Source organism: Python bivittatus, unplaced genomic scaffold (genome assembly GCF_059951505.1).
Source record: "Python bivittatus isolate LINGU-HERP-01145 unplaced genomic scaffold, Pbiv_v1 ctg000070_np1212, whole genome shotgun sequence".
NCBI classification, from domain to species: domain Eukaryota; kingdom Metazoa; phylum Chordata; class Lepidosauria; order Squamata; family Pythonidae; genus Python; species Python bivittatus.
Genome location: NW_028277034.1, coordinates 43,190,150 through 44,343,582, shown reverse-complemented (window position 1 = coordinate 44,343,582; position 1,153,433 = coordinate 43,190,150). Strand labels below are relative to the sequence as shown.

The window sequence follows — 1,153,433 nt, the reverse complement described above, 5'->3', positions numbered from 1 at the left end:
CTTGATTCAAAAATTGTTGCCCTGTGATGCACCCTTTCACCCAGTTGAAGGTTACAGACACAAGACTTTTAGTAGTATATAGATAGAAATATACACATATATTTCTACACATAGAAACCATCTAAGCCAATCCGCATCCAGTGCAGAAATCCACTACATCAGCCCCAGCATATGTAGCTGTCCTGCTATGTTTAAATACATACAGTGAAGGAGAGTTCACCATCTCCACTGTTGAACAGTTTTTACTATTAGGAAATTCTTCCTATGTCCAATATTGATCTGTTCCTTTAGTTCTTGTCTTGTCTATATCTTGTCTTGTTTCCTCTTCTGAAATTATACAGATATAATCTGATCAATGTTACATGACAGCCCTTCCTCCAGGCGAAATATATCCAGTGTTCTGTATAACTTTTTCTTTCCAGGCTATCATCTGGAAGCTGGGCAGTGTGCACATTTAGTAAATAAAGGAATGAATGAATGAATGAATGAATGAATGAATGAATGAATGAATGAATGAATGAATGAATGCTGCTATTGTCTGCATACATGCCAGTTTGTCAGTATCCATCCTAAAATTCAGTGTCCTGAACTATGGTCTAACACAGAATAAACATGAAAGATGATTTCTCTTGATACTACTATTGCTGCAGCATAGGATTGCATTTTCTTTGTTTGGAATTGCTGGCTCATTGTCAGCCCTGCAAGGTAGACCAAGGTAGAACACCAAAGTCATGAATACTAAAACTTTTATTACAGGGTTACAATAACAGGATCTTGCGACCCTGAATGTGCTTCAGGGTCGCAAGATTCTCACCCCTCTCTGCCTTTATCCTAAAGAGAACTAGAGAGGGTCCAGTCTGAGATGCTTTTCAAATTGTTCTGCTTAGATCCATTTCCATTCTAGCTTATTCTACTGATATAGTCAAAAAGACCTTTTTGCATTTAGCTTCTTTCCTTTCACATTCACTTCAGCTTTTCTGATTTCCTTTCTGTAGAGATTTCCTCCTTGCTGATATACTCTCTTGATGACTGCATCAAAGTCTTTTTCCCTATAAATATTCCTTTTAAATCTTAGTTCAGTCAAAGGTTCCCTATACATCCAAAGAGGTTTTGTAAACTACCTCCTATAGCATATTAAGTTATTATTATTAGTTGATTAAGTATGCCTGTGATCCTGTATTTTTGTTCAGTTACTTTGAAGAGTTTGTCTATGTTGTTATTCTTGCAGATTTACTGAAGTTAGGTCTCTAGAAGTTCTAGTAAAGCAAGCTGCAAAAGAAGCTTATTTCTAATTTCTAATGTCTTTTGTTGAATTAGTAAAAAAGACACAACACCACCCACTTTTTCTTCTCATTGTAGTGGTGTATGATTGTATTTCCAGTATCTATAGTAACCCCCCACACACATGCACACACACACTTACTAACAATACTGCCATTCTTATAGCACTGTGTTCTTATCCAAATGCTCACAGCTGGAATATTGCACTCAAATTCTTGAACCTCTACAAGTATTTGCACTTCTTTCATGCACAGTATAATACCATTCCCTCCTGCCTTTTTGTTTAATCTGTCTGGCTTGAATAAGTCGTATCCTTCAATTCTTCCATTCTATTCATGAGTTTTGTTCTAAATTTCAGTAATTGATTATGTACCATCAGGTTGTTATGGGCTCTTAGTGACAACATAGATAGATTTTATCCATGATGATCTGTCCCTAACCGGGTTCTTCAGCTCTTGCAATGGTGCACTCATTGCTACAATAACTGAATTTATTCACCTTGCTGCTGGTATTTCTCTTCTTCTCTTTCCTTTCACCTTTTCCAGCATTAGAGCCTTCCTCAGAGACCTAGCTCTTCACATAATGTGTATTAAGAAAGATAATTTCAGCCTTGTCATTTGTGCCTTGAATGAGAACTCTGGATTGATTTACCTGAAGATCCATTTGCTTGTTTTCTTGCCTGTTCATGGTATTCTCAGGAGTCTTTTTCAACACCAAAGTTCAAAAGTGTCAATATTCTTCCTATTTTGCTTTTTCAAAATCCAACTTTCGCTTCCATAGAGTGTCACAGGGAATAACATGGCTTCCCCTATTCTGATCTTTGTAGGTGTAGACACATCATGGCATTTGAAATATCTTTTTCAAGGCCTTCATGGCTGCTCTCCTGAGTACTAGTCTCTGTAATGGCTACTAAATCATATTTATTTTTCTATTTGTTCCCATACTCCATGCACTTGTACAGAGACACTGGAAATCTTGGGTTATATACAGTAACTTGATTTATTCCTTCCTGTATTTATGTGATTATTATTGGGTGCTTCTCCTATTCCCACTCTAGTATTTTCTGGACATTCTTCTTCCTCTTCCTTAGGATTCAGCATACAGCCCTTTGGATTAGGTTTGCAAGGTGTCTTCCAACCATATCCTTCCCACCTTTCTGAGGTACAGCCACCTCTTGCAAGAAACCTCTCATCAGAGAAACATATTCTGTGATTGAAAAATCCAAGCCATTTCCATTGGCACAATCTGCATTGCCAATTGCTCATTAATGCTGCCTAGGTGATGACTTAGTGCAATGGTTGGCATATTCTGTGTGTTGCCCTGTAGGACAGAATCATGATTTTCATATTAGACATCCCCCCCCCACCAAAAAAAATTGAGGAAAAGTTTGTGCTAAAAGGAGACAAACCTAAAATAATATATTTGGGTTGTGCAGTAAAGAATTCAGTTTCCATTCATTCTTGCCAACAAGTATGTTTTAAGTGGTTGGAATGAATACAGATCTATTTTGGATCATGTTAAAATGTGTCATTTCATTGTCCAATTTGCTTCAAGCCTGATATAGGCAAGCTACTTCAGCCCTCTAGAAGGAATTCTTACACAGTTGAAAATTAGGTGCCCAACTGGATGTGAATATGTCCTCTAATTTTTCTTTGCCTGATTAATTTTTCTCTATTTCAGCAGGAGAAGGAAGTGGTCATTGCAAATAACAGGATGGGGAAAGATGTCCAGGCTGGATTATGGCTATTTTATTTATTTATTTATTGGATTTATATAGCCACCCATCTCACATGTGTGACTCTAGGCAGCTTACAATAAAATTGATAAAATACATAAAATACACAATATAAAAATAAGAACATGGCATTTTGGCTAGTCCAGTTAAGTTTTAATACTTTAAAACAAACAGGTTTCTTTTGCCATTGCCCATATATGCGTTGTGTGGAAAGAGACAGCTGTCTTCTATATTATGCATAAAAATAGATAAGCCATTTCAAAGGAAAAGAGCATTAACAGAACTTTAGCAACCTCTATAAAACTACAGTGAAATTACTAATGCTAAAGCTCGCTGGCAAAGCGTTTGCTTTGTATGCAGCGGTTATTAAGGTTAGGCTCCTGCTCCAGCTTGCAACATTGTCTAAAATACAGATGTGAAGGTCTAGAGCAACTCTTCCTAGTCCTAAGGGTCTGCCTTTGAGACCTATAACAAAACAGAGCACTGAAAGAACACACTGTACAGGTAGTGCCCAGTTTAAGAATGAGTTCCATTCCCAAGATCTGTCCTTAAATCAAATTTGTACATAAGCCAGAACAGTATAATTGTATAATACTTTATAAGTAGTATTGTGTAATTAACTCAAACCATTGTTTATTTAATTCAAATCATTGTGCATTTAACTCAAATTTTGCTCCGATAGGCTCTGTTCTTAACTATGGGTCATCTGTAACCTGGCTGTTCTTAACCCCGGGACTCCCTGTATACTTCTTTATTGAAAGACAAGAGTTTGGAATTCAGGATATCTACATAAGAATATTTTCATAACTTCTTAAGGTAGATTGTAAGTGAATTCTTACTAACCTGATAATTTATGGGGGGAAAAAAGCCAAGGGAAATTCATCTTTAAATATAAAAGCATTAGGCTTTTATGGCCAAACCAAGTTATACCTGATACATTTAATGTCCTTTAAGTAATAGAGTGATTCCATATTGTCAATGTGCTTTAAAAACAAGTTTTCTCCAATTGTTGGTTCTCTCCCTGCCCACCCATGCATCTAAATAGCTCCTTTCAATGATTATGAGAAAGGCTATGTGAAACGTTCTAAGGGCTATTTCACAATGCATGTTGGTGTGAGCACAATATTTCTCCCTGAAGCACTGAGTTATTCACCTCTTTCTTAACACTGCTGCATTAATAGTTTTTCCAGCTCTGTTCTGCATGCACGTGTATGCATAGCTGCTTTGCCAGTAAAGCAGAAGTATTATCTGTCCAAGCATAGACATATCCATGCACAATTTGGAAAAGTCCTCAAAGCAACCATATCGAGTCTAAAATTGCATCTCAGCGTTGCAAAATGGGCTGCTTGGATTGGGAGAGTGTATTTTAACAAGATCCCCTTTAGATGCTTTGCACAACTTCACTTGTGAGCAAAATGAACTAGACTAGCCCTTAGACTGGTTTGGAATGCTAAAAAATGCATTTATATTGATATAATCAACTAGCCAACCTTTCCACTGAGAGAATGCAAAAGTAATAGCATTTTTTTATTCTTTCAGTTCTGCAAAAGGAAAAGATTAACGCAGAAAGAAGTTACAATGTTTTATAGAAAGGAATGTAGCCATCCAAGTTACTAAACTTTTCAAACATTAAATGAATATTTACGAACACATTTATAAGAGAGAACATTTATGGCTATGTATCCTAAATCAGGGTCACTGAGATAGAAGTAATTAAAAAAGAAGTAGAATAAGTCAGTAACCTTCAGAATGAAGAAAATCTCGGATTGGTATGGCAGGCATAGAATTTTAACAGGCAAGAGGTCAAAAGAGAAACGAATATTGTGCCCTGTATTAGGGTGGGATAGGATGGAAGAAAAACCAGGAAAAGGATAAACCTAGTTCAGAAAACAGCAAACCGTTTAAATAAATATTTGTTAAACACATAAAATCCCACCAATATTTTGATTCTGATTCAAGAGCATTGACTGATTTCTTTTAAATAGGTTAAGGAAAGACTGACAATGCCAGGAGCTATGCACAGATGAGATCCTGTTTGGAAAGCTTTACAAAAGAGTTATTAAAAGGAATACAAATCTCCCAATAGTGTGTGTGTGTGTGTGTATGATTTATCTATTCATTCATTCATTCATTCATTCATTCATTCATTCATTCATTCATTCATTCATTCAAATGTATATATGCTGCTCATCTCAATCCCAGGCAGCATTACAAGTAAAAAACTATAAAATGTTAGGAAAAAAAATATACAGGTTAAAAACTACAAAAGGTTAAAATTAAGCTACAATGTTAAAACTACAGGGCAAACTAAAAAGGCAGAGAGAGCATCCTCAGGCTACCAACCAACCCCAGCACTGCGAGCCTCCGTTGGGTCCCCATGCAAGTTGACAGAGCCAGGTCTTAACGCCCTTTCAGAAGGCCAACAGAGTGGGTGCCAATCTCACTTCAGGATACAAGACATTCCAGAGGGCAGAAGCAACAGCAAAAAAAGGCTCTCCTCCTGGATCCTGCTAGTTGAAACTCTCTAGACAATGGGGTCCATAACATACCCTTCCTGCCAGACTGGGTGGGATGGGTCGATGTGATGGGAATGAGATCATTCCTCAGGTAACCTGGGCCCATTCCATGAAGGACTTTAAAGGTCATAACCAACACCTTGAATTGGACCCAGAAGCAGACCGGCACCCAGTGCAGCTCACACAGCAGAGGTGTTACATGCACAGTCTTAGAGGTACCCATAACTGCTCGTGCCACCACATTCTGCACCAGTTGCAGCTTCCAAATACTTTTCAAGGGTAGCCCCATGTAGAGTGCATTGCAATAGTCCACACAGGAGCTGGCCAGGGCATGAGTGACTGAGAGAAGTGCCTCCCGATCCAGGAAAGGGTGCAATTGGCACACGGAGTTGAGCAAATTCCTCCTAGCCATAGCTACCACCTGTTCCTCGAGCAGGAATCATATGTCCAGGAGGACCCCCAGATTGTGCACCCCCATCCAGAACCAAAGATGGTAAGACCACAGATACAAAAGAGCCTTGAACTCACAGCCATTCCATCTTGCCAGGGTTCAGTTAAAGCCTATTGTTTCCCATCCAGACCCTGACAGCCTCCAGGCACCACTAAAGAACATCCACAGCATCACCTAATTCACCTGGAACGGAGATGTATAATTGAAAGTCAGTCTGCTAAATTAGAACGCCAAATCTTGGCAGTAGAAAAAAATATGTAAGAGGGAATTGGGATAATTGGACTGAAAAATCTAAGTCCTATTACTAAACCAAGCAGGTTCTACCAAGCATTAAACTAAAATACTATGCTATGGAAGAGCTCTTTTGAAAAATGAAGCTGCATCAACTTGTCTATAGTTCTTGCACAATTGGGGGCAGTAGACAGTGAGAGAAACCACTTCAGAAATGCCTGTGTAAATGCAAGGAACAATGTAATCAAGTAATCCAGGTACCTTAAACAAGGAAGACTTGAACTATGCTGTGAAGTAGAGATAGGATGTGTTTACACTTGCACTAGCTTATTTAATTTTGGTGCAGCACAGTGCCATTATGGTTTGCAAGCCATGGTTGTATTGTATGTGAAGCCAGCTAATTGTAGTTTATTCAGTAAATTATGGTTGAGAAAGCTATAGCTCACTGTGACACAATATTGATGCCAGAGCAACCAAATGTTCCTTCTTCCTTCACAAGATTTGGTGAGCGAAACTGGGTGATATTTACTGAAAATATTCATATATCCCTATTCTGATGTGTAAGTTTTCAAAACAGTTTACAAGTAGTTGGGTTGCTAAAGGTCCTGCTTCTGTTGATCTTATGTGGCTATATGGACACATCCATGTAGTTTTCCTGGCAATTGTAAAGTGTGTGTGTGTGTGTGTGTGTGTGTGTGTTTACAGTAAAGAAGTTTCCCACCACTGTCTTCCAGGTTGCTTTTCAATTTCCCAGTCTTGGGTACAGCTTCAGGATTTCCTTGGTGGTTTCCATCCAAATGCTAACTAGGTCTAATTCTGCTCAGTTTTGTAAGGTTGCTAGTGGTAGTCAGTGAAGTGCAATGAAACCAAGAAGCCTGGAATAAAAGTTCCAGGCCAATCTGAATCTTTCATTTCTTTTTCTCTAGTCATGCTCTTAAAGCAAATGCAGTGATACTGCTAATTTTTCTGAGAAAAAAATTATAGGTAATGTCAAAGGTGCAGAGTCAGACTAAAATGTCTGACTAAAATGTCTAAGTATAAGCTATAAGAAAAGAAAAGTTGAAACACTGATCTGTTTAGCTACCTGTATGAATTGTCACTGGAATATTGAATTTTTGACCTGTGTGGGCTAAGAGATTTTCCACTGTGCATCACTGTTTTCCTGTTTGCATTTTCTTGTTTGGTAAATGTCTCAGCTAGGTCCAGGTTGCTGTTTAGGCTTCTGCATGGATTATGTGTTACCCAATGGAATTGTTGCTTTCCCTTGAATTGATTTCCCATGGCATATTGTGAATAGCTTTTGAAACCCCCTGTCTCCTATTTAAAAGCAGTTTATTTTGTGACATGGTGTGATATTGTTTTGAGAGAACAAGTCTAAAGCCCCTTTGGGCTCTTGGAACTACTTTCACAGTTCTTTAGATCTTGACTGTACAGTTGAAGTGAATTGGGCTCCCTGTAAATTGGAGCTAAAACAAATGGAAAGTTCTCAAGCTTAGCTGAGGACTTAGGTTAAACCTCAGTTCCTATCATCTGCAATTCAGTGAACTCTGGGTAGCAAAGGAGAGGGAGACTTTTGGAACAGACAAAATTGGTCTTGGATCCAATTCAGTATAAGGTAACCATAGGTGCACAGAATAAATTTACTTCTGTCATTCTTTCTCCCCCATCTTGCTTATAAAGTAGACTGCAAATGTATGTATATCCTAACTGATAATTTGCAAAATTCAAGAACCTATACATATTTGATGTAAAGAGGTGACGTATGTGGGTTTTCTTGACAATAGTATAGAAGTGATTTGCCATTGCTGCTTCTAAGATTTTTGATGATGATGATGATGATGATGATGATGATGATGATGATGATGATGATGATTTTGAGTTCACAGTCTAAGTAGTTTATAGCCCTGGTGGTCTTCCATCCAAATACTAACCAGTTCCAATCGTAGTTAACTTCAGCCAGGATGTGCTAGGTGATGTTATCTGTGAGATTCCAAAGATACCGTGTTACCTATGGAGTGAAGATTTCTCAAATCATGTTCAGCTTTGGTTGACTGAATGGATACATCATGCACTTTTCTTGGCAATAACAGAGAGGGAAAATGAAATATGTGAGAAGAACAAAAGAGTGTCAGTTAGAAATACAGTTAGTGGGTTATACATGTGGAAATAATGAGAGAAAAGTAGGAAGGCCACTTGCAAACTAAAATCTAGACCTTCAGTTCTTCATTGATTTATACATCAAGGAATCACCCATATACTTTTATACAAATTGAAGGACTGCATTTGTTAGATGTGCTCATTTTTGTACCAGATACATTGAGCCCACTTTATGTAACTCTTTGGGATCAGGCATAATATCGAGCTAACAATAAATCTTGGCTTCTACCATAGTAAAGTTAAACACTTTCTGCTATCAGACAAGAAAGTATAACCTTTTGTTCTTTTTTGACAACATCTATGCCTACATCTATGTCTTTATAGAAAGGGTACAGTTATAATGGAATAGAATTTTAAGAAAATGAAATACTACAAAACCTCATTAACTTGCATAATTTTTTTTCCCACAGATGAATATCTTATTTCTCTTCTGCTTTAATCATGCAGAATGTGAGAAGTTAAATAAGTCCTTTAAACACAAATTCCTTTGAAAATGTGGACAGACACAGTGTTCTTGTCATTTTTTTCTTGGATCGCTCTGGTTATCTTAACAGAAAAAAAAAAGGAAAGAAAAGAAAATCTGAATGTTTGCAGATCTCTGTAGGAGATAACTTCAGTTTATTTTGTAACATGACAAAATGAAATTGTATATTTGGAAAGCATACACTATTAAGCAAACAAAGAGTGTTACTGAATCTGTTGCAAAAGGATTTGAAGCAGGCAAAGGTAGATTTTACATTTTCAGTGCCAATCATGAAAAGGGACTGAGATTAAGGCACAACTGAAGTGGCACAACTCTCTTCCTCTCACCAGGTGCATAATGGCACACAGCAGGTGTACACTTAATTTGGAAAACTATATGCATGATGACCTAATTAAGCCATTTAACTTCACTGGAAGAGCCCTTCCAAAGCTGATATGAGTTCTAACTAATCCTGCATTCTGCTCTCAGATTGATCAAGCATGTGCTTATGGGACACTCTCAAGGCTATTATGCATACAGGTAGTCCTCAACTTACAACCATAGTAGGGACTGGAAAATTTGTTGTTAAGTGGTGTAGTCATTAAGTGAGGCATCACATGACTGCACCCAATTTTATGACATTTTTTGTGGTGGTCGTTAAGTGAATCACTGCGGCCATTAGGTGAATCATGTGGTTCCCCATTGATTTTGCTTGTCAGAAGCCAGCTGGGAAGGTTGCAAATGGCGATCACATGATCCCAGGATGATGCAACAGTCATAAATACATGCCAGTGACCAGTTGTATGTCACTTTTTTCAGCACTGTTGTAACTTTGAATGGTCACTAAACGAATGGTCTTAAGTTAAGGACTACCTGTATGGACATATTGTAGGACACATCTGTATGACATTACAGGCATAATGGAAACAAGGCACTCTCATTACTTTTTGATCTTCTGAATTTACTATCATGCTAAATAGAGAATCTAGTCATTGTTTTCAGAATTATTTTCTCCTTGAATAAACAGGAGTACTTTTAGACGTGTGTGTGTGTAAGTATACATGGTTGTATTGAATGGATCTATTCACCCGCTGACTGTGATTATGTTTTGTATTTAACTTAGCTTTTATTGGTGGTTTTTATTGTGGTTTTATGTTTGTTGAATTTATTTATATTTTTTTATTTTTTTATTGCTGTTGTTTTTAATTGTTGTAAGCTGCCCAGATGCACATATGTGAAATGGGTATCTATATAAATCTAATAAATGAATAAACAGAAGTGATATTTATCCATTCAAATTTCCACTTTTGGATATGGATTTTTTAAAAAAAATTTAAAATAATTGCACAGGGAAGGAAGGAGGGTAGAGATTCCGTAGTATTTTAGCAGGACGCACTACTGTAACACACTGTACATGGAGATGTCCTTACTGCTAGTTGAAAGTGCAGTAGCCTGGGGGCTAATTGGCATTCACTGATGGAAGCACATTACACCAGTGCTGCAGGGTTTACCCTGATAGCCAATCAGCTTCTGGACACAATTTAAAGTACTATATTGTAATGGTATGTGGGAATGACCTTGGGAGACAGGAGGAAGAGCCACAGACTAGGCAATGGTCAGATAAAAGGCAGGTGAGCCTGCAGAAGGAATGGGGGCATGGCAAACATCTCAGAAGGGATTCTCCCTAGTTTCTTGGACTGTAAAGGCAAGAGAGGAGACATATACTTTCAGACATGCAAAATTCTGTTAATTGTATTGTAAACTTACAATAAAAATAGGGTTAGTACTCCTGGGTGTGCTTATTGTCTGGACTATCAAAATATCATATCTATGTCACAAGGCTGACATATATGGCTTTGCACCAAGTTCCCGCAGGACTGCACTTTCCTACTAGAATTAGTCTGGGCAATTCAGTCTGGCTGGGTAAGGCAGCTGGCCCTTCCCCACATTTGGAGGTGCTGCTTCCCAATAGCAGAGCTGGTCCTATGGAATGGCCTCCCAGCTGAGATCAGATCAATCTTACTATGACAGCCTTCTGCACAATCACTTTGTATTGCTGTTAACCACTGAGAGTCCTGTGGAGTCCTTGGGGGTCTCTGAGCTTGGTTCTTTTCTTGCAAACATTTCATTACATTAATGAAATGTTTGCAAGAAAAGAACCAAGCTCAGAGAACCCCAAGGACTCCACAGTTCAACCCTGAGCTACACATATTCGCCTCTATTGGCACTGAGAGCCCCTTGGAACTGTGGCTGGGTACAAATTTGATCAATCAATTAATCAATTAATTTCTGATGCAGATTCATCAGTTTCAGAAACTATTTTCCAATGTTCATCCAGATTTATTTTTATCAATTAATGTAGGATTTCAATATTAATTTTGTGGACACCTCCCTCTTTGCCTCATCTAGGGTAAACCTCAACTGTTTTTTGATTCTTCAGCTGGGTGCACCAGGGACTGAACCTGTAACCTACAAGCAATACATATGCAAATATATTGCATTATGCCCCTAACTTCATACTGATGAAGGCTCATATAAGGCTGGCTTTCTGTCTTCTGACTTCAGAATATGAACAAAATATGTTAAAATTCTAACATGTATATGGATTTGATGATTAGTAAAATTAATAGATTATAGGAAAAAAATGGATGTTAAGTTGAAATTTTAGAGTATGAGTTTAATTTACTTATGTCTGCTGTAAAAGAAGTCGGAGGTTTTGGGGTTTTTTTTGTATTTCTGCTTCTTTCTTTTTCTGCACTTTTGCTTTCTTTCTTTCTTTCTCTTTCTTTCTTTCTTTCTTTCTTTCTTTCTTTCTTTCTTTCTTTCTTTCTCTCTCTATTCTTTCTCTTCTCTTTCTTGATGATTAGTTCTTGTTAGTTTTTATCTGTTTTTTAAAATTTAATAAAGTTATTATAAAAAAAAAATCTTGACATGTTAATATAGGAGAGAAGTCTTAGAAATTCTAAGTTACACCTCATTATTGGTCCTGCCTTTTAATTTTCATAGTTTAGAAATAGTTTTTTCCCAGGTCTTTTTTTTGTCCCCTAGTTATTGAATTCTGGAATACAGTTTAATAACCATATGAGACCCTTTAGATAAACTATGAAGCTTTTTATTTATTATCTCTTCCTTGAACAGATTTCTTTATCTTCTTCCTCCCTCATCCCAGCAAATAGCCTCAGTCAGAGAGTCAAGGTAATCAGTTGGAATGATAGAATAGTATTTCAGTTTAAGTGCCACAAGATATTCTTAATATTGCTTTATCTTTGGTTCTTCCCCTGCCCCCAGTTTAAATTGAGAGTTAATGTCTTAACAAACCAGAAAAAAATGACTATGAGTGGCAAGGTTGGCAGAAGTAGAAGAAAGGGAAGAAAATGGATAAGGTGGATGAATAGGATTAAATAAATTACTGAGATTCCTTGAGAAAGCTTTGGATTACCACCAAAGGCAGATGAGATCGCAGGCACTTGTCTGTATAGACACTAGAGTTCAGGAGGCCTGATTCAGTGACACCTAACTAACTAACATGCTATCCTTCTTCAGATGCAAGTGATGAGGGATCCTGAGAACTAGGAACTATAGATCAGCAACTTCACTCTTGTCTTTGAAAACTCTAAAAGCCGATTCTGTTAAGTCAACTTAAAACAATAATCTTTGTAGGGATAGCAAAGTATGGAAACCCAAACTGACTTTCAAATCACGTGCAATATTGCCTCAAGAGCTGCTATATCTCTAACCAACTCATGGCTTTTAATCTGTGATCTATAATTATAATTTATAAATAATACACACAGTGTGTGATCAGGCAATGCCCCTCTCCAAATCCAGATGGCTGAAAACTTGTGAGGTTGCTAAATCTGATGTTTCAGCATTATCACATTTCAGATCACTCAAATCTCATGAAACATGCTGTTATTTTTTAGCCATTAACAAAATACATCATATACGTGTTTATGCCTGCAACATTTTCTGTGGATATTGATTGACTGATTTGATTATATGCCATCATGGCAATGTTAACTCCTAGCATCCACATAGATAGATTTTCTCCATGACAATCTGTCCATAACTTGGTCCTTCAGGTATTTCAACAGGGCACCCATCACCAGTGATACTGAGCCCATCCACCTTGATACTGGTCTTCCTCTTTTTCTCTTTCCTTCCACCTTTCTCAGCATTAGATATTGGATATTGATTACTGTCAGGATTTTCATTCTCATGGGAAAGGATTCATCCCGTTATCTTTACAACAATAACAAATAATATTTTGACTACAGAGATCATGTGAAAAACACCTGTTATTGTGTGTTGTGTATTGTGCTATTTACTGCCACCTATTGGCGTGTGTATGCTAGTTACCCAGTGGGGGTGGCATAGAGCTATCATACAAGGAGAGGAAAATGTGCAGGCTCTCGGAGTAGTTGTTACTTGTTTTAGTGTTAGCCACTATGTAGGTTTTATGGGCTACGTAGTTGTAACAAAGTACCAAGTAGTGTACCTCTTCTCTAAGAGTTTGTAGCTAGAGATTTTGTTAAGCTTGTGTTGCTAGTAAGTCTTGGATGCTACATTAAATGAGAAGATGTGTTTTTCTTTATATTTTATATGATATTTGCATTTTATGGAATTTTGCATTTTTATCAATAAACACCAGTTAGTTATATATTTTCTGACTGGATTTCTTTGGGAAACAAGAACTGGACATTGCAATGTGTTTGCTTTCATGGCTAATATTTTCCTGGAGTTTTTGCTGCGCTTTGCACAAACAGGAGTGTTTGTGATTATCACTCTGCCCGACAATTACAGCTGTTATTTCTGTGGAATCCATGGACATGTTGTTTTGCCCTATCTACTATAGGTCTAAATGGGCCTGTACTTCATATATAAAACACTTGGAACTATTTAGTTTACAGGAAAGGGGAGACTCCTGGTTGCCAGAATCATCACAGCACAATGATTATTGCCAGATGTGTGGACTAGGGAGACCATGGGTCACTCATAAACCTCACCTGTGTCAAAGGCTTGCAATGAGAACTATGGAGTAATTACATTTGTACATGCACTCGGAGCTTTGATACAAAGGATGGAATATAAATAAAAAAAATGAATATTTATACAATATTTTATTCTGCCTTTCAATGCTAATAGTCTCAAGGCAATTTCCCCAAATCAGTGAAAGCAAAGATTATAAGCTGGGTAACAATAAAAAATGCACAAGGACAAAAGCAGCAGGCCAATCTTCTTCATGGGTTACAGTGCAAAAAAACTAGCTATATCCAAATAATTTACTTCAATACAATGCATGGTTCTTTTGTCTGTGTCTTAGGATTCTCTGGTGTATAACATTAGCACGGAGTATGAGTAAAAGCACATCTAAAGTCAGATGATAGTTTCTCAGCTGCTTTCTGTTATCAAGACATAATAGATATGTTTGGTCTCATTAAATATTCTTAGTGACTTTTAAGTGCCACCTCAAGTCATGAAGATTACAGATTGTCAAAATGAAATGCACTAATATACTATTTTAAATTTCAAAATCAATCTGGGAACCTGCATGACCTTTACATGATCAAATACATGCTTTCTAGAAATTCATGGGCAAGCAATTATGCAGGTTAAACTCTGGGATCAATAAAAGAAACAAATATCCATCTTTTGCAGACATGCAGCTGGCAACCTGACATCTCTTTGACCCTCTTTTGCATACAGATGATGGGGCTGTGAACTCTGCCAACTCGGAACAATCCTTTTTGGTAAAATTCCTTGCAGATCATGCTGTTGACTTGGAATAAAGAAGAAATGGAGATGTGAAGATGTGTGCAAATGTCCTCTTGAAACTGTCCACACTGTTTGCAAGCTGAGAAAAATGAGACAAATAATACTAGTACCTAAGGTACTTTTTTTTCATGAAAAGAGATCATGACTGTTACGAGCATTAAATTACATTTGCTGGTGTAGTTGCTCCTTCTGTGGAAATAAATCCTGCCAAAATTCAAATAGATAGCTGTAAGAGTTTCTCCACAAGGGAGACTTGAAAGTTGGGAGTGCTATAAACAAACTCAGTTCTGATTAGTGGATAGTTTCGGTTAAAACACCAGAGCTGTAGATGTGCAAATAACTTTCAGACTTAGGAGAAGCATTTATTTTTGCAGGGGTTGGGGGGATGAGACCGATGAAGACCCAAATACAAGGGAATGGAAAATCTCATAGGAATAAAAATGAATACACCTTTTTTTTTCCTGCAAGCTAAATGGAAATGGGATGAACTCAACCAAGAAATGGAGAGAAATCAAAATTGACAGAGAAGAAGATCAGTCAATAAAATACTCCTATGACATTTTCTTGTTAGATATTAAGCCTCTGCATTAGAGATGGGGAGTTGTAGCCCTCCAAATGTTACTTACTGACTGCTGATATTTCCAGTTCAGTAACAGCTGGAGGTTCACATGGTTGTCTGCAACATAGGCAAGTGCCATCATGGTACCATAACATCATCACAAATGAGGCAGACACATTTGCATAATTTTGCAGCATAACACAAGTATGTAATCTACATCATTAGCCCAATAACACTACGATGCAGGTAATGTCATTTTAATATCAGCTTGTCACCTACCAAGATATCAGAGATCCTTATTTCTATTATACAGTATTTGCACTCCATTCGTGGCCTATAGGTCTGATTTAGTGCTATATGTCCTTCTACAGTGAATATTTTATTCAGGGTTGTGTTATCTTAATGGCAGATTGCTTCTTGCCTTAGTGCAAACTGAAATTTGAGGGGGGGTTTTTGCTTCCTTTAGAGCAATGTTACAATGGAAAATGTTCAGTTTTGTTCTAGCACAACTCTCCTGATGCATCATCCCATCCCTTAACTATCCTGCAACATTTTTTTTCCAAAAGAAGGAGGAGGAGGGGAGGAGGAGGAGGAGGAAGTCTTTCTCACAGATACATTGGATTGTAATGTTTAAGGTCCTGTGAGTGGCATTCTGTTTAGAAAATTCTGGCAAGAAAGGAAGGGAAGTATTGTCGAAGGCTTTCACAGCCGGCATACGATGGCTGGTGTGGCCGTGGTCTTGAAGTTTTGTTTCCTAACGTTTCGCCAGCACCTGTGACCGGCATCTTCAGAGTGCAGGAGCACAAACAGGAGCAGTTCTCTCTATGCCCAGGGTGATGTGACCCTTTTGTGGGTATTTATAGAGATCTGGGGGGGGGGGAAGGGGGGGATTGGGTGTGTGGGTTGGGTTACTGAGTGGCTGCTTGTTTTGGTGTCAGAATCTTTGTGTATCTTCCTGGGATTAGGCAGGGTTTTTTCTTCTATTGAATTGTTAATGAGGGGCTGCTGGGGGTGATTAGCAAGTTCATTGTGTGAACTGTTCACATGTCCTGGTGGTTGAGCTGAGTTTGTTGACCTTTTGCAGGCTGAATTTTTCAGGATTGGTAGCCAGGTTTTGTTGATTTTTAGACTCTCCTCTTTTTTATTGAAACTGTGCTGGTGTTTGTGAATCTCAATGGCTTCCCGGTATAGCCTGGTATAGTGGCTGTTGGTGTTGTCCAGTATCTCTGTGTTTTCAAATAGGATTTTGTGTCCAGTGTGCTTGAGAGCATGTTCAGCTACTGCAGGTATTCCCATGCAGATGGGAAAACTGATGGAAAAACACAATTTCCAAACAATCTTCAGACCCACCAGAAAAGTACAAGAAGTGCTAAAATCAGCAAAAGACAAAAGGGATCCCCTCACTGCCGCAGGAGTATACCGCATACCATGCAGTTGTGGGCAAGTATACATCGGGACCACAAAATGCAGCATCCATACCAGGATAAAAGAACACGAAAGACACTGCAGACTACAGCAACCAGAAAAATCTGCAAAATCTCCCCTGTCCCCTGAGCAAGGAAGTCAATTTAGCCATCTCAGCAAGTTCCATCATTTTCATCAACCGTTCCTCCATTGTGGATAATGCCAGATCTTTCCATCTTTGTGCATACAATAATCTTGCTGTAGTTATCACATATAAAAACAAAGTTCCATAACTTTTTTTTCTAATTGTTTGTCCCTCAATCCCAAAAGAAAAATCTCTGGTCTCAGTTGTATATTAATATTTAAAATCCTCTGAATCAGTGTATGTATTTGAATCCAGATTTTTCTAGCTTTTTTACACCAAACATAATAAACTGACCCTTTTTGTTGTTCACATTTCCAAGATAAATTTGAAGTGCCTTTATACATTCACAACAATTTCTCTGGAGTCATATTACCAACAGTACATCATTTTATAAACATTCTCTTTAAGATTATAACATAACATAAATTTCAATCCTTTCAGCCACATATTTTTCCATTGTTCTATCTGTATATTATAACCAATATTTTTAGCCAACTTCATCATATATTCTTTCACTTGTTCTTCTTCTGTTTCAAATTTCAGTAAAAGTTTATACATTTTAGCAATCACATGTTCATCATTTGTACACAGTTCCACTTCCGACTCCATCTTACAATGTTCAAAACCATAAATCCTTTGTCTGCTTTAAATCTTTCTAATAATTGTAAATAAGAGAGCCATTGACAACTATATCCCTCTGCCACCAATTTTCCTCTTGATTTTATTTTACATTCTCCTTAACAAAATTCTAGTATCTAGGTCAGTGTTTCTCAACCTCATCCACTTTAAGATGTGGACTTCAGCTCCCAGAATTCCCCATATCTAGGCTTTTCTGGGGAAAAAATGCAGGAAAAAAGCACTAACATTCAGCAGCTTTTAATTAGCCATACAGTAGCCTGAATTATCCATATATGAATTCCTAGGATAACACACAAATAAAGTTCCATGTTACATGGTTACCTTAAAAAGAGAGAAAGATGATACTGCATTTCAGTGTTTTAACGAAAGGTTCAAGGAACTTTTATTAGAGCCTGAAGACGTGGCTTTGCCATCTGGCTTGGGGTTCTGTTGGTGGAGAGCCTGCTAAATGGCTATATGTTAGGAAAACAAATAGAACTCCCCTGCAGATTCTGTTTTGTTTTAAACAGTTTTATTTTTAACATGTGTAATGATTTCTGTGGTTATTTTTGGTTGTTCTGTATTTTTTGGGATTTTTAACCTTGTAAGCTGCCCAGAGTCACAGCAGTGAAATGGGTAGCCATATAAATTTAAAAGAAAATAAAAATAAAATAAATGGACTATTTGTCCCCAGTGGCCAACTGGGGACAGGGGCAAAACTTTCAGAGAGGAAGCACAGAGACTTGCACTTTTTTTCCCTGAACAGGCATTAGGAAATTGGTTCAAGAAACCATATAACAGTAACCTCTGTCAACTTTAAGGTTTTGCAGGAGGAGAATTGCATTATTTATGATAGCCAAAAATCAGAAGGATTCTGGCTTTTTCTGACTAACAAATTTTATTAAAAGGTATAAACCTTCATGAGCCCCAACTCACTTCATTAGATGGGATTCAACTGTGTGAAATTTAAGGTATAGCTGTATTGGAGCAAATATCATTTCAAAAGCTGAAAGCTGTCTGAGGTCACCAATTTTATTTTTATTTTTAATATTACGGTACTCTGCACTGGAATTTTCCATAACAATAATTGTTGCTTATTCTCAACAGGAAAATGTAGTTCTTTAATATTTTTAGTAAAAGCACCTATAAACGGCATGATATCAGATTTTAAGAACAGTTTGCACAGAGCAAGATACTTAGTGCTTCTTTACACCTTCTGCCTATTATTATTTTGTTCTTTGCCAGGTGTTCTTCTGGGGTTGTTGTGAACCTTTTGTTTCTGAAAGGGTTTGTTCAGGAAAAATGATGAAGGTGGAGGAGGATGGGTAGGGAGAAATAAATATTTTGTTCATTAATAGCTGATTTGAGTTTGCTTTACAGAGAGGTATGTGTGTGCACACATGTGTGGTGTGTGTGTGTGTGTTTGTGTGTGTGTGTGATAGAGCACATGTGCTAACTGTCATTGTTAAGTGATAAAAGGAATATATAATTTTTGAAACATTTCTCTTTTGGAAGCAGCGTTACTGCTAAATTGAAGAAAATAATAGTTCCAGTTTATTCTGCAACCCCTTTAAAAGGGTTTAGAGGAACTGAAATGGGATTAAAGAAGGGCAAGGAGGTTAGAAGATAGGAAGCTGAGTCCTGTAAGGAGAAAATAAGGGAACTGGATATCTTTTGCAGAAAAGACTGAACAGGTTATGAGATAACTCTGTCTAGGTACCTGGAAGGGTGTCACACAGAAGAAGCCCATGATGTATCCTCTACAACCTCAAAGACCTGTTGTTTTTCTGCTTAGTTTTTCATGGAGACTGGAGAACACTCAGGCTTGGTTTCATGGATTGGCACAGATTGGTTTCATGGATTGGCACAGATCATGCAGCGGCAGGGTAAACTGCACTGATCAACACAGGGTTGTAATTGGTATCAAGGTTAGGATTTTTGTCTGTCAACTCCATGCCAAGAATTGCATAAACAGTGAGAAGGTTTTCAGACTAATTAAGGCACCTGTGATTTGTTAGGCAACAGAAGACGTTGGTGTTGTATTTGTTGGAAGTGCTGGGTGAATCAAGGAGTAAGAACTGAAGCATTGGAAGAAGCAGAAATCAGAGTTGTAGAGAGGATTCTGAAGGAAGGAGGAATGTGCTACTGAGGATCCAACAGGATCAGAAAAGGAAATCTGCAGAAAGGATTGGCTGGTGAAAAGAACCAATGTAGATCTGGAAAGGACTGAGAAGTCATGACCAAAGTGATGAATTTCCAAGAAGGTCAGGAAAGGATTATATTCCCCTCTTTTCTTCCTCTTCTCTCAGTTAAGAGCAAGCCAAAAGTGAAACTGTGTAAATGAGTTAGAACAAAACACTGATTAATTAAAGAACTCTGTATGTATATAACTGTATATGTAGTAGTTTGTGAAGCTAAGACCATTTTATAATAGGAATAAGCAAAACTTATTTATTTAAATAGCACTGTAACAGCAAACAACACTTTAATTTGGAGAAACTAGTGTGTATGTGTATGAATATATTCCTGTCCCTTTTCACCCCACTACATAGGCAGTTTGGTATAAGCATGTTTACACACAACTCTATGTTTTTGTTTTATCTAAAAATATATGTTTGCTTTTTGATACCCTTGAAATATTTTGGATTAGATCTGCTTTCATCCTTGGGAATGGGTACAGTGATCCATGAAGCTGGGAATTGTAGCCCAAAAAAGCCAATAGCAAACAGAAAGGGACAAGTAAATATATTTTGTGGTCTTCTACAATACTTCAAGCTGCAACCTGCAAATGGTGGTTGTGTTCATTTAAGAGCCATCTTCTGTTAAATGAAAGTATAACTACAGATGGGGGGGAAAAAAAGTCAAGTGAAATTCTCTGCTGCTTCATCAGTTCCATTTTGCACATTTTTTTGTGCTAAATGAAAGTACCTTGGGATTAAATTATAGATATTTACCCTGCTTTGCCAAATGGGTCTTGTGTTGGCTGTTCTGGAAACTACATTTAAGCTTCCAAATACAGCTGGGTTGAATTTGCCCTTCATTTAAATACATTTATTTGACTGTTGCTCCTTTGAATGCCATTTCTGACAATCCTACTTGCCTTTCTGGAATGCAGATGTAAAAACAGAATGATTGTTTGCTTTTCAAAGTTTCATTGTATAAGCCATAAATCCCTTCAGTGATTCACATAGATATAAATATTCAAGGGCCAAGCTGGTTTTATTCCTTGTCATTCATGTGAATCTTAAAGCGAAGGTGTGCTATTCTGAACATCATTTCCCCAGGGCCACATGGTGCAATAATATAACTCAAGACAGATGGGAATCTAGGCTAGCAATAATAAATAAAAGAATTAGAAGGAGTTAACAGAGGATTGTATAATTTAGTACATGGATCTTTCTCTCCATAAATTCCTAACCAGTAACATGGACAAAGACATGAAAACATAATACATGACAATTACTCCAGCTATTCCAGAGGCTGACTTTGACTTATGAAGATTTTATATGGCATGCATCTTTTATATCATAGAAGCATCTTTCTGCCTTGTGATCAAGCATGATCACTCTGTTCTGAGATAAATAACATTCTGAATAAATCCCCTATTTGAATACAGAAGCATAGTTTTGGATATATAATCCCTTATTCGGATTGGACATATTTCATGTCTTTCCCTTTCTTTTAATATTGTACTGGTCTAATTGACTGTAATAAAGTTAATACAATACATAAGCATAGTTAGGCTTTTGTTTTTTTAGTTGTCTCTAAGATCTAAACTTCTGCCCCACCGACCCTTATCTGGGGCATTCGAAATATCCATACAGAATTGCCATCTTTGGCTTTTTCTGTTTAAAAGTAAAAGGATTACTGAGGCAGGCTTCTTTCTTTCTGGAGAGCCATTCCACATAAATGGGACAATACTGAGATTCATAGACAAATCTACTGATTATCCTGATATAATTCAGTGCCTTATATCTGTGTTCTTATATTCTTAGGAATTTAAATTAATGTGATAGCTTTGTATTAAGGACTTGACAGTATAACCCTGGTTTAAACACCCTGAGTCCCTTCTTTATTTGACATTTGTGCATACCTGCACCATATATGTTCAGATAAAATTTCTGCTTCAGCCTTGAAGTTCATCCTGATTATTTAGTAAAGTCTTCTTTGAGCTGAGTTGGACTCCTGGTGATTTTATGGCTAAGTCCAAGTTGTTTACTTGGCAATGTAAACATTGCCATTATCTTCTAGGATTTTTGTTGTAGTGTAGTCTACAACAAAAATACAAAAAGCTAAGGCATATAAAATTAAGAGATAAAAGAGTCAGTATAGTACAGGGAACAAAGAGCATTTCTGAAACCTCTTTATTACACAGAAAAGTTCAGAAAGTCTTGCTACTCTTGCAAAAGTATGAAAGTCGACATTTTCTGGAGTAGCTGAGAAAACAGAAAACATATATTTCACCTTGTAGATTCTGTTTCTGACAACAGAATTGCCAAAGCTTCTACTGTACTTTACAGGTTTCTGTGGAGGGAGATAACATGGAGATACTCAAGATACCACCACTGGAATTTCTCTCATGGGAAAATCAAAGCAGTCAGTTGCAGGGAATTGAACTGTAGACTGCTTTTTCTTTGATTTAAAAATGAATTTTTTAAGGGCATCATACTCAAAGGCACTTTCCTGATGGTTAAGTACTCAGAAGCTGGTAAAGTTTGTGCAACCAGTTCCTTCCCTCTTGTACTGATTATGTGCCATCAAGTCATTTTTGACTCCTATGTGGTCACATAGATAGATTTTCTCCATAACAATCTATTCCTAACCTTTTCCTTCAGGACTCCCAATGGTGCACTCATTGCCACTGTAACTGACTCCATCCACATTACTGTTGGTTGTCCTCTTCTTCTCTTTCCTTCTACCTTTCCCAGCATTAGAGCCTTTTCCAGGGAGCTGGGTCTTCGCGTAATGTGTCCATAGTAGAATAATATCCCTCTTGTATAGCTGCCATTAATAACCTATGCAACCAGTGCGGCATTAACAAATTTATATCCGAAGAAAATGCATATTGTAAATATCCCAGTTGCAAGTAAATGTGAATTTAGGGGATCAACAATCTTCCCTGTATCTTCTAAAACCAATTATCAGGGATGTTTTGAAAGAGCTTGAAACTGTAGCTGGGTTTGTTTGGTTTTGGCATAGCACATTATACAAACTCAGTCAATTGTGGTTTGTAAACCATAATTCAGGATTTAGCATATTGAATAATGGCAACACAGCTTTGTCTTAGCCTGATATATAACACCACTCTCCTCCCTGATAGCTCTGATATACAGCAGCACATACATTGCAGTCATTTACTGCTGTGAGTGAGATTATGGCTTGTAATTCTGAACAGACTAATGGTTGCCTTGGGCAAACACTGAGCAAGCCAACAGGGGAATGTTGTGTGGGAGGCCAATTCAGAAGTGGGAAGTGGAAGAACTGAGAGAGAATGAAGAACCAAGTAGAAGAGCCGAGAAGGTAGGTAGAAATAGCTGACTGATTACTCTGTGGACAGTTACCTGAGCACCGCTGATTGCCCATTTTGTTAGATTAGACCATTGCTTGCTGCTGACCTAGTTGAGACAGTTTCACAGGACATATAAGGAAGACAACTCCCAAGAGAGTGAGCTCATGAATGTGAAAGTAGGAAAATTTGAACAGAGCAAGGAGACTCAGTAAACACAAAACAGTGTGGAAAGCAAAAAGGTTTAGTGATGATCTGCAGGGTAAGTGCAATGATTGTTCAACTGCCTAAAGAGAACCCCAACTACACCTATTATTAGGGCATGTTTGCATCCTTGTTGGAGGAGAATGTAAAAAGACTTCATGAGAGAATTTTTATATGAAATTTGAGCTTGATTAGTCATTTTGGCACTCTTTTTGATATAAAAGTTGCTTTATACCTATTTCAGTGATTAATCAATCATTGAATATAAAAATAATTTATAGATGGTACTAATATTCTTATCAGCCTGAATCAAGCTACTGCCGATGATAAAGGCCTCTTCACTGAAGCTTACGGACTGTAATCTACCATTCTGGTCCAGTGAAGTTGGGAGATAGTTTTTCAACTTCCCAGTGAGGGGTTGAGAGGGACTGATTGGTCAGAGTTACCCAGCTGGTTTCTATGCCTTCGAGAGAACTAGAATCTGGGGCTCAGTGCTCCTAGTCCAGGACTTTAACCACTCCACCATTCTGCCTCTCTCTTGGTAGTAGCATCTTCCCTTAAAATTGCATTAAATTCATGAGTCTTTCTAGATTGTATTGGAGGGGTTGTATCAGATTATTATATATTACCATCTCTTGTGCAATGCCTATTTAATCACTCATTTTCATTAAAAGTTGTGGGGAAAATGATAACAATTTAATAATTAATGCTAGGTGGTTATATTGTCTTTTTTTCTCCCCAGGATATATTGAATGATATAACATCCAAGAAGTTAATTCAGCTTTTCTTGTTAGTCACCAGATGTACCATAGCAAAACACTGAAACTGCAACTTTCCTTGGATCAATGGTACTTAAAGATATAGGAAATAGGATTGGCTAAAAACCAACATAGCACCAAAGAATCTTGAAGAATCTTTTAATTATAGTTCATTCCTCTTTGGTCTCCATTTTTAGATATATTAGCAAAGCAACTTCTCATACATTATTAGTATTATCCAATTATTTTTTGGGGGGGGTATGGAATGAAAATATGGAATATGATGTTTGAAACAATATTCTCTGAACACTGTAAATGTATTTTATATACTCCCAGGCTATGTAACATTGGGTTTTGGTTTGGTCTGGTTTTTGCACTGATTGCTTTTTAATGTTTCCGTTCTTTAGTTTTTTTAAAAAAATTTCAGTGTGTTATTGATCACTGTATATTTTTTAAAAAATACTTTAATCTTCAATTTACTTTCTGATTTATAAGTAGGTCTAATGTGCAATTAGCTTATCAGAAATTCTCCATCAGTTGATTGGTGTTTTCCTTTGCTGTGCAATAGCAGTAACTTTGCTGACAGCCTATCTGGCCTTTTGCATCATTCACAATACCCCACAGGTAGTGTTATTCCAGTATATACTGACAGGACAAGACATCTGCTATAAAAATAGTACAGAATAATTATATGAAGTTTTGCCCAGTGGCATACTTTTTCAGGAAGCTGAGGGTAAAAAAAAGAAAACAATTGTCAGAAATTTTCTCAGAAGAAATAACCCTGTTAGTTCAGCTGTACTGGAGTATACTTTTATTATATGGATTTAGAAGACCCTATACAAAATATCCCAATATTCTGAATGTTACCAGGTCCAGTCATTCTAAGGAACAGCTCTCAATAGACTGCTGCATGTACCTTGACCCATTATAAAGTTCTTTTACGCATTATCGAAATTCTTCTTCTTTTGGAAGGCTTTTGTTAAAGTTTGGCTGCAACTATAAATACTTCGATGGAGTAGAACCTGCTGAGTTTCATGGCAATTAATTTGGAGTAAATATGTACTGGATTGCACAGTTAATCAGACATTAGATCAATTAATCACTTAGAAGTCAGACAGTTAAATAATAATCATTAATTAGTTGACACACTAATAATATTGTAGGTGTATAATTTCCATTTTTAGCAGAGCAATGTACTATATTTCCCTGATCAGTTGGATTGCTGGCATGTGGTTTGTATGCTCTTTCTTGAATTCTGTATTTAATTGCAAAGACATATAACTGTAGCAGCCAAAATGATGGAAAATATTTTTTCATACATATTTGATTGAAAAATGGAAGAGATAAATAAAACATATTTGCTTGTTTAGTACTAAAATCAGACTTGTGTCTGAAGCACTGAATTTTATTTTCAGAATGTTCTTTGATCAGCATTAATAACTTGTCATAGTGATTTATCAAATACATTAAAATCATAAAACCCTCTAGATTTAGCCTGTTTGATACATTCAGTTCAGTGCTCAACTTTCATTCTCACATGTCCCCCAATTAAGAACACAAATGGCTTCTTAATATTAATGTACCATGCAATTATACTGAAATCCTACTTAAACCATCTAAGTTGTGACCCTTGAATTCCCTTCCTCATTCATTACTAAAAATCAGCTGCTATGCCTTTTTGCACTTGAATTTTTGTGGAAAATCACTTAAAACCAATCTCTTTAAAATATTAGGCTAATGCTGAGATATGTCAACCCAGCCAGTATGAGAAAATGCTTTGGTACTGATTTAAGCTGTGGATGATGGAAGTAAACCTCTTGATACAACATAATTTAGCAGTTTTATGTTGCAGTTTTCCTTTCTGTCTTATAATGAATTTGTTCATCTTAAAGATACCTACAAGAGTCTTTGCTCTTTTTTCCTTCATAAGGAATACTGTTACTCTCAGACAAACCTGAAGCTGTTTCCAGCCCCCTGAACAGGGAGCCGAATGGATTAACTCCACTTTTTTTGGCTAATAGGCAGGGCTTAGACTTTTTAATAAGTTGCTTATCCCCACTATTTAGATGACAGAGTTGAATAACAAACTCCAGGAACAGTTAGAATTTAGAGATTAAAAGTGTAGAGATTATCTTCCTTCGCTCATGGGAATAAGATGAAGTCTACTTTCATAAAGCAATATAGGATTAATGGGCCATAAAACCTCTGGGATTTCTAGTAATAACTGAGAACTTGGGTCAGATTTACTGCTGTTAATTTCACTATCAACTGAAGGGATTTGTAACTCACAAGTTATTTTACCCAGAGGAGGGCCAAAAGGAGAGAAAAACACTTTTTTTGCATAGACAGATTGCAGAAGGGAGTGATCTCTATAGATCTAACTAGAAATGATAGGTATTGTTGTGAAAAAGTAGAATTTATTTTTAGCATTTGAAAAAGTAAATTATAAAATATAGTACAACCATTTGGAGGTAGCTGTTTTTTTTATATTGAGAATTATAGCATTTTTTCTTTGATTTATAAAATCTGATAATACAATTACCTTGTAATTGTTGGGAAGAATTATTAAACTAAATGTTGTTTAGAAATACCAGCTTGTGACCTGTATGTGACATACCAGTGGCCGTACAGGTAGTCCTCAGTTAACAGCAGCAATTGAGATCAGAATTGCCAATGCTAAGGAACATGGTCATAAAGTGTGACATCACGTGACCATGCCACTTAGTGATGGCAATTCTGGCAGTCCTGGTTGCTGTTGTTAAGTGAGGACCTCATGTGACCATGAGTTCAAACTTCCTCCTGGCTTCCTCATTGACTGCTTGTGGGAAGCTGGCAGGGAACATTGGAAATTGTGATCACATGACCGCTGAACACTGGGATGTAATTGCGAGCCTGGCACGGAGCACCCAGGTCATGATCACATGACTGCGGGTGTGCTGTGATGGCTGGAACTCCAAGTACTGGTTGTAAGTACCACTTGTTCAGCACCATCGCAAATTTGGATGGTCGCTGAATGACTGATTGTAACCCAAGGACTACCTGTACTTTTAAAACAGATGACTGCAGTAGCCACAGTCACCATCTGTTGACAGAAATTAATACATCGGCATCAGCACATCAATCAACTTTAAAGAATTTCAAAAAAACAAAAATACCAGCTTGCAAATAACATGAATGATGTATAGGGCAGTGCCATATATTTAGAGTATGTGAAACCATTTAGCTACAAATTTCCTTGGGCTGAGCTCAATTTTCAGTAGCTTTCTTGACAACCCATATGGTCATGGTTGGCTATTGCCTTCCCTTGAGCTATGTTTAGTTTAAGGCAACAGCCCTGGGATTTCCTAAAGTTCTCTCATCCAACTACTAATCAAGTCTGATCCTGCTTAGCTTTCCTTTTTAGTTTTCCTTTTAGGTGCAGGGGTTGGGCAGAACTGGCCAATATGTTAGATGCTGCCACCTGGATAAAAAGAAAGCAAGACCCCCAATTCCAGTTTATTCAGATTGGGTTATTTGAATGCAGTTATTACTATCTACAATGACACAAATTTGTAGAACCTTCCAGTATAGAATAATAATGAACACATACTCACATACACACAAACACACTTCTGTACAAATATTGAACAAAAAAATGAGCTAAAAGACTTGGGTTGAGTCTCAGTTGAGCAGGATGTTGTAAAAAGGGAATAAATACACAAGTCAGATAAATAAATGCAGTTGTAATATAATTGTTTGGCCATGAGTCTTTAAGTGGGACATATCTTAAAGTGGAAGGATAAAGAGCTAAGAAGAGTAAAGACTGATGAGATAGTAGCTATAAATCCTGTGCATAAATGTTTTTAATTTGATCTTCAGAGTTGATAACCTTGCAGTACTCGTGTCACCAACAAAATTCATTGAATGGCCTTTTCACTTATGTGGAAACATGAAAATGCATCAAGCATAATTGCTAAATAGATCTTGTTAAATTGACTCAGATTTATGATCAGGTCTTGGAGAGGGGAAAATTATATGTGTTTATCTGGATAAAAATAACCAATCAAGACTTATCTTAGGTTACTACCCTGGTTATAATTTAAATTTTGCAAGTTCAGAAGCAGGTGGCTAATCCAAGTATAGGTTAATCTGGTTTGACTGGTTTTTTTTTATTATTTCTGTGATAAAAGTAGCAACCAAGAACTATATTATCTGGTTGAAATTGTCATGTAGTAAGCACAATTCATACTGTGATGAAGCATGACCTGGTTAAGTCATTGTAATTAATGCAGTTGTTAGTTTAATGGAAATGCAGAGATCAAAGTGTTTAGCTCAATATTTAGCTAAATTAATGTCCATTTTATTGTTGAGTGTTAGGTATATAAAATATATTCTCAGTATTTTAATCACAGCCTTGTCTTTGCAACTGCATATATGCCAATAGTAGTTCTCCTGGACACAGTCAAGTACATCAAGTGCATTGACTAATTTCTGCCCAAATTTTCTGTTCAGACACCTTGAAATAACAGGACATTCAACTGCATCCAAAATAGTCTTGATAAATGAGTTAGATTTTTGCTAAATTTCTGTTAATGTTATGCCGTTCATGGCAATTTATGTTACTTGCCTAATGACATTACTGTGCAAGTAATGCATATTGCATCATTCACACTGATATATGTCGTTGTGGAAATAATGTAAGTCACTGTGAATGATGTCATTTATATCATCTGTGTAATTAACAGACATCTGGGAATATCAGAAACCTCTCAAAATAACCTATTCAATCAAGATTTCACTCTCTCTCTCTTTCTGTATATGTACACATAGTGTAATGTTTAAAATTAACAAACATGCATTTGTACAAGACATCCAGCAGAAGGAAGGCTGTGGAAATAATGGAAGACAGTGATAGTAGTTTTGTCTACTCAGCTAACAAGATGTGTTATATGATGCTAATTGCTCATAATTTATTTCCTGAAGTTTGATGAAAAACAAATTATATGCAATATTTTATTAATAATTTAGAAATATAAAATCCATCAATTATAAAGTTGATATATACTTATGTAAAAAAAAAACCAGAAGTAAAAACAGATAATAATTAAACACTCTGCAGAAGGGATATTTTAACCTGGTACCTAAACATGATAATGAAAAGTAGATCTTAATAGAGAAAACAGGGGTTTCTTTATTCATAAGTTTTCAGTAAAATGCAACAGGGTGGCATGGTTGGAGAATACTTTGAGAAAATCTCCCGGCACCCTTCTCCCTTCTCTGCCACTTAGGTGGTGAGGTTTGGTCTGTTCTTCTACTCTGTCTGGCCATGGATTAAAAGTCTCCAAAAGTTTACTAAGAGTCTGCAAAATCTTGGACAGACATGCAAGGACATGTTAAGTAATGCTGCCAGGTGAAAGACCCTGAATACACATATAAGTAAGCTTATATAGTCAATTCCATACAAGGAATTTCAACCATTGTAATCACATTGAGTAATTCACATTTGGCTACTTACACATTTCTAAGTAAGTGGGAAATCCCCCCAAAATTTACCTGCATACATGTGTATCATAATAGTGACATTTCCATAGCAACCTGCTATAGGGTTTGTCCTGCTATCCATAGCAGCTGTTTTGCAGCCTGGTGTGCAGTTCTACTGCACCCAAACTGCACCCGTGCACCCACATAAGCACTGCAATCATTTGCTTATCCATTCCAGGCCGTTCCACCCAACTTTGCATTCCAATAATGAAGCTGTTTGATGAGGGCTAAATTTATTGATTTAATTTATTAATTTAATACAGTTAATATGTTTATTTAATTAGGACTAAATTTCTGACGAATCCCCCCAATTTCTCCTGTGTTTATCTATCTCTTACAGCACAAATCAAATTGGCCTAAACCAGAGGGATATAGGAACAGGAATGTCCTGTTTAGCTTTAGGTGGTATATAAGGAAACCTCAATAACCATTTTATAACAATGAAATGGTAAGAACATATGGATATGTTATCCATGTGTCAAATGAACACATATCAGCAGGATTCTTTTCTGAATTCACAAAGTCAAAGATTAACATAAATTGTCTGGAAGAGAGTTGAATGTTATTTAAGTTGTGTAAATTAAAGCTGCCCTGTTCAGTTGCTATAACTTCCTTAATTTTTACTACCTATTGGATTGAGCAATACACAATTCTACTGCTTAGTTAACCTTTGTTCTACATTTTAAAAGTGTCATCAATTACTGTTTGATTGCTTAGTAAAGGTAGTGTGTGTATGCGTTTTTTTAATTTTACCAAAAGAGAAAAATTGGTTTTGTGAGAGCCCTGTGAAATTTTATTTTTGGAAGTTAACCACCAGGCTACCCAAATCCTCCAATTCCTTGTGTTCCATTTCAGTATTTTAGGTGGAATTTTCTCCTCTCTTGTACTAGGGGGTTGTAAGCAGGCATATCTTTTCTTTTCTCCATATTATTTAATTTTTGGTAGGGCCTATCAGATATTCAGTTATTTTTCATTTTTAAGTTTAGCACTGGATTATATAATTAGGAGGCACTCCTAATCCTTGGCAGAAGAGTTCCTTCCTGATGTGTGCACAAGCAACCTGTGCTAATCTGGAAGTATTCTTTCCATTCTTTGTAGGAGTGGGTAATATTTGAAAACTGGGCTGGGTAATAGTGGCTAGAGCAAAGTTCTAAGCTGAACGTGGAAGACATCAACACTGGAATGTGGTTGGGAGGGCTTTTAGGATGGGTTGATGTCCAGGCCATCCTGCCCCAAATCAATAAGACAACACACACAAAAATTCAATGTCAGAGCACATGCTTTGTATTCAAAAAGGTCTCAGCTTCAGTTTTGGCCTAAGAAACTTTGGGGAGCTAATGCCAGTCACAGTAGACCATACAGGGCTAACAGAACCACTACTCTGAGTTGGTAAAATATACTTTTCTGTGTTTCTGTTTTTTGAAACATGTACAGCCCTAGTATGTATCTTTGTATGTGCCTTACACACAGAGAAAGGTATGCTGACCAAATATGACATTCTGTGATAGAAGGCATGAGCGAGGAGGATCCTGGAGTGGAGCTTCAAGGTTACAGGGAGGGGGAGAGACATTCCAAGCATCTCCTCAGCCCCCAGCTGGAGCGTGGACTGGCCCCTCTCTAAGGGATTCAGGGTTATAGTTGCTGTCATTGGGGGTTAGAGTTAGTCTGGCAAGATTCTGTCTAGTAGGTGTAAGCTAATAAAGTAACTGAGCTGTTCCTGGACTGTCTTCTTGTGGTTCTTGGGCTGCATCTGATGAAGTGATTTCTGTTCCACAAAATCATAATAATGTAGCTTGTTTTAATGTGAAACAAGACTCTTCGTTGTTTTTGTAACAACTCTTGCCATTGGTTTTGATTCACCCTTTTTCAGGGACAAATTTCTTGGATGGTTTCTTACCAATTTCTTCTGATATTTTTTTTCCTGCTTAGATCATAAATACACTAGATTTCCATGTTATTAATAGATACTACTTGTAAAGTAAATATTTTGAGAATGAAAGCTGGGAACAACATATGGGATCCAATTCAACAACAAGTATGCACTGCAAATGGACACTAATTTGTGTAATTTTATTCTAAACCTCCTCCCAGTGTAAGAGAGTGAGTCATCCAGCCTGTTATGCTGAGTGAAATAATATTGCTCTCTTCTGCCATAAGGTTAAAGCTTGTTCAGGCAAATGGAACTTCGTCAGCTTTTCAGAGGCTCTGGATAAGAGTTTAATTAATTTTCAGCATTTTAAGTGGTTAGATTGCCTTTGGTAAGCATATTCATTTATTTCTATTTTAGCAGTATACAGTTTTTAACCAATGATTGTCAACAGGACTCTTAAGGACACATGTATTGCTCAAAGAGTTGTGTGAGTTCTTTGACAAACCAGTGAGACAGCAATATTTCAAGTGGGTTTTCTTTCCTGTCTAAATGTGGTTCTCCTTCTTTTTCACTTTTATACAATGTTGTCAACAGAGTGCATGTTCTTTTTGCAGTGGAGTGATGCACCGCTATACAACAATATTACCCATTAGGGCAGTGTTTCTCCACCTCAGCAACTTTAAGATGTGTGGACTTCAACTCCCAGAATTCCCCAGCCAGCATGCTGCCTGGGGAATTCTGGGCATTGAAGTCCACACATCTTAAAGTTGCTGAGGTGGAGAAACACTCCATTAGAGAATATATAAGAGTCAGAATCAGATAAACATCAGTATGATCTGGTGCGTAGACTGTTGGACTACGACTAGGAAGATTCAGATTCAAGTCTTTTGTCAGTTATGAAGCTCACTGGGTGACTTTCTTTTAGTTCAGCTTACTTCACAGAATGGTTGTTGAAAAAAAATAGGGTTGGCTTTGTATATTTGCCTTGAGCTCTATAGAGAAAAGATGCAATACAAAATTAAGAAGAGCGTATAGCATGGGACATTCCCATTTGATTAGTGCCTTGGGGTGGAGTGCCAATGAGTGAGAAAATTGATTGGATTGACCCACATATTGGCTTGCTTAATTTAAATACCTCTTAGTCTTATCTTTAAGCTACTAAGCTACATGTATGGAAGAAAATAGACTTAAACTGGAGATCTGGAAGATTAGGGTGCTGTTTCGTACTTGTAGGGTTAGGGTAGTGTTTTCTATTTGCATACGCTGGAACATTTTATTCTCTTGTTAACCAAAAATGCTCAAAATAATTGGCTTTGCTATATATATTTTTTAAATTAATGTTATTACTTCTGTTTATTCTTCTCCTGGTTTACAGCTATGATGCAGGATAAAAAAGAAATCATTTTTATCCTGCATCATAGCTGTAAACCAGGAGTGTCTAGGTGTCTGTCTTCTCTTGTAAAGCTAAAGAATTAAAGTATAATAGTAGATGATACACGTGGTATGATAGTGGAAAAGCTATTTCATCCTTTCCCTATTTTGTGTGACTGTCTCATCCATTGCCTTGCTGGTGCTCCTGGGGCGGGGGGGGGGGGGTAAGACAGTTTCCATCTCTCTTCAAATCCAGGTAGGTTGAAATTCTGGCAACTTGCCATTTGAAGCCCTTTGTGGATATGGTTGACTTTTAAGCTCTCTAGCTGGTTCTTTTACCCAGCCGGTGTGAAAGCTATCAATAGCCACTGGCAAGCTGTTGGAAAACAAACCTGCGAGTTTTTTCTGCAGGCAAGTGTAAAAGAATTCTGCCTTTATCTGCTTCAGTTTTTGCTGTCTGGTTTTTGTTTTGTTTTTTTAACCTCAGGCCTGCTTGTTTCAAAAGAAAAGAAAAGTGGTGAAGAAAGTTGCAGACTTTTACTGGCATACCTCTTGGGTTATAAAGATTGACCATGCTTCTGTCTAGTCTTTTTACCAGGCATTATTGCTACTAAAACCTCTAGCCATGCTGAAGGTGTTTGGTTAAGCTGGTTTCAGGTGGTTTTTAAAGCAGGCTATTCTGCATTATTATTGTTTAGCTTGGAAACATATTTCTTTGTGGATTGCATTTGGCCAAGCATAGTTTCTGGGCCATTCCAATGGAAGGCTGTCTTTCTAGCTGGTGACTGAGAGTTTATCAATAATAGACTGGTGTGGATCTTCAAGGGAACGTTTTGCTTTGAGAAGGGTTTGGGCAAAGCACCCTTGAAGCTGCTTCACAAAGCAATGCGGCTCCTTGTCTTCTAAGAGCATAACAAAGTGGCCACATTGCTTCATTTGCTTCCTCTGGCACTTGTAATGGCCCAGATGAGGCTTCTGTGCAAGTGCTACACATGTGTAGAACCTTCTTCCTCTACATCCAGACAGAGCTTTCTTACTTGCTCATTCATTCATTCATTCATTCATTCATTCATTCATTCATTCATTCATTCAATTTTACCCCGCTTTTCCACCCTTAAAAGTACTTAAGATACACACAAGCTTCATCCAGATTTTGCAAATGCCAGAAAAGGCACAGAGAAGCTGTGTGGAAATGCAAAGGGCCTCAATTTTGTCACCCCTTTGCCTCAATAAAGTACATTGTGACTCTTTGGGGTAGGAAGCTCCTCCATGCAAATCAAAGCTGCTTCACACTGGTCTAATAAAGTAATAGAAAATTTCCTGAAATTGTATCAGCCAGCACGTTGGCTGGGCAGAGGAGGCCTGGTTAGGAACTTCAGGGCTGTAGGCTAGATGGGAAAGTTGAAGAAAATATCCTGGAGGAAAACCACAGCAAACCCCTTCTATACAGTTCCTAAGAAAACTGCTTAGTTGTGGTCTGTGTTGTCACAAAGAGCTGAGCTTGGCTTGAGGGCATATTTACCTTTTTAACAGAAGAGTCAACTTTGTGACTTTAGGAGCAGAGGACTGAGTCTTGCCACAAGGCTCAAAGAAGAGAAAGATGAGAATGGAGAGTGAATTTTTAAAATGCTGCTTCTTATATTGTGAACCAGTTTGATTTTAAGTGCTTGCCAAAGATTGTTCTTCAATTTATTTATTCATACAGTCTTTGTTTGTGTCTTATGTTTTGCTTGTATATTAGAAAAAGCCCAATTGTTTATTAAAACTCTAAGTCACAGTATTTTTTATGAATCTCAACTGGTTGTTAGTGTTTAAGATTACATGTAATCAAGCTACTTTGCAGCATTTTCCTAGCCCTGCAATCATAGAGGAAAAAACCTGGTGCATGTTCCTGGGTCTTCATTTGGAACTATTTTTTCCCTTTCATTAGATTGCAATGAGAATATATACCCATTAATAAAGGAAGGATAGGTAAAATCACTGCTCTCTTTTTATAATCTTCATTGCTCTTGCTACAAGATTCCTGAGAATCATCTATATTCATTTATGCATCAAATTAGGGAAAGAAAGGAGTCTGCAAAGAATAGTCTTGCAAGGAATGCAAGATACTATATACTCCCCATATGGAAACCTCTACCAAACTTTTAATATTTCCAAATGTTGTCAATGCCCCCTTGCTAGAGGTGCCTTTTTCCTTCTAGCTTCTACTGTACCTTGTCTTGCTTCCTCATTATAAACCTGCTGCTACAATATGTGATGATGGCCTCTATTTCAGTTGGCTTTAAATGATAGTAAGATGAATTTATGAAAGAAAAGACTGTCTGTGGCTAGTACTAGTAGAATGGACAAAAGTGACATGTTTCATCATGCATTTTTCCAGTATTAAATGAGAGGCCTAAGAGGTTTGGGATACAGTGTAAAGAACTGAACCTTAAAAACATTTGTGGCTGTCCTCTTCCTCTGCTTCATGCACTTGTTCTGTATGGTTTGTATCTCTTTGTAGCTATTTCTCCATTTGTCAGTGAAGACATAGAAAGGTATGCATGTACCTGTAGGTACTTAACCCTTTCATAGAGTGTCTCAGTCTTCTGAGGTGGGGCATTATTTATTTATTTAATTAATTAATTACTTTGCAGGAACTATATAGTTGTCTATCTCATACAAGGACTCTAGGTGGCTCACAACAATCCATAAAACATAGTTAAAAACATACCCTTCCCCCCAGGCGCCAGACCAAACATCCTCATTGACCAACCCCTCATCCTTGCCCAGTGTTTGGGGGAAGAGCCAGGTCTTCACAGTCCTCTAGAAGGCTAAAAGAGTTACCAGATGTCATTAAAAAGGAGAACATGTCCTCCTTTTTGTTCTCATGTCCTCTCTGGCAGACATCATCTTAAAATCAAATATTGTCCAACTTTCTGATTATCTTGGGTGGTGGTGTTTGGGGACTGTTTTCACAACAGTAGTCATTCAAACTTTTATATGTTGTGACCTTGCAAATTGTCTGCTTCTTTCTTTCCCATGTCTGTCGACACACTCAACAGATTTACATTATTTAATTTATGTCCTGATTCCTGCAATTAGCTTCAATACAGCCCCTTCAAATCTATGATCACTGTAGTTTGTAGATGACATGATTCCTCATACATTTCTATAGTTAAATTTGAAAAGCATGTCATCGTCAATTCTATGTTATCACCAGCATATGTTCTTGAAAATAAAGATTTGTTGGAAAAATATTGTGATTGAAAAACCAGTCTTTCTGAAAAGTAATGTAGGCCTAAGTATTTATTTATTTATTTTTGCTGGCTTTTTGCTATAACTTTTGTCATGGATGCCAAGAAAGTTAAACAATTAGTGTGTCTTCCTTTTCTTCCCATTCATCCTTCTTTCCAAGTCTTCATGTTCTCCTTTGTCTGTTCAGATATATGTAATCCCAGTCTGAGGATATAGGAAATAGTTTCTTTCCTGCAGTTCTTAATGGGAGCTGTGATCCTTCAGTCAGTTCTGAAGCCATCTTAACTGAGTCCAGTAAGCAAATGAGAACCAATGGAGTTCTCTCACTAAAGGCTTTACAGGAATCTTAAACCTCAACCTGCAGCTGCCATGTTTTCTACTGAGTACATTTGCACAAAATGTTAATAACTGGGCTGCAAGAATTATGATGGGATGCAAGCTGTGGCTCACTGTTGCCAGATATCACTGGCTCAGGCTGGTACACTAGTTTAGGTATACAAAAGCACTTTTCACACTTTTTTCAGTGTGTGTGAAGACATGAGGGCTTCCATCTATTTCTTCAAAACTTGCCCATTGCAATTGAAAAGTGTCCAGGATAACAGGACAAACAGTTACCAAAGTTGCTTCCTTATGACCTACTTTTAACATTGGAATCCAATTTCAGGAGGATCTCTCTGTTTTTATCCACAAATAGAACATGTTGTTTACTGCAAGCCATCAGATGTTCTGCCTCCCCCCCCAACTTTTGGTAAAGGAGATGTGTCATAACACACAAAAAGAAATCTGTTCTTTTCACTGCCTACACTGCTACAAATGCAGGCCTGACTTGGACTGATCTAGCCAAGAGTTTTTTCACTTGTGCACCAACTCTGCTTCATAAATCTCTTGGCCAACCTCTTTTTTCTTAAAAAAATCTATGTTACAGCCCCATTCACTTTGCATTAGTCGCTTTCCCAAAAGTTTGTGTGACCTCTGGCTAAATATATGTTGCCAATTCTTGTTGTTATGGGGTGTCTCTAGGGATTTTGTTTCCTCATTTTTTTCAGGATTTAGATTTTGGAGTTTAGATTAAAGATTTTGAATAACATCTCCTTTTTCATATTCATGTGTTTTGGGGCTACAGACTTGTCCATCAAGTGGGAGGTATAGTGAAGAATCAGGATTCTGAACATGTGTCAAAACAATAAAACACACACACGCACACACAGCTGGGTAATCTAGTACATCACATCCAGTTCTACTGTTTTCTCAAGTTCTGTCTGCTGTAGTCTCTTGGGCTCGGTGATCACACATGTGCATCCATTTTTTCCTGCTTGCTGAAGCAGAGCACTGGAACAGAACATCTAAGCGAACCTGTCTCCTGAATGAAGTACTTTGTCTCCATTTCTTTGTTGCTGGCTAATCAATGATACTTCTGCCTGCTGAAAAGGTTTCATGTTTTGATGACTTAATCATATTATTTCTAAATTCATGTGGTGTTTTAGATTGTTTTATCCAGAATGTTATTTCCCGAGGATGATATAACTGCTAACCTCAACATAGGCAAGACTGATTCTCAGAGTGGCACTCATTTTGGCGTACTGTGATTCAGTGCAATCCAACTGAACAACATCTACTACTTGTAGTGTTTATTTTTTCTTTTCCTATACCTCCTGAGATGACTAACTTATTTATATATTGGTTAGGGTTGTGGCAATATTGTAGCTTTCACAATGCTTTACTTTGTTTTATAGAGCCCTTTCTGCTGCGGCGCCCGCCCTATGGAACATCCTGCCGCCTGAGGTGTGGTGTTCCCCCTCCCTCATGGCCTTCAGGAAAGGGATCAAATCCTGGCTCTGCCAGAAGGCCTGGGGGCCAGAGGGGGACCCACACCTGTGGAGATGGCTGGTGAGGTGATGGGTTGTCCCCCCCCCTCCAGCATCTTACAGGTTTTTTAGGGCTAAAATCATAGGAGGTTTTTAGGGCATTTTAATATATGTTTTTAATTATTTATAGATTTTATCCATGTTTGGAGTGACCTGTGTTTTTTCTTCTTTCTTATTATTGTGAGCCGCCCAGAGTCACCCGTTGGGGGAGATGGGCGGCATAGAAGTCTGAAAATAAAAAATAAATAAATAGTATTGTGGATGGGACAATGACAATCACTGGAAAAACCAAGTGAACTACTTGGAGGAAACCTGTTTATCTCTCCCCCCCCCTTTTTTTTTTAAGGAAGGAATGAGTAGAAGAAAATTTTTAGAAATTTTACCATTAAAAAAGAAAATGAGAAATTGAGTAAGCTGTAGTATATGAAAAAGATAAATCTGTAAAACTCTGTTACGCTGTATATAAATCAAAACTGGGTTGCTCCTGCCACACTCTGTGTTTCCAATATTCTTTAGTCTCTGATTTTCTCTGTTTTAAACCCACTGAACCACTGCAAGGGGAGATGTATGAGAGTTGTCTTTTTCATTTTCCTTTCAAAGTATAATCACATTAGCACACCATGTTCCATTGTCACAAAATTGCTGCCATACCATAAAAGGTGACTATACCTTGGAAGACTATACAAGAGGACACAGAGTCACCTTACTGTGGTCACTGTGTGGGTGCACATTGAAGCATTTTAAAGCAGAAAGAGAGAAAGAGATTCTATATAAAGGGGTAACGGGGACCTTCCCTTTTCACTCTTGTGAATTCCACAAGAAAATTTGCATCCACTTCATGAATGAGGGGGATTAAAGAAAGGAAAAGAATTTGAAAAAAGCATGAAAAGTATGAAATGGGATTGAAATCTTCACTGTTCAGCACACGGTCTGCGGTAAATCTTGGGACAAAGAACTTTCCCATTCATACCACAAAAATTGTTTTTAAAACTGAGATGCTGGGAATTGGAGCGGGCACTTTATTTTAGTGCTACTGAGCTATGGTTTCATTCTGGATGCAAAAGCTTTGTAGACAGGCTGAAAAAAATGATTTCTCTCCTTCAGTATACAAACATAAATGCCCACATATCTTCAGGTACAAACTTGCATGTATGCTAATTATATCATGCCATTTTACTATGCTTAGAATATTCTGTGTAGTTAAGCAAATTAGAACACAATGTCCTTTTGTAATGATTGATGCTATTTAATATTCAGATTGTGTAGCTTCATGCTTTAGTTTGCCTGGAATTTACTATGAAACTATTCCAGTAATAGTTGTTGAAATGAGGAATTATTAAAATGTATTACTTCTAATGCAGCACCATACCATCCTTGAATTGTAGATCTATTCCACTGCTTCCTCTGAGATCATCTGACACCAGCTTTTATACATTTGGAGAAGGAAAATACAGGAGAAAATGGCTCAAACAGAAAGCAGTGGCCCCTTGCATTGGCCCTTAAAAACATTCAAATCTATAGCAGGCAGCATTTATCCTAGGTCCAACTCAGTGTTTTAAAAAGTGCTAATTTTTGAGGCCTGCAGATTGCTTTGTCAGGCAGTTTCTGAAGTCAAGATGGATTTTAATGTGAAGATGAAGAAATGGACAAACTGTAATTGAGTTCCAGTTTTTATTGTCTTGAGTCCCTTTTCATTGTGCACTTTCAATGTTGTTCACTGGAGATGGCTTAAATTACCCAAGGAGCTTACAACACAGTGTGTTGTTTGTCAGATGTTTCCTTCCTCTCCTTCTCCCTTCCTTCCTTCTCTTCCAAAAGTCAGCAACAGTTTTTGGCTATTGAGCATTTTTAATCTTCATCCGCCTATTTTTATTTGTTTCTTTTTTGGAAAGGTGCTCCCAGGATTGAATCTGATTGTGTGTGAGTTTATTTATTCTGTAATCCTTGTGGAATCCTCCAAACCTGCTGAAATCATACATTTGTGCCTAGGTTATGCTATCTTTAGTTTTATAATTAATATCCTTACTGGCTGATCATTTGAAATCAAGGGAATAGAGATTTAAGAAGGTACTTGATATCAATCATAATAGTATTTCAGTTCTAAAATGCACCCAAGAGTTACACACTCAAAAATAAGGAAGCCTTTATGTCACAATCTTGGAAATCAAAAATATCAAAGTCTTAACTGCTGAGCATTCTGTAATGGCTATTGGTTAAGTTATTTTCTGTTAATCCTTGTATTAATAAGGGCTTTCAACTACTTCAAAAACAAGCCAATTTTGGAATAACTGCTGTGCTTCAGGTCACACTGCAAGAAACAGAACATGAAATGAATTAATAGTATTTTTTTAAAAATCTATTGTAGGCAAATGAAGATGGGAAATGTAAAACACTTTTTTTTTTAAGCAAAGCAGTGGGGTTTTTATGATGTAATAGAAGCTTATTCAATCTACATCTGCTCAGAATAAATCTTACATAGTACAGAAAATGGATGTAGCATTGCAACTTTGAATTTTCAATCATTTTCCCATTTATTTCAGTAATGGATCCCAGCAATGGCTCTGTAACTGATGTCAGTTCAATGGGCAGGCTTTGCCCATGGATTAGAATTAGAAGAATGGAGCAAAGGATAGAAGAAATTATTGACAGCATGTGTCCTTAATGTTATGCAAGAAAAGAAGACGCATGTGAAGCGTGCTTCCATCTATTCATTCAACCTCAAGAGTTGGCTTGTTTACTCTGTGGCAGTGTCAGAAATACTGGAAACAATTCTTATAGTGCTGCACAATGGTGCTGACAATTGTTTTTCCTTGACTCTGACTTGTAATTTGAATGTTTTAAGTGTGGTGTACTGGTTAGGGTAGCACATTAGGAAGGGGCTCAAGTCCCCTCATAGGCCAGAAGGACTTTGGGCCGGTCATTTTCTCTCAGCCCTAGACTGCTGTCTGTGGCTCCATGCATTATTTGGGCCCGTGTGATTGCATGTGTTATAGTTCTGGAGGGCTGGGTGATGCATGATTATATGCTGTTTGATGCCCCCCTTCCCTTTCTCATCTGAAATGCTGCTTAAGACAAAGATTTGCTTTGCAAAGAATGAACTTGCACTTCTAATTTAACCACCTGCCAACCTTTTAATTTGACAACTAATGTGTTCAAAAGTAAAACATAAAATAAAAACTGAAACTCCAATTAGTTCACATTTGAACCAGGCATTCATGTTCCTCACTGTCATTTGTGGTGTAAAGCGAGAGCACTTGGATTTTCAGATTGTCTGGAGGAGGCCTGAATCATCTAACGCAAATCTTAAATTCTTACAAAAAAAAAAAAAAAGCTTAGGTTAGCTACCACTCACTTTTCCATTCCTTGTCCCAGCTGCTGCTTCCAGCTGCTCTCATCCCCCATGAAAAGTAAATAAGTTTATACAAAAGCTATTTACTGTTATGCTAATGGTTTAATTTAAAACTGATGAAAGCATAGGAATTCCAAGTGAAGGCTGGTTGTACCCAGCTTGCATCCCTTAAGTTGCTCCTTTAGAAGCAGAGCAGTCACTAAGGAGGGCTTTTCTCTGTTCTTTAGATCATTGCAAGCTCTAGACATTTGGAGTAGGACTTGTCGACCCACCCACTGATAACAGCTTTGAATTAAAGATGTGGGTCAAATACACACAAAACAGACAAACAAACAGCAAACAAAGGCAGGCTAAGTTAATTGGAAATGAAAAGTCAACTGCCTGTTTCTAAGTGAGTATTCATTTTATTTATTTATTTGAAGAGGCAACCCTTATCATAATATCCCTCTAACTTCATTGGCTGATTTATATGATTCAGAGTAGGACCAGCCCTGCCATTAGGCAGAGTTAGCCTGAGGGAGAAGCTGCTGTTCCTCTCCATTTGATGATAAAGCTGTGTAAGCCATATCTCCCCCTCCACCCCCTACCCCATCACCAGTTTGAAAATAAAATGTAGCTGCCAGTCTAGTTGGACTCTGCACATGGAATACTGTAGGTTATCTTGTTGCCATTTGCTTGATGTAACAAAGTGTGCCATGAGCCAGCCCTGATTCCTAGGACATCCATTTTTTTAGTAGCATCATTTATTCTCTAAAAATTCTTGACTGTGAAAGAATTACAGTGATTTTGAACTTCAGTTACTTCCTAGATAGGAAAATTATATACAGTGGTACAATTCCAGGCAGGCTTTAGTTAGAAGTAAGTTTCACTGTGGTCCGTGAGACTCATATCCTAAGATTTCCAATTTGTAGATTTAGACCCGATTCAGAACCAGGAATTTATATCTACCTTTTTATTAAAAATCAACTTTGACTTTCTTAAATTATTTTAGTAAGATATCAAGACACTGGCTAAGCTTGCATTACTCTCCTGGGGATCAGAATTGTCAGTTCTATGAATGTACTATGAGTGCAGGATCAACCCAAAAGCATTTCTAACTTTTTTCGCAGAATGCCAATCTGATGCAAAAACAGATACCATACGTCAGCTGTGAGAGCAACAATACTGTATTCCTCTTAGAGATCGATATTGCTAGCCATGCTGCCTAAAATATTGGATGCAATACAGTGTGTGTGTGTGTGTGTGTGTGTGTATGTATGTGTGTGTGTGTGTGTATGTATGTGTGTGTGTGTATGTATATATATATAGTATAGCCATCGGGATGAGTAGCCATTGGTAGCCTACCTTCCATTAATTTATTTAGCCACTTTTTGAAACAGCTCAGGTTGCGGAATCATCTTTGTACCTTGTGAATGCCTGATTCATTTTTCATCAGCCTTCAAATGTGTATGTAAATGGAGATCTGCTCCAGCATATTTTCCTACACCTTTAATTTTTTTGTCTACATTGCACATTCTTGAATTGAACTGATAAAGATAAGGGTGCCTCAAATTTTGAGTTTGGTAAATAGCTTTGAAATGATTCAGCAAAAAGCATTATATAAATTCAGAAATCAAGTACAATAAAGACTGGCCAAAAATCTTCTGAGGTGATGCTCAGATATAGTTTGCCAATACCCGAGATCTGTAGCTGAGCAGGGATTTGAACTTAGATTGTCCTGTTCAAAGGGTGACATTCTTTTCACTTTCCCCTCTTAAAAGTAATGATTTTATCTCTATGTCTGGCAGCAAGAGACTCAGGGCTGCCTTTATTTATTCCAGCAGCCCTGTGCCAGTTAACAGTGTGCCTTTTATTTTCCATCATGTTTGATTAAAACCTGAATTATGAGCACACAGCAGAATCCATATGTAAGCAAGCCCTCATATTATTTATAGCACTTTGAGGCAGTTATTCCTCCCTTGGATTCCTCACTTTCAAAAACAGGAATCACAGGGGTAGTTTATGGTATTGTTTATTTATTTAGCACATATTCACTGAAGGAACTCTATAGAATGGATACAAATATAAAACAAACAACTCAAATCCATAGATTACAGTCTGGTCAATACTCAAAATGGAAGCATTTAATAATAATAATGAACAATAGATAGCTTTTATTTTAATCTAATCATTACAGAGAACTCAACCATAAGGAAGAAAGGGAGGGCAGTTACTCTGAAAAAGGAAGTTCTCCAGCCAAGAAACCATCTCCAAAAATGTTCTGTACTGACTATGTTACAACAAATAGGAACAGGATGCTCTGTCACTCTGAGGGATGGAAAACACTTCATATTCTACCTGTTCTTTTTGCTCCAGAGGCTCAGACAAGAAGAAATGAGTGCATGTTTTCAATTATTATTGTTTACCTTGGCCTGTCAAAGCTAGGGGTGAATTCCAGAAGAATCAAGGTGGGACACCTCACAGTATGCTTGAGGTATGTGATAGTTCCCCAGGACCAGGCACTTTTCTCACACCTCCTAATATTTTTCCTCCAGAATGCCATTGCCTCATCCAGTAAACATGGAAACTATCTGTTGTTTTGGGAACCATTATTTAGTTGTATCTTCTTCCAAGTTGTCATTCTGATACTTTTGCACTAGCTGTGTAATTTAAAACTTCATGAGCAAATCTTCTGTCTTTTTGATCTGCTTGGAGTGGACCTTGAATATCTTGTTTTTTATATATGTCCGTTCACACAGATACTTGCCATAACAATTATATGGCATGACATTATGTAATGATCGCTAGTTAACACTGGTGTTTGTTTGCTCTCACTGAGCAGGTATTATCACAGAGAAATAGGTATAGTACTGTAAAAGAGAATTTGCCCTTTTGGCTTTCTGAAAATTTGCATGTATTTGCTACCAAATGCTATCAGAGTTTCATGTGGATCTTACTGATATATAAAGTGAATATTGGTACTTGATTCATTTACTTCCTAAACAAAGACATATAACATGCTGTGCCAGACTGAAAATGTAGGCATCCTCTGTGGGTTTAGTAACTAGTTGCACCACCTTAAACCATTTCCTCTAATTCGTGACAAGTCTCTCACATCTCTGTGTAGGAATGTTGGCTCATTCCCCCATGGTAAATTGCTTCAACTTAGTAGCTCTTGAGGGTTTTGTTGCACAAAGTACTTGTTTCAGGTCTGTCACATTTCTGTGGGGTTTAGGATTTTGTCTTGACACTCCAATGCAGTATTTGTTTTAATCCAGAGACAATGGCACCTACTGAGTCTAAAATGTTCTACTAAGGGCTCATGTATGCAAAACATTCCTCTCTAAATCTGGAGGGTCATCTACTTATTTCTGGCAAAATTGAGACCAAAATAAATGGTCGTTTTAGCTCACAGTTGCTTTCTCCTTGCTACCGTCCCATGGATCCCACTTTTACTTAGTGCTTTTTGGATGATAGCATCATCCACGCTGACATTAGCCAAGGCAAGAGAGGCTTGCAAATTCCTTCAGGAATTAATGATTATTTTAAATCAGAAATTTCTTTTGAACAGGGTGTGATGTTCCTCTTGAACACTGTGTGGTGAGAACTTTATTATGATGAAGGGAACCAAAGTGTGTGAGATTTGGGTAGGGTGTGACTAGTCCAAATGAGTTCTGAATATTTAATTATGGAGTAAAACAACTGACTCTTATTATCCCTTTAAATGAATTAATTGGACTAGGGTGACTATTACCTTTTGACCCTGGAACATTGCAAGTGAATGACTTGGTTTATGATTCCCTTTATATACAGTATATTCGGACTCAGATGAAGCTCTGATAACATTCAGTGCTGACATACACAAGTTTATAAAATCTTAAATTAGACCAATATTTTTCTCAGAACTATAGATCCTTGGAAGAGAAAGACTTTAAGCAGCTGGCCTTCATATGAATAACTGAGAAGTGGCAGTTGCATCTGAAACACGATGAATGGTTGCATGTACCTTACTCTATTTTCCCAAGAACAGAGAAGGAGAAGCTCTGTTTCCAAGTCTTGCCTATATATGAAGAGAATTTAAAGGCCCACGATATTACAGGCTCCCAAATAATGACATCAGTATGTAGTTGCCAATGCTTTCAGGACTTTAGGAGGCCAAATACACTGGTGGATAAGAAAGAGGATGGAACAAAAGGTTAAGCTCTAGTCCCATATCTACTTTCCCGACTCACTAGGAGAAGAGGAAAAGGAAGCCAAGTGAAAAATTATTTACATACAGCTTGTCTGCAGTCTTAAACTGCACCCAAGCAATCAGTAAAATGCAGAAAAGTCAGAGACATTTCAGATGATGACATTACAATTTCAGAATACATTTTACATTGTCAGGCGATGGTAGAGTCATTTGAAAACAGTGAAATCAGATTTTATTAGACAGTTAAAGGAGACTAATAGGTCTCTTTGTTGCCTTGGGAAATAGGTTATAGAGACTGGAATTCAATAAAAGTCATCCATTGTGTTAACACAGAAGTTGCATTTTAAACTCCTTTATGGGTAGAAATGCTGTTAGTAGAAAATTCTTAAAATAACCCTTTGGTAGTTTAACCCATGTACAGCCTTTAGTTTAAATAGAATGTGGCAATTGTAGGAGCCTTTGAATTGACTTGTCTTGATATTAGTTTTAGGTGCCAAGGTACGTGGATTTTGCTACAGTAAACAGTGAGTGTGCATGTTCAATACTGTTCTCACTTAAGCCAATACTCCAGAAATTTTATTTCAAGGAGGATTTTGTGAGGGTAGGGAGACAATGTCTGAGCACATGATAATTCTCTCAGAAACCCCAGCTGTTTTTCTGGATCTTCATAGCAATGGTAGTGTATACTATTGAACAATAAAAGTCATAATAGGATATTTGTGTATCTTTCAGATACTTGTGTATCTTTCAGAAGACTAAGGGCTGACAACATAATACCTACAGGTTCTGATGGATCTTCACAATGATACTTACAAACTTGCCTGACCCAGTTAAATAAATATGATAAATGAATAAATACATAAAATATTGAACAGATTGAAATTTCATGAAATTGCTAAATTTCTGTATTCACATGCAAGATTTGGCATCTACTCATCTAGTTATATTTTGACTTGACTACTCCAATGGACTGTATGTGGGGCTCTATTAAAAGAGCATCCAGGATGCCAAATGTGGAAGCCAAACTGCTACCAAGGTTTCATGACGCCCATGTACTTGTTGCCAATTCTTTTCTGGGCACAATTTAAGGTGTGTAAAGCCCTAAGTATGCTTTATGATGCCATCATCTGAGGGACCACTTTTTCTATTATGGTTGCTAAGATCTGCAGCAGAAGCTTTTCTGACAGTATCCTTGCTTTCAGAGGCTCATGTGGGAGAGGGCTTTCTCCTATATTGTTCCCCAGCCATGAAATGCAATCGTGGGGATTTGTGTTTGGCCTCCTCTCTCTCTCTCTCTCTCTCTCTCCCTCTCCCTCTCCCTCTCCTTTTAGAAGAGCAATCAAGACTTCTATCTTGTGCCTTGTAAGACTTCTAAGCATTCCATTATTCATAATTTTAATCTTAGGTTGGATTTTAACTTTTTCCTTCTTTTAGTATTTTTGCTAGTGCTAACTGCCTTGAGTATTCAACTGAGCAGAAAGGAGAGATAAACACTGAATGATATCCACCTTAGCCGTGTTTTTCTTTCTGGCAGATAAGTATTTCTTTAGTGCTCAAGGCAATTGCTATTAACAGTCTAATGAAATATTATTTTGTATCAGCTTCCCCTTGGTTATAAACCATTTGTAAGAAGATTACTAATGCCCACTATAAGGACACAGCAACATTCAGCAGATTTATTACCATTACAGTAACTTTCTTTCTAGGGCATTAATAATAATATGATAATAATGCCAAATAAACCACCTATTTTAACAATGAAGGTCCAATTTGGGTGTAATGGATCAGGTAGAAAATTGAGGGGCTACTGGTAATCATCAGGTTACTGGCTGCATAAGGAGCTCATTGCTGTTACAGCTTCCTAGAAATTACTATTTCTACAGTTAAATAACTAAGGAGATTTTACAGAGTGGCAGGGTGCAGCAATTTCTAATTTCTTTTAATTTATTCCCAACCTCTACAGAACAGTATGGTTTCCTTGAGGTTTACCTTTGCCTATAGATTAACCCCTCAGCAAAATCATTGCATTTAAGCACATTTCCCTATTATTTATTGCAATATAATACTTTGGATTATTACTAAGATTTGAAGCTAGGGACAGAAGTAGGAAGATATTTGAGGTTTATGAGGTCTTCCATTGGTTGTAGGAGCAGGCAAGTGTTTTATAAGTGGGAGCTTGTGGATCGGAGGATGATGTAAAGTGAGTTGAGCCATGACATACATAGGCAAGGCCAGGATTTGCTTTTTTTCCTCTCCTGGAGTCTGTGGAAGAAATGAGTTTGTCAGAATTTTAAAACTTGGTTATTTTGAGCCATAATAGGTAGCAGCATCCAACTGATCTTGACCGATTTGGAAGCTTAGCAGGTTCAACTGTGGTTACTGTTTGGATGGAGCACTACCTAGGAATGTTTGCTAGATTGGGATGTCAACTATTGACTTTTACTTGGGAACTAAAAACAATACCCTGGAAGAAGGCAGTGACAAGCCACTTCTGTAAGGCTGCCAAGAAAAGTGCATGTGCAATCTCTAAGAATCAGTCTCAATTCAGGGACATTTTAAAGCCTGTTTTAAGAATTACACTACAATTTTGTCTGCCAACAACTCAGGTAGGATGGATACTTTCACCAACTGGAGATAATTGTTGTAGAGGCTACAAAAATGGATCAATATATGTCAGCTATATGTTATCTATTATAGAGTTACCTACTGTATGTTACCTACATAGAGTTACCTATTCTATGGCCTACATATTACCTACCTCTGTACTCCTGAATTACCCACAGAATAGCAAGGACTATTTCTAGGCAAAATATTTGACAAACAGTTTTTCATTCTTTTGGGGGTTGGAGAGTAAAACGTCTGAGAAACATACCATGATTTCCAGAATGGTATCAAAAACAATTTTCATTAGGAGTATAGGATTATAATAACATTATCATTATACAGATTGGTTTCTTCTATTATTTCCTTAAGTACAAAAGCTGTTCCAGCAATCGTCCCAGGAATGACAAAGCTTTGTTTCCATTCTGGGCTATATGTTGGATTCCATATGGGATGTTGGGGGGAAGATTACTCCAGCCAACCTTATACACACACTTTCATTCCTTAATTAATCAAAATGTCACCTTTGTAATTAATTCTTTTGTAGACTCATACATACGTATTCTAAGTTCTGTAACATCTTCAAGGTGATGTAACATACTAATATTACGGAGGATAAAACAACAACGCATTCTGGTATCAAGCTGTTGTTGTTATTTTTAAAAAAAGCTAAACGAGACCAGCAGAAATGAAGGCAACTTCCCACTGAATATGGGAATAACTTTTCAAATTCTTTATCCTCTTTTACTTTTGCCATCGTTGGTGTAATAGAATCACCTACAAGTCAAGTGAAAGGTAATTTATTGCATTTGTATCTGGAAAATGATGTGTACTGTGTATGTATTTCAAGTGCACATAGCATGAGTCTAAACAAAAAGACTCATCTGATTTTGATTCACTCTGTGAAGGTGTTGCAGAAATTGTTCCTTTTGCAAATACTAGCACGAGTCTCAGTGGCAGAAAGAGATGCTACAATGCAGTAAGAGCCTTCCTTTTTCTTTTCATGCTTGTTTTTGAAAAATGAGAATCTTGAAATCCTTTTTGAGGGGTTATCTTGCAGCAGCATTGTCCTTATATGAGGACCTCTTCCGCTGAAATGCCCTGCATCCTGTCTTGCTCAAACTAAGGCAATCTTTTTTCTTGTCTTCTAAATAATTATCCTGACAGGTAGCAAGAGCTGATGCTGCAGGTACTCTATGCAAATCCATTAAGGTGAGCTTCCGTGTTACAAGCTGAGTCTTTATTCTTTTTGTCAACATGTCAAGTTGTTTAATATAGTTGAGGCGGGATAGTAAAAGAGAGAAAGAGAAAATGTAATTGAGTAAAGCACCTTCTTGTAGTCAAGTAATTTATAAAGGGGGGGTTGGAAAACTGACACATCTGTGACTGGTTTGCTATAAGTTTGGGACAAAGGACGTAAGAAATTATCTTGTCTGCTTCATCAGCAGAAGCAGATGATTTGGTATGCTTGGATGATAAAACTATCCCTTCTCATTTTGCTGGATTTTAAGTAGATGTGACTGAAAATTTTTAGCGAAGAAAAAAACCAGGTTATCTTCCTCAGCTTGCATTCAAACATCAAGAATAAGTATTATTTTCTCTCCCTTCATCCTGTAATGGAATGTTTCCTAGTTGCACTAACTATAATTTGTTGTTATGTCTGAAATTATCAGTGATAATTGTAGTGGGCAACGCATCTGAAGTTGACAAAGTAGGACCAGACATGGAGAAAAGGTACTGAGGATCACTACAGTTTAGAGACTCATAAAAGCAAAGTCTGAATTCAGTTAAGTATGGGCAGACAATTTTTAGCTACATGGATAACAATATTGTAAAAATCTATTCTTAGATCCCTTCAGATGGTGGAGGAAGTTAAAACTATTTATGTTATATATACAGTAAACAATAAATACAAGGTAAACAAGCACACAACCTTACAGAATAAGTACAATAAAATTTTAATATCCAAACTAAGATGTAGCTAGAGCATTCCTTTGGAACTCTTGAACATTTAAATGACATTTACTGTAATGCTTTAATTTGACAGGTAACATAATACCTTCATATACAGTATACTTTGATCACAAGTAACATAGAATTAAGGAACTCTTTCTTCTGTCCTATAACTCAATGCCCACCCACCCCCACTCCCATAGCAATATCAGATCTCATAATAATGCATTATCAGCAGTTTGGAAAACACAGTGTAATTGAATTCACACACTGGAACAAACCAACCAACAATGTCATTGGGGACAAGAAGCAATCATATTAAGCAACATTCATTAGAACATTAAATGCCTGAAGTTTTTTTTTTTAATGCCAATAATTTTGATCTATTAGAATATCAAACACCCAGGTGCAATATTTCAGTCTATATTAATTCATGTGGAATAATGTTTGTACATGGCTACTTTCTCATTTACATGACTATACATGGCTGTTTTCCGATGACATTTTTATATTTAAAAAGTGCAATACTTAAGTCTCAAGGATGTTCTACTTCTACTTTCTACTTCAGAATTGGTGGCTTGCAAGTAACAGTTGTGAAACAATATGTTATAATCTTATAGTTGATCAGCTGGCCTATGTTGCTGGTTTTGGTTCCCATGAAGTAATGTGTTTTTCCAACTTTGAAAAATGCTGCAAGTCCTATTTTACAGAACTCAGTGAGATCCACCAAAGAAAGAAAAATTCCAATCTTGTAGAACATGATGTCCTTCTAAAATCAAAGCAAAACACCTCTACAATGATTTTCTTCAGTCTTTTCCTTTCACACCAGCCTACATCTGTACGTACACATCATTTGCAACAGAACCTGACCATGCATGAATTAGAGCCGCTATTAAAATCTACCTTGTGGAAGTAAAAGTGGCAAAATGGTAATATTGTCTGTACTTATTGCATCTGCAGATGGCTGCCTGTTGACCTTGTTTATGGTGACTGGGCCCTCTTGAGAAGGGCTGGCTTGGAGGTCTACCTGCAAGGATACTGTGAAGAATATGCTGGGTCCCTCTCAGATAAAGTTGCTCAGATTCATTCCAAGTTGGACCTCAGCCTTGGAACAAGTCCTATGGAAGTGGCTGAGGCTCAATCTGGCTTGATTACCTGGGAGAAGTTTGATCCTGTTAGTCTTGATGAGGGGTTCTCATGACTGTTATCTCAGCCACTTATGTACTAGATCCCTCCTGGTTGGCTAAGGCTTCCTGGGAGGTGCTGTGAGGGTACTGGAGATGGTTCCTGGAGAGAGGGTTGGTTCTACCCTCTCTTAAAGAGGCAGTGGTTCACCCCTTCCTCAAGGAGCCATTGCTAGACACAACAGTACTGGACAATTTTGACCCTGTCTCCAATCTTCACTTTTTAGAGAAGATTGTAGAGAAGATGGTTGCATGGAAAATAAATGTGGGAGGAAGTGGATTATCTGGACCCTTTCAGTCAGGATTCAGACCTGGGTATGGGACTGAGATGGCATTGATTGTACTTGTAGATGACCTCTGGTGGGACTGGGATGGGAGTGGTCTGTCCATACTTGGCCTTCTGGACCTCTCAGTGGCTTTCAGTACCATAGATCATGGTATCCTTCTGGATCAGTTTTGGGGGTTGGGTGAGAACTGCACTGTGTTGTGCTGGTTCTCTTCCTTAATCTGTGGCCAATTCAGGTCAGTGTTGATGGAGGGGAGAGATCTAGCCCATTTCTCCTGCTTTGTGGGGTTCCATAGGGCTTAGTCTTCTCCCACTTCTGCTTAACCACTACATGAAGTTGCTGGGTGAGGTCATCCAGCAGCATGGGGTAGCTTATTAATGATGCCCAGCTTTACATATCCATCCCTGGCTACCCAAGTGATGTTGTGAAGGTTCTATCTTAGTTTTGGAGTCTTTGGAGGTCTGGATAGGGAGCAACAGCTTCAGCTCAACCCTAGAAAAACTGAGTGGTTCTGGGTCTTAGGGCCCCCTGGTTCTTGGGACTCTCCAACTTTAATTCTGGATGGGAATAAACCATCCAAAATCAGGGCACAATTTGGGGGTCCTCCTGGGCTAGTGGCTCCTTTCACCTTGGTCATTTCCTGAATAGACTAAAGCAGTGCCCTTTACATGGGGTTGCGCTTGAAGAGCATCTGGAAGGTGCAGCTGATACCTTTTTTTTTTTTAAGCTAATTTAATTTGGATATTTATATTTTTACTGTTTTTAATGTTTGATTTTAATTGTGAGCCACTCATAGTCACCCACTGGGGGAGATGGGTGGCATCTAAATTTAATAAATAAATGAATAAATAAATGCAATGGTGGGGGCAATTATGTGCCATGCTCAATCAATACATGTTATACCTCTGCTCCACAAGCTGCGTCGGTTGCCAGTATGCTTCCAGTCTCGATTCAAAGTGCTGGTAGTTACCTATAAAGACCTTCATAGCATGGGGCCAGGCTATTTGAGGGACCACCTCTCCCCAATTATGCTTACCCATTCCATTCCCCAATGGATGGGACATGGAGCACGCCACTTCAGCAGAAGTGGCGTGCTCCATGTCCCGTTCATTAGGGAATTCCATCTGGCAGGACCGAGCAAGAAGACCTTTCCTGTCATGGTGCCCACCATTCTCCCAGGGATAAAATTAGCCACAACCCTACTAGCCTTCTGCAAGGCCTTAAAAACATAGTTTTGTTACTGAACTTGGAGATCTGGATGTATGGCAGAGCCTGTACAATGACTGTGTTGATTTATTGACTGGTTGTTTTGGCTTTTGCCTTGTTGTTGATTATATATGTACTATTCTTATTGCTTTTGACTGCTGTTAGCTAACCAGGGTCATGAATTTGAGATGAACAGCCATATAAATTGAAATAAACAGAGGACGAACTTTACAGTGAAAATATACCTATTCATGGTTCCAGCCAGACATGCCTTCTTCTAATTTACAGCATTCCCATTCCATTCCCCCTGTTAGACAGGTTACTCTTGCCAGAGGTTAACCCTCTGCTTCCTGGTGAATTGTTTGAAATTAGGCTGAGGGATGCCTGAGTTTAGACCCAAGGCTACATATTGTCACCCAGGCATGAATAAACATCTCAACTTTCCAGATACTAATCCTTTATTCAGGAACTGATTTCCTTGGCAGAAGGCTTTCTTAGAAAACACAGCTAGTTTAGTTTCTTTACTGCAGGAAAGAATGAAGATATATATATATCTTCATATATATCTATGTACATAGATATATATATATACACACACACATAGAAGATCAACATTATGCCATAAACAGAGGTCAAAGGCTGTATATATGCTGCAGATTTAAATTCTAGGCCTCTTCCTCCTGCCTTTTCAAGTCAGGGTGAACTGCATTACAATAGCAATGAGATTTTTCCCCTTCATTGTAGGAAGATGTGTTGCAGGTCTGTGTTGCTGTTGCAGTGCTGTTCTTCCATCAGAATTCTCCCTTCCATATGTCCATCACAGAAGCTGGATGCCATATTTATTGCCCCATTTCCTGTAAATGCACAGATCAGAGCTTCGGCTTCCAACCAGACTGAGAATACATTCAATTTTGTACTGTTCCCTCCTGGACCAGGAATATACCCCTCCCCCAGAAAAGTGAAATATTTGAATCATTGAAAGGCCCATTCAAATGCTAACTTCGAGTGGGAAGCAGCAGACATGCTAGGTCTCCTTCAAAAGGTCTATTTGCTTAAAAAGCCCAAGCCACTCAATGTAATTACACATACATTAACATTAAATCAATTTTAATTTTTGACCTAGTCCCATCATCTTCTTTGTCATGGCTTCACCTCCACGCCATGCACAGACTGTGTGAGGTCTTTGGCCTAAAAAAAAAAAAAAAAAAAAGTACATGTCTCTGATGTAGAGAGATAGGATTTTATGTCATCTCGCAAAGGAGGTTGAACCTACTTTGTTCTAGTTTGTACTCAGCTGTCTGACAGATGAATGCTTCTTCAATAACTTTATCATCAGTTATATTGATATGTTAGTGGAATTGCCATGGTGGATATCAATCAAAACAAACAAACAAAGACTGTTTATTTACTGGTCTAGAAGTCCTTTTAGAATTGTGAGAAACCAAAATAACTTTTTAGAGCTAATAGTAAATGACTCTCACCTTTAAATGGTGCATATAGATTTTTTTTTTTCCCATTAGAGAGTTTATTCACAACAGCTGTTGCCAGGAGTTTACGATGCCTTCCTGGAGTTATGTGAACCTACTCTGTATGTAAATAAGGAACTGGCAAAATGATGGAGGAATTAAGGAGTGGGAAAGGAAAGATGTAAGTTTTCAATTGAGATTTGCAAGGAAATGACAGGCCATTGAGATAGAGAGGCATGGAGCAGCTGCTCCAGATGGCAAGAGAAGTAGAAAAGAAAATTTGTGGGTCAAAATGGAGAAAGTTTGTGTAGGGAATCTGCTGGCACCAAATGAATAGTGCTGGCAGGAAAATTGATGACATAGGATAGAGAAAAGAGACCATGATAAATTAAGGCAGGGAAATTGTGTACTTTTTTAAAAAAAATCAAGGATGTGACTGAGAACATACTGGTCTCAAGTGTCCTAATAAACTGTTTTGACTGATCTGTGGAGGACTTTCATTATAATGCAAAATCTGTAATATTACAGAGCTGAATGCAAGATAGGATGAACTGGATAAGAACAAAATTGTGTCCTGATATGTTGATATGGGGCAGTAATTTTCATATTTTCCCCTGCCATCAGGCATGCTCAGGTAGCGCAGGTTGATTCTAGGGAATAGGGAGAAATCCCATCTCAAGAATTTTGGGCAAGAAAGAGTTAAAGGAAAAATTTGAATTTGATCTGTCAATCAAATCTAACCTATCAATCTAGATAGTGAGCAGAGATTATGAAAACCTGAGAAGCTCAAACTTGGAGCAACCAGCTAGGATTGTGAAGGTTTCCCACCCTTAAATAAGGTTCAGGAGTAGGAGAGAAGCACAATTGTGTGTGTGTTTTGCCTTTTCTTTTGTGGGAGAAGCAAGAGCATCTCTTCTTGCCTAACTTAAATACTCTAAATCCCCAGGATTCTAGGACTGTAGATTCAGAAAATATAGCAACCTAGCAACCAGAGGAAGGTAGATGCAAATTAGAGTGTAGGTTTTAATTTGTGGAAGATTATTCATTTGTTTTATTGATACTTAATGATGAAGTGAGTCTGAACTGTGTGTCTTTTTAGCCTTTGTTTCATTTTGATCTGCCTGTGAAAGAAATCATCCATCGCTCTGGAGCGGAAAGGGCTATAGGAGAATGGGGGATATGCTGGGGGAAAAAAGCCTCTTTCCATCTTTCATAGAATGTTTCAGTACTATTTTGTACAGTTATGCACAGTTTCAAAGAGGTGATTCACTATAGAGAAGTACATTTACAAAGCTGCTTGCAAAGCAGTGTGGTTCCTCCATTTCAGTCTGATTTTGACCTTCTCTCACAGCACTATTTCAAATGTTTTCAGGCTGAGCAGCTTTAATCATCTGCTGTGGAAACACTGCAGCCAGAGCTGAAAGGGAGAGGCCTTTAAGACTATCCAAACTGTTTTTGTTAAGGTAAACTGGCTGGTCTTTTTGATTCCAAGGCCTGAGTCACTTCATCAAGTCAATCTACCCACTTTACACAGACCTGTTATATTATTCAGGATCCAAGCCAATGTACAAAATTGATAATCTACTATGATGGAGTAACCTATGCAAGCAATTCATGCATCAAAATTGTGTAGTGAGCCATAAATACAGTAAAAAGGATTCATTCAAGAATTAAACAGCTAAAGAAAACTGTAAAAGATGCTTATTAACCAGCCTGCTGTTTGGTCTATGGCAATGTGTCCCAGCTACAGCAACTTCCATCTATGTGTACTTCAGGTATTCTTGAACAGTATGATCATTGTTGAGAATTCTGGGAATTGAAGTCCACATATCAGAAAGTTACCACGCTTGGAAAACAGTAGGGCTAGTCCTTCCAACAGTCTCCTTGTAGCAAGAGAAGATTGATAATGGAAAACTAAGCTGTTTGGGGGGAAAAACAAAAAACATGTGTTTTGCCTTTCATCTCTTCCCTGGAGAAGCCTCCAGACCAGAGGTTCCCAAACTTTCTTGGTTCATGGTGTGCTTAGTCTCAGTGATTTTTTTCATGGTACTACTAAGCTAAAAGAAATACCCAACAGCTTTATTAATTAAGTAGTTAGGTCCAAACAACTAAATAAGTATTTATGTCCAGCAACTTAGTAGCCATTTGAAGAAATAATATCCACAACCTGAAAGAAAAAAAAATCATTCTTAAATAACCACAATTACTTACTAATGGGATATGTGCACTGTTGGTCACTGTGCAACTTCTCAAACCTTGGAAACAGATTGGACACCATGCGCTCATATCCTGTTCCACATTGATTGTCACACCATACTTTTCATCAAAGCAATTGCCAAAAACCCAGCTTTGCAAAGATATGACATTGCAAAACCCAACTTCACAAACGAATGTTGAAAAAAATTAAAATGTCCTACAGTGTCCCTGTATATTCATTGTCAGGGTCCCATTTGGGAACTGTTTTCTCTGGAAAACAGTGACTTTTCATTTGGAGCAATCAGATGCAAAGGAAGGACAAAGCTGCTAAGTCTTTTAACATTTGAGAAGGAGGATTTTCTATTGATCTTTTTTTTTTCTTCCCCAGCCTTGCACAACATATCCATGTCATCAACTAAACTTTACATCCTTAGAAGATGGCCTATTAGCTTTAATAGGATCTAATAAATATAGTGTTCCAGCCCTTGTAATGTAGATTAGTAGCATAATGTCACAACTTCTACATTAGTTCACAACTTTAAAAAAGTCTATCAACTTTATACTTAAAGAGCAATATAATTCCTTGCTACTGAAGCCATCGATCTCTGTCTGATGATATTTCAGGAATTGGCAGTGTGTCATTAATTAACACTAGTGTACCCTCATCAGTCATAAATAGTGTCCCAAACATAAAAGAAAGAATAATTTTTAAAAATGGTAAAATCTGATGAGTTTGCTAAATTTCATGTGCCCAAATGAGACCTTGCAAGCTTTTGGGAATGAGAGAATCAAAATCTCATGATATAGTATGATCTTGTAATTTGACTATTTTTTTGGCACCCATCCCCTTGCATAAAAATCCACGGTGGTATCCATTATCTGAAAAGCTGCTGATCCTTGATGCATAGTGTGCACTGTACATGAGCTCCACCTGAAAAGACCTGGTCACCATAAAAAAAAAAAAGATGTGTATGATGTATATACAGTAAATACTTACAGTGGGTCGCAGCTAATGGCAACACCTACCTGATTTGGGCCAATCATGAAAAAGGTAAACAAGATCAGATTGCTTACCTGGATAAGAGATGGATAGTAAATCCCAGAGCTGTAGCTGGACTTGGAAGCAGAAAAAACATCCAAGAAGTAGGAATATTAAATTCTGTCTTTATTGTTTCCAAAAAAAACCCCCAACATAGATGCATGCCTGTAGCGATGAGAAGTCATTTTGCTTATCTCAAGAGAACTTAATATTTACCTTACTTAGATTGAAATAGCTAGTAGACAATACTATATATGAATAGTATATTATGAATAAAGTATAGACAATAGTATATTATGAATAAAGTATATTCATAAAGTATATTCTTATCTGGCTGTGCAGGACCTTGGTGAGGTTGCCAGCCACAGTACCTTGTACTGCTCTTTTATCATCTCTGTTGGAGGAGATAATGATATTGGGTGTTGGCATCTCAGTCTCCTGGCTCTGTCTCTGTACTAATTTCAGCAAATCTTCATAAATTATTGCATTGTGAGTTGTCTTCCTTATTTTGTTCTGAAATATCTTGAACCCAACCCAATTTTTAATAACTGCTTTCTTGGCCATGCTGAAATGTGAGCTTAATAAATGCAGTTTTGCATCTTCTACTCCCAAAATAAAGGCTTTGTGTCACAACTTTACTGAACAGTATCAAGGATCTGAAATGCAAATGAAATTAGGGCAGGGGCAGATACTCCTTAAGTGTATCTGGAATTGTTGAAGTTATCCTGGTTTGAATTCCCAGATCTGGATTTATATCACTTGCCGATTATAAAGAAGTCTATGGATGCCCCCTAACTATTCCACTCCACGATTTAGATGAGGAATGGGGAACAGGTAGCTGGATATCGCTGAACTACCATCTTTTATTATTTAATCATGCTGACTGCTGCTATTGGGAATGTAATCAGGAATATTTAAAGCCTTACGGAATCTAAAAACTGCTTCCTTCCTGCCATCAGTAAGAGTTAGGGTGCCCATGTGGCTGTTTATCATCCCAGTGCCTTGGGCTTGTTTATTTTATAGCATGACCAGGCGACTGATCAAAATGTAACCCAATTAAACCAAAATAAAACAAACAAACCAGCAAAACAGATTACAGCGGCTAAAGTACCTTCAAGGTAGATGAAAAATACATAACAGCCCATTAGGAATTCCTGCTTCAGAAGGCTGCTAGGTAGGGCTGCATTAAATTGGGTAGGTATGTTGCCATACTGAAGATGCAAGGAGGAAGGCGCCGTCTTCTGGAGATTCTCCTCCTGCTCTCTGATTTGACGAATATCTGCATTTTTTCTACAATAGCTTGTCACTGCTGATTTGGAAAGGGCAATGTTTCTAAATCCTTTGAATGTGGGCAATGTGTATCTCAAGTGCTAAGTCCTGGATGTCTTTGCTCTGAATATTTGATAATGACCATGTATCTTCTTTTTTTTCTTTAGGGGCAATATTTGATGAATCTGCAAAAAAGGATGAGGAAGTGTTTCGCATGGCCGTTTCTGACCTCAACCAAAATGATGAAATCTTACAAACAGAGAAAATCACCATATCTGTGACTTTTGTGGATGGCAACAACCCATTTCAGGCAGTTCAGGAAGGTAGAGTTTCCAAGGCTGATTTATTTCCTTGTTGTGTTTTGGTTACATTTGGAATTCTCGCAAATTGAGTCCTGTTGTAGGAGTTAGCTCTGGATTTGGGATGGCATTTTGTTGTATTCTGTGGAGTCTGTCAAATTGATGTAATGTTTATTCTTAAATGACAGTGACTTGGAGCAGCAAATTTTGCTTTTAATCATAATAATTAATTAGGAAACTTTGAGGCATCTGACAGAATGAGCTCTTTTAATCTGTAGAAGATGATTGAACATGATTGTCAAAAAAAAAAAAATGAGGAGGGAGATTCCTTTTTCCTCTTAAATGCCATGATATTTATTTTGGTCCAATGCCAGGAGATTCTGATAAGCAAAAATATCAATTTAAGGTTTCTTAACATGAATGAATGTTTACACGTGTTATATTATCAGTACTATGATGGAGTGTGAGAAGCAGAGGCAGGAGATTGGTGTCCTTGCTCATTTTATCTTAAGTCTTTTATCAATAAAATTTAGAAGGGATACAAAGTTAAATTTGTCCAAACATCATGAGGTTTTCATCTGCCCTGCCATCTTTCCAAGTTGTTAATAGCTGCGGTTATACACAACTGAGGCATCATTGTTTTCCCTAGATGACAGTAGCTAAAACTGAGATTAGTAATTAAGTTCTGATGAAGTAATTATATTTCAGAATTTCAACTTTCTATAGCATGCAAAATTCATGTTTTTATTAATATATCCAGATATGTATACACTACATCTTAGTATTCTGAATTATGCTCCTGTATAAACAATACTGCCTTGGTGGTTTGTTGGCAGGTAATTGGTTTTGATTTCTGCTTTGTATAAGTAGCTACCAGTATTCTCCTACTTCTCTTTTCAATTCAGATTGATTTACTCTTGTTTAAAATAGGTCCATTGAAATCAATGGAACTGAAGCTGGTAATAACTATGATAAGTCCCACTGATTACAATAGCTGTACTTTCAGTGTGTCTAAATTTGAATCCATTCATATGTTTTGTGTTATCGTGTTGCATGGTGAAAGAAAACAGAATAAAACAAAATAGGCTCCTGTGAGTAAAGCTGGTCTGTTTTTGTTTTGTTTGTTGAACTTGCAGATTTTATAGTTATCAGTGTGTAATTATAACAAACATGGCTCGCTTGATATTCCTTCTGGAGGAAGTGTGGTAATTTGTCTATTATACCATGATGAAACTTGATGGTACAGTTGGTTTTCTTCAAATACTGTAATTTAGGGTTTCATGGACTTTAATTTGGGGGTTTAAAGTAGGTATTTCTATGGAAGACACAGGAGGAGGAGGTGGTGTTTTCTTTGTGACTAGTTGCCAGATATTTTGCTCTTCTCTTCAGCTGTATCACAGAATTTTTGAGTGAAATTTAATAAGATGTAGGAAACAAATAATGGAGTGAAAACAGAACCAGAACAGTTGATCCAATCTTTTGCTTATAAACTAAATATTGTTGCTGATGTTTACTTAAGCTGAAGTGTCTTTAGGCTATGGTTTGCACAACAATCACATTCCTTATTTTAACAGAATAATTGTCTTATATATAATTATAAACAAGTCCTATGACATTCTCTGTGGAGTTTTGCAGAAAAGATATCTTATTGCACAGATTGCTGTCTTCCTTCCTGATCAAGTGGTCATCCTTTTTAATCTTCTTGTGTAAATTATTATGATACCCTGAGGCCTTTTCCTCTCCCATAGAGATCTCAAGATGCCTAGTTAATACTCCTCATTTGATTTATGAAACGTCAATTACAAAAATGGGTAATTTTTTTCTTCTTCTCATGAACTGGAAAGATTTTTGTGTAAAACTAGAAGTGATCTCAGGAAACAAGTGGGTGTCTTACAAAATGCTAAAGTATAAAATCTAATACTTTTTAAAATTAAAATAATTCCCTTAGCATAACACACCATGGTGAAGTTCTACCCTTAACAAGGGTTGATGGACATCAAGGCAACCATTTCTGATCTGAAAAAATCTAGACAATGACTAGATGGGAGCAAAGTCTCTCTCACTATCAGTGCTGCCATCTAGTAGTCATCCAGATTTTTGCAGACCAGATTTGGTACTCTAGTAGAGGCTGTTAGTCCTTTGAGGTAGTATAGACAAGAAGCACAACAATGAATACCAGCTCTATCTTTATGGTAAGGTTACATTAACAGAATCTTGCAAGTCTGAAAATATTCCTCCCCTCCTTTCCTTTTACTCTCCAGCAAACTAGGAAAGGTCCCTTCTGAAATGCTTCCCACACCCCTTCTGCTTCTGTGGGCTGAGATAGCTTTTGCATCATCTAGTCCAGTGTTGTCCAAACTTGGCCACTTTAAGATGGCTGGCTGGGGAATTCTGGGAGTTGAAGTCCACTCATCTTAAAGTGGCCAAGTTTGGAAAAACACTGACCTAGTCTGTGGCTCTTCCTCCTGTCTCCCAAGGTCATTCCCACATACCATTACAGAGGCTGACCTGATAATGTTTCATATTAAAAAACAATGAGTTTTTTATATTTCTTATATGGCAATTCTATAATAAGATAATCTAGCTTGTATGCTGATAGAAAAATCAAACTTGAAAACTTTAAAGTACTCTCAATCAAACCCTATGCTCCTTTATATGGAAGTGGATTCTATTTTGCTCAATGAAGCCTACATCCAGATATAGAATTGTATCTTACTTACATAATGAATGAATTCTAGTTCCCATGCTATTTTTTGCAGTAGTTTATTCTAATACAGACTCTTGAAGACTGAAACAAAAAACAGTGTCTAGCCTTTTCTGGAATTTAGAAACTGGATTATATAAGGCCAGGCTATTTTGCTATAGAGTGCAGTATTGTCTCTTCTGACTAGATACAGCCCGCCAGGGATCAGAGGCAGAGGTCTTTGCATCTCCTATTCAGTCATTTAAATGATGGTATTGGGAATTAAAACTGAGACCTACATATCTTCTGGTGTCTGTGTGTTTAACCAGTGGTGATCCCTCTGTATTTTTCTGTGTCTCTAGTACCATTGTTTCATAATCTCAAAATATATAATTGAACATGCTTCAATTTAACCTTTTAGCTCAGTCATAAATTGTATTATTGCCAAAAATGCCAGCATTTTTTTTTCCTGAATGTATTTCATTAAAGCAGTGTAAGCTGTTTTTTAAGTGAACAAGTTATGGCTGTATTATTATCAGTTGCTTGCACTCTGCCTTTTGTTGAGCCAAGATCCTTATTTGCCCAAATGGAAGCAGGCTGCTTGAGGCCTGACAGGTGTAAAAGGTTCAACTATGTAACTTCGGAAGCAGCAGGCTGAATCTTGCTAGGAACATCAGAGGTGGGAATTGGGGGAATAACAATTGACTGTTCAAAATGCTGCAGGCTTTATTTTTAACTGTATTGATTAGAATTCCTTTATTATTCATTGCTGTTCTGTTTATTTGTTAATCAATATTTGCTCTTGCTTTCAGATTCTTAAATATATCTGAGTAATTTTTGTAAATCTCAGTTATTGTCAGTACTGTATTTAAAACCACTTTCGGTCAAGCTGAATAATCACTTACTATTATAGCTCTGTACATGCTCTAAGGGCTCTCAGAATTTTTTCCTTCCAATATCAACTTGACTGGAATGAGATACATGTCCAGAACTACAGGAAGTAGAGGAATTAAGGCTCCTGATAAAGAAAATTTACATCTGTACAAGCAAGAGGAGAACGTCTGCATTCGTCCCCTTTCTGTAGTCATGAAGCAAATTATGAGAATCATGTGCACCTCCTTGTCCTCAGCATTGTTTATACCTTTCTTATATAGTCATTATCTGGACTGTGATCCAGATTATATGAATTTGCTTCAACTGTATGTGACAGCAGGAGATCTGTGATTGGATCTCCTGTAAAAACATTTAAACTGCTTTAGTTTGTGCTACATTGGATTGACTTACCTTTTCCTCCTGACCCTGTTTCAATGATCTCAAAAATATGGCCCCACTGACATGCATATTCTATGTTGGAAATGTTCCCTGCTCTTCACTGAAAGGAAACATAACAGTACAGCATAGATTTTCTTTCATACTTCCAGCCAAGCTTTAACTATAAAATACAGAATGCAGCAAGTCATCTAACATGAAATGGTTGAAATGAACTCAACCAGTTCAAACCCCAAATCTGTCTTTGTACCAATGTTTTCTGTTCTCCTTTATGATTTGTCAATTGCTTCTTTTGCTTGGTAGTGACAAGGACTCTAGATTTGCAGGATTTGCATAGAATTTTTAAAATAAAAAATAATAGCAACAGCAAAGTAATTGATCCCATCTCCTTACAGTTTAGCTATGCCTATTTATTATCTCAATTTACTTTATTCCAAGGGATAAAAGCCCATAAATATTAATGTTCAGAATAGGTACATCTATATTGTATATTTCTCAGCATAAGCACATCTGTATTTTTAAACAATTTCTCTTGAATAGCGACTCTGCTCTCACATAGCTTAACCAAGCAGTTCATGTGGGTTACACAAGGTGGTTTGCATTGATTAAATAAAGATCAGAATGTGTCCAGCAGTTTTCCTACTATATTATTCCTTCTAAACAAAGAAAATTGCGCACCCACATGCAAGGAACGTTTGGGTTATAAAACTCTGGAAGAACTGGTATGTTCTGCATACCATTGCTGTTATTTAATGGTCATCTGGATTTTTGCAACACAAAACTAGTAACCCAACATGAAGACAAAACAGTTGCATTCATACAAGTCTGGCTATCAGGTCTAAAAATTACTGGTTTTAAGATGGATATTTTCACAAATGAATCAGAATTTCAAAATTGGATGAATATGGAGTGACAGACGTATTCTGTCTCTGTATTTAGAGATGAATTGTATGAAGTGCAAGTGGCCAAATTGTTTTTAAAAAAATCCATGTAAAGAAGCTTCAACAGTCAAAAAACAAGGACATTACTAAGGCAATTGTTGTCAGCCCAGCTACGTAGACCAGGACATCAACTTCATAGGAAGACTAAAACTACTATTACTGAGATTGGCCGTAATAACAGAATCTTGCAAGTCCAATTGTGCTGTATCTCCTCTTCCTTCTTATAGTCCAGTGAATTATTTGCCTGAGCCACTTCCAAATGTTATCTTGTTCTGGACTTCAAAACTGATTCAACTCCTTTTGCCTAGGTGATGGTTCCTTCATATCTTCATCAAAGCTATCTTCCTTACTCTCTACACTTGCCTTGATTTGTGAGATTGAAGCTAGCAAATTCTAAATGGGGAGTCTAGAAATAGCTGTTTCTTCCCAAGCCTGTGAAATGTAAATGAGATTAAAAATATCTCTTAGGCCACCCTGGTGGACACATGTATTTTCAGAATAATGTTTCTAGAATTCTTCTGGTGAGAGCACTGCTTTCTTCCCAAGATCTAGGCTATCATATATCATTAACTATCTTGTCCCTTGCTTCACAGCATTAATCATGGAGCAGCTGTGCAAAGCTTAGTACCACCTGAGACTTGGCTTATACCTAGATGACTCTTTATTCCCTTCAGTGGGCTTAGCAAAGGAAACCTTCTCCAAAAGCCTCTGCAAACTTCTGGCTTTCAAACATGTCAAAGTTTTAGCTCTTTCAGCTTGAAGCTCTGATCTCATAAACTGGAAAGTCACACTTGCTTTTACAGAGACTTTTAGGAATGTGTCCTAACACTAAATTTCAGTGTGTGAGTTTTTTACTATTACACTTAAAAAAAAATTTTTTTTTAAAATATCCTGTTTGGGGATGGTTTTTATCTGCTCCTTAATTCCTGACTTCCCTTAACATTGTCTTCTGCTGATTCAGACTATTAGGCCATCTAAACCATATTGTTTGATTGAATGTAGCACTCCGGGGTAACAGAGAACTAGATGAATTAAACTTGGGATTTATTTAGCCAAAGGATGTGCTATGTCACTGAGCCATGGTGAATTTCAGTGTTTACCATATATTCCTTTAGCATTACAGCTTTCTGATCTTTTAGCAGTCTAGAAGGGAACTGATTGAAAATATAAAATATGGGTTCACTGAAAATGCAGGGATAATCCAGAGCAGTTTTTCATTTCAGAAGGCTAAGTAGGGCATTACTTAGCTCTAGGTAGGCATTATTAAATTTGGAGTGCCAAATATGAGCACATACACCCCACCCCTCCCCAAATTAACCTTGAACTCCTGCATTGAATGTTAACTTCCCCAAGACAGCAACATGAATGCAACTGGCCATGCACGACTTCCACACAGGCCAAGACTTTGCAACATCATTGTCACTGTTCTGAGTGACATAAAATAGCACATGTGCAATTTTACCCACAAAGGTTTTCTTCTTGCAGATTTCCAAGCTGAATGTAAGAATGGGCTTATCGGGAGGAGTTGTGTGTGGAACACTTCCAATTTAGTAATGTCAGAATGGTGCTAGAATCTGTTGTTTTAGGATAGAATAACATAATGGAGCAGTAGGAACATGAGGCCTCAGTGGGAGTTGGGAGAGGCAGGAATTTGGGAGAGGCAGCTCTTTGGGGACTTTCAACTCTAGAGGCTTCTTGCAAAACTCTATTTTGGACCACCATTTGCATAGCACGAGATTGGATCTGAGCTGCACAAGGCGCCAAAGGGATACTTTGCTTTGAATGCATCTGGAAACCTATCATGTGCTACTTTTGGAATGAATTTCCTGTGCTTTGGGATACAGTCAATTTAGCCAATGTTTTGTAACAACTAGCATGCCAAAACTAACTGCAGGGCCTTGATGTACTCACTTTGTAATTCTTTTTATAGCATACCTTTCTATAAATAATGGCAAATTTCAGAAGTTCAAGTCCATTGTGCTTGAAGAATAGAAAGAATAATGCTGATCTTTTTTTCCTTTCATTTTAAAAAGTATATTATGAACCAAGAAATAACGATTCAGGTTATTTAGTGGAATGCTAATTGAATCCCCTCTATTTTTGTTTTTAATCTTGCCATAACTGGAGAACATAAGGCAGTGAGCCCCAACAGAATAGGATTTCAGCCCACAGTAACAGGGTATAGATTAAATGAGGTTTGTGGGGCAACAGAATATTTGAAGGTCACTGATAAGGTTTCTTTCGACAAAAGTTTTATGATCAAAAATTATGGCCTGGTGGATAAAGCTCCTCTGGCTGTTTGGATCTTGAAGCAATACGATGATAAGGTTGTCCTTTCCTGTTTTCCTGATTGCTACAGAAAATAGTTTAAAATCCTCACATTTCATGGACTGCTAAATTTCTGGCAGATGCATTGAGGGCTTGGATTTGAAGTGCTGTTTATTAACTGGTGCATGTTCAGGTTCAGATTAAACCTTTATGATATTGCAATTCCTCACTGCTTTTCAATTTCGTTTTCAGGTACGGTTTCTTATTCCATAATAAAATGTGTTTGACTTTTTTTGGGGGGGATATATTCATGTTTAAGGGTAAGAGTCCGTTGAGTAAAATCTATTTTGTTGAGGAGAATTTGAAATGTAAAGCACGTGGCAAAGAAATGGAAGAGAGAGAATATAATATATGCATATTGTGTATTGGCCCAAACCCCCTTAAGACATTTTAAAAGCTTTAAGTTTTATATATAAGTAAGGGGAGCATTAGACATTAACTTCTATAGTAGAGGGCAGTGGTCTTCAGCAGACCAGTTCCCATGCAGTTTAGAAGCCTATATTTCTAAATTGAATTGGCAGAGAATCCATCACAAAATGCCTACACTGGAATAGCAGTGTTAAGATTTTCTAGCAAAATATCATTTTGGATTTTTTAAAAAGGTACCTGCATTCTTGGAATGAAAGAAGAAGGCTGAAGCAAATATGGCTCCTCTATAATACATTTTTTTTCCTCCCTTCAGCATTCTCCTTTTCCTAATTGTTTAGTACCCAGGTCCCTATTTCTGCAAGACCTTGCAACTGAGCTTTTTTTCATCTCTTCCCAAGGGAAGAGATGAGCTCAGAACTTAAAGATTATATTGCTTAAAGTCAGTATAATCCACAGGCTTAAATTGCTTTGCCTAGCTGTTTCTGTTTTATTTGTGTATGTACATATATGCATGCGAGAGATATTTCCAGTCTGAAGACATCAAATATAGGGAAGATGATGCAACCAGTAATAGAATTTGAGTTGGATGAGTGAATTGATGGATTGATGGACAGACAAACAGACAGATAGAGGTCTCGGTCTGTCTTTCTCCCTGCCTCCTGATTGGAATATTACAAGATACATCACACTCAGCCCTATCTAAAATTCTTGGCAGACTAAGGTTGCAATCAACCATGCACTGAGTGTTGCTTGATGAACAGCTGATATCACTGAAATTCCCAGGTGTGGGCATTGTGTGATGGACACTGCATATATTTTGCTCCAAGGGGATCAACCGGACAGGTGAACTGTGAAGCAGGCTATTAGCTTTTGAAATTGGCTTGAGTGAAAATTGATAGAAGATGATTCCATGCCAGTCTTGTAATGGACTGACAAGTTCCTCTAATGTTCAAGCTGCTTGTATACACTTTCAGGGCAAGGAATGATAGATTCTGATCATCTGTATTTTCTATTATTTTAAAAACTCCAGTTGGTTAATCTGTTTTTTGTTTGTTTGTTTGTTTGTTACTACATTTCAGTGATTGTTGCAATATATTTTGATACTGCAGTTATTTTAAAATGAAAAATTGAGGCCAGTATTAGTCCTGTTAATTGGTAATCAAGTTTAGAACAGATCTTGTAGCAAAATACTTAAATGAATGAGTATTGTGGCTTTAGCCTTCTCAAATGCCTTGCGTTTGGCCAAGACTCTCTTGTTGTCCAGTTTTCAAACACAGGCTCTAACACTCTGTCCCTGATCTCAATTCCCCTAGCTACATTTTTCTCTAATAGTAAAACAGTATGTCATGGGTGAAGTTGGGATATGTATATATTCATATTCTAATGCATTTTATAGTTTAACATGACTGTATGAACTCCTAATGTCCAAAGCTTCTCTTATCCAAATTCATTGCATTTCTTCCTGGCAATTCCAAAATGATGGTACAGTACTACTTGTAATTCATATGATTCATGATTGATGATTATCTGTCATCAAGTCAGTGTCAGCTTTAGTGACCACATAGATTTTTCTCCAGTAGGCCTGTCCCCAACCTAGTCCTTTAGGTCTTCCAGCAATGTGCTCATGACCACTATAATTAAGTCCATCCACACTGCTGGTGCTCATCTTGTTTTTCTCTTTCCTTCTACCTTTCCCTACATCATAGATTTCTCAGAAGAGCTACGTCTTTGCACAATGTATCCAAAATATGATAATTTGTACCTTAAGTAGAAGCTCTGAATTGATTTGTTTTATGATCCATTTGTTCATTTTCTTGGTTATCCATGGTATTTTCAAGAGTGTTTTCCAACACTTCAAAAGCATCAATACTCTTTCTGTCTTACTTTTATTTTCATAGAGTGTCACACAATTCTGACCTTTGTAGGTATAAACAAATCATGGCATCTAATTTTTTTTTTCCCAAGGCTTTCATTGCTAGTGTCCTACATGCCAATCTGCAGTGTATTTCTCGACTGCTGGTTCATTTGGTGATTATAGTCAATTCTAAAAGGCAAAGGTTATCCATCACTTCCATATCTTCATTGTCAGTTATAAAGCTGATTGCTGTGCCTGTTGTCATTAGTTTTTATATTTAATTTTAATCCCACTTTTCCTCTGTGCTGCTTGACTTTCACCACCAGAGATAGCAGATCATTTGCATTTCTGGCTATCATCAGCTGTGCCATCAGCATAGTGTTGATTATTGATGTTTCTTCTTCCAAATTTGAAACCATACTCAGAGCTAGTCAGTATCTGTCAAACTGACATCAAAAGATTGTTGTGTAAACAGAAGTGCAAGGGATCCAATGTATGCCTTGTTGAGCAAAAAACAGGTAATGCCATGTTAGAGAAAAACAGATCATAAATGAAATAAATAAGTGTTTAGTTACTCTTTGGATGCTAGATTATATACATTTTAATAATATATAAACTACTTATCAATACTACAATCCTAAACATTCTTATTGGGACTAAAATTCTGTTGAACTCAGTGATTTACTTCTCAGGACACATGCATGGTATCTAGGGGAGATGAGTGTATATAAATTAATTTTTTTAAAAAATTATCTTATTAAAAAGCAGTACCATTGCAGTCTCTGGGATATATTTACACATCAACATGGATAAAGTTGGAATCTTTCTCCCTGGGATGTTGGTCCTCCTGACAGTGAATTTGTTTTAACTGTGGTTCAGCTGATTGTGTTTTTTCCTTATCTAGGTGATTTTATGGATTTGAGTTGTATTTTGTTGTTTTTAACCTGAGATATGGAGAGGAACCTTTTGACCACTCAAAGTTGCTTGTAATTGGCTCAGCCTATAAGTCCTTTGAAATAAAAATACTTATAAATAAGTGCATAAAAATAAAATAAAATTTCTATCTGCTTCAGTAAGAAATCTTCCCGGATATGCACATGTAATCCTTTCTGTCTATTATAGTGCAATTCATTCTTTTTTTCTGTCTTGTACATCTTTTTTCTTTCTTTCTGTACTACAGAGTAAATTTTTCATCAAGAATTTTGTGGTCCCAGAACTTTCTAATCAAATGCAAAGCAGAAGAGATCTCCCTACCCCCATTCTTAATTGGCATTTCTTCTTAGAATCTATTTCCTGTCTATTACAAGCAATATATATGCTCATTCATTCATTCATTCATTCATTCATTCATTCATTCATTCATTCAATCTGTATGCTCTTCCTTGCAGGGCTAATGTGTAATACTTGGCTATGATACAAACTTCTGCTAGTGCAACCAAGGTATAATTGCCTTTTAACCTCCTTTCCCCTGCCAGATGTCCAGAGTCTGAGAAATAATGATTCCAAAGATTTTTGCAATGTCAGGTGTCCCCAAGAAATAGGACCTTCCTTCTAAGCCTTCAGTAGAAATCATCTTATCTGTCCTATAGTTCAGGTGAATGCTGCCCAAAGGCAATAGATTTTACTATGGAAGCTCCAAAGATGTTTTGAAATTCTTTCCTAATGTCACAAACATCTTGTGCTATAGTGCGATGAGCTGGCAAGCAATATCAATGACTTTTGTCATTTCTGGGATGACACACAGATCTGAACTATGGATTAAAGATATCAGCAGCTCAACCCAGTTTAACAGAGCATAATTCACTCCTTTGAGATGGGAGACCAGAATAAATTGTGAAGGTTATTTCCTAAGGTGGGAAAATGAATTGCATTTTACCCGTGCTCCTTATTATGGAATTTCTTTTATGCAGACTATATCAAGTAATTGTTATGATATACTGATTTATGAAAGTATTATTTGAGGAAAAGAGGTGAGTTATTATCGACCAGTCTGCAAGGAAGAAACATGTTTTATTGAAAGACCAATCATATATTAAGAACAGAAGGTGTGTTCATTTTTTAAAAGAAATTTTATTATCACTTTATAATGTCAATATAGAGTTGGTTTTTTTAAAGAACTGCTGATTGATGTGGATACAGAAGGGAATGAACTTAGAAAATCTTATTCCACACTCTTTCTACATCAATCAATAGTCCTTTTTTTTAAAAAAAAAACAAACCTTATCTTGATATTTTAATTTTTCCTCCAAAACCTGCTTTTCGTCAGAAACATACATTTTAAAAGGAAATTTGATACTTGCTGACCAAACAGTGTAACATTTAATTTCATCATCAAGCATTTGAAAAAGGACAAATCTTATGAGTTACAAAATGTATAAAATTGCAAGAAAATGTATAAAATCAACAACAGAATCCTGCAACCACATGCTTCTGGGATGTTCAGAAGCAGAAGCTGGAGACATAGCCCTCCCAACATTTTTCCCCTACAACTGGTCTTTGGAGGTATACTACCCTTAAGATGGAGATGACACTAGGTTTCAGACTGATCGCCCATGATAGTCCTGTCCTTCAACTCTCTTTTAAAGCCACAGATTAATTATGAGTGAAGTATTTCTTTTGCCTATTCTGTTCTGTTATGCATGTTCTGAGTGATCTGCTTAAAGTAGAGGTGAACAAATTTTTTGAGTGGCATAGGGGTCACGACCCAAAAGGTAGACAGGTCTAGCAAAAATAAATGGGAGGGGCAAGCAAACATTAAAAAAAAGTGATGCCAATTTTTGGAAAGGCTTTAGGGTTATATTCAAAACTTTTGGAGGCCATATATAGACTTTGATGTTGAGGCTGTACTACTTCAACCTAAATGATGAAATAGCAGGTGGTGGGGATAATGACAAAATGATGACAAAACTTTGGGAAACTTCTCATATACCTCCAGCCTCTAAGTTCAAAGAATAATTTTCTACAATGAACACTCAGCTGAGCTCTAATAATTTTTTTAGTGTTGTTTTAGGTTTATTTTTAAGCCTTGAAAGTACATTATAATAGATTAATTCACTGCTTGTTTCTGCTTGCTTATAAAACAGGTGAGCATTACAGAGTATAGATTTGGTGGGGCCATTATGTTCTTCAGTGAGGCAGGAATTAACATTGATTTTTTTGGACTGATCAGGATATGCAGTTTGCCAGCAGTAATGTGGGAAACTGACTTTGTTTTAAAGGCAGGTAGAGACGTTGAGGATACAGTAAGAATTTGTCATTGGAGAAAGTATACAAATGGCATCTATAGTTGGTTAAATCTGACCATCCCTGTAGCAAAATCTAAAACCTTAGGGAATCCTGGAGAAGATTGTATTCCATGAGGAAGTAACTTTGTCCTTATCGGAATAAAAAGTTAGCGTTTTCTGTGAGCAGATGTTTTCAGCATCTTTATTAAGCATATGTCAAAGCAGCCACAGCCAAGAACATTTTGTATGGTGACATAAGGTCAACTGCATTCTCCATGGAAAGCAAAGGTACTGTAGGAGACTCATTTTATCTTGCTCTTGCTTGCCTTGGCAAGATTTAAATCTTCATTAAACACCAACTAAAGGCTAATTACCATAGTGCATACAGCAGCCCATTAAACACTCTCATGTGGCAATCAATTCATTTACCCTCAATCAGAAGGCATAGCATTTACACATGCACAATATATGATTTACTTAGCCATTTGTCTAGTTTTATCAATTTGTTCAGTTCAGTCAAATTTATGAAATAATTTATTTCTGAGGAATTGCCCTGTGATGACAATAAAATGTTGTGCCCATTACACATTGTAAAGAAAAAAGAAAAAAAAATCCCCTTCCCCACTCCAACTGTTGCACAGCCAGGTCATAATGCATAAGTAGTAGGAAATACGAGTTTTTGAGCTCAATACAAATATAACTGGGAATAAATCCAATGGACACAGGCATGTATTGTGTGTGTCTTAGAATTCCCCTATCTTTGCTATTTTTTTAAATCTTTTTTTCCAAATGTATATATACTTTGTTCTTATTTTGTATTTACTCCTTTTTATTTTTATTTTTTAAAAATGCCATCCTGGGAACCCCAGAAATACCACTGGGGAATGGTCTGCAATATCCTAAGCCTCACTCTATTTTTCCCTAATTTTATTCTTTCCCCCCTATTTTAAGCATTTTCCTGTTTTGTTTTTTGATAGGGCAACATAATGGTTGGGGTTTGCTTTGAATTGTATGAATCAGCTACCTTCACTACAAGTTCAGCATACCTATCTTTTTGCTGTTGTCAGATTATCTATTCTGTAAAATGCTTTTTTTACTGCAATTGAAAATTATTGGTTCAAACATTTATGATCCCATGATTTTAGTAATGAGGACTTGGAGAAGCAGGGATAGACCGACTGTCATATCCTAGACAACCCCATCAAGGCATTAATGCCAACAATCTAAGTGGGAAGCTTGATCTAGAATTTTGCATAATTATGTTTGTCAATCAAAGGGTGAATTTACTTGTGTCCATCATACTCCTGTTGCATTTGAGGAGATAAGGAAGGGAATGATCAAGAGTGGTGTGTTCTCTTTTTGTAAATGTAAACATACAAGTTAAACACCCCACCAAGTTGATGAATATGATCAGAGAAAATACAAGCCTACCCAGATTAAGACTGTCCCAAGAAAGTTGCGGAAAGGGATGTGTATGTGTGTGTGTGTGTGTGTGTGTGTGTGTGTGTCTGTTTTCAGTGTCTGGTCCTCTTCCATTTGCTTAATATTGGTAAGGACTTGGAAGTATTACGCCTGTACTGAACCAGGCAATTGATGTGATTTTTAGAGGACACTGTTGAAATATTGCTAATAAAGAAAATAAATTCAAATCAAAGCTCAGATCAAGTATAAGCTGACACTGACAGCTCCTTTCTTTCCCCCCTTTTGGACAGCTCTTGTTTAAGCCAACATTTTTCTTTTTCTTTATGACTTCATACTGTGGGAGACCTTGAGCTATGCTTTCCATAGCCTATATATATATATATATAAATATAAATATATATATATATATATTTGACCCACAACAATCTGAGGACTACAAATACATTTCAAAAGATTTATTGGGCAGCCTTGTATGTGTCACAGAGGAAAAGTAGTACTCATATTTCAAAAACAAAAATACCTTTTACCTCCCACCAGATGATCTTTAGGTCAATAAGACATTCTTTCAATGGTCTCCTAGACCTTCAGAGTAGACAGAAAACTGTCAAGAGCTTTGTGAGAAGCTTCTATATATTAGACAGCAGCAATATAGTATTATATGAGATAATAAAAATATTTTTGTCAGAGCAATTTATGAAATAAAACAACTGGGTATTCCAAATTAAAATCTAGCTTACTTGCACAGTACATTTTTACAAACTGAGCCATATAAAAGCACGTGTGCACATACTCCCACTCCCACACACACATTCTTCACAGCAGGTGTGAGGAACCTGTGGCTCTCCAAAAATGGCCAGGGTCCAACTCTCACCATGTAGAATGGTAAAGGATGCTGGGAATTACAGTTCAGCCAGGGTCACCTGTTCTTCACCTCTGCTTTGCTGCATCATCAATATATATAGCATTTCAGTGAGTAGAATAAACAAAATAGATCCCTATCCAAGGAGTTTTGGAAAAATTCCTTTGGTTCCTTGCCTTAATGTTTGTCTTTAATTAAGTCTTTTGCTGATTTACTTGTAACAGTGTAAATAAAATCAGGCAAGGAAGGTTCTGCACCATTGCTTAGTGAAAGAAATAAAATGATTATTTGCAGCAATCCTGATCCAGGAGCCCTGCCGCTACTGACAAACATTTTGTTTTCTTTTGCTCACTGATAAGTTTCAGCCAGTTTTGATTAGCAGTATCCACCAGTTAAATTCCTCCATGGTCTTTTGGGGGCTTCAGGGGAGCGCTACTGTTGCATCTTAAAGAATTGAAATGTGATTTGGTTATCTTCTAGGACCATGTAATTAAAGTCATCCAGTTTATCAAAGGAGTCCTGAAACAATAAAATATCTATTGCATTTGAATTCGTAGACAGCATTATTAAATAATAAATTGTGGCACGTGTAGAATGATTTGTTATGCTTAAACAAAAAAAATCAACTTGGCTTCCCCATTATCAAGCCCTTTCAAAAATCCTTCAGCAAAAGACTTCTCATGGGCTATAAATTATATAATTATATCTTATAGAAAGAAGGGATGGTTTTACAGGGCACAACCATCTGGATTCAGAAGTGAAGACCCACAGCGCTTCCTCACAGTAAGACTACAGAAGATCTAATAATGGCCACCAACCTGGAGAGCTTTACAAGGATTAAATGAATACCTGGTTCAGATATTATCAGAGGCTGTATGCATCTTGATACTGTCCCCTTTGAAAGTGGCTTATACTTTGCTGTGAGCTTGCCCTAGGCATCAACAGCATCTGCTATGCTTTTGCTCCAAACCACCTACAACTTAGAATGCAACACTGACAGTACCTTGGAATGTTTGGAAAAGCAAACGCCATTCCCGTGCACATTTCTAAAGCTTTCTCATTAAAACTGACATGTGGTCATTTGTTTTCGTTTTTGTTTTTCCTGATCTCTTTACTGGATATTATAGATGAACAGATTAAGTGGCTGCTCTGTGGGTATCCCCTCCAGTGTTCCAATTTTTTTTTTCCTCTACAAGAATAAATAGTTGTGCCTCTGTGAAATAGATTATCCAGAGCTTAATTGTAGAAGGTAATCAAGAATTTGAAATTAGGAAATCTTCCTATGCCGTTAGTTCGCATTAACGACCAGCTGAATGAAATAACTGCATGTCACTGGACTTTGAATCAAATAATATTAAAAGTAAAAAGAGCTTGATTTCCTTTTAACCGGAAGCCTTGAACTGTGGATGAGCTACAAAAATTGCTTTCTTTTTTTTAACTTTAGAATCTGTTCAACAGATATTTTTCACTGCCTAGCAGCTTGATGAAGCAAATGTGGTATGGCAAATATTTTAAGCTATTAAGCCTGAGGATTTCCAGCTCTTCCAAAGCTAAATAAATGTGCAAGTAGTAGGTGCTATTAAGCCCGGGGGTACTCCAGATCATCCAAATGAGAAAAAAAAATTAAAAGTGGGAAATACTCCATCTTACTCCAGGGCAAGTAATGTACCAGTTAATTTGCATTGTATACTCATAGCAAGCTCATTATCTAAGTGTAGACTCTTATGCAACTAAAACTGCACCATCCATGTTTAAGATGGAAGATGTGTCCAAATGTATAAAAAGTCCTTGGAGGGGGAAAAAAAGACGGGGCGGAGATAATGAAATGCTAAAGTAAGTCAACAGGGACTGAACATATTGGGGAGAATAGAAAATATAGTGATGATAAGATGGATAATTTTGAACCAGAATATTTTGTACTTTGGGTGGGCAGGTGGGCGAGAGGTTCCGCTTGTTTCTGATTTATATGCTAAAATAGATGTATATGTTACTTTTTAGAAGAAATACACTTTTTATGAGGTCACCTTGTGTTGAGGTAGAACCGTTTCTCTGAATCATTGGGGCTACATCAATCCATCTCTGTTGGCTTCCTGGTCTAGATAAATAGGTCTTCAGGTGCTACCCATAGGCAGAAGCCCCATTTGAAAGGAGAGAGATCTTCTGCTACGACATTTGAAGAGGGTGGGGGACCTTTCTTTCACTGAATCTCTTTGCACTCATAGAAAGTAGCACAGATATGTGGGTATTCATAATTAAACCCACATCATCATCATTAGCTTTTGTTTTTCAAATCACTGTGCCTGTAGGTATAGCAAGTGACACAGGTACAGATCCCATCGTCTGGAACAAGAGCAGTACCCCCCCACACACACACACCAACATCTTGTAGAGCAGTTTTCTAGTGAAATGGAATATTGTCATCTTTTGAATATATTCTCTAGGAATATGACATATGGTGAACATGAGGCAGTAGAAATGAGATTGGTTCTAAATCACTTTGGAAAAAAACGGGGGGAGTCAAAATAAAGAAATCGATCTATGCCACTGGGAGGCAACAGGAAAAAAAAATGTAGGGTCATTATTTTTTATATAAAAAAATACACGAAAGTGGGTTAAAGTTAAAGAAATGTAACTACATATAGTAGCCAAGGTCAAATTTGTTTGAGGTTGATGTTCTTTACGTTGGGTGTTGTTGTAGTAAAACTGGGGGCAAATGTTTGTCCACCGGAACATAATAATATGGAGTAAACAAGAGTGTAGATGTTTATTGATTCTAGCATAATACAACTGATTATAAGCCATTCTCTGCAGTATCTTCAGAGTCTGAATATTAATGCAGGTAAAGGGCCTGGAAAGAATTTGGGATTTACTGCAATATCCCATTCTTGCTATAAAATAGTTGTGTAGGTGTTTGTGAAACAGTTTTCTTCCTTCTGGCTCATGGAATCCTTTGCAGCTTCTTTAAAAAAACGTCAGGCAACTGTCAATCAAAGCAATTATAATATGTCTAGAAGGATTACACCTACTACTTCATCTAGATTCAAGCGTCTTTGGTGGATATTACAAACTTTCAGTGCAAGCTTCCTTTTATACACACAATCATAATTCTAGCCTATAAAATTTCAGGTTTTGGACATAGTGAAACCTGTCAGTATGATGTGTATACCTTGTCTGTGTGTGTGTGTGTGTGTGTGTGTGTGTTTGAGAGAGAGAGGAGAACAAACGTAAGAATGAACCAGGCAGGTTTTCATATCTATCTATATCTATAAATCTGTAAATTGTTCCTTCAGCCCTGTTTCCCACTGTTCCCAGTATCAGTGTTCCTGATTATCGATGTCCTTCTCCTCTGACTCTTGGTAAGAAATTTTGGGAGTGGTAGTACTTGAGAAACCAGGTCGCAAAGGAAAGTATTAATCTCTCTTGTCCCTCTGGTGATGACTCCTAATTTAACTGTACAAGTATATTTTCTCCTGGGCTAGCAATTCATAAACATTGTTATTTCTGATTAAAGACTCAGATTTTTTCCAAAAAAAAAAGTCACAAAATCAAGGCAGTAGATATATCGGGGAAATACCTTCCCATAGAAATTGTCAAGCATGATCTATAATTTTACCTCCCCTGCCTGTATACTAGAACACAGTTTCCATCTGGAGTATTTCTTCATCCAGCTTGGATAAAATCTGTTCCCTGCCCCCCATATAAATGCTTGGGTCATATTTGTAATGGTATTTCAATGTCTGGAATAAAAGAAAATGCCATTTGCTGTTTTCCATCCTGCTTTTGGCTGTGATTCTCTGGGGAAATATCTGCAGAAGTTCCTGAAGTGGCAAGAGAAAGAAATGGCTGTGATACAAGATACAAATTTTGGCCAGGAAAAGGCTTCTGCATTTATTCACACCCCTGAATTCACTTTCTCCTTGCAAAGTGAGAAGGATTTATGTCCGGGCCATTTTACAATTTTTATGTCTGTATGGGAAAAAAGAAAAGGATAAGCCCACCAGTGCCTACTGGCACTCATAAAACCATTGTAATGACCCTGCAGTCAGAGAAAAAGAACAGACTTGGGTGCATAAAGATGGGTAGGAAAAGAAAGTGGCTTATGAGAATGGCTTCTAGAGACTGCCGTGTACATTAAACAAACCAGCATGATCATTGGGCTTCTGGGGCAAGTCATGCAAAATGATTTTCTGAGCCATCTTTTTTCCTTTAATTTTTGCTCCCTTGAATGATTGCATATTCAAGGGGTTATATGAAAATAATCCTGATCCATATCAGTATTCAGTCTTTGGTATTCCTTTCTTCCAAGGCATATTTTAGAACTGACGTTATATTCTCCTACATCTGTTCTGGGAAGACTTTCTTGCTTATGTTTTGGGGTTATTATGTTACCTATAAGGCTTAAAGGTTTCCTTGGACAAAAGAGTTTTAAGGGAAACAAAAACAGAAACCTCACATCCTCGCATTTCCTTATGACACTCTGCTCCCTGCACAATTTGATTTGTTTGTTTGATTGACTGATTGATTGATTGATTGATTTATATGGCCGCCCATCTCAAGTACATTATCTGGAGAGTCACTAAGGAATAGAAAAGGGATGAAAAGGCTGGAAAAAAAAAAGGATTTTTCAAAATTAGGCCACACCAATTTGAACCACATTAAAGCACCGGAATGTACAGCTGCTTAATACCTTATAAATTATTGTTTATTTAAAGATTATGAATTGCAGCCCGCCATCCAGCTAATGGCAAGTAGCCAGTAAACCACTTAGGGAATATTCCTGCTCTGCTGTGCGGAGAGCAAAAGGCTGACATCAGTACTGGAATCAAAAGCCATGCCAGCCTGTATATGACACATCCATGTGCACCAAGTAGGGAAAGCAGGTAGTTGCCAAGCTGGTTTGTCTGCTGCACTTACCAAGTGGGTATAACCAGTGTTTACCCCCCCCCCCTCATTTGCAAAGTTTCAAGGCTGCACTAGCATAGGAAAAGAACGGCCATGCTACTAGTTAAAAGAGGGTCAGACTTGCTCTTGATACATGATTGTGGTACATGATTCATACATGACAGGGAACAGTCCTCTGGCAGATGCTCAGACAGCTGGCACATCTTTTCTTTGCCTTACCCGTGTGTGTGTGTGTGTGTGTGAGAGAGAGGGAGAGAGAGAGAGAGAGATGTTCATAACTGTGTTTGCTACCCATTCAAGATCAATTGCCTTACATTCTCATCTTTTAATGAATGATAAGGTTTTTAAAAATCCACCACTAGATTTAATGAAATTTCCATTGAAATTTCCGTAGCATTTCCTGTCATTGTTTTAATAGCTATTGCTTTAATTATGTTTGGATGGAATTTCTGGTTTTACTACTATGTTTTGCTCCCTTTAATTATTGTCAAAAATAAGCCCTCTACTTTTATATCTTTTTTCCTAAATAAATATTGAACCCATAGCATATAAATATGAAATGTGTTTAAGCAAAATGAAATTAGGAATGCCATCTTATCAGATAACTCAGTTCTGAATAGCTGCTGTTGTTTTGTAGCTATTAGCTGTAACTAATTTATTTTTTCTATTTCTTCACTCAGATGTACACCACATTGGAAGCTTTCCTACATAGTCTGTGGATGCTAAGCTTAACATACTTTATTTAAAAAACAAAATCTCCAGTAGCTTGACATACATAGTTGTTTGTCTCAACTGAAAAAAAAAATGAAAGACAAGTCTAAATGCTATTAAAGCAGAATGCATTATTTCATTGCATTTCATTTTTATTTAATATTTTCCCATGTGGCACTCACAGCCCTTAATGGAATAGTCTTAAGCTTTCAGAATCAAGGGCAAATCTCTGGTGAGACTTTTATCAGAACAGGTTGCAGAACAGCAAGAGATCTTCAGAGCTCTTATCAACTGCAGTAAAATAGCCAGTGTGGTATGTTTTGTAAGTGGTTGGTTATTACTAATGCAAGCGTATTAAGAAAGATTTACTTGCCTAAAATCAGCTGGCAGCTTCTTCAAGTGTCCAGATGAACTGATTCCTGATTACTGGGAGGAGCATATCAGAGCTCACAGGGCAAAGCCAGATTTGCCACTGGAAATATATCCACACTGTATCTTTAAGCTCCCTCTGTCCTCTGTTCATGCCAGCTTGACTCTAAGCCAGTGTAAGAAAATCCTATCTGGAGCAAGAAAATTTGCAACAGTTTGCTAGGTATTCAGTCTGAATAGCAGTCTACCATGCCTTCCTAATGGACAATTCCCCTGATGTTGTGCCCTTTTTGTTCCAATTGCAAATAGCTTTCTTTCCTGTGGCGGATCTCACTGGATATATTCTTATATACATACATTATATATTAACAGATACACACTACATTTTACACACACCCATACACATTAACACTTCAAATTTAAGGCATCAAAATTCATAAAGATGCAGGTACAACAACAAGCTTTTAAACAGAAATTCTTTTCTTGCTGCTCTGTTGGTCTCCAATGATTTTTAGACTTTATAACACCTGACTTTCAAGGAGAAGGTTGCTGATTTGAAACCTAATAAAAATATTTTTTTAATGCCATTTTTATTTTCCACAGCTATTTACTTTTCCCTGGGCTTAAAAAAAAAAAAAAAAAGTCCAGCAGCACATTGTTTCATCACTTTTCCAGGCACTTGAAGGGATGAATTTCTTAACTCAAGTAACTTCAGAAAAATCAAGTGAATGGAGAAATTATGAAATAGTGTACTACTGGACTTGGGGGTGGGGGTGAAGCCCAGGGAAAAGGAAGTGGTTCAAACGTTTTTTCAGGACAAAGGAACATTTTGTGCTCTGCATTGAGTTATAAAAAATAAAGGTAGGATGTAAATTAACTCAGTCAGTCAGTCAAATTGGTCCTTTGACTCTTCAAATCAATTCCAGATTAGCCTGAATCAATTGTAGTGTAACTAGGTACCTGCTCAGCTGAACAACAACATTCAGGTCCTCTTGATTAAACAATGCCACCTAGTGGGACCAAAGCCCCCAGAAGGCTCCTACTCTGATGGTGTTTTGAAAGGGACTGAAAATTTGTCTATTGTCCCAGGCCTTGGGGTAGGGTGGCTGGTGAACCCCTATAAAATTTTGTGATTTTCTGTATGGTTATTCTTTCTCTCTGAATGCATATCATCTGACTCTCCAGTAGAGATGAATATGTGTAGCTCAGGGTTGAACTGTGGAGTCCTTGGGGTTCTCTGAGCTTGGTTCTTTTCTTGCAAATGTTTCATTACCCGGCTAGGTAAGATTGCTGGTGATCACCCAGATAAGCAAAGGTTACCACCAGGCACACAATCAAGCAGCAAACATATGCCAACCAAAGAACTACCAGAGGAGCAAAACAAAACCCCCACCCCTACCAGCACTGGCAAGGCAGGCCACAGCACATAAATAGAGAGCAAACCCCATCCCATTCTAGCACTGAAGATGTTACCTAGCCAGGTAATGAAACATTTGCAAGAAAAGAACCAAGCTCAGAGAACCCCAAGGACTCCTCATCTGACTCTACTGTGCTGTTCTGGCTTTTTATAATGTAGATTTACCAGAGTCACTTGCAGTTAGGCATTCTTTAAACCTATGAATAAAATAAAATAAAATACATAACAGGAACTCACATAAAGCACTGTCTTGTATTTCATGGCATTTATTATTTGCATGAGTCATAAGAGAACTGTAAAGAAGTTATACAGTGTCCCTTCATCCTACCACTGTTCATTTTCTTCTGAATCTTGGTGGACATTTTTGCCAAAATGTCATGCAGCAGGTTCCAAACCTAAGTACTATTTTTCCTGTTTGTAGTGGATACGATAAATATGTTCTTGGGGTTGCAGATGAAGGATAGCATTGGAGATTGTGCAAAATGGATTGTATTGCCTGTACTGAATACTGGAATATTTATTTATGATGGCTATGGCAGCCTTTAAAAATGGATGTAAATTACATACACAAGAAAGTCGTGCTTTCATAGGGTCCTGTATAATAACTGCTCAGCAAGACCTGCTCTCCTAAAATTATTCAACAACAATAATGTGTAGGACTTTTTATTTGTACTACTTCATCTCTAAATTCCTTTCCCTTTCTCCAATCATTAATTCATTCTTGAGTTTTCCCAGAATAATTGAAAACTGTATGCTCCTAAATTGGATTATTTGATGTGTTTTTGATGTGTTAATTTGGTTCCGCTGGTTTTACATTTTTGTGAAGGAGAACTGGCTATATAAATTGTTTACATACATAAATGAGTTCTATGAGTCTTTGGAAGAGGTCTATTTAGCAATATGCCCCTATTAGGGAAACGCCACAGGTGGGAATTTCATTAAGTTATTTAGGCATGAAAAGTCAGAAATTCTTCATAAATTGAAAAGGAAAAGGACTTAAGAATTAGTAAACAACCATAAATTAACGTGGAGATATGCAAAATTCACCCACCTCTACTCCCTTTTTACCTGGAGATGGTTTGGATCTAAAATCTTTTTCCATTGCTGAACTCTGGTTCCATCTCATGTTCCAGGATTTGATAGGTTTTTTCAGATTTAATCATGTTTCATAAGGTGTTTTCCTAGAACTCTTCTAAAAAGCATGAACTATTACTTATCCCATGTATTGATCAATGTTGTTTAATTGCATAACATCATGTTTGCAGCTGAAAGATCTGAGAGCATTTTTTTAAAGAGGTTAATGCCTTTTCATATTGGTATTCACAAGACAAGATTTTTATTCAACCCTTACACTTGGCAGCTTTTAGTGTTCTGCCTATTAACTTTTATAGATGTCATCCATTTTTATGTTAATCCTTCCACGTTGTGTATGGTGAAAAGCCAGGCTTCTGTTAATCAGACTAGTATACGTGAGAAATTTATTGCTTGCTTTCAAAACAGCTAAAAGGGCTCTTTTTTTGTTCAACAAAAATGTATTTGCTTCTATAAGTAAAAATATAATTAAAATTAATTACAACTAGGATAACTTAAAATTCCTTGTTATAGTTAATTAAAGGATCAAAATTATACTCTTTTTCTTTCATTTTTAAGATCACTTGACACAGTTCAGGTTCAAGAATACCTAGTCTCACAAAATAAAATGAAGATAAACTTTAGGCTTCTGTCGGGGAAAAAAAATCCCCTTCCAGTTTGCCTAGAGTGAAATTTGAAGCAAATTTATGCTAAATATTTGTGGAATGTTGAAGGAATTTAAGAATGTTCTTAAATAAGTGAAAAACTTTGGGGCATCATCCCATTCCTAACCATTAGCATACTGAGTTTAAAGGAAAATGAAAGAATATCTGATAGGCTTTTTGTTTAAATAAATGTTTATAAAACTCCTAAAGGTTTTGAAAGGAATCTAAATATTTCTGATAAAACTAGTGGAAGTATTCCTTACATATACCTGTATGAGTCATTAACATTATTTTTTAATATATAAGATCCAGTCATGGGAAGTCTCCTAGTCCCAGTCTGAGAGATTCTCCAGTCTTGATGGGTTCATTAGAAGTGTTCAAATGGGGGCTGGATAGACACCTCTCAGGTTTCGTGGATTGGAACAGGGGTTGACTAGATGATCTATAAATATTCTTTCAGCTCATGTTTTCTGTGATGTGTATGTATGTGTGTGCATGTATTTTGTGGACCTGTTTCACACCCAGGAGTCCCTACAATATCCTCAGTATTTAGGACTTTGTTGCTCAACTGTTGCTCCAGAGGAATGACAGCAAATATAATACTAGAGTGTTTCTTCTGAAGTTGAAGGTGGCCAGTTTCCCATTGGTGGGAATTCCTAACCCATTCTGCCCCCTAGGTCCTTAAATATCCCCCTAATTCTTGTAGTACTCCTGATGCCATTATACCTTACCTGTTTCCTCTTGAATTTCTGTAAGAGGAGGGCCAACACTGCTGCTCCCCTTTGCATACTGATCTTCCCCATGCTGTTCTTGGTATGAAAATAGATGCAGGGAGATAAGAATGACCCATTATTAATCAAATCCTTACCCCCCCCCCTTTTTTTTAAAAAAAAAAAGAAGAGTTTTAAGCAAAATTCTTAAAATCCTACAGTTATATCTTCAGGTGTTATATATGTATTATGATAATCTTAGAATTTCTTTTTTCTTTTATTAATACAACAAAATTTGTCTGATAGGTCTCTAAATTCTTCAGATTTCTGCCATAGGCTTTGCTACATCTATCTTAGCAAAAACCATTTTCCATTAATTCTTTTGCAATTCTTTATAAAGATCTAAAGAAGGATGAGTAGTGGATTGAGACAATAGTTTAACATCCTGTTTAACTTTCTTCTTCTGTGTGGAACATAAGAAATAACTTGTACTCAAATATATGCTTTCAAAGCTTCCCAGTCAATAACCTAAGAAGAAGCTAAACTCTTATTCCCATTATAAGAATCTGGAACTCAAAACTCTTTTGCTTTTTGAATTTTTAAAATGTTGCTTGCTCTCACCTCTGATATCTCATCTATTTTGTTTGAAATCTCATGAAGAAGGGAGACTGAAGTCACAAGGGATTTGTTGATCATGCAAGATTTTGACCATGGCAAAATAAAAAACATTTAATTTGGGGGTTCCACAGATGTCATCTAAGGTATTATTGTTGCCCAGAAGTTCTGTAAACAGTGATTTACAAAATACAGTGTCTGTTTACATACATCACATTAAATAAATATCAACCATACTAGTACCAATAATGTTTATTCAGTCATTGACCGGCAAAATTTAAAAAATATACCACACAAAAGTCAAATCAAACAGGTAAGATAAAATACCAACATAACAATGAATCTCTATAATAAAAGAGTAACATATAATGTTGTAATTATATTTTATTTTATTTTAATAAAATGTGCAAGTATAAAATATTATAATCTATGGAGTAAAAATTGACACCACCTAAAACAAAATAACACAGTTGCAGAATCTGTATATTAAATGTGAAGTAGTGAATAAAACTGAAGTGGTTATTCCTCCAAACTGTTATGCTTTATTTTCATTGCGGCAATATAGAATTTGGCTACTGAACAAGGGTTTTGAATCTTCTAGAAGATGATTCACATAGAAATTGGCCTTCCTGGGAATTTATATATTAGAAGCAGTTTTTTTAGTTCACATTTTTCTTAGGTCAGGATGGGATCCCAGCTGCTTCTTAATTAAATAGATCTCTTTTCAGATCTAGCAGAGCCCCGAGGTTGGGTGCTGTCAGAAACATCCCTGAGCACCACCATATTGATTCATGCTTTCTTTTCAGTAATACTTAGCAAATTTATAAAATATGCATTGGAAAATGGAAAAAAAAAAAAAAGCCTTGCAATGCTTTTCATCAAAAGAAACACAATTACTTTATAAGCCAAAGTAAAAAAAATCAAATTGCAACGAACAACAATTAAATAATAAAAAGCAGTAAAGAAAAGAGTAGGGAAAAATAAAAATTGTGCGCTGCTAACAAAACTAAAACAATGCATGGTGAAAAGTGGAATATAAATACTTATTTATTTTGCTCATGGCCCCAATAGCCTGTTTTGTGTCTGTGGGTGTTGTTTCAGTATAGCACATTATTTCTTTTATACACATGCATAAATGTATTTTTCCCAATGCACAAAATTGTTATCTTTTGCTCATACAATGACGGAATATTTCTCAGAGAATTATTTGAAGCCTTATTATATCTGGCAGATTGAGCTGCTTGATTACAGGTAATGAGTCCAGGGCATTAATTACTGTACATAACCTATTGTTACAGATGGAGAGCGGTGGATGGAGCCCCCTGATTCTAGATTTGTTTCTACTGCACAGTCTCAGCTGGGATTCTGATATCCTGACAGAAGGAAACAAATATGCAGAAAGATATATGCGTAAAATGATGTTTGTATACCATAAAGAGTTTCTAGTTTTTATGAGCCAGTTTGGTGTAGTGATTAAAGCACCAGGCTAAAAACCGGGAGACCGTGAGTTCCAGTCCTGCCTCAGGCACAAAGCCAACTGGGTGACCCTGGGCCAGTCATACTCTCTCAGCCCAAGGAAGCTGGCAATGGCAAACCACTTTCAAAAAAACCTTGCCAAGAAAACTGCAGGGATTAATCCAGGAGTTGCTAGGAGTCAACACAGACTTGAAGGCACCAAAAAAAAAAAAATAATAATTCTGAAGATGATTATTTGTTATACCTAAAACTGAATGTGGCAGATAATCAGGTTTCTGGGTCTGTTTAGTTTTTACAAGAACCCTAAGGTCCCTGGCTAAAAAACATGAATATGAATGAATGAATGTGTATACACACACACACACACATATACATACATACATACACATACACACATACATACATACATACATAGTCAAAGCCACTGTCCCGGATGAAACCCAGAGCATCCAGGAGTACATCAGTAAGATGGCACCCAAAGATGAGCTGCTGAGAGAATGCCTGAGGCAGCAGCAGACATGGGAGGACATTCAAGCAGAGGAAGTGCCATGGCAAAGGCAAGCCCCTGCATGGAATGTACCATCAACTGATAGCTGGGGTGGCTGACATTGGGAAATCCTACCAGTGGCTGGAAAGGGCTGGACTAAAAGACAGCACTGAAGCACTGATCAGAGCTGCACAAGAACAGGCACTAAGCACCAGATCCATAGAAGCAGGGGTTTACCACACTAGACAGGACCCAAAGTGCAGATTGTGCAGAGAGGCCTCAGTGACAATCCAACACATAGTGGCAGGGTGTAAGATGCAGGCAGAAACAACATACACTGAATGGCACGACCAAGTAGCTGGCATTGTGTACAGGAACATCTGCACAGTGTATGGGCTAGACCTCCCAAGTCCAGATGGGAGATTCCACAGAAGGTCATGGAGAATAACAGGGCTAAGATCCTGTGGGGCTTCCAGATCCAGACAGACAGGCAGGTACTGGCCAATCAACCAGACTTCGTGGTAATAGACAAGGACCAGAAGACAGTGGTAGTGATAGATGTAGCAGTGCCAAGTGACAGCAACATCAAGAAGAAGGAGTATGAGAAGTGGAGAAGTATCAGGGCCTGAAGAAGGAACTAGTAAGGGTCAAAGTGGTCCCAGTAATGGTAGGAGCACACAGGTCTCCAACAGATCCCAGGAACAACTTCAGAGCTCTCTGTCCAGAAGAGTGCAGGGCTAGGAACAGCTAAGATACTGTGCAGAACCCTCCAATTCCCAGGCCTCTGGTAGAGGACCCAAGATTGAGGAAGTAGGGGTGAGAGAGGATGTTGTTGTTGTTGTTGTTGTTGCTGTTGTTGTTATTATTTTAAAAAGTGATTCCAGTGCCAGAGTATGATTTCAGGCAAGAAGGAAGGCATTCTTCTTCAATTGTTTAATAGTTGGAAGTTGGAAGACTTTGATGCTCCTTTTCTGATTTAGTACATTGAGTTCTATTGTCTGCCCATTCTTTATCTAAAAGATGTTGTGAAAATATATTCCACTGAAATCTGCAAACAAGACTTGTTCTTCACTGGAGCTGAAAGTACAGGGTCTGGGAAGAGGGATTATTCTGACATATTCTGTATTTTGCTTTCCACTTCATTAATAAAATATGGTCCAGATTTCACTCAGCTCTTCAGTGGAAATGACAGTGCTTTTGTTTCCTTACATGTGTTTTACATAAGTTTAAACATCCTGTATTTAATTTATAGAGTGGAACCTAGCATGGTTGCAATGAAACCTCGGGATGATGAAGTCTGTCTCAGAAATATCTAAATATAAGTAGATAATGAAGTAGACATTGCCACAAACCAGCTCTCATAATATTCCCAGAACGTGCAGTTTATCCAGCAGATATAATACATAGTTATGGCCAGTCTTTTCCAAAAACCTATAGTCCTTGTGGCCTGCCAGGACACACTCTCCCTCATCCGTCTCCTACCGCTAGAAACAGCCCTGCCTCCACTCCGTGCAGGAGAAAAGTTTCTGTCTTGGCCCAGGGAGTGCAAGCTACTAAATCTCATGTGGATTTTATTTTGTTTTAGTCATATGACTGATTGCCATTAAAGCCTTTCACTGGGGGCGGGGGGGGGGGAGATAAAAAAAAGCTGCTAAAATCTATAACTGTCAGGCCCAGCCCAAGGAACTCCAAGAGACCATGCAAATTCAGTCCAGTTATGTTTATTAGCTACAACCTCTAGCAAGAATCTTCCCAGACTGAAACCCCAGTTCCCAAGTAATGCCAGCCACAACATTGTGAATTCCTCAGGGAGGTGCCAGTCTCATCCTCTTGTATCTCCCACGCTCCTCCGGCGAGCTAAGAAAATGTTTATCTCCCTGAGCCTGGCCTTCATAATTCCATTCCATCACAATAATGCCATATAATGAATGTTTGTAGGACACATTGGTTTCTCACTACTGAGAGCACCAAGTAGCTGGTTGATGTTCTAGTTGTATCATACTTGGATTATTGTTGTATTGATTCTCTGGGTTACCAAAGACCTCCCGCCACCCATTGATTCCCATCCAGAACACTGCTCTTGGGCCTATTTTGGACCTTCCTTATTTCACCCCATCTCTTTTAAGTTAAGTTGGTTGGGCATTTGAGAATATGCTAATATAATATAGTATTGCTGCTGTTGATACCTCATGCTCCGCGTTTGGGCATATCAGATATTTGAAAGACCTGGTAGCCTACATGCCTCTGAAATTTGTCCTACTACCAGGCTAGGGTTGATTGATTGTTCCCTACACTAGAATAGCTGTCTCATAGCTGGGAGCTTTCTCTTACCTGGCTCCAGTTCTCTGGAATGAGCTCCACCGTGAATTATGCTTGGAATCAGGTCTTTTAAAATTTAAACAAATTCCTAAAAACTTTTCCTGCACCCCTTGGAAGCTGTTAAATTGCACACATGCATGTGCAGGTGGGAGTTATATTTGAATGCAAAGATGTTATTAGTCCAGAAGCTTCTATATTGTGATTTTACAATTGACTATAATATATTAGAGCAATAATTGATCTTTTCATTCCACATAATTTTTCCATTTACTTGTAGGTGTGATAAATAAATTTACTAATACTCCTACTACTGCTGTTGCTGCTACTGCTATTCTTCCCCACTCCCCCCCCCCCACACACACACACATTATCTCTGTAACTATTCTGTGAAATATTCTAAAGTAAGAGAAAGCATTTTAGTGAAGGTCACCCAGCAAACATATTGTTGAGTACGTTTTGAAATAGGCATCTTTTTTTTCACCCAATTTATGAAAATACTACATTCTAGTGGCTATCTTAATTCATTTCTGAATGGATCAATATTCCATTTCTAAGTTTCGTATTTAGCTTAGATCAACAGATATGATATATGCCACTTCAGAATGGGGAAGGACGACACAATTTTGGAAAGCTGTTCCACCTTATGTAAAAATAACGGTACCAATATAAACATAATATTGCAGCTTTTCCCTCGCTGTGTTGATTTTGTTTTTCTTCCATGCAGGTTTGTGTTTTTAAAGGAGAATATTGCAAAGTCATATATCTCACAGGCATTCTAAAATGGATTAATCTATCTAGCATGCCAGAAATTTAATTTATATACTTAGTTTATTATTGATGCTTTTATGCCACTTCAGTCATTCCAGCTTTGAGCCGATCACAAGTAAAAGCACAATAATACAGTGTCTACATACAATATTCACAAAACAGATACAACAATCATACAGTAATAATATAATGATGTTCTGCCAAACCCATTAATCGTACCATAACCAATGTTAATCCTCGCACTTTCAATCATTCCACATATAATTAGCCACAACTGCCTCAGTCCCTCGATGGTCTTTGAAATAACCAACTTTTCCAACTAATAAGAGTGATGGAGCGGGTACCCTGTCTTCATATCTTGCAGGAGGTACGGACAATTAGTAAGTGATGTCTGCACTGTTTGGGTGGGCAGACTCAATCTTGGATTGCACTTGCAAAAGTACTGGCATTATATGGTAATATCATTCTATCCCTGTTGCTCAAAATATAGTAGAATTTTGGAGGCAGAAGTTAGAGAAATCCACCAATTTATTAAATGCACCTTAGAAGCTGTTGTGCATGAATGCAGGAGGTTATGTGATGGAGTTATTCATGAGGTCATCCTACTTTTCACAGGGCAGGTGTTCTTTCCAGTTTGAAAGCTGATGGGAAAGAATGAGGGGATGCTGGAAACTTTCAAGAGGTTGTTCTAGGTCAGTTGGTTGTGGATGGAAATGGGGGTGTGCAAGAGAGAGAAACTGAAAGAATTCATGTCCCTGAAAGTTAATATCTGATGGGACCAATTGCATTGTAGCATAGTGCAGCACGTAGCAGAGAAGCTGCTGATGAAAAAATTGGTACTTGTGAAGAAGAATAACATTGGTTGATTAAAAGAGCCAGTTGCACTGGGCTAAAGATAGTGAAGAATTTTAAATTTATAAAAAGTACAATTGCATGAAGAGAACAGAACCTTTGTCCTGCTTTGGTCAATGGCTCTTCTGCGCAGAATACTGTAACTAAAGAGCAAAGTTTACAAATGTACCCCTCCTAGTGTGGACCCTGTTCTCCCCTTAATGTAATTGTGAGACACCAGAGGGAAATACATGAATATGAAGACTTGATGAATATTATCTTTATAAAACTGTATCCAAAATGACCCAATTTGCATCTCTTGCACTGTCCAGGGTTAGCCATCCATCCTAGCCTGCATTTTCAAAATCTAGCAACACAATTCTCAGCAGTTTAAATGATTCCAAATGTGCTTTTAAATGAGTGTTCTGAAAGAGAATATGCATACTGAAATATGTTTTGATTTTAAAAATCAGATTAATAGAGACCATTCCATTTTGAAAATAATACAGGGCAGAAATAAGGAGATTCTAGCCCTCCAAGCAAAACTTCAAGACAGGGGGTGAGGATAAGAACAAAACAAATCTCTCATTTTCTGCAGTAACAAGAATCAATAAATTGGGAAATATGTTTCAGAAATAATCTAAATATGGTTATTAGTTCATGTCTTCACAGGGAATGGTTGCCTACTACTTAGGTAGCAATGGAAAACTGTCAGCAAATACCAAGGAGGCAGCATTATGGAAAACAGGGTACAGACAGAACTTCTGAAAATGTGAGCGCATGGGGTTGGTGGTGCCCAGAGCCCAAGCAACATGAAGTATTTGCCTTCCTCTGGAGAAAGAGAGAGATTGGGTTTGAGTTGTATGTGTGAAATGAGGCCTTGAGGGAATCTGGGGCAAGAATCTGCAAGGAACCCAGCACAAGGAGCCAAGGGATAGATAACCAAGTGATCATGAGGAAAGATTTAGAAAATATGAGGGAATGGGTATAGGAGTCTCTGTTCAGGAGGTGGCCTGGGAGCCACTGGGGAGTTTGGCAGCAGGTAGATGACTAAGGTTGTGATGGAAAGAAGATGGAGCTTGAGACACAAGCCATTACAAGGGAAGGGGGACTGGGAATTTGGTGCCAAAATCATCTTCTACTTAATTTGCTTCAATCCAGGGTCCTGGATTCCAAATGGATAGCAGCTTGGCCCCAAGCTGATGTTGCCCAGTACCAAATCTGCCTGTATTAAGACTATACATCTGCACAATTTAATCATGGAAGAGAAGAAACCCCTGGTCTGTATCACTGAATCCTGTCTGGGTTAGGCCAGATGGGTGGCTTCTTTCTGAGATGTATCTTGGTTTCAGGAGTTGAATCAGACTTGTTTCCAAGGCTGGGGAGACAGCTGGGAAATTTTCAGAGAAACTTTGATGGTGACCTGATGTCCTGTCCCACAGGTGGCTGGATGCAAACAAACTGCATGCCTTTCTAATGTCAACAGTAACATTACATTTGTTTTTTCTCCTATATCAGCCAGAGTTGCTGCAGTTGGCATGTTGGCTGGCTGTTGTTACCAAATGTGTATGCCTCCATAGCTATATGCTGATCTGCAGAATAATTTCAGTTAACATTGCTTCTGTGGAAGAAGAACTGTGGGTCATTTCATATGAAAATTAAAGACTGGTAGACAAATTTGGTTCAGTGAGAGTATGGCGTGTAAAAACGGAGTAAATTGTATAATCAGTTTCCTATTTTCTCCCTATCAAGGCCAGTTGATTAACCCAGCAATTTTGAAGCCCTTCTACTGGGCAAGTGTCAGTAAATTGGGGTCTTGGGCTGGTCCATTTTCTACCCACTAACTAGAAAACAACTCCCAAGAGTCTTGAATGTAAGCTGATTTTCAGTCCTCTCCCTGAATTACTGCTGCAATTTTAACCTGTGTGTGCACATAAATCATTGTAAAAAACGAAAAGTAAGAAGATATTGAGCAACCTTACGTATTTATGAGCCTCAGCCAAACTGATGTTAGATGTTTGGCAAAATAAGCTATTTTGATGGGTAGCTGGTTTTGCACATCACTAATCAAGTATGCTAACACACTATAAAAACTAGGAGCTTACAGATGAGTGTTACTTGCAGTAATTCTATCTATCTATCTATCTATCTATCTATCTATCTATCTATCTATCTATCTATCTATCTATCTATCTGTAACATCTGTGATCAGAGAAGGCTATCTTATTCAAGATCAGACTTAGCCCAGTATTTTCCATTCTAACTGGCAGCATATATTTTATTATATTAATCTTACAAGTCACCACTACAAATCTTTTGAACTGGGTATTTTAGGAATCAAGCCAGGGATCTTACACATCAGTACATCTATGCCAGATTGATGCTGTGATTGATGCATGTCGGATTCCACAACATGGGGGCTGCAAAAGGAAAACATTGTCTTCAGGGTCACTCCTTTTCAAATCCTCTACATGGAAAACTATTAAAAGAAGTTGGTAGGAGGTCCACTTTGAGACAGTTGGGTGACCTACCTCTATGCAAAAAGGTGGTCCTATAGAGGACCTTATAGATCAAAAACAATGCTTTGAATTGCACCTGAAAGCTTATTGGTAATCGAAGCAGTGACCATAAAACAAGTGTTATATAACTAGCAACTTCAGTTCCCTAATATACTGGCTCCCATATTTTGCACCAATTACCAACAATACTGGGTGGTTGTACAGACAGACCCATGTAGAGAGAGTTGCACCAATCTAAGGGAAGTGCTGATGAGAGCATGAGTTACTGTGGTAAGACTGGTAAAAGTTCTCCCCATGACTGAAATTTAGTGGATTTTAGTTTAATTATGCAGTCATCCTGCTTTTAACATGTTTGAGATGACATATGAAGACAAGATACTATCAGCAGATATTATGAACTGACCAACCACTGTGATAGAGCAAATGGTAGCATTACTTAGATGCTGCTGCATGAAATACATAAAATACAACATGCAGCATATCTTATCAATAATTGAATATCTAGTTTGTGAAGAACAACCAGGACCAGTTGTAATGGGAACTTTATCTCTTTTGTTTTGGAGGTTATTTATTTATTTAGCAAATTTATATAGCCAGCCATCTTACAAAAAGTGATTCTGGGCGACTTATAAGCAGAATAACAAAACCATATCCATATCCATATCCATATCTATATCTATATCCATATCTAAACAACAAAAATGAAAACATAAAAACATAAAGGGATAAAAACATAAAAGAACACCAAGATAGCAGTAGAACAGCCATCATTTAGCTTCATTCAACCACTTTGCAGGCTCGCCATAGGATCCTCAGAGTTGATGGAAGAATCACATTTTCAAGGCTTTCCAGAAGGCTAATGGAGATGGGGCTAACCTCACCTCAGGGGGAATGTTGTTTCAAAGGGCAGGGGTTACAGCAGAAAATGAACTTCTCCTGGGTCCTCCCAGATGGAGCTCTTTAGCAGAGAAGACTCGGAGCATACCTCTTCTGCTGGACCTGATGGGACAGGTATATATAACTGGGAAGAGAAGGTCCCTCAAATAACCTAGTCACATGACATGTAGGGCTTTAAAGGTTAAAATCAGCACCTTGAATTGCACCTGGAAGCAAACTGGCAACCAGTGCAGCTTTCAGAGCAGAGGTCTAGAGCCACACATAACTGTCCATGCAGCCACATTCTTCACCAGCTGAAGCTTCCGGATGCTCTTCAAGGGCAACCCCATGTACATCACATTACAGTAATCTATTCTGGAGGTGACTAGGGCATGAGTGATAGTGAGTAGAGCTCAATGGTCCAGGACAGGGCGCAGCTGGCACACAACACGAAGCTGTGCAAAGGCCCTCCTAGCCATGACTGTCGCCTGCTCCTCTAGGAGGACTCCCAGGTTGTGCATCAGGGCTCTCTGGGGTAGTACAACCCCATCCAGTACCATAGATGGTAAGTTCCCATAGCAGCTCTCACCTGTGTTTGATCAAGTTTATTTATTCTTATTTATATATCATATTTATGTAGCCACCCATCTGGGTGGCTATAAAAGTGACTCTGGGTGGTGTACAACAATTGAATAAATAACAATTGATAAAAACAATAATTATAAAAGATAAAAAGTGATTATTAAAATGCAACATTATCAAAAAGTTTAAAAATTTTAAATTTTAAAATATGCAAACCCCACGGAGAAAGCAGAATAAAAGTCATAGTGGAGCCATCTAAGAATGTCTCTAGTGGCACCTTAGATGTCTCTTCTCCTGTTTGATGATCTCAGCTCCTCCGTGAACCATAGGGAGTGACAGGATCCACGAGAAATGAGAGGTTGCATGGGCATGATCTGATCCAAAGCCTCTCATTTCAAGCAACAGTCAAGGCTTCAGTTGGACCCTGCAGCAGATCCTCAGGAATAACACCCAGCATCCTCTGGAACCCATCCGGGTCCATCAGTCCCTGGGGGCAGACTGATTCAATAAGCCCTGCCTCCCGGTGGCAGGGGGCAGTGCCAGAGAATTTCATGGTTATCAAGGTATGATCTGACCATGACAGAGGAGACACTGAAAGCTCCCCCAGTTCCAGATCACGTTGCTACTGCTCCAACAAGAAAACCAGATCTGGGGTGTAACCACTGACCCATGATGGGACCTAGATGACCTGGGATAGGCCCATTGCTGTCATGGTGGCCATGAACTCCTGGAGCCACCTCACATCCCACCCCCTGGGAAGGCAGGTTAAAGTTGCCCAAGACTATAAATCTAGGGAACTCCACTGCCAACCCTGAGATAGAGTCAAAAAGCTTAGGGAGGTTGCTACACAGCATGGAGGCCAGTACAATAGCAACAATCCAACTGATCCCTTGAGCCCAACTCAAGGAATAGGGCCTCACATCTAGCAACTTGTGGAGCAGCACCTCTGAAAGCTGTAAGAGACTCCTGGAAGACAACTGCTATACCCCCACCCCTGCCATGGAGTCTCGGCTAATGCCACCCCTGAAACCCAGCTGGGTGAATTTCTGAGAGGGGAACCCTCCCTCCAGATCCAGTCAGGTCTCAGTAATATACACTTGGTTGGCCCTCTCATCCATACCATAGATAAGGGAGGCATTATTACAGACCAACCTGACGTTTAGCAGCAGCAGCCGAAAGCTAAGGCTTCTGAAGGTCTGCTGAACAGGGAATGCGGCTGAGACCTGGGGCTGGAACACGGAACTGGTACAAGTCACTGGGCCTGGCTTCCTCCTGAGTGGCCTGCCTCCAGTCTCCTGCCATATCTTCCTGTGCCCATCACCACCATAATGTTCCTACCTGCCCCCAACCCCTTCTTCAAGGTCCCTACATGCTCCATCCTATGCCCTCTGGTTCCAGAAATAGGAGATCCCACTATTCCAACACATGCCCCAGCGGGGCAAGGACTGAATCCCCAGGCACTTTAGCTGAAAACTTTCAGACCAGGGGGAATCTCCAAAACCCACCCCTCTTCCACAATCAACCATTCATGCCCCTCCCCCACACCAGACGCTCTCACCAGGCTGCTTAGGGTAGTTTCCAAACAACCACATTAACCACCCCCTTTCCCCTTATTTTGGCAGTGGGGACAAGTAAGAAAGCATAGAAATTAGAAAATGAGTTTGATAATATGGGAGACATGAAATATTCCAGAAATAGTTCTCCATATATAGTTCAATATCACATTTTAAATGAGGGCCTAACATATTAAACATTTAAAATAATGCCTTTTGAGTGCAATAGAAATTTAGCATTCTTATTTTATACTCATATCGCATAAAATGGGTATATCTAAATCAGCAGATGAGAACTAAGGTTTAACAGAAATGACTTGTTAATGGTCATTCTATAAAGCTGTGGTGAACACCAAACACCTGAGAATTGTAACCCTTAGATCAAACCTAAAAGCTCTTTATAGTGGACTAGTTTTTAGGATTATACAAGGTCACTTTGTTCACACCAGCCAAATCATACTACTTAACTTGACTTTGTCAAGGATTATTAACTGTTGTCTGGTCTGATATATATCTTTTCTGAGATACATTTTCTATTTTCTGTTTTTGTTTGCTAGCACAGTGTCTTTTTTCCCCTAATGAAGAAAACAAAATTAGAGCAATGCAGACATATTATCAAAAGCATAGATTTTATTTCATTTTATTTTCATGGACTTGGATCAATTTGCCTCTAACGCTGTTCACCTGAATTGATGAAAAACCATCAGCAGTTGCTTGGTAACAATTGTTGTGACTGTGGATTTCTCCCCTATTTCCCTAAACTCATCAGAGCATAAAAATGAACTTTAGTCAGTGGAAGAAGCTTATTGAAAACCTTTGGACAGAGTCATTAAAGGCATCTCAATGGAAATTCTTCTGTACAATAGTACAATAAACAATAAGAATTTTTAAAGGAAAGTTAAAATATGGGGAGGAATATTAAAGCAGGGACTCAGAGGTCATTATGATAAGAATCCATTTCCAAGAGACATGCTCTGACTTATTAAAATCAAGAAGTTTAAGCCAGGTTCATCCTCTGTTTAATCCTTACATGGTCCATAGCCTTTATTCTCCTCTTCCTTCAAAAATGAACATTTTTTCCCCATTAGGTTGATTCATATGTAACACAGAGCCATAATCTCCTGCATGGTGATATTTACCACTTGCACATTTCTTCATTCAGATTTAATTATATTTCCTACGTACCTTTTTGGTAGAAGTCAGTGACTTCATACATAAGAATGTTACTTTATAAATAAGAACATTATTAATGCTTATCATCACCTTCAACAGTTGCTGCTTTACTAGGTACAATTGGGTCTATGCTCCAATTCTTGTTACCAGTATTAGTGGTAAATCACAGCCCTCCAAATACTCCAACATAAATAACTCAGCTATATTAGAATCTTTACTTTAGACAAGAATAAAGCCTTAAATACAACAATTGATTGCCTACTGAAATGCAAAGAAATCAGAGCCTCTATATACTGTATATCTGGGTTTCAGAGCTTAAATTCTAGGCTTTTTCCTCTTTTGAGTCAACAGATTCTTGGCTGGTCTCTTGATGGCTTTGGGAAGCACCTGAAAATAATGGTTTTCTCTATCCTGAGAATTGTTGAGTCCTGCCTTGCCAATATCAGCTCTTATACCTCCATTTACTCTTCACAAGGGCCGTTAAAATCAACTGCTCAATAAGGAAGAAAATAAGCACACCAATAAATTGTTGAGCAGAGTGCAGGAATACTCCTGTTGTGCAGAGTGCAGCAATACTTCCAGGAAAGTGTGCCCAGGAAAAATACACATCAGCATGAAAGATTTACAAAATACAATGTCCATTTTGTTCCCCAAAGAAATCCAGCCAGAAAAATATATACTAACTGGTATTTATTGATAAAAAATGCAAAACTCCATAAAATGCAAATATCATACAAAATATAGGAAAAAACACATCTTCTCGTGTATTTTAGCATCCAAGACTTATCTGCTACATAAGCTTAACAAGGTCTCTAGCCAAAAACTCTCAGAGAAGAGGTACACTACTTGGTTATTAGTTACAACTACATAACCCATAAAAACTAACTACATGGTGGCTAAAACTGTACTGAGAGGCTGGGCATATAATCCTCCCATTATATTGCCACTATGTGCCCCCCCACTTGGTAACTAGCATACACACGCCAATAGGTGGCAGTAAATAGCAGTATACGTGCTAACACACAAGTCACATGATCTCTCTAGACACAACATTTTTGTGAAGATAATGAGATGAATTTCTTCCCATGAGAAAATCCTAACATAAATTAAAATGCTCAGTGATGAAACAAGGCAATGTTATACCCAACATGAAGCTAGGCAAGTTCTCAACTGCAGGAACAAAATGGAGTTGCTTCTAATGCAAAATCCAATTCATTCTTTTTTTTTAAAGGAAAAAAAAGTTTATACATGTATTAGCATGTACAGATGAACATACACATATGTAAATCCTACATCCTAATAATAATCATAAATTTATTTGTTTATATTTATAACCTACCCAACCCTAACAGACTCTGGATGGATACAAAAAGTCAAGAGAAACAATAAAAAGTAACAATAAATATTAAAATAAATCATCCAAAGCCTAATCATCCATAAAACTAAAGTCAAAATCCAAAGTCTAAATGTATGTTGGAAGAGAATTGCTTTAGCCTTTTTACAAAATGCCAGCAGGATTGGGGGAGGGGGATGTAGCTTCAGGGGGAGAGTATTTCATGAAATGGGTGCCACCATAGAGAATTCCTATCACCTGGTTCACTCCCCATGTATCCCATAAAGAGATTGTAACAGACCCCATCTTGATGATCAGCCTGGATAGGCAGGGTCATCAAGGTGTTCTAGCATGGTGTTGCCTGATGTAGCTCAACGCTATATTGAATTAAAAAATATATATATCCTGCAGTGGTATGCACATCTCTTACCACCTCTTCTTTTCTGCTGATCATCTGAACTTCCATATTAGGGATCCTGGACTTTGATCCTGATATTCATTCCCAGTTGCACCACTAGAAATGTCATAATTTTCCACTCTTAAAAAAAGAGAAGAGTAGACTGGGCATCATGGCCTATTTCATTATAATGGTTGATTTTTTTTCAGCGATTATATTTTAATTTGCTTCTATAAAAGTGAACACTTTTATAAACATTGGTGGTGATGGCTGGTGGAGAAAAGACCAGGTTCACAATCAGTGGAGCCAATCACATATCCAGTTTCCTATCCATGCTCTCCTTTGTCCTAATATCTGAGGACACTAATGATAGTTAAACATTGGCATGTACAGTAAACTAACTTGCAGGCATTACAAAAAGAACAAGGTGTGTGATTTTTATTTTTTAAACAGATTCTGTGACCCAATCAATGATTCCAAAGCAGTTACTTGAATGTTTTCCTACCCCTCTAGGAGAAGACAGTGTAGACTGGTCTACTCAAGTACAGGTAGTCCTTGACTTATGACCATTTGTTCAGTGACCAAAATTATGATGGCACTGAAAAAAATGACTTTTGAGCAGTCCTCAGAGTTACTGAGCATCCCCACAGTCACGTGATCAAAATTCAGACACTTGGCAACCCACCCACACTTATGACCACAGGAGTGCTTCAACTCCCCCGACCCGCCATCTCCTCCCATATCTGCCCTTTTGGCTGCCCTGTACCCTGTGTTGCAAGGTGGCAAACAGCTCCAGAACTGCATGGCTCTGGGGCTGCTTGCCACGCCCTGGGAAGCTGCAGCTGCCCCAGCCCAGTCCCAGTCCCGCCACAGTCACCCCTGCCACCCTGTACTCTGAGATCCCTGCTGCCCTGTGCTCCACTACCCCAGCTCACTTTGGTGTCTTCTTGCTCCCATTGCTGACTAGCCCAGCCTGGCCCTTTGTGCCAAGAACCCCCTTTGTGCGAAGCCAGCAAAAGCAAGCCCCTTTGTAAGCAGTTTCTCCAGTGAACAGTTCCTACATGTGGCTCCCTGAACCAACCCCGAGCCCTTTCCCATTGGGCAAAACTGCTTCCTGACTTCCCCGGTAGCTGCTGTAAATGGATGTTTCCTGGGGCAGCTTTGCATGGCTGAGCTGGGGCAGCTGCAGCTTCATAATGTGCTGCAGCTCAGGGGCTTCTTGGAGCCCCAGAGCCACATGGTTCTGTGACTGCTTGCCATCCCACAAGGCAGGGTGTAGGGCAGCCAAAAGGACAGAGATGGGGGGAGATAGGTGGGTGGGGGAAGTTGGAAGCAGTCTCTTAGCTCACTGAGGCTCAAGCCCAGAATGATTTGGGTGGGTCCTTGGCTAAAAACTGGTGAAATTCACTTAATGACAGCAAGGGGAATTGCGAGGATTGCAGTCGCTAAACAATGTGGTCATGTGACATCTTGCTTTACAACCGTATTGCTTAGCAATGGAAATTCCAGTCCCAATTGTGATTGTAAGTCAAGGACCACCTGTAAAGCAGCTTGAGGAAAGTCCTACATACATTGGCTGTGATAAGTAGGGAGTTTTACCCTTCAATGTCCATCTAGTTTTACAGTTAGCAAAAAGGTGATGCTAATCTTGTGGACATTTTTGTTTAATTCTATTGATAAAAGTTTTTGTGTCATCCTGGCAGTGAAAGTTGTGCATTTACCCCATGTATCCAGTGGCTGAATATATAGAATGTAGAAGACCCTGGGCTTGATTGTTAATTCTTAAAAGTGCTTTGGGGGGATTCATGCTCATAGTTCAAAAGGATAAGCAACTTCTGAGGCTGTGAAAAAGTTCCTGTCTCAGGGTAATATGTCATTATAGCATTATGGAGGTAAGGTCACTAAGGGTGGAAAGCTTTCCAATACTCCATTTATCATGATATTCCTAATCCGTACAGATGTCAAAATAACATGCAGAAGTGTATCCTGTTTAGCAGCACGACTGAATGAATGTTTGATCAGCAACATCAGTGAACTTTTGCCTGGGAGTTCTGTTACAGGCATTCACCGTTAAAAGTCTTCTCATGCAGATTTTAATTTTGCCTTTGTTTACCTTTATGTAATTAAAAATAACAGAAAAAATAACAGAAAAGGAACAAGGAAAAAAGAAAGTGAAAGAAAATAACTTATGTATAAGGGCTTCTCATGCAGGTTTATATGTGCAGAAAGTTTTATACAAAAGCGTCAGTAAAGGATGACTATATTTCATTATAATAATCCATATACCATATGCTCACTCATAAGTCATAAGAAACATCAATTCTTCAATCCATTGAGTAATTTGGGTAAAGTTATCTGTTTCCAAATCTCTTAAAGTGCAAAGAATGCATTTCCATTGTCCAGCCATTAATTTCCATGTAATGGGTATGTAGTTCAGAAGAATATAGGAGGCCAAAAATATTAATCCTGTCTCAGAATCAAATATGTGTAATACTTTCTTCCTTGTTGTTGTTCAGTTATTAAGTCATGTCCGACTCTTCATGACCCCATGAACCATATCGCGCCAGGCCTTCCTGTCCTTCACTGCCTCCCTGAGTTTGCTCAGTTTACTTTCTTCAGTATACTTTATTATATAAAAGTATATAATAATTTTAGTGTATCGCAAAAAATGAATATCCAATAACACAATTATTTAGTCATTATATATTATTTTTGTTGACTGAGATATAACCTGAGAACTACTGATTTTTTTCATTTCGATGTTAAGATAGTTTCCTATTGTTGACCCAAAATGGGGATCTCTGATTTCTTGTTCTAGTCAGTGTTTAAAACCATGGGGGGCATTGCAGAGAACAACTGTCTTGGGGCCCATATCCCTCTGCTCTGCCACAGGGATGGGACATTCTTTCCATACATGGACACATGGACTGCGCAAATTCCACTTGGAGAGACAATTCTTGAGGCATCTTCCAACACTTTAAATTGAATTCAGAAATCTATGAAGTGATCAGAGAATAGGTGGGATATTTCATATGTACTAACATGTTGGCCATTGTGTTCTGAACTGAATTGTAGTGGCTGGGTCATTTTCAAAGCCAGCCCCACATAGAGAATGTGACAGTTACCTAACCACGTAGTGATGACAACATGATTTGTTTACTTCAGATGGATATGAAATTTCTTTATAGACCTCATAGTGCCTTTAGAGAAGGAGGTTCCTTGGACTGCAACAAAGGAACAAAAGCAGAAATTTCTTCTAAGTTTGGTAACATCAGCTCAGAAGGACAATAGCTATTTGTAAAAGAATGAGAGAAGATGCCATCTCTTTCCAATAGTTCTTCTGTCTACTGGCAGCCCTCTGCAGCATGCTAGGCCATCTCTGGATCAGTAAACCTAGATGTTGTTGAGGTTATGAGTAATCATGAGTAAACCTGGGATAGTCAGTTTTCTCTCTGTCTGACTCAAGGACATACACTGCAACTCTACACATGACATACTGTATATAGTTGGGTAGGAAATGATTATACTACTTGCTTCTAAGCTATTGGTTGGAGCAAGCCAGTTTCACAAGAAGAATGGGCTTGAACCAGTCTGTAGACTTAAAGTGAAGAATTAGCCAACCATAGGGCTGTCTAATTATTTGATCTTACTTCATTCCAAATCCCATGTAAGCTGTAGCCAATAAAACATAGTAGCACCTTTAAAGCCAGTGTTGACTGCATGTTTATTCCTTTAGGCTGTTTCACTTCTCCAGGAAGTGCTAACTCTATTTAATGTTAAATGTTACTTATGACTAAAATATTTGCTTACTTATGAAATGAATGCCTAACCTTGACTGTTATCTTGAACAGAAAGCTGACATAGAAACTGAAATCAGCACCAGCACTACCACATCATCATCATTCTGCTTTAGACTGATGTTCCAGAGGTGTTACATTGATGTTCCTGACCCACTTCCCAAATCTCAATTGCAGATGGGTTCATTTTGAGACTAACACATCTATTTGCTGAATGTAATTATTTCTAAAGAACAAGCTAATCCCAACTGGCAAACTTCCTAACCATTCAGACTGGCCCAATTTTCCCAGATTCATGAGATTTATTGAGTGAAAATGGTGAATCCATATTTTCCCCCGACACTATATCAATTATTTATAGACAGGTCTGTTCGTTTTTAAGCCGAAATAGACAATCTTCTCTGTATATGCCGGTCACCTTTTTGTTCTTATTACATGTTTCTGCTTAATCAAATCATTTACTTCCTTTTCCCTTCATTTTGTTTTCACCACTTCTCAAGAAATTCTGATCTATGTCTGTTTTCAGAGCTAGGAAAAATGCTTAGTGTAAAGTTTAAGGATCAGTTTTTTGTTGATCAAAATTGTAGTCAAGTCTAGCAGAACACAGACTGATTTGTGCTGTTGGGACTTGTACTCTATAAACAGTTCCCTTTGTTGAGACTGAAGGTCTTTTTAATTTTTTTTTAAGAATTAAGGATCTTTCTAAGAAAAATCTGTCAAATCTTCCAGCTCATTTTCATTTTATCTGCAAATTTCTGTATGTCTACTTACTAGTAAGTCCACTGAATTCAGAAATGACTTACTAGTGAGTTCCACATGATATGTAATAGATGTGCATTATTAGATACTGTAATATTGATATTATTTCTATTAGAAACTTTGCTTACATTCCTGGCACAGTCTCAGAGTAGTGTTCTTCTGCATAGCATATTAAACCTCAGTTGTATGATCTGTTATTATCTATATGATTCGCCAGCTATATGTGATGCTCAGTTACAATTTTTCTGCACATTTAAGGGGGAAACCTTGGTACCTAATGAAATGATACTTGCTGTAGTGTTGTCTAGTCCAGTCTTCTACTGAACTGCTGAAATTGTTTGCTTTCCATGGCAAAGTGTCTTTGGGTTAGTTTTCAGGGTTTCTCAAACTGGTACATTCCCTGTTCTGCTAAGATCTCATAACTGGAATTGCTAGAGATCAATTTTTGTTAGCCCTTTGAGGTAGTCCAGATAGAAACACAACTATGAGCACTAACTCTGCTGTTAGTGTAAGGTTGTGTGAACAGAACCTTGCGAGACTGAAAGTATTTCTCCCTTCCTTTCCTTTTACTCTCCGGAAAACTAAGGATGGTCCCTTCTGAAACACTTCCCATGTGCCTTTTCCTTCTGTGGGCTGAGATAGCTTTTGCATGACAGTTGTCTAGTCTGCGGCTCTTCCTCCTGTCTCCCAAAGTCATTCCTACATACCATTACAATCTTGGAGCCTTTTTGGAGATCTTGTTCCCAGAGTTGGCCCAGGCTGAGATACGAAAGATCGCTGTTTAGAACAGAACTCAATGGTGGCATCTAAATTTTGGAATATCTATATTATTTTCAACACACCAGGATTTTGTTTTAAATTCTCCCAAGTCTTCCAGTGTTAATTCTTTAATAATGCTGTAGTGGAGTATTTTAATTAATTTTATATCTGTTCCTTTACATTCTATCTCATGGCTGTTTTAACCATATACTAAATTTACTGTTTTATTTTGTATACTATATAATTTCTAGAATCTGTTTTATACTGCTCTTTTTAGTGTATATTTTTAAGGTTTTGGGTTTTTAGGCATGTTTTAAATCATATGGAAAGCCTTTTATTTTAGAGAGTATTTATACATTCCTTTTAAAAACAGTAGTTTTCCAGTTTCCTGTAATCCTATGCCATAACATAATTTAGTACCTTGTGGGAAATTAAAATGGTGGTTCTAAGATAAGATCTGTTCTCCAAACTCATGAAAGAAATGCAGGGGAGAGAAATGTTTGTTGAAAGATACTGGGAACCTAGTGATTCCCAGTATGTTATACCGGTACCATGCCTGATTAGCATTTGCCTCCCTTTCTAATATGTTAGGGAGAAATATTTCAGAGTCAAAGATGTGAAGCTAGCTAAAGACCACTTAGCAAGTTCATGGCTAAACTAAGAGTTCATACTGTCAGTGCTACACTGACTAGTTCAACTGTTCCCAATCACATACAAACCATGTACTCTAATACTAATTATTTCCCTACTTCTTCTTTTTCCTCAATATTCTAATAAGCATATGGATCCAAAGCTAAAATCAGAATGAGCATGCACTCTTTCTTCTTTCCAGATCATTAATAGAGGAAATAATGGCATTAACTGAAGTAATTCCCATTATGGTAAAAGTCATTGTATTGTTACCAGTTCATAACATATAATAGAAGGTCAGTGTACACAGTGTTGAGCAAAATCAGTATTAAAGAAGTAATGTAATTAAAATTAATTGAGTATGATTCTGTGTATTGAATATATTAAGATCAATGCAGGTTATTTTTCCTGGCCTTTTTTGGGGCGGGGGGTGTTAAAATTAAAAGTGGCTCGGAACACTGCCTGCCCTGTCTCTTATTTTGTTACCAGATCAAATCAGAATAGATTTTTCAAATGAGTAGAGAAGCAAATGGATTTAACTACATCATCCAACTTTCTTGTTGAGCTCAATCAGCTTTCACAAATGTCACATTTCTCATATGCTAATAACAAGTTAGGAAATGCTAACATCTCCTTTATATGTTTTCTCACTGGCATAACTGCCTGCTGACCTCTCATCACTTATTCCTAATTTATGTGGTTATTCAGTGAGCTATACTGAAGTCCCATTGACTTCAACAGGATAAGAAATACAACTCATTTATTTCCCATTACTTTAAACAACACTTACATTTAGAAAAAGGCTATTTCTCAAAGGGTCAGACATAGTTTGCATTGTATATAAACTAACTACGGGGCAAAGATGGAGACGTAAGGATATGTTCTTAGTCTGATCTGGGAAAAAAGACAGGCAAAATTAACTGTACTAGAAAGGAAAACTATATTTGTATAAGTGAAGTGTTAAATAAGATAACCTTTGCCTGCCAGTTTTGGCCAGCATGGATAGTGGCAAGAGATGCCAGGTAGTGCAGAATAACAAAAATGGATACTGACTTTCTACTGTATATTATGATCACCACTGTCCCAAGACAAAAATCAGACTCCCAACGTGTGTTGGGCCTTTGATGATCTGGGTTAGGTCCCTGGTTGCTATAATGTTTTTTTAGGATTTCAGGATTTAGCTACAATCATGCCTTTCAAGGTTTTCAGTATTAATTCTAGCTCTATGAAATCGGCCTGGGAGCAGATTTAACAGTTGTTCAAACAGCAGAGCCCAATACAATATTGATATTTTATTGTGGACCACTGAAGTTTCTGAAAAGTTTTGAAGGGTAGCTGCGTGCATGTCAGTAATTCAATATACATTCCAAACAACTGTCATAAAAATTAAATAGCTATAATTAAATGTAGTCCCTGATGAAGGAAGCAATGTTTATTTATTCTTGTAACATTGTGAAGGAGGTGGACTTGTTTATGAAATCATCAAAGAATGCCTGTGTGTAAAGCAAATCTCCCTCAAGTCAGGCTTAGTTTCTGGTAACTTCATGGACATTTTGACATTGCTTTCTTAGTGACAATAGGGAAGCAGTTTGCACAACCTTTTTCCAGTGTATTTTGCCACTTCCTAATCATTGACCCTAATGTGAAGTCTGAAGCTTCCAATTCATTAAGGCTGGAAGGAAAGATTTTGAAACCATGTGGGAAAATTATGAAAACACGGTGGTAATACCTTCCACATCCAGGGTTCAGGAGTAAATGGCAAGAATTCTGTTACCTTGTAATATCAATAGAAAATAAAATAAAATAAAATCCTGGGGCTGTCTTATATAGTAAGCTTGATTCTGCATTAGCTGATCTCGTTAGTAGGACTTCTTGATCTTCTCCCCCCCCAAACAACATATCTATCTGAGCTTATTCTTCACTCTTACTGTGAGTGCTGATCAAGTTTCTAGAGAGGGAGATTTATTGCTGTGCCGTGGTGAGGGTCTGAGAACTCTTATCCATATATTAATCAGGTCCAAGCCTGCTTTAATATTAATGCTCTTTTCAACTTCTTTAATGTTAAGTCAGGCCCATGGGGAAAGATGCTTGGTTACAGATTGTAGAAGCTAAGGAACAGGGAGGAGGTCAGATTTAGCTCCCTTTATCAGGAAGTTGCTTTTGGGAGGGGTAAAATTTTGATTGGTTTCAGATTTAGACTAATTTCTATATTGGCTGGAAATTCTGGGAAGTGTAATGGTAATTTATCTAAAAATGATCAGATTGAAAGGTTGGAATAGACTCAATCACATTAAACTTTCTGTCAGGGAAAGCAGACCTGTGATTGAATTCACAGGCTACTGCATGTATTTTAGCCCTAAGTGAGATTTCTTCAAGCACCAATAATGAAAAGATGGCTTATGCTGGTGAGTGCCTCCAACAAACATGTTTCCTTCTCAGCCCTTGTCACTGTTTTATCAAGTTTAGAAGTGAGGGATTCACAAGCAGCACAGAATAAAGTTGTAACGAGGCCTCTGAAAGGTACATATTTTTACATTTCCTCCTCTGTACTAGTGAAATAACGGGCAATCTTGCTGAGTTTTCTGCTGAAAAGCCAATGAATCATTAGGGCCACAGGAGAGGGTTTTAATAGCTTTTGATTAATCTGTAATCTTACTACTGCTGCAATATCTTTGGTAATGGAATTTTCAATTAGATTGTTATTTGAAACACAATTCATTTCACCTTTCCTTTTAGTTAAAAAAAGTGCTCTGTGCACAGTTATTCTGTCATTAGGTAGCATTTGGTTCAGAGATAGTAGAAGCTTTTGCATTAAGATCTCATTTCAGAAATGGCAAAAGACAACTTTCCCTTTGCCCGGCCAATTGTGCTTGGCCAGGCATACAGAACTATCACTGCTCTCTAAGATTAGCTTTCTTGGATACACATGTTTTCCTTCCCTCTCTTAATATACCAGTAGAAGAAAATCAGTATCTTTCAATAGCAAGCGCGTAAAGTATCATTAGTTATTTACTCCATTACCATAAAACAAGGCTGCATAACTCAAGACCACCCAAATCTTTGGCATATTGGGGCTGTACTCCAAAGTCACTGGGTCTACTTTGTCTGGATTAAATATCTGCAATTGCTCAAAGTATCTATTTTGCTTCTCAATCCCCCATCCTCCCAAATTATTTAAAAAGAGCCAACTGTTTAGCCCTGTCCACACAGGATGGGACTCTGGCAGGCTGTACTTTTCACAACCCTGCCCTAAGGGCTGACTAAAGGGCTCAGACATGCAAGTGAGCCGGTGGCATGGTCTAATCTCAAAGGGCTTTGCACACAGAGAGAGGAAGTCCAAGAAGGAGATCCTGTACTACCAGGACCTAGCAAGGAAGAAGAGTCAGCAGCCAGCTCCAGGATTCTGGCCCTAGACATGGAGACTCTGGAGTCTTTTCTACCCAATCCTCAAGAATGCTGATGTCTGATCAAACACCACCAAGAGACAAAGAAGTAGAGGAGTGCCTGGCTGGATCCTACAAGACTACTCAGGGGTTACCTATTAATGAAAGCAAGACCTAATCAGGGTCTGCTAGGCTAGGCTAGGGTCAGACACTGCTCTATAGGAAGCAACGTGGGCTCGATAAAAGTGCTAGAGTTACACTGATCTGTGTATGACTTCCAGGGAAACCTGTCTAGAAGTCCCAGCTGCTAAAACCTTTACTTGTGATATAACTTGGTTTGTCTTCAGACTCCTCCTCCACTGTTCTTCGGGTACTGCCTATCCAGTGACTCTGCTTATGCCTATGGGAAACTTGGACTACATTTATGAATTTGAGATAAGCCTGATAGATTTATGGCAGCTTTAAATAAGATAAGCACTGTTGTTCATTAGGCTGGACAGAAAGCATATAGGAGATATATAGTGAATTATTACTAATTTATGCACGTTCAAGCACTGGAATTGTTAAGGAGATCCAACCCCTGTCAGAATTTGTGCTGTTTCTTTTACTTAATTTTAAAATAATATGTGTTTTTAGTATTTCATGTAGCTTAGTTTGGACTAGAATTTCTGTTGTACCTACAGAGGTCTTTCAGTAAAGACTAAGAAAGGATAGGATACAAAAATACAAAAGGATAAGGAAGCTTGTAAAACTTACTCATTAAACTTTTGGGAATGACTTTTCTTTCCTGTTCCAACAAAAGCCTTTTGTTGGATTGAATATAATTTAATATTGTATACATTTATATATTGATCTGAGAATAAAGAAATAACTTAATGTTAGTATTTGCAAAAATCAAGATTTATGTTAATTTTTACTCAGGGATGGAGTAGAAAGTGAACATAGAACAGTTCGGTTATCCCAGATATTTTATGAAGCTTTTATTGTCTGGCAGGTGAATATGGAGATTATATAGCTGTGCAATGTTTGAAGTAGCAACAGTTTTTGCAAAAATTGTTTGCGTTGTTTAATTGAAAGCTAAAGAGTGCATTCCAACTGGTCAGAGATAATTTTAATGTTTAATGTATTTTCCAGTTGCAATATATGCAGCCAGAAGCAAGCACCACTAAATTTAATGGAGCATATTTCCAGGTAATTGGTCATTAGGCTGTAGTCAAATCATTCATCATTTTCTTAGAGGTCTATATTTTACTATGGAATTTTTGACTGAATTGTTTAAAGTATAAACAATAAAAAGCAGTGACAATATTCTGATGGTTTATCTCATGCTACTATCACAGACTTTGTGCAGTGATCAGATCAAATTATTTTAGATGAGGATTGTTTCAGCAATGGGTGTGGAATAGGATCACTAGTGTTTGCAAAACTACACATGCAGCAGAAAACTGCTAGCAGAACTACCACTAAAACAATTATTTCTTTCTATTTACGTTGGATATAATCTTTTGTATGTATGTGTATGTGTGATCTATTTCTCTCTCTATGTTGTTGTTCAGTCGTTAAGTCGTGTCCGACTCTTCATGACCCCATGAACCATATCGCACCAGGCCTTCCTGTCCTTCACTGCCTCCCTGAGTTTGCTCAGTTTCATGCTCATTGCTTCAGTGATGCTATGTAACCATCTCATCCTCTGCCGTCCTCTTCTCCTTTTGCCTTCAATCTTTCCCAGCATCAGGGTCTTTTCCAAAGAGTCCTCTCTTCGCATTAGGTGACCAAAGTATCTGAGCTTGAGCTTCATTATCAATCCTTCCAATGAGCAATCAGGGTTGATTTCCTTTAAGATTGACTGGTTTGACCTCCTAGCAGTCCAGGGGACTCTCAAGAGTCTTCTCCAGCACCACAGTTCAAAGGCATCAATTCTTCGGCACTCGGCCTTTTTTATGGTCCAGCTCTCACAGCCATACATTACTACTGGAAAAACCATAGCTTTGACTATGCGGATCTTTGTCGGCAAGGTGACGTCTCTGCTCTTTAATATGCTATCCAGGTTTGCCATAGCTTTCCTCCCAAGGAGCAAGCGTCTTTTAATTTCATGGCTGCAGTCTCCGTCTGCGGTGATCTTGAAGCCCAAATAAATGAAGTCTGTTACTGCTTCCATTTCTACCCCTTCTATTTGCCAGGAATTGATGGGTCCAGATGCCATGATCTTAGTTTTTTTAATGTTGAGTTTCAAGCCAGCTTTCGCACTCTCTTCTTTCACCCTCATCAAGAGGCTCTTTAGTTCTTCTTCACTTTCTGCCATTAGGGTGGTATCATCTGCATATCTGAGGTTGTTGATGATTCTCCCTGCAATCTTAATTCCGGCTTGTGATTCTTCCAGCCTGGCATTTCTCATGATGTACTCTGCATATAGGTTAAATAAGCAGGGTGACAGTATACAGCCTTGTCGTACACCTTTCCCTATTTTGAACCAATCGGTTGTTCCATGACCGGTTCTAACTGTTGCTTCTTGGCCCGCATACAGATTTCTCAGGAGACAGGTAAGGTGGTCTGGTACTCCCATCTCTTTAAGAATTTGCCACAGTTTGTTGTGATCCACACAATCAAAGGCTTTTGCATAGTCAATGAAGCAGAAGTAGATATTTTTCTGGAACTCTCGTGCTTTCTCCATGATCCAGCGAATGTTGGCGATTTGATCTCTAGTTCCTCTGCCTCTTCGAAACCCAGCTTGTACATCCGGTAGTTCTCAGTTCATGTATTGCTGAAGCCTAGCTTGTAGGATTTTGAGCATAACCTTGCTAGCATGTGAAATGAGTGCAGTTGTGTGATAGTTTGAGCATTCTTTGGCATTGCCCTTCTTTGGAATTGGAACATAAACTGACCTTTTCCAATCCCGTGGCCACTGTTGCGTTTTCCAAACTTGCTGGCATATTGAGTGCAGCACTTTAACACCATCTTCTTTTAGTATTTTAAATAACTGAGCTAGAATACTGTCATCTCCACTAGCTTTGTTGTTAGCAATGCTTCCTAAGGCCCATGTGACTTCACTCTCTAGGATGTCCAGGTCAAGGTCAGTGACCACACCAGCATGGACAACAGGAACATTAAGATCTTTCTTGTATAGTTCTTCTGTGTATTCTTGCCACCTCTTCTTAATCTCTTCTGCTTCTGTTAGGTCCTTGCCTTTTTTGCCCTTTATCATGCCCATCTTTGCACTAAACGTTCCTTTAATATCTCCAATTTTCTTGTAGAGATCTCTAGTCTTCCCCATTCTATTGTTTTCCTCGATTTCTTTGCATTGTTCATTTAAGAAGGCCTTCTTATCTCTCCTTGCTATTCTCTGGAAATCTGCATTCAGTTGCTTATATCTTTCCCTTTCACCCTTGCTTTTTGCATTCCTTCTTTCCACAGCTATTTGTAAAGCCTCATCAGACAGCCATTTTGCTTTCTTGCATTTCTTTTTCTTTGGGATGGTTTTAGTTGCTGCCTCCTGTACAATGTTACGGACCTCCATCCATAGTTCTTCAGGCACTCTGTCTATCAAATCTAATCTCTTTCTATGTATGTATATGCATATTTTTGTCTGTGAACTTTGGTCAATGACATAATAAAACTGAACTAAATATGTTTGTCTTTTGTGGAAGGGTGTTATATTTGTAGGGATTATCTTTGCAATGCTGTAAGACCTGTCGTGAGAGTACTGATCACAAGTCACCTCATTTTAATTCTATTACTCTCCCTCTCCTAATCTTATAGGTTAAAAGTTAAGTAATGTTCTATCCCTTCTGTTCTTCCAATTGTTGATACAGAAGGGGCTTACAAAATTTAACTTTTTGAACTTCTTACAGAGCCATGTGGAAAAAGAGAGGGCATTGCATTTATAACATCCACTGGGTATCAACCTGTCACATGCACAAACATTTTTAGATGGGTCTACATGCATGCAATTCAAAGTATGCACTCACCTGCACAGTACTGAGAATCGTATGATCCAGTTTCCCAGCTGGAGGTGCATAGGGTCTTTTCACACAAAGAGCAGAAGTTGTCAGAAGGGATGGATAAACGTAGTGATTCTGCTGCCTCAAAGTTGGCCAGGGAAAAGTAACAGTAACTCCCTAGACAACTTTCTGATTTAAACCAGGGATATAGAATCTGTGGATCTCCAGAGTTGTAGAATAGTCCCAGGTATACTACCTTTGACTAAACCATGCCGACCTATGCTGATAACCACAGTTATTCCAGATTTTGCTACATTTAAACTCTAGCATTTATTCTATTTGTATCTGTTTCATATTCATACATTGCCTAGAAAATGTATTCTATGGGGCAGGCAATTATTGGTATTATTGTTATTGTTATTACTACTAAAATAATAATGCTGGTGGAGAATGTACTCGTCATACTTAACAGGAGAATTTGCAAACATCTGAGGTATACTGTTGTGTAATGTTATATTAGTGACTTGGTGGGAAAATAAAGAGAAAAAAAAGAAATATAATTAAACTCATGTTGGTCAAAAGACCAGCCTAGTTTTGGGGAAGTGTTTGTGTATGCTTATAAGTGAGAAAAACAGCCCATGTAATGTGTTGAAAAAAATGCTGATAACTATCTTGGAAACAGTTGTGATTTTCATCCAATATATGAAAATGGAATAATGAAGAAGGTTACAGTTAATAGATGCCACTATATATAGGCCAGCTGTATGTGAATCTTCTTTCCAATCTATTTCCCAATAAATAACCCTTTCAGCAAAGTTAAGCAAAGTGTTTAACTATGTCAAAATTCTTAATGTGGATTTATAGACTATTATATCATGTTCAGTCTCTTTAAACAGTGATGAAGTTCTTATTAATACCACTTGTCTGAGCTCTAGGTTTATGTGAATATTGTTTCAACAATGCACAAAGGGAGGAATAAAGCAAGAAATAATTTGCATGGGATATACTACCAAAATCCAAGAAAAAATAGTTCAGGTCTCAACAGTGCTGCTTCTTTTTCTTTTTCTTTTTAATTTCTTCTTAAACTCTACCTGGATGAAACATAAATTTGAAGAGGAAAATCAAATCAATATGGAAAGAAAAGGTCATTGTGGGATTGGCTCAGAAGTTAAATATTGAGCATCTGAGGAAAAGAGATTGAGACATAATCTAATTGTTGTTGCTTTTTCATGTATGCATAATGAGTATTCAGTGCAAAAATATAGCTACGTGACCTCTTTTTCTATTCATAAGGCACAGAGACAGACAAATACTTTGTCATCACAACTGGAAACAAATTGGAAAGGCTTGCACTAAGTTCAGTCACTTAACTAGCCAGACAGATTCTTGATGTGGTGAAGAAATATCCCTTGCTATCTCCCTCAGAAAATATAGTGTACCTGCTTCATGTGCAGGTAATCTTAGTGTTGAAAGAGATGACAAATACTACTTAGAATGAAATGCAGAATATGCTTTGAGAGATGGCCCTAGAGAAATAATTTCCAAGTTGTACAATTCTTCTTTTGAGGAAAGGGGAAGGGAAGTGACACAAAGAGGCCATTTCTGCAACTGGACTTTGTACAGAACATTTGTGACATCTGTGATATTACATCTGAGATGGAGTCAGCATGCTCTTCACCACCACCTCCACATAAAGACTTGCATTGCCTTTGTGAAGTCTGAACTTTTGGCACAGAATAGAAGTTATGTGCAACTAACCCTATTTGGAGAAATAGAATGCCCGAAGTGTGAAGCATTGCTCTTGAGAAATACTGAAGGAGAAACTGGATAGGTACAGGATGGATAGGAAATTCTGGGATCCTGAAGACAAAAGAGTCAGTGTGGAGTAGGAGTTAAATTGGGCAAGGAAAACCCAGTTTCAAATCTATTTCAGACATGGAGACCCACTGAGTGATTCTCTCCAATGATCCTCTCTTAGCCTAGTCAGCATCCCAGGATTATAGTGGAGATAAAATGAAAGGAGACCCTATGTAAACCACCTGAAGTACACATGTAAAGTCTTCTTTGAGCCAAACTTGAGTCTGATAGCATCTGTCATGTTTTCTTGGTAACAAAAGTAAACATAAATAGGATTTGCCATCTCATTCTGTGTTTTGTTTTGACTTTTCAGTCTAGCATACAGCCTTACTATTTTTGATGGGCTCCCATCCCACTCTAACCAGATCTAATCCTGTTCGCATGTTCAGGATCACCCAAAACCAGTTGGGGACACCATGCTACTTAAAATATATAAAAATATGCCTTGTGAAAATACTGATAAGTTTATTGAGGTATAATTCCTCTTTGGCTTTGGTTAAAGTAATTATCCATGTGATCTATTTTATTGTTTATGAAATGAATACAAGCATAGTTTCCCTTTCCAAGCGTAGATTGGTCATATAAATCCAAGAACTGAGCAGAAAGGTGTACAGTTGAATGCCATGTGTACATACTTGATTTCATGATTTCATGCATCTACAACATTTGCATAATGATACAAGAACAATGCCTTAAGTAGAAGATTAATGTTAATTGCTGTATAGTAATATAGTATCAGCTGAATTAAGGGCTGATCTTTTCCATCTATTTTTTTTTTTTCTGTCTTGTCATCTGCATATTTTCCCCACTTTTTACACTGAAAAAGCCAAACATTTTGAGATGTGTTATTTTTTGATGTTGATATCTGCTTCATTAATGTTGGCATTATGGGTATTGACTGATTTTATGTAAGCACAGAGTGCATTAGACTAATTTGGTTTCACAAGCTGCAGCAATTATTTACTTGAATTGTTACAAATTTACACACTTTTCACCCTCTGTTTCTCAGCAAGTTTATCCTGATCTGTTAATGGTCTTTCAGTTGCATGTGAGAGGCCATTTATCTCTACTCTTCGCTTAAAGGAACAGAAAAAAAAAGAAAACTGACTAAATAATGGAGCTACTTTAATGAATGGGAATCGTGATCAGATCAAATAAGGAAAGCACATAGAGAGCTAACAGCAGAGGTTGGAATATAAATTGATTCTTTCCTCTGGACTTTAATTAGAAATGTGTAACTTGGTGGAGGTTAAATTCACTTCACAGAATGAATCATCAGTTGAAAGTTCACTCTCATGGTTCTTCTCTGATGGTTTGTAACTAAGCTAAATGTCATAATCAGAATAGTTTCCCATTATTTCCCTTCTTTGCACAGTAGTAAGTCCCTTACTTGTACATCAGCAGAATTGTTGTTTTTATGTATTTGACTTTTTAACTTATAACAAAAATAGTTCTATTTATAGAACAATAGGAACAATAGGAAATGTGAAGGGAAATACAAATCTAGAATTTAAATGGTGTCAGGTAGGGATCCTGACTTCTGTGTGAGATTTATATGTGTATCTTTCTCCACTGCTGATTGGCACAAATCATCTGTATGGTTATCATTATTATTACTACTATTGTTTATTACATGTGCATGCTGCTGAATTATTCTGATTCCTGATAACTTACAACTAAATAAAATACAATAAAAATATCCATCATAAGAACAAAAACAAGTATGATAAAATTGTATAATAGATGGAGATGTGCTTTATTACAGGCAATCAGCAGCTTAAAATAATGTACAGAGATGAAGCGTCCTGGTAGTAATACAGAACACAATAAAAATACACTTTAATATAAGAAAGAAAGAGGGAGGATAGGATAGGATAAGAGCTGAATACAATAACTAAAGAAGTTAGTTTTGAAAAAAAAAAATTAATTCACAGCATTCATAATATCAGAACCCCAAACAACTCAAAAAACCCAAACCAACAAAAGTAACAATAACAAATGGAAAATGAAGAACACATTATTGTGATGAAAGAACCACGTTCCTAATTTATAGGGGGAAATTGCTAAGCAACTTCCTTTGATTGCTCTGCATGGGATTCAACAGGTAGTGCCTATGCTGTGGGCATTACATTGGCTGCCAATTTCTTTTTGAGTACAATTCAAAGGGTTGATTAGGGCATGTTCTTACTGTCCACAGGGCTGACTTTATTCAATGGATGCTTTGGATCTTTCCTCAAAGGATGTTAGAGATGGGAACCTGGTGATAGGCCTTCTCAGTGGTGCCCTAGCCACTGAAAATAATGTGGCCCTTGAGGTTAAGATGACCCCAACATTGCTAGTTTTCAAAAGACAGTATTGATTCATGATATGTTACTGTTTAAGATTCCATAGCATCATCAACAACAAAAGACTTAGAGATGCCAAAGTTTGTTTACCAAACTTTACTAAGTTTCCTGGCTACATAGAACTATTCTTCAATGGCCATCATAGTGACTGGCATTTTGCTTTTAAAATATAAATGTTTTTTTTTTTTCAATTAAGAACCATGTATTTGTACTATAGTGATGTTACTTTGTTTGAAGTTTAGTTGTGGACATTACAAAGCTCTTTATCTGAATACAGGTAATTTTTACAATTCATTGATTTTGTGGTACTCTATTTCTTCGCCAAAGGGAGAAAATTAAAGAGAAGTAGATAGAACTATATAAATAGAGAAACACTATGCACAGCAATACACACACACACACACACACATAGCCATTTTATAGTTTTAAAAACTCTAGAAAGCACAACAGGAAAGAGAGAGAGAGAGAAAGAGAGAGAGAGAGAGAGAGAAAGAAAGAAAGAAAGAAAGAAAGAAAGAAAGAAAGAAAGAAAGAAAGAAAGAAAGAAAGAAAGAAAGAAAACCCTTATAGTAGGGTCCCTGTTTTGTTGCTTTTCTTCAGTGTCATACTCAGGAGATATTCCCATCTCATTTCTTTTTTAAAAGCAGGCCTAAAATCATAAACCTGGTGGTGATCTCAGAACTCTTCTGCCCATTTCCAACCCACTGCTGATGGAAATGATCTTCAGCATCACTGCTCAATGGTTATCCAGCTTCTCTTTAAATTGGAGATAACACACTGTTGCCAGAATTATGCTGAGCTGACCCTAACATTCAAGTCTCTACAACATGATTGGCATGAGTAAAAATCAAGCTAAAAATTACTCTTCATTTCAAAACATGAGTGTTTCTTTCCTAGGCTTTATTATTAGAAATGAAAATGATAGCCCCCGTGCATCAGTATTCTGTACGATATTGTCTAATATTATCAAGTGTCGGGTCTCACCCAAATCAAAAGGAATGTTTGGCCTACGTTGCCTTGACAACACATCTTGGTTCTGGACTTCATTGTCAACTTGACTTCTTTGGCTCATAAAATTTAATTAAGCTATTTTTAATTTCTGCATAGGAATATTCGGGGTTCTTTAAATCCAGAAATACTTGTAAATCTAGATAGTTGGGTTCCTTTCCTAATTATCTACACCAGTTGTAGACAAAATGTTGCTATCTTTTAACAGGGTGATTTCTCGTTGTTTCCTGTTTCCATGGTGCTTTCCTAGCTATTATATATTTGCTTTTTTATTTGCTTTTCCATTCAGGTTAATGTTACAGATTGGCAATTTAGGCATAAAGATACAGGCTTGTGCTACACTCAGATAATTAAATCATAGCTCTTGGACTCAAAACATGCTGCTGTCTTTTGAAGGGGATCTTCCTACGTATATGTATATATTGCAAACACATACAGACACATACAGACATATATAGCTATATGCATATGTGTGTGAGAGTGTATAATATATGCTTCCCACTCCTGAAAGTCTTTTTGTGTGTATTTATATTATATTAAAAACCATACAGTCTATGCAGCAGTATAAAATCTTCTAAAAATTATAAAAGGCCTGAGTTAAGACCTAGGTTTTAAGCACTGAGTAAAGTGTTGAACTAACACTTTAAACTCCTAAACTTCCTAAACTCTGTTTGCTTTCTTTGGCTGATTATGTGTTATGTTGCATTAAGGGGACAAAAAGCATATTTCAATAGTAGAGAATATGTGAAACTTAGGGTTGAACTAAACTCCACTCCCATGCACTGATGATATTACCTGGTAATGAAATTTCTGCAAGAAAACAACCAAGGTCAGAGAACATCAAGAACCCCAAACCATATTTATTGTTTTTGTTACATATATCCAAAATGTAAAGCCATTGGAGACCTAAGAACATGGGGCAGAATATGTGGAGGACCAGTTCCTGCCTTTAACTTAAGCCTATGTATTTGGGCCAACTGCACTTTCCAAATAACTTGATATTTCAACCTTGAGGTTTCCAGTGTATGTGCTTCCTATAAGGGTAGATACAATTAGTTCTTTAAGCAAACTGATAAAAAGACCCCTAAATATTATGTGATTGTCTAGTGTCAATGCTGGATCCAGGTGGATCTTCAGACAATAGACTTGTTCTTTAAAGGTCATTGTAGTTTATCCTATCATTTAATGTTGAAGTCTAGTCCTAATTCCATCCTGTTCAATTCAGCTTTAGCTGTTCTCCTATATACCACATTTTACAATGTGCAGGTAGGGAGAGGCTCATATCTCAATATCATCTTGTGATAGCACCCAGAAAAGTAAAAGTGGAACCACTTCAAAAGAAAGCCTTCAATTATCAACTTAGTCACAAATTCTGAAAGAATAATATGGTCATTACGTATCAATATGTGTATCAGAAATCCACTGAGATATCCAGGATTCTCCAATAGAGTAATATTCTCCTTTTCATTCCTAATATGTGACTAAGCTGAGTTCCTGCATCTGTCGTGCCACTGTCTTCTTCACCAGTTTGGATAAATATGTGATACTAGTCCTTACCTGGAGAGATGTCCATAATATCAGAAAGAATTACAATAGCAGGTCAGAAGCCCTTTGTACTAAACAGAGAACTAGAGGTATGAAGAAGCTTTTCAACTTCTTCAAGAGAGAAGCAATGAAACCGACTCAGGCAGATGTTATTAGAAAATATGACAGGCATAGTACTGCCTCATGACATTAAATTAAGCATGAATCCAAACAATTCTGTCCACAAAGTACTTCTGATGATACTAAGCACTGACTGGGACCACCAAGGGCCACGTAAACTGCCTGACAACTCTGAAGTTCTCTATACACTTCCTGTTTACCTTTATACCAAAGGTCATTTTCTTAAATCCTTTCCCCCAACTTTATAGCAACAGCCCCCCCCCAAAAATAAGTTCCATAGAAGGCACAAGAAAAGTGTTCACAATTTTTAGATTTGTTTTCTATAATGCTTCCATTTTATCAAACACAAATTCTCTCTTCCATCAGTTTGCTAATTTTAATTATAATTCTGAAATAATAATTCTGAAAATTATGTTTGTAGATAAAGAATTACACTGGCTGCTTTTTTTGCTTCCAGGCCAAAGCAACATGCTTGTATTTACTTATAAATAAGGATAATGGAAAAGGGAGTTGTTTTGTTTTTTGAGTTGCATCTTTAGGTGAACGTATTAGAAGTCTGCTGCAGTTTGGGCAATTTAATCAATTTTTGCAGATTCAAACAGAGACAAATTAGGTTGATCTAATGCTAGCAATGCTAGACTGGGAAATTAAGACATTATGAATTGAATTGATAGAGCTTTGAAGGCATACAAATATTATGTCTGCAAAAAGAAAAAGTTACTTTTTTCCCCTCCAATCTCTCCAATTTGTGTGGAACAGATAGAGAGAAAATAGGATTTGTTTGTTTATTGCTTATTGTCTGAAATCCAGCAAGGGAAGAAAGCCAATGTAAAACTGTTTTAAATAAAAATGTAATAACTCAATTCAGAAATTGGAGAAAAGTTAATATTCATTGAAAGATGTTTTACTTTCTCCTTTTAAAATTTATGTTTTCGTTCCTATTATCTTTTCAGTCTTCTCCCTTATACCTGACTCTAAATTGTAGAATGATTTTTAAAAAATCCTCCACATGATCAAATTTTTAAAAAACTTTTCAGCAGGTTAAACTTGCAAGTTGCAAACGTTCTTCAGGCTGAGAGTTGCCTTTGACCTTTGAGTGGCTTTGTGGATGGAGATGTTGGAAATATAGGTAGTCCTCGACTTACGACCATTCATTTAGCAGCTGTTCGAAGTTATGGTGACACTGAAAAAAGTGACTTATAACTTGTCCTTGCACTTATGGCTGTTGCAGCATCCCTGTGGTCACATAATCAAAATTTGGGTGCTTAGCAACCGGCATGTATTTACAACGGTTGCAGCATCCCAGGGTCATGTGATCACCATTTGCAACCTTCCCAGCCAGATTCCGACAAGCAAAATCAATGATTCACTTAACCGTGTGATTCACTTAACAATTGCAGTGATTCACTTAATGACTGCCATAAAAAATGTCATAGAATCGGGTCCAGTCATGTGATGCCTCATTTAATGACCCCACTGCTTAATGATTAATTTTCTGGTCCCTGTTGTGGTTGTAAGTCAACGCCTACCTGTAGATAGATAGGACTTAATGGAATCTCTACTTTGAAAAAAAAAAAAAGTTATAAGGCTATATACAATGTATTCTTCCAATGTTGCCTTAAACTTAACAAAGACTAAATTTACCCAAAGATAGTGGCTCACTGCAGCCTAAAATGGCCAACTCTCTGTTCTTTAGATGAACATGAGAAATCTGTTGAATACGAAGGTGAAATTGACTTTTTGACACTGAAGTTAATTTTGGACAGTTATTTAAAATGTTCACAGGGCTGTTTCATTAGTCTTGCCTGCTTGATAAGTAATACATGCTTAAGCCATTTTAATCAGCATGCATGAGAAAGCAAAAGTCTGCTTCAGTCACACAAGAAAGCTATTTTCTTTTTTTTAATAGTAATTTTATTAAAAATTACAACTACGATGATAAAAAACTAAAACAAACTAAACAAAAGAAAAAAGAAAAAGAAAAATAGTTTTTTTAAGAAAAATAGAAAAAAAATAAAAAATAAAAATATAGTAAAGAAAAAGAAAAGAAATACATAAAGAAATGATTTCCCCCTTCATCACAACATGTACAGTTTTAGTAACTTATCACCTTCTCTTAAAATACAACAAATTATCTCTTCTCCCTATATCTCATCTCTTTTCTATAAATAAATCCTTAAAAACGTTATCAAACTTGATCAAATAAACCAACCTTATATTCCTTCCTTTGCCTCTAACAATCTTAATTTTTAGTCTATTCAAATAATGTCATAGAACTTGATTTCTTGCCTTTGTCCCTTCTCACAAGATTCTTCAAAACTTTGACAAGCCTCTTTTGTAAATCCAATACAGGAAAATTATCCAGGTTACCTTCTTGATTTATTGTTTGTATATCCCTTTAATTATTAAAACATCAGCCAGTTTCTTTTTTATGTCCAGTGTAATATCTTTTTCCATGTCATTCTTGTAGCCTGTCATTTGTAAATCCACTTTCAACTCAGTCTCGATCTAGTCAGGCAAAACCTTCTTCCATAATATCTTTTAGACACAGTCTCTTCATAGAGGCAGATGTCTCTGTTGACACTATTAATATTAACTTGTGAGTCCATTTTTCAAAAATATCTTTCAATATGTCCAATGTTAGAATATTTTGCTCCATTCTGTAATTGTAAGTCAAGTTTATGTATTCTTCTCTTTTAATTGTAATCTTTAGTTCCCTCTAGTGTCCAATTTTTAATCTTATTATGTTTTTTTTTTTAAATTTCAAAACAAAGGCATTTTCCCATGGAAGGATTCTTTATAATTGATTCCAAAATCTTATTTCACATTTATCTGGACCTTTAGTCCATTTGTAACTTTCTCAAATCAAAGTTTTAATTAACCTTTTGCTGTTTATTCAACCCCCCCCTTTTTTTAATTCTTAAACTTGCAGTTAAAACTTTCTTTCACTAAGGATTGAAGGAAACTCACCCAGTGCTGTCAAACTTGTCAATCCAAAGGTTTCTAATAACTGAAAATAGCAATTTCCAAAAGTGATTAGAAAAGAAAGTATGCAAACTTAGTGTCCTTTCAAAGGTACTGACTGCTGTTTGAGCAAGATGGCTATTCCCTCATCTCCCAGAGCTCTAAACCCACTGGAGACTGCTGTCTTGCAGTGTCCTTGTGAGGAGCAGCTGTCTGGAGCACTTGTGGGCAATCTCAAGTCCTCTCCTTGTCCAGAGAGGTTTGAAGAGACGGTTCTTTGCCGCAGTCGTCGGCTCCATGAAAAAGTCCACCGTTTCTTCTTAACTCTCTTTATTTTCAACATACCATACTACCTAAATACTTCTTCCATATCTCATTGTCACTATACATTACCAAAACTCAACCGTCAAACTAGTGAACCACCTGATCAGTAAGAACCTTATAAATAAATCACCTGTTATTTCTGATGCTATATGTAGGTGTGCTTATTCGTTTGTTTGTTTATTTATTAAGTGCCCCACAATTCAGCATTATGGCTTGTTTAGCCATTAGGGTTTTTGTCTTTTGTTCTGTTTTTTTTTTTTTTTTTTTACAAAACCTTTCTAGCCCTATAACTGTGTGAGAATGACTGGATATGTACCTCTCTAGGAATGTGCATCAGAACTGCATGTTTGAAATATGGTAGTTCCCCATTGGATCTGTGGCATGACCCTGTTCTGGAAGGCAACCCTTTTTAGCCATTATCAAATTGACATTCAGGATGAAATAGATTCCCTGTACATGCTGTAGAAGAATCCATAGATTCCAGGTGTGGGAACTTGTTGAAAGAGAAAGTTCAATATTTTCAGGGACAGGCAAATAGGTTTTTTTTCCCCCCACCCATCGTCAAAGTCAGAAACACACTTTTTTTGGTATCTTTCTGATCGTCTTGCCTACTGCTAGTTTTAGTAGCAATTTACTGTAATTTTCTTCAACAATTGTAAACCTTAAAAAGAACTTAAATATTAGGATGGGAAACAGTAATTTAATTACCCATGTCCAATTAATATAGTTGTAGTTCTCAAGTATAATATGTTTCTTTTGGTACAGCCCAGAATGATCTGCGTCTAACTACATGCCTATCTTGTATTTCCTTATTTTATGGGGGAAATTACAAGATGCAACACATAGCAAATATCAGTTCATACTTAAGATAGTTTATCTTTTTATCTCTGTGTTTAAATCTGCCTTGAATTTCCAACGTAACTGTCAGTCATTATCAACTCAATATTGTATCATTTTAGATCTTAGTTCAGAAGAGAAGATGGTGAGGGGTCTGGAAACAAGCTCCCTTCTGTGGAATACTTAAAGTTATGGATATGTTTAGCCTACAGAAGGGACGTATGATGGCAGTCTTCAAATATCTAAACAGTTGTCACATAGAAGTAGACTTATGACTAGACCAGACAGTATGACTAGAACCAGTAGGTTAAAACTACAAGGGAATAGGTTTAGGCTAATCATTAGGCTAAACTATATTATTCTATTATTTATTTTGGCTGCCTGTCATAAATTAGAAATCTGATGTGGCACAAGTACATTCTAGCAGATATTCAGATATATGCTGTCTAAGGCTACTGCCTACTTACAGCCTTCATCCAATCTATTTCTAAGATAAAACTAAATCAAAGAAGAGTCAGAATTCTCACCAGTATTACTTTACAGGTACCCAGCCCAACCGACCATTATTTGATAAAAACAATGGGAAGAAAATCCATTTTAAATCTCAAGCAATGAATACAGATATTTAGCCATTAAGGATATCTGCCCTTCTTTCAATTTCTTTTAAGAGAGATGAGGCAACTTCTAGTCCTGCAAAAGTTGCTGAGCTCCAATTCTCAGCATCAACCACCAATGATGAAGGATGCTGGGAGATGCTTTTCAACTTTGTTTGGTTTCTTTCTCCTTTTGCATTATTATAGAGGATCCTTCCAAGGATGGTCCATTTCTATGTGCATCCTTTTTATAGACGGGGACACTAATTACATGATCTAATATGCCAGCTATGCCAAAAGTGGACATTTACAACAAGGCTGTGCTAATAAAAATTTCAGCTGGTATGGTAGCCAAACATTCCAATTTTAATTGACTTGCGTACATCTGAGTACTAGATAAATGTAATTCATATCTTTGTTTTTCCGGTTTGATCTTTCTCCTTTCCTCTCTTAGTGGTCTTTCCTGTACTAATGTTAAGACTGCAAACCTTCAGAGCAGTGACCTCCTTGAGACACGTCCACCTTCAAGGAATCCAAGGCAATGTATATTGTTCTTATTTTACCCCTATTTTATTATAACAATAGTCTCTAGCTTAAAGGTAGATGGATTTATACAGCATGCTAAAGTGGTACATTTGGTTTTGGTTTAGCTTTTTGTAGGCGTTCAATCTACTGTGACTTATTCAGTAACCTGTGGATAAACAAACCTACAGTGACTGAAACAAGATCATCTGGTGAATTTTGTAGTTTGCTTAGCACTTCCATTACACTTTTACTATGGGTTATCTTGGCTCTTCCCTTAGGTCTTTTAGCTCTAGTGTTCTCATCTTATTCCAGTTTTGGAATGCTAGCTTCATGTGGAATTATCTTCCCCACTGCAATAAGGAATGTACTGGTTATCAGAATTCTTGCTTTGCTGTCGCTGAGATATCTCTGTGTGTAGGTATTGCATCAGTTTCAAATTCCCAAAACATGTTGTGTTTGGGGGAATAATGTAAAAAGACTCATTGTTGTATACGGCTAACTTGTTAGCTCAAATAATTGTATGAGAATTCAATTCAGAGTGCTGCAGTGTGTATTTTGTACAGACAACCAATAGCCTAACAGCATTCATTGCATTTTTCATCTTTAAAGTTTAAAACAAAACAGCCACATGCTGGTGACTTGGATGTAAACATTCAGTTTTGACTAACTGAATAGCATGAAGAAAGGCATACTAGACCCCTGGAATCACATCTGTTCTATGAGAAATAAAATGGATGTCCCATCATGCCCTTTGATTATTTTAAAAATTGTTCTGCATATTATACACTGCCAATGCAATGTAATTTAGCATCCTGCCATTAAAATCTACATATCTAACTGTGATCTTAAATATATTTAAACTTCCATTAAAAAAGCCTTCAATTTATTTTTCATTTAGTCCATTTAATAAAATAGCAATAACATGCTTTCAATTGAAGGTTATGTAAGGAAAATTGAGGAATATATTTTAGAAGTAACAGCAATTTTCTTTACCATTTATTGCACTTCAGAAGTCGTTTACCCTCTGGAACATATATTTAAAGGAAACTTACTGCTTTTTTCCCCTTTTTTCTTTTTGTAAACACTGTTCACAATCTTTACAACCCAATGGAAAATTAAATGTATTAGGAATGATATACCACTGCACAGGAGTGTATATTCTATACTTAGTCCATTCTTATTGACTAATGTTCTTAGCTGTGTCCTTTGGAATGCTTTTTAATTTTCATGATCTTTGGGGAGACATCTGAGAGTGACAAAAAAAGATTAGGAGATACAAGTTATTATCTATACCATGGTTGATCCTTTGAACATGAAATCAGTTCTCATGGTAGCACATCCTGAGTTGTTATGCATTCCATTGCACATACATAATGTGCAGCTAAGAATCGAGTGGAATATGCTATATGGATATTTATGTGATTCAGAGAAAAGAACATGCTTTGGGCGTTACCCAGAACTACTTTAAGGGTATGCAAGGAGTAAATTTCAGTCCAACATTTCCCAAACCTACAGTAGGAACAATCCAATGAAAAGCAGTGATTGTTTTAGAATTAATGTAGATCTTTTTTCTGGTTCCAAACCAAGGACCTAGAGGTATCTCGTACAATTAGAACTTGCACCTTGTGCATCTCTACCTTATTTATTCATTTTAACAATATATAAACCAAATCTTCATCCAAAAATGGATTTAGGTTTTGTTTATAAGGAGTATATGTAAAAATGTAAAAGCAACGTAATCTTACAATATTTATTTATAGAAATGATTTATATGGCCACTTACCTTATAACAGTGCCTCTGGGTGGGGTACAAGATTAAACAAACCAAAATAAAAAGATGAAAGCAACACTTAAAATAAAGTGATAGTATTTTAAAATTGTACTAAAGTTCAATTAGGTATAATGCCTCTGAGGGTTAATTTAGCATTTCTCCCATGATTTGAAAGCTCACTATATCATAGCTTGACTTTGGCCTAGGGAGTTCTTATTTATCACCAAGGTGACTATTCATTCTGCATTCTTCCTGGCTTATTAAATCTCTTTCTAACATTTTCCTTTCATGGAGGGGCAATTCTTTCCTTCATCCTTCTTAGCCTACTTCATGATCCTATTCTTTTTTTCCCTTCACTTCCGCAGAGTCTGTCTTTCCATTGATATTTGTTTGTAAACCTTTGGAGCTTGGAGCTTGCCATATTTTAAAAAATTGAATTATAGTTGGCTGCTGCAGTATATCATGGCTACCATCCACATTCAAATAGCAGAAAAAAATAAGAAGAGTGAAACCTGATACAGAAAGGAAAGCATTGCAACAGCATTGATGCAATGTTCCATCATTAGATGACTACCAGAGAAAAGATCCTGTTTTAATATATGCATAATGTAATTCAGCTATAGATGGAAAGATTGGAAATAGGCTGTCCTATCTCATGGACAAATATCTGGACTTCCATTAGGGTCAGCAGAGAGATACAGTAATTCTTTGCTGACATCTATTGGTTATCTGGATTTTTGTAACTCTTATATGATGACCTTACAGCTAGGCCTCCTCTAAGTATCTTGATGCTCAGGCATTTGGAGGTGAGAGAAGGCACTCCTTCAGGTACTATATTTCAAGCTTTAAAGGAATATACCGACATCTTAATCCCATGCTGGTCCTTCAGAACATGGCTTTGTCTGTATGAACCAGCCAGGGTTCTAGCATGTATTCTGTACTTGTGAAACTTTCAAAATCTTATATTTGAGTAATTCAGCATGCAGCTTAGCAAACTTTGTATCATTATTGATATAAAGAAGAGGAAATTATGTTGCACGCTTTTAAACATTCAGTCCTGACACAAGTGCATTTGCGTAAGTTTTCATGTACAGTAAGGAAAATAGTTCATGTATTTAAGAAATGTGTTTTTCTACCAGCTTTTGTTTCTAGTGTATTTATATAAAGGCAGTGATTCATCCATTTCTAATAACTACATAAAAGATTGCAGAATGCTGAGAAAAGTGGTACATGCTGAAATTTTCTTTCAGCTATTTGAATTCCAAGGACTCTGACTCCTAATTTGACTATGTTCACTCTGTTGTATCATTAATTTTCCCCTAAAAATAACAGTAAGCAGCTACAAAATGAAAACCTGCTCCTGTGGCTCTTTGCAATCATCTGTGCTTCATCAAGGCGGGATCCCTTTTGAGGGTCCTGACCCCCTTCAAAGCTTGAAGTAACCACGGAGAGCCTTCCTTTTGGCAAATCCAACTCAGATCAATGGTTTTCATTCATTTTTGTTTTTGTTTTAAAATGCACTTAATGACAAAATGTGATATATTTTACTAATTTCTATTTTAGATATTCTCCATGGAAAGCAACTTTCAAAGCTATTTATCCTCATCTACTACACTAGTACACTTTTCCTGGGATATATAACTCATGCTGTGCATACTATCTCAGCCCCCAGTAATAATGTTCTGAGTGCTCAGTCATGCCCCTTATTACCCTTATCCAACCCATAATGAGAATTGGCACAGGTATAAATGTATTTCAATCTAATAAACAATTTAGGCTGAAAGTATTCATGAGAGGGTTGAATCCCACTCAGTCACTAATTTCTGCAGGGCTTGGGAAATAGCAGAAAATGTTAAAATATACTTCCCAAAGTGGTTAGCTATGAATCAACCTTCACAAAGTGCAGCTGTCCTGGAAGAAGAGAGGAAGGAAATCACTCTTTTCAGTTCCCGCTCCTGGGCAATCCAGTGCTTTAAACTTGAAATCAGAGGGAAAATATCCTCTTCCTATATCACCGGATTTGGATTCTAGTTTTCCCTTCTTACTACATCTAAATCTGCCATTGTAACAGACAGAAACAGGGGAAGTTAGTTGATTGAAAACAATGGGAATTGGGAACAGATCTACCAGAATGTTAGTATTCTTTTGGAATTTAAGGACCCTGAGGACTTGAGATTTGGGACTTCAGGCCACATGAAGAGCCTGTTCAGAAATCTGAGAAGAAGCCATCCGGATCCTGCTGCCTTTTCTCTTCAGACTTCCCCTGTGTTGAAAAGCAAAGGAACAATGTAATTATGATCAAGTGATGTTCAGATCATATTCAATTATTACATAGATATTTTAAAGCTTACCACATAAGCAGTGGAGATGAATCCCATATCTCCGAAATCACATAGGTAAAGTCTAAGCTACAAAATATCCATGTGTACTTCAGTCTTATCTTTAGGGAAGCTGATCTGGTATTAATAGATGAATTAAAATACCATTAAGGTAAAATTAATGCAATTAAAATGCTTACCTTCAGACCACAGGAGAAATGCTAAATTAACTCTTAGAGGTATTATCATTCATTAAAATTTACCTTCAAAAGCAAGTTACTTTACTACAATTTAAAAACTGCAGTTGAAGTTTTGGGTTGGGGCAGAGGTCCTTTTTAAATTAATTATGCCAAATCTATTTTAGGATTTACACAGTTTTTGTATGGAGAAAACCATTTTGCCATTAGGTTTTGGCAACTTTGGTTTAGGAAAACTGGAAAACTGGCTTTGGACTTGCACATTTTCCACCCCTGTGACTGTTTCTCTCTGTCAGTGATTCCATTCCATCTTCTGAATTCTCAGGCTTTGCTGCTAGACAAATAAGCAAATTGAATGCACTCTTTCACTTCGAAATATATAATCAGTGTATGCCATGAAAGAACATAAGAAAGAATTTTTTTACTAAGGCAGATAATTAGACCATCTATCTTGGTGTTTTCTACATTAATTGCTAGGATTTCAGTTGAGGGTCTTTCCCAGCTCGCTCTATAAATGCTAAGGACTGAATGTAAGATCATAAGTTCTCTGACATTGACATTGGGGGGTATTGTATCCATTATGGCTGCAGTGAGGGTCAATGGCAATATGAAATCTGTTTTAAGCAGCAATTAAATGAATCATTAAGAGTGCCACCAGATTACTGAAGCAACTGAATAAATCTACACTGGAATGCTGTGTATGAATAGAACTCTTTTCCCCAGAGTACATAAAATGTGGAGAGATATTCACAGTTGTTCACAAATGCCTGCGAATATTTAGAATCTTTTGCTCTTGATGATTGTACACTTAATGGCTAGCAGTTAAATACATAATCTGACTTTACTGAAAATCATAGTGTTTGAGCAGATGTCTATAGACAGGGTTCAATCTATCATGGCCCATTATCAAATTTTAGGAGCACTGAGTCATAGCCAGGAGGGAAAGTGAATTTGGTACCCCAGGTAACTGGTTGATAGGGTTTGTCAATCAGAGCTTGGTTGGATTACCACCTGCTGCCCTTTGTCCCATCTTAATTGCTCATTTTGAAAGTTTTCAGAGTAACATAGCACACTGCGTAGCTAGTAACCTGCCCCATAAATTACTTTATAAATAAATTGTAAAGCTGGTAATGCAACTCTCCAGAAATTCCACTCTTTGCAGCATCCTTCCTCAGAACACATTGTAGCTGAGGTGCCTATCAATATAACATCTTCCAGATTGCCAACTATCTGTAATTGGATTGGGAACTTCATGAGGAACGTATCATCCTAGAGAAGGTCTACCTATATGGTTGTTAAGAGTTGACACCAACATGGTGACAGATCATTATTCCAAACATTCCAATAATCCATAATTCCTAACTATGAGAAAGGATATCTGAGACTGAGCATCTCAAGGTCCTGCTGTTTATATTTATATCGCAAAGAAAGCAGGAGATTGAATGGTGATCAAATGTTGAGCCAACACTACAAAATATTCCAGTTTGTGCTTAACCAGGAGCAGGGGAAATAAGAGAGACTTTGACCAGTTACAATTGCAGCTCCAGGATTATAGCACGGTGTGTCATCAATTATTGAGATGACACTGCTCATTGTTCCTTCCAATTTCAAAAAGACACGGCAATTCCATTTTGACAGAAACCAAACTATTTCATTCTACAGTTCATGAATTATATATGCCCTCCACATCTTTCCCCTCCAGTGATGGTACCATTGCAAACTCAGCAAGTGAAAGTGTATATATCTGTGTGTTTCAATTCAATGAGAGATTTCTGCAGGTGATGTGCACAAATGCTTGGGCACACATATAACAATGTGCACATTTATTTCTGTGAAGTTAGATGTAGTACACATGCATGCGTATCTCCCTGGTGCTAATTAACCTTCATGTTGACATGATCAAGTCATTTTAGCCACAAGAGAAAATGGTCATCAGCAATTTGAAAGAAAGCGTATAGTGATATGTAGAGGGTTTACGTGGTTCATAGAAAGAAAAGGTTGTGCTCTTTTCTCCCTTTATAAAAATACCATTTACAGCCACATACGTGATAAACCCATTTTTCTATTCTAAGAAGTTCCCTACCACCACATATAAATGTTTGTATGACTGCATTCATGAGTGTCCCTTTCTGTCTTTCTCACACACACACACACTAAGAGAAAACAAAACTTAAGCTAACAGTTATTTTACTGTCTTAGAAGGTGTCACAGAAGTCTTTCTTTTTTCTTTTTCTTACTTTTTTCCTTTCTGCCATCTCAATATTTTTTAAACGTAACTAGCACACAGTAGTAACAGAGAAGTAAACTGTGGAGGATGTTGGCTACTTAAGTTATCCACTAGATGAAAAATCTCTTTAAATTCACTTCACTAAGAGTGAATTTATAATACTTGCTCTCCTGCTTCCTAAAATATTCATCCAGTACAAACTTTTTAGCAGAATGGCCTGCAAAATATTTCATTGCTTTTATTGTTACTATTTATTTAATGACTTATTTTTGCTTTAAAAATGAAATAAGCCATTTGGAGTATCCCCTGCTGGAAGGAAGAAATAAAAAAGTTGTATAGGAGATTACAGCATTTAGATGTATGCATGTATTAATTCATTTTTAAATTTGTGGGCCACGAATTTAATGTGACTCATGGGGGCTTACAGCAACGAAAACATTGACAATAAAGATAACCTTAAAATATTCATAGTAAACAATAAACCATTAAAATATCCACCAGAAAGAATCAAGCATTAAAACAACCCTGGTATGCCAGAACAGTAAAATAACAAACAGAGTAACGCTTTACTGTCATAAAACCTTAGCAAGCCTTATTACACACTCCCATGATAGTTACACCTGATCATAGCAATCATAATGACAAGACAACAACAAGGCAACATCTGCAATGATGAAAGTGAAAGTTGTGCATAATTTCACTGAAGCAAGGTTTGGTTCAGATAAATAGCAGCTTCCAGTCCAACCTTCCACTGCTTGGTAGGCTCAGATGTGTTGGGACCATTAATCCCAGAATTCCTCAGCAAATTATTGATTTTATCAGCAACAAAACCCCAGAGAGCTAAAAATAAAATAAAATAAAATAAAATAAAATAAAAATTCTAATCCTCAGTCTGAGCAGCTGGACCATTCCAGTAGGAGTCCATTTGCTCTAGAAGCTGGAGAATACAAAGTTATATTTGTATATATCATGTTATGGTGTTCTTTTTTTCCAGACATGGTGATTTTTGTGTTCTTCACTCATTTTTCTACATTATGCCATTTCTGGTACTACACACTACACTGATATACACATTTCTGTACATATTTTGTTTGTTGGTTGGAACAAGAAATGGTACTACAACATTCTGAGAAGTACCAGCACGGAAGGATATTAATATTCAGATCCCTGCCTTAATTTTGGAACTGTGAGTTTGATAGTCTCTTGTGTTGGTGGGTATCTCTTGGCTCTTAAGTTTCATAGCCTCTTCCAGCAGCAACAGGAACAAAATTGAAACTGGATAGCAAGGCAGTTTTACTGATATAATGACAATTTGTGCAGTGTTTTAAAGTGCTTAATTATGAACTCCTGAATTTAAATATTAATCACTTTTTTAAAAAATTCCAGGGGAAGATCTAGCTGTGATTAGCAATTTACTACCTTCTATTAAAATTGTTATGCTGCTGCTGTGATATTAAGGTATTATTATCATGAAGTTGCCTTTTTATTGCTGACTTAGTTTCAAAAGCAGATAGTTGCAAAATCCAACTGTGTTATTGATTACCATTCTATTAAAGTGTTAGGTTTTCATAATTATAGCCAAGTATAGCTATTATGTGTCCACAGATGCCATCCAACCAGAATGATTCTATGTGAATATTACAATTTGCAATGCTGTTTGGACCTAGTGGGTAGGATTTAGGTATTACACATTTTACATGTAAATTGTAGGTAATTGTCTTATCTTTGTTAAAAAAAAAAAAAAGATGAATGCTCATTAGAGGTACTAATTGTAGATTTTTTAAAATTAAATTATGCCATGCACAAATGTGGGCTTGCCACTATTTACTCCCCAGTTCTTGGTTATAGTCCTTGTTCAGTGCACATCTATGGAATCAACACCTTTAGAGTAAGGATAGGTGAACATTTCCTTGTTAAGTTTAATTAAAAGAAATCATTACTTGGGGGTAATGATTTCATCATTATTAGGCTGATTAATATTATAGAATAAATATGAGACTCCCTCACATCCATGACAGAAGATTGAAAAGAACCAAAAAGCAAAAAACGCTACAGAAACATACCAAGTGAACAGTGAATTTGAGCAATACTTCGTGCAAAAACCTAATAGAAGAATTATCCATATTTTCTGATCATTGAAGCTGTAACAGTCTAGTGGACTAAATGGGACATATAAACTTTGTGTGTCTTTAATGTTGTAGTTTGAAGTGTAAAGTATCTGGTCATTTTTCATTTACCCCTAAAGGTATTTATATATGTAAGATATTTATATGGCACATAACTCAGACAAATGTGACTCTAGATTCTGCAACTGAAAAGGGTGCCTTAAGTGATTTTTAAGATCATGCTAAACAATATGGGGAAAAAATACAGGTAGTCCTTGTTTAGCAACCACAATTGGGACTGGCAACTCGGTTGTTAAGTGAAGTGGTTGCTAAGTGAAACTGAAACTGTGCTTATGATCTTACTTCAGCTTTCCTTAGCTTTACAGACCTGCAAAGGTTGTAAATGCTAGGATTGGTCATAAAATTACTTTTTCATCACCGTTGTAACTGGGAATGGTCCCTAACTGAGGTAGTCACTAAACAAGGACTACCTGTAATCAGTTTCATGGAGTGTACTTTGATCCATGGGAGCGTAATGTGATCAAAAACTGCTTAGTCTTTAAGATGCCATCAAATTGGTGGTGGTGATGGTGGTTGTGGTGGTTGCAAAGTATTTCTCAGCACAATGATAGGGTTCTGCCAGAACTGCTTTACCTATTTGTCCAGGAAAGTTAAGGTTAAGGTATTTTAATCCCTATAAAAAATAACTGTACTTTTATTACAAAGGGCCTTTTAGGCCCCTTCTACAATGTCCATGTTTTTCACTTCCCACATCCTTAGAAACTCTTCCAAACTGACTCACTGTGTCTTTGATGCTTGTGAGCACCACATGAGTTTATCAGTGTCACGTACAGCTGACCATCTGAAGAACACAAAAAAAGGCATCCCGTCACCCACCACATATTTGTGAGTCATGTTTTATATCTTGCCAGTGTGTTATTCCTGTGTGTTATTCCTATCATCGATATAAAATCAGTGGCAAGTCACTAGCATAGAAACAGTGCATCTTACTCATTTATTTATTTATTTATTTATTTATTTATTTACTTACTTACTTACTTACTTACTTATTTATTTATTTGGCTTGTATGCCGCCCATCTCCCCCACAGGTGACTCTGGGCGGCTCACAATAAAAAAGAAGAAATACAATTCTCTCCAAGATGGCTAAAAACTATAAATAATTAAAAAACATATTAAAAATACCCTAAAAAACCTCCTCTAATTTTGGCCCTATAAAAATCTGTAAGATGCTGGGGGGGTGGGCAACCCATCATCCCACCAGCCATCTCCACAGGTGCGGGCCCCCTTCTGGCCCCCAGGCCTTCTGGCAAAGCCAGGATTTAATACCTTTCCTGAAGGCCACGAGGGAGGGGGCACACCGGACCTCAGGAGGCAGGATGTTCCATAGGGTGGGCGCTGCAGCAGAAAAGGCTCTCTGCCTAGACCCCACCAATTGAAATTCCCTGACCGGTGAGGTCTGCAACCTGGCCCTTCTGCTGGACCGAGTGGGACGGGCTGAAGTGACCAGTGATCTTAGTCTTTATAGGGAAGCAGAAGAGCCTAGGAGCCAGAAGACAAAGTAAGGCAACTATTCCCATCAATGGGAAAACAGTCTACCCCAAAACTCCAGCATTTCTATTTAGAATTTCAGCTCTAGTGTGATTTCTGTTCTAGTACAGCTGTGCTGAAAATATATTGCCTCAGCTATTGGAGAAGGTGGTGTGGGAACACAGGAATGCAGAACCAGTGTAAAAATGGTACAAATGTCATATACGGAAGTGCCTTTAGGTAATACATCTTGATACAGTGGTCCTGCTGCTCAAGACGTCTCCATCCTAGGCAACCTCCAAATATGGACTTCAACTCCCAGTATTCCTCTGGTTCAGGAAGACTGTTAATTGCAACCATTTCAGTGAGGGGATACAAATATCAGGCACCATACAGCAGTAAAGCAAGACATAAAATGTTGCCTGATATTTGTATCCCTTCACTGAAATGGTTGCAATTACAGTGCTTCGCAATGCAAAATTCTGCAGGTCTTGAAATATAACAGTTTAAAGTCTTTTTACAGGACCTAAGGTTGGAACAAACAAAAAAAGGCAGGGTATAAATTCAATTATAAATTAATAAATAAAATATGGAGTGTGCTCATAAATGATTAATTTCTTAATTTTCTTCTCAGTACCTGTGAGGTAATTGTGTTTGTTAGTTGGTTTATAATTTTGACTTATAAGGCTGCTCTGACTCACAGCTGACTCTGAATTTTGCTGTCCTTTTTTCCCTGTAGTTGATCATTGCTTTTCATCAAAAAGCTTTAATTTCAGTGTAAGTTTCCATTGAGAATTAGGAAGCTAGGATATACTGAGAAAAATGAACAATTAGACGTAGAAAACCAGAAACAGTGTTTCTGCTTATTCCACCAACTTTAATACAAACATTGCATTTTTTCTGCACACTTTTATCTGACTTTGTTTATAATAAAAAGTAACAGGCATCTTATAAGACTATGTCTGAATGTTGTAAACATGATTTGTTCTTCATATTCATGACTACAGCAAACTTTTAAATGGAGCCCTTTACACATATGAATCTAAGAAGTTTAAATTTCCCTTACTTGTGACCCTAGCCTAGACCATGAGTTAATTGATATATCAAATGTTTGGGTAATGAATTATCTCATGCATAAGGACACTTCACCACATAAAAAATAATGAAAGTTGGAGAATAAGCATGGGAAGGAAGGAAGGAAGGAAGGAAGGAAGGAAGGAAGGAAGGAAGGAAGGAAGGAAGGAAGGAAGGAAGGAAGGAAGAAAGGAAGGATTTGCTGTGGGATCATGCTTGGAAGAAGTACTTTGAAGACTTGCCTGTAACTTCAGTTATCCAGAAACAAAGCAGGCTAAATAGAGACTATGGTCATCACTTGAAGTAGCAGTTCTCACTTTTTCCAGGCTTGGAATTAGCCAGCATACGTGATAGCCACCAGTTCAAGGTGCAGTGAGCATTTTCAAAAAATATTCCCCTGGGATGGTAGAAGGCCTTGTCTTTGCTCTCCCAGGGAATTAGAGGCCCCAAATTGCCTATAGAGGGAAAAATTAAAACATGGTAATCATTTGTGTAAAAGTGAATCTGCAAGTTATGATAGTAAATCAGTTTCACATTCATGTCACTGATAATTCTGTTTCATTTCCACAGTAACCTGCATTAAAAAGAACTTCAAAGATTTAAATGTGCATTTCAGTAGGTATCCGAATACTTGTATTTTGAAAGAAAATATGTATTATCATCTTTATTTTTTTTTTCAGCTGCTGAAAAGAATATGTCTACCCTTGTAATGCTTATGAATGACTCAGGAGGGCTCTCAGCAAATAAATAAAATAATAAAATAAAATAAAATAAAATAAAATAAAATAAAATAAAATAAAATAAAGGCAGAGATGACAGTTCTCAAAATAAACAGCAGCAACTATATGGTAAATACTTAATTTCCAATTAACACAATGAACTGAAACAGAAAATGTAAGAATTTGAAAGCTTCTGTTACCCAAGAATCTTTACTAAGTGGCTGCTGAAGTGTGACATAGACAAAAGAGTGGTGAAAATTGCTTTCATTAAAAACTAATTATTTAAAAATATGTACCACTTACACCAACTATGAAACTTTTTTCAATACAGCTAAACAATTATCAGATTAAAAACATATCCTGGCCCTTTTAAGATGCAGTGGTCCCATTGCATGATGCACTTAATTGGGTAAAGGGAAGGGGAGCAGAGATCTAAACTCAAGGGCGTTAATTTAAAATTAATTCTAATCATGACTGTTGGGGGCGAAACTAAGTTCTACAGAGGGTTAACATTCTCATCTGGCTGCAACTGAGCTTCTCTAGGCAGTCTACCTCCATTTCATTTTATTCCCCCTCCATGGACACAGAAGGGAGATGGGCTAGCTTTTTCTGCTTATGATAACAGCCTGGTTGGCAGAGATTCTATATAGATGTGTTCAGTAGAATGGGGAAAAGCCTAGACATGATTGTCTCCCAGCCTCCTTTGTGGCTGCTAGAAAATAGAAAATAGCGGTACCCCATTTGGCTGGGACATCTCTGAACATCTGCCAGTACATGATGGTATTTGCCCTGAGGGAAAATTGCCTGGATCAGTCATCTGGTGCAAACATGGCCAGCATGATTCATATAATTCTGTCAACATTTAGATTTGTTGACAGCTGAAAAGGTTCATGATTTAATCAACATAATATTCTATGTTTGCAATGTTTGGTGGGTATAGAATCTTGTTGTCTGGAAGCACAAAAATGTACCGAAAAGGGAATATTCTCTCAGGGAGTTGAAAACAGAGTATCTATTCGCCTCCAAAAAACTTACTTAACTGCCTGTTTTTAAAAAGGATAACCTATGATGTGCATGCACAGACACAAATTATAGAATGTGGTGTAGTGAATTAATTTAGCTTAGTAAAAGTATAGCTCCAAACACCATCAATCTAAAACATAATTAAAATAGTATTGGTGGTGGTATAAGCTGAGCTTTCTGGGAATGATAGATTACATTAGTAAATTTTGCAGTAATCCTTGTTTTAATGAATGCAGAACTGATTAAATCCTTCTTTCCTCCTTTAGGCAGCAACTGGGGAATCTTTCAGCTAAAGCCCGTGTATACATTGGCAGAAAACTGACTGGCAGCTATGATAAATAAATGACTGCAGTTCTGTAACTAAACTAAACTAGATCTTGAAGACTAGAGTAAAAAAAAAAAAATCAGTTTGTAGTTTCAGAAATATAAATTAATATTCTTTCTACCCTTCTCTTGCTTTACCAGCAAGGCACAATAAGGAAATGAGTTATCTGACTTGCCATAATGACTATCCCATTTCCATGAGATGTTGCCATGGGGAGTTTGTGTTGTCATGTAAGTTCACATTTGTTTCAACATGCATCACTGATGTTGTACTAAATGGTACTTAGCAAAATGAAAGAAACTTGGTATAAAAATGCCATATGAATAGTGTCTAAAATATATTACAATCTATATCATAGGAAAGGCTAGTTTCTTGCTGATCTTGGGTGATCTAAACAAAAAACAGTTTTAAAAAACCCCTAAGATAAGACCTAATTAGTACTGGATTAGTACAGCTTTGTAAGGTAGACTGGAGAGTTGAACAGATATCCCTGAAGAAGACAGTGGCAAACCACTTCTGTAGCACTGTCAAGGAAGCTAAATGGTCCAGGTCATGTAGCCCCTAAGAGATAAGCTCGGATCAAGGGAATATTTACCTTTATTGTCAGTACTGAAACTTTTCTGGCAGGATCTAAATAAAATTTTTGTGTGGAATGTCCCCTATTTAGCACTTCACTGATAAGTTCCTTCTTTTATCTTCCCTTGAAAATGTTTCTTCTTTTGTTTGTATGTTTGCACTAATGAGCTAATTTCCATAGCCCCAGGATTCTTTGTGGTGATGTCTGACCTTTACAAAAAGATTTTCCTTCTTCTGAAAACCCTGAAGCTCACCCAGATTTCCTGATACTCTGCTTTGTGTAGCCATGATGAACAGCTGAGTTTAGTTGAGGAACTTCAACTGCTTCTCTGCCCCCTCTTCCCCAATGTGGTTGGAAGAAAAATATGGTATTTCTAGAGAACCTATGTTTTTATGGGTCTAGTCTAGGTATCTATGTCAGCAGTTAAGCTTCTGTTCCTTGTGAGCAGCTTAGGTGATTGGGGAAATTATACTTTGCCCAAAATAACATTTGGACTATTTTGGCCTAATATGAACTCCAATGTTGACACATGAATCCTCTCCTAAACCCAATTCAAGCATATTATGTAAACATGGGGTCACTTACAGAACTGACTTGTTGCCAGCCTAAGATATCTTTTGCCATATTTGTATACAAATAAATGTAGGAAACGGACATATTCTTTACTTAATTTTTTCATATAATATGAATTGCATCTTACTTCAGTGGAAATACTAAATGTAGGAAGACAGACATAGGGGCAAATAGGAATTGTTAAAGTGTTTGTGGAAATAACTCTTGGTACTTTCTCCCTAGGATGTAAAAATGTCTACACCCTTAAATTTACAAGTGGAAAATCAAAGACAATGTCATTGGCAAGGCTATATCCAGAACACAGCTCAAAATGAAGGCCACTAGGTCACCATTCACAATATACTATATGTCATTTCCCTGAAGGAATGGCTTCTGCTTCTTTGACCAGTGCAGAAACTGCTGCTTATCTTTTTACTTTTTGCAATGAGTGCAGAAAACATGCTGGTGTCAAGGTCAGTTGTACGAATAAATTCGCTCAGATGCAATGGCAGTTGATTCTTTTCATCTTTGGGAATGGTTAGCATCACGAGTTGAGTGAGTTGATTAAACCCTTTGTCTTTCTTCTTTTACCATATCCACATTCAAAAAGCATTATGGTTAAAGCATTAAAGTGTTATGGTTATAACAGAGAAACCATATCTTCATTCTTCTGTGTTCAAAGGCATGCACGCATATAACGTGCTGAACTAGAGATTCAACTATTGCAATCGCTTCTTAATAGAATTAAATATTCTGTTCTATAAGAACTTTCTATAACGTTGCAGAGTAAGGAAATGGAGATAAGAATATAAAGAAAATGTTTAGCATACAGATTTTCAGAGTGAGATTATTCTTTCCTCTTCCTTTATGATTAATCTGGTAAAACAGCTCCAAAAATGTTGGTTGTAATAGTCCCAATTAGCAACCAGTGAGAAATTTCACCTAAATGCATCTAAACACCAAAGAGAGAAATTGACCTTCCAAAAATTGGGAGGAGGAATCTTTGCAGTGTTACTAATGTAGGCTCTCTGTGAAAATTAGAAAGTATGTCATTGGTCATCTGGAAGAAGGGCTAACCCCATACCTTGGAATTCCCTCCTGAAATGTCAGCTGTCAAACAGCCCTTTTAAGCAAATTTGTTTTAAACTTTTCTGTTACAAGTGTGGCAAGTAAAATTTTAAAAATTCCATGTTTGGCACAGAATCAGCTATAGCATCACTGAAAGATGACCATCCACCCTCTGTTTGAAAATCTCAAGCTGGCTGATGCTTTTATATTAAGGAACCAGAAGTCCAATAGCACCTTTTAAGACTAACAAATTTTATTAAAAGACATATGCTTTCATAAGCTGCTGTTCATTTCATCAGATGCAATGGAGTGGCTAAAGTGACCCATGATTTAAATTGGGATGAGGCAGGCAGGGGTAAAGGAGGGGAAGATAGGTTGGTTATGCAGATGAGACAAATTACAAATAGCTTACCAATTACCAATTGTAATGTGTTAAAAATCCATTATGTTTGTTGAAACCTTCAATGAAAAGCCTGAAACTTTTGGAGGTATATGATATGAGTTCAGTATTTTCATTCAATTGTGTGGGCAAAGTTTCTTTTTTCCAAGATGGCTACCTTGTGGCACCTTACAAAAGCTTATGCTTTTTAATACAATTTATTAGCCTGAAAAGGTACTATCAGACTCCTCCTAATTTTTGTGTAGCATAGACTAGCATGGCTCTTCTCCTACACTATATAATCAGAAAGTTCTGATGTCTAGTTTGAACTACTTCTTTGTTGTTTTAATCCATTGTTTCTGATCTGGCCCCAGCACAAAAGAGGTCTACTCCCTCTTTCCTTTATAGACCTTCAGTTATTTGAAGACTGCTATCAAATCTGTCTTCAGTCATCTGTCCTATAAACTAAGCTTACCCAGCCTTTTACCACTTCTCATACAGCTCTGAACTTGTTCCAAATTGCCACTATCATTTTGAACTTTGGGGAGCAGAATTGGACACGTTATTCCAAGGGTGAGTGTGTGTGTGTGTGAGTAAGGCAGAACAATTGCTTCCTGTTATTTGTAAATAGCATTTGTTTTTTTAGCAGCTGTACCACAGTGTTGGCTTATGCTTAATTTGTGACTGTGAAGGCCATTCAGATCCTTTTCAGATGTATTACATCCAAGCTGTCCTATGACTATTAAACAACCATCCCAGCTTTGTGTCATCTACAACTGCTAAGCTTTCTCTCAACCCCCTCATCCAAGCCTTTGATAAAAATATTAAACAGCACAGGGCCCAGGATACTCTACTCAATATTGCCCTCCAAGCTATCCTCTCCAAGCTGAAGGGGTGCTGTTAGCAAGCATTGTTTGAGAGTGATCATTCAGCCAGTTGTGAGTCCATTAAATAGTAGTATAATCTAGTCCATACTTTACCATTTAATTAAGGAGAATATCATGAGAGACTGTCAAAGGCTTTGAAGAGGACCAGATACAGGACCTGTGTCTATGGTATTCTATTGATCTACGCTAGTAACTCTATCAAAGACCCAGGTAAGGTTAGTCTGGTAACAAGCTCATGCTGGCTTCTCTAGCATACTATCCATGCTTACAAATGTGCTAGTTATTAATCTGTTTGGAGATCTTGTCTAGGAGAGAGAACAGTTCTATAGCCTCCTGAACCCTCTTTCCTCTCTTTGAAGAAGGGGACAACATTTGCTGTCTTCTTGGAAATCATCAGTCCTCCAGAAATTCTCAAAGATTACTGAGAGCATTTCTGTGATACCCTCCATTTGTTCCTCCAGTACTCTAGAACATTATCAAGCCCTTGGAGACTTGATTTTTTTTTAAAATTAGCTAGTTAAATAGTCTAAATAGTTAAATATTTTAAATAGTTCTGTCAGATCCTCTCCTTACCAATTCTAAAATGAACTTCTTTCCTTCTCCCAGTCACATAACAATGACAGGCTAGGACTCTGTTTCCTTTCTGAGAGAAGACAGACTCAGAACAGGAATTCTGTCTTCTCACCATCACCTATTATCTGTTCAGGTTTTTTTTTCCTTCACCACAAACCTATACCCTCATTGACTTTCTTTCCCCCCCCCCCACATAACCCCCCCACCCCGTTTTTGATATCTTTTGCAAGCGTCATCTCATTCTGAGGTTTAGCCTTTCTGATATAATTTGCACACTTTAAGGAGATGACACTGCATTCTTTTTTGCTTATATGTTCCTCCTTCCATTTCCTACACATACCTAGTTTTCTTTTCATACTGTTAGTGGGTATTCCTTGTATCTATCCCATCTTCTTTAAATTTCTCCCACTTTTCCTTCTGGTAGGAATTGTTTGCAGTAGTGCCATCAGCATTTCCATTCATAAGATTTATCATTCTTTTTTTTCCTTGTCATGAACTTCTGTATTTTAAATAGGGCCAGCCATACATTTGAGACCAACTCTCTCTAGACCATAGTCAGTATTCCATAATTACATATTACTATAACAATCGTTCGGTGCAAGGAAAGCTTTTTTTATAGTAAGAGCACGGATGAAGGAGAGAGGGATATTTATTCTTTTTTAATGTAAACCGCCCAGAGTCACTGTGCAGTGAGATGGACAGTGACAAATGTGAAAAATAAATAAGTAAATAAGTAAGTAAGTAAATAGGGATGACTTGGAAAGGGAGCTTGGAGTCAGAATCATTCCGTCTGGACTGGGCCATTCTTTCATCATATGCTATTCATCTGCAGTGTAGAAGTAATAGTATTGACAGCATAAGATACACTATTGTTGTAAATACACCTGTACTACTATTGGTAATGGTGGTGGTGATATCCTTACCTAATAAAGCATTTTTTATTTTGCTTTTTGGGAGACAGAATGTGGGATATGTTATAGAATTTAGAAGATGGAAATAAAAGCAGTTGATTGTTCCCTGAGGCGTCTTTGACTGTGTTCTGCCAAGATTCATTGTTTTAGCTTAGATACAGATCATCTGATGAGGCTGAAAGGTGATGATCCACTGGACCTTTTTGCTTACATCTTTCTGTTCACTGGATGATTCCAACTTGTTCATTTTGCATTAACTGCTACACTCCCAGATCTGGACTGGCCTTTCCTTACTGAAGCAAAATGATACTTTGCTCACCCCTGTTCCTCATTTTGTGCTTACAGAGTCATGATTTACATATGGAACCCTTTTATTTTTCTGTCTAATAATAATCTCATGTTTCAGGTAACCCAATAAAGACAGGGATGATTTAATCAAAGAAAGAAAGGGTGTGTTTTTTTCAGGGATATGGTCTTCCTTTCTTTTTCAAATTGTGATTATTCAGAAAATTACTGCAACTTTTCAGAATGACATGTGGAGACTGATGTTGTACATTTAACAAGTTGGCCTGTTCTGATGCATGAATTTCCATAGTCTGACCCTTGATCAAGCTGGCTTAGTTTAGACTAGTAATACTTCTCCATGGCTGTTGAGCTGGAATTTAATCGTTGTCCCTTCTTTCTAAACTGATTAAATGTACCTAGGAGAATTAGATAACACAGGACTGTTTTAACTTCAGATACCACAGCAATCAGTGGAATCTGCACACTTTATATATAACATGTTAAATCATCAGGATTTTTAGCATTATTTTTAATTTACACTGATCAGTGTGAGGCAAGTGAGGTGTTACTTTCTCATGTTACTTTGCAATAATTATGTTTTACGAGTAGGTAGATGGAGGTAATGGGTATTGAATCGCAGTATGTTTTCCCCTCTGCATATTTAAAAGAAGATCAGTTTATCTTAGCTAACTCTTCTCAGTGTGTATGCACCAAAAGACACATTCTGGATTTCAAAGACTTTTCTGCAGCTTCTGTGAGCCAATTTGTATTTAAGCATAGAACAGAAAAAGAAGTACATTGATTTGTGCCATCCTTGGCTTAATTGCATGTTAAAATCAGACGGGATATGAAGGGTTCACTATGTGTATAAGATGTAAAGCAGATGGCTATATATCTATTAGAGCCACCTGTTTTACATTTTATACAGATCAGATGTTTAATTTGACATCAGCATTTTAAGAATAGTTAGCAATTAAGAGTAATAACCATAATAACCTCTGCCTGCTTAATCTATCTACTGCTTTTGAGGCTCTGATAGAGAACATCTAGTCTGTTACAAATCTCTAGCCATATTTCTTTGGGTTTGTTCTTCTTGTAACTCAAGAACGGTAGCCACTATAGATAACAGTTTCTGAGCTGTTAATGTCAATGCTCAGTATTAGGGATGCCTAAAAAACACTCTCTCAGCTCCTCAGACAGAAAAAAAAGGTTAAATATGTAGGCTTATTGCAGAGAATTAGGAAGCCATACATACAAAAATGTTCTGTATATAGCAACACACAGGAAACATGATGCATGTATGTAGCCATGTATCTCTCTCTCTCTCTCTCTCCCTCTCTCCCTCTCTCCCTCTCTCCCTCTCTCCCTCTCTCCCTCTCTCCCTCTCCCTCTCTCCCTCTCTCCCTCTCTCCCTCTCCAAACATCAGTACCTACTATATCTGCAGAGTGCAGGCCAGAAGTTGGTGCTAGATGGCAAGATCATACAATGACATCGGTAACATCTTTTAAGATGTTAAATCCAGACCTGGATTTTTTCATGTCTGTTACTCCTGAAGAATGGGCAGGGTCCTCTGTGATTCTGTGATATGAGTTCAGCAGTCTGTAAATTATATCTGTATTCCTTCTGGCTGATATGAGTCACCAGAGAAGGAGTCACAGCACGATATGGGAGATAATGAAGACATCCTTGAGGAAGAAGTATGTGTATGCTATGCTTGGTTTGAAAGTAGTGATATGGCCCTCCTCAGGAAGTTTCAGGTCCTGCCCAAGAACAACAGGGAAACAGTCCAACCAAGTTCAGTACTTTACCCATTCTTCTCCTGGACATTAGGGGCTAAAATGTTTTCTCACAAGATCAGTAATATGAACATAATGATTATCATAAGGCTGTCAAAAATAAAAGCAGAGGACAAGAAAGGATAAGAAGATAAACTTATAAACTTTGTTTTAAAATACAAAAACACATTTTTCAGAATATTTTCAGGGTATAATGATGCATCTGAGAGTCTTGAGTATGACTAGGGTAATGTTACATATCATGGTGGAAACGGATTTTATATACATTAAGCCAAACTGTTCTAAGAGCGTCAGTGTTGGATTTTCATTATTTTAGGATTATATATTCTTTTTTTCCCCTTGTGACTCATTTATAGAATTTGCTTAATTGTTGAACTAAAGTTGTCTCTGCTAATGGTTTTTTTTTTTCATTTTGTTCAAAGCACATTTCCATTCATATTTAATAGTTAACATTATCTCAGCAGGCAGACCATTTTTCTTTAAAAAGAAGTATTTTTCCAATAAAAATATGAAACATCGCTGAAGACATGAGATGGACAGGTTTAGGATTTGAGTGTCCAATATCTCTCAGGAATGTCACAACACACTTGGGATATGCCAATCTTGAATATCTTCTTTGGCAAGTTGCTATAGCCAGTCATTATATACAGTAAATTCATTAAAAGATCCTTCTTATGACAAATGTAAAGACAGAGATAGGAGAGAGATGATAAAAAAATAAATGACTAAAGAGTTTGCTAATAACTAAAATTCAATTAAAATAGTTCATTGGTTACATTAATTGGTTATAAGATTAAAATATTGTATAGTGCATTTAATGTGTGGAGATTGGGACAAAGGAACAGAAACAGAAGTAGTCAGTCTAGCATGGAGCCCAGTTGCCAGCTGATAGTGAGTGACGCAGGCAAAATAAACTGAACTTATTAGCTATCCTGTTTAAGACACACACACAAAGAGGAGCTAGTAGCAAAGGACAAAGTAGAACAAGGTGTGGACTATGAGAGTCTCGAGGCAGGGAGGACTCAAAATGTATTTATTTTTAATTTACAATATTTTTTAACTGCCACGATCAATTAATACTTTGGGCATTTTTGCAGAAAATGATGTGTTATGAAGAAAGAACCACTGAGGAAGTTAAAGGAGAGAAAGTGAGAGTAATGCAGAGAGAAAATGGCAGATGAAACATGGAAAGCATAATTTCAGAAGTTCGTAGGCAAAGGAGTGGCAAGGAAAAGGGCTCTCTTTGTACGAGAAGGGCCATGTGTTTCATTGGGGAAAGTTTCACCTCCATTTAGTTCATCTGAGTTCTAATGTTTATCAAACAACTCAAAGAGCCAAACATAACTTTGCTTGATCATAGGAATGCAACAACTGTTTATTAGAAACATATATATTTGGGCTGTGCAGTGGTTTTGATTCAATCTCCAAAGGTACTTTAGAGCACACAGGCACTTTGGAGATTAATTAATTAATTAGCTAATTAACTAATTGAACTTTATGTAGAAAGGTATCTCAGTTATTACAGTTGCTTTACAGTTAAATGTATGACAGCAATGGCAATTGCAACAAATTTAGTGACCTTTCTGCAACTATCCAGTCATCTGTCAGCCTTTTAGAGTTTGAATCTAAAGAGCAATGCAGCCTATTTGTCTGTCTCTCTAACTTGGTATTTTATATCTCATTTAACTGCCCATCAGGCATTAACGTCAACCAGCATTCTGAAATAAGAATTACAAAGAAACACAAATTATGGATTTAAATCAATAAAATTGTTTTAAGATAAGTCACCTTGTTCAAGAAATATTCAAATGTAAGATAACAAACAGACAAACAATCTAAAAGAAATTTTCAGGTATAAGAGATATATTGAAAATCATGGCAGTATTTTCACAGTTGTACAACAAAGCAAATATCTATAGTTTCATCATTTTCATTGCGATCCTTTCTTTTTCACTCTCTGAGGGAAGCAATAACAGAGTTCCAATGGAAATATGGAAAGGGTGTAATTAAGATTACGGGGGACACAAATATTAGAGGATCAAGACAAACATTAAGTTGCATGAGCTGGCTATCACAGATGGCTATGTCTCCCTGTTCAACACTTTTCTTCCTTTCATTGTCAGTATTTGAAAAATGATAGCAGGTTGCCCTCCACGCCATTCTCTTTGCAAACAGAAAGTTAGGTTCTTAATGCCACTTTTCACCAGCTGAGAAAATAAACCTGTGTGTGAATCTGATTAATATATGTGAGGACAACTTTGATACAGTATTAGGCACTTTTGCATTGCTCCACACTTGGCAAACCAATCAATTCTACATGACACAATTTAATTAAATGAGTTGTTGGCCAGGGCTGCCGTAAATATGTTTTGAACAAGACTGCCACTGATAGCTAACGCAGTGCAGTTTTGTACTAGCTTGGATCTCTTGGGAGGGGATTACCTTTATTACCTCTGTATTGCTCAGTGCAGAATCAGATGCCTAGCAAATAATGAGCTATTCTCTTGTTTGTTATTAGGGTCACTTAATATTGTGTACAAATTGCTGCTGACTTCAGCATAATTCCCGAAAAAGGGGAAATTGCACAACAAAGAGCAGTAGAACCAAATTGATAATCCTTAATTATTCTCATTAGGTCAAGAGTTATAACTAGTGATAGATGAAACTGCTCATTTAGTGTTTAGGGGAATACATAGCAAAGATAAAAGTAAGAGAGTGAAGAATATCCAGAAGAGGTCAACAAAGGTGATGAGAAACATAGACGTTTTTGTCTCACGAGGACAGATTCAGGGAGCTGGATATGCTCAACAAAGAGCTGATATGATTAAAAGGCAATATCATTACAGAATGTGTATATTTGAAGGAAGGGCTGTTACGCAGATATTGGAGAATATTTGGTGTTGCTGGTTTCAGAGAGTAAAGCCTGAACCAGCATAATTGTATTATGAAAAAGAGGTTTCCAGCTTGGTATTAGGGGAAAAAATGTATGGGCTGTTCAAAACAGGGGCAAACTGCTTGAAATATAGTGAATTCTGTCATTAGAGATTGTTTAAAAAACGATGCACTCTTGAGAAAGTTGTACAGCCAGATATCCTGCTTCTGTAGGCTTTGAATATTATCCAACTGTATTTCATGATTCAAAGTATAAATTTTGTAAATGATGCCTGCGTTGTAAACTGTCAGGCAGATGGTATATCCTGTACCTTTCAGATGAAGCACAAGAATGAACATTTGCTCTCTTCACTACACAAAAGGATCACACAACTTTCACTGTGAAATGGACTGAGAAATAAAAAAAGGAAGATTTAGCAATGCTTTCTTCCTAATACACATTTGATGTTGTCTGTCATGCCAGTAGTCAAACTGATTTGGCATGTTTGGGGAGGAATGGATGCAACACTCACTCCATGTGAAATGTTAGACTTATATATGATTTTTAGACCTATCAAATACGAAGGCTGTGTATGATTTTGGAGGGGCAATTCACTTTACTGAAGTCTGATCAAAGCACCTTTTTGGAAAAAAAAAAAAAGAATGGGAACTGAACCAGCACTCTGTTACTAAAAGAAAGGAAAAGCCATGTTGCTTCCTTTCATTATGTTGAAACAAGGTTTATTGTTGAAAGAGGTCAGCTCTGCCTTGACTTTTCCCAGGGCCTGGAGGCTGTACAGGCCCGAATGAGGAAGAATCAGTTAAGATGGAGTAGCTATGGGTTTTAGGGTGAATTGCTATCTTTAACTCTGGCTGGCGTGACATTCCCCCAGTCAGAGCTGGTGTGCAACCTGGGTTTCTCTTGGACTCTCATCTCCCTGTGGGCCAATTGCATCCTTTCATTGATCAGGGGGTACTGCTCATGGTCACTCATGCCTTAGTCACCTCCCAGTTGGACTATTGCAATGCACTCTGCATGGGGCTTTCCTTGAAGAGCATTCAGAAGCTGAGCTGGTCTAGAATGCAGCAGTGCGGGCAGCAGTGAGTACATCTCGGTATGCCCATGTAACACCACTGGTGCATGAGCTGCACTGACTCTCACTATACTTCTGGGTGCAATTCAAAATTCTGGCTGTCACCCCTAAAGCCAGCATGGCATGGGACCAGGCTATCTGCCTATCCCCAATGGTTTCTGCCCATCCTATTAGATCTGGCAGGGTGGATGTGCTCCAGGTCTCATCAGTGAAGCAGTGTCTCCCGGTGGGGCCTCAGAAAGATACATTCTCTGCCATAGCACCTGTCTTATGGAATGTTGTATTGTATTGTGCTTTTATTTACTTCACTGCCCAGAGTTCCTTCTGGTAGATGGGCAGTTGTATAAATTTGCTTAACAAATATTAAAAGAAATAAAATTCTTTGCTGTGCTGTGTTGTGCTGAGGTGGACACCCATGTGTTTATGAGAAGACGTTCCTCATTTAGATGGATCTTGACTGATCCATACAGGTATACCCAATATATAGCAGAGGCTGACATGAACATGGATGCTAGAAATTTTGTTTTCAGAATGTTGTGACGCCATTTGCAACAACAACAATGAATACGTAAAATGGAACCATTAGTGGAAATTTGCATGGAAATTATACAATGCAGAAAAATTGTACACAAAAGCACACTTTTGTCTAGAAGAATTGCTAGCAAGAATTGTATACAAAAAGCATGCTGAAATGCAAATGTAAGAGAAATGCAGATGTATGCTTATGCTAATGCTTTTGCCCTCTGGAAGTTCACACTATTTCCATTTCTCCAAAACAGTTTCTGGGACCATTTCACTTTTTTTTTTTTTTTTAATGATGGAGACTAAAATGAAATATTTTATTTTTGTCCATGTAACTATAGTGATCTCTTCTGAATTAAACAACACTTACACAAACTATCCATATTGAAAAAGTAAGCTTCTGGTTTGTGGTATGGCAGGCCCCTTAGGTCAGAGGCCAGGAGAGTGGGTGGAGGATCACCTTGGGCGATTCAGGGCAGGGATTCAGGTGGTGAATGGCATGGGACATTATGATGGGAGCCAGAGAGCAGGCCATTTCAGGGGAAGATGTCCCCAATGTGTTATACTGGTGGCATGTTCCAGCCCTCTGGTCAGCGGGCCTACAGAGACCTGGGCTTTTGGCTGCTGCTGATGAATGCCAGGTCAGTTAATAATAAGGCCCCTTTATTCACAACCTTATTGGGGAGGAGCAGACTGACCTGGGATGCATTACCAAGACCTGGCTGATGCCAGAAGGGGGTGTTGCCCTTTTGGAATTGTGTCAAGCTGGGTTTAGGGTTTGGCACCAGCCGAGACCCCAGGGCAAGGGAAGAGGTGTGGTAGTGGTCATCCAGGAATCTCTGCTGGCCTTCAGGGGCTCTGCCCCACAAGTGGCTGGATATGAGATGCTGTTTCTAAGGCTGGGCACACGGGATCAGTTGGAAATGTTGATTCTGTACCAGCCTCCCTGCTGCATAGCAACCTCCCTGCCTCAGCTGCTGGAGGCCATCTCAGGGTTGGCAGTGGAGTTCCCCAGGCTTATGGTCTTGGGGGACTTTAATCTGCCATGGGCCTATCCCAAGTCATCTATGGCCCAACTCAGGACATTGGTCACACTCCAGACATGGTTTTCTTATCGGAGCAGTGGCAGCGTGATCTGGTGGGGGATTTGATATTATTCCCTCTGTCATGGTCAGACCACTCCCTGGTGGCCTTGAGATTCTCCTATGCTGCCCCCTTCTGCAGGGAGGTGGGACCTATTCGAACGGTCCACCCCAGGTGACTGATGGACCCACAAGAGTTCCAAAGGGAGTAGGGAGGGCTCGGAGGACTATCTACAGGGCCGTGCAGAGGAATTTGCTAACAGATAAAATTGCTCAGATCCATTCTCAGTTGGAGGCCAAGCATGAGGCGGGTCCAGCAGAGATGCCCGGGGAGCAGTCTTACCCAGTTATCTGGGATGGTTTGATCCTGGTGGCCCTGAGAAAGTGGACAGGGTCCTCAGGGCTGTTAGCACAGCTACCTGTATTTTGGATCCTCATCCCTCCTAGATGGTTAAAGCCACCAAGGAGGTGACTTTAGAGTGGGCACTGGCGGTTGTCAATTCATCCTTGCAGGAGGAAGTGTTCCTGAAACCTTTTAAGGAGGCTTTGGTCTGCCACCTCCTCAAGAAACCATCGCTAGATCCCACCCTTCTGGACAATTTTCGTCTAGTCTCCCACCTTCCCTTTCTAGGAAAGGTGGTGGAAAAGATGGTCGCACGGCAGCTTCAGAGGATCCTGGAGGAAATGGATTATCTGGACCTCTATCAGTCAGGGTTCAGGCCCAGTTATAGGACAGAAACAGCATTGGTCGCACTTTTGGATGATCTCTGGCGATAGCGGGATGGGGGTTGGCTGCAGGAGTTGGGGCTGGCTGGCACAGTTCTGTGCTGGTTCAGCTCCTTTCTCCAAGGCCGAACCCAATTGGTGTTGATCAGGAGCGAGAGGTCCAACCCTCGGCCCCTGCTTTGTCGGGTGCCTCAGGGTTCAATGCTCTCACCGCTCCTATTTAACATCTACATGAAACTGTTGGGTAAGATCATCCGGCACCATGGGATGAGGTATCATCAGTATGCTGATGATACTCAATGATATATCTCCATCCCAGGTGACCTAAGTAATGTTGTGGCTAACCTTTTGCAGTGCCTGGAAGCTGTAGGGGCCTGAATGGGGGACAACAGGCTTCAACTGAACCCTGGTAAGATGGAGTGGCTGTATGGGGAGCCTCAAGATCTAGAAGTTTATTATATTTGGTTCTTGACAGGGTTGCACTACCCCAGACAGACCTGGTGCATAATCTGGGGGTCCTCCTGGACTCACAACTCCTGTTCAAAGAGCAGGTGGCAGTTGTGGCTAGGAGGGCCTTTGCACAACTACTTGTGCATCAGTTATGCCCCTTCCTTGATTGGGAGGCCCTCCGCACGGTCACTCATGTCCTGGTCGCCTCCTGGTTGGATTACTGCAATGCACTCTACATGGGGCTACCCTTGAAGAGTTCAGTATCTGGAAGCTACAGCTGGTGCAGAATGCAGCGGCATGGACAGTTCTGAATGCCCCCAGGAGGGCCCATATAACACTGCTGTTATGCAAGCTGCATTTGTTGCCAGTTTGCTTCCAGATCCAGTTCAAGGTGTTGGTTATCACCTTTAAAGCCCTTCATGGCAAGGGACCAGGTTATCTGAGGAGCTGTCTTACCCCTGTTATATCAGCTCGCCCCACTCAGTCCAGCAGAAGGGGCATATTGCAGACCCCACCAGTCAAGGAATTTCACACCTTCAGAAACAGCGTGAAATCCTGGCTATCCCAGATGGCCTGGGGGCCGGATGGAGGCTTGCATCACTGGAAGTGGCTTATGGGGTAATTGATTTTGCCCCTCTCTGGTCATCTTGAATGTTTTGTGATGGAATGGAATTATGAAGGCCAGGCTCAGGGAGATAAGCGTGTTCTTAGTTCACTGGAGGAGCATGGGAAGTTCAAGAGGATGAAGCTGGCACCTCCCTAAGGAATTCACGGTGTTGTGGCTGGCTGGCTTGAGGGCTAGGTTTCAGTCTGGGGAGATTTTCTGTCTAGAGGTTGTAGCTAATAAACACAGTAGAACTGAATTTGCATCATCTCTTGGAGTTCTTTGGGCTAGACCTGACATGTTTTTAGTTTTTATGTATAGGGTTTGCTTTATAGCTTGACTTTTTAATTGATTAATTATTTTAATTAATTAATGTGGTATTTATTTTTAATTGTTTGTGGGTTTTGTTTTAAATGTGAGCTGTCCAGAGTCACCTGTTGGGGGAGATGGGTGGCATACAAGATAGATAGATAGATAGATAGATAGATAGATAGATAGATAGATAGATAGATAGATAGATAGATAGATTCTGGCGTTAGTTGATTCATATTTCTTTTGGATTGTTCCAGAGTCATGGAATATGATCATAAACCCACTAGTGATCATGGGCATTAAACACTTTCTCAAAGTCTTGGAGAAATGAGAGAGAAGTGATGGGGCTGCCAAGTGTTTAGAGTTTAAGTCAATTAGCTGCATCTCTCTCTAAGTGCAGGCATGCATACATTCAAATCCAGGTTTAATGCTTAGGTCATTTAATTGTGGTAATACTTCTCTTGACTCAAAGTATAGTTGCATAATTTGCTGGCTGGAATAAACTCTAAACAGACCTGTATTAAAAAGAAAAAGAAAAACACACACTGATAACTTACAGAAGCTGCCATTAGCACTAAACCTCCTTTTGCTGGGTGCAACCATGATTAAATTATTAATCAAAGATTTAGAGTGCAGATGTTAATCAGCTAATCACACTGATTAATGCTCTCACTGGAACTAAGGAATAACATTTTTTAAATAGCTGCTTGTCCTTCCAACCTATTGAAAAGAACACACAAAAGCATGTACTAAGGATCCATCTGGTAGTGAAGGAATTTCTTAGTCCCCCCCACCCCCGCAAAGTTTTTTCACTATATGTCTGCTATAGCATCTGGGTCTGCCATTCATTTTTAATTGGCTGCAATATGCAGTATCTGATGGACTGCTTTTCCTAAAAAAATGAAATACAATGTGAGTTTGCATGAGTCACGCCTGCCTATTATTTTGCTTAAGACATTGGCAGATAGGAAGAGGAGAAGGAATTTCATGACACTTGCTATGTAAATCAGGAGTGCTTCACTTGTGGGCCTAAGGCCTCATTGGCTCTCAGTGCCCCTTTTTGTAGCTATTTGAGACTCATCAGATATGATGGCTGCAAACTGACAATACAGCTTCCCACCATTTTGAGAACTAGTGTAGAAATCTGAAACTCTGCTTTAATCCTAAAACAGGCATATTTTAGTTAACAATCAAAGAAAACCTACAAAAAAACCCTCCAAAATGCAGCTCTACCTTCATACCGATGTACCTTTACCCGCTTTTATTCTTTTGTGGCTTGAAATCACTGTTGACTCCCAGTGAGTGCCTGGTCAAGTCCCTGCAGTTTTCTTGGAAAGATTTCAGAAATGGTTTCCCATTGGCTCCTTCCTAGGGCTGAGAATGACTGGCCCAAGGTCACCCAGCTGGCTTTGTGCCTAAGGTGGGACTAGAATTCATAGTCTCCTGGTTTCTAGTCTGATGCCTTATCCACTACACCAAACTGGCTCTACCCTACCCACTTTGCAGCTCTCAAAATATGTTAAGTGTGTCCCTTGATCACTACTACATTTTCCACTAATGAAGCATTTGAGGGCTGGATTTCATCAGAGGTCTGATAAAGAATGGACTATTACATGTCTCAAAAATCACCTAGACTTTGTAAGCACTCCTCACTAATATTTGGTCAACCATGAGGGTACTTACAAGGAATGCTTGCAAAAGTAAAATGACCTCTCCCTCAATCCCTAAATAGGCTGGGTAGCTATGATAAAGGGAAATTTACTTTAGAATTTGTTGAAATTGTACTTCTGACCTTTATAAGAACACTTTGTGCACAGAAGCATCATTTCAGTAACTTCTGCAGTCTAGCAGGATGGACAGGCAAGGATATCTGGAGTGCAGTAGCAAATTCGGCACCCTTCTTTCATCATTAAAAGGATTTTGTTTTCTTGACCGCAGTGGGTTGTGGCTATGCTGAAATCAGAACCTTTATCAAAATCCCGAACAGAGTTAAATTTGATAATACTTTTTCAGTTGGGAGAATTAGAATTACCATTAGGATTATGGTTAAAAGAGCAGAAGTCTTTTTCTGACCCACTGCTGATAAGAACATTTTGGAGATAACTAAGGTGTCAGCACTGGGAGTGAGAGTCTTTAGCTGCAAAGAGTGGATAGGGAGGATGGTTGAAGAGTCCTCAACCACCATTTAATCTAACCCCATGCTAATTGCTAATGCTGGTATTTCAAACTTAATTTCAGTATCTACAATATTGAATACTATTGTGCTAGCTGTTACCAAACTAAACATATGTAACCCTTTTGACTTTTCCTAATAAAACTTGATCTCCAGTTGTTATCATCTTTGCAACTCCTACATTTCATAACTGTTGATTTCTTAAACTTGCTCAGCTGCAGTGCCAGGAATGGGCCACAGTTCTCCAACTGAATGGAATAGAGTAGTGCTTCTTTCTTTACTTTCTAATTATTTTGTTTTCAACCATAGTACTTCAAGTACTTTTGATTCAGTGTCGAATAAATAGAAAGTGTGGAGAAGGCCAAAGTTGTCCTGGCTCACCCCAACGAAAAGTATGTGTTCCTGTCTTGGTTTCTGAATGGATCGAGTGGCATGTTTTCATTTGAATCAGGCCTCACTAATGAGTTAATGAGTAGGCAATTTGGCTGCAGCAAAATTTATTTTTCTCCAGACCGAGAAATTGCATCCAGATCCAAATCTAACACTGGACATATGAGCATTCCAGACAGAGATGAGACCCTGCACATTTTTCTTTAAAAAATAGCTTCTTACACGTGCCAGTAAACCTGGAAAAAGAAAATGTGATACATCCTTTCTCTATGAATGAGAGGTGGGCGTTAATCCTTAGTGCATTTCTCTCCCTCAAACCCATATGTAATTTTAAATATATTTCCTAGGATATGGATTAAAATGCATTATAGCTTTTTTTTTTAAGTAAATGTTCAATTCCCCTGAATATTAAATAAAAATCTAGTAATTTATGCGATATTGATTAAATAGTTAGAAATTGTTAATTAAACCAGCCATGTGTTTCTTGTAAAATCAGCATTGATCTTCCTTTATACTACTGTTTCCCATACTATTTAGACTTTATTCCTTTATGAATAGGACTAAGTTATGTATTAATGTTTTATATATATTTAGCAACATAATTTATGAGGGAACTGATATGGCAGAATGTACTTGCTTTTTTCATAGATCAAAAAGGAAATAAACATGTATAGTAAAACCAATATATATCACTTTTTCATTTTACAAAGGCCCTCCCAGATACCTTATGTAAAATCGTCTGGCTTTATTGGAAGAGGAAAATTTGAATGTTTTGAGTCAGTAGCACAGGCACCATTGGTCCTCTATATCTGCACCATCTAAAATAGAAGACAAAGGATACTAAGTGGCATATAATTTTCACATATTATTTTTACCAATACAGAGGCAAAATTAGAAATGAACAGCATAGAAAGAAATACAACACAATCCCCCCATTAGCTGGGATAGGCTGAGACCAGATGATTTGCATGCCATGTCCTTCTTGCATGCTTAATCTCCCTTAATCTTAAATTAGACTTTACTTGGACAATCCTCCAAATAGAAGACTTGAAATAGTGGACTGTCCTCTCTCAGCTCGTCGAATGGAACAGGAGTGGGCAATCTCTTTTTTGTAGAGGGCAATTAAAGGATATTCCATTGGGAGGCAAGTGGTAGGAGGGACTGGAGAAGAGGGATGGTGGTAAGCGGGGTAAACCCCACCACAACAACACTCCATTTTTTCTCTTTTTTCTTTTTTCCTCCAAAGGAGCAGGGTAAGGGGAAAAGATAGGTATCTCTACAATATAAAAGTTTTGCAGTGGAATGTATAGCACAAAGGCTGCATATACTCCAAGGGACATAGATTGCCCATCCGATACAGATCCATTACTTTTATTTGCAACTCTCAGAGTAGTCCAGATTGGGTGGAGTTTCCTGGAAATTAAGAAAGAAATAATATATATGTAGAAGTACTATAGTAGCACGCTCAAATAGCTACTGGTGCTATATTTAGCCAGACGTTGTTGAATAATAACACCATTTTCTTCATGGCAAACATCCTTCTTTATTGTAAATTGCTACTCAAGAAGCAGACAGGAGACAGCAACAGCTTGGCTGTGCATTAATAAGAATTGAGTTGGCCACCTGAAATGCAGATGCATTTTAATCACAGCTTTCATCAAGTGTGTCAGCAAGGTAATTTAGTGTGTTTATTTGTGATACACTTCCCATTAGAGAAGCTTGAGGAATTTGATCCTGACAAATTTCAGTATAAACTGATGTAATCTGTATTTCCTAGATAAATGTGGCAATGGATAAATGTTAGTTTATTCACCAGCTTTTGTACTTCCTGAATGACCTGACACATTTCAAAAAAGTATTGTCATTTTGAAATAAAATATGCATAGTGGTGTATATTTATTTTTTTAGAGAAGTATGCCTGAAAAGGACATATATAATTGCATATATTTAAACGCACAGTTTCATACAGATTTTTTTCATTGCAGATTTATAGCAAAACTAGATTTAAGGAAACTGAACTTAAATGTAAGCAAAGTAATATGAGCAAGAATATGACTGCTCTATCCATCTCTATTTTTTTTTAATCTTTACATTATTACTATATTAACTGTAATACTCTGGATTAAATCATTTGGCTTTTCCCTAATCTCTTCCCTTGGGTATGGGAAATGAAGGAAAAAAACAACTTCTCTGTTCTTGACTATTTCAGGATAATTCTCTAGCTTGTCTTATACAAGGAGAATAGGAGGAAAGCCATCTTCCTTCCACATTATTTGCCCCTAAACATTCTCTTTTAAATCCTCTTGCAGGAAAAACCTTCATAAATAAGTTGCCCAGCCATCTGAAACTCCATATTTATAGTGTTCTGTACTCATACAGTTGTAGCAAATGTTTTTGTAACAAGCCTGTATACTTTGGGGAAGTTCTGAACATTTTAGGTAGTATAAGAAATTCAGCTGAATTCCTGGCACTGTGCACATAGAACATGTGAAGAAGGCTGAAAATAGTCTAATTAGGATTTACCTAAAGCATTTTGGTGCAGAGCTGAACAGCAGCCAAAACGAGTAAGCCAAACAACAAACAAATACACGTCTGACAAATAATATGAATGATGTAGGCTTATTCAGCTACCGTTGGTTGTGTGATAAGGATAAGAAAAGTATTGTTTATGTCAGTTGTAAATATAGTACAGAAGCTTTCTAGTGCAAAACAATTGAGATTAAAAACATGGTATTTCCTATTACATTAAAAAACAAGAGATAAGAATGGTGGGAAATGTATTGTCGAAGGTGGGAAATGTCAGCACTGGTCAATTCTTCGGGATTACAAAAACATAGGTCCAGTTGAAAGTAATCATACAAAAAATAGAAAATGCTGGAAAGAAAAACGTAAACCAAGAAATGTGTACAGAAAAACCATCTGGATTGGTCACTGCCTGGGTCAACAAGGACTGTGCTAGGTGTTGTAGTTCCTGGACATCTGGTGACAAGTGGGCTACAGGACTCAGACTGTTGGCTGAGCAACCAGGGCCAGCAGCTGCAGGACTACTGGAAAAAAAGGTTTTTAGCCATCGCAAATATATGAAGACTGAAGACAAAGAAACAATGATCTATGATTACAAATCAAGTCCAACAAGAAGAGGAAATCTGAAAAGAATGCAGTGGTTCTGGAAAAAAAAAAATCAGAATCCAGAATCAGAAATCAACATCAATTTATAATATGAAATAAAGTATTCACAGAGGTAGAATTGGAAGAACTACAAAGGTCTACCCAGGGCAAAAAAAATCGAAGCCTTGCCAAAAGTAGTTCAGGCTGTACAGGAAAACCAGGGGGAGTCAGTAGTAGAGGAAACCAGCATAGCTATTAAATTGTTTTCATTCACAAATCAGGCGCCCATCTCCTCTGCCTTCTCCTCAGAAAGAACAAAGCCCTCTAACTAAAAAACAAACAAACAAGAGGAATTGAAACAAAGAAAGTGATAGATCAAGAGAGGAATCTTTCAAGGAGATTCACTATCACCACTACTGTTTGTCAGTGCATTGGTTCCTCTGTCAACAATACTGTCAATAAGTCAGGCCATGGCTACCAAACATCAAAAACATCTGCCAAGCTATCCCACCTCCTTTGCATGGATGATCTGAAGCTGTATGGAAAAACACCTTGTGAAATGGAATCACTCCAAACACTCTCTGAATATACAGCCCAGATATTGCAATGGAGTTTGGACTGGACTAATGTGCCACTCTTAGCAACAACAGGGGGAAAATAGTGAAAACTGAAGGAATCAAGATGCCTTATGGAAATAACATCAAGAGTCTAGGTGAAAAAGATCACTACAAATACCTGGGCATCCTTCAGGCTGACAACATCAAGCTCACTGAAGTGAAGAAGGAGGTTAGAACTCAATGCATCATGAGAGTGAAGAAGATCTTAAAGTCCAAACTCAGTGGAGGAAATACCATCAAGGCAATTAACACCTGGGCAATTCCAGTCATTAGATACACAGACTGGACTCAAGCAGAACTAGAAGCCCTGGGTAGGAAAACCAGAAAAATAATGACAATGAATCTAGCTCTTCCTCCATGCAGCAATGTTGACAGACTTTACTTATCAAGGAGCATAGGTGGGCATGGAATATTGTAAGTACACCAGACAGTTGAAGAAGAAAGGGCATTAGAAGAATATCTGAAGGACAGTGAAGAAGATGCACTGAAGCTAGTACACCATGAAGGCTTACCAAATACAAAACAAAAACAAAACCCAAACTGACCTATAAGGAAGACCAAATGAAGAATAGAAAAGAGACCTGGCGAGGCAAAGTATTACATGGCCAGTACACACACACACACACACACACACACACACAAACTAGCAGACAAAGCAGATAACAAGACATGACAATGGCTAAGAGCAGGAAGTTGAAGAAAGAGACAGAGGGGCTAATTCTGGCTGCACAAGACCAAGCTTTAAGAACAAATGCATACAAACCCAGAATCGAGAAGACAGCAACAGACAGTAAATGTTACCTCTGCAAAGAAGCTGAAGAAACAGTGGACCACCACCACAAGAAGATCATCAGACTGACTGCAAACAATGGCATGACAAAGTAGCAACAATGGTGCACTGGAATATCTGCAAGAAATACAATTTGCCTCCAAGCAAGAACTGGTGTGACCATAAAACAGACAAAGTAATAGAAAATGAAGAAGCTATAGTGCTCTGGGACTTTAGGATTCAAACAAGCACCTGCCATACAACAACCCAGGCTTAACAATTGTTGATAAGAAAGACAAAAAAAGTCTGGACAGTGGACATTGCAATACCTGGAGACAGCAGGATAGAAGAGAAAGAACTGGAGAAAATCATAAAATATAAAGACCTCCAAATAGAAGTTGAATGACTATGGCAAAAGAAAGCAAAGATAGTTCCAATAGTTATAGGTGCCTTAGGTGTAATCCCAGAACATCTGGAGCGCCACTTGAAGACCATCGGCATTGACAAAATCACCATCAGTCAATTGCAAAAGGCAACTTTACTTGAAACAGTTTACATCCTGCAACAATACTTTTAACACCATCAAACAACAATATCTGCCTATCCCAGGTCCTTGAGAAGGACTTGATAGGTGGATAAAAATATCAGATCCAGTGTAAACTTCTGTCTGATTGTGTGACCAACCATAACAATAATGCCAAATCCTGTCTAAACATCTGGCTTACTGTGCGATCAATAATAATTTATTAACCTTTTATGCTGCCCAACTCTCAATGACTCTGGGCAGCTCAAAACAGTCAAACAAAGAATTTACAATAAAATCAATAAAAGATGAAAAATGGCAAGCATGACAGACCAAAATGATGAAAAGAAGATTTTAAAAAATCAATGTAGGACAATAATATGATAAAATGACTTTGTCAATAGCTGTTATACTTCTTAACATATTGAGTTTAATATGTTTTAGGTTTAAAAATTATTTTAAACAAATTATTAAACAGAATTTTCTTTTTCATGAAGTATGAAAAAGGTGCAGAAGAATTGCAAGAAAGCAGATTTCCACTTAACAAGATCACTAAAATGAAAAATACTCTGCATCTTCCAACAAAGTGTATAACAACCCACCAATGCAGACAAGAATTAAAATATAGAATATTTGGACTGTCATAATGCCAGGGCTGAGATGTAAGCTGGATTTAAAAGAAGGACCAGCAGAAGAAGCATTGGACCAAGCCTGAGACATTCCAGGCCAATACAGGGACTGTCATATTTCATCCTCAGCAGGATTAATTTTTAAAAAAGAACCCAACCCTGAGCACCTTTATAGAATTCCACTCCTGGCATGAGCCTCTGAAAAGATGGAATACCAGATTCCAGGCCAGAAATCTGCACCTTAGAACTTCTACCTTTCAGGAAAGGCAGAGTGCCGTAGTCTTTGGCTTTCAACATGTAAAAACTCTGGTCTAGTATTTGTTGGAGGGAGCTACCTTGGAGCTGTCCATGGTGCTGCTCTATGCCTCCTTAAAACCAGGGCAGGGTAAAGAAAAATTCCCTAGCAATAAATATTGTGTTTGACCTACTGCTTTGGGAAATGAAGGGTTTCTTTGCTGGACAGATTTAAATAAACACAGACAGATGGCTATTCGTCAGGATGATGTAATTGTCTTTTACATTACAGATTCGACTTTGAGCAGCGATTGCACTGGATAGCCACTGAGATCTTTTCCAACACTGGGACGGAGTTTCCATATCATGCTAAGCCAAAGCCAAATGGTTTAATTCAGTGGGTGAAGCCCTCTTATGATTTAACTTGAATGAAGTTTACTGTGGAATGTTTAGAGGAATGAACATGTTTATTGTTCAGTTGTCATTAATCTTCCAGCATCTCAATCTTCTGAACACACGTATCATTTGCACTTCCTTTCATTTGTGTGCGGTTTCCTATAGCCAGAAATGTGAATTAATTTAGGAACCTAGTGAGTAATTAGAAATAGAATCCATCCTTTGGAGTACTGAGTCTGAGTGAAGAGCTTATTTGGCAACAATACACTCTGCTTTCTGCAAAAAGGCTGGGGCTCATTTATAATAAATATTGGCATCCATCAGAAAGGGTATGGCATGAAACACTTCAGCTCCCTGCACAGGCACAATTTGGACAATGTAAAAAAGAACTATATATATAAGCAGTGGATGTCATTGGAAACAGATGGATATATTAGTGTAAATGCCTAATTACTAAATCATTTGTATACAGATTAGCTGCCAGGGAACATTCAGTGGGGAACCACCTTCATATGACAACAGATAAATAAGGAACATTGAAGAATAAATAAGTAGAATTCCAGTGCCATCCAACATATTTTTAGAATCAAAGGCAGTTATTAGGAATTGCCCCTGTAATCTAAAAGTGGCATGTCCAGAATTATGCATTTCAAAAACAAGTTTCTTTCCAATATGGGCTACACTTCCAGACTAATATACTATATTGATTTTGATCACTGGATTAGTCCAGATTAAGGCTGCCATTTTGGATTTAGAAAGTTAAAGTCCCTTAATATCTGTTATTGATTCAGTTCAGTTCACATCTGACCACAGGGATATAAGAACCTGGAGCTCCAACTGTAAAATAATAATAATGACCACATATAGTTGAAAAAGTAGTTCAAAAAGAGCAGGTTAAAATATTGTGGGATTTCTGAATACAATTTGATAAAGTCTTGGTGCATAATGCACCAGATTTAACTGTGGTTGAAAAGAAGAAAGTGTGGCTAATTGATGTGGCAATACCAGGGGATAGTAGAATAGAAGACAAAGAATTGGAGAAGATCACAAAGTATCAAGATCTGAAAACTGAAGTTGAAAGATTATGGCATAAACCGGCAGGGGTGGCCCAGTGGTTACCAGCACACTGAGTGCCATACCAAAAAGCCTTGGACACCACTTAGAAAATCTGCGCATTGACAAAACTTTCATCTGTCAATTACAAAAAGCCACACTGCTTGGATCCACGCATATACTATGCCGATACATTATGACATCCTAGGTTCTTGGGAAGAACTCGATGTGAATGAAGGCCAACACCAGCTAAAGAACTGGCAGCTGGGATTTCATGTTGTTGTGCATAATAATAATAATATAATTAGATTTTTACCCTGCCTTTTTTATATATAACTCAAGGTGACAAACTTATGTAAAGAGTAATACACAGCATTTTCACAAAGGTGTGTTTGAGGTTCTTACATTTGAGGTGGTTCAGTCACTGTGTACAAGTAGTCCTCGCTTAATGACAGTAATTGGGACCAGAATTTACATCACTAAGTGATGTGGTTGTAAAGCACAACATCATGTGACTATGCCACTTAACGATGGAAATTCTGGTACTTCCAGTTGCCATTGTTAAGGGAATCCCATGACATCACTCAGCACAATGCCATGTGGTTGACATTTGTGACCACCTGCCAGCTTCCCCGTTGACTTTGCTTGTAAGAAGCCAACAAAGAAGATTGTAAATGATGATCATGTGACTGCAGGATGCTGCAATGTTGCAATTGTGAGCCGGCTGCAGAGCACCCAAATTGCAATCACATGACTGCGGGGATGCTGAGACCATCGTAAGTACAAGTACCAATTGTAAGTACCACTCATTCAGCATTGTTGTAAGTTCAAACAGTCGCTGAATGAGTGGTTGTTAAGTGAGGACCACCTGTATTATGTTAAAGATATGCATGTCTACTTGGAACTTATGAAGACATCAAGAATTGCGTACTTTTCAGACAAGGGAGCTGGCTAAAAGGATTATCATTTACAACACCAGAATGAGAAATCTACTTCGGGTTTGTAGCAGTGGATTGTTGACACGTGTTTATTTATTTATGAATGTATAATCTGCTTCAGTCAGGGCTGCCTTGTGTTCCACAAAAACAGCAGACACAACCAATACAATAATAGAAATAAAATGCAATAACATACAATCATAGAAACACACAACCTAGAATTATAGTTTAAAAGATGCTTAATATAATATTTATGGCACTGGTAGCTCTATAGTACTCAAATCTTAAGGAAAACAGCCAGGTTTTTATGAACTTCCAGAAGGCTAGAGTTACGGTTTCTGTTTTAGAGAAGGAGTGCTCCCAGAGAGAATTCCTGCTTTGGGCCCGCCTTTCACCGAACCTCTCAAATGTGTTGTTAGCTTTTTGACAATATGATCTTTTTGTTTTTTTTTCATGGAGTTCAGTTCTTAACAGAATTTTCTAGATTTTTTCCTCCTTTTATTATTAGTATAATGATTAATAATTTTAAAGTTATATTATTTTGTGAATGCTGTTACATGTCTCTGTAGGTTTTTTAGATTAATTATTTTAATATACTTTTTAAAAATCCAAGAGGATGAGGGGAATAATATTTCTGTCCTGTTAGGAAGAAATTGCAAGTTTGGGTTAAGTTTTATATATATAAAGCCAGACTGAACAAAATTCTTATTATCTTCACCAACTAAATTCAGTAGACTCTGTTTCCAGCTAGGAGAAAACTATGTTCTGTTTGCCTGCCACCCACTTGGGAACTATCAGAAAAAACAGCAGAAATTCTAGTTCAGCATCATAAACATGGTTCTGTACAGAACAATTCAAATCCAAAGTTCTAACGGGCATATCTGTTTGCATGAATATATCAAGTTTGCTTTCTTTAACAAACTTGGGGGGGGGGAATTGTATGTTGTTATTCTGTTTGATAAGAACCTGGCAGTTTTTGGTAAATGTTTATCCAAAACTCAGTAAATCAAATTAAATGTTCAGCCATTTCTAGAAAAATCTAGGCTTTTAATATGTGACATTGGCAGGCAAAAGGAAGTTCTTAGCAATCTTCATCAGTGTGCAAAGAAAACTGTGCCAACCCGTTTCACAATAATAGCCACTGTAGTATAGAAATTCTGTTTAAAGAACTTAAACCCTTTCAGCCTACATTCTGAAATGGTACAGACTGAACACTAATATTTTTAACTATGCAAGTTAGCTTCTTAGAAAGAGATTTAATTCGTACTTTAATAGTGGATACTTATTATTGCATATACTTCTGGAGGAAATCAACTTAAAAAAACCCAACTTTTTGAAAATGAATGTATGATGAATCTAGACTTACTAATTTCATTGATTTCAGTAGGTCTACTCTAAGTATGCCTAATCTAGATCTAGTTCAATGTCCTGCTATCAGGAAACTATTGCAGGATTGTTAGTGATAAGGAATGGAATGAAGAAGAAAATGATTTTTAAAGTCTGAGAAGAGTTCATATAAGAAAAAAGGAGAAAAAATAAGTGTTAGTCCATTACAGTGGAGACCTAGAGAATGAAGAATGGCACATTATGTTATATTCCAATTTCCTCAGAATAGGCCTCACATGTTTATTAATATTAAAAATGTTCAATGCTTGTGTCCTTCAAAATGACTGATGTGTGAAACCAACTTCATTATTATTGCTTGGGCAAGAGCATTGCAATAAAATATAAAGACAGCCCCAGGTTCTGAGAGCAGAGCAAGACCATGACTGCTGAGTGATGACATCACTGGAAAGAGCCTGAATTATATATTGCACTAACCTTTTCCTTTCTGAGATGATTAGGCATTAGAGATGCCTTAGCAGAATATCAATTTAGATTATTTCAGTTCCTTTCTACTGGATCAAGGCTTAGTTAACTTTGATGAAACTAAGACTGCTATTTATACTACTGTCCCTGCCCTACTCTGTTTCAATCGTTGTCTGTGCAGTCAGTTGTACATCTGAATAATATTCACATGTAGTATATTAAATAGCACCGTTGGTTTTAACCATCTTCATTAGCAATTTTACAACTTCATGAAGTATCATTTTGGCATTTAGTAAATGAAATTATCTTCTTGTTCTTCACCCTCCTGTCTCCAGTTGTTGTTTTTTTTAAGTTGTCAAAAAGGTATAAATGTACAAGGCTTTAATTCTATATCCATCTGTTTGAGACTAAACTACATTACACAGTACAGTAGGCATGTATAGGATTATATTGCATGCCCAACGGTCTCTGAAATTGATCTGGTTCATACATTACATTGTACTATAATGTGGTTTGGTTTAGCATTTTCTGTGAACCAAGCCATCGTGATTTGTAAACTATAGTTTATGGCTTAGTATGATGTAAGAGCCCAGACAGTTGTGTCTTATTCAATAAAGAATGGTTAGCAAAACATAGCTTAATATGATGTGTAAATCCAAACGTGGGTTGTTGAATTCAATACCACTGAAATTAGTGTGAAGAAAATGAGTTTTGATTTCAGTGAAAATTGAGTACCACTTCATCTGGATTGACCTAAGTTTGATTTCAAATATGTTTGCCAGAGTATAAATTATTTTTATTTAAGTGATATAATCTATATAGTGGACAGAGTTCTCTGCAAACTTATTATGGAGTAAATCTTTCAATGATTTCAGTGAATATTGTCTAGAACAGCAGCAAAGATGTATAATAACTCTTAGCTCCTCCTCATTTCTGATTCCTGTAAACTGTCTGGAATACCATGTTTCTTTAATTTGTCTATCTCAGTTTGCCTTTTTTAGCTGACAGCATATAGCCCGACCACAGTTTTATGTACTGAGATTTACATAATATGCTACAAAAATATATTTGAAAAAATATAAAACATTTATGCCATACATATTAAAATGTTTATTCCCTAATATTTATTTGTAAGAAGTTCTCACATAATTTCTGGCTGTTATTTCCTTTCTCCTACAAAGAATAATTTTGCTAAATACATTGTGGAAGGAGAGAATAAAAGAAACCACAATATCAGGTACATAGCTGAGATTGGAATAAACACACCACACTGAGTTTAATATATATTTAATTAGAAAGCAAGGTGAGTTCTGATTAAATATGGCATTTTGTTTGAATGATAGCACTAATAAGTGATTAAACAAGGATGATACTGCATCATAATTCTCAAAGGATACCAGAAGAAGGATACTGATCAGTAGTTAAGAATAGAAGTTTGGGAAATAAATGATATAGCATTGGTCACTTCGACTCTGTGGGAGATCAAAAGCATACCTTGACACATAATCACTCAGAGGTAGAGTGACTGATGCAAGAGAAATAGATCTTTATCAATGGTGTCAAAGATGGAATTTGGCAGATAAAACTCTATCATAGACAAGTTTAAATAGATACACTTGTTATAGTTTCCTCTTCTGTTGAAATTCCTGGACAGGAAACCAGCTACTGAATAGCACTTTGGATGCAGGCATTTTGTTCCTGGTTAACCTGAATATGGTAGCCAGAGGCTGCTTAGTTCTCCCTCCCTAATGTTCCGTGAGGGATATATCCCATATTATATGTTATACGACCATGGATGTAGTTTATAACATTGTATATTAATATTGACTGATATACACACCAAGGATATCTCCCTAGAAAGTTTGTATTATCATATGGAGGACTGCAGGGAGAAGCTCCATTACGCACAGTTGGCCTGTAGATGGCTGGCTTGTGGTAACCAAAAGTAGAAAGTCTGTACAATACTTCTGTCTCCAATATCTACTCATTAAGTGTTTTGTTCAATTTTGGGTTAGGGTGATATATGAGCCCAGTCACTATGGTTTGTAAATCATGGCTTATTGTTAGAGCCAGACCTTTATGATGTCAACAAATCATAGTTAAAACCATTTGTCTCCAAAAGCACAAGAACCAGTTTGGGGGAAAAGAAAAATGGGGTGTGTGTTTTTATTCACATAAATGTTTATCATTCTGCACAGTAGATCTAGCAAAGTATTATAGTATAATCCTAATAGCTTTATATAGCTTTCTTGCTATAAAGACCTCCCCCCAAATTAATAGCACACCAAGTCTATATTCATGATAGCATCCTGTATAAGGCTACCATATCTGGACTGCAAAAATCTAGACAACCATTTGAGGTAGAAAACTGCTGCCATCTAGAGGTCAACCAGATATGTGCAGCAGAGATATTGTAGTACTAATGCAACGGAAGAAAATACTGTAAATCTCCTGCAATCATAAGGATATAATTGTCTCACATATTTTTTATATTTCTCTTCAGTGCTGACACTATACATAGCTAATTATTGTTTCTAATATGGATGGATTTTCAATTTGCATTTTATGTTGGAAATGCCATATCCAGAACCACAATTCAGCAAAATCTATTATTAGTAGTCTTAGTATTATATGTATCTACTATCCTATCTTTTCTTTGAACTTGTAGAGTGACATCATCTGCCCAAGGCTGTAACTGAAACGGTGTGAAGAGTGTGAACAGAGTGAAATTTAGAAATGAGTTCATCCCTAGGATTTACCTGTATCTTATTATACAGGTCAACACCTATGAAAGATCCTATTTCTCCATAGTTTCCATCACATAATCCTGATTATAGGAATAACAATTATACTCTTTTTACCAGGTGTCTTAATCAAAATAAGTTCCCTACAATTCCTAGTACTGTGAAGAGAATAAAGAGGTGGGATTTTAAAAAGAGCATTAACATTTAATTTCTGTGCTAAAAAAATAATAGAGAGGTAAGAAGAAAACTTACTTTCAAAGTCCTTTGATGTATCAAGATTGTCTGCAACTCCCCTCTGCTGTTTGTTCCTCCCCCAGTTTTCTCATGTTCTTTGTTGTAGGTCTCTCTATTGTTTTTGTCAGCCCAAAGCATCGCCCATTTGCTGCTTTCTGCATGTCATTTTTGTAATTTTCAGTGTGAACCCTGCTTCCTGACATTTATTTTTGGTTTGCTTTACATACTCTTCCTAAGCAATCCTATGCATCAGCAGTGCTTTTATCAATTTCATCACCATATGCTATTTGATAATGTAAGCCTCTTTCTCAGCAAGAATATTCTTTCATGTTAATTGTGAAAATGGCTCACGGCATGGTTTCTACCCCTACTTCAAAAAAGTAACAAGTACTTTGTAGTTATGATGGGGATGTTTCCCCACTCTTCAGAAACCATCTGATATTATTAAAACAGAATGGGGAAAGCCATGGCCATCAGTATGCCTGGTATCCATGAATATTGGGCGAGGTTCAGTAGGAATTAGAGACCCAAACCATTTAGAGAACTGGTTTCCTCATCTCTGTTCTAGAATCTCTAAAGCATTCCAGGGCTACTAAAGGTAAGACACCAAACTACGTAGACCTGTATCTATCCATCTTATTTGTTTGTTTGTTTGTTTATTAGATTTATAAAGCCACCCATCTTATGCAACTTGACACTGGGTGGTTCACAAAACAGTAAAAAACATAAACACAGAAACTCCTGGTGCTTCCAACCATAACACATCCCCACACAAAGAACTTTACTAGGCTCCAGCCCCACACTGCCCTAATGCTTGTGGGAAAAAACCAGGCCTTCAAGGCTTTGGGGAAGGCTAGGAGGGTAGGGGCCTGTGGGATCTTGGAAGAAGGGTGTTCCAGAGGTCAGGGGTCACTCCCAAGAAGGCCCATTGCCTAAGTCCCAGTAGATGGCAACATTTAAGGGAAGGGACTTGGAGCACACTCACCCTATCAGGTCTAGTGGAACAGGTTGATACGCATCCTAGATCAGCCAAGAGCTTTAAAGGACAATATTACTTGCCCCATTAAAAAAAATGGGTTAGTTTCAGGAACACAGATTTATGAGGATTATTTCAATTTGGATTTCATTACAAATAATGGAAAACTCCATATGAATACAGTCTGTAACAATAAAATCACATCAAAACAATAAGAAAAAAGCCTATGAACAAGCTTGTAAGGTGTTTATTGCTGATTTCTTATTAGTGCCCGGGAACTTCATGTTGTATGAGGCAAGAAAGGTGGGATATATCTGAAATAATTCATAAAACTAGCACTACAATAAACTGAAAAAGGAGGAAAAAAGAAAGCAATTGAATTACATTACATTACATTAAATGCAAAAAGAAGCACATTACCTAAAGAGTAGTGTCTGTAAATCATTTGACTGTAATAAATCAGCAGAGCTGGCCCAGAGGAATTGTACAAGTAGGTAAAATTTTACAAGTTGGAAGTTGTCACAAAGAAGAACCTGGAACCTTATGCTCTGAGAAATGATGTTGTCTTGCTGCTGATTTTTTCCTAGCCCTCTCTGAATACATTTTTTCTACATAGTCAAACATGTGACTTGAGTACTGTTTAATACCCTGATTGTTCTGCTCCAAATTACTGGAATATATCTTATAGTTTAAAAGATTGTCAAGATGGGGTGGTTTTCGTTTTGCTTTGTTTAAAGAACCAAAGTATCGGAGAGTTGGAAAATGATATAACCCTATGAAAATGGGTTGCAATGTACCGGCTGTTGATTGAAGGAGAAAAATGGAAAACAAGCAAGGGTTTTATAGAAGTTTATAAAAATTCTCAGGCAATATTTTCCAACCAGGCTTCTCTCCATTTGATATCAGTAGTTTCATTGGATGGAGTGTGCCATTCTTACACACATTTAATTATCGGCGAGTCTTGCCTTGATCAGTCTTCTTCCCAGCATTATTTAGCATTGCTGGCTTCCTAGTCTTCCATCAGATTCCAAGGGAGGAGCTTATGGAGGAACTTTTCTCAGGGGTATTTTTTAGGATCTAAAAATCTATTCCACTAATAGGGAATTTTGCCCTTGAGAAATTGTTAGAAGGTTCCATTTTCCTTATGGAAGAAATATTTACATTTTTTCTGTTCACAAATCTAGCAGAAAGTTTTGAAAGGCTATTTGTAAAATAATTTCAGCATATGCTAACTATAACTTGTTTGTGAAATTAATAAGGAGGGGTGGGGATTGTTTTGGTGCGGAATCAGTGCTCCTTTTCTAAATTTATCCTGGCAACATACTAGAGACATTGTATTCTTTACTCTGGAGCTTTGTTGTCCCCTTCCTGTTACATGTTCAGGTTTACAAGAATTAATTGGCTGGCCTTCAGACACTTCCTAGATGAACATTTTTTAAAGAGAATGACAACAAACTTTGAGTTTTAGTAGAGCTCCAACAGAGCAAACAATGCATTCATAAAAGCCTTGATGTTTCTCTAATGATCAGACAGTAATGGGAATGATGAATATGATCATTTTATAGACAAACGCTGCTGTATTTTGTTTGGCGGCCCACACAGGCTGCAAAAACAAGGATTTGATCAAACAAAAGGAATGTTGCCTATTTTCTAAGCCTTTGTTAAATACTTTGGATGGGTTGTAATGTGTTTAGCCAAATATATTTTGGCAGCTTCAGCTTTGTAGGGTCTCTTATCCACCTATAGGAATTACTTCAAAAGCATTAAAAAAAAATCAGAATAATAGAAATATTTCAGACAAGACTGGTACAATTGCCAAGTGCCCTTTCCATTAGGGAAGAAGAAATGAAGTTTCTCCCTCTCTCTCTTTCTCCCCCCCCCCCCCGCGCTCTCTCTCTCCCATCACAAGATTGTTCCCAGTCCCCTGCAATATTTTTTTCCTCTGGAGCTTGGTATTGTCACTGCAGCCAAAGACATAACTTGAGTAAATAAGATTCTTTACTGCATATAAAAACAGCCTTAGTCAATACAAAGAACAGCTTCTGGCAAGCTAAGAATTTAATTGCATATACGTATATGTTCCAAGGTTTAAACTTCGTCATCCTCTTTTGTAACTGATTGCTTGCAGTCCTCTTTTCACCGTGGCCAGTTTGTTGTACCCTGTGCTTTATTTACAAACTAGTTCTCTCTATTCCAGGTTCCTTGTTTCTTACCTTGTAAACACTAGTCCTGAGTTTATCATGGTTTATCAAGATGAATAAACATGGGCAATATGATATCCATAATGTGCTGGTTATCACCTATGAAACCTTACATGGCACAGGGCCATGATTATTTGCAGGAGCACCTGATTCACCCCACCCAAACCAGCAGAGTTGGCATGTCCCAGGTCCCTTTTATTAGGAAAAATCATCCTGTGGGACCTAGCAGTAATGTCTTGGCTGATGCAGTGCCTGTCCGGTGGAATAGCATGCCAGCCAGAGAACCAGATGGCCCTTTTGTAAGATGTTAAAGACTGGCTGCACCCTGAAGCATTTGGGCTGGGACATTAAGCCAGTCATGTTGATTGTTTTGCTTCGTCATTGTTTTTAATGAACTGGAATTACCCCAGCATATTCCATTACTGTTCTGGATGTTTAACTTTGCAAATTATGTTGTCTTCGGTTTTAATCTTTTGTGTGCCACCTAGAGACAGTATTGTGATATGAGGGGCTTATATCAGGGTTTCCCAAGTTGTCAATATCAACCCCAAGGATTGATGGGAATATCTATTATTATTATTATTTTAATTTGTAGTACTATTAGTTAAAGTAGTATTTATTAAATTATTTTCATATAATAAATGTTTGAGGGCTGATAAACGATATGAAAGTTCATGAAGGGGTTGATGAGCTGGAGTTTGGGGACCCCTGGGCTATATAAATTATTCAAATAAATTAATCACCATCAAATCTGAAGAAAATGTCCTATTTGTTGGGCAGTACAAAGGAAGAGAAGTGAATGAAGCCATTTAGCAATATTAGCAGTGCCATGTTTGCAGATAGATAGCTAGACAGACAGACAGACAGACAGATGGATAAATTCCAATTTGTGCTCCCTAAACTTATATATGATCTAGAAACAGCAAATTTAGATGCCACAATTTCCCAGGTCAAGAACTGTGTATATAAGAGGAGAATATATTATTTTAAGAATAAGAAAAAAAAATTGATGCATCATTGTGGATTTTAGGATAAATGTGCTTGAAAGTGGGTAGATCAAACATTTAGCACAATCTTTCTTAAAATTTTACATACACAGGAGTGGAATGGAATAAACTGAGGCTTGCCAAAACGAGAAACTGGATAAATCAAGCTTGAGAGACTTTAAGGCTCTGCAAGGCTTTCAAAAGGGGAGTTTCCCAAAGAATATTAGCATGAGCAAAGCACTCCTTCTTGAAGTATTAAACCAGCCATATATTTTGGAAGGTTTGTGTGGCTATTTGTCACTGCTCAGGTATATGCACATATAGCTCCTTCTCTCTGCTGGTAGTCCCAGTGGAAGTTCTTCCTTTGTACACACATACACGTGCAGACAGCTTTTGAACCAGACCCAGAATCTTTGAGGGGGTAGCGGATTTAATGTTTCAGAGCCAGTGTGCTTTGCTAACCCTTCTTTTTAAATGCTTTACATGGCCCTATTAGACTCATCCATCCTTTATTGTTGAGTTGTTCAATTTCCGCTTGTATTAAGTTCACCATTAAAATGAGCTTAGGAAGCAATCATTGTAAATTGAAGTAGCTGGATTTAATCAGTGTTCATATTACTATACAGAAGATGAAATGTCCATCTTCTATCAGCTGATTCCACTTTATGTTTTTAAAATTATTATAAAGTCACTAAATCAGACTAAAGTCACTAAACCACTGAACCATCTTCCTTTCCTTTTCTTCACTCACTGATCCTCAGTCATATGTATGAACTTCATCCATGACTTTATCTATCATGGGGAATGTATTGCTGGATGCTTGGCCAGAGATTTACTTGCTGTGTTATTCGACAGACAGCTGAAATGAATCTCAGAATAATGTTTTCGACTATAGGAAGGCAGCTATAATTCCTCACTTCTCCACTCGTTGGAGACACCACTGATTAAATTTAAAAACTAGTTAACTATGGTGAGCTTAAGTCTCCAAGTTTGCTTTTTTCCTGCCTGTCTTATTGCACTTAATTGGTATATACCCAGAAATCATCACACAAGGGCTGCATGTGTGCGTGTATAAGAAACTGAATTTTCAAGTTCTCCTCTTCACACAGCCCATAATGTATCTGGAAGTTTCCGCTTCATAACTTTGCCGAAATTTAGCATAGTAAAAGAATGGATGAAAAGTGGTACTTGAATCTTGTCTTATGGGCCATTCCATGGGAAGTTATATTCTGTAAACCATGGGGAAAAAATAGCAGGAGGAATCCTGAGAACTGGGAGAAAGAATACTGATTATCTGAATTGAAATAGATCACTTATAGTGATAAAGTGTCATATTATTACCATGGCATTATTGGGGGTTCTTGTCTTCATTTTTTTTTCCTTAAAGAAATTATAATAAAAATATTGAAAAACAATCCTATGTGGGCAACTCAGGTCTGGAATTTGGTAATCATATCTATTTAGACTTTCTACATCTTTGCTTCACTTCATTCATGGGATAGTTTTGTTAATGTTAAACTGAAGACAAGGAAACATTTTTGCATTCTTAATAGCATTTAGGAGAGCCATAAAGGAGATGTAAATTAGACTGGCATCATTAGAACTTCAAACTAACCAAATGGACTGAAAGTCTTAGAAGATGGAGCAATTCTGAAATGCAATGACATATAAAACAAAGGTATGTTAATAAACATTAAGGATGTGCTCAAATTGGGTGAGAGTGATGTTTTCCATTTCTTATTCTCGACTCAGTTAAAAACTCTTAAAGAGCACCACAATTGCAGGGAATAAATAGATGAAATGTTTAATTTCCACTTATTTTATCATTGCCAGCAGCAATGTCTGAAAATGTTTTCTTCACAATACTATTCTGTTCACAGAAAGAGCGTGCGCTTTATGTTAGATTGTATTCCTCTCCCCAAATCTGAGGATGCAGAGTAAACATTCTGCATCTAATAAATGGTTATATTATTATTTATTTCTTTGGGCATGTGGTTTACTGCACTCAGCCTTTTTATTTGAGATGTGAACCTGACATGCAGATAAAGGCAAGGTTGGCAAACTCTCTTCCTTTCTTCATTGCCATCCAGAATTGGCTTTAGTTCTAACTCTCTTTATATGGAGCTCACATCACTGTGGGTGAATTAAGGGTTTGTTTACATTTCAGCAGTCCACCATAAAAAGTTACATGCAGGGCTCATGCTGTTTTTCTATCTGATGGCCTATTTCAAAGTCCCCTGCTGGATTTATAAACATATATTTCCTTCTACCTGGCTTTCAGTTCTCTCTACATTCAAAGAATAATTGGTCAAAGAATGAATTGCTACTATTTGTCCTTAATTCTTTGTTGGATAACATTTTATTGTTCAGGATCATCAATCCTATAAAAATAATTGTGTATGCTTTGTGAGAAAATCTCTGAAAGACAGAGGGAGAGAAATAGGGGAGGGGAGAGGAACAGAAAGTATCTATCTTTTGACTCCAATTTTTGTTTCCCTACCCCAGTTCTGTCTTTCAGAGACTTTCTTTCAGGATGTTGGTATAAGGCCATTAAAATCATTAAGCTAAATATTTAAATTGCTGAATGTAAGAAATAGGATAACTTGGAGATGGTTGGTAAATAAAAATGCAGATTTTGAAAAGATATAGGAAGCTCTTCCTTGACCTAACTATAGTTTAACCATCTCTGCCTTTGAAAGTCAGGAATTAGGAGTAGGGTTCAAATGGGGGGAAAAATATCTATCTTGAAGGAAGCATAACCGTGTGGTTTGGTGGGCCAAGAGCAGGACAGGCTGAGAGAAGCTGATTGGAGGTCTTGCTCATGAGGAGGGAATCTGGAAGAGAATGACATTAGACTCTATGGCAAGACAAATTACTAGTAGCATATTTGCCAAGGGAAGGGGTGAGAGCTGGATTGTTAAATGCATATTAGAAATATAATACACTCTTAAGAAAATGTTCAGGTGGCTGTGTAAGAAGATGAGTGGTAACTCTGTGATGGAATGGACTTATGAAGGCCATGTTCAGGGAGATAAGCATGTTCTTAGCCCCCAACAGGAGCCTGGGAAGTTCAAGAAGATGAGGCTGGCACTCCCTAAGGAATTCACGGTGTTGTGGCTGGCTGGCTTGGGAACTTGGGTTCAGTCTGGTGAGATTCTGTCTTGAGGTATAAGCTAATAAATGCAACAGAACTGTATTTGCATTGTCTCTTGGAGTTCTTTGGGCTGAACCTGACAAATTCTGAGCTATACCCATTAAAACCACTAGCTTAGAATTCCTATTGTACCTGTATGTTCATGTTCCTTTGTCTACATGCTATTTCTTAATGATATAAGTAAAAGCGGTAAAAAATTCACAATTACAGGACAGCTGTTTTTCCTTATTGGATGCCCCAGAATGGGCAGGGTTGACAGTTTCTGCTTGGGAAATCTCTGGTAGAATCAACTCTTGAACTTTGGATGGCTTCTGTATTACTGCAGAGTCTACACTCAGTAGAAACTTGAAGGTCTAATCTAGTCACTAGTCCCAAAGACACGCTCTTCTTTATTCATTTCAGAATTATTTATAATCTTCCTCAAAATTCTCTCCTCATTCCTTTTTCACAATATCTTGATTCAGTTCGGTTCACACACTACACTAAACCAACTAATCTAATATCCCAATACTGCACACCTCTATCTCATGCACACCTAAAATATTGGATAATCCCAGTATAAGAACTCTGAATTAACATGTTGAGGCGGTAGCAGTGAGATTGTAGACTATATCTTCAAAATAAATGTAGAAGGAATTATGCCACTTCTGACCAAATAAACCCCTTTTCAGGTGGTGTCCTTCCACAGGTGTTTAGCAGCAAAATTCTTTGGCATGATGAAAAATGGGACTATGCAAATGTAATGTCTCAAATGTCTCAATGGTTTCAGAATAGGAAATACCTGACTCTTTACTGGTTAAATCAACTTCAGTTCAGCACTGACCTTTGGGAAAGTTTTAACGCAGACAAATCCTAAGGGAAGCTATGCTATCTTGCAGTCTGTTTCTTGAAAAGCTAAAGAACTCCCAGTAGCCACTTAAATTTAATGAATGTGATGCACTGATGTATATCAGGAGCATAGAGTTCTCATGTACCAATCTCTTAATTAAGAAAGGTGAATGCTCACTTAATTTCTGCTGCTTTACCCACAGAGGGAAAATACTTAGTTTTGCAGAGGCACTCAGAAGAAAACAGGGACATCGCTCCAGTTAAATTGAAAATTCTTTGAATTAATAACAACCTGTAGTGTAGGGCAAATAATTACTACAGAGGATGGATGGATGGATGGATAGATATAGATACACACACACACACATACACACACTCACACTCACACACAGAGAGAGACATGTTATAGCAGTCATGCTTCTGTTTCCAATCATAGATTTAGTCCTGCAACTTACACTTGCTAGAGTATATCAAGGCAGATATTTATTCCTAAATGTTGAGCAACCAAAAATCACCTTATACAATTGCTAAAAGCTCTTATTACTTAAGCATTTGCCCCACTTGGTTGCAGGCTCTGTCTGTTTTGCAGACAGAAGAAGAACTCCCTGCAGTTCTTATTGCAAAGCTATCAGCGCATGTTGCAAAGAGGAATTTTATTTTGCAGCCAGCTTGTGGCAGAGCCTGATGCTGATCTGAGCTGAGAGGAAGGGACTGGTCCAAGGTTACCCAGATGGCTTCCATGCCTAAAGGAGAGTCAGAACCTAGGTTTCCCCACTCCTAGTTCATCACCTTAACCACTATAACATATTGTCTGTCCATATGATTGCTAAAAGGGTCATTGCTCATGTTTGGGGGTCATTTGTTGTTAGATGGGGAAGGTTTGGGGTGGGGAGGACTAGGGGGTACACAATGGAGAGGCTTCTTTTGTGCATCCTGTTCTTCCTGGTGGCTTAGTGGGGAGGGTGTGGGGAACACCTGGGGCAGATGCGCTACCCCTCATCAGAGGGAACCAAGTCCCCCTTCAGAGCCTTCTGTTGCCTGGGGCCTCTGGACGGCGCCAATGCCCACTTTTGCTGCAGAACTTGCAGGGTGCCCTTTTGCTGCACCTCCCAGGAGAGGTGCTTAGATCCAAGTCAGTGGCCCGCTCTCTGCAGGAGGTGGCAGTCAGCAGCGAGCTGCATCCCAAGGTGACCAGCCAGTCCCCGCCTGAAGGAGGAGATGGCAGGATGAATGTCCCTTGGTTTCTTATTGGAATTCTCATTGCCAGCATCATTGTTTGGAATGTTTTCTGCAATTTCAATGTTTTCAGGTGCTCTGGGAGATGCTGTCATGACAACCCAGAAGAGATTGAGATGGGTGAGCATTACCCTCCCACTATACTTCCAATTCCTGGCCCGCATCATCTTCCTCCCTCTCCTCCCTGTCTCTTCCCTCCCCTGCCACCTTATCTTGATGATCCACCACCATATAGTGTTATAGATCCTCTTGCCTCCTTGGCTTTACTTCTTGCTGTGACCAATGCACTGCTTAGGATGATCCCAGCCCTGGGCCCAGCCCAGCCCTTTGGGCCAGAGGGAGGGGCCCCAGAGGACCCCCAGGTGAGCCCTCCTGGGCAGAGGGAGTGTAGAGGGAACTCTGGGGTGGGGGGTGGAGCCATAGCCAAACCCTCTGGGGCCAAGAGGGAGCTTCTGGACTGTAGCTGGGGTTCTACTTCTAAGGGAGATTTTGTGCTTCCAAAGCAAGCCACCACACTAGATCACTTGTTTTTAGAATCAAGAAAACAAATGACCCTATCACAGGTTTATGATTTTAATTGTATGTATTGATTAGCCTTGATTGATGCTTTTAACAATGTAATGCTTCACTTGCTTAATAATATCCATCACCTTTTTGCAACCAAGCTATTGGCATGCCATTGAAGATCAGTTCCAAGGTGGTTATGGTGGCCTTGACTCACAAGTGATGCCAGCTTTTGGAGGATTAATTCTCTTTGCTTGGACCGTGTTTCTCTCCTGCCTCTTCCTCTCTGCTTAGTGTGAATAAGCTAGCTGGACTTACATTTAAGATCAACATTTGACCAGGATCATAGGTGGCTAGCCACAGGTTCAGATATATCAACGAATGGCTAAACTGATAACCATTCATCAGTTGCGAACTAGATCAGTTTTGCCTGTAAAGGGAACTTCCATGCATAAGGAGTAACTCAGGTTGTATCCAGAAAGTTGCTAAGAGTTGGAATTAATTAAGAGCTGTTTATTTTTGGAAGTGTTGCATAGCCACTGCACCTTTTTGTTAACACGTAGAACTAGTTCTGCGCTCCAGTTCAGTTTAACAAGGAAAAGCAAAGTCTGTTGAGAAGGGCAGGGGGGATTTGTCTCTGAAACAAATTAATTAAACACTCTTGATGAAGATTTGACAAGCTAGCATTGTCGTCACATGAAGTAGTTAGTAATGCCTTGGTTTCTTTCCTCCTAAGGTTATATACCCTGGACCAGTTTATCTATGAATTGTCTGCCATGTGATTCTTTTCTGAACTTTTGCTTGACTTATGCCAGTATCTAAAGCTATAGGTCTGACATAGCTAAAGTGGGCTGATCTACCCCTAAAGCTTTTAAAACTCAATTGAATGACTCAATCTTTTAATCAAAACTTGACCAAGTTTTATCATTGGGTGAGCAAAAACAGCCATGCTTGCCTCCTGAATTCTTCTTGGACAGGAAAAAGCAGCTGTTTTTAACAGTTATTTCTTAAATGCACGCTTTCCCTCAAAAAGTATCAAATTACCAATAATAAAAGCTTGTGTTGTATAATCTATATATAAAAAAAGTATCACTGCTTAGTTTGGGAGAAATAGTGTTAAAAGCTCTTATTTTATAAATGTTTTATTACCACATGAAATATGTATTTTATGATCCTTATTTATGAATATATAAGTCATCCCCAAGGGATCCTATGTCTCTAGGATCCCTTGGGGATGACTTATATGTACATAAATAAATAATTTATGAACTTTTGAAGCCAAAGAGTGCATCTTAAGAGATACAGACAGTAAATAGTTGAGAATTTTGGTCCCAGAATACAAGTACTGTACTAGTTTAGAATTGGTGCAAGGGGGAAGACAAATGGATTACAGAGAGAGCAGGGTGGGATTAGGATAGTAATTTGACACTAAATTAGTATGTCAGCATATATTCTGGACTGAAATAAGCATGCTGGAACTGAGGGTCTCCTCTCCTGTCTTCCCCTCCCCTCCGAGCGGATACAGCCTGCATACTGCTCTTTTTATTGTTCTAACTTTACATAATCTCGTTTGCTTCAAAAAAATTATTATCATGAAGATAGTAGGAACGAACTCTATGATGTTCCTTTATATTTGGAAATCCATACATTTCTTCTTTAAAAATGATATAACATGGTGTCCAGAATGGTGATGCAGGGAAGGAAAGTTTAAAACCAAAAAAAAAAAAATGTATCTAAGTATCCCAGCCCACTAGCACCATTCAATACAGGGCATAAAGTTACTAGCTACCTCCCTTCATTAGCTGCTGCTGCTGCTTCTATGCCTTTTTCTTGGCAAGCAGAAGTGATGGGAAGGAAGGAAATGGCCTCTGTCAAATGTGCTGTGCCCAGAGAAGGCAAAGCTTCAGCTCCTAAAGTGAGGAGTTTCAAGCTGCCCAATGAGGTGATGTAGGACCTCATCTTCATACTGAGCTGTGTGGAAGAATGAGCTAAGCTGTGAAAATGTAAGACAGAATAGAGATATTGGGGAGACCAAGAGAAAAAGAGAAAGAATAACCTCCAAAAGAGCAACTGTGTTACTGCAAATAGACTAAAGAATTTTGCACCTTGAACACTAATTTATGATGGCATCAACTAGGACAGAAATGGGAAAAAATATATATTCTTGGGACTGGAAAAATATGGAGCTAAGCAAATCCAGGAAGAACATTGAGAACAGAGAAGGTTATACAGTATGTACATATTGAATGTGCATATATTGTATTGTCATTCAGGTCCAATTTTTTGTAAAATTAACACTTTTTAGGTATAACTTAGTTGCCTGATTTTTTTAATTTTTACAAAAAACATTCTTTAAAAACAAATAGAAATGGAGATTGCAATACATAGGGTATCGGTGGCACAAAGCATGATAGTTTCCTACTGTAAGTGCTTTTATACTGAAGCATGGAGATTATTGAGCTGCAAGGCAATTGGAAATTAAAGATTTAAAGCAAAGATTAAATCAAGAAAGAAGGGATTTCCAACAGATCTAGGCAGATGTTGCAAGGATTTAGGCTATTTTCAGCAAAAGATGAAGTCAAAGAAGTGGCTAGAAGTAGAGTTGAAGTTTTGTATATATGACAATATTTAAATTGTGTGAGTAATGAGAAATATTCAAATACATTAGTTACAGCGAAAACTCAAGATGTAGATTCATGGAAGTTTCTGGAAACAGCTAATTTTATTTTTTTTTAAATCCTTTTAGCAATACATTAGAAAGTTAAAGGAGTGATTCCTGTAATAGAAAATTGGTTCAGATCTGTTATTTACTCCTTTTTAGGGTTTATGCAAACTAAGCTTCTGATTCCTTCTGCATTTATCAATGGAGATTTTTGTTGAGTGTGGATGTTTAAATAAATGGACTTAATTTGAACTTTTAGACCAATAGGTTAGAATGCATTTATATTTCAGATTGGGCTGTTCTCCAGCTTACACATGAATACAAAAATATGTATTTTAGATAAAAAATGTATGATGGGAGAAATGCAAGACAACATGAGTACTTTAAGTGGAAAATGCATAAAAATGTTTGCTTTAAAAATGAAATGCACACAGAAATATACAGACCTATGTCTTCTCTAAATTAAACCCTACTGAACTCAGTGGAGCTTTCTTCTAGGAAGAGCTACAGGGAATTGCAGTACTTTTTCGTCTGACTAGTATTTAATCTCCCATTCCTCCCCCTGCCCCAAAGATGACTGAACATGCTGAAGAACTTTGAATTATACTGTCAAATTTTCCTTGAGATGATTCTGTGAGTCGGAAAGTATTGTTTTCTCAAATACAATTTTATCACAGATTAACATCGGGCAAACTCTTCATTACAAGACTCCAGAGCTAGCATAGCACTGCATAGCATTCACCCAGCCAGTTCACACGTCTAGAACCTTTAAAATAGTGGGAGTAAAAAGGGGTGACGGAGCCCTGCTCCTTCTTACATATGTGTGTGTTAAAAAAGCAGGGAGCTTTGATCCCCTGATCATACCTTTTATTTTAAAGTCAGTAACCATTGCTGAAGATGCATCAGTTTCTAAACCCAGCTTATACAATAATTACTTAGCAGGTATATGTGAACCCTATGCAAGAATAAACTAAGTTCTCCATTTCAGGCTGGGTTTACTGAATATCATGCTTGTTGGAAGTTTAGGAACAAACAACATGAGATGATGCCCTCTTCTTTTCAAATTGTAGAACATTCTTCTGTCAAGCATTTTTTTTTTTTTTACCAATGTATAATTTCATAAGATGGAGTTACACAGGTAAAATTATACTCCTAATAACTGTGCAGTGTTTTGTTTTGTTTTTTAACAACTGTCACTTTCTGGAGGCCTGCCTATCTGAGAATCAGACAAGGAATTTATTACACTAACAACCCTCATTCGGTGATTCTTAGTTCTGCTGATAATGGAGTCATCAGATATAAGGGTTAAAGTTAAGGTAAGGAATGTACCTTCCTATTAAATGAGGCTGCTTCCTACTAAATGAGCTGTCAGCTTCTTCCTAGAATTCTTCTTGTTTCATTGGCCTATGACCAAATGCTTCTTCATGGAGATTTTCTATATTTGATTTGCTAGTATTCTTGTCTAAATGAAATTATGCAGGTGGTACTTTCTCTGTCATACTCATGTTTCCTTGTGATCTATGTACTAATCAGGCTTAACTCAATTTTTTTCGAGATCAGCCAACTTTAGCAAGGTGCTGCCACCTAGCTAGACTGCAGTTTCACGTTCATCGCTCTGCTTAAATTTAAGCAATAGGGACTTTCAAGCCTAAATCACAATCAGATCAAGGGCACTTCCTTGGGTTGCACTAGAGAGAATCACATCTGCTTCCTTACCAGTAGGTGAGCCCTAAACAGTACTGCATACAGTAAGTGAAAACTGGCATAATTTGGAATGGCATTTGCAAACTGCTAGCTTATAGCTTTGAAGCTGTGTGCAGCATAACTAGGTGAAGGAACCCATATGCACGCAGGTCTTGCCTCCTGGTGGTTTTGTCATAGTGATAACTTAGGCACAGTATGTTGCAAAGTGTGACTGCTAATCAGTGTTATATATTTATATATTGTTATGCAGATAACATCTGGGCTTCCTGTCTATGGCCATAATACAGAGCAGATGAATTTAGAAAGGAGCTGTGAAACAAAGCGTGGGGACTCTAGGACAAAGCAAATCATACGAGAGTTTTTCTTTAAGTATTACAAATACTTATGAGTTGCATATAAACAGGTTGAAGAAATAAAGGTGGAAAACTAAAGGTAAAACTATTACCCAAGGCTCTAAAACAAGACAAGCAGAATAGTAAAAGTTAAAAAATAAATAAAACGTAGGCCTTGCTTTCAGCTTTTTATGCAGATAAGTTCCCTCCTTGGACTTTATCTCAAGATCTTTTAATTATTTTTTCTAACTTTCTTCTTACTAGTGAAGGTTTTCTTTGATTTGCTTTTGACCAAAGTGGATAATTTTTACTACTGATTTCTTTTGTAAACTTCTACTTTCTGGGCAAGGAGCACATCTTATGGGAAACAAATGATTAAAGATTCCTCCTACATAAATGGTTCCTTCCTGCTCTTCATGGATGACAAGACTATGTGTTATTTGTAAATCAAAAAACAACACAGATCCAATATTCAGTTCCCTTCACAGTTTATCAGATTTTGTGTCTTATATCTCCAATAAAAAATGTATACAAAATTTTATATATAAGGGGAATGTGAACAGAGAAATACATATAGTATGAAAATATATACCAGAGTTATGGCCAACAAAATTGTGTGAAAAAAATTCTATAATTTGATATAATTATATTAGTAGAATCCTTAGAAATGATCACAAACTCATGTCTCTGAATACCTTGCTAATATCTTGTTCACTATCTCTGATTTTGGCCTTGACTTTTAACTTCAACATGAAATTTCTATAGCTTGACTTACCATGTTTCATGAACCCAACCAAATATGGTTTATTTAACAAGCCAAAATTAAAGAAACTATGGCTTAGCATATTGTATAAGCCACACTACTGAAATCAACCCTATCCTCTTTCCCTTGGCTGATATAGTACCTGTTTTGGACACAGACGATTGCTAAGGTTATGAACTATGGCTCAGAGTATGATTACTTGATGGAAAAATTAGAGAAACATATGCCACAAAAGTACTATGCTTGTAAAACACACACACACACATACACACACACACACACAACTGGATGCAGAACAATGCGTGTCTTTTCTTATCCTTGAGCAATAAGTTAGAAACAACTAGCCTGCTTGCCTTTTTATTAGGATTATGGCTGGAACTGGCTATGCCATGATTCCTTCAAAGTTGCTCACTTTGATGATGAAACCAAGGTGGAAATGTTCTATTCTCAGTCTCTATCATATTGCATTAAAGTATTTGTAGCCTGGAGCACCAGTTTTGGCAGAAAAGAAAAATAGCAGTTAAAGCAAATTTCAGTAACTGCTTCATGGGCCACATTGATTATGTGTCATCAAGTTGGTGTCAACTTAGCTACCACATAGATAGATTTTATGCATGACAATTTGTCCTAACATGGTCGTTCAGGTCTTCCAAGAGAAGAAAAGGACAACCAGCAGCAGTTACAGTGACAATTGTAACTGCTGGTGGTCATCCTCTTCTTTTCTTTCCTTCTATCTTTCCCAGAATTAGAGCCTTCTCCAGAGAGCTAGGTCTTCAGATAATGTATCCAAAGTAGGATAATTTGAGCCTGGTCATTTGTGCCTTGAGTGAAAACTCTGGGTTGATTTGTTTGATGATCCTTTTTTTTCCCCCCTTCCCTGTCAATGCTATTCTCAAGAGTCTTCTCCAGCACCAAAGTTCAAAAGTGTCAATACTCTTTTAAATATCTTGCTTCTTCAAAATCCAACTTTGTTTCCATAGAGAGTCACAGAAATACCATTGCTTGCACAATTCTGATCTTTATAGGTATAGTAATACAATGGGATCTGAATATCTTTTCCAAGGCCTTCATGGCTGCTCTGCCAATTACTAGTCTGTGCTTTATTTCTTGACTGCTTGTTCCTTTATTGTTGAAGGTTGATCCTAAAAGGCATAAGCTATCTACCACTTCAATATCCATTATTAATTCAAAGGCTGGTTATTGTACCTATTGTCATTAGTTTGGTCTGCTTTATATTTATTTTGATCCCGTTTTAGTCCTATTGATAACATTGCAAAACTAAAATAGAATAAATATAAAAAATACCACACCATGACATCTACATAGACAAAAAGACAAGTTGCTCGTTAGAAAACTAGTTGTACTATTGGAACACCACAAACAATTGTGGCTTCTGGGTGGGTATTATTCATGTGATATAAGGTGTAACACTGTATTATATTAAGATGTTGCATGGATTCATATTTTCTTACTAAGATATTTGCTCCTGACATAAGAGTGAGCATCTTTTCATAAGTCTTTCAGGATTCATCTTGCTAAGATCAAATGTATTGCTCTGCTTCATGTAGAATAGATAAAAACATAAAGCCATGAAATCAAGCATCCCAATTCGTTTCTCACTTAATGGAATAAAGAATTCCTTTCTTGTCTGGGCCAGAACTCACAGATATCTGCAAGCTAACACACATAATTGTGATCAATCACCAGATAGGCCTTCATTAAGAACACTGGATCAGCTTTCCATTGATTAGTTAGAAAAAAGAACATAATTGGCATTCTGCTCTAGTAAATAGGACAATTGCTTTGAGCCTTTTTGTTCCTATTATTCAAATGCAAAATAGTGATGGCTATTTTCTTTTTGTTTAATGGAGCTGAAGCAAAAAAAAAAAAAAAAAAATCATCATATTGCCCATAGTAACTTTTATTGATGCTTGGATGGTTGAATTTCTCTTCATAGTATTTTCAGGCTACTTGACAAAGTAATTCCATAAAGAATATTTGCTACATCCACTGAAGAGTTGAAAGACAATAATGATCCCCCATAACATATATTGTTCCCTTTTCCTCTTTCCCCTGTTTGTAGTTCAATACTAATCATAGCTATGATCAAAATAATCATTTCAGGATCAGTGTAATTAAATAAATATTTCTAGTGAAAGTCTCTCCCTCCATCTTCCCAATACTATCAAATGCCACAGAGGAGGAATATGTGTTTTTTTTTGGTTTCCTTTTAAGAAAGTAGAATTTGTTTTTTACTATCCTAATAAGAAAAGTTGATGTCGGCAACGAAGAGTTTGAGAGGGCAGATTTTTCCAGAAATCATGACAAAAAGGGTATGCAATGGGCTGCATTATTTCACCTTCAACAGAGCTTCTAAATGCCAGTTGGTTCCTTGTATGTTTCATATTAATTATCCTGCCATAGCATCATTTCCTCTATTATGTTCCCAACTTCTAAAGCCTACAATGTTATAGTATCCCAAAGCTTTTAGTGCAACCCTAAGTCTACCATGAATTTTCCATAGGCTACATTTAAAACTTTTAAGATTGGATAAGAGAGGATGGAATTATACACTGTATATTCCTGAGCTAAATGAAAAAAAAATGCTAAATAGTTCCTCATTACACCAAAGGACCAAAGTTGGGCAAAGTTTCTTCAGCATAAATCCAGCTCCAAGGCCTTTAAAAACTGTTTTAGATTTAAATTCCTTCATTTTCAAGTGTCTTACATGAAAACCTTGTACTTTACAAATAATTGTCCTATTTAAAAGAAAAAAGAAAAACCAAAATAATACAGGTAGTTGTCTTCTATTAAGTCTGATCACTGGTTAATTTATCCTGGCGTTATCTTTTCCAGAATTTCAGGCATAGGTCTTTCTACTTGCAATCTGAAAATCATGCTATTTTATACACACAGGCTTAACTTAATGTAGCATGCATTTATGCACTGCCCACTTTACTGCATGGCGAGTTTCCTTCCTGACATCCTAGAGCTTATCTCAGGGCTAGGGGTGGGTACCCTCAGCTTTCAGTGCTAGGAGACTTCATGCCCTGAGGGAGGTTTAGGAGTTCATGGCCTTGATGGCCATTGTGGAGGACATAAGGGTTGTCTTGCACTCCTTTTTGAATGGGCAATGCCAGTCATGGTAATAAAGGAAAAGAGGTTCAGCCCTCTCCTCCATATTTTTTACCATCTACATGAAGCCACTGGGAGTAGTAATCTGTTGGGTCAAGGTGCAGTGTCACCAATATACTGAAAATACCCAACTGAACTTCACTCCACTGGGCTACATATGGAATGCTGCAGAGATTTTGACCTGTGTCTGAAGACCGTTAGGGTCTGGATGAGAAGAAACAACCTGATACTGAAACCATGCTGTTTGAAACCATCAGGCAATTTGACTTCCTGAGTGATAAATACTAGACAGAAGAGATTATCCCTGAAGAGTCAGAACTGCAACTTCAGAGTTGGCTAGATAGACATTGCTAGATAGGTGATGCCAGGGCTGGGAGGGGGTGTGGGGTTGCCCAAGTTTGGCTGGTATGCTAGTTGCAGCCTTTTCTAGTTTGATTTCCTGGCAATAATTATTCTTGCTTTCATCACCTCTTCAATCTACTTTACATGGCCTTTGAAGACTACTTGGAGGCTGAAGTTGGTGCAGAATGCAGTAGCCCATCTGTTGGCAAGGAAGAGACATCAGTGCCACCATATAACATGAGTATGGCAAGCCTCTCAGAATAATTCAAAGTGCTAGTTTTAACCTATTAAGCCCTTTATGACCTGTTTCCTAGATATCTAATTCAGGTAGAATCAATCCATTTAGTTCATTAATTCTGAGAGGGGATGCTGAAGGAGTCCTCTCTCCTTCTGAAATCAAGGGGATGAGAATACCATGGTTCTCCAGGTATGCACCAGTGTTATGGAACAGCTTACCTTAGGAGATCCAACGGATGTCCTCCCTGACTGCCTTTAAGGGGGCAGTTAAAGCTGAGCTTTTCCTCAAAGCTTTTAATTGAGGAAGAGCAAGAAAAGTGATCACTGAAGACTAAAGTGTTTTGTAAACTACTAGGCATCCTTAAGGAATTGGCAGTATAGAAGTGCTGTAAATAAGTAAATACATTACATTACATGCATTTAGCCCAGAAATACTTTTAATTGGAAATGCTAGAGATTTATCTTGGGATCTTCTGCATGGAAAATATGCTTTCCATCACTGAAATACTCTATTTGTGGGACAGATGAATTATGCTCTTCACTGTGCAATTTCCTTCATGTGTGATGATTATTTTATTTATTTGCTAACTACCTTACAAAACTATTAATAACGAACTTACAAAACTATTAATAATGCTTCCTTAAACCCATAGCAAGGAATGAAACACTTAAAAGTACTATGAGAATAAGTATATAAGGGGAAAGGTGATCCTTTAAGGGGAAGGCTTGTAAGAATTGTGTAAGTCAGAGATGATTTTGCATATGTTCCCATTATATTACTACATAATAGTAGTGCTTATCTTTTAAATATTTTTTTCATTGTTGCACTGTGAGACAACTACAAGATAAGCATGCGTGGGTATCTCCAACTCACTACCTGATCATGTTTGTTCAGGCATGCTGAGAAGATTCAAAGGTTGCTAAAATAAATAATGGATCCAGTTGTGCTCCATCTTTCTGCTGCTGCTTCCATCTGAAACTTGGAAGAAATGATGAATGAATCGCTAGCAGTATGGCCAGTGCTGTAGCTCAGAAAGGAGCATATGCACTGAATGCAGAACATTCTCAAGATCAATCCCTGGCATTTCAAATTGCGCATGAAATATATTTGTTTGATTTAAAATTTAGGGAATTAAATCAATTGTATCAGAAAGGTAACACAGGAAGAATAGGTTAAGTTGTCCTTTTCCATGCCATGGTCATAATCCAGATGAGGCACCCTTTTTGTCTGTTCTGTTTAAATACAAATTTGCACACTCATATATGCATAGACATGCTAATATGAAAATGTTACATAACATAGCATAAAGTTATAAACCTATTTTTCCTCGTTTGATATCTTGCACAGTAGCAGCCAGTCATATACTGTCCTAGACTAAAGGAATCAATAATCCATTTAATAATGATCATCCCCGTGTGTTAAATAATTATCTCCTTCTCTTATTCCAAAAATTACAACTTGGCAGCAACTTTTGAAGGGTTTCTGGGGGCCATAGCCAAGGCTTTGGAAAATTTCATCTGAGGATGGCAACTGGTTTATAGTATGATGGTGTTACTATACATGCAGGAATCTGTTACCAAGTAGCTCAACAAATTTAGGATCATCCAGGGCACAGAAGCTCTTATTTACACTTGTTGACCTTTAGCCTGATTAAATTGGAAGAAGTAAATTGCCAGGGGTAAATTTTTTGTGGTTTATAAAGCATGAGAAGCACTGAATCTGCAAATGCTCCTCTAATTACTCTGTCTCAAGTCTAGCCAGGTTGTATAATATGCATACTGACTTGGCCAGTTGAGAGCTCTGGCAAAAAGAACATCCATTTATAAAGCATCAACATTACCTGTAAATGCATTATATTCATCACACCTACAACAAACTCAAATCCTTATAACACTATATAAAAATCTTTCTGTAAGACAGGGATAACATTTCAAAACAGTTACCTGTTCAGAGGTACAATATTGCACCAGAGGATCATTCTGATGATGCCAACATGATGATACATGCATTGTGATGTCATGATGCAAATTCTGTTCACTGTTTCATACTTGCGTTGCAATAATGCAGCCAAGTACATAAAGGGCAGAGTTTGCTCCCCCCCTACAGATGCCTATTTGTGTATTTATCCTTAAACACACTTCATCAAAAGCAACCTGAGAATTTGGACAACAAATGGTTATCTGATTACTTCCAGGTAAGTTCATTTTGGTGCATATAATCAAGTATGTCTAGCATTAACTCAAACAGAATTTTGGTGGTGATGATGGTGATCTTTTTGCAAAAGCAAAACTTTTGCCTTCATGAGAATAAAAATACCCTTTTTAATCCTTTTTTCTTTTCTTTTCTTTTTTTCATAGTAGTAGGATGATTTGTTCCACCATTACTTCATAAGCTACAACTCTTGCAGGCCCAGTACTTGATCTTCCTTAACAAAGTCCTAAATAACAATGATTTTTAGAAAAAAGATACCTTCTCTTTTTCCTTAAGAACCACGTGATCTATTCTTCTTTTGCTCCTTCCTTCATAAATTATGTCCATCAAGTCTCAATTCTACACGTCATATTACCTATCCTAATTACATTCAGCCCATCTACCATTTACATTCAGCCCATTTATAGATTGGACAATCATCACTGCCTACCATACCCACAGGACCTACTCCACTTTCTTCTTTGGGAATTACATCTTTCTCATGGATATTGTTCTCTTTTCCTGCTTGTTTCTTGGTTCTGCATGTCTAGTGTGATAATTGAGGGTCCATATTTATTAGTGTTTATTTATTCTTGGTTTTATATCAAAGCCATGAGAGATCAAGAATAGAAGATAACATATTGGGAAGAAAGTGACAAATTCCTGGAGAAAAAAAAGAAATTGAATGTAGCATCCAAATACAGTCGTCTTTTTTTTTTTTACATTACTGAGGAGATTGAGAAAAGGGGTGTATTTAAAATATGCAAATAGCATACAGGAGAAGGATTTGTTTGTTTTAAACTACCTCAGAGAATGAAACGTTTCTACATGAATGTGTTTGACAACCCATAATTATTTTCTGTGAGATGCTAAGAGTAGAGTTGAAGAAAATTTGTTAATATTTTTAAGCTTATCATCAGCTGTAATAGGCTTTTACCTCTTCTTGCTTTTCATGTAACTCAGTACTGCATTTTTAGAATAAAAAGAAAGAAGAAACAAAGTATAATAAAGGTCACTTATTTCTTTCCTGAGTCCCTCCCCCCATTTTTTCTAACAAAAAAACCCATCTGTGATAACAGTCATTTCAGGTAATTGAACAATTTAGTATTGAACTAGTTTCTTACCTTGGAAAGGGACCTTTGCTGGTTATTTGTAAACAACAGCTGACTTCTTCTCTGAACCTAATAGAGTTATTACAGTGTGTTATATTGAATAATGATGTAATTCCTGTCAGGGCCCTTTTTCTAGACTTGCAATAGATCCCAGAAATTCAGATTCAAATTCTGAAACACAATCATTGGAAATGTTTTCAACTTCAGTTGAAGTAATGCCTGAATAAAACATTGCTTCGGCTCCTGGCTCACTAGACTGTGTAGAAAGGACCTGAAGCTGATAAAGTCATGTGTGGACTCTTTCAGGCTCCAGTTGTAGGTGGAAGATTCCTTCCTCTATTACATTTACCTATTTCCAAATTCTGTAAAGGTCTTGGTGGATAACCATAAACCGCATGGAGTTGTTGGAAGTGCTGGGAATCATGGAAGGTCCTGTTCCCCTGGCTGTTTCTCTATTTTCCAAAGAGATCCCAACTTCAGAGCATGGATGTAGTTAGATCTAGACATGAACATTTTATATAAAACATGCCCCAAACCTGATTTTTTTTTTTTTAAGACAGGATTCCCCACAGAAGAACACAAAGACATAGTCATTGCTTTGAAACTATGATGTCTCTCATTCTTGATGTCTTGTTAAATCTAAGTAGTTTGATAGCTTTTATATTGCCACTGCTGCTGATTCATTTGTCATGCCCAGCAACACAGTGTCTAATATTTCTACGTTCTATTGTTTCATTACCATGGTAAATATCTTTGTTCTTGAGCAGCATAGATCATTTTCCCAAATAATACATAAAGATTCATCAAAATTCACATACTTTGTACATGTGATGTGAGCAGATGATAAACTAGAAAAATCAACTGTGTTTGGCAAGTGTAAGAGAAGTAAAAGAAAGGGGAAGAGAACAGATAGAGTGGAGGTATGTGTTAGCTCCACTAGGAAGAGCAGACCAGGAAATCAAATTCACAAGAAGGCTAAAACTACTTTTATTGAGATTGGCTATTATAACAGAAACTTGCAAGTCTGATTGTGCTGTACCTCTTCCTCCTTCTGATACTCAGTGAATCAGCATGGCATCTGCTGAGCAGCTTCCAAATGTTATCTTATTTCTCTGGACATAAAAGTGTTTTAGCCCCTTTTGCCTAGATAACAGTTCTTGCATATTTCCTTCATCTTCCTTACCTCTCCAGTATAGCATCAGAAAAATCACATCATTTTCTTTGGAAGTCCTACAACTAGGGAGAGGTTAAGATGGCAAGCACCGGTAGCAGTCATCAGAAGTCAAGCTTAACTTGATTTGACGATATCTAAATAAATAACTTCTCTTTTATATGATTATCTAACTATTGAAAACAAAAGTATCCATAACTTTAATGTGAGCCATAGCTTATGTTTATATGCTGTATTTATAGGCCTTGACCATGTAATTCATTCATTCTCTTTGTGAAGGACAGATTGTGTAACAAAAGACTATTCATAAGCAAGCAGGCTAAGAAGGAGTATATTCTACAAGGGAGAAAGATACATTCAGGTCAGCCCTATACAGCTGTTAGAAATGTTAAATTGCAATATCCATAGCTCTGAAGTCAAGGAATTTCTATCAATGATCAAACAAGACATCAACACAGAGATACTGTGTCTAAAAGAAACAGTATAGGTTATGCTGAAAGTTGAATCAAAGGATATATACTACAGGAAGTGCCAATTCAGTGTTGCAAATTATATGACATGAGAAATTCTAATAAGAGTATTACAAAAACATCCATGACTTCTAACCCTGAAGATGAGATCGGCCCCTTTAGCCTACTGCAGTGTTGTCCAAACTTGGCCACTTTAAGATGAGTGGACTTCAACTCCTAGAATTCCCCAGCCAGCATGGCTGGCTGGGGAATTCTGGGAATTGAAGTCCACTCATCTTAAAGTGGCCAAGTTGGACAACACTGGCCTACTGTAAGCTAGGGGAAAAAATGTTATAGTTAACACTCCTTTTTACTCTTCAAACAACAATAGCAATAACAAAGAATTTGCCATATATATGGGGGAGAGAGCTGCTTCCAACTAGGAAGATGGAAAAACATCTTGGGCTGGTTACAGTAGAAGCTTTTCTAAAAAAATTCAAATCCTTTATTACAGTCAATGACCAGATGTAGCTACAACTCAGCAACAATATTGTAGAGGGGGAAGGGGGATAGGATAAAGATAGATTTACACAAAAGAGAGGACAAAGAGGAGGAAAACTAAAAACAGCAGGTAAGAACTAGAGGATCAGGTCCTATTTAAAGCAAGGCAGCAGAAATTGCAAGAAAGGCTTAAGTGTACAAAGCTATATTGCTATATGACAGTCTAGTAGAGCAGTGTTGTCCAAACTTGGCCACTTTAAGATGAGTGGACTTCAACTCCCAGAATTCCCCAGCCAGCCATGCTGGCTGGGGAATTCTGGGAGTTGAAGTCCACTCATCTTAAAGTGGCCAAGTTTGGACAACACTGTAGTAGAGTATCAAAATATTAATATATTAAAACATTTAGATAATTTAAAATGTGATAAAATGCAGAAGCATACACTAAAATAATAAAATGCTAGAATATTTTGAGTATAATTGCTGATGCTTAATACCTACTAAGTTATTTATTATAACAATACTTTAGGGTTATATAAGAGCAGGCTAAGTTTTTAGCTTCAGAAAGCTTCAGCGCTGTTGGTATCAATTCAGTGGGGGTAAAAGAATCTTTTGATGGCCATTGTAGATTTTGATGCCACTTGCATAATATGCCCACGGTATGCTTGCATAATATGCCCATGGTATTCCAGGATCCTGTGTCGTGGAAGATTATCCCCAAATATTTAAAGGAATATACCTGTTTCATTTTGTTCTGCTCAATTATCCAGGCTTGCTGTTTTGGTTTCTTGGAGAAAACTATGATTTTAGATTTCTGGTAGTTTATAACCAGTATGTTATGAATGCAGTAGTAAACAATGGTTCTCACCCTTGTAGATGTGGAAGAGATAATTGGATAGATGTGGAAGAGATAATTGGAGCATCATCTGCGTAGAGTAATATGGGCACCTTGCAACCTGCAATCTTTGGTGCATGAAAGTCTGGGGAATCCAAGAGACCAACCATATCATTTATATAAAAATTAAACAAAGTGGGGGCCAAAATGCAGCACTGTTGCACCCTTCTCTTTACATGTAAGTATTAGAAAGCATTCCTTAAGTATTACATCTCACTTTGAGGTGAATAGAAATTTACAATCCAGTAGTGAGGCAGATAGGAGCTGCACATTTTCTAAACCTCTTCTTTTTTTTACAAAAACTAAAAAGCCACTTTAAAACACACACACACACACACACACACACTTTGAACAATACAGATTTTCTCTCTGGTGCTTCCTGGACTGACCACTTAACTCTTATTTGATAAATTAAATAAAGCCACTTCAATCTGGCAAATTTATCCTATTGCTTTTTAACCAATAATAAAACCAAAATTTTGCCAGATGGAAATCTGTTCCCCAAGGCAAATAAAACTGATCCACCCAATCCACTAATGGATGGTTCCTAGGGTTCCAGAAAGCTTTGAAAACCTGGCTTTGGTCTCAGGCCTGGGGTTGATGTTTATTGGTTAACACTCGTTCAGTGACTGTTCAAACTTGTGATGGCACTGAATGAGTGGTACTTACGACCAGTCCTCAAAGTTCTGGCCATTGCAGCACCCCCACAGTCATTTTATTGTGATCCAGACACTCCGCAACAGCCCAGATTTCTGACCAATGCAGTGTTCATGTGATCACGATTTGGAACCTTTCCTGCCAGCTTCCCACAAGCAAAATCAATGTGGAAGCCAGCAGGAAGTCAGGAGTCATGGTCATGTGAGGTCCTCACTAACAACCCACTGTGATTTGCTTAACAATGGTAACTGCGGATTGCCAGAATTGCATCACTTAGTGACGGAAATTCCAGTCCCAATTATAGTTGTTAAGGGAGGACTACCTGTATTTGCTTAATGGCCCCTGTTTGTTCCGTTGATTTTGTTGTTTATTAGATCATTTTAGTCTGGGCTGTCTGGGTAATATAATGTTTTTAGCTGCTTTTATGTTTTGTGTAGTTTTGTATGCCTCCCAGAGTCCACTGGTCTTGGGTGGCCAATAAATTTAAACTAATACTAATAATAGTAATGCTTAATTTGGGAGTATTTTTCCCAGTTTTACTCCAAAGTGAACAAAACTGCAAAAAACAGGCATAAAGAAAACAAGCAACAGTTTGTATAAAGCTCAGATTCAGTTCACAGTCTTTTAGCACATTGCTAGATGTACAAAAACACATTTCATTACTCTTGCAAGGCCTCTATCTCCCTCTGATGTCAATGATTACAGTAATTGGCTTCTATTCACATGCTTTCTCTGTTGGTTCAGTCCCAACAGCTAAGGTTTACCTACTGCACTAATGCTGAGCTTTTGTTTAACATACATTTAGAAACGGTTCTCCATTTTGTATTATGATTTGTTCATTTTAGTTTCGTTCATATTGTTAATACTGTTGTATGTGTGCATAACTTTTCTTCTGTTTATTAATTACTAATTTAAAATGTACAAGTATTCCTTTATAAAATAACAACATCAGCAACAACAATGAAAAATAAAACTGGATGTAATGGTCTTAGGGATAAATTCCTGTAATGCTGAATAATTAGGCACCAGAATTCACACACACACACACACACACACAAAACCACTTTTCCTGGCTGACAATATACAGAAAAGATCATGCTCTTTTGTGTGTTACCCACGCATCTGTCAGCCGTGTACCTACAAGATAGCCAAGCGGAATATTGGGAATGGGTGACGGGGCACTGTTGGCAACATAAATACAGGCTTTTCATAGCCTTGCTTCTGAAGGATATCGTATATTGTATGACCCAAAGCTTCTGTTGTTCATGTAGCAGTAAGCAAGAGATGCCCAGGTTCATGATACTGTTTTTCCTGGCTTTGGGCACAGTGAGGGAATAATGAAAGTCATTGTGTCCGTTCTTTTTCAGCTTCATGACATAGAGTCCTTCAGGTTTAGTAACTTGATGTGGGGATGACCAAGATTATAACCTTGGGAGGAGCCCTAGACTTCCATCTCTGACACTCTTATGTACAGCCTCACCCAAATTAAACTGTACTTTGAAGACAGATCAGAGTCATTTGGGGCAGTATTCAAAAGTTGTATAAAGTAACTACAGGACAGTTTTAAAAACTGAAAAATAGCAGTGGAAATGCCGATCTGCATCTCCCCCTCTGCTTGGATGGAACCACATGTCATGATAAGCCAGAGTTGGTTTAATAAGCCACTAATTTAATTAATGTAGTGTAATGTAATTAATTTAATTTAGCCACTAAGCTAAACTGTAAGTCCTTTAATTTCATTCTTAAATGTCCTCCTCGTGGTGATGGGCAGGATCTATGTAACTGGCTCTTTTTGTTGTTAAGATTATTGGATAGACATTAATGAAAAATAGATACCTTAAGTATCCCAAATTTATTATGATGCTTCTCAGATAAAAAGTGACAAAAACTCTTCTGTCCAAAATCACAATCTTGGTGCAAAATTTCAATGGTCTAATCCTAGGGGTAGGGATTTGGGGACTGCAAAAATGGACCTTGGTTGTGCCTTGATTTCAAGTAAGAACATAAGCTGTGCCCTGCTCGAACGGAACTCTGGTCTACCTACTCCAGCAGTCTGTTCTCACAGTGGCCAACCAACTGCAAAACGTAGCCCACTAGCCTCCCAGCAGATGGCCTTCACAGGCAGTCACAGATCCTCAGAGCAGAGGCTAATAGCCATTGATTCTCATGACTTCCATGAATTGGGCTGGTCTCTTTTCGAAGCCAGCCAAGCTGATAGCCAACATCACCTCTCATGGGAGCAAATTCCAAAGCTTAATTACATATTGTGTTAAAAAAACCTTATTGTCTTTCCCAATTCTTCCAGGATTCAATTTCATTGGGTGACTTCTGATTCTAGTATGTTGGGGAGGGAAAATGGCTTCTCCTTGTCCATGTCATCCACACCATGCATGATTTCTCACACCTCAATCATATCCTCTGTCATTTATCTCATTTCTAGACTAAAAAAAAACCCCAAATGTTGCAACTTTTCCTCACAGGAAAGCTGCTTCAGCCGCTTCATCATCTTAATTAACCTGCTCTGAACCTTCTCTAGCACCACTATATCCTTTTTGAGGAGTGGCAACCAGAACTGTGTACAATATTCCAGGTGTAGCTGGACCATAAACCATCTCTATTTTCAATATCATTCCTTATTATCCCTAAAACTCTGTGGCCTTTTTTACAGCAGATGCACACTGTATCAACACCTTCATTGAACTGTTTACAATTACTCAGGTAACTGTCCCCTGAAGATGCTCCCCATGTGTGTGGGTAAGTGTACTGTATATGTGTGTATGTAAGTATTGTGTGTGTGTGTGTGTGTGTGTGTAATCTCTTTTGTCCAATGTAGAACTGATGTATACTGTATATTACAGCAGGCACATGGGGGCCACTTTAAAGACATATTGAAACCACATCAGTCATGCATATTACAATAATTATCGGCTTGATGGCTATATGATATATGAGTAATATGTATCCTGCATGTTTAAGTAAACTTCAACAGAGGCTTCTTTGCTGAATATATAAAAAAATTGTTACCCTATTTGGCATGAAGACAGGGGCTCTTATAACAATGACATAATAATGGTGATTTTGATTAAATAAAGCTTGACATATTTTAGACCTGTAGGTTAATCATCTGTTGTTGAATTCTTGAGGCATTTGATCAGGACCTTTGCTTTGTTTGGAATGATGGAATTCCCTGTGTTATTTAATTAAAATGTATGAACTAACACATTCAATATTAGCATCAATAAGCAGAGTGTTTTATTCTAAATATTTCCACTTTTAAAGTTTGATAGCATATTTAAGTTTTAGGTTACATTAAAGATAATTACATTTTATGAAAAACATACTCCAAATTGGTATTTGTCTGATTGTGATGCATGAAAAAATAGCTAGCTGTTATCTATTAATGAAGCTGAATTTGTTCTGAAACCAAACAAAGGTGGCGAAAAATAATCACAAATGGAGGCTGCTAACATTTTGGGAAATATACAATATCTGATTACGAAATGCTTCAATGTGATTTTTCCCCATGTTTCACAGGCTGAAAAGTTAGCATAAACCACAGCTGAAGAAAAACTCAAAATGTAGCCTTCCTGATCTAGCATTCTCAAGAGGCATTCAGAATTGCAATTCTCAGAATTCCCAGTCAAGAAAACTTAGGCTTTGGTGCCATCTTTGAATAGTTCTTGGACAATGCGGAGATACAGTTTTATAACTAGCTTTGTGGTCAGGTGGGATTCTTGCTTGGGCAATTCAAAAAAAAAAAAGGAAGAAGGAAGGACGAAGAAGGAAGAAGGAAGGATGGAAGGACGGAAGGAAGGGATACTTTTCTATATTAGAATACCTTTTAATTGTCTTATGCATGCTATCATGTTCCCCCAAATTTGTGAGGTCCTTTTGGATTATTTAATGCAATTACTTCTTAATCTTCACTACCCATATATGGTGTGCATCTACCACTTACTCATGAAGCTGATGCTGATGCTGAATAATCTAGTCTAGTCATAATGATCAATTAATATGACACTAACCTGTATTGTTTCATGCCATCCAAGCAAGCAATCATTACCCTTGAACTTGGTTTAAGCTTGACGAGGGAGAACAAGCTGAAATTAAATCTAGGCAAGATGGAGGTCTTATTGATTAATAAGAAACTGAAATTGGGAATTGGAAGTCTGCCTGGGCAGGGGTGAATTGTAAACCTGCTGTAGTATTCAAGCTTAAATTTTATGCCCCTGGCATAGTAGTTTATTGTTTATTCCCTTGTCAGTGTATGTTTCGAACCCTCTTGTACACTGCCTTGCTTCAGTAATAAATTGGTTCCATAAATGACATTAATAATTGAAAAATAAAATTATATGAAACATTTCCTCAGTGTTCCTTCATTTAGCAGTGACCAGATTTAGACTGCTATAATTTCAGCAGAGCTTCTCGAGTACTTTCAGACCATAATTAGAAACAGAAAAATTAAGATTTATTAGTGTACTTATGAAAGGTATCCATATTATAAATGAGCGCTGACATTTTCATGAACTAAGGCAATGCTTTTGATTTCTAATATTTTTCACATACAAATTCATTTGTTCCATAAATACTTTTTTCACCTGTTTGTACCTACCTTTTGGAAGGGACTATTTTCACAGCAACCCCACAATTTTGGAATGCTTTGTCAATTCTGATCACACTAGGACCTTTAACAAATGCATTTATTTACTCAAGCTTAACTTAAATACATTCAAACTGCCCAGCTTCTCTAGTGGGAACTGGGACTTCAGTATGTGGGAAGAATGGATTACTTGAGCTTTTTATATTGGCTAAAATGAGGAGTAACCCCAGGTACAACATCTTGAATTCCACAGAGCAGTGTTTCTTAACCTTGGCAGCTTTAAGATGTGTGGATTTCAACTCCCGGTTTCTCAGCCAGCATGCTGGCTGGAGAATTCTGGGAGTTGAAGTCCACATATGTTAAAGTTGCTAAGATTGAGAAACACTGACATAGAGGATAAAAGTGAGTTATAAATAATAAAATAAAGTTAATTTTTTTAAAGAATTCCTAAATAAAAATCATACAATTAAAATGTTACCATGTATTCATCAATTAGAAGTAGGTAGCATTATTATGGAATGCCCAGGCAAGCAAATAATGGTGTATTGGTAGAAGTGGTTTGATTTAGGATTATGTCATTTTAGGCGCCAACTCTCAACTTTGCAATACTGCATGTTGATATTTGTCTTGTTCCCGTTCTGAATCTACCACAAATCCTCCTTCCCTCAGAGGGATAAGGAAGATATTGGGTATATATGCATGTGTTCAGAGCCGAATATTTAGAACCCAGTTGAACGGTGATGATTTCATCCACAGAAGCACATATTCCCCCAATGTTTCGGATTATTTACCATAATAACTGAATTAGGTCAGAAAGAAAATACACCAAGTTAAGGTTCTTATTCTTTCATAAATAATCTACAGATATTCTGAATTCCATTTAGAAATGGATGGCATTGTACTAATAAGTCAATGCACATCAAGCGCCTTTGCAGGGCATTTAACCTTGCTCTAAAAGAGGTAGGCATATTAATGTCTGTTGCCTTGCAGATGCCATGAGAGCCATTCATTAAATTCTACAACACAAGGTTAGAATCTTACCATGGTACGATACAAATTCGGCATTGGAAGCTGCTGCTTTAAGAGAAAGAAAGAAAGAAAGAAAGAAAGAAAGAAAGAAAGAAAGAAAGAAAGAAAGAAAGAAAGAAAGAAAGAAAGAAAGAAAGAAAGAAAGAAAGAAAAAGGGAGGGAGGGAGGGAGGGAGGGAGGGAGGGAGGGAAGAAGAAGAAGAAGAAGAAGAAGAAGAAGAAGAAGAAGAAGAAGAAGAAGAAGAAGAAGAAGAAGAAGAAGAAGAAGAAGAAGAAGAAGAAGAAGAAGAAGAAGAAGAAGCCGTACTATAACAGGCTATTAATATTGCCCTCAGGAGACTGTGCACATCAGAAGACTTGCCTAAAAGGTCATCACTCAGGAACCTGTACATTTTATTCAATTTAAAACTACACTGCTGTTCCCACAATGAATTTCTGCTCAATATATCTGTTTTTATACAAAGAAGCTTCCAGAAGACCAGCACCTATTACTTTATAATGATATTTACAGCCTTGGATAGAATTATAACAATTATAATACTCTTTTCAAGCAAACATATTATTTAGTCCTGTTGGAATAACCAGTTGGAGCCTGGTTGCTCTGGGGCATTCTGAATCATTTCAATTGTTTCATTTCTGATAATAATTAATTTTCACATCATTTCTATGGTTTTAGAAAGGTCAGTCTTTCTGCTTCCATATAGCTTCAAGATTATTTAAAAAAAAAACTGGAATGTATATTAAGAGTAATGTTTTTCAGAAAGGTAATGAACAATAATACAATTGTTACCCATAAGAGTACTCTCACATTTATAATCAATACGTGTAGGTTATATGTGCTAGAACCAGCCTCTTTCTCACATCTATGTTCCCATTGTTTCTAAAATATTACTTCTGGGTGGAACAGGTAAGCACAGGAATCTTGGGAAGACAATGTCTGACAAATATGGTGAGGTTACTGTATAAAGACTGAACAGAAGCTTACCATGCTTCCTGGGGTAAAAATAATTTAGGAAAAATATAGAATTTTACATTGAAAACAGATATTCTCCTTAGGCTATGATTATGCTATAGAAAACAAGAGAGGCACAAGATATCTCAAGGGATTTGGGTGTTGCCCTTTAAAAAATGACTGAAGTGTAGCACTTGATTCAAGTAGCTTTTCCAGATTATTGTTAATTCTCTGCTTCACTCACAATATACCAGGCTTAGAAGTAGTACAGATACCTGCAAAAGAGCAAATATGTACTAGGAAACTTACAATTACACCACGTCACATATGGAATGAGATTTTGCACTCAGTGGTACTTTACTGGGAAATATAGCATTCTTTCTGAGTGAACAAGGCAATACCAATTCTAAGAAAAGGAAGCAAGAAAGAAGTTCGAAAGAAGAAATGAAACTCTGGCTCTGGTTTGACTTCAGAATGGAGAATAAGTAGTAATTCAGAAGGTTTTATAAGGGATGGTCTTAGATCTCTGCATATTTTTGGACCTGAATTAAAATGCAGAAATATGCTAAATATCCAGGACAGTTAAAGGACTCCAAAGTTAGTATTTACTGGCAGAACCCAAAGATCATTAGTATGAATCTGGGGAAAAGATAGGACATCTCAGGTAGGTTCCTTGTTACTTAGCTCTCCAAAATGCAGGAATCATACTTAGCTGCAAGTGTAAAAACGAATAGCATGTGAAGGGAGATGATCTCTCATGGTCGTGAAGAAATGGCCATTTTCTTACAAAGACTCTGTAGACACCCTTGAAACCTGAACTGATAGAGTGGTGGCTTGATAGATAGGTAGGTATTTGCACATGTCAACAATTCCATTAGATCTGTTCCCATTAATTTAATCAGCCAAGGCAGCACCTAGACTATAACCCACTTGCAGCTATCTGGGACATTCTTCTCATACTTGACAGCTTTTAAGCCTCTCACATTGCTGCCCTTTCCAGAACAAAATGGATTGTTTCTGCAAAGCATCAGGTGATGCCAGTAAAAATACAAGCCATGAATTAAACTTAAAAAGCCAGCATATCTGAATTCTTCTGTAATCAAGATTGCAGTATTTGAATGAATTACATGTGATGATTTTTTCCAAATTAATTTTAGAATTTCATCATTAACAGTATACTGTACATGCCATACTAAAATTAGTTTTAAATGTGGCTGTTAAATTTGTATGTCACATTTCAAGTTTATATTTTTGCCTCTGCCTGCGTTAAAGTTACATTTATTATTATTTTTTTAATATTGCTATGCCACATCTGCTATTATGAAAAAAAAAAATCTTCCTGCTAGTTAACTATTTAAGAGTCTATGATTTTTAAAATTAGGCCTTATGGTATATAGAGTGAAAAGATAACTGATTAGACTTCTTCAAATCTGTATAAATGTAAACCTGAATATATTCATATTTTGTGATTAATAACTGCTATCATTCATAAGTATAATATCAGTTATTGTCAGCCCAATGGAAATTTAATAGATTAGGAATAATTAGTTCCAAGAGGATGAAAAAGATGTTAACTAGGCAAATATGTAATACATCAGATCTTTATGTCATTGATGGCAAAAAGTGTTGCATAAATTAGACAGAATATAATAAGATCTTAATTGAGGCTATAATATAGTGCATGTTTTTCTAATATAAAACATATTGGCTCTGATCTGTGCATGAAAGCAAGCACATTCTCCCAGATCATGTTTAGAAAACAGTTATTGATGCAGTGCAGTAATTCAGAATGCTTCATTTCCATTCTCAAATTTACTAAACATGCTACTTTCATGGTGCTAATAATCACCATGAAATTGGTGATTTGGAACTGGGGAAGATAATAAGCCTAACAAATCTGTCTGATCACTAAGAGTTGACCCTGACTTGATGGCACATAATCAAAAAACTGGTTAGGCATTGTTATCAAAAAATAACAATACCCAACTGGTTTGGAATTGGGGAGAGCCTGTAGCTCTATTCAGGCTTTTGCCTGAAGGCATAAGAACTTGAAATTGGGTAGAAGAGGAGAAATGATACATGCTGGCCCTATCCCCTACATCCAAATATCCCTTCTGCCCTTATTCTCACAATCTCTATATATCAGCTGTGATATCTGAAAGGAACTGTACTTATGTTCCCTTTAATACAATCACAACTCTTCTTCATACCTCTGTAAACAAGGTTGGACAAAGCAAAAAAAAAAAAAAAGGTGGATAAGGTGCATTGATAAATTAGGTAGGGTTAGCATGTGCTGTCCCATTTTCTATTCATTTTGAAGCTTTACGTGTAATTGACACTGACAAAGTTGTCTCATGCCCATATACAGCTAATTTCTGCACAGAGGCATCCATAGGATAGGAACACTGATTGGTTCAGTCTAGAAGACTGCCTCTGGCAGATGATTGAATAACAATGTAGGACAAAGAAGTCTGCCTTCCACAAGCTGCAAAACTAGAGGTGGTGTTTTGGTGATTTAGCAGTGAGATACATTTATCACTGGTAGCAAAAGCTGCAAGAATCCTGTCAGAGTGAGGTAAGGAAGTGCTGTATTCATCAAATCCGGTGTAGTGATGTGACAGTCATATAGGCAAGGCATTCTGGTCTATTCCTGGATACCTATTACATACACATGGTAATAATGAAAAGAATGGGGCAAACGGACATTTTATGAAGCTTAACATTAACAACAACAAAGCAGAGTTATTGCCCCTGCTATTTTTGCAAAAGATTAAAAAAAAAAAAGGTAAGGTTATTTTCAATTTACCATAGTTTGCTTTTTCTAATTTAATTATTTTATACCATATAGTTACAGCAAGATGTATACCCTTAAACTGAGAATACAATTCACCATCTGTATCTTTATGTAATGCAGCCTTTCCCAGTATGAAATCTTCCAGAGGATTTAAAAGCATAACTCCCAGAAATCTCAATCAGAATAATGGGAGTTGCAATCCCATCTCATCCAGTGAATACCAGGAAGAAATTATTGTTTGAAGTAGCCTTAGATCATTCTAAGTGCTCTCTTGTAAACAAGATATCAATAATAATTTATCTGAATGACAGCTGATCTAAGAAACCTCTTATATTCTGGTTATTCTTACTTATAGCATGGACACAGATGTCATTTGGAGTTTGTGATATTGTATTGATGTGTATTACAAAGACTTGATTCTTCTCTTTCTTGGTTAGTGTTCTTGATTATGTACATGCTACATCCTGTGGCAGCTTTATCTTCATGATTAACTCTCCCATTTCTGTAGTCTGCACCTGGTTTGATAAAAATGTCATCATTTCTCATTTTCACTGCTCTTCCAACCAACACCTTTTGACCTTCAAACCTACGTATGGGCATACCTGTTTATAGTGAGTGAGGAGGTACAGCAGATAAATCTGGCAAATGGTGTGCATGAAGCAGATGGATCTAGGGGTACTTGCAGAAAGATGGGTTCCTGCAGTGAGCACTCAGTACATCAGTTGGTCAACCTCCTCATTAAAAAGCAGAAAAATTGTGGTTGCAGAAATGGCATCCCTCACAGCCAGAACAAGAGTACACACAGAAGAACTGCCCAGAGTTGTTGGGAGTTAGGTGGCATATAAATTTAATTCGTTATTAATTATTAAAAAGAATGTCCTGTGTCCACACTCTATGCCTAATACATAAACAAAGCCCCAGTGATTACCTACTCCACCAGCACACCATAAACAGAACTGGTATTCAAGAAAAGGAGTGTGGTGGTTGAGACAGCAACCACAGGTTGATTATCCACCCTACCTGTTGAAAAACATCACAAAGAGGCTGAGAAAGCTGAGTTTTATTTCTTTGTTTATTCAGTTTATAAGTTATTTCAATCATCCAAGTGACTCTAGGTATATTGAAATAATTGAGCAAGCAGAAAAGAGTAATAAATCTATCATCCATCCATCCATCCATCCATCCATCCATCCATCCATCTAAAAAAAAACACACACACCAAAAAACAAGGAATAAAATCCCTGTTCTAGTATGGGGGTCACATAATGCTGTACAATGAAGAGCAGACACAGATCCCAGTAAGCAGATGGAAGACAGGGATCCTACAGCAGATCTGGTGGACCAAATGGACCCAAGCAGATTGCCAATGCCATACACATCATCTCAAGCTGCATCCTCCAGGCACTTTATAATTTGTCACATGGAATGCCCTGTGCTGGCATAACTGGGCAAATATCATTTTCACACTGAAACAGCTGAAGCTGTCTATTGGCTCCCTTCAAGTTAATGTCATGAGATTATGTCCTTGGCATACAGTAAATGGAGCATCTTCATGCTGGAGCAAGAAGGTTTGTATATGAGCCAAAGGGACACCCCAGTAAAGTCTGACTTGAGAAATGAAGCTGCAGATTCATACAGTGGACACCAATGTACTGTTGCCAACTAGATTTGCATGAGAAAGCTTTATTTCATTTATTGGGGGAAAAAATCCTTAATCTGCCTTTCAGGATACTTTGCCCCTAGGAATATGAAGCACATACAAATAAAATTATAGCTGTCTTGGATTCTTCCCAGTAGTCAGCTGAATTTCTGTAGAGTTTCATCACAAGAATGTCTAGAAATATACACTGTGATTGTAATGACCTGCTAACCTGCTATTGTAATGGTTCTTGGTGTCTGGCAGTCAGAATTTCTAATCTTCTAGGACAGAGGAGCTGTGTTTTGCATTACATTGTAAATTAACTGGCACTTTCAAACTAATATGCAAATTTTGGCAATTCAGTAACTGAAATGTGCACTTTTCTGAACTTCATAATGCAGTTCTCCATTTGGTGACATTTTAAAAAACATCAGGAAAACAAGTGCACAACATATGCATTTCACTGGAGATCACATACACAAAATTTACAAAATTGCTTGCAAAGATATACACAATAAATCATAGGAGAGATCTGAATAAAAATTAAACAACATTCAAGTTAATGTAGAAAAAGCTTTACAACTGAATTGTAAATTCTGGATTTACAACTGAAAAGATCAGAAGTGGAAATTGGCAAATTCATCCACCCATCCCAAAGCCGGCTGTGCCTGCTGATAGAAGGATAATTTGTCATCCTGAAGTCCCTGAGAAACTGTTTTTAAAAGCAAGTTTATCCAATGTTTGTTATGTAAATTTTTCCAATTTAGTACGTGCATTTCCACATGGACTTTTGACTACAGAAATCTTGATGGTAATGGAATCAGTTCTTGGTTGCCTTTCATGTTAGAACAGAATCCATTTTTCATAGTTCTTTCAAGTCTTCCACAACAAATTCAACAAATCTCTTTTATATCCCTTTTATAAACTAGTCTTATTTCAATTTTGCTCTGTCCATCAGCTTTGAAACAGAACAGTGCTCATGCTTTTTTTTTCTCCCCTTATGTTATCACTGGGAAAAAATATTATTTGAATAGCAAAAGCATGGATTAATGACTATGGTAGAGGGAAGAAATAATTTTAATTGTTCCAACTCTGGCAATATGACATCTACTGTATCCTTCAATAGCTAAGTTATCTCTCAAATTGCAACTGTCATCAGAGTGCAAAACATAACCTAAATCAGGTTCACATATGTCATTTAGATAATTAGGCTTTGATGAAGAAGCTCCATGGTTACCAGTACTTTACATTTGTCCAAATTTGCAGATATTGCCATCATATAAACTAGCTATTAAATGAATCATTTGGGTAAAGCTGTGTTATGAGAACTTCAGATAAATTATTTGCATGAACAGCTGGGCTTCTGAAATTATTTCAAAAAGAGGGATTTAGGTTCTGGCTTACTCCTCAATAGAATTCTGCTCTTCTCATACCCCACAAGAAGTTCTGCATGTAGGGTAGAGGTCACATGGTAAGGAATTGCAAACCAGCTCACTTTATGAGATTGATAAGGATTATACGCTGGGAAAATTAGCATGTCTCATCTGCTGACTTTGGTCCCCAGGTTTACGTCTCCGGCAGAGTTATTCTCAGCTATATACAACCTGTGCTATGTGAAAGATTTAGGATTTATGAAGTTGTGGCCAGGCTACTGATTCCAGGCTATTCATCATGCACCCCACTCCCCTTGACTTTCTTCCCATCCATAGAAAACACAAGCCTGGCATTTTTGTAAGGCCTCTGGAATTTGTGGGTTTTCAGAACCTTCAGCAAAAACTTCTTATATTAGCTAGATATTTGTGTTAAGAAACTGAGAGAACCACAAATAGCTAGATGTGGACAAGTGGCCCACATGGTGATTTAAGATCTCTTGTTTGGGGATTTTCTCTCCTGATGGTCTTTCTCCTTTTCGTTCTCATGATTGCTCCTTGTGTTGGAAAAAGGTTTTCATGGGCATCGTGTGTCAGAAAGTCCAAAGGCTATACATTGTCTGATATCTGCAAACCTTATCTTCAGATGTGCTGATGAATATGGAATCTATATTATGCAGACTGCTAAAGTAACTAACACACCGTGTACATTTGGAGACCTAGCAAATTCCAAAACCGGGCAAATGAAAAAGATTCATGAATATCATCTGATAAATTGAAGGGGAAAAAAAATCTTATATCACTGGGTAGCTTTTAGATCTCACTATATTTGTTCATTCTTGGGAGACTGATTTCAGTGAGTGGTAGGGTTGCATATGTGTTTCTATGGTCATTTCATGATAAATTATAGCTAAGCGAATGCTTGTAATACATAATTTTTCATCTACTGCCATCTGGCCAGCCCACCTGGCTTCTATACTTTACCATATTGACAACGAAGCAAGGAAAAATCAGTACGATGCCAATTATTGAACATACACATCTGCAACCTTGTGTTATTTTCACTTGCTAAATGTATAATGTTTTTCTTTGCTTATCACATAGGGGTAAGGGGTGGGAATACTATTGGTTGCAAAAGGTATCACAGCTAACAGAAGCAAAAGGAATATGGGAAGCATCTCAGAAGGGACCCTTCCTAGTTTTCTGCAAAATAAAAGTAAAGGAGGGAAGAAATGCTTTCAGACTTATAAGATTCTGTTACTGTAACCTTATAATTAGTACTTATTATAGCGTTAGTATTCATAATTTGTACTTCTTGTCTAGACTACCTTGAAGGGCTGGCAAATAGGCTTGTCATACATCATGCCCAATTGCTGTTATAGGATTATAATTTAGAGAGTTTATGTGTTAAGGTGTCTAGGAATTCTTGTTGATATAGTTCCAATATAGATGGAGGGACTTAGGTTAGGGAAAGCCATAGCAGGACATAGAAACAGGTTGACCTTGCAAAATGTTTCATGTAAAATGATCTTTTAAGGAGATATTTGAAGGGAGTAAGAGTGGGTGGTATTTTATGAAGCAGTTTCAAGTCTGGGGTTCAGAAAGAATCTGAGGAAGCAGGAGTCTACTGAAATATTCAAGCGGGACATAGAGAATGAATGAAGGTCATGGGTAAGGATATATCAGGAAATAAGATCAGAAAGCCAGGAGGGTATAAGGCTAATAGGAGAGCTTTGAGAATAAAGATCAGGAGCTTGTGCTCAAATCAGGAAGTGACAAGAAGCTAATGTATCCAATCAGAGTGACAAGAAAAGTTAATATTTTGGCAGAAATAGCTGAATAGCTAAGAGGAGTTCAAGGTGAGTCAACAAAAGTACATGAGAGAATATTGCAGTAATTAATGCAAGAGGCACAGAATGAAAGTGATGTGTCTGTAAGCATCTATCAGGGAGTAGACTCATTATAGGACTGTGACTGGTTCAAGTTCCTTCCTGAGTATACTCTTAGATAAAGTCTAGCTTTATTCTGCATAATGCATGTATTGATAATATTCTATGGAGCCATTGTCATACTGACAGGTGTCCAATTAGATTTTAAAAGGGGTCAATCTATTCCTTCCAAATGTCAATAGATATTAATCTTCTCAGCTAGGACCTTAGTGACCAGTCTTTCAAATACAAGTAAGAAATATCTGAAATATTTTCCCAGGCTACATATGCAATTTTCAAAATAATGAAGCACTTCTTGTTTGCAGGGATTTGTGTATTATGCGTGTGCGTGTGTTTAAAACATCCCTTTAAAGACATATACCAAGGATCACATTTTATTATCCCTTTGCAACAAGGCAGCAGGAAATCAAAATTAATTAACTACCAAAGGTATTGAAAGAGGTATTCCTGTTAATTAGTTTCTATACAAATAGTCTAATCCCCTCCACTGAAATTTAAATGCATGTATGTGAGTATATATGCATATAGAAAAGAACAGTTGTGAAGGTTATGGTAAAACAGTAAGACTAGGGAGTTTGCAGGGCACTTATTACAACTATAGGTGCTGTGTCCCTTTTGGCATGGCATTAAAGCAGAGGTGGTAGGGCCCCATATCAAGACAGACAATGATTTCATCAACAGCACACTGCAGTGTCTTTCCCCAGCACAAACACTCTTTAGCTTCCCATCATCCTTCCAACCCTAAATGGCAGACAGCTAACTTATAGTCACTGATTAACCATGATTATAGTCACTGAAGAAAACAAATACATTAAACTGGGCTCAAGTAAGTGATCCTAACATTGTTCCCATGCAAAAATTTCTGGATTAGACAGGACTGCAAAGAATGCTTCTACCTTAATACTTAAGACATTTACAGTAAGTAGAATGCTTGTGATTATCGTGTGTGTGTGTGTGTGTGTGTGTGTGTGTATAACTTGAATATTATGAATTTCCTCAATATTATACACGTCTCATGCGATACTCTTACTAGGTAGTTCATCAAATCATCCTATGCATCAAAACATTATTTTAATTGTTTATTTAATGTATTTTTACATCTGCTATACTGTGAACACTCTACATTGGTCCTGTGGGAGGCAGACACACATTGCCTGCCTGAATGCCCAGCAGTGAGATGAGTTGAGGTACTGGATCACTTCAGAAACTATCCGTGACACTTCCAATAACTGGAATAAGTTCCACAGCTACGATGCAGAATTAATTTGCGGTTGCTTTCCCAATTCTTGCAACTTCCTAGTTCCCTGTCTTGTCAGGCTCCCAGTTTGAAGATTTTCTGAGCATACACCTGAACTGTGATATCCTTTAGGACCCAGCAGGTGGTAATACCAGGCTGACCTTGTATTAAAGGATTCCAATCTGATTCATCAGTCATTTCAGCATAATGAAAAAAGCTGTGCTGAACCTGACTGAAGGACATATTCTCTCTAATCCAGCAACTTTGCCTCTACAATGGACAATCAGATGTCCGTGCACAACAATGTAACATGAAAGGAAAAGCCCTCTCCTATTTTACCCTCTCTAACGCTATTGCCTCTGAAGAAGTACATAACATCATGATGAATAAGTATTTATAACCATCTCCATAAATTTGACAAATCCTCTTTTAATGCTATTTAAGTTGATGGCTTTAGCAATACACTCAATGAAAAAGCACTTCCTTTTTTATGTCCTAATCACCTAACCTTCAATTTCATTAGGTGTCTTTGGATTCTAGTATTTTTTTTTCCTTCCTATCAACTATGTCTAGATCGTTATCATTTTAACACTGCATATCAGAGCAAAACAGAAGAGGGAGCATTATTGCTCTCAACCTGTCTCTGAAAGAAGTGCTTTTTTACTTTCCAGAGGAGATGGGGAACAATCTGACCTCAAAATCATACTTACAGGCACTCCAGTGGCAGCTCAGTTCACATGTTACAGAACACCATACATAAAATACATGAAAGCATACATGGATAGCATACATGAAAAATGCTTGGGGAAATACACTTGCCGAAGTACACATACTAGAAAGTAAATGCACAAAAACATAGAAGAAAGGTGGGCCCAACAATGCATGTAGATGGTTCCTTTAGCAAGTAAACAACTAAATGACAAAATAGTCCAAAAGAAGATCAACAAATGAAATTGTAAGGATCTAAATGATATTTTCCAATTAAGTAGTATTTATTAATTCAGAGGAAAGGGGGAGTCTTTGAAAACTATGGGCTGACCATGGCTTCCAGTTTTCAGAGACTTTTTCTGACTTTATTGTTAGGATTAGAACACTGCATTCTCCAAATATATAGACTTATGTAGCAATGCACCAAGGATGCTTATATTTTGAGTTGTATTCCATTGTTTCATATTGAGGTAATGTGCTTCATTTTATTATTTTTTTAAAAGCACTCTATTAGTTTTGCCATAGGAAAATTGCTTTATATTTGAACTTCAGAATAGATTAGCAGTAAGATTTGTTATATATAATGATAAAAATGATGAAAAGAGGAATTTCCATTAACTTTATTGAAAAGTAGCTAGTAGATTTGATGTGAACAGGGAGTCCTTCTGTAGTTCACATCTAAATCTGTAGCATCTATTAAAGCACAACATATAATTTCAGAGCACGAAATTCTTAGCTTGTAAGAGCAATGCTACCACAGAGTGTCGGATGCTACCACTTCCATTATCAAGTTAGATTGAAAACTGAAGATCAATATATGTTTAGTGGAGAAGAAAGGGTCAATCTTTTAGAAATGTTAGTTGCCTAGGAAACATCTGCAAGCTGTGCTGTGACAAATTGGGCTATGGCATCAATACACATGCAAGTCTAGAGAAGTTCAGAAGGTTTAAAACAGTGACTTCTATAATCATCTGAAGCTATAGAGAAGAATAAATTATCTTGTTACTCTAGAAACAGTTTCAGAATGGTAGAATATGTAAACCATTGTTGTCGACACTGATGTGTGGAAAAAAATAATAATGCCTTAAATTCAGACATGCCAACAGAACTTCCCACATAAGGTTTGCCTAAAACCACAGAAAGATTTATGAGTCTCTGAGCTTTTCTTGACTTGAATTAGGATTCATCCCATCCCATTCCTTTCTTTTCTTTTTTTCCCATCTGCCTTCTTAGAACTTGCAGAGCACTAGCAACTTGCTCCTGTTTGTTCAAGACATCTTTCCACTCCTGGATTTATCAGGGGGTGGAAGTAGAAGATAGAATTGTCCCCAGCCCAGGCAGCATGCAAGAATAAAAGATATTGTGGTCTGTAAGGTGGTTGTTTACCTGAGGGCTTCCGAAAAGAATGATGAACCTTCTCTTTTTCCCTTTCAGTCTGTGCCTCCATTTTTCCTGCAGCTGCTGGTTAGTAGGAAAGTTGGTCGTATATGGGGTTAGTGTGGAGAAAGGGTTCTTGGGATTTTGCAAGGGTTGGAGTGGAAGATACTCTCCCTCAAATTATTTCCTGAATTCAGGTTGGTTGATGTGTTTAGATCTCTATTTTTCTCTGTTGTATCTATCTATCTGTTTGTTAACACTACCCCTCCCGCTATTATTGTAAAACTTCTTGTGGATAGAAATACAGAGGACTATGAACCTAAGTGCTTTGGAAGCTGTCAAGACAAACTCTAGAGTTGACTTATATGCCATTGGTAATTATTTTTTTACCACAATCATATATGTTTGTCAGTAAGTAGAAATTATTATTATTCCCCAGATATGGGAAAATGAGAGAGACTGGTTTACCTAAGACCACCTAGGGTGTTCATAGAATTCCTAAGTCAGTGGCTCAGCTTCTGATTTTCTACACTGCAATTGTGCATTGAAGATTTGTCTCCTACCCCAAACAGCAGAGCATAAGCAGGGAAATAAGATTCACAGATGGATTTAATAAGGGTAAGGATGCAGAATTCTGGAAAATGACAAAGCAAATCTCTCTCCTTCACTTTTAGAATGAATTTGTTAAGATGGATTTGCATTGTTTGAATCTCTTACCCTCATAATGTAAAAATGTAGGGCTAACTCCCCTCTTCCCAGTTATGTCTGACATTGAAACTCCTCTATTGCTAGTGAGATTTTGAAATACTCCCTTTTCTTTCTTGGTCCTACTGAGTCCTCTTACCCCTTATTTAGACCAGGATTTAACTGTCTTTTTCAGTGAGAGTTGTATTTCTTCAATGGTAATTTGGGAAGAGGAATGGTGGTGGGAAGGTTAAAATCACCCCCTCCTTCTCATTCCCAATAACATAATTGTTATTCATACCTAGCTCTACCCTCTACCTGCCCTAATGGACAGAAATATAAATAAATGAATATATGAGAGACTTACAGTGGCTTTCCCATACCTAAGGGAGAGTATGGGAGCGTAAGGGAGAATGATTAATTTAATTTCTCCCTTCTTTCCTTTCCTCCCACAGAAGGCAATTTTCTTGACAAAGATTTCCAATTGGTTAGGATAAACACACAAACAAACATTAAGCATAAAAATGAAACTTGGTGAGCTCTAGTTTAGTGACTTTAAATTTTAATCAGAGAATGCAACATTTCTGCAAAACCTTTATAACTGCTATTCCTAATCTCATATCATACTAGCTAATGGCTGGAGGTGAAGTCCAAATATGTCAGTGACCCAAAAGGGGATAATCTATTCTGTAACACTGTTACATGTTAATGGTGTAATAATTGATATGGCAACATAGATCTCAAGTACAAGCCATGGGAATGCTAGGTGCATTATGACATCATCATGCAAATTATGCAAATTGTACAATTTGGAATTCCATTAGTAATATGATGGAATGACAAATGTGTTCTCATATGCCTCTCCAGACCCTCCCCACAGACACCATTGGATGGTAAGTCTTTCTTTCTTATTTCAACATATTCCCAGTGCCCACTTTCAGAATCATTTTGCTTATTTCAGAAAAAAACTGTATTCATTTTGCCAACAGCCTACCTATCATGCAAGCTCAAGAAACAAGTTTGATGTTTATGAATCAGAAGCTCATCGGTTATTGGAATGAAGAAGGATTCTTGGTAGAAGTATTCCATACATTGTGAAGCATGAGTTACCTTTATTGGGAGAATGGGTATTGAATTCAAACAGTTTATCCTTTTGTTTTGAAAGTCTTGAGAATAATAACCTTCTCAAGTGGCTGAAGGACAATATATCTGTGTAAAGCCACTCAGGGTGAAAAGGCCATTGATTCTTATCTACAATGCTTATTCAGAGAGTTAAATGAAGACAGAATTATGTATGCACTAAAAGCCATCAATTTGTTGCACTCTCATGACATATCCAGACCTGGATATGAACTGAAAAATTCTTACTGGTGTATAAGGTGCATATAAAAGAAGCATTCTGAACTTGAAAATCAGGAAGTTGAATATAAAAGAGATTGAATAATATTCTTGATTATATTTAAATTAATCCAATAGCATATTTGCTACATTCTTATTTGGAACATTAATCATTTAGCCTAGGACTGGATGCTACTTTAAGGACAGAAATTGTGTTACTATATTTATTTGTAAATTACATATAAAGTTTTCTTATTCACAGTCAGACCAGTCTAACTCTGGATTGCCCATTCATGCATTCTTTGAATTTTTCGATCAGAAATATTGTGTATTACAGAGCAGACAGATCCCTCCCTTTAGGAGTTGCATACATTGATGGTGCAGTGTATGCAAATATAATAAGAATAAGCATATACATAAAATCAATTAAATAAGTATTAAATAAATAGTTAAGAAATTTTTTTACAAATTTACAATACCATTGTTAAAACACATACCAGGTTCTCCTGACTCTTCTTTATTTAACTATATAATCACACATCAGGTCCTAATTGTATAATTTACACGCACACACAGACACATACACACACACATAAAAAATACAGTGAACTTCCTCTGTCATTTATTATGAGGCAAGTACTCTCTCCCATTTGGTATCTATTGGGAAAGCCTTGATCACTGAAAACAATAATTTAACTGGTTCTGTAAACAACCTTTTAACTGATTGTTTTATGCATTTTATTGCCTAGGGAACAGCATATGATCAGAATTCTTGCCTGGTCATACTGGTCTGTGCCAGCTTGGTCAACAGTTTATCATGGTTAGACTGTATTAAATTCCCATAGCCATTCATTCAGGAACATGTCTCAGATAAATGACTGGCCTGCTGACCAAATCCATTTTATAACTATTGTTCAGTTAGTGGAATGCTGTGGAAGCATAGGTTATTGTTGTAGATATTTTCTTCTAAAGTATGTGCATTTCCTTTCTGAGGTTTTGCTTGATTACATGAACACTGAATGCAATTATGATGTCTCTGCAATTTTCACAACACAAAGGACAGATTTGCTATCCAGTGTACCAGTAGGTCTTCCAGGTTGTCTTGAATTACAAGTCCTGATGCACTGATTTGAAAGAAAAGTTTTCAGTTTGTGGTCCTTATTCAAACTGGTGTTGTAATATCTGTTCTAAATAGGTTTCCCCAAATATATCTGTATGTTTATTGTTAAAGGAAACATCACTCTTTCAGAACAGAACAGACTTAAGGACAGAATCCCTGTTCCCACTTCTGTTTGTTAATGTTGATCTAATACCACCGGACAGAATCTAGGACCACAGTTGCACAGCACGGTCCACAAAGAATGTCTGCTTTTGTATATTTTTTAAGCATATCAAAGTTCATTCAAGTGGTGGCCTTGTTTCCCCTGAATTGATAAAATAGATAAAAGGTGAGTCTACTATTGAAGCATTTTGTGGAATAGAGGTGGGATGGGCATGAAGATCATCACAGAAACATGAACTTAGACTAATCTCATAACTATCTCCCGTATTCTAAACCAGATACATTACCTATACAAATAAAGCAAATGTTATGTGTTGAACATCTACTCCAACTCATAAAGGAAATCAAGGTAGTGCCATTAGGGGTATACTTAATCTGTGGATATAATTCAGCTTTCTGGTTTTTAAGAATTTAAAAATCATGTTCTAATTTATGTTCTTACCTTCCCATCATGACTGTTAAATAGAAAGTTATTCGCCTGGGATATAATACATGAAATGAATACTAGACCATTTTACAACTATGAGGTTCATGGTAAAATTGGGCTTGGTGTCTCTTTAGTTTTTTGAAAACTAATGGTAACTTTGTAATCACTTTGAAAATGTTTCTGTCTCAGTAGTCTGCAATTCTAATTTCAAATTATTGCATTTAAATATGATCAATAAATGATAGAAAACTATTCATTTTTCTTTCCATTTCTTTATGAATAATTATGAACTCTTTTGTTTAGATTACAAATACATTCCATAAGAGTTGTCATCAATAGAATTGTCAAAAATATCTTAGCATGCTGAAGAAATAGCTGACATACTGTTTTGCTCAGAAGCCCATTCAAAGAGAATTAAGGAAACATAATAAGTCCAGCTCAAGTAATGTGATCTACGAAACTTTAGTTAATTATGCTTTCTTTCGAAATCAATGTGTGTGTCACTTGAAATGAAATATGAAGATAATAATGTGAGCCACCCCCAGACATGAAAAATAATTGCTTTTTTATTTTGTTAAAATGTTACAACAATGCATTATAAATTTCTTAATCTGGCAGATTAACCGCATTAGATTAATACCTGGTTACACTAATTGGATATCAGTAACAGTGCCATTAGCAGATAGATCCCATTGCTTATGGAGCTGTCTTGCATGGCTAATCCAATTTGGAGCTTAGCATTAATTGTAGTCATGCCGAGATGAATGGATATTGGGAGCAGTACCTTTCCAGAAAAAAGGTATGGTTCAATGATTCAGTTGCCATTTAGTTCCTCCAGTAAATTCTGCCATTTATGACCTAATCTTGGCAGTACAAAATGGAAATAATTGCAGGCAACTGAGCCCTACTCATAGTTTGAACTTAGCTACTAATCTTCTCTAGGACATAACAAAGAAGGAACCAGGGCTCATAAATAAAGGTAGGTTTTAATAGCTCTGTGTCTCTTTATTCTGTTTTAGAACTAAGCTTGAATTTGTTCTGATGAAGACTCTTTTTAAAATAAATTGGAGCATATGCAGCCAGCGAAAGCAACTCTGTTTTAGTAGGTGGCTATTAATGACTGACTGTTCATTAATAAATCTAATTTCTTGCAGAAACTGGGGTTCAGCAGCAGGTCTGATCTGAGTCTTTTAGTGCAAAATCTGCCATAGTTTCAATGCAACCATCCCTTAAGCACACTTAAACACTTAAACCCAGCATGTAGCCAGCTCCCATTGTTTATTTGACCATTTTAGGACCATTTGGTTCAATATGTACCTGGCACATTTTGGACATAATGTTATTTCCATTATGGGGAGACTATTTGACAGTTGATATAAGGAGCCTCACCAGGTATTAACTGAATTAACTAGACTTGCATAAATGCTTCTAGTTTTATCTACCAAGGGTTCTTTCTCCCAACAGTTTTATGACACAGAATCAATGAAAAAAATCATTTTATTTATCAGGCTAGCCACATGTTGAATTTTACTTTGCTCCAAGAAAACAAATATATGAAGCCTGCAGGAACAATATAATATAAAACAAAATCTAAACTTTTAACAGTAAGGCTACATCATCTTATCTTTTACTATTCTTTGGTCATACATCTATTTTTCCAACAAAACCCCATCACATCTGCTTAATGCTTCCCATTCACTGATCATGCTTCTCAATTGAAGTAATGTTGTAGGCAAATTCAGGTTTTCTTTAAAATATGTAACTAGTAAGGATCTCCATTCATCTTCTCAAGCAATCAAGCTTTATCTCTTGCTGCAGACACTATGATATCCTTTTGCCTTGTATATGGCAAAATGGAACTTGGTAGATAAGTGTTAACAAAATGAACAGTTGAAAAATGGTTTTATTCAAATTTTATTTTGGAACTCTGATTCCTCTTACTTGCAATAAGGGAAAGAATTTGGGGGGTGGGGGAAACCCATTGAACCCATTGCTGTATATACTCAGCTACAATGAACATAAAGACATAGGTATGTTGCTTCTTTAGTGCAGAACCACCACCACCCCTCTTTTCAGCATACCGTGTGGCAAAAAGATTTGTTCCATTTATTAAAACAATCTCTTCAGCCATATTGTCATGGAATGCCTCTGCTCAATCAATTCTTCTATGGGCATCCATTCCACTGAGAAATGACTCACACATCTTTAATTGATTACCTTATCTTTATGCTGAACACCTCAATTCTAAATATATCTTGTGATTGTGATTTTCCAGAATGATTTTTAGCAAGCAGAAAATTTGAGTGCAATGCAGGACCAAAGTTTGATGTTGTGCGCATAAGAATGTTCCTCGCCCCTCTCCTGCTCCAGCAGGGATCACAAGGACATGAAAAAGGTTTCTTTCCATTTTCAATCAAGTAATAGTTTTACCCAAAATATGAACTATTGTTCTAGCTACAATCTACTGCAGGGCTTTTCAAATTGCTCCAAAGTTGGATTTAGTTTTAGACTTGTTTCAGTAAAGTATCTCTCTTGTTTTGCATGGCTTTCCTTCTACTTGATACCAGAACGATGAACAAACCTCTCATAAAGGCTTTACTAGCTTCCCATACTGTAGTTAAAGAAGTTTCAAAAGTTAAATTAGTCTGGAAGAAACTCTCCAATTCTTGTTGACGCTATCTTTCCTTGCAATAGTAGCAGTTCATTAAGTCTCCACCTGTTTGATCGCAGGATTTCTCTATTCAACCCAACAATTATTTATGAACAGAACAATTATGTTCTGTGTATATTGATAGTGCCACCTCCACATCTACAAGGTTAGTCAACAATGAATTGAAAATCTAACCCGTATCTATTCTTGAGAATTTGATGGGGTCTATGACAGTCTACAGCATTTTCTACAAGGGTAAAAAAAAAAAAAAGTCACTTGAACACAGCCTATTTTCTATCACTAGAGTTTTGTCTCTTGAAAAAATATGAAAACCCTGGTCTGTAGCTTATAAAGCTGAGATATGTATCATAGTGTGATTATAGCTTGTTTGGAAAAACCACTGTGGATTAAATGACTATTGTTTTTCCCAACCAGAATAAAAACAATTTGTGGATCACTGGAAGTTCCAAGATCATCTTTAATAGATATACCAGAAAATGGGGAGTACCAGAGTCAGGCTCTCTCATGTAGAGCTATATTATGGTTATAATAGTGTTACGTTTGAAAGAGTTGAGGGTGTAACAAAATCTGGCAGAGGTACAAGACAATGGGAAACAAGGGAGAAATTCAGATAAAGACAGTAAAGCTCTATTGCTCTTGGAAGGGACAGCCAATGGGATAAAATAGATATATTCCATTTATGAATTCATCTTATGAGATAACACAGTCTGCTGCACTAAGCCATAGTTTAACCAAACACACATGAATCTGTTGCTAGGCTCCTGCTCTCTTCTTCTCTCTTATGGCTACAAGGATATCAAAAGCATTTTTAGATTTCATTTTTTATTTTTAACCATGTCACAATTAGCCATTTCCTAGGTTCATGAAACATTCTAAGCCAAAATGTGCTTTCCTTATTTGTGGCTTGCTTTGTTTTCTGAACACAGCCAATTCTAATTTATGCAAACCACGGTTAAATAAAATGTGCCCAAACATGTTATGTGAACCCAATCACCAAGCACTAATTTCAATTAGGATTAATTGCAGTTGGTACAAGTCAACTCATTTCCAATAATAGCTTATTTTGTGGCTTGTTAAGTTAACCTGTACTTGAAACTACCAGTGGTTCTTTATCTCAAAATCATGACAGTGTGGTTCATGTTTCCAAGTTCTTTATTTAGTTATTTACTACAAATATTTATGTAAATATTTCCATAATTTAAACATCTCAGAGAAAGTTACAATAGCATGAAAGTCTATATATCACAAATGAAAGGGGAGGTCATTCAGTAGGGCAGGTGCTAGTGTAAAAAAAGTCCATCTCTGCATCTCCAACACCTCACGATCTCCAAGCTTCTGAATGGAGAGAAAGACCTCCCCAAAGATTGTAGGTGTCTGGAAGGTTGATTCATTCATAGAGTTTCAAGTGGCTATTTAGGCCATTGAGTTCAAACTCCTGCTCAGTTTGGAATCCAAATCCAACTTAAAGAACTGCCCCAGAGATGTCTGTCCAACCTTGCTGAACATATCCAGTGAAAGGGAGCCCACTATTTTCCTCTCACTTTTTTTTTTTAGATATCCTGGTTCTAAATTGTATAGGACTTTATATATTAATACCAACGGCCTCTGCAGCATACTGGCTGCAAGTGCAGATCATTCTAGACATTGCAATCAGTAGCTTCTGGTTCAGACCCAATGGCAGACCCACATAGATCGCATTTCAGTAATCCAGTCTTGAGATTCCATTGCAGTTCCACTGGAGGAGGAGAGATGAGGGTTGCAATACACAATCCAAGCCTGAGCAAGGGTCATTTCCATAGCAAGAAAGTATGGTTTAACATTCGGTCCATAGTTGAAGCTATTGTCTTAGTTCCAAAAAAATACAGCTATGTCTTTTATGCAAACATATGGAGTAGCAAACTAGTTGAGGGCTGCCTGCATAGCAAACTTGCAAATGAGGGAGCCTGAATGTGCATAGAATGTGATCAATTGCAATGCTTGTCTGAACTGGTCAACGGTGAACACGTGACACTCTGCACTTGTGGCTTTTATTTGCAATTGATAGTGATTGAAGAAATTGTTGCTCTATTTACTCTTGGGACAGCTTTTAGTGAATAGATTTAAGAAAGGAGGGCTTATTCATTCTGGAAACTCCTCCTGAAAACATGGTTCTGTTTTTCTCTCAGGGCCTTTATGCCTGCCTGCCTGCCTGCCTGCCTGCCTGCCTGCCTGCCTGCCTGCCTGCCTGCCTTCATTCGTTCCTTGCCTTCGAGTCACTGTTGACTCCTGGCAATTGCAGTTTTCTTGGCAAGGTTTTTTGGAAGTGGTTTCTCATTGCCTCCTTCCTAGGGCTGAGGGAGAGTGACCGGCCCAAGGTCACTCAGCTGGCTTTGTGCCTAAGGCGCAACTGATGCCACAGTTGTATAATCAGTACAAATAAGCTTTTCTTCCCATACAGCAGAATCCAGCCAAAGCGTTGATATACATGACCAAATATTTTCAGGAGACTAGAGAAATTTTTAAAAATTGGCTGATTAAAGTTACTCTAAGCTGCCAGAGCTATTCTTAATTTCTTTCTCCTTTCCCTCTAATCCCCCTCATTTAGAAACGACCATGTGAAAAAAAGGATTATAAACATAAAAGAATGCCATGCCATGGCATATTTCAGAATGTTGAGGAAAAGCTGCATGTTCCCAGATGAACAAAAGCAGCATGAATCCCAGAAATTAAAATCAAATTATTTTACTATTTGAAATAATTTTATTCCATTAAATACTTGAAGTCATTCTGCCATTAAGAAAAACAGCAAACAAACCAACTGTTATGAGGATGGATCTCTTCCACAGTTGCTTCATATGGAAAACAATTTAGTTTGCACCATAAAAGCCTAGATAATCTGGCCTTGGTTATTAGCAAGGTTTTTTTGTCCTTATAAACTATTGAATTAGTCAAGATTTACAGTTTTAATTTGATGAAGGATTCTTGAATGGCTGAGGAACATATTCCACTTTACTGTGGCTTCAGGCTCACTGGGGATGCAGATGTAATTGGATTAAGTCTCTTCTGGGGAAATAAATCAGGCAATGTTCAGTCTAGTCAAATCCAGTCAGGAAAAGACAGATCTGAAGGGATGATTCTGTCTGGGTGGAATAAAAGAATTTTTGTGAAGCCACAGGTTTGCATGTCTGCACTGTACCTCTCAAATGCCCTACCAAATTCTTCACTTGCCAGATCCTGATAATGTGATTTCTGAACTGACTCTATTGTTGACAGACAGCCCCTTTTCAGGGAACAGGAAGGGAAAATGCTGAACATTCCTGAAAGGCCAGTTTCTGATGAGCACGCCTGTGTTAATTTATGTCTTTCAACTTTGGCTCCAGAATATGAAATATTACAAGTATAGCCTTCTGATTGCCCTGGCATTTGTCTTGGAAAAACTCCTGACTCCAGTGAAACAGTTCTCTATTTCTTGCTGACTTGCTATGTACTGTGCCTTGCTTCCTCTTCTTCTGTCATTTAATATTATTTTTGGTTCGCTGTTGTCTGACTTTCCAGTGCTTTTACACGTGCATCTTCTCTTGTCCTCTACTGTTCTTCAGTTTCAACTACCCAAGGATTTTCATTGAATAATAGAGATGGAAGGGGCCATTTAGACCATCATGAGCATTAACACCACCATGAAATCACAGATTTGGAAGAGCTTGCTTAGTCATACAGCATCCTGCTCAGTACAGGAATCCAAATTAGATCATTACAGGCATGTAGCTGTCAAGCCTCTGACTGAAGACTTTAATTGAAGGGGAGTCCATCACTTCTTCTTTCTTCCTTGTAGTCATGACGTATATTCTGATTATGTGCAGACTCCATCTTGTTTGTTGCTCCTCTGACATTTCATGATTTTAAGACATTTCACAGGATTTTGGCTTTGGTTTTGACTACAGTTTCACTGAGGCATAAAAAGGAGAGGTTTCCCTATTTTATTCCTGTAGGATACATGCTTATGTCATATCTGGCTATAGTACAGCCTGGATTTATTATTTTTAATGCATTTAATTTGGAAATTCTTATGAGAATATCTTAAAACTGAAGGTCTAGACCTATTTTCACAATTCCTGTTTCTCCTACAATGTTTGCTTTGTTATCCAGGTGACAAGGAAGAATCTTCTTATATTTTCCAGCCAAGAACTTTTACTTATGGGCAAAAGAAATCTTTTTGGCGTGTCTAATGTGACTTTGTTCATGCTCAGTATTTCATTGAGTTTATGCTCACCATTATTTATGAAGATCATGAGAAAGGAACACATGGCCATAATGTGACATGTGAAAAGGGAGTGTTGAATGACAGATATGCTATTACCATGCATGCTTTATGAAAATGCTGATTTGGGACTTTATGAAGAAATATATTAAATACGATCTCTTAGGATATATAGAAACCCATTTTAAGCCTAAGTGAAGTTCATCTCTTCCAAACTCTACAATCTCATGTACTTCAGCTAGAGGAATTATATGTAATTATTTATTGTTTTTAGCTGTAAACCACTTTGATATTGAAAATAATAAGTTATAGAAATTAAGTTTAGAATAAGTGGATTCATTATAGCATTGATATATACATTAATTTCAGAGATGTAATTTTCATGTTCAAGAAAGCTCATTTGTATTCATTTATTTATGAAACTTGTCTACTACCAACCAGACATTTAGGCAGATCACAGAATTTACATAATAAAAACATAATACAAAATCAGAGTAAGAATTATTTAAGGTACTAGTTCCAATTAATTTTCAATTAAATCAATACTAAAAGTGCTGCTGAGTATAATTCATTCCTAAAGTCCTTCTGGAAAAGCCATGTTTTCACCTGCTTCCAAAAGGCAGTAAGGATAGCAGCCACGCTACCAACCATGACCTAGGTTTGGGACTGATGCAAAACAGGAAACCTGGACAGATCCCCATGAGCGCCTCCCCCCATCTTTTTTTTTTCTTCATCCAACCAGGTCACCAGGTCTCAGTGAATATGCCAGCTCTGTTGTCTTCACAATTAGATGGTGGAAAAGGCTGGCTTTATAACAGACTGACATGGCATTCCATAGTATCATCCTGACCGCTGAGTGCCTAGCAATCCAGTTATCTGGTTCCTGAATTGAAACTGGGGGTTGGGGAGGGGGAGTTGGCTATGGAAGTAGAAATTGGAATCAAATTTCCAATCTCTCTTCCACAGAATTGTTGACCCCCTGCCCCCCCCCCACTGCTTCTCTCTACCCATCCCATCATCCTCCTCTCCATTTTTACTTTCTCTGCTATTCAGCCATCCTTCTCTCTAACACATACAGTGCTACTCACAAAAATAGTCAAGGTAGATAAATAATTCTTTCCTCTTCTTCAATCCTAAGCAGTCAGTAACATAATAATAAATATAACAATTCCCACTGCCCCCTTCCCTCAACCCAGCCCCCAGCTCCAAGTGGCTCTTAACCAGTTTATGAATGTGTGTCTTTTTGGGTATAGTAATACCAGCAAATGCATGGCATATTCACAACTACATCCTGAAGCTTGTTCTCAGATGAAAAATCATAATTGAGGGGCAGTTAGTAGGGGGGGAAAAAACCTGATTAATTTCGTACAGTTTGGCCAAAGTAGATTGTTCTCACCTTAATGTTTCATAGGCCAGGATGGGCACAGAATCAGAGCATGGTACCAAGGAGGAGCTCACTTACTTTGCACATCTTAGTAGTTTAGTGGCATGGTAAATAACTTCACACACTCTCCCTATGCAGTTACTTATGCTTTGAATCATACTGGCTCTTTATTCTGCCTTTATCCATTTTGAATCAATCCTTCAAAGGAGTCTTGCAGTCATTTTTTTTTATTCCTTGCATAATTTAAGTCAGTAGAAAGCTTAGGTCGATGTTAAAAGTTCTAATTATAGATAATATCATTAATGAACAAATTAAAACGTTAATGTCCCAAAATTGCTCCTCCGTGTTGCAAATCTATTCAACTTCCACATAACGGAGCAACATGTTTCTGCAATGTTTGTGACAACAGCAGAATTTCAGCAAAATGTTTGGTGAAAGAGAATTTTTGGTGTTTATTTTACAAACTTTTCAAGACGACAAAAGACTTTAATCTTTTGTTGAAGTGAGCATTCCTTGGGTTTATTATAAGTTATAAGGTCAGCTGTGTCCTTAAAATTTAAAGCAAGAACTGTATATGTGAGGCAATAACTCTTGGTTTGGCAGCACTTCCTGGAATGTCCATGTGAATTTGTGACCTTGCTTAGTCACAAGAACATTCCTGGCAGTGCTTCTGAGTGAGACTGAGGAGGTTGATTGATTCAAGAAAAGGTTGTGAAAGAAATATTTTGGGGGTTGATTATACAGAAGTTGCATTGTACGCCTTGAATACTGTAAAGGCAAAAGACAAAATTTTAATGGAACTTCTAAATGTCAGTAAGATTGAATGCCACCTGCAATGGAGAGTAGCCTTCCTAGACTTCTGAATATAAAATGACAGATTCTATTAAAATTAACTTTTTTTTCTCTCATAAAAATGGAAGGCTGAATATGTGTGAAATGTATGTTTGTAACCTGTTGAAGTAGCTGCATCAAAACTGAGCTGAATAAAATGGAGAACCAGTTGAAGCACATTATCAGCCCTTCTAACCTATCTACTTTCATCACCCATGCAAAACTTCCTGAAATGTCTTTAGCTGACATTATACAACCTGTCTTTTGAGGAGATATATAGACATACTACAGTTCAGTCTCCGTGATATAACTATCCATGAAAAATAACTATCTACAGCTATTGTTTGAAGTAGTGCTGGGCTGTTGGCCCATACGAAAGTCATCCTTCTTTTTCTCAAGTATACTGCTGGGATCAATCCCATAACATAGTGCTTTCCCTGGGCTATTCTGTTCTCTGGAAGAAACTCAGCTAAGTAGTTTAAAATAGCTAAGCCATAGCTTAAAGTGACAGCAAGGCTCTTTTTCCCATAAAAGAAAGCAAAGGATGAAACAAAAATGTAAAAGGGGGAGGGGATAATAAAGGAATAATAAAAGTGGGAAAGAACCTGAAAAGCCATTTAGTCCAGTCCCCAGTTCAGTGATGGATCCACTAGGGCACCTCTGACAGCTGACCATTCAGTCACTATTTTAAGACTTCCACCTAAGATCTGACCTCTCTGCAGACAAAAATCACTGAATAAACTAATTTCCATTACAAATAGAAATAATTATTGTTCCATGACAACATTTTGCAAGTATCCTTAAATATATGGGTTTTTAAATAGTTGTTTAAGTTCAAATAATACCTGCCCAAATAAAAGGATTTTTAAGTGACTTGCAATAATCTAATAAACTTGTTGATGTGTACATAATTATCTACTGATATGCCATAATAAAAGATAAGAATCTTTGAATTATACGAGATTTTTATTTGGCTTCATCACAGTTGTTATTCAAAAATCACTAGGTGCAAGAGTAGACCCATGCCTGATTCAAATCACCTTTCCAGTATAGATTCTAATATTTCACACTTCACATACTGTATATTGAACATAGTTTTCAACTGGAAATATTGAACATAGTTACAATTGGAAAACTGTGAGCATCCTAGACCAAATCTAATCTCCAAACCCTAGGGAATTCCTGGAAGCTTGGCATTCAAACACATCAGCCATCAATAGACACATAGAGATAAAACTCATTAACACACCATTCAAAAGAGACACTAAGAAAGCTTAGAAGGAAGCAAAAAGACCAGAACACATGCTCTTCAATACCCAGATAAGCAGGGATTAACACCAGACAAACAATCAAGCAGAAAACAATACCCTAATGGAGGAACTACCAAGGAGAAAATCACACCCCCACCAAAACTGGCAGGGCAAGCTACTGTATATAAACCCCACACCCACTAGCACTGTTGATGTAACCTAGTTGTGTAATGAAGCGTCTGCAATCAAACAATCAAGCTCAGAGAGTACCAAGGCCTCCACATTTCACACTTCTAGTAGCATAACTGGTATGATACGTGCTTCATATTGCTGTTCATGGAAGTACTTCTGCACTCAGAGAAATAATAATAATAATAATAATAATAATAATAATAATAATAATAATAATAATCTGCAAGAAATACCATTTGCCTGCAAGCAAGAACTGGTGGGAACACAAAACAAAGTAATAGAAAATGAAGAAGCTAAAGTGCTCTGGGACTTTAGAATTCAAACAGACAAGCACCTGCCACACAACACCACAGACTTAACAACTGTTGATAAGAAAGACAAAAATATCTGGATAGTGGGCATTGCAATACCTGGAGACAACAGAATAGAAGAGAAAGAACTGGAGAAAATCATAAAATATAAAGACCTCCAAATAGAGATAGAATGACTGTGGCAAAAGAAAGCAAAGTTGTATCAATAATAATAGCCACCTTGCGTGCAATCCCAAAACGTCTGGAGCACCATTTGAAACCACTGGCACTGACAAAATCACCATCAGTCAATTGCTTTACTTGGAACAGCTTACATCCTGTGACAATATCTTTAACACCATCAAACAAGAACAACTGCCTATCCCAGGTCCTTGGGAAGGACTCGATAGGTGAATAAAAATGCCAAATCCAGTTGAAATATCTGGCTGACTGTGCAACCAACAATAATAATGTCATTGTAAGAACATAAACTAATTGTCTAATAAACAAGGGATTACTTGCAGGAAAGTGGATTATAATCATATGTCCAGAAAATGGAAGGTTACTTTAAAAAACATTATTACCCTGTTCTAAATATCCAAAGGAAGAAAGACCCTTCATAGCTCCTGATCAATTCTCACTGCTCTGAAAGATATATAAAGGGCTTGCTTACTTTCTCACTGGATGGTAGTTTCCTTCTTGCACAATGCTGGGCTCAGGAAATTGCTTCTCTACTTAGGACCAGGTCATCCCTTTGAGAGTTTCACCCGTGGAATACCTAGAGTGGATGTGAGGGCTAAAGCTGTCAAGGCATAGGGAATTGGAGAGTTGACTTTGGAGAAGGAATGCAAATGTTGTTAACAAAACATGAATTAAGCCTGGGAATATAAGATCGTGTGAAAAAGAAACTTAAACTTGCCTTGCTTTGACTCTCTTTGGTATAAATAGGGACAACCTGCTCTTGGGTTTTAAGATTCTGTTCATATTGTATAGCCTATATCAATAGAGTAAATTTCCAGTAGTTCCTGCTCATTTGCTGATTTGGCCTACCTTAGGATAAGGCCAGAAGCAAAGCAGCTGAGATCAGGTAGGTCTGTTATCAAAACACAATGCAGGTGCCAAGGAACAAAGGGAACAAAGTCCAATGCCATGTAAGGAGATGGGAGAAAGTCACGTAAGAGTTAAACCTTGGATTGTTACATATACACTAGCAGGCTGGATTGCTAGAATGTGCAGCAGATGACCTTGTTAAGACTTCTTGTGTCTGCGATAAAAGCTAGTTATCTATCTGAGTCTTGTCCTTGACTCTTAGCTCCTGAGTGCTGACTGAGTTTCTACAGAGATATTTATTGCCATGCCCTAGGAAAAGCTCCATCACAGACTGTATCACTAGGGTCCTGTTAGTGGTTAATAACAACTAGTAAAAGAGAGAAAAAAAAAAAAAAGAGGGAGGGAGAATCTGTATTTTCTTTCCCATAACACTAAGACAGCCCAAAGCAACGGCAAATTATTTTCCAAAATGCTATTTACTTATTTGCAAGCAAAGTCCATTGTGTATCTATTTGCATGCATAATAGTTTAGTTTATGAATGTTGCTCAGTTATATGTCATAAAAGTAAGGCCTCTTGCTGTTTTTTGCATCATACTAAAGATTTCTAGGGAACATAAAGCGCCATCTGGCAGCCATTCATTGATAAAAGGTCAAATCAAGTGTTCAGTACTTAAATGGGCTTTTCCTTAAATATTTGCCGAGTTGCATGTACAATACAGTATCTTTCTTCTTGGTGACAGAGTAGAATTTGGTTTCTTTGTGCCTTTCCCCAGGTAGCCTTTTAGATTAATGTCAGCTCATTTATGGTTCATCAATATTTCTGCTCACTCTTCAGGAAGCTTTGATTACGAAGATAAGTAACAACCATGATGTACAGAGATATATCACTTTTTAAACCAGCCAGGTGTGTTTCATGCAAATTTTAACTGAAAACTATATGCTGCAAGAAGATTAGGGATTCTCTGGGAAAATGTGATCTTACAGTGTTATCTGAGGCAGACCAACATTGAAAATTAAGGGAAATGTTTCACCAGAAAGAAACAAAATAAATTCTACTTTCTGATTTGATTTCATACGTATTTTAACTTATCTGGAAAACTACTTTGAACAGAAACACCTATCAATCAGTCAGTGAAGTTGAAAATGTATGAAGAGAACATAATGCAAATTACTTAATACTCAAAAGTAAATGAGCTTTTGAGCTAGCCGGATTCTGTACATTTTCAATTGTATGTTGTAGAGTGAGATTTAGCTTTGAGAAGAACCCTGAAGTCATGTTTCTGTACAAAGTTAGATGGAGGTTGATTTGAGCATGAAGACATTTTATGGTGGCCGCTGAAAGATATATACTGGCCAAAGAAATGCAGAAACATAAGTTACATATAACTTAATAGATAACAGCTTTCTGAGTGAAGGGTCCTGTGTTCAGTCCAAGTATAAACAGGTAAAAATTTCATAGTTAACAGAACTGGAGAAAATACCCATCTGACACCATAAAAAGTTGATGCTGGACAGGTTAGATTGCAACAATCTAGATAATCTTTTCTAAACTTGTGCATTCCAAATGTATTTAGATTAAATTCTGGGTAGCAGTTCTAGGAACTTGGAATTTTTAAAACCTCTGAAGGCCAAGAGTTTCGCACAGCTGATTCAGACAAATAGTTTGGCTTCAAAATGGAGATTTTTAGATATTATACAGTATATCACTGTGGGACAGGGATATGTCACAGGAGTTCTGGTGTTATTATTCATAATTGATTTACATCAAGACAATTCATGTGTGTGTGTGTGTGCGCACACACACACACACATACCTTATCAATTCTTGGTTGAGTGAGATGGCTGAAGAATCTATATGGCTTATTTCTAGAAAAATAAAATACCCTTTGACAGATCGATGGATTTTGCAGACCCACTAAGTCTGCAGAGAACATGAAAATACCATAGCTTATATAGGCATAAAATATGTTCACAATATCTGTCTAGAAATGTTGCTATGGAGGCACCTAAGGTACAGTGGCAACATGTTAGTGAAAATTTCACAGTGATGCTTGATACAGGCAAAACAGCGTGTACATCAAAGAGAACCTCTGTATTGAAATGGACTCTCTCCTAATTTCACTTACATGGCTTTGGTCAGGCAGTAGCAGTTCTGACAGCTTCCACTGAAAATTGTGTCTGATTCTTTTCTCCTTTACAGTGCAGGAGGAAGATTTTGTTGTTTTTATCATGTCATTTAAAAAATGATTTTCATCTGTAAACAAGGAAAAATAATAATAATACACATAAGTTAAAAAATACAGGGAAACAAAGAAAAAACCCAAAAGGCAAAGAGGAGCAAAAGGAAGAACAAACATCACATTTAAAAAAGATATGTACAATGGAAGCTGAAGTTTTAACAATTAAAACTTGACCATGTGGTGTAATAGTTGGATTTTCTGTGACATCAATAAAAGGCCAGTTCATATGCAAAAAGTGAATCCATGTCTTCATCCAGAGTTTTAAATCAGGTACACTACAGTCTTTCCACTGGAGTAAAATAATTCTCTTAGACAGTGTTTCTCAACCTTGGCAGTGGGGAATTCTGGGAGTTGAAGTCCACACATCTTCAAGCTGCCAAGGTTGAGAAGCATTGATTTATATGGAACATCAGGTAGCAGTATACAACTGGTTTTGTCCTTACCTGGAACTCATCAGATGTAGCCGCAGTTCTTTCTTTCCTTTCCTTTGCTTCCCAGCAAGACTTTCTTGAAGCTGTCTTCATGTTGACAGTTGATACTTTGTGTTGATATTAATACTTTGGATAAACCTCATAAGGTCCCATAGGGTATGATAACAGCTCCATTTTATACCTGTTACTCCAGAGTCATTTTGGAGAATCACATTTCGTTCTTCTCAAGCATTTAGCTCCATGGGTGTACTGCCAGTAGGTAATAATTCCCCATTTCTCAGCTTTCTATTGTCGAACAATTATCATTTCTCCACATAGAGTCCAAAACAAAAAAAGGAGGAGGAGGAGGAGGAGGAGGAGGAGGAGGAGGAGGAGGAGGAGGAGGAAGGAGAAGAAGAAGAAGAAGAAGAAGAAGAAGAAGAAGAAGAAGAAGAAGAAGAAGAAGAAGAAGAAGAAGAAGAAGAAGAAGAAGAAGAAGAAGAAATCATGTGGGTTATGCCATACACTTGCTCATCAAAACACATCTACAGCCTTCACCCGTCTGTCTCTTATGTCAATGCCAAACTGGTTATGTTTCACTTACAGGAAATTAAAAGATTTATTTTACATGAAGGGTGTGTGTGTGTGTGTTTATGCAAGCTTTAAATCAATCCTCAAAAACAGAGCACCCATGAAATAATGAAGGAGGGCATCTCATCTGCCAGGAAATTAGGTGAAGCACTTCTCTTTGTGTTGCCTGCTGTCCTGTGATGCTTTCATATGCAGTTCACAATAGAAACACCCCTTCCCCCCAAAAATGGGTTAGGATGAGATATTAAATTATATGCACAATAACCTTTCTCTGAAATGTGCCAAGCAGCATTCATGAGCTGATCTCATTTTCATTTATAAATCAAAGAAGGGGTGCTGCTGATGTTGCTGTTTCCAGATCCTCTCCTTGCCTGCACTGTGTGGGAAACAAATCTACAGTTGTGTCTGCTAACACTTAACATCTAGTGGAAGGAAGGAAGACAAGAGAGAAATTGCCGGTGGAGGGAGGAAGAAGACTAGAAGGGCAGGGACACTTGTGTCAGGACTTATCTAGACCTTGTTCTGTAAGCAACCTTGGTAAAAAGATTTATTTATTTATTCATACATACATACATACATACATACAATTTATAGGGCACCTGACTCCCAGCGATTCTGGGTGGCTACCATAAAAAAGTGAAAAACAGATACAAGACTAAAAAGAGATCATGAGTGGCCCAAAGAGAAAGATATAAACCACCCAAACAAAAACAAACCCAAAGCAAAGCAAAACAACAAATAGAGGTACAACCTTCACTCTGTCCCAGTACCTGGGGAATAGCCAGGGTTTTAATACCTTCCTGGGAGCCATCTGGATCTAATTTCATAGATTTCATTTTCAAAAGACCAGCTTTAAAGTTTCATGGTTGAGAAAAATTTGGATTCACTACAGGTAGTCCTTGCTTACCAACTGCCTCGTTTAGCAGCCATTCCAAGTTAGGATGGTGTAAAAAAAATAGTGTTGTGATGAATCCTCCCATGTAATATAGCAAGTTTCTCACTATTGTGAGAGGAAAATTTTAGTAGCCTAAACGAAGACACCCTGAATTTAAGTTTAAATTTAAAATTCTAAAATATGCAGCTCTATAACACCCGCATTTACCAGCAATTCATGTGAAGAAAAGGCAATTGTGTAAAACATAGTCTTAGATGCTGAAAATGCTCAAATTTTGGCCCTACAAAAAATTAAAGAGAGCAAACATCATAAAATTGGTGTATCCAGAGTCTCACAAACATCTCTATAAAAGGAAGAGCGTATGACCTGGCCCACCAATTCTAAAACACAAAGAAGGGGGAAGCTAGGAGAGAAATAACTTTAAGTGACTGATACATTGTTTTGCCACACACATAATTGCTGGGATTTCATATCATACTCGATGTGTACCACTGTCAGCCCTACAGGTACACCAGGCCAGGAAATTAACTCTACCAGGAAAGCTGAAGCTGCCTTTACTGAGATGGGCTAAAATAACAGATTCTTGCAAATCTCATCATGCTGTACCTCCTTTCCCTTGCCATCTGACTGAGCAGCTTCCAAATATCATCTTGTTTCTCAGGACTTAAAAAAGGTTTCAGCCCTTTCACCTAGCTAGCGATTCTTGCATATTTCCATCAAGGTCATATGCTTAATCTCTACAAGTTGCCATTTCATATCTCACTGAATATGTTCTACTTTTCTTTATAAACCAGAAACAGTGTTGTTATTTACTTTAGGAGTGTGGATAGTGCCATTATACAGTCTGTCCACTAGATGACACTGATCTTAGTTGTTAAACATAGAATGGTTTGTAAGCGCTATGATCAGTTCTGCTCTTTTCTTGATTGAAAGATATCATAAAGATTTTGTCTAGTCTTCAGAATATTCTAAGCCTTATTTGACCATGAGGGTGTAATAAAGTTGATGAAAACAAATAAAAAATACTTAAATTGAACTGTATTGCATTATAATTATTATTTCAAACACATGGTTTTGGGAGTATCTCCCTGTAATTTTTAAAAATCTCATTAGACATTGTCTCATTTGTTTCTATAGCATGAATCCAACTTAATAAAGTTGAGCAGATAAGAACATTTGAAATTATTCACATATCTGGACCATTCGGAGCACGGACCTAAACAGCATAATCTTTTGAAATATATGAGACATGAGGTTTTACAAGGATATAACAGCAAAAATTGTACTTTGGAAGTGGAGCAGAAAAATGTGTCCTGAAGTCACTTTAAAAGTGAGTGGAGTGGTCATCCATTTCTGCTCTCCAGAAATAATGTTGTGCCTGTTCCAATGATGGGGCAACTAAGCAGTGTAGATAAGCCCTCTGTCTCAACATCTCCTTCCTTCCCTCTCCCTTTTTCATCAAATATACTGCAGTAGAATTATCTGATGATCCCCAGCAATCTAACACAAAGCTGTAGTTAATATTGCTCTATATTAATGTATTCAATGTACATATAAGACTCTGGGCATATCTATTTTTTTAAGCGAAGAATAGCAAGCCACTGCTAAGATCTACCTGCCCTAGACTGGATTGCAGAACTTCATAAAGTGAACTCCCTTCTTACAGAAGTCCTTTCTGTGAAACTGTTTTTTTTTTTTCTTCTTTGAGCCTTAAAAACAAATTGCTTCCAGTTTCCAGAACTGCTGCTGTTTAAATATACAGATTGCAACATACATGGCCCTTTTTAAAAACAAACCTTGCCAATGTCATCTGTATAAGATTCTGTTGTAATTATAGTATGCTAGAGTTTTATATAGTCCACCTCATAAGCTAAGTCACCCTTCTACCAAGTAAGAATCCAACCCGTTCATGTAACAACCGTATCCCGGATAGTGATTGATATGTTTTATGCTGCTTGGAGATGACATACATCACCGGCAAAATATCCCCAAAGACTCAAGGATGAGTTGTTATTACAAACATCCCAGATAGCTATAAATTAGCAGCTTCATTATCAGCTGAAACTCTTATGTATTCTGCTTGTCAGAAATTCATTTTAGAGGCAGAGACATAAGGATGAATGTTACACAGGAGTATTATATCCAAACACATTGTATATCTGTAATATGGCACTATCATATTTTAGAAGGCTTTGACCAGTAGCTTAATGCTTTTCAAGGCTTGAGTTGGTATACTGAAATCTTATGACTGCACTGCAACAGCTATTCACGGGAAGGGATGGAAGTAGAGATGAACAAATGTTGTTGCTATTCACTTCTCTAAATTCTATTTGTAGACCAATTCTGCCTGATATAAAATGGATAACATGGAAGGTATAAATCTTGAATGAATAACTTGCAATTGGATCACAAAACTCCTTGTCTGGCATCTTTAGAAGTCCTGCCTACAGAACTTTGCCTTTTCCCTCAAGGAAGTAGCACTATTAAGCTGTTGGAAATCCGATGAACAGCTTTCCAGGACTTTTGTCCTTGTTCACCTTTTTCCCCCAATAATGTTATTACAGATTATATAAAATAGATAAAACTAATATAGAAACCTAAAACAAAAATACATTAAAAAATAATATTAAGGAAATGCAGAGGAGAGGGGAAAAAAATCTCCCCCCCCCCAAAAAAAGATAAGAAGAAACTTCCCCCTTCATCCCCATCAAGTATATTCAACATTAAAAATTTATCACTTAAAATACTACCAAATACATCTTCATTCCATACTTCACCCCATTTTCTATAGACCCATCTCTCTCAGCTCTCCTTATTAATCAACAAAAGGTGTAACAATTAACAGACATAACTAACAACATAAGTATTTAATCTCCCTTTTCATTTAAACATAATCCTCCAATCTCTCTCTTAATAATCAAAATCTAATCCCAATTAACAATTAAACATTACAAAAAGATAAAAAATAACCATTAATCATCACCAGAGATAGCAACCCATTATTAATCCCAATTAATAATTAAACATTACAGAAAAATAAAAACTGTTAAACTTTACCAGAAATAATAATCCCTTATTTGTATACCAAAAATAGTAACATAGATATTACAAACTAATCCATTACACCCAATTGAACATTTCCAAAAAAGAGCTATCCAGTCAAAGTAATCATTAAACATCACCAAAAATAAATCGGTTTCTTATTTTTTCTTCTCCCTTCTATCAATCCTTGAATCCCATAAAGTTCTTTAACAAACTCCATATATAATTTCAATGTAGCCACTCCAGTAAGTCTCTTATTTTCCAATTTATCTTTTATCTTTTTTATCCAGAGATAATTATTGACAGTCTGGATCCCACATCCATCTGCCTTTTGGCCACAATGTCCCTCCCAGAGTGTGGGGCATCAGTTCGCCAATCTCACCAGAAGTCACCTTGTTCAACTTTTCTAATGGACAAATTCCAAATCAGTGAATCAGTATCTCACTTTATGAAGACTCAAGTCAGAATTTCCCGTCATGAGATCATAAACCCATAGATCTCTCTGAATATTCCAGGGTTTCCAGGGACAGCAATGGCGGACTGAAGACAGTTCCACTTTTGCAGAGCTGATGACCGTGGTAAAAATTGTTGACGGTGAAGGGATCAGGTCGTTAGAACTCCTCTCTGGATTAAGGGGTGGACAAGGATCACCCAGAAGTTTTCTCCATACAGAATCTCCCGTGAAGAGATCGTAAAATAGTGATTTCCAGCAGGTTTGAGAGTTCTGGGAGCCGAGGGAAAAATATTCTGCCTAAGCCGGGGTTCACACCTTTCAAAGAGACACTGAGTTTGCCTTCCACTCTTAATTACTTTAGGAAGTTGCTTTTTATGGATTACTTAGAAGTTAAGGACCTTCCAAAGGACAAGTTTTATTACACCAGGAGAATCTCCTTCTGCCTTAGATAAAAGAAGCTACATGTAAGTCTAAGGATCAAAAATAAAAGATTTACTTTTTGAACAGCAAAAGCATTTGGAAAGTTCAGGGGCTAAGTGGACTTGAAAAATATTTCTGTGGGGTGCTTAAAAATTACTAAACAAATAGATGAAGATTTTGAAATTAATTGTAAGAAATCCTCCCATGGGAAAGTTTTGTCTGGAAAATAAACAGATGATAAGGGGACTTGCCTGAGGGAACTAGAGAGAACAACCAGTTACATTTAAAGGGGAAGAGATCCATTAATACAATGGAGCAATACTATTTGACTATAGAATATATTAAGGCAGTTTGGGAGCAATGTACTCAGAAAATACTTACAAGGCTGTCTGATACTATAACAGGATATAGAAGAACAACAGATTTTATTGGAGGAAACACAAATTGAGGGTGATTTGAATGCGGATTTTGAGTTTTAAAAAATCCTGGATTATAAAAGTGATTTGGAAAAAGATGCTAAAATGGATTTACAGATTAAATCAGATGATGTCATAATAATTAAAGGGGACATACAAATAATAACCAGAAGAGTGAATTGGAAAGCCTTTTTATTTTGGATTTTAAAAAGGGGTGTTTGAAAGCAATGAAGCTGTTCCTAAGAAGAGACAAAAATAAACTCTTGAAGATGTTCCTGAAAGAGGACAAAGAGAAAATCATAAGGAATCAATTTGTGGAATGTTATTTGTCAGGATTAAAAATTAAACTTTTTAAAAGTAAAAAGAAGGTTTATAAAGTGAATCTATTTGACTATGGTTCTGGTGGCTAACAATGAGATTTGTTTTTGAGCAGGACTGAAGGATGAGGTTTTTTGGATTCGTGTATAAGTGGGGAGAGAGTGTTGAAAGGATGGAGAAAAGGATACCATATAAGAGTACAAAACTAAAATTGTAAGTTTAAAATATATTATACAAGATGTCAGGATATTCAGATTAAAGTCCAGACCTTAACTAGCAGCAAATGATACAAATGATGGTGTGGTATATGCTGGCTAAAGTTAAAGAGTTTTCTGTCTTATAGAAACCTGTGTAATGTGCTTTATAATAAGAGACAGATATCCATAATGCCATTGATGTGCCTTATACTGTATAAGGTTGGAAAAACCTTTCTCCTAAAGTTTTTTATGTGTCTATATTGTTGTTGTACATGCAAGCCTAAAGCAGGGTGGTTACAGGACTACTTTCACGGATCAGCATCTCTTCCAGTCACATAATTTTTTTTTATTAGTATCAAAAATGACTTAACTTTCTGTATTGGCGTTGCTTATGCTGTAGATAACCATTGAATGCTCCTTCTATGTTAACTGGTTCGTTTGTTGTTTCTTCTTTGCAACAGATTCTTTTTCCACTTGTCCCTTTCCACTGTGTTGGATCAATACACTTTCCTCTGAGAGTTTTCCTTTCCTCAAACTGTTAACCTATAGTGAACCAGAAAGCAGTTTTATGTGATATAAGAGATACCTGTGTCTAGTGTAGGGCATAAAACTGAAGGTTGGATTAGCTTAAATGTAATAATTGAATAACAAGGGTGTATACACTGAAGTTCTCAAATCATGCAAGAATCTTATTTGAAAGATTAATTATAGTCAGGATTGTTCTAGGTCTATTGATGATACAATATAACAATAAATACATAGAGTTGGAAGAGGCCAACTTCTTGCTTAATTTAAGAATAGAAGTATCCATTATCCATAATTAATTCAAATTATCAGTTATAATTTTGGACTATCATAAGATGCCTTCAGTGAATTTTGGTCCTTGTTTAGCTTTATATTCATTCTCCCATCCAGCTGCAGCACTCAGCAGCATCATATTATTTCAAATCCAGATCATCTGATTTGGCTTTCAGTGTGCAAAAGATTCTAAATAATACTTTGTATCAGAAACTGAACAAAGTAAGGGTAATATGTCAGAAATGAAGTGTGTATTTGTTTTATTTAAGTTCAGTATTCTTCCTGTATTTTGTATAGTCATGCTTAGGTTTCACAATACAGTACTGTCACTATTAATGCTTTGGGGATAATATGAATGCTCAAAATCCATATAATTTGGAGAAAGTCATATCAGAATTTTACCGTTTGTTGTGTATTACAGAAAATATTCTAGTAAGTAGCTTATATGACTACAGAGGTACATGACTGAGGCTTGGTTGCTAGGATCCCTTCAGAAAACAGGGACATGTCCATCACAAACAAAAAAGGATAATAACATGCCCTACAGATACTAAATATTGTTGTTGTTATTATTATTAATAACAACAACAATATTATGCCACCTGACTCCTAACAACTGTGGATAAGGTGCCAGAGGCATCCAATATAGAAAACACAAGAAATAATATAGAACCAGAATAATTTTGGAGAGGAAAAAATATACAGTTCAAATGGTTATCCTCGCTCTCATGATCTTTACATTTCCAGCATAATCTGTAAAAGAGAACAAGAATTGATTGTAGATTTTTCACCGTTAGTAATAGATGCAATTGTGAATTATACTTTAGATACAAATTTAGTGATCCCTCTTCCCTGTTTAATACATTTCCCTTTTTCAAACATGAGGAGTTTGATGGTGTCCATTTTAAGTCAGCTGAATCTTCTTGTATTTCGTACAATCAACAAACTCATTTAGTGTGCCAACTTTAAATCATACATTAAGATTAATCACAAACCATTGTTTAGGCTTCATTGCCAAAGAGAAGTTTGTTGTGGTGCATTCTTATGAACCCAATTTAATACCGTTTTTACACATGAACATTATGTGTTCAAACTCTTGTTCAAAGATTACTTTTAATGGAAACATAGCCTTAAAATAGCTATAAATAAAGAATATGCTCTTCTCCTTTTAGCTTTTGATTTCTTGATTTCTCCTCATTTTTATTTTGTTTTATTCTGTTGAAACAGGATAGAACAAGTACCTCTGAGGAAACATGACATGATCTGTAGTGCATGGAGAAAGTGCTGGCCTAGAATCAGAGAAAACCAGGTTCACACCACCCTCAGCCATTGGAAACTCATGTGTTGACTTTGATTCAATCACTCTCAGCTCAACTTCCCTATTAGGGTTGCTTGAATAAAGTGAAGAGAGATCTTCACATAAACTGTTATGTGCTTCTGGAAGAAAGACAGGTGTAATGGAATAAGAGGGCTGCAGGCTAACTTGTGACTTTAGTATTCTGTAGCAGGTTTTTCCAATGGACTGGGTTTGGAGGAGAAAAGCTGCTTTGGAAAACTGCAACTAGCATTATAAAGTAATCAGAGAAAATATAGGAAGAAGCATTAGAAAGGTTTTATTTCTTCTCAGTGCTACTTTATTCAGTTGTACAATTTGCTCGTATTTGTTATTCCTGTATTTGTTTATTAATGGTTTCTAGTCTGTTTGCTGATCAATGCTTGCTAGCTCCTATATAGACATATAGGCCTGTTGTAGCTTTCCTCCCTGCAAAGAGAGTTTGTTTGCTTGTTTATTGTCATGGACCAGATACAGTGATCAGGTAATCAACAGAAACTCATAAAAAGTGAAACAGAATTCTAAGCCAAATTGCTTCCTAAAGGCAATCACAACTGAATGGAATTTAACAGAGATACCAGTGAACTGATCTGCTGATAAAAAAAATGTACTTCAGCTGTCTGATTCAGCAAGCAACCCCTTTGTTGTATTCGCTAAAATAAAAATCCTGTATTCATTGTTACTCCAGCATGGGGGTTCTGCTGCCATTACACTTTTGAAAACTACTTGTGTTTGGTCATTTTGGTTAAAGGGGGGAAACTGGAATAATTTCTTGAAAAGCTTAGCCATGGAGAAGGGGACTCACCTGTCCCATCAGATTCCAGAGGAATATAAAACAGGGAAAGAATCTCCCAACAGTTGGCAGTAGCTGAAGGACTTGCCCAGGTGGGAAGAATTGTCCTATCCAGGGGAAGAGCTGCACAGAGACAGCCCAGAAGTCACATCATGGATGGGATGGAGAGATTCAAGGACGTGATCTCGCAGACTTCTATTGTATGCCTGAATCATATCCTGGTATACAGGATAGAAATCTAACAAAACATGTTTCAAGGGGAAACAACGGTATATATAATTGTGCATGATACTTAAAAAGTGGCTTTGCCCCCTTTTGTAATACTATAAAGCAAGGTTGCCAACAAAGCAACATTTTTGTATATACAATATATAATTAAATGGTGAACTTTACTACCAGAATGTATGGTTCACTGATGACCACTAGATGGGTGGAACTAAAAAGGCATAAGCTAATTCATGGAGGATAAACATCAAATCTTGCAGAAATTTGATGATCTTGGGAGTTTTCAGCAATTTAAGGTGCTGGGGTGTACCAGGTCATCATACTGGATTGTGGAATAGTATCAAGGGGGCAGTCAGCCCCTCACATAGCTACTTAATACATTCAATAGTTCTTTCTGATAAATGTGAAGGAAGTTAGGTCTATAATGGTTGGCGAGGTCTATAATGTTTGGAAAACAGGGAAATTAGGTGATAAGGCATAATTAAAATTAATTAATATAAAATTAAATAAATTAGCTAGTTTGGTCTAGTGGTTAAAGCACCAGGCTAGAAACCAGGAGGCTGTGAGTTCCAGTCCTGTCTTAGGCATGAAAGCCAAATGGGTGACTTTGGGCTGGCCACTCTCTCTCTCAGCCCAACCCACCTCACAGGGTTGTTGTTGTAGGGAAAATAGGAGAAAGGAGGAGGATTAGGTGTGTTTGCTGCCTTGTGTTATTTATAAAAATAATAAAGGCAGGGTAAAAAAAAATCTAAATCTAAATATTATAACCCAGTATCCAGCACTATTTGATAGAAAGTTGTGATTTTGGAATATTTGCTTCCATTTTGATACAGGTTACATTTTCTGTTTGAAGATTGCTATGCATAACTGAATTGGCACTAAGAAATGTGGGAGTTAATTTTGCTTTATGCTGTACAAACTTCTAAAAAGTTTATTCTTGGTTAAGCAGAGATTTATGTTTAATTAGCCCTGTCAATATAGTTTAATTTAAACTAAGAGTAAAATCAATCATCTGATACTATCTATTTGAGAAGTGCTGATTAGCAACTATTTGCTCCCTATTTGCTATCATTCCAGACTGCAAGATCTGGAATAATGGATTATGTTATTGGAAGGCAGATTCTGATTGAATGTTAGAACAAGATGTCTAACAATAATAGCAGTTTGATAGTAGAACCAATCATCCAGATTGCCAAGCATAATTGACACTTTGGGGGACACAATGCCAGCTTTACCAGGGGCCAAGTTGGGGAGTCGTTTGGAGCATACAGCTGATCTCAGTGTTTGCTAAGAGTTTAACATCTGCAGTTCACAAGGCTGAAATGTTTTACCCTTCCATCCTTTAAAACTGTACAAGTTTTGGCTATAAACTGCAAAATTATACTTCTATTAGCTTTAATCATGTGTCTTTTTTCCATTTCCTGGTTGAAATAATTCATTCTAGATGAAAATTAGCTGAATATGGAATGCTGTTCTCAAATACTGTAAACCTGGCAAAAATGAAAACAAGTAATTTTTAGAATACTGTTAATATTACAAAATATGAGCCTGTGTTTCCTTTATTTAAACAAGTGATGAAGCTACTGCTCTGGTGTTGACATATAGCGCTTAGCAATTTATTTTATTAATTCCCTAATAACTGTGTTTTGTGTGCCCTACTTTACAAATGTGGAAGACAGCAATTCTAACATTTGTAGGTCACAAAGGACTGGGATTTCTCTGTTCAATATCAGGGTAAGCAGGGAGAAGGGACAGCCCTATTGAAGGTGCCTGTTATGGCAGCCCAGGAACATGGAAAAGGTTCTCTCCACAGTGTGGGAAGCTGTTCTGAGCACACTGGTCCCATCTCCTGTTTGGTTTGCCCCACTCCTTTCCTGTTTAGGAACTGATTGTTCCCTACTTTAGATAACAGCCCTGTAACAACTGGATGGATCTTAACATCTATCCGTAAGCACATGTTCATATTTTCTCTAAATGCTGAAAGTGTGAGCATTAAGTATAGTGCTCCAAGAAGTGTGTTCCATAGGCTGGATGCGACACGAGTGATGGCTGTCTCTCATATGTCAGAAAGACAAAGCTCTGAGCACAGGGACATCTTCAAATGGCCCTATCCTGTAGGTCTGAATCCCTGAATAGGCTTGTAACAGGAGAAGTAGAGTCAGGCCTTAAGCTCTTGATGTTGCAGAGCCTGTATCTTGTAGGCCAGGAAAAGGCAGAGCAAGACAGAGAGAGGCAATATTGCTGTTTTTTTGTCATGAGGTTATGATCCTCTCACTTGTACTCATTTCACTGTAGCCTGGAGAAATGCAAAGTGGCATGACTGAGCCTTGGTGCATTCTTGAACAGCTACAACACTAAAAGCCCCTTGCAGAATGTCAAGTCATTCATCATATCTTCCTACCTAAATCTTCCTTTCCTGAGCCGAGAAAATACATTACATTCATTATTCAAACACGATTTCCCCCCCACTGTATTAGCAGGGCCTTGGGGTATTCAGTGCTTCAGTGTTACTGAGGCAGGAATGCTACTAATTTCTAATATAATATGTTTTGTGGGAATCTGCTTTTGCCCATCACTTTACTTCTTGAGTGAGCTTGAAATATCAAATTAAAATATGGCAGTGCACTTCCTTTGGACATGGAAGAAAATGAGACATTTTACTGCAAGAGATTTGATGTCCTTTCTCACCCTCCCTCCTTTCCTTCTGGGGTTTAGCATTTATTATATATACAGCAAATAGCACTCAATGCTCAGTCAGCCTAACGTGGTATGTTGCTCTTGTTTCTCAAAACTAATCAGTTGTACCTCTTTTCAGTGCACAAGCTTATTGACTGCCATTTGTGTAACTTGCTGAACTTGGTTAATGTCAACCATGGTTGGGTTTTGTGTGTGCATGTCTATGGTTTGGTGGGTTGTCCAAACTGAGCCGGTCACTATGCTACGCCAACCCTGCAAATCAGTCAGTTCCACCATCAGTCAGTGGTAAATGAGGTCTGCGAAGGGACTTACCTGTATTTGCCATTCTGCCACACAGTTCATGTTCGTCCTTTCTTTGCCTTTGGCTTTCTTTAGAGCTCTGATAGGAACATACATTTTAAAAGCAATCTATGTGTGTTGGCCATGCAACATCGATATGCATACTGACCTGGTTCTCACATCACACTAAACCATAATTCACGAGGTTTGCCTAACGCAGTGAGCCATAATGTATGGTTTACAGATCACAACAGCTGTTTATGTTACTGATGGGTGGCTAATTTTAAGCAACTAAAATGGTTAAGGACCAATTAAAACAACAGCAAGCTGGTGAAGTTTTGCTGAAACGAAACCCCTTCCAGACCAGGAGGGAATCTATAGGATGTTATTTGCTTGGTTTTGAATACCAATAGATTCAAACAGTGAATTACTGGTGTGCTATTGTTGTGTCTCCTTCTTTTTGCTCAGGTTTGTATGTAACAGAATGTGGCTCCTTTCTTACCCAATTCATTCTCTACCTCTCTTTTGCACTTTTGCTTTTTTTTTTTATAAGAATGTTCTTAAGTTATAAAAGCATACAGGTAAAAGCAAACAAGAACTAATAATCAAAAAGAAAAGCAGAGTATAAAAGAGTTAAAGATAAAGAAGGAATACAGAAGTGGTGAACATTTTAAAAAAGGAAAAAAAAAGAAAAACTCCAAAAACAATGACTTCTGACTTCTTATACAGCAGATATAAATGAATCACCTCTTAAACTACATCTTAACATACATATTTTGTATAACCTATTATTTTAACTAACCAAGAAATCCATAAATCATGATTTCATTTTTTTTCTGTCCCCTGCAAAAAGTCCAATAGGGGCTTCCAAATGGCAATAAAATTAGTCAATATTTTTTCTCTAAGCAAAGCTGTCAATTTTGCCATCTCAACAAACTCCATCATCTTCATGATCTTTTACACTTTTACCAGTATATATGTCTATACTGGTCTCTCTGGGCATACCTTAGAATCAAATAGCAGAAAGTGCTTGATAGTTGGCAACCTACCATCCATTTTAATGTGCCTATTAATTTCTTTCCTTTCTAACTACTGAATAGACAATAGTTTTCTGGTTAGTAATATGCAAGATAAAATAACGGGTGGGGGACAACTTTAAAATAATAAAACAGTACAGTTAGGATGTGATAAAAAAGAACCGTGAGGATCTATTGCTTCACTGTGCAGAATTGCACATCTGCTTGAGAAAAAAAAATATTAAATTCCATGGGATTTTCCCCAGGAAAACTGATGTGAAATTGCAGCTTTAATGAATGGGTTAAGTAGCAATGCTGTCAGAAGCCCAAATCCAAAAGCCAAGCAGAAAACAAACTTGGATTTTTCTTGTAGCTTTTATACATTGCCATGTGCCATTGTATTTATTTATTTATTACATAGTACAAAGGTGAGTTAGTTTTGCTTTTACTTTGAAAGAAATGAAATTTATTCCCAAAGAAGAGCTTTAACCTGAAATTCTTGGGGGAATAAATTAACTTCCTTGCTATGCACTTTTGAGAATTCAGCAATATATTCCTTCCAACTCAGTGTATATACTTGTACAATTATTGCATTTTATCTGAAATATAAATTCCCTTTGCTTATGTCAAGAATCCAGAAAATTTACTATAGATGGTATGGATACACCCACTGTCCAAATAATCCCATTTTAGCTCTAATATAAGTGGAGCATAGTGCCTCTTTCCTAAGGAACACTGGTTTTATTTCATACATTCATACTTTGGTATGATGCCAATAGACATGATATATGTTTAATGATAGCAGATGTTTTCACTTATACAGTGGATTGAATCACATTGAGCTGCATGCAAGCAGTCTGAAAGAAGTAGATTTTTTTCACCTGCCCAAGGGGTAAGAGGTCATTGCTGAATAAAATAGGTTATGATGTGGGCCTTTGAAAATTGGATGGAGGGCTTCCACCATTTCACTATAGTGTGTGAGAAGACATGTCTCAGAAGGCTGTTTCAGAAGCTTGGTCAGAAGGACTATTTGGCCTAGTCTTCAAACTTGGTCTTTTTAAAACAACAACAACAACAACAAATTATATCTTTCATGTGGTTTGGCTGCCCTGTTTTGTTTTCATATGTCAGCAGCTTTTATTTCTAATAAATAGTATATCTTCTGAGACCATGTAACTAGTTATCATATAACTACATTTTGATAACAACTCAATACATTTGTAAAGGGCATAGGTAATGGCCTTGAAGAACAAGAAGGAGATCCATTACCAAGGGGGCAATCAGACAAATACAGTTTAAGTCCATTCCAAGAAATTAATTTGAGTAAATGTCTCAGACAACCCTCTCCCTAATTCACATGAAGATCAAGGGAGGGAGGAGACAAGCACATTCAGACTTGCATGATTCTGTTACTACAGCTGTCCCAATAAAGGTGGTTTTAATCTGGTCTACCCTTGAGGCCTGACAATATTTGAGTTGATAGTGTCCAATATCCTAATGCTATGACAGTTTACAGAATGTACCACTTATATTATTATTGCTGTTTTTAAACTGAATATAACTACAAATTTAATTAAAAAGAATAAGATCCTTGCAAGTTAACCTTGACTCCTGTGATTGCATCATGCAGTTTTCTTGGTGGTATGATGGAATGGTTTGATTTTTTTTTTAACTTCCCAATTTAAGCTATATCCCTGAGATTATAGTAGTAGTCTCAAAACACCAATCCAGTTTCATCCTGTTTAGCTTCTGAGATCAGTCAAAATCAACCAGTTTCTGCCACCCATAGAGGCACAACATGCTTTACAGATTAATATAAGCAAAATATATTGCTGGCAGACTTCATTCCATGTCTGCCAGTAGTTATACTTTTGTGTGTGTATGTAAACCGTATTCTTTATTGTGAATTAAACCTAGACTTTAGTGTAAATCAGGACACCATGCTGTTTCAGAACATCTGTGTATTTAGCCCTCCACAATTTACTTGCTTTTGGAATTTCATCAGTTACTACTTCTTGCATAATGGAACCTGGCCTTCCCCTTATGCTTCTTCTCCAGATTGGCTGTGATCACCTGGTACTTCTACCTAACCTCATAAGCAAGGCAACCTAAATAAGCAATCCTGTGTGGGTTTGAACCAAAACATTTTCAAAGCCATTGGTACCACCATTCTTTTGTGTTTGTCTTAAGGTGGTAGGATTCCATCCAAAACCTTCAGCCTTTCTAAGGCAGTGGAGTCTAAGGCAGCTTGGCCATATTTGATTTTGTGGGGAGACATTCCTTGAACTATTCTCCAAAAGATTTGATTGGGAGCACAGAAGGCCAACAGGGTGGTGTTCATACTCTTGCAGAGGAAAACAAGGTATTTCAAGTTGTTATGATAGAACTTGCCAAATATGTTGAACCCTTCATGTCACATGGCTGCAGCTTTGCACCCCAGCAAACTTGCTTAGCCATGCTGGCTGCCAGGTGATTCAGCAAGTGGCCATGTCCATCAATCACCAACATCTTCATCTCCATCATGGCTGCATCTCTGGCTGCTGGGAAAGAAGGAAGTTTCATTTTATGGAGAAGACAAGAGGGGTGGGGTAGGAAGACAGTTGCCTACTATTATGCTTTATTTCTATAGTATATTAAGATTAGGAGTTGAGCCAGTGATTTTTATAGAAGCATCCTTTGAAAAGTGATTTGAGCAGAGGGTTTGGGGGTGGGGAAGCTCCATTTGGGCACAGTGTTCAAAAAGGCTGCAAACAACATGGCCAAAAGAGAAGGTAGAGAACCAAAATTAGAATTAAAGCACCTTGGAACGTTAGGCCTCTTTTAGGGACTAATATAGAATAGTTTTGTTTGCTTTTTTTAATAGCATGTAAAATTTCCTGTATCTCCATTATGTTCTATTTCTCTAAACCTTTACAGATATCCCATCCAAAGAAATCAAAGTTAAATAATCTCTGGAATTTCTTACCATCTATAAACCTACAATAGGTAGTTGTTCTTTTTGATACTCCACTATGAAAAGGAAACATGAGTAGGCAAATGCCTCTGTAACGTCAAACAAAATGTTAAAGGCAATTTCTGTAGTTCTATAGGGATCAACTACTCTTACATACAAACAATACCACTTTGCTTGAGGGTTGCTTTCGGTTCATTCTCACGTATCGAAAGCTATTATGTCACCTCCTGCTCACGAAGGCTGCTTACTCAGCTGGAGCTTCAAAATCACATTACCAATATCATGGCATATTTTCTTCCTGTTTTTAGACAGATGGCCACATCCTGGAGCCAACTAGATATATATTAAAAAAAAAAAAAAGACTTCTGAAGACTAAAGTAGCTTTACACAGTAAAGTAACTTCAAATAATGTTTCTCTGCCACACTTCATGAAGTCTATCTACAGAAGGAAGCATGAGTGAATCCAATAGGAACTCTGATTTATTTTGTGTTTAGATTGCAAGAAGCTCACCATCACTATTCATTCAAATTTCATTCAATTTCAGTTTGAGATCAGTTCAGTTATAAATCTGATCTGTCCCTTATTAATTGGTACCGTGTTTTATGTAAAATAGTTCATAGTGAATCATTTAACTTTATCCTACAATGCATGATCATTCCTAAAATATGAATTCTGACATTTTCCCTGTTTGAGTTGTTAAATGAATAACAATATTTGGAAATGGATAACAACATTCTGATCTGCAAATTAGTCCACAACAGTGAAACAGATCATCTGTATAAAAATATGGACTGGTAGCCATTTTCTGAGAGCACCATGACATGTTCTCTATATTCCCAGTGTGGCCACTTGCCTCAAGATGTTACATAGTATGTTGTGTTAATTCCATCAGCTGAGTATTCTGGCTTCCTAGCTACCGATTTATCTACCAAAAGAATGATCAGTTGATAGCATATCAGTACCATTGCAGGCACTTGTTGCTGAAGTCCTTCCCAGAAACAGCATTTTCCTTAATTAAACTTGTTTTTTCTATCTTCACTGAAACTGCAGCTTTGTTATAACTTAACTTGATTAGAAAACTTTGATTACGTTAATCTAACATTACATATCAATAGCGCTCCCTGTGCTGCTTTGAAAAACGATGCATTATTGATATAAACTAAATCTCTCTATCCTGTGTTCCATTCCAACATCTATTAAGCATCCTTCAAATATAGTTAAGAGTGTGAACAGCACTCCTTTTAATCTAAGCAAAGACTTCCATGGACTTTTCACCATTAAGAAGATTACTATTACCATAATAAAATTATAATTTAAGTTTACAAGCCCTGGATGCCATAAACATGTTCTGTTCATTGCAATCACACTAAATTATGTATATTCCCTTACTTCTACCTTAATATTAACTATATTAGATTATTTCTGTTTGTATACAGATGTATGGCAATTTTTGTGCATAATACAAAACTAGGAATTTTAGCCATAGTATTAAGACAAGCCACAGTGCTCTGATTTCCATATAAAACTAAATGTAGTGGGTGGGTACACACATTATAAGACCAAACAAATCACATTATGGTTTAATACAATGTATGAACTCAATTATTTCTGTGCTTTGTGATCTAGATTTCCCATATTAATAGTATTCAGTATGTATTTTTAACATAGTTTCATTTGATGTCATGAATCAGTCTGATTTAGATGAATTGGACAAAGAAAAGGAAGCCATTGAGGATTTACCACTGATTTCAAGAATAGAGGATGCTTGAATTGAGGATAAAACTCAAAAACAGCCAGTATCTAATCTGAGCAGAATGTGGACTAGCTTCTGTCTGACCTGGAATTATAAAAATCCAGAATGCCCCCATGTTCCCAAAAGAAGAAAGTCATATGTGTGGATATCCAGAGGCAGATCCTGAGATGCCAATTTAAGGGGAAAAGAAGAAGACTCAGATTTCTTGAAATTAATCGAAATAGAAAAAGCTGCCAATCTCCAACCAGGCTGCTGGAATGCAATCATTGTAAATCCATCACAAATGCAATCTTTAAAATAATGTAATTATTTATTATTGTGAGCATGTGGAAATCTACTCTTGTAGTTTCTTGCTAGGCCAGCTGAGAGAAATCTGAAAATGAATAGCAGCATTTGTCTGTGGGCAGGACACCTTTTCCCCTTCAGGATGGAACACTGAAAGATGTGTTTCTCCTCACTGATGGAACATTGAAAGATGGGAACATAGTTAATTATTGTGTTACCTCCTAAGATTTTTGGTTCTTCTCCCACTCCCCCCCCCCCCACACATACATTTCTGTTTCCCTAACCACAATCACATTTTGGCTATACACAATCACATGCCAATTTGAGGAACCTATTTAGTTATTCTTTCTGTAATTCTGTCTGAAATTTCTAGTTTATGGTATTGGAGCTAAGCTTCAGTTAATACAGTACAGAATTAAAATAGGAAAAGGTATGGTCATGGCTCAGTGGATTCTTTCCCCCCATGATTTTGTGCTGATATATGGAATATATTGTAATATTTAGCTCAGCTGCTGTATAAAGGGGTTTCACAGGAAGGTTTTGATGGTAGCTGGACTCATAAATCTTTTGCATTTTGTCTTTCAACAGGATAGAATTTTCTTTGAACTGATCAATATCCGAGTCTGTGGTTTTCTGTAGGAAATCCAGTTCACTTTAAAAGATACAACATTGTCAGAGTCATAAAGCATAGACTTCATTCCCTTTCCATCATCCAACATGCAGAAGCAAAACAAATTGAGATCTTGTGTTAAATGATTTTCTGATCATCTCTTAAAGATGTTGATGTCAAGTTTTTTTTTTTAACTTACTGAGATAAATGTTGTATAACTTTTGGCTCAAAAATGACTCCTTTTTCGCATCTCTGAGCTCCCTTCAGGCTTTGAAATGGAACTTGAACAAATGTTCATTTTATTACATAGCCAGACAAGGGGGGGGGGGCGGAGAAAGGAAAGGGGAAAAACGGGTGCTGCCTCTGCTATGCTTTGTAAGTCAAGAAGCCACATATAATTCACTTTTTATGACAGTGTTGTGATTTTGCAGATCTGTGTTTCATTTCTCAGGTTATGTTGTCAAATATGGATGTAGTTGGCTTAGGGAGTGGCTAGCCAGCTTGTTTAATGTGTGTGAAGGCTGCACTGTGCCTGATGACTGGACGAATGCCATTATTTTTCCCCTATATAAAAGTAGCAAGAGAGAATCCAAGGGTAAGGGAGGAAGAATTTGCTAAATGGACCTGGGAAGGTGTTTGGCAGAATTTTTATGGAAAAGATAAAAGAGGAAGAATGAGCATAACTTAGGGAAGTTATATAACTGGTCTATATATACCTTGCAAGACAGGTATACAGACCAGTTTTTTTTTGCTGTTCAGCAGATCACTGAAAAAAGTATGAATGTGAGAAAGAAAGTTATTCCATTCAGAGGGAGTGTGGGATAAAGTGAATAGGCTGGAATTACAGAATATTTTACATAAATATGAAATTGAGGTTTGGTGGTTGAATGTGGTATGAATGGTATATGATGAAAGCAATGCATGTGTGAGAATAAATGGGAGACTTAGCACATTGTTCAAAATTGGGTACTGAATAAGAAAGGAAGTGTGATGTTCCCTTGGTTGCTTAATACATTTATGGGTAAATATATAAGACCTATTTATGGTGACACTAAAGATGTGTTGATTTGTATTATTAATGTATATGTACTTTTGTATGTAAATAATACCTTGTTGCCTGAAAATCCAAATTTGCAGCAAATGTTAGATTGTATGATGCAACAAGGAGTAAAAGTCTAAAATTCATGTTTCAATGGTAATAGCAATCATGTTTGAAGGGAAAATTGAAAAAAAATGCAAATTGTACATAAATAGTGAATAATTAGAGCAGCCAAAAGAATGTAGGCACCTTGGTGGAATATCGGCTGGTGGGGGACCAGGAGACATGCCTTTTCTGCTGTGGCACCTGCCCTCTGGAACATCCTCCTTCCTGAGATTAGGATGGCCCTGACCTTGTTGGCCTTTTGGAAGGCCTTGGAGACCTGGCTTTATGACCAGGCCTGGGGCCCCAAGTGTGCAAAGGACCCCATTTCATGGTTGTGCTGATACTGATAGTTTTTAAAGATCTCTTGGCTGTATTTATATTTAATTTTCTTTATTGTTTTAGGTGTTTGATTGTTTTTATTTTTGTTAGCAGCCCAGAGTCACTGGTCTGAGATGGACGTCTATATAAATTGAATAAATGAATAAAATAAATAAATAAATTTACTAAAGTTGGGGAAATGGATGGAGAAATCCAGGCATGTAAATGCTGATTAAAAGTAGTTAGTCCTATATGGCCTGTTGCAAGGATTTAATGTTTGCTGAAAGAAACAAAAGTCTTTGTAGAATAGTAAGCTTCCGCCCCGATTGTTATGTGAAATTGAAAGTTGGGTATGCTATGAAAAATATAAAATGCAGTGGGAATATGTTACTTATGAGTTGTCTACAGTAAAATAAGGAAAGATAGGACCAAGTATTAATAGTTACTGAATCAATTTGTATTGAATAGAAAGTGATTGACCAGTATGGGAGAAGTTACACGAAGGTGATTTGATCATATAGAGACAAAGAAGTAGGATCAAATTACAAAATGAATATATGAAGAAAGAAACATCAGGAAGAAGTTGAAGAGTGAGAAAGTAATCATTGGGTGGGGTGGATGTAATGGAAGTAAGGATGTTTTGCAAGGCTAGAGGTATGGGAAGTATAAAGATTGGTGTTGATGTTAAGTAGATTTAACTATATTTCCATTTCTTATCTCATGCCTTCAGTTGTTTGGTTTACTATTATTCCTTATCTGTGTTTTCATTAATGCCAAAAAGGAATAATATGATGGGTATCTATGTAGTTATTTAGGTTTTTCATTCGCATCCAGAGTCATAGAATTTTTGCTCCTTCCTGAATATGATAGCCAGGGACAGATATCTAAAACAAGAAGTGAATACATCATTGAATGATTCATCTCTGGAACTCAAGCCCCCAGTTTGAACTCAATGTATGAATTTAACTGGAGGACATGGACTATAGAAAAGCTTACTTTAGCACAAGGTAGAAATATTTGAAGCATGCTCCCCATTCAAGGGATTTTTTCCCCATGAGTTGGCCAGACCTTTAGAATGGCACACCTGTCGCCAACATTTTCTACCTTCCAGAAAAATGTATTGTCGAACATTTGTATTGTCGCCAACATTTTCTACCTTCCAGAAAAACTTGAATACAGAACTTTTCTGGAGTGCCTTTGAGAGCCAATGCCAACTATTGATTGACATCTTTTAATGCATTTCTAATATTTTTTGTTTGATATTGTGTTTTGTCTATTTTTGTGAGCCACTGAGAGTCCTTTATTTTGTAGTGGGATATAATTGATTATGTGCCATCAAGTTGTTGTTGACTCTTAGTGACCACCTAAATAGATTTTCTCCATGATGATCTGACCTTAACCTGGTCTTCCAATGGTACATCCACAGCCACTGTAACTGAGTCCATCCACCGTACTGCTGGTCATCCTCTTTTTTTCTTTCCTTCCACCTTTCCCAGCATTAGAGCCTTCTCCAGAGATCTAGGTCTTTACATAAAATGTCTGAAGTAGGATAATTTGAGCCTGGTCATTTGTGCCTTGAGTAAGAAGTCTGGTTTGATTTGTTCAATGATCGATTTGTTGGGATATAAATCTGACAAATAATTAAATAACACTCTGGACATTTACTGCCCGGAGTCTTCACAAGGGGTGACACTATACTATTTCCATAATACTCAGTTTATATGCAGAAACCAAGACTATTAAAGTGTGAGTGTAGTAATAAGCAAGTAATTCACCAAAGTAGCTTTCAAAAAAGAAAGTCTTCGTATTCAGTTGATATACTGATTTTGTAGAAAACACAAATGGATAGATGGCTCAGGTTTCTTCAGGGATTTGCATAATACCAGTGCCTCAATATGTCAACAACAGTAACCCAGTGAAGCATAACACAAGTGTTACAATCAACATGTTGTTATTCATTAGGTTTTAATCCCATATACTGGATTAAACTCTTCATCAGTCATCCAAATTTAAACAATAATCAAATTTTCCCCAATTCAGGGATTACTGGGGAATGATTATTTATCTATGAGTAAAGATAACCTATCAATAAAAGCTTTCATTGTATTTGTGTGTCAATTCTGTCATGGTGCTGTTTTTGAGAGACATTGGTACTACTGTTATAATCAGCTTCAAAACAATTTGTTTCAAGATATTAGTGAAACAAAAGCAGAGGTCATTCATATAGCAGAAGTGCAATTTGTTCAGATATGTGATGCCTTCAACCTGTACTATAGTTAGAGTTGATATACATAGCAAAATGGAAGTTTCTTCCACAATCTTTGGATTTTTGCTCGCACATAATTTGAATATTGCAATAATTCTATTTTGTCCATTTTCATGGACATAAATTCTTCAGCAGTATTTATTTCCATTCTTGGTAGAGATTTTCTTTTACAATGCATTTTTTCACTGTGGTCATTATATTGCCATTACTGTTTTAACACCTTATTGATTCTGTCTATACATTTTGGAAAGGAGATTCATTAACAGTGTCTTATGGCAAATAGACTTCAAAATACAATCAAATCATATCCAAAGTGAGATGTTCTTTGTTTTGCTATTTTGCTGTTTTTACTTTAATAAGTATAACAAAAAGGCTATTTTTATACGCTATTTCTCATAATAGATTAAAATAGTAAAAGAATCATTGGCCAATGGGAATTGAAAATGTGAGAGCAAGATAGTTGATGATGATGATGATGATGATGATGATGATGATGTTCTGTATACAATATAGACATTAATCTATTTTAATAGATTTTAATAGATTAATAGGGGTAGGGGAGGTATATCTTTAAAATGCTTTAAATTAAAGCTTAGAATGTGCAGAGATCACAAAATTTACTTTGGAATCTCAGTTCAGAACTGCAAATATACCAATATTCATTTTTAACCAAATCATAGAAAATGGTGTAGGAAATATCAAGTTATTTGCCTTTAAATCTTTTAACATGTTTGGTTTAGGACTGAAGTTAATTAAAGTTGCAGCATTAATAATCTGTTTAGTAGGGAACACCAATCTTTGATGTCAGACACTTAAAGTGAATAATTGAAGTGCAAAAGGGAGACAGTTTCTAAGAAAGTGTCTGTTCAAGAAGATGATAGAAATGTTGTCATAAAGCATAAGCATGTAATTACACTATTCAAATTATTTCATTCGACCAATTAGTAAATAATTTTATTATAAAAAAGAAAAGGGGGTTAAAATTGTAGAGAAAAATGGATGAAATCATACCCATTAAGTGTAGCAATTACAGAAGAGAAGAAATTATTAAAGCAGGAAACCAAATAATTTAACAAGCAGCCTCAGGCAGGAGGAGGTTCTGTTGACTGAGAATGAGCACAGCCATCTGGAGCAAATCATCATAACAAAATAAATCCCATCCTCATGATACTGGGAATGGGTTAATCAAGTTTGGTTGCTTCCTTTCAATTCATACTCTGAATTGAAAGAATGCCTGCCACTCACTGAATGCCTCCACCCTTAGTCCCATCTGTTCTTCAATTGCTGCCATAGCACTTCAAAGATCCTGACCTATATATTGGATTAAAGTCTTCAAAGAGGTGAGATCTGGACTGAAAACACAATGATTTGTCTGTCTGTCTGTTGTTTTTTTTTAATCAGAGGGCTAAAACATCTATTCAAATGTTCCTTCTTAAACTTTGGATTCAGGGTTCATCAAATCTAATATAGACCTCTAGCTTAAACTTTACATATGAAGAGTAAATGTTACAAAAGGAAAATCTTGCTGTCATCTATTAGTCATTAATATGCTCAGCTACAGAATTATGATTGGCTGAACCTTCCTGTTTCAAGTGTATTCTTAGTATCAAATTCAGATTCACTCTTACAAAATATATAAGACAGTCCAAGTAATGAGAAAAAATGATTTAGGAATGTACTTGGGAGCAAAGGTTAAGTGACCTTTATAAGGCCATGTTTGCTCTGTATGGATTACTAATCACAACACTGGCAGTTTATTTATCTCTGTACATCTATCAACTATTCTTATCAATTTTATTTCATCAAAACCCACCACCAACATGATTTTCCATAGCTACTCTATAATAATAATTATGTCAGGGCACAACTGTAGAACTAAATGTGAATATATTTTGATGTTATTTCCTCATTTTATAATGTGTATTTCTAAGGGTAATGTTGGAGTGTATTTGATATGGGATACATAAGAAATAATGAAGTGAAACTTTCCCTTATCTAGGATTGTAAAATTAATTAGGGAAGAAAAGAAGTTCATTTATAAAGTAGATAAGTTTATTTATAGATTGGAGAAGTTCATTTAATACTAAAGCTCATTTAATACTAAAGCACTTTTTCATGCAATACTAAAGCATACACAAAGCATGCTTTTGTTGTGAACATTATAAATGGAAACATGAGGTACCCAACAGTTGCATAGGCAACATATTGAAATGATATACTACAGGAATTCTGTAAGCCCAGTCCTATATATGTGCTGCTCAAACTTCTCAAGACTCCATGCAATGTGAAGAAAATGTTCCAGAACTCTGAAGAAATGGTCTAAAATGGTCTAAAGTCTGCTGTTCGTATGGCAACAAGAAAGAGAAAAGGAAGAGAGGGAGACAGAAAAGCAGGCAAATACATTATTGAGATTTCTTTTGATTCTGTTTCCTCCCATCTACATGCTCATATTACGTGTCTGTTTCTCTGATATGCATAATATTCCTTTTCCTTTTCCTTCCATCCAATTCACTGAAGAAAGTTATATATGTGTACAGCAGAACTAACTGCACATGTAAAGTAACATCCTGAATGTCTCAAACCCCTCTCCCAGAAGCCCTCTGTATCTTCACATCCTGGCCCTGCGTTCTGCTTTTGGCTAACAACTTGGTAGTTTTCTGCTACTATCATCTATCTTCCATCTATTTTCGGGTATTCCCAGCCTCACCTCAGAATATGAGAGAATCCTTGTTAACTTTCTGGTAATTAAAATGGAAAAATTGGGAGGGGGATGGAAGAATTTTTATAATGCTACTTCCTGGTTGTGCGGCTTAGAGACAGATGACCAGAACATTTCAATGCTTCTTGGAAAATTGACCCATCTCACAAGAGATGATCAAATAAAAATGTATTATAAAAAGACATTAAGTATTTTTAAAATCCTTTTTCATTGTAAATCTTAAAAATGCTTATATTCAACCTTGTAGAAAAGGAGTTGCAGAGTTGCCTTGATCAGAGTTGGAATATGAGAACAGAAAATCCACTCGAAAGTGGAAAAGAAATGGATCAGGCAGATGGTCTGGCAGATGGCAATGGTCTGCTACAGATAAAAAGGTCTCTATAAAGAAGTAGGAACAGGATTCAGATTGTACAAAACACAGGAAAATTATGAACAAAATTCTAATATCCTCTTGTATCCAAACTGAACTTTGATTGAAGACTAACATAAAACTCAATTTTCTTAATTTGTACAGAGAAATTAGATTTGACTTAGCTCCACACAGGAACAAATAAAGAAATAAAACATAACATGCAATTGTGGCTAGAATATGTAGTTCTTCAACAGAAATAGTTTTTTTTTCCCCCTTGAAACAAAGATTGACCCCTCTCTGCACTTCCTTTTACCTAGACTTTATTTTTCTTGGAAATTCCAACTTTAATCCAAACCTCTGAGAAACAATGTTAGTCCCATGATTTCTCCTCTCTCTGTCTCTCTGTCTCTCTCTCTCCCTTTCTCTATCTCTCTCTGAATATGCACTGAGAATATATAAGCATCTGTCAGTCTCTGAGCTTATCAATTCACAAAGAGAGTACACTCATAACAAGGCCACATTTTGTTGTATGCTCTTCCTGATCCCATCTAGAAGATGCTAGACTTGACTCAAAGCTATTAAATTCCTCTTGTCATTTTGGTTAATCTTTGACTTGTATGCTCCTCAAAGGAGTAGCACTTTATAGAAGTTAATTCTCTGACTATGTTCTTAGGCCCTTATGCTCAGTTAATAATTCATAGACCCACAAATGCAAGAAACCTGGTGAAAAAATGCGTTCTGTTTTCTTTTTTGACCACTCAGCTCATTTTATAACTTGAATCTCTAATAGGGCATGAAGTACAGGATACTGTCAGGTCTTTTCCCCCATTCTTCAAAATTATTAAATACCCCCCTTTACAAATTCTATATACAGATGCAGCATAAAAATCAAATAGTTCTATCAGGAATAAGCACATTTATCAGCAAAACTGAAGACTTGCAGAAGACAGTGAGAGTATTGGGATAGACTTAATACGATTATATGACCCTTCCCAAATAGCTGCATTATGGGTAGTTTTATATAAAAGGAAAACTTTCTTGAATACATAGTGTAGTAATTATAATTACTCTTTGCCTCTGAAGCAATTTCATCTTTGGTAGGTCAACCTAGGTTAATTTGCAAAGATCAAACACGTTGGTTCCAAACACACAATAGAAGATAAAAGCCTTTAAACAGCTTGCTTTTGAGATCAACAGAGATGGTGTCTTTTCTGCTTACAAAAGGTCAAAGAATGTTGGTGCCAAACTGAGTATCAAAACCATTTACCATCATCAGCGCTTACACTTAAATCAACATACCGGTGCCTTGATAAGAGGTTTTTTTTAAAACAAAACCTCAATCAATGATTCAGTCAAACATGGATAGAAACCTTCAAGATGGTTTCTGGAACTCATTGACTTTTCATTCCTAAGCCTAATTGCCAAGCCTATTAATTCCTGGTTCATAGGGGAAGAACTAAACTTCCTAAAGAGGAAGTTTTAGGAGAGTGGTTTTCAAAATGAAGGTTGTCACTAGAATACATATCTGTGAGCCTCTTGTAGAAGTCAAAACCCCTACAAGCATATTCTGTTCATCACTCTGGGATCTCTTGGATTTCTGGGGGAAAAGTGTAATTCCTAGAGATTCTCTTGGCTTTCTCCATACTAGACTACCCCATCTAGAGTCAAAGGTATCATCTCTTCCCAACCAGGGAGGGGTGGGCAAAGACCCACAACCACTCCATATTGCTAGGGTTGAGTCAAAGCCAGGTTCTCCCCATCCCAGGCCATTACAGCCTTCATTCACTAAGCAAAGATCTAAGCATGCTGGCATGGGGTACAAGTGCATAATTGTATGCATTCTTTACCCAAGACATTCCTGGGGCATCATAATGATAACACTGTACAGAATACTGTATTATGATTAAATAGTCTGACATGATATATATATAGGAATCTGCTGGGGTATGGGATTTTTGCAGTGGTGCCTTAAGAAAAATATGCTACCACCCTTAACCTAATTCTACTTGAAAATATGGATTTGCAGTTCTCCAAGAATCAATTCAGACAACTGTTTTCTTTTCCAAGCAAACTGTCCCGAGCCTTAGTTTGCCACACAGGCACTGATACAGCTACAGAATTTAGGCATCTGAGAGAAATCCAGGTGCAACCTGGCTTATGCATTAAGACTAGTATACAAGGAACTAAAGACAGGCTGGGTTTCTAAGATAACAGGGGAAATGACTGTAATAACTAGTCCTGTTGTATAATGACATTGTCAGATGACATGTCAGGAGGCAAAAAAAAAGATGGTCTAGCAATACAGTGCCCTGCCAACTATCTGGGCAGTTGACATGATTAAAAATAGACTGAAGTTTAAACTCCCAAGTTTCCAGACCCATACTTGGTGCTTTGGAAAACTAATCAGGTATTTTGTCAGGCTTGTTTGAAGTAAGGCCTCAGAGATTTAAAAGAAGGCTTCTGCCAGCTAGGATGAGTGGAGTTCCTTGCTCCATCTCGCCAGGGGGTCTGGGCCTTCCCCCCTTCCACCTCCCACTTCACTTCCTGCTGGATCGCTGCAGGTGTTAAGAGTCTCTCTACCTTACTTGAACTGATTAGCAGAGCAGTGAAACATCAGGAGAAGCGAATGGAATAAATCATAGGCAACAAAGTGAGGTGTTTCTGCTTGCAAGAACAATACGAATAGCAGCACAGTTCTATTTGCCAACGATAGATTAGGGGATAATGATAGAATTACTTTGTTTTATGGCTGCTTTTGAACAGGAGAACAATCAGAACAGCAAAGGTTAGACTGACTAACAGCATTAACTTGTTTTAGTCATTATGAGCGGAGAGGTTATGAAAAACAGAGCTAATCGTGTCTTGAGCTTTTGTGTTAGTCTGTATGTATAGTGTGTATGTGGTCTTTTGATAACATTGCCACATCTGCCAATATAACATTATGAAGTCTATTTTCATTTATCCAGTGCTTATGATTATTTTTAAAAGAATTGCATTCTTAATGTGGCCTGGTGGTTATTTATGTCCTGCTTCTCCTTGTTAACTCTCCTGCTTATAGCTTCACACTGAGGTATTAGGCATACTTTTGGGATTTTTCAGTAAACTGATTGATCATGCAGTTACTGGGGGGGGGGGGAGGGTTCCCCCCATCCTTTTTTGGTTTTCTTGGGCTAATGATGCAGTCCCTCCCAAACTTGATGGGCAAATTAAAGAAGAAAAAGAAACTATATTGATGTACCTCAGTTTTTCAACTTTGACAGCTTTTAGTGTAGGGTCCCAAGTTATAGGTACGGCATATGCTTTGCGGGCATCTCCAGGTTCGATTTAAAACACTCTGGTGTGAAACCTTGGAAAGCTGCTGCCAATCAGAGCCAAGAATATTGGGCTGATCCTGCTCTTCAAACCTTCCTGATGTCTGCACAGTCCCTAACCTGTTGTGTTTCCAGAAAACCTTGAAGACTTGGCTTTTTTAACAACTTAGGGACCCTATTACCTGTTTTCCTTTTCTGTTTGTTTCAACCTTCATAACTGATATTTTTGTAAGTCACCTAACATTGCTGTGGAGACTGAGGTGGCCGGTATGTAGAGTAAACAAATGATACTATTGAGAACATCTATTACTATGGTCTTTGAAGATTTAGGAAGGAAATCCAAGAAACTCCCTTCCACTCTGTGAAAGATTAACTACAAAAGGAGGTAAGCAAATGAATTGCTGGTATAAAAATGACGTTGATAGATTTGGTTTCTGGGGTCATATACAGTATGGGAACTATCTGATGATGGATTGCTGGCACATGATAGGTTGCTACTTTTGCACTGGCAAGAGAAATCTGAAGGCCTTTTAGCTTGGACACTAAATTAAGTCATCGCAATAAAAGGCATCACAATTGTCTGATTGCACTTAATAACTTTGACAGATATGCTTAATTTGCATTGGGTAGGCAGTGAATCTTCCCTTCTGTTTCCATTGCATTGTTCCATATCAATACTTAGCAATAGTGTGCACACATTAAAAAGAGCAATCATTCTTAACTTTTATCTAACATGTAATCAACGTGCTTAATATAATGCATATATGGGGGTTCCCCACATTCATTTCATCATTCAAAGCCCCGTGAAATAGGTTGAGCTCAGGCTGTAAGACAGCATCCACAGTACTGTGAATTCAGAAGTATTTCATGAAACAGAATACCATTCTTTCCCAAAGCACTGGAACAACTCCATCTGTCTAGATTGTTGTTTGCATTTACTCAATAGAGAGAGCTATACATTCTCCCTGCTCTGTCTGTATGGAATTTTGATTGGGTAATTATCACTTTTATTGGATCTGATTCTTAGCCTGATCTCTGGTCTTCACTCAAAGCCCCTATCTCTGATCATCTGGCCTGACTTCTGAGTCCTGACTTGACTGTAGATGCATGATCCCTGGCAAGGGTTGTATGGATTAATACACATCTTGTCTATCTCAGTTTTGCATGTATTCAATCTCAGTTCTGTTCCATCAGATTTCAGAATCACTCTGTGTTCTGTTTTGTTTTGTTTTAAAGATATTTGCATTTGTACACAGCTTTCTCCAAGTGGTTTGCTTGCATTTTTCTTTATTATACACTTTGCAAGTTTTTAATGGGTAACTGCATTGCAAACTTCAGAGAAGTATAAAATTGAAAGGATAACTGTATTATGATCACCAGAGCCAAGGAGCATGAATGAGGTTATTTCATTTTAAAACAGAATCCAAATGAGTTGATGAATGCAAAAATGTCCATTTCACACATAATTATTTTTTTAATTATTTGATCATTTCTAGATATATATATATTTCTCACATTTCCTTTCACCATTCTCCCTTTCCTTTATCTTCACTACATCCCTGAACAGTAGCCTGTACATATATAATACCCAGCTCTTAGGACTGTGTGCCATTTATGTGATGAACTAGGCTGTGATCCGAAAACCCTTATGTGATAGGTGCCACTAGACGTTTCATTGTTTTCCTGGAGTGATTGTGTTTCTGTGACTCTTGAGGAAGTGGACAGGGTTCTCCAGTCTATGAGCTTGACCACCTGTCTGTCTTCCTGGATAATTTGGGCGGCTTGACAGATGACCTATGTTTGGCCCATGTGGTGGTGCCTACTTCTCTGAGGAAGGGGGTGGCCCTTTCTGCCTTGAGGAAGGCATGTATTCATCTTTCATTGTTTGAGATTCTGGATCCTTCAGAAGCATGCATTTCTTGGGTCAGATATAAATTCTGCAATGTCTGCCGCTTCCAGCTTCAGCTGAATTTCTACATGCCTCCTTCAACAACTTTGCAGAACTAAAGTAAACAAGTGAGCAGCTCCCTTTTGATCCTGTGGTATGTTATATCTTACTTTCCCACCATTCCTTGTACCATTATCTCTTCACCACCTATACCATAACATGTTACCACTTCCTACTACCTCCTGCAAAGAAAACTCCTTGAGAAAGCACAGTCAGTGGCTTGCTTCAGCTTCTTTGTAAAGCTTGTTTTAATAATGGCATGGCTCAGATGATGCTGATGTTGATGATGACTCATTGAGGTTGAAAAACTGCACCCATAGCTTGCTTAGGCATCTGACTGTTTTATTGCCAGAGAGACACATCCACTTCCTCTTTGCTTTTTTATCAGGAAGATGAATTTTTACCTATAGGTTGGCAACTAAATCTTTATTTTCACAGAGAAACAGTTTTAATTTCAGTTTTAACTTCATCCATGAATACTTTTTGAGTTTTTATCCTAAAATAAAATAACATAAAATAAAATAAAACATCTTATCGTAATAATATTCCATTAATTCAATGGAGTGTGATGATGCGTCCTTCAAGAAAACTGGGGATCAAAATCTATTGTAATTCCATATTTATCTGACTTTTATTTTTTAAAGCAGGACACACTGGAAAGTGGATGTTCGGTTCCACTCAGCACATTGTGACAAATCAAATGTCCTTCTAGAGTTTAGAGATAACCAATTAAGACATAGCCCTGGGCTAGTTCAAGAAAATAAGCAGCACCCAGAATCCTGTGGACATCAAAGCTGAGCATCATCTGTAAAACAATCTAGTTAACTAAAGTAGATCTTATATGAATGTTATAACTGATGACAGTCTATAGCAACTGCTGACAAACGTTTTATGCACCATCATGCGGTATTAGTTTAATGGTATGGAACAATAGCTTGAAGTCTTCCCTCAATGACAGATTTGCTAGAGAAAGGGAGTAGTTTAGATTTAGGAAAATAAAGCATATGCTTCTACTATACATGGAACATTATAAAATGGCATAAGGAAATATGCCTGTGTTCTCTATTGTTCACAAACAAAATTTCATTGGAAGGTGAAGATTGAATAAAGAATATGATTCTTCCCAGTATAGCCCACAGCCCTGGAAGTTTAGGTATTGCTTCATCTAAATCTAACCAGTTCTGCCCTTGTTTAACTTGTTACATCAGCTAAGGTCAGTGAGGTGCTGCTATTTGCTAAGATCCTCTCTTTCTTATCTCTAGCTGAATATATTAAAGTTAGAGAAGGTAGGATGTGGCATTTCATATGTAGCCCCATTCTTTACCCCAGGGATGGGCAACTGACAACCTATAGGCCACATGCATTTCTCTTAGCATCATTTGCATCCCCCGCTCAAACGCTCAGAGGCTGAGCAGCTGAAATGCTAATGCTATCACATTTTGGTTGTATTATTTTTGGCATTCTTCAGTGTAAAGAAGGAAATGAAAGAAAGAGCAAATGAGTCCAAATTCCAACTTTGACTCTCCCCAAATGTCCCAATGTTGTCTTGCTGAAGTTTTAATGTTTTGATGGTACCATTTTGGTCATTGTAGGAGGCTTTGGGGGCTTTTAAAAGATGTAGTTAAGCACAATATGTACCTAGAGGCTTCTTGCTCCCATTCTTGTCATTAAAGCCCTCAAAAATCTGAAAAATGGGCCAAACATTTCCTGTCCTTCAAAGTGTCATCACAGCAGCCCTGCATTTGGTTGAGGAAGTGACTTACAGTCCTTGATCTTCAGAAAATTGTTCAACCCTACTTTATTCATGTTGAAGCCTTCTACTTGTTCAGCTGAATGCCTGAATATAACTTCTGAATACTAGAAAATGTCATCAACCTAGCATTCACTGGCACACGCACACAAAAATTAGATTAGTATAATTAAAAATATTGGCTGTTGAATTGGCTAACTTAGACGAGCTAATACTTCTAAACTTGAACCCATGGATTTAATTTAATTTTGAGACTTACAGTCAGAAATAAACAGCCTGACACTAGATCTATCCATTACCAATCTACCAATAGATTGATGGATACCAGACCTCCTGTCCAAAAAAGAGAGGTTTCTTGCACTGCTCAGGTGGGAGAAAAATGTAAGAATTTTGAACCTTAATTTCACTATAAACAGAGCTCTCATTTGATATGCATATTCACTGGAATTATTTCATAATGGTTTCGTAGCTTTCTACAATAAACAGTTATGATTTTTCATATTTCTTGGAAATCTATTCTTGAATTTTTTTACGCTGCCAGCAAAGGGAAGCCTGATCATAATGGTGGAGATAGCAACGATAAGTGTGAATGTCCTAGTCTCTACATTGTATTCTCTGAATACTTCGGTGGTCTCAAGCCAAAACCTTTCTGTCAATAGAATATACTGTATGCAGTATATTCTGTGTTAACCAGCCTTCCTCTTTCCTGAACAAACTGATGTACTGAGAAAAAGGACAAAGTTATTGAAGCAGCCCCCAAGATAATGTGAGAGTCTTATCTGATCACATACTACATCAAATTGCTTATCAAGAAATAAAGTCAGCCATTCCTCACAAACTTCTGCTTATGAGGCAGCTAATATTTATTGCTACATGTATTTGGGGATCACCCTTGATTTGATTCAAATTTCTGAATAAATTTTGATTTGATTTAATTTGGGCTTTTGAATTATAGATTTAATTCTGTATTTCAAACCAAATATGGAAAAGTGCATTAATGCAAAAGCTTGTCAAGTCTTTGAATAGAGTCTGAATGTTGGCATCTAAATTGATTCTAACTTGAATTGTTTCAGAGATTTGATGTGGAAATTTAAATTTATTGAATTACCAGTGAATCAAAGCTACATATTAAATATTTGCATAGCCCTAGTTATTATCATCTGCTACTGCAATCATGACAATATAGAAGTAGTATAAATCTGATAGAAAAAAATGGTTTAAGAATAAGAAATGTGTTCATTAAACAGAAGACATTTATTTACATAAAATAATTCACTGGGTATTTATGTACAGAATACTTGCTGGTTAAAAGAAATGATTGAGGAAGATGCTTACACCCAGGTATTCTGCCATATTCAGTCAGGAGAGTGTAGCCAAGATTTATTTTGCTTTAGAATTTAAACAATGGAATCCCAGCTAGGGTAGGCTTCCTTTGAGACATACAGAGATTGCCCAAGAAATACTTAATGGATTACACACAAGCCTTTGATGTATGAAGAGATCTAAATAAACTCATTACAGCATCCAAACATGTACAAACACAATCCATTTAATGATATTAAGATTAAGACAGTCACGATTATACACCTGAGAGTTAATATCATTGCATGGGTCAAGAGTTTGTGTATATGTTTATATAGCTGTGCTGCAGGAGGTCTTTTCAGGTCTCCTCTTCTTTAGAAAAGGCATCAGCCATAAGTCAATAAACAGTGCTCTTGTGCTACCTCATTTTAAATGAGTATTTGCATTCATCTTTGCCTTTTTAAACCCTGGAGTAGAATTGCTTTCAGTTGCCTTGTTACATCAGTCTCCCGTCTTGTGGCATTCTTAGCTTGCGTTTGTTGATCCTGCTGGAAGTCCTGGGACACAATAGACCACTGAAAAATAGCTCTCTGCTCTGTTATCCAATTTTTTCCCCCAAGAAATGTCACATATCAATACAAGCCAAAGGTCACTTGAAATTTTGCCAGACCCTTCCATCATGCTATGTTTACTTTCAGAAATTTAGTTCCCTTTAGTTCCCGCTCTTTCAAATACACTTCTACCAAAAACAAGTGGCACTCAGTAATTATCATTTCATATTCTACTATGGCTCACAGGGTGAATCAGATCTAAATGAATGTTTCCTGCAATTATAGATAAAGCAAGAAAACTAATATGAGCTGCACATGTCTAATGAAAATTTGGATTGTTGCTAATTGTTGATAGGCTAGGAAAAGAAGAGCCCATCTTCATTCCAAGCTTTACTATGCTTAGTCTAGTAAAAAAAAAAAAAATTGTTATATATACCAGAGACCTACATACAGTAGTATTTTGAAGGTTGATGATGGGAAAGGCAAGAAAACTATTAAAAATTTCACAGAGCTTTATGGTCAGGTGAAAAAAAAATGTTCTGTGGAAAGCCTCCCTGTGAAACAGCATAGGAAATGTTTAAAATGCCATTTATGTGAGCTAAATTATAGGCTGTGGGAAAAACATTTAGAGGACAAAGCATTGTAGCTCATGATCAGCGTATACTCTTGGTAAGCAGAAATCTATGGCCTTTCTCTTTCAGGTTTTTAATGGTTGCCTATGAATAGTGGGTTGCTCATGTTTGGAAGGGTAAACCAAAAACTAGCTGAACCACATGGAATTCATGTCTGAATGGGATGTAATCTCTTTGCCAAAGACCAGGAGAAGATCAAAGTATGACTGATGGATAAAACTACCAAGAGTCAGCTAGGACATGAACTTCCATGACCTAGAACTGCCCAAGAACTGCTACCCCTCCCTAAAATGTTTTCTAAGCTGTAACAATATTCCATGACAATATTGATGAACAATAGCTGGTCATAGCCAACGCAGCTCTGTGCTTTAATGTCCACAGCATAAAAGCTTCTCTGTTCTATAGCTTGCTATTTGCTTTGTAACTTTTGGCTGCTACTTCTCTTGCTAGCTTTTCTGCACTAGGAAATCTTTTTGAAATCAAGGATCTACAAGACAACTTTTGGAAACTCTCTGATTGCTAATGCAGATAACCTCCCTACTTACATTAGTTGGGAAAATCATATCACTCAGTGATGTGTACCTCCATTTACTTTTGTGGAATTGAGAAATGTACTAAGGACAACTATATTCAAGCTCTGATTCCATAAACCTATGCAGTTGTTGTATTACAGTATGTGCTGCTGCCTTCCATTATGAATATGCAGATTGATAACAAGAATCTGAGAGGGGAGGAAAAGGATGTTAAATTTTCCCCTTCCCCAGAAGGGGAACTTCATAACTTAATAAAGGAAGCTTAGAACCACCATTTTCCCCTTCCCAAGAAGGGGAACTACATAACTTAATAAAGGAAGCTTAGAACCACCATGCAGCTTGATCATCTCCCTGATCAGTATAGGAATTCAGCACAGAATGCTACTTTAGTGTCTCTAACAGAGGGTTGTCCCATACTTCTGCTTAAGTAGCCTATTATCTCTCAGGAAGAAATGCTTTACTGCTCTTTTTGCCATTGGATAGTTTTCCTAAAATGTAGCTGAACTCTGTTTCCTTACAGTTGCCACCAATATGTCTAATCCTGCCATTTGGAATAGCAGCAGAAAACAATTTTGTTTCATTCTCTGCATGACAGACTTTCAGATATTTGAAGACTACTGTCATGTCTTCTTTTAATCTTCTTTCCTCCAGGCTAAACATATCCATCTCCTTTAATAATTCCTCACAGGACTTGCTTTCTAGTACTTTCACCATCCTGGTCACTATTCCCTGAATACAGTCCTATTTGTCAATATATGTTCGGTGCACACAGTATTCCAATCACAATCAAGAAGGCTAGATTCTCATAGAATATGATTAACCAAATTATTGAAAGGAAAAAAAGGGGGGGGGATTGGGACAGTAGATTACAGAATCTTGAAAACTGAACATGTGTCCTTTACTACCCCATTTATCAGCAAGTTCAGTCTGGAATCCTCTCTTTGATCCTATGTTCCAGTCCTGTAATTAGAGAGGGAACACTAAGTATGCCTTCTTGAAGGACATCATGTAGATATGATGATGATGATGATGTTAATGATGATGTATTACCTGCAAATTGGCATCCGCTTTCTCAGGCTCTGTGGAGTCCACCCAGCTTCTCATTGTCTATGTTCCCTTTTTTTAATTTTTTTTTAATTTGCAACATTTGCATCATAAAAATGATAAAATATTTAAAACTCCTAGAAAAAAATATGCTGGGCCATGTAGAACTCTGTTTTAATCAGTTCATATAAATACCTAAAGCTGTCAATACTTGTATTATTTAAAATGATATCTCTATAACACATTGATTACATGATCAAATGAGACAATGCATATTATAGTGGATAAGAACAAACAGCAGGCCTGCTGGTGAAATGCACTATATAGCATAGTGTTCAATTATAATTCTCTTCCTTCACTCCAGGATTCATGTTCTTCCCTCCCCTTGTGTAGAAACCATGCTGCTTAAAATGTTTAGCAATTATAGATTGGGAGCATTGAGTAATTTATGTGGAGGTAATGACTTAAATGGCTCTTCATTATATTGCAATCAGATCTGAGATACTTTGGAGATGTAGCATATCCATTCTCAGCATGCTGGGTTAACTTCTTCTAGAGGTACAAGTGGATGCCAATAGATAAATATAAGTCAACGGAGGGCCAGTAAGCTAAAACCTGTTTATCTAGGATAAGGATCTAATTTTCCTGGTATAACAAAGCAAACAGAAAGAGTTTGGAAATGAAAATTGCTTACTCCTTTGAAGAAGAGTTCCATTTTGATCCATGGCAATTAACCACATTGGCAAACCTGTCAGAATTTCTCTATCTATTCATTATTAGCATAAGAATAATCATGTATTCCCCATCTTCATAAAAACGTAATTGGGCAGAATTTCTTTTTAGTATTTTCTGAAAATTTCTGAGAAATGTTCCAATGCACTCAATAAAATGAAAAAGAAAGTTCTCTCGGGGTCACCCAGCAAGGGGAGGGAACAAGGAAGGTCCAAAACACCAAACTTGCAGCTGTAGCCCCCATCTTAACCTTTTTTACCTCCTCCCCTTCCCCCTGCACAAATAGAAGAATTTTGGGAGACTGTTTTACACAACTTTCTATTTTACTATTCTGATTCCTAAATTTTGATCAATTATGTTTATTCCAAAGCCAAACTTTTCAAAATGTTTTTTTTTTAATGTAACATTCTTATTTTTCCAGGATGTTCCATATGATCAATCTTCACCAAATCATTGAATTAAAATGCATATTCACCCAAAGTCCCTTCTCTCTTCTCAATGTACGTGGTCTCTAACTGACATTTTCTATGTGCGGCTTTGGTATACCATATTCTCTTTTCTTTAGTCTTCTTCACTCAGCAACTTCTACTTCTTGCTTAGAACTTTCAGGTATTTTTCTTCTATAAGACCTGTACTTTTTCCTGCATTTTTTGTTGTTGTTCAGTCATTATGTCATTTCCAACTCTTTGTGACCCCATGAACCATATCGTGCCAGGCCTTCCTGTCCTTCACTGCCTCCCTGAGTTTGCTCAGTTTCATGCTCATTGCTTCAGTGATGCTATCTAACCATCTCATCCTCTGCCGTCCCCTTCTCCTTTTGCCTTCAATCTTTCCCAGCATCAGGGTCTTTTCCAAAGAGTCCTCTCTTCTCATTAGGTGATCAAAGTACCTGAGCTTGAGCTTCATTATCGATCCTTCCAATGAGCAGTCAGGGTTGATTTCCTTTAAGATTGACTGGTTTGACCTCCTAGCAGTCCAGGGGACTCTTAAGAGTCTTCTCCAGCACCACAGTTCAAAGGCATCAATTCTTCGGCGCTCAGCCTTCTTTATGGTCCAGCTCTCACAGCCATACATTACTACTGGGAAAACCATAGCTTTGACTATGTGGATCTTTGTCGGCAAGGTGATGTCTCTGCTTTTTAATATGCTGTCTAGGTTTCCCATAGCTTTCCTCCCAAGGAACAAGCGTCTTTTAATTTCATGGCTGCAGTCTCCGTCTGCGGTGATCTTGGAGCCCAAATAAATGAAGTCTGTTACTGCTTCCATTTCTACCCCTTCTATTTGCCAGGAATTGATGGGTCCAGATGCCATGATCTTAGTTTTTTTAATGTTGAGTTTCAAGCCAGCTTTGCACTCTCTTCTTTCACCCTCATCAAGAGGCTCTTTAGTTCTTCTTCACTTTCTGCCATTAGGGTAGTATCGTCTGCATATCTGAGGTTGTTGATGTTTCTCCCTGCAATCTTAATTCCAGCTTGTGATTCTTCCAGCCTGGCATTTCTCATGATGTACTTTGCATATAAGTTAAGTAAGCAGGGTGACAGTATACAGCCTTGTCGTACTCCTTCCCCCATTTTGAACCAGTTGGTTGTTCCATGACCGGTTCTAACTGTTGCTTCTTGGCCTGCATATAGATTTCTCAGGAGACAAGTAAGATGGTCTGGTACCCCTATCTCTTTAAAAATTTGCCACAGTTTGTTGTGATCCACACAACTGAAGGCTTTTGCATAGTCAATGAAGCAGAAGTAGATGTTTTTCTGGAACTCTCGTGCTTTCTTCCGGCGAATGTTGGCAATTTGATCTCTAGTTCCTTTGCCTCTTCAAAACCCAGCTTGTACATCCAGTAGTTCTCAGTTCACATATTGCTGAAGCCTAGCTTGTAGGATTTTGATCATAACCTTGCTAGCATGTGAAACGAGCACATTATCATAGACCAAAGAATGACTATTTGGTGATATACATTTGACATGATAATATAACAATCAGTGGTATCCCATCCATTAGAGTAGGGAAGATAGAGATACTATGGTTTCCAGTATTCTACTTGATGCTGTGGCAGAAAAACAAGTAGCATGCTGCAAATGAAATCATCACCCAACATGGATAGTGTTGTTATTGGTGAGGAACATGGTACTGTTACAGGCACTCCCAGGTTCGGCTTATGGTCACTCGCTCACATACTCACAGCCTATTGAGGCACATGGATCTTGTAAGCCCCCCTAGATTTCTACCTGGGTTTTCTAGATAGGTGTGGCTAGAGCAGACAAGACACACCGCCCTGATCAACATCCAGAAAATAATTAGGGACACACACAAATCACTTTTAACCGAACACTGAGGTACAACAGGTTCTTTGGAATACAAGGAGACACAGTGCATTTAAAGTAACAGCAAAACTTACAATGTACATTTGCTCTTTCTCTCTCTCTCTCTCTCACACACACACACACACACAAACGCTCATCCACACTTACCCATGTCCTTCTCAACTAGGCTGCCAGGCACTAGCTAGAGGTATGGAAGCCGCCAAGTCTGGATCAAAGGCAACTCAAAGAGTGGGCGGGCTTCAGGACCCCTTTTATCCCCAAAAGTCTTTGCTTTGTTAATTCACAAGACTGACATCTACTCTTCCCTTGTTCATTTACAAGTCTGGTAGCTATTGATGGGATTGGGGAGGTGGTTTCCATGTGCCCAGGCCCAGCTTCCTTTGTCTGGTTCAGGTGACAATTTTCCTTTGTTTCCTTAACAACTTTTTATATACCTCCATGAAAGGATCTTTTAGACAAAATCTAAGAGACTTTTTGTCCTCTCTGCTTATGTGCCCACTTCATCTTTAGTTATGGCAGCTTCAGTCTAGTCTCTCAGTACACCAATATCTCCATTCAAAGCTGGCACTTGATAGGACAGTAGTAGCCACAGTTGATGCTAGTCTTATAATTATTTGTTATTCAGTACTGAACTCCCACTATTTTAATTACAACATTTGGGAAATCTTTCTGGGAGCACACAGTGCAATAATATTTTTAGCTATCCTTCATAATCACAGAACTTCAAAATTCTTTGCTAATAAAATTTTAATAAACTTGGGTATCTTTCCGTTACTTCAAGGGGATCATCAGATGGCTGGTTTAATCTGGCTTATTAAGAATAGGTTACATGCTGCTTTTCCTTACTTTACTGCTGATTCTGTAATTTCATTGCTGACTGCTGTTTTACAAAAGAGTTTATTGTTTTAAACGTTCATTTGTTTAACACTTAATTGTATTTTAGTGGGTTTATATTGACAGATGCCTATGGGGCACAAGTCATAACAATGGCAGGACAGTGGAGACCCAAGGAAAGACCTGTTCATAATAACATACCTTCAGTAGTCTGTTGAGTTAAGAGGAACAGGACAAACATCAAACCTTTGAAACTCTTGCAATAGCTTGGGAGAAGAATCTATACAGTGTGAGCATGTCTTTCATGAGTTTGACTAAGCTATGGCAGAATGTGACATCTCAATTCTAGGCAGCTTTGGAAGAAACTGACTATTTGGATCAATTCCTTTATGGCTTAGGATGTGAACTGGAAGTGAAATAGGTTTGGCTGCTCTGGTGAGTGATTTATATCAGTGTAGCCTTGTTAGTTCTTCTGGAATATGTGGCTGCAACCATGTGATTGTAGCCCTATCCCTCCTTTTTTTTTAAGTGTGTCACAACATGGGCAATAAAGGGCAGGGCTTTGATTGCACAGTTACAGTCACCATCTTGACATTTTGACACCACGCCTCCCAACACCCCTGGTGGTAACACCCTTTCCATGGTAGCCTCTGTATTCTGGAGCTCCCTACCAAGTTTATGTTTGCCCCACTTCCATTTCTTTTACAGGCAGTTCCTAAAGATTTTTCTATTCGAACCATCTTTGCATTAGATAAAAGGAGCATTGGTTATCTTTTCATTTACTTCAATGCTTTAAGCAGTTGCTGATTTACTGTAAATGTTTAGATAACCATGTTTTGGTGCCTTACTCTAATGGACATTTTTTTACAATGAGACAATGTGAGAAAACTTTTAGTCTTCAAAACTGGTTTATAAAGACGCTCTTTCATTTGCACAGCATGTTACATAAAAGTGTCAAAAGCCACTGTACAAATATCTGTTTCTTCACTCTCTTGTATATGTAATTCATAAAATGCAGTACTCTCAGGCATTATTTTATTGACCATACCAAAATCTGTTAAGATGCCTTAACAAAATGTCTCCAAACTGCTTAGTATCTAGAATTGTGATAATTCACTGGATTTATTAGAACCCCAAAAGAAGTTGCCGCATAACTTTGTAACTAAATAAATTTTATTTATTTATTTTATTTAATAATAAATAATTTAATTTAATAAATTAAATAATTAATAATTAATTAATTAATTAATTAATTTAATAAATGAATTTTATTTATTTATTTATTTGATTTCTCTCCCATCCATCTCCCCTACAATAGGGGACTCTGGGTGGGTTACAAAGACATTAAAACTATAAATATATATAAAATACATACCATATATACAATTAAAACAATACTATTATTGTTTTCTGACTCCAATAAGGCAAGGAGTGTAGAAAGTATTCCATACGACACATATGTCTTTGAATGCCCTAAGGTTAAAAAGGCATGATATAAATCTAAACATGAATCTAATTGCAAATAAATCAGAAGAGTTAATGGCAATCATATTGATGAGGCCAACTCTTCTCCCTCATAGTTTTCACCGATTCTAGAAATAATTGTTGAGCAAGATTCCAAAATGTTTGTCTGATTTGCTATACACTCAATATATGCAGACATGCAAAGCATATCACTTTTATATGACTGTATGCAGATATTTTGTGATAATCAGACAAGTAAGCATAAATGAAACTATTTTTCTCCCAGCTGTTCCTTGTTAAATTTACATTTTTAGAACTTGTTTTTCTATTCTCCTCTTTACTTTATCTTCCTTTTTTCTCCCTTTAGGAAATGAAGTAAACTTTAATAATAAACATTAAAATAAATGAGGAACAGTGCTCAGAATTTATTCAGTTTATTTTTGAAACCTATAACTAAATGTTTAATGCATAAAATATTAACATCAATATGATATTAGCTTTGAAATATCTGCCTAAGGTCAGGTCTAACAACACTGAAAAAGAACATCACAGTTCTAATTGAGCCCCAACAGAGTCAAAGAGAGAGGGGAGAAAGATAATATTTCTAAAAGTGTGATTTAGATTAATTGGATACAATAGTGAAACATATATACTGTGCAAGCTGTTTCTGATTGTTTTCCCCCCTTCCTATGAAAAATGCCTGTTATTCCTGTTTGATTAGAAATTAGTATTAAATACCCATTTCTTTATTCATTTATGCTAAAGAGCTAGATATTCTTCAATAATCTAAGACAATTATCCTTTTTAAGTAGATCATAGATAAATGTGATTCTGTTGCATATACTGTATGTAAGAGCAAAAGTTCTCAATCAGATTTCTGTAAGACTAGTATTTTAACCACAAAAAAGCCTTTTTCTCTTCCTGGTTTCAACAAAATCCCCCCTCCCTTAAGTCTCATTGGGCTTTATGGCCATTATCATTTTTTGAGCGTAGCATAAGGCATTACATGGAAGATTAAATGTTGCCCACAAAAAAAAGTAATTTTGTGCACACTTACCTGAAATTAGTCCATCTAAATACAGTACTGTAGAACTTCTAGTGTAAGCATGAAATTGTGAGGTTTTAGTTAATATAAACTTAACATATATATTTTTCCCCTTGAGAATACCAAGGCTTTAATATGAGTTTACTGTAGCCTCACACAGTTAATCACCAATCTATTTTTGTCCAATTTCTATGCTTAAGTATTCCAATTTACTGGAACAAACTTTTAAATAATAGTTCCTCAATCCCTTTTTAAAAGTTGTTACACTGGCCATTTTCTAGCCTTCCATCACAAATCCTGATCTCAGGGACATGTTGAAATTTTATAAATCTGGATACGGGTGAAAGTGAATAAGAAATTCATAATCTAGGCAGGTGCTTAACAACTCCATGCAGGAAGGGAGAACATTTTCTTTTTAATGCTGGGAAGAGCTGTAGTGACTGAATTTTGCAGATGTTAATGGATAAGAATGTAGCTTTATTCAATTTTTATATTAGAAAGACCGAGCATCAGAATTTGTCATATATGAGAGCAATACATTTTTTGGGGGAAATCCATACTTGCTCTTCTTGAACACTAAGCAGCCTTCAATACCATCAATCATGGTATCCTTCTGGACCAGCTTCAGGAGATGGGGGGGTGGCACTGTGTTGTGCTGGTTCTCCTCCTTCTTCCAGGGTTGGTTCCAGTTGGTGTTGATAGGGGGAAGAGGTCCATCCCACGGCCCCTACTTTGTGGGGTGCTGCAGGGCTCAATCCTCTCTCCCCTCTTATTTAACATCTACATGAGGCCTCTGGGTGAGGTGATCCAACAGTTTGGGGTGAGGTATCAGTATGCTGAAGATACCCAGCTTTATATCTCCACCCGGGGCTGCCTGAGTGATGCCATGGATGTCCTGTCCCAGTCTCTGGAGGCTGTAGGGGCCTGGATGGGATGCAATGGGCTTCAGCTCAACCCAAGCAAGACTGAGTGGCTTTGGGTGCTTCGGCCTTCTGGTGGCAAGGTTTTTCCACCTCTGGTCCTTGATGGGGGGGCACTGCCTTAGATGGACCTGGTGCACAATCTGGGGGATCCTCTTGGACTCATGGCTCCTGCTAAAAGAGCAGGTGATAGTCGTTAAAAGGGCCTTTGCACAACCTTTGGGTTGTGCGCCAGTTGCGCTCATGCCTGAACTGGGGGCCTCTGCTCACTGTCACTCATGCCCTTGTGACCTTGCATCTGGACTACTGCAACACACTCTACATGGGGGTGCCCTTAAAGAACATTCAGAAGCTTCAGCTGGGGCAGAATGCAGCTGCATGGGTTGTAAATGGTGTCAGTTATTTGGCACACGTAACACCACTGCTTTGTGGGCTGCATTGTGTGCCAGTGTGTTTGCAGGTGCACTTCAAGGTGCTGGTTGTCACCTTTAAAGCCCTTTATAACTTGGGACTGGGGTACCTGAGGGACCATCTTCTCCCAGTGGCTCCTTCCCATCTAATCCAGTCCAAGCATGTTCCAGATCCTATCAGCCAAGGAATATCAGCTGGTGGGGACCAGGAGACATACCTCCTCTGCTGTAGCACCTGCCCTCTGGAACATCCTCCCTCCTGAGCTTAGGAGGGTCCCAACCCTGCTGGCTTTTCATAAGGCCTTGAAGACCTGATTTTGTGCCTGGGCCTGGGATCCCAAGTATGTAAAGAGCCCCGTTTCCTGGTTATGCTAACACCTATGGATTATAATATTTCATGGCTGCTATATGGATTTAATTTTTCTTTTTGTATTGTGTTTTTAATTGGTTAATCGATGTTATGATTGTTCGTTACCCAGAGTCACTTGTTTGAGATGGGCAGCTATACAAATTGAGTAAATAAATAAATAACCATCTTGATGAGCTACAATTAGTCTAGAATGTAGTGGTATGGAAACTTATGGGCACATTTTGGTATGCCCATGTAATGCTGCTACTTTGCGAGCTGCACTGGATCCCTATCAGCTTTTGGGTCTAATTCAAGACCCTAGTTATCACCTATGAAGTCCTATATGGCATAGGACCAAGTTATTTATGAGACCATCTCCCCATGAGAACATTTTCATGTCCCACTCACTCTAATAAGGTGGGCATGTTTTTGGTCCCCTCCTTGAAGCAGTGCCACCTGATGGGAACCAGATGGTGTGCCTTTATAGTGGCAGTGCCTGCTTTTTGAAATGGTCTCCCCTCCTGCTCCCAACACCCCACCCCCCACTGTTTGTTTGGCCAGTCCCTGCTGGTCTTTAGAAAGGGCTTAAAAAGGTGGCTATTTCCTTGAGTGTTATGCCGAAATGAGAAAAAATCCACTTGGGAAAAGTATGAATTGGTGCCAGGTCTCCCATTATTGATTTTACTGTATATAGTTGGTTGTTGTTTTTATTTTGGTGGGTTTTTGTAAGCCACTCGGAGTCACATTGTTCAAATTGGATGGCCTTATAAATTATTCAAATAAACAAACAAGCAAATAAACAAGCCTCTTGTGAGATTTGGCCAGCACATGAGATTCCAACCAGATACAATGCCTTTTGGATACAATGAGTGTGAGAAATCTCTATAGCCATTCCAATGAATAACCAGGAGATCTGCTGGAACCAGAAATCATACCTCTTGATAAAGATTCCGATTTTGGAGAATGATTCCTTCTTCTTCTTCAATGATAAAATAAGGGTACAAGACCAGAATGTATCCTGCCTTGCTGCAGACAGAAAAGGCAAGAAAGGCTGCAGTCAGAAAGGTTTTATATAAAGTCCACAGTGTCTTAGATCAAAAGAGGTAATTGTAAAGTGAAATACACTTGCTTTATGCAGCTTTACAGGCACAGACTGCTGAGTCTGATCTTACTTATCTTTTTTTGTAGTGAAAACATAAAAACCTGGTTGGAGTGATGTAGTAACAGACTTACAGATTTAATCCAAGTTCAAATCATTGCCTAGTCATGAAATTCATAGTCTGATTCTGGAAAGAGTCTCAGTATAACTCACCTCATAATAAGATGGATTACTTAGGTTTTTGGTAAGACTTTTTCCTCCTTGCACTTTGACATATGTTCACTCATTGGCCCAGTCATGCAATTTTTCACCCAGTTCTAATTAGATAAAAATGGTAAAACCCAAGCGAGTTGACATTCAGCTATTTGAATCTGATTCAAAAAAGGGAAGGAATGGTCTTTCAGGACTTCAACTAAATTTAATTTGTGTGGTATCATGTAGGACTAGTTCTGGCCTGGCTAACCTTATGCTATATTGTGGTCTAAACTGTTCTTATATAATGTAGTTCAGCTCTCATATTGCCCCACTATATTGTCCCATATTGTCTTCTTCCTTTTTTTACTCATTGTCATTAGGATGATGCAATGTTCCATCATCAATTGCAGTATCATTTTATTATTCCAAGAGAGAGAGAGAGAGAGAGAGAGAGATGGTTGACAGCATAGGGAAGCTCTCTCATATGATCTCGGCATGAGCAAAGAAGAAGAAGTTACATTCCCAACCTCACTCCTTTCAAACTATTTGGATAGAGCACAGGATAAAAATGAAATAAACCTATACATCAAATAAACATATCACTTAGGGGAGATTATCTCTGGCATACAAATGACCTTAGTAATTTAAATATAAAGCAATAATTGCAATATATGCTTGGGAAGGAACAGTGGTAAGACAATGAATTTAAGCTCAAAGAAAAATCATGTACACAATCACCAAATAGCACACACAATTGATTGTAGCAGAAAAAGCAGCCAGTTGTATGTAAATTGTGACACACACATACATACAAACAAAAACACAATATATTTTGGATGGAATGTGCAATTCTGATGATCTTTTTAGAAGATGGACATTGCTGGAATTAAATTGTCACAAAAATGGGTAAATCACAACCTGAACATTACGAAAGATAAGCTACATTTGCACTTCAAATGATCTGGAACAGCAGTTCTCAATCTCTGCAATTTTAAGAGGTATGGACTTCAACTCCCAGAATTCCCCAGCCAGCTTGGCTGGCTAGGAATTCTGGGAGTTGAAGTCCACACCTCTTAAAGTTGCTGAGGTTTAGAAACAGTGATCTAGAATAAAGGGGTGCTATTAAGCTATTAAGGTGCCATTATTAGAAAAGTTGATGTCTTCGTTTCTGAGGGGAAAAGAAAAGAAAAGAAAAGAAAAGAAAAGAAAAGAAAAGAAAAGAAAAAAGAAAAGAAAAGAAAAGAAAAGAAAAGAAAAGAAAAGAAAAGAAAAGAAAAAAGAAAAGCTTCCCAAGATGCACTTCTCTAGTGAGATTGTAGGTGGATGAATTTATCCCATCATTTTCAGATTATAGTATGTCATCAGTGCACTTAAACTGGTTTTGCAGAAGCTTAAGTTATGCAGTAACACAGTTCCCATAATGATAGTTAAGGTAATAAGAATACAGTGGGAAATTCAGTAAATACTTCTTAGCCATACTCAGTGGGCCATGTGCACACATTCACATCAGCCTTCTTAATTCCTTCTATGGCTGGAGTGGAAAGAAACAGAATCATCGAATAACAAATGGTGCCCGGCTGAATTGCTATTTATTTGAGTGCTTTTAAGCTGCTTCAATCATACAACTATAGGCAATGGATCATGCCTACGGTGCAATGGGATTTGTTTGTTTGTCTATTTATTCATTCATTCAGTCTGGATCCTGCCCAATTCCAACCCACCCTCGGTGGCTCACAAAAGAAATACAGTATATTAAAAAGTTAACCAGAACAAGTACAAAAGTAACTACAAAATAATTACAAGATGGTGATCCAACAACAAAACAAACATAAAACATCACAAACAGGGAGTTCCATCCACTGTACCCCAAGGTGTGGGTAAACGGCCAGGTTTTCAAGCCTCCAGAACGTCATCAGGGTGGTAGCCCCAGTGTTGAGGCAAACATGTTTGCCTCAACACTGGGGCTACCACCCTGATGACGTTCTGGAGGCTTGAAAGGACTTTTTGATAAAGTCTAGAATAATTTCTCAGCATGCTTTACATATGCATATCTGAGAATCACACATAAACGCAGTATTATGGGTTAAGCTGTATATTCTTAGTGTTTTTCATTTGCGCTGTTAACAGCCTGTGATTAATAGAAAACATCATAGCATGAGCAAAGTTAATAACACTTGGGTTTAGAATCGCCATGCAAATGCACATAAAGCAAAATTCCAGACTGGAAATTCCTTCCTCAGAGAAATACCCAATGGATTCTAGGAAAGAAACAGAGATTCACATGAGCTAGCACAATTTTTCAAGAAGGTCCTATACATCCTACGTGCCATGTACACAGCTTGAAATTTCTTACCTATTCTGTGTTACGGCTACACAGTATATGATCCAGTTTGAAGTATGGATTTCAGTTGGGTGCCCTGTAGTAAATCAAATACAGAACAACTCTATTAAAATAGTTTTACTTCATGATTCTTGAGATAGTTGACCTTCCTGTAGGGTTACATTGCTATTATAGTGCAAGATTAAGAGCCTACTAACAGGATGGTTTTAGTTATTGCAGACTTTAGAACAGTCTTCTGTCACTGTAATATCTGCAATAAATTCAGAGTGGTATTTTATTCTTACAGTTATCCTTTTGACATACTTTAGCTGGAGAGTGATAGGATCAATGTCACACAGAGATTCAGAAGGAGAAGAGACTGGAAATAGAGTTCTCTATATCCTGAAACCAGTTTGGTCACCATTCTGTCACATTGGATTCCTTTGTTATATTGGCTTCAGACAACTAGCTTAATAGTGAGCCAGTTAATAAGCATCCAATGGACATTAAACGTCCTCCAGTGTTTGTCATAACACATCAAATGCACAAATTAAAGTAGGTGTACTGTGAAATCTGTGGCTGTTGAATACCAATGGATAAATGTGTGTGCTGAGAGTGGATATGACTTGGATGATGATATATTGCACAGATTTTCTACCTCATTAAAGGGCATTGTAAACATATGCACCTATGGATGTTACAGGCCAAGTTAATTGGTACTGCCAAATTCAGCAGCCTTTGATTGGAGGCCATAGTATTTGAATTTGCCTATAGTTATTGATTTAATTAAATAACCACCCAAGTCACTGGGAATTGGATAGCATATAAATTATTATTATTATTATTATTATTATTATTATTATTATTATTATTATTATTATTATATAAACATCTGCTATAACTCTGAAATCTGACTCTTAATTGATTTTTCTTTTTTTTTTGTCAATTTGCTGATACTTGCCAGGTGACTCAGTTCCCATATTATGACTAAAATTCTGGGATTTGGAAACATTTAGTTAAAAAAAAAATAAAAAATCCCTGGGGCATTGAGCTCTCAGAAGTGGCAGCCAGCAGCAGTTTTATTCCACTCAATTTCAGCTTGAAAACAAGACAGTTAATTAAATAGCAGTGACTGTGTTGTAAAACTGACCGTATGTAGAATGAATAACTGGTTCATGAATCTTTCTGGATGACTAGTAAATGATCAACCCAGCAAATATTCCATATGGGATCCCCTGAACTCTTTATTTAGTGTTTTAGAGCCAATTAGTGCCATTTATGGTGCTTTTGAAAACAAGTGCTGGAATGAACTAAAACAATCAATATCAGTGGATTTCTAAATGCATCCATTTCTGAATGGATGTATTTCTGATTTGCAAACAATCTGCTGAATTAACTGCTATACATTAAATTGGGACTTAAAATCATGGCCTGTTCAAAAGTCCACCTTTCCATGGGTATCTTCCTTCCATGTTAGTATCTATTGCTAACTGAAAAGAAGGTCCAAAACATATTGTAGGGATTAATCCTTAATGCAAAACTGGAACTGTTAGAAGCTGGTGGAAAATATATGTATATATGATTTTTGACAGGTTCAAATAGAAAGCAACACAAAGATGGATCTTGGGTGGTGCAGGCCAATCACCAGCTTTACCCAAATGTTTTGAACAAGAGATGCCAAGTTAAACTGGAATTTCACAAGAGGCTTGCTAGATAATCCTTGAACTTTATTAACTGATGCTCTAAATCCAGGCAAGGACTTAGTCCCATTACTACATTACATGCCCCAATTCCTAATCCCAGTATTTAATCTTTAACCCCTATTCCATAGCTGGCTGTGGTTTTGATCCAGCCAAAATGGCAAGTTTGCATCGGTCTGCTGCTTCCTTCAGTGTGCCACTTGAAATGGGGATTTCTCCCAGCAATCTTCTTGGGCCACTACTCATGGATGCCTGCAGAAAATAGCACAGTTTAAAGTTAAAGATAATTAAATTTGTTTGGGATCTATACATCTTCCCATCAGAATCATATTCTATGTTTTTCCCATTTTGCAACAAAACATGGCTGGGTTCTGCTAGCCCTTATAAAATACTTGTCTGCCTCAACTGTAAACCAACTTCTGCACAGAGCTCACTGGCTCACATTGCAGCATATTAAATAAAGTAATCCATATCCTGATATCTAAAAAGTAAATGTTGCATTTGTTTTAGCTGCAGTTCCCCTGTGTGTGTATGCCTTTATGCATAAAGAAATATGACCTCCTATGGTGATTGTTCTATTTAGTACATCAGTAACAAAAAGAAGTGTGTTTTTTTTACGTTAATTCTATTGTGAGAGCCAAGTAATATAAATTGCATTTACAAACCAAAGTGACTTCAGAGATCAGTTTATTAAGTTAATAAATAAAGGCCTGTGAACAAATAATAGCAAGAAAGCATGACATTAAAGAGGGTTCTGCTTGATGTATATGAGTTTGTACAATGCTAAGTAGGTTTTTGTCCTTATAAAAGGGCTTAGCTTCTTTAGTCTTTGCATCTCTGAAAAGGGTATGCTGAACTTTCTGATTTTTTTATGTAAAATAATTCAGTGCAAATATGAAAATAAAGCAAACCCAAAGCCTGCCTGCCTACATACATACATACATACATAAGTAGAAAGCTAGAAGCCCATGGCCATTCTAATCATACAGGTGTTGGTTTAGGAGGCCAACTCAGACAACTTTTGAGGAAGCTGACTCCATCAGAGCAGGCAACTTGGTGTCCTACTTATATTCTGAACCATTTCTTAATTACAATAATCATATTGGATGCATACAATCAGAATTACAGTACAAAACATCTGGCAGGCACCAAGGTGTACCTCTGAATGAAATGGAAAGATGGCTTTCTGCATGCATGGCAATTCATGTAAGTAAGACTATGAGAATTTAATATAATTTTATAATTTTAAAAATGGGAGTAGAGAATAATGATCCTTCACTCTCAGACTTGAACTTCTGCATCTGGAATATTGTTATGGTGTTTAACATAACATCATAATAATAGTCTTTAATGAACTGTATCCTGAATGTGTCTCAGTACACTAAACACACCTTCTAGTTGGTGGCATATGGAAACAGTACGGTAGTATCTAGATTAGAGATTCTAGTTTTCGAAAAATGTGAGCATACTCTGGATAGAATTGGGATTTGGTTACATTTGTGGCATGCTGACCAAAATATGACAAAACTCAGTTGTACTTATATGGATAAGGAATTATTAATATTTAAAAAGGGAAAGAAAATACAAAACAATTTTAATGAAAATAAAACTTTGGGAAGAGAGAGAAACAAGGAGCCGCCAAGAGAGTGAATAAAGTTAAGTATAAAAGTGGTGAAATGATTTGGGATGAATCTGAAGTGAGGGAATTCTGGGATGAATATCTTAGGGATTTATATGGGAAATATGCAGATATGTCAAGTACTGGAATTGAAATGAGTGCTATAAATGTTAATGTCCAAGAAAATTATATAAAAAGGAAGTCATAAAAATGCTTACAAAACTGAAAAATGCTGCAGGTGATGGTGTAACTGGATGGCTGCATTTATAAAGTGTCTGTGCAAGTTGTTTAATATATGTGAAGACTGTGTCTGTCCCTAACAATTGGAGGAATGCTCTTTTTCTCTTTTCAGAAAGGGAAAGATAACAAGAGGACATGCAAAAGCTCTGGTGAGAGTAGTTTGTGAAGTATGCCGGGGAAGTTATTCAGCAGAATTTTGATTAAAAGGTTATGTGAGGTGACAGTGAATTAATTTGGGGAAGTACAGTGTGCCAGGCAGGGAGTGTAAAGACCAGATTTTGCCATTCAGCAGGTCACAGAGAAATGTGTGAATGTGAAACAAATACAGTAAGTTTATTGTTCATTTGTATACAACTACAGGCGTATAATAAAGTAGGCTTGGATAGTGGCACTTAAAGTTTGAATATGGAATTGAAAGTTGGTTGCTGTATGTGATAAGAGCAGTATATGATGGAAGTGAAGTATGTGTAAGAATAAATGGAACATTTAGCAAATACTAATAGTGGATTTTAGACAGATCTTATGAGGCAACAAGGAGCGTGGATCTGAAAATTAATGTTTCTAAGTCCATGGTAGCTGTTTTCAGCAGGGAAAATGGACTGAATGATTGCAAAGTATATATAAATGGTGGGAAAAACAATAGAGCAAGTAGACGAATTTATGTACTGTAGTAAATGTCCAAATGCTGATAGAAAAGTAGTAGAATGTGGTTTGTTGCAAGGAAGGAAGATTTCTTGAAACAAGCAAAAAATGGCTGTGTATATGGTAAGAACATGCTTCTGCCCACTTTGCCATATGGAAGTGAGAGTTGTTTTTGAGAGGAAAAAAATGAAAGCAACTTAAATGCAGTGGGAATCTGTTCCTTAAGAATTGTGCATGGTAAAGAGTCCAAAGGGGTGCTGGATGAAAGGGAGTGACCTGTACAAAAGACTGAAGATGAGATGGCTTGAAAGGAAGAGCAAAGGGTGGTTTGGTAAAGCTACAGAACTTTGAAGAACAGAAGGGTAATTATGAATTGGTGTATGGACATTGATGAAACAAGGGCAGAAATGCATGGACAGATATAGTAAGTGTATGGTATTGGCACAAACTAGATCTAGATAGATTTCTTTTTCTATTTCTTATATCCTGTCTTGAATTAATTTGCTTTTTATATTTTTACTATTTCTCTGTGCTTGCTTAATGCTAATTCCCTTCAAAGGAACAGAGTGATGGGTATGTACGTATGTATGTATCTATGTAGTGAAACCTGTATATCCATATTTACAGAAACAAGGATTTGTACATCTTATGCTTTCGATATTTAAGATTTCCTGTGGAATTTAAAATGATACTGTATTCTAACCTGCAACTGGGCAGGCTAGGATCTCCCACTCCTCTGCTTGTCAAGAAATCCTAATGTCGAATCTCCTCAAAAGATGGTTGGTTGGGGCTGGTCCTGAGGAGGGTGTGAGAGAAACACAAGGTATTCCAAATTATCTTCCATGCCTACAATTTTGGAAAAATGTTAGAGAAGTCAAGGGATATCTATTATTTCCCGTTACTGCTCCTTCTTTCCTGCATGTCTCAGCAGTGCTTTGAAGTGCCTATTACTAGAGGAGTTTTCTGACCCAGTAATGATTGTTCTGTCTACTTTTAATGTATGTGCAACAAAGTTAAATAGAGTAATTATGTGTCCTTGTACAACCTTGCAGCAACAGACAAGGCTTCCTAGATCCCATAATATGACCATGCCTCTCTTGCTGGATTTAATAGGATGGGTAAAAACTGTCCCATTATGACTTGTAAACCATGATGTTAACGTGTTCTGTAACTCAATGAAGCCTGGTTAAATAAACTATGATTTAGTAGGAGTGTGAACCAAGTAGTCAATGTTCAGAACTGATGGAGAGAAAACAGACTCATATTCTTATCCAGGTATGCCTATAAACTGTGCACATCAGTTTAATGCAAATATTCATTTAAACTGAGTGAAAGTGTAACTTGTAATTGGGAGAAAAAAATGTGGTGATTTTCTTACTCCATTCTTAGTCAGTCAAGAAATTCAGTGTTCAGTTGATTTTTTTAAAGGTTGATAGAAGATGAAAGTAATTTCACAGGCCTTTTTATGAAAAATAATACATGAAGATGACAGGCAAATCATAGTCATACTCCATGTTCAACTCTGATTTATATAATCACGAAACTTGAGTTCCATGCTTGTATACCTTTCCTAGATTACAGACCTTTTCTGAATGTATGTTAAGACCCTAGATCAAAACAAACTAATTGCCCAAGCCACAGATGCTGAATTATGGTCTATAATAAAAGTTGCAGTCAGTTATTTGTGCTTTCCTGGAACAATGCATAGTGACAAAAACTCACATTAAAATCAGGAGTGGAATGAACTTTCAAGGAAGATACATCTGAATCAAAGATTTGACAATGTTCAAAAACAAGTGTCTGGGTATATTTGTGTATGTGTGTGTATGTGTGTATATATCATAGTCATACTATGTGTTCATAGTTATACTCCATGTGTGTATATACAGAACTGTCTTATATTCTCTTTACTCAGAAAAAAAGGAAATGATGCCTTTCTCATTGAAAATCACCTTCTTTTCCACATTTAATGATGAAAGGGCTGCAGACAATTGAATAACTACATGTTTCTCAAGCAGGAATATAATAAACCTACAGTTTACCCAATTAAGACCATCTTGAAGTTGTTACACCTTTAAAAACTCATTCCTGGATTTATTTGTTAATTAAATTTTTAATCTCTTTCCTCCAAAAGCTTATAAGGCATACACTGCACTCTTACCTCCAATTTTTCCCTATAACAACAACTTGTGGGACAGTAAGCTTTCATGGCTGATGGTGAATCTGAATCTAGTTCTCTTCAATCATAGTCCAAATTCTTTAACCATTAGTCTGCACTTACTTAACCACACCTGTGTCTACTTTATTTATATTTGTTCTAGTAAAACACTTCTGCTTGCTTATTAAACTTGTGCTGAGCAAGAAAACACTAACACAAGGGAAACTTCAAGGAAGCTTTTAATTAAAAGCACAGTAAGTCTTAAAGATTCCATAGATGTTTTCTCATCTACATTTGGTCTGCTAGTACTACAATTTTTTTTTAAATTACCTCTGCCCTGCAAAAACAAAAACAAAAAAACCATGTAGGTCCACCCAAAATGCAGCAGGAGAATACAGAAAACTGCATGTAATGTGTGAGCTGAATCACCTCAGTTTTCAGTAGGAAGTTAGTGAAGAAAGAACAGCTTTTCCAGAGAAACTGGAGGGAACTCAAATACGTTATAAAATAATAAGAAATAAAAACATGCAGGCTATAAACATATATAGATGCCAACTTCATAAATTATGCCTGGTTATGTATTAAATGATGATGATAGTGATAATGATGATTGTCATGTGAGTATAATGTTTTTGTTTATGAAATGAGAGAATGCTTTGAGAATGTAGATTCCTGATATTATATGCTATTCTCATAGACACATCTATGACTATAGCAAGATGAATTCAGTTGAGCTTCAATGTTCTGCCTGACAGATAAAGTGATATACCCAGAAGAGCTGAATCTCATTTCTTACATACTATATTTTTTAAAAAAATACATCTTCAGCCTGACTTGCTATTAAATAATCCCTTCTGAGGACTGCTGCTGGGGTACATAATTAAAAGTATGAAATTGGCTTAAAGCTCCTTTAATTATGGGGGGGGGGGGTTGTGATAGACTAGTTGGTGCTATTGCTCAGTAAAAGTTTTACTCCTCCCCTTCTTCCTGGCTGCATCTCCTGATTGGAATAATTTTATCAAGTTTGAGAAGACCTTATCAAACAAAAATCTGAATTTATTTCCCTCTAACATTTCAGGATATAGGCTGACCAATATCATAGAGGCATCATGCTTTTTTGTATGCATGGAATCATTAATTTAGGGTGTTGGAGGCCTATGTTCTCTGGAGAAATAATTAAATTAGCTGCAAGCATTTCATAAAATGTGAAAGGTGAAGGTCTAGCTTTCTCACCCATTTTTAAAACTGTGAAGAAATTCAAAAACAATTGGCTACTTGCTGATATGTTGCTATTCGTAAATACAAAATATTATAGCTATCTATATCTGAAAAGTATTTTCATGTATGAAATTCCCAGGTTAATTTCTTGCTTTTTCTCCCCCCTCCCAAAACTGTGGTTTCACTTGTTCAAACTGAAATGCGCTCACATCATTTTATGCTTATTCATTAATTCATTTCTAAGGTACTCATTTTTAACTTGGGTGCCCAATATTTTTACTACCATGTACTATACTGTATTGTATTGGTTTACTGTATTCTATTGGAAAACGGCTTTATTGAATTCATCCAAGAATGTGTATTGATATCAGTTCCTTTGGAAAGAATGCAAAGTAGTGCAACTGTCGGCATAAAATGGGAGTTTTGTGCCTGGGTACACAAGAAAGGCACCATTGCACCTATTCATAATAATCCTTCCAGTACAAGACATTGATTTTCAGTCATTCAGTATCTCCCATCTGTTCATGACACGAACAGCATCATTTTGCCAGAACTGTCTGTCCATAGCTATTACTTTGAATTCTTGTAAGCTCATCTTTCCATCATCAGTAATACCATCTAGGCACTTTGTATTCTTATGGCCACCTTTTTTTTTTTTTACTGCCTTCCCTTCAATTTTTCCAAGCATCTCTTGCTTTAACATTACATATCCAAAAGCATTAAGCTTCATTCCAGTATGGAGCCTGGTTTTACTTCATCTAGAATGGAATTATTTGTACATTTTTTAAAATGTTCTCCAACACCCCAACTCAAGGGCAGATTTTTTTTTTCTTTATTCAGCCTTTCTGAATAACTTTCACAGCTACATATTATAACCACGGCCATGATAATATGTCCCTTTGTTGTCAGTGTAAAGTCTCTGCACTTTAGTATTTGACTTTATCTATTACACTCCTTCTCTCAAGTAGCAGACATTTCTTTATTTCAAAGTTCAAGATGTAATACATCAGGCTTAATATAGCCCACTCTCCATTCACATACAGTACATCATCAGTGGTTTGATACATGCATTGTCAGACTGGGATGGCAAAATTAGGGGGCTAAGCATGCCATCGAATTTACTCCACCACCAAGAAGGGAGCACATCATACCTCTGCAAAGGCAACAAAATAAGTCTGTGCTGACCAGTGATATTTCATTTATCAAGTCAGCATCTTGATAAGGTTGTTATAAAACAAAGAAATATACAGACACTTGTAATAAAGATTGCATGCCTATATATAGACAACTTATGTTATATTTTTAATAAGGATTTTTATTTGGGTGGCTTTGACCAAAGCCATTATAATATTGCTATGATGTCATTACTGGCTTTTTTAATTGCTAAGATGACATCCTCGCACTTCAGTCTTTCCCACCTGATGTTATCCACATGAATTGGGATAACCTCTCAATAGTCTCCTTTCTAATGACTGCTACCTAACTGTGGGGGACGTTATAGTCCTAAAATATATGGAGGTCAACACATTGAGGAAAGTTGCTGTATCCACATAGCTAGGATCGAATTTAGTGAGAATTACTTCCATTTTCCATTTGTCAAACATTATGGCAAGTTGTCAGCAGATCAAATAAGTGTCCAGTTTGGATCTCTCATGACAATTGGCTACACAAACTTCATTCAGCTCCTTGCTTCCCAGTCTCATACTTAACTGTTTTATAAATTATGGATGGTAAATGGCAATCTTAGGAGGATATTTTGTCCATCCTAGCTTTCAAAGTGTTATACGTTAATGAATAAAAACAAGAAAGTACTGGGGGGGGGGGGACACACCTATCCAGGTATTTAATATTATTGGTTGTAGAATCATATGGGAATTGAGGTCGTGACACTCTCTGCTGGAGATGACTTGGTACAGTACTGTTGATAGGTCTAAAGCTTTTATATCTTTGCTGTGTGCATATATGTAACTTTCCATATCTTCAATAGGAACATTAAAGGAACTGAAATCCACTCTTTTACTTTAGTTTTTGAACTAATCACTCAGAATATGCTATTTATAAAGCAAAAGAAAGCAATCAGAAAATCAGTAGTATCAGTTTCCACATCATCTTTCCCTGTGTGATCACCATAATAGCCTGAGCACTTGAATTACTGTTTTTCAGAGTGAAATTATTTAGATTCATCTTCACTGATATCTTCAGGGATCCCTAAAATAGCAAGGGACAAAGCTGCTTTCTCTATTTCTGGTTTATTCTCAGCCTGTTCCTATCCTGTAAGTTGAGAATGAATGATCAGGAGATATTTATATTCAGGAGATACTTACTTCTTCTACACTGTGAGACTGCAAGATGAATGAGTAGAATGTAAGTTGCAAGAAGAAACTCTGCCCATTTGTATGGTGTCCAATTTTTTTTAAAAAAATGATTTTGATAAAAAATGCCATGTGAGATTAACAGTTGCTCTCATTTTCAATCATTAGAAAACTTCTATAATATGGATATACATGGAGCAGTGGTCTGTGTTCTTATGATCATAACAAAAAGGTGTACTTATGCAATATATTCAGGCACACTAGTGACTTAAGGAATTTTCATACATGACCCAGCTTTCATTGAATTTATTAAAGGCTGTCTTCATTACTATTACTGTTATTTTGGCCTAGCAATTGTTAGATAATCCTAGAAGACAGTATGGGGAAGGATGCTGAATCATAGAGGAGGAGGAGGAGGAGGAGGAGGGTAGGTAGGTAGTGGCACATCTGTATCAGAATTGCTAACACAAAATGTAATATAAGAGCAAACAACAATGTAAACAAGACCAAATTAGAGTGTCAGTGATAATAGAAACAAGTATTGAGCGTCTAAAGTGCAAGTTAATAATGAGCATTCTTTAAAAATCTATTATCTTTTTACTTGTTGTACCTGAAACAACTGACCTGCAAATTGAGTAAATGAATGTCAGTGCAAACAATAATAACAAGCAATCACATATATGGAAAGATTTTTCTTTCTGTAGTGAAACAGGCTTTCTAAATGAAGCAAACAGCATGTAAGGCAATTTCATGTAAAACTTCCTCAGTATACATTTCTAGTATGTATGGTTTAGACTGCCTCCTCTTTAATTTCATAGCTGAGCCTGAAAGACATCTGTCTTGTAATAGTAACAGAATCCCTTAATTTCTAGTTTATAAACTCATATCTTCAATTTGGAAGAGATAAAAATTCATTCTTGCTTTATTAAATTCTTAGCAAGGTATTCTAACTTCTCAAATTCCAGTTGCTCTGTCTCAGTAGAACTCTTCAAATATTAGAAAGAGTGCACATTCCGAGACTCCAGAATCAGATGTAGTTCAGCAAAGCACTATGTATGCCCTGCCAAAGTTGCCAGCAATTCATAATTTTAAATTCAATCTGTGATTAATTTAACTTAAAGTTGGTAATTGTCCTAGGCCTGCCCATATGGGGAATGTGTCTGTTGGCCTTTGGCTCTAGAAGTTTGTCTACCCCATAATGACCTTCCTAATTTCCTAGAAACTTTGAGAATGTTCTTCATTTGTTTGTCTTTTTTACTCTCTTTTTGGAGTGAGGGCAGGTCTGCATGCTATATTAATATCAAACCATTCTGAAATTAAGGCCCTTACTGGATCTGTAGTGTAACAAATAGTTGTCAAACTTCCTTCCAGATGTAGAAAAATTCAAGCATTATCAAAATTCAAGAAAGAAAAAAAAAAACCCAAATCCATGTGAATTATTCTTCACCTCACTTTTCTATATGCAATAAATCCCAAATACCAGATGCTGCTCTTTCACTAATAACTATTTCTACAGATCCACTACCATTTTCTCAGTAACTGTAGCAGTTGATAAGGTATATCTACTTTGTTTGCAAACTGGAGTGAAAACTATTATCCAAGTATATTATCCAGTTTGTCTTTGCTTTCATATGCTGATTGCTGGCATTTGAACATCTGGGTGTTATGTGTTTGAACATCAAAGTAAAAAGCAGACACTGTAGTTAAGTGTACAAGTGTATCTAAATAATATTGAAGGCAAGATTTCAAATCTCAAATAATCTTTCCATTAATGAACTCCCTCCTCCCCACAGGATTTCTACTAGCATGAAACAACTGCAATGAAATACATGTAATAAATGTTGGACAATATGTAGAAAAAAAAATCAGTTGCTTATCATGAGGAGAGCAAGACTAGCAAGAGTCTTTTCCTAAGCCATAGCATCCTATCTATCTGTTGTTTAGTCGTTAAGTCGTGTCCGACTCTTCGTGACCCCATGAACCATATTGCGCCAGGCCTTCCTGTCCTTCACTGCCTCCCTGAGTTTGCTCATTTTCATGCTCATTGCTTCAGTGATGCTATCTAACCATCTCATCCTCTGCCGTCCTCTTCTCCTTTTGCCTTCAATCTTTCCCAGCACCAGGGTCTTCTCCAAAGAGATCTCTCTTCGCATTAGGTGACCAAAATATCTGAGCTTGAGCTTCATTATCGATCCTTCCAATGAGCAATCAGGGTTGATTTCCTTTAAGATTGACTGGTTTGACCTCCTAGCAGTCCAGGGGACTCTCAAGAGTCTTCTCCAGCACCACAGTTCAAAGGCATCAATTCTTCGGCGCTCGGCCTTTTTTATGGTCCAGCTCTCACAGCCATACATTCTGGGATCAATATATATGGCTTTTTATTTATTGGTTCCAAGACCAAAATGAAAACATAGCTCTTTCTGATATCTGAGGAGAGGCTTGGAATAATGCCAGTGATGTTGCTTAGAATGCATAAAAGGGGAACCAGGATCAAAGGGGAGGGACAGTGTCATAACGTTCTCCACATCAGATGACTGAGGCAGAGGGGGGTGTCAAGGGTACCATTGGTTGCGCAGCTAACTCCACCAACCCGTCTTTCACTGCATTGTTTCCTCATTAGCACTGCTGTTAAGGCCTGGGGCTTCATCACATCTGGTTACTCTGGGTGGCTAGAGAATGAATCAGTGCAGAGCCTCTCAAAGTATCTTCACTGGCATTGAAGGGCAAAACAACTGTTCCTGGGATTTGAGGTTGTACTACCTGTTGAAGCAACGGTCTTAGAAAGTTTTGTTGACATCCAGTCCTTGTTGTCCTTGTCTACTCTTTGTACTTCTGTAATTCCTTTCATCTCCTACACTGGACTAAATTCCTTGGCATCTATGAAGATAATCTTCTTGTGACACTGAAACATTTAAAAGTTATCAGAAGGGGCACCAGGACCAAGAGGAAGACAAGTCAACAGCAGAGAACCACTGTCTGCTAACTTCAGAGGCACACATTAAAAATCCATCACATTCAGAAGGTCTCCATAGTTAAATCAACATCACCTTCCAAGTTATTTTGAATATAATATTTGATTTGTTAGGATCAGATACATGTGAAAGGTTGCAAAGGTGGCTATCTAAGAGAAGAGTGGAGTGAAAGCAGGGGACATAGCGTTCTTTAAAAACTCTGACTTTATGAATCTCTGACCTGCATCCTGAAATGTAGGTGTCTGCTGGCTTTTGCACAAGTGTTCCAAAGAATGTATTGCTTTTTTTTTAAAGGTAGATAAATTAAATTGAAGGACATATTATTAGAAAGTATATTTAGATGTATTGATTTGATACAGATTACAGAAATGGAATAGAAAGATGAATGCATCTAAAAATGCAGGACACAAACTATTTCTACCATCGCTCTTTAAAGGGCCACATCTGAGAAGCTGCTTGCTCTGAGAAATGAAGGCTAGAGCAGCAGTTCTACCAGTCTACCAGCCAGCCAGAGGTTGCTGAACCACAGCTCCCACTATCTCTCATTCTTAACCATAGTGTCTGGGACATGCAGGCATTGGAGTTCAACATCATGTGGAAGGGAACAGGATCCCTACCCTTGTCATTAAACCATTTTGTTTGGCATGACTGAAGAGTTCTGATTCCTCTTTCTGGCCATTACGCAGATGAAAATGTAGAGTGATCAGACCACTCGTTTCTTCTGCCTGTGACCTGCCTTATGCCTACTGAAGAGGCATGTGGAGTCCTGCTGCCAGATTCCTCTTTCAATTTCCAATACCTCTAAAAGTCCTAAGAGTCTGGCAGTGTTATTTACTTGACTTTTGTGAAAGTTTTGGTACCAAGATTCTCATAATATAGCAAAAGCTTCCAGTTTATTCATGTAGATCCCTATAGCATATAACTGGGTCCCCTCAAAATGGCACAGAGAAACATGAATTATATGACTAGCAAAACTTTCACTAGTCCTGTGGACTTTTATTTCTCTGCGTATTTGCTTCTAGATACCATTGTTCTGCCAATGAAAAAAGAATCATAATGCCTGATTATTGTGAAGCACACATCTGAAGACAATTTCCTTCGGAACATGAAATTAGTATAGTCGGGGGTGTCCATGGGGGAGGGGGGAGTAAAAAAAAAATCAAGTTGGCTGCTGCAATCAAAGCCTCACCCATTTTTAATAGGCATCACAATGAATGTAAAGGGCGGGGGGGGGGCATCGGACATGAAGTTTCTGCCTCCACCTTGATTTCTTTGATGCCTCCCCATGAACATGCCTGAGTGCAGTGCTAAAATGTTCCTCCCAGTTTTTGAAAGTTTGCCCCCCATGTAAAAGAAGCTTCTGCTTTCCTGCCTCATTCTGAAAGCACTTTAGCATTACTTTAGCATTACTCAAACTTTGCTGTAATCACAGGGTAGCAGACATTGCAATGTATCCAATTTACTTATCTCTAATGCATCCCACTGCATTCCTGCTATTTTTTTCTGATCTGAAAAAAATACCACCTGAGTGATTGCATAACCTCTTTGGATTTTGTCACCCATAAGACAGGGAGGCAGAACATTTCCAGAAGGTTGGTTGTATAATGAAAAATGGAGCACCCACGTGACTTTAACTCAAGGAAGCAAAGGAAACCTGTGACCTACTCACCAAGATATCACCTACATTTTTTTGTGTTCAAGAAAACCTTTCAAATGTGATTTCTTTAATATCTGCAGACAGTGGTAAAAAACATACACCCAGTGTAAATAGCCCTCCTAACCTTCAAAATAAAAGCCATCTTCAGGGTAGGGGATGGGGTATCAGAAAATCAAGATTGTCTCCTAGAGAACAGCCTAGACTTACAGCTAGTAAGCAAAGTCAAACGGGACAGTCATACATCATTGTAGCTCCACGCTTAAGTGTCCCTTTATAAACTTGATTTCATGCCCAGTATGAATTTGGATAAGTTTCTACCTATGTGAAATCTTTCTTCCTCTCAAAATTGTCATTGCCTAGAGTATTGTTGGAATTGGTATTGGTTCTCTGCTGAATGATAAATCATCTACCACTTCTGCCATTTAACTTAATCTTTCTTTTCTTTTTAATCAAGTGGGCCTCTTTAACTAGCAAGATAATAGTGATCCGTCATGGGATTCTTACTTTGTAATCCGCTGTTACCTCCCCAGACATCTTCCCCAAGGACTGACCAAGTGAAAATTGGAGTCTCAGACTGCAAAAAAATTAATCTTTATAGTTCTTTACCCGGATATACCTGACAGAGAAATATTCCAGTATGATGGAGGTGGATTTTTCATGTTCCATTTTTATTTTGGGGTAATGTTTCAAGTGCAGGGAATGTGAAAATGGTAAATGAAATAAGAATTAAAATGCGCATGAAATAAGCAGAAGGTGAAAAGTTTCTCTAATGAGGACTTAGGGACTAGGAATTAGGGACTATATCTTTCACAGAAGTTATTTGCACCCACGGTTGTCATGGGTAGCTAATGGGAGCTGGGAATCACGAGTTCATCAGGGAGTTAGTGTAGGAATAAACCAAGAAATCAGAGCTGAAGAATGAAAGGGATTATATCACAATCAACCAGATTTTATCCTTTAGGATCAAACAGAATATGTAATGTGAAGTCTCCTTCAAGTCAATTTCTCAATGACTTCAGAAACCCTTAATCCTTTTTATTTAAGGAGCCTGTGTGATAACTGGGGAGTAGAACTGCCAGTTAAAGGATGACAATGTTGGGCAACTCTTCCCAGGTTATATTCCAGTTGAAAGAGGGAGCTGAAACAGAGAACTTAGGGAGGGGTATCTGGAAGGACAGGTCAGTGGAAGGCTTACAGTCCAAGCCTGAGAATAATTCTCCCTGTTAAGAAGACATGGTTAGGAATCATTTTAGTGCTGGGGTAGGTCAGAGTTGAAAATGAGATAGATAGATAGATAGATAGATAGATAGATAGATAGATAGATAGATAGATAGATAGATAGATCTGAACCTGTTTAAAAAATGTTTAGTAAACGCTAATCTGTTCTTCTCTTTCTGTATTCTCTAAACGTCTGTGCTGTCCTGTGTCTTCCCCACATTCCAACCAGTTACATTGCCTCTCTAAGCTAGAAAAGGGGGTTAGAGCAACAGAAAGTAGAACAAAAAGAAGAAGACCTCTGCTACTAGGAGGGTAAGTGATAGTTCCCATTAAACCTGAGAATCCTTCCAGAAAGACTGCAGCCCAAATCAAAAGGCCCATGGAGGGCAGCAATTAGAGACAGGAGGGAAGCAGGTATGCCCACAACAGCCTAAAATAGCCAACTGGAGATCGGCAGATCCCAGCCTCTCATTGGTCTGCACCAGGTGAAGATGAACTGCATGGTTTTTGGTTGAAACATCTGACTGGTTTACACCAACTCATTGCCAAGCAGTTGAACAACACACTGCAAGGAGGTGAAATGGAAGATTGGTTAACATCTGGCAAAATCTACCTGATAATGAAACATCCAGCAAAAGGGGCAGCACCAGGCAACTACAGGCCAATTACCTGCTTACCAACAACTTTCAAATTGCTAACTGGTGGTATAGCTGATGCAGTCCAACAGCATCTAGTTGAAAACAATCTCTTTCCATCTGAGCAGAAAGGAAACCACCCAAACAGCAGAGGAATAAAGATTGACAAGATGATTTTGGAAAACTTCAAGAGAAGGAAGACCAACCTGAATACAGCTTGATTACAAGAAGGCATTTGAGTCCCTGCCACATGATTGGATAATCAAGTGCCTGGAAATAACAGGAGTCAATAGATATATCTTTGTGCAAAGCAGAAGCTTTGTGAAAAGATCAATGGCACAATGGAAGACACAGTTGCTGGTCAATGGTGGCAGACTGGAAGAGGTTAATATCAAGAGAGGAATCTTTCAAGGAGACTCCTATCACCCCTACTGTTTGCCATTGCATTGATTCCTCTGTCAACAATACTGAACAAGTCAGGCCATGGCTATCACACATCAAAAACATCTGCTATCCCACCTCCTTTACATGGACGATCTGAAGCTGTATGGAAAAACACCATCTGAACTGGAATCACTGCCCAACCCTGTCCGAATATACTGTACAGCCCAGATATTGCAATGGAGTTTGGACTGGACAAATGTGCCACCAACAGGGGGAAAATAGTGAAAACTGAAGGAATCAAGATGCCCTATGGAAATAACATCAAGAGTCTGGATGAAGAAGAACACTACAAATACCTGGGCATCCTTCAAGCTGACAACATCAAGCACACTGAAGTCAAGAAGAAGGTTACTAATGAATACATCATGAGAGTGAAGAAGATCTTAAAGTCCAAACTCAGTGGAGGAAATACCATCAAGGCAATTAACACCTGGGCAATTCCAGTTATTAGATATACAGCTGGAATAGTGGACTGGACTCAAGCAGAACTAGAAGCCCTGGATAGGAAGACCAGAAAAATGATGACAATGAATCATGCCCTTCATCCATGCAGCATGGTGACAGACTCTACTTACCAAGGAGCATAGGTGGGCGTGGAATGTTGCAAGTACACCAAATAGTTGAAGAAGAAAAAAAGGGCATGGGAAGAGTATCTGAAGGATGCACTGAAAGATGCACTGAAGCTAGTACACCTTGAAGGCTTACTGAAGAAACCAAACTGGCCTACAAGAAAGACCAAATGAAGAACAGAAAGGAGACATGGCAAGGCAAAGTATTACATGGCCAGTACACACACACACACACACACACACACACATATATATATATATATAAAACTAGCAGGCAAAGCAGAAGCCAAGTCCCTAGAAATAACAGGATCAGTAGAAAGACCTGGAAATGCCTAAGAACAGGAAAGTTGAAGAAAGAGACATTCTGGCTGCAGAAGACCAAGCCTTAAGAACAAAAGCCAGAATTGAGAAGATAGCAACAGACAGCAAATGCTGCCTGTGCAAAGAAGCTGAAGGAACAGTGGACCACCACCACAAGAAGATCACAGAGACTGACTGCAAACAATGGCATGACAAAGTAGCAACAATGGTGCACTGGAATATCTGCAAGAAATAAGATTTGCCTGCAAGCAAGAACTGGTGGGACCACAAAACAGACAAAGTAATAGAAAATGAAGAAGCCAAAGTGTGCCGGGACTATAGAATTCAAACAGACAAGCACCTGCCACATAACACCCCAGACTTAACAATTGTTGATAAGAAAAACAAAAAAGTCTGGATAGTGGACATTGCAATACCTGGAGACAGCAGAATAGAAAAGAAAGAACTGGAGAAAATCGCAAAATACAAATACCTGCAAATAGAAATAGAATGACTATGTCAAAAGAAAGCAAAGATGTTACCAATAGCAATAGATGCCTTGGGTGCAATCCCAAAACAACTGGACCACCACTTGAAGACCATCGGCATTGACAAAATCACCATCAATTGCAAAAGGCAGCTTATATCCTGCAACAATACCTTGAACACCATCAGACAACATCTACCTATTCCAGGTCCTCGGGAAGGACTCAGTAGATAAAAATGCCAACAATAATAATTGTTGTGACCAAAAACAATAAATGTGCAACCAACAATAATAACTTATTAAATTTATATGATGCCTGACTCCCAGTGACTTGTGTGAGAAGGGTAACTATCTATCTATCCATCCATCCATACATACACACATGTGTACTAAGCAACTAATTCTGTTGGGAGAAAAGGGAAAATGCTACTTGAAAGAGGATGTGGCATATAAAATGGTTAAAAGGATACATTCATTCTGCAGTTTGGGAGATATCAGGATACACCCATAGACAGATACACATAAATTGTTATTCTATTTTGCTATAAAGGTAATACAAGGAGGAAACTGTGATAGATGACCAGTGTGCCTGCTCAGTCTGATGGGTAACTGCTGATTGGCATGTTCAACTCTTCTTCCTTAAAGTTTGATGTTTTAAAACTGACTTGGACTGTGCCACTCCTCAAAGAGATGACGCCATATGACAGTGGCGTCCTTAGGCTGCCCTTCAGAGAAAGGAGTGTTCTGCCTAATGTGGGGTCCAGAGCATTTGCATATGCCCTGTACAGTTATTGCAAATGTACTTTTAGTAGAATTTTGAAATGGAAGACATAACAGAGGAAAGGGAAAACTTAATGAAAATATGAACTAAGTGGGTGGTGGGAAGTGACAATAATAAAAGGAAAGTGGGAAATGCCATAGCATTGAGAAACAAAAAAAATCTTGCTGCAATGAAGCAAAACTGTGCTTACGCATGAGAAAATCCATAAATGAAATGCAGTATTCAGATGGGTAAGATGAATAACAAGCTGCAACTACTGAAACAAAGGAAAACAGCAACATTACTACAAGTGCAAACGCTCTATTTTCGATGTAAAGTGGATGAGATTACAAAATAAGTGGGTGGGAAAACACACGGGGGAAAAAAAATCAAGACAATAATTGATTGAGTTGCAGTTAGATGTGCTTATGACCTTTAGATGTGGATGGAGATGTAGAGAAGGATCAAAGATGACCAAATATGGGATTTAATATTCTGCTAAGGAAGAAGCAGCAGCTTTTTTCTATATTGGCAATTGGCAAAGAGAAAATATCTGTATGCTCCTTTGGTACCCCTGAGTGAAGGGAAACTGTAAATCATTACTATCTTTGCAAGGCCTTGCAGATTCCCAGGCCTGAGAGCCAGATTGTTAGAGTCCATGAGATGGTTATTTTAATTGTTGTTTGACTGGTTTGTATCTTGGCTGTCAGTTATGTATTTCGTTTTGCTGTTGCTTTTCTTTTTAACTGCTGTTAGCCAACCAGAATCATCATGTTGACATGAGCAGCCATATAAGATGAATGAATGAATGAATGAATGAATGAATGAATGAATGAATGAATGAATGAATCTTACAAACAAGAAGTTGCTGTTTTGATCATTTGTTTGGGACGGGGGAGCTTTTAACCTGTGTTTCTTTGCATGCCTGGAGATTTCTGTATGGTTCCTCTTGATTCCAGTTGTACTCTAAGAAATTGTAGTGGTGGTTGCCTCTCTCTTTTGCATAAGATCTACATGTGTGTGTATGTGCGCACACACACACACATACAAACCACTAATATAGTCTGGACAAAGGCCATCTAATATGATCTTCTGGGCTCATGCTTAAGAAACTGTTCCTTCTGCTCATTGTTTGCAGCAAAGAGCAAGGGGGGGGGGAGGGAGACTGGGGTTGCATGGCAAATTGTGAAATAAAGAGTGCTAGTGGCTTAGCTATATAACCCAAAATAAGTATATGAATAGAAAGACTGAACCAGGAAAGATAGATAACCATAAGCAAAGGTAGTAAAGTCTTCTTTGAGTTAAGGTGGACTTCTGATGACTTTATGGACATAACTGGGAGTGGTGGGTCACTGGCAACAGTACAGAAGTGATTTGGCTTTGCATTCTTCCGGAATGTTTTCGGTTTCTCTTTCTGAGCTAAAGCCCCGGAAGTCCCTGGAAGTCCCTGGAAGTCCCTGGAAGTCCCTGGAAGTCCCTGTCCAAATTCTAACCAGGACTGAGGCCAGATAAAGTTGGACAAGTGTTGCCCCCGTTGAGACTAGAGTTGGACACAATTTTTATTTATTTATTTTAGTTCTCCACCAAATTTATGCACAGAGAGTTTAGGAGGATGGGTTCTACAAATTTCCCCAGTAGGAGAACCCTTGAAGAGGTGAATGTCAACTAAAATTCTTACATTTCCTACAGGTATCTCATAAATAAATAAGTCTAAGAACACAACAGTTAACCCATGAGAATTTCTCCAAACTTTGTTTCTACTTTAAAACAAATGTTGAAAGCGAGTTCCCCCACCACCACCAAATTGTACAAGATCCTGTACATTCTTGATAAAAGGTAGAATGGACCATGTGGGTAGAAGGGAGATACTCAGAAAAAGAATCCAGCACTGTGGGAGACAGCAAAAAATAAGAACAGGTAGCATCAAGTAGGGTGCATGTTCAATACAATATATTGTGTGGATCTCAGAAAGCTTTTTTTAAAAAAACGGGGCAAAAAAAAAGGCACTTCAAGAAATTGCTGTTATTGGAGTATAGCTGATAGAATGAATGGACACCCTAATGAAACTGGTTTATTGCATAACATCTATGTAATATGGCTGAAACAAGTTTATTTTTAATATTTCTTTCTGAAAAAGGCAGGGGGAGGAGTTGTTCTGATCTACCTAAGGTGTGTTGGAACTTCAATTCTCAGATTTCCCAAGCCAGCATGTTCCTATATGGGTGAACTACATAGAGGAGAACGTGGATGACCATATAATGTGTGGCAGTTGGGGATAAATCTGGGAGTTGTAGCCAATAAATGTGGAGAGCAACATATTGAGAAATGCTTCAGCACTAGGGCAGTGATCCTGGTAATAAGCTATCCATTCTGCTTCAAGCCTCATTCTAGACAGTTATAGACCTAAAATGTAAGCCAGTTCACTGAGGAACTATTAATCTGCTTCCATCAAATTCAGCATTTCGAGGGCACTGCTTCAAAAGGACTTGATTTTCAAACTGTGCTTTAGCCGTCTCTATGGCCTCTGCCATCTGAAAAACTTTCAAAGTAAAAGGGAGGTAAATACAATCATATTTAGCTTGTCGCTATTAATTTTCTACAAGCCGATTTGGACTGATTTCATGTTGTGTTTCAGTGAAATATTTTCCACTTCTTTTGCTGAGAAAGAGAATGTTCTATTTGAAATATAACTATTGCCTGCTCCTCTCTCTTCCCTCTATCATTCCAACAAATTCACCATTTCCTTCACTCCCATTTAACTTACTGTCTTCTAGATAGAGCATTTCACACACTGTCCTTGTAAACCTAATTAATTAAATAATTTTGTATAAGCACCATCCCCCCTTTGCCCCCCCCCCAATCAGGTTAATAAAGACAAAAAAAAAAAAAAAAACCTAGGCAATTCAGGACCAAAAGAATAAAAGAAAGGATAGTTCAGATACCCATCAAACTAAAACAAGAGTGACAGCAAAGATGATGGCGGTGCATACTGAAACAAAGACGCATTGTTATACAGATAACCACTTGCCCATACCTTCTGTGGTAGAATATCTGGGGGGTCCAGAAGTGACAGGAAACATACTATGGTTTGCATACCTGGAATATGTTGTCAGCACCAACAGTTTAAACTGGGCTCTGGCTTGAATAAGAAGCCACTGAGAAGCCCTGCGCTGTCCAGAGACATGAGAATACCATGGAAAGTCCACGGTGTTCTTATGTCTCTGGACAGTGCAGGGCTTTTCATGGTACAACCTCACTATGTGATTGTAATCAGTCTCACTCAGGATAGATCTGTGGATCAAAGAGACAAGTTCAGGAGAGCAGAAGGACTGGCCAACAGCTAGGACAGCAAGAAAGATATTGCTTCAGCAGTAAATATATTTTTAGAACTTTCTTACAATGTTATGACTTCCTTCAATGAAACCTTGTTCTCTATGGTAGCTTGGGGGACTTTTAGAAAGTTTTTGTTCCCTTTGTTCACTTCTTCCTCCCTTATATACGAGGGCCAGAAATGAAATTCTCCTTTCCTCCTTGGAAAGTGGAAGAGGGAGTCTATGTTATAGTTTTTATTATGGCACTTAGTATAATGTGCAGCGCAATAAATAGGAATCTGTTGGCCATTTTAAAGTACCATTGAACAAGAGGAGACCTTGAAATGCACCATTCAAGACTGTGGGACTCAGAGATCTGCGCTATAGCAGTATAGATCTATTCTCAGTTTTATGGGATGGGGGAAGTTTGCTGGTTGCATCTCTCCCTTGCGAAGCTGTTGTACCTACAAAGGGAATACTTAGAACCCAATCTCTAGCCAGGAGCTAGATTTTCACATTTCATATGCAAGTATGCAAATGAAATATTGGACAGGTGTAGCAAGAATGTTCCTTTTGGGGTTGGAGATAACACAACTGTTTCTGATGCTTTGTTTTTCAGCTGTACAAGTATATCATATAATAGATGTATTCATTTTGCAGATATATTGTACAATGGATGCATTCTTTTCTGCATTTGAATGAGGGGCAGCATGGAGAATTTACTAGGATAGGACTAGAATTCTGTTTGGCCTGCATTTTAAAGTGAGCAGTCTAAATCATGCTTCCTAGAATAGAAAACAGACTTAAACACATTTTGATACAGTAATATTTGGGAAAGTTCCACCCAAAAATAAATACAGTTTTTCAAGCTATAGATTTATGCAGGAACCAGATGGGATGCATTAGGATTAATTACATTTCACAAATTAATTCATGTATCACTAGTCTTTTAAAATATTTAATACATTTTAATAGACATTATTTCTCCCTCCCTCCCTCCCTCTCTCCCTCCCTCCCTCCCTCTCTCCCTCCCTCCCTCCCTCTCTCTCTCTCTCACACACACACACACACACACATTGTCCAAATAATAGAAGTTATTTTTTATTTTATTTATATTCCACCTTTCTTTGTGAGGGCACTCAATGCCTATTTAGTCAGTGGAAATAATTTAAATATTGATTCAAATGTCAGGGCCCTACCAGGGTGTTAGGCAAAACACATAGGATATTTAACAAAATGTCATCATGTGGACATAGTATGGATTGTATGTTAGAGTTCAAGATTCCTACAAGCTAGCTTGACTGCTTCTAGGATATTCAATTCCACCCTTCCCTCCTCCTTCAATAGTCCATACCCATTGATAAGGTTAATGATTTATGGATTTGCATCTGGTTAGGAATGGGTTATCAGAAGAAGAGATATTTGGATGTAACCTCATAGCGGGTGAAGAATTACTAAATGTGTACTTGCTGTGATGAAGATCGGAAGTCACTTCTTTAAATATTTCTTTTCTCTTTTTCTTATTTTTCCTCTTTCTCCTTTTTTTCCTCTTCTCCTACACTTTCTATTCTCTCTTATTTTTCTTTTCCTTTCTGAGTTTAGCTTGTATTACCTTTTATTATTGTTCTTCTTAAAAAATCAATAAAATTATTTTAAGAAAATAATAATATTAATCCATACCCATTGAGAATGCCTAGGTCCCTTATAGAATATAAATATCCTAAATATTTATATTTCTCCAAATATAAATGGAGGAGATTGTTGCTTTTTTAGATATGTGGCTACCTGCAAGAATCCAATGTTACTTGACCTTCAGGAGCAGGAGAGTTGGGGGTTATTTAAAATGATTGATTTTTTTAGTATTCCACTTTACTAGCACTTTAATAGAGCTCTTTCTTTGGCTGAAACTAACTCCTCCAGTAAATTTGGAACCATGACTATAGGAAAGACCCATTTATTTTCAAGAGGACAGATGAGAATAGAAATGTAAAAAAATGCAGGCACATGGGGATTTCACTAAACTCATTGGAAATTGTTGCTGTAAAAGAATTTTAAAATGATAGATTTTTTTCTGACTAGCATTTGTGCAGTTGTCTCAATTCATAGAAAAAAATCTCCCATCAAAATGTTTGTATGTTGAGTTAATCTATAGCACGAGAGAAACTATTCTGTTTGTAGTCTTTCAGATTCTTCAAGGGAAAGAAGAACTCTGTGAAGTTTTACCAATTGAGACATCTGAAAATGAGTACTGAAATAAAGACATTTTCCCCATCATTAATCAAGACAAGCACAAAAATAAAGTTATCTTAACAGGAGGCCTTGCTTAACTTGAAGTATGGCTTTTCATGTGTGAGTCTGGAGTTTACAGAGTACTGCTATGGAACACCTCCCCAAATGTGCATCCGTAATGAAGCTTGCTGGGATCTAAGTAATCAGAACAACCTGCTCATCCAAAGCCTAAGGCTAGCTCGTGGAACATTTAATGTGAAATCAGTGTGTATCTAGTAGGAGAGAAGATTTTACTCAGAGCATGATTAATGTTCCTTACGCTCATACGCTTTACTGGAATGAGAACTGAATGCCAAGCAACTCTTGAAATGAATGGCACATTCTCTGGAGGCTACCCTGGGAGATGGCATTTCCATCTGAATATTTATTGTTTCTGGTTAGCTATGCTTATGCTCCCACTTGCAACTATGCTGTGCATTTAAATTTCCATCCTGTTGCCTTCTTTCCTCCATTTCCCACTGTATAATTTATTGTAGGGGAAAGAAAATATCCACTTTTTAAAATAAACATTTGGCCATGGGTGCCCTTCAGAATACCCTAGCCAGCATGACCATTGATGAGAGTCTGGAGGTTGAGTCATGGCAACTGGACTTCTTTTCTTTTTTGGTAGAGACATTTTGCTACTTGACCAAGCAGCTTCTTCAGTCTAAAAAAGTTGGTTAGGGGAACCCCATAAAAGTCTTCCAGGGTGGCTGCGTTTCTTACTAGCATGATAGGCTTATTGAGGGACAAAAGGAGATGTGATTAGTAGAGTCTTTGAGATGTAGATGTCTACTTCTAATCCCTCACTCATCCCCAGGGAGATGTTAATTGTTGCCTTCCTGGTGAACTGATTGCATGGAGAGCACTGATTGCAAAGGAATTGATATGTTTGGACACCAAAATTTAGCAGTGCCAACTTGGAACGATTGGGAATGCAAAACTGGGGTTGGGGCATGGTTGCCTTACCCTGTATTCTATCATTAGCATCTAATGTAGAATATTTCCTGGAATTAGAGCACCAGGTTGGCAAATAGCAATGTAGGAAATACAGAGATAAGATACTATTTCTCATAGTGGACAGACTAAGATGTTTCAGGAACATCTAGCAATTGATCATGAGAAGTCAGAGTTTTATACTGTGCAGAATGTCTCCACAGATGGAAGATGCTCACCACTTAATTCTTTCATCCTGAACATTATGAGGGCAATGAGAATGAGAACATGGGGGATGAAATTAACTAGGTTTAACTAGTTCTTCCACTTCACTCTTATTATAAGCAACTTTTGAGATGCTTAAATAAAACATACAGCTTCTGGACAAATTATATGGATAACCAACAGGAAAGAAATGATACCTGCACACAAAATGGCTGAATATATTTTCAGAGATCTAGTATGATTTTAAAAGACTGAATGTTGAAAGTAAACGTTTATTTAAAATAAGTGGATTTCTTCAGTTTAAAGTACTGTATTTTAACAATGCCTAACACTGGGATTATGCTGATAAGTACCTCTCCTGGCATTCCCCAGGTTCTGTTCCCCATCCAACTTAATATTTTTATAATAAACACATGGTTGTTGTTTTTTAAAAAAGTGGACATTCTTCAAAGCAACTTATCCCCTTTTAGCATTAGCCTTAGCTAGGAACCTCATGCAAGCTTCAAAAATAAAAATAAAAAAATTAGGTGCCTGTCTTCTTTGCTTAAAAGTCTGCCCAGGGGCCCAGAAGATTAAAAAAGGCAAGCTGAGGTTGTAGATAGTATTCAAGAGAGAGAAAGTAGCAAGGATCTACTTAATAATTTTGTTTTCTAACAAATGGGATCTTTTGACTGGCAGTATTTGCCATGATGGCCATTTGGGGAATAGTTAATTCATCCCATGGGAGTCATTTTGTTTTAAACCTTATGATAAGTCATGCAAATTCCAAATGTGCCCCCTTAAGAAGAGAATATGATAAAGATACAGGCAGAATTCCTAAACTTTAGTTACAACTCCCCAACTAAAGAAAGCCAAGTAATGGCTTCTTGGAACAACTTGCATCTAAGTAAAGATGCTTTGGATTACTGGTGGAACTAATCAGTTTTGGACCCAGATGTTAACTTAAACCCAGAGATTGTGGGGACTATGGCTATGCAAAATATGAGTAGACTGCTTCACGTCAATGAATTTTTGAGCAAGGAAGTCATCTAACTGAAACTGCTTCCCAAAACAAGATGACCTCCTTGCTTCAAAGAGCAAAGTGGCTCTATTGCTTTGCCTTTTTCTGTTTTGTTCATCTCCACTTCCTGTTCAGCATTCTCTGGCAAATAGAGGGGACTAAGATGAGGCTGTGAAAAGTGGCCAGTAGGTTTCATGAGGCCTTCAGACCATATTTTCAAGCTCTGATTTAAAACAATAAAAAGTAATAGACAAGGTACCATCTCTATCCCAAGCTTATCTGGTAGTTTTGTAAGAGCAGAATGCATTTCTCCCTTTGAAGAATGCAGGAAGTATGAAAGCTAGTGAAATTGTGGGGAGGGTTGAGCTGAAGACTTGTCAGTTACAAGGGAAGATAGTGATTCTGTTACCTGAAAACCAGAGATACAATTTGATGGGGGAAGTACTGAAATAATTAAACCCAGATGTGCCTCAGTACAATATGCCCAACAAAAATAAAATGTGTGAAGAGTATTCAATGTTCCAGTTCCAAGATCAGAAGTCATGTGCTTTACTTTCACAGTATTCAACATGACAAAGTTGTGGCAGATAAAGGTTACCCATTATTTCTCTTCATCATGGTTATATATTATTTCTGTAGCCCAGTATCAGAAATATTAAACTTTAATATAAGTTGCTGAAGAAAAGCTAGCGCTGTCATATTTCACCTATGGCCTTTGTGTAGACCTATGCTTGGCACACACACACACACACACACACACACACAAATTGAAAAGTAGCTATTGTACTGAGTGTATTTACTCTCTAACATGTTTCATACAGTTTATTATGGAGAATTATGTAAGCAAAGTTAAGATATCAAAGTACGGGATATTAATTGCATTTACAGCAATAATACTTTGCAGATATAAAACTTACCTACTGTATGTGGCAACAATATAATTAATATATTGTGCACTTTTTGCAAATGATTCATAAGAAGTCTTCACATCTTACACGAGCATTAACATACCACTAATTAAAGCAGGCCTCTTTTGTTTTTACTCACCTGAAAATTATTTCAGGCCACCAAATTAATGGTCTAAAACATAGGGTAGAGAAATCTGTGGTGAAAAATATTAATTTCTACTAATCATAATAGCCATATGCTATTTCCAGGATCTGAATACTAGTCATAAGGACAAAAATGGAAGGGAGACACTGGTCCCATGCCCAGCCTGTGGGCTTCTTATTTGTCATCCACTTAGCCATTTTGGGAAACTAGATACTGGACAATCCATACTGTGATCCAGGAGAGTTTTATTTTCTTTCTTACGTTTTCAGTATTGCCATGGGGCTAATGCTGGGTAGGGGCTATTCTCTTACAGTCAGGAGGATAGTGATCTTGCTGTGAAACAGAGGTCTAAGATCCTGTCTAATCAAAGGAATCTGTAATTATTCTCTTGATTTTATTAATTGCTCTAGCCATTGCTTTTGATAATGCGAGGTGAGAACAAGCAACATTAAATGCCAAAGTCAATTTTCAGCAAAAGTCTCTGTTAAAGGGGCAAATTATAAGTAGGTAATTAAGTAAAAGCCTCTTAATCTTAAAAAAAAAATAATCAGGGAACTGTTTTCTAAAAAGCAAATTATATATGGTAATTCACAAGACAAGTAAAGCGGAAGTGAGTGGCTTTATATTTAGTACAGATGTAAGAAGCAGTGTTGCTCTACTCCAAAGTCTCACTTTACTTGTACTACTGCCGCAATTCAGATAGAGATGGTGCTTCAGTGTAGAAAGTCCACTCGCTCCACCTCAACACCCTGGATTGAAGTATTCAAGCAAGCCAACCCAGTTTGGTTGGCCACTTTTCTACAGTGAAAAGGGACCTTTGTCTGTACACAAAAGTTATTTCAATGCCCAGGTCAAATCTGTGTAACTACCCTGATCCAGCAATTTGAAGAGAAGTGCTGCTTCAGTGCCAGGTGCTGCTTTGAATGGGTGCTTTGATGAAAGCTTTGTCAATGTGAAGCTCTTTTGCAGCTACAGTATGTGCAGTCAAAATACTTGAGTACATTCATTGGAAGTATTAAACTGACCACATCCTTTCTTTCCATGAAACAGAAGGTGAAACTATCTGCATTTTTTTTCAATATTCACTTTTTGTTCCTTCTCTTTCTTTCTCACCCTCTTGTCCATACGTTATTATGGTAGCAGTATTTTACTAATATGCATTTTGGCATCATTGTGTATCAGTTGTTGAAAAGATACATTGTCTATCATGAGAAACACTCTTGATACAATGCAAAACGAGTGGCTGGTTGAAGAAACTTCACAATGTATTTAGTGAAATGAATACTTAGGTTTAGTCTTTAGCAAGATTACTGATCTCTGTGCTCAGATCTATCAACAACAACTTGTCCATGAGGAAACGTGAAAAATTCAGTGTTCCATATGTCCTGAGCATTTTAGAAGTAAAATGTATTTACTTTCCCCTTCATTCTCCTTTATCACACAAACCACACATTATGGGTCAAATATATTAATTTCCAAAGAATTCGTATCATAAAATTCCCTTCCCTTCCTCTCTTAATTTTATATTGATTTTAAGTAGAAATTTAGATATGGGCTTTGTGAATTAGATGCCAGGGATGGGTGAATATGTCAAATTTGGTTTCTCTCAGATTTCAAGTTTAATTCATTAATGTATATATGACAATAAACCTAAATATGTATGCGTATGTGTGTATGTGTATACACACACACACACACACAAAGGAACAGCACCTTGTTCGGTCTCTATGATGGGCATATCTGCTGGATACGCATTTCTGGAAATAAATCTCATGTTTCTCTTTAAAAAAAAACAAAAAACTGTAATGTCCGAGTGAGTTGTTAAAATTTGCCAGAGAGGCTTCTGGATATTTGGTATATCCAGCATTCTCAGTAGCTGCAAAACCCTGCAGCAGTCTCTCACTGCTTGCTTTAGTTTGTCTAGATCCAGCAAGGCCATTCAATTTCGTTCCCTAAAGTCCCCATGAAATGACAACCCAGTGTATTATGGGAAATTAAAAAGATGGCTCTAGCAAAGCTGCTTCACAATGCTTCTGATACCAGATAAGCTCAAATTCAGTATGGAACCCACAGCAATAGGTGGGACCTCAAGAGAGAACTTTGCTTAAGTCTTTGCTCAGTTGTCTGCCAACTTCTCAAAGGATACACAGCGGGTAAGGCAAGAGCCATAAGGATAGAATCTGTGCACTAGCCAAGGCCTTCCAACCAAGGATATTTCTCATGGTCAGTTACCTGATCTCTTTTCACATTGGTTTCATTTTCAAAGTTCAAAAGAACAGCTTCATGAAATTCAGTTTTCCCTCAGTCTCTATGTGGTGAGAGTCTTTATTATTGTCAACTTAGCTGGCCCAGATCAGCATCTTTATTATTATTATTTTTTACCCAGCTTGGTAAGTATTTCAAATGTAACTTTTAGCAACATCCTTTTCTGTAAGTCTCCTGCTCATGTGCCTGTATTTGGAACCATGTAGCCATTACAGGAGAACATCTGACAAATGCCACAGTGGTATTGCCTGCAGAAAAGAGGCTGTTTAACACCTTGAAGTATGTGATGGGCAAATATTGAGGAAAAGAAATGAATTAAGGCAGCTTATTTAGAAACAAAGCAAAACTATCCCTGCTTGCTCAGAAGTAAATCAGTGAGATGCATCCACCTGGCAGGGGAAGTAAAGAACAGGCATGTTTTATTCATGTCACAAGGTGCTATTTCACACTGATGCAAATAAGAAGTTGATGTGAACCAGCGGCTGCCGTCAGACTGTTGCATGTCTCAGACAGCTAAGGAAGCACAGCTGGAGGAATGCATAGCACCTTTCCAGCTGTAAATCAAACACCCAATGACTCAAGTATTGAGTCCTGGATTGCACTAGTATTAGTGCTTAAGCAGAATGTCTCGGGAAAAAAAAAAGGCCGCCAAGGTTTGAGGTGTGACCGACTTAAACTTTTCAGGAAATCAAACAGAGTGATAGCATAGGCCATGAAATTAAACCAAAGTCATGAAATTATACCCAAAAGAAATCCATCCCAGGAGTGTATTTTGTTCACAGCCCTTTGGACTTCCTTGGTCAGTCAGTGCTACCAGCTTTAGATAAGGGCAAATAAATCTATTCTCCAATCCAGGTCATTTCTGCATGTATTCAACAATAGGACTGTTCTATCTTCTAAGTAGGTATTTATACAGTTCTACTGTGAAATGACCTGTGGGGGCTTGAGAACTAAGCAGGCTGGGCCTCCAGGAAATTATTTGACCATAGGCTAGATGGGAAGTTAGAAAACATCCCTGAAGAACATAATGGCAAACTATTTCTATACTATTGCCAAGAAAACTGCATGGATGTATCCAGGAAGTTATTGTGTTAAGTTCAGCTTAAGAGCATCTTCACCTTTCTTGAAAAATGCAGCCCTATAGCTCTTTGGAAACTCCCAAAGTTGCAGTTGTGGCCCTGGATCCAAAGGAGGCTAATCTTAACCCATTCTCGATTTCCCAAACAGGGAGGTAGAAGACTTGAGATCAGACATTGGATGGGTTTATATCTTTACCCTCCTATTGCTTAAAAAAAAAAGTCTAGGAAAAACAATTCTGCTTTCATTTCCAGGGTATTTAGATATATATATATAAAATGCTTCATGATCAGATAATTCTGAACAGACAGTACAATTGTTCTAATCACATATTCTGATATGACTGTTCTGAACAGCATAATAGAGTATTCAGCAGCAAAATCTGTCTACAATCTTCAGGTTGAGAGAATAGTAGGATATTGTAGCATATATTGTTTTCCTACTAGTATTCTCTCTTCTTGAAGACTGTAGATACTGTAGATAGATTGTAGACTGATAGATTGATAGAGTTTATTACAGTCGCAAACCAGAGTTCAAAATAAAACACATTAAAAATAAAATCAGAAGAAAAGCAGGATAAGAATGTTACGATTGGTGGCAGTTGATCTGTGGGCAGTCAGGGTGTATCTAATCTTACAGGTGGTATAATAGAATTTAACCATGTTCAAAGAAACTAAATCACACTGATTTGATAACAACTGTACATAAAAAAGATCAAATTTTACCAGGTGGGTCCTGGGATCCTTATAGAGGGCACAGTATTACAGGACATGAGCTGTAGTTTCCGTGGCCCCTTGTCCACAGGGGCATAGTCTTAGCTCATAGGGAACATTTTTATATTGGCCCTCTAAAACATCTGTGGGGAAAGTGTTGAAGCGTGCTAAAATTAGTGCTCTTCAGAATTTGGAGATGATTATATGATGTAAATAACTTGCTAGTTTGAAAAGGGGTTCTTTCTACTTCTATAAGATACGTAGGTTAGCAATTGGCTCAGAGACAACCAACACATTTTGTGGTTGAGGGGGGCCAGAATCCGAGTCTCCAGTCTGATACTTTAACTGTTGTGCCATTTTGACTGTGTTTAGAATGGGCTTCAGTTTTGTTCTGCTTAATTACTGTAGTTTCTATTTTCTTGTATTTTGTAAGTCAGCTTGAAATTATTTACTGAATTATAATTAGTATATGAATTATAAATGCAATGCAAGCTAAGAAGTAATGTTTCTATTACATCTTTCTTATTCTTAGGCAGTCTATTAGGCTCACAAATCTTTGTAGAGAAAATAAGTCACTCCACTAAGTAGATACTGTAGCTAAGGGTATTCATCAAGGGGAGCTAGACCTGAAGTTTGCAAGCCTGTAGACTAGCAATTGCTAACAGATAAAATTTTATCAGTATAATTCTGAAATATACATTAGAGAAATAATGAATAGATTATTGTTTTCTTTTGCTATTAGCAGCAAAGTTACAACTACACAGCCATTGCTATTTTCTTATAAATATGAAGCAATGGCTTTGAATAGTGATCTACTTCATTTTAGGCCACAGTCACGTTTGTCTTTAGGATGATGATACCATACAAGAAAAGTACATGAGCATGTAGAAATCTTCTAAGTTACAACAGAATTGCTACTACACATAAATAATTAATGGAGAGGCTGAATAAACTGCTGAAGAACCCTCTGGGGATGCAGCTGGAGCTAAATTCCAGGTCTCTGAGGTTCTGCAGTCCCAGAATGGCAATGCGGAAAGTATTAGATAAGAGAAACAGTAGCAGACAGGCCCAATGAGACCCACTGCAGGATTATTAAGTACCAGATCTTAGCTGCTTCACAGAGTACCTCCAAATGTCATACTTTTTTTCCCTTCCAAATTCACCCCACTTGCAAATAGCAAAATGTCCTCCATGACCTTACCCAGTCAGTAAACAAAATGTTGAATTGGAGTTGGCATTTCATTTCAATTCTAACTGGAAGATTCAGCTCTTGACACAGGGTCTGCCTCCTACTTTTTATCAAAGTTAGTGGAAGGTAATGGGTCTGACTTCTGAGCTACGATGTGGATTATATCTTTTTATCTTATTATTTTCCCTTCATCACGTTCAAAATAAGCAGTTGACCTTTTTTCAAAATGTTTGTTTTGCAGTTAAAACACTAGCAAGTGAAAAAAGAACAGACTGTGAAGAATAGGCTTCTGAAAATGAAAATCAAATGTGTAAATGGCTTTTTATATTGCTTGTTATATGTTGTTCTTCCTTTTAGCATTCCATCAATGTATATGGATTTAAATATTACAGATAAATAAGCTGACTGTGATGTATTTAAGATATGTATGAAGACAAGCTTTTGGACAAAACAAAAGGTCCTTCTACTCTTTCTTAAAATTGGAACAGGAGGTTTTTCACCTCTGCTTAATTATAAAAGGGGTACATTTCTCCATAGACATTTGCTTATGCATACATACATACATACATGACCCACACATACGTATATAGTGTTCTTCACTCTGGAATTTTAACCCATTTTAAACTTGACTCTCAGGTAATCCATGATAATGAACTTATTCCAACTATTTAAAGTCAGTTTGTTACATATTATAAATATAATATAAATATATGACTTTATTGACCTAGAAAAAGGGGAAGAGTGTAGACAGGCTCCTTTGGGCCAAGGGCTATATTTAAAAGCTGGATTCTAATGTTGTGGTGCGGCCATGGAAACAGCAGTTGGCCCAGGGGGGTGAGTATAAAAGTATAGATTATATTTAATGTATTTAATATATGAATTGATATTTTATTTTCCCCTTTTGGATGTTCTACAAGATCCAGATGAGGGCAAGAGACTTTATCGTACAGGATTGATATACTTGACCACTGTTCCCCAGTTTATTCTCTTAATAGTGCAGTTATATTCTGCCCATTCTGTAAAAGCAATTCATGTCACCACTGTGTGTAGCATTTGAAAAAAAAAGGAAGAGATGCCATTTAAAAGGTGAAATGGGAATTCTAAAATATTTCTGTAGTTTAACTGGATAACTCTATCATAATTCTAGATGTTTTTTCTTTTTTATTTAATTAACTGTACAGTCTGTTTCCACCCAATTTAACAGTAAAACACCTGCTCGCTGAATGTTGGTGACAAATGAGGAGGAAGATCTAAGGACCACATGAAATCCTTACAGAGGACAATGAATGCCCACCACTGCTTGATTTTATTTATTTATTTATTTATTTATTTATTTATGAGCACAATGCAAAGTGATTGTTTGCATTGTTTACACCACATGTAAACTAGCATACCAGATCTGGCTGCAAAAATCCAGAAAGCCATTAGATGAGAGGCAGTGTTGCAGCAGAGATCTGTGGCCTTACTTGACTTTCTTTCTGAGATATTCAAATCCCATGATGTGTCTATGCCAACAAAAAAAGTTATTTTTATTTATTGATTATTAAACTTGTATGCCACCCATCTCCCCCCAATGGGTGACTCTGGGCGGCTCACAGTTAAAATCAGAAACCCCATCAAGAATTAAAAATCCCCCATAAATAGTTGAGATAAAGTAATCCATTAAAAATCAAATATAGACAGCAAACCCTGTACATAAATACTTAAAACATTCAAGATGACGGGGGCAGGGCAAGGTCAATCACCCCACAAGCCACCTCCACTGATGCGAGCCCCCATCCGGCCCCCAGGCCTTCTGGCACAAGCAGGATTTCACCCCTTTCCTGAAGGCCATGAGAGTGGGGGCACACCGGACCTTGGGAGGAAGATTGTTCCATAGGGTGGGGGCCATAGCAGAAAAGGCCCTCTGGCTAGACCCCCCCCAGTCGAAATTCCTTGATCAGTGGGGTCTGCAACATGCCCCTTCTGCTGGACTGAGTGGGGCAGGCTGAAGTAACTGGGGCAAGACGGCTCCTCAGATAACCTGGTCCTGTGTCATGAAGGGCTTTAAAAGTGATGACCAACACCCTGAATTGGACCCGGAAGCAGACTGGCAACCAATGCAGCTCACACAACAGCGGTGTTATATGTGCCCTCCTATGGGCATTAAGAACTGTCCACACCACTGCATTCTGCACCAGCTGAAGCTTCTGGATACTCATCAAGGGTAGCCCCAGGTAGAGCATGTTATAGTAATCCAACCAGGAGGTGACCAGGGCATGAGTGACTGTGTGGAGGGCCTTCTGAATGAGGAAGGGGCGTAACTGCCGCACAACATGGAGTTGCACAAAGGCCCTCCTAGCCACAACTGCCACCTGCTTTTCAGAGTCGTGAGTCCAGGAGGACCCCCAGATTATACACCAGGTCTTTCTGGGGTAGGGTAACCCCATCAAGAACCAAAGATGATAAACTCCTAGATCTTGAGGCTCCCCATACCCACAGCCACTCTGCTTTACCAGGGTTCAGTTGAAGCCTGTTGGCCCCCATCCAGGCCCCTACAGCCTCCAGGCACCACAAGAGGGTAGTCACAGCATCACTTAGGTCACCCGGGATGGAGATGTATAATTGGGTATCATCAGCATATTGATGATTCCTCATCCCATGGTGCCGGATGATCTCACCCAATGGTTTCATGTAGATGTTAAATAGGAGCGGCAAAAGCACCGAACCCTGAGGCACCTCACAGAGTAGGGGCCGTGGGTTGGACCTTTCGCTCCCTATCAACACTGATTTGGTTTGGCCTTGGAGAAAGGAGCTGAACCAGCACAACACTGTGCCACCCAGCCCCAACTCCTGCAGCTGACTCAAAAGGATACCATGGTCAATGGCAACAAAAGCCACTGAGAGGTCAAGAAGAGCAAGGATCTACACTACCCCCATCCGGCTTTCGCCAGAGATCATCCAAAAGTGTGACCAATGCTGTTTCTGTCCCATAGCTGGACCTGAACCCTGACTGATAGGGATCCAGATAACCTGTTTCCTCCAGGATCCTCTGAAGCTGCCACGTGGCCACATTTTCCACCACCTTTCCTAGAAAAATAGAGTTATTTGGTATTGGGTTTTTGTTTTCGTTTAACCCTAACTCTAACCATAACTCGGTGGAAGTGAAAGATGGAGTTGGAAGTAGCATTAGTATAGATGGAAGATTGATGCATTGGACAGTCAGGATCAAGCCAGAATTCTCATTCAAAGCACTAATGACCAAACTTCAAAACCTGTATTTTGGACATATCATGTAGAAACCCAGTTCACTTGAGAAGTCCATAATTCTTGGAAAAGTTGAAGGAAAAGAGGAAGAGAATGGCCAGCAGCAGGGTGGATGGAATTGATTACAACAGCAATGAGAGTACAACTGAGAGAGATAAAAGGCCAAGTGGTAATCAGGCCACTCTGAGGGAATCTGACATGACTTAATGGCACTTAATAAATCAATCATAATCTCATGTAGAGCGTTAACTGATTTTCTAAACTGGGTAGATAAATAAGGAAAGGAAAGGAAAGGAAAGGAAAGGAAAGGAAAGGAAAGGAAAGGAAAGGAAAGGAAAGGAAAGGAAAGGAAAGGAAAGGAAAGGAAAGGAAAGGAAAGGAAAGGAAAGGAAAGGAAAGGAAAGAAGGAAATGCTTCTTGTTTCAAGGTAATTTTTTTTTCAAAATAATTTATGTGCAAACTGCCTTACATGATGCTAACAACAACGATATACAGTATATATAGGTTAGCACAGTTAACAAAAGCATTATGACAGAGACATACAGGAAATCTACAGATGTTACTTCATTGTTGTAGTATGAAAGCACATCCTCTATATTTTAAGGGGAAAAAATGTTTATTCTCAATTATTGAGATTATTCGTTTTTTCATTTTTTTTCTCATTTTCATTTTATTAAATTTTTAAGGCTGCCAAATTCTATAGTGTCTCTAGGAAGTATAAAGTTAAAAATACTAATAAAATACAAATACAAGCCCCAAACACCTGGGGAAAGCAACAATTCTAAACATTGCATAACCTTTAGGGTTTTTTGTTGTTGTTGTTGTTGTTGTTTTATTTTGTTTTGGTTTTTTTTGAGAAGTAGCATCAGCTTGATTTATTTACTTATTTACTTACTTCATTTGTATGCCATCCAATCCCAAAGGTTTTGGTAGCTAATAGTCTGATCAGAAAATAAAATACAAATAAAAAAAAAGAGGGAAAAAATAACCCCACATATTCATTAAAAATGACAACATTAAATGTAAAAAATGGAAAATACAACTTCAATCATAACATATCCTCATCCTGTGCTAAATGGAACCAATTGGTCTTGATATTTTTCCTGAAGCCCAGGAGGGATGGAGCTGCCTAAATCTCCACAAGGAGGGAGTTCCAACATTGAGGGCAGCTATAGAAAAATCCCAAGGTTGAAACCCCGTTAGTGGCAGTATTGTAAAGAAGGGACCTTGAGGGAGTTGATCCTATTCAATCTAGTTGGATAGGCAAATGGTTACAGGTGAAAGTGTCCCCCTAGATAACCCAGAGCCACCCTTAAAGGTGACGATCAGCACCTCAGATCACACCCAGAAGGCAAATGGCAACCAGTGCAGCTCCCAAAGCAGTTATCTGGGTATATCACCTTATACCCATATGTCAAGTCCACAAAGTCCAAACCCCAGTTCAGAAGAATTCTCATGAAACCAGGCCTGGTTCAGATAAATGCTCCTTTATTGTGTGGTACATGAAGCTTGAAACAAAACATTGCTAAAACTAAAGCCTGGGTAAACTTCCCTCTATTTATCCCCCCTCCCCTTGTTGCCATGGCACCTCAATTCCTCTTCACCTGGTGATGACCTCTTTCCTTCCTCCCATGGATACATAGCTCCTTCCTGGCCATCAGGCCCCCACTGGTCTTGCCTGCAATCAGGTCCGGCCTCATTGCCCATATAAGGTTAAGCTCCTCAACATCTCCCAGTCCTACTCCTATTACAACCATTAACTACTAGCCCCCCTCCCTAGTCACAATTGGCAGAAGCGAATCAATCAAACTCCCACTGACTGCTATGCTTTGTAAATTAACAATTGTTGGTTGATGCAGGTTCTGACACCATAATTGCCCAGAGGACTACATTCTGTACCAGCTGAACCTTCCAAATGTTCCTCAAGGGCAGTCCAACATAGAGCACATTACACCAATCAAATGGGAGGTGGCTAAGGGACAATGACTGCAAGCAGAGCCTCCTAATCTAGGAATGGATGCAACTGGTGCACAAGATGTAATTGTGTGAAAGTTCTCCTAGCCACAGATGCCACCCTATCTGTTGAGTAGGAGCTGTGAATCTAGGAGGACCCCCAGATTATGAACTACCTCTGAATGAGGGAATAGAGTGTGCCCTAGAAAGGCAACAAAAGAAGCTTTACAGCAGGTTAAAGGAATTATTCATGCTGTCCCTCATCCATGTAAGTTATTCTTACATCCAGGTCCATTCAAACACATATGAGTGGGCATTGCAGCTCTATCAGAATAAAAAGACTTCAAGCTTTGTTGCTAAATATTATTTTAAGAGGAGCATACAACAGAGGTTATAACATTCTGCTGCACTGAGAAGGTTAAAGCTGAAGACGGCAATTTTCAAAGAAAATTCTTAAGGAGGGAATTGTATTGGATTTACTCTTTTATGCTAAGTGGTGCACATCCTTTCATTCTGTCTGAAGTTATTTACTATGGATCAGATATTGATAGACTGAATCTCATATCAAGAGACATGAGAACCAGTTTGATGTAGTAAGTTAAGGTGCTGGGCTGGAATCTGGAAGGGTGTGAATCCTCCCTTAAGCATGAAAGCTGGTTCACATGAATGTTGCTGTGGAGAAAAAGGAAACAGAAACATTATGTATGCCTCCCTGAGTTTTACAATATAAAGGCAGGATCCCTTATCATTCCCCCTGAGGTGAGGTTGGCCCCAACCCTGTTGGCCTTCTGGAAGGCCCTTAAAACATGGTTTTGTCAACTAGCTTAGGAATCCCACGATAGAGTGCAGCCTGCTAGATGCCTATATGATAGTTAACTGGATGTATTCTCCGTATGTTTTGCCACCATTTTTAAAAATGTGTTTTTATCTTGCTTTTACTTTAATTCAAATTGGTTGTTTTAATGGTTTTGATACACTTTTGATTATTATTATGTATGTCACTATGTGAGATGGGCAGCTACACAGATGTGGTTAAACAAATACATTAATCTAGTCATAAATAAAATAAATATGAATATTGACTTAAAGGGCTACTTAAGAAAAAGGCACTACAGAAGTTATTATTGCATCTCTTTTGTGCTATTAACAGTTTTAACCTTCCCCCTTTGTACAATTATATACTAATAATTATAATTTTTATGCACCTGTGTATCAGGTGAGCTACCCTGATCCTTTGGTTTTATATCATGCAACACAAAGAAAATTCATCAATATTAATGTGCTATGTGAATGGAGCTACTAAGACATCACTGGCTTGGGGAAATGTGTGGTGTGGACCTACACAACAACCACTCTTTGTAATTACATTTAGAACCCATAGCCTTAGAAATGAAGAGATATAGGAAGTTGAATTATCTCAAGTCCAATAATGAACCTCTCTAACTCAGTATTGCTGGCACAGACTAGCAGTGGTTCTCTATCCTCTTTTGCAAAAAGAAAAAGAAAGTCTTGCTGATATTGCTGTAATTAACTTGGGACCTTCTGCAGCTTGCCATCAAGCTACAACCATACTCTTTAATCTAGTCTATTAACTTTATCTACCTCCCCAATTTCCAAAGGTATATTGTTCTTATGTGCACCAGCAAAACAAGCAATTAAGTTTATGAATTCTGGGGGAAAAATACATGAGAGGTCTGTGCACAAACTGCATCTGATTATAGAGGGTGCTTCACTGCATGACATTTAGCTATTTGAAAACTCTTCCATCAACACATTTTAAAAGCTACCTGCTTTTGAGATTGCTGTGGAATTTTGAAAACATCTGTACCTAATACAGGTAGTGTATTTCTACTCAGTAGTAGTAGTGTATTTCTACTCAGAAGGAAGTTCTATAGGGTTTAGGGATATCTACTTTTAAGGAACTAAGTATGATTTGCTGCCTCAAAAAACACGCTGGTCATATTCTCACAACACACTTATCCCAATCAGCCACCTCTTTTCCAGTGGTTCTACTAACACAGAATCACACAGACTGGTTTAAAGCTCATTATTTGAAGTACACATAATCTCCACTCACTTTATACAACCCATTGGCAAGTTCTAGTACATCCCTGGCCTTTACTGTTTGCCAGACAGGCGGCAGGAGGTATGGCTTGGCCACTGCCGCCAATGAGTATTTGGGCAGTGCGTTCTGGGCTCCTAAGTCCTGGCAGTTATTTTCTTAAGGGACGGTCTTGCTTTTTCAGCCACTTGTATGGACATGTTTACTCCTCTTGGGCTAATTTTTGTGAGAGCTTCAGGGTTTTTTGTTGTCATTGTTGTCGTTTTGCCTGCATAATTATCTATGTAGCAACTGCAGTATCACAGAAGATGGTACTGGCCTGGCTCCACGTAGGCCTCTCAGCAGGATCCCTTTCAGCTTCGTTGCAATTCATTTAAAATAAGCATGCGCCCAAGGCTTCCACCCACAGAGGGTGGATTTCTCTCAGCCCACAATCTACTGCCCCCCACCCTACCCCAAACAACCCTCTAACTCAGTGTTGTCCAAACTTGGCCACTTTAAGATGAGTGGAATTCAACTCCCAGAATTCCCCAGCCAGCCATGCTGGGGAATTCTGGGAGTTGAAGTCCACTCATCTTAAAGTGGCCAAGTTTGGACAACACTGCTCTAACTGGAATTGCCACAGATTTGGTTATATTTGACTAAGAAACAGCATAAAGACATATGATCATTATACAGGTACTGTATGTAAGACCACCTGAGAGTCACTCTGCAAACTGAATGGGCTTCTTAAACCAAAGTGTACATGGTAACTCCCTCCGCCCAAAACCTATTCCTATATAAATAGTGAGCAACTAGATCAACAATTAATTTCAATTCTTTATCCAGCTTCCAAAGATTGGTCAGAAGGAAAAGCCCAGCAAATAAGTTATCATACTGTGCCTTCCCTTTCCCTATGTTCTTTACCATAGGAATCTGCAGAGGAATCAAGGAGGGGGCAAATGATGAAAAGTGCATTGTGATGTCACAATGAGAACTACATGATGTGTGCACTTGCATCCAGCATTGGATACAAGACACAAGGCTGAGGATTGCATTTCAAAATTCTTGATATACATTTTTGTCATTATAGGTACTATCGTTTGTATCAGGTGGCTATTATTGCCTGATGTTGTTTCCTCCTTTCCATGTGGCTTTTTCTAATCCCCTGTAAGTCCACATTCACACAACCTCCTTGCCCCAGCACAAAGATGGTCCATTAGCTATCTCCAGAGGACATGACCTCATGCCAGTGCCTGCATTTCATCATCAGCCCACAGCTGAGGCAGGGCAAAGTCAGCTTTAGATACCGATTCTGGAAGTGGTGTTTTCCCTCTTATCTTGGACAAGCCATGATGCATGGAGGAGGAAGTTGAGATTACATGTTTGGAGGCAGCTATCTACTTGGATTGCTCCCTTCCATCCATTCTTGGGGCTCAATATCTGGTCTGCAGTACTTGTATGGCTATGACAGAAATAGGAAGACTGGCTTCTGCAACCACTTTTTTAAAAAAAAAAATCAGTTGGTTGACCAGTCCATCTAGAGAGCTGAATCTTTGGAATTGACTAGCTCTTGGAATTTACTAATTTAATGCATGTAATTGAAAGTGTAATTGAAAAGACCAGGCTGTTGTGCTATTGTACCCTACATGCTGGGGATTTATCTTCCCAATGGCCACTGTCCCCAGGGAATCCCTGGTTCCTCACTTTCTTTCCTCACACAATGTTTTTAGGGTGATTGACATTTGCCACATCAATCCCCAAAGTAAACCCATTTTTCCAACTCCAGTTCTTCAGCAACAAATCCAATGGTTATATCTTGGCTCCACAAATCTGGATGATGACCCTCCCCCCCACAAAAAAACCAACCCTCTTAATCTTTCTTGCCACTACTGATTGGTAAGTTGTACAGTTGACACATAGTTGTAAGAAATTCAATTATCTGACATAATAGTGGGAAAGAAAAAAGAAAAATTAACCAGAGTGTTGTGCATGCTAGTGGGAAGAGGCTTTTCATGCAGTGGGTGATATTAAGTAGGTCTGTACTGGAATTTTAGCTGAAGGAACCACTAATCATAGTCCTTAAAAAGTTGTGTACATTAATGCTGGGACATCTGCTTCTCTTGGGTTTTCCTTGCTGTTTCTTCATTACTTTTATTTTTTTTCTTGCTAATCTCCTAGGAGCTTCATGTAATCATACATATGTTATATTTATTTCAGAGACATGTACATTTTAGTGCTATTTTAAATTATGAGTACATTTTTGTATAAGATAGTTATAGATTAATATTGATATTATCTTTGAAATATGTATCTAAAATGTTAATTGTTATTTTGAGAATTGTTATTTTCATTTGCCTTGTATATTCCATCTCCACAAGGTCTTCCTTTACAAAGATGAACGAGTCCCATTATTTTTCCATTTTCAGGAAAGAGACTTGCATTTTAAAAACTAGTCAGAAGAATTTTTACATTATAATATGTTCCTGCCTGCAGTCTTAAGATTTGATTGAACTGTGTAATTCTAAGAGGATCAGACTGCTTGGAAAACATTAAATGTGTGAAACATAGCTTTGTCCCCACAAATCCACCTTTTTCTTTCTTTGTCCTCAGACACTTTTGTTCCTTCTGGTGCAGCATTCCCTTCAATCAGGAGTGAAAAAAGAAAGGCTACAGAGTTCAGAGTCAGTGTGGCCTAGTGGTGAAAGACCTGGATATGAATTTGAGAAGCCATCTGCTGTAGATTTATCATGTGCCTGAGGCAACTCATTAGCAGTAATGATTTCCAGAGTTTTGAATGTGTTTCTTTACTGTGGAAATCTGGAAGGAATCAGCTGAACATCATCTGGAAACTCCAGTGATTTGAGGTGCTGATGTGGTTGGCATAAAGTTTTGGGAGCAATTTACTTATATTTGATAAGCTAGTGAAAAAAAATGGTGTTGCACTGCATACCATCTCACAAATAACATTAATATACATTTTTCCCAAGTCAGTTTACATTTTTACATTTAGGAAAAAGAGAAAATTGACTGGGATCGATGGATGGATGGATGGATGGATGGATGGATGGATGGATGGATATCAGTAACACACATGATAACTTCAAGGAAATTTGAGAACCAGCAGTAATACTTGACAAAGCTGGTCCTTCCCCAAATCTTAGTATTTTTTCATATTTTCTCTTTACCTGAGATTCCTTTCACAGCTGTTTCTCTGCCTTTTCTCCTTTCTTTGTGATAATTTTCCTTAGCTGAACCCAATTGTGCAATGTTGCCTTATCCAATACAACTGAACCAGATTGTGTTCTGGACAATTCCAGTATTGGAACTGCTTTACATTTAAACTCTTAAGTTGTGACAAATGTATACCATTTTCTCTTCTTATTGTCCTAGGTGCCACCATGTATACAACTATTCATTTTTCTGGGCCAGATTGCAATAGGTTCCTTACCACCTTTGAAGATGAAAAGAGACCCTTGTTTTCCACCCCTACTGGCCCAAAATAAATTCATATTTAACCAGATTTGGGAAGAGTTTTTGTACATTTCTACCACTGTCTATTTTCTTCAACTGAGTAACATATTCAGCTGAAACAGTTCTGAAAATAGGAAGAGAACATTTAGACCCAATTATCTCAACCATTAAGAACATTTCTAAGTTCTAAGTGTCCAGGATACTCATAATTCCAGCAGGCACAAGGAACACAATACATATCTGTAGATGTTTTAGCTAATCTGATGGGAAACAGATAGGGGCAGGTTGACATCAGAGAATGCCAAGCAAACAACTTGCTACAATAAAATATGGAGCTCGACTCAAGATCTTTTTTTTTTTATTCTTCGTGGCTCATGGGTTCATCCCTTTCTGAACAGCAGCAAACTGAAAATGGGTAGTTTTCTGCCTTGGCATTTCAGAATCCATTACTGTTACATCTACCTGCACTGAACAGCAGATGGGGCATGGGGAGAACTAAAGGCTTTCATTGCAAAGGAAACTAAGTTTTCTGAGCAATATCAGGCAGTAAAATATCTAATCTAAAGAGAATCAATAGAAATTACCAAAGTTACCAAGCAACTGTATCAAAGTCAACCAAAAGGTCAAGAAAAAGGAGGACCAAACAGAGCCCTTCAACATGAAGACAAACTCCATACTTTAACAGAGACAATTTAATACTCAGGCAATAACATGGCTCAGTAGTAATTGGAAAGGAACTTGCCTATACTAGAATTTCAATCCTGAAAGTTATTATGTTGTATGTTGACCAGGACACTGGGGAAAAATAAGATGATCTACCTGTTTGTTTTGTCTAATAGGAATCTGATCATTTACTTGATCTCCATTCAGATTCATTCCAATGACATTTTTAATGCCATTGTAGCAACCATCCAACCATTAAATAAAACGTCATGGAATTCTAGCACCTCTCCTTTTTATTTAATTAAAACAGCTGAGGAGCATTGATTGAAAGGCTTTTTATCCTCTTATTGCTTTTTTTAAAAAATTCTGTACCTCAGTCCTTTCATAATTCTCCTTAATCATGAATGCAAATGACATTCAAACTGTAATCAGCAGCTGCCTTAGGAGAAGCCTTTAGTGTATTTCCATGGGAACACGCAAGTCAGCCTTGCCCAGAAAAAGAATAAATACCTACCCCTTATTTTTCCTCTCAAATACATTTTAAAACCAATATTTATCCCCATGAAAATTAGCATCAAATAATCGCTCCCCATGTACTCCATGCTAATGAGTTCATCCCCCACCTTTTCCTGAAGAAGAAATTTGTCAGTCTCTCTACTATAGTAATTATTTAAACAGGTGTGTTTGGTAATGATGGACCAATTTCATGGGGCACTGGTATATTGCATATTATGAGTTTCCATGGAGAAGTCTACTAGCACTGTTAAATTTGTCAAATTTAGCTCCATTCAGGCATCTTTATAGGGGTCTCAAAGTGGGGAGAGAATGGAGCCACTCTTACAGCCTGACTTGCCTCTCTCCAACCAGGAAGTCTGAAGAAAGTTGCACTCCTGTGGATATGAATGGAACTACAGCTGCCAATGAGATCCAAGAGTGTAACAAAGGATGATCCTAGATCTTACTGATTGCTACATCATGTTCAAGCAAACACCAGTATGATACCTGTTCATATGGTTAGAGCTGTATGCACAGCCCCATTCTTTCCATACTTTGAGCTTTCACCACACTCTCTACATGCCTTATGAAGGCTATTAAACATTTACAACGTTCTTTGTTATTAAGGACTCAGAGGCTGCTACACAAGGAATGAGTCCACATGGATAATTCCATGGAACTGTTTGTTTGAGATCATACTGCATTACAATGTGCAAATCTCTTTCACCGTGGGCCACACTTAGTTTTTGAGTTTTAAGGCACACTTATGAAAAATGGCAAGGCTAGAACATTATTATACACACTGGGCACAATCATATTTACTGAGTTTAATTTATTTGTATTAAATTAATTTTAACTTACTTTTAATACAAATAAATTAAACTCAGTTAATATGATCGTGCCCAGTGTATATAATAATGTCATTCTTCTCTCTTGGCCACAATCTGTGCTTCTGTACTATATCATCAGTTTTCGAGTTCTGCAATTTGCTTTTCCTGATTCATGAAGAAATAAACTAAGATTAACATGATCTTACAGGGAAAATCAAAACTGAGAGATTAGTCCACCTACCTAGAGGACTTTGAATATTTTTTCTTCAGAGAGAGAGAGAGAAGCAGTTCTTCATCTTTAGCAATGAAATAACCAGGCCAGTACAACTAGGATATGTCAAACATATCTCATATCATTTTTATTCAGCTTGATGGAAAATAAATTGCTCTTGAAATTTATTTCAAAAGAGAAAAATCTTCAGTTAAATTCTGATGGATGAGGTTGAATTGTGGGTGTATCTTAGGAGATGGTGGAAAGGTTTGTGAATGAAAACTGTCTTTCATTGTAGTCTATCATCTCTTGAGTTTCTTAAATTGCAAGGAAAAAAATTCATGGGGAGCCTCTATACAATATCCAGGATTGTGGATTGATTGAGAGATAAACAGAAAAAAAGATACTTAAAAATAAAATATGTGAGAAATTTAACCTGGCAAATTTGTTCATTCAGTATCATTAAGAAAATTATTTCAGCCTTTTTCCAACACTCATCTCATCTCTTTAAGGTCATCTGAACCTTTCACCATATGTACTGTAGGTCTCACATTTCTTCAGCATCGGGCTTTTCTTTTCAGCAAATTCTGCCCTGCTTTTGCCACCTTGTAGAGCAGACTAAAGCACTGCATGCTTCAAAATAATTCAGAAACAGATGCCACATATTCCTAGGAAAAGACCCAGCTGGTTTCAGCAGTTGCAAGATTGGTGCTATGTTTGAATAACTGCATGCTGAAGCATCTTTTAGGAATCAAATCTGAAGCACAACAGATCCTTAGAACAGACAGCATCATTCAGAGGCGGGAGCTGGATTCTATGGCTAAGTCAAGTTTAATCAGGTTTTGATTGTTTGCTAGCTATGCCGAACTTGATTGGCAGCTTCCAAATATGAATTTTAATATGCTGGAAATCCTCAGCCTTAATTAAATTCAAAAAAAGTGGGAGCCTACATATGCAAAATCAGGAAGCTGGTCAAAATTTTCTTACAAATGAAATTAAAATCTAGAAAGTCTGCTGTAGACTTTGCCCACTTTTGTTTTTTATGTTTCTGGTTACTAAATTAATGCTCTGGTTCAGGATCCACAACTACACAAAATGAGAACTGTCATAGCGACAATTCCTGAGATTTCATTTTGAAACCTGTAGTTTGTTCTCTTTCTGATTTTCCCAAAAGCATACAAACACATGACTATGTTTGCCATAGATTTACCTAGTAGAAACAGTGGCCGAATTCAATATCATGCTAAAGCGTAGTCTATACTAGCCATAGTTTGTCGAACTAGGAATAGTGGTCTGGCTCACATGTAGTGCTAAGAAATAAAACATGATTTTTTCCCCCTGGCATTCAAGTAAATGTAGGCTGAATTCTTCTCTGACCTGGCTATTCAATAAAGCATTTGCACTGTAATCTTTCCTTTCTATTGACGTGGCAGCATGCACTCAGATATCTAGAAAGTTGAGGCAGAGTTTAAGGTGTAGAAAGCCAGGCACATCTCTGTTTTTTTTTTCTTTCTTCCAAATAAACTACTGGGCAAAGAGGTGCTTTCTCATGATTTCTAAAACATCACCCCTTCTTACGTGTGGAGAAACTTTGTAGGCAGAGCCAAGAGTCTATAAGCTTCTAATATCTGATGAAAACATAGTGTAATGTCTGTATTTGGGGAATTTGACTCGAGAAGCTGAGATTCATAGAATTCACAGGCAGCCCCTTGGCTAGTCAGCATCTCTCAACCTGTCCAGCCTCCTAGAACTGTGGTGAAGTAAAATGGGATAGTATAGGATTAGTAATATATCCCACCCTGAGAAAATTGGCATAAAAATAAAATATAAAATATATAAATGTAAATATAAATATAAAATATATAAAATATAAACATGACCTTTACAATTCCCACCCACCCCCTCCAGATTACCATTCACACGCACAGAACTGTCCTATTTACATTAAACTGGGAATAAGTCTAACTAAATTTCAAGGGACTAGATTGCGTATGTGTAAGGCTTCATTTGTTAGCCTTATTACTATCCTTGCCATCCTTATTTTTATGAATATTTATAGGAGTTGTAGCTACTATTAAAAGAAGAAGAAGAAATGTAAGGTTATGCTAAAGGAGATTTTTTTTTCCCCCTTTAAAATCATGTTAAAGCAATTATCTTATTTCAGGGTCTAAAATGCAGCAAATGTGAAACGCTTGTTTTTAATGGTTCATGTTTCTTCACATCCTTTTGTTCGAAATAGTTATATACTCTCTGAATTTCTGAGGAAGAGACAGTTTTAACAGTTCCTAAATTTGAAAGTGTTGACTAATTATTGTTCTTATTAATAAGATCTTCATTGACATCTGTGAACCGTTGGCCAGCACCGAGCTGAAGGATTCCCAGATTCAACATTTCTCTCCACTTCTCTGTTGGCACTTGCCACAGGATTGCAAGTACATCCTAACAGCTTGGGCCTTAAAATTATAATTGATTGTTTGGCTTTCGTGCTAGCCACCTAATGCCCCAAGTTGCTTCCATTTTTAACCACGTGAGAGGACAAAGCAATAATTGGAGGACCAAAGTAGCCAAAAGTCTGTGTGTGTGTGCGTGTGTGTGCTTTCTCCAACTCTGGGAAGTTTCAGACAAAATTTCTTTGGGTAATTGCCTTGTTTCATTCCTGGAAACTAGGAAGAAAGTCAGCACTGTCTTCCATTTGTGACTACTCTGTGTTTTCCCATTGCTTGGGCTATATTTTTAGTTCTTATATAGGAGATCCAGGTGGAATAACTTCACAGTGTCTTTTGATTAGGAGCACAATCAAATGTTGTGCTAGAAACCATAGGGGAGGAGCCTTGCTTCATATTAAAGCAAACCATACCTGACTTGATTTGCAAATAGTTAAAAACTATACTTTTCCACTTTCATTGGTTTTATCAGGTATTGGGGATGTCCTTCCCAAGTCTAGATGATGAGATAAATACAAAATAAATATATTTTAATATATAAATTATACTGTGTTTATAAATATATAGAGATAAATACAAAATCCTTCTGATGTCAACCCACTTTGGGCCCCACAGTCTAAAGTGGCAATTCATAATCCCTTCACATTTAAAAACTTTTGTTCATCCTAGTGCTATCTGTATAAGGCTTTGCAACTGAATAACTTGCCTAATTAGAGATCGGAACAAATTTTTAAATTTGCCAATAACATTGTAAGTGGAGAAATAGAGGTGTGAGTTATTTGAATTTCTCCAGAGGTAGGTGAAGTTTTCCAACTATTCCTCAAAGCCAAATGTCCCTCTCTGCCATCATAGTAGGATGGCCCCTAAAAAAGTCCATCAGGGGCATTCTCTCTTTTTTAATATAATAATTTTATTAAATGTTTTAATTGCAGTGGTAAAACATAATACAAACAAAAAAGAAAAGAAAGAAAAAGGTACAAAAAGGCAGAAAAAGAAAGGAAAAGGAAAAAAAAATCCTAATAAAGCAGCTTCCCACCCTCATTATAAGTATGAACAATTTCACAATCTCTTCACCTCTTAATTAACAGATATAAAACTCTTTGTCCCATAACTCATCTCTTAACTATAGGCAGATCCAATAATGTGTTCTCCAATTCAGACATCAGCAAAAACTCCAGACAGCGTCCTAAAATAGCACACAGAGGCATTATCTCATGGTGGCATCTTGTGGTATTTAATTGAAGTGTAAGAAGCCAAAGAGGCTGGAGACCACTAATTGATAAGTATGTAATGAAAGGGCATTTATTCACATTTCTTGGCTACTCTTTAGCTAGGGATGTTCAAGGGAAGTGCAAGTACATGTACAATCTGATACAATATATGATAATTTCTGAAAGATTTCTGTGAAAAGTTATTTTTCTTTTGTTAGATTGAATTGGAATTGGTTGGAAAAATTCAGGAGTGATCTATCTTTGGCACTAACATGAACTCATTGAATTAATTTAATGCCCCATAAAATGTACAGTATATCTATATGTGAAAATAGATGTTATCAGTTTGGGCATGAAAATCCTACAAGGACTGTAATTGCTGAGCTTCTAGGTGAGATGCCAGGATAATTACAAAAGACGACTAGGTAATAGCAAAATCACCTATCTTGTAGTCTAAATCAGATGTAAGTGTGCAACTGAAAACTGCCTTCTGGACATACTTTGCCTTTATCCCACTTTGCCATAAATTTATTCCATACCAAACTAATGTTATTCAGGTCTAACAAAAGGATCCCTTGCTATTATGGCTGGCAAAAGACAAAAAAAAATCAAATAAAAATGTTACACTGTCATTTAAATTCACCCAGCCTGCTCCCTTTCAGTGAAGTTTTCTTTGCACATATTCCCTGATGTGCCTTCAAGGTAAGAAATCTATTGTTAGTACTTAAGTCTTAGAAAGCTGTACTATTTCTGAAGAATTACAGTACATATTCATAACCATGTCTTTTTCTAATGGAAGAAGTTCTTCCCCCACCTTTTCTACATAACTAGTAGAATCAAAACAACTTTGTCTTTTAAGTTTATCTGGCTTTGATGAAATAGTTATATTACATTTTGCTTCTATACAAACTCTAGTTATGTGGTCAGCCAAGCTAGCTTTTTCTGATGTTTGTTTGTTCTGAATATCAATGCGGAATGTTTTTCTTTTTCCCAGTAATCCAATAATTGCATTAACGGTAGTTGCAAGCAAGGCTTATTTCAGTCTATCACTGCATCTTGGCAACGTGAACCATTGAGTGCCAACTGAGTCATACACAGGCATGCCAGGTATGGAAGGAACAAAAAGAAGGTTTCCTATTCTCCAGCCCATTTTGGAGTTGATTTTTATAACTGTTTATATCAGATTACTATCAGTAACAGTCCCTTGAGAAAAATTTTAATTAAGCAAAAAGATGCTGTGGAGTTTGTGTTCAGTCCCAGTGGCATGATAGATAGCAGAAGCTTAAGTTTCATGTATTTTTATTTTTTTAAGTTTCATATTTGCTTTCAGTAAAATGCATTTAAAACTTGGGAAATAGAGATATATGAGGACATTTCTTCTTTTCTTAGAAGACATAAATGTTTCTGTGCAGTACTATAGGTTATAGGAATTTCTCCTCAATACTAGGTTAAACCACACCGACATCTCATTACCTTGCACTTTACAGAGCACTATGTGAGCTTTGCCCACTGTCTGATGAACATGCATATAAATATGTGAGATGCAACAACATTATGTGCTTCAAATAGTCTGTCCCTCTGATATATGGCTGTACGTTGGGAATCATTGCATAGGGGATAGCCTCAAGTGTATAGTTGCATGAATGGTGGATTCTGTATGCCCCAGAGTTCTGACCTATTGGTGGGAAGCATATTTGAAAGTAGGATGGTTGGATGTTCATGGACATGAATTCTAGGATGGTTTGGAAAGTGATTTCAAGATTGGCTCAAAATAAAATGAGCTATTTTCTTACAGTATGTATGTCAGAAAGTGGGGAGGAGGACCTGAGCTTATTACAACCCTAAAGAGAGCATACTCAAAAGATTCTTGCATCAAGACATACAATATGAAGTTTGACCCTTATGCCTGCAATGCCATATTTAAATTGCTAGGGAAATAATTTTAACCCAGCTAGGTAACATCATCAGTGTGAGTGAGTGGGGAGTTTGCAAACATAGGGTAATGAAACATCTGCAAAGAAACAACCAAACTCAGAGAGCACCAAGAACTCGTAGTTCAACCCTGAGCTACAGATATTATTTTCTTCTGAAATAATTTTAAAAATGAGGTGGTTTACATGACGTATATTCAGTGAAGACATAAGAGAGTTCTGGGTACCACACAAGCTTCTCTTGCCCACCACCAGAATTTCATGCCATCTCTCTCATTTTAAGGGAACAGGGTAGTGTCCCAAACACACAAGTGAGTGGACATGTCATCATGATCTAAGAGCCACCCCCTTGGTATGTATATGCAATGTAGGTGTACGTTCAAAAGACATGGGGCTTGGATTTTGACACCATATCCAACATCTTGTCTGTTTTGACTCCTCCTGCAGATGCTACCGCAACAAACATTCATGAGAGTGATTATATATTTGAATAGGACATGTACACATCATCAGCTTTTTTCCTCCCTTAAGGAGAGTTGCTTTCTTAATGCACGGATGTATGTGTATAGAACTCATTTTCCAAATTTACACTGACCATTTATCTAAAGAAGGAGAGAAGGCACACTGTTCCAGGAATTTGCAATGTAGTCTGTTTCACATATCTTTTTTATGTACAGAGGGAGTCATATATACTATCAGTTTGGCATTCCTTTCTTTAAAAATAAACTCATACGTCTTTCCGGATAACATTATCTGAGAATACAAACTTGGGCCTTAATTTTTAGAAGCAATCTTTTCCTTTTAATCAAGTAAAAAAAGGAAACATGTTTGTAATTCAAACCACATCCAAAGAAGTAGAATTAAGAGAGTTTTTTTTTTTTTCTTACTGCTCAAGAAGGGCAACTTTTTCCTCTTGTTCCTGTGGAATGACAGTAATAAACAAAGCCTCGTAGAATTCAGAATAAAATCTAATTTGTTCATGATTTACAATATTGTGCTTTAAAGACAAATAGGTAAAAAAAAAAAAAAAGAGCTGTAATGTCATTTACTCATTCTCCTAAGAATTGAAAAAGCATGTTTATGGATACCTCAAAATATTTATAATGCCCAAGAACATTGATCTATTTTTGTGCCTTCAAGTAATGCAGTTTTCTTGGCAACTTCTTTGAAAATGGTTTGTTATTGCCTTTGTCCTACAGCTGACGCAGAGGGACTGGTTTTCATGCCTAAGACAAGACTGAAACTACAATTCAAACTTTCTAATCCAGGGCCTTTAAGTATACCAGATTGGCTCTCACCCTGGTTTTTCTAAAACACAAGGTAGAGACTAGTCTGATCTAAGGAGGTAAACCTATCCAAAGAAGAGGGGCTATAACCAAAAAGTCTTGATGCTGTGGAGTTTGTAGATAATAATCCTAAAGAGAAGGGAACTAGAGCAAGCCTGCTGTACTCAATCCCTTTGATGGGCAGAAGCCACTGGGAGTAGGCAGTTCCTTAGATATTCAGACCCTGAGCCACAGGGGACTTAAAAGGCGACAGCCAACACATTGTTTCACACCTGGAAGGCAACTATCGGCCAGTGCAGTTCTCTGGAACTCCCATCAGTGTTTCAGTTTCTGTGTTTCGTTAAGATTCTGATAAAGGATTTATTTGGATCCATCCTAATCATGATTAAATACCAACTGAGAGATTTGCACTCAATATCTTCTGTTAGTCTAGAGGATCATAGACAGTTACTAACAATGGCTCCATGTTATTCTCTGCAGCTGATAACTACAGAAGAATGTTGATTCTCAACCCCCTTCTCTAACATTTTCAACATTATTTCTTCCAACCCCAGATCATTGCCAGTAGCCATGCTAATAGCAAAGGAAGATAGGCAGATTCTCGTCCTTTCAATATTCTGATTCAGAGCCTTGTTTGGTTAGAAGATAATAAAAAATGTAATTCTTTCAGTGACTTTTAATATATCACTTTGTCATGGAATGCCATCTTACCTTTCTTATGATTCTTCTCATGCTTTCCAAGGGGCGGGGGGGGGGGCCCTTCTAACAAAGTTATCTGAAGACCAACCCAGAGTAATTGTTCAACTTCAGTACCTTCCTTTAAATTTTTTTCAGTGTCACCTGTTAATAACCAGTTATGTTGGATTCTGGCACCTATTAGAATTTTTTTTCTCCAAAGCTCCAGCTTGGAAGGTGGAAGTGATTTTCAGTTTGGAATACATCTGGAAAATGGAGTTGGAAGGGATCATCTAGGCCAGTGTTTCTCAACCTCAACAGCTTTAAGATGTGTGATCTTCAAGTCCCAGAATTCCCCAGACAGCAAACACTGATCTAGATTTCTGAGTCCAACTGATCAGTCTTTTCAAGAATCCAGATTGATGCAGCCATGACAAATAGTTGTCTAGCCTCTACTTGAACAAATCCAGCAAATGGGAATTCTGCCACTCTTTGGATAAATGGTTCCACCATCACAGTGCTGTTCCTGTTATTTTTTCCCATAACATTCAACCAGAATTCCTTCTTTTTATTTAAATGCATTATTATCAATCCTGCAAGCTAGCATAATAAGAAACAGATCTTCCATATTACATCTGTTTTGGTATTTGAGGAGTATTATCATATTCCTCCATTTTAATCATCTTTGGTATACACTGTGTTCAAAATTACAATTGTCACTTTAATTTATCAAGAAAGCAAGATACAACTCCTTGAAAGGCAATGTGAAGTATTCAGTTTGCTCTCAGTTCCATAAGTGAGTAACAGTGTGGTTGTCCAGGTAAATCACTCAAAGTTATTTGTTAAACTGCAGGGTAATATATTATCCATACATGCTTTTATTAACATAGGTAGTAGCCATACACACATACACATCTCAGTTTCAATATGTTTTTGTTTTGAGATGAGAGATGTAGTCCTGCAGGCACCAGTATTCATTATCAGCAGCAACACACCAAGCAGCTTTCATTCTAATCATTTTCATTGTTGCTGAGCCAAGCTTTTTAATAAGATTATACAGCGGTGATCTCTTCTTACATGCCAATACATATACAGAATTCTTCAATTTCCTTGAAGTATTGTTATCTCAATTTATTATGAAAGCATTACAAAATGCTGCTGGCATGCAAAACACCATTTTTCATTTCATTTTTCTTTTCTCTCTCAATTTTTCATGTCATTTGGTTGTGAATACAGATGCTTTCTACATTTAGATCCAAATATCCCTTTTTGGAAATAGGTAGGTAGGTAGGTAGGTAGGTAGGTAGACAGACAGACAGACAGACAGACAGACAGACAGACAGACAGATCACCTTTAGCACTGGCTCTCACTCTAGTTTTAATGGGGTTTACGTAGTCCAAGATACTGTAGAAGTAAAAGATAAACTAAACAATAAGCATCAAGGAGCAAGAATGAGTAGCTCACTGCTGGCTGATGAAGCAGATCATCCCTCTAAATCTTACTATACCAGAGGAGAGTTGAAGGACAGGCCCTTGAGAGACTTCAATAGTACAAGAAGAGCTGGCCAACAGCCCATCCTCTGAGGCCTTTATTCATATGATATAAAGGAAAAGAAAGCAGGCAGCAAATGCCAGATGAATTAATGGAAGATTTGCATCCTTCCACATGGGGGGCAGGCTTAGCACACCTATTTTACTATCCTTAACAATTCCCTACAAAACAAAAATTTTTTAAAGTGTGGAAATTTTTACCCTTTCCTCCTGGTGATGGCATTGTAACACTGCCACATATCCAGCCAACCCACCGTAAAAACCACGTGTGACTCCTAGCCAGGAGAATGCTTTCTCTCTCTGCCCCGTCTGGTATGATGTTAAGCATTTTGTCATATTTAATGAAAGCCATATTCTATCATGCAGCACCTTGAGGCAATTATTTTTAACTCAACCTAAAGTAACTCAGAAAATGGTGGCAAGGCTAGTATGAAAGGATCTGGTAAATGAATAGTTGGAGATGAAGACTGCATAGCTATGCTTTCCACAGTATTGAAGGCTGTGGAGTCCACACACTGCATCTTGTAGTGCTGAAGGCTATGAAGATGAAAACTTTGGTGCCCCTCGGTCACAAATTCACTACATAGCCATAGATAAATTAGCAACTCAGTCTCTATAACTTTAACAGAGAGAAGGAGAAGAATGCAACCTATCCAGTTGTAACTGTTTCCATCTCTGCCAGGCCCAGCCCTTTGAATAAAACTTATCTACTTTAATAGGGTGGTGCAGTGTTTCAAATGTAATTTGGAAGAGGTCCATATAGGAGGTGAATGCAGTGCTTACCTGTGACTCCTCAAACCAGCTGTGCCTTTTGCCAAGTTCCTGAAAACAGATGCAGCCACATGGATGAGTCCCAGATACTGGCTGCATTTGTGCTCCCATGCATTCCAGAGCACCTCTTGCAAATCAAATCCAAAACAGTCCTAAATTTTAATTGCTTGCACAAAACCAAGCTGTTCCAAAACACAAGATCATCATGACACTGTGAGACAACAGGGATAGCTCACATTGTATCACTTCTGGAAAAATTCATTTTCTCCTCCATTATTGTAAGGATTACAAAAGCACAGTGAAGCTTGGAGTGCTGGTGGTAGCTGATAGTAATGTTGGCCCTGCTGTTAATCACAGTGCTATGTCTTGATGCCTTGATGCTCTGATGGTGTTCCATAGCACTATCGTTCAACTATGCAAAAAGCAAAAACCCAGCCTAAGTGGTTATCTAGAGCATTAAGCCATGAGGGAGGAGTAAATAGGTATAATGGAGCAAGGGATCCTAAGAATCACTTCCAGGCAAGCAGGTGAGGAAATATCATATGCCTTTATGTTTTTCCGAGGGCTCTAATAGGTTAAATGACTAATAGGCTAGAAATGACTAACACTGGCAGGTGGAAAAATATGGAGTCCTGTGTGTGTTTATACACGTGTGTGCATACATACATGATAATCTGTGGTAATTTGGATCTACCATCATAATCTGAAGGCTGATCCTAAGACAAAGAGAGCTTGAGGAAGACTCTCAGCTGCTTCATTAATCTAGAATATCTGCCTCACCCATTTTTGTCCACTATAAATTCCACTTGTTTTGTCTCTTTGTTTTCGGTATCACTGCAGGGTTAATGAAATATGCCTCAAAGTGAATTAAGCCAGAGGTTTGCCTCTCTCAAGCTAAGGCTAAGCAATAGAGTGAAGCTGATCACTCACAATTGATGACTATGGTTAACTTCTCTTCAGAGGTGGCCTTGCCATCAATCAGCATGAACCAGTTCCTTCAGATGGCAAATTCTAAAAAGGCTATTGTTTCCTTATCTGTGACCTCTTTTTCTATGTGCTATTAAAAATAATGAACAGAGAAAATGAGTGACTTTGAATTTTTTTTTTCCCCTTCAGGTGAGAAAAGGGCTAAAGTTTGAATCAGTTTGTATCACTTAGCGTTCAAACAACACTGGTCATTAATTGTCCTATTCTGTTCCTTTCATTTCTTTCAAGCACACTTTTAATGTTCTGCAAAACTTCTGACCAAAACATCATAGATAAAAAGCTTCAGGGCTTGAGGAAATGTCTTTATTCTTTGGAACAAATGGATAAGACCACTGACTCTTGGAATTATGGGAAGGAGGTATCCATACTGCAAAAATGCTAATGGGTTTCCAGGCAGTGGTGATACCCATGATGGTGCTTTATTCTAAATCCCCTGCTGGGCAGCTCCACATTTAGATAAAATCTGTCAGCTTGCCATTTTACATAAGAGGCTTACTTGAAAGGAATGCATCCCTACCACTGATAACTAAAAATCTGAGAAACATTTCAAGTCAAGGAATACTAAATTGAATCACCCCGTTCCAACCATTGGATGTCCTGTTCTGTAGTGGTGTCCTGCACATCTGTGGAAGGCATGGAGATGACCTTGCAGAAACTATTTAGAAACCAAAAGCATGCTTTGAGTCTGTGAAACAGGGAAAGTATTAGGAAGAGACTCAGTTTGACTCCTCCTTGACTCCCTGGGATATAAGAGGAAGGGAAGGGAAAATGCAGTCAGGCTTGCAATATTGTCTTATAATAGCCTATCTCAATAAACTATATTTATAGCCCTCTTGTAGAGTCTGTTTCCTGATCTGGCCAATCTTGAAGGGCTGAAATATGTTTTATTTTCCAACACATATTTATTTTACTTGGAGTTTTTTGTTCTCCATGATTTTTTCTTCTCTCTCCCCCCCCCCCCCCCCATTTACTCTATGTTACTTCTTGGAACCTCTCATTGCACAGGTATTATTTATTATTGTATTTTATATTTGTGCAGCCTATAATAACCTGCCCTTGTTCTCCACAACTTCCATCTTTTCCATACTTCTCCCTATCAAAGGCATACCATCTACTGAAATCTGAAGAAATTCCTGAATGTTTACCTTCATGTGTCTCTATCAAACATATTTCTTTAACCTGTTTGATCCCAAATGAACCCTCTCCCCTATTATTTGTCTTTCCCTTGTGTATTTTTTAAATTTTTTTAACTGCTAGCCTTGACATCTCATGTGTGTCTTGAATTTTAATATAAAACCAAGACATTTTAGGCATTTGTTCCATTCCTCATTTCTCACAATTCCGGTTAACAAGATCTTTTCTCTTTGTTTTAAGCTATCTGCTACCCCTAACAGCCAAAATGAGATGGTCCAAAGTTATAGTAAATAAGAAAGTTACAAATTCTAGAAAAAGCAATCAGTCACTGGGTTTGCAAGCACTTAGAAATTAGTAAGGTGATGACATGAAGCCAGCCATGGATTTGTTAAAAGAGGTTGACATATGGTATTGCTTTCTTTGACAACATGATCAGTAGACCAAGGGAATGTTGTGGATGTTGTGTACTTAGATTTCAGAAAGGCTTTTGATAAAGTAGATTATAGCCTCCTTCTTGATAAACTGGAACAATGTGGGATAGATGGTCTCACTACCAGATGGATTCTCAGTGGGCTGAACAACCGTAGCCAAAATATGGTCCTTAATGGATCTATGTTCACATGGAAAGAGTATGTAGTGGTACCTCAGGGTTCTGTCCTAGCCCAGTGCTCTTCAACATCTTCATAAATGATTTAGATAACAGAATAGAAGAGATGCTCATAAAATCTGCAGACGCCACAAATCTGGGGGATTGCTAACACCTCAGAAGACATACTCAAGGTTCAAAAGAATGCAGTTTGGGGCTGCATTAATAGAGATAAGGTGTCAAGATCACAGGAAGTAATAGTACCACTCTATGGGAAAAATACAATTCAGTCCCATCTCTAAAAGGTTGATGATTATGTACCATCAAGCCAGTGTTAACTCTCGTCCAACAGATTTTTTCTAGGATGACCTCTCCCCATCCCAGTACTTCAGATCTTCCAACAATGCATCCATTGCTGCTGTAATTAAGTCCATCCACCATGCTGTTAGTTGTCCTCTTTTTCTCTTTCCTTCCACCTTTCCCATTATTATAGACTTCCCAGGAGAGCTAGATATTCACATAATATGTCCAATATATGATAATTTGAACATGGTAATTTGTGCCTCAAGTGAGAACTCTGAGTTGATTTGTTCGATGATCTCCCCGCCCCCCGCCCCGCCCCGCCCTGCCCCAGCTATCCTGGGTATTCTCAAGAGTCTTCTCCTATGCCAAAGTCCCAAAGTATCAATACTCTTCCTATTCTGCTTCTTTCAAGTCCAGCTTTTGCTTCTATGGAGCCTCACAGTGAAAATAATTGCCTATGCGATTCTGATCTTTGAAACTATAGATGTATCACAGCTTCTGATTATCCTTTCCAAGGCCTTCATTGCTACCCTACCAAAGGCCAGTCTGTGGTGTATTTCTTGACTGCTGGTTCCTTTAGTGGTGATGGTCAATCCTAAGAGGCAGAAGGTATCCACCACTTCAGTATCTTAATTGTCAGTTCTAAAATGTTACTCCATTTGTTCTCGTTAGTTTGGTTTTCTTTATATTTAATCCTAGTACCATTTTTCACTATGCTTCTTGACCTTCATTAATAGAGTTTCCAATTCATTTGCATTTTCAGCTTCAGAGTAGTGTTATCAGCATAGCAAAGGTTATTGAAGTTTATTCCTCCAATTTAAAACCAACTCATCTTCTTCCAATATCACCTGTTCAGTCTCTATATATCTACTGTTTCTTTGCTGCCTATGTAGTCACTTTATTGCAGCTGCATCAATTAACATTTTCTCTTCTGTTTTGATAACTACTTTTTTAAAAAATTAAACAAAACTTTCACCTATCCCTAACATCTGACCAGTTGATCATTTGGTTATATACTACTCCTATGACTGAACTCTGCAGTACCCTGGACTTTGTTGCCTCTGTTTAGTTCATCATAAGAATACAAATTGCAGAATATAAGCAATATAATGATATAATGGTGGGGGGGGGGGGACACAGATTTACTTTAGTCAGAGTTAATAGAACCACTGGTAGAACAGCTAAGGCAGTAACACATTAACATATCCAACACTTTGCCAGAAGGTAATTGGCAAGGTGGAAATGAGGACAAAGAGGCCTTGGCACCTCTCCATTCTTTTTTGAGACAATATATAAACAGTTTTCCTGCCAGTGTATGTAGTGGAAGACATATTTTAGAAACCCTTGGCCTTAGGGACCTGATTTATGAAGCACTTTGTGATGAGTGTGACTATATTCATATGCTTGCCTTGACATCGGCTTCCCCTTATGAATCTGTATCTATTCAATCTCCTGGTGATCCTGTGCATATAAAATGAATACAACTCTGTAATTTTGCTTTGGATTTTCTGCTTCCAGCTTAGTGCCCTGCCACCGCTTTTTAGATGCCTCTGTCCCTCTTTTCTTTCATGGTCTACAGTTCCTTGTTCTCTGCCTTTTGTGCCCCTGTTAAAGGCTATGACTTTTTGTTCTTTGTGGTTTTACTTACGCCAGTTGGTATTCTCATCTTTTGCCACCTTGTGGGTGGGAGCCCATCATTCTGATAGTCGAGACACATTAGACTCATGAACAATGACTATATGTTAGGGGGGAGGGTTGAGTGTTGTTTTTGTTTCTTTTTGGATTTTCAGGTTTTGTGTGTGTGTGTGTGTGAAAATTTACATCTCTAGCACATCCTAGTTGTGCATTATTGCCGGTATTGACACATCATTCCTTGAAGTCTCCACTCTTCTGGAAAAAAACAGATGCAGAAATATGTGTGTTTGTGTGCGTGTGCTTGTGTGCGTGTGCATGCAGGCATAGAGCTTGTTCCAAATTTCCTCATCAGAGAAATCTGTATTGAAGTAACAGGCAGCCCTATTCAGAAATACACTCATCCATGGAAAATATATCGAGGGTTATAATTTCCTTTGCTGTGGTGCCAGAAGAAAGAGATAAGGAACAATAAAACAAATCTAAATTCATCATGTGGTTCAAAGTCAGACTATTTGTTTAAAATACATGGAGAGAGGCACTATCCATTTAAGAGTTCTATATATAGATAAAAAGAGGACAGCATGAAGAAAACACCCTAGCAGTTGAGGATAAAAGGATGTGAAAAATCCTGTTATTTAGCAGGAGTTCAAGAATGCAGGATTCATTAAAAGTCCAACTCTGGGTGGTGGGGGGAATCCTCCAGAAGAGCCAACTAACTGTCACTATTAATTATTTGGCAAACAGATGTTGCAGTTGGCACTGGCAAGACTGTCACAGTTTGCTGTCCTTAGTGAAGAATTTTTGCACACTAAGCAAACAAAAATGAAAGATTCAGCCTGGAACCTTCTAGATGCAGATTCAAATTGCAGGCACACAGCTAAACTTGGAGGGCAAGCGAGGCATACAAATTGAGTGGAGGCAAAGTTGGGGACTGGTATGTAAGCATGCTGGCATCATTCCTAATGGAATGAAAATCAGTTCTTTGCTTTCTGTTACATTGCTCTGAAAGAGCATTTTAGAGGCTGTCTACAGAATTATGGATTTGGAGTCAGTTACCAGGACTGTCTTGGACTGCAAAAAGATCTAGTCAATCAGTTCCAACCACGTAAAAGCTGGCTGCTCCCTTGAGGCAATGATTAGTATGATGCAGAAATTTGCATACTTGAGCACATGATGCAAATCAAGGACAGCCGGGGCGGCGGGGGGGACCTGTGTTTGGCAAGGCTGAGGGAGATACAAGGAAAACAATGTATATGGTGGGTACAGGATCAAACAAATTCGTGGAATGTTCTTGGGAGAATTATTACTAAAGACAGGTTGAGATCTCAGACATCACATATGCAAACATCAGGAGTCAAACCAGATCTGATGATACCTAGCTGGATGCCAAGCAAGCAGCAACACCTAGTCAGCCTTGGCTAATCTTGAAAAGCTTGGGAGGATTAGATCTGGAAAATACATGGATTTTACAAATACAAAGCACAAGAAACCCCAGGACTGCAGGCTAGATTGGGAAGCTGAAGAAAATATCCTTAACGAAGACTTTTAAAAATGTGTTATTTCCAAGAAAACTACAGTGATATGTTCATGAAATCATCAGAAATCTACCTTGACTTAAGGGAGACTTTACATTTACCTTTTACCTATAGTCAGATAGTTGTCATGTCCCCAAGAACAATCTGTTACTTTTCATACACTTAACATTCAGATCAGACTTTCCTACCCTTATTTCTAAAATGGTAGGGTTGGAAAACAAGGATTATGGTGCTGGGGGACAGCGTGGGGCAGGGCGGAGACTCATAGAGATATGCTGCCAGACAAGAATATAACAACCTGTTTCCTTTTAGACATATATAGCCTCCTCCCCTCCCCTCCCAGCCTTTACAAGAGTATGTAAACATCTGAATATACCTGTGATTTATGTATTGAAAAAGTAATTGGCCAAATATTGCTATCTTGCCACATTTAAACGGAGAAGCCATTCTTATAAAAAATCTGTTCTTCACATGGCTTGTTCCATCATTTGATTGATTGATTGATTGATTTAAAACTGCTCAATAGCCAAAGCTCTCCAGGTGGTTTACAATAAAACACACAAGAAATACAGTTTTAATTAAAACATGTACAATAAAATCAGATAAAATGCAAAATGCAAACACCGTACACACTAGGTGGTAGCAAGGTGGTCATTCAAAACCTAAAACAATACAAAATAAAATTGAAAGCCAAATTCAAAAGCCTGGAAAAATAGAAAAGACTTCACCTAATATCAGAATGATGCTAAAGTTGGTACCAGTTGAGCCTCTCTGGGGACAGAATTCCATAAATGGGATGTCATCACAGAAGAAGTTTTCTCCCTTGCACAGACCCATCTCATCCCCTCTAATGGAATGATATGGAAGAGGGCCTCATTAACAGATCTGAAGATCCAGGTAGGTACATACAAAACAGGCACTCCTTCAAGTAACCTGGCCATACTTTGTTAGGTCTTTAAAGGTCCAAACCATCACTTTGAATTGGGTCCAAAAATGGACCAACAGCCAGTAGAGATGACATACTGGCATAATATGTTCATATTAGCTAATCCCAGTGAGCAGTCTAGCTGCTCAATTTTGAACTAACTAAAGTTAGTGGACCATTTTCAAAGGCAGTCCCCTGTCTAATGCATTGCAATAACCCAACTGGAAAATTACCAGTGTTGCAAGAGGGAGGTAAAGTACAATGAGGCTTGCAAGATTGATATCAGCCCCTTTGGAGTAGACCAGATCAAAAAAACAGACTTCACTGGAAGAATTGAACTATACTTTATTGAGAGCTACAATAACAGAATCTTGGAAGCCTGACTGCACTTTCTCTTCGCTCCCTCTTTTATCCCAGGGAGTCAGGGAGGAGCCAGTTTGAGTCTCTTCTTAATACTATATTGTTTCCCAGAGCTTAAGGAATGTTTTAGCTCTCTTTGCTTACATCATGGTTCTTGCCTATTTCCATCAAGGTTTTCTCCCTGATTCGCTACACAGGGTGATCAAGGTGATTTCTGTTCTATCCAAATGGATCTAGAAAATACAAGGCACCTTACTTTCAAATCCACAGTCAAGAAGGAGGAATGGTAGGAGCCTATTTGTTTAGACTCAGAATACTAGACACAAATATATATTGTTCTAAGATGTTGTGTTAGACAAGGAATTTCAAGATGGCCAGGATTGCTACTGTAATTATGATGTCTCGCAGGTTTCATAGTTAGCAGGCTTGATAGAGTATTGACTTCCACCAATGTCAACCTAAATTTAAGCATCTGCAATTTAAACTATCTTTTGTGTAAGTGCATCCCCTTTAGTTAAATTAGGTCTCATTAGCAGACCAATTTTATAGCACAATTAATCTGCTGTTACGTACCTGGCATAAGGGCATTGCCTTTCTAACAATTTGGAGGCACCGTCCTCCTGCTAAATTATGGCAGCTGGCTGTCACTTTTAAAGGCATGCTATAGGGGTCATGTTCTAAGAATGATGTGATAAGATTGATATAACTTCTCTCATGTTGTTCTAAACTGCTTCACCAATTATAGACTATTTCTCATTAAATCTGGGTCTGTACTTTGGAGTGTTGGGAAAGCTGTGGACACAGACTTTCTAAATCAACTGTCCTTTGCTCCGTTCAAGATTTTCAGATAGAACTTTTGGTTGCCATGTATGAAGTTTGTTTGGCTTTGTGTATTGCATGAACCCAGCTAATTTTGTTTGTGTGTGTGTTTTTAAACAAATGATAGTTGAGACAAACTGGCCGCTTAGCCTTTCTTTGTCTTAAATCACTTCATCATTCATTCCAAGACAAACTGGTTGGATAATGCAGTTAAATTGGTCACTCTTCTCAAAGACTGCCAGAATCTGACATGGCTCTGAGATAGGCTATAGTTGGGATTCATAGGCAGAGATGGATCAGAAACATAAACATAAACAGGAAGACAGGCACCAGCTAGATCAAAATGTTACAAACTAGTGCCGAGCTAGGAAGAAATCTGAGTTCCAAGGTGGTAGTGGCGGACAGGGTGGGTCAAAGAAAGAAAAAGCAGATAATGATCATAGCCTTAGGCAACAATCACGGTACAAAGTAGTAGAATAACCAGAATCCTTACACTCAAAATAGCTTATCAGTTCTTAGACCATTTTCACATGTATTGCTGCCAAGCCAAGTCTCCCCCATCCTATAGCTGTGCGTTCCATTTTTTTTCTTCCCAGATGTATAAGCTCAGAGAACCCCAAAGACTCGACAGTTCAACCCTGAGCTACACATATTCGATTCTATTAGTTCTCTACTTCTCTACACTGGGAAATAATTTGGCCCTGGAGATTTGAATTCATTTAAATTATCAAAGTGTTCTTGATGCTCTTATCAGCCCTGAGCTGCTGCTCTTCCACTACTAGCACAACGATGGCCAACTAGGGCTTTGTTTCCCTTCTGGGTGGAGACAGACATAAAAAATGTGTTAAAACATTTTGCTTTCTTTCCATCATGTGTTACCAGTTGATCCCTTCTCCTTCTTCTTGCAATACACCTATAACTTCTTTGTCTTTCTGTAACGTTAGTCTGAATTTGGCCCATATTTCTTTATGCATTTGAGATTTTTTTTTCACAAGTGTCCTAGTTAGACTACTAATACCCAGAGCTATGAGGTATGAGCAGTTGTATAATTTATAGCTGAATACCAAATAAGTTACATACTGATTTAAGTTGTGTGAACATTTGCAAAAGTGGTGATGCACATTTGTAATATTGTTGCAATCTCATATGGTTTACTGGAGGAGTAGAGAAACTGTGACCTTTCACATGTTGTTGATTGCCCAGCATCCTTACTATTGGCCACACCAGCTGAGTTGCTACAAGTTATAGTCCAGCATCCTATGGAGAGCCACAAGTTCCCCATTCCAACGTACAGGTTTTACATACCCTATTGTGTTGTGTCTGAGTAAACTTTTCAGATCATTCCCCCCAGTGGAAACATCACTACCCAAATCTCAATTCAAAAAAGGTTTCCAAATGCAAATGTAAAATGTTGGGCTGCCTTTTAGGGTTAGATCGATCTGTTGTTTGATTCAAAACTAAAGATCCTCAGAGTTAATTCCCTTTTGACTTTTACAGCAAGGGATGATTAAAGACCATCATCAGTGAGACCTGATGTGCCAAGGTATTTAGCATACATGTCTCTTACTCAGTAGAGGTGCATCGCAATGAGCAATTTGTTTACCATGAGCATAAATAATCTTCTCTGTCCCAGATAACTAGAAAAAGAATTGCACCTGATACCCTAATGTAACTCCCATTTCCTTCCATTCTTGAGTAGATCAAGATAAAACTGAAAGAAATACATGCAGAACTTTGGAATGCAGTGCCATTAAATGATGTCAGGTATCATTCTTTCACCTCTGGAGTATTTAGAGTTAAACTACCAGATGAACTTCACATTTATATCATTGGTACCAGTGGTTCAATCATAATTTATTCTTCTCATATATTTTATACATCCCATAAATCTATCTTTAATAGTTTTAAAATAGTGTTTCAATGGGATTTCTCAGCAGTCTTTCACTGAGAATATCAGCAGTAGCCTGAAAGAATGCTTGCTGAGTGCTATAGATCATTCATTTGCAAGGTGCATCTGGAGGGAAGTGATTGGTGTGTTCAGTTTAATCCATGTTCTAACTTCACATATGGCACCACTGAGACCCACCAGGGAGGGCTAATATCCTGCATAAATAGGGTATGCAATTTAGAATACTCTCTTGATTTCTCTATTCTATGGAATGGTTTCTGGATAGCAAAAATAGATGTAGGAAAAGAGTAATAGAAATGTGGGGGTGGGTGGGAAGGTATTTAAATAATCTAATGTGTTGAAGTTAATTAAGGCTAAATCAAGCTTAATGCCTTTTGAGGCCAGAATTCTTTCCCACATGGAGCAAAAGTCCTGACTATTGTCCAATAGTTGGTATTTGGTTGCTTCTAAACCTGGAGTTTCCAGGATGGGATTCTGGCTGATCGTCTTCTAAGCCACATAAATCCATGACCATAATCTCATTATGAGACACCAAATTCCATATATTAATGCACTATGTGAAGAAATGTTTCCTAGCATTTACCCTAAATCTTCTCCTTTCAACTTCATAGAGCCAACAGACTTTGGTAGATAGATCAGACAGAAGTGTTTAGATTTTTTAAAGTACTGTACAAGAGAAAGAGGCTCCACTCAAGCCAGGTTGCTGGTGTATAATATAACATAGATAGCTGAACAGGTCTTAAACTGACACCTGGGGATACATTTATAGCTGTTAGGTAGAATGGGTTTGGAAGGATTTATGCATTAAATTTGTACACCACCTGACTCCCAGCAGTTCACATAATAAAAGCAATAATAAAAATAGCAATAAGACAGGAGGAAAAGATGGCAAAAAAACAGACAATAGTAAGATACATATACACACTACCCCAAAGGGTTTTGCCCACCCTAGCCAAAGGCCTGGGTGAAGAGGCAGGTCTTCAAGGTTCTCTAAAACATCAGTAGGGTGGGAGCCACCCAGATATCGGGGTGAACCTCATTCCAGAGGGCAGGCAGAAATATCTACACATTTCAGGAAATACAGTAAGATATAGAATCAGTGTTGGGAGCATGATTATCCAAAGTCTGATTATAAGTCTGATTATTAAAAAAATGATTAGTGTGGTAAAACATTTCTGAGAAATCTAAGAGTGGTTTTTGGTAATCATTGCAATATTCTCAAGAGACTTTTCTCTCCATGATTTAAAGAGAAAACAAGTAGGTGCACCCTGACCCTGTTTCTATCAATTTCAAGTCCTTGATCCTATTCTTTATAATAGCCTGGTAAGACAGATATTATCTTCTCAGAGATGTCAGAACTAAAATAGGAATTGAATAGTTCTGTCTTTTCTTTCTTACTTGTTAGCATTGTGTGAGCAGATTTTATACTGATTATTTTTTCTTCCTTCTATTTTAATCATGGCTAAAATTTGTTAGCGTGCTTTACCAATCTCAATTCATTAAGCTTAAGCTTTCCTGACACCATTTCTGCAGTTCTAGAATACCTGTATGTAATGTTTCTTGATGACCCATGCTTCTTTCATATATATGTGTGTGTGTCTGTGTGTCTGTGCATTCTTTTCCATTTTCAGATAAGTTTTCAGTAATCTTTTCTTGCAGCTTCTTCTCCTACCTTGCTTGTTTTAGCATGAGAACTGTCTAATGAAGTGTGCATAAACCTCTTTGACAGGGAATATATTGAAATGCAACTGTTCTGGGTACCAACATTAAGCTGCAATGCCACATACACTATAAACCCATTGAATACAGTTGGAGTTAGTTGTGAGTGCAGTAACACCATCATCCTGAAAGAAGGTTTATGACATGAGACATGGTCCTCCCCAAATGTATTTCTAGAATCATTCCCCATAGTGATAAAGAAGAATGGCTGTTCCCAAATGGATTATACGTATCATTCTTCCCATGAGAAATAGAGAGAAATAAGCATAGAGAGGGGGAAAATATTCTTATTTATTTATTTGGTTGTTCAGAGAGACAAAAAGAAAAAAAATCTAAATAAGATAAAACTGATAAAAATATTAATAGGTAGACATAATAAAAATTCAATATGTAAGAGGGAAGACAATGTGTCATGTAACATTGTGCTGAATGTAGAGCATCATTATCATCATCATTTAGATGTAGAAGGCTGCTAAATTTAAAAAAAAAAAAAGGTTCAAGGCAGTGTACAAAATTTAAAGCCTAATGAGAATATACAACCAAACACAGAAATACCAATGCACTGACAAAATATACAACAAGAAGTTTCCAGCCACCATCACCAGACAAGCATGATCAGAAATCATCCCAGCCTGTTTGAAAAGCCAAACAATTTAAAGCTTTTCGGAATAACAGCAGGTGAAGCCTGCTGAGAAGGCTATGGTTGAATTACAGATGAAGAGATGGAAAACTGTCTCAAATATAGGAGTAAGGACTTGGGACTACTGGGGAACAAATGTTGGGCTGGAGATGGCTCCGCAAAGAGTGGAGCTGATGACTGTGGCAGAGTGGAGAGCCAGGGAGTAGACCGGTTCTTTGACAATTCCTCTTCGGACAAAGTGAGAACTTGAAATCACCCTTAAGTGCTTCAGACAGCTGCTTTTCACAAGGAGACTGCAAGATAGGATTCTCCAGTGGGTTTAGAGCTATGGGAGGTGAGGGAATAACCATTTTGCTGAAACTGTGGTCAGCACCTTTGAAAGGACACTAAGTTTGCATACTTCCTGTTCTAATCACTTTTGGAAATTGCTTGTTAACTGCTTTTCAGCTATTAGGAGCCTTCGGACTGACAAGTTTTACAACACCAACTGAATTTCTTTCATTCCTTAGTGAAAGAGGTGTTAATTACAAGTTTAAGAACATTTTTTAAAAAATGGAATAAACAGCAAAAGGGTGATTAAAACTTTGATTTTAGAAAGTTATAAATGGACTAAGTGTCCAGATAAATTTGAAATAAGATTTTAGAATTAATTATAAAGAATCATTCCTGTGGGAAATGCTTTAGTTTTGATTTTATTTATTTATATATAAGACTTTAAAAGTTGGACACTAGAGGGAACTAAACATTACAATTAAAGAAGAAAAACACTCAACTTGACTTACAATTACAGAATGAAGAAAAATATTTTAACATTGGATATATTGAAGGATATTTTTGAACAATGGACCCAGAAGTTAATTTTAAGAGTGTCTGCCTCTATAGATAGACTGTGTCTAAAAGGTGTTATGGAAGAGGAATCTGATAAGATCAAGACTGACTTGAAAGTGGATTTAAAAATGACAGTCTACAAGAATGATATGGTAGAAGATGTTATACTGCACATACAAAAGAAATTGGCTGATGTCTTAATAATTAAAAGGGATATACAAACAACAAACCAAGAGAGTGACCTGCATAATTTTCCTATATTGGATTTACAAAAGAGGATTGTTAAAGTTTTGAAGAATTTTGTGAGAAGGGACAAAGAAAATATGAAAAGAAAACAAGTTCTACAACATTATTTGAAGGGACTAAAGTTCAAGATGGTTAGAAGTAAAAGGAAGGAATATAGAGTTGCTTTATTTGATCAACGTTAAAATAGATATGTTGTTATCTCTGGTAACCCTTAATGGACTTTTGCTGACATCAGGACTGAAATGACGTGGCTTTATGGATTTGTTTATAGATAAGAGATGGGATATGGGAGGAAAAGATCATTTGTTGTATTTTAAGAAAAGGTAATAAGTCACTAAATTATTTATGCTTATTGTGATGAAGTTAGGAAGTCACTTCTTTTTATATATATATATATATATATATATATATATATATATATATATACACACACACACACACACACACATACATACATACCATATCCTTATTTTTTCTTTCTTTTCTATGTCTCCTCTTTTTTCCTTTTTTCCTTTCTTTTCTGCACGTCTACTTTTTTCCTTTTTTCTTTTCTTTTCTACACTTCTACTTTTTTATTTTTATTCTTTTTTTTTTTGTATTAGTTTTACTGTTGTAATTATAATCTCTAATAAAATTACTATGATTTAAAAAAAAAAAAGGAGTAAGGACCTGGAGGCTGCTCTTATATAGCATTAGGTGCAGGTGTAGCTTGATTAGAATCATGCTATCTTCTCTCAAGAAGACATATTGATAATCTTTGCTCAACCCTTCTTGTTGTTGGTCTTGGGCTAGGCACCCTCCTAACACTGGCCCTTCATTATCTCAATCTGATCTCATCTGTTCAGGACTCTGGGAGTGGCCACAACTGTCACATTGTCTAATGGTTCTTCAGGTAACCAGTGTATCTGGTCTGTCTCTTTACATTCAGAGAAGACCATAACGTTTGCACAGCTGCATTTTGGATCAGTTGTAGTTTCAAAGTGGTCTACAAGGACAGCTCCATGTAGAGCACATTATAGTAGTCCAAATGAGAGATGACTAAAGCGTGAGTGACTGTGATCAGGGGTCTCTCTATTGTTACTACTGTTTCCATTTGCAAAGGTTAGAATTTAAATATTAAGTAAATATTTAATATTTACTGTGTGTAAATATGTCTATAAGTAATTGGGCATGCTTGATTAGCTTGAAGATATCTCTTCTCATATTCTGTAAAGGAAATGTAAAAAGTTGATTCCAAATTGAACTATCAAGAATTAACCAGGCTGCTCTGTCAGTGAATTTATGGAGTAACTAATATTCAAAGTGTCAGTCAGAACATAGATGTGGTGCTATATTATTTATTGTGCTTTGTTACTGGCAGCTCCATATGGTACAGAGGGATACAAAAAGCATTTGGTTCATATTTAATATGAATTGATTTAATTTGCATTTCACATACACACTGGAACAGAGTTACCTTCCATTTCTTCCACATTTTTAAATTTTTTTCTCATAATTAAAAACATTCAAACAAAAATGTATACTCAAAATATTTCAAAGTATTCAAAATCATGGATGCAGATGCAAAATCACTGATGCAGAAACGTGGTAGAACAAAACTGTGCCTGAAAAAAAAAATGCCTCAATAGGTTCGATTTAAATAAACCTGAGAAAGTTTTAAGTTTAATTTTTGTTTTTGAGTTTAATAGTAGGCATTCTTGTTTGTAGCAGAAGCGTGGGATATTTTGATGGAACCTATTCAAGTATTTTGAAATAAATATCTAAACAAGATATAGAAATCTAAAGATAATTTGGGAGCATTCTAGGGCAAAGGGTTGTACTAAAATTCATTGGAAGAAGAAATGGTTATGTGAGATGAAGACTGGAGTTCTAATGTGCCTACTTGAAAAGTCCTCTACAGAACTTAGTTTTGAATAGACATGCCTAGGCTTCTGTTGTAAGTTAGTTTAAAAGTTTTCAAGGCTTTCTAAGTTTACAAAGTATGGAGAGAACCCTTACTTCTAAGTAAACATATAATTTTTTTCTTAAAGAAGAGGGGAAATACAGTTGGCTCACAGCTTGTATACTTCAAGTCCCCTGTTTTTTATCTGTATGGAGACAATGAATTGAAGGAGCATTTTTTTCAGTTGAGAAAAGAGGAAATTGTGGTTGTGGCCAGAAAAAAAATCAGCAAAATTAAAAAAACTGTACTACCATCTCTTCTAACCCAGTCACAATCCTTCACAAAGCAATTTAAACCCACCCACAATCACCTTCACCATTTGAAATAGCTGACAAACTCAAAACCTAAAGAATAGAATAAGTCAATTAACGTTCATCCTCTTGCCTTCCAGTTGCCTGAAAGAAGTATGCAAAAAATACCTGTCACTAGTCATGGAGTGACAACAATCCCACCACTCTACCTACAATGAAAATAAAATAAATTGCTAACATTTTCCTCCCCCTGAAACATGTTTGTTTGTCTGCATTTATCTGGAGATATCCGCATTTATCTGGAGAGGGAGGATGGATAGATTATAGATGGATGGATGGATGGATGGATGGATGGATGGATGGATGGATGGACGGACGGACAGACAGACAGACAGACAGACAGACCTCTATGAGGAGAAGCTGTGTGAATAAAAGCTGATTGTAAAATATGTAAACAAAAATATGCAAATCCCCTAAAGAGCTCCTAGCCATGAAGCTACCATTTCTCAACAGTATTGTATTACAAAGCCCCTGTGATGTGAGAAGGTGAAATAATAGCATATCAGCAATTTTGCAACTAAGCGCTTTTCCTAATAGCTTTCACCAAGGTTTCATATTGCTAAGATGACTGTATTGGGAACAATCCACTTCTGAATAATGTATACATGAAGAAAGAGATAAGCTCCAAGATCAAGATGCTGAAACTCCTGGGGCAAAAATAATAGCTGGTCAAAGCCTAGAAGCTGGGAAACAGGGCAGGGCAAGAATTTCTACCAGCGTGAAAATAGAGTGCCCACAGAGGCTTCAGAATTGTAACAGTTCAAAATAATGCCCCAGTCTTTGCTATGCTTTCCAATAAACTGGAGCAGAGCCAGAAATAAATTGACTCAGTTCCCCAAAACAGATTAAATTGTGCTAATAATCCATCCTGGAGCCAATCCAAAGGCAGTGCAAAACTTCATTGGGAAGGTGCCTTAAAGTGTGCCTTGCAACTTAATTAGAAAAGGCCATCAAGAGAGCATTTCAAATGAAAAGAGCAAGCAATATTTGCTAAGCTATCCTTCCAAGTTAAAAGTCACTATCTTCTTGTAAGCTGATCGATTTCAGCATTGCCGATCATTTTGAGGTGAGAAATAACTCTTCAAAGAAGGATTCCAATTTGCATTTGAAAGTTTAGGGAGGGAAAAGGAGAAAAATAAATTCTCTACTTCCCTTAAAACAGAGTCCCCCCAACTACCAATAGCAAGATCTTTCTATTAAAGGGCCTTCCCATGTCTGTGGGGATTGTGGACATATTGGAGTGGCAGAAGGAAGTTTAGTACTCTTATTCAACTCATATTCTATAGTCAGGCAGGAAAGAAGGGTTGAAGGAGAAATAAATTATACCAGCTTTTAAAATAAAAAGCTCTCTTTTGAAAATCCTGGAGGCAAGAAGAGAATTTGTGGAGGTCTAAGGGATAATATATTTTCTTTTGAGGTGCCGACTGCTATGCCTTCTCCTGGTGAGACCCTTGGAGGAAAATGGTAGCCATGGAAGTGGGATTATAAAATAAATGCCATGGAAGAAGTATACATGCAACTCCATCTACCGTGCTCATTATGTGGTCAGCAACACTGAGAGAGACTTCACCCATGGATGAGTAGGATAGTAACCATTTTGTAAACTTTATGTACAATCCAGCTCACATTCCAGAAGAAATTGCAGGCTCCATTCTACAACTCCCTTCCACCTAAAGCAGTGTTGTCCAAACTTGGCCACTTTAAGATGAGTGGACTTCAACTCCCAGAATTCCCCAGCCAGCCATGCTGGCTCAGGAATTCTGGGAGTTGAAGTCCACACATCTTAAAGTGGCCAAGTTTGGACAAACCTGACCTAAAGCATCAGTCCATATCAATCCACTGCCACTTTATGGAAGGTTATGTACTGTAGACTACTATGCTGGTCCCGTTTAGGTTGTAGATAGATGTGCTTTTCAGTCTCCTAGGTTAGGGCTGAAAGACAGTGATTGGCCCAAAATCACCAGCCAGCTTCCAGGCCTAAGAGAAGTTCTGGCCAGAATTCTTTGCTGTCACCTTAAACTTTTCTCAAGAACTCTAAATAATCATAGTTCAGAGAAACGTGTTTCCTTGGTTGTTCATTTTGAATTCAGTTTGTTGTTACAAAGTTCTGACAGCAGCAACTCATCTCTACACAAACAATTGTACCACACATCTCTTGTTTTTCCTCCTAAATTAGAATCTTTTTTTCTTTCTCCTTGATTAGGCAAAAAAAGTAGATTGTTTCCCCCATAGTAGGCAGTTCTATAGAGCTCTTTAAATAGAATTCATATTTCAGACATAGGAGGAGCAGTGGAGGCTGTTTCTTTTAAGAGGGCAACACACAGTATTTGAATACAACAGAGATGACAAAAACACATGAGTACTGTAATTATTTTAAATTATTGCTCCAGACAAGATACTCATTTCTGAGATTTTTCTTGGAGCTGGCTGGTATTGGAGCTTGCTATCTGAACACAGGCTTTTGTATTTAAATATATCTGAAAGTCACAGAAAATGGGTAGGTTGACACATTGCATTAAGAAGTAACATTGATGACCTGGTTTTGGCTTAGTACAATTTGTAAACTCAGCCAATTGTGGATTAGTAATCAAGCCATTGTTAATTAAGCCCAGCTTAGTGTAATGTTGAATCAAGTTTAAGAATATCTGCTTGAATTGTCCACTGCATGTTGTAGCATGTCTTTTTTCCAGTCTAATGCCACCAAATGTGTTCGATGAGCACACCAAATTCCTTCAGTGATACCTCCTCTCCCTGATGGCCCAAATGTGCCTCCTCTGCCACTTGAAAAACCTCTTTTTCCAATTGTTCCTATGGTTAGCCTGAGGGCACAGGGGGTCAAGTTCCTTGCAGAAAGGCCAAGAGATGGGAGGAAAAGAGGCAGCATTATGGGAGTGTTTGTCAGGTTAGAGCAAGGTGTGATCCAGTTCACACACATTGTGAGAAGACAATAGGGGGGCAGGAGAGATATAAAAGCAGGAGCAACAGCAGCCATGCCACCTATCCTCCTAAGGAGATGCCTTTCCTCTTATTCAGATTATGTAAGCAACTTCTTTTCACTTCTGGAATTGCAGGATTTTCTTTTTTCCTTCTGTCTGGGGTCTTTTTTCTTATTTTCTGTTGGATTATTACTCTGTTTCTGTTATACTACTCTCCATAATTGATAACAAAATTGTAAACTTTTATTTATTTATTGCTTTTAAAATAATAACAGAAAAAGAAAAGGAATAAAAGACAAAAATAATTATAATGCAGATACATACCATATTTTTCTGTCAATAAGACGCCCCCATGTACAAGACGACCCCTACTTTTCCAACCCAAAATTAAGAAATCAATATTTTAAAGACAGTGCAGAATACATTTTTATTTAGTAATTAGGTAACATTTACCTGATACACTCGGTGGGAGGAGGTCCAAACCATCTCTCTACAGCTCTATTTCCATGATCTTTTGCATAACTGATTACATTCAATCACGAGTGAAACTGCCGATAGCTTGTCTCTGCACACAGACGTCCTCTAATTGGTTTGTTCAGCATCAGCTGACGTCAGTTACATAAGGCTCGTGATTGGAGGAAGTCTGTTTGGAGAGACAGTATGGGCAGTTTCACTCGTGACTGGAGGCTCGTGATTGGAGGAAGCCTGTTTGCAGAGTCAAGCTATTTCACTCGTGATTGGAGGCTAGCAATGGGAGGAAGCCTGTTTGCAGAGACAAAGTATGGGCAGTTTTGCAACTGCGCGGTTCTCTCCTCGGCTTACTTCCTTGAATAAGACGCCTTTCAATTTTTAGCGTAAGGATTTTAGAAAAAAGTATCATCTTATAGTTGGAAAAATATGGTACATTCTCAAAAAAAGAAGCAACACATAAAAAGTGCTTTTAAAAAAGGTGAAAAAATATAACAGAAAAAAGTATAATATATTGTTAAAACAGTTACAATTTTATATATTCTTATCTAATGTAATTATTATTCAAGTACATATATATTTATTTCTAATGCATTTGTATAACCATCATTCATCTTTAACCTACTGTATCTTGTATAAATGAGTCCCATATTTCATTATACTTGTCCATACAAAGTCTATGTCTATAGGCAATTCACTCATAAGCGGCAAGTGTAATCAGGTCTTCAATCCATTGACTGAAAGGGGCCATATATTTATCTTTCCAGTGTTGCAATCTCAGTCTTTTGGCCATAGTAAGGGCATGGAGAATCTATTTACATTGTCCAGTTGTCAAATTCCATGTAATAGATATGTAATTCAAGAGAATATTATCCTCTGAAAATTTTAATTTTTGTCACGCAGTTGTATTTATATAATCTACTACTTTCTCCCAAATTTTAGTAAATATAGGACATCGTAAAAACATGTGTTTTAAAGAAGCGATATCCTTATTACATCTCCAACAAAATACTGTCTTAGACCTTTTCTGTTCAAACATAGTGGAGTCCAATAAATTCTAAATATTATTTTTTGTTGTGTAAATTGTAGTTTAAGGCCCATTGACACCCTTGGTATAGAAATTAAGACACTTTCCTATTGTATTGTCGAAGGCTTTCACGGCCGGCATACGATGGCTGGTGTGGGTCTTCCGGGCTGTGTGGCCGTGCTCTTGAAGTTTTGTTTCCTAACGTTTTGCCAGCACCTGTGACCGGCATCTTCAGAGTGCAGGAGCACAGACAGGAGCAGTTCTCTCTGTGCCCAGGATGAGGGGACCCTTTTGTGGGTATTTATAGAGATCTGAGGGGGGGGGATTGGGGGGGGCGTGGGGGGGGGTTGAGTTACTGAGTGGCTGCTTGTTTTGGTGTCTGCTTCTGTGTGTATCTTCCTGGGGATTAGGCAGGGTTTTTTCTTCTACTGAATTGTTAATGAGGGGCTGCTGGGGGTGATTAGCAAGTTCATTGTGTGAACTGTTCACATGAGGGTCACATCACCCTGGGCACAGAGAGAACTGCTCCTGTCTGTGCTCCTGCACTCTGAAGATGCTGGTCACAGGTGCTGGCAAAACGTTAGGAAACAAAACTTCAAGAACCCGGCCACGCAGCCCGGAAGACCCACACCAGCCACACTTTCCTATTGTCTAGGCAATATAGGAACCCCTAATTCTTTATTCCATTCATCTCTTAACATCTGCATCTCAAAATGATTTATTAATAACAAATATCTATAAAAACTAATAGTACGTTTTTTAGTTTTAAAGGATTTAACAAGTTGTTCTAATATTGCAGGTGTCTCTGAGGCTGAAAATGCTGCTGGTCCGAACAATGTTGTTAACAAATGTTGTAGCTGTAAATATTGCCATTGGGTTACATCTGATAGATGATATTTATCTCTTAACACAGCGTAGGTTAAAAATTCATCTTCATCATCTGTCAGTTGGTCCAAAGTCAATATCTCTACTTCCGTCCAATTTTTCCATTTACAAAGTTTACAATTTTAGAAAATAGTAAACTTAAATCTTATCTCCCTTCCCTTTCTCTGTAAATAAATGCAAGGCACCATGCAGTATTATTAAAGTGACCTCTTCTTAGTGCATAGGATCCAATACCATATGGAAAATGAAGGTATGGAGGTTTTCCTAGCAGCCTACTTGCAATTTCACATTCTGATTCTAATCTTAAATTAAAGTTACTATCTCTGGCAAAGCCTGAGTAAATGTATGTCAGCTTCTCCCTTTCTGACAGAACTATTGATGATCTCTGTCAAAACCATTGATGAACTGGACTGGACTGGCTTCTGTGGGCACAGTATGGTAATTCTCCTTATATTTTAGACAAACGGAATAGTGTTTTACATTACTGTACAACCAAACCTCTTACAACCAAATCTGTTGCAAAATGTTTGAGGCTATTTGGTTGCATTCAGGTAGCATGCCTAACTAAGTTACTGTATGAACCATAAAGAAATAAATTTGTCCTAAGTGCAGCACATCAGACAAAATGTTTCTGTTTTTGATCCTGACAATGTATGTCCAAGTTTTGGTTTTAGTGTGAATAAGGCAATATCACTGCAACAATGCAGTGAAGTAACTATGGGAGGTTAACACTGAGGACATGTTACTGCAACATGAGTTACTAGATGCTTTATCTCCCAAATGTCCCCTTTTTATAGAAAGTTCAAATATGGTACCCCAACTGACTCAATATAATTTAGTTCAATGACTCTGTCAGTAGTAAAGGAACAGCCAATATTCAGAGTACATCCTTTAATATCCAGTTATTCTTAGTTTTTCCTGGCTTTGAAATGGTGTTGCAAGTCTAAGTCCTGACTCAAAATAAGTCTTTATTTAATTTTCTTCAACTGTTGCTGAATTTATGAACTTTCAACACACACTAAATTTTCTGAGAAATGAGTAAATGCCCATGACTAGCAAAATATATGCATCTGGTCAAAGTTGATAGCACATATACACACAGAAGCAGCAGTTTAATGTAGCAGTTCATTAGATGTGCAGTTGCCTGCATTGAATCTTGAAGAACAGGTCAGCTACCCATGTTGATGGCTAAGCATAAATTTACTATGAAAAATCTTGGATACTGTGCAAATACTTTGAAAAAATTGCATTGCTTCCTCTTTCAGGTTTCAACTTCATTAGAAAGCAACATAAACACTTTACCATCTACATATTTCTCACAGGAGTAATATGTCAAAATTATGGGCTTAATCATTATTAATTCCTTTGATATTTATCAACTGCACTAACATTAATCATGATAAACACTTCTAGTATTAATGTGGATGTCATTAATATAGCACTTCAAGTGTTTGTACTGCTGCTCAGCCTTCATTAATCAGACCATTAGTTGCAAGGTGTTACTTTTTGCATGAAGAACACCGTCTTTCTTATATTGATATTTTGATGTATTTTTAAAGTCCTGTGGATTCTGTTCTACTGTGGTTTACAGTGCAAGTATGTTTTGGAAGCTATTGAACTAATACTGTGAATTGAACTTCCGATAGCTCAGTAGAACTTTCTGCTCTCTACCAGGCCTTCTGACTTCCCACTAATTGCAATAAAGAAAAAGTAATAATGCTTCTCTTCCCTTTCACCACAGTGTAGGTTTGAACTTGAGTTCATATTCTTTTAAGTGAAGTTTATATCATGTCTTTCTCAAGACAGCTTCATCTTTCAGAGCTTCTTGGTAGACCAAGGGGTTATCCAGGATCAGTGAACAGAAATAGACTACTCGGGAGCAATTTTATCAAATGTCCAGTTCACCTCCTGTTGCCAGTTGCCAGCCAAGCACTCAACTAAACTGCCCACCAGATCACTGGGAAATTCCCCAAATGCCAACTTCCAATGGATTATGCTAATTAGCCCAGGACTGTGCAAAGCTTCAGAGGAATGCCTTGCTTCAAATAAATAATTTCCTCAAGGATGGTTTGCAAAACAAAGAGGCTTCCTGTTTCTAAGAGTGAAGCTCCTGTATTGTTTCTGGACTGCTGCTTTTGGCACATCCTGTAGCCATCCTGAAGCTCCTATGCACATTTTCAGCATGCATACCTACTAAACACATACCAGAGGAGTTCCAGTAAGCTAAGCAAAGTGCCTCAACTGAATGAACTACATTGTCACTGCACTTTGAGAAGGCAAGTATTGCTTCTTCCATTACACAAAATGCCTTGTCAAGGTAAAGAAGAGTCATCTTGCATATGGCTGTACACATATGAACTTAACTGTATAACATATTCTTTGTACAAACATCAAGCCTGTACAAATCACTCCTGATTTTATTTCAGTTGAGGACCTGAGAGTCAAAAAAGGCATTATCTGAGATTCAGTGGCAATTAGATTCAATTTGAGCCAATTCAAGAATTGTTTCAAAAGAAAATTCAACCATAAGCTCTAATGGGGAAATTTCCAAATATGTGAATCTGTTCCACTTTTCTGGCAGAGCGGAGTGAAAATAATAGGGAAGTTAGACCCTATAGTTAAAGCTGCCAAGTTTTATCTGGATGCTTTAAAGGGTCTTACGACAATATATTTTTCAAATACCCCTCTGTAGCTCTTTTAGGATCAAAATAGCAGGGTCAAACACAACAGTACTAATGAGCAGTTCAGCAGCTTCCAAATTGCCCAGCAAAGAGCTCATAAAGAAGTTGACTGAATCAGAGCAGAAAGTGTGCTACTTCAATTAAAAATATGCACTTTCAAAAACTGTATTAAAAATGAAGTTTCCCCTTGTTTTTCTGGGGGTGTCAGAAGGATTGGCATAGTTGGTTGGCAAGCTTCATCCCTCCTTGGAAGGATCCCTTCACCCCTCACCTCACTGGGGTGCTAGGCTGAGCAGGACGTATTGGAAAATCTTCTGGATAAACTAAAAGTATAGCCACTGACTTGCCCTTATGGGGTAGCTAGCTATGATGTTTGTTCTGACCACTGGGTTTTCTGGTATGCCGGGAAGATTGGTGGCATAGCTGGTTGACAAGCTTGGTATCTCCTAAAAAGAATCCCCTCATCATTGGCAAGATTTGTTTGTAAGAGTTTTTGCTTGGTGGCATACTCTGGGTTAGAAGGCAAAGAATTGGAAGGTTGATGTAGATGAATACTGTCCACTTACATGCTTTCATGGGCAGCAGTTAGCAGGGGTCCTGAGCAGAAGTTCTTCCGCACATAGATTTTAATAACTGGAGATGCCAGAGATTAGTTCTTGGGACATCACTGGGCTGTGTAGTCCATCACTTTCACCAAAATATTTGAATCCACTCTCATACATTAAGAAAGATCTCATGACATAGATTAAGAATCAAGCATTGACTGAACTTAATCTCTTTCTGTCTTTCTGCCTTATTCATGTTGACTGTGCCATCCTTGACTCTCCTAGGAGAACTTTTCCCCTGTTCTCCCCTTCCCCACCAACGAGAGAAGCACAGAATTGTGACATATAGATCTGCAGTACCACTTAACACAATACAAATTCTCAGGATGTCAAAATCATTCCTTCTGGGCCAATTTCACTGGCTATCATACCCAATCCTTTTTAAAATGGAATTATACCTGAAGTCTCTGAATTGCCCCCTATGGAAAAAGTAAGGTCTAGTTGAAATATGCTGCTTCTTGGTTGTTGTTGTTTTAGGATTTTATTTATTGCACCAAAGTAATTTAGGTTTTTTGTTCTTTCTGGATGAAGATGCATATATTATATTCCACTCTGAACCATTATTCTTTCAAAATCTCTCCGCATATAATGCAAAATATCTTATTTCCAGAACTGGCATGTTGACTTTGAGCTGCATTTATCTCCCCATAACTCGGTTTAATTTAATATTGGATTCTATTACTAATGTCCATCAGAGTCCTCCAAAGGCAATATTTATGGATGTAGCTCCTTCTTTGACTCTCCCCTGTTCCCAGGCTGTAAAGGATAGGCACCATATAGGTCTCATTAACAGTAATATGTTTGGCAGTTTGAAATGAATGGACAAGCCTCAAGGCTTTTATGGCACCATACTGACTTTTTAAAACAAGCTTGTTTTCAGAGAAGACAAGATGCATCAAATTTATGGAAACTCTTGAGCCTTTTCTCACTTGACTGAATCTGTTGCATGTCAACGTTCACTATTTTGTGTTAGCTGGATCTTTGTTTTTTAAAGAAAAAGGTGTATCTCTTATATTCATCTTGTCATCTTGACTCTCATTTGCTTTTTTTTTTTGCAGCCTGTGAACTCATGAACCATGGGATCTTGGCTCTAGTCAGCTCCATTGGTTGTACATCAGCAGGATCACTCCAGTCTCTGGCAGATGCTATGCACATCCCTCATCTCTTCATCCAGAGGTCAACAGCTGGGACTCCACGGAGTGGCTGTGGCACTACAAGGAGTAATAGGAATGATGATTATACACTTTTTGTCCGCCCACCTGTCTACATCAATGATGTCATCTTGAGGGTGGTCACAGAATATGCCTGGCAGAAATTTATTATTTTCTATGACAGTGAATATGGTGAGTATTTACTGTCTGTGTGTGTGCATAAAGGGTAAAATGTAGATAATACTATTAAATGCAATAGCATTAAAAGCTTTGAAATCTTCCACTAGATTACCTTCTTCTCTAAGCATTTGATGACAGCTTTAGCATTTCATGTAATCCTTAGGCTTTAAAAAGAAACAAAAGTAAAAAAACCTACATCAACTTTAGCAGCTTTGCTTGATAATTCCTTTGAAAAGTGCCCAGCTAAATAACTACGGATATTTTTTATATGTAACACTGATATGATCATTTGAGCCCCTTCTATCCTATGCAGAGCAGAAAACATGTTAAATGGACTGCATCCTATTCTTTTTTTTAATTTCCACATTAAGAGCACATTTGTGAAGTTGATATAATTGATGCAAAACTCCTAAATTTCACTTACCTTGCACCTTGCCAATTTCTATGAAATTTCTTTGGGTGATGAAGAAATGGAAAAGAGTGATTTAGAACACATGTATTATTTCTTCCTTCTCAGTGAACCTCTACCATGCAAACTATCTGATATGTAATTTGAGAAGCAGGAATTTAAAACAATAATGATAGCCAATGACATTTCAATGGTTGGAAGAAAGCTGCTGCGTGAAATGAATTTCAACTCCATGTTCTTGTCCTTGGACTCCTTCACTGCTGTGCTCTGCTTATATCATTATGATATATGCATTGTCATAATGTCATAGCATTATCAATGTTTATATTAGATCAGTCAGAATCTTTAACAATGTTGCTTTTCTCATTGCCATCAGTATGTGATTTGGGTTATCTGCTTTTATTTATTTGTCAATTCCTTGGATTTATATTCTTTCTCATACAAAATACTTCTAATCTTTCCCTACAACACAAAACCTGAGGGTAGAAACCTAAGAGATACTTATCAGCCCAAAGACAGGCACTGAGCTTGCATGATTGAAAATGGACTTGAATCTTGGTCTCTCCAACGCTACTTAACCACTACACAACACTGATATTCTGGAATACAAGATTTTTGTATATATTTGTTACACTCCAAATTGTAACTACTAGAATTGTCCAGAGGAATTCTATTGGGGGGGGCATCATGCCCCTTATTTATTTATTTATTTATTTATTTATTCATTCATTCATTCATTCATTCATTCATTCATTCATTCATTTATTAGCGTGTGCATGCCTTCAAGTCAGTCTTGATTCCTGGTACCCACATGAACAAGTCCATGGAATAAGAGGGCAGCTGAGGCTTTGGAGCAGATCATGTCCATGAGACCTCTCCCCTCTCGGGGATCCCATCGCTCCCCTTGGTTTACAGAGGAGTTGAGGAAGATGAAATGAGAGAAGAAACATCTAGAGCATTGCTGGCATTCAACAAAGGATGAACTCAACCAAACATGGGTTAGAGCCACTATTAAAGCCTACCTTAAGAGTGGTGAAGCACCAGTACTTCTCTGCCCTTATTGTGCTTGCAGATAGCCATCCCACAGCCCTGTTTTGGATAACACACGCCCTCTTGGATAGGAGGGGCTCAGAGAACCTCTTGCAGGGGTGTGTGGAGGAATTTGTTCAGTATCTGTTGGACAAAATCAGACAAATTTGCTTGGAGTTGGATGCCAGCCTTGTTGTGGGTCCAGAGGAGACACCTGGGGAGGAATCTTGCCTGGTTATCTAGGAATGGTCTGAGCTTGTTGGGCCTGAGGAAGTGGACAGGGTCCTTAGGACTGTGAGGTCAGCCACCCGCTCTTTAGATCCATGCCCCTCCTGGGCTGTGAAAGTGGCCTGGGAGGCATGTCATGTTAGCTAGTTCTAGTGGTGGTTAATTCTTCCTTGAGTGAGGGGGTTGTTCCTTCACCTCTTAAAGAGGCCTTAGTTCACCCCCTCCTCAAGAAGCCATCGCTGGACCCCACTATACTTTTCGTCCAGTGTCTAACCTCCCCTTCTGGGGGATGGTGATTGAGAGGGTGGCCTTGCAACAGCTTCAGAGGACCTTAGAATAAGCAGAATATCTGAATCCTTTTCAGTCAGGATTCAGACCTGAATATGGAGTGGAAATGGCATTGGTCATGCTTTTGGATGATCTCTGGTGAGGGCAGGATGGGGGTTGTGCTTCCATCCTTGCCTTTCTTGACCTCTCTGTAGCTTTTGATATTGTCAACCATGGCATCCTTCTGGATTGGCTCAGAGGACTGGGGGTAGGCAGCACGGTGCTGTGCTGGTTTGCCTCCTTTCTCTGGGGTCAATTCCAGTCAGTGGTGATTGGGAAAGAGGGATCCCACCCCAGTCCCTACTATGTGGGGTGACGCAGGGTTCAGTGCTCTCTCCTCTTCTATTCAACATCTGCATGAAGCCACTGAGTGAGCTCCTCTGTCGTCATGGGGTATCATCAGTATGCCAATGATATCCAATCATATATCTCTACCCCTGGCAAATTAACAATGCTAATGCTGTGAACATCTTATCCCAGTGTTTGGAGGCTGTGAGGATGGGGATGGGGAACAACAGGCTTCAGGTGAACCTTGACAAGACTGAGTAGCTTTGGGTTTTCGGGCCTGCCAGTTCTAGGACTATGCCATCTTTGGTGCTGGATGGGGTTGAATTGACCCAGACAGACCTGGTGCACAATCTGCGGGTCCTCCTGGACTCACAACTCCTGCTGGAAGAGCAGGTGGCAGTCATGGCTAGGAGGGCCTTTGTTCAGCTATGTGTTGTGTGCCAGTTACACCCATTCCTAGATCGGGGGGCTCTACTCACAGTCATTCATGTCCTAGTCACCTCCCATTTGAACTATTGTAATAAACTCTACATGGGGCTGCCCTTGAAGAGTATCCTGAAGCTTCAGTTGGTGCAGAATGCAGTGGTGCAGGCAGTTATGTGTGCTTCTAGAACATATTATACTTCTGTTCCGCGAGCTGCACTGGTTTTGACCTTTAAAGCCCTTCATGGCATGGACCCGGGTTATCTGAGGGATCTGCCTCTCCCCAGTTATATCTGCCTGTCTCATCAGATCTGGTAGAGAAAGCATGCTGCGGGTCCCATCTGCTAGGGAACTACACTTGGTGGGTCCCAGGAAGCAGGCTTTCTCTGCTGTGGTGCCTGCCTTATGGAACATTCTAACCCCTGAAGTGAGGTTAGGTCCATCTCTGTTAATATTACAGAAGTCCCTCAAGACCTGGCTATGTCATCATGCCTGGGAGTCCCAGGAGACCAGTGAAACCCTGAGATGGCTCCATGGTTAACATTCACTCCCTCTTGTACCTTGTGGTTTTTTTACATTTTAATAATGACTGCTTTTATATATTTATTATTTTAATTAATTGTTGCACGCTGCCCAGTCACTTTTTGTGAGACGGGCGGCTATATAAATTTGATTGATTGATTGATTGATTGATTGATTGATTGATTGATTAATTCTTGGCAACATTTTTTAGAAGTGGCTTGCCACTGCCTCCTTCCCAGTGCTGATGGAGAGAATAACTTGCTCAAGGTCACTCACCTGCCTTTGTGCCTAAATGCTTCTAAAAATGTTATATCCTCACACCATATCATATGAAATTTCTTCATGCCTTTCCTGCTGGAATCCCCAATTTAGAGCAATGTCAGGGTGGTGAATCCCTCTCTGTTTTGGATTGTAAGTCGCATCACTTTCAGTGCTGAGTTGTCAATATTGTATACAGTAGGAAGCAAGGTATAGATTTTAATATAACAAATACAAATAATAATTTTTTAAAAACCTATAAAAGTAGGAAGCTAGCAGGGATGCTATACAGGGTATATGCAAGGGCGAATGTGGCAGTCCAGATGGTGCCAAACTACAGCTCTTGGCATCTCTAAAATAGATAGCCAGGGATGAGGCACATTGAATGTTCAGCCACAATTGAAATACTATGGTTTGCCTATCCTTGCATTGTGCACAGGGTCTGACAAGTACAGCTACTTGCCTCCTGGAATGACCTTTCTGTGGAATGAATCTCTGTCCTTTAAAGAACAGCTCATTCCCTTGAGACCTAGGTAGCTGACTGGGAAGTCTGCAAAAACTTGGGTGAGAGCTTTGGAAACCTGATATTCAAACCCGGGCTTTAGGCTAGGCTAGAAGTGAGCCCAGCAAATGTAAGGTCATGCGATGTGACGTTGTGTTTGGGATATGTGGTGTGGTTATTGGGTTGGTTGATTTATTTATTCCGCTTTATTTAATATTATTGTGAGCTGCCTAGGATTATCTTGTGGAAGATAGGTGGCCATATAAGTTTTTACATAAATAAGTAAAAGTGTGGTTCCCACTGCAAGGGAAACTTCTGTTCTGTAATATAGAAGCACTTGACCCATATCTTCTGTCAAGAGCTTCTGTATTATAGCAGTGATGTCAATTGACATGTTTCCCCGAAAATGTTTTTTAAAAATCCAAGCTGTGGGGATCAAACTGCAAAATCAAAACAGTCAACAGTCCAGCAGAAACAGGCTGCAGCTAGTTTGCTCTTGGCTGACAACTGACAATTACTGGCAGAACAGAAGCCAGCTGGGCTGGCTGGCCTGTTTTTTGCTAGCAAGCAAGGATGTGCTTTTGCAGTGTCTGAGCATGTGCAGTGACATCAACACACAGGCTCTGCCCTGCAGTGGCATCATAATGCAGGTAGCTTAAAGGAGGGACTTATGATGTCACTAAGGGGTAGGGCTTGCTATAAGTTGTCCTGCTTTCCTGCAGACACCCCTGTCTGCTATCTTGTAGAAAAGAGATTTGAGAGAAGGAAGGACTTATGCTATAATAGGATGCCCTTAAAAGACCTGTTCTTTAGGAAGGAAGAGGATATTCTAAGGAATGATGATGTGGGCCATCTGAAGGACACGAAGATAACATAGTGACTTGCTTGCCTCATGGAAACGCTGGCTGTCGAGGTAATGGATAGAGTTAATATTTGTGGTATGTGATACTGACAAATAAAATTATGAGGTCCTGGAAGCCAAATTTTGGAACAGGTAAGTAGAATAGAGTAGTACTAACTTAGTAGTAGTAGCAAACATCAATATACACTGCAATTTTTCAGCCAATTAGTATCTACTAGCTACCATTTTAAAATACTACATTGTAGGCACAGTTTAATGTGCAAAAAATTACAGATGGAAATGGAGAGATAAAAACTTGCATTTTTTTTTTAATTTACAGTAGGAAAATATATTATTGTGCAGTTTCTAATCCAAAATAGTGGTGTGACATCCTCATGTCAGCCATACGACTCATGGATGACTGAATATAAATCCCTCACACATATATCAATATTTCAACTCAGATTGCTAGGAAGAGAGACTGATTGAAAATCCATTGAAATATGAAGTATAAGGTTGCTGAATCAGAGGGAAAAACAGCAACATAATTTCACATATACTATTGAAGATATCTATATCTATATATCTATAGATATCTTCAATAATATGTGTGTGTGTGTGTATATATTAATAGCAGTCATCTGATTGCCAATGTGATAACTTGAAGAATGGAGATTAGGCTAGAGATGACTAATTTGACCTGCAGTATATTGTCCATTTTCCCAAGCTGATGAATGTTTGTGTGTTTATTATCAGCCCCAGAACTCTGCGGGATTTTTCTGCTGAAATGTAGTGGCAAACAAGTGAATAACAATGATGATCCACATTTTTGTTGGCAATAACAAATATAGTAGGTGTGCTAAGCCTCAAGTACTACAGATCTCTCCCTCAGGCTAGATATGAGACTGAAGAGTCAGAGTGAGTAAAAGATAGCATTGGTGCCATACGTTGCTGGGAAATGATATGGATGAAATATTACTTGTGATATATGATAGCTGTAAGATGGTCATTTCATTAGATCTTTCCAGATTTTATTAGATTTTGCTCAATGCAGAATTCCTCAAGTTGAACAAAAACATACCAGGTCAAAAAAAGTGCCAGACAGAGAATTCTCCCTTTATTCTCCTATAGTACTCATTTAATTTCAGGAAAGAGAATTTGCTTTCAAGGAGAATTTTTTTCTGAGTGTGGTATTTTGCACCTACGTATGTATGAGGTAGCCAAGGTCAGTGTGAGGCAGCATGGATTCACCTCAGAAGTGTTTCCATTCTACAAGCTGAGGTGAAGAGGTGAGGTGATTTTTCTCAACGAATGTTTTTCATTGCCTGAAAACTTCAACAGGCAGTGCCAATAGTCTTTTCTGGCACTTAAAGCAAACTAAACATCTCAGAAGAGACTTCTGCTCATGCACAAATCATACTCAGAAGTCTCTGCCAGATACTGAAAATGCCAAAGGAGGTCTCAGAAGTGAGGCAAAGCAAAGCACGTGGCCACTTCATTATTAGAACATGTGCTTACTGAACCATATGTGTTTTCTAACTGTTCTCTTCTTTTACAAAGGTTTCATCTACATAGTGAATTTATATTTTGGGCTGAATTAGTGGGAAGACTAATTGCTCCATTGCTATTTCTGCTATGAATCCTGAGATGGGGAACCCACCAGGCTACCTTTGATGTGTTCATAGGTTGGCTGACAATCTGGAAGTATGTGGTGGGGTGCCAATCTATCATTTCCATATATTTTGCTACTTTGATTTTTGTGTGTTCAGTTAGGTTTGGTGTGTGGTGTAGCAGCACTGTAATTATTTCTTTGGCTAGTTTTGGCTTGATCAGTGTGAAGAGAGTTGTAACATCAAAGGGTATCATGATTTCATTCTCTTCTGTTGTTAGGTCTTTATTATTATTATTATTATTATTATTATTATTATTATTATTATTATTATTTTCAAGTAATTGTAGTGGTGAACTGATGGAGTGCTCACTGTCCAGGTTTCTTAGCCAGTTTTTGGATAGGTTATATGTAGGAATCTCTGATAGCATTATAATAGATTGGAAAAGGATGTCAGGTTTGTGTATTTTTGGACATTCATAGAAACATGGGAAGATAGGACCATTGCTTTTCATCCATTGCTCTTGTTTTCTGATTTGTACTGAGAGTGTTCATGATTTCATTGTCTAATTTTTCTATAGAGTTAGTGTTTATTGGGTTGCAGTTTTCCCTGTTGAACTATTATTTTGCTTTTGAAGTATATTATGCTTTGTCCATGATGACTGTTGCTTTCTTCAAGGCAGGTAGAACTTCCCCCTCTTTCAAAGATGAATTCACTACCATCTGGACACAACTAAGAGGAGCATAGATCTAATACACAAGTGGCTGTATTCACAGCTCCAAGGATCTTGTCCACTTCCTTGAGAATTACAGGCTCAAACTCTTTCCAAATAACAATCCAGACCATGCCTCAAACACCTCAACAGGACCTGCACAACCAAAGTCCACCTCAGAGCAAATCCAAGCAATTTTACCACTGAATGCCTAGATTGATCCTCACCGTGGTCCTTATGGTGTTCCTCCAACCTTTTCATCCCTAAGAGAGGCTAGATTACCCTAAACAGAGTATTGCCAACTGGCATTCTGCAGACTGAATAAGGGCAGAACAGTAATTACATTTTGCTGTTCTTATCGTCACAGTATAATCCTTAATACAAACAAACATAAGGTCTTATTAATAACTTATTAATAAAAGCATATTTTGGAATTAGGGTGTCACAAATTTTAATTTGAACCCTAATTCAGTCATTCAGAAAATAACACACTTACTTACTACTTAGATGTGACATCCTAGGCACAAGGAGATACCCAGATGAAATAATTCACCTTTAACAGCTTTTAGGACTCCATGCCTGCTTGGGGAATTGGGATTAGAAGCAGCTATCACCCACTGAACAGCCATTATTCAATAAAAGCATCTACTAAGTCAATGCCAGTTCTGAAATAAAGCCATTCCTAGAAATTGCTGCTGCTCTCACAAAATGCAATGAACATTTAGGAGCCGTTGCATTCCTTTCCAAACCATTATGGCAGTAAGTGGAAAGCAAAGCACACATAGAGTTGTTCTTTGGTAGGAATATTCTTTCCATCTTGTTTAAATCTGGCATTTCTTTTATATGGGGCATCTGAGAAATACATCAGTTATTTGGAAATATATGACTTGGTTCATATACTGAGCTGTGGTTTGTTTAACCATGGTTTATTGCTTAATCAATATTGACAGAGTTTGTCCAATATGCTAAGTTATAAACAATGATTTATACATCATAAGGAGTGAAATAACATAATATGCCAAGCAAACAGTAAGATAACCATATTATTTTTCAGCACAATTTGTACAGTCTAGGGGCCTCTAAATCTCTGACAAATATTTTGGGAGGACTCAAATTCATTCTGGAAAGTTTGGGATGACCTTCATTCTGATTCAAAGAAATGCAAATTCGTTTCAATACTGTCTGAGTCTTGCCCAAGTATAATTATCAATCATATTTTGAATCCCATGCTTCATATTCCCCATATTTGCTTTGTTGTACCAAAATTAACAATATGTGTCCAGATACTTTCTCCCTATAGTTACTATTTGAACCTAAAGCTGCTTCTTCCATTTTTTAAAAAATCCATTCCTGCTACAGTTCCAGTTCTGCTGCAGATTGCCATCACCAATGACCACTTAGAAATACATCCCACTCAATTCAGTGCTTCTAGACAAGTACATATAAAGACATTCTGTTGTGCTAATGTATGTACTGCAAGTCCAGTTTTTCTTATTTCTTATTCTTATTATTATGGTTGGTTGTGCAGCCAGCCAGATGTTTGACTGGATTTCGCATTTTTATCCTCCTGTTGAGTCCTTTCCAAGGACCTGGGATAGGCAGATATTGTTGTTTGATGGTGTTAGAGGTATCATCACAGGATATAAGCTGTTCCAAGTAAAGTTGCCTTTTGCAATTGGCTGATGGTGATTTTGTCAATGCCGATGATGGTCTTCAAGTGGTGCTCCAGGTGTTTCGGGATTGCACCTAAGGTGCCTATAACTGTTGGTACTATCTGTGCTTTCTTTTGCCATAGTTATTCTACTTCTACTTGCAGGTCTTTGTATTCTGTGGTTTTCTCCAGTTCTTTCTCTTCCCTTCTGCTGTCTCCAGGTATTGCAATGTCCACTATCCAGACTTTTTTGTCTTTCTTATCAACAATGGTTAAGTCTGGGGTGTTGTGTGGCAGGTGCTTGTCTGTTTGAATTCTAAAGTCCCAGAGCACTTTAGCTTCTTCATTTTCTATTACTTTATCTGTTTCGTGGTCCCACCAGTCCTTGCTTGCAGGAAATATTATTCCTGAGTTATCCCTCTGTTCTGTTCTGTTTGAGTTCTGAGAGGCTGAGAAGGACAGAAAGAGAAGAGAGAGCCTTCTTTAAATCAAGATCTGCTCCTAGTCACCAAATGGACATATCCATGGAGTTTTCTTGGCAAGATATGCAAGTGGTTTGCTGTTGCTTTCTTTCAGGATTTTTTTTTCCAGAATCTCAACAATGTCCCAATGTAGTCTACAGTCCCTGGCATTCTCTCATCCAAATGTTAACTTTACATGTGGGCCATCCAAGTTCTACTAGGTGTTGCTGAGGTGGAGGGAAAGAGAGGAGGGGGGGAGAGGGGAGGAGAGAGAGACAATATAAACATATTTGATTGAACTGTATATTTAGTAATCATAGGAATTATATTTAGGACTCCTTTATTACAAATCATGCACCCTTTTTGCTCATACTATTTAATCTCTCCATTTAAAAGGAAATACTTAGCTAGCATTATTGAAATTATGCCTTCCAATATACTTACTGGCTGAAGGAAAGTAAGCTTTCTGGTATTTATAATAAATTTCACTACAGCAAAACTGTGCTGGGATCCAGAATAAATATCATGCTAATCCAAAAACCTAACATTGTACAAAGGGACTGCGCTCATTTACATATCCATTTATCAATGTCATAGGTTTTAAGTTCAACACACTGGAATTGCATTTGACTTTTATCTTTGCTATCAGTGATTGCCTTTCATTAGAGGAATGATAGAGCATAATTTATATTTGGAATTATATATTTCAGCAGGGCAAAGAGTTATTTGAATTTTCTTCTCTTTGTAAAATAGCCCAAATTCTTTTTGAATGCAACTGACCCTATTCATTTGATTTATTAAGCTAGTGGAGGGGGGAGATGGACAGGTCCTATTATTTCTCTTTGGTAGAAGCCAGCAGTCCATTTAGAATTCTCTTTCCAACAAAGAAAATAGAAGCTTTTCAAAAGAAGTTATTATTTCCATATAAGTCCTAATTAGAGGGCTGAGCAGACAATGATTCTGAGAACTCACTTCACATCCACAGATAAGTTTGACCATGAATTGATTACACATTTGAAATGAAACTTAAAATGTGATGAATATGAAAAACAAACAAGACATCTAATAAAACTGGAGCATCAATTTTAAAAGAGAGCAAAGCTCAATATGCTTATGGCTAAGTAGTTTGCTTAAATGTAGTTGATTTTTCTAAAACAAGTGGATGACCTGGAAGGTGGTAGAATTATGCAACACCAGAACCATGGCATGATCGAAGTGTGTTTGGTCCTACTCATAATTTCCCACCCTTACATCTGTATTCAAGGGGAGTAAATTGCCTGTTTTCACAATTTTTGGGAGCAATTACCAATGGAAGCTTGGCAGGCAAAAGGGGCAAGGCTCCTCTTGTCCACACATACTGTTACCACCCTGTTTATTTGTTCAAAAAGAATAAACTATATATGGTTTGGTGTAAAGCTATCACAATAGGCATGACACATATCACATTGGTTTGGTGTAAAGCTATCACAATAGGAAATAGATCATCATAATATGGGAAGAACAGGGTTTAAACGTTACTGATACCCAGAGTTCAGCCATTTTTCTGACCCCAGTTGACTCTGGGCAATCTCACCTTCACCTGCTAAAATCTTATGACATCTCATGTAAGAGAATATCAAAATAATTGCAGGATTCTTTTGTATCATCGCATGAGATTTTGAAATTTTTTATGGTCTCAGTCGGTACCCATAGGAGATTCAGCAGGTACATGGCATTCATTAGCACCATGTTGCTAACCCAACTATTATCTTTCTAACAAGAAACAGTTTCAGGGTAACATAATGATATGCTGAAGAAAGTGAACCAACCCTGGAGAAAATGAGAAATGAAATGGTTGTGTGCATACATGCCTAAGGAGACATCCAGGAGCAGTTTTAATCTCCCAGCTGCTTTAACAACTTGAAAACAAGTGCTACATTTTCAGCTTCTGCACCTCTTCTGAATGATTTGCACACCCATACTGTAAATTATTATATGAAAATGGTGTATATGCCTAAGAAGGGTCAAAACTTCCCTTAACTGCAGAAACTAGCACAGTTAAGACTTATTGAGTAGAACCTCCTGTTTTTTTCCCAGGTTCCTCAAATGAACTCTGCTACTGCCTGCTAGATAGGCGAAGAACAATAAGTAAAGCATAGCATCTATAAATAAGTCTTCATTGGGAAGGGCCTCAATTGGGGAAGTTAATATAAAGCCTATCCTCTGAGAGAAATGTAGTCAAAAACAGGTGTGTCTGAATCAGCTGTAATATTTTTTCTTAAATAATCAAGAGAATGGGGACAGTGTTTTTAAGGAATTCATCTGATAGGGATTGGTTTCAGGATTAAAAATCTAACAGAGTGCCAAGGAGAAAAACTGAGAATTTCATTCGCTGATTTTCAATTTAAGATGAGGTTGGGTGATGTGTCATAAGAGCTGTAGCTTCTCTTGATGCTATGCTGTGAATTATTTGGTGGATGAGAAAGTCTGGTTTTTTGTTTCCAGATGTACTTTCCAAGAAACTGCTTGTGCTCTCTTTATGCTTGGCAGGAACACTGTTGAATTCAGAGGTTTTGCCATGCTTGTTAATTCTCCATGAAAAAGCAAATCATATAAGCCTCCTTAATTGTGGCATTTGTGCCATCTTACAACTCTTTAAAGCAGTTGCATCTTTTCCTGAGATTGTGTGGAATGCTACCTGTTTCATCCTCCAAGAATTCTTAGATCTGAGTGGTTTACTAGTCATGCAGCTACTTGACAAGTTACAATACTACTAAGGCTGTTGGAGTGCAACTGTCTGCAACTCCTTAAATCAAGTATCTTTTCCCAGGATAGTGTGGCAAGCAGCTCTGCAATTCAGGGAAAATATAGAACTGCTTATAGGAATTGCATATTGATACTGTGTTCACACCTCTACGCATTCTGAATGTAATTTAGTTACTTAATTTAATTTAATTAACAGCCACCCAACTCCAGAATGATTCTGGGCAGCTCACAATATAACAAAAAGAATAAAATACAATATAATTCAAACAAGATGGTGGATCTGGTCAAAACACACACAAAAAAACCATATATCAGCAAAATTCACCAGGGGCTCCAGTCACCCCAACCCAAGGCCTGGAAGAACAATGAGGTCTAAGGCCCTCCAGAATGCTATCAGGGTGGGAGCCACCCACAGGAATCTCATTTCAGAGGGCACACACTGTGACAAAGAAGGCATGCCTCCTAGGTCCCAAAAGGCCCCTTTAACTGAAGGGACCCAAAATGTGCCAATTCTGTCAGCTTGTATTGTCTGGGCAGACACAACAGGAGATAGCTGATCCCTCAAATAAGGAGGCCCTTGAATTGCACCCATGAGCAAACCATTGGCCAATACATCTTGTAGAGCAGGGGTGTCACGTGGGCATCCTGAAGGATGTGTAGCTACTTTTTTGTTTATTTTTTGCTTTATTAACCTAAAAAGTAAGAGAAAAATAGTGAAAGTACAAGTCTCAATTTCAGTACATTTGACATACAATTAATTGAGGTGATAATTATTACGATCATCATTTATTTATTGATTTTAGTTTTATTACCCCACTCGGGAGTTATATTATGGTTTGTAAATTTAAAAATAAAAGGAGAAATGGCATGAAAATATATCATAGAAAAACGGCTCAATAAATTCTGACTAAATTGCTTGAAAATAATTTTCCTTGACGCTCTTGCACAAGAATGTTTAAATGTTTCCATATATTAGCATTCCATTGAGGAAAGTTAGGAATAGATTTGTTCTTGCTTCATTCTATCACTACAAGTTTATGACAAGTGTAATTTCTTCAACATTGTATTTTTATTCTGAAGGAGAAGGAAAATCAGGGCTGTTGCCTTAAGATGAGTTTCCTTCATAATTGTTCGTGTATTGAGTGACTGGGAATCACTATTTTAATTTCCCACAATGTTCCAAATTAGAAAAAGACAACATAATGCTTTGTGAGATGGGTGGCTACAGTATATCAATGTGATATATAAATAAATAAAATAAATGCATAATGTACCAGTTAGAATGGCCAATGACCCACTGATTTTTGAACCATTTTGCTAACCAAGAGGGGAAGCATATAAATAGACAGATCATTACTTTGTGTCTCCTTTCAGGATGGGGTCTAAAAACGGAATGGCACAGAGTGTGATAGTGGTGCATTTGTGTATGTGTGTGAAGTAGCTGGTTAGAGAAATATAAAATGGGGGGAGGTGTTTATTTCTGGATCTGACTGGAAAGAAGCTGTCTTGGATAGCCAGAAGGGTTTTCTTGCTTTGAGTGGTGCAAAAATCATGTTACATTAAGAATAACGCTGGCTGCTGGGTTTTTGCACATCAGCTCCTCTGTACACAAACACAACAGATATGTAAATTTTATCTGTTTAAATCATTCACATGCCATCTTTTAGAGCCAAGCCTTCCCAAGGCCACTTCCATCACAGAAATACAAAATCACAATATTGCATATATTTTTTAAAAAAAATAATGCAATGAATTAAATAAAAAGAGCAGTAAACTAAAAACAGCAATAAAGATCAGTAATAATCAAATAGCAGCAATGCCAAAAATAAACAGCACCCTATATCAAATAATATCCTTAATACCGAATAACCTCCAATCAAATTGTAGCATAAATATATTGCAAATGGATAAATGAACAGGGATTACAAAGAGAGAAAAATCACCAGGTTTCTAGCAGTATTCCCTTGCAACAAGGAATCTGTTTTTACAAAATTGTCCAGGAATATCTTCCCATTCAACCCCCTACTTGGGAAAATTAAATGTGGAAATAGTAGGTTTAAAAAATAATGTACTGCTTCAAAAATTATAGAAAGCTTTTAAAGTGATTAACAAAGACCTCAATTGACTTAGTTTTGTGAAAAAGAATCTTCCTGAGGTAGGAGCCTTCTCTGATTCTCCAAGAGCTAAAAGCTCTGAGTTATAGAGTTTTATGTGGCAATTGGCAGTGTGAAAACTATACCAATAAAAGCCTTAAAGAAAAATAAACAATACATTTAAGCACTACATTAACTAAACTTTCAGCAGGTTCATCTAGCATACAATTTGGGAGATGACAGCTACATTTTAAGGAAGCTCAACGAAATGAGAATTGCACAGACTTTAGTAAGGTGTCTTCAATGCTAGTATTACGGGTAAATACAGAACCTTAGACACTACAAAAGGAATTTCCAACTCTCGTTTAGTACTGAGTTCATTCATGTCTCTTGCAATGTTTTCATTGAATTTTCCCAGGTTTCTTGTCACCTGGACTGAGTTGTCATTTATGAGATAAGCTCATGTTCAACTGATTCCCCTCCTGTCTCTTGTTGCTCATGCCCAGCATTCCTCCCATTCTCCTCCCTGCCTCCCCACAATCTCTAGCATATAGGTTTTATTTGTGGATGATTGAGTCTAAGAGTCTTAGGAGTTCACAGGATTAACACTTATTCCTATGAAGGCAATTGGTCTATATAATCTAACCTGCTTTAGCATCTGTCATGCTTATTGCATTTGTTTAAGGACATACAGAAACAAAGGATACCCACCCATCTTCTAGCACTAAGAACATCCTTTGAATGAAACCTAAGAAGCTGTAGCATTAGTTGCCCTGTCTCTAGAGCAGAGGAAAAGGAATATCTGTAGAACGTTGTTTGAATGAATTGATTCTATACAATCACTTGTATCTCATCTACTTCCATAGTTTATAAACAAGGTAAAACCATAAACTAACAGCAACAAAAATGACTGGGATCCACACTGGTATCAAAAGCTCAGCTGCAATTTTTAAAGACTTACAAAACCTGAACAGAATATGGGGCAAAGCTTGGGGGCAAATATTTTCATAGCCTTGAGGCTACAACCAAGAAGGAACACCTCAAGGTCCTCTTCTTTTCAGTTCACTCTCAGGAAGCACCCATAGGCTGGGCTAAATCTGAGTAAGAGAGATGATTGTTTCAGTATCATTTATCCAGCCTAAAACTGACACAAAATCATACTGAGGCTGACTTCAAATAATGGCTATAGAAAAAATTTCTGCATCAGAAATTTATGTAAATCTATAGAGGAATGACATAACTTTATTCAGTAATTTTTCTAAACCAATTCATAATAATGCATAAATTACAAGAAGAAGAGTGAGCAGGAAATTCTGCAGTATAGACAGTCTTTTCATTTCAGTTTGGGTTCAGATTGCTTCAGTTGTTCTTAACTTTCTTCTTTAGCTTAAAAAAAAATCCAATTCCTCACACTTTCAACTGAATCCTGAAGCAAGTTGCCTAATTACATAAATAACATCTTCTGATCATCATAAAAATGCCTTAGAAGGGAAAGGCTGCTTTTCTACCATCTTGGCACCAGAGATTGAATGACCTTCACTGAGCATATATAATTAAAGAGTGAATGTCAGTTCTTCTTTTCAACCCTTTTTTGCATTGTTTTGTAATCATGGTAAAGAAATAGTTTGCACAAACATTTTTCCTGCCTATTTCTTTCAGTATATCTTTTTCTCTTTTAATACATTTGAATTTTTTAGTGTGTGCTACACCTATATTACCCATAAAGCAAAATAAAATACTTTATTTTTATTTTTATTTTTGCTTTAGTTCCAAACAGCACAATGCTGAAAAGTGCAGATTTTAGCATAAGTGCATTTCAGATTCAAGATATATAATTTTTTTATACAAATTGAAATCATTAAAAAAAAGGAGGGGGAACTGGACAAATATCTCCTTCACTGGTATATCAAATATTTTTTTTTTCCTCTAATATCTTTCACCCAGTTTATACTGGCAGAAAAATGTGTTCAAGAACTGAGAGCTGAATTAGTCTAGCTGTATAAGCATTACTAGCATAAATATGTTCAGGTAGGCTGTTTGACATAATGCAAGAAATAAAATACTTTGAGTAAAATCAGTTATATTCATTTTAAGCAGAGTCCAGGCCCATCAGAGCTCAAATTTATTTGTGGGGCTGCCTCTCTCTGAAGTTATGTGCCCATCCTACTTGGTTACATAGGGTGGGTGCACTCCTGGTCCTTTCCTATAAATGTTGTCATCTGATGGGACCTCAGAGGTGCACATTCTCGGTGGATCCCTAAATAGGGATCCCTACCTATTTAGCCTTCTAGAAGGCCATGAAGACCTGGCTCTTCTCCCAAACATTGGGCTAGGATAGGGGTGTTGCTGGGAGGCTATTTGGTCTGGCACCTGAAGGGAAGGGTGGTTTTATTTTTATACTTGTTTTTATTGCTTGTCGTGAGCTGCCTAGAATCATGTGAGATGGGCGGCTATATAAGTTCAATGAATGAATGAATGAATGAATCAATCAATCAATCAATCAATCACTAAGGGGTATAGTTCCTAGAGGTTTCCTCCAATGTGTCCATTATCATGTGACTGGTGACTGCTTTACTGTTTTGTGGTGATATTCAATACTGAGAACTACTTTCAATCAGTTCAGCTGAATGACATGCATAATGTAATTTAGAACACAGTACAACTGAATGAAAATGCATAATTGACAGAGAGCAAGCCAAGGAGATCCTCTTGAGTCCTGAGATTGTGTCAATTAGTTGTGTTAAAAGTTTCATGTGAATATGGACAGCATGTTCAGCATTTTGTCTGGAGAAGTGAAATTCCTTCTAAGCCATTTAACTATGCCTGAATAGTGTGCAGTTCATTTCTGTGATGAAGCACCTTTGCTGCTACAGCAATCACTGGGCAAAGAAGGATGACTGCAACAGGTCCACAAAGCACTGTTGATAAGAATTTGGACAGTGTCGTTTGTAATACTGTGGCTTTCCTGGGAACAAGGCAGCCTTTTGCATAAATCACCTGGTGATTTTTTTTAAAAAAAATTGCATTTCCCTTTAACTGAATAATTTGATTCTCGCAGAAGTGGTAGGAGGAGAAAAATGTTATTTGGAGTAACATGATGTTTTCTTCTATAAAGTTTAATGATGGTATACTTGAATTATCACAGCCTTTGTTGGTAATGTATGGATTTTCTGTTACCTACAGTTTATTTATTTTTGCCATTTTCCCCATTAAGCTTACGGGGGAAAAGTGGGAAGGCTGTAGCTTTTCCACAGCTTCTCCTTTTGATTAGATTAGATTATTCATTGTGAATGCAATTTAACCATTTGAGATTTGTGAGTTCATCTTTCATAAGCTTCAATGAACACATTGCAGCCTTATGGCTGATCATGGGCTGTAACTGTTCAGTTATTTTTCACAACTAATAATAAATTAGCTGAAGACACAGCTTTTACTTTCGTAGATTTAAAGCTTAACAGTAAGAAAATAATGACCACCAAGATATAACACTATGATCAAAGCAACAATCCACTGTGAGATTAATCTAGCACATGCCACAGTGAATGAACTGTAAACTTGTATAGATTACTACCTCTCAGTCAAATCTGCAGCTGAGAACATTTCAGTTTTCAAATTCATTTATTATTTACTTTAAGATGAGCAATGGGCTAATTTCCTTCCTTCCTAGTCCAGTTGGATTGGCTCAAAAATACATTTTTTAAAACTTCTTTTCCAAAATGTCAGAAATATGTTAGTTTGTGTTCCAAACCAACTTGATTTTGGAAGCTGGATTGCTATTGTCATAGCATTTAGGTTAACCACAACTCAAAGGACCACTTGGATTTTTTATCCAGAAGTATTAACAATATACGTAAGAGGAAATGATTATTTATTTCCTTCCGTTCCACTGCCTTTCTATAGTTGAAATGCTTCCAAATGTATTGAATTGTGGCATATGGGTTTTAGTGGCTTGGCATGGCTGCTGTTCTGCTGGCATGAGCCAGCCATTGTAATGAGTAAAAGAAGAAACAGTAGCTCAGTTCTGCCCTTGAAGGGTAGCTATGCTGTCACCAGGCCTGATGAGCTGACATTGGCTGCTAGCCAGGGCTGGTATGGTGAGATGTCGAGACAGCAGTCCCATTGGTTCAGCCTGGTATATAGGTGTTGGGGACTAGAGCCTGGGAGGGGGGACACCCACCTCGTCAGTTGTTCGGACACATGCTGCTGGTCTAACCTAAAAACTGGAGAGAGATAGAGAGAAAGGGAAAGGAGAGAAGGAGAAGAGAGAAAAAGTCTATGCATTAAGTGAATGGAGTGGCTGGAGAGAAAAGCTGGAGAGATAAGTTGTGTGTGTGGAGCAGTTGTCAGGTCCTGATCTGGAAGGGAGAATAAAGGTCTCTGGAAGAAGAGAAGACCCAGAGGGATGAGATCTCCACCCTAGACCAAGAACAGGCAGGGGAGACCCGGCTGGTTGCAGGCAGTGGCTTCACCCAAGACCCAAGAGGGGAAGGAGAAGTTCGGTTGTCATTGGAGAAGCCCTGGTCTCTGGGGAAGGACTGGACAGAAGACTCTGAGAGAGATTCTTAAGTGAACGGAGAAGCAGTAGTTGTTAGGCTGAGGAGTTCTAGGAGGAGGTCAAGCCATGCTGAGCACACTTCAGTAAATTCCAGCCCATACCTTTCTTTTCACTCTCCTGTCAAGCCCAGAAATGGAGGAGGGAGATGGAGAGAAAGGGGGAGGAAGCAGGAAAGCTAGAGGAGTGTAGTCTCTGGAAGGGAGACTTAGGAGGAAACCTGATGCCAGGTGAACAGTATTGTGTTGTAAATACCTGCTGTAAATAACGCCACTGTGTATAGTAAAAAACATAAAAGCCTCCATTGTCCTGTTTTTCTGTGTCAATTGCCACCCTTACAAAACAATACACCTTCAGTTCAAAAAGGAACCCCATCACACTGTGACATGTACAGATGTTACAAGGAAGAGAATTGACTTTTGGGGAGGTGGACAGGGGAACTAGTTTGATGGGGATGATTTATTTGGGCATTTAATAAATTAACTCAAGTCTCAGTTTCTACTTTGGTTGATTTAGAGTTTAAATTCAGCTAGCTGCATTTACCATACCATCTTATACCTAATTAACTGAAAATGTAAAATAATGTTCCATCATACTAAACATACCTGTGTTTCTATTCATTCACTGCTTGCTTTTAATGAGCAGGGTGGTGAATCATGGAAACCTGGTGAATGATGAAAGTCTTAGTGGTGAACATGATGTATCTTTCTGGAAGATTTGGCTTAGAAATGCTATCTGATGGCATCCCAGGGTGGAAGCCTTTACCTCAAAAAGTTCATGTGCATTAGGTTTGTCACAACCAACCCTGATAGCTCTGCATGATTGGTTTATCTATCTTCTCTGCACCCTCTTCTTCAGATTTGTTATCCAGGTAGCTGCTCTGAGCTAGATACAAGATATTGGACCAGAGTCTCCTCACTTCCTTCAGCTTGACTGATTGTTTGAATAGCCTGAATGAAACTAGTTTATTGTTAGATATAAATTTATCCTGACCTGAGTGGAATATTGCCTAATTTCTCTTATCTATGGGTTGTTCCCTTTGAATTATAAGGCCAGCAGAAACTAGAAATTTAGAGAGGGAGATCACAGGGTGATGTAGAGGAATTAATATAATTTTTTATCTAAGAAGCGGATATGGAGGGAAGTTAATGCTATAATTCTGTTAAAAGCTGTTGGTGGCATTCTAATTCTACAACGTATAATTATCACTTATTTTAGTATAATTTAATGATGATGCTTATAACAATAATAATTAGTACTTCTATAATATTTTGGAATGTTCTGAAGACTTCAACACATTATGTTATTGTAATCCTTACAGTTGCCATGTAAAGGAGATTATAAACTTTATACATATATTACAAATGTAGTGGGCCTGACTCTTACTAAGTAACTTCATAGTAGATATGACAATGAACTGGGGATTTCTTGGTATATATTTTAATTTCTTAGCTCCAATGCTGCACCAGATCTCCTAAACTTAATTTAATTTTCTCTGAATAATATCCATTGAACTTGGGGAAAAGGAGAAAAAAGTATTTAATTCTCTGTTTGGATATAACTTATACACAACAACAGCTTCTAAATTCAGTCATGCCTATCCTTTTTTTTTTTTTTTAACTAAAAACTTCTTTCAAACTTTGTACTAATTCTGCAAGTCTACAAGAATACCCTTACATAGCTATATATTCCAGGGTTAAAGCTAGAGCATATATTTTTATGGTGCACTTAAAATCTGGCACATTTGTAGTAGTTTAGATAATTGTGTTGCTTCTTAAATTGTCCTTGAAGTGCCAAAAAGACCTCTAACAGCGCTGATTAGACTGAATTTAATTTCCCTGATTTAGACATTAAATAGGAGCTGCAATTAACCATCACTGACTATCTTTTGGAAGTATATTTTTAGAATGAGCATATACTTTAGCAGCATTAAGCTATTATTCAGTGTTTAGTACTACTTGAAACTTACTGAAGGATCTGGCTAAATACTGCAATTATATCCCTTGCTTCCTCTAGAAAAGACCATCTCTTCCTTGAGCTCCAGTTCACATTCATACATCTGATTTTCAAGCAATCTACTGGTTGAGGAGAATTGTAATCCACAATGTTCTAAATGCATGGGTTTCGGTTTTTTTCATTTTCAATGAACTTTTTCCATATTAATGCCTCTGCAGACTCTAAAAAAACCTATTAGACTTAGCATAATACCATGTCAAGAGAACATTTGCCCTCTACATCTTCATTTCACTATATTGATCTTTTTAAAGAAGAACTCCAGACTGGCTTACAAGCCATGAAGTTAGTGTGAAATCTCTCACATAAGCAAAGAATGAAATAATGTAGGAGTAAGCTCACTTTGAATATGCAGAACATATTTTGGATGATTTTATAACATGGCTGCCCTGATGGGTGTGATCAGTTACAAAGCAGTCATTAACCAGAAAACAAGCTGGTAAGATTGTTCTTGGCCATTCCCTCTACTGAACCCAACAGGATGGTTTCTACTACCCAAATATCTTTTTCATCCTTTTTCTGAGCAGATGAGTTTCAAACAGTAATGGGCTTTAGCCACGTATCACCTTTATGTCTTAAAAATGTTGATGTGGTCAATATGGGCATTCTCAGGTATAAAGATTGATGGGTTCTGCTGCTTTGCTTTGTCATATATCAGTTTCCTTTTTTTTTTTTTTTTTTGAAACGAGAAACTAAAGAAACTAAAAGACAGTATGGTAAAAAGTTTGTCAGTGCCAAAAGAGACATTTATGGTCCTTTATTGCTCAGGGACATCACGTTGCCTACATACATGCATTTATCTACACTTCTAACTTGTTCTTCCTTTAAGAAAGTTAGTTTGAGCTGCCTAATGATCTTTAACCAAAATTATGACATCCAGTTCTGACTAGTTCCATACATGAGGTCAGTCAGAGGAAGCCTAAGGGTGTTCTGGACCTTCTATCAAAGCTGACATATCTAAATCAGTAGTTAGTTGAGTAATTATTGCAACAGTGCTAGCAAAAACTAATGTTGGTGGTTTCTCTTTTTTAACCTTCAGTATTTTTCTTGGAGCTTTAGACATGGTACTTATATCAAAATATTGTCAACTCATACCTGAATAAAACTTTAAATAGAAAGATTGGATGGAAAGGAAGAGCTGCTTCCAAAAAAAAAAAGCTAACCTGCATGAAAAGTTAATTGCTTCATTTATTTTGTTTTGCTTTTTTGTAAATGACAAAATGTGGGAAATCTCAGGTAAGGGAGAGAAGGGATATAGAAGTTTAAGTATTTTTTTTTTCCTTAACCTAGACCTGACAAATATCAGGTGCTACAGTATCTGTATTTCAGGAAAAGCCTGAAACACTCCAATCTTAACTTAAGATGTAAATAATCAGTTTTAGAAACCTAGTTTTAGTTGGATTGACAGAGAGAGGAATCCATTTTTTCCTACTGATTACCACAAGGTAGCCCATCCTTCTCTGATCATATTAATTTGTATCTGGCTTCCCTTCCCCCCCCCCCCCAATAACTGCTCCTATCATTAGATTTTTGGAGGGATTTTTCCTGCTATTGGTCTCAAGTTGTAACTCAATACATATACAATAAAGACACTTGTTTCAGATTCTCCATTCCTCTGGCATATTTAGTATAGGTATCGTTGCTGTTAATCTTTTCCACTTCAAAATTATAATATTATTTCCTGATGACAAGGGAGCTATTGTTATAATGTGATTTCTGGGTTCCATCAAATGGAATAAAATCAGTGGTGGGTTGCCTTTGATAACTTACTGTCCTTTTCTAGGCAGGTGTTGCTTAATGAACACCACAGTCTGTCAGGATTTGGAATCATATGATGAGCAAACAAGGAAAGCAAACCAGGGATAATTAAATTCCTTTTTAAATTGTTCTTTTCAAAATAAACTAGTGCCTAAAATTTTCTGTTCACAAATTAGCCCTTTAGGACATGTCAGGAGTGTAGCTAACGAACAGTTGCAATGAATATTAAGTTAATGTGGCTTCAGGGGGTGGTTGCTTGACATGAGGCAGAATACCTTTCTCCAGATAAGACCAAATCGTTTTTGTCTGTGTTCGATGTGGTAATTAGCATTCTGATGAGTTTTTGATGTTCCCAGATATCCGTGGAATACAAGAGTTTTTGGACAAAGTATCTCAGCAGGGAATGGATGTAGCACTTCAGAAAGTGGAGAACAATATCAATAAAATGATCACAGGACTCTTCACTACCATGCGGATTGAAGAACTCAACCGCTATCGGGACACGCTGAGACGGGCCATTCTGGTAATGAACCCATCGACAGCCAAGTCTTTCATTGCTGAGGTAAGTGAAAGCACCAGCTGACTATTCACTTAAAATTCAGTGTCCTTTGAAACTTCTGAGGAAACCATTTGATTTTCATTGCTGAAAAGGAAATCTGATTTTATTATACAATTCTTTTTTTCCTTTATTTGAACGGCATGTGTATGTGAGAATGGATGTATTAATCTGCCCAAATCTTTGGACTCTAAATCCAATAATTGGTTTGCAAATGATGTACAGAAACTATGGGTCTTAAAATTCCAACACAACTAAAGAACACCAGGTTGAGGAAGGAATACATATAGGTTATTATTTGTAAAATAAAAATAGCTTTTAACCTAATGCTTTATGGGGTTTGGTATTTTGTCTTATTAGCATTTATTATTGTTGTTCTTTAATTATTTTCCTGTACAATTTATTCCATTATTGTACTGTATTTATTGTTTTACTTTCAAATATCAAATTATTGGAGGCATAGGTGTTCATTCATAACTATTAATTATGCCAAAATGATGAAACATGTGTCATGACATCACAATGCAAATTCTACCATTTCATCCTTGTGCTGCAGAGTTAGTATGACACACATTTCATCACTTGCTTCCCTGGCCCCTTCCTGATATGTTAACTGCAAAATACTTTTTCTAATAATATATCCGCTAATTTAATAGTAATTGAGAGAAATTGAAACATTTCACCCAAACTTTTAAGTAGAAGGAAAACACCATAGTTTGCTCATATCGATTACCAGGTTTCTCAAATAGTGGGATTTTGTAGGTGACAGCTAGCCCCAAAGACCACAACAACACTAGAAATAATATTAATGCTGGCCACAAATGGCTTTTTGAAATTCTTTCCCAGATTTGTGAGCAAAACAAAATAAAAACTAAAATGGTGGGTTCTCTAGGAGAGGAAATTCTTCAACAATTTCTCAAAGGCATTTTTTTTCTTTTTCTTTTCTAATTTCTTTCTTACTTATTCACTATTCTTATTTTTTTTCCCCTAATATGTGTATTCTCTTTATCTTGTTAAAAATTTCTTCAATAAAAATTATATTAAAAACAAAACAAAACCCTTATGGACTTTTTGCTGAAAAAAGAAAAAAAATAAACCTGTGATTTATGAGTTTGACAATTAGAAAGGGTAGTTTACGGAAAGAAAGAAATTACAATGTAATCTTAGCCACAGAGAGAGAGAGTAAAGTATAAATGCATTTATAACCACTGTCAAAAACATCAGAAGCTTCTTCTTTATTACCTTTTTCTTTTTCCTTTCTTATTCACTATTCTTCCTTATTTTCTTTGTTTCTTTTCTAATATTTTTTATTTATTTATTTATTTATTTATTTATTTATTTATTTATTTATTTGCTTTATTTAAGAGGTTTATATGGCCACCCATCTTAAACAACTCTGGGCGGCTCACAACAATAACAAAACCAATAACTGTAAAACAATCATAAAGCAATAAAACAACAAAACAAAAACCCTGAGCCTTAATCATCCCCTTGGGATGCCCCACAGCAAGCTCCAGTTGCCCTCATTCCATAATTTCTACCTATTCAATCCTATCCCAGTGCCTCAGGAAAACGCCAGGTCTTAATGGCCTTCTAAAAGGCTAGAAGGGTGGGGGCCTGCCAAATCGCTGGGGGGAGGGTGCTCCACAAGGTAGGGGCAGCCATGGAAAAGGCATGCTTCTGAGGTCCCACTAGGTGGCAGGATTTCAGGGAAGGGACCTGGAGCATGCCTACCCTCTCTGATCTAGTCGGATGGGCAGATATTCCTAGGGAGAGGTGATCCCACATATAACCAGGTCCTGGGCCATATAGGGCTTTAAAAGTGATAACCAGCACCTTGAATTGCACCTGAAAAGAAAGTGGGAGCCAGTGCAGCTCATGCAGTAAAGGTATAACATAGGCAAATCTATGAGCACCCAATACTGTGCACGCCGCTGCATTCTGGACCAGTTGTAACTTCCACGTGGCCTTCAAAGCCAGCCCCATGTAAAGCACATTGCAATAATCCAATTGGGAAGTGACTAAGGCACGAGTGACTGTGAGCAAGGCCTCCTGGTCCAGGAAAAGGTGAAATTGGCACACAAGATGGATCTGTGCAAAGGATATTTGTATTGCTTTCATCTTGTTAAAAATGTCTTCAATAAAAATATATATTTAAAAAAAAAATTCTCAAAGGCATGATTCCCCTTAACAATGATTGTAGTCATATTATTTCAAGAATTCTTCCTGATGTACCTTAGGATCTATGGGAATCCAGTGAGGTTGCAGATCACTGAGAAATAATCATACAATGAAGGACAGACCTCTCCATTTTGGGGAATATCTTTAAAATGTTCTCCTTTAATAGAATTTCTGAAAGTTCAAACTGAATGAGAACTGGCACTAATCAAAGCTTTATTTATTTATTTATTTATTCATTCATTCATTCATTCATTCATTCATTCATTCATTTATCAAATTTGTCACCGCCCATCTCGTTGAAACTACTCTGGGAGGTTTACAAAACAGTTAAAATCAATTAAAATTACAATATATAATACTTTTAATAATGGTACAGAGAAGTATAAGTAATTACTAATAATTCCTAATTAGAGATCTATGGTATTGTGATATGTAAATAAAAGGGAAAGCAGAAATAAAGGCTCTTTCTGTGTCAGAATGGCTCTTAATTCGAACCTGGATTCTTAATTCATTGCCATTTTTTTCCTACAGAGATGGAATATTCGAGTACTTCTAGGCAGAGATGAGAAGCATATCAGTAGCCAGGGTGGCCAGTACTGAGTGAATTGTTGATGTCCAACAACATCTAAAGGGTCATGTCATCCACCCTTATTGTAGGATGAAAACTTAGGTTATTCTCCAAACACAGTGATTCCCTCCTTCTCAGTTTTCTAATGCTGCCCATTGCTATGAGCAAAATAATTCAGGAAGAGAAAATGCCTCCCTTTCATCATCGCCAGTATTACTGTTCTGTAAGTAAATGTACACAGTAATAAAAGAAGAATTAATAGGTCCACCAGTGGATATTGCATGATAGTCAAATGTCAGTTTACCGCAAGTTCTAAAAGCAAGGAGGCAGCCGACACCTGGGCTTGTGATGGTTGGCTCTTAATATCTCTTTATTTATGAAGCTATTGCAATATAAACTACTAACTGAACAGTAATGTACATGGTATACAGCAAACTTTTTTTTTTTAACTTGGTAACCAGCATGGCTGAAGCAATCAATGATAAAGGGGAGGGGAATAGCTTTGGTAATGATCCTTGATCAGTGTTCTGATAAGTGTACTGGTGTCTTTAATTCCATAAATTTAATATTGATATTTATGCATGCATAATCATGAATAGATGCACAGATAATTATGTTTTGTTCTCTCATGGCACTGCCTTGTTTAAGAAGTTTAAAAAATGACAATCTACATTGTGTGCTTCTATGAATAACATCTATTATCATTAATTCTATCAATTACCTGTTGTCTCAGGCATTGTATATATTATAAAAGACTAAAGTACAGAAATTGAAATCATATATAACCATTTTTGGCATTGCCCCTATTAACAAAACATGTTGATTTTTTTTCCCCCTGTATTCTCTTCACATCTTGAACTTGCAAAACTGAAATATTTAATGTTTTCCTTATTGTGCTCTCAGCATCTTTATGTTAAACAATTTCAACAAGTTCCCTTGCAACCTTCAGAAGTGAACAGCTACTTAATAAATAAACTTGTAAAATATCCGGTTAAATTACACTTAAAAGAATCTTGCCTAATTCATTTGAAATTATGGGTTTTTTTGCATGATTGGTACTTATGTGATGAACATAATATATGTGCATACATTAGGAACAATTTAAACTGCTTTGTAGGATTATAGTATTTACATTTTCAATTCCACTTGCCATATTTCATGTAGCTAGAATAACAAATTACCTACACAGAATGTTGAATATATATAATGAAATGTAAAGCATCCAATTTATAACATTCCACATTTAAAACAAAGTTGGATCACTATTATTTATTTAGATACTTCCACCATCACATACTAGAATGTCTGCATTTAAAGATATACTAAAATGTCTGCATTCTTATTCCTTTCACAACATTTATTTTTAAATTAGCTTTTTACCAATAAAACTTGAGAGTTATCGTTTCTATTCTTCTGTATATATTGTTGCAAGTGCTCCTAGATCTGTTTGCAGTATCTTGATTATGCTTTTTGCAACTGATTAGCTCAAATCTATCATGTCAGAATTTAAAGGGGATCTATATTTCCTTCCTTTCACAAAGCTGTGCAGATGATAGATAGATAGATAGATAGATAGATAGATAGATAGATAGATAGATAGATAGATAGATAGATAGATAATTGCATAAGATTCCATATTAAACAGATTGCATAAGGTTTATATTAAACAGACAATTCCATGTTAAAAATAGCTTATTCTATGTCTTGATTCAGTTTTGAAGTTTCTTAGTAGAATGGTTCAGGTTAAATGGAATGTATTTTCTAACAATTTACAGATTGAAAGAGAGACATTGTCATGTGTTTAGATCTTGGTAGCTGTTTTCTATCAGATTATTGATGGGAGTGATTCTTTAGCATTTCAGGTTGCTATCCTTCATGATATAAAAGATTGGAACAGACATGTGTCTGTGTGCAGAGATGTTTTGCTCTACCACTTGCAGCTCTTCCCCTAATAATTGACCTGTGGTCCAACCCACCCACCCCTCCAACACATGAATGTGAGGTATCTGCGGGGGGGGGAGGGGGTGTAAGGAAGGCAAATGGTAGAAAAGGTGTTACACTATTATGTCACAAACTGCCCACAAATGCTTTCCCCATAACATTAGATCAAGAGGAGAGTGGCCATTCCAATTTATTTCTGGATTCACTAGTGTATAGGCCTGCAGGACTCAAATGTTGGTCTTTCCTGTCAACATCTTGGTGAGAGGTAAGATGGACTAGTAAACTTTTGTCTCTCCAGTCCTTGGGAGCCAGTAGAGAAACCCATTCATCTTTATTACCTCCAGCTGAGTTAAGATTATCATAGATCAGCAGTGTTATTCTTCTGAATTTCTACAGTATTACATATTAAGGGTAAAGCAAAATTAGAATAAATCAGAGGGTCCAGTGGGTTCATTACAGCCTTGATTGTCTGTGTGACCTTAAGGCCTACCAGACCTAACAGTGAGGAACTTTAGATGCCAGCGTAAAGAGCTCTGCATGGGTTATTTATTTTATTTATTTATTTTATTTTATTTTCAAATTTGTATGCTGCCCATCTCCCCCAATGGGTGACTCTGGGCGGCTCACAATAATAAAACAGAAGAAAAAACACAGGACTCTCCAGACATGGACATAATCTATAAATAGTTAAAAAACATATATTAAAAATGGCCTAAAAACCTCCTATAATTTGACCCTAAAAAACCTGTAAGATGCTGGGGGGGGGACAACCCCTCATCCCACCAGCCATCTCCACAGGTGCGGGCCCCCCTCTGGCCCCCAGGCCTTCTGGCAGAGCCAGGATTTGATCTCTTTCCTGAAGGCCATGAGGGAGGGGGCACACCGCACCTCAGGCGGCAAGATGTCCCAATTACATGCTGGGAGAAAAGGCATTTTGGAAAGAGCAGCTGCATTTCTCTGTGAAGTTTGGTGCTGAAGCAATGCTATTTTTTTTTATTGGTTGCTTGCTTGTGCAAAAATCCATTGTAGCAATTCAGATCAGCAAATTGATTTTGCAATTCAGTTTGAAGGAAGGGATTTGATCAAATTCCCTTTAAATCAAAACTTCACTCAGCCCTGTGAGTTATTGTTATTATCCCATTATTGTTCTAATGGGAGATGGTCCAGCTCTTCTACAGGGTGCCAGCTTGGGCAAGATTGTAATACACATCTACTAAAGAACATCTTATTGAATTCAAGCTCAAAAGTGCAGATTTCTGAATTTTAGAAGAGGAAGCCAGGAGCAAAGATCAGAGCTTAGTTACATCTCAACCATTTTGGATTCAAGTATTGTGTTCTAAATATACAAACAGACTTTTTTAGTCAGAAATAATTTCCATTGTTTGCAGTAATAGAGAGCAATTGGAACATGCTAGACTAATGAGAAAAAAAAATGGATTATTATGTATTTCTGTGTACCCAGTTAGCCACCTTCTGTAAGTTTGTAATTTAAGTCCTATATCATTCATTTTAGTTGCAGTTTTTTATAAAGAAAATTACTAATTTTCCCTGAATTAGTAGATAGTACCCATATTAGTTTTAAGAAGATAGAAATTAGATATTGTCTCCTCAATAGTTGATCAGTTGTTTTAACTACTCATTAAATCACTTGGTTTGTTCCCTGGGGAAACACTAAGTTATCTTATTAATAGCATTTACATAATCTTCATTTGTTCATTCAGACAAATCAGCTATCAACAGACACATAGAAATAAACCCTATTTACACACCATTCACAAGAGACAACAAAAAGCTAAGAAGGAAACAAACATGTCCCCTCCAGCAGCCAACACCCAGATAAGCAAGGATTAACACCAGGCAAACAATCAAGCAGAAAACAATACCCTAATCAAGGTACTACCAAGGAGAAAACCAGACCCCCACCAACACTGGCAGGGCAAGCTACTGTATATAAACAAGGAGCAAACCCCACACTCACTAGCACTGATGTTGTTACCTGTTGTTGGGTAATGAAATGTCTGCAAGCAAACAACCAAGCTGAGGAAGTACCAAGGACTTCACTTTATTTGTTCTCTGCTGGAATTTATTTTAATTCCAGCAGAGAACAAATACTGTTAATTATACTAACCTCTTTCTGTATCATTAATTGCAAGCAATATGCGCTTTTATACATTAACTTTTTAAATAATAATAGTCCATTCTTTTCAGTCAATGAAAAGTATTTGCAATACTTCTCATATTCCTCCATTGAAATTCTTAAAATTGGCACTTCAAGAAAGCTGTTTTGACATTTTTTTCTCTTCAAAAATGTAATATGCTCATAGATTTACATTCTGATTTATATTTCTTCTTCTTTTTTTTTTTTTTTGTCCACTATAAGCTACACAAGGTTCATCACAGTTAAGACAGTTGAAGTTACAGTGATTTGTCACTGTCATGAGCCAGTGGGGTGGAAAGAGGTAGAACTTCAAAGAAAAGTTTGATATGCTGAGAACCCCACATGAATTAATTTCTGGATAGCATCAGAAATTAGTGATGCTTCTTTAGGGTTGAACAGCACTTCAGATCTGAGGACAAACTCCTTAAAGCAAACTTTTCCCAGGATCATGCAACCCCATTTGGTTTAAAGTATTGTAGTCAAATATTGCATTTGATCCCCATGTACTCCAAAGCATGTTTGTGCTTTCATATCCATTCCCCTTCTTGCTTAATTACCTTGAGTTCCCCAGAATGATGTTTTGTAACTTAAAGTAATGAACAACTTACATAAAGTAATGCTTAACTGTATTGATTGCTTGATGGTTTCCTTGAATGCAGTGTACAAGGACACTCATGTCAAAATGAAACCAAGCATGCAAAATTTCCCAAGGAGAAATCTAATACAGAGATCAAACAATGATAGTCTCTTGTCAGCACCTTGGGAAAATCCTAGCAAAAAACTCGAGATGTATTTCATAAATAATTAGGCTGAATACAAATGTCCTATTTTTAGCAGATTTGCTTGTTGGACAATAATTATCTTCATTAGTCGTCAAGCTAATTCTACCATCTTCCATCACAGTTCTTGTTTTTAGAGAAGTAACTGTATGCCTATATTCTCTAAACCTGAACTGAAGGCTGCTTCTTCATGGCACATTCAAATATTTGCTCAATATTTGCATGGAAAAACTGTTCCATCTTGTATGGATTTTTCATCCATGTGGAATTGGAACACTGTTGGAAATAAACTTGGAGAAATTACTCTAAAACTATTATGATAGCATTATACCTTCTTTTTATTTATTTCACATATGTTAGTTAATCAGAAAGTATTCTGAAGATCCTCTTAAACCAGTTTGGAAACTACCTGAGCTCTTTTAAACATTTCTTTCTCCATGAGATAAGCTGAGAGCCCATATTACAGCCTTTGTACCACCTCCATAAGAATTAATGGCCCATTGTTGTACAAATAAGGAAAACATACATCTTTTAAGGATGAAATGAAAGAATATGAATGAAGGAGCTAACAGCTCCAACTCGGTATCTTGAAAGGGATAAGTCTAAACTTTTGCTTTTAGAAAACAAGGTTAAATTTAATGGCATTTTCAATTCGTTAGATCAGATCTCAGCATCTCTAGGAAAGGAACATGTAAATTCTGGTTCATTAACATCTGATTACTATAAGTTGCCAAATCCTGCTTAATTCACATTAGTAGTAACATACTGTCTCAGGAAATTGAACTAAAACAAGTAAGACTAAGCAATGAAATATAATGTTGAGTTAGGTTTAAACCACCACCACCATCACCTAAAGGGGATAGAGAAAGAAATGAGAATTAGGCAGACAAAATGGATTATTCAAGTTTCTCCAGTTACCATCAAAACTTTGATAGACCTTTTTACATTTCTATTTAAACATAGTTTTTAAAAAAACAGTGTAGTTAGCAATCTTACATATGCTCCAAAGAATAATTTCTTATATGTTCAAACTCCATTAAAAGGACTTACTATACAAATGTCCTGGATAATTATGAATAAAGAGAAATAACTTTCCAATTTTCAGACAGATGCATCTCGCTCTTAAATAGATATACCTGTGGAGTTATTGGGCCAAAGAGCATAAGGAATCAAAAGAAAACTGGTTGAAGCACTGGTTTGGGGCTAAAAAAATTTTGTTACACTTATTTTATTTGAACAACTTAAAGACGGTATAGCTAATAAAAATGCTGGCTTTGTTTTTGTTTTAAAGCTGTTTTGATTAGAAGGGTTTATAAATCTTGGTCTTTACTTGTCCTGGATTTTGACTGAGAACTTTTTTTATTAATGCCTCTTATCTATAGAGTATTAATATATTTTCACTGCTGTTTTACTCTTTAAAAAAACAATTTCTTTAACTTTATTTAGATGTACATACATCATTATACTTATATTAAATGTATATAAATAATACTTATAAATAAAGCTGGAGCTATGTTCAAGTTTTGAACTTTTCAATTGATTTGGAAATAAATCAGGGGGGAAAAAATCAAAGCAGGGGGAAAGATACCTAAAGTTTCTTCATAAAAAGGCTTCCTACTTTATTCCTGGGGGGAGGGGACAAAAAAAACCCCAACCACTTTTGTCTCTTCTTTTTTATGGGGCTGGGGGCTGGGTGACCATATTAAAAATATTCAGAAATTCTCAGAGTCATGTCATAAATTTTGATCCTGTCTAAATATTGGTCACTTTCTGTCACCATATTTACATCTTGATACTAGTTTGAGTGCTCTAACTCTGGGAAGCTTATTTATCATGTAGAGATTTAGTTTTGCTTCCAGATTTTGGTTCAGTTCCAAAATCCACACTGTCTACCCATATAGATTGATTTGCTCTATGGTTGAACACTGCCTCTTGTTTTACACTTCATAACCTTAAATGTCAAAGAAAAACTGGAACAGATAAACTCTGAAACAGCATATGAAAAGGAAAGGAGAGAGAAAATTCACAGGGCAACAGAAACTAGAAAATGTATCTGATTAATATGAGGAGAGTATAGAAAGGTACCTAGCTCACTATCTCCCAGTCTTAAAGGTTAGAGAGATCTTAATTCACCCAAATTTGCCTCAGAAAATTACCCTTGATGTGGTCCTAAATTTTCCAGAAAGAAAAAGAAAAAAAAAATCAATCTGAGACTCAGAAATTCAGTCTGGTGATACGCTTCCTAAATCTCTCACTTACGTGCAGTGCAGCATGGCTACTTATTTATTTTGAAATTTTGAATTTATCACTTGTGCAATTCCTTGCAGTTAAACAACTCTTAACGTTTCCTAAAGCAGTGTTGTCCAAACTTGGCCACTTTAAGATGAGTGGACTTCAACTCCCAGAATTCCCTGGCTGGGGAATTCTGGGAGTTGAAGTCCACTCATCCTAAAGTGGCCAAGTTTGGACAACACTGTCCTAAAGTATTTCCTTAAAGAATCTCTAAGCCTGGACTAGAGGGCTGCATCAATCATTTATTAAACCATGGAGCTGGCAGTCCTTCTCCAGATTGAATTGTAATCCAAGATGGAAAAGAATCTGAGGGCTAAATTCTCCTAACCTCTCACATGGACTGTCATAAAACCTCCCAATGTACTTTTCAAGCCCAGATTCATGAGAAACTCGCTGACTTTGTCACAAAAAGAAAAAGTGGTTCAGTTTATACAATCAGCAAATTAATTACTTCGATTCATCTGGGGCTGCAAAACATAATTCTCCTTATAACAGATGCAGGTCTGTTTGCCCTCACATTTGGAGGAAGATCTATATTCACATGACCAAACGTTTCTGTGGGGAAAATAAATAGAACTTTTTTTCTTGACATGTTGGTTTTATGTTCAAGGAGGTTATTATTTTTCTTTACTGGGAAGAAGAACAGATATTTATTGATGGGAAATGTATCTACTAATGGAAGGATAACAGCATTAAGGAAAAATGGCTGAATTAAATTAGAGGTGTATCAAGACTACAGCAAGGAAAAGCTTTATCCCACTGGTCTTCCCCAGCAATTGGAATTCAGAGGCTTGCTGTCTTTAATCCTGGTAGTGATGCATAATTTTCATGTCTAATAGCCACAGATAGTTTTCTCATCTATCAATGAAAGTAATCCCCTATTATTAAATTATCTAAGCAAATAACCATCATCACCTTTTATGATAACAAATCCCTCTGTTTAAATACATGCTGTGTGAAAAAAAGGATATTAAATATAGACAGTAAGAAGACTATCATTTGGTTTAATTGGATGACTCCAGATTTAATATTATGAGAAAGAAACAAACTTCTTACCCTTTTTCTCCACACTATGCATCATTTTATACACTTTAGTCATAACACTTTCTTATTAACTTATAAATAATTCCTCATCCCACCCAAATCCTTAAATTCTATATTTATTCATTTTAGTGGATATACTTTGAGTCACCTTGAAATGGGTGGCTATATAAATATGATAAATAAATAAATAAATAAATAAATAAATAAATAAAATACTCCACACACTTCTTGTTTTTGCGACAGCTCTTTTAATCTATGCAATATCATTTGATCTCCTACTTAAAGCCTATAAACACAATAAGGGGAAAAAACTATAGTATTGCTTGTATAGTTAGGATGAACTGACTTTCAGAAACTGAACTAGCAGTACTGTAGTGCCCCACCCAAATCTATTTTGCATTAGTGTTGACCAGAAGGAGAGAAGAAATGAATCAGAAGAACCTCTGGGGTATAAACCCAATTATCCATTACAACCACTGGTCACACCTGAAAAGCATGAATAGAGGTATTGTAAACCTACCTTGCTTGCTTCTACTATTTCCCACAGAGGAACAAATTCTCACTGATGAAGCATAACAAGAACTGCTAAAAGATCCAACTCTCAGCATGACCACTTTGAATCTTTCCATTTCAAGGTAGACAAAATTGGTCCAAAAGTAATTATATTCTTCCTGTGGCCATGGTCAAAAGGCAGACCAACAGAGAATTGAAAAATTCAAGGCATCTTTCAGTTATCTGAGTAATTTCAACACTCTGCCACTTTCCCTACACACATACACATACACTTCTAGTAGGGCTATGCACAGTTCAAAATTATTATGAAGAAATACTTTGACAAAGTAAGAACATAGCTACTTATTAAAGCAGTTTCTTTTTTTTTCAGACTTACATTAAAGCTGAAAAAAGGTGTGGCTGCTTTGAGTCACAAACTAACTTTGAGTCAGTTATTTAATTAAATTTATTATTATTAAATTAATTATAATTGGACTCAATGTGCTACTTTTTTTTTTCAGGGTTACATGGAAGCTTGAAAAAAGAAGGGCCATTTTAATATAGTAGAGAGATGCTGTGCTCCAAAGCAATTCTTTCTAACCATTTTCCAAGCACATGCAGCCCTGCTTTTCTACTTCTTTAGTAGATTCAGCATACTTATATGCATCTTTTGATGCAATTCTTGGTTTAAGAAAAGATCCTTTTTAAAATGAATTTTAAATCTGTGCAGATTAATTTATTAAGGAGTTAAGATGCATTCTTGAGCAAACATATATGGAAGTGACATGAAATGATAGCAGAAAGTTACCTCCTTTCTGGTAAATTGCATAGTTGCATATGGAAATCCCATTGCCAAGCTTCTAAGGCAAAAAAGTGAGTGATTAGAGTTTCAAAATATGTACATAATATCCCCTCATGGCTGAAGAATGGTATTAGTTTACAGACACTAGAGAAATGTATGTAATTTTTAAAATAAAACTTATATTTGTAAGCCAAAGTTATAAAGTGTGTCTGTGGTCCATAAAGGAAGTGATGAATAGATCCTTGACACCACAACAGACAATTGCAAGTCATGACTCGGAAAAAGACCACAAATGCAGTTGTGTCTAAAAATGAATGGAAGCTAAAACTCTTATTTCTCCCCACTGATTATCCTGTCCTTTGTTTAAATCACCTTATTTTTACCATTGAGAGAAAATGCTGAAACCCTCCGGAAGTATTATGTGAAATAACCCACACTGAAGCATACGTTATGTAATTAAAACTAATACTTTTATGATGATCATTTACCTGTAACTGTTCAGTAAAAAGGCATCGCCTTTCTGTTCCATATGTTCTGCTACAGTGAGATTTCTTGCTGTTGGTTACAGCTGAAATCACACCTTTTTAAGACCCAAGGTGATTTACAACTCAAGAAAACAATACTGCCCTTTCTCACTTGACCAATTTTTTTTTCTTCTCCCTACCATAGTTTTCAATGAAAAATTCATGAATTTTAATGCACCCGCATTTTGATAATGATCAGGTGCAATGAAAAGAAGAAAAAAAACCAACCTTTCTCAACAGAGAATAGAATGAGGAAAAGAATGCAGGGAAGAATGGTTTAATGTTGTAATGTTAAACATTTTGGTCCCATATTTAAATGCCAAGATAGAATTCCATTTCCATTAGTAATAAAAGTTGTATATTTATTTTATTCTTGGGTTGCCTAGCATATAAACATATTTTTAGAGAAGAAACTTGATAGTAGCTTTGCAGAATGAATGTAACTTATTAAGGTAGAGTACAGTTTCCAACCTGGGATTCTTCAGATGTTCAGCTACACTTCTGAGGCTGGCTGGGATTTCTAGGAACGGTAGTTCAGTATAACTAGGAATAACCTGGTTGGGGAAGTCAGTCAGAATGGAAACAAACTTCAGTTTATCTGTTTTAGTAGGTACAGGAGCTTGGAATGAAACAGGAAAAAATATGCTACATGTTCAATTTAACAGTAACCTAGCAAAGTCTGGTGTCTTTGGAATAAAGGAAAATGAAAGGGAATATGAGGACAAGAATTTGAGTCTCCTGAGTTTTCCCATAGGACGTTTAATAATTTAGCAGTGTGTGCTGTTTCTGGTGTTATAATTCAAGTACTACCCCACTTGTCAGGCTGCATAAGACCCCTGAGGTGGTATACAAGCTGTATTATTGATCTTAGGTTGTCAGCTTGCCTAATAATGATTTTTTTTTTGTACCATACAATTGTTATGGTCTTGTACAGAGATACCTAGAAAACTCTTATGAAATTAAAAATTAGATGTGTGTAAATAGTCTGATGCATCTTTACTCATAAGTAACCACACTGTGTTTAATTATCATTCTGGTTGATTCTCCTGGTTTGGGGCAAGACTTTCCCAGTCCCATATGGAGATTCCAAATATTGAACTCTTTTCAAACATACCTGCTACCATTACTGCTTTTCTCTACTTTTGGCGATGAGGGGAAACATAGAACTTGGTTTGTATGTCCAATTGATGGATGACAGTTATGGGTAGTCCTTGCTTAGCAACTGCCTCCTACAGCAACTGTTTGTAGTTATGACGGTGATGAAAAGTAACTTTGTCACCAATTCTCACATTTACGACCTTTACAGGTCTGTAAAGCAAAGGAAAGCTGAAGTAAGCACAGTCACAATTTCACTTAGCGACTGCTTCACTTAATGACCAAGTTGCTGGTCCCAATTGTGGTCACTAAATGAGGACTACCTGTATTTGATTACAGCTACCATATCTAGGCTGTGAAAATCCAAATGAGTACCAAATGGCAGCAAAGAGATACAGAAAAAAAAAATTACTCTTTGCTGCCAAGGCTAAAGCCCAAATACGGCAAGGTAATTAGTTATCCAACTGACAGCCTTACAGTATCTTTTAGGATATGTTCTTTCCCCTTTCTCCTAGCACACAGAGGTGTTGCAATATTGATTTATTATGCATTTAATATGCATTTGTCCTCTCTTACTAACAGGATTTTATCAGAGTTCCAGACAAATGATATGCTTTATTGTAACCATTAAGATTTTTCTCCCACCTCACCAATTTTCTTTTTTTCCACAGAATAAATCTGTTTAGGATGAAAATACAGAATCACTGCATAATATATTTGGATTAGTGGTGTTAGAAGTTTTTGCTTGGAAGTATAGGCTTGTCCTGATACAGCCTTTCCATCCATAGAAAACAGAAATAAAATGTAATATCAGGCTAATCTTTGCAATCTGGACACATCTGCACATGTCATCTAACTGTCATCAAGGATTGGGAATTATAATTTGGTGATGATTGAATATTCTGTATCCAAAATCCTTATGCCCACTTCTTTTTTCACTTCTAGTTTTCAAGTGGTTGTTCATGATCATATTATGCTTTTGAAAAACCTGACAACACGCCTTGGTCATTTTTTAATTTTCTCCATCTAGCCAAGAGTGGCCAAGTGCATTTTGTCAACTGGCTTTTGCTTCCTGATTCTCTGCAAGACCTAATTCCCTAAGGTCCCATTTTATTTGAAACACATAATATTTGCCTTGTCTCCTCAGCTACAGTTAGTCAGTGGTAAGAATAGATAGATCAGCATATTTCCAGTCGGTGTTGATTACATCCAACTTGAAGTAACTGATGCCACATATTACATACAAACAAAAGAGGATGTCCTAGCCACAGATAATATTTTCAGATGTCATTATGGGTCATACAACACGTAGCTTTACCATATGTTTGAAGTTGCCCTGAAAGTTTCCTCCCTCTCCTTGTAAGGGAGTTGTATTACAAAACCAGTGTTGAATGTTTTCATTCCCACCCCTACCCCATCTAGATTGACTTTGTTTGATGAAAACAAGCTGTTCACCAAGTAACAGGAAAGAAAGAAGGAAAGAAAAAAGGAAAGAAAGAAGCTTAAAATAAATCTAAATCATTCCTAAAGCTTCTGAAAACACAAACCATGACCTATAGTTTAAGCCTTGAAAATTATAAAGTAGGTAAATTGGATTTTTATGGAAATTTCAGAGAAGGCTTATATTCCCAAGCAACAATATAATATCTGAATCACAGTAGAATCCACAGGAGATTTGCTGACTTTAAAAATTCAAGACCTTTTGATACCTTTGAGCAAAAACTAATTTATTTTTTTTTGTGTTGCATAAATAACAAAATTAGATTTTACCCTCTGCTGATTGGCACTACACTACATTGGCAAACATGAAGTAACTAGAGAAGCATGGCATACCCATTGTGCTACAGGATCCTCCAGGAAAGTTCCAATATTATAGAAACTCTGAAGTTAAAGAAATACGTGCTTTCAGAGATTATGGAAAAATGGTGAAGGAAAACATCTTGATATAAAATGTATATATGCCAGACTACAAAACAGGTAACTGCTGCAGAATTCCAAGTGGACTGTCTGGAATAGCAGAAGTCTCATACAAGCAACAGAAGCTCCAGTAGTTGGCTTACCCTCACTGGACTTGCAAGATGTTCCTAGAAAACAGGAACTGGGACGTAAGATTTTCAAAGTAAGAAAGTTGAAAGGAAGAATAATTTACTGACAATTACCTTAAAAAAGTTTCTGGAAGAAACAACCCAGAAATAATCCTATTCAACAGCAGTACAAGACATAGGCTGGATTCATACATTGTGCTAAACCATGAAGTGAGTGCTTGGTTTTGACTTAGCTCGTTATGTGAATCCCAGTCATTGTGGTTTGCAATCCATAGTTCACGGCTTAACACAGTGTGTAAACTGAGCCATCCCACTATATTTAACAAACCATGATTAAAGAAAGCATAACTTCACATCATACAGGAACCAACAAACAGGAGTTACACAGAAGAGAATACAACTGATACAAAGATCAGTAAAGCAGAACTTCTTAACTAAAAATGGTTTGATTAGTTCAAATGTTCACATGATTATGCAACGCATTCAGTCAACTCCGATGGTTATTATCTCTAAGCCTAATCTATTTTGTAGGGTTTGGGTGAAAAGAAGCTGAGGGGAGAACCATGTCTTCAGGACTTTGGAACAAGGGTGAAATATAACTCAAATAAATAAACAATAGAGGAGCCAAACACATGAATCAGTCCTGTTGTAGTTCTCAAGTGGATATAAACAATTCCTTTAAAAACTATAGCTGCAGAAACATTCACTTTGTACACAAATTGCAAATCAAGACAAAGTCAAAGGAATAAAAGTGTTGAAGACCCTGTAGAAAGACAGAGATTCTCAGGCAGCTATCAGAATGGCAAGGGCATCAGCTTATTTAAAATCTTTAAAAGACAGCAAATGTTCTGTTCATGTTAGATCTGTCCCATTTGAATTTCTGATCAAATCAGATCTATCACTACTTGATTGGAGCTTTAGGAAACTGTCAAAGGAGCATTTTGCCACATTGTAATCAGTCAGACATTTAGAAAAAAAAGAGTACTCTGATATCTGAACAGAATCTCTCTCTCTCTCTCAATCTCTCTCTGAAAGGCTATCTTTCTTAGACGCTTACCGGCATCAAAGCTTACATATATCATAAGCACCATTGATAATCTTTAGCAGCTTTTAGTTCGTCAAGTTCCTAGTCTGACTCAGAGACTAAGCTTTTTCAAAAGCATTTTCACACTTTGGAAACATTCTTCTTATTTTTTCATGCAGGGGCACCAGCATGATTTTGTTGTTGTTGTTTGTTAGTAAATGCCTCCTGAGTGAGATTGGGAAAATAGTAACATATTTTTGGTTGTGGCTGGTTATGACAGCATTGTTTCAAGCCAGCAACCTTTTGCAAATGATGATGATGATGATGATGATGATGATGATGATGATGATGATGATGATGATGATAATTTTAAAAAATTAAAAAATCTTTCATCTACTTTAGCTAATAAAAATAGTTAATAGTTGCAAATGGATTTGTGCTGTGAAGATTGACAGTTATAGCATGAAAGGAATGCTGAGAGGCTTACCACGCTTTCAATACAGCTTCAGAACAGATAATATATTGCAGTAAGACATGAGGCCTCCAGCTAAAAGGTTTAGCTGTGTTTTTGTTTTGTTTTTTTAGCAAAATGTCACTTCTTTCTTGCTGTTTATATACAATGCAGTCTTTTTGTATTTCCTTGCTGTTCCATAAAATTGCTGAAATTAAAATTAGCAAACAGTCATGGAGAACCCCCAATTCACAGCCTAACCAATGCTTTCAAATCTGGGCCCTCTAGGCCTGCAAAGAAGCCCATTTGTTCACAAAGCCACTCCCCACCATTTACAGGGGAATCACTGCTTTAGGGCTCAGTGAAGACTTTGGTTCTCTTATTTCCTATTTGGAAAAGCAGTTTGAAGGAGCTGTGGGGATCATGTGGCAGTCTGATTCTCCAGTGCTCTGTTCAACCTTCATCCTTTCTTTCAGTACCAAAAAGTACCAAAAGAAACCAATTTGTTCACTCCAGATATCTTGAAAGAGCAGCTCTTCAATGATCTGCTCTGTCAGGTTGTAAGAATGGGACAATGCGGTTCTACATGTGAGTGTGTGAATATGTAGCAATGCATGCTAACTGTGACTCCACCTATCTGAACCTGAATAAAGTCCTGGTGAGCCTGGCTGAAAAACCTTCCCTACCATTAGTCTATATAGATTTGACATAAAACTGAGTTTTAGATATATTTTTTTTCTCCTGCTGTATTGAGAGATGCTAAGAATGGAATCTGGAACCACCTTCGTGAAAATCTGTCTTACCACTGAGCTATAAACTTTCTCTCTGGTGATTCTGCCAACCCCTCCCTCTAAACTTGTATTGGTTTTCATAGAATGCAAGAAAGGTGGGTGGTGTAGGTATTAAAAAAGAGTCTTTGCATTGGTTACCTGCACAAAATAAGAGAAGAGAAGAAAGCAGAAAAGGAAAGGAAAGCCCTTGGCTTAAGGAATCACATCTTTAAGCCAGTAGGAGATATCAGTGGCTGTTGTAGAAAATAGCTAGATGGATCAGCAGCATCAGGCAAATTATATTGTTATATAGCATTTTTAAAATATCACATTTATTATGGCATAATGAAATGGAATAAAATCAATTTCATTTGGTACAAAAAGTATTATTCTACATTCTATGAAATTTATGCCATAATACTCTTGCTAGTCTTGAAGGTGTCTCAAAACTTTATTCGCCCTGCAAAGTCTTTTGAATTGGGAACTATTCTGTGCTTCATCTAAAGTGAAAATTATTAACCTGAGTCATTTTCTAATAAAAAGAAGAGTAAAGATCTGCTAACTACTTTGTTACTCTTGAAAAGGTTTTAATTTATATCATATTAAATCATCAAATTGAAATCCAAACTGTTATAATTTAACAGTAAAATCTTTACAAAAAGGATGTTTCAAACTTCCTACTCATATGGAAACCACTTTGAGTTTCTGCCAAAGAATGCATTTACATCCACCACTGAAAAATTGTGCATTTCAGGGGATTCTCTGGGGTATTATTTATTTTATAGCCCCAGATTATATAAATTCACAACTAAACAATCAGGTCTCATGGTTGTTCTATTCTGAGAATACATGCTAGAATTTGACTGAGAGATAAGTGCTTAACACTACCTTCTGAGAGGATGTTCAAACCTACTGCTCCTTGCTTTTCGTATGCATTTCTGTAGTAATGTCCCATAAACAACATCTGGACAATATGAACTCCTGGGAAGAAAGGAAGATAATAGGCTTTCCTCTTCCTATTGAAGTTTCTTTAAGCAACAAGTTCTTCCTAACCTATGGCAGGTTTCTGTCTCCTTGGTTACTTTTTAGTCAGGGCAATTTCTTTACTGCTCGACTTTGCCTTCTGGTTTGCCATCCAGTTTGGATTCTTGGTCTTGACATTCAGCTGTTCCCAAGACTCATGGATAATATCAATCTACTGTTAACAGCCTAACTCAGAAACACTTCTCTAATCCACAGTTTGCTATTTGTAAAGGACAAGGGAATGCTTCATGTCATGGCGTGCATTTATTTCATTAGATTTCACCAGCGAGATAAGTGGGAGAGATGTAGCTCAATAGCAACCACAAATCTCTTGTCTTCTGTGAACAGAATCAAAGCAAATTTAGTCCCAGATGGCAGTTTGGAAATTGCAAGTTGAATTTGCAAACAGAGAGCAAAGAAGATAATGCAATGTTAGCACAGGTTATAACCTTTACAGAAGAAGGCACCAAATGAAATCCTCACTTCATCACACAAACTCAGCAGGAATACTGTCATCTGGATAGTCAGCAAGTTGGTGATCACATGTTTTAAGAATGTGACCCAAGGATCAGCTTCAGGTCTTTAAAAATTGTCCTCGAATTGTTTTCTCATGAGGACAGCCTTGCTCTTGAGAAATTACTTAAAGAAGTTCAGTCCTTAGCTTTTTAAATTGCAGGAAGGGAGAGTCCATAGGGTAGAGGATGAGGCTCTCAGTAACCTGAGACTGCACCTTAGAAATTTGCCAGCAAAATGGTTTTCAACAATGTGATTATTTTTAGAGAAGGTCCCCCTAAAATAAAAGTGGGAAAGAGAGCAGGAGGTCTCTGAGAGAGAAAAGCACTCTCAATTTCTACTCTTAATTCCCAAAACAATCCAAAATCCTACCATCCACATTTTAGCCTCAGAACCTAGCCCATTATCAGATTGTTTCGGTGAGAGTGGATATGGAAGTTCTATTTTTCTACTTACCCCTATCCTGGTGACATTGCTATTTCATTAGAAGATATGCGGCAGTCCTCCAATTGGACAGGGGATTTATTTGCTAGTCCCAATCAATTAAAAAAAAAATCGCTCACCACTGTTGCTTAGGCAGTTTGTTGCCTGGCAATGGAATAAGTCAAGATCTTTTGTTATATATATTCTCTAGAAGTCAGTGGTGGTTCAACCTCTTTTACACAACAGGGTGGAAAGCTGACCACTATATAAGGTGATGAATTAAATGATGTATCTCTCAAGAGATCAGGAGCTCCTGGATCAGGCACAGAACTTCCAAAATTATCTGCCTCAAAAAGCTTTAGCCCTTCCTTCAAAAACTCTTCTAGCCTCTAAATGTCAATGCATAGCCTTTAGCAATAACTGAAAAACTCTGGTTGGAGCAGGTGGTGTGTTATTAGCACCTTCTTATTAAGGAACCTCTTGATAAACTTCTGCAAATCCTCTGGGTTTTGCAGAAGATGATTAAAATTGTCCAATATGATAATAGACGTTTCAAATACTGAAATCAAAGGAAACTGTACAGGCATATGAGTCAAATAGTATCTCAAGCAGCTTGTGCTAAAATCTAAGTATTTTGCTGAGTTCCAGTACACGGCTATAGTGTTTCTGTTATTAACGGTGACAGATACGAAATCAGGCTTTAAAGCAATTTATTGGAGCCTTGTTTATGTTATGATCAAAATATGCAATGGTCAGTGAAGGCACTAAAACGGTTGCTTATTGTTTCTGTGCTCACATCTGAGTGCAGATCTTTGAGTTAAATCTCAAATTCTGAAGGCCAAATAATGTGGTACTCAAAGCAAATCTCATCTCTTTTGCCATATTTTTCTTGGAAAGTCTCCAGATTTAAATATTTTGTATATGTGAGATTAGGGGTTTCCAGATCAGTATATCTGGGAATTCTGATGCCTCTTGACACTGCCAAAAAAGTTCTGGAAATTATCTTGAGTTACTAAGCATGGGATTTTAAGGAGCACTTTTTAGCTGGTGGTTGAAACTCTATGCCGAGACAAAGAAGGGTGCAAATAAGTAATTGTAAAGCTTGTGTGGACTATGACAATTCTCATGTGATTCCTTTCCACTATTAATAATACATTGGGGGTGGGCAACCATTGAGTTGGCAGATGTTGCAGAATTACAACTCCCAATAGTCTCAACTGCCTCACCCTTTGAGAGTTGCTGAGAGTTTTAGTTTAGCAACACTTGGTGTACTACTAGTTTACTATTTCTGCCTTACATATACACATACCAGATTTCTATTAAACTGTGATGTACTTAAACAGAGAATGGGTTAATTAGATAATATGTAAACAGTACTCTCAGCTCTCTAGCAGCCTGTGTACATGTCAACATATTGCAATACTTCCTAACTGGTGGGATGTGGGTAATAGTATGTTAGTTTGAAAGGAAGTCTCTAGAACAGAGACTATACCTTGCATAGAATACTTTGAGCATGCTTTAAATAAAACTAGGCTTTGGTTGTATTTGAAGCATCCTGGACAAAATGTGCCCAAACTGGCCAGTGATTGCCAATTGCTTTCCTTCCTGTGGGTGTGTCTTCCAGGAGAAATATGCTTTTATATGTGGGTATGGTTTTGTTTCTCGTGGCTTTTTTGCCCACCTTTGACACTGCTTCAACTGATTAGTTTTATAGTCAAATATTGCTTGTCTGAAACTCAGCAGAAACTGTTTTTAATTATTGTTTTTCTTTCTAAATTTCTTAATTCTCCCTTTCCTTTCCTTTTTTTAAATATAGGTCACCTATATATTCCAATCACCTGAGATAGAAGGGTTTTACTCCCCTGAATAGCCCAAAGGTTTCTTAGTAGTTTCAAGGTTTGCTTTCATTCAGTTTGATGAAAGAGATTTTGCTTTCATGATATTTCAAACAAAAAAACAAAACAAAACAAAAAGCAGTGGTGTTTTTGCATTTATTTAGTTACAAACTAGCCAAATGTTAGGAGTGAATGTCCTGTCTTTCACTTTATACAGGTAGTCCCTAGGTTAAAAATGCCCGGTTTAAGGACAACCCATAGTTAAGAATAGAGTCCCTGGTGCAAAATTTGAGTTAAATACACAATGATTTATGTTAATTACACAATAATACTTATACAATATTATACAATAACACTGTTCTGCTTACATACAAATTCGACTTAAGGACAGACCATGGGAATGGAACTTGTACTTAAACTGGGGAATACCTGTAATAAGTTGTCCAGAGGGCTGCAATCTCTCTTGCTTCCCACACTTCACTTAAATCCCAGCAGGAAATTTCAGGTGGAAACTCATTCCCAGGGGCATTTCCAGACTGAGAAGTGTGGGCAGCAAACAGATATGTTGGAAAGATATGTAACAGAAAACAAGAACATTAACGCTCATCACCACTTCCACTAATAAACCACTGAACTCTGAGAACTTTGAAGTAAAGTTTCAAGCACTGGGAGAGTACAATAGGAAAACAAAACATTTCAGAAATTAAAAAGAAAATTTCAGCACAGCATTGTTCTGGTTATCTTTAATCCAGAAAGGATGCAGAAGATAATAGATTAAAATTGTCTTAATGTAAATGTTTATCACCAATGTGTGTGGGCATGTCAGTGTGTAACCTCTCATATAGCTCATTCATGTAATAAGTGCCAACCCAACCAAAAGAACCATCACTAGGCATAATGGGCTATTTTTAGAACCATACCTGCATTCACTATAAATCTTAGCTATTCCCATCCCTCTCTGCCGAAAATGATTGTCTGTGCTCCTACCAATTTCTGTTTGGAATATTTGTAAATGCTTGATAGCTTTCTGTGCCAAACGTTTTTGGTATAAAGATCTCTCTCCATCTATTTCCCCACTTCTAGAATACTTCCAGCAGCTGGCCTGTTAATTATGAGGAAAATCAGAACCCCGTTTGCAACCATTTCTGTTATATAAGGTCCAAAGATACAAAGCAAGGGTGACTTCACTGCATAAACTATACAGACTGGTATCTGACCTGCCTGTATGTAAGAACTTGGAATATCAGTGTGGTTGAAGTCGGAAAGCAGTTTGAGCATTAATGGGATACAGAGAGTAATTCTGATCCACTATTATTTTATTTTAAAAGTAGCATTTCCTTGGAAGGGAAAGAAGAAAATAGAAACAAAACAGTCACATACTCCTTGATATCCATTGGCATACCTGACAGACTTAAAATCTCTTTTCTATTCTTCATTTGGTCTTTCTTATAGATCAGTTTGGTCTCTTTGGTATTCAGTAAGCTTTCATGGTGTATTAGCTTCAATGCATCTTTTTCACTGTCCTTTAGATATTCTTCTAATGCCCTTTTTTCTTCTTAACTGTCTGGTGTATTTGCAACATTCCACGCCCACCTATGCTCCTTGGTAAATAGAGTCTGTCAATGCTGCTGTGTGGATGAAGGGCATGATTCATTGTCATTATTTTTCTGGTCTTCCTATCCAGGGCTTCTAGTTCTGTTTGAGTCCAGTCCACTATTCCAGCTGTATATCTAATAACTGGAATTGCCCAATTGTTAATTGCCTTGATGGTATTTCCTCCACTGAGTTTAGACTTTAAGATCTTCTTCACTCTCATGATGTATTCATTAGTAACCTGCTTCTTGACTTCAGTGTGCTTGATGTTCTCAGCTTGGAGGATGCCCAGGTATTTGTAGTATTCTTCTTCATCCAGACTCTTGATGTTATTTCCATAGGGCATCTTGATTCCTTCAGTTTTCACTATTTTTCCCCTGTTGATGGTAAGGGTGGCACGTTTGTCCTGTCCAAACTCCATTGCAATATCTGGGCTGTATATTCAGACAGTGTTGAGCAGTGATTCTATTTCAGATGGTGTTTTTTTCCTACAGCTTCAGATCATCCATGTAAAGGAGGTGGGATAGCAGATTTTTTTGATGTTTGCTAGCCATGGCGTGACTTGTTGACAGTATTGTTGACAGAGGAATCAATGCAATGACAAACAATAGTGGCGATAGTGAGTCTTCTTGAAAGATTCCTCTCTTGATGTTAACCTCTCCCAGTCTGTCATCATTGACCAGCAACTGTGTCTTCCATTGTACCATCGATCTTTGCACAAAGCTTCTGATGTTTCTGTTGACTCCTGTTACTTCTAGGCATTTGATTATCCAATCATGTAGCAGGGAGTCAAATGCCTTCTTGTAATCAATCCAAGCTACATTCAAGTTGGTCTTCCTTCTCTTGCAGTTTTCCAAAATCTTCTTGTCAATTAGGAGCTGATCTTTTGCCCCTCTGCTGTTTGGGCGGGTTCCTTTCTGCTCAGATGGAAAAAGCTTGTTTTCAACTAGATGCTGTTGGACTGCATCAGCTGCCACTCCAGTCAGCAGTTTGAAAGTTTTTGGTAAGCAGGTGATTGGCCTGTAGTTGCCTGGTGCTGCCCCTTTTGTTGTATCTTTCATTATCAGGTAGGTTTTGCCAGATGTTAATCAATCTTCAATTTCACCTCCTTGCAGTATGTTGTTAAACTGCTTGGCAATGAGTGTGTGCAGACCAGTCAGATGTTTCAACCAAAAACCATGCAGTTCATCTTCACCTGGCGCTGACCAGTTCTTGATCTTCCTTGCCCTTTTCTCCATCATTTCTGCTGTTCTTTCATTTCAGCTTCCTTTTTATTCTTATCTACCTCCTTTATCCAAGCTACATTCACGTTGTATTTCTTTGGGTTGTCCCATAGCTGCCCTCAGAATTGCACTGTTTCTTCTTTGTCAGGTGTTGACTGGCTCATTGCAGTGTCTCTATTGATGGATTGGTAGAAATGTTTCTGATTCCACTGAAATTAGAGATTCTGCCTGTAGTGTGCAGTTCGAGCTTTGTATCTGCTGCTTTTCTTGGCTATGGCTTTTATTTGCTGCTTTATTATTTCCAGTGCTTCCTTGAGCTTCCTTGTTTCTAAATGGTATTTCTTAATCAGGTATTCTTTGGTCTTTTTGTTCTTCATCTTCTTTTCTTTCATCTGTTCTAGTTTGCTTTCATCTGATCTTAGCATGCTGATCTTATTTTCCAACCTCATCTTCCATTTTGGTGGTGCACTGTTTGCCTTTTTTTCTTGTTTGCTGACTTGCATCCAAGGTATTCAGTTATAACTGCAGCTTTCAGTCTTCATATATTTGTGATGGCTAACAAAACATCAGTTGGTTTGTTTCTTGCAGTGAGCTGGTGCTTATATTTGATATTACAGTACTGGCATCTTTTAATACTTGTGCTAGCTGTTTCTTTGTAGCAAGCTTCAAAGCAGGCAACCTTATATTGTTGTTTTTGTGCTGTTCTAGATGCTCAGTTATTCTTTGTTTCAATTCCTCTTGTTTTTTAGTCAGAGGGCTTTGTTCCTTCTGAGGAGAAGGCTCTACTGCCTGCCCTACTTCTGGCAAGGCTTTGATTGCTTTGCCCTGGGCAGATCTTTGCAGTTCTTCCGATTCTACTTCTGTGAATACTTTATTTTGTATTATAAATCGACATTGATCTTCTAGCCTGTGTTCTGTTATTTCTGATTCTGGATGTTGTTCTTTCCAGAATTGGTGCATTCTTTTCAGATATCCTCTTCTTATTGGACTTGATTTGTAATAGCAGATCATTATTTCTTTGTTTTCAGTCCTCATATATTTGTGATGGGTAAACAGCTTTTCTTCCAATAGTCCTGAGCTGCTGGCCCTGGTTGCTCAGCCAACAGTCCTGAATCCTATAGCTCACTTGTCACCAGACATCCAGGAACTCGAACACCTAGTGTAGTCCTTATTGACCCATATGGTGACCAATTTGGTATGGGTTTCCATAAATTATGTCTTACAATATTGTTTATGGGAGAGACATTCTTTGTCTGGCTCCTCTGATAAAACCTGTTCAGTTTGGTTGAACCTCTGGCATAGTTCTCATCTTCCTCAGAGCACACAAGCCCCACAACCACGTCAAGGTAGTGCCTCACTGGGGGATTGTTGTTGTTATTGTTGTTGTTATTTTCTGTTTGGGTGCTGCCTGACTCCAGATCAACTCTAGGTGGCTCGCAACTTAACAAAAGAAGATAAAAATAAAAGGAGCCTTTCTATTAGTGAAGATGTAGTGAAGATGTAAGTCATTGTAATTAAATTTAGGACTGAGCACAGATAGAAGGGTGAAAAAAAGAGGGTAATTAAATGGTGTGTCCTGATACCACTGTTCATGTTTTGTTGCAGCCACTACTATTTTCATGTGACAGTGCTCTATCTGTAGCTGACCTGATTCTACCCTGTTTCCTTCACTGATGAGAAGTTCTAAAATTATTCCTGTAGTAAAAAAATATTCAGCATGATCATTCTCTGGCATTTCTATAAATGCAGATTAAATAGGATTTGTATTTTCTAAACTCTCAGTATCAGAGAATTATTAAATTAATCACGGCAAAGTATTCAATAAGTACTTACAAATGTGGGATGTGATATGCAAATGTTTTTTGATTGCTGGTGTTTTACTAAGTGGTGCTTAAACAAATGGATTTGGCCTGTGGATTAAAGATGGGAGTAGATTATAGTAGTGATCTGATAGAGTATTCAAAAATGAACCTGTGTTTTTTAGCATAATAAAAGAATAACCTGAGAGAATGAGTTACGTCTGGGAAATATATTGCAGGCTCACATTATAGAGAGGAGCTGTTGGAAAGGAAGACTATTGAAGTGCTCCGAGGAACTGTGTCTCAAATTCCCAACTTTCTGAACTTTCACTAGGAATGAATAACAGTGAATCCTGTATATGACTTCCAGGAATCTTCTAAGTCCTAGTTAGCTCGTTAGGGCTTACTCTAAATTTTATTAGATTAAAGATAACAGCTTAAATATCAAATATGGCTAACTACTAAGAAGGGTATATCTATGGATAAAATGGGTCTAAATCCTAAAATGGATCACCAAGCTCCAGTATAAAGAGATAGAGAGAGAGAATTATCAACATATTTTAGCTTACTTTGTATGAGAGACAGACCAAAAGCCAGTAGTTCTCAGGGCAGTTATGTCAATAACCAGCAACATTCAGCTTTAAGACAATAAAGCACAAGTCAAAGAATCCATTGAAATGTGGGAAAGATTGTAAGAAGCAATGGGTTTAAATTGCTGTGGGTGTAAGAGGGAACTGCACTCTCACTCTGACCAACGGCAAGGTAGTTCCCTTCCAGTTTGCAATAAAGAGCCTTATCTAGCTATGCCAGTCATGTATCTAAGACTTTGACCAAGTCTGAAGTTAAGCGTGGGAAGAGAAGGACTGAGATTTACTGCTAAGTTCTTGTTTAGTTTTACATCAACAGATCTATAATTTTATGAGCTAAGAATATGCCATCCACATTTTTTTTAAAAAAATCCAGAAGCAAGAACAATCTATTGTCATTACTATGAAATGAACACTAATAAGCAAACTAACATGTACTAAATTGCATTCAGAAAGAGTGTAATAATCAGGTCTTGATCTGGTACTAAAATTAAACCCCCCAAAGGATTTATTTATTTACTTACTTAAGACTTTTAAATCCAATGTTCACTGTCATCATACTCAATTACAAGGAAAAACTTTTTTTTTTTTTGCTGGATTTAAAATACTGAACAGATTTTAAATTAATAATGTGGAATGTTCTGTTTACTTGTTTTTTGTTTTGGTTTTTTTTGCATAAAAAGAAAGCATAGATCTTCAGTGCTTTCTCTTTTCAAAGAGCAAAACAGCTCAAGCATATTGAAAGCAATCATCTGGCTTCTTGTTTTCATATTTGTCTAACTCTGGCTCTATGTTATTCAAATTGATGATTTCTGTGTAGAAAGGGAGATAGATAGATAGATAGATAGATAGATAGATAGATAGATAGATAGATAGATAGATAGACAGACAGACAGACAGACAGACAGACAGACAGACAGACAGACAGACAGACAGACAAAATAATTTTGACTCCCTAAACCCCTTCTACCCAGTGAAGATTTGAGAGTTGTATCAGGGAATGTCAGAAACAGTCATGAATGAAACCACTGCAGTTGAATTTCCATTGGAAGAAAGCTGCATAGTTGCATCTGAGATAGTGAAGGTAATAACAGGACTAGATAAATTCAAGGTAGCTTTCATAACACTATCCTATTTTTCACTAAGACAATTAGTGATATTGATGGAATTAAGAGATGGTGACTGCCCTCAAATCATCCAAAAAGCTTCTGTAGTTGAAGTCTATTTGAACCTAGTTCAATACCTTAAGTACTACATCTACCATATAACTGGGGAAAGAAGGAACTGCTATGTTGTAATTCTGTCTTTCCTCCAGCTATATGGTAACCTTTTCCTATAAATTCTACATACTCAGGAGAATGCCAACATGTCAGATGAGTATAAAATTAGTCCTTTTCTTTTGACTCGTTCCCAAATAAATAGGCTGATAACATTTTTAAGGCAATAGAATTTAATGAATCAGAAATATAGTTTTGATTGGCTTCAGGCTCAAAATGTAAATAAAAGTGACTTGACCACATTTAAAAACAAAGTACTGAAAGTGAATCTCTGTTCTGAGCATGTCTCTGAAATATTTGCTTTAAATAGACAAGTACTACATAAGCTAGAAAAGCTTCTCAACTGGCCTTTGTTTCTGCTGCTGATACTGTTGGCATGTATGCAAAGCATAATTTGCAGTGAAATCATGTGTCTGAGATTTTTGCTCTTAGAAAGACTCTTGGATCATGCCTAGATCAAAATGCTTGGCTTCCTAAAGGTGAATTTTGGAACTCTGCAATATTATGTCAAGCCTGGATTTATGGAGGATTTCATGGGATTCCATCACAAGCTGAATGAGTACATTTAACCTTGTAACGTTATCTTAATAATATAGTGCTTTGCACTCATCCTTCAGCTAGTACCTTTAAAACTGTGCCATAAAGGCTTAGGTTCAAGTATTCTAGAGAGCTACTGACTTAATCCTGTGATTGCAGAACTGTGTTGCTATATTCACTTCCAAAAAACAATTGCGTGCTTTATATAATTTGCCTACAGATGTGTTGAATAAAGTCTGAAATGTCATTATAAGCTGATGAGAAACTAAAATATCATGCAGGAATTGGGTTATATAACCTGTGTACAACTGTTTTTCTTGGTGAATCAGAATCATTTTCTTCCTAGTACTGCTTTTAGTGTTTGTTCTGAGAATGAGAAAGGATGAAGTAATGTAAAATGGCTCCATACCAAAGAATGGAAATGGGGGTGGGGGTGGGGGGACTACATGGACGTCTTTTCAGTTTTAGCAAGATTTAAGTGAGCAGTGAACAGTTGAGTTCCTGCTAGAAAAATCTCCACACACCCCATGGATGCTAATAGCTGAAGTTTTGTCAAAATTGTGGTGCTCTGTGAAATTCAGACATGACTTGGACAGTTAATACAACTAGTGCCATGCTCACTTCCCCCTTAATCAGTACTTTTCACTCCTCAGAAGATATCTGAGTTATTGACCATACAGTAAGTTGGGAGTTCATTGGAATACAAGCGTAAAAAGACTAGTGATGCGTGTGAGCTAATACAACAGAATAACTGAAATATAGACACCTATGGATTTACTAGAAAGGGTGCTACTAAAGGATTGGCGACATAAAGACTGCAAGTGTTACTTTATTTCTCCTTTCTGCTAAATCAACACAGCTATGTGCAAAGGAATTATCTTTATGTTTTCATGGTTTGGGGTGGGGTTAATCTTTTTCATTGTCTCTGAAGATTGAGTGTAATCTAATACAAACAACATCAAACACTAACTCTGTATCCAGACAAAAGCTTCCATTCTAAGAGTAACTTTGAATGAAGACTACAATTGGCCTTATCTGGTCTCATGTTTGGACTTTTTTCTGCTTTTTCCACATCCCCCAGTTTTTTTGTAAGTTTTGGCTTCATAAAGAGTTCCAGGTAACTCAAAATTGGACACTCTTTTGTGTTATTTTGGTTGGCTCCTAAAAAAATTAGCTCCCAGCTATGGCTTCATGATTTATAGCACAGCTACTAAATCATTACATTAATTGCTTGCTCTCACCATCTCTTCTTGCTGTGATATCAGGAACTATTCATCCTATAGTACTGTGCCTTCATGTTTTAAATTCTCCTTCTTTTAACAGCAGTGAGAAGAACCCCAATAGGTAACCCAGACCAGGAAACCAACTCCACAGAAAGGCTAAAACTACTTTTATTGAAATTGGCTATAATAGCAGAATCTTACAAGTCTGAGTATGCTATACTTCCTCCTCCTCTTTATAATTCAGTGAATTGGGGAGGCATCTTCCTGAGCTACTTCCAAATATTATCTTGTTGATCTGGTCATCTTCCTTGCCCTCTACACTAAGTGACAGTATAGTTGGGAGAATCACAATATTTTCAGTTGATTTTGGGGGGGGGGGGGGAAGCATGGGTTCTTCCATGTGACGATGGATGTAATTTTATATATATATAAATAAATAATCTGTCCATTGTAGTCTTTATATCAACAAATGATAGATTACATAGTTACTTCTGAAATGCATGCACATATACACACACATCCCCTTACATCAAAATCTACTTTTTAAATATGTGTTTTAACTTTGTATTGCCTCAAATTATGCATTTCAAAATATAATTTTCCTCAAAGTATACATTTATAGACATACTTTGCATCATATTTTCATGTGTTCAAACTTCCAAAATTCATTTTGTAACATTTAGAAAACTGTAAAAACCAGTGTAGAGTATATCTAAATTACTATCTGCAGTGATTAACTGTAGTTTATACTAAAATTTGCAACACTTAAATTCCATCATTCCTGTTGGTATTGAACACTGCTTGCAGACACTAACTCAAATAGGATGACAGTTAGCTACAACTATGCTATAGCATGAAGTAGGAACCTTGTAGTGGACTAAGGTTGCAAGTTCTTGGCTGCAAAAACCTGAGCCACCACTAGTTGCCAGAAAGAGGCTGAGAAGAATTACTAAAGACTAAGAGAAGCTAGGTAGGGATGCAGAAGACTTTGAAGTACAGGTGTTTTCACCAAAATTCCAATTGATGGTCATGGCCAAAGGAAGGAGCAGAGGATTCTGAAGGTGAACCTCTGGCTCTGTGGAAAATATCATTAAGAAAATTTTTGATTCCTTGACCATGGTCTTCACTAACTACAGGAAGGGCTTCTGGCAAGAGATGGGCTACTATACATCTCACAAGGATTGCTAAAATTGTTGCTAAAGTCATCTGGAGGGCTTTAAATCTGTAGGGAGAGGGAAATCATTACCTAGACCCACACCCAAAACATAAGATCAAAGGCAGTAAACCTTACAACAAGAAAGGAAGAGGTAAAAAGGAAGGGGTACTCAAGAAAACAGCAGGGAAACTTTAAAAGGCCACTACTAAAAAGCTTAGATATCTGTATACCAATGCACAGAATATGGGCAACAAACAGGAATAACTTGAAATCATAGTAAATGATGGCAAATATGATATTGTAGTTATCACTGAAACTTGGTGGAATGGATCTCATGACTGAAATACAGTATTGGAAGAATATAATTTATTCAAAAGAAACAGACCCAACAAAAGGGGAGGAAGAGACACATTATATGTAAAGAATGACTACATCAGTATGGAAATGTACAATACCAAGGATGAAAAGTGTCTGGGTGAACAATATAGGTAAGTCCTCAACTTACGACCACAATTGGGACTGGAATTACCATTGCTAAGTGATGCAATCATTAAGTGAGTTGCGCTCGATTTTACAACCATTTTTGCCATAGTCGTTAAGCGAATCATGTGGTTTTTAAATGAATCTGACTTCTCCCATTGACTTTGCTTGTCGGAAGCCCCCTGGGAAGGTCACAAAAGGTGATCACGTGACCCCGGGATCCTGCAACCGTTGTAAATATATGCTGGTTGCCAAGTGCCTGAATTTTGACCGCAGAGAAGCTGAGATGGTCGTAAGTGCAAGAACCAGTCATAAGTCATTCTTTTCAGTGCTGCCATAACTTCAAATGGAAGCCTTGGGGTACTTCAGGGTTCTATCCTGGGCCATTACTCTTCAACATGACGGAATAGAAAGGAAGTTCATGAAATTTGTAGATGACACAAAGCTGGTGGTGGGGATTGCTAGCAGAAGACAAGTTCAAGATTCAAAAGGATCTTGATAGATTTGAATATTAGGCCCTAGCCAACAAAATATTGTTCAGCTGCGAGAAATATAAGGTTCTGCATTTAGGCAAAAAAAAAAAACCAGACCAAGGAGAAATGGAAATAAGTTAAAAAGAAACAGCAAAAAAATAAGTAAATCATTATCGACAAGTCAGAAGCATCCTTCTTTTCAAGAAAGCAAAATATGTTTTGGCTGGTGTGGGTCTTCCGGGCTGTGTGGCCGTGGTCTTGAAGTTTTGTTTCCTAACGGTTCGCCAGCACCTGTGACCGGCATCTTCAGAGTGCAGGAGCACAGACAGGAGCAGTTCTCTCTGTGCCCAGGGTGATATGACCCTTTTTGTGGGTATTTATAGAGATCTGAGGAGGGGGGAAGGGGGGAGTGCAGCAGCAACTAGACTACAGCAACCAGAAAAATCTGCAGTAGCTGAACATGCTCTCAAGCACACTGGACACAAAATCCTATTTGAAAACACAGAGATACTGGACAACACCAACAGCCACTATACCAGGCTATACTGGGAAGCCATTGAGATTCACAAACACCAGCACAGTTTCAATAAAAAAGAGGAGAGTCTAAAAATCAATAAAACCTGGCTACCAATCCTGAAAAATACAGCCTGCAAAAGGTCAACGAACTCAGCTCAACCACCAGGACATGTGAACAGTTCACACAATGAACTTGCTAATCACCCCCAGCAGCCCTTCGTTAACAATTCAATAGAGGAAAAAACCCTGCCTAATCCCCAGGAAGATACACACAGATGCTGACACCAAAACAAGCAGCCACTCAGTACCCAACCCTACCCACACACCCCCAATCCCCCCCTTCCCCCCCCCCCTCAGATCTCTATAAATACCCACAAAAAGGGCCACATCACCCTGGGCACAGAGAGAACTGCTCCTGTCTGTGCTCCTGCACTCTGAAGATGCCGGTCACAGGTGCTGGCGAAACGTTAGGAAACAAAACTTCAAGAACACGGCCACACAGCCCGGAAGACCCACACCAGCCATCGTATGCCGGCCATGAAAGCCTTCGACAATACAAAATATGTTTTGCATTGCATTGGTTTCGTTAATTACACTGCTATATCTTACACGCTCACATTTGCTGTGTCTCTCTTTCTGTGTGTTTGTGTATGCTTCCTAGCGCGTGCCATTAGGAAACAAAGCTTAATGCTGCTTCCCAGTAATGCAACTGGGAAGTTGTATTAATCTCTGTTTCCTAATGGCACATGCAGGAAAGCATACAATATATTGCCTGTAGCGACAGTAGGTTTGTGAGCACAGCAATAGCTTTAGGAGCATCCGTTTCTAGCATGCAAGAACGTGCTTTATAAATCTGTGGCTGATTTCTCCCTTGAGAAGCTCAGGGGCTAGAAGCAAAGACATAGGATGGGGACCTGCTTTGGACCCAGGCAGGAAGCTATGATATAGATAATCAAATCACATGGCAACAGTTTCATAAAACAGCAACTGGGAAAAGAAAAAGGGCAAGACTCTCACTGAGTATCCAGGAACAAGGCCTTCAGGGGACTGAATGAATTTCTCCCAGTCCTTAACTTTGCCACAGACTATGCAATTTTCTCTCACTTTTTTTCTTCTGTTTCTTTCTTGCTATCAAATCGGCTAAGGCAGCCTCTGCTTGTCTGTTGGTGTGTGCATTCCCTACAGTTCCTTTCCATTGGCCTTCTGGAGGCCAAAATGTAGATTCAACTTTCCCCTCATGTTAATAGGCAAGGAAGGGAAATTGCTTGCTACAGAGGGGTAATACTGCTAGACTCCTCTTTTTTCATTTGAGCTGGACTGATCACTGAATTGGTGTGTGAATCTCAGTTCTGGCAACTTTTCTTTATTTAGGGAGAAAGTAGATGCAGATAAATAGAAGCAAGAACGCTGACAAGAACTAGCCCACTGAGCTTGTGACAATACTAGCATTGGTGACATTTCCAACTGGTTTGGGATCAAAATTTTCAGTATTCTTTCTGTTGAAAGGCTGACTTGTGTATGTGAGCAAACAGGCATAAAATGAAGGTTTATGCAGAGTTTTCCCACTCCAGTAAATACAAAATGAGGATGCTCTCCTGATAGTTTTGTTTCTGCCCAGCAAATTCTAACACTGTAAATTATGTGATGCGATCTTATGCTTTTTATGGTTTTGGATTATGTCACACACTGCTGTGAAGAGTATCAGTTTTCATGGTATGTCAGGGTAAGATCTGGAGGTTCACTATTGTTGCATGGCAAAAGATTAGCATGGCATTTCAGAAACTCACCTATTCCAAACTTGCTGCTTAGCTGGTATTTGCAAAAGAAGTGGTATTGTAGTTGGATTCCACAATGATGATAGTTGTATTTTACTCCAGAATCACAAGCTCAGCTGATTGTGATGTAGAAGAAACATTTTTCTTTTACATCACAAATTCAAGCCCAGTACTTTCTGATGGCAATTGCAATACAACAGAATTTAGCTGTAAAGAAGGGAGTTTTTAACTCAGATTGCCAACTGTCACTTCAGCAGTACGTGGGCAACTATTTCAGTAGCTTCCTCTGGGAATGGACGTAAATGTTCAGAGATTGGGGGTCAGCACTATAGTTTCCCTCTACCACCTAGAGGGTATGACAGTAAGCTTTGATAGAGGAAAGGTCTTCTGTGAAAAATAGGAAGGAAGGAAGGAAGGAAGGAAGGAAGGAAGGAAGGAAGGAAGGAAGGAAGGAAGGAAGGAAGGAAGGAAGGAAGGAAGGAAGGAAGGAAGGAAGGAAGATATAATAAAGATGTAAAAGAAGACATGTAAGTGAGGTCTTTATTGCAATAGTTCAAAACTTTAAATATGTTTCTCTGCCCAACCAAATCAAGGGATTTTTTAAAAAGTGGCCCTTATTAAGGCTTTTTCAGGGCCAAGCCTGATCAGAGATTCAGCTGAAAGTCCACACTAGGATAAGACTTCAGTTGCACCATTTTTCCATGATGAGCAAGTCTAGTAATCAAGATGGACTGAACCAGTTGCCCACTCCAAAATATTAGTTTTTCCCAATATTTTAAATGGCAGAATGAGAAGCCATGAGACTGATACCTCCATGCAGTGGAGGATTGAAAATAGATTCCCAAGAATTTAAATACCTTGCTTGGGTGTTGAATAACTTCAGGTGTTTTTATCTTCTTTTATTTTACTGTGTATTATTCTATTTTTAATGACTGTTAAATGTCACTTGTATATGCCTTTGACCTTCCTCCTCTTCTTCCTCTTCCTCATTTTTTGGCATAAGTAAATAAATAAGAAAGTAAGCAGATAAATGAATGATGTAAGACTGTATTGTAGTACCACCTTAGGGTGGTCAGAGGCAACAGAGTAATACTGACTCAAGAATAAATCTACAGACTTGAATGAGTAAAAGAATTAGAAGTGGAACATAACTTCCCAGGGTTTTATAAAGTGTAAAGCTGGAAATCAGGAAGACAGAGTTGAAAGTAATAGTCTTGAAAAGGTAACTAAGGATTTCAGTCTTCAGATATCTGGCTCTGCCATCTGGCCTGGAGTGGGGAGGGAGGTCATCAGATGTGGAGTTGGCTAGCCCCCTAGAGGCCTGGTGTTGCTACCATCCACCTCCTGGATTTCTTTTTCTTTTATTTTTGTAAACGTGTCTTGTTATAAAATTTAATTGTATATTTATTTATTGTTTTAATATGTTGTGAGCTGCCCAGAGTCCCCCATTTGGGGGGATGGGCAGGGACAAATCAAATAAATAAATAAATAAATAAATAAATAAATAAATAAATTTGAGTCTAGAATGGAGAATGTAGAGCTAAGTTGAACTATGGCATTTCTCCTGCATATATAACACTGCACCATACTCTTTCTTATGATTCCACACTGTTATGAATTCATACTCAAGGGGGTTACTTAGAGTTGAAAACTAGAATACAATAATATGGTGAAAGTAATATGCACCATATTGTGGTGGAGAAACCAATTGCACTTTTGATCTCAGGCAAGTACCCATGAGATACGCACATTATAAGCAGGAGGCTTGAATATCTGGCATAAAAATGCCACCATATTCTACTTAGCCATACATTTGGAACAAGTTTAATAGGCAGAGCTGCAAAAATTTTCAACCTGGAATGTGGAGTCTGGGTCTTTTATCTAACAAACAAGTCATCTGGGCATCCAGCATTATTCTTAGTCAGAGGCAAAATATGCTGTCACACTTATATGTATAAATGCTACAATAAAGCAGGATGAGCACCAATGTTTCAATGGCACCTGGGCCAAAAGGACAGATTCTATCACTGTAGGAGATGTTCCTTTCAGCCTGAGGTTAGCAATCAGTCTCCCAAGTAAGATGGCAAAAGAATTTTACAGGCACAATTTGCAAAAGCTCTGTGAAGTGTTTCTGTGTTGTCCAAATGGCATTGAAAGTGAAATGTGTTTTTCCATATATTCCATAGGGCAGGATCACACATGTGGCCTGTCAGCATCCCTGTTGTTGCTTTAAGAATCACCCCAAGACTGAATGGAATTAAGAAATAACAGTCTTTTTTAAAAATCTATTATTCAGGTTAAGGGGTAAAACAGATGCTTTATGCCTTCTAGAACATGGAGTGGTCCTTGAGCCAACAGAAATTGCATAATATTGCCCTCAGGCCAGGACCTTCATTAGAGGAAAATCAATCAATCAATCAATCAAGTTGGTGACCACAACCATGCAATCAATGCAAGGCTTCACTCATGTGGTTGCAACTACCATCTTTACATTTTGGCCCCCTGTGCCCTTTGCTGCCCCCCCCCCCCCAAGGCTACTTGTGCTTCAGGCTTTGTCATAGACCCTGTATCACATTTCTTAATCTTGACACATCCCAGAGAAAATAAGAGGGAGAGAGAGAGAGAGAGAGAACTATTGGGAATGACAGCAAATTGTACCATTTTGGGGGGATTGCTTTGTTCTGCTAAACTGAGAGGTCTTCATTTCAAATAATTGGAGAATTGTTACTTGGCTTATTTATTTGTTACAAATGAGAGAACCTTGTAAGTGGCAGCATTGCCAGATTGTTTGCCTCAAATTGTCTTCCATTTAGCCTGTTGGAAGGCTTGAAAAGAATGACAGAAGAAAACACTGATAAATTGTTAGACGCTTCCAAATATTCAGAAGTTCTGGAGTTTCTGCCAGTGACAGATGGCTTTTCTTCTTTCATCCCTTGTCTTCTTGACAGGCTTTTCCTGTGCTCTGCAAAATCTCCCCAGTGAGCCTACCGTAAGAAAGATAATAATCTGTTTTTTTCTCTATCCACTTTTGTGCTCATTGGCCAAATGGCACTCATATCTTCACAATACAACAATGCCAGTCTGGTGTATTCAGTCAAAAAAATCACTACTTCTTGGACTGACATACTTCTAATCTACTGCAGGATAGGAGCCTGTGGTTTAGAATGCAGGTTTTACATGCGTCTCCAGCCTTCATCAGGAATGTATTCTATAGTTGAGCTCCGTATTTCTTCTCTTTTTCAGCTCATGATGTGAGTTGAATAAACAACATCATTGTAGGCTTTCTGTCTCATATGGAAATTTCCAATCTGTCCCTCCTTTTAATGAGAGCAGGGCTCTCCTTGCCATCACAAAACCAGCAATAGAGACAGATGAATTCCAAGCATGCACAGACGTCTGAGGTGCAGGTCATAAAACTGCTGGATGCCATATATTCCCACTATGGAAAGGATTTCTTTGTGCTATATATTTATAAACCTTGTCGTTGTTGCTCTCCTTGCCTTGCATAGCCTTATGAAAATGCAATGGGGATGGCATTGTAGTAAACCTCCTTTGTGCTGCATTGCCTGCTGCTTGTCACTGGAGGAAATTGTTAACCTTCACAAAGCCAGAATTGTGAGGCACTTGGCTTTGCCACATAGATCCTCGATCTTCCTAATAGCACTGCCTTAAATGATTTTGCCAGCATGTAGAACCTACTACTTTTCCTGCTTCTCCACTGAACAGCTTTTGCACCAACGATCCTATCAATCAGATGTTGCCTGGGTACATATCATATATAACTGGTTTGTTATATGTCACCCGAACTCATATATTATAGTTAAAACGACAACGACAACCATATAACGCCCAGGTTGATATATTGCACTAAGCTGAAATCAAACAGATCCCATTATGGATTAGTGCAACAAGTGAACCCACTTTTAGGTCTAGATTAGAGTATTTATAGCCTTGTAAATATTGTTGAACCACAACTCTCAGCAGCACTGGCCAGTGTGGTAATGAGGAATGATGCTGGGGCTACACTTCAACAGTATCTGGCAGACTACGGGTTCCCCACCATGGCTCTTAAGGTTGTCATTCACAGCTGCTATCCAACACTATTTTGTTCTATAAAAACCCAAGCATCCCCCATTGCCTCATCCTCCAGAATCAGCAGTCTGAAATAAAAACACATAGAGAAGCTTCGTGTTTAACTGCAATAAAACGCTGTCAGCAGTGACAGCAATCCATCACCACAATGCCATGGTTTTCAGAGATTTTGCTAGCTTCTGAATCTGTTTCCATCGTAGCATGGGTGGCGGTGGTGCTGGCAGCAACCAATGGAGTCTAGGAACACCTCTGTTCCAAAATCTTGCCCCTCTGACATAGCTGCAACCATCTCCCCTCCCCACTCCACCCCCTTATGCAGCCCTTGGGGTTTCCACACTGATTTATTCCTTTGTACAGTTTAGAGCAGTGTTGTCCAAACTTGGCCACTTTAAGATGAGTCATAGCTGGCTGGGGAATTCTGGGAGTTGAAGTCCACTCATCTTAAGGTGGCCAAGTTTGGACAACACTGGTTTAGAGGCTGAAAGAACTCCACAAAACTCTGGATGGCTTACAGTATTAAAAGCAGGAAAACAATAAAACAATAAAACATAGATCATGCACATTCAGAAGATTCCCCCATGGCCATTTTCCTGACAGCTCAGACCTCCTGCTCCACACATCATCTACCATTTCTTTTGCCTCCCCCCCGCAACACCTCCTACAATCTCCATCTGCCGGCACTCAGTCCTTCCTATGCCCAACATTAATTTCCTCATCTATTCTTCCCATCTTCCATCTTACCCCGAACCCTAAGGTGAACCTGGTTTCTCAGTTTTTCACTTTGCAGCCTACCTGCCAGGCTTCCCAAATCCCCTCAATTTCCCCATGCAATAGCTGCAGTGTTATTTTACCTGGAACTAATGGAAAAATCAGTGACTTCTTCGGTCCCTGAAAATAATAATAGCAAAATGAATAAATTGTTTTTTTTCCCATCAGCAGGGGGTGGCATGTTGCTGCGAAAGTTTCAGTACCATAGTGCCCTCTACAGATGAAAAAATATGCACATTTAATTGTTTTAAAAGGATTTTTTAGAATTTAGAATGTTAAAAAATGACAAGTTATAAAACAGTTAAAAATAAAAGTACATAAATACTCTAGTACAATGTTGTCCAAACTTGGCCACTTTAAGATGAGTGGACTTCAACTCCCAGAATTCCCCAGCCAGCATGGCTGGCTGGGGAATTCTGGGAGTTGAAGTCCACTCATCTTAAAGTGGCCAAGTTTGGACAACACTGCTCTAGTATAACAAATATGAAAATAAATGTGAACATAAAATAAAATCAGAAATTTAAAAAGGCCCACTCCCTTTAGGTTCTTCCCAATCTACTTTAGAAGTGCAGTCTTCAATGTGTTAAACTTGGTTTACAATTGACAGATATTCTGCATTCCTGGATTAACTAGATCTTTCATCGGGTAGGACTACCCAACTACTTCATGATCTTCAGTGTGTATATCAATTTTGCAGTCAGGCCAATGTATAAGTTCATCCACAGTCTTTCTACTATGCAACACTATATGTAGGAGGTGAAATGTGAGAGTGAATGAACTATAAAAGGATCAATTGATGGCAACAAAGAGATGCTGCCATTTAATAGTCATCCAGATTTTTATAGGTCACATGTGATAGTCCTACTCTGAGAAAGATTACACAAGTTCCCTATTAGAACCACACTCCTGGAACTACACTCTCCATAAATAACGCTGATGGTAATTTCACATGCATCAATTGATGGAATCTAGGAAAGATAGTGACATAAGTTTGGTTACTGTATGTGCCACAGATGATGAGGCAGTGTGGCATAATAGATTCAGCCACTTAGCTAAAAGGTAAAGTTCTTGCTCATTTATTGAAACAGTCTATCACCTTTAAAGGTAGTATAGTTTGAGAATATTGTTTGAGAATAATATGCCATGGAAAATGCATTATGCTTGGATTATCAGAAAAGAATGAATTATAAAATGAGAAGCCCCCCAAAGTACTTCATGTAACAGGAGGAAGGATGACATGAATATGACATCTGACTTTATCCATTATACTATTATGTGGTTGTATCTGGTGTACTGTGTCAACTCAGCCATGGTTTCATGATTTAGCACAATTTTATTGAAATTAATGTTATTAATGTTACTAAGTATAATTTTACTAATACATTTTTTCTTTAGTATACCACAATTAAGGAAACCATGACTCATTACTTTTTGGGGCTAGGAACCCTAAACACAATTGCTTGTTATCCTATTAAACTCAGTGGAACTTATGTATAGACATATGTAGGATTGCACTATATAGAATTTCTCAGTTTCAGATCCCTACAACCGACCTACAGAATATAAGTTTATCCTTTATTTAATAGATTTACATTTAGCCTTTTCTTCAAGAACTTAAGGTAGCATACATAGCATTCCCTCCTCCAAATCTTCCCAAACAACAGTTTTATGGGTAAGGGGGCTGAGAGAAAGTGACTGGCCCAAAATCACCTAGTGAGCTCCCAGAGCTAAGAATAGAATTTTTTCCCCACGTCATGGTCAAGATCTTAACAACAACATTTGTGCTCAATAATATCCAACCCCCTGACAGATTGGTTGCCTAAATTACTGAGATGATTTAGATCAATCTATCTAAATGCTAATCCTGGTATTCCTGCTGTTTTATATTAGGCTGATCCCTTACTTTCTCTCAGAAACAACCAATGTGTTAGAGTGACAAGGGAGCATCTGTTTTATTACTCCTGAAGTTATTTCACACTTCTAGTGCATAGTGCAGCTGTTTTGTTCTGAGCTATTACTATTTTTACCTCTTAATAATAGATTTTTTTAAAAAATATATAGCTCATCAGGAATCTGGTTTATTCACTTCATCTTTCCAAGCCTTCATACAAGCAATGTATGAGTTTAGCAATGAAGAATATTCCCTGGTTCTCCAGCCTCCCGTTCTCTGATTAGTGTTATCCCATTCCGTCTCTTCCTTCTCAGGCGATCACTGAGTGAAGTAAACTGCAAGATTGGGAAGGAGCCATTCTTGACAACTAATTGGATCTGGCCTGTGTTAGCGCTGCTTTTGAACTAAAAAAATACAGTTTTAATATGATGATAAATACGTAAATTTGTTTTTCACAACAGCTGAAGAATGGAAACCCTTGCTTTTGTCAAATGATTATAATGAAGAGGAGGAAGGAAACAAGAGTGGAATTCATGTTCAAATAAGTTTTAGTCAGAGGGAGGTGGGAATAAAGTGTGTGGATTACTTAACTGATTGATTTAGGTTTCAACTCCTCCTTGCCAAAGTGGCTGCTCTGTGGTTCCGAGCTAGTCGCATGATACTTGTGGCTCTGTATTCGTCATGGTTTTGAGTTTGTTTTACTACTGAAAAGTTTAAGTCTGTTTAAGAAACGGGGATTCGTGTGCTACGGATGCTTGGTTACTTCTTGTTTCTGTTACACATCATTCCACCACTATCTAGCCTCTCTAGCTGTTCATTTTTCTTAATCTGAACAGCCCTTTACATTTCATTAAAACTAGGGTAGCCACATGCTATTGCAAGTAGGATTTTACAATGAGAATACAGTTACACCACATTTCGCCCATGCAAATTTTGCTCCTTTGTAAAGAAAAGAAAAAATAGGACAAGGGGGACAATTCACCCAGTTTAAAATTAGCCTTCCCCTTGTTGCCCCAGAAATCCCCAATTTTCCCAGTGAGAGGATTTAAAAGTGCAAAATGGGGACCTTGAAGCAGGGTCAAGGGCTACACAGATCTAGTGAACTCACATTGACTCCAGCTTCTCAAGATCAAACCATTGAAATTCAGCACAAAATATCCAAAATGTTGGTGGTGTACATTTTTTTTTTTTTTTTTTTGGTATTGTGGTTGTTTGCTCTTTATGAAAAAATAAGGGTTGGGAATAGAAGCAAGAAGTCTGGACCCAAAATGGCTATTTTCTTTTTTAAAGGGTTTTTGATGGTTTAAGGGTGGCAGTGGAGCAGAAGAGAAGGCTTTCACTGTCATCCTTAACCTCAAACCCTCCCAGTCCCCTGAGAAACAGTCCAACATTGGCCTAAACTAGTGTTTCTCAACCTGGGCAACTGGATTAGGCCAATGGGGAATTCTGGGAGTTGAAGTCCACATATCTTAAAGTTGTCAAAAAAGCAGTTTCAGGCTGTTTTTCAGAGGAGGTGAATTAAGGTTAAAATTGGGAGCATTTTTCTTCATAGCCCTCATGCTTCCATCCCTATCTTGAGTCAATATGTTTGCTTGTACCCCTTTCAGGCACATCACTGTATCAGTGGATGTCACTGGATGGTTTTGAAAGACCAGGGGGCTGAACTGTAGACCCTGATCATTCAGACATTAGCCACTGTTGGCTTAAAGCATCCCTCCCTCCAACCTAAATTTGACCAAAGTATTCACCCTGCCTATTCAGCTTACAATATGCCCCTGGCATGTGAAGTTACCCTGACTACTAGGAGGCACCACAAGACCAGTTTCATCTGAAAACACCACATAGGATACACATTCTGTAAAAATAGAGAAATCCCCTCCAGGGTGGTTATGGAAGTCATGAAAACTCTGTGCATGGGACATGACATAATGTAACATCTACATATCTTTCTGCTCTGATGACCATGAGAAGGTTACCAATTAGGACATATACTTTGCTGGACTGAATGCTGCTAAAATATCCTTTGGAGAATTTATGGATAGACTTTAACAAATGTTCATATTAGAATTAAATGCTTGGGATATGATTCATATTTAAAGATGTTTTTGATAATGTAACCCATCTTATATGAAGCATTTGCTATTATCTATTCACTACTGAATGCCAATTTCATGTTTTTCAGGAGGTTTGGTGAATAGGTCGATGACGTTATAAGTAGAACTAAACTTACATTTCTCAGAAATCTTTTAAGCATTCTTTTAAACCACCAACACCACCACTTATTCTCACTTTATGACCTAGAAAAAGAAGGCTACTTTGCAGGATTTTCTCTTAATATCCTCAATCATCATTGGTTCACTTGTGTCATGATAGCTGCTCTTTTCTTTGCACAGTGTTCTGAAATGAGGTGTCCTGGGTTTAGGAAAAACTAATAGATATCTGCCAGCTGGATTCATGATGCTAGTGCAATTGTTACTGCTGAAATTACAGGGGTAGTATTATGATTCCCCCACACAAAAATGGAGTGTCTCTATTGCTAATTCACTCCTGAGAATCTGTTGTTATGTGGAGTCCTTGGGGTTTTCTGAGCTTGGTTGTTTTCTTGCGGACATTTCGTTATCCATGCTAGCATTGAGGATGTTATCTAGACGGGTAATGAAATGTCTGCAAGAAAACAACCAAGCTCAGAGAACCCCAAGGACTCCACAGGTCAACCCTGGGCTACATATAATCTGTAGTTATTTAAAGAATTGTCACTTCCCCTTCTACCTCATATTGCTCCAGTGACAGAGAAAGAGTTTTCCCTAAGCTCAATTCAAGGGAGCGCATTTATTAACCAAACATAGTCAGAACGCTTCCACTGCAGCTACAGTGGAAAATCAGCTTTTAAAAATCATGCATCTTGAATATCTCAGTGTTTTTCAACTTATCATTAAAGATTAACGCTTAAATCATATGGACTTTTCATGGATGGATAGATGGATAGATGGAAAAGACCTTCATAGTTCTCTAATCCCACAGTTTAATTAACACACCAAACAGTAATCCAAATGCTATGGGACCGTGCTTGCACAAAGAGCCTTTCTATTTCCACAGAATGGGCAAAGTGAGTCTTTTCAGATATGGGGTTTCCTAGTTATTTTATTTTGTTTTAATGCCTCTGCTGTGCCTCCTGCCCCCATCCCCACTCCTGAGCCCCTGCTGTCCTTCGTGGGAAGCATCTATTTAACAATCATTGGCTTTTGTATAAATGAGATGACTGATGGCTGGTTTGTTTTCTATTTCAGGTTGTGGAAGCCAATTTGGTTGCTTTTGACTGTCACTGGATCATTATAAATGAGGTAACTGTCAGCCAAACATGAATCCTGTTTTTAATCTAAGGGTGAGAATATTCCTAGCGGCCTTGTCTTTGCCAAGAAGAAACGAGTAACAGCAGTAAAAGTTCAGGCAAGCCAGTGGGTGGAAATTGTATTTTAATAAGTTGAGGAAACAGAACTGAAAAGATTGTGCAGCCTGAATGAAAAATATTTCACTGCAGAATTTATTTAGTTGTGTTGTAGTTTTTGCCTGCTTTTTTGTCTGTTTGATTGTTTCCTTCTTTGACTGGAGCTACTGTTTCCAAATTAGAATTGGCAATAAATCACCAAAAATCCCAAGGCTATCTACCTTGGTAAATATGGCTAATCCTTTCCAATACTATTGCCTGCTTTCTGTGGTTCTACTTAAGCTCATAAACACAGGCTTGAAAAAGGTTTACCTAAAAAAAAAAGCCCTTAAAATTTGCATGGCTCAGCAGTGAAAAATTCTTTGAGCCCCCAGGCCAGCTTGCATTACCATTTGTAAACCAAGGAGCATTGCTAGTATCTCTTCATCATCTTAATTTTCCTTATCATTTGTTTTTGTAGGGTAGCCAGGCTAGTCTTTTGAAACAAAACAAACAAACAAAGATAATAATAAGCAATATTGTGGCACCTCAAAGACCAACCAATTTACCTTGAGTAAATCTTCCTTCTTCTGTAATATAGAATTCATTGAGTGACTTTGTGTCAGGTTCAGCCCAAGAAACTCCACGGGACGGTTATGGAATTGCTCAGTTACTTTATTAGCTTACACCTGCTAGACAGAATCTCTCCAGACTAACTCTAACTCCCAAAGCCTGCAACTAAACACTACGAATTCCTTAGGGTGGTGCCAATCTCATCCTCTTTGCTTTCACATGCTCAGGCTGTGGGATGAGGAGATGCTTCTCCCCATGACCTTGAACCTCCTCATCCAAGTCCTCCATCACACTTTGCTATCACCAGCTCTCAGCCTAATTTAATTTAAGGTTGTGGCAAGGATTATAGAGGCTATAATGATGAATTACTTTTGTTTTTCTTTTTGGCTTTTTGGATGAAGGGTGGAGTAAAATATAATGGATTGGGCCAGATTTAGACATACTTAAAAGTAGGTCTTCTTTGTACACTGTCTCAAGTTGTGTCATGATTAGGAAGCTTTGCAGATCCAATATATATAAATAAATCCAATAAATATTCAATAAATAGACCTATTGAAATAATTGAGCTCCTAGTCATTATTAACTTAAGCTCCCCACTATTTCTGAGGGATTATGGTATATTCTAATTATAGCTGAACGTACAAGTGGTAAGTGGCTAAGACCACAACTTTTATTGGCTTCATATGATATAAGGATTACATGTTCATTCAACTGAATGCCATTTTTTGTTTGTTTGTTTGTTTCTTTGTTTGTTTGGTTTAAAGGACAAATGGGATACACAATTTTTTGAGGCTGCCTAAATAAGAATTGAAGTGGAGAGATGGTTTGGGGAAGGATTCTCTATTCTAGGAGCTCTCTAATTGCTCAGTCTTTGTGCTGAAGATGTGAACATTTAAAGATAGTAATAAGGAGTTGAGCTTTACTTTCACATCATAGATCTACAATTTATTTGTAGTTCTGTTTATTATGATGTAAAGAATGCAACGACAGCAAATCCTCTTAAAATGTGCTGCTACGGCCAAACTTCACATTTCATTTGTTCTCACTGAGGTGCTTCCTAGCATTCTGTCACTTCTGGATTGTTCTCCCATCTCTTTATCTGTCATAGGCTCCTCCATGTTCAAATGTATTACTATTCCTTTTCTCTTTTTGTACACTTTTGTGTGGGTTCAGCAGTGCCCCGGAATTTGAATTGCAGATATCTCCTTTGCAAGTGCCATTCTTTGGAAAATAGAACTCGGTTATTGACGAGATGTGAAGTGCTGGGGGTTTTGTTGTTGTTGTTTTGTTATTGTTGGTTTGTTGGTTTTTGTTTTTGTTGGGTGGCAGCTGTAAGAGAAATGGGAAGAAAAATATAATTAGCAACGCACATATCTGTATAGAAATCACCTGAAGAAAAGTCAAGGATCACATCTTAGAAATTGAAAATAATCTTTAAACATTTTTAGCATATGTAATTAAATACGTTAAACACTTAAAGTAATGTTAAGCTTGCATTTGTACCTTGCTATCAGTTTGGCCTTCTCCTTTTTAAAACAAAACTGTGTTTCTTAAATTGTACCTCATCTTATGGGGAATATGTCTACAATAGAATATGATGAAGTCCATTATAAATGAAATTCTGTTACCTTTAATATTTACTTTACATTTATTTATCTGCTCATCTTTTAAATATCCATTTAAAAATCATTAAAAACCTCTAAAAGATGTTTAAAAAACCTATTGGTACTTGCTTAGGATACATTATAAGAAATATTGTTCAACTAGGTTCTGTGTTAATGATTAAGCATACAATTTTTAACAAGTAATATATTATGCCATCATTACTCTATTTTAATTAAGTGAGAAGGTAATTTGCCCCCAGAGTAAACTGTATATCACCTACTGTACCACTAAAATGTGCATCACCTATTGTTTGGAGAAATCATGTGTACATGCCTTGATCTGTTTTTGATTGCTGCCAACGTCTGCTTTCATGTTTAATTATTAGATTCTCTTCATTGTTTTACACTACAATAAATTAGCCTAATTGGGGCCTATTGGCTTCTTTGTTTCTCAATTTAAATTTCAGCAGGAAACCTGAGCTTTAAAGAATCTTCCCTTTTATGGTGGGAATCACACTGTTAAACTGTCTTTCCTGAGCCAAAGATAGAAAAGCTTGAAACCAATTTCTGGACCTGCAAATAAAAATGAAAAATTATGCAACTCTGATGTAAACTACATGAATTCATTGAGTGCTTAATTTTTTTTCATTAATTTCCCGCATTTTTCATTTATTTAAAAAATGTTTATATAGGGCTGTGCGTCATAGACACTCACAGAATCCAATGGTTTAATCAGAATGATGAAATGAATATTACAGCCTTGTGTCACAAGTTCCATTCCTTCCATACATGCATGTGATGCTGCAATGCACACGCCAAAGGGATGGAGCTTGTGTTGCAACACTGCAATGCTTATTTATTTATTTTTTTCATTTTCTATGACACCACTATGGATACTTCATGTGATTTATGTTTCAAATATTATTTGGAAGAAGCATTCTGGACCTTTCGTGAGATCAAGCACAGCATCTCTCTGCTGTTCATTAATGAAACTCAACCTTTTCAGGTTTGCACATGAGCCTGAAATGTGCCACTGCTTTAAGGAATCCACTCATTGAAGATAAGATCATTCTTAAAGCACAAGCCCTTTTTTTCCATCCTACATGGATGTACCCCAGAGCTGAACTTGATTCAAGGGAGTTTTTATTTTATAAGATTTTTGTTTAGTCCTAGAATAAAATAAGCAGTTTTTGGAAAGAAAATACTGTTCTACATAACAGTTCTACATTTGTTTTCAGCAATTAAGCAGATTCTGAAAACAAAATGCTGCATTCAAGAGAAAGACCCTTGATTTTACTCCTCTAGGATCTCTTAAACCACCACAACCCTCCAAGGGGCCTTCTAACCCTGTGGCCAGTGGTTTTGGAGCTATGCTGGCCATTGCCATGCTCTTCCCTGATAACTCAGTCCATTATGTGGCAGTACTAATTCTTGTCACTCTTAAGGAAGGGATGGGTGAGCTAACTGAGAAGCACTCACAAATGTACCCTATGTAATCTTTGGCCTCTGGTGCACCAGACACTTTGGGGTGGATGGTTTAGTGTCCATCCTTCCAGGCTATGATGAGGGGGCTGGCAATGGCATGCAGGATATATTATTCAGTTTGTCATAATTCCAGATCATAATTCCAGATTCTCTCCACTAGTGTAAGAGGAATGGTTGTTGTCTGCAGTTCTTGTGCAACCTGGGAGAAGATTCCAAGAAGGAAGATGAGATGATAATGACTGATGAGGCATGCCCACTCTTGTTCTCATCCAAAGGGTTTTCAGGCAGGGTGATTTCAAAGTCACAGCTGTCTCTGGCCAAACTGTGTCAGGTGACAGGTATGATATCTTAAATTTACAGATTAGGCATTGAAATGTAGTTTCCTTTTATTCTTTTAACACCTTGGCTAGATAAAAATGGAGAATTTTAATCCAATACTACTTTCATCATTATAACTAGAGTTGGGCAGCCAATTTTTTTTTTAAAAATGAATAATAATAAACAATAAAATCATATTTATATATTTATTTATTGTCATTATTTATATCCTGCCCTTCTTCTAAGGAGGCCGAGGCATTTTACATACTTCTTTTTTGCTCACAACTCTGAGAGGCAATTTACTGTGTATTCAGAGCTAGGATTACCATGAATGCTTCAAGGCTGGGAGAAAAAAAGGAATGTTAGAGACTGGTTCTTACCAATCCACATCTAACATTAAACTGTTCTCTCCAGCTAAAGAGAGGGTAAATTGAACCTAAGTCTCCACAGTCAATATTTTGGGTGAATCATGAAATGATTGTCCATCTCTAGTTTTCAGATCTTTCTGGTTTTTGATGTGCTTAAGGAAAACTTCAGAGCACTTTAGTTTTCTGAATTCACATCTGTGTTACCAAAATCATTTGATCAACAGCATCAGAGGCTGCCAGAAAGACAAATATTCATTCACAGTAATTTCACCTTTCCATTAAAGGCAGCTTCTAACCATAGAAACAGATGGTAAGAACAACATTAACATTGCAGTAAAATACAGTCTGATAAATCGGTGCAGAAAATTGCCACTAAAAATCCATGTTATTTACTATATTCTCAGAAAAGATGGATAATATTGACATGCTGCCTAAAATTAAATAGAGTAGGTGCCAAGATGAACATATCTGGGTAGGTATGCCATAACTGAAAAGGCCCTCTTTCACTTTCCAACTGCCTAGCATATGGACGAAAATCCAATTACAGAAATTCAAAGCTGATCATGCTATAATTATTGTGAGTTCATATGGGAATCTTTCCTTAATGTGGGAGAGAATCAGGAATTCTGATGGGAAGGAGACTAGGGATGGTGATGGGAAGAAGACACGTTTTGATGGATGGCTATACTATCAAGTTTAGCCATCTGTCAAAAGTTGTCATTCTAGACTTTGCAGAAGGTAGCAGAAGAAGGAGGAGGAAGCAAACTTTTTTTTTTTTTAAGTGCCAGGTCTCTGAATCCAGAGATCAATGGGATCAAAGTTCTTGCAAGTAAAATGCACACTATATTTGTTTCCCCTGCTTCTTGTCCTTCCCCTGGAGGATCACCCATGCCTCCCCCATACTTTCCCACTCCTAAAGAGTTAGAAGAGATGAAAAACAATTTTTAAAAATAAAAGAAATGCATTTTTTTTTTAAAAAAATATAGCTATAGCTAGCTCTAGTTTTAAAGGTTCCATCAGTGGAAAGTAATACTGATGTTAGTGTACTGTTTTCTTTTATAGTCACACTAATTTCTCCACAACTACAGAAAACAACAGATAAATCAGAGGAGTTTACTGTTTTAAAAACTTTGAAGGTACACACGAAAGAAACAACTCAGTCCAATCTACATTTTAAAATGCTGGCGTTAAGAACTTGTTCTCTGCCTGTTTATAATGCCTCGTTACAGTGACAAAACATATATTGCTTATACTTTCCTAACCCTACTCTTCAGTGTATTTTTATTCTCTTGATAGTATGTGCAAAATACACAACATGTCTTTGGGGCAGCGACTGCCTAAAGGCAAACAAATAAAATAAAAGCAGTGATTTCTAATTAAAATGCAAAAAACTGCTGAATCCTAAGCAAGCAATGCCCTGCGCTTCTTGAGAGACAAAGGATAAGTGTTTGCAGAGCTTTTAAGAGTCCAAACTTCTTAGAAAATAGATGCCAGCAATTTTGTGGGGCCTGTGAGTATGATGTTTCACAACATTAAATAATTTGCTCACTTCTTAATACCGCAGAGATCCATAGCCCATTTCACTTATCCTACCATGCATGCAGCAAGGCTATTTTACATGTAGGAAAGTCATCCTAGGTACAATAATCTGTAATCTAATGAGATCCCAATTCAGAACATTTTGGTTAGATGGCAGAGTTGCTCATATAGACAGATTATGTCAGAGTATAACCTCTGGGAGCCTAAATCCACATCTGGATTTGAATGTCATGATGGTAGCCATACTCAGATGAGTTGAGGGAAGCCAAAATAATGAAAGGGACAAAGCTATGACAGATATAAATATATTTGAAAATGAAATTAGTTTAAATAAATACCGTTGATTTTTCCCTGTTAATTTAGTAACTTTCCTTGAAAAACATTTGGGACCACATTGAAAAATTTACAGGAGGGAGATATATGTGGCTTAGAAGCCCAAGGGACAGCTTGTCTAGTACAAGCACATTGGAAAATGTATGAATGTAACTTAGAAACACAAAGAAGGTTGTTATTTCCCTAACTAGCATAGTAGGAAGAAGAGACACAGAAGTACAAGTGGAAGAGGCTATTGCTCTCTTCAGACCCTGGTAGATACATCTAGGTGAGTGTTTCTCAATCTTAGCAACTTGAAGATGCATGGACTTCAACTCCCAGAATCCCTCAGCCAACAAGCTGGCTGGGAAATTCTGGGAATTGAAGTCCACATATCTCCAAGTTGCCAAGGTTGAGAAACATTGATCTAGGGTCTAAAGTGAGGAGAAGGATCACCTTTCAATAAAGTGTGTTATAAACTATAACATGTGTTACAGTTGTCCCATGCAGAACTGAGCTATCCCTTATGCATGGAACTGTCTCCTTATCCATTTTTCTATGTCTTGAGTTCTGAGAAGCTTTAAAAAAATCAACAGTGATGCAAACTTCAACAGTAGAGGATAAAAAATGCTATGTATGTGTACGTATATACATACATACATACATACATACATACATACATACATACATACCTAGCTTTCTACCCATGGGTACTGCTAAATTTAGAATTATCCACCTCTGATCCCACCACCTTAAAGGTATGCTTTCCCATTAATAGCCAAGCAAATATCTGCTTCTTAATAATATATACACTAAAGTTAATCATTTTCCTTTCAATCTCATTGGTATGTAAAATAACTGAGTTAATAAATTCTCTAAAATTTCATCCCTAATTATATTGTTGGTACCGTAAAAACAGTTTGTATTTTGTAAAAACTACTAACTTTGCTCTCCATCTTGTGGCTATTTGAAACGATACAGACTAAATGATAAGACGGCTTTGTAAACTGAGAGAAGCCATTATCTATGGTACATTAAGGATTAATCGACCCAAAATTCAGGATATTACACTGGACACAGCTGATGCCAGGTGTTATTTTGTTTCCTGAAAAATCTATATTTCATAAAGAACAAAAATAACAGATGGCTTCAGAAGTCTATGACAGTCTATGAAGAAGAATAAAATAGGTTTAGTATAGTCAAGATGATTGATGTTTAAAATTCATAGCTCTCAGCATTTTATTTGCTGGACCATTAAAGAAATAAAACAACAGTAGCATTGCATCTGACCTAGTTGTGGAAAATTTAAATATAGGCATGTTTAGGTAGCAACATGGATCATTATTTACAGTATATTTTAATCCATACTCCTGATAACACAAATAGCTGATAGATTATATATGCAATCTCTAATGTAAATAGATTATATTTACATTATCAGCTAAGAAAATGTCAAAGTAACTCCAAGTTACAGCCACTGTTTTCGTAATTTTCTTACATGTGATTATTTGCATTAATTTTTCTAAAAAAAACCCTGACTTTCGGATTCACAGATGTGGACAAGCTCTCCTATTCTCACCTTGGATTAATATGGGAATTAATCATGTTCTTCCCTCCCAAAATCAAATATCTGAATAATTTGAATATGTTTTCTGACTAACCCCCCACTCGGTTCAGGAATCCAAATTAAAGCAATGGATGGCGGGTTAAACATTTTTTAAAATTTATTTTAAAACATCAAGAAACAAAATAAATGACTACAGAAAAGGAAGGGGGGAAGAGAGAGAGATAACTGTCTAGCTTCTGACTCCAAAAAGCAGCCTACCACCTCACTAGGTAACTAGTTCCATGATTAAGCTACTATAACTGATAGGAGATTTTCCCCCCCTAACTTTCAGTTAGATTCTGCCTTCCTGTAACTTAACTCCATTATACATGTCCTGATAACGAAAAGACCACGTACCTTCTGCGTGGCATCCTTTCAGGTATTTGAAAGGCAATACTTTATCTCCCTTCAGTCTTAGAAAGACTAAGCATGCCCAGATGCTTCAATTTCTCTTCCTAAATCTTAATTTCTCCTCTGATCACCCTCACTGCCCTTTTCTGAATCTGCTGAAATTTCTATGAATCCTTCTTAAAATCAGGTACCCAGAACTAAACAAACTACTTGGGACTTGGTCTGGCCAACGCAGAACAGTGGGAAACTATCACTTCCTATGATTTAGAAACAAAACTTTTCTTAATGGTTCCTTGAATATAGCATTTTGAACCTTTTCTTATACAATTTATTTCTTACCAAGATCCTTTTGAATGCTATTTCTGTCTCTTAGGGTATTAGCTATCACAAGTGTTACCTGCAAATTTGATAAACTTTCTCTTCACTTTCCCATCCAAATCATTAATAAAAGTGTTGAGGACTACAGGGCCCAGGAACAAACCTGGGACATCCTATTCATTCACCTTTGTTGAGGAACCATTGATGAATATAGTTTGAGCCAGCACATATCCACTTAACTATTATGCTGTCCAGCCCATAGTTTATCAAAATTCAGTGGTTACTTCACTAAAAGTTTTGCTGAAGATGAAATAAGATGTATTTTCTATATGGCATTCCCATGTTCTATCCACCAGAATTTACCCAATCAGAAACTAGAATAAGATCACTCTGTCAAAATTTGTTTTTGATAAATCCATAATGATTTCTGGATAATCACCAGATAATCTTTTCCAGGTGCTTATAGATCAATCACATTATTCTCTGCTCTAGAATCTCCCTAGGTATTAATATCAGACTGACTGTTCTGAGGTTCCTAGGACTTTCTTCTTCTCCCCTTAAAAAACAAAGCAAAACAGGGACATTTGTTATTTCTTCACTTACTTCACTCACTCTGCAAGATTTCTCAAAAATAATTCATTAGAGTTTGGCCAGACTATCATCAAGTTCCCTAATACTCTTGAGTGTAATTCATCTGAGACAAAAACTCAGAGTAAACAATATTCTATCCATGACCATGTTTCTGTCAATCTCAACTATCAATCCTGCCCCTTGGTTCTGGTCTTCACAGTTGCCTGGTGAAACAGGACTGAGTCAAAACTGAGTATTGTCTTCATTGAGCAATTTGATATACTGATTCTTTTCTTTTCCTTTCATTTGGAACATATTAAAATGAGCCCTCTTTATTTTTCTTGCCATCTTTCACCAATTCATTCTGAGTTTTATCATTCCTGACCCCAACTATAAAGTTAGAATTTCCTATTTGTACCCTTGTTTTCTGATCTAGCCCCTTTTCACTACCTGTACTTAGCCCTTTTTATGTTCATACCTTCCTGGCCTTGTTTATGCTTTCCTTTTTTATAATTTTAGTATTTTTTTAAGCAACTCACACCTATCTTGATTTTCCCCATTAATTTGTCCTAGTTTCATTGCTCTAAGTTTATTAAAATCTGTATGAGCAAGTTATCTTTTTAATTACACTCCGCTTTATCTTCCCTTTAAAATCAAGAACTTCAATATTACATGGTCATTTCTCCCCAGTATCGCTGTTATTTCCAATTCCTCAAATAAAAGTTTATCCTCACCGTCCAGCTGCCCTGCTAACCATTTCTGATAAACCATCCTCTTTTAATCCCATGCACAGCATCAAAGTGACCTCAAGGCAGTTTTTGTTGTTGTTTTTATTTCGAAACCACACTTTTCCATGTTAGATCACCTCAAGCATTTTTGCCAATTTGGGGTAGTGCATTTCAGTTTGTTACCGGGTAACTCCAGGAGTTAACTGGTTACTTTATAGGAATGTCCCTTTAACTGATTCAATGCTTAACATGCTCTCTGATACCTTTTAAAATTCCCTTTTACCATGAATGCTGTAATAGCACAATGGCTACAATTTTTGTCATATCAATAGAAGATTGTTGGTTCAAAACCCAGCAGAAATGTGTGTGTGTGTGGGGGGGTGCAATTACTGGTTTTGGGTTTTTTTTCCTCCTAAACTTCCTACTTTTTCCCGTGCTTTGTCTTGTTTCTTTTTAAAAACCTCTTGTGGTATACCAGTGTACCTTTTTGGCAATAACCTGAGGTAGAAGGGTTTATCCACAACTCCCACATAGTCCAAATAAGAGTAAAACAGAATATCACTGTGGAACAATTTTCAAGGTTTTAAAAAAACCACAGAAACTATATATATATATATATACCTATCCTACATACCACTTCTTACAATAAACTCAGAAACCACTAGTAAGAAAAATTAAAAATGAATTCTCATGCAACCTGAAACTGAAGTAGAGACAGAAGAAAACTTATGAAAAGTTGTAAGTCAAATTTCAGTATGGCATTATCTTTCTTTAGAGAAATCCTTTAGTCACAGGTTTAGCACAACATCCCCCAACTTGGTACCTGGCAGAAGGGTACCATTTGTGGATTTGGATTATAGGAATTATAGGAGATAAAGATCACTCTTGAATAGAAGTACTTTGATAGGGCATCAGGATTGTGAAGGCTGGTTTAGTGTATTCCGGAATGTTCTAAATTAGGGGTCTGGTAGCATCTTTTCCAACTAACAATTTTTGTTAAAAGGCATCAGCTTTTGGGAGATGTAGCTCACTTAATCAGGTGCATAGGATGGCTGGACTGATGCAGGATTTAAATTGGGTTGAAGTGGAAAGGGAAAGATGCAGGGGGAAAGGGAGGGGAGCTAGGTTCTTTATGGAGATGCAGGTTACATATCGGACAGATTACGGGTATCTTATCAATTAATAATTGTAATGTATTAAACACCCACTGTGCTTGTTGAAATCTTCTAAGATTGCCTGAAGCCTTTTGATGTTCAGCAATTTCTCACTCAATGCTGCCTTTAAATTCCCCCCCCCTCCTTTTTTTTTTTCAAAACGGTCACTTTGAGATCTGCCATAAAATGTCCTGGGAGATGGAAATGCTCTGACATTACTTTGTCCTGTATGCTCTGTCACAGAAGAGACTTGTCTTGTTCTTCATCTTGCCCTTTCTCTCTGTCTGCTTTCAATGTGCACAGTGTCTTTCCTGCTTGTTTTGCTTCTTTGCCTTCAGCGTCTGCGTATGAAAAGAGTATTAAATAAGCTACAGGTAGTCCCCAGTTTAAGAACGAGTTCCGTTCCCAAGGTCTGTCCTTAAGTAGAATTTGTACGTAAGCCAGAACAGTATTATTATATAATGCTGTATAAATAGAATTGTGTAATGAACACGAACCACTGTGTATTGAACTCAAACCATTGTGTATTTAACTTGAATTTTGCTACAAAAAGGCTCTGTTCTTAACTATGGGTCATCTGTAACCCAGGCATTCTTAACCCAGGGGCTACCTGCAAGGTGAATTTCTTCTTCTTGGGTTCTTGACTATAGTTTGCACTAAGGTTTAAGTTTAAAGTTGTAAAGCACAAACTGCTTGGATGTTGATAGATACTGGAGCTTATTGTAATGAGAGTATCCTACAGGTACCTCACACCTTACAGCAGGTATTTTTCGTTTTCCAAGATTTTGCATTCTTTTTGCCATATATTCTTGCTTTATCTTACAGGAAATCAATGATGGAGATGTACAGGATCTGGTGAGAAAGTCAATTGGAAGATTAACAATTATTCGGCAGAGCTTTCCTGTACCACAAAACATCAGTCAGCGCTGTTTCCGTGGGAACCACCGAATATCTTCATCGCTTTGTGATCCTAAGGACCCCTTCTCCCAAAATATGGAGGTATCCTCTAATTCTATGCTATAAACATAACTTAGGTGGATGAGAAAGGGGAAAGCTTTTTATATAATGAAATTTTCACCCCGTCTTATGCAGCTGAGTAGATGTTCATAAATTCAAACACACACACGCACACACACACGCACACACCTATCCCTATACAGTCCATAATGAAATCACATATATTCATGCCTTTCTGAAGATCAATATCTGTATTCATTTGCTTTGCAAATATCCTTTCTCAGAAAATCTGCTCAAAAGGGCCAGACTTTCAATTAAAAGGTGATTTCTCATTCTGACTGCCATTCATCTGAAGTCTGTTACTATTTCTACCTTTATAATATTACATGAAAGATGGTGTCTGACTACAAGGGGAATTAATGAATAGTGATTTGTTCAAAGCCACAAGTCATTTCAAGGTAAAAATTCCAAAATAAAACAAAATCTAAACTCTTGTATTTAAAAAAATGGCATTTGTTATTTTTTGCCCACCAAAAAAGATTCTGCACACCATATCCATTTCTTTCAGCTGTCTGACACTTTTTTCCTACCAAATGGGTTAGCATTTAGGTTAAGGTCATCAATCGATGGTTGACAGTTACCTCTGCGAATTTATGTATCCACACTATAATCACAACAAGGATATTACAGGAATCGATTATGTCCATGGCAGGGGAAAAACTGTTCAAACATGAGATTTTAATGCTAGTAATGGGCAACAAAGAAACAAGAGCCAAAAAACTATGCTATTTATTTTGTTTATTAAATATATATGCCACTTGACTCCCAGCAACCCTGGGAAGGTTGCAAAATGTTAAAAAAAATCAAAACAAAATAATACACAGTAAAAGAAAAAAGAACAAAGATGGCAAAGATAACAAACCCAGATAGGAACAAAGAAAAAGAAGAAAAGGGGCTTCAATCACGCTCACCAGAGGCCTGGGCAAAACAGCCACATCTTCAGGACCATTGCAACACCGGCAGGGTGGGGACCATTCAAATCTCAAGGGGAACCTCATTCCAGAGGGCAGGGATTGCTACAGAGAAGGTGCGCTTCTGGGGTCCCAGTAGACGCATTATTTAATTGACAGAACCTGGAGCACACCCACCCTGCCAGGTCAGATCAGCCAGGAAGATACTAAAATCACATAAGATTTTTAAAAATAAGTTTAAAAGATGTTTTATAACAGTGTTTTGCTATTTTGAAGTGCTAGATCTGTTTTTACTACATTATTTAAAAATATTTTAATTCTTTCTTCTTATTATTTTATGAGCCTAGTTCAGAAGATCTCTAAAATGCAACATCCATAGTTGCTGTATAACTTTTGTTTAATTGTATGAATTATTGATATGTACATAATTGTCTTATACTCTAGATACTTTGCTTTATATAGTCACCAAGAATAGATATTATCTGATCATTAAAGATGGGAAGTCCTGCCAGGATTTCCCAAATGGAAATTCTTGGAATTTAAAGTATGACAGATGGTGCTATATGTGATACATAACATCTTTTTCTGACATATGGGGAAAAGTCTTGGCATATAATATGTGCCATTTCAATCTTATCCAGCTGCACTACCACAAATCAAAGAATGGTAAAAGCTTCTTGCAGACATAGGAGTATCAAAACTCTTGACTAGGTTTCAAAATTACTTTTGATGTTTTATGACCAACACCAGAATGAATGAATGAATGAATGAATGAATGAGTGAGTGAGTGAGTGAATGAATGAATGAATGAATGAATGAATATACACACACACATACATACATACATACATATGTGTCTACATTAATGTGAATCATTTTAATCCTGAATCCTCAATTTCATTATGTTCTTTGCCAAATCTGCAGGCATAGCTTTAGGTTTAAACTAGGTTTGGGCCATATTCTGATGCAATCATCTCTTTTTCTTAATTTTACATTATTATTAACATCTCTTTGCCAAATATTCCTTCTCTTTTCGTTTTTTTATAGTTATTTAATGTTTTAATAATAATTATGATATTGAGTGTTTAGTATTTAATGTTCCTAGTAAATAAACTACCTGTTTTTAGCTTTGTTGTATGCCTCCCAGAGTCACTTGTCATGAGATAGGCAGCTGTATAAATTTAGTAAATGAATAAATACACACGTCAGAGTGTTAGACCTTGGATAGCAAATTGTATTAAAGGATACCTTTGGAGAAGGCTCATTTGAGATACCTGCTAGGAACATTAATCTGAAACATGAAACTCCCAAATGAGGAGGTGTAGAACTTCATCATCTAGTCTCCTTAACTGTATTTGGAAATGAGAAGGATGTTCTGGTGCAATTAGGACTTATACCTGGATCACAAACTGTATGCAGTTGTTCATCCATCAGTAGACAGACACCAGACCTTATCAAGGAACCATACAAGCCTGGGATGTCTTCTCTTGACATGCATTGAAATAACCCTTAGATTAGAAAAATGTAACACTTCAGGTAGCAGCCAGGAACATGCCTTCACTTATGAAATGCAAACTGAATTAACTAGTAATCACATAACAGCCTCTGGGCCCAAGTGGTTTGTAAAATGTGAGGCAATCTATTGTGGTGATATTACATTTAAGTTCATGAAAGCTTGAGCGGTGACAGCTGAGACAAACTACCTCTGAATTCTGCCAGCATCTGGGTGCTAGTTACTTATAATCAATTCTTAATCTCTTTGACAGATTACCAACCTTTACATATATGATACTGTGCTGTTGCTGGCAAATGCGTTTCATAAGAAGCTGGAGGACCGAAAGTGGCACAGTATGGCTAGCTTGACATGCATTAGGAAGAATTCAAAACCATGGCAAGGAGGGAGATCTATGCTGGATACAATCAAGAAGGTACTCTAAATCAGCCCTTATCATGATTTTTATATGGTTAATGAGTTGAATTTGTTGGTGAAATACATATGAGCTTTGTCAAGTTGTATGGCTATTTATATACAATTCTCTCTCTGTACGTGTGCGTGCGTGTATGCACTAGACCTGTGCAGATCATTCTGTGAGGGGCTTTGCTATATTGACTCACCTGCAGGAGTGTCTGCTGGGCAAGCATATTGGCCCAGAAGCAGATGAGTAGACAGTATCACTGAATTAGCATTCAGTAGGAAAGCTAATATTTGGAGTAGCACTTTCCACTCTGTGTATACAACATGCATACATCCAGCCAGTTAAGGATGTGCCTGTGCAGCTGGTTATCTATCACTTTTCACAACCCAGGCAAACATGAAAGCTTTACAAAAAAGGTATTGTTTATTTAAACAATAAGTATAGAACTCCAACAGCAAAACATTCATTGCGACATCCTTCAATCTCTAGTAGTACTGTACACAAGTAAAGAGGGAGCCAATCTGAGTTTCTGGAGCAGTAAGATCCACACATAGCATTTATTATTCTTTCATGTTGTTGACATCTGATCCTGTTTTAGATGTCAGATGCTTAGAACATGGTCTGGATTTTTTTTAATTTATTTATTAAAAACCTCAATGGACAGGGAAACATTGGGGGAGAGAGGTCCTCTTGAATAATGGTTCTACAAAAACTCTGAAGCTTGCTGCTTTTGTTACTTTACAGAAATGACTAAGTTAACTCCATCTTTCTGAGAAAGCTTGGCTTCAGAACTTCATGACTGGGTACTGAATCCTGGCAATCACAATGTCAATGAATCATTATATAGATGTACATCTATATATCATAAATATTTATATTACCTGTATTTATGGACATTATAAAGTTGTGTCCTTGTTTTGATATCTTTGAGCTGACCCTAAAGGTGTGTGGTTGGGATATGAAAGTTGTGTATTTCTTATGCAATTGATGCTGTTTTGTTGGCTGAGATCCTGAATGATTTGCAGTGAATGCTAGTTAGTTTGTATGATGCAACAAAGAGTATGAATCTGAAAGTTAATGTATCAAGAACCAAAGTAGTTGCATTTGAGATGAAAAGTGGAATGAACGTTTACAAGTCGTACATATATGGTAACAAATTAGAAAGAGTAGATGTCTTTGTGACTCTTGGTAGAATAGTTATTAAATATGAAGAAATGGATGGAAAAATGTTGACATCCAAATGCTGGTAGACAAGTAGTTTGTGATCTGTTGTTAGGAGTAAGTGTTTGTCCAAAAAAAAAAAAAGCAAGAAAAAGTATGAGTGTACTTCTGCCCACTTTCTTAGACAAAAATGAGAGTTGGGTATCTGAGGAGGAACCTAAAGTAAGTTGAATGCAATGGGATTGGGCTACCTGAGAATTGTGTGTTGTAAAGTATAGAGATAGGGACTGAATGAGTGGACTGAAGTCAGAAGTAAGTGACCAGTAAAACAAAAACAAAAAAAAACCCTCACTGAAGTGGTTTTATCATATAGTGAGATCCTCCAAGTATAAAGGGGGAAAAAATGCAGTGTATAAAGCAGTGCATGGACCTGGTGGAAGGAAGGCTGGTTTGCAAGGTGTAAAGCATATGGATAACTAGTTTTAATTATATTTCCTTTCCTTTTCTCTTCTCTCTTGCTTTGAATTCCTTTTCTGCTTACTACATATTTTTCTGTGCCTTGCAAAAATCTGAAAGTGAATATAGCATGATCGGTATGTATGTATGTATGTATGTATGTATGTATGTATGTATGTAAATACCTGTACACACTCTACAAATCCTTTTGTTCACTAACTTTTTCAGCCTGTTTTCTGATATTTTCAGCCTTTTGAAAATAAGATTAAGAAAATAAACGTACCCTTTTAACTCATAGGTGCTATTCAGAGTAATGATTAATTTCTGACACAATTCTCCCCACAATACAAAAAGAAGTGACCAGCCCTATACAACTTCAAAGCAGTACAAAAGGAATAAAGACAATGAACAATCTCTGTATTAATTATATTAAGTATGTTGTTGAAGTACTTCATTAGTGCCATGCAGAGAACCAACCTATTGTGTCCTTCCAGCTCTCATTCATGAAAGAAAATTTCCTACCTGCATTTATTTCAAAGAAGACAATTGCAGGGAAATCTTCATAGGGGGAATGTAACATTCTTTCTCTTACTTTATTATGGGGTGCCCAAAGTTGATATAGCTATGAATGTCCTTTCATTGTACAAGCCTCTCTCCAGTGATCTGCATCCTCCCTCGCTATCCATATTTCAGTTCATTCCCAGAGGAAAACATCTGAAGAAACTCCTTCTGCTGGCCTTTTTTCAGACTGAGAAGGACAATCAGCATTAGCACCTTTTGCCATTTCCAACAATAATATAAACATTGCAAACGACACTAAGAGGGAGAAAAAAATCTCAAGTATTTGGGGAATAAGATACAAAAACATACTTTCTGTGCAAAGGAAAAGAGCATTTGAGAGATGTCAGGCTGAGATATTGGCACTGGATTAGACCTTAAAATTATAATTGTTACGTAACTCTGTTTTGAGGAAAGCATCTAAACACCAGCTGCAGTTTTATAATGTGGATAGAGGCAAGTGTGAAGGTGAAATGTTTACTTTATCTAGCAAACTCCATGCCATTCTTTGCTATTTACTTCCCCTGTATTGTTTTCACAGCCTTCAGGAATCCTTCTTTTCAGCAAGGCTAGAAATGTCTTAATTTGTCAGTGGTTTCATTTTCTAGGGAGTGATATGTCAGATTTTGCATACAGGGAGCATCCAAATATGAAAAGAACAATGGATAGGATCAAGCCCCAGTTAGGATTGGAAAGGCTATAGCTTTCTTGTTGCTGTTGTCTTTTCTCTCTCTTTCTCTCACACACGTCCTCCTTTGGATGGTCCATCACTTTCTCCTTTTTTTCTTTTTTCTCTCTTCCCCTCTCCTCTGCCTTTCTCCCTTGATTTCTTCTTTGATGTCTTGCTACTTTGGCTGAAGGTCTGAACTGATTATTCACAAAGAGATTTTGTAATCAGACTGAGATTCAAGGCTTTTCCATTCCTATTTTGCAACCTATATGCCTTCCCAGAACATGGCTATGGAGAACTTCAGAAGTTGATGTTGTGACTTTCCTATTCCTTTAATATCAATTGTGGTATAAGACTAGTGGTCTGGGTATCTGAGACAACCTTTACTAGATCAATTCTGCTTGCCTGGCTCAGAGGGGTAGAGAATGCTTGCTAAATGGCCAGTCTATCTAGAGGTGTGACAGGTGGGATTCCAGTGATGATCTTTGAGCAGATGCCCTCCTATGGAATAACCAGACCCCTGCAGAGAGGATGGTCTTCACTCTTAAGACATTCTAGAAGGTGGTAAAGACTGGCTTTTCCAGAAGGTCTTTGAGGACTGATTATGGAGCCATTAATGACAAAAATACTGTATTGTATTACCTTATTCTCTGATACCATTATCATTATCATCTGTATACTCTCTAGAGTTTGATTGGATTGAAAGAGTAAAGAAACTGTGTAAATGTATAAATAGATTTGCACAATTGTTCAAACCTTAGTGGCTATATGCATACATACATGTGTACATATATAGAGAGGAACTTACTTACTTACTTGATGTATCTTCAGATGAGGATAAGCCAACTTCATTTTGTTTTAATTGCTTGATATGTTTTTGAAGTCTTACACAAGAGGCAAAGTAGATCACCAGTAGCTCAGCATTCATAGATTAATCCCTCATCACTTCTGCCCCATCATGGATCATCATTTTCCTTTCTGGAACAAAATTTTCATCCAGGCTTTGAATCAAGTGATAGAGTATGTGTGTGCACCATGCTCCTTAACCTTCTGTATGTGTAAGAAAAAACTAAAACACTACAGTTGTTCAAAGTGGCTTGTTTCAAAATGGCTTTTCTCTACATTGAGATTTCTTTTTCAGACTCATATTTTGGTGCCACTCTGTGATTAGGGAGAGTGAGATGAAATTGCCACAGCTTGAGAGCTCCCTGCCCTTTCTTTTTTCTTCTTTCTTTTAACCTGTGGTATTTATTTTGTGTTTCTCTATTGGGTAGAAGGTGACTTCAACCATTTTGAAGGATGAGGGTTTTCTTCATTCATCCTGCAACTTTTGAAGACCAACACTTGCCACCCAAATATGAAAAATACTGTGGGTGTCTTATCAACAGTATCCCAAGCATTATTTAGTCCCTTCAGATAGCCCTGGTAGGCTTGTTCTACTTCACTGTACTCCTAACATGGTTCTTTTTCCCCCAATTCCTATTACATGCTGTACATCTAGCAGGATTTAGTAAGGATGAGAAGTGCATTGATTTTTATAAAAACAGTATAATCCAGATAAGCTCCATTACAGACAATATTAATGATAATCTTTTCATAACATCACAAAAGCTGGATTGCATGTTTGTCTATTTGTCTGTCTGTCTGTCTGTTGGCCACTTATAAAAATAAATCTTCAGTGATTTTGCTTCTTAAATTACTCTAGAGGGGTAAGTTATGTTTGATAGATAAAACTGGCTCTTAAGTCTGGACGTTCAGTTGCCTGAAAGTTCAGGTGGCAGGAATAAAGATTTGCGCAGGTTCTGGCCTTCGCTTTTCTTATAACCTCTAAGTGGGAATAATCAATTTCTAATCTCTTTTCTGGTTTCAGGCTATTACCTCTGGGCTTTGGGTTTTTAATGCTTTTCCTTCAATTTTTAGTTTGTGAAAAATGTAGAGAGTCTATACCACATAAACAATAACAATTGGACTTTCTGAAGGTTCAGGCAGAGCTCTTGTTGATAGTTCTATGGCTAATTCTCCCTCTGCGTTTGACAGATAAAAAGTTTATAGCTTTGGCATGACCTTTTCCCCTTTCTCTAAAGCATAGCACATACACGTGACTCTAGCTGTTAAATTGTAATGGCAGTTCCTTCTTATTTTTTTTGTTTTTTGTTTTCTTCCTTACTGGTATAAACCACCAGACTGCTCAAATTGCAATCATGAAGAGATCACCTATTTTTAATATTCATATAGCTACTTAGCAATGGGAAGCTGTAATTTCCACATGGTTAAACTGTATTACTGACTAAGGTATAATCCAGAACCATTAAAATAATGGAAACATGCCACATTGCCATAGTGCTCCTAGGTAAACAATTACAATTCAGTAATTGCAGCTCTTGGGGATAGAAATGCAGTATGATTTAAACAATTTAAAGGATAATTGATTTGGACTGCAAATTTGGGTTTCTTGGTGAGCTGTTTTTAATGGTGGCAAATGTTTTTAGAAAACCCCTGTGCCCTTCTGAACTGTGCAGAAGGAAACATTCAAATATGTAATTATGTACGTATATTGTTTACGTACATATATTGTTATGTATATTGTATACATAATCAGTTTTCCATCTCAAGTTCTGCGTTTCTAAATGCATTTTTTCTAAAATCTGTATCTTAAATGCTATTTATTTTAATATGTGCTGCTTCAATGCATTTTAATACATTTTGAATTAAAAATTCAGTGGAATATTCAAAAAATGGCAAAAGCCAGTGTTTATCTATGATACTTTTCTTAGCCTTCTGACTGAGGATTAGCTCAGTTTCCCAGAGTTTATCAAGATCAAGTTCAGCAAGAAATCCTAGAAACCCTTGAATGTAGTAGACTACTGTCCCATCACAAGTGTTGCAAGAAGGTTTAGCTGCCTGTATGAACAAGTTATCTGCATGGAGTGGGAAAAGATAAGAAAAAGAAAAGAAAAGGCTTCTCCGTATCATAGCATGTAGGAGTTGAAATGGCCTCCAGACGACAATATTTCAGAACATTCCATACGGGCCTTTGTTGCTTTTGTGAGCAAACATGAATAGAACCATCCTGGTACGTTTATTCTATCTGGTGCATTTATCTTAATCATGTGGTTCCCTGATGTTTTTAAAGGATTAGTCATGTGAACTAGCCAATTAATATAAGCTTTTAGTTGAACAATGTGTCTTTTTTATAAAAATCTAAACATTTTATCAACTGTATGATCTGGTCAGCCATATGTGTACCATTTGGGTTACAATATGAATTTGAAATAGAATCTAATCTGAATATATTCCCTAGGGAAACAGCTGCTGCAAGAAGAATTCAGCACAAGTTCTATCCCCTTTAGATTCAGCATAAACTCTAGAAAAGTAGTAAAAGTAAAGATTGTCACAACTCCCATTTGAGCCAAAATAAATATTTGCCCTCATATCTCACAACTGTAAGAAATATAATGAATTAGATCATGTTCACAATTTCTTTATTGGAATCCATCAAGATGTTTTGGGTTAAAAACTCCCTATTTTCATTATTCAGGCTTCTGACAATTTTCCCATTATTCAGTAAAGACTTCAAGAATATGGTGACTCGGGCAATAACATGAAATAATAGTAGCACTATTCCATTTGTAATCTATGTAAATTATTAAATAAGGTGATAGCAACAATACACACTAAAGAAAATGATGCCACATTATTACATCTAGCTGCCCTCTAGGTCTTCCCAGTCACATGTACTTAGGTATTGACAAAAGGCAAGTCTCTTTTCATGTATCCTGTGGAAAAGGGAGCTGTGGATGCTGTTTTCCCTTCATCTCATGAATCATCCATGGATCCGATGCCTGCATTCTGATTTCTGACTCTATTGTCAGTGACGGGTAGTGATGATTTATGAAGTAGGAGAGACAACAGTTAATTTTTATGTTAGCTGATTCGGCTTCGGGTTAGAAAAATCAGGTTTTGGATTGTAGATGCACTGGGTTTGATAGGAAAGATACTAATAGAGAATAAATCCAAATAAATGGGCAACACAATTGCTTTGTTTATGCAATATCTTTCTGGAGCTCCTCTTCTTTTAGAAAAACCCAAGGCTATTTTAAGAAGACAACATTTTTTTAACCTACTATTTATAGTCTTATCCAAGACTGGACAGTATAGTCCCTTTGATACTGTGTGGAAAACATTTAAATAGTTGACAGATCTAGTTCAAAAGTATGTGTTGCAATCCTTTTGAAATTATTCCACTTCCAAATACAGGTTGCCCATACAGCTAGCATATCAGAGGACATGCAGCTTTCTACCTGCATGGGAAAATATTCATGTTTTCAACATTCACAAAATGTGATCCCTTCATAAACCTAATCAGATGCTGTTGTCTGTAGAGGCTTCGCCACTTGCCTATGTTACACAGGACTGATCAGACTGAGTCCTGGAAAGTTAGTATTTGGCTAAGAAGCACACGGGTCCCCAAAAGACACACTACCTTTTTAAGTATTTGCACAGTGTTTTTAAGGAAGCATAAAGAGGCCGAAACAGAAAGGAAGAGGCAATACATTAAAACCATTGCAACTATTTTACATTTCTTCTAATACGTTATTCTACTTTGGGAGTTGTTAAGAGTTCACACATGCATAAAACATTTTGCATAATGATCTCTGAACTTCTATATTTTGCTGTGAGTAAAGTTCATAAGGATGGGAAGTTATATTTTGAATGAAGTGTACGTCTGAAAGTTTTGTCCCTCTTGTTTTTCATGTATTCAGGGTGGAGTGAACGGCTTGACAGGAGACCTGGAGTTTGCGGACAATGGTGGGAATCCCAATGTTCTGTTCGAAATCCTAGGGACAAATTATGGAGAGGAACTGAGCAGAGGAATTCGCAAGGTGAAATTCTTTCTTTTCTTTTTTGGAAATGTTTCAGATATATTATGGAACATTTTGGCAACAGAAAATTGAAACAAATATAACTAACTGATTGGGAGAATGGTTTTAGAAAAACGAGATTAGATATTGCTTTGAAATGTATTTTGGAGGCTTGTTTGTTTTGGTAAATTATCAAAATATCTTTAGATTTTTCACAGATCCACATATGGAAATATGGCCCTCGTGAGTAGGTTTTGGCAAGAAGGCTGCTTATATAATAGTTTTTTTCCCAATCATATTTTGCATTGACATGAATACAGAAATTTGAATTGAGATAATACACTTCTATTTCAGAATGTTAATTATCAAACAGAAAATCAGCTGCAAAATTAAGTTTTCCTGTATTTTATTTCTCATTTTCTTATGAATAAAAGAGCATATTTTGAGAAATTGCTGTAATTGGTGACATTTGCTGTGGTTGGTTTCTTTAAAAAAAAAAAGGAATGGATGTTAGATGTATGATTTGCATGAGGATTAAATTTATAATTCTATAATCAAATTGTTTCAGTCCTCAGAAAATTAGAAAACTAATTTGGCTTGACTTAGAATTTGATTTTTTAGCTTTTCTTCATACTATACTGCAAAGGAAAAAAAAAAATAAAACTTTGGTTGGTTAATCCAGGATTAAAAACTTTATTATCAGTATTTCATTCTTGAACAGTTTTTCTTAATGAGTGATCTGAGGTAATGCTGAAGTCTACTATTTCCGTCTATGTCAAAGAAATGCAAATGGCATGGTTTTGGAGTGATCTTCATTCAGCAATCCAAATTTATTTGCAGCTGTACATAAACATTATTATGAGAAGAATTCTTGGTGTCATGTATAGGCTAATATTGTTTCTCATTCAGCTGGGATCACATTTTATTTTCATATATATGAAATGTAACCATAGCTTAGGGTAAAATAAAGTCAAGAGATCAGCTGGGCATCATATATACAGCAAAAATGTAGATAGAAAGGGGGGGACCTATAGCTTTGAGACACCCATTTCTTGTTCCTTGTCAGTAAGTCCAGCTACTAACCTATAAAATGAATGATGTTGCCTCTTTTTTTACAGTATCTTGTTTTCCTAAGCACTGGCTTACAGGATGTCAAGCTCTGCCTCCCCTGACCAAATTAAGACCCAGAAGTCAGGCTGCTACAAGTGTTTGTTAAATGTCAGCCATTTAAAAAAAAAAGAGTTCTTTGTGAAAAAGACGTACAACCTTTCTCTGTCTTTTGGAATTCCATGCAACAGAGGAAGGTGTGCATTCCCTCAATATGTTCCAGACATCTTTCTCAGAGCAGAAAATATATATTTGTGACTTGGCGATATGATCTGGAAACGTGGGAAATGAAAGACGAGTCACTCAAACTTCTTTTGTCATTTTTTGAGCCGTCTTTTTTTGTGGTTTATTGAGACTATTTTGAGAGTTTCTAACAATGATGGGGCATTTAAGGTGCATGACTATGCAGTACACAGGTAGGATTGGTTTGAATGTTATGTGAATTTCATGAGTTTGCAGTTTCTAAATTAGGATCATCTTAATATTGGTGAATATAAAGCAAAATTAATGTTCTTTATCTGATATCTATAGGAATATAATTAAATTTATTTTACCATAATTATTATTTCTTGTGATTTATGCAGCCATGCAAAAATAGAAGAATATAATGAGGTGTTATGCTTTAGTGGTCAATATTGTTCTCACTGTTGCCCCATAAATAGAATCACTAATTCTTTGCATCTTATACTGTAGATAATATTAAGTGAATTGGATAGACTTCCATGGCCTTTAGGATATCAACTATCATATTCCAAAGTGTGTGAATCAATTTGCAGTCTCATCACCATTACTGCAGTTCCATTACTGCTAAAACATCTTCGACACCTTTATTTCTTGAAACTCAGAGAAAAATATCTAATAAAGAAAAAAATGGTCTTGAAGATAAGTTTCTCAATTAAAGGAAACTAGTTGTTTTTCTATTAGAGAAAAGATGAAGAACTTCTCTTATAAATATAATTTATATATGAAATATTTGCAATATTATTTCTATAATTAGACAAGTAGAAAACATACTTGTCAGCAACTTGAATTTTATTTTCATTTAAAGTTTATTAAGGGTGGCTCTTAATTAATCTTAAGCTGTAACCATACATTCACTTCTTAGGAAATAACTTGATTGACTTCTGAGAAAGCATTAATAGATTGTTTCTTAAACAAATGGCCTCTAAACCAACTGGACAAGAAAAATCTTGTTCAAAATAATTGATGAACAGATAGTGTATAGATAGATTGATGTATGAATTTATTAAATCATCTTTGTTACTTTTGATGAATATATGATCTATTTATTCTGAGCCCTCATTATTTTGAATTGTGTGCATGTATTCACACATGTATAGGTGCCTGCACATGCACACACATAAACACAGAAAATATATTAGAGAATTGAATTCAGCTGTATAAAAGTCCATTTATCTATAGTGGTTATGAATTGCTCGTGCTTCCTTAAAGGTAACATGAGCAACTGCCTCTCTCAGATCTTACCACGAACTAAAGTACATTTTGAGATTATGGAATTAAGTCATCTAGCAACCAAAGTTATCAAGACAGAAGATGTTAAGCAATGAGAAAAGCATGCAACTTTTACAGGCCACACCAGTGGAAATAAGAAGCGTGCTGAAAGGGTCACTATAATAAAGAACATAAATTAGTCCTTGTATATAGTAAGTCAGCTAAGTTATTTAGGAATTTTCTCAGGAAGTTATTTATCTCTTTTTTCTGCTGAAAGAGGAGGGAAAAGTAAAGCAGATAACCATAATTTCTAGAATGAAACAGAAGGCCCCAAAGAACAATTTGAGCATGATTGCACATGCATATGGATAATTTGCTGTCTGCTTTCTTGATCCTTTAGCATTTGACAGAATCTGTGAACTGCTAAATTGAAAAAGGTACTTAATGTAGATGTTGGTTGATCGTATTCTATATAATGCTGCATTTGTATTAAAATGTGCTACTGGAACTTGAAATCAGTGAATGATGACAAGTCTCTGTGAATTGGTTCTTAGATCCCTGAAAAAATGGTTGGTATTTCAGAATACAAATTCATCTTGGATCAGGATTTAAAAGTACACTTTGGATTAAAGTGGTCAAAGCAATAATGTAAGTCAGTTAATTCTTCAAGCCTTTTTTATCAAAGTTCATCCATTTTCATTTTTCAGAAGTAATGATACTTTATTGTTTGATGCCTGATATATAGTATCATGGATATTAAGAAAGTTTTTGACGGACATAGAGGTTGGAGAAAAACTTAGGATGATAGTTGCTCGATAGAAAAAAGGGCAGAAGACATAATTAAAAGGTCCCCCCCTTTTTTTTCTCTATTTCTTATTTTCTTTCCTTTTTTTTTTTTTACTACACTGAAAAATTCATATAGAGAGACACAGAGAGAGAGAGTTTGGTGAATTAATAAAATATTTCACTATACCATTTCATAGAGCAACATAAAACCTGTACTTTTATATGTTAGAAGCTACCAGCAGATGGTCCTGTGCAAAAATTGACAAGCAACTATCTACTGCATTTATTTAGATATTGGTAATTTCTATCCCCCATTTATTGTGGAATATTAATTGTTCTGATTTCTGTCCTGTATAACGAGTCAATGGTATAGAATCTTTGGATCAGTTTGGAACCAATTTGCTTAGATCACTGCAGTTGGGTGACTTTTCCATTTATTTCTATATCTGTCCTTGGTCATAACATTAAACCAGATGTTCAGTGGAATCAGTTTGGCTCTTGTGGCTTGTTTGCTCTGATCACAGCTGGGAGTAGCATAGGCACGCAACTGTTGTGGACACCCTGAGGACTCTGGTGGATGAAAGTTTCAGATTAATTCTTGTTGCCAGCCAGAAGATTCCAATAACAGAGAATGGGTGGAATGACCCATGTATTCCCACCACCACCATCTCATTGTGTCCTTCCATCATCCTTGGTGATATATATATAAATTGGGAAACATTTCAGTGGGACTATAGTACAATACTATCCTCTGTCTTTTCTTTTAAGGATGGGATTAACTTTATTATTAAAGAAGAGCTCCAGATAGCTTATTCCATTCTGATTTTTGATAGATTTTGATGTGGAAAACCAATCTTGAGATGTTTCCAACACATGCTGAGACCGCAGCATAATGCCAGAGAAAAGGCAATTGTGTTCTCATCCATTTGATCCCAAGACATTTAGTATATCATGTGGGAAACCCACCATTTTCTGCTATCATCCTAACCAGCCTTCCCTCAGGTAGCAGATGGCTTCTGCACAATATGGTGCATATGGCAGATACTTGGAATGCAGTAAGCTAACTATTGCCAGTTCATGGATCACTTTGGGGCCTTTCAACGTGGTCTACAGAAGGATTTTTACTTGCCTTTTTGAATTCTAAAAGTGAGAGTTTATTCATTAGTGAATACTTCAATAGAAAATGCCATAATGTTTTGACATCTTTAGATGGCGTATGACATTTGGCCTGGGTGTATATGTGTGTGCGCTTATTTTTCATGCACCAGTATGCCCCACCATCTCCCATTATGACTTTAAAGAACAAGTCTAACAAGCTTACCAATAAACAACTACAGAAAAATTAAATGTTAGCAGCATTAATGAAAGCAAAACAAAGAGCAAGGAAACAAAATAAACAGAATACATTCCTGTTTGTTTTAGCACTCTACTCTTTATAATGCTGAAGTGATGAAGTGTCTGAGGTATTCTCTTTAATATTTCACTGATTCTTCTTCTTTCCTGAAGTTATTCATTATTATTTATTAGCAAAATACCTAAATACCAATGAGATGGGGTATATGTATAAGAAGAGATTGAAAATTACAAGGCATTCTGGGTGTTGCAAAATTTGTCAGGATCCTGGGCAAGGTGTCTTAAGTATCCCATAGGATTGTTGTAGCAAAAAATTTGGAGGACATATGCTGCTTTGAGCTCCTAGAGCAGTGTTGTCCAAACTTGGCCACTTTAAGATGAGTGGACTTCAACTCCCAGAATTCCCCAGCCATTCCCAACTTCTGGGAGTTGAAGTCCACTCATCTTAAAGTGGCCAAGTTTGGACAACACTGTCCTAGAGAAAAGGTAGATATTGACCAAAAAAAAAGAAGTGATTTTTGAGATCTCAGATATTCCTTGGAACTTCAGCCCTAGTTTCTCTCCCTTTCTCTCTTTAGCCTCCCCCATAGCATTCCAGTTTTCTATTTTCTTTGTTTTAACTTCTATCAGTATCTGATTATCATGCAGAGCAAAGCTGCAGTTGTGCTTACATCCTAATTTTATGAAGCAGCCTCCGTAGAAGGTTGAAAGAAGAGAAAGATGGAAAGCAATATAGAAACTGTTTGCCAATTTGCTTCCAGATGCTGGTTGTCACTTATAAAGCCCTACATAACATAGGGCATGGTTACTTGAGGCACCACCTATCTGCCATAGTACCCTCCTGGCTGATTTGATTTGGCTGTGTTGGTGTGCTCCCGGTACCTTCAATTCAACAACGCCATCTATCAGGACCCTGTAAGTGTGCCTTCTCTCCAGCAATCACTGCCCTATGGAAAGAGGGTCCCCCTGAGATCTGAACAGGCCCCACCCTCCTAGTGTTTCAAAGGGGGCCTGAAGATCTGGCTCTTCAGCCAGGCCTTTGGTGAGGATGACTGAAGCCTCCTTTTAACCTAGGTTGTTTCTGCCTGGTTTGTTATTCTGCCGTCTCTACCCTTTTTTATTTCTTGTTGTTTTTATTGTCTTGTTCCCATGCTGCAAATAATTTGTAAACCTCCCAGAGACAGGAGATGGCAGCATATAAGTTTAAGTAATAATAACAACAATCTGATCTTCCTTTAAGAGGCCTATATGGCATCGAATTTGGGACCGCCAGTGGAGACAACTGGAAGAATTCAAAGCATGTCAGAGAGAGACTTTCTATCCGATACAGAGGGTTGCTCTTAAGCCCAATAGTGTCTTCAACTACCATTGTTTATTTTTCCTAGGAGAGAATAAAATCCATTCATGTAAGTAGGGGAGAGGACAGGATAATTTTTGTCCCTAGAGACCCACAAGCTATAAAATATCAGTGCTATACAGTATCTGCATAGGCCACTTCTGGATCACCCTGGGGTGCTATGAATTGTTGGAAATGGATATTTATGGTCTCTGAAACACATTTCAGAGTGGAAAATAGAAAAATAACCTTTTAAAATCTTGACTTTATACAATCTTTGACTTTGTACAAACTTTATAGTTTATAATGTGTATCCTTGCAATCATTTTGTGCAGTTGATGTCTTGCCTAAGGACAATTTCAAAACTGCAAATCTCAATGGGATTTTTTTTTTTTTTTTTATAATTTTGATTTCCCTTGTCCTAACTGTCAAGCTTCCTGGCCTGGCTTGGTGGTAAATCTCAGAACTGTCACTTCATGGCTTCACTTGGAAGGCTCAGTTAGATTAGTATCTTTATTGTAGAGAAGAACAAAGCGATACCAAACCATTAATTTCCCACTGTCAGTGAGAAGATGTAAATGATGTTTATACTTCAGGGGCATTAAACTTTGATTTATTTCTCTCAACCTTCTGCATTAATTGATATTTTGTGCAGCACTTGGTAGCTTTGAAACCAAGAGGTTGGTGGTATGGTTACATGACGGTCTTCTGTGGCTGGGGAACTGCTGGTTCCCACCTTAACCTTAACCTTAACCTTTATGCTCAGTCTTACTGTGGTCCGCATAATCCTACATGGTTTTCCAAATCCAAATTTAGGGAATAGATGTGAATTGTATCTATCAGTTATGGGGAGATAACTGAGCCATGAATTGATGTTTCAAATTCATATCTGTATTGATAGCCTGGCAGGGTCTGATGTGAACAGGATCTGAACTGGGATGTGAGTAGCAGTAAAAAAGACTGGGATATGATTCAGGAACAGGAAGCATTAAGGAGAAAGCTTTTTCTATCCCAAAAATACATACACTGTATATGCTGTCTGTAAGGATTATGAATCTTCCACCATCTTATCAAGTTCTTTTAACTGCGCCTTCATAGAAGCAGCAGGGCAGAGTTAAAAGTATTCTTTTCAAATGATTTTTTTACCACTTTTCACATCCATATCTGCAGTATTGTTACCGTCCCATCTTCTTTCAGCAGCCAGGTGAAATTGCCAAATCATACAGTTGAATTATTTTCACTGCAAATGTAATCATCAGCTTTCACCTAGTGTTACATAATGGGATAAATTAGGGATAAAAAAAAAAAAAAGATTTCACAGCTCTTCTTTAAAGCATGCAAAGAAGAATTTTTTTTTTCATTCCATTAGAATATTTCCCCACACTCTAACTGCCCCATTTATAAAGACCCTACTATTCATTGTGTCTAGGTAGGGAATTGTTGAAGTAGAAACTGACTTGACAAATGAAGTTTTTATTAAAAAAAAAAAAAGAAAGAAACTGACTTGACAAATGAAGATGGCAGGAAACTGTAGGAAGATATGATTTTTCAGGTATTTGGTCTTACTCGATGAAGTTTAGGTGGGCAAATTGCAGGCCCCCAAGCTCTTTCCATCCAACATTGCCAAAAATTGGCACTTTGAAGAAATAATAATAATGAAAAGTCTGCTGGAGAAACTCTGGTTTAGACTGGAATGATGTTGATTTTAAAATACATATTTTCTTTAGAAAAAGCAATGTAAAGCAATTTATTAAATTAAGATTAAAGAAACATGATCTGACCTAACCAAGCAGTCCATACCACATTAACCTAGAAAGTTCAGACCAGTTCATATTGACAATCACGCTTTCAATTTTATGATTAATTATGCAACTTTGGTTGTGCAGGCTGTTCTGACCTGCAAAATAATAGCGAGTTGTGGTTTGGGATTTGCAGCTTGAAGTCAGAAGCCTACAGCAACAGTCTATAGTAAAAATTCAATCATTGAATTTATGACTTGCCTTTATGTTTATTCCAGCACTCAAGGTGGCCTACAACAATAAAAGATAAATATTACAGAAGTATATTGTTTGTTATATAACAAAGACAATAAAATATAGAAACTGATTCACCCTCTCCTTTCAATTTCGCCATGCTATGTTGTGTGTCTGTGTATCTATGTCTGTCTGTATATGGTAATGTGTGTCTGTATATGGTCTGTAAAAGATAAATATATATTTATCTTAATAAATAGTATATTTATCTGTAAAAGATAAATATTACAGAAGTATATCGTTTGTTATATAACAAAGACAATAAAATATAGAAACTGATTCACCCTCTCCTTTCAATTTCACCATGCTATGTTGTGTGTCTGTGTATCTATGTGTGTCTGTATATGTGTATGTGTGTATGTACATACATGCACACACACTTAACCTTATTCAATGGGATAACAGCCCATAATTAGTCATACAGTGTCCCAGCAGAATGTCAATATTTTCCCTTCCACACTTGTCTTGAATAGTGATTCTGCCTTTCCACGGCTAAGCCAAGTTGTTGAAGGTCACTTATGTTTAACATGATCCTGGTTCCATCCATAAATATGACGCAGCTCGACCACTTTGCATTATTTCAGCCCTGGTGCTACAAACATATGACATTTAGCCTCCAGCCACCAAAAGGTTGTCTACCCCTATTGAAAAGGGCTTTGTTGGGCTTTATATATCTGAAAAATGTCTTGAACTAAGCCATGAAACAACTAGCTCAGTTGTCAGTGCAGGTGACAAAGCAAACATCCTTACTTTTTGCCTTTCCTTGGATTCTTTCTGTAATGCTTCTAGGCATTTATAATATCCTGTTCTTATTAGAAGATCTGAGTTGGTTAGCACCTGTTCAGTTTGGGATTCATAGTCTTCTCGCTCAGTAAACAAGCAAATGAAACTTTGGGTGGTAGTAATGACTGGAACATTGTAAGCATATCTGTAGCTGTTTGAGGAAACACCCTTTGTTGTTTGAAAACCATGGTCCTAAGATTACCACTGTTGCTCAATTTTGACTGGCAATCATTAAAAGATTTGTTCTGTTGCTGCTCTTGGTAGAAAAGACTTTTGGATTATGGACCGTGCTGTGAATGAACTGAAGTGGCTTTGAGATTATTATGTTCCATACTGATTGAGGGCACTTCATTAAATCCTGTTACAGTACTTTAGTGCTGTAATTGATTGGTGGTCAATTCTAGCACTGTACAAATGAAAGGAAGGATCTTAAAATCCTCTTAGGAACAAGCAGTAAATATCTACGAAGATGGATAAAAATACTGATTTTGTTTCAGCAGCATCAATGTATTGTTGATGAAACAAGGGAATGTTGGTTATTTCTGATAAGACATATATCACTCCGCAGGTATAATACATTTTTTCCTACCCAAAATTCTGAATACTTAATTTATATGCCATGGATTCTATGAAAATGTCATTATATAAATCAGATGATGACAGTCCTTAAAGATTCTGGGTGCCATTCTGTGGTTTCATGTAGTAGCCAGGATGCTAATCTCATGAGATTTCAATGATCTCACAATGATCTCACAAGATTCAAAGATCTCGCGTATCTTTTTGTACGCGAAAGCCAAAATTTATAAGGATCTGATGTTAGAGTTTACCATTATTGCTGTATTAAATCTCATAAGACTAATGCTCTTGAGAAAGGCCAACCATTTCTAAATTTAAAAAAGCAAAAAACTAGGAGGCTGCAGAGATTATTTGGGACCTAGGTAATGAGCCAATCCTGCACAAAGAAAGTGTTTTTGGTTTTTTGTTTTAATTTGCAACTATCCTACTGAATTGGTGCTGTTCTTTCTTCTGTAATTGTAAAGGATGAGCCAATCTTTGACAATGGAAATGTATGCTGCCAATTTTAATGCTGTTAGGTTTAGGCTGGAACACCATGGCATGTAAAGTTGAGTTGTAAAATGGTATAATAGATTATTATGAACACCAATTTTACAAACCATTAGATAGAGCTGAGGTTTTCAGCTGCTACTATAAAGATTACACCTGTGAATGAAAAGGAATGACTAGTCTTCTTTGGTTTTTGGTTTGTTTTACCATATTTATATATCACCCTAATCAATACAGATACTGCACAGTACACAATGAAGAAAACTTAATACCCTCCCATCCACATTAATATAAGACAATAACCAGATGGTGGATGTTTTCATTTTTAATGCCCTGTTTTTATCTGCTCAGTTACTGTATCTGCTAAGAAGGTCTTTGATTGCAATGGATATAAATGTGATGGATGAATAGCCCATGACAACTCACTATGGGTCAAAGGCCCATTGGAAAATAATAGTCTCGCTAAATGAGAGGTGAGTGGCATACATTTGAAATCAACATGCTCCACAATGTGTGGGCTACCAAAAATGCCAATCTTCTGGCCCATAGCTACCCTTTACCTTTTGTGGAGTGGGGCTTTCTGAAAACCTTTCCTAGATATTTGGAGTTGACAGGCTGAATCATGCTTGATAAGGCAGTTTCTTGCCAAGTCCGTGACATATAATCCTTAATCCTCAATCTTAGTTTGGAATGGGCCTCTGACTGAATAGTCTAGTCAGCAGGACCACAAGTCATCTGAGGACCCAACTGACAAACAAAAACCTTCTGAAATTCTCTCCAGCCTTTACGTAGTCTTGAGAGGTATATATCTTGGAAGGTGAAGAGCTCAGACCAGCAGCAAACAAATCTAGCAATCCAACTCTGCTTCCATTGTCTCAAGTCCATATTGCTGCACCTCTAGTTGCTATGGTCTGCCAGAGGGCCAATATATTCCAGGCATTTGGCAGATAAGGTTGCTTGGATTCACTCTGATTGGAAAGGTCCAATTAATGCGATGGAGAAGTGGTCTTGTCTGTTTAGCTGGAAAGTCTGATTTTGTAGTTCATAAGGAAATTGAGAGTAGACTATTAGCCTATCTATTTGTACTTAGATCCATGCTTCTTCTGGTTGGTGAAGGCTTCCCAGGAATTGGATCCAGTATGGCTTCCTTAAGGGAGGGGGTATTTCCACCTGCCTTGAAGGAAGCAGTAATATGTTCCCACCTAAAGAAGCCATCACTGGACCCAATAGCCTAGGTTTTCATCCAGTCTCCAATTCCTCTTTCTAGGGAAGATAGTTGAAAAGGTGGCCAGGCTATAGCTAGGCTGCAGCTTCAGGGAGCCCTAGAGGAAACTGATTATCTAGACCCTTTTTAGTTGGGTTTTATGTTGGGACATAATATGGAAATGGCATAGATACTATTCTTTGATTACCTCTGGATGAACTAGGATGAGGTTGGCACAACTATCCTGATCTTCCTTGATATCATGGGATCCTTCTAGACCATGTGCATGGATTGGGAGGAGGGGGCACTGTTTTGCAGTGGTTCCTTCTTTCTCTATGGCCAGTTCCAATTGATAGGAGGAAATAAATTGAGTATGAAGCCCCTGATTTGTGAGGTGATAGTCTCACACTCCTGTGAGGTCATCCATAAGTATAGAGTTGGATATTATCAGTACAGGTAGTCCTTGCTTGACTACTGCCCTGTTTAGCAGCCATTCAAAGTTACAGTGGCACTGAAAAAGTAACTTTATGACTGGTCCTCACACTTATGACCACTGCAGCTTTCCTTCAGTCATGTGGTCAAGAATCAGGTGCTTCACAACGGGTGGGCATTTGCAACCATCACAGCAGCCCATGGTCATATGATTGCCATTTGTGCACTTCACAGCTGGCTTCCAACAAGCAGAGTCAATGGAGAAGCCAGTGGTAAAACTGCAAGTCGTAGACACATGGTATTTTGCTTAATGACCACAGGTGATTCACTTAATGACTGTGGAGGAAGTGAGGTCATAAGTCCTTTGCAGTCACATGATGTCTTGCTTAATTATACTGTTGCTTAGCAATGGAATTGCTGATCCCAACTGTGGTCATTAAGAAAGGACTACCTATATGCAGATGATACCCAACTATATATCTTAACCCCAGGTCAATCAAGCGATGCTGTCTAGGTCTTGTCTCAGTGCCTGGAGGTTGTCAGGGTCTGGATTGGCAAAAACAGGCTCAGGCTCAATCTTAACAAGACTGCATGGTTCTGGGTGTTGGAATCACCTGGGTCTGGGAAACTTCCAGCCTTATTTCTAAATGGAGTCACAGTTTTCCATTTAAGACTGGTACATAACTTTGGGGTCTTCCTGGGCTCTGAGCTCTTGATCAAATAGCAGATAGTAGCTGTGGCCGGGATGACCTTTGCACAGAAATATCTGGTGTACCAGTTACACCCACTCCTGGACCAGGAGACCTTTCTCATGGTTACCCATGCTTTGGTCATCTTGTTTATGGACTATTGTAGCACATTTCCCTTAAGGATCACTAGTAAACTGCAGCTGTCCAGAATACAACATCACAAGCAGTAAAGGGCATGCCTCAATGTTTCATGCACTGTATTAGTTACCAGTAAGCTTCTGGGTGTTATTCAAGGTGCTGTATATCCCCTATACACAGTATCACCTTATATTACATAGGTCCTGGTTATTTGAGAGGTTGTCTATTCAGAAAGAGTAGGCAGTCCCCACCATTAAGCAATGTCATCTGATGGGATCCCATAAGGATAACATCTGCCCAGAGGTTCAAGCAGCCCCTGCCTTGCTGTCCTTCAAGTGAGCCTTAAAGATGGTGTGTATGCAAGGCTGGTTGTGGGTTGCTCTCTCCAAATTAACCCATTGTGCTTTCTAGATCAATTCTTTCCATACTTTGTTTTCATTATTGTTAGCTTCCCAGGGCTACCAAGAGTTGGCAGACCTATAAATATGATTTATAAATAAAAATAAATTTAAAAGTCTACCCAAAGAGATAAGTCATAAACCATGGGTTATAAACTATAATAACATGGTAGGGTGTGTGTACCCAGCCACAGATAGCTTCCCCAACATTTCTTCCTGCCCTTTCCAAACGAAATGCTTAGGAGTCTGTGCAGCTTTCTTAACTTAGTGCTTTTCAGAGGCATTGGGAATTGAACTCTAATAATTCCAGGCAGACATGTGTCAAGGTTCAATATATCAAGAGGCCATCAGGTCAGAAAAGAAACTACTAGAAATAAATTGAGAAAGTTGGAGGGGGGGACTAATTATAAACTCATCTCAACGTTTTTTAGCTGTTATTTGTGTAGTAAAGTCTTTTCCTTTTATAGTTTAGGGAAAGGAAAATAATTATGATTGAGCTGGGCAGATGCAGAGGATCCTATTTTCTAGTAGTGTCATGGAAAGTTTAAAAAATTACAGGATAAAACATTTCCACCAGATGTTCTTACATAAAATGTGTACCTTTACTGGTAGTACAGAATTCTGACTTTTAGAAGAATACCAGCTTTGATCTAAAGGCTGAAAATGATGGGATATCCCAAGTTGGCCGCCCCTAGCAATCTTTGGCTGATCTCAGAAATCTGAACAGAGAAGCAAGGAAATCTTAGGGTTTTTAATCTTAGACTGGGAAATCAAAGAATCATCCTGGAAGAAAATAATAGCAACTCTTTTCCATATTGTTGCCAAGATAACTGCAGATGTATCCACAAACTCACCTCCAATAGCCTTTTTTCAAAAGTGTTTCACTATGTTTTCCTTGTATTGTCACCTTGCACAGGAGCAGGATTTTTTCAATGGATGTGAGACAGAAAAACATTTGCAGAAGTGAAGACTTTGTGTAAAGGACTTAAAACCCTTTCAGCTTCCAGGAAACCTGCTCATTTTCAGTTCAGCAGTGGAACAAACCCTGGGACTATTATTCCATTCCAAAACTGGCTGAGCTGCCAGCAGTGAGGTTCAGAACAGCACAGAGAGAGGTCAGTGTTATGAAGTACTGACATGCCCTCCTAATTGCTCTGCATACCAGGGAATGAACTTAGCCAGGCAGGTACATTAACCGAAACTAAGTGTTGTCAGGGCTACTAGATAAGATGTGTTCGGTTCAGTAAAGAAAAACATGTTTACTACAGAGAGCTTTAGAAAATTCTCTTCTCCACTGCCCAGGGCCATAGGAACCTTTGGGAATATGAAACTTTATATATCTGCTTTATATATACTTATTCCTACCAATGAAGTGCACTTTTCTTTTTACTCTCTTTCTTGTCTCATCTTCCTTTTATAATTTGTATAATTAATTTTATGCTACGTTTTGACTTTCTTTGGGGTGCAACTTAGATGGATGGATGGCCCTGAACATTTGTTACATGCAGCTGAAACTTCTTTTAAATAAATATAGTCAACGTGTTTGAAGTTGAAGTTATGGGGCAAACCTAAAGCTAAGCAAAGCTTATCAGGTTGTTACTAGATAGCCTGAAAATGTTGGCTTCACAAAAACAAAGGTTCTACTCAGAACCACCCCAGAATACCTATACAAAATCCCACAGATTTACAGAAATTGTAATGTTTCCATTACAATGTTTTCAATTCTGGGGTGGTTGGGGGTAGCCTTGATCCAGAGACCCTTCATCTCATTAACATCCCAATGGATTTATAAATCCAGCAATATACAGCTGTTATAGGGTGTTTCTTCTTCTTCTTCTTCTTCTTCTTCTTCTTCTTCTTCTTCTTCTTCTTCTTCTTCTTCTTCTTCATCATCATCATCATCATCATCATCATCATCATGAATAAAAATGGGTTTAGAAATCAGAATGAGGAGTGGGGAAGAGAGATAAAAATTATCCCCAACTTTCAGACTTGGCTACAGTGAAGGCTTACAAGGAGAAAGTCCTCCCTCCTATAATCCTTTACTGTCACCACATGAAAATGTTTTTTTCAGAAACTATTAAGTATTATGTTGTTCTTTTCTAATGCTAACAGAGACAACAGTTTCTGTAAATAATTAGTATCAGAATCTATTGCATCTATCCACCCAAACTGGGAGAGGTAGTATGTGGCTTTATAGTGGTCCTAACTCTAAACCAAGAGGGAGATTTATGTTTGATTCCTCAGATATAAGGCCTGATTTGGGGTGAATATGTTAAAGTGTGCAAGGTAATTAAGTAAAACACAGTAGACACATCTTGCATCTGCTTATTTGATTGCAGATGAGCATAATCCTACTTGCTTTGGTTACCCTTAGTTATTTTATCATCTGAAGAGTAGACATGATGAATCTCTTCTTGCCAAAGACTCCATTCTTTATGTTGCTTGGTGCCTGATCAGTCTCCAGCTGACTATGTAAAGCAGAAATCAGTGCACTGCATACAAATGCTTTGATCATTCTTGAGAGCACAGAAGTCTTATATTCAATCTCAAAGGTTGGTACAATTTTTCTTGGAATGTGCTGCCTTGAAAATATTCCTCCTCCTCCTCCTCCTCCTCCTCCTCCTCCTCCTCCTCCTCCTCCTCCTCCTCCTCCTTTTCGATTCTAGATTCACAATATCCCAAAGTTTCTTTGTTTGTTTCATATATATATATATCTTTCTAAGATCACAATTCCCCAAACTTTCTAAGATCCACAACACCCCAAACTTTAAACATGAGACTGACATTCTTCCTTTAGTTCCATAGTATGAAATATTTTATGTGATTAATAATGGATGCAATGTATATCTCATGGTAGATAAATACATTACATACTGTACGCACCTATGCATTTCTTACTAATTCAGCCTTTCCCATTCTAGTGTACCTAGAATTCATAGCCAATTTCAATTCCCAGAGATATACTTTCAATATTTTTGGAGGCATTACATAATAGAAGATGTCCTAATTACTTGTACAACATTTCTGGGACCACATTGTGTACAGTATATCTAGAACTATCAGTAAGGTAATATGACTAGGATAATGGCTGCCTGGTCTAATCATTTTGTGGAAGCAGGGCCATTCTATTCATATCTATACTAGGGCTACTGGATCTGAGTAGAAAAACTCCAGATTTCATCTAGTTGGCAGCAAAGATGTACAGGAAATTCTATTCATCTGGTGGCCATTCAGATTTTGTAGCTAGATCCGGTAGCCCTAACTAGTACTCAACAGGAAGGCTTAGCTACCAGTCAGGCAGTCTGATATGAAAAGAGAATTTTTGAGAACAGTTTAATGAAATAGCGGGAGAAATGTTCACTGAAATAATTGGACACAAGGAGCTGGTCAGAAAGATTACTCTTGTGTCATGCTGAAACCATAGGATCCATAAAGAGCTCTGTCTTCTAAAGAAGACTGAACTAATTTATTTGCGATCTTTTCATCAATTAGATAAAGTGTTATATGATTATGTTACAGTGCATGTATCTAAAAAGGTGATGCTGAATTTAAAAAGTAGTAATACTTTTTATTCCTTAAAAAGTAATAAAAGATGAGGGGAAAAAGTTATAAGCACATGCAAATATCTCACGCAAGTCCAATGCACCAATTTAGACTCCATCTGAAAACAGTTCTGGAAATTCCCCCAAAGTATTTACATGTGTTCTACATGTGTGTGCATGTGTGTGTATGTGCATGCCAGAAGCCATATTCCCAGAAAGGACATGGAGCAGAAATTTCAGATTTGGTAACAAAAAAATGTGTTAATTGAGTATACTGATTAAAATTAATTGCCTTTAAAATAAGGTACTCAGATTACCAAATTAATTGTGCCTTATCTCAATATAGCATCCATTCTCTTTCACATGCACAAACTACTCTCAGATGTAAAAACACACTACACCCAGACATTCACACATTGCCTCTCTCCTTCCAGGGGAAACATGAAAAAGAAGAAGCAGCAACATGGAGATGGGGAAAGGAGAAGGGGTTGCAGCCATGAGAATGAAAGGGGGAGACCAAACTAGAGGGAATCAGGAGCAGAAGTCATTGGAAAGAGAGAACCCTATTTAGGTATTCCAAAAGGATTAAACTCAGCAGGCCATTTTTTTAGAAAATGCATCCATACTTTTCAACATTGATGTCTGCAGTCGCTTGCACCTCCTCTCCATTCCTTTTCTTTCCACAGCTTCTCCCACATATCAGTAAATGTAACCCATTTCTCTCCCCCCCCCCCTTACATTCATGGGTAATTAATTATTTGGAGAGAGAAATTTTTCATCCTATAGATAAATAAGGCATTAGATTGTACTAGAATGGAAAGTGCATCTAATTTTATTTATTTTATTTTTATTTATTTACTAACCAAAATGTATATTCTGTCAAGTTCCCAAGACTCTTTCTCTTACAGCAAATGAAATCTAAGTGATTTTAAGGCCAACTTAGATCAAATTGAAAAAGCTTGTTATCAGTGCATTCAGAATGAAAAATGCATGAGCAAAAAGATGGGGCAAAATCTACTTGTGCTGCTTTGTCTGCCTTTGTGAATAATTAAAATTTCAGAGTTGTTCCCATCTATCACGCATAGTTTTCACAGTTTTCTTAGACATTTTCAACTGTAGGACTACATATTTAAAGCCTTCTCCTAAACTATGTATGCCATAGTGTTGGTCCACAGTAAGAAGCATTACTGAAATCTGGTGGGATGAAATTCACCATTAGAATGCAAGGATTTAAGGGTGTAACTTATCTGTAAAGATTAGAGAAGGACTGTACTATGTGTGAAAGAACTACACACCCATGTAGGGAATATTGGGGTAAGAACACAAAGAGGGGAAAGAATTTTCAGAAATAATTATAATAATAATGGGAAACTTCAAGTATCTACACAATGCTTAGAAAGCGAACTCAGCCAAGATTGCAATAACCCCCCCCCCAAAAAAAAAATTCTTCAGCATCTTGCTGAGTACGTTATTTCCCAGAAAGCTGAAGAATAGACAAGGAGATAGGATTTCCTGTAGCTGATCAATGGGAAGAGCTGGTTGAAGAGCAGTGGGATCCTTGGAAGGAGTTATCCGTGTCATCTTGGAGTTTAAGGTACTAGAAAAAGTCATACATGGGGATTAGATTTCAGCAACATTATAGAAGAAAGACAACAAGAGATTTCAGCAAGATTGTAGTAGTACAGGATGAGATCCCATTGACAGAAATCCTCAGGTCAAAGAGAGTACAGGAGGATTGAGTATTTCCACTGTTAGGAAAAACATGGCAGGATGGTGAAAGTTGATAAGGAAAGGGCAGAGATCTGGGTGGAGAAAATGGCAGACTCATGCATCTTTGAAGAGTAGGGAAATGGAAAGAAATAAATACAAGAATTTATTTCCAGCAAAAAGCTTCCTAAGAGTTTGGATTATGAAATTTTCAAATGGATAAAGGGTTTGGCTGACTTTGGATTTTGCTTATTTTAAAGTATTTTTGAATTCATTAACAAATAAAATAAATAAATAGTACAGACTTGTTTGGATTCTCCAAGAGAAACGATTGGCTGATTTTCTTAAAACAAAAAGTCAAGGGACTGTCATTAAAGTACATAGACTGTAGAATGTACTGGATGGGATTAATGAGTTAACATTATAGAGAAAGGGAAAAGGAAAAAAGAGAGAGAAGGGTTCCCTTTTGGCTGTTGCTTTCCCTTGTTGGACAAATTAAAAAGACAGAGAAAAATGACTCTTATCAGGGAAGCAGGAGAAGAAGGTTGGACAGCATCACTAACACAGCAAACAACAGGAAAAGGCATTGCACCAGGGATGTTACCAAGGATGTTTGAGGAATGGGGGAAGAATATTATAAAGTCAGTGACAACCTTACTGGCTGAAAGGTTTGCAAATACGGGAGAGAAATTGAATAAAAAATTGGAAGAATCTGCAGTACAAATGATTGGGGGAGTTAAACAAATCAAGGAAAAAATGGAGATCCCAGAAAATAATATGGAAATAACAACCGGAGAAATGAATTAAGATCTGGATGTGGCATTATCGGAATTAAGAGAGGAAGAAATTTGTCTGAGTTTGAGAGTAGTTTTGAAACAACCTGGGGAAGACATTAAGGAGGAAGCTGTTGAAGTTTTAACAGAGTTAATGGGATGGGAAGAGGAAGATGAGGGTACAGAAGCAGACAGGATGTGCAGAATTAATGCAAAATATGTAGAGATAAAAATGTTTTAAGAGATATACCTGTGCACTCTGTTAGGAAGGTGACAAGAGATCAAATTATACAACAAAATGCTTCAATACCAAGTTAATTTTGCCCAAAGAAACATCTAATAGAACATTGCCTACAAGGAAAGAATGCAAAATAGACTTGTCTGATTGGGGAAAAATAATAAGTACTTTCAAAAAAGATTTTAAAAACCCTTGATGGACTTGTTGCTGAAAATAGTTAAAAATGACCTGGATGATTTTTGTTTTTTGTTAATTAAAAAAGACTGAATTTGCGGAGAGGGGAAATATGTATGAAATTTTAAAGGGGGAGGGGAGAAAACAAGCTAGATCTTTTTTAAAAGATCAAGCGCTGAATACAGAGTGTCAAGCTGCTTTACATGGAGTGTCCAATATCTGTATCATGGATAACTACAGGTACAGTGGTACCTCAGGATACGAACTTAATCCATTCCGTGACTCTGGTTGCAACTCGAGTTGGTCTCAAGTCGAGGTAAAGTTTCCCATAGGGTTCAATGTAAATCCGGTTAATCCGTTCCGCCCTCCGCCCGAATTTGGTCGCAACCTGAGGCAATTTTCTCTTCAGAGCCTGACTCCCGCCAAGACTGCTCTGCATTTTCTTTGGAGCCATGCTAACACGCACACCAAAAACCTTCGCAAAACACCGCAAAACACACCTCAAGCCTCATCGAACGTCTCCTTGCTACCGCGACCTCGCCCACAGGAAGCTGCGACTGCGTGGCAGCAGGGAAAATGGCCGCGGATCCAGTTCGTAAGTAGAGGCAAGTTCGTAACCCAAGGTAAAATTTTCTTGCTGAAGCTGGTGGTAACCCGAAATGTTCGTTAATAGAGGTGTTCGTATCCCGAGGTACCACTGTATATAGTAACACCTGCAGGATACTGTATCTTATGCAGCTAGCAATCCTCTCCTAAAATAGAAGGGCTTTTACTTTAGCATGTTCTAATGCTATCCCTACACCTCTTCTGGAGTGACAATATAAGAGGAACCTGTTCTTGGAATGCATATGGCCCCTGTGACTCTGAGCAAGCTGAGTATGTCAAACAAGTCTTCTTTCAGTGCTCATTCTATAGCGCTATTACAGTACTTGTAATGCTGCCAGGTCACACAGGTCAATTTTATGTCTGCTTTCTACTTTCAGATTGTAATGCTTCTCCAACACATAGGGTTGCCATAACTTTCACCAGGAACTAGCAGTCAGTAGGAGCTATTAGATCAGACAAAATCCTTATCCATAAATTTGTATCACTGTTGATTGGGTCTAATTATTTAGCCTTTACTTTTTACTGCTAATGCTTTTCACATATTTTCATTTTAGACCAAATTATTTTATGTTTTAAATTTTTGCACAGAGCACAATCTTAATGTAAAATATCAATTATAATTTCACATATTGGTTTGAATAATACTGGGACTTAGTCATTTTGTATTAGTAGTTCTAGCGTTTAGTTATTTTTCCATTGCTGATTGGTTAGGCTGTTCATATTGGAATGGTTGTAAATGCAAAAGTTCTAATGTTTTTTTTAAGCTGATCAGTGACCAAAATAAAAATTTTGATTTGATTCTGTGTTTGCAATGAGGCATAATGTGGGTTCTTTGACTGAAGTTTAACATACTGTGTGATCTCATTATACCATGAGATTAAGCCATTATAAACCACTGAATAATCATAAATCATTATGGTTTAGAAACTGCAGTTCATGCATTAAAGCATTGTGTTAATTGTGATCTATACAACATGGATAATAAAACCACAAGTAAATGGAACATGTAAAACCAGTTTAAAATCCTTTGTCCTGAACCAAATCAATTTATGAACACTAACCCTGAGGCATTAATATTGCGTGCTTTGTTCTGTAATAAGTACCCAAGATAGATATTTCTTGAGCAAATTAGCAAAGTGCTACTGATATATTTCTTTTCTATTTATTTTTTCATACTTTTTTTTTCATTTAAAACCCACAAAGAAACATGCTTGTGCAGTTTTGTAAATATGGCATTCCTTTGTACTATCAGTAATTTTGAAATAAAAAGAGCTTTAGAAAAGTCGTGATGGAGCATATTAACAGAGCCATCTGATCTAGAATTTCTCACAGTGGCATGAGGAACTAAGAGCATGAAAGCAATTTGCTCTCTCATTGTTATTTTCTACCAACTGGTCTTATTCTTGGGGTGGATGCTGAATTTCATCACATCTTGTGTTTTTGGAAAGAACTCTCTTCCAGTCATAAGTTACACAAGCTGCTTCTTCTACCTCCACAAAATCAATTATGCCAGTAGCATGTTATGCAAAAAATTTTATGCCAAAATCCTGATTTGGCCTTTGAATGGGAAGCTGTTGGACCCACTCCCAAAAGTATGTAGGGTCAGGACAAAGAAGTGAGCAGGACCAGGGGGGAAAAACTGTATCTGATTTAATGTAATGTAATTTACTTTTAAGGTATAATGACTTTACTCCTGTCATATTAGAATTTATCCAAGCTGTAAGTAACTGTTCCAGGTATGCAACCCTGGGCCCTTGCATTGTGTAGTTTTGGCCAAAGCGAAGATGCATTTTCTTATTCTCCTGAATTTACTGTCAAGCAGTGTAAACCGAGACCATGAATCTGAAAGTAAGGATGGATAAAACCTCCACATGGATCCATAGTGAAGCAAAGGGCAAATAATGAAACAAGCACTGCCACATCCTAACACAACCACAGTTCCTCTTGTATGTGTGGTCATGACACTGCATGCATATTTATTTATTATTTATTTTATTTATTTTCAAATGTATATATGCCACCCATCTCACTGTACAAGTGACTCTATATATACATAAAGAGTAGACACTCATTTCATTACTCTGACAAAAGTGTCAGATTCTGCCATTGCCTCAGGCTAAAACTTTATCTACCTTCTGTCAAAGTTTTGGTTTTGGCTAACTGTATGTCGATTTACAAAATAATAATATTATCAAAAGAAGAAAGGAAAACTTAAATTTCTCAAACTCCCTCCCCCAACTTTCCTTAACTGTATTTTTATTGAGTTCCTCATAGGTTGCTTGGAATTTCTGTCACCTGTCTAGACCATCAGTCACTCCATTAGTCACTAAAGCTGTTTGCCTTCCAGTATGCTACTTGCTGGGACAAACCATTTCTCCAGGAAATTTACATCAGAGAAAATGAAAGCATCAATAAAGTAAACACAAACCCTGTGATATAAAGCTGGCGAAAGGCTTCTGTTTTGGGATGTAGGTTTCCATTATGTTCCTTCTTTTTTGTTCCATCTTCATGTTTATGTCTGTGTGTATGTTTGTAGTTAAATTCAACGGAGTGAGAAATATACATACATACATACATACATACAGCCTGATAGGAATACATATATACAGCAGAGATTTAAGACAGCTGTTCAACCCTGTATGATCAATGGGCCTATAAAGTGGGGATTTTTCATGGCTTTGTGTTAAACATGCTTTAGAAATGTGAACTGAATAAATGCATGTATTCAGATGAACTGGGCTTGGGGGTGGGAGAAAGGTAGGTCTATATATTATCATTATATCATCATAGGTATTCTGAAAATAAAAAACAAAAGACTGTTAGCACTGGATCCTCATAAATTGGATTTCTATATACCTGACAGAAACTCCCAGTTTCCTAACACCCTGGAATCTAAACTAATCAAATTAAACTGGTACACAGAACTTGAGTTGAAGACTAAATTAGATTATATTACACTGTGCCTAAGAATGAATGAATGCAATGCATGAAAGAGAACATACATTCTCTTTGTAAACTTTCTCTTTCATTCATGAAAACTGGAGAAAAAAAAAAAAAACTAGCATGTGTTGCTGTGTACCTTTTCTGAACATACAGGGTAAGCAATGTCTCTGGTTAATTAAATTTTCCAAGCAATGATTGTGGGAGAGTAGGGACGATTAACTGCACTGAGAAATTTAAGAACTCAGAAACAACCCTATTCCACTTTTGCTTTATCCTCAATTTTGAAGAAAATATGTTAACATTCATTTCAATACTATCCTATCTAAATTCACTCAATGCCAGCATAAAACAGCACTCTGAAATACATCTTCCTTGACCAAAATTGATATCCCCCCCAAGGAAAAAGGAAATTGAAATAGAATAACTTTTCACATAAACATTTAACAGGCTTATAAGTGAGGCACAGTCTTCAATTATCCCTTTGTTCACAGTGGTGGTAGCACCTAGCTGGTCTTCACTGGACTGAGAGCCAAAGCAGGGATGGGCTTGGTTAGGATTTGGATGACAGACCTTCCAGGGGTGCATGCTAGACTAGGAAGTCAAAATACATTTCAGAAGAGACAAGGGCAAAGCATGCCTATATTGCTGCCAAGAAAACTACAGTACAAAGCTGAGCTCAACCTGAAGCTGTCGTTTCCATTTCGTTCATTGTTAATTGTGTTGCAAATGGACATGGCTTGTTTGTATATGTATGTGTATGTGTGTGTTTGTCTCTTCTGAAGATTTTCTTCCTTCAGGCAGAAAGAAGTGTTAGTAGTAGAATTAGAATGAGAAGCTGAGAATGATTTATCTCAAAAGCCTGTGTATCTGAACTGGGAGGATATGCCCCATGAAAATCCACTTCAAGTGATTGGGAAACAGGAATCTTGTAGAGCAGTTTGAGAGAAATAGTAGAGCAGCTGAATAATTTTAGACTTTTTCATCATGAGGATGGAAGGTTGTGAGGGTCAACAACTTCTTTGGCAATCTGTACTATTCTCTTTCCTTGGAGAAAAGTGCCATAATTTTATGGAAAATAGTTATATATTTTGAAAGAACAAATAAATAAATAACATTTACATCTGCAACTACATACAAATCTTGCTGGCCAACCCTTAGCTATCAATTATTTTTTAAAAAATGAGAAAAGAAAATCAGCTCTGGATCCAATCCTTCATGAAAGTTGCACTGCTTTCATTTTATGGGAATTATTAAAAGGCAATGAATATAAGAGCTCAACTTTTCCTGGACCACCAATGCATTTTTCATCATATAAAAATTAAATTAGTTTTGCCTGTTATTTATCATGGAAAGACTTAAAAGTTCTCAGGAGTAGTTTGCTTATCTCCCATTGTTCTCAAGACAGACCATTGCTAATGGCTTTCTAGATTGGCATGAAATTTATCTTTCTTCCAGCATAAGACTTGGGAGGGTGGGGGGAGAAAAGGTTTATAAAAAGTTCAAGAAAATGAAGCTGATAAAATACAGAATGAAACTAGTCTGCTGTATGTTTTCAGATGAATGAGCAGTAGCCACTACTTTAGCTGGAGGTTGTTCAGAATCACATAACTACCATAAATCTTTCATGAACAGATCTTGGAGGCTATTAAATTGACCCTGATTAATCTAAACATCATACTGATATTTGCAAGCTGAAAAGTTTTTTTTTTTTTTTTTAAAGACTCTGTGCATCAAGGTCAACTTCTAGTGACTACATGGACATATCCATGTTGTTTTCTTTGCAACTATATGGAAGTAGTTTGTGACCAACTTCTTCCAGGATGTTTCTTGAAGCCCCAACTCCAGAATTCCCTAGTGGTTTCCCTCTGAGGTATTAAGCTTTTTCAATGCTAGTTAGCTTTTTGAGATCTGCCAAATAGCATACTTTTTTTTTTTTTAATATATTTTAAGGAGTCATATGTAGTCCTGTCCTTCCTTATCCTTGAGTGGTCCACTCTTTTCTTCTCTCCAAGAGAGAAGGAGAATTGCATATTGCCCAAGGTTCTGTCAAGTCTGACAGTACCACCACCTTGACTAGCGTAGAGAATCCTACCATTCCATTGTTTCCCATAGCTGGCTGATGTAGTTCAGCTTGGATCTATTGCCTATCATTTTTTGTATTTTCAGTTGAACAATTGAAATCCTAGTATTTATTATATACTTATCTTTCATTTCATATAAATTATGGCTGGGTTCCCACATCATGTTTCAGTTAGTCACTGAATTCAGTTATTTTCTGGTTTTGCACAATCACAATCCAATGGATCTTAAAGTAACTAAAGTCTGGGTTTGCACAATGTGCTACACTAAGTCTAAGATCCCTTTGGATTACTCATCATCCTCTCCTTCCAAAAGGAGAGGAAGATAGTTATGAAAGCACTGAACCCACAGTCCAAGGCCTAGCATAAGGATTGGGGAATGATCATCCCCCACACATTTGGGACTGAGACTCCGGTCCAGATTTTCTAGAAAAATCTCTGTGTCCATGGGAACTATAGGATATCAAAAGACTGAAAGGGATAGAAGAGTATACTTGCAGGGAAGAGTACTGACAGTGTAAGGATCTACTTAGGAGCTGTTATCACTTCTGAGTAGCCCTGAATTCTGAGCAAATCTAATGCACTCCAATTGGGCTGATGTGGAGGGTTGAAAATCCTGTTATAAAAAGCTCTGTATTGAAACAGCCCAGTGTAGACTCAATTTATTTGTCTGAACTTCTGAGCTTTGGCTTAACCTTCAATTGTCATCTCTGCTTAGTCCTCTGGGCATAAAAATGGTGACTATGTTATTCAGAATTCTTGTATTATTCTTGTGGTATTCTCCCTGTTGTAATTGTCTCATGTCTCCCTGGCCTTGATTGAACATGTTTTCTTAATAAAGACTGGACATAACTAAAATTAGCATGTTATGAACATGCAGCTGCCATGTCTTTAAATGACCTAACTAAACATGTTGTCTGAACCCAGATCATGAGAATTTATAGAATACTTCAGATGAACTTCCATGCTTATTAAATAGATGTGAGGGGAATTATAATTCCATGCATATGCAGAGAAAGAGAACTGGTTTTGCTACAGGATACAGGTTTTGTGGAAGAGATTAAAAATGAATAAATATATACTGAGAAATTCTGTAATAAAAGAGTCAACCAATCAGGGATGTGGAGGACAATTAAATCACAAAAGGTTATTATACTCACAGAGATCCCCAGGCCCTTCTGAGCTGATGCTCAGTTATGGTGACACATAAGTAAATCCTGTTAAATTGTGTCACAGCTGCAAATAAATTCATGCTTAGTGTGCCCCTTAAAAATGTTTTTTGTCTCTTTCATCTGAACAGAATGATGTGAAAGTCAAAAACATCACTGGAGTTCCATATGATCATGTACAATATTGATTTCCCTAAGTGAGACCTATATTTATTCCTTATTGCATTCAAAAAAGAAAGAAGTGTTTGTTCTCTGTAAAGAATACTGTTGACAAGCAATAGATTTGGATTATGAAAGTATTCTAAAGGCACCGAGCTGTATCAGTAGCTCAGCTCCCGTTGCTTTTGTGTTTTCCTAGTGAGAAGGATCAAATAAACTACTGACTGTAGATATTATTCACCATCTTGTCTTTTGTCTTCATAAACAATTCCATCACTTCTATCTCAGCTTTAGAGCTCTCTTCATGGTCTCCAATGTATTAACATCCTCCCTGAAATATTTCCTCAATTGCATTGAATTTCATAGGCTGCCTTATGAATACTGTGGATTCTACTCTTAGCCCGAAAGTTCTTTATTTGCTTTTGCTTCCTGAATAAGCACAAGGGAAGGGAAGGAATGTCTAGATGCTGAAGGCAGCTGATGATTAATCCAATAGTATAAAGCAACGTTAACTTGGTTTGCAACAATGATTCAGATCTGTAGTATATTGCTTAAAAATAACCTGTGGTTTTGAATAGGGAATATAATGTTCAGTTAAGTCACTTGCACATAAAGATAACCATGCAGCATACTTTAATGATTCATAAGTGCATTGTCAAAATTGCACATTTACCTTTGCAGGGAACAGCAACGTTGGGATGTGGGAAGGTGGAAGAATCCAAGACAGAAGTGGACAGCTTTGCACATCTTTACTGTAGTATGCTGTTGTGTATGTGTATCATAGTTATTATTACAATTGTGGTTTGTGAACTGTTTCATTGCCATCTAGTGGTTAACGTGACACCTGCATGATCCAGTTTTTGAACAGCAAAATCTGCCTTGCAAGTAGGGTTTACATCAGTTTGGTCTGTACTCACTGTAGATCATTTCAAAGAAAAGTAACCTTTTATAAGGGTAATAGTATGTTGGCTTCTTGTAGTGGCTTTCTGGCTTCTGAAGGGCTTCTTTAGGTATCTGAGTAGGTACATATTTGAGTAATAGGACTATCCACATACCATCCTTAAGTAATGTTCAATGAATGATAGATAATTTTTGCATAGATTGTGTCAACCTGAACCATATGATTTAATTTTCCAAGTTGTGGAGAGATTCACCTTCACTAGGAGATTTAATCAGGAATTCCAAAGTAACTGTCTTTCATCAAATATTATAATAAATTGATATCTAACCTTCTTCATTATCTGATCTGTGTTAGATAGCTCTACATCATGTTGCACATTACTGTGCTTACTTTATAAACACATTATGTTTTACTATTGTTATTTCTAAATTCTATTCTGAGAATGCAATTCTTATGCAAAATCGAAAGTATAATCCTATTCTACTTTATTTGGAAGCAAATTCTATTGCACTGAATGGTACTTGTTAAATATGTTTTCAAGAAGATGTATATTTTCTTAACATGCTTAGCTCAGTGTAGTGTAGGCACTGTAGGAAGAGAGAGTGTTTTAGATTTAGTAGAGTATAGTGAATTACACTCTTTATTGTATTTTATTTTTCTTAAATTTAGGCTCCTTCAAAATGGATTATGATTGATCAATTTATTTATTTATTTTTTATTTTTTTGGTGCCTTGAAGTCTTGACTCCTGGACTAGTCCCTGCAGTTTTCATGGCAAGATTTTTTCAGAAGTGGTTTGCCATTGCCTGCCTCCTAGGGCTGAGAGAAAGAAACTGGCCCAAAGTCACCCAGCTGGTTTTGTGCCTACGGTGGGACTAGAACTCATCATCTCCTGGTTTCTAGCCTGATGCCTTAACTACTACACCAGATTGGCTCACAACTGATTGAGTATGTGCCTTCAAGTCAGTGTTGACTCTTAGGGACCACAAAGATTTTCTCCATGATGATCTGGTCCTTCAGGTCTTCCAATGGGGTACCCATCACTGCTGTAATTAAGTCCATTAACCTTGCTGCTGATCATCCTCTTTTTCTCTTTCCTTCCATTTTTCTCATCATTGTAGACTTATCCAGAGAGTTGTCTATCCATGTAGTTTTCTTGGTAAAATATAGAAGCGATCTGCCATTGCTTTCTCCCGTGAACTATGAAGTGATACCTTTGCACGCATCACTAAACTGATCATCTACCTCCAGGGTTTTCCTATATCATTGCTGTGCAATATAGGTGCCTGCCAACTTTAGCTTGTAAATTGGGATGACCTTCATGCCTAGGTGACCCTGCTGGGATTATATAATGTTGGCATCCACTCCCAGTGTTCTTTGCTCATTCCTCCAGGAGCACACTCACCACCACCGCCATGAGGCAACACAGCCAGACTTAGGGGTAGTCTTCCAAAATAGCTGCTGAAAAAAATAGTCATTGATCTCATTATTAGTATTAAAAATTACAATTGCAAAGATAAAAACTAACCCTAACTAAAAGAAAAAAGAAAAAAGAAAAAAGAAAAAAGAAAAAAGAAAAAAGAAAAAAGAAAAAAGAAAAAAGAGAAAGAGAAAAAGAGAAAAAATAGAATTTCCAGAAAAGAGAAAAAAATCACAAAAGAAATAGAAAAGAAAGGAAAAAAAGAAGAATATATTAAAGTATAAGAAAATAAATAAATAAAGAAATGGCTTCCCCCTTCATCACAAGTAAAAGCAATTTTAGTAACTTATCACCTTCTCTTAAAATACAACAAATGATCTCTTCTTCCCATTTCCCATCTCTTATCTATAAACAAATCCTTAAAGCCTTGTCATTTCAGTCCTGATCAGCAATAGTCCATTAAGAGTTAACAGCGATAACAACATATCTACTTTAATCTTGATCAAATAAACCAACTTTATATTTCTTCCTTTTACTTTTAAAAATCTTGATCTTTAGTCCCTTCAAATAATGTCCTAGAACATGATTTCTTTTCATTTTTTCTCTGTCCCTTCTCACAAAATTCTTCAAAAGTTTAACAATCTCTTTTGTAAATCCAATATAGGAAAATTTTCCAGGTCACTCTCTTGGTTTGTTATTTGTATATCCCTTTTAATTATTAAGACATCAGCTAGTTTCTTTTGTATGTCTAGTGTAGCATCTTTTTCCATATAATTCTTGTAGCCTATCATTTTTAAATCCACTTTCAGATCAATCTCAATCTTGTCAGGTAAAACTTGTTCCTGTTCCATAACATTTTTTAAACTCAATCTATCTATAGAGGCAGACACTCTTAAAATTAACTTCTGGGTCCATTGTTCAAAAATATCCTTCAGTATGTCCAATGTTAAAATATTTTGCTTCATTCTGTGTTAGGAAGTCAAATTTAAGTGTTTTTCTCCTTTAATTTTCTTTTTGGTTCCCTCTAGTGTTCAACCTTCAAACTCTCATCCTATCATGTTTTTTAAAAAGAATTTGAAACAAAAGCATTTTCCCACAGGAAGGATTCTTATAACTAATTTCGAAATCTCATTTCAAATCCATCTGGACCCTTAATGGTCATCCTTTGGGTTCAAAGAAGACGTGCTGTTGTACAGTTCATCTGTGGACATGGAGGTGGCTCAGGTGATAGTGACATCTTTAAGGTCATAGTCAAGTAGGTGTCAGCATTTAGACTTGGGATGCATCCAGGTACTTGTTTGCAAGTCTGAATATCTTGTTACTGATGCACAGGTTCTAATCAAAGTTCTAATCATCCGTTTGCTGTTTATTCCAGAGAGAGGGAGAGGGAGAGGGAGAGGGAGAGGGAGAGGGAGAGGGAGAGGGAGAGGGAGAGGGAGAGAGAGAGAGATCCAACTTGTATTTAAAACTTTTTTCACTAAGGATTGAAGGAAACTCACCCAGTGTTTTCAGACTTCTCGATGCAAAGGTTCCTAATAGCTGAAAAGCAGTTAAGCAATTTCCAAAAGTGATTAGAAAAGGAAGTATGTGAACCCAGTGTCCTTAAAGGCACTGACCATGGTTTGAGCAAGATGGCTATTCTCTTGTCTCCCAGAGCTCTAAACCCTCTGGCAACTGCTGTCTTCAGCCTCCTTGAGAGGAGCAACTGTCTGGAGCACTTGTGGGCAATTTCAAGTCCTCTTCTTGTCCTTCATTCCACTGTGGTCATTGACTCTGCCATTTCTTGTCGTCCAAAGTCATTAATCTCAGACAAGAGCAATACAATGTGCACACTGAAAGAAAACCAATGTTAGTGGAGAACTGCACACTGGAGTATGACCTCTGTTGGAAGAGGAGTATTTATCTGATATCAAAACATTCCTTTCAATTCTGAGGGTACTGGTCATGCTGGAGAGATATGGATTTGAAATGGAATATAGACCCAAACAAGCTCACCTTTCCTCTGATAATTTGAAATCCTACATTTTATTCATTTATTTAAAGAATAAACACGAGCACATTGAGGACAAAAGATCTAACCCTCACCACCCAACAGGGAACATTAAAAAAGTGATCCCTTCCCCATTTGCTGTAATGTTAATCACACCAGTCTTTCTTGACTATCCTATTCTCATCTCATTCTACTGAATACCAAGGTCTTGGATTATGTTTCAGAAGTTTTCAAGAATACTTTTGTATGTTGTATTCACTGAAAACATTGAAATCATACTTTTTTGGCCAAGCATTATCTTGGTTTTGCAGATTACATTGCTTTGTTTTCTGTTTTCCTTGTGATCTATATCCTGCCAGAGTCTTTTCTTGTGGCTGCTTATTTGTAAGAAGCTTTTTTTCCCCTTTCCTTTCTTAGCAGTAATAGCATCATGAGGTCTGAATATATAATGGATGAAGGTCATTCTTTATAAGGATTCTCTCAGTTTCTCAGTAGCTTAGCCTATCAATCTGTACGGAGCTTCTGAAAATGTCACCTTGCAAAACCATATGGCGTGCTTTGGCAGGAAATTAGAAGGAGCAAAAACAATTCAAGTAGCAGGTCAAAAGATGGTTATTAATTTTCCATTTTTGACTTTGTTGACAGGGAGAACAATTGTATCTTTTTATGCAGAGTGGAAGGAATAGAACTTAAAAAAATTGGATTACAATATACCCACTGTAGTTGGCTTTTGTATTTACTAGCACAAGACCCTGTGGGAGATTAATCATGATTTGAAGAGTAAAGAGGGTATCTAAAATGGGGGTTCAATGCAAGAAACGAATTTTTTAAAAAATGAAAAGCTTAAAGGAAGAAATACACTATAGACAATAAGTACAGAAAGAAATTATTTGGGATTACTCCAGGAAGAGAAATTGTCTTTCCTTTCCTTCTGCCAATTCTCATTCGATTAGCTGAAAGAGAACTTAATTTAGAAATTATTTCAAAGGAGAGAAAAATGTCAGTGAAATTCTTATTAGTGAGTGTGTTGTTCCAAAGGATGCAGCAAAGTAAGTGATCCCTCTTTTATTCCCCTCTCTATTGCCTCTCTGTCATTCCACAACTCCATTAAATCCTCACCATGAATTCCTCCACTGTGTGCTTGCTTCGGTAGTCGTCCTATGGTCACCTCTAGGGGGGAGTTTGTCTTTGAGGAACTGCTGGAAAAGTTCTCCTTCCCCAAGAAAAATTCAGCAAAACCATCTGCCCAGTTCTAGTACCCACAAACATATTGAAGAATTTCAAAAGGCCATTTTGTCGTACTCTATGATTTTCTCTCCTGTTCCCATTTTATACCACTGGCTGCCCCTGGAATGAGCAAGGATGCTCGCTCTGTAATGGGCCTGATCTTCATGGCCTGATCTCCATCATTCCTAAAAATATAATTACTGATCAAATGGGATGTACTGAAAACACACACACACACACACACAAAACCAGCCACAGTGATTTGTCCCACATTTGTCTTAGAAAAGCAAGCAAGCAAGTGTAATGGTATGTAGGAATGACCTTGGGAGACAGGAGGGAGACCCAAAGACTGGACAAACGGCATGTAAAAGGTGTCTCAGCCCACAGAAGGGGGGATGGTATGGAAATGTTTAGAAGGAACCCTTCCTAGTTTTCTAGAGAGTAAAAGGAAAGGAAGGGAGAAATACTTTCAGCCTTGCATGATTCTGTTAATGTAATAAAGATAGAGCTAATACTCTTGGTTGTGCTTCTTGTCTGGACTACTTCACAGGGCTAACAGCAAGTAATTATTGCATAAGGATATATGCATATGTGCATTTGTATGCAAGTGTGTAACTAGGAAAAAAAAATCCTACACCCAAAGTAACATCTTGATCTGTTAAATGTATTTTTTAAGAGATATGCAATCTTATTGAAAACATATATCCTGCCTAATTCCAGTTTTGTCTCCATGTTATTTCTGGAATATTGATGAGCAAAAGTAAAACAGAACTAATGCTGTCAGTACTCACATGTTATGAAGATGTTTTCCATGATGTTTCATACGGAGTAACCTTGTGGGACATCATTGGCCAAAAACCAATGTAACCTCCCCCAAAATCCACAACATTCTCAATATCGACTATTACAATCCAAATTCTAAGAAACTTCTATGAAACTGGGTCCACAAGCCCCAATCCATGCAAGTGAGCCAGAAAAGTACCATCGCTGATAATGTCAGCTGCTAATTAGAAGTCCAGTTGAACTGTGCATTTTACTCCTGTAAAGGACTCACATGTATTCAGTCTTCACACAAAAGTAAAACAGATATATCAGCTTATATCTTAGTTTAATTAGGCATGTGTACTTGCATGTTCTACTATAGTAGTAGCCATAGCAACAAAAGAGAAAGTGCATCTTTTGTAGCACTTTTAAGATTTTTGTGGCAACCTGCTATGAAGGTGAAAGAAATATGTGAAGAGCTCTAAACAGGAGGAAACAAATATTTTAAAGTTCCAATTTTAAGCTTCATAAGAAGCCCAGAGATCTGTTTAAACAAACATCTATTTAGTTCAGCGCTGCCTACTTTGTAATTTAGCTGGACCGTAAATAATCTAAACTGTATCACAGTTTTAATCATATGAAATAGATCAGGAATAAAAAATGCAACACCTTTTTCCTTTTTCTGATTGTCCTTGATTTACAAATCAAATATTGTCAAAAGATTAAAAAGAATAATACAACTCTTTCAATACATTTCTCTTTTGCAATCAGTTAATGTACATCATGGCTGGAATTTATTAATTTACTATGGCTACCCTACTCCATTTACATGCACTTGATTGATTGATTGAATTTTTTTTTCTCCAACACTGAACTGTTTAACTGTTTACACTGTGATAATACCTTATAGAGAATTGGATATATTTATGCAGTTTGCACAATTATTTACAGACCTATTCAGTAATCCTATAAAGTAGCTGCATTACTTGATAATTAAACCCTTTAAACTAAAGGGTTTCATCTTAAATTAAAGGTATTCATGGATCCTAGAGGTGAAAGAGGCCATTTAGTCTATCAACAGTAACCCCTGCTCAGTAACAGTAATCCAGCATAAAGCATCCCTGAAAGATGGTTGTCTAGTCTCTGCTTAAATATATCCAGTGAAGAGTAGCCTGTCTCTTCTGTGGATAATTGATTCTCTAATATCGGAGAATATATGTAGCTTAGGGTTGAACTATAGAGACCTTGGTGCTCTCTGAGCTTGATTGTTTGATTGCAGACATTTCATTACCCAACTAGGTAACATCATCAGTGAAACTGTGGGGTTTGCTCTCTGTTTATATACAGTAGCTTGCCCTGCCAATGTTGGTGGGGGTGTAGTTTTCTCCCTAGTAGTTCCTTGATAAGGGTATTGTTGTCTGCTTGATTGTTTGTCTGTTTGATTATTTGTCTTTTTGGTAGTTGCAACCCGCCTGCCTTCTATAGAAGAACTGTATACTGTGAGGGTCAAAAGGAGGGCAGAGAGGATATCTGCAGACTCTTCCCATCCTGGATATAAACTGTTCCAACTTCTTCCTTCAGGACGGCGCTACAGAACACCATATGTTAAAACATCTAGATATTTGAATAGTTGTTCCCCTTGTGCCATTGCTCTGTTAAACACTACATGACTCGATATGTGCTGGACAGTGGCTTCTCCCTTTGAAAAAGTTATTTTACTGTGTAGTGTTATTGTTTATTATTTTTCTGTTGCTATCCAAATGCACTGTTGATCTTGCCATTCATCACCGAAGACAAGTTCCTTGTATATATTTTATACTTGGCCATTAAAGTATTCTGTGTTCTGTATTCTGTATTCCTTGATTAGAGTATTGTTTTCTGCTTGATTGTTTGTCTGGTGTTAATCACTGCTTATCTGGGTGTAGGCTGCTGGAGACCATGTGTTCTGATTTATTTGTTTCCTTCTTAGCTTTCTTATTGTCTCTTTTCAATGGTGTGTAAATGTGGTTTATTTCTGTGTGTCTATTGACGGCTAGTGTGTCTGAGTGCTAAGCTTCCAGGAATTCCCTAGGATTTTTGGATTTAGTTTGGTTTAAGATGCTCACCGTTTCCAGTTGAAACTATGGTTGAGCCTGTCCTTGTGTTGTGAGATTAAAGAGTTTTCATCGTGTCTTCTGACTGCTAGTTGGTGTTCATGGATGCGCTCTGCTAGTCTTCTGCCTATTTGTCCTACATAGTGGCTGCTACGGTCCTTACACTGTATGTTGTAGATGACTCCTGTTTTTTCTTCTTGGGCTACTGGGTCTTTTGGTTTACTTAAGAAGTTTAGGAGGACTTTAGTTGGTTTGTGTGCTACAGTGATGCAGTGTGGTTGTAATAGTCTGTTGGTTGTTTCTCAGATGTTTCTGATGTATGGCAGTGTTATCCTTTCCATAGCTTTGTTGGTTGTGCTATAGTGGGTTGAGTAGCCAGGCACCTTTTGATAAAGTTATGTGGGCATCCATTTTGTTGAAAGATGTTGATTAGGTGATCTGTTTCTTTTTCTGGGGTTCTGGGTTGCAGTGCATTTGTGCCTGTCTGAATAATGTTCTTACATAGCTCTTCTTGTGGGAGGTAGTGTTGTTACTTTGGTAATGGAGCACTTGGTTAGCGTGGACTGTTTTTCAATAGACCTGTGTTTCTAATTTGCCGTCTTTTCCTCTGCTGATGAGGATATCCAGGAAGGGTAGTGTATTGTTGTTTTCTTCTTCCCTTGTGAATTTTATTCCTTTGAAGATGCTGTTGATTGTTTCATGTGTCTTCTCTAGTTGCTCCTTTTTTATTGTGATGAAAGTGTTGGCTACATACAGGATGCATACTTCTGGTTGTATGCATGAGAGTGCTATAGTTTCTAGATGTTGCATTACAGTCTCTGCTATGAGTCCTGTTTTTTCTTCTTGGGCTTCTGGGATGTTCCTCTGATTTGTTGGTATATTTGTCCATCAGATTGAAAGTATGTAGTGAGGCAGAGGTTGATGAGGTCCATGATTCTGGGTATTTCAATTTTAGTGTATTTGGTTAGGTCAGATGTGTTGTGTAGTACTGCTGCCATGGAAAGATGATGTTACCTAGGCAGGTATTGAAATGTCTGCAATCAAACAAGCAAACTCAGAGAGCACCAAGGGCTCCAGAATTGGTTCTCTACTGGACTTTTCATCTTGTTAGGAATCTTGTTTTCTAATGTTTGTTCAGAACGTGTCTTCCTGTAAGTCAAATCTATTACTCTGTGCCCTGTACTGTGGGATGGTAGAGAAAAGGTCTTGACCTCTTCTGAGTAACTCCTTTCAACTAGTTGAAAAGAGCCATCCAATCTTCTTCTACCCAAAAATAAGTCTTCCCTTCTGAAGGCTAAATATTCTGACTTCCTCAATCTCACTTCACAGGACTGGATTTCTATTCCCAATCTGTCCTGCTCTCTGAACCTGTTTCAGTTTTTCTGAATCCTGCTTTAAACTGCAGTGCCCAGAATGAGTTCCAGTGGAACTTTTCCTCCCCTTGATGTAGATTCTATATTTCTGTTGATGCAGCCAAACACTGGGGTTTTTTTCACTTGACAGCCAGTCTCACTGCTAACTCATATCCAGTTTGCAATCCAATCATATCCAGTTCTTGCTATTCCAAGAACTTTTTTACAAGCATAATTACCAGACCATATATCCCCATCCTATATGAGCACTTGATTTTTTTTTCCCCTGGAGAAGAACATTGCATTTGCTTCTTTTAAATTTCATTATGTTACTTTAAGCCTGTTTCTCTAACCTAAAGAAATTGTTTTTAATTTGGATTTTGTCTTTCAGTACATTAGCTATCTCTCTGAAAATTGTATCATCTGCAAATTTATAGTAATAAGTACTCCCTATATCTCTTCATCCAAATCATTAATAAAAATGTTGAAGAGTAAAGCACCTAGCACTGAACCTGATGACACCTTCCTGAACACTTCAGTTTGATAAGGAAAATTAGACTACAATTTTCAGTCTAACTAATGTATATATATGTTTTATTTAAAATTGAATGATTTTAATGATATTGATTATACTGTTGCCTTGACTTAAATTTCATTGCTTTTATTCCTTTGTTCTTATGTTTTATCATGTGTATTTTACTTTCCGTAAGCTGTCTTGACTATTGTATAACAGAAAAGTGGGATATAATGTAATAATAATTAGGTATACATTCATCAGAGGCATTGCTCTCCTCTTCCACCCTCTTCTGGGGTGATGGAGACAAAATGGAGGAATGAAGATAGATAATGTAGTGTCATTCTGTCACATCTATGATCCTAACTGTATATTAGCCAAATAGCTAAATAGGAATTCAGATATGTGAGAAAAATTCACACACAAATGCTCAAATTTGCCTTCTCCTTCACCAGTGGACAGATGAGGATTCTAAGGCAACTCAAGAACTATTAATAATGGCCATCAAAGAGTATAACTGGGCCTTTTTTCTGTTCATTCTTGTATTTAATTTAAGAGCTAACTATAATAAAATATATTCAAATCTTATAGTATTCCCTAGTGATTGCCTGGAAGCCTTATAATATGAGGTTGAAATGGACACTTTAATCTGTTTCTTTTAAATTTTAGATTATATAGAGACAGGTTTGCTCAGATCTATTGCACAAATCAAACTCATTATTGCCAAAAAGATTTTTTTTGTTGTTTCTTTCTAATATAAATCTAAATGTATCTTTCTTCTTTCTTCCAAAAGTTCAGTGTAGGTTTTGGATTCTTCTTTTCCATGTCACCTTTGAAAGAGATTGGACTGAAGAATGACTTGTTGACCTTGACTTTTTGAATTAGAATCCAATATTAGTCTTCCACTTTGCAGAGTAAAGCCTCATGCATGAATGGTTCTCATTATGGTGTGTTATAAAATATTTTATACTCTTTATTGTTTTTCCTAATCCATGCAATTTTTTTTGTATTTATTGTTTGTTACTGTTGGAATAATAGTGGTTTTGTTAAATTCAGAGATATATTTATGAGCTTCTCTAGGGCTGTGCCCCTCCGCAGGAAAGCAGGGCCTATTAGACCAATCCGCCCCTGGCACCTGATAGACCCAAATGGGTTTCAGAATGAGCTGGGAGTTATTACTAAAGATCTGCTGCGTAGTCCTGCCGAGTCCCTAGTTGCCACCTGGAATAGGAAGGTGACAGGGGCTTTGGACAGGATTGTGCCCATGCGACCTCTCCCAACCCATTGACCTCATCGCCTCCCATGGTATACAGAGGAATTGAAAGGGTTGAAATAGATTAAAAGACGTCTAGAGTGCTGCTGGCAGAAGACAAAGAACAAACGTGACTGAACATGGGTAACAGCTACCATTAAAGCCTACCTCATGGCAATTTGGGTGGCAAAGTGTAAATGCTTCTCTGCACTAATTGCATCTGCACATAATTGCCCAGCAACCCTCTTTAATGTGACCTGCTTCCTTCTGGGGAAGGAGGATACAGAGGTCTGCCTGCAGGAGCACACTGAGGCATTTGCTGATTTTCTGGAAGACAAAGTCACTCGGATTCATTCCCAGTTAGACGTTGGCATGGCTGTTGGTCTACTAGAGGTGCCTAGGGCAGGCTCTTGCCTGGTTATCTGGGAATGGTTTTATCCTGCTGTTCTCAATGAAGCAGACAGGATCCTAGGGAGTGTGAGCTCAACGACCTGTGTTTTAGATCAATGTCCCTTCTGGCTGGTGAAAGCCTCCCAGGAGGTGACATGTGGGTGGGTTCTGACAGTGATTAATGCTTCTCTGGGGGAGGGTGTGGTGCCCCAACCTTTTAAGGAGGCTGTGGTCTGCCCTCTTCTTATGAGGTCATCACTAAATTCCACCCAGTTGGATAATTTTCATCCTGTCTCCAATCTTCCTTTTTGGGGGAAAGTTGTTGAGAAGGTGGTTACACTGCAGCTCCAGAGATTCTTGGATGAAACTGATTATCTGGACCCTTTTCAGTCAGGGTTCAGGCCTGGATATGGGATAGAAACGGCACTGGTCACACTTTTGGATGACCTCTGGCGGGAGCAGGATGGGAGTAGTGCATCCATCCTAGCTCTACTTGACCTCTCAGTGGCCTTTGATACCATCAACCATGGTGTCCTTCTGGAGTGGCTTCAGGGGTTAGGAGTGGGGGACACTGTATTGTCCTGGTTCACTTCCTCTGTGGCCATTTCCAGTAGGTGTTGATAGGGAGCAAGAGGTCCGGCCCTTGGCCTCAGCTTTGTGGGGTTCTGCAGGGATGTTAAACAGAAACAAACTTTCTCTGTTTCTGTTTAACATCTACATAAAGCTGCTGGGTGAGATCATCCATTGCCATGGGGTGAGATATCATCAGTATGCTGATGATACTCAGCTGTATATCTCAGCCCATGGTGAGTTAAGCGATGCCATGACCTCCCTCTTGCAGTGCCTGGAGGCTGTTAAAGTCTGAATGGGGAGCAACAGGTTGAAACTGAACCCTGGCTCTGGGTTTGGGCTTCTTTGGTCCATGGAGAATTGCCATCTTTGGTCTTGGATGCAGTTGCACTGACCCAGTATGTAATCTGGGGGTTCTCCTGGACTCGCGACTCCTGCTCGAGGAGTAGGTCGCAGTCGGGGCCAGGAGGGCCTTTCCACAACTACAGGTCATGTGCCAGTTACTTCCTTTCCTGGACCAATGGGCCCTGCTCACAGTTACCCATGCTCTAGTCACCTCCCATCTTGACTACTGTAATGTGCTGTACATGGGGCTGCCCTTGAAAAGTATCTGGAAGCTTCAGTTGGTTCAGACTGTGGCAGCCTGCATGGTTTTGTGCAAATCTAGATTTGCACATGTGTCACTTCTCTTGCAGGAACTGCATCGGTTAATGATTTGCTTCCAGGTTCAATTCAAGGTGTTGGTTATCATCTTTAAAGCCCTACATGGCTTGGGGCCAGGTTATCTGAAGGACTGCCTTTTCCCAGTTTCATCTGCTTGACCCACCAGATCAGGAAGGCAGGGTATGCTACAGGTCCCCCACCCATTAAGGAGGTTCATCTAGTGGGACCAAGAAGAAGGGCCTTCTCTGTGGTGGCTCCCTCCCTGTGGAACAGGGGGCTCCCTCCCTGTGGAACATCCCCACAGAAATAAGACTGGCCACCACCTTGACACTCTTCTCTAAGGCCCTGAAGAGATGTTTTTTTGGGGGATCACAGGTCAATATGGAGCCCATCAAATCGCTAGTGTAAATGTGCTGTTGTCACCAGGGGGGTGGGGGGTGTAATGGGTTTTTGTATCTGGGATTTTTATTTCTGTAAGCCATCCAGAGTCACAGTGAGTGAGTTGGGTAGCCATATAAATTGCACAAACAAACAAATAAATAAATACATTTCCCCTATGGGAAATTGAATCACTTTTTCTATTTTCTATTCAATTATTCTTTATGAGCTTTCCATTCTATTGAAATAGCTTGTCTTTTATCTTCCTTCAGTTCCAATATGATGCATTTTGTTGTTGTTTTCCTACAACATTCTCTCCTCCTTCTTCACTGAAAAAACTTGTACAAAGCAGGAAAGCTGTTCAGTAATATTACTGAATATTGAAAATAATCAGTTTAAAATGTCAATCATGACCTTTGTTAAGACAGAGATAAGTATTGGGCTGCCTCCATGTTCTTTAACACCCAACGACTCCAGCCATCATGCTGTAAATTAAAGGCCAAGAACATGTGGAAGGACAGAAATTGTCCACCTTTCTATCTCTGCCACTGAAAATAGAATAAAGGAGTATTTCAGATGGACATATATGTCGTGATCCAGCAATTTCCCCAGAATTAATAGATTCTACCATCCTCATATCATCAGGCTGGCAAAACATACTGGCTCCAAGTTGACAAATGAGTGTGACAAGACAGCATACTCTCCCCTTATAAATTTCAACCAATATGTGGATTATGTATTAAGGGAAGGTGGATTGGAAGCAGATGAGTGTGGTTTTAAAATTGGAGGAAGAAACATCAATAACCTGTGCTATGCTGATGAAACTACCCTGATAGCCAAAAATGTAAAGCATCTGCAAATCCTAGTGCTAAAAGTCAAAGAACACAGTGAAAACATGGCACTAAAATTAAATATAAAGAAGACCAAACTAATGACATCAGATAGAACAACCAGCCTTAGAATTGACAATGAAGATATCTAAGTGGTGGATAGCTTCTGCCTTTTAGGATCAACCATCAACAGTGAATGAACAAGCAGTCAAGAAATACACCACAGACTAGCACTTGATAGAACAGCCATGAAGGCCTTGGAAAACATATTCAATTACTGCCATGTACCTATACCTACAAAGATCAGAATAGTGCAAGAAATAGTATTCCCTGTGACACTCTATGGAAGTGAAAGTTCAACTTTGAAGAAGCAGGATAGGAAGAATATTGACACCTTTGAACTTTGGTGTTGGAGAAGACTCCTGAGAATATCATGGACAGCCAAGAAAACAAACTGATGGATTATTGAACAAATCAATGATCTCACTCAAGGCACAAATGACCAGGCTCAAATTATCCTACTTTGGACGGGGAATGTTCACTGGTGGGGCCCAGAAGGAGAGCCTTTTCTGCCATGGCACCCACCCTTTGGAACATCATTCTCTCTGAGATTAGATTAGACCCACCCTGTTGGCCTTTCATAAGACCTTGAAAACTTGGCTTTGTACCCAAGCCTAGAGCCAAGAACATGAGTTAAAGCCTGTCTCCTGGTTGTGTGGATGATAGGTTAGATTATGCCCAGCTGCTATCTTTTTCTATTTTTATTTGCTTTTATGTTGTGTATTTTCTGTTTTTTATTTGTTTTATTCTAAGCCGCCTAGAATCATGTAAAAGTGAGAAGGCCAGCTATATAAAATGAATGAATGAATAAATGAATGAATGAATGAATGAACGAACGAATGAAATCAAAACTCTGAATGTGGATCATCACCAATGAGTGCTAAATACTCAACACAGTAAAAGATTAAATGCATCAACTACACATTGACATCTTAGACATCAGTGAATTGAAATGGACTGGGATTAAATACTTTCAGACAGAAGTTCATACAGTTTACTAATCAGGAGGTGAAAAGCAGGGAAGGAATAATGTTGCTTTCATAGTCAGGAAGATAATAGCAAAGGCAGTACTTGGATACAATACACTCAATGAGCAAATAATACCTATTAGACTTTGCAGACCACCACCACCCCCTTTACTATGACAATTATCCAAATTTATGCTCAAATCACTGATGCAGAAGAGGAAGTTGATGAGTTTAAGGGTTAAGTTCAATCTGAAACTGGCAGTACTTATAGTGTGCTGCCTGGGATTGGAAACTGGAATGCCAAAGTTGGAAATAGTAAGAAGAACATAGTTGGACTGGGAAATGAAATAGGAGAATGATGTATCCATTTCTCTCAAATTAATGATTTCTTCATTGCTCACACATTCTTCAGACAACCAGAGCAACACCTATAAACATGGATATCATCAGATGGAGAACCAGAAATCTAATTGACTGTACAGTATATCTGATATAAGGAGGTGGAAGAGAACAGGTGTAACAGCAAAGATGTGGCCAGGAGCTGACACTGTGGAACAGTTCACCAATTGTTCATCTGCAAGTTCCAATTAAAGCTAAAGCAGAAGAAAAAAGCCAACCAGTTTCCACAATATCATCTTGGACATGTACCCACCGTTATCAAGGAGAACATCAGAAATTGCTTTGAAATCCTGAATCTCATTGATAGAGAACTGTGGAATGAAATCAAATAAGTTGTTAAGGAAGAATGTGAAAAGAGATTGCCAAAGCCCAAAAAACAGAAAAAATCAAATTGTATGTCAGAACAGAAGGTAGAAATTGCCATAAAGATAAGAGGTTGAAGTTAAAAAAGACATACCTCAGGAAGAACTTATATCTCAGGACGAATTTCAGAGAGTTGAAGAGACAAGGAACAGTATAATAATTACATCTGTAAAGACTCCAAAGATGAAACGTCAGTTTCTTTGTTTCTCTTGTCAAACAAAGAAAGTTTCCCAAAAGGTCTCCAAATTTAGAAGGAGGTTCCAAACCTAAATTGGTGTGCTAGAAGATGTCAGTGGGCAGGTAGTGACTGATTCCAAGAAGATCAGAGGTGTGTACTGAAATTCCTAAATGTCAACATCCAAAATACCTTAGAAGATATTCCCTATTTATAGGAATCTGTAATACTAGAAGATGAAGTTAGATCAGAACTCCAGTCATTACCAAGACGTAAAGTTATGGGAGTTGATGGAATTTCTACAGAAATATGACAAGCAACAGAAGAAGAATCAGTAAAGGTTCTAACTGCCAGAAATTCTGAAGAATGAGTCAGTGACCAACAGATTGGAAGAGGTTAATCTACATACCAATACCAAAGAAAAGAGACTTAACAGAGCATGGGAAATGGGAATCCCAGAACATCTTATTCTATTCCTGGTGGAATATGGTGAAACAGAATGGCTCCACACTGGCAATGGAGCAAAACAAGACAGTATGATTTACAGTATGATTTATTCAACCTATAAATTGAATATATATTGAGGGAGGTTGGATTGGAAGGAAATAGCATGGATTCAAAGACTATTGATACTTTTGAACTCTGATCTTGGAAAAAAATTATTGAGAATACCAAGGATAGCCAAGAAAACAAACAAATGGATCACCAAACAAACAAACCGAGACTTGTTATTCAAGGCACAAATGACCAGGCTCATACTATAATATTTTGGATAAAATAATGCAGAGACCCAGCTTTGAGATAATAATACATAATACTGGGAAATGTGGAAGGAAGGAGAAGAAGAGGTTTACTAGCAGCATGGCGGGTGAACTTGATTACAACTGTGATAGATGCATCATTGGGAGATCTAAAAGGCCAGGATGAGGAGATCATCCTGGAGAAGGTCTATCTATCTATGTAGCTAAGAAACAACACCAATCTGATGGCCCATAATCAATCAGTTGACAAATACAAGAACAAAGGCTGGAGTGATAGCAAATTTCAAAGTTGAAAGTGCTTTGTGGAAAAGAACTCTCTTCATCTTAACAAGTGCAAGCTGGGCCAGGAAGGGGCTAAGAATAGATATCTGGAAAGGCAGCAAGGGAAGATGAGGCAGTTGTCAGAGACATTTATTTCAGCTTCTTCTGTTCTCTGTATTGACTCTGAAAGTTTTGGAACATTCTACTTTTGCTCATTCTCATTCCTGCTTCTGTCAGGTAAGTTTCTGTTTTGTTCCTATGGATCTAACTGTTGTAGTTTCTGATGTTTGATGTACACACTGTAATCTTGTCCTCTCCACTGTGTTCCTTGTTGCTGCTTGATATAATTATAGATTTCTACTTTATTTCTGGAGAATTCCCCAGAAATAAAAAATGTCCATTTTCCCAACTATTTTCTTTTTCTCAGTTACAAGCTCATGTAGCAATAGTGCTGCCCTGTTTTCATAATATTGAGTCTCCTAGCCACATTTGGAATGTGTGGACACTAGTTTCCTGTTTTGATTTTAACTCACTGCTCAGGAACTGATTTATTCTGTCACCCATATAGTCTTTATGAAACCCACAGATTGCGATGCATTACTCAGCTTCATTGGGATTTTCATTTTAAAAAAAAAAGTCATTGTGAATTTCATTCATTCATTCATTCATTCATTCATTCATTCATTCATTCATTTATGTGTAAGATTTATAAGGCTGTCCAACTCAAACATTGTGACTCGAGGTGGTATAGAACATAAAAAACAAGCAATAAATTAAAGAGAGAGAAACACCATATAATAATAAACGAATACAATATATAAATATAAAATATAAAATGTTGACCAGTGCATAACAAAACAACCAAAAGGGGACTCTCACTCAGCTGGCCTCTAATACTTTGGGGAAGAGTCTTAACATATTTGCTAATGTCAAGAGGAGTTAGGGCCTATTGAATAGGCAGGAGATCATTTCAGGCAGATCATCCCAGAGTACAAGGGCAACCCCAGAAAAGACATGCTTCTTAGGTCCCATAAGATGACAAGATTTAATGGGGGGGGGGGGTACCTGGAGCATGCCCTTCCTTTTGTGTGTGTGGTGGACAAATGTCCTTAGGAGAAGGCAGTCCTTCAGGTAACCTGGTCTTATGCTATATAGGACTACAAAGGTGATAACCAGCACCTTGAATCAAACCCAAAAGCCTATTGAAAGCCAGTGAAACTCTCAGAGTAGTGGTGTTACATGGGCATAATGATAAGCACATCTCATTTTGGACACAACTACACACACACCACTGCATTCTGAATCAGCTGCAGCTTTCAGATGTTTTCAAGAGCAGCCCCATGTAGAACACATTGTAACAGGACCCTCCAGTCCAGGAATGGGTGCAATTAACACACAAGGAACCATTGTGCAAAGACCCCGTTGGCCGCTGCTGCTACCTGCTCTTGGAACAGGAGCTGTAAGTCCAGGAAAAACCCAGACTTCCCCATCCAGAACCAAATATGGATAGTCTGCAATATTCAGATTTGGGGGACCCAAAACTCATAACCACTCAGTTCTGGCAAGGTTGAGCCACAACCTGTTCTTCCTCATCCAATATTAAGGGAAAATTTACATTTTTAATAGGAATCCCTTCATTTAAAGCAATTTTCCCCTTGTGTATGTGTATGTGTATGTGTGTGTGTGTGTATATATATATATATATTTTTTTAAACAGAAAAGTAACTGGCAATACAAATGAGAGAAGTATAGATTGTCTACTTCTTCCTCCTTATCACATTCTGCATCTGTGTTTTAACTACTTGATTTGTGCTCTTGCCCCAAAGCAGGTGATAGAATGCCAAACTTCACTTGCATCTCAATGAAATGACTTTCATGCATTCTTCCAAATACTTAATCATTTTGTTTATTCTTTTTGTTTTCATGAATATTATTGTTTCAAATAAAGGAGGAATAATTTAAACAGCTACAATTATCAAATAATTCCTTCCTTAGGTTGATTTTTACAATAAACATGACTTTTATTGGCTGAAGAAGAATGTCTGCCTTTTACTGAAGTTGTTTGACTGCCTTTCATTGTATAAGGCCATCTTTAGCTGTTTATATTGATTCACATTAGGGATTCACATTAGAGATACAGGTTCCCAGCATGAACTCATGAACACTTCACCACCCTCCAATCAATTCTATTCTTTTCCTGCCAGAACACTTCAATTTTTACACAACTTAACACCTGAAAGAGCTATACATTTTTAATAAGTTCTTGCACTCTCTGACTGAAGAATCTTGATAAATTGATTGCTTTTTCTTTTAGTAGCAAATTAGAAATGAAAATGAGCAGTAATGTACACTTTCTTTGAAGTGAAAAAAGCAAATATTTACCCCTGCAAGCAGACTAGATGGGTTTGAATATTGGCAGTAAAAGACCGTCTGCAGAGACAGATATGACTTATTTATTCTATGCGATTTTATAAAAAAATCAGACCTATTGACAACTTGGAAAAATAACTATTTGAAGGCTGCAAACTCCTGGTACACCTTAAAACTTTGCTAAAGCTTTTGTATTAGTTGGTTTCTGGACTGCTAACAATTCAGGAGACCATATATTAAAAGCCAACTGCAAGTTTCCCTGTTATCAGTGAAGAGAGCTACCTCCTTGTTAGATTATAGGAAGGCTGTTAGAATGAGAATCAGAAAGTTTCCACCCTAAGGTTCTAAATGGAAAATATTTCAATTGCTAAAATTCTTGTAACACCATTCTGTTCATCTCAATAAAATCTTGCTAAAGAAAACTGTAGAAACATGCTTAGTAAATAATCACTTTTGTTTTTAGGCAGCTGCCAAAAAAACTGATAGCTTATAGAAGAAGGCTGTTTAAAAATGTTGAGCCACTGTGTGCCTCAGATATTTTGAGCCACTGTGTACTGTATGACTGTAATAATCCAGCAATCACTCCTCGGTTAGGCTTACGGGTAAAAAAAATTTAAGAGAGCACATAGTAACACTTTTTAACCAATTTTAATTACATTAAAATATAAATTTTAAAATTTTTCTTTATTTTTCCATTTATAAAAAAGATATCAGAAAAAAGCAGGGTGACTGTTACTAATATGTTTTGTTTATTTCTTTTAGAATGAATGCAAATTATTAATTCAGCAGTGCAGAATTTTCTTGTTAATACTTTATTTGTGATTAGCGAGCCATTTCTGCATCACAGTGAGATGTATTCACCAGCTAGTTTTGTTCTTCAGTCATTCAATTGCTTTGACTTTTTGTCAAAGGGCATTGTTTCACCAGAATTATCTGTAATTAAGCACTTCTTCAAGGTCTTGTAAGCTGCGGTTCATCCCATCAGTGATAGTATCTAGCCACCTTGTCCTCTGTCAGCCTCTTTTTTGATTGCCTTCATTTTGTCCAAACATCAGAGTCTTCTCCAAAGATGCATGCCTTCACATTACATTGCCAAATGTTGAAGCTTTAACTTGATTATTGGTGCTTCCATTGAGCAGTCAGCATTTATGCTATCTCTTTTCATCTTGATTGCTGTCCTCCAGACATTAGCAATATCCTTCCTAAAATGCAGTACTCAGAACTGGATGTAATATTTTATGTGTGGTCTGGCTAATGCAAAATATAGAGGGATGTTGATTTCTTTTGATTTTAATGCTCTATGTCTATTGGTGCAGGGTTAATCATTTGCTTAATAATCCGTACCACAGTTTTGCCTGTAAGCAACATCAACCTGTCTAGGCTGTAATTACCCAGGTTGTTATAGCCCTGATAGAGGATCTGCCTTCACATGGGGAAAAAGCATCATGTATCACAGTCCTGTCACTGGAGATCCCAGAAGTACTGGAGTCAATGTCCCTGTTCTCATGTTGACAGATTCAGCAAGTTGACAGGACCCTTTGCCCAGATTCTCTGTCAGTAATTCAGACTCAGTTCAATCACTTAGTCCCAGGCATTTAATGAAGGTTTTGGGATCAGAGAGCTGGACTTTGTAGATCTGAAAGGCTAGCAAAAAGACATATGAGAGGTAGCAGAGGAACAGTCTCTGCAACTATTTTTTAATGACTTTCAGGTGTGCACTGGGTGGGAGTGCTTCCACTCTCTCTGGAAAGTTTGGGAACAACCTATGTGAATCTATCTATGAATAGCCTGTTTTGCTGTGGTTTGGACCTTGCATCTTGCTTCCCCTCTGGATTCATTCCCTGACTGGTAGTTTACCAGGTTAGATTCATGCCTATCCTATAGGATCACAGGGGCAATCTTCCCTCAAAGATACTGTAATAAGATTTTTCTAAAAGACTATTTCACATCACTGAGCTTGAGGAAGATCTGCAATTGCCTATCTATAGCCCATGATAGATTTATAGCCTAATAATTTATTCTTTGGCAACCAATTGTCCCAGCACAGAAAATGAGTCCTCTTCTTCCCCGTTTTTGAAGTACCAGCGAGGTGTGAACCTCTTTATTTTACTTTGAGATCCTCCAAATTTGGTTTGGTACTAGGCTATATCAATGTATCCAACTTACCCTAACATGATATCTTATTCAGATTCACTTCAAGTTGACAATTCTTATCTGCTAGATTTGACTTGCCACCTTTTTTCTAGTATCCAAGGTTCAAAAAAGCAGATAGCTACTTTCAAAACTGAGAAGCTGGTCAGTTTATTACCAAACCAACCTACATTCCCTCTCTATCTCAAAATCTTTTTCATTCTTATGACCTAATATTCTCATAACCTTTGCAATCCCATTTCTTCCATCATACCTACCAGTGTGGGAAGGCAATTTCTTATGCTTGGTACATTTCATGTTATTATTACCAGGCCAATGGCAAGTACTTGTTAAATAATAGTTAATTATGTCAACGGATAATTCATTTTTCTTTCATTTTCATTTCAAGCATAACAAAAGTCAAATCAATGTAGTATCTACATTATGACCCTGTTTCTTTTCCTTTTTTTGTCATACTCCTACATTTTCAGTTCATTTTTATCAACCGTACATGAATGAAAATTTAAGAATTTTGCTTTTGTTTAGAACATTCATGAAGGCTGCTTACATATTACTAGAGTGCCTGTGATATATACTACTATATTTGCCATTAATTTAGAGCATGCAAGGCAAACTAATTATGACCTGAACCAAATTCAGTATTATTGTTATCAGGAAGTTTTCCAGAAATATACAAGTAATGCAATAAATAAGGCAGAGGTGGAAGCATTATGCAGGAAGAGACTATTGATATCTATGGCCAAACTGGTTGTTAGCTGGAACCCTATTTTTATGTGTCTACTAGGGCTGTGCAAGAGTTTGGCTTTGAAGATTCTATCTGAAGATTATTTAAATGAATTTCCAAAACAAATCTCTGAGATAGACATCTCTAATTTCAGTTCAATTCAGAAGGGCTTCTGCACATGTGTAGATGCTCCTTCTTTGAATCAAATTAACCCAACACACAGTTTGAAGCATCAAATTGACTCTTTGATTGAAATAAAATCAGTGATTCAGATTAGAACTGATTGGTTGGAAACAAGATCACAGATGAGTTCATCTCCAGTGTAATTAGCAGGCCATTTCCAGAAGCTGTTTGCTTCAATACCTCTTAATTTTTTACCATCTGTAAAACATTTTGTAACCATTTTCCTTTAAGTTGTAGCTTGGAGTAACTCTGTCAATAATAATCAAGATAGATGAATTACATAAGAACAAGGGTTGGAAATGCCACAACAAAAAAGGAACATTTTGGCATTTATGATGGTCAAGTAAAAAAATTCAAACTTGCTGGGAAGAAATACCTCAAAATATTCAGAAAATTCTAAAATTTGAACTGAAATGACAATTTTTTGATTAGGTATAATTCCAGAAAAAATAAATTACAGTTTACTAAGATATATGATGATAGCTGGAAGTACAAATCTGGCACAATATTGAAAAAGAGAAACTTTGCCAATGATACTAGATTGGAAGATCAAAATTGGAGAATATGAAGCAATGCAAAACTGACAGCATATATCCATAATGGAAGTATAGCCAAATCTAAGCAGGAATGGCTCCCTTATATATCCCACATCACACAGCAAGGGAAATTTAGACATTTGGAATATGGTTTCTAGGAAAATAATTATGAGACCAATCAAAAATAACAGATGAAATAACGTAAATAGATACTAGCAATAACTCTCATTGTTCCATACAAAGTACCAATATTTAGATTAGGGTTTGGAGAAAGAAATGGAAGGGAAGTGGAGAAAACATCACTAAAAAGTCTCTCCATAATGCTTTTTTTCAATTCTATAGCTGTTTTTTCTTCGTTTGTGTTTTGTATCTTTAACCTTCTAAAGAGACCACCAAAAATATTAAAATCTTAAATAATAAAAAAAGAAATACTTCTTAATTTTTATAATGTCCATATTGTCAAGAAATACACATTTTGTAACCAGAGTTTGTCTATATGTGCATGTACATACATGCGTATTTTATTCTTGATATGGATAGTCTGTATATTCAAGCAAATGAGAGACAGGAACTATTTCCTTCTTCACCAAATAGTGGAATATCTAACTTATATCCCTCCAAGTCTATCCAAGGTTGATCAAAGTCCTGCATTGATCTGAAGTATGCATGTAAAAATCCCCTACCTCCAGTTCCCTCCCACCACAGAAGAATTTGAAATCCAGTCTGTTTATGTGACAAGTTGCCAAATGTTATACCCATAGTAACAAAAAAAATAATGTCTAGTCATTTCCTTTTTCTTCTTGTTGATCAACTGTTCTTTAGTTGGAAAACAAGGAAATAGCCATCCACCAGTGTGCGAGTTTCCAATTAGAGCAGTTAGTATTGCACTGGCATTTTACTACAAATACTAATGGTTTGTGGCATGGGTGTTTCATTTTTATTAATGATATAGCTTACAATTTTCAGTGTTTAGCATTTCCTGCTAATTCAAAAATACAGAGTTGAACTGAATCAATAAATCTGGAAGGCGAGCTCCAAGATTATCAAAAAAATTAATATGTGTATGGAACTGGAACCCATCAGAGGAAAATGGATACTACACTTCTTAAGAATATACAGCCGAAAGGCATGATATATATCTCATGCTCTAGCACAAGGTGAAAGCAACAAGGAAAGGATACCATTATACTTTATTTCATTGTCTGCATATCTTCTGGGCTACTTTGATATTGGTTTGATCCACTGTGTCATACTAGCTTACGCAATTTGGTTTTCAGTGCTTTCATATTTTGAATAGAATGAGTAGATTCCTCCCACAAGTCAGCTAACTTGAATATGTTTTGTTTTGATTTGATTTGACTTGATTTGATTTTGATTTTGTTGTTGTTTTTGTAGTGGCCTTTCTTTTCTACAAGGATTTCAGTTATTATAAGAGCTTCCAAATACTTAGATGCTACACCTTCTGTCATAGGCCCAACCTTGAACTCAGAATCAGAGGAGGAGAAGCTATATCAGCGGCTGAGGAACTGGATTAGTTTCTGATAATGAACATGACGCTAGAAGCCAGACGTTGGTGGAATGCAAGCCACTGAGCCTGATTCGCTGGAGGAATAAAATAGTTCCTCTGCAACTGTGTCAGGGACAAGACCACATAAAAAGGAGTGATCACTCTCTTGTTGGCTAAGGGATCTATCTTTTCCGAGTTTTACACTTTTTAGACAAAGAGAGGAGCTGAAAGTAATGGACAAAAAGGTAGCCTTTGTTGGAGGAAGTTGTTCACCTGCAGCACTCTGTGGTGCTGAAACTACCAGCCTGCCGTTCTGCAGACCCACCAGCCTGCCACACTCTAGATCAGTGTTTCTCAACCTTGGCAACTTTAAGATGTGTGGACATAAGTTGCCAAGTTGAGAAACACTGCTCTAAATGATATGTTAGGTCTGGCAACTGCCACAAAAGTTATGTGTCTGTCTAAAAAGGGAGATGAAGGGGAGTTGTTGATGTTGTTTTATTTCACTGCATCACAGCATTGGCTTTATACTGTTCCTGATGTCAAAAGGTTGAGAAAAAAAATAACACATAGCTGTTTGTGCCATGGAGAAGAATAAACCAGCATATTGTAACTAGGAAAGTTGTGGTGATAAAGAATCAGGGAATAAACCAGAAAATGCATAGAGGTGGCATGATTATACTAAACATTATTTCTTCAGATTCTACCTATGAACTTGCATCTCTGCAAATAAAGGGTTTTTTTTTTTTTTTTTTTTAATGAAAAATAGGCTCTCATCCCTGGGAAGGAAGTCTCCCTTTGAGTCATGCCTTTTGGGCTAGAAACCAATCTAGAAGATGAAGTTTTCCATTGTCCCTGTTGAAGAGAAGGTCTGAAAAGTGTTGCAATCCATGTCAAAATTAAGAATTCAGATTATATTCTTTTTGGGCATTTAGGGAGTCCTGTGTAATCTGTAAGCAAATCCAAGCTAAACATGATAGGATTCTGACTACAGATCTTCTCATCAACAGAGGGAAGTCAGAAGTGGAGGGAGTGAACCCAAGCATTTGTCTTTGCCTTCCTTACATGCATTCTTTTTTCCTAAAGTCTGAAGTAGTTTATGGAGATTAATGCTGAAGAAATAGTTCATCTTCATTATAGATTTGACATTTAAGAAGTCTCTTAGGGCTAGGTTTTAGTTCAGATTAGTGATGGCTACTGATTCAGAGGTTTGTAAAGTAGGATTAGTGAAAAATACAGCTATTAGAATGTATGTGAAATTTTCATAATGAACAGAAGCTATTCAAATCAAGGAGGGAAAATCGTTGTTTTCAAACTTGGCTATGGCTACTGAACAAGATGTCTGGTTGGCCATTTTGTGAGCTGATGGATTAGAGGGAGATTTCATTCATTTGTAGATTTTTAAATATATTCTATTTCAAACCTTAGTTCTGGAATACAATGAATTATTCAGTAAAGAACACAGACTGTTATCATACAGTGGGTTTCATCCCCATGTATCAATGACTATATACTAGACGTTGAAGGAAAGTCTATTTTTCCAAAAGAGACTGAAATATTGCATAAGGCTCAAGTGTTGGCATTTTTTAATTGATAATAGTCCGGAAATAAAGCATGATGGAGGAGAACAGAATATACCATCAGAGTAAGAGGATGTGTCATTTTGCTGATAGGTTCAGATGCTTTTTTTTTTGGCCCCTTCTCCTGAACTGGCTTCTAGGGTGACAAAAAGGGTCACTCCTTCATAGTCATGCAGCTCAGTATCAGAACTGAGTGAACAAGCCCTGCTATATTTATACAATGTCCGTTGTGCAGTTTTGTTTTGCTTTTTTAGTCCTAAATTAGCTGCTTGCAGTAACTTCTTTACTTTGGATAATTTGGAATCAAAGAGCACCCCTACAAGGGCTTAGTTCCCTCAAGCAATATTACACGTGGAACATTGGTGTATGTAGAACAGAAATGAAATAGTGAAGCTGAACTTGGCATAAAGTTTTATTTAGTGTGCCAAACTGTATTTTGCAGTTACTGACAGCAGGAAGAGGGAGGAGGAGAAGGAGGAGAAGGAAGAAGAAGAAGAAGATGATGATAAGAATTTATTTATAAAAAAACATAGAAAGTAAATGATGCCTTGCTGGTGACTGAAGGAAGAAAGAGTGAGCATATTTCTATACTTTTGTATAAATACATTTTTTTCCTTAAAGAAATAAAGAAAGCATCAAAGCTGGGAAATGATCCTGCTTATTTTTGCAGCATGCCAGAAAATCTGTAGATTTTTTTTTCCAGAGAAGAGAAAATAAATAGATTTTCTCACCAACCTAAATGAATTGTGACATTGCAATATAGAGAAATAAAGTGTTGGTCTGAAACACTGAATTACTAGAGTCTGCCTTGGCTGAGACTTTTATGAGAATCGTTATGTAGTTTACAATTCAACAAAGAGGTAAGCATTCTTAAGCTCACTTAACCCTGAATCTCATTGTAACTATCAGCTGCATCCTGTCTGTTAGGGAATTGGAAGGTGCTCTTGAAATATCCCACCAAATACCACAGTGTTATGGTAAAGGAAGTGAGCATACCACCATCTCCTTTCTCCAATGGTCTGTGAAACCCAGGTAGACAAATCTGAGTAGGTGCTGAAAACTGCAATGGGTGGCTGTTGTATAGTCTGAACAGCAAACTATTACCTTTTGAACGTAATAATGAAGGTAGTATCAACACATTCAAAATATACTACCTTAATCCATAATACCTTAACCATAATCATGAAATGTATGTATGTATGTATGTATTTTGAAACTGTATGCTGCCCCAATCAAAGTCTCAATACATAAAAAAATCCAAGTATAATAAATTCAAAAATAATAAAATCAACTACTAAAACCAACGCAAGAATAAAGACAACTTCCTTCATCACCATTACTTCCAAAGGTATGGTGGAAGAGCTTGGTCTTGATTGCCTTTTGAAAACTTAACACAAAGGGATCATTCTGATGTTGGGGAACAGCAATTCCATAATGCCAAGGCTGCCACAGAGTATTCCTAGTTTCTCAACTCCCGTAGGTTGGTGATCTTCAGCATGGCCTCTCTGCTCAAGCAGGAAGACTGTATTCAAGTAATAAGGTCCTGTAAGCAACCCAAATTGAGCCATATAAAGCTTTATTGCCAGTATCATGAATTGGACACACAAATCCTTGCAGTATAGATGCTACCCTGTTGAAATTTCCAAGTGGTTGTCAAAGGAGACCCCAAGTAGACCACATTATAGTAATCCAAAGATGGGGCGATGAGTGACAGGCATCTTGCTCCAAATAGGATCGCTACTGTTATATCAGTGGAAACTGGGATAAAGCTCTTCTGCCCATAGCCTCCACCTGCTATTCTGGTAAGAGCTGCAAGTCCAGATGTACCCCAGAATGCAGACATTCTCCTTTGGGGGAGTGTGACCCCATCCAGAGTCAAATTTGCAGCTAACATGGACAGACAGACTGTCTTGCTGGTATTCAGCCTGCCTGACCCTGTTTCATCCCATCCAGTCCTTCACAGCTTTCAGACATTGCATAAGGACCTCCACTGTATCCCTGCTTGGATTAGGATGGAGATGTATAGCTTGGTATCATCTGCGTATTGATGTTACTTCACTTGAACAATGGATAACCATCTTAAATAAGGTGGGGTTTGATCACATGTCAACTTTTCTGGCGTAAAAGATAAATTTAGAATATGATCACTTGTATGAGTCATCCAAAGATCACCTGAGACAATCTCAACGTTCCTATTAAGGCCATGAAATCCTGAGCCAATCTTGATCCCATCCCCAAGGCAAGAAGATTAAGTCTTCTAGCCTCAACAGCCAGTATTGGATTACCAGGGGTACAGCTTGGCAGCACAGAGGATAGTACACCAGCAGTACTCCTAGTTTATCACTTGTGCCCAATTTCAAATGCAGGGAATTGCATTCCAATCATCTGTAGAATTAGACATCTAGTCACTAACAAGGTGACCCAGAGGATCATCACCACCCACATCCCTAGATTTGGAGTCATGGTTGCTGAAACTCAAATAGGTAAATATTTATCAGGGCAATACCTATTTGTGCCTCACCAGGTCTTAGTAATAATGCCAGGTTCATTCAATCTTCTATGTCCAAATCATGGAGAAGCATGGTTTTATTGCATGCTGATCTGACATTAATATTAGGCTGAGGAGTCCCAGCAATCTGGCATCCTGGATTGCATACAGATATTTGAGTCAGAAACTGACACCAACTCCAGATTGACAATATCCCTTCTTTTGTAATGGCCAATCCAAAGTTTCCCACTGTACCTCCTTCTGTCCATCACTGGGGAGATCTTGCCCCAACCTCCTGTTCTCCAGCGGTCTTTCGTTCCACTCCTCCAAGCTCTCCAGAGCATTCTGCAACAATAGCCTTTGAATCATCCCACCTGATCACACCATAAAGATAGTTCAACCTCTCTTACCATACCCACAATTCAAATGAATATCTGTAGAATAACTAAACAGCCAAATCCAAGAAAGAAGAAACCACATTTTAAATAAATTCAACAAGGGACAGAAGTTCAGAAATTATGTATTCTTGAGTGTTCAGTAAAGGTTCTAAATAGATTGCAGCCTACAAGGAAGTCCCTGCCACCAGTGCCACAACATATATTCCTTGGATGTTCATATCTGAATAAAGCTGTATTTTAATTGAAATAATAATTATATTTTTATTGTATCAGAACTGATACGAGCTCCTTGTTTATGCAGTGTTAATAAAAGGTTTTATTGAACTTTTATACACAACTAAAAAAGACTGTTTGGTCACTGCCTTTAGCTTTTCTACCTCTGTTTCTGCATCTTAATGAAAATCTTGTAAATATTTAAAAGTGCATTTAGAACCCTAGTGCACAGCGACAAGGGTGTAGTTAAAAAAGTCATCGATGTTTTATTAAGCACAGCTATTAGGACGAAAGGATAGATGTCAGGTTAATAAATGCCAGTGACAAAATGCTCCAATTTGCAGCTTTATGCAAACTGTTAATGTGCATATTGTAGTATGTTTATTGAAACACACACTTGCACATACATAAAAAGTGTTGGGATACTGCGGCTGTAAATAACTTTTTAAACAAACTGTGGTTGACTGTTTTGTTTTCTTTTCATGGCATTGCTTTTATCTGATTTGTTCTACTAATTAGTTCCAGATCGTTCACATAATATAATAAAAACACCTCTAGAAAAATGTTCTGGACCCAAGTATTCATTACCCTAATATAATGCACAGGGTGAACTATGAGGGAAGCAGCAAAGTAAACATGGCGGAGAAATCTGTTTTCCCCTTAAATGCAAATTGATCAAATTTACATTTCCTGAACCGTCATATGAATTGAAATACAGTTATTCTTTAATATTTGTCAATTTTGCAGTGCATTTAGGAAAACGTTATTAAGGAAAAGTGCATATTTCACATCACGCAAAATAGCACACAGCACAAAAATACTTTATTGTGAAAAATTGCTTATCAAAAGATGTCTTTTGAAGAAAACATTCCATGGAAAATGCACAGAAAATTAGGTGAACATAAAATAAATTCAGAAAGTGCAGTGGAAATGAAGAAACCAAACTTGAAATCAGAGAAGAAATGACAGATTTATTATCTCTAGCACCAAGGACACTCACAGAAAGATGTCAAGATGGTGGCCATAAGCACATGAATCCCTGCCCCTTTTTTACATGTGCTCTGCTCATGACATACATTAAAAGGAGGAATGGCTTTGATTGTACCACTGTAGCCACCATCTTGATTTTTTTCCTCCAGCCACAGACTCTCCTGAGTAATGCTTCTTTTGTAATATTCTCTGGCTACCCAGAGCTTTATTCCATACTCAGAACACCTCAAAACTGTTCTTTTGAATTTCGGATATTTCAAACTTAGATCATGTTTTATGACGCAACTGAATGGGACTTCTGAGAGTGTGAATCAGGCATCAGAATAGTATTGATTGGGCAAATACTTTTATACAACCATAATGTTGGAAGGGGTCAATAGTCCAACCCCATACTTAGTGCAGAAATCTGATTGGACAGATGGCTTTTATTTAGATTCCTTCACTGAGCAGGAATTTTTTAGCCTAAATGGCATCTTCCAGTTCTATGATCCTATGATTCACAACCATTTGTTTGGAACCCAAGTCCAAGGCCCTTATAATGCTTCTGCAGCAACCAGTACAAATGTTCTTCCATTCCAAGCAATCCAGTTGTTTATTATCTTGTTCCCCTTCAAGGAAGCAGGATGGTTTTCTGAAGCCCATCATCTAAAGCCTATGGAGAAATAAGAGCTAATGAGGAAGAGTGATTGTGGAATATAAGACTGTTCTTTCTGAGACCAATAATTCTTACTGTACCTGGTAACGTTTAACTTTCCCCTTAGGTAAATTTGATAACACCTAAGCAATCAGTTATGCTTCTATCTAGAAAAATAATTAACATTAATTAATAATGGCTTAGGTCCAAAATTTTCACATTTTTAATAGTCCTATTAGTCAGGACTTAATGACTATTGAAAATTGTCCCTTAATTTGAACCTATCTGTCTATATTGTTCTACTCTTACCAAGTAAACGGCAATGTGTTGACACTTGCTGCAAGTAACAAAACCTCAGATGCTAACTTAAACACATACAACCGTCTAGAAATTGTGTCCCACTTGAGCCCCATCTTCTACCATAGGAAGCTCCAATCAGCTGCAGAAATTCACAGCTGTATATAAGACATGAATATCATTTTCATTTCTTTCTCTTATTGTTCTGGAAGGCCCTGAAGACATGATTTTGCCAGTGGGCCTGGGGACCCCAAGCTCAAAAGGAGCCAATCAAGTGGTTGTGTTGATTGTGTTGTTGTGTTGGGGATTTTTACTTTGTAAGCCACCCAGAGTCACTGTGTGTGAGTTGGGTGGCCATATAAATTTGTTAAATAAATAAATGGTTCAAAATTGGGAAAGAAGTACATCTAGGTTCTATACTATATTGTTCTATACTGTCTCCTGATTTATTTTTCTAACCTTGTATATAAATTCATTAAAAAAAAATTAAAAAGTAAAAACTAATACAAACTAATATAAAGTAAGAAAGAAAAAAGAAAAAGAAAGAAATCGAAAAGCTAAAAGTGCAAGAAAGAAAAAAAAATAAAAGGAAAAAAAAGATACAAAGAAGTGGCTTCCGATCTTCTTTTTACAGCAGCTAAAGAGGTAAATTATAAGTTTACCTTTTTCTCTAAGGTTACATCATGACTCTTTTCTTTCTATAATCTATTCTGTAAAAAAATCATCACAACCCATAAATTATAAGTTCATTTTTTTCTGCTTTACACAAAAAGTCCATAAGGGGTTTCCAGTCAGCAATAAACATAGATATTGTCTTTTCTCTAATCAAAGAAGTCAATTTGGCTATCTCAGCAAATTCCATCATCTTCACCAACCATTCTTCTTTTGTAGATAGTGCCAGATCTTTCCATCTTTGTGCATACAATAATCTTGCTGTGGTTATCATATACAAAAACAAAGTTCCATGACTTTTTTCCAACTTTTTATTCATCAGTCCCAAGAGGAAGACTTCTGGTCTCAGTTGTATACTAATCTTTAAAATCTCCTGAATCAGCATATATATGTATTTGAATCCATTTTTTTTTAGCTTTTTTATACATCCACCAAGCATGATAAAATTGTCATTCTTGTTGTTCACATTTACAGCATAAATTTGAAGTGCCTTTAACATCAATTTCTCTAGTGTCGTATACCAATGATACATCATTTTATAAAAATTATCTTTAAGATTATAATATGATGTAAATTTCAATCCTTTCAACCATATATTTTCTCATTGTTCAAACTGTATCTTATAACCAAAACATATAGCCCACTTCATCACATATTCTTTCACTTGTTCTTCTGTTTCAAATTTCAATAAAAGTGTATACATTTTAGTTACTACATGTTCATCATTTGTACACAATTCAAAATCAGACTTACAATATTCAATACCATAAACTGTTTTATCTCCTTTAAATCTTTCTGATAAATACAAAAACCTTTGGCAATTATATCCCTCTGCCACTAGTTGTTCTCTTGATTTTGTTTTCTATTTCCTTGATAAAATTCTAGTACCTCACAATAAGTTAGCCATTTGTGTTTGCCTATTATTTTTTATCTATAAAATGCTTGTACTGAGAACCACAAGGTATTTTTGGACACAACCTGGGTTTGTATCTATTCCATATTCTCAATATGGCATGTCTAACATAATGATTTTTAAAATCCACATTAACCCTGATTTTATCGTACCACAAATATCCATGCCACCCAAATCTCAGGTCATGTTCTTCTAACTCCAAAAGATTTCTATTTCTCAACAGCACCCACTCTTTCATTCAAACCAAACAGCAAGCTACAAAATACAATTTCAAATCAGGTAAACCCAATCCTCCTCTTTCTTTTGCATCTTGTGACACCTTATATTTAATTCATGGTTTTTTCCTCTGCCAAAGTTGGATATATCCTTTTGCCACTATTTAAATGGTGCATCAGTTGTCAAAACAGGCACTGTCTGAAACAAAAACATCATTCTAGGCAAGGCATTCATTTTTATAACAGAAATTCTCCCCAACAATGACAGTTGTAGATTTTCCCATCTTAACACGTCTTTTTTAAACTTCATTCCATGTTTTAACATACAATTCATATTTGTCATGGTGATACCTAGATGTTTTACTTTCTTCTCAATCTTAAAACCCATTTTATTCATCAATTCTGTTTGATCCTCTGTTTTCATGTTTTTGTTAACATCTTCATCTTCTGCTTGTTGATCTTAAAACCTGCTAATGTGCCAAATTCTTTCAGTTTTCCCATTAATGTTTCAGTTCCCTTTAAAGGATCTTCCAAAACCAACACCCAGACATCTGCAAAAGTCTTTACTGATTTATTTATCCTACCTGAAGAATATACAGCATCATAAGAAATGCTGAACTAATGCAGTATGGTAGTATAGAAATCCAATATATAAATAATCAATCTAATTGCTGGGAGAAATATCAACAGCGTCAGATATGTTGATGTTAATCTTCCTCACTTTCATTCACTACAAGTGAGGAAGATTAAGAATCTATTGCTGAAGTTGAAAGAAGAGAGTGAGGGAAGCAGGGAACTGCTTATCAAGGTCACCATCCAAATTTAAAGGGAAGTAAAGACCATGATCATAGCAAACAACATGGGCTGTTGATATATACCCTTACAGGTGCCTTCATAGTTGAGTAAAAACTGCATAACACCATGAGTTTCTTCTTGCCTTTGAATCCAGCTACTGTAGCTTAGCCTTATGTATGAAGCAGATGCTATGGCTTATTCAACAGACCATGATTTTAAAATACTGGGTTCACATGATTCTTCGGGAGATGGTGATAGAAATATTGGAATTCTTCGTATGTAATAATATGTGCTGTGCCACTGAGCCATGCATAAAATACTGCAGGCTTCTACAGGCTTCCTGAATATATTGCTACAAGTGTGCATGTATTTGGGAAGCACATTTCACCAAAAAATGGGATTCATCATCTTTGAATATCACACAGAAGTCTTCCAGAAAATTCATTATGATGAATTATTTTTTAAAAAATATTTTATAATGATATCTTGAAAGACAGATCAGAGATATAACATGCAAAGTTATATCATAATCTTTCACAGGAGGACATTTTGGAGCCTTGACAAGTTAGAACTAGCCATAAAAAGGAATTTTAAAATATTCCTTCTGGCTCCTAATTACATGTAGGACATTTTATTATCAAGGACAGCTTTCCCTATCCTTGTACCTCCCCAGATGTATAGAAATTACAATTCCTGGAATTTCTATCTAGCATGACCAACAGCTGGGTACTCTGACAATTTTGGTCCAATATATCTGAAGTGCCCCAAGTCGAAGAAGGCTAATCAAGGGCAACTATAAAAGATTTAAACCACAATTAGAAATGCAAAACAACAGAGTGACATTTGGGTAGGCTTGCCCCATTCAGTGGTTAATGTACTTTGAAGTGTATTTTCATTTAACTGAGCAGATATTTTCCCCAAACAATGTGCCTTATTCAACAAAGCATCATTTAAAAAATCGTGGTTTAGTACAAAATCATGGCTGAGGTGCCCTGTTATACCTTCTGTGCATATCAACCACAAAACCATTGACCCTATAAAATAAATCTTTATTTTCTTGATTACTTTATCACAGGAATGTAAGTATTTGTACTGAACTAAAATTAGTCTGTGAGATATATTGTATATGTAATTACAGTAAACCCTAGATTTTGCAGAAATTGATTCAATAGACTGCTTGTAATTACAAAACCTGCATTCAGGCTTCAATCCAAACTGAGTTTAGTCAGTACATTTTATGTACATTATGTACACTTCACGCTTATGTAAAATCCCATTAATGATTTAATGGATATTCAGCTCTAACAGATACCTCTTTCTCCTACTAGTCCATTAAATCAAGGATTTAGAATATTTAATACCATACAGGTATGACTGTATTTCAAAAGCAATAAGGATTTATGTTCACCATGTTTATATTATCAGCTTCTTAATATGGTACAAATGAAATTAAATGCACAGCTCTCATTTATAAGAGTGGGAATTGAAATTCAAGTTCTCTGTGTACAAACTATTGGGAGAAAATCTGTTCTCATATTAACTCTACAAGTCAATTAACAACCACTATTAATAGGAGTCCATCTGCCCTGTCTACTAGTTTTGTGTATCTCTTCATATAATTATCCAACTGTCTTTCTTTATATTTTGAAAAGAATGTGCAAGTGCAAATGTTCAATTAATTCTTCTCAGTGGAGGATGGAAGCATAAAATCCACAGCAAATGCAAGCATTAAGTGTTTCTTGCCTCCACAGCCGTAGTTATCACAACAGCTTGGAATACCCAACTTCCTCGTGAAAATGTTCATATCTGGAAACAGGGTTGCTGCTGTAATCCTATAGGAGTGATTTCCTTGATTATAGTTCCAGTGGACAAAGTTTAACTTCAAAGATATTATCCTTCTGGTGGTGCAGAATATAAGTGAGGACTACACATGCAGAAAGGAGGTAGAAATAAATAATGTAGCTTCTCCGTTTTGGTCCTTCATCTTTGTTATGAAAATAGTATTTCTCAGTTTACTGTAGAGCTTTTGTAAAAAAAGAAATCTGAAATAATCCCAATGATTATGAAGCAAGACTTCCTTTTTTATCTTGGCTTTGCTGATAATGTTGAAAAGATTCATTTAATAGCACTTTCGTTTTAAAATGGGCAGCTACAGAGTAGATCAAGTGATGAACAAGGTAAGTAGAGTGAGAGCTGAAGCTTTGCTTCATACTCTCTTCCAAAGATAATTCCATATATTGAAATGGGTAGAGCTAGACAGGGAAAGTGCTATTGATTCCAAAACCAAAAGCAACATTCTTCTAGATGCAAATAACATTTTGGGGAGTGGATTTTTATCGAGACTCTGGAAGGGGAGGAAAGAGTTTTTAGAAGTGAACATGTGTCAGTTGTGTGGGTTCCTCCCTAGTTGGTGTTATCATAGGGTTCACACATGATGTTAAGCTTGTTTTGCTTTGGTTTAACATGTGACCAGTGTGCATCTGTTATAGCTTATAAACCATTATTTATAGCTTAGCATGTTGCCTGATCCTGTTTATTTAAAAAATAAAATTTAAACAAACCATGGTTTAGAACATGCGAATCCATTGATATACCTATCACTCAGATATTAAAAATGCATTCTGCAATTAACATTGTCTAAATTGTTCCGAAATCATAAAGCTTTTAAGTGTTACACAGCTCAGCTCAGTCAATAAGATTACTGATTATTGCTTCAACCTTAAAACAAATATACCTTTGAGCACAAAAGGATATGTAAAGGCTGACATAAAAACCATAAAAATCCCACTCCTTTTAAACACTTCACAGGCAGTGTTTCCAATCTCATATGCTGTCTGCTCAATTCATAAGATGAATATTAGCTCTTGTTGTAAACTTGTTGTAAACTTCTAAGGGGCCATGAACAGCTCTCAACACAATAAAATGCTGAGCATTATTGCGGAAAGAATCATCTCACAATTTACTTAAGCTCTTACCACCTGTACCTGAGTTTGGTTCATCCTTGAATGGTCATGGGAAAAGGGTGATTAATTTATCAGCACAGTTCTTTTTAATGCCTCATGGTAAATTGGATCTTTCAACCTTCTAGAGAAATTAAAAGTTCTTTCTTATCACTTGGTTATCAGCATGTGGCTTTCAAGTGCATATATTTTAAGAAACAAATTATTTTCCTGGGTAGATTCAAAGAATATGGCACAAAGGTGAAACTAACCTTTAGTGTGCCACCAGTTGAACCATAGCCTATAGGATTTAAAAGAGTTCATAAAAAGATGAACAAGAAAATGAATTGCATTATGAAAATGAAAGAACCACCCCTATTTTCTCAAGATAATTGGCACAGAAAATCATTTGTACAGAATATTATTCTTGTTGTTCTCTTTCAGCTACCATATTATCCACACAGTTTGCTTGATGATAGCATGCAACGAGCTGGTACAAGATCAGGTTAGAATGTAATCATTCTCCTGGTAAAGTCGGTGCATTCATCTGAAAGCATTACAATAATACAATCTAATTCTTCACTGTAGTCATCTAAGATGATGACTTCTTAGTTGTTATTGTTCATACAGTGTTACAGTGTTCACTTGGGATACATGTCTCTATAATCACAGGAAGCTTACTTTTCTGCAGTCCAAGAAGGATGCCAACTAGAAAATGAAAGACTGGAAGGGGGTTCTTCTAGTCCTCTCAGCAATTGTCTGCCTTATGCAGTAAAACATTCCATCCAAAGCACAACTGGAACTCATTCATTCTTAAGGAACATGCTCTACCCTTGAGAAATTCCTGACTCCAGTTAACCTGTTGGCCTCAAAGGGCCCAGACTTGAAGCCTTGTACTTTTCCACTATTCTGCACTTGCTTTGCCACACTGAAGTAATTTTGTTCTCATCGGCTTGGGCACTAAGAAGAGTTCTCAAGGTCAGGTGACTAGTTGCAGGCTCGGAAGTGGAAGAATTGCTTCCACCCCTCCCAAGCCTGAGACTTCGGATAGACAGACTTCTACTGCCACCAATTCTTTTCTCATTCTCTGGATTCACCCCAGTAGACCATGGCATTTCTATTTTTTTTAATCCCACCTTTTTTATGTGTGTGTGTGTGTGTGTGTATATATGTGTATGTGTGTGTGTGTGTGTGTGTGTGTGTGTGTGTATATATATATATATATATATATATATATATATGAAACTCAAAGCAGCAAACATACCTAATACTCCTGTCTCCTATTTTTCCCCACAACAACCACCCTGTGAGGTGAGTTGGGCTGAGAGGGAGTGACCAGCCCAAAGTCACCCAGCCATCCTCAGTGTTGTCTTAGGAAGTGATCAAATGACCACACAATATTGCACAGTCACCATGGTTACCACACTACAGTGTGTGTGGTCAGGTGCTCATTTAGTCATTTCTTAAGAATACAATGGAGAGTGGAAAATGTAAAGTCTCACAGGCTTCAAATGCACATAGAGTCTTTAAAAGATGAACAAGCCATTGGATAATTAAGGTAATAACTCTCCAGAAGGGTTCTGTTTTAATTTTGGGCTCCATGTCAGCAAAGGTAGCTCTGCTTCAATTTTGCCTTGTCCCTTGATGAACAGGGTTGCAATCTAATTGGAACCAACTTTTGGCACATTATTCATTCTTGCCAGTGGAAAGAACTTAGTGTATATATGGGGTGCAGCACTGGTAATGGTAGGAACTTTCATTTAGCAAAATGCCTGAGTTCATCCAAGAAAAAGTGATGTAATTACAAAATCATAAGTAAATTATAAAAGTCTGCTCAGAGAAGAGGAGTGGGAGAACGGAAGAGAAATTAGACCGCAGTGGACTAGAAGCTGGTATACTGCTCATGGTTTAGCAATTAGAGAAAATGAAGGCACACTGGAGGCTGGAAAACTGATGAGAGAAAGAGAACACAAAATGTGTGATTCTCTGGTGCAGGATCACTCTAATTGGGGGTCCAATATGTTGTTTGACCCCAGTCATTGTGGCTTAAAAGTTACTATGGTTTATGATGTGTTAACTCAGGCAATTGTGGGTAATAAACCATTGATTATTGCAATCTTTTAACTCAGCCTATGTATGTCTGCCTGCAGGACTATGCATTTCAAATCACATTGAGTTTAAAAATACCAGATCAGTTGTAGCCTTAAAAAATGAAAATGTTCCTGATAGTAATTTTAAGGTGAGAAAAATGGGGAGAGAATTATCTGCAGTATGCCGGAGAAGTGTTTTTGAACTAGTAGGGAATTATGCAAGGATACAGAGCTCCAAATATGTACATTTTCCTAACATGCACATTTTTGCAAGCAAATTGCTTTCATTCACAATTTTCCTTAATGTATGCAAATGTCTATGCTTTTTATGTTAAGAGAACTGCATTGTAATGTTCAGAAAAGTATGACTGTCAAAGGGCAATTGCACTCCAGTTTGCAGGTAGTTTTGTGAAGTGAAAAATTGATAATACATTCCTTTCGCATCCCTGCAGCCTAGTAATTGTTGTGTTTGTAATTGCTCTAAAGCCAATGTGACATGAAAGGACAGTGATGTATTTTGCTTTTGAACCAGTAATATTACAGAAGTGTAAAGTGCATCCTCACTTCATATACTAAATATACAGATAGATTCCAAATGATCATCCTATGAGTTATATAGATTATTGGACACTGTGGTTCTTACATTCGGAAACCACAAAGCTCTAAAAGTACTCAGATCTGCTTAGCTACAACAAGGTTGTTACAAACGTGTATCCTAAGGACTTGCATGTGGCTTGCAAAAGATCCATGCCAAGCGGAAGTTATTCTACAAGGACCTTTGTCTGTTACTCTTTCACGCTCTTATATTTTGTTGTTAGAAATCAAAGAACTGAACATTTTCCTGTTACTATGGTAACCTCACTTCTTGAAAAGTCCAAGTGAACAAAATATAGTTAACCTGTCCATTAAAAAAATTATGTATCCAACTTATCCTGTGAAATTTGCTGTATTTTTATATGCTACAATCAATAAATATTAACACACATCAAAAGAGAAAATTATTGTTTGTATCCAGAAATTGGATTTCTATTCATATAAAAGTGAAAAGGTGTGAATTTCTTATATTTTCTTTGAACCTTTTGTTGCAAGGGTCCAAACAGATGGATAAACAGAAAATTGAAAACAAATTTCAATTCTTTAGGTGTATTTCTCCAATGAGGAATATATTTGGAATACACGGAATGCCATTTTAAAGTATATAGAATACATAAAGTATACAGAATACATAAATCTTGCTCATACATGTGAACAAGAACTGGAAAAGAAAGACAGAATTCTGCTTCATCTGTGTTTCTTCTTTGAAAGAAGGTATTCCTTTTTGTGTATTCCCTTCTAAAGGAAAAAGCACTGTGCCAAAATTGGCTCTGAGCTACAAAACTGTAAAGATAAAGATTCCTTCCAGTTGAGTTGCTCTGCAATACTGTTGCTGCCCAGTAAGATTCAAGAATGTTGATGTATACCATCAGCTCTCACAGTCTGGTCATAATGACTTTAGACATCACACAATTTCTACATAATGACCATACTCATCATGGTAGTGTGATGGTGCTTCCTCTTGGTACCTTCTGCCAGAGGAAATGGATAAAGAAACCCTGGTACTTCCTTGTGCTGTTTATTTATTGTAACATATGGACCAGGGCCTTGGGCTTGCCTCTCCCAAACATGAAGTAAACATAGAAGCTTCTGACTGCCTCTCTGAGAAAGGCTTGCTTGCTTATTTATTTATTTACCAAAATTTATTGCCTTCCCCAGCTGTAATGGACTCTGGAAAGAGTACAAAACAGCCAAAAGCAAAAATATAAAATCCAATAAGGACAGTTAAAAATACTATCAAATGGTCAAATAAAGGCATACTGGAATGATAGAGCTTAAGCTTGTGGGCAAAGCACCACTTGGTGCTTTGGGCTGACTATACCTCTACTGCTGGCTGGGGAATTCTGGGAGTTGAAGTACACACATCTTAAAGTGGCCAAGTTTGAGGAACACTGCTCTAGGGGGAAAGTGTTCCATAGAGAGAGTATTGCCACCATTAAGAAAGCCTGTTGCCTGTACCATACCTTCATTTACCTCATGAGAGAGGAACCTCAACAGGCCCTCTCTCAATGACCAGACTGGGTAGGCAGATTCATTTCTGGCAAGATGTTGGCTGATATATCCTAGTGCTGCAGCAAAGGCCTTAAAGGGTACAACCAGAACTTTGAATTGGCCCTGGAAACCTGCTGGCAGTCAGTGCAGCAATTTGAAAAGGGCCTTGATTCTAGCCTGATGGGGCTGTTCCAACCGAGGTCTAGCCACTGCGGTTTGTACCAGCTGTTAGCTTCCGGATCATCTTCAAAAGCAGCTCCACATAGAGGGTTCCTGGCTTAGATGTTACAATAGCAAAGCCTGTTCTTCTGAGTCCATAGTCAAGAGGTTTTCAGTGACGCTTCCTTTCAGGGCCATTCTGATATTCAGAAGGAGGCCATCTGTGTGCACCATGATGAAAATCGTGTGATGGCAATGTAAAAGGTGGTATGTACTAAGGAAAGAAGGGCTGTCAGCTATTCTGTACCCTGGCAAACATCTTTGACCATTCTTGGACAGGACGCAACATTTATTCATTGGCTGAATAAAACTGGCTTGCATTTGCTTCTTTTTAGGCTTGTATTCCACTACCTTCAGGTGCTCAAAATGGTATGCATAGCGCTTCTCCAGTTTTTTTCTCACAACAATTAAATGTTGATCTATACTGCCAACAAGAACCCTATTGCTGGCTTTTGTGGAATTATTTCAATTTAAATATTGCAGTTACAGTTAGCTGGTAGCTGCCAATCATACAGTTAATCATCAGTCTTTTAATAAAACCCAAAAGGGCAGACATTAAATATTATCTTCAGTAAGGTTGAAAGTTCCAGGAATACTTATATTGTGTAGTCTTCTCTAGAGAACAAAACAATGTTTTATCTCTGAAGCTGCCTGTAGTATGAATGCTAAAAAGAATTAAAAGCCAAAGTCCAACTGTTGTGTTCAGCAGCCTTACTAATTCTATCCCTCTACAGGGGAAAATGCAACAAAGCAACTTTATAATTTATACAGACTTCAGCAGTATAATCCGGTTTATGGTTATGAGATCAGTTTAAAGGAAAATAGGGAAATGAGTTCTTCAGAACTACTTTAAAAACACTTAGGGAGTCGTAAATGCTTTCCAGAATTTAACCTTTGTGGAAAAGAAAAAGAAGAGAAATGCCAAACTCTCCATACTTGTAATTTTTTTTTTAATCTATTTCCTAATGTTTGAGGTCATTCCTTTTGCCCATGCTGACTTTTTGTAAGACTGCTATGTGGCATCTCCACAGAGGAGACAAAACTAATGGCAAAAGCTTCTCCTTTCATGTTCTGCTTCTCAGCTTTCTTGAAGTGGCTGTTCAGAGAAAAAGAATCCTGCAAGATTGGATCTTTGGTTGGGGGATGCTTGTGGAGTTCATCCTGCTTCTTGAAGCAAATTCCAATCTTGAAACAAAGTAAATATAGTTTGGCTGCATAAAGTTGGACTTGGGGCTGACGTCAGCCCTTCAGGGTAGATCAGGCTAGGTCAAGTATTCATGTTCTTCCTTCATTCTTATTCAATTGTAAGTGCTTCTTAAGTCTAATTTTGTGAAAACGTGTGCCTTTTGCAGACAGCCCAGGAGATCCAAAATAAGGAATAGAGGATAGCAGTCTCTAATAGTCACCTTTTCCACCTTTCTGATCCCCACTCCCATCCCCACCCGGCCCTCCACCTCACCATCCTTTTTAAGGACAAAAAATATTGGTGCTAATGCTAGGGATTTGGAAAGGTGAATTTTATTTTTTTTTAATGCTGACATCCAAATATTCTTTCAGGATGGCTAACTCACAAGTAGACATGGGATATTGTCTTCTTTGCTGGAATCTGGGCTCCTGGTTTCAAATTGATGCTGCAATCACACCCTCAATGGAGAAGCAACACAGTAGCCTCTCCCTCCCCAAATACATCTGCAAAGTCGGAGTATTTCTCTGGCAGGGTAGTTATTTCATTGTGGTATATTGAGTTGGGAGGGGGAATGTACAGTGCTTGAATTGGTGTTTCCTGCATTTAGATGATGGAAATGTGAATGTCCCTCGTGTCCAACCTACGTCTGGATTATGTAACTGCAGCCATTTGATTCTCAAGACAATGGGCATTTGCAAGTTATGTAACATGGTATGAGTTCTGTGTTATCTTGGATTGTCAGCTGCAATAGGTCTGTGCCCCCAAAACTTGTCCCACTCTCAGTGGCTGTCCATCTATTGTCTCTACCATCATCAATCTTTCAAGAGTCTGGGTTGGCAACCTTAATCTTTGTACTGTGCCTACATCTATGAGATTAGTGGCCCCTGAGTCCAAAAGAGCAGAGAGTTCTACTCTGGACTGAATCTAAACAAAGAGTAACAAGAAAGTATGCTTGGCTACTGTTGGCTGTCTGAGACCCCCTCTTCCTGGGAGAGGAGCCTGCAAAGTTTCCAGACATCATTGCTTTGAAGCAAGTTGGGCACTTACTTGCTACATGCTGCATAGATGTACAGGTTCTACCTCTTGTTGCTGTGATAGAGACTTGAAATTTTGTTGTGGATGACCTGGCTATATGTCTGAGAGCTCCATGGTAAAAGCACAGGCCCAGATCCCTTCTTCTTTGTTTCTCTCCTTGGGAGAGGGGAGGGATCTCTTGGCTGCACCAATTTGCATGGGCCCTCCTGCACTAGATTCGGTGAAGGCCATTGTGCTTCCTCTTCCCTTCCTTTATCTTCCTGTGAACTAGAGAGGGGCTTATCTGTTACATTTATTCATGTTATATTCTTGCCCCAGACTCAGGTCCCTTTTATCTGACCATTGCCTTGGTAGCAGCTCTTCCTCCTGCCCCTCAAGGCCATTCCCTCTTTCCTCTACAGGTGTGGGTAGTCAGGCTCAGGTTTCCCCTCATCCACAGAGCTCTCTGGGGATAACATTAGGAAACACCATCACATAAAGCACCTTGAGCTTGCAGACAGAATGTAGGATAAACGTGCAATGAATAAATATTAAATAGGTAAATGAAGGTGCTCTAGTTCAACCTCATGAATATGTGGATTGAAGGACAGTTATTCTTCAAATTATGTATTTCTTTGAATTTTGTGAAAGAGGCTCCTTATGCAGTTATTTATTATATGCGTGTATTTGGATGTGCCTTTGAATCAGTGTTGACTCTGATGACTCCCTGGATTAGTCCTTGCAATTTTCTTGGCAAGGTTTTTCAGAAGTGGTTTGCCCTTGCCTTCTTCCTAGGGCTGAGAGAGTGACTGGCCCAAGGTCACCCAGCTGGCTTTGTGCCTAAGGCGGGACTAGAACTCACGGTCTCCTGGTTTCTAATCTGATGCCTACACCAAACTAGCTCTCACTTATTTATTAATAATTGTAGACTATTATATAATAAAAGATATTGTCATGTTTATGACATGAAACGGTATACATTTTAAGAAAAATATATCTAACATGTGTATTGTTAGGGTTATATTTGTCTCTAGATTTGTGTGTGTACTTTTTGGAAAGTATCAATTCAACATTTAAATGCACAGTTAAATTTTTTGAGTGTTTGGATCTTTTTTTAATCAAACACTGATGTAGAAATAGTGGGGATTTGACTTTGGCAGGAAAACAGAAAAAAACTTAAATATTCAGAGGAATAGAATGATTCATCTACTCTGTGCTAAATTACAATATTTTACAGAGACATGCAAAAATATCCTGTTGGTGGCTCTTAACTGCTTTATGAAACACCAGTCCTGCATTATGTTTATTTTTTTATGATAAATGCTTAATGGCGATGTGATCAGAAAATGAATGAGAAAGATGAATGCATTGCTGTAGGATCCAACTATATTGGGCTGATCTTCAATAACTGTAGAGTAATTTAACCATATTAAAGCAGTGCTCATTTGCGCCAAGCAAGATATTTCTTTTTTTTTTTTCCCCACAACTAGGATATAACATCGCATATTAAAACTGCAATTAAATGCAGGTAAAATGAATAATAGATAGTTTCTGTCAACTCAGCTAATGAAAGTGTCTTGAGAAAAAGTATTTAAATCAGGACTAATGCCAGTAGGCTAATTGCTTTTGTTTATGCTTTATATAATGGATATGCACTATACCATATAATGAGATTCCAATGCATTATTCTTCCCTTCATTGTGAGATATTTTGTTGCAGAGTATTTGCAGAAAATTACTCTTTTCAGAAATGTTCATTTCTTGAAAGAGAAGTTGGGAGAGGACAAGTAATCACTGAAATCATTATTAAGCTAAGGACACTCTTATATCTCTTTTGCTTAGGTTAGGCAACCCATAGTCCATGGGTCACAAGCAGCCCTGAACCCATTCTTGCCACTATGAACTTTCCAAGATTTTTGCACTGAAATTCAGTGAGAAAACACCGAATACCAATGGCATAATTTTTAGATAATAGAAGTAAAATGGGTGCAGGAACCTTCTGATAAGTTGTATACCCCATTTAATTACTTCTTCCCCTCTCCCAAAAAAAGAATAATGATTCCAGTATCAATCCCTTCAGGGGTATCACTGGTAAGGCTGACAACATCACTAGCCCTTGGGGTAAAGGGCATATCCGTCTGCCCATCCTCTTAGATAGATGTTAGGATTCCAACATTGGATTGAAAATAACCCTGCACCTGCCTTGGATTTCTTTTGAATATGTCTGAGGGACAGGTGCCCAATTGCCTATTTAATTTCTGACTATTTCCTGGGACAGTGGTGTTCAGGAAATTAAAATTGTGGCTCTCATCTAGCTGATATAGATTAAAACATCTGCTTTCTGCTTCCTCAGAAACTACAGAGAAGGTCCTATCAAAGATCGGTTTGGTTAAGGAATGTTCATATCTGGAGCTGCTATTGGTTATCTATCTTGAGACGTGCTTGATGAAATTCCATAGTTCTTTGTACGGACACTCTGTCTATGGTGATACCCACACTCTGGAACACTCTTTCTCCTAAGAATTCATGAGCATCAAATGTTGCATCTTTTAGGCCACTGTTGAAGATCTGTTTAGAAGGTTACACGATGGAAGAAAGCACAAAAGATGCTCTTTCCATCAAGATCCATTCAGTTTTGAATCAGCTTGAGTTGAATCCTGAATTTGGACTAATTCAGTCAAAAACTGAACCTAAGAATACATTTTAATTATCTGAAAAATTAATTGTGATGTATTTCAGGGGGAAAATGGTTATATCAATTTTGAATTATTGCAGTCTATTTTATTTCTGTGTATATAGAAGTTGTCAACCTTACCAGGTAGATCAGATAGGAAACACAACCAGATGAGCTAATTCTACTTTATTGTAAGGCTACATTAACAGAATCTTGCAAGTCTGAAAGTACAAATCTCTCCCCATCTCCTTTACACCCCAAGAAATTAGGGACGATCTCTTCTGAGCCTCTTGCCCATTATCAGGCTGCGGGCTATGCTATCTCTTATCTGACCTTTCCCTCGGTAGCGTCTCTAGGCTCTATCTCCCAAGGTCTTTCCCACATACCACTACAGAAGTCCAGAAAATGGACTCCCATCTATTGTCAGTAGGAACAGTAGGAAGTGCTTGCGAATATTGCAATGATTTCTCAGGTGCTACTCTTTGGGTATTTGTTTTGGAGGGGGGGTTGAAATGTTGGTGACTGTGGATCTAAACTGCTTGGATCTAGGATACCCAGGATACCAAATAACTCCTTCCTTGTGCTTTGTAAGATGTATTACATAGGTAGCATGGTGGATAAGAGGAAGAGGGAGAGTATTCTCATTGATCACATCAGATTGTGGAATACTTCATTCCTTGTCAACAACATCATCCTTCACTTGATCTTCTCCATGCCCTATCTGATTTCATGTGTGTGTGTGTGTGCGCGCATGTGTGCATACACACACATGTGTAAGTGCATGTGCAAGGGAAGTTGGTATGCCATGAGTTAGGGGAAGAAGGTGTACTCACCTGCCAGAAAATTGATTCCTGTAGGAAGCATAGCTAGAAGGTATGGCAGCTACTACTCTGGTAACTTGCTGTTTTGTAACATTACATAGGTTATGTTCCCTATGACAGCTATTTGTGAAAGGGCAGTATCTCCCTCCAGACTTTTTTAATGGGATTGTTTTAATTTAAAAATTTCAAGACTTGCCCAAGTGATATAAATGCCCTGGAAAAAACTATATTAATTTTAAAAAATTAATTAATTAACTTCACCTTAATATAAATTCAGTGAAATCAAAATACTGATCTTGATCTGATTAGAGAATATTATGTCCCAAAGAATGTATTTTCTTTTCTTTAGAAGAGAAAGTTATATTGCAACTATAATTTAATTTCTGCAATAAACTGTTAGCTTATGTTTGTGAGGAGCTTTGGTATCATTACTGCAGTGATTTTTCTTCATAATAAAAATAGATTGCACTGTTTTAGCTATTCTGGAAGCTGACAGGAATGTTACTGTTCCATCTCATCCTTTAAATAAATGACTTACCATTTTTCCCTATACCAGAATTCTCTATTATTGGTTTTAATAAAACTTTTGTGATGCTTATCATATGTTACCTGCTATTTAAATTATTACAGAAGGTAGGTTGTTCTGACAAGTATATAAGTGTAATGGGAACCAGCATCATTTCTGCATTCAGAATGAAACCTGTAATGGCTTCAAAATGATTGCCTTAAGTTGCTTGTCTCTGTAAGCCAAACAAAGCTTACTCTTCCTGTCCCTTCCATTCTTTCCACAATCTATTATGTTGGACTTAACAACTGACATGATCATAAGCCCAGGCTCTCCAGGTTCTGAACTTTATATCCTTGGCTTACTTTGCAGAAGGCTCACATAGCTAGATTAGTGACCTTTGCAGAAAGAATGAAACCATATACAACAGAAGATCTGCCTAGTGCAGTTCACAGCAGTCAAGCCTCTGTGTGTGTGTGTGTGTGTGTGTGTGTGTGTGTCCGTGCGTGCATGCACACACATGTATGATTTCCAGCCTTTGCCTTCCCACTTTCTGAGTCAAGGGATATTTTGCTGCTCTCTTCAAGATCATAGGAGGTGGCCGCAGCTAAAACATGTTTAACATAGTACTTCTCGTGAGCCTGGGAACAAACTTCATTCCTTGCACACTGAAACAGTTAATGAATTAATACAAAAGTGTGAAGTGAAAGTTAAAGTGTTCCTAAGAACAATTCCTGTGGGGGGGGAACTCCCACTTGAGTTCCTGGGCTATAGGGAGTTGATAAGCTGGGCTTCAAGAAATCTTATAAGTGTTCCTCAAAATTATCAGAAAGTGTAGGCTAGCTAACTTGCCCATCACTAGTAATTGTCACTTTTATCTCTAGCCTTAAATGTTGTGGTGAAGCATGACTAGATAATGGATTCAAGGATGAGACCTAGAATATCACCCAGTGCCTTGCTCTGCACTGCTAAGCAGAAAAGATCAGTTAGGAATGTTTGGGAATGCACTCTCATTTTAGGCATAACATTAGATCCAACTTGTACTGACAGAATGTCCCATAGGTACAGAGTTATTAGAACATTATTTTATCTTCAGAAGCCTATGCCAATGCTAAAGAATTCTTCAGAAATTATCTTCATCATCTTTATTTAGTGAAGCTGGGGACCATTGGCTGGCCTCTTTCATTGTCACCATGACAGTTGGCTCCACCCCTTGGCTTCAGTGGATCCAATAAATTCTGTTGGACATGAATTGAAGGATTTTGAGATTGTGAGTGGAGCCAGCTGGCATAAAAAAGTAGTGTCTAAAGAGAGCTTTGGCTGACAAGTAGATGTAGAAAGTTATTCTTCAAAGTGAAAAGCTCACAAACCACATATTTAAATGACTATGATTAAAAACATTTATTAGTGAGACTGGCTGTATGCAATTCCTATTGCAAAGCAAAGTGAAAATGCTGAAAGCTGGGTAAGTCAGATCTCACAGCAGTAGTTAGGGAAACTGAATATCTGACTCCCATCAGTCCTACCCAGCCTGGCCAATGGTAAGAGACTGTCACAACTCTGGTTCAAGATATATCTGAAGGACATCAGGTTGCCTGAGGATTTCTGATGGAGAATTCTGAACAAGAGTGCAACTATTCACCAACAGCATACAGTACATTCTAATTTATATGGCTATTAAGAAGGATTTAAAAAGCATAAAATAGAATAAACGAGTCTTGAAAATTGTGTAGGGAAGAAAAAAAGGAAAGAAAAGTCACTAAAACATTTGAGGCAAACACTGTGTTTTGTTTCAAAGCCATGATTCTATTAACGGAATCATATACAGTTAAGTACATGTGAAGCTAAAAGTGAGAAATGCCTCTTTTAAGTCTGGTGATATGGGTGCTCTTAGAATAGCCAGAGCGGATCTGAACCAGGCTATAAGAACAGCAAAGCAGGCTTATGGTCAGAAAGTTCAGAAACTTTTTCATGACCCTACAAATACCAGGCGTATGTGGCAGGGTATCCAGACTATTACACAGATTATAAGGCTACCCTGACATCATGTGAGGAGAATATAGATTTTCTTAATGAATTAAATAGGTTCTTTGGTAGGTTTGAAGCACTTAACAATATTCCTGTGAGGAAGGCTGTATCATAGCCTGACGAGCTGGCACCTACCTTTGATATAGCTGATGTTTGGAGAACCCTGAGAAAAATTAATATTCAGAAAGCAATGGGCCCAGATAATATTCCAGGGTGGGTACCGAGGGACTGTGCTGAGCAGCTGGGTGGTGTTTTTACAGATATAATTAATATGTCTTTGCAGCAAGCCATGGTCCCGGTAGGCTTTAAGACTCCGACTATTATACCTGTACCTAAAAAATCTACGATTATGGGTCTAAATGATTATTGCCTGATAGCACTTACTCCCATTGTGATGAAATGTCTTGAGAGGCTGATGAAGGACTACATTGTTTCCAGACTCCGTCCTTTGTTTGATCCACTTCAGTTTGCTTTTCAGCAGAATCGCTCTGTGGAGGATGCAATCTCCTCTGTTCTTCACACAAGTCTGGTACATCTTGCGGAGAAGAAGAGTTATGTGCGATTACTATTTGTAGATTTCGGCTCAGCATTCAATACAATTGTTCCCCAGCATTTGGTGGACAAATTGGGTTCTCTTGGCTTCAGTACTCCTGTGTGTAATTGGTTACTTGACTTCCTTACTGAGAGGTCTCAGGTGTGGGAGCAGGAAATAATATCTCTAGCTCTATCTCTCTGAGCATTGGCTCCCCACAGGGCTCTGTTCTGAGCCCATTGTTGTTTACCCTGATGACCCATGACTGTTGTGCTAGGTTTACCCCCAATTCCATTGCGAAATATGCGGATGATACAATGGTGGTGGGTCTTATCAGGGATGACAATGAGTGGGCTTATTGGGAGGAGGTGAAGGGCTTGGTGGAGCAGTGCTATAAAAACAGCCTGGTTCTAAATGTAGAAAAAACAAAGGAGATTATTATAGATTTTAGGAAGAACCGGTGTAGTCACACTCCATTTTTCTTAAATGACATAGCTGTGGAGTCAGTCAGCAGTGTTAGATTTCTAGGGGTGCAGCTAACAAACAGTCTGACCTGGTCCCTCAACACCGCATTCCTGGTAAAATGAGCACAGCAACAATTGTATTTTCTGTGCCGGATGAAGAAAGTACATCTTCCATCCCGCATTCTCCTTACTTTCTATAGAGGCACCATAGAGAGCATACTTACAAATTGTATTTCTATCTGGTTTGGGGGCTGTAGTGCCTTGGATAGAAAGTCTGTGCAGAGGGTAGTAAGGGCAGCAGAAAAGATAAATGGGATCTCCTTGACTCCCATCCAAGATCTAGCATATGCGTGCTGCCTGTCTAGAGCTCAAAAGATCATCAGTGATGCCTCCCATCCTCATCATGGCCTGTTTTCTTTGTTACCCTCTGGGAAGAGGTTCCACTGTATTCGATGTAGGACAGCCAGATTGAGTAACAGTTTTGTTTCCCGGGCTATTAGACTTTTGAATGCTCGCTAAATGTTTTCTGTTTTGTTTTGTTTTGTTTTTATAGAAATGCAGACTGTAATCTGCTGCCAGATGGTAAAAATGTACATTGTATAGTATTTTAAATTGTATTTAGTGTCTGATCGAAATTGTGAGTCAATTGCGATGAATTTCATTTTATTAAGCACGGTGTGTAGTGTATAGTGAAATGACAACAAAGTATTCTATTCTATTCTATTCTATTCTATTCTATTCTATTCTATTCTATTCTATTCTATTCTATTCTATTCTATATACTGATACTCTCTGGGAATTTTAACAACATTTTGCAAACTCAGAACCAAGAGAAAAATGTCACTCATTTCTATCTGTACCCCCATCCTTTTTCATATCATGATTCTTGCCCCTACTCTCTGCCATTGAAGGAGCTACCTCATTTATCATGGACCAGCCAGGAGGCATCAAGATTAAAATGAAGGGGGAGAAAAACCCAATCCATAAATCTACATTTTCTTGAAGAAACATGTCTCACTGGTATTAGGCAATTTGGCTGGCAATAGCCAATGATTTGCAGCATTCAGACTATACACAGGTGAGCCAGCTGCCCCATATTATCAGGGTCATTCTTCATTTTAAGATGGTTATTTCATCTCACAGAAGATCATATTGCTATAGAATAGATGAGTTCCTTAATGCCTTAGGATCAGATGCTATGATAACAGGAAGGAAGCTTGGAAGGCTAATAATTTGGGACTTGTTCCTTTTCCTGTGGGAAGATGTAAATTAGTTGTACATCTTGGTGTAGCTCATCTTCACTGCAAACTGCACTCTTCCAAGTCCATACCATGCAGTGCCAACCCTATTGATTTGGATAGGTATTCCACTAATTTGAGACTTCATCTCTCATAAGCATTCTTGGGATTGTTGCTCAAAACTCTAAAAGATCTCTTATGGTTAAGAAACATGAAATATATATATTTGATTTCAAGGCTAGTGGAAGGCGACCTAACAGCTGTAAACCAAAGATGTGGGACCATCATCCCCAATATAGCAATATCCATAATAGATCATATTTCATTCAATTGAAATATTATAGCAATGTAAGGAGTTGCCATATATAGGCTGGTGGTTCATAAATCCATTATTAGCTATAACGGCAACATGTCTCCACCAGAAATATTTTTCATGTCTTTTGAGTCATATGCAAACCAGTTACAAGTTCATTTTAATTCTGAAGGACTTCTCCAATTGCTTATCATCCCAGTCCTACCAATGAATTTGCTTAGGAACAAATGGAACTACTAAGAATTACATTTTTGCAAAGCTGAAGGTTGCTCACTTCCATTTCTGCTTCTACACACATTATGTATGTGTGTGTGTACACACAAACACACACACATGTACATACATATATATGTATGTATTTCAACTGCAGGAACACACAATATTTGTACACACAATATTTTTCTGTTGGATTATACTTGGACCACACCATCTTCCTCACCACTATTCATTTGGCCAATGCCCACAGCTGGATTAAATTATTTGTGCATTGTATTGTCGAAGGCTTTCACGGCTGGCATACGATGGCTGGTGTGGGTCTTCCGGGCTGTGTGGCCATGTTCTGGAAGTTTTGTTTCCTAACGTTTCACCAGCACCTGTGACCGGCATCTTCAGAGTGCAGGAGCACAGACAGGAGCAGTTCTCTCTGTGCCCAGCTCTGTGCTCTCTGGGCACAGAGAGAACTGCTCCTGTCTGTGCTCCTGCACTCTGAAGATGCCAGTCACAGGTGCTGGCGAAACGTTAGGAAACAAAACTTCCAGAACATGGCCACACAGCCCGGAAGACCCACACCAGCCTATTTGTGCATTCCTTGAGAAATATCAAAGAAGCTTGCATGACTTGAACAAATCAGCATGGTGTCTTATAAGTCTGAATAGTCCACACCTTTCATATCTTTTCTTCTGTTACCTTATTTGAATCTTTATAAAACAAAGCATGACAAAATGCATCTAATGCTTCTGATTTCCTACTGAACTATTTGGGTTTTTTTTAACCTCTGTTTTGTTTTTATAAAAGGAGGTTATGCTTTGGGAATGTCAACTTTCACCTCCCATTTGGACCACAGTGGTACTGTTACAAGTATAAAAATGAATTCCATACTTTGAAAAATTTATCTCCAAACCACAGTTAGCCTTTGAATTCCCTATCTAGTATAAAGTTTACAGAAGGAATTCTTTGACCGTGAGAAGCAAAAACACTATAACTACATTTTCCAAGTAAGGGTGAGCAAATGTTGTGAAAGCAATTTAATATGCACTGGTCTTAATTATGCAAGTGGTAGTCAAAGCGATGGTCCAGCAACTCAGAAACAGGGTGAGGTGGGGAAGGGTTTAACCCTTTCTATCCTGGGCTAAGGCCCTAATAAAAATCTCCTCCCAAAAGCATTTCTTTTAAATGAAAAGATTATTGTGGGTGAAACAGCAAATCAGTTTTAGATGTAAAGAAAGAGTGATTGTATAGGAAAGAACAAACATGTTTTAGATGCAGAAGGAAATATGTTTAATATCCTTCATTTTAACTTAGTATTAATATTTTATCTTTTTATTGTAAACATCTAAGAGAATTCTGTAGTCAGTTATATATAAAGTCTAACAACTATTAGTAGCCAGAAAGTATCCATACACTACCCACACAGGCTTTCATAGACCCTTAGTTGGTACAATTTCACATATATTGATTTTCCCGTTGTAGATCTCCATCTCTATTGCATATATCCAGTGTGTGGTTTTGCTCTCCAATCTTACATGAAGAATTTCTGCAGTGCATGGAGGGGACTAATGATATATAGATATACTGAAAAGAACAGCATGGGGTTTTTCTGCTTAGCAGACTATGAGAAAAGGCCTTCACAATGAAGAACATATATCCCATATGTTCTAATACTGAGTACAATGATTAAAAGAGCTTTGTGAGTCCATAAAAGCAATCTGGAAATCAACTTTTTAAAAAACTGCCTTTTCCTTACCATACAGCTCCAGATGGTGTGGTGTGGTTTTGTTTTTTTGTTTTTAAAGTAAAATGTATTAGAAAGCAAGATTATGAAAGGGAGATTTTGTGCCCTTTGAAGCTACCAAAAAAAAAAAAAAACCCAAGGCTGGGGACAATGCTACATTCATCCCATCAACCACATGCTACTCACTCTTGGTAGACATGTACTATAACACCTTATATTTCCAGAATAATCCTGAGGTAGTTCCCTGAGTATTGGAACGAACCATTCAACCCTAATTTATAAAACTTGATCAATACTAATGAATCTCCAGTAAACAGCTCCAGTCCTGAAAAATCAATGTTATGTTTTGCTTTGCATGCAAGTACACATTTGTCATGCGTTCGACTACCATGTAAATGCCAAAAGACAGCTGGAAATGAAATGAGGGCATTGGAAAGCAAACAGTACCCTTTAAACAGGGAAAAGAAATTCAGATAAATGTTTGTTATCTTAGGGCTGTGGTATCATTTCACCTCCCCCACAACCCCCCCCCCCACACACACACACATCTTTCCTTAGAATGGGAGTAGGCTAAAAAGTTAATTATATAAAAATACAGATTAATGAACATAATTAAAAATCGGCTTGTGTTGACCTCCAAAGAGAACAATTCTTGTATTCTTACATGATTTTATTTTTGGCAAAAGCAGTACAGTATCTCTGGTAATCAGGCTTTCCACATGTTTGGCTGTGCTTATTGCATCTAAATTCTAATTAGTTCCTTTATGTAACTAAAAATAACAGAGTGCTGAATGAATTTAGTGTGCTTTTAGAGCTCAACCTAACACTCAGTTTTAATGTCTTTTTTTTTTTTAAGGCAGAAGGCTAGCTTTTCTTTCATCTGGGAGATGGTAGTGATTAAAGTTTAGGAAAAAACAAAACCTATCTATGAATACTTTGAATAGAAACTCATTACTTTCCTTTTAAATATATTTTTCTACCAGCAGGATCAACAGCTGGCTATAAGTAGTGGAAGACTGCTACAGAGTCTCTCCACTCAGTACATCTGGCCTTCTCCTCTCCTAGATCCCCGTGGACTTTGCCAAAACATAGAACTGCAAAGTTGAGGATGGAGGCAGATATATTTGCACTGGAAAAGAAGATGGTAGCTACTTCAGAATCTCATGAAAGGACAAAAAGTTATGCCACCCTCAACCAGGATCCATAACAGTTGTGTCCCATCCCTGGCATTAAAAAAAAAAAAAAAAAAGGATACATCAGATTAACCAGTAGGACTCCACAGCATTAATAATAATAATTGTTGTTGTTGTTGGTCACACAGTCAGCCAGATGTTTAGACTGTGTGTTTTTATCCACCTATCAAGTCCTTCCCAAGAACCTGGGATAGGCAGATGTTGTTGTCTGATGGTGCTAAAGGTATTGTTGCAGGATGGAAGCTGTTCCAAATAAACTTTCCTTTTGCGGTTGATTGATGCAGGTTTTGTCAATGCCAATGCTGGTGCTGGTGGTGGTGTTACTATTATTGTTACACTTATTTTATCCCATCTTTTTTTAATATATGCAACTCATGGCAGTTAACATGCCTAATACTCCTGCCTCCTATTTTCCTCACAACTACCCTGTGCTCTTGAAATGTCAGAAATCTTAGGTTGTTGCCAATTCTGGCTCCCATCACATTAGCTACAGATTATTGGTTCTTCCATCATACACCAGCAACTTTCTCAAGGAATTATATAATTTCCATCAGTTATATCATGATGTCGTCATGAAAATCTGTTTGATTTATAACTCATCTTTCTAATTCAGTTCATTTGTGTGATAATGTCATGATACTTAGGATGTCATTTGTCCTCTCTGCAGATACCCATGCGTCAAATGCACTGAATTACAACTTTGTCATTTGCAACCACTGTAACTAGTGTAGTACATCTATAGTCTGTACTCAGTTCTTATTTCAGAAAGCTTCTTCTATATCCAAAATGTATTATAGTAATATTACTAGTAGTAGCCATGCTGCAAATGCTATTTTCTGCTTAAGATCCTAAACTATTTTCCTGTCTTTCTTTGAAATCCAAAAATTCAAAATAAAACTAAACCAACCAACCAACCAAGGAGACAATGTGCAGCAGGTAAAACTAGCAAGGAGAAAGCAGCTACATAAACAAGATTAATAAAGTCTAAATAAATATCAGAGAGAATCAATGACTCCATTGATGGAAATTACAGAATTAATGGCTAAACTCAAACCAGTAACCCTTCCCTCCCCTAGGACAGTCAGCAGAAAGTTCCTTCAGATGTTATTGAACTACAGCTCCCAACATCCCACTCCAATTGCCAGGCTAACAAGGGCTGCTGGAAGGCATAGTGAAACAAATCCTGGATTACTATATGGCCCCATCCCAAGACTGCCAAAAAAATGTAAAAACCCTTCAGATTGCAGGTAAAAACCAATAATGAAGGGGCAAAAGTGAGCATGTTAGTCAGGGTTTCCTAAACCTGATTAAGGCAAGCATCACTCTGAGACATATAGAGATCTTCAGTTAGAAGATCTGCAGGAGGCTGATATGAAAGAAATTATTTATTTATTGGTTCAATGTACATCTTGTCTTTCTACCCATAAGAGTCTCAAATCAAAATACAAAGCAATTTTAAAAGGCAAGAAGTTATGTGAAATCCAAAAAGTCTGGCTGAAGAAGAAAGTCTAACTCATTTCCTGAAGGCAGAAAGAGTGAGGGGTAAACCCTACTCCAGAGCGAGTACATTCCTTAGCTTGTAAGCCATGCAGGAAAGAGATCCTGCAAGCCCAAACTGAATTCAATTCATTGATGGAATAAAAACACTTTTTTTTATGCACATGTACTGTACATACTATCTAAATAGAAGCAACTGACCAGGTTTTATGATCATTGATGTGACACATCCTTTCTTTTTCTTTTTTCTGTTTTTCAGCTGGGCTGCTGGAATCCTGTCACTGGTCTCAATGGGTCACTAACAGACAGAAGGCTGGAAAATAACATGCGGGGAGTAGTTCTTCGTGTAGTGACTGTGTTGGTAAGCAGAATTAGATTTTTAAAAAAAAAACATTTGTAGGTATAGATCTATTGGGGCTGTATAAATCATCAGTTTAGAAATTGTGTGGTGATTTCATTAAATCTCCAAACTGAATCAGCTTTCTGAAACGAAATGAGGATGTGGACTGGACCTATCAAATCAGATTGGATGTTTCTGAATCAGTTTGCTTATTTAGAATGATTGAAATAGGATTCATGAAAATCAGCACAACCTTCTCTCCTCAAACTACTTTTGCTGGGGTCCCCACAAATAGTTTGTTGAATAAGAATGTCTAAAAAGGCCTGTGAAGAAGATAGATAAAACAAAACAGAACTATGATCAAATTTATGTAACCTTCATACTAAGTATTAATCCATTGGTCTTAACATTTATCCATCTTGGGTCAATGGGAATTTGCTGCCACCACCATCGCCAAATATTTGTTTCACCATGGGACGCAAATGCATTGTTCCACTGTGCTAAACTATGTGGACTGTGCACATTAATTCAAAGAGGAAAAACAGAGTGGGCCCAAGAACAAAAGCTCTAAATGATGCATTAAAGGCAGTCATTCACCAATTATGGTAGTAAAGAGATTGCAGTTTCATACAAATTACTGTACTCAAAAAATATTAAAGTTCTTCCTACACTGAATTAGACTAGTTTAGCTCATCTTTTGTAGCCTTTTTCAACACATTTCCTTTTTATCTTCTACCTATTTTTTCTCACATCCTGGTTACCAACAAGGCTTCTAAAATTCACTACTAATAATAGAATAATAGTTGTAATGTTTATCCAGTACTGTACCCCAAGAAAAAATGAGATAGATTCTGCCCATGGTATATAGTTAAAACAGGTCATCCCAACCTTTGTGGGCACATGGGAAATTTTAAATAATAGAAGCTAATTTGTGAAAGGTTTCCATTTAGAATACTGGAGAACATGACTAAGAATAGAGTAATAGATTCACAGCTCCAGATGCCTGTTGACAATATTGTTGATCTGGACCCATTTCAATTAGGTTTGTGGCTGGGATATGGTTCTCAGATTGCTTTATTTGCCTTGATCAGTGCTAAAAACATCTTGCAGCTTCTTCCCAAAACATGGGATGGTCCCATTTAGATAGATGTACAGTATACTGTATATGTCCTTTGTTAAATCAACAAAGTGATTACAGCCCTGATGGTTCTCCTGGACTGTTGATAGCCTTCTCTACCATTGATTATAGTATCCTTCTGAATAATATGGCCAGATTGGGCCTTTGTGCTGGATGAGGTGATTAAGCTTAAATTATATTCAGACAATTGGATGTGGAAATGGATGTTTGGCCTGTTTTGTATGGATTTATTTCTTCACCTGTCACTGGTTTTGCAGATGGGAAACACTATGGCAAAGAACATGTTTTCTATCATCTATCTATCTATCTATCTATCTATCTATCTATCTATCTATCTATCTATCTATCTATCTATCATCTATAGTATATGGCCACCTATCTGTCCAGTGAAACACTGGATGATGAACAGAGTAAAAACATAATCAAACTATAAAACTCAAACAGAAACCAAGTCAAGACTCCCCCAATAAAAATCTCAGAATACATATGCCACATGTACATCCCAGAACACTATCATCTTGTTCCCAGTGCCTTGGGGAAGAGCCAGCTCTTCACAGCCTTCTGAAAGGCCAGTAGGCTCAAAGCTGTCCATATCTCTGGGGGTAGGTGGGACAATCTGGTAGGACAAGAAGGGCACTTCCTAGGACCCACCAGGTGACACTGTTAGGACCCAGTGCATGCACACTCTGCCAGATCTGGTGGGATCAGCAGAAACCATCAGGGATAGGCAGCCCCACAAGTACTTTAGCAGAAGAACAGCCAATCATATAATTAAGGCTAGTGAACGGGCTACAACCATTCCTAAATTAATACTGTTTGATGCATAGAGAACCATTTCTACATCCTATGTTAGAGCATGCTTTATGTGGGGCTAGTCTTGGAAAATATTTTTATCTTTAGATTTAAAGAAAAAATGTTAGCCTTTGAATGCTCATCTAAGCAAAAGAAACAACAACAATATCCTGATGAGTGGAGGTTCTGTCCCTTTCTGTTCATCTTGTGTCACCACAGAGTATGTTTAGTGTTGAACTTTGTGGTGGATTTGTTTTTCCCTGCTTGCACATCCACAAATTAAAATCCAACAATTTGTGGCCTTCTTGGCATTTTGAGGGTGATGGGGGTTTTAAAGGGCAACAAGATATCTTAAATCTTGCATATCCTTGATGTACCCAATTCAGGCCTAAAAGCATCTTGCAGCTTCTTCCCAAAACATGGGATGGTCCCATTTAGATAGATATACAGTATACTGTATGTGTCCTGGTTTTTTCCATCTGTGAAAATGCTCAAACTAAGAAATTCTTTTCAAAAATGGAGTTGGACATGTCATACTACACTGCCTCTATGTCCAGCCTTAGCATGTTGAATGAAGAGGCCTGAAGGGAGAATCTTCACATGTTCAGTTTAGCACCCCTAGAATTTCCCCTTAATTAGATGCCATAACCCTATGAAACTGAAGATTTAAATATTCCTCTTCCAAATACTCTTTTTCGGGGTAAAAATCAGAGTCAAATCAGTGGCACAGGGACATTTGAGAGGAGCTGGCATATTGTCTAACCAAGAATTAACTTTATAAGGTCCTATGTCCTCAGTTATACATTCAATAGAACAAGTACATCAAAATTAACACCTGAGAAAAGCTAGGGAGCAGACTAAATGTTGAAACTTAATATAATAAATTTCAAATGTTTGGAGTCCAGGCCAAAAAAACTGTGAGCTAACGTGAAATCTTTCAGGTGACATCACTGTAGCCTAGTATTGGATATTAGAAAGATGCTGACATCTGTCTTCAACAACATCTGTAGAACCATAAGTTGCCCATGTCTGCATTCTGTCCTTCAATGACATCTAGTTGTACAGGTTAAACATACATTTTCTTTTCTAGTAAAATAAATTGGAATAACACCAAAATGCCAAAGTGACATGTGTAACTTTCTGTGTCAAAACTAATTTGATGTTCATCCAAGTAATATCACAACAGAATAAATAAGGTCTTTGTACTTTGAATTTAGTATAATATACCTGCAATGAGTACACTCAGTGAATGCTTCCTCTTAAAGGAAATTCAAATCCCCCATCAGTTTTATAATTTCATTACCCTTTTATCATTTCAGTCAATTTGCCGGGTTGTGTTCTTTTGGCAACCAATTATGCTATAATTTTTTAGTGACTTGGATATACTTGTATGCAAAGGAAGATGTACTGTATTACCACTCATGCAGGCGAAGGCTGATAAGATCCAAAAGAGAGAGACCAAAAGGGTAAATTGAAAGTTCAGAATCCCACATTCAACAGATTAGATCCTCCAGTGCAGTCCCCTTATACTTCTCAGGAAGAGTCTTTCAGAGGCCATGGGTAAACTATTAGAAGTGTCTCAGGCCTTAACAACACTGATAGATCTGTGACCCAGTTTGAAACAGCTGGGTCTTCTCATCCATATCAGAAGGAGAAAGCAAAACCTTGCCATGTCTTGAGAAATGCAAGGAGTTGAAGCTTCAGGCCACATTTCTAAGGGACAGATCTTTCCATGAATAAGAGTGTGTTCAGGAGCAGTATATACAAGACAGAGTTTCTTTGGAAAGACAAGGGTTGAATGACCTTGTGTACCAATTATCCCCACTTCCTCAACACCTCCTAGGCTCCCTGTCCCACTGTTTTTAAAAACATTTTAATTTGAAAAATTAGTAGGAATCCAACATTCTCCAGTGCTAAGCATGAGATGTAGCATGACACTAATTACAGTATACCTTTGACCCCCCCCCCAAAAAAAGATTCCACTGAGATGATAGATAGCAACCTTGTAAAAGGATGTTTTGTAATTGTCTCATGCCCATCACGGCATATCTTTTGTATAAAGACCAGCCTGCCGTGATCATCATCTTGTGAACGTGCCCATTGCATGCTTTCTGAATTTTAAATTTTATCCAAAATGCTACCTATCCCTAGCTTAATGGCTGACACTTGATATGTGGTTGGACCAAATGACTCGTTGATTCTCTGGTCTGGGCTAATTCCAAAATCTGCTTTTGGAGTCAACACTGTTTAATCTCTGTAACACTGTTCTCACATCATGTGAGAATTAGCCTGACTTCATACTTTGCAGCACATTATTGGATAACTATATCACTGATTTGGTTATTGGTTTGCTTGCGCAATAGTTTAGCAACATTTTGAAATGATGTGTGTATACACAGAGAATCCGCAGACTGCGTTCAGTACCATTATTTATAAGACAATGAAAACACATTTCAGTTTATTGAAAATATATGTAAAATATGTATTTATGCCCATTCTGTTGCCCAGATTTATTCATTCATTCATTCATTCATTCATTCATTCATTCATTCATTCATTCATTTTTAATGATTGGGTATTCATCCAGATAACAGTATTCTGCTGATAAGTCTAAAGCATCTGAAAGGTGAGGGTAGAAGAAACATTTCAGGAAACTGAAGGACTGACTTTAGCACAAAACTGCAGTTAAGAAAAAGGGACAACTGAAAATAACAAATGAGAATCTTCTCATTGCCTTGTGTGTCCACAAATTTAAACTGACTATCATGGAAGTATTGCTTTAATGACATAACAGTTTTAGGACAGGGAAGGAGGGAGATCTTCCTTCCCCTGTCACCTTCTCCACCTTGACAAAGATGGTAAAAGGTAAACGCTGCTTTGAGTTGAACTTATTTGGTGTCCATATTAACATATCCATGTATTTTCTTGGCATCTGCCTAGAAGTGATATACCATTGCCTTCTTGGAAGCAGTTTTTTTCATTCATTCATTCATTCATTCATTCATTCATTCATTCATTCAATTCATTCATTCATTTACTTACTTTCCAGTCTATCCTGCAGTGGGGGATTTTGGCCATTTCCCATCTAAGTACTAAACAGGTCTGACACTTCTTAATTTTATTTATTTTTATTTTTTTTAAGATCAGATAAGTTCGGCTTGGAGCTGCCACATGAAAGAGACTCTCCTTATTCTTGCTGTTTGTGTGGAGTGGTCTCTTAACCCCAAGTTAAAAATGAGGTTAGCTGAATAAATGTGTAGAGTTCATAATCAATGATTAAAAACATTATCCAATAACTGGATAGTTGCAACATAGTAAACCAGGTCAGTTAAAGAGCTTGCAGCTATATTTGAACAACTTGTTCAGGATCCTTTCCTTTCCTTCTTTTTCTTATTTCTTTTTGCAGATTCCACCTTGTTTTGTTAGTTTATAGTTCAATGTAGTGCACAAACTCAGAAAATGGATTAATTCAGTAACCAAGTAAAGCATATTGCATGCGCCTAGCTAGTGGGTCATTTTTTATCAGGAAAGGTTAAATATCATGTTGTTGTGACTTCCTTTCATTCCTTTTACATTTAGCGAGAAGATAATGGTTGGAATGATGGATAATGGCTTGTTCTTATTTATTTATTTATTTATTTATTTATTTATTTATTTATTTATTTATATTATTTAGAGTCCACTTTTCAGAATAACAATCCTCCCAAAGCAGCTTATCAGTAGCACAAACTATTGCCAATAAAAACACAATACATATTATTTTAAAATAAACAGACTTCTAGGGCCCAGGAGCGTATAGAGAAGAGAAGATTTGAACAGGAAGAATCTTTCTTCACTTGTTTTCCTCCTTTTGTTCAAGAATTTGTCCCACAGGGCAGTTGGTGGCAATGCACTCTCTTTGGAAGTTACTAGATAGATGAAGAAAGGTCCAGGTATACATTATTCTTTTTTCAACACACTGTTCTTTTGTGAAGATTTTTGGCAATCCTCAGTCTAAAACATTTGCATGAATACCTTAACCTGTTGTTTCTGTTAGTAAGCAAAATGTAGGCCCATTACTTTGCATTTCTAAAATATTTCTAGATAAACAGGAAAAGCTTGAAAATGCATATCTGTATGATAGGAATCTGAATCCAGTTCAAGTCAGATGAAGCACAGAAGGGGAATGCCTTTTTCAAGAGAGAGAGTTTCTACTTTGAGTGTTATCTGCTTCAATTCTCCAGCATTATTGAAAGCAGTGGCTGAAAATCTTTAGCCATTTCTAGTTTGGCTGGAAACTCCAAAGAGTAACTTTTACAGTGCAAAGAAGATAACTTATCAGAGAATACAAATTATGTCCAAAGTTCATGAGTTTAAAAAAATGTCCTTGCAAGAGCTATGGATTATTGCTAAAGGCAGGTAAAAGTATTACACTTTTGTCCATACAATCACCAGCAGTTGAATTAGCATTTCCTTTAAGCCTGGTGTGCATCAGATAAAAGTAACTAGCTAGCTGGTCCTTTGTACAGTTCTGACCAAGATTCAAAATGTTCTTCCTGTCGTTATGTTTTTTAGAAAATCTTTGCCAATTCTCACTCTAAACCGTTTAATAAATGTCTTATCTTGACAATTCTGCTGCTACAAAGAAGAAAGGCCTAGTAGTTTACATTTCTAAAATATGTACAGGTAAGCAGAAAAATGTTAAACATTCACATAAATATGATAGATTGAGTTTTCAGCATTTCTCCCACACAGCTTCTTTTTGGCTGAGGAACACAATCCCGCAAGAGTCAAAGTTAAGTTAGCAGAGTCCTAAAATCATATTATGGACAGTCTCACAAAATGGGGAAGAAAATCCCTATTTTACCAATGACTGCCATGACAGCTATATCCTGTTATAAAACACTCATATACAAGAAGGCAACTTGTTGAGGCTGCTTCCTGATAGCATTTCCAAAATGCTCTGGACCAGTTCAGGTTAGCTCCGACTTATTTTTTGAACAGGTGGGCTTACTTCCCAAACAGCTTGTCCATGCAGGGCCTAGAAGTGATCTTATCGATAGAGACACTGATGCTTTGCTTTGCAGAATGCCAGATTCCAATTTATATTCATTTTTAATTAAAAGAATAATTTAAAATTTAGTTACATAACCTAGAAAGTGTGGAGGCTTCCAAGGGAGATGTACAAAGGATTATGTTGCCTCCTACAGTGGAATTATAGTGAATCAAAGCTCAAGGATGTGTCACTGCATGGACTCAAATTTGTCCCTTGCTATTTGTATGTCTCCTTTTCCTCCCTCTTTCAAAATGTAAGCTTGTTAGGTCATAAACTGTTGCATTGCTTTTCACTTAAGGGTCATGTGTGCCTATGGCAATTTATAAACAAGTAATAGCATTAATCTTTATTATAATGACACTTTCCTAAATTGCAGAGTGATTTGGTGGGGAGTGGAAAGAGAATGGAAATGGAACAGTATTCTTTACCAATCAGCACATGATATGATAAAAACCTATTTTTAAAAAGTATTTGAGCATTATGTTAAGATTTATTGAGAATCTTTAGCTGACTGTAGTAAGAAATGGCAAGGCAGCAGATATTTTCTGCATTACCTTTTTGCTGCTTGTTTATATCTATATTTTTTGCTGCTTGTCTTATTTATAGTCTTCTGAGAAGAAAAAGCATCAGGATGGACAATCTTAACAAAAAAAAAAATCAAGATTTTTTTTCCCCCTGAAATGTTGCTAATTTACAGCAGCCCTGATAAATGGCCTCATTTTATTTCTGGATGAATAAAATCATCATGAGGATTAATGCATGACAGAAGTGCTTGACTATTTGCTATTCTTTCTAGTCATACCAGACCTTGGATTGGAAGCTGCCACTAAATATGAAATACATTTCCTGAGATTTCTGGGAAGCTGTCATTTTTAATTTAAAACACATAACATGCAGTAAGTAATAGAGGTTGTGAAATGGTTGACACCAGTAAAAATAATACCTCAAGTAATTCAGTATCTAAACAGAAGTAATTGCTTCCAGTGCAGCTGTTAGCCAGAGTTAAACTTTTCTGAGGTCATTTTGCACGTTGACAAAATACTTGTGGGCCAAAGTGGACCACGATATAAAGACTAGGCATTCATTTAAATTTAGAATGGAAACAGTTAAGTTTGTAACCTTAGCTCCAGTTCAAAAGAGACTAGCTTCTGCTTGATTTAAGCGGGTTTCTTCTACACTGGGGAGAAAATTGTTTCACTGTGATGCAATTTGCATGGGAATAGGGCTTCTTAAAAAATAAATTTAAGGAGTGATGACAGAAACTATAATCAATCAAGGAAAGATGTAATCCATGCTGCAGAAGACTTTAATTTTGCCTTAACAGGTGGCTGCATCTAGCCAACCTTGGCTGATCTTGGAAGCTAAGCAGGATCAGTCCCAGTTGGATGGGAGACCTCTGAGGAATTCCAAGGCTGTTGTCTAATCTAGAAAGTTAAAAAATAAATTCCCCTTCCCCAAAAAGCAAACCACATCAGTAACACTGCCAAGAAATCAGCTTTATGACATAAAAGGGAGCTTTTATTACACAGGATTTTCATTTTTTACTAAGGAGTGTAATGTTTTATTAAGTTGAAATCTGGAGAAAGGAGACTAAAAGTATTTTGGGAGGAGTAGTTGTTGTCTTTCATTATTTAGTGGAATCAACTTGTTGATGAATATGAAAAACAATTCTCTACCAACAGGGCCCCAGGGCCTCAGCCTAGATCACTAAGCCTTTGAAGCTAACTCCAAAACAGGGAGAGGTGAACTTCACAATAGCATCACCTCTTAGACTATTATAGGGAAACTGTAATCTCAGTCAGAGTGGCAGTTGTGAGGACTGTTAGGAATTGTAATTCTGCAAGCTTTGGGAAACTTCAGGTTTCTCATTCTTTACCGAGATCATAAGAATTATTGCTCCTAGGATAGATTTCTTTAGCAGAGCATAAACTTATGTTTTTCAAAAGTGTTTTTCCTGTGTCTTTAAAGGGTTTGGCAGCCCTTTAGAAGACTACTACATCTCCTATCATCCTTTGGTCATAATCTGAGCCTGAAGCACAAGACAATTTGAGATAGTACACTAAGGGGGCCAAGGTTTATTATATCAGACATAGACATCTATGGATGTGATTTCTTTAGGGTATAATTAATGATAATAATAAATGGTCCTTTAATGACAGTTGTTCTCACTGATTTCATTCACCAGCTGTTTTAACTAGTAGCATAGCACTGTCCACAACCTTATGATGCATTGGTTCTGCCTGGTTTTCATTGACCAGTTATTGGAGTACAGTTTAAACTTTTCATGTTGTTTTATTTTTCCCTAGCCTATTTATATGATCAGTCATTTTCTTTTAAATATTGTTTTCTTAACCATGGCTAGCAAGAGAGGGCTTCCATAAGGAGAATATTAAATGTTTCAATTCAATTTTAGCCATCGATTGATTCTCAACATCAAGATAATGCATTTTGCTGTTCAATTAAAAATAACAAGCTGTTATGCCATTCTTTGCTCAAGTGTAAATGAAGGAAAAAACGGTCAATAAAGCAATCAAGAAAATAAAGTATCGGTATCTCTATATTCTTTCTGAAAGTTTGTGGGAAAGAAATATAGTATGATTAACACTAAGAGCACCTAAAACTTTTGAGGAATCAGAAGAGAGAGATTGTGCCATATAGATATGAGATCTATATTTGTAATCATGATTTGCACAGATGTTCTATGATTTTGCTGCTGATTTCACTATCTCTCGGCTGGTCTACTCATGCAGCAGAATGAGGTGCAACAATGAAGTGTTATTTTAAACAGGCCAGATGTGAGAACTAGCCCTCACATAAGTAAAAATAATAACACCTGATCACAGATCTGTCTGTTACTCAGGCAAGGGAGAGATAGAAACTGGTCTGCCAAAAGAAGAGACATGACTATCCTGTCATGCTGCTCAGGAGAGAGTAAGAGGCACAAGAAATTTGACCCTTGCTTTTGCTATAAATAGAGCTTATATTTGATACATGGCTGTTGCTGGAATTCTTTCATAATAAATCAATAACGTTCTGACAATAAATCTACTTATCTAAGCTTCTACGTCCTTGGAAATCTCTTGACATTTGTCTGGCTTGGATTGAGGGTGTTTGTTTGTTTTTTAATTTTGCAGTACTAGCTGAGAGAAGTCTGACATCCATCCTTCCACTAGGCAAAATGAGAGAGACTGCTCAGGCAGGAGATGTGTGTCTGCCTGCCCTGTAGCCTCTAAGTTAGTCTGCTGCCTTCAGATGCAATAGATACTACCCCATCACTAGCAATGAAGTAGGAACCACCAGCCTATCCAATCAGTTTTGTTACTGACTATCTTGTTCTTTATATACAGTAGCAAATTCCCTTGGGACATTTTAAACCTGTACATCTAAGAGCAGAACTAGCAGCTGCCGTTTGTGATTTGTTTCCTATATAAACAGCATTGGGTGGTTTTATACAGTATTCCAACATTGTCAGGGAAGTGGTTCTTTCTTGTTTGGCAGAATGGAAAATGATATTACTTGCAGAGTTCAACTTAATGGATTAAAAGATCAGTATTAAGATATATTCCAGTTTGATGGGAAAATTCTAAGAGGTTGAACTTAAGTCATTTTATATGCTCTGTGAATGCTAACAGTCTGACGAATTATTTGACCTTGCTGTTTCTTTCAACAAGGGAGTAAAAGGTCAGGAGTTTGCAGAACAGACCTTCCAATGTGCTTGAGACCTCTGCAGATTCCGTTTTATATTTCTCGCCAATCAACATGTCTCCCTTTCTTTCTCGGCTTTCATTTTGATTTTGCAGACCTACTAGAAGATGTTTGGATTTTTAAAGGAAGATTCATTTTAAAATGAATAAAATAGGCAGTTAGGCTTCTCAAAGAAAGCAGGCAAAAAGGGTGAAGGTTGCATAAAATTTGCATAGGTCACATTATATAGAAAGATGCACATACATCTTTGCACATCCATCCTTGCCTTACTTGACCTCTCAGCAGCTTTCAATACCAGCAACTCTGGTATCCTCCTGGATTGGCTCAGGGGACTGGGGGTGGGTGGCACAATGCTGTGCTGGTTTGCCTCCTCTCTCCAGGGTAGACTCCAGTCGGTGATAATTGGACAGGAGAGGTCCTGCCCTCAGCCCCTACTATGTGGGGTGCCACAGGTTTTGTGCTCTCCCGTCTCCTAATTAATATCTACATGAGACCACTGGGTGAGCATATCCGCCACCACGGGGTGAGATATCATCAGTACACTGATGATACCCAATCATTGATATAGCCACCCAATCAGAGTAGCTTTGTGTGAGATGGGTGGCTATATCAATGTGATAAATAAATAGACAGACAGACAGACAGACACTGTAGAACTAAATATCAACACAATATTTAAGGCCAAATTTGAGAAGGTTGTCTGCCGTCTGAATACTATTTGTTTATGAACTACTTGAAAATTGTAGCTCTCTCTTCTTTGTTATTTTACTTCTACTAGATAGTCCTTCAAAGAAAGGATGTCTTTAAATACAGTAGATTGTCCTCAGTAAGGTAAAACAGATAGTCATGTTACCAATGGAAAAGAGGATTAAAAAAAATCATTTACCTTACAGAAATGGGTTCTTAGTAATATTGTAGCTAAAAATAGGATCTTGTGGCTTAAGAGGATATTTAACAATGAGTGCTGGGTATTTCACAGTAGATTGGCATGATATCCCCAAGTTAAGGAGCAGTCAATTTCATTTCTAGAGGACGTTTAGTAGTTATGAACAGCAGACATCTTCTTTGCTTTGGTGGGATATATTGTATTTCAACACCTACATCAAGAATAGGCAACTAGGTGTTTTGAGCTACAGCTTCTGTCAGCCAGCCGGAATGGTCAGTGGCACAGGTCTCTAAGATCTTCAGTCTGAAACATCTCGAGGGCATTATTTTGTGTGCCTGGCATATACATATTAGATAGCATACCCCATGTTTAATTCATAAAATCAGGGCAATTTTCAGTTTGGAAGGGCATTCTCTAGATATATTTATGGATACACACAAACAAACCTACATATTAGAAAACCCTTATGACTTTGTAATTAGGTAGCCTGTATAGAATGGAAAGGAGCTTAAATACCATTTTTGTGGCAGAAAATGTGTTTGGAGATGTATTGCTTTTCAACACGAACTCTCAAAATGGCTAATAAATAATGAACCAACACTGAATCACCCAAAATGCAGTTATGAGTAAAGAAAAGTAGCACCACAATAAAAACACATTAAGATTCAGCAGTTTCAATAAAAATGGCCAATTAAAAACATCTGAAAGGATCTAGTGCAGTGTTGTCCAAACTTGGCCACTTTAAGATGAGTGGACTTTAACTCCCAGAATTCCCCAGCCAGCCATGCTGGCTGGGGAATTCTGGGAGTTGAAGTCCACTCATCTTAAAGTGGCCAAGTTTGGACAACACTGATCTAGTGCAATAGACAAGTTTATGTGATGCCAGAAGGATATTCATTTTATTGCCAGAACATCCTCTTTGGCAAGGGTATTTCAGATTTGGGATGCCACAGCTGAGAAGGTCCTTTCTTTAGACTTTACCAAATGTTAAAAAATGGGGGGAAATGTGGCTAGGAGCCTGACATGTTGAATGCAATATCCATCAGTTTCATGTGATAATGCAACATTTCAGATGTTCTGGTCCTAAAAAGAAATCCTTGAAAAAGGCAATGTAAAGTCACGAAGTCCTAGAATCAAGCTTAACTAGTGACTTTATGGACACATCCATGTATTTTTCCTTGTAATAATAAATGAGTGGTTTGTCCTTGCCTTCTTTCAGGATTTTTTTTTTTCAACTACTCTATGGGCCTGGGATTTCTTGCTGGTTTCCCATCCAATTACTATGCACACCTGTCCTGCTGAGTTTTTTCTAGATCAGCCATGGTTGGCCAAGTGCTGCCACCACTGTCATTAAGCTGTTTTAAAAATAATAAACCACACTTTCTGTTTTGCTAGAAACAGATTTTTAGCTGAAATTATATGACAATGAAGGTGGTAGTCAGTCTCACTTAGCAGTGTTCTAACCTAAATTCCTGAAGAGTCTTAAGGAACAGCCCTACACACAGCATGATTTGAATTTTGAGTGACACAAATCTCTTGATCCAGGAAGAACCACAAATCATGGTGAGATCATAAAGATTGTCATTGCACTTTGATTTATTTTTCTCTATTACATTTCGAGGATATACATGTAGACCAACTCAAGGTTTGCTAGCTTGCACTCAAATCATTCCTCCAAGGCAGAAAGCAAACGGTAGGCTAGAGAGTGTCCCCTCATTTGTCTCCAATTCAATCTCCTCTCTGCTGCCTCTGTGCAATGGTTCAACAAACACAGTGATAGTCTAAACCACATGTTTATGGGTTGCAGGGGCCAGACAGGTTACAGTGGACAAAGCAAAATAAAGGAGGATCTCTGGAATATTTGAACTAGCCCTCAGGAAATTTATTCTAGTATAGAAAGCTTCTTTGAAACTGCTGCTCTGAGACTGGTGTGTGTGTGTGTGTGTGTGTGTGTGTGTGTGTGTGTTTCCCTGTTACTTGTTTCCTGACATTTCATGCAAGGAATATAAAGACATGAGTCTTCTGGTTCCTTACCAGGGATGTGTAAATTGAGGTCAGCAAAAATCTCTTCTGCACATTCTCTGTAACCCAACAAGAATGTCAGTGAAGCTATAGAGCAAACCAAGTTTCCTAACTGAATGTATACTCATGAGCAACAAACTATCAGGATATTATTGTGTTTGGTAAAGTCTAAGGAAGATCTGCCACTCAGTTGTGCTACTGATTGCCTTTTTAAAAATTCTTCCTATCATACATGGTTTTACTAGCCATATCAAGACAGGCATACTTTTTATCTTGATCATCGTCAAGCATGTGAGATAATGAAATAACTACCCTTTATCTCCAGAAGGAAGATGGAAAGGATTGGGGTTGATCAGAATCTATTATTTGTGAAAAATATCCACTTTACCAGGCACAAAATAATGACACAGCTGTGTGTTACAAATGACCTTAAGCCGATTTTCATTCAAAGATTAAATATTTCAAGAGAATTTCCTAAAAGCACCTAGATGCTTTTAATCAATATCAAGATTGGTTCATTAGCTCCACAGTTTCTTTTGTTATTATTTATTTATTTAATGAAACAAAGCAGCATTAGTAAACAAAGTGATGAAAAGAGTAGCTAATCTGCACCTCTTCTGAAACTCTATAGAAATAATCTTTGCCCTGATCTCCTGAGGGTCCTGCAGAAGCCAGCTATGGATTTGGTACTCTAGACAATAGACAGGGAAGAATACATTGGCTCTGGCAGGACTCTGGAGAGCCCACTGTGGAAGATTACATGGTCTGAGATAAAACTCAACAAGATGGCTTTACATCAGGATCTAAGGCCAACTATGGTTTCAAGAAGCTTTGCAAGACCAGATTAATTCTGCTCCATCCCAGCTTGTTATTAACCTTGGATGTAAAGAACAACTTTTTGAAGCCTCATAGTTGAATATATATATAAAACCATCATCCTCTGTATTTGAAAAAATTGAAGAAGGAGCCTCTAACTTCAAGCTGAGATAACAGAAAAAGAAGCGTAGAGTGTTTTCTTGAATTGGAATGACCTGGGATGTTTAGAATCCCCTTCAGGGCTTCACTGATCACCAGATTCTGGAAATGTAATTCCCTTAATCAATTGCAGCAAATCAAGGGAAACTGCTATGCCAAATACATAAGTGTATTATGAGATAAGTGTCTACTTCAGCTGATGCATGGAGTTCTAGCCACATCAAGGCAGGCAGGCAGGCAGGAAATGGATGTGTTTGTGTGTGTGCGGTGTGTGTGAATGTATCCTTCATTTCCAGCATACACACGTTACTTGAGATATCAAATTTTTTAGTAGAGCTCTTTGGTCATTGCAGAAATGACCATATTAATGAGCATTCTTTGCAAAAAAATTCAAGCACAAAGATTTTGCCATGTGTACTTCCCCTGGAGCCTAGCATCTGGAGTGAGCATTTGGATGCTCTGAAAAATGAAACATAATAAATCAGCTCAAGAGTTGAAAAGTCATCCACGTCATGCTTGAGCAAAATGTTAATACCCTGACAGTTTGGGAATCTGTAATTTGTGGCTAACTGTTGTATAGTAGAATCCACTCTAAGTTCTCCACCTACTTTTGTCCTTGGTTTCCTGAAAGTTGAGCATGAGCAGCAAAGCTGTACAAGCCTTTTCAAAAATCTTATCAGATGAGCAATTAGTGGTCACTTTTAACTGCCTGAATACAAATTCTGAATTATGAACTGCTATTATCTACTATCCCAAGAAAGGAGTTAGGAATAAATCTTTGCTAGTGTGAAGATTATCATCTGAATCACTCTGTTTCTAAAGAGGTCTAAGGAATGTTGTACATAATGTATCAAATTGGTAAACGATTTGTATATAAGTATATTTCTCCCTGTGTGCGTGTAAAGGCTTTCATTAACTGCAGCAGATAAGATTTACTGAACAGAGAAACAAGCCATCTTTTTGATCTGTACTAACTCAGAATGTGTTTATATATAATAAGCTTGCTGTTCAGTGTTGCAGTAACTCTATCTGTCACTTCACTGTTAGTATACTCTGTATAGAAAACTAACTGTTGCCTAAAACTAAAAAAAAAAAAAAAACCCTAAGTAGTTCCCTAAGATCTGTTTTGAGATACTATATATGTGATTTAAAATACAGTTGGGTGATCATGATATTCTTTTCTTGCATAATGACTTCAGAATGATAAAGTTCCTTGGATTAAGTTTTGTTATGTTGCCATGTAATCATTCTTAGCTCTATTCGAAATAGTTCAGACCAATAATTCTGAACGTGGAAGCTAGAACTTAAATATGAAAACCGAACATTGCAAGGTAGACAATTTGACACGTGCAGAGACCTACTGAATAATATGAAAAGTTTTCCTTACTTTTTTACAGTTACTAGAGTAAAAACTGCAGTTTGTCAGCTATGGAAATTAAGATGAGACATAGCAAGACCGTTTTGAAAGCGGTTTCCCTAGGCATAGTTGGATTAACTACGGAGCAAACTGGGATACAAACTGTGTGGTAGGGGGATTCCTGTGACGCAACTGCTAACTTTGTGCTCTGGTTTGGACAACAACTGCAGCTGGTGATTTCACAAAAGCAAATTCCATGTTAGGAGTCCTTGGGAAGGCCCTGAAAATAAAACTACCAATATAATGGTACATCTCAAAGTGGATACAGTAGAGGAAGGAAGATAATGTACAGCAAAAGCAATTAAGGGGTTAAAGTAGTTCTTCTACAGAGACAGGCTATGGTGCCGGGGGATCTTCAGTTTACAGAGAATGCAGCTAGGGGAAACAGCACAGAGGCATATAAAATCATTATGATGTGAACGTAAGAGAGAGAAAAATTCTCCATTCTCACCAAGTTAGAATCATTCATTGAGACTAAATGTGGAAAGATGCAGGACCAATGAAAGGAAGTCCTTCTTATTCAACCCATAGAATTTGACGTACAGAAAAGCCACCACTAGATTATATTAAAAGAAGATGAGATAAAGTCATGGAGGATAGGGCTGTCAACGGCTACCCGTTTTAAAGACTATTTACTGAATCTCAGACAGCACATCTTAAATATCAATTAATAGGGAACAATAGAAGAGGGCTGTTGCCCTTCTATGGAAGCATGCACTTTTCCCAGATGCATTTATTTGACCATTCTGTATCTTTCTGAACTACATAAGTCTTTGGCTTGATCCAGCAGGGCTGCATATAGTAACATAACTATACTTTCAATATATGCTGAAGGCTATTATCCAGCATGAGAAGGAGGGTCCTGGATTAGTACAAGAGTATTCATCACCAACTCTGTCACTCATATAATTGTATGCCTTGTGACTCTGAATGAGGATGCATAGTTCCACTTACATCTAAAGGTGCATTCAGTGAGTTTAGCTGCATTCTGATGATCTCTGTCCAGAAGTTCATACTCCTTCATAATAATCACACTTTGCAGAATTGGAATATTTACTTCAGTGTAATGGGGCCACATTCAGATGACTGCAATGCATAGGCCATATCTTGTATACTCTTTGACCTCATTGATATGTTTATGAAACATGCTTTCCAAGCAAATTAGACAACTAATTTGTATTTATTTGTATTTATTTATTGATTATATTTTATTTTTATATTTTATATTTATTTGTTATTTATTTATTTATAATGTATTAGTTAATAACTGGGTAGCCAGTTTGGTCTAGCAGTTAAGACATCAGGCTAGAAACAGAAGACTGGGATTTCTAGTCCCACCTTAGGCATGAAAAACCAGCTGGGTGCCTTTGGGCCAATTGGTCCCTCTCAACCCAACCCACCTCACGGGGTTGTTGTTGTGAGGAAAATAGGAGGAGGGAAGAGTATTAGGTATGTTCGCCACCTTGAGTTATTTTATAAAAATAAGAAAAGCAGGATAAAAAATGTAAAAACAAAAATATACTATTAAAAATTGTTATTTTTAATGGAATATAGTAAAACACATTACTACTTATCTGAAGTACTCTTATTTGACCATCAAGAATTGAGGAAGTTCATTCTGCCTCTAGACTTGAGCTTCCTTACATCTCATAACAGGAAACCTCTTCCTTTGCTACATGAAATAGAAATAATAGCCTAGGATTGAGAACTTCGAAACACCAGAATCCATCAGTAAACTATTTAATTTCTGCAAATTTAGAAAGGAAATGAGGAGAGGAAATTGGGATAAAGAATAGTGAAAAAATAAGGTTTGAAAATATTAGTTTCCTTTGCCATAAGTGTGACTCTTTTTCTTTTCTGTATAGGAGGAACCATTTGTGATGGTGTCAGAAAATGTTTTGGGCAAACCAAAGAAATATCAGGGCTTCTCAATTGATGTCTTGGAATCCTTATCTACTTACCTCGGCTTCACATATGAAATTTATGTTGCACCAGATCAGAAATATGGACTCCCACTGGAGAATGGGACTTGGAATGGACTGATAGGAGAACTAGTATTAAAGGTAAGGAGATTGATAACCACTGACTGAAAACATATAGAGGGCAAATGCATGTATATAATTTTCACCTCCTAATTATTTCTAGTCATTAGACAAAGTCCAAATACAAGGAGATCCAGTTAAATAGTACTGAAATTAATTGAATTCTCAATATTTCTCCTTTAGTTCTTCATAAGATTCCAAACTGAAAGATATTGTAAGTAATGATTAACATAATAAAATGGAAATTAAATAAATTAGTAATTAGAACAAACTTAACTTTCAAAAGATCAGTAAAATGGACAACTCATTAGGATCTGCATAGGCTTTGCAATGAGTCAGATTATTCTTTATATAATTCAAAAATATTTCTCCACAGTAATTGGAAATCATTTATTTTTACTTAATAAGAGCCAGTTTGGTCTAGTGGTTAAGGCACCAGGTTAGAAACCAGGAGACTGTGAGTTCTAGTCCCTCCTTAGGCATGAAAGCCAGCTGGGTGACTTTGGGCCACTCACTCTCTCTCAGCCCAACTCACCTCACAGAGTTGTTGTTGTGGGGAAAATAGGAGGAGGAAGGAGAATTAAGTATGTTCACCACCTTGAGTTATTTATAAAAAGTAATAAAGGTGGGATTAAAAAATTCTATAAATAAATAAATTCCAATCATTATCTTTCAAAATGCAGATGAAGAAGTATCTTGGGAAGGTTAATGTATGGTGGAAAAGATGTTGGAGGAATCAGCCATTTCCCATGTTTTCTTCACTTGTATCCTGGCCCAGACTGTTTCAGGTTTTTTAACGAATGGAGAAAAGTATACTAAAACTTTCTGTAAATACAGGTGTACATTGAGCACAACAATTGGCCCAAGTTGTTCAAGAAAGAATGCCACCCCGTGCAACTAACATAGCTTCAGAGGCCATTCAAGTTCAAATTAGAATCTCTGTTCAGGAAATCAAGAGCTTTGTATGTCTGTCTATCACTAGGAAAGTCAATGAACAACTACACTTCATTGCACCTTCTGAGGAAAAAAACCAAAAGATAGATTGATAGTTGGATGGATGGAGTGTGCATGTGTGCGTGTGTGTGTGTGTGTGAGAGAGAGAGAGAGAGATCATTTTATTCCCTTTTGGAGTAAACAGTATTATGCAAAGTACAGAAAGGAGTAATAAGTACTAAGCCAAAGAAAATAAAGACTGAGATAAGAAAAAATATCACAGCTAAAACAAGTTTAAGCTAATAACATTCACTTTATCCCTCAATGCCATTCTGTTCTTACAAGCCATTCTTGTTGCCATCACAACCATACATTGTTTTTATATTGCCTCTTTTCAGTTCCATCATTAGGTTTCTTTGTCTTCCCTTTCCACCCCATCCATTCCCTCTTCCTTCCTATATTTGTTTTATAATGCAATCCTCATTCATTTCCTCTAAATTACCAAAATAGGTCATGTACCTCCTTTATACTGGTCACTCAGTTTTGTATTCAATATACATCATTCAGCTCACAGTCATTCTTGACCCTTTCTGTTTGACTTTATACCACACATACTTTTTAAGTATCCCATTCCTACCACATTCAACTTCTTCTAACAAATCCACCTCTTACTTGTTCAGTTACAGTCTAAGCACATAAGGAAGAATCAGATGTATAATCCTGCATTTCCTGACTAATTAATTCAAATAGAGTCAGTGAGGTAATTTACTCCCAGGTGCAGGCATAAGAAGAATTGATAGCCAGTCAGTCTTTCCACCCATCAAGATGAAAGCTGAATAGAAGGTGTTAGGGGCTATGTTGTACTGATGGAAGAGAAGTTGAATGAGGAGCTGAATTAACTAGCCTTTTTTTCCTCATTCTTCTTATACTACTGCCAAGTGGAAGGGGAACTTTGGGACATTTTGTTTTCTTCTAAGCTTAGGAACATTATCATCAGATACTAGTCATCCACAATACCATCATCCATCAGAATAAGAGTTTGGCTTTCAGTCACTGGGTCTCATTTCTCATGTCTTTCCCAGCCATTCTATGCCCATCTTTGATAAAAATTCTGTGGTCTGGAATGGAATGTCCTCCTTCTGGAGTTTCAGATTTATCTTATCTTTGCCATAGATAATGAACTTTGCTAACCATCACAGCTTTGGTCAACTGAGGCTTGCGCAGAAGTGGTAGAGTATGCTAGCAGCCTTGGTCATACCATTCCACATGCAGTATTTCCTGCAAACAGTAAGGACAGTACTGATCAGTTGTAGATTTTGACCAGTTTGCCCAAGCACAACCAAAGCCCAGTTTTACCCAATGTTATTCTATGCAGGCTAATATAGAGAGTACCATGCAATCCAATACACTGTTAACCACATCCCACCAACTAGGAAGTATATGCAGTGTACCAACACACATTCAGAATATGATATACAAATATAAAGACATATGCATAAAGGGCATTTCCAAATGCAGTGGTTATAATTTGGAGGTTTCAAAAAAGATTTACTCCTTACTATTCCCCCTATGCCAGTTATAATTTTAGAAGGACATACTTCATAGAAATGTTCCAGCAAAAATTCTGAGAACTAGATTCAGAGGGTTCAGTGCCTTTAAAAATATGAGGGAACAAAAAGGTAATTTCTGCCATTACCAGCCTGGACATTAAATCTGCATGATTTCAACAGTTTCAAGACAGGCAAAACTAGGAAGTTATGTGGCAGGAAACAACGTTTGAGTCTTGGGACAATCGTGAGGAAATCTTGCAGTTTTTATCAACATACTAGCTGGATTCTCATATCATACCAAACCATTGTTCTGTTAATATGAGTCTTTATAAGGGTGTTTAATATGTCAAGGGAAGAAATAAGCAGTGTAAAGCAATCTTAGGGGAAGTTAGTGTGATTTTAATAAGCTAGTACATTTTATAAATAATGCACAGCATTGATAGCCATGAACAATAATGGAGGTATATGATCAATAGAAAATGTTTCTGTTTTGTTTTTTATGCATAATGCTATTTACATTTGTAGATGTATGAACTGGGTACATAAACTCTAATCTTAAATTAATAAATCATCCTCTTCTAATTAATTCAATCAATTAAATAATTAATTCAATCAAATAATTCTATCATCAATAACTTACTAGAAATAAGTACAATATATCCTGTGTATATTGTGTGTTCATCTTTTGGACTGAATCCATAAAGAACTGAAGAAACTGTACGATTTCAATTAATAGTGAACATAACCTGAACAGTATGTTTAAAACAAGAGTTGGGCAGGGATGTTTGAGTCCATTCTAGTCCCCAGGGACACTGTTTCCATTAAGGCAAAGTTTGGTAAGGATGTAATTCTTTTGGAAAAGCCGCCAACAATTGTTTCTGCAGAAGTGGCAATGCTGGGGAGGGGATGTTGAGTGGTGTGATGAACTGCCTGACATGGACATGAGTAGCACGTTTTATCACCTCAACAAACTATCTGCCCATCAGAGGTCTTCTGGAGTAGTAAGACTAACTTTGCTTTGGACATTATTCTCCTTAATCTCTTTGATGTGTCCAGCCAGAAGCTTTAATTTTGTTCTCTTTAGAGCTAATATAATACATCTATGCTGATCCTATGAATATAACTGGGAATTCAGCTAAGCTCTCAGCACTCTGATTATGGGCTCGGGCAAGTCCATTTAAGTATCGGGTCTAAACTTACATTTATATTATCCATAATTGGGACAGGTTTAACTCTTTCAACAATAATGAATGTATGCTAGGCTAACTTTTACAGATGCTGGTCCAAGCATTTAATTCTAATAAGAATTGGCGAGGCTTAACATGCCACTTTCTTTGAGCCATCCTATTTTTTGTGAGCTGACTCTCTATGGATTATGTCTTACTGTACAAGCCTAATTGTATGCCTCTGCAGACTAAGTAACATAAAATATGGGCAGCAAGCCCCAACCCTGACAGGAACAAGTCATGCTCAGAAGGGGACAAGCTTTTCCAATCTGTTCTGCCTAAACTGTGTCCCAGAAATCAGAGGGAGCAAAGATACACCACCCCACAAGAACAGGTCAAAGAAAATGATTCTGAGACCACCCAGAAGAGACCTCCCAGGCCTGACATTCCCCTGATGATAAGGGGTCATTTTTAAGAGAACCCAAGCTTAACAAACAGGTGTTCCAACCCACCAAAGCCCAGTGATCAGAAGCAGAAAAGGAAGTGGAGAAGTAAAGAAAAAGAGCTTATGTTTCAGTTGAAGCAGGACATTTTCTGCCTTAGTTCAAAACGCAGAACTTCATCAGTTTGTTTGGTATCTGCTCTCTTTTCCTCATCCCAGCTACCTCTTTCTAAATAAAAGTGCAGTGCAAATATCTTGCTGAAATTCATCAGGATTGGTCTCCTCCAAAATATCTACCAACCTTGTTATTTATATCCCGCTCTACAAATAAAAATAGCTGCATGCATTTTAATTTATATTATAACTTATAATATAAGTTATATAATATAATTATATATTATAATTTATTATTATAACTTATGGGCAATTTCCTTTTCTTTTTCACATTTCAGAGTGGCTGAAGCTTAACTGGTTTGCCCTCAAACCTTGAAGTGCATACTTGAATTGAACTATATCATCTTCAAGTCTTAGAATTCCAATCTGAATTATATCAAGGCTGTTTCACACAGACCTAATAACAAATCCCCATGTATTTTATCATTTCCCTCTATTGTCACATTACAAAAGCAATTCATAGGCAATTCTTGAAAATGCTCTAGAGGCCCCATCCAAAATTCTGGGGATTAGAGGTAGGGCTCCCTCCCCGCAATATTGTGCATAATGAAAGTGATATGTAGCAGTCAAGTCCCAACGTCTCTGTCCCTAGCATGACTCCAAATTGTTTGGTAACCATTCATGTTTTCCATGTTGATGCTTGCAGTTTAAAGTTGCATTTTTCCCTGAAACATAGATTCACTGTTATATCACAGTGCTTTTTCCCCCCAACTACAGAAGATATTATTGTAAGTTAAGGAAGAATAGAGAGCAAGAAAAAGGAATAATCATTTGAAAAAACAGGAAAATAAGGTGAGGATAGATTTAATGAAAAGCTGAGCTAAAGACATTTTAATGGACTTTTGGTCGTCAGTGTACTCACAGGCTGTTTGTAATAGAATAACAATTCATTGAAAAAGTATCATTAGAACAAGCCAATAAAGAAATCCAAAACCAGATTTTTAATTCGTAGTTTAAAGGTGAAAATTCATCAAAAGCTTGGTGTAACAAAAGAGCTTTAATCTCTTCTCTAAAAATTATTAAAGCAGGGACCAATAAATCTTTCTTTGGCGTAACTGGGATACTATGGCCAAAAGGGCTGTTTCTCATTCAGTCAACTTTTCTGTGGGCAAAAGAATGAAGAAGACATTTGAAGATAAATGCAACTGGCCCACAGGTTCATGCACAGGAAATGGTCCTTCAAATACTTTGATCCCATGTCATTTAGAGCAGTATAGGTTGAATTAACCACTACCATGGTGGGATCTGATTCCAATACTGGAAACTCCCTTCTGTATTGCTCATATAAAGTCATTCACTAATTATTTTTAATCTGTTCTTCCATTCTTCTGGCATTCTTCACATACTGGTTCCAGTTACCATATTAAAGTTCAAGATTATCTTTCTTTCTCCCCACAATTTACAGCCGGCTATGGCTCTGTATTTTTTTACTGGTGTGCCTCTTTGCTTTGTGTGGGGCACTACAAAGCCTGCCAGGCAAGTCACCAATATAACTTCATTTCACACTGATTGTGAACTGTTACTGGGAAGTATCTTTCAGCTTCACTTCATCTCAGTACAGGGCCATGGGGAGCCAAAGAAGATCTGTGCTGAGTACCTGCAGGAACAGAGATAGGTATTACTCTAAGAAGGGTTGGTTGAGGTTCAGTATATTAGGTGGCAAAGGCTGGCCTAAGAATAGTGGTCAGATCAAAGGGAGAAAAGTTGAGGGAAAAGACCATGCTTGAAAGAGCAAAAATTCCTTGTTTCCATCTATTTTACAGTAACAATTGCACAATTCAAACAATGAAGCTGCTTTGAACACTACAGCAGCCCAAATTCCATTCTTCTCCATACTTCGAGAATTCTTTTATCTCTAAACTTTTCCCCACTCCATATTTTGTGTGGAAAAAAAAAAAGTTGACTCTGGGTTTATCAGCATAACATGAAACAGAGGAGGTGAGAGTAAAACAGGTTGCAAAGAGAAAAAGAATGGATCATGTGAACAAAGATAAGAGAAAAAAATCGGAGCAGTCCTATAGGAAATGGAAAGGGGATGAATAGAGAAGCTGGCTTGAAAGACCATTGATCAGTTTAAGCGGTGCTTGCTTTTTGATCCCCTCCTGTATTTTGAATGCTTACTTTGCAATTACAACATCTTATTTATTCAGTTATAAAAGCAATATGCCACCCACTCTATTAACAACCCACCATACAACATAGACTAGACAACTGATAGTCAACTGCGTATCCTTCCAAATGTTTTAGGATTCAGCCCAAACCAGTACGACTTGTGGACAATCTCCATTGTCAAGAGATTGTGGGAGTTGATCCAAAACATGTACATATCATCAAGTTGTCAGCTTCTAGGAAGTTGTATGTGAAATATTTCCTCTATTTATTTTGTCTGCCTTCCTCCAAAGAGTTTTCTTGGATATATATGGATAACGTATTTACCAAGTCCCTCTATGCGCATTTTTCCTTTTCAACAATGATATTAGATTATATTATCAGTAGCAGTCTGATAGCACCTTTTGTGACAAGCAAATTTTATTAAAAGGCAGAAGGTTTTGCACGCTGCAGCTGATGTCATCAGATGCATCAGACTTCTCCTCACACAGACTCCTTCTGATTTTGGGCTACTATAGAGAGCTCTCCATCTACATAGATTAAATTATGGAAGTATATTCAGGCTAAAGGTTAAGTGGTGAGCTTCATGCTCTGAGTAGTGACTGAATCTAGTCTGTGGAGGGCAGATACATAAGTAGCTACTAAATATAATGGCTATATTCATTTTCCAGTGTTGATACAATATGCCACATAATGGTAACAGGACAAGTCTACTATCATTGTGTTCTATTTTTAAGCATCTCAGAAAGATCTGATTGGCCAACATGGAAAGCAGAAAGATGGATTAGATTACTATTAATTTACCAAGGCTGAGTCCCACATTTCACCTACACTGCCATATTGAGTCTCTTGGAAGCTGGGTTTAACTTAGATTGTAAGACATCTAGAAGGCTGCATTGAAGTCCTAGGAAATTGCTGTTTCAAACAGTTCTGGGCTGAAAGCTCCATCATGAGATTCCTTTAAAAATGCAGTGCTAGGAAGTGCTGAGACATAAAATTATGCCAGCCCACACATTTTGTGGAAAACAGTCGGTTTTGCATGAAGACTGCTGAGGGCACCTTGCTGAGAAGGTGTGTCATATCTCAAAGGCACCATTGCAAGAGACATAAGGCAGTGGGGTAGTTACATTTCCAACATTAAAATAGAGCAGTATTCAACACAATGCACCTGCATGACATTTTTTCCAAGAAAGATAGAATTTTCAGGCATTTTCAGAGCTCCTAATGAGGTTCAGATTATCTTCTCCTTGTTTATTTGATGTTACAGCTGAAAGCATTTATCTGATTATTTGACTGTTTAAAATTGTAACACTTGAATCACATAAATATATTTTAATCTAATTATTTAAGAATGGAAGTCTGGTCAAATAGAAATAATCACTTTGGTTTTCTCACTGTTTTAGCATTAACTGGGCAACTGCGTGCATTGTCCCTGTTTTTCTATTTTTATGTAAAAGTCCCAGCCAGCCTTCAGCAATGTGGATGGAACCTAAGCAAGTTAGTTAAGAAAGCATATAGAGGGAAAAGAGATTGAAGGAACAAGGAAATACAAAAGGACAACCAACCAAGATATTTATATACAGAGAGTTAGCAAAATACTATGGCATCGAATGCTACCAAAAAAGTAGTGAGGAAAAATGGCATGTGCATTTATCTCATGAACAAAATAATTCTCAAAAAATGATTTTGTCCAGTAAAAAAACCAGATTTTGCTGCATGTACAAGCAGTCTATTGCAGCATGTCAAGTATTGATTTGTGCTTCTATAGTTATATAACAATTATTTGCACCATTTTCTATGCATAACAGTTTAACAGTTGTTGATGTCTTGATGTATTCTAAATGAAGAAGATGTGGTGAGCAGAACATTTTAGTCTTTCACTAGTGATGATATATCTAAATGCATGTTAGCAATGCTGTGGATTTCAGCTCACAACATTGCAGCAGTAGGATAAGTGTACACTGTGTGCTTTCATGTTCTAGCTTCTGAATTGCATCTCCAGTAGCAAGGCAATTACATCCAACCCTTATTAAATACTCTCTCAATTGTCTAATATACATCAATTAGAATTTCTGGTATCATAGCCTCATTTTTAAGACCAAACCAATAGAGCCAGATCAATCCTCAGGACAATAAAAAGGCAAACCACAAAAACAGAACAACAGAACACTACCTTTAGTTGTCACCTAAAACTCACAGTTCAAAGCACTCACACCGATTATTAATAAGTTAAAGTCCATACTGGACAGTGTCACTGTCCTTTCTCAGGCACTGGGTGGCACCCCCATACTTGCATATCAACAACCAGCCAACCTGAAGCAGATTCACAAGCAAGAAGGACAACAATGCTAACATGGGTTAGACCCTGCAACAAACCCGGATGTCTAATTTGCTTCTGCATCTGCACCAACAGCATTATCACAGGCCCCAACAAGTACACACACAAGATTAGAAGTGCTTTCACGTGCTCTTCCTCTAACGTGATATATGCCATCATCTTCCAGCAATGGCATTCTGGATTCTACATAGGGTACATGGGATAAATTTTGCACAGAAGAATTAATGGGCACAAATTTGGCATCAGAATTTAAAACAAAGTCATTTAAGAGCATTTCAACTTCCCAGGACAATCTATTGCGAATTTCAAGGTGACCATTTTGTAAAAATGAGATTTTAACAGCATGATTGGTCAAGAGATTACTGAACTCATATATATCAAAAGGTTTCAAGGTATCTCAAAAGATCTCAACAAACACAATGGGTTTTTAACACATTACAGTTATGATGAGGATAGATTTTAAAGAAATGTTCTTATTGTTTAATACAGTGGTATGTTGATTGATCCATTGTGTAATGCGCAAACTCTTCTGTTCCTCCTCTACATTGCTGAGATTCCCCTAAAGGACCTCACACAGCTTTAATTGCAGTCAAAATGTATTATTTCAAAAGAGCAGAAGCTCAGAGTATTTGAATGTTCCTTTTTATACTTTTTAAATGGCCAGTCAGTTATTCAGTATTTCAGTTTCTTTTTAAAAGTTAAATTATCACTGTAAAAACTCTGCAGAGGTGTTTGTGTGTGTGTGTGTGTGTGTGTGTGAGTGTATGTTTGCGTGCAGTTGTGTGCAAGTTTGTGCATGACAATTATAATACCCCATGTGGAAAAAAAATGTTACACCTATTAAAGTTGTGATGGCTGTCTCGTGAGATGCTCTGAACAATAAGCTAGTTAAGGGATGTATTAATGCTCTACTTCATATCTTAAATAGATCTGGAAAGAGCAAAAGCAGCATGGTTGACACATACAGAACAGGAAGCCATATGGTGCGGCTGCTTCATTTTCAGATACTATTAAACATCTTTCAGAGAAGGGAGGAATGTATTATTCTGAAGTTACTTTGCAGTGACAATATCCACAGGACAAATTAAAAGAACAACATCATATTGTTTCTTTTGGACATGACCTTGTAATAAAAATTTGGCACTATTTCATCTAAGATAGAAGAGGTGAATTTTCTGAGTGACTGGGGATTTCCAATTCCCATGTAGGCAGCTGTGCTACTTTCAAAAGACTCTCTCTAACCAGGTCAGAGAACTGAATTCAGCAGAACATCCTTCCTGCATTTTCTGACAAATCTGCGGGGATACAGCTACTCTTGGGCAACACTTTCAATATGCAGCGTGCAGCACCTTCTCTTCATTGGAGAAGGAGGTCTCCACATGAATTGTACCAGATAAGATGAAGGGGTTGCAAAGGCAACCACCAGGGTTCAGGCCGGATCCCCCGTGTTTATCTCCTGTAACATCATTAGTTGAATCGCTAAGCACAGTGTGTCTTGCTACACCAGCCTGATTCAGTATCAGCCTGCTGAAGAATTGCAGGCCTCAAGAAGCAACCTTGTTTCTGTTGTTCAGTCAACCAGTCACTTCCAACCCATTGTGACCCAGCGAATATCATTTTACCAGAATATTATGTCAAAATAGACCAAAATAACTATTTTGTTGAGTTATTATAAGCTGCTGCTTATGTCTTCAGTGATAGTATCCATACAACTTATCTTCTGTCAGGTTCTTTTCTTTTTTTTAATTGCCTTCCATTTTTCCAAGCATCACAGTCTTCTTTAATGGCTCCTCCCTCTTTCTTAAGGTATCCAAGATATCTAAATTTTAGCTTCACTATTACTGTTCTCAGTAAACAGTCTGGTTTTACGTTTTCTAGTATTGAATTATTTGTTCTTCTTGCAGGCCAAGGTCTTCTCAGGAATTTCCTCAAGTACCATTCAAAAGGCATCAATTTGTCTTCATAGCGTCTTTTTGATAGTCCAATTTCAGAGCCTTATGTTACACCAGGAGAAGCCAAGACCTTACCAGTACATGCCTTCGTTGTTAGTCTTAGCACTTTAATATTTTGTACAGATCTGTCTTTCTTCCAAGTAGAGACATTTATTTATTTCATGGCCATGATCACAATCCTTGTGAATTTTTGAACATAGGAAAATAAAGTCTGTTTCTGTTCCAAGTTCTTCTCCACCTGTTTGCATTGGCTTGACATTGCTTGGTAACTTTTTTTTTAAATAGTGAGCAGTGAACTAGCTTTTGTATACTCTTCTTTTCCCTTCAGCCAGAGATTCCTTAAGCCTTTCTCACTTTCGGTCTTCAAAGTAGTATCATCTGCATGTCTGAGTTGATGTTTCCCCTAGCAATCTTAATTCCAATGTCTATTTTTTTTCTAGCCCAGCATTTCTCATGACATATTTTGCATATAAATTAAATAAATTAGGTGACTACATACAACCTTTCCTGATTCTGAGTGGTTTAGTTGCTCTGTATTTGGTTCTGTTGCATCTTAGCCATCATACAAATTCTTCAACAGGCAGATGACATGACTCAGTATACCCATGGTTTTAAGGGCTATCCACAATTCTTTCTGAAATTCCTTTGCCCTTTCCAACATCCACTGGATGTTAGCAATGTGAACTTTGCTGCCCCTTATTCATCTGGCAGCTCTCATTCCATGCATTGTTGAAGTCTGGATTGTAACATCTTGAGCATTTCTTATTAGCATGTGAGGTAAGAGCAACTGTTTGGTAGTTCAAGCATTCACTGGCACTACCTTTTTTGGTACTGGAATACAAATTGATATTTTGCAGTCTCCTGTACCATTTCTGTTTTCCATATCTGTTCACATACCACATCATCATTTTAGCTGCATCATCTTGTAATATTTTAAACAACTGCAGCTTTGTGGTTAGCAATATTTTCCAGAGTCCATTTTACTTCACTTTCCAGAATACCTGACTCCAGGTCATATTTGATTAAACTTTCATGCATATCATCAATGTTTAGATCTTTTTTGTAGAGTTCTTCTGCATATTTGCAAAATTTCTTCTTTATCTCTTCTTTCCCAAGTTGATTGATTGATTGATTGATTGATTGATTTTCATTTCAAGGCCACCTGACTCCTCAATGACTCTGGGTGGCTTACAAACAAAAAATAAGAAAACTACATATAAAAAGATCATAACGAACCATAAGACCAGTTCAACAAACTGTAAAAACCAAACTCAACTAATAGGGACTCCACAACCAACTGATCCCAAGGCCTGGGAGAACAACCGAGTTTTAATGACTTCCTGAATGTCATTAAGGTGGGGGCTATATGAATCTCTGGGAGATGGCATTCTAGAGAGCATATGCCACCAGAAAAAAAGCATGCTTTCTGAATCCCATAAGATGACACTCTTTTATCAAGGGGATCCAGAGTGCATTCATTTTGCTTGATCTCACTGGAGATATTTGCCTTGTCTTTTATCATGTCCATCTCTACATAGAAATTTTCCTTAGTTTTCTGTAATTTTCTTAAATAGTCTTCCCATTCAACTGTAATCATCTTTGCATTGCTTATTTAGAGATAACTCTGTGTGTCTTTTTGCTCTTCTTTGAAACTCAGCATTAGGGTGGACAATTTTTTCTCTCTCTTATCTTTTGCTTTTTCCATTTCTTCAGCTATTTTCAAATTGACCAATTTAGCTTGACTTCAATAAAATTGCTTCAGATACAGACCTGGTTAAGTGGTTGCCTGTCATTAGGAAGAAAACTGATGAAATCCTCTTCTCAATCCTTTTTAACTTCCTACTTGCATTTGCTATCATGGTCAATAGCATCCTTTTGGAATGACCTGAATTATGTGGAGACATTGATTCTGACAGTGGCTCTTCTCTTGCTTTACACATTTGTTCCATCACAAGGTCCTGGGAAACAATTGTTCTCCTCCATTAGAATGGGGGGTATATGAATCTCTGGGAGACAGCTAACTGCAAGGCAATAGGAGTTATTTACCAGTTAGCTACCGAGGCAGTGACAGTAGTAACAGCAGCAGCTACCTCTCTCTGCTGATCCTCCTATGCTCCCAACTGCTTCTCATTGCTAAAAGATGCCTTCAGGTGTCTGTGTTGGGTTGAAAGCTAATGCTGCGCAGAAATGTGCCTGGCAGTTTCCTGTCCTTGTGAAAGAAGTTTCCATTTTTCAAACTTATTCTTGGGATGCTTGAGAATTTCTTTCAAATTTCTCTTGTTGATGTTTCTAAGCTTAGTTGTTAGTGATGGAATAAGTCTTATTGCTTTGTTACATGTCTTTCTGTTGCTTTCAAGCTTCCTTTGTTGCCCACATTTCCCAAGCTGAACCCCAGGAAAAGGAGTGTGCTCACAAGGCCTTCTCTTCAGATTTAACTGATGTATGGGAAGGGAGCAGACCACTGGAAAGAGAACAGTAATGAAATCCTGGTTATTTTAAAACACTTTGGCTACTTCATTAGTTCAAGTACACCACACTCCACTCTTACAATTTCACCAAAGTTCTCTTGCTTTTTAAAAGACATTTTGGAAATGAATTATCTTTCATTAAATTGATGGGGGGAAATGCTTTCTTTCTTTTCCACCACAGTAGTAAAAACTGTTAAATAGACAAAGTGTATTGATTTGTATCAAAAAAAATCTACCAGGCATTATTCAACCAAAGTTAAACATATTGCTGTTCTTGTTGCTATAAATATGGATTTAACAATCAAGAGCAGGCTGGACTATTATTATTGGCAGGCAAACAGATTTCCACTAGACGTTAGGCAAAACTTCCTCATGGTAAAAATTGTTCAAAGCATGGAACGGCTTGATTGTTATGGTCATGTAGAAACTGGATTGCCACCTGCTACAGATCTATACATCCAGTTAGAAATTCCTGCATGTAGAAGAGAGGTTGCATAAAATGACTTCTTAAACATCTTCCAATTTTAGGATTGGAGTCATACAGCATATCATGCTGCAGTGTGTCTTATGTGATCTTGGCTAAGTATGTTGTGTGAATGCCACTCTGGTGGTTTGTAGTCCATAGCAGATGACTTAGTCTATTGCTATTTATTCAATAAAGTAGAGTCAAACCAACCATGCTTTAGGGCAGTGTATGAACCAGACTTATGATTCTATTAATTTTATAACTAAGAAATCCAACCGTACAATCATAAGCAGGAATACATTTTTTTTGTTTTGTTTCTTAGATTTTTATCGTGCCTTTTTTTCACATTCAGGTAGTCCTCAGTTTAAGAACAAGTTTTGTTCCCAAGGTCTGTCCTTAAGTTGAATTTGTATGCAAGCCAGAACAGTATTATTGTATAATAAGTTATAAGTGGTCACTTTTATGTGAGATGGACGGCTATATAAATATGATAAATAAATAAATAAATAAATAAATAAATAAATAAATAATAATATTGTATAATTAACTTGAACCATTGCATATTTAACTCAAATCACTGTGTATTTAATTCAAATTCTGCTGCAGTAGGCTCCATTCTTAACTATCCTTAAACTATTCTTAACCCAGGGGCTACCTGTACAGCTCAAGGCGGCAAACATACCAATACTTCCTCTTCCTATTTTCCCTACAACAACAACCCTGTGAGGTGAGTTGGGCTGAGAAAGAGTGACTGGCCCAAAGTCACCAACCAGTTTTTCATGCCTAAGGTGGGACTAGAATTCACAGTCTCCTGGTTTCTGGGCCACACCTTAACTACTACACCAAACTGGCTCTCTCTTCTCCCCCCCCCTTTGTTTTGATTTTCTACTAAATATAAAAATAAAGGTGACCTCTTACCTCCCATACTAATTCCCTTTCTCATTCTGGTTTTCTCAGTACAATATTTGGTTTAAAAAAGGGGGGGGGGACTTTTACCATAACAGGAAAGCATCAGTTAAATAAAAAAAATTCCATGCATGAGTAAGATTCTAGCAAAAGAATAACATTTAAATAGAAAAACAATTGCAAAATGAATTATTTTTCTCTGATCTATATCTCCTATATTATTAATTCTATAACGGAGAGGTCTAAAAGGTTTTCAATCAAATCTTCATTTAGAAACCCGGAACATGATTTCCAAAACCATAAAACAATATGTTTTCCTGAAAACAAGCTCTGAAAATAGAAAGTATTGTTATCTTTTTTTTTCTTTTTTTTTTTTTTGCATTTTCAGATTGCAAGGATATATTCCAGAATAAGGCAATAAAATAAAAGTTTTGTTTTTAACACTGAATAAATTTTATCACGGCCATCATTGTAAAAGACAGAAGATTGTTGTAATTAATATGGTTCAGAATCTCTTGCAACATCAAATCAGGTCTATTCATCTGCATTTGTTTTGGGTTTTTGGGGGGGTATGTGTGTGAGTTTTCAAAATACTTATATCAAAATGTCTTTTGGGAGATCAAAAGTATGATGAATAGTCTTCCATAATGGATCAAGGATGCAGTTAGAGATTTAAGTGCAATCTTCCGTTGTATTTACATAATGTATTCTGAATCATGAACCCAATTAGAACTTAAATAGTTCATGTTAGGGTTGAGACTATCTATAATTTCATGATATTTAGTATTGGAGATTCAGCACTAGCTTGCATATCATATTTTGTAATATGCAAAAATCTATTTGATTATATTGAGATTCTGCTATATTAGTGCATAAACTATATAAATCTATACATAAATAGAAAAATCATTGCTGGATCTAAGCAACTGATCTGGTTAAAATTTTGTAACTGTCCCAATTCTCCTTACATTTGAAAAGTAAGAACAATAAAAGAAAAAGAAAAAAGGCATGTACATCCAGGAAAAAAAAACCTCAGAGAGGATTTATATAGAGTATATTGTAGTCGTCCTGCATGTCATGAGGCACTTAGGGCATGAATGATGTCTCAAGGCCTCCTGCTCTCAGAATATGCACAACTGCACACTAGATGGAAAGGCTTTCCTGGCCACAGCTGCCACCTACTTTGGGCAAAGATCAAATGTTGGATTTCTCCGTAAGAGTCACATATGAATTGTGCCACCCATCAGAAATAAAAAGACTAAGGAACATACTGAATCAGAGGGAGAGAAATATTGCCCTCCGAGCCCTTCACATCTCTAATCAGACTATCAAGCATATGTTTACAGTGATGTTTAGCGGTTTCAGAAGCAGATCAAGGACTACCTTGAGATGTTTGAACTGAAGTTGTAATCTTCTATAATTAAAACACACACTCCTTCACCAGGCTACGGTTGCTGTTTAGGCCTTTCACATTATCTGATGCTGAGATTCAAATTTATTATAAGGGGATTCCTGGCCCATGGGCTGAATAGAACCCAGCAGACTTCCCTATCCAAGTGATAGGGCCTCAGGCAGGATCTATTCTGCTTCCTCCTACCCTATATACCTCAAATCATGAACCCTTATTTTTCTTTGTGGTCTGCCACACATAAAGGAAGGCAATAAACTGGGAGTCATTCTTCTTCCTTCCCCTTGCCCCCTTTTATACATGTAGATGGATCCCAGAGATTCTGGGACCAATATCTATCTTGCTGCCCCTCCATGTGATTGCATCAATTCCAGCCTTGGACTCAGCAAAGAAACATACAGCAGCAGTGCAAAGGCTTTTGGAAGAAGATGTATCTACCTTTTCCCAAGGTCCCACCCCTGGCTTTCATTTCACCCACTAGAGAGGTGAATTCATTTCTACCTTGGAAAAGCTGTTAGTAACTGTGTGACCTACAGCTGTACGATGCATACAAAACAAAATAGGTTTCATTGGCACAAGCAAAGCACCTCTCCTTGAAGCATTAAAGCAGCCATGTCCTCTAGAAGGCTTAGCAAGTGGCTTCAAGAGATGTCCCCAGTAGTCTATGCAAGTATGCCTTCACAAAGACCATGTCTTTGGGAACTGATTGGGTCACATTGTTCATTAGGGTTGTGCCATGCTTTGGATTCGAAGGCAAAAAAGCAACGGCATCTTTTTTCAGGCTTGTACAGCTACCTCATGCCTTGCAATGTTGGTGAAAGAGGCATTTGGTTTAAGAAGCTGCAGGCAGATCTGTAGGAGTGCCCTTGTGCCCTTCAAGAGATCTCTTGCTCTTGAATCCAAAGCACTGCTAGCCTGTTTATGTGTTTATGTCTTTTCGGACTGGCGATTGCTTATAAAATAGGAAATGAAAACAACAACGGGCAAAAGTGACTTTACTTTCTAAAAATGAGTTTTCATTTTGTTTGTCGAACTGTAGTATATTTCACATTTTTGCAGTATGTCTAAGGGGCATGTAAACGGAGGTGTTGGTGATATGCAAATGTATTATAAAACTAATAAGAGAAGTCCACTATAATTTTTTAACTGGACAAAAGTAATAATCAGCAGACTATCAAAAGGAACTTCTCATTTTTTCAGTAAGTAGTTTCGGTGTCATAAAAAATTCCAAAATAAATAGGCATCCAAATTCTTCTAGCAGCTATCTTTATTTGAAATATATTCTTTTTCACATTACCTCCATGAATCTGTCTTGCTGTTCATAGTCAACTTTGTATCTGTTTTCTACCTGTTGGCTCCCTGGGTTGATACACACAAACTACAAGATAAGCAAAACTTGGCAACTGTTTTTCCAAGAGAGGTTTCAGAGGCTGTAAATCAGATGGAAGTGATGCTATTTTTCTCTTGCTAAGGGAAATGAATTCTCTGTCTCTTTTCCTTTAGAGAGCTGATATAGGCATTTCTGCATTAACTATTACACCAGACCGGGAAAATGTAGTTGATTTTACAACTCGCTACATGGACTACTCAGTGGGAGTGTTGCTACAAAAGGCTGAAAAGACCATGGATATGTTTGCTTGTTTGGCACCATTTGACCTCTCCCTCTGGGCTTGCATAGCTGGCACAGTGCTACTTGTAGGACTCTTGGTATATCTTCTCAACTGGCTAAATCCTCCACGGCTTCAAATGGGATCAATGACTTCAACAACACTCTACAACTCCATGTGGTTTGTCTATGGCTCCTTCGTGCAGCAAGGTAAGAACCATATATGAATCTTATGATGCAGTTGGTGGAATATATACTTTGAATTAATGTAAGTTTTTAAGGAGATTAATTAATCTCCTTAAATAGACTATGAGGACTACTTGCAAATTCCCATTTTGACAAGAGATATGTTATGACCTGTGGTTACAACAATAACCTTATTTACTTACTTCTGACAAGGGATATAACTCACCAGGGCATGGCTGAGAAATGAGGAAGCAAATAGTGTGAAAAATGCTTGAGATTAATCTTTAAATGCTTCTTGAAAGTGAGGATGGGTGAGCTTGATGAAGAATTGGTGTTCCCATAATAGTAAATGACAAAGGAAAATAGACCAAAATGCGAAACAAGTATAGGAAACAGAAAAATAAAATAGTGGTCAACAAACAGAAAAAAGCTATAGAAAGTAAAAGACTAGAAGATGGTAAAGCATGAAAACAGCTAGCTATCAGAGACAAGTTGCTGGAGATCTGACATCCTGGAGACAGAAAACTGGATAGTAAAACTCTCTGTGGACTGACAAAATTAGAGATCTTAAGCCACAGTCATCACTGACATAGGGCTCCCATCTAACTTTCCATATTCCTTGGCAGGAATTGAACAGTTCCTTCTCCCTAGCAACCTTCAGAGCAGAACAGGAGCAAGCACCTGCTCCTCAGTCTTCCAGTTCAAGAAACCCAACAGCTGGAAAAGAATAACAGAACAAAGACACTTAAATAACGACAACAAATATGAAAGAAGAAATAAGGTTCTGATGTAGAAAAAAAATGATATCTAGCTAGATATTGAGGTGAAGGCAAAAAGCTGAAGAAAACAGGTGGGGAGGCTAGACCAGCAGTTAATCCAAGAAACGGTTATAGAATGGACCCATATTGTACTGTATCTGAGCTGCAAAAACCCAGAACCACTAGACAGTAGCAAACAGACAGAGAAAACTTGAACTCTCCTATATGGAGTTAGCTCACAGTTTGGGTATTCTTTTCAGCCCTCCCAAGTAAACCAGACAGGAAACACGACTAGATGAGCTAATTCTACTTTATTGCAAGGCTACATTAACACATCTTGCAAGTCTGAAAGAACAAATCTCTCTGTTGCAGACTCTTCCCTAGGCAGCATCTCTTCCCCCCTGTTTTCCAAGGTCACCCTCACATTTCATCACAGTTCTTGACTTGCAGCTCCTGCTAGTACAGCAGGTGGAGAGTGTAGCCTTTGCACAATTACATCTTGTGTTCCAGTTGCAGACATTTCTGGATCAGGGACCTTTGTGCATGGTCACTCATGTCCTCATCACCTTGTGGCTAGACTATTGCAATTCACTGTACATGGGGCTGCTCTTGAAGACCATTTGGAAGCTTCAAGTGATGTAGCATGCAGCTGCCTATGTTGTTATGGGCAGATCAAAATTTGCCCATGTACCACTACTATTTGGGGAGCTGCATTAGCCATTTAGCCAGTTAGCTTCTGGGTGCAATTCAAGATACTGGTTGTTACCTTTAAAGTCCGTCATGGCTTAAGGCCCAGATACCTTCAAGACCACCTTCTTTGGATTGAATCTGCAAAGCCAGTGAAAGCAGGGAAAGTGGGCTTCTGAGAGTCCCTTCTTTGAGGGAATGCCTGGAGACAAGCTTTCTCAGTGATGCCCCCAGTTCTATAGAACAGTTTACCCCTGATAGTCAGTTCACCTCTACATTATTGGGCTTCCAAAGAGCCATAAAAATCTGGCTCTTCAGGAATGCATTTATGGATATGGGCATGTAGCCTAAACCTAGATGTGATATGATCATTGTACATACATTCATTGTTTGATTGGTACATCTATTTTGGATATTTTTAAACCAATGATTTGGTGTTATGTAGACAACTTAGAGCTTAGGGGAACTGATCAGCATAGAAGCCTTAGTAAATACCGTAAATGGATGAATGAATGAATGAATGAATGAATGAATGAATGAATGAATGACTCTTCACTGCCATCTAGTGGTTCCTTGGATTTTTGTAACCCAGATACCATATGCCTGTATTTATTAAAACGGACAGGAAGGCATGGTGTGTAAAAAAACCAATGACTTGTTAGAGAATAAGAGCAAAAACCTAAGTTAAATACTAGGTTAGTTCTGTGGGTAGGTCACCCCTTTCCCCATAAGTACTTTGTTCTCCATTATTTCCTCAGTTATGAATCCTTTGAAATGAATGTGAAACATATACTTCATATATTTATAATATATTATTGTAATATAATAATCTTATTATTTTTGTTCTTAATTTTTAACATATGGTACTGACATAACCATCAAAAGTATTCTTTGTCACCTCTGTACCCCAGAAGTTTAATATAGTTGAATTCATGAGGGTCTATGATCAAGTTAATCTGAACATGTAGAAGAAGAATGAAAGACTCTACTCTCCAATGGACTGGTAAAAAGCAATTAAATCTACATATTGATAATATTCCTGTGATCTTAAATTCATGGCCTACCTTCCATTTCAAGCCGTGTCTTCGAAATAAAGATTTTTCAGGCCATCATTTTTTACAGTTCATTACATGAAAGTGGATTTTCTTTCTTCAGCTTCTACAGATTTGCAGTTTCTGTTAACAGTTTATTCATAGCATGAAATGACGATTTTTTGCTGAGGCACAGTCAGGAGCCAACCTCTTTGATCTCAGCTTCAGTGGAGCTTTTGGGTCCTGTGGCTATCTTAGTGGACATGCCTCTAGCCCCTGCTGACTGATCTTGCTTCTGCTCTACTTCTCTGAGATCTACCAAGTCTTCTCCTGACCTTGTTCCCCCAGTTCCCTCCAGCCTTCAGTACTAGTCCCACTATTCTCTAATGTCATTTATCTACTCTTCTTTTCCCCAACCCAAGTATTTTTCCCACCAACACATATTCACCTATTCCCGAAGGGTTATTAATTGCTATTTTAGCTTGCTGCCTAATCAAGCAGTGCCACACTGTTTCCTTCAGCTTTGTCACCAATAGAGGGGCATTAATTCAGGTGAAATGCCAAATATTACAAGTCAACAGAAAGCAGAAACAGAATTATGTGTAACCTCTTAGGGCTATATATATCTTTGAACTGAGGATTCACTTTAATGAAGATTCTCTACTAAGTGCTGGAGCCCCCACTTCGAACTAGTGGGATGGAATGGCTCCTGTGTATGCACAGAGGTTACTTCCATTGAAGTAAAGTGTCTGAGCAAGGCCCTCCCTTGGCAATTTGCCTTCTCTGTTAAAAAAAAAGAAAGAAAGAAAAACCACTGCATCACAATTTGCACAGGCCTCTTATATATGCAAAGTTAGAAATGTTATTGTTTTGAAAGACATCTGTAATTTCTGTAACTGTAATGGTTCTAATAACTTTTCCATAGTTGCTGGACATAACCTCATATTTACAAAGAAAATTGTTACTCATTTTTAATATATATTCTGTCACATTCCTTTTTGAACAAAACAGAATTAAGGAAGATGTATCTCCTTCAAACAGCCAACAGGAGGACAAGCTTTCATTTGGCTGGAAAGAAAAGAACAATAATTTGATGGCATTCATATCAAAATATATGAATGTACAGAATGCTTGAATAATTAAGACACAGAGGGCCTTGAATTCTAGTGCAGCAGCTCAGGAGATTCATTTATAATGTCATCCAGCATTTCATATTCAATTTGAATCTAACAAAAACTGCATTAGTAGAAGCCCAATTGTTTACTACCCGCAGTGAATTCAGAAGCAGGGAGAATGGAAAAGATGATGGTAATTCCCAGTGACAGACTGACTGGCTACAAAGCTAAGTCTAGCTTCTGTGCTCGTTCCTCACCTGCGTTCCATTCTGCAAAAGTAGTCTGGGTTTATTTATTCTAGAATAGCTAATCTCCTGTGATTAATTGTGATTGGCACATTAACCAAGGCAATATGGGAAGTTTTAAATATTGCCATGTTCATTTAAGAAATCACTGTCAACAATTGATTTCAAACATGACATGGTAGTAATTTCAGATACTGTACCTAAATGTACATACACTGAAAAGTGACAAATTATGTGTGATTCTGGTTACTAAAACTTTATAACCCCACCTATTTTATTCCATGCCATCAATGTATCTAAAATCTGCAACTTCCTTATTTTCTACCAACTGAAGTTTCATAATCCTGCAAGTTCATTCTCTCCAGCCTTGAAAGCAGAAAATAGCTCACTGAGAGTAAAAATACACACACTTGGATTTAGCAAAGAGGGCATACAACACTGCTTCCACCTGCAACAGATTTTATATTTGGTTCAACTCCATGTGTTCATGATCACATGGCAGCTGCTGAGTTCATGGGTGGGTTTTTGAAGTCTAAGCCTTTGAAATACAGTTTTCACTCATCTTTTAGAAAACAAGCATTGGGCACATTTCAGTTCTGATCAAATGTGCAGGATGACAAAGGCAGAAAACAAGAGCAAAGATATAGGCCCTTTGTTCAGCTAAGGAGGAAGGTGACTAGAATGTTATGCTGGCTGGCTGAACTTTATTTCTAACATTTCTGAATTGCCTTATCACTTCACAGAAGGGATTCCAAACTAATAAAACCAGCTGCATCCAGATTTAAATCAGTAGAAATCAGGCTGATTAAAAAAAACTGTTTAAAAGCAGCTAATAGAGTCACTTTTTTAAATGTGTACTTTTACAATAGTGTTCCGGAAGAACCTCTACTCCAAGCTGACTATAGAAACAGCCAAATTGCTTGTGTGAATTAATATTCCTGAGTTCATTCAAGGGGTGATTGGAACAGGCAAACCTCTCACTGATTGACAGCAACTGTCTGCACATTTTAAAATGTAAGAGTCAGCCACCATGTGGCCTTATGTAATGGCCTTTGCTATATATGTCTCCCTAAATTGCCACTTTCAAAGAAGATTACAGTTAAAAGAGAACATTTCCACTGATGAATGAACTTGGCATTATTATCTATTTAAACACATTCCTCTGACAAAAGGAAAGAATGTTCATCTAATCTCTGTTTCCTTATTATGCATTTTTATCTGAATTGGTCCATATTTAGTAAGTATGAGAAAGGAGAGTAAATAATACATGATGCTGAGGTGCATATGGCTGTGTTTAAAAGTTTTGGTATTTTAGTATTCAAAACAGAACCCATACTTGCAAATAGGTTTGTATTGTTCAATAATTTAAACCAACTTAAACACTGAAAATTCAGAAATTGACTTGAGGAAATTGGGAAATCTAATGCAGGGGAAGGCCAGACTTTTGGGCACTTGTGAGCAGATTAGGAATGTTGAGGTCACATTATGGCTATTCTCCCAAAATGTCTGCCATGGTGGGAGTGGCAAATCTCAAAACCAAAGCCAGTTGGTGTGCTTGCTTCCTGCTCCTCCCTTTAATTTCAAAAATTAACAAGTTTAATTTTTGAACTTGTTTTTGTCTATTTTTTTTTCCAAATAAAGCACTGGGCTTCTGCTACCAGATAGGATCTATCTGAGGCTAAAGGTCTGATCAACAGAGCTGCATGGAGCTTCAGCTTTGTTCTCCAAAAACACAGATGTTGTCAGGTTCAGCCCAAAGAACTCCCCAAGACAGTGCAGATACAGTTCTGTTGCATTTATAAGCTTCCACCTCAAGACAGAAATCTCTCCAGACTGAATCTAACTTCCCAAGCCAGCAAGCCAAAACACCATGAATTCCTTAGGGTGGTGCCAGTCTCATCTTCTTAAACTTCCCACGCTCCTGCTGGGGGCTAAGGAAATGCTTATCTCCCCGAGCGCGGCCTTCATCCAAGCATTCCTTCACAGGTGTGCATAGGAAGACAAATGTAGCACTTATCTGCAACACCCCACAGAGGTGTTTCCTGGGATCGCACAACTCCTGTCCAATCATCCCAAGGAAAGATAGAGTTGCCTTAAGATGTTTTAGACAGAGGCTACCTTCATACTCCTGAAGGCTCTGAACACTTTTGGAGATTGAGTCTGAAGTATTGCACTGCTCTAATTATGATGAAGTGTTGCTCAGCTCTATTTATTAAATTAGGTTTGAGGGTGGTGCTTTACTTTGTAATCAGTCTCCCATTTATTTTATTTAATTATGAAATCCACAGGGGAATGGAGCCTTAGAGAAATGTTATCAGACTCATCGGCACAACGTTAGAGAGTCAGGGTCTACAGTCAAAGAAGAACAGTGCAATTTTTTCCAGTGTTAGCCCACAGGCTCAACTACTCCAGCAACCTGTCTCCCGCTGTAATGTTTCAAATACATCTGGAAACCCAGAAGCAGCATATGAGAGCAATAGGTATATCTTGAGGTTTGCCCTTGTTATTCATTAGGACATTGTCAGAAGATGGGAAAAAGACAGGAGCTTTCCTGACACTCACACCATCTCTAAATTACATTGTTTATGATTAAATGCTTCTCAAATAAACAATGTATGTTTATTTTTAATAGATATAGTGGGTTTTTAGCCTAACAAATTATGCATTCATCTCCATCGACATCTTTTTACAGATTCTTTACTCTCTCACTTCTTCACTCCCTGATTCACACAGGTGTTTCTTATCACAACTTTCATATGCCCACTCTGTTAGGCAGCTTCAATACTTTCACTTCTCTTCTGTGTTTATAGACAGGAAGATGGAAATAGGGGAGGAGAAACCTTTCCTGCACTTCTTGAAATTCCAGCATCTTGGTCAAGCCATATTCACTGACCTCTTGTCTGTCCTTTCCAAATGCAGCTGTCTTTTGCATGAGCCAGTCCACTCTGCAGATCTCAGATGCCTTCTCCAGCTGTTCCTGGAGTCACACAGCACCTCCAGTCTACACAACACAAATACAACATCAGCAATATCCAACAACATTACCTAAAAGACCTGTCCATTATAAATTTTCACTAAAAGACAGACACTTCTGGGGATCTGTGACATTTTGCATAACATTAGGAAGTGGAAAAACAAATCTTTACACTTGAGACCAATTTAAAACATGGTCCCAATCACAGCCTCTCACTCTGCTACAGACACTGGCTCATCAATTGTTAAATCTATCTGTCCCTCCTTGCCATCTTCACATGTGGCTGGGTCTTATGCAGCAGAATGAAGAGGAGACCTCTATATGAGGCAGAGCTGTGGTACTTATTTTGAATCAAGTGAAATAATATATGTTACCATCTAAAGAACCAAGCACCAAAATATGATGGGGTCAAATGACCCATGAATCCAAGATCAAAACTTACCTTAGTGCATCAAGGCCTTTCTGCTTTCCCCAGCTATAAATGTAATAATTACTTAAATATTTTCACCCTGTTCATCAGTAGGGTAGTTCCAGAGTGGCTTATATTGATTGCTTGATTATGTGCCATCAAGTCACTGTTGACGTCTAGTGACCACATTGGTTTTCTCCATGATGATCTGTTCCTAACCTGTTCTTTCAGGTCTTCCAGTGGTGCACTCAATGCCACTGTAACTGAGTTTGAGTGAGAGTCACTTATAAGTTTAGTGATAATGCAGTCCTTGCTGGTAGGGTTGGATTCTGAAAGATGTAGTACAAAAGGAAAATAAAGATTGAGTGTAAAGAAGAAAAAACAGCAAATTTAGGGACTAGGTTTTTGTTACATAGTTTTTATAAGGAGTCTGATAGTATTTCTCCAACTAACAAATGTTAATAAAAGACATAAGCTTTCATGAGCTGCAGTTCACAAAAGCTTATGCCTTTTAATAACATTTGTTAATTGGAAAAAGTGTTATTAGACTCCATCTGAATGTTTGCCACTACAGACTAGCATGGCTGTCCAACTACAATAGCTTTTATACATGTCTCTTTGGCAAAAGGACAAAGGAATTAGCCTCTTTTTCAGCAACAGTTTATCTGATTAATGTGGAGTGCAGATTCTCTTTCTTTCCCATGATATTGTTCCTGGAAGTCAGGCAGTGGAGTTTTCCAGTAATTGTTCCTTTGCCCATTTCTTTTTTTTTTAATCCTTACATTTTATATTTCTCCATAGAGAGGATGCTTAGGATTTTTAACATACTCAATCCCCTTTAATTCATTTCATTTTTGCTATTCTAAACAAAACAAAGGAGAGGGAATAGAAATGGCTAGGTGTGATTCCTTTGAGAATTCACAAGGATGAGAAGAGAAGGTTCCCCTCCCTTCTTTCATTTTAAAAAGCATTCCTATGTACCTGCTCATCTGCAAACCCACACCGGCTGATTTCTATCTTGTAGTTTATTTCTGGGGTGATTGGCTGACCACACAACAGTTAAATGACAATGCATGGCTAGTTATAATTCTTGAAAAGAAAGTACAACCATGGCTTTAAAAAAAATAAAACAATTTAAGGATGTTAAATAAATTACAGATAAAATGACCTTCTTCTCTGGTGATTTTTCTTCTCCCAGAAATAGGCAGACATGACTTTGCATGCTTCTTGCAAGGGGAACAAGTAATTTTGCAGAAGCCAGGCGGGAGTCTGTCCATTTTTACTGTGAATTATTTTCCTTATTTTTTCCAGCTTTTTTCTTTTGCAGAGGGAATGGGAGAAGAAGCGATAGCAGTACTGCAGGAATTATGATTTATTATATTCTTTGTACTTCATGTCCAGATGGAGTCTTCTCTTTAAACTCAGTGAATATTAAAATAGGTAGCATATTGGTATAAAACAGAAAGGGGAACTTTGGATGTCCTTGGCAATCCAAGCTTATAACTAATTAGCAGCAATCAAGAGCAATCAGGTGTTTTATCAACTCATAACATGCTGCATTTCTGCCGGGCAAGAAAAAGCATAACTACAATTCCAGTTTCTGTGACTATTTAATTACTCTGTTGCTTTGCCATATAAAACATGGCATGATCACAAAGGTTGTAGAAAATACAGAAATATTATCTGCCAGAAATTTAATGGAGAATTTCAAAATTCCCTTTGTGCCCAGCTTTAGTTTTAATCACTGCCTAATCCCAAGATTTTGCTCTGGAAAGAACAGTAGTATGTCATTTAGAAAAGATTTAAGGACTGGTTCTGCAGAACTGACCAATTCTCTTTCCATTTCTTTTACAAAACAGTGATGCATTAATTGTTGTAGACTTTTAGAGCAGGATTTTAGAGCAGCATTCACAAAGGGAGAAAGGCTATTCATTTAGTTGCTAACAGATAATAATGGTCAGTTGATCAGATGGATCACCTTATCTCTTAAGTATCTGCCTAGTAATTAAGATTAAGTGAGAATGTGTTCTTGAAGATACTAAACATTTATGTCTATGTATTTGCATTAATACATTTGGGGGGGGGGGAATTATATCCCATCCAATGTCTTAAAGATCTTAGGCAAGCTATAGTGTATAAAATCTATAAAGCAATCATATGAAATAAAAATAAATAATACCACAACAGCAGTTACCATAATATAATAGTCAGAGGTATACTGTTAGAATAATATATTGCCAGGTTATAGCTATTAAGTCAGAAATGCATGGGGGGAAAGCCAAATCTTCAGTTGTTTAAACAGCAACAACAATATTGACACTCCAAAGTTAGTGTGTCCTGACAGAGAAGGTACTGTCCCATGTCTCCAAATAAGATATCTCTTCCAGCTGTAGAATCTCACATAGTAGGTACATACTGGGAGAGAGGTAATGCTTCAGCTGCAGCTTCTGTTTAATTTTCAACAGTAGCCACACATAAAGTGCATTGCAGTATTCCAACCATAAGTTTATATTAGTATGGACTATGGTGGCTAAATTGTCCCTGCCCATGCGTGGGTGGGGCAGCTATAGTTGGCCAAATGTATTCTGAGCCACCAAAGTTACTTGAGCCTCAAGTGATAGACATAAACCTAAGTAAACGCAAAGCTTCCTGCTTCTTCAGGCAGGAATGGGGCTTATCCATTTTGTAGACCTGTGAGTCACTAACCCATAATACTCCATTTTATCAAGATTCAGTCTCAAATTATTAGTGTTCATCCAGCCCAATAATCCAATCATTTCATCTAGGACAGAGCTGGATATCATTCACATGCAGGTGGCATTCTACCTTCAACCACCTGATAACCTCATTCAGTTTCTCATATATAAGACAAAAAAACAGGGATGACCCTGCAAGTCCCCACAACCTAACAACCAGTGGACCCAACCCTGCATATAAAAGTGAAACCATTGAAGAACATGGCCTTCTACTTCAGGTTTACTTAATTGATTCAACAGGGTTCCATGGTCCAGGAAGATCTTTTCCCCCATAACAAGTAATTTATCAGGGCAATCATGTTGGTGATGAAAGCTGGTCTGAAAACTGATTGGAATTTAAAAATGTATTGTGCTGATTGATGACCTTATTTTAAATTTCTTTGTTCACAGAGGAATAGTTCCCAAGTTCCTTAGTTCCTTAGGTCCTCAGGGATGTGCTTTTTAAGAGAATTCATATTACTGTCTATTTTAAGGCAGAGGCCACCCTGATGTTATGAGGCATTTACTATTTGCTGAATGCACCCTGTCAAGCCCTTGATCTGAACAGTCAAGATTTTAAAAAAGGCAAGTCTACATGTGGTGAATCAGATAGAAGCAAGTGTCTTGTTCATATTCTCATGCTCTGAAATGAATTTGTCCTGTCCTTCTGCCAATACCAGCTATATTCCCTCAATTTTGTCACTATAGCAGATGGGTTTCCTTTCAGCAGATGACAATGACTCTCTTCTGAATTAATGATGAACCCTGAATCCAGGTGGATGAACCTGGGGAGGTCAATTGCATTTACACCATTCACATATTCAGTCATTCACTGTTCAACAACCTGAAAGAAATGCTGTATTGTTATGGCAATATATAAGTAGGGTAGGTGGATGAATATTCTCAAAAGAAGAATACAAATTATGAAATTTCTATTAGTAACAAATCTAGACAGCTTTCTCTGTCCACTAAAACCTGTTTGTCCTATATTTTGAATGGACTTAAGGTACTATGTTATTATTTTATTTCAGTTATTATTTTGTTCCTTTTATTATTTTCCTGATCTTCTTTTCTACTTTTAGTTTCTCTGGTTTTAACTTTTGAATAAGTAGTATTGTGTAGCTTTTCTTTGGCGTATCTTTAAAAAAAGTGGGGTAAACATTATAAAGCAAACGAACAAATAATTATCACTGTTTGAAAATCTTTAATTGTTCAGGGAGATGCTTTTTTATATATAAAAATAAAGTTTTGGCAAAAGGAAGGTAGTTTTTTTGGGGGGGTTAGCTATTTTATGTGAATAAAGCATATGTGCCTTTTTTTTATTTGTCCATGGAAAAACAGTGGGAAAATGTGTCTCCATAATTCATCAGTTTGTTGTCAAAGTGTTATAGCCTGATCCTGGGGAAGGTTCTTACACCATAAAAAATGTGGTTCAGAGACTACATGCAGGATGCTGCTTGTAATGATTTCATAGTATTTTTAAAATCTTAATTACTCCTTGATGGACAGGGTAGGTCCAAACTTTAATCAGCCATTCAAATAATCACATAGTTTTCTTTATGGCCACTCCTACTCAGTCACTGTGTACTTTGTGTGCTCTGGAGAAGGTTAGACAAGAAGATCAAAAGACTGATGTTTGCAGTTTGCTGTAAGGAGGGAGTTAAAATCTTTGTAGAGACCATGTTGCTTGCTCTAAGAAACTGGTGGTCTTTTACTTGTTAACCTTTTTCATTTGCCTGCTTGCATTTTGCCCCCCACTCAACAGTTTAAAAATTATGACACAATATCAACCAGAGTAATGGGAATATCTGCCTGCATCAAAGGGATAATGGACTATATTGTAAAATGAACATCTAATGGCCCTTGGGTGAGAGAACCACTAAATCTTAACAGATTAGTTACACGTGCAACATTATGGCTCTCGATGAAATCACTAAAAGTTCATTGTAGCTTATAATGGATAGTGAAAGAACAGATCTGGCTATTTTATGTCCTTATATTCCATTACAAAAGAGCAGTAAGAGATTCAGCAAGGGACTTACTATGGGGTGATTCCTTTTTTCCCCTGCTTAAAGCCACTCATCCCTCAGTCTTGCTCCTTATATTACCACCCAAGGCGTGCAATAATCTCCAGAAATGCACTGCCTGGAGTGTACAGTTGCTTAATAAATTACTCTGCCTTACTTATCTTTCTTTTGGCATATCCCTGCTGGCAGAAAGCTATTATCCTGGGGGAATATTCTTTTCTATTGACATTTATTCTTAATTAACCATGCACAGTCTCTTTAGCTTTGTAATGATCCAGGATAAAATTTGTGTGACCAAGAATGTTTTGAATAGAAGACATCATTGTTAAATCTTCACAAAACACACTACCTAGCTATATTGTTTTGTATGTGTGGAAGTGGGCAGCCATAGAATTAATCCAAAACATAAAATCATAGATTTTTAAGCCTCAAGAAACAGCTTTATACTCATCCCGCAATAGTTGTATTGGTTTCAATACCCAGCAATTAGGGGAGCCCACAAAAAGTTTCAAGGAAAGGCATTCATTTCACTAAGGAAGCCAACTTCTGGAGATACATGTTACTCTGAAGTTGTAAATGTAGTAATGCTAATTGCCGAAGACATAAAACTCCTTCATTTTAAAAAGTGGTGTAGGTTTCCAGCCTCAATGACCATGAAGAATGATCTGGGTTATCAGTTCAAACTATTTTCTGAAGATTGTTCACAATGTGGAGAATCTTAACACTATGTTGAGAGTGTACAGCTTTGCTGGAAAACCAAATTATGTGACACACACATATGCACACCCCAGAAGGGGATAAAAATTGAACTGATGCTGCAATCAATTAATTGATCAACCAAGATTTGTTTAAAAACAAAACAAGTATCCTTTTTGCTTTCTAGCTTCACACAACATGCTAAGAGATAATGTAATTCATTCAAGCTTAGTGTGTGTGAAAACCTAGCCAATTATGGCTTTTCAATAAATTATAGTTAAACAAGCCGTGGCTAACCAAGAGACCAACTGGTTTGAGGTAGTGTATATATTTAATAAATAAATAAAGATATGTGAATGCATTTGCAGTCATTCGTTTGGAATTTCGACAGAAGAGGGAAATATAAAACGTGCACAATAGTGCAGTTCTGTTAATATTTATCTATCAATATATACATATATGTTGGAACTGCTCCCAGAATTCCAAGCTAACATCTGGATATGACATCACCTACTTTTCTATCTAGGCATTAAAATTCTAATGCTATATAATGACACACTGCATGTAACAGAGTGGGTCATCCTAGTTTTCTTCTCCAACCCAGCTCATTTTGCTGTTCTTGCAGAATAACAGATCTCAATTATTAAAGGACATCCCATGGCAGATTAACCTTTTTGCTTCTTTGCCATTGAAAATACTGTGCTTATCTAAACTAAGGGGTTTATTTTTGTGACACGAACTAGGTAAGGTTTTGCTGTCACAAATACAAATAGACTTCCTTTCCTAAGCCTGAAATTTATTTTTCAGATCCATAGGATGCTAAACCCAAAATCTGAATAAAATAAGAAGTCTGCATTGCATACAGACTACCAATAGCTTAACTGAAAATATTGCTGATAAAATCTAGGGAATATAGTTGGGACAGCTAACCAGTTATGATTATTGCCATTTATTGGTAGCTAATTTTTTTTTTTTAATCAGTATTCCTACGGAAAATACAAATGTCTTTGGAACAGAGGCCATGGTCCAATGTTTTCATCAATTTTCTGCCCTGTGCATATAGCCATAAAATTAGATGCATGGAGGCTAGTATATGGGAATCAGAGGGCTTCTGTGTACATAGAACCTGTTCAGCTGTTACATTTTTTTATTTAATTTATTTGTACTCAGTTCATCCAATTACTCAAGTAATAATTGCATGGATGGTTTGGTGGAACCAACAGACATATTCTCAGATCTTAGTTCCCCTTTCACATGTTAGTTATCCAGAGAAAGGCTGAATAAACAGTTCCTGTTTCCACACTTCAGTTGTATCCAATTTATTCTCACATTGTTTCCGGGTTGTGAAAATCTGCATTTGCCATAGCTACTTTCAAAATTTTAACATTCCTTTAATCAGGATACTATTAAAGGACTGTTTGGTCTTTAAGAATGTTGATTTAATCAGAATAAATTTAAGGAATGAATTATGTTTGTGCAATATTGTCGTTGGTAACTATACAAAGTTGGAATTTCACTTGTAAAAAGGTTAGACTTTCCAATTATCATGGTGGATCCCAGTTATTTTGGAGTCAATCTGCTAGTGCTCTACTTTATAATATTTATTTATATATTTCAATATATATTTAAATTCACAAGTTTTATTGAAAACTCTCTGAGTAGAAAAAGTTGGCCAGGTTTATTACTGTATTTCATTGTTTTTCTTGTTGTTGTTGTTTTTACTCTTTACTATGCCCTTTTTAATCAGTGACCTGAGTCCCTCTCTAAGCTAAACATGAGGAAGCTTCTGATTAATATTCGTCACACAGTCGGCCAGTTGTTTAGACTGGATCTGGCATTTTTATCCACCTACTGAGTCCTTCCCAAGGACCTGGGATAGATGATTTGTTTGAAGGTGTTAAAGGTATCGTCACAGGATGTAAGCTGTTCCAGATAAAGCTGCCTTTTGCAACTGAGTGATGGTGATTTTGTCAATGTTGATGGTGTTCAAACAGTGCTCCAGATATTTTGGAATTACACCCAAGTTGCCTATTACTATTGATACTATCTTTGCTTTCTTTTGCCACAGTCATTCTCCTTCTATTTGCAGGTCTTTATATTTTGTGGTTTTCTCCAGTTCTTTCTCTTCCCTTCTGCTGTCTCCAGGTATTGCAATGTCTACTATCCAGACTTCTTTGTCTTTCTTATCAACAGTTGTTAAATCTGGAGTGTTGTGTTGTCTGTTTGAATTCTAAAGTCCCAGAGCTCTTTAGCTTCTTCATTTCTATTACTTTGTTTTGTGGTCCCACCAGTTCTTGCTTGCAGACAAATGCTATTTCTTGCAAATATTCCAATGCAACATTGTTGCTACTTTGTCATGTCATTGTTGGTAGTCAGTCTGTGCGATCTTCTTGCAGCAGCTAACTAGGTGGTCCACTGTTTCTTCAGCTTCTTTGCAGAGGTGGCATTCGCTGTCTGTTGCTATCTTCTCAATTCTGGCTTTGTATGTATTTGTTCTTAAGGCTTGGTCTTGTGTAGCCAGAATTAGTCCCTCTGTCTCTTTCTTCAACTTTCCTGCTCTTAGCCATTGTCAAGTCTTGTTATCTGCTTTGCTGCTTGTGTGTGTGTGTGTGTGTGTGTGTGTGTGTGTGTGTACTGGCTCCCCTACCCTATTCAGGGACAAAACACTATGTTTCATGGAAAAGATTGTAAGGCTGTGCAAAATGAAAGTTCCTGATCAGTAGTTGTTAAGCTCATTTGTTTTGGATATTATTAAAGAAATACTTTTTCCCACATCCTGATCATATTTTATAAACTCATTCATGTAGCTTCATCATTTTGAATTAGCATCCGAGTATGTTATAAAAAATTGGAGGTGTGGACTTCTCAAGATTACGTGGCTGCCAACATTCACAGGTATTTTTTTATAACAATTTTTATTGAAGTTTAAAAATACAAAGATAAAAATCTAATACAAACTAAAAAAAAAGAAAAAGTAAAAATAAAAAGTGCAGAGAGGAAAAAAGAAAAAAGAAAAGGGGGAAGGGAAAAATATAAAGAAAAAAGATACATAAAAAAATGACTTCCCCCTTCATCAAGACAAGTACAAACGATTTTAGTAACTTGTCACCTTCTCTAACATTTCAACCAAAAATCGCTTCTTCCCATATCTCATCTTTTATCTATTAGGAAATAATAAAGCCTCATCATTCAATCTTAATCAGCAAAAGTCCATTAAGAGTTACCAAAAATAGCAATATGCATATTTTAACCTTAAACAAGTAAAACAATTTCATATTCTTTTCCTTTCCACAGTAACTTATCATTTTCTCTAAAATTACAACCAAAAAATCTCTTCTTCCCATATCTTATCTCATATCTATAAACAGATCTTTAAAGCCTTATCATTCAAACTTAATCAAGAAAAATTCCATTAAGAGCTACCAGAAACAACATATTGAAAATCTTGATCTTTAATCTCTTCAAAATAATGTTCCACAAATTAAATTCTTATCATTTTTCTTTGTCTCCTCTCAGAAATTCCTTTGTAAGTTTAACACTTTCCTTCAATTTTAACACCATAACCTATCACTTTCTCAAAAAATACAACAAAAAAACCTCTTCTTCCCATATTTTATCTATAAACAAATCCTTAAAGCCTTGTCATTTAGTCCCAGCCAAAAAAAAAAGCATTAAAAGCTATTAGAAAAAAAAATCATATATATTCTAACCTTGATCAAATAGGTCAACTTTATCATCCTTCTTTTTGCTTTTAAAAGTCTTGATGTTTATTCCTTTTAAGTAATGTCCCAAAAGGTGATTTCTTTTCATTATCTTTTCTCAGGAACTCCTTCATAAGTATAACACATCTCTTTTATAGCTCTAAAATAAGAAAGTTGTCCAAGTCACTCTTCCTTGTTGAAATCCACCCATCTAAGTCACTCTTCTTATTTATTATTTGTGTGTCCCTTTTAGCTATTAAAACATCAACCAATTTCATTTCTTGGCCTTATAACATCTTTGTCAATATCATTTTTGTAGCTTCTCATTTTTAAATCCATACCCAAAATCCATTTTTTATAATAGAAGACAAACTTAAGAGAAAGTTCTGAGTACATTGTTGCCAAATATCCTTGAATTCTTTCAAAGTTAAAATACTTTTGTCCATTCTGTATTAGTGGGTCTTCTCCTTTAATTATAATCTTTAGTTCTTTCTGGTTGCCTCTAGTAATCAGCCTTCAAGGTCTCCTCTTATCATGTTTTTCTCTAATCCACAACATCCCCATAGAAAGGTTTCTTACACTTAGATTCAAAATCTTCATATATTTTAATAGTATTTTAAACAATCCACAGGAAGGATTCTTGTAATGAGTTTCAAAATCTTATTTCCAGTCATTCTGGCCCCTTAATCTGTTTATAACTTTCTAAAATCAACATTTTAATCACCCTTTTGCTACTTATTTCCAAATAATTCTTTACGTTCTTAAACTTACATGAAACTTCTTTTGCTGAGGATTGAAGGAGAATCACCCACTGTGATGAAACTTATCCTTCTAAAGGTTCTTAGTATCCAAAAATAAATTTACAAGCCATTTCCAGAAGTGATTAAGGGAGGAAGTGGGCAAACCCAGTGTCCCTTTGAAAGCTCAGAACTATGGATTAGGCAAAGCTGACTCTCCTGGCTCCCAGAGCTCTAAAACCTGCCAGGGACCACTGTTTTACCCTCTCATCACAGGGAGCGTCTGTATGGAGCACTATGGGAGATCTCAGGTCCTCCCCTTTATCTGGGGAGGAATTTCACCTTAGATTTAAGCAGGATTTTTTCTGACAGCTAATAATAGGATATTATTCAGCACTCTAACTTCAGCCAGAGTAGTGAAGTTATTGTACATTGGGAAGACAATATATCTACTTAGAGAACAGCATGGCCCCTTGCTGCAAAGTCCTCCACAAAGGGAAAAGAGATAAACTCTTACATTATTTCATCATCTCCTACCCATGTGTATTCATAAGCTCTGGAGCTTCACAATTGCTCTCCTCGGGATATTTTGCAATATTATACATTTGTCTCAAACTACAGGGATAGGATTAAGGACATTACAATAGAATGGAAATCCTTTGGGGGGGGAGGGTGTATATAGTTCAGCAGGGGGCATTTGGGAGCAAGTGTTTCTTCATCTGTTTTTTTTTTTTTTTTTTTTTGACAAGGAAAGACTTGTGCTAGAATATTAAGTGAAAGCAAAGCTTATGCCACTCTACAGACTTCTCAGATTTGGTCATAACTTTTGGAGACACATTGCTCACAAGTCTATCTATCTATCTATCTATCTATCTATCTATCTATCTATCTATCTATCTATCTATCTATCTATCATATTTATATAGCCCATCTCACACAAGGTGACTCTGGGCGGCGTACAACAACTATTCAGGCCTTTCCAATGGCAGCTTGGATGAAAAGAGCCTATGATTGTGGAGGCCACTCAGGTGGATCACAAATCTACCAGGACTAGTATTAGGAACAAATACTATTCAGGAAACTACAAAAATATCTCAGGACCCTCTAAAGCAAAAGCTGGGAGAGATTTATTCCAAGCTGTTTAATATGAATACTGTGCTGAAACTGCCAATTGTCTCTTAAACTTTCTTTCTCTGCCAAAAAAAACCCCTTTTATCTACCAACCTTACCATCAGGGTGCTTTCTCATTTCTTTGAGTGGAAATTTCCTTATGGGTTACTTGATAGCAACACTTTCTGCCACCTTGCAAAATAAAGTAATTTTCTGTTATACATCATGCTGATACTGCTATATAGCTTCCCTGGCTGCCTCTTGTTTCTAATTTGAAAAATGTCCATGGGTGAATTCCTTCATGGTGTCTTCTCTGGCATGAAACTGAAGCAGCCAGATAAGTTACAGATTGCCAGAGAAATGCATGTGAAGTGTTTATAAACAAAACTCAGCCTCCTTATAATTCTTGCTCTTTGCTGATTTAAGTTTAAGCCAAGATCCTTCTCTCCATAAAAAAAAAAAAGTTCATTTTCTATCAGATGGAAAAGGAATGGACTAGCAAAGATGCAGAAAAAATATCTGCTAAAGCATTAACACACACACATATATTCCTTAGGTCAGTCTGGCACTTCATTTACATCTTTGCAAAATCATCCACATCTGACTGGGATAGAGATAATTTTGCAAAAATATCAAACCATACTTCAAGTGTTCAATAAATATTGTCCTCAAGAAAGAGCCACCTGACATGCATAAGCAAGATGGAGTAGGTTTGGGGAAGTTTTGACTGATTTCTTCCTTTGGGAGCCTGGAAGCAATATTCTTCTCACCACCTAATGGTCAGTGATTCTCCTTCGAGATATTGTTTGACTCAGTTTACAGTGAGGTGGAGAACCAGAAATACTCTGGATGTTGCAAAATTACAAAGCATAAGACCAAAAGTGGCATACTTTACATTACAGTTTTTAAGTTGGACCTGATTTAAACATTTGTAGTTACAGTAACATTGCATGTGGTAGGAACTGTGAGCATCAATCAAGAATGGACACATATCACATGCTGAAAATAGCGTAGTAGAGGTGAAGTTTCCAATTAAATTTACAGACCCCATATCTTGCAAAGCAGATTGCACATTGCTCAGACTTAACTAGCCCTGGTGACAAACATTTGCACTGACCTAGAGATTGCTTGCAAGAGCTTTTATTACTGGTTCTCTTTTTAAGATCTTTTCTTTTATTCATCTACATCCACTCCACATTGCACAGGTTAATCTGTGCAATCTGGGATTGTTTTATATTTCAGCATTGGCTCTTCTTTTGATCTTTATTCTTTCCAACCCAAACAAATGTTGGAAAGAGATTATGTAAAGAGGCTTTGGTCTCTTATTGATCTGTCTCCCTGTGCATCAGCAGAATAACTGTCCAAGAACTGGACTAAAATGGGACCAAATTTGGCATGGGAGAGAAACTGGCAAAGGATAGAGTTTGAAAATGGTCTAGATCCAGCTGAGGGCTGTGGAGAAAAAAAATCCAATAGTCTAATGCATCCCTATGGGAGTGGGAGCTGGGGAACAACTTGGAATGTTGTTGATCCCTCCATTCTAAGCCCCCTACCATTTTCTTTCTGGTCATGTGACCCAGAGCAGCATTATTATTCCGGAAATCATGTTCTACAGGCTTTCCTTACTTCTTCTATGGATAGCCTTGCCATGCATCCTAGTCTGAACAGGATTTTCAGAGTTTTGTATTTCAGTCCAGGTGTCTTGGCCAGTTTTTTTTTTTTTTTTAAAGATCCGAGAGGGTAGGCCTGTTCTGTGCCAAAGATCCAGAAACACTTTTCCAAAAGTCTCAGTGCCTGACTCAAGCAGCTTTGATGTCATCTGACCTGAGGGCAGCTCCTGACATTTGCACATGCACAGTATACTTTAATTATATAAATAAGTTTAAATAAATGTAAAATATACAGCTAATTGCTTTATTTATGACCTTGCTCCTGGATCAACAGCTTGAAAATATAGTGAGTCTGTCTATGGGGACAGGTGAAGAGGTACAACATTATTGTTAACATAGAGCTACAAAATCAATTAAAATAAATGAAGAACAAAAAATAAGCACTTGTTGTTGTTGTTTAGTCGTTAAGTCGTGTCCGACTCTTCGTGACCCCATGAACCATATTGCGCCAGGCCTTCCTGTCCTTCACTGCCTCCCTGAGTTTGGTCAGTTTCATGCTCATTGCTTCAGTGATGCTATCTAACCAACTCATCCTCTGCCGTCCTCTTCTCCTTTTGCCTTCAATCTTTCCCAGCATCAGGGTCTTCTCCAAAGAGATCTCTCTTCGCATTAGGTGGCCAAAATATCTGAGCTTGAGCTTCATTATCGATCCTTCCAATGAGCAATCAGGGTTGATTTCCTTTAAGATTGACTGGTTTGACCTCCTAGCAGTCCAGGGAACTCTTAAGAGTCTTCTCCAGCACCACAGTTCAAAGGCATCAAAAAATAAGCACACCCATTAATTAAAATCATTTTCCATATCAGCATAAATGTAATGGTATGTAGGAAAGACCTTGGGAGACTGGGCCAAGAGATGCTGCCTAGGGAAAGGACAGATAAGAGAGGGCATAGCCTGCAGCTGGATAGTGGACAGGGCAAGAGGCTCAGAAGAGACCCTCTTCTGTAAAGGAGACAGAGGGAGAATCATACTTTCACGCTTGCAAGATTCTGTTAATGTTGCTTTATAATAAAGTAGAATTAGCTCATCTGGTCATGTTTCCTGTCTGGCCTACCTAGTAAGGCTGACAATAAAGGCCTACATGGATAAAAATACTTAGTTTGCTTGTAAGAAGAGGACCAAGAGAAGGCTGGTTTATTATCACTTGGCAAGGAGATCCAAATCCTGGGACGAGCCATAAAGCCACCTTTCTCTCAATATCTCCCTGCCTCCTGTCCCCACATGATGTTCCTCTGATGTTGCCGGGATAGAGAAAAAAATCTGCTGGACAGATTCATATGGAGAATGCTGTGTATAACTTACAGGATAAAATCAGAACCAAAAATATTAGTGTGTATGTGTGTGCGTGTATCTCCATCTATATGTCTGTGTGTGGGTACGGGGATATAGTTAGAGATTTAGTGATTCATATACTGATCTGCATACCGTGTCAGTTTATATCAGAATCTGAAGAAGAAAAAAATCCTCAAATGTGTAAGAAAGAGTTCCAAATGAGGAATGTACAGCATACACTTATTATTGCAGAAGATTAAAACAAGTCATGAATTTCTACTTTCTCTTATTTTCCATTTCACTCATGTTCACCTGGGATGCAACATAACATGTCAGCTTCTGAGGTTCATTATATGTCTTTTTTTTAAAAAAGAAACACAGAGATCAAGTGGTGAGGAGAAAACTTTTTTAAAGAACTGAAACACTTTCTGTGGCTTATAAATACGTTGCAGTGGAGCTGGTCTAACTGAAATAATTGGTGTTCTCATTATTCTTCTGCAAATAACATAGCTAGAAATGAACTTTGAACAGGTTGATAAGAAGTGCAATATTCTTCAGTTGTAATATTTTTGGTGGGGGGGGGATTAACTGTTAAAAGAAAAATATTAAAAGTGAATATAAAATATCCAAATAACATGTTTTCTCCAAGTTGTTCCCAGTTAGATAAACATGGAAGCTATGAATTTTTATAGGAAGTAGTGGCATCTGAAAAAATGTAGTAAACAGTAGACCAGTCTTATCCACCCTGTAGCTGGCATGACTGAGAATTCTGCATGTTCTAATTAAAACTAATCTGAAAATCACCAGGTGGGAAGGCTGCAGTAGATTTTAAAAGGTTAAGAAGGTTGAAGAGGTGTGCTGGAGACTAGAGTGCTCATTCAAATTTTACCTGGATAGTTCAGAATTAAGGTCAGCACAGAAAGCTACTGTGGTAGAAGGAAGAGACAGCCCTACTATATAGCTAAAACTGAGCAAGTAAGGGAAGATTAGCTACTCTTCTTAAGACAATAACAGATTATTACTACCACCATCACCCCACCCTTTTCGTGTGTGAACAGGTCCATTAGCTAGGACTGTTGATCCCAAAGTGAGTGAGGCCACTATTTTTCCTGAATTATTTTATTTTTTTAATGTTATGATCTTCTTTTAATATTTGTTATTTTGTGACTCTTTTGGTAAGAGCATCTGGAGAAAGCAAAAGAATCCTGCAATTCTTCTTTCAATGTAGTTGGAGTCCTTCTTTCAGGGATTAGGGATCTGTGGGTTTTTAAGAGATCCAATGGCTGGTTTAAGCCTTTGCAAGGCTTTATTTCACCCCTTAACCCTCCCAAACTCTAAACATGCAAAGGAAGGACCACAAATGTCAACCCAATCCACTCTAGGTAGGCTGTTGGGTAGCAAAAGCATTCAGGGGTCTGCATGCAGATCATGAGTTGCACTTTTTTGATGTGGGTAACCTGTTATTTGCTGATTCCTCATTTGTTATTGTTAGCATAATTTTTGGAGGGTATTCCTAATGCTCAATTAGGGTATTCCTAATGCTCAAAAGCCTTCAGCACTTGCTTCCATAGGTATGCTAACAGGGTGTTCCAAAATAATATTGCATGTGGCAAAGTTAAGTTAGAATTCTCTACCTCCCATTTCACAGCAGCTGACTGATGAGGCAGTTGAATTATTTTGCTACCAGCAAAAGAATAGGATATTTCAACATAGCTGAAGAAAGTTGCAGACAATGTTTCAGGGACCAAGGGCTACAATTCAGATGTCCAACCTCCTGAAGAATTGCAGGAAATTCTAGTTTTGTTTTATTTTACTTTATTTTTGCCCATTAGCTATACTTTGGGATGGTGGGATTCTAAAAATAGGCCTCCATCATCCCTACCCTTAAAACTATCTGAAATCCCCCCCCCCCAAAAAAAAACATTCCAACAAAATGTGGCTACTGTGCCCATGAATTTGGCAGGATAATCTAAGGGTGCTGGTGGAATAACAGAAATGGTTGGAGACCATTTCTGCCTTAGATGGCCAATGGCTGGAAGCTTAAGAAACAGATGCTGCCTGTATGATTGCCTTATTGGTTTGACTGATGTTAGCCCAAACAGATGCTTTCAGGTGTTGCTGATTGATGTTAGCCCAAACAGGTGCACTGAAGATGTTACCTAGCCAGGTAATAAAATGTTTGCAAGAAAACAACCAAGCTGAGAGAACTCCAAGGACTCCACAGTTCAACCCTGAGCTACACATATTCTCTTCTATTGAGATGCTTTCCAATTGCTTGGTTTTGGGGGGGGGGGTGTTTTGTTTTTTTGAGATTCCAAGGATTCCGTTAGGAATCATATCTAGATAAAATGTGCTCAGCTTCTGAATGTTGACACTTGAGATTATATCTGGTATGGCTTCTGAATATTCTTACTGTCTAAAATAAACAGTATGCTATAGGATGCAAAATTATTTATGAGATTTTTTCCTCCTGTTTGATTTGTGTGCTTAATCTTAGCTAATATTAGTTTTTTCTTTCTTGCCTTTTAAAAATATTTTAAAATAAGAATAGAGTATATTAAAAACCTATATTATAACTTTATGAAAAATGTCTTTTTATTTTCTTCTTGCTCTATTAACTTGGTTGGTTCAACATGATAGAGTTATTAACTTTTTTGGAACATTAATAAAACAATTGGCACAGGTGCTGAGATATATAAACTCAATGGATTTTTTCATAAAAGCATTTCATTATGAACATTTCATATTCCTATATTTTTTCCTCTGTTACATTTTGTTACATTTTGCTATTATACCTTTTTTAAAAGCCTCTCTGTATTTCCCCTTTTTTCAAACACATAACCATCTTGGGTTTTAGAGAAGGATAAATCTACCTACATATTTTCTTTCTTCTTGTTCCCTGTACCCTTGAATTTTCCTCCCTGCTTTTCCATTATTTCCATCTCCTACTTTATTCCAAAGTACCCTCAGCATTACCAACACTTTGCCCCACTACTGAAGACATTAAGTCTCTCAGGTCGAGCTCAACTAAAACATTTTATTTATTTATTTGTTTGTTTGTTTATTTGTTTACTTACTTATTCAATCAATCAATCAATCAATTTATATAACCACCCATCTCAAGTACATGACTCTGGGCAGCTGATAATATTAAAACAAATACAATATACCTGGCTAGGTAACATCTTCAGTGCTAGAATGGAATGGGGTTTCCTCTCTGTTTATACACAGTGGTTTACAGGGCAAGCCACTGTATATAAACAGAGAGCAAACCAGACTCCATTCTAGCACTAGAAGATGTTACCTAGCTGGGTAACAAAATGTTCGGAAGAAAATAACCAAGCTCAGAGAACACCAAGGACTCCGTAGTTCAACTCCGAGCTACATATATTCTCTTCTATAAATGCAGTATAGACAAATAATAAAATAAAACACACAGTAGCCAAAGAATCATAAAATGTACTCAATGTAGCCAAGAAACAGGCTCTGCCCCACACCTGAGGCTGCAGGCCTGGACACAGAACCAAGTTTTCAAAACCTTGCAAAAGGCCAGCAGGGTGGGGGCCAGGAGGGATGATGTTCCCGAGGGCTGGTGCCACTGCAGAAAAGTCTCTCTGAGGCCCCTACCTGCAACAACTTGTACTGCCAGATCGAATGAGACCTGTAGAAACAACCATGAAGAAACAATCGCATAAGTAACCCATCCCTAAGCCATGTAGTGCTTTAAAGGTGACTACCAGTACCTTGAGTTGCACCCAGAAGCAAAATGGTACCCAGTGCAGCTCACGGAGCAGTGGTGTCACATGTGCCAAATAACTGGCACCATTAACAGTCCATGGCACTGCATTCTGCACCAGCTGAAACTTTTGAATGCTCCGAGGGCAGCCCCATGTAGAGCGCATTGCAGTAGTCCAAATGGAAGGTCACATGGTCATGAGCAACTGTGACCAGGGCTCCCCAGTCCAAGAACAGGTGCAACATGAAGCTGTGCAAAGGCCCTCCTAGCCATGGCTTCCATCTGCACACCAGCTCTATCTGAGGTAGTGCTACCCCATCCAGAACCAAAGATGGAAGGTCCCCAGACACAGGAGGTCCAAAGACTCAAAGCCACTTTGTCTTGCTTGGGTTGAGCTGTAGCCTGTTGTTCCCCATCCAGGCTCCCGCAGCCTCCAGGAACTGAGATAAAACTTCCATAGCATCACTCAGACAGCTTGAGGTGGAGATACAGTATATAGATATCACCCCAGACTGTCGGATCACCTCACCCTGCAGCTCCATGTAGATGTTCAATAGGAGGGGAGAAAGTACTGAACCCTGCGGCACCCCACAAACTTGCTACACAGTAAGGTTCCAAATGTGTGTGTGTGTGTTTGCATTTTTTTTCTCATAAACTTACATGAAATCCTTCGTTACATTACACGTTACTTACATTACATATCCTTCAAGGTTCCTGGCAGGCCAATTTCATGATAAATAAACAAATAAGACCAAGCTATCGAGGTGGATTGGAAAGGATAACACAAAATTATAAAACCAATATAAAAGATAACTATAAAACCCTAATACAAAATGTATCAGCCATAGTTAGAATTTAAAAATGTAAACCAGTAACCATTTTTCCATTAAAAGTGAAATGAGGTTTTGGCTCACCCGTTGCCCATCTCTGCTCCTATGCCTCACTGATGAAAATGGAGACATGCTAAGTAACATTCTAGTTTTTAATAATGGGTGATTGATCTCCCCACACACACGTGTACACACAGATCTCATTGCTCTGAGTCTTTTTCTTGCAGTCTAGGTCTCTAATACAGAAAGTCCCAGAATTGCTCCTAGTGGGAGAGAAAATGTCCCCCCCCCAAAAAAAACCCCAAGGTAAAGGAACCCCACTTTTTATCATTTCTCTCTTTCTGCAAACTCAGCAGTGCTTCAGATTTCATACCCCACTCACAGGAATGCTCCATTAGAGTAATGCAATAATTTACCGTTAAAAAACAAAAAGAGTACAACCCTGTAGTGATTCAGAAGTAAACCTAAGTTCATTGGGACAAGATTGTAGCTTTATTGGTTTAATATATACAGGCCACAAGATTCGTCCAGTGCAGTGTTTCTCAACCTTGGGAACTTTAAGATGTGTGGACTTCAACTCCCAGAATTCCCCAGCAAGCATACTGACTGGGGAAAACTGGGAGTTGAAGTCCACACATCTTAAAGTTTCCAAGGCTGAGTAACACTGGTCTAGTAATTTACTTTTACAAAATCATAAATATATCCACTCAGGTACTCAACAGCAGGACGAGCTTACTACATGCCATATATGGAACTACTGCATCTCCAGTTTATGTTGACAACTTTCTTTTTTTCAGGACGGCACTTCAAAGGAGAAAAACAGCTGTATATCTATTAAAACCCCCCATTCAGCCCTTCAAAAAAACAAAAAAGCCCCCCAATTTTTGACCTTGCCTACTATGATATAACCTACAGAGCCACTGGAGGGTTTTTAAAAGATGTTTTAAAATGCAACACTCCTCCTAGCCCCAAAACAATTACCTGTTTCAGTTCTTGAGGAATTGATCTTGCAGTTCTTGGAACTATAGATGGTTGTTATGTCTTTTAAAAAAAGATAGCTCCATAACACCATCCCCAAAGGTGTTAGTAAGCTGAAAACCATTGTATCTGCATGCAGATTCCCTGGCAGAAGAAAAATCCAGCAAGATCCAACTCTCAGCTCCACCTCTTCCTTTCCATTCCTCTTCACTTTCTTATTTCAGAGCTTAATTTGTGAATAAAAATGCCTAACATTGACTTTCAGTTGTTCTATTTATCCTGCCAATTCACCTCAATTAAAAAAAAAAAATGTGTGGAATAGCGTTTAGTTTTTATTCAAGAGCTTTAAAAATGAGAATGTGGATGTTCTTGAGAAATTGCAGGTTTCTCCTTCACCGGTCTACCCCCTTCAATTTAATTCACAGCAAATTATGGAGATTGACACTGGATGGTGAAATGAGCAATCAGATCTATTGGTCTTATTCTGTATCTGTACTAAAAAGTATAATTCAATTGTAATTTGCTTTTTGACTGAAAGATTAAAAACAAAAACAACAAAAAAAGGATAAGATAAAAATACACAATTTTTTTAAATGTTCAGCTCTGACGTAAGGTTTCCAGAAGTTAGACATTTCATCTTCCTGAAGTCTTAATACTGAATTAAACTATCCAGATAGAATGAGAAGATTCTATTTTTTTTTTTTTTTTACAATAATAAGGTTTTCAGAAGTAGGTAGAAATGCCAAATATATGAGACTAATGTTGATCCTGTCTTATTTAATAGTAGGCTTTGTTTTTAAAGACAAAACTTACATGCATCAGAGACACCATTTATAATTAACTCTGCTTCTGTAGGAGAATAGGGTGGACATGGCAGTCTTTATTAACTTTTTTAGTACGCAATCCTTTCTTAATATACACTCACCTATTCAAATGGTTATAATCAAGAAAATGATGATGGCTGTACTTAATGGGATCAGAATAATAATATAATTGATTTAGCATCGATGCAGACAAAGAACCCTGAATTTCATAGACACTCCTTTCATGGTTAGCAATGCTTCCATTTCCAGGCTTTTAAGAGTGAATAATGGATATGTACTGGGAATTAAATTCAAAGTGCTGGAGCTTGTCCCCTATGCTACCATCACTAGGATAAATAAAATAAAAAAGCTGCAGACAGGATAAGGTTGATTCACATACACAACCAGACACATATCCTAGAGACAATTACAGTCTGTTTTACACACAAAATGGAAAATGTTGATGGAAACTACATATGATTAATGCCATGTATATTTGCTTATTTAGGAGATCTCTTGCCCTATCTCTGACCATTCTCTTTAGCGCTGAATTATATTAAATGGGAAAGGAGTTGACTGTGCTAGATGGAGCTTCAAAATAAGTGAGAGGCAAACTCTAAGTATTTTGATGTGTGTGTAGGTGTGTGTTTAATGCACAGTTTACTGTCAATATATGTTCTATGTCTAGGTTTATATCCAGCATTGTAGATGAGTATTGGATTCAAATGTAACTGAGATGGAGAGGGGAGGAAAACTGGGGAAAAAATGTGTATACAGTATCATCTCTTTTTTTGTCAGAAATTTCAGATTCATGTCCATCAGACTGATACTTTTCTGGCTTTCAGAATGGCTTTTATGTTAATTTCTGTATAGGTAATAATTTTTTCCTAGGATAAAACATATAGTGCAACTGTGGAATATGTTAATGAAAATATATTCTTTCATCATCCTGACACGTTCATCTATTCTATTGGTATTTCTGCTGTGTTCTCAAAAACAAGACTATTTGAATAAACTTCTTTTCTTCTCTATATTTATCAACCAAATTATTCATGTTCACTGAATGAACAAACCCATGATGACGGGGGGAGGGAGGGAGGGAGGGAGGAAGGAAGGAAGGAAGGAAGGAAGGAAGGAAGGAAGGAAGGAAGGAAGGAAGGAAGGAAGGAAGGAAGGAAGGAAGTTTTTTTTTACTCTTATCAATAAAAATGTATTTGTGTGTGCATATAGACATTTTATAAAGATATTATTTGGATGATTACTTTGTTTAATAATTGGTTGAAGTTTTCAATTTTATTCTATTTTATCAAGTATCTTACCAACAAAGGGAAAAATCTTGGATCTGAATGGCTGAATATAAATTAATATCTTCCTGTTTCTCCCTTCTCCCTCTAGTGTGTGTGTGTGTGTGTGTGTGTGTGTGCATGTATTATAGCATTTAGCAACTGTGCTTGTGTCTTTATGGACTAAAGAAAATTCAGATGGTGTGTTTATATATAGATGTGTTGATACCAGATCTCTTTTTGAAGAATATCTACATTTCCAGAGAGCTTAATTAAAATCAATAGCAAAAAAAATTGCAGAGGAATAGAAATGCTTCTGGTATTTATGCTCTTTATGTTAGATATTGACCCAGGTTTCTTGATAAATAGCAGATATATATTTAAGAGGATTCTATAACTAGATATCATGGAACAGTGCCTTTTATTCTTTTGATGGCTTTCATTTATGGGTCTCAGTTACCTAGAGCTCCAAGGTTTTTTCCTAGAAGCTTTTTTGACTGATATCAAGGATGCTGTTTTATATGAGCATGTTCCTAAGAATAAGGGGATTTTTTTTGCAATTAGAATACTTACCATTCTACCCTTCTTGCTCAACAGGAGGAGAAGTTCCCTATACCACACTGGCAACTCGAATGATGATGGGTGCCTGGTGGCTGTTTGCCCTGATCGTCATCTCATCCTACACTGCAAATCTAGCGGCTTTTCTCACCATCACTCGCATTGAGAACTCCATCCAGTAAGTTTGCACAAGAAATGGGAGTAAGAGGCAACCAGGGGTTGGAAAACCTCTTTGGCCAAGAACCAAGCCAACCAGAAGGCTAGTCAGTGTCACATTCCATCTCCCTTTTCTTTCTTTTCCATCCCCATACTTTTTGAAGTAAGACTAACCATAGTGAAATACACATACACACACACACACACACACACAGACACAAAATAAGTCTGGCCAGCAAGTGTTGCTGGTGGCTGCCTGCACCCATCATTTCAGTAGTTCCAAAATTAATCTGGGATAACATCAGAGTATGTTCTCAGGTACAACATTTCAAGGGATGTTCTAAAGACAGCCTTGAGACATGGTGGTGGGTTAATAGTGATTACAGCAGTATTTTGACCAGCAACAGGTTCCCCCCCCCCCCCATTTTTCTACTTCTTCAGGCCCCTGTTTTAATAACAGAAGAAAAGGAAAACAGAGACTATCAGAATGGCTGGTGGTCTCACCTTATCTGCTGAGAGGTGAAGGGTTTTCTGGCTCTTGCCGTTTTACTATTTTTTTGCCACTGCTTTACTGTCTCTGTGGGAGAGAATTGTCATCTTCTCCTGAGGGCAGCTCTATTTATTTGAAAGCCATTGCCTCAAGGACTGTCAAGGTCTCTGCCAGGGGACGGGGAGGAATTACTTGTTCCCTAGAACTGCTGTTATTCCCTATATAGAAAGAGTACTTGGACATTTCTCTATCGTGTTTGTGTGTGTTTGTGTGTGTGTGTGTGTGTATGTGTGTGTGTGTGTGTGTGAAAAGGATATCCTGCACCTATCCTTGGTGAACTTGCAAGCAAGAGAGAATATAACCATCCAAGATGGCCTAGGTATAACCATACTCCCTTTTCACATAAAATTCAGGTTTCTCTCCATTCAACTCCCTAAACAACAACATTGTTTTCTTGTGCCACAGTTCACATCAAACTGAACATTTCTGGAAAGCTTTTGAACATTCAGGCAATGGCTATTTACAGTGTGATCTTTGGCTTAGATCACTGAAACTTAATTCCAATAAATTTCTTATTTTCCCCAAAGGGGGAATGAACACTGTTCTTTCTTTTTTTTTTTTTTAAAGAAAACAACTTGATTCACCCAAACTTTCAAGCCAACCAGCAAGTGTGATTATTACTTTCTGACAAGTCATCATTGCAGAACATCAGAGCACTTCTTTTGTGCCCTGTCTCTTCCATCTATTTAGAATTAATCCTCATAACTATAGAACTGTAGAAAAAGGGAGGGAGAACAGAACTGCTTGGGCAAAGTTTTATATGAATTAGAGTCATAAATAAATGTGCTTCAGAATAAGCAATTAGGAGTTCATCCTCATTATTTAGTGACTAATTGTCTCTGTGCAGACACTTTCCATGGAACAAGACAAGCTTGTTCCATTCTGCAGGCATGTTGTTGTTTTCTATATGCAATTGTAACACATAGGCTTTAATGTGCTCTTTCTTTTTGGGAGAATCGTTTAAACTTACGTGGAACAACACCTCTGCCATCTGATGAGAGCAGTGTTGTGCAATTAGAAATTGTCAGGAGCAAAATTAGTTTGTGTTGTTTTGTTGCTCATTTTAAAATGAAACACTCCTGAGTTTCTAATAGCCAGCATCCCAATCCTGTGAGCCATTTCAACTGCAAGGCTCGGATCCCAGTTGCTTAAGCGACATCCCTAAAATAGGAAATAAGGAAATGGAAATGAATCAAGTGGAGCGTTTGACCCCTTTACATTAAGATTCCAAGTGTGACTGTTCCTTAAGACATGGCAATACCATAGATTTAAGCCATGTTAAGCCAAGTCCACCTATAAATTGTTATTATTATTAATAATCATTTGATTTGGCTGCGCATCTCATCTAAGTGACTCTGGGCCACTCACAACAGGTAAAAACAATCCAATAAAAACAAGTTAAAGACCAATATACAAACATATAAAAACTGTCCATAATCAATTTAAAAAAACAGAAAATCATGATCAACAACAGAATTCATTCTACATCAGCTCAATACAGCCATTGTAAGAGCTCCCCACCATTGCCAGACCCCCAGGTCTTCTCTTTCCTTCCCAAAATATATATTCTTCCCAAATACATATATGCTTTATATGCTTTATATGCTTTATATGCTTTATACTAACAACTGTGAAGGCATCGGGATGGCTCCATAAATCCCTTGCCTTCAGCAAAGTATGAGAACCGGTTTGGTTTCACTATGATAACATGGGTTGCTGGGCATGGCATTACAGCAATGGCAGTGTCTAATGAGCTTGGCTGATATTGGAAAACTAAGAAAGGCAGGACCTGAGAAGTACTTGGTTGGAAGACCACCAGGACATTCCAGGCAAGACTGGGAAGTTGGGAAAAAAATCATTGAAGAAGACAATGGCAAACCACTTCTATACTGTTGCCAAAAAAAAAAAAGCAAACCCTACATGTAGTCACCCAGGAGTTAGCTGAAGGACATCTTTATCCCTTTTTATAATTCCACAATACAATTTTGAAAATAAAGCTGTGCTCTCCATCAGAAAATCCCACATCTGGAACAATAAGCAGGATTTAGGAAAGGCCCTTGATTTCAATCTTCTACAAACATCGTTCCTCTACCCAAATCTGGACCTCACCATACCTTTTGGCACTTCATAGCCAATACTGCCATAATAAATACAATGCTACTCATGCCATGCCCCACTTCTCTTCTCTTATCCTTACATTGCTCTATTACTGTCAAGAACCAACATCTCCAGTCAGATGGCAGCTGTAGCTAGGAGGCATCCATCTTGTATACTGTTTACATCCCTTTCTGAACTGGAATGCCTCCTCACAATCACTCATGCCATAACCATCTCTCTTTTGGACAATTGCAAAGCATTCTACATGGTGCTACCTTTGAAGACCAACAGAAATCTACAGGTGGTCCAGAATGCAGCCCGTAGTTATGGGCGTTTCTCATTTTGCTCATGTAACAACACTGCTCTGTGTGCTGAACTGGATACTGATAGGCTTCCAGGTAGAATTGATGGTATTGGTTGTTGCCTATTTAGCTCATCATGGCTTAGGACGGGTTACCTGAACTGTTTTTCTCCTGTTGTTTCTACCCACCCAGTAAGATCAGGATCGTTTGGTGTGCTGCTGGTCCCAGCTGTAAATCAATGTCATCTTGTAGGACCAAGGAGACATGCCTTCTTGGCAGCCGCACTTGCCCAGTGGAACAGTGTTCAATCAATCAATCAATCAATCAATCTTTATTACAGTCATAGACCAGTACAATGGAACAGTGTTCTCCCTGACATCCACATGACCCTGACCCTGTTGGGCTTTTCTAGAGCCATAGAAACCTGAAATGCCCTAGGGTACAGTGTAGACATGGGCTCTCTGATGGTGGTTGGTTGGGGTTAGTCATTTTCAATGCATGGCATGAATTTTACTGGCAATTATGTCCTTTTTTTACTTGATCTTTTAATCCTATTCTGTGTGCTATCTGTGCTATCACTTCACGATTCAGGCAGCATACAAGTTTTTAACACGTTCTGACATATTATACTTATTCTAGTCTACTGAATATTTTTGGATTTCAAGGAGCAAGATTATCCCATTGAACTAAAAATTTCACAGAATGATGCCTTATTTATTTATTTATTTATTTATTTATTTATTTGTTTGTTTGTTTGTTTGTTTGTTTGTCACATTTATATAGCCACCCATCTCACACAGAGCAACTCTGGGTGGCATACAACAATTGAATAAAATGACACATAGATGAAAACAATAATTATAACAGGTTTAAAAAGTGATTTTTAAAATGCAAACATTATCAAAAAAATTAAAAATTTTAAATTTTGAAATATACAAACCTCACGGAGAGAGCAGAATATCAGTCCATATTCAAATATTTTTGCCTAGGCTGAGAGCAGTTCCCTTTTCACATAATACCTGAAGATATTATGAATAAAACCAGGAGCTTCCTGCATGCAGAATATATGTTTAACATTTAACTGTGGCTCCTGCCATAAATGCTGTTGATTTCTTTATAGTGTCATCATTCTATGATGAATCATATGCATTTATCTTCTGCTTTTTTTTTATTCTGTTCTCTATTTATTTGCTATTACAGTGGTGGGAAGGAGACTTATTTGTAGCATTGTTCTGGTTTGCTTTTTATGCTATGAAAGAACAACTCCTGGAATTTTAAGATGAAGAAGAAATATTTTCCCATCACCATGACTCAGTGGTGTTCCCCAGCATCTGTTATACCTATCAATTATTCTAACAGCAGTAAATGTAGAGAAGTTGCTGTGTTGGATCTTACCTTGATGAATTTTGTGGCCCCAATGAATTCTGTAAGCAACTGAGTCAAATTAGCAAGATATCCTCATTAGAAACCATAGACTGAGGAAGAGCTGTCTCCTATCCCAAGATGAATCCTGTAAGCAATTGAGTCAAATTGGCAAGATATCCTCATTAGAAACCATAGACTGAGGAATAGCTGTCTCCTATCCCATTACCATTAGGTGCACAGCAGCTATGCTTGCAATTATAGAATGCTCCTACATGTTATCTGATGTTGGAAAAACCATTTTCAGGAGATGCAGAAGCTTATTAAGAGAATGAGTGGCAACTTGAAATTAAAGTTGCATAGGTTAGATTTTTACAGCATCTTTCATGGCTGTAAAGCTTTTACACAGTTTCCTTTTTCAGGACACATTTTCCTTTTTGAGGACAGATATACACAATTTATCCAGATTTTTGAGAGGTTGGGGAAAGCTTTGGGCACACACATCAATTCCGGTTGCAGACAAATTATTACAGTGTCCACAGTGCTTATGTACAAATAAACCAAATCCAAAGGAATGTTCTAATCCAGTGTAGTTTTTATTAGGCTATTATTTTCCTCTAGCAGTTCCTTCTTGCCTTTAGCAAACTGGCCATTAAGGTGATCTGGCTTGGTGCTCTTAAAAAGGCAGTTCTCTAACAGAGAGCAAAAGCTGCCCTGGAAGCCTAGAAAGCCTATTGGCCTAGAAATCAGGTCTATTTTCTGGGCAGAATTGATCCACTGGTAGATTGACAGGTCAATTCAGAATGAAACAGAACATAAACTGAAATATATTGTCCTGAATTCTTGCAAAAATCAGCCCCATCTCTCAATTAGTGCAGCAGTAACCTGTGGATCACTCTCAAGTAGACCACTGTCTTTATTGCAACCTCTGCAGATTAAAAAATATTATTGAATTAAAATGCCTTGTAATTCGGTCTACATGGTGCTGCCCTTGAGGACCACTCTTCAAAAACTTCAAAAACTGGTCTAGAAGGCAGCTTCTTACCTGCTCACTGCCATGTTGCACTCTGGCTTCAGGAGTTCTGCTGGCTGCCAGGATGTTCCCAAGTGAAATTCAAGGTGCTGGTTGCTACCTTTAAAACTCCGTATAACTTACAGCCTGTCCTAAATAGTCTCTGCCCGTCCAACCTGGGCAGCTGGAAAATACTTATTAAGGGTCCCCACCTACCAGGAGGTGTAGCAAGAGAGGGCTGGATGGTGAGCATTCTCAGTGGCAGCTCCACTTCTATGGAACAACTCAGCGACTGAGACAAGAATGGCCCCCACCCTCATGGCCTTTCCAAAGCTGGTAACAACTTGACTTTTCTGGAAGGCCTTTGGAGACAGATCCTAGAGTCACAGCTGCATATATCTATACCTATTTATGCCTATTGGTATATTTCTTCTAATTTGATATTAATGGTTACTAGTTTGGTATTGACATTTCTAAAGGTAATTTTATTTTATTGCTGTTTCAGTATCAGTAAACTGCTTAGAGTCTGAGGACTGAGGCAGTAGAAAAATTGCACCCATAAATAAATAAGAAAAAGCTAAATGAAAATATTGAGCACCCAGTAGGATTTAAGCCCCATGCTCTCCTCCCACCCCCTCCCCAATTAAGGGAAAAGATATTATATTAAATATGCATTAACCTTGGTGAGCCAAACTAAGCTTACATGTTTAGAAGCCGTGCAGCTGACTTCCTGGTTACAAATGATAGGATTGGCTGTTCAGTGACTATAATGCCATGTCCTGCCTGTGAGTTTCAAAAGGCAGGGGACAGGGTGTTATTGGACACCGCCCAGCCCAACAAGTAAGTTTTTATGTTTATGGTGAGCACTGCAGGTATATAACACCAGAAGGTATACAGTATAACACCAGAAGGGCAGGGAATGAGTCACTCACCTATTGCTGGATTAGAATAAAATCCTGAATTTCTATATTCTATAACCCGAGTGATTTTATGGCTATGGAAGACAGTGGCAAAACAGCTCTCCCCAGTCTGACTTCCTCCAGAAATGTTGGGCTACAACCCCTATTATCTCCCAGCAAGATGGGATTTGTAGTGGAACACATCTGGGAGATTGGAGATGCTGTTTCCTACCTTTTGGTTCATGTTCTGCAGTCTCTTATGTGTGCATTTTATCATTTTTCGTTGGCTTTGCAAAAGACTCTAAACATCCCAGCCCTTTTATCTGCCCTTAAGTGTCATCACTGAGATTTGTGCACTTGCATAAAGCTAATTTGTGCCAGCAAGTTCTTAATGGGTCCTAGCTGTTAGATTGCAGGAGTCCTTCAGAAAGTCTAATGAATGTCATTAAAAAAAATAAAGGCATGCTTAAGTGGTCCATAAGGATGGGTAAATAGAGGAAAATATGTCAGGTCTGCAGACTTTCAGAGACTGTCTGAAAATTGATTTGAAGCTGATGGCATTTGAAAACTCCATCTATAAAGGCTCTAATGTGCATATGCTGATGGGGAAAAAAGGAACAGGAGGGGTTGGCAAAGAATGTGGTGAGATTGAGATGAAAAAGCTAGAGGACTACTAAATGAACAAAAGGTTCAGAACGTCCCTATTTATAAAAATGGAATCTTTCTATGAAAATAGATACAGCACAGCACGATCCCTTTCTGTTATTTGGGTATATACATAATATAGAACTCATGAAAAGATAGATTAAAACAAAAACTCACCTGTTTTATGCACTGTTTGAGGCTGAAATATCAAAGTCCCTTCGGGTAACATCCTGGTTTCTGTTCATGTGAGAGGTGGGGAATTAGGATGGCAGGACCCACTCAGTTTAAAGTTTAAATAAAATACTTTTGCACAATATATTTTTGATTGATGGGTATACTCCGGAATATAGGAATTTTATTTTTATTTTAATATGAACTTCAATTCATACATGCATACATACACAGCACACTATTCCATTTCTGTTTTATCCAAGGAGTAAGAAATGATAAGTCAAATAAATTAAAGGAAAGAGGTAAGAAAAGAAAATCTAGCAAAAACTAGTTTATCTCTCTCACACACACCTCCAGATTTGGTATACTTTTTATACCTTTCTCTACTTGCCAATCATCCACCTTTCCATCATGTCCATGCATTGTTTCATACACTACATTCTGTTCTTTAAACTTCTACCTCTCTCTTTTTGAGAACTTCATCAACCCCGTCCAACCATGACTTTCTAGGTCTTGCCCTTCTTGTCCAGCCATTCATCTTTCATATGTTGGTTTTAAAATCTTATCCTCCTTCATTACATCTATATGATCAAATCACCTCAATGTATGTCACTCATTTTTGTATTCAGTCCACTTTTATTCAGTGCCCATTCATTTTGACTTTTACGTTTTTCCTAACATATCCAACTTTCTGTTCATATAAATAATTGGATGGAAGCATGCCCTTATAAACAGCAATCTTAGATTATTTTCAGCAGACCACATACCACCCATAAACCTTTCTATTAGCATTTTTATATTTTAATATTTCTCTATCAATTTCCCCATATTTGATCAACATTCTACCAAGGTTCATAAATTCGTCTGCTTACTATTTTTTGCACCATTTATGTATAACTTGGAATCATTTACTCCATTTTTCCCTATCAAACACAACTACTTTGATTTTGGATTCAGTGATTTTCAGATCCATACTCTATTGCATCATGCAGTTTATCTAACATTCATTGCAAATCATTCAGGTGCTCAGCCAACAATACAACACCAATAGCACACAGAAATATGCACACATTCACATCTCCAACCAATACCCACCTACTGTCACTGAAAGCATTTCTTTATCTATCAGTACATTAAACAGTTTTGTCTTACTCCATGCTCAATCCTGATCTATTTGCATTCCAATTATTCTCATATATGCATTCATTGATTGATTGATTGATTGATTGATTGATTGATTGATTGATTATGTCATCAGTTTAGTGTAAACTCATAGTGACTACATAGATAAACCTTTTCCAGGATAACCTGTCCCCATCCTGTCCCATCATGTCTCCAAAGATGCACCTATCATCATTGTAATTGAGTTAGTCCAACTGGCAGGTGGTCATACTCTTTTCTTTTTTCCTTCCACCTTTCCCACCATCATGTACTTCTCAAAGGAGTCAGGTCTTCATGTTATGACATATCACAAAGTATGATAATTTGAGCCAGGTCACTTAGGCTGCAAGTGGGAACTGTGAATTGATTTGCTCTATGCTCCATTTGTTTGTTTTCTTAGCTATTTAGGGAATTTTCAGGAATCTTCTCCAACAGCAAAGTTCCAGAGCATCAATATTCTTTCTATCTTGCTTCTTCAAAGTCCAATTTTTGCTTCTGTACAGTATCACAGGGTAAAGTATTGCCTGCATGATTGTAATCTTTGTAGGAATAGACACATCACAGCATCAGAATATCTTTTCCAAGGCCTTCATTTCTATCTTACAAAGTGCTATTCTGCCATGTATTTCTTGACTGATGGTTCATTTACTGTTCATAGTCAACTCTAAAAGGCAGAAGTGCTTTCATTGTCAGTGCTAAGACTCATTACATGTATCTCTTGTTGTTAGTTTAGTCTTCTTTGTTTTCTTTTTTAAATTTATGTTTACTAAGAATTTTACATAAAGTAAAACACAAATCTAAAGAGGGAGGGAGGGAGGGAGGGAGGGAAGGAAGGAAGGAAGGAAGGAAGGAAGGAAGGAAGGAAGGAAGGAAGGAAGGAAGGAAGGAAGGAAGGAAGGAAGGAAGATAGGTTATGAAATATAATGACTTCCAACCTTCTTCTCAGAGTCTGCACACTCAATCCCTAAAGCTAAAAGTAAAAACAATTGAAGGTTCTGGTTTGTGTAGATCCTGACACTTCTCTTCAACAGATAATTACAATCTTATAATTCCTCCTCCCTCTTAGATATTATACAAGTTACTTCAGCTCCTCATTTAATCCCATCTTTTTAAATCTTCAAATCCATAAATCAACATTTTTTTCTTCATTCAGCAAAATGTCCATATAAGGTTTCCAGTCTTTCAAAAAAGTTTTTGTTCTTTTTTCTCTGACCAAACAGGTCAGCTTTGCAATTTCTGAAAATTCTGATATTTTCACAATCCATTCCTTCATTGTGGGATTGTTTATCCATCATGCATACAATAGTCTTGCTGCAGTTACCATATACAAAATTAATCTACCATGAGTCTTTTCTAGTTCATTGTCCATAAGTCCCATAGTCTTCTTTATTTTCAATTGTAATCTCATGTGTTCATTGGGCTCCTTGATTTTCATTAATAATAGAGCTTTCAGATCATTTGCATTTTCAGCTATCAGAATAGTGTCACCAGCATAATTCAGTTTACTGATATTTCTTCCTCAATTTTAGAAGCACACTCATTTTCTTCCAGTCCAGACTGCCTCAGCATCTCACTGTTTTGCCAGCCTGGAGCCAACTGGTGCCATCATGTTCCATCTGGACTGTGACTTCTTGTCCTGTACATATATTTTGGGTGAGGACAATGAGATGTTTGGGGATTCTTATTTTTATTTATTTATATTAAGATTTTTTGCATAGAATAAAAGACAAATTGAAAAAGAAAAGAAAGAAAGAAAGAAAGAAAGAAAGAAAGAAAGAAAGAAAGAAAGAAAGAAAGAACAAGAAATGAAAAAGAAACTAAAGTTAAGAAATATATAAGTGACTTCCAACCTTCTTTTCAACAGATAGTTACAATCTTATTGTCCTTCCTCCGTCTTAGACATTATACAAGTCCCTTCAGCCTTTCATTTAATCCATGTCTTTCTTAATCTTCAGATCCATAGATCATGATGTCATTTCTTTCTTCTTTCAGCAAAAAAATCCATATACATTTACAGTCTTTCAAAAAAGTTTTTTGTTGTTTTTTCTCTGACCAAACAGTTCAGTTTTGTCATTTCTGTGAATTCTAACATTTTCACAATCCATTCCTCCAGTGTGGGGAGGGGATCCTTATTTTCTTAATGACATTCCACAACTTGGCATGATTTACACAGTCAAAGGCCTTTCAACTTCTTTTTCATATTCTTTGGCTTTCTCAATTATCCAGTGTGAATCAGCAATAATGGCTCATTTCTCAGCCTTTTCTAAAACCAGATTAACCATCTGGCATTTTACTTTCCATGTAAAGTTCTAATCTACTGTATATTGGATGATCCTAAACATGACTTTCTTCTCTGTGAAATTAAGGATCTTTGTGATAGTTTGCACATACTGTTAAATCCTCTCTTGTTGATATTGGCATGAAGACTGGCCCCTTCCACCTGCTGGCCACACTGTAATTTTCCATGTCTGCCAGTACAGTCTGATTAGAATCTTTACCGATTGTTCTTGGTGCTTGACATAGTTCTGTAGATGTTCAATCAATTTCTGTAGCCTTCCAATTTGGTAATGCCAATTTGAAGTTGGAACCTTTTCTGAGTCCACAGGTCTTTTGGGTGGCTTTCTTGTTTTTCTATGTCTGATTCTATCTTAGATATCTTTATGGATATCATAATACTGCTTCTTGCCTCTTCTAACAACTCTCTGTAATTGTTTGTTAAGTTTCTTCCTGAGACCTTTGTCCTTCTTGGCTTCTCTACTCATAGCAATTCCTACCATCTGTTCTGACATCCAGTTTGCTTTCTTCTGTTTCTTGGTTTTTCGCAGTCTCTTTTCACATTCATTCTTTGGGTTCATTCTACAGTTCCCTGGTTCCCTAACAATAAGGATCAGGACTTCAAAGTGATTCCTGATGTTCTCCTTGAAAATTGAGTAAATATATGCTCAAGAGTATATTGTGGAAACCAGTTGGCTTTGTTCCTCAGCTTTAACTTGACTTGGAACTTGCACATTAGAAGCATATGATCTGTTCCACATTCAGCCCATGGGAACATATTTGCTGTTACAACTGAACTCTTCCACCTCCTTCTACCAATAATATAGTCAATTAGATGTCTTTCTGCTCTAGCTAGTAATGTCCATGTATATTAGCATCATTTTGGTTGTTGGAAAATTGTGTTAGCAATGAAGAAATTGGCAGCAACCTTGTCAACCTTCTCTTTTTTCTGCATCAGTAGTTGGAACATAAACATGGATAATCATCATATTAAAGGGTGGTCCACAAAATGGTGGACAACAATGTTATTTGGTCACTGACTGGATCATGCCCCAGTGTTGTCTTTGTTAGATCTTTCCTATGAAAACAATGTCATTCCTTCTTTTTCATACCCTGAGTAATGAACAGTGTGATCTTCTGACTAAAAGTTTCCAATTCTAATACATTTAAATTGGTTGATGCCTAAGACATCAGTGTGTAGTCAATTCATTTCATCTTTCACTGTGCTGAACTGTCCCATGTTCATACTTTTTATGTTCTGTGTTCCCACTGTAATTCTGTCTCTGCAGCTTTAGATTTTCTTTTCCTGGTGACAACAACAACAGCTGGGCATCCAAAACGCTTTAATCTAGCCACAGCATAAACACCCTTAGTACTACAAAAGATCTTCAGCATATCTTTAATAGCATGTTGAGTGCCATCTCATCTGAGGGGCTCTTCATCCTACACTGTATTGACAATTATTTTTTCTTGTCTATTTGTGTTGGTTTCTTGGAAATACACAGATGTGGTTTACCATTGCCATATCCTACACAGGATGAAATTATTCTTTGTTGTTGTCACTAAAGTGACAGTACACCTCCAGCATCTTCCTATACTGCTGCTAACCAACATAGGCTTCCTGCTTGCTTTAGCTGTGCAGCTGGGATGACCTTCATGCCTTGAGCTACCTTCAATGGGAGCATATGCTTTTGGTATATACCCCCAGCATTCTTCACTCATCCCTCCCAGGAATGCACCACCACCACCATGATGAGGCAGCATGGCAGGACTTGGGGGGCATGCATACTTTACTTCCGTAACATAACTTGGCATATTCAACAAACAACCTTCATATTCATACTTGCACAAGACATGAAACCTATTGACTTTTTCTAAATCAGTGAACTTATCAATTTTCTTTTTTGCATTCATTCATTTCTGAGTGACATGCTCAAAAGCAAAAGTCTGCACACCTTCTGTCCAGAATAAAACTACATTGCTTTTCCCAAATTTTGCTCATTGTCCCTTGTTAATCAGACTTCTGACAAATACCTTCCCAGATACATTTAAAAAGCAAATGCCCTTGCAGTTTTTTGCATTCAATATATTTCCCTTTGTCCAGATGAACAGTAGTGACATTCTTCTAATTATCAAGTACAAATGTAGTCTTCACACATATTTCAACAAGTTGCACAACCTCTCCATAAGCAAACCAGATCCATATTTTAACTTTCCCCAAGTTACACCATCTGCAACTGCAGCTTTACCATTTTTCAACATTTTCACAGTCCTATGACTTCCTTTTCATAATTTTTCTGGCACACTAACATTGACAACATTCACTTTAATGAAGCTCTATCATTAACTCTCCTTCCAACATTTTCTCATTTCCACCCTATTCCAAATTATTTCATCATTTTTATTTTTAATTCTATTTATTCTGCTAGATGCTGCTCTTCACCCAATTGAAGAACATTGCTTTTTATTTCTCCTAAAACACTCTGTGTTTTCTCTCCCTGTTTTAATCATAACAGTCCCTTGGTTTTTTGTCTACATTCTTTGCAACTATTTCTCCTTATACACTTTACACAGTATATATCTCTCATCCTCATGTTTTATAGCAATCATTCTTTCATACGCATCTTTTTTAAAGCACAGCCTATTTCACATAGATATTGTCTATGCTCCAGTGCCCATCGTGGCTTTAATCAATCAAGGCTTTCATATACCACTTTTTTGTAATACAGAGCAGGTTACTGGCCATAATCATACCCATGCCATATGCAGCATTCTCTGCTAATGGTGAGGACAGTATCACTCAGTTTTGACAAGTTTGGCCAGTATGCCAAATTTATGCCAAAACAAGCATAAATAAAGTCCAAAGTACTTGCTTGCACTATTCCTTGTAAGACGGGCTCTGTTACCTGGAGACTGCCTGGCAGACCAACATACTGTTGCCTGCCTCCCACAGCTTGGAGGGATATACAATGCATGGACACACAATTCAATTAATTAATAACAGTTAATATAATTATTTCCGGGATAGCAAATAATTTTCCAATTCTGTCCCTTTAAAAATCACAGTTTGGTGGCTATTTTTGGAGAGAGCTCTGAGGGCTAGATTAAAGATTTTGAGAAACTGTAGGTTGAATCCATGTTTGAGATAAAGATTTTGAGAAGCTGTAGGTTGAATCCATTTACAACTATATGTGCTTAAACCTTGTACCCATGCATCTATGGAGCTTTACCTAAACAAGTGTGGTTCCACTTTTCATTTGAATATGCAGAAGCTAGGGATGGAAGGCAACCAATGTGATTCAGATAACCCCCACTACTCTTTCAATTAACACTTAATAACAATATTAATTTTATCAAAAAGGACTGTGGATATTTGTCAAGTGTTCTTTTATTTCTAAGCTTTCTTTGTTTTGCTTCCCAGATATGCCAATTCCACCTCTAATTGGTATTCAAAGAGTTATTATAAAAGCCATAATTAGTATTCTTTGATTACAACACACTGACAAATGGTAGCCTTTTGTAACTATCTTCCTTTTCTTTGTCACCTTAATTTCAAAACCATTCATTGTGATAATTGCAGGTAACATGTAAGAGCTGGGTTGGATAAAATAGCTAATACAGAGTTCCCTTGTTACAAAGACATAATTCCTGACAAGAAAGACAAACCATTATAATTTACCATTGTTCTCACTACCAACATATGAGAAGACACTTATTTCAGTCTTGTTTTCTTTCCGTGGCCCCTTCTATAGTGGGAACTAGTGATGATGATGTTAACACCAACTTTACTGTTAGATTTTCTCTGGTCCCCATTGCATAGGACATCAGATGCTTCATGGACAGATTCACGGTGAGAAATGATCATCTCAGATACAAACAAATCATGGATTGTTTAAGTTCAGCATAGCATAATCACCTTGCAGTGGCACTTAATGTACTAATCCTTCAGCAATGCAATTTATCTGTTCCCCACCAGTAGTATGAGCAGACGATTGATTACATTCACTTTAGTAAAGAACCAAGCAGTACATGTAAATTATTCAGTTCTTGATCGTGAACTGATTATTGTCTTGTTTGATCACTCAGAGATCCAAGTCCACATCTATTTCACACAAGAAAATCATGTTTTTGTCATTATTCCATTTGTTTTTATTACTGAAGACTGCTTCTTTCATTAGTTATTCACTAATGCTTCTGGTATTTCACTGCATCAAATCGTTGTTGTTGTTGTTGTTGCTGGCAGAAGTAGCAGCAGGAAAGCTGATTTGGAGGACTGCTCCTGCCAACTACAGTTGTATCCAGGGTGTGCTGCCAATTTTTTAATAAGGGGGCTTCCAGTCATAGACAGCGGATGGACGAGGGAGAGGGAAATGCATTATTGGTGTAGATAACCCTGAAATAAATGAATCAGTGGTTTGACCCACAGAAAGCAGAGTCCTATTCCCTATGGATCTGTGGTGTGCTGATCTTTCACATGTTCCTCCAACTAACTCTTCTGATTATAGAGATACTAAAGTTCAGTTTCGCCAGTTATTGATGCTTGGGATGGACTCTTTTAGGATTTTAATATGGGAAATAACCCAGGCTTGCTGTACCTGTGACAGAAGCAAACTGTGAAGAGATGTAATTTATCAGTGCTAGAGGAGTGCCTTTACTTTGATATCCAGGGGTGAAACCAAATAGATGGTAATGGTATGATTCCTATTTATGGTTATTGCTTGACATCTTGAGGACTGTCTGATGGAAAGGTGGCATATAAATTTGACAGATAAATGAAGCCAGTCAACGTTAGTCCTTGCTCTGTTGCTCTGTTGGTTTCTTTTGGATGAAACCAAAAGATGAGATTTTAAATAGTCAATTATCATTTCCCTTTTTTAAGAAGATAGTGTTGAGTCACTTTGGGAATGGCATGTTCTTTAAATCTCAAAAGTGGGAAATTAATGAAATAAATAATATCAAACCTTTCTTGCTATGTTGCTCTTTAAAAGAAGCTGACCTGCCCTGATTTTTGCAGATCACTCTTTTTTAAAAAAAAGAAAAGAAAAGAAAAATCCAATTTCTTTTCTTTCCTTTACCCTCTAGCTCTGTACTTTCCCCTGTTCCTTAAAATATAAAGGCAGTTTTCCTAGCCTTGCTTTGACTTTTACGAATCATATAAAAACAAAATAAAAATGCTTAAGAGCTCTTGTTATACGTGTTGTCCTTTGCTTGCCAAAAGCCTGGAAATGTGGAATCAAATATCTTGTGTTTTTTGTCTTCTCCAATATTTAAGGTCTCTTCAAGATCTCTCCAGGCAGACAGATATTCCTTATGGCACCGTTTTGGATTCTGCAGTCTATGAACATGTACGGGTGAAAGGGATGAATCCCTTTGAGAAGAACAACATGTATTCCAAGTTGTGGCAAATGATTAACCGAAGTAATGGGTCTGAGAATAATGTGCAAGAATCCCAAATAGGCATTCATAAGGTAAAGTCAATAGGCCAACCTTTTTCTTGACCATTAGAAAAATTCTTGGGAATAGATGGATTGTTTTGCAAACAGTGTTTTGCTACGGAGTTGTTAGGACATGAAAAATAATCACCTTAGAGTGATTTTGGCATGTGGTTCACTATACTGGGTCCTAAAATTGGAATGATTTGTACATTTGGTTATATGCTTTTTCAAAAGAAAAGTCAATGATCTTTTATTTTCCCTTGAAAAGGTCAAGCCAGTTGTTCACCAAGGTTTTTTTTTTTCTTTTTCTTTTTACTCTATGTGTAATTAGCTCTGCAAGTAGAGAGGGAACAGCTATTCACAGGTAAGAACCTTGCTTTTTGCTTAGAGCAGTGTTTCTCATCCTCAGCAACTTGAAGACTTTAACATGGCTGGCTGGGGAATTCTGGGATTTGAAGTTGACACATCTTAAACTTGCTGAGGTTGAGAAACCCTGGCTTAGGGTGACAGATTTTACTTATTCATTAAGAGAAACAAGATGATCAGGTTACCACTTGTAATTTGCATTGCAGCTTTAGGGCTACCAATTAGACTAGAAATATAGAAGTCCCATCTATGAACTTTTTCACAAGTTCTGCCACCAAATTACTTTTCCTCCAGAGATCAAGACCTCAGGCATGCAAGCAGCAAGTAAGGAGAGAGGTCATGAATGCTCATTGGGCTTCAGAGTTTTACAGCTACTGAGTTGCAGTTTGGCAAATCTAAGGAACTTCTTGAATAAGAATGGTTCACCAGTGAGCCAACTTGCCTAAAGAGATGAGAAACCCTTTTCCTTTCAGTTTTTCCAAAAAGAGGAAGAGGAGGAGGAGAAGGAGTTATTTGGTAAAGAACACTCAGTTTTCTGATAAGAGACAAGTTGATCTGCTTTATGTTTTTAAAAGGTTCGCTTGCTTCAGAGAATCTGAGTCTGGTTCTCCACAGGTTCATGCTTGTTAAATAACTAATTTTATAGATATGTCTGCTGGGAAAAACTGGGTCCAACTAATTGCTTATCATCATTATTCACTGTTACTCCTTTTTTGCCATCCAGTGATACCAAATGTCCTTTATCCCATTTATGTTAGTCTATAGATATATGGCACCCCACTTTACAGCTTATTCTTCCCCTTTCCCTCCTGCAGTTATCTGCTGTGAAAAACATATCTTTTCCCCAGTGAATAGGCAGAATCACAATGTGCTTAAATAATAGCTCAGTACATTTAACTTGGTATACAAAATATTTAACTGGTACGAAAACTGTGAATTACTGTCAAGTGAAATAAAGCTTTTGGATTTCACAATAAAAGAAGTTCAATTTTGCAAGCCAGGATGTTAATATTCAGGCTCCAACTCAGCAGTAGCTGAATCGCAGATAGATTGGTTCTTCAACTCTTTTTTCTCTTTTTGTTCCCCTAATTCTTACTGGGAGAAAGAATGACTTTCTTTATTTTGCTGACAAATAACCTTTTGATTATGATAGTTAAATTCCTTGCACTGACAAGAATTACTAGGGCTGATGATGCCACAATGCTTTTCTACCTGAGTCACACACTAAAGTGAAATAGATCAGAGGGAATCTTTCCTTTTATGTACAATCAAGGTTGACTCCTAGTGACTATATTGGTGCAGTTTTCTTAGCAGTATTATAGAAGAGATTGTGAATGCCTTCTTCTAAGTTGATTTTCAACCTCCCAGTCTAGCCTACAGCCCTGGAATTTCCAGGTGGTCCCCCATCCAAGAATTATCTGGAATTGTCCCTACTTAGCTTCTAACACCACCAGGAAATCCCAAGGTTGTAGACCAGACTGGGAAGTAAAAATCAAAACCTTCCCAGTAGATAGCAACAGCAAGATTGATTGATTGATTGATTGATTGATTGATTGATTGATTGATCATATTTATATTGCCGCCCATCTCACACAAAGTGACTCTGGGTGGCATACAACAATTAAAAAGAATAAATATATAAAAACAATTACAAATAAAAAAACTATAAGTTACTTCTCTACTTTTGCCAAGATAATGGATCATGCAGTCTCCATGAATCAAGTTTGAGGAATGTGCAAATCTTGGAATTTTATGTATAGTATGGGATCATGATATCTATGAGATCTATAAGCTCATGTAATATATCGTATAACTGGAAAATTATGTCCTAGCTTTCAATCTAATACTATCTAAATGGATTATGTGTCAGAAGAGTGGGTCTAACTAGCATACTTGCTAAACTTACATAGAAGCTGCCAATTAACTATGTAGCTGTAGACAATTATAAACAATAATTGTTAGGATGCTGTTTACAGCCATGATCCACATCTTTTTCTCTGAAGCTGAGAGACTGACTCCTCATACTACTGAGTCTACTTGTAGGAGGAGAAATCTACAGAGTCTCAGAAGTCTGGACTTGGAAGTTGTGGGACATATGAGGGCCAATCCAGAGCCCTTGCTCCTGCCTCTACTGCTGTCTTCCTTGGCTGTCTGCCAGGTGGTCCCCATGGGGAACCACTGGCTGGCACCCATGCACTTTTAATTGAAGCATCCCTGTGATACAAAGCACTCAAATCCTTTTCAGAATACAAGACTGGAGCAGCCAGCCCAGTTTTCTCCCGATGTTGAGATTTTTTTCACATTCATTGACTACCTTATAACTCTACAGAATAACTTTCCACCTGATTAAAGCAAGTGACTTTGATGCCTAATTTTGAAGGGTTGAGATGGAGAAACAGAGTTTTCCAGGCCAAGGTATCACTTCAAATTGGATCACTGCAAGGGTGTAAGTTGAGATAACACCTTCAGATGGAGCACAGACACTTCATATAGATCAAATATATAAAATAAATGTAGTCGCATTTATAATAATTAACTAATCCAATGCTACTATTGGCTATAATAATGATTGAGTGGTTTGAATGGAAGTCTGACTGAATTGCTCTGTGTACATGAATGACAGTAGAGCCTTCTCATATTTAACATTTCCAGATCTGAGGACTACCTTGCATTTTTAATTTCTCTGAGCACTTACCTATTAGGTCAGCAGTCAAAGTAAGAGAAGAGTGCTTCCTAGAGAGCTGGAAGTAGAAGTCAATTCAGCCACGTTAATCCATATGCCATTTTTAGGTATTTTTTTTTCATTGTAATATTTGTTTATTGGACATCTTCAGAGCTTTAGGGGAATAAAATTTATATTTGCATATCATGGATGAAAAAGGACTTATTTTTTTATTAAACAGATAGAGACTGCAGATAAAATAGATAAAACAGGGTTAGGGTTCATTTCATAATTGTTTACCTCTGTCCACTTTGGGATTTTGAATAAGAAGAAGAATTGAGCAACTTGGACTGGGATAACTGCACTAGATTACTTTGATTTCTCTGTATTTTATCTGTGACCGTACATTATATGAGCCAGATGTATCCATGAAATGTTGATAACAATGGTAGGAACAATCCTAATCTCCTGTAAACTTTCCATCAGCCAATTTTAGCATCTCACTACCTGTCAACACATGAAGGGTGCCTTGGCAAAACTGATGCCTAATAGCAGTGATGTTCAATATCTATCAGCCAGCTAGAAAGAACAGCCAAGTGGGATTTCTTTAAAAAAAAAAAAGTATGAGTATTAACACTGTTTTTGTAAATACTGGAGCCTAGAATATTTTACTAGAAAAATACTTTAAAAATCCATAAAATAATCTTGGTGCGCAGGCTTTATAATCCATATCCTATTTCCCTGGGATTTTATCTCTGCAGACTCAAACACATACAGCATGCATGTACACACAGAATGATATGTTTGCACCTTATTTTACCTATCTGCTTTCAACTATTTGCTGCAATAGGTGCACTGGAAGGGGTACATCCCTGGTATTATTACTATGGTTAAGACTAAGTGCTTTTTTTGTGTGGGGGGGGTCTCTTTTCCAAGAATGACCTGATATGGTAATCACAAAATCGCTTATTGCCTATTGGTTTATTATTTCGGTTTTGAGGCCACCCAACTGCCCAGCAACTCTGGGCAGCTTACAGTTAAACAATTTAAAATAAATGTAAAAGAAAACATGTATATTAAAGAAAAACAATGCAGCTGTCTGGAAGACAGGACCCAAACAACAAAACAGAAGCCCAAAGGGGCTCAACCGCCATCCTAGTCCAAGGCCTGAAAGAACAACCAGGTCTTTAATAATTTGCAGGAAGTCAAAAGGGTGGGAGATGACCTCAGGGATATCATTCTAAAGGGCAGGAGCCATTCATGAGAAGGAATGCTTCCTGGGTCCTGCAATGTCACACTACTTAATCGACATGACCTGGAGTGTGCCCACTGATTGTCTCCTTTCTTTCCTTTTCACATTTGTATCATGCCTATTTTATTGTAAGCCATTACTTTAAACTTGTACCATGCAGAAATGTTCTTCTGAATTATTCCTACCAGTCGTCTTTCAGTCTGATGAAAAAGCATTTGCTTTCAACATTTCTTTCAAAGGAAAAGAGAAATTCTTATGATGGCATAAGTGTGATATTCTTGCCCTAACTTAGGCACAAAGCAGCAGGCAGTGGTCTTTGAACAATCTCTCCAGTAATCTGCAGCCTCCATGGTTTCCCATGCTTCATTTTTATTCCAAAGGAAAACCTCATGGTTTGAGAGCGATAGAAAGTAACAGAAAAGTGCACCACCGTCAGTCATCTCATGCCACAAGAGTTTGATCAAAACCATGACCAAGAAAAATGTCACTGAAATTCTCAGATAGTGTGGATTTAAGATAGACAAACAGAAACTATTTCCCAAGTCGGGGGGGGGGGGGGACATTATAAGAAATTACAAGATAGATTTCAGTACAGCATTATCTTGAATAATTTTTGGGAAGGTGTTCCTTAAAGATTCAACAACAGATACATTTTCTGAAACTATAGTTTCCAGGAATTAAAAGCTCACTGCTGTTTTGCTTTTGGTAGCTGATTTTATTTAAATATGGCCACTTCCTGTTTATGCTCTTGGAAGGTCATAGAATACTTGCCATGGGCAGAGACTGCATTGTACATGTCTCTGCACCATCTAAACCAGGGGGGGTTGCAAAAGCATCCTATAGCGTCATTTTCATTGATGGCAAACAAATCCAGTGATCTTTTTGAGAAGTCAACCTCATCAAAGGAAAAGAAAAAAAGCCATGATGCATGATGTACATATCCATTCATTGCTACCTTCTTTTTCTCTGCAAGAAAATGCCCTGAACCTGGCACAGAGCAAGAAGGAATGAAGCTGCAATGAAAATAGAAGGGTTTTGTGGGTTGGTAAAAGTATATAAATCAACCAGCAGGTAACCAGTAGACTGATAGGGAAAGGAGGAGGAGGAGGAGGAGGAGGAGGATAAAATACATAATAAGCATAATATGCTGTCTTTAAGATGACCCCCTCACAAGATTGCTCAAATGAGGAACATGTGTTTGGTGTAATTTAAAAATCCAAAAACAATTTTTAAAATTAAAGAATAGTAGAATCTAATGAATAAAACTAAAAATACAAGAATGAAATCATTTAGGGTTGCCTTTATGCCATTCCAGTGATATCATCGGTTATGCCAGATCCCCAGTTATGACATCTGTTTGATTCAGCAGCCTGATTCTTATATTTAGAAAAACAATTTCACTGCAAATGATGCAGAGCTTTGTAATATCAGCTGACTGGCTAGCACATGGTTTCTGCAAGAGATGCTAGCTGGTGAACCTGTTGCCATCATCATGGAAGAGGAAGAAGTCATTGTAGCCATCAAGATAAACTGGACAGGGAAGGAGAACCTTGAAGAAGGAAAATTCTGAAGGCCCTCAACCAGAGCTCTCACAAATTTTCCACAAACAAAATGTGCTTTCGTTTATATCAGATGGCTTCATGATAAATCTCTATATAATTTTTATTGAGGATTTTTTTTTACAAAGTTAAAAGCTACAGAAAAGTAAAAAGGTATATGGAAAAGAAGAAAAGGTATCGAAAGAAAAATAGGAGAGAAAGATAGAGGAACTGAACGACAGTATAGAGCAAGAAAAGAGAAAGAAAAAAAATATTTAAAGAAGCGACTTCTGATCTTCTTTGCAGCAGTTACAAACATAATTAATACTATTTCTGCCCTCCCAAATTACATAACATAGTTCCCTTCTTCCCATATACAGCCCTTTTCAATCACCAGTTCATTGTCTCTGTTTTCAGCAAAAAGTCCATAAAGAGTTTCAAGTCTTTTATAAAAGTAGTTATTGCTGCTTCCCTAATCAAACAAGTCAATTTAGCCATTTCTGCAAGTTCTGCCATCTTCACAATCCACTCTTCCATTGTGGGTATTTCTATAGTTTTCCACCTTTGTGCATATAATAGCCTTGCTGCAGTTACCATATGAAAAATCAACCTTCCACGACTCTTTTCTAGTTGGCTATCCATAAGTCCTAGTTTTAAAAAGTTCTGGTTTCAACTAAATGTTAATTTTTAAAGTTCTCTGCATCATTATATGTACTTGTATCCAGTATTTTCTGCTTTTTCATAAGACTAAGATGCAAGTCAGTGGAAGTTCAGTGAGTGACTTTGGACCAGCCAAAGTCTCTTTCAGCCCAACCAGCTAAGGAGGTTGTTGTTATGGGAGAAGATTGGCAGAGGACATGTTTATGTCAACCAACTTTTCCAAAACAATAAGCAAATGTTATTATGACATTCCAAAGCTGCAAAACCTGGGAATAGTATATAAATTTGTATCCTTCCTAACATGGCTGAACTACTGGCAGGTCTCAACCCATGGCCAGTGATGAGGGTCGCTGGGAGTTGTTGTCCAGCAATATTTATTGCATCACAAGTTCCTCCTCCCTATTCTAATAAGTGAGGCCTATTCTCCAAAATGGTGTTGTTTCATGAACAACAAATATATTTGTTATGCATCTACATATTGGAAATCAGTCTTGCAGTACAAGCTATTCTCTAGGGTATGCTTTATTTTGTAAATAACATTAACAAACCCTGCTCTTTCCACCCCATGCAAAGAAGACACATTAACGTACTCTAGGAGGAAGAAAAGGGGTTGTTACTATCACTGCCAATTTTAAAAGTACTATTCTTGTTCCTTATATTGTGATGGTGCTCATTGCCAAGAGGAAAAAAGGACATTTTCTGGGCTACGTCATACACAACAATGTAATGACTATGCAATTATGCGTGATGATGGCTGGAGTGCTGGTAACATTCTCTCTTCCATGACCTTGCTGAAAAAGAGGTATCACTCAGTTAAAGCTTGTTAGGGAAGTGGCAAGATCGCCATGCATTCCAGGAATGCAGCCAAGATTGCAAAGATTAGGTTTTTTGCTGTAGAAATTCAAGTCCAGCTCTTTAAAAATATAAGAGGGTGCTGTGCACACATTCCTATTTAAATCTAGAGGACTGCAGAGTTTCTCTGACTTTTTTTTTTAAATGATGTCTCATTCATAAAAGTCCCTTATTTGGCTAGCAAGCAAATGCCAAATACGACACCAAATGGGATCCAGTTGGGATCGCGTGGCCTGTGCATGTCTGTGTTATGCTATTAAAAGGTGTCGTTTTCTTCTGCATGATGATTCCTTGGAGGGATTTTTTTTTCTTTCTTTCTCTACTTGATTCCTGGTGACGATCCATGCTCAGTTAAACTGGAGTGGGGAGAGGTTCCTACTGGCAGCAGTGGAAACTTCAAGTGTAGGGTAAACTGTTGCTGGTTTGCAGGGGGAGGGGGTGTTTCCATGGATCTATAACAAGCTAAAAAAGGAGCATTGTTTCCCGTGTCTGCTCTGAACTGTCACGAAGGGGAAAAGGACCACAGTGGCAAGTACTGTGTTTATTTTGCTTTGCTTCAACATACTGTGCTGTGCCATGAACCATTGCAGGAGTTTGCATACATTGCTAAGCCTTTAATATGCTACAGTGGCTGAGTTCACACAATATGTTAAGCCAGAAGCAGCATGTTACTTCTTAGCCAAATGTGCAAACCTATCTATATATGTTATATATAGCATAATCCTAAATCACCAACAGGTCACAAATGCTTACGCCTTTTAGTAAAATTAAAAGGTAGTACCAGACTCCTTCCAATTTTTGCTACCATAGGCTAGCCCAGCTCTCCTCCTACCATGTCTACAGAACTGGAGGTTTAGAATTTTGATTTAAAACAGAATTAAGCAGGCTTAATCCTATTCTGGAATGTATTCCTAAACATTTTTACCCCTCTTTTCTATTATTTCAATATTTCTATAATAATAACATAGGAATATATTACTGTTGTCCTAGTAACATGCAACAGAATATGTGCAGCTTGCCCTTTGGGTTTTATGAGAATCAGGGTGCTTTTTGCTTAATAATGCATGGTTTTGCAAATGCTATTGCTTGTCCTTTAACTAACCTAGTTGAGCACGTTGTGTGTAGAAACAAAGCAAGGTATTTTAACCATGGCTTGTTGAATAGAGTCACGGTCCAGACTTGTACCATTCCAAAGTTCGGGACAAAGAATAATATATTTAAGTTACAGGAAAGCAGATTGCAACTGAATGTAAGAAAAAACTTTCCTACCAGTAAGAGCAATTCAGTGTGAAACCAGTTATTCAGAAGTGGTAGGTGCCTTTCACTGGATATGGTCAAGGGATGCTAGACAATCTGTCTTGGATGCTATCATTTGGATTCCTGGACTGAGCGGGGCCTATATAGTTCTTTCCAACTGACAAGCCATAATGGCCTAACTCATACAAGGGTATCTGTGGGTCCACCTTCTCCAGCTGCAAACTGCTCATCTGGTAAGATCAAGTAGAGAGGACTTCTTCCAAGTCTTAACTCCTAGTGAATGTCATCAGCAGGGACTCCAAGGCTGAGCCTTCTCAATATCAGCACCCCCTGCCCCCTCTCTGAAATAGCCTGTCGCCAGATAAGAGTGGGCTCTTCCCTGCTAGTGTTCTGGACAGCACTAAGGTCTGGCTCTTCCTAAGGGCTTTTGTGGAAGAAGTAGATACTTAACTGTTTCCTGAGGATGTGACCCCAAAGAGGTGGTGGAATTATTTCATCAAAAACTTTGTCGGTTGGATGCATTTCTAAACTTGGCCTTACTGTTTTAACCTTTTTATTGAATGTTCCTACCCAACCAGATCCCAACAGTCTCCAAGTAGTGGGACTTTGACAGCATCACTTATTCAACCTCGAGTTCAGAGATACAACTGGTATCATCAGTGTACTGATGATATCTGATCCCATGTTGATGGATGACCTTATCTGGTAGCTTCATGTAGATGTTAAACAAAAGGGGTGAGAGTGTAGAGCTCTACCCAAGCTGTCAACACTGATGGAACCAGCCATAGAGGAAGGAGGAAAACTACTACAACACCCTGCCTCCCACTCCTAATCCCTGCACTTGATACAGAAGGATACCATAATCAGTGGTACTGAAAGATCTTGAGAGATTTAGGAGAACCAGCAGAGTCACATCACTCTCATTCTGGCTTCACCAGAGGTCATGAACAAGTGTAATCAGTGCCACCTCCATATTGTATTCTTTGATACCTAATTGAAAAGGATCCATATAATCTGCTTTCTCCAGGGCTTTCTGAAGCTGTAACTTGATCATCTTCTCAAAAACGTTCCCTCAAAAGGAAACATTCAAGACTGTCCTGAGCTGTTGGATCCAATGACGGTTCCATCAGCCTCCTCAAAGCAGGTGGAGCCATACCCTAACTCAGTGATGCATTTATCACTGCATGGGCCTAACAGCATGTCACCTCCCAGGAAGTCTTGACTGACCAGAAAAGACATGGATCTAATGGATAAATGGCTAGGTTAACAGACCCAAGGATCCTGTCACTTCCTTAGGAGTTACAAGGTTACACACTTCCCAGGTAATAGGACAAGATGATGCCTCAGGCAACTTGCTTCAATTTGCCCAGTCAGAGTTTAACTCTGAGCAGATCTGAGTGACTTTGACCATCAGGTGCCTGAAGATATTCCTGTGACCCCTCTCCCTCCCTAGCAGAGAATAGGTCACCTTAAATAAGGGCACAGGCTGGCTACTTTTGTCTGTTTAATTTCTGCTTAACATTTTGACTGTTGCAATTTATTGTTAGGTTAACCTTACACAGAAAATGATATGAAAATACAGTTCTACTACTGAAGCCAGCCAAATCTGGCTCTAATAATAACAATAATATTTATGTTCTGACTTTCTGTCTATCCAACACTCAGAATGTCTTATACTGGAAGACTGTTAGGCACTCTACGTTAATCTCTTCTGGATTCCTTGGAAGACAAAGAACAAAAATGGTGACAAACAATTTTCTATTACACATATTGTACATTAGTAAATTCATGCTTTCCAGGAAAATTATTTTATCCCGATCCAAAAGATGGAATTTGATCATGATTATTTTACAGATTGGTAGGGGAAAGAAAGGATGTCTAAAGTTTCTAAAAGGTTGGCAAAACCTGGGGTACTTAAAAAAAAATATTGGTCCTTGGTGGATCACAGTGCTTGAGCACCATGGCACATTTTGCATTTCTCCAAACTGATCTCTTGTCTAGCAAGATGGCAGAAGTCTGGGAAGAGTAGCCAAGGTACTTAGCCAGCATATTGTCCCAGCTGTAGTGTTTGTCCAGATGTAAGGGAATCAATCATAGCACTGCATAGCATTAACTATATCTGAAAGAATAGTTCCATCCATTACAAAACAAAACAAAGCCTGAATTTGCTTCCTTTAACACAGTTCTCTTCATACAGTTCCTTGCATGAAGCAATAATGCCATCCTAAAATATAGATTGCTCTAATGGTATTAGCCTAACAATACTGCATTTGATAAATACATCTTAGCACTTTTTCTTTTTGCCTGGAACAACTAAAGCTACTCCCAGGAATCTCTTTGAAATAAATGCTATCAAGATTCTTTGAATCACCAATAAATCTTCATTCATTAATATAGCACCACTATAAGCAATAAAGGAAAACATCTATTATGATGGGACCATGTATAGAGTGTCATTTTTGGCCATATATTTGTGGCTAAATGGGGCCCAACTCCACTTTAAAATGATATGGAACTAACACCTATTGTGCTTACAAATGTAACACAGCATCATTTTATGTGAGATTTAGTGATAGTACATTGTACCTCCAGAATCTTTTTCTAATGGATTAAGAGCTTCTATGATGAGATTAAGCAAAGTTCTAACAGTTCCCTGAGATTCAACTTGTTGCTTTGGTTGAATGGTTCTCTTCTTACCTCTCTGTATCCCTTCCCTTTATCAGTAAGCAGTGGCCTTTTTTTGCTTGACCTTCTGTGAGGTCTTTCTTCCCTCTTTCATGTGATCTCCTTTCTCTTAGTATCAATCTCCCAAGCATCAGTTCTAAGGTGGAAGGATAATGGGGAAGTTCTCTCTGCTTCCACTGTTGATTGACCATATATCAAATGGCACTGATTTATGGGATTACATAACATCATGGTAAGGGGTGTATTTAGACATTTTGAATTGGTAGAAATTTTTAAAAGGTATTGAAGATGAAGTCACAGCAAGTTGGAGCACTTAGCTGATTTTGGGTAATTTTAAAAAAGCTAAGAATGGTTGGATCTGATTAGTACTTGCATGGGAGATGATCAGAAAATCACAAGGATATAGGCTAGAATCGGAATGGGGGGGGGGGATCCAGAAGGCAAAAACAAACTTCTCCCATAATGGTAGCAAGAAAACAACATAGATATGTCTGTATAATCACAAGAAGTGAAACACAGCTCAAGGCAGCCTTTAGTTTTATTGAAAGGGAGGGTCATACGCCCTTAAAAGCAGATGATAATAAAAGCAAAACTAAATGCAATTCTCCTATAATATTAATCTTGGTTTAATTTATCGAACAGTTGTAATGACAGCCCAAGGGCTGTCCTTGGCCTTTAAGTACTTTACTGGAGCTTCACTCCAAAGTGTTAGGAAGGATAAAATTAAATGTGTTTACATTTAAATTTACATGTAATTAGTATAATTAATTTCCCTTCTGTCTCATGAAAAATTACAACTTTTGGAGATATCTGGAGGCTGCCTGAAGCTCTGAGATCACAATTAATACACCTCTGATTTAGATTTCAATCCACGACATCCTCTCTCCTCTTAACATCATCAAGATGCCCTTGTTCCTTTGTTTAGCTGTCTGGAGCTTGGAGCATGAGTATCTTGCAAGCCATATCTTTAGGAAGGAGAAATAAAATTGCTAAATGGAAGGGCCACATATTGAGTTCCTGTAAAATAATGGCCAATCAATTGTTATCTGTATGTGAATGGCTAATGAAGGAAAGGGAAAGAGGGCTCCATTAAGCTATGTAGTTGATCCTTCCTTTGAATTGCATTCTCTATGTAGTTGTAACAAATACATTATTCCATAGTTATATGCTTTAATAAATCAATGGTTGATATATAAGCTGAAAGTGTCTGGAAAAATGTGACTTGGAGTATCTTATCTGGGTTGCAATCACACTTTTTATCTTTCCTGGTCTGTAGAAGAAGGTGTCAAGATTAACATTGCACTTGCTGAATTTGATGCCAAAGCGTTTGTGGCAGGGAATTGTTTATTGCTGCCTCATTTCATACCTTCCTACCATTAAATGGTTGATTGCTGTATGTAGGCTCCTCTGAATCCTCCTAGGATTGCTTTTTAATCAAATAAAAATACAGTGTATTCTATGGAGTATAGCATGGAGTAGAACATAAATAACCAATACCATATCAAAAAGAATACCAAAAAAATATATAATGCATCCATAATAATAATAAAAAAAAATAGATGAGCAATAGTATAATACAATCCTGTACTGCTATCAAGGGACTTCATCCCAAACATAAATTAGAAGGCATGAGTTGTTCACCATCATGTTCCAACAATGAAATATATTTACAATGCATTTTTAGGCATTTGTACAAATGAATAAATACAGTGCAAGATGTAGCAGTTTTCTCATGACAATCTAGAAAGTATTTATGAGATGCCTGAAGCCAGATTGCCACTGGGAAGCTAGCGGTTGCCTGTGTCCATAATTTCCTATTGGCCTGGCACGATGGAAAGGGTTCTGGCAATATATGGGCAGCAGTTCATCTATAGGTGAAGAAGGCAAGGATCATGAGGAGCACTATCCAGCAGTGACATGAGTAGCTGGAACAAAATTATAAATAAGGAGATCTACACAAGCAGTGCATATATCATCCTAATGCATTTGCACCATTAATTGTCTGGAAAAGACAGTGGGCCACATCGCAACTTCTAGAGCAAAATGTTGCTCTAATCTGCTCCTCATTAGGCTATCTGAAAGAAGGCTTTAAAAAAACCCTATTTCTGTATGTTTAGTTTGAACTTCTGCCCAGACCTGTTGTTTCTGACCTTGAGATCTTGGAGATGATAGCAGAAGGTCCAGTGACAGGATGGATGTTCTGTTAGGAGGCATGAGTTCTTCAAATGAAGTCCACCCTCTGCACGCATGGTATGATATTCTTGCAGGGCCTAAGAATAGAATTTTGTTTCTTTCCTAGGAAGATAGTCTTCTCTATTTCATGGCTTAGGCATGGCAGCAGCTGTTTTGACTAGATAAAGTTACACCTTGCCTTTTGAGTTGAAGGCTGGGTCATTACCTGCCAATAAGCACTCCACATTGTGGACATCTCAAGCATCAACAGGATGCAGGCAAAGCTGCGTTCTTTTCTCAAGGCATATCTGCTGACTAGGAAGGTCTACAGGAAAGATTTTTCAGCAGTGTTCCCCAATTTGGCACCTTTCAGGTGTAATCAAACTAACTCAAAGAATCCACAGCTAGCACAAAGGCCAGGCACATCTGCTGGGGGACATCAGATAGGAAAAAGTCTCTCTACAATCTGTAATTTCAAATGGCATGTTGCAGCTCCTCATAGACTTTTGCACAGTGTTCCTCATAATGACCAGTCAAGTCTAGGCAATATAAGAAATAATCCAGACAAACCAAATGCCTCATTAATTAGATACTGGCTTTCCAGCAATTAAATCCAGAAGTAGAGAAGAACGCTTTGTCAAGACATATCCCAAATAAAGAGCTGACATGACACGTGTTCTGCTTGCCAAATCCAGTGAACTTACCAGTTGTCTCAGACTCTTTCAGATTAATGGGACATGTTAGTTATGAGTCCCAGGGACATTGTGCACCAGCTGGAACTTCTTTTCATAAGAAAACCCATGTGAAGACATAGCAGATGTTGCACTTGGGATTTACAAAGCCATGGATGAAAGATATCAGTCTAAAGGAAGTCATAATGTGCAAGTCGGATGACTCAAACAGCTGATATCTGAGCTTCTAGGCTCGGCAGACCAGAAAGTCTTTTAATGTTAGTCCTGCCACAGTTGCAAATATTTCCTCGGTTTCTCATTTTTCCTTCCCAGATCAGCAAAATACTGGAATTGAAGAGGGCACGAAATTGAAAAGGATATCTACTTTTCTCTCATTTTAACAACTTAAAATCAACTGCAATACGTAGGATGATATTTCATTCTCATGTGCACCCAAAAGAGAACTGGGCTGTAAGAATTTTATGTGTGGCCTTTCATCTTGAGGGAGCTGTAAGGCAGAACCAGAGACCTATTGGAACATAAAATATGGCAAAATATATATAAGAACAAATAAAAGTGCTTGTAGAAGAGATATATTGAGTACTCTGTCAAAATGAAGACCATAAATCCCATAATGGATATAAAACATGTCACATGGTGTAATAAACATCTGCTTCAATATACATTTCTTTAGGTTTGATAGATAAAGTATACCAAAATTGGTACAGTGCTAGCGTCATGTAGCTGATGGCACAATACAATACAATTTGAACCAACATATATCACAAGGGGAATGTTTGATAGGAAAAAGCACGTAATTCCTGCAAGCCCTGTTACCCATTGTTATTTTTTTTTCCCTTTGTGTTCAATCAGAAATGGAACAAGAAATTCAAAAACAGCATTATAGAGACTGATTTTGATAACTTTCAGACTCTTTGATACTGAAGGACTCATAAAGCACACATCTAACCTATCAAAGGATCCTTCCTAGAGTTAAGCTCTGGGAGAAGGTTGCTGAAACTGGAAAACAGGTTGTCATCCCTTCCTCTCTCTGTCTCTCTCTCTCTACAGAAACTTGGTCTCTGTAGGTGACGTTTGGTTTCTAACATCTTCCTTCTTCCTTCCTTCCTGCCTGCCTGCCTGCCTGCCTGCCTGCAAACAATAATCTATTTATTATTCCAATTTATATAGCTGCCCATCTCATATACAGTAGGTGACTTACAAACAGATAAACCAATATAAAACAACCAGACAATACAATTAAAAACATTACAAAAGCATCTAAAAACCATAATAAAAACTTCATAAAATTCATAGCCAAGGTATTCATTTCTGACCGTAATATTTAATATACACTATGCTGGCTCTGCCACATTCCCTGGTCCCTGTGCCCTTTGGCAAAACCAAGTTTTTAGGGGCTTCTAAAAGACCAGCAGGGTCAGGGCCAATCAAATCTCTGGGGGGATGATGTTCCACAGGGTGGGAACCACAGCAGGAAAGGCTCTCCTTCTAGGCCCCACCAGATGACACTCCCTACCTGGCAGGACTCAGAACATGCCGTCCTGCCAGATCTGATAGAACAGGTAGATGTGATTGGGAAGATAACCCAGTTCATGCCACGTAGGACTTTATAGGTCATTACTAGCACAATTGAATTATTGTTATTTTATAAACTATTCTCCATAAACCACCTAAAGTCCACTAGAATAGAGAAATGGTACAGATAAATCTGACATATAGTTAATTCCTATCTATGAAAGAAAGAACTTGTTTCACCAGCTAAAACACTTAGACAATTTCTCCAGTATTGATTTAGAGCATCTTCTTAACTTCAGCCAGCCATCATTGAAATGATTTTGGAAGAACCTATAAGTGATCTATGTAGTATAATAAAAGTTTGACTAATTTATTATGTAGCACCTTTCATCTAATGTACTACTTTGACTATTCTTGGATGGGATGGGAGGCATCCTTTTTAGTGTGTGTGTTTGTGTGTGTGTGTGTGTTTTATTAAATGTGAACTATTCAGATGCAAAGGGATATTTTAATTGATTGATTAAGTGCCATCAAGTCAATGTTGACTCTTAGCAACCACATAGATAGATTTCCTCCATGATGATCTGTCCCAAACCTGGTCTTTCAGGTCTTCTAATGGTGCACCCATCACCACTGTAACTGAGTCCGTCCACATTGCTGTTGGGCATCCTCCTTTTCTTTTCCTTCCACCTTTCCCAACATTGTAGACTTCTCTAGGGAGCTAGGTCTTCATATGATGTGTCTGAAGTAGGATAATTTGAGTCTGGTCATTTGTGACTCAAGAGAGAACTCTGAGTTGATTTTTTCAACATTCCATTTGTTTGTTTTCTTGGCTGTCCATGGTATTCTCAGGCATCTTCTGCAAAACCAAAGTTCAGAAGCATCAATACTCTTCCTATCTTGCTTTTTCAGAGTCCAACTTTTGCTTCCATAGAGTGTCACAGGGAATATCATGGTTTACACTATTCTGATCTTTGTAGATATAGATAGACACATCACAGCATCTAAATATCTTTTCCAAGGACTTCATGGCTGGTCCACCAAGTGCTAGTCTGTGGCATATTTATTGACTCCCTGTTCCTTTACTGTTGATCGTTGATCCTAAAAGGCAAAAGCTATCAACCACTTCAATGGCTTCATTATCTGTTGTAAGGTGATTATTGTACCTGTTGTCATTAGTTTGGTCTTCTTTATATTTAATTTTAGTCCTATTTTCCACTCTGCTCCTTGACTTTTATTACTAGACTTTGCAGACCCTTTGCATATTCAGCTGAGTAATGTCATCAGCAAAGTGCAGGTTACTGATGTTTCTTCTTCCAATTTTAAACCATGTTCATCTTCCAATCCCACTTTGCTTAATATACATTCAGCATATAGGTTGAATAAATGCAGGGAGAGTATACAGTCCTGTCTCTCCTTTGCCAATGTGGGGCCAGTTTGTTTCACCATTTTCTGTCCATACTGTGGCTTCCCGTATAGGTTTCTCAGCCACAAGTAAGCATGAACCAGTAATGTGACACACTTGATAAAAGGGCAATGGTATCTTGTCATGCCTTAACAGGAATATAGAGTCCAGTACATGGGAAGTAATTGTTCCATTCTTCTCTGTCCTGGTCAGACCCTACTTGAAATCCTAGTCCAGTTTTGGGCCCCACAGTTCAAAAAGAACAGTGGCAAACTGAAGTAGGTTCAGAGGAGGGCTATCAAAGAGGACTTAAAACAATCCCTATAAAAATAGTTAAAGGATCTGGGTTTGTTTAGCTTTAAGAAAAGACAATTGAGGGGAGATACAAGCTAAAAGGTTGTCATGTAAAAAAGAGAGTGGACTTACTCTCTATTGCCTCAGAAGACAGGGCCAAAGCCAATGGGTTACAACTATAAGGAAGTTGGTTCAGGTTAGACATCAGAAGGAATTTCCCAGCTATGTAAGTTGTCAGCTACTGGAACATGCTGCCACATGAAAGGTTAAGTTCTCCTTTGCTGAAGGTCTTCAAACAGAGACCAGATGGTCATCTATCAGAGATGCTCTGGTGAATCCTGCACTGAGCAAGGGTTTGGACTATATGACTTTGAAGGTTCCTACAAACTATATAATTCTATAATATAATGTTGACTTCTTTATTTAGGGTAATATAACCACTATTTACTAACTACATAGCTCATTACCTTTTAAGTATTCAGTTTCAAGTCAGACAAAATATTTTATTGAATGTTTATGAATGGTAGATAAGTAGAAACTGGTTATTCCCAACTGTTTAATTCAACTGTTTAATTCATCTACATTTGCAGATATTTAATGGAATGTATAGATATAAGTGGTATCAGACACACAAGTTTCTTTAAAACTTAATCCCCTACTTTTAAAGGACTATTGAAAAATTTTCAGTCAGTCAAAAGAAAATTATAGTTAAATACAGTAAATAATAGGAATGCCTCCTCCACTCTTAATCTGATTTCATTTATTATCAGCCATAATAACCCTAGATGCATTTTTCAAAAGCTGTGCACATTCTACACAAATTTAATGTCACATGTAGTTTGGCTATAATTTAAAGAAGAGTAGGAAAAAAGTATCTAAGCACCTATACTATTTATATTAACTGAACTTTTGACATTGTTGGTAAGGAGGAGGAAGAGGAGGAGGAGGAGGTGGGGGGAGACATGTGATGTTCTCATCATCAAATATATTGAATGGTCAGAAGGTAGATGGAGACATTTAACTGGATGGATTATTTCCCCAGGTTTTTTTTTCCATAATGTTTCCCTCTTAAAACTCCTGCAAATATAAATTGCTAAAATAAGGCTGCTAGCTTCCTCTTCCACAACAATATATTGCAATTAAAATTCTGTCATCTACCTCTATTTGAGATATGAGTTTGTTTTCAGCTATTTTGCACAGTTGGGAGCTTTTTTAAATTCTGAATCCATTTGTCAATAGCTATAACATATAATCGTGTCAGCAGCATCGAGAAGGTAGGAAAATGGGTACTGGGCATAAGCTGCAATACTAACAAACAAAAGAAGGTTAAATGGACACACCTTTTGTTAATTTTAGCTGCTAGAGTTGGTAGTGACCATATGGCCTGTCTGCTGGTCATTTTCACTATCCCAATTTACATGCCAAAGTATTACTAATAGAAAGTTCCAGGTACACCATAGCGTAAATTGATGCAAGGGCCTCTTTTGTAATCTGGGTGGGTATGGCAGGCAGATTAGTCAACAAGACTGAGCCTTTGTAATGGGCAGAAGGAATAACTTTGAAGGACAGGGAATCTGAGGAAGATCTGTTATCTGAGTAAGCATCTCAAATAAGATCCTCCCTAGTTCTCACAAAGATAAAGGGAGGGAGAGGGAAGAGCATTAGATTTGCAAGATTCTGTTACTATAACCTTATAATAAAAGTAGTATTAACATGTGTAACTTTGGTTTCCTAGTCTGGTCTACCTTGGAGGGCTGACAGCTTTAGAACCAAACTGTCCTAAGACCCTTTATGTCAGAGGTGGGCATGACCATAGTCTAAGTTCCTAAGCCTTCTAAAAGCAGTTTAGAACTTCTGGAAAAGTGATAGGGCTCTTCCCCAATATCCTGTCCTTCACCTTCCAATCTGCTATTATGCTTTGGAAAGATTATATGACCTTCCCATCCTGGAAGAATCACAAGCTCAGTATTCTTCAACAAATAGCATTTAGCTTATTCTCATCGCTAAGCCCAGTTATAGTTTATTAGGGTTGTGTGAAATCACATTGCTCCCCTTTGAAGGATTGTCTTGTCCTGGACCATTGGTGGTGATTTTTTTGAAGAAGTTTCTCTACTAGAAAAATTAAGTTGCTTTGCTTTGATGTCTCAAATACATTTGGCCAACTTGCTCTGGTGGAAAAGGTCATTTGCATGTGTGCAGCCCATCTGAGAAGGCCTTCTAATATCTGAATTGGAATGGCATTGCCATTCTGAGCCAGCACTTGGAAGAGAACTCTTGCTTCAATCTGGGTACTTGTCAAAATGAAATGCCCCTCTGAAGTGCCACGTAACTTTAGTAGTTTTATACCTGCACGGAGGTGGGGAAAATGACTTAATTGTTATAGTCCGATTTAAAATCCCCTCCCAGAAAGAAGAAAGAATTCTTTCCTCATTTAGACTACATGCATTTGAAACCTCATGTCACAATAGGGCAATTTAGTTGTTGTTGGCTTTGTTTGTTGTTGCTTCTGCTGCTGTTGTACACCTAACACAGCTGCTATTCTGGAACTTATTTCTGAAATATTTCTCAGCCATTTATAAAAGTAAATGGATGCTGCATATAATTATTTCAGAGTAACAGCTGGTGGGGACCTAGAAAAATGGAAGCAAAACTAACACATAAAAACCTGATCAAAGAAAACCTACAGCACTGAATAAATCTGGCATGCATGGGGAATTAAGAATATTTTTCTTGCAATTGCTCATGTGCCCACCTGGCCTAAAGCTGTGAACTCAAGGAAAAAGGATGTCACTCTGTATTTCTTTTTACAAAAATGTCTTTGTGATCTACCTGTCTAATCTAAGAGCATCCCTGAAGCACTGTGGTTTTTAGTATCAGAAAACAACTTTATAGGACTCACAGTGATGAATGGGAGGGGGGTCTATTTGTTTATGAATACCAAATTTAAAGAACTTTATATTTCATATATCATTGGCCAACACTGTATCATTCATGTACCCTGAATGCAAATTTATCACTGATGATTAAGCTCATTTACTGCATTAGAGATGAGAAGTGATTTGAATGTTCTACCTCTGTGGATCACACTGGTAACTAGAATTTGACTGTTTACTGCTAAATCCCAACATTATGGCAGAATTTAAATAACCTTACATTAAAATGCAGTTAAAATATGGTATTATTTTAACAAGGAAAGGGCAGAGCCCTCCTCTGATGGAATAATTCATAGGCTTGTCAGGGTGAAAAACTGTCTCCTATTCTTTCTTCTTTTTTTTATGTAATGATCCAATGTCAGCTTTCAAGAAAAAAGGGGCATCATACAGCTGAAGACAGAGATATAGAAGTTTTCCAAATGAAAGAAGGAAAGATAGATTACCTAAAAGAGAAGAAAGCTTCAAATCAATCAGTAATCCCATTAATTTACTTCTAGCAATTAACAAGGCAACAAAATGGCATTTGAGCAGAATCTGGCCATCTTCATAGTGAAAAGAAAATAAGTAATGTGATCTTCTTCCAGGGCTTTTTTCATTGAGAGGCATTTAAGATTAAGTGCTAAGAAAATAGACAGCCCAAGATGACACCGCTCTATTTTCCCTACCCTACAAAGTCCCTAACCTGAGAAGGGAGGGGGCTACAATGGAATCTTTTTGGAGATCCATCATCTACTGCCAAACCTCTCTTTCAGTCCCTTCTCTAAACTGATCTAATATTAGCTAAAGAAGCCACATTGTCTTTCTTCTCCCAATTTGGCATTTATTTCTATTGCCTGATATTAAAGCAAGTGTAAGCAATCACTAAGATCCATTGCCTTGTTACCACCACTGTGACACCTGGAAGGATCCAAAGGGGAACCTTTGGAATATGCTAGGTGTCTGTTGGACAAAATTGCTCGGATCTACTCCCAGTTGGACTCCAGCCTATGGAGGTACCTGGGATACAGTCTTGCCCTGTTATCTTGATCCTGTTGGTAGTGATGAAGCAGACAAGGTCCTCATGACTGTGAGTTTGGCCACCTGTTTGTTAGATCCATGTCCCTCATGGTTGGCAAAGGCTCTTGCACCCTTTCCTGGACTGGGAGGCCTTGCTCACTGTCACTCATGCCTTAGTCACTTCCCATTCAGAGTACTGTAATGTGTTATACATGGGACTGCCCTTGAAGAGCATTTGGAAGCTGCAGCTGGTGCAAGCAATTATGCGCACTGCTCAAGTAGTGCATGTTACCCCTCTGTTCTGCAAGCTGCATTGGCTACCAGTGTGCTTCCAGATGCAATTGAAGGTGCTATTAATGACCTGTAAAGCCTTACATGGCATGGGACTGGGATATTTGAGTTTAATGGTATGTGGAAAGGACCTTAGGGGACTGGGCAAAGAGATGCTGCCAAGGGAATGGTCAGTTAAGAGACAGCATAGCCCGCAGATGGATAATGGGCAGGGCAAGAGGCTCAGAAGAGATCCTCCCTAGCTTTTCAGGCTGTAAAGGAGATGGCTGTAAAGGAGATGGAGGTGGGGGAGAGAATTGTACTTTCAGATTTACAAGATTGATGTTGGCCTCACAGGATATACCAGATAGGAATCACAACCAGATGAGCTAATTCTACTTTATTGTAAAGCTACACTGACAAAATCTTGCTAGTCTGAAGTACAATTCTCCCCCTCCCATCTCCTTTACAGCCCGAGAGTCTCTTCTGAGCCTCTCGCCCCACCCACTATCCATCTGCAGGCTATGCCCTCTCTTATCTGACCATTCCCTTGACAGCATCTCTTTGCCCAGTCTCCCAAGGTCTTTCCCACATACCATTATGTTGAGGAATCACCCCTCCCTAGTTACATCTACCCCTCCCATCAGATTCCGCAGAAGAGGCATGTTACGGGTTCCATCCACTAAGAAATGTCATCTGACAGGACGAGAGACTTTTCTGCCATGGCGCCCTCCCTTTGGCATATCATTCCCCTGGTCCCTGCCCTTGTGGCCTTTAGAAAGGGTCTAAAGACATAGCTATGCCATCATGCTGGTAGTAGCGATGTTTGTACTGAATGGGATGTATGGCTTGTATTCCTCTGCTGACTGTGTTTATGCTTTGTGTTTGAGTTTTAATAGTAGTTTAAGTACGGTTTGTCCTGTTTATTTATATTTTTATTGTTCTTGCTGTTGTTTGTAATTGTTGTGAGCTGCCCAGAGCCACGTATGTGAGATGGGAGGCTATATGAATCTAATTAACAACAACAACAACAACTGTGAGCCCTTCAAGGAAGTCCAGACAGGAAACCAAAAGCAAGAAGACTAATACGATCTTCATTGTAAGGTTACAGTAACAGAATGCAGGTCTGAAAGGCCTTTACTTTCCAGAGAACTATGGAAGGTCCCTTCTGAGACACTTTCTCCACCCTCATCCCTCCTCTGGACTCATATTTTATTGATCAGAGCATTGTCTAGGCTACGACTATTCCTCCTGTCTCCTAAGGTTATTCTTACAGCCTATTACAACCACCTTGTGAGCTATCAAGCAGGCAGTGTCATTGCTTACTTTCCATTTATTTCAGGGAATTGAAGCAGTACAACAGCAACTTGCATTGGCTAGGTTGCACCTATGCTGCTGTAAAATCAACTTGACATTGTCATCTAAGGTTATTATTTTTAATGTTATCCCTGTAAATATGATTCTAGTTGGAGAGCTCCAGTTTCATCAACAGCACTTCTTTGTATCCAAGCAACAGGAAAGCAATGTTTTAAAAAGGCAGCAAAGATTTATTGTACCTAAAATGGATATTTCTCCCTAGTTAAACTGGGTTAATTGAATCAGAGTTAGTGATGAATCACTGAGTATTATTAAGAGAGGAACACTTCCTTGATACTTCAGAAACCATTTTGTGGGTGATAGCAGGAGAGCTCTAAGACTCATAGGTTTAGTGAAAAAAATAAAATCAGAAATATCCTTATTTAGACAGCTATGGTTATTTATTTTATTTTATTTATTTTATTTTATCGTTTTAAAGATTTGTATGGCCAACCATCTTAAAACACAACTCTGGGTAGCTCACAAGAACAATAAAACCCTGAACCATAAAAACATAAAACTATAAAACACAGCCAAAGCCTGGTGCCTCAGTCATTCTTCTGGGATGCCCCAATAATCAACCCAAAACATTTTCACTCTATCCCATGGCCTGGGTAAAAAGCCAAGTCCTGATGGCCTTCTGGCAGGTTAAAAGGGTGGGGGCCTACTGGATCACCAGGGGAGATCCACAGGTAGCCACAGAAATGGCACACTTCCAAGGTCCCACTAGGTGGCAACATTTCAGGGAGGAGACCTGGAGCATGCCTACCCTGTCCGATCTGGTAAGCCAGGCAGATACTCTCAGGGAGATGTGGTCCCACAAATTACCTGGTCCTATGCCATGTAAGGCTTTAAAGGTGATAACCAGCACCTTGAATTGCACCCAGTAGGAACCCGGGAGCCAGTGCAGCTCGCACAACAGAGGTGTGACATGGGTGAATCTTGAAGCACCCAGCACTGTGTGTGCAGCTGCCATCTGGACCAGTTGTAGCTTCCGAGTGGTCTTCGAGGGCAGCCCCATGTAAAGTGCAAAGCAGTAATCCAAGTGGAAAGTGACTAAGGCATGAGTGACCATGAACAAAGCCTTCCAGTCCAGGAAAGAGCGCAATTGGCACACAAAACAAATTTGTGCAAAGCCCCACACACACACTAGCCACAGCTGCCACCTGCTTATTCAGCAGGAGCCTGAGTCCAGGAGGACCCCCAAATTGTCCACCCACTCAATCTGGGAAGTGAGACCCCATCCAGAGTCAAGAATGACATATCACCAGACTCTGAGGGGGCAAAACCCCAAAGCCACTCTACCTTGCCAGGGTTGAGTCGAAGTTTGTTCCTGTCCATCCAGATCTTCACAGCTTCCAGGTACTCGGTCAGCACCACAACCATATCACCTGTCTGGGCAAGGGTGGAGATATATAACTGGGAATCAGTAGCATACTGATGATACCGCATCCTGTGCCATCAAATGATCTCACCCTGTGTTTTCATGTAGATGTTAAAGAGGAGAGGTGAAAGACCCGAGGCCTGAAGCACCCCACACTGCAGGGGCCAGGGCTCAACCTCTTTCCCCCCACTGCTAACACCAATTAGAACTAGCCACAGAGAAAGGAGAGCCACCACAAAACACTGCCTCCCCCTCCCAACCCCCACAGCTGGTCCAGAAGGATATCATAGTTGATGGTATTGAAAGCTACTGAGAGATCTAGGAGAGTCACAATGGTTGTACCACTCCTGTCCCAACCCCAAGAGGTCATCCTTTATTTAGGATTGGATTGGATTGGATTGGATTGGATTGGATTGGATTGGATTGGATTGGATTGGATTGGATTGGATTGGATTGGATTGGATTGGACTGGATGCTGCATGACTCCAAACAATTCTGGACAGCTCACCATAAACCAAACAATATAAAAACAATATAATAGCACAAAAGACAACAAAAACAGGCTAGAACAAAGAAAAATAATGAAGTGCAAGATGGTGAACCCAGCAAATCTTCAAACATCCCACCAACATCCAACATCCAGCAAAAGGGGCACCAACCACTTTAGGCCAAGGCCTGAGAGAACAGTCAGGTCTTTAAAACCCTTCAGAATGTCAACAGGGTGGGATCCATCTGGATTTCAGGGAGAACCTCATTCCAGAGGGCAGGCACTGCAACATAGAAGGCACATTTCTTGGGTCCTGATATACAACATTGTTTAATTGAAGGAACCTGGAACATACCAATCCTCTCAGCTTGAATCAGTGGGGTAGATGCCATAGAAGATTGGCAGTCCCTCAAATAACCAGGGCCTATGCCATGTAGTGCTTTATAGGTCATAACCAGCCACTTAGCAACTAGTTCAGCTTGTGGAGCACAGGTGTCACATGACCATACCAAGGCATGCCCATAACTGGCATTTTGGACCAGTTGAAACTTCTGAATGGTCTTCAAGGGCAACCCCCTGTAGAGTGCATTGCTAGGAAGTGAGTAGGTCATGAGTAAATGTCTGAAGGGCCTCCTGATCAGGAATGGGCAAAACTGGCATACCAGATAAAGCTGTGCAAAGGCCTTCCTGGCCATACCTGCCATCTGCTCATTGAGCAAGAGCTGTGAGTCCATGAAGACCCCCAGATTGCACCCCACCCTTGAATAAGGAAGTGCAACCCCAACCAAGGTCAAAGATAGAAAGCAAACTGGATGCCCCCAAGATTCATAGTCACTAAGTAAGACTGAGTCAGAGGCAGTTCCTCTCCATCCAGGCCTACATGGTCTCCAGGCATTGGGACAGGACTTTAACAGCCTGAAGTAAAGGTGCAGGGGTGAAGGAATTTTTGAGAACATACTCAACTAGCCCTGCATCTAAACAGTTGGCATATTTGTTGGCCATTCTGTGGCTGAATATGGATTAGCATCAATTTGAAATTGGGCCTATATAGATATGAATACATGGATATAGGACCTCTTATATGGCAATACAAAATCTGGTAGAGCAGAGCAGGATTTATGTTCTATAAAGGCTCCTACAGTGAGTTTTGCAGCCACTACAGGTAGAGCTAGTTAGGAGGATTCTCAGCTGCTCCTTCACATGCTTCATTATCTAGGTATCAGATGCCTGAAGAGAACTGATCGATCCTATGTTAAATTCATTCTAGGACTCGTATCAACTCATATGATCATGCACTTCATTTCTTCCTAATTTAGTGCAAACAGAGCAGTGGAGTAACTCAAATGCACACAGCTGTGTGTGACTGCAAGTAAAGGAAGTCCTGGAACAAGCTATGTGTAACCATTCATGTGAAAATGATCTGTGTATCACTAGTGTTGTTCTTAGAAATTTCCCATAATATATCATGCAAAAATAAATTTCATAATTAGCACAATTCACAAGTTATATGAGCCACAAATGTATCTAGTAGCTTTACTTCCAGTTTAGTGCAGGAGTAAACATGACCTTTATCTACTCAGGAATTGTCTGGTTTGTAGTATCAGCTGGGGGATCTTGATCAAATGATCATACTTTTCCTTTCTGTCTCTTGCACAGTGATTCCCTAGTGGTAGCAGATATGTGTGAGTGCTGGAACAATGTGATGGAAATAAAGTTTTAGTTCATAGTGCACATACTTTTTACCCTGTTTAACTGGAAAATCATGATTCCTGATGAATGACAATATACCTCCTTTATGCCAGTTCTGCTTTGCTGATCCCAAGTGGTGTGGAGGAAGCCTGTGTTTCAAATTCCAATTTGCTGCTACCCTGAAATACCATTATCTCCACATGAAATGGCAATATAATAATGTAGAAATGTAGAATGTAGGAATACAAATGTTCTCTGTGCAGGGAATGATATTCAGATGATTGAGTCCTATCTTGAACAGCCTTTCTTGCATATACTACTGCTGGGTCATAGAGTTTCAGTGCTGGAAAAGAACTTAAAGTTTGTCTATTTCTGACAATAATACTGAGATTAGTCCTAAAAATGCTATAAACAACCAGAATGGTCTGCCTGTCTGCACCAATAATATATCTCCATTATAATTTAATGAAGGTGACTCATATACCTTGGAATTTAAATTCCTAGTATAGCCTCTTTTAGTACTCATTGGTATTATCTAAGGCAATGTTTCTCAACCTTGACTACTTTAAGCTGCATGGACTTCAACTCCCAGAATTCCCCAGCCAGTCCACACAGCTTAAAGTTGCCAAGGTTGAGAAACACTGATCTAAGGCTTCAAAGATCTAAAGATCCTCTGTAATATTGTAGCAGGTAAGTCAATAATGGTATCTCTGTAGTATCAAAACAAATTAACCAGTAATGCAGGGATGGTCAACCTACAATTCCGAACTGCTTTTTGGTTCCCTTCCATCCTCCCATCATGCTGCTAAAATTCATATAAATGCATATGGATTGGGGAAATGCAAATGAGTTAGATTCACATTAAAATGCAAACCTTAAATACTTTTCTCCTTCCTTCAACTTATCCCCCCTGTTCCTTAACTTTGTTGTCTTGAACTTTTCATTCTTTAAATCAGTCCCTGTCTTTTCCTTTTTATGAGTTGGATTGAAAGACAATCATTGTCTGAAAACTATAGCAAATTAATGAAATCAATTTTTTTTCTATTCTCCTTATCTAAGACTTCCGGTATATCTATAATCTTCCAGGTAAAAAGAGAGTAGCATTTGAAAGAAGAAACAACCAGAATGAATTTAGCTTCATTTCCTAACTAAATCCTAAAACTACATTTACCACTAAGCAATAACAGCATCAGAAACCAGGCACAAATAGAGTCAACCAATAGTTCTATTTTCACCACCTGCTGATCAAGCTGATCTATTCATCATTTTTAAGTTTACAGTTCTCTCTATATTGATTTCTTCCTGCTAATGACTACTATGAAAAATCTATGGACAGCTTTGAATTAACATATTTCATGCCTAAGATAATAACTGAGGCTGAAATCCAGGGGAACCTCTGGAAGAAAAGTAATTTGAAGATCTAAACCATGACAAAGACCATGTTTAAGGTAGTGAAGGGGTTTGTCTGATGCATATCCCACCTTTTCTCTAGAACCTCAAAGCAGCTTACATGGAGATCTTCCTTTGTTTTATATCTATAGCAACCCTATAAAGTAAGATGGCCCAAGAGAAAGTGATTGACCTACAGACATCCAATAGGTTATGTCTCTCTAGTCCTAGTCCAACTTCTTAAGCAATACACCATACCAGCAATATGTATTAAATACAAGTATTCTGAGACTGAAAGGGTGGAACAAACTGAGCAGTGGGGAAAATGTTAATGGAGCTCCTGCTACTGCCTGGATACCTGGACCTGTTGGTCTCTCCTATATTCATGCAAATACAAATCACTTTTACATTTCAGTCAGGGATTTCCAGCTCATAGCTTAGGTAATGGTTCTGATTCAATGTGCTAGGTTTGGAGAGCAGTCATACAAGTCAAGATCTATAGAAGAAGAGGTGAAAAAAAAAGAAGAGAAAGATAGCATACAAATCCTTTCCCAGCTTACTTCCTTCTGAAATCTACAAATTGTTGGCATCAAATATAGTCCTGTTGACCAACCAGTTCAGTATCCAAGTCCTCAGATGATTCAGTATCCAAATCCTTAGAGTCTGAAGCTAGTAAAATCAACCCAAAATTCTCTCATTGGATCTCCTCCTAAAGCTTATCTTCAGGCTCTAAAGCTATGAGCAACTCATTGTTCTTCCCTGTTTGGTTTGTTTATTCAAGAAAACATGAATTATGCTTTTTGGGTAAAGGTGGGGGACCCATCATACATCCCAAGGCAAAATGCCTCTGGTGCATCTCAGAAATGAGGAACCAGGCTGGTACACTTCAGTAATTCCTGCCAGTAAACAGATTTTGAAAATATCATCTATAACATTGAACAGTAATCTAATAATGATAGAATGTAATTTAATATTCTGCCAGGGTTTTTTTTTTTCTTTTACAATTCCCCTTTGGTTTGCCTAGCCCAGGAAGCCTGTTTTGTAAATTGTATTGTTTATTTTATAAGTTGTTACATATTTATTTCATGTTGACTTTACACATTTAATGAGTTTGCCTTGGCTTTCCTTTAGAGATAGTGTAATTGGTTGGAGTATTAAAGAAAATATACTGCATGGGACCCATGAGAGAAAGCAACTGCCTTCTTCAGACAGCTAGAGAATAGGCAATGTGCAAAGAATCAAGCTGACACAACTGATAAAAGAATTTATTTGATGGAATAGCGGATATACATGTAGATAACTGGGAAATAGCAGATGTAGAGATGAGAGAGGGTTGGGGTAGTCCAGGGCTGACATGACAATTTCCTATTTTTCAACCATTTTTAAATGGGTGCTCTATTTTAAGTCTAAAAGGGGAAACACACATTTTGAGGAATAAGTTGCAACTGTTAATAATGAAAAGTCTGTTCCCCTTCTCCTCTGTATTATCTTGTTCAGCATATATTATGCTGTGAGCCACCCAGTCACTTAGATGAGATAGGCGGCCATACAAATTGAATAAATAATAAGAGTAATAGTAATAAGTCATTATGTTATTTCCCCAGCCCTTCCAATGGTATTGTGCCTGTGAATGAAGGCAGAACATGGGATATGTTGTGCTAGATTTTATAGACATTAAAGAATTTTATAGATGAAGTGAAGGGAAAACTCATCAGGGGGATGAGGTTTTAGCAGTTGCTCAGCTTTTTTTTTTTAAGGTATGCTTTCGTCATTATGGATTTTCTTCAAACATAATTATTGTTCTCTTCACTTAGAATTCCAGCACATGCTTGGAAATACTGGAAGCTATGAAGACAATGAATGTCATAGTCTTCAGGCACAGAACACAGCACCTTGCTAAATACATGGAATTAAGGAATGAATTCTCCTTTGAGTGGAGGTCTACTCCTCATGTCCATGTTACTTTCTGGGCAACTCTGTGAAAGTGATTTGCTTCTGCCTTTTTCTAGGATGTCTTTTTCAATCTTCCAGTCTAATCTATAACCCTGGGATTTCCTGGGGATCTCTCACAGAAGTATTAACCAGGTCCAGACCTGCTTAGCTTTATCTAGACCAACCAAGGTTAGCTACATCTTGTCATCTACTGTGGCCTAGAGGATCTAAATTGTGTCAATACCTAGATGGAACATTATTTCCCACCCAATGTACTTCATTATTTATTTATTTAAAATATGAAGTTTCTATTTATTATTGTAGGTATGTGAGAATGACCTTGGGAGAAGGGGGGAAGAGGTGCTGCCTAGGGAACGATCAGATAAGAGAGGGCATAGCCCACAACTGCATGACGGGCAGAGAAAGAAACTCCAAAGGGAACCTCCCTAACTTCTCAGGCTGTAAAAGAGACAGTGGGAGATTTGTACTTTCAGACTTGCAATATTCTGTTAAGATAGCCTTACAATAAAGTAGAATTAGCTCATCTGGTCGTGGTTCCTAACTGGGCTACTTGGGAAGGCTGACAAGTATTTATTAGAGCTCTCAAAGTATTTTACAATGATGTTATAAAATAATGTCAAGAAATAAAAGCAAGCCATTAAAGCTAGCAATGGGAGTTGGCAGCTCAGGAAATCCAATATAAAAACGTATGTTAAAGAACACCTAAATATACCACCATTAGGACTGATATGCTAGCAGAAAGGATATCATTGATAGAATAGATGCCACTTCAACTAACATTTGAGCCTGGGGCCTAGTGTAATGGAGTTGTTTAGGGCTTTGTCTAATAATACCTTGGACTTTGAACCTGGTTTAGTTGCAAACAGCCAACCAGTGCATACTGGTTTTAACACAGTTGTAGATATGACAGCCCAGTTAATAACCTAGCCATTGCATTCAGCATGAATTGTACCTTCTGAACCAGCATCAAGGGCAATTCCACATAGAGCACATGATAGACAGACAGAAACAGAAATGAAACACGTGATAGTGATCCAGTCCTGAGGTTATCACTGCATGAATTGTGGTCCCTAGTTCTTCCCTTACAGTTGGCACATCAGACTTAAACTGGAAATGTCCTCTTAAGTCTCATGAAAGAAGGTGTCCTGTAAATGAAACAGGTTTCTGGCTGGGATATTTTTCATATTTACCTATGCTGAAAATGATGCTGGAAAAACCCCACTCTTTCAAATAGGCTGTAAAATATACTGTTTCTGTTCATAGTTTTTTTTTTCCCCAAAAAACATTTGAAGCAAAATTGGATCATTTATTTTCTTTTGTTGTTTCAGGTCAAATATGGAAATTATGCCTTTGTTTGGGATGCAGCGGTTTTGGAATATGTTGCTCTGAATGATCCAGATTGTTCCTTCTATACTGTTGGAAATACTATTGCAGATCGAGGATATGGAATTGCTCTTCAACATGGAAGCCCCTACAGAGACGTCTTCTCACAAAGGTAATGTTGTTGGAAGAATATCAAAACTGTTCAAGATTTTTGTTTTGTTTTGTCAGTGCCAAAAATATATCACTTTATGCCTACAAGAGTTGGAACATAACGGAGATGTGGCGGTAAGGACAATAATGCTGAGGATGGTTTATATTGTGGTTCACAACCATAAAGCAGTTCAACATTGTTGCACTGATTTTGATTGGGGGAAATGGTGGGTATCATATCAATTTTTTGCTAGAATTAAAAAATGTTCAAATGTGTTCAGAAGACTAGAATGTGTAGTAAAGGAAGAGCCATTACAGTAGAGAATATAATGAGGTTGCATTAAAAAACAGGCAGGGTTTGATTACACCATTATGACTGTCATTCATGGCTTTTTGGACCATACCTCCAGATACCCAAGCTCTTAAGGACACTCAAATTCTTTGACCAGTGGTCCAGTTTAAGGCATACAGTTTTGTTGAGTTTTCTATGACATCCTTATCAAAATGACTATATCTCATGACGCTGCAAGGCATATGCCTCACTCTGCCTATAGTCTCTTTTAAAATTCACTCTAGGCTCCAGCTAGCATGCTTCTGTTACCAGGTGGGCAGATCCTTATAATTATCGGTCTCTTCTGAACAATGAACATTTAAATGTGATTCGGTTTTCATTAAATCAATATGGAGTCCATTTAGATCTTTTTGAAGAACTATTCTTCGTTTTCAAAACCTATAGTCAAATGGTCAATAGGCAACATATGAGGAACTTTAAAAAATAACCACCTAAAATATTTCAATCCAAAGTTTTCTGTAATGAAGCCAGATCGATTTTCCATTTTCTTCTACATAATTTGAAGTTAGACTTCTCTCTGATCTTCGTCAGGCAAAACAGAAACTTGCTTTTTGAAGCTGTTCGGTTTCAGCCTAATAGATTAGGCTAGATTTTTGTTCCATTTGTTATGCTGTCCTTCCTGGGAAATAGGAAGGACAAATTCCAAGTTGTATTTGGAATACAACTGTGGATAACAGTAGGATGAAATGTATCTCTTTTCTGCTATACCAAAGGTGGGGGATTTTTTCCACTGGGGTCTGCATTACCAAATATTTTGGTATTTTTTTAAAAACTCCGAGGGCCACAGGAGGTATGATGCACCACAGTAGGTAGGTCTAAAATACTTGGTTCATTTAGGCGGGAGCTTATTTTGGAGGGGAAAGAAGCTAAGAGTTTTGAAGGTGCCTTAGGGCTCTGCTAGAGTTAGAATGCCCATTTTGTTCCAGTCCCCCTTCCCCATTAATCTCCCCAGTAATGAGATTTGGTTCAACCCACTCTAAGAATGCTCCAGGGATTTCAGGAGTATGCTGGATTCTGGGGCTGTGAATTCTAGATTCTGTAGATCACATGACTTAGATTGACCATCTCTGCTTTGTGAAGTCACAAGAAAACTGATACTTTAAGCTCTATGTGCTTTCTGGCAAAGAGGAGGAAAACAGCTCTATCAAGGGTTGATTTCCTACAGGAAGTTGCAAAGAGATGCATATAGAAACAGGAGTGAATATAAGTTTCTATGGATAGAAAAAGCTTGACCATGTATTGGTATGATATCTGAATGGACAAAGAATCGTTTATTACTTATTTGCAATATGGAAAAAGAACAGTTGCATAAATTGAATTTACAAATCTTGTTTTACAATATATAGTTGATACTGTGCTGTTGAAATAGATAAACCTTACTGTTCTATCGCTGGAAGCCAATACACCTAGAACTTGGAGGGTAACCGTAAAGGTGGGGTCAAATCTGTTGCTAATTTTTGGCAGTAGCTATGAAAGCATGTAAGAGAACAATTTCTAATGGGCTTGGATGCAGGGTTGACCTATGCGATGAATACATTAGTAAAATTCTACAATACAGTGATATATATAACAGAAGCCTATAATCTTGAAAATAGTCACTTTAAAATAGAGGATATGGAATTAAAAAATTAATTATTATTATGTTATTTACATTTTTTAAGTTTACATCATAAATATTCTTATTGCTTTAATTGGCCCATTGTATGTATAGTTGTGCATCGCTCTTGTGTATACTGTTTTCGTATGGGTCTTGACTGCAGTAAGCAAACTACAGCAAGTTGGAGAGGTGAACAGGTACAAAAGCAGAAGAACAATTTCAAGCCATGACTTACCTGAACCTCTGGAAGTTCAAACCATAGCTTTACCTATCTTCATGGAGATGTAAACCATACTTTAAAATGAATTTTGCATTGTCTCATGCCTCTTTCTAAACTGCCCTTAGAAATATGCCTTAGCATAACTTCTGCAACAGCGGCTTCACCATGAGGTCTCATGCTAAGCAGCAACCGTTTTTGTCATTATTAAGACTGTGCTCTATGTTACAAATCAGTGTATAGCACAGAATGTGTCTTTATTTGTCCTGTTATTGTGCAAAATGGTTAGGTTTTCTCTCAGATGACTCTGTTAAACAAGGAAGTATTTTATGTGACTTTGTTAACATTATTTTCTAAAGAAGTGATTTAAAAAACAGCAAAAGGTATTTCTTACACTGCAGCTGAGCCATATTTATTAAGTGCATCACTTTCAGCCTCTTTAACAGCCCTTTGCTTTGTAATTTAGGGTGCTTTCATGTGATTTATACCCGCAAAAGTACATAGAAAGCAAGATAATATTCTTACTGATATTTTCCTTAATGGCATTCCCTCCTTTGCCTCATTTGATATCTTCTGTATTCATGAAATACGTATATGCTTTTTATATATTATCTAGTTTGGCCCTTTATTCCTCCTGTCTAGCTGAACTATATTTATTGAAGGAAAATGCAATGCCCTATTCTAGAGGTTTTTTTACTGTAATTCAGGCTGTATGTATTCGCAATTTTATCAGATCTAAATTTAGCCTTTTAGTGGCAAGTTCTCTATCCAAATGCACAAATATTGATCTGATTCCTAGAGGGTGAAAAATTAAAGAGAATTCTCATGGAATATATGGCACTTACTCCAGTGCAAGTATATGAATAAATAGCATCTTCAAAAGCATATTTTTATAGTCAAAGCACATGCAGTCATGGATTCTCTCTTCCTGTTCACTATTCATATTTTTTCCTGTAATTTAGACATGAATGCACTATTCATAAAATGTGTGTATATTCTTTCTATATATTTGGAAATCAGTGTAGGATGCAGATTTTTATCTGAAAAATTGGATTTGCATCCAGGTAGATTAGTGTAGTGGCTTAGTTAATAATGGGATGAATCTCTGGATGAGCAGATGTTTGAGAGAACTCTAGATCTGGAAGAGACTGAAGATGAGAGATATTAACATAATGAGAAAATAATTAGATGATCAGTATTGAAAACTGAGCCATAAGAGACCGGGGGCCATAGTTGCAGGAAGGGCCAGTAGGAATGTTACTGATTATAAAGTGGAAAGCAGTTTCTAGCAAGCAGATGCATCAATAGGAAGCATTCTTATGAGAGGGGTTTTTCATCACTCCCTTGGCACAGTTTTCCATGACTGCTCTCATGTGGGTTTTTCAAATCATCCTTTGCCTTTCTGATGAGGAAGCTGAATTACTGCTTCTGAATTCTAAGTAGCAGCAAAAATAAATTTTTGCTCAGTGGAATTAGCAAACATCCACATCAATATTTCAAATTCCTTCATGTGATGGGGGATCTGTTTAAAATGCATCAGTGATTCAGGCCTCCCCTCTTTCTTAAGATAGGAGGAGGAAAAACATGCTTTGTTTTATGAAATCCTGGGATTCTACAGCTATGTAACATTGGACCTCTCTACGTGACCATGACATAGGATCTTGAAGGATTGCAGAAAAAGCTTAGACTAAGAAAGGGATCTTTGTGTCTGACGTGGCTGAAAGAAGAGCTGTGAGTTGAGAGGATGAATCCAAAAGCCGAAGGTTAAATGACTGCTGAATTCAAGAAGGGTCAAGGTAGGGCAAGATCTAGATGGCGAGAATGTTCAAAAGCATTTTTTTTCACAATGGTCTTGGATAATTGACTGTTTCTGACAACACGTATGGCAAATTCCAAAAGTTTCCATATATTGCTTGTACAGATATACGTTTCCTGACAGAAGAGGCAAAATGACAGTACAATATTTTCTTCCCACTATTTTACGCATGCATTTTTTAATTCAGAAATCAATGAAAAACATTAGTTTTCCTTCTGTTTGGCTTTCAACATTTGACTGTTTGTGTACTCTACTTACAGAGCTTGGCAGAAATAAGACTGGGTGAGTGGGTATGGGATTGCAGTCTTAATTTTAATAGGATGGGATAACATTGGAGCTAAGATGCCATTTTACCCAGCATCATTATCTTAATTCAATTTGGGGATGTTTTTATGCTCATATAGTAACTCAGCTAAGGGGGTTATGGTCTCCCTTTTCCTCCAACGGGAAACTGCAGCATTTTTGGCTTGAAGATTACTTAAACTTCATTAGGCCATTCGTAAATTCCATTAAGATAATAGAAAGAGATGTGAAACTGGAGGTAATCATTAATAAAACAAATTACACAGGGGAAATACTTTGCTTGGACAAATTTTGAGGTGCATTTTACAAACCGTTGGCATTTCAGGGTAAGAAACACATTAAGCCTAATACAAATTAGCCTAACTGTTCGATTGGGGAAGAGAAGAGAAATGCCGGAAGGATTTTGTGACTCATTTGGAAAGTCTTAAAGAGATCAGAATAATTCACTGAGCTGGTGTTTGCCATTAACTTTTCTCTGAAGGGACTCCTTTGCATCTTCTGCCTCTGTGCACAGTTTAATGAATAACGCAGAAGCACATTCTGAGCATCTGTACATGCTTGCTTTTTGTATTACTTCAGGATCTTGATCTATAGCTAGCTTGGTAGCATACATAATTCCCACCAGAGAGCATTTTTCTTTCCCACTCTTACTCCTCCTTTCTCTAATGGACATGCCTCCTTTTCTTTCTCTTCTTCCCTCTTAATTGACTTACTATTTGAAAACAGTCTTCCTGTACCAGGCACCCTCCAGGTATTTTCAGACTACACCTTCCAGTATTCCTAGCCACCAGGGCCAAACGCTTAGAATTTGGACAGCTATATTCCCAACAAATCTGGTTTGGAAAAACTGGTATAATTGTCAACGTTGCATGTGTTTTTTTAATTACTGTACACATAACATAAACAGAAAACAGAGTATGTAGAGATGATAAAATGTATGCTGAAGCAAGCTATGGGTAAAAATTATGGCCCTGCTGTAAGACATGCTCTGGTAAACCTTTCTAGAATTATTAAATCCTTTGCTGATTGTTTGATTGGGATTGGGGACCTGCTAGAAACCATGATGGGCAGGAATTCCACCAGTTTGTCTTCTGGTTTTTTGTTTTTTGTTTTTTGCTGGTCAATCATACTGGCAATGGCAGCCATTTTGTGAGGGAGCCCATGATGTCCTTTCAGATTTCCATATGTGCCTATGGGCCCCACTAAAGAATCAGGGTTGCCTGACCCAGGACATACGTTATATCATTGTAAACACAGTTTTAAAATGAGTGGGAACTCCAGCTCATTACAGTGGATTTTTATAGGTAGAACATGCCACTGGATTATATTCCTTAGGAAACATTTGTATTTCCCTTACTCTGTTTAGTGGCACCCAAAACTCATTCCTATTTTTTCTCCCATGAGGGAGCTGCTCCTGCCAGGTTCCCTGAAGAACAAATGAAGCTGCACTGCTCAGAATTCCTGCTAGGACTGAGCACAAGAAGAGAGGACATTTGCATCTCAGTCCTTTCATCCATAGCTTCCTTGGCAATGGAGATGAATGACAAATAAGATGTCTCCTATTTTCTCTTCCACATTGCCAGTAATTTCTCATACACCTACAGTATATAGTCTCATGTGGGAAAAAGTCTCTAGAAAATGTATTGGACTTCATGAAATTATGTTAGTGGTTCTAATATTCAGTAACATAAGTTTTACTTGTTTAACTGTAATTATTTGTATTTTAAAACAGTTTCTAGAATGTGGTGACTCGAAAGCTGAAAGGTGCATTATAAACATTTTTTTTAAAAAAAATGATGCCTGAATCCATCTTAACTCTTGGCAATTGCATGACAAGTCCATGGCAAGATTTTCAGAAGTGGCTTGGTAGTGTCTACTTCTTTGGGCTGAGAGAGAGTGACTAGCCCAAAGTTATCCAGTTGCCCTCATGCCTAAGGCAAAACTAGAACTCTCAGTCTCCAGGTTTTTTAGCCCAGTGCCTTCAGTCACTACAATGAACTGGCTCTCATGATAAACATTACAAATAAATGATTGTAAAACATTTGCATAATGATTATCAAACAATTATAATAATTTTAAACAATTATTAAACCTTGCCCATTATGCACACCATGTCAATCCTTCATTTATCCCTATCTGTGATGCGGACGAGTTAGAAGAATACTACACTATGGACAAGTAGGAGTAAGATCCTCATCAGAATGCATCTTGTACAGATACAGCTAATGCTACAGACAAGATTCTCAGGCTAGAATATTAATAGAATCATAAAGTTGGGAATGTCTATTTACAGGATTCAGTCTAGTCACTTGCTCAGTACAGGAATCTAGATTGAAGTATCCCCAACAGAAGGCTGTCTAAAGTCCGAGGGTTATCCACAGGTAAGTGGTCAAAACAGTGAAGATGGCAGCCACGAGCATGTGTTTGAGGCCCTGCCCCTTTTTTAGGTGTGTCACAACACACATGAAGAAGGAACAGGGCTTCCATCACATGGTTGTGGCTGCCATCATGATCTCCTGTGGACACCCCTGTATCATTGAACTACTCTAATGAAGGACAGCCCACATTTCACCAGGTAAATGGATCTACAGTCAAGCTTCAACTTAATTTGAAAGACAGTGAGAAGCAAAACACATGGACAAACTCCTTTCACTGGCTTCTCCCTTGATATTTCTTTTAGCTAATATCGCCATCTCTGTTTCAGTATTTCATGTACTTCTTGAGCTTTTATCAGAGAAACTAAATGTTGCTGCCCGTGCAAAAATGTCCATGCTGCTCTTTTCACCTTCAATCCCTGAGAAGACAAACAATTAAAGTGCATTTTCCATTATTATTCATTATAGCAACTTTAGAGATCTGGTAGAAATGTTGAATTCTAGACAGTTCTGTCATAATTCAATGGGAATTAATGTGTGTTGCATATTAATGTCACTGGCTAATCCCAAACTTTAAAAATCATCTGTGCACCTCTTGCTGCATCAGAATAATAATAATAATAATAATAATAATAATAATAATAATAATAATAATATGATGATGATGATGATGATGATGATGATGATGATGATGATGATATAATCCCAAAATATCTGGAATGTCACTTGAAGACCATTGGCATTGACAAAATCACTGTCAGTCAACTGCAAAAGGCAATTTTACTTGGAACAGCTTATATCCTGTGACAATAACTTTAACACCATCAAACAACATCTGCCTGTCCCAGGTCCTTGGGAAGGACTCGATAGCTGGATAAAAAATGCCAAATCCAGTCCAAACATCTGGCTGACTGTGCGACCAACAATAACAATGGCAGATGTAACTAGTGCTATGTTGTCCGAAGGTCAATATTGCCAACAGTCATATAGCAGTTGCTCATTTTTCTTCATGTCCCATCTATTGCAAGGTCAAGAAAAAGATGACAGAAAGGAATTCTGACCTCATTCACTTCCCTCCACTTTCTCTTAATAGGCTGAGGATTTTTCATTCTGCTTTATGATCCACAACATAAGTGCTCTTCAAAATAGAGAAAGGGAATAAGATAAATTTTATAGATCTGAGAGGTTTCTGGCCTCATCTCCCCAAACCTATATGGGAGCTTTCAGTTCTAGATGCAATTTCATAATCATATCATATGGCTTGGTAATTTGTTTTTTAAAAAAAGAAACTAAAAGAAGTTCTCACACATTCTTTCAGTTTGCCATTAATATTGAAGTAACAAGAAGAAGAAAATTTAAAATGGAGAGACACAGAGTCAGTTTAAGAATTAACCAAAGAAAAACTCTGCATTGATTTATTCCATGATCCATTTGTTTATTTTCATGGCTACTCATGGTGTTCTTAGACGTATTCTCCAACACCAAAGTTCAAAAACATCCATACTCTTTCTATTCTGCTTTTTCAAGGTCCAATTTTCAAATCCATATAATGTCACAAGGAAACCCATTGCCTCCACTATTCTGAACTGTATAGGTATAGACCCATCCCAGCATCTGAATATCTTTTCCAAGGCCTTCATTGCTACTCTACCAAGTGCATGTCTACAGCATATTTTTGACTGCTAGTTCCTTTACTACTGATAGTCAATTCTAAAAGACAGAAGCTACTCATCTCTTCAGTAGTGTCATTGTTAATTATAAAGCTGGTTGCTGTACCTGGCATCAGTAGTTTGGTCTTCTTTATGTTTAATCCTAATCTCATTTTTTCCCTGTGTTCCTTGATTTTGAGCTTGCAGTTAATTTGCATTTTTAGCTATCAAAATAATGTCGTCACATAGTACAGGTTATTGATGTTTCTTTCTTCCAGTATCAAAACCATATTCATCAACTTCCATTCTAGCCTCCCTCAATATATATGCAGCATATAGGCTAACTAAATAAGGAGTGAGTATACAATGTTGTATCATTGCTTTGTTGATCTGGGGCTAGTGTGTTTTTGTTACATTCCATCCAGACGGGGCTTTCTATCCTGTGTATAGGATTCACGGGAGGATAATGAGGTGTTTTGGAATTCTTATTCTCCTAAAGACTTTCCAAAGTTTACATGGTTGTCACAATCCAAGCATGTGTTCACTTCTTTTTAGTATTAATGAATTTCTCAGTTATCCAGCATTCATCAGCAATAATGTCTCTCGTTCTTTGGCCTTTCCTAAAACCAGTTTGAACATCTGGCGTTTCCCTTTCCATGGAGGGCTGTAATCTGCATTGGATGATCCTAAACATTATTTTCCTGATGTGTGACATTAAGGATATTGTGCAATAGTTTGCATGCTCTTTTTTTTTTTTTTTAATCTGCGCTCAGTCGTTACCGACTCTGCAGTGACTGCTTTGGACAAGTCCTTTGCAGTTTTCAAGGCAAGGTGTTTCGGAAGTGGTTTGCCAGAGCCTCCTTCCTAGAGCAGAGCCCAGCTGGCGAGTGCAGGAGGCGGGGTTTCCGTTGCTTTGCGCCCTTTTCAGGCGTGCCCGGTTTTTCACGCTTACCAGCAACTGCTCCCAACTCCTTTTTGCAAGGCGCCGCCAGCATTTTTCCTCCCACCGGCGTGAAGGTACCCATTTATCTACTCACATGAGTTTTTGAGCTGCTGAGTTGACAGGAACTGGGGAGGAAACAGGAGCTCACCCTGTTAACGCGAAGGCTGGACTCGAACCGCTGAAGCGTAGACCATTTCTGGCCGGCAACTTTCAGCATCATAAGAGCAATTTGGGATCTGTTCCAAGTCAGCTCCTGGCCACGTCTTTCTGACTGGCCTTATTGTACCAATCATATAGTCAATTGATTTCTGTGCATTCCATCTAGTGATGTTCAGATACTATATAGAGGTATTGTTTCGGCTGTTTGAAAGCATGTTAGCAATGAAAAAAAATCATTGGATTGACAGAAACTGGTAAGTCATTGTCCTGCCTAATTTCGGTTTCCTAGACTATACAGTCCGACTACATTTTCTTCTGTATTATTTATAACTTTGGCGTTTCAGTCTCCAGCCACAAGCAGCACATCTTGCTTGCATAGGTCAGATTGAACTTGGCCATAAGCTCATCATTTTTTTGGATAATTATCATATTATGGGTTATCCACCAAATATAGATGATAATATTTGTTGATTGCATTGTACCCAAGTACAGTCTTTGCTATTCTTTGCTTCCTGACTATGAAAGCAGCACTGCTTTTCACCATTGTTTTGTTTTTAGTTTTGTTTTCTTTTGTTTTAATGTCGTGAGTAGTAAACAGAATGGTTTTGTGTCTGAAAGTTTATTTTCCTGCATGGCAGCATCAGTAACTAGACTTCTGGAAAGCTTTAATCTAGCTTCATCATAAACACCATTAGTACTCCGAAAGATCCTTAGCTCTTCCTTAGTAGCATGTTGGATGTCATCTGACACGAGAGGCCCGTTATCCAGTACCATGTCATCAATTGCTTCATATCGTCTGTCCACATGGTTTTCTTAGTAAAATACAAGAATGGCTTACCACTGCCCACACAGTGTGAAATCACACCTTTGCTATTTTCACCAAAATGGTCATCTACCTCCATCATCTCCCTGTATGGCTGCTGCTTGATATAGGTGCCACTTACTTTTGCTGGGCAACTGGGATAACCTTCAAGCTTTGGGCATACATTCCCAGCATTCTTCATTCATTCCTCTCAGACCATGCCATCACCACCACCCCAGTGAGGCCGCTTAGGAGGACTGGGGTGCGGGGCAGGACTTGAAGGAGATATTAGGAAGTATAGAGATCCATCAGCAGTTATCTCATGTGGCTCTATCCATCCATCAGCCTGATTAGGACCGAATGTCATTTGGCTTTCAATCCCTTGCCTGTCTCTTGCAGTAACCATAACATCCATTACATCTGGCCATTATTTCACTTTATTCAGTACGAAAGAGTTGGTAGAGTCTAAGTAGAAATCTTCCTCTTTTGTCTCATTTCTCTAGATCTAATTCCCCACTCACCCCATCTATTGTATAATAGTACTTATTCTTTACAGCCAGAGGCCATGTTGGCTGTGAATTATCAGGGCTAAGACAGTAAATAAATGCATTAATATTACATTTAAGGAAGGGAAGAGTCATGTCCTCCTCAGTAAAACACTGGATAATGAAACATCTGCTTATATTAATCCTGAACAACTGATGATCCATTAGCAGAATACAGCAAAGGTAATGACAGTTCATCTGAAGAATCTGACTGAACACTGTGTTTGTATTGCCTGCCCTGGACTGCAGCCATATCTGTGAGCTGCAATTAGTTCATAAGATTCAGGTTACTGCCTTTGGCATAGCACCAGATAATGCCAACCCCTCTCCATTCCACATACAGAAAATAGTTGGATTTGCAAACGAATCAAAACATGCATACTTTTTATGCTGTTCCCAGTTTGGCTCTGAACCTACCTGTCCCCATGACATCTGCTGCTTTTGCACTGGAGTTTTTCTGACTTAGCTGATCTGAAACCAGAGCAAAATGTTGAAATACCAAGTCTGGGCTGCAAAAATCCAAGCAAGATACAGAAAACACTTTGCTGCCATCTAGTGTTCATGCAGAGTTTTGCAGACCTCATATAGTAAGTACAGGTAGTCCGGAGGTTAAGAAAGCCCAGTTTAAGGATGACCCATAGTTAAGAACCGTCTATTGTAGCAAAATTCAAGTTAACTATACAATGATTCGAGTTAAATACACAATGGTTTGAATTAATTACAGAATACTACTCATGCAGTATTATACAATAATACTGTTCCAGCTTACATACAAATTCGACTTAAGGACAAACCTTGGGAATGGAACTCATTCTTAAACTGGGAACTACCTGGCAAGCCTAGGGCTTTTTTGCAACACAGAGGCTTCTGGGACATCCATTTTCCTTTTGTTGTTTTCTTCTTGCTCTTGTTTCACTGTGCTTTCTAACTTTCCAACTCCTGGGCTTACAAGCAAGTTCTTGCTTGTCAAAGCCTACAAACTAACTATACCAGGGGAGCAATACAGACAACCTTATTAATGAATCCAATCTTCTTGTCAGTAGCTGTAGGAACATGCTGCCATGATATCCTTCCAGAGATATTTTGTAAATGGCCAGGCAAATGCATATGACATCTAGTAAAAATGGGAAGAAGGGTGCACTAGCAATCTTTTTTTTTCCCCAGTTGCATGGAGTGGAGGCAAAGGGATGTTTGGTACTCAAGCATCTGAGTCCCACTCTCTGAATTCTTCGACTGATTAATTGGAAGCAGAACTGATTAACTTTTATAGCTATTGCTTGTTCTCAGCACGCTGAGGCCAGCAAAAGTGAAGACAATCAAAATCATCTTCTAATTGGTTTGTGAGGGATAGGGGAGTAAGAACATAGTGAACACTGCTATGTGGAAGTGCCCTTCTTCCATACTGGCAGTAGGATAGCATCTTCCATTCGATCTGAGAGCAGCCATGTATTACTTTAAAGTTGTCAGATCAGCCATGCAGCACTTACAATTCTTTTCTTTAAGAGAAGAAAATGACAAGAATTCTCAGGAGCAATCGTTTCTTGCATCCTAGCATCTGTCTCCCAAGACATTTGCCTCACTCTACCTAAAGGGTCAGTTGATTTAAGCATTGGGAAAAATAAAGTAATAGCATCTGGATCCCATTTGTTTCTTCTCCAAATGCCTATTGGGAAAACTTTAAAGGCCACCATAGCTCTCATTTATCCCTTAATTGGCCTGCTTTTCAATGAACAAGAATTCTGCCATTTTTACCAGTGACATCACTCAATGAATAATGGTTAATGTTGGAGATCAAGTAGGTGAATGAAAGTGTGAAACAGAAGTAAAGATGCGGTTCTGTTTTCAGCATCTTTCTGATAAAAAATGCCCCAGTGTATGATTTGATATTAGTGTTAATAAGCTGGAAGAGACTGGAACCCTGCCACCATCCATGTTCTTCTGTATTATTGCTTTGTTCTGTTATTTATTATTTGCCGTGTACAAATATCAGGCTTCTGAGGATCATAAATTTCTATTAATACATTGTTGCAAATCCCTAGCAAATTGAAGAGCTGTGTTGAATAGGTAAATGAGTGTCAGCCTTCCCAGGTAGACCAGACTGGAAACATGACCAGATGAGCTAATTCTGCTTTATTGCAAGGCTACATGGACAGAATCTTGCAAGTCTGAAAGTACAACTCTCCCACCGTCTCTTTTACAGCCTGATAAGGAAGGGAGGATCCTTTCTGAGTTTCTTTCTGCGCCCATTATGGACTGCGGGCTCCCCCCCCCCTTATCTGATTGTTTCCTAGGCAGCATCTCTCACCCCACCCCCCCAATCTTCCAGGGCCATTCCCACATACCATTACAATGAGATATTAAGTGGCCCTGAGAAGGTTATATAAATCCTAAAATAATATGGGGAACTGAAAGATTCAAAAGTGCTTTGCTCAGTCAGCAGTTTGGTACTTTCCCTCATGCACTGAAAATGTCTATGTCTTTTTAAAGAGGTGTTAAATTGTACTTAGTATATCATTAGATACTCATATTTCACATCTAAAAACAATGTCGGCATACAGTTTGATAACAGGACATAATAGGCACTTTCATGTCTGAAGAATTATCTTTTATTTATTTATTTGTTTGTTTAATTTGTATCTCACCCTTCTTTCAGGACCTCAAGGTATACCATAGCACTCCCTCCATTTTTTTCTCCACAGCAACCCTATAAGATACCCTGGATTGAGAGAAAGTGCCTGCCCCAAAGTTACACACTGAGCTTCTGTGGCTGAGGGTGAACTTGAAATTGGGGTTTCCCTTTACTTGTCCCATGCCTTAACCTCTACACTGCACAGGGGTACACTGCAAGACAGTTTTAACAATTGTGCAAGATATGATAGTATTATTTTCACCCAAATATGGGGAAGTGGAGAGAAAATGGCTTGGTCAAGACCATCTGGTAAGTTCATAACACAGGAAAAATTAATATGAGGGAGCTCCAGATTCATAAATTGTATTTATGAATGCCAGCTCTTTTGTTAACTTTGGTTCCTGAACCATGCTTTGTATAACCCAACAACTGCTACATTTTGGAATGGGAGAGGGAAATAACCTTTTGGTATAATGCCTTTTTCAAATAACAAGCATTTATTTAAATTCCCTCTGAAATGTGCTGCTGATGCTGAATGTCTATATTTCATTGAGGATACACTCAGATTTAGGGACTGTTCTTTCAAGCTTTCCTTTTCACAATCCTCTTCATGTTTTTATTCTTGCTGCTAGTGAGTCAGAAAAATTAACTCAAGAGCTGCTGCAACAGAAGAACTTAGCAAGAGGAGAGACAGACAGAAAGGGTACACTGATTTCTAAAGTATTTTGTTTTGTTATTGTTGGAACTCCAGAAAGTATAGCTAGGAAGGAAGGAGGGAAGGAGGGAAGGGGAAGGGGAAGGGGAAGGGGAAGGGGAAGGGGAAGGGAAGAGAAGGCAATGCTCCATTTGAATTGATATTGAGAAGACTGATCTTAACCAGGCACTGTTTCCTTAACTGTTGTCCTTGAAGACAGAAAAGATTAGCATAAGCTCTCCAATTTAGTGGGGCTTTGTGCTAACTTGTTAATAGAAATGTGTCATCCTCAGATGCTCTGTGCTTATACAGAGCAATCCATAAATAATGGAACAAAAGGGAAAACAAAACAGGTAATCTCTCTAGTGTTCTTGTAGCCACAAAGCACTGAGAAAGTAAGTGCTTCAGATCAAGACATGTTGTTTTGTCACTTTCAGTAAACACGAGAAAGAAATACCAAATGTGGGGTGTTATTTCCAAAACTACAGGCAAGTCAGCTCTTAACAGGATTTTAACCATATCAGAAGGAAGTGAAATGGACCAAAAGGATGCCAACCAGTATTGTGTTAGAGCCAGGTTACAGTGGCTTGTGAGAGCCAATAGTTAAATTTCCTGGAATTTTGCAAGTCAGTTGAGAGCAGAGCTGAGCCCTATGCATGCAGATCAGCTGTTCCACAGCCAGTGGTATGGTGCAGTAGTGGCAATGGAGCCAGCACAGCCAGCTTTTAAACATTTGCCAGCATGCCACTGGTGCCAACTTTAAATTTCTATTCAGATAGAAGCCTGTGGACTCTTCCACACATAGTATTTGTGCTCTTCTTTTGTGCACTGTGCTGCTAAGTCCCCACAACCCTGTCCTTCGATGCTGTTTTGCAGTTTGCAACACTGGTGGTCCACAAGGCTTGGAGGCCAGTCATTCTCCCATTCACAGAAAGTCCTGCTTCACCACATCCTGATCCTGAATTTGGAATTCCCTGGTAGATTTTAGAGGCAATTTAACAGTGAACCTAATCTTAATTCTACTAAATTTCACAAGTTCTTTTTTTTTAAATCTGTCTGGCTTGATTTTGCCTGCTGATATGAACAGTTTGCACAGAAGTTTCACCATACTGCATCTCCAATTCTTGTTCAAGAAAGCCAGCAGTTAGTCCCTCAGCACACAGAGCCTCTACGCTACAAACCTTAATCCATGCTTGTAGTTGTTAGAGGAAATATCTAGCTACAAAACGGTGGTGTCATACCATTATCACAGTTTTAAATGAAAATTATATGCAAGAAGAATGATGTTTTGACAGCCAGGTAGCATTCCTGTCATACGTTGGGGAAAAATCACCTGATAAATGCACCTGTCATAGACCGCAATGATAGGGGAGGGGTGGTGGTGAGGGGATGTTTACAATGTATATCTCCCTTTTCTGTGTGGAACAGGAAAGAGGACTTGTTAGTCCAGGCACTATTGTAGCTCAGGGGCAGGGCATTGACTGAATAATTATTTTTGCACCCTCCTATTGGTCAAGTGGTAGAGTACCGACTGGTTCATTGTGCAAGAGTGAAGACAATTACATGGCCACCTTCAAAATGCTTTGGAAGGATTAGGGAGTGGAAGTCCTTCTTTTTCCATCATATAACACTTTACTGTACCTCACCATTTCAACTACAACTACCACAAATTATGTAAGAATTATCCATCCAACCAAGCCCAAAGCTAAAGGTGGCAAAATTCACTTGAATAGCATTGTCATAATGATAGTCAGCAATTTTCTTACAGAATCACTCACCATTAACCATGCTTCTTAGGGATATTGGGTGCTACAGTTTATCTGGAAAGCCTAACCTAGACATAAGCAGCTGCATTATATAGCAAATAAGATCACTGAACTGTTCAGCTCAGGAAAAAAGGAACTGTGGTCCTCTGGACACTGCTAGAGGTGCTAGCTCCTAGAAAAGTTGACAAAACATTTCTCAGTTGGGTCTCTTAGCTCAAATATGGTTTAAGATTATATATATTAAGTTGCTTATTAATTATCAATGAAGCTGGCCTTTTTAACACGTGCTTTATTTTCAGTTGCAAATGATTAGGGGATAAAAATATGCTGTTGGCCAGTTTAATTTTGCCAACACTCACAGACTAATTTCTGTGAAAATTATAATTGATCCTTACAAATTTATCAGAAATTTAGAACAAAACTGTGATATGATATGCAATAGAGAGGTGTAGGTATATTCTTGATTTGTCATATAAATTACACGATAGCATGAAAAAAAAATCCTCTGACAGAACTTCACACTGAAATGCATCAGAATGCCCTTAAATCTGTGCTAATGACTTGCAAATTACTGGATTATCTACCATAATTTAAAGGTTTGGTTCACATAACATCTGAATTGCAAAAAAGTTGCAGTTTTGTATCAAAGCATGAAAAGAGATAGACCAGAGTATTCTAGAAGAACATATTCTATATATGCAGAAGTGATCAGACTCTATATCAGGCATCTCTGGCATAAAGATGAAGAAAAAAAATGGGTTAGGTTGGTCATCAAATAGACCAATCTGATATCAGTTAGTCTCTAACACCCAAAAACAAAGAGTTTGTGTATTGGTTAAAGCCAACCATGCAGGACTAGTTTCACAAAAGCGGTTGATCATTTTGTGTATTATCAAGGAACATTTTATAGTCTGGCCAAAGGGAACTGTGGATGGGACAAAATGCCCTGTGATGAAGATGCAAGATCAGGCGCTTGCACTTGTGTACCAAGTCGGCAGCACAAAGAACAGGAGTCAGGTGAATATTGTGTGTAAATTTGCATGTGGAATTACTAGCATGGAGACCAAGGGACAGGAGTACAACGTGTGTGTATCTGCATGCCAAGTTCTTCTGAAGCCGAGGGGGGAAATATGAAATATGAACTGGTAATCTGAGGTCAAGCATTCTATCTAAGGAGGGCTAAATCACAGGTGTTGTCTGGAGTAAGCTGTAGTGAACTGATATCAGGAGCTCAGGTTAGGAGCCAGCTGCAAAGCTGCTTCCAGGAACTGGGAAACTGTGATGGCTTGGTTTAAGTACCCTTCTGGCTAGGATTATCCAGCAGGATTATAGAGCTTTTACCCCAACTGTTATTGGCAACAGGCTCAGGTCCTGGGAGTGCTTATAGCCTCCTCATGAGTCACCCACTTCTGCATAATGCAGCATCTTTCTGCTGAGGCCAAGTTAGGCTGTTGTACAGCCCAACATTCAAGTCTGCTAAAGGGAGAGGGCATCAATATGGGCCGAACCTGGTCCTGGTAATGCCACCCCCAAACCTAGGCAAAAACAGTGCACTCCAGCATCCTCTGCACTCAGATCCACCAGTGTCATCTCCTCCTCCAGAAAGGCAGTTTTTACCTCTTGGGGCATGAGAGAACCATCCCTGCATGGTTATTTTCTTAGTTGCCAGTAACATTATATATGGTATGGTGTCATTATCATACCATTTAACATTATTTAATTACTGCTAACTTCCAAATATTTCCAGCTGTTTATAGAATAATACAAACATAAAAGTTCAGATAAAATCAGTTCCATCCAATCTAAACCCATCAGTTTATAACTTAAGTTTAAAAAGACAACAAACTGACTGAAAAGCTTTTACTCCATCTCCCTAAGAAAGTTGAGTGCCTATTTTTCATGCACAGCTTATTTATTATGGAAGAGAGCTGACAAAGGTGAATTAAAGGGAAGAGAAGAGAGATTAGTTCCTACTGGTTCCAAAAAGCACAGAGACACAGGTTCTCCTGCATGTGGCCAAATTGCACTTTCCATAAAAACAAGTTCCTCCCTTATTTAACTTATTAGCTGCTCTTCTGGTCTACGGCTCTACAAATCTTGTCACATTAAGGGTTGGATTTTGCTCCCTAAGGTATCTGAAGTTTGCCCATGAATCAAAGGAACAATATTGAAGAGCCAGGAATAAATATATTTCATAGATGGGAAGGTGGTGGGAAGAGGACAGCCTAGCTCATCTGGGAAGCACATGTATTTAGAGCAGTGTTCCTCAACCTTGGCAACTTTAAGATGTGTGGCCTTCAACTCCCAGAATTCCCTAGCCAGTTGAAGTCCACACATCTTACAGTTGCCAAGGTTAAGGAACACTGATTTAGAGGATTTGTACTACAACACAAAGGCCTTGGAGGAGAAGAGGAGGAAGCATATTCCTATACCAAGCAGCCCTTGAACAGAGTGTATCTTTCTTCAGCTTAGATATTCTGCCTGACTCTATACAAATGATCTCTCAACTCTGTGTGTGACCACCGTGACTCACCTCTTTCGGGCTGCCAGATAGATTGGAAATTGGGAAAAGTTAATACACCTGCCTGCTCTGTACATACTGTGTTCGATGGTTGATCCATCAAGTTCATTGCCTCCTATGCCAACTGGAAATGATTCATCAGGTTTTAGGCAGAAGATGACAAGGGTTCAGGGCTATCCCACTCGGGTTTGGATTTCTTGTATTAGGATTCCTAGTTGCTGCAGGAATGAGGAAGTCAGCAGGCAACAAAGATGGGAGAAGAAATGGGAATGATCAAGTGTCTCCCCTTTCACTGGGGAGGCTATTCAAGCCTAGCAATCCTATATTTCATGTTAGGAAACTTGTAGGCCTCAGTTACTCTTATTGAAGTCCATGTAGTCCCTTGGTCACTCACTCATTTTGCCCCATAACTAGGTGACCAGATATCAGCTAGGAATTGGAATAAAAGAGCTGATTTTCCATTGATTGTGGAACAATGGCTACTCCAACACCCCATGACCCTGATTAAAATCATTCTTTCCTGCTTCTTTGGTCAGAGATTTGGAAGGCTTAAAAAGAGAGAGAAGGGTGGCTGGATGACTGGGAAGTGTTGCATGTCTGGACTCTGGCATATAACTAGCTATTTGATCTCATCCACTAAAAGAATTGCACACATTCTAATAACATGCATCATTCATTAGAATTATGAAGCATGAGTTAATTAAAATCAAGTAGAGTTTGGTTTATGCCCTATCACCTATGAGTTTCCTTTACTGCACACATAGAACCAGACTTCACTATTTGCTTATACAATTATATTTTTCAAGAAACTTCTGAAACTGTGTTATAAACAGCTAATGTTAGATAAGTAAGCAAAATAGTTCCAAAGTGATCAATCTGTATTTTGACATAGGAGAGACAGTCACACTTCCAGTTAGCTATGCGCAAAAACACAGGTGGCTAATATGCAATCATTCTTCTTCTTAATACAAGTTGGTAGAGATAATAAGCCCTAAATATATATCTAAGAGTAAAAGACCATTGTGATGTATTGACATATTTTCATCATACTCCTTTGTAATGTTCCTGTAATATGGATGTTTACCTTGAGGGAAATAATTGAGATTTTTAATACATTTGGCAATAAGCTTAGCCAACCCAGTAGTATTTAAGTGAATTGTAACTGGTCTTTAACTAAAGTCACACACTTTGGGATCAAAATAAATCTATTATAGGAATATGAATGGCATTCATATTATGAACAATGATATAATTTCTGATCAGTCCCTCAACTAATTCCTATCTGTTGAGCTTAAATGAATTTTAGTTGAGAGATTCTCATATAGATATCTATATTTCCAGAATCAAATTTCAACTTTCAGGTTGGTGCCAGATTTTGTCTGAGCTCTGACTTAAACGTAGTTTTACTAATACAGTTTTATTCCCAGTGGAAATTGATGTCTTAGCCTTGGACTTGTTGATTTTCTTGTGCTTTATTAAAATGGAGCACTTCTCAACCCTTCTCCTCTTTTTGCTTCAAGTTAACTTCATTTGGCATTGTGAATTCCAGTGAGTTTGGAAAAGGAAAGGTGGGAGGAAGAAATTAGGTACCAAGAAAAAAAAATCAATGCACATCACTTTATTCATAAAAACACTTTAGAGGGTGCATTTAGTAATTTGCCACTGTAAGCATACATACACAGTGCTTTCAGTGCAGGCCTCTGACACTGTATTTAGTTCATACTTTGACAGCACAGCTAAAACTTCCATTTGTATGCATTTATTCTGCTTTTCACATTATGTTATCAGTCACTTTCAATATTGCGAAGCCATAGCAGTCTTTCTTCTGACTCATATTTGTCAGAATGAACTGCCTTGATTGCTATTATTACATGCTGCAGTTCCTGAGTAAGGGAAAAGACTTCTTCTAAGCCAAGAATATTGAAATGGCTTGATAAAACAACATATTGAGCAATATGAAAGCTGAATAAATTAATATTCAGGAATACTTTAAATAGTTGGACAGTGGGAGATCCATTACAATAAGAAAGCCAGCATAGAATTTGTGAAGCTTACAGAAAAGAATAATTAAAAATAAATAAAGGAATGAAATTATGTGCATTGCACTGGAAATTCATTCATTGTAAAGCCAGATGAGTTGGCACTCAGCAGAGTCTCTAACCTACCAGTCTAGTAATCTGGGTCTTTGAAGCTTTTCTGAATGGATACTGTCTCCAGAAAAAGTTCTAAAAATTAATCCAGTGTAGATTAATATGTCTGGAAGAACTGGGCAATCTGATTCACATTTGATGCATGCATCACTAAGGATTCAATTACATGTCAAAAATAGCAAGTTTTAAAGAATAGATGTTTGTTGGGACACAACAAATGAGTTAACAGTTGAATATTTTAGAAGGAGAAGGTCTTCTGTACTGCATAAGATAAGTAGCAGTTGTTAAAACAGGGATCATGCAAACATATACAAATATGCTTTTCAACAATTTCAATTAGAATTTAATGCAGTTTATTTTTAAAAAAAATAACTTGAAGACATACCACATTTATATGGTGGGAAGACCTAGTAGCTTCATTGACTCGGTGAACAAAGCAAAAAGGAGTGGGAGCTCTTTATAGAGTGACATTTGCCAGTAAGATCAAAAGGAGAGGGTGAAGCAATGACATAAGAAGAGTGGGGATTTGCAGACATGATGGAAGCCAAGTCACCTTGGAGAAGGAACTCCACAATCAAAAAAGAAAAGTGATGGCAGACCACATCTGTACTGTTGCCAAAAAAATTGAATGGACATGGCTGAAACATTGGGTCAAGTTTGGATGCCAGATGGATATTGATCTACTGAGAAAAACAATGACCTTCCATAAGTGGATCTGAAAGCAATGACAAGCTGTAAAGAAGCCTGGTGATTGACAGAGTCAGTATTAAAAGAGGAGTTCCTTTTTTACTAAGACACATAACCATTAGAATATGAATGTGCAAAGAATTACTTAATGAAAACTGGAAACTGTCAAAGTGGAAATGAAATGTACTGCATTGAATATTTTAGGAATTAGTGAAGTTAGGTGAACTGAAAAAGGCACTTTAAAATCAGATAATTATGTGATATATACATAACAGTACATATAATTATGTGCTATTGAGAGCATATAAAATAATGAAGTTGAAAATATACCCCAAATAGTCATTACGAAGTATGTATTCATCCATAACCCATGAAATGGCAAGATTGTATCCATTAGAATTAGTAGATATCCAGTGCTTATCACCATGGGAATTCTCAGGGGTCTAGGATATAAAGGATATAATGTGTGTCATGGCATAATTGTGACACCATTCATGTCGTTTGTGGAATGATGTCATTATGCATATGTAATCATGGCTCATACTGAATACCTCTGAAAATCATTGTTATTCATGTGTATGCACCAACTATAGATATAGTGGCAGAAGACACTGAGGACTTTGATAGCAAATTGCAAGAGATTTTCAGTGCAATATCAAGAACATATGTAATACTACTAATGGAGATTGAAATGCAAAGGTTGGAGAAATGGAAGAATCAGGAATTACAGGAAAATTTAGATTGAATAAACATGATAATGCAGGAAACTGGCAAGAAGATCAGAGAAATTCCAGGGAAAATGCAGCTAAGGTAGAACTGCTCGAGAATAATCACAGAACAGATGAAGGCCAATGAGATTAAAAGACTATGAAAAGGCTATGCTAAACCTTTTAATAAATGGAATTATAGAATGACAGCAATGTTTGTAATGGATATATTGAGGAACTCATTCTATTAGAAAGCAAGAGGTAAGACAGGTAGCAGTCAAGTTGTCAAATAGGAAAATACCAGATGTAGATAAAATCCCCATTGAAAGGAGGCAGTTAATGTACTAACAGCTCAATTTCAACAAGTATGGTATAAGCCATCTGGTTTAAAGGTAGATAGATAGACTGACAGGCAGACAGATAGACAGATGATAGATAGACATTCTCTCAAACACATATACATGAAAACACAGACTCACTGAAAAAGGGAGATCCAAGTTTTATGTAAGATCTTACAAAATAAAATTGAATCATGCCCAGATAGAAAACCATTTGGTTATCTGAAAGTAAAGCTTTAGAAGACCTCATTATGAAAATAGAAAAGAAAAATTTGAATTAATGTTAAATGTTAGATGAATATTAAGATCATGTCAACCAGAATAGTTAATGAATGCATAGTTGATGGCAGTATAATAAAAGTGGTAGTTGGATTTGGGTGGCTTTGCCTCAAGAATAGATAACAATTGCTTTATTTAAAATATATTTTAAAATGTTTAACTGTTCGACTTCTGGGGAAGCAATGGCAGAATGAAGACAGCTCTGCAAAGAGCAAAGCCAACGACTGTGGTGGAAAGAGGAGCCAGTGAATGGATCGGCTCCTCAAAACCCCTCTCCCAATTAAGGAGAGGACTAGGCTCACCCACAAGTTTGCTCCATATAGAGGCTCCCACAAAGAGATCATAAAAGAGCAATCTCTGGTGGGTTTTAGAGCTCTTAGAACTGGGGGGAGAATCATCTTGCCTAAGCCGTGGTTTGGCACCTTCAGAAGGACACTGGGTTTGCCCACTTCTTCTGTTAATCACCTTAGGAAATTGCTATTGTTTTTTTGGATGTTAAGAACCTTCAGAATGGCAAGTTTCACTATGCTGGGAGAGTTTCCTTCTATCGTTGATGAAATAAGTTTTATGTAAGTTTAAGGATAAAAAAAAAATAATTTGTGAAAAACAGCAAAAGGACTACCATGTTGATTTTGGAAAGTTAAGGGGCCAGATGAACTTGAAATAATATTTCTTGTAGGTTGTTTAAATTTTTATAAAAATATATATATGAAGATTTTGAAATTAACTGTAAGAAATCCTCCTGTGCAAAAATTTTGTTGATTGGAAAATAAACATATGATAAGAGGGGACTTTGAAGGTTGACTAGAGGGAAGTAAAGATTACAATTAAAGGAGAAGAGACCCATTAATAAAGTGGAGCAATACTATTTGACTATAGAAGAAATCAAGGATATTTAGGAACAATGAATCCAGAAATCTGCCACTATAAAAATGAATTTAACAGAGGCTTACAGAAAAGGAACAGATTTTACTGTACAAAATAGAAACTGAAGCTGATCTAAATGTGGATCTGAAAATGGATTTTAAAATGCCAGACTACAAGAGTGATATGAAAAAAGATGCCACATTGGATTCACAAATGAAACTGGCTGATGTCTTAATAATTAAAGGGGACATACAAATAATAAATCAGAAGAGTGACTTGGAAAGCTTTCTTATCCTGAATTTACAAAAGAGACATGTTAACCTAGTGAAGAAGTTTCTGAGAGGAGACAAAAAGAAAATTATAAGAAATCAACTTGTAGGACATTATTTGAAGGGATTAAAGATCAAGCTTTTTTAAAGTAAATGGAAGGAATATAAAGTGGATTTGTTCAGTAATGACACTGTTTAATTGATAGCAACCAGAGCATGCCAGCTGTGTCAGATCTTATAGGCTCAGCAGAGATAACTTCAGATAGTCTCACAATTATTTAGGCCCTTCGGGTGATGAAGAACTTTATGGATGGCCACCAGCACCTAAAATTGAACCTGGAAGCCCACTGGTAACCAGTGGAGCTCATACTGAGGTGCATCTGTAACTACTTGCACTGTCACATTCTGGATCAGTTGTAGTTTCCAAGTGGCCTTTAAGGCAGCCCCATATTAAGTTGAGTAGGGCCCACAGTTCAGGAATGGGCACTACTGGTACACAAAATGCAAATAAATATGTTTAATGAATAGCAGACTGTACTTAGCAATACTGTACTTAGATTTAGGTCTGGAGCATTTTTTCTGAATCATGTTTGAAGTACAAACAGCCTTTAAAATTAAAGCATTTTTGTCCGTTGGTAAAATATGGTTGTGAAAGCTAGACATTGAAAAAGAGAAAGATGAAGAAGGTAGATGCCTTATAGTTATGGATCTGGAGACAGTTACTAAGAACCAATCAATCATTCTTGGATCAAATAAAGATTAACTGCTCCCTTGAGATGATGAACAGCAAGCAGAAACTCACAAACTTTGGGCATGTGATGCAAGAGATCATGGAATAAAAAAAAAAGAACAATGGTTTGCAAAGTTGAGAGAAATAGAAGAAAGGAAAGATAATGGAAAAAAGGGTAGAAGATTGCAGGAATGTCTTTTAAGAGTTACAACATCAAGCTGGTAAGCATCTGTCTAGTCCCCAGAACTCAAGCCCAACTTGATGGCACTGGACTAACTCTTTTTTAAAAAGCTCATAGTTAAATGTGCTATTCTTCTGAAGCCAAATAACAACAATAACAAGAATAATAGGTTATTATAATAAGAAATAAGTTGCCCTATTTGGAACAGTGGATTTATTACAACAATATCTTTAGCTATCCTAGATTCTTGGGAAGGATTCAATAGTAGATAGTGCCAAATTCAGCTAGAACTATCTGGTAGACTGGTAAATAGCAACAGCCACAGCTACATTTTCCAAATGCCTAAATTAGCGTTACTGGTTGGGAGACAAAACAGCTAGGTGTCTACAGTGTGATATAGTGAACAACTTTTATTTTTACACCGAGGCTGTACAGTGCATAAAACTGTTAAGTGGTCCCATCTAAGTTGTCAATTCATAATGTAACTATTTTGCAGAGATCAAATGCAAAATTCTGCCTAATCTAACCATCTTTACAAATCTTACTAACTATAGGGCCTCAGCAGTCCAGCAGAAATTGTCCAATAGTTCACTCAATTGCTTCTTGAAATTATAAATTCCTATCATTGTAAATTCCTACATTGTGCATAGGATTGTCTAGATGATTTCCAAGATTTGTTCCAATTCTGAAATGTGTGTTTTCTTTTCTTCCCAACCTGTCCCAGAGCATATTCAACCATCGTCTGTGCATCCAGGGATCAATCAAAAGCTTGCTTTCAGGAAATGATAGCATTTTGCTATCTTCTCACTGCAAAACTAGTGATAAATTGCTGATACACTTCACGGTTCTCTGAAACAGAGTTCAGCAAATATTGATTTAACAGACAAATGTGTTGTATGAAATAAACTTTTTTGTCCCTTTTCTAAGCTGATACAAATAGTTGTCCAGAACCTTGGAGGCTGGCTGCAAGAGGGATAACAGAAAATAATGTTTGCCTGCCTTCTTTTTAAGATAGAGATTGAGTTGTGCAAAACTCTTTCATGTTAAGGTGTGCTGTTCTCCAGTGCTGAGGCAAAGGATGACACCTGCTGGTACATCAAGCAAAGTTACTTCAAATTCAAGCTTTCCGGGACATATTTTGCCATGGAAGGTAGAGTCAAAGGCCCTTTATAAAAATTATGTTAAGATGCCATTTCTGTGCATAAGCTGCCATCTCCATGATGGGTAGTCCTTAAATGTGATCTGTGATCACCTACATTGAATAAAATGTGGAGTTTCGTATTTATTTGTATTTCAACCATTTATTCTAGAGGGTCAGAATAATATAAATAGCGTGACTTCACAAGATAAACTGGGATTTGTGAGGATATTTTCAGGTTACCACAGTCTCTTCAATTTCTGGAGACTTACACTTAGGGTATGAACTGCAGCTTCTAGCTGTTTTCTCATGCTGGCCATGCAGTGATCTTGCTTAGATTTAGAGCAAGGAAATTAAATAGCAAATAACCAGACAGGTGTATAAAAGAGAATGTAAAAATGGGACTGGAAAAGAAAGAGAAACAATAAAATATTATAACTTAGAGTGTATCAGTTATACCCGTATTTGGCACTGAATGCAATTTTTAAAGGAAAAAATTAAATTATGCTTCCTAACCAGAGTGATCCTGTTGTTTATTTGTCATTGTTGTTTACTACATGGTAAATTGTGACAAGTCAGGTAGACAAGTTAGCAACTTGAACCTTTTCAGATAGGATAGACTGCCATCTCTTTGTTATATTTTCTACTGCAAGCACTCATTTGATGTGCAACAATTGCTTAAACCTCACCCTGAACACATGAAAATCCAGGCCTAAGGATTACCCTTCTAGAGATGAACATACCCTTGCTTTTTGTCTCCTTAAGAACAAGGTATATATGTACATCTAGCAGCCTGGCACATCAGTAAGATCACTCCCCCACACTCAGCAAAATGAGGAGCCGTCTCACCCCCGTTATATCAGCCTGCCCCACTCGGTCCGGCAAAAGGGGCATGTTCTGGACCCCACCAGTCAAGGAATTTTGACTGGTGGGATCTAGGAAGAGGGCCTTTTCTGCTGTGCTCCCGCTCTGTGGAACAGCTTATCACCCGAGGTGCGGTGTGCCCCCTCTCTCATGACCTTCAGGAAGAGTGTGAAATCCTGGCTATGCTAGATGGCCTGGGGGCTGGATAGGGGCTCACACCTTTGGAATTGGCTTGTGGAGTAATTGATTCTACCCCCCCCCCACCCGGCCATCTTGAATGTTTTTAGTTTTTTTTATGTATATGATCTTTTTATATAGTTCGACTTTTTAACTAATTAATGTGGATATTTATATTTTTAACTGTTTTTGGGTTTTACTTTGTGAGCTGCCCAGAGTCACCCTCTGGGGGAGATGGCTGGCATATAAATGTAATAAATAAATAAATTTCCAATGCATTTATTAAAATGTACTTACTGGGTAATTCTCTGAGATTCCACAGCTCCCCCTCTCCCAATTTCCCAGTGCCTGGAGCCTAGTCATGGGGGGTGGAGTTGGATGGGGGAGAACAGACTGTGGATCGGCCCTAGCAAGGTTGAGTAGCTATGGACATTAAAAACCCCTGGCTCCAAAGATTTCCCAACTTTGACCTTGCCTGTTTGTTTGTTTTTTTTTGGCGGGGGGGTTGTTTTTTGTTTGCATTTCCCATTATGCACATAAGACAGCACTGATCCGTGAGCTGCTCTGGCTCCTAGTAGATTGCTGGGTACAATTCAAAGTGCAGGTTAGTGTTTAATATTACGAAGCTCTACATGGCATGAGGCTACTCTATTGGCAGGACCATCTCTCTCCCATTGTTTCAGCTCAGCCCACCAGGTCTACCAGGAAGGGCAAGCTCCAGGTCTCTTTCATCAAAGAGTGTCATTTTGATGGACCCAGGAGGCATGCCTGCTCTGTTGCAGCACCTGCCCTCTAGGATAGTTTCCCTCCAGAAATCCATATAGCCCTCACCTTGTCAGCCTTTTGTAAGGCACTGAAGACCTTGCTGTTCCCCCAGGCATTTGGGCCAGGAGGTTAGGCAAGTTCTGTTAGTAATGCTGTTTTTAATGAGTTTCATTTATTGCTTTGACTTTGGCCATCACAGTTTAGATGGTGATGTCTTGTTTTAATTAGGTACACCACCCAGAATCATCATTGTAAAATGGGCAGCCATATAAATAATTTACATACATACATACATACATACATACATACATAAATAAATAAATAAATAAAAATATTTACTTATGTGAACTCTGAAAATACTGACAGTATTCAAAGCTCCTGAACTTAAAATGTGAATGAATCTAAAACAGTAGTTTTACAATCTTCTAACATTAGGTAACAATTATACACATAGTGAATTGAAAGTGTATTTTACTCAGTGTAATTTACTCAGTGGGACTTACTTCCAAGTGAAACCTGCAGAGGATTAGACTTCATAGCTCATTGATTTTGGTATTTCATGCAGCAATAACCATAAAATACTCCTTCTGCACACCTAATTTATACAGAAGCCAAAACTGCACAACAGAAAACACTAACAAAGCACTGCTAGAGAGGTTGTCAGTACATATTACAATATATACCATACAATTTATGATATATTCCAATAGTCTTACTTTCACTTTATAATATGGCACTGTGGATGGATCTGATTAACTCACAAACAGGCCTCCCAAGTCCAATCAGAGGAAACGACTAGGACAACAGCAAGGGTTACTGTCACATACTTGGCAGTCCTGCCAATAAATAACATATCAGAAATTATTTTATGAGCCTTCAAAGGCTGTGACATTTGGCATTCTGTTTTCTAGTACATTTAATTTTTTATGACAGAAAGCAAACTCAAAACTCAGGCGTAATCCCACAACCAAATCCATTGATTTCAGAGGGGCTTCCTTCTGGTAGGTACAGATACCATAATCCACTGTGTAACATTTCTAAGTTCAACTGATTTCATCTAGCCAACAAAACAGTTCCGTAAATGCTATATGGGAATTTAGCAGCAAGCAAGTCACCCTTTGTTTATTTATTGTTCATTTATCAGATTTATTTCTTGACTTTATTGCTTATAACTCAAGGTGGCATACATAATCCTTCTTCCTCCTATTTTTCTCTCAGCTGATGAGGTGAGTTGGGCTGAGAAAACTGAGCTGGGCCCAAAGTCACCCCACTAGTTTCCATGCTTAAGAGAGGAATGGAATTTAGAGTCTCCTGGTTTCTGGTTGTGCCTGAGTCCTATGGCTTCCATCAACCCAGGCAGCAATATCTTGTCTCCCTCATATTGTACCATGGGGACCACAGAGAATGGACTATTGGTTGCTTTATCCAGCTGCCTAATCCAGTACCTTTTATGTTGTGTACATCTGCAGCATCAGAGGATTCTGGGACTAAGAGCAGTAGGACTTTCATTCTGCAATTTAGAAGGATTGTGGTGGATGTTCTTTCTGAACTGGAGGAGACTGAGATGGAGAATACCTCTGAGTGTGAGATGGTGGGGGACAGCAATTCCCTTCCCAGGTAACCTCAGTCTGTACTTGGTATTGAAATGGCTATTTTTATGCTCTTGATCAGACCTGATGAGAGCAGGTACAGAATTGAGAGGTGGTGTATGTACAGGTAATCCTCACTTACCAACCACAACTGGGACCAGCAACTCCATCACTAAGCATCATGGTTGTTAAGTGAAATGTCACATGACCCTGCAGGATTTACAATGTCAATTCCGCTGTGGTTGTTAAGCAAATCACTGTGGGTCATTAAGCATGGCATCACATGACTGTGACTTGCAACTTGAAGGAAGGAAGGAAGGAAGGAAGGAAGGAAGGAAGGAAGGAAGGAAGGAAGGAAGGAAGGAAGGAAGGAAGGAAGGAAGGAAGGAAGGAATTCTGATGCTCCCTGCCACAGGCAAAGTCAATGGGGAAGCCAGCAGCAAGTCACAAGTCACTCGCACTCCCACTGCTTTTTTGCCCTTGGTTATTCTGGTCATTCTGTTTCTCTGTTTAGGTAAGGAAGTATCTCTGAAAGATGACCCAGTGGGTCACGGGTTATCTAGTTTCAGTTAGCTTTCAGCAAGAGATTCAGGATTTCTTTGCACACTGTGTACTTTACTTTCTGTCACTGTAATCTATGGGGCTTGAAAGTACTTTGAATCAATTCATCTCTACAATATGCAACACACTTGTCTGCATTTTTCCCACTCTATCCCAAGATTTTGATGTCAGTCACATTATACCCAGCAAGTCATTTAATAGAGCTTTTGAACCTAGATCTCCATCATTCCATTCTCAAAGCCACTTTTAACAATATATCAGCTGATCTGACTGAAGTAAAGCAATTGGATTTGACCTGAATATATTTGTAGTCTGCTTGAGTGAAAATTGCCTGCACAATTGCTGTCACTTTTCTTTTTCTCAAACAAGTGGAACCTTAATCTTAGATAGGTTTACTTCTAGTAAGTGGTAGAACTTCATTCCAGGAGTGCTTCATTGGGACAATGCTTGTTTGAAACTGCCCCTTTAAAGTACTGTGTCCCCTCTCTTGTTTCTAACAATGTCTACTTTGTTTCACTTTTATTTGTTTGTTTAATTTGAATTGATTTTGGTGGTACCCAACCCCAACCAACTTGGCCTTTCTTCTTGGGTTTCATCCAGCAGAACCATTGGTCTAGCCTTTGAGGTGATATGAAATGACTCACCGAGCCAGATCAAGTTGTATCTTCAACTCAGCAAGGATGAACACTTCACTTCTATGACCTGAACTGCTGGGTCACTATTAATTTGAACAATTTTGTATAGGCCTAATAAATGGATAGAAGATTGTAACCTAAACCAGCATTTAGAGATACCATGTCACCCTGCACGGTAATTCATAAAGAACAGAATAAAGTAGGTTCATTCTGAACAGTAAAAATAAGCTTACATAGGCAGATAATATTTCACAATTGAGTTTCTTTCTATCACAGAGGTTTCACACAGTAAGATGGTGGGACTTGACTTTTTTCAGCAAAGTGGTGATTTGTAATCCTGCTTATCCTATCAATTTAATTAGCAGGAATGGATATGCTTTTCCTTGAGTTTCATTGAGTTTCTCTCCTGTTGTACTGTCTTTTCAGAACAAATGGAATCAGAATAGAAATTCTAAATAAAAATCTCTGTGTATTATCTTCAGCACAAATATATGTGAACAGTGAGTTGTCAATCTGTAGCAACACATCTGAGCTCCTCTGCAGAAGTAACTGTATGGGGGGGGGGGAGAGAGGGATCAAGAAGGAATGTTTACTTCTTTCACAACCCACATGATTTTTAAAGGCCCATAAAGACATAAACTTTTGCTATTTTTATAGTAAAACAGAAACTGCTGTTGCCGACAGAATAAACCATACACAAATCAAAAGGAAATATTTCAATAGACATAGACTTAATGAAAATATAAAGTTAGCATCCATTATCACCTTGTCAAATAACAAGGTAAAAAAACGTTTTGATTGATTTTAGGAAACTTGGTGATGGTAACAGATACATGAAAAGAAGGATTTTTCTCCATACCCAATGTTACCCCAGAAGAAAAAGAAATACAGTATCTGGTTTTTATAGTACCTTCTCTTTTATTTCTCTTGTTCTTATTTTTGTAATCATTATTACTACATACCATGAAAAATCATCTTCACATGGTACTTTATTAAACTATGGAATTTTCTGTACCCCAGATTTATAAATGGCTACCAATTTCAACAATTTTTTAAAAAATAATCAGATTTACAATGATAAGCCTTGTTACAATGGCTATATTATTATAAACTTCAGGATTAGAAACAACATATATCTGGATAGCCATTTCTGGGAAGAGAGATACTGCTTGTTGGTTTCCTGTAAACACTGGTATATTATCAGGAACTCTGATTCTCACCAATGCATTTTAATGTTTTTAATTTGCGCATTAAGTTTTAATTTGTAAATTAATGCTGTATTTACAGTAGCTAACATAGGATGAAACCATCAATCCACATATAACAAGGAATCGGAAATGTAGAAGAAAGTTGTAATTTTATCACTGTAGCCATCAGGATTACCAACTATGCAGGGTCAGGGAGAGCTAAGAGATGAATGATTGACACTAAATGATTTTGAATATAGATCATTCGAAGGCAAGAAGTAACCCCATTCACAGAAGAAATTAAAGTGATGCATTCCATCATAAAATACAGAATTCAAGATAGATAAGTAGTAGGTAATGTCCTAGCTTAAAGCTTTCCAACATGCTATATACTATTTAAATGAAAATTGCATTCATTCTAAAAACTGGTGTACATGATTTCATTCACTTAGAAGATCTCTATTCCCACCCCCCACCCTCAACTTCTTTCCCATTAACACCTTTGGAGGTACAGAGTGATCTATGCAGATGATATCAGAAAATACACTTTCTTATAATGGCACAAATTCTAGGTGCTGATTACTTATTGTAGTCAGAGAGATACAGAATTCTCAATTTTATCTGTACATTCAAAGTGCATTCTATATTAATCAGTATATTCTACTTGAAAAAATACTGAGATGCTTGGAAGAAGGTAAAGTCTGATTAGCTTTCTTATTATTTAAGTGAAAAAAAAAAGAAGGTAGTCTTATTAAAAAGGAATGAGCTCCAGCTGAACTAGCAATTCAATCATTCAAGTTTGCCCAGAGGATACAGAGCACCAGAAAGCAGAGAGATGATGTTTCATTGAACTATTGTCATTGGGTGAGAAAGCAGCATTTTTATTGTTGCATTTATTCAGGCTAGGGATATTTGATGAATTAGCAAATATCAACAATTATTCATAAGCTATTTTTTTTCCTCCAACACATTTTTGATGGAAAAAATATATCAGTATGTATTAATAAACATATATTTTGAAAAATGGAGTTTGAGGAAGCAGGATAGAAAGAGCATTGACGCTTTTGAACTTTGGTGGTGAAAAAGACTTCTGAGAATACCATGGATAGCCAAGAAAATGAATAGATGGATCACTAAACAAATCAACCCAGAGTTCTCAGTCAAGACACACATGATCAGGCTTATCCTACTTTGGAGACATTGTGTAAAGACTTAGCTTTCTAGAGAAGTCTATAATGTTGAGAAAGGTGGAAAGAAAGAGAAGAAGAGGACAACCAGCAGCAAGGTGGATGGACTGAATTATAATTATGGGTATACCATTGGAAGGCCTGAATGGCGAGGTTGGGAACAGATCATCCTGAAGATGTTTTAAAAAGCAGAAAAATGCACATTAAGCAGTGAAAATGACACTGAGATAAACTAATCTGCCAATCCTTTACATAAGACTAATCCTCATTTATTTTCTATTTGTCTATCTACAATCTACCACTGGAGGTTTGCAAGAAAACACTGGACAGCCCTTTGTCCAGAATGGTATGAGGATGCCTTACTGGGCAGGGGGTTGGACTAGGAGACCTCCAAGTTGTCTTCTAGCCCTATTATTCTAAGATTCCATGATTCTACTTCTTTGGAAGGTCTGCCAGTGACATTAGTTTACTGGGAATTACAATCCTCATTTCAAAGACTTAAAAGTCATGTGAAAAACATAAAACATTCATCTCAAAAATGATAAAAAGAGGCTCTTCTTTTTAAACCTGTGATAAAGAGAGACATTGCTAGATGAAGTAAAGAGGTCACAGTTATATTCTTCTGTTATATCTTCTGGTGTTTAAGGAGTTTATGTATACCTTTTGCTTTATTGATTATTCCCTTTTCTGATATAAAGATAAACTCAGACAGAGTTGAAGAAGCACAGATCATGCTGCCTCCCTCTTGAATCCATTTTGCATCTAAAACTTCAGTACTTTCTATTACTTTAAAGTACCATTCCTGAATAATTGTTATGTCAAAAAGCACCGTTTCTGAATAATTGTTGTTATTCAGTGTTTTCTATTATTTAAGCATCATTTATGAATACTTGTTGTTGTGAAATGATTGCTCTTCCTAATATAATGTTACTTCAGCACCCCATTGTTCTACAATCTGGTATCTTCTAAGGATATTGAGTCTATAAATCCCAACTCCCCCAAATTCCTAAGAGGGTTGAGAATATTTGGAGGCCAAACCCTTTTCAGGTTTGTAATTGTCATATAAAATAAGTTGATTACGGTAAGTTTTAATATTTGGCCTCTTCCCAATTTTTTTTCATTTATTATGTCTAGTTATATATGAAATAAAAATAAAATACTTCTTATAAACCCAATCTTGCTTTCCTTTCCCTTCACAGCCCTACCCCTTGCCCCCTCCCACCTGCAACATGCCCTGGCTTCTTAACTTTTAGTTCAAACCTATTGGGAAAATTTGGTTTAATTCAGGTCAGAGTTTCTGTGTTATGGTCAGAATATGAGAGAGAAACAAAGGCAACTTCAGGGCTGTGAGCACGTCCTGTATATGAAGCCTTGGGCCATTGTGACAAAGAGTTATTGCAAAAAATATTTTTACAGTCATTGATAAGGATGAGAATAAAGAGGTTTCTGTTTAAGTAGATCATCTGCTTAAGCGTTCTCCTTACTTTTTCCAAAACCTATTACATCTTGCAGTAGAGATTTGATATAACAGATTTCTATTTCATTTGATTTCCTTATCTCCCAAGATGAGCATGTTATTTAGATAAATTGAGCAATTCCACAATAGTGGGGAACATTCTGAACTGTTGCTTGACTCCTCAGAGTAATAATCACCTTCAAAAAATTGTCTCACTAACTCATATTTCAGCTGAAATCTTGACACTTCCTATTATTTTACACTGCCTATTCTCAGTCTTTGATTATTGGGGAATAATTCAGATTGAGAGGTGACATTTCAGAGAAAAAGTTGCATGGTATTTGTTCTAATATAATACTTTAGATTGTAACAATAAGTATTATCCAACTATTTTCTGAAATAAAAACAATTTCTACCTTCGATTACATTTTGCAAAACCTCTAAATAAACAACAGTAATATCTTACATTTTTTTCAGATTTTTGTTTGGATGGGTTAGAAATATATCATCACGGAGAAAATTTATCTATGTGGTCGCTAGGAGTCAAAAACAACTTGATGGCACAAATCAATCAATCAGTCAATCAATCAATCAATCCTCCTTCCTGACCTTGCATATTCATGTCACCTAATAAATATATGAACCAGTCTGTATTATTTCTATTAGCATACAGTTCGTTATTTCTAATAACATACAGTAACAAAGCCACTTACTAAGTGTATTATTTAATGTGAAAAATAAGTTATTTTCCTGATTTTTTTTTTTACAATGTTTAAATACTTCACCTTGAAATGAAATATGAAATAAATATGTGTGATTGGCAGGACTATTCAGAGTTTCAAAAGGGCATTTTGAGTCAACAGAGCTTTGATTGGCGGACTCCTTCAAAGCAAAATGCTAAATTGAACCAGCACCCAGGATTGATAAGTCAGATCACAGCAGTTGTGCCGTTTTAATCCAGACAATAAAAAAGGGCTTTTCCATACATGCATAAAAGGGCAAAATCCTGTTTTCTTCAGAGCAAAAAGGGTGCCAGAATTTAAATGGCTCTCTTTGGTGTTTTGATTAGAAGTGTCAAACGAGAGCAACTCAGCCCTCCAAATTATAGCTATGCTCCAAATGAGTTCACTTTGACAACCCACATCAAAGAACTACGTTGAATATGCACACCTCAACTACTTCCAAACTCGTCATAGGTTATAGTATGTGGAGTAGCAGAAGTCTTATAAGCAGTATTGAAAATGAATGGCACTATTATTTATAATAATTAGAGGCCTTCATACTGTCACCTTGTACAGACTTAGCTAGTGGTAGGGGAAGGAACGAATCATTCAAAAAGGAATTCAATTGGTCCTTGTGCAAAGACTATTTCAAGGAAATCTTGGAAGCTGGCACAGGTTACCAGCCAGAGATGGGGGACAAGACAATAATAAATAGAAATCGGTTGGAGTTGGAGATGTGTACAGAAAAAATGGGAAGGCACAAGTTAAGGTAAAAAAGTGACTGTATGGATATGTTCAGCTAGTTTTCCTGGCAACAATATAGAAATGGTTTGCTACTGCCTTCTTCCAGAATGTTGGTGATTTTAACTTTCTTCATTTTAAACAATAGCATTGGGCTTGTTTGTTAAGCATGATCATGTATTGGAATGGAAACAAGACTATTTACCATTATGGGCTCAGCTTGAGAGTAACTATTTAGTACTCTTCTAATCCTGAAAATACTTGGTTCTGATTAGGGTAGGAATTTGGTTACTTTCTAGCATTGAAATCATCAGATATATCAGGGCCTTACTGAGCATAACATTTACATTTGATTTTAATCATCTTCTTTGACTCCAGCCTCCATAACCATAGACATGGCATATAGAATGCATAAATAAGGCAAGAGTACAGAGTGTTGTTCTACCCCTTCCCAACCTGGAGCCAGTTTGTTTTACCATGTTCTATCTGGACTGTGGCTTCCTATCCTGTGTATAGATTTCACATGAGGACAGTGAGGTGTTCTGGGATTCCCATTTTCCTAAGGACATTCCACAGTTTGACATGGTCAACACAATCAAAGGCCTTTCCATAGGCAATGATTTCTTTGCCCTTCTTAGTTATCCAGATTGCATCAGCAATAATGTCTTTGGTTCCTCAAACTTTTCTAAAGCCAGCTTGAACATCTGGCATTTCTCTTTCCATGTAGGGCTGTAATCTGCATTGGGTGTTCCTGAATACTATTTTGCCAGCATGTGAAATTAAGGATATTGTGTGATAGATTTCTCACTCTGTTAGATTTTCTTTCTTTGGTATTGGTATGCAGGCTAACCTTTTCCAATCTGTTAGCTTCTATGTCATTCTCCAGATTAGCTGGCATAATTTGGTTAAACATTTTACTGATTTTTCTTATGTTGCTAGCCATATTTCTGTAGATATTTCATACATTCCTATAGCATTCTGACTTGGTAATAACCAGAGTACTGATCTAACTTCATCTTTAAGTAATAGAGATCCTTGTAAATAGGATATATCTTACAAGGTATCTTGGATGCTGACATTTCCAATGTGCAAAATTTCAGTATTTTCCTTCCAGTTCTGTTTGATCATCTTTGAATCAATTATTATTTGTGCATTGCTATCCTTTAGCATATGAAGGTTAGAATCTCCTTCTGAGTTCAGAGATCTTTTGGAAAACTTGCCTTGTTTTTTGGACTTCTGGGGAATGTATGGCGAACTGAAGATGGCTCAGGAAAGACCAGTTCCTTGGAACCTCTCTGGATAAGGAAAGAATGGGAGATCACCCACATGTGCTGTGGATGGTTGCTCCTCATGAGGAGATGGCAGGACAGTAGTTTTCTGCAGGTTTGAGCACCAGGAAAGAATGGGATAAACCATGTTGCTTGCAACCACAGCAGAAACTTTTAAAAAACATTAAGTTCACAAACCCCAGTTTCTAATCACTTTTGGAAATTGCTCATTAACTACTTCTAAGCTATTAGAGTCCTTTGGAACAAGTTTGAAAATGCCAGGTGAGTCTACTTTCAATCCTGAATGGAACAAAATTTTAATCATAAGCTTAAGAATTTAAGGAATCTGAAATAAACAGCAAAAAGCTAAGTAAGATTTTGATCTTAGAAAGTTACAAAAGGACTAAGGGTCCAGATAAAATTGGAATATTGAAACTTTTACAATAGGATTTTGGAATTAATTATAGAGAACAAACAGCTTCTTGTGGAAAATAGATTCTGTTTTGGTTTTTACAAGACACAACAAAGATAAGCAATTTCATGATTTCAAAAACTGGACATTAAAGGCGACTAAAGTTTTTAGGAAAACAAAATATTTACAAGCCTCTGAAATGTTGGAAAAAGTGCTATAACAGTGAAAATATTGAAGGAGACTTTTGAAAAATGGAATCAGAAAATAGTAGCCACAATTTCAACAATGTCAGTAATGATGTCTGCTTCTATGGATAGACTATGTCCAAAATATGTTGTTGAAAAAATGACAGATATAGAACAAATTTTATTTGACATGATAGAGATGGTAACAAAAGTGGATTTACAACTGACAGGCCAAGAGAATGACTTAGAAAAAAATGTTTCCCTGGATCTACAAAAGAAACTGGCTGAGGTTTTAAAATTTAAAAGGGAAATACAAATGACAAACCAAGAGAGTGACCTGGATATTTTTTTTCCTACTGGATTTACAAAAGAGGCTTGTTAAAACCTTGAAGAACTCTCTGTGATGGGATAAAAAAGAAATGAAGAGAAATCAAATTCTATGACAATATTTGAATGAACTAAAGATTAAGACTGTTAGAAGTAAAAGGAAGGAATGTAAAGTTGGTTTATTTGATCAAGATTAAAACAAAATATGTTGTTAATTCTGGCAACCCTTTATAGACTTTCTGCTGACACCAGGACTGAAAAGATGATGTTTTATGGATTTGTTTATAGATAGGAGATGGAATATGAGATGAAGAAATAAATGTTTGTAACCTTAGAGGGGGTAAAGAGTCACTAAATAAAGTTGCACATGAGTGGTTCTTGATTTATTCCACGGTCAGGCTCTGGCCATGTCTTTGCTATTATAACAAAGTTCTTCTACTTCCTTATACCTATAATATAATCAGTTTGATTTCTGCATGCTGCATCTGGTGATGTCCATCTATATACACATTACTTTCGTTAATAAGTATCAATTTTATTTTGCTTTCAGAATTTGTACACCTTTGGATTACTGCTATTATAATTGGCCTCCTATCACTTATTTAACATTCAAGGCAGCTTACAGCAACTGAAAATATAAATTATAAAATGTAAGAATAAAAATAATAGAATTAAAATAAAAGGCAAAATTAAAATCTGTATCATTAGCATAAAAATGAATCCTGGATAGTAAATACCAGCAACTGACTTGGCACTAAAAAGCAGGGCTTTCAGATTCAAGGGTTCACCTTCACTGTCACAATGTCTTCCCTGGTCAGATTAAAACCTTAAAGGTAGGCAGGTCAGTCACCAGCCTCCCCGACTTTCCTTGTAAGGGCCAAGTTGAAGCCCTCCATGATATCTCCCTTGCTAATTCTAGGTCAGCATTTGCTCATAGACCATGTTTTATTCTTGACTCCCTTCTTTTTGACTCACCTCAAAGTCAGAAAGAGTTGAAAAGCACTGTTTAGGCCATTGAATTCAATCCTCTGCTCAGTGTTCAAAGATCCAAATTAAAGCACCCTAAAGAAAAATTCATTCAGACTCTGCTTGAAGATATCCATTGAAGGAAAGTCTCCATTTCCCCAAGCAATTGGTTCCATTACGAGCTGCAGAATGCTTCTGAAAAATATCAGTGATATGACATTAAAGAGCATTTCCTACAACTTTTTGAGGATGGGGATTGGGGATAACAAAATGTATCTGGGCCAGCCCATACCACTGCCCGAACCAGATTTGAAAGAATATCCTAGCTTGTGTTGTGTACACTCATTGGTTGAAGCTTTTTAGCTTCCAAAAGTTCTATCTTCCCAATCTATTAGAGATGCCAAAGCTTGAATCTGGGACTTTCTGAATAAAAATATGGTTTGTACAGCTAATTACAGCCTTCAGAAGTCCAGGCAAAATTATTTTCTATACTATAATTGCAATGTATTAATCAAGCCCAAATTAAGGAGCTCTTGAGTAGTATTCTGATTTAAACCTGGTCATATTGCTTCCCTATTCAACCAGCAGATTCAAGGAAATTACCCATTATTTTATTTCTTCATTATTTTTACTGCCAGCAAATTAATGGCACAATTCCCTTAACAATAATTTGCTACTCTTAGCAATTAAAATGTTGTACCTGGCTTTAAACTTTCATCTCTTTGGATATTGAAGGGAGAAAAAAAAAATCTCCAATTAAAAGTGAAACAGAATCACCAAAACTATGGAGGGTTGTTAACATTATTCTTAATGTCAGCATGTTACCCGCTGGGGCTAGAAATGGTACAGCTTAAATTAAAATGTCATCTTGGACTGTCTGGACAAACATTTTCATTTTGCATCTTGAGAATTTAATGGCTGTTTCTGAATGGTCTGAGTTAAGGTTTTTGCTTAATTTTGACATGCCATAGGCTGATGAGAAACGAACTTTGTGTATGCTTTAGTGAGAAATAATTAAAACCTCCTTGTTTTATTTTGCATCCCTCCAAGGATGATACTAGATTAGCAACTCCTTTCTCTCCTGGAGTGGCATTATATTGTCAAAATGATAAAAGTTCTCCTTCAGATAACTCTCAGGTTTGCAACAAGTGAAGATGTCAATTTGTATAATTATTCATTGATCCTAAGCCCAAAGGAATCCTGTTTATTGGGCTGTCTCAATTATGCAAAACTAGCCAAATGCTCATTATGGCAGGTGAGGCAGAAAGGAGGAGGAGGAGGAGGAGGAGGAGGAGGAGGAGGAGGAGGAAATTATTATGATGGAAAAGATAGCTTCAATATAGTGCAAGGACATTTCATGTCAAATAGGAGGGGACACAATATTGCCTTATTTTGATTTAATATCCATAATTGTGTTAATGGGGTCATAATACAAAGTTCAGTATAGTTTAAAGGTGTAAATATACTTTCAATTTATATAACAAAACTTTGGAATTTATCACAAAGAATAATTTTGGATTTACTAGCATTTTTTTTTTTAATCTGCACTCAATTGTTACCGATTCTGCGGTGACTGCCTGGACGAGTCCCTGCAGTTTTCAAGGCAAGGTGTTTCGGAAGTGGTTTGCCATGGCCTCCTTCCTAGAGCAGAGCCCAGCTGGCGAGTGCAGGAGGCGGGGTTTCCGTTGCTTCGTGCCTTTTTCGGGCGTGTGTGGCTTCCGCGTTACTGGCAACTTGTCCCGTCTCCCATGCAAGCACTGCCAGCATTTTTCCTCCCACCGGGGTGAGAGTACCCATTTATCTACTCACGTAAGTTTCTGAGCTGCTGGGTTGACAGGAGCTGGGGAGGAAGCAGGCGCTCACTCTGCTGCGTGGAGCTGGGCTCGAACCGCTGAAGTGTCAACTATTTCTGGTCGGCAACTTTCAACGTCATTAAGCTGCTGCACCACCACGTCCCTCTTTACTGAGCATTGGGCACCACAAAAAGGAGTTTATTTTCAATGTGTCATTTTATTCAACTTAATAGGGCTAACCTGGAATCATTCCTGTAACATGGACAGTATATCAGTGTAGTAGTTGGATTCTGAAACAGCTCAGATTTAGTTCTATCTACTAAATATATCTGTTTCAGCTGTTACTTCTTTGCAGAGAGTGTTCCTTCAGCCAATTCACTGAACTTTGTGGTTTCAACCTATTGGTTTAAATTCTTCAGTGCAAATGGTTTATTTATCAGGACAGCCAAGGAGATGGCAAAAGACAGTTCAAGACAATCTTATTTGGCTAGTGTAGAAATATCAGACTTTTCTATATTTAGTCAACTCCGAAGCAGTCAAAATTGTTTGACATCTGCCTTGACAACTGCACCTTTTATGTTCTAACATGAGAAGACAAAACTGTTTGATGTAAATGGAAACTGGTCAAAGAATTATGGCCTGCAGGCTAGATGATCCCATTGGGGATTTCTTGTCCATTTCCATTTTTGTATTCATACTGCTGAGCTCTTGTTCTCTCTATTGTTTTTTATTCTCTATTAACTGCCAAGAAAGTAGCAGTGAAGTAAATGGAAAGGGCAATTCTGATCATTCTTTTAATATTATCTCAGCTTTGTCAAAACATTTGATAAGTTCACTGATAATGTATGAATGTGCCACAGAGGGTAGTGTTTAATAGCATATCCAGTGCTGCAAGGACTTCAGCCTAAAATTTAATTCTGCAGTTATTTGGGAGAAAACACATCTGACTGTAGATTGTACATGTATTGAATATTAACCCCCATGTGTTCTAGCTTTAGGGGCAACTTATCACAGGGGTGTATCTAGATGAAAGTATCTAAAAACTGGATGAATTGAAAAGTCAGAGATGAAATGAGAAAGATATTTGAAGATTTAGGAATCCCAACTGACTCAAACTGCTGAATAGTGGATTTAAGTCCATACAGAGCTTCATAGCAATTTTATAGTTAGGGAATCTGTAGTACGTATTGCTGCAAAATTTCTTCAACCCTCCTTCTATAGTTATATTCTGAGGAAAATAGCAGAGCGGACAAAGCAAGGGGGGCGGGGAAGGGGAATGTTATTTTGTCACTAATACCTAAGTAGCTGATCACATTTATTTAGGCACAGGGTGTGTTAAATTGAAACATTTGAGTTTAACTCAATAATCATTACAAAATTGTAATTTCCACTGACATTACAACTGAGTGCATAACTGGAGAATCTTACCTGGATCAAAACTATATACTGTTGCTATCCATTACAGTTTCCCTGCCTGGCAGTTGCATGTGAGTCCTGGACCGCTGTGTTTATCCCCCAGCCCACTTTTAGTTTTCCACCATTCTAGGAAAGAAAACAGGTAAAAATGATAGTGGAAGTTTAAAATAAGCTTAACAGCTAAAGAACAACCTTCATCTCTGTGCCTTACACAGCTCCACCCACTATACATAATTGCCTCATTTACTGTAGCCTTTGACCACTCACGGAATGTTACAGCATTATATAAATGTCAAATTTATATAATGGGGACCATGAAAATAATAAATGTATATCACTATAGCCTCAACATCTCATCAGTACTACCAAATAAAAATATGTGGCTAAATTAGTCAGCTGTGGAGAGACAGAAAGAAGCTAATTGATGAATTTACACTAAACTACTAAATATTGTTTCCTATTCCTGGATTGCAAAAAGCATTAACTATCACCAGTTTTCAGATTCCTGAATTCAACTGAATGATTCATATCGGGAATGCATTTTCTGTTATAGCCCCACTACATGAAGTTGTAACAGCTGCTTTCTTTAAGTCTATCAACCTGAAGGGAAAGTTTAAACCAGTGTTGTCCAAACGTGGCCACTTTAAGATGAGTGGACTTCAACTCCCAGAATTCCCCAGCCAGCATGGCTGGCTGTGGAATTCTGGGAGTTGAAGTCCACTCATCTTAAAGTGGCCAAGTTTGGACAACACTGGTTTAAACAAACACTTTTTCTGCCTCTACCAAGCTACTTTTAATTCAGAGACTCCAACATAATAGTTTAAAAATAGACATTTATATAGAATCTGTAATTTGTTCCTGATGTGTATTCATTTATTAATCTTTGAACATTTTATCTTTGTTATTTTTGACCCTTGACCTTCTCTGCTTTGCATCTGTAGTCCTTGACTTTAACATTAATCAGACATTTCTAATGAAAGACATTAGTTCCCTAAATTAGAACACAACATAATTAACAAGAACAGCACATAACCTGTTTGCTTACCATGATGTTAAAGCAGATAGCAACAACAGATTGTCTGAACACTCAGAAGTCTTTAAGAAACAGTGCTTATCCAGAGTTCCTGTAGGGAAAAAAGACACTGAGAACTACAACATAACATTCTGTGAGTCAAACATATGCAAAGTATTTTCATTATCAAGTTGATCTGTAGGTCTGTCCTCATTTTGCCTCCTTTCCCACCTAAAATGTTGGCATATGGCAAATGGCCAAAATATACCACTTTTAAAACAAAACATTTCTTTTATGTTTTCATGCTGTTTCCTACTAAATTTCATCCATTCCTAAAGGTTTCCAGCCTAGAAGACAGAATAGGCTGTAACTTCCATTAAGAAATTGCACTTTACAACATTCTAGGGTGGTATCAGGTGTGCCTATTTTAAAATGCTTCTAAGGTGCAATGTAGAATTTTATCATTCAGGCCTGTTGATGAAATGGTTGTGAATGAGCCAGGTTTCGTTGAGTGCTCAATTCATTTGAAATATATTTTACATCTGAGCTACACTTCACACCAAACAAAATTCCAGATTTTTTAGTTCTCATCATCTCAATCAATATAGTTATGGCTAAATATTAACTTGAATTAGAGCTCACTGACATTTGAGAACTCAGCTGTTGATATAAGAAGCAGACAGGACTTGTCTACAGCAGCCCTGTATTTCAGCTGTTCATCTACTTCCAATTGTTTTGAAGTTCTTCTATGATGCTTCTTAGTGTAGCTTCTTTGTGTTACCTTTGTTGCATTGCCGTTCTTCCACCTGCTGGGCATGTTGCTATTCCAGGTCACTCGCTCCTGGTGCTTAATAAAACTCCAGAAAACCATAAAACTTTACAAGCTAAAACACTCAGTAGGTATAAATCCAAGGTAAAGATAAAAGGAGTAGGATAAAAGTTGAGTAAATAAATTGAAAGCCTAACTACTGTATTATCCTAATAGTATAGCAAATTGTGAGGAGTTTGTCTGAAGAGCTACTTCTTCTACACCATCTTAGCTCCTCCAAGAACTCAGGATAGGAAAAATCTGTTCTAAATGACATAGTCCAGACATACTATTGAATTATGGTAAATTATCAGAGGAATGAGTAACTCTCACCCCCACCCATTCACAATTAAGAAGAGATACTGAACACTTTTGCTTTCATTTTAGTTTTAGGCTTAATTGGTCGTGACATATTGTCAGGTTCAGCTCAAGAAAAACAGCAAGACAGTCCAGAACAGTTTAGCTCCTTTATTGGCTTATACCTAATAGACAGAATCTCGCCAGACTAAATCTATACCACAACAACAGTAACTATAACCACAACGCCCCACGGAGGGGCCAGTCTCATTCTCTTGGCTTTCCTACACTCTGGCTGGGGACTGAGGAGCTGCTTCCCCTGGAATGTCTCTCCCTCCTCCTGGCAACCTTGAAGCTCCATTCCAGAACTTTCCCCACTCATGCCTTCCATCACACATATAATCATTGAAAACTATGATGGTTCCAGCTGTTACTAGTTATCAAACCATGTATTGTAAAAATGCCCCCTCCTACCATTCTTTGTACACAGGGCATCAACATTTCTCCAGACATGGTCCTTTATATAGGCAAGAATGAGATCCTTTCATGTCCAGATTTTTTTTAAAAAGGCTTTGTCCTGTTGACACAGTGGGAAAACCTCCAGGAGAAATAAAACATGAAACAAGTATGTATTCTGGGCTCAAGAGAAGGGAAAAGCTGCGTCCAAGATCCTTTCAGCCCCAGATTAAACCCAGGAATTTCCAGAAAATCAAAAAAACAAGTACAGGTAAAATTGAATTGGAAGGAACTTCTGGTTCATGGAATTGTTACTTGGGTAGGTATAGGTAAATGTCTAGCACTGCATTAAGGTTCTTTTTCTTTTTTTTTCTGTGTATCAAAGTCTGATGTGTTGACTCTTATATTCAGTGGGTCTATGCAAACTGAGCTTATTTAATTAACTTGGGATCTTGGTTTAGCAGTTTCCCAAATCTTACAGTTTCATACTGTCATGGTAACGCATGATGCTACACAGTTCCTATATTCCTCTTCATCAGAAAATCTTTGCAATGTTTTTCAGTAAGCATAAATATGTTATGGGTTCATTTTTTTAGAAAGAGTAGTAGTTTACTGGTATAACAGTCATTATAATGAGCCTTCAAAGATGAAATCCCAGAACCAAAAGGAATTCTACATGGACACAAACATAAAGAAAAAGAAAGAGATATGAAATGTCAGTAAATAGTGTAAGAACTGACAAGTAAATTTATTATTATTGTGGCTGGAAACTGAAGCCTTGAGAAGAGTAAAATAATTACATAGATCCTGTAAGTTTTTTTCTTAAATCCAACCTTTTGTAATGTTAAGCCTCAAAGCATGGACAGGTGCAGGAATTTTCTTTGCAGAGGGGCAAAGCCTAATTTCAAAAGATATAAAAAGTGAAATTTGAGCATGAAGCAACAGAGTTTGAAGAAAAGGCTATCATCATCATCATCATCATCATCATCATCTACACTGCATCTACATCCCATCTAATTCCTAGATGGTGGGATATAGGTAACTTGTTCTTTGCAAATTCAGCTCTAGATTACAGATCCTAACAGAATAGCATGAACATTCTTGGGGTAAAACTGAGTTTTGATTCCACTTATGCTCTACTAGCTAAAATGTGCCAAAACTGACCAGTACTGTCCCTACTATGGGCATGGAATGCTGCACGTGGCACACATGCAACTAAGGCTGATAACTTGGTCTACACTTTCTCTATATTACTAAAAAGTGCTATGTGAAAGCCATGTTTGACCAAATCTATGATGGGTTGCAGAGGTCATTATCTTTGGGCCCATCTGGTAATGACCACAGCACATAGAATGCAGCTTGACATATACATAAGTGGTACAGAACACACATTTACAAATGAAATGAATAAAAGAAAAATAGATATGTTTATGTGAAACTGAAAGGGAAGGATTTAATAGAATGCAAGCAGTCTGAATTTATAGGGTGCAGTTAATCAATATATGCAGGGAAGTGAAAAGTTGTAAGGTTAATTTTGAATGAAGGGGCTAAAATGCATGTCAAAATACATTAATTGGTGCCATCTAGCTATATGCATATGAAAATAGAAATCCATAGGTTACTGATAGTTCATAGTTGATAGTCCATGCATGTCACACTTCAGTTAGGGGTAATATTGGAAGAATCAGATTTAGGAAAAATTGTGCTTTAAGAAAAATTGTGCAACGTTATGAATGAATGCAGTCAGGGTGGTGGTGGGGCGAATTCTGACATGAATGGATGGGTAGGAACTAGATGAGAGAGTACATAAGCTGTTGGGCTTTTGAAGACCCAAAAATGAATGAGAGTGATAACTGGTGAGTGTTTGCTTAGAAGAACTGTTGGCTTCAAATATGTGATTTAAGCATAAGTCTACCAATATACAGTACAGGTGAAACTCGAAAAATTAGAATATCAGGCAAATGTTCATTTATGTCAGTAAGGCAACTCAAAAGGTGAAACCAAGATATGAGATAGATGCATTACATGCAAAGCGCGATATGTCAAGCCTTACTTTGGTATAATTGTGATGATTATGGCGTACAGCTTATGAAAACCCCAAATTCACAATCTCAGAAAATTAGAATATTACATGACATCAATAACACAAGGATTGGAAATAGAACAATATCGGACCTCTACAAAGTATAAGCATGCATATGTACTCAGTACTTGGTTTGGGCCCCTTTTGCAGCAATGACTGCCGCAATGCGGCGTGGCATGGATGCTATCAGCCTGTGGCACTGCTGAGGTGTTATGGAAGACCAGGATGCTTCAATAGCGGCCTTCAGCTCCGCTGCATTGTTCGGTCTCATGTCCCTCATCTTTCTCTTGGCAATGCCCCATAGATTCTCTATGGGGTTCAGGTCAGGCAAGTTTGCTGGCCAATCAAGCACAGTAATCCCATGGTCACTGAACCAGGTTTTGGTACTTTTGGCAGTGTGGGCAGGTGCCAAGTCCTGCTGGAAAATGAAGCCAGCATCCCCATAAAGCTCGTCTGCGGAAGGAAGCATGAAGTGCTCCAAAATCTCCTGGTAGACGGCTGCGTTGACCCTGGACTTAATGAAGCACAGTGGACCAACACCAGCAGATGACATGGCTCCCCAAATCAACACAGACTGTGGAAACTTCACACTGGGCTTCAAGCATTGTGCATTGTGTGCCTCTCCATTCTTCCTCCAGACTCTGGGTCCTTGGTTCCCAAATGAGATGCAAAAGTTGGTCTCATCAGAAAAGAGGACTTTGGACCACTGGGCAACAGACCAGTTCTTTTTTTCTGTAGCCCAGGTAAGACGCTTCTGACGTTGTTTGTTGTTCAGGAATGGCTTGACAAGAGGAATACGACATTTGAAGCCCATGTCCAGGTTCCGTCTGTGTGTGGTGGCTCTTGATGCACTAACTTCAGCCTCAGTCCATTCCTTGTGAAAGTCCCCAACACTTTTGAATGGCCTTTTCCTGACAATCCTCTCCAGGCTGCGGTCATCCCTGCTGCTTGTGCACCTTTTTCTACCACACTTTTCCCTTCCACATAACCTTCTATTGATGTGCTTTGATACAGCACTTTGGGAACATCCAACTTCTTTTGTAATTACCTTTTGGGGCTTTCCCTCCTTATGGAGGGTGTCAATGATGGTTTTCTGCACAACTGTCAGGTCAGCAGTCTTTCCCATGCTTGTGATTCCTACTGAACCAGCCTGAGAGACCATTTAAAGGCTCAGGAACCCTTTGCAGGTGTTATGGATTCATTAGCTGATTAGAGTGGGACACTTTGAACCTAGAATATTGAACCTTTTCACACTATTCTAATTTTCTGAGATTGTGAATTTGGGGTTTTCATAAGCTGTACGCCATAATCATCACAATTATACCAAAGTAAGGCTTGACATATCTCGCTCTGCATGTAATGTGTCTATCTCATATACTGGTTTCAGTTGCCGTACTGACATAAATGAACATTTGCATGATATTCTACTTTTTCGAGTTTCACCTGTATACATGTGGAAAAGAAATGAATAAAACATGACTTTTATGATTGTTTATAGTGAAAGATTGAAAGAATTTGTGAAGGATGCTAGGGTGATGAGAGGTTTAGAATGGTTCAGGACAGACCATTACTTAACATCTACTTGTTAAATGTAGATCGGCCAGGTAAGGTCATTTATAGGCATCATCATCAGTAAGCAATGTACTCAGCTCTATACATTAGCCCCTTTGACATACAATGAGATACAGTGGTACCTCGGGATACAAACGCCTCTGCTTGCGAATTTTTCGGGTTACGACCAGCTCCGGCCCCAAAAATTTACCTCGGTTTGCGAACTCCGCCTCGGGGTACGAACCGGATCGGCGGCCATTTTCTACCATGACACGTGGTCCGTGGCCATTTTCCACCCGTGCCACGTGGTCCGTGGCTGTTTTTCCGGCCCTGCCGTGTGGTCCGCGGCTGTTTTCGCGCCGCGCCGGGCTGTTTTTGCGCCGCACCGCACCGTGCTGGGCCGTTTTCGCGCCGCGCCGTGCCAGGCCGTTTTCGCACCGGGCCGTTTTTGCGCCACGCTGGGCCGTTTTCGCGCCGCACCGCACTGCACCGCACCTGGCCATTTTCGCGCCGCGCCACGCCGCGCCCGGCCACTTTCCCGCCCGACGCGTAGTCCGTGGACACCAGAACGGATTAACGGTAATTACATTGAACCTTATGGGAAACTGCCTCGGGTTGCGACCAAATTCGGGCGGAGGGCAGAATGGATTAACCGGATTTACATTGAACCCTATGGGGAAATTTGCCTCGGGTTGCGATCAAATTCAGAGGGCGGAACGGATTAACCGGATTTACATTGAACCCTATGGGGAAATTTCCTTCGGGTTACGACCAACTCGGGATACGCCCAGAGTCACGGAACGGATTAAGTTCGTATCCCGAGGTACCACTGTATGTTCCTTATTTTCCCCCAGTGATTGCAGAAGAGGGTGCTACTTATATAACAACAAAAACACATTGAGTCATGTATTGGACTGAAATATGGACACTTACTGGTAAATTTCCTTGTGGTGGATTACATTTAAATTGCTTACTAATATTTCTACAAAAGTATTGGATAGCCTTATGCAAAATAACAAGCAATAATTTTGGACTGACACTTCTTTATCATGGCTTGTAATAAAGCCAAAATCTATTACTACTGTTGATATACTTTCCGAATAAATAAAATCTGGTATATCCTTCACAACATTGCAAAAAATTACTAAAATTAGACAGCGTGATAAGTCTGTGGGCCTTTAATTTTTCAAAAGCACTCAAATACGTTGACATGCATAATAGGTGAGAACATAAACCAAACTAGGTAAGAATATAATTGGGTTAAGAAATAGAAAGAGAATACAAAGACTGATGATTTGGATAAATATAAATTCTGGAGCTTTGGATATATCCATAATTTGTGTTTTCCCTTAAGACTAACGCAATCTATTTTCTATTTCTATTTCTCAACCTAGAAACATAAAAACATATTTTGGGGTCTATTTTATGTACATTTAAGAGGCAGACCAATGTCTTTTTCTTTTTTTTTAGGGCATTCATATATTTTGAGATAGTTGGCACTTAATAGGTCTAGGTATGGGCCAGCCAATAATTTTCAGAGCCCATAAAAGGGTGCTTTTGCTCACAATAATGCTATGTAAAAGTCATACAGATCAGGAAATAGTGGCAGTTTAGTGTGTTTGAATAGTTTTTCATATTTTTATCTATGTATCTATCTGTAGTAAAAATGATATGACATAAATCAAGAGTATAAAACTGTGGGTGAATGCATAGATGTGTAAGTAGGAAAATAGCTAATCATTTGGGTCCATATATGAGAACTAATTATAGCCTAAAACTACATCAATGGTTATTTTCATAAGCTGAAAATAAATATATATCGCTTTAAGCTATAACATGGTTTGCTTGATTTTGAGAACTGTGATATGAAAACCCATTCATGGTTCCTTTTCTGTGAAAGGTTCACATATCAGGCAAACCAAAACCAAAGAAAACGTATGGCTTAGTAAAATGTAAGTACTTTTGGATTACACGCTGACTAGAAGAAGTGCTTTATTAATTATAACATATTACCTTATTTAGGTAAAAACTGTGTGCTGCAGTTTTTTTCTAAATTCATCTTGGTTTATCATGCATAGTTCATCGTGGTGCAGTTCACCTTGGTTTATCATACATTGTTAAGTACATTGTTGGTTATGCTAGGAAATTCTTCAGTAGCTGACTTTAATACTAGTTCCGGCTAGAACAAGCTTCACTGGACTGTATGAAAAAAAGTTTAATCAGATCCAATATGGTCAGCAACTCTTTCCAAATTCATCAAGTACCAGAAACTATCTAAAGAATCATCAGTCATTCTCACTCAATATTGGCAATGATACCTTAGGTTTTCCAACACAAATCTTTCCAGTTGTTCTATTGTCATGCAGAAGTCTCAGTATTTGACAGGCAGATGGAATTTACCAGGCTTAAGTCTTCACTTTAACCGTACAACAAGCAGCTAGGGATGGAGTATAGACTGCGTTCAACAATGTCAAAGAATCAATGGTATCAGCAATGAAAGTTCCAATTCCAAAGGATTTAAGAAAAGTGCTGTCAAGGTTCAAACATGATTCAGGTCCAAGAAGTTACCCCTGGAATGAGGCAAAGCTGGTCACAGGAGCACATAAACTGAAGATGTTATTCTCAGCACTTTCAAATGTAAGTTTTTCCACAAAGATTCAAACCTCCATTCTCCACACAGCTGAGCTGCATCTACTTCGCCCACTTGGGAGTATGACTGCTGCTCTTCCTTACAAGCATAGTCTTCTGTGCATGACTATCCACTTGAAGATGCCACCAGTTCAGTAGGCTTGAAAGTGATTTGGAAGTTGCCAGGTTAGAAACTGTTGCAATTCTATTGGCTTGCAAGGGGCATAGCCTTTTTTGCATCCTATTGGCTTGTGGGCTAGTGGCCTTCATTAGCTTTAAAATCCTCCTCAAGTTCATCTTTATAAGATGAGTCCCATATGGAGACTATGACATTCTATGGCATTTGGAGATGCCAAGAACCTCTCTATGAAAACTTATAGTCTACCTCCCTGAAAAGGGAATGACTTGACTACGTATTGTTAGTATTGGGCATAAAAAGTTGATTATATTTTCATCCATAATTGTCATTTATTGTTATTTGCTTTGTACCTCATTTAACACCAATGCAGTAATCATCATCAAATAGCCACTGAATGAGATTTCCCACTGGATTCAAGTTGCGGGCTTAACCTTTTCCTTAGTGTCATTTTTTTTTTTTTTAATTTCTCCATGAAGCATCATAGAAGAAAGCATGCAAAAGGTAGTTTGGCAAAAGTCCCTTACAATGTTACTCATATTATGGGATGATTAGGGGGCTTTGGGGCCTTCCTCTGGTCCATCTCAAGGTTATCTCTCCTAAAACACATTAAACCTTCAAAAGAATAATTTCCAGGGAATATCTAGCATGCAGTCTTAAGGACGTTTTTGGCACCCAGTTCTCTCCACTTTCTGCTGTTGACCTACTTTTCCAAGGGGGTGCAGGGGAAGAACCACAACTGAGCAGAGAGCAACAAGCTCTCTTTTCCTTACGGCACTCAGAAGTAAAATTCATGATCAGTAGCAGGTGAAGTGGGTTGAACTGCAACCTAATCAAGCCATAATCTGTGGTGGAAAAGGACACTGCCAGAAGCACTTCATATGTAAAGTGAGGACACTGAACTAGATGTCCTCACTTTGCATATTGTCCATCCATAACGAATGATTAACAGTAGCAAATGTAGGCCCACTTCCTTAGTAACCAGCCGTACCATTTAACAGAATGAGATGGCTTGTCATTGTCTGGAGGCATCATTACAGGGTAGTGAATTGCCTCTATATGGTTCATTTAAATGGTTATAATGTGGTCATTTGAATTTTCTGCCTCAGGACCCAAAATATCTGGGACTGTCTTTGCATAGGCATTGACTGCTTGCTTTGTCTTGAAACTCTGGCACAGGATCTGAGAGGAAGAAGTATGTTTGTACCGCTTAGATAGATGAAGGCATATTGTGCTGCCAAGTATTCCTCAGGGAGAACTGTGTTCTCATACCACATGGGTGACAGCATGTGCCTGATGACTGCAATTTTTAGGGTTTGATAATGAAATCTGCTTAATCTCTGAAAAGCTCCAGATGCCTTTGCAAGCTCCAATTTTCTTGCTTTGCCTTCTTGAGTATCAGCATAAATTGATCCCAAGCTACTCATCAGCACTCTTAACGCCTCTGAATAAGAAGGTGTCATTATAAAACAAACCATGGCAAGGTTCTTAATAAGCTGCCTTCTTGGTGCATAATACTTTGTCACACTATTTTGTGGCGTTCCTTTATTGACTTATCCTTCATATAGAAAGGTGCATTTGTTTCATGCATGTTAAAAAGCAGCAAGAGAAAGAGAAGTCATTCCGCCGCTGTTAAGCATTGTTCATACTTCTTCCTATTAAGAAACCTTGGGCACGTTGGATTTTTTTCTGTACAAGTCCATGGGTGTGAGTTTGTGTATGTGCACACCTTTCAATCTGTCTTAACTCCTGACAACTACATGGACAAGTCCATGCCATTTTATAGGCAACATTTTTCAGAAGTAGTTTGCCATTGTCTTCTTCTTAGGACTGAAAAAGAATGACTGGCCCAAAGTCACCCAGCTGGCTTCCATGCCTAAAGCCGAACTAGAACTTAGCCTCCCAGATTCTAGTTTAGCACCTTTAACCACTGCACCAAACGGGCTCTTACACGTCCCACAGAAATTAGCAAATCCCTGGGACAGCATTGTACAAGATCCAGTTATTAAATGCAGAAGAAAGTTCCAAGTGGATTGTGTGCTGTAATGTAACCACTATTAGTCATTGTTAACCAGCAGGAAGCTAAAATACACTTGGAAAAAAAGAACTACGATTGATGGTAGCATGTATTCTAGTTTCTAGATTGCTGCAATACATTGCCTAAAGAAAATCTGCATCAGATGAAGAGAGCTGACAAAGATCACTGGTGAAACTGAGGCAGCATTCAGCAACAGTGTATGGTTGTGTGTGTTACTTTGATTATTATTATTCTGAACACTTTTACTCTGCAGCTGGGTTCACCCGACCCATTAGACTAAGCTAAAATGGAACTGAGTAATCTGGCTCAAAATACTGCGGGAACCCAGCAAGTATTGTCTTCTCATCTGTGTGAACCTGGCCATCACATTGTAATAATATGTTTGTTTGGGTATAGCATGCTATTATGAACAATTGCATTTTGTTAACCTGGGCTTATGCTTCAGCATATTATATGTGAATCCAGCCTCCTCTTACAGTTCATAGTAGCCTAGTGGAATTCTAAAAATAAAAATGAGTAACGATAATTTAAAAGAATTATTAAAATTATTCAAAATTATTCAAATTATTTAACTTATTTAAAATTATTAATACATTCTTAAAATTAAATTCATAATAAAAATGCTCCCCCTGCCCCCCCGAAAATGAACAAGACAGCAAGTTATGCATTACACACAATAATAAAATTGAATCAGCAATAATAGTTCGTAACTCTGACAAGACGATAACCCGATGAAAGAAAACAGTGTTAAACTTGGCAGCATCCTTCTGGGAGGGAGCCAAATAGCATTTCAGACCCCGCAGGACATCTTACAGAAGACAGAGGCATTGGCGTCTTTATATATATGTTACTGGAATAGCCTGTGATTGGTCCATGAGGTATCAGCCTTCATGTAGTCCATTGAATTCTGAAGTATAATTCCAGTCTGCAGGATTATACACACATCTTTCCATTTTGTGTGTGTGTGTGTGTGTGTGTGTGTGTGTATGTATCTGACATAGCAAATCATATGTTTATATACCACCAGATTTTTTGTGTGTTAAATCTTCCATCAAAATAAATTAACTCAGTTGTTACAAGTCTTTCTGGTTTGGCTTCAACAGAACTGATGCCTCATCACCCAGATATTTATTTATTTATTTATATTTCAATTCTTTACACATTGTCCACTTCTAATCATCATGTCTCATAGTTCATGAACTTTTCTGTATATTTAAAAGAAATCCCAATGAGCTTACTCCTAAATTACAGGTTCATATAAATGAGTGTTCTTCCAAATGAAAGATTCCATATGCATAGAAAGTTAGATATCAGGAGAAAAGTTTTACACACAAAATTATCTCACTGATATTCTAGTTTTGTACAAAATGTGATTGTGTATGTGGAAGAATTCAGTCACATGCTTTCAAAGTGTACCAGTGTAGATATGCACGTAGTGAAAAATAGGATTATAGCAAGTAAAATAAGTAACTTGCTTATACCCCACGTTTTTTTCATTGTAAAGCCTGCTCCCCCCAAACCCTCCTTGACAGGTATTGCTGGAAATTGGCAGCGTTTGAGATGGAAATATTTGAAAACTGTAGTCTAAGCCCTAGGGTAGATTTCAGCATAAAAAAAAAAAAAAAAATCCCCCCTCCCACCTCAACATCTGGAAAAGGCAAGAAAATCCCTCCTTTATACACCTTGTATATTACATTTGGCAGTTCAGAATATATTAAGGGTGGTCTTTAGCCACCTTTTTCATAGGGTACTTGAGGGTAACCTCATAGCCTATGTATGAAATACCGAATCATTTGATAGAAAATACTGCTATAAACTAGAACGAAGCTATTCAAAGCAGCTTACGAAAACTAACATTAGAAGCCTATTGAAAGAGAAATAATGTCCAATTCACAGCAAGAAAAACTACAGAAGGAGCATGATGCATCTCCATATTTTGGAGGGGTGGCACGGATCCCAGTAATCTACAACAGTAAGAAAACATAGCTCCCAAGCAGATAAGGGCTGGCTGGTTGATATAGAAAGACTGTACCTTAGTCTGCTGCCAGATCTAATGCATCTGACACACATACACACATACATATCATTCTTAGGAAAAGCAACTGAATCCAATAGCATATAAAGGACATTTCAATTGATAAGTACCATTGGATGTGTGTCAAATTAAAGATATGTGAGACCTATCAGGTGGATTCTTACTTAAATAAACTGTTTCTCATTAACATATAAACATGGCTTGATGTAGGACAATTAAGAATTGAAACAGGCACCAACCTTTCAAGTCTGTCCTCCCAGTGTAAGAAAATATAGTCATTGTCTTAAGATGCACTATCTCAAGACAACAATTTATCCTTAACCCTAGCAAAGGCAATTCAGTTCTTTGTTTTGAAACCAAGAGTAAAGAAATGCCACTGTGCTGCCACTGAATAATATATAAACAACAAATAGCTTCTGCTAGTAGTAGACTCAAAAAGTCTCCATGAATATTCACTCCATGGAAGAAGCTTACAAACATTAACCAGGAGGCCCATTAAACATTCCAAATGTACTCGAGGTAAAAAAAACAGCAAAGATCTTTTCTACAAAATTCCATACCAGTAGAATTCTAAGAATAAAAATGGACTCCAGCTAATAATACATTGCCTTATACTATAGCAACACAGTTGAGCCTGTAGGATGGAAAGTTGGCAATCTCAAGCCACCTCTCTTAGACATCTTTCGGGTCTTCACACCATGGCTCTGCTGTCCTGCCTTTGGGCTCTGCTGTCCTGCCTTTGGGCTGGTGCCTTAGTGGCTCTTGCTGCTACCACCTATGGTTCAGTGGGCTGTTAAAAAGGGGAAAGTGACAAGAAAATGATAATGGATATTATAATGGAACCTCCTGGCCACATAGCATACAGGGGTGTGACTAGAGGTTTCAGCCCTTCCTTGTAAGATAAACAAATCTTGCAAGGAGTAAGCAAAAGCAAAGTTTGTCAGGAAGGAAGGAAGGAAGGAAGGAAGGAAGGAAGGAAGGAAGGAAGGAAGGAAGGAAGGAAGGAAGGAAGGAAGGAAGGAAGGAAGGAAGGAAGGAAGGAAGGAAGGAAGGAAGGAAGGAAGGAAGGAAGGAAGGAAGGAAGGAAGGAAGGAAGGAAGGAAGATCCATTGCAAAAGCCCTATGTGAAAAAAATGTATAAAAGTACATGTAATATTCCACAAAATAGTGCTGGTCTACTACAAATAGTGTGATCTTTGGGAAACAAGTGAGGCTTTAATGATACAAACCTCAAAAAATAATAAATAAAATTAATAGCTTCATGCCCAACTCAGTCTGAAATATGGATAATTAAAAACTGACATTAAGCACCCAACTTCCCATAGCTGTCTAGAAGACCAGAGCTGCTTAATGTCAAGTGCCTTACACAGCTCACCACCTCAGCTCTTCAAAAGCAGAAGGCCCTTGAAACAGCTGTTCCTTCCATTCCTTTTCTCTAGAACGTTTACTTTAATCAGAGGGTTTGGGTTCTACACTTCTAGGTCACTCCATCTTACAGCCCTCATTCACATGTTCTTCCTCAATCTCCTTTGGAGTTTGCCCTTTTTAAAAGCCTTATCTCTAGCCAAAGAAGGGATTGTGTTATCCCACTGTGCCTATATGACAGAGAAAGAATTTCTCCCTTGTGAAAATGTTGATTCAAACTCAGATGCTGGCTGCCCAGCTGTGAATGACAGGTGATTTATGGCATACTCATCCAATACATATACAAAAGCTCTTTTAAATATATTCTGTAGCACAGTCACCACGTTTTCCCCTGTCAAGATAGGCATTTAGCTGGATCCTACAAAATGGGTGCATAGAAGATCGTTCCTGCATGCAAAAATACAGAATCTGAATGTAATCATAAGCCTGTATTATGTTATCTGATTTGTTGTCACTCTGTTCTAAGCCAAGCAGATGCCCTCTGTTCATTCATTTACACAGTGGCAGGGGCCAAATGTTTACATATTGAACAGCCATGACAACATGGAGGCACCTGGGATTTTTATTGGTACTATCCACAATGTATGCAGCTTTTAAAAACCTCTCACATTACTACTTTGTTGTTCCACTGAAATATGAAAAAATTTCTCCATTGACTTCTGTTGAAGTTCAGGAACATTTCGACTAATTTGTTTAAGAAAAATGCATACATGAAAATTGGCAATATTGCCACTGAATTTTGATAGCATGGACTTAAGTGCTGAAGGGCCTCAAACAGCCCATAGGCTACCAGTTGTCAAGATTTATTCTGCTCCCCTAATAAGGGGGAAAAAAACTGGTCAAATTTTAATCTACTTCTACCACATCCTCATCTACCAGATCACATTATGGAATTCTTGAGTTAGCTTCAAATTTTCAAAACTGGGCCCTTCTTTTTTCTAAGACAGATTGATCCATTATACTTGAGCAGGAGGAAACATGGGCTGGATCCAAAAACTATACAGAAGGTCCTCAGGTTACAACCACTCATTCAGTGACCATTCAAACTTGCACAGTTGTCCCTGTGGTCACACGATTGTGATTTCCAACATTCCCTGCCAGCTTTCCACAAGCAAAGTCAATGAGGAAGCCAGCAGGAAGTCAGAAACCATGGTCATGTGAGGTCTTGCTTAACAATGGCATCTTGGACTGCCAGAATTGCTGTCACTAAGCAACACAATCATGTGATATTGCACTTTATCACTGTGTCACTTAGCAACAGCAATTCCAGTCCCAATTGCAGTCATAATCTAGGGACTACCCGTACAGGTTGGAATACTAGTGGTTTCCCAGACTTAATTATCAAAGGAAATGAAGGAGGAGATATTCAGTCATAACTAAGATAGGCAAAACAGGCATATCAGCCATTCATGGTAGGTCAGGAAACAGATGCCATAAGGATTACAGGAATGCTACTTCAATGTTGTAGAGTATACTAACAAACTCTTAAAAGCCTGTGTCAGCCCTCCAAGGTAGGCCAAACTTGGAAATCAAAGACACGCAAGCTTAATACTACTTTTATTATGAGATTATAGTAACAGAATCTTGCAAATCTGAATATGCCTCCCCTCTCCCTGCCTTTATCTTTGTGAGAACTAAGGAAGGTCCTATCTGAGATGCTTTCTTCAAATTACATTTCTGTCCTGGACTCAGATTTATTTATTTAGTTAGTTAGTTTTTAGATTTTTTTATCCTGTCTTTCTTATTTTTTAAAAAAATAACTCAAGGTGGCGAACATAGCTAATACTCCTTCCTCCTCCTATTTTCCCAACAACAACCCTCTGAGGTGAGTTAGGCTGAAAGAGAGTGACTGGCCAAAGTCCCCCAGCCGGCTTTCACTCCTAAGGCGGGACTAGAACTCCCAGTCTCCTGCTTTCTAGCCTGGTGCTTTAACCACTAGACCAAACTGGCTCTCTTTTATCTGACTGTTGTCTTGGTTGCAGCTGTTCCTGCTCTTCAAGGTTATCCCTTCTGCCCATTACAGCTGCCAAAGTTTCCCTTTGCCCCTCTAATATCAAACAGAATCAAGACAGGGTTATTTTGGACTTTTTCCTCATGCTTTCTCCTTTCCCAGGACTGTGTTATCACTTCTCCTCCCTGAATGGTTCCTGCCCTTCTTCATCAAGGATATCCCCACATTTCTCTACAAAGCACTGAAAGTTGTCTTAACTGTAATTTTGAACCAAAATAATGGGTGATTGCTCATAGGAGAACTTTGATTTGTCTAATTTTATGACATCATACCAAATTTTGTTTATAAAACTAAGAATCCAAGTTAAATGCATTTGGTAAAATAATGCAGAGTTGTAGCTCCTGGCTGCAGACTACCCTGATATACTCCTGGGCAATTTTCCATTTCAAAGCTGAAGTTAGAAATAGGAAGGACTTATTATTCTACATCATCAGATAAAGCTACAACCTGAACAGCACTAGCAAGGGGCCAGATTTCTTTTTTGCTTTATGATTGTGCAGCATGGAGAAAGGATGATACAGCAAAGTTGCCTCTATAAACTTTTTATTGAACTTCTGCTTTAATGGATTTCATACTTTCAAGCCCACATAATTCTGAAAAACAGGATTATCCAGAGAAGCAGATAGGTTAATTAGACATATCACACTAAAAATAAAAGAGAAAAATCCATAACCCATAACCTTGTCTGGGTTATATTCTCCCTAGCACCAAGGGATCATATTGTTAACAGGAAATGCAGCTTTGGTTAAGCTCAAGTCAACTGGAAGGATTTATTTTATTCCATAGAAATAAAAAGTATTGAATTATCTGGAGACTCCCCCTTACTATAGGTGAAGAAAAACTCATTTTACACATGTATTTTATGCTTTGTTGAAAGAGTCTTTGACTTTATTGAAGTAACTTTATGCCATGTTAAAAGATATTGGCGTTTTAAAAGTTCTAGGCATTAAACATGCAGAATGTGTTTCCATAAGAGTTCACTGAAATTTCATTGCATTGCATTATTTTAAAAAAAGCACCAATTTGTTGGGGATTTAGGAGAGAGCAGGGTCTAAGAAGCCCCTTTCTATTAGGCTGCAGTCCTTAATATTTAAGACAAACAATGCCAGGACCCATTTCTATATGGAAATAAAAACTTCTTGTCTGACAATCATTTTCCCTAATCCCTGATATGTCATATTTCTTTAAGTATACTGTGATGAAGCAACTGAATTCTACTCATGCTCAGTGGCTCATATATCTATTCTGACATCATCTATTCAAAGATGGAGACCTGGCATTGAAAAATGCAGTACTCTAATGAGCTCTGATGCCAACAGAACCATAACTGTACCATCCGGGTCCAATTCAAGGTGTTGGTTATCACTTTTAAAGCCCTACATGGCATGGGACCAGGTTACCTGAGGGACCGTCTCTTTACCATGATTTCATCCCATCCCACCCGATCACACAGACAGGGCATGCTCCAGACCCCCTCGGTAAAAGAGCTCCAACTAGTGGGGTCCAGAAGGCAGGCCTTCTCTGCTGTAGCCCCTGCCCTTTGGAATATCTTGCCCCTGGAAGTGAGATTGGGCCCCTCACTCCTGGCCTTCCAGAGGGATGTGAAGACCTGGCTCTGCCATCTGGCCTGGGGTGGGGAGGGAAAACATCAGGTGTGGGGTTGGCTAGTCCCTTAGAGGCCTGGCGTTTGCTGCCCTGAACCATCGGCCTCCCGGACTCTTTCTTTTTTAGTAATTGTTTTGTATAGGTTTTAGGTTTTATATAATTGTATTTTTATTTATTGTTTTAATGAGTTGTAAGCCACCCAGAGTCCCCATTTAGGGGGAGATGGGCAGGAATAAATTTAATAAATAAATAAACACAGCTATTTGGATCTTGACAATGCATTCCAATTTTATTTGATTGTTGGCAATTATCCTCTTAGATCTGCCTTTGGAACAGTCCAGGAATTTTTTAAAAAATCACGTTTCTTTACTTTGCTTCTCTTAGTTTCAAGTCCTTCAGATGTTCTTGGGGAACATCAGATTGGTTGGCAAAGAAGCAGATTGCTTATGAAAAGCTGCTGAGATTGTTTAAAAGTCTTATTAAAATGCACCCACACCTGCGTGTTCTTAGACAAATATTTTCAATTTGAATTTTATCTGATAGAATTCTTTATAGTATCTATACCAACTAGCCCTCTTCTGATTTTATACCAGCTCCCCCTCCATTCTACAACTGTTATAGATTTACAAGTCACAGACATTTTTTATGGATGGTGTTGTTCTTCAAACATGTCTAAGTTGTTTCATTGGATGTCATGCATATATTATGAGATTTGCACTCATAAAATAATTTAATATAGTTAATTGTAGTAATTTCTCATTCTGCAGATCTTCATCCCTTTCATGAAGGACATTTTGTAATTAATGAAGCGTGGCATAGATGGATTGGTTAATATTTTCTTTTGCGCAATATTAAATGCTAGGAATGTGGTCTGGATTTCACCAGATCCCCAGTACCTTCCAGATACTTTGAAATTGGACACCACAATGGGCAGTACTGAGTTTGAACTTTCCCAACATTTTTGGAGTACAACTGATACTGGAAAGGCTACAGAACAACAATGCTTTGCCTTGTTTTTCTAAATGCAGAAAATAGTAAGTTGGATAAAAGGAGGGCAGAGAGAAAAAAAGGAGTGACATATAAGTCCAGTAAGAAAGAACAGTTTCCTAGGACTCTCTATCCCCATGGGGCATGATGTTAGGTACATATTTTAAATTTGTTTAATAAATAAATAAATTCAATGTTTTCTTCTGGTTATTCTATATTTTTGCTAGGAATATTGGAAGAGCTTTGGCTGAGTAAAAAAGGGGTTGCTTGGTTGTGTGTGTACTTCATCTTTTTATACTTCAACCTCCCTAACTCCCCTTCTAACCAACTCCTGTTATTCAACCCAGTCCAAATCCCAGTTTCTCAGTATTTATCACAGTATAGGGATCTTGCTAATAAAAACTAGCTTACCTAGGAGTTAGGGAGGTAGCAAGGAATAGAGAAGGTAGCAAGCAGCCAAAGGAGTTGAACCTTTGGAAATGGATGTTGTAGTGATGGAAGAGCATGGAAGGACATCTTGCTAGACAGTGAAGAGTCTTGGGAACTCTCTAATGTAATAAAATCACACAGAAGGTATTTTTCACAGCATTTGTAACTTTTCCAGAAAAGGCATTCTGGAAGAGGGCTGACTGGGCTGTTGTATTGAACTTGGCAAGCTGATCTCTGATTGGTCCATCTCATGGGGGTCCAAGAACCAATTAGGAACCAGCACACTAATCTGATACTGTGTGGTTTGACCTCCCTCAATTTAGGGACACCCCCCTCCTCACATGTTTATATCAACCTTTACAATACAAGGCAGAGGTAGGAAATTTTCCCAGGTTCAGGATCCATCACTTGCTCTTCCAACAGCTGGAATACTGTAGGTGATATCACTAGAAGGATGATGTTGTCACAGAAAGGGACAGGTCCAATTTTTTTCAGCCTGTTTCTATGGATTTTGAAGGAAAGCAATGGGAGCAGAAAAGTTTTGGGAGATTACACAGACTAGCACTTCACACTTAGTTTGTCCCCATTAGAACAGCAGACCTTCCACTAGCTTATGAGAAAGTAATGATCTGTCTCTCTTTTAAGCAAATCCTTTTCTTTACAAAGAATCCTGCTGTTATAATTTTGCCTTCCATAAAGACCAATGCTCCCTCACTCCCATGTCCAGCATCAGAGTCAAGCAGCGTTGAATTCCATTTGGGGGACATTGTGTTGTGTTGATCTTGTTTTGTTTTTATTGTTTGTGACTTTTAATATGTAAGCTGCCCAGAATGGTTTGGAGTCAAACAGCCTCAACATCTAAATAAATGAATAAGTAAAATAAACACTGCTGATAAAAAAAAAGAAAGAAAGCTCTTCTACATTCTTAAAACTACGGCCCCTTTATTTATGGCTTCTGCCTGAGCTGCAGGAAAAAAAAAAAAGATTGTTTATGAAGGTAGAGAAGCATTACTGAAAAGGCTTTTCATATTCAGATGTAAAAAGGGAAGAAATGCCATTTTTCTTCCCATTCTTTACAAAACAATGCATCTCAACACAACATATTCTTTGCCTCCACAAACATGAAGTACTTCTTTTTTAAACAAAAAAGGAAAAATGGCAAAAGAAGGAGGAAGGTGATTAGAATAATATGAATGAATAAATGGAAACAGTTTCCAGCATAGCAGGAATTGCTGCTGCCATCTTCCTAACTGGGATCAATAATGTTAAGTTTTTTGCCAGCAACAACAACAATAATAATTCCATTGCATTTGCTCTTTCCTTCCTTCCTTCCTTCCTTCCTTCCTTCCTTCCTTCCTTCCTTCCACTACAGTATCTGTCTGTCTGTTATAATTAGGTGTTTGGGTTAGAATGTTTGCACCAAGTCTCATTGTAAAAGGATGTCTGTGTTTCTGCTGGGCAGATCAATAACCTTAGAGTGTTTTCTCTGTAAAGTGTGAGTCTACTCGGAAGATTAACTCTGTAGAAATGACACTCCAGTATGTGGGTTTACCTTCCCAAGCAATTCTTACATCAAAATGGGCTGGCTGAAGATACGATTGTTTTCATAATATTTATTCTCTGCCAACTTGAGACTTCATTGACCACCACCAGACCAAAAGCTTATCAGGCCAATTAACTAATTCAAAAGCTATCTGGAAAAGAGGCAATGAATTATTCATCCTTATTCTTTTAACATCATCCTAAAATCATTCCGTTATTCTTTCTACTTTTTTTTTTTTAATGTGGGAATGAGGCAGGCCAATTTTGTTGGATTTTTTTCCATTTTTCCCTGTTCTTTAGAGCATATTTCAAAGGACAATGGTCTATAAAATTATTTAGCATTGCATGCATTCATTAGGAATATTTTTCTTCTTTGCAATGTAAGCATACTTTTCCTTTATACGTATAACATTTTTGAAGGAAATCATGAAGGAAATCATCAGTATTTATGTCATGATATTTCATTCCGAGAGCCAGAATAATATCAAAGCAGAATAGGCTCAGGTTGTGACAATCTAAGTTCAAAGACTGTCTCACTCACCTAGCTTTAATTGGGTGACCTTGGATAAATCTGTCAATCAATATATCATCCCTCACAAATTGATGCTTCAATGGGGAAGGGAGCAAAGATGTACATTGTCAGCTGCTTTCAACTAGAACAGCAAAAGTTCCACAAGTAGATGCTTCTAGGAAATCTGAAATCAAGCTAACATAATTTCCTATCAGCAATACTGTTTTAGAGACTCATACTATTATGATACTTCCTTATTGGCATGCAATGTATCACCAGACCCAGATGGAATTGTTTCCTCCTAGGATGCTAAATTCCAACACAGCTGCAAGATGAGGCTTTCCAGATTATCACTTTTAACAGAACATATGTGCAGTTATTGGTGGGCATGCATATTTTCTCAACAGCATATCCATTGGTTTTCCTCCCAGGATGTGGTTGTTGCAAAACACATGTTGGGTTGTTTTCTGCAATACAGGCAATGTTATATATGTATTATATGGACACACGCACACAAAGTTTAGACTGTGTAGCCTTCATCTAACTTCAAGAGCCCTTTGCAAACTATCATTTTAAATGATATAAATGACATAAATGACATAAAGCAATCTGCAGTAACCAACAAAGAAAAAGAGAAAAATAATGGATGTCCCCTCTTTTAGTAAACAGCCCCCAAAGAACTTCAGATGAAGCTAGATATCACAATAACATTTTAGATTAATATTAAAACCAAAGAGTAGCCAAAGCAATGTCTTACTTTCTGCATAAATAACATATCTTGGTTCAAGTGCACTGCATCACTCTAGCTGTCCCAATAGCTGAAATGAAGTTAGAGCTCATCTTGCTCAAAGATCCTGCACAGAATCACAAAATCATGGAAGAAGCCATATAAATCATGCTTAGTGCAGGTAGACCTCTTCAGAAGTGAGTGGAAAATATCAGCTAAATAATTTATTTCTCTCCTGGATTCCCTATGGCAATCTCAAAGCAGTGGGAAGGGGGAGAGAATGGCTCAGCTATAGTCCCGCCAAAACCTATCCTCTAGATACTGTAGTCTGTAAATTATGCATCCACATTCTTACCATGCCTCTAGACATGAAGCATTCCTGTTTATGAAAAATAGGAAAGTAGTGTTAAATGTAGAGAGGTATGTCTGCTGCCTTTATGAGTAAGAACAGACGTTGATATAACTACAGTGTCTGTGGAGGTGCTGTAAAAAGTCCATATCAATATCGAAAAGTAACAGTTGCACTTACCAGGTTGCTTTGGGACAGCTAACAAGCCGTGTCAAGTTGGCTGACATCATTGCTACTGACAACCAAACGTCATCTTGCCAATGCCCAGAAGTTGTTCTATGATGAAAGTACAGTATGTCAAAGAAAAGGGCAAGGTTGAAGCTGAAGTTAGAGCAAAATAGATTCCTGTTTTCCCCCTTGTCAACATTTTCCCAGTGAAAGCTACCTTTGAAATCCTGTAATTCCAAGCTATTTCTACATCCCTAAATGTTGAATCAGGTTTAATCCAAATGTTTAATTTTCTTTCATCTCATTTTTTTATGTATCTATCTTTATGATAAGCAATACTTTAAAAAGATATGCTAGTAGTGGATGGGTAATAAGGATCAGACATCCTTCTTTTAAAAAAAGTATATGTTAAAAAAAAATACACTCTAAGAAAAAACAGAGCAAGCCATATATGTGATAGTGTGATAAAATGCAAGAATTTCCTTTTCAGTCTTTGGATTCAAAGAAGAAAGAGGATATGTGTCTTATACTCAAGAATGCAGCTCTACTTGCAGATGCTACCTTGTTTTTAAGTATGCATTTCAAATTATTATATGAATGAATGGAAATAATCAATGCATGTGGGTTTTTTTTACTATAACCCACCTCAGTTTTAATGTAATCAATACATGACTGAACATTTCCCAGCAGCCTCATTCAGAATAGTCAGTTGTGATGGATGCTTAGAACTGCAATTCAGCAATATCCAATTAGCCTTGGTTGCCCATCCTGACATACAAGCTAATAGGATAGAAAATACAAAGTACATGAAATAGCATAATGCCTGGCGCATATTTACTCTGAAATAGGTTCCACTGAGTTCAACAGAACTAATTCGAGGTATATGTAAAACCTGGGGAATAATCCTACTGAACACAGAAGACTCACTTGCATGATGAAATTCTCATATTTATATGCATTTTCTTACACTGGCATGCATTGGTATTTCATTTTTTTTCTTCATTATAAATAACAAGATTCCTAAATGGGGGTGATTAGCTTCCCTCCTGTCCATATTTAGTTGAGAGGAATATACTAAGGACCATTTACCAACGATAGAGAAGCTGAAGCAAGTGGTGGGTGAGGATGAATGGGGCTGCAGATTCTCTTTCTGACCATCTCTTCCTCTCTGTGGCTGCCAGAGAGGATAGCAAACTCTCACCAGAAGTGACTATTGTAAAGGACTTATCAAATTGTGTGAAAGGCATAGCAGATAATGATCCACTTCTCACACATAATGTTGCTAGATTTTGCATGACAGCAATTAAAATCCATAAACAGATAATTAAGGGTACTGTACATAAGTAAACTCACTGAGAACCTCTTTTATTTTTATTTTTATCCTTATTTTTATCTATTTTTAATTACTACAATTAATGATAGTCTGCACCCCAAGTGGAGACCAATTCCATTTGAAGTTTAACTAATCACATTTAAGTTCAACCCCTGGATTGATCAATTTCTTTTGATTTAACGGAAGCTCACTCTCACCTCTGATTTTCTAGAAGATTATAGTTTATAATGCTTTTCTTAGCATACTAATATTTGGAGGGATTGTTTTAATTTAGCTCTTAAAACCCAAGTAATTATATTTTATTGTTAACATACCTACATAACTTCTTTAATATTATCTTATCCACTTTTCAGTATCATAAGCAGTACACTTAAAGAATCTATTTTACCTTTTCTTTTGGTTCTGAATTTCCTGGGTACTTTATAATTTCAGATTTGTATAAAACTTTGGTCAATGATTATAATAAACTTGATGTTCAATTTGCCTACCACCGTTTTAATATAGTAAGAAGATTCCTGGGGATTTAGAAGTGGGTTAGGAAAGATGGTTTATTAGCAGTTGTTCACCTGGGATGATGAGATGACTCTTTAGCATTCTTTAGTAATGACATTGCTATAGGTTGTAGTTCCAGAGCAATGTGCTATTTGATTTTAGGCTCAAAACACAGACAGGTCATCATTCCTGACTACATGCTCATTAAACCTCACTTTTCCAGAATGTTTTGATGATTAAAAAAAAATTGCTAGAAAGAGTGGAAGGCACAATAACATAGCTGGTCAATAAATGATAGCAAACACTTAGCAAATCTGTAGTAGTTGCTGTGAATGATGTGGGAGAGAAGGCTGAGCTGGTGCTCGCATAACTAGCCTCATGTTCCTTCTTCAGGGTTATCTCCATACTTTTCTACACACAGGAAGGAATAGCAGCAAAAAGAACTATTAGAATGCAATTTAGAAAAACAGACAATATAGAACTATCTAAAAACATTGCAAATCAATCCTAAATCTAAGTTGGTGTGCTGTGATTTTAAGTTGCACCAGTTCATCTACAGCACTCTGATCATCCTCTTTTAGAGTTTTGTTTTTTTTAAAAAAAATATCTATCCCATCAGAGAGAAATTATTTAGACCAACCATACAGCTAGTCAACATTTCTCAACACAAGGTCCACAGCTTTGTTTTGTTTCATTGTACTCTCAGATGGAACTGTCCAAATTTGACAGTTATTATTTTTTTCAGGAAATAAGGATCAAAATAAGGATCAAAATTGATGCACTGATAGGCTTAACACTCCAATTTTATTTTTAAAGAAACCCCAAAGCAAAATAAAACAGCTGAAAATTTTGGCCTTACTTTCTCTGGCAGCTTCACTATATCATTGTCAACTCCCTTGCAGCCCTTGGTGGCCCATTAAAAAATAAAACAAGTACAGCCTCAGCCACAAAAAAGTTAGCCTCCCTTGTTCTAGTTGAAGGACTGCTTAAATCAGACTCAGCTGATAAACAGAGAACTCTGAAGGTAGAGCAGAGACCTTAAAATTGCCCATCAACAAATGACACAGATCTCTTCCCTTGTTCAGTGAGATATATAGTGTTTCCCTTTAATTTATAACTATGTTTCCTAAATTTGCATTTGTATATATAAATTAGCATCTGAAAAGATCATGCATAACTGCATCTTGTTTTGACCTACTTGGAGCTAGTGCATTAATTCATTCATTCATTTAAATACATTAGTGGCCACCTTACTCTGAAAACGGCTGGAAAAGTTGAAAAAGTTACTCCGATTTTTGTTTTGTTTTGTTTTTTTCCCTAGTGTTTGGAGTGGGAGGGGGAATGTTTTAGACCTGTAGAGTAAGTTTTTGAAATCTTCAAGCTCATAAATTAGACTTCTTGACTGCTTCACCATGCATTGCCTTACTCCTTCTCTTTTCTCCTATCTACTTGTTCATGGTTGAGCCTTCAGCAATGTCAGGCAACTGCTGGTTTTAAGGGTGACACTCCCTTTAAAATTATTTATTGCTGCTTTCAAAGGAAGGGCAGTAATATACTAAACCTCTTCACCAGGAGCTATGTATTTATAGTCCAGGTTCAGGCCATTCTGTGCAATCCTAACTTTCACCCTGTTTTAAAAATTAACAACCCATAAGCAGTCTGGCTGAAGTTAGTAGTTTTTTCACATAATATCTGAGAAGGTTCATATCTCTGAAGAACCTATATGTCACTCAGAGGGACTGTACAGCAGAAATGTTGCATGCAAAAGCTTGTAGGTTCAGGCCTTGCATATGCTTACACACGCACGTTATTATCTCTCCTTCTTTTACAAAAATTAAACTGGCACTTAATAGTTACATGCAGATAGATGAGATGTGTTTACTATTGACTGTATAATCAGTTTCAGTCCTCCTTTAACCCAGCACTGTCCTAGCTCCCTACACCCAGTGGCAAATAAACAAAATAGAATAAAAAACAGAGGGACATGAGTACTTGACATGTTAACACCAATGCCAAGACTGCTGTTAGCATGGATCCTGCTTAACCAGCTGGATACTGCATTTTAATCCTCAGTAAGATATGTAATAAAGAACAGGTGTTAGTGGCAAAGGTAGGCTTAGCAAGCCACTAAAAGGTTCCTGCTACAGCATCAATAAAGGAATGACTTATCAAAGTTCTGGATATTACAGGGATGGACAACTTAAAAGATCTGGTTGGTTGGAAGAAAACATGAACACCAGACTCTCCTTCTTAAATACAGGAACAAACCTTATGATTTAATTTTACTGGAAAGAAAGGTTGCATACATTTTTTAAAAAACATTTGTTTATTTATTAGTTTATTTGTTTACTTTGCAGAAAGGAGCCAAACTTAACCAAAAAAAAGTCTCTAAAATAATTATCTACACCAGCACATATATCTCTGTCAGAAACCAAAGCAGACAGATTATCACAGCAGCTTTGTTTGGAAATAGGCTATTTTGTTGAATTAAGGAAAAAAATAAGATGTTCCAGCAAGCAATGTGATTGCATTACAGTGAGCAGCTAAGTGCTTGTGATAGTTAATTACTTGTTTGGGAGGCTGAACACATTCTAGTGCAGGAAAAGCAGCAGTATTCTTATTGCAAAAAAAAAAAAAAAAAAAATTAGTCACACATAGAAAGAAACAGCATCCCTTGAGTTTTCATCATGAAAATTAAATTATAAGGTTATGCGAACAGGAAAAGTACTTATCTGAGCCACGATCTAAGGAGGTTCAAGCAACAGGGCAGGCAGAAATGGAAAGAAACTGGGCCCCTGGTAGTGGGGTGTTCTCATCTGCCTTTTTCTCCAGGAGACTGTTGTGTAATTACAAATATCTGCAGCGAAGTGAGACATGCTCTCAGGATATAAATATACTTGGAGTTATACTGCCTTACATTCCTTGGGGACAGACTGTATTCCCAATTGGGCAAAAATTTATATATCAGATGAGGAAATCACCAAAAACATAATTTAAAAAGCCCAAAGAATAAAACAGCAAGCTGTTTGAATTGTCAAGCCCCATGGTTCCTTCCAGGTTTTTCAGCTTTGTAGAACAAAATAACACCACTAAAAATGGGAACTTCATTGGAAACCTTATTTTTATTTTCAGAGTCTAGGGACACACTTAGCCTTGGAATTATAATCTGGGATAACCTGGGAATGCTGGTATTAAAAGACGGAAGTTCATTTTACCATAAGCGACTAATTAACCCTGTAGAGGGGTACTGTGATGGAACGTATCTCTAAGGAGGAGGGTGATGTGGGAGATCAAGGGTATCAGGAAGGACGGGGTGCATTCCAGGAGAGAGGAGGAGGAAGAGGCAGCTGAGTCTGCAGGGGGAGTGTGGGAGGAGTAAGAGGTTCAGGGTTGCCACTCCCTAGAATCTCCCAGGGTATATCCCACTAGTTGCTGTAGTACAGAGTTAGTTTGGCAAGATTCTGTCTATAAGGTATAAGCAAATAAAGGAACTATACTCGATTGGACTGTTTCATCTTTGTTACTGGGCTGGGCCTGACAGGTACCCTATTTCTAATCATAGCAATGGAGTTAAAGTTAGCTGATTACAAAATAATGCTTCTGAGAGACAGATAGATAGACTCCAAAGGAAAGGGTACCATGAAGTGTGCTCCAGTGTTGCAATAACCTGCTGATCTGTCATTTAAAGAGGATTCAATACTTTTTACTACCAAATGTATATACTGGCCAGTTTGAAGGGATTTCTTTAGGTTGCCTGGAACTAATTTGGTGATTCAGAAAATTGGAGGAAAACCTTGCATTTATTCACTGTTTTACAGATCTTCTCCTTGAATTCATTTTAATTAAAGGAAGTACAGATCATGAGCTGCCATTTCTGTAAAGATAGATGGCCTAGAATATCAGTCTTTCAAGGCCTGTCGTCCCTACTGCCATCACTCTATCAGGCATGCAATCTTCCCTGTCCAGAAGACATACTGAAAAAGGGGCCACCATGCATGCATAAAAACAGTACAAACCCTTGATAACAGTTTGTAGGGTGATCTTACTCTGCAGCCAGTTTCTTTTTCTCAGAGGTTAACTGACCCCCCCCCCCAGAAGTCAAGAGCAAAACCAACTTACCTTCTTATTTTTAACCAAAATTATCTATGCAGAGCACTCTGATAATCAGAAATCTAACATCCCCTCCATGGCCCAACTCCCTGTAAACGATGTCTATGGTCTGCCAGGGGTGTCTTCAGGGCATGATCAAAAAGTCAAGATGGTGACCACGATGCAATTGAAGCTTTGCCTGTTTTTTGTATGTATTGCAGATACACCCTACAGACCCCTGTTGTCTGCCATTGTGTCAGCTAAGAAGCTACCTACCCACTATAATCATATGGATGAAAAAAAACCTTGTGAGTCCATAGTGTCTTGACCAACGCCACCCAATCCATTGATCCTAAGTCAGATTTAAATCTTGGATTCCAGTCCAAACCCCAAATGTAGTTTGACAGTCTCTTAGCAATTTTGGGAACCCAGATGGAACAACAAGGAAGTCCTAGTATTAATCTTATGTAAATATTTGAAAAATGGAGAAATGCTCTTTCATATACAATACAGTCTCAGTCTTTGGCATCTAGTGATGGATGTGGAATGAGCTACATATATATGCCTATTTTGTTTCATAAGGAAATAATTTCCCCCACCTAGAACCTAGCAGTTGCTTTGTCTCTTTATCTAAACCAGACCTTATTTATTACAATTGAAGAAGAGCAGAAATAATTAATTTCATAGACATTATGAAGGCAAGGATGTAAAATAATCCAAGCCTCATCTCTATGTCACTCCTTTCACTCATTATATTGCCAGAAGGATTTGTGTATCAATAAATGAGATAGTGAATCTTTTGTTGGATTTTCATCACCCTCAACTTGTACAAAACTCTTTGTGTTATTAAAACTTAGAGTACTGTCATTCACTGAGTAGATATTTTAATATAGAAAGGTCAATAGAAAATAGCCCATAGTTCTTGGGTTTTGGAGTTAGGATCAACTCATCCAGTAAGGAATCCCCTGTTCTGTTTAGAATTATAAGAGCTGCTTTACAGATCAGTTACTACATTTTTGACTAATACAGCTAATAGTCGTTGGCTTTTCGAATTCCCATCACATTCACTTCCATTAAACTTGATTAAAACATAGAGAGACGGCAAATGGCACACAGTCTGATAAAACAGCTGGCTCCTTCCAGTTTCTTTAGCCTCTCTTTTGTTATCTGTATTCATATTTACTACTCACTGTTTTTATTATTGTGGTATTTTACACCTCCGTCCCTGTTTTGTCTTCATTTGTTTGTCTCCTTTTATTAGTTTTAGATGTATACACCAAAGCTGTGCAGTATTTGGATCAGAAGTGGGCAAACATGTTTTAGAACTGGCATGGGCACCCCACTGCACTGGTTGGCAGTTCTTGGAAGAAGCTATGCTTTTCTCGGGGCTCACACAGTAGCCATAGGGTCTCCAGAAAATACATGTTTTAGTTCAGGAAGAATTACAGAGATGGCATCCAGGTGTCACCAGGTCTCTGCCTTTTTGCTGCCCTGTCACCAGCTCCTTAATGCCTCTTTAACTCAAACACATTTTTGGGTGAGCTCACAAAGCTTCAGTGTGAGCCCAGAAAAGGCAGGCTGTCTTTAAGGAACTGTTGTCAGGTACAGCCAGAGTGACTATGCTGGATCCAAATGCTTCATACTTCTAATATACTTTGATAATACTGGGAAGAAGAAGTAACATTACTGAACTAGCTGAAGTTCTTTGATTTCTGCAAAGCCAGTGACCCAAAAGCAAGCAAGCCATTTCTGAGCAAAGCAACTTGAAAGGAGACAGCAAACAAAGTGGATAAATGGAATTATTTTTCCAATATGATGTGCTAGAATCAGAGTAAATGCTGGAACCAAAATTGGAGAGGCAGTAGTCAATAAAGCTATCCTCTTCTCTGTATCCTTTACAATAGAACAAGTTGCTCCAGTGCTTTATATTCCAGATAGTGGAATATCTTCTCCCAATTCCTCTCAGAAGAATTTCTTGGGGAGCCCATCCCCTAAATTATGTATGGAACTTGTTTCAGCAGGAGAATTTAGTTGACTACATATCCATGCAATGTTTTTTAACAGCACAAGGTGCAGTTACCATTTCTAAACAATTAGCAAGAAATCAACTAGCTAAAAGATGACTTTGAAGCCTTTATGCAAAAAAGACTCAGAGTGATTGCTTTATAAAAGCTCAAGAATTTATCTTCAAAGTGTTTGGCTGGTGGGCACATTGGATAACCAGACACAGACCAATTACTGAACAAGACTGGATTCACAACATGTAAACGAATTGACAAAACAAGATTATTAACTTCAAATAAATCAGATCATGCCACAGATTCTCTTCAAAAGCGTTAATAGAGGAGTCAGGTTCTCTAAGAAAGCAATTGTTCAGAGTTTGAGTCAACTCTTTCACTGCCAATATCATCACTGGTTTAATTGTTTTACTGTTTTTTGGCGTTTGTAACCCACCCAAAATCTTCAAGAGTGGGCAGCCATAACAAATGTAATATTAAATTTAATTTAATTAATTTAATTAAATTAAATTAAATCCCATCAGTCTGAATGTGGTCAAATGGTATTATAGAAAAAAATAGTATTCTTTAATTGTTCCATTGTTTAGCTCCCTGCTTTTAACAGTTGTGTTCTGTATTTCTGCAATATGGGTATTTTATAATGAGAATAAATCCAGAGGTACAGTAGTTGTAGTAATAGATGTTGATACTAACTGCATGAGTGCAGTGTCAGCTGATAACATCCCCAGTGCTCCTGTGCTACCCATGAAGTTAACAAACCAAAATTTAAGCAATCAATCTGTCTCTGGTCAAAAATGTTTCAATGACATATTGGAAACCAGGTTTCAGCATGCCACCAAAGTATGAAGACCTCTGTAGGCAGGAAGACTTAAACACATATTAACATCACTTACTGGTATAGCTGAAGTTTTTTCTGTTTCAACAAGCCCTGCCCGCTGCTAATGCTTTAAATCAGTGAATACTTGTTCTGGTTGAAGCTGCTGAAATGGAGAGCTGTGAAGATTTGCTAAACAGCTTGGATAAGTAAAGATTAAACCAATAATTTCTATGCCTGATCATCTCCATGCCAAGAGATAACTATGAGATATGTCCAACTGAGTAAAGAACAAGATCTGAGAAGTGTCAGCTGCTCAAAGATCATATAGAAAGAACTCTTCACCTCTGACCATTTGATAGCTTTATCATCAGTTGATCTCTCAGACTGACATTATGTAGCCCAGTGCAACATATCCATGTGAAACACTGCAGAGTGGACCTTTTTTAAGAAAGGCAAAAAACTTCACTGATTTCCTAAGTTTTCAGGAAACTTAGTCAACAGTAGTATCAGCTTCACTTCACAAGTTCTGATTGATTCTCCCAGTCTTCTTAATGGTAGAGCTAAAGATGGCCTCAAATTGCTTACTGTATTTGCACCAGGTATGTACCACAGTGGTTGAACCTAATCCCTGCCAGCACTTTGAAAATGCTGTGATGGCAAGATTTACTGGTGGCAGACCATTGCTTATCAACAAATATATCCCTCCACAGAAGCAAGAGCCTCCTACAAAAATATCAGTGTATGTCTCAGGCTGGAAAGATACAGTATGGAACTTTGAATTGCATCCCCAAAGTCTAAGCTTATAATGAGGGAGACTACAGTGCTAGAATGGGACCACAGGAAACCTTCTATTTTATATTTCTTATATATACTACCAAGATCCAATACAGCCCCACCAATCAAGAAACTCCATATATAACTATAGGTAGTCCTCGAGTTACGACTGCAACTGGGACCGGGATTGCCATTGCTAAGTGATGCTGTCGTAAAGCACAACATCACATGATTGCATCACTTAGCAATGGCAATCCAGGCAATCCCGGTTGTTGTCATAACACAAGATCATTAGGCAGAAAGTGGATAGAGTCCCAGGCAAGCAGTGCAGGGGTGCTTCGGGGGGGTGTGCTGCAGAGGGGTGGGGGAGGCCCTGGGAGGCCCAGTGCAGGCCACTCACAAGTCATGGGAGGGGGTGCTTGGTGCAGCGCAAGGTCAGAAAGCCTGGGGAAAGAGGGCACAGGGTGAATGTTCATGGAGGCCAAGGGAAGAAGGTACAGGGTATGTATGTGTGTACGATCTCAGGGAGGCTAGGGAAAGAGGGCGCAGAGTGGGTGCAGTTGCAGGGAGGCTGTGGAAAGAGACTGCGGGGTGTATGCAAGCAAAGGGGGGAAGGAGGGCATGATGTGTGTGAGCAAAGAAAGGCCAGGGGGGAGACTTGCCCCAGCAACTTGTGACTGTCCTTGCCAGCTTTCCATTTACTTTGCTTGGTGAAGCCAGCAGGGAAGGTCACAAAGGCTATCATGTGACTGTAGGATGCTGCAACTAGTCATAAGTGTAAGCTGGAACTCAAATTTTGTTCATGTGACCATTGGTGGTGGGGACCTTCACCAACACTGGCAGGGCAAGCTTCTGTATATAAACAGGGAGCAAACCCCGCACTCTCTAGCACTGATGACGTAACCTAGTGGGGTAATGAAACATCTACAAGCAAGCAACCAAGCTCAGATAGCACCAAGGACTCCAGAGTGAAGTTAGTTTTAGGATTATGTTTCCCTGAGGTCTATGCTGAAAAATAAAGCTATGGTTAGCTTTAGGGTGAGTTTTTATATTTGGTAGAATTCTTGCTATAGGTTATGGAAGAGATTTCTTGCTGTATTTGTACGTGTGTATATTTCTGTTACAGTTAGGATCACATTAGGGTTATGCTTCCTAAAAGAATATGGTAAAATTAGTTGTAAAGGAACAGGTAGCATGTGTCTTTATTCTTCATTGTGTCAGAAACGCACTCACTAGTCCTTCTCTGGGTTAGTCAGAAGTAAAGTTTATTGAAGCGTTTGCAAAGGCTGGTGGAACTCAAAAGCTGCAAGCTGGAGTCCACACCAAAACACAGATCTCAGCAATTTTTAAACATCTCTACCCCCCCGGCCGTAAATCCCTTCTTGTTTCCTCATTGGTCCAAGTACTCCAAGTTACACTCTACACGACCGCCTATTTCATATTAACCCCCTCCTACAGACCCCTACATACTACATACTACATACTACATACTTTACATGTTCATGGTAAATAGGTGATTAGCTATGCAGGGTGTGGTTTTTGTAATGGTAATGAAGGCTGGGAGGGCAAGAGTTCACTCATTCCTAAAAGATCTCTTCTAAGTATCACTTTGGACAGGACAAGCCACCTTAAACTGGCTCTGTCTTACCCTATCTTACTCCAGAGAGATTTCCCCCCTCCCTATTTCCTGTGCCCCTGGGAGCTGCTTGGAGGCCCTTTGGTGACCATGGCGATGTCTCCTGATCTCTCCCTAGTTTGAGGTAGAGCATTTGGCAGCTTGGTACTTAGTATTGCAGCTACACTCTTAGCATGCTCAAGTTACTATTTCTTTGTCAATAATAACATATTTTATCCATCTCTCACAATTGTCATCTTAGTTTCATGTTAGGGTAGGGATTATGTCTTTCAGTAAAGTTGCTGGAATGTATTTCTCTTCACATTAAGATAAAGATAGAGTTTGAGTTAAGATTCATTATGGTTATGATGAAATCATATGTAAAATTGGAAAATATTATTATTAATGAGGCAATAGCCCATGTCCTTAATGGGGAGTTTACTCATGGGCAGGCCAGAGAGCCAGCGTTCTGGATTTTGTTATTATCTCTTGACATATGCGTAATCTGATGGGCTTTTGGATGCTGACCACATGATGTTATCACTGACACCTTTTGCCAAAATCATATAGTTGGAGGCTACATTTCTGTTGGAACTCTCAGCAGGAAAGAGTTCACTTAAAGTGAAATGGTCCCCTGGATGAGCAAACAGTCCTCAACTAACCCAGTTTCAGAAAACATCACTTCACACACCGCATTACTAACTCTTATAGGCCTTACAAAATCAATATGATCTTGATACAGTAGAGGTACTGGAAAGTTCTGCTAAGAAAGACAAAGGGACTCATATAGAGAGCGCCAATTCTGTTGGGACCGGACACTATGGGTTATTATACAGATGGAATGCACTCAGGAAGTCCAAAACCTAAACTATAATTAATAACCAATCAATACAATTTATTAAATAATAGTTGGGTTAACAGCTTGCAGGACAATCAAATAAACAAATAATCCTGATTAGTATCTTGTTATTAATCTCCCAAAGCCCAGAGAACTGAACAAGGTATGTATAATCAGATAAACACTTAGTATTCAATACAAACAATTAACAGTTTGCACGCTAACCCCGGGATGGTATTCAATTAACAATCTATGAGCTAACACGGTGGCTTTAAACAGTTAATTGTTCATAGGGAATTTAATACAGTCAGTTCAATGACTGAAAGACAATAAGTTCAAAGAAATATGAGGGTACCAGGAGATTTAGCATTAAGACATCCTGACACATTGAAGAAAAGACCATTTTTACCTTTTCCTTGGGGATTTAGCAAATTAAAGGAAATCAGAACCAAATCCTCATGTCATGATTTGGAAAATCATCAGTAAGATATCAGACAGAGAGAAGAAAAGGGAAAAATCAGATTTTTCCTTCTGCTTCCTAGGCTGAAGTGAATGGGAACAAATTAGGAAATTCCTTAGTATAATAATTATTGATGGATACCATATCCAAAAGCTTCATTAAATTCTATATAACGGTATACTCTATCCTCCTCTTTAGCATAAATAGGAAGGGTTCAACTTAGCATAGATCTTATTTGTGAAAACTTCTATTGTTTTTGCCCTTAGGTTATAATAAAAGGATGAGAAGCATCAGGAGAATTCATGATAGAGGCCAAAATGCTTGTAGCAATTCAAATATATATATATATATATATATATATAGAGAGAGAGAGAGAGAGAGAGAGAGAGAGAGAGAGAGAGACTTGAATCTGAAGAGGCTTCTCTGGTGCCTTCCCTAAGCTGGAATTGAACCTCTCCTTTCAGCTGCAGGCAATCTTAAATTAACACATTTGAGACCTTTCTAATAATTCCCCCATTGTTAGAACAAAGACACCACCCTAAAATATCCAAGAGGCCAGATGGAGGCCTTCTGCCTATAATCACTTGCATGTGAATATTACCACGGTGCAGAAAAGAAATTCAGACTTCAGCAATGAAATATTTTTCAACTGACGAGATCAAGTAACTGTTCCTTCTTGGACTAAAATATGATATGATTGATTAGTACTTAATCATCATTTCTAATCAAGCAGGCTGGCTGGGGAATTCTGGGAGTTGAAGTCCACATATCTTACAGTCACCAAAGCTGAGAAACACTATATTAGGCTGGAGTCCATTTGCAAGCCTCATGCCTGCCTGCCAGCCTCTTCTAGTGCATTCACTAATGATTTCCATTGGGAATGTTGCTTATTTGCATTTTTGCCCCCATGGCTTTGGCCAGAGTACTGAGACCATATAAATCTGAAATCAAACTGGAAATACAGTACAGAGAAGGTGGGGTGAGGGGCATATCAGATAACAAAGGCCAGGAGCCGTCTCATTCAGGGTTGTTCGCAGCATTTTGGGGTAAACATTTGGATAGCTACCAGTGATACAGTATGAAACAGATGAACCAATACAAGAGATCAAACCTTTATCAGTGCCCATTTTTTATTGTCTTGATTGATATGATCAGCTACCAGTGCACCATCACCATTACATTGTCCACACAACATGAGATATCACCAACAGAAATAAAGTCTTAGCATTTTTCCAAGTAACTGATTTCAGTGAAGCAATGCATCATATTTTATTTTACTTGTTTATTTCCTGAATGTCTTGGGTTTTTTTTTTAAAGATAGAAAAACATGTTCTCTGAAATGTCTTGAGTCCAATTTTTGTTGAATGCATACTATCTCCAGTCGGAAGGGAGTGATACCCTAACTGCATTCTGTCCCTTAATCTTTATCTTCTTATTCATTTTCTAAAATCTTTGTTTTTATTATTCTTGCCTTTTGGCATGATAGATGTTCACAGGCTCAACAGCTAAAGGCAAACTTGTTTCTGCTAGAACTCTGATTTTGTTTTCCTACTGCCTCTGAGAATTGTCATTAAAGTACCAGATTATAGTCCTGATGCATATTATTATAGGTATAGATTTTTAATGCAAGGGACTGCCATGAATTTCCTGGACATTTATAGAGAGTCTGGTTTCAGCTTATGGAAATATTGCATTGGTATTCCATTTTCAATTTCATAATGCATGCTTGATCTCCTAGCTGCCACCTCTGCAATGGCTCTATTAATGATAATGGAATAAATACAAAATCATGGTTGAGATGCTATATAAGTTTGAGTTGCATTGTCTTATTAGCCACATGTTTTACAAAAGAGATTTTTTTAAAGAAGACATTTGCAAAAAGTGTTTTCTTTCCTTACTTTCATTTTAATTCAATGCTATTGAAATTGATCTTTAAGTAACAGGCTGTAAATACAATAGGCTGTTTTGACCTTGCAAATGTCATCATTTATAGATTTAAAGAAGTACAGTGGTACCTCAGTTCACGAACTTAATTCGTTCCGTGACTCTGGTCACGAACCGAATTGGTCATGAACCGAATCAAATTTCCCCATAAGGTTCAATGTAAATACAGTTAATCCGTTCTGACCCCTCCGAATTTGGTCGCCAACCGATTTTTGATCGCGTCCCGAATCAAATTTCCCCATAAGGTTCAATGTAATTACGGTTAATCCATTCTGAAGCATATGTTGTGTTTTTTTAAACCGCAAACATATGACACAAAGTACAGCACGAAGAGAGAGAACGCTAACCTTGCTCGAGGCGACTTCTGGCGTGGAGGACAGGAAGGTGGGTGGGGAGGCGGATATTGCTTGGAGGGAGAGTCCCCCTCCCTACAGGAAGCCGCGACCACGTGTCACGGGAGGGAAAATGGCCGCGGATCCTGTTCGTAACCCGATGCGGCGTTCGCGAATGGAGGCAAAATTTTGGGAACAGAGCTGTTCATGAACCGAATTGTGGATTCCTTAAACAAAGGAATCTTAAAGAAAAGGGGGGGAATCTGTCTCCCTCAGCACATTATTTAAATTATGCACGTCAGTGTGGCTATAAACAAAATCTTATTAAATCAAGTTGTTCTCCACTTACCCTCTCAGTGGCCTGATGCTCTTAGGTTGCTTTTCTGAAAATGGCCATCTTGTACAGCTGTGCAGAACCAGCACCTATATTGCCTGAAAGTTTACTCTAAGGCTGAAATTATTGTCTCTGGATTCTGATAATTAAACGGTTCCCGTCACCACCGGTCTTTTAACCTAAGTATCACACTGAGTGTAAGAATCGTGCTGATAATTCAAATATGTCACCCTACTGTTTCCTTTTTCATCTGCCATTATTGCTTCTGTCTCTGCGGGAACCGGTGCTGAATCCTTTGCAGCAACCCCGTATCATTCTGAACATTGATTATAATGACCATTATCCATTCATTTGAACTGCAGCTTCCATATTATGAAATATCACGCCTGACATTTCTGTAATAAGTGCTTGACTTTTGCAGCCTTGGCAGACGATAAACATATAGCAGAGATATAGAAATATTAAAGCTTACTAGTCAGCACAACACTTAAGAGCCATGGAGATGCTAATTGCATTTTGTTTTTTAATGGTTCGGGGGAGATTTTATATACTGCTTTAAAATTAGGGCAAGGATCATGGATCTCTCTCTAACACATGCACACACACACACACACACACACACTTACTTACTTACTTATTTTAAGAGGGGAAATGATGAAGCCTCTACATGCAGACTTCCAACTTTAAAAAAACAGTTTGGCACAGGAGGAAAGAGGCAGGACAATAAAAGGGGCCGAAGAAGCAAACCAGACTGGGAAAGATTGAGCAAAAAAACCCTGTAAGCTGGTGTTGGATGGACTAAGCAAAGCACAGGAATAAACATATTATTGTTTCATTCACTATCTCGCATTCACTATCTTGAAGAAAGCATGTCTTCTTCTGCACAAAAGCAAGAGAGAGAGAGAAAAGTAAGTTTGAATGGTAACCTGACATCACACAGATATCATTCTCAAAATTACCAATAATTTTCATGGTTCTGTCAACACTGGCAACGTAATGAATATATTTGTTGTTTCCTATAACAGCAATGAATATAGCATTTATAGTTTCCTGAGATTATATGTACAATTTAGGAACAGCAAATGGACATTCATATCTCTATTCACCTTTACCATTGGGTAGGCAATACATGAAAATAACTTCAGTACATCCTTTCTAAATTACGTTTGCAGAACATCTTTCTATTCTGACTTTTGGAAACATAGTGCTCAGCGGAATAGAAAAGCAACTTTAAGAAACTATATTAGCACTACATTTAAGAATTCTTCCCAGTGCTTCTTCCAACAATAAACATAATGAACATCTCATTTCATATTAATGTGCAGATACTTCATTATAGTTTAATGTTATGTGTCTTCTTTTTTTAAGATAAAAATAAAAGTACAGGACTTAATCTAGTAGTAAGCCAATATAGGTGACATCTGACTTCCATCTTCTGGAAAAAGAGGCCTCCTCCTTGACAGTGGGTGTTCATGCATTTGCAGAAAGGCAGGGATTCCAACAGAGTCAGTGAGCTCCAGCAGAAAGTAAATCTGTGCGGCCTCTCTTGGCTCATCGCCCCCGGCACTCCCCGTGGTTTACAGAGGAGTTAAGGGAGCTGAAAAGGGCCAAGAGATGTCTTGAGTGCCACTGGCAGAAAACTAAAGACGAGTCCAACCAAACATGGGTTAGAGCTGCTATTAAGGCCTACCTCATGGTGGTGGTGAAACGTCATTATTTCTCTGCTCTTATTGCATGCTCAGAGTGTCGCCCAGCAGCCCTGTTCAGGGTCACTCGGTCCCTCCTGGGTAGGGAGGGCTCGGAGGACTATTTACAGGGCCATGCAGAGGAATTTGCTGAACACCTGACAGACAAAATCGCTCAGATCTGTTCTCAGTTGGAAGCCAAGCGTGAGGCGGGTCCAGTGGAGATGCCCAGGGCATGGTCTTACCCAGTTATCTGGGAACAGTTTGATCCTGTTGGCCCTGAGGAAGTGGACAGGGTCCTCAGGGCTGTTAGCATGGCTAACTGTATTTTAGATCCCTCTAGTTGGTCAAAGCCACCAAGGAGGTGACTTTAGGGTGGGTACTGGCTGTGGTCAACTCATCCTTGCAGGAGGGGGTATTCCTGAAACCTTTTAAGGAGCCATTGATCCACACCCTCCTCAAGAAACCATTGCTAGATCCCACCCTTCTGGACAATTTTCGTCCAGTTTCCCACCTTCCCTTTTTAGGAAAGGTGATGGAAAAGGTAGTCAAGCAGCCACTTCAGAGGATCCTGGAGAAAACGGATTATCTGGACCCCTATCAGTCAGGTTTCAGGCCTGGTTACGGGACAGAAACAGCATTGGCCACACTTTTAAATGATGTCTGGCGAAAGCGGGATAGGGTAGTGCGTCCATCCTTGCTCTTCTTGACCTCTCAGTGGCTTTCGATACCATTGACCATGGTATCCTTTTGGGTCAGCTGCAGGAATTGGGGCTGGGTGGCACAGTTCTGTGCTGATTCAGCTCCTTTCTCCAAGGCCAAACCCAATCGGTGTTGATAGGGAGCAAGAGGTCCAACCCTTGGCCCCTACTTTGTGGGATGCCTCAGGGTTTGGCACTGTTGCTGCTCCTATTTAACATCTACATGAAACCATTGGGTGAGATCATCCAGCACCATGGGATGAGGTATCATCAGTATGCTGATGACACTCAATTATATATATATCTCCATCCTGGGTGACCTAAGTGATGCTGTGGCTACCCTTTCACAGTGCCTAGAGGCTGTAGGAGCCTGAATGGGGGACAACAGGCTTCCACTGAACCCTGGTAAGACAGAGTGGCTGTGGGTACGGGGAGCCTCAAGATCTAGGAGTTTATCATCTTTGGTTCTTGACAAGGTCGCACTACCCCAGACAGACCCGGTGTGTAATCTGGGGGTCCTCCTGGACTCACAACTCCTCTTCAAAGAGCAGGTGACTGTTGTAGCTAGGAGGGCCTTTGCACAACTTCATGTTGTGCATCAGTTACACCCCTTCCTTGATCGGGAGGCCCTCCACATGGTCACTCATGCCCTGGTCACCTCCTAGTTGGATTACTGCAATGTGCTCTACATGGGGCTACCCTTGAAGAGTATCTAGAAGCTACAGCTGGCACAGAATGCAGCAGCATGGACAGTTCCAAATGCCCCCGGGGGGGGCCATATAACACCAGTGTTATGCGAGCTCCATTGGTTGCCGGTTTGCTTTTGGGTCCAATCCAAGGTGTTGGTTATCACCTTTAAAGCTCTTCATGGCACACGACCAGGTTATCTGAAGAGGCATCTCGCCCCTGTTATATCAGCCCTCCCCACTCAGCCCAGCAGAAGGGGCATGTTCCAGACCCCACCAGTCAAGGAATTTCAACTGGTGGGATCTAGGAAGAAGGCCTTTTCTGACTTGGCCTTCACTCTGTGGAACAACCTACCACCCGAGGTGCAGTGTGCCCCCACTCTCATGGCCTTCAGGAAGAGTGTGAAATCTTGGCTATGCCAGATGGCCTGGGGGCCAGATGGGGGCTTGCACCAGTGGAAGTGGCTTGTGGGGTAATTGATTTTACTCCCCCATCATCTTGAATGTTTTTAGTTTTTTTATGTATAGGGCTTGCTTTTGTAGTTTGACTTTTTAATTAATTAATTAATTTTAATTAATGAATGGGGGTATTTATTTTTTAACTGTTTGTGAGTTTTGCTTTCATTGTGAGCTGCCCAGAGTCACCCACTGGGGGAGATGGGCAGCATACAAACTAACTAACTAACTAACTAACTAACTAAATAAATAAATCTGTTCCCCAACCTCCAACATCCTCCCAATGTGCTAGATTACAACTCCCCTCATCCTGAAATGATGGCTTTTTAAGAAAAGTCCATTCAGGTGCATATTTAAATTCTCAACCCCAGTTTTAGCTTGCAGGCAGTTATTCATATATGGTAATAAATATTCAAATATAAATATATATAAACAGATCAGAATATAAGTAAAAACTGAAGCGGCTCTCGCCAACAATGCAGGCCTTAGCAAGATGGGTAGATAGCAAAACCAAATGAACGTGCTTCCAGTATAGCCCAATTTAAATGGTGTCATGTCAGTCATTATCACACTCTCTTCATGACACGTAATTCTTGGTATCAAAGACTATAGAGCTTTTGCTTTTTTTCCATCAGAATGGGATGAACCATTATATCATTCTAAAATGTAGGGATTTTTGAGTTCCACTTTTTTCCCCAGAGCAAGTAATACAGGAAATCTAAGCAATTAGGAAGGGATGAAACATGCCGTATTTCAGAGAAATCAGTGCAAGAAATCTCGGGAGTTTCAAGCTATGTGCTCAAACCTGTAGCATCCATTTGCTCAGATCAGTTCCACAGCATTCCTAGTAATCCGTTGTCACCCTGTGGCTTTTCCACACTGCATTGTAGGATGCTTGTCCCCTCGGCAAATACCAGCAGGAAATGAAGTGAGCTGAGGAAATCCTTTTCTGGATTCCACCCTCTTCCTCCAATTTGGCTACAGTGATAGTTTGGTGTTTTGCCTGAACCAGGTTTACCACAGACCCTGATTGGTGGATTCCCCTCCTTCTTTATCCTGCCTGGACCAGTAAAAATAAAACAGACAACCACACTTTCACCATTTTCTTGTCCTTGGATTAGAAGGGAAAAGTGCAAAACCTTTGTCTATTTCAACTGGTTAAAAAACAGAACTCCATTTTTCACTGCGCAAAATGCTGTGGAGGGCAGTGGCCAGGGTCCAGAGGAGAAGAGGTGTTCCTGCCAATGCACAGTAACCAGCTGGATTGGAGGAATTTGCCTCCAGAAATGAAGGGCCACCAGTTGAACTAGACCATATCACGTGAGCTTGCAGAAGTCTTAAAACACTGCATAACGGGGGGAAAAAAACACTTTCCCAATGTGCTGTGTGCAGGTAGAGAACAATGTTGTATGTTCCTGCCCTACAGAAGTTGCCAGTGGCCTATCATTAGGTTGGAGCAGGCTAGTCATGCAGATTATGACTCGCCACGCAAAATTCCATTTAATAAATAAATTAATCCCTGCCCTTTCCCATCCAGACTCAACCTAGTTTTTTTCTAGAGGTACTGCCTCTAATATTCACAGTACATCCCTAGCAGTCCAGCTAAAATGAGACAGGAGGGATACTGTTTATAAGGATAAAAACCAAAAAAGAAAATCAGCACATAACATGATATATTTCAAAGGCACACAATTTTATTTTAAGAAATAGAAGCCAATAAAGAATGATTTGCAAGAGGAATAAATGAATGTGGGAAGACAAAGTAACAAGTAGTACAATTGAAAATATAGGGATATGATGTAAAAGGAAGAGGGAGAGGAGAGGAATTTGGATAAGCTAACTGCAGGTAAATCAAGCAAGAATGAGAATGAAAATGATGAAATAAATCAAATTATTTGCAAGCGAGTATGCTTCTGAGTGACAGTGAGAGGCAATAGCAGTGACAGCGATTATGCATCAATCTCTCTCTCCAACACCCAACCGCTTACCCACAATCCAGATCACCTTGTTCTATGTCAGGCTCAGAGTTTCTGCTCAAATTTGCAGTATCGAACCCAGCCACTTTCTTTAAGAAGGAATTGACTGACTGACTGACTGACTGACTGACTGACTGACTGACTGACTGACTGACTGCCTCCCCATTGGGCTAGAATCCAATCTTTTCATAGAGACTCTTGTATCCACTGTTGCAGTGACTAATTAGCTTGTGCTTTCTTAATGAAAAAGTCCTTTCCACGTGGAGTCAAATTATTTCCTTGTCATTTTACAAGACCTTGAGTGCTAGCATGGCTTCTCATCATTGGTTCTCAATGAGGAAAAGCAAGCAGCTGAAATAATGCCTCTTGGTTAACATGGCCTGGTACAAGGAAGCTGGCAGTCAGTCTTGCATGCCACTTCCAATCATCTGTGAAAAGAACTTGTGCCCCCTCTCTGAATGTGCCATTAAGCCTCTTTGAATCTCAGCAATGGATGAATTGAATTACTAGAGAAAGTAAAGCTCTTTGCATTCCTAATAATGCCACCATTTGTTTGAATACCTGCAAGCCCTAAACAGTGCACAATGCTTAAAAGTATGTATAAATGTGAAGAGGCATAAAATGGCAGGTACTGATTTAACTGCATTATAATCCTGAGCAAAAGCAAGAATTAATTTCTTCTTGAAGTCCTAGTTCTTGTGGCATCTAGATGTTGCTGAACAATGACCCTGACCAGCCCCTGACAGCATGACAATGTTAAGGGAAGAAGGGAATTTTAGTTCAGAGCAGGGTTTCTCATCCCTTTGATAATGAAAACTGCGAACAGATTAGCGCTGCATATAACAAGGACAGTACCATCTGGGGGTCATCATGCCTTTTAGATTTCTGAAACCATGCACTTTAATGGACTACTGTCTGCTTTGCCTCCAAACTGAGCAGCGTAAAAGGTTTGCCACAATGTTATTATACTGTGCTTGGCATCTATATTTTACTGTAGTCAATACATACATAATACATATATTTCATCACTTCAAGATGCTTTGCCCTATGCTATTACAACTACAGATATGGCTGTTATTTGCAATAATATCCTCAACCTTTACCACATGGCAGGAGGGCGGTCTCAAACCAAGATATCCATCATTCAAGCTTCCAGCCTTATTTCTTTCCCTCTGACCTTAGTAACCAGTACAAACCTGATGCTGCAGTTTGAACACCCAATCAGCTGAGTGAGCACCTTATCTGAGCTCCCAGTCAATGGAGCTCATCCCAGCTGCTGGCCCACCACAGACCATCAATCTATAGAAAGCCTTAGTTTGGGAGCTTGCTTCTCAATCTGAGCATCTCAGCTTTTGAAGGAGAATACTGCCTGGCCAAGCTCCTGCTTCTTTTCCTTCTTTCTACCTTGGCTTTCTTTTGCTCCACCTGGTTCATCTATGTAACTTCTGTTCTCCTTGGCATTCAGTCTTCCTTAAACCCTTGCACATCAGCTTGTGACAGCAAATTCACCCCATTCCCTCCAATTCTCAGTTTACTCCAACTGGATCCCTACTCTTGTAAAGCAAAGCAACTGTTTGGAAGCTTTGAGGATATAGTCCCAATATACCAGCATTAAGATATACTCCAAAGTTTGAAAAAGCCATGTTAAAGTGATGATTCTAAAAAGTGAGTATCTGTATATTCTAATTATGATAGAGTTATATGTTTGCTTCCTAATAGGAAAATGTTTATTTACTCTTCCTGAACACTGGAGCAGGACATTTGTCAGTTTCTGTGCACAGGTTGCCATCTTGTGGGACATTCACACATTACCACAAGTGGATTGCTGTCAAATTAAGGCTGACATTGCCTAAGGTCCCTTTTTAGAAATTGTGCTTTCAGTGACTAATATTATCCTCAAAATTGTTTTTTTATTATCCTCCCATGCAAATCACTTTGAACATTAATGGAGTTTGTGTAGCAACTGGACCAGGTGGAAGCTCTCTCTATGTTCAAAAACCTCAGCATACAAATTAGTTCCTTTTACTAAACACCGGAATTAAGTTGCCAGAACATCCACGATTTTGCAAAGGGCAAATCTGATCTGACTTTTGGCCTACTAGACAAACTAGTCACTTTGATACTACTACAATTTTACTTGATATATAATTTCCCTAACTGAAGAATTTAATTTTCTCTTTTCACACCTCCACTTCTACTGCTTGGTTATAAAATCTGTATCTCTAACTAATCAACATTTCTGATAGCTGGGAAGAAATCTTTCCTATCCGTTACATTCCAATTGGAGTGGTACAGTTAGGAAGAGGTTTCAATCTCAAAAATATCACAAAGATCAGACAAGTGCTGAACTGAAAATTCATCAAGAATAGCAAAAGTAAAATGAGCACTGAATCAAAGCAATTTTTCTATTGCTGGATACATTTAAAAAAGTTGCAAGCCATGGGTCCAAACAACATGCACATATTTTGGGTAAAAAGAAAATAAAATGGCTGGTTTTTACTAATATGTATGTTATGTGATTTTCCTTACAAGTTTCCTTTCATGGTTTCTGGATAGTAATACTGCCTTGATACCCAATTTATTAATTAGTTGATAATGAAGTGCCCCTTATTGTAAGTGAAGTGGAAGAGAGAGAACAACTAATGGGTATCAAATCTGAAGATACTACTAAGGATCTACTGGCAGATCAGCTGGTGTAGTTGGGTGACTGAAAATCCTGCCTAGCTCTTTGAATGCCAGAAGTCAGGGGAGATTAAAGTGTGTGAAAAAGCTGAAGAACCTGGTGAAGAGATAAGTAAAGGGAAGGGAAGGGAAGGGAAGGGAAGGGAAGGGAAGGGAAGGGAAGAGAAGAGAAGAGAAGAGAAGAGAAGAGAAGAGAAGAGAAGAGAAGAGAAGAGAAGAGAAGAGAAGAGAAGAGAAGAGAAGAGGAAGAGAAGAGAAGAGAAGAGAAGAGAAGAGAAGAGAAGAGAAGAGAAGAGGAGAGGAGAGGAGAGGAGGAGGAGGAGAGGAGAGGAGAGGAGAGGAGAGGAGAGGAGAGGAGAGGAGAGGAGAGGAGAGGAGAGGAGAGAGAGAGAGGAGAGGAGAAGAGAAGAGAAGGAAGGGAAGGGATGGGAAGGGAAGGGAAGGGAAGGGAAGGGAAGAGAAGAGAAGAGAAGAGAAGAGAAGAGAAGAGAAGAGAAGAGAAGAGAAGAGAAGAGAAGAGAAGAGAAGAGAAGAGAAGAGAAGAGAAGAGAAGAGAAGAGAAGAGAAGAGAAGAGAAGAGACTGTGCCTGTTTCTGAAGCTGAGCCACAGAGATAAGTTAGAGATCTGTTGGTGTATTCCCCAACAGCTTCCCCACTTGAGCTCCTTGGTATTGGATTCCCCCAGACACATACTGGGTGTCAGGCCTAGCCCAAGGAACTCCAAGAGACAATGCAAATTCAGTTCAGCTTTGTTTATTAGCTACAACCTCTAGCAAGAATCTTCCCAGACTGAAACTCCAGCTCCCAAGCCATCCAGTCACAACAGTGTGAATTCCTCAGGGAGGTGCCAGTCTCATCTTCTTGTATCTCCCATGCTCCTCTGGTGAGCTAAGAAAATGTTTATATCCCTGAGCCTGGCCTTCATAATTCCATTCCATCACACTGGGGTACAGACTTGTGGGAGTGGTTTGGGGATGATTCAAGAGTTCATGGCATTGATGACAATGGATGAGTTGATAACTAGCCCAACTCATGCAACTGGAGCAGCTAGAGCATGATCTGAAGTTGGAGGACATTGAAATTACTCCTTTGCTATGCTCAGCCTTTCTGGCCAGTCTGACCAAACCACCTTCTGGTCAGCCTACAATTTTTTGCCATTACTGATCTCTGCAAGGGTGGGGGACCAATTTTGATGCTGTGATTTATGGATCCAATTGGTTTCCTGCAGGTGCTTAGGATTTTTCCATTGATATGACAGGTAGTTCTGCCATGACCCTTGACTACTGGAATATAGATGCAATGACAGTGTTGAACAAAAGTGTTGAGCAAAAGTGCTCTCTCTGACCCCTTAACCTGGGGGGGGGGCGGAATTGATTTCAGGTCTAGCTATACAATGAAAACTGCACTGGTAACTCATCAATGAACTCTACTAGGAGCTGCATAGGGGGAGTGCAGCATTCTAAGTCTTATTAGATCTTTTGCCAGCAGCTTTTGATGCCATCAACTATGGGATCCTTATGGAACATCCCTAAGTCTTGGGAGTTGCAGGCACTATAATACATTGGTTCCATTCCTACCTCAGTGGGCGGTTCCAGTCAATAAGAGATGGGGGATAAGTGATCAAGCCCTTGGCCACTCTTCTCCTATGTTATTTAACAACTATATGAAGCCACTGGGAAGGCCATCCTCTGATTTGGAGTGAAGTATCATCAATATGCAGATGATACCTGGTTAGATATGTTCACCCTGGACCAGGCAGGAGATGCAGAAGGTGTCCCAATTCAGTGTCTGCAGGCTATAAGGGATTGGATGGGAGCAATTCTGGATTGGCTCAGAGGATTGGGGGTGGGCAGTACAGTGCTGTGCTGGTTTGTCTCCTTTCTCCAGGGTCGATTCCAGTCGGTGATGATTGGAGAGGAGAGGTCCCACTCTCAGCCTCTATTATGTGGGGTGCCACAGGGTTTGGTGCTGTCTCCTCTCCTATTTAATATCTACATGAGGCCACTGGGTGAGCTCATATGTCAGTACCCAACTATACATCTCTGCCCCTGGCAAATTAAGTGATGCTGTGGACGCTTTATCCTGGTGTCTGGAGGCTGCGAGGGTCTGGATGGGGAACAACAGGCTTCAACTGAATCCTGGCAAGACTAAGTGGCTTTGGGTTTTGGGTCCTACCAGTTCTAGGACTATGGCATCTTTGGTGCTGGATGGGATAGTACTGCCCCAGAAAGACCCGGTGCACAGTTGGGGGTCCTCCTAGATTCACGACTCCTTCTGGTGGCAGTTGTGGCTAGTAGGGCCTTTGCATAGCTTCATGTTGTGTGCCAGGATTGGGAAGCTCTGCTCACAGTCACACATGCCCTAGTCACCTCCAGATTGGACTACTATAATGTGCTCTACATGGGGCTGGATGAAGAGCATCCAGAAGCTTCAACTGGTGCAGAATGCAGTGGCACGGGCAGTTATATATGCTCCTAGAAAAGCACATATTATACCTCTGCTTCATGAGTTACACTGGCTGCCAGTCTGCTTTCATGTCCAATTCAAGGTACTGTTTTTGACCTTTAAAGCTCTTCATGGCATGGGGCTGGGTTATCTGAGGGATTGCCTCTCCCCGATTACATCAATCCATCCCATCAGATCCGGCAGGGAAGGCATGCTATGAGTTCCATTGGCCAGGGACTTGCATTTGGTGGGTCCCAGAAGGCAGATCTTCTCTGCCATGGCTCCCTCCTTGTGGAACATTCTCCCCCCTGAAGTTAGGCTCATTCTCCCTGCTGTCATTTAGGAAGTCCCTGAAGACCTGGTTATGTCATCAGGCCTGGGCGGTCTTTAGGAACCAGAGACATTCTTAGATGGCTTCACTGTGATTGATATTTTTGCTCTCTCCATGGGGTTTGTATATTTTTTTTAAAAAATGATAACATTCTTATTTTAATAATTACTTTTTATCCTTTTATCATTATTGTTTTTATCTATTTGCTGTTTTATTCAATTGTTATATGTCGCCCAGAGTTGCTCTGTGTGAGATGGGTGGCTGTATAAATGCAATAACTAAATAAACAAACAAAGCATGAGGGAGTAGCTATTCTTCAGAAACTATCTAGTTGTCTGGGGACTCCCACATTAACTCTTGATGGGGTTGGCCCTCTCCCTGAAGAAGGTCTACAACCTGGAGACTCCTCCTGGACTTTGGGCTCCTACTCCAATAGAATCAGTGGCCAGAGGAGACTTTGCCAAACCTCAGCCTCCTCAGAGCTTGAGGTCCTGGCAACTCTCACTCACATCCTGTCAGGCCTTTGAGGTAAGCCAGATCAGGAAACTGTCTCCACACATCTGACTAAAACTATACATTATTGGGATTGGCTACAATAACAGAATCTTGAAAGCCTGACTGAATTCTCCACTCTCTCCCTCTTACACTGTAGTGAATTAGGGGGGAGTCAACCTGAGCTTCCTTCTCATACTTTAGCTGTTGCCTGGCTTAACAAATGCTTTTGTTTAGGTAACCATCTGCCTCTGCCTAAATTCCCCAACATCACCTCTGTGGTTCTCTACGTGTCCTCATTATTTTGACGTTGATCATAACATGCTCTATATGGGGCTGCCCTTAAAGACCATCTAAAAACTACAGTTGCTACAAAATGCAGCAGTCCATGTGCTGGCAAGTGAAAGTTATTTCAGCATCATTACAGCCACACTGTGAATGGTTCATTGGTTGCCAATAGGTGTTTGCATGCAATCCAAGGGTCTGATTATAATCTACATAGCATGTTAATGTCTAAGATATAAGTTACCATACCACCTGTCTGGTTACAGCATCCTGCCCAGAGTTGCGAGGAGTTGGATGGCAAATAAATTTAATAAATTATTGTCATCCCAGAGTGGGGGAGGGGGAATGCTTTGGGTTCTTTCTCTGAGAGAGGTTAGGAGGCTGGGAATCCAGAGAAAGACCTGTCCTTTTCAAATATGTTGCCCCCCAAAATCTGAATAGCTCCTGTGCTGCTGGGTGTTTTTTGAAAGCTGCTAAAATTTGGCATTTTGGGCATGAATCTAGAGACCACATTGCTTTTAACCCTCTCTTATATTCATTTTATTGTAATGTTAATGCTAGTTTACTGTATCATAATTTAATCTTTTATCTCTTTTTATCATTTGTAACCTGTTTTACATTACTGTTAGGTGTATTATTATTAAAGTATTTAAAATGTGTGGAATATGAACCTTGTAAGTAGGTGTTAGATAATAATCAGTTGCTGTTTAGAACAAATGAGCCATGACTAAAACAAAGACTTTAGACAGAACCATGTTAAAGTGTATTTTAGTTCAACTGATTTGAATACAACACATTTAAAGCAGGTGCTTACAATCAATAGAATACAAAGCATACTGTTGTTTGGGCTTATTGCAATGCCAGCTGTCTGCATTTCTGGTGCTCTGCTGCTAGTAAGAGTGCATGACATGAACACTGCATAGTAACTAGAGCAAGCAAGCCCTCATTCTCATTGTCCACAAGAAGAAATGCAAACTATAAGATCAGATCAGCTGTATCTGTCATGCAGTTGACAAAGCACAAATCAGCTGTGCATTCTTGTACAATCCAACTGTGACAGGCTCTGATACAAGTGATACAGTGACTTCCTATATCACGTCTCAAACTTTCTCAGTTGTTTCTCCCTCTGTGTGTGAAGCACTGAAATGATTTATATCCTCATAAATACATGGGCTAGATTCATACATAATATAATTTGATAAGAGCTGACTTAACTACTGTTTATATGAAATGGTTAGCCAGTTTTGCCGTATTCAACAGACCACAGTTTAAAAACCATGGCTTTAGTTTGACCTGTGAATCCAGCCGATAGGTGTGATCCAGGTAAAATTACAGTTGACCATTGAAATCCACAAGAATTTGTTTGTTTGTTTGTTTGTTTGTTCGTTCGTTCGTTCATTCATTCATTCATTCATTCAATTTATGTGGCAACCCATCTCACATGAGGGACTCTGGACAGAGTACAGGAGTTAACATAGTCATTATTAAATTAAACCCCATTCACCAAACCTGGATACAACTCATTGTATCAGTGTTAGGACTATTTAAGCATCAGAAACTTCAGTGAAATGAGCACACAAGTGTACTAGACATTGTGGCCATTATATAAAGCTTATTTTTTTAAAATAATTTAAACATAATTCTCACATCTATATTTAGAATTGGAATGCTAAGTGGCTCCATACAACTGCTTCTTCAATGGTTTCACAGTTTGGACATCAGTCTGGCCATTTATAATGCTCATTGTGATAGTTATCATTGATATAGTCATCTAATGATGTCAGTATTACTGCACTTAAGAGGCCTGGATCATAGCTTATGCAACATGGTTGCTGGCATCAGGAATATTTTCACATATATGAGTTCTTTTGGTATCAGGGACTGTACAGCTATATAAATCTTCTATTGCTATTGAAGACATTCATGACTCTGTGATTTCTCTCCAAGGATTCTAGAACTTCAGCAGAATGGACACATGGATCTACTGAAGCATAAGTGGTGGCCAAAGAATGCCCAGTGTGATCTTCACTCTTCTGTGGACCCCAAATATAAAGGGGGAGCCTTGGACATAAAAAGCTTTGCAGGTGTATTTTGCATACTGGCAGCTGGGATAGTTCTCTCCTGTTTAATTGCCATGTTGGAAACATGGTGGAATAAAAGAAAAGGCTCACGGGTTCCTTCAAAAGAGGTATGAGACCCTTCCATTTCATCATAGCACTAGAGGTGAGAAGGAAAATGCGTCTTCTGATATGTTTTTAATAGCATTTTAATCGCCAATTGTGAACCATTTGTCTCTGAAAAAAAATGAAGAAAGAAGTAATATAATGTTGGAGTTATGAATACTTATCCTAATTAATTTCAGTGGGATTTGCTAGCACATATCTTGTTCATGACCATTTAGTGAATAATAATTGGCTTTAATATTATTTATAAAGTATTAGCAATTAAGTATTTTATTCCTAATCTGGATAAGATCTATCTTCTACCAGCATACAATGGAGCCTGATCCTACATTCAAAAGAAATCCTACTAATTCCATAGGGCTTAAATCTAAGACTGCATCTTTAATTGGTTTGACTGAATTTTATTTTTAGTTGATTAAAGAGGGATCAAATGTTAATCAGTTTGACTTCACATAAAATTTTACTTCCCTGTTTTATAAGATATGAACAAGAAAAGATAGTTTATTAAACTGTACATTGTCATATACATTCCTTACAATCACATACATTTGGGGGCTTCATTCTGTTTTTCCTTTTTGGTGATCTGCAAATGATCACCCAAAAGTTAAATTTAATGATCAAATAACTAACCAATTAAATGGCGGATAATTATTAGAATTACTTTATTCAGTTGACATTTCTATCAATCATTTCTGTCATATTTGGCTGCAAAATTCTGTCTTAAATTGTTCAAGATTTTCCACAACTATTTTAAGCATTTTCAGAACTACTCAGGTAAAATTGTGTTCAGATTAGTGGGAACACAATTCTCTTTAGATTTAATGGTTAGATTTCTAGATGTGTTTTAACTTTTTAATTTTTTTCCCCAAAAGTTATGACTATACACAGTTTTTCAGTCAGATGCCTATTTAAGGAGATTTTAATAATTTTGAGCAAGGGCCAGGATTATGTGCTCAAACAGACCTCTTCCTCTTTGAACAGCAGATCTCCAATGCCCTACTGCAAACAACTTCAAATTCCCTATGTTTCCAAATAAGGTTTTACTAAAGAAAGACCGACCGTTGGTTAAGAAAGACACACTTAAAGCCTCTTGCATCTGTGATTTTTGAGTTTAGCCCTTATGCTTAATTTTGGTACCTTCTTACCAGCCCTTCAGGCAGCAAGTACTTTGTGAGCTTAATCAATGGAAGAGCCTCTCTTGCTTGATTTCATTTTCTTAATGTGAACTAAGAGCTGCTTCACACATTAAATGTTTATGTGTAGACCTCAGCTGTTTTAAGTGGGTACCTAACATAGTCAATATAGTGAGCAGGGTTAGCAGATATTGTATTAATGAAAGGCATGGAGTGGCTACAGCTCCCTTTTGAATGTACATTAGGTGGCAAATCCAGATTGTGGAAAAGTGGGCTATTAGCAGCCCTGTGTGTCTGTTCAGCCTGCTAAGAGAAGGCTAAATGAGTGATGGGACATTTGTGCAGACTCTACCCCCAACATCTCCACATGTCAAGCTCTTTCAAAGACTTCTTATATATTTAACGGTAAAGGCCAAAGGGTTGCTGTAAACATATATCTCTCAACAAATTACCAGCTTGTTGGCATGAGGTCTTCTTCAGACCTTACAATTAAATGTACAGTAGGCTTCTAAGCAGCATGCATGCTCAGAAACACAAGGGGGCATGAGCATTCCCTCACTCTATTCAGGTTGAGCCCACAAGTCCTTGCATAAAAGTAAGCTTTCGCTGGCTTTGCAAAGCTCCAACTACCTATTACTTTCAAGAGAATGGGATGTATTTATAAAATTCATCACTATCAAAATGTCAAATATAAAATATGGCTTCATTTTCACAGTACTGAAATGTTTATTTTTAAATTTCTTTTCTGGCCTACTCATAGTGCAATATCTCTGGATTTTGTTTCAATCATTCTCTTTAGGCAGGCTTGCAATTCATCAGAGTAAATGTGAGTCTGCACTTCTAAATCAGACCACTGACAAAAGAAGAGCGTGACTGTATCAGACAGCCAAGGGATCAATTTATGAGATTACTGTTTAGAAGAAACTTATACAAACTTTATCCTTGTGATTTACAGCCTGAAGAAATAGGTGGGGTGAGGGGGAAAACCATTTAACCATTGCAAATATTGGCAATTTAAAATGTGGGTGAAATCTACATGAAGTAGTATTTTGGAACTTCATATCATAATTTGTTTGGCTTGCAACCAAGTCCTTATTCAATTTTGAGAAGGTTTTATTTAAATATGGAGTTCCAAATGGAAATGTATACTGAATATTCTCTCTATCCAAGATATAAAGGTTCATTCATGCAGCAAAGATTGTGAATTAGCATTCGTTTTAACCATCATGAAATCCATTGGCTCTTCCAGAGCCCCCAGATGGAGTTCACATTGCATCAACTTATCCAAGGCCCATTGGTCTTCAGAATGCAATCTTTTTGTTCTAAGAAAACAAACAAATAAATGCCTTATGGTTGTAAAATTAGCTTTTAAATTGTGAACCAAAGTAACCCATGCAGTCATGTCTGCTTGTGTCTGCAGACAGCCTTAAACAATAGCTCTGAGAGAAGCGTGACCTGTCCCCATTAATCTCAAAGGGATGTAAACTCTGAAGCCTGGTGATAATTTAAATGTCTGCATTGTTGAATATTTCACTGTTGATCAAGGCACATGTGAAAGAAGAGGAGCAATCATTTTGTGGAGCTATGCACAAACCATCCTGTGAGTGGTGTCTCATTTTGATGTCTTGAGTGGGTGGAGTATGAATCAAGGGATGGCATTTGGGCAATTATCATTCTTAAAAGTCTTCCATTCATTTTCTTATAAATTGGGCATCAGTGGAGATTATGTTCAGCAGTAAAAATGAACTAATCTTAGAAGACCATATAGGAATGACATGGAGGATGGATTATTTAAGATAAAATAGATGTTACTGCAAAGATAAAATTAAAATTTGTCTAACTGAACCCATTGATCATGCTTTAATCATCAAAATCAATTCACAGATTACATTAGGAAAAAAGGACTCCAAGCATCTTAATTTTTAACAAGAGTATCATAAGAGTGGTCATATTGATGAAGTCTATATTATCTCTGAATGCATGCAGGTGACTGTGGGTGAATTCCCTTCTGCTTGCTTTGCCACTAGTAGATATTCAGAAACCTGGTCAGTAAGTCGCTCTATTTATATCATAGCAGAATTTGTATTTAATTTCTGGGGCCAACAGAGCAAACCTTTAACCCCAAATGTTCTTTAAATATGATGTTAAATTGATTTTTGCTTTCTTTGCCCATAAATCAAACCAAATGAATAAAAGATATATTAAGTCAACTTTGCAAGCAGGATATTCCAGATTAAAGGTGAAAATATCAGAAATCTTACATTTAAAAGTGAATGTAAATTTAAATTCAAGTCCTACTGTGGCTATATTAGGTAATTTCATATACCCTGATCATTTATTTTAGATACCAGAATGTGATTTGGACTTTGGATGTTCTTAGCTCACAATGATTGTTTTCTACCCTACAGGGACAACTTTTTGAAGATAAATTGACATGTGTTAGATCTTGAGATAGTAAATTAAGTACAATGAGGTCTATCACTATTAATCCTGAGATCTGTAACACCCCTGCCATCATAGAGGACAGTTATTGAGGAATCAGTAATAGCTAAAAAGAGAAAATTATACCAAAACTACTTGAAATAGTACATTGTATCTAATAATGTCAGATAGTAACTGAATGGCTTTATCTACCATTTCTCCCCATAGTCCCCAAACTACTGGAATAGGTACATGTGAAGGAGAATAGATGGCAAATCCCACAGCGCGAGCAGACACTGGCTTTGATAATGTTGAATGTTGGAGAGTATTTCTATAAATATATTTCTATGAGGTGAAAATTAATAACGAATTTATTATTAATTAAAAATTAACAAAATTAATAACAAATTAATAATAAAAGACAAAGGGGCCTTTACTAATGCATTTCCAGGCCAAATTCACTTGGTCAACATTTGGGAGTCTGAATTAATGTACGATGTAAAAGTAGCATCTGTTGTTGGTTTAACACATTGTAATGGTTTAACACATTGCAAGTTTTCACCTCAGCCCTGTATTCTTATTACTAGTTCATAAGTTTATTAAGTCCTGGTTAAGTTAGTTAACTGTGACCTATTATAATGTGGTTACTGTGAAATGAGAAGCTCTCCTTGGGTTAAACGTAGTGTTTATATCTCACTAAAGAATGGAGAGAGCAACCTTCATTGTATTTTTCTCTCTTTCTATATGTAGAGGGCAACTGGGTAAAAAACAGCCTCCTCCATCTGGGCTTCTAAATTAAACATCCAGACTCCATGGATGAAAAAAATTCTTCTCGGCAAGCCATTAACCTTCAGTTGAGGAGCGTGGAGAGAATAGATGGCTAGGAGGAGACAAGGCCATACGCTGGTTTCCTTTGACCTTTGTTATATAGAGAGACATATGCTTTGCAAACAGGAAATGGGATATAAACAATATGGATACTATAGTATCCGGCAAGTGGCTTCTATGAAGTGACAAAAAGTGATGTAGCACAAGCATGCATATATGGAGTGTAAATTAGCTGTTAATACACTTGACCCACATTAGACTCTATTCCATGCAAGCACCTGATCAAATAAGACTTAATTAATACACATTAATTCCTGCAGGAATTCTCTGGTTTCCTTAAAGCTCCTTAAGGACATGATAGAAAGTGCAAATACCAATGAAACCAGTGAAAATAATAGTAGTAAGAAAATAAGGTATTTTCTGTCCCTTGTTTTTCTTATGTGTGTGTATGCATGTGTGCGTGTGTATGGGTGTGTGTATATGTATTGTACACAGACTAATGCACACATTACATGCAATACATGTAATTTATCTTTGCTTTTGCTTTCTGTTAGTTGACACATTGTTGCTTGGTTATGTTAGCATACTCATTTATACTGAATTTTGACAGGAAGGCTTTGAAAACAAAAAGGAGCGAGCAAACTATGTACAAGCAGACTTCTGTGCATTTGAAAATTAAGGCAATATTAAGATCTTTAGTCAGATACCAGAAATGGTTATAGCTTCTACCAGGACACAATAAACAGTATTAGTTCTTTCCCCTCCAACATAGATAATTAAGTTTGTACTGGATGTAAATAAATACGGTGTTGCAATAATTCTATGCTAGCATTACATATATAAATATTGTTTGAAAAATAACATTTTACAGTTAGAGCAGAAACAAAATTTAACTTCAAAATGTATTATTCATATAATGAAAATGTACTGCTTAGGGCTAAAAATATGCTTTCATTCAGTATGAGAGCTGTTAATTTCCATCTAGCATCATTATAATCCCCACTACATTTTTTCAGATGCCCATATCAGCCAACTCTGAATTAGCATCAAAATAAAACATTAGAAATTAGCAGCCAAATAATTGGCATGTTTATTCACATCAAGATATGAAATTCACATGTAGTCTTTAAAATCCACAAATTTCCTGTTAGAAATTTTCCTTAGCCTTTCATTATCTTCCTATCAACAACACACAGTATTTTCTGTGTCTAAGGCTTCTGTGAGATTTCCTCTTGCATTATTTCCTTTTATCTTCATCTCCATTTTCCTCTTTTTTTCCCTGTATTACTTCTCTTGCCTGAAACCAAGCAAAACTTTAGAGAAAATATGTCCATCATGAATAATAGCAATAAAAGAATGCACAATAATTGCCCTTAAAAACTGATGAAAGACTGAGTCCTCCTGCTGGTGAGGCTTTGGGTGTTCAGAGTATCCCATTTCTAAGAGATAGACAGGAAATAAATTCTAATTTGGTATTGCCACTGATAGTTTTCTTTGTGGCTCTACATAATGATTATCAGTACAGTTGACATCTGGGCAGTGTCTGCTATGTGCTGCAGAATACTAGTCGTTAAAGAAAGCCTACATCTGGAAATTGTCCATGAAAAGTGAGATATAGATTATAACATGCAGTATCATGATTTACTAGTCTCTGGACATGTCTTCTCTTGTTTTATTTAATATCAAGAATAATCTGGATTTAATCTCTTAGGCAAAGCTGCTGGCAATGCTACATATTTATTACCATTGTCCAAATTTATTTACTCTAAAACATATACACCATCAAATTAGTTTACCAATGAAGCTGAAACAGAATGAAAAAAAATCTATCGAAACTAATTTTTAGGAACCGACTTGCTAGTATTCCAACATAAAAGTGATTTATAGATACTTTAGTGAAATAAAGTTCTAGCTGATGAACTAAAGTCCCTTATCTTTCAAAAAGTATTATGAATTGCATGTTTTGTGACGAGGGTTGGTAAAAGAAAAATGAAGCACCTAAGATCTGCTGCTAACATCACTAATGTCTAGGTTATGTAAAAAAGTCTCTATGCATGACTGCAAAGATTGCAATAATTCTTATGAACCACCAAAACTCAAATATCCCTAGAGAATAAGAACAGTAGTCCAATACCAAGAATTTATTCTGCCTGAGAATCAATTATTGATTCTAACTTTGTTGTCTCTATAGACTAAAAGCTAAATATGAAGTGGGAAGAATTAAGAATGACTATAGTACTATGGGTACCACAGGATGTCATGCCACAACAGCAGCACTGCATGGCACAAACTATGCCATCTTGCTTACCCAACCTTGTCAGAGCTGACAAAGAACTGACAGAATCTGGAGGAAATTGCCTGCATGATCATTGTACAGCACTAGGCAAGTGTTTGAGACAAAAGCTACAACACTTGAAACTGCAGTATGACCTCTAGATAGATAATCTGATCAACCTTCTGCCATTATTCAAGATTACATTTTGATTCATTTTTATCTATGTTTAATTGGACAAAATCATGAGCGTTCTATTTCCTAATTCCAGATCAGCTTCTTCTCTCCACTATGGAAGATGTTTGTTTTTGGTTTGGAAATGAAGGCATCAAAGAGTAAATTATTTCTTTTCTTTCTTTTGCTTTGCTCCCTCCAGGATGACAAAGAAATTGATCTAGAGCATCTCCACAGACGTGTGAACAGCCTCTGCACAGATGATGAGAGCCCCCATAAACAGTTTTCCACTTCATCCATTGACTTGACTCCCCTGGACATTGACACTTTGCCCACGCGTCAAGCACTAGAGCAAATCAGTGACTTCAGGAACACTCACATCACTACCACAACCTTCATACCAGAGCAGATCCAGACTCTTAGTCGCACACTTTCAGCTAAAGCTGCTTCTGGATTCTCTTTCGGCAGTGTGCCTGAACACCGGACTGGCCCTTTCAGGCACAGGGCTCCAAATGGGGGCTTTTTCAGAAGTCCTATCAAAACAATGTCTTCGATTCCATATCAACCAACTCCAACTTTAGGGCTTAACATCGGTAACGATCCAGACCGAGGCACATCCATATAAAGCTTCAGACATTGCTTTGTCACTGTTTCTTTTTAGGACTCCCTTTGCAAGGAGCGGCTGTGATATTGTGGAACTAACTTGGATGTAACTTTTTTTAAAAGAAATCAGGAGTATTAGTAACAACTCACCATCCCTCCTCTTGCCCTCCTCTTTTTCATTTTCTCTCTTATACTACTTGAGGCCATGATTTTCAGCCCAGCTTTAGAGTAGCCCCACTGGCTAAATTAAAGTGGTTCTGGAGTAAGTCTTCTCTAGAATGTATGATGACCTCAACTTTGCCACCCTCAGACTGGTGGTACTACTCTGAAGTAAGTGCAACCTGAGCTACTGTAGGAAAACTACCTGCCATCCTTCTAATAGTAGTTATTCAGCTGTGCAGGTCTTCAATTATGATCCCAATTAGCTGCTTCTGAGTGCACAGGGGTGTAAATGTAACAACTGTTTGCCATTCTGTAAAGCAGCCATGTCTTTTTTAGGCATCCTGTAGCAGCTGTATGACCTCAGAAATAAAACAGTGGCTTTAAATGTGCATACAGGTGCTATGTTTGACTCCCACGTGTTCCAAAGCACCATTCTGGAATTGAATCTGAAGGTCTCCACAGCATTATGTCATAACACTTGAAATATAGGAACTAAATATCAAGTCTGTATCAAAAATACGACATTACTTCACTGAAATACCTTTGAATCGTTTTTCTTTACTTTTTTTAATATAATTGCAATAACTTCAGTCTTTTCTCTGTTCTCTAGCATCCATTTCATGCTTCTCTGCTACTGTGTGTCCTTTTAACTCTGGACCAAAGGCCAACTTTGCAGTTTTTATAGGAAAACAAAAATGAGAGAAATGGTAAAGAGAAGGGAGAGACCATTTAACATGAGAATGCAATTTTGTAGGATTTCATGAAGCCATTGCTATGCCAGTAAAGACTACAGTTAAATCTCCTTTTTGCACTGCAACAGTGCATATGATCTTTCTGGAATTGTACAGAGTTTAGAAGTTTTTGTTTTCTTGTGTACAGAGAACTGTATCATATGGCAGAATCTTCTGTTGAATAAATTAGTCTCTCATACATACATATATATACCTATATATATATATACATGCTTTGGTATATGTGAGTGGGCGTGTGTGGGGGGATATATATGTATGTACATGTACACACACACGCACACACACATATATATAATATATCTATAAAATGGCAGCCAATGCTATTGCAATTTGTCTAATTAAAGCTTTAGTAAAAACAAATGTATTCTGGAAAGATGTACAGGGCAAGGAGTCTTTTTGCAAAGAAAAGATGGGGTGCTTTAATGCTATTCTGATTTACATTGTTTGATTGAACATATTTTATACTGTACCTTTTTTATTGCACCGTCCAGGGCAATTTAACAATTGTACCTAAATGCATAACTCACCCATTTACTTTTTTTTTTTTTTGCTATTGCTATTCAGCAGTGTTTAAAGTTAATGTTAATCATGCTATTTTTACATTAATTTGCAAAATTGGGAAACACTCATTGATTAAAAATACAAATACATATCCAGGGATGTCTGATTTTCAGCCACAGGGGCATGAAAAACAGATCATGAAAGGTGAATAAGCCCTATTGAAATCAATACTATCAATATTTGGAAAAGGAGAGAGAGTTGGTGACGGAAGGCTGTTGAGAATTATTGGTGTGGCCTTAATTGCAGTCCTATAGTACTCCAAGAAAGAGGGATGGGGAGAGAAAATAAGCTTTTATTTAAATCTTTATTACATATTCAATTATAGATGTATTTTTGATGTGAGTTCCAATTGTGTAGAATGATAAACTGACGACAGCAAAAAACAGTGCCTCCTTTGGCCTGGGGACATTTTTGAAGCTAACACTCTTACTTGTTCAGAACTGTAAAAATGAGCTTCAGTTGTTATCCTTATAAACTAAACTGCGGTTAAGTAGAAAGCAAGCCAACTTATTCTGTGTTTTTTTGTTCGTTTTAATTTGATATAATATTTACGTTAATCTAACTCAATTATGTGGATAGAACTTGATTATAGGAACCAGCTTAGGTGATCTGCTGTAGGAGAAATTCAAGGTATATTCTTCAAATCTATTCTATTTTGATGCCTAATTCTGTTCTGGGAAAACAACTTGTACTGTCATTGTTTTTTTGTATGAAATCTGCATAATATTGTCTACTGTGTAAGGCAGAACAATTTTCTTATCATGAGAAAGGCCATTCTGTTTCCAGGGTACAAGTGTTTAAAAGCATGCACAACTTGTTTCCCCTTGTAACATTCATGAACATCTACACAACTGATTTATAAAAGGAAAAAAGAACAAAAAAAAGGGACGAAATTTCTTTACAAGCTATAGGGGTATAGCAGATGCTGCGGCGGTTTCAGTGATAAACCAATTATTTCCATGTGTTGTCTATTATACACAAACACATTTTGGAGGCCTCGGTTGCAAGTGGCAGAGCTTTCTGTGTATAATTTGTCTAAATAATTTGTCTAATAAAATGGTTTTCTAAACTTGCCTCTCTGCCTGTTTCAACGACCATGTAAGTAGACAAACAAGTAAGTATGACTTCAAAGCACTCGCTGATCTGGCGCCATAACTACAGTCATAACTGCAGAATCATTATTCAGTTTCTAATTTCTAGGAACAGACTCGTGAGGAATGTTTAGCTTAATTTCATTAATATTTATATTGTATTTTAAAAAATCAATGTCCTCTTCTCTCAAATGGTTAGGTGTCAGAGCAACATATGCAGTAAAACAACCTTGAGAATTAGTGACTCACAAACCCCTAGCATTTGCTGAATTCACTGGAAGAGAGAAATGGAGGGAGGAAGTCTACACTGAAATTTCCCAGTGCTGGGTGGGCTTTACCAGGGAAATCCCCCAGATGTTCACCAAATATAGTTCAATACTTAAACCTTGCTTCACTGGAAACAATGTTTAATGGGCTACCTCACAGAGGTCAATTGTCCTGTACTTTGGTAACTGACTAAGGAAATTGATGTACTTTTTATTTATCAGGATGAGCTGTGCTTCCAATCTTAATTGGAAAAGAACTAGCAACATGAGAGTGGGCCCAAAAAGTCAATATGCAATCAAATACGCACGCATGTTTTTATACGTGACAATCATGCAGTCTTATGCTTGCCATTTTCTGACCCCTGCCTGGAGATGCCTCTTTATCAACAGTTTCCCCTAAAACACAACACTTAGGAATCAGTCCATTAATTCCCATCGAGTCATTTCAGCTCTTGGTGACTGCATGAACAAATGTCTGCCATTCTGACTTACCTTGAGGAATAACTTAACAGTTGTTCCAAGGACATTCCAGTAACCGTTTTATCCTACAGCTATTTGTTCAGGGATAAGTGCATAACTCCAGTTGTAGGGCTGAATTATTTTCAACAAACAGACTATAGTTAGCAAAAGAAGAATCCATTCAAGAAATGTTCAGTCATATAAAGACTGCAGACAATTGCTGGCGTGAATTTCTAAATATGGAGACAAAAAAATAAATAAATCTAAGACTTCAGTACTATGGTTCCAAAAACCATGTTCCAGAAATTATACATTTAGTCAGAGCATCTCTAGAACATGCTTTGGGGGTATGGCAGAGGCTGTGCAAGTAAGTGTGTTAAGATGTCTCAGCACTAAGCACATTCTGAAATTATAGCAATATACTGCAGACACCCCCCCAAATTGGTATTGCCATAAATCAAAATCCTCCCATTGGCTTCAATAGAAGAAAATCCTCTAATAGGTTTCAATAGGACCATGTTTTTTTTAAAGGAAAACAGACTCAGAAAAAAGTGGAAATGTCACTCTATGGTTTAATATTTCTCCAGTCCTGAGTAATCTATCATAAATCATATGGGCAATAGATGGCAAAAATAGAAGTTATTATTGTTAATGGCTCGACCAAAAAATGGCAAATTCCCCACATTTAAAACCATTAGCATTCAATGTGGATGAAAGATTATTACTTCTACATAGATAACTTAGAAATTAAAACTCATACCTTGGTAGCACCTCTTGTATATATCATAAAAATATTTTATGGTCACATTGAGCAATGTACTTTGGCAAGATCAAATATGTAGGGGGTGGGGGGTGGGGGTTAACATTTATTGTACTCTTAATTGAGACAGCAGTGACTATCCCTGCTGGATTGAATCAGCCAGGCAGATACTATGGGAGGCAGGCAGTTCACTAGGCTCTATGACATGTAGGGCTTTATAGGTAACAACCAGCATCTTGAATTGCAACTGGAAGCAAACTGGCAATCGGTGCAACTCATGAGGCAGAGGTAGGACATGGCATACTGAGATATGCCCATCACTGCCCATGCCACTACATTCTGGACCAGCTGAAGCTTCCGGGTGGTCTTCAAGGACAGTCCCATGTAAAGCGCATTGCAGTAGTCAAGCCACAAGATGACCAGGGCACGAGTGACTGTCTAAAGGACCTCCTGATCTTGGAAACAGTGCAACTTGTACATCAGATGAATCTCTGCAAAGGCCTTCTGGGCCACAGCTGCCACCTGCTAATCAAGCAGGAACTGTGAGTCCAGGAAGACCCCAGATTGTGCACTATTCTTGAATGGGGAGGTACTACCTCATCCGAGGTTATCGGATGGGTTGGATAAAGCACATATTTAAGAAAAAATATCCCTACTTTAGAAATATTCAAATCACACTTGAATATGAGGCAATTCATCTACAAATCAAAGAACTGGATTTGCCCTGAAGACTTTAAAGCCACATATAGATATAAATGGAAGAGAGGTGTGATTCCCATGGACAGTGTCCCCAACATTTGAAAAAATGCCACAGACAGAATGCAATTTGATGACTGGTAGCCTTCGCTTCCAATCAGTAATTTTATCAGGGCTCTCCACTCTAAGCTGAAAGAATATAGCAGAAATTTTTCCATATAACATTTTGGTGTTTTCAAATTGCAGACAACTGTTATGATACTAATCCCTTGCTGCCAAAAGTATTCAGAAAGTAGATGAATCTGATACCTCCCATACTAGTACCGTACAAGTATTCAGCCAACTTCTTGAACATTAGACATTATTATTATTGATTTTTTAAATGTTTAGCTTCTCTTTCAGGGTACACTAATCTCATAACATTTATTATTAAAAACAAGTGAACATGCTGTTGTAGGATTCCAAAGGTCTATTCAAGTGGGAGAAAGTGCTAATATTATGTTGATCTTCACCATGACAACCCCCAACCCCCCAAAATAGGATACCAAGATAGCAATTTCTTCCACATTTTACTATTCCTAACACTTGGCAACTGGTAATTGTTCTGATAACCCCTACATTTAGTCAGGTTCAACTCCTCCAAACCAATCTGACTACTTATATTTCTTTTGTGCCCAATTTATGATTCTACCACAAGAGCAACTGGGGAGCTCAAAATGAACAATCCCAATTTGCTACCAAAGCAGTCACTTGGCAGATGATTTATATTTTTTGGCATCTGATGTAACAACTGCTACTATTTAATACATGGAAGAAGGAGAAATCTAATGAAGGTGGCCTCTCATCAGAGTTAATGGTGGCCCTACTTCCCATCATCCTCTCTGCTTGAGTTATAGAACATGGAGTTTCACCAAGGGGCTAACTCCAGTACTGCCTTCCTACTTTAGCTTCTTTATCACATTCCTCTGTTGTCCAATGTGCAGAGCCACCATAGGAAGCAGGAGAAAGCATCTACAATAGGCGTATACTACTGTATAGTCAATGCTGAAATAAACTGAAGCACCACCTTATTCTTGTTCCTTAGGGTTCCTTTAATTCTGGCACTCTTTTCTGAGAAGTTCAGCAAGTTCAACTGCTGACTTTTAAATGTACTTCCCTAAGCTTACTTTGATGGTCAGAAATAAGGATATTTTTTTCTGCACATCTGCAATTGAATTTTTCCTTCTGAATCTTACCTGCATCACACCAGTCCCTCTTGCTGTTTTGATTTGTATGTATCAAAATCTACTATATGATGAAAGAGGATTCAGGGCTGGCTGTGAATGTCTGATATTTGTGAATCTTTGTAATCATCAGGTACCTTATATTTGTTGGTAAGTATGTGTATGTTTGTAAGTATCAGACACCCTATATAGTTATAGGGTACAAGTCTGCAATAGTAATGTTGAGGCAGCGGATTAAAGATATTGATATCCAATTAGATCTGGAATCTCCTCCCAAGGAGGATAAATATTCCTGATTGGCTCATCACCCTCTTTAGATTTGCTAGATACCTAAATCAAATGACAATCCCTACCTATAGGAGAGCATTCTTCTTGGTTTAACTTCCTACTGCAGTTTTAGAAGGGAGCTACCATAGAATCCTATTTGGGCTAAGGTTTTGCCCATGCGGGAAAGGGGTTATCAAAACTGTTAAACACATTTTATTACATTGCCTGTTTTTGCTGGCAAACAGTCAGAGTTGATAACTCCACATTGAAGCAAATTTCCAGTCAATTTTACTTACCATTTATCCATGACTCTGTTGCCCTAAATGTAGCTAAATTCTGCTATGTCGTAGGCAAAATGCACAGCCAACTGTTTTATAAGCCCAGTTAATTTTATGGGTTTTTTTTAATATATGTAACCTGTTTTTTATTACTGAACACACCAGAGGCTGAAAAGAATCTAAGTGCAGGCATTTTGCTAAATGAAACTCAAATTTTTATAGTAGTTGACAAGTTGCTACTTTTAGTTGATATCCAGTGTGTTGGCTGAAATAAAAGTCTGCATGAGATGACCATTTGGGGAAAGGAATCATCGTATGTATGTATGTATGTATGTATGTATGTATGTATGTATGTATGTATATGCAATTTCTCTCTGAATCTGCAGCAAATGTTTGCAACAGTAAAATCTCAGATGGCCACCAGATGGCACTTTAGTACAATACCTAGCAATTTCTCTTTTTAAATATAGTTTTTAAATATCAACTGTTTTTCCATTTGTTGCTTCCTATACACCGGATCCTCCCTTTCCAGCACTGATCAGCTGTAATTAGAAACTATGCAGATTAATCCCTACCAATCTAAAATATATTTAGTAAATAGATTAAGGAACTTAACTATGAAGCAGAAAATTCAATAATACTGTATTATGTTGTGAAAGTACACAATATAATATTAAAACTAAACTTATTTCAATCCAGCCGGTTCCTAGGTGGAGTATCTTGAAGCTCCATGCAGTCATCATGTATTTCACAAAATTATATAATAAAGTATTATCTTTGACTTCCATATGTATCTATACACATATAAATATGAAATCAAAACAAATGAAATAATGTAAAACTATGAATACAAATTCTGAAAAAATAAAGATAGTCAAAACATGGTCAAGGAAAGTAAGTCAAGTCTTTTGATCAGTGAATTAGTAGTACGATAAAATCTAAACCACCTGTGCCAGCATGGCCATTACTGAGAATTTGGGAAGTTGAAGACCACAGATTTACAGTTGGCGAAGTTGGGAAGTACCAACCTACAGATTATAAACCATGGTTAATTACCTAGCTGTATTAAGAGTGACAAATGTATTAGCTCCTTAAAGTTAAATAAGAAATGGTTCCATAAAAACAGGATGGTCAGAGCAGACAGACGGATAAACAAATAATGCTACATTCCAAAATGCTACATCTGCTGGCTAGAGGCTAGCCCTATTACCAATGTAGTGGCATTCTATCTGCAGGCTGGTATATCTGCCTAGAAAGCCTGCTTAAATTTATCAGCCAGCAAAAAAATGTATCAATAGACCTGCCTTTTTTCTATTAGTAGTAGTCCTCAAACCACGGCACTATGAAGATGGGGTCAAGCTTCCAGCAGCTTAAAGCCTTGAAGCCAGGATAACTTCTACACTGTGCCCTTCCACTCTTCTAGCCTTTAAAGATTAAAAAAATATATATATTCTCGGCTATTTACATGAAAAAAAAATCATAAAATGTGGAATAGAATATATTATTATTTGCTTTTCAAAATTAATTTAAACAGAAGCATTAAAATAATGTTATAATACAAATTAAAAAACAGCAGCTGGATACAATTATTATTCTATGTTTTGCTTTTGATAAGAAAACCTCTAAGCTCAATGTAATTAACCAACTTACCTCGTCTAGAACTGGCACATCTGTAAGAATTTAATTCTCTTTACATAGTAAATATGTACAAATTTATTTGTTGTAATTATAAATGATACAAAATTTTAAAGTGTTGGTTTTTGCTTTCCATAAAGATTTTAAACATCTATACCTGCATTTAAGCCCATTTCATCCTTCTGAAAACACTTCAAGACTTCGGCAGTGATAATTTTGAGGTGAGTTTGAACCTCAAACATCATTTTGTAAACACTTGATAGCAGCCTTTCCCAACATGGGTGTTGGGGAAACATTCTGGGAGTTGTGGTCCCAACCATCTAGCCAGTCCCTAATCAGGGAAGATTCATAGATGATTTTTTTTTTGGTATTGTACTGAATGCATTGAAAGTTTGCAATAAGTGCAGGAAACTGTGGCGTCCTTGGTGCTCTCTGACCTTGGTTGTTTGCTTGCAGACGTTTCATTACGTGACTAAGTAACATCATCAGTGTGAGTGTGAGGCTTTCTTCCTGTTTATATACAGTAGTTTGCCCTACCAGTATTGGTGGGGGTGTGGTTTTCTTCTTGGTAGTTTCTTGATTAGGGTATTGTTTTCTGCTTGATTGTTTGTCTGGTGTTAATCCCTGCTTATCTGGATGCTGGAAAGGATGTGTTCTGCTCTTTTTGTTTAGCTAAGAAGGAAACAAACAATCAAGCAGAAAACAATATCCTAACCAAGGATAAACAGGGAACAAACCCCACACTCACTCACACTGATAATGTTACCTAGTTGGGTAATGAAACGTCTGCAAGCAAATAACCAAGCTCAGAGAGCACCAAAGAATCCACAGTTCAACCCTGAACTACATATTCTTTCCTATTGGAAATACAGGAAAATAATTAGATGAATTTATCCCCTTTCACTTTGCTGTTAAATGTTTATTTCATGAAGAGGGAATTACAAAGGAAATAGTCCAATGCAGGGATAATTCATATAAATTGTAAGATTTTATTAATAAGAAGAAAAAGATAAAATCTTTTAATCTTATATTTTAAACCACACAATGGCTTAGTCCACCTGAATAGTTTCACTATCTTCAGATAATTAGTACGGTACTAAAACAACTGCAGCAACAAGGGAGAATATTTAGAGACTTGATTGAATTTGAAATCTTATAACATGCAATTCAGGACATCTGTCAGACCTTATTTATAAAATTTTGATGAAATTCGGAAACCGAACAAGTTAAAGATTGTAGGATTAAATGGATGCAGAATTTAGAAATAGTAACAGATATGCAACAATGGAAATTTCAATAGAAGAATATTAATATTATACTAAATATTTACAGAAAATTGGTATGTTTTATTATTGGTGTATTATCTCTGATCACTAAAATGGATGGTTTATTTTTAAAACTGTTGGAAAGTCAATGATCAGGTCAGATCATTCTTTCATATGATCTGATGACAATGCTGTAAGGCTCAACAATTCTGGAAGATGATTCATAGTAGAATGAAACAAATGCAAACGTCCTTTTCAATCTGTGATACTCTTAATAGCTTTACTAAACCATATATTTTGACAAAGTATACTGAATTGGTTTTGCATATGCTAACTGCTTTAAGGATACTTTATACCTCTTATGGGAAAGGATATTTGATCCCCTTTATAGAAGAATGGCTAAGTTATGGGAGTCTCTCTGAACCCAGCTTACATAATAGGACACCACCCCATAAGTTACTTTGAACTTTCAAGAGAAAAAGTAGAGTACCCAGATAAACAACTCCTTCCCCAGCTAAGCCAGCGTGTAGTAGAAGACTTGACTGAGTGTCTCTGGGCTGTCAGGACCTGAATGGGGAAAACAGATTGAAATTGAAATTGAATTCCAGCAAGACTGCATTATGGTCTGTCCAGAAACCATTTCTCTCCACTCAAGTAATAACTGTGCATGGAGCAACACTCCCCCTGAAGGAGCAGGTCCACAACTTGGGGGTCCTCCTAGACTGATACCTATTGTTGGATAGGCAAGTGGAGACCATGGCTAGGGGGGCTTTTGCTTATGTCCCAATTGCATACTCTTCTGGAGGAGACAGCCCTGGTAATGGTGACCCAAACGCTTATCACCTCCCAACTAGATTATTGTAATGTGTTCTACATGGGGCTACCTTGAAAACTACTCAGAAGGTGCAATTAGTCCAAAATGCAGCAACCCACTCTAGTGCTGTATGGCTGTGCATTGGCTACCGATAAGCTTCCAGGAATAATTCAAAGTCTGACCTCTGAAGTCTTATATGGTTGAGTACTCAGGACCTGCAGGACCATCTGCTTCAAATATATGCTACCTTTCCAGGTTCACACTTCAAATTGGGGTGATGCAAGTTCCTCCCATAATGTGAAACCTAAAAGGAGCATTTTTTATTTCTCACTAATGGTACCTACTCTCTGGAACAGTTTCCTACCAGTATTCCAGGTTTATCACTCCTGATCTTTAGAAAACTTTAAAAATGTAACTGTTCTGAAGTACATTAATTTAAGATCCATCCTTGGTACATCTAACATTATTGCTATTGTTATTATTTACACACAGTCTACCAGATAGTTATGACTGGATTTGGTACTTTTGACTAGTGAAACTTTCCTAAGGATCTAGGAGCGTTAGATGTCATCGTAATATATGGGCTGTTCCAAGTCATGCAACTTTTTGTAACTGGTAAGTCGAAGTTCTATCCACTCCTATTGCGTCTAAGCACTTTTGCAGATATTTTGCTATGGTACTAAGCACACCACTAGGTGCCATTGCAAACTGATCATCATTATTAATATTTATTTGCCATACCAAAATTTTTGTCATTATCATTGTACACTGCCGTGAGTCCATGCAGAGTGTAAACGCTGAAATAGGCAGAGGCTACCACTGGGGAACAGAGGAAACTGTAGAAGGCAGACACTTCCTGAGAGAACTTTGAATTGGAAGCTGCCTTCTCAGACCCTGGTCATAAGGCAGTGTTGGCAGCAAGTGAACGTAAGCCTCTTGCAGAAAGATTCTCCTCTTTGCGTTGTATAACCAGATTCACACGCTGCATTAAGTAGTGATGTGTTTTGTGTTGAGCGAGGTAAACCATTGTTTGAAAGCTCACCTGCACCACAGTGATAGGAGTGAACAAGAGCTTAATGAAGAACATGTGATTAAAAACATGTGAACCCAAACTAGGTGAAAATTCTAGTGCTATGAAGGAAATTATTGTGCTAAATAAAACCAGAAAGAAAAATAATAGGCTCAATAATTTTAACAAATATATTTGATGCACTTGAAAAATAATAACATTAACTCAAGTAGATTTCTAGATCGTACCCACTGCTTCTGAAAAGCTCATTAACCTATAGGATAAAAATTGTAAACAAAAGAGTTTACATTACCAATGTGTTTTGCATCCTATCATGTGTTATCTGAAAAGTAATTTACTAAGATCTTTTGTTTGTTTGGGTAAAACGAACTTGCTGTTCTATGGTCTTTCTCCACAGAAAATTTCCATCCAATCTGCGACGAAGTAAATCTTACTAAAGCTGAGAAGCACGCACTAGTTTTCAGCCTCCAAACTGGAGGCACGAACGAGGCATATTTGCTCGGGACACACACAAGCCCATCAACTTTAAGAAATAAATCAGAAACACGGCCCAACCCCACGCATGCGATGGATTTCCGGCTTATTAAGGGAAGGAATCCTGAAAGAGAATCGGGGGCTGGTACTGAAAGCTTCTTGCCAATCAGGCTTCACGGATCTCGCAAGCCGCGCCGGAGCGTCCCTAAACCGAAAGCGTTACTGAAGGCTCGGGCCATCAATAATCCTCTCCGTACCCCTCCGCTCTCGATAGAGCCTCTCCCCGCTCTCCTTCCGCGCAGCGCGATTTCCAAGGAGACCGGGCAGGCGCTGCTACTATGCAGACTGCCTCACGCTGGAAGTCAACTGCGCGTCCCATGGTGCGCGCCCTTTTTCAAAGAGGAAGTCAAGTGTGGCGAATGAGACACAGACTACCATTGTCCGCCCGACATTTTAATAACCTGCACCTACAATATTCAACCTGTTGTTTGCACAGGGGACAACCCTGCGACACAAAAAACCACCCGAGGGGGCGGCAGGCGAAGAGCCCGCGCAGAGACTCGGCGCTCCCCGGCGCCATGGCTCCGGCGCTTGGGCTCCCGCGCGGCGTGGGCACAAAGCAGGCGGAGGGAGGGCGCGGCGGCGGCGGGAGGGCGAGGTTGCCCTCAACAACCAGGCGGGTGTTTCGCCCAGGAGCAACGCCGAGGGCGCCCCCTGCCTGCGCATGGGGAGGGCCAAGCCGAGGGCTCCTTGCAGGCTTCGTGGAACCGCGTTGCAGTGCGCCTGGCTTAGTCCAGATGATTTTACTGTCTCCACGAGCAGAAAAGAACCTCAGAGAACCCTGAGGGCCGTTGTGGGGAGACAAGGGAGTACGTTTCTTTCCCAGTGCCTTTTTCCTGGATTTCTTTTAAACTTCCCACCCTAGTTTAAAGTCCTAGGATTTCCTAGTAGTCTCCCATCCAAGTACTTTCCAAGTCAGACCCTGCCTGGCTTCAGGGAAGGGAGGGGATTAGCCAAAGTAATCTCTACTGGAAAGGCCTGAGTAAAAAATCCTTTATGGCAGAAAAGAGCCACCCATTGATCTAAAAACAGCTAGCACTGCTTTTCAACATCCTTTCCCCACCCGTCCCCTCTAGATCTGTTGAACCTACAGCTCTCATTACTCTGTCTATCATGGCTTGTGTGGGCCGGTGATAATCCCAAACATGTGAAGGGCACATAACTTGGGGATGGCTGCTCCCAGAAAAAGTGGTAGGAAAACAGACAGAAGGATCCATGCAGAAAATGACTTCACCCAGACCTTCACTGGAGGTTCTCCCCCCCCCCCCCCTGCTTTCCTGAAGCAAGGCTGTGCCTCTGTTAGTTTTTTCCAAGTACAATTGAATTGCAATGAGTGGCATAGCCCTGCTTGAGAAACAAAGGGTACCAGTGTGTACTGCAGAGATATTTAAACTACAAAATGAATCAATAAGAACTAAAAACCACTGAAAATCAAAGGCATTTAGTTCTGATGTGCATAGAAAGTTCCTGAATTAAGCAGATACAAAGGAAAAAAGTATGGGTGTGAGTTACAAACATTTAAGGATTATAAAGTGTTAAATACTTTATATATATTTATTAGTAGTATTAAATGAAACCACTACACTTTTGCTTTTACTGAGATATTCATAAATAAAACACAGTCTCCAGCAAAATAAATCAGAATCATTCGATTTAATGCAACAAACACAGTCCAGTTTACAGATGAGCCATTTTAATCAATATAGTAATTATTTAATAAACCACCAGAGGGCAGGACTGAAACAACAGACAGAAATTGCAGGAGAGTCAATTTTCTCTAAACATTAGAAGCATAAAGCCTTTAAACAATGAAATAATATATAAAAAAAATAATGTATCTCACCAGCTGCAGTAGGAAATGTTTAAACCAAATAAGGCAATCATGTCCTAGAGATGTTGTATTTCCTAAGGCTGTGCAAAATTTCAGTCTGAAACAATCTCTTAATCAAACTGACTTTCTGAATCAAATCAGAAAAGTGAATCAAATCATCAGTTTGGATACATCTAAGTCAATGAAGTAGACTGATTCAGTTTGACAATTTAAATTATCCAATCAACTATATTTGCCTAATAAATTAGAATGGGATCAAAATGATGAGCCAAATCAGGTCAGCACACCCATAGTATTTTCATTCTGCAATATAAAGACAAATCTGGAGGCAGCTGCTCTAGAATATCCAGAGTCAAAGACTTCACTCATTGCACAAAGCTATGGTGATTTTCTAAATTTCACATCTGCTAAATCTAAGAAACCACATTATAACTTAGTGGGATATGTTGATTTTAGCCACAGATTCTATGTTCCTACAGAAATCACCATTTTTTTTTCTTGTTATTTTCAGAACAGCACAATACTGACTTTTAAGCTATTCAGATGTGAATTCATATGTCACTTCATATCATACAATATAGTACCAAATTTCTTCAGAATCTATATTCAGGAACCAACTTCATTGACTGAACAATTCTGGATACCCCTTTATTTTAAGTATTGGTACAATCAGAGTTAGGACATTTGGTGATGTGACCTTGACTGATCTCAAAAAGTTAAACATGGTTGGATCTGGCCAGCATTTGGATGGGAGATCACAAGAAAAATAGTACAGCTTATTCTGGAAAATTTGGGGAAAAAATATGGAAGAAGGCAGCAGGAAACCACTTCTGCACTGTTACTAGGAAAAGTACATGGATCTGTCCACAAGATCATCAGGAGCCCATCTTGACTCAAACAGAGACTTTACCTTATTCTCACATAAATACTGAGATACATATAAATGCCTACAAGTACTGTACTAAAGAACACCACTGATCTCCTCAGAAAATTACAATCCATTGACAATGTTCAAATGTTATCCTACTGACTATGGATGTTTAGTAGTGTTTCAGAGTATACCCTTTCTGAACTTGATAGAGTGTTTTTGCAAAATTTAAGTGTGAGGCTTGGATTTTAAAAAGTAATCTCTCTCTCTTGATTCTGGAAAATTAGGTTCAGTGCCATCAAGTTGGGTCCAAACCCTGGTGACTATATGCTTGACTGGATCTGTCTCGGGGGATAATTTGTAACTGTTCCAAGGACATTTCAAGGACTGCTTTGAATCTGTCAATCCCCCTCTCTTTTGTCTTCCTGTTTTTCTACTTCCCACAACTTTGCATTGTCCCTTTTTTCTAGTCCATCATCTGCTTGCATCACATACCCAAAATCTGTGAGGTTCTGCTCGCTATTAATTGCCTCAAGGGACCAGGATAGATTGTTTGGTTAATTGGTCCAAACTAACTTGATAAGTTCTTCTTGTAGCCCATATTACTCTTGGTAAGTCATTCTGAATCCATAATTAAAAGGCATCATTGCTACTGCAAAAACCATTGCTTTAACTTCGTCACTCTAGAAATAACCTTATTCTTCATGATCAGGTTTGTTATTGCTTTCCTTCCTATGATTAATCTCTTTATTTCTACCAGCTTCACTTCTTTGCTGTCAACTCTAAGTTCACTAACCATGCTGACAAAATTCCTTTGTCTTTTTAATATTAAATATTAACCCAGATTTTTTTTCATTTTGCCCCCATGTTTACTTTCATAGTGATCTCTTCTTAGTTTTTTTTTTTTTCCCAGTTAACAAACTGGCATTATTTGAATATCTGAAACTGTTACTGCTTCAACCTCCAATTTTGTTTCCAACTGTCATCACTTCCAATTCTGCCATTCTTACAATACATTTGGAATATGAGTTAAACACAGCTAGGGGCAGTATGCGTCCATGTCTCATTTTCTTCTCTATTCTAAACCATGCTGTTACTCTGAAATTAGTTCTTACAGTAGTTTCTTGTTTGCTGTAAAGATTCTTCAGAAGACTCATCAGGTGTTCTGGCATATCCATTATCATTAATACATTCCACATTCTAGCACGATCTACACAATCAAAGGCCTTTCTGTATTGTTGTGCTTTCTCCTTTGTCCATCTTATGTTAGCTGTCTGATCCCATGTCTCTGCGCCTATTCATTTGGCATTATTTTCTTCTATTCCTCTTTGTAAAATCGTAAGCAAAACCTTGCTTATGTGAAGAATTAGTTCTCATGTTTGTATTCTAATCACACTCTGATAATGTTACATCCTTTTTAGATATTGTGGTTTGCACCTCTTGCAATTTGTCACTGATTCCTTCAGTGTCTTCCAAGATTGCATCTCTGTTATGTGCATACACTTGTATAATATTGATGTTCACTGAATAGCCACTATTAGATATGCTGTATTGTGTTGTTTATTAGCTTATAACTGAACATACATTTAGCAGTGTCCTCTATGAGTATTATTATGAGTCCATTGTTTCATAAAGTCTCATGCACTTAATCATATATCATGTGATCATTTGATTTAAAGTGGCCCATGCCAGCGTTCCAGAGTTCACTTATTCCTCTAATATCCAATATTATGTTTCAGACACTTTCTTTGATACTTTCACATTTTCCTTGCTTCAGGTTTCTCACATTCCATGTTCTATTTATATGAATCCTTGTGCAATTAAGAGCTCTTTCAATACTGGCCTCCTTGTAATTTTGGACTGCCACTTCATCATCTCCAGATCAACTCATGAAAGTCCAGCCCTCTCTCCTAATAACTAGAGGATGCCCCCTAACTTGGAAGTTTCTCTTCCACACAAACTCATTTAAATATTACAGTCTCATCCATATAGTTTACTTGATACCAATATAGAAGTGGTTTGTCCTTTCTCGTTTTGGAGTTCTTTCTCCCAGAAAGGTTTGCTTCCCCTACACCTACTGAACCCTACTTGCTCCCACATTGTCACTATTTCTTAGCTTCATTTTTTTATCTTACCAGCAAGGATGATCACCTCAGGAGCTCATACTTCCACCAGTCTTGCTTATAGAGTCAATGAAGTTACCGAGCCTTCACATCAAAGAGGTAATCCTCTGGGAGGGGATTCTGGAGAAAAGATAAAGTAAAAAAGTTTGTTCTTACTGAATCATAGGAGTCAAGAAATGTGTTTTGTAAAAAGTTTCATGCTATTAATTTTATTTCCAAAGTAATATAGATTTTTTTCTTTTTCTTTTTCTTTTCTTTTCTTTTTTTCTTTTTTTGAAAGGGAAGAATGATCCTGAACTTTCACTAAATTTGTGGATGTTGCTGACTATCTGGATGTGATGTATCTACTTTAAGAGAGTCACCTGACAATTAATCCTATCAGACCTGGCTCACCAATGTGTCTGGTCAGGTAGAAGCAGTTTACCATTCGCTTACATCTCTGCTGTGTCAGTTCCAGTTTCTTAGCCAAGCAGGAATCAACATTCCGGAACCCCAAGGACTCTAAATCGAGAGAAAGATGCCACAAAGTGCTGCTTTCATGGAAGCCCTGATGTTCCTGTAGGCAGGAAAGAAATTGTAACCAATGTGTTACAAACTGGAGGGAGAGATAATTTAAAACATCCCACGCATCCCCTCTTCTTCCAAGGATTCCCCAATAAAAGATAATCATGAAAGGCTGACACCAGTCAGGCTGAACTTCTTGATACACTTAGACCAGTGTTTCTCAACCTTCGGAACCAGGGTTGAGAAACACTGATTTAGACTGTTGAGTTGCAGAGTTATTAGTTCTTCTCTCTAGGACTTCTCCCTTCAGCCCAATTCCAGAAAGGAAAGTGCTTTGGATCTTTTCTCCCAAAGCCCAGAAATAGAGTTTTACAAATCTTACACGAATCCTGGAAATTACCCATATAGCTATGCAGTCTTGCGCATGCAAGTTTTAATGGGAGATATCCTAATAAACAAATTAAGAAATCTCTTGATATAAAAAGGAATTTAGTGGGGAAAGGGAAATTTAATGAAAAAACAAGGGAAGACAACATTCATAGGTACAGAATTCCAAATCTGACAAAGCTAAACTCATTACTTATTACTTCCTTGAATGAGATCTTGCATTTCAGCACGTTTATCACAAATATGTACTTTAAGTCATAAATCCAAAACAAAATTGAATAATAAATTTAATAAAGTTATTAAATTAAATTACAAAATTATGCTATAGGATATGTGATTCTAACATTTGTATGAGTTGTTTTGATTTGGACTTATTAAATCATGTGTGTTCTAGGATCAACCCTCTGATTGAAAGTTTTGCCTAATTCCCACTTTGATTTTTCACATATTTTAGCTTAGAAAAATCCATGCTAATTTCAGCAGAAGAGATTTCTAAACAACTATACTTAGATCAAGATACATATAATAAGAAACTGAATGTTTTTATGCTTTTGACCCCCTCGATATTTCATTCACCCAGATTTTGCAGAAAGTATATCTTGAGGCTTTCAGATATTCTTGCTATTATACAGTGACTGTTCCTGGGTTGTATCCTTATATTTCCGATTCCTGTGAAGTTGTCTCTGCAGCAGGGCGTACCCTGAATAACATCAAAAGAGTCAAGTCTAACAAAAGAGAAAAGAAACTCAAGTAGGCTTGAACATACAATGAGAACTGGTAAAAGAAAAAAGAGACAGGCATTTTTGAATACCAAATGAATTCAGCCAACCCCAGGAGTTCTTCAACACTAACATTTATCTTATTCTGGGAGAACAGAGCTAAACCCAACTGTACACGAGTCACCTACTGCCTTTGACTTTGACTTCTGGCACATATGCATAGTGGCAAATGATATGTATATACCTAGTAAAGAGTTTGAATGAAGTAGTGAATCTATTATGACATTAAGATGGAAAAACTAATCTATATAAATCAGTGAGTTGGAGATTCTTTTTTCCTCCACTCCCCCCATCCTGAAGTTAGTGAAACTGGCAAAATAGCTCTACGTGGGCCTATATAGGCCTCAAAACACTTATTTTATATTACTGCTACTATTAGGGTTTATTCTTGTTGAAATAAATTGGATTACTCAAGAAGAAACAAATTAATTTCTATTGAATTAAGAGATGCCATGAGTTCAGTACTCCTTCCATCTCACATCCAGAAAATGTTATTCCATGATGGCCCTTTTAAGAAGTCATGAAACAAGATTCAGTATTTGCTGTCCCATTTATTTTACTTATACTGTACATGAAACAAATATTTGATATTTTCTTTTAGGCATTAGTAGAAATATGTTCATAGTTGATATTGTAAAAAAATTGTTGCTTACCTTGTGTGAAGGGTTATTTGGGCAGTGTAGTATATGTATTTTTCTTAAAGTTCATTATTTATCTTGCTTTTAACTTGATTTTAAATCACTAAAACATGAGTTCCCAAATTCAGATAAAATAGCATGTTTATGAAATATTTTCCATATCTTTGTCAAAAATATATAAATGATAGTGTTATTATAGAAAGAGATTAGAACCATCACTCAAACAAGGATTTCACGGTGCTTTGTCAAATAGGATGAAGTTTGCCATGCATGTCTGATTAATCCCATTGCAAAACTAGCCACACTTTTCTTTTTTGGAGGGACTGAAGGCTTAGAGTGATAGAATTAAGATAGAATATGGATAGGGCCATATCACCCATAGAGATGTGGCAAACATTTTTCACTTTTTCCCCAGTTTGAGCTGGGGCTGTTTTTATTTCTTAAGCTTTATTAGACATATTTTAGGGCCTGCCTTACTGATTTCATATGTTCTCAACCTTAGAATGGCAGGAAACAACATCAATTTTCAGTCTTTGTCAGCAAGAGACAGGGTTGTTCCTAGGACTACAGGTTGCCCATCCCTGCTCTGATAGGGAACCTGTGGTCATTTGTCATCTCTCTGCACTATTACAGGCATGCATTTATAATCGACTGCTTTTTTGTTTCTGAGACAGAATTCTCATTAAGATTTCCTTCTTCTCTCTCTCTCTTTCTTCCTCTGTCTCCTCTACCCCAATCTACAAGACATCTTTCTGAAGCTTATGTGCATCAGCACTACATAACATTCTTCCTTCCCTCCTCTTCCCAAACTCTCTGCCCCCCCCCTTTTTCACCTTCATACCACAAGTGGAATCACTACCACCTATCCTTCTGTTCCCTCTTTCTTCTATCATTATAATTCTCCATCTTTTTCGAAGAAAATTATGGTTGCAGCCTAATGCCAAGGCAAAAGTAAGATGAGATTGTAGAGAACATCCTCAAGGGAAGGTCCTAAAGAAGACTCTGAAGAGCAAATTCTTTTTTTTTCTTTTCTTTTCTTTTCTTTTTTTTTTTTTTTTGTATTTTGTGACTGGCCATGCACTCACATATACTCCTAAAATTTCATATCTCTCACCCTTTCAAAAAAAATTTCCAAGTCTTAAATTAAAAGTATTCCTTTTTAGTCATGTTCAACTCCTGATGACTTCAAGGGCATATCCATATAGTTTTCTTGTCAACAATAAAACTGTCAAGTGTCAACCATTACTTTCTTCAAAGGTAGTTTTGTTTTGCTCTTACTGTAGTACTACAGTCTAGCCTGTACTACAGTCTAGCCTACAACGCTAGTGTTCCCTGGGGATTGCTATCAAATACTAATCAGGCCAGACTCTATTTAGATTGCCAGCCTAGACAAGGACAGCCAGGTGATACCATCTGCTGAGACCTATTCATTCTCATTAATGCTAACATTTTGATTTATTATAAAGAAGTTAGATTGCAACAAGACATGAGAGTACAATAGGGATGGGGAGGAGGGAAGTTATATGTTGCATAAGTCCCACCAAATTAAACATTTGGACATATGTATGTATGTATATATGTATGTAGTAACATAAAATTAGGAAGCAAATAGAAGACCAAGCTTGATCAACCTAATAAGGTTATTAATTCCGGCAGCAGGTATTTTCAAAGCCATCACTCCAGCAAGCTAACAGTGTTGCATAATAATTGTCTAATGCAGATACATTCAGAATTATCTCTCACAGCATTCAGCAGGGCTCTTCCCCAGGTAAGTGTACATAAAATTGTCCCCCCAAATTATCTAAAAGTGTTCTGTCTGCTAACTTTTAAGGAACTTTTAATGGGTATCAAGTAGAGACTGACTTATTTCTGCATGTCAGAGGCAGAAGTGAGGCTATTTACATACAGAAGAAAGATGTGATCTTTTACCCTCACCTTCTTTGACTTTCTATTTTAGCTTTAATCTTTAGTTACAAATCTGTAGGTCTTTATCCTTGTTACATCCAGTGCTGCTCACACACAGATAATTGCATACAAAAAGGACAGCCTTTGTGATCCTGTGCCACTTTCTTTCTGGCAAATTCAGTGATCCAGCCAAGTAAGTAATTATATTGGGGAGGGGGTTGCTTCCCTTGGCAATAATATATTATTGTAGAAAAGTGCAGTATATTATAACAAAATGTAATAAAATGACCACCTGTAACTGTGTACTTGTCTAAGCAGCTATATTCTGACTTTTATTTTAAAAGGAATAAAGGGGTACTGTGATAAGCATTATCACTTTCATTGAAGGTCCCTGGGTCAGCCCAGAAAGTAATGTTTGGTTTGCTTACTGTGCCTCCAGTCACCTGCCAGGAGCTTTTAAGAGGGACAAAAGGATCAATTGCTTCTGGCATCACACAACCCCTTTGGGGTTTCCATCCAAAGTGTGCTCCAGTGATCATTCTAGGCCTCCAATCTCTCCAGGAAATAGGTCGTTCCTCGGGTTGGCCATTTGGGTCAAGGGGAAGGTCTGACCCAGAGTGGGGGGGCGTCCTCCTGAACTGCAGAACTGTCCCCTGGACTTCGGCTTCAAGATCTAGTCCTTGGCTAGTTTCAATAGGATTCATCCCAAGACATCAGCCGAAGTGGTTTTCCATGGTTTGTGTGCAGGGGCAGCCCCAGAAGGCGTTACAGCCTCTTTCTTCGCTTGCCCAGCGCAGCTGCGGCAGCCGAGCAAACTAGGTATCCTTGGGGCGAGCTCCATAGCAAAAGCTGCCCAGTCCAAAGGGCTAGAGGGGAGCACGCTGGTTGCGTGCATCGGGTGCTGAAGCCACCCTGAGGTTCCAGCCGCTGCCTTTCGCACTTCTCTTCGACATGGCCGAGCAGGGACTTGTTTTCCCATATGCCTCCAGAGCAGTTTCGCTGCGGCGTCGCTCTGACCCCAAAGGACTTGATGTTCAGCATGCGTTTCCTCGCCGTCCCACCCGCACTCCGTCTCCTCTGGATCAGAGCAAAAGCAAAACCAAAGGATGTTTTTGGGCTGTTGGTGGCCAAGCTGCCCCACGGAGCGCGCTGGAGCGACGCAAATGCCTTGGGGTCGCCGTCAGTCTTCATCTGTTCGAAAGCGGCGGAGAAAGGCGGCTTTTGAGGCCAGCCTAGTTCAGAGCTATTAGAAAGTGATTATCACCACTCGGCGCCCTGAGGCCAAATCCCGTTGCTGGAGATTTACGCGCGCGCCTTGTGGCATTTCTAGACACGCGCCTTCGCACGTCCTTCTCCTTGCTCACTGCCGGGCACATTTTTACCTCACGAGCTCCTGCAGGTATAGGAAACCAGCTGCCCCTCTCCTCACCCGACACCCCCCGCGCACATTCACACACACAAGTGACGCGTGTCGCGCCTGCTCGAAAACGTCCTTCCTAACCTAGCAGCAGAGCAATTCTCTCTGAGGGAACTTCTACATCCTTTGTGTCAACTTGGCTCCCTCCCCCCTGCTTTCCCGCCCCCAGTTCCGATGCGGGCCAAAGGAAAAAAAAAGAAAAAGGAACGAAAGCCGAAACACCCAAGCTCGACTCCTTTGCCCATTGGCTGCCCGCACGCGCCAAGCCCCGCGGGCTCCAATGGCTGAGTCGACACGCGACTGGCGCGAGGTGGGTGGGAGATGGAGGGTGGGGCGCTGAGGAGGTGTGTATGGGGGGGAGGAGGTAGCAAGGGTGGGGGACCCTGGCGCGTGCCGCTTTTTAAAGGGGCGCAGCGCCCTCCGCAACCGGAGACGCCTGGTAGTGTGCGGGCCGTGTGCCTGTGGGTAGACACTTATATGTCCTGGGAGATTTCCGGCTTTGTAAAGGCGCCCGCGGGGAAGAAGCGGCTCTCAGCGGCAGAGGAGGAGACGGGGTCGTGAAAGGGCGCGCAGAAAGAAAGTGTCAGGAGCAGGGCAAAAGCGGCACTTCTTGCGCCCCTGGTCGCCGCCACGCACGCCCCCGGTCGTGATGAGCCACCTGCGCGCGCCGAGTGCGCCCAGTGACTGGGCTGACAGCGGCAGGGATTTGGGCCCGCAACAGCAGCAGCAGCTGGAAGACAACCTCCTCTTGGGAGAAGAGGCAGCGGCGGCAAGTCGGGGTGGCGCCTTCCCCTCCTCCTGGTTGGGTATCTGCTGCCCAGGCCGCCTCTCCTCGTCCCCCAGGTATCTGCTTTCGGGAACAGCTGAGGGGGAGGAAGAGGAGGCTGAAGAGGAGGAGGAGGAAGAAGAAGAGGAGGAGGAGGAGGAGCTCTTGCGGGCTGGTGCCACCGAGCGCGTGAGCGGCCGGAGTTTGAACAGTTCCTCCGGGAAGCAGCTGTGCGCGCTTCAGCAGCCCCAGCAGCCCCGTCACCACCGCCATCCTCAGGCTGGTAGTGCCCCCTGCAAGACGCCGTTGCCGCCCCCGCCACGGCTCCGCTCACCCTGCCCCGCCGTCGGGGGCAGCGCTCTTCTCCGCCAGGGCTCCCAGGTGAACGGCGTACAGAGGCAGCGGCGGCTGGCGGCAAACGCTCGCGAGCGGCGGCGGATGCACGGGCTGAACCACGCTTTCGACCAACTGCGCAATGTCATCCCCTCCTTTAATAACGACAAGAAGCTCTCCAAGTACGAAACACTGCAGATGGCACAGATCTACATCAGCGCCCTAGCCGAGCTGCTGCACAGCCCGCTGCCTCCCGAGAGCGCCCCCTGCGGCAAGGGTCCTTCTCTTCCCCCCACTGGCCAGACCTACGAGCGCGCGCCTTGTACCCCCCCAGGAGGGGGCGCGCTGCAGCCCCAGCCGCGGGCCCAGGTTGCGGGCCACGGCAGGACGCGTTTTTCCCTAGAGTCGCCGGGGGCTGCGGGGACAGGAGGAGGCTACCCGGTGCAGCCAGACCCACTGCATTTCCCCTCCTTCACGGACGGCGCCCTTCTGGGGCAGAAAGCCCCCTCGCCGGGCCAGCTCCTCCAGCCGGCTGGCCAGCAGCCACAAGAGCGAAGAAAAACCTCGCCGCCAGCCCACCGCAGCGACGGGGAGTTCTCGCCTCGATCGCATTACAGTGACTCCGATGAGGCCAGCTAGGCGCGCGCGCCGCTGCACGGGACCAAGCGGCAGGGGCGGGAGGCGGCTTCGGGCTGCTCTCCAGATCTACGCTTAGCTGGACACGATGGGGAACAGAGGTGCTGGGCAGACGGGTTGTCAGAAGACTCTCTGGCGTTTAGAGGGCAGCAGGATCATGGCCAAAGGAAGACTAGCCTCATCAACCTTTCAAAAGTGAGAGACTGCGAACGAAAGAGTTTGGGGAATTTGTTGGGCGAGACTCCGTTGGCTCCGACGCAGTTTCTCTGTCTAGAAGTAGCCATTTATTCTGTGCAGTTTTAGAAAGGTAGAGAAAGCTGATGGAATCTCCTGGAAAAAATTGTCCGAAAGTCAGATAATTTCGGAAGTGAAGCTCTATTCCAGGGGGACATACTCCCAAATAATCCTTTTTAGTATTTTTCCTTTTAAGGGATTTGCTAGATTTCTAGACTTTGGATCGAAAATCATCTCCTGTTATTCTGTTTTGTTTTGTTTTAAATCTGTCTGAACTGCCCTGCTAGAATAAGTTCATTGACTTATCAAAGACAGTACAACGGATTTGGGAATACAGCCTCCAGAGATCCACTCAAAATGAAGAACTACTTTTTAAAAAGCGCCTATGACTAGACCGCTCCCAAAGACTTCCTTGAAAGTAAGCCCCCAAACAATGGACTTCCTATTAAGCGTAGTTCTTCAACCCAATTAAAGCCATCACACTCTTTAGGTCTGCACAACATAGTAAACCAGTAAACCGTGTAATTTACCATTTGTAGTTCAGTGTGCCATGTGTCTCCAGCCAGTTATGGTTTGCTTGGTGGTTTAACAAACATAGTTTAGGAGACTGTGTGAACACAGCATTTGAATGATGGCCTTGCAGGGCTAGAGGGAGAGGGAGAGGGGGGGGGGAGTGATTCTTGGTGACTACATGGACAAGTCCCTGCAGTTGTCTTGGTAGCATTTTCAGAAGCTGTTTGCCACTAACTTCTTCCTAGGGGAAGAGAGAGAAACTACAGTCACCCAGTTGGCTTCTATGCCTAAAGCAGGACCAGAACTCCAATTTCCCTGCTCCCAGTCTATACATATAAAACTGTAGACAGCTGGTGCTATAAATATTTTTCTCACTGGACTCTTAACCATGGTTTCTTAGAATCCATGGTACCTCCAAATTTTCTGCTGGAGAATTCCAGATCAAGACCTCTAGGACCTTTGGGTTTAAGCCATGTTAAAATCCACTCCAAGTAAGCACAGTTATTGGAAAATAAAAGTTAATTGATTTCAACACAAGTTGCAGCTGCAGTACTGTAAGTACTTGTGACCATTGAAGAAAACTCTCACAATATTGGTGTGACTGCATTTTGTTCCCAGCATTTCAGCCCTTGGAAGCTGTCATGATGGCAGTCCTTAGGCAGGTCAGCCCAGTAGACTATGGAGATAATATTAGATTAAGAATGATTGCAACTTGACTGTGTGATCTGGGGTTGGCTGTGGGTTCCCATATGGCCACATCAGTTTCTGTGGGTGTGGATCCTGCCTCCCCAGTCCAACAGCGTGGTGTTTGCTCTGTTTTTCCTTCTTCCCTTTATTTACTCCCTGACCTTCAAGCTCCGCTTATTCACCTGTTTATCTGAAAAGACGCCTCACTGGGACTTGTTCCTTCCACTTTTCTTTTTCGTCTTTCAAATAGATGTGATTTGGATCCGGCTGGAATCCCTTTGGCAAGGACAGCTCCTTCTGAGATAGTTGGCGCTGCCTTCTGTTTATCGCCTCTTCCTCCACCCTGCTGGTCCACAGAGCCGAAAGACATCTGCCAGTGGAAGGGAAAATCACTTTCCTTGGGGTGGGGTGCAGTGGGGTGGGGTGAGCAGAGAGAGGAATCGCTGTCCAAATTCAGACTGGAAATGTTGCAAGCAGGTAGAGACAGGTCGCTCATTTTTTTTACACATGGTTTTAGTCCTCCCCTCCCCTAATGAAGTAAATAGAGGGAAAGGAAGCGTTATTTAACTTTCTTCCAAACTGAATGCTGGTGGGGGGGGGGGGTTGTAGGTGGGGTTTGGCTCAAGCACTTTAGAAGACGCTTGGAGTGGAGATTGAGAGGGAACGCGGCTCCCAAGAGAAAATGATTATTGTACTGCCAATTGGATTATACCAAGGTTGAACTCATCCATAGCTATAATGATCCTTATTAATCTCATTTGCAAACCCCTCAAACAGCGGAAGGGACTAGAGTGGGACCGAAATTTAACAGGCTTCACTGTTGTGCCCAGTTTTTATCTCTATTTGTTCTTGTTGTTTTTGGTTATGCTTTAGGTCCTTGACATTTCTTGATTTCTGAGTGTCATGCAAGTCATTCTTCTTCTTCCTCCTCCTCTTTCTGTTCCTATTATTATTATTATTATTATTATTATTATTATTATTATTATTATTACAAAACTTTACATTAGCAAAAGCCGGTTGCCACTGATTTTGTAACTTTTTTTTTTTTTGAGAAAGAGGAAGAGAGATCAAATTAAAAAAAGAAAAACAAGCTTCCAATATGATTTGTGTTGAAGTGTTTCTTTATCTGGATGGGATATAACACACAGACATCCCAAATTTCCATTGCATCTGCAGGGCACCAGATTGGCAAAGGCTGATATAAAGAAACTGAGATATGGGTATTCTGTGCATATTTTAACTCTGAAATATGTGCTGTTGTGCTCATTAGTAGTCTCCATTATGGATTGCAGCCTTACTTCCTTGTAAACCCAACAGCGTGGTTGAATGGGATATGAATAGCTATGTGAATAAGTAACGTGAAATTTGATACAGGATTCTTACTCCTTATAACTTCTTATTGTTTAATAATAAGTGAACTACTACTACTACTACATTGGGAACAATGCTGTTACGAGAATGGAGATAGTCTCTGCAATTTGCCACACAAAGAAAAGTATTTGGCATATATACACACAAAGACATTTCCCGCATCTATTCCTTGCAGGAAGGGAGATACTATTGTTCACTGGAGAACAAGCCAAGAGCCTTGTGGCAGGGGCATTTTAAAGATTAGCAGATATATTGTCTGATAAGTTTAGGAAGGTCTCAGTCCCTTTCATCCAATCAATACTGATGAATCTGAGAGGCTCTATGACACAGCTGTGTGACACTGGATGAGCCCTGCTAAGCTAAATTTATGATATGTGGACTTCAACTCCCAGAATTCCCCAGCCAAGCATGGAATTCTGGGAGTTGAAGTCCACACATCTTAACCAAGGTTGAAAATTCTGTGCTAAGACATGGACGTGGCATGCTGGTTGAACCTAGCCACTGTGCTATCAACCATGGTTTTGGAATCCATTCATAATCTTAATGATGCTTACACAGAAGCTGATCCCAGAGTTCACTGGTTCTTGTGCCTGAGAACAGGAAGCCTCTCTCGGCAGCAAGTTCCACCAGTTCCAAGCACCATGCTTTAATTGCATGACCTGACATTTATAGGAGATCCTCTCTTGAAACCCCCTTACTGAAAAGCCTTTGGCTGGAGCAAGATGGGCTGTTCCTTTAAAAGGATTTGATCTGGGATAACTGATACCAAGTGACTGAGCAATAACTTTGCAGGGAGAACTCACCACTGGCTTTGGAAGAGTATTCCAGACAAACCCAAAAGGCATCAGAGAAAATCAAATTACCTGAGGAACTAGAAAAGTTTTCCCTGCCTTCCCTGCCTCCTGAGCAAAGTTGGCCCAATATACAACATCTATGTATTCAGGAAGGAATAACTTCCTTCCTTCCTGGCTATAAATGCCATCCTGTCCAGTCACATTCACCTTAAATGTTTGGACTTAAAGGAGGATTCTTGTCTGAAAGAAGATCAGGGACCTTTTACTCATCTTAAGTAATAGATTGTGGGGGATGGGCGGGGACAAATTAAATAAATAAATAAATAAATAAAAATAAATAGATTTGTTACTTAAGACTCATAGCCTGAAACCAATTTTCTTCCCATAACTGATTACGGAAAGACTCAATGTGGGTCTCTCAAGGCAAGGCTTACCCTATGAAGGGAGTTTAGGTTAGAAGCATTCCAGGCAAAAAAGACAAGAGTATCTGAAGATGTAGAGACCACATTTCTCTGATCACTGACCACTTACAATTAAGCACTGAGAAAAGAGGAGTGATTGTCATTTTAGCCTGGAGCTGTTGGCCCACCAATTAAATTAGGCAAAGCACTTTCTCGACAAACTCAGTTTTAACTCTGTCCCATCTGCACTATAGGAGATAGCTTGACCTAGCAAGGTTATATTCCAGTAGGAATAACTAGTGCTTACTAGTAGCCTATAAGCCAGGCATTAGACAACAGTTCTGTTCTACTTTTTATCTTCCAGGAGTCTGCTCTCCAGGATACACAACTTCTGAGGAGAGAGCTTCTATTTTATTTATATATATATATGTATAAAAAGTATATATAGTATGTATGTATATGTGTGTGTATATATATATATATATATATATATATATATATATTTATACATACATACACACACTAAAAAGCTATATATATATATATATATATATATATATATATATATATATATATATAGCTTTTTATATATATATAGCTTTTTAGTCAATGTTGACTCCTGGCAACTGCCTGGACTAGTCCCTGCAGTTTTTCTGGCAAGTTTTTCAGAACTAGTTTGCCCTTGTCTTATCCCTAGGCTGAGAGAGAGCAAGTGGCCCAAGGTCACCTAGTTGGGTTCATACCTAAAGTGGGACTAGAATTCATCGTCTCCCAGTTTCTAGACTTGTGCTAACCACTACACCAAACTGGCTCATTGATAAATCAGTCCAAACCCTTTTAAGTCCATCCATGCCAGTTGTTCCTGCTTCATCAGGAGTTAATCAATATCCTAAATCAGGGCTCCAGAACCTATGTCCCCCCCCCCCCAGGTAGTTGGGGTACTCCAAGTATCCCCAATCAGAATGGGACTCCTGAAAGGCCAATGGTCTTTGTAAAGCAACAATTAGCCATTGGCAAAAAGCCAACAACAGCAAAGAAGTTTGTGGTACCTTAACATTTAACCTAATAATCTTTTATGTCAAGAAGCCTGTGATCCTATGCATATTTAATGGAAAGAACATGTACTGAATTCAATAGATTTACTTCTGGGTAAATGTGCATAAGATTTCAGGAAATATTTTCTTCTTTAAATTTTCATTTCCTGGTCTGAGTCCTTCTGAAGGGCAACTGACAAATCTGGATTGTGCTGGGGGAGAAATTCAACAAGATTATGAAAGATAGACTCCGTATTTTCAATACATTATTGTCACTAGAGCTGGTCCAGGCTCTGTCAGCATGGAGGGGCACCACATTTAGAGCCACACACTCATTGCTTTTCAATCGACAGAAGATCTATCCTCTTCCACTCCCCCTTATGACATAATGTGTGAAGCCAGTCTAAACCTTATAATTTATAGTGGTTCCATTCAAGGCCATTGACCAACCTGATGCCATCCCACATATACCTTCTTGATAGTGAAACTTTCTTCCAGGTAAAAGGAAGATTAAGCTGTGTTGTAAAATAATGTAAATGAACAGATTACTCTAGATGGTGCTCTGATTCACAGGGTGCTTGGACCTGGCTTATTTTAGTAATCATCGTGTATAGACTGCACTGGTTCTTCCAAGATGATAGGGTTAGAGCTGGGCTGCCATAGGCTTTAATCCAAATTCTGCCTGCTTTCGGCTAGTAGAGATTTGTACATGTACTTCATACTTTTTTTACAGAGTTTGGCCTCTTTCCTCTATGGCTGGATGTGGTTTGCTCAGGTCTGACTGGCTGCTGTTTGTGCGAACAGACCCAGCAGGGCAGTGATTTGGCACTGCCTGCCGTTTTTCCTGGCCCTACTCCTGTGCTCTTTACACCAGTTTGATATTCAGAAATGAAAGAGATTCCCAAGACAGCACAATTTCCATGTGCAAGGGCAGTAAAGACACCCAAGGTATTTGTCGGGAGAGGTTAACATTGCTAGTATATTGGTATGTGTGTTCAAGTTGGCAGTCCTGGGGCTATTCCAGTTTAATCAATCTGCAGTTTCATAATCAAGGCTTTTCAGTCCTAAGGGGGAGCCAAAGTTCTTAAGAGAGATCCAATTATTGTAATAAACGTGATGACTGATAATGTTTGATCTATCCTGCCATTTCTCAGTCAAGTTTGAACACCATTTTTTCTTTCTCCTTTACAACCATCCAGTGAGGTGAGTTAGGTTAGGGTACGATGGCTTGGCCAAGTGGGATTGGAACAGGCTCTCTCTACACCCTGAATAAATATTTTCTTTCCGCTTCCAATCAGTGCAAACTCTAATTCTGGTGGCTGCGAAGAAAGCTGCTGGCCGGAGTTTGCAGGGCAGTGGATTGGTTCCCAAGTACTGAAAAAGCTAGGAGCATCACGGTCCTTGTGGCCGCTACACCTTGTTCACTCAGTTCACCTCATTTCCTGGATTCACACGACCAAGCGCGGCTGGTTTCCTCAAGGCCTCGTGTGATCGCAGGCGGCAGCCCCTTTTTTCCTTCTGCGGGCACCTGATCGCGCTGCCATCTTTTGGCTTGCTTGCTTGCACCGCAACCCTCCGACTCTAGCCGGTTGTAAAGCCAGCCCCCTGCGCCCGTTTGCTCAAGTCCCCCAGGAATCAAGGGAGGCGCTCCGTCCGAGGCTCGTCTGTCTGACCCCGGGAGGCGGCCGCCGCTGGGACAGGAAGCAACCAGGTGCGAGCGGGGGTCACTTTTCCTGCCCCCTTGATAACCTTTGGCGCGGCCGGCAGGGTTCGGCGGGCCAGAGATAACCGGCAATCCTCGTCGTGTTACTTGAGCCGCCCGGCCGCCAGCGACCCACCCCAAAGCACAGCCCGCCTGCCCCAGGCTTTGTTGACCGAGCTGGTGGCACCGGGTCCCCTTCCTTGCTGAGGTGAAAAGTTCAGCAGGGCGGGCGGGTAGCTTGCGGGGACTCAACGGGCTCCTTTCTCCCGCGCGTCTCCCAAGCTAATCTGGGCGGCAGTGAGAAAGTTCCGCCCTCGATCTCCAAGCCTGTCCAGCCCAGCCCAGCCCAGCCCAGATCGGAAGCCCTCTGGCCGTCCAGGTCAGCAGAAAGCTTGCATGCATCCTTCATCCTGCCAAGTTAAGTTTTGGTTCCGCTGGAGCCAAATGGGCTTGCACACCCGCAAGGATCAACGGTGCCATCCTATGCAGGGAACTCCTCTAGCGTGCGCAAGACAGGACGGCTGGAGACCAGGCGGGTTATAATACAGATCGTCTGGAGGGCACCCCTTGGGAGAGTACCGATTTGCAGCCTGAAACTCTCTGCCATCAGATTGGTAGTTAGTTACTAGCTACATTTTTTGAAATTGCACTTTTCTCTTTGCCTTCCCTTCCTTATCCCCAGAGCACTTTCCAGAAATACTTAGGCTGCAGTAATTGTCTCTCTTCAAGCATCTTCTCCAATCATTACTCTAGGTCCAGCTGAACCCAAAAGTTGATCTCTTCATACCTTTCCCACATCTTCCTTTCCATGGAAAACTACTCCAGGGAGGAAACCGATATATCACTTAACCTCCGACTACAGTGGGGTAGTTTTAAATACCTTTGCAATTGAAGACTTAAGACCTCAGCTTCTTAGCAGAACCTCTTACACGCAAGTAATTTCGGTTGGGTTCAAGAAACCATGACCTTCCGTGCACAGAGTAGCATCTTTGGGCATACTGAACTTTGAGGAAGACCACCTTAGACCTTAGCAGGTGTTACTTTTGCTGCTAAGAGGGAGAGTCTTGCCTGGAGCTTTTACCGTCGCAAGGAAGGAGTGAGTTGTACGTGTGTGTCCGGGTTTTCTCTGGAAGACGTGCTTTGGGTTAACTTGTTATTGAGATGACCCAGCCAACTTCACAGAATTGGTGTAAAGATAAAATAAGGTTAGAGAAAGGGGATGATCTCCTCCTCCCTCCCTCAGCAACCCGGGCAACCGGGAGGAAATAAATAATCGAGCCGGGCAAAGAAAGAAACAAAACAGTTTAACCTAATGCAGGATGCAGAGTCCCTGGCCACATTCTGAGTGCGGGCGGGGAAAGTCCGTGCGCTTAATTAAAAACCCAAATTCGGTGGGCACCGTTTCCCGTGTCGACTTTGCCTAACAACGGCTCGTCAACCTCCCCCGCTTGCTCACCATTAACAAGCTGCACCGCGGAGCTGCAGGTTGCTTTAATCTCATTAATATTTTGGAAACGTGAATATTGAGCGTCAGAGGCCGCCCATTCGCCATATGCCGGGCCACTCCTGCTAGGGTGGCTGGTTCTTTTCTCTCCATTATTAGCAATTAGCTTCTACCTTCCCAAGTCAGCGCCAAGTATCCAAGAGACTGGGGGTCGCAGGAATCACTTCGGGGTGTGCCTGCGCGCGCCAAGCGTGCTTAATAGCTCCGCCAGCAAACAAAAGCGAGAGCACGGCGGGGCTTTCAGAAGTTCCTCCAAATCGCATCAGCTGCGAAGCAGCATCCCTTGAAATCAATGGGACGGGACCCTGCCCGGGGGAGGGGTGTGGGAGAGAAGGGGGAGTGAAAGGTACAGCAGCCGTTTGGCATCGAATCTTCAACTTTAGCTGTTGAATAGTCCTGCTCTCGCGGGATGAAAATATACACCCTGGGTTCAGGAGGGTGTTTGGAGCGCCCGGGAAGCCTGACTCACCGCAACTCCCCCTTCTTTGGATGCCATTTTTTCAAGAGAACCAGTGACTGGATTCCCACAACACGCTGAGCCATTAGACTGGGTTCTCTAGTCTTTTGTATGGATCTAGCCGTTGTGTGTGTTAGTTACGTAGCGTACATGTCTCCAGCTGTCCTGGAGGGTTTTACAGGAATACTATTCAGAGAATCATAATCGAAAAGGCATCATTAAAACAGGAAAATATAAACCAGAGCAGCAAACATTAAAAACATTAAAACAGCCAAAGGTCTGGGTAAACGTATGGCTTCGCATTTCGAGTGTTGGTTAATTCAATAAACTATAGTTAAGCAAATAGTGGCTTAGCCACTATGTGAACACAGTCTTCGTGATGTCAGGTTACAGGGCGAACAGCAACGTAAAGCGAAGTTCAAGTCCCCGCTTTATCATGAAGCTCAGTGGGTGGAGCCATTATCTCTCAGCCCAACATACCTCACAGGATTGTTGTGGAGGTAAAATGAGGAGAGGCATCATTGTATGCTGCTTGAGTTCCCAGACGGGGTGCAAACTGTAAAGATAGATACATAAATGAACCAACCAATCAATTCAGGCACCGTCCGTAAATTTGGTTGGATTGTGACCTTTCCAAACTCCGTTCCGTATATGCCTGCTCGGGAGCCAGACTTGGTCAGCTCAGTTAGTTTTATTTTTGGTAATCCATGGAATCGGCTCCACTTTGAAACGAAATCCCAGAGTGTTCGTTAGGATAGGTCACAAGGGCGTGTTCACACACGCCGCTGTAACTCCCGCACGCGTTTTATCTTTCGGGAACAAGTTCACAAATGTTGCCCGATTAAGAATTTCCTGTGTTGTTGTTTAAATTGGTGTCTCACTTTCCAGTCGATGAAGCCAGCCGTGTTTACGGAGATGTTAACAATTGGCTGAGCGGAACTTATGCATCGGAGTGTGAAATGAACTGGGGGAGCCTTTATTTGTGTGAAACACACGCTGCTCTTATCGATCCGAGCGCGTTTCTGCAGTTTCTAGCTAAGGGAGAAGTTTGAGGGGGGCTGAGGGCTGTGCGTTAGATCTTCGTTGGTGGGGATGATTGAGAAATGCTGGATCCTTTCCGGGATTTTCAGCTATTCAACATCCAACCGTCGATCTGGACCAACCACTAAAATGGATTACCTGCTAGGAAAAAATTATTTCTATTTCATTCACGCAATTCAAAACTTTGAAAACGAGCCAGACTTACCACATAATTCAACAGGAGCATTTCAATTAATCTTTTTCAGGCTAGCAAATTAAAGTGATTTCTTGTGCTTATGGATGGACTAGAGTATTTACACCACCAGTGAATATAGTGTCAGGGTTCACACAAAGCATTAACCTAGCTTTTTAAAAAAACATGGTTTATCAGACAAACCACAGTTACACAACATCCACAGCCAAATCCAACCAAACCTTATTGGATATGTAGTGTGAATATGGCCATTTTGGCATGTGACTCATATATTAGAGCTTGCCAGCACATACGCATTTGTTCAACAAATTTCACTTAAAATAAACCATGCCTTAATTCACTTCTGCGAAGTACTTTGTACATGTTAAGGGGTTAATCTGCTCTGTATTGAAACAACCCAGGTGCCTGTCGTGGTTTGAAGGCCATCCTCTTGTTGCACATGGTATTGAATGAGCCCACATAATAAGTTAGCCTTCCTTCTCCACCAGCAAGTTCACTTAGTGACTTTGAACCAGCTGTTCTCTCTTTTAGCCTATTGTACCTTGTCCCAGGTCAGGTAGCATACAAACTCAATAGATTAGATAGTTCCAATTTACCAGTCCATCAGCAGAATGGGACAAGCGGGTGACAGACTGAAATGCTCCATTTTAGATTGCAGGAAGAGATCTGAATTTTGGTTATGCCCCAACTACAGCGCGAAAAGAGGAATTAAGGCTGGGCCACCACAATCTTTCTGCTTGGTTGTTAGGTCCCTATCTATAGTACATTTTTTAAAAAATTAAAATCCCTGGATGATTCAAAGGATTGAAGACTGAAGTAGTCCAATCCATGGACCAGTATCCTTCTTCCTTCCTTCTGCTGTTTGTGCAGGCTTTACTTTAAAGGATATGAGCAGGTTCCCCATTCTGAAGGATAGCACTCAGATTTTAAACATGTTCTCCATCTAGTTTTCATAAATTCACACATATAAACCAATTGGGGCAGGAGGCAGAGTATGTGCTGATTTCAAAACCTTTTACCCCAGTGATAGTGGTAAGTTATGATTCTGGTCCTATAATGCAGCACTGGAACTTGATGCTATGCATAGTTTCTTAGAAGGAAATTGGAAGAGAGAAGAAAAGTGGAAGAAAATTATGTCCATCAAGGCCCAAACCTCCAAAGGCCTGACTGCAAATAGGCCTTTGCAAAGCATTTTCTAATTCTTTAACACTTAATCAAAAATTCACTGGATTCAGAGGGAAGGAGTGCTGCTGTGTAACCAACATTGGCTAGGAAACAAAAACAACCTGAACAACTGTAAATTTAGAAGCAGGAATCTGGACATGTTTATGAATATCAGTTTGAGTGAATTCATTGGTATCTGATTTCAGGCATCATTGCCTCACCAGTTTAACTGAAATATCTTTGCATTAATGACATTTAACATAAATGTGACAAATACTGTTCCCAGTTAAGGAAGCACTGCTAATATTCTTGTGTTTGATAAAAAGGACTTTTCCAATTAAAAATCCTTTTCACTTCCCAGCATTCCTGATGTTTGGATGCTATTGACTTAATCAACTTGATTACCAGTTCCTAAGAGAACTGGAAGCTGGTAATCAACTTCAGCATTATGTGATTTTAACAATATGTAGGTGCCTATCTTTGGCTAGGGTTGCATATCTTCCTAAATCATAATGTGATTTGTTTAGCTTTGATAATGAGGTTCAGACATGGCTTCTTTAACTGTGGTTTATTGAATATCTACAATTGCTGAGTTCACACATGTTAAACCATAAATCATGGATTATACTCCACAGTGGCTAGCTTTTCACATGACATTATGCCAGTCCCACAAGCTAAAACACACATGTGCATACCAGTCACTTTTTCTGAACAGCAACCAGGCTTTCTCCCACTTCATTTATCTCCATTCTCCTACAACCACTGATTAGATCATGGCGATGTTGATTCTAATGTTCATTATTTCGGATGATGAAGACTGCATCCTGGATGTTCATTAACCTGTTGGCAAACTGAACCAGTTAGTGAACTCAAAATGGGACTTTTTCATGGGTGTCATTATGCTTGGTGGAAACTAAACAAGCATAGGATCAGAAAATCCTTCCTTTCTGATGATGGCTTTCACTTAGCTAGAACCGTCGCCCGTCCCACAGCTGACCCTGGAGGTGGAAGGAAGGGGTTAAGACGCGAGCTTCACTTAATTGGCGCGGCCCCGAGGACAATGGCAGGTCTCGCGCGCCCGGGAAGCCAAGTCTCGCGCAAGAGTGGTGGAGGCGGGTTGGTGGCGTCCCTTGTCCGCCGGGGCTGAGTGTCTGGAGCGGAGCACGCGCTGTCAGCTGGTGAGCGGAGGGGCCATTCAGGCAGCCCCTGGGGGAGCTGTGGCGGCGCATTGAACGCCCTCGCCATCCTCCTCTTCATCATCCCCCGCGGCCCAGCGGAGCACAACAGCCTGCATTAGTCAAGCCCTCCAGGAGCCCCACAGCAGCCAAGCAGAGGCTTGCCTCCCAGAAACCGGCAGCACGCGAGGGCAGCGGTGGGGCGCTCTATGCCGGGGGGGGGGGGGAGGGCGGTGTTAGAAGGAGAGACAAAGGAGGAGGGAAAAGAAAGGAGAAGTTCTCGTTCCCGCGCCTCCCAGTGGGTTGTTGTTGGCGCTGTTTTTTTTCCCCCTTTTCCTTCCTCGAGAGAGAAAGCAGCAGAGAAAAGCGGCGTTCAAGTCAATGCGACCGCACGTCACCGATAGCCTTGATGGCGGATACCAGCCGGCCCTGGACGTAGTAGTCCTTAAGAGACTGTTATTACGCGGAGGAAGACGCACCCTATTATCGGTCTCTCTACTTTCCTAGGACGCAGCGAGCCTGCTATTCAAGGAAAGGGGAATCGGTGCATGTAGGAGGCATTTTAGTACAGGTAGTAAGAATATTAAAAATATGACCGCCTGCTATTACCTCTCCCAAGTGTTAGAGTCCACAACTGCCTAATTTGGCGATCCTAATCTATTTCAAAGTCAGCTCTGCATCTCCGAATCATGACATCACTACCTCAGTGTGTGACAGTTGTTACATAGGTGTCCATTCCTGACCACAATTGCTGAAACCCAAATAGAGGTCCTTTCATATATGGCTCTATATCTATGGAATGTTCTCCCAAGCCTTCCTTTATTCCAGCACTCATGGAAATTTCAGCACTCATGGAAATATATATTTTCTCTCCCCCCCCCCAATAATACCTTTTTTAAGCTTTGGGATTCGCACGCTTTTTCTGATCTTTTAGTATTCATGTTTATATTGTTTTATGTTATTTAGACTGGGTATTCTGCAAGCCAACATATTTGAAGTATGGACTATTTATTCAATTATAAACAGATATAAGCCAAAAAAAAATTGTTGAAATTTTCTCGTTTGTTTTCCCATTCTGTCCAAACGTTGGACTAATTCAAGAATGTGTTAGTTTTTCTTAGAAACCCAGTCAAGTGTCTACTAACTCCCAACCTACAACAGTCTCACAGGATGTTATCTGGGTTAATACTTTTACACTGAAGGAGAAGGAATTGAGTTGGGTTCCTGTTTCATGCCAGTGAACAGTATAAAGCAATGAGGTTAGACATCCTTGGAAATTAAAGTTGATAATGAAGAAAGAGAAACAACTGCTTGGTGCTTAAATGGGTTGGCCCTATATACAACTGTATTGAGTTCTAAGATAAGCTTTCTGTATAAAAACCTTTTGCAAGTTCTTCCTGGTACATACAATGTCTAAGCCTAGCGCTTGCAGGAAAAGCCAAGTCTTCAAGGCTTTCTTGAAAGTGAATAAAATCAGAGCTGTGAGTATTTACATTTAAGACAGTGGTAGTGGTGATGGAATGCTGCTCCAGAAGACACGTGCAGCAATAGCAAAGGAATGCCTCCTGGGTTCCATAGGGTGATGTTTAAGAGATGAGACCTGAAGCATCCCCACCCTGTTGGATATTACTGTACAAGCAGACACAGTTGGAGACAAGCAGTCCCACAAATATCTAGGTCTTATACCATGTAGGGCTTTTATAAGATCTCATGATATGGTCTTACAAGGAGAGTGCATTGTTTGGACTGATCATAGGATGTGAAATGGGACAGATGAAATGGCAATACAGATAGTCCTCGACTTAAGACCATTTGTTCAGTGACCAAAGTTACAATGGCTCTGAATAAAGGGGACTTGCAATGGGTCCTCAGATTTCCAGCTGTCACAGTGTCCTGCGATCACATGATCATGATTTCCTACATTCCCTACTGGTTTCCCACAAGCAAAGTCAGTGGGGAAACCAGCAGGAAGTTGGAAGTTGTGGTCAGGTGAGGTCCTCACTTAACAATGGCAACCAGGGCTGCTGGAATTGCCATCGCTAAGTGATGCGGCCATGTGACATCATGCTTTACAGCAATTCTCATTCCAATTGCTATCAGAAGCCAAGGACTACCTGTATGTGGAAAAGGTGAAATGATGTAGTATCACACAAAATGCTTATCCAGTAATCACCCCCTGATGCTTATAACTTGAAGAAAATCTTAAGTTGTTAGATTTCAGAAAGGGCATCAGTTTCAATAGATAAGACATTAGTTTCCTTCCTATATGAAAAGTTAGCATGAAGTCCGTAGCACTGAACTTGAGGGAAACATATTGAAAATGAGCTCTTACGTAGCTATCTTTGCCACCTCTTGAGTGAATAAGCCACAATAATTGGATAAGTATATTCCTTTATCTGTTATACAATGAATACCCAGACTGAGATATCCAGTTTTCATTGTATAATGGATAAAGGAGTACACTTCATATCCAACTGCTGTGGCTTATTCAACAAACCACAACTAAAATATCTTTTCATGATGTGTGAATCCAACCAGAGACATGATGCTGCTGATCCTGGAAATAGAATATCATTGTTAGGATTAATAGCCAATAATGACTCACTCTGTGAATTTGTCTAGTTTTTTAAAGCAGCCTCCTCCAACCTGGTGTCCCCCAAATGTATTAGATTATCATTTTCATAACCTCCATCTTGCACACCCACTGTGAGTGATGGGAACTATACATTCAGTGTGTCTGGAGAGTATCACATTGAGAGCTGCCCTAAGTCAGTCAGTTATCCAGATTATAAAACAAATGGTTAGAGTGTCTTGATGCCTTTACAGAATTTATGTTTCTTAGCAAATTATTCTGCATTCTTGTCTAAATAACTACAGAGATCTGATCGTCTTTGGGGTTACAACTATCTTCCTTTTCATTGTTCACAAAGTTCACATCTTTTCTCTAGCATTTGAATAATGCATTCAAAGTGAACATTAAAAAAAAAAAAACAGCCTTTCATTTTCTACTGCTGTGCTCCTGAGATTAATTTGCATTTTTAGTTATACACACCCTGCTATAAATGTTTTATTGGTGAGTGAACCTCATAGCATTTACTTTTACCTAATAATAATTCATTAACAACATAGGGGCAGGTGTTTTCAAGGATGTGATGCATCAATATGGTGAACATTTAAACTGATTTAGGAATCATCATAAAAAATGAGAGATAAGGTAAAGCAGAGCTAATAAAACTGTTGGCTTCCCACTCATTAAGCCACTTGAATTTCAGGTTTGTAGAATTATACCTGGTGGGGCAATAAATGGTATTGCAAACAATAAGATTTAACTGAACGCTACATCTGCACAGGAATTTCTTTTTAAAGGCATACAAAATAAATACTCATATTCATCCAAACACCAAGGCTTAGTTACAATGGTCTTCTCAAGCTATAAGACTAAACTGATTCACATGGCCACATTATGTCTAAGGCAGCCTTCCCTATCCAGATGGGGAAGATTTCAACTTCCAGAATTCCCCAGCTAGCCTGGACACATTTCCCATGATATCATTTGCATCTCTGGAAGGTGTGAAATAGAGGAAAATTGGTCTGAGGATACGGAACTGAATTATAAGAATGTATTTACTGCAGATACTATGCAGAAAATATAACATGATTCTTGTAAAAGAGCTTTGAACAGAGACTCTTCATAATAGCCAGTAGAAATGAACATTTGAAATATTGACTCCTGGACAGAACAGTTATAACCACCATTTGTGGTTTCAATGGAAATCTTTATTGTTGAATGTATACTTCACCTTTCTGTTTATTTTTATACACAAGGTGGCTTATAACAAGAAAAAATGCAATGCATAAAACATACAGTAATAGTACAGTTAAAATCAAACCCACCCAAAGTGGTAGGTGCTGAGCAGGTGTGTATCTGCAGGTGCCCAGGGCACCTGGATCTACGATTATGCTGTAGCTTGGTGGTGAACACAGTCATTTCCATTTCAAATGCTGCCTCTGTTAGGAACTCATTAGGTAGACTTCTGCAAGTCATGGTCTTTCAGAGTCCTCCTTTCTAACTGATAAGATGCTGAGAACATACAGAATATACAGTGAACTCTGCCCTGGTAAAAGACTGTAGATCGGCATACAGTCCATGCTTTGAAATTAAAGCTGGTCATTAAAATAATTCACAAACAAAACTTCGATCTTAAAGTGTGGCCAGAAGACCACTGCAATTTTTTTCAATGCAGGCATCAAATGATCTCTATATTTTGCTCTGGTCAGCAGCCTGGCCACCATATTTTGTTCCACTCACATTTTCTGGACCTTTTCAAGGGTAGCTTCATGTGCATTACAGTGGCTGAAACAGGTTGTAATCCAAAGTTTGGATTTCTGTCATTCAGTGCAACTGCCTCAGAAAGTTGCAGCAAATTTGGTAAATGCTGTCATCAGCAAAGTTGCTGCCTGCAAATCCAAGGATAGGTCAAAGAGCACTCCCACAATGCAAACCTGCTCTTTTTGGGAAATGCAACCAGAAAATGCAACCAGAAACAGGTTTCATCACAATCCCAAAATCTCTTCATCTTCCCAGCAGCACCTCCATCTTATCTGGATTTCATCTCAGCTTGTTCTCCCTCACCCAGCCACCACCCCTCCCCCTTTAACAAGGATTTCAATTGGCACAAGTGCAAAGAAAAGCTGTAAGAATGATCATTTGATTAAAAACTAAGACCTACTAGAAGAGATTGGTAGGATTGGGCATGTTTAGCATTGAGAAAAGATGACTGAGGGAACCCTAGTATCTTTCCAAAAATTCCAGAGTACAGGACTCAGATTTACGGTCTTAAGCTACAGGATGGGAGGTTCCAGTTAAATGTGAAGTAAACATTCCAAATAGAGCAACTGATGGGAATTACTGTACTTATGAGTTACTTATGGGACCATCTCTTCCCAGTGTTGTCTACCTGCCCCGTTAGATCTGGCAGGAGAGGCATGCTCTGGGTCCTATCCACAAGAGACTGTCATCTAGGAGGACCCAGAAGGAGGGCCTTTTCTGCTATGATGCCTGCCCTTTGGAATTTCATCCCCCCCGCCCTGCCTCCCCAAGATCAGACTAGCAAGGCTTTAAAAACTTGGCTTTGCCATCAAGCCTGGAGTCCTGATAGTATAGGTGAGCCCACTGTCTGGTTATATTGATTGTGGGATGTTTGCTTACTCTCAGCTGCTATTTTATGCTGTCTTATGTTATTGATGTCTTTAATCACTGGTTGAGTTTTACTTTGTTCCTATTTTGTTTTAATTGTTAGCCACCCAGAGTCATGTATATGAGATGGGCTGCCATATAAATTTATTAAATAAATACAATCAATCCATCAGTTACTTACACAAGTGGCAAGAATCTGGATAAGCATTTGTCAGGAATGTCTTAATTTGGATTTCTGTGCTAGGCAGGGATTGGGTTTGATTAGCTATATGGTTCCTTCCAATTCTATGCTTCTCTGAGATTTTCTGATACTAGATCAGATTCCTACTTAAATTGTACAAAGGCAACATTTGTTGTGATTACTTTTCAGTTCATAGTAAGCAGAATATGGACAATTAAACTGTCACTGTTTACTAGCCCTGGTGTCCCCTGTTCTATGTTAAAAAGCAGTATGAATTCCAAATGCTGACCTACAACAGCAGGAGAGAATTATTGGCATCATGCCTCATTTATGTACTTCCTCTATGGATCTGATTTTACAGGAAAAAAAAAAAGGTTCCTGGACTAGATTATAGTTTAGTCTGATTTAGGGGGCTATTCTGGTAGTCCTAATTCCTTTAGAACCCTGAAGCAAAAGTTATCCTATAGAGATAAAAGACAAACAACTAAGGGCCCATAGTGGGATTCAAATATATTCAGAGGCTCCGTCAATCATCTGCTCCTATTTTGGATGCTCTACTACTTTTCTGTAAATTACATATTTTATATCTCTTCAATGATATATTCGTGATTGGGAAGGTAGATTTGCAACTCAGAAATGCAACGAAAAAAAATTACACCGGGACGTGATCTTTGTTTCTGTCAGGTGGCAGGTTAGGTAATTGACTGTGGTACCACTAAGGGGCCGTTGTGACAACTGACTCAGCAGCGAGTAAACAGTCTTTCGGATCAAATGGCCCACGCCTATGTCAGTTTGTGTACATAATAACTTTAGTCAGAGATGCAGATGTAGATTGAGTTATAGATGTAGGTATGCATGCACATCCATGCATGCACTTATAACAGCTGCTACAGTTGCTTTACCTAATGAGAATAGTCCTAATGTTTGTTCATCATGCATTTCCCTTATGATTTTTTTTTAATCCAAGAGTCATTTTTATTCATTCAGATGAAAACTCAGATGGAGAACAAAAGGAAAACAAAGAACAGTAAATAGTAAATATTGGGATTTCCCTCCCATCCCAAATCTCTAAATCAGCAAAAAGCTATCCCAGGTCTTCTGAAAGCTCCATTCATTTTTCCTTCCTTCCTTCCTTCCTTCCTTCCTTCCTTCCTTCCTTCCTTCCTTCCTTCCTTCCTTCCTTCCTTCCTTCCTCCCTCCCTCCCTCCCTCCCTCCCTTTCTCAAAATTATATCAAGTTTAAGGCCATGCAATAATCATTGTATGTGACATGTGCCTATAATGAGAATTGAATTTGGAAGTGTTTTCAGAATGAAGGAAAATGGATCATATTTGTCATGTAGCACTCTTTCAATCAGAAGCTATGATTAAGAATGTTATCAGCTATGGTCATAGAATTGGATTCCTATCAAAATCCCACTGAGAAGTTAACATCTAGTACAAGCCAGAAAAGTAGGAGAGAGAACATTTCATAAAATAGGGAGGCTAGATTACACTATACATTAGGTTAACATGTGGCTTGCTAGTTTGTGACTAAAGATACTGTATGAACACAGCCAGTTATTCAGGGTGATGTGAATATAACCTTGGTTAGCTTTTTTGACAAGATTAGTAATGGCATTTTTATTTTGTATGTACTTATATTTAGGGGGACGCGGTGGCACAGCGGCTTAATGACGCTGAAAGTTGCCGGCCAGAAATGGTCGACGCTTCAGCGGTTCGAGTCCAGCCTTCGCGTTAAACAGGGTGAGCTCCTGTTTCCTCCCCAGTTCCTGTCAACCCAACAGGTCGAAAACTCACGTGAGTAGATAAATGGGTACTCTCACTCTGGTGGGAGGAAAAATGCTGGCGGCGCCTTGAAAAAGGAGTTGGGAGCAGTTGCCAGTAAGCGCGAAAAACCGCGCGCACCCGAAAAGGGCGCGAAGCAACGGAAACCCGCCTCCTGCGCTCGCCAGCTGGGCTCTGCCCTAGGAAGGAGGCTCTGGCAAACCACTTCCGAAAAACAGTTGCCTTGAAAACTGCAAGGACTCGTCCAAGCAGTCACTGCAGGGTCAGCAATGACTGAGCGCAGACAAAAAAAAACCAAAAAACTTATATTTAACCATAGTACGAAGCCTTTAAGATGATCAGTATTGCTAATGTGAGCCATGGAATGGAAAAATAAAAGACTGAAGCTTCTTAATGGTAGATGTTCTACTGCTAAGTTATGGTCCCCAATGATACATGGGAAAGCAGGTATTTCAGTACAGGTTCATGGAAAGCAGAAACTCTAAAAAGTCATGAAACAAAAGCATTAAGAACAAGATCTAAGTATAGTCTAGTTGTTGATGGAACAACTCCCTAATACTGTATCTAATGAAAGCAACCAGATCTGGTTTAGGAATGTTGAATGTTTGAATGTGCATGCAATGTAAGTCTTCACTTAATTTCAAACAGGAATTCCAAGGGCTGAGTGCCCTTAATTGGTCTCCATATCTTGATATACTGTATCGTTTATCTATGTATTAGTGTATAGTTTCCGTTCATGTAAAAGTTATGATACTACCCTCAACCAAATATCTCATAACAGTTGCTTCCAATATATAATTAAGTTTATGATTAACACACATACATCTACATCACGGTATTCCCTTTCAGGGTAAACAATATTATGTAGACTTCAGAATAAAGAGTACAATAAGAAATAAACATAAAAATAAAACAAAACAAAACAAAACATTATTAAATCTGGTTTATCCTAACCTTTCCATATCTCTATTTTGCAAACCAGGTACATGTTTTGCCATTCAGTTCCCCTACATTCTCTTTATATGGTCAAACCACCACAATACTTTTTTTTTTTACTAGCCACTCACTTTTGTATTCAATCTGTGTTCATTCAAGCAGCCACTCATTCTTGACCCTGACTCTTCTTGTTTTACCACATAAACTTCTTAAGCATCCTATTATCATTATTTTCAACTTCCTTTTGTTTCTCCTGACCTAACTCTCACTTCCATAGAACAGGTGGGTAGAAGCACAGTCTGACAGACACTCCTTTCAAAATTCCACTCATTTCTCACAACAGATTGCATATTACCCACTATGTTATCACTGCATTTGGACATCTTAAAACTTCTCCATCTATTTTCCTATCTTTCTCATCTACAAGCTTTTTTACTTCATAATTCCGCCAACCTTCCTTACTCATACTCAGCAGTATCTGCATGCTCTCACTGCTTTAATCAGCATCAGGCTGCAAGCTCCACCCCTCTGGGGCACATATGTGAAATTGCAATGCATGTTAAAAAAGAGTTGGAACTTGTGTCACAATGCTGCTTGCCTCCCTCTGACCACCTTTGATTGCCCATGCAGATGCTACCATTCACACTTCTCATTAACATAACTCTGCACACTTCTGTGACACTCTGTAACATCATTTCTTCATTCTGTTTCAGTCTGTTCCAAGCAGTCCCCACATTTTTCTCCTTTTCATTCAGTTCGTAAAGAGATTACTCTATCTTCTAATACTTTTTCATGCAGGACTTATAGTTATTCTTTTTGTAGTTTAGTTTCTTTCACTTCTTTCCTTTTCTTCCTTTCCCCCCACTTCTGACACTATCAAATAATGGCCTGTATTACATTCAGAATGTTTCATCACTCTTTATCTTTCACTAATTGTCTCAAATCAATAGTGCTTTTTGAGTCTTCCTTTTTGATTAGTGTGCATAGATACATTTATGTTCAAACCATACATTGGAAACAGAGCTTTTTCTAAGCAGATACTTACCAGTCACCATTCTCATTCCAATAGAAGAGAATGAGTAAAAGAATCCATGGCAGCAATACTACACAACACACCCAACCTAACCAAAGATACTAAGATCGAAATACCTAGAATCATGGACCTCATCAACCTTTGCCTCACTACCTATTTTCAGTTTGATGGACAAATATACCAACAAATCAGAGGAACACCCATGGGATCACTCTCAGGACTCATAGCAGAGATTGTAATGCAGCATCTAGAAACTATAGCACTTCCACGCATACAACCAAAAGTATGGATCCAGTATGTAGACAATACCTTCATCATAATAAAAAAGGAACAACTAGAGAAGACACATGAAACCATCAACAACATCTTCAAAGGAATAAAATTCACAAGGGAAGAAGAAAACAACAACACACTACCTTCCTGGATATCCACATCAGCAGAGGAAAAGACGGTAAATTAGAAACACAGGTCTATCGAAAAACAACCCACACTAACCAAGTGCTCCATTACCAAAGTAACAACACAACCTCCCACAAGAGGCTGTGTAAGAACATTATTCAGACAAGCACGAACACATTGCAGCAGCCCAGAACAGCAGAAAAAGGAAACAGACCACCTATACAACATCTTTCAACAAAATGGATATCGACGCAACTTCATCAAAAAGAACCTGACTACTCAACCCACTATAGCACAAACAACACAAGCTATAAGAAGGATAATACTGCCATACAACAGAAACATCCCAGAAACAACCAATAGTCTATTACAACCACATGGCATCATCATAGCACACAAACCAACTAAAGCCCTCCAAAACAGCTTAAGTAAACCAAAAGACCCAGTAGCCCAAGAAGAAAAAACAGGACTCATCTACAACATACAATGTAAGGACTGTGTGATGGAATGGAATGAGAGGAGTTAGCCCACAGTGTGAGCATGAGAAAGCGAAGAAGATGAGACTGGCACCACCCTAAGGAACTCGTAGTGTTTAGTTGCTGGCTTGGGGAGTTTAGAGTTAGTTTGGTGAGATTCTGTCTAGCAGGTGCTAGCTAATAAAGTAACTGAGCTGTTCCAGAACTGTCTCATGGAGTTTCTTGGGCTTAACCTGACAGACTGTAACAGCCACTATGTAGGACAGACAGGCAGAAGACTAGCAGAGCACATCCATGAACACCAACTAGCAGAAGAATTAATGAAAACTCCTTAATCTCACAATACATGGACAGACTCAACCATAGCTTCAACTGGGAAACTCTCAGCATCTTAGACCAAGCTAAATCCAAAAAAGTGAGGGAATTCCTGGAAGCTTGGTATTCAGACAAGTCAGCCATCAACAGGCACATAGAGATAAGCAACATTTACACATCATTCAAAAGAGACAATAAAAAGGAAACAAAAAGACCAGAACGCCTCCTCACCAGCAATCAACACCCAGATAAACAGGGATTAACACCAGGATTAACACCAGACAAACAATCAAGCAGTAAACAATACCCTAATCAAGGAACTACCAAGAAACAAACAACACCCCTTCCAACACTGACAGGGCAAGCTACTGTATATAAACAGAGAACAAACCCCATTCCCTTCTAGCACTGAAGATGTTACATAGTTGGGTAATGAAATGTCTGCAAGAAAACAACCAAGTTCAGAGAACCCCAGGACTCCACATTCTCGTTCCTTACTGAATTTCTATGAGCCCATCTCTTTCTCTGTATTCTCTCATCTTATTACTACCCATCCATTCATGTGTCTTTACACAGTATTTTCCCCTCTAGATAATATTCATTCAGAATCTTGCATACTTTTTCCAGAATTAATCCCTGATTCTTCTATTATTACCATTCACTGGAGTATAACAGGCAACTATAACCAACCTACTGTATTAATTTTTACTATTCCTATGGATTTCTACTTTATGTCTAACTGCAACAATCTAGATGATATAAATTCATTATTTCTGATTTACATTTTTGCTTTTTCATTCATAGGAACCATATACCTTCCCTTCCTTACATGTATTCATCAGCTACACTACAGAAGATCAGGCTACCTTCATTGAGATCTATTATGTCCTGCCCCTTTCTCTTAGTTTCACAGACTTATCTATTTTTCTTCTTTCTTTTAATTTGTTAATTGCTAATTCTTACAAGGGGAGCGTGTAGATATTGACTTCTGCTACCCATCATGTCTTTGGTCAATTGAGGCTTTCACATAATGTTTTTAGGAAAATAGAGAAGGTGAATGCTAGGTTACACATTCCTAAACAGGGTAGAAAATTTCTCATTATTTTTAAAATGTAATCCAGTTTAGCATTATAAATGAGCTCATACCACTTTTCCTACTATTTATATATTAAACCAACTTCCAATCTTAGCTTATGAAGGGGATGTGCTTCAATTCATCACAATCTAAATTTAAATTTTTGGCCAATTGAAAATAGAAAGAAAAGTTTCCAGACTCCTCTTCTCAGCTGGGCCAGTTGAGGGGCAGGGAACACATAAGCACAAGGCTTATGCAGGTAACAAATAGGTCAGCTCTACTGGTAAGTGAAATAGAAAAACTGCAAATGATGGTTAAGCAGAAAATTGGGTGTCAGTTGCATGGTGCTCCTGTTCTACCATCTGGACTATTGTTTCTTTTGTTGAATGTGCACAGCAATCTGGAATGGTTTGCCACTCCTCAGGCTGCCTAAAGACATCACGGTGAGAGGACTCTCAGGGCAATGGTGCTACGAGTGAGAAGGGGGAGGGGTATTAGTAGCAAGGGGATCCTCTGCTACTATAGGTCACTGCTCCGTAACATCAAGCATCATTTATTACTATGTCCAAACTGAGTCAGTTGGGAGTACTTTGAGTAAGAACAGGATTAGGATTGTAGCGTTAACTTCAGAATTCTAGATAAATGATGTCTGTACTATAATGATGGTCTCTTTGCTTATATAGTATAGGAATCTTAATTTTTATTTAAATATTCCAGAGTTTTAAGTCACCATTATGCTTTAGTATAATGTGGTTTACATTGGGTTTTGGCCTTGTGCAATGTATAAACCCAGAAATTGGTTTGTTTGGGGTTTTTCTTTGTTTGTTTGGTAATGCATAGTTTATGGATTAGTGTCATATATGGATTCGTCACTATGGTTTGCTCAGAAAACCATGCGTAAAACACAGTCTGGTTGCTAATGTGTGATCCCAGCCAGTTGGACTTATTCCCATTATTAGCCAAATTCATTTTCTGAGTTTTCTTTTCTTTTTTCTCTTTTATGAACAGAATAAAAATGCTGTAAATAAGAAAAATACAATTCAGAAAGGGATAAAATAATTTTCAATACAATTAAAATTTTCATCTAAACCCCATTTTATTTTATTTTATTTTATTTTTTCTTTTGGAGCATTAGTTTCACTTCACTTTCAAATTACAGTTACTGAGCTGGAGAATAATAAATGAGAAACACACGACTGGGTGTGCGTTTTACTACTTGAACAACATGCCTGGTTGTTAAGCTTGAGGCGTAAAGCCAAGTGTCCTGTTAAAGAAATATAAAACACATCCTGTAGCAAGCCCAGGGTTCTATAAAATAACGTTTTATGGCTGTTGTAAAATGAGTACACTGTCCTTTAGCAAACTTTTTTTTTTTTTAAAGTTGGCATCTATATGAAAATTAGTTGCTCTTATGTTTGGTAAGTACCATATCAATATAACTTCATATATATATATGTGTATGTGTGTACATATACATATACATATACATATACACATACATACACATACTTGCACACACATACACATACATACATGCCTACCTTATAAGATTATAGTAATACAAAACTAGCACAATAAAGCAAAATAAGTCCATAAAATGAGACTTTAACTACAAATTATAAGTTAAAATAAAAAGGCAAAAGATTGACCAGAGAAGCAATGCAGTGACAATTTAAAGCTTTCCCTCCATATGTAAAATTTAAGGATAATCTGAACAATGCCAAGACCATCTAGTGTGTAGCCTTATCTTCGTCTTTCCATTCTTTAAAAAGTCTGAAACTTCCCATGCTTTTCCTTTCTGGAGAGTGATCTTTGTGTAATGTTCTTCTAGGGGAGGAGGAGTATTCATTCCTCCAAGTTTCTTCCCCATCTTTGCAAGTCCTGGTCGTTTTATTCCCACCTTCCACAGAGTTCATTTACTCAGGTAATCAATGAGTCTAGATTATGGGGGTGGTAGAGGAAAAAAATGCTAGAAATTCTTTAATTTTCTTCCAGTAGATAGTCCCAGGACCCATGCATACGGAGATTAAATGTGGGAAGAGTTTGAATATGGATGGCAAAGACAATAATTGTTTGGTTGTCTGAATTATCCCAACATTTCTCAATTCTAGGAAAGGATGGAACATAGTGATATGTATATCAGAATGGCCACAAAAAGATTTTCCTGCAAGGTTTTCCTCACATTTGGTAATGAATGCAGAAATATGTAATTACCTACTTAAAATCTATGAAATAAATTTCTTTCTTTTCCAGACTTGCCTTACCTTATAGTAAGAGGGGGTTTTTTTTGGTCTGACCTTGGCCAACCAATTGTTCCGCTTTCCCTAAGCATCCATTTATATTTGGTTCAAAAGTCATCAAGTTGACTTTTTCATTTTCTTTGTATCTACTTTTCAGTGAGGATTGGTTTGTCAATAATCTATAAAGCTAACCTATTGTCCCTCCATTTTTAATCATGTATCTCAAAATACTCTTGGCATTTTACAATTGAAACAAGAAATGTAGTTGCATTTACAAGATACATAAAAGAAAGTGAGGTGTAAGGGCACGTCCTGTTGACTTTTCTAAAGCATCAACAAAACCAATGGTGAATGTTCTTGAGGGATTACTTCATAAAACCATAATGCTCTGTGTGTTTGTGTGTGTGTGTGTGATGTGAACCACACCAAACTTTTAAGGTTCTTCTTTTCAATATAAGTTGATCAGTTGTATCCCCAAAGCTTACTAGAAGAAAAAAAAATGGTACCGATTCCTTTCAGATGCATAAGTGGCATCCCACAGAGCAGGAAGAAGGGAGAAAAACATAGAAAATGGTACTTCAGGGGTTACAAGAAGGTGAAAATGGGAAGGGCAACTCTACAACTGCAAGTTATCAGTCATCCATTATTCATTCTGCAAACAATGAAGGCATGTAGAAGCAACCAAACTTCCCTTAGCAGAGGATTAGGTTGTTGGATAATAAAGACATGGAAAATAAAATAAAGCAGAATTGGACATTATTCAGAAACCAGCAGAGACTCTGCTCCAATGAATAAAAAGGCAGTAAATTATTTATCATGTTCATTAAGTTAATTGGGCTACTCTATCTGGGACCTCTTGCTATATTATTTGCACGGTAAAAAGTTTTTACCATCACATAGAACTAAAGCTTCCAAATAACAGTTTTGTTTTGTTTTGAGGGAGACAGGAATAAATGGAAGCCTTTGTTTTTACTTCTGCTGATAAGGAGTTGTCTATTATTCAAAGTGATCACAACCGAAGTCTCTGGGAGAAGTTTTGCTCAAGTGCAGGTGGTCGACTGGATGACTTTTAATACTCTTTCCCAAGATTACGGCCTAGTTTACTTTTCCAACTGTTGATGGGCTTTCCAGAGTAGAAGTGCTTTCCCTCTCTTTTTATTACAGTCCTTGGATAACAAATGGCAGGGACGCCCAACCTTTCATAATCCCCAGGACCTCATTTGATCTTTGAATGGCATGAAGTAAGCTGCATTCCAAGAAATGAGTAGAGTTGGGACAAAAACACAGGTGGTCCAGAAGCAAAGCTAAAATGAATTGAATTTTATCCCAGTTGGATTTATAATTAAAATGAGGTCTTTAAATAAAGTTAGTGTGCTCATCCCAAGACATTGAACAGTTTTTTATTTTCTGTTACATTCAAATTTATAGTATGGGGACCACCTCAAGAATATTTTGAGGGATTGCTCCCAAGGTTTTTGGAGGTTAGTACACTAGTTGTGTACCTCTGGAATGGAATCTCAGAATGAACACTGATCCCTCATTCTGCATGAGGGTAGACTTGTGCAAACTAGGTGTCCTTGATAAAAATAGTGGAAGAACCCTGCTTGATCACACTAGTATCCCTTCAGGTCTAGCAACCTGTCTGTGTAGTGGCCAACTGATCCCTCTGAGAAGCCCACAAAAGGATGTATAGACAAAACCCTCCTCTTGCTGCTTCTTGTCACTGCAAAGGTAGCTGTTCATCTCTGCTTATCTGCCACTTGTATTTGGTTTATAGGCAGATGAATATGCTTCTGTTTCTGGCCCAAAGCCTGCAAGTGAATGGAAAAGACCCAAGGATCATTAAATAAGCAGGCTTGCCGATTGGTTCACTGGGCAGCCAGCTTCTGGGGGATGCGGAGGATGAGACAGCCAGAGTTTATCTGAGCTTTTGAGTCTTAAATTTTATTATATATATATACCCTCTTTTGGAGCATAATCTCTAAAGCAAATTATTTATGAAACTATCTTAGGTTGCTCAGAGGGAGGACAGAGTAAAAGAAATAGAAAGCCTTGTAAATTATCTGAAACCCCTGGAAATAAACCTAGTTAAGGTACTGTATAGGCATGCTGAAGTTTATATCAAAATATGTGGCTTTTAACAGTCTGATTGAAAATTACAACTGAACCTAAAGAAACTGGAAGATTGTGAAATTTGCCATCTAAACTAGGCAGTGTTCAAGGAATATTATAAGCAGAGAATTTGCAATTTCAAACTATGTTCTTAAAGTAATAGCCCCCTCCTTGTAGAGCTTCTATAAGCACTTACTGAAAGCTATTTGCAAACTGAGCTGATGAAGGAAAGGTTCAGGTACTAAAACAATGGTCCTCACTAGAGATGGCTATAAACAAAAGGGGTTATGTCCAGTAACTGAAGATATTGATGTGTACATTAAATCTCAAAACAGTCATGAATTACTGACTTTTTCTCCAGGGGTGTAACCCCAATAAACTCTGATGACCAGGGCAGTGACACAAAAGAAAATAGAAAGGAAAACAACATGCCATGTGAATGGTCTTTTGGTCCTTATTGCTCTTGGATAGATGTTACCAACATCATAGATAAAAAGACCTCCAATATTCCAAATATTGCTGAGGAAATAGCTATTGCTGAGAGACAGCTAAACTCTGAGACTATAGAAAAACACATGGACAATAGCATACTTGCAGTACAGCCATCTTCAGTAATGCGATGGACTACAGTAATGCAGCAGGTTCTTACGAAAGAGGGAGCACATTCCAGAAGGGGGGCGAGACAAGAGAACACAGCCTGGAGCTGGATCGTAGGAAGAGGAAGAGATTTAGGATAGCCACTCCCTAGAATCTCCCAGGGTTAGGTTAGAGTAGTACAGATTTAGTCTGGCAAGATTCTGTCTATATGGTGTAAGCAATAAAAGAACTGAACTTGGTTCAACTGTTTCTCTGTCATTCTTGGGCTGTGCCTGACGAATAAGAACTCAATCTGTAAGAACAAAGCCCCCTACCAAGACAACTTCAACCCTTTCCAATCACGTGGCTTGGGAATCCTTATTGGCAAATGAGGCAAATTATTTGAGAGGTTCAATTGTTCCCTGGGCATTACCCACATGTCATGTTACTTAGTGGCATGTACAAAATGAAAGGTTGTAGGTCAGTGATAGGAAATTTTTATGCAGAAGATTCAAAATAGTCTTCTAAATGTGTCTTTGTTCCTTGAATAACTATACTCTAGAAAGTTGCTACCACTTCAATATAAGCAATACCAGCCCAAAGAAACCAAATGCAAATGTCTATCCTTCCATTGCATATTTCATTCTTACTGTAGCAGCTAAGGATGGAGAATCAATTGGGAAGTTGTTGTAGGCTTGATTAAAAAGCCTATCTATCTATCTATCTATCTATCTATCTATCTATCTATCTATCTATCTATCTATCTATCTATCATCTCTTAGGAACAATGCAATGACAAACCACATGTTGCTAAAAAAAAGCAAAAAAAAAAAAAAGCCCTCCAAGGAACTGTACAAGTAAATCACCAGGAGCTGAGCTCAATGCAAATGTGATGTTACTGAAACAAATAAAGATAATTTATGGCTCTTTTCTCATAGCTGTAGCACAAGCTAGCTAACCATTTTATTTTTAACCATGGCCCATTACATGAATCTACTTCCTGTGCTCAGTTAATGATTTGGTATGTTGTGCAGGACTCATAAAATTGTGTTATTTGAGTTAAACTGACCATGGGATACTGTGTTATATGAACATAGCCAAAGTGTAATACACTTATCCCTTCAAAGAACAAATTCGATCTTTGGGTTAGAGGGTCCTAAATAAAATTATTGTTGTTGCTGTTCAGTCGTTAAGTCATGTCCGACTCTTCGTGACCCCATGAACCATATCGCGCCAGGCCTTCCGGTCCTTCACTGCCTCCCTGAGTTTGCTCAGTTTCATGCTCATTGCTTCAGTGATGCTCTCTAACCATCTCATCCTTGCCGTCCTCTTCTCCTTTTGCCTTCCATCTTTCCCAGCATCAGGGTCTTCTCCAAAGAGTCCTTTCAATGCAATTAATTTCTAATCATTTGATGTACTAGACATTCCAGCTTTGCTTTTCCAATTACAGTACGTACAAGTAAACCTGTACAGTATAGGATTGCATTGTAGACCATCTTGCCTAGCCAACTTTACAACAAAGTGAAATCTTATATATATACTGTAATGTGAGTTTAGTAGGCTTATTTCTAGGTAAGTATGTGCAGGATTCGTGGCCTCAGTTCCCAGTTCAGACCAATTCCCTCCAAGTGGGATGAATAATTCTGAGTGTGACATTGACTTGCTTACTGGAGTACTTCATCTATGTCAGAGATTCTATGTGTGCTTGCTTATCAGTTCTATTTTCAGTTGGGCAAATAACTGGAATAGCAATCAGCCTCCTTCAGAAATGTCAGAACAGGCATACAGTATTAATCCCCAATCTTAACATTGTTTACCAAAGCAAAGGTCTATATTTCAGAAAACATAAAGTCATAAATGAAATTGGCAGCAGCCATTTACAGGCAAGATAAGTACTGTACAGTAAAGCATCAGAGTCTTGTTCCAGGATGTACTGAAATCTGACATATATGTTTGATTTCAGTAAATTTAATCCAGTGGAATATAGTTCCTCACCTCTCATAAAGCAAGACTTTAGGATCACCCCATTAAGTCAACAAGCATTAAGTTATAAAGTGACACAAGGAAGTACTTCTTCATACATTCTATCATTCGGCCAAAATTTGCATGTGAAGATCCCAGGACCAATTCCTGACAATTTAAAGCTGCTGTGGGGAAAGATTCCTGCCTAGACCTCGGGTGAGTTGCAGATTGTCAGTGTAAAGCAGGGCTCTTGAACATTTTTGAGCCTGAAATGTTAAAGAAGTACTCTGGAAAATTGTACAAATTGCTATAGGAGACATAGTCAGTCCTAAAGTATTGGAACACTCTCTTCTTTTGTCTAAGGTGTAAACTTTATGTATATGTCTGGGAGAGTGCTTCTTTCTCACCCACAGTTTTTCTGTCCGGTTTTGCCAACTCTCCTAATCTTGTCACTTTCCTATGCTTAGTTTTTCTACCCTAGCCTTTATCATACCCTTGCTCCTTTCTTTTCTGTGTTCCTTCCCAGTCCTGTGTATTTCTTCCTCACTCAGCATACCACTTTTCCATCTAGTCCAGTGTTTTTTCAAGCTTGGCAACTCTAAGATGTGTGGACCTCAACATGCTGGCTGGGGAATTCTGGGAGTTGAAGTCCACACATCTTACAGTTGCCAAATTTGAAAAACACTGATCTAGTTCAACACTTTCCAAGAATCTACACCCTTCTTCTTCCCTGCTTTCTCACTCTGGTGTTCTTTTTTCAGCCCTTGCCCTCATTTCCCAGCTCCCACCATTGTTTTTGCCCATCTTTGATCCTCCTCTTCAGCTCTTTGTTACTTTTCCCAGTCTCACATCTCCATATTTCTTTTCTTACTTTATTTTTCTCCTTACTTTCCCTTTCCATAGGAGTGGAGTGCAGAACACTGGATCACTGCACAATGAAGCTAGACTTCAGTTGCCCACACATCCACCATCTTTTCATCTTTAATAATATCTATATCTCAACTGGAATTTGAAGAAATGAAGATGAACACAGTTTTTCTTTCCTTGCACCTACTGAAAGAGGATTTTAAAACATGTATATATACATACCATCATTTTATTCCCTTTGGGGTTAATCGATGTTATCCAAGTTGCAGAAACTTAGTGAGAAATGATGGACAAAAAATTAAAGCAAGGGATAAGAGAAAAAGAGTTCTAACTAAATTTAGTTTATACCAAGACACCATTCATTACACCTCTCCATACCTTGTTATCTTTTGAAATCATCCTTGCTGGAAGTGAGCTCATATACTGCATTATGTCTCTTAAAATTCTCACCTCTCTCCTCTGGGGGATCTTCTCAACTCCATTCAACTATGCCTTTCTCTTGACCCTTTCATTCTTCCTTCATCTATTTGATTTGCATATTGATCCTCATTTATGTATGGCCAAACCACCTCAAGGTGTTTTGGATGAGTCACTCAATTTTATACTCAGTCCACATTAATTCAACACCCATTCATTCTTGACAACTATCTATTTTTGTTTTTCCACATGACCTTCTTAAGTAACCTACTCCCATTGCATTTAACTCTCTTTTAGTTTTTTCCTGGCATACCAAACTCACATGTAACAAAGGAAAGAACACACTTTAATAAAGCTATTTTCACTTCTTTTCACAAATATTCAGTATGATGCAACAGATCAGATAATATCAAATACCTTTTAATCAGCATCTCAAAATTTCTTCTATTTCTCCATCTTTAGTAAACAACTATCAAAGTGCAAAAATTACATTTATCTATTGGTTAAACACTGGAATTTTGCTAAACATTTTCCCAGGCACACTTAACAAATTAACCCTCCTGTAGTCTTTGCACTCACTCTTTCTTTTGCATAATGGAACAATAATGCCAGGCTTCCAATTATGGATTTAAAACAGTTTTAAATGGAGGGATTGGGCACTTCAGATAAAATGGAGCCTATGATTTGGCTGGAACATAGGTGTGGGAAGAACAGTAGGACAATACATGCCTTTATTGAAAAAAAAAATACTACGTACACAATTCTAACATACTGCTGTTCTTTTATCTGCCCAAGACCTAACCATCTCCTTAATTTATTTTCTGAGCTGCTTGGAGCCATAAGCAGTTCTGAGATCTGATGCAAAGAGAACTGGAGTCATTAACAACCTCAAATTGGTTTAATTTTTGGCTTTCCAATATACATGGCTATTTACCATTCCTAAATATGATCTTCCCATTTGCTTCTGATACTATGTTTCTATACTACTGATCTGTAGGCACACTGACTTTGGCCATGGGTTCAACATGGAATCCCATATGGTATGCTTAGAAAATGTGGGAACCCATTCAGAGCCCTCAACATTAAATGAGATCAATCCTGTGCATTTAATGGTCAACTTTGCCAAACTCTATCATTGTTGTCATCATCAATGCAGTTAATTTTCATTAGCTTATGTTTTGTCTCTAGTCAGCCTCTTTATTTATTTAAGTATTTTCCATGAACAGGGACACAGAAAAGGATCACCTTTAACTTTTCAGGATGCCAAGAATTGTTGTTTTGTGGTTAAAGCTTACACTGTGTTGGTGATCCTGTGGTCCTTTCCCAAACAATCCATGGTTCTCTATATTATTATCAGCACCTTACCATTTGGAAAGGGAGAGCTCAGCCTGAAAAACCATGATTTGCAGAAATCTACCTACCAAATTCCTAGCAGAGGCAGCATTTGAACTGGAAACTTCTGTGTTCACACTTAGGGTATAATCATGTACACCAATCCACCCATAGATACTTGCCTTAGCCACTATTTTATTGATTTATTTTAGGTTCCTCTCATTAAAAAAACAAACAAGGAAGATGACAAAATATAAACCAAATGACAAGATATTGAGCATCATATTTAGCATGATAAACATAGGTGGTGCTTGCAATCCAGCGACTGAAAGTGTACTCAACTCCCAGAAAAATGACAAAGGTAAGATGGACAGGTGGAGAACATTTATATATATATATTAGGAGAGGGTAACTGGGAGTAAGCTCATCAGTTTACTAGTAAATGAGTGTTTGGGGAATGCCCAGCGCAGTACCCATTATGTCAGAGACTCCAACATGCTTTCAAAATTCCAAAATGTCTACTAATGCAAGAGAATTTGCTGTCCCCTGAGCTTAGGTTATTGTCTTGATAGGGGCTATGGCTGGGGACCTGATATATTCCAACTTGTCTTGCTTCTTATAGGAAAGGTGAGTGATGCAAAATGAACCACAAAGCCATGCTGATATGAAGATGATGAGTTGGCTAGCATCTTGATGGATTGCCTTGCTTCTTGTACACTGAAAAGATGCCAGCAGAACATAGGAAGATCTCTGTTACGATTTTGTTGGCTAACAGTAGTGGTATAAGTTCTTCCTACAGATATACAACTTTTGCTTCATCTTCGAATAAACCAGCTCAAAAAAAGTCTCTCCCTTTATAATGAGAGCCTCCACGCATCCATTTTCTCTGTTTCCCCATCAGGAGCAACGAATCCCCCCTGCTATCAATACAGGCTATCATCGGGGGTCAATTTTGTATCCTGAATCCTCCTCCACATGATGTCTCTGTATAAAAGTTTTGCAGCGAGTGCTCTCTGCTATCAGAAAGGTCGCCTGGATAATGTGACACACATTTTACTTTCAGCAAGCTTGTTATAGCAGCACTGAATTTTTCATGAGCGCTTCAGTAACCTGTAGCTGAAGCTCTGGGGGTTTCCACCACAAAGAGGTAGATCAGTTTAGCTCTCAGTTCCCATCTGGCAGTGGGTGACAGGGACAGTCAAGAGGCTGCAGGAAACCTGAAGAACAAGGGGCTAGGATGGGGGAGTTGGTGTGGGACATCTATTGTGATGCATGAAAAGCTAAACATGTGCTTCTTGTATGGGCATAGATTTTGAGACATTTATTGATACCGCAGGCTTAAAGTTTATACTCATTTTACTTTAAGGTCATCTGTGAACAGCTGTCTGTTCTGCAGATGGGCAACACATAGACACACACTTCCATTTTTTGCCAACTCAGAAGTCTTAAGATTCTCTTTGAAGTTAGTTCTTGATTTTTTTCCCCCCATCCTTTGGCTGCTTTAAACAACATTTATTTATGCTGTATCCACTGCAGTAGTGGTAAACTGGGCCTGGCATTCATGCTTATTAGTGTCTGATTTTAAAAATACACACTAGAAAGGCCCAGGGTTAGTTGCCTGGTCATTAATAGTAATATCTCAGTCATATTAAGTTTCCCCTGTATTAATTTAAAAATTATTTCCTCTCTTCCACAAATTTTTACATTGCATTGTATTACCAAATCAGATGTATGCTACTTCAAAAAAGGCATGTCTAATAATTCCATGTTTCTTTTCCCACAATAAACATTAAAGTGTCAACACTAAGCAACCTTAACACTCGCTTTGCATTTTTGTGTGTGTGCCTTCAAGTCAATCCTGACTCCCAGTATTTAAATGCAAATAACAACTGCAAAGGAGAGCTGATAATTATCAGAATCAAGGCAGACAGAGAGAGGAAACCTAACTCTTTCTTCTTCTGCAGCTGGTGAAGCCCTGATGACAAATCTTCCTCTGAACAAGAGCTTTCCTTCCAATGGAAATAGCAGCTTTGGAGGAGTTATTTTTTTTCTCAGTGCTGCTACAAATGGAGGAAATGACTGAGCTCCTTCCCTTTATCACTCTCAATCCTAGTAAGTATCCCCCAGGGAGGCTGCTACTTACACTGTTAAAAATAAAGCTAAGCAGGATTTGATCTGATTAATACATGGATGGGTAACACTAGGGAATTCCAGCACTGAAGGCTAGACCCAGAAGTTTAAAAAAAAAAAAATCATGGAAGAAATCAATGGCTTTTGTATTGTTGCCAAGAAAATCGGCATCTGTTGCCAGATCTATGTAGTTATCAGTATTCAAGCTCAGACTGAGGCTATCTTTAGCTTTATTAGTTTAGTCTTCATTTTAATTTTCAGGCAAACTATTTTACACAGCCCATTCCTTCATTGTATGGTATTCTGTCTGTATCTGCCAATTCCAGAAACTTGATCACTTACCATTTTACCATGAGAATATAGGGCCTGACCAGGATTAGGTCTCTTCAATTTATGTTGTTCATGGGCCATTTTCATTCATCAAATGCAATTACTATAAAATAGTGTAACTATGCTTCTAATTAGAAACTTATCTTATATGAAAAACCTCAATGACTGATGGCCCTTTTCTGATCATAATTCAAACTGTATTACACTATACATTAGGATATTGCACTCTGCATGTTTCTCTGAGTGATATATCATGACATGCTGATTAGCAAGCTAGTTAAGTACTGTCTGGATGGCATTACAATTACATGTAGTCCTCGTTTAACAACCGTTTGTTTAGTGACTGTTCAAAGTTACAATGGCACTGAAAAAAGTAACTTGTGACCGGTCCTCACACTTATGACCATCAGAGCAGCCCTGCAATCACATCACAATTTGGGTGCTTGGCAACCAGCTTGCACTTACGATAGTTGTAGCATCCCAAGGCCATGTGATCATCATTTGTGACCTTCCCCGCCGGCTTCCAGCAAGCAAAATCAATGGGGAACCACGTGATTCACTTAATGACCACGTGATTCACTTAACGGCCATGGTGATTCACTTAATGGCCACTGCAAAAATGTTGTAAAATCGGGTGTGGTCATGTGATGCCTCACTTAACAACCACCCTGCTTAACGATGAATTTTCCAGTCCCTGTTGTGGTCGTTAAGCAAGGACTAGCTGTAGATAAAGGCAAATTCCTACATTTTGACAGCAACACATCCAAAAAGGATATAAATCCTGGTGGATCACAGACTGAACATGATCCAACAATGTGATACAACTGGAAACAAAGCAAAACAGAATAAAATTAATCTTGGGCTGCCTCAATGTAAGATTCATCATTCTTCTCTGTTTTGCACTGGGCTGACGATACCTGGAACACTACGTCTAGTTCTAGGCACTTTAAGAAGGACATTGACAAGCTAGAGCAACCAAGATGGTAAGGAGCCTAGAACCAAAAATTATGAGGAATGGTTGGAGGCCTTGCATGCATTTAGCCTGGAGAAGAAAAAAACACAGGGAGAAATGAAAGTAGGTAAAGGGCTTTCATTTAGAAGACAAGGTAGAATTGTTCAAAAAATTTTCCAGAACAAGAATTGTTCTAGGGCAAGAAACAGTAACTAAAATTACTTGGAAGTAGATTTCAACTGGACATTTAAAAAAAAATCCTAATGGTAAGAGCTGTTCAACAATGTAACAGGCTGCCTTCACAGATGATGGGCTCCTTTTACTGAATGGCCATCTGTCTTGGGTGTAGTAATAATGGATTCCTGCAGGTGTTAGACTAGATCTTCTCCAAGACCCTTTCTAACCCTTGCATTCTATGATTTTGCATCTTTTGATCTGTTAAATTTAAATCCTAAACTGCTTTAATTTAGCCTTTGCGTAACTACAGCCACAGAATGGATGCTTTTCTATAGAGCTGTAACTAGCTGTTAGATACATATTTAATGTGGTTTCATTATATCCTATAAATATGAACACTGGAATAAAGTTGCAAGAGATTCTGTGAATAAGAGAAGGAGAAAAAGATGAACACATCCACAAAAAACATGATAAAACACAGCCTTTCCCATATAACACCTGTTGCTTGAGCATGGTTAATTACTTTTGATTGTTGTCAACGTCTGAAATATTTATTGCCCTGCCTGTTAATTTTCTCTGAATCAGAAAGGCAACACCCCTAAAAATAATAAACTTCTCTAATTTCTGGCATCTTAGACTTGTTGTTTCTCAGCTTCTGTATTTGGTTTTAAGAGGTCCTTTGAAAGAGAGAGAATTTCTTTTTATAACTGAACCCCAGCTGGTTCAGTTACTGTGGAACATGCCAGTCTACTGAAAAAGAAACTGATGATTCATATACATGGTGCCAAATGGTTGCAACGTGTCACGCAGAGCCTAATAAAAAGATATTGTTGGTATTGTCTTGTGACAGGGTTGGACTAGATGGCATTCAAAGTGCTCAGACTAATTTTTCCAACTCATCCAGGCAAGGAGCATTACCTGAGGCAGGAGGACAACCTGCTCATCCCCAGAAACTGCAGTGATCAGTAACATTACTTTCAGGGGCTGCTCATAGTGATGCATTTTGAGATGACTGTAGCATGCCAGAGAATTGCATACTTATGTCCAACATCAGGGCTGCACTGAGTGGCAGGTTTGAAAGGTGGCAGATGGAGCTTTGCTTGCAAGATACTATCCATCTCAGTCTATCCAAAAATGCTGCTTCATTCCACCTAATAGCAGGGCGGGTTCTACACATCAGGAGGATCAAGCCAAGCATTAAAATAAGGGCTCAGCATTACCTTACACACTTTCAGCGTTAGATGGATATATTTCCATCCTTCCTATTTTAATTATAGTGAAGCACAGGATTCTGGTGAAGTAACTAATATTGAGAAGTGGGAGTTTGAAGTTTGGAGATCTAATATTTTAAGTGTCATGGGTATGCATAGTTATACTACTGTATACCAATAACTTCCAAGTACTGAAGTTTTCTTTCCCTGTAAAAGAAGCTTCAGTTTTCTACCTCAATTTTAGGGTATTTTAGAATTTCTTATGGCTGCTTAAGCTTTTTGATTTGAAACAGGCTACACTGTCATAACCTGATATTTAATTGAAGTGTGAGAAGCCAAGGAAGCTGCATCTCACTGTAGTGATTATCATACAATAAAAGACAGTAACAGTTACATCCACTTCTACTGTTCCACTCTGTGAAACAGAAGAATCCTAAAACCCAACCATAAATATTTCACTAAAAATGTCTTCTTAAAATGATCCAGCAGAAAACATCTTTTTGTTCAGTTCCAAGAATGTCTGACTGTAAAAGTTAATGCATAAGTAATACATTACTCAAGAAATTCAAACCAAATGCATGTTTACTCAAATGGGATAGATGAATATTTTGGCAGCTAAAGTGTAGGATTATGCATCACAAGATTTGATTCAGAGCCCTAATAAGGTGTTCTGTAAAAAAAAAAAAAAATCAGTTTGCCTTAGGTGATTTCAGAAATTGGCTGATTTCTCTAGATATCACAATTAAATGTCAGCTGGAAATCCAAAGCTTTGAATTATCATTATAAATAAATAGCTGTAACTCCTTTTCCAGCTTAACAGAATTGGATGACATTTTCAAATGTAGTAGTAATTGTACAGAAGGTGAAGCATGCCATGTTCTATATAAATAATGTATATATATATATGCGCATACGTATGCACACACATGAATTAGACACTTTAAAACTATTTTTAAAACTTTTAAAAAGGGTGGAATCATTTACTAGGGGACATTCCTGCTAATGTTCAGATAATAGATGGTTGAGCATTTGCATTTATCTCACTATAGCTTTTGAGGGTAGGTGATTCTGAAAATAATCAATTGGTTACTGAATTTTGGAATTTTATATGGTATAAGTTAAAAACAGTATCTGGGTTTTTTTTAAAAAAAATGGAACAGTTATAATATAAACTTAGCATATGAAGTGGTTATTTTTGATAATGTTTTACAATAAACAATGAAACCATTCAACTTATCTGCTTATACTGAACCAAAGCATGGATTACAGCAGAGAACGCTTGGGAGACAAGTTTAAAGCAGAATTGCAGAATTGCAACTGTCTTATTCTACTCTTTAAAGAACAGAATATTTTTTTCTATTTCTTTTCTTTTCAAAAAGCACTTAAGATGAGTTGTCACTTATCTGGATGGTTATTCATGGATGTATGTTATATCTATGTCTAATAAGAATTTGATTGACAGGAGAGTTACGGAGGGGAACAAGGTCAGAATCTCACTGGCAGGTTAACAATGGCATTTTTAAAAAGGCATACATACAGCTAAATAAATATAATGTGCAACTTCAAAATCTAGCAACATAACCCCAGGCATTATTATACGATGCACGTTCACATAAAACACCATGCAATTAAAGTCCCTTTGCTCCTTTTTGTCCACACATTATGATATAAAAGGTAAATATTTCAATACCCATGCAATTTTCTTAGCAACAGTATAGAACATTAAAGGACTGCATTAAAGATCAACATTTGGACAGCCTTAGTATGCTTACAGAGGTGACGTTAAGTCCTCTTCAAACTAATCTCAACTCCTAGAGACTTCATGACACACCAATATGGTTGTTTTCTTGTCAGTAATATAGAAGTCTTCCAGTTGCCTTCCTGGATGTTATTTTGACTTCCCACTCTAACCTACAGCCCTGGGAGATATTAATCAGGTTTGCCCTGCCTTCTTTTTTCCCCCAAGATCAGCCAAAATAAAGGATACAGCACTATATCTGAAATGCTGTAGCTTCCAAACATTATCTGAACAAAAACTATTGTAGCAATAGAATAAAACAGAATGGGGGACCTATTTCAAACCAAACACATAGCAATTGTGGTGGGGCCTCAGTCTACCATGGATAGGGCCACAGCAGAAAACTCAAAATCAATGGCACAAGCACCATGTTCAGCAACCACTTGAAAACCATTTATTGGAGTCAATAGATCCTTGGAATCAATGGAGTCTTTTAAAAGCCAAGCCAGAGTAGAGTCCAGGGAAAAGGATCATTCTTACCTTTGATCAGCTAATGATTAGAGATAAAGGCTTTTTAGGCCATGGGACAGAAAGCCATGGAGCCTGGAGAAACAAGGTGAAGCAGGTTTAGGGAAGTAGCTTTTAGACCAGATGGGAGATATTAAGTTTATGAATTAGCTCATGAGGTTCTCCATCCCTGGAATAGAATTTTATATTTGAAAGTTAGCAAGAACATAGGTATTTCATTTCAAAATATTGTTCTCCATTTTCTTCCTAAAATGCCAGACTTTATCATTAATTTAACCTCCCCTCTCCCACACTCACATATATAGGCACACAGGCCACAGGCCAATCCAAGCTTCTGTTCAGAACTGAATCTTATTAAGTTCAGTTGGACTTACTCTGTACTTAATATGCCTAGGATTGGAACTGTAATTGTGTAAAACATAAATTGCTTGGCTATCAAGGTCCAGCTTTAATTAGTTGGGCAATGAGATAACAGTGTACCTGCTTGTATTTTTGTAATCCAGATTTGATTTTTTTTTTTAAAGGGAGGGAATCAACTTTCTAATTTAAGCATTTTATGATAGAACACTCCTAGCTGAAAGAATTAAACCAGGAGTCAATTCATACACAGGGCAACTTTTGGCACAGAAATCAAGATAACCCCTTCCTTTTCTAACAAGATGAATTTTGCTGCAAAAGAGAAAGTGACACACAAAAACCAATATTCTCTATTTTGCACCTTTCCTCAGCCACTGTTACCTCTGCTGAATCAGGGGACCCCAAAGAATGTATGTGAATTAGCAATGCTCTTTCATGGGCTCAGCTACAAGGAAAGTGATGCAGTCTGGAAGGCCATAATGGCCCGATACTCCATTAAAACTGTAGATAAAGTGAATGCCAGATTTGGGGACTTCCCACTGAGTAAGAATGCTCAGCTCCCAGCTTATCCAAATTCAAATATGGGATCTGTCAGCAAAAGCAAGCTCTGTTTTTGTCATGAAATTCGCTGGGTTCCCTACCCCCACCCCACCCCAATCTACGAAGCATGAGATTGGCCTCTGCCTCTTTTAAAATGCCTTCGTGTTTGAGAGGCAGCCATTCCTGTGGGTTTGATGTCTTCTTGTTCCCAGAAAACAATCATAGCCCTCTCTAGTGCCAAGGATGCTGTCACATCATCTCACTGGCTTTGTTTCATTAATGCCCAAATGCAATGACTAGTACTTGGCTGGAACACAAATACAGTGCTTAACTTGACAACTTGTGCATCCAGAGGGAGGCAGTTGGGAGAAATAAATTCTCAAAGTGAGGAAGAAAAATGCAATTTGAAAAAGAATATTAGTAGCTAAATGCATATGCATATACATGCTATATGCATCAGGCTATATATTGCACAAATACACACACACACACACAAACAATTTATATAAAATCTTGTTTGAGTTCTGTAAGGTTGAAAAACTAAAGGAATAAATCTTCTCTCATTCCAGCTACCTCTCCTAGATTGTGTGGTAAACAGGGCATCTCTCACAAGCGGTGAGGTTGAGAACACAGCTCTCCGATATTTGGACACAGTTATAACCACAGGCAGTGCCATTTGGTTGTGAATCACAGGAATGTTTCTTTGCCCTTTCCTTTGGGCAGAACCAAGTGAAAATGCTCAGGCTGCAGGGCTTCCACTTTTCATGTGAAAATAGCCTCCCTTTTTTGCTTCCTCCCCCTTCCACTGCAATGCTCCGCAACACTCTGAAGAGACAAGAGCAGGGATGGAGTCACAAAGCACTTCTTGTACTGAAGAGCCTTTGGTGTTCAGCAGTATTAAGTTCCTTCCTTTTGTTTTTCAAAGGCCTGCACTGTCAGCAAGTGTTACCATGTATACTACACCAAGTTCTGGTATCTCTGAGCAAGGATTTGTGTGTAGGCCAACTAGGAAGATAATATTAAAAGGGGGGCCTTAGTGGCTCTGGACCTTGTTCTTTTCAGAAAGGACAGTTCCATGGCAACCAGGACTATTAGGGAGCCACAGTCTTGTCACCACAATTTTAAGCCCTAAGAATTAAACCAAAAAGATAAAACACGATGTGGCAACTTTATCTTTTGCATAAGGTAATTTCTCAGAAATATGATCAGCACAAGCATTTAAAAAGAGAGAAGCTGTGGGAGGGCAGAACTGTCCTGTGCACATTAGAGTTTTGAAAGATGAATGAAAGGAGGAGAAAACACAGTCTTTCAGCCACTTTTAAAATACTGTGCGTCCATGTACAGGTTTCTCCACAGAATGAACAATTGAGTTGCCAAAAGAGTAGTATTACGAGATTTAGATTAATAACAAAGTGATAAGGTGAACTTAGATAAATCTTCTTTTGGTAATAAAAAAGAAGATTTAGCTTAAATATGAAGAAGAACAAAGGCTGCTTTTGTAGAGGGGAGGGAGGTGACAAATAAATCCTTGCATGAAATACTGCATGCAAGAAGGTATGGAAAGTATAAACTGAGGGATAAGTTCAGCAAAGATACATTTGAGACAGACCTCATACATTCAGTTTTTGGACCTCCCTGGACAGGGAGCAGCAGCATTTTACCATTTTACTGTAATGTTAATAGCTGGCATTTTAATCAACTTAGAGCCATTCTGTATCCTGATCTATGGAGACAGAACCTATAAAAAGATCCATTTTGTCAGTAGTTGTGATATGAGCACCGCCATTTGGATAGGGATAATGCCTTTAGCCTCTTATTGCTATGAGTCAAGTTTTCTTGGTGGCTGTTGCAGTCAAATGGAAATGGGGCACCAGGATGGGAACCTCAGGCCCATGAACGTAATTCAGCCTGCATATTTTGAACATCTGCTCTGGGGTGGTTCATATTCTCCTTCTCCTCTTCCATGAGGAAATGCTATATTTTCCTTTGTACACTTTCTGTCATTGGAAGGGAAGCTGCATAATTTCTGCTGGTTCATTCTATGCATAACATAATCCACTGGGAAAATGCAAGAAGAATGAAGCGACACCCTTACCCCCCGCAGCCTATGCTTATCTTACCTATGAGAATGTGAATGCTAATTCCTTTGAGAGCTGTACATTCTATGCCTGATAGTGCACACGTCCTTCAGATAAGCCCACTCCTCATTTCCATCTGCATGTGCAAATGGATAAAGTCAGAGGCATGGCTTATTTTTTCAGAACTTCCATGACAACTTTTGGCCTACCAGCCAGAGTGCCCACAGGAATTTTTCTGGGAGAAAAATTGTAACTTGTTACAATTAAGGATGTGATGGAGATTTGCATGTGCCACTGCATTACATCTGCCCATTTTTCTTAGATTCTTTTTTAACATCACAGGGTTTTTTTTTTAATAAATTTGATACCTTTTCATGATTTGCAAGCAAGGGATACCAAATCAGACCTAAGTCCATCTATCTCAGTACTGTGTACACAGCAAGGAGTTCTCTAGCATTTCAGACTGAATCTTTCCCAGACCTATCTGGAGAAACTGGAAATTAGACCAAGGTCTTCTCTATACACATCAGAGGCCAGGGGCATCCACAGCGGCAGTCACTGCTTCAAAATGGCAGGGGCAGCTAGGCAATGAAGGACCATCCCTTTTTATGTGAGAACAATTCATACAACACACAGTAAAATGGACATGGCTTCAATCATCCAGTCACATCTGCAGTTTTGAAGCCCATGATTGCCACTGTGGATGACCCGGCAGAGGCTCTACCACTAAGCTACAGCCCTTCACTTCATCTTGGAAATACTGGTGAATATTCTGTAAAGCAATTTACCCCAATCTGGACGCTCTCCAGGGTGTCACTTTCCAGAATTTTTCAGCCAATATGGCCAATGTTGAGAATTCTGGACATTGTTGTCCACACATTTGGAGCAGATCCAGGCTGGGGAATGTTGTTATTGAAAGTAGCAATGGAGTTGCTGGGGAGTGGATTTTTGCAGTGAGAATGAGTAGAAATGGATATAAATGGCCAGAATATGGAGCTCATTTTCCTTTCACATTGTTGACCAGCTCCATTTTTCATCACATCACATAACTTTTGCATCACTTAACTTCTATGATGCATCTACATTCCTGCAACTACAGGTTTTATGCCTGGCTACATGTTTTCATATTAAAGAGGCCCACTAGTGTCCTGGGAAAAAGTTGCTCCACTGAAATGAGAACCAAAGCAACCGAGATCTGAGTTTGATTTTCTTTATTAAGATACCTATGCAGAGAGATGGGGTCTCAGCCAAAGGAAACTGAGAGCTTTGAGCTTAGGTCAATGAAGATTATATATAGAAACAGAGAGAAAATGTGGTCATCAGTATGTAGTGTGTAATTAATTACATACATTAGTATAGCCCGCAATTTTGTATCACTAATGGAGCAAAGAGAACTTCTTTGGTGTAGTGGTTAAGGCACCAGGCTAGAAAGTGGGAATTTTTAGTTCTAGTCCTGCTGATACAAAGCCAGCTGGGCTAATCACTTCCCCTCAACCCTAGGAAGAAGGCAAGAGCAAACCATTTCTGCAGATGTTGCCAAGAAAACTGCAGAGACTACTCCAGGCAATCAAGGGCAGAAACATTTTTTTTTTTTTAAATGAGGCAAATACTTGGACCCGAACCCTGAGGCTGATACTTGCTTTTTCTGTTTCCTGATCGGCCCCACTGAGCAGGGAAGCTGGACTAAGTAAACATTTCATTTATTGGGGAAAGGTGGCTGATTCACGCTTCCCCTTGCTTGACAGATTTCATTTCATATCTTCTTATTCGCTTCTTTGCCTCGGGATCAACTATGTTTAGCTGCAGTATCAGAAAGCATGCTGCATCCTTGCTTTATGCGTGGGTTGGTTTTGCTTGTTAAGTGCTTTACATAAGTGACTATACTATATTAATATAAAATCAGAAGGGATTAATTTCTGGTTTTCTTTGCTGTGCTAGCGGAGAATACAATTCAAACTTTTAAACCCCAGAGTAGTATCAAGGAACAAGTGAATTATTTCTTGTATTCTGGTGAGTGAGTAGCCTTGGCACTGGGTCTACCAAGCCCTCGCCTTCAGAAACTGTCATACTTCGTATTTTTCTAGTTTTTTTTTTTAACCGTTTTTTGGTAGTTAAAAAAATCTTTAAGGATTGAAATCCAGGAGAGTTGATCACCCTCTAAAACAATGTTTGATTGCCTAGATGACACAAAACAGACTGATTCCTAATGCAGGTTAGAAAGAGGTGCTTTTGATCAAAACATTCTAACTACCTTGAATGCCATTTTTTGAGAGAAAGAGAGGATAAAAAACAACAACAACAACCTACCTACATACTTCTGCTGGCTTCTTCTGAATATGTAATACCACTTGATATTTCTTGCAGCGCACTCCAGGACTTTGTTGTCTGCGTCTTACACAAAAAAGAGAGATATTTCACAATAGCGATCTTTACAGTATATTAAAAGACATGCAGACACAAAGTCAAATTATTTCAGTACCAACTTCTGTTCAAAGAGATGACAGGTGCCATCCAAGAGGTAAAAGAAACATAAAATTGCAGCTTTGCTTAACACTATGCACGCATGCATGCACTAGAAACCCCTCCAACACCAATATATTTGACTTGCAATAGAGACATTTTTTAAAAAGGTGTTCTCTAGGCAGTGATTATTTCAGTCATAATTAGGATTATTCATTCATTAGCTATAAACATGGAAAAATAGGAACAGCCTTTTCTTATAAATGGGCAAAACAGTGGTTGTACATTTTATTTATTTATTTATTTATTCATTCATTCATTCATTCATTCATTCATTCATTCATTCATTCAATTTATATGGCCGCCCATCTCAACAAGTCTGTGATCTGTGAGAATGTCCTTGAGAGACAGGAGGAGAAGAAGGAGGAGGAGGAGATAAGAAGCAGCTTAGCCTGCAGAAGCAATGGGGGCATGGCAAACATCTCAGGGGGACGCTCCCTAGTTTCTTGGACTGTAAAGGTGAGGGGGGAGAGATGTGCTTTCAGACTTGCAAGATTCTGTTATTGTAACCTTACAATAAAATTAATGTTAGTACTCATGGTTGGTGTTTCTTGTCTGGACTACCTCAAAGGGCTGATAACAAGTGACTCTGGGCTTTATATTTTGTTTTACTTTATATTTCTGCTTGTAGAAGGTCTAGAAAGTCTACAGACTAGAAAGACAGGAATAAAAACTGGGGATTTAGAGATTATAACTGACTTAGATGGCAGTCGACCACTGTCCTTTGTGAATACCCATGATGTTAGAGCAGGTAAGGGGCATAAATCTGATCCCTAACCAGATCCAACTTCTGAGTCATGCTATAGGCCTTTAAAAAAGCAACAGACACAGCAAAAACATTGCTTTATGTAGTTGAGCAAATATGAAAGGAGCCAGTGTGATGCAGTGATTAAGATGTTGGACTGGTATCAGAGAGACCCAGGTTCAAATCTGCCCTCAGCCTTGGAAGCTCACTGGGTGACATTGGACTGGTTACTCATTCTCTCAGCCCAGGGTTGTTACTGTTGGGCTAAAGCAGTGTTTCTCAACCTTGGCCACTTGAAGATGTATGGACTTCAACTCAAGTCCACACATCTTCAAGTGGCCAAGGTTGAGAAACACTGGGCTAAAGGGTGATTCTTTTATATGCTGCCTTGGTCATTTCCACTAGTGGCTTACATTGTCTTCTACAGTCATCCATCATTGTGCCAAAATATCAGTAATGAGACCAGGCTTTATATCACTTTAATGATGGGTCAGTGACAGTAGAAGACATATAAGCAACAAGGGGAGAAATGGCCAAAAGTTCCTGAAGAAAAGGTGGGATATAAACAAGCAAACAAATGTAATATACAACTAGTATATTGAAGTGTTACAGCATGTCCTCTGTAGGGTGTTTTTATTCTTCCATTATGCATAGCTGTTTAAGGGGGAAAAAAGTTAATCAAATTCAATAATTGCATTCATCATTCATTCTCTCTGTGCAAAATACCTGAAAGTAACTTTTATAACTAATAATAAGTTATAAAATAAGTTCTTAATAAGAATATATGGAGAGCAAAATCATTTGCTTTTCTTGTAATTGTTCGGTGCTTCTTTCTATAAAATCCTGGATACCTTCACATGAGGCCAAGTTAGTTTGCCACAGGATCATCTTTCAAAGATAAGAGTACAGCAATTTGTTTCCTTTCAGTGGAATATCAGTTAAGACATTCCTTTCCACCTTCAGAGTTTAGACACAGCATTAAAATCTGAGTATTTTTGCATTTAAATTCTGTTTTAATGGAATCAAATTTTATGAACCTAATTTTTGATGAAAAAAAAACCCCTCTATTCTTATGCAGCCACTGGCTAATTTTCACATGGCCTTCAGTTTAATTTTGAATACCTTTGCAACTAATTACTTCAGACTTCTGTCAAGAGCAGTTTGTTCCTTCCTCCATGGCTCAGAGGGCACAGGGGAGGAGAAAGTTCGAAGATGAATAGGGAGAAAGAAGGGCTGGTTTTATGACTGTCTACTGACAATATAGGAATGTGGCCTTCCTCATCTTTACTACTTTTTAGAAACATGTTGATTTCCTCAGAAGTAAAAAATTAGACTTTTGTCAAATCTACTTATTAATTTAAGTCCTGCTTTGCTTCCAGTTGGTAGGAACATATCTAAAAGCATCTTCAACCCACATCTGTTGTTGTCTAGACCTGGTGAACAATGATTACATTTTTCTTTGGGATTTTCTCAATAGGGGGCATCAGTTTCTCTGGGTAGAGCTGATTGTGAAATAGTGTGACATAGTTTACTTAAATCAGTTGCTTTGTAGATATAGTGAGACTGCAGTTCTCAGAATGCCCAGCCTTCCTGCAGACACCAGATGATGAGAGGCGGGTGAGAAATGTTGATATAAAGCAACCTTTCATATAATTGCATATAACAAACATGTGGTAGTTTTCATTAGTCATCTTTCATACACATAGAACTAAAACAAAATCCATCAGAATAGCTATATGCCCAAATCCAAGAGTTATAGACATATCGTCCAGCCCCCAGTCGCTACATCTGTGGAGATGATTAAAATGCTAAGTAAAGCTGGGAACTGTGTTATGTATTCTTACTTCTCTTTGCTTCTTCTTTTTAGTCTCATATCTTGTACTTTAAAGAACTAAATACAGGCATATTTTATACCAATAATGAGCCTTCTAGCTAGAACATCATGTAGTAAATGGTTCCATATCTGGAAGGTATTTCATGCACAGCATTATAGCAACATGTACCAATGTAAAGATTATAGTACACTTCACACATGGAACATGATGATCATCCATTTCCAAGTATTTTTTCCACCCAAAGTTCTCCTACAGTTCACCCAATTAACTCTCTCCTATTAGTACTTTCTACAGGCTGCCTATGGATTTGGAGTTTTTCTATTCATTGTTGGGGGTTTTCATCTTACAGACATTTTTTTGGCTTCACTAACTAGAATCACTAATCCAAGCATAAGCAAAATCAACTTTCCCCTAACTAGTGAATTCCAAATGGACGACATTCTCTATCAACATAGCCAACCGTGGGCAACCTTTCCCAACAATAGGGTTGGGAATTCTGGCAATCGAGATCTCAACACATCAGGAAATCAGGTTCAAGAAAGTTGAGCCAAATGTAAATGGCATCTCAGGCTGCTCTCACAGTCCTAGGAAAGGTATGCCTTATTTCAAAATACACTGATGATGTTATCTAGTTGGGTAATGAAACATCTGCAAGCAAACAACCAAGCTCTGAGAGCTCCAAGAATTCTGCAGTTCAACCCCGAGGTACAGATATTCTCTTCTGTTGGAACATGGATAAGTATACGGAAGTGGTCCTGCTCGCTGTACATTTAGAGGAATACATCCATCTCCTCACATTGTTTTTAGGTAAACATAATATGTAAGACAGTGCTACTACATTTTTCAGTCAGCTAAGCTCCAGTATAATACACCACAACACCCATGATGTAAACTTTCATGCAATTCTACTCAGGTACAGCATAACAAGAAAAGGAACAATATCCCTCTATCCCTCTAGATCCTGCCATTGTTCTATGCATAGCCTGCTGATGAACGTGAGATGGCAAAGTCATCTTCATTAGATGGAATTTAATAGTGAATCAAAGTTCTAGAGAGAATAGACTGATCTAAACTTTAGCCTCCCTTGAGTCTTGCTGAAAGATTAGAGGGAAGGAACAGGGTCCTGCTGTGTTGAATGTATCAGATTGTTTTTCACTAATAGTTACTTTTGTTATAAGCCCTAGAGTGCCACCCAGTTTTAACTCTTTGGGGGAAAAAAGGTTCAACTATGGATTAAATATACAACTGGAGTTCTTAATTCATAATAATTCTATTGTGTTACTGAGATACAGTAGGTCTTGAATTATATAAATTTAGGGTGCTTTTTTCCATTTAAAAGATTATTTTTCACTGGCATTATTAGGCCACAGACACTGGTCTCTGAAGTTGAGATGCTCTCAAAACCAGTTGTCACTTCTTTTTTAAAAAAATCAGAATAAGTTTATATGGCAAACAAAAACAAGTATTTTAAATACAAAGAATAGAAAATAAAATATATGACTATTATTGCAGAATGGATTTTTCTTAAAAATGTATTAGTGGTTCTTTGGTTTACAGTGTCAAACCGTTAAAGAATATTTTAGCTCTAAAGTTTATTTAATAAAAGGTAAAACATATAGCCCAAAAGAATTGTTGTTGAAAATGTTTAAGGATCTCCACCTACAGAACACCATTTGACATAGCTGAAATACAGACAAGTAGGAAAACAGAATGTGTTAGATGATCTTTCTAATCTAAGGCTGTCGCTGTACAGTCATCAAGCATTTCCTTCTAGCCTTTTACTCAGGCTTGTGTTTCACTCATTGAAAAGAGATGATAGGGGCTCACTATATCAAAGCTTCGTTATCATTATTGGCTGGGTTGTGCAAGCATCTTTATTCTTTTGTTGATGCTTGAAAGTGTGTTATGCAGCACTGATAAAATTGCTACAAAAAACTTTAAGCAGAAGCTCCATTTCTGACAGGTGAGATCTCCCCATTGTCAGTGTATAATTGGCCCAGGCTAACTGAGATTTTTGGAGAATTAGGGTTTTCTGCTTTCCAGTTCCTTAAGCTGGCCCTTACGGTACCTTGTACTTATGCAATATACTGTATGTGTAGTTTCTTATGTGCAGGCACAGTTTTTCATGCATAACGGATGTAGGTGAGGTGAAAGGAAACAAACAAGAGGTTTGTCAATTGCCAACAATTTTCCACAATTCTTAAAAGATCCCCTCCAAGCAATGGTACATTCAGATCAGACTTTAGGGTAGCAGGCAAGGGCCTCAGCGGAATGAGTAAGAGCACCCAAACATAGCAGAATGGTTTACCATATTTTGAATAAATTCTCATGAACATCTGAAGAAGGAGATGAATTAGAGCATTTTAAAAAAGCAATACACAGTATTATCTAAATATCACACAGTATTATCTAAATATAGTAATGCCATTGGATTGTTATGAGCAAAGTCTAAATTAGTTAGAAAGTAAGTAAAGAGGAAGAGCAAATAGGATTTTGACTTAGCAGTTCAACGTGAGGAAAAGAGAAGGAAGAAGGGAGAGTGACTGGAGAAGCCAAGGGACTGTGTGCTCAGCTGTGAAAGGTGAAAAGGTCATCTCTGAATAGCTGGATATTGCAAGGAGTGGGACCTGAGAGCCCTTTGTAGGTGACTGAGTGACTGCTTCCTGGTGAGTAAGCTGAGAACATAAGAAGAATATAAGGCAGATGGTTTCCAGCTCACAGAGCAACATGGAGAATTAACAAGAGTTGAATTCAGCATGGGAGCCACAAACAAATTTTCTGTCTAAGTCAAGAGTTGGTACTTAGCCATCCTGAAAGCCTGAAAAAGGAGCACGAAAAAATGAATATTTTCTATTAGTAGCACCATAAGAAACAAAAGTGAAAATGGACAGAAGTCAGTAGCTAATACACCTGTAATACTTATGGCATGTTTGTAATCCTGTCAAGAAAACAATCTGACATACATCAGCTGAAGTGCAAACACATAGTGGTACTTGAAGAAAAGCTCAGAGAATTGGAGTTGTAGGCGGAATATTTGTAACTCATAAGAGAGAACATTGTTTTATCAAATCAAAAACTAACATATGAGCTGACAGAGGAAGCATCTCTTCATGATGAAGATAAATAAAAGAGCAAGCCTGTTGCATAAGAATGACAACTCAGACACAAGAGATGTAGGTGCTATTCATCACTGAAACTCCAATCAGTTTTCAGGTCTTTGAAGAAGAAACAGAACCTAAGCATTCAGAAGAAGAAGAAATGACACTGAAAAATGGGAGACAGAACAGTGGATTCCTAAAGGGCAGAAGGGATTTCAGCTGTGCTGTCCAAGAAGACAAAGAGAACCATCATTGGAGACTCACCACTATGAAAACCAAAACAAATGTGTACCAACTCAGCAACTCTGCCAGAGACAAGTAACGAAGCAGCTTCCAAGTGTATTAAGTACATTGACATTTATCCCTTCCTGTTAATCCATGTGGGACATAGGATATTGCAAAGAATGACTACACCTATCTCCATGGACTCTGAAGCTCTAGGGAGGAAGCACAAGATCCTGGAGCCTCAAGTGATGTTCTCACCCATTCTTCCAGTCCATGGAAATGAACTGAAAAGAGAAATAAAAATAATGAATGTAAATGACTGGGTATGCAAATGGTGTTGATGGGAAAAGTTTGGTTTATGGGGCCATGGTCTGAGTTATCTGGATAATGTATCATTGTCATAAAATGGACTGCACCTCTCAAGGACTGGTAAAAAATATTCAGGCCAAAGCAGAGTGAGCTTGATCTAGAGAATTTTTAAATGAACCCTTTAGATGAAATTAAGATGGAAACCCTGAAGTAAGGATGTGCACTATAAAAAGAAGTGGATTATTACTTTATATTAGTAGACAAGAAACTAAGTTCTGTGAAGTGAGGTTGAAGGAACATGGAATATTTAACCTTGAGAAAAGAGGACTGATGGAGAATATGATAGCACTCTTCAAATTCCTGAAAAGATGTAACACAGGAGAAGGCCAAGACCTTTTTTCTATAATTCCAAAACACTCAATGTGTAATAAAGGACTTAGGTTACAAGAAAGCATATTTCAATAGAGTGTTAGAAATAACTTCCTAATAATAAGACCAATAAGTGGATGTGTTCAAGCAGAGACTAGATAGCCATCTGTTGGGAATGCTGCATTATAGATTCCTGCACAGAGTAGGAACAGCAGTTTTAATAGACCCTTTCAACCCTATAATTCTATGGTTAAGTCTAGCATTGCCTCTAAGCAGAGGCTGATAAGTCCTTCCCATCTCTACATTCCCAGATCTTTGTCCAGCTCAGATCAGTACACAGGAAGGAGAAGAGTTCTTGACTTTTGTTCCATCCTCTGTGCTTTCCAAATCATGTCATTACAGAGTGCATCAGGAGGCAAACATGAGAAAGTTTCTCTTCTCTCCAATCTCACTCCTGTTACAACTCCTGACTGCTTTTGCTCTACTGTTAAAGATAAGGACAAGTGAAAGATAAGACTACTTTATGGGCTTGCATGTGGTAGAGATGGTATGGAGAAGCAGGAGTTCAGGGGAATCCTGGACACCCTTGAAAAGGTTCAGATAGGTTCTTGGTGTTTTTCCTTGATTTTTCAGGGTTGTGGGAAATCCAGAAACAATTGAAATCAGAACAGAACTTGGGGACCCATGACTGAATTACATCTCCCATCATTCCTCACCACTGGCCATGATTATTTGGGCTGCTGGGATTTAGAATCTAAACACATCAGGAGTGCCACAAGATTTCCCAACCCTGCCTTGCAAAATTTGCCTATCAAACTTGTTTGGTTTCTGCTATTTCCAGAATTTCCCTGTAAGACATAATGAGTTTTGTTTTGTTTTAAAGAAGATATTCAGTATTTAGTAGCAGTACACATATGTGTTTATATATATTTATTTGTTGTTGTTGTTCAGTCATTAAGTTGTGTCTGACTCTTCGTGACCCCATGAACCATATTGCGCCAGGCCTTCCTGTCCTTCACTGCCTCCCTGAGTTTGCTCAGTTTCATGCTCATTGCTTCAGTGATGCTATCTAACCATCTCATCCTCTGCCGTCCCCTTCTCCTTTTGCCTTCAATCTTTCCCAGCATCAGGGTCTTTTCCAAAGAGTCCTCTCTTCGCATTAGGTGACCAAAGTATTGAGCTTGAGCTTCATTATCAATCTTTCCAATGAGCAATCAGTGTTGATTTCCTTTAAGATTGACTGGTTTGACCTCCTAGCAGTCCAGGGGATTCTTAAGAGTCTTCTCCAGCACCACAGTTCAATTCTTCGTCGCTCAGCCTTCTTTATGGTCCAGCTCTCACAGCCATACATTACTACTGGAAAAACCATATTTATGGGTTCATACAAATAAGGAAGATTCTGAAAGCCAGTCTTACTTTGTTGAGGTTTCATAAGCCCCAAAATAAGGGAAATATAAAGCTAGCTGATAGCCATGTCCTTTCCTACACCTTTTTAGTGATAGTACCAAGTTCAAAAATGAATTTAACCAAAATGCCTTGTGAAGAGATCAAGGGATGTATCATGTTATCATAGAGAGGTTACATCTTACCCACCCACACAAAACCTTAACTTACAGAAAATCAAAATGCATGGTCTCCTGGGAGAAAACATTTGAGGCAACTTTTTGGTGTAAGAGTTCAGGCTGAAAAAAATTAGGATAAGAACATTAGCACAGGAGGAGGAGGAGGAGGAGGAGGAGGAGGAGGAGGAGGAGGAGGAGGAGGAGGAGAAGGAGAAGGAGAAGGAGAAGGAGAAGGAGAAGGAGAAGGAGAAGGAGAAGGAGAAGGAGAAGAAGAAGAAGAAGAAGAAGAAGTAGAAGAAGAAGAAGAAGAAGAAGAAGAAGAAGAAGAAGAAGAAGAAGAAGAAGAAGAAGAAGAAGAAGACACTAGCTGAGGGCAGACATTATATTATATTACAATTATATTAACAAGCCAAACAACTGCTCAAAGAATCTGCTGCAAAATGAGAATGTGAGAAAAAGAAGCAACAAGTTTAAACTGCCATGGGTTAAGAGAGAACTGTACTTTCATGCTGACAGAGGGCAGCCAACTCTTAAGTGTAGCTTCATTCTAGTTTGGAATAAGGATGCTTATCTAGCTGTGCCATATCTTTTATTTGAAATATTTCAGCCAAGCCCTAGTCTAGCAGCCATGTTAAGCCATGTATGAAATCATAGGACTGAAATTTATGGCCAAGGCCTAGTCTACGGAGCCTGATACCAGCCATTCTACCCATAAGTAAAATGACTTTGAATTATGATCAAGACTATTCTCTCTTGTTCTTGTATTTTTGAAAAATGGACTCTTTACTGTATGAGTCTAGGGTAGCAAAATGGTATTACTGATGTGTTTTCCTGGACATTTGCCTGAAATTCTTAGAATTAAGTACATTTTCAGAACAATCAACTCTAAAAAAGCAATATCTTTTATTATTGCTTCCTGCTACATTAATCTGAAATAATTTGGGAAATCATATTAACACAGCTTAAGAGAGTGCAATAAATAAAATGTATAGGTTTACCTTGAAAAGAAATCACTGAATGGATCTATAACCTCTAAAAAACAGGTGAGCAACACACATTGTTCTGTAAGCAATTGGCAGATGCAATTGACAAAAAAACACAGTATGAGGATTCCGTGTACTTACATTTATAAGTGAGTCTGGAGGTTGAGTCATGGCAACTGGACTTCTTTTCTTTTTGGTAGAGATGTTTTGCTACTTGCCCAAGCAGCTTCTTGGAATTCCAGTTGCCATGATTCAACCTCCAGACAATTCCACCTGGATGACTGAGAATCTTCATAAACATTTATAAGTGAGCTATGCACAATTGATTGGTTTGTCTCTACTGAAATTAAAAATGTACAGTAATCCAAGGGCAGCTGGTCTGGATCCAATGGAATAGGTTTGCTGCAGAAACACCAAGATAATCAACATAACTGAGCAGACAGTTGATCTTATTCTGAGCATATAATATTTTTTAAAAGACAGATAATTGCTGAACTGTGCTTGAACTGAATGAGAAACTTTGCTTTCTTTCTTACTGAACTTGAGTAATAATATTGGTAAGTGCTGTTGGAAATGTAATAATACAGTATATTCATTTTTAAAACTCCAACACTGTTCACTGGACCATTACCAATGGTCTTTGCTGTGCTGTAAGAGCTCACTGCTCATGGAATGTGCATATATACACCCCCTGTTTCAGTCTCAAAACAAGGAATAAAAAAACCCTCTAAAACAGTAAAAATGAAAATTTGTCCTGTTTGCTGCAGTAAAACCAGAGAGTTATAAAAGACCCTCTGAACAATATTGAGTTTAGGACAGCACAATCACATCACAAAAGATTTACCTTACTCTGCAAATTCAATCTAGAGCAATAACAGTCTATTACAAGTGGAGCAATACAACGTCAAAGGAATATTTAAAAGAACTAGACAGAACCTTTACATCAAAGCAATTGAGTTAGCCTCCCCCAAAGAAAGCGCTCATGAGACAAGTTCTGTTTTTTTTTTTAAGAGACATTAATTTCATTGAAAGTTATATTTTAATTCTGCATTAAGTATATCTAGCTTGAGTTCTAGCTCTATTGAATAAATGGAAACCACGCTGATTTATATAATGGAAGGCCATGAGGAATTATGAAGTTAAAATTCCAACACAGCCCTTGTATAAGTTTAACATTATTAGTAATGGATTCCCATGCATGTTTATTCAGAAATTAGCAGAACATACTCAATATAAATGCTGGACCCTAGACAGTAGCCATAGATTGTCATATTATCAAACAATGGAAGAAATTGTTCTTCCCTTTAATTGTAAAGCAGATCAGTGAATCTGCTAATCACCAAGAGCACTTTCACTGCTTCAACTAAGATCAGGCCAAAGGCCAAAGCCCATTATTACAATAAAAGCCAGACCAATCCCAAACATTCACAGAAAAATAAGGGGAGGCAACAGCAGAAGGCTTGCATTGAGATGGCCTTCATAAAATACCATTCAATTGTTTATGGGTTTTTTTTAAAAAAAAAGGTTATTAATTTTTTAAAAATAGAACATTTTAGGTGAAGAAATATTAAGTACTAAGAGGAACTTAAGAGTGGGTTGAGAGGGACCCTGGGCCTCCAGCTCAAAAGAGACCTCAGATTACATTTTTTAAATTTAAACATATTCAAATTACATCTCACCCTTTGATTTTTTAAATATTTAATTATAATTAGGGGATCTCAAAAGAAGGAAGTAATCTGAATTTTTCTGGATCTTAGAAAAATCCTATTCAGGAAGTGTCAGTGCCACCAGGATTTTACAATTGACAGGACAACACATTTCAATCCCAGTCAGCATGCTAAAATTCTGTTGTTGGCCTTTGTTTCCTGAGCTGTTGCATGGATGTCTTCATGATTCTTTGGACAGACAGAAAGAGATTCGGCTTAATTTGGTCCTGTCTATTAATTTATTATGTATGGACGCGGTGGCGCAGCGGCTTAATGACGCTGAAAGTTGCCGGCCAGAAATGGTCGACGCTTCAGCGGTTCAAGTCCAGCCTTCACGTTAGCAGGGTGAGCTCCTGTTTCCTCCCCAGTTCCTGTAAACCCAACAGTTCGAAAACTCACGTGAGTAGATAAATGGGTACTCTCACTCCGGTGGGAGGAAAAATGCTGGCGGCGCCTTGCAAAAAAGGAGTTGGGAGCGCAAAAAACCACGCGCACCCGAAAAGGGCGCGAAGCAACAGAAACCCCGCCTCCTGCACTCACCAGCTGGGCTCTGCTCTAGGAAGGAGGCTCTGGCAAACCACTTCCAAAACAATTGCCTTGAAAACTGCAAGGACTCGTCCAAGCAGTCACTGCAGAGTCGGTAACGACTGAGCACAGATTATAAAAAAAAATATATATATATATTATTTGCTCATCTGCTTCTGTATTTCCAGCAAGATTTTGATTCTAAAAACAACAGCCTCAAAAGTTACCTAAAGGATGATATGAATATGTTACCACTTATAGATGTCCATGTTTTGAATGGTTTAGAAAAAAAAAAATCTATGCTTAGATGTTGTGACTATGTAAGTGTCTTTATTATTGCCATATTGCTTTTCTCATGTTGCTTCTTAATGCGACACAGTGCCAACCATTTGGGTCTTTTCTAGTAGACTTGTGCCCCAAAGGAGGATGTTGAATGGGTGAGAAAGACCCATACAAATGACTCTATTTTCAAAGTATAGTTAGTAAGTTAAACAACAATTTATATTCCACCCACATCCAAGATAGGGCTATATCATCTGCAGTGAGTTCTATGGAGAAGCTATGCTCATTTAGTTTAATATACAATTAAAGATGGTCCTGGAAAAAAAAATTCAAGCAGTGATAGTTATGGCAAATGAAGCTTCTTACAGCCTTTAGGTAACTTATATGGATATGAGAGATAAGCAGAGCAGCAAAGGAGGCTTTAAGAACATAGAAGTCAAAAGTCAAAATTGATCAAGGAAGAAGTCAAATCAATGGATGGAGAAATGAGAGTCAAACTGCATTTAAGTGATGAAGAAAAGGGAAAGAATATAATAAAAACAAAATCAAGGGAACTTAAAGCACAATAAAGTTAGCTAATGAAAGGATGGTAATTCTCCACAGAGATAGGAAGAGAGCAGAAATTAAACAAATGATGGGACTAATAAAGCAATGCATTCTAGGGTAACAGGGTCAGAAAAGACAAGTTAGTAGGAATGGAGGAGAGACCAAACAACAACACACAGATACACACATCCTGCAAATTTCAAGAATCTTGTGTTATAATTTATATGTACCAGCACTCAAATATTGCAAAATATTTCATTGAAGTGATTGGAGGAGCTTCCTTCAGTTTTGCTATGCCATACTGGGCACCTTTCTTAAGAAAGAGCCTCTGTTATGGATTGTACCCACAGGGTCCTCTTGTGAATGGATAGTCATAAAAGCCTCAGACATTTTCCCATACAGCTTGTTTAGTGTGTCACTTGAACCAGGGTTTCTGGCTTGTTCATATTGGACCAAGACCAAGTCCCTGATTTTGACAGCATGCTAGCAAACCATAGATGGAGCTATCTCCATTAGTCATATTTATTGATAAATGCTATTTCATACAAAAATAAACCATAATATGCCTAGCTATGCTTAGTAGTCCATCTCATTGCTTTAAAACAGTGTTTGAGAGGGTCATCCCAATAATCATTACTTATCCATAGAAATATATTTAAGAAGAACCCTTTTTCTTCTGAATTTTCTTAACGGAACTTTACATAAAACACTAGATATTATAATGAAGCATTTCAGTAAAACCTACATGCATATACCTCCATATTCTTACAGGGATGCTAGGACAATGAGATGCCAACACAATGAAAATACTCAGAAGAGTTAAACAATTATTAACTGCAGGTGCAGGAAAGTGTAAAAGTGTATGTTTTAGGACAAATGAGATGGATGGTATTATAGTGAACTGCCTGCCTTCAAAGAAAAGGCAATGCAGTGCAGGGCATGGGACTGACTGAATGTAAAAAGGCTGTTGCTTGAATCCCTAGGTGATACCTGACACGTCCAGGCACTAACTGTGCCGATTCAAGTACAGTAGATAAGCAAAGAGTTATACAGTGGTTCCTTTGCATTTGGCCCAAGAAGCAAGTTTAAAAGCACAAGCAGGTTGCCCTGTGCAGCAGGTAAAATGCTTAAATGTCAGGTTGGTATTGTTAAGACTCTATCTGTATGCACAGCAACTATCAGGTGTACAGACAAGAATAGACTTCATAAAGAAAAGCCGAGAAGAATAAACAGTATCCTGTTTTACCCATTCCCAAGTGGCTTTGTAAAAAAATCCTTTAGCAATTAAAATGTTATTGACATTTGCTGACCTGTGTGTTTTGTCTCTCAAGATCAAGAGTAAATATACAAAATGTTTGGATAAATTTTCAACACAGCTGCTGGGCCCTGAAGTCTCTTGCATCCTCAGAGTTGATCCCAAATGTGATTTGCATTTAAAAGTAGCACAGAGAAATGCATATTTTGCCTTTTTACTTCCCTTTCAATGGACCTCTTGTAAGACTGTGGATCATTGATCGCCCTCTGGATTTTCTGACAAATTCTCAGGGTGTTTTCCTTCTATACTTTGCCGATTATTGTTGTTGTTCTTGTTATTTCTTCAAGTCAGACTTGACTCCAGGTAACGATATGGACAAGTCCATGCAGTTTTCTAGGCAACATTTTTGGAAGTATCTGTGGTAGGACTAGAATGTAGGCTTCCTTGCTACATTCCGTTGATAAAACCAAACTGGCTTTATTCTTTGCCTACTTCCTAGTAAAAATATGATGGACAAGTCACCACACACGTTCAGGTTCTTTTCACCTGAAAAGCTAAGGCTTTACTTTTTCAAATATTTGATTTCTGTAGTATGAATTTAGACCATTTAGAATAAACTTTCCATAACACAAGTGATATAACCACCACACACACACACCACACATGCACCACCAAAATGTTAGCTAGGTGCTCCCTGCAACTTTATTTTATTTGTTTTTTATATGTTTAAATATGAGGCAGAGTAAAGGTTTCAGATAAAATACATAATCCCTCCCAATAATCCTCCCTAAAGCCCTGGTAAAAATCTAACGTATTAAACCCAATGTTCATCTACTAGAAGCCAAACGTCTTTTGAAAGAGTATGGTTTTCAATGCCTTCCAGAATACCAGAAGTGAGGGATTAAGTCTCCCTTTGGGGGCAGCATGCTCCATGATGCTGGGGCAACCACAGAGAAGACCAGTGTGGAGAAATGATATAAGAATTTTAGTTTCAATGGATTATACATCTCTATAACTGCTTTTTATTCAGCCTTTGTATAAATGCTACATTGTTTAGATGCCTTTAGTTGCATTTCTCTGGTAGTTCCTTTAAATACTGAATTATAAAGTCTGCCAATTTACTATCAATGATTTAAATCTCTATAGAATTTATGCTGTTAGCAGAGGCTGTTGATTCAAGGATATGTAATGCTGCTTCCTTCTCTTTCTCCCTCCTTCTACAAAGTCAGCATGTTAGAATAATTATAAGAGCCTTAGCATTATATCCAAACTGTTATGTTTCCACACTTTGAATGATACCCGGATCTCTCTTACTGTTACCTTGTATCCTTATCAGTTGTAAAACAATTCTTTCTGCTATCCTTTGCTAATACAGGCACATGCTCAAACTATCTTTGATCAGCATTCCATATAAGACCTATGTAAACTTGGGGCTATTGCACTTGGCTTGTCTTGATGCAAAAGACCAGTGACTCACTGTAATCTGCCAGCTTCAGAAAATAAAACAATTGTTGGATCCTCCCCAACACCCAGTTGTAGGTGTTTATTTGGGTGGATTTCCCACCACACCAATCTTCTTCTCCATAGCCCTTTTACCCTCACTTGGGCAGGATCTCGGACAGGATCTCTCTAAATGTCCATACAGGATGAGCAGGTTGGCATATATACAGAGTATAAAGGATGTCCTTGAAGGCCTGAGGGAAGATCCATTACCAAGGCAACAATCAGATAAACGTGGCTTGAACCCAGACCAAGAAAGTGGTTTATGAAAACACCCCAGATACCCCACCCCACCTCCCATTTACATGAAGATAAATAAGGGGGAGAGGAAGCACGTTCAGTCTTGCAAGATTCTGTTATTATAGCTGTTCTAATAAAAGTAGCTTTAGGCCCACATGGTGTCTGAATCTTAGTCTGGTCAACCTGATATGGCTGACAGGATATTGGAAATATAACATCCAAAAATGGTTAAGGTTATTTCCTGTCATTTCCCCAGCCTCCCATTATATTCTGCACTACCCAGCTTAGCTTTTAGGTTGTCACTATTCCCTTTTTAAAAATGTTCTAAGAAGCACTGTTAGAAAAAAAGATGTTAGAGGCTGACTTCCTGCTATGCAGCAATACAGAATTCTACTTAATATTTGTTTAATTAAAATATTTTTTAAGGAAACTTGAGAAATGCAAGGGAAGTTTCTTTAAGCACAGAGTGACTTTGCACTACACAGTGCCTATTCATATATTAACATATTACATTAATTTATGGCCATTTAATCAATTACTTTGAACTTTTTAAAAGTAAGGCAATCAATAGAGATCTAAAAGTGTAACTAGAAATCACTTTATTTTGTTTAGTGACCAGATCATACATTTATACATGTACACACCAACTCATGATGGTATAAATTAGCAGAAAATAATACAAAACCTAAAATCAGAAAGCAATTTTTTCTCAGCTTCATAGTTAAAAGAAATTAAAGAAGCTGCCTTGTACCTCTTAAGAGACAGTCATGCAAGCCACATACAAAATTTGGCCACCTTTATATAGACTTGGAAGAGGCCATTTAGGCCATCAAATCCCACCTCCTGGTCAGTGTAGAAGTTGAGATGAAAGTACTGTAGACATGGGGGGATGGCTGTCCTATGTCCCTTGAACAAATCCAAGGAAGAAGAGCCTATCACCTCTCTAAGTTATTTGCTCCAGTTTCAAATTCTTCTTACTGTTAGGAATTTGCTAGCGTTTTGTTTTTTCCTAACATTCAGTCAAAATACACTTTTTCATAATTTAAATCCATTATTCCATGTCCTGTAGTCTGGAATGAGAGAGAACAGGGCCTGGCCTTTTTCAGTGTTTGAAGAATGGTATCATATCCCCTCTTGTCTTTCCTCAAGACTACACATACCAACCTCCTTCCACCTCTCCGCATAGGGCTTAGTTTCTAGTCCTGTGATAAGTTCACTGCCTTTCTCTGAACTTATTCCAATTACTTTGACTCCTTAAAGTATGGTGCCCAGAGCTGGACAGAGTACTTGAGATGGAATCTGATCAAAGCAGATTATAGTAGAACAGTTATGATTTATAAATTATACTTCACTTGATCCAGCCTAAAATTGTATTTGCCATTTTTGTAGCCTCATACAAAGTATTTGCAATCAACTACTGTTGTCTGACCTTTTCTTGAGAGTACTATTATCACATCAGGTGTTTCCATCCTATTAATTGCATTTGATTTTTATTTCCTAAATGAAGAACCTAGCACTCGACTTTTAAATTTCAGTGCATTCAGACTTGCAAGATTGGTTCCAGCCCTTCAAGGTACACCAGACTAGGATGCCACAGTTATGAATGCTAATTCTACTTTTATTATGAGGTTACAGTAACAGAATCTTGCAAGTCTGAATGTACTTCCTCCCTTCCTCCCTTTTTCTTCATGAAAACTAGGGAGGGTTATGTCTGAGAAGCTTACTCAAATTACATTTCTGGCCTGGACTCCATCTTTATCCTTGGATGGGGTTGTACTCCCTCATTCAAGAGTGCTGTGCGATCTGGGGGCCCTCCTGGACTCATAGATCATGCTCAATGAGCAGGTGGCAGCTGGGGCCAGGAAGGCTTTAACACATCTTCATCTGGTTTGCCAGTTGCACTTTCTCCTAGACTGGGAGGTCCTTCAGACAATCATTAATGCCCTAGTTACCTCACAGCTTAATTACTGCAATGCTCCATAGGCAGGCTTCCATTGAAGATCACTTGGAAGCTTCTACTGGTCCAGAATGCAGTGGTGCACGCAGTAATGAGCATGCCTCAGCATACCCATGTGACACCTCTGCTTCACAGGCTGCAATGGTTGCCAGTATGCTTCTGGGTGTTATTCAAGGTGCTGCTTATGACCTACAAAGCCCTACATGGTATGGGACCTGTTATTTGAGGGACTGCCTGTCTCCAGTAGTGTCTGTTCAGCCCATTCAGACTGACAGGTTGGGCACGTGGTGGGTCCTTGAGTTAAATATTGTCATCTTTCAGGACCTAGGAAATGTGCCTTCTCTGTCATGGCACCTCCCTCTGGAATGAAGTTCCCCCTGAAATCTCTATGGTTCCCACTCTGACAGCTTTCCAGAGGGACTTAAAGACCTAGTTCTTCTCCAAGATTCTGGGCTAGGGTGACTGGAGCCCCTGCTGGGTGCATGATATTTTTTTATGTGTTGACTGGATTCACCATCTGTTTGCTGTTTAGGTGGGTTTTTATTTTTATGTTTCCTTGTATTATGAGCTGCCCATAAATATGGGTCATTCAATTATCAGAGTCAGTCTGGCATATAAATTGAATAAGCAAACAAACAAACACATAAACAAACCTGTTCCTCCATCCTCCACAATTTCCTTTTGGGATACATTGTTCTTTTGCTGGAAAATTCTGAAGCAAAATAAGAGTGTAGTTGCTCTGCCTTTTCTTCTGTTAACAGTTTGCTTTCCACACTGAGCAGCTGGTTAACTGATTCTTTTCTTTTTCTTTTATTTTGCACGTGTCTAAAGAAGTCCTTTTTGTTATTCTTAGCAACCTCCACTAACCCCAATTTATGCTGAGCTTTTGCATTCCTGACATCAGGTCTACAGTTCTGGACCACTTTCTGTATTCTTTCTTTGTGACCTAGCTGTTTTTTCATATCCTGTAAGTGTACTTTTTTTTGTTTTCAGATTTTCACTAAGCTTTTTTTGTGGCCACATTGGCTTCTTTTGCTGTTTTCCATTTTTCCTTTTCATTGGAATTGTTTGTAATTTTACTTCTAAGATCTCTTTGAGATCCAACTTGAGCTTCACTTTGCCACAATTTTTTCCTGTCTAAACTAACTGTTTGCTTGTGCTCAGCTTTAGTTTCCCTTAAGTTCAAGAACTCCAGCATTACATGGCCACTTTCTCCCAATATTTCTGCTGCTTCTACTTTTTCAACTTATCTTCCTTATTCAAAATGTATCACATCAAGGAGAGCTGCTTGTCTAGTGCCTTCTTCCAGTCTCTGAAGGAGAAAGTGGTCAGCAAGGCAAGTCAAACATTTCCTGAAAGAACAATGCTTGTCAGAGTTTGTTCCTTAATAGATGTCAGGGTAATTAAAGTGTCCCATCACTAGGTCTTTATGCCTCTTCAAAAGATCTGCAATTTACTTTTGGAAGACATCATCCATGTCTTCACATCTTCTCCTTGGTTGGGAGGGAGATAGTAAATATCAATAGTATTGTTTGTATTTGTTCTTCCACTTATTTTAAGCCAGACGTTCTCTGAAACACTGGGAAGTTCATTCATTTGGATTTCTGAGCAGCAATGAATATTTTTAAAGTGAAATACAACTCCTTTTCCCTTGCAATTGTTTCTTGATCCTTTTGAACAAATGGTATCTTCTGCAGTAAGAGCTCAAATTCATCTTATTTATTTCCCACACTCTATTCGTTTGCACGTGTCTAAAGAAGTCCTTTTTGTTATTCTTAGCAACCAAAAAAATAAGAGTCATGAACTTTATGACCTAACATTCTTTCTGATTTTATGTGATTTACATGGCTTCCCATAGTTGTACTGGTAAAATGGACAGCCATATAAATGGATATAAATAAATATAAATAATTTTTAAAAATTTGAGTGATTTTAAAAAGTCCATTTCAGCAACTCTTTTCTCAGCCACAGTGTACAAGTTCTATATGAGATGCTTGTTTCAAGGTTTTCATTTTTATCTCCCTCAGGATTCAGTTTGAACTGTCCTAACCAAGCTATCAAAGTTTTGGCCAAACTATTTTTATCTGTCTTTGTGAGGTGCAACCTACCTCAAGCAAGAAGTCCATCATTTAGATCAGTATTTCTCAGTCTCGGCAGTTTGAAGATGTATGGACTTCAACTCCCAGAATTGTCTAGATAATGTAGACAATAGCCCCAGAAGCCAAAACTCCTCATAAACCAAAACTATTTGTGTAACCAGTTACTCTACTGCAATACAATTTCCACTACCCTCTCCCTTCTGATCCTCTCCCATGGCTGGAAGAAAGGGTGAGGATACTGCCTGAGCCCCCAGGTTTTTGAACTTTCTTCTAAAATTTTCAAAGTATATGATGACATGTAGGTCCAAATGTGGGATTGTACATGTGTTCAATCAGATGCATCCTTATTCTTTTCCCATCAACATTCTGGTTATCTCTTTACTTGCTTTTTTTCTGAAGCTCCTCTGTAAATCAATAAAGCCCCAGAATTGGAGACTGAAGAAAAATCTCATGGGAATAATCTTATCCAATGCTTTGGTTGACTCATTATTGTAGACGTTGATCAGCCACAAGACACAACTGTCCCAAAGACTGCTGAGAAATTCCTCAGTAACTTTGGAAAACCCTCAGGTTCCTTCTGGTACCTAAGTAGGACCATCCTAACAGGCCCACTCCCCTCCGAGAGGTTCAGAGCACCCACAATCTGCAGCTTGAACAGATGTGAAAACATCTTACAATGTTAAAAGATTCCTATTCAGATCATGCATCATCTGCTCTGAAAGAAAACTTGAAGTTAAAAACCAAGACATTGTTTTCCAGTAAGATTCTGTATATGAATAAAACATTGTGTGTTGATTAAAACTTCACCAAAAGTGGCTATTTAACTGTTTAATTGTTCGTAAGGATTAAAATCCGATGTATCTGTTTCTCTTTCTAATTTCTGAGCCAATTATCTTTTCTCTATCTGGAAGGGTGCTTGTGGGGATAAAGCCATAAATATTGCAGAGGTTTCTGATATATAGACAGGCAACTTGGGAGCATTGATGGGAGCTGATAAGAAACTACATTAGAAGGTAGAGCTTAAAAGTTACAGAACAAACTGACTGGCCCTGTTAGATTTTCTGTCATGCATAGGATGAGAAAAATATACCAGCAGAAAACTCACAGGGACAGCAGGAGCTATAGCACTGAGCAGGTTTTGGGATAGTAGTACCACCACCTTGGAGTTTATGCTCTATTGGCTTGCAGAAGTTTCAGGGACAGGTGCCAGACAGAAGAAGCTTTGTGATCAGATAGGCTGCTGAAACACAACAAGTCCCTCAGTGAGTTGACAAGATGGAAACATTTCAGTGAAAGTAGACTAACATGGTCTAGTTTCCCAGTTCAGCTCCACTCCACATGTTTGGGGTAGAAATTTAGCTGATTTGTAAGAGTACTGGGCCAATTTCAGTTGAAGATAAATTCCTCCTGAATTCTACATCTCAGCTTCTTTTAAACTATGATGGTTCCCCTTTAGGTGGCATAATAAAGTCAGTTCCTTATTTGAGAAGAACAGTGAAGCTTGTAATGCCCATAAAGGACACTATGAGAGATAAGGCTGATTCACACATAATGTGAGACACAATACAGTTCCTTTGTTCTGGTTCAATGTAATGCATATATCTACTCAGTAAGGCTTAGTTTATTTATTCAAAACATTTTAGGCATTCTTTTATGATAAAAACTCATCCAAGGCAACTTACAAAATAATAACATATAATAAAATGACATATAAATGACAACAACATATAAGAATAAGACACATTTGATGTTGTTACACAATGGAACACTATTCCTATTTGTCTAGAGGGTATTAAACATTATATAATAATTAAACAGTAAGCTACGCTTCTACAAGACTACTCTATCCTCTTCCCTCTGTGCTAATTTCAAATGATCCCTCTCTTCTGGGTCAGAATAGAATGCCAAGCCCAAGAAAGAATAGGCTAAGTAATAACTTTCCATGATATACTGGAACTGCCAGTTAAGCATATCATGTGAGTTTCATGTGATTAATAAATGTTTCCCATAGACTTGTTAGACAAGTATAAAACAGTGCTCAGTTTATGCATCATTTAAAGCTGTAGCATGATTTATTTGGTTCTTGCACAGCATGATGTGTGAACCCAGCCATCGTAACTTTTAAACTGTTTAGTTTACAGCTTAATATTTTGCATAAACCTAGCCACCATGGCTTATTTAACAAACCACAATTAACTGAAATTGTGACTTAATTCCACCTGTGGACTCAGTGGATGACAATATATTTCTTAATCTTAAAAGCATGCTGCCAGCCAAAGTAAGCAATAATGGGCTAAAGAAAATAGAAATGTGTATAAGTTTTCTTAAGCCTGATTCACACGGGCATACATGACTATTCTGAAACAGATGTGAAATAGACGTAACTGGAAAATCTTCCAAGTAAAGCCACAGTACTGCTTTAAAAGAAAACTCAGGTGCTGCTGAATATGATGAATATGTTCTGAGATTAGGGGCATGGCGGGGGAATACCACTATGCTCATGGGAGCAGTTTGATTTTCAGGAAAAAGTGTCAAGAAGAAAATACTAAGGGGGCCACCTTTTCCCAGAACATCCCCAAGAGTACTGAGCATGGCCAATAATCTCAACACGTCTGGGTAGTGGAATGAAATATGGAATCCTGAAAGCAATTTCTAATCTACACCCCACTTCTAAATGTTCTGTTTGTCATGTTACATCTCTTTGGCCCATTTATATAGGTAGCATTACCTGATAGTTTAGTTGTTATATTATAAATATATATATGCGAGTCAGCCCTCAAACCTTCTTAAAGAACAATCCCTCCAACCTGATTTGAATTCAGATACATTTCTAGTAAGTGTGTACAGCACTGCAACCTTTACAAGCACACATACATGCACATATATGTATTGATATATGTATGTATACTCATATCTGTTCACATTCATACATACTCTAAGCTTTTGCAAAACTTCTGGTTGAAATTTTGGTTGGAAACAACCCAATGAAATCAAATCACAAAACCAATCATTCCCTTCAGTTTTATATTCATTATTATCTTTATCATTATATCGTTGCCAGTCTCACAGGCACACGAACATATTGTGTTTTGTCTGCTACCTATGCATGTACTGTATGCATACAGATAGCAGACGTATTCTCCCCAATAATTGCATTTGCAAAATATCCTATAATCTCAAAACTAAATAAAAATTCAGTGTGTGGGATGCGTATATTACAGCAGTTAGTAGATCTAATAAAATCTTTTGGGTTTATGGCAGACAACATGTCAAATGCAGTTTATATTTCCCAGGGCATAATTGTATTTTTGTGCAAGTGGCTTTGAAGTAATAACTGGCTGTATCTGGAAGGAAAAACAAGCATTTTTATCAAGATGAAAAGGGCTCAATGAATTTAGCAGACCTCACATACAGCTATAATACAATAAAGTAGGAGGATTAATGGAATTGTAAGCTACAGTAGTAACCTACACTGGTAAAACGCCTACTTTAGGGAAGCTGATAATACAGTTTATCATGGACTCCATGGGAATTCCCACAATATATTAGTTGTGGTATAACAATACAGAGACCACAGTAAGGGGTATGTCTCTTTTGACACCACATTCTCTTCCCACACTTATTTTACCAGGGAAACAACTCTGGAGCAGTTTAATTAAACTTCACTGCAATGAATTAGCCCAGGTCCTAGCCTTCTGACAGCAAGGAACTTGGCAGTACCACAGGGGGCCATCCTTCTGTGACACCAGAACTTGGTGATGGGAATGAAGAGTCTCTGGATGACAATGTAACCAGGATGCCTACGGCTGCCAATCACTACATCCCAGAATGCTTCCAACCTGATTTAAAGTTGCCTCCTCCAGACTGCCCGTCCCTATCTGTGTGCCTTAAAGTGAAGAGTGAAAAGGTATTGAAATGGCTTCCTTCAAGGAGAACTCACAGCCAATAAAATTCTTCTTTCTCAGTGCTCTACCTGATTTACTGTGAGGAAACTGGTTGATAATGTGGCTGCTATGAAACCAGATTATTTGAAATTTGGCCAGATTAGTCCTACGGATTCAATCCTCGTACTTCTCTTTTTCTGCACCGAACTCTGTCTTTCACTTCCCCAAAATGTGTTCTTTAAAAAGCATTTCTTTTCTTTCCATGCAGAAGAGGATTTCTGTTTTATTGACTTATTCTCAGGGTATTGGAGGATTTCTTTCAGCCTCATCTTGGGGGTGTATTTGCAAATACTGCATCTCTGGAGGTGGTAGAGGATGGTGGTGTTTTCTGCTACTTGCTAAATCACCCCTGGCTGCCCACATTTCTTGATTTCTAAATACCTCATGGGGAAAGTTCCATCACAATGTCTTCTTCTCTGGGACTTAACTGAAACACAGGAAGCCAGGGAGGCTGCAGACTGTTGAAGAAATTACTACACAATGAAAAGACAGCATTCATAACCATCTTATAACTCAAATAAATGGAAACCCCTATTCCACAAGAATATCATAATTTCTTCCTTTGGGAAAAAAGTGGAAAAGAATTTATTTGAAAAACAAAGAAAGAGAGAATACATGTTGAGCCCAGTATAGTCATCACTATTTGTCTGCAAGCTCCATTAACAGGTTTTCCTGTAAGAAATTCCTGATGCACACAGTGAAACTTAATGCCAGGTAAGTATTTTAGTTTCTTAGAATTCTGGGTCAAATTAATTTATGCTATAGACGTAGGTCTTTTACTCACTTGCTGACAACATTGGCAGTAGAATGCCCTGGTAAGCCCAGTGTTCCCCTTGATTATATGACTTTGGCCTACTATTATCCCCAGCCCATGATTTAAACAGTCTTGTATGGTTCCTTTATGAACTGCAAAATAACCAGTTGTTCCTGCTTAAGCCAACAATATGAAATGGCATGTAAGTGTTACTATGCATTCCCCTCTCACAAATACAAAGATTTTGGTGAGGTGTGTTCACATGACTAGGATATACCTGTTCAGTCATTGCTAGATTTCTGGGGGAGTTGCTTTTAACTTAGGAGGGAGGATGGGGAATATAAGTAATTGACTATTCATTAGCCAATAAGCATCCTCAGAATATTCTCACAACTACCACCAATGAGGACATTTTGTTAGCCAGTCAGAACAATAGCATAAATGAGGGGTGATCTTTACTGTTTTCAGAGGACATGTTCTTATGACATCACTTTCATCTCATCTCCACCCCATTTTGGAGGCAACTTAAATTCATCTTTAGTTGTTCCAGTTTTAAAATAATATTTCCACTCTTCTTCTGACAGTTTGCCATAGGAACAATTTGTGATGCCTCATTGATGATACTGGTGGGATATGGTCATGAGATGGGACCTGTCTGGCTTCTTTTGGTTGATTTAGGCTGTTGTGGGTATACTCCTTCTGTTCCTGGGCACTGCCTTCCATGGCCATTTGTCTTGGGCAAAATGACCAAATACCTGGCTCATTCAGATTCCTCTGCCAGTGTGCACTACAGGAGCTTCTTATATACATGGATTTAGTGTTTTTCTGGAGCAACATGAGACCTGTTTATTATACACATTTTGAAAGTGTGCTAGACCTTTTTTTAAAAATAAAAAGAACTAGAACTTCAGTCAAATGAAATTGGGAAGTAGAACTAGGTTCTGCCAGTTTGTTGCTGGTTCCATCCCAAATTAGTGCATTAGAGATTTTCCACTGCTTCCAAAAATGGGTTTCATGTAGCTATAATTTCTGCTGGTTTTATTACCTGAGAGGCAGCACAATGTTGCATACTCCAAGGCCGGTGCCATTCACCTGACACACTTACCCATTTGGGATATATGGGAGCTGGGTTAAAAGTGGTAAGAGTTCTTCCTGTTTTCCCTTTCAGCCTGTAAAAAGATCACAGGGGCAGCCAAGGGGTACAGGGAAAATCAAGTGCTGCTGGCCTTGACCACTTGCTGACAACACTGGCATTCCCTTGCAGTACTTATTAATCACTCCTTCCTGCTTCATCTGAGACATACTGTATGTGTGTGATCTGTCAGCTGGACTATTTTTGGCTATGGATATAACACTTCTCTTGAATGCTAGACACATGCTGAATCAAACAGGCCACCAGTGTTCAGAATATCTTTGTTCCATACATCTTGAGGGCCCCATACTAGGAATGCAAGCCTATTAATTAGGATAATTAGCTGTGTACAAAATTAAGATACTTTCTTGATAATATTTGCCTAGAGAATCAACACACTATATTTGCATGGCAACACTGTAACTTGTGCAGAAACTGCTGGTTCATCATTCCTATCCTAAACATTTGTTTACAGCCCACCTCTATTCCCACATCTGAAACCTTGTTGATTCATGCTAATCAATATACGTAGGCTACTGATTGCTGGGCTTTTAAGATTTTGCTGCATATGAGACCATGAAATAGGTATATTTTGCTTGCCTTGCTCTTCACAAGCTGCAATTTGGGTTGCTGGAAAACATAGTAGTTGATGGTGTGAACTTAAATTTCTCATAAATAAGTAGTTCTTCTCCCTTGCCATCTCCTTGAATTCCATTTCTCTCTGTATGTTTTTCTTTCTTTTAGATTAATCAGGGTCTAAGGAGTGAACTTACTCCGAGTTCTATGTTTGCAATGCTTGGGTAAGGCATCCCTGGTAATTGTTTATTCAGTTCTTTAGTTCTGGCCAAAAGTCCAGCCATTGTTGGATAGTTATATTAAACTTCGGGCCATTTATAGATCATGTGATGGTCCAAGATATATAGGCAGCCAAGACAATTGCATTTTTTGAATTCAGGGGCAAATTTACTTAAAAAAATAAAAGTTCAGTCATGCCCCTTGTAAGTTTTCATATATTTGTGATCAACCAGAATGGGTGCATATTATTCAAAGACAAGATACATATACCTACTCTGATTCTATCTTTTCCTCTTTTGCAATCACTCAAGATCTCTTCATTCTGCCTTGTCCATAGCCCACTTTTTTAAACATTAAAAGTCAAAAGATATCATTTCCTTATCTGATAAGTTGTAACTCTCTGCCCCCGTTTTTCCTTTTTGTATTTATAATAGGAATGTGTAAAAATTCAGTTCAGAGATGCAGTTCCAAGGCAATTAAGTAAGATCAGAAAGTCAATTCAAATTGTCATTTTAAATCAATTTTAACAATTTCAGATGTTTCTGCACATGTACAAATACAGCTTTTTCTCTACTGATTCTGAAATATGAAACAATTGATTTCACAATTTCATTGGAATATCCAAACAGAATCAGATTCAAATTTTGGAATAAGATTGGTTTTATTCATACTGCCATGAATCTTTGAGAAATATAACGGTATAAAAATATATAGTAAAGAAAATTTAACAAACTTCTGATCTGAACCAGATTTTACATAATTTGTAATTATTAACCTAATATACAAGGAACAGTGTACCAGTCCATTGGTAAGACTTAGTATACCACTAGTTTATTTTTATTTTGTATTTCTAGAATAAATCTTGTTTTCTTCATTCTTGTTCTCTGTCAGTGAATTAATATCAGCACTTTTATCAAAATACAAAGTAACAATATCATGTACAAGCCATACCTTTGGTCTCATTTTGTCATGTACATATGTTCAAGTTCATGTATAAATAAGGACATTTTGTAATAAAAATGTTCAGAAACTAGAAATATTTTAATACAAATATTAATATATTTTCAGATGGACAATACACTATACTATTTCCCAGAACACATTTCACCAAATCTTCTCCAATAAAATAGCATTCTATTTTTATGGATCTTCTATTATTTATGGATACATCTTTCTAATGCCTTTTATTAATTCATGAGAATGTGTAGGGTTAACAAATGAGAAAGCAATCAAATTGCGGTTGCCATATTTAACTGAGGACTATCAGAATTCTTTGGATGAATTTGCAAAACATGTTTTAGACTAGGCTGAAATGGGGGTAGTTATGGTTCAGCATGTTGTAGGAGTTTGATGCTAAGTCACAATGCAATTCATTTGTTTGGCTGTAGCATATTATAGGAACACTATATATTTTGTTAACCCAGGTTTAGGGCTAAGCATGTTGTGTGAATTTCACCAACCTGTACATGTGAAGAACCACCTATGTTTGCACAATAAATAATAATAAGGGATGAATTAACAATAGCAATTAGATTTGGAATGATTGAGTTCTGCTGGAATTAACTTTCCTTACTTGCAATACCAGTCATGGTATCTTCATGGCAGGAAAAATCCTGTCACCATATCCCATCAGTGTGAGAATAAAAGACAGTCTCATCAGGTGACAAGTAAAGAATATGACCTGCTGCCCCAGCACATGAACTTTGCTGGCCATTTGTCACTATTCTACAGAGGTAGAATTCATGCAGTTTTAGTATGTGCATGAGCTTTCCCTGGTCAAGAGAAAAGACAATACCACAGAAAGAAAGTGGTTTCCCCCCTTTTTTTAAAGGAGAGGAGGTGGCTTAAATTTAAATGACCAAGCTGATATAATTGACAACTCTGGTCTCCAGCAGTGAAAGCCTGGGCAAGGACGGGGTGGGGTGGAGGAACCAGTTGCCTTTGAAATGAGGAAACCAGAAGGAACTGTAGTTGGATCCCAAAGGGCAAGCTTGCCCATTCTAATTCAAATTTCCCATGTCTAGAGCTGTCTTGCAAGTAAAGGGAGAATCTTGTGTCAATGTATTTCCACTGCTCTATTATTCTTCTTACACAGGTAATGCAGAGGTCAGAGAATTTCAGGTAGAATAAACAGATCAAGTGTCTGCAACCATGGCTACTGGTCCACAAGGACAATCGTTCTCTTAGTTTCAAGAGTGGAAGGTGGGGGAGAACACTGCTTTAAGTGGGGCAATACAATGTAGGTGAGGAAAGACTACTTTTTGTATGTATAAAATATGTTCAGAGCAATCAGTAAATAAAGAATAAAGAGAAATTCAGAAGGATTTGCATTTACAATTTAGATTCCTGCTATACTATTTTAGTAGTAATTCTGTGACTTTTGGTGGGTTTTCCTCTTTATAACTTCATGCTGGATTTGTCTCCTTACCTTTTGAAATCACCCTCAGAAGACTCAACCTCTGTTTTCAGACCCAGTCTAGTACCCAAAATGCAATATCCTTTATTCTCACAATGGATAACTCATTCTGCAGAAACAATGGAGCAAGCATGGAGAGATGAACAGAACTGTTGCTTGGAAGTTACAGTGTGAAATTTCCACTTGTCAACAGCTTTATGAACTGAGACACTAAACGTTGCCTAAGGCTGCAATCCAATGCACTTACATAGGAATACTCACTGTTGAACTCAGTTCAAGCATTTGAACTGACTACATTCTAAGACAAGTTCCGCATGGTCAAAAAGAAATGACAAAGACTTTTATTATGAAAAAAGAATCTAATCCGTGCTGTTTAAGAAATTGTGGAGTGGAAAATATTTCAGGGAACAATTGCATTATCTCACTTGGAATATTTACCAAATATTTATAGAATCATAGGATCATAGGGTTGGAAGGGACCTTTCTATCTATATCCTTGGAATATATATAGAAAGTATAATTTCTTTCAGCCCAGATTCTCTTCTAGAACTCAACAGAATCCTTGTTGTGACATCCTTCTCCATGCATTCATCAACAGATGAGGGGGATGACCAGAGATGCACTTAGTAGTGCAAGCCATTCTGATACCCTGGACTCCTGAAGCAGGGAATGCTCTCAATTTATAAACTTAATTTGCAAGTTCGAACCTTGTATTATGGAGAGATGGAATCACTGAGTTTCCTAAAACTGAAGTAGAAAGGATCCAGAAGCTTGTATGCCTCACCTGTGTGTTATCCTTTATCCAGAGCTGATAAGTTTTCTTTCTTGTGCATGGGGAATAATCACCACTACCAACAGAGCTGCTGATGGAGGCAAATGCTGTTGGTGAGATTTACAAATCATATGAGAGTAAATGAACTAAGCCTCAAATCTTCAGACTACAGAGAATATCTGAATTTGACTCTCAGACAGAACAGGACAGAAATATTTCTGAAATTCTGAGAGAGAGAGAGAGAGAGAGAGAGAGAGAGAGAGAGAGAGAGAGAGAGAGAGAGAGAGAGAGATGCTATAGATATATTTGCCTCTGATTCATAATTAGGATAGCATGTATCATCTTAAAAGAGGACAAAAGTGAGTGCAAACTTCAGTGCAAAACATTAAAACATTTTACCAAATCTGCTGCTTCACAGGCAGCTTATAACAAAATGAATATACTGGATGTATTGTTTGAGACCAGATGTAGGCAGTCCAAAGCTTGCAGTTCACACTTGGCTTCTGGTCTTCTTTGTAGCTCTAAAGTCTTATAAGATCATAACCATTGAAATTCAGTAAAATTTTTCATGGTTCTTGGTCAAACAAGTAAAACAGTTCCTGACAGACCCCCATATGGCACCTGTGTCCTCCAGTGTGCATGCAGTCACCTATTTTGAACCCATCTGTACCTATTCTACTTTTTCAATCTTTAAAACAAAATCAAAAATGAAACTAGCATACTACAGTGCAAAGCACTAGCCCCCAGAATCATTGTTATTTGCCAGAATGCCCTTAGAGTACACATAAGCTCTGTAGGAATTCTTCGAAAAGAAAAATGATGAACGATTGCAGCCCGGTGCCTGGCTTGCAAATGTTACCATCAGCCATGAAAAAAGCAATAAGCTGAAGCTTGATCGTGAATGTCCTAGAGGTCCAGAGAGACCAGCAGGAAGTTTGGTTTCTGGTAAATTGATTATTTGTGACTAGCAACATCCATTGTAACAGATTTTTAAAAAGGAAAAAAGGAAAAAAGAAGGAAAAAAACCTTCCATTACAAAAAGTTAAATTTGTCCCATGTCTATAGAGTTTGGGAGCCTCTGTTTAATATATCTATTCCATTTTTTTAAAGACCCCAAATCCTCAAAATGAGGGGAAAGAGCTGAAAAATTCAACTGTGCTCCCTACTTGGGATGGCCCTGTAGCATGAACAGATTCCTTTTACTGCCAAAAAGAACCATGAAAATAAGTCAACCCCTCACCATGAAAATATTGCCCATCGTGGCTTTCAACAATTCAATACAATTTTTGGATCACAGTCATAATTTATAGAGAAAGACAGTATACTCCCTATCATGGTGGAGAACTCAGTGGTAACTGTGTGATCTGCGTATCTGCTGAATTTTTTTTGCCAGGAGCTAACATAGCTACTTAAGGACTACTTTAAAGCTTTTGCTCTCCATTCTTAGGGGCAAGGGATTTAACTTTAAACCAGTCTTAGACTGGGCAGTCCTTCAAATAGAGGATATTTTTATACAGAGGACTGTTCCTTGATAGCTGTCCTAACAAAGACCTGTTCCTCAAGAAAGTGACACACATGGTCACTCTATGGATAATTAGTATATATACAGTACATGTCATGCTGCTGTGGATAGCTATAAACACAAATCAGGCAGTCAGAAAAGTGAGGTGCTCCAACAAAAAAGAAAGGATATAAAGAACTTAAAAGACATCCATCAATCTGTCCGTTTTTCTAAACAGCCAAGACCTTTTGTGAGGATAGAGAGGAGGAGGTTGTTACAAGTTTGCACAGGTCCAGAGATTATCCTTAGCCATGCTAAATCTTTTGCTGAATGACAACAAGGGGTCTAGAGCCACATTGAAGCAAAGTGAGTTCAGTCCAGCAGGATCAGCTAGAGAGCTTCATGGAAGATGCAGAACTTTAGGTCTTTGAATGGTAAAAGTCACTAGTGGTATAAATAAATCAAGGTTGTTTTTTTTTAAGCTTTCCAAACCACAGCCAACACACAACCCCTGCATTGCTAAATTCAAAGGGAAGAATGCCCCATTCTAACAGCATATTTTGTTAACTGTCTGGCCCCAATTCTTTGTGTTTAATAAAGTAGCAACTAGTAAAGAAAAAGAATGGAACTTTTTATGGTAGTTTTTTAAGCAGAGGGGAAACTCAATATATATGGGAGTAAATACTCTATGTGTGGGTTTTTATGTGTGTGTATGTGAGAGAGAGAAAGAGAGAGAGAATGCATTATATGTATATATCATATATAATATATAGAGATGCGTACATGTGCGGTATTTGTGTGGGGGGGTAGGTGTGTGTGTGTATATATACACATACACACATACATACACACACATACACATATATACACACACACACACATACACAGACACACACACACACACAGTTACAGACAAAAAGTGGTAGATAAGAGAAACTCCCCATTGTTACATTTTTTATAGTCAGTTTTCTGATGGCAAGGTTATTTTCAGTAACCACAGCAATCGTCATTGTGAAACTGACTGTGGGATGATTAGCTCTATTGTGAGTTATATGCCTTGAGCCAAAGGTGAGAGTCAAGGTCTTTCTTGTCCACCGCCACAACAAAGCTTATTGTGGTTAGAATCCTACTACACAGATGTAAGTACTTTGGGTTTGAGATGAATGTCTGCTTTATGATTTGATTTATAACCCTTTCTTCTCTTTCCTTTCTAGCCTTCATGCTTCTTCCTATCAGCTGCCTTTCCATGTATGGGAATTCTGAACAGAGTGGATTTCAGATGGAATCTTTCCCAGTATTTCTTAAACCTCTCATGCATTGATCTTGGGAACCATTTCTCCTATGTACTAAAGGAATACAAGAAAATTGTGAACCTGCACACATTTAAATACTGAAAGGCAAGCAAATTCTTCCAAACCCCCCTAGGCTAACTAATGCATTTGACTTTTAAACATGGGTACCAAAGTTCAGAAAGCTTATGCCAGCCTTCAGCATGAAATGGAGAAAGACAATTCATCTAAAGGGGACCAACCTCTAAGAACAGGTCCTGTAGGCCATAGTTTTCCATTTCCCACTAAATCTTTCAAATTCATAGAATCTTTTAAAGGCCCCTGTATAAATTGCAATCCTCGCAGTTTATAGAAAAGAAAGAAACTATCCTTGAAGAATGCAGAGGTTCCATCCTCTGTATATAATTGTCTCCCTCCTACCTTCTTGTACACCAGCATGTCCTAATTCAAGCAGAAGGGTAATTAGTTCAGCTGTCCCTAGAGTGGGCACAGCAGGAACATCAACCTTTTGGCTCAAGGTGAGCATTTCTCTTGTGAAGCATAGAACTCTAACTTTAATAACTGCCTCTAGAGTTGGTTCCAGGTGTTTCAGCCTACTCAGACTCCAGGTGGAGTCAGGTGTTTCAGCCTACTAAGATCAGTGGGCATCAATGAAATATGCTTTCAAATATATATACAAGGTAAAAGCTGACTACTGATCTGGCATTCTGTTTAACAGAAAGCATATTTGGATTCTCTGCATCACATTCAGCATGTCAGATCTACATTAGGGTGGCCATTTCACCGTAAATAATCTGTGTGGATGGAGCTTCTCCAGACTGTATCCCTTCCTCTTCCTTTTTCCTCCCTCCGTGTTTCATTTTGTGACACATCTTTAAATTTATATACAAGATGTCTGAAAGCTTTTTTTGCTCAGGCAAGGGGCATGCTATAAGCAAACAAACACAGAAATAAACAATGTTTTACCAGAAGGATACAGATAGAAATTTATGCCATATTTTCTGATCCAGTTAGTAAATGGGCATGTGAAGAAGCCAGTTTTCATATACAAATCTCTGTAAGTGCATCAGAGCAAGGGGAGAGTTATATGGAAAATTTTAAAATTTTGTTCTGGCTGCCTTCTCTCCATTTCAGTCAACTTTTTATAACTCCACATTCATTAGTCTATTATATTAAATATCATGGAATGCTGCTTTTTAAACCCAAGAGACAGGGTAAAATGTTAGTGACATAAAAAGCTTCTAATAAAACTTGAATCCTTAAAAAATCATTATATGCTTTAAAAGCTTATGCCTTTCAATAAAATTTGTAAGTTGAAAAAGGTGCTACCAGAATCCTGATTTCTTTCCCATCATAATCTGCTGTCCTTCTACATAATATAAGCTGTAATCAGAAATCTTCATTACAAATCTTCACTATAATTATGGCAGAGCAATGATGATGTGAGCACGTGCACGGATTGCATTGTGTTCTGAATTCATATGAATTCAGAAGCATTTGAACAGAAAGCATTTTGAAGCTTAGCAGCTCAAGATCCAGGAGAAAGAAGAGGGAAGAAAGGAGAGAACAGAAGTGGACCTTTGCCTAGTGGTCTAACTGCCTAGGCTAATTCAGAGACCCTACCATTGTGGTACTAAAGGGCCTAGTCTAATTCAGAGACCCTGCGAGTGTGTGGTACTCTACACTTAAGTCTAGAAGTCTAGCTCTAATACATACTGCTGACTGAATCTTACTTCAGCCATGGTGAAAGGCTAGTGCCCTCCAGGAGCTAGCTTTAGAATTTCACAGGAAAATTATTGGCACACCAAGCTATATCTGTCCCCTGAGATGTGCCTTGCTCTGCCTTATGGGAAGAAGCAGCTCTTTGAAATTATGATAAGAGAACCTATTTTAAACTCTCTTACTGAACCATTGTATTGCAGGAAAAATACCATATACACTAACACAGAGCCCTTAAAATTGTAGCTGCTCTGACTGCATTCTGGAGAAATGAAGTATTTCATTGAGGTTGAATCAAACGTTGCATTTCCTGCAAGAAGAAATTCAGTGAGTTAAAAAGACTAGTCTTGGAAAATATGTTGATCATAAAGTATGTCCAGAATCCAAGCATTTCAAATGCAAAGGCAGTTTGCCAATATCTACTAAAGAAAGATATCTGGTTCTTCTTAAAAAAGAAAAGAATAATAAAAATAAACTAGCAGAATAGATTACATCTATCTACACAGGATAGGAGGCACATTCAGTGCAACCTTGTTGAAAGGGATGGAGAAAAGATCTGAGGAAATCAACTTCATTAGATTATCATTATCATAACAAAGTACTCAGAGATCTAAGTCTGAGGCTAATATTCTAAGGCTGAATATTTTTGTGATGAGACAATAAAGAAGTATATAGTTTCCTATTATACTTTGCAAAACTTTCCCTGGCCTCATTTGCTCAGCCTAAAGTTAACTGTGAGCATATAGGTATCCCATCCACTCCTCCTCCTTACCTCCAATATTTGCTGATGGATGGGGGAAATCATAAAAAGTTAACAGTGGAACATTATGCATTAATTTATATTCAGAAATGTTGCTTTAAGTTCAGTGAGACTTACTCCAAGGTAAGTTTGCATAAAATTGCAGTTTAATTTATATAGTTCAGATTTAAGGCCTTATCTGCATCTGTCGAGGATTTCAAAGGCTTGGCTTCATTTGACATGAGAATCTCATTCTGGCTTTGCATTTTATGTGCAATATACAGTTGGCTGGAACATTCATTGCCTGCTTTTTAACAGATGTCAATAGCAACTAGACATTCTGAAATGCATCTACAGAATTCTATATGAGTGTTCCTTGTACTGGGATAAGCAGAGAGCATTATTGTTGAAGTCTTCTGTGCACTTGGACTTCATAGTGTTAGGACCATGAAAAAAATGAAATCCATATTGCAAGAGTGGATCACAACCAAGATCATTCTGTTTCCCCTAGAACAGAGATGGGTAGGCTTCAGATAAGCAAGATCTTTTTTTACCCAGAAATCAAACACTAATCAATTATTGGTATTCACCGGGATAAATGTAACTATGCTCCCCTCAATTCTCTAGGAGGACTGTTCTAATTTCAATATAGATAGGAAACATCTGAACCAGAGTTAACAAAAGCTTCTCAGGTTTAGCTTTACTTCATTGGAATTCCACTAGATGCCACTGAAGAATCCTAGAACTCAAAATGTCCTGGGACTTAAAGAAAGTATTTCTACTGCATGTCTGCCTATTTCTGTGTTCAGCTGCTCCTTTTTCATTCTCTTTGTTTAGAAACAAATCATGTGTGCATGCCTTAGCTTGGAAATGAAAAAGCAGATCCATCTTGTAAGGACATTGAGAAGCAGAACTCATATATGCAGCCCTGCCCTATGCTCCTTACACATGAATGTCTGACATTACTAGGGTTATACAGGCAATAAAGTATCTCTCTGGCACTGGCCTTTCTATTAGGCAAAATGAAATGGTATAGGATGCCTCAAAAAACAGGCCTTGGGTACACTAAAAAGCATCAAACTGTCAATTATTTGATTTATTGCCACAGTTTGGGGCCAAGGTCAACACTATTTAGATTTTATGCTTTAGGAAATAAGAATGGACTTCCCATTTGTTGTTAAGATTGGGAATGGCTCTGACAATAATTTCATCAGAGATTTCTTACATTATTTATCTATTATCTCATAAGAAGCATGTTGCTTCTTAAAAGATTTTTAATGCTATTTAACTTAAGTATGTTAATACCGTTGACTAGATTAACAGTGCCACTGGTTATTCTGATCTTCGTGTGCCAAATATTCAGGAGCAAACTGGTATACTTTTGGTTTTGTTATGCTTACTTATACTGTATGTCATTTCTAATTCTATCATCATTCTGAAAATACAAAGGTTGTGTTCACATGATACATGTATCCATGAGTTAGTCTATACAGTAGTTAGATCTTAGGCTTAGATTAACACTGAACTACAAATGAATTACATTGGCTGCGTTTGTACATTCCAGGCTTTAAAGCAGTTGGCTAGCTAGCTGTTCAATATATTATACACAAACATAGCATATGCTTTGTTCCTCTATACTGCAAATGTAGCTTGTCAGTTCAAGACTATGTTTCATTTGTGTTCATTGACGTAGACTTCCATGTTAGAGTGTAGAGTACTGCAGCCTCAGCCATTTTTCCCCTACTTGTTTCTTCATATTTTCAGGATACCATGGAGAAATCAACTCCTAAGCCAGTAACCAATTTTTCTGGGACATGGAAGGAACTGAATGAAATTACTATTGATCTCACTTATTTACACAACCGTTGAAATAAGAAGCCCAAATGTCATATTCTTATAAATCATTGGAAAATTGCTTTGAAGAATATGAAATTCAGCTGTTTTGATTTCAAAATGAGGTTATACAACAGAAAATTTTATTTGTGTATATTGATTCCCTTAGAGAATGTTTAATAAGATTTGGTTGCAATCATCCTGCTGTTGGATATACAATTATGTGTAGGAATGTTAACTAATATATTTTGACCTTGTCTTATTATTGACACATTTAGGCCAAAATACGCAGGTTTATCAAATACACATGATTTTAGACTGATAGTTGCATTGTCAATGATGTCCTTCTTGGTTTTATCACTAATATTTGAAATCTATCAAGAAATGTGGACTTTTGTATTTGTATGCATCTGCCTTTCCCAACCTGGTATCCTAATGCCCTAGTGTTGGGACTATAATGCCCCAACTTTCCTGCAGCATGTGAACAATAATTCTGGAAGTTGGAATCCCAAGAATTTGTGGAGGCAGGGGAGACCGGCCTACCTTGGTTAGGAATGGCTCTCTAGGACTTCAGGTGAGAAACTTTCCAAGCCAGTCTTGGGGAATCCAGGTTTTTCCTTTACCTGCATAGCAGTATCCTCTGCTATAGCAGTCTCATTGTGTATTCAAGTAGATATGATAAGTGAGGAGGAAAAGAAAACTTATTAACCCACCCCCTTGTACCTTCAGCGCTTGCAATCAGCAGAATACCTTGAAGGCTTCAGCAACTGAGATAAGGAAGACAAGAATGGCTATTGTAAGCAAGCACAGGTGTGCTTTCCCAGATACTTGATTTAAAGGGTATCTATATGTTACCGGAAAGCATGTGGTAAAGCCATCCCTGGCCTGCATCAATACAGAATGCAGGCAGGAATCACATCTTTGAATTCCACTCATTATTTTTTGAAAGAAAGAAAGAAAGAAAGAAAGAAAGAAAGAAAGAAAGAAAGAAAGAAAGAAAGAAAGAAAGAAAGAAAGAAAGAAAGAAAGAAAGAAAGAAAGCCCTTACATTTGTTTAGATATTTATGCGCAGCTAGTTCTGAAACATCAATCTCACTTTCACTAGATTTTCTTTTATAATTATTTATTTTAAACTAGACCTTGTTATTTTTTTTAACCATTACCACTGGTAGGAGTTTTCAAGGAAAAATGACTGTATATTGTTAATCCTGTAACTTAAAAAAAAAAAGATAAAATTGTTTATCTTTTCAAATGATATTCTAGAATGTTCACATCTTAAACTGCACTTTTTATGTTGACTATTATGGACTATTTTATTATATTCATTATAGTTTATTATATTCTAAATATGAATAAGTCTAGATCCAACCAAATTCCAAAGATATGTGAATTAACTCAACATTTTAATTATGCAAGTTTGCTAATTTACATAAAAGTTGTCTACTTTGTTAAAGGGCACTTAGAGGAAACTGTGTGTTGGACTCCAACTATAACTAAGATTTGTACAGATCAGTACAATGTAATTGGTTTTATGATTAGAATGGCTTCTCTTTAATAGAGTTACCAGGTACAACACTAAATTCCCTCACACACAAACAGAAAGTCCAGAATGTGCAGGGGAGCTATAAACACATTCCGACGGATAATATCGAGGGGGGAAATGGCTGGAGATCTCACTCAGCTTTGAAAACAGTTATGTGAGCAGCTTTTAAAAAATACACTCAGTAGCTCAATATATTATCAGCTTTAGGGTAAACCTCAAGAATCCAATGCTTTTGGTTTGCAGAAATACTTAACTCAGCCTCCTTTTCTCTAAAATACATTGGGTTGTGTTTCCAAATGCATTGAACCATATGATATTTTGTACTGGTGCATTTATATCAGATGAAGTGTGACTGGAAATAAAGCTCTGTCTTCTGAAATAAAAAGAAAGAGACCTGTCTCTGATCTATATTCCAAAACAAAAAACAGACAGACGTATTATATTTTAGTGCCAATGGTTTATAATGACCCTTCTTTTTCTTCCTCTTCTTCTTCCTAAGTGAAGGCTAACATAAGGACAATTGCTGAAGCAGCAATCATAATATCCCAGTACTACAGAAATCCAGACTTACGGCTGCTCAGAGGAGAAATACATGACAGATCCATTGTTCTCTATTAGCAGGATATTGCCCTAGCATAAAAACGCATGCAAACTTTGAAGGCTTTGAATATTTAAGGCAGGACACTAGTGGCTCATCCCAGTGGGAACTACCGAAAAGGGGAACCTGATTAAATTTAATGTCATTGTCACACTTTTTTTTTCCATTGCTAAGAATTATATAGGTAGCCATAGCTACGGCACTGTTCAGACACCATGACCACAATATTCTCCCTCAGAGGTTGGCGTCAAGGGCCGAATTGTTCACTCAAAGAATGTAAATTCATTGTGGGATATGATTCTGGTCATTTTAAAAGATTTGTTAGTACCTGATCTGTATTTGTTGGGTGGCTGGGAGACCCTGAAGTTGGGAAATGAGTGCAACAGCTTACCAAAAAACCCTTTTGCAAAAGATTCCAAATAATTCATGTTTTTCTTGGAATCAACTATCACTTCATGTGCCAAGTTATTTTTCTGTTATTAGTGTCTCTTGTGAAAGAAATCATGTTTTGAAAAAGCAAAACTTACCTATACTGAATCAGTATCTTGGAAAAAATCTCAAGTTAAAACTAAAGCAATAAATAAAATAAAAACTATGCAGCTGAATTCAGTGCAAGAAATAAGTTTCTCACAACTCTTGTACTTGAAAATATAAGAAACATCCCAACATTTTCTTTGAATAAAAATGAACTTATAAAATGAACTTAATCTCACATATTATGAAATCATATACATGGCAAACATTTCTTCCAATTTCAGCTTTTGTAATAATGCTGAATTACTTTCTTGTGCATTTTCACTCCATGAAGCTTGCTACAGAGGGAATTTCTGGTTTCAGAAAGAACAATAGAATGGCTGTAACGTATCAGCTATAGCAAATTTGCTCCATTCTGGAATATAACAACTATTCTTTAGCTGGATGGACTAATTAGACTCACTTCCATCCGAAATAAGTTGGGCAAGCATGCCTCATTTACCACTCACTGAGATGCATGAATAAAGAAATGTCTCTATCTTTCAGGAGTGGCACCATTGAAAAAATAGTAGACAATAAATGATGGGTCTGAGAATAAAACCTCTATGCCTTTCTTTCTAATAGCTTAGGATGGTTAATATTTAATGCCAATTCATATTTTCCGTGATATACAAGTTGTTTCACAGCAACTATGCTTCGCTGACCACAGGGCTCTTAGTAAAACCCAATACATTGAAAAGGAAACCTATGTCTGTAAACGGTTGACACAAGTCTAGAAGCTGTAGCAATTATTGTTCTACAGCATATGTACATCCTGGATCTACATAGGTGTTGTATGAATTGTGCAGAAGAATCCTACGTGGGGATGAATGAGTGTAATGAAGAGGACATACTTACACATTTGCAGCCCTGCAAATTTACCTGTGCCATTATGACCCTCTTTCATAAATAGTAATTGAAGGAGCCCAGCTAATGAGTGTAGACCACAGAGAAACCACGTGCTTCAGTCATATTACTCCAGTCTGCCAGTGAAGGTTGGCAAGATGGTAGAAATGCATCATCTTCATCTCCTTCAGGTTGTTTCATGGGTTGGGTCTTGGGAGTCATTGTTCTGTTGTGGTTCCAGCCCCTCTTTCTCGAGTCAAGTTTGGCAAGTATACTCTGTAACTATTTTTGGAACTATGGCCTTTTAACCAACATTTCTAGCAAACCATGGGGAGAGGTCATCCAGAGATTTCAAGTGAGTTTCCATCAATATCTCTGATAATTGTTTAAGTCTTGTCGCCATCTAACTCAAAAGAAGAGGCAATAATTTTCATTACAGTCTGAATGAGCTACATTCATTTTCAACCTCGTCTTTAAGAGCTTAAGGTCCCACATACAGAGGGAAGTCTCCTCGCTTTTCCCTAACAACAAACTTGTGATATAGGTTGGACTGAGAGATAACAGGTCCAAAATGACTCAGTGAATTCCATGATCAAATGGGGTCTCTCTAGTCCCAGCCCAAAGTATAATACTTTACCCTATACTACTGTGGTGCCTGGCTGTTCCTTCTACTAAATAATGCAGGCAGAAGGGAGACTACAATTAGAATTTTAAAATCTTCACTCCCTCTATCTTGGTTCACTGGAAACTGACCATTCAAAGCTACCAATAGTCCTAACAGGGTGACTATGTTACTTGGAATGGTCAACATTTTCTGCTTCCCTTTGTATTTCAAAAAGTAATTCTTGTACACAGTAGAAGCAGCCCTATTTCCAAATTATTCTTTAAGGCTTTGCGTATTTCTTATATGAATTTTAAGAGGTTGCTCCACCATATCTCCAAAACAATTTCTAGTATTACAACTGCTGTGGGTGTGACAGAACACACGTGTGATACAAAATAACATTAATGAAATGATTCAATCCTTCAGTCTAAAGCCATCCACGTAAAACTGATTTGTGGAGTTGCTCCTGGCCTGAAAAATCTAAAAAAGGAAACGCTTTCAATTGTTTGCATCTAGTGTGGTGAAGAGAAATTCTTCTGCATTTTTTCTTATCAATTCTCAATCCATCTGATGAAAGAAAATTTATTGGCTACTTTTCTTTCAAAGGAAAAAAAGGATTTAAACAATGGGGCCTGGTAGGTACTGTGCTGAGTTCTTGTACTTTGAAGAGAGAGAGGAACTCAGAACTAGTGGCTACCTGAAAATAAATTCTACTCATTCTACTCATTTCAGCATGATCTTAAATGTGAGTTGGATAGGATAACAGATAACTTCAAATACAGAACTGTCATGTTTTAAGTAGGGCCTATGACCTACTGAAACCAAAAGGATTTACTTCTGAATCGACATGAACAGGATTATACTGTACTGCTGCTGCATTATCCTGACTTTAAGATTGGTCAACAGTGAGCCTGAGGACTTGAACATGTTCACAGGACTCTAAAGAGAAAGCTCTGTGTCTCAAAATATAATGCAATTTCATCAAAATCTCATGAAAGAGATTTGCAAATGATTTTGTTTGATTTTTTTTTTTCTGATGTGCTGAGATTCTGGCCTCTACTTCCCCTCTTGGTAGAGCAATCAGGGCCAGAAATGATTGCTGATTATATACAGTAGTTTGCTGATAATTTCAGATATGAGCATGAAACCTTTAATCTTTCAATTCATATTTATATTTGTACATTTGCAATCTAATTCTTGATAAATATAACTAAGCCACAAACAAATATAGTTAACAGAAAGCGTTTTGAATCTTACAGTTCCTATCCAAATAATTTCATTCCTCTGAAGGTTCTGGTGGTCAGGACTACAATTTTAGATTATGTTGAAAAAGAAGAAAAGCAATCTGAGAAGTGTAAATTTGAATTTTGGGTGTGCTATGCAATTGTATATGTTTCCTTGGATGTAAATCATTCTATTGGGTTTATACCCAGACATACCTGGGGCTATTTCCCCAGTCAAGTGTGGACAGATTTGCCACATTCTACTCACATTCACATACACATACACCCAAAATGATGTGTGAAAAATGAACACAGAATAAGAAAGCTGTTAGCTAAGGAACAACATTATTTTTCTATTTTGATGTTTTCTGAACTGATTTTAAAAAGCTAAGCAAAATTAGACTTGGTCTGTACTTGCATGAGAATTGACCAGGAAATACAAGGACAGACAAAAGTCAAAAAACAGCTCAGAAGAAAACACAGTTATGGCAGGCAATTTTGATATTGTTACAAAGAAAGCTACATAGAGATGTCCATGAAATCATTTGGACTCAAGCACAACTAGAACACTTATTTCTGCAAAGCTTATTCATTGTTACTTTCCTTTTTTTCTTAACCCATTCCTTCTGCTGGCCTGCTGTTTCCCTCTAATTGCCATTTTTTCCTCTAGAAAGCTTCTCCTTATAAACTCTTCCTCATCATCTTGGACTTATTTGTCTCTATTAATCTGGTATTAAAACCAGATTTCATTCAGTCCACATTTTCTACTTCCTAGATTAATACATGGTTCAGGAATCAACTACAGTTTTCATACACCTTCATATTTTGGATTTTATCTCAGCTCAAACATTGTATCCCAATGGATAGAAAATGTTATTTTAAGTTAATATGTACATAGAAATACATTTTACATTAGGCATACTGGCAAAAATAATATGAATTTTCATGAGGCTTTAAAGAACCCTGATTGTTGTAAAAATAGGACAGATGTAAGATAAGAAAAAGTATGTGCATAAGATTAAAGGACTATCTTAGCGGTAAACAATATGCCAGCAAATATCCTTTTATAACCTTCAGTTTCCCTGCCCTGCATACTTTTTAAAATTAATTAATTAAAAACAACAGTCATTAGGAAGCTATCCTATTAAATACAAAGCATCAACCTCTATGCCATCTGTCACATTGCCACTATAGACATTCTTAGAAATAAAAATAATGGTTGGCTGCAGGAACATCCACAGTAAGAGACACTGGCTTCGCGTGCAACAGGACAATCAAGGCTCCTTTTTTCAGATATCTTGCATGCATCGCACACACATAAAAAGAGGCGAGGCTTCAGTAGCCCTTGGCGCCCACCATTTTGAAACCAGCACTGTCACTACAGACATCCCTGGGTAGCTGAAGTCCAGTGCTATGTTTACAGGTATACCCACGTGGCCAGAAGGAGAAAAAAAAGTGGAAAAGGAAGCATGGAGGGTAAAAGAAATGATAGGAGTAACCTCACTATTTTCCCTTAAGAGATTGGTGCACTGTGACAGGCTATGACTACCATGGCTGCCATTTTGTAAGAATGCCCCAACATGGTCTCAAAATTCCTCATGTGCTCACCAGCCCAACAGATTTCATACCGAGGGCTGTATAATTTTCAGTTCTATTTCTACAGTTGCCAGACTCTAACGTTCACGTTCCTCAACAGCTGGTATCGAGAGCCTTTTTCTGCCTGAATGCAGGAAAGCCTCTCCCACCCCCAAAGCATGGAGTTGAAACATAATTCTAAATATAAGGGCCTGCTTTAAAACCCTTTTGCATCAGTCCAAAGATGTTTTTCCTCCAACAGCTGCACAAAGTTCTCTAAAACCCAGAGTGCTCCCGCTCTAGGCAAAGGAAGCCTGGCATCTAGTGGACATTTAGCTTCTGTGTCAAACAAAAAACTACAGACAACTTTGACAGAATGAAAGGAAAGCAACCCAACCAGGCTTGCAAACAGTCACTTTCTGGCTACCTACTATATTGTTTCTACAAAAAGAATCGGAACATGAATAATGGTGGGCAAATGATGTCATTACACCTGAAGGAGAAATTTAATGCATTAAAGCGTTCATAGCATGCTTTACTTGTATGAACGTAAGTAAGAGAATAAGGGTCTCTAAACACAATGTTGATGCAGACATCCTCTTTTTTATTTGTTTTTTTTAACAAAATTAGTTTTTTTAAAAAACTCATATTAAGAATTGAAGACTCTAGAGAGGATTACCTTTGACAAGATATAATTTTTGCCTGCAAATGGTATAAACATCATTGGAAGAAAGCAGCTCAACTAGGTTTAAGTCAGCAGCAGCTCCCAATAATTAGGTATTTGAATTATAAAGGACTAAAGTTTGCTACCATCAAACCATAAAAATCAATAAAATAAATAAATAAAACCCAACAATTTTTCTTCAAGTTTAAGATTATGCAGTTTTCCTTCACTTCTTAAATTACTTCATGTCTTGCTTAACTTCCCATATTCTTCAAATTAGTGAACACAATGCCAAAATCTATCTTACAAATTTTCAAGGGCTTTCTTCCCCATCCATTTGATCTTTTAAGCTTATTTTTTGAGTAAGAAAAGAATTTTTCTTGAGAATTTTTTTTTCTTTAATCTGGATAGTATTTTTGAATTATTTATCATTGGAAGTGGCAGGCGGCTTGCTCATATATCTTTCCATCATTCTAAAACCAGTCTGGCTGTCCACACTTCTCAATCTGAAAAAGATCCATCAGAGGAGTTTTTAATGCTTTGTTTATTATTTACTTATTAGATTTGAATCCTGACTTTCAAGCTTGGAAAGATTTAAGGCTACCAACTCATGGAATTTTCCCTTGAAATGGGAAGACCACTAATTGCTAGCAACAATTATACAATGAAAAAAAAGTACATTCACAAATATACCCTGCCAGCTCATAATTAAACATAAAGAGACCAAATTTCAGTGTAAAAAAATCAATGAAATTTCTTAATGAAAGTTTAACTATTGCTCTAGCAAATAAAGAAATTACAGTGGAACCTCGGGTTACGAGCGCTTCTGTTAACGAACTTTTCGGGTTATGACCAGCTCCGGCTGCAAAATTTTGCTTCGGTTTGCGAACTCCGCCTCGGGGTACGAACAGGATACGTGGCCATTTTCCCTCCCATGACACGGTCCGCGGCCATTTTTCTCCCCTGACACGTGGTCCGTGGCCATTTTTCCGCCCATGACACGTGGTCCGCGGCCATTTTTCCACCCCTGACACATGGTCCATGGCCATTTTCTGCCCCTGACATGTGGTCATAGGGAGGGGGACTCTCCCTCCAAGCAATAGCCGCTTCCCTGTCCTCCACTCCAGAACAGATTAATGGTAATTACATTGAACCTTATGGGGAAATTTGCTTCGGGGTGCGACCAATTCGGGTTGCGGCCAGAGTCACGGAACGAATTAAGTTCATAAACCGAGGTTCCACTGTAATCCATAACTGTATTCTGAATTACTGGAAAGCATAATGTGGCAATACAGAAATAACCCTTATTTTCTATCTATCAAAGCTTTGTTGAGGAGAAACGTACTGCAGATCTGCAATCTGAACCCTGCCAGAACTCTGTGTGTGTGTGTGTGTGTGTGTGTGTGTGTGTATCTATATATATATCCTTGTTAATAAATCAGTTGCTATTACTGTCTTGTTAGCTTTTATATCAAGGATAAGCAACCAATTGCTTCCCAACAATTCAAGATTATAACTCCTATAATCCCTCGTTATTGGCCATGTTACAGACCATTGATGAGACCTGGATTCTGAAACTCTTGGAAAGTACCAGGTTCCTTAGTCATTCTAATTGATGCCTTGAACATACAGAATGCTCAGTACACAGTAATTATGAGTCAAATGGCACAGTCTTCTGAAAATGCACACAGTAATTAAGGAGAACATCTGAAATAGGACTGCATTAAAGTTTCTGTGATCCCAGAGAGCAGCAACTGCCCACATTTAATTTCAACACATCAGGCATACTGACATGACTAAACAACATGTATTAGTGATTTACATGCCTCTCATTAATCAATTTTGATTCTGTTAATTATTATACTTTGTGCCTATACTTTGTGTGAGATGGGCAGCTATATAAATACGATAAATAAATAAAATAAATAAATGACTAAAAAACTATTTGTGGACCTCGTAATTACTAAACAAAGTATTACTGTTATGGGTATATTCAAGTAGTTCACATGATGGATTGGATTCTGAACTCCAAAGTACACAGGTGGGAATCAAATTGAAGGCTCATCAACCCAGCATCAGACTGAAAGGGAGCTTTCATACAGATATGTTCTTCAGTCAGGTGGAAAAAGTAGGCCAGCAATACATGGACTTAGAACAATCTCATTTTTTAAAAAATCTATCTCAACAGTTGCTGCCCTAATGGCTCTAAAACTCAGTATTCAGTAGAAAATTGTATTGTACCTTTCTGGTTATGAACTTGAACTGCAAACCTTTCTCCCCCTAGTGGAGACAAAAGTATATGGCTGTGGGTAATTTCTGTTTTTAGTTTTTACATTTTACTGTAAATCCTTTCTACTCCAGAGATTGCTCTCAAGAGAAGCCATCAAATCTTAGCAACCTATTATGATAAGGGAAAGCTACCTATTAGCTACTCCATACTTAAAGTGGTGATTTTTTTCAAAGGAGATTTAATGACATAAACCTTGCTGGTAAGTCAATGAAAAATTTAACCTAGCAAGTCAGGCCTTTTAGACCTACTTTTGATTCCTCTGGATCCTGGAGAGGACCAATTAGGTCAGCCACTGAAAAAACTAATAGGTGTACAAAGGTTATACTTCTCTCTTCTGTTAATTAGGAGGCTATTATATACCAGTAGCTATTAAGTTCTTTGAAGCAGAAACAGCTCCCCAGATGCTATATGGTACTCAGTATATGGAAACTAATCAAAATCTTAAGAACCTTATTTCAAGGGTCTTGCTGTGTCTCTAACACATCTGAAGGAGTTGAATTGGGTTGGTCTTGCTTGCAACAGCCTATATTTGTCAATTTAATTATGGACTTAAACTAAGTTTTGCTAGGTTTTTTTTTTTAGCAGCTCTGATTCTTTATCAAGTCAACAAGATCCAGCCCCATAAAGATGTACATCAGCGAGGCTCTTTGATCCAAGTTTGCTGGCACCAGGTCTTGTTTGGGCCAAAGCTGAAATTAAACACATATATCCAGGCTCAAGGTACAGCCCTCTAAAAATAGCAGGGAGCTTCTATCAGACTTTGTGGGTGGAAGATTAAAAGAAAACCATTCATTCTGATAAGGCCCACATTTAAATCACTGCAGAATGTTCTCCCCAGTTTATTCTAAAGCTCTTCCCTCAACAGTCCTAGAAAGCATGGTAACATCCCCATTTTCAGCCATTATGCCCACGTGAAGTTCTAAAAACTGTGTCTCTAGCCCAGGAACTTCTACGTTACCCTCTCTTCATTTACCATGACCTTACCATTCCCATTATATTCACAAGACCTGGTAAGAGCATCATATCTGCCTCTTGCTAGCCGACCAGTGCCCTGATATCACTATCTACTGAATCACCATTGCATTGTGTCAGAACCTATTAGAAGCAGCCTAATTTATTATATTACTTATTGATGGATGATGTTCTTCCCTTTGTTTCACTTTTAATTTGTCAAATTAAATTTCACTTTCTACATACAGACATAGATATCCTATTCGCCATTCCCTTTAAAGAATAAGATGGAGAACAAAAAAAAGTAAGCCAAAAAGAGTAAAGGTATGAAGTAAGAAAAAAAACCATAGCTAAAACTAGCTTTTACCAATATAATTCTCTACACCTTTCCACACCTCTGTATTTTTAAAATTACTATTGTTAAACTACATCCACACATCATGTTATACATTGCCATTTGTTCTTTAACTCTCTCAGTATCTTATCAACTCCATCTGATTCAATCTTCTTTCATTCCATGAGACACAAGTGTGAGTTCTTGGTCTCCTATTAATGTGTTGTAGTTTAACTAAAACTATTTTGCTTTGTTTTTTATCTATTGTACACCACCTGTAGCTGCAATGTCTGAGTTGGGTGGCCATATACATTCTTTAAATAAATAAATAAACTTTACAAAAATATAAATTCATAGTGGTCAGTCACATACAAAATGTAAATACAAAACAATAAGACCATGTGTGACAAAATAGAGTAAAAGGCAAAACTAAAAGGAAATATAAATCATATTTCTGTATCAACCCTACAGTTTACCCCAATCAGATCCAAACATGCAGTTTTCAACTGTACTGTTTTATTCAGATAAAGGTCTGTGTTATGTGCAATATTTGAGTTCTGACCACACATGAAATGCATGGATCCCAATAGGCCATTCATCTAATGTGTGATTCAGGATACTGATCTCTCTCTTTCTTATACTGTTAACATTCAAATAACATATGAGCTATGTCCTCTATCTCTGGAGCTCCACAAACACATGCATGGTTAACGTGGTTGAACCTTCCATATGTAACCATTGTGTCCAGCTGCTCAAATCTCGCTCAGGTAAATACCCTGCTGAAGGTACTTGGGCATTTCTGTATTTAAATATTTCCTTAACTATGGTTTACTGAAACACAATATGCTAAGCAATAAAAAAAGCAACCCATATTTTGCTTTTGTCTGTGTTGTGCAAAGCCAATCTATAAGTCTACAACTGACTCATAGGGAATGAACTAAGTGCAGGGCATCCATTCTCTCCTTCTATATACACACAGCATATTTTATCAGTGAACATTTTGTATGCATTCTCATTCTGACACAAATTAATAGATGAGAAGCAAGTTTCATTGTTAAATACTAAGGTCAGTAGAAGCAGGATGCATATTCAGCTTGTCCACTCAATGGAGTGCTTTTATGAACTTTTTAAAACAATAAAATCAGAGATTAATAGCACATGCTTCATTTGTATTCCATATCCACTGACATTAGAAGAGGAACATGAGTACTGGATGTGGGGAGACTCTGTAGTGAACCAGCATGTAGCATAATGTAGGACTGCCTACCAGACTCCTCCCCATCTGACTTTCAATAAAAACAATTAAGCAGGAATCTGTCATGTGGCAAAGCCAAACTCTGACCTCTAGTGTCTAATTTATATATAGCCATGTCCTGGGCTATACAAAAGAGACTATCCTTAGCAGGTTAGTTTGGGTAATGAAGTATCTTGTTATTGGCCAGATTCCCCTGGGCAGACTTTTCTGAACAAGCAACATTCCTCTATCATTCTCACCCAAAATGTTGCCCTAGTCTTGGAAAAATCCACTACAGGTAGTCTTCATTTAGTGACTGCCTCATTCAGCTGTTCGCAATTATGACAGTGATGAAAAAGTAACTTTATGACCAATCCTTTCATTGATGACCTTTGCAGGTCTGTAAAGCAAAGGAAAGCTGAAGTAAGATCATAAGTACAGTTGCAGTTTCACTTAGAGACTGCTTCGCTTAACAACTGAGTTGCCAGTCCCAATTTGGTTGCTAAATGAGGGACTACCTGTACAGTTCGCAAGGCCCTTGCAATACACATACCTTTATTCTGGGTGCATAGTGCTGCACATGCCTGACCCAGCTGGCATTCCAGATAGGCTTAAAAACATGGCTATTTTCCCAGGTGTTGGGGTTGGGAAATTAACTGGGCCTGTGAGCACTACTGCTGTGACTGTTGTTGTCCTTGGCTGCCACTATGTGTATATTTATTGTTATTGTTCTTCATTGTTTTATTTTTAACTTTGCTAGCTCTCCTGAGTAAGTATTGTGAGATGAGTGGCCATTCAAATTCATTTAAGTAAGTAAGTAAAAAAAATACCCTCCTAGGATCCAACATAAAACTCAGAGGCCACTGGAAATATTTAGAGTGGATTTTGTTTTTCTTACCATTGCATTCACTGTGTACTGAAATTTACAGCTTCTGATCATTACTTTTAAAGCCCCACATGGTATGGGCCAGGTTATTTGCAGGACTGCCTCTCCCTGAGGTTATCTGCCGGCCCCACCAGGCCAGATACAGATCCAGGTCCCTTCCTTTAAATGTTGCCATCTAGTGGGATGTAGGAAGCATATCTTTTCCATAGTGGCACCTGCTCTGTAGTATACCCTTCACCCAGGGATCCAACAGCCCCAAACCTTTTAGACTTCCAGAAGGCTGTAAAGTGCTGCCTCTTCCCCCAGGAGCTAGGATTGGGTGAGATGGAAGCCTGTGGATGGTTTTGTTGGAGGCATGCAAGAAGGATGGCGGAGGTGCCAGGTTTGTTTTATGGTTTTTATTGTTTCTTGGTTTTATTGTTGTTGTGAGTTGCCCAGAACTACTGTATGTTCTAACATGGGCAGCCACACATTAAACAAATAAACTGCAGAACAAAGTATCTATTCCATTTATATCCTGCATTTTTTTCTACTAAAGAACCTAGTAACCAGATCTGAATTTGCTAAACTACTGTATATCAATAGTGTTGCACCAGGCACCTTCAAATCATAAGCCAGTTTTTCCAACCTGACACCCTTCCAATGTGTTGATTTACAACTTGTCAGACTTTTCTCCTAGTGATCTGGACTGGTACCATTTAATCCAAAGAACAAGTTTCTCAGAGCTCTGACTAGTAACATTTCTTAGAAAAAAAGGTTAATGCTCCAATAGTAGAGAATATATGTAATTCAGAGATGACCTGTTGAGTTCTTGGTGTTCTCTGAGCTTGGTTGTTTTCCTGCAGGTGTTTCATTACCAAACTAGGTAACATCATCAGTGCGTGGAACAGTGGACTTTGCTGGTTGTTTATATATGCCAGAAGACAAGATGAAAATTCCTTAACCTCTCAATACATAGACAAATTCAACAACAGTTTCAACTGGGAAATTATTGATGTTTTGGACCAAGCCAAATCCAAAAATGCTAGAAAATTCCTGGACGCATTCAGAGAAATCAGCCACCTATAGACACATAGAGATAAACCCCATCCACATACCATTTAAAAGATACAACCACAAGTCAAGGAAGGAAGCAAACAGCACAGAGCACATCCTCCCTAGCAACCAATACCCAGATAAACTGGAAACAACAAAAGACAGTCAGGGAAGAAACCACAGCCTTTTCAAGGAACCATCAAGGATACTATACCCTGACCATGATTGGCAGGGCAAACTACTATAGGTAAACAATCAGCAAACTTTACTGTCTGAATGTCTGCAAGAAAGCAACCAAGCTCAGGGCACACCAAGAATCCAACAGAAGGCTAAAGTTTAACACAAGAATTTCAGCAAACATTCAACTTTCAAATGAAAAAAACTGCATATAGGTAATATAGGTAGCAAAATCCTGGCCTGTTTTTGCAAACTATTTGGGTGCAAAGGGAAGGAAGCTTGAATTTTTTGTGAAGGCAGGGCAGCATGCATCTGCTAATAGTTTTGGTAACTGCTGCTAGATTTCTTATCATGTGAGAAGTTTTCTTCACACAATTCCCATCACCTCTGACCAGCTTGGGGTCATCAGGTAGGGGCAAACTTTATTCCAAGTAAAATATTCTAATCTATATAAATATAAATGTAACATTAATATATTATATTATATTATATTATATTATATTATATTATATTATATTATATTATATTATAATATAATATAATATATACACATACTGTATATACACACACACATACATATATTATATATATATATATGCATTTATATTATATTATATTATATTATATTATATATTATAGTTGATCACACAGTCAGCCAGATGTTTAGACTGGATTTGGCATTTTTATCCACCTGTCGAGTCCTTCCCAAGGACCTGGGATAGGCAGATGTTGTTTGATGGTGTTAAAGGTATTGTTATTATATATTATTATATATATTATATATATTATATATTATTATATATAATTATTGTATATCATATAAAATATATAAATGTGACATATAAATAAATAATCTAGGATAATAGATAAAAATAAAGGATAACCTTTCTTGAAATAATAATATAAAATAGTAAAATGAAATATAATATTTTTCAAAACTCACAAACCATATTCTAAATGTATACATAGAGAAGCAAAGAAGCCTGAACAAAACGGTAAGTTAAAACTGAAATCCTTACAAGTTATATGCTATAGATATAAGAGTATTAACCAGATGTCAGTTAACTTCTTCTAGGTCTCTTAAGTGGACTATCTAATGGCCTAGACAGAATTTCTAAATTGATCCTATATATTTTTATACAGCAATAATCCTTTTCTTTTCTTTTTTTTAGGATCTTAAGCAAAAGAATGTCCCAGTGGGTTGTGCCTCTCCTAACTGAAACTCCAGCAAAAGTTTCGCTGTTAGAAGAGTTCTGCTAAGGAAGGGACTCGGAGATATTTTTATGATAAATATTATTATTAAATCTTTTGGCACATACCACTGATTAAAAGTGGATTTTAAGAAAATAAGCATTTCATCAATCACTTTGGACTAGTTCAGGCTAGCAAACACTCATTTTATAGAGCATTAAAAAATAAAAAGAATATTTATTATCACAAGGTGTGGTTTGCTGGGTAGATTAAAAGAAAGCACTGATCTCCATTGGTACCTAAAACCTCACAAGTATCAACCAAGTTTGGAAGACTAACAGTGTCATTCATAATTTTCTTAGTAGATTGTGGTAAACTTTAAGTGGAAAGCAGCATTTAGTGCTTTTACTGGACTAATTCCATCATTTAACAAGTTATTATTTTTGCTACAAATTGTAAAATTGGTCTTCTGGAGCAATTTCTTAAAGCATGTTTCTCTATTCCTAAGAATGAAGTATTATAATATCAGACAAGAATCTGAGAATTGACTCTGTAAAAAACAGACTCATTTGTCCCACAATATCCAAAGAATTTTTTTTTTAAAAAAGCCCAACTGTGAAAACTGCACAGTTTGCTTTGATGTTGGCATGATTTAACACTCCAACCATGAGTTAAACCAGAGCATCCTCTAAGTACATTGGGATCACCAAGTTTGGAAGACTAACCGTGTCATTCATAATTTTCTTAGTAGATTGTGGTAAAGTTGTAGCTCTAATGTACCTTGACTATACAAAGTATTGGACAAAGTATCCATGACATTTTGATAAGCAAACTAGGTAAGGGTGGGCTGGATAGCATGACAAAGAGGTATACTGCTAACCTGAACGTTGTATTGAAAGAGTAATCAACAGTTTCTCATCAAATTGAATTGAGGAGTAATTGTATTGAATTGTACTGAAAGAATAATCAACTGGGATTCCACAAGATTCAGTCCTGGGTTCCTCAACATTTTTATTAATGACTTGGATGAGGAAGTAGAAGGAAAGCTTATCAAATCAGCAGATGACATAAGATTGAATAGGTCACTAATATCCTAGAAGACACAGATAAAATTCAAAACAATCTTGATATCTATTTAAAATAGGTCAAAACCAAACAAACCAAAATGGAATGACATTTAACAGATAAACATAACTTTTTTTAAACTCATGAACAGAAATGAAATGCATAGGTATAGGTATAGGTATAGGGTAGAGGACAACTAGTTTAGCAATGGGATTTGTGAAAAAGGTTTTGAAATAATAGTTGATTGCTAACTGAATATTAATCAGTAGTCTGATGTGGCTGCAAAAATGGCAAATGAAATTTTAGGCTACAACCCAGAAAGAGGGTTTCCAAATCACTGGATACAGTAATTCCAGTTTTTTGCATTAACCAGATCCCATCTCAAACACTGTGTCAAATTCTGGGCACCATAATTAAGGATATCCATGCCAATTGGATCAGGTTCAGATAAAGGCAGTGGAGAACTCTTATGAAAATTAAAGAAATCTGGAATATTTAGCTTTCAGAAGTTTCAGCCTCTCAAAGTAGGCCAGGTCAAGACACAGACATTACAAAACCATTGGAGTTCTATTTTATTGTTATAGGCTATAATAACAGAATCTTGATTTCACTAAAGAGAACAGCTTCTGGGTGAGGTGTTATGGCCTGTTAGACAGCTCTGCAAGCGGAGACAGCACAGCGGTGGAATTGCCAGCCAGGAGACTGTTCTGGCTGATAAAAATTTATCTGGAGGAAGGAGAAATCAGGGGATTATGCACTTGTGTCCTGGAAGAGCTGCTTCTCACAAGGAGGCTGCAGGAATTTAGTTTCTTGGGGTCAATTGTGGGTTGAGTGGCTTGGGAGTCGAGGGATTTACAATGTGCTTTAAATTGCTGTGCAGCCTTTATGGACATTTGACTGGCAAAGCCTCGCCTTCTTGATCACTTTATGATTTAATTGCTTTACAACCTAAGAGAGACATTCCAAACAGCAGTGAAGACCAAAAACTCTTGGTGAGTGCTTTCTTTTTGAAATTAAGAAGGTGGGGGAGGGAACCCGTTATCTTAAAAGATTTTAATTTAAAAGCAAAAAGCTTATGATACAAGAAAGTTTCAAACAGACAAGTGGGACAGTGATTTAAAAAAATAGAATAATTTTTTTCTGACAAAAGTGCCTTTGAAAATAGTAAAATTAATTAGACTAACAGACTGGACTTTCATGGGAATGTTGATTATTTTTTTAAGGACAGTGATAATTGATGGATTTTACAAAACAAAATGATAAGGGTAATATGAGCCAGACTGTATGACTGTGACTATGGAGAGCCAATTGGAACTAAAGTGTTAAAAGACAGAGAGAAGCAAAACAGAAAAAAAGAAGCCTACCTTTTACTTTCTCCGTAGTAATTGACATACTTTCAGTTTCTAACCATGGCAACCACAAGGAAAGCTGCCAAACTGGGGGAAGGACACAAGGGTTCACCAGAACAAATTACAGATAAGGGTATTTTACCAGATTTACTGCAGAAAATGTCTGAAGAATTTGGCAAAAAGATGGCTGCAACAGTTAAAAAGGAAATGGAAGAAGGATTTGCAGGGATGAAAAAATATCTGAAAGAAGTTAAGAAAATTGAAGAATCTGTAGGTCACATGGCTCCAGACTTAAAACAAATTACTAACAAAGTGGAAGTTTTGGAAAGCAAGACAGAAGTTATAAATAGAAAGATGGGGAAGGATTTGGACAATTTGGCATTATTGGAACTGAGAGAAAAGGAATTCTGCTTAAGATTTAGAGCAATTCCAGAAGAACAAGGAGATGATATTAGAGAAAAGATTGTTAAGTCTCTGATTTCCTGGATTGGGAGAAAGATGATACCAGTGCAGAGACTGATAAGGTCTATAGCAAGGTTCCTCAACCTCAGCAACTTTAAGATGGGTGGAGTTCAACTCCCAGAATTCCCCAGCCAGGCTGGCTGGGGAATTCTGGGAGTTGAAGTCCACCCATCTTACAGTTGCTGAGGTTGAGGAACCCTGGTCTATAGGATAAATACACATTTTGCAAAATTAAGAAATGTTCCAAGGGATGTCCTTGTGCACTTCATCAGGAAGAAGACAAGAGACCAACTTCTACAGCAGCATTTTAATACTAGACTGAGGATTGATAATCAGATGTAATTGTACTTAAGGAAATTCCAGTTAGAATACTACACAATAGAAAAGAGTACTTTTTTCTGATAGACAAACTGAAACAGAAGAAAATTCCGTATAGGTGGGACAAGTTGGAAGGGGTGATTTTACTTTTAAACAACAGAGAATTAGGTTGAATTCTATGCAGAGAGCAAGATATTTTTTGAAAAAAATTAAAGAACTGGAGGCACAAAGGGAAGTGACAATGACAAATGAGACTAAACAAATGCCATAACAGATACAAGACACCGATTAAGATTCCACGTTGGGCACTACAGGTATTGACTCTTCCAAGATCTTGGACTAATTATAGATTATAAATATTTAATGGAATAAATGCTTATATGGAATATAAATGGGGCAAATGCAAAAGAGAAAAAAATATTTCACTAATTGAAAAAGTTAAAACAAAATGTGATTTGTCTATAAGAAAAGCATATTAGGAAAAAAGATGTAAAATATTTAAGTCACAAAAATTTGGGAGAGGAATTTATTTCAGTAGGATTGAAAAAAAATGGAGTTGTTTTGTATATAAATCCCCAACTATATCCAAAATATATTTTGACTGATGATTATGGCAGATATGTTGAGGTAGAAGTTACTCTACAGGGGGCTAAGATTTTGATATTGGGAATTTATGCCCAAAATGAAGTTAAAACAGCATTTTACAAAGGACTTATGGGTAAACTTTTGGATTTTACATATGAAAAGTGGTGTCTCCTGGAGGATTGGAATGGAATAGTTTCCCCACAAAAAGATAAAACTTCTGAGAAAAATATTAAAATAACAAAGGGTAAATTACAAAAGATTTTTTTTTTAATTTAATGGATAATTTGGAGCATGTTGATGCATGGAGACATAAAAATGGAGACTCAAAAGAACATACTTATTTTTCTGAAAGACCTAGTTCTTTTTCAAGAATAGATATTATTTGGATTTCTAAGACTTTGGATAATAATATTTATAAAGTAGAGATATTACCAAAGACATTTTCAGATCATAATCCAGTGACTAACTTTTAAGAGGAAAAATGAATCTTTTAGGTGGAGATTGAATGAGATGATATTATAAAAAGAAATGGTGGTGGAGGACTGTAAAAAGAAGTTAAAGGAATGTTTTAAGAATAATCTTAATAAAGGGACAGAAGTAAAGATGGTTTGGGATGCAAGTAAAGCTTTTGTAAGAGGATATTTTATACAACGTAATAGTAAATTTAAAAAGAAAAGGCAAGAGAAAATGCAAATTATTTTAGATGAGATAAAAAAGAAGAGTTAAAAAAAAAATCTCCAGGGATGATAACTATAACTCACCAAATTAAGCTTTTAGAGGCTATTATGTATGCTAACAATGAGAGAGATGGAAATAAAGATGAACTACGTAAAACAAAGAAATTTTGAATTTGCAAATAAACCAGGGAGATGGTTGGCATACAAGCTGCAAAAAGAAAAAGAAAAGAAAGTGATATTAAAGTTACAAGAAGAAAATACTGTAATAACATATAATGTGAATATGTGAAAAGTGTTTCATCAGTATTATACTACTTTATACAAAGATCAAGAAATTTCCTTGTAAAAAGTGGATGAATACTTGCATAAACAGAATTTACTGAAGATTTCAGACAAAGACAAATTTCTTTTCTTTTCTTTTCTTTTCTTGCACTTTTCACTTTTTGATTTCTTTTTCGTTTTTCTTCCTCACTTTATATTAGTTTGTGTTAGTTTTTATCTTCTTGGTTAAAAGTTTTAATACAAATTATATATATGATTTTACTAAAGAGAATCAAGGTGGGGCCATTCTGAGTTTATTTCTCTTCTTAGTTCCAGGGTAACATCGAAAATTGCTTTATAAATTATCCACCATGGGTGTCCATACAGGGGTCAAGGGAGGCAAGTAATGTCACAGTATCATGACATCATAGCCTAAATGACACAAAGTATGTAATTTGTGTTGATCACATCACATCATGCTATCCACCAATACAAATTGGATTTACACACTGTTCTAAGCCAAGGCTGCTGACTCTGATTATAACAGGCTGGAATCACACATCAAGCTCAACAGTTTACAAACCAGAATGGATAAGTACAGATAGTTCTCGTTTACCGACCATTCGTTCAGCAACTGTTTGAACTTACAACAGTGCTGAACAAGTGGTAGTTACGACTGTACCTCATACTTACGACTGTTGCAGCTTCCCCACAGTCACATGAGCACAATTTGCAACCTTCCCTGCTGGCTTCCCACAAGCAAAGTCAATGGGGAAACCAGCAGGGAGTCAGTCAACCTGTGTTGTCCTCACTTAACGATGGCAACCGGGACTGCCAGAACTACCATTGCTAAGCGGCGCAGTCATATGATTTTTCGACTTATGACCACATCACTTAATGATGAAGTTTCCAATCCCAATTAGTGTTGTTAAACAAGAACTACCTGAACACACAATAGGAAGACCAAACAAACCACATTGTGGCTTAGCAAAAAGCTAAGCTAATCACAATGTTAGCTGGCTAATGCCTTGTAAATTGTCCACCACAAGATTAAAATGGCCATACTCAGAATAAAATAAAGCAGAAAGCTCTGGGAAAGTTTCATTCTGAGACCCTTGCTCAATGTTTCCAGCATAGTTCCTTCAAAATATGATTGGAATCTATGCTTGAAGTATGTGGTTGCCACAGCAGCATAAAATAACATACCACTACATTATTTAAGCCCCTGTAGATCTAAAATAATATGAAATAATTTTTGTTTTAATAACTTAATATTTTGTTATTAATCAAACATATTAGATAGATAGATAGATAGATAGATAGATAGATAGATAGATAGATAGATAGATAGATAGAATATGGAAGAAGCAATGTTATCCAAGAGGACTGACAGATATCTTTATTAGTTCTCAAAAAAACAAAAAAAAAAGGAAAGTAGTATGGGGGACAGCAAAGTACCTGCAGGAATTCCCTCCACTATGCAATATTTACAAGAGTGCTACCTTACAGGCCATCTTTTCCCACACACATCTATAAGTTCAATCCCTTTCTAAAGTCTTACTTTATTCAATTTCCTTTCAATGATTAGGGGTTTTTTTATTGCAGTTGTTCACTTTAGATTCAAAAGTTAAATGCCTTGTAAATCATACACCACAATATTAAAATGGGCACACTGGGAACAAAATAGAGCAGAATACTGCTCTATTTGTTTTGAATACAAGCCAAATGTAGTCCCATTATAAAACAAAAATAGGCCCATCTGTCTCATCTATTTAATTGAAAAGTAATATGCCAGTTTTGTTGTGATATGTTTTCAAATCAAATTAGAAATCTACATTTACAAAAGACTAGATGACAGGTTGTTTTTTTTAATCGTGGAATTCAAAATAATTTCTACAGGTGCAGTTTCTTTTGTAACTGTTATATTTTCTCATCTTTCTTGACTATAAGACCAGTTGAACAAATCAGGAACTCTTGTTGTAAGATCCAACAACCAACCTAACAATTAACAGCTTATTTCCCACATTTTCTCAAGTCTGAACCATCTTCCCTTGTTTGTTTTTAAACTGTTTCTTTGGGTTTTATTTTCATAATAAAGAACACACTAAAATGCACTTTCTGTCCAAGAAATAGGAGATATGTCTTGGCTTGCTCTTACTTTTTTCACTGTTTGACAGCTTACCTTTAGAGCAAAGTGGTTCACAATCCCCTTCAACACAGTATTTGCAGTTTATTTTTTCCCTTCTCTTTATTGCTCTGCATGTGCTTTTGGTATAACCTTAGGTTTCTCAATAGTTTACGAAACTGCTTTTAATTTTTAATCTGTCAGTTTTTCACATTTCCTGATCATTTCCTTGTGCTTCACTGTCATTTTCTGTTGAACATATGCTATCCATACTATTGATATCACATGGAATTTCTAACATGTGTTTTATCCTGATCTTTGGAGATGTAGTTCTGGCAACAGTATATAAAGTGCCCTCAGATATGCAGTTCATCTATCATGATCCCTTTGTGACATGTTGGCTAGGAAGTCAATCGAACACATCTGGAGGAGATCAAAATGGAGAAGTCTATTAAAAACAATTTAAGGATGGTAGTAGCAGTAGCTTTTGTCTCAACTTTTCAAGGGTCTCTTTCTGTTCTTGAATCCCCTAAACAACGTAGAAGAGACATGCTAGTAGCTGAAAACATCCATGAAGTGAACAGGCAGAACACTAGAGGGATACGAAAACATTTTGAATTAATTTCTAGTTTGTTCCAACTCTACCAGAAATGTTCACATGTGCTTGGCTCAAAAGATCTGTTTCAAAATTGTTAAGAGAATATAAAGTTGGAGTCAGCTAACTCTAGATAAGAAAAGCATTAAGTTCATGACAGGGGGAGCCCTGAAACCTAAAGGTCAATACCTGTAGTAAAAAATGTGACTTCTGGAGTTAGCCTGATTGGGGTGTTCTTTAGCATAAGAGTTTAGGTTTGCTTGTGAGGCACATTTGATCGGATGTCTGTTATTCTGCAGTTGCAAAATAAAATACTGGCTGTTTTCCTGCCGTTGTCTGGTTAACTGGGCAACGAACTAATACTTGGGAATGACTATTTCCGTGACACAAACTGTAAACGAAGCTCAGACGGGCTGTTTCCAGCTCCAAACACTTCCAGAGTAGCCGGGACAGTTAGATCAGCTGTTTTGAGTTCGGAAGCGTTGGGAACTCGACATGAAGCGCACATTTTGAGCAACCTATTTTGTACATACTGTAATCACTGCAGTGGGTACCCCAAAGGTGAGGCGCTGCAGCTGAGGAGTTTGCAGGTGCAGCCACAAACAACGCAAAGTTCGTGGAGGGACCTCCTTCACGACTTACTCTCCAGCGCAGAACTGAAGTCCGGCAACGTTAAATATCACGAAAGACTGCAATCCAAGGAATTACTCAAACCAGCCAACTGCGCCCAGGCAGGCTTATGAGTTACTGAGTTAAATTTGCTTGTCAAGGCGAGCGCGGAGAACTGCGCCTGCGCACTCCACTCCGGTTCGGCCGTTCCGCGCGCGTGGGCATCATCATCGCAATCAAATGTAAAGAAAAACCTCATCGGCTGTTGGGGGAAAAAAACTGGACGAGAGGGATGCTGGGCACGGGGACCACCTCAGTGAGGTCATCACTAAGCGTCGTTTAGGGGTGCCAAGCTTTCTGGAAAGTCCAGGGCCGCCCGGCTCCTGCTTCGGAGCGTCTTTTGGTCGTCATCACTGTCGCCGTTGTTGTCGTCATCGCCGCCGCCGGGTTCCTCCTACCCCCGCGCCTCAGCCCGCCGTTCGTTCTGCCGCCGCGGCAGGCGTCCCGAGGGCTCGCGCCTCATTGGAGTGGGCGCGCGGTAAGGAAGACGCGGGAGGCCAGGGGTGGCAGAGAAGACGTTCGCTTGCCGGCCCGCCTGGTTGCCCGGCCGGTTTCCTCTCCTTCCCCCTCCCCCTTCCCGTCTTTGTCTCCATCTCTTTCTCGCAGTTTGGCTTAGCCGCGAGAAAAAGCAGGCCGGGAGAGGATGACGCCCGCGTAGAAGGGGTGAGGAGGAGCCCCCTGGCCTCGTGTACGTAGTGGGCTTGAAACCCGGGCGGGGGCATGCAAGCAATGCAGTGGACCCTCTCAAGGGAAGGCGGATGGGGAGGCTCGAGGAGATGCGGAAAGATGGTGGAAAGGAGAGGAAAAACGGAGAAAAGGGAATGGTGGTGGCCGGAAAGGCGGTGCGGGGCTTTGGAGCGCTGAGGGAACCCTCGAGAGACGGTGGGGATTAAGGCCTGCTTGATTATGGAGAGAAATCGCGCTGCAGCGGAGGGAGGGGACCTGTGTGTTTACGACGAGAGTAATGTGAAATATTCTCTCTTTGTTATGCGGGATTCCGCGGTGTGCGGTAGGAATCTCGTTTCGAGCAAATGATGAGCAGGTCGAAAAAATCATGCCAAAGGGGAGGGGAACCCGGAACGATCTGCCCAAAGGGGAGGAGGAACCTGAAGAGAGATGCTGCTGTTATAGGCTGAATATAACTTGCTCCTTTCTACCAGGCAGGCAGTAGGAAATAATCTTTCTAACACACGTGTATTAAAACTACCCTGTAGATGCTGCATATCCATTTAAAAAGCAACAGGAAGGTGCTGACTAGGTAGTGAAATAATGGTCCATAGTTGTGGACCAGAATGGCTTATAATCAAATGCACTAACAAGCCTTGTAGCTTCTTGATGAATACAGGTAGCCACTTTAGCCACTGCCTCATTTAGCGACCGTTTGCAGTTACAGCAATGATGAAAAAGTAACTTGGCGACCTATCCTTGGATATATGACCTTCGCGGATTTGTAAAGCAAAGGAAAGCTGAATTAAGATCATAAGCATAGTCACAGTTTCATTTAGTGACCACTTCGCTTAATGACTGAATTGTTGGTCCCAATTGTGGTTGTTAAACGAGGACTACCTGTACATGTATTATATACAAACTGTTATGGAATATGGTGAACTGTCAGTTCTCTGCTGTAGCAGGTTGTGCAGTCTTGATTTAGTCATAGAGGTGATCTCAAATATGTTGACGAAATGTAATGATAAAAACATACTGAGTACTGTATTTAGAAATGGTATATGATAAAGTCAGTAGGTTTGACTTATGGAATGTTTTAGCACAAATACAGAGTTGAAGGTTGGTTGCTGACTGTGGTAAGAGTATATATGGTAGAAAGAAAATCTGTGAGAATAAATTCAGTGCTTAACAAATGATTCAGCATTGAGCAGCATGTATGACAATGCCCCCTTGATTTTTTTAATATATTTTTTAATAAATCTACAAGGCACGCTTGAGGTGAAGCTAAGGGTCTTTTGGTTGAGGACGTGTATGTGTACATTCAGAGGATGCTGTGTTGTTAGCTAAGAGCCAGCAATGATTTGCAAAAAATGTTAGAATATGCAAATGTTAGAGGAATATGGAACTGTAAATTAATGTATCAAAGATTGAGGGAGTTGTGTTTGACAGAAAAAATGGAATAAATGGTTGCAAAGTACTAATGGTAAAAACTACAGCAAATAAATGGCTATGTGAATCTTGGTAGATTGTTCACTAAAAATAGAAAAATAGATAGAGGGATTTTAGGAAGTACAAATGCTGATAATACGGTTGTGGATAGTATGTGATCTGTTGCAAGGGATGAACATTTACCAAAAGAATTGAAAATGGCTATGTATAAACGTATACTTCTGCCCACTTTGTAATATGGAAATAAGAATTGTTATGTCAGGTTATGTCATGAAAAACAGAAAAGTAACTTGAATGCAGTGAGAATGTGGAAGATATATGTGATAAAACAAGTAAAGAGAGTCAAGAATGAATGGGTAATGAATGACTAGATTGAATATAAAAGTGAGTGACCAGTACAGAAAATTACCTTGAAGTTGTTTAGTCACACAGAGAAAAGGAATGAGATTCCAAGGGTAAAATATATAAATAGAGAGTAAATTGGTCTACAGGAATGCTAAGAATGGTGATCAGATGGATGTGATGACATCCTTAAACAGAGGGGTGAGAAGTTTAAAGAGTGAAAGGCAATGTGTAGATGCAGTGGAAGATGGTTTGCAAGGATAGAAAGGTATGGAGTAGTACAGCTGATGATGGCATACTGTAAATAAGATTTAATTAAATAGCATTTTCTTTTCTGCATTTATAGTAATGTTTTTTTTTTTGTCCACTATTTCTCACTTTCTACCCTTTGGGTTACATTGCTTACCCTGAAAGGATAACTTAAAACATCACAATAGTCTACAAAGACTCATGGTACAAGCCCAGCCTGCAGAAATGTGCATTTCGGATAGGAGACATTCCCAGTCAAAGCAGATTCCTCCACAGAGCTTCTGAAACTAGAAATCCTGAATATGGGAAAAAAGAGCTCATGATACTATTGAACTGCTGTTCTTGGAATCTCAGGACCTCAGTAAGATGAAATAAAAAGACAGCTAGAATGATAGAGAATAAATAAATCTCTTCATCATTAAATTCTCAGGTGTTTTCTAACCATACAGTCACTGTCATGAAAGTGAAGTTCTTTGTACATATTTCCATGAGTGTTCCATGTTCTTTGTACATATTTCCACGAGTGTTCCATCAGCTCTGCTTTTTCTAGGGCCCTCCCTCCATGTAGGCTACTCACATTAGAAACATAACAAATCTATTTAACGGACATGACGCGTTGAGGCTAATAGCTCTGTGAAGGGAGACAGTGAATTTACACAAACACATAAACTACTGTGTGTTGTGCAAAAGGTGCAAGTCCTTAAAATGTCTGGATGTTATACTAAATTGTGCCACAATCTTCATAGTCTGTGGGAGTTTCAAACAAAAACTTTGTGAGGGCATCTGAATTTTACTTATAGGCAGGAGCTTTTGGAGTTAGACATTTGCTTATATATGTCACAAAGGAAAGATGGTTTATAATGAACTGCAAGTTTATATATGAGGTACAGATGAATGGCTTTGTCAGGGCTTTGATGGTCTCTAATAGATTTTAGGATTGATTGTATCTGTTGTGTTTGTATGGATTATTGTACTTTTAAATGGTGAGCAAAACAGTATTTCTAACAAACTACAGAAATAAATAAAGCAGAATAACATCGAAGTCATCTAAATTTCAATTAGCTTTTCATTAAAAAGCAACAGTTGTCTTGGGAGGATAATAGTCAACCATTACAGAAAATTTAATGTTTTATAAAACCATACTATACTGAGGAAACAATATTCAATTTATTTCTATATGACATTCACTCTGCTTATTTTATCTGTTAACTAGTTTATTCCATAGGTCATATGCTTTGATGAGTATATACCTAACATGGCTATAAGGAAATATGCATATGGAAGCAAGAGCTGTGAGAATCATAAATTAAATAGTTGCAAGCTCAATGCAATCTGAATCATAATTATTTTGTTTAAAAAATTGATGTAATTCTTCCCAGGAAAACCTACTTGCTACCAATATGATATATTTACATCAACATGGTAATAGTTGTATTTGAGTTGTGCACTTTTTTCTGTGTGAATATGTCTTTGTCTGGATCCTACTGTACATCTGCTTCTAAAGGGAATTGGCAGACACAGTTCCAATTTGAACATCTTCTGTATTCTGTCACAGTAGATGTGTCTCTATCCAACTCCTCCTACAGCCTATAGGAGCAGATACACATAAAAACAAATGTCTCCAGAGTTTGTTGAGAAATTGCATGTTTAATGAGTGGTAAACATGTAATTTCCCTTCCCAGTCCAACAGCTGTGTCTGTACACTTTTTACAGCAAAAATCAAATTGTTTTTATTGGATGTTTGGGAGATAGAGACAGAAATTCATTCAGTACTTATGTTCTCCTTTTTATGACAGCTCAGATTAGGATGACCTTGGCATTTTCTATAAATTTTCTGCAGAATCTATCTCAAAGTCTATGGAGTAACTCAGCATCTACAGATAATTATGCTATTTAGGAAGAATAACAGTGTTGATATTTCAGATAAGACAATTGTTTTCGGTAGTGAAGAAAAAAGCCAATAGTTGTTTGGTCATCCTTTAACTGTATTGCACTTCTTTTACATCAACTTAGTCCTTTCCTTGACTACATCCTTTTTGTGGAGTAACATAGTAAAATTTCCATGTAGTGATTTCTGGATGTTACTTTCTATCTTTATTTTGCACTTTTTGCATTTTTGAATTTTGCACTTTGCATTTACCCTTCTTTTGATTCATGTAAATATTTTGGCCCCATAATATTGATGACTGAACAGACTGGCATTGGCTCAAGACAATGTAGTGCATCTATTTGATGATCCAGCGTTGCTGCCAAAAAGCAATTTGAACTAAAGAGCTGTGCAAATCCTTCAAATGAAGTTCTTTGTAATGGGCAGGAACATGTACTTCTCTCTGAATCACAAAAGCAACCAAGACTTCCAGGCTTGCATGGATACTTCATAAGCTTCTCCTGTCAGGGTATAAGAATATGATGGAGCATGATGGATATGTATGTAGAGGATTATCGGTGGAATGCCTGCCTAGTGACCCAAATACCAGATTTCACAACATTTGTCTACATTTTACACTGATTGAAGCCTCAAACATTTGCAGTGGGAATCTGTAGAATCCATTGTAGTTACAGTTTTGTCTGTAAAAATGCAACAGGGGATGGGTTCGTTCGTTTTTGTTTGTTTTAGGGTGATCTCTGAATCATGATTAGGGTTTATAAATGATGGCTTAGTATGATATGTAAACTAAGTAATTACATCTTATTCAACAAACAATTCTTTAAACAAATCTTGTCTTAGCGTGACATGTGAACCTAAGATAGTAGAAGATGAAAGAAAAAGGTAATATTGACTCATGGGGACTCCATAGTGGTGTTTATGTGGTTTTCTTTAACAGCATGGAAGTAGTTTGCCATTGTCACTTTTTTTTCTGCCCAGGCTAACTTGCATCCGTAGGATTTCCTGTTGTTTCCTATATAGTTAGCAACAATCTATTGTCTGCTTAGGTGTGGGGTTTTTTTTGGGGGGGGGGAGATACACCCAGATTAGCTAGATGTTTCAATTAAATAATATAGAAACTACCTAGTAGGGGATAATACTGGGGACCTGCAAAGGGGTAAGGGATCTACAAAGTTTACATCACAATAAATATGTTACTACTTAAAGTTTATCTGCAATCCTAACATTTAACATTTGAAAGTTGTTCAGTTCCCTCTGGCAATCTATAGTATGTGCTCTGTTCTCATTGAATTATAAGATTCAGCTAAAGCAAAACTTTGATTTAATAGATCCCCATTAAACTGGGAATTTTGGATGCAATGTATATTTTGTTCCAAACTTACTCCCAAATAATGGGCACGTCCACTGCATCCAAAGTAGTCTGGATGAAGCAGTTAAATTTACATTAATTTTGTATCAAAGATTTTCATCTTTATACACATAACATAAATCACTGCACATGACATAAATTGCAAGTTAATGGACCTTTGCTAGTAATGGACACCACTTTGCCCCAATTGGCCCATTAAATCAAAGTTTCACGTTATACCATTATTTCCTTACTATATTCAGTTTCAATCAGATGGTTTTCACATCAACCTGTGCCAGGTAAAGTACTGCAACTCAGGTATTTAGATTGCTAAGTAGGTAAATATATACATCATCAATTTTTGATAAATGTCTCTAAATTTTTCTACAATCTTGCAAAATGATTTATATATATATTTCTAACAGGAAGGGAATATAATAACAACCTAAGAACATACGCCATGCTCTACTGGATTGGACCCTGGTCCATCTAGTCCTGCAGTTTGTTCTTATAGTGCACAAGGAAGTCCACTAGTCTCCCAGCAGATGGTGTTCAGGGGCAGTCAGGCTGCTATCAAGGCTAATAGCCGTTGATCCCCATAACTTCCATGAATTGGTCCAACCCTTTTTTGAAGCCAACCCAGCTGGTAGCCAGCACCACATCTCAAGGTAGCAAATTCCAAAGTTTAATTATGTGTTGTGTTAAAAAAAATCCTTTTGTCCTAATTCTTCCAGGATTCAGTTTCATTGGGTGGCCTCCAGTTCTAGTATTTTGAGAAGGGGAAAATAGCTTCTCCTTGTTCATTTTATCCACACAATAACAAGCACACTTACCTTAAATACCAGCTGTTAGAAAGCAAGGAAGGTTGTAAGTTTCCTAAATGCATCTAGTTGGTGCATTGTGACACAAAATGCTTGACACTCTTATTGTGAGACATTATTGTTTTCTTGGATGGTTTTCCTCAAGGAATGAGCAGAGACATTAACATCAGGGAAAACAATAATAGAATCAAGTGATATAAATCCAAGTGATCATTATTAAACAAAAGCATATGTTAAAACATTCAAAAATTTTCTAGATATATCATTTATGGTTTCTAAAATCATTTCTGACTTGGCTTCTGTATCATTAAATACCTCAAACGTGTCTTGTTTCTTTATCTAAAATACATCTGTGCTGCTTTTTCAGGGCAAAAGCTTTAAAGGGTCTTATAATAATAGACCCTTTATAAATAAAAACCATGGATTAAAAACCATGGATTAATAGAAATAGAATACACTGAAGGATGTCTGAAGTGAATAAATAATTATTCAGGACTTTCCTAAAATCTTGCAGTGATGGGGCTTGTCTTGGAATGTAAAGTATTAAAACAATTTGGAAATAAACATCTGAAAATGCTAGATATGAATAGAGCAGTGCTGACTGACGACTATAGCTACAACTTGGTAATATAGCCTTACACTATATTATTATAGTTGCATCATCTTCATCAATAATCTGCCTTTTTTTTTTCCTCCAGTTACTCTTGACTTATGTGGAGCTGTTATTGTTCCCAGAGATTTTAAAGTTGCACTTCATAAACTCTGGCCGAAGTGAAGGACAAAGATCATGAGTTTGTTTAATCTGGACCGCTTTCGCTTTGAAAAGAAGACAAAAATTGAAGGACAGAATGCTCCATCTTCAGATTCTCCTGCAGATCAAAAAGCACCTGCTGCTTTCAGTACTGTAAAGAATTCTACACCTCCTCCTCCTTCAGAAGACCATTCTGCTATTGTTGGTGGAGAAGATGATAATGATCATAGTAGTGGACCAACCTCTCCAGCATCTGATGTGTCTGAGAAAACTGGTAAATCTTGGGGTTGGTTTTTTTTTTCCTGATTTATAAATGAATAGAGAGCCTATGTGAATCATTTTACTGCTCTATAGAACACCTCAAAATAAATTACTGTACTCCAAAACAAAAGTACTAATATTCTCTAATTCGATGGACAATCAGAAGCAACCTCATCAAGCAGATAAAATCCTTTAAATATCTAAGATAGTTCTCAGTCTTCTAACTTCTGGTATACTGAAACAAGAAAGCATCTGGTAAAAGCCCCCAAAGCATCCCTTGCAACTGCTAAATTTGCAGATCAATTTGGTAACAATTAAGTTTCACCGGCTGTTAAACTGTTTAAAGCCAAAGTTCTAGGTTTGATGCTATGTGGTGCTTAGTTATGAATTTTTAAGGAGCCTCCTACTTTAGAAGCAATCCAATCAACATTCTTGAAAATCTTACTATAAGTTGCTTATTCAGATTCCAGTGGTCTAACACAACTAGAATTAGAGGTCTGATTAAGAATTTAATTGTCTTAGAATCCGGCTGAAGCAAGTCTATTGGGGAACTTCCTTAGTTCATCTGACCTTGCTAGATAGACCTTCTTAGATTGCTGTTCCAATCTAAGACAAATTAATGACAGTTTGGCATATTGCAGTCTTGCTGTCAGGCCTAGCTCAAGGGACTCCAAGAAACCATGCAGTTTCAGTTCAGCTATGTTATTAGCTACAACCTCTAGCAAGAATCTTCCCAGACTAAAACCCCAGTTCCCAAAGTCCTCCAGTCACAACAGTGTGAATTCTTCAGGGAGGTGCCAGTCTCATCCTCTTGATCCTCCCACGCGGTTCTGGCAAGCTAAGAAAATGTTTATCTCCCTGAGCTCGGCCTTCATAATTCCATTCCATCACACTTGCCTTGTCAACACTCCTGCTTTGGGACTTGATTAAACCCTGGCTGAACTAAAGCAGAGGATTTGGGATCTAGATGTCCAAAATGACCAAGCCAAAATCTCCCAACTCTTTTATAGCGCTATCCCTAGATATTTTTTTAACATCTTATATGCTCCACATAGAAGACTATTTCCTTTGCCCCAAACTGGGTGCTACCTATTAGGGCAACAACTAATAGCTATATTCAGCGTTAAGCAGTTAAGTGAGGCATCATGTGACTGCACCCAATTTTATGACATTTTTTGCAGTGGTCATTAAGCAAATCACCATGCTCATTAAGCGAATCACGTAGTTGTTAAGCGAATCACATGGTTCCCCATTGATTTTGCTTGTCAGAAGCTGGCTGGGAAGGTTGCAAATGGTGATCACGTGACCTCAGGATGCTGCAACCATTGTAAATACATGCCGGTTGTCAAGCACTCCAAATTTTGATCACGTGACTGCAGGGTCACTGCAGTGGTTGTAAGTGCAAGGACCGGTCATATCTCACTTTTTTCAGTGCTGTCATAACTTTGAATGGTCGCTGAACGAATGGTCGTGAATTGAGGACTACTTGTAATGAACTTGAGTTACTGCAATATTATCTTGATCTGTTTGATTTGTGATTTATGCTTGGTTTTTGAATGAAGATTTCTTAACTGCAGTATGGTATACCTTAGCTGAGAGAAAGACACAGGAAATATACTCCTTCTCCTGAGTCATTCAACAGCTTTCTTTGCTATAGTATTGTTCCAAAGAAGTTGTCTGAATTAGGAATAGGAGATACAAAGATTTCAAACCTGTGTGGACAGCCAGTTCCAGAAAGAGGTGCTGGGAGACTGCTTTTGTATCCCATGTAATCTGTTTTGGGATCTTTCATGGCTCTATTCTGACCCCCATAGTTTTTTTTAAATCTACATGCTGAAGGAAGAAGTTACTTGAAGGACTGTTGTAAAGTGTTATTAGTGTAAAGGTGTCGCTTTTTCATACAGTGCAGGAGAGGGGTTAACCACTCTGAACGAATGTTTAGTCTTAGTTATTGATTGGATAAGTGACAATAAAATAAGTCTCAGTCCAGGTAAGATGGGGCTTTTGTTATGCCAAATTAAATGGCCTTCAATTTACTCTAAATGGAGTTTGTTTTGTGTATTGATTTTTTAAAAAATCCATTTCCTTGGGCTCTGCACTTGTAGACTACATTACTAATCAAAATCTTAAAATAAATAGATTCATTTTGTTTATAAATTGTATTGATCTTTAAAAAAGTAAAATGTGTTTAATTTTTTTTTTCTGGTCCAATGTGATGTCTATTTATAGTTCATTCTGGATTTATTGAATGCTTCAGTGCAGATATTCCAAACTTGAGAACAGAATATTCTTTAATCAGGCTTGTGGTAGTTGTATAATCAATGAAATATTGGGAAAGTGGAGAAGCATATGTTTCATTGGCCTAATAATGAAACTTTCTTTTATTAAATAGAGCAGATATCTGTAAACTATGTTTATCTGAATCTAATGCACTTCAAGTTGCAAGTTCTTTCTTGATTTCCATCTTGTTATTTTAGTAAATCTCTCTAGCCACATCTCCATATTAAAGTTTGGCAATAAACTTTGACTATACTTCAGTGGGCATGTCAAACGTGCCACTTTCAAAGCTCGCACTATATGTAGCCTGTTTCAAGTGTCAGCAAGTTGCTTGGTGTTATAAAAGGTTAAACTTTATTGAAATTTCCATCAAGCATCTCTCAAGGAGTTTTGGTTTTTAAATTTACATCCCATAACCTTTGTCAGGCAGCAATCCTATTTTGCACCTGTTGTTCCCTTATTTGTATTGCTATCTTTTCTATTTGGGAACATCTTGCATGTCTCCGGGATCAGAATTGTTGTAGTCCTGAAAAAGAACCATAGACTGCTCTTGATTTTTGTTAATGGTTTGTCATTATTACCATCTCATTGTGTACAATCTAATCTTTTCCCTTTTCTTCTCTTTCCCCTTCCCACTGCCAGCTTCTCAAAGCAGCAGAAAGTCAGGGGACAGAAACTCTTCTCCTCTGACAGAAAATCTGTATAGTCACAGTTCAGTTTATAAGGTTACATATTTCTGTGCGTGTTCACATTTTTCTCTGCCAAAATTGAGTTTAGGCTCCACAATTAAACAATTTTTTACTTACCATTGTTATAGACTGCTTCAACTAATATACATTAGTTACAGTAAACATTTTAATTCTGTTCATGAATTATGTATACTTTTTATCCTTCATTCTGCTTCCAAAGATGACTCCAGTATTCCAGAAACTCCTGAATCAAAGAGGACAGTGCAATCAACGTATTTTAAATATCGGAAAGATGTTATTGAATTGTCATCTGAAAGTGAAGGCGAGGAAATACCAACCAAATACAACAATGCAAAGCAACCCACAGTTTCTAGAAAGGATGTCATTGTAATGTAAGCCTTTATAACTCCTTTTAGATTACCTGCTCATTTTAAAATTAACAGTCAATCTGGAATCTTAGGATATTATGCTCAAGTTTCTTATAATACAGTACAGAATTTTCAGTATAAAGGCAACAAGGTAGTAAATCAGGAATCTTCTTGAACCTAATGCAAATACAGGTAGTCATCACTTCATGTCTGTTTGTTCAGCAACTGCCCGAAGTTATGGCAGCGCTGAACAAAGGGACTTATGAACAGTCCCCAAAGTTACAGCCATTGTAATCCCCCCATAGTCACAAGAGCAAAATTAGGGTGCTTCAACTCCCCCCATCTATGCCCTTTGGGCCCCTGCACTCCGTGGCCTCTGCCGCCTTAGCTGACCTTCGCCATCTTGTTGCTGCTGCTGCTGACCAAGCTTTCCTGGCTGACCCTTTGCGAGGCAGCTGCTGGCTACACAAGGCTTTCTTCCCAAGGTTGCACACAGCGGTTTCCTTGCAAGACCTGGGGAAGATGGCCTCACATGTCCAGCAGCTACCTTGTGAAGGGCCAGGGCAGCACACCTCTTCACAGTGGGAGCAAGAAGATAGGGAAAATCAGCTGGGACGGTGGAGCACAGGGCAGCAGGGGGCTTGGAGTGCAAGGTGGTGAGGGGGACTGGGCCTGGGCTGGGGTGGCTGTGGCTTCTCAGGGTGGCTGTGGCTTTGTGCTGCAATTCAGGGGCTTCTTGAAGCCCCGGAGCCACGGCACACCAAGAAGCCCCTGAGCTGCAGTGTGGAAAGCAGCCCCAGAGCCGTGTGGTTCTGGGGCTGCTTGCTGCCCCACAAGGCAGGGTGTAGGATGGCCAAAAGGGCAGAGATGGGGAATAGGCATTTGGGGGGAGTTGAAGGAGAGGCAGTCTGTTACTTTGGAAGAACTGAGGCTTGGGGTTGGGAGGGACCAAGCCCAGAATGGCTTGGACTGGGGTGGGTCCTTGGCTAATGACCGATGGAATTTGGTTAATGATGGCAACGGGGAGTGCTGGGATTGCCATCACTAAGTAATACAGTCACGTGATATCACATTTTATGATTGCATCGCTTAGTGATGGAAATTCCAGTCCCAATAACCATCATAACTTGAGTACTACCTGCTGTTCTGAATAAACATACAGAAATCCATCATAAACCTTTTTTTAATTAGTAACATTGTGAAAGCTGTTAAATAGAGAATGAAAGGGGCCACTGTGCAGCCATAAATGCAAATGTAAATGGAGAAATCTATTCCTTAAAATTCACAGCTTATGTAAAATTCTTGAAGTATTTTCTAAAGTTCAATTTGTCCTTGTCTCTGTAACTTCACAAGGAAGAAAGGAAAACAAAGAACAGTTTCCTGGTGTAACTGTCTAGGAAATGCAGACATGATATGATACATCATATAGAGTACTGTCATTAATTCATAGCAGATCTTTCTACAGAATTTCTATCATTAAAGTTCAAATGTTCTTCCAATAAGTTGACAATCTGCCTTTCTGATATATCAGTCTTGGATATTTAATTTTTGTTTTCTGCCTGTTTTTCTGAAGAGGTGGGCTGAAGATGGCATAATGAGTTAGAAATGATCAATGGTGGAAACAAAAAATATTAAATGGAATAAAATATTGCTAGGTGTTCATATTTCCATACTTTTTCTCACAAACTATTATGATTACTAGTCTTGTGAAAATTGGAATTTTTAAAGACAATGAGTAAATAGAAAATGTAGAAAACACAGAGCAACAAATAAATTCAATTCTGTTGATAATAATTTTATAATAATTTTATTTTAGTATGTAATTTTTTATGTTTTATTTATCAGCTTTTTCTCCATTGTTTTGAGAAAAACTGAAAAGTATTGTTAGAAACCTTGATTTAAATTACCCTATTTTCCATTTGCTACCCTAAGAGGCAGCAGACTGCCAGGTGCCAAGCAAATGTATATCTTAATTTTTATATTGGAAAGCCTTTACATCTCAGCTTGAGTCCAGTGTCAGCAAATTATAAGTTGTATCAGTTACAGACCCTTGTCTGTAACTTGCAGATCCTTGCAGATGTTGGAGAGTACATTTGACCCCAAAACTCCAGAATAGCTGCAGAGTTAGTTGCAGGAAGTTTGTTCTGTGTGCTCATATCTTTCCCCTTACCCATTATCTCCAAGAAAAAAGAAAATAGAGGAAAACTTATAACCAACTCAGGGAATTCAGGGTTAGTGCATCAGAAGCAGAAATTGCCTTTAACTCGCTATAGATAGGCAAGTACTGATCTTGGATCCCAAGCAGACAGTAGTGGAAAATGCTTACTGTACTAAATACATACTAAAATAAAATTATTATAAAATTATTATCAACAACCCTTGTTGATAATATTAATATTAACGTCTTACAGCCCTTAGACTTGTATAGAAGGGCATGATGTAAATACAGTTAAACAAATTCTTCATTTTCACAACATTTCTAATTTTATGGAGTCCTTGGTGCTTTCTGAGCTTGGTTCTTTGTTTGCAGACATTTCATTACCCAACTAGGTTACATCATCAGTGCAAGTGAGTGTGGGGTTTGCTCCCTGTTTATAACCAGTAGCTTGCCCTGCCAGGGTTGGTGGGGGTATGGTTTTCTCATTGGTAGTACCTTGATTAGGGTATTGTTTTCTGCTTGATTGTTTGTCTAGTGTTAATCCTTGCTTATCTGGGTATTGGCCACTGGAGAGAATATTTTTTTTGGGTTCTGGTCTTTTGTTTCCTTCTTAGCTTTTTTATTGTCTCTTTTGGATGGTGTAAGTATGGTTTATTTCTGTGTCTATTGATGGCTGATTTGGTTGAATGCCAGGCTTCCAGGAATTCCCTAGTGTTTTTGGATTTAGCTTGATCTAGGATGCTCACAGTTTCTCACTTGAAACTATGGTTGAGTCTGTCCATGTGTTGTGAGATTAAGGAGTTTTCATCATGTCTTCTGATTGCAAGTTAGTTTCTTGGATGTGCTCTGCTACTCTTCTGCCTACATAGTGGCTCTTACAGTCCGTACACTATATGTTATAGATGACTCCTGTTTTTTATTCTTGGGCTACTGGGTCTTTTGGTTTATTTAAGATGGTTTGGAAGGTCTTAGTTGGTTTGTATGCTACAGTAATGCCATGAGGTTGTAATAGTTGGTTGTTTCTGAGATGTTTTTGGTGTATAGTAGTGTTACCTTTTTCATAGCTTGTGTTGGTTGTGCTGTAGTGGGTTGAGTGGTCAGTTACACCCCCCACCAACACTGGCAGGGCAAGCTACTGTATATAAACAGGAAGCAAACACCACACTCACTTGTATTGATGATGTTACCTAGTTGTAACATAAGGAAATATCTGCAAGCAAACAACCAAGCTCAGAGAGCACCAAGGATTCCACACTTTAACCCTGAGCTACATATATTCTCTTTTATTGGAATTTTTATTTATTTATTTTTTTAGCCATAGATATTAGTATAAAATGGATTACTGTAAATCTCCGTTTTGTGATATTTACACAATACTGTTCTTAATCATCACAACATTGTCATGTATCATGTCTACCGTTGAAAGCAAAATGATAAATTTAAAATATTTAGACTTATTGGAATAATCTTTTTCCATTAAAAAAGCTATCCTAATTGCTATTATATTTTTTTATAATCTGATCTAAATTGGTTTTATGAGCTAATTGAAATTATTCTTAAAAGTATAACATTCTTAAATGAGAAATTGATGAATTTATTATTATTTACTGTTTCCAGAAAGCTTTGTTTTGTGTGTGCTAATGCTTGTTATGTTCCTTAATTAGATAGTATCTCCAAGAAGGAGATTATAAATGCTAACTTGATAATTAGATGTATATTTTAATGTGCCCTCAGGTTAACATGTCATCACAATCTGTAAAAGATTTAGATGATAAAGCACAAGTTAATTTTTTTGAGAAAATGAATTTTCTTGTCTATGCAATTAACCACAATGTTTAAGCATTTTTTGAAACAAATTTAATACTTCTTAATGTATCTCTGCATTTCACTTTATTCTGCTGTTGCAATGAACAGTCCCTTGATTAAGTATGTTAACTATATAGTATTGGGAATTAAGGATGTTGGGTATATTTTGATTTTCAATATTTGATGTGATCATGCGAGGAGAACATTTTTTCAATCCATATTTATGCAGCTTTTTAAAAAAAATTAATAAAAAGAACCTCTAATGGATGCAAGGTTTTCTACTCCTGATAATGTTTAAATGGCATCTCTCATAGAAGATATAGTAATAATTTATTAAATTTGTATAATCATGGACATCATTTGCCACAATAATATTATTAGAAACTCATTTTCCTAGTTCACAAAATTATGCTAAGCTTACCTAAAAGACCAGTGTCAATCTCATTCTTGAATAACATTTATTTACATATATTCGTGCTTTACTTTTTGATCAAAATAGTCTCCACATATAATTTACCTTTGAAAAGCACACAATTGATGGCATAAACCAGCTCCAGACTTTTCTTTCCAGAGAGAAGGACATAAGGAGCTTCAGGCTGTCTCATTAAAAGGAGGGATAGGGTGGGGCGGGGGGAGACCACCCAGAAGCAGTTCCTCTACTGATTTACCAATTTTTTTCCTACATATAAATAGCTATATCCTACCATTGTACAGCTAATATAGATTGTATAATTCTAAAGTTTTAGAAGACAAGTGGCTTGTGATCAAATTTGCTTTTAAAGCTAACCTATCTTGAATGTACAATGTGAGCAGAGATGGGTAATACACAGCCTGCATGTTGCTCGCGGGTTCCCTTTTAAAGTCCCATAGTATGTTCAAATTGCATCATAAAAGCTCTGATTTTCAGCAGTACAATTTTTTGTAGAAATATTTTTTGTGCAAAAAATAAGAGGCAAAATAGGTATATTATATTTGCATAACTGAGGTTTAATTTCCCTGTTTTGATCCTTAAAACCAATAAAACCATCACCCCAACATAATCCACCCCAAAATTCAGCATGACCCATTTTGTCCTATCATTACTTAAGGAACCCTCACTCATTCAAAATTATTTATAATACAGTTTTATGCATTTTGACATCAGTTTTAAAATGTGTGTTTTAAGATAGGCAGCCATACAAATACTATAAATAAATAATAAGGTAACTTGGCTTTTTAGCAAATAAATGCATAGGTTTTCCCTGGGACAGAGTCATTGGTGAATTATTGGCCTTAGAAATCAATATATAAGTAAATCAGATATGTGGCAATTTCAGAGAAGGGTTTCTTGCTTTTTTTTTTTTAAAGAGTTTTTTTTCATGTAACAGCTCTGGCACCGAAAACTCTTGACCTTATAAAGGGATAATTCAAGAAATTAGGTTTCATCTAAAAAACTACATTAGCCAAAACATTATAAAAAGAATGCAAATAAATTTCCTAGATAGAAAAATAATAAATAAATTGTTCCTGTTTTTAGTAAGATTTTATAATAGGGCTAGAATTGTTGGCTTCTAGTGAATTTACCATTGGCTTCTAAAAGTAGCATTGTTACTTAATGTCTGTTTATGTATTTCATGATGCAATTTTTTAGCTCTACAGTAAAATAAGCTTAATGTTTTATCTCCATAATTATAGTTCTGAACCTTCTGATGAAGAAAGTGAGAATGAATCATCACAATCTCTCCATAAAAATGGTCCAACCGAAATGTCAGATGCCACAGAGGAAGAGGAGGAGGAAGATCTGAACTACTGTAAACTCCAAACACTAAAAGAACTTTTTCCACAAAAAAGTGACCAAGAATTATTAGAGGTACAGTGTGTGTTCAGTTGTTAAGTTGTGTCTGACTCTTCGTGATCCCATGAACCATATCACGCCAGGCCTTCCTGTCCTTCACTGCCTCCCTAATCTAATTTACCAGGAAATATCCACATACATCTCTTGAATGTTTGAAGATAAATCTCTTCTAGAGATTTCTTATTTTCTCTTTTCCTTGCTTTTCAACAACCTTGATCAGAATGTTAGGAAGAGGAGAACAGTGATGTTTCACATATACGCACATTCTTTCTCTCTCTCTCTCTCTCTCTCTCTCTCACACACACACACACACACACACACACACACACTCTACAGCAATGCCATTTGGAGATTACTGAGTTTCCAGTGTTGGAGTTTGAGGTATGGCTACTAGAAAAGGGTGGGAAACTAAGCTAATTTGCTGGACAACAGATCAGGAAGCCAAGAAATTCCTCCTCCTTCAAAGCAACCTAAAGCAGAATTACTTGATAGAAGAGGAAACTGGCAGGGTTCCTTCTCTAGTAAAATTGGTTGCAGACTCCTGAAAACCCAGTATGAGAATCCAGCATTTTGTTGTTATTGGGGTTGAGGTAGGTAGGAAACCTGGTCTGCTCTTCCCAGCAGATCATGCTACAAGGGTTGCTGGGTGAAAGGGGGAGCCATCTGGTAAGATCACTGGGAAGAAAGAGCAACCCAGCAGTTTTTCTCTTTCCTTGCAGCATGCCATTTCTAATCCTAGCACAACCCACCCCCCAAAAGATAGACTTGGGTTTTCATGGCTCTAGTGACCTATTGTCTTTTAGACAATTAATGAGGTCTATACATTATCTTCCCAGGTTTATTTAATCCAGTTTAGCAATACAGTGAATTAATGTTATACATAATGTTGTGTCTGGCTAAGGTAGTTGTAATGTTTAAAAATAAATTGCAATCACGTAAGTCCCACTTCAGATATTATGTTTACCTTGAGTGAACTAGATCATTGTGGGTAAGCTGTCCATATCTGTCCATAGCAAGTTACAAACTCAAGCAGTTACCCAACCTATCTTTCATGATTTATGGATTAATTATTAAAATATTTATGCCATATTATGTTTTTCCACAAATTCTGTTCTAAGATGCCTCTTTGCACTTCCAAATAAAGATGAATAGGATTTCACAGCAAAAATTTAAAATAATAATTTTAATTTAGAAAAATATTTTTCTCATTTTCTTCCTGTAGCTGATAGAATCAACGGATACAATGGATGAAGCTATAGCTGCTGGTCTAAAATTGTTTGAGGAAGGTATACAGCTATTCTTTTATTTTTTTTTCCTCATATTTTTTGTAATTGACACGTTTGATATCTCTTGTTTCATCATACACCATCTTATTTACTATTCTTCAAATATTATTATTTAAATATAGGACTTACATAAAATACTGAAACTTGTATAGAAAGAGAGTTCAGAATAACAACAGCTCTCTTCTTACACACAGATGCATCTGATGTCATGTGTTCTTAAATTCTTTTTTCCAATGTTGTGAGAATCATACTGCACATTTTTTACATTTCAAATTAAGTGTCAGTAGTGGTTAAGTGACTTGTTGCTAAACACACACAAATAGGTGATTGTTCCCACTGTGAATGTAATTTTTTTCAGAAACCAAATGAATCAATATCATTTTATGCATATAAATTTAGCATTAAACTAAATACATTTTCATAATACACCGCATGTTCAAAAATCTATCAAAATTGTTTGATGCTGAGACTTTATAAATTTATAAGGTTTTGATAAAATGCTGTTTCAACTGTACATTGCTTAAATACTTCATAAGGTTGTTTTGTTTTGTTTTGTTGTGGTTCTTTGTTTATTTCTTCTTTGCCCTCAGCTGTTGCTTTTATAGCAAAGATTTAACATAACACTAAGATTTCAGGCCTTTTTTATAGCAATTGACAAAGATATAGTGGGTGTTCCTGTGTACAAAGAGTCAGGCAAGAATAAACAGGTCTGTAAATAATGGGCAAGTTTTAAGATCAATTATTGAACACCTGTTTGTTACGGGGGGGAGATTCTTCATTTTTTCTGAAAAACTTCAGTTGATTACATAGTGAAAATAAAACAAAGCTTGGTAAAATAAATTTAATTTGTTGGATTAATTTGAACTAACAGTATTATCAGTATGTTACATTTCCCATATTAAGTTTCAGGTCAACTGATATAATTTGTATTGTTGTTGTTGTTGTTGTTGGTCGCATAGTCAGCCAGTTGTTTAGACTGTATTTGGCATTTTTATCGACCTGTCAATATTGTTGTGTAGTTAGAGGGCTTTATTTTTTCTGAGGAGAAGGCAGAGGAAAGAGCGCCTGGTTTGGGAATGAAAATGATTCAATAGCTATGCTGGCTTCCTCTACTACCGACTCCCCCTGGTTTGCCTCTATAGTCTGAGCTACTTCTGGCAAGGCTTCAGTTTCTTTACCCTGGGTAGACCTCTGCAGTTATTCCAATTCTACTTCTGTGAATACTTTATTTCATATTATAAATCAACTTGATCTGCTAACCTCTGTTCTGTTATTTCTGATTCTGGATGTTGGTTTTTTCAGAACAATTAGCTGGAACAACTTTCCAGAACAAATCATCATCATCATTATGGTTGGTCACACAGTCAGCCAGATGTTTAGACTGGATTTGGCATTTTTATTCACCTATCAAATCCTTTCCAAGGACCTGGGATAGGCAGATGTTGTTTGATGGTGTTAAAGGTATCGTCGCAGGATATAAGCTGTTCCAAGTAACACTGCCTTTTGCAATTGACTGATGGTGATTTTGTCTATGCCGATGGTCTTCAAATGGTGCTCCAGATGTTTTGGGATTGCACCTCAGGCTCCTATTACTATTGGTACTATCTTTGCTTTCTTTTCCCATGGTTGTTCTCCTTCTGTTTACAGGTCTTTATATTTTTTGATTTTCTCCAGTTCTTTTTCTTCTATTCTGCTGTTTCCAGGTGTTGCAATGTCCACTATGCAGACTTTTTTGTCTTTCTTATCAACAATTGTTAAGTCTGGGGTGTTGTGTGGCAGGTACTTGTCTGTTTGAATTCTAAAGTCCCAGAGCATTTTAGCTTCTTCATTTTCTATTACTTAGTCTGTTTTGTGGTCCCACCAGTTCTTGTTTGTTATTATTATTATTATTATTTGAATGAGACAGCCTAATGTTGTTACTGAGCATTGGGCTGTGGCTGAGTTCCAGCAAAACTGTTTACACATATTGGAATCTATACAATTATAATTTTATCTTGTAGGTTAGGATCACCACCAGTTTTTTTGGGAATGTATAAATTAATGTGTATGATGAACTATTATGAAATGACCAAACACAATGGGGGCGGGGTTGATGAGTAGAAACATAACCTTATATATGCAAGGTATGAAATCATGCAATTATCTGGATTGTACTTCGTGTTTTACTCTACAACAATAGAGATGATGATGATGATGATGATGATGATGATGATGGTAACAGAACAATAGAGATGATAGTATCTGAGGCAAGCATAATTTCAATATTAGGATAGTATCATAATGCTTTTTATGTATTTATATACCATTAGAGAAGTTATTTTTGTGCAATAGATTTACCATTAAATGATATACATCTCTTTACATACACTGTACAAATACATAATGTGGGAGCATGAACAGAACTGGAAATATTGTCTGGAACATGTATAGGAAATAACTGCTTCAAAACATGGAGATGGGACAGCTAATCATTCTAAAGTATTACTCATTTTGATGAGAAAGTTAAGATTGTGAGTATACTGTAAATTTCTAAGACTGCCCTACATAGGTTTATTATATTAATTAACTATTTTGATTTCCTGAAATAATATAAACAACCGGAATCACTTAGATATTAGACTGAAAGTTCTTTTCAAATATTAATTTAATATCCCTTTTTATTTTAAAAGGAGGATCTCGAAAGAGAAAGCTCGAAGAAGGTGCAGTGGGTGGTCCTGAAGATAAGGATGACCAAAGTGCAAAAAAGAAAAAGCTTGATCCTGTGAGTATTTGGTCATATTTTCTATAAATACAAGAACCCAAACTAAGAGTGAAACTCAATAGTAAAAGCAGTTGAATGCAAACTTCATATTCGGTCCCTGATAACTCTGCACAGAAGTGGAACAATTCCTCATTGAGACACCAAAGAACCACTGTAAGTCTTTGTTGACAATACTGGCTTAACGTATTAAGGGTCTGGCTCTCCTTCCTCTGCTCTTAAATAGATTTTTCATCTATTTCATTTTCTCAGTTAATGGTGATGTGGCTGCTTGAGCTACATCATTAAATGCTAAACATTGTCTTGAGCCAGGTTGCACAACTTCTCTGTACCATTGTCTGTATTTGATCCTTTAGTGATAGGCATGGGCTGCAGTGTCTGGATAAAGAAGTAGGTGGACCAGGACAAAAAACTAATTTAAAATTAGTTAAATTAAATAACTGCAGGTAATACGATTACTCCATATTTATTTAAAAATTCCCTCCTTCTGTTACATGCTAAAATACAATTTGGTATCAACTTTTGGAGTTCCAAAAGTCCTGGGGGCATAGACTATGCACACCTGTCTTAGATTAAAACCTTTTTTTTTTTTAACTAAGTCTTCACTATTTGTAGCTTGGAAATTACATCTCCAAGTAGAGAGATAGATATAGATATATAAAAACTATAGTCGCACATCTCTGATTAAGCTACAGCTTTTGGGTATAGTCATAGACCTTTGTGTGTGTATGTGTATGTGTGTGATGTATGACTGTATAAAGATGAAGTTTCCAAATTTCACATCAGTATCTGAAACACTAGTTTCATTCTGAGAAAGAGAATGTTTAGATCCAGCCATAAAACTGAAGCAATGCTAGTTTACCTGTGTTTTCTGGTCATTGTTTTTTTTTTCATTAAAGGATGATATATATGTAAGGTTTTTAGGATTATTTTAATACTTTTATAAAATGTTTAAATTTATGTGTATTTATTTAGTAATCTAATTAGTAGAGTGAGCTGAATTGCAAAATAAATTCCTTTTTTTTTCAACCATAGTTGCAAAATCCCGAAAACCAGTGGGAAAAGCGTGAAAATTTAGTAAGCAAACTGCACAAAGAATTTCCTAGCTTGGATAAAGAGGTATGGTTGTACTTGACACAATATGTATTTTATGCAGATATATAAATAGATCCATATTAATTGCCACATCTGTTGAATAAGATTCAAGAATAAAAGGTTCAAGAATAAAAGAAACATAATAACTCAGTTCCCTGTGTAGGTTCTGTTGCATTGAAACACTGCTGTGACACCATTAAAGACTTTGCATGTCTGTCACTTATACCTATAGGAATTTGAGAGCACTTTAAAATGTAATTATGGGTTTTTGGCATTCCCTCCTTTCCTAACCAAGTTTTCAATCTGACGTAAAGGTTAGTGGATTGAAAGCCTCACTAAAATTGAGACTTTTAATTGAATAAACATCCATAAGACTTGTCTCAGATATAGTGCTTTTTAAATTATTTTGGCTTTTTAAATTATTTTACCATTAAAATGTAAAATACCATATTTTACATTTTAATGGTAAACAATGATTAGAAGGCAAATAGTTGCATCAAAATGTGTAGAGTATTCCAAGCTTTGTTATTTTCAAGGGTGCTCTTCCATTTTATTCTCATTTTGGATCGATTGATCGATCTATCTTCTTTGTATTTTTGAAGTTCCTCCAGACCTGCTAATATCCTTTTTTTTTTCCTGTATGCCACAATATTGGCACTCAAACTTTGCTTGAATACTAAATATAGTAACTGTAATCTAGCCATATTGGTGACTAATATTTAAAAGTTGAATAAAAAATTATCATTGGAAGGTAGTCATGCAAAATTGTTGGCAAATTTGGATTAGTTTGTTGCATTTATTCTGCCTATAGCAATATTAGCCTTAATTATCAGATAAAATATAAAGGCTCTTGTAGAGTTAGTATGCTGTACGTTGTCATTATAGTTCTAAATGCTGAGATTCTTTCTTGAAGTGCTTCTTAATGAGACTAAGATGACTATGTGTGCAATTCTGATAACAAGATCTCTATGTGTATTGTATGGTTTATTAATCCTGTGATCATACAGGATTTGTTTTTTATTTTGTGAATTAGGAATTGAGAGATGTACTTCAAGAACACAACTGGATATATCAAGAAGCTCTGGATTCTTTAAAAGCATTTATGGAAGATCAAGAGGGTAAAGATATCTTCCTTTTAATTAGTATATACCATTAACTGAGGAAGCATGCATCCTTCTTACTGCCCAGATATTCAAAGAGTTGCATAACTTGTTTTTAATAAAAGGTTTGAAAGAGATTTAAAAAATTATTCTGTATGGATTTTGTTTAACTTAGTGAATCAGGAGGCATAAGAAGCAAAATATATCACAATGTAATATAAAAATATAAGACGTAGTAAAAAAAAATAAAAGCATACAACATCAGAATAAATGAAGAAAATAAATTATTATGCAAATAAGTTTTAAGCAGACTTAAAACAACATTATCAGCACCATTTCATGAGATAGTTACTAGTGAGACTGTCATTGTGAAGAAAGCCCTCTGTCTCATTCTTACAAAATGATTTTCTAGCAAAAGAACTTGGGGCAATGTATATTCTGAAAATTTTTAGACACGAACAAGTTGGTGTATGAAGAATTGGTATTGTAAGTATTGTGTCCCAAGCTATTTATGACTTAAAGGTAAGGGCCAGCATCTTGAAGTGGGCTTGGAAGCAAATATACAGCTATTTTATCATTTTAACATGCTCTCCTCTGGTTAAGTTTCATTGCCCCTTTCGGATGTATTTAAAATATCTGAGCATAGGCCAAACATAGATACTGACATTACATACAGGAAGTGTGAGTCCCTATAATGAAACCATCTTTGCCTCAGAAAGTTCAGCAGGGCCTTAATTGAAAAGCTATGTACTTTGCATGCTTTTTCAGAAGTGTGGTAACCCATCTAGAACAGAATATTCATCTGATTTCTAGATATGAGGACCACCTATATTCTCCATCTTTCTGAATTCAACTAATGTTTATCATCTAGCTCAGTACTAACTTCCAAGCACTAACACAGCAGCTGCACAGTTTTGTTTGAATTTGATAACATAGAAGGATAGATAACTTTACCATAATGATTGAATGATTATGACATGACCTCACAGCTTTGTATAGATAGTATGGCAAATGAAATGGTGCTTTGTGAGTCCATGACAGGCTGTGGAGTTGAAGATTTTTTATCAAAAGTAGATATTTGTGACTGCGAGATAACTGAAGAGGACTTCTCAAGAAGGAACTGAATGTTCATGCCTGGAAACATTACCCACTTTTTAAAGAAATATTCCTGGACTCCATGCAATCAGTCTCCACTGACTTGCTGCTAAAATCCAAGATGGGCACATATTCAAGAATGCAGGAGATTGTCCAAATCCCTCCATATATTCTGCCCACGACTGAAACTGATTCAATAGAAGCAGAAGATGCTCAGAACATCACAGCAGAGACAGCACTGGTATCCAAATACTCTCTGAATACCTCAGAAATAGTTCATGGCAGCCTTTTCTAGTTTTCCACTAGGACTGTTTTAACAGCTCATTCACCAGCCATGAAATCTCTACTAAGCAATTACTTAATGAAATAATGTGGTGAAGTAAGAATACTTTGACTTTATCAGTGCTACAGAATAGATAAATAACATGTTCTCCCCACTATCCATTCATTGCCAGTGTGATACTCACAATACAAGAAAAACCTTCATAAATTAGTGCTTCTTGTAGTACCTTGTCAAATAACTTGTCAAATATTGCTCTGAAATGTTCTCTGACTGCTTCAGATCATTTTAACAGGAGCGAAATTGGGCAAGAGAGCTGCACTGAATCTAAAAGGTTGTTACATTTGAACAGAAGCAACTTCATTGTGCTTCTTTAGACTTCTGCTAGCTTTATTGGGTTTTGTTTGTTTTTGCTTTTGTCCTCACTTCCCAAATTGTCTGTATCCGTTTATGTTATATATACAGATGCACAATATCCTTCCAAAAGTGAAGTTTCAAATGGAAAGGGGGTATCAATTAATAATACCCATTACCACCAGAATGACACTAATGTGAGGCTCAAAGAGAAATCATCCAAAACATCTGAGAATGGCTTCAGGAGAAAAGAAAAAAAGAAAAAGATTTGGAGTACTAAAAAGGATTCACAGGAGCTGGAGTATGAATCTGCTTCAGAAGCTGGTAGCTCCCTTGATGAGGACTATAGCAGTGGTGATGAAGTGATGGAAGATGGTTATAGAGCTAAAATTCTTAGTTTTCTTCAAGATGCTTCTCTTGGTGAACTCACTTTGATTCCACAGTGTTCTCAGAAAAAGGCTCAGAGAATAATGGAGCTCCGTCCCTTTAATAGTTGGGAAGCTTTGGTAAGTCTGTATTATTTTCTTTGAAAAAAATATCAACAGTATTTAATATATTCAAGGGATGTCTTCATTCTAAGAAGGCATACATGGGTGGCTTTACTAACTAGGCTAAAACACTATGCTTGTTCTAAGCCAGTAGCATTTCAAACAGTGTCAGATGACCTAATTTTGAATGTATTAAGGGATGATTTTCTTGAAAAACACAAGCTGATTGGCTGGCAACACTGTCATTTATTCTGGAGCTCTGAAACCTGGTTCACTTTACTGCAGAAGAAGAATTTAGAGCTTTCATTTGTGAAGCTGCCGTTTGCTAGTCTGTTCTGATCTGCTGTAGTTGAGAAACCATACAGAAATGAAGAATGTGGCAATTTTTTACTGCAATTACCTCAGAGAATCGGCAACCAACTTGCAGGGTTTCTCCATGACTGAGATGCCAGGATGAGTGTATTAAGCTTTATTGTTTGAAGAAACTTTTGTTATTTGTGATTTTCTTCTTTTTAAGTCATTATTACTGACTTTTTAATTTTGATGTTATAAAGTAAGCAATACAGTAATTTTCTTGAATATTGTAAGGGTGTTGGTTTTTTTAAACTTTCAAAAACAAAGTAGAAAAGTCTTAATATGGAAATGAAAGAAAGAAAACATATGTATTGGTGAGTACTTTTTACACTGTCCCAAACTTGGTAATTTTTAAAAAAATGTTTTCAGTAACTCTGTATTTCATGCTACTCCACCAAAATGAGCAGTCTCTAGTTTTAGCAGTGTGACTTTGTGGTTGGGATTCTTAATTATTCAAAGAAAAAGTTGTGGAATTTTGGTATTTTGTCTCTGTGAGTTTTATTTGACATTGTTTTACAAAAATAGATGGCAGTAAGCTGTTTTTATCTAATTCTTCTGACTTTTGTTCCTTAAAACAGTATTTCTAGGAAGCGAGGCCAAAAAATAAGTTATTTTTTATATCCACTGCATTTAAACTTTTTTTTTAAATCTCTTCTATAGATGCTGCACTGTTGTGAATTAGGTATTTAATCTTATTGGACCCTAAATTGTTTAGGTCAGGTTTTTATATGAAAGAAATAATATTTACGCATATTTTAAAGTGCATACATGAAAAATACATGCGTATGGCTTTACAGCAATGCTGCCTCTGATGTTGTTTTGCCTGAAGTCTTACACTTTGAACAGAACATCTGTCTCTTTAGAAACAAGTTGAGCTTTGCCTAAACAGCTTCTTTGCAAAATTAATTGCTAAAGAGCTGCCATTATCTGAAATAGTTCCACAGAATGAAATTGTGTGGGCCTGTTTTAATTCAAAACCTCTTTCATAAAAGATGCATTTGTCAGCACCAAAATATTTACTTAGTTTCTGTAATGGCATGCCCTAATTTTAATGAAATTGAGCAAATTATATTCTTGGAAGCTTTCAGAAAGAAATAACTTCTAAAAATGCTGAAGTAGACTGTTCAGTAGTCCAGCATTTTTGTTTCTAAATAATGCAATATTTTTTTTAAAAATAATAGTCCTACTTTGAAGTATGAAAAATATAAATAAATAAGGAAAGTATTCCAGTCTATTTTTAACAAAGACATGTTATACACCTTTAATTTTATATGTGAGGTCTAAGAGCTGACAATAACTTGATGGCCATAATTTTATATGTGGTTTCTTAATTTGAATAATGCATAAATATGCCAAAACAAGTTATAAACTTATAATTTCCATATGCTAGTTTTGTAAATTGTTCAGTTATCAAATAAAAGCTGCTTGCAACATTTCCTTTAAAATATCTGATAAAAGAATCACAATGAGTTTATGGCATAGCAAGAATTTGGATTGTATGGGTTACTGGATTTTTCTTATTGTATGCAAGCTTAATCAGATATAAGCCACAGGTAAGGAATGAATTTAGGAAAAATACCTTTCTATAAAGTTTCTGTATTAGTTACTGTAATTGCCCACATATGTCTTTTCAGTAATTAGAATGCCTTAAATTAGTCTAGTATTGAATAGGCAAGAAATCATTTTTGTAAGTTTGAAATGGATGTTAACATAATGCCTTGGAGCAAAATGGGTGCCATTTGTAATAGATAGCTCCATTGGGTTATTATTTAAAGTTGCGTTTAAAGTTTGAATGGAGTTGATGAGATCCTCAAAAAGAGATATGTGGTAAGTTTGAGGAACAAAAGGCAATGTGTCAAGCAGTATATGGAATTGGAGAACGTGAGGATAATTAGGTATGGAGAGGTATAGTGAAAGGTGTTGGTGGAAAGTAGATTTAGTTATTTTTCTTACCTCATGTCTTAATCTTTCACTTAGTATATTATACTCCTTTTCTGCACTTTGCATAGCATTGCTTACCTTAAAAGGGAATAGTATGATGGATATGTATGTCCATTATAGCCATTGAAATGGTTTTAGTTAATATAGTTTAAAACAACATTTAACAAAACAGTTCATAACAAAACAAACATTTCTTTAAAAACGGTAGCTTAAGAAATTTAAGGTAACTCATGTAGTTAAAAAATCAACAGCCCTAGAAATGAAGAAGCAGCCTGAAACAATTTTTAAAAGCTAGTTAAGGGCTTGAATCAAAGTGGGCTATATGTAGGTCTGTTAGAAGGTTGTTCATAAGCTGGCACTCTCCACCAAAATGGAGACTGAAGAAACTGAGGCAAACAAAGCTCGCTGGCCCCAATGTACAAACAAGGCTTCTGAGGTACATCCTAAAACACAGGGATAAATTAATGTGGTCCTTTAGGTAACCAGACCCCAACCATTTGGACATACAAATGCTCTGATTCCAGCTTAGTGCCCCTGCATGCTTCGACTGTCTAATCAGTTGAACATCTTTATAGCTATATTGCACTAGTTGAAATTTGAGAAACTTAATTTGTTATGAGACAGCTTCAGGTGCTTGTACTTAGAAACTTTGTATTTACCAATATATGATCCCTTTCATTTAAGTCAATGGAATGTTAAAATGCTTAATTTTGACTTGGATTGGATGCATACTTAACAAATGGATTTGTGTTTAAATCCGACTTAACTATGTACAAGTTGAATGTATTCCATTATTCATAAGATTTATTTTGGAAAATGGCTGAAGGTGTTTCTTGTTTTGACTCAGACTTGGAAACAGATAGTAATTATCCAGCTTGAAACAAACCAGATGGTTTTTATAACAGATGGTTTCACTTTAGCTGTAATATTTAAAAATTACAATTTACACCAATCTGAGATTTAGCCATTTAAAGTAATTTATTTAAAGTTTTAATTATCTTATTAAAATGTCATATAGTTAAAATAAATTCACTTTTGGTGGTTTAATCCTGCTTAAATTCAAACAAATTTCATAAAGTTTAATCTTTCTTCATAGAGGGTTCATCAGAATTGCCAAATAAAAGCCACAGAGTTCTAGGAAGAGCTGAAATGCACTTCACAATATGTTACTTAATTATGGATGTTATCATAAATCAAATAATAACTCATAAGTTTGCCTAAGGATGGGGCTTTTATAAGCTGTGGGATTCCTGTTGCCGCTGTTGCTTTTGTTCTCTACCACCACATTATAGTCTGAATTAGAATTAATATTAATCAGAGTTCACTTTAAAACAAGCTTCAAGTTAGTAAGAAAATATATGTTTGTTCCCCTAAACTTTCCATAGCAGTTGTTATGATTCCTCTCCTGCCTGATTTTTAACAGATTTTAGAATATTTTAATTTAAAAAAAAAGAATAGGAAACAAGCATGCTGCAAAACCAACAACCTATAGCATCAGCTTTATTTCCAAGAATGCTGTTGGAAACAGATGAACGGGTGAACTTTTTAAATTCTTGATGTTTCTATAAGATACATTTAAATTGTCTTCTTATGAATCTATATAATACCAAGATAAAAATAAAAGAATGCCTGTTTAGCCTGCACATTATGAAGGAGATTACCTTATTTAGAAACAGGGTAATAGATGCTATTTTTTACTGGTTTGCAGTCATGGATTCAACAAAAGATCTTTATAGCTTTAGGATTAGGAAAATAACATCTTCTTTTGCATTCTGTTGCACATAACAAGTTACTTCCCTGTTTAAACAAGCATGGAGGGTGTTTCTTAGTGCCGGAGGCAATAATAAAATTGCAGATAGATCTCTGACAAGTATTGTCCATGTTGATTATCTTGGCTTTAAAAGGGCATTCCATCTTTTCCAGGTGGGTGGTGAAGAACACGCAGACTTTAGCTGCTCTGTCTCTTTTAGAAATGATAGTTTTGTATATAGCAACCAACTGCCTCAATAGTTTGTCATTGTAAGCAGTGGACATAGCCCTGACAGTTCACAAATAATTCCTATGAATGCTTTACAGCTCTTTGTTTTTGATGTTCTTTATTTTGTTAACTTTGGTTCAGACCAGCAGAATAAATAAAAGCACACGATCAAAGAACAAAATTATTTATATAGAATGTAACAAATCTTCAGCTTCTTATTAATAGTGCCCTCTGTTGTTGAAACATGATTTTACAGTTTTCATATCATGATCAAATGTAACAGCTAAAGCAATTTGAAAAATACTGTTTTTGGTTCATGATGTGAACTAATTCATTCTAAAAATGCACAAGAACATTAATTACTTTACATGTGATACTATGTGTAGGCCAGAAAACACTGATCATATGCTATTCCAATGTTTAATGAATAATTAAGTTAAAATAACCAAATAGTCTGAGGAATAAAACTGATGGATTCTCCATGCTCAGTTTGATTTTGCTTTTGTATTTAAACCTAGTGACTTACTTTTCTTTCTCTGGCAGTTCACAAAAATGTGCAGGACCAATGGCTTGTCAGAAGATATTATTTGGAATTGCAAAACATTGCTAAGAGAAAGAGATGTTGTGTTAAAACTTATGAACAAATGTGAAGAGATCTCAAATAAACTGACCAAACAAGTAACAAGGATCACTGGAGATGGAGGTGGTGGATGGAACATTGACCAACCATCCATCCTGAATCCAAGGTTAGCAAGACTGCTTATTAATAAATGCTACATGTACAGAAAAGAAAGCCAGTGAGGTATAGTGGTTAAGTGGACTAGGAGCAGGGAAACTCAGATTTTAGTACTCAGATTTAGTACTCCATTAGCTGCAAAAGCCAGCTGAATGACCTTGGGCCAGTCACTCCCTCCCAGCTATATATCAGGCTCTGGGACAATCCGCCTGACAAACAAAATCCCTTGCTGCATTGTGCATTGATAGCTTCACTGTAAGTAGTAGACAAGCACAGCATAACCACAAGCAGGACCAACATTAACAACAACAGAAAAGAGCTGTAAGCTGTAGCGTTGGCTTTCAGATTCTTAGACTTGAAAAGGTGACTGGCTTTTCAAGTACTAAGTATCCAGTAGCATTTGCTTACATGATCCTGAAAAAAATCCGTGAGAAAATAATCCAAGAACATTATACAGTTCTGCTTCTCTTTTTCTTAACAGAGCTGTCTATATTGTGTCTACTGTTTTTCCCTTAACATCAGAAAACATTACTAGAATGTATTAGCCTTTTCAGTTCAGTTTGGAGAAGTATTGGAAACATTCATAGTTAATCCCATATGGGAAGGGACTTTAAAAAGCCCAGTAAGTAAGGCAATGCTGTGATTACTGCAGCAAAAGCAGTGTCTCACCATTGTTTTCTAACACAAATGTAATTTGAATGGTTCTGACTAGCAAATGCCTTGAACATGAAATTTCAAGCCTCTTAGCTAGCACCCCAGACTCTTTTGTGACCTTGTATGCTATATATTAAATAATAGCTTGTTCTAGAAGAAGATGTTAGCAAGTTTTGGTTCTCTTTTTCCTTAATGCTATGGCTAAATCTAATTTCCATTATTATTTATTAAATGTATATGCCGCCTAACTCCTAGTGACTCTGGGCAATTTAAAAATTGTTTAAAACATTAAAAACAAGAAAAGGAGACGAAAAATGAAGAGTGAAGATGACCAGAATAACAAAACTGGATGAAAACAACAACAACAAAAATACCCACAGAGTCTAAAGGGCATTTCAGTCATCTTCACCAAAAGCCTGGGAGAAGAGCCAGGTCTCAAGCCCCTCAAAACACCAGTAGGGTGGGAGCTGTTCAAATCTTGAGGGGAAACCTCATTCCAGAAGGCAGATACTGCTACAGTGAAGATACACTTTTGGGGTCCCAATAGAACATTTAAAATCTTTACATGTTCTAATTCATACAAAAACTATAATGTACAGTAAGTCAGTGTTATTTCCCATATAATAGTGGGACAATCAAGGGCAGCATGAGTGCAATACAAAGGCAAGTTTTCAATAAGGAATCTCTGTCTTTTAGCCACTATGCTACATGTTTGGTGAACTGTGCAGGTCAGGAGGTATGAATTCACATAATAGTAACTTATATACTTTCTTTTCTATTTTCAGCATGGAACTTAAGCCATATCAGAAGATTGGTTTAAATTGGCTAGCACTTTTGCATAAGCACTCACTGAATGGTATTTTAGCTGATGAAATGGTAAGTTGAAAACATAGTAGCTTTTATTTGTACTGAAATAATTCATAATACATGTAGCTGACCTAGTCACCAATGAACTTCCATGGGTGAGGGAGGACTTGAAGTGGGTCTTTCCCAGCCTTAATCCAACCCCTTAATCATTGCATCATACTAGCCTTAGGCTCTTACGCACGAGAGAGGATGCCACATCTGAATGGGCTAGCATGAAGACCTAGGACTAAATCACACTGCGAGTGTGCAGACTGGGGCATTCCAGACTGTAAATAGAGTTTTGGAGAAGAGTAATATGGCTGTCTTGCAACTTCAGTAAGGTGGCAGTATTAGAATCAATACCTGAGACTGCAAAATATCAAAAGCTAAAAAACTTGAGAGTGAGTTTTATGGACAAAGAAGCAGCAGTTGCCAGGAAGGACCTGAGTGTCAAGACATATTGAAAGAGTGAAGGAAGAGTTTGCTGGTTGTACTGTATAGATAAGAGATGCCATTATGTCTACAGAAAAGGAAATGCCTTTAAATATTTGAAAGCACTTAAAGAGTCGCAAATTATTTGAAAGAGGCGATGTTATTTGTGACATTAAAAAATTTAGCACTTCTACATATGCCTCTATATTTTACATTTAATACACAACATCATGCTATAAAAATAACTGTTTCTATTTTAAATTTTTATCTAGGGTTTAGGAAAAACCATTCAAGCAATTGCTTTTCTGGCATATCTTTATCAAGTGGGTGATGTAGGTCCACATTTGATTGTAGTGCCAGCATCAACATTAGGTAGGTAAAATTTTGGACCCTTGTGTTGGAAAAAATACCAAAGGAATTTAAATGTTTCTGATTTTGTTCTTACGAGTTTTGAAGAATCTGATTTATTAAAGCTGAGAAGAAGCCTCACAAAGTTAAGAGTGTAATCATTCAACAGATTTCAGAGTAGGTAATCTTAACATACAGTGTCTGCCTTCAGTTGTGTTTAACCTTAGGGATGTATCAACCCTTTAGAGTAGATCAGCCTAAGAATCCAATACCATATACTTTATGCATAAAATTACTTTTATTAGAACAGATATTGTAACAGAATCTTGCAAGTCAGAATGTGCTTCTCTCACTTAGGGAGGGGCCTATCTGAGATGTTTTTCTCAAGTTAGTTTCTTGGAATGGACTTAAACTGTGCTTGTCTAATCATTGCCTTGGTAACATCTTCCCACAGTCCTTCAAAGCCATTCTGTATGCCCCTACAGGATGGAAGTCTAGCATAATCTAGACTCCTGCATGTTTAGAGCTACCTGGTATGTTTGTAGCATCGTATGGTAATCCTGGAAGTCACTGGAGCATTCCTCAAGAGTATTGAAGCAGGCATTTCCCAGAGAGAAAGAAGTCCAAAGACATCCCAAATGTCTAAATGGAAAAGCAACAAGGTGGCTTTGGAACATCTAGATTAATTCATATCCTCATTTATCTTAGAGCCAATATGCTGCCTCGTTTGAGTATAGATAGTCCTCATTTACCGACCACTCATTCAGTGACTGTTCGAAGTTGCAACAGTGCTGAACAACTGGTATTTACAACCAGTCTTCAAAGTTCTGCCCGTCTCACCACCCCCATAGTCATGATCGTGATTCAAGTGCTTGGCAACCAGCTTGCACTTACGACAGTTGCAGCGCCTATGGTCACACAATCACCATTTGCAACTTTCCCTGCCGGCTTCCCAAAAGCAAAGTGATTAGGGAAGCCAACAGGGAAAGTCACAAATCACTCCAGTAAGTATCCCCCACCTTCCAGCGCTTGCATCAAGATGCACCCTGCTTCCCCCAGCCTCCCTGCACTCACGCATGGCCTGCATTGGGCCTCCCTGGGCCTCCCCTACCCCCTTCATAGCACCCCTTCACCTCTTACCTGGGACTGCATGGTAAACCACTAAAAAAAAAAAGTTTCAGTATCTTTTAAAATTACATTTATGTTGTACCCTTCCTCTAAAGAATGTAGGGATCTTTCCACTAATAATGTAACCCTATACATATTCACTCCAAGGAAACCTGAAGAATTCAGTGAAATTTACTCTGAAGTAGAAGTTCAATTGTAGCCTAAATATAACTTACAAGAGGTAAGTCTTTGAGAGATGATGATTGATTTAAGGATCCCATATGGCTTCATAGTGAGCAGAATTGAGCACAGCCAGTTACAATTATATTGTCGTTTTCTATTTTAGGGTAAGCAAGTTTAGAACTAATGATGACCTGCAGGTAGATTAACAGAATGCTTCTTTAACACTTTCTTGTATTTTTTTAAAAAATAGATAACTGGATAAGAGAAGTTAACCTGTGGTGTCCTGAACTCCAGGTCTTATTTTATTATGGTAAGAAAGTGTGTTTCAAGGTAAAACATCTCTAGTTAAAATATAGTAAGTATGCCTTTTTTAAGGCATAATGTAGCAAATTGAATTTGTGAATTGCAATCAAATTCTTAAGAATGTTTTAAATTACCTAGAGTTACTGAAAAGTCTTAACTCATTTTGCATTTTTGCCTAGGATCTCAAGAAGACAGGAGGCATCTCAGAATGGATATCCACAATAAAGTAACAGATTTCAATGTGATAGTGACAACGTAAGTATAAGTCAATATAAAGTGTAGTCATTGGTCTAACAAACTACTTCTTTTCAAGTTTTTCACCTGAGCATGACATTTTTATTTGGTATAATAATAATTTCAAAAAGAGATGTACAAACATCACATGCAGTAATATTTCAAACTTTAATTCAGAATTAAGCTGAACAAAGAAGAGTAAAATTGATTCTTAGTAGTTAGACTGAGAGGAGTGAGTGTGTTCTTTCTTTTCTCCCATTGTTGTTGTCGTTGTTATTAATTGCATAGGAAAGAAAATAGGTTTGGGAAGATAACTACAGTGGAAACAAACACTGTTTTTGTAACACAGTGTGAATGAAACCCTCCTCTGTCACAAGGATCTTGTGGACTTTCCAGTGTGTCAGTATATTCAGAGCAAACAATTATTAACACCCTTCCCCAGAAAGACGATTTGTGTAGTATAAAAGGTCTTCCACATAATTCAGTCAGCTGTAAGTCATAACAATGGATAATTTGTTGGACTGAATAATTATCAGTACAGGATTCTTTATTGGAGAAGGAAGAAAGTCCGTTTATTGTGGGAAAATATAAATGAATATATCTTTGTAAGCGTACCAAATGTAATAATTGCATGCAAAACACAAGTATGTAATTACATTTAGAAACCTGTACATAGTATTAATAATTAAATTAGCCTATTCCACCAAAACACTAATGTTACAGTTTATTAAAACCTCTAAAACAATAAAATTTCTATTGATGTGTTCAAATTCTCATCTCATTGTAATTTTCAGTAACCTTTGCTCAAAATATTGAGTGTTGCTATAAATATGTGGCATAATCCAAGATTCATTACCAGTTACACTTCTCCAGTAAGAAATTAGCTCTAGAGAGTCTGTTCTGTATGTTGAATGTATAGTATACTATAGGTAGTCCTCATTTAATGACCCAGTTAGGACCAGCAACTCAGTCATTAAGTGAAGTGGTTGCCAAGCGAAAAATCCTGTGATCGAGACTGTCCTTATGATTTTACACAGGACAATGCATGCTAACTGACTATAATGAAGAACACATGACAGAGAGAGGGACGCATTGGTTGCAAAGTTGCTATTTCACCACCATCATAACGCAAACGGTTGCTGTCCGAGGCAGTCACTAAGCAAGGACTACCTGTAATGGAAAAGCAGTTTTGCATATTATGCCACAGTATTACACAAAAGATGCAACCAAATGCAAATATGATCTTGAAATTGTAACAACTGCCTTAGATCACAGATATACTCTATACCCACACTAGCAATTGCTAAATGCTCCTAGCAGTTATTTTTCTTCTGATAATGGTTCTTGAGACTCTAGCCAAAGTTAAATAGCTCTTTCATTTAAAGGTCTGTATTATACTATTAGAGCTGACTTAATGAATGCTAGAAGATATTATATGTATATATGTATTTAATCAATGAATTTATGCATGTTTCTGAAGCAACATGTGCTCATAGTTTTTTCTCTTGATAGGTATAACTGCGCTATTAGCAGTCCAGAAGATCGTAGTCTATTTCGCCGGATGAAACTTAATTATGCAATCTTTGATGAAGGTCATATGCTAAAAAATATGGGTTCTGTACGCTATCAACACCTGATGACAATTAATGTAAGACACTGATCATTTCTTTACTCTTGGCCCTTTTTCTCAATTATGACTTACATGTTCAAGTTTTAGTAAATGTTACATCATAAATGTTTTGATATATACAGGTAGTTCTCATTTAACGACCACAGTTGGGACCGGAATTTAGGTTGCCAAACAATGCAATCATTAAGTGAATCATCACATAACTGGACCTGATTTTATGACCTTTTTTGCAGCAATCATTAAGTGAATCACCACAGTCGTTAAGTGAATCAAGTGGTTCCTCATTGATTTTGCTTGCTGGAAGCCGGCTGAGGTCACAAATGGCAATAACTTGACCCTGGGACACTGCAACAGTCATAAATGCGAGCTGGTTGCCAAGCATCCAGATCATGATCGCATGACCACAGGGCCATTGCGATGGTCATAACTTCGGGCACCAGTAGTCAGTTAATTTTTAGCGCCTTGTTAACTTTGAACAGTCACTAAATGAATGGTCGTTAAGCAAGGACTACCTGTATTCTGTTTCTTGTTTTATTACATTAAATTACAATCCTGTAAACAGTTATCTGACTGAATTCTGTTAATATACAAGAGGACTTATGGCTAAATATATGAACTATAAAGCCATACATGACACAGGACTGGCTTTCTTGCAGGACCATCTCTTCTCATCATCTCTTCCTGTCCCACAAGGTTGCTTAGAGTAGGCATATTCCAGGTTCCCTTTTTGAAAGAATGCCACTCTAATGTGATCTAAGTGGCATGCCTTTTCTGTTGCTGTACCTGCCCTTTGGAACAACCTCTCCCAGTTATGTGCCTGAATGTTTTTATCACCAGCCTCTGTTGTGTATTGATTATGTTTTTGATTTTGTTGGGGATTTTATTTGTTTTTACATGATATTTATTCTTATTTAATTTTTTTCTCTTTTGTATGCATCCCTGAGTTACAAATTGTGAGAGAGGTGGCTTTATGCATTTTTTAAATAAGTAAACAAACATGCATACATAAGATTGTGGTTAATTGGATAGCCAACTGTAGCAGCTATTATTTGTCAGATGACCCAAACAGCTGAGAATTTCATTGTATTGTTTCACTTCAGTGACATTTAAGTCTGTTATTTGCAACTTCCTGATAATTGTAAATATTGTAGGCAATTTTTAAAATGTGTAACTCTGTGACAATATTAAAATTCTCAACAGTGAGATGGTGTCCATACTACAATATTTTGGCAAAATGTTGGTGATTTCATTTTTCATCTACTAATCACTGCTTATTTATTTTTATGAAAACAGGCAAAAAATCGTTTGCTGCTAACTGGAACTCCTGTTCAAAATAATCTTTTAGAACTTATGTCCCTGTTGAATTTTGTAATGCCACATATGTTCAGTAGTAGCACCAGTGAAATTCGGAGGATATTTTCTTCTAAAGCAGTAAGTGTATTTTGTATGTGTTTTTATTGCTTCGAAATAGAGATAAAAATTATATGTTTTTTGTTAATTTTTGCATTGTAATTTAAAGATAATTCTAAAACATAATTCAGAAAAGTCATCATGCAGTCTTCAAATTTGCAACTCTAGATACTATTCTGTACAGTAGTAAATGTTTTAGTAATTGTAGTCATAAACACAGTGTAGCTGGACATGCACATACTTTAGTTTAAGAATGGGTGGTTTAATAAATGATAATGGCTGAGTTCAAACTTTGTATTAAACTAAAACAAGATACATTATTGTTTAACATGGAATTTGAACCATGTTTTATTTTGGATCGAGGTATTCACATTAAGTACAAATACATACAATTTTTGATCATGTTAAAATAACTTGATTGCACTGACAGTATGAAATGCTCTTTATGCTTTTGATTTTTTTTTTCCTTAGAAATCATCTGAGGAGCACAGCGTGTATGAAAAGGAGAGAATTGCCCATGCAAAGCAGATAATAAAACCATTTATCTTGAGAAGAGTAAAAGAAGAGGTATTCCTTTATTCTGCAGTGAAAAATAATTATTTGATATCAGGCTACCATAAATAAGTGTAGCTTCCAAATTTGTATCTGTGAATCTGTGTGTAAGCTTATCTTCCTAATACATACAATTTCGGTCTTGGTCTGCCAGGTGCTGAAACAACTACCTCCCAAAAAAGATATTGTTGAGTGGTGCGAAATGTCTGAGAAACAGGAACGACTATACCAAGATCTTTTTAGCTGCCTTAAGAAATCTATTGATAGTCAAGGTATGAATGTATATAAATACTTCTCAGTTATTTCTCTTCTGTAGTACAGAAACAAAAACACTGAGCTCTGATGTTTTTCTGATCATATCTGTAAAAAAAGAACTTTTTATTGAATGTACTTGAAGCATGTGAATATGTTTCCTCATACATTATTTCTGTTCACAGAAAAAAATTCCGAAATGGGCAATGTCATGATGCAGCTAAGAAAAATGGCTAATCATCCTCTCTTACACCGTCAATATTATACCTCTGAAAAACTTAAAGTTATGTCAAAACTCATGCTCAAGGTAAGAATCAGAATTAAATAAATCCTCTTGATGCTTTTTAGTTTTGTCATGAGGTGTGTATATGTGTGTGTGTGGTTGTCTTTTTTTTTTTTTTTTGAGGTACATGTTTGTGTGGTGGTTAGGCTTTGTTTTTTGTTTGTTTGTGCCTTCAAGTCACTGTTGACTCCTGGTGACTACCTGAACAAGTCCCTGCGATTTTCTTGGCAAGATTTCAGAAGGGCTTTGCCATTGCCTCTTCCTAGGGCTGAGAGAGAAGGACTGGCCCAAGATCACCAGCTAGCTTCATGCCTAAAGCAGGACTAGAATTCACATTTCCCAATTTCCAGCCTGGTGCCTTAACCACTACACCAATCTGGCTCTCTTGCCATGAGTAATTTTATATTTTTAGATGAATTAATCTAATTTCAAAACCAAACATTAACAATCAAAAATGATTGGGAATAGTTTCTAGAATGGAAAATGGTTTTAAATGATAAAATAAAAGTGTTCTGGTTTTCTAATCTGCCCAAAGGTATGAGTGGATAAGGAACTGGAAAAAGATCACACAAGATACATTTGTCATGTGCTCACAATTATAAACCTGGCTTTAGTGCAGTAGGCAGACACTGGTGATAATGTCTTTCCTGGCATGATCAAGAGAAATTCAGAAGGTTATGCATGCATGCATGCATTTATTTATTTCACTTTATATGGGCACCAATCTTACCAATGCGACTCTGTGCAGCTAACAGAAATTAAACTATAATATAAATACAATGTATATTTAAGAAAAATTAAAACACCACTCCCAGTTGATTAAAATAATGTGGCTGCCAAACACATCATTCACCAGTAGCATGGGCTTTCTGTAAGCCCTAACACCCAAAGCCACTCCATCTTACTAGAATTGAGGTGAAGCCTGTTCATCCCCATCCAGACCCCCACCACTTCCAGACACTGAAACAGAGCCTCCACAGCATCACTTGACCAGGCCATGGCAGAGATACACAGCTGAGTATCGATGACTATTGATGATACCCTTGAATAACCTCACCCAGCAGCTTTGTGTAGATGTAAAACAAGACTGGAGAGGGTTGAGCCCTGAGACACTCAACATAAGAGAGGCTGTGGGGCAGACTTTTCTCCTCCATCAAGAGCGACTGGAACCATCCCCAGAGAAAGGAGGAGAACCAGCATAACACTATACCCCCAATTTCTGACCCCCAGAGCTGGTCCAGAAGGATACCATCGTTGATTATATTGAAAGCTATTGAGAGAGATCATGGACAGCAAGGATGGATGCACTACCCCCACCCCCTTCCTCCAGAGGTCATCCACAAGTGAACCCAATGTGATTTCAGTCCCATACCTTGACCTGAAACCTGACTTGAAGGGGTCAAGATACAGGTAGTCCTTGCTTAACGAACACAGTTGGAACCAGCAACTCTGTCACTAAGCAACATGGTCATTAAGCGAGACATCATGTGACCATGTTGGACTTATGACCTCACTTCCACTGCGGTCATTAAGTGAATCACCCATGGTCATTAAGCAAGACATGTGATCACAACTTGCAATTTTGCCAGCTTCTCTATTGACTGCTTGTTGGAAGCCAGCTATGAAGCACGCAAATGGTGATCGCAGGATGCTGTGACAGTTGTAAATGCCTGCTGGTTGTGAAGTGCCCTAATCTCAATTGCATGACCACGGGAGGGTTGCGATGGTCGTAAGTGCAAGGACTGGTCATAAACTCACTTTTTCAGCGCCATCATGACTTTGAACAGTCGCTAAACAGGGCAGTCATTAAGCAAGGTCTACCTGTAATCCACTTCATCCAGGGCCTTCTGAAGTTGCAAGGCAACCACCGCCTCAACAACCTTCTGTAAAAGGGTGAGGTTGGAGACAGTGTGAAAGTTACCTAAAGTGGTCAGGTCTAGGGATGACTTCTTGAAGAGGGGGTGGGCCACTGCCCCCTTAAGGGACAGTGGAACTTCCTCCTATCTCAAGGATGCATTCACCACGCATAGTACTTTCACTGCATGGCTTGCAGTTGTGCTGAGATGTTTATATTTTGATTTTCGTATTAAATTATAGTATAACAGAAAGTTGTCTCAGCCTTTCCCTTCTCATCAGTAATCCCAATGAAAATCCTCCCTGAAATGTAATTGGCAATTTTTTAAAAAAATGTTAATTGAATTCCAAATAATTCTGAAAAAGTTAACTGTGCTACTGTAAGCTACATTTCAGTTTGTACAGTTTTATTATAAATGGGACTATGGAATAAAATAAATTACAGGACAGTAGGTGTATATTGCATGTTAATATTAGTCATTTTTAAATAACTAAGATTTTTTGTTGTTTTAGGAGCCTACACACTGTGAAGCAAACCCTGATCTTATTTTTGAAGATATGTGTGTGATGACTGATTATGAACTGCATTTGCTTTGTAAACAGTATGCAAATATTCAGGATTTCAAACTTGAAATGGATCTAATTTTGGATTCTGGAAAATTTAGGACGCTTGCACGCATTTTATCGGACTTTAGAGAAAAGGTTTGCCCTGCATACTGATACCTTTCAGTATACTCACTTTGTGAATTGATGAACTGATTTCAGTTGCAAACTGTACTGACAGAAACCCCTTTTAGAAAACCATAGGCATATTGAGCTAAAATGTGGGAAGCTCTCCTCAAATTCCTGACAGTAAGGTCCTTTGTTTTCATAGGTATAACATTAGCCAGGGCTAAAGGTCAGCAGTTGCTTGTAGGATTATGAACTCATCTCCCCTCTCAATACCCTTTATCTAGGTTTGTCATTAACCATGGCTAAAATTCCTGCCTGCTCACAATTTACCCATGGGTAGTGTAACATGTGCATAGGGACTCTTCACCAGGTAGGTTCCTCAAATGTTTGTGTGAAAAATAGTATATATGGGGAAGGGTGTAATGTGATTAACCCCTAAGTGAGTTTATATTACAAACTTTATAATGTAACCAAATAGGCCAGTTACACCTGCCTTATTTAGGACAGAGAGGCTTCTCATGCCATTAAAAATAAATATAAATAAAATGGAGATAATTTGGAGACAGCTAATTGTTGGTTATAGAACTGATGGCCAAAGAAAATGAGGTTCAGAGCTAAGGCAGAAGCTAGTTTTCTAATCTCTGAGAACCTTTTGGGAGAAGACTTAAATACTGGTTTTAGTGGCTGGGGAGAAAAGGAAATCATAATTTGAGTTAGTGGGGTGGTTTCAAGCAGAAAGCAGAGGCCAGGATTTGAAAGCTTCAGATAGAGGTCTAATCAAAGGAGCTTCAGTAAGCAGTCCTTAAAACAACTAGATTGTTTTTGAACCCAAAAGCAGTTAGGTGTTGTACAGTGTATACTTCAAAAGTGGAGATGAAGGCAATCTAATTTCAGAAAAGGCTACTGAGAACTTACTTTACTGGGAAAGAATCTATTGAAGGTTAGGAACTAGGTGTTTTTATTCCTGTAGTAAACATTTTAATTTTGTTTAATTATTTGTCTCTCACAGCAGTGTCAAACCCATGTCAGTGCCATAGGAATTGCTTCTGAGTTTCTGTATGATAATAGAGTATATTTATAATGTTTGAGAATTTATAAGTAATAAATTCTTTCTGAGCTCTTTACAAAATAACATGATGGGGAGTTCCATAGACCAAACTCCAGAGTTTTAAAGAGAAAGTAGATGCATCATTCTTACAAAGAAAAGATAGCATGCGTATGTGGCAAAAATGGAAATATCTGTTCAAGTAATTAGTAGTAATTAGCTACCGAGTACTCCCAGGATGGAAACATAAAATCTTGTTTAGAAAATATGGAACTAGGCTTAAGTTTGGTATTTCTATCGGTTCATATTTTTCTACTACTTAAACTACAATAAAATAACTTGATCCTAAGGTATTAGACTGTTCCTGTGCTTTATGAGCAGCATATTATGGTTTTATCCCATAGAGTTTTGCTTGTGCCCTAACAAATTAGAACTCTGTAGTAAATAATTCTTATTAGCCACTGCATATACATAGATTACAACCAACAAAGACAGATACACTGTTCATTTCATGATCAAGTGACATCACATGGGCTCTTTTGTCCTCTTGAAAACAATAAATTAGTCTATTTTGGCTCTCAGCTTAATATGCATGTTGGAACTCCTCAGATGTTTGAATCCTGGCTTTCAAGTGCATTGCTTAATTATAAAATCAGCCTATAAGCCTAAACCAACTTTTTATATTTGTGTACGTATCTTTCTGATGTAAGCAGGAGTTTTTCCTTAAATTAACTATGCTCCTTTGTCCGTTAGGGTGACAGAGTTGTCTTGTTTAGCCAATTTACCATGATGCTGGACATCTTAGAAGTTCTCTTGAAACATGAGCAACATCGCTATCTTAGACTGGATGGAAAGACACAGATCTCTGATAGGTAAGAACGTATCTACTGTATGAGATTTCCTTTGTATATGCCTTGATGCTATATTCAACAAATGAGCAGGTGTGTGCACCAACCTATATAGTATGACCAACTTGTAGGGGACAAAAAATTTTTAAAAGGTTGCACGCTGATGAATACTTTGCTTTTTATTTCTTTTTTAATAGGATACATCTGATAGATGAATTCAATTCAGATATGGGTATATTTGTTTTCTTGCTTTCAACTAAAGCTGGGGGACTTGGGATTAATTTGACCTCAGCCAACGTGGTCATTCTCCATGATATTGACTGCAATCCTTACAATGACAAACAGGCTGAAGACAGATGCCACAGAGTTGGACAAACTAGGTATGGATTGATGAAACAACTTTCACAACTTTATAAAGTGCTGGTTTTATTATGGCAAATTTGGTATGCTGGCATGGATACCTTGGCAGGAGATAAAACTTTAAACAGTTCTCCAATGTTCATTCTCTCTCCCTCCTTTTTTAACACTGACCAGTCACAAGAAGTAATCTGTCCATACATCCATGTTATCTTCACACTTTTGCCCAGCAACAACACTCATGCATCTCACTTAAATAAGTTGAATTGATTTTATATTTCTAGTGTCAGCCACTACAACGTCTTGTTGTTTTTGTTGTTGTCACTGCTTTACTGTTTGAGACCAGACTAAAGTTTCACTTCATTGAAATTATGGAGATAGCACCAACACAAGAACAGATACAAAGGCAGACTTTAGGGTCCTGGTTAAAATGACTCCTTATTTGGTGAAAAAAAATTACTGATTCATATGCAAATGTAGGAATTGCCAATATTAAAATTGCTTTGCAATTTTTTTCTAATATTCTTCATGTATGGTACATGCACATGAGATGTGACTGCATGTATGATACATGCATACATCACAGTTCTAATCCCCAGTTGCTGCTGTCACTTTGTGTGTTTGTGCGTGAGTGAAATGAGTCATTGATACATTTGTGAAAAAATAAACAAGCTTTGTTTTCTATAAAACTATGCCAAATGGAAAATAATACACTTGCAATTAAACTACAAATACTGTTTTACATAATTATATGAATAAATATTTGATGTGGTTTTGTTTTGTTTTGTTTTGTTTTATTTTGTTTAGAGAAGTGAAAGTTATCAGGCTTATAAGTAAAGGGACCATAGAGGAATCCATGCTCAAAATCAGTCAGCAGAAGTTAAAATTAGAGCAAGACATGACAGCAGCAGATACAGGTGAGTTCTTGCAGGATCCTTTTGAATGTGCTAAAAATGTAGGGTCCATGATTATGTGAGGTAGAAAAAAAAATAGTATTTATAAAACTAAAGGAGTGTGGAAATAATAAGCATATTGTCAGATCTACTGTTGCTTTTGTAAAAAAAAAATTAAGTCATGCAGAAACTGCAGTTCAAGCAAAAATTAATTTAACTATTTTTCAGTACAAACCACTGTTACAATGGCTACTAAAACCTGGTATCTGGTGAAGTTCCTATAATTTCCCCTACTTAGGTACTTTAAAAAAATATTCTGAAAAAATGTCTCCTAAAACGAATGTATGAAGAAATGCATTAGCATAATCAAACAACATATCATATGATTATTTAGAATAAATGTTCAAACTTGTGAAATCTATCTAAGGTCAGCCAGATGTACATTGCATTTTATATTCAGAATATGGAGTCCTATATTGGGTAGATAAAATTGTTTGTTCCAGTATCTATACTTTTTTTTTAAGAAAAAAAAGACATTTAACCTGAGCTGAAAAGCTAGAATGTAGCATTTACTGTTTTTTAAGTTTTATACAATTTCTTAGCAAATGTCTTTCTTTTTTTGATCAAGTATAGAAGGTTTTGACTAAGATGCTCTACTCTGATCAAAATCCAGTTTTGCTCTCATCTGTCAATTTACAATGCAAAGAATCATACAAATGTTTTATAATCCAAGTTACAGTAGTTCTTTCTCATAGATCTCATTGCCATGCCTCCTACTGAACTATTTAATAGACTCTGAAAACAATTTGTACAGCAGGACGCAAAGGCATATATCAGAGTAAAAATTACCATTGACTATGCACAGTCATTTAATGTGCCCCAAATAACTTTTGGAATACTAGCTTTGGCTTTTGGGCTTGCTCAAACACTTGCACAAGAACCTGGGTTCCAGTTTATCATAACCTATGCCAGTTACCATAATGGATCACAGCTAATTCAAACATATTAACATGATTTATCAGTATAATAACTATTGTGCAAAACCTAGAGACTCATTTGGAAACATAAATTAAATTGCACCAGCAATTTGCAAATCAATGTCCAAGCAAATTTTGTATTCCATTGTTTTAAAATTAAAATATTCCATTGGGATAATTTTCTCATGTTCAGTTAGCAAGGTTTTAAAGAATATTTTAATTGCATTCATTGTAACTATTAAGTTGAATAAAATGCTCTTTGAGCATGAAAATCTGACATATTCCTTTAATTCTACAGGAGAAGAAGGAGCCATTCCAGCAGATATAGCAACACTATTAAAAACATCATTAGGTCTCTAATACTAATATAAAGAAAAGTGATGTAGATTTTTTTTTATTTGAGGGAAAAAAACGTGGTGCTTCAATAACTTTTTGTTATTAAATACATTTGTATGAACATTTATAGCTTTTTAAAGAATTCTTGTTGTATTGGTCATGGCATAGCATTTTCCCACTACTGGTACTCAAATTAAAAATGTACAGCTGCCACAAAAATGTAGTGCATAAAATGCCATCTGAACTATCTTACCAAGGCAGTTTTTAATAGGGACCCTAGTTTTAACAGAACTGCTAATGCTTAAAATTGTTGCATATTTTTGTAATTATTTCTACCTCCAAATATATATATATAGAATCTGTCTATTTCACTGGATGTGTGGTTTTTTTACATGTGCCTTATTTGAAATGCCCATATTTGTTGTCTCTTGGCTTGTTTTCATTTGAAGTACTGTAATGTTTTATATCAGATTGTTCACATAATAAAAAATTAACCTTAACGAATTCTGTTTTGTTAAATGGTTATTTTAACTGCAGAAGAAGGGGAGAGAGCATTCAAGCTCTTCATATTTGTTTTCTTTTAACTATGATAGCTTTTCATTAAGGCCTTCTTAGTAGTGACCATGATGTTTTAGAAATTTTCTCCAAACTTTGCTGGCCTTTAAGATATGGCAGAACAAAAGCTTTTGTTTTTCCACTTTTTCCCCTCCACAAATAGACCATTAAGTTTTTTTTTTTTAAACATCCTAGACCATTGTGCATTTGCTTGCTTCCTTTTAACTGTCATATTAATTAAGAGATTTTTGTTTATTTAATTTACTGATTCCCTGTTAAGGTATATTTCTGTGTTTTTGGATAAAAGTTCTCTTAAATTTATGAGAATAGACAAAGTGGTAACTGTGAAGTGTTTAAGATACCTGATGCTACTCAAAATGCATCAAAGGGATAGACAGCGTCCAGTGGGCTTGCAATCTGTTATCAGTCTAATAAAGTGATACCTACCTTTTCACTGCGCTGTTATCTTTCTTTGACATTCTTTGCCTTCATCCAGTAGTGTAATGTGGGAACACAAGATCTCCACAACTCAGCTGCTTAGAGGATAGTTAGTAAACTAAACTGGGAAAATGTGTGGTTAGATTATTTAAATATGCTTCAACCTAGCTTTTTGTATTTTTGATAGAACAATTTGTGTGGAATGTACTTCATTAAGCTAGGATGGACTAGTTTTGAGAACAAGCTATTGTTTTGCTCTGCAGAGGTATTACAGTGTATTTTGCATTTGGTCAAGCACACGCATTGGGCTGTCTGGACAAAAGAGTGCATCCCTTAAGTACCTGAAAATCATAAATAGATCCAAAGTAATAAAAGGAGAGTTGAATTTTTCTCTAAGGATCAGAGGATGAAAGGGGACTTCTTAGGCTGAGGATCAAGAAGGTGTAGATTTTATTTTTAACCCTATTGATCATTAGTACATTATTTTACATTAGATAATTTGTGCATTTCTTCTTTTACTTGCATATTAAAAAAGGATTGATCTTTCAATAAAGGTCTAAATTATTTTAGAAAATCGCATACCACTGTCAGTCAAAATGTTCAGTATTTTGTCAGCCTCAGAAGGACAAAAAGAGGGAAACCTTTCAATCTTTATTCAAGGATCAGTACATCCAGGAATATACTGAATATTTACTGTCTCAAAGGTGCACACACACATAAATTGCATAGGGCAGGAATGGGATACACATTCAGAGCTAGAGACAGGTGAAGAACGGAAGACTCCAGTTTGGGGGGAGATGGGGGAGGGACTCCCAACAAATATTACAGGATATGCTGATCTTTATTCTCTCAGAAGATGACAGTATTAGTGTGATGGATTGGAATGGAGGAAGGGGGGTGAAAACGGTGCTCTCGTCTCCAGAGCAACGCTCTGGAGATAAGCGGAGAAAGCTGGCGCATCCCTATACATTCCAGAAGATAGTAGAGACTTGTGCCTGGGAACTGCTGGTCAGTCTGAGAAGATTTCTGTAAACAGGAGCTGGCAAATAAACCTTGCTGATTGAACCTGCATGGTCTCCAGGAGTTCTTTGGGCTAGGCCTGACAATTAGAATTGAAAGAAAAAATAAAGGAAGCCAGTGAGAAAAAGATACAGCCAATGTGGAGTAATTATTATGGTGGTACAATTAACATTCTCTCTCAACCATGGAAGTTCTGAGGCACTCTCTCCCCATGCAACCTATTTCACAGAGCTGTGGAAAGCATTGGTAAAGAGAAAGCCACCTACCCTGCTTTAAGCCCCTGAAGTAAATACAGGATATAAATCTATTATATAAATCAGCCAATAAATAAATGGCAGTTATTTAATATGATGAGGAAATTCATCAGAAGGAGACTGAACTAGGTTTCCTATCTGCTCTGCAGATGTCTGTTTTCTTTTGCTATCTGAAGTGTGGCGTGCAAGTACACAGAGGATTACATGTATATTCAGTTTATCAGAGGTAGTTCTGACCTCCAATTTAATAAATGCCATTATATTTCAATGAGCTTCTCACTCTGAAGTAATGTTTTAAAATGTAATTCTTTTTATTGGTTTCTGGTTTATATTTACTTTCCTGTTTTCCATTATGATTCATGGTGGGGGGAGGGCATTTAGCTGAGAACACCAGAATAGGGAATACACCAGCCTGTTTGCATAGCACGCTTGTGGCTTCCAGTGCCAGCACATTACATTTGATATATATTCCCCGTTGTGCACCTGCTTACTCTCTTGTAATCCCTTCCTCTCTAATGAATGTAAATACAAACAATTTCCTTCTTGCTAATTATCCCAGCACCTGGGGGAGCATTCCAAAGGGCAGGACTACCTGTATAAAATGTTTGCTGAATTACCCTGGGCCACTTAATTTCATTCAGTCCAAATAAGTTCCCAGCTTGTATAAAGATTAAGGAGGGAAGTCTAAATTTAAAAGTATAGGCTTACTATGCCTTTTCTCATAATTACTTAACAAAATACATGCTTACTGATGTGTTAGCTTTTGTTTTATTTATTTATTTATTTATTTATTGTGTGTGTGTGTTTTATTTATTTAGATTTTCATATTGGTTTCTTTTCTTACAGGAGCTCAATGCAACACATACACACGCCACCCCAATTACAATTGCTCTAAATTTTCCAAGCAGTTTTGTACCAGTTGTTACCACTTTACAGAAATACGGTTAAAATGGATAACTAAGATTTAAGTTAAGTGCTGTTGGTCAAACTTTCTTCCTCTGAAATTGATTTTCTAGCATTATTATAAGTTCTTGGCAAAACGGGGGGAGATACGGTTGTATATCACCCCATTTGGTGTTCTTGAGGCTTAATAGAATCACACACAGCATAAAAGTCACATCCCAATAATCAGGAGATAGTTTTGTAAATAGATATCTGCAAGCTATCTATTGTTTAAAAAAAACAATTCACAAAAAAGCCATTATAAAAAATAAAAGATTCTACCATAATGCCCTAGGGGAAAAATTGATTCTAAATGGGAAATAGTTTTGTAGCTGAAATTGTTGCAATGCTATCCCTTTACATCCCTTGTTAAAACTCTGATTTGTGCCTGAGGAAAGGAATTGCTTTTGGAGTGAGTCAACTGACCAAGCGCCTGACGCTTAGGTTTAGGGTCCATGAGTCGTCATTATCAACTTCGGTATCCCAATGAACAGTTTTTATTCCCTTTCAATTTGCTCCTAATTTTGGCATGCCTTCTTCCTGACATGAATGACTGTGTTTGTCATGTCTGTATGAAAGTTGCAGGCCAGTGTAGGTGGAAGTTAAGCTAGCAGAGGTCATACTAGTGACAAAACCCTCAGCTGAGCTCCCAAAGCCTTAGTCACCAATGTTGCAATCCCACCACACCAGAAACTGGGACAGAAACTGTGTTCCTACATAATAATTGCTTTTCCTTCACCCTGTGTCCATGTGCTGAAAGGCCACTGGCAACTACCAATTTCAGTTCATTTGATGCCAGGGGTTCAATAGTGAAAAAGAAAACATACGACCATAACTGGAAACAGCGTGTATGTAACAATTTATACTCAATGTTGCTACAAAGCTCTTAAGTAAGTTTTGTTATAGTTGAGAATGCACTGTTTTCTTCCCTCTAATGTGCAACAATTCTGGAGTTTTAAGTAGAAGCATTTCCTACAAGCTGATCTTTTTACCTGAAGATTCCAAGTACTGAACATGAGATCATCGATATGCAGAGTCTGTTATGCTCTCTCCTGGTTGACCATCTGTACATGAAAAAAATGCATATTCCCTCCCCTCCCAAAAAAGGAGGGATAATACATCAAAATATAGCCCTTTAGTAAAATTTTACTCCTAAAGAAAATTAATAAATGGTTTCTTTTGCTCTGTGTCAAAGGAAGTAGTCTTATGCTGAATCAAGCCATGCAGATCAGTATTACTTTCACTGATTAGCAATAGCTCTTTCTCAGCCCTGTTTGCAGATGCCACTGACTGAACGGGGTATCTTTTGCATGCTCAGAATGAGTTGTCCCTGAGCAACAGTCTTTCAACCAATTCCATGCCCTTCCTTCAGGGTATACTATAAAGTGGACCATTGTAGTAGAAGTTCTGTAATGGTAGAGGTTGCTTTGAGAAACTAATAACGGGAATCACCTGTGGAGAGCCATATGAAATTATTTGTCCATGGGTTATGCTACATTTCTTCAGACAGGTGTCATAATATTTCACATTGCATTAATGAAAGATGGGCCGTCAATGTTTCTGCAACAGTAGAGAGGCAATCCCAGTTAGATTGGTTTTTAACTCATGGGCAAGTAGGGCTACTAATGCTTTAAATAAGCTTACTGTCCATCAAATTTTTAAAGCATTTGTGTAACTGCAAAAGGAATCTGAACAACCTAAAATTACAAAGTGGCAGTATATGTGTATACAGTCTCTGTTAAGTGTATAGCTAAGATGCACATGTTATTTGCAAAAACTGAAATAAAGGCATGGAATATTTCATATTAACAGATCAAACAGACCTTGGATCCAGTTTTTAAAATGGGAATTATTGGGAATAAGGTTGATCAGAAAGTCCTTCTCTTTTCTCTTGCGGCCTTGCTGATATATAAAGCTAAAAGCTACAAATAACAGTCACTTCAGAGAATGCAGGTCTCTCTTATTTCCTCAGGAAAGGCTCATATTGGTTTCACCAAGAAATATGCTCAAACCAATTTCATTTCCCTAGGGATCCACTTGCCTGATATATGACTGTCTTTGTATCGTTTTGTGTCTGCTTATCTCTTTGTCTAGTCTACTGGGATCCCAAGAGACATTGCCCATGTTTCTTTGCTTTCATTTTCAAATATTTCTCATGGAGCCTTTGGGACTGTGCTACTGAAGGGCATTATTTTGATACACAATTTTATATTCTATATATATACACAATTTTATATTTTATATATATACAGTATATATATGCTTCACATAATGTATAACCATACCTGTCTATTTTATTTCTAAAGGGTTAACTTGCTTTTGCTTTGTAAAGAGCACTGGTTTCTTCCCCCCATCTCTTTGCTGAATGCCCGATTGTCTTCGAATAAGCAATTAGCTGAGTGCAAGCTGTTTGTTGTACCAAGCTTTTGCAACAGTTGTGGGGCCCTACATTCCAGAAAAGAAAAATCTTGTATGCCATTCCCTTGGTAACCAGAAGAAAAAGTTACATTTAAGTTTACCTTCCTAAGAACCACCTTTCACTTGCTCAGACCGTCCCAAAAATCCCTTGTATGGGTATGAGGGGATGTACTATCTGATTACAGATTTACATGTCTATAAAGCCTTTGATGTTTGTTTTGTGAGGTGTGATTTCATCAACATCTCTTGTTAATGTGTTGATTGGGGTCACCCAGCTGTGTCTTGATCAAAATACATCTGTTATCTTAAAGAAGCCTCGTCTCAAGTCTCTTTATTTGGCTTTATTGAGACTTGGGAAATAAAAGGTGCCATACACTATTTTAGGAGTCACAACATGTGAATACTAAATAGGAATGGCTTGTGTTGATTGTGTTGCTAAATTCCAGGTGGAAACTGGGGAAAAAAGTTATTTTGATGCCTCTGTTTTGGTAGATGTTTGTACAGTCATATATCTATGTACTTCACTGATAAGGAAATGCAAGGATCTTGGGCAGGTGTTTCACAAGCACACAACAGCTCATTCGCTATTTTAAATACTGTGAAGAATGTGAATGTACTAAAGAACACAAAGCAAGAATATAAGGTAAGTTTTATTTCACTAAAGGTATCAGAAGAAAGAAAAGTTGGATTACTATCCTCAGCTGAGATCTAATGGTAGTTTGTTCCCATATGAGTCCTAATAAAAACAATCAAGAAGATTATAGTTTGTTAAATAAGGGGTTGAGAAAGCACAAGAATAGTGACAGGACAGTATTCAGAGGCCTATTTAGAAAGAAGAAAAGCATGTTTTAGTGATACGGAGCTGAAAGGCAAAAGATGATTTCAGAGTGGGAGAACAGAACAGGCACCAAATATAAGCATTTTCATCAACTGAAAGATGGCCATCAGCTAGCTAACAATGGAAGGAAAAGATGACTATGAATTGTTTTTTAATAACTTCACTCGGCAATTCCATATCACAGTTAAATGGGTTTAATTACGGCGCCATCAGAATCTGTTAGCAGTTAGCATTCATATTATGACTGAAAAATTAACAGTTAAGTTGGTGTGAAATTATAAGGAAGAACCAGATATAGAGGATATGGAATGAACAGATTTAAAATCAGGAGTAATTGTATTGGAGTGGTATTTTAAAAACTGATGTTTAAGGATTGTATCAATTCATAGTAGATGATGAAACATTTAGATAGCTAGTTTTACACAATTAACTTTGCAAGAAACAATGAAGTACCTAGAAACATGTTAGTAAAGTCTTTGGATCTAGAATCTCAAAATTATGGAGGTTTCTAAAGTTCAGAAGATAATGGGAAAAATTATTTATATTTTTGAGAGAGAGAGAGAGAGAGAGAGAGAGAATTTTGATTATAATAGTAAAATATAATACAAACTAAACTTAAAAGAATAGAGAGAAGGAGTAAAAAGTGCAAAGAAAAGGAAAGAGAAAAAAAGGAGAAAAGTAAGAACATAATAAAGAGAAAAGAAATATATAAAGAAGTAACATCCAACCTCATCCCAACAAGTATAAACAAATTTAGGACTCTTCACCCGCTCTAAGGTTATAAACATTTCCTTATCCCATCTCCCATCTCTTATATATAAAAACCATAAACTTCATCTTTTCAGTCATGGTGTCAGCAGTAAGTCTATAAAGGGTTGCCAGAATTAACAACATATTTTGTTTTAATCTTGATCAAATAAATCAACTTTACATTCCTTCCTTTTACTTCTAACAGTCTTAATCTTTAGTTCATTCAACTATTGTTGTGGGATTTGATTTCTCTTCATTTCTTCTTTGTTCCATCACACAGAATTTTTCAATCCAATAGGGAAAAAAATTAACCAAGTCATTTGTAAAAAAAAATTATCCAGGTCATTGGTTCGTCATTTGTATTTCCCTTTTAAATTTTAAAACTTCAGCCACTTTCTTTTGTAGATCCAGTAAAACATCCTTTTCTAAGTCATTCTCTTGGCCTGTCAGCTGTAAATCCACTTTCAATACCATCTTTACCTTGTCACCTGAAATTTGTTCTACATCTGTCATTTCTTCAATAACATCTTTTAGACATAGTCTATCCATAGAACCAGACATCATTACTCACACTGTTGATATCGTGGCTATTATTTTTTTATTCCATTCTTCAAAAGTCTCCTTCAGTACTTTTGTTGTCATATTGTTTTGCATCATCTTACAAGCCTGTATATCATTCGTCTACCTAAAATCTTTAGTCTCCTCTAGTGACCAGTTTTTGAAATCCTGAAATTGCTCAACTATGTTATGTCTTATAAAAACCAAAGCAGGATCTATTTCCCATAAGAAGCTGTTTGTACTTTATAACTAATTCCAAAATCTTTTTGTAAAAGTTTCAGTATTCCAATTTTATCTGGACTCTTAGTCCATTTATAACTTTCTAAGATCAAAATCTTATTTAGCTTTTTGCTGTTTTTTTCAGATTCTTTAAATTCTTAAGCTTATGATTAAAATTTTCTTTCATTCAGGATTGAAGGCAGACTCACCTGGCATTTTCAAACTTGTCATTCCAAAGGTCTCTAATGGCTTTGAAGTAGTTAATGAGCAATTTCTGAAAGTGATTAGAAAGTGAGGTTTCTTGGGAAGTTTAGATTCAGTCTGGTGAGACTGATGTCAGGTTCAGCCCAAAGAACTCCACAAGATAGTACAGATATAGTTCTATAGCATTTATTAGCTTCCACCTACAAGACAGAATCTCACCAGATTAAATCTAAACTTCCCAAGCCAGCAAGCAAACACTGCAAATTCCTTAGGGAGGTGCCAGTCTCATCCTCTTCACCTTCCCACTTCATTCTGGGGGCTAAGGAAATGCTTATCTCCCCAAGTGCGGCCTTCACCAAACCATTCCATCATAGAAGTAGATATTTTGTTGGCTAATGTTACTTGGGAGAAGATGAATTGGGTGAAAATACTGTATTTCAAAGTGATACTTTGTAACAATCACTAATGCCTTTTCTAGGCTGTTACAGGGTAGAAATGATTCCACCAAGGCTTTCAATTGGCCAGTTTAGGCTATCTGCTTGGTATTTTGACTCAGGTGATTACTATTTGCACTTCTGACAGGATGGTTTAGTGGTTCTGGTGCTGGACTGGTACCAGGGAGCCTCAAGTTCTAATCCAACCTCAGCCATGAAAGGTCACTGGGTTATTTCAGGCCAGTCATTTTCTCTTATTCCAACCTACCACCCTGTGATGGAATATCTAGCAAATCCAAGGAACACAGAGCAGGAAGTATGACCATCGTAGGAGGAACGAGGAGAGTTACAGAAAATATTCCTTAGTTCGTAGGACTGGGTGTGAGGAAGACATTACACTACATAAAAGTTGATCAGGAGAATTGGTTTGGCAGACTTTCAAAATTCTGTATATTATCCAGTACCAATAAAGATCATTCAAGAAACCCAAATGATTCCTATTTCCTGAGTTTGCCAACCTTGGCACTTACAAAATTTTGGGGAGTGGGGGAATGGAAAGAGAGGACCCAAAGTATGTCACCTTGAGCTCCTGGATCAAATGGTGCTATTCAAAGTAGTCCTTTCTGTGGTAAGTGTGACGGAATGTCAGAATAATGTGAACCATTATAAATTGAAGTAGAAAAGGGCTTTACAGGTTTTCAACATTAACTGCATTAATGTACTTTTCCAAACTGCAATTCCTGTTTGTCTATCTTGAATGCCTCACCGTAAGTTTCTCTAACTTGGCCGCCCGGCCAATATTGATAGACTGAAGAAGCAAAGAAACCCAAATGACCTGTGTTGTCTTTAATCTGTGCCACAACACTTAATTTAGAATTTGCAAGACCAATACCAAAGAATGAGAACACTAAAGGAGACACCAGGATGGTAATAAATCTTGAAAAAGGTTTATTAAGAAATCACCCCAGAACATACTTACAGCATCAGAAGGATCAGGATATGACCTCAAACAACCAGGTGAGCTCTTTGGGGGAGGAAAGTTTCTGGAACATGACTCATGAGGAAGCTGGGGAAAAGGGGTAAATCTTATAGCAATGTTTCTCAACCCTGGCAACTTTCAGATGCGTGAACTTCAACTCCCAGAATTCCCCAGCCAGCATGCTGGCTGGGGAATTCTGGGAGTTGTTGAGAAACACTGTCTTATAGACCCTTTTTTCCCAATTCCCTGCCCTTTGAAGTCCTCACTTCGGTTCTGGGATAACCAGCAAGGGGCAATTAATGTTTGCATTTACACTCATTGGAGAGGAAGAGATTACAAGAGAGTAAGCAGGCACACAATGGGGAATACACATTGAAAGGAATACCTTAGCTCTGGCTATTTGCTTAGTGCCCTCCCAGCCACTTAGGAGGCCAAAAAAAAAAAAAGCCTTTAAGGTGAAACTGATTAGGGTCTTGCCAAATTCAGAAAGGGTGCTCCTTAACTAATGAAGGGCAGGGAGCTGAGCTTGTGAATCTGCAATTAGCACCTTTTAGGGAAGTGCTGCCCTGCTAAAAAAAAAGTAGTTTAGGAAGAGAAAACTTGTTTAAGCAATCTCTCCCCTCTGCGAGGAGGGAATTCTGCGAAGGGGGGGAAAAGGAAAAAAAAATACAAAAATAATGTTCAGGCAGTCAGGCACAGGACACTCTGGTCTCATTCACAGAATCCTAAAGGATCGTGTTTGTCTTTTCCAAAGTGATTCAATCTTCTCCCTCTGCATTCAAGTAAGACCCATTCTTCATTTTCACAAAACAGTACTGATTAAGCCAGCCGTTCTCCTGGATGTGGGTCATCTGGTGTCCCCATGAATCAACTATTCTTACTGTCCTCTCAGTTATTTCCATCATTCTTCCAACTACTGTAAAAGAGGCTGTGAGACTCTCCATTCCGAGGTCCTTTGCCCCCACTTTAGCAAAAAAGTATTTAAAAATCTACAGTCATCTAACTGGGATTAGCACTGAGTAGGAAAAGTCTTATCCACCTTGTCTTTGCTGTCTCTCATCCTTTCTGTGGGGCATAGGGGAAGACAAAAAGGCAACTGAGATCAAATACAGAACCTAGAGAAGTCCTGCTGACTTATTTTGGGAAGGGAAATCTAGAACTCTGGTTCTTTTTGGATGGCTGGATGAGAGGATTAACCCCCACTAAGTTGGTTTGCTGTTCACATGATGTGCTAATTTTCCCCATCAGACCCAATTAAATGTGCTGTGTGAAGAACACCACTGAGTTCTTTGGGACTTAATCTCAGGAAGTTGAGTATTGAAGTATAGCTTAAGCATTCTTAGAATTGTAGACTGAATCTCCAACAGATTTTATTAAGTTGGCAGAGAGCAAAGTTTCTGCAAGTTCCAATTATAATTCCTAGTATCCAATTATAATTCCCCAAGACAGGGGGGGAAAACCATGAATTTTCAACATGTTTCAAATTGTTGTCAAAAGTGAACCAAATAATGGTTAATAATGAACTAAAATAATGACCCACTTATGAAATTCCTTGTTCTTTTGCTTACTCGGTTTACTTGTTTAATTTCATTGAATTCTTTGTTTTTTCCAGATAATTATTGGGTTTTTTCCCCAGACAATGGCTTTTTTTATGATGGGTGGTTTCAGTTTCATAAGCTTTCTGTGTTGTTATTATGAACCTCTTGATGTTTGAAATATGGCACTCTGAGGCATCACAAATTTTCACTGCACATTCACTAACAGAATATAAGACATAGGTAAGTTGTCTTTTACAGCCACATCTGGTAAGCCAATTTAGCAACGCCAGGGCCTTCTTAAGACTTTGAGAAGAATGGGTACAGACTATCATCTGAACCTTTCCCAGGATACACTGTACCCTGTGGCAATGTAACTTCTTACCCACCATACATGTAATTCATGTACAATGAGAACAGCTATGGAAAAATAAAATTTACCCCAGGCTATAATGTGAGACAAAATTGGTATTAAATGTTTTACAGATTATATCTATAAATTGATGGTATCAATTATTACCAAGATAGATAAATCATAAAACAAAATGTTTGAAATGCTACCACAAAGGAGGAGCATTTACCACATGTGTTCATCATGTTAAAAAAAGCCTCAAAAGTACTCAAAGGAAATTCTTCAAAACATTCAGAAAATATTAAACAACATTTGAACTGAAACCACAAATATTTTTATTAGGAATAATTCCAGAAAATACAAATGAAAAGTATCACAATTCACTAAGATATATGTTGACAGCTGCAAGACCTTATTTGGCACAACATTGAAAAAGTTAAACTCTGCTGACAATATAAGACTGGGAGACCACAATTGGAGAGTTTGTGCAATGGCAAAACTAACAGTGTACATTCATAATAGAGATCTAGCTAAATTCAAGCAGGGATGTCTCCCTTATATACAACACATTACACAGCAAGGCAAATTCAGGCATGTGGAATACAGTGTTTAGGAAAAGAGTTAAGAGACCAGTTGAAAACAATATATGAAAGACTTAAACAGATACTAGAATCACCTCCAATGTTAATGTTCAAAGTACAGTACAAATATTTAGATAGTGGTTAACAAATGGGGAAATAAAGAGAAAGGGAGAATGTGTTACAAGAAGTTTTTATAATCTCAGTTATCATGCTTCCTATTAAGATATATTTTTCTGAATTCAAAAGCCATAAACATTTGGATGTGTGAAAGAAACTGGACAGAGGAAAAGTGAGGAGGAGGGAGAAAGGCAGGTGATGAAGTGCACTTATGGCCTTCCGGTTAAGTTAGGAGAAAGTGGAACACAAAAGAAGACACGGGAATCTACTGCAAAGGACTTCAGGTCAAAAGGCTCCCAAGTTGCCATCTGTCTTATGGACTGTTCCTCTTCTTCTTCTAACAATCTGCAAATTCCCTTGCTGGTTTCTAATGGATGCTTTTCAGGTTCTGTTATGAACTGATTCTAAGAGTTTTCCCAAGGCACCAAACTCTCAAAAATACATTGCTTGAGGTGGCTTCTCACTTTTAAAATTAAAAGCTAAACTGTTTGACCTCTGGAAATTTCCACAGGAGAATGCTATATAATTCTGCAGAAAAACATCTTATAAACATTAAATGCATTAAGTAAAATCTAACATACTTGGATTTACCATCCAGAGTTCCCACTTCCAAGGCCATATAGGCTTCCATTCAAAATTGTGAATGCACTATTATTTCAGTTCTGCTTTACACTGCTGCAAAAAAGTCTGGTGATTTTCCACAATTCTTTTACACTTGCAGCATTCTCATTTTTCTCATGCAGAGAAAGCAGTGACTCTCAATGTCTTTGCTTTTCTCATGCAGAGAAAGCAAAGATAGGCTATTCTGTTTTGATGTAAGCACAAGTATCAAAATGTCACACTTGGTACAGCAAGTACTTGGTCCAAATCATTGGTTATCTTGAGGCCAGTTTCTAATCTAGCTCAATGAGCTGCTATCAGGTATCTCCACGAATGGAAATGAGGCAATAACACTGGGGGAATTATATTTGAAAATATAGTTGTGAGATTAGGTAGTGGACAAAAGGAAGCTCCATTTGAAAGAGAATAGGTTGTGCCTGAGCAGTTGTTATTCTGCATGAAATGTACCCAAACTGATTTAAAATAAAAGTGTTAGCATCAATGACTGGGAGATGTTTGTGATGGTGTGTAGATGTTGTCAAAAGTCTAACTCCACTACCCTTCACTAATAAGGCCAATCACAAATGGTAAGAATGGTAATCCAGCGTCTGGAGAACCACATATTTCTTTCCTGTTTTAAAGTTGATGTTTGAACCAGAACTAAACCAATATTTTTTTTAAAAAAAAGAGGAACTTATAGTGAACCCAAATTTAAATTGACTTAGCAATTTCTAAGATATAATTAAGAAATTCTTGAGAACAATGCAAATCTCATAAAAATCTTACTCTTCAGTATTGTCTTATAATGTAGATCAAAACTGTTATTATTCTTTAGGACAATCAATTAATAGAATCATTTCTTGTTGATGGGAAATGTACAGTATACTAACAAATTGAACTTTGGCTTCATCAGCCCCCACCCCCTTTCAGATAATTAATCTTACCTCTAATGTTTTTTGTAGATTGGTCTACTTATTGGGCACACAGAATGTATTACTGGTATTCTCTTCTGTGGATCTTGGGATTCCCCCATGTACCATACCTGCCTACCAAACCAATGTATTTCTTCTTCGTTAATGTACAGGATGACCTTAGTCCTTCCTAATCCTCATTAAGAAGAATGGGATTCAACAGACCTTTCAGTCCACTGAAAGGATTGGGAAGCAGATGTTGTGCTAGATCCATGCAACAGAGCTTTGCACTTCTTACATTCTCCTGTTTCAAGATTAACTCTGTTAGGAGACATGCCAGCAGATCTCAGCTAATTCTTCAAATGGATTTTTCTTCTACTGAAATACTGCACTCACTGAGATTTCGAAGACAGAAGTGCATACACACACTCTCTGGAAAGTTCTTGCTTTCTGAAAACTATTTACACAACTGGTTATTTGCTTAGATAAGCTTTAGCTTAAAAGGCTGGCTGAGTGTAAATTGCAAATACAGCCAATCATGGATTCTTGCCAATAGCATCTGCAGGAACCCCCCCCCCTTTTTTTAAACTCTCTTGATGCTCCCAGTGGATGCTATGATGCACAATATAATCTGACTATGACAACCATTTGTTGGAGGAATCCTCATGAGCATGGATAAAATTAACAGCAATATCACCCCTACTAACTGATTTCCAAACTCTAGGATGGTTTGTTTAGTGTTAATCCAAGTGTATTCTATTTAGCCACAGTGAATTAACTATTCACTGCCCCATCTTAAGCACAGCTGATTCTGCAAAGTTTACTCTCCATTTCTACCCTTAATTTAGGATAGGATAAAGAAACCCAACAATAGGCTTGGATTGAGAATCCTTAGAGTGAATTCTACATAAACACTGCAAATATGATCACTTCTATTGTTTGTGTCTAAATAAAACTGAGTCATTGTACCAAGGTATGTTTTACTGAATAAAACACAAATCACACAGCACATTGTGCAATCATGGTGCAAAAACCACAATTACTAGGTTCCAAAGAATTCACTCAATCCAAGCAAAATAAGCCATGTTAGGTTTAGCATGTTGTGTGCACACACAACCTAAGTGAATCAAGATTCAGCAAACAAGAAATCAATGCAAATTTATTTTCTGTGGCCTTAACCGTGTACTTGGAAAATATTTCATTATTTGCACTGAACTATAAATTTGTCGTTGAATCTTTATTAATTGTTTAGTCGTTAAGTCGTGTCCGACTCTTCGTGACCCCATGAACCATATTGCGCCAGGCCTTCCTGTCCTTCACTGCCTCCCTGAGTTTGGTCAGTTTCATGCTCATTGCTTCAGTGATGCTATCTAACCATCTCATCCTCTGCCGTCCTCTTCTCCTTTTGCCTTCAATCTTTCCCAGCATCAGGGTCTTCTCCAAAGAGATCTCTCTTCGCATTAGGTGGCCAAAATATCTGAGCTTGAGCTTCATTATTGATCCTTTCAATGAGCAATCAGGGTTGATTTCCTTTAAGATTGACTGGTTTGACCTCCTAGCAGTCCAGGGAACTCTTAAGAGTCTTCTCCAGCACCACAGTTCAAAGGCATCAATTCTTCGGCGCTTGGCCTTTTTTATGGTCCAGCTCTCACAGCCATACATTACTACTGGAAAAACCATAGCTTTGACTATGCGGATCTTTGTCGGCAAGGTGACGTCTCTGCTTTTTAATATGCTATCTAGGCTTGCCATAGCTTTCCTCCCAAGGAGCAAGCGTCTTTTAATTTCATGGCTGCAGTCTCCGTCTGCGGTGATCTTGGAGCCCAAATAAATGAAGTCTGTTACTGCTTCCATTTCTACCCCTTCTATTTGCCAGGAATTGATGGGTCCAGATGCCATGATCTTAGTTTTTTTAATGTTGAGTTTCAAGCCAGCTTTTGCACTCTCCTCTTTCACCCTCATCAAGAGGCTCTTTAGTTCTTCTTCACTTTCTGCCATTAGGGTGGTATCGTCCGCATATCTGAGGTTGTTGATGATTCTCCCTGCAATCTTAATTCCGGCTTGTGATTCTTCCAGCCTGGCATTTCTCATGATGTACTCTGCATATAGGTTAAATAAGCAGGGTGACAGTATACAGCCTTGTCGTACACCTTTCCCTATTTTGAACCAATCGGTTGTTCCATGACCGGTTCTAACTGTTGCTTCTTGGCCCGCATACAGATTTCTCAGGAGACAGGTAAGGTGGTCTGGTATTCCCATCTCTTTAAGAATTTGCCACAGTTTGTTGTGATCCACACAATCAAAGGCTTTTGCATAGTCAATGAAGCAGAAGTAGATATTTTTCTGGAACTCTCGTGCTTTCTCCATGATCCAGCGAATGTTGGCGATTTGATCTCTAGTTCCTCTGCCTCTTCGAAACCCAGCTTGTACATCCGGTAGTTCTCGGTTCATATATTGCTGAAGCCTAGCTTGTAGGATTTTGAGCATAACCTTGCTAGCATGTGAAATGAGTGCAATTGTGCGATAGTTTGAGCATTCTTTGGCGTTGCCCTTCTTTGGAATTGGAACGTAAACTGACCTTTTCCAATCCCGTGGCCACTGTTGCGTTTTCCAAACTTGCTGGCATATTGAGTGCAGCACTTTAACACCATCATCTTTTAGTATTTTAAATAACTCAGCTGGAATCCTGTCATCTCCACTAGCTTTGTTGTTAGCAATGCTTCCTAAGGCCCACTTGACTTCACTCTCTAGGATGTCTGGCTCAAGGTCAGTGATCACACCAGCGTGGACATCAGGGACATTAAGATCTTTCTTGTATAGTTCTTCTGTGTATTCTTGCCACCTCTTCTTAATCTCTTCTGCTTCTGTTAGGTCCCTGCCTTTTTTGTCCTTTATCATGCCCATCTTTGCACTAAACGTTCCTTTCATATCTCCAATTTTCTTGAAGAGATCTCTAGTCTTCCCCATTCTATTGTTTTCCTCAATTTCTTTGCATTGTTCATTTAAGAAGGCCTTCTTATCTCTCCTGGCTATTCTCTGGAAATCTGCATTCAGTTGCTTATATCTTTCCCTTTCACCCTTGCTTTTCGCATTCCTTCTTTCCACAGCTATTTGTAAAGCCTCATCAGACAGCCATTTTGCTTTCTTGCATTTCTTTTTCTTTGGGATGGTTTTAGTTGCTGTCTCCTGTACAATGTTACGGACCTCCGTCCATAGTTCTTCAGGCACTCTGTCTACCAAATCTAATCCTCTAAATCTATTCATCACCTTCACTGTGTACTCACAAGGAATATGATCTAAGTCATACCTGAGTGGTCTAGTGGTTTTCCCTACATTCTTCAATTTAAGCCTAAATTTTGCAGTAAGAAGCTCATGATCTGAGCCACAGTCAGCTCCTGGTCTTGTTTTTGCTGTCTGTATAGAGCTTCTCCATCTTTGGCTGCAAAGTATATAATCAATCTGGTTTCGGTATTGACCATCTGGTGATGTCCATGTGTAGAGTCGTCTCTTGTGTTGTTGGAAAAGAGTGTTTGCTATGACTAGCTTGTTCTCTTGACAGAACTCTATTAGCCTTTGCCCTGCTTCATTTTGTACTCCAAGGCCAAATTTGCCTGTTATTCCGATTACTCCTTGACTTCCTACTTTAGCATTCCAATCCCCTATGATGAAAAGGACATCTTTTTTGGTGCTAGTTCTAGAAGGTGTTGTAGGTCTTCATAGAAGTGGTCAACTTCAGCTTCTTCAGCATCAGTGGTTGGGGCATAGACTTGGATGACTGTGATATTGAATGGTTTGCCTTGGATACGCACTGAGATCATTCTGTCGTTTTTGAGGTTGTACCCCATTACTGCCTTTCCCACTCTCTTATTCACTATGAGTGCAACTCCATTTCTTCTAAGGGTTTCTTGCCCACAGTAGTAGATATAATGGTCACCCGAATTAAATTCACCCATTCCCGTCCATTTCAGTTCGCTGATTCCCAAGATGTCGACGTTCAATCTTGTCATCTCATGTTTGACCACATCCAGCTTGCCTTGGTTCATAGATCTTACATTCCAGGTACCTATACAATATTGTTCTTTACAGCATCGGACCTTCTTTTCGCTTCCAGATACATCCACAGCTGAACGTCCTTTCGGCTTTGGCCCAGCCGCTTCACTCTTTCTGGAGCTACTTGGAAATGCCCTCCGCTCTTCCCCAGTAGCATATTGGACACCTTCCGACCTGAGGGGCTCATCTTCCGGCGTCATATCTTTTAGCCTTTTAACATTGTCCATGGGGTTTTCTTGGCAAGGATACTGGAGTGGGTTGCCATTTCCTTCTCCAGTGGACCACATTTTGTCAGAACTCTCTGTCATGACCTGTCCGTCTTGGGTGGCCCTGCACGGTATAGCTCATGGCTTCACTGAGTTATGCAAGCCCCTTCGCCACGACAAGGCAGTGATCCATGAAGGGGCTTTATTAATTAGGCTGAAATAATTAAGATAATTAATCCTATTATAACACTACTACCAAAGGACATGGTCTTATTACAGAAGGACATTTTATAATTCGTTTTGAACAAAGTTTCCGAGTATAAAATACCATATCACCACTAGAGTGCAGCAGAGAGGTAAAGAAAAGTAACTCTTTGATGCCACTTAATTATCATTCATATTTTTATAGCCCAGATCTGGTAGCACTAACAAAACACTGTTACATTTCACCACAGCTACTATACCATCACTACTACCATGAATCCATACAATCCTACTTATGCCACTCCATAAATGTCCATACCTCTGGCTGTCAAGGTTCCCCAGAAAACAAACAACCGGGGCTTTAGTTGGCATTCTGCCTGCTGAGTTTAGGGTCACTTTGCTGCATTTGGTGTGCTGGGAAAGAAAAAGAAAAAAAAACATTGTGCTGAGAGAAACAATCACCCCTCTCCCCTCAGATCACCCAGGAAAAAGGGGAATAGTAGCAAGGTACCTCCAGTAGTAATGTATGGCTGTGAGAGCTGGACCATAAAGAAGGCTGAGCGCCGAAGGATTGATGCCTTTGAACTGTGGTGCTGGAGAAGACTCTTAAGAGTCCCCTGGACTGCTAGGAGGTCAAACCAGTCAATCTTAAAGGAAATCAACCCTGATTGCTCATTGGAAGGATCGATAATGAAGCTCAAGCTCAGATACTTTGGTCACCTAATGCGAAGAGAGGACTCTTTGGAGAAGACCCTGATGCTGGGAAAGATTGAAGGCAAACGGAGAAGAGGACGGCAGAGGATGAGATGGTTAGATAGCATCACTGAAGCAATGAGCATGAGACTGAGCAACTCAGGGAGCCAGTGAAGGACAGGAAGGCCTGGTGCGATATGATCCATGGGGTCACGAAGAGTCGGACACGACTGAATGACTGAACAACAAAGCAAGGTACCACAGCTTCTTGATTTCATGAAGGAGGGGGGAAAGCACAGGAAGTGGGAGGAACCAATTCTCTTTACAGCATTAATCTGACACTGCAGCAGAAGAACATTAAGAGTCACTCCTTAGCGCGATGGGCAGTGACCAGATTTGAAATATAAATAAATAAATAAAATTAATTAGCTCATCAACTACTGACCTACAGCTTCCACAATGCCACCTTCCACATACAAAGACTGTACCAATCAAAAATGGTGCCTTGCCCTATGGTATTGTTAGGATATGGGGGCAAGGCACCAATTTTGATTGGTACAGTCTTTGTACGTGGAAGCTGGCATTTTTGCCTACAAAAAACACCTCTTGTCACTAAATGATATTGTATTTTCTGATGTAGCCAGTTCTCCAGCAGAACTATGTAGCAGAACTACATAGCATGCTGTGAGGAGTGATTCATGATCATGTCCCCTTAGGACAAAAAAAAAAAAATTGAAAATAAAATATTGGACCGATACCATACAACAGTCATCATAAGAATAGAACTTTTTTTTACAGAAAATATTCAAAAGACAGAAAAAACAAATGAAGCCTTCAGCAGCATCTAACAGTTTGGAAGTTGTGAGCCTATTCTTATTCCTTGGATTGACCACCTGGCAATTATCTCCTCTCCTGCTTTGAATGTGTCTGTGTATGTGAAGGAGAGAGAGAGAGAGAGAGAGAGAGAGAGAAGGGTGTAGAAATAGGGCTGGTATGGCTCAAAAAAAGAAAGACCTGGGAAAGACCTATGTTTGAGTTTCCCCAGCTTGGGCTTCATTTCCACCCAGAACTGGATTATACTCCATCCTGCACTGACTCCTGACTGGTATTTTTCCAAGTTTCTGGTGTGTCAATCACCTTTCAATCATTTCGTAAGGAATGATTACTTCTGAATAGCAATAATTATTAGTTCTTAATTATATGTACAAATGATTGTTATGCAGTTAATAATTATATCAATAAAAGATTTAATTCTTTTATTATCATCACCCAAATAGCTTGTAACAACACATATTATCCCCACTTAATTTCATAACAGCACTGGAAGTAACTTAGTAAATCCAAACATTGCATGGCCAATTTGAACTTCTTGGCTTAATTTCTAACCACCATAGCATCCAGCTTGCATGTCCAGATAATTCCTTCCTGAGGGCTGAACTGATTGCCTGCAAAGAGGGCTAAAATTCAGACAAGGATCACATATATTTAAATAGAGGATCATTAGTTGCCCCTTTCTCCACTATAAATAAATAAATATTGTGACTATAAATAAATAAAAATTCATCATTTAGTGTTCTGCAACAGAATCTGTTTAACTTTTATAACCAAAACTAAGCATAAACTTTCCTAACCAAAACTGGCATAAAACTTGATTAAAACTTTGTGCAAAAAAAAAAAAAAAGTTTCAGGTGCAAAAATGATTTATTTGTTCTCTCTGAAATCTTCTGCTCATGTCTTTTGATCAGTTCAGCCAATATTTGTAGACTACAAAACCCCTCAAGACTTGTTTATTTCCCAAGATTTCTACTTTGATCATCCCGTTTTTCTAGCCAGAAAATAAGAATTTGAAAAGAGAATAACTATTGGGGATGAAATACACAGAGCCTCCATGATTAATAAAACAAAATCTGCAAGTCTTATGTTTATGTGGAAAAATTGCTTTAAACTGTTCTTAGTTCCACTGGATACCAAAACAGTGTGGTTGCAGACACTTTATCAGACATTATAAAAAAACTGAGATTTTCCTGCTTCACATCTCCTGAGTTTACACAACACATTTCAAACCAAATGAACCTTGGAATTTTGTTTTTCTCCTGTAGTACTTGCAACAGAAAACTAAGGAGAGAAACACAAATTATGATACATTTGCCAGTTACTATCAATTAGGTTAAGATATATATTCTTACCATCTTTAACTTAATTTTGCTAAAACCTAAGGTTGCAAATAAATGTATGTATCTATGTATGTACCATCTTTAACTTATGGCAAGTTAAATTTTTGCTTATACCAATATATTTTTTGTGGTCCTAGAACAGCATATCGTTAAAGAGGCCATTTGGCAAACAGCAGCAGCGAAACCCTACTAGGTCTACCGCAGTATATCTGACTTGTAATTGTATTTCCACATCCCAAGACAGCCTTCTTTTCTTCTTCAGGGTTTTCAAGCTCATATTTCAGACTTCGGCCCAAACTGCTCAAGTAATGATATCAACAGCTATCCCTAAGTGGATATTTTGCCCTCTGCTTCTTCCGTCTTCAAATAACGATTCATAGTGTATAGATCTGAAAAGTATTTCCCATTCTTTCTTATTTTTGATTTTCCAAGTCAAAAAGAGGAGGCAGAATTGCCAAACTGTAGTCACATTGACTTTTTCTTTTTTTGTAACATCATCTGAGACTTTTATAAATATCCTTCCTCAAAAACAGATTAAAAAAAAATGTCTTCCAGAAATACTAAAAGATGGTTCCCTTCTAATGGTATAGTAGAATAAATGTTCCAAGGGTATCTTTTGTTTTCAGTAGTTAATTTTAGTTTTCTTTCATCATAAGTGGAAACTTGTCCTACTTTCACCTCAATTAAAAGTGAATCATTGGAACTTCAGTTCTTATTTTCACTTTCCGTCATTAGAACTCTGGAGTTTCCAGCTATTTGGTTCTTTAGAATTTGAATGACTTGATTGAACATATTCCTCCACCTTAGCTCAGTCAGAGGCGATGGAAACTTGCATCTGGTTGGTTCTTTTTCAAATTCTTATGCCATTAAAAAAAAAAACTATTGGGGGCTATTGTATGTACTCTTTGCTTTTATTCTATACACCAATCACATCTATAGTAATGGTGAATTTAAAATTCAGTCTATATAAAGGAAATGATGAGTAATCAGTGATATATGGGTTTATTGCATAGCTGCAGTTTTCCACTATTGGTTCAAGCCTTTGTAATTCAGTTGCTTATTTTTATTAGCAGTAGTAGCATTGATTGCATACCACATCATTGCAGTTCAGTTCACTGAATGTTTTCCTGATCTCTCATAAGTTATGCTATAGTTTATGCACCAGCAAACTACATCAGGGCGTATACATCATAAGGTGCTTGCTTTGGTTTTGGCTCTGCATGTTACATACACCTAGACATTGTGGATGGCAAACAAGGGTTTATGGCTTAGTATTATATGTAAACCCAGCCAACCGTTGTTTACAGTATTCAACTACAGAGTTAAGAAGCTTGCCTTAGTGTAATATGTGAACTTAGTCTCCTGTTTAACTGTAAATTAATTTGTAATTAATTTAATCTAATTGTAAGCCACATAATTTTAGAAGAATGAAAGTAATTATCCCTGGAGAATAAAGCATTCACAAATAAAGAAATAAATCACTAGAGAAAGGGAAGTGACATTCCTTGAGGTTAAGAGTAAACTACAAGAATAAAGTTTGTAGGCATCTGAATGAAATTTTGCTGATTAGCTATACTATATAGATTTCATTATAATTAAATTCCATAATGTCTTGAAATTGATGCTCATTTTTATCTAATAAAATAACTAGAATGCTGGCCAGGCCATTGTTATTATTTTTCTCATTTCCTGGGACATAAGGATATATGGATTCCCAATGTAACTGTAGTGCAGCTGTCCTGTTTTTGTCCCTTCCAGATGTACAGTAACTGCAATTCCCAGAAGTCACAGCTTTCTACCACTCTACCTGGAACATCTGTAGCATCAGGATGCTATAGTGGTGCAAACCAGAATTTTCCCTGTCACAGCTAAAGCAGATTATTAAGGTTGAATTGCTGGTTAATGATATAGTCCTCAGAAACATTATTTCAAAACCTTAAGCTGCTTAGCCAATGATTTAAGCAAGGATTACAAGTAGGGAAACACAAATACAATCATTCTGCATACCTTCGCCCCTTTGTACCTGTTCCTATAGAATTAAGAAATGTCTATTGTGATTTTTCTCATGCACCAACCTGCAAAAAAGCCCACATGTTAAATTTCTTATATGGTGACAGCATGAGATGCCTTAGGCTGTCTTCCTAAACTACTTTCCTGAGTATAGGTTTCATTGAACTGAAGCAAACTTTCTTTCAAAAATCAATGTATAGGATACCTGCTGAGTCTCTTATTTTATAAGGCTCATTCTCATGTCCCTCTAATCTCAGCACAAATATATTGCAGTAACCATTTTTATACATTTTTATCTTCAGGATGTTGCCTTTAATTGATCCTCACTCTGTAGCAGAAGTTTTTGCTGTCCTAGTTATAAAGTAGTGTCTTTCCTCTTATCTCTCTTCTATGAACATGGCAGATGCTTCACTGCCAAGGTGGTTGATGAAATACTCAGGGGCCACTCTCACTGGTCACTCACCCTCCCCTGTGGTCGCTCTACTCCATGGCTATTTTGGACAGACTGGACACCTAACTTCCATAGATGCAGCTGCCTGCATAATGTCTGACTAGGGCTTTCCAAGATGCTTGTTAGATCTTATGGAAGTTCCTATCTATGTGGGTTTAATGCTATTTTGAAAGAGCACTAGACTTGATTTAATATTCTTTTCTGTGCTAATGGAAGGGAAATCAGAACTCAGGAAAGAAAACTGGGTTCTGATAATTGTGTGGTGCATGTTCTATCACCAGTGAGTATGGTGCAGATTTGCTTCTGCTGACAAGGGGTTTCACATGACCATGTTATACCGTTTATATGACTCTGAGAGTGGGTGAGCCATTTCTTGCAGCACTGGTCAAGTATGGACCTTGCCTGTTATTGATTGCTCCTTTCCTCTTCACCCTTCCTCTAAGCCTGCTAGCTCAAATGACAGGTTATAGGTATAGAGGAAGATTATAAGGAGCACCCTATATACTTCTCACAACTTTTCCTCCATATTTGTCACTTGGATCAGGGCAAGATCACTCTCTCCTGTTTCACCCTATGAGTCTTCTCCATGTCTGTGGTCTATCATCCGGGCTATTGGGGGGTATGCGTTTAGCATTCTTTCAACAGAGCACTAGATACATGTTCAGAAATAGTCCAAGTGATAGGTCACAGGTGTCAAGCTTGCAATCTGTCAGTTGACAGCTTGAAATTTGCTAACCTTCTCTCCCAGGGGTCTGCATACCCTACAATGACCATATTTTCTTGGAAAAAATAAAGGACAAACCTGAAAAAGTTCAGGGGCAAATCTGAAAGAGGTTCATAAGAATAAAAAAAATTAATTGTTTATGTTTATAATTTTGCTTTACAAGGGGAAATTCAAGAGCAAAACTAAGAAAAACTTTACAAAAATGCATATTCTAATAAAAATATCTAAAATCAAACAGTATATGTCAATTTATTTAAAAAAGACAATTCCGTTTCCATATTTTTCACATGGATGCGCAAGACGGTGCATTAAGTGGTACAATTTGTACGGTAAAGGTTAAATGACCAAATAAAGGACAAATGTGGGTTTTTGAAAAATAAATAAATCTAAAGGACAGCTTTCTGAAATAAAGAACTGTCCTTTATAATAAAGGATGTATTATGGTCACTGTAGCATTGTCAGGCCTAGCCCAAGGAACTCCAAGAGACCATGTAAATTCAGTCCAGCAATGTTTATTAGCTACAACCTCTAGCAAGAATCTTCCCAGACTGAAACCCCAATTCCCAAGTAATGCCAGCCACAACATTGTGAATTCCTCAGGGAGGTGCCAGTCTCATTCTCTTATCTCTCCCTCTCGCCTCAGGAGATGAAAGAAAATGTTTTTCTCCCTGAGTCTGGCCTTCATAATTCCATTCCACCACAAGCATACACTCCCCCAACTCTGTCCCAAAACATATTAAGAGGGCTAGGCCATGTGTCAAGGCCAGCTTTGGGTGCTTCTCCCCCCACACTAATAGGGGACCCTCAGTAAGGGGGAAAACAAAGCCTGAGGACTCCACCAGTCACTTAGTTAATGTGGCCTGCTCTGGCTTAAGGAGAGCAGAGATCAGCAGGCGGGGCAATACATTCAGGCACTCTCTTCTGCAGGTGAAGGATGGGAGGACAATATCTTCATGGGCCACTTGGCAGTGCCCACTGGGCTGAGCCCACACTCATCTGCAGACCGCTCTGTGGCACAGCACTAAGCCAATGCCTGGCACTTAGAAAAGGATTTCTAATGCACATTACCTGGGGAGAGGTAGGACTTGAAAGCCACACAGCATTCAGTTTAAAACAGGCTTTGTATAGGATTAGTATCTGCCGTTTTCCCCTATTCCCCTATTATTTTTATCTCTAAAAAGCTGAGAACAGCCATGCCATCTTTCAGGCTACTCCATTCCAACCCTCCCCCTCCCTCTTGCAGGAGTCATTGCAGGGTTGCTTCACCCCTGCCCCGTTAAAAGAGTCTGCGGTCCAAGCTGGAATCGCTTGCCCCACCGTCAAGTGGTACAGTCCTACCCGCTCCCTCATTTCAACGCACCGCACCTATGCTCCCAGCCCAGGAAACGCCCGTGAAGACTTGTTTGGGATGGGCCACGCGACGGCTTGGGCTTCCGACGGTCTTCCCGCCGCTCCCCCGCCTTCCTCTTTCCCCGCGGCTCTGCCCTCATTCGCTTTCCGCTAGACGGCCCCATACCCCGGGGAGTTGTAGGCGGGAAAAGCGTCCTGCCGCCGGGCGCGCGTGGCGGGGCACCTGCTCCATTACCGCGACGGGCACGGTTAAATAGGCTCGCTCGGCGTAGGGTCTCCGCAACTGCCTCCTTCTCCCGGCCGGGCTGGAAGTGCCCGGCGCCGCTCCGGCCCTTCGTCCGCTAGGAGGGCGCGCGCGGGGCAGCCGGGCGCAGAATTGCAGAGCTCCTCCGAGGAACGGTGCCGGGGGAAAGTGAGGGGTGCGTCGGCGGAGTTTGGGGAAGTGGGTTCCTTGGCGTCTGCGTTAGCCAGCGTGGCACAGCGGCGCCGGAGGGATCGGCTGAGCTGCCTGGAAGGAGGGTACCAGCAGGTAAGTACGTGGGGCAGCAGCAGCTCTGGTGGGGCGAAAAAATAGGTGCTGATCCACCCCCCCACCCCCCCCGCCCTCGTCCTTCCTCCTACTCTTAGCGCAGCCTTCCCGTCCTCAGGGCCCTCCCAAGCACGCTGGGACCTCCACTCCGAAAACTCGACTCGGCAGGAGAGCTGGTCCATCATACAATATCTGAAGAACATCAGGCTAGGGGAAGGCTGCCCTAAGGAGAAGATGTTACAGTTTGCGGAATCAGTTTGGGCCAATTTTTTTAGTATCGGGGTCCTCTGTCTATGGCAGAGGGAACGATGTGGTCCCCAAGCAGCATCTCCCTGCCGCAATTTGCACACGAGCCTCTTGCAATTCCCTGAACCTCTGTTAGTGGGAATTGCTAACCAGCAAAGTATCTTTAATAGTCACTGGTCATTTGGTGCTAAAACCTAAACATAATAAGCGCAATCAGTTCAGTGCAAAATTCCAAAAATCCCACTGCCCTAGAGTGGGATTTGAAAACAGCTTTTCTAATCCGGAAGAAAGCAATGACAAACCGGAAAGAAAACTTTGTGGAGTCTCCACAAATTTACCAAGATCTCAGCCTTGGCTGGAGATGTTAGTCTTTACTCTTCTTAGCCTTTGAGTACTTTCAGGTGGACAGCTCCTAGCACTACTTTAAAAACCAGCAAATCATAGCTATTCTGCCTTTCTTAAGTTTCCAGATGAAATGGTCTTCTGCTTCTAAAACTCCTATGCTTCCTATGGACTTCCTTAGCTTTTTGTCTTCTTCACATGAAGCTCGGTTGAGAAGGAGCAGATTCCTGTGGTGGAAGTTCTGTGGACCATGAACACTTGGCCCTACCTGCATAACAGTGTGCTCCTCTCTGTGTTCACGCAGAAGTTTAATATGTTTTATGCCTGGCTCAGCAGATACAGGCATCTCTGGTTTTTATCCAATAGGAATATATTCCTTGCTGAGGTGTTAAATTTCCTCTCTTATATGGGGACAGAGAATGGGAAAAGAGGACAGTTTCTTAAAGAACAAGGCACATGTTTCAGAGTTTTATTAGAAGAATCTAGATTGCCACCTCATTGACTTTCAGATTTGTTGCCATCTTCAAAAAGAGCTTACAATGTTGTGCAGCGGTGGCGCAATGACATGGTAAGATCAGGTATTTGTTGCATATTTATTTATTTATTTATTCGATTTGTATAGCCGCCCATCTCACATTCATGACTCTGGTGACCTCACATAATTAAAACAACCACCTAGACACACACACAAAAGCAAAACACAGATACCAATAAAACAATAACCCCTTTAAAACCAAATTAAAGCCATGACAATAAATTGGTGCTGAGTTGGTCTCTCAGAACAAGGTTTCCATGCAGATACACAAATACACAGTTTGAAAGAGCAACTTTAAATTCTCTTCTAAGAGCAAGATCAGGCTAAGGGATAAAGTGGGATGTTTGTGGAGTACATTATCCAATTTTGGGTTAATTGGTTTCCCCAGTTGCAGCTGTAGGCATCTAATGTGAACTTTTCCAAAAAGAGTTACCTACTCAAGCAGCAGTGGGCATATGATGCAATTACAAATCAACAAAAGTTTATACAGTTTCAGGATTTACCTGTCTGCCTACATATCTGTTCATTTGTTCGAATATGGAACAAAGACATCTTTTTGTGACCTTGATATAATGAATACTGTTGATGGAGGATGCAAGTGCTTGTAGAACCCCAGAGCATACTTTTGAGAACAGCAAGCTGGAATTCCATTAAGTAAACCAAGATAGAGCAGCAGTTATCAACTGAGTGGAAAGATTAGAGAAACATTCTAGAAAATAACTGTTGATCATCTTACTTGATTCATTTTCTAGAATTTAAAAGCTTAGTAAGGAATTTACTGGAGATTAGTCAACCACACAAATTCACAACTTTCTGCCTTGTTGGGGAAATGATGTAAATGATTATATATGCCAGCAGAATTTAACCTCTTCATATTCCAGGATAATGCAGTTATAGATTAATGTTAACGTATGAACAGTTAAACATCAGAAATATAAATGTATCCAGTTTGCTCTGTTTGCATTTTTTTCAGGTATGCACTTCGTTTAGAAAAGCTACTCTTCGTCTTGAAGAGGTAGACTGTTAAGTTATCTCTTCTGACATTACAATGAATGGGATGGAAGTTGGTTCCAGTCTACTGCCCTTTCTTTCTAGGAAGGTTATATTACCCAGTGTGTGTTGTGCTACCTTTGGTCATGATCTGCACTGGGAATCAGAGTTGCAACACTATTTTTTCTGTAAAAGGTTTGCTTTTCTTGGGTCTTAGACTTTTCATTGCATGTTGTAGATCTGGATCATATAAAGTGTGAGTTGGAAAGGATTTCATACATAATCTAGTCCTGCCTTCTATTCCGTATAGAAATCTACTAAACCTCAGTGTCAGGTGGCCACAGGTGCCTATCCATCCCCTATCTGAAAGCCTTGAGGGAGAGTCCACTGCTACGCCAGACAGATTGTTCCAGTGCTTAAAAAGTCTCAATCAGGAAATGTCTTCTAATATTCAATTAAATCTCCTTTAAAAAAAAAAAAGCCTTTGGTTTGCCCTTATTTTCAATGAAGAATAAGCCTACCCCCCTTTTACCCATGACAACCTTTTAGATATTCGTAGTCCATTATTATCTCACCTTTTAGTCTTTTCTTTTGCAAGCTAAACACATATAGCTCCTTTAACTCAAAGGTCTTGGTTTCTAGACACTTTTTAAAAATCTCCTTTGAATTTGGTTGCACTTTTCCTTTTCAATGATGGGGCCCAGAATATGCATAATATTCCAAGTGCCATCTAGCCAATGCAGAATATAAAGAACTATTAACTCCCATGATCTGGATGTAATGCTTCTGATAACACAGCCCAAAATTGCACTGGCCTTTTTAACTGCTGCGCTATATGCTTGTTCACCTGGTGGCTCACTAGTTTTCCTAGATCCTTTCCACATGCACTGCCACATCCCTAATCCTATATCTATGGATTTAACTTTTCCTACCCAGATGCAGGACCTTGCCAATATCATCCTGTTGAATTTGGTGCATTGCCCAAGCGTATGGAGATAATTTTAAATTATGATTTTGCCCTCTTATATGTTAGCCAATGCTTCTAGTTTAGTGGTGTCTGTATCTTTTCCATTCCATTATCCTTTCAATTCCATCCTGTAGTTTACTTACAAGTATCTTATAAAGTGGAATAGCATTGGGTCAAGATCCCTGGGGACCCCACTCAAAGCATAACCACTTACAAGTATCCTTTGGATGCACTTGTTACAGCCAATTGCATATTCACCCTCTAGCTCTCATTTATCTGTCTCGTTCAGAGGGATCTCATGAGAGATCTTGCCAAACCTTTACTAAAGTCATGGTACGTGTCACCATCAACAACATTGTTTTGTTTTATTAAACTATTTTCTCTGTTACAAAAGATGGATAAAATAAGTATGAAACTATTTATTTATTACCTCCTCTAGGAATTCAAGATAGCATATATACCATTCTCTCCTCCAATTTTTCCTACAAAAACAACCCTGTGTAGTTGGTTGGGCTGACAGAGAATGAGTGGCCTAAAGTCACCCAGTGAAATTCCATGGCTGAAGGTGGAATTGAATCTTGATCTCCCCAAACACTAATCATTATAGCACACTGGCTCTCAGTTATTAGAAATTGTTACAAAACGCAATATTAGGGCTATGCAATGCTTCATGTAGTATCCATTTTCAATGCATTAAAGCTGTTATGCCTTTTTCCTGGCATCGTGGAGTTGTCTTCAAAAATCTTTTATCTCTGAAAGTTATACTGAAGAAAAAAGAAAATTTTAAAAGTCTTTTAAGAGTTCCAGCTTAGCAGTGTAATTGGACTCTGCAGCCAAGCAATGCTTTCAAAATTTTATGATAATTTACCCTTTAATTTTTAATCAGAAGTGAACAGGAAGAGTAAAAAAGAAAGCATAAAACTCACCTGCGTGCTTTCTATTTTCTGTTGATAAACTTATGAGCAGAATTGTAACTTTCTAAGTACTATTTAATGTATGCAAACATTGCTCTATTATGCCAATTACAAAGAATATACTTCTAGGGCATTAGAATAAAATTTTTCCAATATCTGAATAACATCATGATTTGTGCCAGTACATTTGTACATATATCGATGTGCCAGTGATTAAAATATATTACTGGATTTTTAAATTTCAAGTATTTTAATCACTTTTCTAATTCTATGTGTATCCACTTCCTCTTTTACTTTTTCTATGGTACTGAGATAATAGGGTTGCTCTTTGTAATACAACAGACACCAGATACAAACATTAACCCTGACTCCCCTATACTAATCTTTTATTCATACTACTATTTTGTATTTTTATATAGAAGCATTATACAACAGTGTTTCCCAAAGTGATATGGCTATACAGCTTTTAAGCCTGTGTGACCTGGAGCATATATCAGGTAGAAGAATATAAGAGTCTATTCAAATAGGATAGAACAACTTATGATTTCTTTAGCCAGCCACAACCTACCAGCCACATATGGCAGCTCACTGCAAACTAAGATTGGAGAAGTAGGAATGTTTCTACCTCTGGTATGAAAAAATTACAGTTTAGCATGTGCCATATTCTTGTGCCAGTTCAACAAATTATATACATGCCTAGCTTTTAGCTACAGTGAGTCACTCCACCACTTCATCTTTGCTTCACTTGAATCAGTCTTCAATAGATTGAAGGTTGACAAGCCAAGGCTTGTTCAGTTCTTACCAGTTATTCACAGAATAGAATTATTGTAATCTTTCTATCTCCCTGTCCCTGATACTTTCTTCTTGACCTACTTCTGACATACACAAAGTTGTGCAAAATGTGGCCACACTTAGGACAGTTTCACTAACCTTCCAGATACTGACTGAGAACTCAGTCTTAATACATCTTGTGGGCACCAGATTGGGGAAGACAATTCCAGATGTTTTGTTGGGCTTATGGATTCTCATTATGTGCTATACTGCATTGGTTTAGAGCTTTGGATTTGATGCTATTTACACATTTAGCATTCTTTGGTTATGACACTAAACATTCTCACTAAAACACTAGAATTCACTAAACTCAGTGGAACATCTGTTTGTAATACCTAAATATGGCTTTATTTTATTAGCATTAGTGAGTCAATTTAGGATTTATATTACTTTCATTGTCACGTGCATTTGTAACATCTAGATATTTTTTTCTTCATGAAATGAAAATGGTTTAATTTCATACAAATGGTAGGGTTCATGTGCTCATTACGTGAAAATGTGATTTGCTTCTTTGTGGTTATTATTTTCCATGTAATTGTTTCTAAACAATATTTTGTGTGAACCTAGCCATTGTCACTCATAAACCATGGTGTATGGCTTATTGCAATGGGTGAACTCAGACTATTGTAACTTATTTAATAAACAATGATTGAATGATTTGTGGAGCTACTTTTCTTTCCAGGATCCTCCATTTCTATATTGTCAATTTAGTTGCTGTGCACAGAGAGTTCCTGAATTAGGCAAAGGGAGAAATCCATACAGCTCTTTTCCATCTAGCAGTTACAAAAAGAAGGCTAAATGGATCTAGCACAAGGAGTACAGAAAACACACTTAAAATAATTATAGCCCATTTGTTGAAATGAAAAAAATACTTAGTGCAGCTCATTACTATATAAATCATAAAAACAATCAAACATAGACTTGAAAAATCAGTGCAGTAGATTAAAAAAATTAAACAGTCAAGTCAGCTGAAATAAAACTCAGGCTGTTTAATGTATGCCTCATAAATGCTCTTTTGACCAGATGGTGGAGTAAAAAGCAAGGATGTTAAATGAATCAGTTACGGAAGAGAATCTCATTCTTGGAGTTTTGCCATACAGAGAAGGCAGTCATGCGTCCCAAATACTTTTGCATCACTGATTATTCCAAGAAACAGAAGAGCCTCTCCTTCAAATCTTGGAGAAGGTATGGAAGATCATTCCCACGTTATTAGCCTTTCCCTCCTTTCTGTTGCTGCCTTTTTCATCCAGTACTTCTTTCTTAATTGATTATACATGGGCTGAGAGATTATACACGGTATTTAGCTGTGTTTAGAGATGCATTTTGGCATAATCACCTCCCCAATCTTCTCCCATCTGCCCTCCCCCTCCCCATTATTGAACATTAAGCTCTACATTAGAACACAGATTTAGTTTTTAAGCTGCACGTGCTGCTGTGGCCAGCCTGCTATCTTGTCCCGTTTGTAATTTCAGACTGTTGCAGAATGAATTTTCTAAACTAAGTATTCTGCAAGGGTAAGAAGCACAAATTGGCTCATTTTTGAACCTGCTCTTACTTTTTAAAGAATAACAGGATTTTAAAATAGATACATTTAAAGGGACAAAACAAGGACCGATCGGCACATTTCATCAAATTTGACTCAGGATATAGAAGGGCAAGAATTGGATAAACAACTTATGCTTTCATCTAACGTCAAGTTGGATGGATTCACCCCTATCACTTTGGAATCAGAGCTATTGGAGGGGGTGGAGGGATGGGGGTGGGGGTGGAGTAGGGAAAGGAAAGGAATTTGTCCCCCTTCTTCTCGGTCTCCTTTCCAAGGATCTTCTAAGTGAGATCTACTTTGTGGCCCTCCAGGCTTTGAAAAAATGGCTTTCACCTGCCCAGTCAGAGTGAGAGCTTTTGGGAGCCAAGTAAAGGAGCAAAGCAACAAATCAGACGTAACTAACAAGAATGAAATTGCTACTGCTTCAGATCTGAGCCCTCCCTCTGGATCCAGCAATCCCAGAGAGAAGACTCCGTCTTTTCTTTTCCTGTCTTCCCACCCCACCCCTTTGGCAAAGGATTCTGCTGGTTCACTTTCTCTGGCCCTCTCTCAGTTATGTCTTATTGCAGCTGAACCCAATAAATCACAGGAGCTGGTCTGGAGAAAGGGATAAGTCCCGGACAAAGACCACCTGAGGATGGGCTGGAGAGGGGAGGAATCATGAAACCCCCAACAGTTTCCACACGAAGAGTCCCAGTCGACCTTGGTGTTTGACACATCCAAGATTGACAGGGGAGGGGACATTCATCCTGTGTAGTGCTGAACAACAGGCAGCGTCTTAATTGCAAAGAAAGGAGTGCCGCAGGTAGCTTTGGTTGCAAAGATACCAAGTGGGCCAGGAACACCCGTGCCCTCAGTTGCCCCTTTGTCTCAGGGGCAACTGAATGGGAGGGAGAAAATGGGAGGGAATTAGAAAGAACTTTGGGCAGAAGTAATATTATTGTTATAATCCACCAAGATCTTCAGAAACAAATTAAGAACCTTTCCTTAAAACGTGATACGGAGAAGTTACAAGAGGGTGGAAAAAGGGTTTTTTTTTTTGTTATAGGTAGTCTGCAGTTTAAGAACGAGTTCTGTTCCCATGGTCTATCCTTAAATCAAATGTGTATGTAAGCCAGAACAGTATTATTGGTTAATACTGTATAAGTAGTATTTTGTAATTAGCTCAAACCATTGTGTATTTAACTGGAATTTTGCTACAGCAGGCTCCATTCTTAACTATGGGTCGTCAGTAACCTGTGCATTCTTAATCTGGGCACTCCCTGTCCTGTCCTGTCTGTACTATGTTGCAAGAAGATTTCGTGGGTTATAGAACAATGAAAATGATGGGAAAGTTATTCCTGTTCTACTCTTCCTTTTTCCTGGAATCCGTTCCATTTGCCTTAATCAAAACAATGCTAAAAGGATTTTCCCACAGATCATCTAGACCCTTGAACAAATCGGTCATATTCAAGTCTGGGGAATATGCCATTCTTTCTGTACTGTATGGTATATGTGAATGCATGTGCACACCTACCCACCAATCATTTGAACTGCAACACTTTGTTCCAAGCTCCAACTTTATAGTTGCTAAAGTCAAAATGCAGTTTTAAATGTGCTACTTCCTGTGTTGCTAAGTAGAAAATGTCTGTGTTTAAATAAAAAGAAAAAAAATCCAGCAACACAGCCATCTAAGTTCTGTCAGCTGGTTCCAGTATCTATACTAATCAGTTCTGTGTTCCATAATGCTTTAGTGTGAACCATGGTTTTAGCTGCCATGTCCTACTGAGAACCAAATCTAAAGAGTGACTCAAAATATTGATCTATGAGTGTCAGTGTTCCACGAATTCTGTGATGATGTTGGTTATATAAATTGAGCTATTCTGTTTGTTCCCTGCCAAGCCAAAATATAATATTATGTGGCACAGCTGGTTTTCTTTAAGACAGATAAGTTATACGTTTTGTTGTGGTTGTTCAGTCGTTAAGTCGTGTCCGACTCTTCGTGACCCCATGGATCATATCGCACCAGGCCTTCCTGTCCTTCACTGCCTCCCTGAGTTTGCTCAGTTTCATGCTCATTGCTTCAGTGATGCTATCTAACCATCTCATCCTCTGCCGTCCTCTTCTCCTTTTGCCTTCAATCTTTCCCAGCATCAGGGTCTTTTCCAGAGAGTCCTCTCTTCGCATTAGGTGACCAAAGTATCTGAGCTTGAGCTTCATTATCAATCCTTCCAATGAGCAGTCAGGGTTGATTTCCTTTAAGATTGACTGGTTTGACCTCCCAACAGTCCAGGGGACTCTTAAGAGTCTTCTCCAGCACCACAGTTCAAAGGCATCAATCCTTCGGCGCTCAGCCTTCTTTATGGTCCAGCTCTCACAGCCATATATTACTACTGGAAAAACCATAGCTTTGATTATGCGGATCTTTGTCGGCAAGGTGATGTCTCTGCTTTTTAATATGCTGTCTAAGTTATACGTTATCTGTACCAAATCAGGGATTGCGGCTCATGTTTGTCTGTTCGTTTCTGTTCTCAATGCATACACAGGGAACTGAAAATCTCTAACTTCCATAAACTTTTTTCTTGCCACACCTTTCCTAAGCTCTAGGTGCTTAACCTAAAAACTAGAAACATTACATACACCAATTCAACAATAAAACTGTAACAGTGTCTTAATCTAATCACAACAAAATCTATCCAGTTTTGAGATGCTAATCCACATTCAAGTTATCATTTAATGGATTTCTAGTTTTTCCATGAAAAAAGATGAATTGGCTTTTGTAGCTTATATAAGACTTTGAATATATTATTATAGTCTTTAGTGGGCAAATGACGTTTGAACTCTACAGTGACAGATGATCTACTGATGATGTAATACATTTTAAGCAAACTGGTTACAACAAACAGTACAGATTTCTTACTTGGGATTTTGTTTTGTTTTGTATTTTAAGACATTTTAAGATATTAAGCTGTATTTTCCAACCTCTTGTTCTTGGGTAGCTTTATATCCCTTTTCTGAATTCTGGCTCTTCTGAAATGCTTTACTATTATTTCAAGTTGAGAAAGAATATTTTTCTCTCTGTACATGCTTACAAATGTACAAATGTTGCCTCAGAATGTCATTAGATTCCAAGCCTGTTCTGTAGGTGTTCATCCCACAGTTCTACAATAAAATGTTATTATAAAATGTAGTGTAGCTATTTACCAATCTTTACAGACAGTAAAAATATCAATTTTTTGATTGGTTGGTTGATTGATTGTGTATCATCAAGTTGGTGGCAACTATTTGGATAGATGGATGGATGGATGGATAGATGGATGGTTGAATGGAGGGATAGATAGATGGATAGACAGACAGACGGACTTTCTCCAGGAAGATCTGTTCCCAACATGGTATTTCAGTCTTCCAATACTGCACCCATCACCGCGTGGACTGAGTTCATCCAACTTCTTCTGGTTGCCCTGTTTTTCTTTCCTACCATCTTTCATGGCATTATAGCCTTCTCTACTCAGCTAGGGTTTCACATAATGTGTCCAAAGAATCATTTGTGCCCTGAGTGAGAACTGGGTTCATTTGTTTGATGATCCATTGGTTTGTGTTCTTGGCCAAAATACAAATATTATTTTTAACTGGAACAATTTCAATAGGCATCTTTGAATTTTGGTAGAGTTCCTGATCTGTGTGCTGTGGACTATAAATTTCTGGCACAGAGGCAGTTCTTATAGGGGCTCCTGCGCTTGGGAATGGTTGTACCTGGGCACTATACCATGCTCCAGCATTGATTAAGGAGATAACGATCCTCTCAAATCATGCTCACATCACAGCTGTGTTATTTTCTTGGCAACAGTATGGAAGTGGCTTGACACTGTCCTCTTCTGGGATGCTAATCTACAGCCCTAATATTTTCCTGTGGTATCCTACCCCAGTATTGTCCAGTTTCAACCTGCTTAGCTTTCCAAGATCAGCCAAGGTTGGCCTTCACCACCCACTAATTCTTCTTGATATATTTATTTAACAGAAGATTTTCACTTTGGCTGAACTCTGTTTTTAGCTCACATTTATTATTTTTATTTTTATTTCACAGTAAAGTCATACTTTATTAAATGCTTTGGGATTTTCTACAAAAAGAAGCAATATAGAAATACTTTTGATAATTAAATAAATAAATAATAATGATTCCTAAATATCTCTCTTCTAGCTAGTCTCAGTTATTACTTGGCTATCATGGTTCATGTTGGTTAGTTTAGTTAGTTAGTTCATACTCAGTTTTTACCAGTATGAGGAAGAACCAGTTGTTGTGAAGATTTAGTTCTGCCAATTTTTACACTCTGTTAGAAGTGTTAAAAAGGGAAAGTAATAAATTGTGTAGTTCCATGAATGGATCCCAGAAGGGACAGAAGATGAGACAGTGAGAGAATTCCTGCAGCGCAGTTCCTTTTCCTCCCCAGCTTCTTGTCCCTTCAACATTTCTATTAGCAGCTTTTCTCCTTGATATTTTCCCCCCCCTAAAAAGTAGATTTCAACATCTTGGTAAAAAATAACAGTGGCTTCAAGGCACATGGAGCATGTAAGCAGCTATTCTCTGTCAATTCCTTTCCTACACTGATTATGAAGCTCTTCTTCTTCCCCCACATATGTACACACCCAACCTGAAATTGCTTTTTGTGGGCCAAGGAATTGCAGAAAAGCAACATATATAATTCTGCCCTCAAATTCACTTCTGTTATTTAACCAGAGTATAATCAGTCTGTGGACCTTAAGTTCTGAGGCTGGTCACTGTACTGAAATGTTTTGACTGCTGTAATTGCCAACAGAGCTGCTTAACAAAACAATAACAAACAAACATTTTTAATAGAGCTTTTCCATCCTCTGACATAAAAGGTTTGCATCCATTAATGCAGCTCTTCATTGATAGAACAGTGGTTCAATAACACTAATTCCATGTTTCAAACCTGTGTATCCCATACTCTTTCTTACCCCTGTTTTCAGTTCTTCTAAAAGGGAGGATCCATAGATTCCACCACGCAGTAGGCTGCAAATATAATGTTCAAAATTGTTTGTAGAAAGTAAAGTCATATCTCACATTTTAATTTAAATAAGGTAGGGAAAGTATGCAGAGTATGGCTTCTGCGTTTTCTGTGTAACGTGGGTGTATTTCATGTTCCATCTGTGTGTGCTTCTGGTTATATGTACATTGGGAAGCATGGGGCAGGCTGCAGAGCCACCATTCTGGGTCACATCAAGTGGCTTGGAATGAAGCATTCAGCAACATTTCCAGCTCTGCCAATTTGCCTCTCCCACAAGGATGCATTGGGGCGGCGGGGGGGGGGGGGATCTGGAATGTTTTTCTGTATAACCACTGGCTGGGTTTGGACCATTTTCAGATCTGATCTTTCTTTTGTCTGTGTTTTCCCCACACCTGTTCAGCTTTTGGAAAGTTCACATGCTGACCACATGAAGTCCTCAGCCCTGTTACATAGTCCTATGGAGGTGACTAGGGCACAGTCTTGCAATGTTATGTGGGATGAGTTTGAGCCTCCCAAGAAAGTGTACAGGGTCTTTGGAGCTGTGGGTGCAGTGACCTCTATATTAGATCTGTGCCCTTCCTAGTTGGTTTCACCCTGAGTTCAGGCCAGAACATGGGATGGAAACCACACTGATTACACTAATGAATTACTTGTGTGAAGACCTGATTGGAGCAGTGAAAGCTTCCTTCAGCATTCAATAGTCCGGAAGTACTACTGTACCTATACAGTATTATATACTGTACTATTGTACAGTATATATTCAGTATCTATAGTGTTGAGAAAAATCATCCAGAATCTCACTTCTGTCATAGTGAAAATGACATTGTACCTGAAATTGCTAGTAGGCCTGACTAATTAAATATCACAGGACTTGATCATGCAAATAAAGCATTGGTTGACTCAGAGCCTTCTATTGGAATGCATCAACTCTTCTATTCATCTTGTATATATGTTGTATCAGGGTTCCTCAACCTCAGAAACTTTAAGATGGGTGGACTTCAACTCCCAGAATTCCCCAGCCAGCCATGAGGAAGGTTGAGGAACCCTGTGTTGTATAGTTCATTCTTTAATTATGGGTTTGGTTCCAATACTGTACACAGTTGCAGGATACAATATTGAATTAAATGCCTGAACCATTTTCTTCAGCAACACGGTGTTAATTGTAGTAATGCTTTGTTCTTTTGCTGTTTTACTTCCAGACCCAGACTATGGCAACTGCTCACCCAACAAAAGTGGATGCCCCTGATTACGTTCTTTACGCTGTAGGCTCTTGTGTTCTGGTCATTGGTTGTATTGGAATTATAGGGAATCTCCTTGTTCTCTATGCATTTTACAGGTATAGTTTCTTCAAGCTGGGGATAGGAATGAAGGAAGAGGGGGAAATCCACAATTTGGGGGATGTTCAGCCAACAGTTCTCCTGTTCTCTTTTTTTATACTGCTCTCATATTACAGCAGACTAGGTGAGATTAAGATGGGCAGATCTGTTTTTTACCCTTACCTGTACGGACAAAACTTCCTGATTAAGAGCAGTGGATTTCCTCATTTCATTCCTCATGGTGGCTGGTGGATGTCCATTTCCTTTTTTTTCTCAGTGTCTTCTTTTTGCAGGTCTTTCAAGTTTAGTTCATGGAACTTGGTTTTTTTAAAAAAAGGTTCTACAAATATTACATGTAGTTTTATACTGTCTATCTCAAATCATATTCAGTTTTGTCTGCCATTTCGCCTAATACGCACATTTTTTTGTAAACAGTTCCTAATATTATACATTTTCTAAATGAATCCATTTTTAACAGACACTGCAATAATGTACAAACGTTTCCATACTATGCATGCTTTAACAAACTGCATTAAAAAAATTGGAATCTGTAGGTTTCAAATGATTACTAATATATGTTTCCAGCTATTTCATATAGAAATGAAATCGGAAAAAACAAGGTTGTTAGTAGTTGAATGAGTTTGCATGCCTAGAACTTGGCTGACATACACATCTACTGCATTTGCTATTTTTGTTTTGCTCATGTTTTGCACCTGTTAACCTACATGAACATGGAAGAAGTGTGTGTGTGTGTGTGTAGAAATGTGTATATATATCTATTTATACACACACACACCCACAAACTTAGGAAAAAATAAATTGAAGACATAAAGTGGGGGGAAACTCTGCCTTGTGACTGAATGCTATTCTTGATTTTTTTTTTTTTAAATTTTACTAATCTGGAAGTGAGAAACTTGTAATTATATTTAATTTGTGTGATGTTTTAGTTTTGCTTTGAATGATGCATGCTTCCAATTATGGTATGTCACTTACATATTTATTATGGAAACGAATTAACCAAAAATGTAGTTATGGTGGCCTGAAACCCAGCAGAGAAATATTTTCTCCTTTCTTCCATTCACTCTACAGCAAAGCACCACAGAACTCAAGATGGGTTTGAATCCTGGTTTGAATTTAAAAAGAATCATGATAAGGTTGGGATGTACTTAAGTATCTAAAGAAGAAGAAAAATAACTTGACTGTGAGAGTTGCAGAATTTGTTGTAACTGAGGGACATGCAGGTTCTGACTTCTAATTTGCTGCATGAATTATTTTCTGCAGGTACAGAGTGCTCTGATTCTCTGATAAACTTCTCATCAATGTGGCCAGCAATGACTGCAAATCATAATGTCTTTTGGCCACACTAAATAGGAATAGGTTTTGCCTAGTGAGCCAATGAAGCAATACTAGATTTCAAACTTATTTCTGCTACTGTTTGAGTGATCAATTTTACTTTTGCCAAGTAATTTTTCCAGTTTTGTAGGTACAGAAGAGTAGCGTATTGTGTCATCACCTGAATTGTTTTGTCTCAGGACTTACAACACGCCTTAGTCAGGCAAAGGTACACTAGAAACAATTTTCTAATTTTGATTTTAAACATTCTTATCTGATTGCTTAAAAATGATTCTCAGCTACCCCAGTGTAGAAGCTATTTTCAGACCTATCTTATAGAAAGGACATAATTCAGAAAGATTTCTCAACTACTACAAGATACTGGAAGACATATCTCAGCCCAAACATCTTAACCCTACTATGCCATTACTTGTAAACAAAAAACAAATTGCTCTCTTATTGTTTTCTTCTTTTCAGTTTTCATTTTGAAAGGCCTATCTGTAGTTTTGTTCTACTAGATATTTGGTGAATGGTAGTTTATACCTACAGCAGAAACTAACAAAGCACTTTCTTCTCCTTTACATGACTGATGATGATGATCATGGTGAAGCAACAAGAGACTGAGGACACCTCCAAATTATTTCATCATGAATTTAGCCGTGAGTGATTTTCTGATGTGTGCAACTCAAGCTCCAGTCTGCTTTTTCAACAGTATACATAAGGAGTGGGTACTTGGAGACACAGGTGCTTTCACAAAATTTTTGCATTTCCCAATCATGTCAAGCTTGTCCTTGGGGTGATGTTATCTGTGAATGGAATCATAAGGTTGCAGGATCCTTTATCAACAAGACTTTGTAAAAAAAATTAACCATCGCTGCCCTTTGATCAACAAATTAAGTTCTTCTTTTCTGCCTCTCCCAAGGGAATCAGCATCTGTAACATGTAATGATTGCACAATCACCTGTTACCATGCGTGATGATGGATCACAATAACCAGAACTGTATTTCCCATTATTATGAAGAGTGTGTCTATAGAAAGGTGACTCTGATATGTGTGAAGAGTATTTATTTATTTATTTGTCCAATTTATATAGCTGCCCATCTCACAAAACAAGCAACTCTGGGCAGCGTGCAAGCTAAAACAATTAATAAATACCTAAAACCCTTATTATTAATTATTTAAAGACAGTAAAAACTATAAAAAACAAATATAACAAACAAATATGAGATCTACATATTTGCTTGTTATATTACTCTAACATCTGAAAGGGGACTGCACATTTCTCCCAGGTAGAAATCCTAGAATTATGGAGTTAGAATGGGCCATTTGGACTATGAAATCCAACACTCAGTGCAGAAATTCAGACTAAAGCAACCCAGTAGTAGACCAACTAACTTCTGCTTGAATATATCAGTTAAAAGGAATTCATTGCTCCCTAAGGTAATTATTTTGATTGCCAAATGGCTCTTACTGTTAAAAAGCTTTTCCTAACATTCAACTGGAATCTGCCTTCTCTTAAATTTAATGTAACTATTCTGTGCCCTGCACTTTGAATCAGTAAAAAACAGGTTTTAAAATCATAATTGGAAGGGATCTTGGAGACCATCCAATCCAACCCCTAGATAATCCCTGACATATGACCATTTAGCATCTGCTAATACTTCCAGTGAAGGAGACTCCACTTCTTCCTAATAGTTGAACAGCTATTCAACTGGGTGGTTTCATACCTGAACAGCTCTTATCATTCGGATATTCTTCCTGGTATCATTAAAATCTGCTTCTTTGCAATCTGTTTTTCAAGGAAGGTTGTGATCTTCTATGGGATACCCTTTAAGTATTTGAAAATTTCTGTTATATTCCTTCTGTTATTGTTCATCAAGGGTGAACATGCTAGTTCTTTTAGACCTTACTCATAATACTTAATTTCCAGTTCCTTGATTATCTTTATTGCCCTTCTTTTCACCTGTTCTATTTCTCTGGTTTGTTTGTTTTTTTTAAATATAGTGCCTAGAACAGTATTTAAGGTGGGGCCTGTCTTATACAAAATAGAGTAGATCATTTATTTGTTTGTTTGCTTAATTGTTTATAGAATAGTCTTCAGTCCTAAATATGTATATTTACATATAATATAATATATATACATATAATAAGAGCAACAAAAATACAATGTAAATGAGCAATAGAATACATTAAGAATAAAACTTGATCCATGAAGCCCCATCACATTCATCTATCTGGTACCAATGATTCTCCGTTATCCAACCTCTCCAGGACTTCTGGAAAAGCCAGGTTTTAACAAGTTTTCCAGCAGGCCATGAGAATGGGGCCACACTTGCCCTGGGAGCAATCTGTTTCAGAGGAGAGGAGCCCCCACAGAGAACCCTAACCCTAACCCTAACCCTAACCCTAACCATAACCCTAACCCTAACCCTTTTGTTGTACATGTCCATAGATGGAGACCCTCAACAGGCATTCTCTATTTGTCTGAACTGGGTAGACAGACTTTATCTGGAAAAGGCAGTTTTATAGATATGCAAGCTATAAGCGATATAGGGCTTTATAGGTGATAACCAGCTTCTTGAACTACACATCTCCCATATATCATTTCTTGTCCTGAGAGCTGTCTAGTCTTGAAGTAATAGGCTAAGTTTACATATCATGATGGCATGGCATACGATTGTTGAATTAAACATTCTTGCCTAATGTGCTAAGCCATAAATTTACAAACTACAGTGTACAAACTCATATAGATTACTATCCCAAAATCAAAGACACCATAATATAGTTTAATGTACTTCATTTATAGTCTTTAGAGTTATATATAGTTGAACCATGTGAAGACCCACTGAATTACAAATACCAAGACTGTCTTATTTTCAATCCCTTGGCTTTTTGGGGCATGAAAACATGGGTTCCAGTTGAGCTATACCCAAGCTCTACCATCTTTCTGAGCTATGATGTGTTCCTTTGTCCTTTGAGATGTCTTCAGTCCTGACATCTGGGTTCGCTTCTTCACTGTGACCTCCTGATGCAACTCTTCTTTCCTGGGTCACCCATAATTCAGGCCTATGCATTTTATAATACAGTTGACTAAATCAGCACGTGCCTAATAAACATTCATATGTTTCTCAGTGACCTTCTGAAAAGCAAAACTTTGGTCTGCACACTCCCTACCCAGCATAAAGCTCCACCCTCTTTCCAAATTTTGTTCATGGTCCCTTCTACACTTTCAATCAGAATTCTTCCAAACACAGGCGTGTTTAACAAACCAATTTTCTGTGAATTCACTCTTGGAACAATAATAGCATTCTTTCAGTCATCAGACATAGATTCAATCTTCATACATCCAGTAAGCTAGTTGCATAGCCACTCCATAAGCGATTCCAATTCACATGCATATTTCAACATTTCTCTGGTTATACCATCTAAACCAGCAGCCTTACAATTTTTCAACATTCTAACAGCAGTTGTTATTTCCTTTTCATCATCTTTTTCTTGGACATTAACCTATATAGTATTTATTTCAATTACACTTTTCCATGCAACACTATCACTCACATACATATCACTAAAATATTCCTCCCAGCCTTTCCTCACTACAGTTTCACCCTAAATCATTTCATTAGGGATGCGATTTCTACAGAATCTACTTTCTGCACAGAGCTAATTTTATCTTTCACCATCTGATTAGCACGATTGAATGCCAGTTTAGCATGCACATCCACAAGGTGCAAAGGGATATTTTTGTTCTAAAAGTTGAACATTATATAATTCTAGGAATTTGGGAAGGGGGCATACCTTTACTTTGCAAGGAGAATATACCAAATTCAACATCTAGTTTCTTCTGGTAGAGCTGGAAAATTTTCTGGTTAAAACCATGTAGAAAGATTGCTAATCCGTGTCAATAGCATTATTTATTTATTTGTTTTATTTATATCACAATTTCAGAAACTCAAGGTGGCATATAAAGCATTCCTTCTTCCAATTTTTCCACAACTCTGTGACATAGTCAGAGTAGTCCAAAGTCACCTACTGAGTTGTATATTTTACATAAAATATACTGTATGCATATTGTCTCTCTTCTGGACAAGGAAATAGGCAATACCACCTGCTTTAAAAAAAACAGAAAAACTTTTCTAGTTTTAAAACTACAAATTTCAACTTTTAGATATCAGTATTCCTGAAGCATAAATATGTGAAAACTGGCATGCGTCGTTATTATTATTATTAGTAGTAGTAGTAGTATTTGTTATTAGTATTATTATTATTATGACTTCAGAGTAATACATGGATTTTTAAAAAGTAGTTTAGATCAGTATACCAGGAAGGATTCCAAAGGGGAGAAAGTAACTTTAATTGCATTGGATTTTCTTTCCAGCATTTCTGCATTAACAAAGCATGTTCTTTTGCAGTCTGTGATGTGAAATGGAACACTGCTGTTCAAATGCATAGGTAATTCCAGATATTCTTTCAGACTTGGTGGTCCAGATCATTAATTAATTAACCAAGATACCTTTAAACCCTTTGAACCCTTGTCACTGTCCCACTTTTTCATGCCAGCTGGATTCCAATATATTTGCTATCTCATTTAGTTCAAATTTGGATGCTATATTTGTGGTGTTTGAAACAAACTAGCATATTGATTTCTTTTCAAACTGGATTTGAATATCCCATATAGTTTAATGCCATAGTTTCCAAACTTATGAGTGTAGTTTCCTGGTTCTGCTGAAATTGGAAGCTGTGGTCAGGGGTTTAATGGCTTAAATGCTTGTGCATCAGCAAAATGGTGTTGCATATCTTAATTAAGCCAAGATATGTTAAGTTAAATGCAAGACCTGTCAGCAGTATTGTGATCAGATTCATACATTATGCTAAATTATGGCTTGCTTACTGAATAAAGTACACATGGCTAGAGTCACACAACTTGCTAATCTATAGATACACTTAAGATGTTTGGGGCAGTGAGGGCTTCAAGCTGGGTAGGACCATAGCACATATGTGAACAAGAATTAGTATTTGGAAGTTTTCTTTCATTTCTGTTTTAGGCCTACAATTCATTTATGCTCTGCTTCAAAATAGCAGGAGTGTGGTTGTTTTTCAGCAACTGTGGCCAGAGGAGCCTCCAAGGATCAGGAAAAGGGGACTCAAGAGCCTCATGAGGTCCTGGGGCTACAGATTGCCAGCCACCATGGTTAATAGATTCAGTGGCTAGGTTAAATCAAAATCAGACAAACCACAGAATGAGTTAGCTATCTACAGTATGTGAATTCACAGAAGTCTTTTAGATATCAATAGAAATGGCAGGAAATATAAACTAAAAATAATATGTGAAAAAAAAGATCACGAGGTACATTTCTAAGAAGCGCTATATCCAGACAACTCCTTATCATGTGAGCTGTGAGAAATATTTGTGGCTGGGTTTTTCCTAATTTCTCCACTCCTCCTCCTTCCCATTGCAAACTAAACATCTTGTGTTTTTTGTTTTTTGTTTTGCTCCAGGTTGTAACTTCTATGCTTTTTGTGGAGCACTCTTTGGAATAACCTCAATGATGACCTTGTTAGCTATTTCAGTTGATCGCTACTGTGTGATTACTAAGCCTCTGCAGTCCATAAAAAGGAGTTCAAAGAAACGCTCATGTCTAATCATTATGTTTGTCTGGCTTTACTCACTGGGTTGGAGTGTGTGTCCATTATTTGGGTGGAGTATGTTATCAGTTTTCTTTCTTTTGCTCTTATACATACGCTGTATGTGTGCATGTGCATATACTCACTATATACACCAACTTTTTTCAAATAGTGTCCTCCAATTGTGTTGGACAACAGATCCCACTCTTTCCACCAGCATATTGACTGCATTTGTATATTAGTATATTTGCAGAGTATAAATCAGACCAATAAGATTGATCTGTATTTTATTTGTAAGATATTTTAGGTTTGAATTTATTATACATTTGATGAGTGTGTATATGTATGTATAGGTGTGCATATATATAGGTGTATATAGAAGGTGATAAGTGTATATAGGAAGTGTGCATACGTGCACTTATATACACACCATCTTGGAGAACACCTGCTAGAAAGTTAAGGCTACAGATTGCTCTCTTGGTATAATATTACAAGCAGCAGAGCTAACTTGATTTGATTTGATTTTACTCTGCTTTCCAAAAAGTTGTGGAACTGGGGATTCATTTATTTAGTTTGGAATAAAATCACCCACAGCAAATAAAAAATAAGATTTCATTAAGTTTGCAAGATCATGTCAACACAGAAGATTTTTAATATATTTTCCTTAATATGTGTGTTAAATGCAACTACTCAAATAATTTTAGCGTGGTAATCAAATAGAACAAAAAGGATTTTGTGACTTTGAAAGATCCAGACATATCATTTTTAGCAGCATTGTCGGCCATGCATTTGGGTATGGGTAAAGTTAAGTTATTCTCTCTGTTGGATGTTTTTACCAATTACTGTTGGCATTCTCCTACCTCCCACCCCAAAGGAGGGAACGTATTTTGCAAGAATTCAGAACAATATAGTTCAATTACATTATCTAGTAATATTACTAAAAACTGAATAGGGAAGAACTGACATCAAGGTTATCCTATGAGGGATTTAATGACTCGAGACTAATTCTAAGCAAATCTCTTGTTAGCAGACTGCTGAGTTTATCCAGAGCCTTATTAAATCTGTCTCTGTTTTTTCAGTATGAAAACATCTGGTTCTGGGTTAAATGAAGGGATTTGCTGCAATATCCCTGCTTTCTATAAACAGCAGCTAAGAAAGATTTACTTTCCTCTCCATTATAACTTGGGGCAATAGGAAAGCATCAAATGTTGGCTTTGCAGTGTAATTCCATACACAGGCTGGTCCAAGCATGCATGCATCAATGAGCCTGTTTGGCATCTTTTGAGCTATTCATAGCTCTGGTGTAACTCAGCAGAAGGTCTGCAAAGGTCTGCGTATACAATGTTATGTTAACAATCAGCCTTACAATTAGTAGAGCTGTACTAAAACATATGTTTTGATAAAATATATAATGTTTTGGTTGTAGATCAATTTAAACAAATGTATACAAAGCAATTAAATCTTATGGAAATCTTGGTTCTCATTTTCATTTATGTGGATATAGGAAAAAACAAAACAAAGCATTAACTAAAACTTAGGATTTATGATTCTGTTTAGAAGAAATATCTTAGGTGGAGAAACTTTAAAGTCCCATAATGAAAATGCCAGTAACTGGAACAACACATAGCTGAGCCTTCTTAATAGGAAAATATCAAATTTCCTTAGTGGTGAAAAATTGACTATATATGCTCTTTGCAAGAAAGAATAAGGCATGAACTTGAAAAACTTAAAACTATGCTTGGGAAGGACTGACAATTTTCTTACTGCTTTTTTATCATAGATTTACCCTTTAAAAGCTAAATTGATCTAAGTGATTGAGCACAGACCAACTTTAGACAATAAAATTCACATTTCCTTTTTCCAGAACAGACCTGAATCTACAGGAGGCCAAGGGTTTTCCATGTTCTAAAGAATCTAAAAAAATTCATGCAGGATATATCCCATTAGAGTGTGGGAGCTAAAACAATCCTACACTTAGAAGTTCCACTGAACTGAAATGACATATATATGATTTCACATCATTTATTTATGGCCAGATCATTCCTATACAGAATTGTGGAAGAATCCCCACTAACCCTTTAGGCTTAGAAAACCAATGGGGAAGTTTGCATTAGATTCAGTTTTTATTCCAGGTTTGCTGGCTTTTCAAAATTTTATTTTCCTTTGTGTCCAACGGAGGGGAAAACATCTCCACCAAGATGGTCAAACTGACTCTGTCCAGATATTACAGGTTTCGGCTCTCTTAAGCATAGCCAGTATAAGTAATAGCAAGGGAGTATGGCAATCAGGAGGGCACCTGGATCCCTACTGCAGAATGATACCAACTCTAAGGGTGGTGTGATATTTGTTTATGTTCCATGTAAGACTTTGGAACACTTCTCCATGAACACATCTCTTTTGCCATCAGAACAAAATCATGGAGGATTTTCACTGGAACACCTCTTTCTTTATATGTAGGGACTAACCCCAGATTACAGGATCTTGATCTTCATATCCTGCTTTTAAGTAGAAGTCCTTTCATGTGAGTTTGTAAATTAAAGAATAAAATAATATTAAAATAATATGCACAAATAAATCCTCATTAAAAAAAACCCCTCAAATCCAGTTTAAATTAGGCAAAATATTTTCAAAACAGATTTGAAAGCAAATGTATAAAGCCACTGGGAATGGAACTGCACGGCCGTAGGACCAGTTTGATCAAATGTCTGTTGATCGAAGGCTCTGTTGATCAAATGTCAAATGGCAGGCAAGAAGACAAACCCTTATAGACTCTATAGGTTATATATAAATTTAAATGCTCCTGTCTGAATTTTTTAGGTTTAAACATTTACAAACATAGAAGAATCTGAAGTGAAGTAAAAGAAATCCTTCTCTTTGTAGTTTTCTGAACATATTTTTCTATATCTAGTGATTCTATTTTTAGGACTAAAGTTGGAGGAACTTTCAGACCCACCTAAATTTTTGTCTAAAGGCTAGCATCCTTTAGATGAAATCCAAGACCTAGATATATTTTCTTAAGAGAAACTTCTCTCAATTTTACTTTTGAATGAGCACTTATAAGGTCAGCTTGCAGTAAAAATACCTCCAGATCTGTCCCTCCAGAAGCTTTGGACTACAACATTCCGAGCTATGATGACTGGGGTTGATGGGAATTGTAGCCAATGAGACTTGATGGCATTCTGGAATGTTAAACTTCATAGGGGAATAAATTACTTCATCTTTAAGGTTTAAAATTTAAAGATGAGATCAATACAACTACATCTGTAGAACAGTGTTGCTGTTTCCTTCTTAAATAACATTTTCCTACGTCTCTTATTAATTATTGTATGCACTATATAATAAAAATTTAATAAATTCTTAGGTTCCTATATCCCAGAAGGTCTGATGATATCTTGTACTTGGGACTATGTAACCTATTCTCCAGCAAACAGAAGTTACACCATGTTGCTATGTTGCTGTGTGTTCTTCATTCCACTGATAATAATCTTCCACTGCTATTTATGCATGTTTCTAGCCATAAGAAATACTGGCAGGTAAGCCTATCACTGAAAATATGATATTTATTAGGAAATCAAGTATATTCTCATTGATCATAAGCTGTAATGGTGCATTTAGAACTAGAGAGAGATTCATATTCTTACCAACTAAACATTCCTCCATTATCAGTTAAGATATCATCCTACTCATTGGTTCACAGAGGAGCCATGAGTAAGTGACTGAGAAGGTCCCTGCCATAGGAACTTAGGAGATAAAATTAAATTCTAAAGTGGCAAAACAATCCAGAGTCTAAAAGTTGGTCAAACAAAATCTATCAGCTGAAAGTTTATATCACCAGAGATAAAAAATCAGACAGTATGATTCTGTATGGTCTCAGTTTAATTTGTTGTTTAAAAATTGAATGTAATGGTTTGTATAAATATGACTTTGGTTAGTTTTGGTACATTAGAGAAGTGCAGAAATGCTTATTGTATTGAATCATTACATAGCATTCTGATTTTTTGTTTTTTGTTTTTTGGTATTTTACTGATTTCTTTTTCCTGTGCTTTCCTTTTTATTTCTTTCTAATTTTATAGTTTAGTTTTCTTTTACCATGGTTCTTTTGAATAGTTTAAATTAAAATGTATACATTTTGTATTCCATTGTTATCACTGGTACTATTTAAATAAAACTGAATACAAATTATAAAAGGATTTTTAAAAACCCCATTGTTGATAGGCTTTATCCCAGCCGGCACACTATTTCATGAAACCTGGGCACAGTATCTTTTAAGGAGCACCCAGCATCTTTCAGCTCCTTATGAGGTGTTCACCAGTATCATAAATATTGGGTTGGAAAGCTATCTTTGCCATCATTTATCTTATCCTCAAGACTTCCTGGCATCACTTCTTGAGCAGATATACTGGTTTGAATATAGTCTGCCCATTCCACCAAGGAAAAAAAGTTCAAACAGTGATACTAGGTGACTGATGCCTGGTGTGGCAGAATGAATTCTTAATCACTGGGCATGCTGTTTTCTCATTCTTTCACAGGAATGTTCAGAAATTAGGATCCAGCTATAAACGGAAACATTCAGCCTCACAGAACATAAAAAGTGAATGGAAACTGGCAAAAATTGCCTTTGTAGCCATTGTGGTTTATGTTGTATCCTGGTCTCCATATGCTTGTGTTACCTTGATTGCCTGGGCTGGGTAAGTGGCACGCAACCATCTCAGTCAAAAGTAGAAAAAGAGGATAAAAGGGAAAAGTGATTCAGACCATCTGTTGATTAAACTCTTTGAGAACTGTTCATTATGTCTGTCTCTTAGTTACTTGGCATTAACTGTAATAAGTGTCCTCTGCAAGGGGACCCTGAATATTAAAGTTTAAATAATCTCCAAGTTAGAGGAAGTATTTTTCTCCTTGAAATATCATGTTGAGAAAATGAATCTACTGCTTCACAGTTTATGGGAATAATGCATGATTTATCTTGTTGCTTGCTTTTTCCCCAAGGGTACCCCCCTCCCCACAATCTCTTTATATTTATGGATTGGTTGAAAAACTGAGTATTGTGAAAACATGTAAAATATTTATTGTATGGAACTCTCTGTTTTTAAAACATTTAAAAGGACATAAGAGACACACATTTCATGGAAACTTTTCCAATCTCAGTGTCTCCTATTTGTCCTGGATACATAGAATAATTTCCTATTCCTAATTTTTTTCTCAAAACTTCCAAAGTTAAATTCAGAAAAAAGTCACCGAAGATGTTGATATATGTGAAGGCATGGTAGCATTTCATCTGCTAGCAAATATACAAAGTTGTGCTTAGTTAAAGGTTATTAGTCTAAACTTTTTTCCCTTATTTCTAGCTATGCCAGGATCTTAACTCCATATTCTAAATCTGTGCCTGCTATTATTGCCAAAGCTTCTGCAATTTACAATCCTATAATTTACGCTATCATTCACCCAAGTTACAGGTATAGTAAATGTACTCTAAAAACACTGATTTTATACTGAGATATGTTTGAAGTTGAAATCCACTATTGTTGATACTCACTGTTGTAATACATCTTCATTTAAATCACTTCACTTCTGTTTGGATACATATATTCTTAACAATTTAGCTAGTAACAATATCTCTTTGGTATGGATTTAAAAAAGGTGACCTTAAAATGTATTGGTTCCTTATCAAAAGGCAGTAAGTAGCTCAAGGCTGATCTTGTCTGGATTTATATGCTAAAGCAGGTTGGACCTGGCTAATACTTGAATGGGAGAGTTATCCTATAAATTTCAGGGCTGTAGACTAAACTTGGAAGTCAGAAAAATAACCAGGAAGAAGGAAACAGCAAACAGTTTCCATATTGCTGTCAAAAATCTACATGCATGGGGTCATGAAATCATGAGGATTCCAACTCAACTTTGTCCTTTTCCTTAGCAGGACAATGCTATAATGCATTGTCTTCTCCAAACTGATGCCCTCCAGATGTGTTGGAGTCAATGGTGGACAATAATTGGCATACTGTTTGCCATAGCTAGCAGAAGCAATGTTAATGGCATGGGGTAATGGTTATGGATCAGGACTTCTTGGTGGTATCCCACATTCTTTGGAACATGTATTCCCCCAAAATCTGTTCAGCCCCAATTGTTCTTGCATTCCACAAGCTAAATTGGCCCTAGCTGACCATTACAGGAATTTGGGATATCATGGTTTTTATTGCCTTTACTGATTATTTAATTTTTGTACGTATGCTTGCTGTTCACCACTAAGAATCTATTGGGATGAGGTAGCTAGTAAATATTGTTACATAAATAACTAAGTTTGCAGAACAAATAAACATTTGTATACTTTCTTAATCCGCAAGATTGGATAGCAAAATGGATTTACCTTTCACATCTTTTTGAAAAACATAGCAATATACTATTTCTACTTCATGCCTAGTCTTAAATTGTTGTTCCAGAAAGAATTTTTGCCTGCTTATCAAAGTCCTCTTTGTTATCAGCTAACAGAAAATTTCATGAAAATATATACACATTTAGCTTCCTATTGCTTTGCTGGTTCTGCTTGCCTAGGTGTCCTTGAAGAATTGAGCACATGATGCAGAATTATACAGACATTAAAAGAGAGATTAAAAGCATCTGCTAATATCAGCTGACAGCTCTTGAGTCCCAAGTTCATTGCTACATGCTGATTATGTTTGAACACTAAAAAAGAACTGTAGCACTTTGTAGGAAGATACATCATTTGTGTCTTTGTGTGTGTTCAAATAAATCTTAAGACTTCTGTATACACTTTGATTTTGACTTTTAAAATCTAGAGAGTCTTTATTAAGCATGACATAAGGGATTCTATTCAGCCTCAGATCTATTTAATTGCTGACAGGCATCAAGCTTATTTTGTTTACAATAAATTTATCTCTAGGACTAAGATTAAAATCATAAAAGCTTAACAGAATAGAAAAGAATACATATCCCATCACCCTGTTTTTTCCTGTCATTATCTTTAAAAACTAAACATTATCCTTATTTCATTATGACTTTAATTGTAATGGAAAATGAGGTGTTATTTCAGAATGTAACATCAAATATTCCTTTGAAGTACTGGTGTCCAGAAAGTATAATTCATCCATGGCTCAATTTTCTATTTAAATTTATTCTGATAAAAATTGAGAACATGAATGAGTGATAGACAAACAACTAACTTTATATGGTTAAATAAAAGACTGAGAATTTAGCTTAAGATTTTACATAAGCTGAAAGAATGAGGTGGATTAACAGTACTAAATTTCAAATTGTACTACCAAGCCAGCTGTCTAGCTTGGATCACAGACTGAATTATATCACCTTATGGCTGGGTTACTTCTACTGAGGGAACAGGACTCCTGTTTGCACAGATATGTTTGACTTGATACAAGTGGAAATGCATAGTTTATCAGAAAGTATTCAGTCACAAACTGCATATTACAAGTATGAGATAAACACAGAAGAAGAATCAGCCCAGACTAATTGCCCCTTACCTCAAAATTCAGTAATTACTTTCGTGAAGGTAAAAATACAAAAACATTTGATAAGTGGAGAGATAATTTGTACATATTGCAAGACCTAATTCTTGATACAACAAAAATGAAATCTTTAAAGATTATTTCTTCAGAATGGTCAAAATCACCTTATTTGGCTCAGTATCTCCAAATATTTATTTATTTATTTATTTATATATATATTGGACAAATTTATATGGCCACCCAACTCATGCACGGTGACTCCAGGCAGCTATAAGCAACATAATTAAAAAGGAATCACAAAAACAAGGCAGAATAATCAGACTTTTGAAAAACTTAAAAAAAAATTATTGGGGCTTATTTACAAGCTGTTATTGAAATACAGCTGAGAAACCAAACAAATTAAATACTATATGATTAAACAGTTGCAGAATTCAAACAGGGCAATTGATATGCAACAAAGGAAGTATCAGTGGATGAAATATTAAGTTTAGTGTGAATATTATGTTTAGTGAAAACTGGCACAATATATTTTATGTTTGGTATAGCACCCAGTGCCAACATCATTTTGTAAAAAATGCTGGAAATGCAATAATCAAGTAGAATCATTCTTTCATATTTGATTGCAATGTTGTAAACCTCAACAATTCTGGAAGATGATTTATCATGGAATGAAACAAATTCTAAAGGTTCAATTCTCTTTCGTGCCAGTAGTTTTTCTCTAAAACATTACCAACATTATCCCTACAAAATTTATTGAGTTGGCTTTATATATGATAACAGCTGACAGGACATTTTATACCTTTTATTGAAAATCATGTGTAAGTCCCTTCTTAGAAGAATGGCAAACAATGCTATAGAATATCATCAATGTCAAATATGACTTGATATTTGAAAAACAAGTCTGATACAGAATTTAATTCAACCTGGAAAACATTTATGGATTTTAAATCTACATATTGACTTGTACAACATCCAAAGTTTGGGTTTCTCTTAACGTGATGCTTCAATGTATTAAATGTTGTTTGATTCATTAAATAAGGAATTTTATACCAGATAGAAACTTTTGTTAATTTCTATTCTGATCTATAATTTATAGTATACAGGCCATTTTTGTTAATTATTAAAAGCAACAAATTTTTGTTGAGTTTAATAATGGTTCTGAAGTTTTAACTGATATGAGAAATGTTAATATATGGTGTTAATCTAATGTTACTTGAACATTTATATTTTATATACCTTGTAATTCTCTTTCCTAGTTTCTTTTCTTTTTCTTTTTTCTTTTCTTTCCTTTCTTTTTTTACATTTCTCTTTGGTTATGTTTTTAAATATTTACTTAAATAAATAAAATAATTCAGAAATGAATGCTATGTATCAGTGCAAGGCAGGAAAAAAGGGAATTCATTTCAGATGTGCCTTGTTACCAAATTGGTTGGTTCTGAAAGAAGAAAATGGATTTACTGCAACTTGGCCAGTTAAAGATAAATCAACTCTTATCTGTTCATATCCAAGGCAAGCATATTTGTAAGTTAAGAAAATGTCTCAGATAAACTACATTTTTGATGGCAATTATGTTGTAGTCACAATTCTTGAACAGGATAATAAATTGGCAAAACAGAGAGAAATAACAATTGGTTCTTGAGATCTTGCCATGTAGCTACTTCTCACAAAATAAGAGTAAGTGAACATGAACCAAATATCTATAAATGTGTTCATTCACCCAATTTTGTCCTGTTTCGTTTTAGAATCTCATTTGTTTATTTTCTGCATTTCAGAAAAACCATTCGAAGAGCTGTTCCTTGTTTGAGATTTCTCATACGAATATCAACAAGTGAACTTTCCACAAGTACTGCAAATGAGTCTTCATTCAAGACGTCTATATCTAGACGTATCTCTTTCGTTTCCAGAAGCAAAAGCAGTGGCATTTCTTCCATTTCTGCTGCAGGAAAAGTTAAGTTTGCCTCATGGAGGTGTGGGTCTCTCAGATAATAGCTTCAAGATCACCCTGGACGTGGCCTGATTAAGTATGCATAGACACAAACATTCAGATTCATGTCCGTCTGGTACAAGGTGTTCACTTTAGCTGTTTCAATCCAGCTAATGAGCATTTTGTAATGGGGATGTTGAAAGAATATTCGACCAAATTGGTATTTAATTGCACTGTTCTATCATCCATCTATCTATAGTATCTATCAATCAATCAGTCATCGGAAACAGGTCTTCTTTTCAGTGGTCCCAGTCTCTCGGTGAAACAGTAAGCCCCCAATGCTTGTGTATTTTATGTTTCTTTTCTTTTTTCTTTTTAAATCATTTTATGTTGGTCTACCTTTCCCAGCTGTTACTTGGCATTAGGATTTTTTTTCTTTTGCAAAATTATTGTACAGTATTATATATTTTAATGTTTTCACTGAGAAATGATATACTTACATTTTTTAAGTTGTTGTGACATGAGAAAGGGTATTTCTAGTGCAGTGCTCATTCATAAGAACTACTTGCATTGTAAGATTTGTATGAGACTTTCCTGCATTTTATAAAAGTTTTTGTTTCAGAGAACTTACTGTTTGGCTCTGTTTTAGTTTTGTGATTTTACCTGTTGCTGTATGCACTTTCAATGAATGATGACTATCCTTCTGCTTTTGTTTTTTGATTTTTACTGTTAAAGGGTATGCTGTTGGGTTAGCCAACTGTTAGTGATTTGAGTTTGAATCAGGAAATTGAGATACAAAGGACTGTATAAATCAGTGTTTCTCAATCTCAGCAGCTTTCAGATGTGTGGACTTCAACTCTCAGACTTCCCCAGCCACACATCTTAAAGTCGCTGAGATTGAGAAATGCTGGTATAAATAGACAAAGTTGCTGAAAAACCTAAGGCACATTTAAGTCATTGTATTATATAGGAAAATGTAACTAGAAGTGTAAAAAAAAAACCCAGTGACAGAAGTGAAAGATACTAGGTAAGTTTAGGTTAGTAGGACTAAGCCAGGGCATGAAAATACTTCAGAGACTTGAAGAATTGCAATATAGAAAAGAGAAAAGATTTGTTCTTTGCTTTACCAAAAGGCAAGTTTAAATAAAGAACTTATGTTCTAGGAAAAACTTTTGAATCATAACTGCAACTCAGAAATTGAACCAATTATCAGAAAGAGTGTCGGCCCCACCAGATAGAGCAGACCAAGAAATCAACTCCATGGGAAGGCTAAAACTACTTTTATTGAGATTCGTTATAATAACAGAATCATTCAAGTCTGATTGTGTTATACCTCCTCCTCCTTCTTACAGTTCAGTGAATGAGGGAGGTGTCTGTCTGAGCCACTTCCGAATATTATCTGGATGTTCACGACTTAAAACATATTTTACCCCTTGTCACCTGGGAACAGAGGTTCAATATCTTCATCAAGGTCATCTTCCTTGCTCTCTACAAAGAGTGACAGAACTAGAGGTTGAATAGACTAGATGTTTGGACAAAATGGCCTATAAAATCTCACCAATCCTTTGATTACTAATTACTTCCATAATTACTAGTTCTGACTCAAAATAATGTTCATATTGTTGGGGGCACACTTTAGAGTGTCCTACAGCTTTTATTACATCATTAGAGTGAGTCTTTTGGGGAGTCTTTATAAGTTTAAAAGGGTCAAATCAGGACTAACTGTTGCAGAGACCTAAACATGTCTCCCCCCCCCCCTTGCAATTCCAAAAACGTTTTCCAAACTTTTTGCTCCACTGATTTGGGGAGTGTTTAGGGGCCACAAAAAGAATACTAGGGAATCCCATACAGACTGTGGGTGACCATGCTTACCCTAGCTAAAGGGATTTCAGTACTAGTGAAGGCAAAGCAGTATTATTGGAGTGAGGGTGTAGTGGGTTGTGCATTTGGGGTCTTATTTGCATAAGTTGCCCAGAGTCACCGTGAATTGGGCAGCCATATAAATTGCTTTAATAAATAAATAAATAATAAATAAATATTGCTTCAAGTCCTTTCTTCACTTGCACTTTATATCAGCACCAGAATGCCCTAATGACCCCAGATTCCCCTTAATTAAACAATGCTAGCTTTGTCTTGTTCGAATATATTAAATTAATATGTATGAAATTATATTCTTATGCCAATCCAATATATTAAATTGTAGTCTTATGCCAATCCTTTTAGTTCAAATAAATAACCAGTTTTTTCCTGCTTAATCCATCATCCAAGCAAAATGCATAACTTTGATCCACTTTCCCCTCCCTGCCCCATCCCCCATAATATACGTTTTGAGGAGGATTGTGAATGCTACCAACTGAGGCCTCAGCAAATTCTTGGGGGTTGGGCCTATAGCAGACACTGGGCAACATATCATTAGCTATTCATCAGCCAACCAACCTTCCCACAGAAAATGAGGACAATACATTTTGTTAATCAGGATCAGGACAGGATATCACTATCCCAGAAAGGACTAAGTTATGCTAAATATTTATATAGAAGATTCTTTAGTTCATCTTAACAAATGCATTCAGCCAATATTTCTTTTCTTTTCTTTTCTTTTCTTTTCTTTTCTTTTCTTTTCTTTTCTTTTCTTTTCTTCTCTTCTCTTCTCTTCTCTTCTCTTCTCTTCTCTTCTCTTTTTCCTTCCTTCCTTCCTGCCTTCCTGCTTTCCTTCTCTCTCTCTCTCTCTCTTCCCTCCCTCCCACCCTCCCACCCTCCCTGCCTGCCTGCCTTCTTGCCTGCCTTCTTGCCTGCCTTCTTGCCTTCTTTCTTTCTTTCTTAATTTCTATCTTTCTTTCTTTCTTTCTTTCTTTCTTTCTTTCTTTCTTTCTTTCTTTCTTTCTTTCTTTCTTTCTCCTAGACTTGGAACAATGTAGAGCTTGATCCTGTGGAGTCAGTCCATACAAAACTGCAGCCACCTCAAAGTAACTCTTTTTCAACAAATGCAGAAGAAAAAAGTGAACTGCCTATGAAGGCCCCGGGCTGTGATGTACCAACTGAAGAAAAGGTTAAAGCGGTATTTTCTAATGCTCCTATACATTTCACTAACAAATCCTCTTGTGTCCAGGCCCAAAGTGGAGTCCTTCCACCCAGCACAGTAGTAGTAGTAATGTTTATTCAGTCAATGACCAGGAAAATTAAAAAATATACAAGGAAGTAAAATCAAATGGGTGAGATAAAATACCAACACTATAATAAAAGTGTAGCATAAGCTACTGTAATGTTATGTTAATTAACTGTGCAAGTATAAATCTAAAATATTACAATCTATGAAGTAAAATACATACAGTATCACCTAAAACAAGTAACACATAATAAACTTGAAGTGATGAGTAAAACAGAAGATCCACCCAGCATTGTTACTTTACCCTTTGATACTTGAATTTAATTTTTATTCATTTTAGTGCTTGTTCATCTTGTTCTTTTGGGCAGAACAGCTTGCCTAAATTGGATCCTGCCACATACAGAGGATATAGGGCAAAGTCCAAGAACAATTCTCTCACCATTTCTCCATTTCATCTCTTCTTCACTTTGTGATTCAGTAGTTACCACCATCTGCCTCAAATTTCATACCAGAAATCAAAACAAAATGGTGGAACCCTCTTTTTTTGTTTTTGAGGAGGAATGTGAAAAAGAAACTCCTCTTTCTCACTGAGAGGGGAAGACGATGACAGCTGCTACCTTCATGAAACCAGTGAATACAGAGAACATCCTTTGTTGAATACTGATGAGCAGTTGGCTATAGTTTAATATTCCCAGAAGATTTCCTCAAAATATCAGTCAGTGGTATTATAGCTTGTGTGTACAAACATACACTGTAGACTTGGCTTGGATAATACTTCAGTATCTGTGGGTATTGTGCAGTAACATTCAAGTGATGTCTCCATAAATTCCCAGAAGACTAGTTCAGAGCCTACCAGCCAGTTATATGGACTCCTTGAAAGCAACTGATATATAAAATGGCTGTTTTCTAAAAGGAATATGTGATTTCCACCCCCATACTTTGTTGTTGTTGTTGTTGTTGTTGTTGTTGTTGTTAGCAATATGGACTGAAAACAGTCCAAACAAGTCTCTTGGTGCTCTGATTAGTATTACTAGAAACCAGGTTAATGTTACAGCACAGGAATTCCAGTGAGTACTCTGCTTTCAAATGAGAAATCTATATCTAGGCAGTTTAAGGCAACAAGTTTCTGGATGGTTTCATGCTTTTCTGACATGAAAGGGAGGGGATTTGTCACTTGTGAAAGAAAGGCAGTCTGGAAACAGCTACTAGACTTTATCAATGTGAGAACCAGCTATCCCATTTTTGGTGGAGAAGACTAACATTTTCAACTTCCCCTCTTTTTCCACAGTTTCCACTATCTTCCATCTGTCTAGAAGAACCACCTGAGAGAGCCCTTAAACAAAAGGCTCCAGAACTGCTCCTCTTAAGCAGCTCTTTGAGAACATCGTCTATTCCATTTGACTTGAATACTAGCAGCAGAGGGAAGAGAATTGACACTTCTCAAGCAGAAATCCATGAAGACCAAATAAATAGTAGCCAGGGTTCCTTGGGAAGTCCCACTCTTCCACACATCATTATCATTCCTACCTCAGAAACCACTCTGTCTGAAGAACAAGCTGAGCCAGAAAATAGAAAGGAAGAAAACACTGATTTATTCTTTGCTCAAGAGAAGAACCACCTGTTAGTCAAAGGAAGGCTTCACCCCTCTACTCACAGTTGAGAAGCTTGTGTCATAAGCTTGCCTGTTTCTTCAAATAATTATACCAAAAACAAAATTGCAGAATGGTGTAGATGAAACTAAAGATAATTTATAGGGTTATTTTCCCATGCAATCTTGAGGTCGTTTCTGAACTTTATGCACTTTGTAGAAGCCAACTACAACAATAGGGGCTGAAGGCCCAAAGCTTAGATAACATGTTTGTCAACAAAACCACCTAGTAAATATGTCTTTATATAATTGGAATAGATTTGCATGCTTCCATACTTTACTGAGTAAGGGCGGTGCTGCCTGTCCTATCACAAATTCCAAGAAAAAGTTCAGGGATATATGCAACTATTCATTTTCTCTTGCACAAGATCTGTGACTTAATCCTTCCTTATTTCAGTTATCAGCTGAAAGATGATGGGTCAAGTGGAGATGGTTGAGGACTACATGTTGAAGAACATGTAGCTCCTCACAACCAGTAGCATGTTGACCTCTTGTTTTAACTTCTTAAAATAGTTAATTTGTCATCTGTCCTGTAACTGAAATGGCAATACAGGAGTGAGAGATGAATTTGAAAATGGATATATTTAAGGAAAAAATGTATACATTTAAGGATTTTTTTTTAAATCTCAAACCATCACTTTCTTCTTTGTCTCACTGACATGCAGTCCTTTCCAACTTACCTATTTGTATAGGTGCAAATTTTTTTTGAGGTTGAAATCCATTCAGCCTTTGAATGATACTGAGGGACTGCATTCTCAAAAGTGGATGGGTCAGGATAAAAGTTAAATTTAAATTAAATTAATAATAGTTAATATTATTACTTCCTATGCATTTAATTACAGAAGACTGACAACTTTTGGAGTTGCCAAAGGGGCTGCATCCAAAGATTTGGAGAGTGTCAGTTTTATTAGAAAATGGTTATCACTCATTTGACCAGAAAATAAGAGTTGTTTAAGAAATGATCTGCTAAGGACAAACTTCGCAGTTGATCTGTACTATTCAATTTAATTTACAAAGTTTTAAGGCTTTGCACAGTGCTTCTATACATATTTCTTTTCATTCCAAATGTAAAGGTGTCAAGCACATGATCGAACACTTCCTCTTTTCCCACTGGCAGGAACTAGACGAAGAGACAATACTACCATTTCTTCTCTTTAGAATTATATCAGTAGGAAAAAACAAAAAATTTACAACTGTGTTTCATAGTTCTTTGTCAATAGTTATGAATTGTTGAACTCTCCCAGTAGGCTTTATTCACAAGGGACAATAAAAACATTTAAGTGCTGTAATGTGGTTGTTCTTTTTTGTTGATTGCAAGCTCTTTATGGTTCCTTCCCCACAGACATTATTAGATTCCAGTTGCCATAACCCCGACCATTGATCACACTGAGAGTCAGAGGGTCACAAGGTTTGTAGGACTGCCTTAGAGGGCTAAAGAATTGCGCATACTTGTTGCAAAACTAGAAGCCTGTGCAATCATGCTGATATCTTATTTCAAAAGTCTCTCAGCTAAATGGATCAAAATGCTGCTGACCTGCAATTAGTTCAATATACATGAAGTATCTGTTGATGTAGAAACAAAGTTGTTTGGATCAGAAATGCCCAACTATGAGATAAGTATGCATGGAAGTGCTGGTCAACATATAATTGAGGAATATATTGTATGACTACACATCTGGCTATTCTTGCATAGTTGTTATTCTCTGTGACTATGATTCATTGAGGTCAAACATTTCCAGTCTTTCCAATCCTACACTGATACATGCAAAAACTTATTTGTTCTGAAACGATTGTGTATTTATGGGACGGGGGCCAAGTAATGAAAAATGTGTCATCATGCAAACCCCACCCCTTTACACACTTGCATGTGATGTCACAAAGCCAGCACAAAAGGGCAATGCTTATATTGTGATGTAATGACACCCATTTCATCGATTTGGCAACATAGTAGCAAATGGGAACAGAAAAAAATATGCAGTCAGAAGAACATGTCCTGGAATAAACCCAAGCTAGCAGTCAGGAGCAAGGAAAAAATAGCCATGAGACTCACATTTTCTACCTTTTGTGGGAAGACGTTTAGCTGCCTTTGTCAAATACAGTTGACCATCCCTCTTTCCTTTATGACCGAATCATATAGGTATATGCTATCATATTTAATTTGACCCTAAACAGTGCACTCTTAGTCTGTGTTTGCTTAATCAAGTCTGTTAAAAGTCTAGTGGCTTCATATGCTCAATGTATTGTAAAAACCCAGAAAAAGCTTTCAGCAACCCACTTCCACACAAATTCAGCCTTAGAGAATCCACTGTGAATGGATCACATTTCAGCGCTCAAAAGTTTAAGGACATGAGTTACTCTGTCTACTTTTTATGGTTTGCAGTGTGGAATTAGTTTTACTATAGTATGGGACCCAGATGTGATACAAAAGGAACACTTTACTTTCAACTTTATTGATTAGTCTTACAACCATATCAACAAGAATAAGAAACATCAGCAAAGGTGAAACAAATAACTAATACACAAAATCCATGACACAATAAAATATTATAATAATAAATGGGATAGTACAAAACATAATACTACTATCAAATAATAATGTATCGCTAATGTCATAAATCCAGATTCATATAAGGCCATCACTCCTACATAATACACCAATCTGTTCTATATATCGGGCTCTCAGCTGAACTGCCTTGTCTACAAACTTGGCAGTCCTACTCACAATAAAGATATTTGTGCCCGAAAGAAAATAGGATAATCTGTGTTTGGAGTCCCAATGGACCAAAAGGAACACTGACATGCAGTTTTGTTCAATTTCTTTCTTAGGTTATGTAATGCTATCATTATGTAGAGTGAGGATGGGTAACACGAGCAAGTAGTTCTTCAAGTGTAGTATGTATAAATGTCGTTGTGATTATTATTATTACTATCATCGTCGTCGTCAAAATATTGGTGAAATCCTTACAAGCATACAGGCCTGCTCTAACTTACTTAACTTGCTTTACTGGATTGGTATCAACTGCAATCAAATTGCATTGATAATTAACAATAGCCCTCAGGTAAACAACAGCACAATAAAATGCCCAGGGTGCAAAATTAAACTTAACTAAATAATTAAAAATGCAACAACAATAATACAAATGAGTTGTCAAGTTCATCTATAACTTAAATCACCTAGCCACTAGATGTCATCAGTGAGATTATTTTCAAAATAACCATTTTTGGAATTGATCGTATTTCACTAACAGGATAACCTGTTGTTTTTTCATTCTGGGTCAAATCAAGGTATTTAATGTGCAATTGTTCTGCTTCAGGGCATGTTAGGAAACCATGTGAATGAAACATCCAGAGTAAGAAATGTGTTTGCATGAAAGAGGATATAAAACATTAAAAACCACCAGCCGGCTCTGATTAAGAACATTTTATTAATATACACCTTAATCCAGATTTAAGGGTGGGGTAAGACTTGGAAAGTGAGCTCTCTAACAACAATGAACCACGCCTAATTTATACATGCAGGTATCATACTTTGTTATTATGACAGGCAATTGCTGAATAAAGAATGCATTACTCAGGTAGAAAGTACCACATTTCAGGTGATACAAAGGCTTTGATTTGTGGCATTATATGTGTAACTCCCCACACACGTATGCATGTCCATACTTATATCACTGTCATCAAATCAGGCCCAAGTCTCCCAAGAATACTTACATACAGTAAATGAGATATTGTGAATCATATTAATTTTAATGGGCATTCCAGATCTACTTCAGCCTGGAATATGCGATTGGATGTTTTATCATGATATTCCTGTATAGGGAGGATTTGAAGTTTTAAATGTTGGGGTTCCTTGTTAAATGCCTGCAAGTTGCCCCTGTTCTACCAGCAGTTAATATTAAAGTATATAAAGTAGAGAAATCTCGTTCCAGCTCTCATAATTTCCCACCAGTGATGTGAAACTTTCCCAGTAAGATAGGTTTTTTCAATTAACCCTGTGTCCGACTTGAACAGGACCATAAGAATTCCTTTCCTGCTCCTATCATCTCCCCCAACCTGTTCACTTTCTCAGTAAAAGGTATTCAAATGGGTGGTGGTAGTTTAGCGGCAGGTTCTCATGGAATAATCTGTACTAATTTCAATCCAGTGTCAAGCTCAATTTTTTTATTTGCACTATGACTTTTGTGAAGGAAAGTTGCTGTCAACAGTTTTCGTGCCTGGGAAGCGGATGTTTCTTCTGTTTTGAATGGGATTGCTTGCTCTTCTAAAACAGCTTAATCAGCACGGATTCAGCATTACCTGGTTCCTCTGCTGTGACTCTTTGCGGACAGGGATATTCTGCCATGCTAAACCATATTTTGATAAGTTTACAGGTTGACTCCTGGAATGTATTATAGTTGAGATTGCCACTGAATGTGACTTAGACATTTACCTGGAGAGAATAAGTTGGCCAACATTTTGCTTAGAATTCTTGTGTTTATGCAGTGCATCAGTTTTCAAAGGAGCTCTTCTGTTGCCTGTTCATTTCCAGGCTGAATTCAAGATACTGTACAGTACTAGTAATTATAATAAGGACTCAATGTTTATGGTTCTTGAGATAGCATCCTAAAGACCATAAAGATGGTCATTTCCTCTTCCTCAAAGATCAGAGGAAGAGTTATGACTTCAGAAGGAGAAATTGAACATCAGATTTCTCCTCCCCCATTGCCATCAGACACTATAGGTGTATTCCCCCCTACCCGCACCCTACATTGACAATCAGTTGCTGGAAAAAATCTAGAGTGTGTGGTGGTGAGTGAGATGGTAGCGTTTTTTATCTCCGAAGTTCTGTGTATAAAATAGGGTGGACTACCAATAATCCTGGCACTTCTCCTTGCATATGTTGTTTTTCTTCACTCAAAAGAGCTCTGCTTTTCAAAACTAAGCAGACATGAAGGTAATGAAAGATCATTTCTTTGCCATCATCACCTCCAAAAAGTAGATTTTGATATGTCTTTTGGCTTGTAATTAGTTGAATATAATCTGGGTTTTCTACAATTAATTTCCTAGTCATTTTACCATTTTATTAATTGTTCCTAACTGCTCAGAAAACTTAGGCTATGCTATATGCTGTATGGAGAGGACTAATTGTATCAATAGTCTGCATCATGTCCCTTTTGCAGACATCAATGAGGGCCACAACAGAACTGTCAGACATGTCCATAGGGCCATCTTCAAAAACATCAAGGATCTACTGGGACACATAACATTAATATAATGCCCCCCTCCCCTGTTGCATGGCATCAGTTGTCAACAACAGCTGAGCATAATAGTGAGAGCAAAGTTTTCCTTATTTACAAATCAATATAATTTAGATCTGAAAAGAACACCAAATCTGAAAGCCCAACCAAGCACTTCATAACAGATGAAGAGAATGTGGGTTATCAAGGACACTAAGCTACTCTGAAAACCTTTGAAAGCCTATACTCTGTATAGTCACATGGCCCTTTGATTTCCTTCCATTTTCTATTTGTATATATTTTATTTCTGGTAGGACATAATACTTTTATTCACTTATATTATTCTTTGGCAAGACGTGAACAGTGATTTCTATATTTGAAATTTTAACTATGGGAGTGTCTGTTTGTTTGTTTATTTGGTAGACCCATGTCACCAAGGACTTCTTTCACCCTGAATTAAAATTATGGGTGTGGGCAGCAGAAGGATCAGAGCGTCTTTCTCTTGGCATCACATTGTATGAAATGAGGATAAACCTCTGGGATTCAGTAGAGCCAGGTTCCTTATGAGAAAGGACAGCTGAGAGTGGCACAGGCCCTATGGGCCTAAAAGGCATGGGCTGCCTGGATGACGTGTCTGATTCAGTGCAAAGCCAATGTTTTCATGGAGATTGCAGGCTCATTGTCAGCCTAGTCATGGGGTAAGATGAACATCTTACAAAGGTGGAAAACTTGGGCATAGCATAAGTATTCTGAATGAGGCTTAGAGACTTGCTTAAAATTTGACAGTCCTGTTCTAAAGCTTAGACTTAGATGGAAGAGCACAGAATTATTGTCTATATTATGTGAACTGTATGTTTATGCTTTATATTTTAATATCAACAGCAGTTTTGTTAATAAGATTCAGTTCCTCTTTTCATTTTCAAACCAGATCAATGTTTCACATACATGTTGGCTATATGAACTTATTCAATTAGCCAGAAATGGTTATGCTTCTGAAATATAATGGTCCTGTAATTATTCTTTCATGCAGGTTTCTCCAAACTGGTATCCCCTCTGAGGATTTTTCAATTTGCAGTCCCAACATGTTATGGATAACATGGTTGGAGAAGACTATTCCAACAATTTCATCATGATCACAGATCCAGTAAGAATATGCAGGATTTTTCCACACAATTTATCCCATAAATCTTTGGATCATTTTGCTCATTCTCACTTTTTCCAGAACCAATTATTGTCATCTTGGCCAAACTCATCTTGGCCAAACTTGTATAAAAAGACTTTACTATCTAATTGTATCTCTGCAGACACTCTACATAGAGAGATAGTGTTTTTGAACTTGACCACTGACTAGCATACTGTGACTATTGTATACAGTAGTGGGTGCTTCATCTCAAAAAGGACATTATAAGGGTGGAAAAGATGTAGCAAAGGCAATGTATGATTGTGGATATTAGTATGATTGGGATATTAAAGCAATTTCCTTAGGGGGGAAAGTTACAACATTTGGCTTTATTTAGTTTATATTAAAAAGTAGTGCAATGTGGAATGGACATGATAAGAGGTATATAAAGAAAGCTTGAATATAACATTGTTTGGATGTTACTGGAGTTACCGAGTGAATGATTGAAAATAAGAGATTTCTTCATACAAGTCTATCAAATTTGCTTTTTTAGGAGGTAGTAATAGAAACCATATTAAATAATATTAAAGGAATTTATCATATTCCTGAATAATCAATGACTAATAATTAGGTTAATAAGCATCAGAAACATCATGTATCTGAGCTCCAGTTGCTCCCCTTTGAGGTAAGTAAGGTCAGGAAACAGGAGTCTTGGAATTTACTTTAATGCAATTAGAGTACTGCAACAGAATCTTGGAAACCTGCCAAATCAAAGCAAATGATGAAATGGGGCTATTGTGGTAGTGTTCTGTGAAACAATTCTATGGCCAAAACAAGGAATGAATAAAAATATAAAGATGGAGCTGAATGGATACAAGAAAAGGGAACTTCAGAAGATGAGGACACTGACTGGAGTATGTAAAAATTCCTTCCAGGTTAACAAAGCCCCCATAAAATTTCAAGACAAATTAAATAATAGCACACACAATCCATTTATTCATGTGATAACTTCTCTCTTTGCACACACGTGATCTGCTGATGATCAGGATTGGCTTCCAAAGCTTCCAATCCCAGTGCAATGCTACTACTTTTAAACAAACATACTGTGTTAAAGGAGGTGATCTACAGCCTCTGTCCGTGCAACTAAATTTTATCTGACGGAAGGTCAGCAGTGGAAGGGCATTGCTCCTGTTTTCTTTGCAGTGATTGACCCTCTCTCCATAGAACTTCATGGAGGGGAAGGTCTGTAACCATTTTAATTCACTCTTTCCTTGCCTGACAACCTGTGGCTGTCTTAGGACTCTAACTTCCTGTGGCTATATTCTCTGGGAATTTAAACATTTAATTAATTAATTAATTAAAGGTTTTAATACCGATACAGTCCTCTTTACATACACATGTATAGATGTGGAACAAATCATTCAAAGCATAACATCATCCAAACAATGTTACTGTAAGCTACTGACTGTCCCCAAATGCTAAAACAGAACTCTTTTAGGGCACAAATGACACATTCAATTAGTGCTTCCATAATAGCATCACTGCCCATTGACTTAAAAAGAAACAAATTAAGGGATATTCAATGAAAATCAGGCAAACGTGTTGGTGGAAAGAGATTTTAAAGAGAATTACAATATTGAATCCCCAAATATTCAGAATTTGAAAATAGTTTCAGTTAATCATTTGGGATGTAAACTGCACAAATCTGTAACAAGTATGGAGCTACAAGAGAAATATTTGGCTTGGCAGTTCTACCTTAAAGGAAAAACAGTCCACTCTGGTTAAAACTTCATCTATCATTGGATAAATAAGAGTCCTTGAAGAATGGCTACATACCTTGAAAAGCATTTAGGATTCTAGATATTTTTGGGATTCAGTAAATCTTTCTGATAAGGAGGATTTTATTTTGCTTTGTTTAGGAAAAATGCATTCGGATCCCTTGATAAAGATTTAGGAAATTATGGGTGTGGTGGACAAAATAAAGACATTTTAATTCTTTCATAATGCTAGCACAGTCTTCCCCAAAACTGTTGAATCTGCCTCCCCCAGAATTTCCAGTGAGCATGGTTAGTTACAGTCCATTCCTGGCCTAGATTATGAGCCTTCCAGGAATCTCTCTTTAATATTTTGGCACAATATATGCACATTAATTTAAGTTGGTAAGGCATTCCCAGACAATATAAATTATATAAACTTCCTTCTAACCTCTGAAATTGGTATGAAGGATTCTAATGAGCGTGCACACTTTTCTTCTTTCTTTCTTTCTTTCTTTCTTTCTTTCTTTCTTTCTTTCTTTCTTTCTTTCTTTCTTTCTTTCTTTCTTTCTTTCTTTCTTTCTCACTTCTACCTCTCAAGGAAACTCTCTGCATCAGGAAGAGTAAATATAGCTCCTGCAACATTAATATCCACCATCAGGGAAGCAAAATGTTTATTCCCTTTTCCTATCCTAAATGGGTAATAAGCAAGACAGAGCTGGCAACAGAGCTTAATGTGAGATTAGACAATCACAACTAAAAGTAAGAGAGAAGAGACAATAAAAATAAATGCATAACATCAGCATATTCCTCTGAATATTCACTGAAGCTCAAAACTACTGATCTTCTGCAAATAATATTGGGAAAGATGGGCCAGAGGGAGTAAGACTGTGTCTGGGTATTTGCCTTTAGATTTGTCAATCTTGCTGAGTGGAGTCCATCACTACTTTCTGTGCGCTTCTAGGATAGGAAGTGAGGAAGTATTTTAGCTTTACATGATTGCATTCTAAAATTCCGTATCTTCTTTTTGCTTCCAGCTCATTATGTACTATCATTCTTCATTAAACATTATTTCTCCTGAGTACATAGAAGGGAAGTCATATGGATTTATTACCATCAGCTAAAAAAAAAAAATTCTGAAGATACAATTCCAAAAACTTGTGGAAGGAAAAGCAGAGATGGAAAGAAGGCACTTGATAGGTGTGTAAAGCTGCCCAACAGATCCTTCAGACCTGAGATGGGAGGAACAGTATGGGGCGAGATTAAGCTTACATTAAGGATTTACCTTCCCTGTTCTCAGAACCAACTCAAATAATCAACCTCAAAGGGTTGATAAATCAATACCAAGCAGTTGCTCCAGAGTAAAGCTGAGCCTCAAGCTCAAATTCAGGATAAACAGCAGAAGTATAATGAGGCCAACCCTTCAGCACTCAAGACAGCTAAGAGTACGCATTTTTTTTAATTAAAAAAATCAACCTATTTCTATGTACTTGTATTCTGAACATCCTTGAAGAACTACTGTTAAGTATAACCACAGTGCTTCCCTACAAACTTAAATGTCTCATGTTAATTTTACATTTAAAACAGGCTGGTTTCCATTGCCTGTCTCAGGATCTAAAATCTATCCCCTTTTTTCCCAGTGTCATGAAAGGAGAAAATAAGACCTCAGCAAAAGATCCAGTATAGTATGTTCCATGGAACCAAAGGAGGGCATATTAATAGCACGCATAGCCCTCTTCCATAGAAGCCTGTTAGAATCCTTCTCATTCCAGAGATCATTGGCCAGCCATTTATCAAACCAGAAGGACTGACATCATTCCCACTATCAAGTTGGCTGATTTCATGTTGAAAACAGGTAATGCCATAACTCTCATTCTACTTGAATTAGCTACCTAGTTTCAGGGGACAAACAAACAGGCCTTAAAAACAGGTCATAAACTTTAACTAGGCTCATTTGAGCCCTGGATTGTTCCTGTGCAAGCATCCACTGGAATAGGAGGGGATGACAAATGTCCTTCAGATAGAGGCACATAAACGATTGCTATTGGAATATCCAGCTGACAGAGCTGAGCCAGAATGTGAACAAGTGGCTGCCAGTTTTTAAATTTAGAGTTTAAAAGTAGAGAAAGGGCAGACGAGTTCCAGCTTTTCTCACTCAAAGGTATGATTTCTCTGGGTATTTTCAGGACATTTTCATGGGGAATAAATCAGGTAGCACTTTATTTTGTTTTGGGATGATTTTCTTTTTTTGCTAATAAAACAGAGATAGAAGAAACTAAGAAATGGCAGGTGAGGCCAGGCCAAAATTGCCATCCATAGCATTCACTATAATTTCTAGGTACAGGTTGGCCCTGGCAGGTTTTAGCTATATTATGAGATTATGTCTCATTTTATTTTCCAAATGTCTGCCTGTTGCAGCTAGACCAACAAAGGTCCTTCTTAGCCATTATGGCTGCTTGTGTTGGTTTTCAACTCTGGAATCTGCAGTTGTAATACATCTGTGAATGGCAAGTGGAGCAATTTTGCTGTACAATCTGTAACCTTGTGAGGGAACACTGCAAATTTTTTTAGTAACACAATAAAGTTTTTTTCCCCCTAGTGCGGTCTTAATAACAACAACAAAAGTCTAAAGAAAAACAAAAAAATAGGCAAAATAGGCACTTCTCTAATTCCAAAATGTCCTGCTATTGTTATGAAACAAACAACAAAATGTGAAGTGTATGCAATACCAGTAACAAAAACAATGCCCAGAGTCACATGGTTTGAGTTGTTTGGTTCTGTAAATCCAATAAACCAACAACCGAAATATAATAACTGTATACGATGTTGTCCTTCAAACTGGTAGGACATCTCCACACACCTGAGAGTTAATTTTTCTTCATCCAGTGTAATACTTTCGTTTGACAAGATAAAAACTCACGGTAAAAACTTGCTTCTCAGTTCACCTTCCATCCAATAATGCAGGACCTCCCCACTCCCCACTTGAGGTCTTTGAATTCCCACAGCAATGTGGGGTAGTTATTGGAAAAGGATGGTAAACCCAAGTTCAGCCCACCTCCCAGCCATCCTCATACCTCCAAGAATAAGGGAAATAATCATATATCAAATTTAGTTTTTATCACACAGATGCTATGCCTGAAGAAATGTTTATTTATTTATTTTTTTGGTGTCTTTGAGTCATTGTTGACTCCTGGAGACTGCCTGGACTAGTCCCTGCAGTTTTCTTGGCAAGGTTTTTCAGAAGTGGTTTTCCATTGTCTCCTTCCTAGGGCTGAGACAGAATGACTGGCCCAAGGTCACCCATCTGGCTCCATGCCTAAGGCAGGATTAGAATTCACGGCCTCCTGGTTTCTAGCCTGGCACTTTAACCACTACACCAAACTGGCTCTTGAAGAAATGCTAAGGTAGGCAAATATTTGCTACTGTCCTCTAGCAGTCCTAGGCTGATTTTCATGTTGGAGGCATTATTTAGAAAAAAATACTTTCCAAATTGCTTTTATGTCTTTTTTTTTTTTTTTACTATATACTATAGTATACAGTATACTATAGTCCACAGCAGAAACCTAATTTTGATAGGCAGCACATTTAAAAAATTAAATTAATTTTTAAAACAAATGAATAAAGATCCAGAATATCTATTTTATATCCCTAAAATGATAACTTCCTTCTCTTTAATATAGAGAGATCGCTCTCAATCAGTTTAAAGCCATCCTCAAATTTTGCAAAGTTTTCAGTTTTAATTTGTCATCAATATATTCAAATATTACTTTTGCTTCCCTGAAAGTAATTCCTCTACAATCCTTTCAAAGTTAGCAGATTACTCCAAAATATTTGGGAGGGGGGCTGGGGTGCCTTCATATCAGTCTTGACTCATCGTATCTGATGACTTCAAGGACAAGTCCATGCAGATTTCTTGGCAACATTGCTGAAGTGGTTTGCCATTGCCTTGCTCCAGTTCAAAAGTGAACTATTGCTCTTTAATAGTCCTTTACATAATATAATACTTCTAGTGGCCTTTTCATCTTCATTTTTTGCTTCATCTGTTAAAAAAAAAGAAAACCTCTCATTTTGAAGCAGATAAGATTTACAGTTAGCCTTTACATACAACTTTGCATATTCATACATCTATCTTTTTAAAATAAATCCTCAGTTAGCAGTTTCTCATCTAGCTCTTTACAGTTAATTCAAACCAAATAACCAACCTCTTCCACGTAACCTCAGGTTACACCCTGGAATTACAACTGGTAATTAGTTCACTTTGTCATTCTATCAGATGACAAACCATGGAAATTAAAGAGCCTCATTTGTACAAATGTATTTATTATATAGGCGTAAGAGTGCGTCTGATTTCTTTTATTTGCTCTTGTATGGGACTTGATCAACTGAAATGAATGTTAAAGTTTAAAATTTAAGTCTTGTTGAAATTAAATATCATTACTATTCCCCAGGAATGTATTTAACAATTCCCTGCTGAGTGGGAGAGAGTGCATGGGGTGTGTGTGAGGGTGTGAGGGAGGCACGTTAAGCCTTCGGTAGGGTGCGCAGGGGTGATGAGGTTGCATGGGGGTGTGCAAGGATGTGAGGGATGAGCGGAGAGGGTCAGGGAGGGTGCGCGAGGGTGTACAAGGGTGCACAAGAGCCATGGTAAGGGTTGGGGAGGGTGCGCGGGGTGCATGAGTGGCAGGGAGGTGCAGTGAGGCTCAGGGAATGTGCATGGAGATGCACAAGTGGCCAGCATGGTGTGAGCACAGAGAGGCTGGGGAAAGGTGCATCGGTGGGGGAGACTTACCTTAGCAACTTGCCGTCTTCCCTGCCAGCTTCCCCACTGACTTTCTGGGGAAGCCAACAGGAAAGGTCACAAATGGCGATCATGTAAGCGCAGGGTGCCGCAACCAGTTGTAAGTTGAGCGAATGGCTGTAAGTTGAAGACTACCTGTACAATAGTATAAAGAGATGAATCTTTAATTCAGGTTATGCTGATTTTCCTCCTTTTCTCATAGAATGAGCCTGGATTCCTTCTCCATTGCATTACTAATGCATTTGACAGCTGCATTTATCAACAACTTGAACATGCATCCCAGTTACCATTTTCTTCAAGATATTCCTGCAGTTTGCTGCCTTTATTATTTTTTAAGTGCTACAAAAACATTTTATGCAATTCAATATTAATTTACTGCTTTCCTTTTTTTCAAGTAAAAAAAAAAAGATGATTGGAGTAGACTAAGGTCAATTAATGAAGTCTCAAGCCTCAGCCAATCAGTGCTGCACATAGTTGGCTTTTGCTGCAAATGAGTAAAATTCATGAACGCAGAGAACTTCATCTCTCTGTATGTTGAGGTCAGTGTTTATCTGCAACAGTTTGATCACCCAGAGCACATATTCTCTGATGCTAAAAAGCTTCTCAGTGTTCAATTTCTTGCTAGTGGGTCATCTGAATGGCATTCTGCCTTAATGAAAAGGCAATTTGTTTGCTTTATTTTGCATCTTGGACTTCCTTTTAGGAGTTTAAGGCAGACAGGACATGTTTTTATCCCATTAAATTCCCATAATAACTATATGAGATAATGTAGTGACTGCTGCACGGTCACTCAGTGATCACAACTTTGAACCCAGGTTCCTTCAATCTACAATGAATGTCCTATCTCCTGGGCAAACTACTGTTTTGAGTCTGTGCATACATATGGAATGTTGAGAGTAGGGTTGTCAGCACTGTCACAAAATGGCTGCCTTGGGGGTTGGCCTATTCATAAAATAGATGCTGCAATGGGTTGACCAGCTGCAAAACACTCTTTTGACTCCTAGGGTGTGTTCTGCTAGTTAAACTTCCATTTAAATGGGCATTTCCAAAGAAAACACAAGGTTGCAACTATGTTTATTTTGTACTGCTTCAGGGGTACTGTACAAAAATAGCATGCTATACTTTTCCAGCCCTGATGCTTGGAAAAATTGAAGGCAATCAAAAAAGAGGCCAACAGGAACTAAAGTGGGTAGATACATAAGCATCTATACTTACAAGAACTCAAGGAAGCAGTTACTGACAAACACTCCTTACAAAATAAAGACCAGTGGTTCACAAAGAATATTTGAAAGCACTGAGGAGGTATCTACAAATATGTTGGTGTTCATAAATTATCAGATTATCTACTTCATCTATTACCCCACTACTGCCTGATTTACAGATAACATTAAACTGTAATGTGATTTGGGGGTTTTTTTATGGTGGGCGCTCCCAGCCATTATGGCTTAGCACTGTGTAAGAGCAAGGCCTCAAGGAGACAGTAGAGTAGCCGTTCCAAGATTTCTCAGGATTAATAGAATTCTATTTTTGCTTGAGCAAATCAATGCAATTATAAGATACCACCATCTCTAAAGGTCTAGGCAAAAGAGTCATTGGGAATTGAGCAGTATACAAATTCAATAAACAAACAAATAATTAATAAAATAATATATTAATTCTAATAGCACGCATGTCAGATGCCAAAACCATATACCAAGATACCTTCACAAAGATCACTCATTCTTATAATCATCAGTGGTATATTCAACCTATTAAAATGATTAATTATTGATGCAGAACTTCTGGTAAAATGTACAGAGAACAAAGCAACCTGGTTATCCTCTGGATATGTAGATTTTAGTTCCCAGAATTCTTCAGCTACTGTGGTAATTGCTGAGAATTCTGGTAACTGATGTTAGCATGTTTGGAGGACACCCAGTTTAAGACATGTTTACATAAAGAAAAAGGAGTAGGTAGAAAAAGGTAGATTCCATTGAAATCTTAAGGGGAGAAAACCCACTTCCTAACAGTAAAAGCAGTTTGACAGTGGAACCAATTACCCTGAAAAGTGGTAGGTTCCTCTTCATTGGATACATTGAAGTGGAAGTTAGATTGCCATCTCTGTTGGATGGTTTCCTGCTGTAAAAGGAGGTGGTATAAATGGTCTAAATGATCCCTTCAAACTCTGTGATTCATTACAGACTTGGCGTTCTCCGCTCATCATTTTCCTGGTGTTTATGTTCCATTTTCTTGCTTTCTGTTTAAGAAGGAGAAGAGATGGGTATACTTCTCTTTCTACCACCCTTATTATATTATCAGTCATATTTTGGGTTTTCTTGGTGGACATGTAATGCTTAATGGGAAGACACTATATGGCTGAACTGCAAGCCTAAAATAAATAGTGTAAGGGTAAAATGATCTCTCCAAATGTATGTTACTGTGTGGTTGTGAGAGAGAGAGTAAATATTCCTTCCATACTATGATGATGGTCAAAGCCATCAAATTACCTCGTTTACAAAATGCAAATGCAATTTGCTATCAAATCTCTTCTTATACTTGGATCTCTTGGTGGCATTTGCTAGCATGCAATGCAAGCAAGAATCCTCCAGGCTCTTTCCTTAGAGACAAGCTGACTATTTCAAAGGAATAATAACCATCTTCATTACTTCCAATTACTCCCAAGCTATAACTTTTGTCATTGCTTTCATGCTCACCCAGGGGAATAAACTCCCTGCTCTTCTGTATAAGGGGTTTTCAATTCACCTGGAAGAATCTGCTGGAAGACTTAGCTGCAGTTAATCAAGACTTGGACTGTTTTAATCATTGCTGCAATCTGGGATGTTATAGGCACTGTCTATGAGCTAGAAATATTGGTCTGATGCAGATTTCGTTTTCTGCTGACAGTGAACAGATCCATTTTACTGTAAACATGGTATTTAGCCACCAAGTTAATGAGCGTTTGATTAATTGTCTAGCTGGGGAAACTGATCTCATCTAGGTATTTATGTTCTGTTTAAGACTGGGGTGTCAAAGCAGCTTAACTATGTTAAACATTTCTCTTCCCAGCTAGTCTTGTCAGCTGGACTTTTATTTACTGTGGGAAAGTAGATTTTGGCCCTTCTCATCTCCTTTCATGTTACTGAGTTCAGCAGCCATAAGTATTGTAAACCTTACAGAATGGCATATTGGGTGTGTGTTCGTGCGTGTGTGTGTGTATTCTTATACTAGACTGCATATGAGCAGAAAATAACATTAGACGGCAACTTATTTAGTCTCTTTCAGCTGCTCAGAAGGCCTTTATATCCTTCAGGTATCCATAACAATTAGCTTCAACCTTAACCTTCCTGAGATACTTCCTGCAGCTCTTCCCCAGAGTGAATTCTCATCTGGATGTTTCCATTCATTTTCCTATGAATAGCAAATGAGTTAGGATTTTACTTTATCTCCCACATTGTATCCTATCCAATGGTTGAGCTAGCTGCTGACCTCTACTTGAATTAATTGCTGCAAAAGAAACTAATTGTCTGCTCTATAGATTTTGCTCATGAAAAGTAATTCTAGTGCAGTAATATTGTTTTTGTGTTTGTGCAGGCAGGCAGACTATATTAGACCATTCTTTTCTTAATTCTCAGGGAACCTTATAGAATGGCTTAAAATAGGAGTTGCTTGAGTAATATAAATATAAAGTTAACTACTGGCCACTGCATTCTTCCTTGTAACAAAGTTGAGACAATGCACAATGCTCTAATTGAAGATGTGACAGCCAATATATATCTGGATTGGTTGTAGGGGACAGGAGTGGGAAAGGATATGTGTCATGGATACCATGGGCTTTGGCCTGTAGAAAAAATTCTCATAAACTTTATGTATTTTTTTTTCTCTTTGGTTTACACCCTTGAATATTCAATAAAGGGCTACTTTACATATTTATAGAGTCCCAGTTCTCATAAGAACAATCTCCGCCTGAGTGACGAATCTACATCCTTTATTTTGTTATGTATTGCATTTGCTAACTTTAAAAGAACCAGTCCTGCATTAGATACTAAGAAGGTATGCTAGCAAGCCAACTATAACATTAAGGCTGGGTAACAGAATATTCCAGCTCGCAGTGGATCTTCCTGTATTCATGGGAAAGTAGATGCACCACAATTATATTCTACTCATTTCATTTCTGGAAGACCTATGATGAACTTCCTCAACCTAATTCTTTACAGAGGTGTTAGAATTCTTAGCCATGCTTGATGTGTCTTTTGAGAGTTGTACTTCCAACATATATGCTTTGGAGAACTTGTTTTGCTGGCTTATCCTCTCTGTTGATTTGGTTGATTTAGTTTAGTTTAGCAATACAGCCATCTTAGTTATGGAATGCCTTCCTAGGGGTGATATGACTGGCTCATTCCTTCTCCATTATCAGATGGACAATAATTGTTTTATTTGGTTTGTATGATATTGCTTTTAGTATTTGTATTAATCTTTTTTTGTATGCCACCTTAAATGTCTTTTCACTATAGAAAAGTGGGCTAAATGAAATGCAATAAACAAAAACATTATCTTTAGTAAATAGTTATTTTTTTATTTTCTGTGTGATATTTTTCACCCTCAGCCAATTCATGTACAGTAACACATTTCATAAACATCTGTGTATGGTCTGGGCTGCACAGTTTGAACTCTAATCATTCTAATGCAGTGTTGTCCAAACTTGGCCACTTTAAGATGAGTGGACTTCAACTCCCAGAATTCCCCAGCCAGCCATGCTGGCTGGGGAATTCTGGGAGTTGAAGTCCACTCATTTTAAAGTGGCCAGGTTTGGACAACACTGTTCTAATGAGTCAGGATGATAGATTGCTTTGTGACAGTGACTTGTATGAAATTAACATGGTATCTTCTATTGCCATATGATTCTGATTCCATGGAAACATATTGTTATTCAATTGTCCAGCCACTTTTTTTCATGACTTGATCAAAAAACGCCATCCCTGTGGAGTTTTAAGCCCAAGAAGATACTATACAGCCTATTACTTCTTTCACTACTTTTTCACTTCTTTGCAATATGTTAGTATTCACAGTAGACATAATCTTAGGGTTTTTCACTTTCAGCAAGAGATTTCTTACATTTTCCTTACTTCCAGCCATCAAAGTAATATGATCAGCATATTGTCGTGGTGGTTGTTTCTCTCAGCAATTTTAATTCCTGCTTCTATTTCTTCTATTCCACCATTTCTCATGATATGTTCTACATATAAATTAAATAGTTTGGGTACTGTATACAACTTTGGTGCATCCCTTTCACAATTATGAACTAATAAATTGGCCAATTTTTATTTTTTTAGTTGCTTCCTGGTCACCACAGAAATATTTTAATATGCAGAGTACATAGTCCAATACACCTATATTTTTAAGAGGTGGTTGTGGTCAATGCAGTCTTATAATAAACCAAAAATAAATGTCTTTTTGGAACTCTCTTGCCTTTTTCATTATCCACCAGACATTTGTAGTGTAGAGCCAGTGCCGTTGCCTTTTCTGAAACTAGCTTCTAGTTTTGTTAGTTCTAGTTACTTCAAGTTGAAGTTTGGATTACAAAATCTTTAGCATTATTGTGCTAGCATGTGAAATAAATACAATGGTTAAGTAGCTAGAGCAGTACTTAGAGCTGCCTTTCTTTGATACTGGAATATAGGTGCCCGCCTAGCACCTTACAGTCTAATTGCTCCATCTTTACTAGTATCATGAATTGGGGTCCTGAATTCCTTATTGGAATGGACTATTGTAAAAGCAAATATGGAAGGAAAGAAGAATTTGACCAAACCTAAGAGCATCTGTGTTTGAGCAGAAAGTTATCTTTGTGTATGTTCACAGTTATTGTTTACTACATAGCTAACAATCAGCTTAAAGGAAATGTCATGCTAGAATGATCTGTTCATTTGCAAACATAACTAATGAAGGCAATTTTGCCAGAATGAACAGGAAGACATTCCATTCCAGACCAGTACTATTGTATGAAAGAAGGGCATAGAACAGGTGGGAGATCATGAGAAAGGAGACCAAATGATCAATAGCCAAGCTGCTAACTTTGATGGATGAAGTTATTGTGAAAGACCAGTATCTGAAGATAATGTTCCTGAGATCAAAAGAGAATGACTTGTCCTAAAATCTCCCTTCCCAAAAGAGAAGTTTATGATTATGACTTTTGTTTGGTGTTGTATTGAGAAAGTATTGCAAGTTGGTGTAAAACTATTTAATACCAGCTTCTTCTATACCTGTGTTTGGAACATAGATTAGATAACGGTAACACTGAAAGGCTTACTTTTGAAAGCCTTTTATTCCAGTTTGAGCCTAATCCTGTCATTTGGATAGACTGCATCTGAACACTGGCTTTAGCACTCCATCGATAATAATGATGGCTACCTCATTTCTTCTATGATTTTCTTGTCCACATCAAAAGATATTCTCTGCTGCAAAGTACCCATTACATTTGATTCCATTTCAGTTCACTGCTTCCTAGTCAGTGAATGTCAATGTTCAGTCTTGAAATTTCTGCTCTGACATCAAGTTCCCTGCTTTATGACCTTGACATTCTGTGTACCAGTGGTATACATAACTTTGTAGCACTGAACTTTCTTTTTGTTCTTGGGCACATCAGAAACTTCCTTTCAGCTTTAATCCAGCCACACCATAAGCACTGGTGCTATTTGTACTTGGCCTCTTCTCTTCCCCACCAGCTTGTTGGGTATCTTCCAAACTGGAGGGCTCATCTCCCAGTATCATGTTGAGGTTGATCTAGTTGTGAATGAACATTTGGTTTTCTTGGTAGAATACCGGACTGGGTTGCCATTTGCTTCTCCAGTGGATTATGTTTCATATGATTGCTCATTTATGGTCAACCCATGGTGGGTATCCCTTCTGGAGGTGTGCACTCCCAATGGTATGGTATAACTCATCAGAAGCAAGATCTTCCAGACTTGTCTCAAGATTTATTGAAAGAGGACTGGATAAAGTTAGAGAAATGTCAACAACTGGATTGTTTTCCCTTTTAAAATTCAAATTATGTCCTTGGTTCTTAAGGTGGAAACTTTCTTAGACTCTTACTCATGGCTATTGTGAAAACTGCTGGAGAGGCTGTTCTCTTAAGGGATAATGAAGGAATGTACAGCTAGTGCAATATGAATGTCTGTCTGGTTCTAAACATACCATTACAACATCACTGAGATGCGTAAGTGCCTTCTCCACTATAAAAATGTATGGAAATATACCTTTACATAACTATTTTAAATTGAATTTGAAGCTGACTTCACTACCGTGGTTCCTCTCAAAGAGCCTTGGAGACTGGGAGGATACAGACTGGTACCTATTTAGAGAACGCTATCTTGTTTTTCATAGTGTGTTACTACTTTGGGCTCCTACCTTAACAGACATAGCTCCCACTTCAACCTTCAGAAAGTCTTGAGCATATTGCCCTCAGTAATTCCATAACACCATTGTTTGTGTTTCCCAATTCCCTATCCATTACAGCTAACTAAATCCATTTGTGAGGAAGAGGTTTGTGGTCATCGTAGTATCACCTGTGTTAGATAAAAAGAGTTGAGTGCTACAGAGGGAAGTATCTAAACAGCCTCAAAGGGTCCTGGCAAACCTATACACCAACTGCTGACGCTGGGCCTGGCCATACCATTAAAAATTAAATTCATATTGTTATAAGGATTCTGTTCCCCTAATGTCTAAAGAGGCAGCATTTCCCCTGGTCTGCATCTCCTTTGGAATGGGAAAACAGGAGATTTATCATGTGTTGCAATATGTTCATTTCTCTGAACCTAACTGGACAGGCAGCGCTTAACATTTCTACAGGCAGGCTCAGTTAAGGTATATCCCCAGAGCACTGGGAATTTCCAGGCAGACTTCATAGACTGAGGTGATTAACCTCAAAAGTTAATTAGCTCAGCAGCTGCTCCAGAGGAAATACTGTACAGTGCAAACATGCATGGAGTTCCTTGTTAGCAGGAAAATCTCCTTTTCCCACCTCCTGGGATTTCCCTTCCCATCTTTTTTTCCTTTATTTTATAATAATAATAAAGAGGAAAACCCAAAGGAACAAAACACAAAGATACATACATTACACACACACACACACACCAATTACATAACAAGTGCTTAAAAATAAATGGGAAAAAAACAACGGAAATAATAATAATAATGATAATGATGAAAATATAAAGTACAATATGTCATTACAACAATAAACAGTTACTATTCTATATATATATTTACCTAATGTAAATAGTATGCGAGTACTACCCAGATGTAACCCAATATTTACAGCAATAGTTACAGCTACAACATTTGTTAACAATATTGTTTGGACCAGCAGCATTTTCAGCTTCAGAGACACTTGAGATATTAGAACAACTTGTTAAGTCCTTTAATGCTAAAGAAGCTACTATTAGCTTTTATAGATATTTATGATCAATAAATCAATTTGATATGCAGATGTTAAGGGATGAGTGGAATAAATAATTAGAGGTTTCTATATCACCTAGACAATGGGAGAGTGTCTTAACTTCTGTAGCAAGTGTGTCAATGGACCTTAAACTACAACTTATACAACAAAAAATAATATTTAGAATTTATTGGACTCCATTACATTTGTATAGAAAAGGACTAAGACAGCATTTTGTTGGAGATGTAACAAGGATAATGCTTCTTTAAAACATATTTTTACAATGTCCCATACTTACTAAGTTTTGGGAGAAAATAGTGGACCATATAAATGTGACTGTGACAAAAGCTAAATTTTTCAGAAGATAATATTCTACTGAATAACATACCTAGTACATGGAAATCTGACAACAGGACAACATAAATGGATTCTCCGTGCCCTTACTATGGCCAAAAGACTGAGACTGCAACACTGGAAAGATAAATATATGGCCCCTTTCAGTCAATGGATTGAAGACCTGATTACACTTGCCAACTATGAGCGGACTGCCTACAGACATAGACTTTGTATGGACAAGTATAATGAAATATGGGACTCGTTTATACAAAATACTGTAGGTTAAGAAAAAGCACAATAGTTATATAATTGCATTAGAAATATACACACACACACACACTGGGATTTCCCTTCGTATCTTGAAGTGGAAGTGCAATGATGCGCTGCCACTGTTTCCCCCATTGCTTTCTGGCTGTTCTGAGTGATGACTTTCGTGAGCTCCTACACATGCTCCAATGCTTAGCATTAGTCCTTTTGTAATGAGGAATCTACTAATGCAGCACTCTTACAGGCTGGCTGCAAATTATCATAATAATACACATGGAATAGGAAAGTTTATTGTTATAAAACCTATTAATTGCTAGAGTAATTTATCCTTTGAATAATCACTGCAATGTAGTGGTGACAACTGTTAAGTTGGCAGTTTTAAAAGGGGACTAGAGTTTCTAGTCATCCTTGGCTGATCTTGACAACCTAATTTAGACTTAGTACTTGTATGGTAGATCACTGGAACTGTTGTCTAGACTATCACTATTAAGTTAAAGAAACTTCTCAGAACAAGACAATAGCAAACCTTTTTCATATAGTTGCAAGGAAAACTATCTGGACACATTCATGAAATTATCAGGCGTTGAACTTGAATTGAAGGAGACGTACATACAAACAAATGGACTCTGTCAACAACTCCAAGATTGTCAGATTGCCTCTGAATAACACTTGGCTGGAGAACATTAGTGGGAGAGTATAATTGCCCTTATGAAACCAGATTTTAAATTAGACCACCTTTGCTTCAATTCTGCCAAGCCCTTCCGTTAGAAGAATAACATATAGCTTGGCTCTAATCGGTAGGTTTCTCTATTAATTTCCAGAGAGATGAACTCTGAATCTGGTTGGGCTCTGTACAATTCCAGGTCATAGTTCAAGATTATGAGCAAGCCACAAAAATGATTACTAATACTATTAACCTAAAACTGCTGCCAGATCTCAACCAAAATGTATTTTCCCTCTGTGTAAGGCATTTATTGTGGCTGTCAGCTGTTGAGGTATAAGCCACTAGATTCATTAGCTGCCATGCTGAAGTATGCTAATATTTTCTTTTCACCCTAGGGGAAAATAGTAATTATATGAGTGTTTCTCCTTTTTTTAAGCATAGCACCAAACCTAACACCTATCTGACTATATTATATTATTGTATGTATTTCTAAAGGTCCAAATGGAAAACTGTATTTAGACATCTATTGGCTGGTATCATGGTATGCGTATTTGGGCAAAATAAACAGCAACAGGCTGTAACAAACAATCACTCCTGAAATGGGATGACTAGTTCTGCCCTTCAGAAGTAAAGCAGTAGATTGTGTACACCCAATCCTTGTTGTCAAGGTGATGCAATTAAACAGTCACTTGGCTTCAGTTCTGGAAAGTTTGATGGTAGAACAATGCCATTTCTTTCTTGTTGTGTGTAAATCCATGTTGGGAATCACCATCTAGTTGTGGGTTCAAAACTCACAAACATTAGATTTATTTTAATCCATCCCTGATTATCATGAATACTGGGCACAAAATAAAACAACCCCCTCAAAAGTGACAGACTCAGAACAAAGTGGCCTACTTTAAAATAACCTTTAAGGACATTGTGGGTTACCTTCCAAAAGAACAAAACTGAGATACTGACAGTAGTAACTCAAAACAAGTATCTTCCTCACTTGCTTTTCATCTTCAGGCTCAAAATGTAAATTGGCTGTTGAATATTGCCAACTTCCTAGCCTAAATTAAAAATAAGGGTATTATTCTTTCTTAAAAAAATAAATAAATCTCCATATAGATGAAGGTAGCTACAGTTAAGCATACTTTTCCCAATTTTTTGCCTACTTAGTCAGAACTGAGCCAGCAAAGGAATCACCTTCAGAAGTCCTAGCTTTCGGCTACTGCTGCTGCTAAATACAGGTCAGTCTGTAAAAAGACCTCCTTCATCTGTGATGTAATCTGTGATGTAATCACAGATGAGAGGGCCAACTTGGCATGTACTGTATTTCCAAGATCTGGCTAGTTTGTGTGGGGAGGGTGTTCCCCCCTTGGAAATATGCCTAGCTGGGTTTCAGGGTGGTGCCTAGATTTCACAGCAGGAGTCGGGGTGTGGCGGTTGTTATCTGAGAGTCTCTTATGGCTTTCAGGGGCACTAGTCCACAAGTTGCTGGATGTGAGACCCTGTTCCTTAAGTTGGGCTCTAGGGATCAGTTGGGATTGTTGCTATTGTACCAGCCTCCCCGCTGCGTAGCAACCTCCCTGCCTAAGCTCCTTGTCTCAGGGTTGGCAGTGGAGTTCCCTAGATTTATGGTCTTGGCTGACTTTAACCTGTCTTCCCAGGGAGTGGGGTCTGAGGTGGCTCAGAAATTTATGGCCACCATGATAGCCATGGGCCTATCCCAGGTCATCCAGGGCCTGACATGGGATAATGGTCACACCCCGGATCTGGTTTTCTTTTTGGAGCAGTGGCAACGTGATCTGGAATTGGGGGAGCTTTCAGTGTCTCCCTTGACATGGTCAGATCATGCCCTGGTAACCATGAGATTCTCTGATGCTGCCCCCTGCTACAGGAAGGTGGGACCTATTTGATAGGTCTGCCCCAGGGACTGATGGACCCAGATGGGTTGTAGAGGGCACTGGGGGTTATATTCATTCATTCATTCATTCATTCATTCATTCATTCATTCATTCATTCATTCATTCATTCATTCTGCCCATCTCCCCCAGAGGGTGACTCTGGGTGGCTCACAATTAAAATTAAAGTTATTCCTGAGGATCTGCTGCACAGTCTGACTGAAGTCTTGCCATCATTTGGGATGAGAGGGCAGCTGTGGCTTGGATCGCATTGCACCAATGTGACCTCTCCCCTCTTGTGGATCCTGTCGCTCCCCATGGTTCACAGAGGAGCTGAGGAAAATGAAATGGGAGAAGAGATATCTAGAGCTCCACTGGAGGTCGATGAGGGAAAAACTTCTGGCAGTAAGGGTGGCAAAGTGACGATACATCTCCATTCTTATTGTATCTGCGGATAGTCATCTGGCGGCCTTAATGTGACACGAGCTTTCCTGGGGAAGAATGAATTAGAGGGGCACCTACAAGGCCAGGTGGAGGAATTTGTAGAGCATCTGTCAGACAAAATCGCTCAAATTTGTTCCAAGTTGGATGGCAACTTTGATACAGGTCCAAAGGAGATGACTGGAATAGTCTTGCCTGGTTATCTGGGAGGTGTTTGATCCTGTAGAGCCCGAGGAAGTGGACAGTGTCCTTATGACTGTGAGCTCAGCCACCTGCTCCTTAGATCCATGCCTCTCCTGGCTAGTTAAGGCTGTTATGGGAGTGCTGTGTGGTTGGATCCTAGAGGTGATTACTTCTTCCTTGAAAGAGGGGGCTGTTCTGTAACCCCTTAAGGAGGCATTGGTTTTCCCCCTCCTCAAGAAACCATCACTGGATCTTACCATACTGGACAACTTTCATCCAGTGTCTAACCTCCCATTTTTAGGGAAGTTTGTGGAGAAAGTGGTTGCTCAGCAGCTTCAGCAGGCCCTGAATGAAGTGGATTATCTGGACCCGTTTCAGTTGGGATTCAGGCTTGGGCATGGGACACAGATGGCATTGATCTCACTTTTGAATGATCTCTGGTAGGAGCAGGACGGGGTTGTGCTTCTGTCCTTGCTCTTCTTGACCTCTTGGCGGCCTTCAGCACCATCAACCATGATGTCCTTCTGGATTGGCTCTGTGAGTTGGGAGTGGGTGGCACAGTACTGAACTGGTTTGCTTCCTTTTTACAGGGCCGGTGCCAGTTGGTGTTAATTGTGTGTGAGGTCCCACCCTCAATCCCTATTATGTAGGGTTCCATAGGGATGCTCTACAAATTCCTCTACTCCTATTTAAGATCTTATCCCAGTGCCTGGAGGCTGTGGGTGTCTGGATGGGGAAAAACAGGCTTCAACTGAACCCTGGCAAGACTGAGTGGCTCTGGGTTTTTGGGCCTTCTGGATCTGGGAATTTACCATCTTTGGTACTGAATGGAGCTGCACTACATCAGACAGATCCGGTGCGCAACCTAGGGGTCCTTCTAAACTCTCCACTTCTGTTCAAGGAGCAGGTGGCAGTCGTGGCTAGGAGGGCCTTCGCACAGGTTTGTGTTGTGCCCCAGCTGTGCCCCTTCCTGGACCATGAGGCTCTACTCACTGTCACTCATGCCCTGGTCACCTCCAGAATAGATTACTGTAATGCGCTCTATATGGGACTGCCCTTAAAGATCATCTGGAAGCTTCATCTGGTGCACAAAGCGGCTGCATGGACAGTTATGTGTGCTCTAGACCTCTGCTCTGAAAGCTGCATTGGTTGCCAGTTTGCTTCCGGGGGCAACTCAAGGTGCTGATTTTAACCTTTAAAGCCCTACATGTCATGTGACTAGGTTATTTGAGGGACCATCTCTTCCCAGTTATATATACCTGTCCCATCAGATCCAGCAGAAGAGCTATGCTTCAGATCCTCTCTGCTAAAGAGCTCCATCTGGCAGGACCCAGGAGACGTTCCTTTTCTGCTGTAGCCCCTGCCCTTTGGAACATCATTCCCGCTGAGATGAGGCTAGCCCCATCTCCGTTAGCCTTCTGGAAAGCCTTGAAAATGTAGTCCTTCCATCAATCCTGGGGATCCCATGCTGAGTTTGTGTCAGGCCCAGCCCAAGAACAATGGTGAAACAGTCCAGTTGAGTAAAGTTCCTTTATTTACTTACACCTTATAGACAGAATCTTTCCAAACTAACTCTATACTACAGCAACTAGTGGATATGCCCTGGGAGATTCTAGGGAGTGGCTACCCTGAATCTCTTTTGCTTCTCACACTCCCCCTGTGGACTGTATAGTCTCATCTCCTTTTTGCTCCTGGAATGCACCCCTCATTCCTGATAGCCTTGATCTCCCACATCACCCTCCTCCTCACAGATACATTCCATCACAGCCTGCAAAGTGGTTGTATGAGGCTAAATGATGTTCTCCCACTATCTTTTTAAAAATGTTTTTATTCTTTTATGTTTCAATTTTTGTTCTTATTTATGTTTGATGATTTTTATATTTTGATATGGTTTTAATGGTTATTCTGCTTGTCAGCCGCCAAGAATAACTTCTTGTGAGATGGGCGGCTATATAAATTTGCTAAACAAACAAACAAACAAACAAACAGCATGTGGATTTACTTCATCCCAGCCTGTGAATAATGATCCTGGCTTGAGATTTTTCTCAATGTGCATGCAGAGTGCACACTTTTTTTGCATTTTCTTCTGAGCTCAAAACAGATACATAAGGTTTTGTTCTGAGCTGTTGTTACTGAATGCTAAACATGTGTGCATGTGCAAATATAAATATATTGGGGAAGAGAAAAAGATTGTAAGCGTACATGGCAATAAGCCATGATTAGCCTATTTATAGTCTAAACCTGTTTATATGACTAAACCATAATGGAATACAGTTAGCCATAAATAATTGTTTATGTTGGGTTCACACAACCCACTAAGCAAGCAAACCACATTATAGCTTAGTTTATTTTGTGAACAAGACTATATCTGACCTTCACAGGTATTTTGTGTGCAAGGGGATGAAATAAGCATAGCAATGATGGGGCTGCAATTGGAATATCAGAGTATACAGGAAAACATGTACAGTTTATGTACAGTTGTTGCTATCTGATCAGTATGGTTCAGTTTCTTTGAATGTAGCTAAATTTTGTTATACTGTCTGTAAAATTAGGCAGGCTTTGATTGCCCACTGATGATCCCACCATCGCTATTATCATGTTTTATTTTATTTCATTTTAATGCACTTTTATTTGTATTTGTATACATTTGTATTTTATCTGTAATTCTGGTCTGTGACCTTAATAAAGTATTGAATTGAATTGATAGGAAAAAAGAAGTGGGCAGCCAGAGTATAAAAATGAGATAAAACAACATTGTAGGTTCTATCAGTCACCAAGTTATGGTTACCACATCTGCAAAACTCTGGATGACCCTAGATGGCAACAAAGAAGTAGGTTTCCGTGTCTCTTTACTAGTGGTTGCCCAAATTGCAGCAGAGATCTGACAGCCCTAGTTAAGCAGTTATTTCACTGTATGAATCAACTATAAGTCAGGCATGTTCAGGCAGAAGTTTTCTGTATGCCTGGTTTGATCTTCAAGGACATAACTGGGAGCACTGAATGGACATCATAAAAGAGGAAGGCAAGGATCTTGTTACAAAGAAAGGCCAAGGTAGCCTCTGCTCATTCCTGCGAGAGCTATGTGGATAGGCCAGAGACTGATGTCCTTGGGAGCAGAGAGAATAAGGCTTTTTTTGCTGCAGACAAGTGAATTAATTTCATTCAGGCCAGGAGATGATGAATATGTATGTCATGATGGGTGGTTAAGCAAGGCAGACGTGACCAAGCATGCTAGGAAGTTATTTTTTAAGGCTGGCAATCTAATCTGGTTCAAACAAAACTTTTGTCAGCAGATTCAGGACCAGGCTTGCATCTCTAGAATGCTGCATTAAGCAGAGAACATGGACAATTCTACTCACCTTAAATAAACTGATCGGCAGTGATGGTTTGTCCTGGTCTGCTGGAGCCCACCTGTTGCTCAGTCTTCAGCTTTGACAATCAACTACTACTGCAAATTGTGAGCAGTATCCGTACTTTGAGTCCCTGTATAGTGTAAAGCTGTAACTTGGGTGGATTTTGTTAGATCTGTCATCAACGAAGCAAAGTTTATGGCTTAGCACAATGTGTAAACCTTGTGGCTTATTCATCAAATCACATTCAACCCAAATCACAATTTACTCAATGAGCGAACTCAGCCCCAAATTTGGCGATGTCAATAGTTGCATTCTGAAATACTGTGACTTCTGTGTAATAACCCCTACTCTGCAATATCTCCTCCTTAGGCAGGGGTCCCCAAACTCTTCAGCTCATTGACCCCTTCATCAAGTTTCAGATTGTTCGTTGACCCCCAAAATTTATTATATGAAGGTAATTTAATACTACTTCAACTAATAGGATTACTACTAATAATAGATACTCCCATTGACCCTTGGAGGTCAATATTGACCACTCTGGGGAACCCTGCCCTAGAGAGACATTCTAGGAATTGCATAAATCTGTTTCATTTCAAGGAGATGGTGGGCCTGGACTGATTGATCAAAGGGATATGTTTTGATTTTTTCACTGGATTTTACTACAGTATGTCATTTTTGCTCTCTTTTTTTTTTTTTGCTATACACACCCCAGAGTCTTCAGATTAAACTTAATAAACAAACACAATACTTGAAGAATACACATAGCTCAGGGCTGGATTTCTGGTTTCTTTGTGTTCTCTGAGCTTGGTTTCATACTTGTTCTTGTCAGTCTGGTAATGAAACGTCTGCAAGAAAAAATCCAAGCTTGGGGAACACCAGAACCCACCAAACACAATAAATAAATAAATGTTCTACCTAGTGTGGTAACCGAAACAAATGAACGTTGCGCCTGAGAAAATCCAGACGACCGCCAGATGGCAACGAAGATGGCAATAATCCAGAGTAACAATAGCATGCAGGACCTTGTTGCGCGTGTATATGCAAACACACACATCGATCGTGCTGTCGTGTGTATTTATTGGGGAATAAAATAATGTCGAAATCGATTTGGAGAGGCGGATATTGCTCTTAGACTCTGCTCATTTCACCAGAATCCGTGACTTGGAAATTTTAGCCTGTAAACGCGGTTAACTCACTTGATTTGTACACGGCTTGGATAGCCTTCCATGAAACCGCGTCTAAAGGTTTCATTTCTCCGTTCTTTTTCAGACTGCAGTTCCGTTCTTATTGCGGGCAGCGCGCCTCGGAACGCCTTCGGCTCCTAGGAGGGCGAGCCGCGCGCCAGCGCCGGAAGGTAGCCCGCTGCCCCCGCCTCCCCCCTCTGCTCTCGGTTGGAGCCAACCCCGCCGTCCCTCCTGAGCCGGAGCGGGGAGGAGCAAAGAAAGGGGCGGAAGTGCAAACAAGAGCTTGGGGCGAGAGGGCTTCGGCTTAGAGTTTGCTCTCTTCCACGCACACGCAAGTCGGTGGTAACGCCTGCGGTCTGCGGTGCCGGGCGCCCTCTTGTCACTGCGCGCGTCTCCAGCCTCCGCCTTGGAAGTGAGTCGTGGACGGGCTTTGCGGAGGAGAGGAGGAGGTTTCCCTGCGGAGGGACGGTGGGTGGGTGGGTGGCTGGGAGGGGGAGGCGAGGCGAGCCGCACGAGGCAAGAGAGAGGGCTTCCCTGAAAGGTGGCCGGTGAAGGGCGTGCGTCCGGGACGGCGCGCGTGGGCAAAGGAGGCTTTTGCGCGCCTAGAGGAGGGACGTGTCGGTAACGGGCGAGGGAGAAGAGGCGCTTCCGCAACACCTTGCGGAGTGGGAGGGCCGTTGGATGGCTTCGCGTTCTCCCGAGGCGCCGGCTAAAGTTTGCCTTGAGTTAGGGGACGGGAGGAGCCTTCTTGGCCGGGGGGGGGGGCGCGTGTTTGCTGCTGCTAGGATAAGAGCGCCCAGGGCAGGACCAGACGGGACTAACAGACGCATTTCACGCCCTAACCCGGTTAAATCCCTTTGTAGTTCCGTCGCGAAACGTTTCCCTTTTTGATGCGGCCCCTCCCGCGGTCTGCCTTTTAACAGACATCACACTAAAGTGCTGCTGTAAGGTGTTTGTTCGATTCCCTCCCGCCCCCTTTGAAGAAAAAAAAAAAGACGTGTAATCTAAGAGTTGAAAAGCGGCAACAAGTGCCCCGTTTAATCTTGCTTGGTGCCCCGAGATTACAGTTTGGCTCAGATTTCGGTTCTTCTGCTTTTTTTTGCCTCCGGATCTCTTTCTCTCCCCCCCCCCCCCCATTTCATCCGCAAGACTTTATTTAAGTGGTGTGAGTGCCTGTTGGTAAATCAGTAACTCCGGGCATGTTAAAACGATAGTGGAAATTAAACAAAAAACAAAAAAACAAAACCTGGGCCAAAATCTTTTCATAGTAGGGTGACAAAGTAAAACAGAAGTGTGAGGAATTTGCTTTGATGCCATTTTTTCTTTGTCCTCATGACTTTTTGGCAGCTGCCAAATCCTGTAGACAAATCCCATGTAGGAAAGTGTGTTTCCCTCCAAGTTTGTAGCTGTTGATGCATCGTAGTTCAGTTTATGGCACCAATTTGTAACATTTCTTGAGATTTCATTTTCCTGAGATGTATCAGGGCTCTGGGATTTCTGTTAGTGTATGCAGATGGGTGCAAGTTCTGCACATGTGATGGGTGCATAGTTGCACATGCTTGAAAGTACCAGTATTCTCCATCTCTCGGTTACATCAGGAAAATGTAGATTTCATATAAAGGATCCACAGACAAGCTGTTCAAAGAGTTTCTGTTTATTTCAGCAATTTCTGATGAATTCTTTTTTCAGTAATGTCATCTTCAATGGGTGCTTGTGAGTAGAACAGGAATAAGCATTTGGAATGTATCATAGTCTCATGGAATAGATGGTATTACTGGACTTAAGAACTACTGGTGATATTTAGTAGTTGATTATTTCTAGTCTCCCCCCCCCCCGCCCACCCCCTTAAGACCTGCATGCTAAAAATAGTCAAAATGATATCTAAGACTAGAGGAAAAATATTCTACTTTCCAAGAAACATTTTTAAGTGTTTTGGTTAATTCTAAGTAACTTTTGCATTGAGACAGACTGTTTATAATAGTTGTATGCTGCTGTGCTTCTGCTATAAATCCTAATGATTCCCATATGTTATTCCAAACAACTTCTAAACTTATTACAAGATATCCAACATCAGTCTTAATTTTTAAGGTAGGGTTTTAATCCATTGATTCATACAAAGGATGCTGGCTGGCTGCTGCAAGACTGTGACCAAGTATTGTTTGAAAGGCCTTGCTGTCCTCTGAAGTTCTGAACTTATAGCCATCAGGGTCAACCAACGCCATGATCCTAGTTATTGGTCTGTCAGTTGGTTATGGCTTAGAATTTACAAATACTGTATAGCCATGGGTTGCTTGCTCAATCACCTATGATCAGACAGGGCATAGCAGATGTGTAAACACACTTTCCCTTGATTCTATGGCTGAAACATCAAACATCTAATACAGTGTTTCTCAGCCTTAGCAACTTTAAGATGAATGGACTTCAACTCCCAGAATTCCCCATCCATCATGGCTGGCTGGGGAATTCTGGGAGTTGAAGTCCATTCATCTTAAAGTTGCTAAGGTTGAGAAACACTGATCTAATATAACAGCCACTAGAATGTTGCAAGTTCAAATCACTGTTTGTAGAGACTGTATTTTTTAAAACATTTGTCTAAGAATATTTATCTTGGAGATACAATATCTTTAGAAATACATTGTGCTAAAAGCTGTGGTAACTGTTGTGCAGAGTTGTTGGGCATCAGGTGGTATACAAATTTAATAATAAAATAAATATATTGAACTTTATAGTTGCAGTTTGCTCAGTGCCAAACAGGGCCTGCAGTTTTGTTGATTTGCCAGCTATACTCACCTAAAATAAATGTTCTTCAGAGAAATAAGGTTCACCCAACTTTGCTTAACTGATGTTCCACCTTAGGTGTTAAATAACTTCAGCATAATTTCTGCTCTGGTTTTATTTTACTTCTGGTGCAGCCTTTTAGGGTTATAAAATATATAAAAATAGAAGAGACAGCTTCTACCTAGAAAATATTTTGGCATTGTGATTTATTTGATGTTGAAATCTTGGGCACAGAAAAAAAAAACCCAAATTTTTCCATTCTGAAAATTATGGCTTGGCTGCTTGTAATAAATATTTCACTTGCTTAATGTCACTGTGTTATGTAAGTGACATGCAACAGCTGCTGCTGAACTGTACTGCAAGAGGTAGATAAAATACTTCTAAATGAGGGCTTTAATTAATTGAAAAATTTAACAATTCTTATTTTTGCTTATCCTTACTTTACTATTGGTAGCAGTTGTTACTAAATCCATGAAGATAAATATATTCTTTAAAACAGAAAAGTTTTAATTAAGAAGGTATCCATTTCTTGCTCACTTGCATAACTTTGAAAGGCTCCTTCTTTAATAGAAATTAATATATAATGATATCTCATTAAAAGTAAGCTGTGTAGAGAAATGCAATTACATCTTAAATACCAGGGGTATTGATGAACCATGCCATACTACCTAATATTATAACCTCTCTGTAGACACTACAAGTTTCAGTTTAATATTCATTAATGTCCTATTATCCTGACTTAGAGCAACAATTAATACAGGTAGTCCCCAGTTTAAGAATGATTTCCATTCCCAAAGTCTGTCCTTAAGTCAAATTTATATGTAAGTTGGAACAGTATTATTGTATAATACTGTATAAGTAGCATTGTGAAATGAACTCGAACCATTGTGTATTTAACTCAAATTTTGCTACAGTAGGCTCCATTCTTAATTATGGGTTGTCTGTAAACCAGGCGTTCTTAACCCGGGGACTATCTGTACTTGCAAAATGAAATACTTTCACAAACATTGAAAAGAAAAAAAGTGAGAGAAAGCAAAGCATGGAGAGCATTAGTTCTTGAATTCTTTCCAACCTCTTCCTAATAGCTCTACTGGGGGTTCCATGACCACGGAGGGGCTTAGAATGGAGGCCTCCACAACCTTCGGAGCTGTTGTCCAACTGCATGTCCCATGGAGATCCATGGTTTTTTTTGGGGGGGAGGATTTTTTCTCTTTGCAGTGCCTAATCAAATCTGGCCCATTTTCAAGCTCAGTCTTTCTTTTGCTGGCTTCTTTCTTCACAACAGATTTGGTCCTGTTTTGTTCACTTTTCAAGAATTATCCTACTGATGGGCAGACAGAATCATGAGCCCCTTTACATAATTTCTTTCCAACGTTATGTTAAGTTGGAAAGAAAAACAAGATAGGGAAAACATGCAGACCCTGCCTTCTGGAATTCCTTCCAACCCCTTTGCCGGCATCTGCATTTTCTTCTTTGTAGTGAAGTAACAGGTTGCCTCTTGGAACATGCACAGGGCAGGCTGCGTATGGTCCGAGGTGGGTCATACCTGCAGAAGGGAAACTACTAGGGGGTGGGTGGATGTGCTTAGAATGGAACAGCCGGCAACATTTGGAGGTGCTGCCCAACTGCATTTCTGCTAGGGATGTACTGGGGGAGTATTTCGGGGGAAAGTTTTTTTTCATAGGCCCTGTGATAGTCTGGCCTATTTTTGAACTCTCTTTCTTTTGCTGGCACTTCCCTCCGCACTAAATTTAGTCACTTTAGTTTTTGGACAGTTATGCTGCTGATAGCTGGACAGACAGAAACCAATCCCTTTTATTTCCAGCAGTCTATCAGGCTGGAAAGAATCAAAAGCTTACTTAGCATACTGCTTATTTTTTAGTCTGTGCTCAGAGCCTTCAGCTAAGTTATAACGTGTTTTGCTCATAATTCATGGTTTGTGGCTTAGTGCGAGGAAGAAACCCAGTCGTTCTCCATCACCAAAAGATGAACCAGCAGGAAAGAGTTAACTCCACCTCTTCCTGATAGAAAGTAGGGCTTTTCTCCTTTCCAAAACAGACCTCTCTCCCTGTCAGCCTTAATTCTGCCTTCTGCAGAGAATGGATTGAAAGGAGATTCATGTAACCAGAGATCAGATTACAATGACACATGCCATCTGTAATTGTGATGTGCCTTGACTGAGTTTCATTCAATAAAGGAAAGGCTAAATTACCCTCTGTTGAAGTCAGTACTTGCAGATGAAAAAGAAGGATTTCCTCCGTGGAGGAGGAAGAAGTCTTAAGCCCTGCCTTCTAGCAGGCAGAGTTAGAGTTAACACTTTCCTATCAGGGTTCATCTTTCAGTGACCACAATAGTTTTAGCCACAGTTCTGGCCTATCCCTCAAGCCATGGTTAAACCATAACTTAGCCTTGTTTAGATAGATCTCCATTCCACAATGGAAGCTAACTTAGTCTTGATTGATTTCAGTGTGATAAAGATAATCAGTATCCTTCAACTGTTATTGAGTTTCAGTCCAAACCTCTCATTAACGATTTGGCTTAGTTCACCATGGTTATGCTCAAAGCAACAATATGACATCCACAGCCTCTGGAAGTTGAACTGCTGAAATCCTCATCTTGGGTGGCTTCAGAACTGTAGAAAGAGAACAAATGACATCTAGAACATTTTGCCTGCTGAATTTTCAGCACATTCTATAACTGACAAATGCCAGGCATTTTGCATAATGTATCCAGCATTTCCCCTTCATAAGAGAATGAGATACCTTTCCTAGGCTAAGCTAGAGCCTCTGAACAACATCCGTAACTTAAATTTATTCTGTATTTTACTCCTGAAATCTATTTTTAGAACCACTTTGCGGTTCTAAAAGAAGAAGGAAAAATAAAAATGAGGGGTGTAATATGTTGATGAAATTAGGGCTGGGTGCTTTTAAATTTCTAGTTGCAAACATATTTAGTGTGTATATTCCCAATTTTCTCCTGATAATGGCAGTATAAAAATGCAGATAATGTAACACAATATTTGTGTGTGTATGTTGGGGGTGGGGGATTTAGAAGCTCCAAGGAGATCTTCAGAGACTTCATATGAGTTGAAAGCTGAGAACCACTAATTCTGACTAGGACATTATTCATGATTTCACCAGCTACTGTTTCCTTGTGTAGAAGAGGAAGCTCTTCTCAAAACTCAGGAGAAGGTTGAAAATGCTAATTTCTCTTCTGAAACTTCATGCAAAACAAGGGATCGGTCATTCTCCATCTGGGTTGTTTGTATATTCCAGAACAGAGAGGGAAGAGCGATAGCTCCTTGCCTAGAAGGAAGAAAGAGACTGGCTCAGTTGTACTTTTCTGTTAAGCCAAAATTTCTGCTTGCTTTGGTTCAGGCTAGTGTGATGTGTGAATCCAGTTATTGTGGCTTGTTTAGTAAACCACAATGAAAACACATCCACTTTTCCTCCCCATGTAATGTTTAAGATTCCTGGAAGAAATTATTTAAAATAACTCATTGCATGATTGTCCATAACAAATTTTGAGGGAAGCTTCCTGGTTGCTGTGATTTACCTAGATTCTGTGACTGAATTCATGCCTTGTGCTAAGACATACAGTGGGTTAGTGTATTGTGTGATTCCAGCCACTGTGGTTTATTCATAGCTTAGTGCAGTGTATGATCCCAGTCAGAATAATAGCATCTTATTACGGAAGTTTTGGCTGTGTGTTTAATATTCAAAATCTTCAAATCTCTCTTACAGATTGTTCCCCCTGGGAATTACAGCCTAACTGCAGAATACCATGAATAACTACAGTGTTTCACTGGTGGGTCCAGCTCCTTGGGGGTTCAGGCTCCAAGGTGGCAAGGACTTCAACATGCCTCTCACTATCTCTCGGGTAAGCATGTTTAAAAAGCCTTTTAAGCATAGCCTGCTGCATCATGTGTCAATAAAACCTTTGCAAATAAGTATTTTAGTAACAGTATCTTTGTTGGATGCTAAGACACCTACTATGAGGTGCGCAGTTTTGGAATTCACCTGAACTTTAAGAGAAGTAGTGACTCACAGGATGTGCCAGGAGTGGACACTTAACTAATTTTTCCTATTTAAAATTTTATTTCAATGGCATGCTCATTTTTTGTTGACCTACAAATGCCACATGATATGGAATATGGTATGTCATTTGAGCCTCAAGATGACATTCTGAATCCAATTGTGTAAAACGACACGCATTTGCTGAGGGGAAAGGGGCTTGGTTCATATTCTGCATTAAGATACTGTGTGATTTACTTAGTTTTGATTTGATGTTAACCCAACTATTATTTGTAAACTGAGGTCTATGGCTTAGTGACAGCTATTGTGATTTATTCTATAAACATGGCTAAAACTAAACCATGACTGTACATCCAGACATAGACATTCTTGGCTAAATTTGGTTTCTGAATATATATGTGTTTGGGAGAGGCTGCTTTCATATATCAGTCAAGTGGGTGGAGAGTGATTGCTGTGGGAAGAGAATTGTAATCTAATTTGTGAAGGCTGGGCTGGTCACTAACTAGGAAAATCCTGCATTGCTTGGGACAAAGAAATGTGGATATGACTTGTGAAAGGGCAGCACTGTGCCGCCTTAGCCAGAGAAAGTTTCCTGTTGCTATTTCAGGCTGGTGCATTACTTTTTGCAAAACCTGATGCTTACAATAAAAAGGAAGCTTAAGTTACAATATCTATAAAAGGGCCCTTGTTGTGTGCGATGATAGTCAACCGCAAGAAAAGCATCCTGACCTTACAAAATGAGTGCAAGCAGGTGGCTATCACAAACAAAGGAAATACAAAATAAATGCAAAAAGAAAATGTCACTGTTTAAAAATGTTTTTTCAGTGAGTCAACCCTTTCAAAGAAACTTCACTAAGATATTTTAATTCATCCTAGATTCCCTAGTTCTGCATACTTTGTAAATGCTTTCTATAGAATAGGCTATATTTCCCTTTTGTTATCAGTAAAAAAAAAAAAAAACATTGAAGAGTTTGTTGTTTTATTTAAGGAAATATAGCTAACCAGCAGTAGATTTAACTATATCTGTTGAAATACATTTACAATTTTACATGTACCCTTTTTCAGAATTTTACGAAAAACTGCAATTCAGAAGATGATGTATCTAATGATAAAGATGTTAAATCACTAAGCAGGGAATCCAGGAATACAAACGTTTTAATAATTGTAAAAATCATACATATCATCAGTATGATTACCAGATAGCTGCCTCTTATGGATGAGTATCTTGTGGATATGCTGAATATGTAAGTTGGAGAGTTCATGTCTTTTGTCTGTTTTATGAATAGACTTGGAAAACAGACGGAATATATGTATGTTAGTACCAAACTTAACCTTTGGTATTCATTCCCTTTCTGAATATACTTAGAACTATATTATTTTTCTGTTTTGGTACTTGTTGCCCAGAATGGTTTATCACTTTTAAAAGATAAAATTATTAATGGTTGATATAAACATTGTCGGTATATAAATATATCAATGGTTGATATATACATTGACTGTATATAAACAGGGAGCAAACCCCACACTCACCCACACTGAGGATGTTACCTAGCTGGGTTATGAAACGTCTGCAAGCAAACAACCAAGCTCAGAGAGCACCTAAGACTCCACAGCTCAACCTTGAGCTACATATATTCTCTTCTATTGAAAGCTGTGATCAATTGTAATATACTGTGCTAATATATATAAAGTTTGAATTTTGAGTGGTTTTAAATAGATTACACATTTCTGATTTTAGTCAGGAAAGTGGCATTTCTTTCTTGTAGTCTCAAGAAAGAATCCCAAACCATGTTAAAATACCTAAGGTTTTCACTATACTAAAGTTCTCTGTGTTCTAACAACTTTAATTCTTGAAATAGGCATGTTACTACTTTTAAGAACAATTGGACTGCTATTTATACTGCATGAGATTATTACCGAAGCCTGGCCTACAGATCCCCAACTCTGGGGGGATTAAATAGGTACCTTCTGATTGGCTGATCTGGGGGGAAAAAAGGCTTAATAGGATCAGGAAGTGGCTGTAGATAACCAAAAAATCCCAGGACTGTAGACTTGACTGGGGAATTGAAAAACATCTTGGAACTTGGCAGTTGGAAACCTCTTTTGTTTTGTTGCAAAGAAATCTCTGAAGAGGTATCCATGCAGTCATCAGGAGCTCATCTTGAGGGAGTCTTTATCTTTCACAAGATGACTGCCTTGATGGATGCTGAATGCACCAGGAAGCAAGAAAGAACTGGGATTCAGCTTCCCATCCTTTCCATTTTATTTTCTATAAATACCTCTGGTATTTATTTTATGAAAATACCCATTATGCTTGATGCTGTTGCTTCCTGTGAAGCATGTTTGTTTTTCCATATATTTATTTAGTAAAAGAAATTACACAAACATTTAAACAGGCAGGGCATTTAAGTATCAACAGGGATCTTGATATTCTAAGGACTCAGGGCCTAGTCTCAGCACAAGACCCACTGGAAAATCTGCTTGGAAAGTCTATCTGAAGAAAATACAAATTTTTCATGCATGCAGAGACTAGATCATGACTTGACTGAATTGTATTTGCTAACTTAGATCTTGGTAATCAAGTTGACCAAACTATATCCTAAATATGTAACCAGTGTGTGCAACTCTGTCCCTCTCACCACTCTAGACTAAAGTTAACATTTAGTCTGGAAATAATGTACTTCATTCTGGTATGCCAACCAATTGCTTCTTTGATAATAGAAGGGAACTAAGTTGTGTTTCAGCTACATCAGAACAGAGTGTTCAACATAGCACTTTTCCTTTCCCAGTGTAGCCAGAAGTGCTAGTAATTAAATGCTGATAAAGAAATGCAAGAACAAAGAAGCAGGGCTGTTTATATTCTCTTGCTGTCTATTGTGACCTTGTTAGGTTTGGGGCACTCATGCATGCAATTCATTCTAGTCTGTGGAAGCCAGTTATTTTCATGGCCTTTGTATTAGGAGGTGGCATCAAAACATTGCTTCATGCAGAGTTATGTTTAAAAACAGCAGTAAGTAGAAGAGAGTTTCCATTACCCATAAAAGCATAAGCCATCCTTAAGCAAGCGTCTAAAGCCAGTTTCTGTCACTAAAATCTATCTGTTGGTCTAACACCTTTAGTAGAATATGGTAGCAACTTGTTTGAAATCGAAAGAATGATTTCAACTTTTGGACTTGGGACTTGCATGAATGGATGAATCAAGTAGGTTCACTGTACGTTAGTTGTACATTAGGAAAAAGTATAAAAGTATTATGAAATTTTTACCTCCATTCTTGCTACAGCAAATTTCCTATGCTTAACTTGCTTTATGGTACAAGGAAAAGATGGGCTTATTGGATGGAAAACCCAGGTATGCATCTAGAAGACACATAAATAATATTTAGTATAGGCAAGATTGCTGCATTCAAAATACATGATAGGGTGCAAAAAACATACACACAAGGTAAGCACAGAAGAAAAGAGACTTGGATGTAATATAACTGCAATATGATGCAGCTAAACTAGGGATAAAACATCATTTAGAATACATTATAATTTTAAACATCACCAGATGGCCTCAATTAATCTATCAAGGCTTTTTAAACCAGCCTTCCCCAACCTGAGATCCTACAGATGTGATGGACTTCATTTCCCAGGATTCTTGGCTACTATGGCTAATTATGGGAATTAAACACTTCTAAATAGCAGTGGAATGGGGAAGCCATTTTAGACTTCATAAGATGTCAGCTTTTTTAAATAATATATTTAGGATGTAATGATGTATTAAAAACTATATAACAAACGTTTGGTCCTTTGGAAAGAGCTGGATATGAAAGAAAAATTAGCTCTGGAAGATATTGCCATTTATTCATTCATTCGTTCATTTATTTATTTGGCATTTTAAAATGACTTAGTAATAATTGTATCCCAGTAGGATTGTTAGGATTGTTCCTGGGAATCAGTGGAAAAGAAGAAGAAGAACCAAATGATTAGGTTCCTGGCTTTTTCTTAATGTGTCAAAGGCAGCTACAGCCATTCTGATGCTTACATCTTTAATGGACAACAGTTGTTTTCTGATCTTCTCATACTTCATTGTTTGGAAGAGGATGATGTATAGCTGAAGGTTTTTTTTTCCTCAATCACATCAGGTGACTTTGGCCAACCTTGAAAAAGCTAAGCAGGGCTGGAACTGGTTAGTGGTGGGATGGGAAACCATCAGGAATTCCCAGTACTGTAGGCTAGACTTGGATACTGAAAACCATGTCTTCTATCCTGTTGCCAAGAGCTCCATTCCTGGACATCATTATCTTCCTTTTAGGGCAGCTTTCTAAGCTCTGTGTTGTGTCCATATGTATTCTTTTGATACATGGGCTGTAGCAAAATGATAGACAGACAGACAGACTGCATGCATTTTGGGGATGAGAGCAATGAATTTCATGTGCTCTTTCTGCTGCATCATAAATGCAGCATAAGAAGCCACCCTCTTTTGAGTCTGTTTGCAATTCTTATTTCAAAATAAGCACAACTTAAAATAGCGTAGCAGAAGGCTAGCTGCAAAAAATGCACAGTAAGCCTGTGGGCAAGATCCATCTGAATTTATTGTGTTTAAGGAAAGCTAAGAAGAGTGAGACATTGTTTTTCTTCTTTTCCTTTCACCCCCAGGGACTGACTACTTCAGTCAGTGTCCCCACCATTCGAATCAGCTATTTTTAGTCATCCTTTTTTCTCATTATTCATTTGCTGATGGTTATCTTTAAGGGCATTGTGAAAGGAGATGTGGTGCTGAAAGGTTTGTTTGTTTCTCTTGGGGGACAGCCAGGACATATATGAGTTTCTAACTTCTTTTGGTAGAAAAAAAGTTATCCTACTATCCATAAAAGGAAATGCATGATAAAAGCTTAAAATAGGAAGAATATTGGTATTTCCTTGACCAAATAAAATGTTTTTCATAGTTGGCTTCTGAACTTTGGGAATGTAATACAGCAGACCACTGTCAGCTTAGCCCTTAAATGGATGTCTGCAATAACTTGCAAATGGTGTGCTGTTTTTTGGGTCTGAAAAATTCTGCTCTAAAGACCAGTCTGTATTAATTATACTGAATGTATTGATTGTGTCCATCTGAGGCAAGAACCTAATCTTGTACTTAACATCATCTGCATTTATATTACTCCTGCTGCTTAATAGGCATGGAGACCCACCATGCTGACCAGATCCTGCATTTTTTAAAAGTGGATTCTTGTTTGTGCTCTCTGTAATACTTTGGCACACCTATTGCTGTCTTTCTTGACCTTTTCATGCACTTGATTAAAATGAAAGGGCGGGGGGGGGGGGACGGGACCATCCTTTCTTTTACATTTCAAGTCTCCAACTCACATAAATGTCCCCCTCACACTTTGACAAAATGAAGTCTGACTTATACAAGCTGAGGCTTTAGTCAGTGCATTCATATTAAGGTTGTATTAATCCTGTTTGTTGCAACAAACTGAGTTTCTGACATTGCACTGGATTAGCAGCTGAGGTTTTCCTAGCTGCTTGGCTGCCATGGTAGATATTCAAGGAAGTATGTGAATTATTTTCTCAGTTCTCTGAGTTGCACTGTTACTGTTCTTAGTATTCTTGCATCTCTAGTCGTAAGAGATCTGTATGTTGTGTAAATGCTAATGTGAAAGTGAACACTTTTATTTGAATATATAAGCACATTTTACAATTCTAACATATTTTACAATTTTAATTCAGTCAAGAGAAACTCTACGGCATAATGGCTAAAAGTGCACTGAAACCCCAGCCACTTACGATTTCTTAAATTATGGCTTGAATGCAGTGTGGGAACCCTGCCATTAAAATGGAATCTAAAATCATACAAAACTGCCCTGAGTCTTTCAATTATGTAAGAAATAAATTAAATTAGTGTTAAAATAAGCATGTCACTTGCATTTCCCTCTAGAGCAATATGAGGGCCCTCCTAAGGATTGTGAGAGGGCTTCATGATGATGCTGGATTGCTCAAATGTTTGTGGAGGGCTAGAAAACCTTAGTAGCTCATTAGTACCCTTTGTAAGTAAGGGGAAAATAGGCCAAAATGGGGGAAAGGGTGTGTATGTGTGTAAGTAAAAGAGAAAGGGAGAGGGAGAGATGTTGGCTTAGATCCCAAGATAAATGAACTTAACTGTACTGCTGACCCTGGAGACAATTCCACAGTGAACCTCTCAGCTGGACTACTTTGTTGTATACACAGGTATCTCCTATCTTGCTAGGAAATCTCTTTCAAAGATCTCTTTAATGACTCAGTCTTGAATGCCTTATAGACAAAGCTTCTCTTTGGGCTATCGTATTATAGAAGAGCCTTTCTGAACCTGGTGCTCTTAAGACATATTATAGTTACATTTCCCAGAATTCCATTTGGAAATTTTGGGAGTCACAGTCCCAACACATGGCATCGTTATAGAATGGCTGTTCCACATGTTCCCTGAATGTGAATTTAGGGCCTGCAAGAGCCCATGATTTCTATGACATAACCTTCCATGTATGTTATGGTTAAGTGCTAAAGCAAACACTCCTTGCATGCAACCCAAATATCTTTAAAACATATGCTTTTTTGGCTTGTATAGCGCCTTTGTTCTCTCTCAGTTGCAGATGGGAGTTAAGGGAATTAACCTTTCCCATTTTCTATCAACTGTTTGACAGCACTTCGGTAATATACCCAAAATTCATTAACGAATCATATAGGTAGCGAAAAGGAAATCTTTTGCCTTCAGAAAAGTAGTAGGCTATATGGGGTTTCAAGCAGTCTTTTGTGAATTGCTACTGCCAAGTACAGTGGGGCAAAAAAGTATTTAGTCAGCCACCAATTGTGCAAGTTCTCCCACTTAAAAAGATGAGAGAGGCCTGTAATTTTCATCATAGGTATACCTCAACTATGAGAGACAAAATGGGGGAAAGAATCCAGAAAATCACATTGTCTGATTTTTAAAGAATTTATTTGCAAATCATGGTGGAAAATAAGTATTTGGTCACCTACAAACAAGCAAGATGTCTGGCTCTCACAGACCTGTAACCACTTCTTTAAGAGGCTCCTCTGTCCTCCACTTGTTACCTGTAGTAATGGCACCTGTTTGACCTTGTTATCAGTATAAAAGACACCTGTCCACAACCTCAAACAGTCACACTCCAAACTCCACTATGGCCAAGACCAAAGAGCTGTTGAAGGACACCAGAAACAAAATTGTAGACCTGCACCAGGCTCGGAAGACTGAATCTGCAATAGGCAAGCAGCTTGGTGTGAAGAAATCAACTGTGGGAGTGATAATTAGAAAATGGAAGACATACAAGACCACTGATAATCTCCCTCAATCTGGGGCTCCATGCAAGATCTCACCCTGTGGGGTCAAAATGATCACAAGAACAGTGAGCAAAAATCCCAGAACCACACGGGGGGACCTAGTGAATGACCTGCAGAGAGCTGGGACCAAAGTAACAAAGGCTACCATCAGTAACACACTACGCCGCCAGGGACTCAAATCCTGCAGTGCCAGACGTGTCCCCCTGCTTAAGCCAGTACATGTCTGGGCCCGTCTGAAGTTTGCTAGAGAGCATTTGGATGATCCAGAAGAGGATTGGGAGAATGTCATATGGTCAGATGAAACCAAAGTAGAATGCTTTGGTCTAAACTCAGCTCGTCATGTTTGGAGGGGAGAGAATGCTGAGTTGCATCCAAAGAACACCATACCTACTGTGAAGCATGGGGGTGGAAACATCATGCTTTGGGGCTGTTTTTCTGCAAAGGGACCAGGACGACTGATCCGTGTAAAGGAAAGAATGGATGGGGCCATGTATCATGAGATTTTGAGTGAACACCTCCTTCCATCAGCAAGGGCATTGAAGATGAAACGTGGCTGGGTCTTTCAGCATGACAATGATCCCAAACACACTGCCTGGGCAACGAAGGAGTGGCTTCGTAAGAAGCATTTCAAGGTCCTGGAATGGCCTAGCCAGTCTCCAGATCTCAACCCCATGGAAAACCTTTGGAGGGAGTTGAAAGTCTGTATTGCCCAGTGACAGCCCCAAAACATCACTGCTCTAGAGGAGATCTGCATGGAGGAATGGGCCAAAATACCAGCAACAGTGTGTGAAAACCTTGTGAAGACTTACAGAAAACGTTTGACCTCTGTCATTGCCAACAAAGGATATATAACAAAGTATTGAGATGAACTTTTGATATTGACCAAATACTTATTTTCCACCATGATTTGCAAATAAATTCTTTAAAAATCAGACAATGTGATTTTCTGGATTTTTCCCCCCCATTTTGTCTCTCATAGTTGAGGTATACCTATGATGAAAATTACAGGCCTCTCTCATCTTTTTAAGTGGGAGAACTTGCACAATTGGTGGCTGACTAAATACTTTTTTGCCCCACTGTATATGGTGGCCAAATAGCGTTGTGTTTTTGTTTTTTGTTAGTCACGCTTCTTTCTTTTGTTATATATAGTTCAGCTGCAACAATGGCTCATAAATAGCACAAGGCAAGGTATAAGTGCAAACTGTAAAAGTAGTGACAATTAAAACAACTTCATTCTTTAAAAAAACCCCACCTTTTATCAATATATTTTCCATCATTAAGTCCTTCCACAGAATTAAAAAGACTAATAATTAGGTTAATAGAGTTCTGTAATTGTGATCACTGAAAGCAGATGACAATTCTTGAATAATGCTACTACCCAGAAAGTTGGTCTCATAATATGAAAGGGAGCTTATGAAAAAGGGGGAAACTAGACTCAGAAACTAATATTTTCAGAGAAAGAGACAGATGCAGAAAATAACCTCTTTTTCTTGTTTGCTTGATTTCTTTCCAAAAGTAATCCATAATTTTTGATCTCTGAAATATCAACATGGATTAAAGTTCTATATTACTCTTGTTAACTGTCAAATTACCCAATACATGATTACACATTATTCTGTTGAATATCTAAGCAACAGAATAATGTTAATAATTATTATTTCTACCTATCCAGCTGTAACATTTTCTTAACTTGTGGAAGTGGAGCTGTGATATTTATACTGTGCTGTGAGGTAGCTTCTTTATGTCCTGTTGTTGTAAGAAAAACAGTTATGAAGATGCCTCATTAGCAATTAAGATAATCTAATCTTCCTCCTGAATGTACTTTTCTATCTTTTTATTAGACCAAGTGAAGGTGTCTTGATTCTTTAGGCTGATGATGCTATTTTTGTGAACAAGTCTCAAGCAAGGTAGTGCCATATTTTAACACCGTTTGAGACAATTTTGGCTTTAAAGTTACAGATCCACTGGGAATTGGATGTTTGCTTCCATGAGTCCTCCTGTTCTGGTTGAGAAGGTAATTTGTTACAAAATCCCCCCCCCCAGCTCTTCTCATTTATGATGAAGTTTTTCTTTATAAGATCATCTATCATGCTATTCTGCCATATGGTAGTTTATGTGATTTATGACATAAATCATGGTTAAACAAACCATGGCTTGGTATGGGGTCAAACAGTGATTGTTTCAGAAATTGCAAGGTACCGTAATCAGCTGCATGTTACTGTATGCCATATGATAGCTTCTCCTTAAATGTATGTTGTTTCTGTCAGAAGCTATTCCAAGCGTTTTTCGCATTAAGGTGAGCAACTTGAAACATTCTCCATTGCCCTTTCAGTTTACACAGTATTGATTATTTGCTGATTGCCTCATCTGTGCTGAAGAAAAAAGTGTGTAATATAAATCATAATTTAGTGAGATCACAGTAATTATTTCCATATTTGTCAATGTGGTGCAGATATTCCGAATGACCTTGGTGTTACTTTTCTCTCCTCTGGTATGTATGTATTCCCAAGCCTCTTTAAGTGGCAGACTGGTATCTAACCAGAAAGCATTTCCTTTTTTGGAATTTTGTGAAACTGTCAGCTGAACTTGAGAAAGAAACAGTAGTAGTTTGCATTTTTGTACTTTGGATGAAATTGGAAGAATTACTTTAAAGAAAAAAGGGCTGTTAGCTTTTTTCAAGAAAGCAGTTCACATTATGATTCCGTTGTAAAATCTAGTATGCAAAGGAAAACAAGATTTTTCTGGTTAATAGTTTAGCTCCTATATTGATGCAAAATTGCTGAGTGGTATTACTTTACAGTTAGCAGGGACAAACTGGAGAAGGGAATCATTTTATTAAATTTCATATTAATGCACCGAACTTTTTAAAAAAACAGTTGCACAAAGATCAATTTTCAGGATCTTTGGCCTTTTAAACTCTTGAACTCCAGGTTACTCTTAGGAGAGTTCCCCCTTCAGTTTTAAATTTTAAAGGTAAATGCTGCTCATTGCAAGGTTGAATGCTATAAACTTTGTTTTGAGATTATCAAAGTATTATTGAAACTGCCACTGCCACCAGTACAACCCAAGTAGCCTAGGTCAGCTGTGTAGCTCAACATTAAATAGCTATTTATTGCAAATATTGCAACAAACTTTGCATTATTTAAGCCTTTAACTGTAAAAACTGGTTCTAGAATGGATGTGACCACATATAAATCTGTGATGCTTGCCTACTTTGTGAAGACAGTATCAGATTTATTTATTTAATGAATTTTTATTCCTCATTTCAGATAACTCTTCTCTCCTCTTGTTGTACTTGCTGTTACTTATATGGCAAATATGTCTGCATGTCTGTCATATTTTTTTTGATGTTAAAGTGCCCAGAAGCTCCTTGCAGTTTAATTTAGCTTCTTCCATTGGGCTGCTTCTTCCATTTAGCTAAAATTAAATCATGGCATCTTTCCTGGGGGAAAAAATACTTTCTGAGGCAGTGGGTGTGCCTGAGCATAACAAACCAATTGCTATAAATTAATTAAGGTGATAGAATTTCACTTTTTCAGGAAAGCATAATAAAGCTGAGCTTGTGCCTGTTCACAGCGTTCACCTTCTCATGGTAGAGAACAGGAAGAGTTGAATAGAGAAGCTGTGAGGGGGGTGAAAGTCTTCCCAATCTAAGCAGCCAGATTTCATTTCATCAGATAAAGCTTTCCATAGCAATAATTTTTGCTGCCGGTGCTTAGCACACAACTTTTGTTAATTTTCAGATAACCATCAGGGTTCAACTTTTGCATTTGTTTGTGTGTTGCAGGGGGGAAAAAACCCTCTGAAATGTAGCCAAAAAGATGCACGTATTTCCAAATATTTTGCTACTTTGCTTTCTTTTCCTAAACAAACATCATCCCTTGTAACAGAAGGGTGTTAACTGTGTAGAGCTGCTGAGATACAACCTCTGGATTTTACTGCACAATAATTTGTGTGTGTGTGTGTGGTGATTTTTCTGTCACTAAATACTCTATCACAGATTTCTGGAGTGTATATTTTAATGGCATATCTAATAAAAAGTGTGAAATAACATTTAACAAATATTGGAATCCATCTAAGTCCTTAAGCTTATGAATGTTGTGTTTCAGAAATGATGTTTTTCATGCAGAAACATACAGAACTTTGCATCCTGTCAAGGAGATAGGCTAGACCTGTTAAAACCAGTGGGACAAATTTGTTATGTCCACACAAAATCCAGAGTCTGTATTATATATTTCTGTAATTATTGCTGACGTGCCATTAGAACTCTTCTAGTTTCTTATAACTTTGGTTGGTTGTATTAAGATAAACTAGTGAGCAGAGATCATCATACATTAATTTTTTGGGGTTTAGGATAAATTGCTTGGTATTATATTGAATTCTAACCATTGTGCCTAACTTGCCATTGATCTAAAACTTCAAGTTAGTAATTGCTCAGTTGTATAGGATTGAAACATTTAAAAAAGGCCCTGTTTTTTATGCAATTCTCTTTAAATAGCTTGGATTCTTTTTTTTTTAAATGTACTTAATATATTTAAACATTTTTCCTCTGATATATAACTTACTGCAATACATGTGTGCATTTATGTTATGGGTGGTAATGTATATAAAGCACTTCAGACCTAAAAGGCATTGTTCGTTGAATCATTTCTATTTTTTCCTGTCAGATAAGAAGTACATTTAATTTTCTTTAGAGGGCGCTTGCCTTACCATGAATGTTATAAACTTGATGGGAATTAATAAAAGAATGAATACCTGAATAAATAGGAGTGCCATTTTTAGGAAACTAACCTTGTGACTGGTAGGCCAGTTCAACACAAACTCTGACTATTCATGAATAGAAAGATAAATGTGGTTTCAATGCAGTGTGATAAACTGGCCTTTATGTATAAATAAGCTGAACAGGAAATAAACTTGAGTAGTTTGAGAGAAGATAACAATCTGTATATGTTGCAACAGGCCTGCCTTACCCAGTTTTTTAGAATTATGGAAAGCAAATGGACGGTTTCATAACTGGCTACAGAGTATTGTATGTATACTGTTTAGATCAAGGAGGTAAAGTTACTCCATTGCAGTTTTTAATAACCATTATTAGGCTACTCTTAAATATTGAGCTTATAAAATAATATACCAGTTGATATGTTGACTTGGTGGCTAGCTAAAAAAAATGGTTGACTCTCAAGGTGCAGCACAGAGCCTGGATAGCATCCAAGTCTTATGGATGTTCTTAGTTTCCAGCGGGCATTTGGGGGGTTTCCGAGTGACTGGATTTGCAGCTCTGAGTGAGGCCTGGTTGATCTGTAGAATACAGAGGTATTGCAGGGGGGCTCAGTAGGGTTGATCCTGAGTAGCTTTTTCTTGGGCACCAGCCACGGGGACCCCTTGGTTTACTGAGTAACTTAGGGAGATGAAGTGCCAAAGAGTGATGATGGTGGAAGGCTAGGAGGGAATATAACCAGACATGGGAACAAGCCTACACCATGGTAATAAGGATGGTAAATCATCAACACTTTTTTGCCCTTAATGCACCTGCACTATTTAAAGTGTCGTACTACTTGGCCTTTGTGAGCAGTTTGATAAGCACTTTGAGGACCCAACCCATAGGGTTTTCTCCTCCCATTTTTCCTCAACTACCTAGTGAGGGAGGTTGGGCAAAGAGAGAATGACTAGTCCTAAGTCACTTGGTAAGTTTTTGGATCCAATTCAAGGTGCTTCAGCCCTCCCTGCTTTCAGGGCTGTCTTTTTCAGGAAGAATCTGCCTGCCCTCTGTGATCTAGCAAGGAAAAATGGGATCAAGAGGGCTGATGTTCTTTAGAGAAAGGATAGAGACGCTCTTCTTTCAGAGGACACTTGGGTAGGAAGATCTTACCGAAGGAATATCAGCTAATGCTTTCATTATTATCAGTATTTGGTATGGTTGCTGTAACTTGCAAGATGTGCCTTACATCACAGTGAAATTGTGCTTCCTGGCAGTTTTCTTTGCACAGTGAAATGCATAGTTTGGTCCACTGCAGACTCTGATATGGTATTGTCAAATGTTGAAATGGGCAGAGGATTTTTTAATGTTCAGAATATGGTTGCTACTTTAATTCTAATGTTGGATGTGCATACTGATTTACAATGGAACATTGTGTCCTCAATTCCAGGAGTGTCCACTTATGATATGAATCATCTCTATGTGCAAAGTGTTGGAATCTAAATTCCAAAGTCTACTTTGAAATGCTGTAATCAGTAGTTCTGGATATGGAATCTGAGCATGCTCCTGCCTGTGCCTGTTTTCTAGTAGTAAAGATCTGCTTTCTTGTTCATCTAACAAAGGAGAAGAATTTGGGAAAGAATTCTCGGAAAGCATTGTTTAAAAAATGTTTAAGACAGCCACACTAATCAGAAGTAATTCTGCCTTCAGATACGGCATTCTTTTCCTCAAAAGTGAACTGAATATAATGGTAGAGTGATTTATTGGAAGTAGGGAGGGGTGGAATTGTATGCAGTGTACTCCAAACTTCTTGTGGGGGTTTCAATTCCATGTAATTTGATTTGCAAATCTGATAATAAACCTCAGTATACCTCTGAATTTTTTTCTATATATGCTATGTATTGTGCTGAAAGGTCTGCGAAGTTTGGGAATTAAAACTGAATCTAGAAGTTAATTATGTAGCCAACCTGAAACTTAATATGTAAGGCAGTGTGTAAAAGTGAGATGCCTGCATGCCAGGGCTCAAAATAACTTTTGCACTCCCTCAGGACCTTAATGTCGAGCCTTTTTTATAAATTATTGGTGAAAGTAGAACCTATTGCTTAGAATAGGCATTTGGGAGATGTTCTGTTTTTAGAGAATCTCAACTTTTCATATATATATGTGTGTGTGTGTGTGTGTGTGTGTGAGAGAGAGAGAGAGAGAGAATATGAGTAAATGTATTACTCTTTTTAACTATCAAATTACCCAATACATTATTATACATTATCCTGTTGGATATCTAAGGAACAGAATAATGTTAATTATTATTTCTACCTATCCTAGCTACAACGTTTTCTTAGTTTGTGGAAGTGGAACTGTGGTATAAATATCAGTGCTGTAAGGTAGCCTCTTTATGTCCTTTTATTGTTAGAAAAATAGTTATGAAGATGCCTCATTAGCAATTAAGATAATCTAATCTTCCTCCTGAATGTACTTTTCTATCTTTTTATGAGACCAAGTGAAGGTGTCAGATTATCACTTGAGTACATTGATTCTTTGGGCCGATGATGCTATTTTTGTGAGCAAATCTCAAGCAAGGTCATGACATGCTTTAACACTGAGAAAATTTTGGCCTTAAAATTATGGACCCACTGGGAATTGGATGTTTGTTTCCATGAGTCCTTCTGTTCTGGTTGAGAACGTAATTTGTTACAAAATACATTTTCCTTTATGAGATCATCATATATATGAGAGAGATATACACACACTCATGCCAAAAAGAAAAAAAAGTGATTGCTTGGTTGTGTTGTTTAAATGTTTAAACAACATTTAAACAGTTATAGAACATGCAAATGATAACTATGGACTTGACACGAACATAGATGGCTTCAGGTGAGCAACCTATATGTGAGTCTTAATAATTTAAAAAAACAGTTTGTGTCAGCTTTAAAGATTAATACATGCATGATGTAAGCTTTCTTAGCTAAAGTTCTCTAATATTAAGAATAGCATAAATCTGAAAGCAGTGGATTAATTATTAAAGTTTTGACTACACTAGCATTCTGGGGTATAGAGAGTTTGATTCGATTGTCTGCTAATGATAGAGGTTCCTAATATTTGCTGTAATCTTGGAGTCAGGGAGGAAACCCTGCATTTCCCCACAACCACCCCTAAAACTCCACACGTCCAAGGGTTTTGCATGCAAATTTGCTTCAGCTGCCAGGAAAACTTTCCAAGGGCAGAGATTGCACTAATGTAAATCCTCAAATGGCTGGGCAGGACATTTGAATGACTAATAGAAAGCAAATGCTTTTTTCCTCACTTCAACCATGCAAAAGCCCTTGTTAAAGTTCAGGATCAGAAGGAAATATGCTTATCTGGATAGACAAGGGTGATCCTTGAATTCATGATGGGACCCAAGTGCTGTGGATGACTGTAGTTTCCTGTGTTTACATCCTGAGGACAAGACGTGCATCTGCCATGGTCTTGGTGCAGAGAGCAAGCTATATTCAGTCCCAAATCCGTTCTAGCTGTGTCTCTAAGTAGGCACAGGGATATATTAGAAAAGCTGCTAGGTTTCCACTGGTTTAGATTTTAAAAGCTGGTAGTTCTGCATATCTCTGACATTAGTTTTTTCCAAATATCCTGACATATGGTAAGCCACTTTTGAAACTCTGAGGGTTTGAGATCTGTGATGTGGCATAGCTGTCTGTAGTTGGAAACACCAGATAGGTTAGACTCCCACTTGGTCTATTAATGGCCTTGTGTGTGCTGAAGGAGCTAATTGCAATACTTATGTCCATGATCCAGTCATCTACAATTGCTACTTTAACATCTCTGTACCTCCTGAGGTTATCCTTTTGCTTGCTTCAGTCTTGCATGCTCTGTACAGTAACTGGACTTACAATTCATGACTTCCAAAAGTTTAAAGATCAGCTACACGGGCCATTTAGTGTTTAATACTCTCAAGGGGCTTTCCTATCAGCTTTCCTCCAATTCTTACTATAAGTTAAATGCTATATAAATCTGTATGCTGCACTGTAGATTAAAAACCATAATTAAGAGGATCATTGAATGGAGAGTTGCATGAATTGACATGAGATTAGGCAATTAATTGACCTCCACATTTTTTTGATTATGCAGAGTCAAAATATCCAGGTTTTCTATCCCTAGATTAGCAAATAGCTTCATGATTCTAAATTATCCTATTTTCCATTGAAAATGAAGGCTGATTATTATTCTCATCGTCCATATTGATTTTGCATCCTTCCCAAAACTTATCTCCAATCAGTATGAATTTACCTATACTGGTTGGGATGATAATTTTGTTTAATGGCAGGTTCCAAGTTAGGGAATGCTGTGCATTTTATTCTGAGATATAAAGGCTGTTCCTGTCCTTCTATTTTGTTCTAAATTCTTAACATCTTTGTTTCTTTGTTCTAGATTTATAAAGTACTATCTTTATGAAACCACCCTGTTCTCTTTTACTTATAAGCTTTTCCAGCTTACAGCTATGCAATTTATTATTGTCAGCACTGCTGCATTAAATGCACAATTTTGCTCAGTTTTTCAAAGACGGGATTCTTGGCCTTTCAAAAACTTGCTCTGAATTCAGCTTACAACTGTACTCCTTAGAACTAGCATCTGTATCACTCTTGAAACTAATTAGGATAGGAAGCTTATATTGTCAACAAGAATTGAAATTAAGATACATTGTGTGTGTATCAAACATAATAAGGGATGTGAATGCCAGAAACAGCTCCAGGACACATTAGTCATTTGCATGTCAACTGAATGCAAGCTTCTCAGCTTCTGTGTTTTATCACAACATGTCCTGTTCTTTGTCTCTTTGAACTTTTCTTTTAACTAATCTTGTTTTTCAAGTGAACTTTCCCCAACTTGTAAAAACCCATAGTTTTAATTAAGAGAAGAGTTAAAAAACATTTTTTCTACAATTTCCCAATTCTGTACCAGTAATTGAATGGTAAAGGAGAAGGAGTTGTTTTTATACTATTTTTGTAATTGGGAATGGCTTCATAGCAGCATAGTTTCACCTACCAATGTGTATCATTGGATATAATTAAAACAAAAACCAAAAACCTAACAGATTCATAGAGTGTATAAGGTAAAGGAAAAGTCTCCTTCAAGTTGATCTCAACTCCTGGTAACTTAATGGATGCATCCATGTTATTTTCTTTCCACACTTCTTCCAGAAAGTTTTTTTCTTTTAATTTCCCAGTGCTAACTTGCAATCCCAGTATTCCCTGAAGGAATCTCACTCAAGTACTAATCAGGTCTGATCTTGCTTTACCTCTGAGTGCAAACAAGGTTGTCAGCATAGGCTTAAAATGGAATTGCATATTTTCATTTCACCCTGTTGTGGGCATCCTGCTGCATGAACCAGGCCTTAATGTTAAGCCCTAAAGCTCTTATTAAAAGGGGCATAGCATGTTGGAACAGAAACTACTTATTTTCTTTAAAGCAGATTTAGCATATTGTATGAACCCCAGTGATGAGAGCTTGTAGAATTCTGGGATGATGCCAGGAAGGGGATCTTTCATATTTACATTCTTTTTCTATAAGATATTGAGGATGAAAATGGAACATTTCCAAAGCTGAAATATTACCTTGAAATCAGTCTTATTAAATTAAGTGGGATTGACATCTTAGTAATAGGAATAGCTTATTTCTTCTTATAAACAGCAGAATTAGATCTGAATGGAGGTGTTTTAATTTTTCTATTGGAGCAGGGAACAGGAAGATGAACAAGATCTCATTGGGACTGAAATGGTACTGGATTGGATGACAACATTTAACATTAGTATCAGGATTATGCTTCCTATTATTTCCTTGCTTAATTTTTCTTCTTTTAAAGCAAAAGACGAATGTTTCTTAGTTTGGTAAATTGGTTTGATAATGGTAAAGTGACAGCAGTGACAAAGTTCCTGTGGAAGATGGTGGCCATATAAATTTGTTTAATAAATAAATAAAATTTTCATGATGTGTATTAACAGTGAGACCATTCTAATGCCTATAACCATAGCTAAGTTGGTTTTTCATCCTCTTATGCTTTTCCTTATTTGGGCACTCTTTTCTTAGCAATATGGGCACCGGTCTTGTCAGCACCTGAATCTGATTGTCTTTCATTGCTTTATAGTAGTTAATTATTATATTGCTTGAAATATGTTTTTTTCCTTTATTGCTTAGCATTAAAAATTCCCTTACATTGACAGCTGATTTAAACTCTTGATATTTTTTGGGTTTTCCAATGAAAATGGTTAACTTTTTCATTTCAGTGCATGTTGTAAGCTTTGTGTATGCACAGAATTCAACGTCCTCTGCATCAGCCTTGTAAAACTTTAGATATCAAAACTATCTGACGGTGACTTTGCAAAAAAAGTAAGGATTTACCCACATGTCGGGAAATGCAAGTATGCATATATAAGAGCTTTTTGTATTGCAAACCCTTTTTTCAATTTATTTTATATAATTATTGAGAGGTTTTTTTTCATTATATCTGTGGTATGTGTGATTGCATAAAAAGACAGGATACACAAATACATTAAATTGATACATATATCCCCCCGCCCCAAAAAATAAAAAATGCACAGAACTTTTGGTTGAGAGCCAGGGTGCTTTACTGGTTAAGGTACTCAGCTGACTCTAGGAGACATAGCTTTGAGCCAATCACTCTCCCAGGTCATCCTGCCTGATAGGGTGGTAGTTATGGGGAAAAATTGGAGGACAGAGTGCTGTGAATGTCTCCTTGAACTCAAGAGAGAAAGTTGGGATATAAATCTAAAAACTAAATAAACCTGCTTGAGTAAATGTGAAACAAGAGCTCCAAATCAAACATACCTAGCTACTGTGATGGATAGCAACAGAGAGCAAGGCTTTCAGGAAGGAGGGGGTGCATTCCAAGAGGGAGAAGAAGACAAAAGACAACACAGTCTGGAGGGGGAGTGTGGGAGGTATAAGAGATTCAGGATAGCCACTCCCTAGAATCTCCCCGGGTATATCTACTTGCAGTAGTATAGATTTAGTCTGGCAAGATTCTGTCTATAGGTGTAAGCGAATAAAGGAACTGAACTCAGCTGGACTGTTTCACCATTGTTCTTGGGCTGGGCCTGACAGCTACATTCAGGCATCACACTGAACTGTTTACTGAGGTCTTATTCTAGCCCTGCATGCCCTGCTTTGCACCTGTGATGAGAAGCATAAACAGCTCTAAGCAGTCACTGCTTTTGGGCAAATATAGTAAATACTAAACAACCTTGTGACCCATTGGGTCATCCTTTGAGAGAAAGGTAATGCAGTCTGATGTGACCAGAATGAACATTAAATTTTAGGCTGACCATATTTTTTTTACCCTAAAGCTAGACGGTCCCACAATCATCTAAGAAGAGTAAATATCATAAATATAAAAATGATTGTAGGCAAATGAACTTCAATAATAAGTCAGTGTTTACTTACCTAAACAGAGAAACAGAATGACCACGGGCAGGCAAAAAAGCAATGGGAGTGGGAGCGACTTCTGACTTCCTGCTGGCTTCCCCATTGACTTTGCTTGTGGGAAGCTGGCAGGGAGTGTCGGAAGTCACGAGCACGTGACTGCAGGGACACTGCAATGCCCATAGCTTTGCGAATAAAGCTGGTGTGAACATAGTGGAAATTTCAATTCAACAGGAATAATGGGTCCTGTATTTTTTATGCATTCTTTAAGTTAACGGATTTTAGGTACCTTGATTCAAAACTTTTTGTGGTGTAATGCACCGTTAGGGCTAACTTGAGGGTATCAACAGACAAACAGATAAACACAATGAGGGTTTTAGTAGTACAGTGGTACCTCGGGATACGAACTTAATCCGTTCCGTGACTCTGGTTGCAACTCGAGTTGGTCTCAAGTCGAGGTAAAGTTTCCCATAGGGTTCAATGTAAATCTGGTTAATCCGTTCCGCCCTCTGAATTTGGTCGCAACCCGAGGCGAATTTCCCCATAGGGTTCAGTGTAAATCAGGTTAATCCGTTCCGCCCTCCGCCCGAATTTGGTCGCAACCCGAGGCAATTTCCTCTTCAGAGCCTGACTCCCGCCAAGCCTGCTCTGCATTTTCTTTGGAGCCATGCTAACACGCACACCAAAAACCTTCACAAAACACCGCAAAACACACCACGAGCCTCACCGAACATCTCCTTGCTACCACGACCTTGCCCACAGGAAGCCGCGACTGCGTGACAGCAGGGAAAATGGCCGCGGATCCGGTTCGTAAGTAGAGGCAAGTTCATAACCCGAGGTAAAGTTTTCCTGCCGAAGCTGGTCGTAACCCGAAATGTTCGTTAGTAGAGGCGTTCGTATCCCGAGGTACCACTGTATATAGATTAACATCCAGAATTTTATTTATTTATTTTTACTTAATAGTGGTTATATTGGATATTGATTTTCATTTGCCTGATGGCTACCAGGTAATGTATTTATAGTCCCTGACTATAAATAAAGTGGCCAGATTTAAGATCTCTTTGTCCAGCAGAATATTTTTGCATCTGTTGTCACTAGAATATTTATTTTTGGCTTGTCAGATAATCTTGTATGGCTAGAATCACTTACTCAAAGCAGTTTATAGCCAGGTTTAAATAAAATATCAGTTAAAAAGAAAATTAGAGCAGAAGTTCAACTAAGTTTTATTTCTTAAGAAGTTAGACCATCTTCCCCATCATGCATGGAGGGCTTTAGACTAAGTTCAGTTAAATTAAGTGATAATTTGAGAGAGAATGAGAATATGCTGTCTTTCTACTCTGACAAGTACTGAAGGCAGCTAAAAATAAAAAAAATAAAAAGAAATCCAGAGTGCAAAAAGTAAAAAAATACAACAAAAGTTATAAAACATCTGAAAACATTTAACAAAGCTTCATGAAAGGTGTGTCTTTATAGATTTCCTAAATACTGAGAATTGGGGACCAAATGCAACTTACAAGGAATGTTTTCCATTGTCTGGGAACAGTGCAGGAAAAGGAGAAAAAGAGCATTTGACAGTAGGGACATCTTCCAAGGGACTTTCCTATGTATCTTAACACCTGGACACATTTATAATGCAAGAGGCAGTTCTTCTTTTAGCTGGGTTCTAAGTTGTTATAAATAAAATAAAAAATAATATTACAAATACCTTGGATTGTCCTCCTTAAGCAACTGGACATGGATGTTGATCTTTCAGTAAAGGCCCCTTGCACCAGTTAGCCACCTAGCTGCAGGATTTTGTATCAGCTCAACTTCTGGATGTGTTTCAAGGGCAGCCCCATATAGAAAAGGGTCTCTGAGTACTTCTAGACCACAGGCCTCTTCTTTCCAAGGAAGTGGAATGCCACCCAAAACAAGTTGAATTTCAGTCCATGAACTGCATTTCCTATTTTAATTGCTAGTTAAAAGCAGAAGCAAAGTTCAACAGATATCAGAGAGATGTTTGGAACCATGGTTTTACACTTGGCTGTTCCAGGAAGAAATGCCCAGATGTGCAATAAGAAAAAACAAAGAGCTTTTCTAATACTGAGCATCTCAATAGTGAGATCAGATTAAGGGAAAAACGAACGACTTTAATGCTGACATTAAAGCATTCCTTCTAAATTTCTAGACAGCAGTTCTGGTTTTTATTGGTCTAAAAATGCTCCTTTCAAAAATATTTTAAGTGGCCTTTAATGTATTATTTTGATCTACTGCTTAAGATGGTTTCAACTCAAATGTAGCTAAGTATAAACAGTTGCAAACCGGGCATGTGTATCAAGAACTATTCATTTGTTTGTTTTCTTTTTAGATAAATTCTATATATACCCCTACTGATTGATGGGACTGCCATTATGCCATGTCATTAATTCAGTAATTAAGGGCTCAAAGTATAATTAAAATCTGTTCCCATTTTTAATTTATCCAGGTATTTTAGAATTTGGCGACTTCTTGCTTCAAAAATATACATAAGGAATGGACACGGTTGTCCACTTTTAGCTTTCAGCAGTCCTAATTAACATGGTGAAAGATAAAGATTGATGGGAGTTTGTATTGAAAAATATGTTGAAGGTGCAATTCATGGACAGTTGGACCAATTAATGGAAGTCATGGGGATCAGTGGCTCTTAGTCTTGTTGGAAGTGTGACTGCCTCTGAAAGCTGTCTACTGGGAGACTAGTAGGCTTCCTTGTATAGCTGGTTGGCCACTGTGAGAACAGATTGCTGTACTAGATGGACTAGGAGTCTGATCTAGCAGGGCACTGCTTGTGTTTTATGTTCAGTTGTAAGTCCTTTATCCAAGAAATAGATTGGAGGTGTTTAGGAATGCTTCTCTTAAGTCTTGGGTAGGATTAGCTTTTAAAAATGAGCATGTCCTATCTTGTCCTATGTACCTCCTATTTTTAAACAACTTCATATTGTAACCCCATTTTTCTCCTTTCCTTGCAGCCTATTCTACTCAGGTTGCAGGTCAAAATAATTTTGTCAGCTTCTTTCAATAGAACTTTCAAAGGCACATTTGAAAAACAATTTGACAATATGCTGACTAGGAAAAGCAAATCTAATGTTTTGGCAAGTTGCTAACAATGTTCTAGCTATCTACATGATGTGCTTCAAAATGCAGACCATTTTGCTAAGAGAAAGTTGGATTTCTTAGCTGTAGGCACATGATACAAGATTGCTAGAGTAATGATCTACATTTTGAAGCAGATCATACAAATAAAAAATTCTTGAATGGTTCCACATGTCAAAGAACAATAAAGAAAAGATCTAGAATTGTAGCATATATAGAAACTAGATTAGCCTGGAATGTTAGGTGGGGGGTTAAATCTGAGCTGGGCAACCTGAGTTCCCTCAACTTTTGAGTCATTCTTTTGGACATATTTCAAAAACTGAAAACAGATTTTTTGCATTTTTGATGGGAAGCAGGTAAACTAGAGTGTAATTCCTGAAACAGATACGTTGCAGTCAAGCAACCCCAAATTCTACTCCAAACCTGTCTCTGCATGTGGTCTCTCTGGCACTCTCCTCTGTATTAAATACAGCCCTTGACCCTAAAGATTTGGCTCACCTTTGGTTAAAGGCAGAATATCACTGTTAAGTCTGGCATTATTCCCTGAAGAACATCTGGGATCTCAATATAGTTTGCCATGAATGGGAAAAAAATATAAAGCTATAAATGAAATAAATAAAATTATCCCTCTTCATACTATGAAATGTTATGAAATAGTATAAATTTGTAGACTTGTACTATACATAGATACAGAGCTTCTAGATTAGGGTTTTTTCTGTGCATACTGAATTATATAGCACAACTCTGATTTCACAAAGAAATCCACTAATGTGACTCCCAGATACATGTTACTTGAAGCTACATTTTCTGGGCAGTGTTACCTAACTATAAATTTATGTTATGTAGCCTGGCAAGAAGAATGTATGAAGAGTATTTTGGAATCCGTATTATTGCAGAGTGACATACTATGGCATGGTATGTGTCTAATGACATTTACAGTACTAGCAAATGTCATGTACATTTGGGCTTTGGGCTCAGGCAAGGTCTTGTGCAGCAGTAAATATATTGCAGTGATGCAGTACATAAGCTATGAGATACCCAAACCAGCAATATCCCATGTCTCCCATCCATCTGGGAAGCCAAATGCTTTCTCAACTGATTTGTTCATTAGTGACACATTAAGGATCTTTGAGGTGTGAAAAATAGTGCCTTACCACAAACCAGGAAGCTTGAATAGCTGAACTTAGGTAAATTATTTAGGCCCAATGCCAGTAAGACTTGAACTGTAGTTCTGATTACCTAATACTCTTTGCCAAAAATATGTTGTAGCTGTTTCAAATGTTCATAGACAGTATAATTGTTTCTTTCAAAAAAGGTACTAGATAAATGTCAGTGGGCTACTGGGGAAGAGCAATAGAGAGGACCTTGCTAGATATAACTAGACGATCAGGTAAATTAATGGTGGTGGAACAGCTTAAGGAACACCACTCAAATGTTTATGCATACAGGTCTTAGATGAACGCACTCATTTAACCTTATGTAGAATAAAAATAGACATCTGTCTTATACATAGCAACAAAATAAAAAACGTCTTAAGAAATGGGAATTCCAAGTAAACTTAGCATTTTTTAGGTATGTAAAAAGTGAATTCACTTTAAGAGCAGTTTGACTGCAGGCACCAGTATTAAAGGCAAATTTGTTTTAAATGCTTGAGACAGAAAATCTGAAGAATGCTTACCAGGGAAGGAAAAAAATCCAAGGAATAAACTAATTTAGACTTATTCATAACATGCCAAATCTGCGTGTAGCAGTTTTCTTTATCTAATGGTATGGTACAGCTGGTTTTGCAATGAGACAGTTACGGGTATAAGAATGTAAGTATTTTTGGTAATTCTCGAATTAAATTGAATAAAGAATGAGTCTGGAAGAATCCAGTTTCTTTGCTAGTAAACATTTGGCTTATATTTTTTTGAAGAAAGGTATATAAATAACTTTGTATGCTTTAGGCAAACAGCCTCCTCCTCCTCCTCCTCCTCCTCAGCGTGAAATCACAGCTGCCATTTCTTTAGCTGGTGTTGGCCTTCATTCACAACAAGTTCTTCCCAAGAGCCTAGGATGTCGCAACTTATTGGTGTAGTATAGGTGCGGATCCAAGTAGAATGGCTTTTTGTAATTGACAGATGGAAATTTTGTCAATGCGCAGATTTTCTAAGTGGTGTCCAAGACTTTTTGGTATGGCACCCAGGGTGCTGGTAACCACTGGGCCACCTCTGCTGGTTTATGCCGTAATCTTTCAACTTTGATTTTCAGATCTTGATACTTTGTGATCTTCTCTAATTGTTTGTCTTCTATTCTACTATCCACATCAATTATCCACACTTTCTTCTTTTCAACCGCAGTTTAATCTGTTGTGTTATGTGCCAAGGCTTTATCAGTTTGTATTAGGAAATTCCACAATATTTTAACCTGCTCATTTTCGACTACTTTTTCAACTATATGTTCCCACCAATTTTTCATTACTGGCATTATTATTATTACTACTACTACTACTACTACTTAGCAAAGTTCAGGAGAAAACTGTAATATCACCCAGAATGGAATTCTGCTTTCATTCTTAATTATTTGAATTATTATTTTAGAATTAGCTTACAGTAGTAGTTCTTAAACGGTTTGACCCAATTACCCGTTTTCACAGTCTTGAATAGGGTCATTAACTCACCCCCCCACATACACACAAAGAGACCCTGTTGCTTTACACGAGCTCCTTGGCAGCAGCAGTCCCAAACTGGATCTTTGACTCACAAACAAGCAATTACAGATTGTTCCATTTTCCCTAGGGTATGCCCAAATTACCCCCTTGGGGATAGTTGCCCCCAGTTTAAGGGCCACTGGTTTAGAAGAAAAGAGCTTGAAGGGATTGGTGATGAAATGGAATCCACTGATTTGACTAGCTCTCCCTTTCTTATCAGGTTAGAAGAGGATACATGAGTAATAAAGAGAGGGATCCCTATAAATAGCGTTTGGCCAAGTTTGCAGTATCTTCCACAAACCATTCCAAATCAGACACCGAGCATCCATCCTGCCAAAAAGCAGCATGTGCTCACTAAAAGGAGCAAACACTGATAGCAGTAAATCTAAATGTGTTGTCACATAGACTATCAGGGTGTCTCTTGCCATCCGCTGTATATTTAGTGGCTTGATAGACACAATCATGTGAATGAGTTACATTAAGTATCCTCAAGTTTTCAAAATGGCTTAAAGTCAGTGAACTTCAAAAGCACAGATTCATTTCTATTGAGGAGACGGAAAATAACAGAACCTCTTCCAATAAGCAAAGTACTGACAGAAAAGAAAGGACTGTTATCTGCTGCTTGAAGGATATGATATGCAGTGGACTTAAGACAAAGAAGAGCCTAATACAGTGGAATTTTAGGAAAATTGTCTTGAAAGCGCAGCAATATGGCAGTAGAAATAATTACTGAATGAGTAGGGGAGCCTTTGCTAGGGATTTTCAGGGACAAGTCGGCTGATGTTTTAGCCTTGGATTTCTTGAATTCAACAGTGGATGGATTAGAATCCCTAATGATTTCCTCAATTCTATCAATCCTATTTATTTATTTATTTATTTATTTATTTAATTTTTCAACCGCCCATCTCCCCCTAGTGGGGGAACTCTGGGCGATTCACAACAAACATTAAAAACATAAAATATATAAATACATAAAACTAATTAAAAACATTACTAAAAAGAAGGAAGAGAGGATGAAAAATCTGAGGCTGGAGGCAGAAGGCCTCTATGGGGCTAGCCATCCCCATGCTTGAGGTATTCCCACCCCACCCCAGGCCAGGTGGGAGAACCAGGTCTTCAAAGGCTTATGGAAGGCCAGGAGTATGGGGGCTAATCGCACCTCCGGGGGCAGAATGTTCCAAAGAGCAGGGGCTACCGCAGAGAAGGCCCGCCTTCTGGACCCTGCCAGTCGAAGTTCTTTCACTGAGGGGGTCCGAAGCATGCCCTCTCGGTGTGATCGGGTGGGACGGGTTGAAGTCATAGGGGAGAGCGGTCCCTTAGATAACCTGGACCTATGCCATGTAGGGCTTTAAAGGTGATAACCAACACCTTGAATTGGACCCGGAAGCAAACTGGCACCCAATGCACCTCGTGGAGCAGAGGTGTTACATGGGCCCTCCTTGGGGCTCCAACAATAGCCCGCGTGGCTGCATTCTGGACCAGCTGTAGCTTCCAGATACTCTTCAAGGGTAGCCCCACGTAGAGCGCATTGCAGTAATCTATCTGGGAGATAACAAGGGCGTGAGTGACTGTTATGGATGATGGGAAAGTAGCAAGTAGGAAAAGCTTATTTGCTTAAATATGGGCCACCCAAAATATTGACAAATAACAAGGAGCTTCAGATTAAGACAGCTCAAATCATTTGGACAATTATGATCATCACTGTCCTGCCTTTTCCTGTTGTTGACATATCTTGGTTAGTTGGACTATTTTGGACTGAATACATTGGTTGTGTGGATGTATTCTTTCACCTACATCCTTATGAGAAAAGGCTGTTAAGTCTTTCAGTTGAAGTATATGCATGGCATGGAGAAAATGGATGTGGAGAAGGTTTTCTCCCCTTTACAAACCTTAGGACCAAGGGTCATCCCAGTAAGACTAATTGGAAGGAGATTTAGAACAGACAAAACAAAAGGAATTCTTCACTCGGTGCTTAATTAACCCCTGGACTTCATTGTCACAGTACATAGTGACGGCTGATAACCTGAACAGCTTGGAAAGAGAATTGTTTTAGTTCATGAGAACAGGTCTTTCAGACCTGAAGATTCATTGTAACTTCCAGCTTGGAGGCTGTTTGCCTCCAAATATTAGTTTCAGGGGAGCAGTTCCCCCTGCTTGTGAGCACCCAAAAATATCTGCCAGGCCACTCTGAAAAACAGTGCTGGATTAGGATGGGCCTTGCCTGATCCAGCTTGGCTATTTTATGTTCTTTTGCATTAAAATGGAATGCTAGGAAACCCGCTCAGTTTTTCTTATATATAAGTAAGTATTCAGGCATGTGGTGCAAACTGATTTGAATCAGCTTGGCAGCACATCTTCTCTCTTTATGGTTTGATTTTTATTTGGAATATGGACCAAATCTAAGTACCCCTTTTGTGTAAATTAGCATGGACTCATTAGTGCCAAAATATACTTGGGCCATTTAGATATCTTATTAGCATGCATTTGGACGCACTAACATTATAAATAAAGAAAAAATATTTAAGTGTGACCAGGCATAAGTGACATTCCTGTGGCCCGTATCCTGTATAATTCAGGGTTAGTTTGTGGTCTGCAGCTTCCAGTGGTCACAGGAGCAGAAGCCCAGAAAGGCATAAAGAAGAATTTTAAGAAAAACCTAATTTATCCTCATGGAGAAAGTACAAGTACATTGGCAAAATTAAAGACCTGGAATCCAACATGATCATTATTACACGAACGGTAGCTAAAACACCAGGCATAATTGTTGAGCAATTGAATGTCTCTCCTTCAGAATAAAGGCAGAATACTTTTATTGGATGAGGATGGGGTGATCCCATTCTCACCAGTGGGAGCTGTGTCTCATCATGGCAGCACAATGTTTTTAAGTTCAACAAAGAAAACCCACAAACCATTCCTGAAACTAGACAGGATAGAAGCACATGCCAATGTATAGTAGGAAATAATCCCACGTTGGCAGTCTACATGGAAAGGATAACCTGTTTTTTCCATTTTTCCCTTCTTTTTAAGATGTTGTATGGGGATGCCATTCTTTTATTTGCTGCTGAAGTTGTACTATTTCATTCCTTTCAGCCAAAGACCCTGCAGCCTGAGCCTGATATTGTTTGCAGATGTGAACAGTTTGGTTAGAATCTTTTGTGGCAATGTCCATACTTCATGGAGGAATGCTTCTGACTTTTATTACATATTAGGTTATATTGATGATCGTGGGATCATTAGTAATTCTTTCATGTGTTATAATGCTTTAAATATTTTAGATCTGTGCTCTTAACTCAAGTCCTAAAATTAATTCAGTTTGCCCAGAATCCCATTGGATGGGAGACGCATATAAGCCCCAGTAAATAAATTTAAATATATCTCTTGTGCTCTCTGAAGTTGCAAGTTCTAAGTAGTGGGAAAATACCATTTTTTCCCCTTGCTCTGTCTGGTTTGTGTGACAAGAATTAAAATGACTTTTTACTTTTTTGTATTGTACAAATATTATAACGACATGAGAATAATAACTCAAGATCAAAGAAAAGTGTTTGAAATTGAACATTTAATTTTGATTGTCTAAGAGGTTTAGTTTTATTCTGATGACTTTGATACCAACTATATGGACATTATGTGAAATAATTTATCTGGCTTAGATCCTAAGATAAGTAAACTTAAAGGAATTTACAAAGGAATGTTTGCATTCCCTCAGTTGCTCTTGTTCTATCCATAAATCTTTTCTGGAAAGTTTCCTTTTGGAAGCAGTATGGGATCCATAAATACCCTCATAGAGGAGAAGATACATGTCCAAAATCAGACTTGAAGTTTTATAATTAGCAGTCTGAAGAAAATTCACAGTAAGGATGTTTCTGGACTCTTTTTTCTCTAATACTCCAATCTAGACCTCCTCAAACTTTTGATCTGTTAGAAGAGCTGCATGGGGAAAGATACAATAGTTATCTTCTGTGAGTTAAGTTAATTCACATCTTAATAGCCATTTTTTACATGCAGGCTATTTTTTTCTTTCTGGGCAGTAACTTCTGAAAACATTTGGACTCCTCAGACCTTTTCTTAAACAGCTGAGCTTGAATTACCTAACTGGGATTTTTCTTGAACCCAGTGCAGAATGATCAAGAAACTGGACCCTTGGGCTTCTGTTTATACTTACTTAAAATGCAAGCCCTGCAGTGATGTGCTACGCTATATCAAATCCTGTGCTCATTATATGATTGCTATGATCAAATTGCACTTTTCACATTTTAATGTATTTTGTGATGTATTTTGTACATCAACTGTAATTGATAAATAAGAGCATAGCTTGCCTCTGGAATTCTACTTCTGTGATTCTTAGGATATGCATGAAGTTGCTAGTACCCAAAGTAGTAGTCCTATACAAGCTGTATGGTTGTGTTTCCTAATTGGTGCAAGAAGTAATATGTTTGTTAATTCATTCCTTTCCAATTTGACCATTATTGGTAACCCAGCCTCCCTAGGTCTGATTATTATCATTCTAAGAGAAAAGTATTTTGCTAAAATGTCTTCTATGAAAATGTAATTGAAAGTTTGGCCTTCAGGGGTATGGCTTTCATTAGAAAAGTGTGCCAAGATTATTAGTCCTTAAAATATATGCAAGTACGATGATGTTCCATTTGTGTTGAGTGCTGTTTGATAGATGAACTGTAGCTTCCTTATAACCCATAGTTGATTGGCTTAACATAGTAAACTAAACTATTCATGTTTTATGGATCACTGTGGCTGGGTTCACCAAATACCTTTAGCTAGAATTGAACAGATTAGGTTATAGTTTAGTACAGCATTTGAACCCAGTTCATTGCATTCACTGTCCACCTTATCCTAAGAGGATCTTATGCCTTGTCCATAGAGTAGACTCATTATAAGAATACAGAAACCCTGGTATCAAACTATCTCAGTTTGAAATGTTTGTAACTCCTCTTGTTGGCTCCCATGATTGTGCTGTTGGAATGTAAATGAAAATGAATAATGCTTACATTATTCCATTTATGATTTTGCAGTTAAGCGATGGAGGCAAAGCGGCTAATGCAAACGTTGGAATAGGTGATGTGGTCCTTAGCATTGATGGGATAAGTGCAGAAGGTATGACTCATCTGGAAGCACAAAATAGAATCAAGACCTGCTCGGGTAACCTGATTATGAATCTGCAAAGGTAATTATCATGACTGTTGGTATTACCATGACTGTTATTAAGTAACATTACTTTAGAAGAAAAAAAACATGCATTCTTCTTTCCTGGAATGCTTATGCTTTTTTCTAGTCCTGATTGCACCCTTTGTTTGTAATAATGAGAGCTTTGTAGTGCTGTATGGCACCATCAATTTATTTCTTAAAAAACAAACAGTCAAATAACTATACGGTACAGAATTGCAAGGACCCATGTCATACCACTTGCATATAATTCCTAATCCTTTAGCCTTCTGATAGACAACTAAACTGTCCTCTAACTTAGCTTTATTCACAACATCTCTTTAAAGCTTATTTTTTAAACCACATATCCATTGTTCCTTTTTTTTTTTTTTTACCTACTGTGAGAAATAAGTTTGGTAAAAAAACAGCCAATCTAATTAATATTCATTCTAAAGACCAGTTTTTAATACTGTATGATACTTCATCCTTAGAACTTGAAAAATAGTATGAATGAATGCAGTGAAGTGAGTTGTACATCGCAGTGACATTACAAGGTATATCATTGGGAGTATTTATTCCCAGAAGTCCTCCCTCCACCCCAGTGGCCCTAAAGGATCAGACAAATAAACTCTACTCAAGAGGGAAATACAGCCATTCCAATATTCTTCCAAGAAAACCAAATGGACATTCATAATAAGGACAATGTCAGCATGGCACTGGGAGAAAAGTACCCCCAGACCAAGCTACTAGGGAAGAGCAGAGGCAACTATGGGTAGCTCTGGTACTTATGATGTGGTAGATTAAAGCTGAAAGGATGTCCAGCTGCTGATATGTCAAGAAGCAAAAATAAAGTTTGATGCTGCAAAGATATGTATATTACTAGTAAGTAGAATGTTGGAACCATGAACCAAGACAAACTTGATGTTGTCAGAGCAGAAATGTCAGGACCGAACATAGACATGTTCTGGGAATCAGAGCTGAAATAAATTATTTCATGTAAGAGAGCATCAGATCTACTGCAGATGAGAAAAGTAGAGGAGAAATGAAGTAGCTATTATTATATATACAAGGGTGACAGTCAGTGCTCAAATATGATAGAGTGATAAAAAATGATAGGATGATCTCAAAAAAATATAGAATGATCTCAGATCAGTATCATGCTGATCCAAGCCTGTGCTCCACCCACAGATATGTGGAAGTGGAACAGTTCTATAGCAACTTGTCAACACAACACCAGAAAAGTCACCATATTCATTATATGAGACTGGATGCTAAAGTTGGAAGTAAAGTAACATCTGAAATAATGGGAACATTTAGTTTCTATGTATAAAATGAAGCAGGAGACAGGCTAATAGTTGTGCCAAGAAAATTTAATATTTATAGCAAATACCTTTTTTTCCCCAACAACCTAAAGCTGAGTTGACATACCACATCAACAGATGGACAACACCAAAATAAAATTGACTACATATTCTGCAAGAAAAATGGAAGGATTCTATTAAGTCAGCAAAAACAAGATTTAGTGCTGCCTATGGTTCAAATCACAATTACCACTAGATCCTACTTTTTGCTTCCTGAAAAGATATTTTTAAGTTGTAATTTTGCAAGGAGTGTGTGATCTCAGCCACAAAGTCCTTTCTTGCAAAATTACAACTTAAAATCATCAGACCAGCATGATATAACTTAACCAGTTTCTACATGAAAATGTGGTGAAAGTAATAAATTTAATGGGTGAGATTTGATAAATAGACCGATTGAAAAACTCTGGATTTGTGACATTAAAAGTGAAGCTAACAAAAATATCCAGACATGCAAAAAGGAAAAGAAGGAGAAATAGCTGTTTGCTGATAGGTTGACTCCCTCAAAGTAGAAAGTAAAAAGCAACAGAGACAGGGTGAAGAAATCAGAACAGAAAGACTCCGCCCAATAAATGCTGAGTTTCAGAACAGAACAGGAAAGCACAAGGAGATTCAACTAAATGAGCAATACAAAAAGATTGAGGATAACAATCCAAGTAGGATAAGCGATTTGTTAAAGAAAATTACAGATATCAAGGAGATACCTTATGGAATGATGGGTACAATAAAAAACAAAGATTTAGAAAAGGATATAAAAAAGAGATGGTATGAATATATGGAAGAACTGTAGGGAAAAAAATGACAGATACGAAAGTTTGATCACTGATTTAGAGCCAGTAATTTTAGAAAGTGAAGGTAAATGGACCCTAGAAAGTACTGCTAAGAACAAGGCTGCAGTTATTTTATTAAGGACTAGCCAGACTGTTCAAAATCTTTCAAAATGCTACAGTTACAGTGCTACATGTGGTTTATGAAGTATGCAAAACAGAGCAATGGTCAAGGGACTGGAAAAGAAAACTTCCATTTCAATACCAAAAATTGCTCAAACTACCAAACAATTGTACTTAACTTGCATGCTGGTAGGACAAAGCTCGAGAGTTTGCAATCCAGACAGCACGTGGAATGAGAACCGTCAGATACTATATTCAGAAAATGCAGGCAAGGGAATTCCAAAAAGAAATGTGTTTATTGTTTTACTGATTATACAAATGCTTACATAGACCACCACAGATTGGCAATCCCTTAAAAACCTGGCCTACCAGACCACTTCATTTGCCTATTTAAGAATCTGCATGATGACCAGGAAGCATCAGTTAGAATAAAGAACAACTAAATGATTCAAAATTGGGAAAGGCTACATACTATCCTCTTAGTCTTTAACACATATGCAGAGTATTTGATGATAAATGCTTGATTAGAAGAAATTGCAATTAGAATTAAAATTGTTGGGAGAACAACCTCCCAACCTCAAACAGGCTGGTGATATCACTTTGAGGCTGGAAGTGAAGAAGGCCTAAGGAACCTCTTGTTGAAGATGAACGAAGAGAGTACAAAAACAGGTCTGGTGTTCAATATCAAAGAAACAAAAAACAAAAACTAAGATTCGACAGGCAAAGCTAATGCAGTGCAAATAGGCAGAGAAGAAATTGGAACAGATTATCTTCCGAAATTCACAGGCATAGAATAGAAGACCCTGGTGCTTGGAAAAATGGACATTTAAAAGAGGCCAACAAATGACAAATGTGGCTAGATGCTAACACTGATGACATACGTATAAGCTTACAAGAATTCAAAAAAGCAGTTGGTGACTGACAGTCCTGGTGAAATGATGTCCATTGGGTCACAGAAAATTGGAAGTGGCTAAACAATATATTGCCTGATAACAAAGCTGATTATGCCTCATCTTGGGTATTTGAAAACAAGAGCTACTGTATATTCCACCCTCTTCCCAGATGCATCCAGCTTAAAAAAAAATGCTAGTAGATTTTTTTCTCCAAAACAAGAATATAGTATTTCCACTAAAATGTAGTACATCAGATTATTTTAGGATTATTGAAACCCTATTTTCAAGTCTAGGTGTTAATTGTTTGATCCAAAGTAATAACAATCTCTTGAATCTATAGCTAGAGACAGTGTTGACCTGTTGACCGAAGCATGACTAAAAATAGAGATTCCTTATGACTGTTCTTTGTATGAATCAATTATGATTTAACTAGTCAACTACAGTTCAGGCTGTCAACATATTTCTCATCAGGAGTATCTTCTGAAGTTAACAGTTCATATTATGAAGTTAGTACTCATAAGAAGTATCTTATGAAGTTAGCACCTTAGGGGTTCCCTTTTCTCTAGCATTAGGACTTGGTTCCGAAAAACACATTACTGCAACAAATAAGCTTTGTGGAGGACATTTATACATGTTCCTTCTGCTTTATTTCAATCATGCAGTCTTCAATAATGAAGGATTTGCCAACCCAAAGTAAATTAATTTAACTCTGTTCATTACATGTGATGTCCACTGAGATTTGCAGGAGGAATTAAATTTCTCATAAAAGCTAACATTTGGATATCTAAAGAAGTGCAATGGAATAATGATAATTTATATAGGGAAAGAAATAGCAGAAGTCCTAGTTTTTAGTTTTTATTTAATGGCTAGTTTAGCAAATCCTTGGGGGTTTTCGTTACACTAACTTGATAGCAAATGAGTCAGTTTCAGCCCCCATACAGGATATGACTCACTAGTGTCTGCTACCTGGCAGCTGGGCAGAGATTACCCAGGATTAGGCTAGTAAAGATCAAATGAAGAGTCCTTGGATCCAGACATGGCATCTTAGCTTTGTTTAAGAGGGAATGTTGTCTTATGGGTTTTTGCCAGTTTCCAATCCTATATTTTCCATCTGTTTTTAATCCTTTTTGGATCCGAGAAGCATTTGACAATGTATTTTTGTAGCTGTGCCTATGTAGTGTTTTCCTGCCACCATAGATAGTAAATACTCTGAGCAACTTTTACAAACCCAAGAAATTCAGAGAACGCCAGGCTGAGAGGCTGCCTTAAATATTATTGGATGTTCATAAACTATAGTTCATTTCATCAGATACACATGATGTATTATAGTGTGGTATTTTTTTTTAATCAGTTATTTTTTTGAGTGTTCACTAAAATTATTCTACATTTAAGCCTTTTTTTAATTGTCATATTTCATTTTTCACTGACCCCCAGTTGCCTTTTTATTCACATATAATTATTTATTAAATTTATATGCCGTCTGACTCATATACACACATGTTATATGCCTACAGAGAATTATACCACAAAAGTTGGTATAACAATAATATTTGAATAATATCAAATATAGAGAGATAGACGTCACTTTATTTTAACCTACTTCTATCTTAGTTTTTTAGCTTTGTGCCTTAGTTTTAAACAAATAATATTCTGTTTTTTGGTCCTGGAGACATAGTTTACAGTGGTAACAATAGTGACAATAATATTCTATATTCTTTTTCCTAATAGTTTGCTATTAACCAAGTTTCTCTTAAGTTTTAACTTCCATTTTAATTACAACATTCTGTGCCAATTTCTATTTTAAGGTTTTACATTACTTGTAACAAACTGCTGCCTGGAATAAATAATTATACAGTTTCATATAAAATTATACAACTTGAAATTACATAGCTTACTGTAAATGACCTTTTAAATTTATATTGAAAGACTGTTAGAAGTCATAAACCACTTTCATGCATTACAGAAGAGTGTAGAATGGTTTTGAATTCGAAACATAAATTTCTTTGCTCAAAACTTTCAAAATGTTCAAAACAGATTTGCATTCAAAATAGCATGTTTGGCATTTGAAACAGTTTGAATTCAAAACATTTTGTATTATATGTATGAATGGGCTTATGCTGATGCTGTGTTGCTAATTCCAAGTAAATCCAATAGTCCCAGTCTTCAGACATTTTTAATGTGAACATGGTTGCCTGCAAAAGAGAAAATTGCCCATTATGAGTTTGCTTAAACTGGACCTTGCATTTGACTATAGACCTAGAAGTCATAAGAAAAAAAAAAAAATACAGGTAGTCCTTGCTTAACAACCACAATAGGGACCAGAAAATTGGTTGTTAAGTGGAGTGGTCGTTAAGCAAGTCACCATGAGAAGACCCAATTTTATGGCCATTTTTACAATGGTCATTAAGCAAATCACATTGTTAAGTGAATCCAGCTTTCTGAATGGATGTTTTTGCCAGAATTTGCTTAACAACCATGTGATTTGCTTAATGACCACGTGATTTGTTTAACAATCACAGTGATTTGCTTAACGACCATCGTAAAAAAGGTCACAAATTGCAGTCACGTGACCATGGGGGGGTGGTTTGTGACGGTCGTGTGAGTACAGGTTGTAAAGCACTTTTTCCAAGGCCATTGTAACTTTGAACTGTCATTAAATGAATGGTCGTTAAGTGAGGACTACCTGTAACTAGAATCTGCCAATCCATCAGATGAATACATCTGTGTTAACACTCTTAAGCACTTATTGTCAGATATGTTCTCACTTACCCATTTAAAAACACAATTCCATGTATATTATTTTTTTAACCTTTTGTTTTATGAAAGGTTTAAGAGGTATTTTTATTAGAAAGACTGTATCAAGTATTGAGCACAGCACTGGCATAATTCCTTTTCCAGAAGCCTAGTAAATATTGGCTGGCAAGATGAGAACAATACTGGAAATATACATTGAGCTAGGAATGGATTTTTGATGGCAGGAAATAGCAGTCATGGGATTATGCTCAATTTACTTGCAAGGCCCAATTTAAGTATTCACTTTGCAATATTGTATCGCCTGTTTTGTTCATGTATCTGAAACATATGTACTCTATCTAATGTTGTGAACAGGTCTCAGCATCTTTCATGGCAGTCCAGCCTCCATAGTGGCTTTGTAGCATTCCCAGTATTTGATTTTAATTTTTCAGCTAAAGTGTGCTGTTTTCTTTTGTTTTGCATAAGAACATATGGAAACCATATGCTCCTTTGGAGGCAAACTTTCAATGATTTAACATAACTTAAATAAATTATTTTGTAAGCTACTAAGGAAAGAAATAATAACTGGAATATTCTATAAGAATAGATTGAATAAGGATGCATTTCAACCACTTTTTTTCCCTGTTCCAAACATTAACCAGAAGGATAGATAATTATTCTTATATATGTCTTTTTGTTACTCCTTTTTTCGATTACATTGAGGAAATGCTATGTTGATTTAGGCTATTTTATTTTTAAAAATTAAATATGGAATGGAAAATGGAAGACATATAAGAGGTGCATCAAATTATGCATGGTGTAGCAAAATAGGATAATGAAAAGTTTTCTTTTTATAGTGATAAAAACTTGAATATTGCAAGGTTTAGCACAATCAAAACAAAATCCACCCCACAGCTAAATTATAAAGTGTGGAATATGTTTCCAAAAATGTGGTAACCACTATGTACTTAGATAGTTTTGAAGGGGATGGAAAAAAAAAAGGAGGATAAAAGTTTCCAGCGGCCAAAAATCTTGCTAGTTAGACTGTATGTATCTTTCTTTGAAATATTGGTATCCTGCTTTCCATCATAAAGGGCTTCTCAAACAGTTGAGAATAACAACAGTCCCAACCTATTGGGTTCAGTATAAAAATAATATAATGCATGAGACCAAAGGAAATAGGGAGGATATAAAGCTAACAGCCCATTTTCAGAGCAGATGGTTCTTCACTGCTTTTCGTGGCAGGGCATTTGATTTTGAATTAATCACACACACACACACACACACACACACACACACCAGTTGTTACTCTCAGTTGCACCTGCTAAGGAACAGCATTGGGTAGAGCGTTTGACTTCTTACCCCGCTTGAATGCTCTTTTTAAACAACAAATTGGTTTAGGATTTCCCTTGAGAAACAAGACGATGGATTAGATAGGCCTTTTGGTCTGTTTAAGTTTGTATGTGTCCCTTGTGTGTAACATTTATAAAAATTTCCAGTGGAACTTGGCAAAGAAAACTAATAAAACAGGTTTGCTGTACAAGCAATTCGGTTGGTGGCAAATCTGAATACTACCCTCGAGAAACAGATTTTATGGGTTGGTTTTTGAAAATACTCTTCCTAGCATAGAAAGTTATAAAGAAAAAAATGGTATACTTAGGGTAAAAAAAAAACTTGGATGTTAATACAATTTAAATTGTATTACTCTTACATATTATTGCTACCTCAATAATAGTTGGTGCGTTCTCCATTTCAATGAGTATATTTGTGTATTTTCGTTGAATGATTTGTGTATTTTCCATTTGCCATTTCATTGGGAAGTAAAAGAAAAAAAAGTCTTATGAGAGCCATTTTTAAACCGAACTTGAGAAAATATTTGTTTTTATATTTTTATTTCTCTCTGTATTTTAAAGTAAAAAAATTGCTGTTCACAGCCAGCCCACCCATCTTCCAGAATTTCAAAATGTGTTCTTAAACAGCTTCAAGAGAACTCCTTGGAAAATTTAATCACCTCAGATATGTTTTCACAGATACAAATGTTCCTTTTTATTTATCCTCATATTTTTGAGTTTTTATTTCATATTAGGGAGAAAGAAAGCATGTTTGTATTTGAATTGTCTCAAATTCAAAAACAACTATTTTGAGTTTAAAACAGCTGTTTAAAAATGCAAAAGTTATTTTGCATTTAAGATAGGCTGTCCTGATCTTTTTGGGAAGTTGACTGTTTTGACTTTGAAAAATTATTTAGCACTTAAAACTCAGAACAGTTGAAACTACCTGCTTAGAAATTAAAGCAGTTGGACATCAAAACATTTTGCAAACCAACATTTCTGTTTTGAAGAGGAGTTACCCTCTTGATTACGTTGTGAAACTTCCATAATTTCTTGCACTGCCCAATTTTATAATGAAACAAAGCTACAAATATGAGTAGCCATCTTCCTAATATAGTGCTTTTTGCTGTTGTGGTTCTTAGCAAATTCAGCCCCTCAAATTATAAGACTGTTCTCTTCAGAGTTGTGGCATGTTGAGAAATCTATTGAGGAAATTTAACTTCTGCAACCAGAATTGGAATTGAATGAAATGCCTTTCATTTGGGCTGATTTGTAGCCATTGGCATACAAATTGAACTGCAGTGTTGCATTGTGAGAATATGCACTGATTAGCACACTCCTGCAGCTGAATAAGAAAAATATCTGTGCGCAATACACATACAACACATACATATTTCCTATTGGTAGAATGGAAAATTGCATTCAAGGCACTTAATGGGCAGTTGAATTACTCTAACCCTAACTTTTTCACATGTTCTATTTTAGAATATAACTGGGACATGGGGGAAAGAGTAGTTTCAGTCTGTATTAAGAAAATAATAATAGTTAACTGTTGATACAGAACCTCTGCTAAGGAAGGCTGTGAACAGATAATATTCTGATAGTCACTATTTTCCAATTACTTAAATTTCTTAAATTATCATATGAAGACATGATTCATTCTGTTTTTGGAAGAAGGTCCCAATGATGTCATAGGAAGTGCCTTTGAATCACTTCTGTTCATGATAAGATAAGTTTAGCATTCTTAATGTTATATTTGTCAGAAAAGATGATTAGCCATATATCCATTCTATAATGATAGCTTATTTTGCTTTAGGAATATGAATATAATTTATATCATAATCATTCAAAAAATTTTTTTAAAGTCTGATATGAGTTAAAATCTGTAACTAATTGGCTATATTTTTTCCTTTATTTTCATGCCAGTGGATTTCTTGTTGTTTCTGCATTTCTTTGATGTTAAAGCTGATGGAGATTAATTTCCCAGCTTAGAAGGAGACAGAATACTTGATTCATAACTTTTCTCCCATCCTTCTACTAGTAATAGTATTATTACTATTAATAATAATGTTAGTTACTTTGCCTTCACTACAGTTTCCAAAACTTCTGTATCTGGTAAAATTACAGTAAATGTGAATTGCAAGTGTCAGTTATTGTCAAGAGATACCAATGAACCAGGAGAAAGCTGTGTTACTACCCATCATTGTCCTTGCTTAGTGTAATGAAGCAGGTAATTACAATGGTAGTGTTAGATTTGGGGGGAAAAATGGCTTTAGAAATGGAATGGGAAATCAGAGGCCTTCCAAACGCTGCTCCCAACTTGTTGAGTGGAATATATCTGGAGGATATATTCCAGCCTCGGCTTAGAATGTAGCTATATTTTTTTGCCTATTTATTTTGTGAACTTAAAAATTTACCAGGACAGGCTAAGTAAAATTGTTTTGTAATTCTAGTATGAATGACTGTCATTTTGCATACTTATTTTTACACTCATTTAGTATAGTAATTTTAGATCCATAGTGTACACATATTACATATTTAAAAGTTAAATATTGTGTGCCTTTTATGTTCTTTATGAAACTTCAGTGTCACACATATGGTTCTGATCCTGCTCAGAGAATCTTTGGAAAATTCTGGAATTGATATTTTTGGCAGAATTTCCTCTTTCACCCTCCTCTATGACTTCCTGTAGATTAATTCCTACTATTTTCCTTATTTCCTATCTAAGTCCTGCAAAGTTGCCTCTTTTATCCTCATATAACTTAGTACTTACTGTTGCTCAACTTGGAAAATATAGTCTTAATTTAATTCAACATTTATGTGTTGTGCCCAGCTAGGTGGCAGCACTGAGCCAACCTTTGTTGATCTCAAAAAGCTAAGTAGGTTGGGCCTGGTTACTACTTGGATGGGAGACTGTCAAGAAATTCTAGGGATGTAAGCTTAAATAAGAAGTTGAAAAAAAAATCACAGAATAAGGCAAAGGCAACCTACTTTTGAACTGATGCCAAGAAAACTATATGGATGTGAAGTCAGCAGGAGTCGAGCCCAAGTTACAGACTTGTACGGTATATGTTCATAATGGTGTCTTTGCTTTTATATACAGGTAATCCCCAGTTTAAGAATGAGTTCTGTTCCCAAGGTTTGTCCTTAAGATGAATTTTATGTTAGCCAGAACAGTATTACTTTATTGTATAATATTGTATAAATAATATTGTGTAATTAACTTGAACCATTGTGTATTTAACTCAAATCATTGTGTATTTAATTTGAATTTTGCTACAGTAGGCCCCATTCTTAACTATGGGTCATCCTTAAACTGGGGTTTGTAACCTGGGGACTACCTGTACTCATTATTTACTGTAAATAATTTGCGTTCCAAGGGTGATAGTATGCTGTTAGATATTCACTGACCCTGTTTACTCTTTGGTCCTCATATACCAAACCATTATTTGTGTAATTTGGAGAAATTACAGTTGATGTAAATTGGATAGATTCCAGATGAGCAGCACCGAATTTGTGTAACTCAAGATAGCATTCCAGATCCTGTTGTTCTTGTTAATACATGAACAGAATTTATGTTGTTCATTTTTAAATTCAGCTTCCCATTAAGGTTTGGGCAAATCTGAGACTTTAACATGCCAAGTGACTTTTGATATCTGTGCAGTAACAAAGTTTGGTACCAGTGCTAGATCAAGGACATATGGCACCCCTGGCCACATTGATTAATTTTGAAGAAGAGGCTCTCCTTAGGGAGCCTCCTAAGCTTTATCACCCTAGGCCAGTGCCTACACAGCCTCAGCTTAAAGCTGGCCCTAACTGGGACATCTAGACATGCTATAGGTGTGGCTTTTAGGTTTGGGGTTTTGTTCTAGAATTCTGAATAACTGTAACGAAGATGTGACAGGATGGGCACTTAGTCAGAATCTAGTAATAATCTTCATGATTATGTATTATGCTTCTGTGCATGGATGCTCTATAGAAAGATTGGATATAAACTTTGCAATTATTTTGCAACCAAAGTTCATTGTTTCTAGTTGATGGTAATCTTTTGTTATACATATTAGTTCCTAATAACAAACAGATCCTACTTGGAAACTCTAAAAAAAAGAGGAAGAAGAAGAAGAAACAAAAGAAGAATGAACTTTACATTGAGTAACATATATGCAATACAAAGGGATTTCTGTTACGGTTTCTCATATTTGACTAAGTCAATTCTGCCCAAGGTTAATTTACCAAAGTGCACCCAGTGACCGCACATATAATTCTTATTTCCAAAATGCTAGCTCTGAGAAAATCTCTCAGTATGTCACATCTTTATTAAGTTCTTTAGAACTGAAACTCCTGACCCATAGCTGGCAGGCAGTGATGCTCCAGTTCTCTTTTACAATCAGGGGAGATTACTTCCTGTTATGAAATGAAAGGACCTTTTTTTCAGTAACTGGAATGTTGGATTAGCCATTCTAAAGCCAGCCTGTTCCTACATTTAGGCATCAGACTTGCTGTAATGACAGAGATTAATTCATTTGATGCCTTAATAGGTAGCTGCTTCTGTTTCTCTAATGAAATGTTTCTCAACCTTGGTAACTTTAAGATGTGTGGACTTCAACTCCCAGAATTCTCCAGCCAGCATGCTGGGTGGGGAATTCTGGGAGTTGGTCCACACATCTTAGTTGCCAAGGCTGAGAAACACTGCTCTGATGATAAACATCGATCTGGAATGTACACTTTAAAAGCGTTGAAGGTATTACGCTCATTTATTTATTTTTTCCTCACCTCTGGTCCCCTACTGTGTGGAATTGATATGTTCTTTGCTAGCCAATAACATAAAGGAATCTTACACAAAACACTATGCCAAAATAGTGAAACTCCTGGAAGCTGCAGACAATTAAAAAGCTGTTATAATTCAACTCTGCAGCTTTTTAAATAAGCACACAGGAATATAGAAATCAGAGAGTAACATTTCTTGTTTAAGTTTTTTATCTAGACTTTTTAAAGCTTAAAAGTTTTCTTTCTTCAATCAAAGTTAGCCTGGCGCTTTAATTGATTTTATGAGCTAGATTCATCTATGAGTCATTCTACATTATATCATGATGAAGTAAAATAAAAACAATGGGCGTAACCTGCATCTGCCTCAGTTTAATTAAAAGGAAAAGAGATTTAAACATTGGTGCTTGGATGAACATCTTTGCACGGGAGCACAATCCTTGATGAGATTTTAGCAGCTTTGTGTCACCTGGCAAGCTGCATTGTTTTAAATCCGGAGGTCTGGAATTCCTCTTAGATTACATTCTGAAAGCTGTTGCCGACATTAAAGGTCACATAGAAGCCTTACATATATAGAATCACTGAGTTGGAAGTGGCTGGTTAGACCATCCAGTCTACTGCTTGCTCAGTCCAGGACTCCAAAATGAAGCTACAACAACAGTTTCTGCTTGAGCACGTCCAGTAAAGGGGAACCCAGCACCTCTTTCAGGAATTGATCCCACTAATGAACCACTCTTACTATTCTTTTTTTTTTTTTAACAATCAGAATTGTCTTCCTCTGATTTAACACTTTTATTCCATTTATGTGATGCCTCCTCAGATATTTTACTCAATGCCAAGTAATCCCAGTATCTTCAGCCCATCCTAGTGGAAATCAAAGCTCTGCAAGATATATGGTACTTGCCTGGAGCATCTCTTCCTTTTCTTATGTAGGGAATTGGATGGCACGATTATCTGTATCATCTGTAGAGAACTGAACAGAGTAACCATTTCTGCTCATCTCTGTAGAGATGGACATGAACAGAAGACAGATAGGGACAGAAAGTAGGCACTCGGGCCTTCTCAGCCACCTAGAATTACTCTAGACCTTGTAGGAGGAAAGCCATGTTATTCTGTGGTAGCCAAAAATCAGGAGGCGTCTCATAGAGTCTTTTGCAATGCAATTTTTAAAAGCATAAGCTTTCATGAGGCACAGCTCACTTCATCAGATACAGTTACTCTAGTGATTGTGGCAGCAAGCAAAGTTATAAATTTCTGATTCCCAAATATTTGACAATAACAAGAATAAAATTCCTTGTCCTCCTGAGTATTAGGTTGAAATATGGAAAGCCTGGGGATAAGGAGGCTTTGGTGTGAAAAACTCTGAATTCCACTCCACTACTGTATTCAAAAACACATTTCAGGAGTCAATATATTATTTCTAAATAAAGGTATTGCTCAGTAAGCCTTAAATATACCTGCTGATGCTGTAAAACTACAGGAGAGAGGTCCTGTGAGGACTCTGCTCTAAATGGCAGGATTTAAAAGTATAAATTTCTTGCCAGTTCAGTGGGAAAATGTGCTTGCTTTGGTTGCAGCCCAGCAAGTACTTTCTTAAATGTGGATATTTGCTAACAGCACAGTCCACAAATAAGGTTTGCAGGGCTCCTCTTCTTAGCTTAATATTTACACATTTTTCCTAATGCCCTTTTTTAAGCTAAAAAGCTCATAAATTCAGGTTATGCTGGCTTTAAAGGGTATTTACTTGTGCACCATCTGCATCTATTCTGCCATGGCTGATGTTGAAAAGCTAAGCAGGGTTAGATCTGGTTAGAACTTGAAGCACCAGGAGATATGCTGGACTGGGAAATAAAGAAATAAAATTCTGGAAGAAGGCAAACTACTTCTTTATTGTTACTATGGAAAATACATGGATGCGTCCGTGAAATCATCTGATCTCAAGCTAATGAGGTTTTTCTGCAAGTAGGTAAATCTTTGGGTGGACTAAATGGATATAAATTGTTTCTGCAAATGAACAGAGACTTAAAATACTTAAGAGGCTGCTGAATCCTCTTTCTTCTTTTGGTAATTTTCACAGACAGCTGAGCTTTTCAAACTGATTGCGCAAATGTATTGTTTTTCCATAACCTTTCATCTGTTACCAGAAGTTTGTCTGCTTGACATGCTACAAGATAGGCGTGGATCAAACTGTGGCCAGTGATTCATTTGTAGGTGTGAATTTTATTCAGACACACAATTTTAAGTTGAACAAAACCTTAAAAGCTGCAATCTGATAGATTCTGTCTAAATTTGTAGGCTCCTCACTCCTACCTTTTGGTGAATTTCTACCACCAAATTCTGCATGCCTCTCCCATTGTAGGTTTTCAACAAGCCATATGGCCTTATGTCTAGCATTTATTGCTGTTTATCCATGGAAAGATTTTGTAAGGGTACACGAAGGAACAGAAGGAATCTTTTTCACCATCTGACATACTGCATACAAATTTGCGAATACTTTAAACTGTACCAAATCAGCTTCCGCTCCACCCTTTGTTCTCACTTAGAAGAGATGTTCTCACTTAGGAAAAATCTCCACCTAACTCATAGTTTCTGTTAGAGAATATGGATGCTAGTTGGCTTAGTTGATTTGCTAGATAGCATTCAGAACATGGCACTATTATCCTTGTATGTTTATTTTAAGCTCAGCTTGTTTGGATATGGAGAAGATGACAAAAGGAAACAATGTAAGTTTGGCTAGCATTTATCATAACTTCTTAAAATAATACAGATGACTTGGTGCACGAGATCTGGTGACATTTAGTCTTGCTGGCACTCTTTTTTTCCCTTTTAAATAGCTAGTTGGTATCATGAATAGTATTGAAGTTAAATTACATGATCTTTGAACTAGGAAACAATATACTTTTATCCAGATTAAATATCTTACTCTATGAATGCATTTAATCCCTAGAAGTTGATGGTTCTTGTGTCAAAGAATACATTTTAAAGTCAAGAATCTCCCACAGTGTCATAAATAGGTATAAGTGTGGACAGATTTCACCTATAAGGTTATTGTTAAGCAATCCAGGGAGTTCTGGTATAGAAAATGCAATGAAATAGCAACAGATTTTAGTACGAGTCTAATGTATAAAAGCTGTTCATGAATGAAACAAATTGCTAAGATAGCAGGGGATCACAAAATCAAATTACTTTCTTATTTCGCTAATGCAGATAACTGAATTATAGTATCCTTTTCTTAAACAGATATTTGAGGAATGAGCAGCAGTTCCCTACTATGGATTATGATTACTTAGTATCTTGCAAAGATTTGAGTAGTGCTATTTTAACTTGTGAGCTGCTCTAGGAGGGCCTTTGTATCCTTCGTGGCAGAAGAGTATTTGCAATATACAAGGTGTTGCCATTTTATTCTAAACACTTCCTTACTTGTTTGATGTATGACCTTTGAACATTCCTAAATATAGTAGCATTTTCTTTGGGGGGGAAAAAAACTATTAATAAAACATATTGTAATTGGCCTATGGGGCTTGTTTTTTGGGGGTACACATAACATGGTAATAGTTCTTCAAAGTATTCCTCCCTAGATCTTATAAGTCTCATATTTTGCTATAGTTTATATTAAACATCTCTTCTTACTGAAGCAGAAGTAGCAGAAGCAGAAGTAGTGTATACCTGATCATTTCATATTAAGGCAGGAATTCTTTTTGGGCCCAAGGACAGTGTTTGGCCTTTAAATGGTATATTGAACCATACTCCTTGAATTGGGCAATATTCTGACCTCCCCTCCAAAAAAAAAAAAAAAAAGGTGGTGGCCAGAACAACTTAGTTTGCTTTAATTTAAATTTAATGTGATTAAATCAAGTAAATACATTTAATGTGACTCCTCATGCATTTCATAGTTTCCCATTTCTGTTACATTGACAATGAAAGACTCAAGGTTTTGGGGGAGTCTCATGAGGCAGGGGCTGTACCCCGCCCTAAACACACATTCTCCTCACCAGCCCTTAGTCCTCTGAGTAATAAAGATAACAACTACTTCAGGCTGGACTTGACTCCTGGTGATTACATTAACTTGGTTTGTGTAGGTTTTTTTCCCCAGCTTGTCATTGCCTTCTTGGCATTTTACTCCCTTGCCTATAGCCCTGGGATTCCTAAGTGGTTACCATCCATGTCCTAATTTTATATTTATTTTTTATTTATTTATATTTCACATTTGTCATCGCCCATCTCCCTAGAAGCGACTCAGGGCAAATCATGCCTGACCCTGCATAGCCTTTTTTGAGTTCAGTCAAGGTTGACTAGATGCTGCCACCTGCTGAGGTCCTCTAACTAATGACTGCTTCCTTGTCAATTGTGCAAATAAAGAGAAGTTGATATTGGAACAGAGTGTTCTTCTTGTCCTGGAGCAGGGAATTCAGTATATCTACGTTCTATGTTCTCAATCTAGCGGAGAGTTCTTGTTGGCAGTGGCTAGGGGGCAAAGCTTCTGACAGCAGCTTCTTTTCCTTATGATCAATGGAAGCCAACTATAGTCTTCCCCAAGATTCGTTTCTATGTATTACTGACTAGCAAGAACGTATCAATTCCACAAAATAGGGGACCAGAGATGAGGAATAAATAAATAAATAAAATGACAGTAGTACCTACAACACTTTTAAAGTGTGCATTCCAGATCAATGTTTATCATCAGAGCAGTGTTTCTCAACCTTGGCAGCTTTAAGAATTGTGGACTTCAACTCCCAGAATTTACATATGCATAACATTGAACTATTTGCATGTTCTTTTTTTAAATGATATCCCACAATAGTAACAGTTTCTAAAACAAATCACACACAACTCCCAAGAATACTGAAGAAAGGCAATTGGTTTTCTCATGTGTATACAGTGGGGCAAAAAAGTATTTAGTCAGCCACCAATTGTGCAAGTTCTCCCACTTAAAAAGATGAGAGAGGCCTGTAATTTTCATCATAGGTATACCTCAACCATGAGAGACAAAATGGGGGAAAAAATCCAGAAAATCACATTGTCTGATTTTTAAAGAATTTATTTGTAAATCATGGTGGAAAATAAGTATTTGGTCAATATCAAAAGTTCATCTCAATACTTTGTTATATATCCTTTGTTGGCAATGACAGAGGTCAAACGTTTTCTGTAAGTCTTCACAAGGTTTTCACACACTGTTGCTGGTATTTTGGCCCATTCCTCCATGCAGATCTCCTCTACAGCAGTGATGTTTTGGGACTGTCGCTGGGCAACACGGACTTTCAACTCCCTCCAAAGGTTTTCCATGGGGTTGAGATCTGGAGACTGGCTAGGCCACTCCAGGACCTTGAAATGCTTCTTACGAAGCCACTCCTTCGTTGCCCGGGTGGTGTGTTTGGGATCATTGTCATGCTGAAAGACCCAGCCACGTTTCATCTTCAATGCCCTTGCTGATGGAAGGAGGTGTTCACTCAAAATCTCACGATACATGGCCCCATTCATTCTTTCCTTTACACGGATCAGTCGTCCTGGTCCCTTTGCAGAAAAACAGCCCCAAAGCATGATGTTTCCACCCCCATGCTTCACAGTAGGTATGGTGTTCTTTGGATGCTACTCAGCATTCTCTCTCCTCCAAACACAACGAGTTGAGTTTAGACCAAAATGTTCTACTTTGGTTTCATCTGACCATATGACGTTCTCCCAATCCTCTTCTGGATCATCCAAATGCTCTCTAGCAAACTTCAGACAGGCCCAGACATGTACTGGCTTAAGCAGGGGGACACATCTGGCACTGCAGGATTTGAGTCCCTGGCGGCGTAGTGTGTTACTGATGGTAGCCTTTGTTACTTTGGTCCCAGCTCTCTGCAGGTCATTCACTAGGTCCCCCCATGTGGTTCTGGGATTTTTGCTCACCGTTCTTGTGATCATTTTGACCCCACAAGGTGAGATCTTGCATGGAGCCCCAGATCAAGGGAGATTATCAGTGGTCTTGTATGTCTTCCATTTTCTAATTATTGCTCCCACAGTTGATTTCTTCACACCAAGCTGCTTGCCTATTGCAGATTCAGTCTTCCGAGCCTGGTGCAGGTCTACAATTTTGTTTCTGGTGTCCTTCAACAGCTCTTTGGTCTTGGCCATAGTGGAGTTTGGAGTGTGACTGTTTGAGGTTGTGGACAGGTGTCTTTTATACTGATAACAAGGTCAAACAGGTGCCATTACTACAGGTAACAAGTGGAGGACAGAGGAGCCTCTTAAAGAAGTGGTTACAGGTCTGTGAGAGCCAGACATCTTGCTTATTTGTAGGTGACCAAATACTTATTTTCCACCATGATTTGCAAATAAATTCTTTAAAAAGCAGACAATGTGATTTTCTGGATTTTTTTCTCATTTTGTCTCTCATAGTTGAGGTATACCTATGATGAAAATTACAGGCCTCTTTCATCTTTTTAAGTGGGAGAACTTGCACAATTGGTGGCTGACTAAATACTTTTTTGCCCCACTGTAGACCAGGGGACTATGTTGACATGTTTCGCCTCCATTTAAGTAACATGATATTTGCAAAAGATATGCTAACTAGTAGGAATTTGGCTGAATATTGGAAAGATTTAAAAAGAACTTCTGGGTCCTTGAATATAAGAGAGCAGTTTTCAGTTTGGGGTAATTGTAATCCCTGTCTTTGTATATTACTTTGAAAGCATTCTCAGATCTTCAATTTTTGCATAGTCAGAAATATGAGACATCTCTAAGGAAGGGGAATGTGATTTTCACAGTGACCTTTTAGTGGCAATGCTTCATTATAAAGAAATAACACTTTAGACCAGGGTTCCTCAACCTTGGCAACTTTAAGACAGGCGGACTTCACCTTCAACGTCTGGCTGAGGAATTTTGGGAGTTGAAGTCCACCCGTCTTAAAGTTGCCAAGGTTGAGGAACCCTGCTTTAGACTATTTGTCTGGGAAACTGTATGTGAAGAGGCCAGAACATCCTAGCATGGGTAAAAAAAAACAGTCTGTTTTTATTATCCCCTTCCTGTATCACAGAACCTAAGATGATGTAGAGATCAGAAAAAGACACTTGTTCTGATTTAATTAGATGTTTTATTTATATATAAGTTTGTATTTGCTATTTTGGAATGTTTTTGTAAGCTATCTGGAGTCTTTGGAATGAAGCAGAGTAGAAAAGTTAGTGATAAATGAATTCTACACAAATGCCTGTTCTATTCTAAAGTTTGTTTTGCGTGTGAAACAAGATTTACTTCATAAACCAGTAGGCATGTTATTCCCGCTAATTGAACTTCTCTGGGTGTAATTTTATTCCAGGCTAACTATAGAAACTCAGCCACTTCTAATGTCTTCCATGGCCTAAAACCACCCTACAAATAAGCCAAGAAAAAAAAACTGTTGTTGCTTCTAGGAATTAAATATGTTTGTAATCTTAGCTCAAATGCCATTTTTCAGCACTATCCTTCAGGGAAATTGCTTGTTTCTGCCATGTTTGGTTTGCTTTCTGTTGCGCTAATTGGGGATTTTACAAATCCCAATTTAATTCCCCAAGAGTGTTTAGATCTTTAGCAAATACACAGATATATAGTTTGGAATTTCTGTTACATAATCTGATTTATTTTAAGCTTAAGGTGTTGGGTAAACTTGTCACTGTGATTAGTAAGTCATGGTTTACATCTTAGTGTGATGTGAACCCAGCCAATTGCAATTTCCAATGAACCCTTATTAAGCAAATCATGCCTTAGTATACTGTATTAATGTCATTTGTTTCAATTTCCCCTCCCTCAAACAGCAAAATCATCACTGTATATTTGAAAGGGTGTATTCAAGAATAACACTGTATTAGTTTCCTGGGCGTAAGCATTTATGTGAGCGTTCATTAGGAGATATTTGTATTTTTAATCTCCTGTATATATGTATGTGTGTGTATGAGTATTCATTAGGAGATACACACACACATACCCACTCTTAATATGCATGTAAATTGATAGAGCTACTAGTTGTTCTACTCAGAGCTGAGAATCTGCTCTTGATAGAAGCACAGTTTGTTTGTGAAAATGTCTAATTTAGAACATAACTGATCCTTTTTACAAGAGTTTATCTCATGGTTTAGCTAAAATAATTCCTGCACCAATCTTGACATTTAGTTTTCAGATATAGCTAACAAAATAGTGTTATGCCCTCTCTTGCACATGATCACTGAGGATTGTCTGTCATTTAGGTAATGTACAATTGCTCAAAACTCTGCACCAACAGGGTCACTCAAAAGGCCATGGTATACTGCCAGTGATGAGATTCAGCTTACTAAAAGCAGATCCTGAGGACCATGGAATTCAAATTCTAAGGTCTCCAATAACCTTCTGAATACTTAGCTCCATGTACCTAAACTACCTTTCCTCATAATGGCCCCCTAGCGCAGCAATCAGTGACTTCAAGAGATATATATACAGGAGGAGGTTAGGAACTAAGAAGAAATTGCAATTCATAATGGGTTTACCTTTCAGCTTTGAATTACTACTTTTAAGACTCTATTTTACCCTTATGTTTACTTTTCCATTGAGGGAATGTGACCACATCTGTAGGTAGCTATTGATGGCAGTCTTCTAATATCCCATATAGCAGTGTCATAGTCTTCTGTAGAAATGTAATCTTTTAAAACGGATTAGAAGGAATTGATATACAGTAGTAACATCCTTTCACTAAAATCCAGGTAGAATAAACAACCATTACAGTAGCATTTAATTCAGATCAAATAAGTAGCAGTGACAGAAACCTGGTAATTGGAAGTCTTATAGATGACCAGATGCTGTTCTGGTTCAGAAAAAGACCTTTTGGGGGAGGGGAGGGGGGGAGAAATAATGAATGCAAATGATTTGTAGACTAGGATGCTTGACATAACATTGTACAGCAGAGGTCCGTAATCATTTTGAATCAGTGGGTAAATTTGGAGTTTTGAAATCATCTGACTGGCTGGCCTGATGGGAGTGGTCAAGAAGCCACATCCATTTACCAAAAGACAAGGTGAGAAAGTTGCTCTTCTTCACCCCATCTTCTTATCAGCTCAGCTTATTTCTGCCACCTCCAGATGGCCCTGAGAGTCATAATCCTCCAGACTTCTCCTAAGAATGTCTCTGGGGTATAAATGGAAATATAAATGGAAATAAAGTTTATGTTGAAGGCTCTGTACAAGCTTCCCATTTGATTTTATTCAGTTAAAAAATCCTAAACATGAAATACCATCAGGTCAGGCATAGAGCCTAGTGTTGCCAAGCAGATGTCTATGAGCCCATAAGCTCCCACTTGTGCTTAGCTGGTGACCCAGATTTTATAGATTACTGTAGTGAACCACTTCCTAATACTGGACAGATGCTAAACCACATTTCCTTGGGATATCGTACACAAGACTATTTTTGTAGATGGCCATCTCTTCCATGAAAGAAACTATCACACACATCTTGATTTATCTTTATATTTGTGCATATCAGAAATATACTTTTTCTCATTGGGAAGATGAGAGCTCCTTGCTAGATGGCCTTGGACCTGAGTAAGCCAGTGAAAAGTTAAAAGGCTAAGTCATATATACTAATGAAGCATATAATTGTACATTAGGATGTGCCCAACAGATTATAAGCTTAATTACCTAGAATTTATTTAGGATGCCAGGCTAAGAAAGTAAAACAGATAAGGATATTTTATCCAGAAGGCATTATTTTCAAAGGTTTTCTGTTTAGTTTTTGGAGTGTTTGTTTAATGACCCGCCACTAAGACCAGCCATTGCTTGGAATAGCTAATTGTGAGTAGTGCATCGCTGTACATTTTATTCTGCATTTAAAGCGTACTAATTAGGCAACATTTGCTACAGAATAAATGTAGGAAGAAAAAATAAATACTTGGCTGTCTGAGAGGAACTAAAGTTGTCTGGTTAATGCTCCATGGGGAAACAAATGTATTTACTATACTTGAATACTTTTATATGTCATTGGAATTAAATGCTATTAGAGGCTTTTAATTCAAGCACTGGGAAATCTTAAAAAAGATGAAAAAGAAAATCTGGCTTCCATTTAATAGCTGTGATTTTTATTTTTTTTTAGAATTATTTTATTTGCTGCATGAGGAAGAGTATACAAATAAGCAACTAATCCAATCCAAACTTTATGTTTAAATGTTTTATATGTAGATTTTATGTCCAGAGAGTGTATAGGAGTATTTTGAAATATCTAATTAAGAAGACAGATGTGCATCATTAAAAATCCATGTTTTAGATGGCATACTAATACATGCATTTTGCTCAGTAATGTAAAATGTTCCTATTGTACTCTGAAAAGTTGTTCATTTGCTAGATTACAATTGTCACCAGTAAATTAATTTTTATATATGTTCTTATACCTTTCTGTGTAACATTTGCAATATTCAGTTCATTGTTCATTTATTAGCTCTTCTTTCCTGCCTGGTTTAACTCCAAGAATAATCTGGCACTCAATAGACGCATTGGATTCCAACTTACATTGTTTGATTCCAACTTAGGTTGTCCAATTATTAAACACTGCCCATTAATCAGTAGTGATAAGAAAATAGATGGCTCTGAATAGAATAGAAATTGTTGATAAAGGTAATGTGCAAAACCTTAAAACTTTATAATATTTAATGGGGATACAAAACTATAACATTCCCATGTGGAAGATATATAGGAAAAGGAATAGAGTTTACTAGTATCCTGTTTAAACTCCACATGAAACTGTTGGGTGAAGTAATCTATCAGCACACATCACCATATGCTGTTTTTTTCCCCAATGTCTGTAGGATGTGGGGGGCTGAGTGGTGAAACTGTTTTGTTTCAGTGGGCCATCAGACCCAATGGCAGTTGGCCATCAGTGGCCCATCAGTTGATGGGCAATCTTTATTATTGTCATTGTGGTAATTGTGATTTGTTTCTGTTTTTTGTGCACTGCCCAGAGCCAGTTTAATTGGAGGAGTATAGAAATACTGCATTATAAAAATAAACACCACCAGACCAGTAGTTATAAAGATTTTTTAGTATGAAGGTACTCTGAGCTAGACCCGATAATACTCTGAGAGGATTCCCTTGCTGGGTTTCACAGGAATAGGGCTGGAAATCTGGCAGTAGAATTGAATGGAGAGGTATCAGTAGGGCTTTAACCATTGATTGCCCGCAATTTCAGCAGGACTGAATTGCAGGTTCATGGAACAGTTTTACAAGATGTGCATACTCTCTTGATTTCGTACAGACTTTGAGGCCAAAAAAGGTTGCTCGTCCATGATATAGTTGTAAAACCCCTGAATCTCTCTTTAACATTAAAAGTAAATTAATATTTTGACCAGTAGGCTGCTGTACTAGACAATGACTAGCAATACTAATAAATCTCTGCTTAGTTTTACCTAACCCTGTTACCTTTTATTACTTTTTCATATCTTTTGTTTGAAAAATGCCGATTTGTCTTAAGTGGTTCAATTTATTTGCCGATTGTTTCTGTTTAAACAGCACAACAAAAAGTATTAGTTTGCACTGTTTTTAAAGTGGTGTACCTCCTTTTAGGAATTGTGGCAGTGGAGAGAGTTCAGTTCAGGGAAAGCCTGGTGTTGTCCGCCAAGAGCTGGAAGATGGAGATCAGTTCTTTTAAGGAAACCACCATTCTAAGCTCCTGAAGAAGACCTTGTTGGTCAAAATGCATTTGGCAGATCTGAAAATTGTGGCTTTCAATTTGAATGTCTAACAGCACCACCTACTCTTGAGTGTGATGTCTGTTTGGTAGAATACCGTTGATAACATATTTGTCAGACTGTTTTAAATGTGCTGGAATTGCATTAATTTTATTCATTCATAGTTTATATGAAAGTTTTTTCCCCCTAACTACTGTTTGTATTATTCAAGCTAGCTGCCATGTTAGTCATTTATTTATGCTTGGTTTTATCTAATGAGGTATCTATTGGACATGGAAAAATAAATTGTTTGGAAAAAATGATTTATAAATGCAGTTATTTTGTACATGTTAGGAAGTGCTAGTAATATGCAATTGCATTCTGAATACTCAGCACTTAGAAGGAAGATTTAGATTTTTGTTTTGACTTGTCTCTCTATTATGGTGAAGTAGAAATGAATACTCCTCCCACCATCCAGTGTTTCTTATTTATTATGCTGCACTGATTCAGCTCAAGCATGCCTCCTGTCCAACTCAAAATATATTTGTAGAACACTGCCATTTGCTAAAGCCCCATTAGGATTCCCATGTCTTGCCTTATTTACCCTAATAATTATGCAAAAAAGAGAATTGCACCCTATTTTGTTTCATTTTTCCAGCACTGAGAAGATTGGAAACATTATACCTGGCATAATTTTTCCACTTTATGGATATGTCTCAGAATGCAGACTTAACAATGGCATGTATGCTCTGTACTCACTCCTATCTTTGTAGATCAACTTCTTTCTATAATTAACTTAACTTTTTTTTTCTTCCCACCCCTGTTTTTGCTTCTTGTCCTTAGTATCTTTGTCACCTCTAGATTCTACTTAGGTACAGCACTTCTGGTTTCTTTATGCTTTTCCTGTGTGCTAATATATTTTTTTTCTGTACCACTGATCCTGAAAATACTGTCTAGATATTCCTGGCTTGGATCTCACCTGACCGACCTTGTTTAGTCTTGGAAGCTAAGCAGGGTCAGGTCAGGATTGTTACCTGGATAGGAGACTACCAGGAAACTCCAGGATAATGGACCTAATTGGGGAAATTTTAAAACATCCCATAGAATTAATGGGAAACCGCTTCCATATTGTTGCTAAGAAAACTAAGTGGCTGTGGCTATGAGCTTAATTCTGAGGAGACTTTATATGTTATTGTGGCTTCCCTACAGCTGTACCATTAACATTTCTGATATTCTCCATCTCTTCTGCCTTCAGATTCTTATATATTTTTTTCAATCTACTGCTTATTCTACTTAGTTCTACCACCCTAGATACCCAATCTTTAATTTCCTATCTTTTAGCCCCCTACTTGTTGTAACAGTGTTTGGCCCACAAGACTGTGATTGTCTTGTATGAAGAGCTGCTTTTGTTTACTGTTGGGTAGGGTTCAGTGCTATTTTCTATATTAGAAAATAAAACAAACAGCCAAGGGAGCAAAAAAATCACCAATAAAATGAGTACTCTGGTCCAATATTGCTAAAATTGGAATTAGAGGAGGCATTATAACCATATAGTGTCAACACAGAGAAAGAATTCTATACCCCAATGCCTTACTATTAATTCACAGCGTGCAGGTTGCTGTGTGGAAGAATGCATTCCGAAATGGTATTTTATTCCTGCAAAAATATAAATAAACTTCTTTATATATGTCCTTCAAAAAATCTTCTCTACAAACCAGCTTTGATATGGGTACAAAAAAGAGTAAGCTGTAATGACAGAAAAATCCAAAACCTTTATTGGAGTAATCTCTTTCTTCGAATGAACACAAAAGTCAAAATGTGTTATTTTTCCAACATCTTCTGATCTGTTCCTGTTAGAAAGAATGTTGAGAGAGAAAGACGATTGATACTGAAATGATGAAGTCTACACGCTTAGTTTTCTGATGGAATATGGTAGGATCTTGCCAATATTGACAGGAAACTGCACTTAATGCTGTAATTGTAGGTTGTAACTAGGACTGTCATCATGATTGCTAGAATGATATATTAACTCTCGAGTTGTTCTCAATTTTCCCGCTCCCACATCCATAGATGTAATTAATGTAACACATTTAACCTGGTTACTGTATTAACCCCCGTTTTCTGTAGTTCACAGTATATTAAGTCATACTAACCATGAGCTTCTGCAGGGGTGTGTGTGTTGATTTAATTTGTCAAAATGACATGTAAATTGCATCATTTGCATGGTGATGCCATGGCATTTTTGTGACTTATATGAGATACCTGTACATCATTGCTAAGCCTCAACAGACCTAAACTAATATATTGTCATAGCTGCAGAGTTTTATTTGATTTGGAAGCACGTTGAATGAACATACCCCTAGGGATACAGCAACTTCAGATAACTTGTGAATGTCAAATGTTGAAATGCTGGCATTGTCTGTGAGATTATGGAATGCAATGCTTGCAACAAAATTGTATGGTAAAATAGCCAACTCTCCCGCCCCAGTATTGCTTAGTTTTGTGCTTGAGTGGGGCTGCTAACTCCTGTCTTCTTAAGCCAAGTACAATCTCAGTAACTATTGTGTTATGTGCTTCTTTCTTTTCCATTCCCTCTTGCATTTCAGCATTTTGCTTTATAAAGCAAGTTGTTGCTCTGACTTGAAACAAAGCAGTTTTGTCTTGAAGGAAAGATTTCCAGATTGCTGGATGACTTGGCAGACAGAGCTCTCCATATTTGTTCTTCTTTTTTAAGTCTGAAATAAGCAGGAAAAGATGAACCAAACAGGAAAAGGTGAATAAAACAAGAATGTAAGGAATGAAGGGTTGGTTGGTTCATATTTCCTGTAGTGAAGGGCACCTTGTTTTATTGTATGAAATGGCTGATATATGCTAGAATGGGTTGAAGTGGATTTATTGCTTTGCTTTTTCTATATATCATCTCCACATTAAACAGGAAGAATAGTTAGGAGACTGTTACACCAATGTGGTTGCATCAGTCTTTCTAAGACCTACTGAATTGTTGACTGTTTTGCTAAAAATACCTTGACTAATTAAACAGGCTGTGATCTGAAAGCACATGAAGCAGCCCTGTTCTTCAAACTAAATAGATTTAGGACTGATGAGTGGTTCAGAAGCCACTAAGCTGTGTATTGGGTTCGGTTAAATAGAATTAGAACACCAGTATGATAAAAGGGCTGTTTTAATAAACACCTAAAAGAGTTTGTCCTGCTACTTATTGTGGCTTTCTTTTCTAGGAATTCATAAAATATAGCTGGTTCTGACGCAGACATGGCATTTCCAATTAGTTAATTGAGACTGAAGGAACACAGAGTAACTTTGCTTATTTCCTCCCACTTTTTCCATTCCTGCAAGAAAACAAACATTGCATTTCCACCTTCCCATTGGTACAGAATTACATATATAATGCTCTTAGTATTAATCATGATTGGCTCGTAGTCAAATTGAGAGGTCGAAACTAACGGTAACCAGTGTACAGAAAGCAGTCCTAATAGGTTGCACCATTCTTTTTTTTTGGAATAAGAAATGATGAGTAGGAAAAATGATTTACTCCTGTTTGAGATGATAGAAGAGAAAGCAAGGCATGTGGCAGGGTCTACATATTTTCTCTTGGTGCAGACTTTTATCCTCTAAATTATAGAGATAGGCAACCTCTTTGCACATAAGAAGCTAATTGTAATTGGGAGTGGGGCTTAGTTAATGGCTTAGTTCAGCCACTGATTTCAGTCTATCCAGTCTTGATCTGTGAGGGCCCAATAAATCAAAGCTATCAATTCTGCACTGCGGGGCTGCCTGATCTTGTTTATTACCTCTTGTTTTCTTAGCCACATCAGTGCATATGTATGTGCAAGCGAGAATGTTCAGTGCTATTCAATCCTGAGTAATAATCAGGACGCTATTTCAGGAATCTAGCCACAAAACACATTTAAAAATATGCCTTTGTTTGAAAGTAATTGAATCAGCCCATAGTATGTAAGAAAACTGCTTTCAGGCCTTTTTCTCAGTACTGTTTACTGCCAGGATGAGCTCTTTTATTTTGCTTTATTGGAGTCATAGGAGTCTCGCTTCCATTTTTAAAAAAAAGATTGGATGAAGCTAAGAGTTATAAGTTGGAGGGGGGAAGATAACTAGGGTATAACGCAAAATTCTCAAGTGTCCTTGAGGAATTATTTCATATCAGATTAACTTTGGGTATCAGTTTTGTGACTTAAATCAGTGATCATAGTCATGCTCAAAGCACCATTAATTTTTAGTCAGAAAAAAGGAGAAAGTCCAGAAAAAAAGATTTTAGTAATTTTATATAGTGTGGGTGAGGAATATATTTTTATGGAAATTTTTGACATCTCTTCCACAAATCAATACTGCATCTTAGGGGTTCCAGCCATGTATTTCAGAAGTCATTTCATGAAATTGCTGTAACTTAAACGCACTTCAGAGCTGAAACAACACACTTACTATAAAGAGAGACTAGTAGAAGTTTTATATATTTAATGGATATGTGCATTATGTAAGACATTGCGATAGTTGGTTTAAAAGTAGAACTCAGACTCCTCATGGATATTCCATACAGGGAACAGAAATGTAAATGCCTGGGAAGAAGGCTGTATTTTTAAGCTTTTAAGTCTTTTACTCATGTAGCAACTTCCAAAATTGTCCTTCAGTTTTGTTTTAGGTGTAATATGTTGGCAAGCTGTGCATCTAGTAGGAAGCAAACCCATTGGATAAATGAGATGATGCCATATATGTTGTCACTATTGTATAAACTGCAAGCAGTGTGGTTTCTGCTAATTCATATGTTGAAGTGCAGTGTTGCTTTATCATTTATGCATGGAACAGTTGAGTTACAAATCCGTTCAGTATACAGAGTAGTTCTTGTTTAACGTTTAATGGTTTGCTCTTCAGTTTCGGGGTGTAGATGCTTTGCTGAACACATACTAAATGAACCTACTGATGTTTTGAAGTTTGAAATTAGACTTTGACATGTAAGAAAACTAACAGCTTATGTAAAACTTTGGATGTACTGACAAGTCCTGTTGATTAGCGCAGGTGAATTATTAAGCATGAATTAAATCAGTGGGACCTCCAAGCCTTAACTTAATCTGCATTGTGATTTTAGAATCTAAAATTGTAACATATGGGACTGTTGGATAGATTGCTTTAGAAATCATGTGATCTGTTCCTTCTTCTCTTCCAGAGCGCCTGCAGCTCCAAAGCCGGATCCAATTCCTGTGCAGCAGGTAAGGGGATCTTCCCCACTTCCCGAGTACAGGCGAATCCAGCTGTAGCCAGTTTTCTCTTCCACGTCTCTGAAATGCTCCTTTTAATAAATGCTGTTAATCTGAAGAGCTCTTCCAGTGCAACATAGTTCTGTTGTAAGTCCATTTCATTCATGGCATTTGGACATTCTTGAAATATGCTGTTTTCCCTATCTGAAAATTTGGTAGAGTACTTTCTGGCTTTGACAGTCCTCCTTCCTGTGCCTGTTTTGGAATTGGTCAAGTTTATATTGGGGTGATAACAAGACTAATATAAAAGTTTAAGGTTTCAAAAACAAGAAATAAAATGGGAAATGTCTATTACATTTCTTACAGAGTTTTCTTTGAGTTGAATTCAACTCTTGGGGACTTCAGGGACACTTCCAGCAGCTTTTTTGGCAACAGTACAGAAGTGATTTGCCACAACCTTTCCAAACCAGTTTGTTTTTTTTTTAACTTCCTAATCCAGTCTATAATGCTGGAATTTCCTGATACTAACAAGGCCTAGTTTAGTTTAGCTTCCAAGCCTAGACAAAGTTAACCAAATGCTGCTATCTGTAGAGGTCAACCATGTTCTTAAAAGTTCTCCTGAATTCTGAGAGTTACTGATTACAAGCCTGTTTGATAGGAGCTTATGAAAAGCTAACTTAATGTAAGACTTTTCCTGCCAGATTTCTAAAGGTGTGATACAATTGCTAAGAAGGGTCTGTAAAGGTGTAGGAAGGTTAGCTTTCCTTAGCAGAACATGATCTGTAATAGGTGATTCAAGCATGCCTCTTGATTAGCTTAACTCCATTCCAGTTAAAATTCATGTAGAGCAGACCATTGTACTACAGTGACCATTGTACTACAGTGAACTGAGTAACCAGAAGACACACTGTCACATTATTTTGCAGCAAAGATTTCCCTTTTCAAAACAACATATGTGAATTTGTCTTTAAATTAAGCTAAGATATACATTTTAAATGAGGGCAAGATAAGATTAGGTATATCCAAGAGCCTGGTTATAACCAACAGAACTTGTAAATTCTTTCTCTGATGTCAGAGTTCTACATGATGTCAAACTACTTTTGAAACTAACATCTAAAAAACGTTGACCATATGTCACAGGGAAGGAGAGGCATTGTTCAAATACAGATCTGTCTGAGGCAAGTGAAGCTGATCATGTAATCCTTTAGTAAGTAAAAACTTACTATGAGGATTCTATCTTTCACTGATTATCTGTAAACCTTGCACTGGATGAGTGTACTTTTTCCCTTAACTGTTTAACTGACCCAGTTTACAGTGAAGTTTTTGGCTAAAATAGTCTTACGAATTTAAGGCTACCAGCTCACGCATGTTAATTTTTTCTTTTTAACGATGCATGCTGTGTGATGTTGGAAGTTAGTGCTTTACGGCCAAAGTAGTGTAATTGCAACCTGTCAGTCAATCAATTGAGGTTTCACAATGAAACTGCTACAGATGATATTGATACATTTGCATGTGTGCGCACGTGTGTGGCTTTCCTGTGTATTTTTCTGTTTTTATTTCACCTAGGTAGAGCCTAAGGACATAGTTAAGCCTGTGCCCATTGCATCTCCAGTCGTACCCAAAATTTCATCCACAACCAGCGTGGCCTTCAATAAGGCTCCAAGGCCTTTTGGAGCTGTGTCCTCCTCCAAGGTCACTTCCATTCCATCACCATCATCTGCCTTCACTCCAGCCAGTGCGAGTCTTCCGTTACATGCTTCCCCTACACCCCTGGCCACTGTCACACCTCCCCCGTTCACTGCCTCAGGAGTGCATGCTAATGTAAAATCTAATGCTGACCAGTGTTCCCCTGTACTGAGTGCCACAAAGCCTGCTGTTAATACCCCATGGCAACCCCCACACAATGCACCTTTCAACGAAAATGCCCCAGAGGTGACAGAGGGGCAGCGAAGCGGATTCAAAGAGAACCAGGGTGACAATAAACAGCAAAATGGGTAGGTAGTTTCAGGGGCATTTTTTTCCTCCTATTTTAAAGGTCTCAAAAATATTTCCTCAGTAATTCATTGCTTGCTCTTTCTACCTTAAATTATAAGTGTAAAAAGTCAGGGTGCTTTATAAAATATGCTTTGAGCAGATCTATATATAACAAATGTATTTGCTTTTAGAAACCAAATTATAATTTGGTGAGAATGCTGAATGTTCTGTGCTGGAGATGGTCAGATCCTCTCACCAAATTGCCATTTCCAAGGATTCACAGCAAAATAAGAATGACTACTGAACAAGATTTAAATGTATAGCAAAACTGCATTCTTTTGTAGATGCATTGCGATTTTGGTTTTACAAGGGAAAAAGGGGTGACCTGTTGTACAAAATGTTTCTTTTCACGTTTCTAGCTAAGCGTTTTCCGTTCTATATTCCACATACTTTTCTTCTTCTCATCCTTTGTACTAATACAGAGCTTTTTCTCTACTTAATGATTTTCCCCTACAGCTTTTGTTCTTATTCTTCTGCAGTTTTCATTTTCTTTTTAAATTTGCAAGTATTTCACATTTCTTGGCCAAGTTAACAGTATTGACTTGTAAACATAATAAATATAGAGAAAATAATTAGGCAGGTATTTCCTGTAAACTTATATAAACCTATGATGTATTGCAACAAGAACAACATTGGAATGCTCACAGAATTGCAATAATCTCAGTAGGGCACAATATCTGAATTGAAAAAATCACAACATCTGTCTGTTAACAAAAGATATGAAAGTTCTTTATGCTAGATTTTGAATTCCAGCAGCATTTCTTGTGCTTTGTTGTACAGGTAGTCCTCGCCTAACAACATTCATTTAACTTCAGTTCAAAGTTACGACAGCCTCAGAAAAAGTCCTTTACAACTTGTACCTGCACTTACAACCATCGCAAACCATCATACACACCCTGCAGTCACGTGATGGTGATTTGTGACCTTTTTATGGTGATTGTTAAGTGAATCACATGGTTGTTAAGCAAATTCTGGCAAAAAAGTCCATTGGAGAAGCTGGATTCATTTAATGATGTGATTTACTTAATGACCATCGTGATTTGCTTAACGCCCATTGTAAAAATGGTCATAAAATTGGGTCTGGTCATGTGGTGACTTGCTTAACGACCACCCCTCTTAACGACCAATTTTCCAATCCCTATAGTCATTAAGTGAGGACTACCTGTATGGCACAAATCTCGATTTTTCTAAAGGAGGCGAGCAGATATGCAATAACGTTTTGTTAAATTCCTTTGGAAGCCATTAATGGGAATCTGAAGAGGCAGTTATGTACTGAGAATAGTCATACTTCATTCTGAGGAATGCACTGTGGTAGAAGAAAAGCTTGATATCTCAGTCATGTTTGAATTTCTTATCGTTTATTTCCCCTTGCCCCCATTTAGTACAGTCTACTAAAAAATGAAAAAAAAGAAAGGCTGTTCATACTTCTGTGCTTCGTGCAGCTGATTGTCAAGTATGAATCCCCAAGGATTGTACTTCTGGCTGTTGAAAGCGATACAGCAAATCAAATATCTAAGTGTGTGAGCTTGTGAAGGCTCTGTCAGTTTTAGTAACCATTATAAGAATGAATCAGAATCAGGCTTAACCACAATTAAGACTACAGCTCAATTCTCTATAAAAGACTGTGAAAGATTGTCACTGGAAATATAAAACAAAAAAAAAGTGTGTGAAACCAAGGCTAAAAAAATGATTTTACTTAGGCCTAGATCTAAATGAAAGTGATTCACCGAAAGGACTACCAAATACGTTGCCTAAAATAAGCCATTATATTCCAATCTGTATGTGTTTCTCCAGAGTTGGCTCCATAGAAACAATTTGTATAGGTCTTAAGTTATAAATGGTTGAAGAAAAAAACAATTGACCTTTTTGTTGTTCATATTTTTTTTCCCTCTGTCAGCCAATTTCTTTCAGCAAAATTCCTACAGTGCAAAAAACCCAGGCTATGCTGCATAGAGGACATAGTTATTGTAACTATCTTTAAGGGCATAATGTTGCATGGAGCCACGCTATCTAAAATGGAGAGGATGAATTCCTGACAAATCTCACAGTACTTATAAATATATCTTGGCTATGCCTTGTAGCCTTCCACAAGGGCTTTTGCCAATCTAAAGTATAGGCCTGCCATTCAGCTGCAATTATTAGCATTCAAAAATAATTTATAACAACTAAAATAACTTTGTACTAAAAAGATTCAAGCAAACCCTCCCCCAGGCAAGATCCAGCCACCTCCTGTAGATTACAAACAATCTTCTCTACAGCGAATGTATGCAGTTGTTCCCATCGCTTTCCGAAATTCTGCTATGAAAAAGCTTTCACCAACTATCTGTCTTGTATAAAGGAGTCATACAGCAACCCAGACATTTAGATCTGTAAATCTATCTCCACTTTATAAGTCTGTTTGTGGATCAGCGTGGTTTGAACCGAAGACTTTTTTGAACCAGGTTGCCAAACGACATGAAGTTTTGCTTTTTCTTAAGTTTTTATATTTCATAATAAATGAAACTAAATCAAGAAATCAAGGCAAGTATTATCTCTGTTCTTTAAAATTTAGTGAGGTTTCCTGACAAGGTGAAAAGACTGAAAATTGGTTTCAAATGATGCCTGTGCAGTTATTTGTGGGAGAAGAATTTGCTTGCACATGAAAGTTCTAGTGCTGATGAAACAGCAAGATGATGCACTGCCCTTTTTTACAAATATATTTAGACCTGAGTAATATAATCTGTTTACCGGAACAGTCATAGACAGTAGCACATCTATTCAAGCAGCGTAGTTTGAGATTAAGCTCAAGTAATTAAAAAGGCCTTGCCTTTGTGCCTTAAGGAATTACTTGCAGAAATTAGAAATTAATTCAGAGAGAGGAGTAGTCAGTTTGTCAGTATAAAATGAGAAGACTAGTGGCCCTTGCATGCTTTAAATGAAATATTCTCATAAGCTTAACAGTGAAATTCAGTACTAAATAAAAGTTTGTATTTTAAGGAGTATGCAGATTTTTAAAATTGCACACAATTGAACATGCATATAATTATATACAATTATTAAGCCTGTCACAATTTTGTACGCAGGGTACAAGCCTGCTGAAAACAAAAGGACTTATCATAGGGCAAATATATAGAGAATTGGACTGTGTTTGTGTTTAATATTTCTAGCAGATTTTAAAAATATATTCTCTGTTTCCAGTTACTTTTCCAGCCATTTTTATCAAGCCACTGTTGTTAACCCCATACAGTGTACCTGATTGTAATCATCCTGGGGAAACTCATAGTTGAGTTGAGACTTCAGGAGCATCTACTTAATCACTGTGCTACATTAACTCTGAACAAAATGTATTATAATGACTCAGCAGTTCTGAAACTCTGGAATACTTGCCTTGATTTAAATTTTAGGAAAATACAGATATGTTGTAGCCTTTGTCCAGCATTGTTTTTGGGTCTACATGTTTTTGCAATACACTTGCCTAATTTTTCCAGCAAAGCCAGCAATAGATAATACAATGAGGATGTTGTTTATCAGCCACTTGTCACAGAGTCTGAAGCTGATTAAGACTGATGAGTAACTGGACCAAGGACACCTAATACATTTCTGCAGCTAAGGAAGGACTAGCTAGTTTCACTTCATCAGAATCAAAAGTAATTCAATAGTAGGAGCGTGTGACACCTAGTGAATGGATTAGCACCTCTTGGCCCAAAATGAAAATAACGTTTAGTATCCTGTGCGAATCAGCCACCGTGTAGTCAATAAGCGAAGCAAAGCATACAATATGTCCAACTTCCTATAAATCTGTCTTACACTAAAAAAGAGTGGCCCTGAGTTTTGACAAAATACAAGGGTAAAAACAATGTACACGTCCAACTGAAGAAGAAGAGATATTCTAAGAGGGAGCTGGAACTGGATAATAGCACTGATATAAAGGCACATCTTGAAAGGAGTTTCTGCTACGAGCAGTGAATGACTAGTCCAGTGTTTCTGAAACTTGGGAACTTTAAGATGTGTGGACTTCAACTCCCAGAATTCTCCAGCTGACATCACTGACTAGTCTCTTCTTTAAAACGTACAGAGATGAAGAACCCACAACTCTCTAGGTTGGTGTTTTTCAAACTTGGCAACTTTAAGATGTATGGACTTCAACTCCTGGCTGGGGAATTCTGGGATTGAAGTCCACATATCTTAAAATTGCCAAGTTTCAGACACACTGGCCTGGTGTTTTGTTTTTTAAGTGGCTGCATGTGTTTTGCTTTATATTGTGTTCTTAGTCCATGCATGGAAATTATCTTTTGCATTAGACTGATCCCACGGGCTAATCACTGGATGCAATAGGTTAATTAGATATTCTGGTTCAAAAGGTGTGGAAACACATGGACTTATAGGGTTTTGAGGTTTGATAAAGTAGAGTAGGAAGGAAGTTGCTATAATAAACATGTTGATTTTTTTTTCCTTTACAGGTTACAACAGTGACAAAGTTAGTATTTGGTGATGCTAGAATGGAGTTGCATTTTGTGCTTTTGAATAATTGGCACGTGTGGCTATCCAGAATTAAAATTCTGCAAAACAGAGCCTTGGCTTTTGAAATAAAGCAATACAAATTGTTTGAATTTTCACTGGTGTGTGGTTTTATTTACAATATTAAATTTTGTCATATGAGTAACTGGCAAACAGTAGAGATAATAGCAGTGAGTGAGTCTTTTTTAATGTCTGTGATTAGACATTAAAATAGGTGATTTTTTTTTTTAACTGAGATAGTCAAATGTTGCTAAATACAACGAAAATAAAGAAATTTATTGAAATAAAATTTAATTCAAGGATTTTTAAGCCTTTTTCTCACCTCTTCCCTACTGTTTCATTGACTTAGGGAAGAAATGAATTTGCCATGACTTTATCTTGTGGCACCACCTTGTGGCATGATGTGATAGCTGCTGGTAGATGCAAGCAATTCTTCTAGAAATTGGAAACTATGTTAGCTTTACCTGATTGTTCGCTTATGATTAAATGAAACTATTTTTTCTACTTGGCTTTAATATCACAATTAACTTTTATTAACTCTTTTTTGCTCCCATTTTGTCTGTTATTTCTTATCTGTACTTGAACATCCTGGAATCATATCCACTGTTTGTCTCTTTTCTGTCCCTCATTCCTTCAGTAACCCTGATGAGGTGTAAGTACTTTACTAATCTCTCTTAAAATTTGAGTTACAGTATATATAAAATAATGCTGTATTCTGTAGATACCCTTTGTGAATTAAGTCCTATTTCCTCTAAACTTAATGTCTAAACTGTGATTAGACATTAAAATAGGTGATTTTTTTTAACTGAGATAGTCAAATGTTGCTAAATACAACAAAAATAAAGAAATTTATTGAAATAAAATTTAATTCAAGGATTTTTAAGCCTTTTTCTCACCTCTTCCCTACTGTTTCATTGACTTAGGGAAGAAATGAATTCGCCATGACTTTATCTTGTGGCACCACCTTGGTGGAAGTGATGAGTTCCTCTGCAATAGAAGTAGTTAAGTAGAGATGAAAAGGCCACCTGGCCAGGGACCCTAGGTGATTTTTTTCCTAGGGAGGGAAATGAAGGGTTTTTTTTAAGTACTTTTTTTGTTTTTAAGGGTTGAAAAAAAGTATGCTGTAACTTTCTCCAATCACTGTCCTCCAGGTCAGTTGAACTACAATGGCCATCATGCCTCGTTGGAGTGTATTCCTATGAGCTAGGAATGATTAGAATAGTTGGCATTATAGTACAGTAGTGGAGTTGAGAAAGGCAGTACATCAGGAATGGTTGTGCCTGAAAATTGTTTCCTTTCCTCTTCTTTCTGTTAGATATTATAATAGTTTTCTAGAGAGGATTCTAGTCTGTATTCAGCACTTACTGACTCCGCTGGTAAAATAGAACTACAATATCAGAAATTTTAGGGAGGAGTTTGAAACTAGATGTCAGAAGAAAAGTCTGAATGGCTCCATGGTGGAAGTGATGAGTTCCTCTGTAATAGAAGTAGTTAAGCAGAGATGAAAAGGTCACCTGGCCAGGGACCCTAGGTGATTTTTTCCCTAGGGAGGGAGATGGATTAGATGACCTTTGTGGCCTTATTACACAAGGTTCTATAATCCTGTTCAGGTATTGCAAAGAAGTAGACAAATCACAGTGTGAGTTGCAATGAGTAGTCTATCTCCTCGCTCAAGTCATGCTGGTGATGTCAGTGAAGAGCCAATTCTTCTATAGTTGGGATCCTTTGCTTGTTCAACAGTAACTGCAAAGGATCCACCTTTGGAAAAAACAGGGTCAGTATGCCCAGCAGGATCAAGCAGGGTGTTTTTTTGCTTCAGGAGTAATTGGCTACATGTATATGATTGCTGACTCTGTAAGCTCACTTGACAGGTTCGGGGTTTGCCAATTCTTCTAAACAGAAAGCAGTCCTCATCTTTGTGCCAAGCTTAAGCAGGGGGATTGAGGGGGTAAAATGGTAGGGGCTTAAGAAAGACAGTTTCTTTCTTGGGAAAATAAAATTATTAAATGATTTTATTGGTGACTTATTAATAATAGCAGCAGTTAAACTGAATACTTATAATTCTTTTGTCTTTCTGTTCTTTCTTCTGCCTCTTTATGCTGGACTTCCTTGTATTCTCTTGCCTTGCTCTTTCTACTGTAATAAAAGGAAAAACCCACCTAAACGGTAATAGCCAACATTGTGCCTGTTTGGAGTTCAGAATTATGTGCTATGGCCTGTATGTTTGGTCAGGGTGGGGGTGGGGGAGGGAGAGAGTTGTGATAATAATTTACAGCTTGCCTGCAATTGTTCTGCATATCCATAACTAATTTTTGCACCATTCCAATTTTTTTTCTTCTTCCTCCTTACTAGGTAGTGTTAATAGGATCCGTTCCTCCCTCCCTTCCCCACTTCCCCTTCACCTACCTACCTACTTACCTACTGGGTTCAAAACTCTTTTCTTTGTCATGGCCTTTTTTGTTGTCTTGCAATACAAAAAAATCCTCCCAGTTGTCCTGTATTTAAGAAATTTGCCCCCCACACCTTTATCTTTATCTACCAAAGAGGGCATCCATATGGTAAAGGATTATGTAGTCTCAGTCCAGTTCAGCATTGCTAGCAAACCATCTTTACCAGTTGGTCAGCTTCATAACATTTTTTTTAAAATTATCATTAAATTAATATAGTATACTATATTTTAGAATAGATATAGCAAGGGGGGGAGTAAGGAAGCACCAGAGTCATTTCTGCATAATATTTTTCTGTGGGAAAATGTAATCTGTTTTGTTTTTCCTAGAGGGCAGTATAGGTATATATGGAGATTCAGTGCATGTGGTATCTTACTAAGAGCTATTCATTGAACTAATTGGAAGGATTCTATGGATTATTAGTTAACTTTCATGCATGTTCTGATATAGAGATTGATTGCAACTTATAATTCTTAAAAAAGGAAGAGCTGAAACCTGCTTTAATTTTAAATGTATCTAACTTGAAAGAATGGATCATCCACTCCAGAAAGATTTATATTAAATACAGATCCTTAGCATCTTGACCTTGATCAGTGTAATTGAAAAGTCAGTATTATCAAGTTCTCTTTCGCTTACTGATTTTACTATTCTTCTTCATTGCATTAGTCCACCACGGAAACACATTGTATACAGAAATACAGAATTTTTCCATCCACCGATTCATAGCAACAACAGCAAGAAGAGACTGATTGAGGATACTGAGGACTGGCACCCAAGGACAGGAACTACTCAGTCACGTTCTTTCCGGATACTTCAACAGATCACAGGCACTGAACGTAGTAAGTAACTAGTTGATACTATAATAAAGAACTCAAGGCTCATTAAATACGTATGTGTGTGACTCTGTATGCCTTCTTCCTTAGTTTTATGTTTTACGTTAAAAATTATATAAAATATCTAGGTGGATTTTTTGCCAGATTTAGACAAATCTGTCCATTTCTTCTGTTTCTTATTTTTCTCATTTTAAAATTTAATTCAGCCTACAGGTAGTCCTTGCTTAATGTCCACAATAGAAACCTGAAAATTGGTTGTTAAGTGGGGCGGTCATTAAGCGAGACACCACATGACTGGACCTGATTTTACAACCATTTTTACGACAGTCATAAAGCGAATCACTGCAGTCATTAAATGCATCACGTGGCCATTAAGTGAATCCAGCTTCCCCAATGGACATTTTTTGCCAGAAATTAGCAAAAAATGTCGCAAATCGTGATCACATGACTGCAGGACACTGCAGCCAGTTGCCAAGTGCCTGAATTGCGATAAGATGGACACGAGGGTGGTGCGATGGTTTGCAATGGTCATAAGTGTGAGTACAGGTCGTAAAGCACTTTTTCCAAAGCTGTCGTAACTTTGAATCATTGTTAAGTGAGGACTACCTGTATTTCCACACGATTGAATTTTTTTTTTTTTTTAAAGCACGAAATGTAGTATGCGGTTTTATGCACAGTTAACAGTTTCAAAGGGTAACTGTTTCATTGCCTGTACTGATTTGAAACTGCTTTACTGTGTAAGTTGCTTCTCATTTTAATGCAAAAAACAAACAAAAAATGAAAGAGATAAGTGTATATAAATATTGCATTCCTAATTGTGCCTATTTTAAAAATAAGATAGCTTTGTAATTATTTTTAAAAGCTGTATCAACATATATAACTCTTAGAAGCCTCATATACAAATAATATGCATACTTGAATCTCTTCAAGTATTCTTACTTTTTATCCCCCAAGTTCAGCTTTGTGCTTCCCCCAAAGAGGAAGGGAGTAATTAACCCATCCACATTCTCTCTCATTGTCATCAATGCTGTATAAATGTAAAAATCTAAAAGTGATATTTGAGAATTTGTACTTTTTAATTAGAGTGAATTCACAGTAATGAAATACAGCAGCATTGTATATTTGGCCAAGTTTGAATGGTAAAGGATGAAACAATAATAAATTTGTGAGAAATTAATTCTGTGACCCAGGTCGGTCTTTGAACTTGAGTTCTTTTCACTTCTTCATGAGCTACAGAGCAGGTGCGTTGAAAGTGGGAAAGTTTTCAAAAGTACATTGTAATATATCATAGTAAATGGTTTCTTATATGTAATAAATGCTGATGGATTATAAAACTCAATGTCTTTAGATAACAGTTTAAACTGTGGACAGGGTGTACTACATATGAACTTTTTAGAGTATCATAAGGCATTTGTAACAGTAGGATGTATTAGATCTTAGTCTCTCAAAGGCAATTAAGGGTAAAGGTTTCATGGATCAATGAAGAATGGCAGTTTCATGGAAACTGAATGAATGGCTTATTTTGTTGCAGTGAAAGAGTCGGAATCAGAGAATCCAAAGAAGATAAAGTAAGCTAATGATTTTATTTTTAAAAAAAATATTTTGCATGGTTTTGCTTTGGTGGTATTGGGGGAAAAAATCTTTAAGATGTCACAAGATTCTTCAGTCTTTCAAAAATCATGGACATTTTAAAGTTCTGGTATCTGTTTTTATTGCATGTTGTTTCAAAATAAATTGGGATAGGCCTAGAATTGCCCATTTAACATCTTTGATTTTTTTTAAATGAATTTGCAGAAAATTGAATATTTACATAGACATGGAAAGTTACTAATAATACTTATGTAAAAATGGAACAGCATCAGCAATAGAACAGGGAAAGTGAAAAAGCATTCATTTTTAAATAGTAGAAATAGTAATCAGAAATTTAGAGGTAATTGTTTATTCTTTTTCAATTATCTGAAATTTTACTGTGTCTTGTATCTGTCTTGGGCTGGAAATATTTCTCAAATCCACTCTGGATCTCTACTATTCATTCTTCCGTACTTCTGTAGAGTGCAGCCTAGCAGTGAAATGAGTCTTGCTTAGGCTACTGGAGCAGAAACTGATCTTATTGACTACAACATGGAAGCATTTAAAAGCATAAAGTATCAAAGTCTGTGCCCGTACTTTTTTCCTTTTCTTTTAGAAAATTTTATTATTAAAAATTGTATGCTACTCATCATTACCAAGTTTCCTAGGATAGCTTACACTGATCACAGTATAAAAACATTGAAACCAAAACAATAATTAAACATACAATCTATGCATAATTGTAGAATCATGAAACTTCTGTGAAACACAAAATATAAATCTTTAAAATATGAATCTTTTGTTTGGTGCCAGAAAGACAGGAAAGAAGGTGCCAGGTGTGCCTTTTTGGGTAGAATATTCCAGAATAAAGGAGATACTATTGAGAGAAGACCCACTGCTAGGAGCTATTTATCCCACCACAGCATGAGGTTGAACCTGGAGCAGGGCCTCTGAGGATGACCTTAGAGAAAAGATAGGATCATATGGGAAGAGGCAGTGTGGTCTTGATTCATGTTAAAAACCAGCATTTAAATCCTAATACCGTGCAGACTTATAAACCTACAGTATATTCTATGGAAGAGCTCTCCATCAGAATAAGTTCCTTCAGTTATCGCTACCTGGTGTTTGGTGTTCTGTAAGATACTGCAGAACATGTGCTTGGGGTGTGTGGACTATGGAGTATCTTGCTTATGACGTTTCAGTTTTAATCATATGCAATTGTGCTAGCACATACATTTGTTGGCAGTGTTAGAAATAGAACACAGACTTTTTTTTTTTGGTAAAAAGTTGGATTCTGCATCAAGGTGAACTAACTTCATTAACTTTACACAACTTACCTTGCATAACTGTGAGTTGATTAATCATGGGAGGAACAACACCTTCTGTTCTGGCCTTTGAGAGTCAGCCGATATTGGCTGCTTATGTTCAAGGGTCAGTCCACAACCGTAAGAAATAGAAATTGGCTTTCTCATAAAGGTTGGCAAGTTTGTACAGGAGTGCAAGGACAATTAGTGTAAACTCAGACTGCTAATCCTGTGTGAATTCTGCATGCCTTGGTTTGTCGTGTAGAATGGATTGAGATGCAGATGTCCTTCCTCTTATCTGTCTTCTTCTGTCACTTCTTTCTGCAGGGAAAAGATCCCCCTCCACATCATAGGCCCTAGATACACAAAATTACGTGACTGGCACCATGGCGTTTCAGCACGTGTCCTTAACGTCCAATGATTTGCCAAGTCCTAAAATATGAATGATGAGTCCTTTTCTTCCTCTTTCTCTTCCAAATGCTTTGCAAAGAAAGGAATGAAAAAAAAAAACAGCTTTGAGAAAGTCTAGCCTTTTATATATCATTTTTTTCTTTAAAACATTTCCTATCAGTGTATTAAGAATGAGATGAACGTGTGCTGGATTAAAGCCAGTATCTCTGTAAAAACCATCATGCAGGTGGCACAGAAGATTCATCATGGCTTGAAAAACTAAGGTGCCTTTTCTCTGGCTGTTAACTGACAAAGGTGCTATGCTAAGATACAGAGAAAAAGTTACAGAAATGCATACTTTGGAAAACATGCATAATAAACTCTTCTTTAACCATCAGTGTGCACTTCCTATATGGGTCTGGTTGGATTCCATAAAATCAATGTTTGTTTCCTGTGGTGGATATATTTTGGAGCAGGATGTAAATGTTTTCAAAGGGGTAAAGGAAGAAGAGGGTTTTTTTATGTTAGTTAATGGGTTTTAGCAATAGTTGCATTATACAGCTCTTGCTCTACTTGAGAGAAATGTTGCTGTGTGTGTAGAAGAATGCATTGGAACTCTTCCGGACACAGATCCAAGTGAAAACTATGTTACAGAAGAGCCATGTAAAACAGCAAAGGAAAATAGTATGAGTTAAATTAATATAGGTTTTATTTATTATGGAGTGGATTGTTTGGATCTTAATAGCAATTTTGATCATGCATATTACTTTGTAATATAATGTATTATAGCAGATCCATACTCATCTAATTTATGCTATGTGGAGCTCAGAACGACTGAATAAATAATTGTGTTTAATTTAGTTTCTCTTTTTTCTTTATATTCTTTCAAAGTTTGCACACATATGTACCATATATACACTTACTTGAAAACATTACTGAGAAGGTGTAAGAACAGTTTGTTGCCATAAGAACAGGCTGCTCGACTGAGATCTTAAAGAAAACAGGCACTTCTTCCGTTCATTTTAATTTTCTTAACATTTAAAGGGAGCCCCCATTTTACTTACAAGAACTTCAGGGACAAATGACTTGTTTACATTCATACATGTAACAAACTCAGATATAAGTTTTGAGGTGAACTGCCCTGATTATGAACATTTTCTACATAGAATTTTCTTCTGATGTGTATTCTGTCTTTTATGACAACTGTCATCGCTTTCTATTTGTTGATTCTCTAGGGAAAGTCAAACTGAGAATGGAGATCTAAGGTAACTCAGTTCTCTGACATTAACAGCACATGTGCATAAAAAATACCAAATACAGTGGCAAATACTAAGCAGTACTCATCGTGTGGTTGAACTCAGAAGATCAGTGCCTAATAACTTCTTAAAATTTGTATTTTACTTGTTCTTCTTGGTTAGCTGATACTTCATTGTTTAAATCATGGAACTGTTAAACTTACAAGTGTAATAAAGCATCAGTTCTCTCTTCAGTGCATGTGCACCAGAGCAGTCTTCCATTAGTACACAAAAGTAATGCAGTGTGACACTGTGGCCTGCATTCTAATTGTCCACCTGCTTGTGAAACTGTTGAAAGTTTTGTAAATGCTATTGTGGCTTTTATTTCACCATTGTAGTGATTTTTGCTACAGTGCATCCCAAATTTCAGATTTTTACTCATGCTAGGAGTGCATTTCTGTAGTTGTATGTTTAGTTATAGACTATATATACCTCTATAATTACCCAACCTTAGCTTTAGTTTTATACTAGTGTTCCACAGTAGCATTGGCTCAAAAACAAAGTAAGTCTATTCAGTACATATACATCGGGAAGCTTCTAGTTGGTATCTCGCTTCTCTGTGAATTGACTGTGTAGTTTTACATGCAGTCGTGTGAAAAAGAAAGTACACCCTCTTTGAGTTCTATGGTTTTACGTATCAGGACATAATAAAAATCATCTGTTCCTTAGCAGATCTCAAAAGTAGGTAAATACAACCTCAGATGAACAGCAACACATGACATATTACACCATGTCATCATTTATTTTACAAAAAGAAAGCCAAAATGGAGAAGCCATGTGTGAAAAACTATGTACAACTTATGATTCAATCGTTTGTAGAACCACCTTTAGCAGCAATAACTTGAAGCAATTATTTTCTGTATGACTTTGTCAGTCTCTCACATCCTTGTGGAGGAATTTTGGCCCACTCTTCTTTACAACATTGCTTCAGTTCATTGAGGTTTGCGGGCATTTGTTTATGCACAGCTCTCTTGAGGCCCCGCCACAGCATTTCAATCGGATCGAGGTCTGGACTTTGACTGGGCCATTGCAACACCTTGATTCTTTTCTTTTTCAGCCATTCTGTTGTAGATTTGCTGGTGTGCTTGGGATCATTGTCCTGTTGCATGGCCCAATGTTGGCCAAGCTTTAGTTGTTGGACAGATGGCCTCACATTTGACTCTAGAATACTTTGGTATACAGAAGAGTTCATGGTCGACTCAATGACTGCAAGGTGCCCAGGTCCTTGGCTGCAAAACAATCCCAAATCATCACCCCTCCACCACCATGCTTGATGGTTGGTATGAGATGTTTGTGCTGATATGTGGTGTTTGGTTTTTGCCAAACATGGTGCCGTGCATTATGGCCAGACATCTCCACTTTGGTCTCCTCCATCCAAAGGACAGTGTTCCAGAAGTCTTGTGATTTGTTCAGATGCAACTTTGCAAACCTAAGCCGTGCTGCCCTGTTCTTTTTAGAGAGAAGAGGCTTTCTCCTGGCAACCCTCCCAAACAAGCCATACTTGTTCAGTCTTTTTCTAATTGTACTGTCATGAACTTTAACATTTAACATCCTAACTGAGGCCTGTAGGGTCTGAGATGTAACCCTTGGATTTTTTGCAATTTCTCCAAGCATTGCACAGTCTGACCTTTGAGTGAATTTGCTGGGATGTCCACTTCTGGGAAGATTGGCAACTGTCTTGAATGTTTTCCACTTGTGAATAATGTTCCTCACTCTAGAATGATGGACTTTACATTGTTTGGAACTGGCCTTATAACTTTTCCCAGATTGATGGGCAGCAACAATTGCTTCTCTAAGATCATTGCTGATGTCTTTACTCTTTGGCATTGTGTTAACACATACCTCAATGCTCAAGACCAGCAAAATCCTGAAACTTCAGCTTTTATAGAGGTAGTCACACTTGCTCAGTTGAGCAATTGATCAAGGGCATTTGATTAGCAGCACCTGGCTGCTAGTTAGCCTCTTCATACCTATGGAAGCAGTAAGGGTGTACTTAGTTTTTCATACATGGCTTCTCCATTTTGGCTTTCTTTTTGTAAAATAAATGATGACATGGTGTAATATATCATATGTTGTTGTTCATCTGAGGTTGTATTTACCTCCTTTTGAGAACTGCTAAGGACCAGATGATTTTTATTGTGTCCTGATATGTAAAACCATAGAACTCAAAGAGGGTGTACTGTCTTTTTCACACGACTGTAGATCTCCCCCATCTGTGTTATGGGAGTGATAATATTGACCTGCAGGATTACTGTAAGAAAGGAATGTCCTGACGCACATTTGAACACTTGAAAATATGTTATTATATCATCATACACTATGGGATGAACACTAGTTAATTAAAGAAACTGTGGTTTTCTGTAATAATTAAAATGTTGCTTTTGGAGCTCCTGAAAACATATTAGGGATTTTGCAGGTATTCATGGGAGATATTGGGGAGTACTTAATCACCGATTTCTTAGCCATGATAGCCACTGTTCTCCAGGTTAACATTTCTGTTGACTAGTCAGTGGAATTGAAGATGGAATTCATGGCAGATCTAGAAATTACTTTAAATCAGGATTTCCCAAATTTTATATAGCGACAGAACATTTTTTTCTTTCTAGTACTTTTTTTACAGCCCCAAAATGTAAACATGCATGTGCACCAAATGATGGGTGGACTTTTGCAACGAGTAAAGTAAGTTTCTGAAGGCTTAGGTTGCCCAATTCCCAGTGGGAAAGCTTTAGAGGAATCTTTTTTTTTTCCTCTTTCCCCTTCAGTAACTGCCACACTCTGGGCAAAATTGTTTGTGTATTTCGAAGGACTAGGGTTTATTTTCCCCAAGGACCAATACTAAGCTGAACACTGCACTTCAGGAAATGCTCTTCAAAGGATACTTAGTTACTCTGCTATCATTATTTTGGGGCTTTAAACTGTTATTTATACTGGCTTTTCAATGTTTAATCTTGTACTTGAGCCATGTTTACAGAAGGCAATAAATAGGCTCTACAAATTAATTTTCACAGTAATCTGTCATTTCTTTTTTCCTGGCCTATCTTTTAAACCAGGCTAATGTTTTTCCAGTGTTTTTATAGTTGCAAACCACAAGGGTTGCATGTGGCATGATTTCTACTCTGAACAATGTATTGTGATATTATATCCAGGATTACTTTTAGTTCATCCTCATACTGTTTCACCAGTGGTGCCAGTTCGGATTATTGCAAATTGGTGGGAATGGCTAAACATCTGTCTTTACTGATATGGTGTTTTCCAGATGTGTTGGAACTACAGCTCTCAGAGTTTCAACATAGCATGACTGAATTCTGGGAACTGAAGTTGGTAAAAATGCTTTGTATCATCCATGGGGTAGACCTAATTGGAATGAATAAAATTTGTACAAAAAGTTGCAAAACAGTGAAAGTACAGACTGAATTCTCCTTTGTTTGCCACAGCCATTATTGTAATAGGATTCTGGCCTATTTTGGTATCTGGCAATAATTACCAAATTATCTACCAGAACATTTACCAGAAAAATGATGCCAGATAATTTTAGTTAGCCTTCTGGTGGTTGTCTTTCATTTTCGTAGCTTTGTAGGGTCAGGAAGGTATTATGCAAATCAATCCTGGATCATTTTTATGTTTTTCTTCACTCAAAGAATGCATTGCTTTTGCAAAAGTGGGAAAGCACTGTTTAAGAAAAGTGTTTTTTTCTGTAATTATTCCTATGTCTGTAACCTATTTTTCTTGTACTTCTTAATATTCACATTCTTGTTTTTTCCCTAGGGCTGTTTTAGGTCAGTCTGCCTTTTCCCCTTATATGTCTTTTCCTCTTCATAGCACAAACTATTTTCATCTCTGCATCATTACTGTTCTGCACCCAACAATTCTTCCCTGCAAGCAAGCCTTATGGCTTGATATAATTGGGTCATCAACTTGTCATCAACAGTCCTTAGGCAAAAATAGTGATATTCACCAAAAGACTTGCCAGTCATACTCCTCATTGGTCGATAAATAATACCAGCATTGAACAAATACAGGCTTTTAAATATCTAGGAATTAGTTTTCAGTCCTTCATAGTTTGGAGCAAACAATCCAAAATTGTCACTAATTGAGCTCATAGGACTAAACCTAGGATTGTATTTTGAGAGTCAGTGGAGGTGGTAACCCTGTGTCCACTGCCAGTAATATTTTTTTAGAGCTAAACTGATTAATCTCTTGCTATATGGCTCCCATGCTTGCCTCTTTAAAGGTGTAAGACATATATTGGTGGTACAGTGAAAAAGTTTTAAAGTCTGTTCTCCATGGTTCGTAGAATGGTCCTAATTCTTTGTGATAATTGGAATCAGAACTTGCTTCTATAGGAGTTTGCATTAAACTTTACCACCTTAGATTTTGGATTATATTGATCTTCACAGAAAGTTTGTAGCCCCTTCAAGTCTTCTAGATGGTTTTTTTACTCAGCCCGGAAAAAAGCTTTGATTAGTTTATTTATTAAATGTATACATAGAGCCATAGGCTGTTACATCTAGTGACATTACCCCCCCCCCAAATGAAAATACAATTACAGCAGTATAAATTGATTCAGCCCTGGCCATGCAACTTCTGTTTCTCAGTCTGGGAAAAGGTATTGATTTTGATCCTACAGAACACAGCTTCTGAGTTCAATATCTAATTTCATTAGGGTTTGAAGGACCCATCACAGAATTAAACATCGTATTCTTGATACCACTGTATTACCATTTGAAAGAATGGAGGGCCATTCAGTTGCTTCCAAGATTTTTATGTGAATTTTGCATAGGCCTGTATATATTTGTTTTCGTTTTCCTATCACAATGAAACCTGGATCCTTGTTCCTTCTGCTAGAACACATGAGCACTGTAAAGAACTACCAGATTCTGTTCAGCGTCAGCTGTTATCCAGTATGTCCCTTCTTGAGCCTTCCCCACAGATTATGCTAATATCAATGCAGGCACAGTATTTGCATTATTCTTGCCTTTTTTCCCCCAAAGCCATAAATATTTCTACAAACTGATTCCCCCAGATCTTTATGTCCCATTGCTCCTACCATTTTTCCTTCTGTTTCTGATAATCCTTAACTGTGCCTTATTCTTGTTTACCAAGTTTACCAAGTTCAGTTTTTATAAAGCTATTTTGCCAGGAATCAGATGCAGATGGGCATAACCATCAATACTGATAGCTGCTGAAATGGGGGGGGGGGGGCAGCCCATCCATCTACATATCCTGGCTTTGTAGGGCAGATCAAACGTTAAATCTGTTTCTTTCTAAAGCTAAATTTTTAAAAAATCTGTAATGTATTTGATTGCCTTATTATTACTGTTTTTATTCTATAAAAAAAGTTGTATTTTCTACAGTAGCTAGACTTAAAAACACAAGCATTCTGTATTATTCTTACATATAAATCATATCTAGAAATCTAACGAATGGACCAGAAGCTCAACAGTCCCATCATGTAACTACTCAGATCTGTGAAATACCTGAAGAAGTTCAACAGTCAGCACTACCACCACAGGTTCAAAGGTTGGCTTCTCTTTCATGATTCCATCAATTCACAGGTCACTGGCATGCCTAACCTTTGTTATGAAAACTCATTTGTACCATGTAGTAATACAACGATTAATAATATCTTAAAAAGTCACGCGCATTCTTGATTGGGTAAATATCACATTTGAAAGTCAGAGCACTATGTTTATCGCCACTTCTACTACCAGCTACTACCAATTACTATTAGACTCAAGGCTTTGGGAAAAACTACAGTTGCTTCTTTTCTACATAGAGGGCACGTTCACACATCATAATCCTTCATATGTTCTGTGCTTATTGCATGGAAAGTGGCTAGGTGGTAAAGAAGATCAAGGGAAACTTACTGTGATCTCAACTGCTGGGAAAAAAAGAGATTATGTTATTGATGCTCTTTTGTTGTGGGGTTGAAGTGGGGACGCAAAGTAGTAGTAATGTGCCAAAGCGACATGACATATGCTCTTGGATGTTTTTCTGTGTCTGTTTGCCAAAAATGAAACAATTGCTATTCTAGATCTGATTAGGTCTGCATGCTATTTCAATTTTATTGAAACTTATTCTGAGGATGTATTCAGAACATTCAGATGTAAGATAAAACCTGGGCATCACGAGGATCTGCTGTTATTTTATCTAACTATTGAATTGTCACACAGATCTAAATTGTGTGTGTTTACTCAGTCTTGACTGTTTTAGAAAAATAGTAGGAACTATACCAAATGCAACAAACTTCAAATTTAACATGCATACTAATCAAGTGTTTCACTGTATTAAAACTCACACAACCTTGCAGTATATCCAAAGAAATGTGTAGATATAAACTTTGGGGAAAAAAATCTTTGAACATTTGACTTATTCTCGGATTGGGGATGGAACGGAAACAAACTCCCATGAAACAGGGCAGAAGGAAATGCATCTAGTTCTGTGACCATAGAACCAGCTCTTACTGCCATTTCTTCTACCACACTTTCTGGACCTAATATCTCTGCTCCATCTTTCAGGAGGTAAATACTTCTTGGTTTCTTCAATATATATCATAATATGTTCTTTATTCACCTTGTTTTTCTATTAGAAGTTGTGTTGCCTAGATTTGAACTACAGTTTCATTGGTAGAATTCTAGAAATTATTTGGAATTGTAATCTGAGAATATTATTAATAGTCATAATGTCTGAGGGAGAATTATATCATTCTGAATTTATACATGAATACCAATAGGATTTCCATCACTTCTAAAAGATACCAAAAATTATACGGTGGTTAGAAAATGTCAGTGGTGGAACCAGATGTAAGATTAGTCTTTTAAATCAAATTAGTCTTTGCTAGACATAACTTAGTTCTCATTTGTTCCAGGAGAGCTATTCTAAATGTGGAGTCTCCATAGGTGGCAGTGCCTCCCCCATCTTGACTTATCTCAAAAACTTAGTAGAGTCAGCTTTGGTTAGTACTTGGACCACCTGGGAATTTCAAACATTTGGCTAAACTAGGAAATAATTTTTTTAAAAAACAAGCACCCTTGGAGGAAGGTAAACTCCTTTGGTGTATTGCCAAAAATACTTGAATGGATACCATCAGGAGGATTTGAATTTGATTTGAATTTTTATCTTTTAATCTAATATTGACTAAATCTGGAGATAATACATTATAAAGAATGAAGAGCTGTAAGGGTAAACTCAGAATTCAGTCTATCCCAGCATTTTATCTTCAGTGTTAACCAACTAAATATTAAATATTTAGCTTAAGGTAGATATAGCCAGTTTTGTAGAGGAGCAATTCCTTTTAACATTTGTTGAAGTAACTCCTTGGTATGATCCAAATTACATACGAACACTTGGAGTTATATATAATGCTGTACCAACATACAATACAAATATTAAGATTTAAAGTCAAACTGATTTTAATTGCATTGTAGATCAATAGCTAATGTTAGAAAGCTTTATGTTCTAAATCTGTGTTATACATTTCCTTCTTCAGAGAACTTTTTCTCAACAATCCATTGGAAGCCTTACCCAAGTGTGCACCTTATCCACCTGCTACAGTTCATATTCTGAGTGTTAACAGCCACATGGCCATTGTGTCCAAAACGGCATCAGTTATCACTAGGTAGTTTTAAATGTGTCAGTTGTGTACTGTTTGTAAAATCATATAATGGATATGCTGGAAGGGATGTATAGATTATCCATTCCAATCCCAGCTTGGTGCAGGAATTCTTTAAATAATTCCTAACTGTGGCCAACCAGCCCCATTTTTAAAATCCATGAGAACTGCTACAATCTTTGAGATAGCAAAATGCTTGTCAGCTTGGAAAACTAAGGGAAAAGACCTAGAACATTATTTTCTTTCCGATAGTGTCTTTTTTGACTACTTTTCACCTCTTACTTGTGACACATTCCAATTTGCATGCTTTCTTTATGGAGGGAGAATGCTCTGCATCTTTTCTGTGCCTGCAAGGGTATTTTATGTGACGAGATGGAGAAAGGAGTATTAAACTCTGCCAGAGGTTCAGTAATATTGCTTTCTTTTTGACTTGATAAAAAGATAAATTTCCAAAGCAATATAAGTATATATATTAAACTATTTAGAAGCAGATCTGGAGTTTATGTACTGTCAAATAATGTCCCAAGATGACTATATATAGTTAGTTGAAAGGCCATAAGCTAACACTACTTGAGGATAATAATTTGAATATTCATCCTAGTAAAGATGTTTTATTCCACCAGATGGCAGCAGCATATTGAGTAAAAAAAAAATAGGTATTACATAGTCCTTGAGGTCATATGTTTGTGGTTCTTTACAGATCAAATAAAAAGATGCCAACACCTTCATACAGACATAATATTCAGATTCATAAATTTATGAAAAAATAATATTTAAAAATCATGTTACCATTTATTTCATTAGAATCAATTTCTGTTAAAAGAAAAAAGTGTTGCATATCATGTATATTGAGCCTTCAGTGAAAAAAAATGTTTATCCCTCCCTAGAAACAAATAGTTTAGTTCCTCTTCACCAATGTCTGGACAACCTTTTTGTGGTATGTCAACTGACCTTGATTCAGTATAATTTATGGTACTCCTACCTACCAAGTTTTGTGAAAGGATTGTAGCATCTATTTTTAGGGCCTAGACATCTTGGACTGTCAGAAGCTGGAAGAAGCATGTCACTTCTGGGAAAGAAAACCATGATTATACTCCCCTTTATTTCTTAGAAAGTGGACTGTTTTCAGAGAAAAAAAATAGGTCATTGGATAATCTTAAAATGCTACATTCTTCTATATCATCCTTCTCCAACCTGGATGATGTCCAGATTTGTAGACTTTAATTCTTAGAATTCCCAACTAATAGGACCATTGCTGAGAGAATTTTGGGAGTCTACTACATCCAGAAAGCATTTAGGTTGGGAAAGCCTATTCTAGATCACAGATCCTTCAATGTTTCTGTTAGTTCTTTTTAAAAAATTCTCCAGTGCTTTAATTATTTGCTATTACTCATTAAGCAGTTAATATAGTATCTGTTTAAACCTAATTCTTAATTGAATTAAGGTCAAGAAGACTAAAAACTGGGTCTTCTGAATTGATTGCCCTGGTTCCAAAGTTGGGGACCAATGAAGCTAATCGTAAAAAGTGCCTACCCATGATGAATACCATGGGAACTCAGACCTTTGAGCCACTGGTGTTTCCTCTTGCTTCTACGGAATCTACTTTGACAGTCCAGCCTGAGAAATCCACATCGGTGCCTCCATTTACTGGCAGGTATTCACAGCCTAACATTATTAAGACTTACTTAAAAGACATGGAGCCTCTCTGTTTATCTTATGATTATGTACAACAGTTATGATGAGAGAGGAAACTAATTGCTGTCTTGGGGTTCCCTGAGCTTGGTTCTTTTCTTGCAAATATTTCATTACCCGGCTAGATAACATCTTCAGTGCTAAAATGGGATGAGGTTTGCTCTCTATTTATATACTGTGGCATGCTTTGCCAGTGCTGGTGGGGGTGGGAGGTTTTTTTGTTTGTTTTGCTCCTCTGGTAGTTCCTTGATTAGCATGTTTACCGCTTGATTGTGTGCCTGGTAGTAACCTTTGCTTATCTGGGTGCTGGTTGCTGGTGATGCACATCCATGAGCACCAGCTAGCAGTCAGAAGACATGATGAAAACTCCTTAATTTCACAACACATGGACAGACTGAACCATAGTTTTAACTGGGAAACTGTCAGCATTTTAGACCAAGCTAACTCCAAAAATGCAAGAGAATTCTTGGAAGCCTGGTATTCAGACAAGGCAGCAATTAACAGACACATAGAGATTAACAGCATCTACACACTATTCAAAAGAGACAAAAGACCAGAAGATCACCTCACCAGCAATCATCCCCCAGATAAGCAAAGGTTACCACCAGGCACACAATCAAGCAGTAAACATATGCTAATCAAGGAACTACCTAAGGAGCAAAACAAAACCCCCACCAGCACTGGCAAGGCAGGCCACAGTATATAAATAGAGAGCAAACCCTATCGCATTTTAGCATTGAAGATGTTACCTAGTCTGGTAATGAAATGTTTGCAAGAAAAGAAGCTCAGAGAACCCCAAGGACTCCACAGTTCAACCCTGAGCTACACATATTCGTCTCTATTGGTAATTGCTGTCTACCAAGGCAAAGATCGAAAAACAGTATCTTCCAAAGTGTCAGCATGCCCATGTACAAGTTTTTCCAGTCAAAATAAAATATTAGGAAATAGGAAATGGCTATTATTTCAATGTCAATAAGTTGTGCACCAAACAAACTGAATATAATAAATCTCTTTGAAGCTTAATACTAAGCAGTAACTGTGTTTCAACCTCACCTGTATTGATTTTTCCTGGGAGGGCAGTATCTTGAAATTACATTTATTCCAAGAACTTCCTAAGAAGTGTTGCTCAGCATAGCTTTGTGCATTTTCCTCCATTACTATTTTTTCTATGACAGATCAGCTACATTTTTGGACACCTGAAGTAAATTCTTCTTTAAACATTTTTAACTATTGATCCAAATAATTTGAAATAAAATGAGCTGCACTAAACTTGGGAGAAGTGATCAGAAACTATATACTTTTTTCTTTATAATTGCCTTTGACAAAAGTGCTGTGCTGACGTCAAGCTGCAATTTAAGAAGACAAACATGGAATTTCAAATGTTGCTGCACTTCTTCTGGGATGATCAAAAATCCCTTCATTCAAGCTGCCACACCTCAGTAAGATGGAAGAGCTTTTTTTCCCTCCCCTATGAAAGCCTTCATAAAACATCCAGACTAATCTGTTGGTGCCTGAAATCTGGCAGTAGGCAGAATCAAAGTGAAAGGGTAGGTAGGTTCAGACCCACATCTTGTCTTTGTTTCTGATGCTGCCTTCCCTGTTCAAATTCTTCCTCCTTCTCCAGCTAGCTTCCAGAGAACAGTTACTCTTGCTAGATATATGAACCGATAATCTTATAGAGGATTTCTGAAATTAAGCTGGGGACTGTGTAAACTTAGATGAAGATCTCTGTTCACTATGGAGTTCAAGGCTGCTTATACTATTGTACTGGCTTAGTGCAAGTTCCAGTCATATACCTACTGTACGTAAATACCTGCTGCTTCAATAGCTAAATGAGGATGCTTTTGATAACTACGTGTGTAACACCAGTCAGTTCCCCAGGTTGGTATTTGGGTCATGTATTTTAATCATCATCCCATGCACTTTTTTTTTTAATTAAAAAGAGATTACATTATTAAGATCAGTGCTTAACAATGTGCTTGAAAAGCAGTGCTGATCTGGCTGCAAAGCAAAGCCCATCACACATTAACTGGACATAGGTCCCACTGAACAAATTAGGAAAACTAAGAATACAAGAGTTCTGTTTCCAATGCTTGCCAGTTGGAAGACTTTAGGTAACCTAAATGCAATTTTCCAAATGTGTCAAGGATCGAAAGATACCAGAATATAAGACTCTAACCTATACATTGGCTAACTTGGCCAAACTTCAAGGTAATGTTTCTATTAAAGTTTCTGAAAAAGTTGATGCATTGGTGTGCTGCTATTCTTTTCAGATTATTTTGGAAATTGTATGCATAACCTGTGCTCATGTACAGTTATCTCAGTCTCAGTTTTTTTCTTCCCTTGAACTGAATTTTGTATCCTAGGAAATTGCTACTGGAAAATCCATTGGGAAGTAGTTTAACACTTCCTCAAATGCCCTTTCCTTCAATTCCAATGGAGGCAACCACGCATGTTAGGAGTAGCGCTGCTGCTGCTGTGTCTGCTGCTGTGTTGATGCGCTCCAGGTAGACATTCCATTGGATCATTCGGATAAAGGAATACCATGAGAGAAGCACAACATTCAGAAATATGTGAGATGTAGTTTTGGGTGCTCTTAAGACAGGAAATATGTGCTAGCACTTTTAATGCAGTTAATTCACAGTGTTGGATCTTGTGACTGAGTCTCAATATAACCCCTTTTTTTGCGGAACAGATTAGCTACTTGGATCTACAATGGAGAAAATTGTCTCCAGTAATATAATCTGTTCATGTCTGTCTCTCTCTCTCTCTCTCTCTACACACACACACACACACACAGTATGCATATATTTGACCGCCTCTATCCCAATGAGTAGGGCTTTGTGGTAATTCTGATTATGTCTTGAATTGATTGCCCTGAAGAAAAACTCCATCACCTTGAGATTTTTTAAAGGAGACAGAATCAGGATGTATGGTGTATCATTCTAATTATTTAAATGAATTCATAGAAGGTAATTGAGCAGCTTCTGTGTTTGAAATTTAAATAACTGTTCGACCTAACCTTCTAATTTTGACATAGCAATGTTGCTGAAACCTGAATTTACCCTGTTGGCATATAATTCTGTCTAAGCGGTAACAGCTAGCTTGCCTCGGCTAATCTCAAAAACTAAGCAGGGTGGATCCCAATTAGCACTTTGTCTAGGGACCCAACTGTTGGCCAGACTGGGAAATTGGAAGAGGATCCTGGAAGAAAACAATGACAAACCACTTCTATCACACTGCCTTTAAAGTTGCATGGGTATAAATTGAACTTAAAGCTATCTTTATATATTTTAATAATAGTACAGTATTGCATGTGAATCACTAGGTCATATACCATTTCCAGGCTCATAATTCTCATAAGCAACAATATATTTTTCCAAGATATATTTAGATTGAACACATATCAATCAATCAAATCTTTATTACGGTCAAAGACCAGCATAAGGGGGGTGGGGTACAGTCAATTTAAAAAGCATAGAAAATGCATCAGAAAAATAATAATAAAAAGCTAAAAGATATAAAATAGAAAATATATATCTAAAAGGGATCTAAAGGAAAAATTATGAAAAGCTAGAAGATATAAAAATATATGTATTAAATCAGAAAGTATATATAAAAACAGTCCAAGCAAATCTAAAAGGGGTAGGAACTTTAGATGGGTGTGGGGGGCATAAAGGTTAGTATGTGGCAGAGCACGCTAGTATGATGAACTAGATGCTCATTTAGATTAGTTTATGACACAGGTCATCATCTGACAAATTTTAATTGCTGCTGCGCAGAATCTGGGAACATTATATGTTGTAGCAGGGTTGGTATCTGAAAGCAGTAGGGAGGTGTAGAATTGTCCTGTGCGCCCTGGGTATTTATGCAGTCATGGTGAGATGAGGCTGGTACAAATGTCTCTGTAATCGATTGAACACATAGGAATTTCTTTATTGACTTGCTTAATGTGTCATGAAAAAACAGGATGGGGAGATCTTTCCAGGTGCTTTAGATTTCAGTAAGGTCTGAGCTACAGATTCTTTTGTCCAAGATCTGGGAGCATTACAAGGTATTATAAATTGAATGAATGAATGAATGAATGAATGAATGAATGAATGAATGAATGAATGAATGAATAGCAGTGAATGTCACTTTAAATCATTAAAGTACCAGAAAAGGGAAGAGGATTTTTATTTCCTCAGTTCTAGCATGGACAGCTTTCTGTTTTATTATGATAACTGGTTTCCTTCTCTTCTGTCTTTAAATGCTTGCTAGACTCTCCAATCACAGTAGCTATCGTTCTCTGTTGGATGCCCTTCTCATTACTCCTATTATTAAACCTCCTCTTCTGGAAAGCACAAGGCCATCAAGGAAATCTACAAGTGTTCTGGAGATGCAAAGGAAGTGGAGGTAGTCAAATTATGATAGAAATTGTCCTGACTCTTCTACCTCATCCTTACTTGTATCTTCTAACTCACTGGCTATTTGGATTGTTTTGCATTTACATCCCATTTACACTATTGTAATAAAAGTTATAGGATTTCTTTTTGCTTAAGCTCTTCATTTTAAAAGCTGAGGAAGATATTTTACCGCTTTATTTACACAAAAACTTTTGTGCATGAGTAGCAGTCACTCACTACAGTACTAGCATAGTATCTGTCTCAAACTAATGGAGTGGGAGAGAAAAGTCGTATTTTAATGTTATGCTGTGCTAAAATATTGCAGTCATTACAGCAAAATGTTTTATAAATGGGTTGTGTCCATTACTGGTACGAGTCATGTTATTCAAATCAGGATCATTTAAGATATTTCAGGTTGGAGGTGGTCCTTCAACTCATTTTGAATTTATGATGTGATTCATGGCACTGAACAATTTTCCTTTATTTAAGAAGTATGACCTTTCAGTTAACTCCAAGGTGGGAAAATATTACTAGAGTGGAATCAATAGTTCTGGATTGAGGTCCTGGCAGAATTTCCTTCAGTGTGGAAACCACATGTTGTTCTAAAGGAGTATTATTAGAACAGGGAGGGTTTTTTCCTCCTATTCCCCTGATATTTACTGACTTAGTCTGACTGCAATGGTTGGGAAATGGGGCAGCAAATAAAAGATGATTCACACATTTGCCACTTACTCCATAAAGCACTTTACGTTTTCTGGTGGGGTGACACATTTTGCTTTGTGTCATACTTCCTGACAAAAGCTATGATAACATTAGAAGCTTTGTTTTAACCAACAAAGCAGATGTTTTGATGGTTTAGATGCAGCTAGCTCATTAATTGTGTCTAGTAAACTCGTTTCTTTGGGTCGCTTGGATGATTTCACTGTTAAAATGCTTCATAAGCCCATATTATTCAGAACATCCAAATGTTAATATATAAGGGCTTATTATTGAAGATTGTAACAGCCTTCAAATCTTTTCCATGATCAGTGGAATGCCACCTTTTTGTGATTTTTTTTTTCCTGCTGAGCATCATAAACCTTTGTATTTGATCCTCTCCAGATCTGAGTTTATGCTACTTTTGGGATAACTTCATAATGTATGAAAGTACTACTGTCTGTATTTCACAATAGCAAGGTACAGAAAAGTTTGGAAGGAAAAAAAAAGCCTTTTCAAAATTGTGCATGTATGAGAAAATAGTGGGGAGAAAAAATAAACCTAAAATGTAACTTGCCATTACAGAAACACAGTCAGCTGAACGTAATCTTTACAGCCTGTGCCTTTTAAATAACAGTTACATCTGCCATGTTCTGACAGCACACATAATATGCTTCTGACCACTGCAATATCTTCTGTAGTTCTCTATCCCCTGTTGATAGTATACTTTGAACTGAGTATATCTTTGAAGACTCTCAGAAGCAATTCTTCACTTGCTCTTCCTGGATTTTACGGCAGACACATCCAGAAAATGTCAAGAGTAATGGACTAGGCATGCCTTTTAGACAACAGTTGCATGCAAAATTTGGGCACCCATGGTCAAATTGTGTGTTTCAGGAAATCCCTAGGTGAACAGGAACTGATCTGTGGTACAGAATTAATCACATGTTCCTGCAAATTTGAATGTAAACATTCTATTTATGGGCAGTTGCTTATAGAATCAAAATAAGAAAACAGTGCAGAAGTTTGGATACACTTTCAATCTGTGCTTTGTAATACAGTTTCTGTAGTCAACTTAAGTTTTTTTTTCTATTGTCGTTTTTGGAATTTTTTCCCTACTATTCCTTGCATAATTCTTGTAGTTCAGAAATATTCTTAGACCTCCTTGCATGTGCTACAGGGTTGAGATTTCCTCAAAGATTTTGAATAATAATTCTGAAGATTTTCATCTGGAGATTTTGCAGGCCATTCCAAAACCTTTGTTTCTTTCCCAGTGGTATTTCATGGTTAGTTTGGAGTGCAAACATATTTTGCAGTCCACAAAAAGAATGATGTATTTAGAAATAACGTGTGAACCATCCCAAACCACTATGTCTTTTTCTTCAAATTAATGTTTTATAAAATCTTGGCTAAACTATGTGGGTGAACCAGCTAAAGTGCTTTAGACTTATGGGAGAAGGATTGTTCTGAGAAAACACGTGTAACTCAGGTTCTCTGCAAGCTATTGAATAATGCATAGTTTTCCAGCTTCCTCCTCTTTTCCTATAAAATTGAAACTATTGCTTGAACTAAGATCAGTGTTCTACAGGCAAAGCAAGGGAGGGGAATTTACTCTAGAGGGAATGAAATGCCTTGTTCACCAGGTTTCTAATTTGCAAATCAAAGTTAGTGCCCGCATTGCATTTGCATGAAAACTCTTCTAATTATCTCCTAATGTGTCAGGCAGTTGTTGCTTTATTAGAGTGGAATCCACCTTCAAGGAACTGTTTTCCTCTAAAGCAGTATTTCTTGACCTTGGCAACTTTAAGATGTGTGGAGTTCAACTCCCAGAATTCTCTAGGCAGCATGAGCAAATTGTGAGGGTGGGGCAAATATTAAGGGTGGGGAAGGGAGAGGAATCTTATTTCTTCTTTTCCAGAAGTTACCCATTGCATTTTATTCCCAAAATATTTCTTGGCCATCTTTCTCTTGCCAAACCTTATTGATGGCTCACAATCCACAAACATCATAAAAAACAAGAAAATAACTAATGATCCATCACAAATAAAATCCACCAGCCAGCAATGTAAACTGGAAGCCAAATCAAATTATCATAGTTTAGAATTAATAGATGTAGAGCGTAACATATGCAAAAAATAATTTTGACCCAATAGATCTGTTGAGCTTGAGACATTGTTGGAGAACCTTATTAGCATACTATAATTAGCACCTTCATAAAATTTAATTTCATAGAAAAAAGAAATTGCTTATTTTTTAGACTGATGTTAGAAAGCTGTTTTCCCAAAATACTCTGTATCTGGGAAAGAGACATTTGAGTGTGATAATGATTTGGATTCTCACACTTTTGCATACTCTTTAGCAGAACAGGAGGCAAAAAAATAAAATAAAATCTTGAATTGTATTGCTTTACTTATCTTCCCCACTTATTCTATTTTTTTGGTATGCCTAGCTGTTCCTTCTTTTTCCTTAGGATCCATTAGAACAAGGTTGCCTTTAGCAATATAAACATTTATCTTTATAATTTTACATTGGAGATTTATTTTTAAAAGCACAAACACAAATAGAACATGATTAGGAGGAAAGAAGTAGAATTTGTTCTTTGTGTCTTTTGTGAGTCTGGTGCTAAGCATTTTTTACGTTGCCATATCCAAACAATTTTTCCAGATATTTTTCTCATAGCAACAACCATTGTGAAATGATAGGTTTATTTTTACAATAGTTTCCTTTGTTTAACATTCCAGAAATTGCAAAATAGAGGGATTTTTAATTTATTAAAATAAGTGTTTTTTTTTTAAAAAATAACAATTTTAGATGTATTTAAATAAAGCTATTCCTTAATTTTTAATTCAAAATTGATTGCAGATTAACTCTTAAAATTGTGATAAATCTGGCTAGCTACAATCAATGGCCATTTAGAAGTGACCCTCGATAAATTCAGAGTGTTTTGCATAAGTGAGAGTAGGATCACTTTGTAGAGATTAAATCTTGATATTTTATTTTACTTAGAAATCATATTTAAGGTTTTTTTTTAAGGCAACAAAGCAACAATTATAAAAAAAAAGTGTTCATGTCTGTCAAATTTTCCTGTTACTAATAATGAAATTAACTCCTTTTAGATCAGGATTTCTTAAACTTGGGAACTTCAAGATTTCTGAACTTGAGATCTTAGAATTCTCAGCAAAGCTGTACTGGCTGGAAAATTCTATGACTCAAAATCTAAACAGGGAATTTGCCACAATTTGGAAATGCTGTTTTAGACATTTATTGAGTCCTTGAAATAAATATACCAAATAACCATATAGGGCATTATGCCAAGATCAGAGAGTTGCTCCTGCAAAAGTTTTTATGTTTGTGTCTGACAACAGTACTTGGGAGCAAGCCATGCTTGTTTGTTTTTTTAAAAAAACAGTTTAGGGTGATTTTAAATTTAAATTCTGCTCAATTTTTTTAATATGCAAATTGATTCTCAAAGTAGACGCCTCTCGTTAACTCCAGTGGGTGAATGGGAAGGTAATGCTGGGCGTTACTTTGGGCCAATTCAGACTCCATTCAAGTTCCTATAGGAACCTAAAGCAAGAAATAACCTATTTGTCTGTAGGTTTCCTGCATCCCTAGGTGTTAAACTTAATTGCCCCAAATCCTTCTAGTAAAGTTTTATATATCAGATATTGATAACATCTGTACAATTGCCTGAATTAAAGTCTGACAACTTATGACCTATGATCATGACATTGCTTTTGATAAATCAAGGTTCTGAGTCGCAGTGACTTTCTTGTGATATTGAGTAAGAGAATGACATGGATGTCTTTCATCTTTTCTTGTTCGTCCCTCTCACTCTTAGAATTGTGTTATGTGACAATGTTCCTTAACAAGTAAAACTGGAGTTCCATAAAAGGATTCAAATAGTTGAAAAGATTTTTTTTCCCTATTACCAGTTGAAGATAAAATCAGCTGTTCTGTAACTCAGATGGTTGCTGGATTGAATTTAAGAATCTGATTTAAAATTTGCATCAGTCATGGGCTTATGATGACATGGCAAAATACATTTACTTCATTTCTCCAGTCCTTATAAATATATCCTAAACATAGGTGAGATTGTACTATACATAGCATATTAAAATTTCTATGTGTGTGCCAAGATTAAGAAATGAACATTTTAGCCTGTGTGTTCGGTAAATTATGGTGCATTAGTTCTAGAGATTGGGCGAGTCACACAGCAGTTTGCATATACCATACTACTGACAGATTTTGTTTAATTTGCCAGTTGTTTTTAATAAAGAGATACTGTATCAGTTTGGAATATTATTTTTAAGGCCTAAGTAAAAATACCAATTTGTGGGTGAGATTCTGGGACTTTTTCTGGCCACACAGTGCATTATATAACATGACATTTATTTAATCCAGTTGCCCAACTCCTTGATGACTCTGGATAGCTTACAAATAAAAGAAAAACAATACCTATAAACACATATAAAAAGAGAACTTGGCCAATCTTGAATGGGCCAACTGAACCAAGGTTAAGTGGATTAAAAAAATAATAAAACCAAGGAAAACCATTATCTGGCACACAAGCTTAAAAAAAAAGTATGTAGAAGCCAATATTGAGGAGACTGACCAGAAAGCACAAATCATATTGGGTAATGGCTTTGCTTTGTGTGTGTCTTTAGATTGCAGAGAGCATTGAATAAGGTTTCCATTCTGAACACTTTGCTTTTATGTCAGCTTATTTATTTCTGGAAATTTTCTAATTTTAGGAACATTCACTTTGAAAAAATACAGCAAAATGGCCAGTGCCAGGCCAGAATCTTTATGGGCAAGCCAACTCCTCTTGGCAGGGGGCCTAAGCTAGAAGAATTATGGCATATAAAAACCAGAGTGGTGGTCCTGCTGAAATTTTGGCACTTTCTTTGATTGTACACCTCCAGCTGATGTCTCACTATTTTCTGAAAATGGATGAATAGCTTTTGCTAGTTTTGGGGGAGGGGATATCTGTCTTACTAAATATGTCACAATTTGGAGTCTAAAACACTCTGTAACCTAAATTTCTCCATCTTAAAAATGTCTCTCTTCATTAAAAAGCAATCCTGTCTTGCATTGTATCAGATCTTAGTTACTGAATTTCATATACAAAGAAAGTGACTTGGGAAGTGACAGAATGTCTGTCTATTCCTTTTAAAAGGCCTGAGAAATATGTCTTGTTCTTCAGAAAGAAGATGGTAATTTAGGAGAATGGGAAAGGAACAAAGATTGTTATCTGGAAAACTGTATCTGCTTGATAGATTTAATTCTACCTGGGAGAGATACAAGAAATGGGTAGGCAAGTAGCTGAGATAGGGTTCAGCTCTCCTGTATCTCATTAACTTTGACTTAAGTGTCTCTGTTGCTCTGATGTATTAGTCACTGTAGCTAATTTAAAGTTTGCTATGTCATTAATGATATAATTTTTTTTGCCTACACTTAGTTCTAATTTGATTTCTTGATAACTTAAAGCAAGTTTCTATATCTTGAAACCATGAATACAGTGACTTCACACATAACTTCAGATGCAAGTACTATTATTGGAATTCAGGTAGCTTGCTCACACATGGGTTTCTGCTGTAAAATAAATTAGGTAAGAAATGCAGGGCATTGTAGTGAGGATCCACATTCTGAATATCCAGAGTGCATGGGATCCTCCCCAAATTAAATTTTAATTTTGTTTTGACCACACTCACATTTTGTCTTGCCTTTGCCTACTTTTGGAGTGTGGCCATTCAGAGTAGAGCACCTCTGCTTTACAGCTTCAATTCAAAGTGGTTATTTAGGAATGCCAAAGGAATCCTTAGCAAGAGAGTAATCAGTGCTCCTCTGCTCCTCTCTTCTCCTTTTCCTACATCTGCTGTAGCTGGATCAGAAAGCTTTCATTGGTGTCTTTTCCCATGCAGTCCGGTGGCGGTATGCAAGATGGCAAACAGGAAGAATGCCATGGCTCTGGACAGATAGGCTGATGAGTGCCACAGGACATGGATTTGAATAATTCATAGGCAGGGCTGGCATGGCATGGACACTCATTCCTTTGCTTATCATCCATTTCCTCTCTACATTCCTTACTACCCAGATGTAAAGGTGTTTGTGCAGAGGAAGGGAGAAAGAATGGTGTAGCATATTGGTATGCTAGTTACTTAGCATAACTCTGCAAACTTTTAAACTTGGATCTTAGATTAATCAAGTCGACAGATTGTCCATCTGTTATGTATAGCAAAATTATAATTACAGTAAGTACAGTAATGAATATATTCTGGGGCTCTAAATGGTTGATGGGGGCCTTGAAGTTCCAGATGAGGAAGTTCAGTGAAAATCCTGTTGAGCTCCATGGGATAAAAGAAGACAATGGCTTCCTTCCTTCCTTCCTTCCTTCCTTCCTTCCTTCCTTCCTTCCTTCCTTCCTTCCTTCCTTCCTTCCTTCCTTCCTTCCTTCCTTCTCTTTCATGGTGGTGAAAAAACAGATTTACTTGATGAATATTTCCAGTTACCCAGATGTGCACCCTGGTATCTTTTTGCTGGATATGGTAACTTGACACATGCCAATTCTTGTGTCCTTTTCTCAGTATTAAAGTGAGCTTTTCTTCCCTTAGACAATGACCCATTAATCAATCTTTCATGCATAGAATTATGTTAGAAAGCAAACTGCTATGGAAATTAGCATTTTTTTAAGTCAGCATGTTGCCTGTTGATAACATTTCCATGATTACTTGAACATGACATAAAGATTACCTCTGGAAGGAAATCCAGAGGGAATGCAGTGGCAGGAACTAAAAACGTTCTCTGTTTTGGTAATGAAAGTCTTACAAAACTAGTTCCAATATTATTGGTGTGTGAGGTCTGCTGCAAATGTTGACAGAAAGTCTCCTGCCAACCTCAATAGGCATAGAGAGTGCCATAAATCAAAAGTTTCATGTGAAGCCCATTGTTCAGCTAGACTTCAACCTTTCCTCCTTTGAAAATGCCCAAAGTTTGTAATTTCATAGCTATGAGTTGAGCTTTACTAGCATGGCTCATCCCACTTTTCATATAGATTTCTGTATAGATTTACATGTTTTAATGCTTTTGGCAATAATATCCTGTTATAATTCCATTGGTGTATCTTAACCCAAAGGTTGTAGACATGAACCCTACTGGACAGTACACAGATTTCAACAAGAAGGGAAAGAGAGGCAGCAGTCTTTGCATTACTGTATTCTTTAGCAAGAGCATTCCTGAAGCTATCTCTATCTTGGTTAGACCATAGACTTACTGCAGTCTTCATTGTTTGGCACTGGTTTTCTTTATGGAGCAACAAGTCATTAAAAAGATGGGTGGCTGTATAAATGTGGCATATAAATAAATAAATACCTGCATCCATTTCTATGCAAAGCAATGCAAATATGGCTTTTCTTGAGTACTTTTAAATATTTAAAAAAATCATAAGCGTGTGGAGTGAATCTTGAAAGGTGTCTAAAAGACTTTTATGGCTGCAATAACTTTTGTTCTACTTCTGCATTTGTGAACTATCACCATCAACCACATGCAGAAGTTAAAGAGACCACACAGCTTTACTATTCAGAAAAGATCCCAAGGGGGCAAGCCGGACACTGTAGTTATTGTAATGTATAGTTTGAGGATGCATTCATACCGCTACTTGTTTTGGAATATTTTCAAACAGATTTACTATATCAGACCAGTGTTTTAATAGTGAAAATATAGAACTACCAGAGTAACTTAACCTGCATGCAAACTTAGAACTAAATCCAAAAGAAACTTGTCCTTTCCCAAAATGTAAACTTGTATTTTTTTTTTCCTAAATTGCTTCAGTCTTAACTATTTCTAAAGCAGTAGATCTTAGCAGTTATGTATATGATAGTGTTTTCTCCCTTTGAGGTATGTTAACTTTCATATTTCCTAAATTGAAATTTTCATCAGACAAATGGTAGATATTAAATGAAATCTGTAAAATATATTCTGGTTCCACCAGTAGAGCTGTCAAGACCACTCTTTGAGGTGGAAATAATTAACAGGAAGGTCCTCAGATGTTGTAGGCTTGGTTTGTCCTTATTTTAAAGGAAGTAAAATAGGAACACATGGACTGTGAGACCATTATATACATAATCTAAAATTGCACATAACTGATTGACAATGAACAGTCACCTTTTCTAGTCTGAGGCTGAACTGTGAAAGACAAAGTCTTGCACTCCTGAATTCCTTTTTCTTGGGTGCCTACTTAGTCGCCTGAAATTCTCCTCATGGTAATGAGGAGGACTTTGTATTATACATTGTGACAATTAATCTTTCTGGACTTTGAAGGAGTGCCACCATACTTATAAACAAATAAGTCAATCAGAAGGTGTTTCACATGAGCATGCCTTAGCATTAACTATAGCTGTTGTAAGAAGCAGTTTAATGAGACCCTGGTTATAGACTACAGTTAAGAATACAGCTATCCTAACCATAGTTCAGGTACAGATGACATGCAAAATGATATGGATTAGTGTGCCTTATGAGATTTGCCGCAGTGTGTGCAAAAGAGAGAATGAACAGCGAGGGATCAGTTTTTCAGGTTACTTTTTAATAATTAAAACTAACTTTCTTCATATAGGAACATTTTCATTGGATCCTTGTGTTTGTTTGGGGATTGTGCTAAACTAATTTTTTTGTCTTCAAACAGTGATTCTTTGGAGCCTACACAATTTGCTACTTGTACTGCTGCTGCTGTAAGAAGCATGCCTGAAAACCCAGAAAATGGTGCCAGTAGGCCTATTTCAGCTGATACAGAGTCTGGAGCAGCATTCAAGCCCACAGGACCTCAGTATGCTGTGAAAACCTCAGGCTGGGAGTCTTCTAAGCAACCAGGTAAATTGTTGAAGTATTGGTTTGGTTGCTGACTTAGAAATCCAAAGACTTTTATATACAAATGTTGATGCCTGATAAAAGTTGATGTCAAGTCCAGATTTATGCCTTGCAAATTTAATTTTAAAATGTAATACAAAACTACAGAAAACAGAAAAGCATTTTGCCTAAGCATATCAGAATTAATAAAAATGCATTTTAACATCTGGATCCATTGTAAGTAGAATTGTTCTGAAGAATGGGTAATGCCATTTTAATATAAGAAACATAGGGGGTGGTTTTGCTTAATTTGGAGCTTATTCATATATAGGTTGGGGGTCTGGGTAATATGTACCATATGGCACATAAATAAACCTTACGTCTCCATACATCCCACTGCATGTACCCTTTTAGTTGGGACAGAGAGAGATCAGGATTGTCTTCATGTGTGGAATACCATGACCCAGCTGCTGCAGGGCCATGAAGCTCAGTACAATTACGTGTTGGCTCAATTCATGTGACAGTTGTGCAAATCAAGGGAGTTGTGTGAGGTCCCAGAATGCTGAAGCAGTGATTCTGGGTCCACTTGTCACTGTGACAAGAATATGAAATCCCAGGTTATGTTACTTTGAGTTTAATAATGGAAGGAAAATGAGCTCTCTAATGCAGGGTAGATGGGTTACGTCTCAGTCAGTAAGTAATAATACATAGAACAGAAAGGATCAGGAACAAATCAGTTGCCTATGCCTACTTATGGCACGGATATGATACATTGGCCTAGGCTACATATTGAATAGCTGTTAATCTTGTGTGTGTTTGTGTGTGTTTTGAATAATTAATTTCCATAGATCAGGGTCACAAGTCTTTCCAGGACTTTCTGTTTCTTTTGGAGGAAGAAGTTGGGGTAGAAGAATTTCCTTTTCTGTCCAGCTTTTTCGATCTCTTTATATGTTTTAGCACTGTTGTCAGTGATGAGTTGCTCTGTTTCTTTACATATTTTTTAAGTTTTTCTTTTACTCCTATTGCTTTTATTGTAAATGAGTCTGGGTGGAGTTAGAAGGGCTGGTCTAAAATTGATTCAGTTTATAAAGCAAAGGGGCATGAGAGAGAAACTTGGCTTATTTGACTTCTTTGATTCTTCCTGAAATTGCACTATTTGGAAGCCATATGTAGCCCCCATCAGTCCACTCAATTTTTCCCAGTATTAATCAGCTAGGCCAGAAGGGAAATATGCGTGGCCCCCTGGTTTGACTTATACTCTTCTAGTCTACCAATATTCTGTTCGCTAATTAGAGAAACCAAGGTAGCATACAGAGATGATTTTGTGCACTGTTCATATCTTTTCCCCACCCAATTCCTGACCTCGGCAGTAGAAAAAGAAGTATGCTGGTCAAGGGATCCTTATTCTCAGTCATTTGGACATGGAAGAAGGAGATACAGTGAGACTCTTGTGTGGTAAAGCACCCCATGCTGTTGATCACTAAAGATGAGTAATGTGTTTTTACCATTAGTGACATGGGGAGAGAAGTCTCCTACTGTGCTTTTTTTCCTGTTAGAAATGTGTCATTTTGTAAAATTAATTCATAATGTCATAAGTTAGAATAATACAATTAAATTGAGCAACTGAAATAAGACTAACTTAAGCTCCTTCAGACAAAGAGCCTGTAAGTGGTTATTCACATATAATGGAAATTGGAGAATACAGGTACTCCTCGTTTAGCGACTGCCTCATTTAGCAACCGTTTGCAATTATGACGGTGATGAAAAAGTAACTTTATGATCAATCCTCACATTTACGACCTTTGCAGGTCTGTAAAGCAAAGGAAAGCTGAAGTAAGTTCATAAGCACAGTTGCGGTTTTACTTAGTGGACACTTTGCTTAACAACCGGTTTGCCAGTCCCAGTTGTGGTCACTAAACAAGGACTACCTGTATGTTGTTTCTAGATAGAGTTGTACTTATTCAGAAACATCCAGAATTGAGTAGGGGGAACACATACATTTATCATTGTCACCAGATGCCTAAATAAACTCGGTAGCCAGGAGTGCCTGTTACCACCTTGGTTGCTATACCAGTTATGTGCTTTCTTGGAGAGGACTATCCTGCCCAATATAGTTCATGTATTAGTATTAGAAGTATTAATAATTCATATTTAGGTAATTGTAATGTGCTTTGCTTGTGCTACTGCTGGTAGAAGCTGATGCAGAATGTGGCATACTCAGTGGGACACCTGTTTACACACAATTATTACACTTGTGCTGAAACACACACCCTGGCTACTGTTAGCTACTAAGCCATTTTCAAATAAGGTAGCCCCACCTGGCATATAAGACAACCAGTGTTGTGTTCAAAAATACTTACTAGTGAAGTGAGCAGCAGACACTAAAGTCATCATAGTGGTCTTGCTGCTTTGCTGACACTTGCAGACCATCATGTGGGAGTTACTCCTAAGTTTGATTTTTCTGCAGTACGACCACTCTCTCAAAATGCATTCTCCCTTAGTATTCATAAGGCTGCTACTTCGGAATTTTAGATCTATTTCTTTATATAGACCTTCCTGTGTGAGTGTTAAGTATGAATGGATTTTTCTTCTCCTCGCTTTCATTTAGTACATTCCACATTGAAGGTTTTAAATAACAGTAATTTTGTGCCCTTGTGTTTTAATCTTTGGGTTTTTTTTCATTCAGTCGAGCTCCGTGAACTTTAAGATGCTTCAACATAGGACTGCAGTTTAGAATTAGATTAATTAAATAAATAAATAAGGCATCATGCTAATTACACTGAAAATCAAGCTTGTAATTACTGATTTTTTTTTATGATCATCTGTAGGTAGAACATACATTTACGCATTTAGCTATTTGGTACTCTAAAATAAGCATATTAGCAGTTTTCAGATCCTCCTTTTGTTTTTCCTTAGGCTGCAGTAACACAGCAATAAAGCACCCTTATTAAAAGGTTGGCCTCATTAACTTGGTGGGAAATTTCTGAGTAAATACGTATTGTATTGTGCTGCTGGAATCTAATAAGGAAAGAAAACTATAGGCTATTGATCTGTATGTCTTAAAGTTTTTATAAATATTCTAGTAAGTATAGCTTCCAGATGAAGATTTTAATTCATTTGGATAGTTAAATCATATTAAATATACTTTATTGATATTTGGGGGGGCGCTAATGTTTGATTTCTGTTCAAGTACTTTAAGCTGTTGGTAAATATAGACTATATATAAACTTCATATGATATGTGTGTTTCTTTTAACTTCCTAAATTTAGATCAGATCTTCATTTATTTTAGAGGAATGGGATTCTTTTTCTAGGACAATTTATCATGATGTGGAATTCAGATTCTTCACTCTTATAAAAATTGTCAACCCTGGATAAACTGGGAATTTATGCAGTTCAGTTTTCTTGGTGTGCCTGTCATCTAAGGCTTTGCTAAATGTTTTCACCCATAATTTTACCTATCATATTGTGTGATGGCAAAACTAAGAAGGGGGCAATAAAGCCAGGGAGGACAGATTTCTCTAGAAACTTGCCAACATCTTCATGCCTGTCTGTCTGCCTGCTCTGTCTCTGTTTTCACAAGAGGTGGTCTTCTTGCAAACTTGGGATGACTCTGTGACTGTGCAATATTAAGTCACTATCTGACCATTGTAGGAAGTGTTGCTGGCTTTAAAATTGTTAGGCCTAAAGGCTTGCTTTGAGCATATGCAGAAGAGACATTTTCAGTATAAAAAAGACTTATTTGCCACCATACATATTTTGTAAGATAAGCACAACCTCTGTTGCTTCCTCCACTGTGATTTTTAAAAGATTTTATACTCTGAGGGAAACCCCCCGCCCCCAAAAATCCCTTTTTTTGTAGAGGGGAAAATTTGGCAGAGAACTGTTCTGAACTCACACATTCTATGCTTCCTACTGTAAGAAGGAAAACCTGTGTATTTACTTGTCTTACCTGTACTTCTGCATCCAGTCTTTCTTCATTATCTTTCATCATTCAGTCCAATCAATTGATCCAATCTTTCTTCCTTCATTTGGGAACCTTTTCATTTACTTAGATTTGCCAACTGAAATTGGCCATTTGTCAAGGTATGCCCTTAACCTTCAGAGTTAATTTTAAAAAACCCTATCTTACTTTTTCAGCATACTCTTAATCTGTTTAGAACTGTGGAAGTTGTAAACACAGGCATTGTGGTATAGTGCTAAGGTCTTGAACTGGCATAGGTGAAACCCAGGTTCTAGTCCACCTAGCCATGAAAGCTCGGTGGGTATGTTTTGGGCCAGTCAATCTCTCTCAACTGAACCAACCTCACAAGGGTGGCTGTTGCAGGGAGAAACAGGAGGTAGGAATACTATGTATGTCACCTGCAGAAAAGACAGGTTCCAAATCAATCAATCAAATAAATAAAGCAATTAGATTCAACTGCACTTGTGAACAGATGCATTTCTTTTTTGAAAAATGTCATTACATATTGATTGGGGAAGGATTCAAAATTATCCACAGTTACAGAAAACACATGTTTAATGTGGTAGGTAGTTTTAATTGTGTGGCTTGGTTTGCTTATGGCTATATTTGACAGTTCAATAAAACAAATACCTTCGGGGGGTTGGGAAGTGTGATACTTCAGAATACCTTGAGGTGGCGATACATCACTGTATTTGTATTCTGTTGAACTGGTCTCTTTTTTCCTCTCTTTCTATGGTGAAATGAAATGGAGGTTAATTCTTACATTTTGAGTGCAATGTGTTCTTTCATTTATGGTACATTTAACAGAAATAATCTTTTAATGTTTAACCTGCAAGGTATTCTGCACAGTGGTAGAAGTAAGTGTGTAACTATATATTTTACAAGACAGGGCAATATTCTGAATGCTTTTTTAAGTTTCTCAAGAATCTCATTGTTTGTAGTTTATTTTTATCTGCTGAAGTTGTTTCATTTGTTTTACTACTTTGTTTGTTTAAGCCATTCTGAGCAGTGAGTTTTTGTTTTGGAAAGCTGTCCTTCTAACTGAAAAGGACGAATTAACAGCTTTTGGTGCTTTGCTTCCATGTTCCATGTTTTAGAAAATTGATTTGGAATTCTTGGAGCTGAGTAACGGAGCAGAAATATAATCATAAAAATTAATTCAAATGGTGCAAAGAAAGATACACTTCTCTGTAGAATCTCAACTAGCCATTTGCTTTGCAAATGTTATCTGGCCCACATCTTATCAATGGGAGAAGGGGACTTTAGGGTGTTGTTACTTAGATACATATTCCCACCTTGATCCAAATATTCAAGCCACAGCAGAGCTCAAAAAATTAAAAACTATTATCTCCTAATCAGGCACCTTAATCAAGTTCCAGCTCCTCCTGCTTATTTGCTGCATCTTTAAACAATATCTGTTCCCCAAATGCAGTATTCTGCTACATATTCTAAAATCATAAAACTCTGGAATTGGAAGGAATCACAAAGATGATCTAATCAAACAACAGTGTGCAGGGAGACCATTTAAAACATCCTGAAGACATCACTGACTAATCTCTTCTTTAAAAAGTCCAGAGATAGAGAACCCATAACCAGCTGGCTGGGGAATTCTGGGAGTTGAAGTCCACACATCTTAAAATTGCCAAGTTTGAAAAACACTACTCTAGGTAAACACTTTGACTGTTGTTCAGATCTTACCACCAGGAAATGTTTCCTTATATTTAAATGAAATCTAGGTATCTGTAGCTTACACTCACTGTGTCTGTTCCTAGTGTCTGTGACAGTAAAAAATAGTTCCTGAATATCTTCTCTAGGTCACCTTTTTATGTATCTGACTTCTAATGTCATGTTTCTCTCAGTTGTCTTCTCTCTGGACTGAATATCCCAAATTCTTCCAGCCAGTCTTGAAGGACATATCCTTAAGTCCCTGTTTCATTTTTGTTGTCGTCTTCTAGACCTGTTGACCCCAGAAATGGGATATCTAGCATACATTTCAATATTTTGCCAATACTGATTATCATAAAACAGGAATGGAAAATTTAAGAGTGCTTGGGGCAGACAAGTCTGTGTTTGGCTAGAGATTAAAATACAGACATATAGGTTCATCTTGCTTTCTTTTCCATCGGTAGTTATCTTTCTCACTTGCTTGCTCTAAATGATGCTTTGTGTGCAGTGATACTAAGTGATAGCCATGTTCCTCCTAAAATTTACCAGAATTTGAGAATCTGATTAATACCAAGCATAATTGGAATTAAATTTAGGCATGTACAGCAGTCTGAGGTGATATGAGTTGCAGTGCTCCTCAATATGCATTTTCTTCTAGGTAGGCTTTGGAAAGGTGGAAAGGAAATGGAAAATGGAAATCCAGCCATTAAGATTACGTAAGCACCTGCTCCTTATTTTGTCCTTATTTTGTCTCCAAGTTACAAGGTCTGCTGTAACAGTCAGAGAAACACATATTCTATAAAGTACACTTTTAAAGCTTCCCCTCTCTTGAGAAGCAACTACCTTTCTGTGCCATTGCAAACTTAGGACAGTGCCTGGATCAGTGCAAACCAAGTATTTCAAAACTAAATAAAAAACCACAGTGCTTACTCAAGTCATAGCATTTAGATGCTTGTCCTGGCCTCCATGTTCCATTCACTGGATCTTGGGCTTCAGTCTCTTAGTTCACTGTTTCCCCAGTGTTTGAAAACCCTACAAACTGCCCTTTATAATTAACTCCCAAACTTGCGAATCACTTTATATATATAAAAAAGGAAAAAATAGAAAAAGGAAACAACAAATACATATATGCATATTTAGACCATTCAGCCCAGTCTTAAATTCATTCTTAAATCTTGGCCATGTGGAATAAATACTGATCAGAATCATGACAGAGAGCCAGTTCGTAGAGTACATGAACACATATCACTGTGTTTGTGAATTGATTGTGAATTCTTGATATGATAATAACTTTTGAATATTGGTATGCAATTCAAGAGAAGCTAAACATCTCTAAATCTTTAGAGTGCCAATTTAAAACTGATGGATATTAAACTAAAATCAGTTTAATATCTGATTTTAGTATAGCGAAGTTGACAGCCAACCCTTTAAAACATTCTCTGAGCTTTCCTGGAAGCATAAAACAAATGTATTTGTTGAATTAGTCTCATCTTAAGATTGTAAGAAGTTTACTTAACATCCTTTAAGACCTTTAGCCATGTATTTGTTAATATGGAGTATTCCAATCCCAGAGTTTTTGCAAACCATTAATATTCAATTTGGTAGTATTTTTAACTGCTTATTAAAATACTGTAAACTTAAAACGATCCAAAGCACATTCCAATACTGACAACAGTGTGGGAATTCTAGACGCTGCTTATGCGTCTGGACCAATTAGTAAAATCAGAACAATGATTAGACTCAACGAGTTTGCCACTTTGTAGCGTCAAGAGTACTGCAGGAGAAGTGAAAAGGGTGTAATTTGACGCCAGGGTTGGCAGCATCTTTGGACCAATGGACACAATCACAACCATGTTGAAAGAGCAGGGGGGTTGCTCATTCACCAAATGACTGCCAACATAGATGTAGCCAAAAATGTAACATCTATTTATCAGAAGGCAAACAGATATGCTTTTTCCTCCAGCCCATCCAATATGTTTTCTATGATTCTGCTTATCTTTGTCCTTTTAATGGATAAATGGGAACATTTCCAAATAAAGTCTCCCCTTTTTAATTTCCAAAATGCATATAGCTGATATGAGGCTCAATAGTGTTTTTTTTGTTTTGTTTTTTTTTTACATTAGGAAGGTGCTGTGGGGCTGGCATTTTGTATCTATACATAATTCATTCAATAACCTTTTAAAGATTGGGCAGTTGAGAAGGCAGCAAGTGCCAAGAGTGGTAAACTAGTGCTGTTTGGATAGAATTCTGTAGTTCATGAATTGGATTCCTGGGATTTAAACCCATACATACAGCAATGGTGGACTTGATTTTTTGTTTTTAGCCAGATTATTTGCTGTAGTTTGAAACTGAGCGAGATGTAATTTAAATAGAAGTGTCCTAAAAGAGTTGAGTAGACTGAGAGTTCAATAGCAACATCAGAGGAGTTTGATCCTGACAAATGGTCAGCCCAGTATTAATAATGCTAAATTGTTTTGGCATACCATAGGTTGTGACAGGTTAATGAATGTGAATTCCAGTGTAGCCATGCAAAGTGTTCTGAAACCATGCAAAAGTTCTTCGTAAGCATCAACTTTTAAGCTGGGGCATTTCCTTGTGATGTGAGATGCTAACCTCTTGGAAGCAGTGTGGAACAGAATAGATGTACTATTCTTTTTTTTAACCCGTGTGCATTTTAAATTAAAATATGATGATTATGCAACTCTCTTCCCACAGAGTTTGTACAGGTGGCCCTTGATATTTGCAGGGGTTTTGTTCCAACTTGCAGATAACGAAACCATGAATAACGAGACCTTTAAAAACCTGCTTTGCTCATGTACAAAATCCATCCGCCATTTTGCACATGCAAATATGAATGAATGAATGAATGAATGAATGAATGAATGAATGAATGAATGAATGAATACCTTACCTGCTATTAATGAAATCTGGTTTATTTTTATTAACTGCAGGTATGCTAAATCATGAGTAGTGGAACCACGGATAACAAGGCACCTCTGTGTTGTGATTAAAGGGTTGTTAAAGATATTTATTATTCATATCTAGTATCTTGCAGAGACAATTTCACAATTCTTCATTTGGAATGCTCTTCTTATCAGATGCAAATGGAGTTGGTTAATATGCAACCATGTCATTTTCCTCCTACTAACAATGAGCTGCACTCCCGCCCCAACCTCTCTCCAGGCAAAGCCATAGTCCATCTTTTTTTCAATGAAACCATAGCTTCATTTCTCAATTAACTTTTTAAAGAGCCTCCCTGTTCATTGTCTCATTCAGAGTCTGCCACTTTCGGCAGCCAGAGGGAGACAACATTCTTCAGCTCACCTCAAATATTGCAATTTGAAATCAGTTTGCTTTGGAGAATGATTTTACATATCTGATTACATAAGCAGTCCTTCTAATAACATAGGTTAGTGTTTTCCAATCTGGACAACTTTCAGATCCATGAACTTCAATGCTAGAATTCTCAGAAATGGCCATGTTGGCTACGGAATTCTGGGCATTGAAGTCCACACATAAGGAGGATACTCAGGTTGGAAAACACTGGCCTAAACTCAAACATGTGAGAAAGTTCATATAATTTCTGACTCTGTATTCAATAATCCCCCTCCCATTTTTTTTCTTTTTTTGGTCCCTTTGAGCCAGTCTTGACTCTTGGTGACTGCCTGGACTAGTCCCTGCAGTGTTCTTGGCAAGTTTTCACAAATGGTTTGCCATTGTCTCCTTCCTAGGGCTGAGAGAGAGTGACTGGCCCAAGGCCACCCAGCTGGCTTTGTGTCTAAGGTGGGACTAGAACTCACGGTCTCCCAGTTTCTAGTGGATTAAAAAATTCTGCTTTAAAGGTTGAAATGAAAAGATGTTGGAAGTGCATTGGCAGCTCTTGAGCCACTGCAACTACAGTTACAGTGGCTGTTTTACAACAGCTATCCCTTATTATAAAATCTTAAGTAGAGATTTTCCTAATGGGTATGATAGAAAGCTGGATAAATAATCTAAAACAGATTCAGAAGAATATGTGTTCATTTTGCCTTACCTGGTGGAAAGGATGGCTAACCAAAGCTGTTACAGGTTGATAGTGCAGTAACATACACTTCTCCAAAAACATTTATTGTGAGATCGAAATGAAACTGCCGTTGCGTGGGGTTCCTACATAACCATAGGCAGATGAGAGAAAGGGGGGCAGCTGAATGATGATATCACCATGGAAATGCCATGGTTTACCTGATTGTGTTACATGAGATGCAACATGTGGCATTTGCATGATGACATCATACATATGTCATCATTTTGACATAACTCTAGTTTGTTATGGACACTGGATACACAAGCAGTTCAAAATAAAGAGCATATGAGTAAAAAACGAGTAAGATGCCAACTTTATTTTTTTCCCAGTTCCTTGGTTTCCCTCATTATCTACCCAAGCCATCCCTTTCCTCAAAGGGTTTGTAGAATTAGTTCTGCCCCTCTGTCAGTCAACTCTATGATTCTTCTTTATTTTCTCAAACTTAAACTATTGATATTGTATCTTAATTTGTTATGAAATTGTTATCAGGTTGTTTTATTTCAGTACCAGTGTGCTCCAGTTGTGCTTTCCAAAAAAACCCAGCAAGCTTTGCTAATATAATGCATCCATTATTATTTATTTAAAATATGTATAGTCCTTCCTATGTATAAGGTGGGATACATGTCTAAAAATAAATGAAATTATTTAAGTCCCATGCCATAAAGCTGTTCCCATGCATTCAGCTTCAATGCAGAAAGATGATGCTATATTTGATCTTAACTGCTTCAAAAGTCAAGCTCCTCCATTGACTCCAATGTTAATATATGGCTTATTGCAAATAATACCACAAGATGTAAACCAAATGTAAACTAAGGCAAGCATGTAGGTATTAGGGCTGTGCATCACTTCATATTCAAAGGCAAAAAGGTTCTCCAGGGCTTGCAGGATGCAATCATGACACCCATCTGTAAATTCCTACACCAGTCACTGGAAAGGGTGTGGCAGTTTTAAGGAATTGCAGAAGGTCCTACATTCACACTCCAGACCATTCCAGAGCACCTTTTTGCCTTCCTGTCTGACACATTAAATAACTGTAGTAGGCATGAACTCAGTGGGACAGTGCTCCAATTTTCTTCTTCGGGAGACTGACTTTTTAAAAGGAACAAAGCAAATCCCTCAAATTTTACTGAATTTTGACTGACCCATAAATGCTGCAGATGAGAAGATGACCTGACCCAAGCCAGCCCAGAATGTTCATTTTAATTAAGAAACTTTACAGTCCATTTGATCTGAGCTCTTTAGAGATGAAAGGCTAGCTGCTACAGCAGGAAACTAACCTTCTGAAATTGTAACTGGGCCTCTAATGCACCTGTTGTGATTTTTCATGGTGCACATTCTGGCTTTCCCAGTCATTTTAAGAAATGATAACAGTATAATCCTTCCTGTTCTGCCTTTCATCGTAGGAGGATTTAAAGCTTTAATTATATTCCACAAATCTAGCAAAAAAAAAAAAAAGTAATTGTTGAAGACTTTGCTTTCTCTCATTTGCTTGCCTAAACCCATGCCTTTTAGGGAAATGTTAAGAGGCTGAAATTTCTCACTCACTTAATTGGTGGGGTTTTTTTGTGGGGGGGGGGGAAGGGATATTAATAGTTTGTTAAACTCACCAATATCCATAAGAGCCAAGGAGTTATAGTCTATTAAGTAATAAGAGCCAATATAGTCTATTAAGAAATAAGAGCCAAGGAATTATAGTCTGCTAAGTAATAAGAACATCTATATTCTCCATCTGTTGTATGGTAGTGGTTATATAAACCATTGGATGAGAACACTTCAGAATGAAATTCTGGCACTTGTATGCATAGAAGTATCTTTATTATTTATAGACTTCACATGATGCCTGATCTTACATTTAAGTGAGTGTTAAACTATTCAGTCTCAGTTGTTGCTATGGTCAAGAGAATGTCTGTCAGAGAAAGGTTGGCTGAAGCAGTGGACTTTATTCTTGTCTTGTAATACTGCAGTAACATTTTAATTCATTATTAATGTTTTGTGTTAGACTATGCCATGAAAACCTAGCCTGTTCTGAATATTCTCATGTTTCTCTAGAAATAGAAGTACTTCCAGAAAAAACACTGTTCTTATAGAAGAGTAATTACTCCATTTCAGTCCTCTGAAATAGAGTATTTTATTCTATTCTGGATGCCAGCCATTATTAAGACCCTTAACAAATTAAAGTGTACTCAGGAAAAAAAATATCCTAGAATGATGAGAGCTCTGTTCCAAGTTTTACAAAGAACAGAAGAGAAGAAAAAATAAGGGAGACCTTCATTATCTAAAGGGTTAATGTTCAAAGCAGCTTCCAATTTGTAGAAGATGGAACACATTTCTCCAATGTTACTGCAGAGAGCAAGCAAAGAACCAGGAAATGGAAACAGGAGAGAGAGATATTTCAGCTAAATCATAGAGGAAACTTCCTGTGAGACCCAATGTGGTGTAGTGGTTAAGGTGCTGCACCAGGAGCAGGGAGACTCAGATTCTAGTTCTCCTTTAGGGACAGAAGCCAGCTGGGTGACCTTGTTCCCTCTCAGCCCTAATCAGGCCTTGGGACAAGCCAGCTGAAAAATACAACCCACTTTTTATCATGCATTGATAGCAGAATAAACACTAAGAACATTAGGAGAAGCCAGCTGGGTCACTATGGGAAAGTCACTCTCCCTCAGCCCAACCCACCTCACAGGGTTGTTGGTGGTTGTTGTGAGGAAAATAGGAAACAGAAGTATTAGGTATGTTCGTCACCTTGAGTTAACCAATACAGATTGATAGATCGACAGATCGATGGACAGATAGGACAAAAATATAATAATATAATTTTTATATGTGTATATACACACACACGTAGATGGTATGTTCTTTTTCATCGGGGGTGTTTCAACAGAACCACATCAGCTTCTGAAAAATGACTGGATTTGCACAATATACTACATTAGACTAAAATGTGAGGCAATTTATTTTATTTATCATTTGTGATTTAGCACATTGTGGAAATCAATTCGTTACCTTGGCATATTGTTTGAACTAGCCTATGCCATTAAGCCATAATACAGTTTATTTGCATAGGCGTAGCATGGTGTGTGAATACAGGTATTGTCTTTTGTTAATCTGGGTGAAGGGTTTAGCATATTGTGTGAGCCCAGAACTTAAATCATCTGTAGTCGGACTTTGAATTGCAGATTCTTCACTAGGTACTTCGTGACTTTCCAACGCTGCAATTATCTTAGCCCAATTGTATCTATTGATAACATCATAGTGATAAACAAAGCCAATGGACACCGAATAAGAAGTATAAACTTGCAAAGTGGTGGGGAGGTGGGACATTACATTTCTAAACATTCCGAAGGAGCATTTATTGATTGATTCATTTGATTTAGGCACCGCCTGACTCCAGAATAATTTTGTATGACTCAGAATATAACAAAAGTAATAAAAATACAATACAAGTAAGAACAAGGTAAATAAGAACTAAAAACAAACAAACCAAAATGAACAAGATGGCGAACCTGGCCAACAACACAAAAACATATACAATCACTGTGGAGTCCTTGGGGTTCTCTGATCTTGGTTCTTTTCTTGCAAACGTTTCATTTCCCAGCTAGGTAACATCTTCAGTGCTAAAATGGGATGGGGTTTGCTCTCTATGTGCTGTGGCCTGCCTTGCCAGTGCTGGTAAGGGTGGGGTTTTTGTTTTGCTCCTCTGATAGTTCTTTGATTGGCATATGTTTGCTGCTTGATTGTGTGCCTGGTGGTAACCTTTGCTTATCTGGGTGATGATTGCTGGTGATTGATTGGTGGTGGGGCGATCTTCTGGTCTTTTGTCTCTTTTGAATAGTATGTAGATGCTGTTTATCTCTATATGTCTGTTAATTGCTGCCTTGTCTGAATACCAGGCTTCCAAGAATTCTCTTGCATATTTGGATTTAGCTTGGTCTAAACTGCTGACAGTTTCCCAGTTAAAACTATGGTTGAGTTAAAACTATGGTTGAGAGGACTCCACAGTTCAACCCTGAGCTACATATATTCACCTCTCTTGATATACAATCAGAGCAAACAGCAAAGGGCTCCAACCACCCTGGCCAAACAGTCAGATCTTTAAGGCCCTTGGAATGCCTCAGGGTGGGAGGCACACAGATCTCAGGACCACATTCCAGATGGCAGATGCTGCAATAGAGAAGATACGCTTCCTGGGTGACTCTGTTTGACAAAAGGAAACCAGAGCACATCAACCCTGTTGGCTTGTATCATGGGAGATAGGTGCTCCCTCAGATAACCAGGCCCTATATCAGGGTTCATAGGTCATAACCAGGGCAGCTAGTGGAACAGGGGTATCGCATGGGGAAACTGAAGCATGCCCATCATTGCCTCTGCTTCTGCATGCTGGACCAATAATTGGATAGTTTGTTGTGTAGCTCAGTTGAAGTTAGATAGTGTGGTTGATGATAAGTAGTATGTGGAGAGGACCTTGCCACAATAATTCATGCTCCCTTTATGTAGAGATTAAGGAAGATAACCTTGACGGAGATATGCAGGAACCTTTACCTAGGCAAAAGGGTCTGAATCATTTTTTGAGTCCAGAACGACAAGATAACATTCAGAAGCTGCTCAGGCAGATGCTTCCCTAATTCACTGAAGTATAAGAAGGAGGAGGAGTTACAACCCAGTCAGACTTGTGAGGTTCTGTTATCATACCTGACCTCTGTAAACATAGTTTTAGCTTTCCTGTGGAGTTGATTTCCTAGTCTAATCCATCTAATGGAGCTGACACATACTACTTTGTTTTACTGGTGCACTGTGCTCTTTCAGAGGCTTTGAAGACCACCTGAAAGCTGCAGTTGATACAAAGTGTTGACCTACACACTCTATCGGAAGCATATTACATTTGTGCTAGGCAACCTCCATTGGCTTCCAGTAAGTGTACAATTCAAAGTCCTGATTTTGACTTACAAAGCTCTATAAAGTTGGTATCTAGACACTTTACAAGTCACATTCACTAACCAGAATCAGCCTGGCTGATCTGGTTGTCCTGGGAGAAGCTGCTATTAGTACTCCACCACTGTGAAGTGAAGAGAGCTGTAGATCACTGATTTTTAGTAGCACCTGCCCTTTGAAATGTTTAAAACTGATGCTTCTGTAGAACATTTGTTGATTAAGTGAATGAGTGTAGTGATAGGTTGTGGTTTTTTTCTGTTATGTACTGATTGTCATTTTAAAATATAAATAGGGAGCCTGCATGCTGGTTATCCTGTATGTAAACATCTTCCTTCTCATAGTCTTGATTTATCCATGCTTATTGTTTTAAGGGGTTTGCAAAATGTTTTAATTCTTGGTTTTATTGTATGCTGCCCAGAGTCACTTCAAATGAGTTATTTTTTTAATTTCTAATTTAAAATTTTTTTTAAAATACATTAACTAAATAAATATATTTATTTTTTATTTATTCTTACCATGGACACATTATTGTTTAGTTTACTGGAAATGTTTTATATGTAAACAATATCAACTGCAAGGAGTCCTAGGATTCAGTGCTGTTCAGATTGAATGAATGCATGCATGAATAAAGTGAAAGAGATGCTCCTCAAAATGTATTAGTGGATGCAACCCTTTTTCATCCTAAGCATTAAAGTAGTCACTTCCTCTGCAAAGCTAACTCTGACGGCTACATTCATCCATGGCTTTCTGCTAGGTAGCTGATAAGATTAGGCAGTAATTTAGTTTCCCATAGGAAATGCTCCTGTAGGAGGAGGAAGGGCTACTGAGCTACCATCACAGATGGAATCTTTAAAATTACCAAAGAATTTTTAAAAACACTGGGAAGGAAACCTGGGAGAGAGCTTGATGGAGGTCAGATAGAGTTGGTATGCTCCAGGCTCCTTCCCTTAAATGTAGTCAACCTGCAAGTTTGACTGGAAGCATGCCTTTCAGTAGTGACCGGTGAGCTGTGGAATACCTTCCCCCCTGAGATCCAGCAACCCTCCCCGCCTCTTCTAGCCTTAAAAAGCTGGCTCTTCTCCCAAGTGTTAGGATAGGTTGGGGCTGGATCCCAGTAACTCTAAGTGTTTTTTTATTGGGGAGTATTGTTCAGGGTGCTGGGAATTGTTTTTGCTTGGATGCCAATTTGTAATGTTTTTCGGTATATTTTTATTGGTGATGCTGTGAGCCACCCAGGGTTATGGCACATAAGATTGAAGGCCATAAAAGTCTTATAGATAAATAAATAGTCTAATAAATGGTGTGTAATGGCTGGCATCTAGGATAGATCTAGACAGCCATGGCTGTTGAAGATTAGCTGTTGGTTTTTAGGAAAGCACACAAGTGGCTAGTAATCCTAAAATGGACTGGGCAGTGTTACATTGCTGTAGTTTGTTGATTCTGGTTTGTTGATTGGAGAGAAGACAAAGAGGAGGAGGCACTGTGAGAAAAATCTGCCCGGTGCAGTTTATCTGTCAGAGATCGAAGCACTGGAAGATAAGAGGTTTTACCAGCTAGAGAAAAAACAGCTGCCAGCCTGGCCTAACAGAGAAACGGCCAACCAGTATGTTTAAGCCCTTTCTGAAAATGTTGATTTATTTCGGTGTTCTACGGTGAAGTTATATCTTCTATAGACATCTTTGTCTTTTATATCCCAAACAACAGGTGAAGTTTTGTGTTTTGTCTCAGCCTAAGCTGCCCTTGAGATTCAAAAATATTTATGAAGTTGTACTATCCAAACAAAAAAAACACCTTTCACATGCACACAACTAACACAAATATAATTAAAGCTCTCACTACCCAACTGAAGCACATATCTTGGTCTGTTTCCTAAAAAGAGGCTTTATTACGCTGAGACAACAGTAGATGCCCAACAGTTGAGCAAATTGTAGTGTAGTCTTTGAATCTATTAAATAAAATATGAAGCTGTTGTGAAGAGTAGCGTATATTGGGAGGAGTTTCAAGCGGAGGGACAACATTATTATAGGCTTAGTTTTAGGTCAATTGTCTTACCGTGGTGTAAAATTTTAAAGTCAGAATAAGTACTAAGGTTCATCTTGCTATGAAATACATACAGGATTGCATTTATGTATTGTTGCTTGCGTACATATCAGATATTGCCCTCCTCAGCTTATCAGTGACCTACCTTAACAATGAATGGAATTCTAGACAGAGTCTTAAAATGACATCTTCAGTTCCCATGACCCCTCCTTATAAACATTTGTACTGGTAACTTTTCACCCTTCCCACATTAATGACAAAAAACAAGGACATTTTTCCTTCTGAACAAGTAGCAAAATATTTGACACCAGCTGTAATACATTATGAACTCACATTTTTATTTAATGCTTCACTTCCCAAGTGTGGTTCAGAATTCATTACTGACTTTCACAAAAATGATGTGCAATAACATGTTTTTATTTCTATCCTGATTAGGAAAAAAATCACAGCAGAGAAAGTGTGACTTTTCCAGGCTATTAATGAGTCTCATGTCTTCCAAATCCAAGTCTGTCTTTCTCTGTCCATTGCCTCTGAGTGGTTCATATCTCCAGATACTGGAACAATCCAGCAACTGAACAGTGCTAATTAGTTTTCTGTATTAACAAAGATTGTACATTTAATTGGAAGTGTTGGACCAGTAACAAGACAAAGAAGTTTAAAAAGGGATTGGAGAAATGCTGAGGTAGTGCAGCTCATCAAAGTTTCAGTGCCATCTTCTATAATCAATTGCAGGGCTTTACCTGGAATATATGAAGAAAATGAGGTCCTACGGGTTCTTCTAGGTGTTTAATGTTACCCAAGCGGCAAGGTTGTGCTCCTGTAAAAATGTAACTCTGGATAAGTACAACCTTCTAAAACAGTACTTTTCAAACCCAATGAAAATTGTCAGCGAATGCATTAGATTGCTACTTGGGGTGTTATAATCAGGACAAATCCATAATTACATAGTTGCTTCAGCAATCTCAAGAATATTCTCTGACAGTTTTCCTGTTCACTGGTAGCTGAAAATGAAGCAGTAAACTCTCAGAGGTAGTGCTCAAAAGTGCAATTTGTCAAAAACAACACCAACCTCAATCCTTTAGCATTATTTTTCTTCTTCCCCTGTTATCTGTGTTTATTTGTAGACTTGAAGAGCATTTATAGTTCAAAATAAATTACTGTGATCACTGGGTCATAATGGAGTGCCTCAGAGACACGAGAGAGCCATTTTCAAAGAATACAGTGTTTCTTGATAATGAAAAGCTGACCAATTACTTATTTATTGTACCCATTTCTCTGGAAACCATTCCTATTTCCTTTATTGCCGTTATTTATTTGGTGAGTGAGGGTTATCCTGATAATGCATCATAAATATCTACAGGTGTTTATCACACTTTAGCGAAAGGAAAAAAGCATAGATTGTTGTCACTTTAGGGGCTAGAAACATTTCAGAAGGTGCCAGTCTTATCTCTTAACTTCAACAGTTTGTCAGACCTTGAAATTTAATCAGGCAGAAAAGGTGTGTGACTAAATTGCCTTTTCAGTAGAATTGGCAAAGCATGAGTAGATAAATACACTAATGAATTTGACTATAGGCAGAGTTAAAAGCATGCAAGATGCTATGGCTGAAAATGAAGCTGTTTCGGCATTATTTCTAAAGGAAAAGGTGCAAAAGAGAGGCCATAGGACCCAAAACGGGGGTGGTTTAGTAGATAAGGTAGGTGCTGAAAAGCTGCTTGTGTTGAACCCCTGTTCAGATATGGTAATATAGTTCATGCTACTTACTACAAGGGCCTATCAGAAAAATTGAAAAGCAAATACACAATTAAGGATATAGGACACCTAATCAGTGTTATCTAGTTTCTTGGACTAGCAGTAGCTCTGTAGTGTTTCCAACAAGATATTTTTCCAGACCTCTGTAGAGATGACACGGTTTGCACCTGGACTTCTTTTGCATACAGAGCAGTTCTACTTCCACTGATGTCCTTTACTTTGAAATATTCTTGTATTATATTCATGAATTAGCCACCTTGTATGCTATGCTTATCTGCCAGTAATTCAGCATTCCAGACATTGCTGGTTTTTCACTCTGCTTTTTTTGTTGAGATCCTTTGTTTGTTTATATTTCAAATTTATCACTGCCAATCTCACTGCAGAGCAGCTCTGGGTGGATTACAGTAAAAACAGAATAAATATTAATTAAAATACAATAAATATTAATTAATTAAAATACAGCACAACAACATTCCTATATAATAGTTCCAAGAGACTGATGTTAATTAGGTGTTAACAAACTCAGGGAACGTCTTCAAAGCGCCAGCCACCGCCAGGGCTGGTTGTATCTTTTCTCACTCCATGCAAGTTGGCAGAGCCAGGTCTTCAATTCTTTCCGGAGAACTGGGAGGGTAGGGGCTGTCTCACCTCTGGGGGGAGAGTATTCCACAGGGATTGTTCCATTGTTGCCTGTTCTTTAATTTCCTTTTCAGCTGCAATGTTGTGTGGATTTTAAAAAATTGACTGGGATGTTCCCGAGGGTAAATGTACTATTTTCAAAGTACACCATCCTTATGCGAGGACCCTCTGTGGTGGAATTTATCCTTCATATTTACAGCATTTCACCCACTTGGATTTCTTTTTAGTCTACTGTAAAGGACAAAAAATGATCAGTTCTTTGTCTACTAATGGATAAGTTTTCATAGTTGCTTTGTGCAACTATCCAGCTGGGGATAAAATGAACTTTATTTAATAAGCCTTTTTTTTATTAGAATTCAACAATTCTAGATAAACTGTTTTAATGGGAGCTAGCGTTTAAAGACAAAGTAAAGCAGATTGGCTAGAATACTATAATATACTGGATAGATCTTAACATTTGCAGTTTTTAAAAAACTGAATAAATTCAATTCGTCTCCAGTTCCAAGGTCAATTTTGCAGTTGAACTAGACTCTAAACTCCATTCAGAAAATTAGTTTTCCCTTTGAAAGTTCAGTTACATTCCAAAAATTTAGTCTTAAATGTTAAATGAGAAATTTCCTGTTCTCTTTTTTTCTGCTCCTTGTACCCCTTAGACTTGAGATTCTAGAGACGTATCTAGAGAACCAAAGAATGAATGGTTACAATATGTTAATGATAAAATATAGAGGGCCCTGGAGCATACGGATAACTTGGATTCTTGGCAGTCTGGTCTCAAGTCCAGGCATGGGAGAGAACCCACATTGGTCACTTTAAGAAATAACTGTGATAGAGCTTGGAATTTCACTATCCTGATCTTCCTGGACCTCTCAGCAGCATTTCATTTTGCTGAAAGTATCCTTCTGAACTGTCTACAAGAGTTGGAAATTTGAAGAACCATGTTACAAGGGTTCCACTCCTACTCAGTGGGCAGTCAGTCAGTGGTGGCAGGGGGTGGGGAGAGATCAGGCTTCAATGCACTGTGTTGTGGAGTGCCTCAGGGATTGCTCTTTTTCCTAACATGTTTAATTTAATAACTACATGAAGCAACCAGGAGAAGTCAACTGAAACCAGTTTCGGACAAAATAGCATCCAGGGTGTAATCAATATGCTGATACTATTCTGGATCTCCATAGGTCCATGTGAGTTGCAATAGAAGTTCTGACTGGTGCCTGGAGGCTGTCAGGGTCTAGAAAAGGAGTAACAGATTCAGCTTAACCCAAGCAAGACAGAGTAGGTGTTAGTTCAGAACGTTCTTATTCCAGGATTACAACTTTGTCTCTTGATGAGATTATGGTCCCACAGAGAAGGGTCATCATGGACAGGTATCTTCTGCTGAAGAGGAGCTACATGAGAGCTTTTACTCAACTTCATCTGATATACCAGTTGTAGCCATACCTGGAACAGGATGCACTAAAACATTTATTCCCTTGTCACCTCTGTTAGATTACTGTATTTTGCTTTATGCAGCACTGCCCTTGAAGACCACTGGAAGTTTCAGCTGATCCAAACATGCTTCCCCAATGTTTACTGATCAGTACTGTCCTATTACACCATTGCTGCAAGAGCTGCATTGGTTACCAATTTGCTTCCTAGTGCAATTCATGGTTTAGGTCCCTATTACTTAAAGCTCTATGTGGCTCAGGGCCTGAATATCCAAGAAAGACAACCTTTCCCAGATAGACTGTGCCTGCCTGATCCAGGCAGTTAGTACCTGCTAATGTTCCCCATCTATTTGGAGGAATGACAAGGAAAAGAGCTGATGGTGAGTGTTCTGTAGGGCTCCTTTCTATAGAACTGCTTGAAAGGCCAATAGAGTGGAAGTCTAGAGAGGATGACTTCTGCTCTCTTGGCCTTATAGAAACTGATAAAAACCTAGCTGTTCCAGAAGGCCTTTTGGGACTGAGTTATCAGTGCCAAAATTAGTTTTAACTATTGTTATAATTATTGGTATTAATGTACTTTTGTGCTATTTATGTTCTTTTTCTTATGTTATGATCAGTAGTCTAGACAGCGATAAATCCCATAAAAATACATATGTACGTATATTGAGATTGAAATTTTGAAATATAATTCTTTGCCATTTATTTGGCAGTAAACTAGAGAAAATTAAATTTAATCTTTGAGCAGATGTGCATCTACCTTTAAAACCTCATGTCCCGCTCCTTAAATTGGACCAGTGTGTGCTACAGATTCTTGAGTGAATGATTCTTGAGTGAATATGCTGTACTTTTTTAGCCGAAAATCATTGGTGCCTTTAGAGTAATGTTATAAATATATCAAACTGATAGGCGCTGTAATATGCAACCAGTCATTGTACTGTACCTTATCCAAGGCAGGTCTTTGCCTTCCCACTTACCCAGTAATCAAGCTCTAAGAGGTTCAAACTGACCAATTCTTGCTTTCTGTTTTCAGGAGACCCAATCCTCTTTGGGCTGACTTAGATTAGATTCCTCGCTCCCCCCTTTTTTTCTTTTGCACTTCCACAGATCTTGGGATTCCCTTGAAAACACTGCTGCTTTCCTTCTTGTTCGTATGTGGATTTCTGTTGGCAGGGATTTTTTTGATATTGTTAGTTAGTTAGTTAGTAATTAACATTACACAACATGCCACAACTCACCATTCTTTGATAAAGGAAAAAACACATATTCTGCAATACTACCCTTTAATGGCTACTAATCAGAAGAAAGCGTTCATTTTATTTACTTAATGTAGTGCCAGGAATATTATGGCACTTTTAATATGCTTCATGAAAACTTTTGTCTTCTGTGGTTTAGGATTTCTGATTGTCTTCCCTGTCTTTGCAATGTGTCAGAAAGTAGCATTTCTCATTTATTTACTTAACAAATATTTTGTTACTGAGTCATGCAATGCAGCATAGCAAGGGCATTTGCTTTAACTTTTCCTAAATGTCCTTTTTTGGATTTGATTATATTATTGTTTTTAATATTATATTTAATCTCATATTAGTTTGCAGTTTCTAGAATTAGATTGCAATGAAGACTTTGAGTATCATCTATATCACATAGATATCTGTGTCATCTGTAGTTAAGTTAGTCACAAATCTGCAGGTGAATGACACAGATTTTGGCACTGTATTTGAACTGAATATTTATTTATGTAAAGTATTGTTCTAATTTTGATATAAAATATATGTTACATGTTTGTTATTTCTATATATTTATGATAGCTCATTCTAGTAATTTAATTTAAAATAATTTGTAGCTAAAGATGAAAATTACCATGCTTGATTTGTATTTAGAATTAAGTAGTTATAGCCATAATCAATTTAATAATTCTACTGAGCACAGATTAATTTTTTTAAAAGTTTTAACGTTCTTACAATATTGTATAAGACCAATTAGTCCTTATAATTCTGTCACGGAATAATTTGTATTGCGATCAATATGTTTATCAACATTATCTCTGTGCAAAGGATTTGAGGTGCTTTCTACCCTGAGAGAATGTAAATCAAGCACCTTTACAGTTTATTTCCACCTCTGTATCTTTCACAAAGTTTGCACAGTTTTGAAAGCAACTCTGTCCACAAAGGGCATTCATGCACATGCAGAGACCACCAATAACAGCTTTAAAAATGGTCACGTGAGCCTTGCAAAAGTGGTGACTGCTTTCATATTCAAAGGAAGCTCATTGGTGCTGTGTGAAGCAAATTATTTGAATACTGGATACATCCCTAATCTTCACATATTTATTTCCATCAACAATTTTGTTTCAAATCATTCTGCATTTATGTTCTAAAACACTGAATTGCTGACATTTCTCCTTGCAAGCTCAATGTTCAGTTTTCTTCCATTTCAATTCATGACAGCTGGAAGTGGATTGATTTCCAACAACAGTGCCATGCGTGGCGAGAAAGCCACAGCAGCACTTCCGCTAACAAATGAAGATACTTTGGTTCAGAGAGCAGAGCATATTCCAGCAGGCAAGCGGACTCCAATGTGTGCTCATTGCAATCAAGTCATCAGGTTGGTACTATTTTCTCTATGCATGGTTGCTTTACATGAAGTGCGGGACTGTATCTCTTATTCCACAAAGAACTTGTATTTGAGTAGTTGTAGCCCATTGACTGAAACTGCTTCAGAGCTATTCTGAGTTGGACTATTGTAAATGGCAATTCTTGAATAGCTAGAGTTTACCATAGTGTTTGCCATTTGAAGCAAATGATTTGCTGAACATTTCTCATCCTAACACACAGTTGTGTTTAAAACAGACAAGATATTGTTGTTAGATGATACTAACATTTCCACAGAAAATATAACCTGAGTATACATTCAGATCATATAATAAAAAAATGCCAAGTGCAATTTTTCAAAGCATTAGATATTGTTTTATCTGCTTTCAGTGCAAGCTGATAAAGTAAACAGGAGTCACCAGAAATGAAATCTCAGACATATCATATAAGTAAACATGGAACAGATTTAGTATTCATTTCAGTCAGACCCGCAAGATAAACAAATTAAAAGGTGCAGAGATTGTGATATGGGAAAAAAACCAAAGGATAAATAGTAGCAAATATTTCCTTGAAGAATTGCACTGTTAAAAGAGAACAATATCATTTCAGCCATGTTAAGCTTAGATGCCAATAAATAAAAGATGAATCATTGTTGGAACTATGTTTGTACAAGCTTAAGAAGTTGACACTTATGTTGTGAAATTGCAGCATGTGGGATATATATTACAGTAGCCTTCTGATATAGGATCAGATGCTGGCTAGAGACTTTTATTTATTACTGTCCCTATTCTTGGTGCTGATTAATCTAGATCTTCTCAACGCAGGTCTTCTGACTGTCATTAACTTGGTCTATCTAGGTAACTCTTCTTGCATCTAAATCCTACTATAAGCATATTGGCTGAGTTCACACAAGATATTTAACTGGTTCATGTCTACATCCAGTGTGTTCTGTAACTCTGCTGTTCACCCATTTCAGGGACAAGAGGTGATAATTCCTACCCTACAGTAACAAGGGTCAGTTGTTAGTCAAAGTGTTTTCCCCAATCAGACTATGTCATGCATCTCTAGAAACCCAGTAATTTCCTGTATTGGTGGCATTGCATTGCTCATCAGTCCTCCAAAGAAGCAAAACTGAATTGCAACACAACTGAAAATGCAGTTTTACAAAGTCATTGGCAGCCACCTCCCATAGGCTTATTGGCAACAAGACAGAAGTTGCACAACTCCATCAGGCTGCCGACAGACAATCCTCCATACTTATAACCACCAGTGAGACTAAAGAAGAAATGCCCTTGATAGGATCCCATGAGCCCACGCTCAGAAAACTTTCACATGTACTTCTGTTGGTCACAAATATAAACACTCTCCATTCTTCCCATGTGGTTTACATGAAGGTGGTAGTTTTGGAGAGGGCGACTTTAGATAAAAAAACAGAATGAGAAAAAAAATGATACGTGCTATTGTCATGGCATGGAGCACAGCTTTTGGCCCCCATTCCTTTTTTCTTAGCTGGCATTGGACTGAGGTAACAGCTGTATGGATAAAGGCAGGTTCCTCAACCTCAGCCTTTAAGATGAGTGGACTTCAACTCCCAGAATTCCCCAGCCAGCATGAGGTTGAGGAACCCTGGATAAAGGGTGTTATGACAATCCAAGCAGTGATGTGTATGTATCACTGCATAAGGTATAAAATGCAGCTGAAAGATAGTTGTTGTTCACTGGCATAGTTAAAGCCGCTAACTACGCTTCCTTCATATTCTTATCACTAGGTAAGTGATAGGTACAATCACAATAGGTACAATATCACTATTCACTATAACTAAAGGGATGTCACACGGAAGAGTGTGATCTTTTTTCATCTCAGAGTTCAGAATATACAACCATGAATGAAAGTTACTGGAAAGCAGATTCTTCCCAATAGGTTAGGAAAACCTTCTTAATAACAGGAGCAATTCAATAGTGGAACCAGCTACCTTCATTGGATATCATCTCCCATTAATACTATAATTTAGACCCTTGCAGGGATTAGGGGTTGACTTTGACAATTTGACTACCTTACTGCCCCCTTTAAAGTCTATCATTTTATTACTTATGCTGGTCCGTAAACATTAAAATAAATAACAATAATATTTTTATATAATTATGAATAATGGTTGGTTTGTGGTAATGGCATTATGTAGATTATGTAGATTATGTAGATAATTATACATTATGTAGACCGTGGTACTAAATTTATATTACTGCATTTATTAAATTACATTTGCCATACCTGTCTGATAAATCAGTGTAAGATAGACACATATACACGCTAACAAGTCAGTATACAAATAATATAACCACTGGGAAACATAATACTTAAAGAGCAAGCCCCCAGTGGAAAATACAATAAATTTAATCTTGAGTACACTGATTCATACTACAACAAATAAATGCTAATTAACTAGCTTCATACAATATGGTCAAGTCAGATTCCCATCTGGAACCTAGCAGAGAGCTGAGAAAGTATCTATTGCTGTCCTCTGAAAATTGTGCAAGCAAGTGAGCACTTGCATGGTTCAAGTGCTGTAAGTATTTTCCCAGTTCTCATAATTGTCTCAGTCATAAAGTCCAGAAATGTTTAGGAGGACGGAATAGCTTCATTGACTGGGGTAATATCAAGCTTGTGGCTTATATGGACATAGTATTAGATAGAAGTAGATATTCACATAGGTTGAGAAGGTAACAGAAAGACAAATGAGAAGGTTATACAGTAGAGCCACCTGACATTCTTGTAATCAGTAGATCATGTTGTTTCTCTATTCTTGCAGTACAGTACTTTGGGAAGCTTATGATAGCCTTCAGCCTTTGGGGTTGAGGTTTTAGCATAATTACAGTTCATGCCCTTTGAGGCAGTATTACCTGCGAAAAGGTAAGAACTGGATCAGGTGACATTCCACAGCACACCTGCTTTGCAGCCAAACTGCATTGTACACCTGGTTACTTTACACTAATGCATAAAATAACCATGATGTGCAAGTCCCCCCAAATTTAAGAGAGACTATCTTATAACTTTTTAATTGATAGTCTTAATTATTGATATGTTTATCATCTAAAGGTTATCATACTTTTCTATGATCTCATTACAGCCTCTCATACTACCTTGCAATATCAACATGCAAAACTAATTGGGTTTTGCCGTGTACAATATCTGTGAAATATTTCTGGTAAAATTCTAATAGATTGCTAATAGGCAACAGCTGTTCAGCATATCAGTGAATAAAATAATAATTAAATTTGTTGTCAATTTAGAGTCTTGGTTATTAATATACTGCTGTATCGCTTACATGGAAGGGTTTTTTTTTTTTTAAAGTATGGGTTTGTTGAAATTTCTTTTTTTTCCCCCCCTAAGTAATCATAGGAGTTATCCATTACTGACAAAGAGAAATTTTCTACAAGATAAATGAGAAATTAAAGTACAATTTAACTGTCACTAGAAGTAGAAAAGCAGTGCTGTTGGGGAAAGATACTTGAGATAAAGTGTGCATTTTTACCATGCCTTCATGCACCTTTAAAAAGTCAGGGCAAACTTCTGGTCATAGATCAGCTACTTTGTGGTTACTTAATAGTATAAAAACACCAATCTAACTTGCTGCCTTCCAAAAAGTCTCATTTTCTATCCATGCCTTTTCAGTCATTGTCTTGCACAAATAGTAACAGTTCCACAAATGATCTCTTTCCCTTGGTACAGAAACATTTTTTCACAGCTGTGGGAGCACGTCCATTACTTAACTATTTCAATATTTTACTTTCCATCAGACATAGTCATAGATGGCTATCTCAGACTACAGAACAGATGTGCATTTATGTATTTCATCCAAATTACCTTCATTCATGAAACAGGACACTGGCTGATTTACATAAATTTCATATTTAAAAGGATTACTGCTGATCCTATCCATCTCTGCCTGGGATATAAGTCCAACTGATGCTTTCTGTCAACTATATTATGTTTTCTTGCCTGCACTGTGATTCCCAGTAAATCATGCATGGTATAAATAATCAAATTATTGAAGGGAATTCTATGTTCACCTCCTCAGTGCAATGTAATGCATTATATGTGGTAGACTTAGCTGCAGAATTCATTGATTCATTTAGAATATGAAATACTGGAAAACATAATTTGCTTTTTTCCACACTGGGGCTTTATTCCTTTTCAAGCATAAGCTTCAAAAGATGAAAATTCTCAGATGGCTAAAGAAAATTAAAGCACACCAAGTCTAAAAATTCCCTGCTAAATGTAGCTGGTAGTATCAAAATACTTAGCCGTCCTCCCCAGTTCCTATTATGTTCTCTTCCAAGTCTGTACTTTTAGTACAGACAATTGGAAACTTGATCCTAGCTAGGGCCAGAAATCCTCCTCAGTCTTGGTCTTTTCCTAATGAGCCTCGTAAATTAGCCTGTGCTGTGAGAAGAGAGCAGTTTGTTGTACACAAGGACTTAAATTGGATTGCTGCATAACTAAAAGAGCATTGATGTAAAAAGGTGCTTGTACAGAGGTTAGAGGGTATCAGGTTAGGCCAATCTTCTATTGTTCAGATAGCCACATGGCAGCAAGGATACCTGGACTGATTTCTTGAAGGTGTTCTTATTTTTCAAATGATTTCTTAAAGTGCAAAGATGGAAAAAAAGCTTCTTTGCAATATTGTGAGAAGTGTTTACCCTGAATAATGCATAGACAGAAAATAGTTCTACGGATGAAACGGCATGCATTCTTTTCTTTTTTTTTAATTTTCTATGAAACTTTTTTTTACTTTGTTTGATTTGCTTCTGGTTTTTGGTTTGCTTCTGGTGCGGGGGAACTAAACATAAACTAAATATATTCAAAGTTTTGGTGAACACATCAGTGTATGTTAAGAACTTTCCATCACATGTCTAGATGTATCTTGGGTGGAATCAGAAAGTTCTTCCTTGATGTATAACAAGCATTCTGTTTCAAGGCGAAGCATAATGTGATGCCTGTAGTTGTTCCACTTTTGGATAACATGTAGTGTACTTCTGATGTGTCTTACATCACTTTTGGTTCTTCAGGAAATTATGTTCTAAAACTGTGTTTTATCTGTCTGTCATGTCTTCTTTTTTTCAGAATCTGTCTTTTAAGAGATGAAAATATCCATTAAATGGCTGCTTTAAATGATACTAAGAGAAGTGTTTGTTAATGGAGTTAACCACATGATACCTTGATATATATAAAAAAAATCCAATAGAAGTCTTTATTCTCTCAGTGTGTTGTTTAGCAATAGATTTTGCTTTCTGGCTGCCATAGAAAGTAGATGCTTAACTGCATTTCATGAAACATGGGGTTTAAAGTTAGTATTTATTTTTGTTTGAAACAGAGGGCCTTTCCTTGTAGCATTAGGAAAATCCTGGCACCCAGAAGAGTTCAACTGTGCTCATTGCAAAACTTCCATGGCTTATATTGGTTTTGTGGAAGAGAAAGGAGCATTTTACTGCGAGGGTTGCTATGAGAAGTTCTTTGCTCCAGAATGTGCCCGATGCCAGAGGAAGATACTTGGGGTAAGTAAGATGTAGATTAGATACTGACATACTAAAACTAGCTGTTTCTGTAAGTCGTCTTTAGATTGATGCAAGAGCAATAAAATAACGTTTTGTTTTCAGTTTCAAAATTAGAATTAATCTGCAGAGTTGTGTATTGCTTTTCTCTAGTTCTTCCCATTCCAGAATTATCCCAGAATTATCATAATCCAAGTCTTAACACCTGGCCAGTGTTCTTTGGGACTGGAAGCAATCTGGATCTGGTTATTACTTGAATGAGAGAGCACCAGGAATTCCATGGCAATGAATAATCCTGGGAAATGGGAAAAAACATTCCAGAAGGAGGCAATCACAAAACCACTTTGATATTGCTGTCAGGAACATTGCATAGATGTATCCATACAGCCACTAGGAGTTGAGTTTGAGAGTGTCTTTACCTTTCTCAGGTGTAGTTACATGGCTTGGGAGAGGCTAAAGCGTATGTAGAAGCCAGAGTTTTAACATCAGCTCTTAAGTATAGTTCAGAGATGCAAATAGGCTGGCAGAGGACATGTATGCTAATGTAACCGCCTGCTTCTTGCTTGCTGAATTGAAAATCCTAAATAGTTATTCAAGATAGTAACTAATGAAATTGGTGACACTAATGAATCCTGAGCTATGATCATCCCCTAAAAGCTGGAGAAAATAATAGATTTTTGAAAACTATCTTCAAATGTTAAGTGGAAAGCCTTTCCAGGATTCAAAAATGTTCAAATTCTAAAATACTATCACTGAATTTAGTGGTATCCAGAGCATAAGGTATCTAGGACTCATCCAGCCCCTTCTATCAGATTTACAGTTCTCAATAGAACAGTAAATCTATTAACTGTAGAGTTGAACAATAACTGTAGAGTTGATGTACCAGTGCTCAAGACTTGCATTTCCCAGTTTTATGCTTTCATTCCATTCCAGAAATATACAGAAGTCTGTAAAAGAACAATGAAGCTATCCATCTAATTCAAATACTCAAATACTCACACATAGATATTGTTCGTTTGCTTGTGTTTTGTTTTGTTTTTGGTTTGGTTTGATTTGATTTGATTTGTTTTGATTTGGTTTTCTATACTAGGAAGTAATAAATGCTTTGAAACAAACCTGGCATGTCTCCTGCTTTGTGTGTGTGGCCTGTCACAAGCCCATTCGCAACAATGTTTTCCATTTGGAAGATGGTGATCCTTACTGTGAGGCAGGTAAGCATTACCTATAGCAACCCAAATAAGGGGAAAAGGGGATGAAAGACATAAAAATTACTGGGCAATTTCCTTCCTTGCTGATGTGAGTCTACCAGTTCAGCTAATAATGTTTCTACTTTTAAAATAGAATTAGAAAACAGGTCGGCCTCATGCTCTTAGCAGCATCTAAAGCAGGGCAGAATTTCTCTCAGTTCATTTGAACTGGAATTCAGTTCTTGGCTTGATAGAAAATATAAAGGCAAATTAGAATTATTATATCTGAAATTTAAAATTAGTAATGAGTGCTACCTATCAAAATGAAAATACTGAAATAAAAGATAGCCAGTTAACATATCTAAAATGGGAAAGTATGAATTTATGGAATTTCCTGCAGCAGTGTATTGTTCATTTACTTTTATTTATATAATGTATCTCACTTTCATTGATTTTTTAAAAATTCTGATTAATTATTGCTTAGGTTCGCTTTCATGTTTCATTCTTTCCTTTTTTAAAAATAATTCTGCTATATCCCCTTTCTTTCTTTTATCACAATCCTTTCTTTGTAAGGAAATTAATCACACTTTTTCTTTCTTGCTTGTAATTGAGTTAGCAAAACCAAGGGGCAAGCTTTCTTGGCAGAGGACAATAATTGCTGTGCAAACAAAAGAGATGCTTCAAAGTTGGCTCTTGTTAAGGATGGATGGTAAAAAATTTTAAAAAATGGTGCAACCCAGCTTTACAGCACTGAATGGAAGTAACAAAAGTAGTAAAGAAAAGTAGTTCAAGCATTGATCTTGCACTCAGTGAGTTTTCAGGGGGGCTCCTCTTCAGTTGGAGTTTCAGGTGGCATTGTGGAATCAGTCGCAGATTCAATGTCCACACTTGGAAATAGCACATCTCTGATCTGCCTTTTGTGGACTTTCCTTGCACAGATTATTTTGGTTGCTGCTGTTACCATGGTTAATGTAACAGGAGAAAAATCTTAGACTATGTGTCTGGGGCTGAAAAGGAAAGAAAACAGAAGCTCTTCAGTCTGTTCTGGCTACTGTTCCATAGAAAAGTTTGTAAACCTCTTAAAAGTATTAGCAGCAGCCAAGTTAAACAGGCCTACATTCATTTTCGGTATGATACTGTGAAATAGAGAGAAGAGAACTTTGTCAGATTTAAACAAGTATATTTGAATAATGTATTATATCAAAGGTAGCACGCAAATTTGGCAAGCTCCTTGAGTTGATAAAGTAGTTCCCATTTGGCTTCAAGCATTGAATTGGTAGCTGGAGAAATAGGCGCACTTGATTGTTTATATAAATCACAGACTATCTTAAATAGATTGTGCATATTCTGTATGCACACATCCTGTGTTTGTGCTCCATTCACCTCTGCAATAAATAGATTATTGGAGTACATGCATAGGGTGTGTGCAGAGTACAAAAACATTGTACAAAAATAGTCATTTGACTTAGGACAACTTTTAGATAAATTCTACTTTGCATGTGATTCTTTATTACATCCATTACTATATGAACGGCATTTCATCTTGGTCCTTTTAACAGAATCAAATTATCTGATGCAAAAAGTTTGTTCAGAAAATTACAATGACTCTAATAATTTCCATATTGTCACTTAAGGTTTTGTTTTTTATCTGTCTCACTGATTCAGCTGGTTTTCAGCCTGATTAACTTCCAGCATGGGCCTCTCATGTCTGGGCTGCAAAAATCAAGACAGCCATTAGGTAGCAGCAAAGAATTCTATGTTGGTTTTTCTGCTGCCATCTGGTGGTGATACCTAATTTTGTACCCTTACATTAATAAGGTTGCCCAGCAGCAAAATATTTAATCCTCCTACAAGTGATAGTTTATAGTTTATTGTTATATTACAGTTTATTGTTATATTACATATATTATTGTTTATTGTTATATTATAGTTTATTGTTATATTACAAAGAGAAAAGGTGTTAGCAAAAATTTGTATCTTGCTGAATATTCTGTCCTCCCACTACTCATCCATTGAGATTCTGGTAGGGGTTAATGGGAAGATTAAGCAAATCTATGTTTGGCATGTCACTCCCTTTAAAAAGAGCATCTGCTTATAGTATTTAGTGCAAAGAACTGGTTAATCTTGTGAAAGGTTCAGATGATCAAGCTGGGAATGAAGATTGGGCATGATTGTCTGATCTCTGGACTGCCTTACAAATGCAAGTCACTGAAATCACCACAAGCACTCATAGACAAAGTCTATGTCTTCTCTCTCCACTTCTTTATAACACAGGGGAACAGTAGTAGGGTGGAATGAATAGCTATTGCATTCTGTTGCAATTTCCATGATAGCTGCAGGATATAATTGGGTAGAATCTACGTAATTCTTGGAATAAGCTATTCCTAATTAATCTGAAGCTGTGGACATATCAGCAGGGGCAATGTTATTATGCCAGGTTGACTCAGTTGAAATTTGGGGCAACTAACTGTTCTGCAGACTTCATTTCTTGTCAGTTACATCAGAAGTTACAATTATTGTTGAAAAAGAATCAGACAAAGTAAGATATTAATAAGGGAAAGGGAAAGAACAGCTGAAAAATGTATATAGTGAGCAATATTGAATGGGCGGTCTTTCTACCCTAATACTTTTTAATATCTTGGTTTTGTCTCATCTTCAAGGATTTTGTCCAATACTGTAGGCCTACAGCATTTATTCTGTTGCTGATTTTGCTGAAACTCTAAGTGTCTATATTATGTGTTCTACAGATTATTACGCACTCTTTGGTTCCATGTGCCATGGATGTGAATTCCCGATTGAAGCTGGGGACAGGTTTCTGGAAGCCTTGGGCCATACTTGGCATGATACCTGTTTTGTGTGCTCAGTAAGTATAAAAACCATATTATGAGTCATGTATGTTGGAATGTGCAGGAGGTAGGGAGGAGTGGAAAGATAAGAACAGCCAAGCTGGGCACAGCAAAACATCTAGCATCTAGTCCAGCATTCTGTTCCCCACCAGATTCTAATGAAAAGCCCACAAGCAGGCCACGAATGTAACCACAGCTTCTCATTTCGCAGAGCATGAAGAAGTACTAATGTACAAGCAAAAGTCACTTAATGCAGAATTCTATCCTTTAGCTCAGCAGGGATTGTGCTACTCAGTTACTCATACTTTGATAATGTCCCAGCTAGATATAATGTATTTGATGTTTGGCTGCCTTTACAAAGGGGTTGAAAATTTCAGTTGCTGATGAAGGCTTGCTATTTAGTATTGGTCATTCCTATATTGTATTCAACATTGGATACAATTATCATCATCATCAATTTCCAAGCCTATTCATGGTGCTAGTGTTCACCTTCAAAGACTGAAAAATGTAATATAAAATTTAGTTTTCCACTGTGGTTTTAGTATTTGATTTTTATTGTACAATTTGGATAGATTTTCATTTTACCATGTATCACTTTGGGAGGATTGCAATTGTAAAAGGCAGTATAGAAATGTTTAATACAAGCAATTAGGAAAAAATAGTATAGAGTTGGGGAAAACAGTGCAGAAGTCAACAGTTTTTTTAGGGAAAATTCCCTAATGGTGGAGCAGAATTCACAATTGCCCATAGGGAATGAAAAATTGTTAGTGACTATGGAATGCTGGTTGATTCTCATGCAGAAAAAAAGGGGAAACCCAAGAAGAGAATAAATGGATTACAGTAACTTGGAAGTCATGATGATGATCTGAACAAGGACATTTTGCACCATTTTCTTGTAGATCTCTCTTGTATATAATAATTCACAAAGACAGAAACAAAGAAATCTAGTTAGTCCAATAATGCATTGAGTACTGAAAGTATCTGGATTTTATGCATATATGTAAAGTTTTAGAACACTAGCCTTTAATTAGTTCTGTGCTATTTCAGATATGCTGTGAGAGTTTGGAGGGCCAGACTTTCTTCTCCAAGAAGGACAAGCCTCTGTGCAAGAAACATGCTCACTCTGTGAACATCTGAAACATTAAAGGTTGCTCAAACAAATATATGACAAGAAAAGAACATTGTTGGGTGTTGGTTTTCAATATGTATTTATATAAACTTTAAATTGTAGAAGCAAAGACATGGGAAGGAATAGGGTTTATGACTTCACATGAAATATAGGAGGGGTAATTGATTAGGTCTGATACCTCCCAGTTGTGTTTCGGTTGTGAAATTTTCAATTCAAAATTTATCTGGAGGGCATCAGGTTGGAAATAGCTGAATTAAAGTGATCTTTAATAAGAGACTGAAGCTAGATCTTTGTTGTTAATGAGAATAAATCTAAAAAAAGTGGATGTTGATTGGTTTTTTAATCAAATAATATTTTGCCTTAGTCCAATAATTTGTAGCAAATTTTGCATTGTTACTTAAATACTGCATATGATAAGCAGCTTCTTGGATACCGTAAAGAGGATGATGTGAGAACTCTGATATCTGGCAAATCTAGAAGTGGGTTTGTAGCTGCTTTACAGGTAGGGACAAACATTCTGGTTAATTCATCAGTTCAGGTAGAATCCAGCCCTCCATCAAAGAAACATTTGTCAGTGGACCAAGAAGAGTAATTTTCATTAGGTCTCCTCTGACTACAGACATCTTTGTATGTCCAGTTATGCTTAGTGGGGTTTCCAAACCCCTTTTGAAGACAGAACTCTTATTATTGTATTCTACTCATTTTAATGTTAGGTATCTGGATTTTCCAAAGATAAAGCTAGCAAATAAAACTGTTGGCATGCAAGAGAGTATTCATGTTATTAAGAGAAATTGAAGCAGTCATGTGTTAACACAGTTCCTTTAATTCCCACAGGGTATAAGATTTGTCTTTTGCATTTAATTTTTTAATTTCTGAAATAATGCAGAAAAGTTAAATAAACTTTACCCATCAAGTAATGAATTACTCAGCTGTGAAGGAAAGGTCTGTGGGTGTTCAGGAAGAATATAGTTTTGCTTCTCCTGAAATATAGCAGACATTGTTAAAAGAAGTCTGAGTAGTATGGATAGATGGGACTGAGTCAAGCTCAGATTACATAAAAGAACTGCTTACTCATCATTTACATTGTGTGCACATAGTACTTATTTTGTTGTAACATACAGAAAAGAAGGGTAGGGGGGAATGAAACAATTTCAGCTTTCTTAGATACAGTAAGTACTGAGATTTTTATTTTCTTTTGTGATTTTGTCATCAGCTGCCTTCATCATATGTAAAATACATAATGAATTATGTTGAATTTCTGTTTCAATACATCATGCTTGCTTGCCTCCTATCTGTGTGTGTGTGTGTGTGTGTGTGTGTGTGTGTAAACGTATAACTACCATTCTTGTCCCTGTATACATCAGCTCCTCTGTTCTGGTGGTGATGGAAGAAGAGAGAGAAAGGAAAGGCAAGAACTAATACTATAATATGTTCTTTAATGCAAGGATTTAAAAGAATAGCTTGATAGATTCCCAAATGGGTAAAGAGTTAACATAAACTGTAAGTAAGTGTTCTGAGCAGGCTGTGTCAGAGGTCTTTGTGAGGTTGAGGGAAAGTTCAAAATCTGCAAAATGGTGAGCTTGGTACCATGATCCAAGCCCCACCCCTTTTATGTGACATTGACACATGCAGAAAAGGGATGGAGCTTGGATCACCATGCTGCACCTGCCATTTACAGATGTTGACCTCTGGAATCCAGAGAGGTATTGGCTACTACTCCCTTTTGGGACCTCTAACCTTAATAAATTAAAAGTGATGATACCTGAAAACAAAATAAAAGCATTAAAAGAGAGAGACATTTGAATACTTTAAACATTTACAACTTGAAGCCCTCTTTAAGCTTGAATTCCAGGCTAAGTGGCCCTCATAAAGCATTCGCAGAATGGCCAGGATAGCCATGCAGATGTGCTTTTTATGTGGATTATGGATCCGTGAAAGCTGGACCATGATAACTTTGCAAAATAAACTATAGTATTTCCAGATTGGAACCAATTTAGAGTTCCCAAGTACTTACTAAAGAAAGGAGGGTTTCACTGAATTATTAAATGTTGTGTCATGTGATGATATCACATACTAAAATGGGGGGTATTAAATATTCAGTCCTCTGTATTCCTTCCAGTGTTGTAAGTATTCCAGCATTTTCACTTCAGAAGCATGGAGTAAATGGACTGGATCAGAGTTAGCCAAAATAGACCATTATAATCAAAGGAATTTAAATTAATCATGTTTAATTTAAATCCTATTGATTTTTATTGATCTGTTCTAAGTATGAACAAGTCTGTATCCAGCCTAATATATATGAGGTTTATTCCCTTTCCCCTAGACTCTTTAAATTTATTTTCTTCATTCATAAATAAATATGATTCATTCATATATAAATATCATATTTATATATTATAGGAGAAATACGGTTACCAATCAGCAGTTTTACAGGGCAATTTACAATTTGCAGAATAAGGTGACTTTGACTTTAGTGGCAAACGCTGAGCATTCAAGAAGTTATTTTGCTCTGCATTGTGTAAATGCCATACCATAGCCTTCCCTTGACTGAGAACTTCAGGAATTGTAGTTTCAGTCTCTGGAGAGTGGCAGGTTGAATAAGATTGGCCTAGCTGCTGTTATGAAAAATGGAAAATAGGATACACTAGGAGAAAAGGATAGTTGAATGTAATTTAAGAACATTTTCCATTGATAATTAGCCACTTATTTTATAAGAGAATTGAAACTCAGTCTATTTATGAACAGCATAGATTAAGAACAAGCTGTTGCATATTGTAATTAACTAGTACCTCATTCTTTGTTAATAGAACAAAGTCCCTTTGGTACAAGAACTAAGGTAAAATTTAAAGATGGTTGTACTTTGGTCAGGAGTGGTGGGGTGGCATTCAAAAGTAAGAGGAATGGATGTGCATTGTGTGAACTTAGGCTTGTTTCAGTCAACTGATATTCTGGTGATTTGGATATCAGTTCTCGTTTTATTTTATTGCTCTGTTTTAAAACAAGTGGTTCTTTTTAAAAAAAATCTTTGTCTAAACACATATCTGTGTTTCTGTTGTCATTTGTCTCTCAGTTCAGTTGTTGTAAAAAGCCTGGTCATTAACTTGACATGATGTACACATCAATAAACATGTCTGTGGAATTATGTTTTCCATGCTTTTATTTTTTAATGCCCACCTCTGTGTTTCATAACATCACAGCAAAGTGACCGTGTGCCTTTACCTGTAACAAATTATTCAACTTTCTTTTTTTTCTTTCATCAACTGGCTAAAAAACACAATAGCTGACAAAGTTGTGTGCAAAGATTGCCTGATGCTCTTTCCAAACTGGAGACCATCAATAGGCACTGCAATTCTATCTCTTCCAGCAAAGTTTATCTGATACTGTATTTAGCCTTTGCACAAAGCATTCTCTGATTTCACCTTACGATACTTAACCATCTATAGTAACATGGTCAATTACTTCATGATAACAGTAGCTCATAAGATTCTTATGAGCTGGGTATCTTTTCTCAAGGAGAATGTACTCTTGTTTTCAACCTTGTTTGTACAAGGAAAAAGGAACATTGCATATGACTATAAAAAGCTAGAGGCAGCTTTACAGGAGTCCAGCCTCTGCTGCAAGTGTTTAGGCTACAATGAAGACAAATGTAAGGCTATTTGCAAACAGTATATTAAACTCCAAAAGTAAAATTCTTAAAGGCATCAAGACTATGTTTGATGTTTTAACAGCAGAGTGTATGTTTCTGTCATTTTAACATTAACATGCAAAAAAGAAACAAAAATGTTTGTTTATTCATTAGGAAATTGTAATCTAGTTTAATATCTGTATCCTTAAAGCTCAATAGTGTGCTTTCAAAATACATCTCCTTTCATTGCTCAACACAGAAAAAATCTTTCAGTCAGAAAGCTGACTGGTTGAACTGTACCAGACTAAAGATCTTCAAAGCTTTTCTTATAGAACTGTGCATACATTCCTTTAACCAATAAAAGCTTAATTTAGGCTGAAGTTTAACTTTTTGGGGGATATTCTGATATCTTGTCTCAGACAAGGTTTTGGTTATATCAGAAACTCATAGAGATTGTATTATTAATTGTCTGGTGTTAATTAGAAAGAGTTACCAGAAATAGCATGGTAAAAAAAAATATTAGGAAATCACACTTTACTGATGGCAAAATAGAAGTCACAGAAAGATCTTAGCTTTCACTAAAACCAACTAATGAATAGGGTGTTACAATTCCTCCAAGAAATTGTTTGTTATCATGGGACCTCTCAAGTCAACTGGCTCCTCTGTGCTGTTTAAATTTTAAAAGTGGGGAGGGAATGCAGGTTCCTGTCACAGCTTCCAAAATGATTCCATTCTAAATGAAATCATTGATGTCTTACACTTGGTACAGAAGTCTTGATTTTACAGACAAAAATCAACATATAAAAGTTTCCTGACTAGTATTTAGTTTTTTAATCTATGCAGAGAAATTATTATAACTCCTGAAATGTTTTCAGAAATGCATTATGAATTATATTTGCATGTTTGTTTTGCTGATCAGGGATCATAGTGAAGTTTTATTAATTCATATTTCGTTTTTGAAATCTTTTTTTTAAACTCACATTATGTAATATTTTTAGGAAATGGTTTTAATACATTTTATTCATTTAAACATCTATTTTCATAATTCTTCAGCA

The 1,153,433-nt window shown here is 37.6% G+C and overlaps 5 protein-coding genes, 2 long non-coding RNA genes and 1 pseudogene across 23 annotated transcripts; 6 read left to right on the top strand and 2 right to left on the bottom strand.

Moving 5' to 3' along the window:
* Nucleotides 1-244,770: 244,770 nt before the first annotated feature.
* Nucleotides 244,771-245,380, bottom strand: LOC112540409 (large ribosomal subunit protein uL13 pseudogene; annotated as a pseudogene).
* A 13,434-nt stretch (nucleotides 245,381-258,814) lies between these two features.
* GRID2 (glutamate ionotropic receptor delta type subunit 2) lies at nucleotides 258,815-749,116 on the top strand. Its single transcript, XM_088133270.1, has 15 exons — nucleotides 258,815-258,954; nucleotides 359,310-359,594; nucleotides 382,361-382,566; nucleotides 427,198-427,251; nucleotides 439,086-439,259; nucleotides 441,955-442,116; nucleotides 449,713-449,832; nucleotides 532,980-533,081; nucleotides 550,896-551,093; nucleotides 568,488-568,800; nucleotides 598,169-598,307; nucleotides 614,031-614,226; nucleotides 645,329-645,495; nucleotides 738,969-739,209; nucleotides 746,235-749,116. The coding sequence occupies exons 2-15, from the start codon at nucleotides 359,321-359,323 to the stop codon at nucleotides 746,655-746,657; spliced, it is 2,769 nt and encodes a 922-aa protein (XP_087989396.1). The 5' UTR covers nucleotides 258,815-258,954; nucleotides 359,310-359,320; the 3' UTR covers nucleotides 746,658-749,116.
* Nucleotides 749,117-769,334: 20,218 nt separating this feature from the next.
* On the top strand, nucleotides 769,335-770,866 carry ATOH1 (atonal bHLH transcription factor 1). Its single transcript, XM_025166355.2, has one exon. The coding sequence runs from the start codon at nucleotides 769,530-769,532 to the stop codon at nucleotides 770,616-770,618; it is 1,089 nt and encodes a 362-aa protein (XP_025022123.2). The 5' UTR covers nucleotides 769,335-769,529; the 3' UTR covers nucleotides 770,619-770,866.
* Nucleotides 770,867-876,591: 105,725 nt separating this feature from the next.
* SMARCAD1 (SNF2 related chromatin remodeling ATPase with DExD box 1) lies at nucleotides 876,592-922,836 on the top strand. Of its 3 annotated transcripts, none has more exons than XM_015890455.3 (24): nucleotides 876,592-876,729; nucleotides 883,713-884,039; nucleotides 887,213-887,384; nucleotides 892,999-893,173; nucleotides 894,381-894,444; nucleotides 897,114-897,205; nucleotides 898,238-898,321; nucleotides 899,331-899,415; nucleotides 901,238-901,632; nucleotides 906,431-906,633; nucleotides 908,063-908,153; nucleotides 908,828-908,927; nucleotides 910,444-910,503; nucleotides 910,676-910,751; nucleotides 912,243-912,378; nucleotides 913,654-913,791; nucleotides 914,242-914,337; nucleotides 914,477-914,594; nucleotides 914,760-914,881; nucleotides 917,225-917,413; nucleotides 919,182-919,300; nucleotides 919,474-919,656; nucleotides 920,441-920,550; nucleotides 921,802-922,836. In XM_015890455.3, exons 2-24 carry the CDS (start codon nucleotides 883,802-883,804, stop codon nucleotides 921,861-921,863), a joined length of 3,108 nt encoding a protein of 1,035 aa, XP_015745941.1. In that variant the 5' UTR covers nucleotides 876,592-876,729; nucleotides 883,713-883,801; the 3' UTR covers nucleotides 921,864-922,836. The 3 variants fall into 3 exon arrangements, with proteins under 3 accessions (XP_015745941.1, XP_007441367.1, XP_007441368.1); XM_007441305.4 differs by having other exon boundaries at nucleotides 876,624-876,914; XM_007441306.4 differs by having other exon boundaries at nucleotides 876,624-876,939.
* Nucleotides 922,837-960,520: 37,684 nt separating this feature from the next.
* Nucleotides 960,521-981,965, top strand: OPN4 (opsin 4). Its single transcript, XM_007429400.3, has 9 exons — nucleotides 960,521-960,648; nucleotides 962,571-962,704; nucleotides 967,461-967,664; nucleotides 970,948-971,119; nucleotides 972,116-972,274; nucleotides 972,935-973,042; nucleotides 976,837-977,011; nucleotides 979,888-980,034; nucleotides 981,380-981,965. Exons 1-9 carry the CDS (start codon nucleotides 960,521-960,523, stop codon nucleotides 981,749-981,751), a joined length of 1,599 nt encoding a protein of 532 aa, XP_007429462.3. The 3' UTR covers nucleotides 981,752-981,965.
* Nucleotides 981,966-991,720: 9,755 nt separating this feature from the next.
* On the top strand, nucleotides 991,721-995,054 carry LOC148216884 (uncharacterized). The gene is made up of 3 exons (XR_015794619.1): nucleotides 991,721-991,990; nucleotides 993,099-993,233; nucleotides 994,830-995,054. It is a non-coding gene; the product is annotated as an uncharacterized LOC148216884 (long non-coding RNA).
* On the bottom strand, nucleotides 993,505-1,011,486 carry LOC148216883 (uncharacterized). Its single transcript, XR_015794620.1, has 4 exons — nucleotides 1,011,364-1,011,486; nucleotides 1,010,174-1,010,339; nucleotides 994,619-994,762; nucleotides 993,505-993,869 (listed from the first exon to the last, which is right to left on the bottom strand). It is a non-coding gene; the product is annotated as an uncharacterized LOC148216883 (long non-coding RNA).
* A 120-nt stretch (nucleotides 1,011,487-1,011,606) lies between these two features.
* On the top strand, nucleotides 1,011,607-1,151,892 carry PDLIM5 (PDZ and LIM domain 5). Of its 15 annotated transcripts, XM_088133048.1 has the most exons (22): nucleotides 1,011,616-1,011,763; nucleotides 1,017,873-1,018,008; nucleotides 1,048,432-1,048,583; nucleotides 1,077,360-1,077,402; nucleotides 1,083,864-1,083,880; nucleotides 1,084,559-1,084,573; nucleotides 1,086,070-1,086,087; nucleotides 1,087,035-1,087,207; nucleotides 1,088,733-1,088,769; nucleotides 1,091,700-1,091,729; nucleotides 1,097,172-1,097,279; nucleotides 1,098,176-1,098,280; nucleotides 1,099,249-1,099,377; nucleotides 1,100,816-1,101,025; nucleotides 1,103,430-1,103,570; nucleotides 1,105,324-1,105,458; nucleotides 1,114,825-1,115,009; nucleotides 1,137,899-1,138,055; nucleotides 1,143,414-1,143,594; nucleotides 1,144,682-1,144,802; nucleotides 1,147,526-1,147,641; nucleotides 1,148,672-1,151,892. In XM_088133048.1, exons 2-22 carry the CDS (start codon nucleotides 1,017,913-1,017,915, stop codon nucleotides 1,148,759-1,148,761), a joined length of 2,259 nt encoding a protein of 752 aa, XP_087989174.1. In that variant the 5' UTR covers nucleotides 1,011,616-1,011,763; nucleotides 1,017,873-1,017,912; the 3' UTR covers nucleotides 1,148,762-1,151,892. The 15 variants fall into 15 exon arrangements, with proteins under 15 accessions (XP_007429459.2, XP_007429460.1, XP_087989170.1 ...); XM_088133049.1 differs by lacking the exon at nucleotides 1,084,559-1,084,573; XM_088133053.1 differs by lacking the exons at nucleotides 1,011,616-1,011,763; nucleotides 1,083,864-1,083,880 and adding an exon at nucleotides 1,078,957-1,079,384 and having other exon boundaries at nucleotides 1,017,910-1,018,008.
* Nucleotides 1,151,893-1,153,433: the final 1,541 nt, after the last annotated feature.

Coding starts and splice junctions, on each gene's coding strand:
- GRID2 (XM_088133270.1), top strand. CDS start 359,321: ATGAACCATGGGATCTTGGCTCTAGTCAGCTCCATTGGTTGTACATCA. Junction 359,595..382,360: donor TTTCTATGACAGTGAATATG/GTGAGTATTTAC, acceptor TGATGTTCCCAG/ATATCCGTGGAATACAAGAG. Junction 739,210..746,234: donor CACGGGTTCCTTCAAAAGAG/GTATGAGACCCT, acceptor TGCTCCCTCCAG/GATGACAAAGAAATTGATCT.
- ATOH1 (XM_025166355.2), top strand. CDS start 769,530: ATGAGCCACCTGCGCGCGCCGAGTGCGCCCAGTGACTGGGCTGACAGC.
- SMARCAD1 (XM_015890455.3), top strand. CDS start 883,802: ATGAGTTTGTTTAATCTGGACCGCTTTCGCTTTGAAAAGAAGACAAAA. Junction 908,154..908,827: donor GTATTTTAGCTGATGAAATG/GTAAGTTGAAAA, acceptor ATTTTTATCTAG/GGTTTAGGAAAAACCATTCA. Junction 920,551..921,801: donor CATGACAGCAGCAGATACAG/GTGAGTTCTTGC, acceptor TTAATTCTACAG/GAGAAGAAGGAGCCATTCCA.
- OPN4 (XM_007429400.3), top strand. CDS start 960,521: ATGGCAACTGCTCACCCAACAAAAGTGGATGCCCCTGATTACGTTCTT. Junction 972,275..972,934: donor ACCTTGATTGCCTGGGCTGG/GTAAGTGGCACG, acceptor CCTTATTTCTAG/CTATGCCAGGATCTTAACTC. Junction 980,035..981,379: donor ATGTACCAACTGAAGAAAAG/GTTAAAGCGGTA, acceptor CTTTTTCCACAG/TTTCCACTATCTTCCATCTG.
- PDLIM5 (XM_088133053.1), top strand. CDS start 1,017,913: ATGAATAACTACAGTGTTTCACTGGTGGGTCCAGCTCCTTGGGGGTTC. Junction 1,077,403..1,078,956: donor ATCCAATTCCTGTGCAGCAG/GTAAGGGGATCT, acceptor TATTTCACCTAG/GTAGAGCCTAAGGACATAGT. Junction 1,098,281..1,099,248: donor TCTGCTCCATCTTTCAGGAG/GTAAATACTTCT, acceptor TTCCTTCTTCAG/AGAACTTTTTCTCAACAATC.